Source organism: Pan troglodytes, chromosome 16 (genome assembly GCF_028858775.2).
Source record: "Pan troglodytes isolate AG18354 chromosome 16, NHGRI_mPanTro3-v2.0_pri, whole genome shotgun sequence".
In the NCBI taxonomy this organism is placed as follows: domain Eukaryota; kingdom Metazoa; phylum Chordata; class Mammalia; order Primates; family Hominidae; genus Pan; species Pan troglodytes.
Window position 1 is genome coordinate 52,350,928 of NC_072414.2, and position 1,153,433 is coordinate 53,504,360.

The following is a 1,153,433-nucleotide window of genomic DNA, read 5'->3' on the forward strand; positions in this document are numbered from 1 at the left end:
GGACCTGTTGGGTGAACATGTCCACGTGGAAGAGAAACTATACAGCCCAGGCTTCCTGACCTTCCTAGTATCTTCTAATATTGTGGGGCCAAAACTCCCCTGAATGTAGCTGGCTCAATGTTTCCTACAGTTTTTGTTACCGTTGTTTAATCACAGTCATAGTTACATGGCTCCAGGAAGTGAACTTTTATCCTCTCCCTCAAGGAACTGCCCTGTGTTAGGTAACCAAATTAATTGATTTTCAGGAACAAGAGGCACTGGACATCATGAATATTATTTCTCACCCATCATCAGACTACATACAGTCATCAACTTCATAAGGTCCAAAATTGATGGAAACAAAAAAACCTGCCTCACTGCCAAGAAAATAAATGATGTTGCTGTATAGGCAACTCATTAACACCTCCCCTCACATCACCTAAGGTCGAAACACTCTGTACTCTTCCCAGAGGGCTTGCAGAGTCAGGTCTTGTGGTTCACTGACAGAGAGAAAGGCGGCAGGAGGCACATCCGAGGCTATTAGACAAGAGAACCAAGGAGGTTGAATCCCCAAATGGAAACAGGCCCGAGAAGGAGATAAGCCACAAGGCATCCCTGGAATGATTGTCCAGTGTCCTGCTGGATTCTGCCAAGGCCAAGCAGCACATAGCAGGAAGAGTCTTTCCTAGGTCCACGGGGCCCAGTCTCTAATCGTACACTACGATATGACATATATTATAGATGTGGTAATATATTACATGTATTTATTTGTTTTAGTAAATGCTTCCTTTATACTAAGAACTATACCAGTGACATTACATGTATTGCCTCATTTAATCCTCACAACAACCCTACAGGGTAGATACTATTATTCCCAGGGGAGCAAAGCCATAAGGAACACTAAGTGGGGAGACCCTAGGGAAAAGATTCAGCTTAAGAGAACTCCCAGGCTTCCACTGGGGTTCAAGGGTAACAGCCTTTGTTGCAGGTGAATCCAACCCAGAGACAATCATCCTGACTGTCCTATGGCCTCTCACTGGGGACTTATAGCCCCACAGGTGGTCCCAGACCCTGTGGGGACCCTGCTGGTCTTCGACCCAGCAGGCTAACCACTGAGCACCTTTAACCCTATAGACTTTATTTGGTGGAGATAGGAATTGATTGATTTATGTATCCCTCAGAGATTTATGTATCTCTGAGGGAGAGTCCCTCAAAACTTCTAGTATCGAACCCAGAATTACATTATAAAATACATCCAAAGTACATTAATGACCCACCTTATCTGGCTCTTCCAGTTAAATGCTTACTTACATTCAGCCTCCGGTTATGCTACACACTTTCTCATACCCTGTTCAATAGTCCCCGCCCCACGTTCCCTTCTTTAAGAGCCATATTCTCTGTTGAAGAAATGATAAATGAATATAAAATCAAGTATGCTAAAGGATTGATGGATCACCCCTTCCAATTATTTTTTTTTTCCTGAAGACAAATCTTAATGCCAAGACCAATGTCAAGGGGGGAGTTTCCGGCAGATATGGATGGATGGGGGAAGAGAGGACAAGGTTGTTATCTGGTCTTTGGACTTGCGTAGCACATTCTTTGTGCCAAACAAACAACTTGTGTCATCATCTCTGAATTCATCAGTGGCAGGCAGGTTATTTATAATAAGGTGAGGCAGGCAAGGGGTTGCAGCAAATGTTCTAAGTAGGAGCAAAGAGTCACCAGCAATGATGGAAAGACAGCAGAGGTCCTTGGATAAAGTGATGGGATAGTCCAAGCACCGGGGCAGGGCCCACCCTTTAAGAAATTGCTGTCCCTATTGTGCAAACACTCCTCCAAGAGGGAACTGAGCAGAGCAGGACAGGGAATGACAGGAGGGGTTCTGGGGCATGGGGAGAAGGGTGATGCAAGAACAGGGCTTCCAAGTAGCTGGGAGATGAGGTCAGCTCCTGGGGCATAGCAGTCTCAGCCCCAACATGACCGGGGTTATGAGAGGGGGAAAAAGCATGAGCCCCAGGCACAGCTCACCCCTTCCCCGAGGGGTAAGGAGGCCAACAGAGTCTCGGGAGCAGCAGGAGGCACAGCTGAGTCAACATTCCATGCCCAGGCCGGGATGAAATGAGGGAGGGCCAGGACTGAATTTCTATGTGGAGTTCTGGAGGCCTTGGCCAAAGGAAGAAATAAACAATACACAGGCTAGGAAGAAGGCTAACATACCTTACCTTACTCTGTGTCTGTCACTATGAGAAGCCAGGTGTCAATTACATGGAAACCTCATATTACAACAGAAATGGCTGCCCCCCCCCCACTCACGCTAGTGCACACCTGTAGTCCCAGCGACTCAGGAGGCTGAGTGGGGAGGATCATTTGGGACCAGGAGTTTGAGGCTGCAGTGCACTGTGATCATGCCTGTGAGTAGCCACTGCACTCCCTCCTGGGCAATACAGCAAGACTGTGTCTCTAAGGAAGAAGAAAAACAGAACTGGCAATTATGTCACTAAAGAGCTGAAAAGTTTTGATTCTACTACCTCTTTCTTTGCTTCATCTATGCTCTGAAATCATTTTCTGTGATTTCTTTGTTTTCACAGCAGTTCAAAATACAATATCTGGGTGCAAACTTCATTTTCCTTTCCTCGTTTTATGACTCTGATGGGAACCTGTGTTCCCTACTGATATATAAAATTGCATTAACTTAGGCTCTTCAAAGCACAAAGTTAGCTCTAAATTATGGGGCCCTGAGGTGTCTGAAATACTTACTATGATTTGTCTGGGAAACATATTGTAGGTATAAAAAGTCAAAAAGAAAACAAAGTAAGGGGGTACCCATAAAAAGATTCCCTTCCAGCTTCCCATCGTGGGATGTGGGCTGTTCTGGTAATGCGAGAAGAAATGGTGTCAAATCAGACTGAGACTGGAAAATAGGCTTTGACATTGAGCAGGACCTCATTCCCCATTCTCAGGCCCAGTCAAGAAGACTTTTCCAGGGGTACCCAATACTGCTGTGGTCAGTTTTTGATCTCCTGCAAACACTCGACTTCCCAATCAGCGGTCAGACACTCCGGGTGATATGTAGGGGCTGGGCACCATTTCCCATCACCTGGGAACTTCCTCTTTCCATCTCTGGAAACCCAGCTCTCCCAGGGAAAGGCTGTTTGCTTCTCTCTTTCACCCCAGAGCCCACTCCTTTGAGATAATCCAGGTATATATCCTGGATTGAACTAGACATTGAAAAACCAAAAGCCACCTTAACTCTCCCATGGGGCGAGGAAGGCCTGACTGTGGCTGCCTAAACACCAACTCCTCTTTGAGAAGGGGGAGGAAAAACTGCCTCTTGTTCTTTCTGATGAGCTTTCTGTCAAGGAAACAAGAGCTGATTCCCAAATGGGTCATCTTGCCAATTATATTAATAGCAATCCGTTCCAACTGGGGTTTCAGGTGATTTCCGTTTTCTTCTTCACACTTTTCTGTGTTTTCCAACTTTCTGCAATGATTATATAATCCTCTTTTAAGAAAACCATACCAAAAAAACAACAACAAAAAAATCCAGCTTTATGGATTGCCTTCTCATGCCTGTAATCCCAGCACTTTGGGAGGCCAAGGTGGGTGGATCACTTGAACTCTGGAGTTCGACACCAGTCTGGGCAACATGGCAAAACTCCATCTCCACGAAGAAATACAAAAATTATCTAGGTGTGGTGGTATGCACCTGTAGTCCCAGCAACTCAGGGGACTGAGGCAGGGACAGCTTGAGCCTAGGAGGTCAAGGCTGCAGTGAGCCATGTCCACACCACTGCACTCCAGCCTGGGTGACAAAGCAAGGATTTGTCAAAAAAAAAAAAAGAACAAAACAAAAAAGGATTGCCGCCCCTAGAAACTTTCCAGGTGCTTCTCTTGGATGCAATCAGCTACTCTCAACCCCCAAGTGCCTGTGCTTTTCCCAATCACAGCCCTTGTCATTCTGCTTGGCTGGCTTTGCCTTGTTCTTACTCTCTCTTATCTCCATATCCCTAGTGCTTTGTTCAGGGACCAGCACATAGGAGGTGTGTCTACTGAATAAATGAAGACAATGAATGAATACATGGATTACTGAGGACCAATATTACCTGCAGAACTATAGACTTTAACAAATCTTCATAGTCATATATCCACTCATGTCTATTCAGACAAAGGCAATTCATTGAGACCAAGATGGTTCTCCAAAACCCAAGACTCCATGGTAAAATTTGAAATCTGGCGATCTCGGAGTAACAAAGACTTGTTTCAAACATTTCTCTGTTCCTAATCCAAACTCCTTGTTATTTCTTGGATTAATTAATCTTTAGACATTTACTTGAAAGCATAATTGCCTTGGGCTATATATTAGTTCATTCTCACACTGCTATAAAGATACTACCCGAGACTGGGTAATTTATAAAGAAAAGAGATTTAATTGACTCACTGTTCTACATGGCTGGGTAGGCCTCAGGAAGCTACAATCACGGCAGAAGGTGAAGGGGAAGCATGGACCCTCTTCACATGGCAGTAGGAGAGAGACGTGCAAGCAGGGGAAATGCCAGACAGTTGTAAAACCATCAGATCTCATGAGAACTCAGTCACAGGAACAGCATGGGGGAAACCCACCCCTGTGATCCAATCACCTCCCTCCCCCAACACGTGGCGATTACAATTGGAGATGAGATCTGGCTGAGGACACAGAGCCAAGCTGTATCAGGCTGTAATGGATTACAGCTGAGAAAGTTCCAATTTGACCTCACCTACTGTTTAAAAACATCAGCCACCCTCACAGCCAGGTTCCAGTGGCATTACATGTTCTTTCTGGTTTGTTTCTTATTAGTAGAGACCTGATGGTTCAACTACAGGTCAGCAAGGGGGTCAGGGGTGCGTTGGAGGAGGGCCACGATCATCCCTAAATATTTAGCTCATTTCCTTCACTGATTTTAGGGGCACAAGAAAGTCCTCTTGTACCCCAACCATTCATTTCCTAACTCTTCTCATGCCTGTACTAGGAGGACAAAACTTCCATTCCAAGATGGAAGATAGGGTGGGTCCTGCAGACTCATCCCAGGGAAAAGGACATGGGCTAACAGCCATACCAAGGAGTAGCTGGGAGATGCCCTTCCCAGAGCAGTAAGGAGGCCACCAGAGTCCTGGGAGCAGCAGGAGGCACAGCTGTCCTACAGACCCCGTAAGGAGACCAGGAAGACTTAAGTCTACCTTTGACTCCCTCCCAATTTTGCCCAGAGCTTGCCTAGCTTTTGCACCGAATGCAGGCTATTTAAAGCTGGAATTGTTGGGTTTGGATTTCTATCAGAGATTTCTATCTGGTTCCCTCTCCTCTAACACTCTACTGCGAGGAACAAGACCGAGAGGCCTGATTAGCGACACAGAGCTGGGAACAGCACAAATGCAAAAGAGGACTGGCAAAGTGTTTTTGTTTCAGGAAACCTGCTGACATAGGGAATGCTCCTGTTTTTCTGCAGAAATGCTGCCTTCAGTGGACAAAATTCAGCCGCAATCAAGCTAATTGAGTGCACAAATGTAATATTTTTCCAGGGCACCTCCAATTTAATGCTTGATGAAATTGTGTCTTTCGCATATATTTACAAAAGCTTTTCTTCATCCAGAAATGTCTGTTAAAATTGCTTATAGATGCTGAGATAGCAAATCACTCTTCTAATGTAATGAGATAAGTCATCTCTATAAACTTTGCTTGCTCAAATGTACTCGCATAAAAGAAATCAGGCTACAAGCTTTTTTCAGTAAATAGAATGAACAACTAAAACTTGATGGCTGTAGCATGTTCTGCCTCATTGCTAAGGGATGTTTAAAATTGCTCGCACTCTCTCTCCTCGCTCTCGCAGCAGAGTTTTCATTTTGGTAGTTGATGGAAAAAGGAGGTCAAATAAACCGATGTGGATAAGAAGCCAAAGCCGTTTGTCAAAACACAGGGAGAGGACTGGAGGCGGGAGTCATTTAAAAACTAAAAATTGATTTAAAAGATTTCTGTCCTCAAATCATTTGTCTTGCTAAATGTAGCCATTTTGTGAGCCTGGTTTTCCCCGCTGTAGCTATATTTACTAATAGTTTATACCATGGGAACTTCACATACTGGGGAAGATTCATATATACAGCCATTTGTGCATAGCCCAGTAAAACTGGTCTGAAGATCAAGTCCATGGAGAAGTCAAGACCTTTCGAGGTTCACCCATTTGTTTCTCAATAAGATTTGCCTTCTAACTTTTTTAACTGGAAAGGCAACTCTGTAGCAAAAGGCGGAATAGACCATCTCACACACACCTAGGTCACAATACAGGGCTGTCATGTATGGCTGCACAGGTTGTGCACTGCACAACACCAAGGGAGATATCATTCACATAGACTACAACAGGATGAGTGTTCTCTGGGGTTGTGCAACATGATGGCTCTGCCCAGCCCCACCAAGGCAGGGAGAAAAAAATCATGTTCTTGATCACAGTGTTATAGTACAATAAGTTTTCATAGCTACATTGCATCAATTACCTTTTATTCCTCAAAGAATAAAATCAAAGTTCTTGTTACCAACTCACAGCCTGCCAGGTACCCTTTTCCTTCTCTTTGCAAAGTAAAATTTCTGGGGAGAATAAGTCAAACCTCCAGATGGTTCTCTTTATTCATGAAACAGTTTGGACAGCTTGACTGAAGAGGACAGGCTGAAATCCAGAAGAAAATGGGACCAAAATTCAAGTGCCCTGGCTGTGAGTTTTGGAAAACACTGGACTGCCATTGCTTTGTATAGAGGAAAGACAGTAGACAGTGTTTGAAACAGTTCTCCAAGCGCCTGTCCTACGTTGGCCTGCCCTTTCGACTTTCCCACATACCTGTTGGCCACACCAGTGGCCAGACTGTCCTGGGCACAGTGGGAGCATAAGTTTCCCCACATTCACCCCATGGCCTTGTCTGCTCCACACCACTGCTCCCTTTGCAGCCTGAAACACACGTATGATTGAGAGGTAACAATGCCTAAATGTTCACTGATCTGAAACATTGCTCCTGACAGCCTCTGCCCAGCCCTATCAATTCTGAGTTCAATATAATTTGGGGTTAATGAGAAAGGTCCTGCTTCTTAGGCAGTTCCTTGAACTCTGCCCCAAGCACACAGAACAGTATATTCTGTGATTTGGGGCATCCATTTTAATATGTATAGGCAGGACACATTTGATAAAATACCTGATTTTTGCATAACCTGCTTTTTAAGGACTATCTCAGGGGCCTTTCACGTACGTTATGGGCCACTAGTGACCCAAGAGCCATGCTCCATCCAAATTTCCATCTAAAGTTTGCCAAAGGGCCAAAATAGCAGCCAATCAGCTCACGGATGTATTTGGTTTGGTCAATGCCATGTTGTTACGACTGTTGTTTGAATTGAATTTGAATGCCTCAAGCAAAGCAGGCATTCCCCATTTTCCCCAGATTCCCCACTTCTGTCCAACCTGCCCATTTCATACATTCATTTCCATTACCTACCTAGTCCCTGCAGATGACTGAGTGGGCCCTGCATCAGCCAGGTGCCAAAAATGAGTAGTTGACACACCCTCCACTAAGGAGAAGGGTTAGGAGGAGGAGTCAACTTCCCCTCACTCCCAGCCCTCTACCCTGCTTAGGGGGAGCACTTGTATAAAAAGGAATCTGCAGAACCCAGTACCAGCAGCCTGGGGACAGCACCTTCACATTTATGAACACAGATAGATACATATATATACATGCGTATGCAGTCTATCCATGAAAATGTACTGGAAACCAGGCGACTCCAGGGAAGGCCACTGGCTAGTAAGGGAGAGACATAACTTTCACTGTACAGAAAGAAGTCTCTGAACTTTTTGACATGTGTACCATTGTATCAGCGACCTGTCATTCATTCCCAGACCCCTAAGAACCTGCATGGAGTGCTTTCTCCCAGCTGTAAAACCTCACCTTAGATTTTAGTGTGCAGCTCAAATGGTTCCTTTTCTCTATCATCTTTCTCAATCCTCCCAGTCAAAAGAAATCCCTTCTCCGTGCTCCCCATCGGCTTGTGTTGGATCTCCTTTGCCAGAATGCTGTAGCCTGCCCCACCCTGCCCCACTGCTCTCTCCAGTTTGTGGCTGCCCCTGATGCTTATTTTCACCTAATTAACCTGTAGAAAGATAAGCAGATGAGGGGTCCCTCTGGGATCCGTTTTCTCCCCCATAGGTCCTCTCATGCCCTGGGCATGTACTGCTGCCCAACAGAACTTTCTATCGAAATGTTCCCTACCTGCGCTGTCCAGATATACTAGCTGCTGACCACATGTGAAAGCTGAGCATTTGAAATGTGGATTGTGTGACTCAGGAACTGATTTTATTTTATTTTATTTCATTTAAATTTAACTTAAATAGCGACGCTTGGATAGGGGCAACCATACTGTACAGCTCAGTCCCAGAGCTTTCTTCCTACAGGGACAGCCTCACCAGCTGAACCCCAAGCACGTTTAATTTTCAAACAATTCAGTTGAAAGCAGGGCCACAAAGTACGTGTTTCTAAAGTACAAATTCAGTTTATTCATCTGTTTATGACACAGTACACAGGAGGCAAAGTGTTTCACATCATAGACTTCACTTCCAACTCCTTGGAATGTTCATTTCTTTGGCTTACAGGAGAGACTAGACAGGAAGGCCAGGCAATGCTTAGGCAACTAAAATGAGGTTGGGGGTAATGCTAACGTCACCCTCACAGGGATGGCCACAGGGACTGTTATTCGCAAGCTGGTTTTGTAGACCTGTTAGCTGGAAGCATGGTGAGCACCATTTCTGGACGCTCAGGCCGTGTCGGGCTTCAGTCGTCTCCACCACACAGGTACAGCAGCGCTTTCTGGTAGTCGCCCTTAGTGTCTTGCTACAATGGCCCAGGAAAGAAAAGAAACGCGGTATCAGAAAAAAGCCCAGACTCCTCAATAACACAGAAGTAGCCTCAACGCACAATGAAGCTTCTCCCATGACAAAGAGAAGACTCTGCAGGAGACCCGCCCTGACACAAAGGCCTGGAAGGCCACACCCAAACCATTGCCAGGGAAGCCTCTAGGAGTGTGGTCGGAGGAGGTGCTGGGGAAGACACTCAAGGCTCCTTAGGACTGTGGGGTGGAGGGAGTGCTGAGGATTGACATAGGTTAGTGACCAGGGCTGTTCTTACTGCAGCAAGGTCCTACAAACACCCCAACTTTCCTCTCTCGTCCTCGTCTTTCCACAGAAAACAGGGTACTTTCCTAGCTCACTCTCCTATTTCCTGCATTATTAAGGTCAAGTGGAAATAAGCTGGTGAGGTGAGGAACAATTACTAAGAGTCTAACTGGTCCTTTGACTTTAAACATGTGCCCTAATAAACCTGGCTACAAAAAATCCAGCTCTAACTTCATCCTTGCTAACCATGGGCATGCCTTTGGACATCTGAGGAACTTCTAGAAATGGGAGTTGCAAGGGCTGTCTGAAATCTACATAGTGGTACCACAGTGAATGCGATCACTTCCTTACTGCAAATGCGACATCACATCAAAACAGACAGATGCTAAACTGATTGGAGAGATGGGAGTTCTGAGTAACTGAAAGTTGTTAGGCCTATCCCAGAGGATTTTTCAAGGAATCAATGCATAATAAAAGTAAAATGTGGCCGGGCGCGGTGGCTCACACCTGTAATCCCAGCACTTTGGGAGGCCGAGGTGGGCGGATCACGAGGTCAGGAGATCGAGACCATCCTGGCTAACACGGTGAAACCCCGTCTCTACTAAAAATACAAAAAAATTAGCCGGGTGTGGTGGCGGGCGCCTGTAGTCCTAGCTACTTGGGAGGCTGAGGCAGGAGAATGGTGTGAACCCAGAAGTTGGAGGTTGCAGTGAGCCGAGATTGTGGCCACTGCACTCCAGCCTGGGCGAGAGAGCAAGACTCCGTCTCAAAAAAAAAAAAAAAAAGTAAAATGTAACTGATCTTCCAAGCCTCTTCAGGATGTCAGCAAGCCTTGCAGGATCATCGTCATGAACACCGATGATCATTGTAGAGTAACAGATGTGAAAAATATAAAACATCTGCCTGATTCTACAAAGTCCAGGACAAATCACAAATGGTGCTTTCAAAATAAATCCCTGATAGTTGATGACTAGCATCTCTTCCCCAGAGAGTCAGAAAACAGAAAATCGCCATTCTGTCATCATTCTGCCAGGCCACCTGCCGGGGCCCGGGGTGCTCTGGACGGCAGGGCAGGCTGACACTGCACCTCGGGCTTACCTGGATATAATAGTACAGGGACTTGCCGTACTTTCTCTTGAATTCAGACCTAATTTTCAACATGTCCACTTCACTGCGGGAGACCATGATTCTGATCAGGACCTTATCTCGCGTCCCCTTGCCCTGAAAATCAAGTTGATATTTGTTACATTCGCTGAGAATGTTATCGTTAAAGAAAGCGTCTACAGGTTGAGCATCCCTGATCTGAAAATCTGAAATCTAAAATGCTCCAAAATCCAAAACTTTTTCAGTGCCGACATGATGCCACAATGAAAAATTCCACATACAGCACTTAACACAAACTGTTTCATGCACAAAATTATCAAAAGCGTTGTATAAAATTACCTTTAGGCTATGTGTGTAAGGTCTATATAAAACATAAATGAATCTCAAGTTTAGACTTGGGTCCCATCCCTAAAATATTTCATTATATATATGCAAATATTCCAAAATCAAAAATAAATCTGAAATATAAAACATTCCTGGTCCCAAGCATTTTGGATAAGGGATATTAGGGCACAGTGTACACTGCCTGGGTGATAAGTACACCAAAATCTCAAAAATCACCACAAAAGAAATTATTCATGTAACCGAACACTACTTGTTTCCCAAAAACCTATAAGAAAGGAAAGACATAGAGAGAGAGGGAAAGACAGAGAGAGAGAGAGAAAGAAAGAGAGAAAGAAAGAAAAAGGGAAGGAAGGAAGGAGAGAGAAAGAGAGAAGAAAGGGAAAGGGAAAGGAAGGAAAGGGAGGGAGGGGAAGGAAAGGGAGGTAGGGGAAGGCAGGGAGGTAGGAGAAGGCAGGGAGGCAGGGGAAGGCAGGGAGGGAGGGGAAGGCAGGGAGGGAGGGGAAGGCAGGGAGGGAGGGGAAGGCAGGGAGGCAGGAGAAGGCAGGGAGGCAGGGGAAGGCAGGGAGGGAGGGGAAGGCAGGGAGGCAGGAGAAGGCAGGGAGGCAGGGGAAGGCAGGGAGGGAGGGGAAGGCAGGGAGGGAGGGGAAGGCAGGGAGGCAGGAGAAGGCAGGGAGGCAGGGGAAGGCAGGGAGGGGAAGGCAGAGAGGGAGGGGAAGGCAGGGAGGCAGGGGAAGGCAGGGAGGGAGGGGAAGGCAGGGAGGCAGGGGAAGGCAGGGAGGCAGGAGAAGGCAGGGAGGCAGGAGAAGGCAGGGAGGCAGGAGAAGGCAGGGAGGCAGGAGAAGGCAGGGAGGGAGGGGAAGGCAGGGAGGGAGGGGAAGGCAGGGAGGCAGGAGAAGGCAGGGAGGGAGGGGAAGGCAGGGAGGTAGGGGAAGGCAGGGAGGGAGGGGAAGGCAGGGAGGGAGGGGAAGGCAGGGAGGTAGGGGAAGGCAGGGAGGGAGGGGAAGGCAGGGAGGGAGGGGAAGGCAGGGAGGGAGGGGAAGGCAGGGAGGGAGGGGAAGGCAGGGAGGCAGGGGGAGGCAGGGAGGGAGGGGGAGGCAGGGAGGGAGGGGAAGGCAAAGAGGGAGGGGAAGGCAGGGAGGAAGGGAGGAAAAAAGAAAGAAAAAAAAAGACAAGACAAGAAAAGAAAAGAAAGAAGAGCATCTGGGAATTCCAAACACAGCAGGCTGTAGTCAGCACAGACTCCCACTCTATGCCACCATTCAATAAATATATACTGAGCACCTACTACTGCAAGGCTCAGTTCAAGCAGTCTGAGTTTCCATATGTAACAAGAGGTTCCTGACTCTTGCAGGCTTAGAGGGGAAATGCCAACACATTTCTATCATCGCTCTGTGCCATTTCTAATGATATGTGCAATAAAGACCACTGAGTTTACTTCCAGAGCATCAGACCGAAGGCACCAAGGGGTGCTATTTGATATGGAACTCAAAGACAGATGGCAGAGGCAGTGCAGACAAGGGAGATGTTCCAGAAGGAAAATGCAAAAGCCTAGAAGCCAGAAAACACATGGCACATTTGAGGTGTAGAAAATGGGATGGGTCTACGGGAAGAGGTGGTTCGTTTAGGGAAGGGTTGTGGGGCTGTCTTTGGGGTCTGATAGACCCAGGCTCAAATCTGTCTGTGTAACTTCAAGCAGGCTGAGGTATTCTGAGCTCCATCTCTGCATTTATAAAGAAGATAATCATATAAGCCTCAGAGGTTGTTTTGCAATGATTTAAGGTAAAATAGTAGCACATGTCCACTGTATAGTGGGTGCTTAATAATCGCTCCCTTCCTCGCTTGTCTTGACTCTGGCAGTAACAGGAAGAAATCACTGAGAAACCTGAGCAGGGATCAGACACGACTACCATGTCGCATTTTCTCTCTCCCATGGCACTTTACTTTCTGTCTGTACGCAAATACGTGTTCAAGCAGCTGAGAGAGAGAAGACAGATTTGTGGTTCTCTCAGCTGTCAAATACAACCACAGCTGACTAGTGTGTTCCTGCAACCACACAGTGGGGTCCCCTTCCTCCGTCCATGAATCAAGGAGACTCAATTTGGGACCCAAAAGAAGAAAAGCTGAGTGTGGAAACACAGCTCTCTCAGCCAGCTGCCCTTACCTTCATGGAGTCGTACAGCCGATCAGCAAAATACAGGGGCTTGTTCTGAATGCACTGAACTGTGGAGAGAAGAAAGGGAGTCAGGGCTGTAGCTACTCTGGTCTCTCCTCTACCAATGAGAGACGATGCCCTGGCCCTGGGCCACAAACCAGAAGTGACCTAATGCAATGGAAAAGGGCTGCAAAATAGGACAGGCTAAGGGAAATGTAGAAATCCTCTGCAATACTAAGTTCCACCACGGTTTTAAACCAGGGGTCTCTGAGGCCTGCAGAACCCAAGTGCATACGTGAGTTTCCACAACACACCCCTCTCTCCTCCTGTTCTCTTACTCCTCCCTGGCAGCAATCTGTTACCAAGTTAGGCCTTTCTTCAGTTTTATATTCTTAAATCTATACAATTAAGACTGTAAAACTATCCAAAGCATGCATAGAAGCCACACCTCCCAAACACATTTGGATTAAGAGGATGGCCATCTGTCACTTCTGCTCTGGTAGCTGATGTCTACCAGGAATGGGGGCCACATTCACTTACCCAGGTTCAGGAAAGCATTTTCCAGGTCTCCTTTAACCTCTTTCCTGATGCTTTCCAACATGTCATAAGGGCTGTAACTCTTGTACCTATCAAATACTGAGGAAAAACAACAAAGAGTTATCAGATCAGAGCCACTAGTCAAAGCTGTCAATGATCACCCACCTAATTTTATGCACCATAATTTTTTTAAAAATTGAGGATGATCATAGCATCCTAGGAGCTTAGAGGTTGCCATGGTGACGAGAGCCAACATTGGCCAAGTTTGTCGTGGAACAGCCATACCACCTGTCCTGAATGGCACTGCCCAGGCCACATATTTGGACCATCTCTATCTCCCCTCAGTGGAACCCATTCCATCCGAAAACCACAGGAAACAGTACAGAGCATGCACCAAAGTCCACTACTTCAACAAATAATAGCAAGACAAAATGATCATCAAACAAGAAGGAGCTGCAGAATAAAGCACCAAATGCAGAAACTATTTGCAAGAGAAAAGAATCCAGAATGGGAGAGAAAGGTGAGGGAAAATGGGTGAGCCTATGAGAGTGCCAAGCGGAGACAGAACCTCATTCTGGCAGACTCCATCCCAACATGGACATCCACCCAGCCGCCCCAGCCAGGGCCCCAAGGCACTGAGACTCCCTCAGCACAGTGCCCACCTTTCTGGAGGTGGGGCACGCTCCGCTCGGTCATGATGCTGATCCACTTGGGAACATCAGTTCCTTTCCTCTTCACTCCAGCGTCATAGAGATCCTACGAGTACAACCAACCAGGAAAAGTTAACTACACATCCAATGTAACGTCAAAAAAAATGTCATGCTTAAAAAACAAAAAAAGCTACACATTCAAAATGCCAAACGAGGAAAGATGATTATACTGCAGACATGGGCAGAGACCTACTATGTAGGTCAAAAGTCTTAATCACAAGCAGTCTTCCTTAGGCACAGATGGATACCACATGAGACTGCAGATAGTTCGTGAGGTCTGCTGTACAATCTCCTTCCTTGAATAAGAAAGGAGGGACCAAGAGCTTGTATTCATATAAAGAAGGACAAGTAAATGTTCATTAACACATCTGGCCCTCCTCCCTTTGGGCACATTTAGGGGCAGATAAGCTAGCAGATGTTTACTGGACAGCTACAGACCAGGCTCTCATTCCCAAGCTTCTCAGAGACTCAGGGAGTGATGGAGCTGGAAAAGGAGCCCATCTCATCTCATTTTCAGTTTCTGGAAAATTTAGGGGCTACAAGTAGCCCTAACAATGGCAGGGAGGGCAAGAGGAAGAAAGGCTTATGCAAGGGTAGATATTCATTCCGTGATCTTCCACCATCTAGGAATTGCAAAACCCAACTTCTATTACTTTATTTAAACCCTTCTCTACTACCTGCTAGAAGTGCCGTGTGGAATATACTGAATTTTAAAACTAACATTAATTTAAATTAATTTTTTTCTGCAGCTTTTATGACTTACTTTGAGATAATCGTTGTCCCTCTGAGTAAAGAATATAGTTCGTTGCAGTCTGAATAAGCTTAACAAATAGTTCTCAGAGATAATGGAACTAGAACTGGCAAAAGTCTTATTCAGCCAGAAAAGGACAGGTCTCTGCTGGCCTCCCTTTCTCCCCCACCACAACAGAGCAGTATGCCATCCTGTCCCTGGCTGTGTCTTCTCCACCTTCTTCTGCTTCCCACCTGCCTGCCTGATTGTTATGCACAGCCACATTACACTCTGCAGAAACTGAAGCTTCCATACAAGCAAAGCCTGAGTGAGCATATGTGAGTCACGTATTGATTCTGTAAGTAACACCAGCATTATAAGAGAATGTCTTCTAATAAACATTGCTGTCAGACTACGGTGGGTTTAAAATATGGCCAGAAATTCTTTGAGGTTCCTCCCTTCCAAAGGAAGAGCCTAATCCCCTCCCACTGAGTGTGGGCTAGACTCAGTGACTCACTTTTAATGAAAAGAGTATGACAGCAGTGCAAGGTGGGACTCCTGAGGTTAGGTCATAAAAGACACTGTGGCTTCCTCTTTGCAGATTGCTTGCTCTGGGGAAAGCCGGCTGCCATGTCGTGAGGATGCTCAAACAACCCCATGGAGAGGCATATGTGGAGCAATTCTAAGGTCTCCTACCAACAGTCATGTGAAGTGCACCATCTTGGAAGCAGATTCCCTTGACTCAGTCAAGCCCTCAGGTGACTGCAGCCTTGCAACATTTTGTCTGCAACCTCAGAAAAGACCCTGAGCCAGAACCATTGGGCTAATCTACTCCTCAATTCCTGACACACAGAAACTGAGAAATAATACATGTTTGTTGTTTTAAGCCACAGAGTTTGAGAGTCATTTGTCACACAGAGTTAAATTACTATATAGACTATCCAGAGACTTACCAGAAAACAAAAACTCAAACCAAAAAGCTCAGCACTTACCCGGGCATCTTGGTCAATCAGTTCATAATCAATGACAGAGCCATCCTCTGCTCTTCTACCCTATGGGGGAAAGAAAAAGAACTTCAAATCCATTTCTTTGTGTATTTTAAAACTGAAAATGTTTTCTCCCCAGTCCATGTACGCCATTATTTAATTTCCTAAATACGTATCCACGTAAGATTTTTCTTACTTTGAAACCTAGATGGGGCCGGGCGCGGTGGCTCATGCCTGTAATCCTAGCACTTTGGGAAGCCAAGGCGGGCAGATCACGAGGTCAGGAGATGGAGACCATCCTGGCTAACAAGGTGAAACCCTGTCTCTACTAAATTAGCCAGGCATGGTGGCACATGCCTGTAGTCCCAGCTACTCGGGAGGCTGAGGCGGGAGAATCGCTTGAACCAGGTTGCTGTGATCTGAGATCATGCCACTGCACTCCAGCCCTGGTGACAGAGTGAGACTCTGTCTCAAAAAAAAAAAAAAAAAGAAAGAAAGAAAAGAAAAAGAAAAAGAAACCTAGACCAGTCAAGGAGTGGTAAAATCATTGAGCAAGGAAGTGGGGGCTGTGCCTTGCCATCAACAATCCCCCGCTTGGTACCCAGTCCTGGCCTACACACCTTATAGAATCCCTCTCCCCATCCCCCACAAAAAGCTGATGAGATTTAGCTCTTTCTCACAGAGAGCTTGCGATGCAGATGGAGGAATATGTGGAAACAAATGTAAAGCAGCCCGGGAACCCACGGCACTAGAAAGACACAAAATGCGGGAAGAGGAAGAACTCTCAGAGGGCAGAGTCAGCAAAGAGTGTGAACGATGGGCCCGGGCTTAAGCTGAAACTTCAAGGGTCAGTCAGATGCAGCTAGCCAAGCAGAGCGGGAGAGCCAGCTGGCACACGAGGGATGGCACAGCACACTCTCGGGTAAGTAAGGAGCTGCCCTGTCAGAGCAGAGCCGAGCAGGAAAGATGAGCAAAGAAGATGCAGGGAGGGTTTTGAGGACCTTTCACAGCAGTTAGGAGTTTAAATTTGATGCAGCAGAAATGGGGTTTGAACAGGGGAGTAAAATGGTGAAAGTGTATTTCACAGAGATCCGTGGATGGTGGTACATGGGGCAGGTGGTAGCGAAGAGAGGAGAGCCAGGGAGAATGGCACAGGAGTTGTTGCAGTAATGGAGATGTGAGTGGGCCGGACGCACTATCTGTCATTTGTCATCAGGGTTCCCAGGGTCTCTCATCCCTCCCCTGGCACATAAGTGTTAAGCTGCACGCTGGCCAGAACTAGGGATTCACAGGGGAAATGCCCCTTCCTCCATGTTAATGTGTTAATATTAGCAATCAGCTCCACAAAGACAACTCCACCCCAGACAAAGGACTATATGGGCAAATTCTTCCATGAGAAGTAAACGCAGTGAAAAAGAAACCAGAAGGTCACTTCCCACCGGGTCCTGCATGACCACAGATAGAGGCAAAGTGACCTTCCCTAAGTCACACGGCCAAGGCTCTCGCACATAAATCCAGGCCAGGACTTGAGAGCCGCCCATCCCTTCTCTGGCTCCCAAAGTCCCCTTGTCCATGAGGTTTTGCAGGATAAGAAATCCTATTATACAAAATTGACAACTCTGCAGCGACAGTGCAAACCCACTTTCAAAAATGCAGCTGAATTTCTGATGCAGGCACAGGGGATTTAGTTAATTCACTCCAAGTATAAAATGAGGTATGTGACTTGCCTTCGGAGGAAGCAAGGGCAAAGAAAGAAACTGGGAAACCAACCTTTGCCAGGGCAACCATCAGCTTGCGGAAGTCACCAGATGTGTCCGAAATAATGTCTTTCTCCAGATCAGTCTTGTACACTTGGAGGAAAATACATCTGGTTTTATGCTTTCTGCCTGTGTAGCCAACCATCCACCCCAATCTCCCCATTTCCCACTAAGACTCTGAGAAGCAGAACAGCTACGTCAGCTGGACATAGCTATTCTCCTTAACCCCAAACAGAGGAAGGATTCACTAGAATGATTTTCGCCCTCATGAAATCAGAGCCAGAGTTATTATCCATGACAGGGGGCAGCAGGGCTAGATCAAATCAGGGATCCTCAGGCTCACCTTTGATTGGTGACCTCTCGTGTAGTTTAAATACTGGCTCCCAGCCCTCCTGACTGTGAATACTTGTTCTGAACATCAAAAAAATTGGAGGTCTACACACGCACACACACACACACAATTGTGCTTTACTGTCCACTGAGAAAATGCACAATGGCAAAAACCACTAAGAATTAAACAATGCTTTTGAATGAAATTATATTTCAATATTCAAAATAGCATCTATATTGAAATACAGTAGCTAGAGAAGAACCGTAATGTTCCTAATACAAAAAAAGATAAACGTGTGAGGTGATGGATATCTCAATTACCCTGACTTGATAATTACATATTATATATAATACATGTACCAAAATATCACATGTACCCCCAAAATATGTAAAACTATGATAATATCAACTTTAAAAAGTAAAACAAAAAAGAAATGCAGTAGTGATGTAAGTTGCATTGTTTATTCCCCTCATAGCCTTCTATGCTGCTAAGTGTGCACCAGTCCACAGGGGTCTCTTGCTGTAATTCTTCAATTATCCACAGTCCAGCGTTGGCAACCTCTTGAGCAGAGACTGAACAGCGCCCAATAAGTGGAATCCATATATAATACTTGCTACTTCTCCTCATCCGATCTTTTTTAAAAACAAGTTTTGTTTTCTCTCCTTTCCCTCCTGTCTTCTACCCTTCTTCTAACACAGAAGTTCTAGTGGAATGTAATAATCAAAATGCAGGCAATGAGGAGGTGAAGGAGAGAAACTTGGACCACAGCCAACCTTGCCTGCATAGTCAAGGTGGCAGGCACTTCTGCACATCACTAATGCAGGCATCTTAGCCCGAACTCTAACCCTAGTGGCCATGATAGAGTCACATAAATTGGGCTGAGAGGATGAATCACAGGAATCAAGCTACTCACTTTCCTTGTAGACTCTGTTAATTTCCTGCAGCTCCTGGTTGGTTCTGGAGCAGATGATCTCAATGAGAGAGTCCTCGTCGGTTCCCAGTCCCTGTGAACCAGGAAGCATGAACATCAGCAGGGAAATGCTTCCCCACCATTAGCCTACTTCTCTGATCTCCATCAAGTAAATTGCAAACATGGATTGGGTCTGTTAGCATCCTGCTTTCTACATTCCTTCTGAAGACTATACTCTATCCCTTAGCACAAAGTAATGGTATTTTCTATTCCTTTAAAAAATGCTTCACCAGAGCACAAGATGTTGGAACTGGCATGTTTGAGTTCAACTGTTAATATGTTTTTTTTTTTAAGTAGTGAATAGGGGCTGGGCACAGTGGCTCATGCCTGTAATCCCAGCACTTTGGGAGGCCAAGGCAGGCAGATCACGAGGTCAGCAGATCAAGACCATTCTGGCTAACACAGTGAAACCCCATCTCTACTAAAAATACAAAAAATTAGCTGGGCACGGTAGCGGGCGCCTGTAGTCTCAGCTACACTGGGAGGCTGAGGCAGGAGAATGGCGTGAACCCGGGAGGTGGAGCTTGCAGTGAGCCGAGATGGCGCCACTGCACTCCAGCCTGGACGACAGAGTAAGACCCCATCTCAAAAAAAAAAAAAAAAAAAAAAGTAGTGAATAGGAAGAGGCAGCAATAGAATATGCCAAAATGTTAAAACTGGCAATTGCCTTTTGCTGTGGGTATATAAAGTAACTTTTTCTTATTATTATTTTTCACTTTCTACAATAACCACTCACTATTTTAACAGATGAGAAATTTCTTTGTTAAACAATTCTCGCTAAAATAAAGGAATACAGAAATTTTATGTTGTCACTTGCAGCCAGCATTGTTAGAGTAAGTCTTTTTACCAGGTAAAGGTATAGTTAAGAAAAAATTTTTAGCTTCACCTCTTTGAAATGTAAAATTGGGTTAATGTTAAAAATTTCATTCTTGTCCTTCCATTTTTGCTTGATAATTATGCACTCTTCAGGCACTTTAGGGAAGCAAAAAGAAATAATGAAGTGCCAAATAAACCTAGACACCAACACTTTATTAAGGAATAAGAATTTGATGGGTGATGTATTCAAATTTAATATATACACTTTTGAGCATGTCAGATAGCTTGAAAGGACTCAATGAAACATGTATTTCAAAGCTGGCTTCATGATCAAAGTCAAGATTTAATAGTCAGGATTCTTTAATACTTGTCTTTCCGAATATGGAACTATCACTTTGAACTAAGTAGAATTACAACTGTTTAAAATGTAAATCAATTATAAGGTGTTAATACACTAAGAAACTTACTTACCCACATGGAAAGTGTGTCAGCTATTAATTAAACTTATTAGAGGTTATATGCCCCTGAAAAAGTAGTTTGTATAATATAAGCTAAGCCTCAGGTTAATGGTTAATTTTGAATTTTATTCTTCATCTAACCTTTGAGCCAATGGCTCTTCTTTCTGAGTTTTTAATCATGATTTGTAGAGGTTCCAACAAAGCCAAAAATTCTCCTCTTGTTAGCAAAAGGTCCATACAGCATTCTACACAAATGTTATTAAATGACTACCGAGTATCTTTGAATATTTTGAGAGGCAGTTGTTCAATCTCAAGGATGATAGAAATATAGTCTAAAAATAACACACATTGGGAGAAATGTTATATCCTGATATTGTAGAATTGCAAGACAGGCAGAATAATGTAAGATGTGTTTCCTTCCATCACTGATATACCAGTGGTAATATCTGAGAATTCCAATAGTGTTTTTATGTCTACATTCAAAGGTGACCTTGGCAATGTCCAAAGCCCGGCCCAAACTCTCCACAGACTGTCCACAATTCCTATCACAAGGGCAAATTCTACTGTAACATATGGCAGATACTGCCACCAGTACTGCCAGAAGTCAAAACAGATTTTTTTTTTAAGCATAGTTCAGTTAATGTCACTTCAAGCTTTATGGATTTTGGACGGGTATTCAACTGTGATAGCTAATGGAATAGCTGGCACAGGGTCAAAGCTTCAGCATTTGAAGCACCTTCAATTGGGCCCAATTACATAGATTACAACAGTGACTGAAAGCTCAAAAAGGTCTGTTTCAAGTCACTAATACCTAGTAATAGATACCAGTAAAGCCACACGAATCACAACTAAATAGATTCTTGATGAAAATAAGATAAACTGATCTGAAGTGTTGATGGTCAGAAGAAACCTAGGAGAGGCTGACTCATTCCTGCCTCCAAAGGTCCACAGACTCGGTTTTCAGGAGCGCTATTTTTATCAACCAGGATCATGAAATGTTGTCGACATTTTATCATTCTTAATGACGTCTTTTCTGCAGTACAGCCTACTTAGGAAACTCAGACAAGTCCGCTAAAATAAATTGAGCATAGCTTGGGCTAAGCTGAAGAACTAAAGGAAGAAAGACACTTAACAACAAATCTTACAGCAGCCCTGAGCTATCAAATTCCAGGCTTTGGAGATGCCCAGTGTCCGAAGCAGCCTCACTCTTGTGTTCTCTGGGAAAAGGATGACAACTGAACTGTGACATTAGCTCTGGTGACAGGCTTACAGCTCAGACTGTTCATAATTCAGGAACAGTGGCATCAGAGAAAACACACTCAGACTCAGAACAAAAAATCAAGACCAATGGTTTCCCTCATCTACAGCACAGACTTTACCCATGTATATCAGCAGAGGGCAGTGTCGGACTGTTCAAATGCTGCAGACCCACACTAAGAAAAGGGTCCAAATGTGTTGCAGTACAACATACATTAATGTGTGTGCATCTATTGCATTTATATAAAACTTGATGTTGGCCAGGCGCGGTGGCTCACGCCTGTAATCCTAGCACTTTGGGAGGCCAAGGTGGGCAGATCACCTGAGGTCGGGAGTTTGAGACCAGCCTGACCAACATGGAGAAATCCCGTCTCTACTAAAAATACAAAATTAGCTGGGCGTAGTGGCGCATGCCTGTAATCCCAGCTACTCGGGATGCTGAGGCAGGAGAATCTCTTGAACCCGGGAGGCAGAGGTTGCAGTGAACTGAGATCGCGCCATTGCACTCCAGCCTGGGCAACAAGAGCAAAATCCATCTCAAAAAACAAAACAAAACAAAACACAACAAAAAACTTGATATTTTAAGGATGCACAAAGTTCAGGAGGTTTCCAATCTACAGTTTTTACTTAATTTAACCTAAAATTCCAGGTTCAAAAGAACTTTACAAAAGAAAAACATAAAAGATAACGTGCATTGAGACTTCACAGTTACTTTCTCACAGGTACGATTCAGGTACGATTCATCATCCAGAATTACCCCTTATATGCATTATGATGTTCTGATTCTGCCCGAATTTGAAACAAATGGTACTGACAGAGAGAGTATGGGAGGAAGAAACACCCACAAAAGGATGGGCAGAATTTGCAAGCTTCACTTAACAAAAGCTATGAGTTTTTTTTTCTTGCCTTAATATCACAACATATCTTTTTAAAGGAGGAAGTGTAATCAAGGAAGTAGTTTTCCCAAATGGTATTCCAATTGCCCAGGTGCTGAGTAGTAGCAGCTGGTAACCGACTTCTCAGCATCATGAAATTTCTTTACAGTCTTAAAACAAGTAATTGAAATATTTTTGGTACAAATCCTGAGACATATAACTTCAGTTCATTTTTAAAAAATGGTTCCAAATGAGAATTCAACAAAACTGAAAATCACCAAATTACACTCAGAAAGCTGTAATTCACAAAATTAATAGCAGATTTGACAGAGATGACATCTCACACGCATTTACCTTCATGGAAGCTTTTAGCTCAGAAGCGTCATACTGAGCAGGTGTCTTCAATAGGCCCAAAATCACCGTCTCCAGGTGGCCAGATAAGGCTGACTTCAGTGCTGATGCAAGTTCCTTCAAGATAACAGGCAATCATAAGGAAAATATTTATTTTACTTTAAAACTAGTGAGTAAAACAAAAGTAAGAGGGATCTTTTTGTGAAGCAGGTTGTGAGTCTTTGACCACTCTGGAGTCTTGGGTCAAACGCCCTCAACTGCATTCCCTTCAACAGACCCACATCTCAGAAACATAAACATCAGGCTTTGCTTCAACGAAATTCCTTAAAATCCAAGTTAATTTTGCCGTCTTCCCCGGTCAATAAAAGGAAACTGGAGTCGTATGTGACTCCTAAGAAAGCTGTGAGAGTGCAGGCACTTTGCAATATGCTTGAAAGCAGTAACACTCCGTGGAAGGCAGGACGCTTTCCGAGATCAAGGCCCCTGCTAAGAAGGAGATGTTTGAGCAGACAGCCTCCTGGCAAGCAGATCTTGGGGCCTCCCGATATACTGTAAAAGACGTGGGGGCAGCCATTCCAGCGGCAGCTCCTCAAAGTCACCAGAAGGAACCAGAGGCCCCAACACAGCTGGAAGTGAGGTCATGAAACTTTCCTATGCAAAACACTTCATCTAATACTGAGAAAATATCTCCTTGTCCACACCAAACTCCGACGGTGTTTAATGGAAGTGATAGGAAACTAACACCCCCGAATCGGCCCCCTTGAATTCCCTGCTGCATGTAATTTCTTAAGGGTTGGATCCACTGTCACCATGAACACAAAAATTTGTCAGACGTCTGGTCAGCACCCATGTATGTAGACAGACACCCCAACTCAATGTGGCTTTTAGCGATGCTTCCTCGAGCTAATCTTCCTACAAATCATGGCTGATGACGGAAGCCTCCTACAGAAATAATGTTCTTCTTTTTGCTTCTTTCTTTTTCTTCTCTCTCTTCTTTCTTTCCTTGCTTTCTAAGAGCACCTGTGGCATCTACAAAGCTTAGCCCCTACAGGTACTTGCAGGCTACGAGAGGTGATTTGCAGCCTGCTTCAGAGACAACCATCCTGAATCATTCGTAGATGTCAAAAGTGTTAGAACTGACATGGATCTTAGAAGCCACCTGGCTTTCACCACCCATTTTCTCCTGCTTCCCAATGTCCCGGGAACACACGGCACTTAGGAGGGGACTGTAAAAGCAATAGCTCCCAATTATAACACCAGTCTCCCAGTTTGGAACTTTGAGGTTAGGTAACTCCAAACTTAGCCTACCCTTGACACTCCCCTCTACCCATTCTCTATTCAAACCTCAAATAGCATTTGGGCACCTACTGACTTCTTCCATTTCTATTCTAAACTCCTTATGGGCGTTCAACTTCCTGTTTCTCACAATGTCCAGCACAGAGCTTTGCATTTAACAAAAACTAAACAAAAACTCCAGAAATGTATGATAAATAAAACATAACCCTTCCCTGTAAGGAGAAGCCTCGCATCTGGCGTCTGCTAGAACATGAAAGAATCGTAAAAGCAGCTGTCTCTCCCAGCTCCTCTCCACTCTGCCAGCCGGGCCTAGGTTCTTCAAGCTCATCACCTGGGCAGCCGCAGCCCGTATCCCTAAAGAACTCTGCAGCACAAATCTTCCTTATTTCACAAATTTTCTTCTTTATTTCACAAACAGCCGATTGTTTCACTTGAAACTATCTCAAGTAGTTTACATATCTTTTATAAAAGATACATAATTCTCCTTGGCCTAAGGCTGAGAGTCAAGAATTAGTAGGATGGTGAGCTGTCCCCAGCACACAGCAAAGCCTGTGAGATCTTGGGACCTCATCATAATTCTGGTAATATCTTCCCTCCTAGAGGGTACGTGGGAGCTTTGTTCTCCATATATCTAATCTAAAACCAAGATCTAGGTTTTGGGTGTGGTGGCTTATGACTGTAATCCCAGCAGTTTGGGAGGCTGAGATGAATCATTTGAGTCCACATGGCAGAAGTTGCAGTAAGCCGAATCACACCACTGCAATCAAGCCTGGGTGACAGAGCAAGACCCTGTCTCAAAAAAAAAAAAAAGTTTCAGGCTTCTATGTGTGTGTGTACACACCCAAATGTATTCCAAGACCATACTCTGTGACAGCTGAAAGATCAAATTTTTTGCATGCTGTCCAGAGATGAGCCTTCTGCTCCACTGGGAACTTGGCTCTACCAGCTCACAGACCCCTTTGGGAAGCTGGAGAAATAAAACACTCCCCTCTATGCCTCACTACACAAGATTAATACACGTCTAGTGAAAGAAGAATTTTAATGCACTTGAGATGAAAGAAGCCAAATGCTTTCCTATTTATGTCCTTTCCAACCGTTTAGAGTGCGGGGGATGGAAGTGTAGCAAGGCTTGACCTGCAACTCCCAGGACCCTGCTGGTCATGTCAATCCCAAGGGCAAAAATGTCTCTTCTAGAATCCTTCCAGCTCACCTCCACTGTGGCTACGAGTGAAAGCCATAAGTCAAACGGGAGCTGCAGGAAGCCACACTTACTGCACTGTCCAAGAATAAATCAAAAGCTTTTAATAGCAAGAAGTTAAAAATAAAGCAGCACGTCCTTAAAAATAAAATTTCCTACAACTGACAAAATAAAGGACGAACACGCACTGGTTGTTTCTTAACCACTAGTGGACAAGCAAAGGGAAAAAGCACACAAAGACCCTTTAAATAGTAGGAGCATGGCATGTTGAAGATAGCTTTGCAGACCAAATGAACTAACAACTAAGCCCACTCGTTGCAAAACGCTTAAGAATTCAAGCGTATATTTTTAAAATGAGAGGAGCTTGTTAGGATCAACACTCAGTAGAGGCTAGTATCCTAAAGTTAAATTAGAAACATCTTATCAAGAACCAGCAGAAGTCATAAAGATGAAATGAGTTGCTACATGTACAAAACTGAGCACAGTGCCCGGCCCAAAGTAAGCACTCAATAAATGGTGCCTGTTGTTGTTATTGTTGCTGTTCCCTATTCCTAACTTTCTATTCCCAGAAGCTCTCCCTCCAGGTAGCCTGGGTTGGGGGAGGGTACTGTCCTTACACAGGAGCTCCCAAGCACTCTAAAGCAAGCGTGACCATCTGCGCTCTGCCTCCTCTCAGATCAACGGTGGCATTGGATTCTCACAGAAGCGCGAACCCTACCGTGAACTGCACACGCGAGGGATCTATGTTGTACACTCCTTATGAGAACCTAATGCCTGATGACCTGAGGTGCACGCGTGCGTGCACACATGCACACACACATGTGCAGTGACTCTTACAAGGATTTAAGAAGAAAATCTTAGATATCCAAGAGTCCCAGAAGTCTTTTGCGCATGAGAGCCACAATTCATGAAAAGAAAAAGCAATGTCTGAGGAAACAAAAATTCAACAAGAAATGCCCTCCATCCCTGGAATTGCCTGTACCTTTTTGGTCCTTCTCTGGTAGGCGAAGGCAATATCCTGTCTCTGCGCATTGCTGCGGTTGGTCAAAATGTTGACAATGGTGACCTCATCCACACCTATGGAAATACAAGTTGTTAATCGTTACTCAGTATACTCTAGTATTTTGGGCTTACATAGAAGGTGTCAAGCAGAGTTTTTCAAACTGAAGTTTATATACTGTTCTCCAAACTGAAATACCCAGACACCAAGATTTGTTCTATCTCTTTCGTCAGCAGCCTCTACCCAATGTGTACACTCTCTTTCCTTTTTTCTTGAGAGCCTCAAACCTCAAGCTTAAATGGACCTTTTAAATATTTGTGGTTTAAAAACTATTTTATTCATAAATGGGTTTCTGGAATCAACAGTAGGAGGTGCATATGTGGGGCTTTGGCAGTCAGATGGAACAACAGAGATTTAGTAGGATTTTAAATGAAGGTCCCCAAATTGCCATTTAACTCGGGATTTAATAGAGAGTAACTGCAAACTGAATTAATAGAGATAATTATTTATACTTATTGCAGGATTATGGCTATATAAGCAGCTAGGTATAATTTCTATAATTATAAAAACTGTCATGACAAATGAGTCAGATTTAATATGGCAGTTGTATTTTAATAGCATAATTGATTAATACAATCATACTTATTGAAGACAAAATTGTTTTGTAAGGAAAATAAACGTTCCACTGCCTTTAATCTTCAATAGGCAATTTTAATAATCAATTTTATAACTTTATTAAAAAGAGTAAGTGTTTTAATCTAAATTAAATCTAAATTGGGAGTTTTGAGGTGCCACCAAAATATTTTAGTACCTATTTTAATTGGAACATGTGTATTTACAAAGATAAGCAATGCCTTCTGGTGTCTGCAAGTTTCCAATTTCATATCAGAAATACTCCTAACATGCCATTTAACTTAAGAAAGCACAGTTTGTAAATTCAGAATGTGAAAAGTCTCTCTCCTGACTGATTATTAACTTTGTTTAATAAAAGAAACAGTCTTTGCCATAACTGGATAGGTAACTCTTGGGTGAGAGAGTAGAGTTGCTAAACCTACAAAGTCACTTGCAAACTACAAATGGCTTGGCCTGAAGAAAATCAGAGCAGTCCTGAAGAAACAGAAAGGTCAAAACTGTAACGCTTGAGACAAAGACAAACAGCAGATTGACAGAGGAAATATTTTGAATTCTCAAGTGTGTTAGATCAAAAAGTATAAAGTTAGAATTTCTGGGTATAAAAATAAATAACTTTTTAAAATGTATATGCTCATTTCAAAGCAAGTCCATGCCAATATGCTTGCTGTCTTAACTGTAGCATCTATAACTTTAGCTCTCATTTTTAGAGTAGCCAAGGTAAACATAGAAATCCAATTGCTGGATATGAGATTCAGCTTCAAAGATGCTTATTTCAGCATTGTATACAATATTGAAAAGTAAAGTAGGAAAAACACCTGTGTCCAATAAGAGGCTGATTAAATGTTCTTTTTTCCATATAATGGGATACTATGCAGTCATTTAAAATGATGGCATAGAAGTATTAATTAATGTTGGAAAATATCCACAATATAGGTACTGTTAAGTTAAAAAAAAGGTTGCAAAGCAGTATGCTCTGTATACTCTCATTTTTGTAAAATGTGTATGCACGTATAAGAAAATACCTAGAAGTCTCTATATCAAAATTTTAATAGTGATCATGTGAGTGATGGGATTATGTATAATCTTTCTTTTAATTATCTGTACTTTCAAAGTTCACCATAATGACCAGAAATGGGTTTTTTTAAATACCCAGTGAGTGGCAGGCAGTCATTGCTCCAGAATCGACTAGTGACTTCACTTCAAGAGAGTCCCTGTATAACTCTAAATACTTCAGTTAGAAAACACAGTATGCATGGTAATTAGGAATTACATCTATATAATTCTCTTCAGTTTCCAAACATCGTAAGACAAGCTATGTTATTTAATCCTCATAACAACCAAGAGGGGATAGCTATTTCTCTTTCTATTTCATAAGTGGAGGCTCTAAAGCTCAGAGGGACTGCAGCCCATCCCTGTATGTGTTATGTGTGTAAACATTTGCCCTACTGGGGTCTCAGCTTCTATATCTGCACAAGAAGGGGGCTTGAACAATGACCCCCCACTTCTGCTTCCACAAAACACTAATGGATATAATTAAGCTTTAACTTATATTTTGTTTCATTTAGGAACGGGCAGAAGAGATTGATTCAAAGACTCTAAAATACCCACAAAGTGGACGTGTGCCTGGGCTGCTGTGTATGCATGCCTACCCACACATGCGTGTTCGCTTGCTCCTTTGCTCCCTTGCTCTGTCTCTCAAAATTCTATGGCTCTAGCTTTCTATTAGGACAACCACTTGTTTATTAACGTGTTTTGCCTTGTACTTAATTTTATTACCCACAACTGAAAATACTGAAGAACCATCACAAAATACAATTCTATCCTCTAACCTCAATTCTAATACTTCCAGAAGTCAACCTAGGGGCCGCTGGCCTGAAGGCATACCAAGAACAGTGACCCATAAAAAAGTATTCTCTCTTAAAAACAAATGCAAAGTCTGTGTTTGCATTTAAAATCACATGAAGCACTTATTAAAAACACAGTCCCTTAGGCTGCACCTGAGAACTACTAAGGAAGGCTCTCTAGAACTTGGGACCGAGGAAGCAGCACTTCAACAAACTCCCTAGTAATTCCTTATTTGAGAATCACCAACAGAAATGGATAACCATGGTGGGAAATGGAAATGTCTCTAGAAATCTACCTATCTAAAAGACTTCTATGTCACTTCTACCAACTGCTTTTGTGAGGTACAGGATCGACTACAATTTTAGGAAAAGAAGTGCTTACTTTTGTCCAAACAACCCAGGTAAGAAGTAACATCTAAAGAGTTCACTCTACAAGCCGCAATGCAGTCCCACATCTTAGCCAACGACACAGCTTTTTGCCCTTCTTTCCATAGCAGCTAAGTGTCCAGCCAGCACAGATAGAATTTAATCCAATTATCGGAAATCCCCACAAAGAGCCTGGGTGGTTAACCTGAATCTTACCTAGGAGGCAGCAACAACCATAGTCTAAAGGAATCAAAATGTATTTTACCTAAATTATTTACCAAGCAAACAGCCAGCTGAGATGCAGTATCTAACATGCTGGGACTTCACAAGTGAACAGCCGTAATGCATTGCACAAGTGCTAATGCCACCAACTACAAAGAAATGAAATGGAGGCTGTTTCTGCAAGCAGAAGATTCCCCTCCTACCGCCCTGCCCAAGAACCTCACCTGCATCAGCTATTTCTCCCTTACCACTGTCTGCATGTTTCAAATTGAACTGGAAAGAGGAAAAAATCATGGAGCCAGGATCAACTGCCTAGTCAAAGCCACTTAAGTCATGTCCTATATTGTAATACCAAATACATGCATCTGCAAATGGGATTGAACCATCTTATCTTTAGAACACTGCTGCTTCCTCTTGCCCTGCTATTGTAATTGGTGAGGCCATTTATTCCTGTGAAAAATTGTTCAGTACAGGTTGAGGCTGCAAGGGTCATCCGGTTACTCACCATTTCTACCCAGGATGCAACTGAAGGACTCGGACAGAACCTCGAATACCTATGTCAGCACAATCACCATCAACAATGCACAACCAGTGCCAGGACACCAGAAAAGCTCTAAATTGAATACAGTGCCAGAGGCCCAGGAGATGGGGCTCTGCCTCCCTTGATTTATACTCTCTGACCTCTCGTGTTCCAGTGCTTAAGGAAGTGTTTGCTGGGCGGACGGGCACAGGGTCTAAAGAAACTGTGTGGGTGGGGCGAGGGCATAAAGAAGAAACAGAAAACCTGAATATCACTTTCTTTTCCATCCTCTTCCTCGTGTGTCTGATATGAGTGATCACAAAGTCATCTAAGCAAAGGCTCTCCCCAAAGAAGAGTGATGTGGATAGGGTGATCCCACAGAATATGGGTGAGAACATGAATTCTGTGATCCAGGCAGATTTTTTACAATTTTTTTTCAAAACTAACAGAAGTTACAGTTTTCCAACATTGGTGAGGAACCAAGACACAAATGTATTTGGCTCCTGATAAGAAACAGCACAAGGAAATCTTTAAGCATTTACTCGTTGAACGAAAATAGCCAACTAATCTAATTAGCTAACTACAACAATATTTTCAACACCTGGATCGTGGGCACCCCCCCCCCAGAGGTCAGTCACTGTTCCAAATGCCAGTCAATCCGAAGCAACAGCTTTGCCAAGGGAATGCCACGGGGAGGTGTTGCTGACAGCAAGGTGCCAGTAGAAACCTGGGGGTCCTGGGTCCCATAAATCATTCACCGTATTTTTCAAGCACAGAGAATATTTGCAGTTTAAAATGATGGCTGGATCCAAAACCACAAAATCAGCCTCCTGGAGTTTCCTCCTCCTCTCTGCGGGTGGAAACCCCAAGTCAGCTCAAGCGCCTGGCATTCCATGGAAAATGTGTGTCTTTATTGTCCATGGCAAGGCACCAACAGCCGTTCTGAACAGGATGCTGACTCACATCTGCCGAGACACACTGACTGCACAAAGAAAATGGATTTCATTTGTGTTTGATGAAGGTCTCGGGAGAGTGGGGGTTGACTTGGAAAACAAAGGAAAACTGTCCAGATCCTCTCCTTACCTAGATTATGGGGAAGACCACGACTTGACTAAGATTACTGAGCATACCAGTATCAAAGCTGAGAAGAAATCATCTTCTCAGATGGTCAGAGGCATGCCACAAAGAGAGGACAATGCCACAGAGCTATGGGTGTGTACACGTGGACTTAGTTCATTTATTATAATAATAGTAACCTTTTGCCGGGTGCGGTAGCTCACGCCTGTAATCCCAGCACTTTGGGAGGCCAAGGTGGGCGGACCACGAGGTCAGGAGTTTGAGATCAGCCTCACTAACATGGAGAAACCCCGTCTCTACTAAAAATACAAAATTAGCCAGGCTTGGTGGCACATGCCTGTAATCCCAGCTACTCGGGAGGCTGAGGCTGGAGAATCACTTGAACCTGGGAGACAGAGGTTGAGGTGAGCCAAGACTGAGCCATTGCACTCCAGCCTGGGCAACAAGAGCGAAACTCTATCTCAAAATAATAATAATAATAATAATAATAGTAACCTTTTACTGAGTACCTACTATGTGCCAGGCATTTTTATCAGATGCCCATATTCTATCACGTACTTCTCACCACACCCATCTGAGGTGGGTGCCGTTGTCATCCCGGTTGTACTAATGAGGAAACCAATGCTCATAGAAGGCAGAGACTCACTCAAGGTCACACAAGCAAGACACTTGCAGGGCTGAGATTCAAACCAGGACTAAAGACCCTGGCTCACTGCACTGGGCAACTCTGCCTCCTGTGATAGAAAATTATGCAAAACTTGAAAATAAAGCAAGAGGAAGACAGCATATCCTCCAGGTATGTGCTGGAGCACTATCTCACAGGCCCAAAGACTCCTGCTCAAGGGACCTGCTCTTACCTGACGTGCTACTTACTACTGATTTGGGCCTACACTCTGTGGGGTTACATGTTAACTTGTAGATTTTGGTCCAGTAGAAAAGATAACCCCAAAGGTTGTGGCTTCACTGCCCTATAGGACATTAATGGTCTTGTATTCAGCTCAACAATCTTTCCTTTTTTTTTTTTTTTTTTTTTTTTTAAACAGGGTCTCACTCTGTTGACCAGGCTGGAGTACAGTGGTACAACCATGGCTCACTGTAGCCTCGACCTCCTGGGCCCAAATGATCCTCCTGCCTCAACCTCCTGAGTAGCTGGAAGCACAGGCACTCACCACCAACACCCAGCTAATTATTAAAAATGTTTTTTAGAGATGAGGTCTCCCTCTGTTGCCCAGGCCCTCCCAAAGTGCTGGGATTACAGACAAGAGCCACCACACCTAGCCTGGCCCAACAATCTCATTCCAACATTCTTTTCTCAACACTTACCAACATCCAGTATCTCAAATTCCCTCTGAACCAGCCTTACCTCAATGCATTAAATGTTTAATATATGTTTATCCTATGAGTCAAGTTTGTACCTTTTTAAAATTATACTTTGATACTTTTTCATACCACACTCCACCATCTAGCTCCTACAAAGGATATGGGACAATAATGTGTCAACACGTGTAGAGAACTGGGCTGAAATTTTTACATACAAATGCACTTACATTTGGTAATCTGTAGATAATGATTTGCCACCTGGTAATAATGTATGGCCACTAAAGGGATAACTCAGTTGAGGTTTTTTCCAGCAGAAAGAGCTAGAAGACTCTCTTCTGAGGAGAGACATGAATAACTCAGCAAAGGGAGGAAGTCCTTCCCAACAAGCCTGTTAGGCCAGCCAGTCATCCATCTACTGAGAGAGATTTTTAGGGAGAGAAAAGCTCCCCTCTAGCCATAGGACTACCCAAAAGCACCTTCAGCCATGGTGCTGGCTGGCCCGGAACCCCTGCTGTCAAAGTTGCCCCTCTGGGTCATCCAGCACAAGCGAGCACTGTGTCTCCAGAGCGTCTCTCATCAAGACAGGACACCCAGCAGGCTGACAGATGCCAGGGGAGGCCTCTGGATAAGTAGCAGCCACAATATAGTGCTTTGGAAACTCCATGGGACTCAGACCTGTGAGATCCTGGGGCACATTAGTTCCCTTCCTAGGCCTAGGTATCTCACCCCTATAGAACAGAGATAATGATAATACTTATTTTACCAGGATGCAGAAAACACTGGCTGAGTTAACGACTAGAAACACATCTACTGCCTTCATTCAGCTTCTCTGTCACAAGCCTGGCCCCTGCCTGCATTTGAATTTCTGCCTGTGAAATATGGGGCAAAGAAAGATAGAGAACATTTTTGCCATTGGCACACATGGATGAGTAGTCCAGTTACATGACAAACTCTGGCAGCTGCCAAGAGATGGGAGAGAAAGTAGGCATTGCACAGGGTGAAATGAGGCAGGGGAGTTTGGTGCCTCTCCCAAGTCTGGCACAGCTGGGGCACACAGTCTCAACTCGGGGAAAGTGTAGTTTAGCTAAGTGCCTAAGAAGTGGTTTTGGTCCAAAAATCAGATTTCTTCTATTTCCATTCTGCTTTGATCTCACTTCAGCTGAGTTCCTTAGAAAGGATTTAAGGTATAATCGACTTGGTAATCTCACCGGCTGCTTTAATAATCTAGAACCTTGTCTGCCTTCCATGCAGAATTATATTTCTGAAACAAGCTACAAGACCAGCAGGAAAACACAAAGTACACCACTGCTCAAGATTCAAATCAAATCGTCAGTGAAGGAACATGCATAAAATGCAAGCCCTGTATTGTGCTCTGCTACTCTGTCAGCCTCATGGGACAGAAAATTTAAAAATGTGAACAGATGCGAGAGAAACCAACGCAGCCACCCTTAACTCACTTGATAGTGGAGAACTTTCTTGGCGTTGCTGACACCAGATTAGAATCTGGTTACTGCCATTGTCCCTGGGTGAAACTGGTATTTGGATTTCCTCAGGGAAAAGAGCTAACCGTTTTTTAAAAAAAGAAAGAGCTGAAGAGAGGCAGGTGATGAAAGCTGATGCTTACAATTAGAAAGGCACCAGGGACTCCTTTTCAAGTGTTTGATAGCTACGTGGCTCAGGTCTGGCACCTACATAGCTACATAGACAAATATCACTACAAAGAAAATCTGTGCTGGCAGAGTCACAGGGTGGCTGTGACTCAGCACTGGCCTCTTTGTTCCCAGCACTGCTGTAAGATGAGAAGTCAGTCTAAAGTAAACTTGAACACAGAGAGAAAGGCCTCAGCAACTGGGAAGGGTCCGTTCCCTCCCGTTCCCTTCCAGGAGGGTGAGAAGGCCCTAGGCTACATGAGTCACAGAAGAGCTCACACTCAGACCTGCTCTTGTTGGTTTAGCTCCTCACTTGCAGCCCTCTGTTAGAGGAGAGAGGCTACTTTTCCCAGCCAGTCTGCCTCCTGGCACCCTCAAGAGAATATATTTCTAATTGTTCTGCTCAGCCAAATGAATATACCTGGTGTGCAGGTGAAACCAAAAATATCCATCCTGGCTTGTTCTGCAGTGGCATGGGATGTTAGTCTTTTGGCCACAGAAATCTTAAGCAGTTCTATTTTTAAAGTATAAGAAAAAAATAAGTGCAAAACTTCGTGCAGTTATGCTTCTATACTTGCGCTTCTGAGAAAGGGGGAAAAAAATCACCCACTTTTGCATCCCTTCCGGAGAACACAAATACTGCTAAAATCAAAACTGGCAATAATAATAGGGTAATTCATTACCCTCCCCTTCCAGAGAGAGACCAAAGCTGTACCAGTTTATTGGCACTTACACTAACTCTGGGGTTGTGCTGCTGCTAATTACAATCTATTTTCTGGAGTCTAGATTCATCCTTTTCTAATTTAGCTGACTTTCCTTTCTAGTTATTTGGACCCATATGGTAAACCATTCACAGCTGTGTTGTACACGCCACAGTATATATTTAACCCAAGGCCAATCTAAACCAAGAGACTCCTACAGATTAAGTCTCAGCAACCTCTTGTTAATTAAGCAGTATTACTACTTTTGCATGACTTTACTCAGTTTCTAACCAGACATAAATTAAGGTAAGTCATTGCATAGTCTACCTCAGGACGGAGCATACATAAAACAATCCTGCATTTGGTTTAGGCAGCACAGGCAAAAAATACTGAGATCCCTTCAAACTAGAAACAAAGCAGACTTATTTTGATTTTGGCAGTATTGTGCTTCTCCCCGCTTCTCATAAGCACAATAAACGAGTATGTAGAGTATGATGAGAACACAGACCAAGAAATAGCTGGTTCTGCCTTCTCAGAGAAAGCTTGTTGATGCTGTGCACTGGCCCAGGCTGAGAGGTGAATGGGAACTGCGCGGATGTTTGAGGTGGGGAGGAAGGAGGCTACACGTTCCTCAAAGAACAAAGGCAGAGGCATGCTCTGTAGAGGGCCGTGAACAGAGCCAGAGATGAGGCTAGAAAGATACTCTGTAAAGGCTGAAGCAGGGAGGTCCCTTAGAAGACAGATGCCATAGGCCAGGCGCAGTGGCTCACACCCGTAATCCCAGCACTTTGGGAGGCTGAGGCAGGCGGATCACCTGAAGTCAGGAGCTCAAGACCAGCCTGACCAACATGGAGAAACCCCATCTCTACTAAAAATGCAAAAAAAAAAATTAGCCGGGCATGGTGGCACATGCCTGTAATCCCAGCTACTCGGGAGGCTGAGGTAGGAGAATCTCTTGAACCCGGGAGGTGGAGGTTGCAGTGAGCCGACATTGTGCATTGCACTCCAGCCTGGGCAACAAGAGCAAAACTCTGTCTCAAAAAAAAAAAAAAGAAGAAGACGACAGATGCCATAACAGCTCACAGGAGAGGGGTGACAAGAGTTAGGGGAAGGGGTGAATAAGAGCTGCCTCCCAAGCACTGGAAAGTGAGCCAGACAGGTATTTTTGGTTTTGTCTGCACACCTGGAGGTATATTCATTCAGTTGAGCATAGCAATTAGAAATATATTCTCTCGAGGGGGCCAGGAGGCAGACTGGCCGGGAAAAGTAGCCTCTCTCCTCTAACAGAGGGCTGCAAGTGAGGAGCTAAACCAAGAAGAGCAGGTGTGACTGACAGTTCATCTGTGAGAACAGCCTTCGTGACTCCTGCAGCCATGCCCTGGCCATGGCAGGCAGTGCCCCCAAACAGGTCTCTGACCAGCTCTACCCTCCTCGCCATCATCCCACTCCAGGCCTGCTCCTGTGCACCATCCATGTACTCGACAGCAGCTGATTAAGCCTCCTCCAAGGTGGCCTGCTCCCAGCTCTTCTTCCTGAGAGCACACAGACCACAGGGAAATCAATGGAACATTACATGGAGTGGGTAACGTCCCGGCACACTCACACACACGTGTGTACACACGGCTACCCCCGTCTAGGAGAGAAAGAGGGCCAGTCATCGTCACATGGTCCTTTGGCTTTTGTTTCTATCAATACTTGAGGTTTATACCGTGTCCTTTGATGTCAAGGAAACACCAACTACTTAGTATTGTCTCTTCCCGATGAAGGGTTAGAGGTGGGAGTGGGGCCAAGGTGTGGTGTAAGCTTCTTAATTACACTTAAGGTAAAAGGCATTCTAAAAAAAGAAGGTAAGATCTTAATTAGCTCATTTTTAAGTGGTTTTAGTTATCCGGTATCTAATAATATCAAGGAGAAGGAGGAAGGAACAAAAGGGTTGTTATCCTTTCCAACTAATGACTTCATTTTTGTTTTTAATTAAGTTTACTGCCGTCCACTATGAAAGTAATACAAGTCATCATAGAAAATTTGCAAAATACAGAAATACAGAATATACTGAAAGCCCAAGAAAGGAAAAGGAGCAATTGCCCACAATTCCATATACAGGCATACCTCAGAGATACTACTGGTTCGGTTCCAGACCATCACAATAAAGCAAATATAGCAATAATGCAAGTCACACAATTTGGTTTCCCAATGCATATGAAAGTGTGATTATACTATATTAAGTGTGTAATAGCATTATGTCTAAAAAACACATATCTAAATTTAAAAAATACTTTTATTTCTAAAAAATGCTGGCACAGAGACAAAGTGAATAGCATTGCCACAAATCTTCAATTTGCAAAAACCACAATATCTACAAAGTGCAGTAAAGGAAGGACCATGAAGTGACGTACGACTGTTTCCATTGCTAATGCCTTTTATTTTTTCTTTTTTGATTAAAAGAAATCATAGGCCAAGCCTATGCTTTCACACCTGTAATCCCAGCACTTTGGGAGGCCAAGACAGGTGGATCACATGAGGTCAGGAGTTCGAGACGAGCCTGGCCAACATGGTGAAACCCTGTCTCTACTAAAAATACAAAAATTAGCCAGGTGTGGTGGTGCATGCCTGTGGTCCCAGCTACTCAAGAGGCTGAAACAGGAGAATTGCTTGAACCCAGGAGGGTTCTGCCAGGAGGCAGAGGTTGCAGTGAGTCAAGATCATGCCACTGCACTCCAGCCTGGGCAACAGAGTGAGACTCCGCCTCAAAAAGAAAAAAAAATGGTTGTGGTTGTGATCACATAGCATATACCATCCCATTTCTATTTCTTGATGCAACTGACACATTTAAGGTGAATGGATGTTAAAATGAGTGTTAGGGAAGTTACTGTGGTGATGACTGCACAACTCTGCAAATACACTACTAAACACACTGAACTGTACACTTTATATAGGCAAATCGTATGGCAGATTAACTGTATCTCAATAAAGATGTTGAAAATTATTGACAAACTTTATTTTTCCTATCTACATTCTGCAGACATTCTATGTAATACAGAGAGTTACACATTATCTATGTAATATAGTTTTACTTATTTACTTAATGATTATAAGGAAGTATACCTCAAGACATACTTCCCAACTAAAAGATTTATCTGGTCTTTCACTACCATAACCAATGCTAATATTAGCACTGAGCTCTTATGAATATCATATTCTTTCTTCGCAATAGTTCCTAAAAGGATTTAGGGTTTTAATAATGCCAACAATCTAGAAATTATTTTAAAGGACCAATGCACTTGCAAAACCTACTTACTCTCTAAAATCACTAAGCATCAAAAATAAATAAGTAGGCTGGGTGCGGTGTCTCATACCTGTAATCCCAGCACTTTGGGAGGCTGAGGTCAGCGGATCACTTGAGGCCAGGAGTTCGAGATCAGCCTGGCCAAGATGGCAAAACCCCGTCTCTACTAAAAATACAAAAATTAGCCAGGCATGGTGGCACATGCCTATAGTCCCAGCTACTTGGGAGGCTGAGGCATGAGAATAGCTTGAACCCAGGAAGCAGAGGTTGCAGTGAGCCGAGATTGTGCCACTGCACTCCAGCCTGGTGACACAGCAAGACTCTGTCTTAAAATATATATATAAATAAGTAAATAAATAAATAGGCCAGGCGCGGTGGCTCACGCCTATAATCCCAGCACTTTGGGAGGCCAAAGCGGGTGGATCACGAGGTCAGGAGTTCAAGACCAGCCTGCCCAAGATGGTGAAACCCCGTCTCTACTAAAAATACAAAAATTAGCCAGGTGTGGTGGCGCACACCTGTAATCCCAGCTACTCGGGAGGCTGAGGCAGAGAACTGCTTGAACCCAGGAGGCAGAGGTTGCAGTGAGCCAAGATCACGCCACTGCACTCCAGCCTGGGTGACACAGTGAAACTCCATCTCAAAAAAATAAACGAATAAAAATAAAATAAATAAAAAGTGAACCTAAGTGAAACTCACTGAACATTAAGTCTGAGGGAAAAAAAAGGAGATGGAGAATCTAAAGCTAGACCACAAATATGAGACTTAACAGAAGTCAGTAAGACCACAGATGAACAATGTTTTTCATACCTGAAAATAATTCAAGGCAATGAAAAAATCCATTCCTCACAGGTGGGTGCTACAACATTATGGTGCCTAAGAACACAGGCCTAGGGGTGGACAGAGGTGTGTTCAAATCCCAGTTTGATCCAAGGCCAAAAGACCTCAGGCATACTAATCCTGACTTGTATCACCCAAGACCTGGGGATGACAGAACACTACATCAGAGGTTACTTTGAAGTTCATCTAAGACGAATGTTCCTGAAGTGCCTGGTGCAATATCTGCCCACAATGAGCGTTTTATAAATAGTTGCAATGATTATAATGTCAGCTGCTTTTGATCAAACTGGAATGTCGGAATCTAAATCTTAGCCCTCCAGACATTTCTGTCTAAAAACTACAGTATTTTTCTACTAACTCCAAAAGGCCTGAAGGTATTTTTATTACCATGAGAGTTTCAGCTGTGACCAGAGTTCATTTGCGCAATCTTTACATTCCAGTGCACTAAGTGCTTTCTCACGCAGGGACAAAAGAAGTCTTTGTCCCATGCTTGTGAAAAGCACCATCTTTGCTAGATGAGTTAACTGCTAAACTTAGGGCTGCTGCAATGACATGCTCGGAAACCACATGAATCTAGGCACATCCAAATAGTGAAATAGGATGGGTTTTAGGAAAGCAAACCACATGGATGTGTATGTGCATGTGTGTGTGCATGTGCTTGTACGTGTGTGTATTTTAAGGTAACATATTTTGAGTACCATCTATATGCCAGGCATCGTGCTAAATGCTTCATACTTTACAAGAATCCCGTGAGGTGGGAACTTTCATTAGCACCCCTTTATAGGCAAGGAAACTCAATCTTAGCAAAGTTCCGTGTTTTCCCCGAGTCGGGTGGCTAATGAGTGAGTTGTGGAGCCAGCATTTGAACCTGGGCTCACACACGCTCTCATCCACTATGCTCCACTGACTGGAACTGGCTGTAGTGAAATAAGCCCTGCAGATTTTAGTTTAATTTTCTGATTAGTAACTTTTGGCAAGAATGGTCATTTAAATGCACCAAAAAAAAAAGAAAGAAAGAAAAAAGATTGGGCTGGGTGAGATGGCTCATACCTGTACTCCCAGCACTTTGGGAGGCCAAGGCGGGCGGATCACCAGAGGTGAGGGAGTTCGAGACCAGGCTGACCAACATGGAGAAACCCTGTCTCTACTAAAAGCAGAAAATTAGCTGGGCATGGTGGTGTGTGCCTGTAATTCCAGCTATTAGGGAGGCTGAGGCAGGAGAATCGCTTGAACCTGGGAGGTGGAGGTTGTAGCGAGCCGAGATGATGCCCTTGCACTCCAGCCTGGGCAACAAGAGTGAAACTCCATCTCAAAAAAAAAAAAAAAAAAAAAGATTTTTTTTTTTAAAGGTCTAATTTGGATGCTTCATTATTCTGCCCTCAGCTGTGCAGACAATCATCTGGGGGGTGGTCCACAGCAACTGCAGAACATAAGGCTTCCCCAAGGCAGATGATGCAAATAAATCCTCACATCTTGTTAGAACCATAGAACGTTAAGTGGATTTTTCTACTCTACTTCCTGTCTCTGGAAACAAGGTCACCAGATTCTACAAGGTTTTAGGAAAGGTGACCATGTAATGTATCCTCCAAAATAAGACAGTTCTGAGAGTGAAAGGTGCACTATTAGTAAATACGCAGGCATAAACCAGGACGTCATCCTAGTTATAGGTTCCCAGGTCACCCTGGTTGAGGTTTCTCAGTCTTTCAACGAACCGTATGTGAACTATATAAGTGTGTCAGTAAGTTAAAACGCTGTACATAGAAGAGAAAAATGTGACATGGCTCTTCACCAGGGGCACGAACCAGCAGCAGCTCTAATTGTGCTGGGTCACGTCTGCATCCCAATCTGGCCTCATGGTGAAAGGAAGTGCTTTATCCAAGGGGGGAAAAGTGGAGAATCACAAAAGTCACCACAAGAGCTGCAATATTTTTCAGGGATTCAGGGGATGGGACAACCCCAAGGATTGCTTAATTAATATAAGCCCAGAAAGTCTGAACATCCTATTTTGTAGACCCAGAAAACAATATAATGACCATAAGAAGCTCTTGCTCAACCCTAACCAATTAGCACTTTATTTGCTTTATTTCAAGAGGAAGGCTTTTACGCCTCCTGGTCTCCTCTTACTCATCCTAGAACTTGAGGAAATACACTCATTCTGACAGCTCTTCTAATTCCAGCTCCAGGCCTAAGGAGCAGCAGAACTTACAGGGATTTAAAAACAAAACAAAACAAAAAAAGTCTGAATTTTTCACTCTCTAGATCAATCTAAGAGCTATGCAGTAAGATTTTCCCAGCATTTTTCCAGCAAATGTAATTAAATTAAAGGGGACTTGGAACAAAAAATGCCCTTAGGGACCACTATGACCAACTTCTTCCTTGCAGAAGAGGGACTGAAGCCTCAAAGTGAAGAGCTGCACCCAAAAGCATACCCATAGGACCAGATCTGGCTCCCAGACTGATTCCTTTTAACCATTACTTGGTTAAAATACTATCTCATGTTGTACATCTCTCCAAAGAGAAGAAACGGGGGGTGGGGGAGGAAAGAATGGAAGGGAGGGAGGAAAGGAAAGAAGGGAGGGAAGGGAGGGAGGGAGGGAGGAAGGAAGGAAGAGCAGGAAGAAGGGAGAAAGAGAAAGAGGGAGAGAAGGAAGAAAGGGAGAAGGGAGGGAAGGAGAAAAGGAAAAAGAAAGGAGGGAGGGAAGGAAGGAAAGGAGGCATGGGTTGAGCTAGGTCTGGATCCACTCCATTAAAGCTCGATGACAATTTCAAATCGCCAATGTATGGCGATTTGAGGGAGAATAAAGAGACAACCAAAAATGTCTCAGTAAGACCCTGACAAGAAGAGAACAAATGTATCACCTACCTTTGGTCTTGATGGCTGTTTCAATGTTCAAAGCATCCCGCTCAGCATCAAAGTTAGTATAGGCTTTGACAGACCCATATGCGCTTGGGGGTGTAGAGTGCTGAGGTTAAAAGATAAACATATTCAAATGACACACATTTAAAATCCTCTTGTTGAAATAACAATTCCTAATATGTTTTCCTATTGTTTCTTTTAACAATTCAGATCATTCTCATACCAGGTAACTACGTAGGTATTAACACACCATCACACTTCACGCAAGCAATTTCATTTTTTCTAATAAGAATTCTTCAAAGGCTCAGCTAGTTTAGAATATGCTGTCTCAATTTCAACTTTTCATCCTACTTTTAGTGAGAGATCAAAAGTAGACAATGCAAAGCTGGAGACCTGAAGCCAGCATTTACTCAGGACGGCTCTGAAGACCATTAAACTGGGCTGGCAACAATTCGAAATAAGCTGAAAATGTGGAAATGCCTCAATGACAAGGGTGTTTAGCCAAGTTTCTGCTACAGGTACATGAATTTCTACTGGGCCAGTGTTGCTGAGCTTACAATTCAGATAAATGAGGGAAGCAGCTTCTCCCACCTCTTTACTTTGGTCACCACTGTGGCACCAAGGTGGTCTGGCCAGACGGCCCACATCCTCCTTGTGTTTCCCCCCCTCTCCTCTGTATCCTTCCCTCTGCCTTTAACACCATCCCTTGTGCCTACCACGCTCCACTCTTCCTAAGATTTCTTATTGCCTTTTAAACCATACCCTCTTCCTTTCCCAATGCTTTTCTTTTCTTTTCTTTCTTTTCTTAGGTAGGGTCTCACTCTGTTGCCCATGCTGGAATGCAATGGTGTGATCATGGCTCAGTGCAGCCTCAACCTCCTGGGCTCAGATGATCCTCCCACATCAGCCTCCTGAGTATCTGGGATTACAGGCACCTGCCACCACACCGGGCTAATTTTTTCTTATTTTTTGTAGAGACAGGATTTCGCCGTGTTGCCCAGGCTGCTCTTGAACTCCTGGGCTCTAGTGATCCTCCCATCTTGGCCTCCCAAAGTGCTGGGATTACAGGCGTGAGCCACCACGCCCGGCCTTTCAGTGCTTTTCAAAGCTCATTATCCTTCCTGATCTGACAGATGGGAATCTCCCATTCCAGACTGAGGTAAGGACAATGGCGTGCTTCTACGTCAGTTCTCCTTTCAAGGTATTAACTTCCCTCCTTCTTTGAAATGCTCTTATAGTTTTCCCTCTCCCTGCTACCCAGTCCCAAAGCTAAGGGCAGACAAAGAGGATGTACATTGTGGTTGTGGTTGGCTGATGGCTGGTGGAGGCAGCATCACTGCCCATCCTCAACATCAAGGCTCCCATCCTGCAACCCACCCCAACCCCCCCAGCACATAATGCCCATATAATGTGATGACTTGGCCTTGGCGCAGTTTCTGTGAAGAGTGAAAAGGCCAAGATCCATGAGTTACTTCTCCACCCACAGGCATCACATTATAAACCACCCAGCACCCACGCCATTCCATTTTATTAGCACAGAGACTGTATAGGTGAGCATCTAAGATGCCTTCCTGTATCTGGACGACTCCCAGGAGAGGCCAGAAATCTAAGTTCAGCATTTGACAAATGTTTCCAAATGCACTTGTGAGGACTATCTTGGCCAAATATTAAATCCAGTTCATATTTATAACCTGACATGCAATGCATTATCAAAGTATGTTCCATCTAATTTTACCACTTAAACTTTCCAGTAAGATGAACTTGATGACACGGAGCACACATTCAGGAAAAAGGCAAAGTGCTATTTTGAAATACTCAGTGTGTTTGCTATGGTAGCTATAAAATGTGGATGAAATCTAAGGAAAAACATTTTCCCATTTATTAAGAGTGCCATCAGTTATTTACAAGGCAGGCAGTCCAGGCATTGAGCCATATCATGTATGACTGCATTTACCAGGAGATATGTCGTCTTGTTCCAAAAACAACAGTGAGGGGGAAAAGTTTTGTGTCATTTTATAGTGTCTCTGGAAATGAAATTAAATCGAGAATTGAACCTATTACCTATAAAATCCACTTGTCTGAAATGAAATTAGTGAGACAAAGTTATCTTTTCTTTCCTTAAAATAATGGGGAACATGTGACATTTTCTATTTCTGCCCCACCTCTCCACACATAACAAATATACTAGAGTAACTTCAGAGGCTACACAAAAAGCCCTCTTATAAAACCTGATAGCAAATACAATCTAAGTCCATTAGAGAAACAAATTATTTAGCACCTGAATTTGTCTGACCTCAACATGCAGTTTGTATTGTTCCCAAAAACAGCATGCACACGTTTCAAGAAGAAAAAAGATTTTTAAAAAACTCTATAGGCTTTATACTCCATACAACCTGCGCTTTCACAGGCTCCATTAATTTGAACATTTTGATGGCAAGTACCATGAACAATACAAAGGGTCTTGCACCATGTGACCCAAGTCACTGTCAACCCTCTGTTGAGTGATTCATTGCATTTTAATTTCAATCAAAAAATATTTTGAAAGATCTGTCGGATATGGCTACAAACCAGTATCAGTGCTGAGTTTGCGTAAAAGCCATTTCTGCCAAGATGACCTGGAAGATGTATAGTATCATTAGCTATTTTACATATTCATAATTTATATTCCACTTGATTCTAAAAGTATTTGAAATAATTTTAACTTCACATATAGCTTAAATTTTTTAATTGTAAAAAAAAGAAACAAATGCAACAGAATTTCTAGGTTCACATATTTCCTATGAAAGAAAATTCAGTTTAGTTCTAAATTCCCTAATAGCCACAGAAAAAAAGGAAACAGATGAATTATAATAATTTCATTATATTCTTGGTTTTTTAAAAGAAATATCCTAGCTTTTTTAGAGAAAATATTTTCCAGGTGTGAAATTTTTTAAAGTATAGGTCCTCGAGCCAGGCATGGTGGCTCCCACCTGTAATCCCAGCACTTTGGGAGGCCAAGGCAGGCAGATCACGAAGTCAAGAGATCAAAACCATCCTGGCCAACATGGTGAAACCCGGTCTCAAATAAAAATACAAAAATTAGCTGGGTGTAGTGGTGCATGCCTGTAGTCCCAGCTACTCGGGAGGCTGAGGCAGGAGAATCGCTTGAACCCAGGAGGCGGAGGTTGCAGTGAGCCGAGATCACGCCACTGCACTCCAGCCTGGCAACAGAGTGAGACTCCATCTCAAAAAATAAATAAATGAATAAATAAAATAAAAGTATAAGTCTTCATCTGGAATAACTTCCTGGACACTGTAAGAAACCCAAAAGATGCAGAATTATTTTTGATATGGCTGTGGCTTATGCCAACCAGTAATAAAATCCCAGGACATGACATTAAAAGTCATGTACCATCATAACAATTATTACCAATGACATGCTAAGTATGGCAGAATAAAATCCCAGCCATTCCAGTGTCACTAATTCTGTCCAATTTTAATGTGAGGACAAGAAAAGTTTCCAGTGCCATGATATTTCCTTCAAATTGAACTACTAGGAACAGCTGAAGTATTGAGAAAGAGGAGAACCAAATGATGACTGTCTGAATTGTCCCCATCTTCCTTAGATGTACAAGGATAGAGAGTAACATGGTTATCCAGAGAGATGTCCAAGTTGCAAAAATTATATAAAGTGAAAGTGATATACTTACATCACCCTCCAAGCTGAGCTTGCACAGGATTTCGTGAACAGTAGACATTTTGAAGGAAGCTGGAAAAAAAAGTACAACAAAAAGTCTTTATGAAGAGGCTTTCCTTTACTCTGAAGCACAGCGATTCATTATGCTAATTTCTACTCCTCGGACCATTTCCTCTGACGGTATTAGAGTAGTTTCTGCAAACAGATGCAATTCCCATCTTACGACTGTAAAAACTAAACCTCAGAGATGGTCTGCCTTGGGTTGGGATGGACTACTAAACTAGCCAGTCTTTCTCTTCCTCTGTGTAAACAGAACCTGGGGAGACTGATTTGTGAATGCAAAAACAAAATGTTCCCCATGGCTAATGCAACCTGTTCAGACCGGATAAAACTGAGTCTTCTACTTCTCATAAAAGGTGATGGGCTTGCCAAACCAGCCACTACTTCTGTATTTCTCACGAGTAATTAAACATATTGAGAAGGACCTGAAAGCTACGATGTGAATCGAAATTAGTAGCATTTTCATGTTGCCCTAATTCTTAATTGGAACCTTTATTATTACCCATAATTACTTTCTTAGTCCAATGATACTTGGAAGATATTAAAGTATTTATGAGAAAGACGATGGACAGATTTTCTGACCTTAACTCATTCCATAAAGGACTGAATCTGTTGTATTTAAGATTTGAAATGGTTGAAATGAAGTCATCTTCCAGTTAATATACTTAATGGGGCGGCAAAACAATAGCCTGATGAATTGGCTTTCCAGCTTTGCAATCATACAGTTCTCGGAATTGATACACCCAATCCCTGCCAATAAGGAGTGCTCAATTGGTGGTAAATTTATCTCAACAGAGACAAGACAGGTCATCAACATAATCACCCCAAGAATAAAGAAAATAGAGTAGAGCTGCGTCCTGAAATAGACAGGAACGACATTTAAGTTGCAGCGACTCCTGCTTTGGTCTCTTTTTGCTTAATATTCTTTGATCAAGGAAACTGCACACATGCAAATTCAGCTTTCTATTCTCTTCACTTTGTTTAGTCTAAATATTTTCATAAAACTGGTTTGGCGAGAGTATGCAACATAGATATTTGCTAACTTATAGGAACATTTTGGACTAAGCAGATCCCAGGCCTGGTGTGGGAAGAAAGTGGGGAAATGTAAGAGGAAAGGATTCGCCTTTAGTTGTGGTGAAGGATGTATTTTTGCAAGATTCTCATCCTGGGCTCTCCCCCAGACCACTACTCTCTTCTTGATGTTCACAGAAGCTTTTTATGCACAGCGAAAAGTCAGTCAAAGACCTTCCACTTCCCCCACACTCACAACTCTCAAACAGCCTCCCCACCCCAATTTGTCCCACCGTTGGGGTATAATTCTGGTTTGTAAAAAGTATTGCTCTAGAAATAAACTGTGGTACATTCAGACATGGAATATTATCAGCACTGAAAAGAAATGAGCCATCAAGCCATGAAAAGACACAGAGGAACCTAAATTGCACATTGCTGAGTAAAAGAAGCCAACTGAAAAGGTAACATAGTGTATAGTTCCAACTTCATACCATTCTGGAAAAGGCAAAATTATGGGGACAGCAAAAAGATCAGGGATTCAGGGGAGGGGATTATTAAGGCAGTGAAATGATTCTATATGATATTGTAAGGGTGGATGCATCCATGTACAACACTAACAGTGAATGCTAATGTAAACGATGGACTTTGAGTGATAACGATGTGTCAATGTAGGTTCATCAGTTCTAACAAATGTACCACGCTGATACAGGATGTTGACAGTGGAAGCTATGCGTATGTGGGAACAGGGGAACATGGGCATTCTTCGTATTTTCCGTTCAACTTTGCCATGAACCTAAAACTTTCCTAAAAATGAAGACAATCGGCCAGGTGCAGTGGCTCACACCTGTAATCCCAGCACTTTGGGAGGCCGAGGCAGGCGGATCACGAGGTCAGGAGATAGAGACTAGCCTGGCCAACATGGTGAAACCCCATCTCTACTAAAAATACAAAAATTAGCCGGGCGTGGGGGCGGGCGCCTGTAATCCCAACTACTCAGGGGGCTGAGACACGAGAATAGCTTGAAACCAGAAGGCAGAGGTAGCAGTGAGCTGAGATCACACCACTGCACTCCAGCCTGGGCAACAAGAGCAAAACTCCGTCTCAAAAAAAAAAAAAAGACAATTTAAAATAGTCTTGCTCTGTAGCAGAACCATCCAATACAGTAGCCACCAGCCTCATGTGGCTGCAAAGCATCTGAAATGTGGTCAATTCAAACTGAGATGTGCTACAAGTGTAAAGGACATATTGAATTTTGAAGACATAGTATGAAAAAAATACATAAAATCTCTCATTTATAATTTCTTTCTTGGTAAAGGCAGGGTCTTGCTATGTTGCCCAGGCTGGTCTCGAACTCCTAGGCTCAAGTGATCCAAGCACTGAGATTATGGGCATAAACCACTGTGTCCAGCCCAATAATTTATATATTGATCATATATTACAGTTACAACTATGATATGTTGAATATATCTTATTTCCATTTAATTTCCTTTTTCCTTTTTCCATTTTTTTTCCTTTTTTTTTTTTTAATGTTTCAGTAGAGACAAGGTCCCACTGTGTTGCCCAGGCTGGTCTTGAATTCCTGGGCTCAAGCAATCCCTCCGCCTTAGCCTACCAAAGCACTGAGATTACAGGGGTGAGCCACCACACCTAGCCCTTTTTTTTTTTTTTTTTTTTTTTGTCTGAGACAGGGTTTCTCTCTCTGTTACCCAGGCTGGAGTCCAGTGGTGCAATCATAGCTCACTGCAGCCTTGATCTCCAGGACTCAAGAGATCCTCCTGCCTCAGCCTCCCAAGTAGCTGGGACTACAGGCGTGTGCCACTACACCTGGCTTTTTTTTTTCAGTAGAGATAATGTCGCGTTACGTTGCCCAGGCTGACAGTCTTCTTGACAGAGCAAGAAATCTCCAACTTCAACATGGACCAAGAAACATTCTAGAGGGTCTCATCAGTATCCCTCAGCCCGAGAATTACCGAAGCAGAGATGAAACTCCTAGGATGGACATCAAACCACCCAAGCCCTGGCCTCAACTATCACCCCTGGACTCAGTCAGAACTGGACCAGGTCTGCAGCAGGGGATAAACTGTTGTCATCTGCTGTGCAGAATTCTAGTCTCTACCATAAACAGGCAAGAAATAAAAAATGCCAAACATAAAACAAAAGCAATACCAGGGAACTAGCAAGTCAGAGTTGCAAACAGAGTTGTTTCCACTTAGAGAGTATAGATTAAATTCCACTTGTTTATGAAATCAGGTACCTCACATCGGTTCCGATGTTTAGAAAATCTCAACTAGAGGCACGGTAACTTTTCATTGTGTTGTTCTTTCAAGTTGTCTTTCCAGCTCTGAGCTTTGTAGACTGCTGCCTACCCGTGTCCCACATGGGACTCCCCAGTACTGTGCAGATCAAAGACAATCTGATAGGCTTCTTTACACTCTCCATTCATGTTAATTCTTCTCCCACAGCCACAACACCTTGAGGAGACTGTTAAAAGCCCCACAAATCTTCCTTTCGGTTTCACCATTCATAACTGTGCTGCTCTTTCATCAAATCAGTCCTGCATGCCACCACCAACTAAATCTCCCCATTTAATCTTGTCAAAATCATTTGACATCATTCAAAATCAGTCCTCCAGCAGAGCCCAGCCTTCAAAGATGAGCATCAGAATCCTGTAAACAGTAAACGGTTCCCTCTGTTTACTCCCCAGCTAAAGTAGACTAGGGCCAAAATGTGACTTGCCTCTCCGCACTCACCACTACTTCAGTATCTGCTCCAACAGGGTCACCACGACCCCTACTCTACAGAACTCTATCTTGCCTTTCACTGCCAGGGCACTTTTTGATACTTCATTCATCCATTCGGCAGAATGTTTTAAGTGCCCTACAAGTGCCAAGTATTCAAATGGTGAATGCATAGGTACAATTCAAAGCAGTAGAGAGTATATGGTTGACCTCATCTTCCCTACATAGTCCCAGTCCCCCTACAGATTTCAGATTATCTTTACATAATGCAGGTGCTAAATCAACTTGAAAACAATGAGTTGCTATTTTGCATAACATTTATATTATTTATAACCATTTTGCAGAAAAAAAAAACAAAACACAAACATCACAATAACCACAAAGTCACACTTACCACAAAGCAGTATCTATGAAATTTGACATTATCCCATGCAGGTGCCTTTTGTATCCATATAAATATTTCCTACTTCATGCGAGTTTAATGGCAAACATTTTCACCCTAGAAATAAAATATGGCCTCTTTCCTCCCATGCCGATAGCATTCCGGAAAACATGGTGAACATTCCTAAAACCCACTGGGCTTTCTGTAAGAAGTGTGGCAAGCACCAACCCCACAAAACAGCACAATACCAGGACTCCCTGTATGCCCAGGGAAAGCAGCGTTATGACAAGAAGCAGAGTGACTATGGTGGGTAGACTAAGGCAATTTTCTGGAAAACGGGTAAAATTACAAAGGAGGTTGTGCTGAGGCTTGAGTGTGCTGACCCCATCTGCAGATCTAAGAAAATGCTGGCTGTTAAGACATGCAAACATTTTCAACTGGGAGGAGATAACAAAAGAAAGGGCCAAGTGATCCAGTTCTAAGCATCATCTTTTGATTTATTATGAGGACAAAAAAATCTTGAGGTTATGTCCAAAAAACAAAACAAAATAAAAAGAAATAAAATACAGTGCTTGCTTCTTCACTCCATCAAATCCCCTAGCAACGCAAAGTCATTTTGCATATGATCTATTATTCGCTGCAAGGAACAATTGGCTTTGCGATTCACTGTTTGTTAAAACATTAGTTTAATATAGCATATTTGACTAATGAGAATGTGTCAGTGTGCTGCTATCCTTGAAAGCAGGAAAAGGAAGTCTTGGCAGTGCTACTGTAGGTTACAAACACTGGTAATACGCAAGGAATTAATCAACGAACCCATACCAAGCATACGCTGAGCCTGCACTATATTAAAGGACATAAAAGACACTTATAAAACTGTGAAATGCAGACTTCCACCCTGCAGGACCTTTGAGCTCTCTTCCCTTCGTGCCTCTGTGACACACTGAGAGTCTAGTCCAGGGTCACCCAGTGAATTAAGTAGCTGAGGCAGGGCCAAAACCCAGATCCCCAGACTCCTGGGCCAATGCCCTTTCAACCTCACCACAATGGTTCTTTATTCCAAGTGATTAAGACACAGAGAAAGATCAGTCATCAGAGCGGGATTAGTTAAGGGCTTAACAGGGAGGTGCTGTCTGCCTAGGCTGAGAAGGGTGAATCACCACGGGAGGTTCCAGCCAAGAAGCAAGGGGGAAGGCCTGGGGAGAGGCGAAGAGGAATAATGCCCCAGGGTGGCAGAAGAACAAGACTACAGGCTGGAAAATGAGCCACGTCCAGTGGGGTGCCCTGTGGGGAACCTAAAATATAAGTCTCTGAATGGTGCAAAGTTAAGCTTGCCTATGGAAATACTGGGGAACCTATGAGCCAAAATGATTGGGACTCAGTACTCATATTTATCTATTCACCAAAACATTTACTCTGGAGGCAGAATTTTCTTACTGAAAACAACTACTCTGACTTCAGTGTACTTACTGTTTTGAATGAAAATAAAAAATAAAGCCTACATGCTGTATGAGACAATTTCACCTCTACTCACTCCTCATCACCGTATAAAACTCATAAACCCATTAAAAACAGAACCACTACTCCTTTTCTGGCAGACTTCTCTAAAGAACATGAAAATGGCAGTTTGCACCACTCTTTCCAACACTTCAACCTCACCCAGCTTGCCGACTGGTTTCAACTCGCCAACAAGAAAAAAAAAAAAAATCAGCAAATTCAATCTGTTGATGAGCACATCTACATACACATCAGTGCCGTGCCTTCCATTCCCAGGGAGGGCAGGGTCACTAGACAACATCATTAAAATGACCCTTTATCAGAGAACGTTTTTCTGTTTAAGGAAATAAACTAGAGGTACAGGGAGACTCACTGATAAGAGCCATACCCACCTCAAACTGGTTTAAAATCATTCACCACTTGGGTAGGAAAACAGGTCACTTGGCCCCACCCTAATGAAAAGAACAGTTTCTTCTGCCTTGAAAAGGCTGATAAATGAGACTGTGAATGCCTGGCTAAAAAAGCTCACAGTGCAAGGCTGATCATTAATGAAATCAGTGCAGTTATTGAGAAACAAGTCATTTACATTTAACATAAGGACTATATTATTTAGGTTGGTGCAAAAATAACTGCCATTACTTTTAATGGCAAAAACCACAATTAACTTTTGTACCAACCTAATAATTTAAGGGTTTGTCCTTATTAAAAAAAAAAAAAAAACTCTATAGATTTTATTGTATTCTATTGCTTCACTACGAAAGTGCAGTTACAAACAAAAAAAGGACAAGTGAAGCAGTTTTAACTTCACTCCCAAAAAGAAGAGCAAAAGTTTACAAAAAGGTTAAAACAAACAAACAAAAGAAAACTTAAAAGTCAACACTTCAAATAGTAAAAACACATTCTACTGAACTGAATTAAGAACCAGTTCCAAAAAGCCCAAATGTTAATCTGAACAAACAAAAACATACTGCAACAGGGCTGGTCTGCACAGGCAAATCTGAGTCTAATCCAGAAGTTTTGTGGACACACCCACTTCACAGTTTAAACGTGGAGTGTTGATGTGTTACCACAAAACAGATTCTTAGCAACCATGGTGAATCAATCAGGGACTGATGATTCAAATGAAGATTTTAAAGCAAAAATGGGTAGAGGCGGGAGTGTGGAGAGTTGGGTTTCTCCATCAAAACTCTTACTGTACACAGTCCTGGACACACAGTCTACAGGCCACACTGGAATTTTAAACTAAAAAAAAAAAAAAAAAAAAAGCATGTACTGGGTGAGGAGAGGGGTTCCCACTGTACTCCATCCTCCACCCACCTACTGCATCTTTATTTAACAGAACCTTTTTGAAAGCAGATATTCTTCTCCTTGGTTTTATGGTCTTGATTAATGACTGAGTCACAGGGCCAACTCATTCCCCAGAATTCCTGGAATTCGGCCCAGTGACCTTGATCAAACTGAGCAGGAGGGACACACAGCACTTGCTCCAGCTTGTCTCTTCTGTGGCCTGATCTGAATCAATATTTGTTTGCTCCCTACTGACTTAATGCAGCTTCATGCTCTCACACAGCCTCTCTCTGCTGGTATCCTGATCTGGGGTTGGAGTGGGTGGAAAGAGACCGGCAGGAAGAATGATGTCACTTGGCGTGAAGCACTTTCAGGGTTGGGAAATCCAGGCCTTCAAGTCTACAACTCAATTTCAGTGTTTTATGGCCCACATATTGTATTTTCAACAGGGCCTGGCCGCCTACAGAAAAAAGTCTAATGTCAGCATTCAAGACCTTCCACACTGTGGACTTACCTACCTTTCCTTAAATATCTTCTATACACACATACATGCATACACGCATCCTGCACAGAAGAGTTAACTGGACTGTTAACTCTTCTCCAAACACGCTCAGCACTTTCTAAGTTCCCTCCACCAGGAACCTCAATCTTAATTAGCTGACATCTGAATGAGTCTTTAGGATACAGGAAATCATAAATGCCGCCTTTCTCACACACCCCTCCTTGCCCTGTGCTTCTGCAGCTTTTTGTGTGTCTGTGCAACATTAGGGTTACATGTGTAAAGTCTGTCTTCTGAATTATCCGCCCACAGGGTTTCCAACTTAACTCCCTCCTGTTTCCTCATAGGTCTGAGCACAGTGCCTGGCACACGATAGGCATTCAATTTCATCTTGGGATGGTTTACACACACTGGGTCTTTCTATATTAGAAAGTCTTTTTTTCTTCTTTTCCAACACACTCTCCTTCCTCAATTTTCTCTCTCCCTCAGACTGGACATTTCAAATGCAGTTCCAGTTCCATGCATTCAGAGCTGGAGGCTTAAATCACCAACTTCTGCAAATCTTAGCAAAGCCCAGCAGGTCGCTTCAGGGCAGCCTCTTATCAACATATAGCCATGCCCCCCACCTCTGTACTGTCAGGGATACTTGGGTCCTAGCTCTGTCCATAGGACCACATGGGAACGTAACCTACAACTCCTAGCAAGAAGGCAGCAAAGAGGCAGGATGTATGAGTGGCCTTAGGACTCTGATTTCCTCTGAGCTGTGAGTGTATAGCCTGGGTGTGGCAGGGAGACAAAGGACATGGACAAAGGGCTCCATAACACAGTCACTTCCTAGAATAAGAAATTTCTACACCACACCTGGGGTAAAACTCAGGCCACTTTGGTGCTACCGACTTGTCCTCTAACAAGGTTGAGCTCAGCTGGATTAAAAGCTTCAGGGTGGGCCAGGCATAGTGGCTCACGCCTGTAATCCCAGCAGTTTGGGAAGCCGAGACAGGCGGATCACTTGAGCTCAACAGTTCCAGACCAGCCTGGCCAACATGATGAAACCCTGTCTCTACTAAAAATACAAAGATTAGCCCGGCATGGTGGTAGGCACCTGTAATCCCAGCTACTCGGGAGGGTGAGGCTGGAGAATCACTTGAACCTGGGAGGCGGAGGCTACAGTGAGGAGAGATCGTGCGACTACACTCCAGGCTGGGTGACAGAGCCAGGCTCCATCTCAAAAGAAAAAAAAAGAAAAAAAAAAACAGCTTCAGGGTGTACCCTAGAAGGGAGATTTGGAAGTCATCTGGTAGAACCACCCAGAAGGACAAATATGGGCATCTCCTGACCCCTACTGCTGACCTGTCCCTCGAGAAAGTAGATGAGGACTGCCTCTGGCAACAGCAGAAGAAAAAAGATACCAGGCAGTGAATGGGTGGAAAGAATTTTTTTGAAGGACTGGAATTTCCTCTGGTGTGGCCTACAACTAGAATAGGGTGTGGCACCAGGGAAAGTGAAGAGGATTCTCATGTGAAAAAAAGAGGAACATTCCATTTCTATTTAATTCTCACAACTGAATCTGGAAGGCAGCTTAAGACACCATAATTTTAAGCAAAACTTCCCCGAGGTAGGTAAAATATGAAGTTTAGGTCTGTGGAACAGCTGGATTAAAGGGGAAATGAACTCCCACCAAGTTTAGAAACTAGTATTAATTTGGGAAAATATAAAGTTTAAAATCCAACAATTCACTTATTTTGTCTCTTTTCTTTCTCTCTCCGCCAGATTTAAGGTCTAAAGAGCAGGGATTTTCTTTTTGGCGGGGGTCTGTTTTGTTCAGTGCTGTATCCCTAGTGCCCATAACTATGAGTGGAACACAGTAGGTAATTAATATTTTGTGGAATAAATGGTTGTTTAAAGCAGCCCACTAGAGCCTGAGACTCCTTTTGTGACAATCCTGCTCTCCTTTAAGGAAAAATGTCTCCGCAGGCTCCAGGCTCTGCACAAGCAAAGGGTGAGAACAAAGCCTCCAGACAATGCATTAGTGCCAGATTCTAGGCCCAATGGTGTAGGAAGAGCCTACAGCCCTCAAAATCAATAGCAATTATAGAAGCACATCTACTTTGCCAGGAAAACTACTTAAATCAGAAATTAGCCAGGAAACTAACGGCCATGACTGCGAGCCTAATGTCAATCAATACCATAGTTTAATAGCTCAAAGACACAAGATGCTAAATATTGAGACTCCAGTGCAAGACTGAGCTCCTAATCAAAGTCAGTGAGTCAGCAATATTTCCTGGGCATTTACCACAGGCAGTCTAGTTGGCACTGCGGGAAATTACAAAATCTAAACGGTCTCCAAATCACAAACCTCCAATTGTAAAAATGCACATAGATGTCACATCCTCCCACTGCAGATGCAAGGGACACTTTTGGAGAAACCCTTGACCTTTAGATAATCGACAGACTTGGAAGAACGGAAGAAATTACTAAGCAGGACTCTGTTAACACTCCTGGCCCTTGCCCATCAAGGGCACCTCTGCTGCCCCAGTCTTACCAAAAATCTTCCTTAATATTGCCTGAATATTACTGCTTTACGTTCTATAAATTATAGATCTGTTTAGGTGAACGAGGGTTCTTTATTATTATTATTTTATGTATTTATTTTTTGAGACTGGGTCTTGCTATGTTCCTCACATTGGCCTTGGACTCAAGAGATCCACTAGCTAGAGCAGCTGGGACTACAGGCCCACGACCACGCCCAGTATCGTTGTTTTTTAAATAACAAGACTCCTCTCGGTTGCTGAGGCTCTTAGGACCATCAACCATTCCTAACTTAATGAATATCGATTCAATCTGCTAGTCTCTAGCTGGATGCACGTCCGCCGAAATGGGAAGGAGGAAGGAATGCAGCGTAACTGGACCGGCCTGGATGGCTGTTGTAATGCGTCACGGAAGAGCCAGAAGAGCGTCTCTAAGGAGGTGGAAGGTGGAAAAAAGAAAGTGGAACAGGGGCAAAGGCATAATTTTCCAATTGAAATAATTTACTCAGCGTCAACCTTAAAGCTAAAAAAAGTTCCAGAAAAATATTTCAGTGATTTAGTCTTCCTACACACACATTGCCCCTCACTACCCTCCACCTCCCCACCACCAATCCCATAATTAGGCAGTGCATGTTAAAAAGGTCTTTCAGGGCTAGCCTGGGAACGTCAGCACCTTCTGCAACACTGTTTCAGTGGGAAAGTGCATTCTGCATTCCAAGTCACCAAGTTCCAGACAGGCACAGTAGCACACACGTGTGAACAGAATCCATCAGTATAGTCTGGGGCCCAGGCCTTTGCACACCAACAACTTAAGGTTCTTGGTAATGGCCCAGTGTGCACCCATGAGGCCACTGCTCTTTTACACACGCACTCAGAACACCCACAGCTTTAAAACGGCAATGTTACTACAAAAATAACACTTTGCATTTGCACAGCACTTTGTTTTTTGTGTACTTTACACATTTATTACCTAACGACTGTGTTTTTTGAAATCTCCAATAACTCTGGGTGGTGGTAAGAATAGGCATCCTTAAGCCACCTTCCCAGATAAGGAAACTTATCTGTGTTCCCCTCCTTCTTCTCAACAGCCGGCTGATGGAACCCAACCAAGCCCTCCACACCAGCACTGGGGCCAGCTGCACAGAGCGGCCAGAAGGGAGAGGCCCCGGGGCCACGCCCTTCTCTCTCAGTTCCTGACTCATTGTCACATCATGGCGAGTAACAGGACAACCCTCCCCACAGAATCATGGGGGACACTACCTTCCTGAGGCCAATGTGTTCAACCAAGCGGGAAACTCTCCGGGCAGAGTGAAATCCGAAGTTGCTATGCTACAAGATAACCTAGACCAAGGGGAATAACTGACGTTTTAATGTCTTCTTTTATGCGGGGCTGAGGGGTGCCTACTCACACTCCCCCCTCTCATCTTCCCCCGCTACTTCCCTCCTGCTGGTCGGTTCAACTCCACAAGCGCGCGTTTGTTTCGAGTACAGTAACTTAGAGCAGATGGGGGGCACTTTCTAGAGGGCGGTGGAAAGCCCACTTGCTACTGCTGCGCCGGGGACCTGCGGCTCCCTGGGCGGCCACGCCCTGCCTCGGCGGCGCCTGGCGCGTCTGGAATGCGGGGCCTCCCTCCGCCCCCCTCCCCACGCCGCCTCGCCCCGCTCCCGCTAGGGCTTCTTGGGGAAGCCCGACCCCCCACCACCTCTGCCCTGCACCCTCCCGGCCCGAGCGCCGGTGGCCCCTCACCCCTGCCCCAAACACCTTGTCCCTGAGCCCCCTCCCCAAAGACTCTCCAGTGCCGGCCGTCCCTTCAGCCCCCTGCCCCCGACGGCCTCCGGGGCCAGTTGCCGGGGCCTCCCTGCCAGGCCGTGCCCTTCTTCCCAGCGTCTCCGCACCCCGCTAGCTGGCGGCCCATCGCGGGCGGGCAGGGCGCGCCCCGCTTACCTGGGCCGTGCGCCGAGAGCTGAGAGCGTCCCCAAATGCTGAGCAGAGCCGGCTGGCCTGGGTGGGGCTTTTATACCCGCCACATCCTCCCTAGGCGAGGCGAGGCCCGCCCCGCCCCGCCCCGCCTCCCCCTTACACGGCCCGCTCCCACCCCAAGTCAGGGGTGACTCACCCCGGCCCGCCGGCCCGCAGGGACCGCGCCCTGGAACGCTCCCGAGCCGCGCCACGCGGGAGCGGCCCCAGCGCCCCTGGCCCTGCCCTCCGAGAAAGCCCGGCCGAGGCTGCCCCGAGGCCCACAGGGACCCCGTTTCTTCCTCCTTTCCTCATTTTACTTCTTAAGTGCCACGTCGAGCTCTCAGCCTCGGCTTGGGTTAATAAATTAACAAGACTTTAGTAGTAGACTCTGGGCTTGATTAAGTGGCTTTTTTTTTTTTTTGGCGTTAATGCAATGGAGGAAAGAATTGTTCCAAGAAACATAAATCTGGACTCCCCTGAGCTGGGGCTGTTGGCATCCAGCGCCCCATTACCGTCTGCAAACATGTCAGCTTAACCTCTGGCCGCCAGTTCCCGGGGGACGCCCGGGGAGGGAGGGAGATTCGCCCTGTGCTGCAAAGCCTGGCCCGCCCCGGCCTCCGAGCGCCAGGAAGCCCCGAGCCTGGGCTGGGAGGCCAAAGCCGGGAGCCAGGATCCCACCTCAGTCCCGCCCAGGGTGGCGCCCCTGTCCCTAGCACGGCTGTGCTCCGCTTCTCTCCGCGCCTGGGGCATCTCTGCGCGGCCTCGTGGCAGGCAGTCCTGAGCGGGGTGGGGCCCATAGCTTTGAACCCGGAGTGTGTGTGTGTGTGTGTGTGTGTGTGTGTGTGTGTTTCTTGCAGCATAGCTTTGAACCCGGAGTTTCAACAAAGAACTTTCCTCTCGTCCTTCTTTCATGACTGCTGGGGTGTGTGTGTGTATGTGGTGTGTGTGTGTGTGTGTGTGTGTGTGTGTGTGTTTCTGGCAGCCGTTTAGCCAACTCCCTTGCTCGGTGTTGCTGTTACTCGCTCTTCTTCCGAGAGAGAGAGAGAGAGAGAGAGAGAGAGAGAGAGAGAGAGAGAGAGAGAGTTTCTTGCCGCCAGTTAGCCAACTCCCTTGCTCGGTTTTGCTGTTTCTCACTTTTCTTCCAAGTGTGTGTGTGTGTGTGTGTGTGTGTGTGTGTGTGTGTGTGTGTGTTTCTTGCAGCCGTTTAGCCAACTCCCTTGCTCGGTTTTGCTGCTTCTCGCTTTTCTTCCAAGAGTCACGTTGGCAACGTGCAGGCAGACACCTATTTGTTGTATGTGAGACGACGCAAATACTGTATTCGAACCTCAAACTAACAGGAAAGCGACTTTGAGAATCCCGAGGATTTCTGGCTGCGTTTTTTAAACCCCTCCTTGCACACTACTTCCTGCAGCTCTTTTTCCTGGTTTTGATGATTCTGTGTTTCAATCTCCCATTTATCTTAACATCCATTTTTACTTTCCAGTTGAGCGTCAATTCACTCCTGGGAATCAGAGAATGATAGCAAGGCCAACAGACATTCAGTGCTCTGCCCACTCACATAGAGTGACACAGGCAAAGTCGGCCACAGCTGGGGTCTTTTAACCCGCCCAAAGCTTTCTGTTACCCAGCGCTTTCACGAGGAATTATACGCGATGGGCCCTACCACAGGGCCAAATAGAAAATCAAGCAACACTTTGGGTACAATTGCTGATTTACATTTATAGCTCTTCAATTTAGCCTGAAAGCTTCAAAGTCAGAAACAATGTTTATCTGCTTACTTTGTGTGAACATTTTGGAAGGTTAGGGGAACACAGGCAGACAGTAATAATGGGCACGATTCAGCCTCCCTTCTGTGTATCTCAAGATAGGTTCCACAGTCTCTTACTCCTAATCCTGCTGTGATAGGCCCTTTACAGAAGATAAAATTTAATTCAAATCATGTGGAATATATAAAAGCCATCAAATGTCCAAAAGAGTTTTGTGCTCATCTTGGGCATGCCACAAATTCTAACTTCTACAGATTTGTACAATCACCAGGCTTTGCATCATGCTAAAGAAATGTGCACTGATGTTATCATAAAAATGAAGCTATTAGACGTCATAGTTTGCTATTTCTGAGGAATGTGAGGCCAGTTCTTCCAGTATAAAAGATCTTTTATTAGTCAGAAGACTCTATTTTCCCCCCTGGTTGAGGAGAATGTTTACATCAGCCCTCAGATTGTCTGCTGTTGTCCATATTGTTCTCTAAGTGCTTGACTTTGTTTTGTTCACACTTCATCTGCTGCACTCAACACCTCCTAGCGCCTAGCTAGCAATGATAGGCACTCACTAAATGTGATAGAATGATAGAATACAATTATTCACTGAATAATAGAATGTTAAAGCAGGGAGGGGTCCTAGAGATTAAATTGCCCTATCCTTGATTTTTACTATTATTATTCTTATATCTTTTAGTTGAGATCTCACACTGTCACCCAGGCTGGAACGCGTGGCATGATTAGGGCTCACTGCAGCCTTGACTGCGGAGGCTCAAGAAATCCTCTCCTCTCAGCCTCTTGAGTAGCTGGGACCACAGTCCCATGCCACCAAGCCTGGCTAATTTTTCTATTATTTGTAGAGACGACAGGGTCTTGCTATGCTGCTCAGGCTGGTCCCGAACTTCTGGGCTCAAGTGATCTGCCTACCTTAGCCTCCCAAAGTTCTGGGATTACAGGCGTCAACTACTATACCCGGCTCTTGATTTTTATATATGAAGAAATTGGAGTCCAAATAAAATCTCCTGCCCAGTCCAGGGATTAAATAATGCACCCAAGGCCCTCGTATCAGTTACTTTTGCAGTATAATAAATTATCCCCATAAACTTAGTGGTTAAACATAACCATTTACTTGCTTGTAACTCTGCAATTTAAGCAGGACACCCAGTGGGGATAGCTTGGTGCTCCTCCAGAGCATGTTGGGTTGGGTAGCTTAGTTGGGGTTGGAAGATTGAAAGCAGCTTCATTCATTTGTCTGGCGCCTGAGCTGGGATTGCTAGAATGACAAAGAGTAGGCTGGGCCTTTCTCTTCCTTGGTCTTACATCCTCCAGGTTCTCCTCTTTTGCTACACCACGGTAGTCATGGCAGCCAGCCTTCTAGAAGCAAAAGCTGAAGCTGCCAGGCCTCTTGGCTCACAGGCTGTGCAAAAACAAGCAATAGGCTGGATTTGCCCTATGGGCTGTAGTTTGCTGATCCTTGTTTTAATCCATTGCCCTACTCAAGTTTTTGGTTTTGCCCTCTGATATCTAGGCTCCTCCCTTTAAGATGTATTTCCTTTTCTTAAGAATGGCCCAGGCCAGGCATGGTGGCTCACACCTGTAATCCCAGCACTTTGGGAGGCTGAGGAGGGCGGGTCATGAGGTCAGGAGATCAAGACCAGCCTGACCAACATGGTGAAACCTCATTTCTACTAAAAATACAAAAAATTAAGCTGGGCGTGGTGGCGGGCGCCTGTAGTCCCAGCTACTTGGGAGGCTGAGGCAGGAGAATGGCTTGAACCCAGGAGGTGGAGGTTGCAGTGAGCTGAGATCACACCACTGCACTCCAGCCTGGGTGACAGAGCGAGACTCCGTCTCAAGAAAAAAAAAAAAAAAAGAATGGCCCATATTTGTAGCTGAGCAGCTCTCTCAGTCTGTTTCATTCATGCCAGGAGAAACTGAAAGGTCTAGAAACCTCTTTTCATTTTGCACTTTTTCTGGTTTAAGCTGGCAGTTGTTTCATTAATACAAGTATCTTAAAAACCATGTAGATTTTCTATATCTTATTAAGGTTCACACCATGCTCCAAGATTTATATATAATTTTCTCAAAAACTTTATTTATATAAATCTTGCTGAGATTTAATTCCATGTTCCAAGATTCACATTCCTTTTTTTTTTTTTTTAAATAGATCTCTCTCTACTTTACATGTCAGGCTGCAGTGGGACAATGCACTTAAGATTCTTAGAAGCCCTGAGATGGTCTTTGAAGTACCACGTTAAATCTTTCTTGGAGTCTTTAAAAAGAAGTTTTTGCTGGGCGTGGTGGCTCACACCTGTAATCCCAGCACTTCGGGAGGCCAAGGCGGGTGGATCACAAGGTCAAGAGATTGAGACCATCCTGGCCAACATGGTGAAACCCTGTCTCTACTGAAAATACAAAAATTAGCTGGGCTTGGTAGCGCGTGCCTGTAATCTCAGCTACTCAGAAGGCTGAGGGAGGAGAATCGCTTGAACCTGGGAGGCGGAGGTTGCAGTGAGCCAGGATTATGCCACTGCATTCCAGCCTGGCAACAGAGTGAGACTCCATCTCAAAAAAAAAAAAAGATTAAAAAATGTATAAAGAATGTCTGGTATACTGTAGGTGCTGAAAAAAGCCATAGTTATTTCATTGGCTTTTTTAGTCTTTGCAGCAGCTGGCCTTGCTGAACTCATAGTAAGACCTCAATAAATCCTTGTTGAATTCACGGGTCATGACCCAAACCACACAGAGTACTCTTGGTATGGACAAACCACAATGTCTATTTTGTTTGGAGGCATTTCCAGGGAAAAATCTGCAGTGACTTCAATGTCTCTTTCTCAGCTGTAACAGACATTTTTGACCTCAGTTCATTCTCTGTGAGACAGCCAGAATTCTCTTTCTGAGACAGAATTCTGATTATATGACCCCTCTCCAGAAACTCTTCCCAGCAGGGCTCTGACCTACCTGGGCAGCCTCATTCCCCCACATCTTCACTCTTCACCGCTCCATGTGCCACTGCTGGACAGGCCAGGCTCATTCATGCTCTGTACCTTCCTCCATCCTGTTTTCCTGCTGGAATGCCCTTTCCTGCTTTCCTCAGTGGTGAACTTTGCCTCATCCATCAAGCCTCAGAGTAAATATTATTTTCTACTGCAGAGCAAAGGCTTTCCCAAGCCCTTCAGGCAGATTTGACTACTTCTCTTGGCATTTTAAAAATATACCTCTCCTCTTGCAATTGTCACCTCGCATTGTTATTTTTTAATTTGTTGGTCTCAGCAACTAGGCAGGAGCTTCTTGGGGACAGGTATTTGGATGTTTCCTCTTTGCATTGACATTATCTTACCCAGTACCTGTTACTATCAGATTTTTCTCCATAAACGCATTACCTTGCCTTTGTTCATACTTAAACTCACCTGGCAAAAATTAAAATGTATAGTATTCAGTGTGGTGAAAATGGGCAAAATGGGAATTCTCAGACATTATCAGTGGGAGGGCAATTTGTCAGTATCTATCAATACTTAAAATACTCATGCCCTTTGATGCAGTGATGTTGCTTCAAGAAAGCTATCTTGAAGAGAGAGCTCTACATGACCATAACAATATATGTATAAGGACATTTAGAGCAGCATTTTAAGATTGAAACACCCTAAGTGGCCATCAATGAGGCTAAATTAAATTAATTTTAGAGTATGTGTTCAGTGGAATGAAATTGCTGAAAGGAATGGAGTAGATCAATATGTTCTGACATGGACAGATTTCCAAAATATAGTGCTAAATGAAAGAACAAGCAGAATGTAAGTGCAAAACTGTGTCTTGCTGGATTGCTAAGTTACAATATGATGTATAAAACATTATGAAAACTGATTTGGCTACAGATGCCCACTCTGTCAAGATCATTCCTATATTAACCCACTGGAATATTGGGATGCTTCCTGAGGTGTAAGCATCTTATTCTTAACTCAGCACATTTTACTGCATTTATACATTGGCATGTCAGAGAATGAATATTTCAAACCCTATCAGCCTCTATTGTTTCTTCCAACAGCATTTTTCCATCTAATTTTGTAGAAAATACAAATATTTAGCTGCTAAGTGTCTGTTATCAATAGAAAAAAAACCCTAATTCTGCAATACAATACGTATTTCTTAGCCATAGAGTCTATTCAAAATAGGACAGTATTTTTCATGAAATAAAATATTTTGAGTGAACATGAAAACACACAAAAACATAGCTGCATTTTGAATGTTTTTATCTTCATTAAGTGTCTATTGAAAGTATTTTGGGTGTTTTGAATTTTTTTTAACTTTGAATTAGTCTTCAAAGTTAAAAAATTGAATTAGTCTTCAAAGTTAAAAAATTCAAAACACCCAAAATACATTCAATAGACCCTTAATAAAGATAAAAGCATTCAAAATGCAGCTATGTTTTTGTGTGTTTTCATATTCACTCAAAATATTTTATTCCATGAAAAATACTGTCCTAACTGCTTGGGAGACTGAGGCAGGAGAATCGCTTGAACCCGGGAGGCGGAGGTTGCGGTGAGCCGAGATTGCGCCACTGCACTCCAGCCTGGGCAACAAGAGCGAAAAACTCCGTCTCAAAAAAAAAAAAAAAAGTCTCCTTTTTTTCCAGCCCCGGCCCCAGACGCTACAGCCGCCGAAATGTTGATGCCTAAGAAGAACCGGATTGCCATTTATGAACTCCTTTTTAAGGAGGGAGCCATGGTGGCCAAGAAGGATGTCCACACGCCTAAGCAGCCGGAGTTGGCAGACAAGAATGTGCCCAACCTTCATGTCATGAAGGCCATGCAGTCTCTGAAGTCCCGAGGCTACATGAAGGAACAGTTTGCCTGGAGACATTTCTACTGGTACCTTACCAATGAGGGTATCCACCATCTCCGTGATTACCTTCATCTGCCCCCGGAGATTGTGCCTGCCACCCTATGCCACAGCCGTCCAGAGACTGGCAGGCCTGGGCCTAAAGGTCTGGAGGGTGAGTGACCTGCAAGACTCACAAGAGGGGAAGCCAACAGAGATACCTACAGATGGAATGCTGTGCTTCCTGGTGCTGACAAGAAAGCCGATGCTGGGAGTGGGTCAGCAACCGAATTCCAGTTTAGAGGCAGATTTGGTCGTGGACATGGTCAGCCATCTCAGTAAAATTGGAGAGGATTATTTTGCATTGAATAAACTTACAGCCAAAAAAAAAAAAAGTCAAACAGAATAATATGACTAAATTGATTCTATTTATGTTAATATTTATGTGTATTCACACACTTATGTGTATATTCACATATGTCTGCATAAGTAGGTTCATGTAAGCACATATGTAAATGTATGGAAGTATGTACACCAAAGTGATATTGGTCAGCTTTGGGAAAAGTATTTGTTCAGGAGAGTGTTCACCTTTACTACATATGCTTGTTTGCATTGTTTGATTTTTGTTAACAGTTAACAGAGACACCTTCTATAGTTTTAAAAAGAGTTGAAAAAAAAAGACATATAGCCAGCGAAAAGAAGGGCTGTCTTCTTACACTTAAGATTATGACAGGTCATGCCAGGCTTTGGGGAAAACTTGAATCTTTTTTATGGTATTTTTCATGTATGTTTAAGAAAACAATAATTTAAAAATCTATAAATAGAGGAAAAGATGGACATCATAGCACTCTCTGCTGACAAAGAAAACACTCAATATTGTAACATCTCATGTGATTTTGTTTCTTCTAGTTATAATCTATGAGAATACAACTTAGGCAGAGCCAATGCTTATATATTTCATACAATGCATGAAGAAAAAAAGCTTGCTAAGCAAATTAATATAATAAATAAGATAACTTGTGGCATGAAGTTTATGGGAATGGTAGAGCACATTTCTTTGTTCATATAAGCTTTGTATTGTTTGTATTACATCTTTTATCTCTTGGTACTATGACTGTTTATGTTTCAGGTTGCACCATCAAACTAGGAGCTCCTTGTTCATCTTTGTAACCCCAGTGTGGGGCTCATAACATGCTCTCCATGTTGAGAGACCTGACGATGTTGGAGTGGACTCTATTACTGGACACTCTGATATTCATCATAGAACTCAGGAGGCTTGGGCTCCGGTCCTAGCTCCTATATAAATTGGGTGTACTTGTACATGTCACTTAAGCTCTCTGGTCCTGTTCCTCACCTGGAAAATAAGGGTCTTTGACTAAAAAATTATCAAATTCTGTTTTAGCTCAAAAACTTGATCCTTAATATGCAAATGTAATAATTTAAGCACATTAATCATATACATGCACATCTATATTGCCAAACAGAGACAAGATTTATCTGTTCACTGAAAAGGCCCAATAGGATTTCTAAATGGAAGTACTTTGAATAATAAAATTATACCTTTTTACAAGTAGATCAATAGATCATTTTTACCAAATATGATTGGCCTTCTTTCTCTGAATTCCTTTTTTGTTCAAATTAGGAGGGCTATCCCTGTGTAATTGAATACATGCATATAAAGTTGTTGCTTTCATTCAGACTCTTTGGATTGTGGGGCCCCAGCATATATTTAGCTCCTAGATTATTTAAACATATAGCTGCAATTGAGAAATATCACTTTAAAGTAAAATAAAGCTGTGTCGAATATCATTAAGATAATTATAACAGGCAACTGTTAAATGTCCATATGTTGCAAAGGAACTTAGGTTTCTAATAAAGTGAACCTGTGATAACATACTTAGGTGACTAAATATGGGTATATACACTAAGGACACACTTAAAGCTATCACTAGCAATAGAGTGCAAATATTCCTCCCCACTCTTCAGGGAGTGTTGGCAAGCAGCAAGCAGAATGGAACCCAGTTTTGTAACCCAAGAGGCCAGAGCTGGTACATGGTTGCTTTGGGAGAACATGAGAAGTTGGAGTACAGCTAAGCTAGATACCAAGGGAGAAGCCAAGGGCACTATGATCTGTTAAAAAGTCTGAAATACAAGAGCAGAATTCAAACAGAGGGGGAAGCCAAGTTCTATGGCTGGAAGAACACAAATGCAAGTAGGAGGGAAGCAAGGAGGGAGGGGACAGGCTGCAGCTGGGGCTGGGGTGGCATCCATTGCCTCTGTGACCATGATGCTGGGAGATTGGGTGAGGTTGGAATGAATCGCTGGCATGCATACTAAATCATCTCTGCCATTTCTTCAAACAATGCAAAAAAGAGAAGAATAGGAAGGAGAAGGAGGAGGAAAGGAAGAAGACAGTGGAAGAGAACATTGTGAGGGAGGATACCGTGACATTGTGATACAGAGAGCAGTGAAGGGAGAGGTTTACACTCCTGACTACAGCATAATGACATTTTTTCACATCTAAATTTTAGTTTTTACTTTCTGAGCCAGTTAATATAAAAATACATACATAAATAAATTTTAGTTTCTTAGCATCTGGAGAACAGAATATTTTGGCCCAGATCATCTATAAGTTCCTTGCTAGCTCTTACATTTGTAAGACCCTGCTAAAACAGTCTCAAATTCTGTAAGACTCAGTTAAAACAATCACTGAGAGATTCATAAACCAACTTTATTACTCTGGTAGTAGAATTTTAGTTCAACTACTTAACATTTTGGCATCTGGTTTTCCTGGGGTTTTTGGTAAGAAGGCCTGATTGCTTTCTAATAGGGTGGGGTCTCAGAATTGTGTTAGAAGCAAAAGGCAAACAGATGGGTAAGCTGCTCTAATCAGCTCAAGCTGGAAAAACAAACAAACAAAAAAAACAAAAAAACCTCTTTTCTCTTAAAATGAGAGGTTGGTCTTCCCCAAATTCCAATGCTCCACTCCCTGATTTGGAGATGAATCAGATGACTTCACTGGTCTTCCCCTTCTCTGATTTCTATGATTCATCAGCTAAAGCAACTAGGGAGGGGGAAAAAGAACCCTTCCAGTATTCAGGTTATATTGCAGCTTAAAAGGAAGGAATCTAAGGAAAAACTGTTAGAATTGTAAAATAATGAAGAAAGCAAACTTATAATACTCCTAACTCAGACATATTTTTAAAGAGGACTCCCTATTCTGGTAATTATCAATTACATGGACTTTGCTGTTTATCAATTGTTTTATAAATATTTTTCTATGAAATCAGTAAAAAAGAAAAAAGAACGCGTCGTACAGATAAAAACCTCGTTTCAGGCTGGACGTGGTGGCTCACGCCTGTAATCCCAACACTTTGGAAGGCCAAGGTGGGAGAATTGCTTGAGGCCAGGAGTTTGAGCCCAGCCTGGGCAAAAAGGCAAGATCCCATTGTTACCCAAAAAAAAAAAAAATTTGTTGGGTATGGCGGTGCACATCTGTAGTCCCAGCTACTCAGGAGGCTGAAGCAGGAGGATAGCTTGAGCCTATGAGTTTGAGGCTGCGGTGAACTATGATTCCCACCACTGCACTCCCCCATGGATGACAGAGTAAGATCCTGTCTCTAAGAAGAAAAAAAAAAAAAGATAAAAAGAAATCTAATTGGTTTTGACCATCTGAAAAAGCTGCCAGTATCTACCTGATTATAATAATCAAGGAACCCCCAAGAGTCATTCAATTTAACAAACATTGAGTATCCACTAAATGCCAAGCCAGGCAGGGCTACACAGCACATATAATAGGAAGAAACATCAAACTCCACCTTAAGGACTAGTGGAAGTTAATATGTAATGATAATTTGACAAATGCATCAGATATGAAATCTAAGTGCCAGGAGAATACAATAAGAGAATGACTAATTCTGTCAAGGAACAGTTCACCATTAGAGAAAGGAAGTAAGCCATTCCATCTTGGCCAATGCATTAAAGTTGTTCATAGTTAGTTGAAGCCATTGCACAACCATGAAAGAGGAAATGTAACATAAACCAATGTATTCTCTATCAGCAGGAAGTGGCAATGTAGAGAGGTGTGACTGTTTATTTTTAAACAAACCATCCAGTATAAAAACAGGTGAAGAGAATTAGTCATTAGAGAAGGTAGGTATTTGATTAATGCCATCATTGTGAAGATAGTTTTGGAAACCCTCTGCTTAAGTATTTCCCTCAAAGCTGAAGGCAAATTCTGGTCACTTGAGAGGAGTTTTGAGGAAGAGCTAGCAGTCATTCTGGACCAGGGCTGGTGATTAAGAGGGGAAAAGATAGTAGCAGAAGAGGATACTGATTTGATCAGGCCCTCATTTGATAACATTGTTCAGTGAACTCAGCAAGATTTATTTTCTGGTTGTAAAAAATATTTAATCATTCTGATATGAGGGCTGAAGTGGATATCTATCAGTCCAATCAAGATTTTGGACTTCCTGAAATACTCAATATTCAAAATCATGTAATATTATTTTTAATAATTTGGTGAGGGTAAAAATGTTCAAAAATGTAGTGAACTGAAATGGAATATTCAATGATAACATGAATAATGTACTTACACAGCAAAAAAGAGTTTAAAAATCCAGTATTCCCACAAGCAAGGGAATAGCTAAGTGTGATGTGGTTTCCAATGAATGACATCAGCCCTATGTAAGTCTCCACAGAAATAGGCTAACATCTGCCATCCCATTCCTCTTCCAAAACCTGTGGTATTCTTGTGGGCATTCTGGATACCTGGAACAAGCTGAAACATGAACCCAGACAACAAAAGAGTTAAGAAGGTACAGACAGGCCGGGCGCGGTGGCTCACGCCTGTAATCCCAGCACTTTGGGAGGCCGAGGCGGGCGGATCACAAGTCAAGAGATCGAGACCATCCTGGCCAACATGGTGAAACCCCATCTCTATTAAAAGTATAAAAATTAGCTGGGAGTGGTGACAGGCGCTGTAGTCCCAGCTACTAGGGGGGCTGAGGCAGGAGAATAGCTTGAACCTGGGAGGCGGAGGTTGCAGTGAGCTGAGATCACGCCATTGCACTCCAGCCTGGGCAACAGAGCAAGACGCCGTCTCAAAAAAAAAAAAAAAAAAAGGAAGGTACAGAGTTAGTGGATGCAGGGTTGGACCTGAGACATCTGCCACTCACCCAAGCCAGTCCTCAAAGATGTTGACCCCTCTCCTAGGGCTGCAGCTACTCTTCCTTCATAAACAGAAATCATATCTTGGAATAGTCAACATTGCTTCTGTTAGTCTACTAATAAATTATGTATATTATAAAATTATCTGCCCTGTTTTGTTAAAAAAAACATGAAGCCCTTATACCCTTAATATCTAATTGAAAAGGAATGGCAGAGAGGTAGGGGAGAATGGCCTGGGACCCACATGGGCTGACAGTATAGGTCTCCATATTACCATTTTGTTTTAACTGTTTTTTTTTTTTTTTTGGTGTTTTTCGTGTTTTTTGAGATGGAGTCTCACTCCGTTGCCCAGGTTGGAGTGCAGTGGCGTGATCTCAGCTCACTGTAACCTCTGCCTCCCGGGTTCAAACAATTCTCCTGCCTCAGCCTTCCAAGTTGCTGGGATTAGAAGTGCCCGCCACCATGGCTGGCTAATTTTTGTATTTTGAGTAGAGATGAGGTTTCACCATGTTGGCTATGGCTGGTCTCAAACTCCTAACCTTAAGTGATCCACCCGCCTTGGCCTCCCAAGGTGTTGGGATAACAGGCGTGAGCCACTGCGCTGGGTTTGTTTTAACGTTTAAGCCCAATTTTCTCTTTCAAGGCTGCAGCATCTTTTTTTTTTTTTTTTTTTTTTTTTTAAGACAGAGTTTCGCTCTTGTTGCCCAGGCTGGAGTACAGTGGCATGATCTCAGCTCACCACAACCTCTGCTTCCTGGATTCATTCAAGCGATTCTCCTGCCTCAGCCTCCTAAGTAGCCCACCACCACGCCCAGCTAATTTTGTATTTTTAGTAGAGATGGGGTTTCTCCATGTTGGTCAAGCTGGTCTCGAACTCCCAACCTCAGGTGATCTGCCCACCTCAGCCTCCCAAAGTGCTGGGATTACAGGTGTGAGCCACCGAGCCTGGCCTTTTTTTTTTTTTTTTTTTTTTGAGACAGAGTCGCACTCTGTTGCCCAGGCTGGAGTGCAGTGGCGCCATCTCAGCTCACTGCAACCTCTGTCTCCCGGGTTCAAGCAATTCACCTGCTTCAGCCTCCTGAGTAGCTGGGATTACAGGCACGTGCCACCATGCCCAGCTAACTTTTTGTATTTTTTGTAGAGATGGGGTTTCACCATCTCTACAGGCTGGTCTCGAGCTCCTGGCCTTAAGTGATCTGCCCACCTTGGCCTCCCAAAGTGCTGGGATTACAGGCGTGAGCCACCAACCCCGGCCCAACATCTTTTTTTATTTTATTTTAATTTTTATTAGAGATGGGGGGGGGGGTCTCACTATGTTGCCTAAACTGGTCTCGAACTTCTGGGCTCAAATGATCCTTCAGGAATAATTAAAAATTTGTTTTTGTAAAGCCAGGGTCTCCCTGTTGCTCAGGCTGGTCTTGAACTTTTGCTCAAGTGATCCTCCTGCCTCAGTCTCCCAACATGTTGGGGTTATAGGCGTGAGCTACTCCTGGCCAGAGCCACTGTACCTGGTTCGACTTTAAAAAGGTTAGGAGAAAAACCAGCTAGATAAAAAGTAGCATTTAAAGAGTTATCCGGCCAGGCGTGGTGGTTCATGCCTGTAATCCCAGCACTTTGGAAGGGCTAGGCGGGCGGATCACAAGGTCAGGAGATCGAGACCATCCTGGCTAACACGGTGAAACCCTGTCTCTACCAAAAAAATACAAAGAAATTAGCTGGTCATGGTGGCGGGTGCCTGTAGTCCCAGCTACTAGGGAGGCTGAGGCAGGAGAATGGCGTGAACCTGGGAGGTGGTGCTTGCAGTGAGCCGAGATCACGCCACTGCGCTCCAGCCTGGGTGACAGAGCGAGATTCCATCTCAAAAACAAATTTAAAAAGGGTTAACCATTATTTCTTTAAGTGACTTTCTTGGAAGGTTACCACACTTTTTTCCACATTCAAAGTTCACTTCCAAATGATATAATTCAAATGTAATTCTCCAAAGAAAAATTTTGAAAGGAACCCCTATCCCATTTAGCTTTGGAGCCTAGAAGAAGGAGAGGCACCTGCCCCACTGTGTGTGAGGGTCTGTAGTTCTTACCCCCTTATTACTTATTTGTTCCACTCCAGTAGATTTAAAATCTGCACCTTCCATCTCCTTGGCTTGGTTGCATTCTCACCATATGTCAGGCATATTTAGTACACAGAAACAAGAGTGAACAGCTTGCCAAGTAGGACTGATCACTGTAAACTTAGGGGTGTTTTTGTTTTTGTTTTTTGGAGACAGGGTCTCACGCTGTTACCCAGACTGGAGTGCAGTGGTGCAGTCATGGCTCACCTCAGACTCGACATCCTGGGCTCAAGTGATCCTCCCACATCAGCCTCCTGAGTAGCCAGGATGACAGGCACATGCCACCATACCCGGATAACTTTTTAAAATTTTTTGCAGAGGCGAGGTATTTTCATGTTGTCTAGGATGTTCTCGAATTCCTAGGGTCAAGCAATTCTCCTGTCTCGGCGTCCCAAAGTGCTGGGATTACAGGTGCGAGCCATTGCACCTGGACAGCCTTAGGTTTAGATTGAAAAATAAGGTCTCCTGAGCTCCATGTCCTCAGACTTCCGTAGTTTCCAACCTGCCCCCTCAATTTATCCTAACTATTGTAGTCATACTTTCCATTCTAGAAGTTTAACCATCTTGCCTATCCCAACTCCCACCCACCCCCCCATTAAAAAGCTTTTGATTATTTCCCATCTCAAGATAACTTCCACAGTCTTTTTTTTTTTTTTTTTTTTTGAGATGGATTCTCTGTCCCCCAGGCTGGAGGGCAGTGGTGCGATCTCGGCTCACTGCAACCTCTGCCACCCAGGTTGAACTGATTCTCCTGCCTCAGCCTCCTGAGTAGTTGAGATTACAGGCGTGTGCCACTACAATACTTCACATTTATACAGTGGGTTGCATTTTTAAAAGAACTTTCATGTTCATTATTTATTAGATGGGTACTACAGCCAGTAGGATATGCTAGAAAGGCATTAATATCCAGGTTTTGTTTTGTTTTCTTTTTTGAGACGGAGTCTTGTTCTGTCACCCAAGCTGGAGTGCAGTGGCACGATCTCTGCTCACTGCAAGCTCCGCCTCCCGGGTTCGCGCCATTCTACTGCCTCAGCCTCCCCAGCAGATGGGACTACAGGCGCACGCCGCCTCGCCCGGCTAATTTTTTTGTATTTTTAGTAGAGACGGGGTTTCAGCGTGTTAGCCAGGATGGTCTCAATCTTCTGACCTGGTGATCCGCCCGCCTCGGCCTCCCACAGTGCTGGAATTACAGGCGTGAGCCACCGCGCCCGGCCAATATCCAGGTTTGACCGATGAAAATACCAGGACTTGAAGAGGGAAGAGATAGGGCCTTCGCAAATGGCAGAGTTGAGACTATGTTTCAGTGCTCTTTCCCCTTTCCTCCCCTAACTGCTTCTTCCAACAAAATCCAACCCTGAGCTGGCTACTTCTAAGACTCAACCTCTCATACTTTTCTTCCTCTGAAAGTTGCAGCTGACAGTCTTAACATTCCGAAGACTTCCTCACTGCTGGATGTGAATTAACTCTAGCACTGGGCTCCTGGGAGGCAGAAGGCTTGGCTGACAGCCTTGTATGCAAAATGACATTTAGGCCTTAGGCACTTAGTCAGTTACAGAGTCCTGCTCCTTAAAAGTTTTCAGATGCTAGAGTGTAATATCAAAAAAGCCAAACCGAATTAGGAACGGACCTATCACTTTATTAGCCTCCCAACATGCACACATAGACAGAGCTATGCAAGCCTGCTGCACTGTGACTTCACACGCTCCCCCACCCCACTTTCCGAACTCAGAAGAAACTCATTGCGCAATTCTACGAGACTGCAGATTGGTGCTGGACAGAAACTATTTCCAGTTCCCATTGTGGCACTTGGGAGTTATAATTTGCATCACTTTTGATGGGGCAGAGGGGAGACATTATACCTGCAAAAAGTGTTCAATTATTTATTTTTCACAATAGTAAAACTCTTGTTTGGGTATTGTTGGGACCCATGACTAGATATTAGTTAAAAATAAGACACCAATTCCCTAAAATACAGACCAGACATAAAATACATTCTATTTCTTAGTTGTATAGAAATGTTAACTCTTTCATTCAATTAAACAGGTGGATCTTAATCCCTTGATCATTTATTCTGGATCCCTTTCTGACTTTCAGTTGAAAACTTCAGGGACAAATGTAAATATTGTCTCATGAAGGATTATGTAGTCAGTGAGACTGTTCCCAGACATGATACTCTCATTATTTATTTGGAGTTCCATCTGAGAGGTTAAACCAAAAAAGCTTTTTTTTTTTTTCAGTTTCAGCGGCTTAAGTTGGACAGATGTCTGCTGAAAAACCAGTTTGCAAAACTGTGTATGACTCATGTTTACTTGGCGTTGGAGAACATTATCTATGGATGGTGAGGCGTAGGAAAGAGTGGGCATATTTTCAGCACACCAGTGATTGGGTACAGGTCTCTCCCTGTGAGAAGAGGTAAGTTTTTGTTGTTGTTGTTGCCCCAGGAAGAAGAACAGACTACATACTTAGGTGGAGACAAGTTTTGGCTGAAGGGTAGAATGGTTTTGTTTGTTTTTTGAGACAGGGCCTTGCTCTATTGCCCAGGTTAAGAGTACCGTAGCGCGATCACAGCTCACTGCAGCCTTGATCTCCGTGGCTCAAGCAATCCTCTCACCTCAGCCTCCCCAGTAGCTGAGACTACAGGTGTGTGCCACCACGTCCAGCTAATTTTTTAATTTTTATTTTTGTAGAGACAGGGTCTCACTGTGTTGCCCTGACTGTCCTCAAACTCCTGGGCTCAAGCGAGTCTCCTGCCTCAGCCTCCTGCGTAGCTGAGATTACAGGCACATGCCACCATGCCTGGCTAATTTTTGTATTTTCAGTAGAGACGGGGTTTCACCATGTTGATCGGGCTGGTTTTTTTTTTTTTTTTTTTTAAGACAGGGTCTCACCCTGTTGTCCAGGCTAGAGTGTAGTGGTATGATTATAGCTCACTGCAGACTTAACCTCTTGGGCTCAAGGAATCCTCCCACCTCAGCCTCCCAAGTAGCTGGGACCATAGTCATATGCCATCACGCCCAGTGAACACTTTCTTTCTGGTGCAACGTGATGTTCCAGATTCATCTTCCATTGTCCCTGACTCAGACTTACAATCAGTAATTTCTTCAAAGAGCCCTGGTTTCTTTTAGTGAAGAACGGGATATAGAAACCAAGATCTGGATGTTACATGTGCCATTGCTACTAAATTGTCACTGCATCTAGACCCTCTCAGCAGAATAAGGAAATATGGGACGGGCACAGTAGCTCATGCCTGTAATCACAGCACTTTGGGAGGCCAAGGCGGGTGGATCACTTGAGGTCGGGAGTTTGAGACCAGCCTAGCCAACATGGTGAAACCCCATCTCTACTAAAATACAAAAATTAGCCAGGCGTGGTGGTGGGCGCCTGTAATCCTAGCTACTCGGGAGGCTGAGGCAGGGGAATTGCTTGAACCCAGGAGGTGGAGGTTGTGGTAAACTGAGATCGTGCCACTGCATTCCAGCCTGGCTGGAATTCCGCCTCCCGGGTTCACACCATTCTCCTGCCTCAGCCTCCCGAGTAGCTGGGACTACAGGAGCCCACCACCACACCCGGCTAAGTTTCTGTATTTTCAGTAGAGATGGGGTTTCACCGTGTTAGCCAGGATGGTCTCGATCTCCTGATGTCATGATCCACCCACCTCGGCCTCCCAAAGTGCTGGGATTACAGGCGTGAGCCACCGCACCCGGCCTCCAGTGCTGTATATTTCTAAATAAGCAAAATCTAGGATAGGGAGAATAGAAAATATTCCTTCTCCCCACACCCACAAGAAACAGATTTTGAAGAAAAGGGAAGAAAGTCAACCCACTAATCACAGAATCTTTATAAGGGTTCTTCACTTTCAAAACAGCAATAAATTTATACTCAGGCTTTCCTCCTACTTTCTTAAAGAATCAACCAGGCTATAGCTCATATATTGAAAGCAAACACATCTGCCAAGGCAAACTCTTGACTGTTTAAATCTGTTTGATGAAGTAATCTAGAGATCCACCATCTTAGAAACACAGGTCTGGTTCTTGACTCTTTCAGTAATTTTTGCCTGGCAGGGCAGATCCAAATCCCAGATAGATGCCTTGTAAATGTGTCTGCCATTATATACCTTGATAAGTAGTCTGGACATGAGTGAAGGGGGCATGGCAACAGTAGATGGATAAATGAAATGGATCCCCTTTATTTCTACATCTCAACAAGAAACTCAATAAATCTTAATATCAAATACGTTAAGGTTTGATTAAATACTACATACCAAACAACAAAACAGAACAAAACAAAATACTACTATATACCTATAATGCATAGAAAACATCTTAACATCTTTACAACATGCCCATTAGGAACTACAGATGCAGTATGCTAATGAAAAGTTAAAGTTTTCTTTCCTCTCCCTCCCCTAAACCTGTTCATAGCATATGTGATTTAAAAATACGTTCACAAATTCTTTCCAAACTTCTCCCTTCAAGGGTGGAGCTTAAGTGTGGGCTTAGCGACTTACTAATCCTTCAGATGACTGCAGCCCTAGCCAAGAGCCTGACTGCAACTTCATGAGAGACCTGGACTTTTGACTTACAGAAACTGTGAGATAATGTTTGTTGTTTTAAGTAGCTAAGTTTTGGGATAATTTATTATTCAGCAAATTGGTTATAACCAATATAGCACACAAACCTAGAATCCAAAAGTAGAAATGACTAAAAAAAAAATAAACATTTTAAATTAACTTTCTTCCCACTCTAACCACACTATTTTCTCAATGGGCTAACACCATCATTTACTCAGTATCTCAAATGAGAAACCCAGAAGCCATACTTTACTCTCCTTACCAACAACAAAACTGAGTTGTCATTTTTTTTTTTTTTTCCCTATACATCACTTGAGCCCACTCCTATTCTTGCTGCTTTAATTCTGGGCCATTGCCATTTTTCAGTTACTACAACACAGGCTCCCAACATTTCTTCTTTCGCTTCCCAGCTCCATCGCATTCTCTAGACTAATGCCAACAAGAGCCCTTTTCAAATACATATCTGATCATGTCAATTAATTAACCTTCACTACTGGTTCCCACATTGCACAGGACAAAGTTCAAATGTCTTAGCACAGTGTTTCTGTCCCTATCCTGCAGTTTTCTCTCTCATCTCCCATGTTCATAGCCTACAATCTCTCCAACTTTCACCTTTTCATAGGCTGCTTAGTTTCACTTAGTTTCTTTGTGGAAGACCTTTAATTTTCCCTTATAAATCCTACTATTTTTAAAAGACTCAGCTCAAGTTCTATCTCAGGAAACCTTAACTACCAAGATCTGGTTAGATGACTTGCTTACTTTATCAAAGCACTTATCACATAAAGCAGTATAGTGTCTTCCACTAGAATGTGATCTCCTGAAAAAAAAAAATCTTTGATACCTACACATTCATGCATCTAACTAATATCTGCTAAGCAACTACATGACAGGCACTGTATTAGGTGTTTATTACTTAATGGTGAACAAAACAAATATGCCCCTGTCCTTGCAGAGCTTGTAATCTATAAGAAAAGAAAATCAAAGAAACAAATAAATATGGTGAGATCTGAAAAAACAAGGCTATGAGAGAGTAACTGTGGGGACCTACTTTGGAGTGCATGGCACATAGTTGCACTCACTTACTGAATTAAACTGTTTTCAAAGAGGTGTGTATAAATTACACCTTCACTGCTGAGGTATAAATGGGCCAGGGTGATCACATCCTTGCTAGCCCTAAGTCTGATTTTCAAAAAAAAAACTTGCTCATTTTTTGAGATAGGGTCTTGATCTCTCACCCAGGATGGAGTGCAGTGGCACCATCATAGCTCACTGCAGCCTCGAACTCCTAGACTCAAGCGATCCTCCCACCTCAGCTTCCCAAGTAGCTGGGATTACATCCTGCTAAACATATTGTCAGTTACTTCTTGGCTTATAAATTCTCAGTACTAAAAATCAAGAAAAAGAACATAAAGCATATCAAATGTATGTTAAAAAAGGAGGCTTCACTAAGCACAAGCAAAAAACTACCTTTATATATGATCAGTGTTATTCAAATACATGGATAAGATAACACATTTTATGATGTAAAAAGTAATATTTAAAAATTAAAAGGCAAGTCTTTCTGGTATTCAGAAGTCTGAAGCAACCACTGTCCAGCTCTTTAAAAAGAGCACATTCCATTCTGGTGCACACAAATGTGCATTAAAAATAAAATAAAGTGTAAGAGTACATTTCAAGGGAATCCCTGCCTCTCCCTTGGCTCGCTGGCAAATGATTCACAACCAAAACATTTCTGGGATATGTGACTTAAGGAATAAAAAAACTCAGTGTTTTATAAAAGGGAATGGCAGGATGAGGAAATGATTTATCAAGATACAATTTTACTAATAATTACTTCTCAAATAACTTAAAAATGTTTTATAACAAAAAATCAAAATGAAACAAAACTTGGTAGTTGAATATAAGTATTTTCAACTGTTACAACACTTGAGGAGATTTTTCGGTCTAATTTCTCAGAAATTAGGCCAAAAGAATAGCTATTCTTTAACACAGAATAGCTAAAAAATTTCAATGTGAAGCAATTATCTAGGATTACAAAACTTATATTTTACAAATGACATACATAATTTCTGAAAATTTTAGTGTAAGGGTTCTAAAGATTAAACAAGCCTGTCCTGTTTTTTTTTGTTTGTTTGAGACAGGGTCACACTCTGATACTCAAGCTGAGTTCTGTGGTGCGATCACGACTCACTGTAGCCTTGACTTCTTGGGCTCAAGCAATTCTTCTGCCTCAGCCTTTTGAGTAGCTGGGACTACAGGCACACCCCACCATACCCGGCTAACTTTTTTATTTGTAGAGATGAGGTCTATGTTGCCCAGACTGGTCTCCAACCCCTGGACTCAAGTGATTCTCCCGCCTCGGCCTTGCGAAGTGCTGGAATTACAGGTGTGAGCCACCACGCCCAGCCCTGTCTGTAGTTTCTTAAGTCCAAATTTGCTACAGCAACATCAGTTGATTATGCCCTTTTCCAATCATCTGCAGGCCCGGAAAATTTAAATCAATCAGTATAGATGAGGATAAAAATAGCTTATGCTGGCCAGGCACGGTGGCTTACCCCTGTAATCCCAGCACTTTGGGAGGCCAAGACAGGCGGATCACAAGGTCAGGAGTTTGAGACCAGCCCGGCCAATATGGTAACACCCTGTCTCTACTAAAAATACAAAAAAAAATTAGCCAAGCCTGGTGGTAGGTGCCTGTAGTCCCAGCTACTCGGGAGGATGAGGCAGGAGAATCGCTTTAATCCAGGAGGTGGATGTTGTGGTGAGCTGAGATCATGCCACTGCACTCCAGCCTGGGCAACAGAGCGAGACTCCATCTCAAAAAAAAAAAAAAAAAAAAAAAAGCTTATGCTTTACCACATTAACCTTGTCATTTGGAGCAATGACACTGACTTTTTTTCTGGAAAACATACCTATCTCTTTGCTTTCAGCAGTGTATTTCAACACTCAGCTTGAATCTAGAGATAGAGGCACCTGTCATCAAACATGTTATACCACCAAATTTTTTCTTTTATTAAACAAACTGATGGTTGCCAAACAAGAAGTCAGTAATCTGACTTTTCAGAGGCAGGGAGTTTTTATTTTTGGCTTCTGTAATGGAATTTCACCAAGTTTTTAAAGGTATTAACTTTATTAACCTGTAACATTCATCATTTTAAAGGAGTATATAAAAACTGTCAAAAGGGGTCAGAAATAAGGTTTGCGATGCTCATAATCATCTTCAGCAGTGGCAACATTTAACTTTTTGAGTCAGTCGCAACAGACTGGCAATATAACTAACACAATACATAATGATAAATGTTGTTCTTGATAAAAAAACCGAATTATTTTTCTATTTACAATTTTTAGAAAAGGTTTAATGTAAAAATATTTTTCTTCTTTATATATTTCCCTGCCATGATAATGTTAAAACATATCAAGATCCTCCTCAAACTTTAAGGGTGAAAAGCATACCATTCCATTTTAGTTGAAATATTCCTTCACATAGCCAACACATTTTTTAAAGGCACTCTAGCTACTATAGGAAAAATGTTCCTCTTGCCTACTGATTATTTTCCCTCAAACTTATCTAAATTAAACACTGTTATAACTGTTTTTTTAAATTTAGTTTTCCATGGTACAGTCCTCAAGTTATTTTTCTTTTATGTGGAGCCCCTCCTTCAGTTTCAACTTGCTGAGCAGGCAAGCAACTGCTTTTGGTTTCCATGGAAACTGGATTCCTGTGGCTGCGTGTAGGCATTCTCGTTCCACCAATCTAAGAGATGAAGCAGAAAACAGAATAGCTTAATGTATCTACAACATACCTATATACAGTCAACTCTGTAGTATTTATACATGTATTAACCACCTTGCAAATAAGCTCTTATATATTTTTCATCTCCAGCTAGCTGGCTGTTTCTAAACAAGTTTTAATCTGACACATTTTTAAGTACTAAACTTTCAAATAACCATCAGAGAAGTTGATAGATCTGAGTAGATGGGGAGAGAAGTGAATGGGGAAACTATTCTCTGTGTTAAATTTATTAGAGGTTGAAAAGATAAATTAGAAATCAAGGGAATGACAGGCCTTATGTGTGATGTGTTTGAAATTATTAAACTGAAGGACAAGAAAAAGGAAGGAGTAATAGGGAGGAAGCGAAAGGAAATACAAGAAGGTCAGAGGTGGTAAACAGGGAGAAGAAATTACATGGACAAACAAGAAAGATAATAAGAAGGGTAGGGAAGATAAGGAAAGAAAATGAGGAAAGAGATGAAGATTAAGAAAAAGGGAAGTAAAAAAAAAAAAGACAGTAAAAGTGTAAGGAAGTTTCAAGACAAGAACCCAAGTAGCAGGGAAATCCTGAAGGGCTGAAAGAGGAGAGCAAGAAAGAAAGAAAAGGGGAAGAAAAAACTGGAAGGGGGAATACAGAGGATGGGCAAAGGGGAAGAGGGGGATTAGAGTGGGGGAAGGAACTTTGCTGTGGTTCTACCTTCAAGTCTACCCTTCCTTACCCTCACTTTCTAGCTCACACAGTCAAAGAGAGGTGGTCTATTTTTTTTCTTTTGAGACAGAGTCTCGCTCTGTCACCCAGGCTGGAGGACAGTTGGTGCGATCTCTGCTCACTGCAACCTCCACCTCCTGGGTTCAAGCGATTCTCCTGACTCAGACTCCTGAGCAGCTGGGATTACAGGTGTGTGTCACCACGCCTGGCTAACTTTTGTATTATTAGTAGAGATGGGGTTTCACCACGTTTAGGCTGGTCTGGAATTCCTGACCTCAAGTGATCTGCCCGCCTCAGCCTCCCACAGTGCTGGGATTATGGGCATGAGCCACCGCGCCCAGCCAAGGTGGTCTATTCTTAAGACAGAATCCCTTGCTATGTAGTCATGTTAAAGATGTGATCTATAAAAACAGCAATGGAGAAGGCCAATCTCACAGAGAAGGACCAAAGCTGTATAGCCTGAAACTATTTCCACAGAACCTGCCCATATCTGCCTTTATTTTCCCTGGCCACCTTGTTCTCCTCTATTTCTTCATATCCCGTCCAGTCAATTTCAGGCCTGGGACTGAAGGGTGATAGTGTAACTCCAAGCACTCTCTCTCATAATGCTAGCCCAACAGAAATACTATTGGCATTTGCTCCAAGGGGTTACAGACTCACTGAAAAAGCTCGGACTCTGGCTTCCTTTATTTAATATCTACTGTCCCTTTACAAAGCATTTTTTTAATTTACATTTACCTGACCAGAAAGGACAAATTGAGTACAGATTTGTCTGTGTGAATCTGATGAACTTTTGTAATATACTGATTAGAAAAGTGCTGCGACTTTTGGATGATCTATACCACTCCTCACTCAGCTGGTATTTCCTATAAAGGTATATTGACCACACTAAATCTATCTGTTAAAATTTTTGAGAAAAGCAAGCATTTTGAAAACCTCCACTGCAAGACTGTGTGTGTCTGAATGTGTAAAATAAATGTTTATTACAGAAGATGTAGAAAGAAAAAAGGGATAAGTGTGAAGCTGCTGCAAGAAGACTGGAAGCAGAACTCAAAAGTAGCCCAGGAAGCAAATGGGACCCTTAAATACAATCTCTACTTGATGCAGTAGGGAGGCAGATGCAGGCTCTACTGGCATATCTCTCAGGGTTAGTACCAAAGGCACTATACAAGGATGAGATCAGAGTTCAAGTGGACTTGTGACTATGGGATCACATTAGAGGCAGAAACGTTTGAACAAATTTTTACACCATGAAAATATGCAGATGATTTCTATTTCATATAGGTCTTACTTCCCTGGTTTCCTGAAAGCTGTCATCTTACCATTGCTGCTAAAACTAGAATCCATATTTGCACTTAGATTGGTTGGGACTAGAAGGCCCATTCCCATGGCCTAGCTAGGAGGTAGGGAAGAAGATGGGGTAATTCCTATCAAACACAGGGCTAGATTGTGGGGAGGTGAGTAGATCACCAAAAACTTTCCACTGGCTTTCAAAAATATATCAAACCAACTATTAGTTATCTAATTGCCCACTGTACCTAATGCTGGGCTCTACAACAACCTGGGCCTGGATAATCTCGTTAAGTATTTGTTCCTGGACTGAATGCATGAAGCACACTCCGTGATACACATGTAATTGAACTGTTGTAATTATGTGGCCAAATTGTGAACATATGGAATTTCTCCTTTTCCAAATACAGTCACATTTTGGTCAAAATGAACTACATATACAACAGTGGTCCCAAAAGATTATAATGGAGCTGAAAAATTTCTATCATCTAGTGATGTCGCAGCTGTTACAACATAACAGTGCAATGTATTACCTTGTCTACGTTTAGATATCCAAATACCAGTGTATTACAACGGCATACAGTATTCAGTACAGCAACATGCTGTACAGGTCTGTAGACTACCTAACAGCAATAGGCTATACCATACGGCCTAAGTGTGTAGTAGACTACACCCTCTAGGTTTGTGTAAGTAAGCTTATGGTATTTAAACAAAGACAAAATTGCCTAGTGCTGCATTTCTCAGAATGTATCCCTGTCGTTAAGTGATACATGACTACAAATTGTGTTATTGTACTAAAGCACATTCTAGACATTATTTAAAAAAAACAAATCATTAAAGTATTTCCAAAGCATAAAGCATTCAACACTATTTTAGTGTCAGTCTATATCAATAAGGAAAGTATATTACTCATTTTTTTAGAAACACCTTGCACACACATAATACATTTTTCCTTTCACTTAAAGTTGTTCAATTCCAAGGTATTAAACTGTTCATTTTCACTAAAAAGGAATAAACCACTCCCACACAGAATTACATGTTATAGGTGAGAGACTATAATCAGTGTTTCTAAATTAAAAGGAAATCATTCTCCTAGAAAAACACAGATCCTTCAAAAATAGTTCTTCAATTATTTTTGAGTTACTTAAGAAAATTTTTCCTTAGGTTATAAAAGTTACTACTTCTAGTAAACTGGAAACAGACAACCAAAACTGAAGATAAAATAGCTTAAAATGCTAACAAGTAACTTTCTCCATTCTTTCACTTGTCCCAACTTAACATTTATATTTTCTTGGCCAAAGCTAAGTAGGAATGTACAAGGAGTTCTCATTTCTAAAAGGATACTCCCAAATAGTAACTTAGGGTGGAGAACTGAAAGACATAAACAAACAACACTGTTTACTTTAAATTATTTAAAAATCCTCAGTATTTGCATTCCAGCTGTTTCTCATAAGGATTTGAGGACATTTACAGATTAATTCAGTATAGTACAGACAGTGAAAAGGAAGAATACACAAGTGATAGATGCTCTGGGGCAACCACAATGAGAAGATAATGACTCAGACAATAATTCTGACTCAAAGACTTTTGGCAGTAAGTAAGGAAAATATACTGGATCGCGTCCTGAACACATTCAGAGTCATTTGTAGAGAGCAAAACTTTTTTCTTTCCTTTTCTTTTTTTGAGACAGAGTCTCGTTCTGTAGCCCAGGCTGGAGTGCAGTAGAGTGATCTTGGGTCACTGAAACCTCTGCCTCCCAGGTTCAAGCGATTCTCCTGCCTCAGCCTCTCCAGTAGCTGGAAATGATTACAGGTGTGCACCATGATGCCCAGCTAATTTTTGGTAGAGATGGGGTTTCACCATGTTGGTCAGGCTGGTCTCAAACTGCTGACATCAAATGATCCACCCGCCTTGGCCTCCCAAAGTCCTGGGATTATAGGTGTGAGCCACTGCGCCCAGCCCAGTGCAAAACTTTTCTAACAACTAAACTCGAATTGGAATTTCCTACACAATATACAGAATGAGTGACATAGCAGAGAATAACTCTAGCTATGGGTTTATAAGCTTCAGATAATGTCATTCAACTGTTACTTTTGGCAAGGATTCTATAAAGAGAGTAATGTTAATTGTAATTCAGTAAATACTGAGTTACATAATACCTAGAAAGACACAATTTAGTCCTTGATACTTTAGGTATATTTTTAATTAGGCACTCTGTTCACAAACTACTATTACTTCTTTTTCCTCATCCTAATTAACAATGTTTAATTATATCATAATTTTATTACATGTACTCTTCCGCAAATTGCCTAAAATACTTAATGAAATGAAACCCAGTATATATAAATAAAAATTACAAAAAACCCCACAACTTTGCTTTTCATAGGAATATAAGGATTTAACTACATGGATGCCTTACCCATACACCCACTGAGCAAGCTAAGAGAGTTTTCTTTAGTTGACTTATAAATCTTGCAAAAATAAAAAAGTTCCACTACCACGAAGACTGGACTCACCATGGCATACAACTTTATCCTTCCTATGGATATAGCTTTTAGAATGGTGCTGTGATTAATATGACAATGAGAACATCAGGGTGAAATATGGTAAAGTCAGTGAAATAGACAAATAATAAACAACCTAATGAACCTTTAATTTCAAAAAAGATCTTACCTTTTGTTGTGTTGTGGTATCCAGTGATTTAGGTGGAAAAGTACAAGGTATTCTTCCATGATGGATATGATATGGTAATAACAGGCTGGGATCTAACGGGACCCAGGGAACTGAGAGACTGGAAGGTACACCAGGAAGGCCGCAATGTGTTTTATACAAATTGTATGCTGTCCTAGTAACTTTTCCATCAGAGGCCTTATAAATCAGGAGTGAAGAATCTTCTGCTGCATGAGATAACAAGTAGGAACCCTCCTGCAAGCTAAATTCACACAATGAAACTCAACCCACTGGCTCACTGTGTCAATTTCAACATCACTTTCTTAATCATAATCTATTAGTAAAATTGAAAATTATGAGAAGATCACACCACCTCTAAAAATACTTTTATGACAAAATAAGATTTAAGAAATCTTTAAAACTATTTTTATGCTTTTTAGGCAACTAATTTTAATTCTTATTCCAAAGTTCAGAATAGTTGATCATTTTCTTTTTACTTTTATAGCAATTCGTAAGTTTTCATTTAATGGGAAACAAACAGTGTGCCTAATTCTCTAATCCATAGATTAGATATTTATAGGTATCTATACTGAAAAGCATTCCTACAGCATTTTCATTCATTTAACACTGCAACTATTTTGTACCTAATAATAGATAGATGACTAGATACAAAAGTGAAGGTGATATGTTTGCTACACTGAGTAGTTTAAAATAAAGTGGAAGAAACAGTCAATGGAACAATCACAGTACAACATGAGGTGCTATGAGGATAACAGAAACAATAGCAGCTAGCAGGTATTAAATGTTTATTATGAGCTAACTACTGTATTATGGCTTCAAATTTATTTTCTATTAGATCTTCCACAATAAACCTTCAAGGCATATTAATTTAGGGTGATAAATAAACAAATTAGAGATGCTAAGCAATTTGCCCAAAGTTGTGAGTGTAGGCTTAGATATAAACCCAGGCATTTGAACTCCATAGGCCATACCCTTAATCACGATCCTCTACTGTAGCAATAACAAACTATGTTGAACATCACATCCACATTTTTCCTTTCTCCTTATAAAGTTTTAAATAATTCAATGTATCATCTTAAAGAACTAAAGGGATATGAATAAATATATTGTGCTTTCTTAGGATTACACAGTCCTCTGGATCAAAGATGTTAAGGAGAACATCCGTTCTTTACAATATATTATGAAAAAATAAAGATTTATCATACTTTAGCTATACAGATTTGCCTATAAACCAAATCGGTTACATTTTCATCAATTTTTAAACTGAAAATAGGTGTTGACAATTGCTCTTATCCTCTGGAAATTTTTTTTCCCAATCATTTTCATATTTCCATATAAAGAAATGAATAATTATTTGATAGTAGGAATAAATAACATTTCAAAGATTGAGTTTTAATCAATGAAAATCATATATCTTAACCACTTCCACTAAAAATGGAGAAAGCTTTCATTTACAGAAGAATATATTAATATTTAATTCATGGAGAATGAGAGATACTCTAAGGAGGAGTACCTTACAAGTGCTGTACATGTCTAATGTACATAGATGAATATAAGCTATGGTAGACAGAATAATGGCCTCCTAGAAATGTTTATGTTCCAAACCTGGAACCTATGAATATGTTACATGGCCAAAGGGAATTAAGGTAGCAGATGGAATTAAGGTTGCTAATCAACTGATTTTAAAATGATCATATTTTACTAATCACAAGAGCCCTTAAATACAGAAGAAGAAGGCAGAAGAGACTCAGAGGGAGATGCGACTGTACAAGTCCAGAGAGATGCGACTTAACTTGGCTTTGTAACTTTGAAGATGGAGGAAGGGAGCTACAAGCCAAGGGATGCAGGTGGCCTCTAGAAGCTACAAAAGGCAAGGACTAGATCCTTCCCAGAGCCTACAGAAAGGAATGTAGCTTTGCCAATGCCCTGATTTTAACTCAGTGAACCCTGTTAGACCTCTGACTTGAGAACTGTAAAATAATAAATTTGTGTTGTCTTATAATCTTAATTTGTGGTAATTTGTTACAGCCACAATATAAAGCTAACACACAAACTAAATAAAATATTGATAATAAAATTTCAAAAAATAGCTGGCAAATTTCATGCATAAGCTTTGTATATAGCATGAAGAACAGAATATATAAAATAAAAATCCTGTCACATAATCACAGAATATCAGAACTGAAAAGTACCTAGGAAGTTATTGCACTTGACACCATCATTTTACAAATAAGGAAAATGACATCAAGTTAGATAATAGAATTCTTCAGAACTAGAGCTTTGAGATTTTGACTGTAAGTTCGTTTTCAAGTTTAACATTTGGTAAGGGCATAAGAGAAGGAATGCAAACATTCATATAACAAAACAGTTTGGCGAATCATCAGGGGTAAAATCCATATCCTAAGACTTGCCATGGATCTAAATGACTGTTCATTTAGCTCTATGTTTTTTTTTTTTCTAGAGGAAGTCTCACTCTGTCGCCCAGGCTGGAGTGCAGTGGCACATCTCAGCTTTGCAATCTCTGCCTCCCGGGTTCAAGCGATTCTGCTGCCTCAGCCTCCTGAGTAGGTGGGATTACAGGTGCACACCACAAAACCCAGCTAATTTTTTTGTATTTTTAGTAGAGATGGGGTTTCACCATGTTGGCCAGGATGGTCTCCATCTCCTGACCTCATGATCTGCCTACCTCGGCCTCCCAAAGTGCTGGGATTACAGGCGTGAGCCACTGCGCCCGGCCTCTATGTTCTTTTTTTTTTTTTTTTTAATCTTGAAAGTGAAAATAATATAGCTATGGTGGGCTGAATAATGGTCCCCCACCATGATGTCCTTATGCTAATCACCAGAACCTGTGACTGTATTATATTTAATCGTTTTGCAGGTGTGATTAAATTAAGGATTTTGAGATGAGGGGATTATCCCAAATTATGTGAGAAGGCCCAAAGTAATCACCAGGAACCTTATAAAAGGGAGGCAGAGGAAGATATTACCACAAAAGGAGAGAAGGCAATGTGATGCGACACATAGATCCAAGTGACATGCCCTGAGAATGGAGGAAAGAGCCACAAGTCAAGGAATACAGGTGGTCACTAGAAACTGACAAAGGTAAAGAAATGATTCTTTCCTTAGTCTCCAGAAAGGACCACTCCTGCTGACACCTTGACTTTTACCCAGTGAAACTGATTTTGGATTTCTGAACTCCAGAACTAAAAAGAGAATCAATCTGTTTTGTTTTAAGCCACCAAGTTAGTGGCAATGTGTTACAGCTGCAATAGAAAAATAACATAATAATAGACTTACAGGAAAATGTACTTGCAAGCTCATTAAAGCCAGATACTAAATTACTTTATATTTTTACAATATAAATGTTTACATTTGACATAATAATTTTTGCATTTCTAGGTTATTTTGTCTCTAATCCTAACAGTACATTTTCAAAGTTTCTAAGAATTTTCATCTAAGAAAATCAGAAGTATCAAAGCAAAATGCCTAAAAAATACTTACCTACTTAATTTCTTTAGAATGTGTTGGAGGATGTTAAATAAATTGGAAATCCTGATAAACAAAAGAAATTCATGTAAAATTAAACTGCAAAAAACTTACTTTTAGCAATTATAGCTCCTCAGGCAGAGAAATGCCCTCAAGTAACAAAAACAGCGGATGAGATAATGTAATACAAAAAATACTGAAACTTATTTCTATTTGGATTAAATTATGATATTTACTTAATTTTTTTAAAAAAAATTTCTTTTTTTTTTTTTTTGAGATGGAGTTCTGCTCTGTTGCCCAGGCTGGAGTGAGTGCAGTGGCGCAATCTCTGCTCGCTGCAACCTCCACCTCCCGGATTCAAGTGATTCTCTTGCCTCAGCCTCTCAAATAGCTGGGACTACAGGCATGCGCCACCACACCAGGCTGATTTTTTTGTATTTTTAGTAGAGACGGGGTTTCACCATGTTGGCCAGGCTGGTCTTGAATTCCTGACCTCAGGTGATCCACCCGCCTCGGCCTCCCAAAGTGCTGGGATTACAGGCATGAGCCATGGGGTCGGGCCAATTTTTGCCATTTCATGATTTCCTTTCATTATCATAATGTATTTGGCTTTTTGTGAGTCAGAGCAGTTGTAAAGAGATCACTATTTTATGTTCAAATTATATACTTAAAAAAAAACGCTGGCCGGGTGCAGTGGCTCACACCTGTAATCCCAGCACTCTGGGAGGCCAAGACGGGCAGATCACAAGGTCAGGAGATGGAGACCATCCTGGCTAACACGGTGAAACCTCATCTCTACTAAAAATACAAAAAATTAGCCAGGCGTGGTGGCGGGCGTCTGTAGTCCCAGCTACTGGGGAGGCTGAGGCAGGAGAATGGCACGAGCCCGGGAGGCGGAGCTTGCAGTGAGCCGAGATGGCGTTACTGCACTCCGGCCTGGGCAACAGACCAAGAATCCGCCTCAAAAAACCAAAACCAAAACCAAAACCAAAACCAAAACCAAAACCAAACAAACAAAATGCTAAGAGGTCTTTAGTAAAGCTAATATGCCGAAGAGTTTGTCTTTCAGAGATGGTGGTGAATTAGCTTCCAAAAAAATTGATAGGTACGTTAAACCTGTGATGACAGAGAAGCCACTCACTCGGGACAGGATAGCTAAAGGGAAATAAAACACAGGTTTTTTTTTTTTTTTTCTCGCTCTGTCGCCCAGGCTGGAGTGCCAGGCTGGAGCGATCTTGGCTCACTGCAAGCTCTGCCTCCCGGGTTCACGCCATTCTCCTGCCTCAGCCTCCAGAGTAGCTGTGACTACAGGTGCCCGCCACCACGCCCGACTAAGTTTTTGTAATTTTAGTAGAGATGGGGTTTCACCGTGTTAGCCAGGATGGTCTCATCTCCTGACCTCATGATCCACCCGCCTCAGCTTCCCAAAGTGCTGGGATTACAGGCATGAGCCACCGCACCCAGCCAAATACAGGTATTTTAAAAATTTCTTTAGTAGTTCTTCTAGACCTAAAGTCCGTCTGTTCATCCTTCCTTTCTTCCTTTTCTTCTCTCTCTCTCTCTCTCCCTCCCTCTCTTTATTTTTATTTTTTTGAGACGAGTCTTGCTCTTTTTGCCCAGGTTGAAGTGCAGTGGCACGATCTCGGCTCACTGCAACCTCCGCTCCTGGGTTCAAGCGATTCTCCTGCCTCAGCCACCCGAGTAACTGGAATTGCAGGTGCCCACCACCACACTTGACTAATTTTTGTATTTTTAGTAGAGATGGGGTTTCACCATGTTGGCCAGGCTGGTCTCGAACTCCTGACCTCAAGTGATCCACCTGCCACAGCCTCCCAAAGTGTGGGGATTACAGGCATGAGCCACTGCGCCTGACCTCCTTTTTTTTTTTAAAAAAAAATGTTTTTCATTGAGAAAAGCGAGGCAGGTGGAGAGTAGGGTATGGAAAAGCTTTTCTATTCACATATGTAAAAAAAAAGTTACTGTTCAAGAGAAGCAGTCCTTGTAACAGAAGCAGACATACTGAAGTACAAGCAGAGAGTTCAAATTTAGATCTGGGACCCTTAAAAAACAATGTCAAGCCTGTGAAAGCTGGAACTATGCGGCTAGTAGAAGTCAGAACCATTTCTTATCCTAAGTAGGAATCAAACATATTAACTACCAAGACTGCAACTAGCTTAGCTGTGTGCTCTAGGGCATACCACTCTAATATTTCCTCATATAAAAAATGGAGATAATACTACTACCAGCCTTTCCTAGAAGTTGTGAGATGAAAATGGGATAATAATATTCATAAATTATTTTGCTTTGCATTTAGACATTTAGAGTTCTGAGTACGATAAATTCATTTCAGTCACGTGTATAATGATGCTTGGTAGAAGGGCAAACTTTGAGAAGTTAGACTCTCAGAGTTTTTGACTGTACTATCCTTTCCCTTTCCTGTAATGGAGTAAAACGTTTGCTTCCCATGCACGGTGGCCACTTTGGCTCTAGCCTCCCTTAAGTAAAAAGGCTGGTGCCACTGGCATTATATTTAATTTGCAGATGGAGATAATATAAACGGATCACAAATTGGGTCTGTGCTCCATCAATGGATGAATGAATAAAATGTGATTACACACACACACACACACACACACACACACACACACACACACACACAATGGAATATATTCAGCCATAAAAGAAATGAAATTCTGTTATTTGCATCGTGGATAGAACTGGAAGTCATTATGTTAAATAAATCAGGCACAGAAAGACAAATATTGCATGCTTTCAATCATATGTAGAAGCTAAAAAAGTGGATCTCATGGAGCATGGAGATACAGAATAGCGGTTACAAGAGGCTGGGAAGGAAATGGATGGGAGAAATGAGAAGCTGGTTAAGGGATTAGACAGGAGGAATAACTTCTAGTATTCAATACCATAGTAGAGACATTACAGTTCATCATAATTTACTGTATATGTCCAAATAGCTAGAAGGGAAGAATTATAATGTTCCTAACACAAAGATAAATGTTTGAGGTGAAGGATATTTCATTTATCTTGATTTGGTCATTACACATTGTATATGGGTATTAAAATATCACATGTAGGAGCCGGGTGCGGTGGCTCACGCCTGTAATCTCAGCACTTGGGAGGCCGAGGCGGGTGGATCACGAGGTCAGGAGATGAGACCATCCTGGCTAACATGGTGAAACCCCATCTCTACTAAAAATACAAAAACTTAGCCGGGTGTGGTGGCGGGCACCTGTAGTCCCAGCTACTCTGGAGGCTGAGGCAGGAGAATGGCATGAACCCGGGAGGCAGAACTTGCAGTGAGCCGAGATCACGCCACTGCACTCCAGCCTGGGCAAAAGAGCGAGACTCCGTCTCAAAAAAACAAAACAAAACAAAACAAAAATCACATGTAGGGCCAGGCGCAGTGGCTCACACCTGTAATCCCAGCACTTTGGGAGGCCGAGGCAGGAGGATCACCCGAGGTCGGGAGTTTGAGACCAGCCTAACCAATATGGAGAAACCCTGTCTCTATTAAAAATACAAAATTAGCCAGGCGTGGTGGTGCATGCCTGTAATCCCAGCTACTCAGGAGGCTGAGGCAGGAGAATCGCTTGAACCCAGGAGGTGGAGGCTGCAGTGAGCTGAGATCACACCACTGTACTCTAGCCTGGGCAAAAAGAGCAAAACTCTGTCTCAAAAAAAAAAAAAAAATCACATGTACCCCAAAATACGTATAACCGTCATCTACCACTAAACAAAGAAAAACAAAACAAACAGTACATACTGCTGGCCAGGCATGGTGGTTCATGCCTGTAATCCCAGCATTTTGGGAGGCTGAGGCAGGCACATTGCTTGAGTCCAGGGGTTTGAGACCAGCCCAGGCAACATAGTGAAACCCCGTCTCCACAAAAAATACAAAAATGAGCTGGGCATGCTGGTGCACACCTGTAGTCCCTACTTGGGAGGCTGAGGTGGGAGGATCCCTTGAACCGGGGAGGCAGAGGTTGCGGTGAGCCGAGATCACACCACTGCATTCCAGCCTGGGTGACAGAACGAGACTCTGTCTCAAACACACAAAGAACAAAAAAAAAGACAAAACAAAACTGAGTCCAATGAGACCTCTATACATAAAAAGACTAAAAGTCTTGAAAATAATTTAAGCTTAAACAATATTTAAAGAAAAATTAATGATCACATTAACAAATTTTTCAATTCTCACCACAAAGTAAACTTTCTTACTTGAGTGCTGAAAGCTTTTCTTTTAATTCTTCTGAGGTAATTTCTTCCAGTAGAAAAAGTTTTGAAGTAAATGCATCGATATGCCCTAAAATAAAATATCAAACTTAGAAAGAACAAGCAATTGCAGTATATAGAAAAAAAAACAAACCAAGTTATCCTGTCTCCTTAAAGATTACAAATTTTAATAACTGTGAAGAAATTTTACATTTTAAAAGGAGAAATACACATTTTATTAAGTCTTAAGTAAAGCTATATTTTAAAATGACATAATTCGGATTATAAAACATTTATATTCATTCTAAAATATTTGCTAAATATATGTTTACACATGTCCACACATACGAAATCATTTCAAAGCCTACAATTTATGAACAACAACTATTAAAATACTGGTGTTTCTAATTCCTATTAAAGTTACATTTAATTAGCCAGGCGCAGTGGCGGGCGCCTGTAGTCCCAGCTACTCGGAAGGCTGAGGCAGGAGAATGGCGTTAACCCGGGAGGCAGAGCTTGCAGCAGTGAGCTGGGACTGCACCACTGTACTCCAGCCTGGGTGACAGAGCCAGACTCTGTCTCAAAAAAAAAAAAAAAAAAAAGAAAGTTACATTTGCATGGCGTTTATGAGGAGAATTACGTTTGTATTATCAAAATAAGCAGATAAAATCAAATGTACGGGGCTAAGACACACTTGGTTCTTAAGGTAAAAATTAGATTATGAAAATCTGGCTTAATATTTTTTAATTAGACTGGGTGTGGTGGCTCACGCCTGAAATCCCAGCACTTTGGGAGGCCGAGGCGGGCAGATCACCTGAGGTCAGGAGTTCAAGACCAGCCTGGCCAACATGGTGAAACCTCGTCTCTACTAAAAACATAAAAAAATTAGCCAGGCATGGTGGTGGGCACCTGTAATCCCAGCTACTTGGGAGGCTGAGGCAGGACAATTGTTTGAACCCAGGAGATGGAGGTTGCAGTGAGCCGATACAGTGCTACAGCACTCCAGCCTGGGTGACAGAGTAAGACTCTGTCTCAAAATATATATATATATATATTTATTAAAGCACACCATAAGATTTCCCAAAGTTAAAAAAAAAATCAAAGCAGTCAGTTCCAAGTTTTACTTTTTTTTTGAGACAAAGTTTCGCTCTTGTTGCCCAGGCTGGAGTGCAGTAGCATGATCTTGGCTCACTGCAACTTCTGCCTCCTCAGTTCAAGTGATCCTGCCTCAGCCTGCCGAGTAGATGGGATTACAGGTGCCCACCACCAGGCCTGGCTAATTTTTTGTATTTTTAGTAGAGACTGGGTTTCATCATGTTGGCGAGGCTGGTCTCGAACTCCTGACGTCAGGTGATCCACCTGCCTCAGCCTCCCAAAGTGCTGAGATTACAGGCGTGAGACACTGAGCCCGGCTGAAGTCTTATTTTTATTTATTTATTTTTATTTTTTTTTAAGACAGAGTCTTGCTCTGTCTCCTGGGCTGGAGTGCAGCAGCGAGATCCTGGCTCACTGTAACCTCCACCTCCGGGGTTCAAGCTATTCTTGTGCCTTAGCCTCCTGAGTAGCTAAGACTATAGTTGTGTGCCACCACTCCCAGCTATCTTTTTTTTTTTTGGTATTTTTGGTAGAGATGGAGTTTCATCATGTTGGCCAGGCTGGTCTCGAACTACTGGCCTCAAGCAATCCACCTGCCTTGGACTCCCAAAGTGCTAAGATTACAGGTGTGAGCAACGGCACCCGGCTCCGATTCTTACTTTTTTTACAAACACAATATGAAACTAGAATTCCAAAAAACAAAACAGCAAATTCTCAATATGATGCTTTTGTTATAACAAGTAATGCGTATGTTCTAAAACAAAACAGGTTGAGAGCTAACACCAAGGTCCTGAAATATACCAAGGAAGAGTGACATAAAAGAGTCCTGGGTTAAATGTTATATAAGCAAGTCAACACAAAAATCGTATGTATTGTACCATAGTTAAAAACATCAACTAGCATGATGAGAATATAACACGTATCAATGTTGAAGACAAATTGTTTTTATTTTTTTAACTCCTAATATTTAGGTATCAAAACAAATTACCTGGAAAGCTGATGTCAATCACTGGGACAATTAAAAATGCACATAATTTAATGTTTCGTTTTCTTACCAAGCCCCCTTTCATTTGCTTTATATGCTCATACAAATAATTAGAAACATTTTTACCAAATGGCTTCCTTCTAAGACACCAAATTCATTTGTTCCCATACCTACTTATTATATGTAACACTCATTACACAGTGGCATTTCTAATAACAAAGACACATTGTAATGATTTAAAAACCATAGAAAGGAAATACTAAGCATAATAACTTTTAGATGTTTACTAATTATGTCTTTGAGAAGACTAATAGTTCGTACCTTTTGAAAGAAATTCATTTAAAAAAGTTTTATAGTACATGTCAAATATGGTCTGTCAAAAGTAACTATACAGAGAATACCATACTAAGTGCTCTAAGGATCTACCTCCTCAAGGAGTTCACAACTCTCTCAACATTGGAGCTTTCTAACCTGTGGGCCTCAAATAAGATATATATGTGCTTAAGATACTCATCACTTCAGCCCTTCACGCAGCTCAGCAATGCTTGGGATGGCAAAAGCTTCCTGGCTATTGCCCTTCAGCCACAAACAATCTCTCTTATATATCACAGTGTGCTGTACAAATATTTATGTGCATCAAGGTTGGAAAGCACTGATTTATAGAGGACAAATAAAATCTATACATAATAAAAATAAAGCTTTTATATACAAGCGTTCATTCATATATATATGCACATAAACATATACATGCATACATGCATTCATATGTGTATAGGTAGGTACTCCTTGCTTTGCATGCAGTGTGACCATAAAAATGCCCATACAGGCTGAAACCCTACAATTGTAACAATCAATAGGGAAAATTACAACTGTTTGGTTACCTTTAAAATTTTTATCAAAACACTATAAATTCTCTATCAATCATAAATGTATAGGAAAACGAAAAGAACAGTAAAATATTTTAGTATACTGTAATTCAAAAAATTAAAGTGTTTTCTTCATGAAATGTTAATGAAGAGCAGTTTGAACAGTGCTTGTTACCTTCTTGCACAACTTGTCATAGGAAGGATGCATCTTTTCTTTTTCTTTTTTTTCTTTTTTTTTGAGACAAGGTCTCTCTCTGTCGGCCAGGCTGGAGTGCAGTGCTGCGATCTTGGCTCACTGCAACCTCCGCCTCCCAGGCTCTTGCGATTCTCCTGCCTCAGTCTCCTGAGTAGCTGGGACTACAGGCGCATGCGACTACTGCCCAGCTAATTTTTTACATTTTAAGTAGAGACAGGGTTTCACCATGTTGGCCAGGCTGGTCCTGAACTCCTGACCTCAAATGATCCACCCACCTCGGCCTCCCAAAGTGCTGGGATTAGAAGCTTGAGGCACCGTACCTGGCCGGATACATCTTTTCTATGCCATGGTGAACCGTTATATTCCTAAGGATCAGCTTCTGACACTGTATCCTTGGTGCCTTCAATGTCATGAAATTATCTTCAGGATTTGTTTACTGTAAAATCTTATGCCAGTGTCACTTGTTCATCCTTTATGTCACAATGCTTTCACTAAGTTTGTCTGGCAGCAAATCTAGAGTCACTGGAACAATAGCAGTGCCAACATTCCCACTCTTTGCTATTTCCTCTGTAATTCCATTTATGTTCCATTCAAATTTCACTTCTGGCAGTATCGCCTTTTGTTTCTTTGCTTTGCTTTAATATTGTTTGGTCAATTCTTTTGATTATCTACTTTGGTAAAATATCACATGGGTTTATCACTGGGAGACAAAGAGTCAACACAACTGCACATTCTGCTTTCTGTGCATGAACTCAATGGGTACACAATAAACAATTATAAACAGACTTTGAAAGAAGTGACATGACTGGTCACTGATCATGATTTGCCTGTTACTTATGTAGTGATCTGTGGACTGAAGAGCCAGCAGTGAAGCTTATACTTTATACAATTACTCACTGTTAATACACGGTCATAACTAAAACTTGTGCTTATTGAAACTGTGTGCTAAGTGAGGACTGCCTATATACCAACTATATAGAATTGATAAATATTATAGGGTTGGAGGGTGAATACAGAAGTTGCAGTGAGACTATGTGGGAAACTGTCTTGAAGGAGTAAATCTTCAAGTTTTTATGGGGAAAAGATAAAAAGAGTACTGCAACTAGGGAAAGCGGGGAACATGTTTATAGCAAAGCAGAGCAAACAAACAAATCACAAGTGTGTTGATTCTACTGCAAAAAGAGACTATAAGCTATAGAATTGATTCTCAAAGTGTGGTCCCTAAACTAGCAGCATCAGTACCACCTGAGAAAGTCTTAGGTCCCAATACAGACCTAGTGAATCAGACACTCCAGGGTGGGGCCAGCAATCTCCACTTTTAAAAGCACTTCAAGTGATTTTCTTGAACATCTTCCTTAAATTAAAAGAGTATTATAACATTTTTAAAAACTCAAAAACTCAGATGTTATCCCCCCATACCTACACCCCACCAAAAAACCCCGAATAAACCAAAATCCCACAACCATACAATATATGCTTTTCACCAAACACTTGTCACAGAAGCCAAAAATACTATCCCAGTACATTGAAATGAAAGGCTCACAAGAGGATAGGATTCACAGAGAATAATCAGCAGTTAGGATTACTTAGGATTTTACAAAATAATTAAAATGAAGTAATCCATACAGTTGATGTTAAACTGTACATTTAAAAACTGAAAACTTAATTTTTTTTTGTCATGAATCTCCATTCTCTGTCAGTACTTTAAACAAAATTTCACTCGTAAGTTTTTAACTAGGCCTTTTCTAAAATGGATGTGGCTGGCAAATTGCATTCAAGTAGCTAATGTTGAGATTGTTGGTGTGAGGTCTTTGGAGGAACATTGAAATTTTGGTTACAGAATGAAAATTACTACAAAAACTTCGAGTATGTGTATGAAGGAGGAGGAGGCAGGCAGTACATCACCAATTAGTGCATTTAGCTACTTCCTTTTTTGAGTTAAGCAGAAAGAATCAATTATCTACTTAATACTCTCATAAAACATGAAAACAAAATGCTGATTAACCAAAACAGGAAAAAACATTTTAAGTGAATAACCTTTCTTTAAGAAACACACCCTCATAGGATTTATTACATACAAGCGATCAAGCTATGCAGTATAACACAAAATTTTATTAGACTCAACACAGAATTTTATCAGACTCTGACCTTAAGCTGTTTATTGTCTAACAGGAAGAAGGGATAGGTGTTAAGAGAGAATAAAGTACAAAGTAACAAGTCAGAGAAGTAAAAGACTGCACTAAGAGATCAAAGAAAGCGAAAGACTACACAGAGGAGCAGTCTGAGATGATTAGAAGGGATTGAGATTTATGGGATGCATTGAGATGTTCGATATTGGACATTCCAGTGGGAGGAAATACTACCAATAATGACTAGCAAGTAATCTATTATATGAGGATGTTAACTGTACATGAAATGAGCCAATGCAAATTGAACTTCAGCCTAATCCCCATACCCCAGCAGAACAACAAAAACAAAGGAAAAAGTCATTTCATCAAAATATTTGAGGTTTTAAAAGTAGTGTCATTGTAAGAAAATTTCAAAATAAATATATAGGTCAATAAATAGTTAACCAATTAAACAGTACTCTAAGAAGCTAGAAAACAAATGTGTATTTTTGATTATACTATTAAATAAGTGTTTCTAAAATAGGTCAGCATGGTAGGTCATCCCTGTAATACCAGAGCTTTTGGAGGCTAAGGTAGGAGGATTGCTTGAGGCTAAAAGTTCAAGACCAGTCTGGCAATATAATGAGACCCCATCTCAAGAAAAAACAAAAAAATTAGCTGGGCATGGTAGCACATGCCTGCAGCCCCAGCTACTTGGAAGGCTGCAGTGGGAGGATCACTTGAGGCCAGGAGTTTGAGGTTACAGTGAGCTATGATCACATGACTATACTCCAGCCTGGGCAACAGAATGAGACCCTAAAACTAATAAATACATAAATAAAAACGAAAGTAAAAAAGGGCAGAATAGAAGTATTCACAATTGAATTTACAAGTATGTAATTACAAGAAAATTAAAAAGGAGAATAAAGACTTTTGTATAACTTACCAACATAAAATGAGCTGTTGGAATGCAATAAACTTTCAGTCCATAAGCGACAAAGTTCACTTTCAGTCAGAGCTTCAACTCCATAACAAGCTTGATACTCTACTTTTGGTAGTACATAAACTGGAAATTGCTGCAATGCAAAATTATACTTTTTCAAAGCTCTATTAATTTACTATTAATAGCAAATACATTTGCCTATACAGCTTTGCCACTTTCAAAATGCTTTCAGGTAATCTTATTTCATCCTTTCAATTACAGCAGGAGTCACACTGTAAGGTGGATACATTCAGGCCTGATGAACAGAAGAATGTTTGGTGCCAAAAGGTGGATGGATGAAAGAGATCTCTCCTCACCATTCCCATTTGTGACCAAAATCAACATACCTCCCCACATAGGCAAGGTTTGATTTTGGTCAGGGAATGTGACTGACAGCAGACTCCTTGCAACAAAGCCTGTCATACATAGTTGCCCAAAGGCTCAAAGCCAGATGCTGGGAAGCACTGACTTTTTTATATACTAGTCATTTTCAAGAGGATAAAAAAGGTAGAATTTTTTTCTCCTTTAAAGCATGAGTCACATCGTCTTAGGCTCAAATACTCTGAGCAGCTCGTTTCATTCTACAAATGAAAGAGCACTAATGCCTACATTAACACCTGTTTGTCATTATCTTCAATTTAACGGCTTTATTTCAGACACGAAGTATCTGACAAATTATCCATCCAAATTCAATGGTCAGGACACTACATAAGTAAAATGACTGTACCTATTACTGGCCTAAGGGAGCGTAAGCAAAGAAATACATGTTGTTCACTGTGCTTATGCTATCTCATTATCTTCAAAGAAAACTCTACTCTTAACAGGAGTCTATTTCCAGTTGCAGAAAGAGAAACACATGATTTAAGGTACTTAACTTGAACTTATAAGGCTAATTAGTACTTCTGACATTATACTGTGTCACCATTTACAGATTTGAAAATATTTCATCAGTATTTCTTAATTCTTGATTTTTACAAAGTGGCAGAGTGGCCTTGGTACAATGGTGGTGTAAGAACAATTCAAATCCACTAATATTTTTGTTATCAACAGTAAGTGCTGTTTCATGTGATTTGCCCTTGAACTACGTGCATGTGAGAAATCTGGTGATCTTGTTAAAATGTAGAATCTGGGGTGGAGCCCAAGATTTTACATTAATAACAAGCTATTGTTCCAGGGACCATACTTTCAGTAGGTAAGGCCTCCAGTGTGTCTTCTCAATTAAAAACAAAATTAAATGTGATTAAGATTTTACCAATAAAGCATTTTACTATGTAATTTTGCAAATGGTTATCTGCATATGATTTAGTCTCTCGTAACTTCAGAGCAAATAGGAGGTCGAGATAAATTTGCTCAGGCTGGGTGCAGTGGCTCATGCCTATAATCCCAGCATTTTGGGAGGCTGAGGTGGGAAGATTACTTAAGGCCAGGAGTTCAGGATTAGCCTGGATGAAACAGCAAGACACTGCCTCTACAAAAAATTAAAAAAAAAAAATTAGCTGGGCATGTGGCACATGCTTACAGTTCTAGTTACTCAGGAGGCTGAGGTGGGAGGATCACTTGAGCCCAGAAGTTCAAGGAAGCAGTAAGCTATGATCGTGCTACTGCACTCCTGCCTGGGCAACACAGCAAGACTCTTGTCTCTTTTAAAAAAAGAATGAATGAAATTTGCTCAAGGACACATAGCTAGTTTACAGCAGAACTGAAAAAAGTTGACTGAGAAAAAGGATCACATTTCTGGATTAGAAATGGGTAAGAGTTAATTCCATATATTTTAAAAAAATTTTAAATATGTATTATTTCTAAAAAGCAAATACTTTGGGAGATTTTCTTTGATAAAACTACTCTATCTATAAAACCAAGTCCTAAAACCAGTTTAATTTCTGTATGTATTCTACTGCCATCTCCAGGAAGCCAGGGGAAAAAAACAGGCCTGAACATTTCATCTTTCCTTAGTATCCCAAAATTGAAGTAAAAATTTAAGGATAATCAAAATTTTCATACTGTAAAGTTTACTATTTTTTTCCCTTGATAAATGGCTCCCCAAGTAAAAGCTTTTCTTGGTTCTGTTCCAATTTTTCACATAAAGCACTTAGGATACTTGGTTCATTGAGACAGACAGTAATAGATATTATGAAATCATCCAAAGTTCCTGGGTATGGATTTCATAATCATGTATTGAACTCAGTAAATTCTGTTTTATATCTTGTGGTCCAAATTAGCCTCTTTATTATTATTGTTTTTTTGAGATGGAGTTTCACTCTTGTTGTCTAGGCTGGAGTACAATGACGCAATCTCAGCTCACTGCAACTTCCACCTCCTGGGTTCAAGCCATTCTCCTGCCTCAGCCTCCCGAGCAGCCAGGTTTATATGTGCACCACCAGGCCTAGCTAAGTTTTGTATTTTTTTAGTAGAGATGGGGTTTCACCACGTGGGCCAGGCTGGTCTCGAACTCCTGAGCTCAGGTGATCTACCTGCCTTGGCCTCCAAAAGAGTTGGGATTACAGGCGTGAGCCACCGTGCCTGGCCTAGCCTCTTTATTTTATCCCATCACTTGAGACTGGCTGATGTTTTAGGTTCTCCTTTAAAGTGCAACTCTTATTAAGCAGAGTTTTGGTAAGGAAACATAAATGATACTGGAAACTAAAATGACAACTAAAATAATTGAAGAACTGAGGAAAAATAAAGAAGAGATGAGGTTCTTGGACAGCAGAGGTTGAAGACACTTCTAAGTATTTCAAAGCTCTAAGCAAGTTGGTTTTTAGGTAGGAAATACTAATGGGGGATGTAATTTTGCTGAATTAGTTTAAATAGTACCACTTACAACATTTTCAAACTGGTGCCTCAACCTCCCTAAAGTTCCCTTAGTCAACAATATCACCCCCTCACCATTTTCCTCATTTACTCGGTGCCTATTTACTGAATTTCCATAGGATAAAATATTTTGGAGAAACAGAGATGAATAGGACATAATTCCAAGGGCCATACATTTTACTAAGAGATTTAAACCATAAACTACTACATATAATAACGGGGGCAATGTAAGCATTCATTGAAAATTTTAAAATTTTATTCTGAGTTTGACACAATCAAAAATATAAGGCTTCTATTTAGACAGTCTTTAGGGTGTGACTATTTTGATATATTTTGATGAAGAATGAATTTTCTTCTATAAGGTTATGTCTTGAAATTTACAAATTTCACCTTAGTCAAGTGAATTACAATGTCCTTACCAAGCTGTCTTGTTCAAGAATTAAACTGGTATCCAAAATTTCCCTAGGCTATTCTTACTTAAGAGATACCGGCCATCAACAATTTCTAAGTGCTGTAAGCTGAAAAAGAAATACAAAGTGGTATGGGTTCACAGAGTAGGAAGTTAAAGAAATGAGGTTAGCCTCAAAATAAATCAGAGAGATAGCAAGAATCAAAAAAATAAAACCTTGAAAATACAATCTATAGGACTGATACTATATGTATTCAAGATGTTCAAGCTTATGGTTATTAAGTTTATTAGTTAACACAGATGAGGCAGGAAAAATTAGCAAATAAAGTCAAATCTTTTAATTCACGGGATGTTATAGCATTTATCTAGGAGGAGACTATCAAACCTACAGAATTTTGTCATTCCTTGAGTTTCTCTTGTAAAGAGCACTAAAACCAAACAGTTTTCAATTAAAGCCATTTGGTTTCTAAAATTTCAAGTTTGAATCAATGATAAAAACTAAATTATGTGAATTAGAAGTTTAATAATTTAGGACTTTATAATCTTCCTTCTATTTAACAAAAGATAAAAACATTATCAAGCACAAGTTCCACCAAGTCCACTGGATTTGGGTGGACAAAGTGTACATCCTGGATCTGGATGGGTTGGCCTTAGTTTATCATAGTAGTCAAACCCTCATGCCGCTGTTATTAGCAATGTGGAAAAGTTGGCACTTCTTAAAAATTTTTTTTGAGATAGAGTCTCACTCTGTTGCCCAGGCTGGAGTGCAGTGGTGCGATCTCGGCTCACTGCAAGCTCCGCCTCCCAGGTTCACGCCATTCTCCAGCCTCAGCCTCCCATGTAGCTGGGACTACAGGCGCCTGCCACCATACCCGGCTATTTTTTTGTATTCTTAGTAGAGAGGGGGTTTCACTATGTTAGCCAGGATGGTCTCAATCTCCTGACCTCGTGATCTGCCCACCTCAGCCTCCCAAAGTGCTGGGATTACAGGCGTGAGGCATCACACCTGGCCCAGTTATTCTTTAATATGATACAGTAGTCAGGAAGTACTCCACAATGATCAATAGTAGAACATCACTAGTCTGGATTCACCTGATCCCTACCTCAAAACACAGACATTCAAAGTGGTCAGTGATGATTCTTATTGGGCAGTGGGTTAGATAACAAGAGACAGAGACACCAAAACTTGTTTTTTTAAATGTGTACTGTGACAAATACATACAACAGAAAAAGTCCTCAAGAAAAATTAAAGGAAACACACTTTAATATTACATACTCAATTATAATATAGAAGATTCCCTTTATTTACCAGAACTCAGTAGTCATACACACAAAAAAATGCAAACTAATCTGAAAGAGAATTTCAAATATGAAAAATTTTTAAAAGAAGTAATTATTCAAATTGCAGCAATACATTTTTTTTCCTGAGGAAAATATTTATAAACCCAAAAGAAACAACAGGGGAAAAAAGAAAGGAAGAGATTTGGTCTTCTAACAGTCCTGAAAAGACCTTACATATGTGTGAAAGGCCATCTTTCAAAAGTTCTACTTGGACTTCTAAAGTAAGTCAACAAGAGCCCCAAAGTGAAAAGAACTCGAGTTCACATGTAATAATGGAAATCCAAATTCCCAGAGAAAACAGGCATATATGTGCCAATCTAGATGTAATCTATGATGATGCCATTTTTAAAAAAGTTTATAAAGGTGGAGTACCCCTTATCTGAAATGCTTGGGACCAGAAGTGTTTCAGATTTTGGATTTTTTTCTGGATTTTCGAATATTTACATATACATAATGAGGTATCTTGGGGACAGGACTCAAGTCTAAACACAAAACCCTTTTATGTTTCATATCCACCATATACATAGAGCCTGACAGTAATTTTATACAATATTTTATATACTTTTACACATGAAACAAAGTTTTGACTGGAGTTTGGACTGTGACCCATCATACGAGGTCATGTGTGGAATTTTCCACTTGTGATACCATGCCGGAGCTTAAAAGTTTTCAAACTTTGGAGCATTTTGAATTTTGGATTAGGGCTGCTCAATCTGTATATTCCAAGCATGAATGTTACCGGCATTTATGGCTACTATATACAAACACTTTCCCTTATTAAAATCGATCTCAGCATTTTAGTAAAAACAAAACACAAAAAACAAAACTCAACCTGAAGATACTACTATGAGTGCTCAACAATTTAAACTTCACAGTAATGGCATGTTAAGTATCTATTGATTATTTATGTGATCATATTCTAACTCCGCAAATAACAACTTACTCTTCTGATTTTCTTCCGTTTTTTAGAACGTGGTCTTGTCTCTATCCTCTGGACACTGCAGCGTACGAGTAACAACAGGTCTTGCAGGCTAAATAACTTATAAACAAAATTTCCTTCCTGAGGAGCTAGGTATTCCGATGTATCTTCAACATAGTCCTGAAGTTCATATGGCAATCCTTTAAAAATAGTATTTCTCATTTTTAAAATACATTAGCTCTTACCCATCATAAGCAAGGATACAACAATTCAATTAACTATTTTTAAACTTCTATCATCTTTAATTTTCTACTTCTCTGCCTAAGGGACCCTCACACTATTACCATTTCTGTTTACTTTTACTGGAACTGCAGTAAGAGCTGAAATCCTAGCTTTAAGGTTCTTCTCCTTTTAACCTTCACTAACTCTAGGCAAAGTATAAATTCGTGAGACAGCATACCATGTGAGAAAAATAAAGTTTAAAAAGTAATGTTATTCGTAATCTAGGCAGAGCTGAGGAGCAGATTTATTTCACAAAACCAAAAAGTATAAAACTGCAGTCCAACACCAAGTATAAATAAATTTTAAATCAATCAATGTTTATGATTATTCTGGATGCACTTACCCTTCACCAATTTGACAAATCACATTACCTATAGCTTAGCAGTCACTGTACATGTTAGATAAACACAAGTTGCAAGACCCATACGCCTTTGTATACATATCTAGAGAGGATTATTTTGGAAGCTGAAATACTGATCAATAGATTGAAAAAATGAAATATCAGTGACTATATGACAATTACAAAACAGGTTATGACAAAGTAAAGGAACGAGGGAGAAAAACCTAAGGAAAAAGAACAAGTAAAACACTGTAAGCTCTTTGTAAATATTTACTTACGTCCTTTTGGCTTCTGAAATGCAGAAGGCCATCCAGATTTCGGCCAACTAGAGGAGTCTGAAGGACCAGACAATTGCTCAGAAACAGAAGGCTGTTTAGAATTTTCTAAATTCATTAAGGGCAATTCGGGTACTTTTCTGGAAATTGGCTTTAAGAGCTCATCCTGCATTTTTAAAATCTCTCCAACTGGATCAAATTTTTTATATACTCGTTTGATAGGTTTTTTTAAAACACATGACTCTTCAGGACTACAAGCAGTATTAGCCTGGTTTCCTACAGAAGCCTGTCCTGAGGAAGAATTTGGACTAGCTGGTCTAGAACTTAAGTTAGAACCCACAACAGCTGTCTTTCCATCACTATTATTTTTACACTCTGTATCAATGATTAAACACTCCTCATCTGTATCACTGCTGCAGAGAACTGTATCTTCGGTTTTTGCTGCTTCTGATCCAACAGTCTTTTCCTTTGAGTTGTCTAGGTTTTCCAGAACATTAGGTCTTTCACCATCAGCATGTACCATATCTATAGTCATATCATTTTTATTAGAAGTTTCAATTTCCTGAGAATTTTCTAACTGTAAGGCATCAGATATTTTCAAGTCACTATCTTGTATCAAAGGCTTGTCAGAATTTGATACCTTTTCACATGATTCAAATCCCTGATCATCTTTATTTTTGCATTCCTCAGGGCCACCATCCATACCAGTGACCAGCTGTTTCTCCTTTTGCAATTGTTCCATCAGAATCTGAGATAAACTTCTAGAATTAGCAGAAATGTCTGGTGCACTTGGTGCCACAGTTGTAGTTCCTGCTTTGGGGGCTGTAGGAGCATCTGTCATGTTAGGTACTGTGGAAGTACTTGCTGGACTTGGTGATTTTGATGCTTTGGTGGTGGTTACTCCAAAAGTTTCAAGTTCTGTGACATCATCATCAAAATCCAGATACAAGTTTTCAAGACTCTCAATTTTTCGGCACTCGTTGACTTCACAGGACATCTTATGTAAATAAATTGGTAAAGTATTAGTAAAAATTTCAAGCCACCCTACCTATCTCTTAATGTCCCTATCCCTGTCATACATACTTCCTGCTCTTTTAAAGTAGAAAGAAAAGTCTAATGGTTGTAAAAGGTTCTTGTTTAAGATGACAACAAACTACTACCAGCTATTATTAACCTTATCTTCCCACTGAAATGTTCATGATAACAGGCAAATTTGCCAAGTTATAATAGCACAAGAAATGGAATATTTACAAACTACCACATCTCAAGAGGAATTTCAACAAATCAAAAAATAGACAAGACCACAAAGAAGAAATGTAGGGCCAAATGGGAGGCAGATTTTCATTTATGTCTACTCTATAGGCTCCTGCAGAGACACTTGGTCTTAGCTGACCAGGAGGAAAGTCCCTCTGCCACTGTGAGGACGCTGCTTTCTAATGCGTCCAGAGAAGTGTCGCCAGCTTCTGGTGCACCCTTAATATCAACCAGTGACTTTCTTTCCACAACTACTCAGGGAAAACAACTCTCAGCAATAAAAGATGGGGCAAAAATTGACAGAAGGTGGTTTATTGTATTCTGAGACATGAAGTCATAAATGTTGTTTTTCATGTACTGTTTTGGTAATGGAAAAACTACACACAGCTTTAACTTATTCAGGACTACACTGTCCCCTCTACAAGGAGACAAGCACCAGAAGACCTCTCTTCAATCTGACAGAGCACTTTAAATACCATAGAAATTTCGTAACTGGTTATGTACATCCACTAGCCTTACAGTTGAGGATTTAAGAGAAAGGTTCTAACAGTCAACAGTAGTGAGTAAGAAAGATCAACTCATGTAAGTTACTTAACCTCTCTGAACCTCAACGGCCTCATCTCTAAAACAGGTACAGCAGGGGCATCTTCTTGGATTTGTTCTAAAGATTAAGTGAGAAATTATATATAGAAAATCTCTTGGCATAGTGCCTGTCACATAATAAGTAGCCTCTCAGTAAATGGTAGCTAGTGAATGGTAATTCCTACTAAAAGACTACCAAATTTAGTAAAAAAGTATAATTAAACTATATGCTGCTTATGTGAGGCATTCCTACACAAAAAGGTTAAAAACAAAACAACTACAGATGCCATCAAGAGATAAAAAGAGGAAGAATAGCAATGAAAGTGTTAGACAAAGCAGAATTCAAAGCAAGAAGCGTTATATAGAAAAGGGAGAAATGCTAGTTTGAAAAAAGAAAATCCATGATAAACAGATAGTGGTCATAAATTTTTATTGTACAAACTGAAAAATAAAAGAAAAATTTGACAGAGACACAATTATACTAAGTCAATGAGATACTGTCTCTAAGTAAAAAATAAAAAGGAATACAGAAAGTATGAATAATATTAAATGATGAGAATATATATGAAAGATTGAAAATACATATATAAACAGACTACAAAGATATACTTTTTCCCTTTCCAAGAATCCAAAGGGCATTTCAAAAAATGAACTATAAATTAATATACAAAGAAAATCTCAATATAGACCAAAGCAGAATCTGATACTCTTATTCTATGTTCAGAAGGAAATAAAATTAGGTATCATTAAGAAAAATGTAAACAAACAATAAACTCAAGCACTTGAAAATTTAAAAACATTCCAAATTGTTGGACTACAGAAATCAAAATAATTCCAGAACACTTAGCAACATAAATTAGACTAATAGACATTAAGAAGTATAATAATTTGAGGCAAAAAAGGCATTATCATCCTCTCATTTTTACTTACTTTTGCTAGTAAGCAAAAAAAGCATTATCATCCTCTCATTTTTACTTACTTTTACCTGCACAATCCAGAAAAAGCATTTTACTCCAAGTTCAGGGCCTGAAAACTCAGGCTGTAATTTCAGAGAAAGCTCATTTACTTCTGGTTCACCCTGACTCCTGAGGTGCAGCCCCTTTGGGGTCCAGGCCCTTGGTGGAAAACTGAAGTTTTCCTTTTATCCCCCTAGTCCTATGATGCTGCCAAAAGCACAGTTCATTTTCTTAGTTGCCTCTTCAGAACTGGCACATATAATCCAAGGAAAAAATGACCCTAAGTAATAGGCTTACCTTCTGGGAATCCTGTTTTCTTCAGTATCTCAGCCCTACAATTCCTCACTATCTTGTTAGCTTTTTGATACTTCTAAGAAAGACATTTTAATATTTGTCCAGCTTTTTTAGATGTCATCAATAAAAGGAGGGTCCAAATTACCTGGTCTACCATTACTGAAAGAAGCCACTGTCAATTTTCATCCCTCTTAACCTACCTCATGTTTCTTCTTGTTACTGCCTGACATTCACCTCAATATAAGTTTTAGGCAGATTTTTAAAAGTAAAATGTGTAAGAAGAAAACATAAGTTAAAAATGCTTTATGACATATGTATCATAAAAATATTAAAAGGCAAATGGCAAAGAGACAAACATAAACAAATATAAAAACCAAAAGGCCAATATCCTTAAAATTGTATGAGCTCTTAAGTACAAGAAAAACATTTTTATATTTTAAAATTTTGTTTGCTTCCTCATTTTACTCAAGTTTCTGTTCACATTTCCTATCCTCAGAAAAACCTTCTTAATCGTGAATATAAAATGACCCCTTCCCCACCCATCTCTCTATTTCCCCTTAACGTACTCTATTTTTCTCCATAGCATTTACCACTACCCGCTTTTTTACTGTATCTGGGCCCTCTGCCACTTATTTAAGGTCTGAGGGAAAACAGGTTTTGTTTTTATTCACTGCTGCTTCCTCCCTGCATAGAATAGTATCTGCTTAATAAAAACTTATGGAATGAATGAATCAAGTTCTCTATAAACAATGTATTTAAAAATAATGGGAAAAATATTTTAAAATACAGAATAATAAAAGCTAATATTTACAGAGTGCCAAGTGTTACTCTAAATGCTTTATATGTACAAATTCATTTAAACCTAAACAATCCTATGAGTTAGGTAATATCATGATGCCCATTTTACAGATAAGCAAACTAGACACAGAGATATTATGTAATCTGCCCGAGGTCACATAGCTACTAAGTATACTGAAGATTAACAATCTGGCAAAATACTTTCTGTAACAATCAAATTAAGCTCACCTGTTCCTTTTCACACTTAAAAACTCTTAGATATGGGTCAGGTGCAGTGGCTGACGCCTGTAATCCCAGCACTTAGGGTGGCTGAGATGGGTGGATCACCTGAAGTCAGGAGTTTGAGACCAGCCAGGCCAACATGGCGAAATCTCATCTCTACTAAAACTACAAAAAATTAGCTGGGTATGGTGGTGCACACCTGTAATCTCAGCTACTCGGGAGTCTGAGGCAGGAGCATCGCTTGAACCCGGGAGGCGGAGGTTGCAGTGAGCAGAGATCGCACCACTGCACTCCAGCCTGGGTGGCAGGGTGAGGTTCCATCTCAAAAAAATAAAACTCTTGAATATGAATGAGACCAATTAAACAAAACCTCATATTAACCACCACCATCAAGGAGTTTTCACTACATACATAACTAAAAACCGTGCTCAGCCTTTAACATAAAATATCAAACTTAACCCTCATAATAACCTCGTCAAGTAGGTACTACTTCCTTTCATGTATGAAAGGAGAAAACTTAGGCTGAGGGAGGTTAAGTTAGTTGCCTAAAGTCTAGCTAGACTCAAAATTCAATTTCAGTTTGAATCTAAAGCCTGTATTTTTAACTACTAGGTTTAGGGATTTGCAATAAAACTTTATGCTTCAAAAGGATAAACAAGTACATTCCCCTTAGGGGAAAAAAAAAGCATTACATACGTCCATTTCAGATATAAACTCTTCAGGTTTGTCCATAAAGACTGCAGAGACTGGAACAGATGTGTTTTTGGACATCATAAATTTTAACGGAACTTCATGAAAGATTTGATTTCTCTCTCTCATAGTCATTTTCTTTTGGGGAAGTGGTGAATTAATATATATTACTTTAACTGGTTTTGAACCTTAAAACAGAAACCAAAGAAAAGAGGTGATTAGTAGCTAATTGTGATATATTTTTTAAAAACAGGATGTATGACATGAGGATCACCAAACAAAGAGACACAGGAGAATGGCAGCACATGTCCCATATATTTGCTACCCTTAGACTAGCAGATATTAAAGTCCTTTAGAAATATAAGGGCAAGAAAATCCAACTGGCAGGAGAAAAATGTCTTTCTAGCAATGTTTAAAAAGGATTTTCTGGTTTTTACTATTATATTCTTACTGTCATTATTACTCAGTTTCTTATAGGAACTTGCAAAAAGTGATGAAATATTTACCACATAGAATATATTACATTTAACTCTAATTTGTAGTTTTGTTTCAATAGACATAGTCTTTCATTTATTGTATTTATGCTGTGACATATATTAACTCTGAAAGATATTTAAAAAATTAAATATCAAAACAGTATGGACATAATTTCTTATATACAGGAATATGCAAATATTAATTTTATTGTCAAAAGAAAGACTACCCTATTGCTTATATGTATAGCCTTACTGTTATTCCAAATTCCGATAATGAACAAGTAAATAAGTCATAAAAACTCACCCATTTGAGGTTGTCTACTAAAGTACTACGTTCCTTTCATTTCAGTGAAAGACAGAACAACCTGACCATTTCATGTATTTCTTGGCCACCCTATGCCATCATTTTGTCTCTAACTCTCACCCTTAAACATGACTACAGGTGCTATAGACCTAATTAATTCATTTAGTAGTGCTGAGCCTAAAGTAGCTTTACACATAAAAAAGTTTTACTGAATGTGTCAAACTTACATCCTCCTTAAATCAGTACTTTGATATCTGACAACTGACCATCTATATTTAGACAGCTGAAATGAAATGGTTCCAACCTCTTTTTTCTTTTTTTAAAATTTTACTTTAAGTTCGGGGATACATGTGGAGAATGGGCAGGTTTGTTACATAGCTATACATGTGCCATGGTGGTTTGCTGCACCTATCAACCTGTCATCTAGGTTTTAAGCCCTGCACGAATTAGGTATTTGTCCTAATGCTCTCTCTCACCTTGCCCCCCATCCCCTGACAGGCCCCGGTGTGTGTTGTTTCACTCTGTGGGTCCATGTGTTCTCATTGTTCAACTCCTATTTATGAGTGAGAACATGCAGTCCAACTTCTCTTTTTTGAGAGCATTATTTGACATAGCAAATTACAAACCTGCAACAGGTATTACTTGAATACACACTGGAATTTCCCACTGTTCCTTGTACGTTGGTCCATGATTATTTAATAAGGTAAATAATGACTGACTAGTTAGAGCTATCTGAGGGTGATATCTGGAAACAAGCTTCTCTGCATTTGGATCTTTACTAATATCCTGAAAAACAACAAGTAATTTGTTACTTGGTTATACTTATTGAAAATTTCTTCAATAAAGAACAAAAAAAGTCAGAAAGGGGACTTTGGGACAATCGGGTTAGATATATTTTGTGAGATATAAAAGATTATTTAGGAAGATCCAACGTTGCCTTGGTACTTACATAATGCATAGCTTCAGCTGTTTGTTCTGACGTTTCGATGGTAGTTATATCGTCCTTTGAGAGCTGCAACTTTATAGGCATTGAGGGAAATACTGTTTTCACATATTTTACACTGCCCTAAATATGAAAAAAAAATCATTTTATTGCAAAAATCGCAATGCATTTTTTTCTAAGAAAAGTATCTTTCATCATATGAAACTCTTAACTTGAACTTTATAATTCTACTAAATGTAAACATCAGATTTAGAAACTTTATGCCAAGATATTCATGTTTTTGCTTAACAACCACTACCTGTGGGTTTTTTTTTTTTTTTTTTTTTTTGAGACTAAGTCTCACTCTGTTGCCCAGGCTGAAGTGCAGTTGTATGATCTCAGATCACTGCAACCTCTGCCTCCTGGGTTCAAGCAATTCTCTCACTTCAGCCTCACGAATAGCTGGGATAACAGGTGTGTGCCAGCACGCCCAGCTAATTTTTGTATTTTTAGTAGGAACGCGGTTTCGTCATATTGGCCAGGCTGGTCTCAAACTCCTGACCTCAAGTGATCCGCCTGCCTCGGCCTCCCAAAGTGCTGGGATTATAGGTGTGAGCCATCATACCAGGCCAGTTTCATAGAATTTTTCCTGCCACTTTAAAGTCTATCCTCTCCTTTCAGGAGATACAAATCATAACAGGGGATGGTAGAAACTCCAAAATATCCTCTCCACACACTTATTTCCAATATGTTTGTCAATAAAATCCCATTAAAAAAAGGGGCTTTCTGCTTGTATTCAGGGGCATTCAGATGGGTGGTAAGAAAAGAAAATCAAGGAACAAAGTAGTGACATTCTTAAAAACATCAAGTATTTCTATCCACAGAATAAAAAGAAAGGGAAACAGATTGGTATTACATATTTTAAAAGTTATCTAATTATTGCTTAAAATTTAAATACAATGTCTATATAAAATATACATGAGCCAGGTGCAGTGGCTCACTCCTGTAATCCCAGCACTTTGGGAGGCTGAGGCAGGTGGATCACCTGAGGTCAGGAGTTCGAGACCAGCCTGGCCAACATGGTGAAATCCCCACTTCTACTAAATATACAAAAATTAGCCGGGCTTGGTGGCAGGCGCCTGTAATTCCAGCTACTCGGGAGGCTAAGGCAGGAGAATCACCTGAACCTGGAAGGTGAAGGCTGCAGTGAGCCGAGATCATGCCATTACACGCCAGGCGACGAAAGAGAGACTCTGTCTCCAAAAAAAAAAAAAAAAAAAAATATATATATATACACACACACACACACACAATATTTCAGACAAAAAAAAAGCTTATATCCTCTGATAATAAACCTTACCAATGCAAGAAGAGTTTTTTCTAACTTTAATCCCATCTCTACTCTGAATGGGAAGAATCCCATTAAGCTGGTGACCTCGTGGAGAGTATAGAATTCTGAATACTTTTTCACTTGTTCAATGCAAGCTCTTAAAATTTTCTGAGAAATAGAAATTAAGAAAAATTCATTTGTATTGTATTTCTCTAATAATGCAAAAAGAAAATTTTTAGTTACATGTGACTATGTAATTATTCATTGCAAAAATTAGCCCGATTTCATTAATCAAGCTACTAATACACACATTGTATATTCTTTATTTTCATATTTTTAACCCAGTTACTTACAATATTGATGTTTAATACTAAAATTAGCAGTCTCATTAAAATTTAAAATTAGAGAAGACACATATTTTCCATGTTATTTAAGAAACTGTTAAAGGCACATAAAAATTTCAACACACTTTTCTGCAATCAAAGCAGTTATATGAATAATTAGAAATTAAGTAGTATACTCTAAAAACATTCCCAAGCACAATCAATTAATGAAGTAGTTATCTTACAGGTCACTCTAACCTATAATCTAAAAAAAATCAATGAGAAATGTTATAACTAATCCAAATGATGGAGTACTTAGTATTTTCTTTCCTCCAAACTGTTTTCAAAATATTAATGACTTATCAGGAAACGTAATCAGTAAGTTAATAAAATTCACAGCTTTCTGTGAGAATAATATGTGCCACTTCTGATAATATAGAAACAATTCAGAGATGCACAGCTGTTGGGGGTGGGGAAGAGTTGTTTGATTAAAACACACACACACATTATCTTCTAAGATACATATTTTTTCTTCTTCTGTCAATGAACCTTATCTGAAATGTCTTAGAAAACATTTTAGGTCACAAAAGCTCTTGACATCTTCTTTATGTATTATCTTTATCCTATATATCTACATCCCCTCTCCCTTCACATATTTGTAAAATATGTCACGTTACAAATCAGTAACTTTACTCCAGTATATCTTTTCATCTATAGTTTCAGAACCCCTTCCGCCCTTTTCTAATCTCTACTGCCTGCTATCTTTCACATTTTCTCTTCATCTATGCTTTTCATGGAAGATCTATTTAATTCATGGTATCATTTGTAACTAACACAGATGTGGACTAATATGGAAAAGTTTTAAAAAATCTGAGTCAACTGCAAACTCGTATCTGCAAAATATCTTTGCTCCTTATTTGTACTATTAGTTAACTTTCACTTGCAACATTCCCTTCCTATGGTAGTTATTACAAGAATTTGAATATGCAAAGGAAGGTGATAAATAAGAACTACGTGAAATAGAGACCATTCTTGTTAGATATTCATTGGCACATCATTCCTGGTAAAACTGTGGTGGATGTTAGTGTCTTTAACTGAATTTACTTAATTCAGTAACTACAGCAAGAGAGTCAAAGGAAAATCTAAGACAGTTTTACACCTATACTCTGATACATTATACAATTATCAACGTATTTTACAACTGGTATGTATTCGATTAACTAAACGATCATTATTTAGCTTATGTAGCAAAAAAAGTTTTATATTAATAATTTATCTTTCTTTGAAAAATAACTAACTGAACACAGGAAGTTAAAAGATTCAGGCTGTTCCCCATCACTCACCCACTGAGTGCTATTAGTATTTAATACTCAAAATATCTTTGAGAATTAAATACACCAAAAGCAAATGCATTTATACAATACAGATCTATCATTATAAAAAAATGCCCCCTAAATTTTATTTTGGGCTGGAAAGGAAAAATATTTCTGGGCTTGGTGAAAAGTGAGGAAAATATGCAAAAACCATAAATCAACACATAGAGGAGAAACTAGAGCAGTGAGCAGTAAGAAAACCTACGAAAGGTGAGGTGGCTTGAGGGCTAATTCTTCAACCAGTTCTAAGATCAGGTGGGAAGCGAAACATAAGACTTCTACATTTAAGCAGGGATTTGAACAGATATATGTACATTTATGTTCATAACAGCATTATTCATAACAGCCAAAAGGTGGAAGCAACTCCAGTGTTTATCAATGGATGAACAGATAAACTAAATGTAATACACACGCACACACACAAACACACACACACACAATGGGATATTAATCAGCCTTAAAAAGGAAAGAAATTCTGACACATGCTACTACTTGGACAAATCTTGAGGACATTATGCTAAGTGAAATAAGCCAGTCACAAAAAGACAGATACTGTATGTTTCCTCTTATATGGGGAACCTAGAATAATGAAACTCAAACAGACAGAAACAGAATGTGGTTGCCAGGAACTGAGGGGAAGAGGAAACAGGGAGCTACTGTTTAATGGGTACTCAGTTTCAGTTCGGGAAGACGAAAAGTTCTGGAGATGGATGGTGGTGATACTTGCATAACAATGTAAATGTATTTAACGTTATTGAACTGTACACTTAAATGGTGAAAACGGTAAATTTTGTTATGTATACTTTACCAAAATGAAGGAGAAGCAATCACTGAAAATGGTTGAGAATTCTCCAGAACTAATGGAGGCTATAAATCCATAGACACAATAAACACAATCAGCCAGCAGGATTTTATTAAAAAGCATATTTTTATGAAACTCTAAAACACCAAAATTAAAGTACAGTAAGAAAAGACAGAAGCCCTAAAAGAAATGACAATTAGACAACACATTTTTCAACAATAACATGAAGAAGTAGGATTATCTTTAAATATTGTGGAAAAAAGGTAACTGCCAACTTTGAATTGCGTATGAAATACAATGATCTTACTAAAATGAGAACAAGAGAGATAAAAGATTTCCAAATAAACAAAAATGGAGATTGTTCACCATTAAGAGACCCTCATCAAAGGCACATCTAGAATACACAGGTTTTCAAGAGGAATGAAAGAATCTCAGAATGTAGGTTTGAGAAGAAACGGTGGGCCAAAATCTAGCAAACCTGTAGATAAATTAAAACAAATATAGTCCATATAAAACAATAATGTGGGTAAGTTTAAAAAAGAAACAGCATTACAACAAAAATAGCATACAAGTCAAGAGGGATGTAATGAGAGTCAATATGCTCTATGATTTCTATATTGTTTGGGAGGCTAGTTGATATTGAATAATGGAAGTATTGACTATAAAAATTCAAGAGTAACCACTAAGAGAACACAAAGTAGACATGTAAATTCCAAACCAACAGAGAGGGGGAAACTAGGAAAAATGTCAATCCCCTCAAAAGGAGTTAAAAAAAAAAACACACAGAAAAAGTAAAAGAAGCAAAAACAAATCAATATATACCGTCATCATAATGGATGTAAATCACTAAACTTTCTAATTAAAAGAGATTATCAGATTTTATTTTTAAAACAAAGGAAAGCAATCTAGCTGAACAGTTTTAATCCCACCTAGATTTTTGTAGAAATGGACAAGCTGATTCCAAAATTTACATAAGAATGTAAAGAACCCATGATCTCAGGACTACAAAACTACAGTTATCAAGACCATATGGTTTTGGCATCAAGACAGACATACAGATTAATGGAACAAAATAGAGTCAAAAAATTGATCCAGGCTGGGTGCGGTGGCTCACACCTGTAATCCCAACACTTTGAGAGGCCAAGGAGGCAGGTGGATCACCTGAGGTCAGGAGTTCGAGGCCAGCCTGGCCAACATGGTGAAATCCATCTCCACTAAAAATACAAAAAAATTAGCTGGGTGTGGTAGCAGGCGCCTGTAATCTCAGCTACTCGGGAGGCCGAGGCAGGAGAGTCGCTGGAACCTGCGAGGGAGAGGATGCAGTGAGCAGAGATCACGCCACTGTACTGCAGCCTGTGCGAGAGAGGGAGACTCCGTCTCCAAAAAAAAATTGATCCACATGATGGTGACGAGGTAACTCAGTAAGGGAAAAAATACCCTTCTCAACCAAACTCTGTGCTAAAGCAGAGTTTCTCAACATTGGCATTACTGACATTTTGGACCACATAATTCTTTGTAGTGTTAGGCTGTCCAGTACACTGTAGGATATTTAGTAGCACCTCTGGCTCTACCCACTAGACGCCATCAGCACCCCTACCAAGCTCTAGACATTGCCAAATGTCCATTAGGAGGCAAAGTCACTCTCAGTTGAAAATGACTATGCTAGAACAACTAGATATTCATACGGGAAAAAATGAACTTTGATCCTTACCTTGTATCTTACACAAAAATTAACTTGAAATCAACATAGACTTATTTTCATGTATAAGTTAAAACTGTAAGCCCTTTAGATTAGGGTTTCTCAATGCAAGCACCCCTGACACTTCCAGCTGGATAACTCCTTGTTGCGGGGGACATCACTCACATGCATTTAGTATGTTTAGCAGCATCCTTGGCCTCTACGCAGTAGATACTAGTAGCATTCCACCAGTTGTAACAACCAAAAATGTCTCACCGTCAAAGTCCTAGGGATGGGTGGGGTGGGGGGGCGGGTCAGGAAGGATTAAAACTGACTCCAGTCTGAGAATCACTTGGGATAGGCAAATATTTCTATGCTAGAACACATGAAATCACTAACCACAAAAATTTTTGATAAATTAGACCATTAAAATTCTGTTCTTTGAAACACTGTTTAAAAAATTTAAAAATACATCACAAACTGGAAGAAAACTATATATAATGGAGTTGTATTCAGACTATATAAAGAAACTTTATGGCTTAATAAAAATAAAAGCAAATAAAAAAATCAGCAAAATACTTCAACAGACATTTCACAAAAGAAATGCACTTAAAATGAGTAATTTTTATACGTAAATTATACCTTAATAAAATTGTTTTAAAAATTAAATGTGGATTTAAAAGGGAGGCTTTAGTATTTAATGGCTATATGATGCTCTAACAATAAAAACACAGTGCAATCTTTTAAAAAATGTGGGGGAGAATGAGAAGAGCATAAGAAAAATAATTTCAACTGTTTTCAGTAATCGTATTGATCACTAGTATTAATATTGTTATTTTGAGGCTGTTGTGAGTGTAATGTGGGATAAAGCAAATGAGACATATGAGGTATTTTTCCTTTAAATCTATTTCCTAGTTCTATCCACTGAATTATTCTCAAAACAATGATCAACCCAGGAGCATCCGTAGTGCCCAGATTGTAGTCTTGAAATATCATTTCACACTAAAAGAAACAAGGGCTCTTGAAAATGGCTGATTCCAGGGCCAGGGCAGGAAGTGTACAAAATGAGCCTCAAAGACTACCAGACTGACTGAAAAGCCAGTAGGAAGAGCCTCTCAGTGAGTTAATACTATTTGAGGCTTACAAAGGATAATAATCGTAGTGGACAGAAACACATATATATTTAACTCCATGATTTAATAATAACATTTAAAAAAAAGAAAAGACACCAACATTGGAGAATAAGAAGGAACTATTTTTTTTAAAAGTGGTATTTAAAAGGAAAGAATCTAGTATTTATTCTGCTACATGGTAAGCTACATGAACTGGGAAACCAAATAGTAAGTAAGGGAAAGCATATCTTTTAAAAAGTATTCCAATGAATAAATGATGCAATCAGAATATTACAACTGTGCAAACCACAGTGAATGAATCCATCTAGGCAGTGAGCATTAACAGCTGGGGTGGTGGGGAAAATGTTAGTTAACATAAAATTTCAGTCAGGAGGAAAAATTCAAGAGATCAATTATAAAACATGGTGATGATAGTTAATTACAATGTATTGTGTTCTTGAAAACTGCTAAGAGAGTAGATTTTAAGTGTTCTCACAACAAAAAAACAGGTTTGTGAGGTAATGCATATGTTAATTAGTCCGGTTTGGCCTTTCCACAATGTATACATATTTAAAAAACATACAGTACAAAATAAATATATACAATTTTAACTTGTCAATAGAAAAAGATAAAATTCAAAACAGAAAAAGAAGAAAAACTGCAACATACATAGCCCATAAAGTTTTTGTATTTGGAATATACAAAGAAATCTTACATATCAATTAGAAAAAATGAACAGTCATTCTGCAAGAAAAAGTGAGCAGGAACATATGAAAACATGCGCTCTCTCTGGCTCTCGCTCTCTCTCTCTCTCTCTCTCTATATATATACATATATATATATGTCTGAGATGTGGAGCAACAGAACTCTTAAATACTGCTGGTTAGAATGTAAATTGATATAACCTGGTATAGCCACTTTGGAAAACCATTTGCAAATCTACTCAAGTTGAAGATACGCATACTCTATGACCCAATAATTCCACTTATAGGTATACAAACAGTTCCCAACTTATGAAGGTTCCACTAAATGATTTTTCAAATTTATGATGGTGCCAAACCATTGCAATTTTGTCACAACGTACAGCATTCAATAAAAGACACTCAATAATTTATTATAAAATAGGCTTTGTGTTAGATGATTATGCCTAATTGTAAGTAAATATAAGTATTGTGAGCATATGTAGAGTAGGATAAAATACACTATGATATTTGGTAGATGAGGTGTATGCATCTTTAATTCATTACAGGTTTACTGAGATGTAACTCTATCGTGAGTCAAGAAGCAACTGTATATCCAACAGAAACGTGTGCATATGTGTACCAAAAGAAATGTATGAGAATCTTCTTAAGAGTACTGCTTAGAATAAGCTCCCAACTGGAAACAACCCAAGTTCTGATCAACAGGATAAATTGTAGTTTATTAATATAATGGAAAAATGGACAGAAATGAAAATGAATGAACTACAACTCACACAACCTAAGAATCAAAAAGCACAAAACTGAATGAAAGATGGAAGGCCCAAAAGGATTCTGTTCCCATAAAATTCAAAATCAGGCAAAAAGGGCCAAGCACGGTGGCTCACACCTATAAACCAGCACTTTGGGAGGCCGAGGCAGGTAAATCGCCTGAGGTCAGGAGTTCGAGACCAGCCTGGCCAATACGGTGAAATCCCATTTCTACTAAAAATACAAAAATTAGCTGGGCATGGTGGCAGGAGCCTGTAATCCCAGCTACTTGGAAGGCGGAAGCAGAACAGCTTGAACCCTGGAGGCAGAGGTTGCAGTGGGCTGAGATCGTGCCATTGCACTCTAGCCTGGGCGACAAGAGCGAAGCTCCGTCTCTTAAAAAAAGAAAAAAAAATCCCAACAAAATCAGGCAAAAGAGAAGTATAACTACCACCCTCCATACACACACAAAAAGCACAGAACTTATCACCACCAAAGCTGGAACACTGATTATTCATTCAAGTAAGGAGAATGTTATTTATTATACAAGAGGACTACACAGGGGGCTTCTGAATTACTGGCATTATTTTATTTCTTGACCTGGATAAGAGTTACGTAGATGTTTACTATATAATTATCTGTTAAGCTGCATCTATTTTTTCTTTCGTTCTATATACTTTTCCATATGTACGTGACATTGTACAACATAAAATTTTAAAACTAAAAGATCTCAGAAAAATATCAGTGAATCTTTGGGATGGGGATGTAAAATACAACTTAGAGAAAATGTGCTGCCACATCAATATGGAAAAAAACATGATGATGTTTATCATTTATCATTAGCTACCAAGTAATGTACTTTGTTAATAAAGTACAGTTTTATATTCACCTAAGAAATATCTACATTGAGCACCTGAGCACTTAAGCGTGCCAGACACTATTCTAGTCATTGCAAGACCACGAGTGAATAAAACAGCACTTACAAAAAGGCACTGTTTTACAAAAACAGTGAGGGGAAGGACAATAAGCAAAAATAAAATGTGGTAAAGGGAAAAGTGAGGGTCATACTACATTCCATAGGGTAATCAGGGACACCCTCATTGATAGGTGACATCTGAACAGACAGAGACCTAAAAGAATCAAGACACTACTACACGCAGAAATCCGGGGAATAGATTGAGAAAAATAGAAACCCCAAATGCCAAAGGACTTAAGGCAGGACTATGCTTGCAGTATTGAAGAAATGTAAAGGCCAGTCCGCAGGTGGGGGAAGAATAACTGATAGGGCAATTTGTAGAAAGTGAGGATGGGGGATGGGAGGGAGGGGAGAGATCACGCAGGCCGCTGTAGAACTTTGTAAAGACTCTTCCTAAGAAAGATGGGCTGTAATCCCAGCACTCTGAGAGGCTGACGCAGGAGGATTGTTTGAGGTCAGGAGTTTGAGACCAGCCTGGTGAACACAGGAGGCCCTGTATCTAAAAAAAGTTAGCTGCAGTGGCATATGCCCATGTCCTTGTTATTCAGGAGGCTGAGCTGGGGAGGATCACTTGAACCCAGGAATTCAAGGCTGCAGTGAGCTAGGATTGTGCCACTGCACTCCAGCCTGGACTATGACTTATGTATTAAAAACATCATTCTGGTCTTTTAAAAGGCACTATCAAAACAAGAATAGCTGCCAGCTCCTTTTCCACATAGAAAATTATGACATTCCCTTTGGATATATTTAGGTTCACAGAAAATAAAAATCAAATTCGTTTATTTAGAAGAACCATTCTTCTGGTTCGTATTAACAACAAAATTCTTCCTTACAGTGTTTTTTTTTTCCTTCCTTTTTCTGAGACAGGGTCACGTTCTGTCATCCAAGCTGGAGTGCAGCAGCACAATCAAGGCTCACTGCAGCCTCCACCTCCTGGGCTTAAGTGATCTTCCCACCTAAGCCTCCCAAGTAGCTGTGACTAGGACTACAGGCACATGCCACCATGCCAGCTAATTCTTTTTGTATAGATGGGATTTTATTATGTTGCCCAGGTTAGTTTCAAATTACTGGGCTCAATCCTTCTGCCTCGGCCTCCCAAAGGGCTGAAAAAATCGGTGTGAGTCACCGTGTCCGGACTTTTTAAAAAAACAGTGAAAGTGTAACACTCCTGCTGTCCTTCAACTTAGACTGGCTAGTTTTGTTTTTTTAAACTATGGTAAAATTTACCATCTTATCCCTTTTTAAGTGTAGAGTTCAGTAGTGTTAAATATATTAACACTATTGTTCACAGTGACCAGCTTTAAAGGCTTAAACAAATTTAGAATGATATTTGTAAACTCTACTACAAATATATGTGTGTGTGTATATATATATATAGTTATTATTTAAGTAGTATACTTTATTCTTTTTTTTTTTTTTTTGAGACAGGGTATCGCTCTGTCACCTAGGCTGGACTGCAATGGCACAATCTTAGCTCACTGCAAACCTCCACCTCCCGGGTTCAAGAGATTCTCCTGCCTCAGTCTCCTGAGTAGCTGGGATTACAAGCGCCCACCACCACGACTGGCTAATTTTGCTATTTTTAGTAGCGATGGGGTTTCGCTATGCTGACCAAGCTGGTCTCGAACTCCTGACCTCAGGTGATCCACCCACCTCGGACTCCCAAAGCGCTGGGATTAGAGGTGTGAGCCACCACGCCTGGCCTGTTTAAGTAGTATGCTTTAATTTTCTGGTAGGCTCAATGAATGATGGTAGGGTACAAGCTGGGATGATATACAGGTCTTACTAATAAATTTGCATGAATGAGTGAAGTATCCAAAAATGAACTCAGAGTTGAAATTTATCATTTTATGGCTGGTTACCACAAACATAATGAGCACAAGTTCACTTGACCGAGTTTTAAAAGGCCATTCAGACTTTTAGGGACCAGGATAACGCTTTAAACGCTATTCTCTCACAAGGGAAGTCAGTGGGTCAGTTCAAACTATTATGTGAATAAAATGTAATGATACAATACAGTAGTTGGATTGTTAAAGAATATAAATATACATAAAAATATACTATAGTACACAATTTTGAGATGTTAGTTTTTCTACTATTTTAATGCATGATGAAGAAAAGACCTGTGGTTTTTAAATTGGTAACACTGACAGTTCCGAATGCTTTTGGTGGAATCATCACACATTTCAGAATGCTGCTATTGCCTATCACTTCGCAATTTACACAAATGTGAGTTGTTTTTTTACCTCTGTGAAGAGACGGGCATCATCAGAAAGCATATTATAATCCTGCGCACATTTCTTTGCAGAATTCTGCAAAAACTTTAGGAACTCAGTAACTTCTTCGTTCACATGTTTTTTCATATCCTGATTTTTAAAAAAGTAGACATGTCTTGGGATAAAAAGTTTCATTAAAAAGAATCACATTCTTAATCATTGCTATAATAATTTGGACTTAAAGAATAATTAAAGTATCAAATCCAAAGCAGAAATCAAAGAAGTCAGTAAAAATTATTATGTAGTAATGATAAACTGTTATTAAAAACTCCACAAAATAGAAAAGCAAATGACTAAGACTATACAATACATGCTCAGGAATTGAGAAGTTGATTTTATAAAATGCTGTCAAAAAAAATTTTTTTTTTAATTTATTTTTTTGAGACAGAATCTCGCTTTGTTGCCCAGGCTGGAGTGCAGTGGCACGATTTCGGCTCACTGCAACCTCCGCCTCCTGAGTAGCTGGGGCTGGCTATATAGGCGCCTGCCACCTCACCTGGCTAATTTTTTGTATTTTTAGTAGAGATGGGGTTTCGCCATGTTGGCCAAGCTGGTCTTGAACTCCTGATCTCAGGTGATCCACCTGCCTCAGCCTCCCAAAGTGTTGGGATTACAGGCATGAGCCACTGGGCCTGGCCTCAATTTTTTTTAAAAAGACATACATCCGAATAGAAAAACGAGCAAATAATATAAATAGGCAAGTTACCAAAGAAAAAATAAAAATGGCTTATACACATATGGAAAATGCTTACTGTCATTAGTAATCATAAATTAAATTAATGTAAAGCAAGAGATCATTTTTCCCATTTTAAATTAAAGGCAAAAAAGGTAATGTCCAATATTAGTGAAGACAGTTTTTTCTTTTTTTAAATTTCATTTCGATTTTCTTTTACCTTACCCCTGTAGGATTAGAGAAGATAGTTTTTTCAAAACCTGTCATACAACAGAGGTACAAGCAAACTGGTTTACTTTTTGCAGAACAATTTATGCATGTGTAACTGCAGATCAAAGCTTTGAAAACATGCATAGGTTTTGATCTGGCAGTTTTAAGAATTTATCTTATGGAAACTATCATTGATATGAACAAAGATTTTGCTACAAAGATGTTCAGCACAGCATCATTTATATAATTGAGAATTTGGAAATGTCTTAATTGAAATAATTAAGCAATAATTTAAAATTGGTATAATCTATGTAAAATTCTACTGCTAGTACTTAAGATGAACTGGAGCGAGTCATGCTCAGAAGTAGAGCAAAATGCTTGAACTACAATGGAACCAACAAAAGAATTAAAGCACCATTGCTCTCTCAATCTCCTTACGTTTTCCATTTTAAAAAAGATGACGGGACCTAAAAACATAAATGTAAATTTAAGATAAAAATATTTCCTAATTTTTATTATTTTTTCCTGAAACTGAAGAACACAATACATACCAAGTACTGCAAGTAGTCATTTTTATTTATTCCAACAGCTTTGGAATTTGCAGGAATCTTTGCGTATTTAACCAACAAGTCCACATAACTCCTCTGCTCTCTCTGTGAGAAACGAGAGAAACGAGGATAAGGAACTCTTGGTTTTGGAAGAAGAACCATTCCAATTGTGGTTTTAACTTTTTCCTTTGCTTGAGTTGCTGAACTAACTGCCGGCTCATTTTCTACAGAACTTGCTGAGGCATTCAAATTTTCTCCTATACGTCTGGAAAACAAAATATAATTTACAAATATGTGCTTTTCACATGAAGATTACTATCATGGAACTTCATGATTCTCAATCACCAGGGAGAATATAGCGTGATTAACAGAGTAAACTCTGGATTATTATCTAACTCTGCCACCTGCATTTTGATGTTTAGCCATTTAAAGTAGATTAAGTATTCTGTGGCATATGATCACAATGCAAACTTACCTTCAATTACCTGATGGAGAGGAAGAGGTATACTTATTCAATTTAGAAGTTTTTTTCCCATTAATAAAGAGGGGAAAATCGTTCTTGCCAATTACACATGCAGGTACTTTATGTTTACATTTTATTAAATTTGAGTTTTTAATACTTAAATTCATCACTAAGATTTATCAGTTAATATGGTGAATAAAAGCTACTAAGAACAGAATGTAAAGGAATCACAAATTTGAGATTAACAAAATTCATTGAGATTCTAAATGTTCTGATTTCCTCTGCTTATCTCAAAAATTAAGAAAATTCTAACATTATGCACGATATTTTTTGAAAGCAGTATTGGTTTTGGAAAAGTTGTACAATCCTCTATCACTCTGGTACATGGCTGAGTTCATGGAAATCACTTTATGCTTTTCATGGATGCCAAAGAAAAATCCTGGCGTATCGTTAATGAAATGTACCAGAAGAGAAAGTAGTGAGTAGCTTCAGAACCTGTTACCATATGTGTTTATGGAATGTGTGAAGGTTGTTAGAATCACAATGGAGTCACCAATGTTTAAAAATCCCTTAATATCATGGAATACTATGCAGCCATAAAAAGGAATGAGATCATGTCCTTTGCAGGAGCACGAATGGAGCTGGAGGCCATTATCCTCAGCAAACTAACGCATGAACAGAAAACCAAACACCACATGTTCTCACTTATAAGTGGGAGCTGAAAAATGAGAACACAGGGACACAGGGAAGGGAATACACATGGGCGTGTTGCGGGGTGGGGTTGGGGTAGGAGAACATTAGGAAAAATAGCTAATGCATGCTGGGCTTAATACCTAGGTGATGGGTTGGTAAGTACAACAAACAACCATGGCACACGTTTACCTACGTAACAAACCAGCGCATCCTGCCCATGCACCCTGGAACTTAAAAAAAACCAAAAAACAAAAAACACAAAACCCCTGATAATAAGAGCTAGTGAAGGCCATGAAGACAGAGTTCTCATGTTTGAATTCCTCATAAAATATTTCTGCAAGGGTATTTGTTCAGGAACTGCCGGTCCTTGGATTGGTGTCACCTTTGTTATTCATCTTTCAAAGATCAAGTATAACTATTTCAAAACAATCAGATAATCCTAATTTTTTACTTTAAAAATCTTTGTCCTCCTTTACCTCCCTGAATACGCACATAGTTTACCATGGCATACATACTCCCATTGCAATGCTTTACTCCCAAATAAATTTCTTTTATTTTAGAGAGTTTCTCTGTTACTTAGATTCACAAATGCTACCCCTGCTTTTAAGAAGTCACCTTATCCAAATTAAAGTATATGAACACAACTTCCTTATCTTATTCATAATCCATCTCTATTTTTGCTATTCAGTTATTGTAATCTACATTTTAAATAAGAGACTTTAGAAGTGCATCAAAAACTATACTTCTTGGCCTGTACACTATAACTTCCACCACAGTAACTGCTCCTATAACCTGGTTCCAAATTACACAACAATCCACAGAGGAAGGGAAACTAAAGAGAAAGATGGACATCTGCTGACTCATTCTTCATTCCTCCATTTGTTAATATTTATTAACTACCATGTGCCAGCCTATGCCAGGTACTGGAAATACAACACTAAGTACAGTACCATCTCCAATCTCCAGGACATTATAATCAAGTGCATTAGACAAGTCAATGAAGAAGAAAGAAAAGTAGATATGTACATCAACACAATGGGACTATGGAGAACTTAGGTTTCCAAAGTGAACATACCAAATACATGACTGAAGAGAATCCTAAGAACATAATGATCAGGGATTAAGGGAAAGAAAGAGAAGAAAGAGAAAATATCCATAGCAGTGGTTCTCAATCATGACAGTTTTAATGTCCCCAGGGCATTCTGGAAGCCTGTAGGTGTATTTGGATTGTCACAAAAGGGGGGAATTAAAGGCATTCAGAAGGGGGGAATACTAAATGCCTGCAATATGCAGTACTATCCTGCATATTTTAACAGTCCCCTTCAGGCTTTCTCTTACCAGGTACAAATAAGTCTAGTCCGCTATTATCTCTTACCAGGTACAAATAAGTCTAGTCTGTTATTATTTATCCTAACAGTACATTTTATTTTTCCTATGATGATTTTATGGTATGCTTCAATGTCTCTTAAATACTTTAAATGAACTTAAAATAAATGAACTATATTCATTTTAACTGATGCATCTCACTACCTCATTATATCTCATAATGCAGTAGCCTATGAGTTTAAATACTAAAAAATAAATTATTTCACACTTATAGGTATAGGATATATTTATTGTTTTTTAAAATTATATCTATTAATTTCATTTTAAGCTAGTAAAGGAGGTATCTTATTTCTTATAAATACACGTCATAAAAAGTGGGAGGGTATCAGTCTGATACGGCTGAGAACTACTAATTTAGATCTGCATCTGGACAAAGGGTGAGTTACATTCCATCCAAAACTACTACTGATTAGTTTTAAATTAACTTTATAATACTAGAATAAATATGGCAAAAATTCCAAAAGATGACAACACTATTTTAGAAATATGTAGGTCCCCAAATAAAGCAAAAATATTTAAGACCACTCTCTCAGAGCTAAACAATGGATAAAAAACTACTCAAAGAGCTGATAAGGGGATGAGAGAAGAATTTTGGAAATTAAAATTAGGATGCTTAGGTTGGCTCTGAAAATAACACAGGTAAAAAAAAGACACAGCTACTAAAGTTTCTCAAATAATTGTATAAAAATAAGCATATTTTAAGTAAACAAAATGAACATTAACTGCTGATCTTGGGAGAAATGTATTACAGCAAATTGACTTCTCACTAGAAAACGTCTTGAGAGCTCTTCAAACCTAACAGTATAGTGTCTTCACTCTTAACAGTACTGCTTCACAGCTGTCGCTCTGAATATGAGAACATGTCCGTCCTTGTGCCACAAACTGGCAAATTTAATTAAGCTGCTGCAGCAACAAGATGCTGACTCAGATACGCCAGACTAGGAATGTCAAGAAATTCTAGCAGTTTAAATTGGCTACATTCAGCAAAGAATGAAATGGTAGCACATCAAGATCATTTCCTTTTGCAGTGCTGTCAAGAACTTCATCAGGGTGTAAACCAAAAGCATCTGACAGGGTTTCTCTATTCACGTATACAGCATTATATTTTATTTTGGTTGATGGTTTGAAGTTTTGCCCCTGCATTGTGTCAACTACCCATTCTCCTTTCTCAAAGTTTTTATGGAAAAAAAAAAAAAAAACAGGGTAGAATCCAAAACTTTGAGTTTCCTATACTTTAAGTACTGGTTTGGTAGCTTGTTTAAAAGTAGCATTTGGAAATGGTGCTTCTAGTCTCCATTTCAAGTCTACTAGTATCTTCTGAGTTTGATTTATTTTCCTAAGTTAAACGTGTTAAAGCTTTATATATATATATATTTCCATTTAAAGCTATTTCCCCGCTTGTTTGCTTAAAACTCAGTTACGAGTATCTGCAAACAGAAACTTTAATTAAAAAAAAAAAGGTAATTGTTTACAGTGGCTATTTCTACATGAACGGCTCACGGGTCATTTTAATATCCTCTTTTATTTTCTTGGGGGACTTTCCAAATATTCTATAATTTTTTTTCATGCTTCAAAGAAAAGTAACACAATATTAACTTTTTATATTATTCATTTGTAAAAACACTATTCGAGTTGTTCTTTCATTTTACAAACACTTATGGAGCACAGAGAGTAAAAGGAAATTTTTTTTTATCTTGAAATTAACAGAATAAAAGGCCTTGTTTTTCAACAAGAAAACAGTTGTAAACAATAAAGCCTGAAATAATTGTAATAATTATTACAGCAATTAAGAATTATTACAGTAATTACTGTAACAATGACTGTAATAATTCTTAATAAAACAAAGTTAGGAAAAAAGACTAGAAACATCATATCAATAACTTGTGTATTTTTTCTATAGTACAAAGTAAATTATACTAATAGATTATTTTGTGCTCTATAGAAATCTAAAGAAAACAAGGATATTCTAAGAAAAAAATATTTTAGGAGTTAGGTATGCCCAACTTCCAGCAAAATGCCTTTTTCCTTGTACAAAGCCAGGCTATAACCCACACCTGGGATATGCTGAACAGAAGTGGACTTGAAAAGAACCGTAAAAATAAACTTGGCACACTGGCGTGCACCTATAATCCCATCTATTCAGGTGGCTGAGGTAGGAGGATCACCTGAGCCCAGGAATTTGAGTCTAGTCTGGGCAACATGGCAAGACACCAACTCTAAAATTAAAAATAAAATGAGAAGCAGTGGCAAGATGAAGATTAATACCTGAAATTTTTAGTATGAAAAGAGAAAGGCTGAGAGAAAAGTTCAAATAAGTTGTTTTTTTGTTTTTTTTAAATTTGAGATAAGGTCTCAAATTTTGAGATGGGGTCTTGCTCTGTTGTCCAGAAGTGCAGTGGTGTGATCATGGCTCACTGTAGCCTTGACCTCCCAGGGTCAAGTGATCCTCCTACCTCAGTTTCCCAAGCAGCTGGGACCACATGTGCATGCCACCACACCAGCTAATTTTTAAATTATGTGTAGAGACAAGGTTTCGATATGTTGCCCGGGCTGGTCTTGAACTCCTGGCCTCAAGTGATCCTCTTGCCCCTAGCCTCCCAAAGTGTTGTTATTATAGGCATGAGCTACTGTGCCCAGCCAAGATTATTTGTGTGTGTGTGTGTGTGTGTGTGTGTGTGTGTGTGTGTGTGAGTCAGTGAGAGAGAGAGACACACAGAGACAGAGACAGAGAGGGTCCCACTCTGTTGCCCAGGCTGGAGTGCAGTGGCGTCATCCTCGCTCACTGCAGCCTCAACCTCCCTGGACTCAGGTGATCCTCACACCTCAGCCTCCCCAGTAGCTGAGACTGCAGGCACACAACCACCACACCTGGCTATTTTTTGTATTTTTGTAGAGACAGGGTCTCACCATGTTGCTCAGGCTTGTCTTGAACTCCTGGACTCAAGTGATCCAGCTGCTCTGGCCTCCTAAAGGGCTGGTATTACAGGTGTGAGCCACCTACGCCTGACCTGAGATGATTCTTTTTTTTAAAGATAGACATATGTTCTCTAAATCCCAGGACAACAGAATTTATAGGCATTTTTTGATCCAAATAAACAATGGCAATTCTTTAATTGGTAGTAAGTTTTAAGAAATTAGTTATCCTCAAAAAACTTTACAAGTTGAATAACAAATAGTTTTTAAAAATATCCATAAATGTACATACATAGGGAGTCTATTGCTTTAACTTTGTATATCTGACATTAGCACAGACATTATAATTATGCACTTTGGCAAGAGGAAAGTTGCTTCTGAAACTGCCTCTTTAAAACGTTTATTTTTAAAAAATTGTCTCTTTTTTTTGTAGACAGGATCTCACTCTGATGCCCAGGCAGGAATACAGTGGCACAATCACAACTCACTGCAGTCTCAAACTCCTGGGCTCAAGTGATCCTCGTGCCTCGGCCTCCTAAGTAAGACTATAGGTATGTGCCACTACACACAGCAAATTATTTTTGGAGAGACGGGGTCTCAATTTGTTGCCCAAGCTGGTCTCAGACTCAGGCCTCAAGTCATCTTCCTGCCTTACCCTTGCAAAATGCTGGGATTACAGGTGTGAGCCACTGAGCCTGGACTAAAATTGTCTCTTTAATATAACTTCTGCTTGTTTTTATGTAAACTTACGCATTCATTTGATGGAATCAAAAAAGCACTTTTTTCTTTAATGCTTTTTAATGGCAATCTGGCAATATCTATCAAAATAAATATATATACGTACCCTCCACTGACAGGAGTTTATCCTACTTATACAAACACATGTAAAAAGGCTGCTCACTGTTTCTAACAGTAAAGGAATGGAAACAAGCTAAATATCAACAGAGGTCAATTTAAAAATTATATACACCCAACTATAGAATACAATACACCTGTAGGCCGTGCATGGTGGCTCATGCCTGTAATCCCAGCAAGTGTAGTAGGATGTGCGGTAAATGGAAAGTTGTTAGTCCTGTTTTTAAATCCATTCTGCCAATCCATCCTTTGATTGGGGAGTTTAATTAATTTACATTTAAGTTATTGATAGGGAAGGACTTACTACTACTGTTTTCTGTATGTCTTACAGCTTTTTTGTTCCTTATTTCTTCCCAGTGAGTATATGTAAGTCTTTAAAGAAGTCTAAATATAAATGAGAGAAAAGGTAAGAAAGTAATTAGGAGAATATGTGGAGTCCAGGGATTATTTAAAACAGGAAAACTTGAGCATGTTCAAATACTGATTAAGTTGGCCAGGCAGAGTGGCTCCTGGCTGTAACCCCAGCACTTTGGGAGGCCAAGTTGGAGAATCACTTGAAGCCAGGAGTTCAAGATCAGCCGGGGCAACACAGCAAGACCATGTCTCTTCAAAAACAAAACAAAAACGACAAAGTAATCAAGATGACTGAAAATGGGAGAGAACAAAGATAGAGGAGTAAGAGGGGACAACGGACAGAAAAGATAAGTGAGAAAGCAGGAAAAGATGGGGAGATATGCTTCCTCCACTGTAAAAGGAGAAACGAAGAAAGTAAATGTTGAGCTTCCCTGGGGGAGTTTCCTAATTCCTCATTTGGTGTATTTATACATTTTTCTAGTAAACTCAATTAATTGGTTTCCGGATTCATCAACAACAGAGTAGAAATAGTCGATCAAAAAGCAAAGAAGAGCTACTACAGGCAAGTTGGCAGTAAGAAGTAAAAATTATCAGTTAATAGTCATTAAATATCAGAGAGGAAAAAAACCTTTAGCAATTTGGCAATATCTATTAAAATATAAACTGTACATATTGTCTGACCAAACAATTCAATTTCCGTGAGTATATCTTACAGAAATAACTATAAAAATTCACCAATATATTGTTTTTAATTACCAAAAAAAAAAAAAAGGGGAACACAATGTTTTGCAACACAAGACTAGTTAAATGAATTAAAAGTACATCTATAAGCTATATAGTGAGGTAATACGCAACCACTAAGATTGAACTAAATGCTGGGACATGAAAAGATATTCAAAAAATCACTTAAAATGACAGATAACTGCAAAACAGTTTTATAGTATATTTTTAGTATGATCCCATTTTGTATTATATACCTGTATATGTATGTGTGTGTGTACACGTTATAAACAGTATACTGCTTAGTACTATACTAAACAATTATTAGTATAATATTGGTACTATACTAAAACATTTATTGGTATAAATGTTTCCATAGTATTATACTATATTGGTATAGTATTATAAAAATATTGGGATAGTTTAGCATAGTATTATAAAATACTATAAAACTGTTTTGCAGTTTATGTGTGGAGAAAGGAATGAAGGTCTGAAAAGATAAATACCAGTGTTAAAAGTTGTTTTACTTTAAACATTTCTATAATTTGAATGTTTAATACTAGAGATACACATAAAACTTCAACTATCAGAAAAACGACAATCAAATATGGAAATAAATAACCAAATAAACATATTACCTGTTGGATAAAACACGTAGTTCTTTTAAACTTGGAGCCATGGAATGATCTTTATAATTTTCTCGAGAGAAAAATGTCTTAAGGCCATTTTTGGGGGAAATATCCCTGTGAAACAAAGTAATTTACTTACATTTGACAATTCAAAATCTCATGCTAGACTACGACACATAATGGCACAATTGTAACTTACAATTTCATACCTTCTTACCCCCCCCCATCCCCAGACAATCTCTTCTTACTATGTTTAATTTCATATACCAGATCTGTGGGCTGAGAAGTGTTACTTCTTGGATAGCTTTAAACCCAGGCCCATTATGGAATTCTCCAGCTCCAATAATCAGCTCTACATTTTCTGTAGTACACAATTAAATAAATGTCACAGAGACTGGAAAGTTAAAGATAGAAAAGTCTGAAGTATAATCAAGGGTCTGTCAAAGGCTGGCCTCACTTCTGGCTCTAGGACATAACTTTAAGATATTTGGTTGCTGAAAACACTTCTCAACTTATTTTTGTTTCATGCGCTACTGTGCTGAGCCAAAAGACACTACAAAGACTAAATAGCCTAGCTATTTTGTTTACTTTGGCAAATGGGGTAACTGGTTTGCTAAAACCACCTCAAAGGTGATATGATTTTTCATAACACCATAATTAATTTAGAGACTAACATATTATATTCAATGCTTTCCATATAGTTAGGCATCCAAAAATGCTGTTTGAATGAAGGAATTAAAAATTTGAAAACACTGAATCCATTAACGTTACTAGGGAGGACAAAGGTCAGTAAAATTCCGTGGAAAAGGGTAATTCCAAGGGCTACAATATTGTGCAAAGGTTCTAAACCACAACTAGTTCCACAATGCCGGTGGTATACAAGAGCATCTGTGCTACATCTGAATGCATACTTTATACACTGGCAAGGAATGCAAATGTGCATACCTCTTACCTAATCAAATGGTAACTTCTGGGTGTCCTAGTGCCCAGATAGCAAATTCTAGCATATTTGCTCCATACTGTTCTCCTTTTTAAACTGTTCTTAAAGGCATTTATCCAAAAAACTATATTAAGGTATTAATGGTAAAATTAGAAAGTCTTATTTGCTATGTATCAGTATAGTTTCTTATTACCTTGTCGTGGTATTGTATCTGTGACATCTCAATAAATTCTGAAGTTTCTGCACATCATATAAAAACAAAGTAAAGGGTCTCAGGGATTGTGAGCTCCCTGGGGATGGGAGTGTTGTTAGCAATAAACAAATACTCACTGAACATACTGACTTAATAGTCTGAGTCAGGTACTATTTTAATACTCTTTGTAACCATTTATAACATTTGATCCTCCTTGGCTGGCTTAGTAAATGTGTGTTAAAATGAACTAAAGCAGCACATGTATTAGCTAGATGGCTACAAAACCACTATATTATTTAACCAGGCTCTCTATTTGCAAAGTTCTCATACACTTTTAAAATACAGTCTATGCATTTATATCATTTGATATAGATTTCAACATAACAAAAAGCATGTCTATTCTTAAAGAGGGTCTTTTTTATTACTTGTATGGAAATGGGCCAAGGTTCTTGGACTCAAGAAAATTCCAGTATCTCTCCTTCACAGGAGACCAACAATAAATACCTGAGGGAATTATACCTAAAAATAATTTGAGTGCTGAACTGTGTTGTTCCACTATAGGAGTGGAAGTACAGTCAGCCATAACTCTAGCATTCCGTATGTGAAGATGAGGATAGGGTAAATTCTGAGACCCTAAACTTGTATTTTGTTTCCTCCAAATCTCTCTATGCCAGAAATCTATTTTCTTATGTCAACCATCAGCCCCACTACACTCCTCTTCAGTGGATTACAAAGTGGCTACAACTCACCAATTCAGTCCTGGTTCACTTATGACCATCTTGGAGCTCATCTTCCTAGATTTCTGCTTCACTCTAGCTCACAGTTCACAGCTGCCTGGCTGCGAAGGCTCCAAGAGGCAGGATCCCTCCAGAACTTACTCAGCTGAGTAAAAACAAAAGGCCAAGATCAAAAACAAGTGATTGGCTAGGCCAGGTGCTATTAGGTGAGGAAGAATCTCTCCCTAAACATCTACCCTCAACAGACTGTGGCACCTTAAACAGAATACAGCAGACCCAAGGTTCTTTGTAGCAGAGCAGCAATGACGATACAGGACGAGCCCTTTTCCATTTAATCTACGCCGGGAGTGTTACTCTTAGGACACTCACTATGGAAATAAGAGCTGAAACAGAACGGTGTTCTCATTGCTTACATACTAGGCCACTTGATGGCATGGAACGGGAAGTCAACTCAGTTTTCCATTCCCTTACTGCCAAAATAAATCTTTTGTTTTCCCGACCATGCTTTGTTATGGGGCAGATTCTGGCAGGCACTGCATGACAAAAGCTACCTCGATATCAGGAATCTTAGGCCTTTCACAAAGAACCTCACATTTGAGGAGACTTGAGGTCAACTTAAGTGACATTTCACAAGATCACTTACAGACATCATCAGGACTACATATCAGGCTTCATCTCTCATGTTCAGTACTTCTCCTGTGACCCCAGGCAGACTGATAAAGTGACGTGCGAGAACCTAATCAAATTTAGGAGTCGGTCTCTCGGCACCGAACGGGCCCGACCGGCTCCCACTTAATCTACCTCTCACACTTCGACCCAGTGTGGAGCTGGGGGGGAATAGTCGAGGAAGGCAAAAGAAACGGCTGAGGGAAAGGGGACGGAAAGAGAGGGGAAACAAGGTTCCAGAAAAGCAGGTAAAAGGACAAGCAAAGCAGGGGTAGGAGCCGCGCAGAGCCAGGAGCAAAGGGTCCTGGCCCAGCCGCCATGTTCCCTCCTCCCGCCCCTGCATGAGCACGCCCGCTGGCCCGGCAGCGCCCTCCCGTCCGCGTCTGGGCTGCAACACAGCCTTTCCGCCCACCTCATGGTCCGCGGCGGCTCTTGCCCAGGCCGCAGCCACACACCACACACGCTCCACCCCACTCCTCACATTGTCGCGCGCGCCCAAGAAAGACCATATTTAAAGGATGTGGCCGCGCCGACTCGGCCCTGCGTGATGACGTCATCAACGACATAGTGGGCGGGGCCTTGCGTCTTGACGGCTGCTCCCCTCCTTTCCTCCCGCCACAAGCGCTCGCTGTGGTTCTGGCAGCGAAGGGCGAGACTGGGCTCGCCAGGCGGAAGTGGTTGGAGACTGCGTGTTTTCCTAGAAAGTCCTCGACCTTCGTCGGGGAGAGGAGGGGAGTGATAAATTGGAAGGCGGACAAGCGACAAGTGCAGTACTGGAAAGACCCAAACATACTTGGTTGTGACCTCAGGCAAGTTTCCTGACTTCCCTAACCCAAACTCCTCATATGTAAAATGGAGATGAAATTGTTACTGCTGCATCATACGGTTTTTTGGAAAGGATTAAATGAAACAAAGGAAGAAGCTGTGCTCTGCACAGTACCTGGCACATAGTAGGGCCTCATTAAGTGCTCCTTTACCTCCGCTCCACTCCCCATCCAGTTTTAGCTGTGAGTTCAAACACTAGTTTTGTTCTCATCCATTACGGAAAGATTTATTGACCATAAACAGAGTACTTTGTGCTTGGTGCTGGGTACACATGGACTAAGACTGAATACTGATTTTTCCAGTGCTTTGGATCTCTGGCAATCTAAGACATTTACATTAAATACAATAGAAAGTAATAAACTACATAAGAAAGGTGTATAGATTGAGGTTAGAGGGAGAGGAATAGCTAGTGTGAGGGGCAAAACGCAGCTTTGAATAGTATTGAGTACTTACATGTCAGTTACTGCACTGAGCACCTGCCATGTGAGCTCATTTGAAGAATGTGGGTATGTGGAATGAAGAGAAAGGGCGTTCTAGACAGACCAGCACAAGTGTCAAAAGACAAAAATTTGACACATCTAAAGATCTCAGTTGGCCTTATTGCGATTCTGGAATCAGGCAACACTTCATTCCATAAAATGGAATGAGTGTCCCAATGAGTGGAACAGAGGAGGTTGGCATTACGGACAGAAAAAAGGGCTGTAGAAAGTAGAAACAAAGAACAAAAAGCAGATTGATCATTTCAAAGTTACTTTCCTGGTAAGGTGGAGACAGACAGTACAATAGAAAGATAACTGATTGGTTAACATCAGGTTACTTCAAGTTACTCTTTGCTGTAGGGACTAAAACAGAGGAAATTCATTATCTTGCTGATTGAAAATTGAAACTGGCCTGTTACCTCTGTCTCCTGATTTCTTGGAGGGCCAGATAACTCAGTTTCGGTGTGGTGAGCATGAGTGATTCCATTTTTATTTTAGTCTGGTCTCTTGGGGTCTAGTGCAGAAGTTCAAAACAATGGCCTCCTATAATTTTTTTTAATACAAGGAACTGCATAAACTTATTGCATAAACAGAATCTAGTGTGTGCTATTAGGGAAGCATGTTCTACATTTTATTTTAAGACAGAGTCTCCCAGACTAGAGTGCAGTGGTGCGATCTCAGCTCACTGCAACTTCTGCCACCTGGGTTCAAGCGATTCTCCTGCGTCAGTCTCCCTAGTAGCTGGGACTACAAGTGCATTCCACCACACTTGGCTAATTTTTGTATTTTTTTTTAGTAGAGATGGGGTTTGCCAGGGTGATCTTTAACTCCTGACCTCAAGTGATCTGCCCACCTTGGCCTCCCTAAGTGCTGGGATTACAGGTGTGAGTCACTACACCTGGCTGACATTTTAGACTGATTTAGAATATTGTTAGAAATTATGTTAATGTAAAAAATATGCTACAGGATACCATAGGTAGTTTATTTTGCCTGGAATGCAAGGTCTCTGAAGAGTAGTAGAGGAAAAGGGGTTGGAAAAACTGGTTGAAGCTAGAACACGTAAGATTTTATAAGCCAGACTAAGGAAGTTTGACTTTATTGTATAAGAAATAAAATGCTAGGAAACAAACAAACAAAAAAGCTTACATAATGACACAATCAGAACTGGCTGGCTGTGCTTCAGGAAAGTTCACCTGGCAACCTACGGAATTCATTGAAGGGAGGAGGCCAGTTAGGAGACAGTGTTTGTGAATGCTTAAAAAAATCAACCACTACAATGCCTGGCACTGTGCAGATAGCATTTCTTTTTTTCTTTTTCTTTTTTCTTTCCTTTTTTTTTTTTTTTTTTTGAGATGGAGTCTCCGTCTGTCGCCCAGGCTGGAGTATAGTGGGGCGATCTTGGCTCACTGCAACCTCTGCCTCTCGGGTTCAAGCGATTCTCCTGCCTCAGCCTCCTGAGTAGCTGGGATAACAGGTGCATACCACCATGCCCGGCTAATTTTTGTATTTTTAGTAGAGACAGGGTTTCACCATGTTGGTTAGGCTGGTCTTGAACTCCTGATCTCGTGATCCGCCCACCTCGGCCTCCCAAAATGCTGGGATTACAGGCGTGAGCCACCATGCCTGGCCGCAGATAGTATTTCTTATTAGGTAAGTGATGTGGATGGCTTGCGTAGGACAAAGGCAGTGTAAAAGTTCATGTGTTGGGTACTGTCTCACAAAGCATGCAGTCAGGAAGAGTTGGGGACACCTGACCTGGCCTGAAGGAACTGCTCTAATTGTTTAAGAGCTCATGCTGCTGGGAGGTACCTGCCCATGGTAGTGTGATATGGTAGCATTACCATACAGCTCTGTGTTGAGATTTCAGATCATCACCAAACAGTATGCTCTGAACTGGTATATCTGAGTTTCAATGGTTGCAAGATAGCACACAGAATCAGAATTTTTAGAATCAGAACACGATTTGGAGATTATGTAGTCCAACCCTCTTGTTTTCCTTACAAGGAAATGGGCTCGTTTCAAGATTGTCAAGTGACTTTTCCAACATCACATGATCAGTGATAAAACTGATACTAAAACTCAGGTCTCATAATTCTTGCCAACGTGTGCATTGTGCATCTTCCCAAAATGCATATCTTATATGAATATGTAATTCATATGTCATATTATAGGAGCCTAATGGCCTCCTATAATTTTTGTTTACTACAAGGAATCCTAATGGTATTTGGAGGTGGTATCTTTAGGAGGTAAGTAGGTTTAGATTAAGACACAAGGGTGCAGCCCCAATGATGGAGTTCATGCCCTTGTCAGAAGAAGAGAAACCACAGCTCATTCTCTCCCCCAAGTGAAGACACAGCAAAAAGGTAGCCATCTGCAAGCTAGAAACAGAGTTCTCACCAGGAACCAAATTGGCTGGCAGCTGGATCTGGACTTCCAAGCCTCCAGAACTGTAAGAAAATAAATGTCTCTTGTTTAAGCCTCCCAGGCTATGGAATTGTCATAGCAGCCCCAGGGGAGTAACATACAATACAATAAATATATGCATCCTTTCTTTTCTGTTTTGTGAACCACAAGAAGCTTAGTGGCAAGAACATGGACTTCTGGATTCCAGTAATCTATCTCAGGTTGGCATCTCAGTTTTTCTGTCTACTGGCACTGTGATCCTAGGCATGTCGTGTGTCCTCTTGAGTCTCAGTTTCTTCATCTGGATAATGGAGGCAGTGATACCTCACCTACAGAATTGTTGTGAGGACTAGAAGTAATATATATAAAAAGTGCATTGCAAAGAGTAAATGTTCAACAAATACTAGCTCTTAGTATATAATTTTTCTGAAAGAAAAATCAAAGATGAACAAAACACAGTGGAGATGGCACTGTACAAAGACCTATAATGCAAAGAAGAAATGGTGGGCCGGCCGCGGTGCCTCACGCCTGTAATCCCAGCACTTTGGGAGGCTGAGGTGGGTGGATCACCTGAGGTTGGGAGTTCGAGACCAGCCTGACCAACATGGAGAAACCCCGTCTCTACTAAAAATACAAAATTAGTCTGACGTGGTGGTGCATGCCTGTAATCCCAGCTACTTGGGAGGCTGAGGCAGGAGAATCGCTTGAACCCGGGAGGCACTGGTTGCACTGAGCCGAGATTGCGCCATTGCACTCCAGCCTGGGCAACAAGAGTGAAATCAGTCTCAAAAAAAAAAAAAAAAAAAAAAAAGGAAATGGTATACATATATATATAGAAGATTCCATGGGACCACAAATGAGTAAGAAATTCATTCTGATGGAGATAATTTAGAGATTACTTCAGAGGAGTTTAATTTATTTTGGGTCTTGAAGGATGCGTAGGAGTTCACTGGGTAGAAAAGGGGTTGTGGGTTTTAACTGTGGAAAAAAAAATCACAGAAGTGTGAACAGCTCCACATATTCTGGGGAAGAGGAAAAGCTATTGCATCACTGTGTTGGGGAAATGAAGGTTGTTGGACTGGAAATGGTGAAGCGGACTAGAGATGGTCTTCATTGCCATGCTAGAGATTTTGGACTTTATTCTCTGCATTATGGGGAATCTGTGTGTGTATATGTTTGTGTATCTGTGTTTTAAATAGCTTGAGTTATAAGCTACATACCATAAAATTCATTCATTTTAATTGTACCATTAGGTGACTTTTAGTAAATGTGTGAAGTTTCACAACCCTCAACATGATAAAGTTTTGGAACATTTCCATTAACCCCCAAATCCTGTGTGCCCATTTGTAATCAGTCCCTCTTTCCAGCCCCAGGCAACCATTAATCTACTTTCTGTCTCTATAGGTTTGCCTTTTCTGGACATTTCATTTAATGAAATCATACAATATGTTGTCTTTTGTGTCTGGATTCTTAGCATAATGTTTTAAGGATCATCCATGTTGTAGCATGTATTAGTATTTTTTCCTTTCTGTTGCTCAATAGTAACTCATTTATGGATATGCCCATTTTGTTTATCCCTTCAACATTTGATGAACATTTAGATGGTATCTACTTTTTGGCTTTTCTGAATAATGTTGCTGAGGGCATCATTTATGTGTACAACATTTATGTGAACATTTTATATGTACAAGTCTTTGTGTGAACTTTGCATTTTTATTTCCTTGAGTAGATAACTAGGAGTGGAATTGTTGTATGGTAAATTTGTGTTTAACTTTTTTTTCTATGTTGCTGACACTGGTTTCAAACTCCTGGCCTCAGGTGATCCTCCCCTTGGCCTCCCAAAGTGCTGGGATTACAGGTGTAAGCCATCATGCCCAGCCTATGTTTAACTTTTTAGAAAACTGTCAGATTGTTTCCCACAGCAATTGCACCATTTTATTCTGGGATTTTTAAGCAGAAGAAAGATGTGGTTTTCCATTTCTGGTAAACTGGGGAACAAACAAACCCAGAAGTTGAATGAGAAGCCAATTTAATTTTGAAAGAGTTTATAACAGTGTGTACTTCTTTGAGTTTACAAAATGTTTAATTGGACCAGAATTTAAAAAAAGAACTCTAAAAACTGCAAACATTAACTAAGCAATTACTAGGTGTTCATTTCTTCTTGGGGACCAAATCAAGACAGAGAAATGTGCAAGATCATCTTTTTTTTTTTTTAATCAGTAATAAGTCATTTTCCTACCCCTCAGCTAATGAGCTGCCTTTGCTTGATTTGGGGTGAACTTGGCCTTGGAATAGTTTACAGCTTGGTAACTGCTTCACTCAGGGAATTGCCTCATGAATTTACAATCCTCCATAAGGTATTTTCAAAATGAGAATCCAGAAATAGTCCTCTAGCAACAAGGTTTCAATCTAGTAATTGATTCAGAAACTTTTGGGGAAAATATTGTCGCTAATTGCAGTTTGTTCAAATCAGGCCTTTCAGCAATAAATGGTGTTTCAAGTGGAGAGGGAATCATCAATGCCAAAAACCAGCAAAATACTCTGGCCTAGGATATGCTATGTAAGAATAAGAATGGCTAAAGTTTTCGATTTTTTTCTACTCAGAAGATAATATTTTCTAAAATATATTTAGATATGTTCTGTATTATGTGGCCCCTGGGCTGAAAAAAACCCCAGAAATCATTGTTCACTTGAAAGATGGTCTTTTATAGCGCGTAAGTGTTCTACAGAGAGAAGTTGATAACAGAGATAATTCCAAGCAGAATAATTTAAAAATTGTATTTGTCTTTAGAATGCAGTGTGTGTTTTATCAGAGGAGTAGAGAGAGAATGGTAGAAGGGGTGGGTATGGGGCTTGTTAGGAAGTCATTATAATAGATTTTGGGCGAGGCTAATATTAAAGTTAATTTTTGTCCTTCAAGCAAAGAACAATTGATAGATGATATAGCTTCTTCCCCACAAAAGGGAAGTTATCCTGGAATTAAAAATATTGTTTGAGAAGTCTATCAAGTGGTTAAATAACAAATGGATTACTGAGATGACTGTATTATACTGGAGTAGACAGTTCCCCTCCCAAGGAGAAAAAAATCTAGAATCAAATTAAATACAGGAAGACTGGTTTCTCTCTTTCCAACATGAGAGATAAATGACATTAGAAAAAAACCAAGAGTTTTCTTTAGCTCACCACCGGTGGCAAAGTGAAAGGAGAGAGCTCCTGTTAATCTCCTAGAGTGACGCTTCTGCCACCACTGGGAGTCCAGGCTTGCTTCAAAAGCTGGGGGCGAGGAGTAGAAGCAGTAGGGGAGCCATCAGTGTGAATCTGCTGGAATCTAGGGGGGTTCTCTTGACCAGACATTCCCTTCTCATCCTCAAGTTCCCGAAATCCCTTAAGCACGGAAGTATCTTTTTTTCTTCCTGTCTCTGATGACTTACATTACATTAATAATCTCTTTTGGACCATGGTTTTGAACACCACTGGGCCCTATCTTCAATTTCTTATTCAAAAGGGGAAGCCAAGGTGCTTAACTGCATCTCAGCACAGCAGCAGCTATCTTTCCTACCACCATGCATGTGGCTCGGTGTTTTCACAGACCTGTTAGAAGCTGAGGCCTCTGCACCTGCCCATTTGGTACAAATGCACGTTAGATGTGAAGTCTGCTTTTGAGGGGCTAGACTTGCCCCTTGCTTCCTCTTGCCTCATGAAGAAAAGTTTAGTAGTAACAGTAGCAACTAAGACATTCTTGAGGTCATGTCTTACTGACCAGTCTATGGTTATTACTTTTGCTTTCTTTCCTAGACTTTATTAATAACCTGACATTTGTTATCCCTTCTGCTTTTCCTGTGAGATCATCAGGAACAGAATTTTAAGAAGTCTCTTCTATATTCCCGTTTACCCTTTTTGAAACTGAACAAGCTAATCCAGGATAAAGAGGTGGCTGAAAATCATTATTTTTGGCAAAAGGAGTTTAGGCATGAGTTTGGGCAGAGATCTAGAGGTGACAGATTTCATATTTTAAACTCTGTTTTCATTAACTCTCAATTTCTGCAGACACCGGAAAGTGTAGTGTTTATAATTATGTAGAACTTGATGGTCTACAAAGATTTCACATGCATAATATTTCATTCTTTTTTTCTGAGGTAGTTGAAAATAAAAGCAGGATTAGGGATTGTTTACTACTTGCAGCAACTTTGGGGAATAATTCAGATATTTATTGAATGCTGCTGAGTGCAGGGGATGCTTAGGCATTATGGTATGTGGAGGAAAATGCCAGCTCAGTTGCCTTTATTCTGACTTCAGAGTATTTTATAATTTGAATGTCCTTGATATTACATTGAAAATAATTGATGATGAGGTTTTTGCACCATTAAAATGGTGTAATACTAAGCTGATGCTAAATTTATGGTTCACCCCTAAGTAATTTACTCAAAAGAAAGGGTGGGAGTGGGGCCATGACACTGCAGGTAGTCAGAGACTCTATTAAAAGTCTTTGGCAACATTTCTACAATTCAATTTTAATGACTTCTAAAGCAAAAATGACAATCTATGCATTCAGGATTTCTCTCCTTCTGCACTCAGGGAAGATAGGACTAATCAGTCATGGCATCCTTTTCCTATGAGACAGGAAGCAACTTCAGAATTCTCAGTTCTGCATTTCCAAGAGTGACTGTCAATCAGTGGGTGTTATCTCACAAGTTAATACCTTTTTCTTTGCCTTCTCTGATCAAAAGGGTTGCTTGATCCTTTTAAACATTATTTTCCCTGCAAAATGGCAGCAAATAATTTTTTTTTTTTTTTTTGAGGCAGAGTCTTGCTCTGTTGCCAGGCTGGAGTGCAGTGGTGCGATCTTGGCTCACCGCAACCTCTGCCTCCCAGGTCCAAGCGATTCTCCTGTCTCAGCCTCCTGAGTAGCTGGGACTACAGGCACGTGCCACCAGCCTGGCTAAATTTTGTATTGTTAGTAGAGACAGGGTTTCACCATGTTGGTCAGGCTGGTCTCGAACTCCCGACCTCGTGATTTGCCCATCTTGGCCTCCCAAAGTGCTGGGATTACAGGTGTGAGCTACTGCGCCCAGCCAGTAATTTTTTAAAAAGTGCCTGGCCAATAATTTTTTAAAAAGTGCTACACCGGCCAGGCGCAGTGGCTCATGCCTGTAGTCCCAGCACTTTTGGAAAGACGAGGTGGGCGGATCATGAAGTTAGGAGTTTGAGACCAGCCTGACCAACATGGTGAAACCCCGTCTCTACTAAAAGTACAAAACTTAGCCGGGTGTGGTGGTGTGTGTCTGTATTCCCAGCTACTTGGGAGGCTGAGGCAGGAGAATCTCTTGGACCTGGGAGGCAGGGGTTGCAGTGAGCCAAGATCGCACCACTGCACTCCAGCCTGGCGACAGGGCGAGACTCCATCTCCAAAAAAAAAAAAAAAAAAAGCCAGGCACGGTGGCTCACACCTGTAATCCCAGCACTTTGGGAGGCCGAGGCTGGCAGATCACCTGAGGTCAGGAGTTCAAGACCAGCCTCAACATGGAGAAACCCCGTCTCTACTAAAAATACAAAATGAGCCGGGCGTGGTGGTGCATGTCTGTAATCCCAGCTACTCAGGAGGCTGAGGCAGGAGAATTGCTTGAACCTGGGAGGGGGAGGTTGCGGTGAGCCGAGATCTCCCGCCATTGCGCTCCAGCCTGGGCAACAAGAGCGAAACTCTGTCTCAAAAAAAAAAAAAAAAAAAGGTGCTGTGGTATACACCGGTGCTTCTCACACTTTAATGTGCATACGGATCACCTGGGATCCTATAAAAAGGCAGATTGATTTAGTAGGTCTGGGTGGTGCTGGGATTCTCCAGTTCCAACAAAGTCGCAGGAGATGCCGTGCTGCTAGTCTGGACCACACTTACCTACTCTCTCCTAGACCCTTCACTAGAGACAGGATGTAAGCTAGGAAACTATGTACAGTCCAATTCAATAACCAAGAAAAAAGAAGAAAAACAAGGCAAGTATTCCATTAGAAGCTGAAGTTTTATTATAGGATAACAGTACATAAAGCACATCTAAAATTGATGTGTTCAATGCACTTTTAATAAAGGTAATGTAATATTAAAGGTACAGTTTCTAAGTACAATATAACAACATTCATATTAGAATGAAAATTGGAGTATTTAAAAGACAACATTAAATCTCTCTTTTTTGTACAGCTTGTATTTACAAAATGAATCAAAATATTTTTTTTTTTAAATTCAGGACTCAATAAAATAAACAGCTGGAAATAAGCAGACTACTGTAAGAGTGAATTGGAAAGAAAACCCAAGGTAAGTGAAAAGTTGGACGATCCTCTAATAAAGATCATTAGCAAAGTTTTAGTTCAATACTAGTTTTAGGATTCCCATAAATGGCTTGCATTTTTAGTGTGGCAGAAAAGGAGTTTTTACATACTGTACACAAAACAGACAGCATATATTTATAGGTACAGTATTACTGTTTCCAAACTTGCATGTATATTTACAGAAGGCTGAGTTTGTTTACTCAAACAGAGGTTTGTGAAATTTGTGTGCTTAATCCTCAAGACCTACACACAATTAGAATCAGCATTTCATGTGGTCTTTTTAAATGTGGCTTTAATACTTGGTTGTAGAGGAGAATGTTAACCGTAAGGCTTGGCTTACTTTGTAAATTTAACAAAACAACCCAGGAAAAACGTTTTAACTGGGGCACACTTGTTATCATTTAACAATTGTCAAATGCTGACATGTGCTAGCCATTGTGCAGACGCAAAAAGATACATACAATCTCTACCCTCAGGAAGCTTAGGATGCTAAATGGTGCTTTAAAAAAAAGGTTTCAATCTCTTTCCAAGAGAGGCAGTTAAGGAATGATGTGATTTATATTAAAAGAGATTTCTCCCTCAACTGTAGCCAATCCACTTTAAAAGGTTAACTACTAGCATTAGCTCTCATTAACCACACAATTGCATTTATAATTAAGGTAACAGCAACTCTTCCACAAAAATGGAAAATGTCTAGAATTGTGGGTAAATATTGCAGTGCATGGAAGCCAATAATCATGGCTTGAGAATTTATCACCTTCAATTACAAAAAGTGCAGTAAACAGAAACATTTGCTCTACATTTATAAATTGCTCAAAAATCTTTGCTAAAGATCTTACAAATTCAGTAATATTACAGAACAATTCTAATCAATATTTAATAAGGTTAACTACATCCTTAGTTAGATATTTGATAAACTTTGCTTTTCAATAATGCCAATAGATCTTGGGAGAATGGGTAGAAAGGCTTAATTAAGCTACTTATTAAATAACTTTAAAAATGAAGGTCCTTCACTCAGTTCATGGAACTGGTTGAGGTCATACTGAAACAGAACATCCCGTGTCGAATTTGCTTTATGGCCCATGTTATGGCAGAGGACGTCTCCATCCTTCTCATGACTCAGGTAGGAGGGGAAAGGTTTATTCTGCCATCAAGCCATCTAGGATATTTTATGTAAATGCCTATTATCTATAATAGGAGCTAAGAATACAACTGTGTTAGGTGCCAATAAGACAATTCCTTAATAAGAAAAAAAAGTATGTTACTCCATTAAACAAGTTTCTTTAGGATCTTGAAGGCCTGGCAAATTATTTTTCAGCGTAGGAGATATGCTGTAAAGCCAAGTAGCAAACATAAAGTAAATGCTAATAAGTTTCCATATAGCCATATTTATAAACAAATTCACCCTATAGATGTCAAATATCCATACTAAGGAAGTAATTTTATCCTAATTAAATACACTCTAGAATAATTTATATAATGATATTATGTATTTAAAGAGAAAAGCATGTCCCAAATCCAGCACTCTGATACAGCTGCCAGTTGGGCATAGGTAGATATATATATATATGTATATATATACAAATATATAGTTATACTCAGTGAAATTAACAAGACCCAAAGGTGGTATTGTCTAGGAATAAAAGGGATAATTTTTGTTGTTCACAAAAGTAACTTGTCTAGCACCACACATCAGAAAAACACAAAAATAGCACACTCTAGTTCTAAACAGCTATGTCTAAAATAGATTATATAGTAAAACCAGTATTATACAGCATATTGTGGATTTGATAAACAGATAAATATTTGCACTGAGTAGGCTGTTTATAATATAACATTTTCTTATCTATACAGAATGAAAGCCAAAAAGTTAACTGTATAGAGATGTGCAGAACAACATTAAATATTATGACTCAAAAGCAGGGACAGGTAAATTTGAAAGAAGAGTAAGAGAGAAAATGTTTACAGGCCATTACAAGTTCTTAAGTTAATAGTAAATAAGGAATCGATTGCTCAAGTTGAAGAAAGCAGTAAACAAGAGATTGCATTTACATGCAGATGTCTAAAATTTGTATTTTTTAAGTCTATGCACAAAAGTCATTTGTTTTATTGCTTGACATTCAGTTATGGCTAGATTATTTAACCTATTTTTTTTGTACTTTGGAAACAAGAATATTGTTAAAGGTGCCATAAAAATGGACAACATTGAAAACGGTTTGCAAATAAACCACCTAACACTGCAGTTCTTTATACATATTAAAAGCCTTGTCTGGGGTTTGTCATATGTTAAATATTATTTAAAGTGGGAAAATATGTTGTAGCTTGAAGCCTCCCATTGGCCCAAACATCCAATACAAAAACACATCTCCACAAAAGGAGCAGGCAGACAATACAGGTACATTTATAGAAGCAGCCAGCTAATGTCCTGATGTTTAAAAATTTACCACTGTTTAATATGAGATTTCAAACTGTGTGGATAACAGGAGAATTTTGGATTCAGGAAGATGTATACAGTACATATGGATTTTTTTTGTGAAATCATTTTCACTATATTGCTCAAGAATTATCTGCATTTACATATGCAATCTGTTCAGTGATAATCAAGTTCCTAGAAATAGTATTCATCCACATTAAAGTAATAATGATGAAAAAGGAATCACACATGAACACTGGAGAGAATTTAGTTGTTCTTAGAGAACAACATAATGGCATGTGCAACATGTCAAAGCTAATAGCAAGCTATCTTTCATTAGTTCTTAGAAGGATGAAAGTAAAAGAAGTGTGGTACTGCTAATGTGGCAAAGTACATTAAATGTAAACAGCAAACACAGATTTCCTAGGCATCTATTTAAAATATTCATATTCACTTTCTCAATATAAGACTCCATGTTATGTTGCATCACTGACAAAAGGTTGTTTCTATTTGGATTGAATATTCTGTCATTCATTTATAAATAAATGACTGAATGTATTTATTGCTCTAAGTTCTGAGGGTTTGGTTGAACATGGAGATCCCCCCCTGCCCATCTAGGATGGCTACTTGGTATGAAGTCAGGCTTCTGGATTCTTCTAAAAATTATTCTGAGAGCCTGACAACACTGATCTCACCTACACAGACAGACAGACAGACCCAGAAGTGAAACCAATTGCACTGTGGAGACATTGCTAGTCAGTCTTCTCATCTCTTAAAAATAAATAGCAATAGGAAGGTCTCTATAATACAATCTGATGGAACCTCTTTACTAACATTATGTTTAGGGATAGAATGAAGACCTGTATCATAGACTATTACCAATAGATCAAGATTTACTGTTGCAATTGCGTTTCTGGGCACATTATTTGATCTATAATATAAAGTTGTTTTCATGGGGTTCTATATCATAACTTTATAAGAAGTGGCAATCACATGTTATGTAAAAATGTCAATAACGTGTGTGTGTATACACACATGTACAAATATACATAGAGAGGAGAGATTTCTACCATTTTCCATATTCTTTATTATCAAAAACAACATGGTAAAGGTATCCTTTTCATCTTATAGACATGGGAAGTTTTCCCAGATTATGTTCCTCTGTCATAGTAAGAAAATATATAAATCTTCTTGTGAATGTGTATCCCAAGGTGGAAGAATCAGAGCCAACAATTACATTGAACTTCTCTGACTTTATGGAAAGTAATATGTGGAATATGATAACAAAACTGTATTTCAAAAATATAACATGTAACACTAAATGTTGGCTCGAGTTGCTGCTGTCATACAGGCAGGTTTTGTTTTGTCTTTAAACATTAGCTCTTGTAATGCCTCAGATATAAACTACACATGTAGAAGTAAGAATTGTTTTCCATGAAGGAATTTTTGGTTTGCTCCTAGAGGAGAACACATGAAAACAATAGTTAATTGCTGGTATTTTAAAAACATATTTCATCTTTTACCTATATCACTGTACTGATAGGCAGGTCTCTCCTCTTATTACTGGATTTTAAAATTTTCATCCTTAATATGTAGAATTTGAAATAGTTTTTAACATATGATGCTATATATATATTTATCATGAATATTTTAATTATTAGAGAAATGGTAACTGGAATATGCAAGGACTATACTTTGAATGATGCTCTTTGCTGGTACATTATTAATTTATCTTTTGAACACACTGGCATAACTTTGCTTTGGAAGTTATTCAGTGTTTTGAAACACAAGACTGACGAGCACATCAAGTTCTAAACTCAACAAAATGAGACGAGAGTAGAGTTTACACACACGCAGTTCTATATAGTTCACTTGTGCCTTGGAGGGATAGTATTATTATCATTATTATTGATAATAAAAAACACAATTTGTCCCAGTAGTACTGGCCACCCTGTTTTAAGAGTTTTAGGAGATCCCTGAGCACATTGTTTCTGACTCTTAACCCCAACTCCAAAATGATAGGGCTTCTATCGTTGATACCAAGATGGATTGTCATTCACAGTAAGTCAATTATAAGGTGCTTATTTACCCTTGTTTTTCACCAATCAGCACAAAGAACTGCCAGAAAATAACTTTTTATTATTATCTTAAAATAATAGCATTGGAAGGAGATATGATTTAAACAATCAATGTTTGAAACAGTGGCTTTAGGATTATTATCTGGCTGCCCCTCAACAATAACAAGTGATTCGATCGACATTCCTTAGCCAAAAACAAAAGGCAAAACAAAAAAAACCAAAAAACAAAAAAACCCCAAAAAACTGTACAAATATGTATTTTTCCCTGAGGGATCAAGGTACACCCGCAAGTGCTCTATGTACATATTGCACTAGAGAGGAATGAAGAACATGTGCAAAAAAGCAACAATGAGAGAAGCTTACATACTACTTAAACCTTTTCATGAAAGATACTACTAGGTTGTTTTGCATTTTGGAATGTCGGAACACAACAACTAGCTATTCCTTAGTCTAAAACTAAAAACACACATTTCTACTATGGCACATTCAATGAAATAAAAAGTTTTCCAAAGACAGATAGACAAATTCCATCAAGAAAATAATACAAAAAGTTTGTTTGTATTTTTTTTTTTAGAAAATTACATTACTTTCTTTCTTTGTTTCACATTACAAAATCTTTTTTTCTTTACACAAATCACATTTTATTGCAGGAATATTTCAAGTGCCATCAAATATTTATAGAAGGGTTAAAAAAATAGAAGTCTCTCTAAAGTGGTCCAGACAAGGCTTTGTATAGAATAAATCTTTTTTTCCCCATCTTCTAGTTTTGATTTAAGTATTTTGAATACATTTTCTTTTCCATTGACACTTAGTAGCCTAGAAGCGGTCCGACGCACACACATCATACACATGCAAATCACACACACACACACACACACACACACACACACTCCTTCCTCACCTGACCCTCAGCCCACCCCCATACGCTCACAGATAACTGGGTATCCACACTATAAAGAACAACCAAACTTAGAAGCAGTGTCTTAAGTCATGTTTTTCTTAAGTTAGAAAGGGTGAATTAGGATGCTGAAGACTTTTTAAAAAATCCATAGCTTTAATACACGTTAAGATGCTGAACACTTTAAAAAAAATCCGTAGCTTTAACACAATTTGCAAATGTCCAAAAAGCACTTTCATCTGTACTTTTGTTTGCATTGTGACCAAGGCCAGGTTTTTCACAATATAATAACCATTTGGACACCATTGGAACAGAAGGTATTCAGGCTTTGTACAAAAGCCTTATTTGCCTTATGTAAAAAAATTGTATAAAGGCATTGTAGCAGCGGGGCTGACAGTGATGTGGTTCCAATCCTTAAAAGACTATTTGGAGATTGAAGTTTAGGAAACTTTAATTATAAAAACTATTAAGGATAATTGTTCTGATATCACCCAAGTATTTTATGTCATCACATAGGTGTTTTTATAATAATGAAGAAAGGAAAATGCAGTTTTTCACATCCTTTTCTGAGCTCCATATTTTTTTTAAACTGAATTTATTGTTTAACATCAGATCCCAACTTAGATCCAAATAGTAGTCAGTTGTTTCCTTGTTTCATGGAGCATGTCTCTGTCTACAATTCCATCCTATTATGTCAATCAGTGGACTTGGCTCTTAAGCTCCACCGCTGCTTTTCTTTCAGAAACACCTGGGAAGAAGCATCATATTACCTATCTTGGTTTACCGTAAAAGCAATGTCACCATGGCATGACTATTACTGTGGTTAGAGCATGATTGTTTTTAGGTACATGCAGAATCCCTTCTGGGAAAAGGAATTTCTTTTTAAGTTCATCATTATGTTCTCTCTCACCCTTAGAGAAATTCAATTAGCTTTTATTATTTCACAAATCGACACTGGAATTAGGTTTAGTTGCTCTTTAATGCGCTAGCACCTGAGGCTGGTCATATTCAGAAAGCTTTGGTTAAAAAGAAGTTAATATACTTTAATAAAACCATCCCCAAATTTAGTGAATCTGAATGACAAAAAAACAAACCAAAACCAAAAAACTAAAACACAAAACTCAAACAAAAACAAAACACCATTTCCCCCCAGAGGAGAAACAATAGAAAAAAAATGGATGAATAAATAACTGAACTAAGCTTGGTACTCTTTTCAGAGTATAAATACTATTGATCTTTAAAGGAACTATGCTTACTTAAATTAAAGATTTGATTTAACCCTTCTTGCCCCAATATAAATACTATATGCTGACAGTTAGCATCTCTCTATAAACACATAAAATTTTACATGCCTGTAAGAAATTTAAAGGAATATTACTCTTCTATTTATGGTTAAACTCTTACTATGTTTTTGGAAAAAAAGTTGGATGTTATTTAGGCTTCATACACACATCTGTGTGAATAATACCTTCCCCTTTTCCAAGTCCCTCAAGAAACAAGTCAGAAAAGTCAGTGGAGTTAGAAACAGAGTGAAGTGCTCTGGGAAGCCCATGCTGGTAACCTAGCATGACGTGAAGAGCTGCAATTCCTGTAGAAGATTCCGCAGGGACCCCAATGGCAGAGGAGACTATTTCTCAGACATAAAGGGCTGCATGGAAACTCCTACCTTAACACCCATCGGAGATGTTCCCTTTTCTGTACAAAATGGTCTTTGACCAGTAGTTTGAATCCCACCCCTAGTGCGACTAAAATCATCGTCTAAATGCCTACATTCCCAAAAGGTCACTTGTTTTTAAAATATGCACATCTGTTTATCAGACTATTCCTTTCCCCTTCCCCCACTAGGGATTATTAAAAAAAAAACCATGAAATTAAACAAAAACAACTCAGTATTTCTCACCTGAACACACAAGCCAAATAATCTTCTAAATATTTAATAAAATAAATTACAGTCCACAGTTTCCTAGTGAAGATAAATACAAGAGTAAATGTTTGCAGCTAGCATCAACTTCACTTTAAAGGCTTAAAGTATTTAATATTTAAATAAGAGAAACTGGTTCAACATTGTATGCTTCCCTCACCCTCCTATCCATCGTTTTTCAAATATGGAGAGCAACATTCTTGAATTATAGCATCTATTGACAACAAATCTAGAATTAGTTCACTCTGAGATAAACTCATAGGGTTCCTAGATTATACCAAGAACATAAACATTCACAAAGTAAATGCTTCATGTCCTCACATGGGGAGTGTGCATTTGCTCAGGATATAATCTTTGGGTCCTTCTTATAATAAAAGCTAGATTCCAATAAATATTCTGGTTATTGATTTGTTCTCAAAGCATAAGAATTCCAAGTTGAGACCGAGTCCATATTTAACTACTGAATTGTGTAAAATGAGATTCTCCTCCCCCTCGCCTCCATGAGGTGGCATTTTAAAAAGCTTTAAAAAAAAAAAATGAGCATGATGGTATATGTCCACCATGCCAATCAATCATTCAACTTTGTATGAAGCATAAACACATCTATCATTAAACTTACCAAAAAGCAAAGTATAATTTAGGGAGAGTTCCATTTCTAATTCCAAATTCACATGTTAAAAAAAAAAAATCCAACGTGGTGATTTCTAGATATGACCAGCCAGTCTCTTAAAAGTAATTTTGTAAACAGCAGCATAAATACCTCCCAACGTACCTTCCAAGCCTTCTCAGTTAAACTTGTGTTTCTGGTGCACATGCGACACGACAGTGAACACGCTAGCATTTAATTTAAAGAAAAAGGTGCAAAATGAAAGTGCCTTATCAATTCAACAGGAAAAGCTACACCAGTAACTACATTTTATATTACTTAAAACAATATATAAACAATATCTCTTTTAGCTATATATAGTCTTCATGCCCATTTACCCTGTAATATATTATAATGCTATTGTTGCTACTGCTATGGACCCTTTTCATGCCATCCTGCGGACTGGCAATAATCGGTGAAAAAATAAAAACTTCCTTCATGAAACAAAGAGCTAGTTGTGCAAAGTAATGCCGCAACCTCCGCTATGCACACCAGTCACCGATTATTGCTGGACTCTCTGTTGTTACTGACAGATTGGTGACTCTGTAGAAAGTCTGTGGGCAGTGAGCTACAAGAAAAGGAAATCCTCCGACTTTAGTACCCTCCTTCTGTTGTAAACAGAGGTCAATGATCAAGAAGTCAAGACAGAAAAAGGGTCCATATCTGTAGGCATAATGGAAATCATATGCATGAGAAAAACAAGTTCAACTTTTATTTGTTTTCATTGTTTCCCCTCCTTTGCCTGACCCCGATCACCAAAAGATGTGCAGTGTGTGGCGCTCCAGGTCTGTGCAGGGCCATATAAAGTGTCTCGGTTAATTTTTTTGTTTGTTTTTCATGTTTGTACTTCAGACATTCTAGAAGTGCTTAGGTGATAACATTTACCCATCAATTTGCATTGCTGGCTCAAATTCTGAAGTGAACAACTCCTTGTATAATGGAGGAAAATGAAGTCGCACAATGTCTGGGTATATTGCTTTAAATGCCATTAGCTTTTCTGTATGTCGTCCACATAAGGCTCTTAATGTAGACACCTTGCATATTAACTGTAAGTGAAAGAAAGGACACACCGTCAGGCAAGAACAGGCATAAGCATCAAAGATCAGGGAACCTGAATGATCTTTATGACATTGTTTATAATGGTGAAACACACTTAAAGCAACTTAAACATCCAGTAGCAGAGGATTGGTAAAAATAAATGATGGCTGGGCACGGTGGCTCATGCCTGTAATTCTAGCACTTTGGGAGGCCGAGGCGGTTGGATTGCCTGAGCTCAGGAGTTCCAGACCAGCCTGGGAAACACGGTGAAACCCTGTCTCTACCTAAAAAAAAAAATTAGCTAGGCATGGCAGCGTGCGCCTGTAATCCCAGCTACTCGGGAGGCTGAGGCAGGAGAATTGCTAGAACCTGGGAGGTGGAAGTTTCAGTGAGCCGTGATCACGCCACTGCACTCCAGCTTGGGTGACAGAGCAAGACTCTGTCTCTTAAAATAAATAAATAAATAAATAAATAAATGATGATATAGTCATGTCATAGAATGCCAAGTATACATTAAATATGATTTTCAAGGTGAATAATTCAATAACTAGAAAAGATGTTCATAAGCAAAAGTTGGCACAGCTTGTCAGCAGCAGACTCATACAGAACCCAAGGCTCTTGACTTCTAGTCCAAGATGCCTTCTGCTCTACTTCCTGGAATCCTGCCTTCTACCACTGTGCAAAAAGATGTCTAGTGATAGAGAAGCGGGTGAGGGTCAGTGGTGGGTGGGTAGTGAAGGCACTGCAACTGGAGGTGATGGCATCCTCTACACATTTTATCCAGAACTGGCACTAGTCAACTCCGATAACTACACGTTTCTTTTCGATAAGGAGTTTTGCCTGTAATAAAGCACTGCTGGGTCTGAGCAAAATAATAGAGTCAGAAGGCCTGGATGGAGGTCCTAGCATTGACCATTTACCAGCTGAGGGTAATGACACAATTTGCAAAATTACTTTTAGATTCCAAAGCACCTCACAAAGGCAAACTGCTTATTATTTTAACCCAGAATAACCTTCTCTAGGAAATGTTTTCACCAGATCTTGTCCACATGTTAAGTGCTGTTTATAATCAGAGATCCTAATGGTACTCTTGCATTTGGGCAAAGAGATGGAGAGTGAAGCTCCTGACAGGGCTCCTCCCTTCTACTTCCCATTCCTGCCCCGTTTGCTCATTTAACAGGTGCAAAACCAAAAAGCAAAACAGCAATTAACCCCCAGTTACCCCTTTCTGACCTAACAGGTGCGAAATCAAAAGCAAAACCAGCAGTTAACCCCCAGTTACCCCTTTCTGGTCTAACATAGCTATAAAGGAGAAAAAAAAAACAAGCAAACAAATAAACAAGAAAACAAAACCAAAAACTTCTCACATCATCTCACACAATAAAATACATAAAATAAGAAAGAACAGGGCTGATTGTTCTAAGACCAAATACATACTACTAGCAATGGTACTGAAGGATATTAGCACATTTAAAAAATTGACATTATAATCATTTTTATTGTGAAAGATAATGATTGGTAAAAATGAAACCTTATGCTTTGAATACAGAGTAGTGATGGGAAATTGACAAAAATGCAAAAGTCATTTACTGTTGATGACTAATAAATTTAATGGAAGTAGAACTAATATTAGTATATATGGTCATCCTGATTAAGTCTTTTAGTCCTTTATAACTTCTTCCTAAATTCAAAGATTATAGGCTGGGCACAGTGGCTCACTCCTATAATCTCAGCTCTATGGGAGGTGGAGGAGGGAGGATTGCTTGAAGCCAGGAGTTCGAGACCAGCCTGGGCAACATAGCAAGATACCCATCTCTACAAAAAATAATAAATAAATTAGCCAAGTGTGGTAGCACATATACCTGTAGTCTCAGCTACTCAGGAGGCTGAGACGGGAGGATCTTTTGAGCCCAGAAGTTCAGGGTTGCATAGAGCTATGATTGTGCCACTTCACTCCAGCCTGAGAAACGGAGTGAGACCCTGTCTCTAAAAAATAAATAAATTCAAAGATTATTTTTCCAGTTTATGTCAGTGCAGAATATTAACTCTGCTTTATGCCTAACTTTGATGGAAGAGAATTTCTAGAATGTAATTTTTTTTCCTACATTGCCTTATTGTTGCAGGACACTTTGTAATCAACGATAATAAGTATAATTTAGACTGAATAATGAGCTGTGGCTCAACAGAATTTTTTTGAAATGGAAATTTATTTCTTTTTAGTAGCCTGCTGCCTTCTGATACTTTTGGGAATTGGTCATATGACTTACATGACCATATTGGCAGCATGATTTGTGCCAGGGGATAGTCAGGCCACGCCAACTAGAAGCCTTTGGCACTCACCTTTGTTAGTATTCCATCTTCTCGGTGATTCTTCTGTAGGACGTGTTGAAGAGCTAGCTGAATTTTCTGTTGCAGTTTTTCAATTTTTACCTTTTCTTGCAGCCATGAGCGATCTAAACATAAAAAAATGATATTCTTTAGCATTCCTCTGACATGGTGTCAGGATCCTTCTTCTCCGAATTCTTTTGATACGGATAATTATATCACAATGAATATTTAGAGACTCAGAGGCCAGTTTCACTCCTCTTTCAAAATTTCTCCTAATGGAATGAAAAGTGATCTAAGGAAGTTATAAAACAGGGTGTTAAACCTTTCCATTTTTACCAATACTTAAAGGAAGGATCCTCCCTTTCCAAAGGATAAACAATTAAATATGAGGCCATACTCATATGAGTGCAAATGAAACCATCATAGCCCCTCGAGACGTTCTAATAATTATACTTTGGAATGAAATATTCATTATCGATCCTGCTAGCTTTTTTGAAAAATAGGAAAGTTTTCTTGTAATCCTTGTCAACTAAAATTGTCAATACAATTCCAACTGACTTAAGGGTTGTTAATTTAGGATAAAGTCTTTATGTCTAAGTCTTCCAAATAGAAGGTAGTAACTTAGCAAAAGTGATTATCCCCAAACATGCACTACTGGTTGAAAACACAGATTAAATTCAGATAATCTAGTGGATGACATCTAAATGGATTTTAACAAAAAATAGGATGTCTTAAAAATCACGTTATCCTGGAGACTGGTGTTAAGACAGGCAACCCTATTCTACCACAGCATTTCTCTTGGTATCAGGAGGTTAATTCTGGACTGGATTTTGTTCAATTCTCATTTCTTTACATTTTGTCTGAAAGGCATGAGGTTTTCTCAAAAGAATATATGTTTGTGTTGGATGGGTGGAAAAGAGAGGGTGTTATTTGAAGACTTAAAATCCAATTTAATAAGGCTGGAGACCTCTCTTAGTAGCTCCCAAATATTTTATAGCTATTAAACGCATGGGCCTTGTAAAAATTCTTTATCTTAGACAATTCTAAAACCATTTTTATTTTTATTTGGTTGTCTTACCTGCTGACATCAGTACAAATGCAGAAAATAATGCAATTTCATCTTCAGTCAGGTGCATAGAACATAAACTCTTTCCAAATTCAAACACAAAGCTAATAAAGTCTTCACAACCTGCCAAAATGAAAACAAAGACAGTTTAGAATTTTGATTATTGTCTTAGGAGAAAAACCTAGGTCTTAGGTTTTCCTAAGGTTCTCCTAAGTCCAATAGAAGGTCTTAGGAGAAAAACATGGGGAAGGTGAAGAGAGATCAAGTGGTTGAAGATCAGAAGGAATAGTAGTAACATTTCTACAGTATAATAGTTTAAAATCTTAAAAGAAAAATCTGTTTAGCCATCACCACCACTTCCATCACATCACCGTTGCCACTGTCATCCTCATTGAAAATAATGAGACTGAACTTTTGTTGTGTGATTACTGTGGCAAGTACTGCTCTAAGATATTTCTTTGGGTTTCTTCTTATTTTAAAACAGCTCTATGAAGGAGGGATTATTATTATCCCAATTTTAGAGGTAAGGAAACTGAGACTTGGAGAGGAAAGTAATGCACCTGTGGTCACACAAGTAGAAAGTACAGCCTAAGAAGAAGCAAAGCTAGGCTGACTGATTTCAGAGCCTACACTTTTAACCTATAGAGTCTAATAGCCATATTCTAACTGATATGTTAAATTAACTCATTTTTGTTTTCAACTCTATTTCATCTGAAACATCCTTAAAAATGTTAACAAATGACACATTCTGGTGGTAAAACTATTATAACTATTTACCAGCCTGAAAACACAGAATGTGAAAGTCCCCTAGAATAATAATCCGTTTTCCAAAAGACTGGTTAAGTTTGGTGTCTATTCCTTCAGATTTGCATATTTTACATATAAATGTATATATTTAAATGACAATGTGCTACATGACAGTTCATTATATATATCATCTGTCATATAACTTTAAAAAAAATCACTCATTTTAGATACTTATCCATTCTTCTTAATAACTATGTTCATTTTATTTAAATTATAGAAATCCAAAATTTATTATTAATTATTCTGAGACAGAGTCTCAATCTGTCACCCAGGCTGGGGTGCAGTGGCATGATCTCAGCTCACTTAAACCTCCACCTCCCGGTTTCAAGTGATTCTCCTGCCTCAGCTTCCTGAGTAGCTGAGACTACAGGCATGTGCCACCATGCCCAGCTAATTTTTGTATTTTTAGTAGAGATGGGGCTTTGCCATGTTGGCCAGACTGGTCTCAAAACTCCTGACCTCAGGTGATCCGCCTGCCTTGGCCTCCCAAAGTGCTGGGATTACAGGCATGAGTCACCGCGCCTGGCCCAAAATTATTTATTATACAAAATTATTTATTATAAATTATATATCATGGTTTCACTTAACTGTAACTTTTTTATTTCTTTGATATCTGCATTTCAGTCTCATTAATGGTTACTGTTTGAGGGGGATGGAAGGGCAAAGCTTTTGCCCTTTGCTTAATTTTATGTATCAACTCACATCCTAAAGGTCATCTGAATAATATATCACCAGCAAATCTGGTTTCTTAAAATCTGGAAGGGAACTGGAAGGACACGTCATATAAATCCCTTTGATTACCAACTAGATAAAATGCAACTCTACATCTTTACATGTAATGTAGACAAAAAACTTTTGAGCTATATGACTTTTCTACAGTGACTAACTAGAAAGTAAAATAGGTATAAAACCCCTTAATTTTTGTTTCTAAATAAACAGTTTTCATTTTGTCCAAGCAGAGCTTTCACTCAACCCGCATCTTTTCCTATAGCCCCGATTTGAAGAAAAGGCACCTTGATATCCTCTTACCTAAGGATTTGAAGACGTCGGGGCTGGCATACTTCCCATCAAAGTACACGGTGTTGTTCTGAGAGTCAAAGGCACGGCACATTCTGATAAACACCACCTCTAGAGAACCTAAGCAGAGGCAGAAATGGTTGGGGTCATTTGGGTCATCTGATGTTAGTGAGTTTGTTTCTAAGGTGCTCATGTAGAGACTCCTTCTGAAACAGCATGGTGGGTGTCGTGTGCAGTTTAGCTAGCGGGTTCTCAGTCACATCAGCTGTCTATCCAAAAGGGCAGAGTTTTCTATGTAATTAAAAGACTGTTGTGCTGAAGCTAAGCCCTGTTTAACTGAAGTGAGGGTTGATTTATAAATTACTTCCTTAGCACTCTTCTGCCTCGCAATGCAGAGTCTCAGAGTTGCTAGGAAAGCATTTATTCATATGTACTAAAACCAAGAATCAAAAACAAGTATATCTTTCTGAGTTCTACTTCCTTCTTCCTAACATCATAAACTCGGAGGACTTGGAGGGTAGAAACAAAACACACGTGATGGGAAAATTTGGGAATGTAGGTGACCTTCAAATTAATCTTTTCACCCAGAAGAGAAGTGGGGGGAATGTTTCCTGAATATATCTTAAAACCTTTGAAAAGAACTCCATTTCTGCTAAGAAAAACCTGAGCTATTATCATTGGAGAAAAACTGTTCCCGACACCTTCCTTACCAAGCATTTCTTTAATAAGCGGGTGAAAGCAGGTTAGGAAGAGATCTCAAAATTCACTTGCAAAGCACATACCTGCTTTTAGAAGCACAATTTGATCATTTTGACACAATTCCATAAATCCATCAATGCGTTTGGCAAACTCCACCACATACTGTATAGCTTCTGTAATTTTGATGGCACACAATTGCCACATCACCTCCCGCTGCTGTTAAAGAGGGAAACACATTAACATCCTCCAGGAAGATGTTAGGTTTTGTAGCAGAAGCTGCAGAGTTATGAAAGCAAAGCATGCCACTGCTTTAGCCCTGGGCCACGAAGAGTGGCAAAGTGGGATCTTATTTTATTTTATTTTATTTTTGAGATGGAGTCTCGCTCTGTCACCCAGGCTGGAGTGCAGTGGAACGATCTCAGCTCACTGCAACCTCTGCCTCCTGGGTTCAAGTGATTGTCCTGCCTCAGCCTCCTGAGTAGCTGGGATTAGAGGCACCTGCCACCACACCCAGCTAATTTCTGTATTTTTAATAGAGACAGAGTTTCACCATGTTGGCCAGGCTGGTCTTGAACTCTGGACCTCAAGTGTTGTCTGCCTGGGCCTCCCAAAGTGCTGGGATTACAGGGATGAGCCACCATGCCCGGTCTGGATCTTCTTTTAAGTAATTATTTTGCCTTGGGAAATTTAACACCACTTTACTTTGGGGGAAGGGAGAAAAGGAGGAATCAGCTGAATTTATTGTGTACCTACTGTGAGCTAGGTGCTTTATGACATCCTTGTTTTAATTCACTTTCATAAGAATATTTTTTTCTGGCTGGGCATGGTGGTTCACGCCTGTAAACCCAGCACTTTGGGAGGCCGAGGCAGGGAGATCACTTGAGGTCAGGAGTTCAAGACCAGCCTGGCTAACATGGTGAAACCCTGTTCCTACCAAAAATACAAAAATTAGCCAGGCGTGGTGGTACACACCGGTAGTCCCAGCTACTCGGGAAGCTGAGGCAGAAGAATTACTTGAACCCGGGAGGCGGAGGTTGCAGTGAGCCGAGATTGCGCCAGTGCAACTGTCAGCTTGGCGACAGAGTGAGACTGTCTCAAAACAAAACAAAACAAAAAACTGGTGGATATGGGAGCCAGGATTCAAATCCAAGCATCTCTGACTCTAAAATCCTATTTCATATACTTTGTTGCTTCTTACTGTTTTCTTGCTTCTCCTTTGTAGCTTTGGCTGCTGGCATTACCTGCTACCTCAAAGGCAAACAAAGCAATGTGTTGCTATTCCCCAACATGTCCTGTTAAATTCCTTTTATATTCGCACTCTCCATTTCAGTTACAGAATGATCTGGATCTTTTTCGTTGCTAACTTGTTTCCCCAATCTTAGTTTCAGACTGTTCCCACCGATATGATGGGGTGGAAGAAACACTGAATTAGGAGCCAGGAGTCAAGGTCTGGTCTTGATGTTTCACTCTCCAGACATGCCAACGGATGTTAGTTTTCCTCAAATGTAAGATGGATTCACCTAGATAATCTTGTTGATCTGGGTGTTTTATAGAAAAAGGCAAGTAGGGTACTATTTGTCAGCCTCATATTGCTAGGTTCAGACTGGAGTTATGATCACAGCTTCTAAATTTTTTTTGTATATACTCCCTAATACAACTTCCAGAAACATGAGGCTTCCTTGTCAACTTCCAGAAACATTAGGCTGAGATTATTTTACATGAACTTCCAGACCTTAAAATCTTGATTGTGATATTGAGACAATTCTCAATTCATTTAGACTTTTGGAAGCTGCTTAATCTATTCTCCTGTTGACAAATGGAAGGAGGTATGTGTATACCTAGAAAGCACAATAGAAATTATTTGCTATTGCTGAAATTTTGCATCTCAGTTAAATGGCAAAGCTTCAAGTACATTAGTAGCTTCAGAAAAAAGATATTTAAACAGAAACCTGATGACATTCATTCTTTAGTCTGTGTGAACTCTTGACCAACTTTCCTATACCAACACCCTTCCCAATATTGCCCCAATCCTAGGAGGAAAAATTCCTCAGATCATACCTTGTTTTGATAGTTCTCAATTTCTTCCTGTAAAAAGGTCTGCCACGTTATCTGCTGGAGCTCTTCTCTCAAGTATTGGCAGGTTTCCAGATGCGATTTAGATATATTCTGTGCAAGGTGTTCTAAGGAGAAAACGGGAGATCACAAACATGAAAAGCGAAGTTCTTTGAATAATTGGTGATTTAATATTTGCTTTAAGAAATAACAAGTAGAAAACAATGTGCTGTGCGAGTTTTGACTGTCTTTACACATTTAAACAAGTAATTTGGAACTGTTTTGTATTTGGGAACGTGAAGGAGGACAGGGACTTTGCAAAGCCAGCATTTGAAGATAAGACCTGGTGACTTCAAAGACCCTCGTGACTTTGCCCTTGTTCTGTGCCTTTATACCAATGTCTAGGAATGAAAAAATATTGACCTAGATAGACATAGGAAATGATTGACGTGGTGCTTCTTCTTGGCATTTTTATGAAGACACATCTGCCATATAACATTGACCTGGGAAGGATTATTCTTATTCTTGAAAAACTAGAAAATGATATTCTTTTATGGTGACAACTAGGTATTTCTTTTGTTTTTCCTGCAAATTGCAGAACAAGCATTACTGAGGGCCTACCATGTGGCTATGCATAGTGTAGTTGTGAAGCCACATACTCTGGAGCTAGACCATTTGAGTCTGTATCTCAGCTCTGCTGCTTACTAGCTGTGTGATCTCGGGTATGTTATTTAACCTCTTTGTGCTTGGTTTCCTCATTTGTAAAATGAGGGAAATGGTACCTATTTCACAGGGCTGCCATGAGAATTAAAAGAGTTGAGCCCTTAGAATGGGGAGGATTACTTAGAATGTGCTACAGAATATTAGTTATTATTATACTTGAGCATAAGGAGTTTGAAGATATGAAAGACCTAGAGGCCAAAGTTGTTTTCTCTAGGAGCTTGTAATCTGGTGAACACGTATGAACACACTGGAAGGACAATTCAAGTCTAGATAATAAGGTATAAAGTTGAATTACAGAAGAAGAGAATGAAAAAAGTAATTGAAGCTGTCAGAAAAGGAAGAGATTGGCTGGGCGTGGTGGCTCACGCCTGTAATCCCAGCACTTTGGGAGGCTGAGCTGGGCAGACCACTTGAGGTCAGGAGTTCAAGACCAGCCTGGCCAACATGGTGAAACCCTGTCTCTATTAAAAATACAAAAAAAACTGGCGTGGTGTTGGCTGTCTGTGATCCCAGCTACTTGAGAGGCTGAGGCAGGTGGATCACCTGAGGTCAAGAGTTCAAGACCAGCCTGGCCAACATCATGAAACCCTGTCTCTACTGAAAATACAAAAATTCGCTGGGCGTGGTGGCGGGTGCTTGTAATCCCAGCTACTTGGGAGGCTGAAGCAGGAGAATCGCTTGAACCTGAAAGCTGGAGGTTGCAGTGAGCCGAGATCACACCACTGCACTCCAGCCTGGGCAACAGAGCGAGACTCCCTCTTAAAAAAAAAAAGAAAATTATATCTGGGGAAGTGGAACAAGCAGTTTTGTGCTTGGTGGATTGGAGCACAGAGAAGCTCAGGCAGGAGGACCACATAGAAGGCTGCTAGAATCTAGATGCCAGGAACTAACAATTTGGAGCAGCTTGATAATAATTGTTCTGGAAGGGAAGGATGATTAAAGAAGTATTTTTTAAAAGAATTGACAAAATCCCATGAATATAAAACCATATCAAAAAATGATCCCTCTCCCTAGGGTTTTGAGTATAGAATAGGCAAGTCATTTTAAAAGAACGGTGCTGAATGCAAACTTGGCAACACTAGGGAGAATATCTACTTGTTTGGAAATTTGTTACTGCTTTTGTCAAACAGAAGCAGACTTGTTTGTGTGAAAACAGAGCAGGTTCACCTAAATGGAACTGGAAACCAGAATCTCCTTAGAGACACTGAAACATAATAAACCTGAATGGCCCTACTTGGCAACACATAGACACTAAAACAGCATGAATAAATAACATAAAAAATAAAACACAAATAAAAGAACAAATGTAAAGGAAAGAATGAGAAACTGAGAGTGAGAGGGAGAAGCCAGTAAATTACATGTCTTAGAATCAGTGACGCTGGAGAATAGGTGAGTAAAGACAAAAATAATGGGGAGTAAGAAACAAGAAAATACATAAATAAGGTAGTGAACTACCTCTTTTGGAAAGAACTCTCACTATATAAGATCATTTCTAGAATGTAAACCAATTTTTGCCGATAAAAAAATGATGAAGAGTCTTCGCAGGGAAGTAGGGGGGGATGCTGTGGAGTGAAGGATGAGAAGAGGCTCATATCATTTCCTTCCAGGTTATGTTTCATTTCTAGTTAATAAGATACTTAGCATCTTGTGGTTTCACTTTGTCTTAAGAAACTGTGGCCACTTATCCCTACCTATTTAAAACAGCCAATAAAAAGTGAGACAACAAATCATGCAGTGCACATGACATACCAGTAGAGGGCAGTGGTTGCATTCACACCATCTGCTCACCAACAGCCTTTCATTCCAATTCATAGTCGCTTTGGCAAGTGTAAGGTTTTAGACACTTTGCTATTTTTAAATCTCCATTTCAGCAAAGGCGAGTATGGTCAGGCTGAATAAAATTCGAGAATTTAAGCGTGGTCTCTCAGATAAAGTCTGGAATAGTGAAATACCTTGGGCTAGGAGTTAGGAGACCTGGCTTCTGTCTGAGCTCAGCAGATAATCTATAGTCTACCTCACTTTGTGACTGGGGCAAGTCATGTGCCCCAACCATGACTGCTTCAGCAATACAGCCAGCGCCTCGATACTTCAGATGGGAAGTCCTCGCTTCTGAGTTAGTCACAGATTTTCGTAGTGGGAAGGAACTTTAGACAGCATCTGGTCCAAACTGTCCTTGTTTAACAAATAATAATGACATTAATAATTATGATAGCAGTTAACACATATAGCATTCACTATATGCCAGTCCCACATAATTTGTGTCTATCCTGAATATGTATGTTTTCTCACTTAATCCTTATAACAACCCCAAGAGAAAGGTACTAGTATTATCTCCATTTTACAGAGGAGGAAACTGAACCACAGTGAAGTGACTTCTTCAAGGTGTCACAGCTGGCAAGTAGCAGAGCTATGATTCAGACACAGACCTTTATATTTTAGGAGTAGAGAAACTACAGCTCGCAGATGTTATGTGATGTATACTGGGTTGTATAACTTATATTAATGCCAGGACCACAACCCATATAAGCGGATTTCTTGTCTCATGCTTTGCCCAATATATCAGTTGTTTCTCCTGCGCAAAGCTTTAGATATCAATTATAGTAACAAACATAATTTGCACTTAAAACCTAGGTCGTTTATCTGGAATGTATAATTCAGGTACTAATTGTACACCAAGGGCAAAATTTCCTAGCCAAGGATGAAGACATATTTTTCACTAAAAGTAATAGGTTGTGCATACTACACTTGAAAGAGAGAATTGGACTTAGGATGTGTTGGTTTATAATTTATTTTCCTATTATACAATTGGTTTCACTTGTTTAAAATCTGATGACAAAGTTTAGCCTAAAATGAAGTCAAGAGTCTTAGTTAAAGAGATAGCAGGCTTTAAGCCCCAAAAGAAATACCAGGGAAATTTAAGTAGCTTTGGAGAAGCAGCAACAAGACTTGGGCCACTTTCATGATACTCTTAGCTCCCTGAAACACTTTGCATGTATAAATGGGATAAGAGAATTAGAGCCCAATTATATACTTTCCAGATAAATGCTAGTTTAGTTTTGGGTTTGGGAATTCTCCTAGTGATGATCTCATTTAATTTATCCTGGTAAATGCCACAACACCTGTGAAAAATCCCTAATTTAAAAGCACATAGAGCAAGCACGAGGGGCAGGGCTCCCAGACTGCACTGGAAAGTGAGACCATGGAAGAGGAAGCTGACTTGTCCGGGAGCCTCAGGGAATCGGCTCAGCCATTTCTGGCCCCACTTCAGTATGAGTGCATTTTTTAGCCAAAGTGCCATGTTCAAGGTCACGCTTTGCCTAAGGCCTATGGATTTATTTCAGGATTGAATATTTGACAAGCAAACAGGACAGAGTCACTAGTATTTATGGTAAGGTGGAGGCAAACCTAAAGTGAGTCAGGTCATTTTTCATGGTATCATGTCAGCTTTCAATCAAATCCTTATTCATATCTGAAAATTGTACTTTCATTACAGTTCTGCTTAAGGCTCAGCCAACCAAGATTTCATGACAAAAATGGAAGGTTTTTGTTCTAGTTCAAGAAAAAAAAAAAATCAAACCTACCTCTGCTCAGCTTGGCTTCTAGTTCAGAGGTTTCTCTGTTAATCAAAAGAGCTGCAATACACCTTTTAATGCTGTTCAGTGGTTAAAGACCAGGCTTAAAATGTCCCTGCTCTTGAGGATTTAAATTTAGACCCATAAAGAGATGCTTGTGTAAAAACCGTAAAGAACATTCAATTTGTTCTATTTGGAGAAAGATTTTACTGGAAATATAAATTTTCACTTAAAAGATGTTTTATGGGGTGCAGAGGCAGAGAAACCGTCTAAAGAACACAGCCATTATTTCTGTGAACTGAGGATTTCTGTGCTCAAGTCTGAACCTGCTGTTTCTTTTCCGTCTGAAGTCTTCATTCTCTCCTCGTATTAACTTAGTCATCTCCACAGCAACTAATTGAAATATCCCAAAGGATTATAACCTTGTGTGAGGAACCACCAGGAGGAGCAGATCAAATTTAAAAACTACAAAGGTTCTTATCAAAGTTTTTCTAATAATAGTGCTGTACTTAAAAATCGATTAAATATAGCAGCGGATGTTAACACAACTTCCTCGAAATGGAAAGTTGCCCATTGTCTGTGTTATCAACATTTCTAGGTCACATCTCCCAAGAAGCAGTAATGTTCCAGCAATAAGAAAAGGACAGTTTTTTGTCTTTTGCATGGTGAGCCTTATATGAATTACATCAATTTTGTCACCAATATCCATCATCAGAACATTTTGGTAAGTAAAGAAGCTGATTTCTGTTGAACATTTATACTATATATCAGAGTTGCAAAAATGAGATGCCTACAGGGGCTGTGCATATGATATAAATGGCGGGAGTCAGGTGGGCCCATTGAAAGGTGTAATCCCCTGGCTGTTGCCAGTTGGCTGTTGACATTCACAAATGTTGGCCCAGTGTAAATAGATCATTTTTTCCCCTCCCACAAGAAGCTAAAAAAGCTGAACTTTTGGGTATAATTATCCAAATTTAAATAGTAGCAACTGATTCAAAAATTTTAAAACTCTGCCCTGGGCAAAAAAATATGTCTGTGGGCCAAGTTCAGTTTGTGGACTGCCATTTTTTTTTTTTTTTTTGTCACCTTAGGTATAAAGCAATCCTTGGAATATAACTAAAGTAAACCACTAATGAAGTTAATGTAGCCATTTCCTGAACTTACAGTTTTCTGCAGAATTCAAAGACTGCTTCCGTTGGTTTTGCCCCATTTCTAATGCTGAGAGGTCAATGCATGTATTGGATAAACCATGGGAAACAGCAGAGGGTCAAAAGCAAGGGGGCAGGGCAGAAAATTAAGTGGCCCAAATGGTAAAGGTGAATTGCATCATTTAGCAGAACTCATTAGAGGAAAGTCAGACATACCCCTTTTACTTCAAAGGGCATGAATAGAGCATCCCAGGAGAAGCATGCATGCCATTACCTAATTCTGCCATGGACACAGTTGGGGAAGTCTCGCCGTTGGTGAACGAACAGTAGGGAAAGAAGCCTGATGCTGGTGTGTAGTCACATATTGGTTCTGGTTTGATTCCATTGATATCAAGACCTGACTGGTCTGGGGAAGGCTGTATGTCCAGGTAGAAGCTGCTGACGGCGGAGTCTGCCTTACTCCCCTCAGGGGTGTGCCCGTCAATGTAGTTACTGAGGTCGTCGTGAAGTTCCGTCAGCCCGTTGGCCGAGATGTTGTAGGTGGGCGTCAGCGGCTCAGCCTCTCCAGGCTGCTGCTGGTGGTCGCGCTGCTGCTGCTGCATCCGGTGTTTCTGTACTTCTGCATACAAGCTGTCTCTCTGCTTTTTTGACATTCGGCCAAATTTTACAGCTGGAAGAAAAAAGCCAAACCATACTACATACAATGTGCTTTTCTTCAATATTCTCTCCTGCGAGCTTTGGGGTTTCCTTTGAAGTCTCACACAATCTCAATCCAAAACTGCATGACCACAAAATAAGGACATATTCAGAAGTGAAAACAGTTCCAACCCACACAGACTCGCTCCAGCTCCCCAACAGCAAACACACATCCCAGAGAAACTCATGTTTCAGAAAGAGGCCTGGTGCAGGTAGGAGGGGCCCAGAGAGATGCCACTTCTGTTTCCCTGCTGTCACATCCCCCCTGTTTCCACTGCGCCCCACTGATAACTTAATGGGCTTGTTCACTCTCCCCCCGTGCAGCTGGCTTAGGCTACCTCTTTCTCTCCCACGTTCAGACCAAGGCACAGGGAAGCAAAGACTCACAGGGTTCATCAAGGAATAAGCAGTCAAACCTCAGCGTTCATTCAGTTCACCGTCTTGTACGCTCCGACAGTTCTCCCTGATCAAATGGCCACTTCTGCAGCTTCATTGTGAGGTCTGAATGAACTGGATGAGGCCTCTGTAATTCTTTGAATTACATCAGAGTACCTGACCTAAGAAGCCCCCTCCTCCAGTCATGGGTCATGGGTCATGGCAGCCCCTGTGGAACCCTGAGACCCATCTTTATTTATTTAGTTAGTTATTTTGAGACAGAGTCTTGCTCTCTGTCACCCAGGCTGAAGTGCAGAGATGTGAACATGGCTCACTGCAGCCTCAACCTCCTAAGGTTCAAGCGATCCTCCCGCCTTGGCCTCCTACGTAGCTGGGACCACGTGTGTACACCACCACACCCAGCTAATTTTTTCACTTTATGTAGAGATGGAGTTTCGCTATGTTGCCCTGGCTTGAGGTCTGGAACTCCAGGGCTCAAGCAATCCTCCAGCCTCATCCTCCCAAAGTGCTGGGATTACAAGTGTGAGCTACCACTCCCAGTAGGACCCATCTTTAAACACTTTCTGCTGTTCCCATTTAGCCTCAAGTAATCACAGCATCAGGATTTGGAAAGGACAAATATGGTATTATAATATAAGATCCTTATAATGTATGATCCTTGTTGGGCAGATTTCTGTTTGTAATGCTTCTCTTTGGGATGTGTCCCCATATTTAAAGTGGAGCAGTCACTATAATGAATAACTTTCCAATTCATTCAGAATATCAAATGAATTCTTGTGAAACACCAAGATAACTGAAAACAAAAACACACTAACAAAAAACCCTATGATTTCCTGGTCTGAATTCTTGCATGAACTCATTTATTTTTCAGCTAGACTCAGTCTTTGCTGGAGGGACTTAGTTCTCCTAATTGATTGTGGTTAAATTTATAGCTGATGGGGTGGATGCATTCATCCATTTGACTATGATCGTAGTTATAAGAGTCTAGGGCAGGAGGCAGGATAGATGGACACGAAGTTGGGAACCAAGGCCCTCACAGTGGCCAGGTGGTGAATTCTTTTCTTGCCAAAGAGGACGCGCTGTCCTTGTTCACAGAGGAAACAGGTGAGCTGGAATACTGGTCACTTTCCAGTTTCCACAACTCAGATAAGAAACTTGGGTGGGGCTGCTCAGGCAGCAACCAGGCTGATGTGGGCTCTGAATTTCAGAACCATAATTTCTTAACCTCCAGAATTCTTTCTATGCCTACAACAACTTGTGCTATTTCTTATATGCAAAATTTTCAGAAGGCATACTGAAGGTGCTTAATTTTTTTGAAAAAAATTTTCTAGGACACTCAAGGGGCCTAATACCCACAGGTGAAACTTTCTGCTGTGACTCCGCAATTATGATTTAACTTTTGTATTAATATTAACGACAGTAATTATATCCTGTAAGTGAAATAAAGGGACCAGCTCTTGAGAAAATGCACACACAACTTGTGATTTAAACTTACAAATTGATGAGATATACCTAACTTTGTCAGTTTAGTACCATCGGAAGATGAAATCTGCAGAGTTGCATGTCACAGGAATTTCTGAGAATATGGTGGAAGTTCTGTGATTTGTATCTTCCAATGTCAAAAGCTTCACTTTTGTAGTGGTGCACAGAGTGCCTCTTAGAATACGCAGGAACAAAAGTGAACTCGTGCCTATGTAGATCTACAGGCGCTAAGAACATCAGATTATGGGGAAGGCAGACTGTTGGAAAGCCTGCTCCGCATTCTGAAGTATTTTTCCACAGGCTGAAATTCCACTGGAGGAGACATTTTCCTTCAAAGGGATCTCTTAAGAGAGCCAGCTGGTATATTTGGAAAAATCCTTAAAATGGACCCGCTGTGCTTTCTGCCCAGTTTCCACGTATAAGCATAACTGTCTTGAAATCTGGTGTTGATTATTCAGTGCACTTAAGATAGTTTTCCAGGAAGATCTTGAAATGTTTTGTACTTGAATGGTAGACGGTCTCTATTCCTTAAAGTAGCTTCATTTAATGAAAAGAACACTTGTCATTGAGCTATGCTTTGCACTATTTTCACACATTCTGTATGTACAAATATTTGGCTTTGGCATGTGATTCAAAATATCCAGTTAGCATAAAAGCGGCTTCATCCCAACCTCCAATAGACTTACTAGTGTAAAGCAAGTAACAGTTGTGGTTCACATTTCCTGCAGGGGAAAATGCCTAGAGGAGACATCTTTATTAAGGCCTTCAGATGACACTTACCGTCAGTCAATCGACCCACCTATAATGGCTGAAATATCAAAAATCTGAAGGTGTTCTGAGCACAAGACACTTCTCCTCCACACCACCCCCACCCATCAGCCAGCCGGCTGACTCTGAGGATGAGGAGGAGGAGGAAGCAGCTGCTGTGAGTTCCATGTAGCTGCCAGAGGAGCATGGGGGGCGGGGCGTAAGGTGGAATAATGAGGAGGGGGCAGGCGGGGCAGATATTGGCAGATCTGAGTCCAGGTTTCAGAAGGCACTTTCACAACCCCGTGCAACTGTACAACTCAAGCTGTGAGAGCTCACCATCTCGAGACATCCCTACGGCAAGGCATTTCTGTAATCGACAGTGTTGGCAGCGGTTTCTACTGGTTCGATCAATCAAACAGTTCTTCTGACGAGGACAGGAGTAGGTGGCATTGCTTTGCTGACTTCTCCTGAAAAAGCCCTGTGATATGGTTGTAAAATATAAAACAGGTTAGTGTCAGAATGAGTGGTATGATACTAAAGGCAGGATGCTAAGCACTGAGTGGCATTAATATTTAATGGAGAATTAAACTTGTAGCAGAATCATCCAGGAGACCATTAATGAAATTAAAGTCACTTCTTTTTCCTTGAGTAAAATTGATCCCCAGAGCCTAATCCTCCATCCCTTATACCTGCAAAACTTTCTTTAACTTCAACAGACAGTTGCCCATGTAAAAGGCACAGGACCAGGTCCTTGTTCTTGGCTTCTGATGATCAAAAGCAATGTGCCTGATGGAATGATACAAAAGGACTTACCTTTAGCCTTTATGGCTAAGAGATTTTTTGTAAAATAAATACAAAACACTTCCCTGGAATATCCAAGTTAAGGAAAATGCAGCCACACCACAACCTAGGGCACTGTGAACCTGGTGAACCATGGTAATCTTCACTAGCCCACTTCAACACACGGCCCTTTAGGCGTTTCTCACTCCCCAAGTCTGAATCTGCTATTGCAAGCATTAGATAACACTTGGATGGATTATTTTGGCAGATCAGATTGGGAATATTCCCTCATCCCTGGCAGTTTAGAAATACCACATGTTCAGAACCATGGCCTTTAAAGATGGAACAAATCCAGTCCAATGCTCATCAAGTTCCTCTCATGTCAAGTGCTGTTTGGGAAATGAGAGGGGATACAAAGATGTATAAGGAGCTACTGACCTCAATAACTTTATTTTTGTTTGTTTTTGCTAACTTCCTGAGCTGTATTCTTAGCTGATTTTCACTGTTTATTCTTAGAGTGTCAAGTTTTCCTTTTAGTGATGTTTTAACAGCAACCCAAAAGCTTTACTACGTAGTATTTTCATTCTCATTTAGTGAAAAACATGTTCTAACTTTCAATAGATTTCTTCTTTAATCCAGATATGATTTAGAAGCATATTTCTTAATTTCCAAACATATGGGGGCTTTTTTTCGGGGGAGGGGGCAGGGTCTTGCTCTGTCACCCAGGCCAGACTCCTCGGCTCAAGCCATCCTCTTGCCTCAGCCTCCTGAGTAGCTGGGACTGTAGGTGCACACCACCATGCCTGGCTAATTATACATACATACATACATATATATATATATTTATATATATTTATATATTTATATATACATTTATGTATACATTTATATATATTTATATATTTATATATTTTTTATATATTTATATATATTTATATTTATATATATATTTTTGGTCGAGATGGGGGTCTCGCTGTGTTGTCCAGGCCTGTCTTGAACTCCTGGCCTTAAGTGATTCTCCCACCTTGGAGTCCCAAAGTGTTGGGATTACAGGCATGATCCACCTTTTTATCTTTTTATTGCTGATTTATCTTTCAGTGATTTTGCAAGCTAGGGATGTATGCAGAAAAAAAATAAGGTAAGTAGAGTCATTTCCATGAAGCAAAGCCATGAAGGGTACAAAAGAGAATTATTACCTTCAAAGCTTTAGTTGTGAAGATAGATGACCCCAATGAGGGCGACACTAGTGGGGAGAGGTAAAATCCTAAAGAATTAACAGAGTGGTAGGCAAACTGATAAGGGTGCTCTCCCACCGAACGATTTTTCTGGAGGTCAATTTGGCAGTTGTATCAAAAATTTTTAAAAAGCCTACCCACTGAGCTAGGCTTTTAAGGAATACACCTTAAAGAAATATTTAGAATGGTAGAAAGATTTTCCTACAAGGGTGTTCTTCACAGTACTATCTATAATATAGAGAATGTAGAAAGATCCTAACTGTCCAACATTACTGAATTAAAAGAGTCATATTGTATACTCATACAATGGGATTCAACCACTACAAATGGTATTTCAGAAATATAAGTATTGATATAAAAGGTGATAAAAATATACCATTGAATGTTTAAAAAAGGAACTAAAGAGCTAAACATAGTATAATCCAAGTTTTGGGGAAAAAAAGGACACCCATATATTTACTATAAAAGAAGATTTGGAAAATTATGCCCCAAATTGTTGGCAATAGTTGGTGGGGCCAATCAGATTTTAATTTTCTTTTGTTCATCTGTGCTTTTTTTTTTTTTTTTTTTCCTACAATAGGCAGATGGGAAGGTATGTGGGCAGCTTGAGAAGAAGTGCACCTGCCTTCCTTTGTAATGGCTGGGGGCCTTTGTCGACCAAGTTGATGTATATGACCTCAGTTTCCAGTTCTTTGGAAAATCCATCCTGGGATGGGACAGGGCAGGACCCTGACTTCTCACTCCTCTTGCTTTCAGCCAAGCTGCTTGCTAACCTTGACATGGGCAAGGCTGGGGGCCTCATGTCTCAGACTGTCTCTCTGTTGTACTTTAACTCTACCCTTGATCAAGTCCCGCCTCTTCTGTAAAGCAATCTCTCTCTTCTGAAAAATATCTAAAGCTATGTTTTTTATTTTATTTTATCGTTTGTGTGTGTCTGTTTCCCCTGTGAAAAGGAAGTAGGAAGAAGTAAGGCTTTCTTTGGGGGCTTACTAGAGAGAATTCAAGAAAATATAAATGGTCACAGAGGCATATAATCCTTAGAAAGAGATACCAAGAGGTCAGCTGTCTAGGTATTCATTTTCCCCTGAGACACATAATCTCTGTCCAAGCTGAAAGGTGTTTATCTCTTTCTTGAGACTCTCTCACCGTTCATAACCTTGTGTAAAGGCATCACTGTGGATGCTTAAAATCAGGAATGTATTTGTTTTTCCTTTAGCTGAAGTTGGGTTTTGTTTGCTTCACATTAAGCCTGTTACAGTTTCTTGTATGATCACCGAATATGAGGAATGTCTGAATGATCTCTTCTTTTTTTCTTTAAGTGGAGCTAGTACTTGAGGGCTGCCATGGTATTTCCTAGATATCTCTTATGAAGACCAAATCCCAGCATCTGTCACCTTTCTTTCTAGGCTCTTTTCCACCTTGCATATTTCTTCTCAGAATCCTTTCCAATTTCTTCACTACTTCTTTTTTTCTTTTTTAAAACTGAGGCAGGGTTTCGCTATGTTGCCCAGGCTGGTCTCGAACTCCTGGGCTCAAGCGGTCCTCCCACCTCGGTCCCCCAAGTAGCTGGGATTCCAAGTGCGAGCCCATGTATCTGGCATTATTTCTTCATTTCTTTCAAAAGTCTGAAATCCCTAACTAGACATAGCTCTTGAATAATGGTTGGGTCATTAATGAAAAGGATGCCACTTTTTAGTTTGCACACACACATTAAGTTAACTTCCACCCACCATTAATAAAGTCCAAGACTGCTAACATAGAAGCCATATATTAATCATCAGTTAGCTCTGCTTTAAGGGCATGAGGATGATGATGACAGATTATCAGTCTTACTGAGTACTTGTAGTAACCATATCTTTTTATTCTGTATTTTGGATGCAGACATCTTCGGGCTTTGCAGACACTGGAGGGACTGCCCTTGCAGGGCTGGATAACTCCTACATACAGCAGACAACCTGCTGTCAGCCACCTCTCACACAAAACCAAGTGGGCTAGAGCCCACACCCAGGACACCTTCTTCATCAGGCCCTTACGCTTCTCGCCATGATTCCCCTGCCCTGGTCATCCTACGGCTAGGTACCAGACAATTAGGGACAGCCCCTACCTCCTAGCGCCGTCTGTAATGATTCAGACTAGCCACTTATCCTAATCCTGCTCATCCTGCTGCGCCTTCCTTCCTGTGGAAAACACCATGGAGGCTCTTGGCAGTGTTTCCCCACATCCCTCTCCCCTTCACTGACCCTGGCGCTTCCCCATGTGTCCCCTGTATGGCGTGGCATGGGCCCTGTCTCTAGGGATTTGTGAGTCCAGCACTCCCTCCTTAATCGTCGTTTTGCTTTCCTCGTTTCAGTTACTTGCGTCAACTGCAGTACAAGAATATTAAGATATTTTGAGAGCGAGAAGGGAAGCAAAGAGAGAGAGACCACATTCACATAACTTTTAATACAGTATATTTTAATAATTGTTCTACATTATCATTATTGTTGTTAATCTCTCATTGTGCCTAATTTATAAGTTCAACTTTATCACAGGTCTGGATGTATGGGAGAAAACAGTATCTAAAAGGTTCGCAGTTTCAGGCATCCCCATGAGGCTAAGGGGGGACTACTGTGTAACAAACTTCTTCCTTCATGACAGTCATTTCCAGATCTGTGTGTCTTATGGTACCTGATTAAAACAAATCCCAAATACCATTAAAACAGCACTGACTTCATACTCTATGCTTTATGCGGATTGTGACATTTACTTGTGACAAGGGCAATATTGGGCAAATCTTATCATTTCCCTGGTTTTAAGGCTGAAAAAACGGAGGCTTAGAGAGGTGTAGTGACTTGCTCACAGTCCTCGCTGTAGCATGGGGTAAAGCCAGGATATGACTTCACATAGTTTAACTCCAGAACTTACACTGTCATCTTGTTTTGTTTTTCTGCTTCTCTTGTGTGTCAAAAGAATTCCTCCTTAGTTGTTCTCATATGGGGCAACCATTAAATTAGGCAGTGTAAAAAACAAGTTATGCAGAATAAAGTAGCAAGAGCAATCTACTCTGAAATTAGTGTTTTCCCTCACTTTAGCACCTTTAGCTGACCCAGCTTCCTACCGCCCAGACATTTTACAAAATCTCTCTCTGCAGTTGCCTCCTGATCTGGATTAGGAGTCACATAAGAAAATCAGTCTCATGAGTCCATCATTTTTCCTCATTTCTGACCAGAAGTATTCTGCCCCATTTGCTTCACCTTACTTATTTCTAAATCACTCTAGCTCATTTAAACAAACAAACAAACAATGAAACTTACTGCAAGGGCACAGAATAACTATCATTAAAGATGTCTGTGTAATTAGGCCATAAGTTGCAAGGCAAACTCATGAAGCATTCCGTATGTTCTTTGAACAGTGGCACTGTGGCTCGAACCAATGTCCAGCTTCCACACTATCTGCTTGGAAGAGGATTACCCTTATTTGGAAGTCTCAGTTTTGAGGATTTGGGGAAAGCAGGCACGCAAGCAGACACACCTTATTCTCTACAGCATCATTTATACCTCAACTAAGTCAGCTGAGCAAATGCCTGCTGAAAAGTTCTGGGAGTGGCATAGCTAAGAACCAGAAAGGCGATCTTTCTTTTGGATTAAGTCAACAGAGTCATACCCACAAGGAGAACTATCAAATATCAGATGCGAGAGGTGAAGTGGGGTTATAAGGTGAGAGCTGAGAAGGGAGAAACAGGGTGAGTAAACCTCCATCACTCAGACGAATACTGAACTTTGCATTTCAGGAAGAATGAGGGTTTGGGTTGCTTCTTTTTCTTTTTAAAAACCTCTTCTTTTCAGTATTCCTTGGGGGGCGGGGTTCTCAGAGGATTAAGGGTTTGGAAAATTAAACAGATAAGATACTAAGAGTTAAATAACACATAAGAGGAAGGATTAGAAAGAGGAAGAAGAAGAAAAGTAGAAAGTGTGGTAGGTACCTTCCTACCTCAAGGTAGAAGTAGTGTGTTTCTAAGTACAGAGATAGATTTTGTCTGACTGGGGAGAAATCCTGCAAAAGGATTAGGAAGTGAGTGAGCTGAGAGACGAATTCCAGGGATTGGAAGTCATACAGAGAGCAGGGGAAGCACAAAACTAGGGCATGGAGTTTTGGGTGGAACTGAGGAGGCATAAAAAAAAAAGTGCTGAAGTTGTGAGCTGGGAAAGGTATCAAGTACATAATTTGGCAATTTTGTTATTTCTAAAAGATGAGCTAACAAATTACTTGGCTGTCATAAAAGTTCACTTTTTATGGATGTTAAAAATACATGGAGATGTTCATTTACAAACATGGTGGGCTTGAGCCAGAGAGCCACCATGATACATTTCAGGTAGTATATGTTTAGTGTGACTGTGGCGCACTACCACCACCTAGTGGCAGCAGATTACCATGCAGCTATTGCAAATAGAAAATTAGAATAAAACAAACAGGCCTTTGGTGCTGAAAGACTTTGAGAGATTATCAGGTACAGCAGTTGACATATAGGTGATGCATCAGAAACACCCACAGAGCTTTTAAAAGATACACCTTAGATATATCAAACCAGAACTATATATCAAACCAGAACTTTTGGCGATGTCGTCCAGGCATACATAATAGTTTGAAAAATGAGAAATTGCCATTTTTGTAAGTCAAAAAGGAAAAAAATTGTCATTTTTTTTTTGAGACGGAGTCTTGGTCCGTCACCAGGCTGGAGTGCAGTGGCATTACCTCGGGTCACTGCAACCTCTGCCTCCCGGGTTCAAGTCATTCTCCTGCCTCAGCCTCCCGAGTAGCTGGGACTACAGGCGCGCACCACCACGCCGAGCTAATTTTTGTATTTTTAGTAGAGACAGGGTTTCACCATGTTGGCTAGCATAGTCTAGATCTCTTGACCGCGTGATTCGCCGGCCTCGGCCTCCCAAAGTGCTCGGATTTACAGGCATGAGCCACCGCACCTGGCCACAATTGTTATTTTTATAGTAAATATTTTTTAAAAGCTCCCCGAAGACTTTGATTTCCTCTTGTTAAGAACCAGAGATTGATTCTAGTTTTCTGATTTGCCAAAAACAAAAATGAAGTTTAGAATGTTAAATGACTTGTCCAAGGTCCCATGGCTGGGACTCAATCTCTTGTCCTGATTGTAAGTCCAGTGCCCTCTCACTTATGTGTATCTTCTTCATTGTGGGACAAACAAAACAATGTCACACATTCTCGATTTCCTGACACAGAGTCCCTACATATCCACCTTTTGTTTCAATTCCTACTGTCTCAAAGACATCTCTCCAGTGTTCCTCCCTTATTTCACCTAGCTTTTCAAAACGCCTTGTGCTTTTATTTCTGATACGTGTCTTACCTTCTCTGGAAATTCTATTCCCTAATACTTTTTCTTTAAAAAAAAAATGACTGCACACTATGAATTTTTCACTGACCCCATTAGATGGGCGCTTGGCAAACTGGGACAGAGGCCATGGTGTTTAGGAGAAGGCTCATACCAGGTTGCAAGAGCTGAGTGCTAAAATGTCAGGAATTTTGTTATTAAGGCTAGTTATTAAATCTGTTATTACACATTAACTGACGCATTCCTGACATAAAAAATTAACTACTTTTTAATGATTATTTTACTATTATCATTGTTCTTCAGGTTGTCTACATCAATTATCCTTATATCTGAAGGTGGAAATACTATACCATGCTGTGCTGCTGTGCATCCCTTCCCTACTCTGCATTCTGTGAAAGAGCGGGTCGGGTGGCTTGAAAATGGCCATTGGTGGGATTATTTACACCACAGAAATTGGCAAATGTTACAGATCAGGGTTTGATTTATTATTTTGCTTTATTGTCTAGATTTAAAAAGTGATGGCCCAATGCAGTGGCTCATGCCTGTAATCCCAATACTTTGAGAGGCTGAGGCAGGAGGATCACTTGAGGCCAGGTGTTCAAGACCAGCCTGGGCAACACAGACCCTGTCTCTACAGGAAATAAAACAATTAGCCAGGTGTAGTGGCATGTGCTTGTAGTCCCAGCTACTTGGGAAGGTGAGGTGGGAAGATTGTTGGAGCCAGGAGTTTGAGGGTGCAGTGAGCTATGATTGTACCACTGCATTCCAGCCTGGACAACAGAGTGAGACCCTGTGTCTTAAAAAAAAAAAAAAAAAAAGACCGGGTGTGGTGGCTCACACCTGTAATCCCAGTGCTTTGGGAGGCCAAGGTGGGCAGATCACGAGGTCAGGAGTTCGAGACCAGCCTGACCAACATGGTGAAACCCTGTCTCTACTAAAAACACAAAAATTAGCCAAGCTTGGTGACAGGTGCCTGTAATCCTAGCTACTCAGGAGGCTGAGGCAGGAGAATTGCTTGAACCCAGGAGGCGGAGGTTGCAGTGAGCCGAGCTCGCACCACTGCACTCCAGCCTGGGCAACAGGGCGAGACTCTGCCTCAAAAAAAAAAAAAAAAACTGATGAAAATTATAATAATGCAGATTAAACTTAACAGTACATCATATCCAGTGCTCCCATTGTGAATAACATAAAAAGTGGAAGAAATGTTCCTCTAGTATTTGAAAACTATTAACTGAGTCAGCAAGGAAGTGGTTCATGTCATTGTTGGCGAATGAATGAAGTTCCAAAATGTCTTCGTTGTTTCACTCTCTTCTTATTCATTAATGTAAACAAAATATCACCCAACATTCATGTTGGAACTAGTCTTTCCTCAGTTGTAACCATGCAGATAGATGTAGGAGTTCAGCAAAAATCATGAGAGCATTCAGTGAGAATCATTTGTCTATATGAAATTTAAAATAAAGAATATTGTATATTTTATTATTGTTTGAAAATTATGTGAAATTATATCAGTGAGATAGATACCAAAGTTATCTACATACAGATAGACACTTTTTGCTTTCCAGAGAGCCAGTTGTTCACAGCTTACCAGCATGTGGCTGGCCTGAGCCTCATCCTTGCTGTGTCACCAGCTCTCCATCACGTTGTTTCAATGCGTCCCCCTGACTTTGGATAGGCATTCACCCAAAGTTGTGGTTTGGCCTTCTAGAGCCCCCATTGACTTTCTGGAACAGAATATATATATTTAGAGATAGGGTCTCTGTCACTCAGGCTGGAGTGCAATGGCGTGACCACGGCTCACTGCAGCCTCAACTTCCTGGACTCAAGTGATCCTCCCACTTCAGCCTTCTCAGCAGCTGGGACCACAGGTGTATGCCATCATGCCTGGCTAATTTTTAAATTTTTTGTAGAGGAGACAGGGTCTCGCTTTGTTGCCCAGACTTGTCTTGAACTCTTGGCTTTCAGTGATCCTTCTGCCTAGGCCTCCCACAATGCCGGGATTACGGGCATGAGCCATTGCACCCGACCTAGAAGAGAATGACCCACAGCCTGTTTCCCAGCTGTCCTCTCCAGTGTTTGCTTGCTCAGTGACAGGCATCATCTTTCCCTCAGTTACTCAAGGCAGAAAGATGGGCTTCACTTAATCTCTGCCTCCTCCCCACCCATAGTCAAGCATCACCAAGTTAGGCTGCTTCTTGGCACCTTCCTATTTCTCAGATCCATCTACTTGTCTCCATCTTTACTGCAGTTTTCTTAAGTTTCCATGTCTTTCACTTCTTGAGTTGGTTATTATACAACCTTCCAATTGGGACTCCTGCTTCCATTCTCATTCCCTCCAATCCATTTCACACAGTTACTAAAGATATCTTTCTAAAACATCAAACTGATCAAGTCACTTCTCTGCTTATGAGCCCTTAATGGCTCCCTGCTGATGACCAGGCAGTGACCACATGTCCGGGCAGCTCTTCTCAAAGTCATAGAATGACCAAGCCTAAACTTCTATGTTCACAGTTCCCCAAAGAAACTCTCTCCTTCCCTTCAGGATTCACTGAGAAGACATTCGGTTGCTCTGGGAACCTCTCTGACCTGGGCCCTCTCAAAGCTGGTTGAGGGGCCCCTCCCATGTGTACCTTTAAGAGTCCTCTATTTATCCCCCTCCTAGCCCTTACCTTGTTGTATTATTAATGTCTACCTTTTCCAGGGCCTGACTGCCTTGTTTCTTTGTTTCCAGTAGCTAACCCAATACTTAGAGAAGTCAACAAATACTTGTTGAATGAACAACCAGAGGAAAAAATGGTGGCAGTGATAAAAACAGTGGTGATGATATGCTGCGCACCTGCTCCCTACTAGGCACCATGTCGGACACTTTGCCATCATTATTTGCAATCCACAACAACCTACAATTGGCAAAGTAGGGATATGTATATCTGCTTTACAAATGAGAAAGTTAAACTTAAGAGAGGTTAAGCCGTGTGCCCAAAGTCACAGAGCAGGTAAGGGGAGGGCCCAGGATTTGAATTCCTGAATCCTAGGTGTATCTTATTCCAAAGGCCATAGACTTCTTAATACACCACCTAAAAAGCACCAAGACAAACATGTAGGGCCGACTAAATAACAACAACAACAAAAGATGAACAAACAACAAAACAAACACGCAAAAAAACACTTTTCAATTTCTGTAGTCCGAGTTCCCTCCAATGGTTCAGATGAGGGAGACGGCATTTTATAGGGTATCAAATACCAGGTTTCCATACAGGTAGGAAAGCACTCATTTGTCAGATAAATTTTAAAAGCCTGGAAATATGCCTGGCACTTCCTACTGGAGTTTTAATAGTTTTGTCTAAGTTCATGGGCTGGCTGGACGCTGCACTGTGGGTGTGGCTGGGAAGGTGAACGGGGGTCTGATTCTGAGTTGTCCCCTCCTGTGTGGGGCTCCTTCTCAGTGAAACAGAGGCTGAAATGCTGATCTGATGTTTGGTCTTTTGACAATTTTCACTTAATGAATTGATTCCTACAGTTCATTAACATACCCACTTCCACTTCTGTATACACATATGTCTTAATTAGCTGCTCATTGGCTGTTTAATTACAAGAAAACAGCTGACAGCTGCCTTGCTGAATTCTAATGGCAGACGCTTTGGAACGGCTACACACTTGCTTTTGACAACCAAGATTTATTCATAACTCTGTGATTTATTGTGAATGCTCATATGCCTGCCCAAATTATTGTATTTTCCAGTACAACTAAAAATTTGGAATTTGGGGTGTATGTCTACCTTTCATTTTACGTCTGAGACTAAGAAAAGCAGAGATGAGAAAAGCAGAGAATCTTCTATGTAGAAGCATGTACTGTGTTGCAATTTTATTTATCTTGGCAACTTTCTGTTGAGAATGTTCAGAAGCATGGGGGTGAGAAGGAAGAAATATCTCTGGATCAGTGTGGGCCAAAAGTTAATTATCTGGCTAGAGGGGGAAAAAGAGGATAACTTCATTTTATTGAGGGGTAAACATAAAGGGCGTGCATGGATTAAAATCAAGCAGATGAAATTATAAAATTAAAGTTGGGTGGGGGTCAGAAATAAGAGTCCTCAAAGAAGCATATGAGGAAAAAAAGTTGTTCTTTAGAAAGAGCAGGCAGCCTCATTCACGAAAGTTAGCTGGTCCAGCCCTATACTCATACATCTGGCAGCAATAAATCACAGAAATTCAGATTTCCTGAGCTACGTTTTTGTTCAATAGTGACTGGCCTCCCTGTAGAATTGTATGCGCAAGTGGTCTCTGATTAAAGCTGCCCACGTGTCATATTTGGTAAGTGTCGATATCTGCTTTTGACTGTGCTTTGCCACACTCAGATCCAATCCAAGTGAAGACATTCAGCAATGGTTATTCCCAAGCACACACGAGGGACCTGCCCCAAACCAGGTGCTGTGTCAGGGCCCTATCTACAACATGGCTTCGAGCCTGGCGTTTTCTGTGAGCTGAGGAAGGGCAGCAGTTACTGAGACATGATTAAGATCTAAACAAACAAATAAAAAAAAAATCTGAATCATCTTGATGCAAATTGGGTTTTAACACAGCCCTACCACTTGCGCATTTCATCACAGGACTGGAAGATTTAGCTAAACAAAAATTTTCGCTTACTGCCTGTGTATAACAGAACCGAAACTCAGGCATCGTAAGGATGCAATAACAGCTTGTCCTCCCCCAAGTGGAATTTTCATTTTAAATGCCCAGCTCTAATACTGGGGCCACGTATTAAAAAGCATTAAAATAAAAATGTTGAGCATGAATGTATCAATGGTGAAAAGTGGACAGAATTAGTTCACGACTAGCGACATTTCACAACTGAGATAATAATATTAGAATCCTCTAAAAGACAATTTGAGCCTAAAAGGAACATTCATATAAAGCTTCTTTTTAACCTAAACATAAAAAGCTCCAGAAATGGCTTTAACTACTTCAGTGGGGGAAGGTGTCACTTATACACACCAGATATTTTTGAAAAGCCTTTTTTATTGTTTAAGAAAATATATTTGTTAACGCAGAGACATTGTCTCAAATTATCTTTAGTGGGTAGAAGAGGAAGCTTTGAATAAGACATCATCTTAAATGTATTGATTGGTAAGTGTATATTGGACAAATGAATGCCAGTTTGTTCTTAGTGTTATCAAGAGGAAAAGGTTTTAAATGTAATCAGAAACCAATTCACTAACCCCAATACTGGATCGTGCATTATCATTAAAAAACTTGCAGTTAAAATTGTATAGCCAAAATATCTAAAAGGATATGGATTAAAAAATGTATGTGTGTCTATGTATGTGTGTCTTGAGATCAAATGTTCATCCTCATCATCTGAGCAGCCACTGTATCTCATGATGAAATTAGGAACAGAAGTTGAATGGCAAACAAGATGATTTCTCAAAAGCAAACCTTAACCAATGATTATTTTCCTCCTAACACTTCATATTTTTATTCACTTTGAAGATTGAACTTTAACATCTATAGCCTCTAGTGTTACCATGGCCTTTTCCTGTGCTGGCATGGGGCACGACCTGCCCCTCCTCCCTGGCAGGCCTGCCCCAGCTCACGTTATGCCCCCTCATCATGCTCACCCAAGGCTGAAACTAAATTCTTTTCCAAGAGCTCAGAAATGTCTGTATGAACAGAACTAAAAACCTTGCAGGCCTGGATTCTAACATATGTTCTTCCGAAATGCAATATTCAGGCTGAAGCAGTGCCAATACATTGTTCCCTGATTCTTTCCAGAGAACAAGTAAAATACGTTTATAATAAAAACCTTGGCATAATGGAGTCCTTAAAAATTTGAGGATGGTGTGCCTGTCTACCCTCATCTTCCACTAGCCACAGAAAGTGACCCTTTGCTTCAATCAAACTGAGTTATGTGCTGTCCTCTAAATACAACCAAGACTGCCCTTTTTCTGGGCTTTTGCCTCTGCCATTCCTTGTTCTCCTTCTTCCTCAGCACAGAATGCCCTCCCAGCCACCTTGACTGGGAAAATCCTTCCTCAGCTCCAGCCCGCGGTTGGTTCCTCCTCAATGAAACCTTGCTGGGCCAACTCTCCTTTAGACCACCTAGCTATGCTGTCTAGTGGATATGTGCTTCTTTTTTCTTTTTTTTTTTGAGACAGGGGTCTTGCTCTGTTGCCAGGCTGGAATGCAGTGGCGCCATCATAGCTCACCAGGAGCCTTGAACTCCTGGGCTCAAGCAATCCTCCTGCTTCAGCCTTCCGAGTAGTTGGGACTTCAGGCAAACACCACCATGCCTAGCCAGTTTTTTTTATTTTTAATTTTTTTGTAGAGACAGAGTCTTGCTGTGTTGCTCAGGCTGGTCTTGAACTCTTGTGCTCACATCTTCCTCTCAACTCAGCCTCCCAAACTGCTGGGACTACAGGTGTGAGCCACTGTGCCCAGCCTATATGTGCTTCTTATGTATATCATAGATTGTGGCCTTACTCTATATTAGTTCTTGCATTGCTATTTAGCTTTCCCTACACAGGCCTCATCTCTACAACTAGACCATAAACTGCTTGAGGGAAAGATGTGGTCTATGTCTTTGGATCCCTTACAGTGCTTACATAGTGCTTGGTCCCAAGGGAGTGCTCATAGTATTCTTTTTTATTGGCAGATTCTACATAACACATTGCAAATGGTCACAACAATCAAGACTATATCCATAGATGTCCCAGAAATAATACCTGACTATACAGAGCAGCATTACCAAGCCACCAAGAAGTCTGCCTAGTAATGACAATGATAACAACAGCTAACACTTAGTAAGTGCTTGTGATGCATCTGGCATTCTTCCAGGTACTTTCCTTAAATGCATGTGACAACCCTATGAAGTTATTACAATTACAGTCCTCATTTTACAGATGGGGGAACTGAGGCACAGAGCAGTGGTATAGGTGCTCAAGCTGGTAAATAGCAGAGCTGGGATTTCAACTCGGGCAGTCTGGTTCCAGAGTCAGAGCAGAAGCATGACACCTGCTGTCTCTCTACAGACAGCAAAGGGGTTGGGGAGAGGATGAACTAGGAACAGCCAGAAATGACAGAAAGAGCTACTAAAGCTTCTACCATTTTTGCTGTTCATGTGCAATGCTTAGCAACTATGTGCCAAAATCATTATTTCAGCAATTAAACAGGTCCTCTAGTTTCTTATGGTGTCAGCTTGTTAATTTAAAAATGCAATTTAAAATACGTTCACAAAATGATTAGCTCAGAAGATGACTGATCACCTTCTTCTCTCATTAGATATCTATTTGATATGTCTAATGTGAAATTTTTCTTATGTTTAATTACACTATCTCAGCAAAGTTATTTACAATTGATCATGATAGAACCACCTTTACCTGGTTAGAACATGATAAATAATTAACATAAAATGGCAAAAATAGAAGTCTTTTGACTTCTATTTTTATAACTAGGAATAAAAGTGTTAGTTATAGCAGAGAGAAATTATAATGGAGAACAAAGAGTATATGTATCAAATATAAACAGGTAACATTGTTCAAGTCCCTGGCTAGGCATAGGCCCAATCTGTTAATAAAATTATGTTTTATTTATTTTGTGGTTTTCATTGGATAAAGTCAACAGAGCAGAGGAACAGAGCCACAGATAACTGAAAACCACTTTGGCACTGAGGAGGTATGCAGACAAGATCTGGAAGGGAATCTAGAAAAATGGCAACTTTGGAATCATAGATACCTTTTGTTTTCTTATCGCTTTAATTTTTGTCATGATAAATATTAAGAATAAAAAGAAAATTCACGTTGTTTGTGCCATGGTACTCAGTCAACTTAGGTTTTACTCAATAGCATGTTGTTAATTAATCTTCCAAATTGTTGGGGTATTTCATATGAAGTAGCCCCTACCCCCACCTTGTCCTTTCCCCAGACTCCATTCCTAGATAATCACTTCTGTCAACTCCTAGATAATCACTTGCCTTACTGACAGATTCAGAGGAAGCCATCAGTTTTTTGGGCAGAATGAAGGGACAAATGGTGAACTGGTATCCGGGATGCTGCCTAGAACCCTGTCCATTTAAGAAGACACCCAGGTGATACGCAATGCACAAAAAGCACTGGAACTCCCAGCAGGCAAGCACTGCAGTCTATAAACCCTCTATTGAGAAAGGCCATGACATGTCTACCAGGGACACAGATTTGGGAGGCAGAACACAAGACAGGGTGAGGGTGAAAAGCAATGGCTACCTGGCCACGTCAGCCAAACCAGCTCCAAAAATCAATGCGATGACAGTGGTCACAGGCAGATCACTCTAACCTGGGATGGCACAGACCAGACAGATTATTTCATTTTGTTTTGTTTTTCATTATTTTTATTTACTTTTTTGGAGAGAGGGTCTCACTCCATTGCCCAGGCTGGAGTCCAGTGGTGTGATCATAGCTCACTGTAACCTTGAACTCCTGGACTCAAGTGATAAACCTGCAGCTGTCTTCCCTGAGTAGCTGGGACTACAGGTACACACCACTATACCGGGCCTCTCATTTTGCTTAATTTATTTAATTAGTCAACTAATTTTGAGGGAGGGCAGATTTTGGAAGTAAAGGGCATAGATGGTTCTGTAGTATGCGGAAATCTGAAGCTTTGCTAAGATGGGATCAACATGAAGCATCTGTACATGTACAAATTAGCAAATGTTACCATGACTAACAGTAAAATGAAGAATTAAGGAAATTATAAGGTTAATTTCCTTGAAGTCTCTCAGTAGTCATTTGTGTCTATAGGTGATTTTGTATTTTACAACATTGTATTTTCTAATTTCATGAAAGGAAAGCTAACCAAATTCGTGGATTTTATTTTTTGCCTCAGCCTCAAAAAGCCTTAGGGCTGATTCAGGCCTGGTTGTAGCAATCGGCTGTCTCAAAGGCCTCCTGCATGTTTAAATAGCTTCTCTCCTGTTTATTTTGCACTGTTTTATCCTGTAAGCTGTCTCGAGGCCCTTCCAATATAAGCATGAGGATTTAAATCTTAATAAATTGAGATTTGAATAACAGAGGTAATCTGGGCTTGGGGGGTCTTGAATTATTGGGATAAACATCTCTGTTTCTCATCTGCACATTATGCATGTGCTGTACACATTGCCCCATGACCAAGGTCAGAAATAATAAAATAGTCATAGCAGAAATAATACTGATAATATTTAGACTTAAATAGCACTTTTCTGTTTGTAAGGACTTTTTTATGTACAGATTCTCCTTCTATTCTTGGAATAGTCCTAAACAGTAGAAAGATCAGGTGTTATACCCACTTTAAAAATGAAGCAACTGAGTGACAAAGAGATTAAGACACATTCAAAACAATATGGACAAGTGGAGGCAGTAGGACTGGAACTCAGGTCTTCCTGATAGCTTTCCCACAATTTTGCCAGATGTGTTAACATTATGTGTGCTAACAATAAGACTCAACTCAATGACATTCCAATTAAACTTACTGGAGATGTCTTTTTATAAGCTTATGACAGGGACATTGTAGAAGTCTGGAGTTAGCTCTTTTTTAAAAAAGATTGCCACAGAGATTGCTCATGAGTTCAACTCTGGGGTTGAAAGTAATAAACAAGCAATGCTCAAATACCTTTTTGTAATCTATTATTTTGAAGGAAGGAGTAAAAATATATATAACTTCTTTAATTGTAATTTAACACCAAAATATTTCTTCTATCCTGTAATTTCTTATCATTCAAAATTCTAAGGAGTTGAATTTTAAGACATAAGTAGAGACATACAAATCACAAAGATATATTCTAACAAACATTAATAGAAACAACAACAATTAAAAAGGCTTACCTTGCAGCCTTCACATGTAATGACACCATAATGGATTCCTGATGATTTGTCTCCACAGATCTTGCATGGAATAATTTCAATTTGAGCTGCAACAGAAGCACGCAACCAGTTAATTACATTTTCTTTTAAACACCTTATAAAAGCGTTCCCTGATCAGCATTTGTATAGTGAAAACTAATAACCTGCTAAACATTATACTGCATTAACTATTCATTGCTGAACTGTGAGGGTCCCCCTAGAGCCCTGGACTAAATTATGGCTGCTCCTTATATAATAGCTTTCGGGTTATTAAAATGGGTCATTTGAGAAGGTGTTTAAGAACCCACAAGAAGACTGGAATCAGCATTTCAAAGCCTTCAAGAACTGGAGAGTTCGCAGTTTAGGCCTCAGAGCAAAGCAGATACTGAAATGTTTCCTCCAATCTCATTTTCTATCATTAGTTTTAAAAGATCATAAATCTGTCTTGGCTGAGCATTATAGCTTGACTGCTAGAGAAAAATACACTCTAAAAAGTCAGGTCTAGTTAGGAAAATGATTCAATTCAAAATATTAATCAGTTACATATGATGGTAAGAATTCCTTATCTTTTAAAAAATTAACGCAGTTGCCATGTGTTAAAAATTAGTCCATTTGTGTACAATCAGAACCTTTCAACCATAGAGTTAATATCTTGTTTGAATTTAATAATGATGAATCCTGACAAATAGGATGTGTTGCTTCTGAGTTCTTTACACTGGAAATTTAGTTCCTGGTACAGAGGGCATGTGTTTCTACCCAACTGATTACTTAAAGATGCCTCATGCTGGAAGACCCGCAAATAACATGTATCACACCAAAGTTCTCAAATAAGGCAAAGCACATTTCTAAGCAAACACATTATACCTCAGAGTTAAAAAGAGCATAATTAAGGATAAAAAATAAGGAATAATTAGGCAAAAGAAAATTCTTAGATCAACTATTAAATAGAATTTATATGTGAAATAAAGACCAATGCTGAGCTGTATAGACAGGATGGGAACAGTCACCAGTTTACCTGGAATGTGTCATTACGCTAAATTCATTTTCCATGGTTTTCACTACTGGGTATCATGTTAGATTACCTACTGAGTTACACACACAAACACAACTGCAAGTGCCCAAGTCTATTTCATTTCTGTACAGCCCTTACCTAGCCCCAGACCTTACACAGAGTAATTTCTTTGTCCAAAGAATATGTCACATAGTGTAAGTACCACACAGAGACACACAGCCCACTCTTTCTTCTAATGTAATCCCATATCCTGGGATGATTTCACAACCACTTACTTTGGATTTAAGGTGATGTTGCATTCGATACTTAGAGCGCACATGAAACTATTGGATTTAACCTCATTATAAACCATGTGTACTGCTAACTCCCTTTCTCAGGGCCTAATACAAGTACTGTGGTGACTTTTAGGGAGTGCAAGCTATTCTAAAAGCTATCCATCATTTTTTTAGTGCTTGCATACTGAGTTTCTTTGCTGTCCAAATTTAGAGATTGTTCCAGATCTCACATCCAGTGTATTTTCTATACTCTGGAGGCTTTCTAATACCCCAATAATGGTGACTTTGGACACTAATAGGTATAGTTTGAGTTAAGCAACTTAAGCAAGTTAATGTTTAAGGTTGCATTCAACAAAAGTTGTCATTTGCAAGTCTGCCTCATGTTAACACTTGGCTTGATTTCTTCAAGAAAAATTCTTTATGAAATATGATATCTAATAATGTCTCATACTGCACAGTCCTTCCAATATGTTTAATATAGTCAAGGCAAAGGTTTGTGCCACAGATCTGCAACTCTAGAGAAAGCAAGTTACGCCTAACATTTTTCAGAGACGTGGAAAAGCCAAGTGGAAGTAGAGAAATCCTGAAAGGTGCTATCAGCTGAGAGTTATTGCCTGCTTTTCCCTACATGAATTGAGTAGGCTAGAACGAGAACCAGCCTCCTTACCCTGATTCCTAGGAATGTAATAATTAGGCAACATGAAGTCCTTGAACCACCTGTTAAACAGAATTTATACATGAAATGAAGAAGACCTACTTGGAGCTGCTTCTGTCCATGTCTCACCTCAAGGTGTAATGACAGAAATTAGGGATGAACAAAAACCTCTTTAGGTCCTAGCATTTAAGTCAGCATCAAAACTACCTGACGCTAAACTTGGGCCTTTCAAGAGTTATCTTCATTCCATCTTAACAATGAGGGAGATCAAGCATGTCTATTTAGTCCTTTACAAGAATATGAAGGCCCTGGGCAGGGCATATTGAGAACAATGAGTAGAACTGCATCTGGACAAACTGAAAATGATATGCAGTATTCCTGTACAGTCGGCCTGGACTCACAGTGGATTACTAATTAGAAGTGAAGCAACGATGTTTAAGGCTGTGACCAAGATGCCTGCCTGGCATGGAGGTCTGCTCATGATGGGGGTGGCCTTGGGAGTACTATACTGGCCCCAGCACTTCCACCCTTGGAATGGCTCATGTCCTGGCAGGGGTGAGGGTAGGAGTGCGGGTGGGGAGCAGTTGTAGTACAGACCCCAGAGTTTGGTGCCACTGTGACACAGGACTGATGGCCTGAGTCAGGCTTCAGCTTGCAAGGGTTTTCAGATCTGGAGGATATTTGAGCGGAGACAGTCACGAGATCTGTGGAGGCCAAGACGCTTAGGATAAATGGACTCACTGTAGATTGACTTGTATTTCCAAACAGGGGGGCCATTCACTTAGATCTTTGTCCCCATGTGTCTGTGCTTAGTTCCAGTGGGCTAAAGAATCAGATTTAATTGAAACAGGCTTCACCGGGAATCTCTCGGTAAGGTGGTAGAAGGGTTTCTGGATAGCAAGTTGAGGTATTCTGATTGGTTAAACTATTCTCCTAGGCTTCCTCCTGCTTGGTTCTCTTATCTCAGATGACAATTTCAGTTGCAAATGCACTTTAGGAAATGACTAAAATCCTCCTACTCCAAAAGCAAACCCTCTGAATGTGATCTGATCACACGTGTTGATATTCCCAGAAAGCGAGCATTTGCAGATTGGAGCAGGGCACTTGCTCAGCCCTTCATTTAACCCAACAATGCACAAAAGCCCTCCCCATCCCCCATTTTAGTCAATTTCCAGAATTCAAATGAATCCATGAGAAAAAAATGCAGTCAATGCCTTGCAAATTTTTCAAAAGGAGGCAGTTTAGTTTTGTGAATTTGAGTTTTCAGTCCAACAAGAAGGAGGAAGACAAAAATCCCTCTGCCCTTTGCCTTTCATCGTGTAGGCTTTTCAGTTTCCCACCAGGTAGTGTGGTGTCTTCTCAAAACAATCTTTTAACACAAATTATGAATCTTGGCCCATATATATACTGCACACATTAACTCAGCCAGCATTTCAAAGGATGAGTTCTGTCAGACAGCACTACTGTCAACGTTCACAAGTATATTGATTAAATTAGCCCACATACATATTCATCCCAGCAAAGAGGTTTATTGTGTAGTGGAATATCTGGAGCAAGATGCGCACATATAATCATGAATTGGCTTCACAATGAACAATCTTGCTATGAAAAATTCTAATTTGCCCACATTTTCAGCTCTATTGCCTAAATAATTTGCTCTCTCATGCACCCTGTGTAATTCAAGCAGGCTCTCCACACCTGCAGAGGCAAATGCAGTTTCAAGGAGCTGACAACAAGTGGCAGCGGGCATCAGGAAATCCTGGAATGCAAGGGTGCTAATTAACCAAGTGGTCCTTGGGGCTAGGCTGTCATTTAGCACTGCACTTCTAGAAGAAGTTTGCTTTGAATTTTTAATTATAAAAGGAACAAGAACTTGGGCACTAGCATTCTTAAGATGACATTTATTCCTCAGGACCTACCTTAGGAGATAACATGGTCCAGAGAACAATGCCCATTTTCCCAAAGAATTAAAAAAATAAAAATTGTTATTCAGAGAAGGACTGTGTGGTAGATAGAGCTCCCTCTCCCCTCCCCCCTCCCCCCTCTCCCCTCTCCCCTCTCCCCTCTTTCCACGGTCTCCCTCTGATGCCGAGCCGAAGCTGGACGGTACTGCTGCCATCTCAGCTCACTGCAACCTCCCTGCCCGATTCTCCTGCCTCAGCCTGCCGAGTGCCTGCGATTGCAGGCGTGCGCCGCCACGCCTGACTGGTTTTCATATTTTTTTGGTGGAGACGGGGTTTCGATGTGTCGGCTGGGCTGGTCTCCAGCTCCTAACCGCGAGTGATCCGCCAGCCTCGGCCTCCCGAGGTGCCGGGATTGCAGACGGAGTCTCGTTAACTCAGTGCTCAATGGCGCCCAGGCTGGAGTGCAGTGGCGTGATCTCGGCTCGCTACAACCACCTCCCAGCCGCCTGCCTTGGCCTCCCTAAGTGCCGAGATTGCAGCCTCTGCCTGGCAGCCACCCCGTCTGGGAAGTGAGGAGCGTCTCCGCCTGACTGCCCATCGTCTGGGATGTGAGGAGCCCCTCTGCCTGGCTGCCCAGTCTGGAAAGTGAGGAGCGTCTCTGCCCGGCCGCCATCCCATCTAGGAAGTGAGGAGCGCCTCTTCCCGGCAGCCATCACATCTGGGAAGGGAGGAGCGTCTCTGCCCGGCCGCCCATCGTCTGAGATGTGGGGAGCACCTCTGCCCTGCCGCCCCGTCCGGGATGTGAGGAGTGTCTCTGCCCGGCCGCCCTGTCTGAGAAGTGAGGAGACCCTCTGCCTGGCAACCGCCCCGTCTGAGAAGTGAGGAGCCCCTCCGCCCGGCAGCCACCCCGTCTGAGAAGTGAGGAGCGTCCTCCCTCCTCGTCTGGGAGGGAGGTGGGGGGGTCAGCCCCCCACCCGGCCAGCCGCCCCGTCCGGGAGGTGAGGGGCACCTCTGCCCGGCCGCCCCTACCGGGAAGTGAGGAGCCCCTCTGCCCGGCCAGCCGCCTCGTCCGGGAGGGAGGTGGGGGGGTCAGCCCCCCGCCTGGCCAGCTGCCCCGTCCGGGAGGCGAGGGGCGCCTCTGCCCGGCCGCCCCTACTGGGAAGTGAGGAGCCCCTCTGCCCGGCCAGCCGCCCCGTCCGGGAGGGAGGTGGGGGGGTCAGCCCCCGCCCGGCCAGCCGCCCCGTCCGGGAGGGAGGTGGGCGGATCAGCCCCCCGCCTGGCCAGCCGCCCCATCCGGGAGGGAGGTGGGGGGGTCAGCCCCCCGCCCGGCCAGCCGCCCCATCCGGGAGGTGAGGGGCGCCTCTGCCCGGCCACCCCTTCTGGGAAGTGAGGAGCCCCTCTGCCCGGCCAGCCGCCCCGTCCGGGAGGGAGGTGGGGGGGTCAGCCCCCTGCCAGGCCAGCTGTCCCGTCCGGGAGGGAGGTGGGGGGTCAGCCCCCCGCCCGGCCAGCCGCCCCGCCCGGGAGGGAGGTGGGGGGGGTCAGCCCCCCGCCCGGCCAGCCGCCCCGTCGGGGAGGTGAGGGGCGCCTCTGCCCGGCCGCCCCTACTGGGAAGTGAGGAGCCCCTCTGCCCGGCCACCACCCCATCTGGGAGGTGTACTCAACAGCTCATTGAGAACGGGCCATGAAGACAATGGCGGTTTTGTGGAATAGAAAGGGGGGAAAGGTGGGGAAAAGATTGAGAAATCGGATGGTTGCTGTGTCTGTGTAGAAAGAGGTAGACATGGGAGACTTTTCATTTTGTTCTGTACTACGAAAAATTCTTCTGCCTTGGGATCCTGTTGATCTGTGACCTTACCCCCAACCCTGTGCTCTCTGAAACATGTGCTGTATCCACTCAGGGTTGAATGGATTAAGGGCGGTGCAAGATGTGCTTTGTTAAACAGATGCTTGAAGGCAGCATGTTCGTTAAGAGTCATCACCACTCCTTAATCTCAAGTACCCAGGGACACAAACACTGCGGAAGGCCGCAGGGTCCTCTGCCTAGGAAAACCAGAGAACTTTGTTCACTTGTTTATCTGCTGACCTTCCCTCCACTATTGTCCTGTGACCCTGCCAAATCCCCCTCTGCGAGAAACACCCAAGAATGATCAATAAAAAAGAAAAAATAAAATAAAATAAAATAAAATAAAAATAAAAATTGTATGACAGGCACCCAGTACTTCATTCTGTGGGTGAGTAGTGATCTCTCAATAATAATCTAATTTATAATAATAATATCTACATGTATTTGTGCTAATAATGTGTCACGCATTATATCTCACTCACTCCTCCAATACCCTATGCGGTAGGCATCACTTACTTAATTGTTACTGTCATCATTGTCATCATCATCATTGCACTCTTATTAAGCAATCACTAACCAGGGCTCAAAAGACATCCCCTAAGTAGTTTGTTTAAACTTAACACACTACTCAGGAATTGATGTCAACATCTCTTGCTGGGAGTTATCCCCTTAGTTAAAATAACCATCAACCTTCTAGGCCACTGATCTCAGTTCCACAAAATTCTGGTTAGAATTTTAACCCTAAAATGACCAATGTCAACGTTTGACAGTTCTTAAGGCCGGGCAGATTACTTAACCTCTCTGAGCCTCAGTTTCATACTTGAAGATTCAAGGATGTGATACATAAATGACATTACCATATATATGATATCTGTATGAGCATTTTATATATGTATTCTCTATATATGCCCATCACATAGTTCTTAGAAATAGTTGGCACTCAATAAATAGTAGTTATTATTATTGTTGTTGTTGATAAGAAATCCTGCCTTATAGTGAAATGAAATTCTTTCCTCCAGACTTTAAGCTCTTTCCGAGGTGGGGATACAGAAAAGCTGCTTATCCTCCAAATAACATGACAGGCAGTTCCTACCAGCTACCACAGCAATCCTTCACAACATTGCTGCTTAACTGTTTGCCACAACACAGTGGTATGTTGCAATAAGTTGCAGGAGTGTCCCAGGGAATTGGTTACTAATAAAAGTTTTACAAAATTAAAGTTTTTTATTGGTTCACATAAAAACTAAACTAATATAGACCCAAGGTTACCCCAATAATATCGTTCACTCTAGCTCAATTGCACAACCAAATATTTTCTTGATTTGGACTGAATGGGGTGGGGTTACTGCTGGCTTGCCAGGAAACGGCCAATGGCCGAACCTTGGGTACACCTATGAGAACATGTCTGTCATACTTATGAATGTCAACCAATTTTGTGTGTCTTGCAAAAACGGTCAAAAACTAGTGCTTTAAAAAGCCTATCTTTTACACAGATCTGTTGATGGTGTTTTTTTCTGGAGTGCAGAGAATATGGAGGACTTTTCACTTGCTATGTTACATATTTCTCTAATGTTTGAATTTTTTACAACCAGCATGTATTACTTTTCTAAGCAGAAAAACCAATAAAGATTAAAAAGAAAAACCCTAAGGCATTTGATTTTATTTTCAGTAAAATGGCTTGAGTCCTTTATGGATTAGTCACTTTATTTTATCCCCTGTTTAAAACTGCCAGGGTATTAAAGGCTTCTGCAGCTGCCTGAATGGCGGTCTGGCTTGCGTGTCAAGGTTAGCCGGGGGAGAGCTGCAGAGTCTTCACCTTATTCCCTGGAGGGACTTCAGGAGCACCAGGCTTCTAGAATTTTGTGGCCCCCTTGTTTCAGGGCTTCTAAAGATGGTCATGCAGGTTGTGCTCTGCCCAGTGTGGCCTAGCTGAGGGGTCAAAAGTAGAGGTTGAAATGCACCTGGCTGTGAGCCTTGCTGCAGAGTGACTGCAACAGCCTGGATAGAGGAAACCTTTCTTCAATCTGTCTACCCAGACAAGCTCCCTTTTTTCAAACCCTCCTTCCAGGGGTAGTGCCCCTTCTCTATAGTGCTAGGAGTGGACAGTTCAGGGAGCAACATGCTTTCTCTCCACTCTGCCATGGGAGGCCCCAGGACACCATAAGGGTTTGCAGAGAGCTCTCATTACATCTCCATGTGGAAGGGGAACAGACCATCGACCTGGACCTGTGGCTTGGAATAGAGTATGGGTATGTTCCATAGCACAGGCATGTTCAATGGCCATCAGGGATGAGTAGAGCCGAGTTATAGCTGCATCCTATGCAAACTAACGATGAACTTGTTTGGCCACTTGGTCTACTAAGTTCATTTTAAATATAACACTAATATGTTTCCCTAGTACATTATTTTCTTTTCTTGATTTTGGATTCTTTCATGACAGTATTTCATCCTTGCTGAACATCACCAAAACAATTAGATCTCCAAATAGAAAGCCCTACTCCTTCAGTAAGCAGTCTCGCAGTCATTTTTGGCAAAAATAGTAATGCCTGAGTTTTTGCAGAATTCTATATAGTTTTCAAAGTTTTTATCCTTGTTAGCTTGCTTTGATTTTGGTGCTTTCAACATCCCTAAAGGAGGCAGATAGGCATTATCATCCCCATTTTACAGATACGGAAAATGAGCCTCAGGAGGGTTAAATGGCTTCTTCTCTATGTCCAGATTTCCCAGGGTTTTGATGTAGACATAGCCACAAGAAAGACAGACTTGGTGTCTCTTTCCTATTCAGGATTATTTGATGTGTTTAGATTTATGCCATCACTGATCTGGGGCTCTCAAGAGGACATGACACCAAAAAGAAAGCACTGGGAGTCAATTCAGCTAAGAGGTGGAGTTGGCCCTTCCAGGTCTCCTTCTGAGACTGAACTCCCTGGGTGGCCTCAAGCAATTCACTTACACCTCCACTTCCTCCATCCATAAAATGGGAATAATTCTTACCTCCCAGGCAGGTGGTGGTAAATGAGTGCTCACAAAGCTCTTTGAAGATGAAAAACCTATATAAATGGGAAGCTTCAGGAAGCTTGCCACATCATTCATGGCAAAGATTGCGATGCTGTGTCCTATTACCCATATCCAGCTATGCCACAAAGAGAATAAAAATTACACAGTACCATAATTCTCATCTGCTAGCTAGACTTACTTAAATGTTTTTTAATCATTGGTTTCCAAGATGCTTTCCCAAGGGACTGATGGGTCCAGATGTTACTATCTTATTCACAACTTAGAAGAAAAAGAGCACTTAGATGGAGAGGTCGCCTCTCTATGCAAAGTCCTTGACCTAGCTTTATCTAGGGCTTGTACAGTCTTGTCGGGGCATCATGGAAATGGCACGATTCCCACTTGTTAACATAATAAACATATATGTCACCCTCTGACATCCCAAGCCTTATTATTAAGTTGACATCTGACTCAAATGAGTCTATCAAATTATAGCCATTTAAAAAAATGTTCTGCATCTTACTAAACAAGCCACTTCTCAAAAACTTCAGTTGGATTGCAATTTCTCCGGAAAACTTAATGGCTTAAAAAAAACCATTTTTCAATAAAAAGTGTTGAGTATACCTGCCAAATGCACACACACACACACACTCCTCAAACCATCAAGAGATCAAACATTTGTGAACTAAATTTAAAATAAGACAAAATTGAAGTTTTGGAACTTTGACGATTTTTCTTCAGTCTTTTAAAGACTTAGGTGTGTAAGAGTTAAAATACTGCGCCAGAATGCCCCATCTGAATTAAGAGAAAGCTGAGCTGTGTGTGCAGGAAATCTCTGAAGAATAAGGAAGCCAGGCACATCTTCTCATGTGGCTTTCTGTGAATATGCAGGTGGTTCTGACAATGGGAACTGAATATTAATCCTTTGTAATATATTTCCATCCCTACTAGATTAAGCTTTCTAGAGAAACTGACTCACATTCCCTGATGCATATGTATCTCTGCTAAAAGCCAAATCCAAATGAGCACTTTTATCCCTAGACAGGGAAATTCTGTCAAATCAGAGAGGAAACAGATTTTTCATATAGAAGAACAGTGGGTGGCTTTTTTAGATCCAGTTCTCTCTAGAATTCTCCTATCACATAGTAGTGCACAAACTGTTTAACTTTAAGGCAATTGACTCTATACCTTTTTTGGTATCTACCTGGTAACCAATTTAAACCTTGAGTGAAAGACCTGAACAGCAAAATAAGCTTCCTAATACTTCATCCTACTCATCCAGTGGGTCAGATACTAAATAAGTAAGTTCTCACCCAATAAATGATGCCACCATGATCAGCAATACAATCCTTTTTTTTCTTTTTGTTTTTCCTCTCTTTTGCCTTTGTAAACAACAGAACGTATTTGTTGTTAAGGATTTGTGGGGTTATGTGATATCAAGGGCTAAGATAAAGGTAATTGGCTATTTAATCAATGGTTCTCAGTTGGCATAAGGTCCCTCTAAGATTCTAGAATTAACTACATTTTAAAATATAAAGTCCTTGAAGATTTTCTAGGACCCTGGGATCAGTAACATTTAACAAAAGTCCTCTTTCTCTAGAATCTCTCGGGGTGGGTTAAATGTCATTTCATATCAGCAGGAAAGAGAACCCATTTATTTTGCTAAGTGATTAGACTATGCTCAAGGGAAATTCCTAATAACGTTGTTTCCAACAATGGTGTCCCTTACATAATTCTGGATAATCCTAGACAAAAAAAGTCATCTGACTCACAGAACTGCATACGTATTTTCTTGCGATCAACCTCACTCTAGATACCAATTCCTTTTTTTCTCCTTAACAGGAACAATTACGCTACATTTAGGTGAAATCTTCCTTACAGCTGAGAGCACTGGGGTCAACTCTTTGCTTTCATTGCTCAAGGTCTGTTTTTCACAACAGAAAAGAACATCTTTAAAACCATACCAAATCTGGTGATCTAGTTTCTGCTCAACCAAAAACATCAGAATTACACTTACTGCATTTTATGAAACAATCTTACTTTAACCAATTACCCCCAACATTCTCACACCCAAGCCTACGAGAAAACCACTCCACTTTGCAGCTGTCTTAACTTCACACCAAATTTCACATAACCCCACAAATTCTTAACAACCATTGATTACTAATTCCACCTGCACAATTTCCATGACCCCCCCCCCCCCTCCTATAACTGTGCGGTCACAAAACCCAGCTGCATGAAGTAAGATGTGCAGAAATGGGTCAAAATAACAAGAATCCAGATTAAGTCATAAAAGCTTACCAGGTAAAGGAACCCATCATTTCTTTCCATGAGCTCTGATGGCATTCTGAAGATCTGCTACTGCTCACTGAATAGATGTCACTCAAGAAATATTCCCCAACTAAATAAACTGGACTCATGGTAAAAGATTGGAAATAACTTAGAACATTAAACCTTGAAAATGCATTTACATCCCTCTATAGCAAGCCCAGAACACTAAAAAGACAACACGTTTATAGTCACAGGAACATGGTGTCATGACACCAAAACTTTCTTGGTCCACAGATCATTTTAGTGGGTGAGGACTGTTAAGAGAATTAGCCCACAGCCTGTATTTCTGCTCTACCTCTGTGCTGTTTTCCATTTCAATAAAGTGTCCTTAGAATTAATAAGAGGATGAAGCTTTGGGTGAGAGATGAGGGAAGGGTCCGGTTTTTATTAAAAATCACAGGCAAATTATTTAGGCTTGCCAGAAGCGGAAGTGTAAATGTTTTCATATTAACCACTTTAAGATTGTAAGATCTTGAAGAATTAGTGACCAACTCCTAGAAATTCAACTAGTTCCTTCACCTCCAGTTTCCAGGACATGGTCATTAACATCTAAACAAAAAATATGGCAAGTTCTAAGCCTTTCAAATACATCACAGATATATTTCTGAACTGTGGCTCAATGGTATTTCAAAAAATTCTCTTTTGTAAGGCTTTTCTAAGACAACCAGTTCAGCCAGGCATACTAATGACCAAACAACCTGAGGACTTGTTTCTGACTTTCCCTAAATGCATGGTCTTTAAACTTGCTGATTAAAGAAACATTTCCATTCTTAATTACAACATATAAGCTCAGCCTGAGAATGGATAGCAATATTTGTGGATAGCTGAAGCACAGTTATTTCTGTGCCTATTCCCAAGGGGAAGTGGCAGGAGCTGGTGGCTATTTCTTAGTAGGAAAGGGAAATACAGAAAGAGGCAGCAGAGCTTTGGGGATTTAAGTAGTTGCGAGACATAAGGAGAAGAAATGCTCTGGACCAAGCTAAGAGATTGTCAGATTTATTTTAAGAAGGTCTGACATCTGAGCATCAATGCACACACTATAACACCTCATAAATGTCATTTTTTCCCCCAAGAAAACGAAATGTATAGCCTGTGTATTTATCTTGAAGCCACTTATTTTTATGTAAGTCATGCACTAGACGCAAAGTAAGAACACAACAGCCATGTAAAGATATCAAAACGAGGCCCGCACCACTGTCCTTCCTATTCCATTTTCAGTTTCTGCTCCTCTAGTCCAAGGTGCTTCTTTTGCCTGCAGAGACAAACATTTCAGATGACATTCTATGACTGTCCTGAAAACACTGCTATCAGCTATCCACTGTTTGGCAATGTGTGTCTCTGTCACTTAAGATAGCTTGAGTGAGTGAGTGTGACATTATCACTGCAATAAGTGAATCTTTCTAATTTGCAGTAAAAGTATACCATTCACACACTTTGGTACTTCACTACGGCAAGGTTTTGAAATCCATTTCACAAGTGGTGGCAGCACATTTCACATCGGATGGAAACACACTCTGATTGCTAACAGCTGCTGTGGGCACAGCTTACTGTCAAAGCCAGAGCTCAGAATAGCAGGTCCTTTTTAATGCCAATAGCTGCTACCATCTTAAATGGTAACACAGGCACACACACACCACACACACACACACACACACACACCACACATGCACACCGTATGCTCACATGTACCACACATACGTACACTACACACACATACCATGCTCACACACACCACAGATGCACACCTCACAGCACAGCACACATGCACACCTCACACACACGGCACACAGGCACACCTCACACACACATGGCACACAGGCACACCTCACACACATGACACACATGCACACCTCACACGGCACACAGGCACACCTCACACACGGCACACATGCACACCAACACATACACACGGCACACATGCACACCTCACACGGCACACAGGCACACCTCACAGACGGCACACATGCACACCTCACACACGGCACACATGCACACCTCACACACATGACACACATGCACACCTCACACGGCACACAGGCACACCTCACACACGGCACACATGCACACCAACACACACACGGCACACATGCACACCTCACACACACGGCACACATGCACACCTCACACACAGCACACAGGCACACCTCACACACGGCACACAGGCACACCTCACACACAGACGGCACACATGCACACCTCACACACGGCACACACGCACACCTCACGGCACACACGCACACCTCACACATGGCACACACGCACACCTCACACATGGCACACAGGCACACCTCACACATGGCACACAGGCACACCTCACAGACGGCACACAGGCGCACCTCACACACGGCACACATGCACACCTCACACACACGGCACACGGGCACACCTCACACACACGGCACACGGGCACACCTCACACACACGGCACACATGCACACCTCACACACGGCACACATGCACACCTCACACACACGGCACACGCACACCTCACACACGGCACACATGCACACCTCACACACGGCACACATGCACACCTCAGACACACGGCACACGGGCACACCTCAGACACACGGCACACGGGCACACCTCACACACATGGCACACGGGCACACCTCACACACACGGCACACATGCACACCTCACACACACGGCACACGGGCACACCTCACACACACGGCACACGGGCACACCTCCCACACACGGCACACGGGCACACCTCAAACGACACACAGGCACACCTCACACACAAGTCTATTCAGCTGCAAGTCCTGCCTCCACTTGCTGAGAACCTGCATGACTGGGCACCAAGGATACGGCACACACACACACCCACCCCACATACATACAGTCCACACACACACAACACATATACACCACACGCACCACAGATGCACACCACACATGCCACACACACATACACTGCACACGCACCCTACACACACACCCCACATGCTTACACATACACCTCACCCCCCACCCCCAACATATGGGCCTACACACGAGTCCATCCAGCTGCATGTCCTGCCACCACTTGCTGAGAACCTGCGTGACTGGGCACCAAGGACACAAAAAGGATGCACAGAACCCACCAGTGCAGCTCATCTTGTTACATTAGCTTCACTGCATAGGAATTAAGGATGAAAGTGAACTTTTTTTTTTTTTTTAAGGAAAAAGAAGAGTTGATTATGACCTTGAAGACAAAGTGTAGAGATTTGATTTGCAAAATCTAGAGTCTGGGGTTGAATCTCTACCCTGACATTTGTTAGCTATGAGAACTTGGACACTTTCTTAATCTCTCTGTGCCTCAGTTTCCTCACCTTTAAAACGAGCCCTATCTCATTATTACAGGGTACACAAGTAAAGTGCCTGTAGCATCAGTGCCCACCACATAGTAAGTGCTCCATAAATGTTAGCTATAATCATCATCACTGTCTTTTTTTTTCTTTAGACAGGGTCTCACTCTGTCACCCAGGCTGGAGTGCAGTGGTGCGATCACAGCTCACTGCAACCTCCACTTCCTGGCCTGAAGCAATCCTACCACCTCAGCCTCCTGAGTAGCTGGGACTACAGGCACACACCACCACACCTGGCTTTTTTAATATTTTTTTCAGTAGAGATGGGGTTTCACCATGTTGCCCAGGCTGGTCTTGAACTCCCGGACTCAAGTGATCTAGCTGCCTTGGCCTCCCACAGTGCTGGGATCACTGTCTATCTTTTAAGGATGATAGTATTTGGCAGGGGCTGCAGCTGGAGTTGAGGGAACTATCAGAAGAATGAAGGATAGGTCACTGTATTCCTTTTGTTGTATAACGACATGGAGTTTAGCAGCTTTATTTCTAACACAGAGGCCTAATGTGAGAAACAACATTAACCAGGGCACGATAGAAAGAAACCAGTGTTTCTTTCTAGGGAAAGCCCACAGTGAGGCTGGCATCTTGGAGAGGTGGTAAGTGGAGGAAGTGGGAGAGAGGCCTCACACACTGGTAAAGTGGGGAAAAGACTGAACTACAGGGTTCGGAGGCTCTCACAACTGCCTGTGCAGTGAGCAAAATTCACCAAATGCCTGTAACGCTTTGTGACCCTCTTTCTCCAGAGCTCAGCCTCCTCTTCTGTTCTTAGGCATAGTGCTGCACTACATAATCTTCCAGAGCCAGTCCTGCTGTATTACACTGTGATGTGAAGAGTGAGCTGAACTCTCATTTCCCCAACAGGGACCTCTTTTTATGGCAAAACCCAGCAGGTTTCATCTCGTCAGGGAAAAGGGATAGAAAGTGGAAAAGAATTCTACCTAGTAACTAATTTTTCATTTTCATTGGTTTAGGAAAGGAAATACAATGAACTGTTCTCTTCGAGATCCAGAAGAAAAGTTCTGGCAGCTAGAACACCGTTTTTATACACCGAACCCCTCGTGCTCTCCCTGCTTTGTTGTTGTTGTTGTTGTTGTTGTGCTTAATGTTAGAAAATAACATTACTACTATGAAACGAAGAGAATTTTTTTTCAAAACCATGTCTTGCCATTACAGATGAGACAAGGCAACACCATGCTAATACGCTGTTGATGTAAAAATAAAAGTTTTTTTTCCCTTCAAAGTAAACAAGTTAATTGAACGTGCTAGGACAGAGTTAGGTTATTTTTTTTTTCCCCTCTCTTTGAAGGCCACTAATTGTGCCCTTTTGCTTTAAATCAATAGAGGCAAAGCCCACAGCAGATAGTGTCAGTAATGCAAATCCATTTCCTATTGTAATTCACTTTTCAGAACAAAACCTTTTCCATCAGCAAAGCATTTTAGAACCTCAAGCTACACTGTTCCCACCTGCAACTGTCTAAGGTATTGGAGGTCAAGGACAGTCCAAGGCCAAGTCAAGGACCATCAGGACACAGAGGAGTAACTTCTGAGGCAGCCCCCGGTGGTAACATAAAAGCGTAATATGCATCAGACAAGTGCCTTCGCTGTGAGATGTTGGGGAACCAAGCCCAGTGGGGTGGCTGGCGTCAGCTCAGTGTTCCAGAAAAGCCAAACTGTTCACCACGACTTGCCCTGATTTTGCCTTCACTGCTATTCAAAGAGGCCTGAAGCAGTTACTGAAAGCAATTCCAAGAAATTGAGTTAAAAAAAGAAAATTAAAGTTTAGAAAAAAATCATTTGAATAAGTGCGTAGACTTACAAATAAATTCTGAATGGAACAGAATATTTGGGGGGTTCATAACCTTTGGTATATTTGTTTTAAAAACCAGCCGCACCTCAAACACACCCACCAACAATGAGACGAATGGCTAGCACTTATGAGGAATTATTATTCATTTAAAATACCCTTTAAACTATGTCACAAAGATAAATTTGTTTAGTCCTTACCTGTCCCCACGCTTCAAAATAAACCATAATATTTCTATTGAAGCCAGTTTCTTGTTCTTGGAATCAGCTTTTTGAGTTGTCAGTTAGGCTAGATGAGCTGATTAGTATGGAACTTAACACTGTCAGTAGCAAAACAGGTGCTCTATCAGAGAAATATCAATCCATTTTAGGAATGTTTTTGAGAGTGAACTGTGGTATCTATGAGAGAAAAATCAAGCCTTTTCCCTCTTCTGGTCTGCTACGGTAAATGGTGTGACACAAGGATGTTTCACTGCCCAATTAGCGTGGTCCATTTTAAAGTGAATCTGTTATTTTCCTTTCCTTCCTCATTCTTGACTTTTAGACACTGCAAGTTAACCTCAAAGAATGTCTTCTTTGGGCATAATTTTACAAATATTCTTTAAGATCCTTTATCACATTTCAAAGCACTTTGCGAAAACAAAATGTCCTCAGTGGGGCAGGTGAGATCTCAGGAATAGTGATAGAATTCATTTTAAATAAGTCTGTGTGATTTTTCTACTGTATCATTTCAGGGACTTTGCTTAAAGAGGCTTTAAGGAAGAACTTAAAATGGAGAAAGCCAACTTTTGAACGTGGTGATCAGGTTGCCTTCAGTCTCTTCTACGTCAGGGAGTCAAGGGGCTGTGGAACCATCCGTTCCACCTGCTACATGCTTTCTCACCCTTCTCCTAAACTGACAAATACTATGTGGCATCTCCATCATGGTTGACATTGCTAGGCCCTACCTTATTCAACTCTAACTGAAAAATGGGGAGCAAGACGGGATTATGTAAGAAAAAATGAAAAACTTTGAGGGCCAACTAACAGATTTCCTAAACTAATGATGTATTTTAATATTCCAGGGATTTGATTTAGGACAAATTGTTATTTGGATGGATGCTTGTCTATTGAGAGAGTAATTGTTAAACTAAAGGAAACTGGTCACAAATACTTTAGCAATGGCTATAAATGACCAGTGGGCCAAGGATTTTGAGATCGTGAGAGACTTCTCCAGGAATGTTGTCATTCATTTCACTCCAGTGTGGCTCTTTTCCTCCATCTGCGGTAAGCCAAAAACAGTTCCCAGGAGAAACAGATAGAGACAGGAAAATAGGTAGCAGTTCTGTATAGTCTTCACTAACAGCTCATAAACCTTAAAAAAATGGGATTTTAATAAAGCCCATTTTTATATTTTTAAACATAAAATGGAATAAAATGCTGATAGTTCCAAAGGACTTCCTGTGGGGAAAGCTTCAATGTCACAACTAAAATTTACATCAAATTCCCCAGCACACCCTTGTCTTCAACCGGAGTTTGCGTAACGGAGGTTTGCTGAGCCTGGAAACAGGGAATTCTGTGTGACTGCAGTAAAAGCACCAAGCGGCCTCATGACCAAACTCTCCTGCCTCTTAGTGATTTCTGAACTGGTGGCTGAAGTCAGAATTGTCCGTGATTACTATCAGATTATGACAATGAAAGTCACCATTCTGTGTTCTTTTGAGCAGGATTTTCCCTTGTGTTGTCCCTCCCTTCAGCTTCCCACACTCACTGCTTGCGTAGAATTTTGTTAGGGGAGTAGCAGTTCTGACACAACCAAAGATGTGTACGATCAACAGTGGGGTAATGTGGATAACTGACACGTACTGTGGGCGTGGAGATGCTCCTATGTTGTGGTGGATGATAGCCTTCGAAAGTTCTTTGTTGTCTTCATTGTCATCCACTCTATTAATGTTCTAGAAGAAAGCTAGTGGCCAATATTTTCTTCCAACAAATTCACTGGCTCCAACCTTGACACCAAAATGAGGATGGGCGTCAAAGTTCTTATGTTGTCATTGCCCCAAACTACTTGGAGCTACTTCTTATGCAGCTGCTCTCAGTGCCAATGAGATAAGACACAGCTGTACTTTATAGTCCCTCTCCTCCTTTTTTTTTTTTTTTTTTAAAGATAGGGTCTCGCTCTGTCACCCAGGCTGGAGTGCAGTGGCGTGATCTCGGCTCACTGCAACCTCCACCTCCCCCAGGGTTCAAAGGATTCTCCTGCCTCAGCCTCCCGAGTAGCTGGGATTATAGGCGCCCACCACCACGTCTGGGTAATTTTTGTATTTTTAGTGGAGACGGGTTTCTCCATGTTGGCCAGGCTGGTCTTGATCTCCTGACCTCAGGTGATCCACCCACTTTGGCCTCCCAAAGTGCTGGGATTACAGGTGTAAGCCACCATGACTGGCCTTTTTTTTTTTTTTTTTTTTTTTTTTTTTTTTTTAAGGAAAATGGCCTGGTTTGGTTTCTTCACTTACCTTTTTCAGCATATTAACTATTGGTTGTTTTCAAATATCAAGCTCACTTTTCTAGGAGAACTATGGCCACTATGGAGAATATGAAAACATTGCTGAAGGAGGTGAAAGCCATTTCAGAAGAAGAGTTATATATTAGCTTTTGGCAGTGACAGCGTTATGGGCACGGACATTCAGCCTTTCCAGTTGACTGCTTTGAAGGGGCAATGTTCACGTGGAAGTATACCTCCTAGTACGTTTGCTAAAATAAAATCAGCTTCATTACCTAATAACATAAATGACTTTGGGAGAAAACTCTGAGTCTCATGTTTTATTTTTCCTGATAATGCTGTTCAATTAGGGCAGACTTTGTGGAAATTCTGATTTCATTACCCATCACTGCTGCATGAAAATACGCTTTCTGAAGTCACGCTCTGAAAGAAACTAAGTTGTTTGCTACAACTACCCCTACACAGAAATTAGAAAATTATATGACAAGAAGTTTACTTCAGCCTGCAGTTGGGACATAGGTTATTACTGAAAGTAGTCGTCGGCATGGTTTCTGGTTTCACAGTAAAAGAAGACGACTTGAAAGGACCCAGTGGTTTTGATGCTCTTCTGAAATGAAAACACTCAGTGAGCACATAGCATTGGGTTGTCATTAATGTCAGCCAAGCGAAAACACTGTCTCCATGAACACTGCAGTCATTTCCCCGCCGAGACCATGACTTTCCACTCCCTGGCATTTCGGGCACTGTGCTAGTACTTTTCCAAAAGAGACTCTTAAGGCAATTCATTCTAGATAATCAAACACACACAACAGTCTTAAATGAATAGGTGGCCTGAATTTGCTAAAGTCAGCCAACAATTTCCAGGGGAGAATGTGTTATTTTCTGAGAAATACTGTAAGGCAATGATGAAACCCTCAAGCGCTGGGAGGCACGAAGTATAACTACTACACTTCATGGTAAATAGCATTAGTTTATTTATTTATTTATTTATTTATTTATTTATTTATTTATTTATTTGAGACAGAGTCTCGCTCTGTTCCCCAGGCTGGAGTGCAGTGGCACGATCTCGGCTCACTGCAACCTCCACCTCCCAGGTTCACACCATTCTCCTGCCTCAGCCTCCCGAGTAGCTGGGACTACAGGTGCCCACCACCATGCCTGGCTAATTTTTTGTATTTTTAGTAGAGACAGGGTTTCACCGTGGTCTCGATCTCCTGACCTCATGATCCGCCCGCCTCGGCCTCCCAAAGTGCTGGGATTACAGGCATGAGCCACCGCGCCTGGCCAATAGCATTAGTTTTAAATCATGTTGTGGATAAAAATGTAATCAAGTAGCTTTACATTGCTCCTATTAAACTTGATACACACAGTTTAACATGGTCTTGTGGAAGAAAACAGGAAAAATCTCTGGCATTCTCAATATGTTCTATGATATGTAGCAGCTCTTATGTTCTGTGTCTGTCGCCTATTTTGTAAACAGGCAACAAAACACCATACTTCATGCCAAAGTTACGAGAAACAAGGAATTAAGCATGTTGTGTTGGATGGAGTTAATGATATAACGTTAAAAAATAACCCCACAGTTTCCATCTACTCTCTTGCTCTCTGCAATCAAGCTGGGCATGAGAGAAGAAAATAAAGTGATTTTCTTAGGTAGCGAGCAAGTGTTGGAAAGTGGCATTTACTGTATCACCAGGGCATATTTGTTGTTGTTATTTTTCCTCCCCCACTCATTGCCCATGAATTAATTTCAGAAACAAGGCATCAGGGAATAGGCTAAATATAAAACAGTATTTGCTATGTTTTTTAGTGTCAAACACTATAAGACCAAGGTACTAAACTTCGAATGAGAAAATATTCTGCAGTTTCTCAGGATCTCACATGTTTGTCATACTTCTTACAGTGGTAGTATACTATTTTTAATATCACTTTTACATTGCCGTGATTTTTAAACACCAAGGTAAATTCTCACAGAAAGATTGCCTGGGGATAGGTATGTGTGTGTGGGAGGGAGGATCTGGCGATACTCATATGGTAATCTTTTTATTTCATCCATTTTCTCTGCTTTCAAATTATAAATTCAAACTATAATGTCACTCTCCACCCCCTCCCATCTCCTTCCCAATCAACAAAACAAACAATAAAATTCATATTTTACTATGTGTATTGTGAAACAGCCTACAATAGGACACCAGTGCTTTTTAAAGTCCTACTTTTTATAAAGGGTCTGATTTTCTTCTGGCCATCAACTGGATTGTAAGGACAACATAGCTCATTTTATGAAACGAAAGTGATATTCGAAAACTAAGTGGCTGAAGATGTAATTGTCTATATGTGAGCTGCTTCTGACCTTGAAAAAAGTGTAGAAGAGGGGCCGGGCGCGGTGGCTCACGCCTGTAATCCCAGCACTTTGAAAGACCGTGGTAGGTGGATCATGAGATCAGGAGTTCAAGACCAGCCTGGCCAAGATGGTGAAACCCCATTTCTACTAAAAATACAAAAATTAGCCGGGTGTGATGGCACACGCCTATAATCCCAGCTACTCGGGAGGCTGAGGCAGAGAATTTCTTGAACCTGGGGGATGGAGGTTGCAGTGAACCAAGATCGTGCCATTGCACTCCAGCCTGGGCAGCAGAGTGAGACTCTGTCTCAAAACAAAACAAAACAAAACAAAACAAAACAAAACAAAACCAAGAGGCACATTTAAGACTTGAAATTTAGATGGAAATTTTAAAGTTTTAAGTTGTTCATATTCTACCCCAAACACATTCATCTCAAAAAATAATATTTAAAGCCATAGAATTTATAATTTATGCATCAATAGTTTCTCCTTTAAGTGGTCACCAAAAAGATATCAAACTTTTTTTGCTATAAGAGCATATTTAAAAAATATCAATGAAAGTGTTACCAGTTTTCAATCCTCCTCACTTGGACATTAAAGGGATTAAAGTTATTGTCAGCACACACATGGATCAGCTTTCAATGGAAAAAAATTAATGTTTTTTGATGTTGTTTCTTTTCCTTAAGGCTCAAGGACACTAGGAGAAAGACATAAATAGAAGTATATATTATCATCTAGATGGTGACTCTCCAAGGGGTTGATGAGGGAACAGAAGTAATGCTACCCTAATTCTGAAATAATAAAAGCTCAAGCAATGAATGGCTGAATTCACACCTCAAAATTTCATGGAAGACAGGCATACAAAAATAAGCTTTCAAAATTGAATGAACTCATTACCACAATTAAAGAAAACAAAAAGAAACATTTTGCATAACTGCTGGTTTTGCTGCTCCTTCTGCTAATTTAGTTTGTCTGGAAGAGCCACTGTGTGGACCACCCATGCTTCAATGCACTTAACCAACACCTTTAGAAGAAAACAGGATAGCTACAAAGTCAGTGGTATCTTTTTATGTTTCAGATTTCCATAAGGCGATTTCACAGTATTGCAGAGTGAAATCAATTAAGAAATAACTATAGCTATATAGGGAATATGCAACACATTAATATATTTATGGAGACTATATCTAGGCACATTTATTTTCAGCATTTGAAAATTACTGGTGAGAGTGAGTAACGTCCCTTCCCTGTTGTTTTGATAATCTCATGTCTTTTAAGCAAAAGGAAATGTATACTGCAAAATAGCTTTACCACTCTGACCTCAATATGGAGTAAAATGACAGATAACAAGCAGAAGCCAGTCAGTTTCACAAGTAAGTGATTCTGATGCTTTGGCTCATCCTGGTCCCTGCTCGGTTCCCACATCCTGATCTGGCTGACTTAGTTAAAACCTGCCATTTCTAAAGTTTAAGAAATTAAACATAGTTTGGGAGTACAAAGAGCCATCTTTGCTCTGATCTCATTAACAACCTCATAAGAGTTCATTTCCCTCACTAACTGTCCTCAGGAATGAAAGTTAAAAGACCTTGAATAATTTTTCCTACCGCCCCACAATGATACTGTACTACTGTCCTCTTTCCTGGTCTGAAACTCCTCTGGAAAGAGATGCACAGCCTCTAGTAAATCATAGTTTTTGTTTTGTTTAGTGTACTCTAAAGAGCTACATGGAACCTTTTAAATCATTCAATGCCAGGTCCATAAAGACCTCTGTGATTAACAAATCAAACCCCTTTCTTTTCAGTCAAGGCACCTGAGACTGAGAGGTAAAGTGACTGTCCTAAGGTTACCAAGCTGGGGCAAGACCAAGGTGATACTGCCACCATCTGTTCATTCTCCTGCCACCTTTACAACTGGGGTTTATCCCAACCTCCTCATTTCACAGAGAAAAACAGAACCAGTGTGAACAGAAACAATTCACTTGGGAAGAGTGAGCCGAGGCTCTTTTATCAGTGTAGGTGGTTGAACTTCGGTAGCCACAGGGGACCTGACTTTGAGGACACAAAACACAGGATCCTTCGTGGTTCACAGTGGTGGTGTTAGGGAGAGGCAGTGAGCCTTGCATCATAGGTAGAACACGATGCAGCTGCAGGTGCAGACAGTTATCAGGGAGAGAAGGGCCCAGAAGACTGGGAAAATGATAGTGGTGTCAAACAGGAAAATTACACTGAAATTACACCATGTCTTTTTACATTTTCCTCAGTCTCCGTCCGAGCCACAAGTGCACTGCAGTCATTTCAGAGATACAGAAGCTTATCTTGCTTTTTGAAAAGTTTTTCTTAAAATTTGTCCTAGGGTCCACAGGAAATGAAAAACCCAAGGCATCCCTCGCCCTCTCCCCGCAAGTCACCTGCTATGAATACCTGCATTCATTCTTCAAAGCCTTTATCACTCCCTGGAATGCCACGTATTTATTAGCTGTCTCCACACATTAAGAATAAGATGTATAGAGCAGGAACCTGTCATTCTTCTCCATCCTATCTTCCCAGTGCCTGCCTCAGTGCCTGACACATAGCAGGTGCTCCAAAGGAATAAATAAATTAGGAAATCCTACCACCTGCTTCTAGCATGTAATATCTACTACCCTGGAGTGGAATGAAAGGGTTATTAAAATACCCAATGACAGCCTCAGGTCTTTCCTTCTAGTGTGGAAACTCTACAGCAAGAACCAACACAAATTAAAGTGTCTAAAAAAATCAATTGGGGCAGGCATCTTCTTCTGAACTACATTTACTAGAGCCTGCCACCCACAGATGTCGAAGGAATTCACAGGATTAAAAGAAAAGGCTGGAGGTGAGAAAGTTAATAACTACTCTTGCGACATCTAGGGCTGGGCTACAAGTGGTCAGCACATGGACCTCTCCATATATGTTGTTAGATGTCAAGGAGTGGCTTTACAGATAGACAGCCTTGGACCCCAATGCTAAATCTTCCACTTATTAGCACTGTGATCATGGGCAAGTTATTTAACCTCTCCAAACCTCTATTTCCTAATCTCTACCACAGAGATAACAGTACCTACTTCACAGGGCTGTTATGAGGCTCAAATGCAAGAATATATGTAAGCAACTAGCTCAATGCCTGGCATACAATGGTAACTGCTATTACTATTGTTATATGAGCTATTGATATTTTTATCTGATCCCAGATAATACTCAATAATCAAAGTTAATCTCCATCTGCTTTTCTGAACCAGGAATTACTGCTTTATCCTGGGATTACTATAAGGTCAAGATGGCAAGTGAGTTTCAGCTCATATTCCGAGTCACATGGATTTCAAGTGAATGCTTGGGGGCTGGTTGAGATGCACTGTGCTGTGATTGATTGTGACATGTGCCAAGGGTGTGGAGCCAGGCTTGTTGGTTGGTTCTAATATTAGAATTGGTAAGCCTCTTGTCGTAGTATCACAGAGACTAACAGCTATTTTAATATTATATAATAAAGCATAGAGAAATCAAAAGAATGGGCTAAGAGTCAGATGGTCTAAGTTCTAATTTTAGCTCTGCAACTAACTGATGAGAAGATCAGAATATGCCACCCCAAATTATGACACTTTGGCATGAAGATTATTTTGAGCTGAAAGCAACTGAGAAACAGCAGAAAAAGCTCTCTACCCTACCCCTATCTGCCTATAGGCAGGGCATACATTTCCCCTTGTAAAGGTGCCCTCTGCCCCAACCCCATACCAGGAAGAGGAGACAACCCTTATCACTACAGATGGGCACTGACTTAAATCTGCTAAAACAAACCTTATTGAAGTAACCCTTGTCTTCCATTAGTTCCCACATATATTTACCTTCCCACAATATATGGCCCCTAGAAGCCTCAAACCATTTTCCTTTATCTTGTCACTTCTCCATAAGTTTATTGCCCTTTGTTAAAATGGTATATAAGCCTCCAGATCTGATGACCTTCTTGGGGGTATTCACTTAACTTCTGTGAGGCTCCCTCACATGCATATAAAATAATCCTTTTTCTCCCGTTAACCTGTCTTTTGTAAGTTTATTTTGTGGGGCCCCAGACACTGAATATAAGCGGGTAGAGGAAGAAGTTGGGTTTTTTCCTCTCTAACACTGAGTAAGTGATTTTAATCCAGTCACTTCTCTTTCTCTGTAAAGTTATTTCCCATTGAAGTACTGTGATTTGCTGACAATTGATTTTTTTAAATGTAAGTAAAGTGAAACACATATAGCTATGACAGGGCCTGGGGTACAGGATGGGTATTTGTTATGATTATTTGAAAGAAAAATAAAAGCACAAGGCTATTATATGGAAGTGTAACAGTTAAATATTTTCTGTCCTCATTCAAAAAGATTGACTCTTCCTATCAATGAGGAATATATTCACAATGAGATAAAATTGCAATATTTTTGGCACTAAAAAAAAATCAGCAAATGCTTAGTAATTCTCCAAGAAAGACAAGACTGTTGTGAATATGGGGGCTCTTTAATAACCAAGGCACCATTTAAAAATAGCTAGAATTAATTACAGGGCTAATGACCCATTGAAAGGCTTATTGAAATACCAAAGCCAGCACTGAACAATCATGGAAAATATGACTTAAAAGGGCTTTAGAGAGCAGAAACCAGGAACCGCAGTTCAAACAAAAAACACATTATCCTAGAACTCTAGCTACTTTGGTGAGAAACATTCAGGATGCGAAAAATCTCAGGGGAGTTCTCAGGCTGGGTAAGAGAAGCCACTAGGATCAACAGAAAGACAAGAAGATGACACATACGGTCACCTGTTTGGAAAAGAAGGACTGCCATTTAGCATTCACCCAAAGAGAAGAGAGAAGAGCCCTTCAAAAACCATTCTCCCCCAATCATCAAGGCTTTCTTTCCCCCACGCTCACCCCCTGGTTTTCTGATGTACCCATCCATTTTTAATGTACCATAGGATAAAATTAAAATTTCCACAGAGAGGAAAACATATATTTTAATAAGTCTCTGTGGCCACTTTAGAGCTGCATTATCTCCAAGAGCTTTCTGTGTCTTGGTCCTCTGTGCCCTGCATCCCTGCCATCATAAGCCAAAGAAGAGGTGATAATCTTCAGCGTGCCCTACTTGCCAGGCAAAAATGATGCCACTGCAGTTCTTAGCTTCTCTCTGTACCAAAATGGCCTTTCTGTACGTCAGTATCCTGGGAGCACACCAGGTGGCCAGAGCTGAAACAGTTTCATTACTTCATTCATGCCCATTGATTAAATGCATTACTCTTACCCTTATTTACTGTGGCCTAGACATGCCTTGTAGTTGCCTTGCTAAGTTAAAAGTGTCATAAAATCAAAAGGTTCCAAAGCCCTTGAGAGCTCAAGGTGGGGAGGTAGGAGAGGGAGTGAGGCACTCTCGACATATATTGGTTTCAAGGAGCAAATATAAATTTTAGTATAAATTGCTGTTCACAATAACGCTTTTAAACCAGCAATTATTTACACTGTACTACTCGAGAAACCCTATAATTATTCTGAAAGCACTTGCCAACGTCTACCCTGTTTCATAATTGCCAACACAGCCTTGTTCAAAAGAATTAGTGGCAATGTTAAAATTCTGTTTGGTACTAGGTTACTGTTTGAAACAATTAGTGATTGCACGATGTTGGGATATGCAAGCAGAATGGGGCCAATAAAGTACCCTAAGAATGAAATGGTCTTGTGTTCATATTCACAGGTGGGAAGAAAAGGAAGGTGGTGGCTGAAAGGGAAGAAAAATTGCTTGAATTTTTTTTTCCTTTTTTTTTTTTACTACTTTCCCAAGAAATACTGTCATCTGTTGAGCAAAATGACTTTAAGAAAATGTTTTTTCAAATGCTGGAAATGGTAGTGATTTGAAGGAAAGAAGATAACCCACTTCTCCCTCTTCCCCACTCCTTCTTGCCTGGAAAATATGTTTCTATTTCCGGCCTTTACTCCTGATATTTGTAAGTGAATCTGGGTAGTGATTGTGGAACCTCGGCTTACACATCTCAAAACACCCATCTGTGCAGGTCACTTGACTTTGCTGACCTATTTTCTGCTGTTTCTTTCTGTTACACAAATCTCCCCCACTTGAAAGAGCAATAGTCCCTCTACTTTCCAATGAAGCACAGACAGTAGAGAGATTTCTCACTCTCTGTAAATGCAAAAGCTTTTGGAATGTCTGGCATTTCAGGTGAGTGTTTAGGAAAAAACGGATCTCATCCTGGGTGTCTCTCTCATCTTTATTTCATGCTTTCTCTTCTTATAAACCCACAGCTGTGGACAAGGGGATCTGTGTTCCCCATCGCCAAGTGAAAATACATTCTAAATCGACCCTCAAAATTGAGGGTGCTGTGCAAAGTTTCATAAATAGAAACAGGGAGGAGAAAAATCTGGCATGACAGCTTCTGAATTTAAGCCATTTATTCTCACCTCCACCCCACTTCTATCCCGCCTTTTCTCTTTTATGAACAGGTGATATAAAAGCAGAGAACTAAGGCAGTTACCTAAATAAATTTTGTATTACTTGTCTAAATATTTTAGGGCAGTGTTTTTTCTATTCTGAGTGTCCAGGCTATTTTCTTAGTTCTCGTGTTCACTCTGCAGGTGAAGATATTGTCACTGACTGGGGAATGTGCCTGTGGACCATAACCCAAAGGTGGCATCTTTTGTGATAAAACAGGTATAACCCTGTTTCATGAGTCTATTGGCCACGAAAGAGATCCTCTATGCCTGGAAGTTCACGGCTTCCCCTTTCTCTTCATCATTTTCTGGTTCTGCGGGAGGCTCCATCTTTGATTCAAACCTCACTTCTTCCTAAAAGCCTTCGTAAATGAAGAAACCTTGCAAATTACAGTGGATGTTTCCCCTCACCATTCATGTATCCAGTTTGTACTTCCTTATCTTCCTTTTGTGAATATGGTGGCTTGCCATTTTGCCTCCAGGAACACTTGTTTGTCCACCCCAATCCAATGATAAAGGACAAAGAAAAGATTTATCAGAGCTTGTATTTATGCATAGCACATCCCCAAATGCTTGAACAGCAATAAGTACCCAAAAAAGTACTGTTTAGGTAGCCAACTCCCACTGTCTAATTTAATCCCACTGAAACTGGATGTGTCTTTTTCTCCTTTTGTTCTAAAGAAACTTGTTCTACTACTATTTGCTGGCAGGAATAATTTTCTGCCACCTGTAGTACTCTCTGCTTCTGTGAAGGCTGAACTTCAAGTTGCTGTGAAAGAATTTGCATTATCCCTCTATAGTCATACCTAAAATTAACCCACTGTCTTAAGTTAAATAAGATATAGAATGCTCACAACTGTTATGGTTATCGGAGAACTAGAGAGTGAGGCTTTCTGGCACTACGAGAGGATGTAGAAGATGACACATGTGGTTTGGCCTTTATTTGGAAGCAGCAAAAATCACAGAGGTGGTGGTTACAAGACAAAAAAGGCCAGGTGAGTGAACACAAAGTTTTGGCTGAGTTACTTTGTACTATTATGTAATGAGATACAAGCTCAGCCTTGCTTGAGTTTAAATAACCATAATGAACTGTTATAAACTCTGGGATGGAGGCATTATAAACATAGGAAATTCTGTACTTGGTCCTCCAGTTGGTCAAGTCTACTTGTATTCATAAGGAACACATTCCCTTGGGCTACAAGAGAAACATTCTGCAAACTGGAAATAGCAGTTACTTTCTGGATAGTTCTCTCAAAGAATATAATGAAGTAAACCCGAACTTCAGAAATCTCTGTGATCATGTATTTTAGAACATCACCAGAGCAAATAGCAATGAATCTCAGCTGATTAGAGCTTTAGTAAGTAATTGGGATAGCTGAATATCCAAATAACTGGAGTGTTATCCAAGTAAACACATGAAAACAAAGAGGGCAGTTATCATAAATATTTTTAAAGAAATATTTCTAAATTATGACCTATTTCTTTTCTTTGTAGAGAATTTTGAATCGAATTTACTTTCTTGATGATAAACAGTCATCAGAAATTTTATTTTAAAATTTATTAGAAATTTGGAGAGCAGGATGTTTGGCCTCTGAATGGGAACCTTAGTAGTGCCAATGACGAAAGAGAGAATTAAATATGGGTGATGTTGAGAAAACCAAGATTTTTGTCTAGAAGTATGCCCAGTGCCACACCGGGGGAAAGGGAGGCAAACACAAGACTGGGCCACATCTCCATGGTCTCTGGACGGAGGACAGGTCAGGCCTTTGGATTCACTTACACAGACGCCAGTAAGAACAAAAGCATCACCTGAAGACAGGATACACTGATGGAGTATTTGGAGAATCCCAAAAAGTTCATCCCTGGAACGAAAATGATAGCCTATCTCAAAAAAGCTACTAATGGGCATTAATTAGTTGGCCACTGCCTTGTTTATTACAAAACAGGAACATCTCATGACTTTTTTGTGTGTACCATAATTTAATAGATCTCATACACCAGAATTCAGATCATTAATGTCTGACCGAAGATTTTTGTTGGGCAGTCCTGTTAACTAAGACTGGATTGTGGTTAAATGTGTATGTTTGATGTTTCTTTGAATTTTAATAGTAATTTCGATTCAGTAAATGCTATCACTGTTTCCCCCTTCTAAAGATATGGTTGGACTTCATTAGTAATGTTCAACTCTTCATAAAGATGGTGAATACCACCTTAAAACCTATTGGAGATTGGTTTTATGTTTAGATTTATATAACTGGTTATGTGAATATATTTAAATACTTGGGAATTTCCTTCACTGTCTCAGAACCAAGCAAGAGTCACCTGTATTTTGTGTTCTGTTGCCTCTTAAAGGCAAGGTCTGAAGATCAGGTAGCAATGTCTACTTTATATTTTTGGCTTTGACTATGCCAATCTAATCAGAATTCCCTGTATCTAAAACGGTTCCCTTTACTTACAGAAAGGCATTTTAGTGTAGGCTTTAGAAAAGTGTGCAATATTTAGAGTGATATTATACACTAAAGTGTAGTAGTTGAGGAGAGTTAAATATTTTTTATTTGATATTACACTTTGGTGTGTAGTGTAATATCAAATATACTTTATAAATAATAAAATCTTATAAATAACAAAATCTAATAAAAATCAAATAAAGAATATTTAATATTACACACCAAAGTGTAATACCAAATAAAGAGTATTTTACTCTTCTCAAAAAAATTTATTAGACACTTATGAAAAAAGTATAAAATTATTGTATATGCTGTAATGCTCTGAAGGCCTTCTAAGATTTATATGACATTTTGCCCCAACACTAAATGGCCCTGGTTTTTATCCTTTTTATGTTTTTTCTTCCTCCTTCATCCGTAGTTTTCCTTCCTTCTGTAGTCATATGCTAGATCTTATGAGGCCCTCCCTCTACTTGTAATTAATATTTTGTCTTAGAATTAGCTATGTCTTGGAACCCAACCAGATAACTAAGCTTGTGTAAAAACCAATTATAAATAGGATGTACTGGGTCTAAAGAGATTTCCTCTGAAATCAAGTGCATTCACTGTAGTGCTTGAACTTTGGGACTCCGTTTTGGCAACCTAAAGGCCTATTTGCTTACTTCCTAACTTCTCAGATGGTTTGTGACAGAGAAGGTTGCCAGAGGACAGATTCATCACAGGTGAGGTATTGCTGTAGTAGGAAGGCGAAAAAGGTAATTGAAAGACCCTGTTCTTCCAATTACCAAGAGAAAGATGTCGTGCAAGGAATAGGACAATGACCTTTCTGTTATTTGCATTACGGCTTGATAATTATCACAAGTACATTCAGTTTGAGAGTTTCTCGATCTCTTCTCAATGCCTTCAAATAGATATGTTATAAGACATGGCAAATTGATTCTTTACCTAAGTGAGGCCAGTTTCACATTCCAAAAATATTTCAAAGCCAAATACACATAACTTTATAAATTTAGCCACTGTTTTTTTTCCCCTTGACTGTTTTATTCTTGACTGCAATAGCCAAGAGTTAATATAGTTGCGTTTTCTTAAGGAAGCAACATAAGTTCTAACAATAAATCTGTGAAAATGAATTTGTGATTTTTAGTTCATTTTTGGATGATTTCAACCAATCATTGTAGCCCATACCTGGCAAAGCAAAAAGTTTATCACAGCAACTCCTTATTTTGCTCCGTATGAGACTGTATTAAATTTAGATCTCTCCAGAACATTTGACTCCCTTCTTAAGGAGATTTATGTTGAAAATTATCATATAGCCACAAAACGCAGTCCATTTTATATTAAAATGTGAGTGTATTTCTAAAATTTTTTCTTTTGTTTTGTTTGTGTTCTCAAGAATGCTTTCTAAAACAAACTCATGTGACATAAACAGGGCCAGCTTGCCCTAGTTACACCCTTACTATTTCATTAACATAGGAACTGGGCTGCCATTCTGTTTTTGTTACGCTTATGCTGAATAACTGTACTCAGCCAGCTGCCATGACTTGTCTGTAATCCCAGCACTTTGGGAAGCGAAGGTGAGAGGATCACTTGAGCTCAGGAGTTCAAGACCAGCCTGGACAATATAGTGAGACCCTGCCTCAAAAAAAAAAAAAAATTAGCCGAGTGTGGTGGTGCCAGTCTGTGCCTGCCTGTAGTCTCGGCTACTGGTGGGGGAGAGGGGCCTGAGGTGGGAGGGATCACTTGAGCCTGGGTCACGGCTGCAGTAAGCTGTGGCAACAGAGCAAAACCCTGGGTGACACAGCGAGATGTGTCTCAATAAAAATAAGTATATAACTGTATTCAAATGACTTTCTTCTTCTAATGTGGCTGCCTGGGCAATTTGTCCATTTTTTCCCGGCAGCAGCTGCTAATGTTTAAGTGTAATTTTACGCTAAATTTTTTTTAATTAAAAAAATTAAAAGTTACACCAGCTTATTGAAGCAAATATAGAAAATACAGAAAAGTATACGGAATAAAAAATAAAACATATCGTCTTCACTGCAGAGACCACCAAGTCTTTAAAAATGTACATGTCTGTATATACACATCTGTACTCACACATGAGCACACACACATGTTGGCAGTGATGTTTTAAAATGTAAGTGTTTTTATACATGGGAAGTTTTAACTTGTGTTTTTTTAAATATGGAGAATGCAAAATAATGAGGCATAATTGTAATTGTGATGACAAGAAAGTAATAAAAAAATGTTAAACTCTTTAACTCTGAAACTAACGTTAAGAATTTTATCCCATGTTGTAGATCCAGGAACACGAGGAAGATGCTTTAACAACATGGCTCTCAAGGTTTTTGGACCCCCTTCCATAATGTAATAGATTCTGAATTGCAAAATACCAATACATTTTGTTAAAGGGTCAAGAACTATAGAAGGAAAGTACATCTCAATCCAAAACTATATCCATTGAGAAAAGAAAAATAGCTCAGAACCGTATGAGCTATATGAGTGATGCAAAATTTATCACGCCCTGAGAGACATAATATAGGACTTCAGTCACACTCCCCCCATGCAGGGGTGGTGGTGGGGTACTATTTAAAGCCATTTTGTTCCTGACTAGATGCCGCCTCCATTATCTTCATGTTACTGGAATCTGTGATACACAGAACAATAGCTTATGGGTTTAACAAAAAAAAAATTTTTTTTCTTTTTTTTGAGATGGAGTTTTGCTCTTGATGCCCAGGCTGGAGTACAGTGGCGTGATCTCGGATCACCGCAACCTCTGCCTCCCAGGTTCAAGCGATTCTCCTGCCTCAGCCTCCTGAGTAGCTGGGATTACAGGCCTGCACCACCACATCCGGCTAATTTTGTATTTTTAGTTTCACCATGTTGGTCAGGCTGGTCTCGAACTCCCGACCTCAGGTGATCTGCCCGCCTTGACCTCCCAAAGTGCTGGGATTATAGGCATGAGCCACTGCGCCCTGCCAGTTTACAAAAATTTTGTTGAGACAGAGTCTGACTCTGTCACCCAGGCTGGAGTGCGATGGCACGATCATAGCTAACTGCAGCGTTGACCTCCTGGGCTCACACAATCCTGTTGCCTCAGCTTCCTGAGTAACTGGGATGACAGGCATGTGCCAATATGCCCAGCTAGTTTTTACATTTTTTTTTGAGGTGGGGTTCGGGGGGGGGTTGTTTTTGTTTTGAGACAGAGTCTTGCTCTGTCGCCCAGGCTGGAGTGCAGTGGCTCTATCTCGGCCCACTGCAACCTCTGCCTCCCGGGTTCAGGCGGTTCTCCTGCCTCAGCGTCCCAAGTAGCTGGGACTACAGGCCCATGCTATTATGCCCAGCTAACTTTCTGTATTTTTTTTTTTTTTAGTAGAGATGGGGTTTCACCATGTTAGCCAGGATGGTCTCGATCTCCTGACCTCGTGATCCACCCGCCTTGACCTCCCAATGTGCTGGGATTACATGCATGAGCCACTGTGCCTGGCTTTGAATTTTTTGTAGAGATAGGGGTCTTGCTATGTTGCCCAGGCTGCTCTCAAACTCTTGGGCTTAAGTAATTGTCCTGCCTCAGACTCCCAAAGTGCTGAGATTACAGGCATGAGCCACCATGCCTGGCCAATAGCTTATGTTATTTAAATATAAATTCTTGGTAAACAATTTAGAAACTGCCTCTTATTTCTTCCTTTAAAAATTCACTTGTAACTGCTGTTAATCCGAGTGTACAAGGCAACTTGAATCTATACTCCCAGGTGGCTATCCTCAAGTTTGGGCTCAAATAAATGCTATACTTAATCATATTTTCTGAATCTTGTTACTTAAGGCTGACACGTATAAGTTGAAATTCTCCCAAAGTGAACATGGAGTCAGTCTACCAAAGTAAAACCAAACTAAGGTGAATATTTAAATATTCAGACAAACATCCCTGCTATTGAAAAAATCACAAATATTTGCTTAGCATCCACTAAGTGCAAGATGCTGATGGTGCAAATACCAGGTGTGCCAGACAACTGCTCAGCCTTTTATACCTCTTGGCCTAACTAGACACACCTGCAGTTTTCCACATGGAATTCCTCTTCTTGCACTTTGGCTTAAGCATGCATTTTTTCTAATGGTGGAAAATATTAAACAGACTTTTGCGTTAGAAGGTATCTCACTTCACTTCAAAGCAAAGTCTACCTTGTGAATTTAATTAGGGAACCTTCATGAGATTTTAGCCCTTATGTATATTTCCAACTATTTTAGTCATCAAGAACACTTACTGTTCCAATTCTGCCACTGATGTGGTCAATCTTAGGGAAATTTCTTTGAGCCTCAGTTTCTTCATTTGTAGCATGGGGATCTTACCCACCTAAAACCAAACTGAGATAGCACAGTGCTTGGGGGACAGGAGACTCTCAGTAAACAGCAGCTCTTATTGTTGTGCCCCGGAGAGTCTCTTAGGAAACGGGCTCCCCAGAGCTTCAAACCATGGCTTTTCCTGTGTGGCTACATCACAGACATTGTTTATCAGAGGACACATCTTCTAGTTCACTGTGGTTCTTTCTTGGTGGTCATTGGAAGTTTGCTCCATTACAGCAAGTACACACACAGGTAGCGATGGCCTACATATTTATTTTCAAGCAATGTTTTCCAGCAGACATGGCATTCAGTGTTGTATGAAACATCCCCATACTATTCCACAGACCTGCATGGGGCTTTCACTTTGCCCTCTATTGTACAGCCTTTCATGGGCTGCTTGACTTGAGCACACTTCTCACTACATACTTCATTTTATTAGGATATGAATTTTATATCCAGATAATGAATCCAAAGTCTGAGAAAGATGCATGCTTACAATTGGTATACAGCACGGCTGTGGAGACATGTTGAGAAGCTCTGGGATGAGACACCTAAATTCAAATCCCAGCTCACACTTCTGTGTGAACTTATGCAAAAATTTTAACCTTTTTGATTCTCAGTTCCCCTCATCTGTAGAATGGTTATCCCCATTATGGGTTATCCCCAGAGTTGTTGAAAGTTAAAAGTGATCATGCTTGTTCAGTGTTTAGCCCAGTGTTTGGCATAGAGAAAAAAATGCAATAAATGGCATCTTATAATGCAATTGTTACTGATTTTATCTTAACATAATGCTCTTTACATTTGGCCTACCAAATAAGATCATCTTTTGGAACCATTTTTTACTGCCAGTGAGAGCCATTTGGTGAGAATGATCCACACTCTCATCTAGTTGCTTTTACCTTCACTTATGAGAGAGCTGACTAGGGATAGGGGTAAACTGAGGGTGACAAAAGACTATTTTCCTGTGTTCTAAGTCTGCTGGGCTATATTAAATCTGATCTTTTGGTCTCATCAGGACAATCCTTTAACCAGGAAAGGGGGGGGGCCTGGGAAGACTACAGCTTGCTAGAGCAAGTCATCCTTGACATGTTGAACTTTCAACAAGTTTATCACTCAAATATATTTGGGGGATAGGGAATCTGAGAAAATCCTTGATTTAAAGTATTTTATCAGCGCAAAACAGTGATTATTCTAAGACAATTATATGACAGCATAAAAGTATTGATATTTAAATATCTCAATACCCCAATGACACCCGAACGCAAACCCTGCAACCAGTACAATAATAGCATTATTATACATTTTTGCTTCACTTTGTGGGACTTTAAATTTAATGCCAGAACCAACAGCTTACAAACTGCTGTGGACAAGCAGTGACCCCCTTGTGAGCTCGGTAAATGTTATCTATTGTATTCTACCAATATCTCAGCAAAAAGACAGAGTGTTCCTGAAACAGTCTCTAAAGTCGTCCATCAGAGCTTTGAAGAAGAACACTGTCTTCTTTTCATGTGGGCTGATTTTAAGGGACAATAGAGGTTTAACAGAGGACAACACAATTGGATTGAGATAAAACTGCTATATTCCCAAGAATTCTCCCATAAAGGTAAATTCCACAGATAAGACATTTACTTTTTTCTTTTTACATTTTTTGGTTTTAATTTTTTAAAGTTGCTTTTTCTTGCAACTAGAAGCTCAAGTACTATTGCTATTCAGTGTTGGTTTCAGATAGTGCTAGAGGTGGCAAAAATAATTCTGCAAATGCGACTCACAGTGTGCACATTATATGTAATCTATTTTCATGTATTCATTAGCAGAGACATTTGGAATACCTTGTTGCTGAATAATGAAATAAATTGCATTTGTCCAATATCGTCCCATCTATATCACATTTATTCCAGACTTGAGCCTACACCAATGTTATTCAACAGCCAACTCTGTCTCATTCATAATGGATTTTTCTCCAAATGGATCTGTTTCATGTTAAAATTAGTGATAAAGTTAGTTTTTAATGGAATAGGCAGCAGGCAACAGCAGCTTCCGAAAGTATAACCTAATGGGGATAACTTAATTATTAGCCATATCACCCTCAGAGAACCAGGATTATAATAAAACTCAATTTGGTACAAACATATATAGATACCACCCCTGTTTTTTTTTTTAAATTAGCTAATTATGATGTGGCCTGAATTGATAAAGTCAACACATCCTCTCAAAGAACCACTTAAACACTTAAGGAAAATGAATAGTCCTTGGATGCAAGGCCAGGTATTTGACGGATTTATGAATGTCACTCACCTCCTGGCTTGAACAGAAGTGAATTCTGATACAAGTTTCTTGCCCACCTACACTCTTGATGCTGGTAAACTGTTAATTAAGCATTTCGGTAATATAATGCAAAGTTAATAACAGAGACCTATAATTAACATACACTCATATGTGCACTCTAAAAATAGGGTATCAAGGAAAGTCTTCCTATTAGGTGATGTGATCAAGGATTAATTGGTTAATGTCTATATAGCCCACCTATACATAAATAAGCTTATGATTATTATAATTATGGAGAGCAGAGTTCAAAATCCACTTCAAGTTCAAAGAATAGTAATTTATACATCTAAGTATAGACGCAAATATTTAACTGTAAAAATACTTATTTTAATGCTATTCCAAATGTTTAATAAGTATTACTCGTCACTCAAGTTTTACTTTTTCTTAGTAAAAAAATCATAGATGTTTCAAAAAATAATTCCCTTTTGCCGTTAATAACATTTTAATGTTATTTTAATTTTTTTTGAAAACTTGGTCATAGGCAGGGAAGAGGGAAAGTTTGGTGTTAATGCAGAAACTGCCTTGTTAATCACAGTGCATACTGGTGGATGGATAAGCAGAAGGTGATTTAAATTTATTGAAAGCTAGGTTTATATGAAAAATAGAGCAATAAAGTTGGCTTCCCAATAAAGTTGGGTTCCTAGCCTCCAAGTCTTACATATTACTTGAGGTTGGGGAGATGACTAGATGAATACATGGTAGCAACTTATAAAGATCATAATAACAGAATATACCAAACCAGATTTTTTTTTAGGGAATTCGGGAAGATTATTTGTCATTTGATTTGGGCCACAGAGAATGAATATCACACTTCCCTAGGCAGTGAAAGTTGCGATGGGAGTGAAGAAAAGCCAAGGAGAGGTCCCAGCATGAACATGCGTGATGTGTTCAAAGAGAGGCTCACTGTGTCTCAAGGGCAGGGTAGAGTGGAGCAAATGGCTCAATATAAGGATGGAAAGTGGGTAGCCAGGTTGGCGGGACCTAATCCTAAAGGGCCTTGAATACTCTGTTAAGGAGTTTGGACTTATTTTCTAGGTGACTTAAGCCTTCAGAACAGAAAGGAGTCTGTTTAGATTACGTGTGAGAGCTCATCTGTCCAATGTTCAACCACACAATCTCAATAATGATAAAGATACTAACAAAGATGAACTAGCCAAAACCATTAATCTGCTTCCATAACGAGCTAGCCTATGAGTTTTTAAAATATGTTTCTAGCCATAAATAACCAGGGGATTTCACATTAAAGTTCAGATTTATAGATTCTCTTAAAAAAAAAAAAAAAAAAAAGACCTGGTGATGACAGACCAGTTATTCCAAACGGCGACAGAGCCAAGGGAGGTGCTCCCTTTCCAAAGCATATGTGCCATCCAGCGGTCCAAGTGCCTCCTCTACCTGCCACACTCACACCACCTGCCTAGGGGCACTAAATGTTTGGGTTTGCACCTTTTCTTTTAGAGAGATGCCCTCTTTTTTTTTTATTATTATTATTATTATTATTATTTTTTTTTTTTTCTGAGACTGAGTCTTGGTCTGTTACCCAGGCTGGCGTGCAGTGGTGTGATCTCAGCTCACTGCAACCTCCATCTCCCAGGTTCAAGTGATTCTCCTGCCTCAGCCTCCCGAATAGCTGGGACTACAGGCATGCACCACCACACCCAACTCATTTTTGTATTTTTAGTGGAGACAGGGTTTTACCATGTTGGCCAGGCTGGTCTCGAACTCTTGGCCTTAAGTGATCCGCCTGCCTTGGCCTCTCAAAGTGCAGGGATTACAGGTGTGAGCCACCAGGCCCAGCCGATACCCTCTTTTATTAGCAAGAATAATTCTACCATTGCATGAGTTCATACATACTGATTATCTCCAGCTTCTTTTGGTAATGCATTACTTTCCCTTTTTTTCTTTCTCATGCCAATAAAGTTTTCCATTTATTCCTTTACTTAAAATTGAAGTTATACGGTGTTAAATAAAATGTGTTTGGGTTGAAAATGAAAATGAAGATGTCATATGTAAGGGGCCTAGAAAGCATGCTCTGTGGCAGGGTTTCTCAGCCTTGGCACTACTGACATTTTGTGTGAGATAATTCTTTGTTGTGGGGGCTGTCATGGGCACTGTAGAATGTTTAGCAGCATCCCTGGCCTCTACCCACTAGATGCTAATAGCACTCTCGAATTGTATTAATCAAAAAATCTCTCTAGACACTGATAAACGTTCCCTGGCGGTCAAAATTGCCCGCAGTTGAGAACCACTGTTTTATGGAGAGAATGGTTTCCAGGAAAATAAGCTCTGGATAGGACAGTGGTGCTCTGCTGGAAAATGGATAGGACAATGCTTATGTCTCCTGCTGTTACCTCTGCCCCTGTGCACCTTTCTGTTCTGCCAGAGACAAGGGTTGCCCCACCCACAGAAAGGTGGAACAGCCAGGCATCCTGAGGGTAGTGATGCCAAAAGAAGCCCAAAGTCCTCTCCTACCTGGGAGAAACTTCAGCACCTCCATGAGGCAGCATGGCAGTGAAGGCTTTCTCTGCTCTCTACTGCTGATGTAGTTAAGGGAAACAAGAAAGAAATTTGCATGATCTACTCTCAAGACCCAAACCTCCCTGTTTGCATACCCCGGCTCAGTGTGGTGTCAGAATGCTTCTAAGGAAGGAAGAAGCCTCTTTTCTCTGACAAGGCACTGGGGAAGTCTAGTCTAGATCTCACTGGGGAAAGCAGGACTTGCTGCTGCTATGGGAGGCAGGAAGCAGGCCAGGCACAGATCCTGGAACACATCAGACCAAAGTTCAGGACCTCCTCTCCTTTGGCTCGAAGGGCCTTGACCCAGAGCTCACTCACCTGAGAGCTTCTTTCACTTTTCTTGTAATATACATTTATCTTGAATCTAAGCACTGTTGTTGTATTATCAAACTGTCAGGATGGTTTTATATGTTTTCCTAGTACAAGTAAAAAAGATTAGTTGCTTTGCAAGGACGGAACAGGGAGTTGTTGATGACAAAGTGAAGTAGGTAAAAGTTGACTGAATAGTTTTGATATTTTTCATATGGATTTCAGTTTAGATGGTTTTGCGCTAAAAAAAAAAAAAAATCTCAAGATTATGGCATTTCCTGGAGTTTAAAATAGGCTGACAATACAATTTACAAAAGGCCTTTTTGTGGTTAGTGTCTTTTCACACCTCTATCTTCTGGCATTTAGAATCTAATCATTTCTTTGTGGTAAGAGGTATTATATATAGAAAATTGGTTGAATTAAATTAATCAACGAAAGTGGCTTGTTCATTTTGCACTCCTTCTCAAAAGAAACCACTGAGGTGGGAGGACTGCTTGAACCTAAGAGTTCGAGACTAGCCTAGGCCACATGGAGAGACTCCATCTCTTTAAAAAATTAACAACAAAAAAAAGCCATGTGTGGTGTCACATGCCTGTAGCCCCAGCTACTGGCGAGGCTGAGGCAGAAGGATCACTTGAGCCTAGGAGTTCCAGGTTACAGTGAGCTATGATGGCAACACTGCACTCCAGCCTGTGAGACCCTGTCTCTTTAAAAAGAAAAAGAACAGAAAAAACCCAAAGGATTCATTTTTACAAAATTCAAGTCTTCTGAATGATGCTTAGTAAATATGTAGTAGATGCTCAATACAGGCTAGCTAATGACAACAGTGATTTTGGTCCTCACCGTAATGGGGCGGAAGGGTGGTGGTTAAAAGGGGAAACAGGGCAACAGCAAAGAAAAATGACAATTAGTCTCCTCATTCAGTAAATAATGAGTAAATGAAATCGCAGTCACTCCCTTACAGTAACGACAGCTCAAAAGGGTGAATGGCTTGAACAGGGAAGGATGAACAATACAAGGGTAAAAGAGGGATGCAGACAAGGAAGGTTTTGAGTAAGTTAAACCTACTGGCGACAAAGAACGTACAGAGAGCAGGGCCAGGCAGCTGAAGCATTCTTTTATTCACAAATCAATGGAAGCTATTCAAGCCAATATGGTTTGATTTAGCAGATATTAACTGCAGCTAAAGTGATGCAAATACGTCAGCAAAAGGAGAGCAAGATAAACATGAGAAACCCACACTCGTTAAAAAGGGAGATGAGAACAGAGACTGACATTTAAAGATCAGATTAAAAGGATAGGAAAAACGAGAGAAAAGTAAGACAATGTGAGTATGAGATCCTTCGACAGAAGGGAGGTGAAGGGGACAGATCCAACAATCCCCCTGCTTATTTGACTCCGAGACAAGAGAGAAGATAGCCGATCACGGGCCGTCAGTAACACAAACACAGCCCGGGCACTTCATAAATATTTGTTGAGTAACTAAATGTGCATGAAAAATGCCTTCCTTTCTGGATGTGAAGATAAACTGAGATTTTATATGGTACCATATTAACAAGTTTTTGTCTTCAGGAGAATGCTTAAAACCATGGACAGTATTATTTTTGTTTTGTGTGGGTGTATGTGTTTGTTTTTCAGACGAGGTCTTGCTCTGTCACCCAGGCTGGAGGGTAGTGGTATGATCACAGCTCACTGCAGACTTGACTTCCCCAGGCTTGGGTTATCCTCCTACCTCAGTCTCCTGAGTAGCTGGGACTATAATGCGTGCCACCATACCCAGTTTATTATTATTATTATTATCATTATTTTGCGTTTTTTGTAGAGACAGTGTTTCACCATGTTGCCCATGATGGTCTTGAACTCCTGGGCTTAGGAAATCTGCCCACCTTGGCCTCCCAAAGTGCTGCGATTACAGGTGTGAGCTACTGCGCCTGGCCCATGGACAGTTTTAATGATGATTTTAAAACAGCTATTCATTTGGATAAATTTCCATGAGCCTCATCTTGTACCCCTGACACAGGTGCCATCATAGATTCAATTAGAGGGTCACGGTACAGTAGTTGGAGCACTAGACTGAGACTCAAGAGACTAAGGTTCCAAAATTGGCTTTGCTGCTAAGTGTGTGATGCTGGGCCAGCCACTTAACCTTTCCGAGTTTCTGTTTTCTCTGGGGTAACAGGAGTGGCTTGGACCAGGTAACTCTCAGGCCTCTCTCATGATCCTACATGTGCAATGAAGTACATTACCATATTAATCAGCTATTTCGCCCTGTCTGTATCCTGCCTTGTATGCCCAGTGTTGAATGGCAGATAAAAGTTCTTTTTTTTTCTCTCCTCATTTTGCCTGCTAGTGGCTTGTCAACAGTAGTTTCTATAATCAATTCTGGAAATGTTTACCCATCTGTATTATCTGAAGGCTGTTATTTACTGTTCTTGGTATTTTTTTTTTTCCCCGGGGGGTGTAGTAATTTCGATGTGCCTCCCACAGGAGACCACAGCAAACAACAAGGATACATTTTCACAATACTCAGCATGAAGGGACACTGTTTTGCTGATGTCCCTGACACAGTTTGAATTCATCGTAATGGTATATTTGAAGTGGTTTCCTGTGTTTTTGTGTGTGTGTGTGCCTGTAAAGACTAAATTAAAGCTCCAGTGCATATGAGTCCTACTGTGTGCTGTTACTCTTAACTAGAATTAGTTTTTTCTCTTTTCTGTGAAAACACAAATAATTGTGCAGGCCAATTAAACCTTTTGATAGAAATGAATAGCCTAGTTTTTAAAAGAGTTAAAGAGGCCTAAGACATCACTTACAGCACTTTTTGGTATCATAATATTACATTTGAGCTCTCTGTGGCACTCTTAGATGAAGCATGAACTATGGAAAGATCATGAAGAGGCATGAGGGGTCCCTGATTTTAGTCCCTGCCACTAACTTATCCTGGCATGGTGTTTAATCTCCCAACTACCCGATTATAAAGTTAGCAGATTGGACTAGATGACTGCTAAGGTCTCTTGCAGGTCTAATAGTCTATAAAATGCCCAGCTAGCTATGAGACTGTTGTATTTAGCTATGTCACCTTCTACGATGAAAATTTTCTTCCCTGCTGGGAAGTTATCAAAATTCGCTTTTTAGAATGTTATGCCAACACATAAATTGACCTCACTGCATTTGTTACCTCATTAAAAAAGTAATAATCCATGAAAAAGTACAAGGTGTGAGGGTGATTTATGTAAACAGAATAATACCTTACCTTAAACACACCAGAACGTACTGCAGAGCACATAGGAGTAGCTCATGAATCCCAGCACTCCCAGATGAGGACAGGGAGGCCTGATATCTAAATTCCATGCATGAGATTCCATAAGTCTATGGAAAAAATACTAGGTATACCCTCATCCATTGCTCACTAGCCATGCTTTGAATTTGGGAGCCTTACAATTACATAGCAAAGTTGAGTAGCTTTAAATGTAGAAAGCAGGTCAGTGAGTGGCTTTAATGTGGATTCATCTGTTGGAGAAGATGTGGTCCTGCATTTCACATGGCCAGCAAAGGGCAAAGAGGGGACAATCACTCAGAAATGTGTATGTTGGGGGAAAGAACCCCATAAGAAACCTACCAGAAAATGGGCATCATCCCTCATATTTGCAAAGCCTTTCACAACTTTACTAAACACTTGAATGCTCTGGGCATAGTGAACCATAAGAAACAGAGGGTTTATAACCCACAGGGTTTAATAAATGCATGGCTATTATAGACAACTGGATCATCCGGCTTTTACCATTGGTAGCAAGAAAAAAAAAAAGAGGGGCTTTTTAGTCATACTCCCTCCTACCATTTAAAAACAAATCTATACATAATATAGATAACAAAACTATATTTATGAAGAAGCGCTTATTGATGGGCCAACCACCTGAAATGTATTACCTCATTTAACAACCTCAAAATAATCCAATGTGGTTGATGCTGTTTTCATCCTGGGTAGGAGATGAGAGCTGAGTGAGTTAAGCCACTGGCCCTGTGGCAAGGAAGTCAGATCACCACTATTCTGGATCAATTTGTCAAGTTTCAAGTGTTTACCTTGAATACAAAAACAACCTGAGAGGCAGCTGGCAACGAATACTTCTTCACAGTTTGGGCATGAGTCCTGACTAACGTGTACTAAATTACCAAGCATATCTTTAAATAAATGTGTACCACAGCAACTCTAATTCAAACAACAATCTTTAATGTAATAATTACACTGGCTGTGACACGAGCTCAGCCGAGAGTGTATTTTTATTTTAACAAGGCTGAGTAAGTACATGAGTGTGGGCTGAGCTTTTTGCTCGATAGTCAATACTTGAAAGCTGGCTCCAACCTTTAATTTAAGCATTCGCTTGTAGCACCAACAGGGCTACAGGGTTTCTAGTATCAAAGACACAATCCTCCGTCCTTTCATGGCCCTACTTCTGTAAGCAGCATGATTGAACCGCGGCACCACAGAAACTTGTTTTCCCTCCTTCTGGCAGCGTTAAGCCAAAACACTACTGCCCCATTCATCTTAGCGACATCATAATGAAGTCCCTGAATCAATTTATATCAAGCAAAGTGCAGAAATCCATTGAAGACTCGTGGCGGATGCCTTTCATACATCTCTCAACACCATACAAGAGGCAGAGCGGCCGCACAGAAACCCAAATCATACCACAGAAGAGACCTTTGCCGCATCCAAAAAGCTTTTTTATCTCTTGAAATAATTAAGGGAAAGGAAGACACTGAGAATATCTGATTGTTTCTCGTGTTTCTTCACGTGCCTTAAAAATATCTGGCAGCCTCCCTCCGTGGCCTCCCGGCACCTTCAGTAGAAAGAACAACTCCCGTAGAATGAGGGTGAGAGCCTGTCATAGTTCAGACCCCACCGGTCTCCTCTACATGCCTTGTCTCCTGCAGTCCCCGACTTGCCTTGCTCGCTGTCTAGCTTTCAAGGATTTTCACAAACTACCATTTGTTGGCAATAACCTTCCTTTGCTTCAAAGCTCAGCTAAGCCTTCACTTCTTCCAAAAAGCTGTTCCTAACCCCTCAGTCTGATTTGTGCTCCTCCTCTGTGCTCCTATCATCTCCTGCATTCCTCTGCTCTAGCATTTACACTATGTCATGATTTTATTTCCACCTTGGGCCCTCCCTGGCCTGTGAGCTCCTTGAAGGCAGGGACCACTTCTTTTCATCTTTCTGGTTCCAGCACTTTTTATAGTGCCTGGCACACATCAGATGCTCAATCCATTTCTATGTGTATTTTGTCTACTTCCATTCTACTGCAGTGTTCAGAAAAAGCCCCTAACCTCAATTTGCATGATGACCTAATCTCGGAATCTGGAACAATGCGAGTTTCTGAGACTCCGGTGGTGCTGGGGCTGTTGGGTCAGAACAGAGCAGGGTTAGCCCAGCCCTGCGAGTCTGGCAGACTCAGCCCCCAATTGGAGCTATGTGCTAGCCCTGTGATCCTAGACAGGTTGCTCTGCGTCTCTGAGTCTCCGCTTCCTCCTCTGTAAAAAGGAGGATGAAAGGCTAATGTAAGTATTAAATGTGGTAATCCATTTCATGGTGCTTGGCACACAGGAAGCGCTTTATAAATGATAGGCTTAGAACATATATTACTGGTTACAAATAGCAGGGCTTGGAAAATGCAGAATTAGAAGCCTCTTATGTTATATGATGAGAAATTTCATGCAAGTTCTTCTTCCATCAGCCCCCATCTGACCAGACCACATAACTCATATGCTTGGGCACTGGCAAAGGCCCCTGTTAAAATGCAATGTGTACCGGCTAAGACTGGATGAACTCATTACCCTAACTTCAAACTTGAATGCGTGATGTGTACCATTTACCACGTGTACAAGAGGATGAGAGGATGGGGATGTTAATAACAACACTTCTTCAGTGCCTGCCATATGCTAAGTGCTTGTCACATGTGAGACACTGCATTAAGTACCTTCCATGTGTTACTTCCTTCTTCCCAAAAATCCCTATGAGGTAGATGTTATTATCATCTTTATTTGATAGATGATAAAACTGAGGTTTAGTGAGGTTACATGACTTGCCCAAGATCCATCAGCTAATCCGTGGCATTTCTGGGACTTAAGCCTTATATTTGGAAAAATTTCCAGATCCATGCTTGCTCTTATGCCTATGCCAACTTTCTGAGAGTCTTTCTTATTTCTGTATCTTGTGTCACCCGGAAGAGCCAGGAGAGAACGGGACAGAAGATCAAACTACTGAGTCAGGGGCAGGAGAAGAGGAGGAGGTCTGGAGATTGTACTACTCGATTTTTTACGTGGTGATTAGGCAACTCTGCCCTCAGCTAAACCAGAAGGCCACCGAGAGCCCTAAGAGAGGAGATGATAAAGTTTGAAAACATAACTCCGTTTGTCTAATGCCAGCCTTAACCTAGGGCCAGAACCTTCAGCAAAGAGCTAGAATGTACACAGACAGCATTAAGTCTTAGAATACCTTCCTATTCCTATAGCAACGTCACCACATCTTCTGATTCACTTTTTCCTTCCCATTTGACTAGCAGGTCATTCAAAAGCCAATGGTTATAAAGCAAGAGAACAATCCTGTAAAGGTTGATACTTGGCCTTCATGATACGGAGTTACAGCTTTGTACATGTACCTGAAGTATAAATGCCTTCAGTTTCCCTACTGTAAGGTCGTAGGTCCAGTTTACCTCTGTGAAGTGGTGGTACAAAGGAACTGAGAATAAACAAAATGTTTAGTAAATGACAGAGTGAAAAATTCCAAAGTCGAGTCTAGAGAATATTTTCAGTACTGAGAGTATATTATTTACAAAAAAAAAATTACTGGAATCCTCCTGCCCTTTGGTAAGCTTTTTATTGAAGTGCAACATGCAAACAGAAACAGACACAAATGATAAATGTAAGCTTTATGAATTTTCACAGGCAATACTCCCAGATCAAGAAAAAAAAATGTCCCTTTGGTTTTTTAAAATAGTTTTCCATGCCTGGGTCAAAATCACCGAATAATGCAAAACTTAGCTTACAAAATTTATGTTTAAAGTTCAGTTAGCCAGGAAATGCTAAAAGTTTAATAAAATACAATGCCTAAACATGAGCCATTTTATTTTACTTCAAAGAGAGTAATTATCTTACACTTGTATTTCCCAAATTGGAAAGTTAGAAGTTTTGTTTTCTTTTTAACCACGAATGGGCATGTAGTTATTTCTCTCACCCTTTAAACGGCCAGGGTTTCCTCAGCTGCACCTTCCCAACACCCTCTCCAAGAATAGAGCATGGCTTGCCTTGCTTTCCTTCCTCTTCACTCCCATCCTTCCCCCACATCACCACTGTGAGTTGTTCTGAAACGGGGCCATCTCATTCTCCTCAGCCCTCCTAATTTTGGGTAGATCCACAGAAGACAGGAGGTGCTTTTTCTCATGGGCAGCGTGGCTGTGGGCCATTGCACAACCTCTGTTTATACAGTGAGTATGCTTCAGCCTATCCCTTTAACTGGCTAATAAAACTATGCTGGGAGCAACGTATCCCAATATTCTGAGACTGATTTGGCTCTGGGGGCACCAACTTCTCTCTTAGTTATAACAGTCAGAAGCAAGACCCTGGAAATGCAGAATGTGCCAAAACACATTTGCTCCCACTCAATGGACAGCCTTTTGATAGGAAACCAAATGGAATGCAAGACCTGAATGCCCCCTATTTGATAATAACAAAGAGGCAGATGGCCCAGCCACAAAGGGCAATGTGAATGTCTATATGTTAGATGCCAACAAAGTGATTATAAAATTAAGGACAAGTATTTGGGCATTGCTTTCTAACTGCATGTTACTTTTCACAAGAAATTTCAGGGAAGGTTGGGCTTTCACATATTTAATTAGTATAATGGAACTGATTCTGCCAAGTGTATCTGTTAGTCGAGGGCTTAGACTCCTTGTCACACTCAGGTGCTGACAGCTATCTGGGCAGAACTCTTCCCCCTTGGAGAAGGTCTGAGGGGGAGTGAATGGTGTATGTGTTAAGGTGCCCATCACTTGCATGGTCGCAGGCCTGCAAGGGCTTTCCATCTCTACACACAGTGATAAAATTCTCCAAGGTGCCTACATTCATGACAAAAGTTTCACATCTTTCAGGAGCTGGGATAGCTCTGGAAGTGGTACTAATTGTATAAAAGCTTTTTCCTCCACACCAGCCCAAACTAAAAAGAAAAACAGCCATCATTTACTAGTACTATTTTTGCTAATATAGGTTGCAGATGATTAAAGATAAACTGTAAAGCCTCTGTAAACCACAAATTTTATGCCCAGATCTTTGCTATATTAATAAAAAAAAAAAAAAAAAAAACCAAAATCTCTGAAAATAGAATATCACCAAAGATTCTGGTCTTCCACTGTTATGAAAGATGAAGACATTATAAAGAAAATGAGGATTACAAAATTTGCTCTTGAATTCATGTTTGAAAGTGCTTTCTTTAATATAATTTATAGCTCATCTGATAAATCTGTCTGAATTTAAAGCCCCTTCTATTGCTACCTTGTGGTTTGTCATACAATTTTCAGACTATGTCTCCTACAGTAAATTGTAGAGCAAGAGCTCTCAAACTTTTTGGTCTCTGTATACTTTTATGCTTCTAAAAACTGCAAAGAGGCCTGGTGTGGTGGCTCACGCCTGTAATCCCAGTACTTTGGGAGTCTGAGACAGGCGGATCACCTGAGGTCAGGAGTTCGAGACCAGCCTGGCCAACATGGTGAAACCCTGTCTCTACTAAAAATACAAAAATTAGCTGGGTGTGGTGGTGCGTGTCTGTAATGTCAGCTACTCGGGAGGCTGAGGCAGGAGAATCACTTGAACCTGGGAGGTGGAGGTTGCAGCAAGCCGAGATCGCGCCACTGTTCTCCAGCCTGGGTGACAGAGTGAGACTCTGTTTCCAAAAAAAAAAAAAAAAAAAGCTGCAAACAGCTTTTGTTTTTGTAGGTTATACATCAGTCATTGCCATATTAGAAGTTAAAACTGGGAACATTTACACAATTTACTTATAATTCAACTTAAAATAATAGTAATAAACACATTGCATATTAACATATAAAAATAAGTATATTTTATAAGACAAAAAGTTAGCATGAAGAATACCATTATTTTACATTTTTGCGAATCTTTTTATATCTGGCTATTAAAAGAAGACAAGTAGATTCTCATAGCTGCTTCTGCATTCAATCTGTTGTGTTATGCTCTTATGGTTGATGTATGTGAAGAAAATCTGGCCTCACAAAGATATGTAGCTAGAAAAAGGAGAGGTATTATAATAGCCTTTTCAGATAATTTTGGATATTCTTCTGTGGTACTACACTAAAACTCAACAAGTGGTAGTTTCTTAAAGATTAGTTAGAATATGGAACCTGAAGCCATATCACTGACTTTTTGTACTTTGTTAAATTAAAATACACCGGTATATTTTGCACTTTGAGTGGATCATTTACCTACATATATTTTTATAATATCATCCGTGGGTCACTTGGAAACTACTGGTTCACTGGGTTTTGTATATCTTCCAGATTTTGGCACATTTCATTATTAGATGTGGTTATATCAAGGAATTATGTTGATTAATATCACTACCCATACCATCAGAAAAGTTTTTAAGTATTGGGAAGCTGTCAGATTCCTGGGGTTGGATACAAGTTTTCCAAAATTCAGATTTTTGCCTGAATGTATGGGCAGTAAATACTGTGAACTGTTTTTCAGGAGATAACAGACTCAAAGTTCATTTTTGAGAAAATATATGAAACATATCCACATCTGAATAATTATAGTCCGTTATTCTATTAAGTGGCACTCCATTCAAAAAACAGCTAGTTCAGCTCTTAACTCAAACAATGACACAAGTACTTTTCCCTGGAGACAAACATCGTACTTAGTAGTATAAAGCAGAAGTGCTTTATGCAAACTTCCAATTTTGTCATAAATAACATTAAAAAGGTATGGACTCGAGGGTCAAAATTTAATAAAGTTAATAAATTTTTCTGCTTCATCAAGCACATTCTTAAATGAAACTTTTTTTTTTTTTTTTTTGAGACAGAGTCTAGCTCTGTTGCCCAGGCTGGAGTTAAGTGGCACAATCTCGGCTCACTGCAAGCTCCACCTCCCAGGTTCAAGCCATTCTCCTGCCTCAGCCTCCTGAGTAGCTGGGACTACAGGCGCCCACCACCACGCCCAGCTAATTTTTTGTATTTTCAGTAGGGATGGGGTTTCACCATGTTAGCCAAGATGGTCTCGATCTCCTGACCTTGTGATCGATCCGCCTGCCTCGGCCTCCCAAAGTGCTGGGATTACAGGTGTGTGCCACCGCGCCCGTTTTTTTTTTTTGTTTGTTTGTTTTTTAACAGCAACTGCACAGTAATGAAGAATACCATGACTGCTGGTACAGCTTGGCATTACTGTCCTGCTTCCTGCTAAGGTGCCAGCAGTTTTACCCACCAATGCTTTGCACCATTAATACAAATGGTCACCGTAGTAAAAAGGGGAAACAATGCCTCAGTATTGTTATGGAACTGGTTTTTATCTCTTGGAGCTTCTGAGAGGGCCTTGGGGCCCCGCAGGGGGTCCCTGGATCACACATTGAAGACCACTACTGTAGAGGATATTATCTATAAATCCAAACGCTCTCTAATCTGCTAAATGCTTATGTCCTTGTGGGGTTCACGTAAAGAAGATTTAAAAGGTTTATTTCTGTCTCCACTCTCCTGCCCTTCCTGCTTAAAAAAAAAATTCCATTGTGGTAGTTCATCATAAACTGTGTGTATAGAACAAAGAAATTACAGTACTGTTGATTTCATCAGCATTTTCTCCTAACAAAGAAAACTAGCTATTCTAACATGCTATTGAGAAAACTATTGAACTACCATGAGTTATAGGAAATATGACATGCTCAGTCCCCCCTCCATCTCACCTAAGTCCCAACTCTCTCCCAAACCTTTCACTTTGGGGGTATTTTGGATGAGCTCTTAGTAGTGTCCTCAGAAATAATTGGTTGTCCTAATTCAGCCCCATGCAAATTAATGCTCCCCTAAAGAGGCCTTATTATAATTTTCAACCCTTGATGTCTACATAATCCCCTATAGTTCTTTAACTTCTTGCTTTCTAACTTCTGTTTACCGATGCACTACTTTTGTCAGCTCAGTATAGCATCAATTAGTAACACAGTTGTGTTTATTAGGTCTCCCTAGAGCCTTGAGAAAGCTGCTTTGTATTTATTAATGACTACACAGAGCACTACTATTTTTCAATAGCACTTAAAAATGAGTAAATTACTGAAGATGAACTATAAAAGAACTTTAAATTTCAAAGGCAAGCAAAAAAAAAAGCACATTATTTAAAACCACTCATAATACTTGCATGGTTAATTTTATTTTCAATGTAATATCAAGAGAGAGGGAAGAAAGTCAAACCCAGACTCTTCTTCCTGTTCTACTTTTGGCATTTTGGAGTACACATGATTCGAGTTAGAGAACTGAAGCACAGATCTGGTGATTAATTAAGAGCTGGTTTAACAGGTCTAAATTTCATTATCTCACACACCTGTTAAGTAATGCACACCTGATTCAGCAGACATCCACCCACAAGGTTAATCTCAAAAAATTAAGCAATCAACAGGAAAGAAAAAAGAGGCATACTGCACTAACTTAGGTCCAGTTTTATGTTCTCAAGCATAATTCCAATCCACCAATTTGAAATGTATCCACTTTGTTTTCTCTTATTTTGTGAATAATTCCCTGTACTACATTAGGTGAAGTTAAGAGTTGCCCACACTGGTATAGAATTCACTACTCAAGGAAACCAGAGAGACCAATCGCTCCTGTGATGAATCTTTCCGAACCAAACTTAAAGTGATGCGAGCAATTATGGCGTTCATTTGCCCTGCTTTTATATTCCTGGTCATTTATGAAATGAAGACGCTGATCTGCAAAAATCACTATGCATTCATGAAAGGAGCTCTGGGAGCTCCCCCTGAGGATCTGGCTATGAGGCAGAAACATACCTCAGTGCACTTCCTTTGTCTTGTGCTCCCTCTTTGATGTGCAAGTCACTGGTGGAGTAAGCTGTGATCGCTTTGATGTTGAACTTCTAGACTTTATTGTTACTAGCATGCCTACAAAGAGAGCTGTCAGTCATTTCTTACATCTGAACAACCATGTTTCTTTACAGCACCTCTTTTACAAGCATCAATCCTTAAATACATGTTTTCACATTCCTGCTGATTACCACACTATCTTTGTTGGGGGAGGGCTGTGCTCAAATATAACTACAGCACCCACATTTTCTGTAAACACCCTGAGGCATCATCAGATGGCTGGTAACCAACCTTCTTCAACAAGAGAAGCCCCAGTGCAAAACATATTTCTAGCAAACGAAAACATTCTGAAAACGCTCGATCCATCTTAACAGTCGAAATGAGTAGTTTAGCCAATATTTCCCCTAAGCAGCCACTGAAATTGCATAGAAACTTCCAAGCCACTTCAAAAGGGATTCTGAACGCAACAGCAGCAGGGGGCTTAGAAAGACTGCCAAAACTCTGAGACATCTTAACTCATCTTAAACAACTTTGTTTCTCTGCAATAGTGGAAACAAAATGCTTCTGTTTTACAGGATTTTGCTTGTGGTAGAAACATGGCTTTTGAAATGGATTTCTATCAAACCAATTGTTTTGTTACACAATATCATTTTCAAAAGTTGCTTGATGTTACGGATGCAACTTAAGAGGAGGATGATTTTTCATAATCTTGTGTCTAGGGCAAACGTGGCTGTGAATGCAATGTAGGTACAATTTCTTAGATATATACAAAATAGGCGGTATGCAAATCTTTAAAGATCTCTGTTGAAAAAGATATGGCTCTAATTTCATTTACCAGCTCCCATCAGATTTTCTTTTCAAACTCCTTTATCGCTTCTGAAACTGCTGAATATTATCAAACCCCACTGGGAAATTCCACACAAGGAAATAAACTTAAGGTGCTTACATCACACCATGCTGGTTTATAATGAACTGCTGTCTTTTCGAATAAATGTTTCAATGAAATCCAAGTTTTTAAAGATGCCAGGTCTCAAATTAGGAAGTTAAATGATATTTTTTCATGCTGGAGCTTAGTTCTGTTTTTCTTTTTTATAAAATAAGATGGCATCACAAGAGATACATTGTTTCTGCTTGCTAATAAACTGCAGACGATACATTGGGAGAGACTCAATTTCTTTGGGTCCCTGGCCTGGAATATTTGGTAAAGAATAAAATTACTGTGGTATGCAATGGTTAAGGCTACTCCATGGTTTCCATTTTTAAACAACTGCCCCCGCCCCTTGGTTTTAAATCAACCATCAAAAACGGAAAAAGCTTTAGGCTACAATTTGATAAATAAGGTATGACTGTAATTTACTAGAACTAAATCTGGGCATATTTATTATTAATATTAATGAAAACTTGCTTGTTCTTAAATTTATTTAAATAGCATAAAGTAATTACCTCTTTCTATCTTAAATTTTCACTTCCAAAAGGAACTGATTAGCTGATCGAAGGACCTATAGCAATTAAGGGTAGAGACAGGGAATAAGGAAAGTAGGAGGCATTTGTTTGCCTCTCCCAAGTCTCAAACAAGAAACTAGACCATGTTTCTGTTTTAATAGAAACACTTTCATAGAACGGTAGAGATGGAAAAGATCTTGGTGACTACCAAGTCCAACCCTTTAACTTTAAAAACAGGGAAAGTGAACAATTGAGGTTTAACCTGACAATTATTGCACCGCAGATCTGGGACAATAACCCATATCTTCATCTTCCCCCACCCTATGTAGGGGGGTTTCCACTACTCAACATTGTTTTGCTACACTGCGGACAGGGTGACTCATGTACAAAGTGAGGGTGTTGGGCTTCAGAGGTTTCTCAACCAGAATTATCTGAGTTCTTTAAAAATGTAGCAATACTTGAGCTCTACACCTTGGGACCAATAAAATCAGAAATCTGTAAGAGCACAGCCTGGGCTTATATATCTTTTAAAAACTCTCTAGATAGATTAATATGCAGACCAGGTTGGGAGCAGATGACCTGTGAGGTCTATTGCAAAATGTTCACCATCAGTTGGGAAAATTTTTTGATTCAGTTCCCTGATGTTGACCCATGAGGCCATAAGCATTTCTAAACCATTATACTGTTTTTACATTGGCCTAGCTGTTGTTATTATCTGCATTTATCTAGTTCATTGATATGTTTACTTAAGTATTACCTACCTCTCCCACCAGAATGTACACTCACAGAGACCAGAGACTGACATGATCACGGCTGTCCCCTCGGCCGCCAGCATCACATTTGCCACAATAATGAGATACTACACCAGCATTTTCAAAAGAAAAAGGGGGCTGGTGTCGCAGTGTGGAAGCAGGCAGGTAGTCCTTCTCCACACCAGCCAGAGGAAGTCTACTTTCATCTATCCCACCAGACTAGAATCTAAGCTGCACGAAGGCAGCATTTGGTCTCCCCTGTTTGGATGTCACCTTCAGAGCCTGGACACTGGCAGATACACACCAGATGCTCAGTGCCTGAGAAAGGCCACGTGCTAAACAGGAAGCACTGATCAGCTTCCAGGGCACTGAAACCTTTACTTTGTGGCTGAATAAAGCAACCTTGAAAAGACATCACTGTTTCCACTGAGTTGGCCTTGACTTCTGCAGTAAGACTCCTAGCCTGCTCCTGCTAAGTGGTCACAGTATTGGCAAGACCCAACCCAGGCACACACTGAAGGCTAAAATACATTGTGTCTATGTCACATGCAGAGGCTGGGGCTTCTGGACAAGGCTTTATGCCGAAAAGGAGTACAGTATTTGAAAAGTCTCACAGCAGCCTCCAGCACCAAAACAGCCTCAGGGTTCTCTCCTGTTTGGGCCACTTGGGGTAAGAGATTTGAGGGAACAGTCTGCCCACTTGCTTCTGCATGCTGGTTGATAGCAAGGCCAAAGTTAACAGAAAAATATTTCAAGTGTGTTAATAACAATGCCAGAAATTGCTCACATCTGGCACCTCTTCCATGCTGAAGGGAGTGAACTAAAGAGAAGTGAATGGTTACCTTAATATAATTTACCTTTCTGAGATTCCCTTTCCTCGTGAGTAAGAGGAAAGGGTTAGCCCCGAGCAGTGGTTCGCAAACCTGTCTTATCCTCACAAGAGGATCTTTTACAAAAGAAGATTCCTTGGCCTCCCCCCCTAGGCTTTTGGAAGCAGGATCTGTGCAGGTGTTGCTGGAGAACGGCATTTATTTTTTAAATGCTTCTCAGATGACTGTGAAGATCAATGACATTTGGGAACCACTAGAGGACTGGAGGACTCTGCGGTCCACCTGGCCCTGACAGGCTAGAACAGAGAGCTTCACAAAGTGAGGCCTAAGGACCAGCTGCATCAGAAACATCTGAGATGCTGTGTAAATACACGCCTTCGTGGGCCTCACCCCAGACTGACAGAATCAAACTCTGTGTGAGACCCAGGGATCCGCCTTCTTAAGACTCTCTGGAGTATGGGTTGTACTCTACAGTTTCAGAACCACTGTTTCAGGCAGGATTTTAGAGCTAACTTATGGCTTATGTGGAAGCAAATCATGTTCATCCATAAGTATAGGGTTTGACTTTATCCGGTTACATTAACATTTCATTGCATTGTTTGGCATGTCACAGAAATCTCCTTTGTTTTAAATGGCATGTAGCTTATAGCAAATGCAAATGTGTAAGTCCAGCAGCCATAAAGCAGCCTTCTCTGACTAAGTGTGGCTGCCAACTTCTCAGTGCATTTTTTAAATGCTGATTCATGGCTTAAGACACTTGATTGGGAGGAAGGTGTCTCAGCTCCTATTATAAAAGCACAAAGGTGGTACCTGAATTACCTAGCACACAACAGGCACTTAAGTATTTGCTGAAACAAATTTATTTACTTATTTTCACCCACTGTTCTACAGAAGATTTGAAGTGAGATGAACAAATAAAAAGAAGGAGAAAAAAAACCTTTCCAACAACCGAAAAATGAAAATAACATTCTGTGAAAAAGAGAATACTTCTCGTGTGGTGAAAAAAAATCACACTTCTGGGTGGCGCAGTTTGTAAAACGGTTGGCTTCAATAACTGATCTGAAACTTAACCACAAGTCTTCACTTCTGAACCACTGCCTTATTTCTATGATAGAAAGGTTTAAAACAGCAGGTTTTCCTTGCTTTTTATTTTTTTTCTTCTTTTTCATGAAACGCTGCAATTTCATCTTTCTAATAGGAACACGTAAGCACTATTATCCTTTACAAGCCTGGTGATTATTTGTCATTATTATTACCCTGGTTATTCTAGCTCAGATCAGCTTTGACTTCTTCAGCAATGCAAAATTCATATAAACGTGCATTCTTATACCTCTATGTAGCACCAGGAACAAATAACATTTAAGCAAATAGGAAGATCTATATTCATTCCTCAGATTCCGACACAGAAATCAGATTGTTTTACCATTGTTTCACACTTGTTATAACACCAAAATCCAAATCCACGATCCACTTGTATTATCTATTTATCCTAAAAAATATGCAAATGAATGCTTGTCGCTACCTCATGCAGAGTTTCTGACATATCCTCTATCTTATTTTTTAGGCAAACTGTATATACTTAAGTGAACCAAATGATCTAACCATAAATCTTCAGAAACCAAGGGGTTAATAGTTTTTTTCATCCATGTTTAAAATTGTTTTATTACCCCCCAAAAGCTACTGTAGTTTACTTTTTTCCTAAATGTTTATCATTTTTGAAAAAGAAAAGCTCTAGATTTAAAAAGGGGAAACGCTGAATTTAGCTCATCAAATGACCTCTTTTTAAAAGATATTCAAGGGTTGGGAAATAGAATGGAGTTTGAAACTTAAAAAAATGCGAGGATTACTAAAAATGTCATAACAATTGTTGACTCACAAACCAAATTTCACTTAAATTTAATATTGAGCCAAACAGCAAATAAATCAGCTTTAAGTTAAAAATTTTTTTTCCTTTACTTCCTGCCAAGCAAACTTTTAAAATTCAGTATCTCTTCCACAGTTACATTTCTGATAACCATGAAAAACAACGAGTTAAACTTTTGAATCTGGAATAGAATGTCTCATTCCAATTAAGAAAATAACTACAACCTTTGACCTTCCCACTAGCCTGATGGGAAATTCACTGGCACCATTATGGGTTTAGCCGTCCATGTGCAAGTAACCACTAGAGGGCAGCCTTATCTCATATCTGACATGCGGCAGAAAAATACCTGAAATGCTTCTAGTGTTCCTTTAATTATTTTTGTAGTATCTTTGATTTTCCTGGATACTTAATAATCAACTTCAAATGGAACTAAAAGTATTCCTAAACAGTTCAAAAGTCCACTTTCACAAACAATGATATCACAAAGACTGGTGGTGAGAGGTGCTAGAGATACAGCTAGCTGATGTTATCTTTAAAATTTTAAAACAAAAGTTTTTCATCTTTAAGTCATGGCTGCCTCTTTACTATGTGCTGGGTTAAGTGCCAAGTCAATTATATCACAACTGGCACTTGGGGTCCATCTTTGGCATCAAAATTTCAAGTGGTTCTAGGCAAACTGAAGTGTGTTTGAGGAAGAAACTGACCAAGATTGTGGGAAGGCAGAACCACACTTACAGCAAAAAGGACTGGAGAGGGACAGCAGATATTACGTATTAGAGGGGTGTGTGTGTGTGTGTGTGTGTGCGCGCGCGTGGGTGTGCGTGTTACAGTACTAGTCTTCAAATGACTTACAGTCTTTCATTTGAAAGATGGATTAAATGTGTTCTGCACAGCCCCAAAGGAAAGGATCAGAATTAAGGGATTAAAAGTACAAAGGAGAGAGTTATGCTTGATATAAGAAGACTTTTCTAATTCAAGATGGAGTAACCTACCTTTAAAGATAGTGAGTTACCCATCGTTGGAGGTGTTCCAGCATAACCAGATAACTACTTGGCAGAAATATTGTGGGCAGGGTCCAAATCCCAGTGAGACATTCATCTGAGTGACTTTAAAGGTTTCGTCTGAGACTGAAATAATCCTTATCTGCTTTCAGACAAACACACCTTAATCCAGCAGTCATTAAGGCCATTCCCCACTAAGTGAGAAATGAGCTTTTTCAGATCTACTTGAAAACTTTTAGACTTCACGTGATTTTCTAAAAGACAAACGATTTCTCAAGAATAGATCTACAATCATGCCCCTAAGCTGTCATGAAAACAAACAGGACAGCACTCACAAGCATGAGAATTTGTAAGCTTTATACTACACAAAGTCATATTAAAATTAGAAGATGCATTTGTGAATGTTCCCTTTGCCTAAGGATAAGTGGAACATATAGATATATCTCTCAATTCTATCATAATGGCGATTGGTTATACAGGTTAGCTGTACTTCATGGTATTCTGTATTCTTGGGGAAAATAATGCTTATATTTCACTCATATCCTCTTAAAACAAGCAGACTTAATGAAAATCATGGATGAAGAGAGCTAATGATAAGCAAATAAGAATAACCCCATTTGTACCAAACTGATTTTATTAAATAGTAATTTAAAGATATTAGGCTCAGCAAAGCATTACATAATTGGATCTATTTTTTTCCCATATAAATGCCAGAGTTATAATTTCCACTAACTAGAGACAAAGTTATATCCAGGACGTTTTTCACAGCTTCCTCCAGGGGAGGCATGAAGATAGAAATTAGGGTTGTAGTTCTTGTTTCACGTTATCAGATGGAAAAGCTAGGCTATAACGCAACCTCTGTGAGCCTCAGTTTCTTCATCAGTCACTGATGGGACTATCAGTGACTCTCTATGGAGGATTAAATGATGTAAGAGTGTTTGTAAACCATAAAGCACAAAATAAATATAGATTAGCATCATCTCCCTATTTGTTTATGAAATGCCTAGTAAACTTCAGAAGCAGTAACATTTTAAAAAATGAAATAACTGGAAAACCTAGGGAATAATCTTGACATTATTTTTTATACCCACAGGAGCAAAGATTTTTAAAGTTATCGTATTATTTCCTGAAAATATGAGATGAGGGCTAACAAATTTCATTCCAAAAAGAAAATCCAGAAACAAAAGATTTCAGCTGCTTCCTTGCATTTTGCCCATTGGATAGTATAGGCTATTATCCATCTATTTAGACCTCCTATCTCTTGACATAGCACTCTTGACAATTAACAGAAAAATCATGTTCTATCATGTCACACAAAATACTGACGGATAGAAAAAGCTCTGACTACGACTCTCTCAGTTCATGAATCAAAAGGTTGGGATGGAAGGGAGTTACCTTCAGTAGAATAGCTAGATGGGGGAGACAGAACTTGTAAATCATTCCTCAGAGGGTCTGTATGTGGTCTTTGAGATACTATCAAATGTCAATTCACACCTGACTTGTCACTGGTGGATGGCTCCAAAAAAACTGTTTTTTAAGTAGAGAAACATAAAAGTGGTGTAGCTGCTGACTCTGAGTGTCTAATTATGGCTTTAAAATTATTAAATATGAAATATATAAAGGCAGCCTTGATTTCTTACTAATAAATGCTATAAATAGTAAAAATGAATGCAGAAAACATTTCCATGACAGAGTATTCTTAGGAAATTTGTTCCACATAAGGGGTTTTGTTGATCCCTATAATAATTTAAGAGATTTTTAAGAAAACTGAACCCTACGTCTACCTCTGCAAATCTATTCATCCATCCATCCATCCATCCATCCATCCATCTATCCATCCAGTAACTTCTTTTCTCCAGTAAATGGTCATTTATAAATATTATTTTCCTAGGTACCCCAGAGCAAATAACAAAGTGGCTGGGTGCTATTGTAGGTGCTTTGCAATTATCACCTTGCTGATCTCATCCACTTTTATTGGGTTTCACTTGAGTGGGAGGGAAAGATAGGAGAAAAAGGAGACTAATGAGAATTATTAATATATTTACAAGTGTATCTACTACATATTAAAGAGCTAAGGTTTAGATGACATACTGTATATTTTTAAATGACTATTTCTGTTTAGAAATTACATTATTTCATGACTGGGCAGCATTAAATAAATTATATGGTTCTCAATTCAAATCGTGGGCAAAAGGGTTTACTTGTGCATGCTACTGCTTTGTATCTCAAGTAACGTGATTGAAATATATAAAATCAAGAGGCTGCCCATGAAAATGGTGCTTTTAAAATACTCTCTACTTCATGGAGGGTCCAGGCTTCTCCCTCCTCCCATGGATAAATGGATTCAGAAATCCTCTTTGTCTTTAAAAGAACTGATCCCTTCTTGCCAGATAAGCATTCTGCTCAGTAGTGGCAACCATTTGGGTTTTCTCTTTTCAAGATCCAGCCATCACCTTCTCCCAATCCTTCCCATCACAGGTAACAAAAATGGTACAAAAATCCCAGTGAAGGGATACCAGGCAATGGGTCCTTACAGTGAGATCAGAGATCGAATTCTAGTTTCATTTCGTAGAAAGAAAGGCCAAGTTCTTCAAAACTACAGAATCGTATTTATTAAGAGTTGGACATACTACCAACACATACAGTATTTTCAAAGTGGTGAGGAGTCTTGCATTTGCACATGAATCAGGCCGGACGAAGAATCTATGGGCCAGAAATTCCCTTTAAGCCTCCCTGTGCTCTTATAACTCCATTTACACGAACACAGGCTGAGCACTCATATGAAGCAAAGGGGTATATCATCTACTGAAACTGATCAACGTCTTACATTTCCTTTCAGTACTCCGCTGCCGCGTGACATCTGGCCAATGCACTTTTATGACGAGCAGAACAAGTGCTCCCCCGATTATAAATGTTATAGCTGGCTCTCTCCCTTTGCCCAAGAAGCAATCCAAATGGTATTGGAATTTTGTTGTTAATTAAACAAAAGCAAAATTGAAGGATGAGACTAGAGTTACTCAAATGAAGATTTATTACATTTGAGCATGAAACTAAGCCTAAACTTATTTGACAACTAATGCAGAGGAAGGATTTTCTTCTTTGGTGAGTTCAAAGGGCCTGATTTACTGATGTTTAAAAAACATCAGTAAATCAGCCAACAAAGAGAATCTTTCTTTTATGGTGGCTTGTTCTCTCCTCCCTTGTCCACATGCATCCACATACCAAAAAGCTATATTGTAAACAGTATTTCTGTTTTGCACGAAAAATCTAGTTATACAAACTGTCTTACACATGGAACCAATTTAACTATTAAAACTGAGAAGCAATAGGGAAGTATTTAATAAGATTCTAAGCCAGTTTTTTCCTCTAAATCTGATATGGAAACATTTACAACATTCCTCACTTCCCCACAAACTATTTTCTCTTTCAGCTTAAGTTTGCACCAAAGCAAGATAATCCCATTAAAATTCAGGATATTATGATATTGGGAGTGAAATATTCTAATTGTTCAGATGCATTCTCTCTCCCTCTTCCTCTACCTATCTCTCTCTCTCTCTCTTTCAGGCAGCTGAGTTTATAGAAAAATTGCATTGCCAGTACTTCTAAGGCACTTTTTTCAAAGCACAATACTATGAAACTATTATTTTATGGCAGACAGAGGTCACTCCAAGTGTGGGGGTAGCGTGTGTGATTCTCATTATTCTATTAGCAAGGGATAGTACGGAACTTCACTTTGTAGAATTACAAAAGCAAAAGCCTATGTACTAGGAAACATCAACTTTAAATCAAAATATTAAAACGTACTTTCCTTTTTTTTGGTGGGTCGTTACTGTTCATTAGGGGAGAAAGCAGCTTAAAATGTCTCAGCCTCTCGCCTTTCCTCCGATCAACACAAATTATATTAGACGAAGTGGATAAAGACTGGCATTGACATCTTCCAAATAGCAAAATCTATTTTATAATTTAAAGACAAAAAATGCTTTAACTGCAGAGGGCATTTAAGACGTTTCACACTTACAGGGCTAATGAAATGCAGGACTAGCATAAAAGTTTTTTTGGGGGGTGGGGGAGAATAGATTTTTTAACATAAGAAGTCGATAAGAAATCTTAATAATTTTTCCTCCCAAATAATTTTAAGTGCTTAAGAGCGTGGATCACGGGAGGTTTCCTCTCTTTTACTTATATGAATTACATATTCTAAAAATGATTAAATCCCATTCCTCTCAAGCCACAGGGGAAAAGAGAAAATTTGCTGTGGGCACATTATATAGAAAGATTTCATCTCAAGCAGCTCATCTTAACGTCCAGTACGTTTCGGCCTGTTAATAATTAATAAAAGAGATGCCACCCAATCTCTAGTGAAGAAAGGCAAAGCTCGGTGATCCGAAAGTAAACCCAGCGCAGATACCGAACTGGTGTCCTTCATTCCAGATTGCAACAAAACCCCAAACTAGCAAACGTTTAACAAGCGCTTGGCACCCGCACGGGTGGCTAGGACCCGCAAGACAGTCTGGGTCTGCACAATTGCTGCGCATTAGGGAAGCCGCGTCCGCCGCAAACAGATGGGGCTCTAAATCCCCAAGCCTGGCGGCCGGGCCTGCGAAGCAGCTCGGGCAGATTATCCACGGCGAGGAACCTGCGGGCGCACAAGCGGGCGGCGGGCGGCGGGCGGCGTGCTGCGGGCTGAGTTTTTCCGGAGCTGTTTGCAACCGTCCCAAGAGCGAGTCTCGGTTTCTCCGGCAGCACGGGCGACTTCCTGCACACCTCCAAACTTTAGCTTTCCCATCAGAAAGTTCCCTGACTTGCCACGGTTTCTCTCCTTCCCACCTGAGAGGACCTAGAGCCAGTCCTCCCTCCAACCAGATCCCCCTCCCCTCCCGCCCCCGGCCGGGCTACGGAGTCCTGATGAGGGCGGAAGGCCGGGCCGCCCGGCAGGATTGGCCGCGACTAACCCGCGCCCGTCGGCCCTCACCACGGTCTAACCTCCCCCCCTGCCCGCGGATCCCGTGGGCTGCCGAGTTCCTCCCCACCTCCATCCACCAGCCAAAGTGTCAAGCGGGGTGCGCCGCGGCTCCCTGGGCCGCCGAGAGCGTCTTGGCACGCTCGAGGCGCCCGTCTCGCTCCGGCCCGCGCGCTTTCGGAAGTGGCCGCGGCGGGACACAGCGCGGGACACAGCGCGGACCTGCGGCACTTGCCCGGCCGGCGGCCGCTGAGGCGCTCGGGGACGCAGGGGGAGGGCGCAAGGCCTGGGGCGCTGACCAGTCCCCGGGGATGACATCGCGACAACGCGCACGCACGGCCCTGCCCGGCCGCGGCGCCTCCCCGACCTAGGCCGGAGCTGTCCCGGGTGCGGGCCCTGGGGACCGGCCGCGGGCGTCCCCGGCTTCCTCTGAACTCCGCAGACCCTCCCCTTCCTTTCCGAAGCGCGGCGACTCCCGGCAAACTTTCTTTTGGGAGACCCGCCGGGTGCCAAGCGGACCCAAGAGACTGACAGGAGCCGGAGGGGGCAGCAGAGGGGGATCCACCCCGTGCGCCTTTGCCCCCCAATCGGAGGCAGGCCGATCCCGTGGCCGGGCTCAGGTGGCGCCGCGGCGGTGGCCCAGAAGGCCCTGGCGGGGCCCCCGCGCCGAGCCCCGGGCAGTACGTGCGTTCGGGCAGGCGCGCCCACCCCTCCCCCTGCGCGCCCTCCTCCCCGCCCCCCGGAGCCGCCAGCCCACCCGGCCCCGGCGGGGCGCCCGGGCTCACCTTTCATCGCTGCGATCACAAAATACATCATTTAAACCACGGTGCGGAGAGCGCAGGGAGAGCGGATGGTCCGACCCCGGAGCCCCCTCTGCCGCCGCCGCGCCGCCGCCGCCCGAGCCACAGCAGCAGCTGCCGCAGCTGCCCGCCCGCCGAGAGCCATCCCGAGCCATAAGAGGCTCCATGTGACCGGCTGACATCACGGCCGCCGCTCTGTTTACACCGCGCCCCTCCGCTTCCTCCCGGGGCGGGAGGCGGGAGGCGGGAGGCGGGAGGCAGGCGCGCCCCAGCGCCGCGCCCCGCCCCGCCCCCGCGGGCAGGTGAGTAGCAGCGGCGGCTCTGCTGGCCCACCCCGGCCGGGCCTGCCCTCCCGCGCCCCGGGCCCTCGCCCGGGCGCCCGCCTTCCCCTCGCCTTCGGGATCACCTGTGGCCGCCGGTCGCTTTTCTGCACGCAGCGCCCCGCGGAACGCGCCTCTGACCACTTTCTCCCCCGACTCGGTGGGGCAAGAGGCTCGCAACCCGACGCCACTCTCCCGCTGGCTCGCCGGAGCACTCGGGGGCGATAAATGCGCCAGCTCGTTGGTGGAAAAGACAGGTTTGGTCTGGGGAGCTACGGTCACCCGCATTTCCTAGAGCGCCCCAGCTCTAATCGGAAGGTACGGCCCCCTTCTGGGCCGTGGAGAACGAAGCCACTGGGACCGTCCGGGGAGTGGAGTAAGCTCCTCCGAAGTCTTTCTGGAGAGACTCGGCCTGGGCGGGGGAACTCCGCCCACCCAACCCTTGGCAACCCTTGGATATTGGCAGTTATACCAATAACCAAGGTCCTGGTCTACACCTGTCCCCCCCAACCCCCTTCCCCGCGTCCAAGACCACTGATACCTGCAAGGAAAGCCGGAAATTGTATGTGAATCACCTAAATGAACTCCAGTTGCCAGCTGATTTGAGCCGCTAAATTCCCAGGCTCTTCCATATCTCTCCAGAGAACCCATCTACAAGTAGGAAAAGCTATCGTTTTCATACCCTAAAAATGAAACACTGTGGTAATTCTGACAGAAAATAAAGACCTCTGAAGGTGAACTTTGTACATTTTAACATGCGACTAAGACTTAATTCCCTCTAAACTTTGAAGCTTAATTCTTTTTACTGTCCTTATGGAACTGTAAATCATGACGTTATTATTTTACAGGTCAATCTCTTTACAATGAATTTCAGATGCTACATACCCAGAGTCTGCATTGTTTAAAACTTTGGTCAGGGTGTCTATAGTACCGAGCATAACAGAAAAAAATTCTGAAAAGCCAAGTTTGCGTACCTATTGCGGTTCCTTCACGAAATTTCATTCTGCTTGCTTTTCTGTTGGTCTGTTGCCACGCACAACTTAAAATATCAGATGGCTATTAGCTGTTGCATTCATGATGATTAAGCAAGGATAATTCTAGCATATTTTTTTCTCCATGTAAGTGAGTTGCTCTTGCCCCTGAGTTGGGCCACAATTTAAAACACAAGCAAATAATCAGCACTGTAGAAAACAAGGATTCATACACTCCCTCCCCAGCCCCCTTTCAAGGCAAAATTGAGTCTTCCAAACATTTATACAGCGCTCTGATTTAGAAGGTCAATAAAGTTCGTTGTCCTTCAGTCAAGCCATGGCTTTATAAAAGTTTGATTTCAGATAAATTCATTCTAATACAGCTTTTTTTCTTAAAGATTTTTCCCCCCAAAAAAACTACAAAGAAAAGAAATTATAAAAATGTGAACCCAAGACCTACCCATGTTAACTCAGCTGTCCAGCCATAGCAAAGTGGACAAGAGTTTCAAATGAATCAGCCATACCCACTGTAATGTTTACAATTATGAAATTAAATCACACCACGTTCCTATGATGCAACTATATCTCCCAATGAGGCAACGCCCCTCAGTTACACTGACACCATCATTCACATTTGGTTATTGATTTCCCTTGTGCTAACGACTAATGCCAAGCTATCCTATAAGCAGGTCCCAGGTACAATTTTCTTTCTTTTGTATCGTTACAGGGTGGAAAACCATCGGAGACTGCATCCTCCTAAGTATGTTCTTCCCTACTCAATGCAAGTGAACCCAGATATACAACTCGGATGATTCACAATGCTACTTTAAAACAGTATCCTGCTTTAGAAAACAATGTTTTCAAAAGAACCAAATCTATTAGCTCTAGCGTGCCTGTGAGACATCTGACTCCAAGGTGAATAATCTGACATCACTAGTAATCAGTATTTATTTCCAGATCATTTCAAATGAAATCAGTCATTGGGAACAACATGTAACATGACATCTGCTCCTGCAGTTATAAGTAGAATCATTCATTCTATAGATATGTCCCCAATAGAAATATAATCTCAAGTACTTATCTGAAATATTTACACATTTATTCAACAAAGACATTTCCAGAATAATGTAAAACTGACCTTGCCCTTTAGAGATGTACTTCATTCACTTCCTACAACTAATGAGCAACAGAATTTCAGATATGAAGCCCTAACCTTCCAATGTAGCTAGATGCTATTTGTAATACATGCCTCTATTAAATGTCTTCAGCTTTTAACCCAGGTTATATTACTGTTCTTTATATTAACACAAAGCTCTTTGAGAGTAAAAACTATGGGCTGTTTTTTTTTTTAACCACTCAAAATGCACATTTTCTATGACATTATCAGGCCCCAACCAAACAAATCAGTCAGGAGTAAAAGGGAACATCTCCCATATTGAAGGGACATCTCCCTTCAATAATACCAAATTGGAGCCATAAATGATACATTTTAGCACAAACTTTTACCCACCGTATATTAAAATACAATCATGTAAAAGCCGGGCATGGTGGCTCATGCCTGTAATCCCAGCACTTTGAGAGGTCAAGGCGGGTGGATCACTTGAGGTCAGGAGTTCAAGACCAACCTGGGCAACATGGTGAAATCCCATCTCTATAAAAATAAAAAAATTAGCCAGGCGTGGTGGTGCATGCCTGTAATCCCAGCTACTACTCGCGAGGCTGAGGCATAAGAATTACTTGAACCCAGGAAGTTGAGGTTGCAGTGAGCCGAGATCACACCACTGCACTCCAGCCTGGGCGACAGAGCAATAATCTGACTCAAGGAGAAAAAAAAAATACAATCATGTAGAAATACAATAAAATATTAAAATGCAATAAATATGTAGGAATAATCGTTTGGATTTTATTAAATAAATGCTTATGAGTGCCGACTGTGAGAGAGAACACAGTGCTAAGGAACATATTCTTTCTTTTTCTTTTTACCAAGTGTTCTGAAAAAAAAAAAAAAAGTAAAGTAATATTGCTTACATGAAGATAATTAAACAGAATGGGACTTCTTTACCAGGAATGGGAGTTTGTTATATATTAATTTGCAGCTCAAAGGTTTCTGTTGACTAATCTCAGAAAAAGAAGGCACACGACATACTTATAAACACATGTAACTCATCTCAGAGTCTCCCAGGATGGTCACAGCCCCACGTGGTGTTCCTGTGTGCTGGGTTCCACACTGAGTCTGCCACTTAGTGAGAAAGTAGAGAGACACTTCTAATGCCAAGTTGTTCCCAAAACCACCTAGGGGAAAAGATGGGTGCATTTTTGCAGGAGTCTAGACGGTAGTATCACTAGTAAATTGGTGCCAGTCTTCCTATGTTACAGTTTAAATAAATGATACTTGACTTTATGAGAGTATATTTTGTTTTTCACCACACAAGTTCTGATCTCATAATTTGCCACCCCAAATCACAGATATAATGCTATTGGGGAGAATGACAAACCAGTGGACTGGCAAACTTATCCCGAATCTGCACGTGGCTCCTAGGACAAAGGTGATTTCAAAGTTTGCTGATGCATGTGAGGCACAGCATTTTGATTTTGTCTCACCCAGGCCCTGCGTCTCTCTCTCCAGTGTGCGTCTGCTTGCTAATTCAATTAATTTTGTTATAGCTGAACAAGAAAGGGATCAGTGAAAGGTTAATGTGGTCCTAGGCAGCTTGATTCAATGGAATCCTTAGCCACCACTGCACTGTGACCTTTAGGAGTTGAGCCATCCTGGTTGAAATAGAGCCAGGGGACCAAGTTTCCTATAAACACAATAGGGTCAGACCCAGAGAGCTCTAAAGCAAGGATACTTGGGAAGCTATGGACACGTCACAAACTAACCTAGAAGAGATCACAGCCTTGCTTAAATATGAGTCCAGAAGGAGCCAGTTTCTCATAAAGGAACACTTACAAATGGAGTAATACTGGTGAGACCCAGAAGCCAACAGTAAGACAAGGAGCTCTGCTGTTTATGAGTATAAAGGGGGACGGGACAAGTGGATTAATGTGGTTTATCTGCCTTATTCAAGATTTTAAAATGAATATAGATGTACATTGAAATATGCATGTATGTATACATATGCATAGTTCATGAAATATGGTGAAATAGACTACATTTGGGTGGCAAGAGACACCTACAATTTTACACACTCACACCCACCCACACACACATACACATATTTCTCATAGTCAGCCACACTTACTGAGTAGGTATTATACTGACCACACTGTGATGGATAATCAAACAAGAATAAGACAGTAGCCCTGACTTTGAGAAGGTCACAAATCAGCTGACCTGTGCTCTGAAAACTGTAGAGTTCCATGAGTCGGTCCAAACATTCCTAAAGGTGTAACATGTTTGGTTGCCCATTGAAAAGATGTTTGCGCAGCACTCTGCCACTCACTAACAGTCGATAGATGACTGCAAATCATTAGTGTGGCTATTAGTGTAATGGGATGTTGGAGGTGAAAGATTTGACTAAATGGAGACAATGGTGCAGGGCTTCTGGGATTTCTGGAACCATATATTTCATACACCTATTAGGAAATTCAGAGGACTGGCTTATGTTTTGTAATCATCACAATAAGGAAAAGGGTAAAGTTCACAGGCATACAGAGCTGAGCAACCTCCACAGAATAGGTGGGTGGCAGGTGCCTCACTACACACACACCAGTCAAGGCAGGAAGGGGAGAAATGCAAACCAAGGCCAAGAGGGACCTCCATTCCTTTATGTCCTCATGCTGTGTCCTCACCCCATTCCTATACCTGGCAGTGGTACAGGAGATACACACACACACACACACACACACACACACACACAACACATATATATACGTAAGCGAACACAAGAAATACAAGTGAACTCAGAATCTGGAATCCTGGGTCCAGGATAGTTTCACACTTGTCATTAGCTTTCTACATCACATCGGGCAAGCCATTTTACGTTTCAGGACACCAGGCCCCTCAACTGTAGCCTGATGGAGTAGGAACTGACTGCAACGGGCCACTACCACTGGAACATCCTGTGACTGCTTTCAGAATCATTCCCCATCCACTTTTCAGGAACACTTTCTTCCCTTTCTCTATGCTGTGCCATATCTGCTTACTTCTCCAAGAAGCCTTCTTTGTTTGCTTGAACTCCATGGTATGGTGGAATGGGCTTTGGCATTAGATGAAGTTGGGCTCAAAACCAACCTACATCCCACTCACTAGCTGTATGAGCTTGAGCAAACCTTTGTTTCACCATACGTCAAATAAGGAGAGTAGAGCCTTGTAGGGCCACTAGGAGGATTAAACAGTATACAGAAAGGAAAAAGTGATATCTCTCAGTAGAGCTTACAAGTGGAACTGCCATCACCGCCCCATCAGCCCTTACATTGTTACACACACAGCACCTGTGCCTGACATAAAATGTTAACCCTTAATCAAAATTTGTTGAAATGTTTCTCCGCATGCACTTTTGCTGAGCGTTCTACAATTTTGAAACTCGTGTGTGTGTGTCGTGTATATAAAACAAGTATAGTTGACCCTTGAACAACACAGATTTGACGTGTGTAGGTTCACTTATATGAGAATTTTCTTCCGCTTCTGCCACCCCTGAGACAGTAAGACTAACCCTTTTTTCCTCCTCAGCCTACTCACTGTGAAGACAATAAGGATGAAGACCTTTATGACAATCCACTTCCACTTAATGAATAGTAAGCATAATTTCTCTTCCTTATGATTTTCTTCATAACATTTTATTTTTTCTACGTTACTTTATTGTAAGAATACAATATATAATACATATAACATACAAAATATATGTTAATTGATTGCCTATTTTATTGGCAAGGCTTCTAGTCAACAGTAGGCTATTAGTAGTTAAGTTATGGGGGATTCAAAAGTTATATGCAGATTTTTTACTACAAGGGGGTCAGCACTTTTAAACCCTACATTGTTCAGGGATCAACTGTATTTATTAAGCACCTGCTAAGTATTGAGGACACAAAGATGGATAAGAATTAAATTGTCCATTGGCCTAAGAGGCCCCGTGGTCTAGCAGGCTTTTTATGTCTTATTTCCTATAGGAGAGAAAGTTCCCATCCAATGAGCAATGACTAAACACCTTCTGTGTGCATTACACTGTGCTAGTACGTCGAGAGGAAAGGACAAAAATCAAGGTATCAGTCTATCCTCCAAGGAGCTTGCAATCTAGTAGGAAAATAAACGCAATGCTTATAATGTAAGGCAGAATGTGTGGCACATACTCGAAGTGTTCCAGAAATAAAGTACCATGTAAGTCAAGAATAAGAGTGGTTACTGTGTGCGGGGTTCATCTGAAACTTTAAGAGAAGGAGGACTTCATGAAGGAGATTTGAGCTAGACCTTGAAGGCCAAATCACATCTTGGTGGACAGAAGTAAAAATGAAGAGCCTCTTAGAAGGACGATAGAACACAGTTGTAAAAGTACAGGCTCGGTGCTGTGGCTCACGCCTGTAATCCCAGCACTTTGGGAGGCCAAGGTGGGCAGATCACCTGAGGTCAGGAGATTGAGACCAGCCTGGCCAACATGGCGAAACCCCATCTCTACTAAAAATACAAAAATTAGCCAGCTGTGGTGGCAGGTGCCTGTAATCTCAGCTACTCGGGAGGCTGAGGCAGGAGAATCACTTGAATCCGGGAGGCGGAGGCTGCAGTGAGCTGAGATCGTGCCACTGCACTCCAGCCTGGGCGACAGAGCAAGACTCTGTCTTAGTAAAGAAAATAAAAGAACACAGTTGTAAAAGTACAGAGACAGAAAATGCATTTCTCACTCGAGGAAACTAATAATGAGCATTTACCAGAGATAAAATACACACAGATAAGAAGGGGAGAAAGCCCAAAATGTAGGTGGTAGCTATTTCTTCTGCCTTCCCTCACAGTGCCCAGGACAGAGCTCTGCAAACTATACACTTTCAGAGAATGATTTTTGAAAAAATAATTGGAGGTAGAAGAAGGGAATCGTGCTTCAGAAAATAAATCTCTTTGCAGCTTGCCTATTTCATAGTCTTATTGCAAGGATTAATCGTTGGTTTGATAGTCATAAAGTTAAATTACACTTAATAAAACACATAGAGCAAAAGAGTTCCACATCACAGCACACCAAGGAAGAATAAAACTGGAAATGGATGTTATTTCATCAGAGTGAAAAGCTAAGCAGAGCATTTTAGGATGAACAAGATAAATGGAATGTTATTTGATTTTGTATCTCATCCATTTCAGTTCTGAAAATTATCTGAGACAGTTCTATTAATATAGATGCTTCATATATAGGCCATATTTTATTTTTTAAAGAACGATCTTAAAAATATATTTTCAAATAATGGAGAAAAGATAAGCGGTTACAGATGGTTTTCCCTATTTTTGTCATGCATGATCAAGGACTGCAGAGTAACGTGGGCTTCATTGGGAAATCCAAATCTTGCAGCTAGGAGCGTTCCAGGAGCAAATGCTGGCATTATTTTGCTTTCACAGGGAAAATATGTTCCTGTTCAGTCAAGCAAAGTAATCAATTATTCTGCATTATGAAATACTCATTTTATAACTATTGACATTTCAGACAGTTGTGCCACATGTCAATAGTGGTTTTGATGCTCACATTTAAGCTCCAGCTTATAGGATGGGATTCATCTGGGCTGACAGTGTCTGACCAGAAGTCTATTCTCTGCTCTCAGAAGTCCATCTATTATTTATGTCCAGTCCTACACTGTGGAAGTCTGTTGTGAGCGCTAAAACAAGAATAGATTTGGGTATTTTTTGTTTTAATAAAAAGGTTAAAATTTTCTCAATATGTTAGGTCCACATTTTAAAAAATCACTCTTCTCTTAAAATCTCTTCCTACATTTTGTAAGATGGAGGTAGATTAAATTAGGCATTCCAGTCAGAAGTTCCAAAATTCCTGTTAGATTTTTAGTATCTAGTGAAGCCTTGTGTCCTCAAAAATAATTTTGTGAAATCAAAATGGCTTTCCAATCATTATATAATACTGTTACTGTTGCTGCTACTACCTCTCCTACTGGTTAACTATTCCTTGGAACTTCCTGTGTGGCAAGCATTGATTTTATGCTCTTTTTAAAAATCATTTCATTTATGGAAAAACATTCTGTACTTTTATTACATTCATTTTACAGATGAGGAAACTGGGGCACAGAGAAATTAAGTGACTTGTCCAGGAGGACAGGGCCAATAACCGGTGGAACCATAAGAAAAAAATCCAGGTACACTGATTTTAGCATGTGCACTCCTAAACATTATGCTGCAACTCTCAAAAATTGAATTAATTTTTCCTTCGATTCAGCATTACTTAGTATTTCAAAAATAGCAAGCTGACTTCTCCAGAAATCAAGAAGTACTACCCTCATAACATCTAGGCATGTGTGCGAGAAATTCTTTTATCACTGGCTTCTATAATTGAGCAAGGTTTAGCATGTGTCATTATGAATTATTGCACAATTTAGTAAATTATTTAATTACTACTAATGAGGAAACATACTGTACATGGTTGTAATTATCCTGTTGGAAAACAATGTTGCCATTTGTACATTTAAGAAACACTTGCTACATACCAAATTAACTCTTGAGGGAAGTTTATTTTGTATTTTGGAATAATCAAACAACTCTAAATGTTGTTAATGGGTGTTAGATAGGATTACAAGGAAACTAAAAAATACACAAATCAAAGCTGACATTCCTAAAAGACTCCAAACCAAAAACATCTGTTAAAAAGGTAAAAAAATAATGATTTCATAGTTCATGATATTCTACAGAAAAAGCACAAGATATATTTACTGTTTTTACTTTTCCAAATTGTTTCACTGCTGCTCTTTTCATAGTTTTTGCAACATATATAATATAGCAATTTGTTCACCTACTTTAATCACCCAACAAATGGCTTTGATAGCTTAATAATCTTAAGCAGAGCCATTTATTTTCAATGTACTTTGAGTAAACTGTTATCTACGTTTATTAAGTGACTGTAGTTATGCATAGTCTTGTTATTTATAAAAGAACACAGTACATACATAGCCTTGGGATGTTTTGACAACACATCTTAAGTAAAATATTGGTAAAATAATTTTCAAAATATAATAAAAGTGAGAAAGAGTGACTTGTTTGTGTTAGCTACAGTATACATTATTGAGAAACTACTGATATGCATTATTGAATTTGTTGTAGAGCCTTAAGTACGTAATAGTCTCGGAAAGCCCAACTCGCCCATTATTTCAAAGGTTAGGTACATGTTATATGGTGAAACTGACTTTCATAGACCAGAATGTAACGGTGATTTGATTTACAACATCTTTGCTCCTTGAAATATAACAGAGGTAATGTAGCAAAGCCATTATAAACAAGGAAGAATAAAAAAGGGAAATACCAGAGTTCAAGACACTCAAAGAGGGCATATGGTAAGTCTCTCTGCTTCCAAGGACACGAACAGTTAACTGTCTGTTTCTGACAGTTGCCTATCATTAAATAATCATATTCAAGCAAGATAAGTGATATTATCATATTTGCTCTGTTGTCTTGTTTGTTATATTATCCCAAGGTCAGCTGCCATTAAACTGGGTAATCCAAATCAAACAAAAGTTTTGTCCTCTTATGAATAATGCATATACTGGAATCATATTATGATTTGCAGATTTCAGCACTTGTCAAAAAACTAGTAAGAAACTGTTTCCTGTCACCATGTTAGATTTAGGCATAACAAAACAAGAGAAAAGAAAACATGTTTTATATGTTCAGAGAGGTCGCTGCTCAATTTGCAGTATAACATAAACTACTACATAGTGGTTATTTTACACTAACAGTATTTTATCAACTAGAACTACTGTAAAACATATAGAGTGCTCTCTATTTTAATGGTATTTTCTGATGTCACCGTGTCAAACTAGAAGAATTGCACTTTGATTCGTCTTTCAGATCTCAGTTTTTTAATCTTATTAAAATATAATTTACATGTTGGAAAACTCACCCTTTTTAGGATACAGTTCTCTGAGTTGTGACTAAGGCATTTAATTGTTTAACCACAATTAAATTAAAAGACAAAGAACAGTTCTATTCCCCTCTCCCCCAATATTCCTCTGTGCCCCTTTATAGCCAACCCTCCACCCCAAATCCTGGCAACCAGAGATGTTTTGTGTCCCTACAGCTTTGCCTTTAAAGAATATTATTTCAGTGGAATAGTATATTATGCAGCCTGTTGACTGGTTTCTTCTACTTAGCATAAAGCATTTGAGATTCATCCCGTGTTGTTGAGTACAATAATTTGCTCTGTTTTATTGTTGAGTAATATTCCATTCCACAGTTTGTTTATTCATTCCTCAATTGAAGGACAGTTGGGTTGTTTCCATTTTATGGCAATCAAAAATAAAGCTGGTATAAATATTCATGGTACAGGCTGTGGTGTGAACCTAAATTTACATTTATATTGGTAAATACCTAGGAATGGGACTGTTAGATCATATGGGATGGATATATACATTTAATTATAAGAAACGCTTGATGGTTTCCAGAGTAGCTGTGCCATTTTGCATTCCTATCAGCAATGTATGAGAGTTCCAGTTGCTCCATATCCTCTCCAGCACATGGTGTTGTTGAATATTTATCCATTCATTGCTGATTTTAGTTCTTCAAAGTAGTTAAGTTCTATAAAGTTCCCAGGAACACTGAATTTTAAAAGACAAAATTATTCCTCCTAGAGGAAATAGAGGGTTAAGTTTCTGTGAGTCTGTGCTCATAACTTTTTTGTCAACTGATCAATACCTAACTTTGTTTTATGTGTGTTTCTATTTAAAGACATCTTATTTAGTATGTATTGTTGATTCAATAACACTGCACTGGCAGCCAACAGCAGTATAACTCATGGCTAGAGACAGCTTATGTAACACATTGTATTTTCTCCATTAAGACATATCACAATCTTCTCGCGCTTGAACACTAGACAGCACTTCAGCAAGCCCTGTGCTTGGGGATCATTTTAAACAGTGAGACTTATCAACAAAAAGCACAAACAGGGCGGGGCATGGTGGCTCACGCCTGTAATCCCAGCACTTTGGGAGGCTGAGGTGGGTGGATCACCTGAGGTCGGGAGTTTGAGACCAGCCTGGCCAACATGGTGAAACCCCGTCTCTACTGAAAATACAAAAGAAATTAGCCGGGCATGGTGGTGCGTGCCTGTAATCTACGCAGGAGGCTGAGGCAGGAGAATCGCTTGACCCTGGGAGGCGTAGGTTGCAGAGAGCCGAGATCGCACCACTGCACTCCAGCATGGGTGACAGAGCGAGACTCTGTCTCAAAAAAAAAAAAAAAAAGCACGAACATTAGAAAAAGATGGCATTGAATAGACTTTAAAAAGGACACCTGTTTATAATATGACAGCTGAAACAAGAGGGCAGAACATCACCTCAATGGACCTCAGTGGGGAACTTGTTCTAGGGCGCTGTGTGCACATACTTGTCTGCCAATGACCGCATACCCAGTGTTGATTTTGGGGTTATAAATAAATTTTAGTGAGTATGCAAATTTGTAAACACAAAATCCTCCAGTAATGCGAATGGACTGACCTTGTTTATCTGCTTTTTTTTGCCATTCTATGGTCTAAGTTTAAATGTCACTGCCCTATAGACATCTTGTTCTTCTCTTTTTTGTAAACCTGATTCGTCACCCTCTTTTCAAATCATTTATTATCTTTTCTGCCTTCTTCTTTAGACTCTCCACACTAGAGTCAGGAAACATACCTGTCTTATTCGCCATTGTATTCCTTATATCATTAAGGCTTACCATAGTGCCTGGCATACATAGATGTTGAGTAAGTATTTGTTGAATCAGTGAATACTTCTTTGAAAGTAGCATGTATGGAAGAAAAAGCACTGGAATTGGAGTTGGAAAATCTGGTTTTCCATTCTAGTTCCAACAGTGGCTTTGTGATTGGTGACAAGTTACTTATATTCTTTGAGCTTCAATTTCCTCTCCTGTACAACTGAAAAACTAACACCTATCTTCAGAGATGTTTTTAAGATCTTAAAAGTCAGGCAATAAACATGAAAACCGTTAGTATCTGGCACACTGTTGATACCCAATAATCACTGGATTGGAGTGGTTTATGACCTACCACTAGACATTTATAACTGTATGAGCAATATAAAATATACTAACAAACAGTGTGAACAGTAAGTTTATTTGGAGATACAGATAGTGCTAACTCTCCATGTATTTGGCATTATATACTCAGAGCTCCCAAATAATTAAGAGAATTTTTCACGTTAGAAGTGGATCTTTTGTTATTCTGTCAACCTAGCTATGTTCTTCAGAGTCAAAGGTTCTACACACGATATACTATGTACATGTCACCATGAAAACTGATAATTTGTCTACTCCATTTCAAAAAAAAAATTCCTGAATGTTTAAAAGCAATTCTTCAATAATGTAGTTAGAGTTTGTACTCTCTGGAAACAAGATTTTTTTTTTCTTTCAAACACTCCTAGACAAACAAGGACATTTAGTTAAGAAGCTTAGTATGATTCTGTCTGAAATGCTTTCTTACAAAAACCTATTGTATCCCTTAGGATTTCAAGGCAATAAAAACCAATAATTTTAATAAAATTATGTCAATCTTCCCGCATATAACTAAGGCTAACAACATAATCTAAACGTTAAACTATAGTGGAAAAGAAACTACGTAAACAATGCATAAGGTTACTTCACTCAAAATTTATACAGATGGTTTTCTTACAAAATTACGATGATCAGATATGATTAATGATACGATTTAAGATTATTGGTCTTTAATAGAGGCAAAACATGATGACTCACTGACAAAGCAAGCTAATAGCAGGGAGGGAGAGAAGGTAAGTTTGTATATTTGATTACAAAGCAAAACAGATAAGTAGAACCACAGAGTCAATAATGATGATATTATATGAAACTTTCATTGTTTCCTAACTTACATTTCTATGAACTTTTCTGGAGATGACGTTTTTTAAACATATAAATCGTCATTAGGAACCTGACAACAGTTCTAAATCAAACCTAGGGTTTAAAACATCATTTGCCGACAGGCATCCTCCAAGTGTTTTCCGCAGAGGCACATCACTTCTGATTATTCCCAGGCTATTTTAAATGATCTTGGACAGGGCTACTGAATGACTTGTCAGCGAACAGGAAAACATTATGACACCACTTCTCCAGATTTCTTCCCAGAACACGAAATATTTGGGATCGTTCTAATTGAATCAAGGCTAGCTTGAAAAAACAAGTTAAGCTTCACTCTAAAGCTTTCAGTTTTAACTGGAGGAATGCTTCTAACATATGGCAGCTGGGCTCTGACTCACAGCAACCTTCAAATTCTGGCCAAAATGTCTGTTTCCTGAGATTGTGTCTGATATGCCTGTGCATCCCTGGTGGGGCCCAGCAAGCATTCAGTAAATGCTATTGTTGGAACGAATGAATGAATTAAAGGGCTCCTAATTAGGAGCTACAAATTCTTCCAGCAACAAAATAATCCCATAGGAAAGCTGCAATGTACTTGGAATTGGTATCTACGAAGAGTTCTATTTTCAGCTCCTTTACAAATTATTTTTATCATTTATGCTCAACTTGGTCTTTCTTGTTGTTTTTTTTTTTTTAAACCAAGATGTGAAAAGCACAGAAGCATTTTCTAGAACATGAAAGACCAGTATACTTTGTAGAAAGTTTCATTTGTATGTAGCTTGTGTGTGATAATTATTTTTAAATCTCAGTTAATCATCATATATTTTCTCGGAGCAGACTTTGGGTGAGGCACTACGTGAAATGTTTGAAAAAGATAGTTAAAAGGAAAAAGTCCTATACTTGACTATGCACCAAAAATTGTAACTAACACTAGTAGAAGGTATGCAGTTTCCAGTAAGGCAAGTGGTTATCTAAAGAAATACTAAATTAGAACTGCTATCTCAGAAGTATAAACAATTGCTATAATACTTTTCAATCAGACATCTCTCACATGAAAGCCTTGTGAAATGGAAGACAGAAGCCGAAAAAACAGAAAAGAAAAAAGAAAAGAAAGAAACAAAGATCAGCAGAGATACCACTAAAACTCCAAGAACCAAAAGTTTGTATATGTGCTTTAAAAAGCATCCCTTTGATATTTACTCCGAGGCTTTTTTCTCTTATGTAAGATATAATTCTGACAACCTTGATGTCTGAACTTCCAGTATACCGGAGATATTTTGGAAGCACAACAGAGACTTGTGCTCATAGGCGCAAAGAGAAACAATAAATATTGAAGGAAGAGATTTAAAAAATGACAAAAAGTTAGACATAGGAACTCAAAAAGTATGGCAGCATGGAGCCATTTAGCATAGGGGCAAAGAGCCAACCACACCTGCCGAGTTTCTGAGTGCATCCTGTATTACAGCATACTGTACACACCATAATAATTAATGGTTATAATGACTTTGAATCACTAAGGATGTATTAACCCATGAACTCTAAGAAGACAGGGACTTACATAATATATTTTGAAAGCTCCCCTTCCTCCTATAAAGTGATTTAGTTTAGGCACTTATAGAAATACACTGCAGAAAATTAATTTTTTATGATGTACCTCATTTTCTGATAATGCCTTGAATGTGACATGGTATACATACCTAAAATAATAACCCTAACTATTTAAGACCTTACACTCAAGGACTTAAATAGTTCCTGTTTCAGTAAGCTGTGTTCTGAAGCATACTGGAAAAATAAAGCGTGTTCTATAGGAAGCTACCTGCATTATACACAGGTATTTTATTTAATTCTAATATTAGCCAAATATCAATAAAGTAAAAACTCTTCAAACACAACCCTTTCCCCCTATTTAAAGCTAGAACGTTTTTGTAAATATTTACTGGAGTGATGAGTGTTCAGGGCTCAAGTTTATTTATACATCATTCTGTGAAGGTATTTGTTGCAATTGCTATTTATATAATAATGTTTAACCTGCCAGAATTCTGGAGAAAGAAAGGTTAGCAGTTAAAGCAAGTTCAATGGGAAAAAAAGAAGAAAGCCATAGACACAACTTGGCGTTGTTTCCATTCAGTGCAGGTGAAGTGACAGGTTTCTAAAAGTATGCTTTATCCACGCACACACATGATACCGATACCTTCTTCTTGGCTGCAACGATTCTTTTTCAAAACTGCTAGCCTGTTTCCAAGGCAGCTGCAAAACGTCCGTGAAAACTAGTTAATTTGTAAGAGGCATGGAAACTGCTGCCTCTCCACCTGCCAGGCTAGATCCACATCGTACAGACTCTACAATGGCAGGAGCTGAGGGTCCTGAGATAAATTTTCTCGGCTCCTGTATAGACGGAGGAAAGGGAAGTGATTGCTGAGAATGTCCTAGACATGGACGCGGAGCTCAGATGCTTTTGGGTGTTCTGTCTCTTTGACTCCACATATTGTCCTGGATGCAGAATAATACTTTTTGGATTAAAGTCACCGTGGCCACCTCCAAATTGCTTTCACATTTTATTGTTATTATCATTATGTTGTTGTTAATGAGAATACAGCTGAAAGGCTACGTTTGACACTTAAAAACAACCAAAAATCCAGCAGGCAGGAATCATCCCCACTCACAGATAGGGTAAGTGAAGCTCAAAGAGGCCTCTGGTTCAGCAGATCACACCGCTGATGGTAGAGCTGGGACTCTACCATCTGACTCCCACTCTAGTGCTCACTACATGTTGCAAGATGCTAAGTATTGAAAACTGATTTCCTGTTCCTGAAGAGTTTATATTTTGAGAAACACAGGTTGGCAAGTGTAAGGAAAGTTTTCCATGGTAGGACTTTGAAAAGGAAACAGGAGGCTGTTTTTTATTTCTTCTTCAGAAGATTTTTTGTCACCACTTCTATCTTTCTTTCTGTTCATACATTTTTATATTATCTAATCACTCCTGCCACGAGAGATAATTTACATGGCTCTTCAACAACATGTCACCAATAAATCACCAAACACATTTTAATAAATCAGGCCTCATAACAATCTACAGTAAACCGGATCATATGATGTTGAGCATATACCAAGCCTGGCCATCTCATGGGGGTTTTACAGTCTCTGGTCCTTTCTGTGTGACCGAGAAACACACACAGTTTACAAAGGGCCCCCGTGTCTATCATGACATTGGCCTTAGAAGTTAAGAATATACTTGCAGTTGTGTCTCTTCATTTTTATGGCCCTGTATTTCATTAATTTCATTAAGTCTTCCTTGTACATTTTAATGTTTCATCCATTCACATGGTCAGGAGGTCTAGGCAGGCTGATTCATATTTGCTTACCAATAGCAGAAAGGAAGGGTTCCTATGATTAAGTCAAAAACTGACCTCCTTTCCACATTTAAGGGATTATCATTTGGCATCTCTGCTCCACAGACCTTTGCTCTTAACACCATTTGCTTGGTATGAAATACTGAATTAATTTAGAAAAGAACCATGATTAGGTACTAGGGCTTTTGAATTAAAACGTGAAATACTTAATTAGGCAAAATAACATGGAACATTAATGGGAGGGATTTTAGAGGAAACAAAAATGTGGCAGCCTTAGGGTTAAATGACTTTTAAAAGTCTCAGGTATAGGGAGTGACAGACCCAGAAATAAAATCCTCAACATCTCATACCTGCTCAATGTTCTGATCATTTGTCACACTCTAGGAAGAGACAATAAATATATATCTGTGGAAAGTCCATAAGATGGAAATGAGGTGGCCTACCTTTCATCATTTGCAATGATCACAGACAAAGCCATTTATAAAAATACCTGCCATAACAGAAGCCGCCGCATCTCAACCCAAAATGGGAAGACACAGAAGAGGATGATAAAAATGAAATCATGATACACGAATCCTCATCCTATCACCAAAGTGGTTGCCCAAAGAGGGGTCTCCACGGTTGCCTGATGAAAAGCACAAATCATGGACTACCCACTGGGAAAGTGGGGACAGAGAAGTGAGGGAATGGCCTCTTCTTCAGAAGGCTGAATGGCTGGACTCTGTCGAATGAATAGATAACACCATTGCAGAACAGACAGTGGAGATGAAAGTAGGAGCCAATGAAAACAGAAGCAGGGAGGAAAACCATCAAAGGCGTGAAAAAATAACAAAAGTCCAGGGACTGATGTGATCAGCACCCACATGCTAAAATTGCAGCTCGAGAGAGCCGTTTGAAGCTGCTAAAGAGATTTAATACAATCTGGAATGAACAGAAATTGCCATCAAATAGAACAGAAGGGCCACCAAGAGACCTTAAGGAAGGGCAACCTAATGGAATGTGAGCCCTGCAAAGAGCTCACGTGGCAATGTCCTTTTGAACATCTCAATCATTCTAAAGTGTCGTGTAAGTCACACACACACACACACACACACACATACACACACACAATCCAGGGTCTGTGGGGAATTTTGATGGGAGGTGCTCATCAAAAGTCTTAAATAATGCAAGGCAATGGCAATCCATCCGATCTTCCACTCTGAGGACCAGGAGCAAAGAACAGACGCAGGTTTCATCAAAGCAGCCTCTCATCTTTCTAGCACATCTGCAATGTCCATCTCACCAGGGGTGACCTTCTGAGTGAACTTTGGGAGAGACGTGCTCTTTGGTTTTGTCTGGGTTGCAGTTTAATTCAGCAGGAAGCGGGCTGTGGCTGGGAACCACAGCACAAAGAAAATCACGGTAAGGAGGTGAAAAATGCGGGACTGATCGACAATAAGTGAGATGAAATAAATGACTGGTAGTTTTTTATGAGACCAGCAGAAGAAAAATATATATGTATATATGATAGGTGATCACTTTTAAGGCTTGTTCCCCATTGCTGTTACTAAGTAGGCAGTGATAGAAACAGCACAATTGAGCAATAACACTGAGATCAGAGAGAGAGAGAGAGAAGGAAAAAAAACCCCAAAAACCAAAAGGATCAGAGAGGCTCTTTAGGACTGTGTCCAATCCAGGGCGACCATCCAAATACAAACTTTGAATTTCATTCAAGTGCCATGTGGATAAATTGCATTGTGGAGATAAAATATAGAGACTTTAGAAAATGATTCTGTTTTCATGCAGATCATTGTCGATAACTCCTCAGGACTGAGAGTGTTTTGGTTTGTGCAAGGTAGAAAAATCAGAAGATAATAAAAAGTTCGTAGTAGATAAAGCTAAGAAGTCATGTCACCTAAAGTGTATGGGCCAGTGGTCTTTCCTAATTTCAAACAAAGGGAAAAAGAACGTATTCTAAGTAGTGACAAGTTAAAGGGAATCTGCATTTGGTGGTAAATAAAATTTCTATTGCCGCTCAATTATCTTCACTCTGCCAGGCTGGGTATTATTATATAGACAGTGGGGAATGGAAAATTCTTTCCTCTTGAATGGGTTCAATCTCTCAGACCTCAGAAGATCTCCAAGGGAATCTCCATAGCAGGAGTGGCTAGACCCTTGTTTCAATATCTTCTGTCTCTAACCCTTGGTTGTTCATTTCATATCCTACCATGTTTCCAGCACTGAATCAGCCCCAGAATAGGACATGAGTAGAATGAAAAAGGGATTCGATTTGCCATAGCTTTAACCTTCCTTAAAGTCTTCTGTGTTTATGTACTACGAGTTTTCTAGCGATATGAAAATGCATCTTTTTAATAATTCTGTTCTGCATTTTCTTTGTCTTGGTAGAAAGCAAAATCAACATGTATCTTTACCTCAAACAATCTTGAGTTTTGCAAAAAAAAAAAAAAAAAAGTGGAGTCTTCTTTGCACGAGGAGTCTAGAGAACTCTTAGCACCTAGTAGGTGCTCAATAAATACCAGCCAATAGGCAGGGCTCCTTTCCTCTGACAGCTGGCCATAGACACAAGCTGCTTTGGGAAACCTGATGGAGAGACCCGCCTTTCTGGCAGAGCCATCCTCACTCTTTCATCACTGCACTCAAAGATATTACTGATGTTGGTCCTCTGGTTTTGCTGCTTTTTTCCTCTGACTGGACTAACTGAGTCTACTCTGCTCACTAGCTGCCACTTCAGAATCCTGTCACGCAGCGGAAGGCCAAAGGACATTTTCCCCTAAGTCCTTTTAACTTCCTGGCATTCCGTTTTTCAACCCCACATTAAAGGTGCTGATGTTTCATCCTAGTCCTACCAGCCAATGGGTGGCCTCAAGTTAGACTAGGCAGGGCTTCTATCGGCTCTTTCCCTGTTGGGCACAGGGAGAAGGAACCCAGAGAAATGTTTCCTCAAGCTCATTTTCTAATTTTTCCTTGGATGCTATCACTGAAGTTCTGAGATCATGTATTAAGAAACAGACACATTTGAAACTAACATACAACAGATGTCAACCTAGGGCCAGGATTGGCCAGCAAGACTGATTTTTTGCAAGTTCTCAAAAATAATTTTTTTCTTTTTGCTTGCCTTTTTTCCCCTGTGCCCTTGTCCAATGCCCAGTCATCTTATAATCCATTAAAGCTGGTATACCAATTCTGTTTCCTTTCCAAGACAGGACCTGCCAACTTGAAAAACAAAAATGAACCTCCCCTCTTTTTGGCATGTTCCTCCAAGCCTCAACTAACCCCGGGCAGAAACTAGTGGATGTATGCCCAGTTGAAGCCTGAGGTTAGAGTCATAATTTTTACCTCCTTTAGCGAACAATTCCCTGGTATGTTCCTGAATTGTCATTCTTAGTATATTGCTAGACCAGGCATTAGCAAACCCAGCAGACTGGCATTCTCTGCAGTTTGGTAGAACAAGCCTGCTGTCATACGGAAGCTGAAATCTGAGACACCTCTGTACCTAGAAGAATCTCTCTCTCTCTCTCTGTTTTTTTTTTTTTTTTTTTTTCTCTCTCTCTCTGTTTTACTCTGTCCCCAGGGGTAAAGTATTTTCTGCAAACATGAAATTAGTTTATATTTTAAGGGCTTTGGATTTACTAATTTTGACTAAGTTAAAAAGGGCAGAGCAGTCTCCTAGTACTCTCCTGAGTGACTCAATCTGTGATCCTTGGGAAGGGTTTAATGGACATATTTTATTTTCGTTCAGGGTGACCTCACTGATCATTGTGCAGAATGCCTTTTCTTTTTTTTCCTCCTTAAAACAAAATAACTGCAATTTTCTAGGCATTTCCTAGAGAAGAAAACTGTATTTTTTTTTTTAACTTATCTTTAAGGCCACTGTTCAGGAATTTTTTTTTTTATTCTATTTAAAGTGTAGGTGAAGGTGATTATATCTTTCCAAAGTCAGTAAAACAAATGTGTTGCATAAGTCATTTCAATTCAATTAAGAGAAACAGGTCAGATGCTAAAATATTAGTAAAATCAATTATGAGTAATAGGTCTCCTGTTAACATGTATCACTACAACCGCCTCTCTCATAATATTTGAATAAATTACATTTGTTTCGTATCTCTGTGTGCCTGTAACATACAGGGGTGTCACTTGACCATAAAACCTTCTCTATTTCCTTCTCTTTGTTACATTTTCTCTGGTGTGCCTTGGAAATGACATATAGACTAACCCTTTAGAGTGAAGGTTTTTCTAAGGAGAGAAAGCCCGGTAACAAATTAAAAAGAGCTTTAGAGTCAGATCCAGCTTTGAATCTTGTCCTGTCACTTGTCAGTTAGGCAGGGAACTTCATCCTTGGGAGCCTTGGTTTCCTCACCTGTGAGGGTAATAGTACCTTTCCACGGGGTTGTTCTACGATTTAAATACAACAACTTGCTGTAACATGCCCACCAGATTGTCAGGCACGTCTGGCATTCATTTAATGAATGTCTCTTTGTGAACTTTTTTGAAAATCCTAAAAATTGCTAATATATAAGAGAAAATAATAATCACAAAATCTCAATTTGATATCTGTTTGTGTGTGTGTGTGTGTGTGTGTGTGTGTGTGTGTGTTAGGATTACAGCCACAAAGTCACCTGAAAAAAAAAAAAAGGTGTCAAAGAGAAAGACTTTCTTCTTATTATTTGGTAAAAGGGCACCCTCAAAATCTCAGGTAGACAGTTCATGGGAAGGCCTTATGGGACAATAAATTTCTGCTGCAACCTCAGTAGCCTTTCTTTCAGACAAACAACTGATATCTGATATGGGGAAATTACGTGAAAAAAAAAAAAGAATACAACATTGAGTCTATGCCATAATTGGAAAAACATGAAAATGACATACATATATGATAAAAAATGAAAAAGGAAAACTGGAAATTTTTTGGTAGGTTAGTAAAAAAAATGGTCATTTTTTTCCTTTGTAAAATCCTTTATTCTTACAGGACTTTTGAACATTTAAGTGAAAAATAGAGAATTGTGTGATTAGAAATTCATCCTTTTAGGCTGACAGGCTACAATGCCTGTCGGTTGAGAAAGATAATATCTCAGGAAGTTAAGTACAGTTTGGCTTAATGGAGTACTTTCCTCCTAATCGCACAGAGGAAATGCAAGCATTGGCATTGACTGCTGAGGAGGAGGAAGGAAGGACAATTTTGGAGCATGGGCCATCCGCTGAGGGGAGCAGACCTGGAGATAGTAGACCCTAAATCGAAATAAAAAAATGGGAGCAGCAAGGCAAATCAGTACAAATGCAACCTCTGGAAGGTTCTAGTTGTGTAGGAAAGAGCATTAAGGTTGATTCTTTTGGAGCGTTTCTGTGTATTTTTGAGGAAAAGAGGCATTCATAGGGCGCATTGATGAGAAAGTCCCAAGAAAAGCATTCAAGGGTTTGGAATGCAGTTCACGGACAATCTGGCTTATAAAGACATGGCTTCTGTGTCGGTTCTATGACCCTTTGTGGGGAGGGGGCAGCATGGCACAGGAGAAAGAACAAGGTCTTCAGGGCTTGACAGAATAAGGTTCAAGCCCATCTCTGCCACCCACTAGCCATGTGTGCTGGGCAAATGGCTTAACATCTAAAACTCAGTTTTCTCAAGAAATAGGATACTTAATATTTATAGTAATCATAAGGTTTAAATGAGATTATACACACGCACATGCAGACAGACACTGACATGCTTACATACATATAGCTGCCTGGAGCATAGTAAGCTCTCAAATAACGCACCTTTTCTCAATGCAGGGAGCAGAAAAGAGAAGAACTCCCTTAAATTAATAAAGTTCTTGGCTGTGGCTCCATCCCAGTTTATGTGCTCAAGTTGAGACCAGAACAGCCTGCTCAGGGAGCTACAGGTTGAAGAGCTGTCAGGGAAAACAGAACAGCGTCAACCCACACACAGCCCCCTTTCTGCTTCCTAGAACCTGGTGGTGGATCAGCTGCCACTATCCACAGCCACCCAAGTCCTAATGCTCTCTCATGTTTCCTCATCTTAGTGCTAGTGCACTTGGCAGAGCTGATGGCTCTGATTCCTGTATTTTGAATCCTGTAATAGCCCATGCTGACCACACTTGGGGTCAGGGGATATAGATAAAGGGGCACCGGGTGGCTTCTCTTCTCCACGGAGCCCTGAGATCGAGTGCTTCTAAGTCCTGAAGGTTTGCCTATCTTATCTGGGAAACCAGTAATAGGAAAGAATAACACCCCAGCCGGTATCTCTAACCCTCACCTTGCAACAAGTGTAAAATGAGAAGGGGAGGGAAGATTCGCCCCAAAGTCTCACGAGATGGGGCCTCCAAGGACTTATCAGGAGCTTGCTAAGCAGGTAACTCTGTACCGGGGGCTCCAGCAGCAGCCGAGGAGGAGAAGGCTGATAATGGGATTTGCGTTTACCCAGCAAAACCAACAGGGAGCAATCTTCAGTGGGTGGAGGAAGAATGTGAGCTCACGATAGCCCAGGTCCGGGGAAGCTGCTCCCTGCCAGCCTAGCTCATAAGGAAGTTGTTTATGTTTTCTGTTTGCCAAAAAACCTTCGTGCGCTGCTGAAACCTGTTTATCCTGAACTCCTAACAATCAACGCATGGCAACCAGTTCTTCAGATGACAAGTCCTTTTGTTAATGAGCAAGGAATGACTGACGTGGCCCTGCTGCCTGAAACCCCTTAGCTGCATGGAGTTCTGTGGATGGAGGTTGAGAGGGCTGCTTCGAAAATAACTCTGTTTTCTCACTCTCCATTCACCCATGTGCCCCAGCTCTTGACATGTGAGCAACCTATAAGCATGATTGTTATGAGCATGTCTCATTTGGGGGGTGCTGAATTTAGTTCCTCTAAAAAGTGCCATTGCTCCAGGAGAAGCAAATGCACCCCTATTGGACTCTTATAAAACTCAATGTGAAGAGCATTATAAAATACCTCAAATTTTGTCCACATATATACACTCACACGCATAAAACACTTTATGTCCTGTTTAATGTATGCATGCACAAACTTAGGCACACATATGTATTTGTGGTCTGGGGATCAACCGAGAGCAAGGTAAATTAGGGAACATGTGAATTGGCAGTGCTAAACAATTTGATAAAAGTGTTGATCAAATCCCATAAGGGTGTGTGTGCTCAGGGTGGTGCTATGACGCGTCTTCAGTGTGTGTGAGACTAATGCCAGCGCATGCGTCTGCCCTCTCATCTCTCACCTTGTTGTCTGTTAAAATCTCGTCTCCCACACCTGCCAGGCAACCTCCCAGTTGCACGAGGGCTGTCACTGGTTGGTGAGGATTGAGAAATTTTGATTTGTTTGTTGTTTTACTGGTATCTGTTGTGAACCAAAAGTTAGAAAATATTCCTTGAGTCCTTGTGAAGGCTCAGAAAGAAACAAGAGCCGGGAAGAGCAGCAGAGGGGTGTTTGGGGGAAGTTGTGAAGAATTCCAGGGGTCATGGGGTTTAAGAAATTCTGATCTTGGAACTGAAACAGACCCCAAACATGTCAGAACTGCATTTCAGGAAAAGAGCTTAGGAAAGAAAGTTTCTCAGGTACAAATGAACTGATTTTCCCTGAGTAATCTTGTGCGTTGCACAAATAAGAATGACCATACCTGCGTTCTGTGGTTGAGGTACATCCAGGTTCAGCTCGACTAGCTGCAAGGTTTGCTGAGTCAGGGGAAAGGCTGTAGGAAACCCCCTGGTCCTCAAAACCCCCCTTGTTCTCAGACCAGCCTCACGTCTACCTCTATAAGTAACAGGTTGAGTTCTCAGAGAAAATACATTGAAGAAGACTTGACGTACATGCTTTTACTGTGATGGGCAAGATTCATATAAAAGACAATGCATTTGGGGGAAGACCTGCACAATATAGAATTGCTTCTGAAATCAATCAAACAAAAAAGCCCACAACAACACAATAGCCCCAAGCTTTCTCTCCTTTCTGTCCTAGCACAACTTATCAGAGGCAGGGGTGATATGATGATATGTATTCTTTACTAGTGAGTACAGTAGGACAGGGAGTGTATCTGTCTGGCTCAGTGTTATAGTCACAGAACCCATCACAGTGCCTGGTATACAGTAGGTGCCATTTTATTGCTCATATTTGTTGAATCAATCAATCACTCATACAAGGGAGAGAACCCAGCCCCAGTCTTCATTAAGTGCTTGTCCACTAATTGAGGCAAAGAAATCGTACCTGGTCCATTGAAATTTGGGGGCCCTATTTTTACCACAGAAACACAGGAGCAAAGGGTGAACTCTGTACTGAGTTTTGAAGGCAGCAAGGTCTGAGGAAGCAACTGCGCAAAAGGCAGAACGTGACAGTGAGAATTCCTCTTGGAGAACATCCTATCCATAGAGTCCCCCGGAGGGACCTGCCTGCAGAACTGTCATTGGCCAATTTCAATGCGTGTTACAGATTCATAGCACAGTGGATGATGAGCTATATTAATCAGGAAGGAAGGAAGAAAGAGTAAAGAAAAAATACACACACACACACACACGCACACACACATACAGACAGAGAGAGAGAGAGAGAGAGAGAAACCTAAAACTGTGAGCTTCTTCACAGCCTGGTCTTCATTAAGAACTTCAAACCTGGCGATGGGCAGATTTGCCCTGTGGTGGGAAGGAGGCCTCAGTTCATCCAGTTCTTGATAACAGTTGCTAAGCCCAAGTTTGGGCAGGACTGTTCCAGAGGCTGGGCCTGGCTATGTCAGGGTGTTGCTGTGGGTATGGGGGAAAGATAGAGAGGCAGCTAGGGATAAGAGGTGCTCAAGAAGTCTGCTGTACTCTTGGCAAGCCAAACTCTGGTTCTTAAAACTAAGAAGTCATAGAGAAGTGAATGGGGCTTGTAACCGAGGGCAATTTTTAATTATCAGTTAGGAATAGACTACTACGGGCCACAGATAAGGTGTTAAACAGATGTTCTTTTAATAGTTATCCATATCTTTCTTTTCTTGGCCAGTAACACTTAGCTTGGCTGGTTTTCTTCTCCTGTGTTCCTGGAGGTGGGGCAGAGGTGACTGGGGACTCTAAGAATCTGACAGTAACACCATCCTCAGAAACAGTGACGGAGTAATGCTTGGGTACCAGCATTCAAGACTCAATCAACTTTGGCCAAGGCCAAGGGCAACCTCTGCTACATTGCCCTCTGCTCTGACCCCTGCCTACCCACACAGCCCCTACAGATACATGTAGCAGGTGGTGACACAGATCCCATACACGCACATCTTGAAGCCCGTCCTTTGTGTTCAGTATTGCACCCCAGGCACCTGGCACACAGCAGTGCCCCAAAAATGTGTCAAATGTTGGATGACTGGATTAAAATATTAGGAGGCAGGATACCTACTTTATGTTATAGTTGCCCCTACCAAATTTCAACTCACTAGAAAATATGTGAACACAACTTAAAAAAAAAGTATTTATTCTCCAGGAGCTTTATAAGAGGCAGGATACATAGGTAACATGTTCTTTATACTTTGATGACAAAAAGAAAAATGAACGTATTTTCTCATTTCAGGATAGGAGAAAGTCATCCTTCTTTTGAGTTTTACCTCTTAAAGATAATCCCCTTCTCACTCTCCAAATGTCACTTTCCAACATTTCTATGTTATGGGAATAGGTGATTTCTTTGTAACTTTTCCTGCCTTGCCATTTCTCCAAATCTTGCTAATCTGCTGGGTTTGAAGCTCATGCATTTGTTTTTCCCATCTGCCTTAACACCTCCTTGCTGACACATGCCCAAAGGTGCTCAGCATAAAAAGGGAGTGGTCTTCAAAAACATAAACTAGGTGTTCCCTGTTCAAATGCAAACTTGACAGGTATTCTCACAGGGAATACTGGCACCTTTCCCTCAACAGCTGTACAAAAGGTTAAAACTTGTTCCTGGCAAACACAGTTACACTAATGCATCCTACATGGATTGTCCCTTCTTGTGCTTCACTAAGCTCTAATTGCAATCATGTTGGACATCAACTGCTTACTGTAATGTTTCATAATGTAAAGTGCACTCCAGGATTCAGTGGTGCTTTCTTCGAGTTAAAGCATGATCGTGGTAACGAAATGACTACAAAAATTGACACACATTCTTCAACAGATCATCTTTCTTTGGAGACAAAGACAAGTTGTGACTCCTCCTATTATTGAGGATTGAATTTAGTTTTATGCACTGTCAGCAGCCACCTCAGCTGCATTTGAACAATTTGGGGACAAACTATCTTGGGGCTACAAATATGGCAACCCATATTCACAGATGATGTATCGTGATGATGCCTTTTACGTCAGTTCATAATCATCAGGGCTGAGGAAATTTTGTTTTGCTTTGTTTCCTAAAATCTTTTAAAATTTTATTGCATAAGAATATCATAACATATAAGTCAACTGAGAAATTTAGTAGTAATCCTGTAACACTAAACACATTAGCTGCTTCCCTCCTTCCCCTCATCTCATAGCATTGAAATCTGTCTGCATACAAGCGGGAGTTCTGCCTACAAGTTGGTCCCCACATTTTCTGTATCGCCACTTTATCATAATGAGTCATAATGTATTACCACACAAGGATCATCCATCTTGACCACTTCACTGTGGCTCAGGAGCTGTCAGGTCCACCAAACCACTCACGATTTCAGGGCTTTATGCTTTTAAGATCCAGAACCACGGGCATTGTTTGAGGCACTTTCTGCAGAAGGTGTACCGCATCTTTGCCTGCTTTTGCAGGCCTCAAAGGACAGACAGCCGTAGTCCACTAGGCTGATTCTGTTCATTTATTCAGGTTTCCAAGAGCTCCATCCACCTTCTCTGACATCTTCCCCAATCATTCCTGCCCCTAAGATTCTTCCTGTCCCTTCAACTCCTGAAGGTCCCACGGTCAGCATCTCTCACTATCTCCTTTTGTAGCTAAAGTATAGATGCTTCATTACCCTAACCAAACTCTGTTGTTTTTGGAGTGAGGAATCTACTTTAGACTTCTTTGGAGTCCCAGGATATCTGGTGCACAGTAAGTATTAATGCATATTTGCAGATGGATCTGAATAATATTTTTGAGATAAGCATCAAATGGAAAGTAAGTGAAAATAACATAGAAAATGTGAAAGGGAAAAAGACATCATGGTATTAGCTCAAATAAGGACAGGGACCACATCTCATCCCTTAAGTGACTTAATCTCTCTGTGCTTCAGTTTCCACATCCAAAAAATTGAAATCATAATAGAACCTACTTCATAGGCCGTCATGAGGATCAAATGAGTTCTTATGTGTAAAGTGGTTAGAACAGTGTCTGGCATGCAGCAAATGGTACGTATTTTTAAATGAAAATAAAAATTAAGTAACATGGTAATGTCCAAATCTAGGGTAGTACCTGCCACAGAGTAGCTGCTCAATAAAGGCTGAACTCAATTACTGTCTGTTTTGTGACACTTGCACCAGCATGGCCCTGGGAGGGAGCAGCAGCTGGGACCAAGGGGCTGGCTGGTGACAGTATCTTCCAGGAGAAGTGTTTGGGAAAGCAGTAAGCTCCACACTCCAGTTCAAAGGCTCTGGAAGTTACCAGGTTCTGCCACAAACTCGTTTGGCTGGAGTGCTCCCAGGTCTGGGATGTGTGGCTTTTCGGGTTAGTCCAAGGCACAGTTGCCGGGCACCCTGGCGCTGATGGCTGCTGGGGAGAGGGGGACAGCCCGGAGCTCCGCCTCCCACTAGCAGCTCAGAGCCGGCACGGAAAGTTACTGCATGTGAACGTGGCAGGAATGATGGAAAGCCCAGGGCTGCCAAGTGCTGCAATCCCGGGCTGCGTTTCTTATGCTCACAGGCACCGGCTCTTCAGGGAGTCTAGTCTATACACGCTTCCTGCGCATAACTGTATTCTTTCAGCAGTTACTATGCTTTGGCGTAGAGGGAGGAGACAAAAGTTTGAGGGAGTGGCAGTGAGGCATGAGCCAAGATCCCATACACAATGTCTTCCTTGCCCTAAGATGTTCCTAAGAAGAACTTATAATTTCACCCACTGTATTGTGTATCTCTGAACTTTCATCGAATATATATATATATATTTTTAAGAAAATACCTCTTTATCAGGTTCAACCCACCAGAGGCTTCCATTTGTCTATTTGCCCATCCATTTTTTAACAAACATCTCCTAAGCATCAATTATCTGTCAGCTACCCAACTAGGCCCTGGAAACCCAGAGAAGCTCATAGTCCACTGCGGAGCCAGAGAGTAAATTGTTGCTATATGACATGAAGGGCTATAACCGGGGCACACACAGAGAGCTGCCTGGCAGAGAATTATTTCTGCCAGGTGGGGACAGCAGCCTGCACAGGCTTGCAGGGGTGCCTTGTTAGAGCTGGGCTTTGAAGAATGACTCCAGTGGGGAGGTCACCAGGTGAACAAGTGGCCTAATTAGGCTGTGATGTACATTTATCATCTTTGTCCCACACCTGCTTTTTAAGCGAGGCTTTAAAAATACAAAAACAGATTGTGGGTTGGAGAACAGTATTGTATCAATGTTACATTCCCTGATTATGATCACTGTACTGTGGTCATGGAAGAGAAAGACTATGTTCCTAGGAAATCTACACTGAAAAAGAGTAAAGGGTGGGGGCCGGGCGCAGTAACTCACACCTGTAATCCCAGCACTTTGGGAGGCCGAGGCAAGCGGATCACCTGAGGTCAGGAGTTCGAGACCAGCCTGGCCAATATGGTGAAACCTCATCTCTACTAAAAATACAAAAATTAGCCGGGCGTGGTGGCAGGCACCTGTAATCCCAGCTACTCGGGAGGCTGAGGCAGGAGAATTGCTTGAATCCGGGAGGCGGAGGTCATGGTGAGCCAAGGTTGCACCGCTGCACTCCAGCCTGGGCAACAGGAGTGAAACCGTGACTCAAAAAAAAGGAAAGTGGAATGTTCCCTCCATGTAGTACCCATAGTATGTGTATACTCCCTCTATAATAGTATATATAACAGTATTTATACATGGGGGTGAGAATGATAAAGCAAGTAGAGCACAATGTTAATAATTAGTGAATCTGGATAAAGGGTGGGTGGGAGTTAGTTATGCTACACTTGCAACTTTTCTATAAGTTTGAAATTATACTAACACAAAATGTTAACAAAAATGTATAAAATACAAAAGATACTAAATCAGCTTCTAAAATACCAAGATGCAGGCTAGGCGTGATGGCTAACACCTGTAATCCCAGCACTTTAGGAGGCTGAGGTGGGCGGATCGCTTGAGCTCGGGAATTTGAGACCAGCCTGGGGAACATGTGAAACCCTGTCTTTACTAAAAATACAAAAATTAGCTGGGCATGGTGATGTGTGCCTGTGGTCCCAGCTACTCAGGAGGCTGAGATAGGAGAACCACCTGAGCCTGGGAGGTGGAGGTTGCAGTGAGGCAGAGGTTTCAGGGAGACAAGACTGCATCACTGCACTCCAGCCTGGGTGATGAGCCAGACCCTGTCTCAAACAAACAGAAAGAAATACAATACCAAGATACCAATGCCTTTTATTACCATCATTCTGAAAAGGATCAGCAATACTCAGGACATAATTTTAAAACAATTGTTTTTTGAGATGCAGTCTCGCTCTGTCACCCAGGCTGGGGTGCAGTGGCAAAATCTCGGCTCACTGCAACCTCCACCTCCTGGGCTCAGGCGATTCTCCCATCTCAGCCTCCTGAGTAGCTGGGACTACAGGCATGCGCCACCACACCTGGCTAATTTTTGTATTTTTAGTAGAGATGGGGTTTCACCATATTGGCCAGGCTGGTCTCAAACTCCTGACCTCAGGTGATCCACCCGCCTCAGTCTCCCAAAGTGCTGGGATTACAGGCATGAGCCACTATGCCCGGCCAGGACATAATCTTTGCAAGGTTGCAGCTACCCAGTGAGACCCTGGAAACCCTGAGGAATGCCGTGTCTTCCCTGTGTCTTGCCTCACTTATTCACTCCCTTCTTTTTTTCCCTGAAACCTTGAAATTTACAGTATAAAAGAGCCAGGATAGCAGTGAAGCCCACCACAGGTGTGCTCTGCAAAGTCCCTGAAAGAGGAGGGCCCAAAAGATGTTGCTTGCCTCTCTGCAGTGTAGGGACCCCCAGGAATCTAGAGAGGGGTCAGTCTAAAATATTTAAAATTCTTTAGTAATGCCCAGGAGGGGGCAGTCAGCTTAGCAAGGATTTGGGATCTATCAGCAACTACAATTCTATTGCACTTGCTTGTGATACATTTTTAAAAGCAGAAAGCAAAAATTAAAAATAATAACAGCAGCAGCTAATATTTACCAAGGGCTGATATACCCTAGGCACTTGTCTAACTACTTAACATGGACATCTCATTGATTCCCCCATGAAAGCACCATGAGGTAGGTACTGCTAATGTTCCCATTTAACAGACAAGGGAACTAAGGCCCAGCTAGTCAATGGTGGAATTGGATATAAGCACAAGTGGCCTGGCTCCAGAGCCAGGCTGTTGCCCATAACATTATGTTGCTGTAGGCTCTGGTTACCGCTTTATGCAAATAGGGACAAAGGATACAGAGGGGGATGAAAGCAGTATGATTAGTTGGGGTGGCAGGACCGCAGTAAGTTTACTTTTATTTTGATGTTCAGTGTTATTTATGTATTAAATAATTTTTTAAAATCAAAACTATTGGTTGATCATTTTTGACCCAGGAGATGCAGTTTGAGATATGTGTGCCTAACATAGAATTTTTTTCACTAAATAAGTTATAGCTTCTCTGTGACTTGTTTTCTGTATCTGAAATATGAGATGATAGTTGCCAATATTTTCCCACTAAAATTCTTGCTTGAAGGTTGAAATTCTGTGTATGGTATGTGTAGGATACGGAGCAGGTGGAGAGTAGGGGGTGGGAAAGGGTGGGGAGGCCTATGGTGGGGTGACTACAGAAATACTCTATAGGACAATTACTCACTGGTGGAATCAAACATTATGCATGAGGCCAGGCTGTGCTTTCTATTTATAAGGTATTGTTCAACATTGGAAAGAAACATCAGATCTGAATTAGGGTTTTTATTTTTTCCACCTTTCCTTCCTTCTTTTTTTCTCTACATCCCTCTCTTCTTCCCTTCCTTTCTTCCTTCTTTCTTTTCCTGGGCCACTGGAAGCAATGTTTGGTCATAGTTATATATTTTATCTGATAGAAGAGACTAGCAGAGACTTAGACCATAGAGAGTCAAGATGCCTAAAGACCTTAGCATATCTTCCTTTGAATCCAGGGACACGACCCGCTGATATAATTCAACCTCATTACCACATGAATGGAAGAGGTCCTCTTCCATTTGCTGCATATATATATATATATATATATTTGCTGTATGTGTGTGTATATATATATAGTATATATATATTTGCTGTATATATATATTTGCTGTATATATATATATATTTGCTGCACATATATATTATATATACACACACACACACAAACACACACAATTATTCATTGGAAATGTATCTACAAAAGGTAAATTGTTTGAGGTAAATAAAGGGACATGCTACTATGGCTAGAAACTATGTTGGTTAGTTGGTATTTTCTTCCTGGTCACCTTTCAGGCAATCTGGATAGAAAGCACAGCTTTCATTTCTGTGTAACATCCATCTGTGTTCAAAGATGCTTTTGAGAGGGCCAAGGGAACAATGATTTAATGCTGTCAAGTGCTTTGAGATCTCAGACAAAGAAGCTCTGTAAATACTGAGCATTAGCAACCCCAGTATCATTCCCCTCAGTATTATCAAGGCTTTGGAAAAATTAACCAAGAAATGGGCCCTGGCATATTGAGAGCAGCAATCGCTTCTGGAAAGCTTTAAAGACCCTCTACATTGGGAAATGTAGGGCTTAGTGAAAACACTTGCCCAAGAACTACTTTTCTTCGTTTGCAAATTAAAACCACCAAAGACTAAAACCTGCTACAATGTGGGAAAGAAATAATTAGATTAAAGCTTTTCAACCAAGCTCCAATGGAGAGAGGGCAAGGGATTGTGGGTGTGCATGTGCTTAAGAGACACAGACATACAGAAAGACACAGACCGGGCTTCAGAAAAAAAACAACAACAACAGAAAAAAGGCTTTTGTCCATGTTTAGATTTACCACAAAAACAAATCTTTTGTTTTGTTAAGTAAAAAACTTATTCATTATGTTTGGTGAGGTTGTAGGGCAACAGGCACTCACATACATTATTGGTGGCCACATAAACTGGCAAAGTCTCCATGAAGGACCACTTTGGAACGTCCATTAATATTATAAATGCATTTACCATTGTCCTACCATTCCGCATCTAGGAATTTATCCTGTACCTCTATTTGCATATGTACAAAATGATTCATGTTTGAGGATATTCACTGTAGCTTTGTTTGTATTTGCAAAGCCTGAAAACAAATTAAAAATTTATTAGGGGATTAAATAACGTCTGGTGTATCATTAAAATGGAATATCATACAGTTGTTAAAAAGAACAAGGAAATTCTGTACGAAATTGCTATGGAATTATCTCTAAAGATGTGGTGTGAATTGAAAAAATCAAGATGCAGACAGTGTGTACAAACAGATATATTTGAATATGTATGTTTGAATTCATCATGCTAACATATTTATAGAATGGATTTTCGGAAGGCTGCATAAGAAATTGGTAACTGTGGCTAAGGCATAAGGCTTACACCTCTAACTTTACATCCTTTCGTACCTTTTGAATATTGTATCATGTACCTATGTGTCCTATTCAGAAAACAAATTAATGCTAATGATGTATGAAACCACTGATTAAACAACAAAGAGAAAATATGAGCTTTGAAACATTTTCTAGGGATGGGGGTCGACAAGTTGTGTCTTCAGAGCTCCCATGTTCTTCCTTCCTCAGCAGGGACAGGCTTCTCAGCACGCTGCTGCCTCAGGGAGCCCAAAGGGACACCAGGAATGCTCAGCCTGTGTTAGCTCACGACTATTTCCCTGCCTCTAACTTCTCTACTTCCCCACAGTTCAACCCAGGGTGGGTAGCCTGGTGTCTGTTTGAGCTCAACCTCCCCAAACCAGGAAGCCCACAAGCTGTACCAGTCACTGTCAAACATCTAGCTGAGCATACAGGGAATTCCCCTCTCGGGACTGACAGGGAAAATGATCCCTAGAGATTAGGGCCTTCACTGGGCTGTGTCAAACATACTTCATAGTTCCTGCAACTCTGACCAGGGATCGTTTTGAAATTCGGGTTTTGTTGTTGTTGTTGTTGTCGTTGTTGTTGTTGCAAGGAACAAAGACTCACCAAACTAAAGGGTGATTCTTGCAAGAATGCACATGGAGTAATATGAGTAGCCGCGTTCTCATGGAATTTAACAAGAATTATAAAACAACAACCTCAAAAATGTCATTGATGAACTACTTAGCTGCCCAGCATGGTGCTCAGTGCTTTGCGTGGATTGTCTCCTTTCAACCCCATCATAAACCCATGAGGCTGTCGCTGTTATTACCCCCATTTGATAGGACATTTGGGCTTGTAGAGGTCACTGTCACCAGAGTGGGTGGGCCGCACAGAAACAGGATCGGGAAAATCTGCTGCTCTCTTGCTGTCCCTCTCGTGGGCAGAACAGTTTCTCTGCCTTAAGGTTACTGCCTTTCCCTGGATGTTTGCCTCTCAGTTCTGATAGTAACTGACTCACTCACTCACCACCATTGGGCTCATTCATAGACTTTGCTTCCTTATAACAGCAGCTTCTACAGAGGGATTCACGACCTTCTCCACCTCAAATCTCTGTGCTTCAGCTGCTGCCTACCTGCCTCCTCCTGTTCAGATTTCCCCAAGAGAGGACTTGAGAGATCACCCTTCTGTTGGAGGCCAGCCACTTCACTGGTCACCTCCTGACCTTTGGCTTGGGCATCCCACCTCGGGTTCCCATTTTGATTCATTCCTCTGTGGCTGAAGGATAACAGTCCTCATGGGCTTCATCTTTTCCTTCACTCGTCAGATATTCTTGGAGAACTGACTTTAAGCCAGACATTGGGTTGTGGGTGGTGGGGGGAGGGTACACAGTGATCAGCAGAGCAAAGAACTTGCTCTCAGTGGCTCTTACCTTCTGGCTCCTTCACCTGCAGGTGTGGGTGTGGCAGACATTCTGGCCTGTCCAGTTCAAAGACAATGACCCATGATTGACCACAGCACTCTTGCCTCAGTCTCTAAGTCACTGTCTCCTGGGGCCCCCTCATTCATGCCTTTTCCTGGTTACCCATCTGCCTCCAGAAACTGGGGCTGTGCTTTGCCCCAGTCTACTATGGAGTCCAAGGTGATCAAACAGATGGCTCCAACAGGTGGGTGGAGAATGATGGGGAGGAGTCTGGGGGATAATGCTCAGAGGCCCTGTGAATCTGCTGCCATGGGCAGTGGAATCCCAGCCACAAAGAATGAGGTACTTACAATTCTGCCATAATTGTTGACTAAATTCCAAAGCTGGGCTCCTCTCTTTTCTTTTCTTTCTTCCCTTTTTTCAATACCAAATAGTTTGAAAAAATTCCATGCTTTGTCAAATGCCCTTTCCTAGGCTCAAATTCACCTTTTCCAAGCGTCTTTCACATTCTTCAAACTCTTATTAATCCCTCAAAACCCAGCTCCAGGCATTGCCCTCCTCAGTGATTTCTTCTCTAAATTTGAGATAATCATGCCTTCATATGGACTACTTTTGTACTTGGCATACATTTTTATTGTCACCCTTATCATACTGAGTTGCAAATATTTGTTTAGATGTGTGTCTCCTCTCTTGGAGTATAAGCTTATAGAGAGCAGGGAACATGTCTTAATTATTTATTTATTTTTTAATTTAAATAAACTATTTTAGGATAGTTTTAGAGCTACAGAAATTTGTAAAAATAGTACAGACAATGCCTGTGTACTTTATTATCTGGTTAACATATTGCTTTACTATGGTATGTTTGTTACAACTAAGGAATCAACATTGGTATGTTACTGATTATTTCGCTAGTTTTTACCTGGTGTCCTCTTCCTGTTGCGGGATCCCATCCGATCTCACATTATGTTTAGCTGTCATGTCTCTTTCGCCTCCTCTCGTCTGTGACAGTTTCTCGAACTGTCCTTGTTTTTGATGATCTTGCCAGTTTTGAGGAGTACTGGTCAGCAGTGTTGTAGAATATCCCTTAATGGGTTTGTGTGATGTTTTTCTCATGGTTAGACTGGGGTTTGTTTATTTTATTTATTTATTCTTTTGGAGATAGGGTCTTGCTTTGTCACCCAGGCTGCAGCGCTGTGGCACTGTCATAAATCGCTGCTGCCTCAAACTCCTGGGCTCAAGGGATCCTCCTGCCTCAGCCTCTGAAGTAGCTAGGACCATAGGTATGTTTACTGCACCCAGCTAATTTTTACATTTTTAAAATACAGACAGGGTCTTGCCATCTTGCCAGGCTTGGTTATTTTTAAACACCAGCACTGAATTAAATACCCAGCATGTACCACCTAGCACAGACCAGGCATTTAATTAATGTTTATTGAACTGAATAGAATTCAAGTATTTCTTCAGCATCTTCTACATAAATAGAAGCCTGACTGATGCCCTTGGAGAGGTGAAGAAAGGAACTCAAGTCCTGTAAAGCTCTTCCACACAGCTGAATAATAAAAGACACTATGCACCCAAATGTCAAGTAAGGAGAACCCAGAGAATGACCAATTGCAGCTCAAGAGATGAATTAATCAGAATGAGCAGGTGAAGTCAGCATCTGTGTGAAAGAGGTGTCTGGAAAGGGGGTGGGTTTAGAGAGGCCCTTTTTAGTTCTCAAGCACAAGGAGCTTTTCCCTGAGGTAGGGTCTGCTCACATGCTGAGCCTGAAGTCCAGAGGTATTTCTACCCCTCTTCTCTCATGGCTGGCAGGCTTCTCATTCTTGAGGCCTTGGCTTAAATGTGACCTCTGCAGACCTACACTATCTAAGATAGGCTCCACCTGCCACTCTGTCTCACAGCACCCCGATTGTTTTCTTCATAGCTTTTCGATGTTTTTAAGGATTGACTGTTTATTCTTTTTTTTTTTTTTTTTTTTGAAACAGAGTCTTGCTCTGTTGCCAGGCTGGAGTGCAGTGGTGTGATCTCGGCTCACTGCAACCTCCGCCTCCTGGGTTCAAGCGATTCTCCTGCCTCAGTCTCCCAAGTAGCTGGGATTATAGGCATGCACCACCACGCCCAGCTAATTTTTGTATTTTTAGTAGATACGAGGTTTTGCCATGTTGGCCAGGATGACTGTTTATTCTTTATTGTCTGTCTTTCTCATTAGAGTCTAAGCTCCTTGAGGGCAAGTACTGCATTTTGTTATTCACTCTGGCAGAGCACATAGTGGTTCTCAAATTGTCTTGCTATATCAATGAATGGGCTGATGTTAGCTGAGACTGAGAAGGCATGAGACAGTGACAAGAAGATATGTGAGGAGTTGCTGTAAGAGGCCCTGAAATGGAGCAAGAGTGAACTGGATAGGCAGATGGGATGCTGCCAGGTCATCAGACTGATCACAATGGTGTCAGGTCATACCAAATGGGGTGGCATAATTTGGGCAAAGGCCAGCAATGTACTAGGTGTGGGCTGCACAGATGTACGGGTCATCCAGTGATTTTCCATCTTGGAAAGGCCAGCCAGCATTCACAGGACAAAGATGGGGGGATTAGGAATAACTGAGGTCAAGGGAGGGGCAAGGGCTATAGGAGCGTCTACATAAATCAACACTGAGAATGTATTCCATGAATGAAAGTAACACAAAAGCTGTTGGCAGGCAAGGGTGGAACCCAGCCTAACTTCCATGGTGTTGTCACAAGCCCAAGAAGAAAAAGGGAACTCTGGTGAATACTTCTGAATGACAAAGATAAAATGGAAGACCTATGATTTGGCTATTGGGCTATAAAAATGGACAGCCATCACATGAGGAAACCTAGAAAAATGAGATAATGAGCTTCAGGGCTCAGAATGGAAAGAACCCCATAGAAATCTTTGATCTTTTCCACCATGAGTTCTACACTGATGCAAAGGACAGAATCAGAACATACATTCTCTGATTTGGAAAGTATATATTTTCCCATCCAAGTTCATTGTGAACTGCTGACCAAAAGGGCAGTGTTTTATACAGATTCTGTCTAGAACTAGCCCAGTGGGAAAAGCCTCGGAAAGCATACGGCAAAGAAACTCAGACTCCAGAGTATGATTTAGTAACAGAAAGAGTGGTGTGTCTTGTCTTTGTATGCCCGTATAAATAATCACGATGGCTGAACTCTGCTATTTTTCATCCAACCTAAGTAACAGCTTTGAAAAAGAAAGATAACAATGACCTGTGTGTACAGCGTCCAAGGGAACCATTAGCAGTGGAGCTCCCCAGGCTCCTGGGACGACCAAGCACATGGTCCAACCAACCATCTTCTGACAAGGTAGGGGTGGGCAGTGGAAGGCAAAAAGAATGGCTGCACTTGTGTTTCTGAAGGTCAGACCAAGAAACCAAGGAGCGTGTCTTTGTTATTTCAAATCTATAGCCTTTGAAGTCCCAGCAGGTAAGTGGGTGAGTCTCATATACAGCTCAGGAACTCCTTTCTCCTCTGTACCTCCTTAGAGATATAGGGCTAAGACAGCCCAGGTGTTAGCCTGTCCAAGCCCTTCATTGGCAAAGGAGGAAACTGATGGGCAGAGGACAACACAAACCGCCCAAAGTCACACTGGTAGATGGCATTTGGGCCAGGATGAGACTTTCTTTTTTTTTTTTTTTTTTGAGACGGAGTCTCGCTCTGTCACCAAGCTGGAGTACAGTGGCACAATCTCGGCTTGCTCACTGCAACCTCCTCCACCTCCTGGGTTCAAGCGATTCTCCTGCCTCAGCCTCCCGAGTAGCTGGGATTACAGGCACCCACCACCACACCCAGCTAATTTTTGTATTTTTAGTAGAGACGGGGTTTTACCATGTTGGCCAGGATGGTCTCTATCTCCTGACCTCAGGTGATCCACCCGCCTCGGCCTCCCAAAGTTTGGGATTACAGGCGTGAGCCATTGCACCCGGCCAGCAGCATGAGACTTTCTAACCCAGCTTTCTTTTCCCAATCCTAAGCAGCCCATCTGGGGCTATGTGACTGACCACTAAAACTGCCTCTGATTCCACATTTTGATTTTTGCTCCCATAAGCACTGTTCACAGTTTTCCCCCTCATATTACTTCTGTAACAACCTTGAGGTGGTCAAGGAAAAGAAAAAACACCATCCACATTCCTAGAAATGCACACCAGGTATCTGACCCAGACTCCTACTTCCCTGCCAATCTCCAGCTCATATCAATTCATTTCCCTAAAAGAAAATAGGTGTCAACTTTGTAGATGGAAAGTAATTTCCCTGCAAATATTACCAGAGAGGTTACTGGCACTACTTGACAGTTTTATTATTACTTTTGTTTTGCAGTAAGCTGGGGGAACTCTACCTTTGCCAGGTAGAATACTGAAAAAAAAAAAAAAGTAGAGCTTTTAACTTTGTATTAGTTTTAACATCGGAGGGGAAAACAAGAAACAAAGAATATGTGTGCTGTCCGCATGCCCAGTACGGCTAAGGGCAACCTCACAGGATCCTGGCTTTCCTCACTTCTCACCCACAAACTTTCAGATCCTGGAGCTTCAGTGTGGGTTAGAGGGAATTACTCTGCAGCAGCTGAAAAGCCAGCTCACAGGTAGGCCGCTGGGGCGATTTGGCAGGGCCTGCTTGTAAACACTGGCTATCAACTCCTTCACAAGGTAAGCCAACCAGGGGCAAGTTAACTCGCTTTACTCTTCTCCGGGTTTAATAGAAGGTGGGTATACTTTTATAAGAACCCAATAATCTAAATATTTCACACGTAGACAAGAGAACTAGAAAGCCCCAAGAGAACCGAAAGAGTATTTTATTAATAACTATTTATGTGTAGTAGCTACTTAAATTCATGTTTCACTACCTATTTTTTTTTTTTAGATGGAGTCTCACTCTGTTGTCCAGGCTGGAGTGCAGTGGCGCATCTTGGCTCACTGCAAGCTCCACCTCCCGGGTTCACGCCATTCTCCTGCCTCAGCCTCCCAAGTAGCTGCGACTACAGGAAGCTGCCACTACACCCAGGTAATTTTTTCTATTTTTAGTAGAGACGGGGTTTCACCGTGTTAGCCAGGATGGTCTCGATCTCCTGACCTCGTGATCTGCCCGCCTCGGCCTCCCAAAGTGCTGGGATTACAGGCATGAGCCACTGCACCCGGCCTCACTACCTATGTATTTTCTAAAGGGTCAGATAGACTTAGGTGTAGGTTGGCCCGAGAAAATGCAGGGTTCCCAGTTAAATTTGAATTTCAAATACACAATGAATAATTTTTTAGTATATTCCAAATAATGATAGGGCATACTTTTATTCATTGTTCATCGACACTGAGTCCATTAACCAGCTGGTTTATTTATTATTATTATTTTTCCCCTTGCTTCATTCTTTTCTGACCTTCTGTGGCTTAATTTTAGGACTCCTATTAGAGGGTGGAGGGAGAAATACAACTCACACGCATCGGGTGTCCTACTTATCATTAGCTGAGGCACAAGTTTTGGGAGGGGAGGGATTTGCTACTTTGAGCTAAAAATGGTGATTATCTGCATTCTCTCTATTACCATATGGACAGAATTAGCCATAGACTGATATTTTCCAGAGACTGGATTTTGCAGGCCAGTAAAATCCAAAAAGAAAAGAAAAGGAAATTGGGAAATTGTGAGAAGATCAATATACTGTTGCCAAGTTTAAATTTGATCAAAAAAGGGTGTTTAAAAGAACCCCACAGCTACCATCTTCAATTACCATTAATTCATAAAAGAAAGCAACATTTCAATACCCCAAAAGTAGGAAGGACACACTCTTCTTTATTTCTTAAATAAAGTTGGCAGCTTTACAATGGATTGCCCTCATTTTTGTGGAAACTTCATCACAATCTGGTGCTGGCTCTGAGATCTGAGAATATGCAGACCAGGTCATGCCACAGCAGCACCTATAAAGGGACAGCAGCAATGCTGCACTTTTCACAGGTTTGTGTTGGTAGCAGATAACCACAGAGCACCTTGCAGTAAAGGAAGGAGAAGGTGAACATGTGCCAGTTCGAATTCTGATGATCTTAAATTAATATTTAATTTAAGCATTTTATTTCTGAGATGTATGTTATTTGTGTGGAAGCATAGTGTGATTTTTCTCAAACCACAAAGCATTTCTTTAACTTATAATATATAGAAAACGTTTTTCCAAACTTCCTTTGGAGCACAGCTCAATCTCTGAACTTTTCCTCCCTATCTCTATAAAATGAATGCTTCAGGAACTGGATAATGTGACGCTGAACTTAAATAGCCCCCTTCCTAAGAGAGTTCAGAGGTCTTTGAAAATACAGGTAATTAAGCCTCCTGGTTCCTGAGAGCTGGCAGAATGTGTGACCTCAGCTGAGAAGAGTTGGGTATTTGCCAAAAGGCAGGTGTAGTTGGTAGCAGTGCTCAGAGACCAAGTCCCCAAGTTCAGATTTTCTATCCCTCTTCCCACTGTATACAAGGGAAAACTATGGTGTGAAAGTGGATGATTGCCTGAAATTGCTGAGTAGTTAAAAGGAACCATGATTAAAATAAACTGCCCAGCCCAAATCTCATATGTAGTTTCTTTTATCTTCCTCCAACCTGAGAAATGTATATAAAGGTATTTTTACCAGGGAACTCCTTCTTTAAATAGGGTTGAAACTCAATTTCATATGCTGCAGAGAGATGCAAGGTATTATGTACCAATGATCCCTAAATATTCTTTTCTTCTTCACATGGCTGTGAAGTTGCAAACCGAGTATCCTTTTCAACGGCTTGTTGAAGCAAAGAATTAAATATACATATACAGACTAAAATATATGTTAGTATATTCTTTAGAAATATGAAGAATACCCCCAGCTTTTCACAGTGATAATCTCTGGGTGGGGTCTTTTTAATATTATGTTTTTCTGTAATGATGGAGTTTTAAAATAATTGTAATTGTCTATTACTTTTAGAATACGTAAAAAAGACACACAGCATGCACGTTCTCATTAAAAATCACTTCAACCTGGACTTTTGGGATGTCCTTTAAAGTCACCTAGTACTTGCACTTTCCCACAGTCCTCTGTCCAGCCTCTCTCAGTGACCTGAGACATTCAGTGCCACTTGTGTATTCCAGACATTTGTCTTTCTGAGAGAAGCAGTGCTACCAGTTTTTTTTTTCTTTTTTTTGAGCCAGAGTCTCGCTCTGTTGCCAGGCTGGAGCACAGAGGCACAATCTCGGCTCACTGCAACCTCCCCCTCCCGGGTTCAAGCGATTCTCCTGCCTCAGCCTCGGGAGTAGCTGGGACTACAGGCGCCCGCCACCACGCCCGGCTAATTTTTGTGTTTTTAGTAGAGACAGGGTTTCACCATGTTGGCCAGGCTGGTCTCAATCTCTTGAGCTCGTGATCCACCTGCCTTGGCGTTCCAAAGTGCTGGGATTACAAGCTTGAGCCACCGCACCTGGCCCACTTTTTTACCTTCTCAAAACCCCAACTCTTCTGTAATTACTGAAGCCCAGGTAATTTTCCCCCTAGCCCCATTGAATACTGGCTTGTTTTCATTTCTCTCTCTTTGTCTTTTGCCTTACTAATTCTGATGTGATTGTTTTTTCAGCCTCAACTGAATAGCAGGGAGATTTTGGCTTTCATTCCAGAATGATGTTTCACAGAAAGTCAACTCTTGTTCCAGGTATGTGATAAACATCTCACTAGTGAACTTCTTGCTGTTTCTAAGCGATTAACGGTTTGGTTAGCAAGCCCAGAGCCCTGCAGATACCTTTTGCCTCCTACACAAGAAGTAAGCTAATGAAACCCACGGAGCATGGCCTGCCCCTCTGCTTCCCTTTAATGGTTTCTGTCACCCAGGCCAGGCTGCCGCCACCATGACTCTGCACATCGATGTGCCGCCTCAGGGCAAGCAGAATGCAAATGACGGTGGCCCTCAAATTGCAATTTAAGGATAGCTGTTATATCTTCCCATATATTTCTCTTCCTAACCCCCAAATTTGAGGATAATGTGCTGTTTTAACTTATTCTTAGTAGGAAGAATGTTAAACCTTAGGGTGATGGTAGTGTATTGCTGAATTCTGTGTTTTGGAATAAATTAGATTTTTTTGATGTGGAGAAGGGAGAAAGGGGGAGAACTAAATGCAAAGATAATTTGATTTTTAAAAGCTAGGGTTTCCTGGTTCCTGGGTTCTAGATATTTAAAAAATAGCCACAATTAATTATGTAATAAATTGTAGGAGGTTGTCAAGTTGTCATCTTTATTAAGGTGTTTCTTGCCAGACATATTCAAAATCTGTGTACTCAGATGTTAACTGCATTTGACTCTATTGATTAAAATATACTTTCTGCCATCAAAATGGAACTCCAAGATGTAAAGGGAAAGAACACTTTAAAAGGCGTTTCCAAAGTCGTCTTGGATAGAGGAGCTTTCATCCAAGGGTGCTATGTGGCATTCCGGAAATGAATCAGAGACTTGGGCCCTCCATTTCCTTAGAAACAGAGACACGCTGAAGATCGTTAGGGTAAATGAGTGGGACAAAGTACACTCCGCATTTTCTTTTTAATTTCAACTAAAAAAAATGCTGCACTCTCGTCTTGGCTGGAGAAATATCCTCAGCCTGTTCATCTCCTATCCTCTGCCCAAATCAACTCCAAAATTGACTGACTGAATTTTCAGTTCCTGTATTTTCAGATCAGTTCCTGTATTTTCAGATCTGGCTCTCTCTGTCGTTGTGGTGGTAGCAGTGGTAGTGGTTATGGAGTCTGTAAGACTTACCATTTTAAAATGCCAAAAGCTCTCTTCAGGTTAAATAGTCTGTCTGATTCTCAAATGAACTCCGTGAGGAAGAATGTTCTGTGTGTATCTAGAAACCTTAGTTCTACAAGAATGAGAGCTAAAGAAGCTCACCCATGTCCCACAGAAACCACTTCTTCCCTTTCCTGAACAAGAAACCCATGTTCTTCATCTACTGTCTGTCCACCCAGGCTTGGAAGACAGGTGAAAACAATCCCATCTTTCTATTCCTAGAAAGAGGTAGGGATGTGATGCTTACATTCCCCTGGCTTTTACTTGCATCAAATGTGGGAGGAAGGAATGAAAGAGAAGAGGAAACTAAAGCCTGAGAAAGGGGAAGAAGAGAAAGTATTAGGTTGATGCAAAAGTAATTGTGGTTTTTGCAATTACTTTTAATAGCGAACCCCCGCCCCCCAAAATCATCTAGCAATCTGCCCTCTGGAGTGAACTTGAATAAAAGTAGGTAATAGTACCACTCTTGGCTTAGAAGTATCTGATTATTCCCTACTAACCAGTACAAGACATAGATTTCTGAAGGAAAAGGATGCCTACCATTGGCTCTTTTTTGTTTTTGTAGTTTGATTTTTCTTATTTTTTAAAAGGTTCTAAAAATAATACATATATACCTGGTAGAAAATTTGAAACTTAGAAAGAAGTTAAAAGAAGCATACAAAATATCACCACATCATATTATCTTATTAGCCAAATGCAACCACCACTACCATCCAGGGAGGGTTCTTACCAGTATTTTTTCTATTTTTTCCTATGCTTTTAAAAAATCTTCACAGCTAAAATCATTCTGTGCACAGAATTTCACATACTACTTTTTATTCAATCAAAAATATTTTCTCATGTGTTTATTCTTTAAATATTATTTTAATGGCAGTATAATTTGCCATCATATGACTATATTATAATTTATTAATAATTTTCCTAATAAAGGACATTCAGAGTGTTTAGAATTTTAGCCATTATAAATAGTATTAAATAAACATGGTTTTTGTGTGCATTAATCTTTACTTTTTAAATTATTTCCTTAGAATAATCTACTGGAAGTAGGATTACCAAATCAAAGAGTATCATCATTTTCAAGACTTTAGTACCTATCACCAAGAAAGCTGTATCAATTTATATTCACAGTATATTAATGTCTTTCTGAAACTGACTGAATTGATTAATGTCATTTAAAAATCATGCTATCTTGTTAGGCCTCTGATACTTTGTATTTACTGGTAAGGCTGAAAATTGTTTACAGACTAATTAAACACATTATTTATTAAGGTTATTTATTTTGTGCCTTAATATTTGAAAAAATACATCTTATCAGTTTGCTTTTTGTCCTTTTTGCTGATTGTTTATGATCATTTTTGACATATAAAAATTTTATTTTTCTCTATATTTCAATGTATTGACCTTTGTATTCTGTAATTTCTTCTATTACTGTAAAGTACAGAAAATCTGCCTATATCTAGATAAATATGCAGAAATACATTCTCATTATTTAATTAATTTTTCAAAAATATTTCTTTAATTTATCTAGGATTTAATTTGTTATACGGCGTGAAAAAAATTTATTTTTCTCTGATAAGCTAAAAATCATCACGCACAATTTATTACTTTTTCCCCACAGCTTATATATGTATTCTATTGACACATATACAAGATTCTTTTTACATATGCGAGATTATGTTTTGGGGTTTTCTTTCAGCACTTTACTGATCTCTTTGCCTATTCATTTATCAGTAGTTTCTCCATCCCTAGTCCTTTTCTTTCTTTTTTTCTTTCTTTTTTTTCTAAAGTTCTTTTAACTATTCTTATTTCTTTCAACTTAAAAGGTGGCCAAGATGACATACCAGAAGGCTGTCTAAAATTATTGGAGAAAGAGAATCTTTGCCTTTAAAGTTTTAGGTCTTAGGTGAAAACGATGCAGTGTTAGCTCTTGTGTCTATAAAGGGTGGGGTTCATGCTATGACACAGAAAATCAGAAAGGACTTTCTTGACATTTGTAGAAACAGTAATATAAAGAAGAATTAGGTACCTTTGGGTTCATCTTAAGAAAAGAAAATTTCCAGTGAGGAGATTGAGACATTTAATGTTAAAAAGATCCTCTCTCTTCTAGGGCACGAGTAAAGATATCAACCCATCTATCTGTAGAAAATTGCCAGAAACTGTCACAAAATAAAAAATGAGAGAAGGCCTGAATTACGACAGTCCTGGTGGGGTTCTACAAGGTGTGTGCCAAATAATTTTGTTTTCTTTTTAAGGCTTGTTAACAGTGGATAGCTTAAGGTGATGGGGTTATAGGTGATTTTTTTCTTGTCCTTATTTAACTGTATTTTCTTTTTTTTTTTTTTGTCAAATTGTATAAAAGCTTTTTTTCTTAATAATGGCCTGTTAATTAACATCTAGAACCCAGTACTGGAAGCATTAGTCCCAAGAAGTGCAAAGTTACAAAAAGTGGATTTTCTATTTCTTCACCTCTTACCTTAATAGACACAGAAACACTAGAACTCATCTCATTAGAAGAGGTTTTGTGAAAATGAGACAGGACATATCTAAACCAAGTGCTTTTCCTCCGAATAAGATTTAACCCAAAATCAGGTTGGGGACTGGATGAAGTTATGAAAAAACTACTCCTTAAAACTGCTATTTCTAAAGCTAATAGGAATTCTTTTGTAGTGGGCTTTTTTCCCTTGACTACCAACGATTGATACATCTTGCATGTTAAAACGCAGAGGGCTATAAGTAAGTTTTCAATGGAAATACTTTTTTTTCCCTGCACCTTCCCTTTTTGTGATACAGTTGGCACTATTTTACTGTCTTAAAGATTCCCATTTTACTTTAATGGTCTCTACTTTCCCCTTTTCTTAGCTCTTCTTAATTTTTATGCTTTTCATTAGTAGATAATTCTCTCTGGCTGACCAACGGGGATGAGGGTCAGAGTCACGGGCAATATACTATATCTGCGTTAGTCTGGCTTGAGAACAGCGAAACCGTGCCTCCTTCTCGAATTAGTCACTTTAAGTATAAGTGATGGGCAGTCTCTGTGACAATGATTTTGTCATAGTAAGCACTTGAAATACCTGCTGCAATTTTTTCACCACCCCCCTCCTCCCCGTTTCAATCAGGCAAGTTTATCTTTGTTCTTTAAACCATAAGCAGGTTTTTATATATATATTTTTTTGCATGCCACATTGAAAAGAAATAAAAACCAAGCACCATACATGTCAATTAAAGGCATAAACAATTAAGGGATAGTCCATTTCCCCCTTGAATCTTTCATGCTTATTTTCCCTTCTTAGAATAACACTTAAAAGCCATCGAAGCTTCAACGGGACCAGTGTCTCCCCGTTTCGTGGGGTGTAGAGCAAGGTGTGGGAGGAGCGTTTGGCATGTCAAGTCTCTGCTGTACAGTGGATCTCCACGTCCCGGCTTCCAGTGGACAGCCCTGTGAGATGGAGAAAATTTCCTTCCGCTCAGATACTGTCAAGGCCAATGTGCCTTTCAGGAGATTGTCTGAGAGATTTCGAACATTGAAACTGTAAAAACAATTGAGCTGGACAGATCCTTGCCACCACTTTTTCTGCTAAATATAGAAAAGTTGTCATCGGGTTGCACAAGCAATTTCCAGCTACAGCACCTCAGGAGGGGAGGCGGGCTCCTGTCTCTCATAGTTAAAGTGCATAGAGCTGAGCCGACCCTGACTCATGGGTTGTGAGGAACATGGGAAGGTGGTAGAAGAGTAATGAGAGAAAGGCGTCCTTGTTTTGGTTAAATATAATGACATGGGAAGATGTGCAGTTGATGATGGTATTTGCTTACAATGTCATAAAGCATCAATACTTTGCAAGAAAGGGGTAGAAGGAGCCCTACCCCAGGAGTCTGTGCTCAGAGTTTCTCCTCTATCATTGCTTTGGAAAACACTGTTGTATAGTGGAGGGAGACTGTGAGATATGGAGCCAAACGGGCATGGGTTGGCATCCCAGCTTTATCACTTACCCTTTGTTTGATTTGGAGTTAATTACTTAACTTCTCTGAGCCTGAGAGTCCTCATATAGAAGATGTGGGTAAAATAATATTCCTCTCGCAGCATCACTAGGATTCATGTGAGGAGTAAAGTACATGGCACTACTAAGTGCTCAGCATTTGTTGGCGCCCTTCCCCTTCTCCCCTTTTAGGCAAATCATTTAAGCCCCCTGGACATCAGTTGCATCTCTCTTAGCAAGTCCTATTGGTTCTACCTCCGGAATATATTTAGAATTTATCCACTTCTCTCTATGGTCATTGCTGCCATGTCAGTCCAACGTGTAGGCCGTTGCGATGCCTTCCTAACTGGTTTTCCTCCTTCTGTTTTTAAACCCAGTGCAATCCATCTCCACATAGCAGGCAGAGAGGGCATTTTAAAAATGTAAATCACATCATGCCCCTACCCTGCCTAAAACCCTCCCGTGGCTGAACTTAGAGTAAAATCCAAGCTCCTCACCACAGCCTTCAAAGGCCCATGTGATCAAGCCCCTGCCTACCGCTTTCCTTTTAGACTCCACTTGCTACTGCTTTTTTCTTCTATAAATTTTTTTTTTTCCGGTTGTACTGGCCCTTTTCAGTTTCCAGAACACTCCAACTTTATTTCTACCGCAGGGCCTTTTAATTTGCTGTTTCCATGGCTTGGAAGATGCTTCTTCTAGATTCTCCTGTGGTTGAAACCTTCTCCTAGGTCAAATGTTCCCTCCTAAAATTTGTCATCCTTGACCTAGTCACACTCTATCACAGCCCTAATTTATTTTCTTCATAGTACTTGTCACTATGTGAAAGTATCTTAAATACTGTTTATCTGTTTATTTTCTGTTTTCCCCCATGAGAATGTGAGCTCCAGGAAAAAAGGGGACTATGCTTTTCTCTTCTTTTAATTTTTTTTGAGACAGAATCTCGCTCTATTGCCCAGGTGGTAGTTCAGTGGCGTGATCTCAGCTCACTGTAGCCTTGACCTCCTGGGCTCAAGCCATCCTCCCACCTTAACCTCCTGAGTAGCTGGACTACAGGTGTGTACAACCATGCCCAGTTAATTTTTTGTATTTTTGTAGAGATGGGGTCTCGCCACATTGCCCAGGATGGTCTCGAACTCTTGGCCTCAAGTGACTCGTCTGCCTCAGCCTCCCAAAGTGCTGGGATTACAGGCAAGAGCCACCACACCTCGTGTGGGACTATGCTTTTCATTGCTGAATAAACCTAGAACAATGCCTGTACCTAGGAGGCCCTTGGGAAGCATGTGAAGAATGGATTCTGAATAAATACGTATAATGGGATAAAAATATCGTCCTGAAAGTTGGTGACTGGATTTGAAAAATCTATGTCCTTTCCATTTCTTTTTTTCTGAGATGGAGTCTTGCTCTGTTGCCTAGACTGGAGTGCAATGGCACAATCTCAGCTCCCTGCAACCTCCGCATCCTGGGTTCAAGTGATTCTCCTGCCTCAGCCTCTCGAGTAGCTGGGATTACAGGCATGTGCCAACCATGCCTGGCTAATTTTTTGTATTTTTAGTAGAGATGGGGTTTCACCATGTTGGCCAGGCTGGTCTCGAACTCCTGACCTCAGGTGATCCGCCCGCCTCAGCCTCCCAAAGTGCTGGGATTACAGGCATGAACCACCACGCCCAGCTTCCTTTCCATTTCTAAAGATTCTATGATTCCTTGGACAGAAAGACTAAATCCTGGGATAATTTTAAAGAAACACAATTAGAAAATTTTCAAACACTCAACATATAGTAACTCATATTAAGTTTACCAAGTAGAGGCACTTCGGGTATCTGCTTTAATAAAAAAAAAATAAGGACTTACATTTTGCATGTCAAGTATTTGTATGTCAAAGGATCCTTCTAACCCATTTAAAAATTTTGTACCTTTAAGTAGCATTGCGATTCTCTGAGCAAACCTATTTAGAGTTTGCTTAGCATGCCCTTTCTTCACAGATCTTGAAAAGGAAAGTGACCCCACAATATAACACATCTGCTGAAAGAAGTGGCTCAGGTGAGCTCAGGCTGTGTGAATAGTATGTCCTTTAGCTCAGGGAGTCATTCTTTCCACTGTGCTCTGTGCACGTGAGACCACTGCTGGGGCCGTGCTTTAAGAGGGACACGGTAAAGTGGATCACATCCCAGGGAAGTAAGTAGAAACCAAGTGAGGAGAAAAAAAAAAGAAGAAAATGGGAATGCCTAACTTAAAAAGGAGGGGATGGTAGAGACCTGATAGTTGTCAATTATTGGGACCAAATCTGAAAAGACAGATTTGGTGCCATTCCATGGGACAAATTTGGAACCGGTGAGTAGAAGCTACTGAAAGGCAGAGTTGGTCCAGTCAGTGTAGGACATTTCCAACAGTCTGGCCTCATACCTAAGTAAAGCCCTGCTTAGAAATATAATGAGCAGATGCCTTTTCTGGATGTTAAAATTTCAGGCAAGTAAACTGCTAGTCAGCTATGTCCTTCCTACAAGGATTCCTCTTATTGTAGATGGGTAACATGCACACTTCCGGGAAGCTCTCAGTGAAATCTCTTCACACTGCTCGGCATAGTGGTCCACACCTGTAGTCCCAGTGCTTTGGGAGGCTGAGGTAGGAGAATCACTTGAGCCCGGAAGTTCAAGACCAGCCTAGGCAACAAAAAATTTACAAAAAAAATTTAAAAATTAGCCAAGTGTGGTAGTGGCATGCCAGTAGTCCTTGCTACTGTAGGTGCTGAGGTGAGAGGATTGCTTAAGCCTAGGCGTTCAGTGAGCTATGATCACGCCATTGCACTCCAGCCTGGGCAACAGAGTGAGACACTGTCTTTAAAAAATAAATACAGGCTGGGCCTGGTGGCAGCCATTTGGGAGGTTGAGGTCAGTGGATTGCTTGAGCCCAGGAGTTTGAGACCAGCCTGGGCAACATGGCGAAACCCCACCTCTATTAAAAACGCAAAAATTAGTTGGGCCTGGTGAAGTGTACCTGTAATCCCAGCTACTCGGGAGTCTGAGGCATAAGAATTGCTTGAATCCGGGAGGCGAAGATTGCAGTGAGCCAAGATTGCGCCACTGCACTCCATCAGCCTGGGCGACAGAGCGAAACTTGGTCTCAAAACAAATAAATACATATATACATGCACACATTAAGTTAAATTAAAAAGAAATCTTTTTACATATTCTATGTTGCTTAATATTCTTTGGTTTGCATCAATAGTGTTATTTCTACTCTGTCATGTGTGGAATATGATAAGTCTGCTATTGCTAATGACCTAGGCCCAGAGAACTTTGAATTTCAAAAGTTAACCTAGAATCTCAGAGATCCATGGTTTTATATTCTGACTTGGAAGCAAGTCACTGGCTATTTCCTATTCAAGAGATTTCTAATCTGGAAGGCTGAAGGAGGCTACCACTCTTCTTGGTGAACAATAGTTTGTGTTCCAAGAATAACCCTGGGTTTGAGGATAGAAGATAAGAAGATAAGGCTGGAGAGTTTAAGAGTTGTATTAGATCTCCTTTTAATCTGCAGCCTAGGCACTATGTTATTTTCTACCTATGCCTTCCAGCAGGGGTGGCTTATAACTCCAGGCAGAAGCTGAACCTCCTTGGCGACACCCCCTAGCCTGACCCCTCTTTTCTCCTTCTTTCCTTCCTTTGCCTTTCATTAGAATTCCTATGAGCCTTTGAATGCTTAGCATGAAAATGAGCCCATTTTATTTTTGGAACCCACAGAGGCAGCCCTGAGGGGAGTTATTGTGTTGCTTTTAGCAGCTAAACAAAAAGGTGTGAAATCATTTGCTGGCTGTTCTAGAATGGGAAAAAATAAATAAAAAACTGAGAAGGAAGGTTCAGGACAGTGTGTGGCAGCTTGGACAGAACCTCGTGATGAGGGCTTCTCTGAGACTTATTAGTAACCAAAGTGACTTTGGGAATGTCTGTGCATTTCTCTCACCTTCCCAGGAAGTTACTAGAATAGCACAGGACGCCACTGGGATTAAAAAAAAAAGATTGATTTTGCAATACTATTTCCATGTTGCCTTGAAAAAGACTTGAGGAGGGGACTAATTTGAGAAAATTCCTTAAAGCTCTTTGTAACATTTCTTATACAGGCAGCATGAGGGAGAGGAGAGAGGACTATTTTACCAAGATTTTAAGACTTTCAAACAACCAGGGAAGGCTTCTGTGGACAGGTATGTGAGTCTTTGACACAGGCCCCTAATTATTTAAACACATTAACAGTGGTAAGAGACAAAGGCCTCAAAGAACTCAAGCAACAAGAACTTCTTGTGAAACTTGAGGTTTTTGCCCCATGCTAATAACATTCATTGAAAGTCGTCTCCTGTTTTGGGGGGCTGACGGCCCCAGATACGTCTCTTCTTGGAAGAAGATTATATTTTGAAATGTCTCTTCATTAGAAGGGCAACTTCATTTTCAATTGGAATCTTTGACCTGGGATTTCTTTTTTTAAAAATTATGGTAAATATTTTTAAAACGGCAAAGTATTAACATGTAAACATGCAGAGACATGGTAAACTCATGTCCTTATTCCCAAATTTTCACATCTGTTTTACATTTAGACCAATCTATTTGAGCTCATTTTAAAAGAAATGAAAGGTTATGGTTGTATCCTTCACATTTCCATGCCTCCTTCTCTCTCTTCCCAAAGAGACAAACCGTGTTCTGTGGCTGGTGTGTGTCCTCCTTCCTGGACTTTTAGGCAGTCCTGACCAAGTAGCCACTTGGCCTAATGAACATGACCTTTGGAGTATTTAGGGAGCCTGATTTCAGTGGCTGGAGGATCTCTCCTTGCGGGGGCCAATCACTGGGTCCGTCTTATGAAGGTGGCTAAGCCTTCTTTTTTTCAGTATTCAAGGCCAGAATTACAGTATAGTAAAACAACAGGAAAAGGCAATCCTCCTCAAAGTACTGTTTCGTTAACCGAGTCATCTATAGAATAAATAGTATTGATTTTCCCTTTACTGCCAGGAAGTATGCCATGTGCTGAGATATAATGAGTCACAGATAAACCAGTAGAAATTAAAAACACTGTAATTCCAAAATCTCTCTTAGGGAAGGAACTGTCCCGGTTTACAAAAATTCCATGATAAGCTATGACCTTGAGGATATGAGTGGCAGGAATCAAGAGACTGTTGGGCGAAGAGGATCGTGGCATGAGGGAGGGGGAAGGAGAGAAGGAAGGAGGAGAGGAGGAGAGGAGGAAGTAGGAATCTCAGGGTGGGAGAGACAGAAGATGGATGAGAGTGGCAAAAAGGACAAAGGAGGGAGATGAAAGGGCATGTGGCAAAATGGCTATGATGAAAAAAAAAAATCTACAGGGGCTCAGCTGCTAGAAGATTCTAACAACAAGGTCCTGACAGATAAAATTTTTTTTTTTTTTTTTTGAGTCAAGAGTCTCACTCTGTTGGCTCACTGCAACCTCTGCCTCCTGGGTTCAAGCAATTCTCCTGCTTCTGCCTCCTGAATAGCTGGGACTACAGGCATGTGCCATCATGCCTGGCTAATTTTTGTATTTTTTGGTAAAGATGGGGTTTCACCGTGTTGCCCAGGCTGGTCTCGAACTCCTGGCCTCAAGTGATCCACCCGCCTCAGCCTCCCAAAGTGCTGGGATTATAGGCATCAGCCAAGGTGACCAATTTCCTTACAGATCAATTAGAAGTCATTTGTGTTAATGTGAAGGAAGCCCATTATTTACTACCCATCCTCTTCTTCCCACTGCAGTAAAATGTTCAGTGAAATAGGGTTTTTTTTTTTAAATTAAGGGCTGATTTCGTTATATGTTATCATACATATATACAGCATATACCTATACGTGCCATGTACACACAGACGCATATACACACTTCTCTATGTAAAAGATATCTGGATAAACTGAAACAAATCAGTAAAAAGCAGAAATTCCGCACCATATGTGAGCATGAAAACACAACTTCGGGGCCTCCCCCGTATGCTCTCAAAGCTAGGAATTCTCAGACACCCTGGCAAAGTCTTGACCTTCATTTGGCATTGGAAAAGTACATTGAGGGACATCTCAAAGGACAGGGAGAGTTTATTTGTCACCAGAGTTGAGGGCCAAGCTTATTGTTTCATAGTTTTACACTGTAAGTTATAGGGAACATGATTTGAATATGGGGGTAGACTCTGAAGTCATAATTTATCAAACCTCTACCATAGCTGCCCAAATGCTCTTTTTCCTTGCTTCCAACTCGCAAACTCTTAATTCATCTTTTCAGATTCTATTTAAATGTCACCTTATCTATGGAACCTTCCCTGATTCCCCAGGGAGGGTAATTTCCTCTCCTGAACTTCTATATTTCTCCAGATATCTCTCTATTACAGCCTGTATCACATAGGATCACATGACTTTGAACCTTAATACAAGGTGGACCTCATGGTATCACTTTTGAATTCCCATTGCCTAGTGAGACGTGTCACTTTTGCTGAATAAAACCCGGGTATGTGAGCAATAAAGAGAAACTTAAAAGTGAATGCACTGCTTCAGAAAGACCAGACTTCCAAGCCCCCGAATGGTGGCACCACTGTCCCCCAATAATTTTGTTACTACTTGCCATTTGTTTTGCCCCTTGTTCCTATTTTGAATAAGAACCCATTGCTCTCCAGAAGTAAAAGCAATGTGATCATTTGTTTGTTTATTTACTCCCTGCACCAAGACCCAGGGTGACGAGGCTGGATTGCACATGGGGCGTGGGCATCAGAAACTGGAAAGTCTCACCCTGCCCGGCCTGTCTGGCTCGTATGCTTGGGCAAGTCACATAGCTCCTGTGGGACTCCGTTTCCTCACCCAGTGATAATGACCGGCTTCACAGGGTGGCTGCGGAGCTTAATTAAGGATTGAGAAGGAGGCAGAAAATACAAAGTGCAGCATACACGCAAATTTCCCATATTTATTTTTGGGCTCAGTAACCTGTTGGTAGGAGGTGTTTATGACCTGGAAGAGGAGTCTAGCAAGAGATGTAACTAGCTATTCTCATTCCAAAATGGTTCACTTGGTATTGACTGGGAAATGGGCCATGTCATTCTTGCTTTTGTTCGAGTACATTCTGTGGCCCTTCCTGCTAACTTTCTGGGTATAGCTTGCCAACTCTAGGCCTCAGTTTTCTTGTACAAGGACTTTATCTATCTTTCCTTTATGCTCAGATATGCTGTGATGGCTTAAGCTTTTTCCTTAGTGCTTATACCCTTAAGCCGCACTCAGATAGAAGACAGAGGGAAGGCATACACGTTTGTGAGTGACCCCATGGGGTAGTTCCCCGAGCCAGAAAAGACAGAGACTTATGAAGCCCTGCATAGGTGACACCCGAAATCTGCCTGGCTTTGCGGATCCCGGCCTTTCTTCTAAGTGCTTGGAAGACCTCGGCAGATTCAGCCAGCGTTTTGATCACTACCAGAGCCTGCAGCTTTGTTGCTAATTGTTTGCTGAATGAATTGAGCAAAAGCACAACTGGTCCCAAGGCAGGAGTGAGGAGGTGAGGGAAAGACAGAAAAACAAACCAGAAGAGAGGACTGGGTGACTGCCTTGGAAAATCTTATTATTACTAGTACATTTTTTTGTCTTTTAATTACAAAGGCTGTCTCTGCACTAGGACTAAAGAACCAGAACTGTTCAGAAAGAGAGAAGAGCCCAGCGCCTTATACTCAGGAGATACTGAAAAACATCATATAAAGTGTTTACTGTTGAGAGAAAAGTACACATCAGAGGATGCCCATTATTGATATAGAGCCTTCTCTGTATCTGGATGAACGTGACCAGGAAGTCACCCTCAGCCTGCTGCAGCTGTTTTCAGAATCTGTGGGATCACACCCCAGAGGCAGTTGGGTCAGCCGCAGGCATCAGGTGAGGAGGAGGAAGAGTGAGACAGCTATTACAGGCTGCCGGACCAGGTGGCTGTGAAGAGGTGTGGGGCCACCAAGGCTTATATAAGGAGGATGGAGAACGCAGGCCAAAGGGGAGGCTGTAACGCTGACTTCGATTGGCTAACTTAATATAAGGCAGACTGAGGGAGGAGGAGGAGGGCAGGAGAGAACACGCTTTAGAAAGCATGACGGTGTCTCATTCTGTTTGCAAGTGAGCAGGTAGGTGCCTTCCAAATATGATCCTGAAGAAGGTGCAGATAAATGAAAAATTGGATATACAATAAACCACATACCTCTTTATGTTTATATATGAACATATTAAAGAAGGTTGGCTTTAGTAGAGTATGATGCATATTCTAATTATATCAATATTGGATGCATTGTTAGTACCATTTCTCAACTTCATTTAAAAATCACTTTCAGAAAATACAAAAAATAATTCTGAAGATTTTAACCTTAGGTGCCCGTAGATCATTTTCTTAGGAAACTGCAGCTTTTAGAAATGCTGGACATACTTTATCCAAAGCATTATAACTGGTCTTCCACAAGCCTAGGATAAAGTTTTCCACAGAAACACTACTACAGAAAAATGCCACATGCCATGGATTAAACACTGAAACCAGCTAATCACAACACATGAGAACAAATGTAGCATGTTCAGAGAAGTACAAATATGTTGAAACATGTCTGTCATGAAATCTGATCTTAACAATCCTCTGAAGACTAGCCTTTTTGCAAAGAGAACTTATGACTAATATACCTCACGGAGGGGGTCTCAGTTTCTAATAGAGTTAATTTTATCTGCTTTGATGATGGAAACGAAAGACACCCTGGAAACATCCTCTTAATTCTAAGCACCATCCACTCTTTTTGAGGGGGGAGAGGGAAGCTTTCAGTAATTCCCAGTGTGTCTTATACTGAATATATAGAAGATGGTAAAGCAGGGCCAGGTAATTCCAACACTTAAACTGCTACTTAACCATCCACATATTAAAGGAGTTTACATGGATTGTCAGCTACGAAAGAGGTTTCTCAATCTATATCCCACTCCACAGTCAACTCTCCTCACAGGTGCACTTGGCTGTGGGGCACTCATAATCTCAGAAGCCGATAAGGCTGCCAAGTTCAAGTTGCCGTGACTCTGAACATAGTATAATATTCCCATTCCAAGCCAGGGCCCGTCACTTTTGTGGCTATTCAGATGAGGGCCCTTCTTGGTACCACTCTGACTCACATACACTGGCTGCAGTCATGTAGCAGGTGAAGGACTTAAGTGTCACTAAGTTGGTTTCCAGTTGCTTCCAGGAAAAAAAAAAATCCCCAGCATATAAGATTCTTGCTCCTGACACCTGGCACTTTCTCCTTGTGTTCATGGCTGCAGAGAGAAGATCCGGCCATTACTGTTTTGGCTTCAAGTGCTGCCTCCCACACACATATTGAGGGGCTCTGCAACAAACAGAAACCTAGGGACACTGACATTTTGGAGGCAGGGTGTAGAAAAAAACACTGTATGTGTATCTGAAAACTCTGCCATGCACGTCAGCCCTGACACGCCACTTCCTAGCTCTTCTAACGTCAGAACATTCTGTGTTAGGAGTTGCTAATCAGTCCAATATCATATGTAGTTTAACGGTGTTGAAACACATTTGCCAGAAAGGAGGCCAAAAGGAAGGGCCCCTCTATTGCTATCTTCTGCAAAAGATCTGATCACTTGTGACTGCAGCCCCTCACTTTGCCCCCAGGTGTTTTCTCCCTGTGTTGTTCTTGGGCGTGTTTAATTTGGATTGAGCATCCATGGAGCTGTGTAAACACTGAGGTCCCATGAATATTACAATATTAAACAGCAGTGGTAATTACCAATAGACCCCTCAAAAAGCAATCGAATAGCAAACTCACCTTAACTTGGCCTTTGTATCTCTGGCAACGGAAAGCTCAAAATGCAGTTCTGTCATTTTTGCACAGTCATTTACCTTGACACCCTCCCTCTGCCGTGGAATCAAATCTCCATGTATAAAAATAAACCTAGAAACTTTCTGTTCACACGTTTTGAGGTATGTGCACCAAATGACACACTTTGGGAGGTAAGCACGAGTCATGGTAACTGACCACATCCTTTATCTTTTCATCCTAAGACTTAGCAGAACTTTATCTTTACAATAAAATGGCCTTTAGAAGTGGGTATCACCAACTTCAGAATGTGAACATCGTTACTGAGAAAAAGCATTTTCCTTTTAAACAGAAACCAACAACAGCCATGCATTAAAAGGCCTGAGAAAAAAAAAAAAAGTTGAGCTACCACAAAACAAACAAATATTCAGCTTGGTTTCAGGAAGCTTAGAGAGGATCAAACAAGGCTTTCTCTATTGAAGTTGTTCGAGAACATTTATGGTTATTTCAGCTTCAGTTTCTATTTACGCTGCTGGCTTTTATGCCTCGACCTCAGGAGGGCATTCCAACTTCAGGTTAACTCACAAGTAGCTTCAGAAAAGTTGGCCTGAAAATCCCACCCCCAGAGTGGGGGAGGGGAAAGCACGATGGTTCACATTGGTTTCCAAACACCTTTCAAACCACTGCTTTGGCCTTGAGTCGAGGATATCTCAAAAACTGGGGAGAGAAATTCCACGGAGAGAGGGTGAGAAAGGTTTCTCATGGTGTGAACATTCATATAGGGAGACTCTCTCTTCCTGCGGGATGAAACCAGGAGAAGAGAGCACCAATTTGCGGAGCCCTCGTGAAGGTTTCCACTCAGGAGTTTGCAATTTTCTGTTGGTCCCTAGGGAGGAAGATTTAGTACATGGTTGAATTTCCAAGCAAATTAACTTCCAGAATAAAGGAGGAACTATGCCTACTCTTTGCAAACAATATTTTTGTTTTATAAATCTATTTAGTTTTCAATTCTTCGTGCCATTTATCCTCATAACCACGTTTTGGTTGGTATTTTTAATCCCCTTTTGATGGATTAGGAAATTGAGGTTTAGAGATTAAGAAACAAGCCCAAAGTTATACAATAAATACATAGAAAAGCTAAGATTCAAACCCGGGTCCTTTTGCCTCTAATGTCCGAGTCCCTTCCAATATGCCACACAGCCCCTGACCACTCCCTTCCGTTAACAATGCATATTGTCAGTGGTGGAAAGAGGAAGAAACTTTTGGAGTAGAATACTGAATGGTTTTGATTAGGGAGCGGATATGAGGCAGAGGAAATATTATCACTTTGGTGGTTGTTACTATGTCCCCATCCTTTCATGGAAACATATGGAAGTTTTCTCTTAAACGTACATGTCCGAACTTGCCGGTGAAATTTAAGTCACACCCTGCATATGGTGCAAGTTCATCTCCGAGAAGCAAGAGATGAAAAAGCCGCTGTTTCCAGATGTATCAAATCTCATATAAATACCACACGTTGCTTGCCTCTGGAGAAGGTCTCAGTAAGGTTTGTCCAGATTTCAACATAGAGTATTCCTATTTACATATGTCCCGCTGCATACATACTTAGCTATGTCAATATCCACTTGGCATACTCTGGAGCTTAGAAAAAGTTTCCTGCCGAAGCTGAACAGCTTCCCTTGATTGCTCCTTTGCAAACCTTCATGGTTTTTTCATTATAACAGATTTTTGATTACACAAAACATGCCACTATTCTATGGTACAAAATCAAGCTACATCCCTTTACCCAACCGCCCTTCCCCCATAACATCAATACCAAAAAGGCTTCCACTCCAGGGGGCTTCTGGGAGCATTCCCACAAACCACACAGCTTTCTGCACCCTCCTTCAGCCCCAGTCTTTTTAAAAGTTAGTACAACATGTCCATAAAGGCCACTCTCCCTTGCAGAGTTTTGAACAGCCACTTTAGCCACCTAAATCTGAGAGAGATAAATTTACAATCCACTTTAGGTTTATGTGGGGAACCATAAATATCAGGCTTGAGCCCTGAGGGCTAGAATTTCATGGGCCGTTAAGCATGTCACCAGGTGGAAAGCTGTCAATAGCTGGATGTGAGTTACACTGAGATAACCACAGGGGCCTGGCTTAAGAAAGTGTAGCCCTGATCAAAGAGGGGTGTCCTTTTACCTTGTTCCATCACTCCACTCACCAATTCTCCCTTCCCGCCTCTGATCTCAACCTCTCCTTCACTTCCTGTTAGGTGTCTTATGTGCTAGGTAGCAGACTGCCTTTTTTTATTTTTTTTCCTCTAGAGTGAAAGGTTGGGTGACATATGGAAAGAACAAGAGATGTGCAGTTCTGGCAGACCTTGATTTAAATCCTCGCCCTGCTATTTAGTAGCTATGTAATAATGCACAAGTTACTTAACCCAACTTAGCTCATTTTTCCAACTGTGAAATTATTAAAGATAATTAAAAGCATAAGAAAGGCATAAGTAGGGCCAATGGGTAGAGACTGTAAAAAGACAGATTGCCTACTTAGTAGACAGAAGAACTTTCTAAAAGCCAGATTGGCTCGAAAATAGAATGGGCTGCCTTGAAAAGAAATGAAGAAGTGAATATTCTCTGTGACAGGTTTTGCGCATAAGCCGGATGCAGGGTGGTAGATCCCGAGAATAGATAGGAGTTTAGACTGGCCACTGCAAAGGATTTCTAATCTTGAAATTCCATGGTTCTATGATTTGCATATGTGTCCTTCCAGAAAAGCTAAGATAAATCTTCTCAAATCCCCTATGCGGAAGAAAAGTAAATTGGCATCATATTTTTTCATTTTCATTTTCCTTCTAGAAAACTAATCCCTTCCATGTTTTCCCCCTTCCCTCAATTAGTTGGTAGAGAATCCCATTTCCATCAAGTGCACAGAACACATTTAACCATTTTGAAACACTTAACATTTAACACAAACCACATGGCCGTAAGTTGTAATTAGTTCCCGCTATACAAATAGGTCCATTTTTAGAAAAATCAAAATGCTCAATGCTGGTGCTTGCTCTCTTCCTCTCCATTGTTTCTCTGTTTGACTAGCTCAGTGGCACTTTCCCATCCTGCCCTCTTGCTGTCTGAGCCCATGGCACCTGCCAATAAAAGTGATGACAGGCTTTGATGCTCACACAGGTTTGCAACAACAGAGTTCACTTCATAATCACCAGACTTCAGCCCGTAAGCGTGATCTGAGTGACACTGGATTTTTTACCTGAGATGTTACGCTGTGGGCTTTCGTTTCTACAGGTTATGAACCACTTTGAAAGTGATTTTTTTAGCTTGCTAGGGGGAATGACCTATGAGCCTGCAGACAAATCTCAACTGATTGGGCAAAGCCCAAACCCTTATTAGAGTGCTTGAGTTTGCTGGGAAAACTGGCTGCCACATATGAGCCACAGATACAAGGTCGTCCTTTGGCATAATGTGTACAGGTGCATGCGTGTGTGTGTGTGTGTGTGTGTGTGTGTGTGTGTGTGTGTGTGCGTATTTGAACAAGTTCAGGTCATGAAGCAAATCAGAAGTACAAACCAGTGTCTTCTGTTTGGCCAAAGTGAATATCAAGGGAAACCACAGAAGATAAAGTGCACTCGTACAACAAGGAGTGATGGGAGGGCTAAGCCTAGGGCTCCCGTCCTCACCCTCATCACAAAGTGACTGCTATGAATGACTGCATGTTGATTGGCCAGGCATGGAGGAAGCACATACTTATACCAACATGTTATTTATTCGGCCAGATATTATTGTCTTACTTTTACGGATAAGACTCAAAAAGATTAAATAACCTGCCCACAGCCACATTACTTGTAGGTGGTTGTGATGGAAGTTGAGCCCATGGTAATGGACTTTTCATGGCACTGTCCACTTTCAGAGGCTTTCTCAGCTCAGAGTCCGACTGTATCTGCCTCTCAAGCCCTGTTTCAGCCACCTTGTCTCATTTTTTTTTTTACTCTGATATCATATTTCCTACAAATAGTGGCCAAATTCTTCCTTCTCCATGTTGGCTGTCTTATTTGCCTAATGTTATGATTTGTGTTTCAGATACCCTAGGGTATCATGTTTTTCATCTTTTGAGTGTCCAAAACTACAAACAGCTTTAGGGACAATTAAAATCTCAACAGGAGCAAGGATTCTATCAGGAGACCCTGACCTTTACAGCCAACACTTTACATGAAGAAGCAGCTTCTCTTCTTCTCCCGTGAAGGCCGCCTCTTTAGATAGCTGGGATTTAGCATGCCTGTCATTTTAGTCAAAGGAGCTGCTGAATAAAGACTTGTTGACCAAAGCTTCTCACCGGCTAAGGACAGAGAAGTCTTATTTCTTCTCTTTGCAAATGAAGATTCCAATCTTCTCATCCTGAGACAGGGGTAATGCAACTGTTTTGATTTGTACCCTAAAATGTTCCATGGTACACTGAACTGTTTTCAAGGTAGAGTTTTAGAAGAGGCCGATTTATTTTTGACCTTGACACAATTTGAATTTAACAAACATTTTTTTCCATATTTCACTTTACACATTTGTTTGCACTGAAACTGCATGACTAGAATAAAGCATTCAAAACAAAGCAGGCAAGCAAGCAAGCAAACAGAAACCCATCCCACTTCTCCCTTGCTATGCAACTAGGCAAGTAGACCCGAGGCTCTCTGAGATTTGAAATGCTGTGTTCCTTAACGCAGTAAACTGAGTAATGTGTCCCCACCCCCACTCCCCAATGTCCACATCTTAATTCCCAGAACCTACAAATATGTTATTTTAGGCAAAAGGGGCTTTGCAGCTGTGATTAAATTAAGGATCTGGAGATGGGGAGATTATTCTGGCTTATCTGGGTGGGCTCAATGTAAATACAGGGTCCTTATAAGAAGTAGACAAGAGGGTAAAACACAGAAGGTGATGTGACCATGGAAGCAGAGGGACAGAAGGAGACTGGATGATGCTACGTCGCTGGCTTTGGAGACAGAGGAAGGAGCCATGAGACAAGGAATCCAGGTAGCCTCTAAAACTGGAAGTCGGGAAGCAGATATTCCCCTAGAGCCTCCTGAAAGAACTGGCTGAGTGTTAGCTCAATAAAACTGGGTTTGTACTTCTGATCTCTGGAACTTTAAGAGAATAGTTTTGCATTGTTTTAAGTCCCAAGTTTGTGGTATTTTGTTATAAAAGCCATAGGAAACGAATACACTTGTTTACCACTTACTGCATCTCTTATGTCTAGTATTGGGCTTGGTATATGAGATGGACTCGTAAAGTAATATTTGTTGGATGCACTGAAAATATAAGGGAAAGATGTCATGAGAATGGAATGTACCAAATTCATGGCAACTTTTTAAATTTTTATTTATTTATTTATTTATTTATTTTTGAGACAGAGTCTCACTCTGTCGCCCTCATGGAAACTTTTCTGATTTAAAAAATTCTCTCTTTCTTAGGATGAAAGAAACATTCCTTTAAGGCTCAGAAGGGTGTACAGTTACCCAGATATCCATGGCAAGGCGCCAGCGGTTACAGAGTTGTGTTTTAGCCCTTCAGGCCTAGCAAGCTCTTTCCTGGGAGCAAGTAAAGGAGACATAGGCCATGATAAACAGCACTTAGTGGCCAATTGCTTTAAGAATACCTGTTTAGTGTTTCCAGGGACTCAAAGCTCCAGGGGGACAAGCAGGAAGGAGAGGCAGTGTCAATTACTGTACAATACAATTAGCAAATTCCAGCACCTTGAGGAATGTTTGGTATATGGTAGGCAGTCAGGAAGCAAATGCTAGAATGAATGACATTCAGAGCATGTGACCCCTTTCTCCTAAAGCTTCCTACAGTAGAAGTCAGTCTCCTACTACTTCTACCTTCTCTGTCTCTTTGGATGTTCATTTTCGTCGGATTTTACTCATATCTGCTGAAGAAGAGCAAAGGGGAGTACCTTTCAACCTCAGACACAGACACATGTATTTGTCAACAGGCCACACATATTCTGGGCACAGGGACTGCAGACCATAGCAACGTCCCTCACCTTTTCTGAGACCCTCACCCTTGTTCAGTATTTGTAAGCCTTTTAATTTAAAGAAAAATAAATTAAGCCATGCTAGCTGATTAAAGAATAATTCCAAGGAATTTAACACTTAGTGATTATATTAGTGATGTACAATAACTTCTCACTTTGGATTCTTTTTGATGTATTATGGAGGTAAAAATCAATATTTTCTACCAAACTGGAGAAATTTAGATGATCTATTTTTGAGATATAGGTTCAGAGAAAAATTAATGATAAAGACTGGAATAACTCTAGTTCCCCCAAGTCAACATCTGGTTGGCCCTTAGAATCAGAATTTAGGAAGAGAGAGGTTTGGGAGACCATGCAGTCCTGCTTCCTCACTTCGCAGATACGGAAACCAGGCCTAGCTGGAATTTCCCCAGATCACACAGCCAGGAAACAGCAGGCTCAAAACTAGGGCCTTCTGAGTCCCCAATGCAGCATGCATATGTGTTTGCCTTGTTTCATTATGTAATGGTACAGCGAGTTTGGAGGCATACAAAAACAGACAGACACCAATCTTGCCTTCAAGGCGTTTACAATTTGGCAGGGGAGATAACACATATATATAAAAAACTTACTAGACAAAGTAAACAGCAGTATGCTCTATAAGACAGGTATGGATTAAAAAGGAATCTTTAAGTCATTGAACCTGAGATTCTTTTTTTCATTTTTTAAAACAATAGTAATCAAACTTGTGAAATAGTGAACTTCCTCCATTTTGCAAGATTCCTCGAAACCAAGTACTTGGAATATAACTTAGTTAAGGATTGCACAACACACACCATTTGAGTATCTGATTTGGAAAACTAAGCCACAGAGCCAGACCACACAATGCACACTGGTTGGAATCTGCTGGGCAGGTATCTCCCCGTCTGTCCAGGCAAGCCAAATCAAATAAGGCCCTGAGTTAAAAAGGAAGGAAAAGTAACGGATAAATCTGTTGACCACCACTCTAGGAGGCCAAGGCCTCTTTCCTCCCCATAAGAGGTGGCTTGCTCTAAAATAAAAATACCACACTTAAGCTGTGATAGAGGAAAGCCCGTGGTTTGGGACCCAACTACAAAGTAACAGCAAAAGAGAGATTATTACTCCCTAGTGACTCTCTTTTTGGTATAATTAGAAGAATAGAAAGACCACTGAAGAGTGGGATTTGTGAGAAATATGGGTCATGTGTCTGCAGCACTAGTTGCTTGCAGAATTGGCTATGTGGGTTGGCACACAGCACCGTGAATATTAGAAACCACAAATCTCCAGGGTTTCTTGAACAAAGTAAAAGGCCTTGTCTTCAGATTGCCAGGTTGGAGGCTGGCTTCTGAAAGAAGCCCCTGGGTGAGCTCCAAAGCTACCTATGCGTTTCTGCCTTCTCCGTCTCTTTCTTCTCCTCTTCCTCTCCCTCTCCCCATCCCTCTCCTCTTATTTTCGATATTGCATCTTGGTGGGTCTAACTGTAGCTTTGCTTATGCCAATACCCCCCTGCCCCACCCCCTGGGGAAGCAGGCCCTCTCCATGACAACTGCCGACGCAGAATCCACAGAGCTCTGGACAATGGGACAAACCATATTTCTATGAACAAAACCAAGGTAAGTGGATTCCTTTGCCCTTGGAGGACTAAAGGAGTTACTCCCCAGTCAGATTATGCTGTAATTGAGGGCCCAGAAAAGGAATGAACTTCCCTGTGTAGACAACAGAGCCAGTTCTTGAAAAGCTATGCCAGTGTGCAGACCCTTTAGAATCTCCTCCTTGGGAGCCTGAAATGGAAACAAAGTACTTCCCTGTGTTCACCTGTCCAGTCGTTGACTCCTCTGCAGAATTATTCTCTTGGGTTGTAAGTAAGCTAAGTCTTCTATAAGGCATACTTCAAGAAAAAAAGGAAAACATAAAATGAGTTTATAAAATCCTAAGGATTAACTATGCCTTGGACACAGATAAATTGCCACGTTTATCACTGCACTTCCCTTTATCTCCTCCTGAGATGCTTTCTCGGTTCCTCCTTCACTGCTCTTCAGGTTCTGGAATATTTCTTAGCCAACACTTCATCCACGGTGACTTCCAGGACCCCCAGTGAGGGGTGGGGTTTCCTATTTTGTCTCTTTTCTTGGCCTCTCCATCCAAAATATTTAGATGGTGCATTCGTGGCCTTTCTCTCTCTCTACCACTGCCTCCACCAAAAAAAAGGAAAAGCGGGGAGTGGCGGGTGGAAGGAGATTACATTTTTGTTTCTTTTTTTCTTTTTTTTTTTGGAGATGGAGTCTTGCTCTGTTGTCCAGGCTGGAGTGCAGTGGCGTGATCTCGGATCACTGCAGCCTCTGCCTCCTGGGTTCCAGTGATTCTCCTGCCTCAGCCTCCTGAGTAGGTGGGATTACAGGTGTGCACCATCACGCCCAGCTAGTTTCATCATGTTGGCCAGGCTGGTCTCAAACTCCTGACCTCAAGTGATCCGCCCACCTCAGCCTCTGAAAGTGCTGGGATTACAGGCATGAGCCACTGTGCCTGGCCCATTTTTTTCTCTTATCCTTGGTGCTTTCCATATAGTAGGAGGTCAGGGAGATCAAGGGGATTCCTGGATGCATAAATAAAATCTGCATTTCTTAGGAATCTGATGGACAAGAGAATCCAGAATCTCTGCAATGGGCAGAAGAGAGGACCAGACTTTATGGTTGATCTCCCCACAGACCATAACAACAGGGCAAAGCCCTTCTGTATGTATTTCTGTTTTCACATGTATCTGCACAACCACGTGTTTAGAAATCAGAGGGTTGCTATTTGTAAAACTCTTGAAAACCCCTCTTTTAAATTGTGAAAATTATTTAATAAATGCCAACCCAATCTACTTTATCTCAGTGAGCTGCTATTAAGTGCAAAGAAGATAACATGTTACAGGTAAGTCTGTGCTTAAAGAGCTTTGGCCACAAAGACTAAACAGGGTCCATTCTCCCATGTGAAGAAAAATGTTTCTATTTCAATTGTGATGTTTGGAATTTCACCTTAAAGTCCAAAAAAGGCACTGTTTCTATAGTGCCTTTTGGAAAGGCACTGTAGAAGTGGCTGATGGTCCTTGTGGAATCAGCTGGCCAAGTGTTTCCTCCTTTCTACCTAGACTGTCACTGGAGTATATTGACCCATCCCTGACAGAAAGTCTGTGTAAGCCCGAGGAGGAGGGACATGCCGCAAACCTGCTGCAGAGCATTAACAAGAACAGAATTAAAAAGGATCACTTCTGGGACTCATCACACAACTTGGAAATCATGTTCAATAAAAGAAAAGATAATTTGGGGCCACACTACCTGAAATGAACATCTGACACTCAGTCACTGGTCTGGATTTAGAAAACTGCTTTGATCCCCGGAGGGAAGATTGTTAATGAGTATTTTAAAGGACAAGATTGACGAAGCATGATAGAGTTGAAAAGGGTACTGGTTTTGAAGGGTCCCAGTCTTGCTTCCACTTCTGTAAGCAAGTAGAACTGACTTTGAACAAGACACATTACACTGCCCTGAGAAAACGTCCTCATCTCTAACGTGGGAGGTGAAGTTAACCCTCTAGTCCATCCAACAATCAAATCTAGGCCTTAATGACTATGAAAACATGGAAAAAAATTTAAAACAAGAGCAGGTAATGCTTGCACCTTTTCGCTACCTGAAAGGAAGGTCAGACAACCTTATTATAAAAGGTAACTTTTCTTACTTGCATGCTAACAATCAATGCATAATTTACATAGCAATGCATACACTTTATATAGTTCAAGAGATCATCGTTGACTGCCTGAACTTGATATGCTTCATCCTTGTCATGTCCTCCTCACTAAATACTAACTACCCAAAGTGATCAAACCCCAAATGTAAAAATAATCATCAGATAAATCACAGACAACAAGGAGGTGAAAAAAAGAACTCAGTCAAACATTTTTGAGTTCATAAAAAAATTGAATAGCATAATCTACCACTATGTTCCCATCCCCCTGCTAAAACAATATTTTATCACTCTGGCTTTATTTATTCCCAGTCCTCCCCAACATACTTATTTTCTGGAGCATTTTAAAGTAAATCTTGGATATCTTGTCATTTCATCCACAACTACTTCAGTCTTCATCTCAACTAATAAGGATTTTTTAAAAACTACTACCACGACAGTATTATGCCTGACAATATTAAAAAATTATTTACTATCATCTAAAGAACCAATCAATATTCAAATTTCATCAATCATCTAAACATTTTTTTTTCTTTCAGTTTTTGGCTTGAATCAGCATCTAAACAAGCTAAGAGGTGAAACTGATTTCACCCAATTCACAATCCTTTTGTCTTTTAAATATTTCTTTTAGATGCTGACATTACTTAGACACAATGTATCTGGAACACAGATAATGTGAAGGTCAGCTTCATCGCAATATTATTTGAAATGTCTTATTCTATGAATCAGATATAAATGTAGTTAAAGGCTCAGAACTGGAAAAATATCAAGTAATTCTCAGTTTTCCCAAATGCATAAATGATTCAGGCAACCTTAATGGAATGCTTTAAAGATATTTTGCTAAATCTTACACCATTCCTAGGAAGAATGCCTCTGACAGACTTTAGCAGCTTTTATTTTGCCCATATAAAAGCTGGATTTCTTAGACCGTGGAGCAGCCTAACATCACAGATAGTATTTTCAGTTGTAGTTTCACCTGCACCTTAAAAAGAAATCTACCTGCATATGCTGGCAACGAGGACATCTTTGAAAACAGAGCTAAGAGCCTCAAACTGTCAACTCCGACTTTTGGGAAGAAGGGAGGTGAACAGTTTCTCCATTCAGCTTCCATGAGGCCTCTCTGGTAACACACAGGCACTGCTGTGACTCATAACCAGAAATACTGTTTTATAACACCAGTCTGTGTTTTGTAACACACACTGAAAGAAAAAAAAAACTATTTAGAAACCAAAACCAAGCCCTACATCTGGGCATTGGTATCAAGATCTCAAGATGTCAGAGTGGCTATTTAATTCAGATAAAGTAGGCAAGTCCTTATCCCTTTCCTTGGCAAGAAAGTGGAGGCTTCCTGCCTGCTGCACATGCCCACAGGAGGAGCAACCATGAATTTAATTTTCTTAAAACAGAAGCATTTTCAGACTTGTGTTTTCCTGGACAGCTGCCTAGTGGCTGTAATCCATAATAAGGGCGTGTAATTGACAGTAATGTGAATCACTCACTGAAATTCTGGCAAAAAAAAAAAAAAAATAGAGGAGTTATTTTTTTTTTTCAGGAAAAAATTAAAGAGCAGATTCATCCTGTCCATTGAAAATAGCAATTACTTTACATTTCAGCTCATTAGCTACCTTTATATAAAAAAATCACTGTAATTTGTACTAACTATCAGCAAGTGTTGTAAAGAAGTGGTGCAGTTGCACGAGGCATGCAATCGGATGTGCTGGGCCAGGCACAATCTGTAAAATGGCAAATGTAGATGAGTTACTTGATATAGCATACATGCGATTCCTGGCCCAAGAGTGAGTTACAGGACACTGTCCTAACAGTGATTTTGCCACTTAAAAAGCTGCTATCTGCCTGGGACCTTGTAATTATTATGGTAATACCCAGGGCAGACTGATCAAGCTGCCACTGATGTCTATGGGCAGTTTCAGAATTCCTTTCACTCAGACACAGGGATCTCCAAAAGAATGGTTGGGGATTTTCCCAGGTAGAAGCTGTTGGAACCATGGAAACTTTGAGACCAGGTAAAGGGTTTCTCCCATCTATTAATTCTCTTTGAATAAGGGGAAGAATAATCTCAATTAACTTCACTATCAACCTGAAAGGGCCCCCTCTTTTCCAAGGCAGAGGCACGGGAACTAAACACTGGAAAGCTACGGAAGATTTAATTCCATTTAGATAAACCCTGACTCCATCAGAACCCGAGAGGTTCAGATATTTTTCTGAAACTTCAGCACCTGTGAAACTAGCAGCCCTTGTCCAGAACTACCTGGTATCTCGAGCTTCTGGTCCCAGAGGGAACAGGGGTATTTTGACTTGTGAAAATCCCACGAATGCATGAAGAAAAACTTGGGACTTTAGAATGCTGAGGTCTGTGTTAGGAAGATGTATATTGAACCAAAGAGTGGAAACACTTAACCTCTTTTTCTCAGTCAACCACACTCTATGAAGAAGGCTTGGATTTATTTTCTCCTATTGGGATCTCCCATTCTTAGAAGAAAAATGGAAGTCAGATTTCATTAAAATAGAGGTAATGTTGGGATTTTGATGAATGAAACTAAAATTCATTTTGTGCTTTATCATTAATTATTTCTGAGAAGCTTTTTCTCATATGACAACAGTTGGGGGATGGTATTATTAGCTTATGATGGTTCCCATCTTTGACAGCCACCACTAATCTCCTACTTAATTCTGGCTTAATTTGCAAGTAGTTGCTAACAGGCAAAATGAGGGTGGAGTCTCATAAACCACTAAAAAGAGAGACTTGCTATGCATATAAATAGGCCCTGCAAAAATATTTCAGATACTGTATCTCAATTATTAGACAGTAGCAAACTGTCAAAATCTAAAAAGTAACATGGAATATGTATAACTAGTTCTTTGCAGGCATTCTTTTTGTTCCTATATGAATACATTTTATGTGAGCCCAAATGGTTGGAAATGTGTTATTCATATTTATAATTGAGAAAAATGTGTTAACGCTCTGGAATGTCCATGTGTGGAAAAATAAAACGTTATATGGAATTGCACACACATATGATTTATAATGCATGCTTCCAGGACCAGAAATCCTAACGAAGAACCTTATTCAACAGAAAAAAAATTTTTTTTTCTTCAGTATGTGCAATTCTGGTATACTGTAATGCTGAGGCCAAGCATATATTTTATTAAAATCCTAGCTAAGCAATAAAATATGTGTCATTTTAAATAAAAGAAAACATGTTTTTCACTAAAGCTAAATTTCTTGTCCATTTTTGTCCCCCTGTAGTGGATGCTGTGGTGTGCTGCACAGGTCCCTCCCTTTAGGATGGAGGCCCTCATTCCCCTGGGGCCCTGAGTGTTGACTGCCAGTGGCTCATAGCTGAATTGCTTCCTGAGATTTGTCCTTAGGTAAAGTGGAGCTGCCTTGCCCAAGGTTATGCCCTTAGGTGCAGCTGGCACCCAATGGCTGCCTGATGCAGAGTAAAAGATGCAGCCCCCTTGCTTCAATTTGGTACATCACTGAAGGGCCACCCCCACTCTGATCTCCCTGTGGCATCTGCTGAAGCCTATATTGCAACTGTTCAAGTTTTCCTTCTGCCCAGTCCAGCTTCCCTCACTCCCTATAGGCATTGTCCCTATAAGCACACTCCCATAAACTTTCTGTATGCCAGTTTCAGAATCTGAGCACCTATTCTTTGGGGAATTCAATCTAAGATACCTTCGTTTATTTAAGGATACTTTAGTGGAGTGATTAGCTGGGCATAATGATGAATTTTAGATCAGAATATGGTAGAACTTCACTTTCTTCAATGTGAGATAGACCCAACTTAGCCTTTATGCCAAGAGGGTTAGTTCCAGAAGTTTTAAAAAAAACTCTAGCATTGCAAGGTGAGCTAAATTAATGGTAATGGTACAAAATGAGACTTTTTTTGTTGTTGCTGTTGCGGAGTTTCACTCTTGTTGCCCAGGCTGGAGTGCAATGATGCGATGTTGGCTCACTGCAACCTCTGCCTCCCAGGTTCGAGTGATTATCTTGCCTCAGCCCCCCAAGTAGTTGGGATCACAGGCATACGCCACCATACCCGGCTAATTTTGTGTTTTTAGTAGAGATGGGGTTTCACCATGTTGGTCAGGCTGATCTTGACCTCCTGACCTCAGGTGATTCACCCACCTCAGCCTCCCAAATTGCTGGGATTACAGACATGAGCCACCACACCTGGCCACAATATGAGAAATTTTATAATGAGGCTTTGCTATTGAAAATAATAGAAGAATCATGTACGATATGTAGATGATTGGTCACACACAGAATGTGAGAAGTTGGCTCTTCTACATTTCAGTGGCATAATTAACCCAACTCTCCAGAATTCTTGTAAGTAAGACTCTGGGATAGAATGAGGAAGAACTCACTGACCACTAAAGAGTAGGTAAAGCACTAGGAAAATCTGTGAGAATGAGACCCATATTGGTCATTTTGTTCATTAGAAATCTAACCTAAGAGAAACGTATCAACAGAATCTCAGGTGAAGCAATTTAGGGCAATAAAAACATATTCTCCTAAATGATACTGTCCCTGAGTGGCTCCCCTAGTGAAAATGAGAACATCTTCCTGTCTCTCAAATCACCCCAATTATACACAGGATTAGGTAACTTCCACAAATCAGGCCATGGAAAGTTCTTTGATTTAGAGATACCAGGCAGGACTCTTTTTTGAGGGGTGTGGGAGCAGGAGGACAGGAGGATGGTGGTGAGGATGTGTGTGTGATAGTAACAGTTTTTCCTTTTCCAACATCAAAAACCATAGGCCTTCTAGGACAGCTTCTACTTTGATTGCACTTGGCTGTGTGAAAGAGCAGCACAAAATGAAGATAGCTCCTCTCACTGTGCTATTAAAGACTCCCATCTGAGAAAGAAAATGGGTGAAGGAGGCTATAAGAGATGGCCTTTCTATCAAAAAATCAACTTCAGAAGCCTAAAAGATCTTCTTCCTTCATCCTGTTCTCATTTAGCTTGCTAATAGACGCCTCATGAGAAAAGAATTATTGTGAAGCTGAGAAAGTAAGATTTAAATTTCCTAAGAAGAGACGGACTTTACGTTACAGGCAAGGGACATTTTTTTCTCTTTTTACAATAATTCCAAAGTGCTTTTTGACCTTGGAAGAAGAAAATCAGTGTTAAGATAGAATTGGTTAGGTCATCGCCTAAGGAGGCATAAAAGGCCACCAGGAAATAAATTAAAATTAAAATAGATTCTTTTATTGGGTCACATCTCATCCTCTCATTTATGAGCAAGGCTTCCACTCAAGCAATTGATACTGCAGGGGATAATTTTGCTCCTCTTGTTTTGACTCAAGAAAAAGTTACAAACAAAAGTAGGGAGGGAGCTGCATATGAAGCCTAAAGGACATTTTTAAAAGAATTCCAAGGAAAAGAGCACAGAAACTGTGGTTGTGTGCAGCCACTGATGAGGTGGACAATACTTTTGAAATTATTGGTTCCTGCTAAACTAAGGAAACATACTTACATTCTAGACCAGACAAACATAGCAAGTCACGTGTTCTGACCTTGAACAAATAAATGTCATTTCTTTCCAGAATTTACCTTAAAATTCAATAAGTAATCTGGGATTATCAGGACATCTACTTCAGAAACTGTTAAACATTTTAGGATTACTTTTTCTTCTCTAGACTGGACAAATACAGGATATTTCCCTTGATAGGATACACCCTTCATTCTTGGAAAGGTCAGCCAATTCTCTTTTCTAGTAGGTAGTTTCCTACTTTGCATAAAGGTAGATGCCAATGGTAACTGAAAATGGTCCCTTTACCTTTTACTCTATAGATTCGATCATCTGATTTACATGGATAATGCAAACAAATGGTGTTCAAGAGGTCACTCAGAAAATTAACACATTCTTCATATCTAGAAAGATAGGCAAGTATTTTTAAACCTCTCGATAAGATTCTGACTTAAATCTTACAAACTGCAGAAAGAAACTTTAAAGCTATCAGCCCTAAAATTTAGCCCTAATACTGAGACTCAAAATGCATATGGTAAATTGCCAGATGTCAAGCAGCCCTTTGAATTATAGTATCAGTTTCCAAACTATTATAATGCAAATCTCACAATATAATTTCAAGTAATAAATACCTATTCTTTCTTTCTTTTCTTTTTTTTGAGACTGAGTCTCGCTGTGCAGTGGTGTGATCTCAGCTCACTGCAACCTCCATCTCCTGGGTTCAAGCAGTTCTCGTGCCTCAGCCTCCCTAGTAGCTGAGATTACAGGCGCCTGTCACCATGCCCGGCTAATTTTTGTATTTTTAGTAAAGACGGGGTTTCCCCATGTTGGCCGGGCTGGTCTCGAACTCCTGACCTCCGGTGATCTGTCTGCCTTGGCCTCACCAAGTGCTAGGATTACAGGTGTGAGCCACTGTACCCAGCCTATTCTTTCTTATAGCTGTTAACAATGAAAAGATCATTATTTTTGGCCAAACTGAAATGAGCGACAAGAGTGGTCATAAAATTGTGTATGTATACACACACATACAGACACACTTATTTAAAATCTACAGGTATTAATTGAGCACATAGTAGATACTGATCACTCTGTTAAGCCCAAGGGATACAAAGATAATTTTTTTTTTTTTTTGAAACAGGGTCTTGCTCTGTAGTCTAGTCTAGAGTGCAGTGGTGCACTCTCTACTAACTGTAGTCTTGACTTCCTGGGCTCAAGCAATCCTCCCAGCTCAGTCTCCCAAGTAGCTGGAACTATAGGTGTGTGCCAGCATGCATGGCTACTTAATTTCTTTTTTTTTTTTTTTGTAGATACCTGGTCTCCCTATGTTTTCCAGGCTGTTCTTGAACTCCTGGACTCAGCAATCCCCCCTCCTCAGCCTCCCAAAGTGCTGGGACTACAGGCATGAGCCACCACACCCGGCCAAAAAAATTAAAGAATATCTAGTAGGACAAAGCTACATAAACAGCAACTATTCTGCAATACATTTTATACTGTCACCTTAAGAATGTACTGTGGGGGCTGCAGCAATTAACAAGGTGGAATTGGAGAAGGCTTTGCACGGCAGATGCTACTTGTGTTGGCCTTTGATGGAGCAATAAGACTTTATAGGTGCAGAAGATGATGAAGGACATTCCAGGACAAACAAGATACTACAGATACAAAGGCACCGAGGTATGCCCATGCATGGAATCTCCTGGGAACAGATCATTGAGGATGGCAAACACTGCCTGCATGGGAGAAGTCATGAAAAGAGCAGTGGAAAGATTAAGACCAGATTGTAAAAGGCCTTGAATGCCATACTTAGAATTTAGACTCCTCAGGTGACAGAAAACCTTACAGGAGGTTGAATGAGAAGATTCCACCTTGTTTCTAAGGAGGTAGAATCAGAAGATTCTAGAGAAGGCCACAGTCAAGTTCTAGAGAAAGCCACAGTTTTTCTTTTTCCTTACTTTTCTTTTTTATTGTGCAGGAGCAAGAATTACCGAATGTAAGGCTGGTGTTTTCTAATATACCTCATCTCAGAGAATAGAATTTAGCCAAGACAGATTTTTATCACACTCTTAGCACACAGTGAGTCTTGGTACCACTAGACAAGACTGGGCTCTCTTCCCTAAAAGATTCACAATCGTCCCTCTTACTGTTGGTGTTCTGTTGTATTCACACTGCAAAGCAAAACAAGTGCCAAGCCACACCTTGAGTTCTCTGCTCTGCAGGTTTACTGCCTGACAAGCCTTAAAGTTAGAAAAATATTTCAAGCTGAATCTGTCACTAACAACTTTATATGGTTTGTTGTTTCCTGTGTTGCTTGTTGAGAATGCCTGGCCACTGAGAAACGAAATCGGAGGCAGATATTTCTGACAGCGAGCCTCCCTGCCGGGTGCTTTATCATTCTTTATGTTAAATACATCACCACACTTAAGCCCTTGCAAGCCAAGAAGTTAAGGTTATGGTGTGGACAATAAAAAACCGATTTTTCTCCTAATTGCCTACATGTATTAGAAGTTTTTGAATTTATACAGGCCATGGGTAGCAGAGAGTATAGTTCGTTTTTTGTTTCTTTTTGTTTTTGTTTTTGAGACAGGGTCTCACTCTGTCACCCAGGCTGGAGTGCAGTGGTGTGATCATAGCTCGCGGCAGCTTTAAACTCCTGGGCTCAAGCAATCTTTCCACCTCAGCATCCTGAGTAGCTGGGACTATAGGCATGCACCCCCATACCCAGCTAATTTTCTTTTTATTTTTTGGTGGAGATGGGGTTTTGCCACGTGCCCAGGCTGGTTTTGAACTCTGTGGCTCAAGTGCTCTACCTGCCTCAGCCTCCCAAAGTGCTGGGTTTACAGGCATGAGCCACTGCACCCAGCCCAAAGAGTATGATTCTATTTTTTTTTTTTTTTAATTTAATTCCTCTTCATGACAGTCTCTTGTGGCAGGAAAGTGGTTAGTTTATAGATAGAAGAAATCTAGGACCAAAGAGATGAAATAATTGGAAATCATTGTTTTGATAGAGTCAGGGGCAGAGTTTGTGACAGCATGACAGCAGCATTCCTTGGCTGCTGCTCTCAGGGGGAAGCCCGACAGCCTTGTTTCCGCTGCAGACTTAACTGTCCTCACTCCACGTAGATCAGTTCGATTCCTGAGCCCGAATGACAAGTTGAACTACCAATAATGCCTTGCACAATGTTTGAAGCGACATAATCAGCCGGAGAGGGACTTGTGTCAGTTAGACTTTGTCTCCTTAAAAATCAAGAGCAAGAGTGGTAAGAGAGAAGTTTTTAACAAGGAGGAAAACCCTAGACAGTTGTCTCTAAGGTTCTTCACCACAGCTTCAAGGACAACCAGGAAAAGAGCTGCTATTTGAGGCAACTTCATTATAAAATCATTTTTAATAAGCAATCTTAACAAAGAGAGGGAATACTCTTGTGGAGAAACCCTCCAGGGACCCAGAGGCTGCCCAGTTAAGTTATTAGGAAGTTTCACACAAGGGACCAAACAGCTATTTCATTGGCCTCGGGGGACAGAGTTTAGTTTTCACCTGTTCTCTAGAGGCACTGGTGTTATCCTGTCTACTAACAGCAGAGACTGGTAACAATCAATTATCCCGACGCCCCAACCTGGTGAGGGAAAGTGAATTTTCAGTTTTGTCGACACAAAAAGACATGGTGTAAGAGAAAGAGAGATAAATTAACTCAATATGATTCATTATACTGGAGACTAAGAACGCGCAGCCAATGAAAATGCCTCATCAGGACCTTGGTATTCTTTAAGTAAAACGACAGAAACATATTCTAAGGAAATTAAGAAATATCCATAATGAGAAAAGGATGCTTAGTTGTCCTCTTACCATAATTGTCCAGCTACATGAGGGAAATAATTCTTTGTGCTGATGAAAAAGTAATAGTCACTGCAGTTGACTTTGCCTACCTAAGGAGTGAGCAAGGTTTGGAATTTGGGGTTTAAATTTTTATAAAGCTATTTGTAGCTGAGTTTAAAAGGGTTGGAAAGACAGAGGCTCCCAGGGTAGCAGAGTAGCCTGCAGCCAATTAGCAGCTCGAATGAAAGAAAGCAAGGAGAACCATTAGCTACAAAATTCAAAGTGCTTATGTATTTTTCAAGTTTCACTGCACATTCCATGCCTCTGATTTTAATGAAATGGCAAGAACGGGTCTTACAATTAGACCTTAACACCGTGGAGTTAGAGAAAAAGTGAACATCCTTTTTCTTTAATAATCAGAAGAGCCTTCTCTTTTCGGACCAGATCTCTCCTTCTCAATAAGCATTTTTTTGTTTGTTTGTTGTTGTTGTTGTTGTTTAATGTAGTTGGTCACAGGAGCACACACAGAAGTAGTTCTAACCAAGGATAAAGATGTCACCTGGGTTCAGAGAAGGGACTGGAGCAGGGAACATCTGATTCACATAACCCTAACTAAATGACTGTGGCAGAAAAACACTGTTTATAGGTCACTGCGTTTTTTCACACACCTTCTGTGGCTCCACATTGGTTATGAGAGAAAGCCAAAACCTGCTCTCTGTTCTTACTGGTCTCCCTTTTCCTTGTTAATACTCTACTCCAGTCAGACCGATCTACACAATCATCCCTGATCACACCTAATTCTTGCTACCCTTCCAGAGCAAGCTCAGCTCACCACACATGTTCCCAACTCATACAGCATTTAAACACATATTCTATCAGGTCGGTGCAAAAGTAATTGTGGTTTTTGCCATTGAAATGGCAAAATTTCATAGCCCTGCATTTTCCTGCAATTCTTTCATACTGAAAGTTCCTCAAATGTGTGTGTCCTTTCTCCTAGATACAGACTAAACTATTAGACAGGGAGGAATATAAGTTAGATTACCTATACTGCAATATGCCTTACACAATGTTAGGCACAGAGCAGGGGTTAAGAAATATCAAGCTAAGAAAATCTGCCTGGCTCCCTGCCCTATCTTTCCGTAGGCATGAACTGCAGTCTACTTTCCAGCCTCTGTTCCTCAGACCCCGATATTGCAGGTGTCTGGATTGCCCACCATATAATTTCCTTCCCCTTTCCTCTAAGAAAAAAATGTAAAATAAAAGATTTATAGATTAAGGCCTTTCCACTGAATCCAAACCTTAATCTAGCATATCCTACCTCTTTTTTTTTTTTTTTTTTTTTTTTTTTTGAGATGGAGTCCTACTACATGGCCCAGGCTGGAGTGCAGTGCTGTGATCTCAGCTTACTGCCGCTTCAGCATCCCAGGTTCAAGCGATTATCCTGCCTCAGCCTCCCTAGTAGCTGGGATTACAGGTGCACACTACCACACTCAGCTACTTTTTGTATTTTTAGTTAAGATGGGGTTTCACCATGTTGGCCAGGCTAGTCTCAAACTCTTGACCTTCAGTGATCCGCCCGTCTCGGCCTCCCAAAATGCTGGGATTACAAGCGTGAGCCACCATGCCCGGCCACTCCTCAATATGCCTTCTAATCAGTATCCTTGGCTATTAACTATTTAAGACATTAAGAGCTGGAGTTGATGCCTAGGAGACATACAAAATCAAGAAGGGAAAGAGCTATCACTCCTACATAGAAAAACATGTTTTCCCAGAAGTGGAAGTGGATTGGGTGGAGAACATTCCATTGCAAGGGATTTTGGCAGTCAAAGGAAAACAATAATTGAATAGCTTAAAAATCTTCATCATTATAATGTATAGATGTGGATGTCAGTTATAATCCAAAGGGCCATGTGACTACAAATGCACTAACTTCCTGGCCACAGAATTGATAAAGAAATCAGTGTAAAAAATGTAGTGTCACCAATGAAAGTTAATGTAGAGTGATCACTCTCTTCTTGTTTTAAACACATTGGCATCTCTGTTTCTTCTACGTTTTTATTCCTTTGCATACAGATTGCAATAAAAAGAGAAGCTGATATAAGTGTAAATCCAGTCCTAAGTTCAGATATGCTTAAACATCCTCAAAATCTAGATGTTAATTTTCTTATATATCCCATTGAGATATATATATATCTGTTTCCTGAGCATTCTGTTAGCTTCCAGGGTTTTTTTGGGTTTGGATAGGTTTCAAAGAAACCACTGTGTCCTGAATCATAGTACTGCTTTGTGGCAATGAAAGTTATAAATGAATTACTAAGTTGGTCTAACAAAAAATTATAAATTTATTATAAATGTCATTAATGTCCGTTAAAGGCTTTGTTTCAGAGGAAGATGGGTTTGTGCTGTACGAAATATATATTATTACTAGTGTGGGGTACATAGCTGTCCTAGAAGCAGAAGTAACCACTTTGAACAATTGTTTTATTATGGAATCAGTTGTGTTGTATGACATTAAGTAGACATCAGTTCTTTGATGAACTAAGTTAAATTGTTAAAAAGATAAGTAATGGTCATTTAAAGTAAGAAGGTTGGCTAGGCACAGTGGCTCATGCCTGTAATCCCAGCACTTTGGGAGGCTGAGGCAGGAGGATCTCTTGAGCTAAAGAGTTCAGAGACCAGCCTGGTCAACATAGCAAGACTCTGTCTCTCTCTTTTTTTTCTTTTTGAGACAGACTCTCACTCCATCGCCCAGGCTGGAGTGCAGTGGCGTGATCTCAGCTCACTGCAACCTCTGCCTCCCGGGTTCAAGTGATTCTCATGCCTCAGCCTCCCAAGTAGCTGAGATTACAGGCGTGTGCCACCACACCTGACTAATTTTTGTATTTTTAGTAGCGATGGAGTTTCACCATGTTGGTCAGGCTGGTCTCAAACTCCTGACCTCAGGTGATCTGCCTGCCTCGGCCTCCCAAAGTGCTGGGATTACAGGGGTGAGCCACCAAGCCCAGCCAGCAAGACCCTGTCGCTACAAAAAACTAAAAATAAAAAACAAATTAGCTGAGCATGTCCCAGCTACTTGGGAAGCTGAGGCAGGAGGATCTCCTGAGACCAAGAGGTTGAGGCTGCAGTGAGCCACGCGCATGCCACTACACTCCAGCTTGGCCAACAGAGCGAGTCCCCTTCTAAAAAAAATAATAAAGTAAGAACGCTGTACAGTTTCCAGTAGACTACTTCGTTTAAATACTTTTTTTTCACATAGTGGGAATAACATTCCCCTTTCTTATAATCAGTTTGTTCTTCAAGCTTAGGAGCCTATGGAGGTAGCATAGTTGTAAGGTAAAAGGAAACCTTGGTCAATTGTAAGAATGACTATGTTGCACTTGGCTTTCTTCCTATACTTTAGAGTGGAAGAACCACTCTGAAAAATGAAGCTCTTCATTTTAAAAGCATTTAAACTGGGGATTGCCTTCACATCCTGGCTCCACCACATACTAGCTAGTTGTAGGACCCTGGACCTCGGTTTTCATCTGTAAAGTGGGGATAGTAGCAACACCTACCTCACAAAGTTGCAGTAAAGATAAATAAATGAACACTTAGAAAGTGCTTAGAGAAGTGCCTAGCACTCAGTGCCCCACAAGTATTAGTTAATGTTGATACTGGAGATAACAGTGTGGCTCTTATGTGTGCACAAGGGGGCAATCTACTCTGTTTTGACTCCAGGCTTTGCCCAGCTGGCTGAGTTAACAAGGTTTTTCACTTCTCTAAGCTACTTGTCTCTCATGTACATTTTCTTATTTAAAATGCGGGTGCAAGCAGTACAAAGCTCATAAAGCTGATGAGCAGATTAAATGAGATAATGTACGTAAAGCATTAAACACAATGCTTCGAATATTCAAATTGCTTGGTAGGTGGTGTTCCTGCTATTGCTGCTGCTGCTACTACAAGTAATGGTACTACTGCTATTACTTCTGCCATTATTACTGTCAATATTAAACTAAGCATACTGCAAACTTCTGTCATAGACATCTAGCGCTTTTTAAAAAATCAATCTAATCATGTCTAACTAAGCATTTATCAAGTATGTAATAAGTCTATCAAGTCCACACCAATCCCTCGTGGGCTAGGCATGTTTGTTTTCTCCCTGGTAGTGATTATGGATTTTAAAGAGCCAATCACCATCTCAACACACCCTTTGGAACCTATGTTATGAAGTGGGAATACAAATACTTTTTGTCCAAATGCAATTCATGAACCTCAAGTCTACTAACTGGGCAAACTTGAATCAACTGGATGTTGGGATGGAAATGCTCAGGTAACTATTCAGTTTTTCTATGGAGTTCACAGGTCCTCGCCATGAACTGTGGGCTTTAAGACTATGCAAATCTTCTACTTTGGAAGAACTGACTGGCAGGGCCAAGTGCAGTCCATTTATTTTTAATATGATGAGACAGAGAAATCCTGTTAAGCTTAGGAGGGCTTGGCTCTAGCTGAGCAGGCTGACTCTAAACAAGGCAAACGCTTCCAGACAGTACAGAGGGATTTTTACTTTCTCAGACTGGCTGATTTGAAGAAACTAAATAGATGTTACTCTGTAAGAATGGGTGGAGATGAGCAGCGGGGATAGGTTTTAGCACCCAGGGTTAAATTTTTGCCTTTTGCTTTATTGCTATTTTATGCTTGGATCACAATATGAGAATCCTCGATGTTTTCTCTAGTTTTCTTTTCCTCTCCCATACTTCCAGCTTAGTTTGTTTTCCAGTTATGAGCTGACTTATGGAACTGGTACACTTGGCATTTGTGTTTTCAGATTGTTTTATGTGATTATGCACTTCTATCCCACCCTATCCCCTATCTTGTCTCCCTCTAGTCTTTACTTACAACTAGTCTGTAAACGCCTGGAAGGTAAAAAGCCTATCAGTGCAGAGTAGGTCCTCAATGAATAGTTGTCCCTTAATTAGCCCTTTAAGAGGCCAGCACCTGTATTTTAGTCAAGACCCACTGCCAACAAGCTTACTGTCTGAGATAGCTGGTAGCCTTGGTAAGCTAAGCAATGAATCTTCCAGTTACTTTGTGAGTACTAGGTTATCCCTTTTCCTGACTGTTTGTCAATGGGCAGACAGGATCTGGATGAAGGCCTACTAAAAGAACTTCAGCGTGGCTTCTTCTCACATCTGTCCTAATGGAACACCCTGCCAGCAACAGAAACTATAACTGCCGTGAGTCACTGTGAGTCACATGGGTTGCCACGGAAACCTACTAACTATATCACCAAAGCACCTTCCATTAGCTTTGCCAAGAATGGTTCCTGAGTTTTCCTGGACTGTGAAAACAATGTGGGTGAGCCCCAAGTTTGGGGTTGCTAAGAGTCTACAATAAAAAAGTATGGCCTCAAGGAAAGGAAAAAAAATGAGAAAATAAGGTTATTCTAGTTTTTGGATCTCCTGAGTAAATGGCAACAATTGTGACAACTTGTTGGGTTCATTTTGTGATATCAACAAATGCCTATGGAGAGGAGGTTGAGGCCTCAAAACTAATTTTCTCTAAGTCAAATTCAAAGCCAAGTCTCTGGTGTGAAAAGTGAATACATTAACCTATTCCATTTTCAATGATTGCAATAAACACTTTTTAAAATGGATGCAAAAGATTAGTTCTCAGAGAAATATTTTGATTTGTGCTAAAATATTTTACTATTGAGAACTAAATCTTTTTATAAATAACACAGTGCTTTAATTTTATATTGTAGGTATTAGCCTGCTACAATCAAACATTTGAAAATGTACTAGATTACCTTTTAATGGCTATTCATGTTAAATGAAAATATTTCAGAAGGTTCAGAGGCATATCTTGTTTGGGTTTTTATTGGGGAAAATTAACAACTCAAGTTGGGAGTAAACTGACACATTTTCCTGACTGCTTCCACTGAGTAACCTGCACCTTTCAGAAGCTTGTATCTGTCCCTCAGTGTGGGAGAAAGCAGGCAGGGCAGGCTAGGACAAGAGGTACAAGGACTGTAAACAAGGATGAGAACAGAAGGAAGCAGCAATGGTCTGATGCCTCTGGAAACGGTTCAGGGGCCTACCAGATATCTTTTGGGTCTGTGTTGTGGTGGCTGTCTGATATATGTCCTCTGAGGTTAGGACTCCATGATGCTGAACTTTCCAGTAGCTGGAAAGAGCTAGGATGACGATTTGTTGCATCTTTTCACCTCCATATTTATCCTCTTGTAACGTTGTAGCAAATGCAGAACTATCCAAGAAGAATTAGACTAAGAATTCAGGAGTGAATGACTCGTTGTCCTTGGCAAATAATAAAAACCAACACAGCAGCTGATTCCGAAAATGATACTTATCTGCATGGTGGCTATTTCAGCAGGAAAGAGACCAGAACAAACTTGTGAAACACCAAAGCAAAGCAATCTTGAAGGGGTCCAACCAAATACATGTGCTATATAATCCCCAGGAAAATTAAATTGCAATTCCACACCACAGTGTAAAATTGATCTAATATTAAAAACTCTCTTTTATGTTTGCACACCAAAAACCAACAGCAACATTTCCTATCAACAATTGAAGAACATCACAAATATAAGAATTCCTTGAACAATTTGGGCACGAGAAACACTAGAAATTCCAAAGCTTGTCTTCTCCCACTGGCCAACTAAACAGAAAACAAACACTTAAGGTACCCTTCTCAGGAGCTTAGGAGAAACTGAGTTCTCCAAAGACTATGTCCATGGGCTCCTCTGAAGCTTAACAATCAAATTTCCTTTCATGGGAATTTCTGGCTCAAGTCACCCAAAACATTTATTTTTTTTTTAAAGAAACAATACCTGTGCTTTCCAGATAACAAGGTGGACTAAAATACTATCTGGTGTCACAACTATTCAGGCTCATTTTGCAGTATGTGCACCTCTGTCTTGTGTACCTGTGAGCTGACACTCTGGTCTGATAATATATTCTGCAGCTGTACATATTAATTTGTAAGTTGAACAATCTCTCCGTGAGGGCAGTTAGGAAACCAAGATTGAAATTGCTAATGTCGGGTGACTTCAGCTGTCGATGATTATGTAGTCAAGTCTTGACTAAGGTTTCCAGAACCCTGGCTAAAAATGGAAGTTTTGAGATGGTACAAAAATGAATTCATACACTTCACTGATAGTGAAACTTTTTGAAGAACAGATGTCAAGATGATTTAAGAGGAGCTGGAATTTAACATCTTAAAAAAAAAAAACGTATAGGCAAGTTAGGACAGTTCAGTTTTCAAGAAAAATTCAACAAATGCTAAAGAAGAAGTAATTTGGGTGACTGTTATTAGAGAAAAAACTGGCTGATTGTCTTTCTCCTCACAAGCTGTGGGCCCTGTGGAGATGCTAAGATCAGAAATACGATGGGCTGTCTGCTGAGCTGGGTGACAAAAACAATCTCCATGTTCAAGTGGCATGGAGGACTTCCACTAACATGTAACTTGGACAATTCAATTTCTCCTTGGCATATGTAAAGTTTTGTGTCAACTGTGTTTTCAGGTGCTATTCTTTCCAATTTTGTCATTTGGCCATTTTTATTCTGGGCCCTCTCCCCCAAATCATGAAAGTAAACATCAACCAAAACAATATCATTTCTGATCCAAATCTTTCTGTCCATTATATAAAAGGAGCTTTAAGTCTTTCTACATTGACTTCAAGCTTAATGCCTAAGAATTTTCTTGCTGATTTTCATAGTTAGAAAGGCACTCAAAGTCCACCCTGTGTGGCTATATCTTGATTTTGCATTAAAGCCAGTATAGCTGATGAAATTCTTTAAGCCTTTGTGGAAAGACCCACCTGGTTCAAGTGTCTGTTATTAGAACACCAATTTTTCCTCTCTAGCCACCACTCTCATGCTGTCATCTAAGTCCCTCCATGAATTTAAACTCAACCACAGGTTATTGTTTCTGCAATAGCCCAAGAAAATTATTCTCAGGGATGACAGTTCCTCAAATGTCTCTTTATATGGACTGTCTGTATACTAGGTAACATCTAGATTTCTGTCTATGTTATCTTATTAGTTGAGATGTACTCTTCATGTCCAGTGGAGCTGAAGTAGTGGTTTTGTCCACTTATCTAAGAGCCAAGTCATAATGCAAACAGTCAGTAGCTTTCTGTACATTGCCAGGTGGCCAGGAGTCCATACCCCAAACCACCATAAACAGTAGGCACAATCATCAGCCCCTGTTGGGGAGAGGCCCAGGACTGAGCTAGCAGAAAGACTGAATTACTTACCACCTCTAGAGTGGGTCCCTCCGGGCCAGGGACGAGCTCATGGGCAAGGCTGTGCAAGGAAGCGCTCTGTACCATGCCTGCCCTGCGGATATACAGAGGACTTCAGTCTCCTGCACTGTCAATCTCTCAGTCATCATGAGCTCAATTATGCACCGACAACAGCAAGAACAAGAACAACAACAACGACAAAACAACCCCCAAAAAGCTAAGGGTCACAGACTACCCTGATGGAGGGACAGCCAACTGGAACTGTGCATTGAGAGATGGAGGTGCCATCCGGATCATGTGTCTAGTACGGGCCTGACCTTTTCATTGTTCCTCAAGCAAACATTCCATTGAAGGCCATGAGAGAGCCACGTGGAGAGACTGCAGGACAGGGCCCTCAGAGTCAGGCAACTTCTCATCCAATTTGACGTTTTTTGGTTTTTTCTTTTTTTTTTTTTTTTCATTTTTGTTTTCTACAAATACAGATAGACAGACAGACAAACCCAAGAGCAGATTTCAAGAATCAACTGAGGCACAAGATAAACTACTTTGATGTAATACAGATGTTTTCCCCCAAACATTTCACATGAAATAAAAAAATTTAAAGTGTAATTAGGAAAAATTGGGGGATACATCCTTGTTGTCCCTGTATTGTGCCATAAATATCTCCACTGCTTGCCTTAGAAGAATGCCCAAACATATCTCATAGGTAGCACGTATCCGTGGTCTAAAATAGTCATCAAATTCTAATGACACCATTAATTCAAAGCCTAAATAATATGCTGGTCAATTACAGTGAAAGTTGACTGCCTGCATCAATGATGTCTTGTTTCATCCTGAGGTTCAAGGCACAGTCAAACATCATTGCTCAGATTGCAAATCACAACACCTTACATTGACGTGAGTTTGTAACTTATGGTGTAGTTCAAATGAAGGCAATTGATGAAAGCAGTTGAACCTGAGAAGTGGGATGAATACAGAGCATAAATCCAGCACACGTTTCCACATCAAACTACCGATGCCATTTATCAGGGCCCTCGCAGGCCATGCCCGTGGTCGAGCGACAGCGCCTCTATTCCCAGTCAGCATCTCTGCTCCACAGACATGAGTACGAAACGGCCTAATTTGTGAACTAGTGGTGAGGAAAAGGAGACCAAAGTTTAAAAGAAATCAAGGTGATGTTTCCTAGAAACATACCAGCTCTTCTAAGAAGGATCTAGGATAAGGGTGATCAGTAAGTAATTGATCCTCCTGGCTAGATTTCATGATTTTTCTAAAGCTTCATGGCTGGAAACACTGGAATTCATCAGAATATGTCTCTAGCCTCTCTCTTCAACACACACTCAGTACAAACAGGTGGAGATGTGCCACTTCCGACCACTACAGATTGAAAAAAAATGACCTCTGTTGACCATGGATCACAGCTGAAACATTAGTATATACTTGAAGGGTCACAGCAGCCAGACATATGCGAATTCCAACTCTTCAGAAAACTTTGGACAGAAAAAAAATGCATTACTTACATGTATGTGTCTTCTTCGTTACTGAGATACCTGGAAGAGAAGAAACAATAACATAGGTTAGAAAGTGCCCTGTGTGTGCTGCTTTGAATGTCCGTCATTCCCAGTGTGCTCAGGAAGGCGTTTAGTTCAGATGGGGAAGTGGAAGCAAGACCAGTTTTAACATTGCACAGGAGTGTCACTAGACCTACCCCAAAGGCATGCAACCGTGACTGATGAGGCAGCGACCATCACCTCCTGGTTTAAGAGGTTCTGTGGTAAAAGTGGGGAGCACGGACAATAACTAAAGAGGGTTAAACAGGACGCGAGGAGACTCTTATTTTTTATTTTAAGTAGGGGAGACAATCATGTTTATAGGCAGAGTGGGAAAGATTTAAGGCACAAGAGAGCAATGCCAGCCTACTCAGACGAGGGTAAGATGAGCAACACGGCAATTAATTTGCTATGGCCATTGGTTCTGTGTTTACTCTTTAATGAAAACGACCCTTCCTCCTCCCATGAAGCACAACTTTTAATGGTGAGGGGGAAATACATCCACCAAATGTACCTATGTGTCTGTACTCATTAAGGTCAGAAAGGGAATCACTGCTACTTCTCTAAAAATGGTCCCCAAATGTTTCATACAGTTGAAACACAACTGAATGAAATGCATGAACACAAACTACGAAAACACGAGCGATTCATGAGTCAGCACCCTTGATATTTCAGGATGATTTATAGGTAACAGGTGACAAATAGAACTAAGCAACATTTGGCACAGAAGTCCTGATAAAGATAGCATAAATGTATGCTTTGATGCAAACAACACTATCTCCATTTCAGAATTACTACATTTTGAATCCTTTATGCTGCATTGTTCTTGGGAGACGTTCTTGAGACTAAGTAGGCTCAAAGTCATAAAACTGTTGAAAACATTTAGCCTGTGACTAAGAACTGTGGTAAACCTTGAAATTTTTTTTTCTTTCAAGTTATTAAGGGAACTATTTAACCCTCCTTTGGAAAGTAAAAGTTGTTGAAAAATTTGGCAGCCACATCAGACCTGTTACTTAGCTAGGGAACATGTCGTACGGGGAAGAAATCTGTTGTGAAAATCCACGGCAGATATTTTTTAAAAAGTTCGTTCCGAAGTTGTGAGCCAAGACCAAAATCACACACTTGCTCCCCGCAACACTTTCCAAAGGACTTATTTAGGGAAGCTGAAATTACATAGCCCAACTCAAATTCTTCTCCCCGACCCCCGCAACTTTTATTGAGGAAAACTATTGTTTTGTTTGTTTGTTTGTTTGTTTTAAATCATGTTTGAGTTGGCTTCACAAAGTGAAGTTAGAACCTTCTAAAAAAATCCTTGAAGACTGTCTCACGTGAAAACTACAAAAGTGTTCCAGAATTTTTTGAAATAACCTTTATCGTGGGAAGGGAACTTCCCCCAGCAGCAGCAGGGAGTAAAGTTTAAAATCTGAATACAATTTGCAACTCCAGCTCATGACACCAGCACCAATAAATTGATACATTAGTGCACTTTCAGCATTATGAGAGATATATGTGTATTTTCCTTAGGAAATAGTGCTTTCTGTAAAATCACTTTGAAGAGAAAGTGCTTAGGCTGTCTCTCCTGATTATTCAAAACCTCCACACAATTGGATTTAATACAGCCCAAAACGACCTATCTATATTCGCTGAGTGTGGAACTATTTTCTCTTGACATCCAAAGGCCTGATGAAAATACCACTGCTTAGACTTTTCTACTTAAATTTATTATACAGTGTGATGCAGTGTTCTCATCAAATATTTTCATGACGATTACATTGATAATAGATTTTTGAAAATCTTCCCAAGAAAGCTGCTTGATCTCGGAGGTCGCAGTAGCTGGCATGGAGCTAAAACTTTTCATTATCTGTCTCCAGGAAGAAGCATGACTTTGGCAACAACACAATCTCTCGGTCCCTCAGTTTTGTTTAACTGTCAATTAATAATCAATATAAATAACTGGGAGCTACGTTTATATTGGAGTTGCCAGATTTAGTAGATAAAATACAGGCTACCCAGTGAAATTTGAATTTCTGATACTAATTTGTAGTTTATCTTACATTCAAATTTAACTGTGCATTCTGTATTTTATATGGCAGCCTTAACCTATACAAGAAGAATGTAAATTATATTTATTATAGCCAATGAAGATATAACAATCAATTAATAAACACATTTTTATGAAGAAAAGCTTAGAAGACACACTCCTGACACAAGAGCAATATTTGTTAAAATTGCATTACAACTGCTTAATTATGGAGATATGACTGTGCATGATATTTAATTTTTTTTAACCTAGCCATTCTGAAGACAGAAGTCTATTTCCCTAGAGAAAGTGAACAAACAAAAACAATACAAACACACAAAAGGCAAATTTAATGAAAAAAATCAGAAAATGTATTGGAATTCTCTTTGATCCTCTGAAACCTAATTTCTCCATAGAAGCTCTAGTACTTCATAGTAAATGATTCCATAGAAGTACCAAAAAAAGCAGAAAACATCCTTTTCATTTCACAGATGGGGAAACTGAGGCTCAGGAAAGTTTAATTGGCATAATAAGACATTTCTCTGTGGAAAGTTATATTAAACTGGAAGTACACTCATGGCAAATCTTTAAAAACGCTAGTGTAGATGTACCCTCAAAAGAGTAAATACTCAAAAAAGTTTTACTCCTTGGAGCATACCACTCAGCAGTCAGCTCTGTAAATAATTTAAACCTATGGGAGTGCCCTCAGCCATATTTAAACCAGGAAGACTCATCCTGAGTTTGGGTGAAAGATGTACTCAGATGCTGATGCAAACACACAGAAACCACAGTCCCTACTACTAGAAGAGCATATTGAATTGAATCTAGAATGTTCCGGAATATTCTAGAACATAGTATTCTGCCAGGAATCCAGCTGACCGAATTACCCACACTTGCCCACCTTAGGCCTTCATTCGCAGCAGGCATGTGTGCCTGGGTTTGTTACCAGCAGCCATTTTCTCACCCTTAAATGACGGATGGGTCTCCCCTTTTCTTTTTCTCATTTTCCTAGAGGTTACAAGATTCCTGTTTTTCTCACCAGGAAGAGAGGTCAGCCTCAGTGAGCTCATAGCAGTCATACATTGCCAGTGTTTTTCCTCAAGTGGAAGGAGAAAGGCCTTCAGAAAAAAAATCGTATGCAAACCTAGTGCTACCACCAGCAGCAGCTCTGAATCGAGATTTTTGGGACAATTCGGCTTACTGAAGATAAACTACAATAAGTCTCAAGGAGGCAAATAATTCTGATTCCAATGAGGAATCCAAGAATAAAGGCAGCTCTTAAGGTAACTAGATCTGGAGTCAAGCTGACCTGAGCTTGCGTGTATAGCCCATTTTCCTGCTTCTAGGTTGAGAGACCTTGAACAAGTTACTTAACTTTTCTAGTCCTGAATTTCTTGGCTTTTAAAATTGTATACAATCATGATGACACTTAAAAGACTGTTGTGAAAATTAAAGGAAATAAGGATGTATGAAGAGCTTTACAAATTGGGAAGTGTGACACAAATGACTTTGGTAAGGGGTGAGCAACTCACATAGTATTAGTTTAACCAAACTGAATTACCATGTGATACTGAAAGCTATGCCATTGCTACTCATGATGTCCCTCAGTTTCATACTGACCCATGGCCTAGGACTCTGGTTTTCAGACCAAGTACTCTGACTAGAAAATATCCTCATATTTGATGTAAGAGAGCATGAGACGGAGAACCAAGTTCCTTAAAGTAAGTGTACTCTATTCTAGATCCCAAGCTCCATTGGCTTTACTCTCTAAAGTCTAGAGAAAGAGCCTGGTATGGTGGTGGGTACCCGTAGTCCCAGCTACTCGGGTGACTGAGGCAGGAGGATAGCTTGAGCCCAAGAGTTCAAGTCCAGCCTGGGCAACACAGTGACACCCAGTCTTAAATTTAAAAAAATAAACAAAAGGAAGCTGCCTACTCACTAGCAAGTGGCTGCATTATCCAAGTGGGCTGCTGATCAACACAGGCAAGGACTTTGGTCCCCACTACCGAAGGGCATCGAACCAAGTCCAGCTGTTGTGCAGGTTTTGATTCACTTCCAAATGACTGGGAAGAACACCAAGATCCTTCCCCAGAGATTCACAAACAGACCACGAGCAGGGTAATGCTCTCTACAGAGATAGGGACTTGATAGAGTTGTGGTGAATGACGGGGTGGAACCAAGTTTCTAAACCTAAAATACACATACACCCTGAGCCCAAAGTGAACACAGTGGATGACTTGGGCAAATAATTTAGCTTCTCTGGGTCTTAGTTTTCTTATATGCAGAATGAGGTAGTCAGTGACTTTTTTTTTTCTTCCAGACAGGTTCTCAGTGTGTTGCCTGAACTGGAGTGCAGTGGCACCATCATAGCTCGCTGCAGCCTTGACCTCCCAGGCTCAAGCCATCCTCTCACCTCAGCCTCCCTAGTAGCTGGAACTACAGGCATGTGGCACCATGCCCAGAGAATTTTTACTTTTTTTGTAGAGATGGGGGTCTTGCCATGTTGTTCAGGCTGATCTTGAATGCCTGGCCTCAAGCAATCCTCCTGCATCAGCCTCTCAAAGTGCTGGATTAAAGGCGTAAGCCACCTTGCCCAGCCAACATGATTTCTTAATTTCCCTTCCAGTTCATCAACCAATGGCTCCTTGCCCTGCTTCTAAGCTATCAAGCCAAACCACATCTTTCCAAGCAACAGGCTGTCAGATCTATTTCTCACTGTAAGAAATCCAATGTGGCTCATAATCAAAGGTAACCCCCTGAAACTTTTTTCTTCTTGCCTTTAACAACCAAAGAAGAAAAAAGACAGTGCCCACAAAAGGTTATATAAGTAAAAGATGCACTTTTCTTGGGAGATCTTTAAAAATTATCTGGGCTAGAGAAAAATGGCACCTTTTGATAAAGCTGTAAGACTCCTATTTTACCCAGATACACACACACACACACACACACACACACACACGGCAGGTGTATTTCCAGATTTCCAGGTAATGCTTGAGCACAATTTCTAACTTAACAATATGACAGAAGTTTTAAATTGCCAATTAAACCCCTAAAACTAAGAGGGCTAAAAGGCCCCAAAATATTCGGTCCAAAGCAAAGTTGAGCTTCTAATACAGCAAAAATGCTTGACTCTCTTTAACTGGCCATGCTTCAAAGTAAAGCAAAGGAAATGTCATGAAAATATCACACATTTAGCCCTGCCATGGTTATCAGTAGGGAAGTTTCATTGTGGTCATCCCAGAACAGAGCACTTCAGGAATGTAAGCTGGTATTTCCCATCAGTGCCAAATCTTGGACCAGTTAACTTTCTTGACGGACTTCTAATTGTCTCTTGGTTTGTAGGAAATTGTCTGGGTATCCAGTTAATTTTACTTTTTTTTCTTTTTTTTTAGTAAGAGGTGGCATTTTTCCTCTTCCCAAATTTTGCAATTACCAAACCAGCATTTCCAGAGGCCTTGTATCCTGGACAAGGCCCTAGACTTGATGCCACTCTGCCACTTTGCCAGTATTCAGCCTGTGTGTCTTCTTTTGTCCTCTTTTGCAACGAGAAAACAACTTTTGAGATAGAGATATTATAAACATGAAAAAATTCTGTGTTAGCATTAAAAAACGAACAGGCTGGTCACGGTGGCTCACGCCTGTAATCCCAGAACTTTGGGAGGCCGAGATGGGTGGATCATGACGTCAGGCATTTGAGACCAGCCTGGCCAACATAGTGAAACCCACAGTCTCTATTAAAAATACAAAAAATTAGCCAAGTGTGGTGGTGGGTGCCTGTAATCCCAGCTACTCGGGAGACTGAGGCAGGAGAATCACTTGAACCTGGAAGGTGGAGGTTGCAGTGAGTTGAGATCACGCCACTGCACTCCAGCCTGGGCGACAGTGCGAGACTCCATCTCAAACAAACAAACAAACCACTCAAAACCATGCCATGTAGGTTTCCTTTTATTTTAAAAATATGTCAATATTTTTACATTGCAGGTGAATGTGGCAGGGAGGAAGAGATGTGTTGAGTGATAATGAACAAAGTCTTGAATTGGCCCAACTCATGTCTCTACACCAGGCTTGCACGTTGACTCCTCCTTTAATTCCTAGAAAAGGAGGGCTCCAAATCTGAAGGCTTTCACAAGATTTATTCTCCCTCCCTGCAAGATGTCTGAGTTAAAGAAGACACCTATTATTTAAGCTATGAGAGCTTGGGCAAATAGCTTAACTTCTCTGAGCCTTTCTTTTCTTATTCCATAAAATGGGAATAAAATTCTTAGGACTAGGTTTATAGTAAATGTAAGATAATTCACATGGGGCACAGGATATAGTACCTCTTTCCTACTAAAGTATGTTTCTTATTGCATACCCCTTGTCAGTCCACTTTATATTAGACAAACAGAGAGACAACCCTTGACTGGACATAGGCAAAACCCATTAATCCTGTTATTAAACGGGATAATCTGGGAAGGCAGCATTGGAGAGCTAAGGAAATAATTTTCCAAATAAAACCCAAACACTTAACCCACTCCCTGCCACATTCTCAACAAGCATGCTGCAAAGGCTGTGGTCTCCTGGATCCGCTGTGCTCTCCTTACTTCTTTTTGACTTCCTCATTGTGAGGCGCTAGCAGTTAAAACAGCAAATTTACACGCAGTGCATGAACACTAGCTAAGAAACGAGGCCTAGAATTTAGGCTTCTTTTTTGAATAGCTAATAATTGTTTTCTAAAGAAAAAATATCACTTTGTGCTGGCCTAATGTCCCCCTCCTCCTCAATCCTGAGTTGTCCCAGAAGACTGCTCCATTCTACACATAGTCAAAAAGAAAATCTATGCACGAGGCGGATCCGGAACACAGCCCGAGTAGGGCCTCGCCAAACAAAATGATGTTACAAAACAATGTCCTTGTCTAGGACAAAAGAACTATTAATGATAATCAGTACATATTACTGAAAGTGCTCCAAGTAATCTTTGGACTTTGTTTCAAAAATTCTTAATGGACACTAATGCTTAGAGTTCACTCAAAAGAGAAATAAATTATGTGCCAGGGTTGCAGGGACCAAGGACAACACGTGGAAGGCATCAAAGCATTAGCAATGTTACGACAATCAAACATTTTGTAATTGCATAAAAAGCCTTTAAAAATCATTTAGATATACTAATTATGAACATTAATAATACTGTAATGGGAGGTTTCTTTTATGTTCGATTTGAGCCTAGGTTGAGCTGTTTCGGCAATAATATTTCAGCTCCTTTACCAACCAAGGTGCTTTTGACGCCATGAAGAATATTCCATTTTAGTTTGAAAAATGGTTATGGGAATGGATAAGAGGAATTTTTCCTGTTTTTTGAATTCGAAAAAAAAATCTGTGATTGCTCTCCATCTCTAGGTCATATTTCCTGACATTAGTGCCCAGAAATATCTTTTAATTTTGGACAGGCAGACCAGAAGTATGCCCTCTTTCAAGTCCTGCCTTTATCTTTAACAAAACAGTTCCAAGGACAAAGCCTCATTCCGGGTTCCCCAGCAAAGGCAACATAAAGAGACCATCAGTCTATCTGAGAAAGAAATCTTCAGACAAAACTTATTTGGGAAACATCCCTCTTCTCAGAGATTACTATTCAATGCACTACGAAAAGTCCATATGTAAGGAGGGTAATTTCTCTTGTTATTTACTCGTCCCAAAGTATGATTAGTACTTATGTATATTAAGAATCATAAGAAGCCTTATTTTTTCAAATTGATTTCCTTTTATTGAGTGTCTGTATGGAAGATGATGCTATCCATTAGATATTACCTGGTTGATTTAAATTTGATCTTGGAGCTCTGAGGGCAGAGGTGTGAACTGATATCAACACTTTCAGCTTAGCCTTCTAGAATTGAGCAGTTTTATCTTCTAAGTGAATAATTCAGCTCAGGTAAACAGCAGCAGCTTTCACCATGCTTTTCCAGAAATGCTTTACTTTATGTGCCTCTGCAATCTGTTAAATCTGTTTATCTTTGTCACTCATATGGGCAGGTACGGACGTGAACTGTCTGTGGGTGACTTGCCTGGATGCCGGCTATAGCTGCAGCCCCCAAAGTCGAAGCTACCAGAACAGATTGGATGAGGATGGCCCAAAGATTATGGAGTTGCTGGCCCCAAAGCAAGTCAGACACTATGGGAAGTTTGCATGAATCATGCCCTTGGATAGACAACCTAAATCATACCTCATCGAGCATGGATCCTGGTCAGCATACCAAGTCAAGGCAAGTAAAGACTGAAGAAATATCACCTGGTCTGCAGCTCCCCCCAAAACGAAGTCTGCTACTGATGGCAGAAGCATAGATAGACCAAGGGTATCACTATGTAATGATGGAAGAAGGAAAAACCCCATGCATTCACTCATGTCTTGAATCACCTAGAGAAGAGAGGGAATCTGCCAAAGTGGACACAATAGAAATTCAGTTCTAAATTTGGAGGAAATGAGACCCACTCTCAGATAAGATGAAAAGTAAAAGCCCTAGGATCCAATGGGGTATTAAACAAATATTTAAAAGTAGAGAGGTGGTGACCAGTTATTTCCTGATATATAGAATACCATGGGTCCATAACGAATTTTTTAGAGTATCAAATATTATTAACACTTTGAAGAAGACACATGAAAAACTGATTAAATTATAAATTAGGAAATCATAGATCATTACTATTTGTAGCCTCTCTACTCCCCTCTGATTACAGAACTTTAGGCAGTTTGTCTGGATTGGTGATTGCTGGATAAAAGCTCAAGAAAAGAAAGTAGCCATCAAGATACTTCTCTTGGGAGGCCGAGGCGGGCAGATCACTTGAGGTCAGGAGTTTGAGACCAGCCTGGCCAACATGGTGAAACCCCATCTCTGCCAAAAAATACCAAAAACATTAGCCAGGCATGGTGGCGCATGCCTGAAGTCCCAGCTGCTCAGGAGGCTGAGGCACAAGAATCACTTGAACCCAGGAAGTAGAGGTTGCAGTGAGCAGAGATTGTGCCACTGAACTCCAGCCTGTGTGACAGAATGAGACTCCGTCTCCAAAACAACAACAACAAAATACTTACCTTGCATTCATAGATTTTATGAAGAAAAGTTTGGTATTGTTAGATTAGATGTACAAGCTATGTTCCCATATGGGATTTTAGACTCAGGAAATCTGGATTCTTTTCCCAGCTCTGCCACTTACCAGCTATATAATTTGGGGCAAGATACTCTCTCCGATCCTCAGTTTCCTCATCACTAAAAGGAGAGGAAAAAGATTTCTTCTTTCATTCTAAAATTCCACCACTAGAAATTTTAGGAATTAATCATGAATATACACAAGAGTTATCATAATATTATTTATATCAGCAAAACATTCAAGGGAACACCCAAATATTAGCAGTAGAGGATGGCAAATAAAGCATGATATGTTTACCAAATGGAAGACGCTACCATCATTAAAATAAAGAAAAATAAATCAGAGACAATGATGTTCCAGCTGCATTATGAGAAACAAAAAAATTCAAAGTCCCAAAGCATAGTATATCATTTTGTCAAAAAAGGAAAAAAAAATGTATAGCAAAAAGACAAAAAATACATACACCAAATTAATGAGAGTGATTATCTTTGGGTGGAGGAATTATGACTGATTTTTCTTTGTCTATGTTTTCTAAAATTTCTATAAAACACCTGTACAAATAAAATTATAATAATAAGAAAGAAAAGTTAATATTAAATAACTATTCCACAAGGTTACTGTGAAGATAAAATGAAATAAAGCAAGGCAATGTTGACCTAATATTAGTTTTTAATATTGCAAACATCTCTCTGTGACTGTTAGGAGACCCAGTTTCCTATGGCAAGTACTAATTGCATTATCCTTTCTAGAGAACCCTATGTGAAGTCTGAAGTGAAAGTGTGATAGCATAGCTGGCTACTTTCAGGAGTGCCCTATGGTGATGGATAATCTGATAATACTTGCCAAAATGGTAATCATAACCAATATGCTGATAAAGTTCTGAAAAATAAGGCTTGCTTAGTGCTTAGTACCATGTATTTTACGCAGTGCTCGAGAATGCAGCGAGAGACCTAGGGGCTGACGTGGGACAACTTTTGACTCCTAGGAAAACCACCACCCTTTAGCTACCACACAGGTGTTTGCCTAAGCCAATGACTATAGGGCATATGACTACAGTGTCAACACATACCAGCAACCAAAGGCCTGTGGAGACCTCTGCAGTACAGGTGCTACCTCAGAGACTGATCACAAAATCCTCAAGGCAGGAGTGAGCCCTTTCATCAGGACCTCCTGATAAATCTCCAGGAGTTAGTGCCCTGTAATACAAAGAGGATGACCTCTGGAGTCAGAAAGACCCAGGTTGCAAGCCCAGTTTCACTTACCAACTAGTCGTTTCACTTGAGGCAAGCTACTTAGCTTGAGCCTCAGTTTCAATATCTGTAGGATGGAAGTAAGGACACCTTTTTCATGAGGCTGTTGTGATTATCAAAAGGTATAGGCAGTGCAAAGCTGAAAGCAGTCAGCTGTCAGTGAATTCTATTATCTAAGCAATGTTATCTGATGGCAATGCATCTTACAGGAATGCATTGGAATGTTCCATAGAGAAGGGAAGGAAAAAAGGCCCATATGTCCTTGGGATGTGACACTAAGGTGGCCCTGAGCTTCAGAATAAACTATGGGTTCTTTCTGAGATTGACATACCTTGTTATATTTTGATTGATTTCAACTAGCACAGTTCTTCTCTTTTAAATTATTCTTTTTCCATTTGTCTTTTTTTAAATTTTAGTTTTAAAAAGGTTGTAACGGGTTGAGTTGCATCCCCCAAAAAGACACATTCAAGTCCTAACTCCTGATACCTGCGAATGTGACCTTATTTGGAAAGCATATCTTTATAGATATAATTAAGATGAAGCAATACTGGTCCAGGGGCCAGTCATCTGAATACTTAGACTAAGTATTTAGATTTAGTCTAAATTTAATTACTACTATCTGTGTAAGAGGAAGGAGAGGGAGATGTGCATTTAGGGACACAGACAACACATAGAGAAAAAGGCCACATGCAGATGGAGGAGGGATTGGAGTGACATAGCTATAAGCTCAAGAATGCCAAGGATTTCTAGCAACTACCAGAAGCTAGGAGAGAGGCTTCAGGAACTTCTTCCCTAAAGCCTTCAGAGGGAGCAAGGCTCTGCTGCCACCTTGATTTTGGGACTTCTAGCATCCAGAACTGTGAGAGAACGCCACCATCCTTTAGCTACCACACAGGTGTTTGCCTATGCCAATGACAATTGGCGTAAAACAATTTCTGTTGTTTTAAGCCACCCAGGTTGTGGCACTTTGTTACCACAGTTCCATGAAATTAATACAAAGGTCCAGGAAATGTTATGAGTGTAAGGTGTCTGGCAATAATACTCTGGGGTCCTCCAAAAACAGAGTGTAGCTGTTTTCTTGCTGCCCCACCAAATCCATTCTCCCATTCCTCCAGGGCAGTCAAGTTTTAGATGGACACATAGCCATCCAGTTAGAGGCTGTAATTCCCAGAGTCCCTTGCAGCTGGGTATGGCCGAAAGACTAGATTCTTACCAAGACATGTGACCAGGAGGGGCGTGTGTAACTTCCATGTCACTTAAAAGGAAGCTGTTCACTCTGGATATCCTTTCTCTCTCTCTTTCCATGGACTGGAACTTGCATAAGGCCATGACCCAGCTCCAGCCATGTGGGCAAGGCCACCTTTGGAGACAGGAGAGAGCACCCAGACAGGACCTGTGAGCAGAGCTTCCTTGGCAGCCTCCACTGGCTTCAATACCACAGGAGAGAGAAGCCAGCTTCTACCTCATGTAAGTCACTGTGTTCTTGAGTCTCTTTGCTACAATAGTTTTCAACCTTTACCCTAACAAATACACAGGGTTAGGAAATAACTAGTTTATAGATTAAAATCCCCAAATGTTAGATCTGGAATAAAGAAATTGTACCTCTCCCTGAAAAAGGACAGCAAACTGGGACTCAGAGGGATTAGGCAACTGTTTTCAAGTCAGCCAGCCGATTAGGAGCACAGCAAAAAGTAGCACCCTACACAGGAGTGGCTCTGTGGGCTCTGAGGCCTGGACGCGTTGAAGTCTTCCTGTTACCATACAGGACACCTCAACTGGACCCAGGAACAATTTCACTAGCCTTACTTAGAAGCTCCATGGAAGCCAGAGTGACTTTTTGAACTATAAATCCGATCACATCAGTCCCCTGCTCAAACTCCTTCCACAGTTAAGAGGGTCCTACATGATCTGGCTGCCTGGTTCTCCAACCTAGTGTCTCCCTCTCTCTCTGTCTCACCCATCTCAGTCTTCCACACTAGCCATCTTAAATTTTCTCTAAAGCTCTAAGCTTGCTCCAGACTCACATCCTTTCTGTTTGTAGTTCCCTCTGCCTGTCTCACTTTCCCTCCACTTCTCCGCAGGTCTCCTTCACATCCATTCAGATCTTTGCTCAGCTCTCATCTCCTGCTAGAATGCTTCCCAGCCAGCTTATCCACATTCGCTCTCCCTGCCCCCCTCTCCATTTTGCTTTACTTTGTATCTTCACAATGGTTCCCTCCTCCTGACATTCTATGATATAGTTGCATGTCTTCCCAACAATTTCAATTCTTGAAGCAGGGACTTCCCATCCTTGGTATACCACTGTATTTGTGATGCCTAGAATGGTGCCTGGCACATAGATACTCACAAAAAATTGTTAACTGAGGATCAGAAAAACTTGTTAAGTGAATGAAGTTGACTCCCCAAAGCCACACATCTAGTTTACCAATAGTGACTCCAAAGCTCCTGGAAGTGTGTAGAGAAGACAAGAGGAGCATAGAGGGTGAGACAAGTGCTAACTGAGAAGGTCGGGGACATCTAAAGAGAGGTTTGCACAGCTGAAGAGAAACTGGAAGGCTACATACAAAGAGTGAGAGGGGAGAGAACACACGCTAACCCCAGGACCCAAAGCAAAGGTCAGGCAATCAATAGAAAAGTTAAAATGGCACTTTTAAACACTTGTGATAAAATTGATTTGGTCATTACCAGGGCTGAACACAGGGCATGCATGCTTCATCTGTTAGAAAGATCTTTATGATCTTGTTAGCAGATCCCCAACCCAGAAGCTGTAAAGGTTATAACCCAACTTGTAAAACTAATCTCATATTGGCTCTGGGATAATAAAGAATCTGCAGAAAACTTTTTAGTTAACCATATGCTACATACAGCAAGAAGCCAGGCTTGTGTGGCTGGCTTCTCCTACATGGCAATTCAGGATAACTCTCTCATTTCTGAGATTGAGAAAACTATTTTGGAAACAGTGATTTCAATATGCATAGTTCTTAGATACAACAGCTTAGAGGTTAACTTGAGTTTAGCAATTTCTCTCCTATTCAAAGTGATTTTATAATAAAAAGTCAGCATGCCATTCCCATTGAATTAAGCTGGGATCAGTTGGAATAGTAGTTTGGCAAAACTGTTTTTGCCAGATTTTAAAAAAAATACACTTTATTTTTAAAGATAGCTCTGTTTTATATTTGCATAATCCCAATTGTAAATATTTAGTTTATTATTATTATTACTTAATCTGTGAATTTTGGGTCATTCTTCCTAAATAAAACAATGCAGCATCATTTCTTGACTAATACTCTTTTGGACCACATGGCAGGTCTATGGGGTAGTACAGAAAGGAAAAATGAGTTCACGCTACATAGCAGGTCCAGAAAACAGAACACAATAACAATCACAAAACATTTCTAAGCAGCCCTGTAAAGGAAACAAGGGAGAATGTGAGAGCACTGGGCATTTACTTTTGAGCAGGATGCATGCTAAAATATGTAAAGATGAATTGATATGATGTCTGGGGTTTGCTTTAAAATGCTTTAGCAAAGGGAAACAGGGATAGATAAAGCAAGTGTGACAAAATGTTGGTAAGGCTGAATCTGGGTGTTGGGTATAGGGCAGTTCATTCCACTGTTGCCCCTCTTTGCATTCATGTTTGAAATTTTCATAATAAAAAATTCAAGCCAGTAAGGGCTGGCTGGAAAACTTTAAAAAGAGGTTCAATCTCTCTAAAACCGTGTGAGTGATCCCAACCAAAAGAAAGCCCAGGACCAGACGGATTTACAGCTGAATTCTACCAGAGCTACAAAGAGGAGCTGGTACTATTTCTTCTGAAACTATTTTAAACAATTGAAAAAGAGGGACTCCTCCCTAACACATTCTATGAGGCCAGCATCATCCTGATACCGAAACCTGGCAAAAATACAACAAAAAAAGAAAACTTCAGGCCAATATCCCTGATGAACATTGATGCAAAAATCCTCAATAAAATACCAGCAAACTGAATCCAGCAGCACATCAAAAAACAAATCCACCATGATCAAATTGGCTTCATCCCCGGGATGCAAGGCTGGTTCAACATGTGCAAATCAATAAATGTAATTCATCACATAAACAGAACTAAAGACAAAACCACATGATTATCTCAGCAGATGCAGAAAAGGCCTTCAATAAAAGTCAACATCCCTTCAGGTTAAAAACTCTCAATTAACTAGGTATTGATGGGACATACCTCAAAATAATAAGAGCCATTTATGACAAACCCACAGCCAATATCATGCTGAATGGGCAAAAGCTGGAAGCATTCCCCTTGAAAACTGGCACAAGACAAGGATGCCCTCTCTCACCACTCCTATTCAACATAGTATTGGAAATTCTGGCCAAGGCAATCAGGCAAGAGAAAGAAAGAAATATTCTTTCAAACAGGAAGAGAGGAAGTCAAACTGTTTGCAGATGATATGATCCTATATCTAGAAAACCCCACTGTGTTAGCCCAAAAGCTTCTTAAGCTGATAAGCAACCTCAGCAGTCTCAGGATACAAAATCAATATGCAAAAATCACAAACATTCCTATTCACCAACAGTAGACAAGCAGAGAGCCAAATCGTGAATGAACTCCCATGCAGAAGTGCTACAAAGAGAATAAAATACCTAGGAATACATCTAAGAAGGGGAGTGAAGGGCCTCTTCAAGGAGAACTACAAACCACTGCCCAAGGAAATAAGAGAGGACACAAACAAATGGAGAAACATTCCATCCTCATGGATAGGAAGAATCAATATCATGAAAATGGCCATACTACCCAAAGTAATTTATAGATTCAATGCTATTCCCATTAAACTACCATTGATTTTTTTTTCACAGAATTAGAAAAAACTACTTTAAAATTCATATGGAACCTAAAAAGAGCCCGTATAGCCAAGACAATCCTAAGCAAAAAGAACAAAGCAGGAGGCATCATGCTGCCTGACTTCAAATTATACTACAAGGCTGCAGTAACCAAAACAGTTGGCAGCATGTTTTCAATCTACTTTCTGATTTCCTCATCTCCCTCTGTGAAGTAAGTAGTGAAGATACTGTTGGATCCATTTTGCAGTGAGGAAATTGAGTGTCAGAAAGGTGGAGGGGCATGTTTAAGGTCAAATGGTCCCTGTAAGGCAGAGCTGGGCCAGAGCTCAGTCAAAGGTTTTTGTTTCAGTGGCCATTAAACTTATTTCCTCCTCCTCCTGACACTGGCCCAGTGATTTAAATGCTCCTCCCATGCCCACATCAAAAGTCAAAGGTACCCGGCAAAAAGCACAGAAGACGAGCATCTGAACTCTGGCTCAAGAGCTCCCTGTGGTCTCCGTGCCTTGCAGCGTTAACTCTTTCACCAATAGGCTCTCCTAGCTTTACATTCTGGTTGTCCCTTCTCATTTCGTACAGTTTGGATTTGACAAATGAGAGTTTCGATGGTGTATTGTTGTGCACATAACTGCCCCTCCGTTCTACCCACCTTGTATTTGTGAGCAAGAGATATATCCAGGACTGGAGGGGCCTCGCCCAAACCTCGAGGACACTCCTCACTGCCAGGGTGAGAGACTGGACCCTTATGATATTGTATTATCCAAATGCACGTGGATCAATCCTGCCACACACAGCCAAGTGTTCCCTTGTCTTTGCTTTTCCCCACATAATGTAAAACCAGCACTCTCAAGGCCTTTACAAATTGGTAAATCAACCCATATGCAGTGAGGTCACTTTAGTTACCTCTAATTTCAGAGCTGTCACTAATTGGTCCCAGAATCTCTTTAAATTCAGGTCTACAGGGCCAGAAAGAAGCTTGAAATTATTTGAATACCTCATTAATGGACAATGTATGAACAATTTGATCTTTCAGCGCAAAGTGGGATTTATTTGTCTATGAAATCTCAGGCTTGCCATCTACCCCCGGTTGACTGCATAATTGTTCTTGCCCTGCCCCATGTTAGTCAGGTACTATGTTAGGTGATGGGGAACAATGGCAGACAAGATAGTAATGATCCCTGCGCTCATGGTGCTTAGGAGGAAAGGCCTATGTATGTATTCTAGTACCAGCCAAAGCCTCTGCTAGTGACCCAAATTCCACCCTGCCCATACATGTTGCATCAGCCCCACCCACGTTCCTAGAAGCCATCTCTTCTCCCTAGGGAAGCCCCAACACTGCTCTTCATATCCACAACTTTAAGGAGCAAAAAGTATTTTAGGGACACTGAAAAAATTCAGGCTATACTAACTTAGCCCAACCCTTAGCATGTTCTCTTTTCATCTTTGTCACTTGAGACCCTGTTGACTTTTTTGTGAGGGTGCCAATATCCATCCGAGTATGTACATGACAGGGACCTCTTCTTGGCTTATACATTTCCTCCTACAAACATCTTGATTTTTTTTTTCACTTGCATTTCACCAGATCCTGTTACAGGATCTAAATATTCCAAATAATTCTTACAATTGCTATATGATGAAGAGAACGGATCCTGTTACTCTTTATTTACGTACATAAAACCCGTGCCTCAGTTTCCAAGGTAACAGAACAAAGAAAACAAGTCATCACCCTGATGCCAATACGGACGAAGGTCAGACAGCTTTGATCTCAGACACCAGGCACTTTTCAGCCAGCGCAACATTCTCATTTTTCATGATTCCTGCCCCGCGCCCCCATGTCTCCACAGCTATGCTTCCTGTGGCTTACTGAAGGGTGCTTTAAATATGGCTCGAGAAAGTACACGGAGGAAGCAAGTAAACTTTCAGGATTTTAATTCCAGCAAATGAAGGCAAAAGTGACTAATCAGAGTGAAGAGGACTCAGTCAGGAGCATCAGTCGCAGAATGAATCAGCCTCAGCCAGCAAGTATGGCACAAAGCACTGTTCCTGCGACCACCAAGCCACAGATAAACCACCGGCGCTGCAAAGAACTCCTACATCACTTATAAGCTGACAGAAGTCTTATTATTATTATATATTATGCTGAAACTCTGAGCCTTACTGTAAGTCATCATTTTATATAGTTTTCACAATGACAGTAAAATCCTGCCACAAGTGGCACTGTCAACTTTTCTATGAGCACTTTCTTTTCCTCACGGTGACATTCAAAGTTCAGAGTCTCCTTCATCTAAAGGAGCTGTCCTATCAGCTCGCAAATGGGAACAATTCATTTAACCTGCACTCCAAGTACAGCCACGGAGCCGAGTAAAATATGTATAGGATCCAGGGGGAATCGGTCCTCCCAGCTGGCCCCTCCTGCCATTTGATTCATTGACGAGAGTCCCACTTTCTTTCCACTTAGGCTGATTTACAGAAAAAAAAAAAGACATTCCAGAAAAATTAAGTTAACTATTAGCCAAATCCCCTCTAGCTGCTGGCTTGGATTATATAACAACTCCCTAATTCCAGAAGCTAAGGAACAGAAGGCCAGCATTTTCTCTGATTTCCTATAGTTTTAAAGCCTTTCCACTCTACCCTCCTTTTCTCCCAGCCCACTGCACCACCACATCACCACATACGCCTTTGACAGCCTACATGGCTCATATTCCTCATTTATTTTAATTATATTGGGTGCTTCTGCTTACACACTGCAATGTATCCTGGCTTCATAAAATACTCACTTTATATGACCCTTGCTTGCTGCCTTTGACCCACTCACCGTGAAACACTTGCGGAGCCAAAATTCTAGGAAAAGCACCTGCAGTTATTAATGCATTAAACCAGTGTTCTGAAACGACTAAATGCATTATTTCTGCTGTAGAAGAAAATGCTGAGGTGAAGCCAGAGCAAAGGTAAAAGACCTGGTTTTCCTAAAATGGATATAGCCTTAGAGGCATTTATATTCTCGGAGGACACAGTCCTGATTCTTCTGATCATTTTTCAAATCGACTTAATGAGTGGGAGATGGCCTGCTCATTAAACTGATATAATAGGTAAATATCACCTGCATTTAGGGTGGGCAACAGAAAGAGGGCAACTGTTTTCTGGGATTGTAAAGGATTTGCAAAGGGAGCAAAAATGCGGGCCTGGTTTCTGAACGAGATTTGTGTTCTGCTCTCACTTTTGACTGGCTGCCACAATACACAGGGCGAGAGATTTTTAAGCTTTCATGAACTAAAAGCAACGCCAATTGCTATGGATTGCTTTTTATAGAATTTCGAGTAACTTCACATTACAAATGTTACCTCTGCTTATGACTTCCTTAAAAGATAACCAAATGCCAAGCCCATTGGAATAAACATCTAGAGCAAAGAGCTACATGTACCCCAACAAACTGTTTTTTCAAAAGCCACAAGCCTAGGTTAGATGCTTTGTCTACCACACTGCCGCTCAAGTGAAGCCTCCCTTCTTCCATCTTCCAAGTACAGCCAAAACCCTAAATACAACCTTTTTAAGGATCCTTTACAAAGTGGATGTTAAAAGTGAACAAAACCTCATTGAACCATCTATTCTTCTTGCTTTAACCTGCAGAGTCATCTACATTTGCTATTTCCTTCAAGTCTACTTTTTTTTTTTTTTTTCCAAACACTGGAAACTTCAGAGCCACTCACACATTGCAGTAATTCTGCCTGCTTGCTCTACATAAAATAAGGCCTGCTCTTGGGTTCACACAATCAGGCCGGTTACTCAGTAGAATCCGTGGTCTAGGGTAACTCTGAAGAGACGTAAATTTCTAATTTTTATACTTTCCTCAAATTTCGTATGTTATTTTTGTTATTTCAAAATCCAGTGCTTTATAATAAATTTATAGGGTGCCTAAGGGGGTCTCCATTCATATTATATGGTATCTCATTCACGGCTCCTCTGGGAGAGAAACACAGAGTTATACCTCTCAGTCAGCCAACAACACTTCCGCTTGTGAAGTTCCTATATAATAATGAGAAACAAGGCTCCTGTGGGTATCCCACACATGTGTGTAAAATAAACGCCTACAAAGTGAAAATGATGCCATGCTACACTTAAAGCAGGATCATGTGGGTAAGCTGGAAAAAACACTTCCGTGTCTGTAGTCGTGAAGTGATTCTGTATTTTATTGTAGACATTGTATCAAGTCTCAGTTTCAAGTGATTTTTATATATACTCCATGCTTCAGCTGAGATGTCTTCTGTTCCTCCTTCTTTCCAGGAGCGTCAGCAGCTATAGTCAAGTTTCGAGAATGGGGAATGCTGTGGGAGTGTGCAGACAATGGCCTAAAAACAATAAAAAAGCCCCACTAAAAGCTGGCTTGCTTTTGATTATTACTCTGTGCTGACAATTCTTAGTAATGTCAGTGATAAAATAAATTACTGGGCCGACCACTCCCTAGCCTGCCCCTCGTTGACATGGCACTGTGAAAGCACGCCAATATCTTTCTTAAGAAGGATACATTATGATTTAAATACTGAAAATACTATATATTCACTGTAGGACATGTAGAAAAAAATTTTAAATGTTTTAAAGGAGAATTAAAATTTACATTAACTCTACCACTTATTGATAATCATAGCCCTTTATGTCATAATTACTTTTTTGGTTATTAAAAGTAATTCTACTATAAATATCCTTGTTACATAGATTTCTTTTGGCATTTGTGTTTTTTTGTTTTTGGAAGTACATTCTTGAAAGTTTAACTTTTAAAAAGCATTGAATAGATATCATCGTGTCCTGTAAAAAGTGTTTACCAATTTATAATTCCTAGATTAGTGTACACCTGTCCCAATGCAGAACTTTATCATGAAAAATAAATCCTGATAATTTAACTGGCTAAAAAGGTGTCCCTTTAAAATTGACATTTCTTTGTTTAATTATGATGTTGTTTTGTCTGCATTTTTAAAAAATTTTGTTTTTGTTGTCTAAGTTTCTTGACTTTTGTATTTCCTCTTTTGTTAATCGCCTGTTCATAATCTTTGCTCACTTTTGTATTGTGGTATTAGTCCTTTACTACTTACTAATTTATAAGACTTCTGTATAGTTAATCATATGTTGCTTGTCTCCCCAGTTTTTCTTTTAACTTTTGTTTAGTTTGTTTCTTGTATATGTAAACTAGCTCTACCACTTATTGATAATGATAGCCCTTTATGTAATTTCTACCTTTTTGGTTATTAAAAATAATTCTACTATAAATATCCTCTTTAAAATATCCAACCTAGTAATCTTTTATTTATGGTTTCTGCCTTTCCTTGCATGCCTATAAGGACTTTATTTATTGCAAAAATATATTCACCTATACTTAAAATATTTTTATGATTTTACTTTTTATATTTAATTTAAAAATTCAAATAAAATTATCTAAATATACTTTTTTCTTGCTCTAGTTTAGCTTGCACAGAAATTGTTTCACTCCACTTCTCAAGATTTGAATCTAAACAACACACCAACTATCTTATGTCTTTCTTTGTTCTCCCGAGAGGTATGTCACTGTGTCTGTTGTGTCAGAAAAAAAATCAGGATATCAAAAAGGCTTAGAGCCAAATTCTAGCCCCAAAAATTTACATGTAGAATCTGAGTTAGCTCACCTCTTCTTTAGAAAATAAGGCCAACCATTGAGATTTGGGGCATCTATTTCTTAAATTTGTTTTTACTGAGTAAACCTCGGCAAGTTTCCTGACTTCTTTGTAAAATGGGGATTCTAATAAGAGAAGCACAGTACTGTAGCATCTATATTTAACACTTTCTGTAACAGATTACTGGTATAACAGGAAGTTTCACTTTTATCTTTATTGTATTTAGTTTTTGCCTGCCACAACAACTACTTAGGATATTTTAATATTTACCAAGAGTTTTCCAAATAGGGCTAATTCTATTTAAAAAAAAAAAGAGCCCTTGTGCTATTTATACAAGCTTGTTTAGATTAGGATTATATTCCTGAAGCTAAGAGGGCTTCATTTGCTGATTTCAGACGAAGTACACATAAAGAACATGAAATGACACTGCTGAGACTGTTCCACTAGTTTTCTGTTTTTTGTCCGGAAGGAAAGCCAGGGAGGTCAGAGAGACAGTAAGTTCTTTGCAGAGAGGTCCACCCTGCCCAGATATGGGAACTGTGCTCATTAGGAGAAGTAGTGGGGGAGAGGATGCACATATTTTCTGAAAAAACTGGAGCATGGGAAGAATAATGTGCACACTGGCCATCAAATGAGATTTGAATAACAATTTACCACTCTATTCAAAAGTGTCTAAAATATAACAACCCCTCTTTATTACTCCCTTTTGCCAGGACATTTGCCATCCCAGAGGTACTAAGGGACAAAATTTTCAGCAGCAATGCATTCCTTAAAGAGAAGGACAGCAGGGTAGTTCACCTTTGATCCTGTCTGACCATACCCCAAATCCTTGACATCCTTAGCTTTGCAGAAACTGGAGGAAGCAGAGCCAATGTGATGATGCTTAAGGGAAATCTTTCATGCCACTGATAGGAAACAGGAATCCAAAGGACATTTTAAACTCATTCCTCAAAGATATGGGGATGAGTATAATTTACATTCATCCTCTACTTCATGATGGGGAAAGAACAGCCCAGTAGTCACAGCAAGAAAAAAGTCAGGAATCTTTTCACTGGTGTATTTCATCAGCAATAAATGTTTCCCCAACAAAATGCTGTATTCAAGGCATCAAGGAAGTTACTTAATGAAGAAAGGCACCTGGCTTCTCAGCCTTTATAGCTCTCCAAATGTTCCATGTTTTTAAAGACCTCCAAGCTTTTTTCTGTTCCTTCTTCTAGGGATGCTCTTTCCTTTTTCTTGACTGGGCTAATTCCCATTTATCCTTCAAATCCAAAGCAGGGCTTCACTTTGTCATCACACCCAGAGTATATTGGTTGTCTCTCCCTAGCACATCCTTAATCCACCCTGCTGTGGTCTGTTGTGCAGGTTGGTCACAGTCCAAGGTCATGGGTGAAGGGATGGGTGGGGACATGTTTCATTCGCCGATTGCCAAGCCATGTGCCCTGGTTTGGGTTTGCCTCCACCCCGAGGAAGGAGGCACCTTTTAAAAATCACCCAAAGGTGGCCTACTCTTCTCTGCACTTACCATTCTCTTGTTTACTTGTCTGTCTGTTCACTACTCCCACCACGTACATTCATCCCTCACTATCTTCCCTCTCAAAGAATATAGAACATCACTCCTTCCAATTAAGTACACGGACAATATCTTTTATCTCTTGATCCTAAGCCCCTGCCATTGTGTCTGGCACATAATAGCTTCTTGGAAAATATCTCTTGAATATTTGCTGAATGAATCAAATGTGCCTTCAGGAAAGGTACAGCTTTATGCAAACGCCTTAGCTTCCTAGAAGTACTGTAAAAAAAGCTTCACATGGGCAAGAACCACCATGGATCAAAGGGGACTGAAGAAGTTAGGAGAAGTTTATGGAGGAAGTGAGTCAGTATCTCACAGGATCTCACAGAGAAACTTCTAACTGGGGATTCAGTTTCTCTCAATTTAGTGTCTGGTGAACAAAGGATTTGGAACTCACCGACGTACTGCCTCTGCTCTCCCCTGTAACTGTGAGAATGCATTCACTAGCTCAATCACTCACCGCAATATTTATCCATCACCTACCACATGCAGAACTCTGACAATGCCCAGGCCCTCCACCCGCAGCACAGGCTCTGGGGAGTGCCCTGTCCCTGACTCGGTCTGCTGTGATTTTTCCTGCTCTTGTCCTTGCGGGCCCATGCTGTTTCTATAGGAGAGAGAGGAACGGTGCTCCTCTCCTTCCGTGTCGCAAACATGCTCACCAGTGACCTCAGAAGTCTGGAGGGAAGAGTGATGAGGCAGTGTTTTAAAAGGGCTGTGAGGTTATCAGGGACTGTTACATCAGTCTTTGACTCTTCAAAGGCCTGGAATACTGTAAGACAAAGCAACTTCTCATAAAGGTCACATTTCTGTAATTCCCTCTGAGACCCTCCCGAGGAACGCTTAATTGATCAACTAACATGCAGGAAATGCTCTAAAAGGCAGTTTTCACAAACTGGTGGAGGATAAAGACAAGATCTTTCTGAGAGAGGTAGTTTAGGATTATAGCTGAGAGCACAGGCAGATGATGGAGTTTGAGGCTGGGATCAGTGCTTACCAGCGGTGGAACATTGGGCAAGTCACTTACCCTCTCAAAGCCTTGGCTTTCTCTTCTGTGAAACTGAAATAATGATGGTACTCTTCTCATAGGGTTGTAATTCGGCTTCAATGATCTTTTTTTTTTTTTTTTGAGACAGAGTCTCGCTCTGTCACCCAGGCTGGAGTGCAGTGGTGCGATCTAGGCTCTCTGCAACCTCAACCTCTGCCTCCTGGGTTGATGCGATTCTCCTGCCTCAGCCTCCCGAGTAGCTGGGATTACAGGCACGAGCCACCATGCCTGGCTAATTTTTGTATTTTCAGTAGAGATGGGGTTTTGCCATGTTGGCCAGGCTGGTCTTGAACTCCTGACCTCAAGTGATCCGCCCGCCTCGGCCTCCCAAAGTGCTGGGATTACAGGCGTGAGCCACCGCACCTGGCCAGTTTCAAGGATCTTATGTCTGCAAACCATCAAGCAATGACCAGTGTGGAATGAACTCCTTCAAGGGTATGTGAATAACCTTAGGAAGTCACATCACTTATAAGCCAGTATTAATATTAATGTTACCTAGCTTGGAAAATTTTACAAGGATTAACTGAAACAATGCATGTGCAAGTGGTTGTCACATGGTAGGTCCTAAAAACGGTAGTTCCTTAAGATTATTGGCATGAGATTTTTCTATGATGCTATGTTTAAAACTTCATTCTTGAAGGCTGACTTTAACTCGGTTTGTTTGGGAGGAAGCCCTCTCCTTCCATGGTCACCTTGTGTGGAATGGTGGAATGGGCCTTTTCCCTCTTGCCATTTTCATTCAAAATATCTGTGGCAGTGCTGCGGAATATTCCAATACGTCCTCTTGACCTCTATCCATAAACAGCCTTTCTCACAATGAGATGTTCCGAGTTTAGGAGCCTTGCTATTTTCAACAAAGAATTAATTGCAAAGTAATTAAGTTTAGAGCAAGGGAATAGATGAACCCTGTCTATCATAAAGGAACAGTGTGGATGGTGACATAATGGAGCAAGGAGACGATGCTTCAGATTAACACACACACACACACACACACACACACACAATCTCTTTTCTAAAGCACACAAAGAAACCTCCCATCACATATATTGACAAGATAAATCTAAGCTGCTTAAAGAAGCACTTAATTTTGTTCTCATTAAGTCGCAGGGTTAAGGGCTTTACCCTCAACGCCCATGGAAGCAATGTTAGGTTTTCACCTTGGAAAGTTCTCTGAGGCCCTAAGTCCATTGACAAATATAGCACTAAGATGTGTTACAGAAAATTGCATCTGAAAGCCAGTTGCTTTGCTGGCCTCATTCCCACTTGGCTCTGTGTTCTTCAATGAACATAGAACGCACAGAGAGCACCAGAGGGGCACACGTGTTCATCCCTCTGCCTTAACGCACACAAATTCACGACTGATCAGCAGTGGATCTAAGGTGGGAGGGTGTGCAGCTTAGATGGGGACAGTCACAAGCCGGTTTTACTACTAGAGCTAGGAGGCTTAATCTTCTTAATAGCGATTAGGTTGATGCCACCCTAACATTTTCTCTGGTTATTTCAGGGACTGAGAAGGTGCCAGCTCACATCACACATCCTTTCTGATGATATGAATGGAGAAGTCTATGTCATAATTTAAGGTGCATTCTTACACATCCTGTGTTCTGATTAGAGCAATATATTGCCAGATACCTCAACTTTGCACCTGAAAACACAGTACCTGGGATTTAAGAAATATTTGAGCACTTGAAAGGAAGAAAGAAAAAAAAAAAAAGGAAAGAAGGGAAGGAAGAAGGTCTAGAAGGACACATACCAAAATTTTAACTGTGATCGTATCTAGTAATTTTCTTCCTTTCTACTTTTATGTCTTTTCCATAATTGTTATAGTGAGTATTGTTTTACTTTTATGACGGGTACAATAAAATGAACTTGATTTTGATCATTTACTAAAACTGCTTTCAAAAAACATCAATTCTAATACAACGTGCTTTAAAAGTCTTCATTACCCTCAAGGAATTTTACCTCTGACTCTAGGCAACACAGCCGTGACAAAAATGCGCCACTCCAAGCTGCAATAGACAAAGTCTAAAGTTAAGGTTTTTCCCGAGGTGTTTACATCTCGGCTCTTCTCTGGTGCTTTTTCATGGTTTGGTTTGGAGGTGAGTTGTAGGAGGGGCCACACCGGCATGCGGTTGCAAGGAGAGAAGGGTGTTGCTGCCCTCCCGGCATCACACCCATCCTAAGAGCAAACACAACCCACAAACTTGGGTGTCATGCTGCCTGGGTGGCTCCCCAAAGGTGCCGGAGGCACACTCCTAGAGGGTGGGGCCGAGGAAGCTGAGAGGCAAAAAAATAAAAACAATGGCCAGGGCTCTGTTGGGCAAGGTTTTCTGTTGTCTTCTTTCTTCTTGCCCCTACTGTCCACAGTATTTGGCTAGGTTTTGCTTAAATCTTTCAGAGAGGAGTGTTAACCTCCCAAAATGAAATAAAATATAAAAGGAAATAAAATAAAAGCTTGAAACAGATGACCAGGAATGCCATAGAAAGAACGTAGAGATAGAACTAAAGTTTAGGGTACTTCAAATGTGTAATCTAGGTCGGACGGGCACTGATTCACAGAATACTGTATTAGAGACCCTCACAGCAAGCCTTGTTGGTTATTGATTCAGTTCCAGACCATGGTTACCTTTCGGTATTGTACAATATTGGCTTGAAGTGCTCCACGTTTGCACCCCTGACTCATATTGCTCTGGATGGTGAATGAGCTTGCACACGACATCACATTGCTCCCCACTCTGACCTACATTATGTTTTGCTGTGAATGACTTTAATGGATTAAGATCTGATTGGCATGAGCTTCCACGTCTGACTGCCGAGGGTTGGTAATGCTTTTCGTGAGCCCACAGAGGCACTGCAGACGTTTGCTCTGAGTTTTCTTCTCGAAAATTTTGCTTTGTGTTTTGTTTTGCTTTCCTCCTAGTAAGAGTATCGTTCTCATTATGACATTTTTGTGCCAGAAAAAAAAAAAAGAAAGAAAAAGTGAGCAGTTCCCTACCTACACAGTGAAAAAACCTAGGTGGTTTTTATTGTTATCCAAAACACAGGGCATGCTGAACTGGTTTCATTTGAAGGCAGGGCTTGTATTAAATGCCAAATAAGGAATTTTTACACAATGTGGAAAATGAGGCAAATATAAAATGAATATTGGGTTGAGCTTTCCCTGAAATTTCTGTGGACTGGAGTTTGGATTTAAAATTTTCCACTCATAACTTACATTATCAATTTGTGGACTATCACCACAAGTATGTGCATAATGATGACCCTGTGATTTCTGAACAGTTACTTAACTACAATGGGATTTAATCAAAGGATTCAACAATTGTAGGGGCAAAAGGCCGTAAAATGAACAAACTTAGAACTGTAGAGCTGTCTTTACTATGCAATTATGATAACGGTCGAGACAAGGCCATTTTCTAAAAGCAGAGAGGTGATTGTAGTGTCTATTTTCTTTGGTAACTAAGACCTTAAAAACAAGCTTCTGAAGTTATGGTTAGAATTAGAAATCCATCCCATCCCCTTCACCAACCAACCAACTGACATTTTTTTATTATTAAAATTTTTTAAAATATATATTCTGTTCTATAGACTGTAAGAATTAGGAAAACTGGGAGATAATTTCTCTAAAGGGAAGTATAATCTATTTGCTTAATGATCCTACAAGGAGCTAATAAGTATCATCTCTCTTAGAAATAATAATACTTTGCTTTTATATAGAATCTTTCTCCAAGGACTGCAAAGTATATTACAGATAATATCTAATTAATCCTCTTAGGGTCCCCAGGTGAAAGGGAAGTGGCAGGTATTATGAAGGTTCATTGGCACCATCAACATGTCTCAGGTGAGGAAATGGAGCTATAGAAAGCACGGTAAAAAGGGCACACGCATAGTTATTTAGGCTAGATCTGCGTGACCTCAAAGCACCGAATCCACCCATTGACAAGAAGAATCAATTGAGTTTGAGCAAAAAAACAGGATCGTTTGACTGAATGCTTTGCCTTTTCCACCAGCTGGGTTCATGTAGCATGAGTTTTAGTAGATTTGCCAGTGAAAGAACCCACATTACCTGACTTCCAGCCTGGTGGCTTCTTCAGAAGGACAGCATGGGTAGTACGGATTGCTTCAATTTCCCATTTGCTGCTTGACACAGCACCCTCAAGCAGCACATCAGCCATGTGGCTGTGGTTTGGTTTCTCATTGTCCTTTTAAGTTTAGTTGCCTGGAGTCTGTCCATTGTTCTCTGCAAAGTGGGTTTGTGTGGGGTATTTTGGGGGTGGGGCATGAAGGAAAGTAGTATGGTAAGAAAGGGGCAGGGGATTGAATAATCTGTTTTGGTAGCTTCTATCTGTTGAAGCAATAGGAGATACACTACAAGTCTACATCTTTTGTATCAAGATAAATCACAACCTGAGTCTTGAGAGAGGGAAGTATTTGCCCTGCTGCAAGTGCTGCTCCATTTCACTTTTAAACATTCCATGGGCCGAATTCAGCTTCCCATTGTCACAAATCCTCTCTGGAGACAGAAGCCCATACCAGTGTCTTGATCAATACCTGATGAACGGGAAGAGAGTGCTTCTGCAAAGAGGGAGCAAACCTTAAAATAAAAGCCGAAGTAGCACTTCCTAAGCTTGAAACTCTTTCACTGACAAGCTCTCTGCGGAGTTGGGGCTCAGCTAAAATCACCTCCCAAAAAGGAAAAAGCCTCCAAGAGAAAATTCAGTCAAATTAACAAACTAGTTGCCTCTGATGTGAACTACATTTTTGACAGGTTGAGATAATAAATAGTTTCTGATTCTTACTTACCTAGCTCAGGAGAAGTTGATAGTGGTTTTACAAGAGAAAGACACTAATAATGTCACTTGTTTTGCAAATGGAGGCATACAACATGCTCTAAGGGAAGATACCACTTTTTTCAATGTTGGAACTCAACAAGTCCATCCGATGGCCCTCAATTGGCCACTGGAATCTGTAACCGTTGGTTTGCCACTAGACAGGTGAGCATCTACTGAAGCTTCTCAGAATGGAAAAGCTTCCATTCCGGCTGTTGCGAAGAGAAGAAATCTCACCCAGTCCCCTGAATTCACTCTAGCCTGCTCTCTGACTCTAGCTTGCCCCTCATACAAGTACGAATATTTCCCTTTAAGCATCCATGGTCATCTATTTCTTTATTTTATTTATTTATTTGAGATGGAGTCTTGCTCTGTCACCCAGGCTGGAGTGCAGTGGCGTGATCTCGGCTCACTGCAAGCTCCGCCTCCTGGGTTCACGCCATTCTCCTGCCTCAGCCTCCCGAGTAGCTGGGTCTACAGGTGCCCGCCACCACGCCCGGCTAATTTTTTGTATTTTTAGTAGAGATGGGGTTTCACCGGGTTAGCCAGGATGGTCTCGATCTCCTGACCTCGTGATGTGCCCGCCTCGGCCTCCCAAAGTGCTGGGATTACAGGCGTGAGCCACTGCACCTGGCCCACGGTCATCTATTTCTTGAAGCCACTCAACTGGTCCTTAAGTCCACCCACTGACATAAATCCTCTTTTAATAACCTCGTTGACCTCTTCTTCTCCCACAGCTCTTCTCTGTTTCCATGAAGTTCCCATTTGTGTCCAGTTGTTGGCTGGTACACTGGCCATCCTCCAGCCTGGAATATCACCCTACTCTCTAAGTTTAGCCTCTCCCCTTATTTAATACTGGGGCACCATAGTAAGTTCTTCCAGATCTGCTTCTCATCCTGTTCCTCTCAGCCACCCTGTAGGATTTGTATAGAACACATTGTATACATACTTGAGTTCATGTTTACCACCCATTTGCAGGCCTTTTTTGTGGATGTATGCTCAGCCTCTCCTTCCAAACTAACTGTCACCTCCTTGGACTGAGACTTAGAGTTTAGGGTTTTCAGGATAGAGAGCTTATCTGTTAGGTCCTTTGAACCACTCCCTAGCATTCTGGCAATAGAGGAGCCCTCTGTATTATTCGTGTTGATAGCCCAACTAGGACTTTCCTAGGTACCTATCTTCTTTTTTAAAACAAAATGTAGCCTGACCAACATGGTGAAACCCTGTCTCTACTAAAAATACAAAAATTAGCTGGGCTTGGTGGTGTGTGCCTGTCGTCCCACCTACTTGGGAGGCTGAGACAGAAGAATCGCTTGAATCCAGGAGGCGGAGGTTGCAATGAGCCGAGATGGCATCACCGCACTTCAGCCTGGGCAACAGAGACTCCGTCTCAAAAAAAAAAAAAAAAAAGGAAAAAAAAATGTCACCAACATCACATCCAAGTGGCATTCAACTCTGCCTTGCATTAGAAGTTGAGTTCTTTGTCATTTTATGCCTGTGTGTGTGTCCCAGGGTGGGTGGGAGAAACACTTACAAATAGCTTCTATTGAATAAAGGGCTATGAAGGAATTTTCCGTAACACTTGCACAAAAATTATTGCATTTAACTCCCCAGGCTCTTCATAGAAATCCTAACATCTTCCCCTCCCTCCCAAGCCTTTTCAGTTCCCTACACTTTCCCCTCAACCCTGTTTCCAGGGTATAGCGGCAATAGAGCAGCTAAGTCTGTTTGGTATTCAGTTAGAATTATTTATATATCAGAGCTCAGGCTTGTTTATGCAGTAGAATGCTGAAAAGGAAGTGAATCAGATCTATTCCCTAACAGAGCATCCAGGGGTCAGGGTGAAAACAAATACTGATGATAAGGTAAAATCCATGTTCTACAGTCAGCTTTATTATGAACCTCAAATACCACAGCCACGCAGGACCAAGGCCTTGATGTAGTGCCTGCATAGCTAGCAAAGAATACGTGAGCAGCTAGTCATTCCTATCCTAGGGAAGCTCCTGAGCCCATGAGCATGGGGAAAATCCCAGATGCCTTCAGGAAACCATTGATTTTCCATCCCTTCCTCCAGGCCTACACATCCCAAAACTTATATCAGAAAGATCCGTGGTGGGATTCTACAATATAACACACCCTAGCTTGATTAACTTTATGTAAACATATCTTTGAAGTGACTACATTTAAGTTTTTCAGCAGCAGTAATTAACAGCTACTACCATTCACTGAGTTTCTACTATGTGCCTGGTATTATTATACAGCTCTCATGTAATTCTACAACAACTCTGAGAAACCATTAGCATTACTCTCATTTTATTGATTAAGAAACTCAAAGATGCAAAATCTGATATCTATGAAGTAACAGACTGAGGATTAACACTCGGGCTCCTTTGATTCTAAAGCCCATTGTTTTCCTTTAGATCGGGGTCCTTAACCCCTGGTACTGGTCCCGTTAGGAACTGGACCGCACAGCAGGAGGTGAGCCGAGGGTGAACCAGCATTACCACCTGAGCTCCAGATTCTGGCAGATCAGCATCAGCATGAGATTCTCACAGAAGCATGAACCCTGTTGTGAAGTGCACACGTGAGGGATCTAGGTTGTGCGCTCGTTATGAGAATCTAATGCTTGATGATCTGTCACTGTCTCCCATCACCCCCATATGGGACCATCTAGTTGCAGGAAAACAAGCTTAGGGCTCCCACTGAGTCTACAATGTGGTGAATTGTATAATTATTTCATTATACATTACAATGTAATAATAATAGCAATAAAGTACACAATAAATGTAATGTGCTTGAATTGTCCTGAAACCATCCCCCAACACTCCTGCCCCACTCTGTGGAAAAATTGTCTTCCATGAAACCGGTCTCTGGTGCCAAAAAGGTTGGGGACCGTTGCTTTAGACCACCCTGCCTCTGTATGCCACATGTGAGGCAGTGGCTGCATTTAGAAGGTGGGGGCTGAAAGTTCTGCTGAGGAGGGAAGAAGTAACTTGAATATCATGTGTCTGGTCTGTCAGGAGTTTTTACCTTGGTTTCACTGTCTCAGAAACACTCAGGGCTGGAGGCCCGATAGGAGAGAGACTGGATTCTTATCCAGTTTATGCCACTCTGGACAAAGCCCTATCTTGCCTTGCACTTAGACTTGGGAAGACAGGTTTCTCCTTATGTTAAAAATTAGTTGGCCAGGTGCAGTGGCTCACGCTTGTAATTCCAGCACTTTGGGAGGCCGAGGTGGGTGGATCACCTGAGGTCAGGAGTTCGAGACCAGCCTGACCAACATGGAGAAACCCCATCTCTACTAAAAATACAAAATTAGTTGGGCCTGGTGGTGCATGACTGTAATCTCAGCTACTTGGGCAGCTGAGGCAGGAGAATTGCTTGAACCCGAGAGGCGGAGGTTGCAGTGAGCCGAGATGGCGCCATTGCACTCCAGCCTGGGCAACAAGAGCGAAACTCCATCTCAAAAAAATAAAAAACAGAATTAGTTATATTAAAAAATAGAACAGACAATGCTGCCACTGTAAGTCTTCAATAAGAGTGCAGATAAGTAACCCGTCTAAGATGTGGTGCAGGATATGTTCAAGTCTCAACCCAGGCAAGAGCTCTGTGATGAGAAGTTGACTATTAATGGCTGGGTGGCCTTCACCTGGCATGCATTTACTCACATTCTCACGGCTGCAACCCAATTTCCTTCCTGAGCAGTGGGATGATGTTGGTGGGCTTTCTGGACAGCTCCTGTGGTGCCTCTGAAAAGCAGGGCTCTGCTTACTACACTGGTCCCAGGGCACAGAAGAGGGAGGGAGGGCCCCGCATGAAGAATCCCAGGCAAACCTCCAATCCTCTATGCTCCAGAGCACACAAACAATCAGGACCTGTAGGCCTTTCAGCAGAAGGGGCCTCAGAGATGATCCCTCCAACTCCAGCACTTAGAGGTGGGCAGACAAGGCAATGAGAAAGGAAGCTCCATGCTTAACACTGCTGGGAAGTGGTGTGCTGAGACTAGAATTCTGGGCTTTTTAAACTCCACATCATCAGAGCTTCTCCAGCCTTGCTCTGCCCCTGCAGCCCAATTTGGGCACATTTATCCCAAAAGAGGTTTTGCCTCTGTACGGCCTCATAAGGACGGGTCACTCCTGTCCCTGCTTTGAGTAACTCCCAACACAGTCTCCGTGCCCTCAAGGCTATGTGTATTTCTCACTTTCCCTGGAACTAGTCACTCATGGACACTCTGCACTCCTACTTCTAAACTGCATACTTCTGCAGGCCCAGGCCTACATATCTTTCTTTCTTAGCTGCCAACTTCTTTTTGTCCAAGTAGCTGCCAGCATAGAACAGGTAATCAATACATATTTATTAAATAAATGAATGTATAATGAATAAATATCAAAAAGCTGCCTATAGTACTCAAGAAGATGGACAGTTTCAGGCAGCAGTTAATTAGAAGACAACTTCAATAAGGGGTAATATAAGGTGGCTCTTCTTCCCCATTTTTGCATCCTTCCTTCCTCGCACTCACACTGTGAACCAGAAGGGTTTACCTTTAGAGTGCTATTCTATGGTTGAAGAGGAGGCTAGGCTGAGGGTCTCCTTCCTCTGTCTTGTCAGAAGCACCCCTAATGGTGGCTAATAAATTCGATTGCATCTATCCTTCAGTTTTCTAACCTTCTGTCTCTTTTGGTCCTACCTTCAGCTCAAGGGCTTAGGAAAGAAGATATTTCTTTTGGGGAAGATGATTTAACCTTTGATTGGACCTCCAGGTTTCTCAAACCCTGTCAGCAACCCACCTTTGCATCCAAGACTTACTAGGAAGATCCAACATTTAAAATACCACTACTGAAACAAATTATATGATAATAAAACAGCAAATTCCTTAGCCTTCCCACAGTCACCCTCAAGATGTTATAAATTATAATAGAAGTGGTTTCAATTCTTTTTTTCTGCAACAGTACAATAAAACTATTTTGTGATACGTAGTCTAATAATACACAGATTTTTTTAAACAAATGAAATCTGAAATGTCAGTGACAGTCTATTTTTCTTCTATGAATATTAGAAATCTTAGCAAGTGTGGCTGATACTTTCAAATGGGACTCATATCCTACATAGGACATGTTGATAATATCATTGCATTAATTTGGGGATGATTAAGACTTATTCCAGAGGTGGTATACCAGTTGTTCCCTAAATATTCTATTTGGATTACAAGTGATTGTCTAACATTTTTAAAAAAATTGAAGTATATTCCAACATTTAAACATCTAGATGTTTTCTTTAAAAAGGTGTGTTTTGTTGAATATAGAAAATAGGCAATACAAGGTCTTTGTTCCTGCATTATACAATTAAATTTGGTCTAAATGAGTGACTGCCATCTTTAGCCAGGACACAAACTCTCTGGTCAACATAACCCACAGCACTCTCTATTGTCTAGTGGAACTGAGGTCATGTGTCAGTTGCCATTTATCACTGGGTTTGCATGATGGTTTGGATTTATTTTGGCTTATCCTTTTGATATGTACCCAGACAGCTTAAGGTATCCACCTAACTTCGGCAGTCATCTGCGATAGGACCCAGTGTATTGCAAGGCATTACATGACGGACTGGACCCAATTCAAGCTCTGGTACTTGTTCCCGAGGCCAGAAGGCAAGCCTTTCTTGCAAACTGCACAAGACTCAACACAGTCCTACTGCTTCCAGGAAGGCTTTTGTGACTGCTGGTGCTCAGCTTTTCTTTATTTCCCTGACGCGGGGTTCCCCAGCAGCCAGAACCAATGACACCACTTGGTGAGAATTCACATTGTCGTTCAGTTGCTTGACTTAGAACAGATTTGTCTTTCTACGGGAGAAAAACCCCGAAGATGAAAATACTATCTCTTGGACAAGAAAGCCTGACCTCTCTCTGCTCACAGCTATTGGACACATGTCCTATTCAATAGAGCGAATACTTTGAACCTGGGTTAAGCAGGGGAAAAAAAACAACAATTTAGGTTACCTTAATCAGCAAGGCAAACAGACTTTTCATTTCCTTTACTTTTTTTCAGACTGTGGCCAGGGCTTCCCTGGCAATAAAAGATCATACCAAATTGTTCTAAATTATGTAGATGATAGTTATTAATATAATCATCTTCCATAAGAAAACAAATGTCATAAAGCCAGCAATCCATGCCAGAGAAGCCCAGGAATGTTCCCCCTTAGTAGGGTGTCCGGCTAACCCGGGCGCTGGCAAGTCATTCCTCCCCTCACAGTCTGAGGCTGAAGAGGTCACTTGGTTTGAGGAAATGGCTCCTCAGCTCCTCCTACCCCCACTTTACCCACTAAGAAAACCAATGGCGCCTTTTATCAGTTTGGCAAAAAGACAAAGGGAATGTTTAATTCTGTACTTAAAATTCTTGGTTCCTACTGTCAGCATTCCCAGTTCTCAGAGAACACTGAATGGATATTTGAAGAGTTTTGTGAAACTGAGACTGAACAGTGGCAACGAGGAGGAAAAGATCCAAAATTAAAAGAACATTTAAAAATACACGCCCCCGTACATTCCACTCTCCTCACTTTTCTCTCCTCCTCAACCAAGTCATATTCAGCCCTTAGGAATATTCCCACAGGAGGGAGGTGATGTAATATCCTCAGACTGTCTGTGTTCCAGTCCCAATTCACCCTACCTAGCCATGAGGACTTGGGTAAGGAAGTGAACATCTCCATGCCACAGTCCCCATGACAGTAAAGTGAAGTTAACAACAGTGCCAAGTTCTGGAACCTGTCATCTATGAAGGGCTCAATACATATAAACTACTATTATCATTTTAATTTTCTAAGGAAAGCACCTGATTACAACAGGATTTGCAATACAGAGTAACAGCTGCCAACTGGCAGACTGCTGACCCTAGCCTTTCAAGCTAAGACTTTGCAGGGTAATAAAGTGAAGCTCTCTAGTCATTTCAAATGAGTGAACTGTTCTCACTTGGCAAAACCGGGGCCTCTAGAAATCCAGAAGAAATTGAATTAGCACCTTCTTCATTATCTCTCTCTCTCTCTCTTTATTTTTTCGAGACAGAGTCTCACTCCGTCGCCCAGGATGGAGTGCAATGGCGTGGTCTCAGCTCACTGCAACCTCCGCCTCCCGGATTCAAGCAATTCTCCTGCCTCAGCCTCCCAAGTAGCTGAGATTACAGGTGCATGCCACCATGCCCAGCAAATTTCTTTTTTGTATTTTTAGTAGAGATGGGGTTTCGCCACATTGACCAGCCTGGTCTCCAACTCCTGACCCCAGGTGATCCACTGGCCTCGGCCTCCCAAACTGCTGGGATTATAGGCATGAGCCACCGCATCTGGCCAATTCTTTTTATTTATTTATTTTTTGAGATGGAGTCTTGCTCTGTCCCCCAGGCTAGAGTCAATGGTGCAATCTTGGCTCACTGCAACCTCAACCTCCTGGGCTCAAGCGATTCTCCTGCCTCAGCCTCCCTAGTAGCTGGGATTACAGGCACCTGCCAACACACGTAGCTAATTTTTGTATTTTTAGTAGAGATGGGGTTTCACCATATTGGCCAGGCTGGTCTCGAACTCCTGACCTCAGGTGATCCACCCGCCTCAGCCACCCAAAGTGCTGGGATTACAGTTGTGAGCCACCGTGCCTGGCCAATTATCTCTTTTAAAGAAGGATTTTTCTTCTTACATAGAAGATTTGTGTTTAAGGGGGATCTTGGGATGTCAAAATGGGCTCTGCCTTTTCAATCTGAAAATATACTGATGTGATGTGTGACCATCTAAGAACATTGCTGCACTTGAAATGTGGTCTATAAATTATTTTATAGACTGAATAATGTAATCATGCTCAGATTAGAAGGCCAGAAGAGGCTGTATGAGGCCCTCTTTTCACAGAAGAGTCATCCAATCCCTGAGAGTTGAGAGACTATGACCAAAATCAAGTGAGGGGTAAAGATGGGGCTGGAATTCAAGTCTTTTGGCTTCCCATCAAATGAATTTTTCATCTCACCAAGCTAACTCTGATAGCTAGGTTGGATGACTATGCTGTTGGAAAGTGCTGGGCCTTGTAAGACTTTCTGATTCTAGCTCTTTTTGTGAGAGAGGATGAGTTTTAATAACTACACAAACACCCTATTTATTCTCAAGCAGCCTGTGATGCAGGGCCTTGGCCATACCTCCCAATGTGTCATCATTTCCATGGGAAGACCTACAAGGAGCACGAATCCAACATACAAGGACATAGTGAGAAGCAAAGAGGCATGAAAGTGGATAAGAATCTTAGTGGTGGAAGTTCGAAACCACTGAATAATGAGAAACTTTTTTGAACACAATGATGTGGCACAGTCAGCTGTAAAACATCTTCTTCCTTTGTTAGCTTTCTTCCAAAGTGTCCCAGCGACAGGCTGGTGGTCAACTTTCATGGTGTTTCTCCAAAGACCTTCACGTGGTGCCTCATGGCAGACGTTCCTTGGAGATTGTCTAAGGAGAAGAGAAGAAGCCTGGGCAAACACAGCTATGAAAACCACAACTTCATTCATTCCTGAAGGTTTGCATTCACAAAAATTGCACAAATTGTTCTGCACATTGAAAAATAACACCAAAATCTTATTTTTAGAAAGGGAATATAATGACACAATTGGGGTTCCTTTAGCTTTCCAAACAGTGCCCAACAGTGTTTCCAAGAAAGTCATGAGCTAGCTTTTTTCTAATTGTGTACACAGTTGTGTTTGTGTAAATGTACACAACTGTATGCATGTACACAAACACACTCAACATTTAATAGCCAAAAAGCCCTCTAAAATGTTAGGGGAAGGAAAGATTCATTTTCTAGTTCAAGTCATCAGTCTTAAAATTCACAGTTGGGAGAAATTCTGCTACAATGAATTATGTAAAAAAATTATGATTCTTCCTCTCAACCTAATGTAGGAGAATTGCCTTCACCCACAAATGATCTTACGCTACACTAGAACTACTCAGTCAGCATCTTTAATTATCATTTCCCACCAGCCTCTAGGCCAGTGCTTTTCAAAGTTTAATGTGCATACGAATTGCCTGGAGATCTTATTAAATATGCTAATTCTGATTCAGTAGGTCTGGGGTGGGCCCTGAGATTCTACACTTCTTATAGTTGCCGAGTGATGCCACAACTTCCAGCCCATGGACTAAACTTTGAGTAGCAAGATTCTAGACCAAGCCCACTTAACACTGTTGTCTCACTAGGGCAAGAAGCGGGCTACAGCCAATTTTATGGCTAGGATGGTAGACTTCTGTGAGGTGCCATATTCCCTGTGAATCTTCCCCTTCTTCAGAGATACCACCTTCTGTATCATCTTTCTTCCTTCTCTTCTGAATGCACTTGCAGTTGCAAACCTAAAGGAGACAGCCTGTTGCACTGGTCCAGGGAGAAAAGCATGCAAACTTGGGTTTGAATTTCATCAATACCACTTACAGGCCAGGTAATTCTCTCTGAGCCACATCTGTAATATGGAGCTAAGATACTGTGGTGTGATCGTATATATTGGTTTTCATCCACAGTCCCTGGCTCATAACTCCCATATCCTTTGTTACAGTCTTTTGTTATAATGTTGATTGTGTGAGGCCTCAGGGACAGGTCTCTGATCTTCTCCTGCCCTACGGTCACCTGCCCCAAAGCAGGACTCTACTCTTTCCCCACCTTTCTGATTGTAGGTTTTAAGACCCTCCTCAGAGAGAGTCCCACCCTATACTCTGAAGAGAGATAATGCTGAAATCATGACGCTTCCATAAAAACCCAGGAGGGCTGGGTTCAGAGCTGAATATGTGGAGGTTCCTGGAGAATGGTGCCCCAGGGAGGGCATGGAAGCTCCGTTCCCCTTCCCCCATACTTAACCCTAAACATCTCCTCATCTGTATCTTTTGCAATATCCTCTATAATAAACTGGTAAACATGTTTTCCTGAGTTCTTTAGACTACTTCAGCAAATTAATTGAATCCAAAGAGAGGGTGGTGGGACCCTCAACTTAAAGCTGGTTGGCCAGACGTTCTGGAGGCCTGGACTTGCAACTGGTGTCTGAAAGCATGGGGGGCAGTTGTGGGAACTGAGCCTTCAACCTGTGGGATCTGAAAATATCTCCAGGTAAACAGTGTTAGAATTGAATGGAAGGGTACCCAGATGGTGTCTGCTACTTGGTGTGTGGGAAAAACTCCCACGCATGTGGTCACAGAAGTCTTCTGTGTTGATTATTGTTGTGGTGGTATGTATGCAGAGGGAAAACTCAGTTTGTGAGAATTTTTCCCAAAGTGGAAATCCACCCGAGCTTGTTATGGTAGATAAATGAGAGAATGTACAGCACCCAGAACAGTGCCTTGTATGCAACCATTCAACAAACAGCAGCACCCTTTTCTCTTTCTTTTCAAGTATCATGCCCCAAGTCAGTTCTTCATCCATGGTCCCAGCAGGAAAGACTTGAGGGCATAGCTTGTAATACCTATAGCATGTAATAAAAGTCCTATGGCACTGGCAGTTAGAAGGCAAGGTACAATCTTCCTTTCTTGGCAGTAAGTTATAAAACCTTTATCATGTTTTTTTTGTCTTCTGTCATCACTCCTAAATTGGTATATTTGGCATTGTCATTAATTAACTAACACATTTTACTGAGCCCCTATTATGTGCCAGACAATAAATCAAAAATACAGATGAAATCTCCAAATGCAACCAGCTCCCAGATTAGCTAGAGTTTAGGTAGAAAAACTCTGGATAATTGATTAAAAGGTCGCATCTTCTTCTTTCTTTTTTCTTTTTCTTTTCTTTTTTTTTTTTTTGAGACATTGTCTTGTTCTGTCACCAGGCTGGAATGCAAAGATGTGAACTCTGCTCACTGCAACCTCCACCCTCAGGGTTCAAGCGATTGTCCTGCCTCAGCCTCCTGAGTAGCTGGAATTACAGGCATGCAGCACCATGCCAGCTAATTTTTGTATTTTTAGTAAAGACAGGGTTTCACCATGTTGGCCAGGCTAGTCTCGAACTCCCGACCTCAAGTGATCCACCCACCTTGGCCTCGCACTGGGATTACAGGCACATTGCATTTTCATTCTAAGATTTGGTGTTCTACAGATAGGACCTTCGTAACAGCAAAGTTATGTCACTATGGTACAGTTGGCATAATAAAATTAGTTCAACATATAGGCAAAAGAAATGATGGTCTGGACATCACTGGGCAGAGTTTTTATTCTTCTAAGTTCATCAGTTACTGGTAGAAGGATCGTGCTAGAATGCTCAAGTTTCCCATCTCATCCCTGATGCTGCATTCAGAAGCAAACACCACACCTGCCAACATTCTAAAGGTGGTTTTCTTGTTGGGGAATTCAAAGTGAAGGTGACAGCAGAGAATAAAAGACATTCACTTAGAAAATGGTCACTCCTCACTTTTAAAAACGAGTCCGGTAAATGAAAAAATGTTAGATTTACAAATTGAATAGAAAAAACACTCTATAAGAAGGTTTTCTGGCTAAATGAATGAAAGGTATCCGTCTGTGGTTTAATCACGTTCGATTGAATAACGGTTGTTAGCTAAATTTGACTTTCCTGTCAAAATTGTCACCATGTTGCAAACTGACTTTAAAAGACTAACTAGAGCCAGAGTGGAGTAGTGAGAAATTAATACACAAAGCTCGGGTAACAAGGAATTCATCTAACCATCCATGTCTTGACCTCTTTCTAACCCAAAGTACAAAACTTGGCAGGAAGCAGATGAGGAAGTCATTAATATGTGGAAAAGGATCTCTCAAAGGCACACCAAGACCCTGTGCCTTTCACTGATGAAAATCAAAAGGAATTGTACAAATATTTACCACAAGAAAATAATTCTAAAAGGTGAAGGATTTCCACAATTGACACAGAGCTCTGTATTACTACCTAGGCAAAGTTTCTGGTTAGTACAGGCTCCCGTGCCGCTCTGAAAGTGAGGTGTAGAGGTCAGAGTTCAAGGACTGGCCTTGAGCTCTTTAAAAAGATAATCAATCAGCTTTGTGTGTGTGTGTGTGGGTGTGTGTGTGTGTGGCATTTCTAGTTAAAGATGCAAAAGGCCTGATGAAAACTGTTTGGTTATGATTCAATGTTTTTCCTCCTTATTTGGGTCTTTACTTGATCAAATCAACTGTAAATTTGAATATGGACTCAATATTGTATAACATTAAAGAATTATTAATTTTCTTTTTGTTTGATCATGGCATTATAGTTATATAAACATATTTAAAAATATATACATTGAAGTATTTAGTGTTGAGATGACATGATGTCTGAGATTTTCATTAAAATACTTCGGCAAAATAAAAAAATGTGTGTGTGTGTGTTAGCAGGAGGGGTAGGTGAAACAACGATGGTAAAATGTTGATGGTCATTGAAGCTGAATGATGGGTTCACTGGAGCACTGCACTTTCTCTCAACTTGAGTATTTTTGGAAATTTTCACAATAAAAGATTAAAAATCCAAAACCACAAAATATAGGGTTTCTTAAAAAGCACTACAAATAGTTTACACAACAATACTGACTCTTGCCGTGAAATGCAGAGAATAGGTGCAAAAACCCAAGAGCAGTAATTAATGGCCAATCTTATGTGCATTCCTTTAAGCACAAGCAGCTGTCATAAACATCTTAATTTAAAGAGTTGGGGTTTAGGGAATCATGGCACTGCAAAAAGCTACGTCCTGCTGCTGCTCCACAGAACTGGTACATATCAGACCCTTAAATTTTTAAACACAGCTTTCATGTTTTTGAGAGCTGAAAAACCTTTGAAAAGTCAGCTTGTTAGGAAATTCACCTTGCAGACTCCTACTTCAAGGGTTGGTGGAGGTGCTTGGGTACCGGAAAAATTGATTTTGGGGTGGGGGGGGGAGGTTCACAGGTAAAATAAACATGTTGTGTGCTTCAGAAGAAGCTAGCTTGCTCTAAATATACGGGGCGTAGCTACATTGCAGTGTTGCCTTTCAGCAATGCAAAATATACCACCTGGCTAGAGAGGTATTTCAAGTCTACAAAGCCCCACCTCCCAGCCTTTATTGTTCCTTTTCCAGTCTTTGTCATAAAATAGAAAGAGGCGGCATTTTGAAGACGGAAGAAGCACTAAACAGGAAGCAGGAGCCTAAAATCGAGTTTCTCATACTGCTGTGTGTTACTGTAAACACTAGGCCATGACCTGCCCTAGGTGCTTCTTCTGTGACATAGGATCAGCATCTCACACCCATAAAGGTCTCTTGAATCCCTTAGGGCCTAACACACCTGAATACATGGGCTGTGATATGGGAGCTAGTCTGATGCCTCCATCACCCCACAAGATGTAGTCCTCTCCCTGACGGCAAGACGGCATGCGAGAGTCGTATTTGGGTTGTAAAGTTGAATGCGAGCAGAAAGAGGCAGACGATAGCTAATATAATCTAAGTCAACCATTGAAAAACCCAAACTGTCCAATAAAAATACTGGAATGGACCCAGTCACCTTTTATCAAGGGTACATTTAACCATCCTCATTGGTGGCTACTTCCATTCATGGTCACGCCCTTCCCTCTTCCCTCAGGAACTCAGGATTTGTGTGTAAATAAGGACGTGTTGTGGTATTCTGGGTGCTGATGGTTCCCCAGGAACTTAGGGACACCTGTGTGCAGGGCTGCACTTGACAAGAAACAAAGTTGCCGGCAGCACAGGACAAGGCCTCCTATTAATTTCTCGAATCGATCCTGGCAGTGATTATCTGGTCCAGGAAAGAACAGGTCTTTGTTCATAGCACCAGATTTGAATTTTTTAAAACAACACTCTCTATTGCCCGTAAGAATGACTAATAACGGGCGGCTGTAATTTCCCAGAGTTTGTGGGTATGACTTCTTCAGCTTTCCTTGCATTTGAATTTGCCATATTTCGACTGGGGGCTTCCTAGGGCTTTCAAGCACAATGTAACCAAAACCCCCAGCCAGCTCTCGGTTCAGCCTGGAGAACTTTGTGGTACTCTCGAACTTACTACTTCCTGCCCCCACACCTGAGAGTCTCCCCGCACACTGTTTTCCCTGCATCATCCACCATCAATCAAACAAACAGAGAAACACAGAAACCTCAGTTCTCAACTGCAATCAATACAACCTCCTTTCCTGGGGTAACGCTGCCTTCGTTTTAAAGGTCATGGAATGAGTCAGGGGCACAAGAGAGAAACAGAGGCCGTGGGTTCTTTGACTCCACATCTCGCAGAGAGATCGGTGGATCCAGAAAAATGACCTCATTAAGCTGCACCAATTGCCAGGCGGGGAGAGCAGTCCAAATTAACAAAAAATCAGAGTGATCAGAAAACAGTTTTGTTATTTTACACATGGTCTCAAGAGCTAGACAAATAAATTTGCCTAGTGTATGTTCTAAGTCACAAATAGATAAGAGGAAATTGAAACCACAATAGCCAAGCACCTCCCTGAGGAGACCAAGGCTGGGCTTCCATTACAATAATATTCTTATTTATGTTTTCTCATGCACATTATTTAAGTATATATTTATTTACTCATACAGACCAGATTTGTTGAGTACTGCTATGTGGAATTCACAGTATGAAGTGCCGTGGGGCAGGCAGACCTGGGTATCCTCAAAGAACTTGGTAAATAGCTATTTCTTAACTGCTAGTAAACAAGTTTCTCTTCTAGTAAGAAAAAATAATGGCTGGAAAACTTATTGACACCTTCAATACACAAGGCTATTTTGCACAAACCAGATATAGGAAACATTTATATATGGAGCTTTTCTAAAACAGATAAAATCAGGGCTCAGTCTTCTTTATGAAAACAAAAAGTAAAACACTTTGCAATTTGAGCAAAGATTATTTCTGCAGAGGGTCATCTCTAGTAAGAGGTGCCTGCTCCTCAGACCAAGTCTGTCTCTTTCAGGGCCATTCCTTACTGGATGGTGACTCATTTTACTCAAGGACTCGCCCTAGACAGCGTGCAACCAACCCTTTAGAAACACATCAATTGTTTAAACAAACTATGCCTGTATGCATTTGCTTAGCAAATCATTTTGTCACCGATTTAGCCCAGCCAGAGTTTAAATGATCACAATTACTGAAACGATACCAATACCTTTTCTACTGAAAACCTATCAAAGAAATAACATCGGTTCACATTATCATTATTGATGCTTGCCCTTTTCTCCCTTAACTCCATTCTCTTCCCTTTCAGTTTGTTATTTATTTTCTTACGTTCTGAATTTCAAGAAGACTTCCATGTGTTATCAACATATGGTACATCATTCACATAAGTACATAAAATTCTCTATATGTCATTAAAGAACTGAGCTTGTGTTCCAGTGAGTGAAACTGAAGAGGAAATAAAAACACAAAGATAACCCCACAAACTAAGGTGCAGCGAAAATAGCAGTACCCTTCCCCCATCACTCACTGCACTATTTCTTAGAACTTTTATCTTTACATATGTACAAATAAACAGAGTGTTTCTGTTCTGCCTTATTTGTGTAGAGGCCTTACGTGCAGCTCTCTGACCTTCCTCTGGCTCTGATTGGCCCCTGAGGGACGTGGATCACCCACATGCAACAGGCTGCTGACACCAGCAGAAAGCTGTCTTTCAGAAGAATCAAGAGTCCCACCTAAGGACATCATGTCCACCTGCTCTTCCCTGGTTCAGCTGACTTCCCTGGACTTGCTTTCTTGTTGCCCTGACCTGTGCTCCGTGCCAGATCTCACAAACAAGGCTGGACTCTGCTTATTCCTGGCCAGTCTTGTCCTGTAGTCATCCAAGAAAAATACTGGAAAGGAGGACCACAACCTTGGCCAATGGAGACCCTGTCATTCTGATGAACATTTCTAACACAAGATGTGAAGACCCTCCTTCCCATTTCTCATCCTTCCCTCTCCATGTCTCACAAACACCAAGTCTATTCCCCAGAGAAGTGGTCAGGGTGCAGTGAGTCAGGCAGCCAAAGTAATCCTGCAGGTGAGCATGTTGCCACTGACCCTTGAGTTTAACTTCTTACCAGATCTCTGCAAAGATAGAAAAAAACTAGCTTGCAAGAAACCCCAGCTCTCTGGATGATCTGTCCTTAGGCTGCTGAGATTTTCAAGGGTGTGCAGACAGTTGAACTTCACTTATTTTCAATAATTATAAAAATACATAAGAATTTTATGTATTATTTAAATGATACATAGGGACTCCTTATCCAAGAAAGATATTGTCAAAACTAGATTTTATAAAAAGGCTAACCATTATACATAAATAAATGGCTTAACATATAAAGTTTTATTTTAGCAATAGCAGCTACCCTTAGTTTCGATGCGCATATAGGTTGAAAAAGGTTTGCTGAAAGAGAAACATAGACTGTTTATTATCTCAAAACTGGTTGAGATTGACAAATGTGATCCTATCAAAACCATTCCCCCCCCCTACTCACATAAAATGGCCATGTTCCTTCTTTGAAAATCTGTGGAAAATTGCTTTTTTTTTGAAAATTATTCCCCTCAGGGCACATAAGGCGCAGGGAAAAAGCAAAGGAGAAACTAAGTTAAACTAGTTGAGTACTTTCTCAGTGAAATGATTTGAAACATCAAATCCCCCTAAATAAAATAAACAATAGATTATCTGCAAATAATCCTTCCTGGAGGTTTTCACACCAAAACAAATATGGAATAAACTCATGAGACTTTATCAGAGTCAGAGTTATGACTCTAGCCAGGAGTACACACAACTCCATCCATCCATCCTGCCATCCACTCATCCATTTATTCATCTATTCAAATAACAAATCAAGAAGTATTTATTGAGTGCTTACTACATGCAAGATCTTGCTCTTGGGGCTTGGAGGCTACAAGAAGGACCAAGGCAAGCTCTCAATCCACAAGGAGGGTGAGAGAAAGGAAAAAGTTTGGAGTATGTGCAGTTGTGTAGAGGTTTCTTCAGTGCACCAGAGACCAGATGGATCTGTGTGGCATGGTCAACACTGTAGCCCTTGACCTTATCTTAGAGAAACTAAGTGCTTGAGGTAAAGATGTTAATTCCCTTAAGGCTTAGCAAATGTACCAAATCTGATAGTGTGCCATCTGTATACTGACTTTACCTCTGGCTTCATGTTATGATTCCTACCTTTGTTTTCTTTCCACCCGGATTTATTCATGAATTTTTATCTTGGATACTCTATGTGGTATTATAAGCCACCTCAAATCCTCTTGGGAAATAAAGGGGTCTAAATTCTTAAAGGAGAAATACAATTACCCTGCTAGATCACTAACAATGAAAGCAAGGATGGTAATTCTTATTATCACAGGTAACTTTCATTGAGGGCTCCTATGTGTTGAGTACTGTTCCAAGCACTTTACATGTATTTTCTTGTTTATTCTTTACAATAATCTTTTGAGATTGTTACAATTATTATCCCTATCATAGTAAAGGAAAACGAAGCACAGAGAGCTTATGTAATATGCTAGCATGTGGTAGAACCAAGATTTGAACCCATACACTTTGAGTGTGGAGCGGCTCCTTGTGTTTTATCCAGGTGTTTGGGCTCTCCAGGTCTCCTGATGGGACAGAAGCCCATTGCTTCCTGCTCGGACTCAGTAGCTTTCCCTATTGTTTGACTTTAGGACTCCGATGCTGTGTCCTACCTAGTCTTAGGGAACTTCTTGAATATTGGCCCCATCTTCTCTGATGCTGTGGCCGGTTTAACAGGAGCTCCCATATCTGAGTACTGTGTCTCTGGAGGGCGAGCTCCTTAAGAAAAGAGTGGGTCTTGCTCACTTTCTAATTTTGAGTACCTGGAGGCATACATGAGCCATAGCAGGTGTTTAAGAAAGGCTGCTGTGGGTTGACTGAATGAATGAGGGTCCCACCACTTTCCGGTGAATACTGTGCCTGAGATCTTCTGGCCACCCTCCCAGAGAGGCGCTCCCAGGTCCTGGCTCCCTCCTCCCCGCTCCTCACACTGGGCCCTTCATGATAGCTCTGTAGCTTCATCTGCCTATGTTTGGTGACTTCTACCTGTCTAAGTGATGCTTCTAAAATTAAACAACTATTAATCTGTGAATGGTAAAGCATATGCATTCAGATTTTATCAAAGCAGAAAGCACATTTTACAAGGAAAAAGGTCTTTCTGATTAGCGATTATAAAATTGACTTAATTTCAATCTAGTTTACCATATTCAGAAGTGCCACATTCAGAATTGGAATGGGCACTTTTAATTATCTCACGAGTTCAGGCATTTCAATGTCTTCCTTTCCCCCGATTCAGCTTAGCAAAATGCCAGCACCCCTCTCTTTCCCACTCTCACATGGGTCTTTCTCCGTATTTTCTGCGCTCTTATTACCTGGACTATTTGCTTGCTGATTAATCATGTGTAACTTAGTGATACGCATCATGGTGCTCAATTGTTATTTAATTCCTGCTTTGTTAGTTCATGGCACGCATGTTTCTATCGCCCATGGAAATTTTTTTTAATTTTTAATTTTTATGAGTACATAGTAGGTGTTTATATTTAGGGGGTAGATGAGATGCTTTGATACAGGCATGCAATAAGTAATAATCACATCATGGAAAATGGGGTCTCCACCCCCCCAAGCATGTATCAATTTGTGTTACAAACAATCCAATTATAATCTTAGTTCTTTTAAAATATACAATTAAATTATTTTGACCTGAGTCACTCTGCTGTGCTGTGAAATACTGTTTTATTCTTTTTGTTCTTTTTTGTACCCCCTCCCATGGAAATTTCTTGACAAGAGATCATTGTGACTTGTGCCTTTCGGGATCTAGTCACTTGAGAACTGGTTCCATGGTGCTTCAGTAAAGGCCATGAAATTTCATCAAAGACTATGTCCCTCAAATAAATCTAATTAAATGTCCTCCACTGGGTCATTCATACGAGTGAAGTGGAAGGGAGGCCATATAGAGCAGTCTTCAGGCAGAACTCTGGTCAGAATTGTAGAAATTCTGGTCACAAGGCAAAGGCAAGAAAGGCAAGGGGTGAATGGTAGTGGTGGTGGTTTGGGGGGCACACTTTTTGAATCACCACATCAACTAGGTACCAGGCTAAATGATTTACACACCTGATTTCACTTAATCATCTGCATAACCCTCAGATGTTGACATAATGCTGCCTCCCCTTCTGCCCATAATTAAGGCCATGTAGCTATTAGGTGATGAGGTTGGGGTGTGACTCCGGGTTTACCTGACTCCAAAATGATACTGTTTCCCCTATATTGCTTTCAGAGTCACCTTCACTTTTCACTGCATGCACTGTCCAGAATCCCCCTTTAAGCTCAGAATGAAGGAAATGAAGGTTAATGAGAGGTCATGCTGGCAAGTCTAAGAAATGAATGGGGTCAGGACCAATGGAGAAGGAAAGTGGAAATGTCTGCGTTCTTTGTTGTCTCGGGATTGCAAAAACAAAGGAGGCAAATGGTTCTAAGCAGGTCAGTAAAGGCCAGTATTGAGCACCTACTGTGTGCAAGGCAGTTTGCCACAGCACAGGGCACAAACAGAACTGGGACAAGGTCGTATTACCCAGGCTCCAGCTTATGTGAAAGCCGGCTGGGCCAGCAGGACTCATTTCCCTTTCGTTGCTGCTGGAAAATCAGCATCCAATCATCTCTTGAAAGACCAAACCAAGGTAGTTCCTCAGCCTTGCTTTGCGTAGGCCCCGCCTACAGCCTCGTCTGCATGTGTCTCCCGTGGGGCTGCAGACGCGCCACTGCGTCTAGGGGCCGGTGGGTATGCGGGGAGACTAAACCAGACTTCAGGCAAGCAGGGGGTTAATAGCTCATAAAATAAAACCCTCTAACAGAAAAATGTTATTTTAATTGTATTACACTGAGGAGCCCTGAGGGTCGTGGGGTAGATAATCAAAAAGGACAAGGAGGAAATTAAAAAAGGGAAGAAGGCAATCAAAAAGGCCATTTAGGAGAGGCCCTTAATCCTCAATAGAAAGAACACTAATTATACTACAGAATCTCCTTATAATTAACCCTGATATAAAGTGTTTTTTGAGCAGTAATAACTTTCACATTCACAATCATTTTGATCGCAAACTCCTGTGAACACCTCACAAACAGCAGCTCACACAGGTTTGCTGGTTTTTGTCCCCAGCAAGCCCAGGGATTACACTGCTGTTCATAACCAAAAAGACAAATATTTCTGCCCTCAGCTAAGTCCACTGCTTCATTGAACTCACCCATTGCTTTCATTTTTTTTGTTGTTGTTGTTTTGTTTTGTTTTTTGGCAAGAATAGCTCAAAAGTCAACCATTCTTGTACCTCCTTCCCCTTCTTTGCAATTGCTTCCCTGTGCTCGTTTTTAACTTTTAATATGACTTGGAATATCCCACGGTTGCAAAACTCACTGAATTCCCAACATACCTTCCTTAGTGAACAGACCCCTGCTTAGATTTACCTACACTCCTAGGGCACACATTGCTGTAATAGTTCTTAACGTTTCCAGACAAAAGCAAGGATTCAGACGGACTCTGCTCAAATCCCATCCAAAATAAGAGCCTCACATTCCTCTCGCTGACAGCTGATCCCTTATGAACCAAAGCTCTAAACTGTCAACTAGAAAATTTTAAGCACAGAACAGAACAAGGAAAGAACGCAGACAGTTATAGATTTCAGGGGTCTCAGGGTATCTGGAGGCAAAGCAACTGGGACCAGTGCATGAAGAGAGAAGGTCCTGGAACAGGTTGTTTGGGACTTTAAAAAAAAATGGCGTGAAAGTGAAAAGAATCTGTCCCTGTCCTTACATGAACCGGCCATCGCTCTTATCCCACCTAGTAAGAGAAGGAGCAGGATCTCAGATCCCATGAGATCTCTGGGGAGATAGTTTCAATGGGGCACCTGCCTGCCAAGTGAAACTCTAGGAGAGGTTCACGGGCACTCACTCCTGACATTCACAGCGCTCTGAAGGTATTCGTCTCCTCTGAATGCACTCCTGGACCTGGCTTCACCTCCTCCTGGCAAATACACAGCGGACGTATCTGAAAGGTCTACCTGCTCACAATGGGCTACATCCCCACTTTAACTCGGAGACTGGGACACCAAGGTTTGTGAAACACTGAGCCTAGTATTTTTCCTCTGTATCAAAAGAACGAATGCCAAAGGATTTTTTCCATTTTTCCTTGAATGTTATTGGAACTAAAAACCTTACTTCTACTTCCCATCCGGGTGACTATTCTTCATGTAGAATTTAACAAGATAAGAAGATGCTTCCTTTTTGCTTTTTTATTTATTTACCTTTTTAGAATCAGGTCTCATTATGTCACCCAGGCTAAAATACTTTTTTGCTTTGTAAACAGAATCCATAACCAAGAGACAAATATTCTCTTACCATTCAACAATATTAAGTATCTGCAATATACCCATCCTCCCAACTCACCCTTGGACCTAGACAATACAGGATAGGAATTATATTGACCCTGCTTGTGTAGGGACAAGGTTGCTCCTCTTCAGTTACCTATTCAGTTGAATAGCAAGTTACAGCTCATTAACACAGAAAAACATAGGACATTAGTTCATTTCCACTTAAAAATATCCCTACTAAGTAAATCATCATTCGTTTCATCCAAAATACCTACAGAGACACACAATTCACTTATAAAGTTGAATGAGTGGATTAAAAATGAAGAAAAGATTATAAGTCTCCCATTTAAAAAATATTATAAGTAAAATGCATTTACCAGTAAAACACACTAAAAGGATCTGCAGAAACATCCCTGCTCCATTCATTAATGCAACAAGTATATGCCAAGTGCTATTCATTTCTCAACACCTAAAGGTGAGCCAGGCACAGATCCTGCCCTAAAAAAACTTCAAGTGTAGTAGGGGAGGTAACTCACATTTACATATAATTCAACTGTAAGTCAGAGTGCGAAAAGTCATATAAGAAAGGTGCAGATTTTTAAAAACTTTATACAATAATAAAATTATAATATAAATGTAAGATATTATTAATTGCATCTGGTAGAGGTCTCCCCTTGAGTTATCCCATCTGAACACAGAGCTAATACATTGTTATATCCATAGGTGGGATATTTACAACTCCCTTTGTTGGGGTTTTATTCTAGGTGTAATTACCACTAGCAGGACAGGAGCTGGAAGCCAATAGGAAAGGCCGAAGCTGATGCTGATCTTTACCTCCCCGTTTTTGGTGTCCCTTGCTTTGAGAAGGCAGGCCCCAACACTGGGTTCCCTCTCACATCCCCCCACCCCACCCCATATTCTGAGTTCCTCCCACCTCTGTTCTGCTCCATCAAAACTTCATTGACAAAGAGCCTCATGGATGCCACTAAAGAGGACAACACATTAACTGGAAATGCTCAGTCTCTCGATCACTTTCCTTACTCCAACCTCCAGTGATACATATTTTAAAAGAGTGTCCTGGAGATGAGTCTTTAGCCAAAAGAAACTCCACCTTAGGAGAAGTGGGGACAACAGAGTCAGGAGTCCTGGATTCTAGTCCCAGATTAGTCACTCAATGTAGTACCCTAGGACAAATCCATTTATGTACCTGAGCCTCCATTTTCTCCATTGTTAGAATTCACCAACAGCAGACTCCCAATGTCCTGAGTACGTAATATGCAATATAAAGCTCTCATGAATTATGCAAATAAATTTAAATACAATCATGAGAGGGAATTTTAGTGAGGTGCAAGGGATCTTTTTGACAGGAACCCTGTCTGTATTACCTTGGGTAGGGTAGGTTTGTCCTGAGGCAAGACCTGTGCCAACAAATGGCATTGAATCCAACCCAACTGGATTGTAATCATTTATACAGTTGTTAGTTGATTTCTTCTTCTGTGTATTAAATCTAAAATATGAAGTCTAATCCAACTTATACTTTGTGTAGTCAGGGTTAGGGATGGTATTTTCTATGTAATATCTTACCTCTCTGCTTTAAGGCTAGTTGTGGACAATAGATTTAGTTTTTTAAAAAATTGCTAGATTCCTTCTTTTCTGGTTCCATTTCTGGAAATAGCAACATTAGCAGCACTGAATCAAAGTGGTTCTTCTCACGACTTGTCCCTTGTCCCTTTTTACATTTATCTCCTGTTACGCCAGCACAAATAAAACCATGAACAAGAGTAAACAGCGAATGTTGGGGAAGGAGTTTTCAAAAGCAGACCTTGGTATCACTTTTAAATAGTCCACAGTTCTAAATGAGGCTGCAAGCATCTTGTCTTCCTTCAGTTGACTGCAGGAGAAGATCTGTACTAGATGATGCTGGAAGGTCTTCCTCTATACAGGAAGACGGCTTTCCTCCCACACGGTTTCAGGTGTGCACACATGACACTCGGATGTGACTGTTAGCAGCTGGAAACTTTGAGGTTACCAAGGACCGTAGGAAATGCCATTCTTCTCATTCTGAAGAACTGAATTTGGCCAAATGGTCTTAACCTTTCATAGCCTGATTTCTTTTGTGGTTGTCATATCGTTCAATTAATTTAAACTAACCATTCCTTCTTTAAAATATAGAAATAATACATGCTGGCTGGAAAAATCTTAAAAAATGCAGTAGTATGTAGAACACAAATCAAAGGAGCTTTTCACTTCCCCTGCATTCCTTAATCCTTCTCTTCTGAGGTCAAACTTTTAAATATAACATTTTCTAGGCTACTTTCTGTGCTTTAAATATATGCTTAAATACAGATGTATGTATGTGTGTGCTCACTTGTATTTCTCTTTGCATGTTTTCCTGTGATCATTTCATTTTACTTAATACTATATCATGCATTCATTTCCAAGTCAATATATCTATATTTGGTTACTTTCTAACACTGTTTAGTATTTACAAGGAATAAATAGAAAGGTATGTTACAATATGAAAACTTTATGTCTCAACAAAATCTCAGTGAGCTATTCATATAGGAAAAGAATTTTTTTTTTTGACAGACAGGACAGTATTTTCATTGCTTCTTTTTAAACATACTTTTCTTTTAAGTCCAGGGGTACACCTGGTTTGTTACATACGTAAACATGTGTCGGGGGATTGTTGTACGGAATATTTCATCACTCAGGTATTAAGCCTGATACCCATTAGTTATTCTTCCTAATCTTCTCCTTCCTCCCACCTTCACTGCCTCTTAATAATAATCTGTCATATATTGAGGCTAACCCAGTAAGCAGGAAAGCAGCCCAGCATCTTTAACTCAAGAAACCTGTGAACTTTGGTGAGCCATATGGAGTAAACAACTGTCAGTGATGGTGGATAAGGTCATTTAAGCAGTTGTGTCTAGAAAAGAATGATGCCCCAAAACCCCAAACAATACACTTGAATTTCACCAATAAAAATTCATTCCTTTGGTCTAAACATGGCCAATACTAAGCCTTCTCTTTAAACATGCGTATGTGTTTGGGATAAGCAACCATTTAGTTTGTGGGATGCTTTCCTTTCCAGAAACCATGCTTCAATCTGAAAACACTGAGTGTTTCTGGTGAAAGAAGATTCTGACACTGGGGAGAGGCAGACACAAAATAGAGAAGATGTACTGAAGGAAGAACACAGGAAAAAGTCAAAACAGCAAGGATTCCAAATTAGCCGAAGAATCAGTCCCCTGTCTAGAGATGGCCCCAACTGCTAAGAGGAAAAGTTAACTTCAGGTGAATAACATTAGATTTTTTAGAAAGGTAAGTGGTTTCTTTGGTGAACTAGAACAGAAGAGGCAAGTAGAGCAAGCACACCAACACTCCCACTCCTTGTTTACAGCAGACATCACTAATCTATTGTGGCATTCTTGGTACTCCAGGCAGCCACTACCAATTGACTGCTGTTAGTGCCCAAAATGAAATACAGTTTGTCATTCAGTCATGGGAGTCATCATCTCCATTATTAGCAGCCATGAGTTTGAATTTCACAAGTAGACATGAATTGCATAAGCTTAAAGTTGCTGTCAGGGTTCTTTTTCAGCCAAGTATCTGCAGAGAAGGACACGTCCCAGGGAAAATAGGAGGTCTCTATTAGCTAATGAATTAGGATCCTGCCATACCAGGCTAGAAGCTCCGAATAGGCAAAGGGAGAGCATTGAGTAACCAGCCTCTCAGAGGCTGAGTTGAATGGTCATCTAAATCAACTGTGCTATGGAATAGGATGCATCTCTAGCAGATGCTGGGTACACAGAGTTTTCAAGAATTTAAAAAAGACGTTGCCTTAAAATGTCTTGTTTGGATAGGGCCATTTCTGCATATACACCCCCAAATTAGATTATTTTTAAAAGGTTCTATTATCTAAAAATACTATGTAACATTTTAAAATATAGTAACCATCAAGGAAAACAGAGACTGAATCTAACAGGAAGAGGATGTGAGTGTCAAATTGTTGGATTATATAAGATGGAAAGGTAGGTGCGGGTGAGCCAGCACCTTTCAGATTCCTGAGAGGCAGCAAAGTCAGGGTGCCTGTGCAGAAGTCAAGCCAAAGCTTTTCTCTCTGTGGGAAATCTTCAGCAAACAGCCAGTTCCCTGAGCTCAGGACACACCACATCTACCACCACATTTCAGGAGGCTTACTTGGAGTTTCAGTGTAGAAGTTGTCCTCAAAAAAATTAAGCAAATTAATCTAGAAAGCCTTAACCTGATTTGGCCAGCTTAGTTCAACTGTGTCAGAGGGAGGTTGAGCAAGCCCTTCCAGCTTGTCTGAGATGTGATAATCATTCTCATTCTCTCTCTCTCTTAATCACTCGTACATATCCACCCCTGGACACACACACGTGTACACACACCCCCCTTTACATAACCAACACATGAACACTTACACAACCCTACATACCCTGACATGTGAACAGTTAAACATACTTACAATCACACACACACCCACATACACTCACATACTTACAGCTACGCACACACATGTGCACTTACACGCTTCCATAAAGACTATCCTGTTATCACCCTTCAGAGATGCAGATTCAAATATTGCCCCATCCCCCATCATAGTATTTTCTTTCAAAACAAAAACTACTTTCTTTTGACAGAAATCTCCGTCTTCGAAAGGGACACTCTCATAAACATTAGGCCTTGGGGACTGTGTGGAAAATAAGCACACACCTGCTCTGCGGCCAGCCCCTTTATTGCCAAGATGGCATTGGCTTGCTCCTCTGGAGGAATTCTGGCTCAGAACTTTTATAAGTTGGAGACTCAATTATGCTTCTTATGAGTTCCCTAAATCTGGAAATGGAGGTAAATAAGGAAATGCATTAGTCAATGTCCTTCTCAACCTCCTCCCCTACTCATATTTCAATCTTTTCCCCCTGCTTTCTTGGGGTGATTTCTTTGAATTAGTAAAAACTACCGACTGTAGAGGCCAAAAATGAGGCACAATATTGAGATGGGACTAAGGACAGTGGAGGACACAAATGCCAATCTTACATATGAGTATGACCAGTCTGTGTGGGTAAATCCCCAGGGCATGCAGTTTTTGCGTGGGCTGAGCCAACTCATGTCATGCCAGACACCACTGAAGAGTGAGCAGTGTTACTGTGAGATACCAAGGAAATAACACACTTTGACATGAGATCTTTAGATTTTAATTAAAATGCAAATATTAATGTTGTCAATATTGGGGGATTAGAGAGGATATTCCCCATGAATAAGTACTGAGGAAGAAAAAAGACCATGATCTGAAAGTTAAACTGTATGATCTCCCATAAAAGGGGATGGCAGAGATATGCAAAGTCACTTTACGGAGCTTCTGGAAGGCAAAATTTGACTGGAAGCTGCCTGAATTTACAAATCCATCAGAAGGAGGTATGATAATCAAGCATGGCCATGGAAGCAGAGAGAAAAGAGAGTTATGGAAACAAACATGGGCAATGGCCTGCTAGGATTTTTCAGGCCTAAGGACCCAATCAGTTGTTCCCAGTGGATGGGAAGTTGAGTTGCCCAACTTATGTGTATCCAACTATCTGCACACAGGTGAGCAGTTAGAATAGGGGCAGAGAGAGAGAGAGAGAGAGAGAGAGAGAGAGAGAGAGAGAGAGAAAGAGAAAGGAATGAGATGGGAATGAGGAAAGGAATAAGAAATGAAAAGAGGGCAACAGAGTGGGAGGAGAGAGACAGAGTGAGATGGAGATGAGAGAGGTGACTCTTAATCCTTCATCAGCCTCTTGAGCTTCTCAGAAGATGAACATCTCTCTGTGCTCAGCAGGATTTTTAGTGTTAATTACAGCTGCTGTTCATTCAACGTGACCCCTAAATCAGTGTTCTCCAACTGAGGTCTTTGAACCAACAGCATCAGCATCACCTGGAAATTTATTAAAATACAAACTTGAGTCTCTCCCCAGTCCTACTGAATCAGAAACTCTGGAGGTGGGGCCTCTCAGTGATTCTGATGCACGATGAAGTTTGGGGACCACTACCCTAAACACAAGCCAACTACCACATCTGGAGCTCCACTGAAAAAACAGCTGGAGAAATCTCTCTTCTTAAACACTGTAATATTCTGATTTTAACACAGGAATGATTATTTTATATATCAGTTTTGAGAGCTTGAGAGATTTGAGTCTGCTCTCTCATCTCTGAACACTGCAAAGACAAGACAAGTTTTTGAGTCAGTGGAGCTGAAAGTTTGTCTTTGTAAATAGGAGACAGGCACCAACATAATGGCCCACCGTTAGATTTCTTGGGACCCCTGACCTCTCCATGTCCTGTGTGGGTACTTCTCCGTTTTCACACACTTAACAGAAAAGTAGGTTTCCCTGATTTGAGAGGGATCCACACCTTGATAACATGCTGCAGAAAGATACAGTATACTCTTCCAAAAGACTATTCAGCATGGTGTAAATGTAATGGCAATCATGTAGAGACTTTGAAGTGACAGATGGGGCTAGAAATCTCTGTGATACTTTTGGCAATGGCTAACTAAACTGTTTTCCTGCATTTCTAATACATCAATCTGGTATTTGTTTCTAGCCTGCTTTTATTGTTTCATTTTATCTGCTATTTGCACTCAGACTTGACTTGCAGACAACCATGGGCAGCACAGTTGGGTATAAAAGAGAGTTATTTAATGGTGTTATTTAAGGTGTGCACCTTAGCCACGCAGTTTACAAAAGCAAATCTCTGTGAAGTACAAAGCATCAGAGAGCAAAACAACAGTCACTGACATCTCTTCAGAGGAGAGAAAGAAGCTGAGTCACTGAGCCTGCAATTCAAGAGAAGGCAAATATATCACAGAACAAAGAATAAACCTCCACCCTGGGTCACAGGACATCTGCCTCAGAGATGTTCACCAACACAGAAAGATTTGTTGCTTATGATAAAAGACATCTGTGACAAGACATACTGAACAAAGGATTATTTGACCCCTAACTAAACATAGCTGCTGTATAAAAGGTTGTTTTTTTATATAATATTGCCAAACACTATTTCTGTAGCTCTTTTAAGAAGAGGGAGAACAGCAAGTGTTATTAAATCTGTGGTAGACATCATTCTAAGCTGTACCTGGGAAAGCATATGACACCTCCATCGTAACTGCCTAATTTGCTACTTAGGGATAGAAACTAATGCTACTTAATTGAAATAAAACCAGATGCGCTGCTGAGAGCCTACCACCTTTAGAATTATGCTAAGCATCACAGGGAAAAAAGGAAAAAAAACAAAAACAAAAAAAACCAAGTTGCACTTCGGCCTCCAGAAGAGACAAGGTAAACAGAAGGTGAGTTCAAAGATGTTTGTATTTAGAGAACTCCATGTGAATTGGAATGTGGCAGGAGAAGCTTTCATAGAAGAGATGAACTTTGCTCAGTGGGTACAATTTCACAAGGCAGTTTGGCAGGAAACACAAGCAAAGTAGCACAATGGATTCAAGGCTCAGTGGTTTTGAAGATAAAATTCAATCCCTCACTTCCACTTGGGATGAAATATTGGGAAGCAGCAAAAGTGTCACCAGCAGGAAGGTCAACTCACCATTGGAGACAGACTTATTGACTTGACTGGCCAAGCCCAATTTAATCCTCCATCCCCAATTCTAAACACACAGTAGATTACATGTACCCATGCCCTTCACAACACACATTTCAGCTGTTACCTCTCCCAATTATCTTGCTTACCTGTCAATTTTAAGGCATCATCTAGGGATCAAGCAGATGCCTTCAGAAGCCAGGACTGAGTCTAGGGGAGGGGCTGAACAGGTTACAGGGCTGGGGGATTCTCACTAGGGATGTCAGTTCACTGCTGGCTAAGAGTGGGGCCCAGATTCAGTCTTCTCCTTTTTTTTCCCCGGGTCCCAAAGTATCCTGGAACAGTGTTTTCTGGTTGGGCTATGAGTTTTCATGGTGGCAATCTCAGTTGGTACAGGAACCTAAGGTAGACGGCAGAGGTGCTAGCAGCATGGCGGGAAGTCGGAGTTATTAAGGAAAATATCCGAAATACAACCCATTCTGTCTCCCTCTTCCAACTAGCAATAATCAGGAAGGCCCTTCAGCTTCAGTAATATTTGAGAAAGGACTCCTGCACCCAAAGGAAAACCTTTGCATAGGCCAGCATTCGGTTTAAGACTTTTGGCCTTGTTCTCTCAGTTCATGAACTCTGATTTGATATTCTGTTACCTGAACAAACTCTGATCTGATATATATTTTTTTCTTCCTGAAAAAGAAGTGCATTGGAGGTATGGTGATTTCCAGAGCATCTCTGAGGAAGTGTAAGTCTGTTTGTGTGGCCCCTGTCTACCATGTATTATAATGATTTATGGGTCTGCCTCGCTGTCCCCTACTAGATTATCAGCCTCAACATTCTCTACCTTGCTCAGTCTAAAAACTTATACTGGGGAAACATTCAATAAACAGTTACAGGCATCTACGGCCATACCTCCCTGAAGGTGCTCGATCTTGTCTGATCTTGGAAGCTAGGCAGAGCCGGGCCTGGTTAGTACTTCGATAGGAGAATAAATAGATACACCTTGGCTAAAGGAACATAGCAGTGAGAATTCAAGTTCTTGCCACCTTCCCAATGCCTCGAAGACAGAAAACTGAGGTCTTGCTAGACCTTTATTTACCACCGCTCCTTACCACTATGTCCTTTCCTAGAGCCCACCTGTGCAGCTCTTCCTAAATGCCTCAGCATCCAAGTGTACTTTCAGACCTGAACCCTTGCAGCGCCTTTATCCTGGACCATCCTGCTACAACCATTTCATAGCTGTGCATCACTAGAGGGGATGCCAGTGGGTGGGTAGGGAAGGTATCAAATTGCATGGAACAGGAGAGGGTACAATCAGGTGGATCATGTTGTCACTGCTGCTGGACGGTCTCGTGGTCCAACTGCACACAGCCCTTCTGGAAAAGTGATGGTGTCTACTTCTACCTATTTCCAGGAAAGGAAGTTCTATAACTTCAGGCAGACAATTCCTATGTCTAAAATTCATTACGTCCCCTAGTAATTGCAGGATGGTGCTCTTGGAAGAGCACCACCTATTGGCAAAAAGACCAATGGAAGGTTAACCTCTAGACTAGTGCTTCTCAGGGTGTGGCCTCTGGACCAGCGGCAATGGGCAGTACCTGGGAACTAGGTTAGAAATGCCAGTTCTTGGGTCCCATCCCAGACTGACTGAATCAGAAACTCTGGGCATGGGCTCAGCAATCTGTTTTTAACAAGTCCTCCAAGTTATTCTGATGCTCACTCGTTTCAGAACCCCTGGTCTATAGAATGGGGGCTATAAGCGTCATGTGTATATATCAGTTGTCAATTTAGAATTACCTGTTTGTTTGGCTCAGGTTTCTTCTGTTTATTGCTGCTTGTTAGGAAGAGATATCCCCTGCATTCCATAGATTGTGTGAACTGTCAACTGGAGAGGATGGGATACAATTTTCACAGGCCACTGGGCTCCTGGAAGCTCAGGCTATTTGACTTCGAAGAACTACACACAAGACCCTGATTAATAAATTTGTCAAGAGCTGCTCCTTTTTGTGACAATTCTAGCAGAGACTTCGGTGACAGCCGTCCACTTTTATGGATTTTAACTGAGTAATTAATAGGATAACAGTTACAAGTGCAAGTTAAGTGCGTATTATTTCTCCTGGATTGGGTCATAAATAAGTAATATAGCTTTTGAAAGTGAATGGGAAGAGACGCTTGAAAAGAAAGACCTATTGGGAGCTGAATGAGGGAGCCCAGACTTAATTTGAAGCTCTACCTTCTCATTTTAGTGAAGCAAGCAGTTCCACAAGGGATAAGCCGAGACCGTAGCAGCTTCTGTTTCACTTTGTGCTTCAGCTATAGCCAAACATCGACAATGTACCAAATGGAGACATTTTTGAAACTGTCCTCCTCTTACAGATATTAAAAGCAAAAACAACTCTTCAATATGCCAGAGGCAAGAAGAAAGGAGGAGCATCAGCAAAGACTGAGGAATATTTTACAACACAGCTACACAGACTATTACACTTTTATCTTTTCCCAGATCCCCGGCTGACTCCTGCCCCAACCACAAATTCCTGGGCTGCTCTAGGATGTAGGGGCCACTCACCTGTTCCAAATCAATTCAGGGCCTCAGGGCCACATCACATCTTTTGTGGGCCCTGGGTGCTTTTGGCTTCACAAGACCCTTTCTCCATAATCAAAAAATAAGTAAAAACTACATTTTATGATTTCATTGGTATTAAGACAAATATAATCCAGGCTGGATTTCATCATTATGTATTCATTATTCTTACATTCATTTTGTCCTTCTGATTTGAAAAGAAATGAAAATTAAAATAGTTTTGTTGGTCCCTAAAAGTCCTGTGGGCCTGTGGTCGTTTCCTACGACTGCTGGAACAAAGTTCCACTCACTGGTGGCTTACACAGAGGAAGCGCACTGTCTCACAGATCTGGAGGCTGGAAGGCCAAGATCAGGTTGCTGGCAGGGCCATGCTTCCTTTGAAGGTGCTGGGGGAAAATCCATTCCAGTCCTCTGTCCTAGCTTCTCAAAATCCTCTGTCTTGTGGCAACATAACTCTGATCTTCACAAAGCATTCTCCCTGTGTGCATCTGTCTTCAAATTTCCCCCTTTTATAAGGACACCAGTCATGTCCGATTAGGGGCCCACCCTACTCCATGATGACCTCATTTTAACTTAACTAATTGCTCGGAACAGCCTTATTTTTCAAATAAGGTCACATTCCAAGGTACTGGGGATTATGATTTCAAAATATAAGTTTTGAGGAGGGGGACACAGTCCAACCCATAACACAGGGCTGTGGCCTTGTATCTAATGAAAAAGTCACTTCTTTCAAGGACGTTCTCTGAGATTCTGAAGGCAACATAGAAACCCGGGGTCTTCAGTAGCATCAGAAATGTGATAAACACCCAGGGGTGGGGAGAGATACATTTTTGGTTTGGGGCTGGGCGCAGTGGCTCACATCTGTAATCCCAGCACTTTGGGAGGCCCAGGTGGGTGGATCACTTGAATTCAGGCTTGAGACCAGCCTAGGCAACATGGCAAAATCCCATCTCTACAAGAAAACACAAAAATTAGCCAGGCGTGGTGGTGTACACCTGTGGTCCTGCTACTCGAGGGGCTGAGTAGGGAAGATCACTTGATCCCAGGAGGCAGAGGCTACGATGAGCCCTGATCGCACCACTGCACTCCAGGCTGAGTAACACAGCAAGACCTTGTCTCAAAAAAAAAATGTGTTTTTTTTTTAAAGGAAATACTTCACCACACTTCCAGGAAGATTTTGTGTGGACCAACTCAGTCTGGGGGAAGGTGAACTTCTCTTAATGCCCCACTTCATACAAGTGCCCTGCCTCGGGGACCTCCCAGTCTCTGATTTAGGAGCAAACCTTCCTCCACCTTGAGCTTTTCATCCTGCACATTTACCGCTTGTCTCTGGGAGCTGAGCACCACTAGGTATTGAGGAAGGAAACGATTTCTTTTTTTAAAGAGATCTGATTTTCATGGAGGCCATGTACTTCTCGTGCTCTTTTTCCCATGTTAACTTTAGCTTTTTTCCTCTCCTGAAAGAAACATTCAGCTTGCCCCTGGGTCTTAACTGACAATCCAAAACAGAGGAGGAAGAAAGAGAGGTTCCATCCAAAGAAAGAGATTTGTCCATCTCCCCTGGACACCAAACTCTCTTCTCCTCACCTGACTCCTCTCTTCTATTAGAAAGGAGAGAAAGGGAGCGGGGGAAACTGGAAAGGGGACTTGAGATTATCACTCCCTTTTTTTTGGCTTCAGTTTTTTTAAAGTTACTATCAGTCCATGGCAACAAAGGCCTCTGAATTCTTTCTGTCTGTGGCTCAATGGTTTAATTATCAAAGGATTCTATAAACCCCAACAATGTGTGGGCTACCCAGCTCGTTACCCCCCGCACTTCAGAAGAAAAATCACCTCACACAAAAACAGCCAAATAAAGTTGCACAGTCCGAGAAGGCCCATCAAGCGAGAACCGAAACAGTACATGAACTCTGCCTGTCCATTTAAATTGCAAAAGCTCCAGCTCAGACACACAATTCGGTCTGGCAAAACCATTCACAGTCCTGGATGTGAACTGGAGCCTACGACATTAAAGGCACCAAGGACAATGCCAGTGAGGCTGTGTCCAAAGCTGGACTATCTCCATGAAATGGTTCTCTCTGAGCAGGCAGAGGTAAATAACAGTAATTCCCTTGAGAGTGTGCATGCCAGAAATGAAGAGCTTGAAGTTTATGTGCGGGAGCTGTTGAAACCACCCCAGGAAGACTTTTTCTGTCAGCACAAATTATAATAAAAAAATCTCAGTGGCACTCTGAGCTGTAAATCTCTTAGGTTAACTTTTTAAAAAATCTGACATTGTTAGGTACATACGCAGGACCAAATGAGGTATTTCTTTTAACTGTTCTGCTCTTCATAGAGCCTCTCTCTCTCTCTCTCTCACAGCTTTGGTGGTTTTATGACCATACTGAAGGAGCTAGCAGAATCCTGTTGCTACCAATAGAGGGTGGGTTGGTTAACCTAACAGACTGACCCGAAAGGTTGGGCAAACCCCAGTGAGAAAGCAGCTGTGGCACTTTTTGAGGCTGTGCAATTGGTTCACCTGTATTTCCTGCGTGGTGTTGAAACAATTGCAAAATATAAGCCTAGGCATTCTTCTTGGGCAGTGGCAATGGTGTGGTTTAGAGTGAATGGACATCCCATGCTCCAGGTCAGTGATAAACCGCTTGAGTTATCCCCAAATCCTCTCCAAATGCTTCAAGCAGCTAATCTTACAACACTGACCATTAACAAATAATGTGGGACAGGAAGAGAAAGTTCAGTGAACCAATGACTCAAATTCAATTCCCAGCCAGAAACTTCATGGTGCACAGAGGACAGTGTCCTAAGGAACAGTGGCTCTTGCTTAATATGACCTTCAGGCTTTCTTTACCTTGCAGGGGCTGCGTGCACTCCCAGGTTTCTCCTTCCCTCAAAGGAGAAAGACTGTTTACTCTGTTCATATGATCTCTGATGATAAGAGACTCAACAGGCCATGGGCTTCAGGGGTTCTTTCTTGATGCTATGAAAACCAAGATCAGGGGAAAGTGAGATGGGTCTATGCCTCCTTGGGTAAGAGCTTCTAGAGAATGGAATAAAGCAGAGGATAGGGTCAGACAGACTGAAAATTCTCAGAGGGTTGTGTTCCAGGGCAGAGACTGCTGTTGGTTCCTCCCTGTCTGGCCCTGGAAATGTAGAGGTTTACAACTGGGCCATTAGTAAATGCCCCATAATTCCTGATAGCAGATCTAGTTCCCCAACCTTACTGCAGAGGCATGGGAGCCGCGCCTCATTGGCCTAATGGACTCCAGGGAGTTGGTCAAGGAGGTGCAGCCCTCTCCCTGGAAATTTAGAGTCTCAGGGACCTTCTCACTGTCTTCATCTCTTCATTATTCAAGTGGGAGGCCTCAACAACCTTGTCTTCTTTCCACACTTCCTGCATGGCCGCATGGCCACAGCTGATCCCCTCACTCGCCTCAGACCAACTGTGCAAATCTCCTTGGGAAGCAACATGCCACTCCCTGCCAAGCCTCCTCTGGACAGCGCCTGCGAGTTCCTTCCCTCTCCACTGGACAAAAGTTTCTCTCACAGCATTTCTGTGACTTCTGAAACCCAACCTCCTCCAAGAAGCCATTCTAGATTGATTAGAGAGAAATGCAAATAATTCCTGTGACTACAACTGGAGATATATCTATATCTATCTATATGTATAGATAGATAGATAGATATGTGTATGTATTGGGAGTTATTATCTTCAACAGCCACCAAGTTTCTTGGTGTCTCCTCACTGTCATCCACATTGAATGCTGTTATTCTTTTAAAAAGTGAAAATAACTTCAATGTTTGAGTGACTATAAAAACGTTATATGCTCACTTAAACAGGTAGATATGTAAGTGCAGAAATCTATTCAGAAGAATGTGAAAATCACACAAACCCCACTACACACAGAGTAAACTTTTCTTTTTATCTGACAGGTAAAAATGGTATGTGTCTATGGTGTACAACATATTTTGATATATGTATACACAGTCGAATGGCAAAATCAAAGCAAGCTGTTTAATATGCATTACCTCACAGACATCATTTTTGTGATGAGAATTCTTAAAATTTCTGATGGCAATTTGTAAGTATTTATTATTATTAATTGTAGTCACTACGATGTTCAATAGATCTCTTGAACTTAATCCTCCCGTCTAATTGAAATTCTGTGTCCTTTGATCAATGTCTCCTTGATCCCCCCAATCCTCAGTCTTTGCTAACACTATTCTCCTCTTTGCTTCTATGAGTTTGACTTTTTAAGATTCCACAGATAAGTGAGATCATGTAGTATTTGTCTTTCTGTGCCTGGCTCATTATTTCACTAATGTAATGTCCTCTAGGTCCATCCATGTTGTTGCAAATGACCAGGACTTCCTTCTTTTTAAAGTGGAATAAAAAGCATTCCATTGTGTATTGTGTATATATACCACCTTATCTTTCTCCAGTCATTATTTGATGGACACTTAGGTTGATTTCATATCTTGACTATTGTGAATAATTCTGCAATGAAAATGGGGAGGCAGATACACAGAAACAAGTTATATGATATCCCTGTTTATGTAAATGCATTTATTCTATTTTTTTTTTTTTTTTTAGTCTCACTTTGTCACCCAGGCTGGAGTACAGTGGCGCAATCTCAGCTCACTGCAACCTCCGCCCCCTGGGTTCAAGTGATTCTTGTGCCTCAGCCTCCTGAGTAGCTGGGACTACAGATATGTACCACCATGCCCGGCTAATTTTTGTATTTTTAGTAGAGACAGCGTTTTGCCATGTTGACCAGGCTGGTCTTGAACTCCTGACCTCAAGTGATCCGACGGCCTCGGCCTCCTAAAGTGCTGGGATTACAGGCGTGAGCCACCGCACCCGGCTGTGAATGCATTGACTCATGACTGATACTGGTTCTATGATGCTGGCAAAAATTAAACTTAGGCTAATTTCCATAGCAAAGGTTAAGTAGCTACTTATTAATTGGTCTTGTTTACACGCCTACCATGAAAGAATTATTTTTAGGCTTAAGTGGAAACCTTAAGCTTGACTAAGACCATCATAAGAAAACAGTGACTAGCATATCTACTTGAAGTGGAAGATGAGTGAGCTTCAATCCCATTGTCACTCTGCTATAGACACTGATAAGTCTTATAAAGGCAGGAAACACTAGTTTGAGTGAAAGAATGACTGAGGTTGACAAAAGAAGTATCCACAAGGCATGGTGAGTGGATCTGCCAATCTCTCTGCCCATCTCCAGACAGTATGACTCTGATTCTAAGCCCAAATTTAGTGGGAGGCTCTGCTGCCACATCTTATGTGCTGCTGGACTTGGTGAAGGTTAGCAGTCACTGTCTCTGTTACATGCATATGTGACAAGGAAAAAGTGATTTACAGCTTCTCTTTCCCTCTTGTCCTCTAGGGAGAAGAGAACCTCCGTCCAATTTTATCCTGGGCCTTATTTTTCCAATCAGAGTCATGGAATGGGGATGAAGGAGAAGAATAAAAAGAAGCCAAGACCATTTGGTTGGTTTCCATTGGAGAAACCAGACTCACAGGAGGGGAAATGCTAGATCTGTAAGATAAGCGGTGGGTGAGAAAAACATAAGAATCAGAAAGCACTAGGGTTGAAAAAAAAAAGTTCTGGGAAACTTACTTTTTTTTTTTTGAGAAGGAGGAGTGGTTAAGGCAGCTGTCATATTGTGATAGGTGGAATTTTGAGGAGATAGATAGATAAAGAGATTTTTCAGAAAATCTGCCGTAAGCTGTGGATGGAACTCTTCCTTTAGCATTTTCTGAAAGACTGTAATAAAGATATACGTTGCTTTTAAATTATTTTTGAAAACCAATGTGTGCTTCTTTGGGAATGACACTGTGCTGACACGGGGGACACGAGGCAGCTCCATTTCATGCAAATTAGGTAGAAACAGCTGTGTCGTTTGCTTAGGGCTCTCAGTTTCTAGAGGACAGACTCCCATACCCATGTAGCTGATTCGGTTATATCCAGGGAGGCATCTTGCCATAGTTACAAAAGCTCTGAAGTAGGAATCTGAAGACCTGCATTTGAGTCCTGGTTCTCCCTCTTACCAGCTGTGTGGCCCAGGACATGTCACTTACGCTCCCTAAGTTCAGTGTCCTCACCAGTAAACTAGGGGGCAAGAATGGTGCTATGTGCCTGCACCCTGGACTTCCATGAGAATCAAGTAAGATAAGGGTATGCCAGCTTGCTCTGAGGACTGTGAAGAGCCACCCAAATCATTACTGAGGAAGGCCCCTTGGACAGCACGATATTCAGCAACTTACTGTCCTGGTGATAACAATGGTGGCTGCGCTGGTTCTGAGACTGATTCTGCCCAGGGCCATTAACAATTCTTCTCTACTCCTTCCTGGTATCTTCTCTGAGTCGGGAGCCAGGGAGGAATAAACTCAGTCCTAGGAAACCTACTGGGAACTGGACAATTTCCCCACCTCATTTCACCCGGGGCCTCCACCACTGATTAAATGGAAATGCTGGAGGGCATGATGGGCCCAGGCCAGGATTCTCTTGAATCCAGCCTATGCCTGGCCACCGCGCCCTGTGCTGATGGTGACTTCACCCGCTGGCTCCCATCTCAATGGACGGCTCTTTCTGAAAGGCCATTTTGTGACTCGTCTTGGGAGTGCTTCATTCATGCTGGCTGAAGTTCTTTGCTCAAAATTAACTCTACTCAGCCCAAAGCAGCCAAAAAGAAACCGAATGAGACAGCAGGGAGTGAAGACCTCGCACACTCTAAATTTGCTTCCAGGGGAGTTTTCTCTGCTTTCCAGGATTCCAGCAGAATCTCATCCAACCTCAGAGGCAACTGCTAGGCTGAAGCCAAGAGCCCACCTTCTGTGAAGTCCTCTCCCCATACGTTCCCGTCACTCCCAGGATCTGCATCTTCCTGTGCAAAAGTCATCAGACACATGTCCAGGTAGCTACCTGCTGCCTCAGAAGCAGATCTTTTCTTTTTGTTTTTAGTTGCTGAGACCAAAAACTTGGCCAATTCTGTCTCTGGTCTGAGGCAAGAGTCCTTGCATCTGATTTTCCTAAGAGGCAGCCCAGAGGCTGGTCAATAAGGAGCTGGCCTGCTTTCCTTGGCCTCGGCATGGCCAGAGAGGCCAGGGCCCAAAGCAGCACCAGGATCTTGAACTAAGACACAGGCAACTCATTTCACTTTCCTGGCCGCCTCAACACATCTGTCTTGTTGGCCTGTGTCTAAACCTCTTGAGCGATTCCAGCTGCTGAGCCATGCCTGTAGACATGGCGACATTTGGTTTCTGTTAAAACAGAACAGGTCAGTGTGTTCACCTGCTTCATTTTTTCCCTCCTGCACAAGGACAGGGACAGAGGCAGCCAAAAACTGATGCTGCTGATTTGGAGATCTCCCATTCTGTTTCAGTGACTTCATGCCTTGGACTGGCTGCTGCTAGGTCTTTTAAAGCCGCTTTATTTCCTGTGTATTTCCAGCACTCAGCCAAAAAGAATGTACACTATGAAAAAAATGTCTACTACCCTCAATTGCAGACCCTCTGGAAAAAAATATCTGGAAGGCTTTTAAATAAAAGAAATAATTACAACCTGCTGAGTGCCTTACAGAATCCATGAAACTCGACCTTTTCCAAAATATCATAGTATTTCCTGTGGCTTCTGTAGGCTAAGCCTTCGTGGATTTATAAGTATGTGTCCAACACAGTCTCTGGGCTCCATTTTTTAAAATCCAAAAGTCAGAGTTGAAAAGCACAAATCCATACTCTTGGAAGACAGCATCCCAAAAGGTGTTAAGTTAAAACCCAGCTGTAAAAATATAGGCTGCCAGCTGTCAGGGGTGGTGGGCCATGTGCATTTTTTTTTTTTTTTAATTTAATGAATGGAGGTTTGATCTTCTAGCTTGCTGCCCAGTTGCAGCTTTTCAGATGCTGAACATGTCAGGTATGCCCTGCAGGTGTGTATAGTTACCGCTTACAACTACATGGTGGGTGGAGAGTGGTTTATGAGCCTTGAGATTCATAAATTCTAGTCTTTAGAACTCGCAATATAAGGATGGTTAAAAATTGGAAAGGGAGAGAAAAAAAAAACATTCTGACCTTAAACTACCTGTGATCAATGATGCAGACTCCTGGTAGCCGGTCCCAAGAGAAAACTGAAACCTTTGAAAGACAAACCCAAGGAGACAGAAGTTTCTATTAACTTTCCAGAAGAGGTAAAGATTCTAAGCCTGGGTTCACTGTACATGTCTGTGTCTTGCTATGACTGTGTGTGGACAGACAAGATGAACTAGAGGGTGCACAATTACATGGATACTTCGTCTTGCATAGACCACCTCAAATATGTGGTCATAAAAAATATCTTTCCCTAGGTGTTTTTGAAAAATAATTCAGATTATTATTTCAACTTCATGCTGTAGGTTGCCTGCCTTAGTTAAACCCGAGGAACTAGGGACTTCATTTCCAGTGGGGAAGAGTCGAATTCCATATCAAATTACTCTGAATAAAATAGCGAGTAGAAACTCACCGATCGACTCTAGTTAGTGTCAGCCTCAGGCTGAATTGGGAACTGATTACCATTTGTGTTCACAGTCTTCTGCCCTCCCCTTTTGTTCCTCTTAACCCTCAATGTTAGAGACCCTCTATTAAAGCTTGGCAGCACCCCAGGCTGGGGAATATCCCCCTGCTCAATCTCTTCTCTAAGAAACCAATAAAGTGATTTTGGTTAAGGTGAGAACAGCTAAGTATGGCCCACCTCCCAGATAACAGCAATGTTTTAATCCTTAAGGGAGAGTTCAAAAAAAGTCAAAATCCTTAGAAACAAGGCAAGCTGGTGAGGAAGATCTTTTTAACTGGGAGATGGGCATGTTCAATGCTTCTTATCCACCAGCTTCAAGGGAGTATGAGAACACTGCCTGAGAGATGGGAGTGTACAGATGAACTTGATTTACTCTATAAATCAAGGGTAGGGTTCGAGTGACTGGAAGTAGAGCAAAGATATCGAAACAGATTTTTAAAAATTGGCATCACTTTACTTAGCCTCGATCTATTAAATAGAAGAATACATACAAATATTTTTATACAGAAACAAAAATTCTAACATGCTCCAATCACCTGCCAGAGACACTTTATAAACTTCCTACCATTTGGACTTGCTTCCACCATTTCAGAATTTCAGAATAGGTGAGGCTTTCCCATGTGGACCACAAGAATGACTACTGTGCACAAGGAGAGGCGGTTTTGAGATGCACAGTATGTGATTGCTGGAAGACACAAGCAAGGCAAGGAGTAGAATATGCAAACAGGCCATGGTAAGCTCTCAGATGAATTGCCTTGGGCTCCCAGTTAAGCTACAAATCTAGTAGGTAGAACCTTTCTTATTTCTACGCCTCTTCTTTAGGGATCTAATTCTTAGTAAAGCAACTCAGAAAGAAAAAAAATAATAATGCTTCTTTGTTTCTAGGACTTGGCCTTTTGTTTTATAATTAATATAGATTCCCACCCAATGCATAAATGTTTAAAGCATCATTTATATTGCATTGCCCACTTGTTAAAGTTTAAAATGTTGCAAATGGCCAAGAGTCTGTGCTTCAGTTACAAGCAAACTTGCTCACCCCATGGTCTTAATCTCCAGCAAACAGTGGCAAAAATGAACCTCTGGGTCAACTTTGTGTTTGCTGCACATCCTTTGCCATTATAAAATAAGATGAAAAGATTTGCTTTTAAGTCAAAGCCTAATTTAAAATATTTTAAGTATGGACATAAATGCGCTGGCCTAAAATGTGTGTGTTTGCACATGTGTGCACATCTATATCACATAGTTTATATAGAAATGGATGAAAAAAGTAGTCCTAAGCCAATACTGATATAATTAGCGAAAAAAAAAAAAAAACCACACATAAGGAGACATAAATTAGTGCCTTCAGACATAGGGATTATTTTGTTAACAAGGGAATGGGTCCAGAGATTGAACCATCTGTATTCAAATAAAGTAAGAGGTTCCTCCTCACGTGGTTCTTACATATGTTAATGTTTCACACTTCTTTGACTTATATGTCAACTCACAGGTGGATTGTGCAGTGGCTTCAAATTAAGGCGGCCTCTTAGTCAACTTGTCCTGAGCTGGGTTCTTAACTAGGTTCCTGACCTTATGACCTTATGACCAACATAGCTCCTGGTTCAGTAACTGAGTCCTTGTTCAGTTCTATCCTGGTTCTCCTTCTAGGCCTCCCAGGTCTCAGCCTGGTTTCTTTGAATCCCACTCTTACCACCCTAATTTTTAGGCAGTATGGATTTCCATTACAGGGTTATAATGCAGGAAGCACGGCATTGATAACGGGAAGTTGGGGTATGTTTCAGCAACACCTCCCTATTTAAGGGGGAGATCAGTCTGCACTAGTGGGAGTGTTTGTATTCTAGAATATTTTTAAAAGAGGAAGCTCGAGTGTTTTCCAGTACACGGAGGAACTCTAGATAGCTGTGAAGGAGTTTCCCGGTTACCTTAATCAATGTATAAGTGATTGTCAATATTTTGTATAATAGATAATCATAAATTTTAGTAAATATAAGAATCACCCCGGGAGCTTGTTAAAATGCACATTCCTAGAGTCCATCCCCAGGGATCCTGATTCAGAAGTCGTGGGGTGTAGTTTATGAGCTGTGGTCTTTCCCCCTATTCTCTCTTGGATGGAATTCTGAGAAACATGGCTCTATGCCTTCATTGAACAACATCCACCTACAAATTACAAATTTTAATTTCATACAGACTATTATTGTTATACAAATATTTACTGTCTTTAAAACTTTAGTACATCCCTTACAATCTCACTTGCACCATTAACTCTTCCAGTAAATTATTTCTCTAAAACAGAGATGTAAAACTTAACGTAGCCTGATCCAGATTGAATTACCGCAAATTGCTCTAAGCGGGGATGAAATATAAATTAATGAGATTTCTGTAAATGCTTATTTTTTTCTAACTAATATTCTATGGTGGTGAGTTATGATATGTAGTCAAATATTGAACTGTCTTAGCTATTTTAGGAGATTAATTTAAAGGCTATTTTTACACTAGCTAAGAGAGGGAGAATAAGTTGATGATCAATTTAAGTAACCCTTACATTAATGGACTAAACTTTGTGGGAAAAAGTAAATGCAAACCAGAATTGCCCAGGTAAATGTTGCAGGCTGTCTGTTAGCACACTTAGACACTGTCTCCTTTTACCAGGGGATATGATGGAGAGAAAATCTGTTCCCTGATTTTAGGCACCTAAAGATCTAAATCTAAATAACAAAAACAATAATGATAATAGCTAATATTAGGGCTGGGTGCGGTGGCTCATACCTGTAATCCCAACATTTTGGAAGGCCGAGGCAGGAGGATTGCTTGAGCCCAGGAGTTCAAGATCAGCCTGGGCAACATAGTGAGACCCCGTCTCTACTAAAAATTACAAAAAATTAGTCTGACGTGGTAGTGTGCGCCTGTAGTCCCAGCTACTCAGGAGGCTGAGGTGGAAGAATTGCTTGAGTCTGGAATGTCGAGGCTGCAGTGAGCCATGAGTACACCAGTGCACGCCAGCCTGGGAAACAGAGCAAGACTCTGTCTTAAAAACAATATAGCTAATATTAATCAAAACCTTTCTATGTGCCAAGTATTTTTCATTTATTATTTCATATTATCTTCACTACATCCCTACAGATGGATACTATTATCAGCTCCAATTTACAGTTGAGGAAATAGAGGTGCAAAAAGGTTAAGTAATTTGCCCAAAGCCATACAGCCAGAAAGTGGCATAGCCAAGTCTGACTCCAAAGCCTAGGAGACCCAGATCATGTCTACAGCTGAGAAAGGACTCACTCTCCACAATGCCACTGGTCTCCTCAATCAGTATTTCCTTTGTTTTAGGCATAAACTAGCTAGCTAAAACCTGCAGTTTGAAGTTCATGTCAAATGAAGTGACATACAGAGAACAATTGTGCAGATAATTTTCTTTAGAAAACAGAAGCAGAGAAAGAATCCCTTTTAAAATTTCAGTTTCAATATATTTTTGCAAGCATATTTTTGTCCCAGATGCTACCGTGTTCAACCTTGTCTGAGTCTGGTGACCAAACCTCAGTGAGCGTTCTGTCCAGGTATAGCAGCTTTTTTGAGCAGCCTAATAATTAGGCTCTCTATGTATATAATATTTCAAGGAGAGAGGACATCAAACTGAGATTAGATTAGAGGAAAAAGAGTGAAAGAGGACCATGGATAGTAATCTATACCCTTTTGTGATCAGCATGTAGAGAACAGTTTCAGAAATGTATTTTCATTTTTCACTTAAAAAATATTTGTATTTTACCTTCAGGGAAGGTATTCAGTATTCTAGCAGTTGCTTCAGAAAGAGGGAATTGGCTGGCACTGCGCCATGCATGCTTCATAGACAAAGCCACCTAGGTCCATAAACACAGTCATCTGAGGGGCGAAGGGCAGGGAAGGATTCAAGCACCTTAGTTCCAACTCCAGGTTGGATGTCCCTCTCGTTACCCCACGGTAAAGGGATTATTTCACTCCACTGTGAGGACTTGGCTGGAAGAAGGCATTTTCAGGCAGGCAGTGAGGAGAGAAGGGAAGAAAGGCAGGTGGGAAGCAGAATCCAAGGCAGTGCAGAGGGCCTGGGAGACCAGGAGAACAGGGACAGCCCACAATCAGAGGCCCTAAGGAGTATGTCTCCTAAGAGCCTTCAGCTGAATGTCCTTTCCCTCCCCATGGCGGGGCATCTCTCTCTACAACCTGTCCATGGTTCACTTTGTTCTGCCTCCTTCAACAGTGATTCCAACCCTGTTGTCATGTATTGATTACTTATGGCAAATAACATCAGGAGGAATTGGCAGTTGCGTGAAGATCAGTGGTGGGAATAAGAAGTGGGACTAGCAGGAAACAGATCACCATCATTAGTATCATTATTATTTAATTAAGCTTTGCTATTACAACAATAAATAATAACTGAGAATAATAATAATGACGATAAGCTAGCATTTAGTAGATCAGGCGCTATGCCAATCATTGAAAATATGCATGCTTATTTAACCCTCAGGCTATTTTGATCAGTATTTTCTTTATCCCACTTTACAAATGATGTTGAGGTGTAAAGAGATAAGTACCTCGACCAAGGTCCTGGGCAGGTGAGTGGTAGTGCTGGGGCCCAGATCCCAAATTCTGACTGCAGACTCTGACTCCAGCACCTGCTTTCTTGACCACTGCGGGCCTGGCTTTCACAGGTGTTACCTTCCTGCATCCTCACGGCACCAGGTTGAGCTTGGTGTCGCTATCCCTTCTTATAGATGAAGAAACTGAGGCTCAGAAACAGTAAACAATCTGCCCAGGGAGGAGGAACAGAGCTGAGGAACAAAAACAGGCCTCTAAGCTCCTCTACCAAAACTGCATAGACCACTCTGTAAAACACTCCAAGTAAGGATGGGACTTTATTTCTCACCCCTATGACTCCATGTCTAGGTAGAAGCAGAAGAGTTTGGGAAGAGATCCGACAACATGTGTGACGAGATAGGGAAGCTGTATGCATTTAACCTATCTCCAGGGTCCCCATCACTTGAGAGAAGGGCCATCAATAAGGAGGTGGAGAAGGATCATCCGAGCTAGGCTGAGTCTTCTTTGACTTGCTAAAAAAAAATGGGGAGGGAGAAGGCAATGGGCTAGTATGGGAAAGAATACAGAAGAGAGAGGGCAGACATCAGGAAAGAACATCAGGCAGAGAGAAGCGTCTTAGAGCAGTAATCACAACCAAAATTTTGGGCACCAACAAAAGCCCATTGACGCTCAGATACCTCTGACTTTCCCCATTTCCTTCCCGATGGCACAAATGGAAGCTCTGATTTCCTCTTTCCTTTTCCTTCTGGCTGATGCATCCTGACAAATACAGTATGTAAAGCGCAGGGACGTGTGAAAGGAAAGTGTGGCGACGGTTGTTTTCCATCTCCCAATAATAGCGTTTCAATTTGGTACCTAAATAAACAATCTATTTTAGTGGCTCCCCTTTGATATCTCCAATGTTCCCTTCTGTTATTTCTGGCAGTTCCCAATCCTGTGATGTGATTAGAGAGGATGATTACACTTACATAACAGCATCAAATTAATTTGCCGCCGAGAACAACAGCGGTAGGAAATCATTGGAGTTCTCAAATTGCTCCCCCCACCCCCACCCGCCTCGAGTTTATTTAAGTGACATCAAGGGATTAGAGCGAAGTCGGTCAGTAGAGCACTGCTGGGAAAACAACCAAAACATCGACTCTGACCTTGTAAACGAAAGAGGAACAGAGCAAATAATGAATAGCGCTGGTCCCAGGCCTGGTGCAGGGGCCATTGGATGAATCAGCCTCCCAAACACACATTTCCGTCTGTCTGCGGGAGAAAGAAACAAACTGTACCTTTCAGTGCAGATTAGATCCATTTTCCTGGGGCTATGTCCAGCCAACCAGGGACTGTCAAAACCAAAGATATTTGAGATTTTGCTTATGTTTCTTTGCTTTGCTTTTTGGCCCCTTTTCAAAACAACAAGAAGAATGTAAAAGTTGACTTGAATTTTTTTACTCTGTGAGCCCTGAACAAAAATCCAGAAAAATAAAGCAGAGGCAAATATTATTGCTTCTGGTTTTCTAAAAGATATGACAATAACAGCTCAGAAAACTGTAGCCCATGATTCCACCAAAGGTTAGAGGTTCAGAACAGGGAGCAGCACGTGGATGGCGTAGAAAAGGGACCCCTTTAAGTCCTACTCGCAGTTTAGTTCTGACACGAACCTTCAACAGTTACTTCAACTCTCTGAGCCTTGGTTTTCTTACCCAAGATAGCAGATATTACCGTCTTTCATCTCTGTTACAGGGTTGGTGTTCACCCATCCGTTCATTCTGTTAATCCATCCATTCAACAAGTATTTATCGAACACCAATTCTGTCTCAGGAACTCTGCTGGTAACTGGGAATACCAATGGACGTGGTCAGCCCTAGGAGCTTATGTCCTAGCGGAACAGGGAAATAAAAACAGCCAGTGTGCTCTGAGGGCCTGCATGGGCAGGCACTGACCTCTCCACCCTTCATCCCTTATCACATGTGAATTTCACAACCACCATGCATGCGTAGGTATCTCTATGTCTATTTTACAGATGAGGAAATTGAGCCCAGATGTGGTAAATAACACTACGCCAAATCACACTAGGAAGCAATGAGATTGAAATCCAAACCTAGGTTTTCAGAATTTAAAGCCATGCTATATCCCTTTATATTTTTTGGAACCTGACAAGCTCTGAAGCACTCTGCAAATACAAGGAACTACTTTAAGTGTGTTTGCACAAGCTGTTCATATACTAGACAGACATCACAAATGCATGAATTTCTATTGCTTTAGTCCAGTGATTACAGCACTTGATTCTTTTTAAAGCAAATCCACTTCTATTATCCCATTTGATCCTTGTAACAGCATCATGATACATGTGGAGCAAGTATTATTACTCCCACTGGACAGATGAAGAGACCAACATTAAGCAACTGGCCAAGGCCCTTGACCCAGACCTGGAACACTGGCCCGTGGCTACTCACTTGCTCTTCTTCCTCAACCTCCTCTCAATGAGTCTGAATAAGGATGATGTTTTCAGTTTTGGCCTCAATAGAATTATGGTTACTTCCTATATTGTGTTAGTCTTTTGAGTCCTAACGGCATCCCTTTTTGGGTAGAAATCCATATTTACAATATAGCATGAGGTATTTTTATATTTGTCTGCTTTGAAAATCATCAGCTGCTTTTCCACCTTAGGAGAACGTGTCACATTTTCCCATCATCTTTTGTTTACATCATTGTTTCACTACCATGGAGGTTTCGTTGTGCATTCCTCTCACTTAGCTCTTTTAGAAGACTGCTCTTAACACCAATATATGGGGTTTCCAAAGTTGGGATTACTCCAGTTAGGTGAATTTGACCCTTTGTTCCAAACAAACTCTTGCTAATTCCAGCTGTACTGTAGAATCCATATCATCTGAGTCTGCTTGTTCATACTTCTCTTACTTCATAAAATGGACATCAAAAAATTATTAGGGCTGTTTTAGTCTCATGGCTTAGTTCCTTGCTAGTTCTTCTACCTGAAATGCTTGACCCCCAACTTTGACGCCCTTCCCTCATTCTTCAGGGACAACTCAACTTCCACATCCTTGAGGATACATGTCCACAATACCTCTGCCAACATTGACATCCACCTCCTCTGAATTTCCAAATCCCATAGACTGTCAGAGGTTTGCTGCACAGGCACATTGGAGGAGCTCTGGTCCTAGTCCTTTCTTATACAGATGAGGAAACTAGGACCCAGAGAGGGCAAATGACTTTCCAGTTGGTGGCAAAGCTGGAAATAGGGCTCCATTCTCTTGCTTCTTGAAGCTAGCACTTCCCTTAGACTCCTTTTTCTTTCCTTCTAATGTCTGTGGAATGTGGGTTGTGTATGCTCAGTCTGGAATGGATATCTCTCTTATTATCCCCATAAACTCAGTGCACTTCTTGAAGATGAGAGCTGAGTCTTTTTTTTTTTTTATACTTTAAGTTTTAGGGCACATGTGCACAGCGTGCAGGTTTGTTACATATGTATACATGTGCCATGTTGGTGTGCTGCACCCATTAACTCATCATTTAGCATTAGGTATATCTCCTAATGCTATCCCTCCCCCCTCCCCCCACCCCACAACAGGCCCCGGTGTGTGATGTTCCCCTTCCTGTGTCCTTGTGTTCTCATTGTTCAATTCCCACCTATGAATAAGAACATGTGGTGTTTGGTTTTTTGTCCTTGCTATAGTTTGCTGAGAATGATGGTTTCCAGCTTCATCCATGTCCCTACAAAGGACATGAACTCATCCTTTTTTATGGCTGCATAGTATTCTATGGAGTATATGTGCCACATTTTCTTAATCCAGTCTATCATTGTTGGACATTTGGGTTGGTTCCAAGTCCTTGCTATTGTGAATAGTGCCGCAATAAACATACATGTGCATGTGTCTTTATAGCAGCATGATTTATAATCCTTTGGGTATATACCCAGTAATGGGATGGCTGGGTCAAATGGTATTTCTAGTTCTAGATCCCTGAGGAATCGCCACGCCGACTTCCACAATGGTTGAACTAGTTTACAGTCCCACCAACAGTGTAAAAGTGTTCCTATTTCTCCACATCCTCTCCAGCAGAGAGCTGAGTCTTTTTCATCTCTGAATCCCATAGCATTTTTCACAAACCCAACACATAGAAGCCGTTCAAGAAATGGTTGTGGGATAAATGATTGTTCTTCATGGAAATGATCTGCCTTTTCACCTACAAGGTTGTTTGCTAACTCATCTCCTGTTTGTTCCCTCTCTTGTTCTTGCAGCAGTTTCTCTCCTCCATGCAAATCATGTCCACTCCATTCCATACCTCTGCAGAAAACCCTGACTTCGGCTTAACCTGCATTCATTCATTCACTCATTCATTTATTCACTGAATATCTGCAAAGTGTCTGTGCTGTGCCAGGCACCGTCCTGGTACAGGGGATGTAGCAGTGAACAAAACGAAATCCTTGCCTTTGTGGGGCTTATCATCCCTCAATATCTCCACTTTCTCCTAAGTGACAGCTCCCAAACTGAGGGAAACCCAGGGTTTCACAAAAAACTTTCTGCAATGTTCATATCATTAAAGGTGATAATAGCAGATATTTTAATTTCTACTTAAATAACTGGATGAATGTAGTGAATAATTACATATGGTTTTCATTTAAAAGAGCAGAGTTTGGCATCACCTACCTGTGCTCATGACTTCGTCACCCTCCACCATTGGGTGAGGAGCTGAATGTTACCAGTTATTGTGGCAACTGAACCACGAGGCAATTGAAAGTGTTTATTTTTGGTTAATTGTTTAATTGATTAAGTTGTCTGATTCTCACCCACAGCGGGTTTTTGGTAATGACAAATAGTAGAAGAATTCTGAAGTAAAATTTGAAAAGTTTATAAAGACTGTGCATCTGATGATAACTTTATAAATATATGTCAAGGTATTCTTCACCGGATTTCAGAATTGCATTTACCTGTCACATAACCCATTAAGATCTCTCCGTTAAGTTCAAAAATCAATGTTAATAATGGAAAGTTTGGTGTTGCTTATATCCAGTTTGGCTTTTAATATTTTGTATAGATGTGTTTACTAATAGCAGCCAGAAATCCTCTTTTATTTCACTAGAAATAAAGAATAAAAATAAATCACGTTTTTACCCAAAATGTAAGCTTTTCTAGCATTAGTTGCAAAGGCAGATTTTGTCTGTTTTTGACTACTTTTGATACTGTGAGACACAGTTAAATTTCAACACACAGTTCAATGTTTATTTAGTTGCCAAACTAAGCACACTAATAGATGTCATTTTAATGTATGTTTCATAAATGGTCATTTCTTACATAATTAAAGCAAATTAAACCATGGGCATCACTTTTTAGATGGAACTCATTCAGAATTTATTATTATAATCCAGGAATATTAGTAAATACTATATTCAATTAATTTTGTAATAAAATCTTTAATATACACTTATCTAAAATGACGCATACATTCTAAAACATTAACTCACTTCATTTTGCATTACATGCAAAAAGATTAGATGTTTAAAAAAATGTTCAAATTATATATATTACTATGAAATGAGTGCAGAAGTTTAGAAATGGTTGGGGAACGCTGTTCTAGACTCTTTATATCTGCCCTTGCCCTTACCATCTTTGCACCTTCTCTAAGACAACCGTCCTTCTCAGCACTGTTGATCATCTTTTCTCTCCCTTGCATCATCAGTCTTTCCTTTTCTACTTTCTTCTTTCCCTCAAATCCATAAACATTATCAGGTCTCTCTATTCTACACAGCCAGCCAACCAGCTATACACAGGTTCAGGAAACCTCCTTCCCAGTCCTGTCTTCCCCTCAAGCTGCCACCTTACACAGTCAAACTTCTGGAAAGAGTATTTTTCTGCCATTTTCTCTGCCTCAGGGCCTTTGCACTAGCTGTTCTTCTGCCTAGAATGTTCTTCTCACAATTCTTTGCATCACTGGCTAAGTCCTGCCATACAGGTTTCAGCTCCTGTAAGAGCTGACCAACCATGCTACAGTGCCCAAACAATCCGTCTTCTGATTCTGAGTATTTATTACTATCTGACACTTTCCTTGTCCCAAAAACAGAGCACATCCCTGGATGTGACTCCAGGGTGTAAAATAGTGCCTGGCACATAGAAAGTGCCCATGCTTACTTGTTGAATAAAGGAACAGACAAGTAAATGATGAACCCTTTCAGCCTCCCTTGCTGGTTTCTTCCCTCTCTCCCGACCCCCAAATGCTTGCTTTGTGCAGGAGTCTGCCTTTTAACCTCTTCCCTTCTTCCTTTTCACACTCTCACTGGGTTATCACAGCCAGCCGTCACCCTCAGAATTCCAACATTCACCCACATGGAGATGGCAAACACAGAGCATGGTACAGCCCAGCAATGCAGACATTGCTAGCAGATCTCCGCTCTCTTTTCAGGATAGTCTAGTGTGCATGGTGATCCAAGACAGGATCTTCCAATCAATGGGACCGGCACCTCTAGGTGAAGGCTATTTGCTTTCTTTGACCTATATGTCAATGACTTCCCAAATCTATGTTTGCAGCACTGGAGTTTTCAGACCCCTTTGTCAAACAGCCTTCTGGACACTTTCATTTGTTCACCTCTACCATCCAGCACAATGCCTGGCACAGGGTGAATGCTCAGTAATTCTCCATGCTACAATAAGCATGTATTCAGTGACACTACCCACTCAGATAGTCTCTACCAGCTTGCTAGGTATAAAAGGGAGGCTCACCTATTTGTGCTTCTCTTCTTTCAGAGTTGTGGTGGCAATTTGCCAGGTCTCGAGCACAGTACCCATTTGTAACAAGTTATACGTTTTGGCCAATAGTTCCACAATTTCACCCTTGAGTTCCTTCAAAACTCTTGGGTGGCTGCCATCAGTTCCGGTGATTTATTTACACCTAGGATGTCATTCTAGGACATCCTGTCCATTTGCCACAACTTGTTCCAAGGCTGGAGACCTCTCTGTTTTCAAATACAGTTGGGGAGTGGGAATTTTCCTCTTCACCTCCATGGTAACAGCTAATGCCAAGGATTTGCCACGACTCTCTCAACTAGTTTTTGCTCATTTTTAAAGTGGTGATGATCAAGTGAGTCCAACTGATATAATGGTCTCTCTCATTTTTTCACTGCCATCGGTACATAAGAAAAGAATACTTTCTGATTGGCATAGAAATTCCCTGCAAAGTCATCCTCAAATTATCTCCTGAAGCACTGTGCCAACTAACTCTATAAAGTTCCAGCTGATAACTCAGATGGATTCAAAAGCTTTCACACCCACCAGATCATTTAATCTGAATTAAGAATTCTGAAAGATTGATAAGAGAGGCCAGATGGTTACCACTTTACAGACGAAGAAACTGAAGTCCAGAGTGATCCAGAGATCTGAATGCCACATAGCAAGTTAGCACCTGAGCTGAGGCTCAAACCATTCTTCAGATTTACAATCCAGTGGGTTTTCTCCTTGCTACACCTTGATTCAGTTGAACTGCATCAACCTATTCTAATCCAATCAAATGCTGAATGAATAGTCATTAGGACAACTGGAAAGAACTAACTGACGTCAAAATGGTTGATTCAGTAGCCACATGCATCTACGGCCTCATGTAACAAAAATGCACTCTGCTAAGAAATATTCCCCAAGGAGAGCCTGAGAGAACACACTGAAGAGTCCTGCCTTACAGAGGCCAGCCTGGACTATGTTTGAGGGTGGACAACACAACACACATAAATACATACATAGCTTTGTGCATTTCAAGGCTTAAAAGTTCTTGTTGCTGGATTTTATCTTGAGATTAATTGAATTCTCACTATAGGATCCTCAACTGGAATCCAGGTTGAGGGGGACATGGGGGCCAACTCTAGCAATGAATACATCATCAAACGGGGGGCAACTTTGAGTCAGTAGCAACCACAATTCCCACAAGAGAATAATGAGGAAGCTGAGTAGTTGGAAGAATTAAATACTGGCATTTCATTTTTAGGATCACATTTTGCGTGCAACCACAGCTCCAGACCTGAGAGACTGGCCGTCTCAGATTTGCCCATACACATAGAGAAATCTGCCTCTAATGTAATCTGACATCGTCCCTACTCTCTGATTAACCACTTTTGGGTAGGCCTCAAAGAAGTGCGTGCCAAATGATGCCCTGTGGATCTCAGGAGCTGCCAGTTTCATTTTCCCTTCTACCTACTCTTTTCCCAAGTATTATCTTGCCAGTTGGGAAGATATGATGGAATGGAAAGAAATATTTAACCATCTTTGATACAAAGATAGGAGGGGGAAATATGATTTGCTATCCTATTTTCCCCCATTGAGGAGATAAAAAGTACTTTGTTAGATTTAATTTCTTTGGTACAAAGATTAGTCTGAGAGTATTTTGAACTTGTCAGTCATTCAACTCAGTATTTTAAATTTTTTAAAAGCATAACCTTGAAGTATATGTGGGCTTTTTAAAATAGTTTTAAATTTGAAGCCCCTGAATATTTTATAAAAAGTTCAATTTGTATGTGTGTTTTTTTAAAAGGTTTTAATTTACTTCATTAGAAGCTCTCTGAGCTTTAAAATATTTTTTTTTTCTAATGTTTCTGAGCCTTCCTTTGGAAGAATAAAATGCTCTTCTAAGAAATGTCAATTGATCGTTGGGGTCGAGGAACTGTGCAGAGGATGAATGTGGGCTAAACATTCTCTGGCACCTAGTTGATCTCTCTTCCACATGAAGCGTATTTGCTAATGAAGGGAGCATTGGTATGGGACCGAAGAAAGGATTCCCTTAGTCTGTTAATTTACTTGGAATAATTCATTAGCTGACACTTTTAGCTATGAATTTAGCTGGTAAATCCCAGATCACCCCAATATTATGTGTAAAGAGGATAGTTCAGTCTTTTTGTGAGAACTTTGGGAGGATGGATTAAAGCCCTTTCTCCCATAGTTACCCTGACATAAGGGAGCTTGTTAATAAAGAGCTCTTTGGATCCTTTCCTTTGTACAGGCACTGTATGAATATTTATGGAATATTTCATCTGTAAACAGCATTAAAATATAAACAGAGCATACCAAGAAATAGGAAGGCCATTTTCACCTAATGCATAGCAGTGCTGTGAAAATGCTAGGGTTCCATTCCTGGTTATCAGCTAAGGAACAGCAAAGAAGGAAAAAGTTATTTGTTTAACAAATCAGGGGGCAGCAAGTCGTGTGATCCAGTGGAGCTTTGGTATTCTTGTTAATCAAGTCTTCTGGGTAATTGAATGACGATGCATGTCTATACATGCAGACAGACACACACACACACAGACACACATACAGGTGCCTGATATTTGTAACCACTGTGACTGGTCATATGAGATTGTTGCTTTTGTAGATAAAAAGTGGTCAAATATCAGAGTTTTTGTATGACGCTGCCTAATTAGTGCCACCCTAAGTTTCCGGCCTTTCTCCTTTTGGGCACAGGGAGGGGTGGGAATATGAAATTGCTGTTCACACGTGGGCTCCTACTAGCAAGATGAGCAGGAAAGGGAGGAGAGGGAGGAGTTGAATGAAACCTTCACAGAGACCAACTTCTGCAGATTCCATGGGCGACATTGCCTCTTCGAAGCAGCAGGATGGAGGATGTGGGGGTGCCACCCAGCCTGTACACCAAAGACACTTCCCACTCACCAGTTGTGGCTGTGTGCTCTTGATTGCAAACCTCTGGTACCCATCACAGATGTATTATCAATTTTCAAAGGGATTCGTATACAATAAAATACACTCAACAAGAAAACCACCCAGAACGCAATGAATCATTCTTTGATGATTCAGAAGGCACTTTAGGATCCTGTAGTGCCTTAGGGGCAGCATTACAAACATCAATTATCTTATGGTAAATGTGTAGAACAGCTAGTTCACAAGTTAAGAAAGAGCTGGGCAACTCTCTTTTATGATATGTTTTTTTAAAAAATTATGTTTTATCCCAGGCCTTTTCTACTTTCAAGCTCTTGCCCAGAATGTTGCTTCTATTTTTGCAAAAATGGCTCACTTACCAGCTTGGAGAAGTACCTCTCCTATGGTGTGCCTGAGTAAGTAAAACTGAAATTGTCTCATTTTCCTATGAGCCATTTCTGGGGGGAGACTTCTGTCCTTCTCCCCTAACCATTTAGGTATGCCTCTAATTAAATTCAAAACACTATATGAGAATTTTGGTCTGACAAAGATGACAAATATTTGTTTAGAAAGCTCAGTCAGGTGGCACACTTATGCATGGTTCAGTTTCAAATGTTCCTTAAAACCAGGAGGGTGTGTGATTCTATTGAATTCAGGCCAATTGCAAGCTAAGTTTCTCCCTCTTTGCAAACTACAGTAGTTGGTAATGAAAAAAAAGAAAAGTCTAGTCCTTGGAAATAAAGCTCTTGAGCACTTTTGAAAACAGACTAATCCAAAACATCTGCAAGAATTTTATCTTTAAAAACCCAGGTGTCTAAAACATAAGGGGAAAAATATACAAATGAGACTCTGTCAACCAAGTTTTTGAAAAACAGGTTTCTAGCAGAAAAAGAAGCATCTAGAATAAAATGCAGCTGGCTTTATGAATCTTTATTTTCCATGGTGATTCTTCCTTTTTGGTCTTCAACAAAGAATGGAATTTCTAGGTGTCTTGTCAGATTTTCCAAAAGTACTATTAAACTAAAACGAGGGGATTCCAGGCAAGATAACATCTCTGGGAGGCTCAACTCTGGCTTGAATTTATTAAAAACTTCTGGTTCTTAATTTAAATTTTAATGGTGGTAGACCCAAAGCAGCCAGACACGAAGGTTATGGTATCAGATGTGAATAAGTGAAGACAGATGTGCTGTATTTCTATCAAACCAGAGGCCTGGGCCTTGCCCCATCTATGGTGAAAGGTCACCAGAATTCAGAGAAAGGAGGACATATTACAGCCAACTGTGTGCCTTTAAAGAAGTGCATGAAACACACACAGTACACACACACACACACACACACACACGCACACACACACCACACACACAGGGAATAAAGGAGCATCTCCAGGTTGCTTATACACATATTTCCTCCTACTATTACAAGGTGAGCCTACACATGATCTAAAGAAATGTCATTTTGCTTGAAGCTACTGTGGCTTTGTAGCTACATTTTGTTACAAGTTCAATATCATCTAACCGCTACCCTAAAATTATGTCTGCAAGGGGGACTATTGGTATTTCGTAAACTGCTGCTGCTTCTCCTCTTTCTCTGTTAGACATGGTCTAATGGGTTTAGAAAATGACATTCAAGATGCTGCTTTGCCAATTAGAACTTCCGCTACCTGATTCTTGAAGGACATAGCATGCCTAATTGTGTGCTCAGACATTGTATTAAGTTGTTTTGAGTGCTGAAAGTCTTTTAACCTTCATATAGACCCATATTCATAAACAAAAATGTTTGCAGGGAAAAAATAACAGGGAAAAAGGCATTTAATTACAAATAAAAGTACTGTTTCCAATATGCACAGATTTTTTTTTTTTTTTTTTTTTTTTTTTTTTTTTAACCAACCTACCAAAGCAAAGGCAGGCTGCAGATGGTGAAAACTGAGTTGGGAAAACTGCACAGATATTTTCCCAAAACGTTCTCAGCGATGCTGCAAATGCCTTTCTGGGTAGCTGAGAGGAAAAGACAGCAAGCATCATCTTGCCAGGGGCAGAACCTATTCTCAAGCCACTTTGAGAGCAGGAGTTGAACAAATATGATTTAGATGTTTCCCCCGCCCTGGAAACATGGTCTTGGGTTAAGCGGTCCTTGGACAAATTTAAGAACAGTGTCTCCTACCAGGGAAATTATCTCATGCAAGAAAAGAAGTTCCCTTAAGCATCAAATTATTTTTCCTTAACTTTCTTTTAGAAAGTTTCCTTTTCAAAGTTTAGGAGGTTACACAGCATGTTAAACTCTTGACGAGATCTAAGGCAGAGGAGCGAGGAGGTTCGCTGCGGCCAGCCTTCCAAGGGAACCCAGTCATTAAGGAGCCCCAACTGTCACCAATCATACGGATCCCCATGTGGGACACACTTTAGCATGAACACAACCTTGCCTCGGAAAGCATACGTGGGAAAATATGCCAGGGGGGTAGCTCCCCAATTCTCCTGCCCAAAGATGTTTGCCATAGACTACGCTGACTGGCCCATTCAGGAGCCCCTCGGGTTTCCGCTGGACCTACCCTTCTGATTTGAGATCATCCACGTGTTTTCCCACCTCTGGAGGCTTTTATTTTCTGCTTCCTCCCTTCTTAGTACAGTGCCAATCACTGCTCTCCCCCGCCGCCCCCCTCCCCAAAGGCTCTCTGAGGCTGCTCCCTTTGTGATTGGCATCTCATTAATGAAGAAGGGCTGGTGTCTCTCATTACAGTTAGAGTGAGTGAGAGGACCTCAGAACTAATTTACTTGCTCTCACTAGGGAAGACACTTGCCTCCATCAAGAACTTCACTTTCCTGCTGCCTGTGGCAATAAAAGAACCCGTTTTGTTTTAACATTAATAAGGTGAGAGAATAGAGAATTTCCAAAAGAAATTAAGAAAGGCAAGAGGGTAGGTGTTGGCCCATGGAAGTTTCCCTAAAGCAGGTCTGATGGTGGAGTTCAGTGAGAGGCCTTTGATGCGGCAACATCTGGACCACATAAAAAAAAGCCTAGCAGGCAAATAAGAGACTGGCCAAGCAGAGAGGCTGGGGTGGGAAGCGGGAGGCATGGGTTCTAATCCTAGGTCCTAAGTCCCTGAGTGACCTTGGGCGAGTCTTTGATTTTTCTCTGGTCCTCAGTTTTATTATCAGTAAAATAAACGAATGGAATAAAATGGTCTTTTAGGGTTCTCTCAGCTCGAAAATTTTAATATTCTGTAAATGGGGCTCTGGACTATTTAAAACTTTTTTCATGTTTGGAGTGAGTGTTTTTATCTCTGGCAACAAATTAGAAATTCCTCCAGAATTAAAGAGCATGGAATGGAAATCATTTGGCTTCTCCAGCTGAAAAGGTCAACTAGATTCAGAAATGTACTCCAAGGCTGCACTGTCTGCATGGAAACCTAATTAGAGATGATACTTCATTGGCTAAAAGGGATCAAACTTATCTGAGCTTTCACCTGGATATGTATTTTTAAAAAATTACTCTGAGTTACTAATTCATTTATCTTTCTACTTACAGGAAATTCCACTCATTGATAAAGCTCGGCTTCGACACCCCTGCTCACAACGAAATACCTTCCTTGCCAACCACATTGCTTTATGATCGTGCCCCTTTACCACATTGTACTTGAAACGCCTTGTCATTTAAGAAACCATAAAAACGACGTCTTTAAAAATGGGTTCATCATTTAGCTGGAGATGGCTTCTGTGCCTGGAACCAGAAGCCTGTCCTCTCGGTGGTATGCCTCCACAAAAGGAAGCGAGCTACCACAAAGGACAGCATCATGTGTTGCCTTCATTGCTATTGAATCGGGAAGTTGGTGCCCAGTTTCAATATGGATGACAAAGTAGTGGGAATCTGAAATGCCTACAGTAGAAGTAAGGGTGTCTTTATATTGGGAATATCCTTGATCCCAGGGCCCATTTCTAATTCCCCCTTCTCTCTTTCCCTGATACAGGCTATTTTTGAACGAGAAGGACTTTGGCTCAAATCAACAGTTTGGTTTCTTACCGTTTACATCTATGAGTCAAAGTAGCTTGCTCCCAGGATCCCCCACCAAACCGAATGAAAATAAATTCAATGTGTGCCCACTGAGCCTGGCCTGGGAGTTCTTGAGATCAACTCAGAATCATGGTCTTTCTGTCACTCCCAAAACAATCCTACCTAATTCTACTTGTTCCTAAGTATTGCCTTAGGATACTGACAGTCTTTTCTCCTACTTACAGCTTTTGAATGAAATTAAAGCTAATCCTCTCTGGCTTGGTCGGGTCTTGTGTAAGATTCCCACACCCCACAATCAAGGCCTTGCAATGTGGTGTTAGAAGAGATAGCCAAGTTACCACACCTGCATCACGATTCGGATAAGGATAGTATTTTTTGCCTTCCATGAGACAGCTTTGAAAACCTGAGTCACAGAAGCTGCTTCATGCAAATCCTTCCACTCTCCTCCTCACTGCCAGTACATTGGCACCTCCTTCTTAAAATGAGAAGAGAAGCATAAACAAGACCTCTGTGGACCTCAGAATAAAATGTAAGATCTTCAGATTTCCATCGCATGATTTCACCAGGCCAAGGCAGCCCAGCTTCATTTTTACGTGCACTGTGGTTCTAAGTATGTACAGTGGTGTAACCCGCTCCCCCACCTAACCCCCCAATATCGGTACTTTACTCACTCAGCTTCTGGTAAGAAGAACAAACAAAAAGAATCAAAGAGAAGAAGGCAAGAAACCGGGGACCAATTTTCAGGTCATCCTTTCCTTCTTAAAAGAAGGAATTCGCCTGCAGTGTCTGTAATTTAGAAGGTTTTAATGAATGGCTTCTAAATTATTTATTACACATAGAAAGCTGTAAACATCCCTCTCTAAACCATTATGATATTATCTGGGCAGGAGTCAAAAGGTTCAAACATCTGGCACTTTTCACTGGACTGTTGTTGAAAATAGTTCTGCTCTGTGAATGTAACTTCTCTCCTTCCTTGTTATATGGAATTGTGTGTGAGCCTGTGAGCCTGCGAGCCTGTGTCTGTACCATTCACTTGAGATCGTCAAAAGGCATCCTGGCTTTGTAATTTGCTCTTTTGCAGACTTTCGACTAAATAAGAGATTCCAAAATTAGCAAAAAAAAATATAATAAAGTAAAATAAAGCCAATTTAAAAAGCCATCGACAGAATATACAAACTGGATATTCAAGCAGAAGTGTTTGAAATGCCTCAGCCTCATTTCAAAGAGCTTCCTGCTGTCAAGCCCAAACACCCAGACAGGTAGACTGCTGTGAAATATGTAGGCGATGCCTGCTGCCTGATTTTCAGATGGCGAGGAGGCATTTGAAAGCATCAAAGTTCCCTGTATAGATGTGTGTACATTAATCCCTGCCTCTGTGATCTCTGCACTCGCCTATTGTAACTTGCTGTTTAATAGATTGCCAAACTTTGCCCTTCACAGACTGCACATTTTTTTTTTTTCCCAAGGATCTGCTCCTCTCCCAGGAGCTTCTTGCTGGGGCCGAGTTTTAAAAGTTTTCATTCCTGGGCTTGTGCTATGGCATTGGGTCACTCTTTGAATTCTGCACTTTTGAACACCTCACTTGTTGGCTTGCTTTTCCTCGCCCCTGGTGTCGATGTCTGTATGTGGCTAAAGTCAGTGCCCTCCAACCACGAAGCATCTGCCATAAGCCAGCCCTGATACGAATCATTAACAACCACAGCACTAGCCTTGTAAGAGCCTGTAATGTAGTGGGAGAGAAGATAGAGATCAAAGGCTGTCAACTGGCAGCCCACAGGTTGTGTATGGCCCAAAGACATGTACTGTTTTGCCTACACTGTGTTTTAAATTCAGATTAGTAACTAACACAGAAAAGATGGGAAATTTCACTTAGAAATCTGTGCTTCAAGCTTCTCTTGGAAAATTGGAAGGTGTGATTAAACAGGGCTTCCTGCCTGCATGGGTCCTGTTTTAGTTGGGATATATATTTTTTTCTAGACTGAGGTGGTGGAACAGTTACCATTAAGGACCTCAGCCTTGGCTTTCTTGATATCTTGATGTTACCTGCTGGGACATTGGCCTTTTGAACCTGTGGTCCATGATAAGGACACACACAAAGGCAAATACTAACTGGAAAATTTGGGGGATACCAGCAGGTACTCTAAATATGTCATCTCATTTGATCTTCTAAACACACTACAAATCTGCCATTATAATATCCACTTCACACATGAAAAGTTGAGGCTGTTTTTAAGTACCTTGCCCTATTTCACACAGCTGACGATAGAGGAGTTGGGTGTTGGAACTAGAGCTATTAGCTTTGAAGCATCCTTCTTTTCAATTAGAAAGGCAAGAAAGTCCCCAGGAAGGGTGCAATATGGGCTGCCAGATCTCACATTGTCTTCTCCCACTGAAACTCAACTCTGCTCTAGTCTAACCACACCACACTTCTCACTGTACCCGAGGTATTCTTGGCCATTTGACCACTTCTTGTGTTTGTGTATTCTATTCCCTGTCCTCACCTTCTCTTTCGTACCTGCAAACTCCCTTCTTGCTTTGCAAAACCAAGAATAATTGTTAGTTCCTTTATGAAGATTTTCATGACCCCTGGGTCAGTTTGTCTAACACTGGGGCTCCTAGAGCCTCCATTTCTACTCAAGTGTCTCGTGGTAAAAGGTCCGTATACTGGTGGCTTTTCATTGGACTGTCAGTTCCTTAAGGGCAGGGCCACATCTCGTTCATCACTCTACATCACCATGCCCAGCACAGATGCCTGATATGCAGGAAGTACTACTCCATGCAGGGTGGCCTATGGGTGGGGTTTTCCGGGCTGAATCACACACTTATCAAGGTCTCCTTGGGGGAAGTGAAATTGAATTGGAAGGGTCAACAGTAAATTCCATCCGTGTTTTCATTTGTTTTCTCATCCCCCATCATGACACCCTCGCTTATCCTCCAAACTTTCTGCTTAACAAGACTTTGCCGCTGCCTCCTCTTTTGCCAGATGGCAATGCACTCACTACTTCCAATACCCAGATACATCCATCAAGCAACTTCAAATTTGAAACACATCAGAAACTTGCTGGGCATGGAACAGGTAATGAGGAAATGGCATATGTGCACTGTGGGATCGTGAAGGGGCTGTAAAGTTAATCAAGGAAGAAACAATTCCACCAAGAGCTTCTGAATGTACCTGAAAGGATGGGCAGGTTTGTCCAGGTGTGAGCCGTAGGCTGGCTGAATGTCTCTTTCTCATGTGGGTTATGGGAAACCAATATGCCTCCAAATCACTGGCTGGACCTCAACTGAACTTTCAGTTTTTATTTTCCACTCCCATACTATTTTTGAAAGCGTTAAATAATTGCCTCTACAGCTAACCACTAAAGGCCTCATTTAACAAAAATCAATATGGAGCAGTACAAGCATGGAATAAACCAAACCAGAGGCCAAAGCTTAAAATCCATCTCACAACTGAATCATAAGTGGTAAAATTAAGAGCAGGTGCACTGACAGACAGAGGTGAAGGCTGGCCTGATAAAATGGATTTTTGTTATTTCTAATGAACTCATCACATGCAGACAATGAGAAAGGACTGACCAGGTGGGAGGGAGGAGCTGACTTTGGCAACGATGTGTCTTCTCCACAAAATGATTATTTCAAGAAAGGATGCAGAGTAGAGGCTGTAGTACATTTAGGGGAGTTTCAATCGGCATTATTTCGTTTCTCCTCCCTAACAAATCTTCACTGAATGTGTACTGCATGTGTGGTTATTTTTAAAACGTGCACAGTGAACACAGCTTGTGAAACTTCGGTCATCATCCTAATCAGGCAACTAATGCCCTATTCAAGATTGGTGTATGCTAGCGACCACATTTTAGAACGATTTTACCTGGTGTGAACAGAGAGTAAAGAAGGGCCACCCCTTTCCCTTAATAACAGGTTCTTAACTGTTAGTCCCAGGAAGTAAAGCAAAGGCAAATGAACTTCCATGATAAATATTTAAGAAAAATAATCTTTAATTGAGTTAGAATGAAAGTAAATGTGCAAACTGCTATTTGAGATAACTGTCTCGATAAGCCTCTTGCAAATATAATATGAAGCAGAAAACCTGTTAACTCTTTTTGTCTCGTCTTTATTCACCAGGGTTAGGTGCTCTTACATGGCAGGGGGAATCTGGACTGGTAATATCTTGATGAAGTTGCAAAAAGAACAAAAAAAAAAACCCATTTGGTTGAGCACTGTGAGCTGACATATGCACCTGTAAGCCAAGATAATTACAGAGCTGCTCTGCAAATTTGGTTAGGGTTTAGGGGATAATCTTAGACTAATAAAATAAACCATCCTTGAATGTTCTAGTCACCAGGTAGCAGAAGCCTGCTTAGGTCTCAGTGGATTCCTTCTTTCTGGTCTCATCGGCAGTTAGATATTGATGTTATAAACTCTTATGCCACGAGCGTGCCTCTCTGATGTCTGATATCCATTTGGAATCACCTCGGAAAACTCACTATTACCAGCAGTTTCTTCAAGCAGACCACCCTCTATGCTCCTGAATGTTCTCTGACCAGGCTGGGCCTTTCTTTTCCTCTAATAATTAGCCACCCATTGTCCCCCTCCAATTTCTTCCAACCCTGTTTCCTACCCCTTGCATTTTTCTTGCTTCTTTCATTTTCCCTGTGTATGCTGACTGCCTAGTTCCTCTTCTACTAAATTATGCTCTATTATTTCCACTGCCTGAAGAACTCACAGCTGAAGCATTATTTCTAACCTTATTTTGTATTCCTAGCATGTGCTATAACCTGTTTTGAGTTTTATTTGCAGCCAAGATGCTGACACAGCTCCAATTTTGTTTTCATATTTTGATTGGGTAGGAGTGTTCATTACTGTGGGTACTAGGGTAGGGAAGAAAAGTCATTTTAAAAAGGCACAATTTACACCTTCGTTAAAGGGCTTTTTGTTTCTGAATGCTGCCCATTTAAATTCTAAAAACTACAAATGTTCAAAAAACATATTCCTTTTTTTTCTTGGAGAAAAGAGATTTTAATGAAAATTATAGAAGTCCAATGTAATTTTCCTATTATGTTTTTAATGTTGTGCCTATTATGTCTGATCTCCTTTTGTGTTTCTTAACTGACCAGCACATACAGGCAGGTGTGGAAAGCCTAGAAGTCAGGGGTTTGTAAGAAATTATGTTTTCAAAGCCCAATTCAGCTCTACACTAACCAGCCTTCCCAGGGACAACTGCCTCATTTGTGACATTATTGAATTCATGGTTCATATTAAGCTTATATCTCATAACCAGGTAATTCATGAGTTTCAGCTACAGGGAACCCCTTAGATGGGGCATAAAATTTCCAGTGAGCTTTCCCATAAAGGAAAGTGTAGGATGCATGAGGTTTCATGCTCCTTTATGTTTGTTTGTTTTTTAGAGACCCAGTCTCATTTTGTTGCCCAGGCTGGAGCTCAGTGGCTACTCACAGGCCCAATCATAGTGCACTGCAGCCTCAAACTCCTGGGCACAAGAGATCCTCCTGCCTCAGCCTCCTGAGTAGCTGAGACTACAGGAGTGCTTCACCACGCCTGGCTAGTTTTCACGGCTCTTGATGTATGATTCTCAGGCTCCTTTTTGGAAGAGATTTAATTTCATGGGACTCCTCTACTCCAAAATCTTCAAGAACTCCACAGTTAAGGTTGTCAGGTAAAATGCTAGATACCCAGGTACATTTCAATTTCAGATAAGCACCAAATAATATTTTTGTATGTCACATGCAATATTTGGAACATAATTATATCAAAAATTATTCTTTGTTTATCTGAAATTCAAACCTCTCTGGGCATGTTGTATTTTTATTTGCTAAATCTGGCAACCCTATCCACAGCGCATAAGGGAACAAGCTTTAACTCTTAAGGTAGGACTTCTGAGTCCCCCATAGACTGACTCTCTTTTCTTTCTGCCTTATTTTCTGCTATATCCAACTCCCCCTATCCTCCCACCCTCTATTCCACTGAGTTTGAGTTACTTTCCCATCTGGAATGCCTCCTTTCCTTCTCTCGCCCTGGATTATTCAAGACTGCCTCCTCAGGGAAGCCTTCCCTGAACACTCAGCCAAAAGTAATCTCTTGGTCTTTTTAGACCAGTGAGCTCGTTCTGTGTGGCCCATTCATTGGTACATCTCACACACTTGCCTGGGAGCTTAGCTATCATTTCATCTCTATACTGTATTCTTTCCAAGAGGACACGAGCTCTTGGGTAGCAGTGACCTTGCCTTATGTTTCCTTGTGCACTTTGCAGTGTCCAGGACTAGGCCTTTCATATAGTTGGTGCTCAAGGGATACCTAGTGATAGAAAAGGCCACTATTGATTGTCACCGAGCTGCTCTCTTTTGCAGCTTCATGTTTCTCACACTTCTTTCCCTGCATTGAGGGAAGGCTCAACCTGTTATCCAGAATGTTAGCACGAACCCCATACGTGAACTTCATCATATACCTCATTAAAAACTTGACAGCCAGGTTCATTTCCCATGGACAAGTGAATAATAAGTAATGCAAAACACAGTCTTATGTGGGCAAGCCACTTGTTCTCTCTGTAGATCAGTTGTCTCATCTGGGAGAAGGGCCTGGTTCCTCCCCTACCTCTCAGGATCATGAGGATACATGAGATCTTGGAAAAACATAGGTAGCACGGTGCTGCAGTGCATTTAGTGATGAGGCCAAGAACATGGAATAAACTTCTCTAAGTATATTCTGTTTAAACCGGATCCTTCAGTTGCTCATGAGAATTTCAGGGTACATGCCAGCAACAAATTTTCAAATCACGGCTGACAAGGTGGGATTTTTATTTTATTTTATTATGTATTTTTATTTTTATTTATTTATATTATACTTTAAGTTCTAGGATACAAGTGCACAACGTGCAGGTTTGACACATAGGTATACGTGTGCCATGTTGGTTTGCTGCACCCATCAACTCGTCATTTACATGAGATATTTCTCCTAACGCTATCCCTCCCCCAGGCCCCCACCCCCCTGACAGGCCGCGGTGTGTGATGTTCCCCGCTTTGTGTCCAAGTGTTCTCATTGTTCAATTCAAGGTGGGATTTTTAAAATGACACAATTGGAGACAAAAGTAGCTGGCAAGCAGGTGGCAGGATTCTCTTGCTAACCTAGGGTACTAAGTCTTGGTCACTGGAAATTTATATTTACAAACTACCTCACATGATTGCCTGGATTTTAGAAATATGCAAAAAATAAATTTCTAGGGAAAAATACCACAGAGTAATAATGTCAGCTTTAACTTTCTTTAAAAACTGTTTTAAATGTTTCTCTTTTAAAAAACTATTTTGCTTTTCCTCGTATGGGTCCCCACACCTACCTTGTGTGAGTCATCATCTCATGCACCAGGGCTTTCGAAACGTGATAAGTAAAGCAAGACGTCTACTGTATATCTTGTTAGGAACTTGCTTTGCCTTTTTGCTCCTGTTGCTCTACAGAAAAGATGGAGCGTTCATGAATGGCAAGGTGAGCCACACGTAGGGGCCGTCCTAGCCCAGACGGCCCAACACTCCTGCAAAACCTCATTTCACTGCTGGATCTACAGGCAACCCCTGCACTGCGATTCCTCCTCCTCACACCCACATTCCAGGCTCAATTAGTGGAATCCTAGTCTTATATCCACACCATGGCAGCACATTAAAATGTCTCCGATTAAGCCCTGGATTAGCATGTGCCCAGACTTTATCTTAATTGCCGATTAAGATTAATCCCGCCAGGGAGTTTTCCAGGGCTGCTTTATTACCATGGGGTGAATCATTACATATTTTGAGTTGCAAGTTCCATTTAGCTTTCTTTGACTAAAATGGGAGACCCAGACTCTCTTGGCCTCTAAGGAAGGGGCTCTTTATTGCTTTCTGAAAAGCTCCCTTGACAGCTCATTTGCACCTGAAGGTTGTGGGGATGAAGCCTTGATCCGTCTTGACAAGTCTATGAAAACTGGAACACAGGGAGTCACAGGCTTTCCGGCGGGCTCTTGGCTTTAAAAATCTACAGTGAACTTTGACTTGAAGAATGATCTTTATATACTCGGTGCTGGCTTTATCATTCATAGTGATTTACTGAAAACCTTTTTTTTCTCTCTTTCTCTTGCTCTACATGGATGTACATAGTTGTTTTCTGAACCGTTTGAGGATATAGTATATACATGGTCCTTTAGCTCTACATACTTCAGTGTGTGTTTCCCGAGAATGGGAATAATTTCTTACACAATCACAACTGAGTTATGAACTTCAAAAATTTACATTGGTACTTTTTACCAATCCTGATTTTACCAATACTTTTACTAATATTGATTTACTCCAAAATCTACTTCACTAAGTGATACCCCGATAACTATTAAGTCTGGCTACAAAAGAGAGAATTGAAAGCAAGAGAACTCTCCATGTTAGAGGTAAAGTGATGAGACCTAGAAAAGAGAAGTAACTTAGTGAAGGTCACACAGTGGCCGAAGAGTCCAGACAAACTCAAGAACTCAGGGGCAACTTCTAGCCACTGAATTGATACGCACATAAAGACTCAAGAAAGGTCAGGTCAGTATCGACTCTGGAAACATCCAGAGCTACCGGGCCAAGCAGACTTGACACTACCCTACCCAGATATGGAAATTTCCCAAGGGCAGAGGCCAAGAACTCTGTTTTTGAAAAGGTGTGCTTCACATTTATGTAATACATAAGAAAGACTTGAGGATAGCTATACCTGTTTCACCGAAATACTTCTTTTCTCCCAGCTTTAAGAGGCTAATTGTTCATGCAATTCTGTTTGGCTGTCTGGGGAGGCATAAGTCAGGAGCATTCAGCAGCAGTGTAGAGATCACTAACGTGGCACAGCTGTGAGACCCTTTGATAACAGTACGTGCCTTTGGCCTGACTCAGACTGCAGGACCTGGCGGACACCCACAGCCATGGCTTCTGGGGATTCCTAATAGGGCAGTTCCCTGCTTTCTACCTCAGGGAAGCTGATCATGTTATCGCTCTGAATGGGTTGGTTTTTGTCAGAGCATCTGGGTCAGGTGAGTCTGCGTAGTACTTTTCAATGTCAAGGCTAGTCATGATATTCATCGTCAAATCTCTGGCGCCATTCTGTGATGTCTCCATCTCAGAATCTGTCCTAATCCAAGAGCCAACAACGGAAATGGCTTCATCCTGAGAGGCCATCAACAGAGACTTCAGAAGGATCACAGAGGCCCAATCTCCTTCACAGATCCTCCACCAGACATCCCTTCCTAAGGACTCTTCCTCACATGGCTGTGGGTATTCCCGCTTCTGCCAGTAGAGTGTATGCCAAGAAAAGAGAAAGCCCGTCTCTGGTTTCCCTACCCTGCTTACTGCCCTGGGCGGCTACCAGTCTTAGTGGTATTTGGGAGTCCTAACGGATGCACCCATATCTAGGTAACACAAATACCCACAGTCTTTATCTTCCTTTACACTAAACTCATGAGATACACCACATTGGCCACTAGTATTTCTGAATGGACAGAAGTCATTTGCTGGTCTCTTTCTAAAGGCTGTAGTCTGCCACTTCCATGGTAATTTCATCCTAAAGCAGAGCCTAAGAATTGAGGACGAAAGCTTTCTCTTTTGTTGAACCCACAGCATAACCATGTTCCTTAGATTCTATTACAAAACAACCATTGGCTTTAACTGGAAACTTGAAAATTTAGGGTAATTATAGTATCAATTCATGATTACTCAACACATTTCCTCAACTTCCTTTGTGACTGATATTTTGAGTATGTTACTGTAACATTCGTTGAAGAAAGTGTGTTGTCCTGAAACAAGTGAGGCCTGAGACACCCCACACGTCTAAGATTTCTTACCTATGATTCATGTGGCTGCCAGAATATCTTTTACCTTCTTTCTTCTTTCAACCCTTCTCTCTTAAGTTCCGTAAACTTGTGTCGGGCTTCCTGAATTTGCCTTCAGCACTAGTAGTAACATGACTATAAATCGATGGGTTTTCCATGTTATTCTGGTCCAAGCTGCAAAAGATTAGATTCCCCACCGAGCCCTGATGGTGGTATTACTAGGCTTTAACTTGATGGGACTGACTTCGTTAATAGAATTCTCTCTTCAGTTGTTTGACTATGTTAATGTTGCTAGAAGGAAAAAAACCCCTGATTTTCCTATATGTAAGCTGTTTTCAAATTTGCGTGGGGGTTCTCTTGAACAGATCTGCAGTTTTCTTCCTATGGAGACACTACAATTACATGTTCCTTTTTCTCTTTATAAAAACTAATATCTTGCTAGGCACTCCGCCAGGAGTACTGAAATTTAGTTCTGATAAAAATCCTTCTTGGATATTTCGGGTCTAAGCTTTAAGATCTCTTTTCCTTCTTTCCCTCTTTGCTCTTTTCCCCTCCCTGATTACCCCCTACTCAAGGCACGAGCACACACACGCACAATTCATTTATGCCTACCTTGGAACAGATCTGAGCCAACATATTCCCTGGGGGGAAACAACGGTCTCTTTTCCTATTAATGAACAGTATGTTGTTGCAGATTCATGGAGGGCTTAATTTAATAAACATGGAAAGATGAATATGCTTATGGGACATCAAACCTCTTTAGGTTTAAAATTACTGACATAGAAGAATTGTCTCGTGAAGCACCCAGTCCTTTCATGGCTGGGTCATTATGGAATACAATGCCGCAGGGGAAAAACATCCCCTACCTGGGGCTTCGACTCCTTCTACCCTTTGACTCCATCTCCTCCATCCCTAAGTGCCAGAGGAGGCGTCAGATGTGCAGAAGTCAGCAATAACTGTGTGTGAACTAGTTCAACCTCCAATTCTGTGGCTTAGTCCTTATCGGTAATTCGATGGGAACCTGAAACTTTGTTGAAGGGAAGGTATTTTGCTGGCTCGGCTAGAATTGAGTTTAGACAGCACCCACGATATTGTGATAATCAACCAGCTTGAGATGAAGGCACTCATGACCAGCTTGCAGGAGCAGGCCTCGTCCCAACTCCTACTCCCTTTCTCTCCCCGCCACTCTTATTAGACACACTTCAGACTGAATCTTCTGTGGTCCCCACCTCACTCTTCCCACTCTTGAGCCCCTTCCCCTTCATCTTGGATTAGTCTGTCAGATGGCTAGGTAATCTGGCAAGGTCTTCAGGAGAGGAGGGAAATAAAACAGGGGGAACTCTGTCCAGGCATTTAAAGATGCAAAAGGCTGCCTGGTGGGGAGCAAAGGGCTGGGAAGCTAGTGAGCACCTACAGAGAGCTGGGTGCTGGGGAGAAAGAAAGGAAGGAGCATCAAAGACTTCACAACCAGGCTTTCTTTAAGTACATGTGCTCTTCTGCTCCTTTTAAATTATGCAAACCAAACTGAGATAGGCACAGCAGAGTGTAGATCCTGCACTAAAAGGGTAAGAAGCTTGCAATTGAGCCATGGCTGTAAAAGGTAAAGACAAGGTATGGGGTCCCCAGGGTTTGGGGTCCAGCTCTGGTTAGGGGAGTGGAGTTCTTGTAAAGAGTCCTTAAATCTTTCTCTAAACCAAGGACTGTCTAGACACGGCATCAGTAACAGTGCAATTACCGTCTTTGGATTTATGCAGTCCTATCCTTACCATTCTGTTTAAACCTGCAACCTGCCTGCCTTTTTCCTTGCCCTATTTTTCCTTCTTCCCTTAGCACTTATCACCTTGTACCACTATACAATTTATTTATTTCTTGTATTTACTGCTAATTGTCTGTCTTCTCTCTGCAGAAATATATGCTCCTCCAAGACATGAGTATTTGTCTGTTTATCTTCATTGATATATCTCTAGCACCTGGAGTAGTGCCTAGTTAATAATAGGTGCTGAATAAATATTTACTAAATAAATGAATGAATGTTATTACTCCTTACAAGCTGTCCCATACTCTAAAACACCAGGAGCCCTTTAAGACGGGCAAAAACAGAGCCAAAATAACTATGCAGAAACAAAGCATAAGAATGTTCACAATTTAGTCTTCTCTAACAAAGTATATTCCAACTAGTTAAGTGAAAAGCTGAATACAAAACAAAATAAGACCCGGAACATTAGCTCAGGAAGAAACACGGATACGGAGAAATCACAACGAGCAGCCTCATGGTATCATGGAAAATTGATAGCCTAGACATCACGAGACCCTGGTTACAGTCCCAGCTTTGCATAAATCTGTGTGACCTTAGGCAAATCACCTTGCCTCTCTGGGCCTCAGTTTTTCCAGTTAAGTTTGATTCAACTCAAATATTTAATGTGTGCTCATTTCATCACTTCTATCTCTAAAACGGCATAATCTTACCTAGTCCCACCTGATATTAAGATGCTAAAATAGCCTACTACCTAAATGTGATCATTTCTGCGAGAGAAATTAAGATTGCATGCCCGGCCCCCTATCACTGTGGGCTGCAGTCCCCAGATGGATTACACCTTCATTTTAACGTCCTTATTCAGCACGGTAGGCATTTACTCTAAGAGGTGAAGTCGAAAGAGTCCCCTCATGCAGCAGAGTCCAGGTGCTCACCTCTAGTAACCACTTTGGAGAACCGAGAATCAAACCGCAATCTCGGCAGCACAGGGAATGAGTAAAATACCCATAGTCGAGGAGCGTATTGAACTGCTGAGCAAGGGGTGTGCAAATACTATTTCAAATGGCTTATAAAGCATCACAGCAATGTAAGTGGGTTACGGTTGCCTCACAAAAGCACATCTGGAGGATCTCTTTGCTCTCTTGCATCCTTGAATATTGAACCCAGAGAAATAAATTGACTTGCTGTTTAATCCAATAGTCAATATGAGCTTCTAGTGTATAGACTCAATTGACTTAAAACTCAAGCTATAGCCTCCGGCAAGAAAAATGTAACACAACTGCGCAGGCTTGGCATTGATACATATCACAGGTAGCTGTTTCTTCAGCAAGAAACAATTATCGAATGCTCAGTGCTGAGGGATCAATGTGCTTCATAATTTCTGATGTGGCTTACTGAACAGCTGGGCACAGGTTTTGGTTTTTGTTTGTTTGTTTGTTTGTTTGTTTTTTAATCTTTACGGGTCTGATGGCTCTCTAAAGGGATTAGGTTATTGTGATTTTTTTTTTCCCATGCAAAAGGACCTGCCTTTCTTTCCCTGTTCTAACGAAAGGGCACCCCCCACTGAGTTCCAAAGAGCCGTTGCCCCTTAAAGTGCCCTCTGCCATGCATTACCTTAGGTTATGTGGCAAACCTAACCCCATACTACAGCCCAGTTACCTCGGTGCAGACAACTGGCTGTATTGGATTGTTTTGCTGTTGACAACAGGATGGATTAGCAGGGCTAGAAATTAAATTATATTGAGTATTCTTTAATGCCTTATGTACAAATTTTTCTGGCTGTCAGATTCTCTGTTTGGCTTTCTCAGGGCCTTGAAGGTAGGGGGTCAGGAACTAAGTGTTTTGAGAACTGACAGCTCCCTTTAGCGAAAAACAGAATTCTCCCACCCTTACCCCTTCCCAGTTCAAAGAACTGCTTCCTGCTTCTTTGCATGGAAGACAGTTACTATTTTTTTCTTTCCCTTTTGAGTCAGGATCCCTGGAGAGCCTTATAAGAGCACAGTGTCTACTGGTTAAAGGGTAACCATTTTCAGGGAATTTGCATTAATCTTATTACATTTTATCTTCCTTCAGGGTGAGGGAGTGGGACGGACTATGAGGTTTCCTTTGAGTTTCAGGTTTAGACACACCCCAGAACCCAAAGTAAAAATGATATAGGCTTAATAATAACTTCCCAAGAAGCCTTTTCAAGTTCAAAGTGGATTGTAAACATTAATTAATCAATTCCTCCTCCCAACACTGTGTGAGGTATGAATTACTCCCATTTTATAGATGAGAATGTTTAGGTAGCGAGCATAAATAACTCGTTTCAAGCCTAGATTGGACTTCTAGTCAGTAAGGGACAAGCAATTTGGATTGCTGTGCAAAGTGAAGGCTCATCAGACTTTTCTCATTCACAAAAATTAATGAAAACCCGTCCTAGGAACCCAAGCCTCGTTGTCTCCCTGGATTGATCCAAGTGGCCTCTCCCAGGTTGGCCCAACTCTTATCTTTTTGCATCCTCAGTTTTCTGGCCAGAAAGAATTGCCTTCCTCCAACACAATCACAAGGAGTTCAGATCAAAGGCTCACCAATGGTCCATTTAAATGCCCAAGGCTGTCTAATGCATCTCTCCATAAGACTCCCTGAATGGAGGCTTGGGTTTTACCAGGCCAGCCCTGCCATCGAAGTCATTTGCAATCCAGGCTGCTCACTGCACCTGCTGCTGTGGAAGATGTAATAGGAGCAGGAAGCACCATAGAAGGGGAAATGCTGTTTGGCACAAGTAAGTAAACACATAGGTTAACAGGCCAACACATCTTGCAACCTTTCACTATATGAACCTGTTGGCTAATGTTAGTAATCCACACTTCTTTTACAAAAGTCAAGCTGGTGGTCACTTTGCAGGAAACTCTACAAGGTTTTTCTCAAGACAGTCCTAGCAATGAAGCTTCCAACAAACTTAACATGGTTCTACATTTCCCCAGGAATTGCTGTAAACTGATAAGCACTGATATTCTTTCCACTGACTAAAACATCATGATCAGTCAACAGGCCTGGGAGGAATGATCTTTGTGGCTCATATGCACCAAGGAGGTTTGCCTCAACTCGAAGGGTGGAGACACTCAGATTTCAGCCTTCCCTCATCAGAAACACATTTCCTCATTTGGATATGTGTTTTCCAAAGCACTTGGGGGTTTTCAGCAAATCTTTATACAACTCATGGAAGTAAGAAGAAAAAATACTCATACTTCACAGAATACATGTGACATGTGTCTGTTAGGTGGGGAGAGGGTGCGGGAGGAGGAGTTTTAGCTGAGCTGTAATGAATATGAGAAATTAAAGATAAATAGAGGGAGAGAATTTTCTTTCTTTTTTGCCACGCTGGGAGTGGAAAAGTTTGGCCTAGTGGATCTCTACCCTGGCTGCTTATCAAAACCATCTGGAGAACTTTTGGAAACTCTTATGTCCAATTCAGTTCTACTGCATTTGCTTCTCTGGAACTAGGGCCTATGCGGGAGTATTTTTTTAAAAAGTTCCACATGGACTGGTGATGTGCAGACAGGCCTGGGAACCACTGGGCTGGTCTAGAGAGCCCAGTGTAGACAGTGAACATCCGCATGTAAGATACATGACCTGTCAAAGAACATTCAAGAGGGAAGTTCCTTTAAAAAGAATCAGGCGAGCTTCTCCTCGCCTAATAGCTTCCAACTAGCATCAGTGTTCAATTAATAATGTAGTTTTATTTGATGTTTCATGTGAGAAACTATTTAAAAACAAGAACTCTTTCATTCTTTTTTTCATTTAAATGGACTCAAAAGAAACAATTTGCTTGATAGATGAGCACAATGAGGGATTCTATGACCGTAAAATAACTGAAAATGAAAAATGATTAAAACAACAAAACAAAAACCACACTTCTCCATCTGCAATCCACATCCGTGTAGCCATGTAGTTGGAAAATTTATTGAGGGTCTATTGTGTTTCAGGAACTATGCATGAATCTAGCAGTGCCAGGGTGAGGCAGACACGGTCCCTACATGCTAGTGTCACCCATTCTAGCAAGGGAAGGGACAACCAAAGAGAAAAAGCACTCTGATAAAAGCTGATTTTTACTTGCCTCTTACCAGAGGTCATGCAATCTTCCAAGTGCTTTTTGTTCCATATCTCATTTTGTCTTCACAGTAACCTTAGTAGGTGGATTCTATTATTATCCCCATTTCACAGATGGGGAACTAAGACTTAGAGGACTTCAGTAACTTCTTGAAGGTAACAAAACCTGTAAAAAGGAGAGCTGCATCTTTTGGACTCAGTAGATCAAACATGTACATCCGCCTCCTTCTGCTTCTTAAGTGCATAGAAGGTATGCTGAGGCTGGCTGGTCGTGCTAGGGTGGAGTGGGGGCGACTGAGCATATCCTTGTCTCTTGTTAAGTCACTGCTGCTCCAGGTGAGAACAAACTCATCTCTGGTGCCTGCAGCTTTCAGGGTTGGTGTTGAGGAATCCCCTTCCCCTTGAACTTGCATGCTTTATGGTTAGCAGTGCCTTTGAGGCCACACACATAAGCGAGGAAGGAAAACATAACCAGCCCAGAGTCCTCGTGCTGGGGCTTAATTTGGTACCTGAGAGTCATTCATTCCAGTTCCCGGGGCAGGACTCTGCCTGGCCTGCTTACCAGTGTTTCAGCAGCACGGAGGGGACCCAGCCAGCCCACAGAGTTAAGCGCAGCTGATCTGTAACTCCAAGTCATCTCTTTATCCCCTAACCGTGCTGCTCCACGGGCAAGTGCAGGGACGGAGAATGCACGCTTTGCCACAGTTCAGTGAGCCGAGTGCAAGCTCCCTTAACTTGGCTGTGGTGTCAAGTCACAGTTATATAACCCCTGGGCTGAGTGCCTCCCTGGGGTGGGGGGGGTAGGGGGCGGGCAACGGGGGAGCAGGAAAGGCACTATTAGTATAATGTTAAGAAAACAGACTCTGACATCCTCCAGAGTTTGAGAGTCTGGAACTGTTTGTTTCCCATTTAGTTTGTTTCCCACTTTGTTCTACAATCTTCAAATCCCAGATTTTGGAGTCTGGGCAGCTGTCGGTGGGGAGCCCAGCAGCGTGAACTGGACTCAGCCCCTTTCAGGCAGTGGGCTTATTTAGCTTTAAGAAATGTCCCAGGCCGGGTACGGTGGTTCACGCCTGTAATCTCAGCACTCTGGGAGACCGACGAGGGCGGATCACGAGGTCAAGAGATAGAGACCATCCTGGCCAAAATGGTGAAACCCCGTCTCTACTAAAAATACAAAAATTAGTCAGGCATGGTGGCAGGCACCTGTAGTCCCAGCTACTTGGGAGGCTGAGGCAGAAGAATTGCTTGAACCTGGGAGGCGGAGGTTGCAGTGAGCTGAGATCGCGCCACTGCACTCCAGACTGGCGACAGGGTGAGACTCCAACTCAGCAAAAAAAAAAAAAAAAAAAAAAAAGAAAAAAAAGAAATGCCCGTTGCACGACTGTTTTCAGAAGACCAATGATTAAGAGCACGTGAAAATTAATGCACAAATACAGCTAAGGAAGTGTACCATATAGCTTTTGCAACCACTCTTTTGCTTTGAAAGTGTTAAAGTACACAACTGGAAAGATGGAAAGACCTGAGATTGACGGCATTGTAGATACTTCTGGAAACTTTTCAATAAGGACGGCAGAATAAACAAATGTGTTCTCCTTTCACGATCTTTATTTTGGTAAGTCCGTTTCTCTTGGCCACAAGAATTACAACCATCTTTTCATTTTTTTAACTGCAAAGGCGGTCATATGATATGAAGTCACTCCATATCACAGAAATCAATTGAAGTTTTATTCATGGAGACTCTTCCACAGCTGCCATCTGCCCCTCCCGCTATGAGAAGCAAAGTTTCCCGAAGACAACCCCTCTCTCAAATGTGGCCCTAAAACATTTTTAATGAGTAGTAAGAGACAAGTGAACATGTGGGAAAATGTTCATCCCTGCTAGTAATAAAAAATGCAAATTAAAGCAACTTTGAAAAGGTAACATTTCAGTTTTCGGAAATAATACCCTAATGCTGGCCAAGCTGCATGGAAACTGATAGACTCAAATGCTATAGGCATTGAGTTAAACCAGCATAATTCTTCTTGGAAGAAATATGGCAATTGGTAACCAAAATTATAAAGATGTGCATATCCCGACCCAGCAGCCTTCTCTGGGACTATAGGCTAAGGAAATAATCTGACAGAAGCAAAATGCTACACAAATTGTACTACTGCCTTTAATGATCAAATCTAATCACAGACATACACACAAAATTCCAGAAGGAGCCTAATGTTCAATAATGGGGGATGGCTTAGCAAATTCTGGTATATTGATAATGGAATAGTAAAAAAAAGAAATCAAGCTGCAAATACAAAGGGGGTACATGTAAGATCTAATGTCACTGGAATCAGAGGATTTACTTGAATGTTTTTATCTTTTTTTTTAATATACCAAAGAAATAAAGGCTTTTGTACAGACTGTACTAGGAGGCCCTTAAAACAGCTGTTTTCTTGTCCACCTCATCTCTGCAAAGGGGTGTTTATTTCTTTTCTATTTAAAAATTAATTAAATTTTATTGACAAAAATTATATATATTTATTGTGTGCTACACAATGTTTTGCAATATGTAAACATTATGAAATGGCTAAATTGAGCTAATTCACATATGCATTACCTCCCAAACAGTATTTTTTGTGGTGAGAACACTTAAAACACAAAGGGGCTTTTATTAAGGATTTTGAAAATGAAAATAATGAAATACAGAGGGTCACCAAGATCACGCTGGATACAGGAAGAAGGCTTAAAACATCGCATCCTTGAGTCTCTGGTCTAAGTCAGGTCCTTGGCCTTTGAGTCTCACCTTTGCAGAGGGCCTCTTCCATTTTCCCACATGGGATGACTTTGAAAGGTGCTAAAATGCGGCCCCACTCTCCTCATACCAGCCATATGAGCTCACATCCATTCAGGTCCCGGAAGTACCTCCAGTAAGGGCCTGAGAAAACTTTAAATGCCAGGGTTTCAGAACCTTTCAGATCAACAACCTGTCTGTTAGCCACCCTGAAATGAAGGAAACCCAGATCCATGAGTCTAATCATCTTTTCAAGACTAGCAAAGAAGGGAATTTCTACGCATGATAATAAACCATTCCCACAATTAGTTTAACACAGTGATTTCTGGTCAAACCTAGGGGAGCCATCCCTCCTTTATATCAACAGCTTCCACATGCTGGTCAGTAAACAGTATGAGCAGGCCCATGCTTTGGTTCTCACTGGTCTGTATCTAATTGGGGAAAATAAGGATAACATCATAAGTTTTCATGAAGCTAAATATATTCAAAGGAGAGAATTATTCCTTACTCTAAGATAATGTCCTTTCTATTTTTTCAGTCCCCAAAGTCCACTTTTTAGGGGAAAGATGACAAAAAATAGATGGAGTGATTTTGTTGTTGTTGTTCATGTTATTCCTTTGCAGTAAAATATAGGGACCCTGTATTGGCCTCCCCAAACGTTACTGAAATCATACTGCTTCATTAAGCACATTAACCTTGGATCTTCCATTCAATGGGGAAGATGGAGATTCTGGACATTCCAATTGGGTCACTCCAAACTGTTTGGCAAAAAGTTCTGGTCCTGCTGGCATTTCAAACTGTGCTGCACAACCATTACAGAGCTTTGATTCCATCACTGTGTCTGTCTGTCTACCCTACCTGGCTGTGAGCGTCTTTGCCCAGGAACCAGTGCCTGATTCACCCTTCTGTTTCTGGTGACTAGCCCAGCACTGAGTGTACTGTTGTTAGACTGAATCCATAGTTGGATGTACAATATGGGTGAAATGCAAAGAACAGCTGTAAAATTGAAGAGAAAGCTTTCAGTGTTGGTTCAGAAGACCTAATTAGCATCCTGGTTCTGCTATTTAACAGCTGTATGACTTGAGCAGTGACTCTCTCTCATACTAATTTCTTTTCTTTAAAGTAGAAATCCAACCTAACCTCTATAAAGTAGAAATGTCGCCTATGCCCTTCACCAGTATCCTAGCTGTGTCCTTGTGTGAAGGGTCATGTGAAAGTGCCTATACATATATGTTAATTTCATTCATTTCTCTCCATTTTATTCCCTGACCAGATGCTTCTCATATTTAGATGTCACCCCTGTCCCAGCCCTGGCGAGAGGAAATTACAAAGCAAAAAGCCAGATCCCCCAACCCAAGGATGTGGAAGTCCAGAGGCAGCTGTCAGCATGCTTCAATTAAAGACAAAATCAAATACAAGCAGCATCCGTTTGCATTTACTCACGATTATTGTGTTTGACAAGATAACCTGTACCCACTTGTACATTCATTACAGAGCTTCTGAAATGATTTTTCTTTGTCTGTGAACATAGGAATTTTTAATGAACAGTTTCAGTGTCTGGTTTCATGCACTCGAAAAGTAAACATCAGTGAGCATCTTTCTAACAGGCTTGATCCATGCCCTCAGATGGTCTACCAGGAGGCAAACTTGTGTGGGTTTGAAACTTTCTTCCTGAGGTCACTGATGGAAACAAAGAAGGAGAAACTTTCAGCCTCCCCTTTCCAGTGATAAACATTTTAAATAAATGAATAGGTAAACAGAGAAGGGATCTCAATTTTAATTGCTAGTAAGTGAGGCATAAAAAGGAAAAGAGAGAGTTGTAACTGCCAGGACAATCTCACGCATTCTTTTGAACAGATTCATCTACAAATGAATGTGGCACAAGGAAATGTCAGGTGTTCTGCATGCAGTAGCTCAGGAAGCTCAAGTCAGGTCTCTCGTCTGTCCCTCCAGCTAGCTATATCTCACATCATGCTTCCTCACGTTTCAGGGCTGCAGCCTCGGTAGCCTTCACCCAGTTCCTCAAATATATCATCCTTCCTCTATCCACAGGACCTTTGCATATCACACTCCCTTTGTCTGGTTCAGTCCTATTCATGTTTCCGATCATCTCTTCCTCGGGGAAGCATTCCTCCCCTCCATATTGAGGCTAAAGTATTTCCAGGGGACAAATCCTTCATTGCGTTTGTCACTGTTGTTGTTTTACATTGATTTGGTGGCAATCTGACAAGCTCTGTCTCCTGCAGAAGACTGTATGCTCCACACAACAGGGCCTGTGTCTCTGTTCTCCATCTCATCTCTGGCACCTCACATGGTTGGTACTCAGTAACTATTTGTTAGGCACTAAATGAATGGAATGAATGGATCCCTGACAAATAACTTCACCAAAATCTTTTATTAAAGACTTGCCTTTGCAAGGAACCCTGTGGAATACGCCAAAAGACATGGTTCCATGCCTCTGGGGGCTTCATCAGCTGTAGATGTCACGTTTATACATACACAACATCACTACAGTTGAGAGTTGGGCTGTATCAGTGTACAGGAGTGCTCTGGATAGGATGTTCTACCTCGGACAAGCCACTAAATACATCTGTCCCTCCATTTCCCCATTGATCAAATGGTGACAATATCAGTGTGCTCCTTGTTAAAAGGTCAGGGGATAAAACAAGATAACAGAAACAAAAATGCCTCAAAAAGATAAATATTACTAATACCTTTTACCTAAAAGTATCCACCTCCTTAACCAACTCTACAAAGAGTCTTGAGCCTCGCTAGAGAAACACGATGGAAGCTACTCTCTTTGTGAGACGCACCTTGCACAGCAGGAGTGGGCTGGGCCAAGTTGGGGGCACAGTCCAGGCAGATGGGAAGACAGAGATGGGGCTACTCTAGAGAGCTAAAGGACACCAACCTTCTGCCACCAGGGCCAGCCAGGGTTGACAGTGGATCACGTGGCCTCCCTGAAATAGGGCTACTGAGCAGCTTCGTGATGCACAGAGACCCAGGGGAAAGGAGCAAAGGGCCAGATCCTGCTGCAAAACACACTGCCCATCTGCCCTGAGGTCTGTCATTCCTCCAGTGGTCCTTGGGCCCTGTCTTGCCTGGGACTGGCAAACAAACAGGAGGCCTCCTCCCTCCCTGATGCTCACCCGACTGGATCCACACCTCACTCAGCAACAGCTGTGCGAGTGCAGGTAAAGTCTTTCTGGAGTCTCAGCTCGTGATAAGCATTTAGCAACCTTCCCAGCGGAGGTGTGGAGCAGACAAATCATCACAGAGTGAGAACCATGGCTTTTCTCAGGGTCAGTGTCTCAGGAACCATGGGGTGGTGTGCGAGTGGAATCTTGTCAGTGTTTTGTGAAGATACCTAAGACTTTCAGTCTATAGCTCTGAGAATGTCATCCCATTTTACAAATGAGAAACAGAGAGGTTAATAAGCAAATCTACAGCAAGTCATTTAATGCTGCAAAGGTGTAGTCCATGGAAAGAGATCTAACAGGAAAACTCAAGAGAAATGCTGGGGAGCGCCATGGGGCCAACAGAACAGAAGGCCCTGTTACTGCTCAAGCAGCTGCCACCAAGCCTGCGAGCTCAAGGATGCTGGGCTGGCTGAGGGACAGATGTGGCAGGCATGCATGCGATTCAACAATGCAACAGTCCCTTTCTTGTTTGTTTGGAAAGGTTATACCCGCCTCGAATGCTAACAGCAATCACGAAGGAGCCACTAACTGTGGCATTTCTTCACAACATTTCCCCTGCAACTGCGGTCAAGGCGGAGGGACGGCCACAACCAGTCATCTTTTCTGAGTGTTCCTCTGCAAGGGGTGGAGTGGGGACAGCATACGTTAGTGGGCTAAGAATTTGCTTATCTAACAGAAATACAGCTTAACTAACCAAGGGATACATACAATTGTTCTTACAAATTCTGCAACCCATACTGAGCACTTATAAAGGCCAGGCCCTGTGAGAAATACTGAAAATGCAAAGCTGAATAAGGCACCTTGACTGCTTTCAAGGAGCTCTTTCCTAATTGGCTAGGAGAGGATATAACCCAAAATTTACAGCTGCCTTTTGGCAAGCCTATCACTGCAATCTACAAGGTGCTATGGGAACTTCAGGGAAGGAGAAACTCTGTGGGAAGAGCCTAGGAAACCTTCCCCAAACAAGGCATTGATGAAAGAGTGGAAGTTCATCAGGCATCAGAAAAACCATTCATTCATGTATTAACATTCAACAAATACTTAAGAAGTATTGATTGTGCTGGGCACCCTTGTGGCTGCTGGGGATACTGCAGTGGGTGAAGTAGCCCAGTTCCTACCCTCATGGAGCTAAGTCTGGCGGCAGTGATAGGCATACAAATAGTGAATCACAAACTAGGAGAGGTCTATGAAGGAGAAGTACAAGGTGTCTCAAGAGTATCTATCTGGGGAGCTGATCATGTCTGAGAGGCAGAAGAAGCTTCGGTGGGGATGTGACATTTGAGCTGAGACAGGAAGGATGCTGAAAGCAGGGGTAGGCTGAAATTTCCGGGCTGAGCAAGCATCATGTGCATTCATCCACTCCACTGACATTTATGAAGAACATGTTGTTGCACCAGGGTCCCTGATGATGCACAAGACACATCTCTGACCTCAAGGAGCACACAGTCGAGTGGGGAGACAGATGATTGCAATAGAATGTGCTAAGTTCATGGCTGGTGGGGTGGGGAATGCTTTCCCATTAGAGGGAACAGTGTGTGCAAAGGCCAGGAAGGCACAGCTCAAGACATTTTAGTGGGAAGTTAAGGGTTCCAAACTCCCCTCAATTGACTGCTATGTGAGGTGTGCTTGACCTATCATCTTTCTTTTTCTTGCTTAAGAACGAAACTCCTTTCTCTACTAATCACGGTATTGCTGCACCAAGAAGAAGCCGCCTCAGCAAATGCTGACGCACGCATTTTGCAGTGAGCTGGAAGTGCCTGGCCTAGCTTGGCCTGTGCCTCCCTCCTTTCCTCCCCAGGCAGGATCCACACAGTCATCAGCACCACAGGGCTGATTGCCTAAAGAAGGCACCCTCCCTGCCTCATTGCTCCAAGCTGGCCTCAGCCCAGGTACCTCGGCCACACCCAAGGCCCATCCAAACCTGCTGTCTGAGGGTCAGAGCCCCCTTCCATGAGAAAGCCCCTGTCCCGCTTAATAACATTTTCTCTCTGCCTGTCTAATTAACTCCGTCACTGTATCTGCAGTCAGATAAAATGCTCATTTCACACCACATTAATTTTTATCAGCTGAACATTAAGCAACACAAAGCTATCTATGCTTGGTTTAATTTACATACTGACAGACCTACAAAGCGTTACCCACAGTGGCTGCGAAGCAAATAAGCAGAACTGGCATCAAGCAAGGCTCTTCAAAATGAAATATTGATTTGCAAAGCTGACAGTAAAGAAGGGTTGGAGGGCTATGGGAGAAGAAGCAAGGAATAGAAGAGTGATTTTTCCTTGAAGAACAATTATTGATGTTGTCACCAGTAGGCCTCCCAAAGGCCAAACAGAGGAGCCAGCTGAGGCCAGGATCCCAAGGATCAGGTGTTCCCAAGGAACACAGCCCCACAGTCCATACTGCTCCCTGGAGAAGGACTCTCTTCATCCTGGCATCAGAGGCCATCCCAGCCTGAAAGAAAATGCCCTCAAACAGCAAAGTTTTTTAATCACATACACAAACACATAATATATCTTGCTTCTGTAACTTTGCTCAAGCTGTTTCTCTAGAAGAGTCTTCCTTCTATTCCATGGCCAAACTCAAGCACTACCTCTTCCAGGAAGACTTCCCTGGACACCCTGCTTCCTTACAAATGTGTTGCCAGAATTCCCAGCACTGGGTCTGCATTGCACCGGCTATCCATACCGTTTCTTGATAATCTATATGTATGTTTCTTTATCCCACTGGTTGTGAGCTCTTTCAGGGACAGATCTAGGTTTGGGGCAGCTGAAGTTTAAGCAAGTTAGGGGATTTTCTTTAAGAAGAAAGAATTTTAAAATATCTAACTTTTGCAAATATTACAGAAACTTATAACCATGAAAATAAATTACTAGGGGCATTCTCAGGGCTTTAGGAGAGGCCGGTGCAAATGAAGGGTCCTGAAGTTTAAGTTTTATCAGCTTTGAAGTGGGTCTACTTCTGGTCTCTTGAGTGCAATTCCTTGCTTGTAACAAGCATTCAATAAATATAGGCAGCATGAATTAAATGAATAAAGGAAAAGGAACTACTTTGGGGTGCCCAGTCTGTGATAGGCACAGCCAAATAACTTTGGGAAGGATATTCTCCTCTAAGCAGCACAGCAGCCTATAGATGATACAACCGATAAGTGTTGAAGCCAGAATTGATTTCCGAGAATCACCTTCCTCCATCTGAGAACCTATGACCTAAGAGAAAAAGAAGCAATACCCCAAGTGAAAAGACAAGTGGCTCACACAGGTTAAGTCTTTAGACTTTAGAGGTCTTAGCACTCATAATTTCACCCAGACCGGTGGTTCTTCCACTTTTGTGAGCATCTAAATCACCTGACTCACTTACTCCACGGCAGATTCTCTGACCTGCAAACCAGAGAGTCGAATTTCTCATGTCTGTATAATTGGAGTGGAGCCTGAGAATTTGTATTTTAAATGTGTCCACTCACAATCTTGGTGCAGGTTTTCGAAGACTACACTTTGAGAAACCTTGACTCAACTACAAATGTTGATGTTGAAGGGAAGTGCACCAGGAGAATTAATTGGGTGAGTGCTGATGGAGAGGCTAGTGGAAAGCTGTATTTCCTTCAAGAAGCTGGGATGTGACTTTAACATGATGTGGCACCATGGCCTCAGGAAGACTGGGGACTGACAGAGAATGGAAACCGCAAGTCTAGAACCTGATGAGTAAGAAGGCTGTAGACATATTTTAAAGTGCCTAGGCAAGCCACCAGTTTGAGAACATCCCTCGTCTTTGTGTGACTTTCAACCTGCAGATGTTTTCAACTGAGTCCCCCATGAAGGAGAGGAGCTGAAGACCTTCTCCTACCACAGGGGCCAATGCTGGCTGAGTATTCTGCTTTGCTATATTAAGAATTTCAAGAGGTAGCTCCTGGATATGTAATGCACAGCGCTCTTGTCCTGGTTATATATGGCTTCTCATGAAGGAAACTTCTGGCCTAGCTTCAATTTCACAATTATGCATGCTGGGGCTTGTAGGTACCAGATGGTTCCAGGGTTACCACAGGTATTTTCCTTTCAACACCATCATGGTAACGTTTTTCTCTTCAGAAATGTCTATGACCTTCAGAGGCCCTAGAAACCCCCCACCCCCGCCCCACTGTCCCCCAAAAAAGCTTCAGAATCCAGGACTGTCTATTGTTTCATTGTCTTTTGCTTGTTTGGTGGTGTTTATTGGGAAGAAAATGCAATAGATGCTTTGGTATCGAAAAGTGTGGCTCTTTTAGAATCAAACGTACATAAAACTGATTGTAGAACGAGCCCAGGCTGATGTCATGGGCTCTGAGTTCAGGCCTGATTCAGTTACTACTTGGGCAAGTCACTTAACTTCCCTAGGTGATCTCATCTGTGATATAGACTTGATAATATTAGTTCTGCCTCCCAGAGCTGTGATATGGAGACAAAGTGCTTTGAAATATCTAAATATAAATGTAAGGGCTATTGGCTTTTGGTCATAATCTACTAACCCCTTACAGATAACAACTAAGTTATCTACACACAATAATTTTTAAAAACCATTTTCAAGGCAATGGAATGCAGTCAAAAGTCCAACAGGAACTGGAAGGGAGTCTGTCCCCTGAAACATGAACCTTCACCAAGTAAAATTTATGAATTTGTGGGGTTTTGTCTGGGAGCACTCCCAAGTTAGCTTTCAGCTCTGGAGAGCTTGAACTGTCAGAGAAATAAGTCAGGAAAGGAAAAAGAACATAAGGGGAGAAATTCTGGAAAGGTGGGAACTGCAGAGGCAGCGAGCTGCAAAATCTATGTACAAAATCTGCCCAATCCTTGGCTGGCTGCAAAAATAGATGTGCATGAGGGAGACTCCAAGGGACCCAATACAAAGAAGCAGCTGGAAGCTAAAAGAACAGAAAAGTGACTTTATCTGCTGTCGACCGCAGGAACAACAGAGCTGGAATTTGAGTCCAGGCAAGTCGAGTGGTTGCTAAAGCAAAAATTATTTTCAGAGAAACAAACAGAATCTAGGGTCTCTGCAACAATCATTTGTTTTGTCTATTACCCAATCCAAAGTCACCATACATGCAAATAAAGAGTAAAATGTAACACATAAGAAAAAAGCAAAGCAGTAATAAAAACCAACCCCAAGAATACTCAGATAATGCCCTTAGCTGATAAGTACTTTAAAGAAGCCATTATAAATATGTTCAACAAATTGAAGGAAATATATACATAATAAATGAACAGATATGGGACTTCAGTGAGAAACAGAAACTATAAAAATGAACCAGATAGAAATCCTGGAGTTGAAAAGTAGAATGAATATAATGAAAAAAAATACTACTGTATGGGCTTAACAGCAGACTGGAGATGGCAGGAAAGAGTCAATGGACTTGAAGATGAACTAATAGAAAGTATTCAATCTTAAGAACAAAGAGAAAATAATGAAGAAGAGTGAACAGAGCCTCAGTGACTTGAGCATTATAAACCATCAAACAGTATACATATATGAAATAGCAAGTCCCAGAAGAACAGTAGAGAGAGAATGAAGCAGAAAAAGTATATTTGAAGGAACGGCTGAAAATTTAACAAGTATGGTTAAAGACATCAACTTATAGATTCAAGAAACTCCGCACATCCTAAGCAAGACAAATACAAAGAAAACAATATCTAGACAAACCACAGTCAATTTTCTGAAGTCGAAAGATAAAGAGAACATCAAAAAAGCAGCCAGAGACCTACAGCAGAAACAACAATATGAATGATAGCTATTTCTCTCACAAATAGCAAAGGCCAGAAGACAATGGAATAATATCTTTAAGGTACAGACTGAAAAACATTGTCAACCCAGAATTTTATCTTCAGGAATAAAGAGAAAATAAAGTCCTTTTTGGATAAACTGAGAGATTCATTGCCAAGAGATCTGTACTAAAAGAACTGGAAAAGAAAGTTCTGCAGTCTTAAGGGAAATGACACCAAATGGTAACTCAGATCTACAGGGAGGAGTGAGGATCACTGGAAATGTTTTCTCAAAGATGTAAGAAGTTATTAATTTTTCCAGTGGGTAGCAAATTTATACCATATAATCATACTTTGCCCTATAGTAAATGACACATTGCCTCTTTGTCACAAAACCCCTAAATTCTACAAATACTGTTTTTCCTGCTCCCTTCCTCCCCATCCCCACCACTCCCTCAAAAGAGAGAGAGAGAGAGAAAAAAAAAAAAAAGAGAAAGAAAACTTGATTTTATTTTCTAGCTGTGTGACCTTGGGTGAAAAGTTAACTTCTTGGTGTTTTAGTTTCTTCATTTATAACAAGAAAAAGTGGAGTAAATGATCTCAAAAGTTCCTTTTGGCCTGAACATACTGTGATTCAGACCAAACTGGTGCAGTATGTTAGGAGTAGTCTTCATTTAATTTTTACTATTATTATGGTTACAGTAACTAAGTCTTAGTCTTCATGATCAGACAAACTCATAAAATTCATTCAAGAACTAATAAGGCTTAGAAGTGTCTTACACACCAACATCCTGTGGAGTCTCACCACTTAAAAACAACAAAAAAATATGCTGCCATGGCTGAAGTAATCAAATGAGGTAAGCCACAATACATGTGCTCTGCAAACTGCAATGCCCAATGCAGACAGAGGTAAGGTGGTTTGATTATCCCAACTGTCAGATTCCCTTTCACATTTTCAATATATTGATGCTGGATGCCAGTTTCTTAAGTCATCTCAAACACCAAGGAACTACATTAAACCATATCGGAATGTGCTTAGTCAAGTGCGAAAGTTCACTGCACAAGTCTTGCCTGTGTGAGAAGCAGAGAGTAAGGAAGCCTTGAGCCCCCAAGGACTGGGAACAGTTAATTAAATATTCAGTGTGTCCATGTTTCACTTGGGGGAGAATTTATGAAACTTCAAAGAGCTTTCTGGTGATTTGCCACAGAGATGGACTTAAGCCAGGCTAGACTCCAAGGCTTACTGGCCACCAAATCCTGGGAGGCTGCCCTGGGGTAGCCTTCCTCAGTCCTGATGCTCTGTGACATTTGAGCCGTGCAGGCTTTCTCTCCCGCCTCAGTGCCTCTGTGATTCTGCCGGATTAAGCAAGCAGTGGGAAGTTCCTGACTCAGACAGTGCACTCTAGAACGGGTTCTTTGAGGACCTGGGTCCCAGCTGGCTCTCCAAGGTGACAGGGAAAAGGTAGAAAAATACAGTCCCTTCTTTGGCAGCCTTTTTACAATTCTGCTGAGTGCCGTGTGTTCAACTGTTTCTTTTCTTCCCCAGAAAACAGTCACTGCAAATAACATGCTGTTTGGAAACAGGTCTACTTAAAATGCCACATTCATATAATTATTTACAAATACTGGCATAAATGAAATAAAGGTCTGACTAAAACAGAAAATCTCAAAGCCCAACACTATTGCTTTAATGAAGAGAGTAGAGAAAGGCTGAATAATCTGCTGTTTCACCGCATTCTTGAGAAACCTTTTCTCCCTCCTGCACACATATTCCATGTTTAATCTTCCTTTTTTAATTTGCTCCCATTACCCAACTTATAGCACATAATGAAGTATACATATCACCTGTGTTTTCAAATGGCTTTTCGATAGATTTGAACATGGTCACCAGAGAACCATTACACCTGTGTGTATGCTGCCCTTTGGAAGAAAAACGACTATAAAGTCCTAGGGAAAAATACTGGGTGCATACCACTGAGCCACAGCTTGCTTTTAGATATCCAAAGCTTGCTTTTAGATATCCAAACCTCCACTGACGTCACCAGCTAACTGAGTCTCCAATATCCCTATGAGCTGCCTGCAGGTTTCCGACAGCAAAATCCAATACATGTTCAAAATGGCAATCATTAATTTCTAAACGATTGGCCACTGTTTGTTGAATAACAGTACTTCCATTCTGACAGGGTGGAGTTATCATTCAACCAGAGGCAGAGAAAAAGCACCTGGCTTCCTTACTTGCTTTCCGTTTAGAAGGGTGCTGTGCCTCATGCGCCCATATCCTAGGGCTCACTGCTCACAAGCACCGTAGGCCTGGAGTTCTGCCTGTCCACTTTCTGTCCTTCAACCACACAAATGTGGAAAATGGGTGGTGCTGAGATTCTGCTCTCAGAGGGGTTCATTTCAAAACAAATCCTGGACCTTAGCTGCTAAAATGTGACACCCCTTCCCACTGCTTCTCAACTACATAAAAACCTCAAGAAACCTACCATAAGCACTGGCATTTATAATCTATCACCATTTTGCTATGCATATAGGGTGATATCAGGTATCCAAAATCCCCACACACTAGATGTATGCCACCTCAGGAACCGGGAAAAAAGAGTCCTTACCTCTGAAGAACCAACCTGAATTTTGTGGTTGGTGGTGGAGACAGCCATAGAGAGAATTCAAAATGGTAACCCGAAGTCAATGTTTCAAATGGGCTATTCACCTTCTGTAGGCTGGCAGGAACTCTTCACCTTTACTCCTGTGCTCACCACGAAACAAGAGCAGCAGCAGCAAATAAAACCCCAACTCAAAATGGGCTGCTTGAGATATAGAATTTGCTTTTATATTCTTCTTCTCTGAACTGTGTTGGAAGGGCAGCCAAACCCCGGGAGGGTATTTTTGAGCTAAGAATTTGACAACTGTTTAGACTGGAAGCTCCCTGAGGGAAGGCTCAGTCTTTAAACTGTATTTCGCTGAGGCACAGTTTGATACCATGGTGGTATATGGTAGCTAATATGATGCAATGATGAAGGAGGGATCTGGAACAGCCACTGATCTCCTAATATCACAACTTCAAACAGCTTCCTGCCCTCCCTCCCTCCATGGTGAGTAAGGCAGAAACAATAGGTTGATTTGTCAACCGCAGACAATCAGAGGAGGCCTTCCTTATGGCGCCTCCCTATATATGGCAACTCCCCTCACCTAGCCCACCATTCTCCCCTCACCTCCATCCCTACCAGATGTGACATGCCTTGTAGACTGTAAGGCACTGCACTACCATAAAACATTACATAAGACGAAGTAATGTAATGGAGATAACTCTGGGAAATTACCCAAAAGGCCTCATGCCTCGGTTTCTTCCGCTTTCAAATGGGGATCATACTACCTGATGTCTTGCCTACATTACAGGATCATTGTGGGTATCAAAATGTGTAAAGCCTATGCAAATATAACCATCAACATTATAACATTTTCTTAACCTTTGCATCCTCAAAAAAGGGAAGTGCAAAGTGAATGTGTGGTTCTTGACAGAACTGAAAGAAGCCTGAAGTAGGAGTGAGACAGGCCTTAGCTGTGGTTCTGCTACGTCTCCTCCTGGGTGCGGGAACCAGGCTCTCTGCTCTCAGTGCCTCTCTGTATCACAGTGAGGGTGGTATTCTAGCTCTGCTGGGAGACACAGAATGTACGCTGGAACAGGCTTGAGCTCAAGAGCTTCCCCATGCACACGACTCTCCAGGCACTCACCCTTTTGACTTCCCCACATGGAGAAGCCTGATTCTAAACTTGGAGAGGTAATGAGACCTAGCAGGTCAGGCTGGGCCAGCCCATGGCAGTGACCAGGTCAGTATAAGCTTTTCACCTCTGAAAATCTTTAAACTATTTGGGAAAACAAATTACTCTGAAAGAAAGTCAGACAGATACCACTTTATACCCACTAGGATGGCTATCCACCCCCCACCAAAAAAAAAAAAGAAATAAAATAACAAGTGTTGATAAGGAAACTGGAAACCTTATGTGTACATGCTGGTTGGAATATAATGTTGTCACTATGTAAAGCAATTTGGTAGCCCCTCAATAAATCAAACATAGAATTATCATATAATCCAGCAATTTCACTCCTAGGTATATACCCAAAAGAACTCAAAGAAAGTGTTCAAAGAAAAACTTGTATGCAAATCTTCATAACAGCACTGTTCACAATTGGAAAAAGGTAGAAACAACCTCAATTTCTCATCAACTGATGAGTCGATAGACAAAATGTGGTACATTCATACAAAAGAATATTATTCAGCCACAAAAAAAAGAATAAAGGACCCATACAGGCTACATCCTGGATGACCCTTGAAAATATTATGCTCAGTGAAAGAAGCCAGTCACAAAAGGCCACATAATATATTATTCCATTTATACAAATACCATGAGTAGGTTTATTATTATTTATGTCTAAATATATTTTATTTATATATTTATATAATATATAATTAGATTGTCTATATATTTATTAATTATATTTATTATTATTATTATTATTTCTGCACAGAGGCAGAAAGCAGATTAGTGGTTGCCAGTGGCAGAAGGGAATGGGAAATGGGATTTCCTTTTGGGATAATTAAAATGTCCTGGAACTAGATAGTGTCATGGTTGCATAACTTTGTGATTGTCCTAAATGCTACTGAATTGCACACTTAAAAATGATTAAAATGGTAAGTTGTACATTATGTGTATTATACCATTAAAAAAAAGATAGCCATACATAGGTGGGAATGAGGTGGCTGGGAGAAGGGACAATTCTGGAGCTCCTGTCGACGACAGCCTTCCAAAGCCATCTTTGCTGCACTGTGTGTGCCTTTCCAAGGGCCTGGGTTGTACATTAATTGAGAAATGATTCCTAATAAGTCCCAAGAAGCCACAGGTCTTTTCCTTACAAACAGGAAACAATCACATCTCATGGCAGCTCATTACACATTCTTTGGGTACCATGAGTTGTTTTAAAACCGTGAAATTAGTTCTGGCAGAGTTTACAGAAAAACACCCATGAGATGAGACTGAATGAGTTATGTAAGACTTCTCGCACTCTGCTTATGAGATATTAACTCCTTACGGGCCCAGCCAAGGACACCGGTGTCATTTATAAAGTAGTGAGCACACCCTGGTTCCCACCAAGACCAGCACGCGGTTGACAAGAAGCAGCAGTGGAGCCCTAGATCTGGATGGGCTCATCGAGCAATTGCCAGCTTCAGCAGCTAGGTACTTCCTTCTCCACAAGAGGCCGGTGAGGCTGCTAGCCAGGTGAAGGGACTTGCTCACACAAACTGGCTCAACTAAAAGTTCCAGTCTTTTCCCAGGAGTTAGGTTGACCTTTTGGTGTGGTGTACGGAAAGCTTTAAAATCAACCAGATGTGTAGAAGATTAATACGATCATCGCTGGCCTACAGCTATGCCACAAGACCAGCCCCACCCCACCAGGAAGATAAGTAATCTGATCCATTGAGCTTGAACTCTGGCATTAAGGAGACACATATTTCAAAAGTTTCCGTCTGGCAATAGTCAATAAATTAATTATTATACATGAGAAAAAAAAACTTATTTAATGTGTGAGCCCCAAACAATGAAATGAGCTCAGGAGCTTTCCTCCACCCCTTCCCCTTCATTTCCCCAACAGACACACACACACACACACACCACCTGTAGTGTACTTACAAAATATGTATGGAATATTTTACCTATGAAATATACTTCATAATTTATTTAGAAAGTAGCAAAGCATTCAAAAATGAGTTTAAAAAGCTTGTTCAAGATTTGTCTCAGGAATCAAGTACTGAACTTGGAGAAACCTTAGGACTCTACTTAGAATCCATGGACTCTTATTTTAGAAATAACATGCTTAGTTGTCTGGTTCCTGAGCACTAGCTCATTGGAAGAGGAGACAGGGAGCACTGCAGCAAGGTACCCTAAGCAAGAAGTGAGTATTCACCACCAGAGTGGGAAGAACAGAGAGGACTAAAGGCAAGCAGAAGTCACCAAAAAAATGGCACCATCCCAAGCCTGGAGCCATGGGAAGTGCCAGCAAACCCTCTCACCCTAACAGGCAGCATGGTAGCGGAGAGGGGACACAGGCTTAAGAATCAGACAGATCCAGGTCTGAAAGCCAGACCTTGCTACTTATTAGCTGTGCAATATTGGGTAAGTTACTTCCCCTCTCTGACCCCTAATTTCCTTCTAAAAAGGAATGATATATCCCCACTCTAAAGTGGAGGCAAGCATGTGTACCTTACAGGGCCTTTGTGAAAATGGGATAAGTTATATAATGAGCTAACAAAGGCATCTAGTTATTGCTCAATAAAGGACTTTTTTAAAAAAAAAAAAAACTCAAGGACAGTGTATTATGGCGTGGGCTGATTATTCATGCTCACAATGAGAACCTTGAGTCATGCCGAGAGGGCTGACATATAGCTGTGTCCTCAGTGAGAGGGCAGGGACCTTCCCTTTAACCTACCCCAGGACCCCAATACCTCAGGCCTCCGTGCCCTCGTGCTGGTCTCTGGAACTATACTCAGACTCTCTATCTCTCTTTGAAAGCTACTTGCAGCTAACTATTCTTCTGTAAGTTATCCAATAAACTAATTTATCTTAAGGTGTCAGTGTTCAATAATAGCAAAGTTTTCATGGGAATCAGTTAGCAAGGGGGAACCGCTATAAACCAACAGTGATGTTTCAGCGAAGGTGACAGACTGATGAGGAATTCACTTGGGGTCTGGGGGCCTTCTTGGCGTCCTCTCAATTAGACTTTGTAAGCAGTTTCCTTTTTATGTCTAGCCTGAAACATTACAATATGGAGTCGAGACACTTCATGGGGCCCAAGCACTGGCTGCTGCTGTCTGGCACGTCTTTATAAGAGTTAGATGTTGATACACATCCACTCAAAACACAATAGCTCCTCTTCTGATCGATTCATATTTATTTATTTAATTAATTTATAAACTGCATTGGTCCAAAAACATTGCGGGGGAGAGGAGTCACTAAGGTAAACAAGTTCAGATGCCGAAAAATCCCACCACCAAGATACTAAGTATATCACATGCTTCATGCCAAGATGCACTGAAAAATCAAAATCATTTATTTTTCTTTGTCTTACTTTCCCCTGCAATCTGATGTTCTTCTAAACACCCATGTCCCAGAGACTGCAATAGCAGAGAGGTAGATAACGAGGGAGGGGCACAGGAAGAGACAAATGGCTGAAGCATTTCAGAATTTATCAAGATATGTAGATAGGAATGGATCAGTCTTTGTCTTGCTCTCTGTTTCTGTCTCTCAGTGCCTCTATCTCTTCAAAATAATAACAGAAATATTGCTAAGATCAAATTAAAAAATTGTCTCTGGCTCTATTTCCTATAGAGGGCTGCAGCCAGGGCTGTGTTATTCACTTGTCTATCTCCTGGGCCTGCAGCCATGTGCTACACCAAGTCTGCCTCTCCTCCCAACCTCGTATTCAGCCACCCTCACGTTGGTTGCCCAAAATTGGCTACGGTGAGAGTATTTACACCACAGAAATTGGCAAACATTAGACATCAGGGCTTTTTTTTTTTCTTCCTTGCTCAGTAGAACAACTTCTGTAGAGTTAAACATTTCCCAGCACACTACTGATACAAATACTTGTTAAATGAACAAAAGAAGAATGACACGCTGTTCCACTTAATTCAATCATTTCCAACACCTCTCTGGCCCTAATCATGACAAACCCCTCTGTAAGTTCTTCTCCACAACAGGATGACATGCCCTGGGATTCAGTTATGAAGCAGAGAAGGAAATGCCAGGAAGACTAATTTAAAACAAAATTTCGTTTTGGTAACAGCGTCTCTGACTCAGCTCTGGTGGAAAGTATCAACCTTATAAACCCACAAGGAAGAGGTGAAGATTTCACATCGTTTCTTCCTTTGATGTTAAAAAGAGAACCTTCTTGAAGGCTGGGACAGCACTGTGAGAGGAGGGCCGCCAGGCGTGCAGAGAGCAGTCCCTTATAGCAGCCTCCTCTTGGTGAACTCAGGGGGCGAGAGACTTTCCCTGAGCCCGAGTGTCCTGGCTATAGACCAGTAACTATTATAGTTATAGCACCTCCTCTGTCTACCCCACACAGCATCTACCTCCCAGCCCCCCAAACTCCTATTTATCCGCCAGGACCCAGTTCATATGCCGCCCCCACCTCTTTGGGAAGAGGCCTGGTCCCTCAGCATGCAGGTCTTTCCCCAGGTCCTTCCTGTCTCAACTCCAGCATTTACTATGTTGGGCTGCAGTTAGTTCTTATCGATTTGGTCACTCCTCTGTCCCTCTGTGACGCTCTCAAGGGCAGGGGCGACGTTGAGCCCGCATTCCCAGTACTTTCTGCAGTGCTTGGCACACAGCAGTTGATTGCTGCATGCCTATTAAAGTGAACCACTGAAAAACTAGACGTGGAGGGACTTTTAAACTGGAAATGTAATCTATAAAGTATAAAGAGTTATTACCAAAGGCAGACCACAAAATAGAGTGGCACACTACTGCCAACCCTTAGGAACAGCCCTTACTTGGCGCGGACCCTATTGAAGCATTTAATCACCTCACCACTAGGTAAAATTTGTGAAAACACCTGGTGAACTTGGGTGGAAAGGCTCAATTAGGAATTACAGAGAACATTCTCTAAGTAGTGGCCTCCCCCTCCCCTTCCTTCGACAGCTTTATCCCAGGTTTCCACACCCTCCCTGCCCACAGGGCTCAGAGGTAACAATATTACATAAGGAACGAATGCTGCCTTCATTTGTTTTAATAAAGAAACAGCCCATTTAAAGAAACACAGACTTTAGTGGCTTAGATATTTCTGAATGTGAATATGACCCAGAGGCTCAGGAATACAGAACGGCTGTCTTGAGAATGAGCATTTTTTTCCTATTTAAAACATTCTGGAAAATTGCTCTGTATCCCCGTGCCAAGATGAAAAAATAAAAAACATAAGGGCTATTTGGAATGTCTCTGCATTTTACAGATGACTTTAATGCATAATGTTATAAAGACATGAAGCTCTCTGGCCTCAAATGCCCCCAGCGCAGCCGCCTGAAAGCCCAGGAGAGGCACGCCACGGTGTGGAATCTGTGAGCAGACCCCACAAAGAAAACTCACGGTTTCAGATGAGCTTTGTGGTTGTTCGTGGGCTTTTTAGCTTACAGAAGTCTCCTAAGAGGATGCAAGCAGGCTTGTGTGGAATAATCCCTTAACTGTATGGTATAAAATTTGTTAATATAAAATGATAATGATGATGATGGTGGTGTATCTCAGTGTAAGAAGCTGTTTTCACATATATTTCATCTTGTTTTATTTGATATTGCAACCACGTTAGCTAGGTAGGAAATGAATTACTGATGTTATAGATGTGGAAAATGATGGCTGAGAGAGGGTTGTGGCTGGCTCCAGATCTAATTGCTAGGCAATGAATGGTCTGGCACCAGAGCCCAGAGCTACTGTACAATGCTTGGTGGGAGTGGGAAGCTGAGTAAAAACAGGCACCACTGTTAAGTAGGGAAGATTTGAGAGCACACAAGTGCTGGATCCTTACAGACCCAATTCTGCACCTGGGCCCTGACAAGGACAGGCTACATGATCATGGGTCAACTGTTACAACCTTCTGGTCAATTTCCTCATCTGCATATGTGAATAGCAATTCCCAACTCATGGGTTAATACGCAGACCAAGTGTTTGGGCTCCATTACAGCACAGGTAGGAACCAAAGAAGTGGTAGCCATTAGTATTTTGTCATTATTTCTAGCTTTACAGAGGGCTATTGGTCCTGTAAAGGGGCTCATTTCATTTGTTCATTGCGACTCTGTCTGGGTGGGAATTCTCCTAAATACTTCATGAGGCCCATCTCTCTCTTCCCCTGTAGAAGCTTTGCCAAGGACAAATAGCTCAAGTATCTGGCTTCCATGTTCCGAAGGAAGAACCTTGCCTTTTAAGGCATAATGTGTGTGTGTGTGTGTTTATGTGCGTGTATGTGGCATGTGTGTGTATGTGTATACGTGGGGTGTATGTGTGTATGTGCATGTCACGAGCCTGGTGGCTTATGTCTTTTACTCCTCTTTACTTTCGAAATAATATTCACCTGTTGTTGTCTTTTTCAAATATTTCTATGTCTACAGAGATGAAAATCTTAGCCCAGATTCAATAAGGCAAGAAATCAATTAAGGTTTTCATTTACTGCTTAGCCTCAAAAGATAAGACACTGAGAGAGGACCTAAGAAAGTATGTACAGTTTCCTGGAGGTTTCATTCTGGGTTCTGTGTTCTAGAAAAAATAAAACAGGAAGGAAAACCCTTACATGTCCTATTTAAAACCTAAATGTTTTGTTTCTTTTTTTAAAAAAAAAATTTAAAGCCACACCACTTTATTTTGATTAATATGGACAACTCCAACAAAAGAAAGATGCCTCAATTTTTTGAAGACAGTCCTAAACCTAACAGCTTGGTTTTTAAATGGTTACATTTAAATATTTCTTTCTCTATTCATTTCCAAACCTGGGCCATAAATCACCCTTATGAACACAATGGCCTGTGCCTATAGCAATTTATCATTTGGATAATGTCACTTGTTCAGGTGTGCACTAATTTATGCCTCAAATTAGAACTCCTGTTGGCTGAAACCTTGCCTTTCACGTGCACATCCTGAGCTTCGGCCCCTTCGGACCAGCTGGGAATGGTCCAGGCAAGGAAGAACCTACGCAATTCTTCACTCAGGGGAGGGGGATGGAGGTGATGAAAACAGAGCTGGGGCTTAACAGTTCTCTTGAGTTCACTTGTTTAGACTCTTAATGTTTGTGGCCCAAGGATGCAACCTATTAGGAAATACTCAACAAGTCCAGACTAAAGAGGAGGTCCCTGCATGCAACGTGCATGTCAGCTTTTGCTGCTCCAAGAAAAGGCAAGGAATTGAACAGCAGTGGGTTCAGAGCCCACAAGGCAGCATTGCAGAGCGGGAGGGATGCCAGAGTGGCTGTCCCAAGTTGGAGGCCTAGCGTTGCTGCTAATTCCCTGTCAAATCATCTTTCTGGGCCTCAGTTTCCCCAGCAGTAAAAGAATTCTAAGATCTTCCTTCTCTGCCATTCTGTGACTCTCTCTCAGGAGGAAGTAGTTGTTTCTTACTATAGCCAGCTGTTATTACTACCTACAACCCCCAGGATATCCCTATTTTCTCCAGTTACCCAAAAAGAGACGGCACAGAAACAACTCTTAAGTTTCTGACCCACAATATGGAGAATCGGTACTTACACATTCGGCAGGGAAATCTCTATTTGGAATTCTCCCCTTCTATCTCCACTCTATATTTTCTCTCTTTCACTGTCTCTCTCTTCCAAATATGTCAGGAAGAGACAAAGCACTTTCTAGCACCAGCATTAAAATGAACTACCAGGGCCAGGTGCAGTGGCTCATGCCTGTAATCCCAACACTTTGAGAGGCCAAGGTGGCAGATCACCTGAGGTCGGGAGTTCGAGACCAGCCTGACCAATATGGAGAAACCTTGTCTCTACTAAAAATACAAAATTAGCCAGGCGTGGTGGTGGGTGCCTCTAATCCCAGCTACTTGGGAGGCGGAGGCAGGAGAATTGCTTGAACCCGGGAGGCGGAGGTTGCAGTTAGCCGAGATCACACCATTGGACTCCAGCCTGGGCAACAAGAGCAAACTCCATCTCAAAAAAAAAAAAAAAAAAAAAAAGAACTACTAGTTAACACATGTTTGCTCTGTGTTAGCTGTTATGTCATAGTTCTTTAATAAAATAAATTCATTTAGTGCTCCCAACAACTTCTGGAGGCCCACACGAATCCTCTTCATTTGACAAATTAGGAAACTGAGGCTCAGGGAGGTAACTTGTCCAAGATTGCACAGGGAATGACAGCATCTGAATCTGAAGCCAGGGCCGTCTGAATCCCAAATGAGTACTATTTCCACAGTGCTGAAATGAGCAAGTTCGTGAATCAGGGCCATTTAAAATGTGGCTAAGTGAGTTTGATTGCTTAAGCTCCATTGGTAATTAAGATCAACGGTAGCCAAGAAGGACTACAAATATTTTTGAATTTCCACAAACGAGGGGTGTGACTATAGAATTACATATGTATGAGATTAAAGAACCGATTTCAAGAGCCACACACAAAAATTAGTCTCATTGCATTTTAGCCAGGGTTTATATATTTGAATTGTAAATTCAGAGATCCTTTCTCAGTTAATATCTCTTTACAACTCTGTGATAATAGCTCTTAAATTATAATAGGCTCTCTCTTTCAATAGAAGAAACCAGAAACCTAAAATTCACATTTGTTCATTGTTCTTTTGTAATGCAGTCATTGACTTTCTTATATGTGTAGCTTTAAACACAATTTCCTCATCGCCCAAGTAAATCAAGGGAAAATGGCTTCCCAGACACAGTTTTTAAATGCACCAGTTTTGTTTAAGGCGTGAAAATTGTGAGAATCCCATGGATCCAGGGTGATGAATCACTGCTTCCGCCAGTCACTTCCCCAACCTGCAGCTGGAGTTGTCCCAAGCTCCTCTCTCCCACACCCCATAGGCAGCCATCCCCTCTCACCATGACGCCACTCTCCTCTGACACGCAAGGGAACACCTGCCAGAGGGTGACTTCACCATACCCAGTCACTCTGACAACAGCCCAAATAAAACCATGTCAGTCATTTAAACCAGAAACAACAGTCCAACAGGGCTGGGGAATTCAAAGTCATAGGAAAGACAGAGAGAAAGAGGGAAGAGAACTGTTGCCACAAACAATTAAAACCCAGGCACAAATACCTTAATGTAGGAAATGCAGGGAGAAGGAGGCAGCAAGAAGGGAGGAGTCAGGAGTCAGAAGGGACTGGGTTTGAGCCCAGCACTTACCGGATGTGCAACCTTGGGAAACTTACCTACCTTCTCTGATCTTGTTGTCCTATATGTAGGATAGAATAACAGGACCCAACACATAGAGTAGTTGGGATTCTGAGTATTTATGTAAAACGCTTAACACCTAGTTAGCACTCAATCCATGTTAGCTGATAATATATTGTATCATTGATACAGGATTACATGGTAGGTCTATGAACACTCTAGAGCCCAGTAGGCTCCTCTCTCTGGCAAACTGAGCAGAAAGAGCCTTGGATTCCAGTCCTGGTTTTGCCACTGGCCAGATGAGGCAAATCACATTACTTGGTGTCAGTTTCCAATTCTGCCAACTAAGAGGGTCATTTCAATGCCTTCCAAAGACCCTTTTATAGCTCTATAATATGGTATCTTTTCCTTTACACAATGTTCAATACCAAATTGGCAACACAAGTCACAGAAGTTTAAATCTCAGGTGTTCAGGAGCCTCTTCGGAGGACCAATTCTTCTCTCTGTCCCAGGAATCTGTAGGGGGTAGATTGGGCAGGCTTTGGGGCCTAGCAATGGTTTGTAAAGCCTCCCTCTTGATTGCTTGGCCAATCTGACTGCATCTCTCATAAGCATTTTAGGCAGTGACATGCTGCCTTGAAATTCTTCCTTTCAGTAGAAAAGTCAGATCTGTCAGGAGGAGAATAACTCCCTGCTTTTGATTTCTTGTTAAGAACCCAAGGCGGGAAAAAAATGCAAGGAGATTAAAAAAACAAAAACAAAAACTTTGGGGCAAAGGAAAATACATACTCTAGCAGCTGGCTGGCCCAGGTGCCCGAGTGAAAAGCACCCACAATTCTGCACACTCTGACTATAAGTTTATCTCTGTATTAAGGTGTCTATAGCTCCACCCATGAACAGCAGCCACATGCAGACTAAATCAGGCCAGACCAGAATGGAATAGTTAAAACATCTCTTGCCATGCCTTCCGGAATGCCACTCTTTTAATATCGCAGAACTCTCATCAGTATTACTAACGGAAACTTCTAGATTGCCTGTACTGATTTCTCTCCCAGGGAGTTGCAGTGGTAATGAGAAAAATGGCAATGCCTGGGATCTATAAGACTTGGTAGTTTCATAAAGGACCTTATCTATATACTCTCTTTTGATTACCTGCAACAATGCTACAAAGTAGGCACTGTGGGTATTATTATTCCCATTTTACAGATGGAGAAACAACCAACATGCTGAGTGAGTTAAGGACCAGTAGGTTAGGAGTAGAGTTAGAACTGGAGTCATGGCTTTCTTGCTTCCCATCACATACCCTCTCCCTTTTTGGAACACCTTTTATGGACAAAAAGGAGAAAAAGGCAGGCTTGAAGGTGTCAAAGGAAGAAAATTGGGCCAGTTTTCTTTGTAGTGAGGCTCCTGTCTATTTAGAAAAAGTCATTCAATGTACCTTAAGGTAAGAAAAACCATCTATGACAAACCAACAGCCAACATTATACTGAATGGGGAAAAGTTTAAAGCATTCCCCCTGAGAACTGAAACAAGACAAGGATGCCCACTTTCACCACTTCTATTCAACATAGTACTGGAAGTCCTAGTCAGAGCAATCAGAAAAGAGAAAGAAAGAAAGGGCATCCAAATCGGTAAAGAGGAAGTCAAACTGTTGCTGTTTGCTGATGATATGATCCTGTACCTAGAAAAACCTAAAGGTTCATCCAAAAAGCTTCTAGGTCTGATACATGAATTCACCAAAGTTTCAGGGTACAAAATTAATGTACACATATCAGTAGCTCTGCTATACACCAACAACGACCAAGCTGAGAATCAAATCAAGAACTCAACTCCTTTCACAATAGCTGCAAACAAAACAAAACAAAACAAAAACTTAGGAATATACCTAACCAAGAAGGTGAAAGACCTCTACAAGAAAACTACAAAACACTGCTGAAAGAAATCATAGATGACACAAACAAATGAAAACATATCCCATGCTCATGGATGGGTAGAATCAACATTGTGAAAATGACCATACTGCCAAAAGCAAGCTACAAATTCAATGCAATTCTCATCAAAATATCACCATCATTCTTCACAGAACTAGAAAAAACAATCTTAAAATTCATATGGAGCCAAAAAAGAGCCCACATAGCCAAAGCAAGCCTAAGCAAAAAGAAAAATCTGGAGGCATCACATTATCTGACTTCAAACTATACTATAAGGCCATAGTCACCAAAACAGCACGATCTTGGTATAAAAATAGGCACATAGACCAATGGAACAGAATAGAGAACCCAGAAATAAAGCCAAATACTTACAGCCAACTGATCTTCAACAAAGCAAACAAAAGCAGAAAGTGGAGAAAGTACACCCTGTTCAACAAATGGTGCTGGGATAATTGGCAAGCCACATGTAGGAGAATGAAACTGGATCCTCATCTCTCACCTTATACAAATATCCACTCAAGATGGATCAAAGACTTAAATCTAAGACCTGAAACCTAAAGATTCTAGAAGATAACATCAGAAAAACCCTTCTAGACATTGGCTTAGGCAAAGACTTCATGACCAAGAACCCAAAAGCAAATGCAACAAAAACAAAGATAAATAGACGGGACTTAATAAAATTAAAAAGCTTCTGCACAGCAAAATAAATAATCAGCAGAATTTACAGACAATCTACAGAGTGAGAGAAAATCTTCACAGTGTATACTTCTGACAAAGGACTAATATCCAGAATCTCAAACAAATGAGCAAGAAAAAAACAATCCCATCAAAAAGTGGGCTAAGGACATGAATAGACAATTCTCAAAAGAAGATACACAAATGGCCAACAAGCATATGGAAAAATGCTCATCATCACTAATTATCAGGAAAATGCAAATCAAAACCACAGTGCAATACCACTTCACTCCTGCAAGAATGGACATAATAAAAACAATTTAAAAAATAGATGTTAGTGTTGATGTGGTGAAAAGGGAACACTTTTACAGTGCTGGTGGGAATGTAAACTAGTACAACCACTATGGAAAACTGGGTGGAGTTTTCTTAAAGAACTAAAGGTAGATCTAGCATTTGATCCAGCAATCCTACTACTAGGTATCTACGCAGAGGAAAATAAGTCATTAGATGAAAAAGATACTTGCACACACACGTTTATAGCGGCACATTTTACAATTGCAAAAATATGGAACCAGCCCAAATGCCCATCAATATATAAACATATATATGTTATATATATGTTTATAATATATAAAACATAATTTATATATATGTTTATAATATACATTATAAACATATATACAAATTTATGTGTATATACACACACACACCATGGAATACTACTCAGCCATAAAAGGAATGAAATAATGGTGTTTGCAGCAACGTGGAAGGAACTGGTATTTGCAGCAACCTGGAAGGAATTGGAGATTATCATTCTAAGTGAAGTAACTCAGGAATGGAAAACCAAACATCGTATGTTCTCATTCATATGTGGCAGCTAAGCTATGAGGACACAAAGGCATAAGAATGACACACTGGACTTTGGAGACTCAGAGGAAATGTTGGGGGGTGGCAACGGATAAAAGACTACACACTGGGTACAGGGTACACTGCTCGGGTGATGGGTGCACCAAAATCTCAGAAATCACCACTAAAGAACTTACTCACTTAACCAAACGCCACTTGTTCCCCCAAAACCCATTGAAAAAATAAATTAAAAAATGTAAAAAGTCCTTCAGCTCTAAATTCTGTAAATAAATATTCCAAACATCCTAAAAATGGCCAGGTGGATATCAAACTTGAATTGGTAAATTGTGTGGTACCAGTGGCCTGAACTACAACAATTGATAGCAATGTGCACAGTTAATCCCAATTCTGTGTTTTTCAAAATTCATTTATTTAAAGTTGTACCTGCATGTTAAAGAGACAAATAATTCTACAAAGCTTTATAGAAAAACCAACAGTCCCTGCCCATATTTCTTATCGCCAAGGGCAACCACTTTCAACTTCTTTAGCTGATTCTTTTGATATTTACCTCCATATCTCGAAATAACAGGTTTATGTAACTACTTTTTGATGTTTCTGTTTTAGGCTTTATCTATTGACCTTCCACGACGGAAGATGAGGTTTTTGCTTTCTTTCAAGAACTCCCACCCCCACCACACACATGCACATTTCCTGTTCCCCATCCTGCCAATTGCAATTTATCACAGTTTTGGTTGGATCAATATTCTGTGCTTCTGGTTTTATGACAATGTAAATGCTATTCACCAATGGGGCATGTTATATACAATGAATATTCTTTCTTTTCTGTATAATATTATGTTTTTTTTTCTGGCATTAATAATTAACTTTTTTGCTTGCTTAATTTTCTCTCTACTTATTTCTTACTCAACTCCAAACTCTCCAAATGTAAGTTTCAATGCATTCAGACAAATCAGGTGTTCTTGAAGCTATTTCCCCAGGATCCTGCTGACCTGCTCCAGTCTAGATTGTTTTGTTTCTGGGCTGTTGTAAGGCTGTTGTGTTGTGATTTCTCTTTCTCATGATCCTGAGGACTCTCTTCACTCTCTATTTTGTTGGCTTCCTTGTTTTTTAGAGCCTCCTGTCTTTCTTGGTTTATGCCCTCAAGTTTGATGGTGCATCTTTCAGTAGTCTCCTGAAAGAGTGTGTGTAAGCTAACATTTTGGAGACCACACATATCTAAAAATGTTTTTGTTCTAACCTCACATTAATTAATAGTTTGGTTAGATAGAGAATTCTACACTGGAAACAATTTTCCTTTGGGACTTTGAAAACCTTGCTTCATCACCCTCTGGTTTCCATGTTGCTGTTGAGACATCTAACATGGGTCTAATTCTTGATCTTTTATACAAAAGCTGCTATTTTTCTTTGGAAACCAAGGGCCTTCTTGTGTTTGGTGTTCTGAAATCTCATGATCCTGTCTTAGTGTAGATCTAACCTCACCCCTTACACTGGGCATTTGAGAGATTCAAGGAGAAACTTCAGTGTTGGGAAATTTTCCTGAATCACCTTTTGAATTATTTTACCCTTCCCATCCCCTGCTTATTTTTCTCTCGTTTTTTGCTTCTACTCTTCAATTTTTAATTTATTACAGCTCATTATTATTTTTGAGTATTCCTTTTTTTAGAACATTGTTCTTTGCTCATGAATGCAATATCTCTACTTATCTTTCTGTGTTTTTTAAAGTCAAGGGTATTCCACCCTTTCCCCTCCAGTTTTTTTTTTTTCCTCCCTTTGTAGTTTCTGTTTCCTCTAACTTGCTGCTTTCTCTGTATCTCACATTATATGCTTTCCTTAAATGACTGGTAATTCTGATTTATCTGCTCTAATTTAAGAGTGGGGCATTAAAAAGCTGAGTGTGATTTCTGGGTACACGAAAGGGGTTCATCCACTGTTAGAATAATGGATTAGGCCATTTCCTTGGGGAGCCACAATGCCAGCTTCTTTGGTCTTTTATTCCTCTTAGACTAGTCAGATACCACAGAGAAAATTCCAGTTGCTGCTTAGAGATAAACATCTGGCTGCTATTGTGTGGGAGACAAGTCCGAAAGAGAAAGCAGGGAGTCTTCAATTAAATACATGAACCTATGTCTTCACCCCACTGTTTGCACACTGTCCTGAGTCCAGAGACACTCAGTTTCACACTACCCAAAGGATAATTGTCTAGCTCAGGGGAGGGATGGTACCATTTCCTAGAGTGAATCTAGGATAAAATTGCTATTTCAACAGACTTTTCATCCAACTTATTTTTAGCCCATCGATTTCATTTTCAGAGATACCTGGTGCCATCAGTTCTTAAACCTGCGTGGCACTGGGTTCTGTGATAATCTGGGTTTTCCCCCTTGCTGGCTTGGGATTCGGCTTTCCTGTATCTGATAAGTCAGTTACCTCTATTCCATCTGCTTTCCAGCTCCCAAAATATTGTTGCCAATCTATTCTCCACTGTTCTTTTTGGTCTGTGGGTTATTCTTGAAAAAGACTCTTTACAAATCATTTTAGTGGATTTTGAGGAGAGAAAAGAATTACACATGTGTATTTAATCTGCTATCTCTAACCATTCTGTCTAAGCTCCTTCATTCTGTGTTTAACACAGTAAAACAGTCAAATATACTTTGGACCAATGATATAATACAGAAACATTGTTTGAAAAGAAATCTTAATCCACTGGAAAACTGACAGTTTCTTTATGGCATTTATTATTACCCACATCTCAATTCTCATTTCTGACTAGTCCATCTCTGCAGAACCGGTCCTGCCCAATGGATTTATAATCTGCACCTTTCAAATACCTATTTGATCATTAATCCACAGTAAGCAATGTGGGTGCAAGGCCAGCCAAGGACCAAGGTGTGTTAATTTCATTTACTGTCTCTTGGGTGGCTAACAACTTTCCATCTCAGGTTATTTATGCAAGTTGAATCATTTTCATATTCATTATTTTAATGGTGAAATGGCAAAGTTTTCTAATTATTAAAAATCCCAAAGTTGAATCAAGCAGTAGCATTCTTTAGTTTTTAAGAACTGTGCACATTGTGGGGAAGCATCACGTGTTTATAAGCATGGCATCTCTGATCACACTACCTAGATTTGAATCTCTGCTTCCCTTTGTTTGACCCCAGAAAATCTGCTTAACCACTCTGTGCCTTAATTTCTCCATCTATAAAATGGAAACAACAATAGTACTTAACCTGTAAGTTTATTGTGAAAATTAAATGAAAGCAAGGTGCGGTGCCTCACACCTGTAATCCCATTACTTTGGGAGGATGAGGCGGGAGGAATGCTTGAGCCCAGGAGTTTGAGACCAGCCTGAGCAACATACTGAGACCCCATCTCTACAAATATATATATTTTTAAAATTAGACAGGCACAGTGGCATGTATCTGTAGTCCTAGCTACTCAGGAGGCTGAGGTGGAAGAATTGCTACAGCCTAGGAGTTCAAGGCTGCAGTCAGCCATGATCATGCCACTGCACTCCAGCCTGGGCAACAGAGTGAGGCCCTGTGTCTAAAAATAAATAAATCGATAAATAAAGAAGAGTAAATGAAATAATATGTGGAGAAAGCAAATTCCCCAGTGACTGGCACAAAGAAAGAGCTCAGTAGATGTTGTCATCTCGTATTTTTAAGGACTTAGGAATAACATCAATAAATATGTATTAAGTGGCTTAAGGAGACCAGAGACACTCCCTCCTTGTCCACTGTGATAGAAGAGAAGTAGCAGTGTCGTCTGAGAGTTCAACTGTAAATTCAGCACCTAGCAGGTTTGAGCAGAAATACAGAAAGTCAGGTTGAAGGAGGTATCAGGTCAGAGAGCTCTAATGCAGTGTAAGTGATGGAATCTGGACATTGGATAGGTGAACATCATCCAGAAGGGGCATGTCCTATCATTGTAATAAAAAAGGACACTGCCAGTTGCTGAACTATAGTGACACCACCAAGGCAACGGGACTGTGCTGGTCAGAAGAGGCTGTGCCCTATGATAACAAATCTCTACCTCTCAGTAGCTTACAGAAAAAGCTTTATTTCTTGATTCCATCAGGTCTGATGCAGATCGGTGGTCTTTCTCTATCTTGTTTCTCTGCCACCTGCAACATCCTGCCTCCAAAGGCACCATAGGAGAGAAAGAGAGACAGAAGAACTAGAACTTGTATCCTGTCCATTTACATTCCATTTGCCAGGACTCAGCCTCACGGCCCCAACCCAAGAATGAGGGGACTGGGAAATACCATATCTTCTCTGCCCAGGAAGAGCAGACAGGTTGGTGAGGGCAGAGACCATTGCAGGCCACTCGCTTTGTGGAGTTCTATCTGGACGCCCAGCTGCTTTCTCCAGGGAACACCTTTCTGTATCTTCATTGAGTGCTCACGGTTGTGCATGACGGGCTGTGTTTGCTCACGTCCCACGAAGTGTATGGGTGGCAAAGCCTTGAAATCTGTGTGCTTAGCTCTCTTAGGCTTCAAAATAGTGAGAATCTAGGCAGGTAATGTGTTAGGAGCTCCACCCCAGTGCTGAACGGGGTCTGGAATCTGTTGACTAAAATCTAGTCTTCAAAATGAGCCCCACTTAATTGTAACCTTTGCCCATCTTCCCATCAGCCTGCCATTGAAATCTTAGCATACATTGTGTGGCTGAACTTAGACAGTCTAACTGGCCACAGTTGAGGGAGTAAAAACTACTACAGAATATTATATCTTTATTATAATTACCTATCAGATCAAATGTAATAAGAGCAATATTATAGTATAGTTTACAAAGTACTTTTACCTGTGTTGCCTTATTTTATCTTTGAAATAATCCTGAGAAATAGCATAATTATCATAATTTTATATAATAGAAAATCAAGGCTCAGAGAACTGAAGCATCACATTTAAGATCAAAACTTGTGTTAATTTCACCTTTTTCTTTGTCTTTTAGGTAAATGTCGGATACTCAGTCCTGCTTAGTTCCATGTTATGGGGGAGAACAAGGTCTTAGAACTTGAATAGCATATAATCTATTTGGATAAAAAGGCACACTACATATCATAAAACAATCTATGAAGATTATGAAAGAATATATTATTAGGGACTAATTTAGCTCTTCTAGTCCAAAGGAACAATGTCACATAATGAAGACTTAACTTTTTATATGGTTTCCAAGCCTCCTACAGTGTCATGTCTCCATGCCCTTACTCAGGCTGTTCCTTTTGCCCAGAAGGACTTTCTCTTAGTTCTCAGACCAACCTTGGCTCCTCCCCAAAACTTTCTCCAACTCCCCAGGTAGAATTAGCCAGCGTTCTTCAAGGCATCCTGCATGTGACTCTCCTGTACTGAAGCATGGATCGTATGCTAAGGATGCTGATTTTGGGTGGAAGCGGACGAGGCTAAGGGGATCTATGGTATCTTTTTCTCTTTCCAGATGGAGCTTCCTGAGGGTAGGAATTAAGCCTTATTCTACTGTATCTCCAGTGTCTAGTGCAGTTCCTAATATGAGTTAAATATTCATGGAATAAAATAATAAATGAAGAGAGAGCACAGCTTCCTAAGATGCCCAACATAGTCCCAGAGATGTCTTTTCCAAGCTTGAATCCAAGCCGAAGAAAATGGATGGAAGAGAGGAAAGGGGCTGCACAAGTGGATGCTGAGGAATTGCTGGGCTTCAAACTCCTGCCATCAGAAGAGGAAGCTCCTGAAAATAGTGGCCTCTCTGTCCTTCCATTTCCCTCCCCACCTTACCTGGCTTTGTTTGCCATTTTCAACCGGTGCTGTGATTTTCCTCCAAAGCACTGTCCTTGGCATCATTACGAATCAGCTTCTCTCTGTGCATAAAGGCCCATGAGAGTATGGAGAAATAAAGGGCACATGTATTAGGATTGCTTCTGGGTGCTTCTCCTCTCCAGCCCATCCTCAACCCTGGGGTGAGGAAGGTAGGACCAGGGTCTCTAGGGTTTGTCAACCCTGTAGGTTTATTCTTTGCCTAGGCACTAGGTGAATCTGAATCCATGTTCACAAGTAGGACACATGAGGCGAAAGGGTTGATCAAACATAAAAATCCCCAGGTTTTTTTTCCCACGGTTTGACCTTAAGGAAGTCAACTAATCCAACTGTGTTTCAGTTTGACTCCTCTATAAAAACGAGTCTAATGATGCTTCACCCAGCTTGTGGAGGAGTGGCCAGGCTTAATTAACCAATGCTCATTTCTCTCAGCACTTTGGATGTCCTCCATGGGCACAAAATTATGTTATTACTTGGAATAATAATAATAGTTTCCCCTAATAATTCTGTGTTATTATTGCATTTAAGGAACTGTATTAGAGGCCTTCTGGAACTAGTTTAATACCTATAAATGTCTCTCCCTGGCAAAACAAGGGAGCATTGCCTGGTGATTATGGTTTGTCTTACATTTCAAAACTAGTCCGTTTAAACCCTCAGCAGAGTCCTTAAAACAGCGCCTGGCCAAGGGGGACCTCTTTCAATCTCAATTTGCTGGACCACTGACAGCACTGAACTTGAACAAAGTGGCTTGTTTTCACAGCCGAGGACTTGGCAACTCTAAGGGCCCAACTTACAAACGTGGAAAGATAGGCACAGAGAAAAGATAAGCAGACCCAGCTTCCCCCACTGCAGCCAGAGCCAGGTGCCGAAATCACAGATCTGACCACCATTGCCCACCCTCCCTGCCCCGCCACCACTTACTTCCACCGGCTCCCCTTGGCTCTTCATTAGAGTCCAGTCAACACCCCCCGAGGTGTGCAGAGCCCTCCAGCTCATCTTTAGATGCCCCCTCCCTTGCACTCTGTTCCTCCATTCTGATCTTTTAAAAAAAATTTTATATTTCATTGACAATAATAGTATATATTTATACTATTTATATACGATAAACTATATAAACTATATTTATACTATTTATATACTATAAATAGTATATATACTATAAATAGTGTATTTATATACTATAAATAGTGTGTATATATACTATAAATAGTATATATTTACTATAAATAGTATATATATTTACTATAAATAGTATATATATACACACTATAAATAGTATATATTTTATATGTTAAATGACGAGTTAATGGGTGCAGCACACCAACATGGCACATGTATACATATGTAACAAACCTGCACGTTGTGCACATGTACCCTAAAACTTAAAGTATAATAAAAAAATAAAATAAAATAAAATAAAGTGTAGTGTTGAAGTCTCCAACTATCTTCCTGCATTTGGAAGCTCTGTTATTAGGTGCTATATGTTTATAATTGTTATGTTTTTCTAATGGGTTAACATTTTTATTGTTTTAAAATGTCTCCTTTTATATGTAGTCACATTTTCTGTTTTAAATGATACTTTTTTCTGTTAGTAGTGTACGCATTCTAGCTTTGTTATGATTGCCATTTGCAAAATATATTATTTTCCACCCTTAAAAAAGTTTTCTATTTCATTGACAAATAATAATAGTATATATTTACGGTGTACAATGTGGTGGTTATGATACACGTATGCATTGTGAAATGAACATATCATCACCTCACAGACTTATCATTTCTTTGCAGTGAGAACATTTAAAATCTAATTTTTTAGCAATTTGGAAGTACAGGCAACTGTCGGAGAGATTGTGGGTTCGGTCTCTAGACCACGGCCATAAAGCAAATATCGCCATCAAGTCACACAATTTTTTTGGTTTCTCAGCGCATCAAAAAGTTATGTTTAGACTATACTGCATTCTATTAAGTGTGCAATAGCATTATGTCTAAAATACTTTATTGCTAAAAAGCTGACACAGAAACATGAAGTGAGCACATGCTTTGGGAAAAATGGTGCTGACAGACTTCATCGAGGCAGGCTTGCCACAAACCTTCAATGTGTAAAAATATGCAGTATCTGTAAAGCGGTGCAATAAGATGATGTATGTCTGTATATAATACATTATTATTAACTATAGTCCCCAGGCTGTGCACCTGTGCAATACAACACCAGAACTTATTCCTCCTGTCTCCATCCTGGTCTTTTGTTTCTTCAGTAACACCAGGTCCAATCTCTCCTTGGTGCCCTGACACACCTTGCTCCTAGCCTGGCCAGCCCTTTCTCCCGTATCTTTACCTCTAGTTCCCAAGTACACGTTACTGCCTTCCCATGTGTGGGCTGAGGCCCCTCTAGGGTGCACCCACAACACCCTGTGTTTGTCCCCTGTGCCAAATCACTTGACAGAGAGAATCGTACCTACCTGTTTACTTCCAGGTTTGCTCATATACTCTGTGCGGGCATGAAATATGTCAGTCTTGGGCCCTGGATCTGCACACAGTAGGTGCTTCATCAATATTCATTGAATGAATAAAAGGATACAGTTTTCTTTTCTCTCTTATATACTATTTTCTTTTACTCAATGCCCTGATTTTAATGCTAATCCTTCCCTACCCTCTTTTATGCCAGTCACAGGTGAGTAATACGGATGAAAAAATGAAAAAGAAAAGGAAGTAGATTCTTTGAAAGGAGAGAGAGAAATACTGTGAGTGAGAGGGATTAGGAACAAGGCAAAGTGAGAGAGAAAGAGGGATATTTGGATGGGGAGAGACTAAAATGAAATCAAGGAACAAGTACAGGATTCTATTTGGGTTGGTGCAAAAGTTATTGCAGTTTTTGCTATTACCTTTAATGGCAAAAACTGCAATTACTTTTGCGCCAACCTAATAATAATATGTTAAAATGCAAAAAATAAAATCATCCTTAAATTTTATTTTTCAGGAATTTTCCACATAAGAGAAGTGAAGAGGGAAGGAGAAACCCGTTAGAATTATTTGCATATATGATTTCCTTTTATTCCTCATACCTTATTAGACAGGAATTCAAGGTACATTTAACAGAGGAACACAAACAAGCTCAGAGAGGTGGAGTACCTTGCACAAAGTCACACAGCAAAGTGGCAAAGCCCAATGCAGAACCAGCAAGTGTTTGAATCCCACCTTGCCCATTTATAAGCAGGATGAAGTGTTCTTCCTTTGGGACTCTAGAGCCTTCAAAGGTCCCTTCTCTTTGGGATGCAGAAGAGAAAGGCAGTAATTAATAACTAAGAGGAAAAAGAAACTTAGCACACAGCTAAATGCTGCACTTTGAAGAGTGGATTCTTGCTTTTGCATGAAAGATTAAAAAACAAGGATTTCTATCTTTCATCAGTAGGACAATGAATTGAACTGGTTTTCTTTGGCTCTTGGTTTGTCTTTCCTATGATTAGGTACATGTTTCTGAGCCCTGTGTACATAAGCCCAGCACGAAACTTGCTATTTCCTTGTCACAGCAATATTTGCCACGATGGTTTGGGGCAGGCAGAGAGAATAGTGCTGCTGGACTTTTGCAAAATCAGCCAAAGGAAGGCCAAGAGGCATGTTGAAGAACAAACTCTAGGCCACTGTTTGCCTATCTTAAAGCCTCCCTGACGATAATGAATAGATTCCAGCAGCCCAGACCATTACTGACAGCTAAATAACTTGGTCTCACTCTCTGGTTTTCTACATCTAAATATCCCCTCCCTCTGGGGCATGAGATTAAAAACAAAAATCTTGAGCAGAGCAAGCAACAGTCTTGTCTTTGATTTATGCTATTACTGGAACTGTAGTCCTTGAAAGAAATTCCTTCACCACCATAATGAGGATGAAGATTCCGTTAACTAATAAATCCTTCAGGAGTATGCTCTGATGCTGTTGAACTTTTCATGAAACCATGATGTACAAGAAAAGAAGAAAGATTTTTAAATAACACTATACAGACACACATCCGCTATGGAATTAGTCAAGGCTTCGAAACACCATGTGTAAGAGAACCAGGTTGACAATCAGTGATAATACATCTCTCCTGAAAATACTAGGTAACTTAGCCTTTTCTTCATTCCTGGGCCTGCCTTTGTAAAGGGAAGGGAGAGAACTAAAAACCTATCAGTGATTCAATCAGAAAATGCAAATGAGGTCAAGTTTCTTACAGGCTTCTGTGAGATTTCTCTAGAGAAATTTCCACAGCATCTCTGCTGCTGGCGCCCTTCGGAGGCTGGGGCTCGTCTGTGGGGTGGGAGGAATGCAGTACGAGCTTCCTCCTTTTTCCTCGGACCTGAGTGGATGGTTGAATTCCAGTAAGGGGCTCCCTAGTGCTTTGGGAATATCACTCCTGGACTGAAGTCAAACCCAGACACACACACACACACACACACACACACACACACACACACACGGGTTGCTTTTTCATGGGTGGAACTCATGGCCAGCCCCTCTGCCCTGTCTCAGAGTGAGGACCCTGCATCCCAATCAGGCAAGAGGGAGGCTCCTTAAGTGAATCCCTGTATTCTGAACCGATCCTGCCTGCTTCCCTGCCTGCTTCCAGGGCCAGCATCTCCACCCCTGCAGATGCCCCAGGGCAGTCTGGAAGGAGCTGTCTCTCACACAACCACGCCTCTCCCTAACATCCCAAACTAAAAGTGTTCGTGCGTGTGCACGCGGTCCTCCCCTGGGCCACAGAAGTTTGAAAAGCCTTCCCTGCTATCTTTGATTGGGAAACTAGTCGATTGGGACAGGCTGACGAGTGAGGCTGCAAGTCAGGACGCTGCACTCCACCTCCCATCACGTGAGGGTGGTTCAGGGAATTTACAGGGTTTCTCTTTGTTCAGCACAGGTTCTAGCACGTGTTTTGAAAGTTGCCTATTTTTTTTAACCCAAAGGTAGGTAAACACCACCAATCAAAGCTCTAAGCCAGTTCCCTTAAGTTTTAAGATTGGACAGTATCAGGTGTTGTCTTTCAAGGGGTTGAAAGGAAGGAAGAGACAGGAAAATCCCCCTCACCCTAGCTTTAAGGGTGTTGGAGGTCTTGAAGAAATGGACAGACCCTTGATTAAACCTTCTATATTTTTATGTAAAACATATGAAAAGGGCTGGTGAAAATGAGGCCTGCATTGTGTGAAGAAGGTTTAAGATTTGAGGGGAAAAAAGGCGCATTCTCTTTTCTGTAAAATTTTTAAACATTTTAAAGCTAAATGCTACCCTCTTGGCCTATAGCTTTCACACTGGGAGTAAAGGCAGAGGGGTGGGGGTGGAGGTGGCTGGTGAATGGGTCCTTCAGGAAACTTTGAGGAAAACAACACAGGTTTCCCCTAAACTGTAAAAACAGCACATCTGGAGGTCCCAACTTCTAATTTTCAATCCGTCAGCTTAGTCTTGGTTTTTCATTACTGAAGTTCCCTTGACTATATAGTATCTCACGATGTCTCTCAAAGTGCAGTCACAGACTACAGATGAGAGAACCATGAGTGAAGCTGCTTAAAATGCAGATTCCAAAGTCCTTCCCTGAAGGATTCTGGTTGTGGTACAGGGATCTGTATATGGGGTGGTTGATCTCTAACCCCCACCCCCCACCCCAGCTCTGCGATTCTATGCTTCTAGACTCTCTGGAAGGGAACACCACCAGGAACTGTGGCTGTCCCACTGCCAGAGTATACCTCACCTATGCCAGGTGTCACCAATTGCCTATTTCCAGCTGTAGGGCCTAGGACCTTGGCCAACATTGGCTCCTTCCACCAGCTAACAGGGCCAGTTGGCTGTACAAGGGATCCATCTTCCACTGGAGATGCCTCCAGTGCCTCCAGGTTCACTGATCATTGGCTGCAGTGTGTGCTCTACTTAGCCAACTCCCCCTTGCCATAGCCTCTTTCCGTCTCCCTGCTGTCTGCTGTTCCCTTTCAGTGCTGACTCTTGTCCCCTTGGCTGTTTGGATCCGGGGCTCCTAGCCCCTACGCTCTGCACTGGGTCCGCTCCATCTGCTGCCCGTGTCCTGGCGCCTGTGGTCCCCTTAAGTCCTCCAGAAGGTAGGGCTCGAATTAAGAGCCTGCTCCTTCTTCCTTTCACCACCCAAAGTGGCTCAAAGGCTTCCACGTGACTAGTAACTCACCACTTTTATCCCCTATCTCTCCTCTGTATTCCTCAAAGGCTGGGAACACACTTTTGTCATTTCACATCATATTCTAGTGATTTGTATCTCTTTCTCCTCCCTGCCTAGGTTGTAAGCTCTATGATGCCAAGGACTGTGTCTTACTCATCTTTGCATCCCTAGCAACTAGTGTGGGGCCTGATGGTACTGATAAAAACATTTACTGAGTGCTTACTATGTGGCAGGCATTGCACTAGGTGCAAGATACTCCTTTGTGCAATACTTGCTATGCCACTCTATCCTCACAATCACTCTACAAGAGCCCCAGTTTTATTAATCCCATGTGAATAAGTGAGAGCAATGAGGCCAAAGGGTTTAGGTAATTCGATCAAAGTCACACAGCTAGCATGTGGTCAGCTGAGGACTGGAATCCAGGCAGTCTGACTCCTGAGCCTCATACTAAAAACTCAAAGTTTGCTGAATAAATAAAGGAAATCTGAATAAAGCAATGAGTAGCAGTATTCACAGAAGCACTGAATTTTAGAACTAAAAAAAATATACACACTATGTAGTCCAAACCCTGATTGTATTGCTAGAGAAACTGAGGGTGAGAGCAATGAAACAAGGTGTGGTGGTAAATGGTAAGACTCTTATTTTATCAAAGGGAAAATTGGGGTTCAATTTCACTCTTACTTCCACAACTAAAATTGCCAGAATTTGATCATTTAAAAGAAGCATAGTTATCTCCTAGTTCAAGAGCCTCATTTTGCAAAGGAAGAAGTTGTAGCCCAAGGAGTGCTATGACTTGCCAAGGTCTCTACTTCACCAGAGCAGAACTGGAAATGAACCTGGCTCTCCTAACTCCAGCTACACTAACACAGACCCGTGAGCCAGCCCATTCCCCACCACTCTCCCATCCCAGCTTCCCAGGTCAGGTACAGACAGTCCAACCGTCCATGATTTAACCTCAGTGGAAACGCTCCACACTGGAGCTCAAATGCAAGGCAAGCAGGTCCATCCAGATCCAGTTCTTTCATATGACAGGTGGGTAGAGTTACAGGCTCACATTGCAACTGGGGATTTGTGAGATCCACCTCAGAAGAAGGCAATGCTCCCCACAACGAGGCTGACTGTTGAGTGTGTGAATCAGCATCTGGGTGGTGAAGCACCCCAGGATGTATACACTAGCCAGTGCTCAGCAATCAGCACCACGCTTTCTGGCACCACCTAGCATGCGCATTAGCTGCCTTTAAAAATGCTGATGCCCAGGGTCAGGCCCGGACAAATGCTAACAGAATCTCTGGGAGTGGGGTCAGGCATCAGTATTTCGTTTAAAGGCACCACCCCCTGGCTCCAGGTGATTCTAATATATGCTAAGCTAATTCATAAGGCAAGTGAAATGTCTTCCATCCAAATTAGCAGTGTCACCTGGAAACGTGTTAGAATCCAAATTCTACATTAGGTACCCTTCATTATTTTCTTTCTTTCTTTCCCATCTTTCCTTCCTTTCTTCTTTCCTTCCATCCTTTCTTCCCTCCCCTTTCCTTCCTTCCTTCCCTCTCTTTCTCTCTCCCTCCCCTCCCCTCCCTCCCTCCTTTCCTTCCTTCCTTCTTTCCTTCCTTCTTTCTTCTCTTTCTTTCTTTCTCTTTCTCTCTCTCTTTTTTTTTCTCCCTTCCTTTCTTTCATTTTCTCCCTTCCTTTCCTCCTCTTCCTTCCTTCCTCCCTTCCTTTCTGAGACAGGGTTTCAAACTGTCACCAAGGCTGGAGTGCAATGGTGCAGTCATAGTTCACTGCAATCTCAAACTCCTGGGCTCAAGCAATCCTCCTACCTCAAGCCACCTGAAGTGCTGGGAGTACAGGTGTAAGCCACCACAGGCCTTCCCTGTTATTTTCTCTCATAGCACTCTATTGTTAGTTTTCATAACACTTAGCAGGATGTGAAATTATACACTTGTTTATTTTATATCCTTTGCCTCCTCCCAACCTCAGATGGTAGGCTTCATGGATAAAGGCCACACATGTTGTGTTACTCAGCACACCTCATGCCTGGCACACAGTGGGCACTCAATACACATAATCAACAAATGGATGGATAGACATTAGGTGCATATAGGCAAGACAGATGTCTGAATTTTTCATTTTTTGGAATTCATTGCTGTAGCCTTATAGAGACAGAACACAAGCATATGTAATAGGCACTTTATCTTCCCCAGAAATAAGGAAGTTTAGCTTACTGGAGTAGGTAACTAGGAATTTTTTTTAGACAAGTTACCAGAAAAAAGAAAACACCAAAAATAAATAAATAAAAACAGCAGGTGCTGATAAGAAATTAAAAAAAAAATCAATGTAACAACTTTGGCCATAAGTGTGGCTTCGCCTAAAATCCTACTGCTTCTTTAGGTCAAGTCCCTAAATATTTATTAAATACATCTTGGGGGTGGCCAGCATATTAATACATTTTTTTGGAGAAATAATAAAGTTTAAAACATGGTTTATGGCCTTCAAGTTTGTTGGGAAAGTGGAGCTTATTGAAGTAGAATTATAAGAAGGATAACCTAAGTTAATAAGTAGTGAAGTGTTATTCCCAACACACAGGCCGGTGGAATGCATACATATATGTGAGCTGGCAGATCCCCTTTCCTAATTTAGGTTCAGGGGAGCTCCAAGGAAGAGATCTGCATGAGGAGAGCACACTATGGGCTGCCATCATCAGGAGGATCTTTGTGAATGAGGAAGAGGTTTGGGACTTGCAAACATTCTTGATTCAACCAGGCTCTTGGAAGTTAATGTAGTCAGCATTTTCCCCTAGTCCTTGTGTGGAGAAGAGGTCTAATCTATGAAGTCAAAACAAACTTTGTTCTTGGATATGATTTGGGGGTTCAAATGAGGAGACACAATTGTCTCTTTGAGCTTTAAATATCGTTTTGCTGACAGAAGACAACTGGCTCTTTTCATAGACATCTTCCCTTATTAAAAAAAAAAAAAACTCCTAAAGTGCCAGGAACTGGGGTGTTACATTCAGTAATAAAATCCATGTTTCAAAACTTGGTGTGCTCATGGCCATATGCTGTAGTGATTAAATCAGACTAGCTGGATTCAAATCTCATCTTCTGCCATTTAACAGCTGTGCGACTATGGACAAATTATATAACCTTCCTTTGTCTCAGTTTCCCCATCTATAAAATGGGGCTAATAATAATTCCTCACTCGTACGATTGTTGCTGTGAAGATTAAGTGAGGTGATTTTTGTAAAGTTTCATAAGAAATGCTATAGAAGAGTTAGCTCTCATTGGAAACCAAACCTAATCTCAACTCACACCCATGCAATCTCCCATTAAGATCTATTTACTTATCCAAAAGACCACCTAAAATGAACTGCAAATCTGCTAGAGGACAGAATAACAGCTGGCCAAGGACAAAATAACCTAATGGTTGTGGAAAAGGTCACAGCAGTGACTTCATAATGGAATATAAAATATCATAAAGACAGTCCAAATGGGCTAACATAGGACTGTATGGCTAGGAACTTCCAGAGCTGCCTGCTGCTGATACCTGGGACTTACCTCAAGTGATGAGAGCATTGTTTGTAGGAGAAAAGTATAGGGTTCATCCTAATTTGAATCAGTTGCTATCTTTCCTGTGCCATGGCATCAGAGGTGTCTGTTGTCAACCAGGGCACCTTCTAAATTCTTGTGCCACTGTTACTGAGCAGAACCAGAAGAAAGTGTAGTGGAGATGGCTTGCCACAATCCATCACTGCTTCTAGAACCACACCTCAGAGCACTTGCTAAGTACTTCTATGTTCACACCACCCAAGCACAGAGAAGGCATTAATGCAATTATCATACAGGAAAGTCAGGTTTGATAGGCAGAGCAGTAAAAATGATGTAGTGATTCTGTGGAAGTCACTGTGACATTAATAACTATATTCACTATTCATCAGAGACCAGAATTTGAACTATGGCAAAGCTATCTTAGAGTCTCATTCAGGAGGTTGGTTTGAATCACTGAAGTTCCATAGAGGGTTTGATTCAAGATGGCCTCATTTATAAGTCCCAAGGTCAAGAACCAGAGGCATTATAGTGAAATCCTAGCACATACACAGTCAGCACCAAGTAGGCCTGCTTCTCCACCTTCCATCTCCATCCTTCACGTGCTGTGATGCCGCTTTCCCCTTCACACAAAGCATGGCCCCGAAGAACAGCGAACTGGTACCCCAGCAGCCTGACTCTCCCAGAACCTCCTCTTCTGTGACATACAGGAATTGGGTTAGCTAATTTCTAACATCTTTCCACTTCTAACATTTGAATCTAAGATTGTCTTTAGTAGGTAAAATTTAGATGTACCTTGTCTGATTATTGGGCAGAACAAGCAGCGGCCATCCAGAATAACATGAAGAGTATCCTTACTGAAAAACTCTCTCCCCTTCTTCCTATCACAGTTCCTGAAATTCTAGCATTATAAATATATTCCTTTGGGCCTCAAAGCCCTTTTAAATTCTTAAAAGGCTTTAAGTTCTATGAAAAGGCAGGTAACTCTGAAAACAATTTAAGCCTTCACTAGTTCTCACCTTAGGCAGGGCCAATTGGTCAGACCGCTTTCCAAATATGAGGAAGCCACAGGCCCTATGGGAAAGGAACACTGGATGGGGATGGAGTGGATCCCAGTCTACCCAACAGTAGGAACTATGTCTCATTCATGGCCATAAATCATGTCCTAGTACTGGCACATGCTTGGCACTTTTTACATTTTCTTTTCTTTTAGAAGGAAGGAAAGAAAAAAGGAAAAAAGAAGAAAGGCAAGATTAATGAATGAACAAACCAGAAATTACTACTGAGAGTATTTTCCACACCTGACCTGGTCAGCATATCCCCAAGGGCACCTTTTCAACTTGGGTCCCGGGTGCTAAAAACAACCCCTGTTCTCAAGGGGCAATTTCCAGCCTGGCTGCTGACTTCCCTTAGCTCAGAGAGGGCCCTTGCTATCACTGAGGACTATTCAGGGACTGAGGCAGCCCAGGCCATTGCAATGCTGAGTCCTGCACCAGTTCTAGGCGCTACACTTTTTTTAAGCACTTGATTTAAATGAAGAAAGAAATTGGCTTATATTTTTAGCAGCTCCTGCTACTAAAACTCATTTGACAAAAGTGCCAAAGGGACAGTTAAGTCTGAGTATGATTTTTTTTTTTCCCATGGAGGAGGAGGAGGAGGGTATAATTTATCTGAAAATGACTGGTACTTTCCTGGCCTGGGGACATTATTCTACCTGCTCTCTCTCTCTCTCCCTCTCTCTCTCTCTCTCTCTCTCTTTTTTAAAGACACACCTGTTCTTTTCCTTCCCATCAAATTCCAAGCTTAAGATATTTACTGTCTTCAGGTTTAGTTCCTAAACCCTAAGACAACCTCAGAAAGGGAAAGGTATATAATTGGAGTCTGGAAACTCCATAACTTTCAGTAACATTTTAGAATTAGCAGCATCTAAGTGGGTATACCAAAGCCCTCCGTAATGTGAGTATAATATCAAGTTCTTGTAGGAGTATAACATTAAGCCCAGTTGAAAAACAATATTAACGCCATTTCTACATGTACTGGGTATCAGATTCAAAGTGTATGACTTCAGAGTGCCCCAAGCCCCTCTTCCCAATGTTTCTATTACTGACTTGCTTAGTATCTACCTGAGGTCCCCTCCATTACAGCTATGGGGAGAAATTCTTTTTTCTTTTTCAGGGCTGAGGCACTGTTCTGTCAGAAGGCTCTGCTAAAATACACATATATTACTTTTGAAAGTCACATATTAACCCAATGCTTTCTAAACGTAAATGACTTCAAACAATGCGTTAGCTCGTGGAAACTGAGTCTTGAAAGAACAGGAGTTTTAGGGCTGCTAAGAAAATGTCTGGCACGTAAAAAAATCCAAAATGAACTCATTTGTTTATTTGTTATTTGGAAACTTTTCCCCAGAAACACAAAGTTATGAAGAATGGTTATGTTCCCAGAGGACAGTCTGAAAAAATATGTTTTATAACCATAATGTAATTGAAGTGTACTCCTAAAGGGTATCCCTGAACCACGCTGCATGGCCAGGCTTCCAAGGGAAACTGTGTTCAGACAACCAGCTTGGAAGGCCAGGACCCCAGATTCCTGCTGCTGGGACATGGGGGGTGTTGGAGCTGCCTCCTGGGAGAGAGGGGGCTCCTGAGGAATCTGGGTTGGGTGAGCAGCTGCCTGTGCGGGTCCCTGGGAAGAGGCCAGCTGCATGTATGGATGTTTGCTCCCCGTGAGCCTGGGGCTGCTGATTATTGCTGCTTCCAGTTCCAATCCTATAAAGGATTCTTGAAGACTCCTTTATAGCAGTCAGGACCATTACAGCTGTCAAAAAACGATGACAACTACTGTTTGAGATGTTTTATAGACAGCCAGATATAACCGCTCATTCATGTTAGTAACCCCTGGTATAGTGGTTGGCATGTATTTGGTGCTCAATTAGTACTGGATGAAGTAAGACAGATTCGTGTACATATCAGAGAAAAACTAGTACCAACTATGTTGGACATTTCATTGAAGAGGGTCACTAGGGTGAAGAACAGGCAATGCCAGGAGTGGTGGGCACTGCACCTGGAAAAGGTATAAGGCAGGAGGCGGGCAGGGAGCTGACACTTGAGGAGACAGCTATGAGGGAGTGGCGGTAGCTGTGAGGAGCAGGAGGGAGTGCTGCTGGTGGGAAAGTCAGGGTCAGGAGAGGCAGCACCCTTCCCTATCCTTTCAGCCTTGACTCAGTGTCTCAGCCTGGCGCAGGCAAGTAAAGAGACATGGTAGGTGAAGAAGGTGGCCCTGCCAATCTAGTAATCAGTTCCAGGTAGAGAAAGTCTTGGGTTGGGCCCAAAGTACTTCAAAGGGCTCCAGAAGTAAAGAGAATCTATGAGGAGGACAAGGGAAGGGAAGGGGAAGTGAAGACACTCTAGTGCATGTAAAGTCTGGATTTAGCTACAGTGTGAGGGTCTGTTCATTTCCAGCATCTCTGGGCGGCTAGTGACTGAGGCCGCTGAGTGTGGAGAGGACACACCCTCTGAAAGCCCCCACGTAGGGGAGAGTGCACCACTCTGCCTGGTCCAGGCGCATGGGGGCTCTGTGACCCTCAAAGAGAAAGCTCTTGGGAGGCACTGGGGCAGAAACCATACGGGATATTTCTTTATAACCTTAGGAAGAAAGTAATAAAAGTCAAGTCTTCGTTAATAGCTTCTCTAAGGACCACCTCTTTACATTTTCCTTCTCTCTCTTCTTCCTGATTCCCATTGATTTTGATTCTCTCTCATGATCAGACAACGGCTCTCCACCAGTAGTTCTCTAGTCTCTCTCAAACCTGTGTAAAGGTGCAGAATTCATTTGCATTCATTATGGTCTCAGGGCAACTCATTTACTTTCATCTTGCAATATCCAAAGAGTTGCTCATTTACTTAGATCATTTAAGGGTTTCCAGAAATCCTGCAAAGAAGACATTAGGTGTCCCTCTCCCCCTAAAACTTTCAGAAGAAGTTTTGCACACCCCATGGGTCGGGGGGACTGATGCCTTGGAGCCAGTGAGAGAACCAGTCAGACAGAGCATTCAGTAAGAACCTATCAGGGAGGAGATGCCTTTCTTCTGGCCCACTCTGGTTCAAGCCTCACCTTCGCTTACCTGGATTGCTGCCAGCCTGGAGACAGGAGATGCCTCCAGGAGTTTTGCAGCAGGAAGTCTTCATCCCCCCTGGCATTTATTTATACCTTAGGGCTAATGGAATTCAGCAGGTCACTGCTGCCCGGAGCACTGGCCTGTTCAACTCTACGTGTCACCGGGATGGACGATGCCCTCCTCAGTCCCTGTATCAGTGAGCAGGGGGCAGTGAGGGTGACAGAGGGCCTTTTCAGGACCTTTAAGGTCACGTCTTGGAGGTTTTAACTTCCACCTCCACATGGGCCCGATTCTGCCAACAAATAGTTGTCTGGCCACATCTCTAGCTTGAGTTCTAGTCCCACAGGATCCCCACATTGACTAGGAAGAAACTTCACACATCTGGAGGCCTCCACCAGTGACTCCTTCCAGAGTCATCTGTTCCTTACATGGTATAAGCTCGCCAGGACAGCACATGGAAAGAGTTTGTCAGTTCTTCCATGAGCCATTGTCATTTTATGAAGCAATCCGCTGAAAGGGTAGGGCCCAGACACTTGAGATTCCTACCAGGAGATGGAAGAAATCTCACAGAGCACCAGAAAACTCCGGAATAAAAGGCCAGTGCTGGTGATGAACTCTTGCTTCCGTTCATTGGTAAATTCACACATTTATTAATGTCTTCAGTGAACACATACTTTATTCACAACACCAGAAGACAATTAACATATACTGTCTTAGCAGTAGTTAATGTCTCCCTACTGTACTGTAGTCTTCTCATGGTGACCTAGGCTTTACTTAGTTTAGCACTGTGCTTGGCATACAGTGGGAGCACAACAAATAGCTCTGAGTAATGAATGAATAAACAAATAAATGAACAAACAACTTTAAAGATATCCCACTGAGCACATGACTTTGTGTTAGAACTCACTCAAAGGTGAGGAGTCATACCATTTGTCTTGGATTTTTGTAGAAAATATCTACTTCCATCCATACCTTCACCCATTTTTTAAATAGTAGTTTTGTGCTTATTCTTTTTAAAAATAAAAAACTTTATTTATAAAGGTAATATGTATTGGCATTCAAATAGAAGAAAGAATTATTTATTTAGAAAATGTGGGAAAATACAGATCAGCTTAAGGAATAAACCAAAACTTGTCCACAATCTCACAAACTCTGTTAACATTTTGGATAATTTTCTGGCACTGTTTTTTTCTGTATATAACAATTTACAAAATTGGGATCATGCTGCAGATGCAGTTTTAGATATTGATTTTTCCACTTAACATTATATCGTGAGCATTTTACCACATCATTAAAGATTCTTTGAAAATGTTACACTTAATGGCTGCATAATATTATATTATAGCTCTTCGATTCTTAACTAAGGCAGATTTGTTGTCCTTAATAAATCCCTAAATCACTACACAATTGAAATTGTTCCCTGGCTTCTGTAACTGTCTTAGTGGCTGATGCAGATTGAAAACTTTTACAACATGACAAGTACTTCCAGGCAAGAAAAGCTGTTTCAAGTATGGCTGGATCTCATCTCCAGCTTTTTCCTCCTCAAAGCTACTAATTCATACAAGCATACTAATGGCTTTGGAATGTTTATTCTCTTAAAATTGGAGGCTCTAGGGTACACAAGAAAACAGGCACAGAACGTGATGAGAAACACATGGCAAGTGTCTAGTTGATTCACAAAACACTCAAGATTTTCTTGGGCATGAGGGACCACACCTCAATTTAATGGAACAGAAATATTTTAGTTCTCTACAGTAAAGTGTTGTTGCTAAAAATATATGTGTGTGCATGCACGTGTGTGTGTGTATGTGTGTGGATCCATCAAAAAGAGAAACCCCAATTCAACATAGACACACAGCTATGCACTTGTATAGTCAGCGAGGAGACTGAGAATACCTGGAGAGGCGATAGTAAAAGAGAAGCAGATGAAGGGCCTTTACAGTTTGGGGAACAGTAAATAAGCTGTGTCTTCGGCTCTCTTCTAATGAACAACTAGTTTCCAAATGTTACTGTATTCTCTTTCACTCTCTGGGTCTCATCCTTTTCCAATCCAGTCTTCTTTGCCTTGAAGCTGGATCATTTGACAGGGTCTATTGAAACTTCTAATGAGGGGAGGTTACATAGAGAGCTCACTCCAGCACAGCCAGGACAAAGATGGGATGGTATGCCTGGCAGGGGTCACCCTCACGACTCAGTGGTCACACCTGTGTCCTCTGGCTCATTCTCTCCTGACATCCCAGCTTGAGAGTGGATACTACCTCCTAATAGCAAAGGACACACAACAGACATCTCTCCTAGAAAGCTATTTCTGGGCTGCTCATTGGCCACTTCAATGGAAAATCTTCCCTGGAGGTCAGGTCTGAGGCAGGTCCTTACATTTGCTATAGGTGAGTCTCCCAGAAGCTCACAGTTATATATCTCTGATAATATTTTAATACAAAACACCATATCCATGCATTTGTCCCCACCTCATTTGGGTATTTTGAGTTGAGGGAGAGAGACACCACACTCTCCAGATGAATCTTTCTCAAGTGCTTTTTCATCACGTCATTTCATGACTCTTGAACTCAAAACCATTCCGGTGACCTACTGGAATGCACCCTAGTGTCTGTGTCTGGCCATAATGGTATGTTGCAATCATTTCTGAGGATGTCAGAAGAAACACTTGTGGCTGATTAATACTTTTAAAAACAAGCGAGTAAGGTTCAAGGTTGCCCCTATACAACATCACTCTCAGATATGCCTCCTACATTGGGAAAAAGGTGAAGTGGCAGCTAATATGGTAGGAGGTACACAAAGCCTACAACCTGACCTTCTGGGACAGTGTCTGCTGAGCTGCATTTACGGATACAGCATCATCAGCCACACGAATGCCTGCTAACTATTCTCTCGACCAACAAAAAAATTTGTATGTTATCGCAAAGACAGCTAGCTGTGGCTCAATATCTATTATCCCCTTCTTCCATAGCCAGAATAAAGACCATATTTTCCATCCTTTCTTGCAGCTTAGTGCAACTTGGTGACAAAGTTCTAGAAAATGAGATGTAACTACAAATGAAGCACACAACTTTCAGGTGGGGCCCTAGAATGAGGCTGACAATCTGCACTCCCAAGCCTATCCCACACCACCCCTCCAGTTTGCCAGGAATTTTCCTGGTTTTAGCATTAAGAGTCCTGTGTCCTGGGAAATCCTGTAGTCTGGACAAAACTGGGATATTAGTCACCTACCTCCCCATTTCGCTCTTTCCTCAGCCTATTTCCTGGAGTATGGACTTGGTGGTGAGCCACCTTGAACATGCAAATAAAGGCAGACCCCAAGAAAGACAGGAGAAGCCTGGGACCCTGCCAGCTTCATGGAGCACAACTGTTACTCCAGCTCAGACTTCGATGTAAAGGACAAATCAATTTCCATGTTGTTTAAACTACTAATTTTTGAGGTTTGTAGCATACTCTTAGACATCTATACCCAAACTAATGTATCTAATTTCATAGTTTACCTTGCTGATGAAAAAAAAAATGGAGGTGGGGTGGAAAGTCGATTCACCAAAATTTAAATATGCCAGAGGAAAAGTGTCATTCCCAAAAACATCATCTGTCACATTTTGTTAAGGAAAAAATGTTGGGCAATTTTATAGGACTGAAGTCCGAGGCTTTACCTGGCATTTCTCTCCTGCTGTTACCATGCCTACACTGTGTCTCCCGCCATCCAGCCTTCTCCTCGTCCCATCTAGCCTTCTGTTCCATCCCAACTGAGTGTTCTTTTTTTTTTTTGAGACGGAGTCTCACTCTGTCGCCCAGGCTGGAGTGCAGTGGTGTGATCTTGGCTCACTGCACGCTCCGCCTCCCAGGTTCATGCCATTCTCCTGCCTCAGCCTCCTGAATAGCTGGGACTACAGGCGCCCGCCACCATGCCCGGCTAATTTTTTGTGTTTTAAGTAGAGACGGGGTTTCACCGTGTTAGCCAGGATGGTCTCGATCTCCTGACATCATGATCCGCCCGCCTCGGCCTCTCAAAGTGCTGGGATTACAGGCGTGAGCCACTGTGCCCGGCCGAGTCTTCTTTTTTTATTTGTATTTTTTATTAAGACGGAGTCTCACTCTGCTGCCCAGGCTGGAGTGCAGTGGTGCTGTCTTCACTTACTGCAACCTCCACCTCCCAGCTTTAAGTGATTCTCCTGCCTCAGCCTCCTCAGTAGCTGGGATTACAGGCATGCACCACCATGCCTGGCTAATTTTTGTATTTTTAGTAGAGATGGGGTTTCACCATGTTGACCAGGCTGATAACTCAAACTCCTGACCCCAAGTGATCCACCTGCCTCAGCCTCCCAAAGTGCTGGGATTACAGATGTGAGACATCCCACCCGACTCCAAATGAGTCTTCTTCCTGGGTCCTTCCTTTCTATGTCCCTTTCTCATTTGCTACTCTCCAGTTAAAAAACTCTTCTCTTTTCCCTTAAGTTCACCAAACCCACCAAGCCCAATCTCCTTTACCATTTTTCGTTACCATGATTTCATCCTTTTCTGGAATCTGGCAACACCTCTATGAATTTGGCATATACTTACTAATATCTTTGTACTGTCTTTTTCATGTATTTAAGTCTTGTATCTCTGGAAAGGTTCTAAGATCCAGGGAGGAAGAGTGGTTGAGAGAACATAGCTTAGGAGTTAGAAGATCTGGACTGACGTCTGGTTTCCAAGACTTGCCTCTTGGGTGGCCTTGGATGTCAGTTTCCTCATTTATAATGTGACGGTGATTATAACTCCTCTGCCTTTGCACCATGAGGTTGTGAGAATTGGACACCATAGGAATACATCATCAACCAGTAAGCACCTTAGCCATGCTAATTGTTCTTCAGAAGCTATCCTTTCTCTAATGTCCCACTGGACAGCCCTAGCATGCTTACCACAGTGCTGGGAATGTAGTGAATGACAGCCCCATAAATCTTTGTACAATGGATGAGGAAAAAAGGTAAAAATAACAGTTCCTCAAATATTATAAAACTGCATAGAAAAGTCTCTGCCTGGACATCTCCTTCAAATGCAAAGAAGGCACAAAATAGCGGTACATGTCAAACTGAGGTCTCAAACCCCAGTTCAGGGGCAACCTTGAACCTTACTCTCATGTTTTCATTTCTGAGTGGTTTTAAAAGCTAAATGACTCCTTAATTCATGGTAATAAAGTCTAAGTCAATAATGCTACAGATCCAAGGTTAGTTCCTGTGAACAGCGGCACCACCCTTCTCAGCCTCAAGTCCGTGTGCTCCATACCTTGACATGAACACGAGTAAAAATCAAAATGGCCCCAGATATGTCCTAGGATGCCAAGAAAGAAGTGGCTTCTGCTCAGCAAGCTGCAAAGAGAGTTGCTATTTTCAGGTGCTCTCTAGTTTGGCAGATTACCAAGGTGATGATATTAAGCTTAAGACTGCCTGTTAATGGAATGATAAATGTGAGAAATTCAGTGAGGCCACTTAAGCAAACACCAACTGAAGGATAAAAAGCATCATAAAGCCCATGGGGGAAGAATTCAGATGCAGATTTGCCCAGCAGCCCAATGGACCTACTTCCATCCCCCGATGAGGGGCTGCGCATTTGTTGAGGGGAAGTCATTTTGTTCGCATCTGAGAGTGACACAGCGACCCCTCGACAATGCTGAGACCTAGGCCCAATGCCTCGAGTTTTCCTTGCTTGTTCCCCTTTTCCCCTCTCACACTGCAATAGTATATTTTCCTTCAGGACCCTCATCTTCGCAGGATTTTTTTTTTCCCTCCAAAAAAAAACTATCTTTGTTTTCAGAATAGGAGTCGACAAGCTCGGCATCACTGAACTATAAATGATTAGTAGTTATGTTTCCTAGATATATTTAGAGCTTTAAAGGGACTGGAGGTTCTTAAACACAGAACGTGGACTTGTAATTGTGAAGCTCAAGTGTCTACTAGACCGGGTAGGAGTGGTATTGTAAGGGAAAGTGGTTTTGAAGGGAGAGACACCCCAGTCACTTCAGAATAACATCATTTGGCTGCTGTCTTGGCTGCATCTGCACAAAGTGGGACCAGAACACTGCACACAAATTGCTCTGATCAAATCAAGGGGCCCTAAAGGAGATCAGGCTTGGCTTAAAAGCTCTTGGGCTATGAGTTAATAAGAATTTTAATAAAAATGGAAAGTATAGCCTGGGGCCATGGTACAATATCTCTCTAGGTTGCTGGTGTTCTATCAGTCAATCATATAATCTTTCTGACGTTACTAAAATGAAGAGGGTAAGCAAAAACTGTGTGGACCAAAGATTTCAAAAACAGAACCTACAGAAACAACATCAGCTCTCTGATTGGCCTTCCAGAGCCAGGAGATATACCTAAAAGTGAAGTCTTCCCCCGAATGTGAGACACCAGTGAAAACAACCTGTGCCCAACTCACTTCACATCACAAAGCAGTTTCCATACACATATAACTCTCATGGCAATCGTGATTTCAGGTTACGACCATCTCTATTTTACAGGTGAGGAGTCTGAGGATGGGGTGTGGGAGCCTTGATCCAGGTCTTTGACTCTTACTTCCCTCTCCAAACTCCTCAGTAGCTTATTTGTACATTTGAACTCAAGCTATTGAATCGTTACGATCCTCTGCTTTGGTTTACTATTCTGACATGCAACCAAGTAGATGACTGGCCTCTGTCATTTGATTCAACTCTAAAGCCAGAAAATATTATTAATTCACCTTACCTCCAGGAATTGGCATTGATATGAAAACTTATTACTGATTTAGAAACAAATAGCTTCCCTGGTATTTGTTTTTGTCTGCAAAACTCAAGTTCTGTGATACTCAAGGCATACATGAATACCTAGAGTGTTGCCTGATCACTTACTTACTTCATTACACTGACCTCTTTTAGGGTGTCCAGCAGTGACAGGCATATTTCTGATGGTTAAGCATTGGTCACAACAGTTTACATGCAAACTTGGTTTGTTTTTGAAATAGATGGCATTTAGCCGAAAGTCTAGTCTATGTGGTGTACCGTTAGTCAGCATGTGCTGGCATAAATGCCATTCCGTGGGAAAAGAGCACCCCCAGGCAGGACTATGATGTGGCTTGAAACATCCCTCAAAGATCTGGGCTGGCCACATTGCTTTATGTGCAGATGGAGAGAGGAGACAAAAAAAAGGAACTTCCTTCTTGCTCTGGATTTTTTAAAACATGTACAATGACATAAGCAGAAGAGATGTAAATTCAAGGACACTGGTTGTCCTTGAATTTCTCGGACCATTCTTTATCCTTGCCACAGGCTCCTCCCTCTCTGCCTGTCCAGAAGTGAAGGTCCCACAGGCTTCCTTGAGCAGTAGGCTGGTCATCCCATGCTCCACACTTTCCCTGGACACTAAGAAAATCCGCAGCATCAATCTCTAAGCAGAGCTCTCCCTGGGTCTAAGCTCCCTCTCCTATGGCTCCCTGAACACTTCCACCCACACGTTCAGCGGGGACTCCAGACATAGCATTGTCAGAATCAAACTCAGCCTTCTTGCCTAACCTACTGTTTCCCAGGTTTTCCGTCTTAGCTGGAGACGCCTCCATTTAACCCCTGCAGGAAAGCTGAGAATCTCTACCATCAGTCCTCTTCATCATAGCTCATGTCCATTAGTCACTGAATCCTCCATGAGCTGTCTCCTAAAATATCCTCCAATCAGCTCCCTCCTCTGCCCTCCCACCTTTACTCTCCTAGGTCAGGCTGTCCATGTCTCTTGCTTTACTCTTAGGCACCAGCCCACATTCTTGTGTACACTGCAGCCAGCAATGCTTCTACATAGCAAATCTGACCAGGGCCTTTCCCTGTTGAAAAATCCTTCAGTGGCTCCCTAAACTCATGCTCACGTACAAAATTCATATTCATACCTTGACCTTTTTTTTTTTTATTTTTTTGTAGATATGGGGTCTTGCTAAGTTGCCCAGGCTGATCTCAAACTCCTGGGCTCAAGAGATCCTCCCACCTCAGCCTCCCAAAGTGCTGGGATTATAGGCATGAGCCATCATGCCGCACCCCCTCGTTGACTTTTAAGGCCCTCTTGAACTTTGTCTTTGGCCCTTCCTTCCTGTCACTGAAACTCTTTCTTTCTTATTCATTTTCTTTCCCACATTTCCTATGTTTGTGTCAATATATCAAATTAGAAAAAGCAACTGACTAGGAAAAAAATGAAGCCTATTTGATTGAGGTGATTCCAGATGTGAAATGAAGCTTGGCGAACACCAGCTCCTCTACAGGTGGGGCTTTAATAATTACGAAGCAAGAAGGATGCACATATATCAATCAATGCGCACGCAGCACACTGCCAACCTCACCCCTCCTTGCACACGTCAATACAGGCTCAGGCTTGGTAGCAGGTACTACAAGTTCCACATGTGAAAAACACAAAGCAAGAAAATCGCCACCTCCTGCCCTGCCTTCCACGGGGAGCCTGTTTGGAGCGTAGGGGCGCACCCACTCTAAGTCATGTCTCAGGCTGGCCTGTAGCCTTGCCCTTGGTTTCCCTGTCGAACACAGCCTTGTGCACCATTTCCCCCTCTAAAGAGCTCACCGGGGACACAGTCCTTATTGTCTTCATCCGCTGTGAAATCATAAACGGCTCCATTAAACAAGTTAGCATCTGATTGTTTCTTCTCAGGTTGCCAGAAAAAAAAACAAAAACCTGGATATTTGGACACCTCTGGGAGCAACTGAGTTGTCTGCTTTGCATGCAGGCATTTGGCATGTGAAGGTACAGCCTGAAGGACAAGAGCTGCCTCCTTCATGTCTGTGTCCTTGTTGCCTAGCATGGGAGCTGGCAGAGAAAACATCTGAAAATACTTGAGAAGGGGCTTTTAGAAATGAACAACCCAGCTCTACCCCATGAAGAGGAGCGTAGTGGACCATCCAGATCCTTCAAGGCTTGGCTTCCAAGTCCTTCTCTGAATACAGACTCTGTTCTTACTGCCTCTGAGATCCACTCGAGCCATCCCAAGTGGTGGGATGAGCTGTGTTCCCTACCCTCTTAGACCTCTATCCTATTGTTTCTGCCACCCCTACTCTCCAGCATGCTGTTCCATACCAGACCTTAGAGTCCGCTTTATCTACCAACAACCCTAGAAAACAGGTGTAATTTGTTGACCCAGACATGGCCTGGGCTGGGGATTTTACTCTATGACCACATAGCACCAAACATCTGGAACAGAAAGGGAAAAAGCTCTCCAGCTGTTTCCAGACATCCAGATGTCTGGCATGGGAAAGAGGAACATCCCGCCACCTGCCCCATTGAGGGTGTGCTGTCCAAGCAGACAGGCAGCAGGTCACCGGGCCATGGGGCCAGCCTCTGTGGTGCAGGGCTGCCACTCTGTCTCTGTGCAAGATGAGACTTGACCTCAAACCTCCAGACTGAAAGACCCCTCTTTCTGAAGTTTTCTTTAGAAAAAAAAGTGGCAGAAGCCACAGTAGGTTCATGGGGAACCCCACTCACACCAGATGTAATGGCGTCTTTTATTTGTAGGTATCAAAAAGTGTGGCCAGTTCAAGATTTCCCTCCCTGCTTTCAGTTTCCAGGGCACATGGTTTAACCAAAATCATGTTAAAAACTTCAGTGTCTTCTGGCTTTAACTCAGTTCCCCCAGACAATTTTCTTCTTTTCCTTTCAAGGGAGCATTTGGCTTTCCACCTGGTCATCCTTCAAAACATTCATTCAACACACACACACACACACACACACACACACACACACACACACACATATATACTTTTTTTTTTTTCAGAGGGTGTCTCACTCTGTCACTCAGGCTGGAGTGCAGTGGCGCAATCTCTCCTCACTGCAAGCTCCGCCTCCAGGGTTCACGCCATTCTCCTGCCTCAGCCTCCTGAATAGCTGGGACTACAGGCGCCTGCCACCACACCCACCCGGCTAAATTTTTTTTTTGTATTTTTTAGTAGAGACAGGGTTTCACCGTGTTAGCCAGGATAGTCTTGATCTCCTGGCCTCGTGATCCACCTGCCTCGGCCTCCCAAAGTGCTGGGATTACAGGCGTGAGCCACCGCGCCTGGCCTCAACATATATTTTTTAAGTGCTTACATGTCAGGCATTGTAAGAATAGTATTAATATATTGTACCCTTAATGAATATAATGACAATTTTGACTAAACAATAATCACATTAAAGATGATGATAATAATTGAAATTACATATTGACCATTTATGTACCTACTGAATAATCTCATTTGTATTTCTTTACTTAATTTATCAAACCACCCTAAAAATAAATGCATTACTTTTAATGGCAAAAAACGAAATTACTTTTACACCAACCTAATATCTCCTAGGAAGCTCAGAGAGATTAAATACCTCACAGAAAGCCACACAGCATATTGATAGTCTAGCTCGAACTTGAATGCAAGTCTGCCTGGAGTTCAGCAATCACACCCTTACTCACTGCATTATATCAATGCACATCTGCATAGTGCACGTGGCAGAGAGGAACCAGGGTAGGTATAATGAGTTTGTAACTCCAGAGAGCACCATTGTATTCCATGAGACTGGCACTGGCTAGAGCACAGTGTACAGCCTACACGGTGAATGACTCCCCATGGAGTTGTGAGACACAGTGGCCCTGTCCTGTGTTCACTTACAGGCACCAGAAGCATGGGAGGAAATAAAATCCCGTGCCTATGTATATGTGCATATATCATATATGTCTATGTGCAGGTATGGAGTGTCTAGTATGAAGGCTGGCATCTAGTAGGTGCTCTTAGATCTTTGCTGTTTGCCTATTTAAATAAAAACATTTTAAAATGTAAATAGAGAAGGCAGATGCCGAGACTGGAGGAGGAAGTAAGAGTTACGCCCTGTTGTGGGTAGCAGGCAGGGGCTGGAGGGAGAGTCTGGGAACAGCCAAGGGATAAGAGCTGTGATGATGGGTGGGGTCTGAGTGTGTAGAATTGGGCCTAAGATGGCTCTCAGAGGGAGGAAGAGACCTGGGTCTGCAGCAGCAGAAACAGGGTCTGTTTCTGGGGTTCACCTCACTTGCTGCCTTAGTATGAGAACTAGGTTTCCTTTGACAGCCTGTTTCTTGGGTGGTCCACTTTTGACTCGGAAGGCTCATCAGAGGGAAAGGAAGGATGCCTATTCCTCTGGTGCCTGGTCCTCTCAGCCAGTGTCCTCTGCACCTGCCCCAGAGGGCTCTGACACAGGCCTGGTGGAGATTGAGAGCTCAACATGGGGCCAGGTGAAGGCAAAATTCCCCAGGTTCTTAGGCAAGATTTGATTCAGATCTGTGGCTGTGAAGCCAGGCCTTTTGCCCTTAACCAGAAGTCTCCAGACAATGGATTTGCAGCCATGACTCATAGAACCCTGTCCCCACTCTCACCAGCAGAGGCTTGGCTCTGGGAAAGATGGTTCAGGACTCTGGACCTCAGGAGTCCCATTTAGAAAAGGATCAAGAGAGTGAGATGTTTGCTCAGCTGCCTTTTCCCTCCAGAGAGGGACACTGCATGTGCCCCGCCACTGCTAGGCTAGAGGAGGAGAAGAGCGAATGAGCTCTGTGTTCACAGCACATCTTCTTACCCAGCCTCTCTGGACATCCCAGGAATGGGGGGCTTAGCTTCTGGTTTGTGACAAGGGGAGGATGCCTTCATTATCCCCTAATCCTGTCTCTGTGGCCTGGCAGCCTGACTGACAAAGGAACCTGCCTGGCACTGTGGCAACTGCCATCGAAGCCTGACCAGCTGGAGCCCAGGCGATAGTTTTTCGAAAGCTGTTACCCAAAAAAAGCAACACTGAGTTGGGTGTAGAGATAACTATCTCTGCTGTCACACCACACGGGGAGGGAGGGTAGCGACAATACCACCTCCTTCCTCGACAACGATACCTTACGGAAGCCAGAGAAATTTAGGCATTGAAAGTAAAAACATTCAGCGTACTTACCAAATGTTGACTGACTCCCCGTGAGCATTTTTTCAGCAGAGAGCTGAGGGAAACAACTTTTTCTTGTTTTCTCTCCACGCCATCCCACAGCTGACACAGCTTGGAGAAAGACCACACACCCATAGACTGCAAACACTTCTCAGGTGGCTGTGAACCCTCTCGGGGCCTCAGGCACTACAAGGTGCCCTCCCTGACCTCCTGGGTATGAAACACAGAGGAATCTAGGGCTGAGTGATTGTGTGCTACCAAAGAGAAAGAGAGAGGAAGCAAAGCCACAATTTGGATCGTCCTGTGGCTGCCGCGGCCGCAGCCATCCAACCAGCAGCTCGCCTGGCAGTGCCTACTGGCAGTGGGCTCTCTCTGTCTCTCTCTCCCTTTCTGTGGCTCTTTCTTGTTTTCTCTCTCCCTCTCTCTCTCTCCTTTCTTGGGGGTTGTATTGGTTCTGGAGAAGGAGGCCCCTGCCATTGCTTCTGACATTGCACAGGAAAGGAAGAGTAAAAATGCTATTGAGAAAGACCTGGTTTTTCTGTTTTTCCTGGAGGGATTCCTCCCTCGCAAAGGGAGTGGATTAGAAATGATGGAATAATTCGAAGGCCACAAGTGGACAGGTGGAGCCAACACCCCTCCACACACCTGGTCAGTCCATTTTCTGCCCTCGTTCTCTCCTCCCCATCATGATGTTGTGCTCCGCCCTTTATCTCCTTTTTTTTGGTTGTCACAGTTTCAGCTCATTGTCACTTGTGAGGAAAGGAGAAACCAACCACTGTATCTGGTGTAAAACAGCCTCAAACCTTTTTGAGAAAAGCAGGATACAAATGAATCAATGTGCCAAGCAGTGCCCTTGGGGGTGTGGGACCTGGGTCCAGTGATCCCAGATGGTGGCCTTCCCCCAGGAGAGAGAACAGCGCTGTCTCTCCTCCCCTCGCACTGCAGTTTGGGTCACTGCCATCACGGATGCCTTCTCAAAACATATCTTTGACCCCTTCTTCCTTCTCTGTGGTTGCCAAGCTGACCCATCCCTTGCTCCTCAGCCATCTTCCTTTCTAAAGTTCACGAATTTGTGTTTTCCACCCCCTTCCCTTCTCTACCACCCCAGGGCCGTCATCCACTTTGCTTGGATACTGACAGAGCCTCCTTGCCAACATTCCTCCTTTCTCCCCAAACTGATGACAGGTGAAGATTTCCCCAAACAGCAATTGATTTAATATCATCCCTGCAGGAATATCTTCCTTGGCTGCCCATGGGCTGCAGGATAAAGTCCAAATACCTAGTCTCGGCAAACAGAAACTTCTACATCTTGACCCTAACTTACTTTTCAAAGCATTAATCATAATAGATATTTTTAAAGCTACCATTTATGATTTATGGGCCACTTCGTACACATCAGATACAGTGTTAAGCATTGCTTCCTGAGTTAGTTCTCACAAGAGTCCTACATGAAGTTTCATTACTTGCACTTTCCATTTTCAGGCCTGTAGAGATGAAGCAGCTTCAGAAGGCTGACAGTGAGTCAGTGGTCAGTGGTGAGCATTGGACTGCAGATCTTATGATGTCAAAACCCATGCTCTTGACCCCTTCACTGCCCCTTCTACCCGAACGGATGCCCTGTGCTGCTGTCACACCCCTCCCCCGACCCTCCACACAGGTCCTGGGCTGTCATGGTCACCCCCTCCCAAACCCAAACTGGTGCCTGGGGCAGAGGAGCTCTAAGAAGTCCTCAATCCATATGAGCTGAAAGTTCTCAGCCTTCAAAGTAGAAGATCGGGTGGATAAAGAAGACATGCAGCCCAGGAAGCTTCAAGTAGATGGGCAGTGAGTGCCGGCCCGCCACATCTGCTGAGTGAGAGTGGGTGGTGGAAGAGCTGGGGCTGGCTGTACTCATTTGAAACGTGGGCTCTTTCTCTGCATCCTGCAGCAGCCTCTTTCTCTGTCCACCCTTCTTGTTCACCACCACACCCCTCACGAAACTCCATTCCTAAGGTAATTCTCCAAATGTCCAAACCCAAGATCTACTCAGCCAAGAAGCTGGGTTCTGCCTCTCTCCCTCCCCCTGCTGTTCTGCTGCAAGGAAATGGAAGAAGGAACAACCTCGCTGGGCCACTTGGTGATTTGTTTTTTCCTTGCTCAAAGCACAAACATGCACAAATCTCAGAGTCCCCATGTTAAGCAGAGACGCTCCCTGGTCAGTCTCCTGCACTCTAACTTCTGAAAAATTAAAGAGTCAAGGCAGAATCAGACAGGGTAGAAGGGAGAAAAGGCCTCTTAGTAGCCATAAAGTCCAGGTATCTCATTTTACAGATGAGGACATTGGAGCCTGGAGAGAAATAACTTGTCCAAGGTCATTCAGTATCAGAGTGCTAGAGCCCACACGGTTCCCAAGGCCTTTTCTCCCAGGCGGAGAGCTCTTTCCCTCTCCCTGTGATGTGGCTGCTGCAGCCACACAAACCAACTGTTCTTGTAACACGTGTCATGGTCAAATGTCCACTAGCTGCCCAAGGGCCAGATGAGTTACAAGAGCAATTCTTCCCATGACTTTACAGTTGTCAGGAAGGGTCAAGGACGCTTTCAAGATTCACACTCTGACCGTGGCAAGCCAGGTTCTCGGAGGGTTAAATGACTGATGAAAAGAAAGCCAAAGGCCGAGTCAGAACCAGGGACAGAACGGCTGGCACAGCCCTGTCTTGCTGGGGAAGGCAAAGTTCTCCATTTTGGCAAGGTCCATGAATGTCTCTTTTTGCTTTTCCTGGGTCTCTGGTGCACTTGTTGGATTGAATCTTAAAGCATACCCTGAATGCTAAACATCTCAGGATAACGCACTAAGTCCTTCCTCAGCTGGGCTGGCCCATCTTTCTACAGCCTCACCCTAATATACCTACTCTGCTCAGGGCACAGGAAACATAGCCCACACTTTCACATCTTCATTTACTTTTTTTTTTGTTATTCTCTCCACCAGGAATATCTTCCCTTCTTTAACTGGCAAACCTGCACTTGACTTTGAGGATGGAGTTTAGATGCCTGCTCCTTTTCATAGCCTCCTCTGGCTCTTCTCTCCTAGTCCCCTCACTTGTCTTCCCAGAGAACTCTGTTCCTGGCACCTCTCTGCCCTTCCTGAGTTGAATTCTAGCTATTTGTTAACATGTTTTCTCCTATGGCTGTCCTGAGGCTCTCTCAAGGACAGTGACTCAGTCATATTCACCTTTGTACCCTGGGTTGTCAGCTCAGTTACTGGGACACAGAGGGAACAAAAGAATTACTACTTTAAACTACACAGAAATGCATCTACTTAAGGAAAACTTTGCTCCAAGTTCCCAAATGGAAAAGCCAATGAAGGAGTTGTTGTTGTTGTTGTTGTTTGCCCCTAAGAGTATAGCAAAGGCCCCCAACCAGCCAGTTTTCATTCTGAATGGTAAAGTGTCATTTTACAAGCTGCTGCCACGAGCAAGCCTCCACGCATGTCGAATGCACACTTGTGTGCATGCACGCACACATAGGAGCTAGAAGGAGCTGGTTGCTCTATGGCAAGAAGCAGCAAAGAAGATAAGATCACCATACTGCAAAGGAAGGTAAGCCACGTGATGATGTGGGTAACCCCAGGCACAGATGATACCCTCAGCGAGGCCCAGCTTAAATCTAACCACATCATCTTTTCATGAAACAGACATGAAAAAGTAAGACTAAGACAATTACAAAAAAGGTGGTTTAATGCCTTCTTGCCTCGATGGTATCAAAGCTATTGGCTCCAAGGCTACACTTGGGGAAACAATTCTCTGAGATAAGGAGATGAACTATCTGCTCAAAAGAATGTGCAGGAAGCCAAGGTAACTGGGCAACACATAATGAAACGGTTTGTGGCCAATGAGCCATCTAAACAAAAGTATCCCTGGTAGGCATCAGTTGTATAAGCGAAGGAAACCAAACCCACCCTTGTTTCAAAGTGAAGACTTTGTGGGTGCCAGCGTGTGTGTGTGTGTGTGTGTGTGTGTGTGTGTGTGTGTGTCCTCACTAAATATTATAGTTAAAGTGAAATTCACAGCTCCTCCAGCTGTGGCTGACACTGGTATAAAATGAAAAGGTTGAGAAGGTGAGACTAGTTGTCATACAGCAACCTTGAAGTGCCTTTCCGGGTGGCACTGCCTGCTATGTGAAGGCTCATTTGCTGAATGACCATCACTACGTCAACACAAATTGAGATCTCAGCATTGATTTATCGGTGTGTGTCCCAGAAAGAGACACTGCATTTCAGCATCACGGTATTCTGATGTAGTTAGGCTCTGAATTCTCTGAGCCACAGACGATGGTATGTTTCTCCTCTCTGACGCTCTGCTAATGCCTCGTCCCTATTTCCCTGAAATATGGTTTCCCCCATCAGTTTTCAACCTTTTCATTTCCCCAAGCAATCTTCTGATGATTCTTTAAGGTCCCCAGATCCACAGAATGTGACAGCTGGGATGAGCTTCCGGGGGTGCCGATTGGAAGCTTTACAGGCTCTAAAACTTGCTACTGAATCTCAGCTCTGGCATTAGTCGGTGTTCTTTGATTTCAGGTAAGTCACACAACCTAAATCTCAGCTTTCTCATTTATAAATTGGGACTAACAGAACCCATCTTCTAGTTGAGTTTGCTTTAGAAATATATAAGTTAATTCGCATAAAGTACTTAGCACAATTATACACCTCAGTATGTGAAGCTATTTTTTGTTTGTTTGTTTGAGATGGAGTCTCGCTCTGTCGCCCAGGCTGCAGTGCAGTGGTGCGATCTCGGCTCACTGCAACCTCCGCCTCCCGGGTTCACACCATTCTCCTACCTCAGCTTCCTGAGTAGCTGGGACTACAGGTGCCCGCCACCACACCCGGCTAATTTTTGTATTTTTAGTAGAGACGGGGTTTCACCGTGTTAGCCAGGATGGTCTCAATCTCCTGACCTCGTGATCTGCTCCCCTCGGGCTCCCAAAGTGCTGGGATTACAGGCGTGAGCCACCGCGCCCGGCTGTGAAGCTATTTTTATTACCACCACCAGCGTGATCCCTTCAGACCCTCTTAATCTTGAGGTCCAGAGAGATAAAGTAACTTGTCCTAGGGAAATGAATCTTGGTTGAGACAATAGCTATTGTCTCTGCTATACAATGATTAAACCAAAGATAGCAGCAATCGTAAGTGGCTGGCAGGGTTCAGGTCTACTCGCTCCCAGGTCAGAACCACATTGGTGCCCGTACTGTGATTTATCATTGCATACTTATTTTTTTCAGAGTGTAGCACTTGATAGGTACTGTATAAATATTTATTAATCAGCTGATTGCAAAGATCACTGCTGATTTTCAAAGCAACAGGTTTCTCCATCGTAACTGCTTCTCCTCCACACTATCACGTCCTTATAATTTCAGAACACTCATCTAGGAAGGACTCATACTAATGTGTTATCAGAGGGAAACACTCCACCCCTTTTTGGAATGCAGATATAGATTGCTCCAGATTTCAGGAACACTAATTAGAGCCACTGGTAATTTGACTGAAGCGCTAAAGCCCCAAAGCACTCACAGAAGGCACCTTTGTACTCACACATTAGAGCTTTTGTCACTACATATCAAAAATGGTCAAGCTGCCTTTTGATGGTACCCACAGGCTGGATGACAGGGTCAAGATGCCAGCCCACCAAATCCATCATCAGAAAGAAACTCGGGGCCAGCCCATCTCCTAAAAGCTGAGTATGTTGCACAGATTGCTGGTTCTAAATAGGATATTCTAATAAACATTGCTATTGTTTTTATTGTCTTGTGCAGTATTGAATATGCTTCTCACACACTAGACTTTATGCAAAACCACCATGACCTAAATGTTTAATTCAGATCTTTATTTTCTGTTTCATAACCCCTTTCAATAGCACTGTAAAAATCTAAATGGATATACATGATGCTCTTTTGGTACCAAGCTTTTTGGGCTATACTTTTATGGTTAATATCAGGGTCACAGCAAGAGCTCAAGAGAGCATGGGTATAGCTTAAAAGTGCCTGGAATATACTTCTTGTCCTAGCAATTGATACCCTCTCATTGCTTCATTGAATTTTTCCTGTTCTTAACCTCTGCCCTTGTTTTCAGTAATATTAGTATAATGAGTTGAATAAATGGCCCTATCTATAAAGAAATGGGAAAAAAATCGGGCTTTGGCTGAAACTCCCTTGAGGATTAAAGGTATAAGGGTGAACGCAGAGGTGAACTTAGATATCTATGAAATAAACAGAGACAGGGTGTTTCTCGGAGGTTGCAGCCAGGCAAGAGTCTAATCAGAGTCTGTGGCTGAACCTCATCAGCTTCACCAGAGGACACATCCTTTCTAGAATCTCCTGTTCCATCCCCTACTTGCTGTGGCCTACTCAGAACCTCTGGAATTGGGGATGGCTGATGGGAGTGACAGGTGGCCCATATGTTCTGTGACATTGCACTGTTCATTGCTTTTCTGAACACCTTTGAATAGACTTTGCACAGGATTCTGAGAACAGTGCCTAGACATGTACTATCCAAAAGTAGCCACCAACCATATGTAGCTGTCGAGCACTTGAAATATGGCCAGTCCAAATTGAGGTATGCTTCAAGCATAAAACCCACACTAGATATTGAAGATGTGGTACAAGAATGAATACAAAATATCGTATTAATAAGTTTTCCATATTGATACCACGTTGAAATAATAATACTTTGGATATATTGGGTAAAGATAAAATGTTTTATTAAGGTTAATTTCAGCTGTTTCCTTTTACTTCTTAACATGTGGCTACTAGAACATCTAAACTGACAAATGTGATTACACTGTATTTCTACCAGACAGCATTGCTCTAAACAACTGCCAGAGAAACTGTCTTCATCCATGTACAAGTTAGCCCAGTGAGAACACAACTTTCCAGCCCTCTGCCCACGTTCCACTGCACTCAGAATGAAATCTGCGCTCCTTCTCTGGCTCCTGCAATGCGGAGGGACCTGGGCCCTGCCTCCCCCTCCAGCCTCCCCTTGCTGCTCACTTCAGTCATGCTGGCATTTTCCTCAGAATCTGCAGGCTTGTGCCAGGTCCAGGATCTTTGCAGCCTGTCCTCCTCATCTGTTTTTGTCGTGTGGGTCTCCTCTCAAGTGGCAGCTCCTGGGAGAAGCCTTCCCTCACCTCCTGTGGTAGGAAGAATGATGGCCCCCAAAGATGTCACCTCCTAATCCCTGGAACCTGTGAATATGCTACCTTACATGGCAAAAGAGACTCAAATGAGGAAGAATTTTGAGATGGGGAGATGATCCTGGGTTATCCATGTGGGCCCCATATGATCACAAGAGTCCTCATAAGGGAAAAAGAGGGAGGAAGGGGAGTCAGAGTCAGAGGGGGAGGTGTGATGACAGAAGCAGAAATCGGAGAGATGGAGAGCCATGAGCCAAGGAATGCAGGTGGCTTCCAGGAGCTGGAAAAGCCCAAGATACGATTCTTCCCTGAAGCCTTCAGAAGGAATGCAGGCCTCCAACCTGTGTTAGTCCATTCTCACATTGCTACAAAGAACTACCTGAGACTGGGTAATTTATAAAGAAAGGGGGTTTAATTGGCTCATGGTTCCACAGGCTGTACATGAAGCATGGCTGGGGAGGCCTCAGGAAACTTACGATCATGGCAAAAGGTGAAGGGGAAGCAGGTACGTCTTACGTGGTGGAGCAGGAGAGAGAAAGAGCGAAGGGGGAGATGCCACACACTTTTAAACAACCAGATCTCATGAGAACTCACTCACTATCATAAGAATAGCAAGAGGGAAATCCACTCATAATCTGTTCACCTCCCACTAGGCCCCTCCTCCAACACTGGGGGTTATCATTCAGCATGAGATTTGGACCGGGACATAAATCCAAACCATATCACAACCAATTTTAGACTTGTGACCTCTAGGACAATGACAGAATACATTCATATTGTTCTAAGCCAAAACATTTGTGGTTATTTGTTATAGCAGCAATAGGAAATCAATATACCTCCCAACCTGAGACTGTGCCCCACCCATGCCCCAGCTCCTCTATTCCATCCTTCTGGGTTCTTCTTTTTGTATCCTTTGCTGCTATCAGACTGTTTCTAATTTCTTTGTGGATTTGTTTACTTGTGTATTTTCTGTCTCTCCTGACTAGAATGTGAGCTCCCCTAGGGCAGAGACCTCCTATGTTATGATTACCTCTGAGTACTCTTGCCTTTGAACTAATGCCTGACACACAGCAAATGCTCACTGGTATAAATAAATGGTTGAATGAAGAAAGGAATGACAGACAAGTAGTTATTTGAAACATTCACTTATAGCCAATTGGATATCATCTGAAAACTTTTAGGGAAAAAGTACACCCCAAATATTAATAGATGAAATGGACAACATTGACAGATACAGATATCGGACAATACTTGCTATTTACGAGGTACCATGATGATGCTGTGGAGATACAAATAATTTGATGATCCTCCTACAGTCTCCACTGAGAGACAAGCATGGGCACATCATAAAACATGGCCAAAGTATGGTTTTAATTGTTGGGGCCAAACGAGTGGTGGCGCTTTAGGTATGAACAGTGATGTGCTGATAAACCAGCCTGCAAAACAACAGCAAAGATAAGGGTCTGATTTGCAATGTTTGCCAATTTCTGTGGTGTAAATATTCCTACAGTGATTGATTTCAAGCTACCATTGTGATGTCTCTGAATGTGGAGCTGGGAAGAAACATGTACACAAGGATGGTTTTGTTGAGGAGGTGGGATTTCAGTTGGACCTATCAGGGTTGGTGGGATGTGGATGGCCTGGGAATAGAGGAGGAGGCATCTTGCACACAAAGGGAAGAATCTCTTCAGGGCTAGTGAGGTGCGTCTCAAAGGCCCCTGTGGCTCCAGCGGGTTTCCTGTCATTGAGAGAAACAGAAATGAGCAACTAATGAGACGTCATCATGAAGAGGACTCCCTGGAAAGATGCAGGAGCAGGGAAGACATAGATAATTTTCCAGCCCTGTGGTCATTTTAACAAGCATGGCGGTATAGCTAACGCACAGGCTGCCAAATCCCAGGGAGGAGAATCAACAGTCCGTGTTCATGGAGCTGGTCCCAGGAAATCCAGACCTGAATCCAGGCTGATGCCCTCACTCATTCTGCCTCTCACACGTTTAGGGTCGATATAACATGCAGCTCCTCCAGCCCAAAGATGAGCCAGCAAGGGAACTTAGAACAACCCTCTTTGGAACAGTTCTCAAAGTATACCTCCCTGAAATTCCCCTCCGCATCCATGACTCATCCCCTCTAATTTGCAGGCATGGGAGGTTTGATTCTGAGGATATTAAGACAGTGTTTAAGATGCTGGTGTGATGTTTAAGCGGGGGGTCAGATGGTACCCGATTCAAATCCTGACTCCACATGACTCCTGGGGAGGTTACTTGACCTCTCTAGACTTTGGGATCCTCATCTCTAAAATGGGGATAATAATGATATCCTCCTGAGAGGGTTTGGAGCAGATTATATGATGCCTAAGAGACACCCTCTCCTGTGCCTGGTGCATGGTAAGTGCCCAATTCATGTGCACATTGATGGTGATGATCATGTTTTCCCCCTCTTAAGGCCTTGCCAGACAGAGCAGAGCTGGTTTCCAGCAAGCCCCTTTCCCATCCATAGTCACCTGCCCATCAACTTGCTCTGAGCAGGGAGCCCTGTAAACAACTGGTCCAGCATCCTCCCAGCCCATGTCTTCCCTGCTGATCACTTTAAGAGCATGCATTCTTCTGTGTTCAGGGTGAGATGTTTTCCTTGCTTTGGGAATGTGTCAATGAAAGACAAGGATAAGGCCATTATGTGAACACAGGGACAACAACGAAAACAAGACTGCATTCTGAAAAGCACCAAAAAGCCTTATTTTGCCTGAATGGCCATTATTTTCATTCTTTTTCCCCCACACAAAGCACCGGAGCACATTTCATTCAGTCTGTTGCTGAGTGAGTGGGTGTGAAGATGCAGTACAAACAAAAGTGGTAACATATTGCTGTTGTCAGGACTCTTGTTAAGCGCTTTGCGAGGTGGACCAAGCTTCCCTGCTAGCACCACCGCTTGAGTCATCAGGAGCAACAATGTACATATACACACATAAATAGAAAAACCCTCCATAATCCTTGACATGGCTACACGGCAATTTACGAGCAGGAGCTGGATTTCAAAAGTCTGCAGAACATAAAAGCACAATTTTCTTCTAAGATGACAGCACCTTGTCGGCCCCTTCCACAGTCTTATGTGTGGATCCTGCCACCTTGGAGATGCAGTTCCTTCTGTGCAAGAAGGCAAAACTGCTCCATTCCTCTGACACATTAGGGCCCCTGGGTGTGAGCGTGAAAGGCCTCAACGGGGTTGCATGTGTTGGCAGCCAGGTGCCTGGAGAGTGGGGAGGACATGTGAGGTCCCAGGGTGCTAGGGTGTTCTAGGTCCCAGGCTATCCAAATCATACCACTCGAAGTAGGAGAAAACCTGCTACCTCCTACTCTGAGTTTGCTGAAAATAAAAAGCAATTTTGAACAGGGGAAGGAGGTAAATCTTGGCACTTGCTTCCTTTTGCCATGTAAATCTTGGCATTTACCACAAATTGTCCTTTCTTAAAGACAATTCTGTGGCTTTGGTTTATGGCAATATTATATGTGTGTGTGTGTGTGAGTGTGTGTGTGTGTGTGTGTGTGTGTGTACGAGTGAGTGGGTGGGTGAGAGAGAGAGAGAGATTTTTTTTTTTCCCCACAGTAGTTTTCTTCCTCCAGCTTTTGTCAAAAAGCTTACTCTACCAATGATGTAAGTTCTGAGAACTTTTCTTCCGGATCACTGGATGGTTCTGAGGAAGTAGGAAGTGTGTGCTGATAATGTCTCAGCTCCCTGAAGGGCAGGATTCCCCGGCCATGTTCCCCATCAAGTCTCCAAGGTACCCATGTGTGCCCACATTGTAAAGTATTTACTGAGTGAGCTGGGGAACAAGCAACACTATTGTGACTTTTTCCAATTTCACAATCCCTGACAGGCCCTGTCAGAGGGATCCCTGCCCCGATGGCACACCAGCGCTTGAACCTCAGTGCAGGGCCTGTCCCTATGTGATTCAGCCAGAAAAGCATCATGTTTAAGGACACCATCATGGGTGTTCTTACTGAATACCAACGATGTGTCTGGCGTGGTGGGGTGGGTGACACAAGGGTAAGGTAGTCCATGTTTGGAGGCTTATAGGAGCTAACATCATACATGCTTTGAGCCTCTTCCCACCTTTCCCCAACCCATGTCCAGGGGCTGGCAACCTGCCTTGGTATGGGCCAGCTGCACAGCTGTGCGTGATGCTTGGCAAGTTTGTGATGTTCACAGTGCCTATAAGCTCCAGTCCCGTGTCTATAAAGTGAGGATAACAACTCCTAAGTTGCAGGTTTGTTGTAAGGATTAAATGAAACTATATACATAAAATACCTACCATAGGTCCTGGCACACAGTAGGTGCTTATGAAATTTTCATAGTCAGCTTCGCTTTGATAAGTAGTGAAAAAAAGCTATCTGAGGAAACAAGATGAACATACAGAAAGCGACTTGGGAATATTTTATAGTTAGCAAATAATAAAGAACTAAGTAGAATAAATAATGAGACCTTTAGAATAGGCTCAAGCTGTCTGCAGCCTGGAAGGGAAATGAAGGATGCGGGGTGAGTCTGCAGCAAACAGTATCATCAAGGACAAGGACTGGAGATGGAGCTTGAAGAGATGGCCTAAATGGCTGTGGTTCCTCTTGGATGACAAGATTTCTGGTGTAATAAATAACGTCATTTGAAAAAAAAAAATTCAAGTGCCTGATTCATCTCATGGGATCATGGGAGTGAAATGAATATGAGAAGGAAACATGGGCTGGTCCAGGTGGGACAAAGGCCCTCTTCTGCTGACAGCATCTCCCCCTGAAAGATTGCCGGTAATATCCTTTGTGTCTGTCGCTGTGGCAATTAGTAATGACCCCCAGCTTGGCATTGAGAGCATTCCTTTATAACGAGAGCCAGCCAGACACAATCTCTCTGCTCAGAGTTCAGAGCGGAGGGGGAGAACCAGGCAGATCCACACGGTACACGCTTCCAATTAAAAATACAAACAGAAGCAAAGCAAAATGAATGTCACAGAAAAGAAAGTGCTGCCACCCACTCTTGGCCTAAAGGTCACTGTGCCACAGCCTTGGCCATTATCTGCAGCCGCAAAGGTCAGGGGGGCTGTCTGCATTGCTGGGGAGTATGTAGGCTTTCATAAGGTCTCAAAATGACTGTTGCTCTGACACCAAAATTGGTGATAAGCTCTCAGCAGAAGACGATAATAGAGAAATGGAGTGACTGTAACCTTTTCCGCCATCTCTCTTGTCGGTTCCATGAAGCAGAGTCACAAGGCATAAAACGAGAAGTTTCCACATTCTACAAAAGACTACAAGATTGCTGACTTAATTGGGTGCGTAACAAATGGCTATACCACTGCCAACAAGAAGACATCAAAAAGGAAGGAGAAAATAGCGATTAAAACATCTCATGACAACCCTTTGAATTTGGAAACTGGCTCCAGATATACCTGGACAGGCCTTGATACAAGTGCAGGGAGCTAGCCATGTGGTTCCATTAATATTCCAATCATTGTGGCCCAGCAGGGTCAACCATGCCACTAACTAATTTGTTGAATTTCAGGAGAATTTAAATATAGGAAGAACTGGAAGAACACTGGACTTGGAGTCAGATAGACCTGCATTCAAATCTCAATTGTTGTCCCTATTTGATGGACAATATTATAAAATCTTTTACCATCCTTGTACTGTAATTCCACAATGTTTTCATCTGGAAATTTAATGACTTTAATACCTACTGCACAAGGTCCCAGTAAAGATTAAATGTGAGGAAAAACACCAGAAAAGTTCTTAGTAAATGATCAGGTACAGTGGGGCGTGGTGGCTTACTCCTGTAATCCCAGAACTTTGGGAGGCCAAGGCAGGTGGATCACGAGGTCAAGAGATCGAGACCATCCTGACCAACATGGTGAAACTCCATCTCCACTAAAAATACAAAAATTAGCTGGGCATGGTGGTGCGCATCTGTAGGCCCAGCTACTTGGGAGGCTGAGGCAGGAGAATCACTTGAACCCAGGAGGCAGAGATTGCAGTGAGCCAAGATTGCACCACTGCACTCCAGCCTGGCGACAGCGAGACTCCATCTCAAATAAATAAATAAATAAATAAATAAAAATAAATGATCAGGTACAATACAAATACAAACATAGTTCGAATTCAAATACAAAAATAACTTGAATCATTATTATTATTAGCTAGTAATATCATCCATTATCCCTGAGAAAATCTCTACTCCTATCCGCTCTGAGGTAACGTTGTTTTTCTGTATTTAGGCCATCCAGGGAGAAAAATTTTTGCTGTTGATGATAAACAGAATCTGCAAAATGCTACATGCAAAACTATTTCGTTGGGTTGATATATAAAACACTAAAGGAAATAAACCAAGGCACACGGCACACACATGAACATATGGCTGAATATGGCCTTTAGTAGGTATCAGAAACAAAATTAGCAACTTGTAGCACTTCAGCTAAGCTTCCTAGCAACAGAAATACATAAATAACAAATACTTATGATGATTATCCCTAAAAGTCACTGGAATATTAGCATGTGATATTGGTCCCTCCAAGTGTTCTCTAGCTCAAGGCAATTGGCATTTTTCAATTACTTAGGTAATAAAGTATTTGATGTTTAAACCTGCCAAACATCGAGGACGAGGCATGAATGATACTTTGGCAGTTTAAAGTATTGGCCTCCTTCCTTTCCAGAAGGAAATCAATCATTGAATCACCACTACTTCAAACTCAGAATCGCCCAACATAGCAACGTGGGTTTTCCTTCTAAAGTTCTGTGCCTGTCCCTGTTAAACAGGTCTGGAGAAGATGCTGGTAGTCATTTTGAGCATCGCACAGTAACTGAAAGGAGCTGACAGGCTCAGGCTGGGCAGAGCTTACGATTGTGCTTGTCTGTGTGGCTGACCACATGGGGGATGCTCTCGGCATATAACTTCTTGGGAGACACAGCCAATTTGGTAAGATGTGGGAGAAATCTGTACTTTAAAGTTTCCTGGAACACTGGGTATCAAAGGAATGAGATGTCTCCTGGCCTTTCATGTTGCAAACTAGAGGGAGAGACACAGCTTAGCAGAACAGCTAAAGCTTAGGATCAACTTTTACAGTAACATGGACACCACACGACAGATTGTATAGGCGCCTGCATAACTTCTGACTCATTCCCCAGGTGCTTCTGTTCTTTATAGCTACACGGAGCCATGTTGAGGAGACAAGACCAGAGCAGTATTATTCCACTTGATGAAACTGGTCATATTTGGTCATACACTTATGAGGGAGGACAACAGCAGAATTAGAGGCAGTGTCTGAGTTTACTCTGCCTTTGTGCAGGTAAAATGTGACTCAGATACCAGAGGGTGAATGTGTGGATCCTTACACTTTATTATTTATTCTCTTGCAGTGTTTGCTTTTATTTATTTATTTATTTAATGAAACTAAGTCTCGCTCTGTCGCCCAGGCTGGATTTTGTGGTGGTGCAATCTCAGCTCACTGCAGCCTCCGCCTCCCGGATTTAAGCGATTCTCCTGCCTCAGCCTCCTGAGTAGCTGCGATCACAGGCGCCCGCCACCACTCCCGGCTAATTTTTGTATTTTCAGTAGAGACGGGGTTTCACCACGTTAGCCAGGCTGGTCTCGAACTCCTGACAACGTGATCCATCCACCTCGGCCTCCCAAAGTGCTGGGATTACAGGTGTGAGCCATCGCACCCAGCCCTGTTTGCTTATTTTTTTAAAAAGCATTTATGCATTAAATTGAACTAATATTAACTACAGTGTAGATTTCTGGGCTAACCTCACATATACTGAATCAGGAATTGTGATGAAAGGCCTGGGAATCTAAACTTTCAGCAATCTCAAGGGATCCTTAAACCCACTCAAGTTAAATATGGTGGCCCTGCTGATCCATCCTCAACAACCACATCCCTGAACAGATCTGAAGATCATCCCTACCAACTGGGGAAACTGATGAAGTGGAGAAGGAAAAGTTAAAAGACAATGAAAAGAGCTCAGGTAAAACTATCTTCTTGGCATATTTGAGGCCACTATTAAGTGGCATAGAACGTTTTGCTTCTGAAGGAGGAAACCATTCAGATGCCTTCCACAACTCAATATTTTCTTTTCCTCTCAACCCTCTCCCCAGTAATAACACTGAATAGAGTTCACCTTTCCAGGTCTCTTCCTGTCCAACCACTCACCTGTTAAGATTTAAAGCATGGTAGCGGATCTCCTGAATAGAATCTCTTGGGGTGAAGAGGTGAGATCCATCACTGATTTTAAAGAATCACTGACCTTTTTTTTTTTTTCTTAGAACTGGAAGAGTCCTTAGATATTATCAAAATATTTACAAGACAAAGATAAGTCATCGATGCAAATGAATTAATACTTTTACAACTTGAAAAAAAAATGTATAACATTTTACATCATGCTTGTATCAAGGGGGAAGAAACAGTATGCTGTAGAGTGTGAATTCAGGTGACTCCTGGCAACTGCATGTTTAATTCAAATAGAGCAAGAGAGAAAGTGCTGCCTCTTTTCTGGACAGGGAACACTGCCTGAATGAGAAGAGTTTTAGCTGACATTTCAGAGGTGGAACCTGCACTGTCAGAAGCATGTGTTGGTAAGGACAGAGAGGGAGAAGGGGTGCTATTCTGGGGACAAATTAGTTTAGGAGAAGGCTCAGAAGAGAGATTCACCAATTGGGTAAACCTTGAGTCTATCAAGAGAGGAAGGATGAGGAATAATGGGAGAATGTCAGAAAGACAAAGGAAACTCTTGTTCCTAATCTGTGCGTAGAACACTGGAAGGATGAGCACAGAGAAAGCCATCGTTGCTTCATTCATTCCTCCACTCTTCATTCAATAAACGTCTAGTGGGAGAGCATCCAGGGATGAATGATACATAGTTGGCGCCTATAAGGACCTTGCAGGCTTGTGGGCCAGCCAGAAAAATAATGAGAGACATTTTCATTATGGTGGGACAAGGGCTATGATGAATAGTTGAGGGGCACATGGGTGAAGTATAAATGCAGACAGAACATGTTAGGGAAAGCTTTCCAGATAACATGGCACTTCCCAGGGCTTGAAGAGAAACAATGAACAGAGATCTGAACCCAGGGGGAGCTACCCGGCAAGTCAAGTTCCCATGAAGAAGCCCGAGACTGAAATGATCTTTGCTCATGCACCCCAAATGGAAGTAAATGTATCAGATGTGAGTCTTTGCCCTCTCCACCTTGAACACCCCATCCACACAACACAACATGCCAGGCTTTGGAATGAAACCAGCAGTGTACACTCAGCCAAAGTGACTGATGTTGCTTTCCGGGTATTTGTAGCTGAAGGTATGCCTACTCCTTTCCCATACAAACAGAGGAACTCAGCTGGCATCAAGACTCAGCCTCAAAGCATCCAGCCAAGCAGAAGGCCTACCTGGCTGCCGCACACGCCCTGCAAAATGGCACACAGGTGCTATCATCCAGCTAGCAGCTTCAGCCGTGTAACCAACTCCAGAGTGTTGACAGCTGCAGTAAAACTCACTTGGAGTTCAACATAATTAAGCAAAATGATTAGTACTGAAGAGAAGCTGGCAACAAAGAACTTTGGTTTCTGAGGCAAAATTATAGGATCCCAGGATATTAGAGCTGGAAGGAGGTCTTACAGATCACAGCCAGCCACCTCCATTTCACAGATGAGAAAGTCAGGCCAAGAGAGGTGAATTGAAGGGCTGAGGATGACAGAAGAAGCTACACAGTATCAGGGTAAGAGTGAGGACTCTGAGATCGGTCACACTGGGGTTTGCAACCCAAGTTTGGAACTCACTGACTTCAGGACAGCACCTTGGTTTCTCTAAGCCTCAGTTTCCTTTCTGAAGTTTGTGTTGCTATGAGGATTAATTGAAGGTTATTGCAGGGCCTGTTGCCCATGGCCAGTATATAACGTTACTATGGAGAGTCAGAACACTGGGTCCATGGCTTTGCTTCACCATGTATGAGCTATGCTTCCCTGGGTCTCAGTTCTTGTACTTACGAAATGGAAATAAAGATGCTAGTACCTGCCCTAATTATTTGCCAGGATAGGTGGAAGGCTTGTGGGTGAGAGCTGTGTACACTTCTAAGCAAGTTTTTGTTATTACTATTCCCATTATAGCAAAAACATGTTCTGGGTCTTTCTACTGGTAAGTGGCAGGGCCAAGACAGGACACATGCAGTGAAAAAAAAAGACCAGGGACATTTTCTCCCGGGCAACTGATGGACCGCAATGTTTGGACTCACCCAGTATGGTTCAGAAGGTCTGATGGGTCAGTGATGAGCTCAGGCGGGAGAAGAAATCTGCAGTGTATTCAATGCCAAAGGGTCTCATTTCTGGGTGGGAAGGACAGTGGGGATGGGGTGAAGCAGGGGTGGGCAGCAGGAAGGAGAGGAAAGAACCTGGGGAAATCAAACCACCTGCCTGGGTTTCACTCTGAGTTTTCAGATTCATTAAAAAGAAAGAAAATACACACACACACACACACACACACACACACACACACACACACACAAAAGCACAAAGCAAAACCTCAGTTTGGTCAATCCACAAAAAATGAAAGACAGGGCTGCAAAAAGTGCTGAGAATGGGATTGCTCGACTTTTCACAGCTTCAGCTGGCTTACAATACCCTCAGCTTGGTGCTTCTCCCGAATCCACATCTCAAACGCTCTAATTAGATTGTGCAGCCGAAAGAAGGCCCGGTGCCCTTGGAAATAAGTGATTGCTTACTTGCCACAGGAATGTTCTGTGCTTTCATAGGCTTCATCTTTTTTTTTTTTTCCTGGGGGCTTGGGAATGAATTGGGCAATTTCTTAGGTGTCTGCTCCACAGAAAGATGTTGAGCTTACATTTGGTTTCTCTTTTTACCTAGGTTCTTGCCTCTGCCTGAAATACTCTTGGTCTGGCTTCCTTACTTGCTCACCTGCTCACCTCTAAGACCCAGTTCAGGGCTCCCACAGGATCCATCCACCTAAATCCTTACCAGGGGTGCCTGTGGAATGGTTACTGTTTACCTGTCTTCCCACCAAGAGATGATCCCCTAAGGACAATGGCTTTGTCGTCTTCATCTGTTCAACTTTGTGTTCCCTATATTTGGCATGGCGCTTCACACCTGGGGCCTTGCAACTCAAAGTGTGGCTTATGGCTTAGCAGCATCAGCCCCACCTGGGACCTTGGGACCTTGTGAGAAGTGCAGAGATCTCGAGCTCCACCCCAGACTTACTGAATCTGAATTTTCTTTGCCTTTTTTTTTTTTTTTTTTTTGAGACAGGGTCTTGCTCTGTCATCCAGGCTGGAGTGCAGTGGCGCAATCATAGCTCATTGCAGTCTCTTCATGGGACTGCCCAAGAGATTGTCCCATCTCAGCCTGGTGAGACTATAGCAACACCACACCCAGGTTTTTTTTTCTTTCTTCCTTTTTTTTTTTTTTTTTAGAGATGGGGGGTCTCACTTTCTTGTCTAGACTGTAAATTTTCAGTTTAACAAGTTTCTTATGTGATTTGTGGCCACATTGAAGACTCACCAGAACAGGGTGGGGTGGGGAATACTTAATCAATATTTGTGGAATTTACCCGATGAAATCCAGTTATTCCTGCTGAATTTCTCTCTCCTCCAGGAGGACATAGCAAACGACCTGAGGAAGGTGAATGCTGCAACCCTCTCTCCTCAGCCCTGCAGCCGATCCCTGACATAAACTCCTTGAAGTTCAGTGGCCTCTTTCCATGCACCTACCACCTACACCTGCTACTTTCAAAGAAACCACAACCTGGACCGGGAACACAACTGGACGTGCCAAAATGCCTGAGGACACTTCATCGAATGTGGCTGGCTTGATGGGAAGCTGGCATGACTAGAAATGTCAGGAGTCTTCCCTCTCGAGGTTTCAAGCTTTGTGTTTCTGATTCAATGGTCCGGATTGAGATCAGATGAGTCAAGTTCAGATGACCATGCAAACCTTTAGATGGGGCCTAAAACCAAATCTGTGTTCTCAAACCATTCCAAATGTGTTCATCACCAGTTTTAGTTTACCATACCACCCAATCCAAGAGAGTGCAGTCATTTCTCTAATAGCAGATGCATAATTTTCTCATCAATGGAAAATCTAAGTGTACATCGCAAGGTCAAAAGTTGCGAGAAACTTGACACCTTTGAGATTGTGCCAAACCTCAAGCTTGCAGTAATAAGGGCTCTCAGTCAAACCTTCTGAGAATGAAGTGTATTTGACCCAACGTTTAGCATAAGCAAGCACGTACTATGCTGTCCCTTTACAATGGCTGAATTCTTGGCTAGACTATGAAGGAACACAACAGCCTAAGCAAAGCCTATATAAAACATCAACCCACGGTCATGGCCCAATGAGATATAGAGATATTGTTGAAATCCAAGAAAGTGAAACAAAAGTCCTGAGCCTTATTGGCTAAATTCCCTTAATTGTGACACACTAAACAAGTAACAGTCATTAGTTCTAGTATCATGTAAGTACAACATTCTAAAATGTCTACTACAGATATCAAAAGCATTAATTCAATGTACACTTACTGGGCACCCACTGTGTGCTAGGGGAAGTGTGCTAGGGTAATGGAGATTCACCATGGAACTACCTTTTATTTTCCCTCACTGCCTTTCTCTTTTCAAATATTTAATGACCATCCACTGCGTCCCAGAAGTTGCCAGGCCTGGGGCAGGAGATTCTCTCTCCTTAAGGCCCCTGTGTCCCAGCTGGGAGTGACAGATACATCAACCAATAAATAACATGGTGGGAAAAGTTCATTAATAATGATGTGCACACAGTCCTTAGGGGTATCCTTGACCATCATGCTCCAGCTTAGATCTCTGAAAACGACCTTTTGGCTGTTACTGAGGATGTCAGCAATAAAACTGGATCCTAAAGAAACCATTCATGATGAAATATCCTTATTGGAATTGAAAATGCATGAGGAAATCACACATGTAGGTCCCAACTGATAAAGCATTAACCATCCATTAAGTTAGACAGGAGAGGTGGCTTAATGTCAATAACATATCTCAGAAAAAAAAGTGCTTATCTCTTGATTTTTGTAGATCAAATCCCACTAGAGGAATTGGGTATGTTTGTAGACCCAACCACTTACATTGATAAGGCAGTTTTCAAAGTGCTTTTATAAGTATTTGCTCATTGGGTCCTCAGAGTAACCCTGGAGGTAGCTGGTGGCTCACCAGTGTGGCATGGTTGTGATGAGGACTACTGTACCATGCTCTTCGTCAAGCAAAAGGCAGACAGTCACTCTCCACCTTTTTATAGATAGATTGACTGATTGATTGAGATGAGTCTCACTATGTTGCCCAGGCTGGTCTTCAACTCCTGGGCTCAAGTGATCTCCCTGCCTTAGCCTCACGAGTAGCTGAGACTACAGGTGCGAGCCACCATGCCTGGCTCATTCTTCATTTTAAAAGCATAATAAATACTCTTTAAAAATTCCAAGGAACAAGATGTCCCTCTAAACTGCCTTCTTCCTCTTCACGTAATTTGACATTAAGTGTCCTGGTGTGTTAAGCTTGCCTCTATTTAAATAGCCCTGCAGAAGGCCATACCACTCAGGCTTAAGGGGACAGAAGGTACTCTGTCCTTGAAGCATCATGACACTAAAAGTTCATTAAGATCTCTATCCCAGCTATTACACTCCTAAGGTCACTGGGCTCTCCTCAATAGGTATCTTAAGCAGCAGCCTCAAGAACGGTCCTCAGTTTTAGGATGCAAGGAAAATAATTCATGAAGGTGATCAACTTTAAGTTCAAATTATATTCACTCCAGATTTTACCATGGCTCCTGCCCATGAATATACCATCTTCCATTCACATCTAAGGCAACTAGTTCAGGGTGAGAGGAAATGGGCACTTTATGAACAACTGCTATATACAAATCTTTACCCACCTTTTTCCTCCTTTAGAATTTTTCTAACTCAGTGGACTCTCCATGATTCAAAGGAAGTCCTTGATTTTCACTCCTTCTCACAAGGTTACCTCTTACAGGTAACAGTACCCTCTTGCCTGCAAAGGTCAGGACAAGAGGATAGAGGAAAAAGCTAAGGGAATCTCAGAACTGTTTATGTGCTAAAATTCTTAGCTTAGATGTATAGATGGACAAGGAAAAGTGGGCAAGAGAAAGTAAAACTAAAATTTAGGCAAGGAAGCCAATTACCCAATAAGGAGGGAGCCTAGCATGAGAGTATCAGACCAGACTATCTCAGACCCTTCATCTTGTGGATCAAGGCACTGATGGAGGGCATTGTAGAAAAGTGTTGAAAGCAATATGGCAGACACTACTGGATTGGCAAATTGCATCCACTCCTACCAAAGGATCACACTCCCAGAAGCTAAAGGAAAGAAATGGAGAGTGGGAGGTGTATTTTGGGTAAAAAAGAAAAAGAAGCGCTTGTATGAATTTTCATGTTATTTCAGTGAAGTCATAATAGAACAGCTTCCCTTCCCAGAGCTTGCCCAGAACAGCTATTTAAAGGGGGAGTGAGAACTGTACAAGCTTTGACTAGATTCTGAGGTCGGAGCCTTAATTAGAGTCACAATTGTATTGTACATCTATTTGTGTAACTGTTCAATTAGGAGTGTAATAGCTGGGACAGAGATCTTAATGAGCTTTTAGTGTCATGATGCTTCAAGACTGCCCTTTTTTGGTTGTTGTTATTATTAAGCTTTCATATAGGGGCTTTTCCTCTCTGCTGTCCAACTGTGTGGTTGTCCCTTCAGGCAGGTTGAAATGCAAGACTGAGTCTTGGTATATCTAAACTTGGGCATTAAAAATGGGCTGTCTTCCCCTTATCATCTTCATGATTAGCTTGTGAACAGTTTCTTGGATCTATCCTGTTATCAACATAAACTCTAGGAATATTGGAATATTAGGGCCAATCTTTTACAATTGAGATAACTGAGATTCAGAAAGATGAAGTGAACTACTGGACACAGCACAGATAGTGACAGAGCCTGGGCTTGCACATTAGTGTTCTGACCTTTCAGGAACAAAACAATCACAATGCCTGTACATGTCATAATAAGGTCATTCTAACACTACAATGTACACCAGTACCCAAACTGGATCATTCATTTAAAAAAAATTCATTCCCGAAGACATAGTTTTTGTGGTCTTAATAGGTATTTTACTTAATTTTCCTCTGCCTTTCACTACTTAGACTTGGGTACAATTAAAGATGATATTTATATTTTGTGTTATATAGAATGAACAGCACTCAAACACATTCTTATTTAAGCAAATCTGGCCTACAAAAAGCTGTATTCATGAACCCTCACCAAATAAATGGTGAGGATGGTTTTTTGTTTTGGCTTTAGAAAATGATTCTCTGCCTTAATTCCCTCACATGTAAAATAGGCATAATACTGCCATCTACCTTACAGGATTGTTGGGAAGATTAAATGAAGTAATGCAGTTAAACTGTTTAGTAGACTGTTTGGCAGAGCTTCTAACTCAATCAATGCTAGCTGCTTTTGTTCTTATTCTTTTCATTATCACAAAAGGGTGGCCAGAAGATTATGCACGCCAACTGTCAGAATCTTTTTTTTTTTTTTTTGAGACAGAGTCTCGCTCTGTCGCCCAGGCTGGAGTGCAGTGGCACCATCTCAGCTCACTGCAACCTCCGCCTCCCAGGTTCAAGCAATTCTTCTTCCTCAGCCTCCCAAGGAGCTAAGACTACAGGTGCGTGCCACCGTGCCCAGCTAGTTTTTGTATTTTTAGTAGAGACGGAATTTCACCATATTGGCCAGGCTGGTCTTGAACTCCTGACCTCGTGATCCGCTGCCACAGTCTCCCAAAGTGCTGGGATTATAGGCATAAGCCACCGTGCCCAGCCCTCAGAATCATTTTTTATATTTTGTAGGAGGAGGCGGACAACTGGGGTGGCATGGTGGGGGTGGTTTAAGTGTTAATATTTTGAGATGATTAAAAAGGAAGAGAAAATGAATGTCAGAGCTTGTGAAAATGACTGTTGAGACAAAACAATTACTCTGTTATAAATTAATAATGCAATTAACTTATGATATGTTATTGAGTGCTTGAAGAATGGATAGCCCTCAAATATTCTCTTTAAAACCCATTTATTGCCCAAGATAAACTTAAGGGTAGTGTCACATTTTGAAAAATGTTATTTTATTGGCCATAATTTTTCACAGTTCCCATGGGGACTTAGTGACAGCCCAACACAGCAAATGTCCTTCATGTTACCATCCTTGTTTTGTTTTTTTTTTCTTCTAAAGCTAAATTGTCCTGGGACACTCCAAATGTGATTTATTTGTCCCAAGGCCAGTAGAAGGTTCCATGTAGGTGAAAATGGATGTTTGGCTAGTTGAAGAGAAATGGAAATGAGTTCTGCAAGCTGACTTACTCAGTGGAAATGGGTAAGTAACTCAGGAACATTATATCACTGTACATTCTGACTATAAGGAATTCTGGATAATTCATGTCCCTTATAGATACATATGAACTTACACATGATCTATCAGGAAGGAAGAAGACAGGAGCCCCATGAAGAGGGTGGGCATCTCAGTGCCAGGCCTTTGTGCTATGTGCTTTATTTACTCACTTAGTAATTGCAACGGCCTAGTGAAGCTTTAGGTTCCAAAGTCACAGAGCACCAAGTGACACTACCACTGGGATTTGTTCCACATTTGGTATTGCTAGTATTGTGGAGACTTTGTTTTACCTTGCCTCTTCCTTTGGGGAACAGTAGTAGGCATCCACTTTTACAAGAAAGTTGATGCTGTGAAGAGGAAATAAGAGGCCAGATAAATTCAAGGTAAAATTAATGAAGATATGTTTAGATCCTGGTTCTCCCATTGCCTGGTCCAACGTTCTTTCCACCACATTCCAGTCCTTAGGGATGAGGTAGAAAGAGAAAGATGTTTGATAGACCTGATAAACCCTGAACAGGGCTCCCTGTCAGAGAACTTGGGTTCCAGTCTAGTCTGTGAATTTCACTGCCTGAAACCTGGCTCTTTACTTCCTCACACCTGTTTCCTCATCTATCAAATGGAGAAGTTGGTCTAGAAGATCTCCAAGGTCCATTTCAGATCTAACACTCTATTATTCTATTATCTTTGTGCTCTGGTAAGTAGAAGCATATAGCCCTGGGCTTATTAATATTAACTGGGGCAAACAAGTGAAATTAGTTTATGAAAATAGAGCTGTGGTTTTTGCTTGGAGCCAAATCTGCCTTATGAGACTCACTTTAAGCATTGGTAATGGGATTGCTGATGGCTCCTTGGCCAGAACCTGAATGCCCTGCTGTTACACTTTCCAGGTGGTGCCAAGGGTGAGCGTCCTCTGTAGACACATGAAACTGAGGCACCACACAGTTTAAGTGAAAGGAATAAATCAAATCAGTCACAGTCAGCCTGACTCATCTTTTGTCTATCTTTCCTCAATGCTCGTTCAGTCCAGCTCAGTACGAAGGCCAACCCTTCCTGGAAACAGCCCCTTCCAGTCCCAGCCTGCATTGAATGGGTTGCTTCACCCAACCACAGAGAGTTCCTACTCTCTACACTCATATCATTTATATTTTGGGACTCAGGCCTGTCTGTATGTCTCAATATCTGAGAGCTATAATGAAGATCGTTGTGTCAGGGGTAATGCTTTATGCCTTTGTTCAGGGGAGAGATGGGATATTAAAATTTTTTGGCCTAGACAACTTATCTTCATTTATTTATATATTTTTACAAGTGATATTTTGATACAAACATACAATATATAGTGATCAAAGGGCAAAATGCATCACCCCAAGCATTTACCATTTTTCTGTGTTAGGAACATTCCATTTCTCCTCTTTTAGTTATTTTGAAATAGACAATAAATTATTATTAACTATAGTCACCCCTATTGTGCCAATGAACATTAGATCCTATTCCTTCTATCTAACTGTATTTTTGTACCCACTAACCATCTCCTCTTTATATCCACCTCCCTACTATTCTTCCCAGCCTCTGGTAGCCATTATTCTACTTTCCATCTGCATGAGTTCAAGATTTGTTTTAGCTCCCACATATTAAATATTTGTCTTTCTGCGCCTGGCTTAGTTCACTCAACATAATGTCCTCCAGTTCCAAGTGATTTTGTGATTTATAACAAGAAATATATATTTGGTCTTCATCCATTTCTGATACTGAGTTCCTAAAATTCCAAGTCCCTTGGAATTTCCAAAGGGCTAAGAGAATGAAGGCAAAATAATCATCTTTTATTGTTCATAACATACCCTTTTCAATCACACCTGCATTTATATTAATGACTGCCCTTTAGGAAGCTCCTAAGGATGGGGGGCTGGTTGCCAGAGGAACAAACTGTGTGATTGGGACTGTCAGCCCCACTCTCCAGACCTCTAGGGAGGAGAGAGGGGCTGGAGTTTAAATTAGTCACCAGTGGCCAATCATGCCTACATGACAAAGCTGCCATACAACCCAAAAGGACAGGGTTCAGGGAGATTCCAGGTTGCTGAAGACATAGAGGTGCTGGGAGGGTGGCATGCCCATCCCCTATATCTTGTCTTATGCATCTTTTCCATCTGGGTGTTCCTGAGTTGTATCTTATCTCATCTATCTATCTATCTATCTATCTATCTATCTATCTATCTATCATCTATCTATCTATCTATCTATCTATCTACCTACCTACCTACCTACCTACCTACCTATCTAGTTTCGAGTCAGAATCTTGCTGTCATCCACGCTGGAGTGCAGTGGTGCGATCTTGGCTCACTGTAACCACTGCCTCCAGGGCTCAAGCGATTCTCATGCCTCAGCCTCCCGAGTAGCTGGGACTACAGCTGTGAGCCACCATGCCCGGCTAATTTTTGTATTTTTAGTAGAGATGGGGTTTCGCCATGTTTCCCAGGATGGTCTTGAACTCCTGGGCTCAAGTGATCTGCCTGCCTAGACCTCCCAAAGTGCTACCACACTCAGCCCTTTTGTATAAAATTTTTTGTATCTATCTTTTAATATAAACCAGTAATTTAGTAAGAAAACTGTTGTCCTGAGCTCTTTGATCTGTTCTAGCAAGTGATTGAGCCTGAGGAGGGGTACTGGCAACTTCGAAATTATAGCTGATGGGTCAGAAATCACAGGTGACAACATGTAGATTGACATCTTAAGTGGGGGCAGTATTGTGCGACTGAGCCCTTAACTGTGGGATCTGATGCTATTTCCAGGTAGATAGTGTCAGAATTGAGTTTAATTGTAGAACACCCAGTTCGTGTGTGCCACAGAACTGAATTGTTATAGGAAAAGAAACGCACACATCAGGTGTCATATGTGAAGTACTGAGAGCAGTAGTAGAGAATCTTTCCTCTTAGGGTATATAGATGGGAGGTCATAGGCTATATATTTGACCTACATTGCCCTTTTTGCCAAGTTTATTTTAATGTTCTGCTCTTGGGTTCTAACAAAAGATTCATTAGAGCCTAAGTGTATCAACGTGCTAAATAATTAATATGTACTCTATAGAAATTTTGTTGAGGCTACAGCTACCAAGATCTCTTGATATTCTCTATATGAGATCCTATGAGAGAGTTTTCTCACAATTTAATTTCAAGAAAATGGCTACCCCGTTTTAATGATCATTTGATTAATAAGAACTGTGAATTGACAATGTCTCCCATTTTATTTTGGTTGCCAGGAAGTCCAGGTGAAATACGAAATAAATTGATGCACTCTTTCTTGTTCTATATAATATGTATAGTATATTTTTAATTTGGTCATGATAGTTTTCAATTTTACTTACACGTTCCCTGATCCTGCTTCTCTAATCTTATTTATATTTTGCCATTGTTATATATCAGAAGTTTCCTTTTATTTTCCCCATATAGCTCTTAAAATAAGGTGAAATACATATAAATATACAAATAACACCCATAATTTGTTTAAATCTAAAATGCCTAGCATGGTGCCAGAATTTTAGCAGTTAATAACTACTGCTTGATTTATAGGGAGGCACATTACACCTTATAGAGAAGCAGTTTCTGAGAGTCAGAGCTGGCTGGAGAAGAACTGCATGGTCCCTGTCACTGGAGGTATCTGTGAATAAACTAGATAAGCACTTTGGCTCACTTAGTTAAGCCTTGGTTTCTTTAACTGGAAAATGGTAGTAATAGTATCTCCCTTGGAGGTCACTGTGAATAGTATAAGTTGGTACATGTCAAGCTCTCAAGCTCTTAGCACAGGGATGCACATTTGAAAAAAGTAGCCTTTATTATTAATGAGGACTTGTGCATTGAAAGCTGTTTTATTAGCTTAAGTACACTTCCAAACCTGATGGTTCTGTTGGGTTAGCAAGCCCTCAGTCATCAGAAGAATCATAGACTTAGAGTCTTGGACCAACCCTGCCTGTGTGGCTACTGTGAGAGGGATATAAAAGCAAATGAAGGACTGGATGGAGTGGCCTTTAGGCTTCCTTCCACCCCAAAGTGCGTGGTACTTCAGTTTCAAACCCATTCAATCAGAGATGGCATAAGGGTGTCTGGGAGAAAAAAAGGATTCTAATGTCATTTTATTAGAAGTTCTCCCTTCTTTCATGTGTAAATTTCACTTGGGACCTTATCAATTGGATATTAAAGCATTTTCCAGGGGGAAAAAAACACTCAGAAAGAGGAAAATTGAGAAAATGTCTGAGAGCACTTCATGCCTTCCTGTCTATCTGTACATAAAGAGCTGCTTTCTTCACAGCTTTCCAAACACAGGTTGGCAACCTGATTATTTCCACTAGGCACAGACACCACACTTCAAACAAGGAAGCTGACCAGAACCCATGCCAAACATGATGGATGTTCCAGTTTTATTACCATCAACCTCGGACCAAATCACTCCATTGTGCACCCCCCATTATTTTACAGTATTTTGATGGTGGTATCCTTCAGAAAATGGGCCACATCTAGAAAAAAAAGAACACATCAGTTCCTTATATTTTGGCTGAAATGACCATAAAATTGCAGGTCCTCAATGCAGCCAAGGTAACCATTTTTTCCCACTGACCTTTGTGTAAGGAGTTGTCAGGCATCGGAATGTGGCTGAATTAATAGGTAGGACCTTTCCCAGAGATATAGAGGGCACAGGCTGATTTCGTGATTTTATAAACAGATTTTTCTTTTCCATGAAAATCCCAGGAGAGGCATCTATTACAGAGGTTGGGACTATAGGTGTCACCCAGGATAGGCCACAATATAGATTATCCAGGTGCACCTAACAGGAGAAGGAAAGGTGGTCTCAATAATGCAGGGCATGTTTCAGCTTAATACTCCTGAGTTCAGCCAATACTTTGGTTAGAAACATGATTGGAAATCTCTTGTTGATAGAGTCTCTCCAAATAGACTCTATCAACAGGAGATTGCCAGTGGGCAGGTCTGACGGCACGCAATGTCTGGCATGTGGCTGGTCACATAACAGGTATTATAAATATTTGTTAAAAGTTTCAATTTGCCCCAGCTGCTCTCAAGTAATGGCTTTTACAAGTCCCAGACTTCTAGGAGCGAAAAATGCATAAGCAAGTGAGCACTCCTCCCTCTCCCCTTGGAAAACCATAAAATGGACAAGAAAGTACATAAGCGATGCTAGCCCTAAGGGGAACCCTGGCCCTGACACGTTGTGCCAACCTCCTCTTGTTCCCTCTGGCTTGGTAGTGCACCACTGTTCTTGCTTCCTCCACACTTATGTCCCAGAGGAGGCAACTTGACTAGGATACATTGCACCACTCAGAATTCATAATAAGATCAAGAAGAAGTGACTTGAGGACTCTTTGTGTTCCTTGGTTGCCTGCTTATCTTTTCTCATTGTGGTTGACTGGGCCAAGGAAACTATCTCCATGAAGTAGTCTTTGCAACAATGGTATAAGAATTCAATCAGACATGTGACTAGGCCTTCCTATTATTCATGATTTCAGTCATAAGGTAATGAGCAAAGCAAAGGTTATTCTGTTACCAGCTGCAACTGGCTACAGAAACCAGGTGCTATTTATTCAGAGAGTTATTGAACTGCTGGTATGTACCAAGTAGCATGCTAAGCACTGTGGGGCTAAATAAAGGTAAATTAAACAAACATCCTATGCACAAATTAATTATCCTATGAGGGGGAATTAGACACCTACTTACATGACCAGAGAGTGAAAAGTGCACCTAAGAGCTATAGACAGCGATTTTTGTGGATTTTAGAGGAGAAATGATGTCTTCTGTTTACAGGTATCTACCAGGTTGTACGGAAGAAACAGTTCATATGCTGGTCCTTAATGGATAAAAGGCATCTGGACCTGAGGAGGTGGTGGAAGTGTAGTGAGAGTGGCAACAACCATAGAGCAGAGGGGCGTCTTTAGCTAGCAAATCTCTGTGGGAGGATACATTAGACTAAGAAGGCACTTGGCCATTAGATTACGTAGTCAGTTTATAACTGTATATGTGTGGTGACGCTCAAACACTTTTGCACAGAAACCTACTTGGCGTCACAAAAGCATAAGACCTCCTGGACAATGGCCTGCATTTTCCCCTCCCCACTAGGCATTCTGGTTGTCAGTGGTCACAGGCATTTTATGCTAGGCCAATATGGGTCACTTGTAGAGTTGTTTAACTGTCCCTGTGACATAAGCATAGGCTTGCCTTTGGCAATTGTACAAGACAAGTCCTAATCCTATTGTTCTTTTCCAAGACAATCAATGTGATCTCTTGCCAAGAAGTATTTTTTAAACAACTTCTTAACTCTCTCAGTTACTCTACTAGTCCTGTTAGGAAGATACATCTGGTTTGCTAGACAATCAATGCAAGTTGGAGAGGTTTGATACTCATGCAAACACAGCCAGATCCTCTTTTCTCTAAAGTGAGAACTTTTAGAAATGCCTTCTTGAGCACATCGGAACAAGCATAGGAAACAGTAATTAGAATGGACTTCAATGCATAATAGATCAAGTCTACAAAAGGAGATGGGTTGGAGATATCCAGGCAACAGTAGTTTTGCACGTTTCCCCAAATTACATTCCTGTTGCAGATCAAAGATGTGTTTTTTTTTTTCAAACCACACCAAAGCACACATTTGGAAGCCAAACTCCTCAAGGGCACTTAAGATTTATTTGGTAACCTTCCTGTTAAATTTGGAGTTCAGCTTACAAGCTTAAGGTACACCAAATAATGGCCTTCACTGAATCGCTGCCCTAGCAAACAAAGCATTGTTTATGGGATTGGAGAATGACATCTACATGAGGTTTGAAGTATTTTATGTGCATAATGTGTTTCAAGGGCCATGGCCAGCCAGACTACCTGTAATGCCATTCATCAAATAAATACTAATATCACCAACTCAGATTTTGACTCTCTTCTTCCTTGTGGGAGCCATTCGACCTAGGAGAGTTGATGAGGGAAATATTGCCCCTATATTCCAAAGCTGAATGGTTTTTCCACTTAAGAAAGGAAGACTTTTCCCTTTTACAGAACTGGCTCTCTCTTGTCCAGTCTAGCCAGTTCAAAGCCTCTTATGTGAAGCAGTCAGCTTCCATACACCACAACCATGCATAATTAAAAACTTTAAGGATGTTAAATGCAATGCAGTATCCTGGATTGGATCCTGGAAACAGAAAAAGGACATTAGTGGAAAAAACTGGTAAAATCCAAATAAAGTCTGGACTTTAGTTAATAGTAATGTGCCAATGTTAACTTCTGAGTTTTGGCAAATGAATCACAGTTATGTAAGATGTTAACATTGGGAGACACTGGGTAAAAGGTATGCAGAAACTCTCTGCGTTATCTTTACAACTCCATGCAAATCTAAAAGTATTCCAAAGTAAACAGTTTATTGAAAGCTTTGCGGATGAACTTATGCTTTGGAGAGTAACTCACTGGCAGCACTATGAGGGAATCTCTATCATAAAGCAAGTGTGCCATAGCAGAGTAAGCACTAGTCTAAGAGATAGGAGCCCCATGTCGGAGGCCCAGGTCTGTACATACTTTAAGCTGTGATCTTGCATTGGCCATTTAACCTCCTATAGAATGAATACCTACATCTGTGAGATGCTCTGCATCTCTCACAGGGGTATTAGGAAGATCATATGCAAAGATGCTCTGGAGAATGCGATGAAAACCTAAAAGGATAACAAATTCAAAATGCGGTCTGAGCAAGACGTTGGGTATCTTGAGAAGGTACTGAGCCATGATCCTCAGGCAAACACAAAGGCAGCTATTGTTTGGTCTTAACTCTGGAAGTGGGACAGCAAGAGAAACTTTTCGAATGGTACCTGAAAGACCACAGCAGGGTCTCTCACGGTGCACAGAATTTAGCAACCAAGTATAAAGTAGGGCAGTGAGAACAGCAAAGGTTTTGCTTGGCATCTCCCGGAATCTCTGAAACTGCAGAGTGGAATCACTTCTCTATTTAGTGACTGAAGAGGTGGTTCATACACAAGTAGGGGAATCTTGTGGTCCCAAATGCTAGCACCACCACTTGTTGATTTGTCATTCCAATTAATTAGTTCTTTCCTATGGCAGTACATCTGGTCTTTCTTGCACAATTCCCCAGCACCAACAATATCAAAGTCAACTCCTTAGCATGGTGCACAAGCTCCTTCACATCTGCCCCCCTGGCTCATCTCCTGCCTTCTCCTCCTTACCTCCAGCCATGCGCCCCTATGTGCTGTTCCCCAAGTGCACATATTGTTTAGTGCTATGTGCTCTTCACCTGCTCTTCCTCCTCTCTGGGGTGCCCTTCCATATCTTCCTCACCAGCGCAATCCCTACTCAACTTTTCTTTTCATAATTCCTTTATTTATGGGCTCCCTCTTTCCTCTTTTCCTTCTTCTTAGTTTTCGTTTTTCACATCAAGTGCCGAGTCTTTAAAGATTCTTCCTTGATCTTTTGTCTCTCCCAGTCTCAGCTGGTGCCCAGAGCCTCTTGTGCCCAGAATTTCCCCTCACTCATGATTAAAGTGTTCATCTCAGATTCTGACTCTCTCCCTAACACATCCTCCACACCAGATTGTGGTCTTCTATGGGTAAAGGTCGTGTGTGTGTGTGTGTGTGTGTGTGTATGTGTGTGCAAGTTATCTTAATCATTTAGCCAAATATTCAGTACAAAGTAGGTTTTTGGAATAAATGAATGAATGAAGAAATGGTCATGCCCCTTAGATCTATTCCAGAAGTATGCAGGTACTTCTAAAAGGCCAGGAAAACTTGGTATTACATGTTAAAAGTTACTTCTATTAGAATAATTTCCAAATACATTCATATAACTTGAGGTGAGCTCACACAGTTCGGTATTATTAACAATATGTACAGAGGATTTTGCAGAATGACATAATGAGAATGACAACATTTTATGACTAAGTACCAGATAATGAAAGAAAATTAATTAATTTGCTGCTAAGATAAATGACTATACAAACTTAGGGGGGAAAGCTGCCACAGCTATTATGTTTCTAAGTTTGTTCTGGAATATAAAGTACCTTCCACTGAACAACTCCCACCTCCAATTAGCTGTATTAGCTCTATTAAGTTGAAATGCAGCTAGAGATATCCAGTTGCTGGTTTAAACATTCCCAAATAATACATTCTGGAGCAAAAAGCAAATTTTGTAGGTAATAGGTGTAAAATATCAGGGAATTTATCTTTCACATAGGAATTCACAAAAGAAAGGGCAAATACAGAATGCAAAGCAGTCTGTCTATCCTTCCATAAATATTCGCCAATTAGCTTATAGGGAAGTCACTTAAAACAAATAACCTATTTATTTCAATGTTAATATTAATTTTACCAAGCCAAGGCATGAAGTCCTGAAAAGGGAAAAAGAAAAACCTACAACAGCTGTTTATCTTAAATCTGGCATCCCTTCTTTGGCTCAAGAAAATTGATAAAAATCTCATTTTATAAGTTCACTGCTACATAAAATTTATACATTTGAACATTAAATTGTATGGGTTTTGTTTTTTTAGGGGAGTAGATTATTCTAAAATTCTGCTTATTTGCAGACAAAGCTGTGTCCTTGAGGGTACAGTTGAAGTTAGAAACAAAATGTTTTATCTTATTTTTTTCAAAAATATGCATTAAGCATCAACTGTGTACCAGGCACTGTTCTAGGTGCTGGGAATACAGCAGTAAACAGAATAAACTTTCCAACTTTGTAGGGTTACATTCCAGCTTAGGGGTCAGTAAACTTCCATAAAGCATCAGCAGAGTAAATACTTTTAGTTTTGTGCCAAGACTGTCTTTTGTAAGACTCAACTCCGCCATTGTGGTACAAAAGCAGCCACAGACAATACATGAAGGAATGAGTGTAGCTGTGTTCCAATTCAACTTTATTAATATAGACAGGCATGGGGCCTGATTTAGCATGTAGGCCATTGTTTGCTAACTCCTATTCCAGCGTAGAAAATTTCTTCTTAATCACCAAAACTAAGTAGGGGTATTACAGAATTTATGGAATGATTTACAGAATTATGGAAATTTAGAATTGAAAAAGGACATCCACTTATTTTAACCTTATTTTGCCCTGAGGAAGTAGGATCATGGTTAAAAGTGTGGCCTCTGGGGTCAGCCTGCTAGTGTACAAATTCTGCTTTTTCACTAACTATAGGTGATTTGGGGCAAGTTATTTAATCTTTCACTTTTTCTCATTGATAAAGGGAAGTGAATAATACTATCTACACCTCAGGAGACTCTTAAGATAATCCAGGTAAACATTTATCAGGGCATATGGCTCACAGGAAACTCACAACAAAATTCTAGCTATTCATCAGAACAACAACATCATCAATAACAACAACAATAATGGTAACAACAAAAACACTGAGACTCAGAGAGGTGACAGGACTTGCAGAAGGTCCCCTAGCTAGACCCCTAGCTTACTGACCCCTAAGTTTACTGACCCCTAAGCTGGAATGTAATCCTACAAAGTTGGAAAGTTTATTCTGTTTACTGCTGTATTCCCAGCACCTAGAACAGTGCCTGGTACATAGTTGATGCTTAATGCATATTTTTGGAAAAAAAAAAAAAAAAGATAAAACATTTTGTTTGTAACTTCAACTATGCCCTCAAGGACACAGCTTTGTCTGCAAATAAGCAGAATTTTAGCATAATCTACCCCCCTTAAAAAACAAAACCTATACAATTTAATGTTCAAATGTATAAATTTTATGTAGCAGTGAACTTATAAAATGTCCAGTGTCCAAGTCAGGATAGGAACTCAGGCTCTGTGCCTCCAAACTCAGGATCTCGTCTGATCACTTGCTGTCCTTCCTGGATCTCGGTAAATCATGTGATCCATGAGTAATAAATGTTGGGTATGTCTACAAATGGTAGCAGGACTCACTCAGTTCAATAACCCAGGGAATTCTAGAGCTGGGCTGTGCTGTATGGAGAGGCACTTCAGGGAAACAGACCTTTGAGAGTTAACCGAATCTTTCTGTTAGAAATGTGTCTGCTGTTGTCTCACCAGTATGTCCAACGGTGAGGATACCAGTGGAAATCACCCAGGAGAAGAATATGGTCATTCTGGGAATAAATTCTGCAGCCACGGTGGATGAGAGAACCCAATCCCTCTAGATATGAATGAAGCCAGGCCTTCAGTAGTAGATTCACTGTGAACCAGAACGCCTGCAGGAGGTTAAACATTTTGGCTTTTTTCACCTGATGGCAGGCTCCAGTGGACCACCCAAGGAGCCCTTTGAAATACTACTTTTCATGGTAATTATTTTCAAACTTTTGCTTGTTTCACTTAAGGATCAGGTTCTCTAAAACCTTCTTTGAAGACCACAGTTGTTCAGCGTATTTAATGTCAGTTATCCTCAGGGAAAGAGAAAAACCAGCTGTGAAAGCCAAGGGTTTTATATACCACCACACCCTCCTGAAGTCCCACAGATTTCTACTATTTCAAGCAAATCAAGCCACAATAGCATAAATGTTCTTTCAAGGAACTTTAAGCTAATTAATTGTGAATGTGACAGCTAGAGTACAGAGAATTAATTTCCTGAGGTTGGTCTCCCCCCACCAAAAAATGTGTTTTTTCTGAAGTTGGCTTTCTGGGATCTGTCATTTGTGGGCTCTTACAGGAAGTGGTGGGGGCTAGGAGACCACCACACTTGTTGGAGGCACTCGGAATTCTTTTGACATATGGTTTTGCTGACTTGAGACATCTGGGCCATATTGGGCTTAAATTTGATTTTAAAATCTTTCTTCTTAGGCCAAAGATAATGTTCTCTTTGGAAATCCTGGACATTACTGCACTGATGCCCATACACATCAACCTTTACACATTTTTTTAAAACCTTCGTTATCACATCAAGGCGATGTGATAAGAGTCACACAACTTCAGTCTGCTTGTGACACCATGGAGCACACTTGTTGGGATTTTTGCTGAATTTTTTTTTCTGAAATAATTTTTACATAGTACTGTTTCCAGGTAATTTTCAAAGAGAAACTTCATCTAGTGTTTGTGCTTCAATCATTCATATGTTTAATACATATGTATGGGACATCTTCTATGCCTGAGAGATACCAGGTATCTGATATCATGAAAACATGGCTCTTTCCTCAAGGATTAGTGAGACAGACACCTAGTCACAATTCAAGATGCTAAGTGCTATTAAATTTTGTGGATATTGGACATATTTTCACTTGCGAGTGGGAGCTAAATGATGAGAACACATGGACACATAGATGGGAACAACACACACTGGGGCCTTTCAGATGGTGGAGGGTGGGAAGAGGGAGAGGATCAGGAAAAATAACTAATGGGTACTGGGCTTAATACTTGGGTGATGAAATAATCTGTACATCAAACCCTATGACTTAATGTAACAAACCTGTACTTGTACACCTGAACTTAAAATAAAAGTTAAAAAAATACTTTGCAGATATTGGGGAAGACTTTTTAGAAGAAAGGACATCTCAACACAAGGCTGAGAAGTAGTTCACCAAGGCAAGTAAATGAGAAGCACACACCAGGCTAAGCATGTATGAAATCCAAATGCAGATACAAGGACCTCTTAAGACCTAATGTAGTATTACTGAACAATGAGAGCCTGGGTTTCTTTCACCTGCTTGGTGTGGTACACTCTTAACCTTCTCATCTACCTCTCTCTCCCCAGGACTTAGCATAGTGCCCGCTATTTTATAAGAATACAGTAATAATGTCAAATGAATGAATGAGTGTTCTTATGACTTTTTTTGGACACAAATGTTCTTCCCCTGAGATAGTAAGTTCTCTTAAGATAGGGTGTGAGGCTGTTTTGATGTAATCCAAAGATAACTTAACTGATTTAGTCTGTGAGTAAAAATGGCTGTTGTTATTTTTAAAATCCAGGTAGATGTTATCACTCTCATTGTTATTATAACACTGTTATCATATCCAAGCATTTTGAATGAAAACACCAAAGTTTATCTTATAAATAACAAATCCATTACAAATCTAAGACTCTGTTAACAATCAAGATCCATATTAATGGAGTTCCTGACACTTTACTACTTCAGAAACACTAGTAAAATAAATTAATAAAATAAAGCAGTCAAAGCAATAAAAGAAAGATTTCACTTTCATGCTACGGAATTATGTCTGAATATACCCATAATTTCTTCCCTTTGCGGATAATGGTAAAATTGCCTAAATCATAGATCAGTGGTGCTCTAATGAGACCCGATTTGGATTCACTTCTATTCAAGGCAAACTAACTGTATATAAATGCCTTGCTTTAAACATTCACAATATTATACAAACTATCCCACTGAAGTGAGTTTGGGCTGGGAAGAATAAGGTGTGGAGCCTAAATTAAGAATTTTCCAGCGTTGGCCAGGTGCGGTGGCTCACACCTGTAATCACTTTGGGAGGCCGAGGTGGGCAGATCACGAGGTCAGGAGATCGATGCCATCCTGGCTAACAAGGTGAAACCCTGCTTCTACTAAAAATACAAAAAAAAAAAAAAAAAAAAAAAATTAGCCAGGCGTAGTGGCGGGTGCCTGTAGTCCCAGCTACTCAGGAGGCTGAGGCAAGAGAATGGTGTGAACCTGGGAGGCGGAGCTTGCAGTGGGCCGAGATCCCGCCATTGCACTCCAGCCTGGGCGAAAGAGCAAGACTCTGTACCAAAAAAAAAAAAAAAAAAAAAAAAAAGAATTTTCCAGTGTTGAAGACGACAGAGTGACTTTCTCCTCACCAGCCTCACCCTCTGGGGACACAGAGAGAGCTGCAAATTTGGCATTACCCAGTTGGTGGCTGGTGTGACTCAGAAGGAGGGAAAATCATGGCTCAGAAACTGAAGATGTGTTGAAACCACCTTGATCTTCTGAGGCTCTGCCTGCTCGCCCTGCAGTGGCTGAGTCCTGACCATCCTCGGAGGTCACTCCTGCTCCCTGAAAGCTTTGCTCCTCTGCTAGTACTTTTTAGCCTTCTTAGCTAAATCTTAACTTATTATTATTATTGCTCAGACCTCTGTCTGAAAACCTGGGCCCTGCAGAAACAGCAGCTATTGGAAGCAATACTCCTGTAATGACCTACTGTGCTTATTTTTCTAGATGAAGTAAATTATGTCTGAGGTAATGTCTTGCAGGGCGTTAGTTAAGGAAAAATTCCCATTAGGTAGGCCTCCCTATAGGTATCCAGAATTGGTGTCTTATCCTAGAATGTTTATTTTAATTTTCTTAATTTAAGCTCCTTGGATTCCAGACCTCCAGACCAATGGTGGATCTGCTCATCAAGCCCCAACTCAGCCACTCATCTGTCAGCTTGTGCAGGTTTTGGGACAGGATCTGAAGACCTCCATGACCTTTCTAGTTCTTGGAGTCATGATTTCTAAAATCTGGCTGGCCTTGGTCTTCTTGGCTCCCAAGGTCCTCTACTGCCCAAGTTCCTGTGTCACAAAATCAACTGTTTCCATGTGTTAGAAGCATACACTTCATCTCCACTAGCAGCAGCAAAGAATGATCACCTATCTTTGTAGGGGAGCAGGGGTTTACTGCAATAGAGAACCAGGGTAGTGGGGCCCACAGTGCTGAGTTTCAATCTGTTGCTAGTTGCTAACCAGGTGGCCTTGGAGAAGTTTTTTTTTTCTTTTTTTAACCTTTCCAAACCTCAGTTTGTTCATCAGTAACATGAGAATAATTATGGTACCCATACATCATAGGACTGTTGGGTAGAGTATATGAGATAATATATTTAAAGCCTTTTACAGAGTCAGGCACACAATCAATGCTAGAAATATTAGCTGTTCGTGTTAGTGTTACTTAGAGAAGGGAAAGCAAATAACTATCAAAAGTCAATAAAATGATACTCTAAACATCTAATTAAATGCAACTTGATAATCATATAACTGTACATTTATATGATTTGAAGCATTTTTTCCTAAAAAGAACAGTTAGTTTCTATGATTAATTATTTAGATTACAGAAACAAATTTGAGGACTCACTTTGAGAGGACATGAAGTGGCACCAAAGGAGATCAGACATCAGAGGATATCAATGAAATTTATGTCTAACAGGCTAATAGCACTGAGGGTTAGGGTCAGGGTTCTGGAAATTCGTCTATATTAAAAGGAAATGCTTTTAAATGTTACTTAGCGGAAACAAATCATTTCCTTTTTCACCACTTGTAAAATAAGTCACAAACATAAACCTTCCACATCTATGTGCCATTTTAGAATGCTGTTTCCTTTAAAAGCAGACATACAAGCCATCCCCATGAATGTGGGATTGTCACTGGGTCACCAGATAAAGGAGATTTATAAAATCTGTGACTGCATTTCCTGTAAGCATGCTTTGAAGAAGTAATCTACTCCTTCACCCATGGGTCCTAGAATATGGCCTGCACACAGACAAATGTGTAAGTTGTAAGGAGCAGTTCTGCCTCCCTCAGAGGCTGAAATTCTTTCTTCTGACCAATCACATCTCACCTTACTCTTTGGTTTCCAGGAACATTTAAGGATTAACTACTGGAAATCCTGTAGGTCTATAAGCCCATGTATTTCTATTCCCTCACCCACTCCTCACCCTGGCATTGGTTTGGCATCCACCTCTTCACTCTATCTTACTTTTGGTCCTAATTTCTAAACAATGATTTCTATTAGGTCAACCCTACTGTCATTTATGTAGGTCAAAAACCTTTGAATTTCACCAGGCACAGTGGCTCATGCCTATAATCCCAGCACTTTGGGAGGCCGAGGCGGGCAGATCACGAGGTCAGGAGATCGAGACCGTCCGGGCCAACATGGTGAAACCCCATCTCTACTAAAAATACAAAAATTAGCTGGGCGTGGTGGTGGGCACCTGTAATCCTAGCTACTCGGGAGGCTGAGGCAGGAGAATGGCTTGAACCCAGGAGGCGGAGGTTGCAGTGAGCCAAGATCATGCCACTGCACTCCAGCCTGGTGACAGAGCAAGACTGTCAAAAAAAAAAACCAATGAATTTCAACAACTTCATTTGATTCAACCTATTTTTCCCATTGTTAGTTTATGGATTTGTTGTAGGCCAGCTCAAAGCCTCCGGAAAAGGAGAAAATATATGCATATAGCAATAATCAGCAACAGACTGGTTTTTATAGATATTCAACATAACACAAAGAAATTAAATTTAATACGTGTCTGACCTGAGAAAGCCAGAAATAAAAAAATCCGCCGATGCATTTAACTTTTTTTCTTAGGGTATGCCTTGCTTTAAAGGTGAGGCAGGTACTAATCTACAAAACAAATCTTGCCACCTGACACCTCAGCCTCTATCTCTCACCCCTATTTTAACCTCAAGGCCTCTTCTGTAGACCCCATTATGGACTCCTCAATGGTTAGACAAATGCTGATCTAAACAAGGATTAATTAGAAGTGAGATGAAAACAATGCTCTGTACTCTGCCTTTTCCACACTGAGTCTTATGACTCCAAACTTCATCATGATCTTTGGACCCTTGCTGCACTTTTCCTATTGTCAGCCTCTGCTTTTGGACTGCACTTGTCTTTCTTCCCACTGCCACACCACACCCCTATGGCCTCCTAAGCTGCATGGCTCCTGCCATTCCCACATCTGGACACACTCAGCATGACTGTCTCTGCTGTTTCCAGCCCCACTAGAGAGACACCCTCATCAGGCCAGGAGGCCCCAGACAGGCACCTCTGACGAGCCCTGCTGGGACCCAGTGCTGGGCCACCATTTCTCCCAAAGGGAGATTCAATATATTCAACTGTCCCGAAGTCTCTACTCTACATTGGATGAAACACGATTTTACCATGACTTAGAAAATCAGGATACGGCTTAAACTACGAGGTTGGCCATTAGACCTGAGGCTCAAAGCACATTTCAAAACCCAAAATGGCCACTCTGTCACTGTCATTTCATTTTTAGTAAACCTCTAGCCTTTCTTTTACCACCAAAAAACAAGAAGAGAGAGAGAGAGACAGAGACAGAGAGAAAAGAGAGTGGGAGTACAAGGGAAAGAGTTAGAAAACAGGGTGACTTCTTCTGAACAATGGTTGCATTAAAAAGTGTCCTTGAAGCAGAGAGACCACTCAAGAAGGAAATAACACCTCAAACCAGGGGGCCATTCACCAAAAAAGAGTTCACATTTGAAGCTGTTTGCAAAATGTTTTCCTGTGTCTGCTTTCCCTTGTTCACTACAAAACTGATGAAAAATACAGATGATAAATATGTTTATACAAAAAGAACCCATTCAATAATTCATCACCTTGTTGGCTTACAATATAACTACTCCAAAAGAAATGTGTTTTCCTACCCACTGACCATGAATGGATACCTGAGACTTAAATACGGCTCAGAGCATTGTCTTCCTGTGCACGTGTTGCGGAACTGTCCCCAGTATGCTGCCTGTGCTAGTTAACCCAGGTGGGGCTTCAGCCTTGATTTGCCCCACTGTTCTGTATCTTCCATCTCTTATGTCTCCCACTACAAAGCATGCTGGCGAACACCCAAAGTTTTGTTTCGTTGCAACCACTAAAATTCACTAGACACGGAATTATAGTATTTTTCAGCCTAGAACAGCATTCTCAATTAGGGGCAATTTTGTCCCCTAGGGTATATTTGGCAATGTTTGAAGACATTTTTGATTACGACAACTAGGAGGGGAGTATGCACAGACCTCTAATGGGCAGAGGTCAGGGATACTGCTAAAAACATCCTACAACGCACCAGACAACCCTTCATGATAAAGAATTTTCTGGACCAAAATGTCAGTAGTGCTGAGATTGAGAAACTCTGGCCTAAGTGGAACACAGTAGCAAGCATCTGCTAGGCCAAAGCCTAGGGAGGGAAGGGATGACAGGATTTGCCTAGAACTACCCAGTTTGGAGGTGGTAGAGCTACATGTGGCACTCAGGTTAGGTAGTGCTATATATTTCCTCTATAGCATGTTTATTCTAAAAGGACTTACCCTTTAGATGGAGCTTAACTACACACACACACACACACACACACAAACACACACACACGGTCTAGAAGGATACACACCTAGACGTAATTGGTGATTACTGCTGGACATAGGATTGTACTGATTTTCCCTCCTTGTTCTGATACGTTCAGCCAAGATTTGTTTGGTTTGTTACTTTTGTTTTGCTTTACAATAAGTACTTACTGATTTTATAAGCAGAAAGAATAAGAAACTATTTTTATTTTGAAAAACTATATAGGGAGGCCGAAGTGGGAGAATCACCTGAGGGTATGGGTTAGGAGTTCGAGACCAGCCTGGCCAACATGGTGAAAGCCCATCTCTACTAAAAATACAAAAATTAGCTGGTCTTGGTGGCAGGCGCCTGTAATCCCAGTTTCTCGGGAGGCTGAGGCAGGGGAATCACTTGAACCTGGGAGGTGGAAGCTGCAGTGAGCCGAGATCAAGCCATTGCATTCCCGCCTGGGCGTCAGAGAGAGACATCGTCTCAAAAAAAAAAAAAAAAAAAGAAAGAAAGAAAGAAAGAAAGAAAACCTATATAAAATGCAGTTGAATTTAGCTTGATTAATATTTATTGCCGGTGTGAGCACAGCAAGAACAGCATTACGAGTCATAGGAAAAGGATGGATACGTGGTACAAATAGGGACTCTTTTGGAAAACTGACAACATGGATTCAGAGTATTAAATATCTAAAATATGGCTTAATAAATTATAGTTTGAACAAAATATATAAATTATATTAAAAAGTGTTGGTTTAACCCCAAATATATGCAAATGATGGAATGGTATGCAGCTGTCAAAGATCATGTTTTCCATTATTTCAGTGTTGATCTCCCCATTAAACTGAAGTCCATGAGGCCAGGGATCTTGCCTTTTCAATTCCTTCTGCATCCCTTCTGCATCCCTGGTATCCAAAGAAGTTCACACAGTAGGTATGTAATAATTATTGTTGAATGATTAAAATGAATAAATGAATATAGTTATCAGTGACAGTATTACAGATAATTAGAATCTTTTTATTTTTCTGTTAATATGTTTCTAAGATTCTCCAATAAGCATGTGCTACTTTTATAAATAGAAGATAGATTGTGTTGTTTGTGCAAAAAGTAAAGGAACAGAGAACTTAAGTAAAAAAGAAAAATGGAGTACAAAAGAGTATACGAAAGGGTGTTGAGTACTTGGAAAGCCCATTCCACGATGCAACTGAGGGATACCACGATGTGGCTACCATGGATTCCAAGTGTGGGTGTTATATTTAGCCAATTGACGGCCAGCACTCCTTTGTCAAACTGGTTTTCTCTTCCAGCATTCTTCTCTGATTTGAGCTTTTCTCCCACTGGTAACACCAAGAGCTAAAACAATGGAGAAGCTACAAATCAGATTCGTTGGTTATAGCCTCCAGTGGCCCCCACAGTATTGGAGGCATTGTGGCAGCCGTAGAGGCTGGAGGTGCTTTTCAACTGGATTGCGTCCGTGGCTGACAAATGGAATAAAAGAGCTATGCTGTGGTGCTCAAAATAGAACAGAAAAAAAAAAAAAAAAAGGATCCCAAAGAGAGAAAGAGAGAAAGAGAGAGAGAGAGAGAGAGAGAGACAAGAAGAAGAAGAAAATGGCACAGACATGAGAGGCTAGCTTCTGGAACAACCTAAAAAGACCAATGTTAACCCAGACCCATGAATATGATTCTCACATCCTTTGTAGAATTTTTTTTTTTTTCAAAAGTGCCTCTTTGGGACTGCAACCCTGAAAAATGTCATCTGCCCCTTTGCTGGAATGACTGGATACTTATGTCACCCAGTAGAAAAAAATGCCTGGTGATTTTATGTATATTTGACTACTTGTGGTTATCTGGGTGAGGTGATTGAAGAAACAAACAAATCTAAAAATATAAATCCACATTTGTGTATGCAGAGAGAGCAAAAGAATCTGAGTGAAAAAAATGAAAGAGGGATACAGGGAGAGAGACAGGGAGATGTGGACAGCCTGTAAAACAGGGTGGGCCCCACAGTAACTGTCATGGGGTAGAGTTAGCAGTTACTGAAGTGGTCTGGAGTTTATTGACTCTATTAAGGGCCTATGTCAAAACCCATTCTCTCTTGCCTTCTTCATCCTCCCAAAATTTTGAGACAGTATGTCTTTACGAAGAGAAAAATCCTTTCCTCCTTCAATTAGAGCTATAGCTCAAGATGAAAACAGCCCCCAAAAGAGCACGGGAGTCATGAGTGTCTCATTGTTTTTGAGCACAGGTTTTAGGGACATAGAGCAAGGATGATTGGGAATCCAGGGGTGAGAGGAAGGTGGGAGTCACTGAAGAAATAACAGGCCCCCAAAACAAATGTTGTTTTCCTTATAGTTTGGACCATAGCAAGCCCTGTCTTTAAAAGCAGCCTTTTCATTTCATTCTATGAAAACAGCGTATATGACTGTAGTAGATTAAAGATGGCTATATATTTTTAACGCTCCCTTCAGTGAGAAGTGGGTTTGATTTCCACTGGCCTTGAATCTGGACTGGTCTATAATACTTTGACAAATAGAGTACAGTGGAAGTGATGCCATGCCCATTTGGGGCTCAGCCTATAAGAGAACTTCATAGCTTCCATCATGTTCTCTTGTAGCCCTGATCTTCCACATGAGAAGTCCAAGTACTCTGTAGTAGAACCATGTAGAGATAACCTCAGAAAACATGGAGTGTGCAGTTGAACCCCAGACTTCCAGCTATCCCCGCCAGGTTACCAGATATACAAGTATTGCCATCTTGGACCCTTCAGTGCAGCCTGGCTGCCGTTGAATACCAACAAGTGACTAACTGATGCTAGGCAGAACAGAAGAATTGCCCGGCCTAGCCCTGTCTGAATTTCTGACCCAAGAAACACTGTGAGATATAACAAAATGGTTGTGGCTTTGGCTACAGAATTCTGGAGTAGTGTGTTTTACAGTGATAGACAGTCTGGTCCAGGCAAGGGGATGACAATGTCTGTCTACTTTCAATGTTGGCTTTGAATCAAAAATATATATATTTCAGATAGATTGATCGACAGAACACAATTTGTAGTCTTTATGGAAGGCAGTACAATGCAAATGCTATCTGTTTGTCTCAGCTCAAATCTTAGCCTTGCCATTTGCTCTGCAGTATATAACTTTGGCAAACTACTAACTTCTTTGAGCCTCAACTTCCTCATGTGTAAAACAAGGATAACAACATCGCCTTGATGGAACGGTTGGAATTGTTATATGAGAAAGCGAATGTGAAGCACGGAGCTCAGGAAGAGGTGTGCACAGCCTGTGCTCCCTGAGCCATCCTGTCTGTGTTAACGTCCAATTTTCAAATCTCAGGCAGCTTCTCTGCTGCCTCATTTCCTGGTCACTCTGACTTTTCCTAGGGAATCACTTCCCCACTGTTTGTCTTGTTGACATTTCCACCTGACTGACTGTTAGACCTTCAGCAAATAGAGGGAATCTTTAAAAGAACCATATCTGGTATCCAAAAAGTCCTTCAGTAGCCGAGAAATTGTTATATGTGGAGATTACATTTCCCCCCAAAAAATCAAAGAACATGGTTTGTTGTAAGGCGGATGATCTAAACACCCATAATATGAACATTAAAAAAAGATCAAAAAGGAGTTCTAAGAATTGAGATGGTAAAAATAAGAAGAAGGTTCTAACTTGGGATTTCATTGAAGTGACTGGACAAAGGTGAGCAGGTGGGGGCCCCTGGATATGTTTCCCATCTCCTGGTCCTACAGCTCACGAGGGCTGAGGCAGTAACTAGGTCTCAAAGGCTATACACTGCAACGTCTTTTGCCTACAACCAAGTGCAGAAATATCCCACATGAAAGGCCCGAATTCCATGCCCGGGTGGTTCCTGTGGAACCTTTCCTCGCACTTGCTTATGTTAAACTCCTTATAGAGTCAGCCTGCCAAGGGCCACCCAGTGACAACCATGGATTTCAATTCCTCCTGCAAAATATGTCAACCCATTTGTTTACTCAATATAGACAGCTTTGATCTCCATCTGAGGTGGGTCTAACAGTAATGAAAAAAGCAACTTTTCTTGCATAAACAATTGTAAGGATGATGAAAGAATCAAAACTCTGAAAGAACAACTTAAGACATCACTAAAAGGACTGTGTCCTCATCCAGGTTTTGCAATGGGGATATTTTATAGTTACAACTTCTTCCTAGACAACTGAGTCTCTTTCTGAAATGGTTTGGCACACCTGCTAAGAGTTTGTGGCATAGACTTGGAAGACGACTGAGAACTTTGAAATCCCTACCCTTTGCAAGGACCAGAGGACACTCACAGTTGCCACATTTAAACCCAACAGCCCACTAGAACAACATCATCTGTGACTATCTCTCTTGTGCTCCTCGGCTACAAGATCGTCTTCCTTGACAGTTTTTATTGCTTCTGGAAGTAATTTGCTCTTCATCAGGTTATCACAAATGAAAACCAAGACAGGTCAGAAGAAAGCTGGCTTCTTTGTCAGCAAGATACTTCCCTTTGCCAGAGCTGAGAGAGAGAGAGAGAAAGAGAGTTGGAATTAGAAAAAAAAAAGGTTTCAAGTCCCTTTCTGACATCTGTGATCTTTTAACAGAGATGTAAAGCATATGAGATTTGCAACCTTTCGTGGCCTGAAGGGATCCAGTTATTTGGCCAGTTGTGAAGACATACTCTTGTTCCTACTCGCACTGTCATGCTGTCATGGGGGGTGCATGCCTGTTTCATGATAAAAGGAAGCTAAACGGGGTTTTTACAGGAATTTCAGAAGTCTCAGAATTATTGAAGACTCATACCAGGATGAAACCCAAGTTCTTCAAACCAAAGTGAAGCAAATGTGACATATTATAGACAAGAGCAGAGGAGCAGGAAAAAAGAGAAAGAAATGACAAAGAAGCAGGAGGACAAAATGAATAGAAAAAAATGGCATCTTTTCATGCATGTTGGATGTAACTCCTGGGACATCAATTTCTTTCTATGCGGTTATACGTTTGTGGTTATCAGGCATTTGGACGGGCAGAATGGAGGGAAGGGGTTTTTAAAAATAACACACTCTCTTTGGCACAGGACAGTACTAGCATGAAAGGCTGGTTGTTTCAAAGGACTAATCCAGGCTGTGGGGCTGTCCTGCAAACACTGAATCATGACCTTGCCGGCACCTTGCTGCGGGCATCAGCAGGAGAAGATGTGGAGGTTCCAGCAATGGTATTTTGTTCCACGTAAGACCGACCACATTCCCTCACATCTTACTTCACATAGTCTAGCACTCCGTGTAGTCCAATATGGGCATCTAAGAAGCAGCAGGCTAATAAGAACCCAAAATGAAGAAAATCTAAAAATTAGCCCGACTTAGCCAATAAAAAGTAGCTCCAGCTAACCCAGCCAGACCTTTAGGAAAGAGCCCAGGAATGTCTTTCTCCATCCTTGCCCTGCTCCTCAACCTCCCCTTTGTTCACCAGGCTCCCAACTTCTCTTCTTGCCTCATACATACCCGGCCACAGATGCTGTCTCATCGGCTGGATGCACAACACTTCAATGGAGCAAGGGCTTTCTGTTGTTGTTGTACCTGCCCTCTTGCTCCATCAACTCCAGGTGAGTATTTCAGGGTCCCAGCTGGGCGGTCCCAAACCTGTCAGGTCTGACCACCCCACCTCAGGGGACACTGGCCTGACCTGAAGCAAGGGCAGCAGGCCGGTGGGCCTGGTCACCAGTCCCTGGAGAAGGTGTTTCTACCACGTTCTTTCAGTGTGGTGAAAAGGACATGTGTGACTGCTAAGGAAGAGTTACACGGGGCGAAAAGGGAGAGGAAGATGACGTGTGCACATGCACACACACACATGCACATATACATATGCAAACACACACATGCACACACACTCACACTGGCAGTCTTCTCAGGGAAAGCAGCTGATGATTATGTTTCCGCAACTGAATAAAATCAAACCCAAACCACAAGGTAACAGCAGCCGTCTGGCCCGCCCTACACATGGCATTTCTGGGCACAGTGTGGCCGATTATATCCTTCACCCCACGGCTCTTTCAGCCCTGCTGTTTCTGGCTCTCCTCAAGATTCTCTTTCCCTTTAAGACATCAGGCGGGTGCTTGTCAATTAGGGTGAGCCACAGAGAAAAGCTGTCTGTGCCCTGGGAGAGGTGAACCTGCTTCTTGATGAGCCCTTCCTGAGCCAGCAGCAGGCCTCCTGCCCAGAGAGGATGGGGCAGAGAGATCTGACCAGGGGATGGGCAGAGGGAGCCTCACACATTCCTGCTCCGAGGAGTGGGAGGGTGGGTGGGGGCAGAGAAGGAGCCTTCACCACAGAAAAACAATGCATCTTCAATTGTACAGAAAGCCACTGGGATCAGAAGCTGCTCACGCTGTTTAAGAGATGCTTAAGGAAAATGGGGCCACCTCAGAGGCACCTCTCCTGACCCTTCTCTGCCACCCCTAGCCCCGTGCTCAGGGTCAGAGTTGCCTCCCGTGTCGCACACTTATCCTGTGTTTACCCCACCATTATCCTGGCTGCAGCTGACTACTTCCCACTTGATGAACTCCTCGAGGCAGGAACTAGATTCTCCAGTGCTGTGCTTCCAGCACCACGCCCAGCACAGACAGGGGGTTCACTCAATGCTTGTGCAGGGACTGACATCTAGGCAAGCTTCCTTTTGCAGAAGAGGAAACTGGTGCTTAGAGAGAAAGACAGGGAAGGGAGTGGGGCGGGGGGGAAAGAAATCCCCCCTTCTGGAATACCAGGGAGCATGTTAGGCATCTGGCACTCATTTGTTCATTTTCCTCTCAGAACCCTGGTGAATTAGGCTTCACTGCCTTGCAGACTTCCTAGTGAGTGCTGGGACATCCATTTATTTGGGAGAGAACAAAATGCACAGTTGTACGAAGGCAAAGGCTGAACAGTTGGGGAGAACGGCAGTTGGAGAGAAGAGCATCAGAGGCCTCGTGGTAAACCGAAATGAGAGCTGCGCTGTGCGGGAGGATGCCTGGGAGGCACCAACGCCCCTGGAACTTAGATCTGGACTGCCTTGCAGGCAAAGATACACAATCCCCCAAGTTAAAATGTTGAAGGGCAACAGACCAAAACCAGAACAACACAGTTTCCACCTCCTCCCCTTCACCTTTGCCCATTAGCAGAGTTAAATTTATACCAGAGTTAAATTTCTATGTATGAACTCACACGCAGAAACCAATATACACTACTACTGGAAACGTCAATCATGACAACTCTTTTGGATGGCAACGGACGTAAAAATAACTTAAAAATATAAAATTACTTGTGACACATTTCCCATCTTTCAGCCATAATTTCAGAAATAATTAAGAGATTATTAAACAGCATCAAGTAATTTACCAACTTTGAAAATAGAGGAAAATGTATCATACCTGTATTCATGTACCCTGGAAGGTTCCCTACTGAAGACAGGCCCTATTGGGATTCTCGGAGTCTATCTTTCCACAGTAAGCCCTTGAGAGGTCAGTCTTATTTTCCAATTGTCTGTGCTATGCACATACGCATCCCTGCATTATATCAGTACTTGTTTAAAGTCACCTGATGTTAGAGCTGAAGGCACTTTCACGTTCATTTATTCTAACCCCCTTATTTTACATTTGGGAAAATTGAGAGCTCAATGAGTTTTCTCAAAGTTAATAGTGGAGGTGGGCCTGGAACACTGTATATTTCTAAAATACCCCATTTAATGCCACTCTTTAACTACAGACCACACCAACTCCCCTCAGAAGAATGCAGGGTACACAAATTTTAAATAAGGAAGAAATTACATGCTGGCCATCAAGAGGTGTACCGCTTGTCCACACCATCTCTGCTTTTCTCTTGCCCTGGAGGCCCCAGCAGCAGAATCGTGAGCACATAAGCCATGGAGGATGACGCTGCAGAGGAGAACATGTGTTCCTGTGGTCAGGGCATCAGCCACCATCGCCCTGCTCGGGGCCCCTTCACAGGGACCAGAGAGAGTAGTGGTGATAAGGTGTGGCCGAGGGCTGTTCTTTTTGAGCCATTTTAGTGATGCTGGGATGTTATGCAAGGAAATCTTTGGCATTGCAGTAATCCTGGATTATAAATAATTTAGCATATTTCTTTGTAAACTACAGGCCAGAATCCTTGCAAATAAGAAAGGATTAACTTTTTTAGAAGTACTTGCTCTTGAGACTTTAAGTTCAAGGCAGAACAATGCTTGCCGTGGTAATTCCATCTATTTTAAGATCACAAAACCATACCAAGTTGAAACCAGAGCAGAAGATATTAATGCAGTGCTCTCTCTGAAGTGCCCAATAGTGGGACGAGAAAGCTTTCAAAGGGAATTAAGTAGACAGAGAAAGCTCCCTGTTCATGTCCAAATCACAAGGAGGCGGCTGAATAGGATTCACAGTTCTCCGTGGGAAGGACCCACACCACAGCTAATGTTCAAAACAGGGGGGAGATGTCTCGGGAAGATCAAGGACCCAGAATTCTGCTGTTAGAATCAGCTGCCTGCCCATTAGAGCCTCAAAAGGACCCTCTACCATGTGTGAGCCAATATGATCCTGCAAATGAGCCCATTTTTCTTTTTGTAACTGGCCCAAACTTTATCTGAAGGAAGCTATCATTATGTAATATCTCCAAAGCACCCTTGATGTAAACTTCAGATCTGATATGTGGGTGTATGTATGTGCACGTGTGTGTGCACATTGTGTGTGTGCATGTGTGCAGTGGGAGAGGGTGAAAGGACAGTGAAGAGTCAGATGCACATACAAAGTAGAAAAACTGATGGGCAGCTGCTCTGAATATGCAGGAACAGAGAAGCATCCAGGGAGACCCTCAGGTCAAGGCTCAGCACCTGGTACATCACACAGACAACAGACATGAGAGGAACAAGATTAGCTCCAGAGAAAGTCAGAGCCAGGAACAGTAGAAAAGTCAAATGGGCAGCAAGAGGCGGAGACTCAGAAACCATCAGCCAGTAAGTAGGTGGCAAGGCAGGAGCATGAAGGACTAGGACAGTCAGTGAACTGCACCTCCAAAGCCTGTCCTCCAGTGCCCACTCTGCTCTGGCCTCTGCCTGTCTTTCCAGCCTCATTTCCTGCTATTCTGCAAGTGACTCCTTTACTCCACCAAATTATAAATGCGGCCTACTCTGCATGCTGTTTTCTAGCTTCTTGCCTTTGGTTTTTCTATTCTTTGTGCTAAGAAAATCCTTTCTCCCTTCTCCTAAAAATGTATCTCATTTTCCAAGATTTAGCTTTACGGTCACCACCTCCTGGATGCCTTCGTGGCTTCCCAAACCTTCAGGGTGGGTTTAGTACCACTCCTACAAGCTCTGATGACATCCTGCCAATTTCCAAGCTTCCTCCAGAGGAAGATGACAAAGAAGTCTCATCTTTGAAAAAAGCTCTAAAAGAATTATGGCTGTTTGGGGCAGGCGCTGTGTTGAGAATGATTCCGAGGCCTCATCCAGAATCCATTGGAAAGACTGCTGCAGTCAGTTACGGATGCCTGCCATTTAAGGGTGTGGGTTGAAGTTTAGCCATTCCTGATGAGGCCAACATCTTCATTAGGCAGATGAGGAACCTGAGGCTGAAAGATGGGAAATGTCTTGCCCAGTGTTACAAGGCTGGGTAACAGCACACTCAGATGGGAATTCCAGGTCTTGGGATTCCTAAGCAAGTACTCCTTTTAAATAAGATTCCCAAAGATTCTAAATCAGGAATATTGAAACTCTTAACATATTTTTAACTTTTTTCCAGGGGAGGAGGGTAATTATATAGTGAAGGAGCCAGTGAAGAAAAGCTTGAAGCTTTTGCAATTTTGCTTGGACACCCACTCACCTGAACCCGTGTCTTATGATGTTTTCTCCTGCCCAATCCTCCAAAAGTCCCTGCCTTTATGCTTTTTTTAAGTGAGCACTGTTGGTACCACCAGTGTCTATTACCCAGGTTAAAATGAAGACTTCCAGCTGACTCTCCTGGTATCACGAATATACAATCAAAATGGATGCCTACACCTCTGTGTCAGGGAGGAAAAGTAGAGGAAGTTGAAGCCACATTTTCCAACTTCATCCTTCACTCCTCTCACTCTAGAAGCTGAAACTTTCCTGACAAAGAAATATACTTAGAACGGTTTCATTAGATAAACTCTTTCCCTATCTTACTGTGAAAGAAATTTTCCAGTGAGTTCCAGTTTCAGGAGGTTACAAGGTAAAAGGGAAGGAAAGTTGGCATGCTCCCAGCCTGACAAGAAGTTGTCGCATTACCATCAACGTCACATAAATTTAGCTGGAACATTGTATCGGATTCTATAATGCACTTACCTGAGCCATTAAATGGTGAGAAACACATAACATTTGCCTGCCCACCCCCTCTCCCATTGCCCTCTGCTTCTGTGAGAGTTTGGGATTCCAGATGAATTCTCCCAGCATAGCCTCAGCTTGCAAAGGGTCATCTAACCTTTAAACTTCAGTCCAGCAAAGCAGGCTGAAGAGAATCACCAGGGTGTCTCCTGTTATGTGCTTCAACATCAAATGACCTGCTTCACCAGGTTACCCAAGGACACAGCTTTAACCAAAGACGTGAGAATTCCCAGAACTGGAAGCAAATGCGAGCTGATGATAGGACATTCCCTAAACCCCCTATCCCAGGATGCTCGACAGCAATTAGCAGCCATGTCCTTTGTCTCACCTCTGCTGTGTTTTTAGCAGCTCAGTTTCTTCAGAGGACAAGGCAAGAGGGAATGGGATTAGGCTGGGAGCCCTGATTTTCTGAGGGAAGAGGGTATTAAACATTTTCACTTGGAGTTTCTCTGAAGGGTTTCTGGACAACCAAACCCCCACTCCGCGCCCCTGCGAAACTCCTCCTGGCACCGCCCCTGACTCTCTATTTTCTTTAGGTGCCCACCTTACCCCTCCACAAGAAATCAAAGCAGCCGATATGCAGTTGAATTTCCAAGTGGATTCCCTTGTATCCGTTTGTCTGGGTGTGTGTGTGTGTGTTTAAAAATTTTTAAATTTTGGATAAGCCCTCTAAGAAAGAGGCTCCTAAGGGAAGCGGGGGCTGAAGGAAGGAAGAAGTGGGTGACAAAGCCTCTAGGGGATCAATAAATTCAGCTGCTCCTGTGTACAAGGGAAAGGACAGTGCAGGAAGTCAGATGGGAGAAGAAATCCCAGAATCATAACGTTTAAAGCTGAAAGGATCTTTAGAGGTCACCTGGCATAACCTCCTCTATTTTATAAATGAGGAAACTAAAAGTCAGACATGCTAATGGACCTGCCCAAGGTTATGTAACTTGGCGATGAGAAAAGGAGGACCCAAACCCAGACTTCTCAAGTCCCCCGTCTGGGTCCCTTCATCTTCTTCACAGCCCACAGCAGCTGCCACCTCGGCCGAGCAGCCATTTTGATCGCTAAAGTGCCTGCGGGAAGACCCCATGGCCACCCCCAGACACTTCCCATGATGCTCCTCTCCTCAGAAGCCATGTCATGGCTGCCCACTCTCTCCAAAGACTCCCTCCACCAGCCACGCGGCCCGCAGCCAGAGTTCTTCCTGTGAAGAGCCCTCACCGCTTCACTTTTTATGTGAAGCTGGCAAAGCCGCTTCAGCGATCATTTTTTAACACGGCAGCTCCCTGACAAGAGGATTAAAGCAGGCGGCTTTCAAAAAAGTATCAAGAATAATTTAAAACGCAATATGTTAATGCTTGTCTAGAGTTTTGTACACTTTCGTGAAAAGTCATCAATCTCTCCCGCCACACCCTAACGACAATCCTGTAACTGGCACGGTTTTCCGACATTAAGAAAAAAAATTAGTGAACACAGTCATAAATTAGGACCAGAAATCTAACTGCAGATGAGGCTTCCGAAGTCACAAAGCAAAATTGGGCGTGGAGTCACAAACTGAGGATTTTTGAGGGAGTAGGTGGTGGTTATTTTGGAGGATGGTTCCTTTGCAGTCTTCCTGGAGGATGAGCCAGGGGATCAGAAAACTGCCGCTCAAACGCTAGTGTGCATCAGAATCACCTGGAGAGCTTGTGAAAACAGATTGCTGGGCTCCCTCCCTAGACTTTCGGATTCTGCAGGTCTGGGGCAAGGCCTGAGAATATGCATTTCTAGCACGTTCCCAGGAGCTGCTGCTGCTGGCCTGGGGAACCATGCTTTGGGAAGCTCTGGGCTGAAAAGACACTTTCAGGCCTCCCCTGGTGTTAGGACTTCATTAAAATATAGACGCAAGAATGTGAGGTGCAACTTAAACATCCCTGCATGGGGACAGCAGGCAAGGCGGGAAATAAAATCGCACAGACACCAGGGCTCGTCGTCACAGCATCAAGCAGTGCCTTAAACAGGGAGGTAAGCAGTGTCCTCCAGCTGCTACAGTCACCTCTAAAAAGATAATGCCTTGTCTGAGCAAAAGCAAACACCAGAAGGCTTAAAAACCTGGGGTCCCCATGCTCATTCCTCAAGCAGTTGAAAATGTCTTTATGTAGAGAAAGTACAGTGTAAATAGAAAGTAGGGCTCGACTTCCACAAGCTCAAGTCAAAGAATCTGCTGAGAAGGCCACATGACACACGAAATGAAATCCAGGTCCTTGATACCCGGAGGCAAGAAAGCGAACGGAAGATCCAAGACAATCCAAAGGTTCCTGAATTTTTACAGTAAACAGTTCTGATCGGATTCACTTGCTATTTTGGAACATACATGAAGTTCATTAACTGGCATATATTAAAAAAGAAAAAAATTAGAAAAAGAAGGAGCTGGAGGACAAATCAGTAATTGCTCCTTTAGAGCAAACCAAAGTTACTGAGAAAATCTCCTATAAAGGCTCTGTCAAAACAAGTCACTTAAGGATTAGTGAGAGCTAAATCCTCCGTCAGAGAGATTTTTCTCAACAGTCGTAAATGGGTTTTAGTATCGGAAAATCTTAGAAAATATACTTCTCCTGCCTCCACCCCCCTCTCAGAATGGCTCTTTCAATAGCTCGGCATCTTGTGGGAGCACAGTATTTCCTTAGGCTGAGGCTTTTTATTTAAAAAATAAAATAAAATAAACTCTGTCATTCATGGCAAAGTCAGTGGCTGGAAATAACTCTTTACAGGCATGGAGTGCATGTTTCAGAGGCTTGCCCATACAACACACATGGTCAAGTACAGCCTCAGCAATTTCCCTCCTAACAATTAGTATAAGCTAGGGCTCTTACTTCGACTTTTTACCTTGTTCCATTTTTGGTCTCATTTTCTTAAGGCTTCACTGCTCACTTTGCTCATTTTGTGAGGCAAGAGCTTAAAGTTCATCCTTAAAAATGCGTAGGTGATTCAGTTTTTTAATTAGAAAAAAGCAAACACTGCTAATCCCAAACCTTTTCAATGGCAGCCTTCTAGGGGCACACATTTTAATTCCATCAGTAAAGGGTCATCTTATTCATTCTCTTATAATCATCGTGGGGGCCCATGCTGTATTTCTGGGCACTCTCTGGAGTCTATGACACTGGATTACAGAGGTCTGTCTCTGTTCATTAAGTGAGTGTTCAGAGAAGACCCCCTCATCCTGTAAGCACTTAGAGACACTCTGGAGTTTGATCCTCATGAGAGGGTGACCTGGCAAGGCCATTTTCCTGTCTGCTTCCCAGATGGTCACACTCTTCTTTGTCTGCCCAAGCCTTTTTTATCTTATCAGTACTCAAAGCTAACACATCTTAGACATCATTGGTACCAATCAATGGAAAGCTAACACACTTGCACAACAGTCCATATGTGAATAAGCATTGATTTTACCCCCCTTGGTTATAGACTGCATTTCTAAACTTTCCATTTCCTCCATTAGACCCTTTAAAAACATCCATTTGTCAGACATAAATATTTCTCCTGATACCCACACAGCAAGTCTTAGTTACAGGCCTGGTTTTAGGCATTACTATACTAGGCCATTCCTTAGCATGTGTGACATGAGTGAGTAATCAGAAATCCCAACCCCAAAATATTTCCCTTCCCAATCTACCTTACGCCCAAAATTTCACCACTGCAAAATCCTTAAGACACTTTCAAGTCCAGAAATACCCTTTTAATATTAAATTACTCTGAGAGGCAACCCATTAAGTCTGTTTAATTAGCAAGACTCTGGAGAATTTAGCTTTTTTTTTTGGCTGCATAGCCAAGGGAATTTAGGGTTGGAATGACACAGGCCTGAGTGGAAATTCAAGAGCTGTCATTTCCTAGCACCATGAAGTTGGGCAAGTCACTTAACCTCTAAGAGGCTCAGCTCTATCACTTTATCTAAGTGGGGCCTGACACTTGGGTAGTACTCAATAAGAAAATTTCCTTTCTCATGAGCTGGCTGCTCAGGGAGAGGAGGTCAGGACAGAATATCTACCCAAGGTTGAGAAGACAGAGGAGAAACCAGGGCACATCCTGGAGAAGGCAGCTTCAGGAGTGGGTCCTGGGGTCTGGGGTGGGGTGGGAGATGTTTTCGATGTTGTTTAATGGGCGGTAGTGGGACCAAGGAGAGTTCCAGTCACTTGGAAAACAGGACTGCAGAGTGGAGGCAAGAGCCATAGAAAAGAGAGAAAGCCCTAGAAGGGGCTAGGAGGGCCATCTTCTGCCACTTCACTCATCTGTGGATCACCAGGTCTACCCACAGTTTTACAAATTTCACTCCAGTTCTGCCCTAACTTATTACATATCAGGGCCTTTCACTCATTATCTCAAAAATGACATATAGAGATCTTTGCCTGTGGGGTTAATGAGTAATCAGGAGGTATCACATTAATCTCCATTTCACTCCAGAATAAGTTAAACAGTTGCCTCAAATCCTTCTCCTGTAGAGGAAGAGGGGTATAAATACTAGGTAAATATGTAAAGAAAAGCATGAACCAATGACCTCAGTAATGGTTCCAGAGACCAGGAGTCCCTATTCTGGGGGTGAGGATAAACGTTTCCATGTCTGATTTACCCTTGCTCAGGGATGAACCCATGTTTCTGTATTCCACATCCACTGGATAGACGCCCTGCAGCTAAAGACATCTTTTTGAGCCCCCAAATTGAAGCCTTTGGATTTCCCTATGACTTGTGAATTGTATTTATGTAGGTATTCTGATGAAATTGCACTTCCCTCAAAAAGATGAAACTTAAATGAAAGAGGATGAACCTGGAACATGTGCAGTGTGAAAATTTACACAGCAAAGGAGCTAAGTCTCAGCCATGATCAGTCTATTTTGAGCTTCCTGTTAAGCACCAAAGTGATGGAATAGGACAAAGAAAAATTGTCCCCACAATAAATAGAGGATGACCCCTGTGAAAAGTAAAGATAGAGCCCATATTGGATTAGAAAAAGACTTGATATTTCCCTCCACCTTTACCTCCTTCTATGTCTATCCAGGAGTAACAAAAATGGTGAACATGGGATCTTAAGTAGTCAAAAACCTGTAAGATTAGGAAAGGAAGCTGTAATTGTTTAGAATCTACTATGTGCTAGGGATTTTATGTGTACTGACTCATGTAATAGATGAGATGAGAGCACAATGAAGCAGAATACTTTTCTCCACTTTACAGGCCAAAGAAGCAGAGGCTCAGCTTGGCTCAACTGCATATCAGCAAATGACAGGAATAAGATTCAAACTGAGTTCTGATGACTCCAAAGAATGTGTGGGGCAGGGTCAGGATGGTCTTTAGGCTTTGGAGGCCTTCTCTTTACTGGAGGCACAGGCTTTGTTCTAGGTTGTAGGAAGAGAAGTAAATAAACTGGTCAATCTTTGTGTATAATTTTCTCAGGGTTGAAATGGTGGCAGGGGAGCTGGCCCTGGTGGCTCACAAATGCAATCCCAGAAACTCAGAAGGCTAAGGCAGGAAGATCGCTTTGAGAATAGCCTAGGCAACACAGTGAGACACTGTCTCTAAAAAAAAAAAAAAAAAAAAAAAAAAAAAATTTAAATTAGTCAGGACTGGTGGTACACACCTATGGTCCCAGCTACCCTGGAGGCTGAGGCGGGAAGATCACTTGAGCCCAGGAGTTTGAGGCTGCAGTGAGCTATGATCATGCCACTGTACTCAGCCTGGGTGACAGAGTGATACTCTAACTCTTAAAAAAAAAAAGAGAGAAATGGAGGCAGGAAAGGCAGAACTCTTTAGAAAACAAGACAATGCATTCTGGCTTTTTTGGTTTTTGAGAAACATCACATAGGCTGGATGGTGAAGTGCTCTAAGAATATCTATTCAAAATGACTATGAAAAGGTTCTATCTAGCATACAGTTTTCAGGAAGCGGATATGAGGGCACAGCGGATGGGTTTGGGGTCAATGAATACATGTTCTCAGGCTTACTAATAGATGAGACCATGGTAGATATTCCCTTGAGCTTCCAGAAAGCACCCAGCAAGTTAATGCATTCATGCCACTGTAAACTAGCATTTGAGTACGGGGTGGTCCAAACACCCTACTTATGGAGGCAAAGAGCAGCAGCTCATCTGTGGACCACTAGGGGTTGTTCGCAATGCAACAGAAACCACGTCTTAACCTTGACAGGGCAGCCAGTATGTAATCATGTTTTACACATGTCATTTTCCAACTTCATCTTCTTTCATCCTTCTGTAGTATCTCCCAGGGAAGATCTCAGAGAAGTAACTGCATATACCAGTTTCAAACACCCTCAATATGAAGAGCATGGAACTCTGCATTCAGCTACCTAGGCATGTCAAAAGCACATCATGCAATAAGCCAATGTTTAGTATATGGTCCAACATGGACATGGTACCTTCACAGCTCTTATCTGATTGAAATGCATAGATGTGGATAGGAAATGACATGATTACTAATTTTCTGAGAGGAAAAAGGGGAAATCCAGTATAGTGACTGAGTGAAAAGTTAGTAATAAAAGGTAAGTGACCCAGACAGGGAGTTTCCTGAGCAAGCATAACCCAGCAGTTTTTAGCCACACTTCTTTCATGGCTTTCTCTTCAAGTTAGGTTGACAGATATCTGATCCAATGCTTGGCCATCTACTGAAACCACCTCTTATCATTCCACCAGGTAAGGACGTCAGCAAAAAGCCTTTTCACCACAAGTAGCAACCTACTTTCCAAAACAACTCCCCGCACTTCAAACTAAACCAACGACTAAGTAAACCCAGATTAAATAGAGCTTTATCAGGATGGAGTTTGAGTAATCTCTAAATCAACAAATTCTAGGGAATGTGTGTACAGAATATCCATTATACAAATGTCAGACCACAAAGTCAAACTCTTTGTTGAGATGCTGTTAAGGCCTTCCCTAATACAGCCAATATAGCAGAGTGGGAGAAGTAGGGTCATGCTAGCTTCTATTCCAGAGCCTGTTTTTCCTTATGCAAAGGCCAGTAAAGCAAATTTTCTGCAGAATTATTTTAGTTGTTCCTAAAAAGAACAAGATAGCCTTTCCTCATTAGTCTGAATAGACAGCTCCTTTACTGAGTTGCTTTAATTGCTGTGGGTTAAGCTTCACTATCACACATCCTCACAACCATAATACAACTGGCATCATTTGGCGCTTTTTGACTTGGTTAACTACAAACTACAAAGTCCAAGATGGGAAAGGTCATTTATTGTCTGCCAGATGGGATGTTTCAAAATGAAATGATTTAGTCACATCATTAGGAGAAAAGGGAAGAATTAAAATGTATGCTCACATACAGATTTCAGTACGCACACAAAATGATCAGCACAGGAAAACATAAACAGCAGCCCAACAGCACACAAGTTACAGCACACAAGTTACACAGACTTCCTTAAATGGTATCTTCTACATTGATGTTGAAAAATGTGGATTGCTATTTTAATACTGCTGTCATAACACTCTAGTACAACTGGTGGCATGAGGCTGAATATGCCTCAGAGTCAGATAGAGCTGGGTCCAATACGGGACTCTTCACCTACTACTCATGTGTGTTTGGGGCATATATCTTATTTCCAAAACTGCCTTATAATCTATAAAATGAGGACCATATGGGCCGGGTGTAGTGGCTCACCCCTGTAATTCCAGCACTCTGGGAGGCCGAGGCGGGTGGATCATGAGGTCAAGAGATCGAGACCATCCTCGCCAACATGGTGAAACCCCGTCTCTACTAAAAATACAAAAATTAGCTGGGAGTGGTGGTGTGCGCCTGTAGTCCCAGCTACTCGGGAGGCTGAGACAGGAGAATTGCTTGAACCAGGGAGGCAGAGGCTGCAGTTAGCTGAGATCGTGCCACTGCACTCCAGCTTGGGTGACAGAGGAAGACTCCATCTCAAAAAAAAAAAAAAAAAAAATAGGACCATATGGCCTTCCTCCTAGGTTTTTGCATAGATATAATAAGGTTACATGTAAAGTATCTGCCCCTGACACATACTACTTCCTGAATATTATTCCTTTCCACCTCTCCTTATGTGTGTGTGCATGTGTGTGCATATGTGTTTAGAATTGAAATTATGCCTATATGTAGAAGGCACACAATAAATACTTCTTGTCATTTACTCAATAATGGACATTGATCATTTACCTTTTACGCTAAGTGAGAAAGTCTTAAATGATCTTGATTCATGATTTTTTTTTTTTTTTTTTTGAAATGGAATCTCATTCTTGTCGCCCAGGATGTAGTGCAGTGGTGCGATCTCAGCTCATTGCAACCACTGCCTCCCAGGTTCAAGCAATTCTCCTGCCTCAACCTCCTGAGTAGCTGGGATTAAAAACGCCAGCCACCACATCCAGCTAATTTTTGTACTTTTAGTAGAGATGGGGTTTCGCCATGTTGGCCAGGCCAGTCTCGAACTCCTGACCTCAGGTGATCTGCCCACCTCAGCCGCCCAAAGTGTTGGGATTACAGGTGTGAGCCACCACGCCCGGCGATTCACGATGTTCCTAATGGTTCTGTCCATTTTTACAGCCCATCTCAGCTGAAAGAAATACCTAACAGTTCTGTTTATTTGTAAATTACACCCAAATAACTTAACAAGTATTTATGTCCTAACAACTTGATTTCTGAAAAAAAGAATACACATAAACTAAAAGAAAAATGAGTCCCATTCGCTGTTAAATAATCCTAAGTGCTTAATAGTGAGATGCATGCGCCTGTTGGGCACTACGCAACTTCTCAAACTCTGGCATCAGGTTGGATGCCCTCACCCTTGTTTCCTGCTCCACATTGATTTTCACATGGTCCTGTTTTATATTACAGCAACTGACAAGAACTTAGCTTCTCAAAGGTATGACATCACTGAAAGAAAGTTATGCATTCCAGTAGTGAAACTGTGAACTACCTTGAGCTAGTAGTTCACACGGTGCCTGACAGATGTCAAGAATTGCTGTATTTTCCTCAACTATTTAAAATATTTCCTGGCACCCCTTTGAGGCCACTGCAATGTCCAGGGTGCCTCAGCTCACACCTTGGGAACCCGGAGGCTAATTAACCATAGTGAATCAGATTCATTTTCTATGCTACTACTGAAATATGAATTAGACAATATTATAGATAAAGCTGAATAATAACATGACTTGTTTTAATACAGTTCTAACTCGATTTTCTACTTCGATTCCATTCTTCAGCCATTGATATTTGGCTTTTTAAAAGCTGTCCTTGTAGTGTCATATGGTCACCAGATAAACTCTGCAGTGAAGGCTCTTTAGATTCAAATCTATGTTGAACTATTTCAATTTTATGATTTTTTTTAAAAAAAAAAAAAAAACACAGAGTAACCCAAAGCTTACCAGGTGATCCTTCTTAGTAAAAGGGATTTGTGGGCTGTGGATCAGCTTCCCACTGATTCATCTGAGATGAAGACAGGACCCTCCATCCTGCAAAAATGGGTTTGAAAAAAGAAAGGAACTCTCCTTTTACACGTGAGAATGGCTCAGCCCTAAGAATGCTGCTTGCAGGTTCACTGTTCTGCATTTAGAATCCAGGCCTAGAGAAGCAGCACGGCTTGCCTCTGCTGTGAATCAGACTCTATCTTGTGTTTTTTAGAGTCATGTCTACATAGCTGAAAGATGATTTGGATCTTTTTCAAGAAGAGAGTGGTAAGGTGAGGTACAGTGAGGCAGAAGACAATGCTGGTCAATGCTTTAAAATGACTCTCTGAGAGGAAAACCCTTGGTTTCTACTCTCTGCTGATTTCTGTGTTAAAAATACTCCCACCGTGGTTGAACGAGGTCACTGAATTCAGAGTTAGGGAAAGAGGCACACAATCAGCTCTCACGAGCTGACTCTAGCCCTTCACTGGGCAGAACGCTTTTCTCCTCTTCTACAGCTGCCCGCGGAATGCTCTGAATCTAGGGGCGTACTCCGCTGAAAGGAAGATTTATAAATGCTCACGTTTATTAGCTCCTAATTGAGGATATCTGCCAGACACAATAAATAAAGTTGAAAAAAAGAGTGCTTTGGAGAGAAAGTAGGCTAATCCGAAGCTTTTTATTCAGGGGATGAATTCTGGTCTTCCTCTCTGTATATGGGACACTATCTTGACCTTTCTGGCTGAGTCTATTAGCTCAGAGGTGGCACTCCAGTGGTCAAGTCAACTGGCATTCATCAAGCACCAACCACAGGCTTGAAATTTATATTAGTTGTTTTGGAAGGTTCCAGGAGAAGACAATGTAGACTCCTGAGGAGGGGAAGACGTAGGTGAGGAGAGAGGCTAACGGCACATGAATCCTGCAAAACTGGGCTCTAGACTCTTCTCATTGCAGCTTCAGAGTAAATCAAGTAACACTGTCTGTCTTCCCAGAGGTACCCTTGGCAGAGACCAGCAGGATCTGTTGTTTCTACTGTTGGACGCGTTTATGGGCCCTACTGGCCGATTTGGCAAGCAGCTTTATATAAAATGTCTTCCGGAACCATCCTTTCCCCTGTGAGTCAGTCATCCTCAGAGTCCTAATTCTGTCCAGTTTGCATCAGGCCTCCTCAGTCTCTGTAGCCCAAAGCACACGATACGGTACCAATGTTCAAGGCTCTGCTTTATTTTGAAATTCAACTGGTGAAGCTATTATATTCTACCTACTATTTCTCCAAGTAGTATGCAATGCAAAGCGGCAATTTTACACCGTGCTAGCCCAACATAAATTCACAGATGAGTGCACACCTTATTTGGAATAAAGAGAAACACAATAGTTATTAAAGGGGTGATTACCTTCCCAGGGACCATGAATTTAAAATTATGCAAAATCAGAGGTCGGTCTCTACAAGTTCACATAGTGATTTAAATGGGGGTAACAATGAATATAATATCTTCTAACATGTTAAAACTTCCACAGCAAACCTCTTATATAATGCTTTGTTGCTTCATTGATTTGATAAGCTTGTGGGGGTACATTTTGCATTCATATACGACGTATAAAGTACCTTGTTTGCTTTACAAAAATGAAACGTCAATAATAACAATCCTCAGGTTGCTATGATTTCTCTGTCATACATACTGAGTGCTCAGTGTCGGGAACAGCATTTGTTTTGCCCTTGAGGAATTTGCAGAGCAGTTAGTAGGTATCGGTGTCCTTTGTAGTGGTTCAAATAACATATAACTATCGTAATATATTTGAAACAAGCCAATTATTATGCCATTTGAACATTTTTCCTCCTTAAGATATATCCTCCTTAAGATATATCCTTTTACTGAAGGACTTCTCTCTTAATAACGTTTTTCTTTATGATATGAGCGTCCTGGCTGGAAGAGAGCTGAGCTTCAGATACATGGTGTTGGAGTAAGGAGAGAGTCTTTTCCCTCAATGGTTATTTGCATGGGGGCTAAGGAGCCTCCTAGTTGGGGAGGTGAACTTGAACTGTAGCAACAATCAAGATTCAAACATGTATAGACAAGTATGATGGCTTGAAGAGGAGACTGCAGGCAGAAGTCAGGAGGCAGGGATGGAAAAGAAGGGTCACTGTGAGAGAATCCGGCAGGGCCAACAGACTCAGCCACAAGTCAGCAAGTAAATGGGGAGATGCTGAAATGGGTGAAATGTTCTCCTTCAGTATGGTGGCTGGTGTTTGAACTCATTTTACCCTCTCTTCCAGGGGCTGTGCACACCTTAGGTAGAAAGAGCTATACATGTGAACTGAAACAACTCCCTCACCAAATTCTAAGACACTTTGGGGCTCAAACTACTCTATTCAAACTACCCATCTAAATGAGCACAGAGACAGAAAACTTTTTCCTCACTTCAACACGGGCTGCTATCCTGTCACGGTAATGAACAACGGAAGAAGGCTGGTGGCTGGGGCCTTCTCATAACCATGAGAAGAAACAATAAAGAAAAATAGGGGTGGTGTGGTTTGGGGTGGTCAAGGCCAATGTTGAAGACATTGATACAGCTCAGAATAGCAGGCAGCATCCAATGGTGAGTGGAAGCCCAGGTTAATTCCAAAACACACATAAAACATGTCTACCTCTTTGGGAACTCAAAAAATGTGAGGTTGGGATGAGCTGCATGAAGGACTGCATTACCTGAACAAACGGGTGAGGGCTTGAGGCTCTGGGGGCGCTTGTCTTTAATGTTAATGAGACTCATTCATACCATGGGCTGGGGAGGCTTGGAAATATTTTAGTTACATAAACTGACATCAACCCCTCTTCTTCTTTTAATTGATATGCAGTCTTAGCCCTGTTATCATCTCTGATCTTGACCATTTCCCTTAGCCACTGGGCAACAAATGTCTCCTTCTGAACAGTTGGGAGAAATGTAAATTCACTGTTTTTTCTCCAGAGCAGCCAGAGGTTCCTTAATTTGCATCGTTATATGAGTGCAAAGCATGATGATAAAATATGCAATTCTTAAGAAATGTCAAAGACAGCTCATTAGATCAACTTTTTTTTTCTGTGTATTTTTTTTTAAACAGGGACCACTGTGCTTCCTTTCAAGTGACAAGAGTTGTGACAGCTGCTCTATAAGGTATTCAATGGTTAATTAAGACACGAGTGTCATTGCTGAGCTCTTTTGTGTTTCATAGAAAGCAGTTGCTAAACAGATGAAAGTAGGTCTGAGGCAAGGGGTAGCATAACTATTATTTCAATTAATAAATAGCTCTAAAAGTGAAGGAAGTGATAAAGGCCTCAAGAGCGTCTGTATCTGCCCCGGTTCCGTCAGGAAAATTAAACAGAGCACTTGTGATTGCCATTGCTTCTGTTTAAGAGATCCAAGCAAGTAGGGTCACCTGTGCTGAGCAGGTTAGAGCCTGCCTGGTTCTTGGGGCACCCCCTAGTGACATGTTCCTATACCCTAGCATATCCCTTTCCTTGCTACTGAAAGAAACGGTGCTGAATTCACCTTGTTCTTCCACCCTTATCATCCTTTATTCTCCCCCTCTCTTCTACCAAAGAAGCCCTAAAATGTATTTTCAGATAAATATCAGGAAAGCATTTATAAATATTTCAGAGGTGTTTCATAAATAAATCAGCAAATCTACAAAAAGACTTCTCTCTTTTAATGAGATCTTGTCTGTGGTATATCCCTTTTATTTGAGCATCATTAAAACCAGTTGGGAAGATTTTTATACTGGACTCTCTTTTGGGGGGCTTCATAATATATGAACAAGCCTGCTATGCGTCTGTAAAACATGTAGCCTCTTCTTCTGACAGATTAGGCAGCCCTGGCGCGAGGGAATAGCTTTTACTCTTTTTAAAGTAAATACTAATCAATAGCAACTGTACCGACAAAAACCTTCTTGCTGCCTAATTGCACCACAGCTACTCATAGACCCCAACAGAATTTTCCCCTAGATGTAACAAAATTAACTACCAGGGGCTGAGCCAGTGAATTATCACCATCTCTCTATTCAAATGTAATTAACACAACCCCCCAACTACCACATGTACCATTAAAGTACCATTTGTATGTGTAATTTTCAAACAGGGTCTAAAGGTCGTGCCCACATCAATCTTTTCAACACACACATCTGCACAGGAAATCAAACTGGCAGGGAGGTGGTCGCAGCCATTCTAGGAAATCTCTCCCTCTCTCAAATATTGTTTGTAGTTTCTCTTCTGCAGCTTAATGCCCTCTGTGATCTCTTTGGCCGTGTCAGAAATAGCCAGACTGTATCAGAGGCAAACAAGTGATTTAAGGAATTTTAGCAAGCCAATCTAGTACCCAGCCCTGGCCAATCCAGGGGCTAGCTATGCAGGAATCTTACTGATAGTTTGGGATGGATACTACGGCCATGGTGGTTAATAATAACTAAGATTTTTATTGTACATTCAGATTATAAAAAAACTTGTACCTGCATTTTTCAAACTCATTATTATTATTGGCAATTGTAGTAATACCAGGGGCTATATATTGAGCATTTGAGCTAAGAGCTTTACATCTATAGTTTGTCAATTAATCCTCATAACAACTTTATGAGTTAGGAAATATTTCCTCTATTTTAAAACCAAGGAAACTGAGGCTCAGAGTGAGTGTGTGACTCAAAATGCTCCAAGCAGCTAGAAGGAGGGAGCACCAGGGTTTGAACCCAATTTTCTGACTCTGAGGCTCATTCTGACACATAATCACTTTGGGAGGGAGGTATCATCATCCTCCTCAGCCCCCCACCAACATTATCATCATCACCACCATCATCATCAACATCATCTGCCTTTCATACATGAGGTAAACAAGGTACAGAGAGGTGAAGCAACTTGTTCAGGGCTACACGGCACAGAAGAGTATAGAAGAAGAGGCTTGGAGGCAAGATAAAGGGAAGGGGCAGTCATTGGGGATTCATGGAATAGATGTCTCTCTAAATGTCTCTCACGTCCTGGTGGCCATTCCATCTGTCACTTTCAACAGTCAGTGGAAAGAGCAATGGAAGAAGAGTCAGGAGACAGGGGCCATCCACTCAGACCAGACACCAGCTGGGTGACCTTGACCTTGACATTCCCTCTCTGGGCTCAGTGCTCTTGATTACATAACAAGCTAGATTAGAAGATCTCTCAAGTCACTTCCAGATGTAACATTTTAGGCTCTTCATTTGTGAATTATTCGTGCTAGAAGAGGCCATATGTGGAAATTTAACACAGCAATAGTTTCTCAAAACTTCACCTGTAATGTGCCTGTTAGGACTCAGACACCCATGTTGTCACAAAGCCATCTCTTGATAAAAGGAGGAGCCCTGGGCTGAGGATGCCCACATTTAGTGTTTTTTTTCCTCAGAAATACTCTGCCACTCCCAGAGCCAACACGTACAAATAGCATTTGCTGCACACCCTCCACTTCCCATGTGTCATTTGGCAAGGCTGCCCCGCTTGTCAAGAGGGCTATGCAAAGTCACCAAGGTCTGTAACTCCAGTTAGAACTCAAACACTGTAATTTTTCAGCAGCAGAGTCTGTTGTGAGAAACCTTGCTCCCAGGTGCACAGTGAACACAGAGGGTCCTTCTCTAATGGGACTCCCTTGACTTCTTCCACTCAAAGACGCCTGGTTCCAGCCTGTGAGGCTGTGCATGGGGTCAGCTCCAAGGCTCGGAACGTCCCGCCTCCACCCAGATACACACTGGCCACATGTGTCTGGGGCTCCTGAGTTTTTCTCCGGCCCATAGCTCACCCAGGGCATGAGTGCCTTCTGCAGTTTAGTTTATAGTTGATCCATGCTGGTGAGGCCTGCCTCTGAGTCAGGGCCACCATTAGCCTGGCCTTGAGGGGACACGCACCTTCATGCCTGAGCTGACCGTGGGGTGTGTGTGGAGGGGGCGCTTTTGGTGTCCAGAGGCACTTGGCATCACATTATATCCATTTAAATATGTTTTCCCTTGATTCTGAATGAACTGAGAGAAACAAAAAATACTAATCAAAATGGAATGCAAATATCCAAGGCTCCTTTCTCTCAGAAAATGCCCTATTTTCCCCCCTCCATGGTACTAATGTTTTAGAAATAGAAGGCACCTCTGGAGAGACAGGATAATACCAAATTTTCAAATCTGTAGAAAATGAGTACAGGGGTAGGCGGCACTATTAGCGCTACTAAAAATAAGCTTTGGGAAGCTACAATAAATGGAAAAACCAGAAGAGTCATTCCTTTTTTAAACTGTACTGAAAATCCTGTATGTTCAGGAGCCATTTTCTCCAGAGATTCCAACAATAATACTTTGAATTCAATATCCATTTCTACAGTGGTCTCTCTTCCATTTTATCCCCCTCCCTTCACCACTGCCCCAGTAATGCAGGCTAAATATTAAGCTTATTACCCCCACAGAAAGCGTGGTTCTGCCAACTGAACATTGTGCCAGATACCAAGAATTGAGGCGATTATGCCCTGCATGCTGCTTGGTATACTGAAGATGGGCGTTCTTTTACTTTATTTTTATTTCATTTCATTTTTTTTTTTTTTTTAATTAAAGAGAGTTCTAAGGTTACTGTAGACAAACAACCCAGGGATTGTTTGAAGAAAAGGGATATCCCCTCAGACTTGGGGATTCATTTCTCCCTCAGTGGCTAAACCTCTTTGTCATTATTACCTCCAGAGAGAGACACCCAGGGATCTGCTCACACCACCCATCTCCAGGCAAGTTGAAGCATGTCCTGGAAAGCCACCTGAACCCTGGACAGCTCCGCCTGACTAGAGAAATGGTGGCAAAGGAATTCTTGCTGTGGTCCCAGCGGTGAGCATAACAGAGTTACCTCTCTCCACCCCAAATATTCAGACTGCAAGGACACTGGCTCCCAAGCTTCGATCTGCTTGGAGTTCCATTCCAGGTACTCTGCTGATGTCTCGGCCAGCCTCAGCCACAGACGCCCAGCTGAGCTGAGCTGTTCTGAGGAGTCAGGAAATTTGGGGGATTTTAACAGAGAAACAAAGCCTGGCTCCCCACGTGTCAAAGCTCTGGAGACTAGCTCCTTAGAACCTAGGTGGGCTAACGGGAAAAGTCAATGTTAGCAGTAAACTCAAGATCAAAACGTATTCCATGCCTTTCCATCTTCTCTCAAACATAGCCTTTATCGAACGATTGAACCCTCACGCACATAAATAAATGGAGAAAGATATACTCTGAAAAAAAACTATAGAAAATAGAGTCACAAGTTATTTATAAAGGGGGGATTTGTTAAAGTAGCCAATCTACTTCCCTCATTTTATAGGCAGAGAGACAGAGGAACAGCAGGTTGAAGGTTCTGAACAGGATCCCCACTAAGCGTGTGTCACATTAGGGGACAGAACACTAGCATGGGCTTTTGCCTCCTAATTCAGCGTTCTCACCACCCTTGTTGTTCCATAGAGCCTCTGGAAAGAGAGTGGCCTCAAGTGGGACTGCAGTGAAAGGCCAAGATTGAGAACGCCTCCCTAGTTTTTACAAGGTGGTCTGGAATGTATTATTATGTTTTTTCCTTCTTTAATTCAGTCTGGGCATTTTTGCCTCTTAAAAGCAGCTAACCCTTTACCACGGAGGTGATGCAGAAATCTACTCATCAAGTAAGCCTGAAAGCCCTTTGCTTCCTGCAGAAAAATCTATATGTGCCCTTCAGCCTCATAATTGAGTTGCAAAGGGGAAAAATAAAATTGTTTCCTAGCTGTGTGGAGCCATTCTACCCAACATGCCAATAAAAAGCAAGTGGTGTTTTTGTCCATAGGATGTCCAGGTTCAGAGTCAGATCCATGAGGCTAAACAAGGGCTAGGTTATTACCAACAAATGATTACACTCCAGGTTGTATTGAACAGAGTGAGATATGTGAACTCTTGAGACTAATTGGAAGGGGAAATGTCAATGTTGACATCCTCTGACTGGATTCCCTAAACCACAGTGGAAACTAACCCAGAATCTTAAAAATGCTGGCTTCCAGAAAGCCCTATTCTTATCAGGAAATGTGAATATTAATCCTAGGCAAGTCACTTAGCCACTACTGTGTTTCTTTGCCATCAGATAGTAATAGCCATCTGCGGTATCTTTTTTCAGAAAATTATTTGGAAGATCAAGTAAATAGGGTAGAGCATTTTAACTAGTGAAATACTCCTCTTATTCAATCACAGTTATTCTCTGCAGTATGTGGAAGCAGGTTAACACCATCTACCTCAAAACAACTTTGTGAAGTTGGGGGTCCCGTTTTAGACATGGGAGGACTGAGACTCAGAGAGTTTAGGTGGCTCATCTAAATTCACAAAGAACTTAGAGAGCAACAGACAAGGTACAAACCCAGATTGGCTAGTTCCATCTCATTTTCTCCATGGAATCACATGGCTTCTCTCTTGATACATGCAAAATGCTTTTAAAGGTTAAAAGAGTGATACTGTAACAACTAATTGAATTCATCCCCACACTGTCAGTCATGTCAATATTTAGGAGTTCACACTTCTCTCCATGGACATAAATCATCTTTATGAAGCTCTGGCTGTTGTTTTTTTGTTTTTTGTTTTTTTTTTTGAGATGGAGTTTTGCTATTGTTGCCCAAGCTAGAGTGCAATGGCGCGATCCTGGCTCACTGCAACCTCCGCCTTCCAGGTTCAACGATTCTCCTGCTTTAGCTTCCTGAGTAGCTGGGATTACAGGCGCCCACCACCATGCCCAGCTAATTTATTTATTTATTTATTTATTTATTTATTTTGTATTTTTAGTAGAAACAGGGTTTCACCATGTTGGCCAGGCTGGTCTCGAATTCCTGACCTCAGGTGATTCACCTGCCTCAGCCTCCCAAAGTGCTGGGATTACAGGCATGAGCCACTGTGCCCGGCTGACTCTGGCTGTTTTTGTAACTACAGTAAGCTCCTCTGTGACGGAAGCTCCTAGTTGTATCTGATTCACTGGTGGGCTGATGGAATGCCTGGACTAGTCTTCAACACACCTTCTGCTCTCAAGGCCATTTCCACGGCCATGTTTGAGAACATCAGATCAACCCAATTTTCTGTCATACTCAGTCAGTTGACTTTACTGGCGGACAAAATAGATAGTTGCCTTCCTGTTGTGATTTCTAGGATCTTAGGGGAAAGCCCTTCTTCTTCACTACCCTTCTATCCCTTCCCTTAAGGTTTTAAATCCTTGAATGAGGATTTTAAAAATCATTCTAGAATGAAAGACAGGTTTAAAGTGCAAATATATTAAAAAGCCAAGGACGCATTCTTTAATGAGTGAGTAAAATACTAAGCAATTCTTTTTGGGAGAAAGAAGGGCTAAAAGAGAAAAGTGTCAGGTAACGGATTTTTGATTTTTTTTTTTGAAACAGTCTCGCACTGTCCCCCAGGCTGGAGTGCAATGGTGCAATTTCGGTTCGCTGCAATTGCCAACTTCTGTGTCCAAGTGATTCTCGTGCCTCAGCCTCCCAAATAGCTGGGATTACAGACGTGCACCTGGCTAAGTTTTTTTTTTTTTTTTTTTGTATTTTTACAAAATACAAAAAAGACAGGGTTTTGCCATGTTGGCCAGGCTGATCTCGAACTCCTGACCTCAAGTGATCTGCCCCCATTGGCCTCCCAAAGTGCTGGGATTACGGACATTAGCCACCACAACCTGCCCAGTAACTGATTTGAGGGAAGGTCACAGAGGTGGAGAAAGGGCACAACAGGCATATTAGAAACTCCTCAGTTTGTCCAATATTTTGCTTAAGGCAATGCCTGTTAAACTCTCTGAACCAGGCCAGGTGCAGTGGCTCACGCCTATAATCCCAGTACTTTGGGAGACCCACGTGGGAGGATTGCTTGAGGCCAGGAGTTTCAGACCAGTCTGGGCAACATGGCAAAACCCTGCCTCTACAAAAAAAGAAAGAAAGAGAAAAAAATAGCCAGATGTGGGGGGGCTGCATCTGTCGTTCTAGCTACTTGGGAGGCTGAGATGACAGGATCGCTTGAGCCCACGAGTTCAAGGCTACAGTGAGCTATGATTGCACCACTCTATTCCATCCAGCCTGGGCAATAGAGGGAGACCATGCCTCAAAAAACAAAACAAAACAAAACAAAAAAACAAAAAAATCACCACCTCGCCGGGCATGGTGGCTCACACCTGCAATCCCAGCACTTTGGGAGGCCGAGGCATGTGGATAACGAGGTCAGGAGATCGACACCATCTTGGCTAACATGGCGAAACCCCATTTCTACTAAAAATACAAAAAATTAGCCAGGCATGGTGGCAGGCGCCTGTAGTCCCAGCTCCTCAGGAGGCTGAGGCAGGAGAATGGCATGAACCCGGGCGGCGGAGCTTGCAGTGAGCCAAGATCGTGCCACTGCACTCCAGCCTGGGTGACAGAGCAAGACTCCATCTCAAAACAAACAAACAAACAAAACAAAACAAAACACAACACAACAAAAAAAATCACCACCTCTAGGTGCTAGAGAAACAGTGTTTGGGGAATCCATTAACAGGTGTGATTTAAAAATTTTTTACAACTGCTTTACTGAGGCATAGTTTATATACCACAAAATCCACACATTATAAGCATCCAATTTAATGATATTTAATGATTTTTAGTAAATGTATAGAGTAGTACAACCATTACCATAATTTAGTTTTAGAAACAAGCTCAATTTGAAAAAAATAGTGCTTTGAAAAGGTATCACTGCTTGCCCATTATAGCACTATAGGGTTTATTCTTACTGATAATCTGCCTAAAGTAGGCTCCACAAAACACTGGGTAAGGGCAGCCACGCTTTGGAGGACTTCCTCTTTCCCTGGCTTCTGAGTGATTATGTGCTGGGATTCAGGAGTTAGCTCAGAGCTCACCACCTCGTGCTCAGGCTCAGGGAGGGGCCCTTGGTGTGGACATGGAAATCCCTGCCATGTCCATAGCCTCTATGCTCGCCACCTGGAAAGTTACAGAGAGCTCCCAGTTACACCTCTGGTTTCTAGAGCCAGTAGAGCAAGCCTGTGATCAGCCCCTCCACCCCAGCCTCCTACAGCCACCTCTCCTAGGAAAGCCTAGAGGAAATTGGCCAACGTCTTGGTATTCCATTCTGGTTGCCAAGTCCCCTTATTGTTTTTGCATTTCTAAGAGACTGTCAGTACAACTTCCCCCGTGACTGCCACGTGACAGGCTGTGCTGTCCTTTATCTCAGGGCACCAAATGACTTACTTCATTCCAGGTCTTTCTGTTTCACTGTGAGTCAGGTGGAAAACAGAAAGGTGGCCCTATTTTAAGGGAAATGTTAAAACAAAGACAATGCTGTGCTTTGCTGGCATTTGTTAGCAGCAGACACGGTTAAAGAATGGCTATGGGCAAATATTTGGATGACTATAGAATCTGCTTAAGTGCTATGGATTTACTGTATAGGGTGTCAAAGTAACAACTGTAGAGTTGGAGTCTATTAAAGGGGGTCTCAACAAAAAATATTTATGCCTTTATATGCATGCTGCTTTGTCTTTTGAAAATTATCTTTCCTCTTTTTTCCATCTCATAGTTCCCTCCAAACAATTGACCACTCCTTTTGCCATGTCACTGCTTCCTATGGAACTCAGTCCGGTGGATTAAGTGTTTCTGTTAATGTCTGTCTCCCTTTCACACTGAGTTTTGCAGGAAAAGGACCATGCCTCTTCACCTCTGTAACTCTAGTGTATACCACGGTGTCTGGCAATAGATGATCTGCACTCCATTGACTGGGAAGAGGCTGTGAAAACAAAGACGGGTGCACATTCAGAGCAAATATTTCCTGCTTTGGCTGTGCTAATTTGCTGTACTTTACACAGTCAGGGAATGATGTGTGATCATTTGTTGAATTAAGAAATTGTTTTGGACTCAAGAAGCACCAAATGTAAACTGCAATGTCAGACTGCGAGAGAAAGGGCGGGAGGCTTTGGGGAAAGGGCTTTCCCAAAGTGCTTGCCAATGGGGAGGTGAGGGGGAATGCAGGCTCCTAGCCACAGAGAATGAATTCACTAAGTCCACCACCATGCTTTGTGAGAACCAGGCAGCCACTCCTCCTTACATACAACCCCAGTCAGATCTATAGCCATGACAAGAAATACAAAGGTGTGCTTTCTATTTGTGGTTTATGGAATTGCCTTCGGGATTTGAATTTTATCTACCATGTCCACTGTTCTGCCTCCAAGACCTATCACGGTACCTGGGCACACAGAACGCAGTAAATATTTGTGATGCAAATGAATATTTCATAGTCCAGCTGGCTTCTTTCCCATGTTTTTTTTCTTTAACTGTGCACTAAAACCACAGTGTCCTGGAATAAATTTTCTATTGAACATCTCACTTGACTGGGAAGTAATCTGTGAATGTGATAAAGAAATGGATAGCAAATCCTTGGAAACCAAGGCTTGGGAGTTCCATCATTTAGGAAACAAAAGCAGTCAAGACTAAAAATCTCAGACATCGTAAAGTGATTACTCACCTTCTGAGAGACCCCAGAAATATCAGAGGACACCGGGGGTCAGTGGGCCATCCAGGAAGAAGCTTTGGTGAAGGGGAGGGCACTAATGTTTCTTTGGCACTTATTGGGTATTGGGCCAAATGCTTCCATCTTTCATTTCGGTACTCACAAGAAATCCTACCAGATGGTCATGGTGATCATGCCTTTCCGAATGAGGAGGGGAGATCAGAGAGACTATCTATCATACCCAAGATTGCCCAGCTAGAAAGTAGCCACACCAGAACTTGAACACTAGCCTATCTAATTCTAAAAACGCAGCTTTTCCCAGCCCAATATGTTCCTCTGGATTTTAAGTCCCAGGAGGGCAGAAACAAGGCTCTGGGCAGTTATCTCTGTAGCCTGCTCTCCCCAGCATGGGCCAGAAGAAGCATCAAGACATGCTTTCTGAGCTGCATTTCAGATCATGAGCATTGGGACTTCTTTCCCCAGTAAGTGGTCTGACTGAATCCTGGCCACTGCCTCCACAGGCACTCACCTACAGAGTGCTGGCCCTGGAGGAAGTTCTCAGGCAGCACTGATTCCACTGGGGGGGCACAGGCCCCAGTGCAGAGGAGGGGCTCATTCTTAGGCACATCACTTCTCCTCTCTGGACCTCAGTTCCTCATCTAAATTGAGATGATTTGCCAGATTGTTTCTCGGCATTGTCAAAGTTTCCATGGTGGCGCGAATACTCTATTTCTGCACAGTACAGTACATTCACCACTAGCCACATATGCCTACTGAGTACTTGAAATGCGGTATGACTTAAGAACTGAATTTTTAATTTTATATCATTTTAATTAATTTAGATTTACATTTAAATAGCCACATGTGGCTATTGGCTCCATTATTGGGCAGTGAAATGAGGAAGCTTCGGCTTGAAGAAGTGGAAGAGGAAGCAGCATAAGATCAGAATTCTAGCTCGCTCGAATGTGGGTTCAAATCCCAACAGGCTGTGGGGCCAAGAACAACATATTTACACTCTTCAAGTCTCAGTTTCTTCTTCTATAAAATGGAGATAATAATGGCTTCCGCATGAATTTGCTGGGAAAATTAAATGAGATAAAGCACTTAGCACATTGCGCTTCACATAATAAGGGCTCCTACAGGAAGGCTATTAGAAAAAGTTCATAAAACAGCAGAGACATGGGGGTGTTTCTTTCCCTGATTAACCCATTATTTCACTCACCAACATGTCACATCTCAAATTGAATGGAAGGAAAGAAAGGTTTAAAATCCACTGGGTGGTGCACTGGAGGGGGAGGTGAGGAGTGATGGAGACAAGGCAGTTCTGCCGACTTTACACTTTTCCCAGGGCTGTTCCTGTATGTGTCATTTGACTGATTGGGTCAAATTACACAAGATCTAGCTAGATATTCAGATTCCCTCCAATGCGTCTGTGTTGTGTAATCCTCCCCGCCTTGTAAAGGAACAGATCTGATTGGCCAGGGATTGTACAGGTGGCAACTTCACTGAGATTCACAATGCATTGGAAACAAGGGAAGAGACCCTGGTATGCTATGACAAACGTGCAGACAGTCTAAAACATCAGGACAACATTTTCTATGTGATTTAGGTGGTATTTCTGAGCTGGAATAATTAAACAGAGATCTATCCACTTGACTAAAAGAGGAAGCAGTCGATGAGGAAGTCAGTCCCTAGCTCCCTTTGCCCCGAAATATGCCAATTCTGAATATTTCGCATCAGCTTCCTCTTAATAAATAGCTTACCACTCATCCATCCCTCGAAAATATCATTAGAATTGCCTGGATATATATATTTTTAAATACCAATGCCCAGGCCACATCACATTCAATTAAATCAGAAAAGGTGATAGGTGAGTATGACACTCAGGCATCAGGCATCAGTATTTTTTAAAGCCCCCCCTGACCCCCAGGTGATTCTGACGTGCAGCTAAGTTTAAGGCCAAGTGTTAGAGATCAGGGTAGAAACTCAGGAGTTAACTGCACGGTGAGCCCTGATCTGTATCACACACTCAGGGCCTAATCAGAACATGCTGATGTTTCGCTTAGCATACATTGCTTATTGCAACTAGAATATTTCTCAACCAACATCCTTCTTAATAAAGTCTAATTTGGGCCAGTTCTACACTGTTAGTGTTGACAGGGAAATTCCCCATCGCACTGGTGATGGGAGGGGGTGGTGCTTTCAAATCAAGCCTTGAAGAAGTATCCGGCTTCCAGAGCCCAAAACCCTCAACAGAGGAGCTGCTTCAACAACTTCTGCATACTGCCACCTGGTGGGGCCTGGACCCAACTTCATCACAGCTCTTCAGCCTTGGGCACCTACCCGCCTCCCCAAACAGATGTAATTTAGGAAAATGTCATGCATTTTCAATCCAATTTACTGGTGCCTTCCACATTGATCAGACTTCCTTCTCCTTTTTCCTCCCATCTGGTTAATATAATTATTGCTTTTACGTGGCAAAGCCATTTTATGTAATAGCTTTGTTTGTTACTATGGTTACAAGTTTAGTAGCCCTTTGGAATATAAATCTATCATCCCTGAAAGTAGCTTTCTATGTGTCAAGGTGCAGCCCTTATGTAAGGAGAGTAACGGTGTTAGTTTTCTGTCGTAAGGAAAGTGGCCTTTCTTGGTCTTATTTTTGAAAGTTCTACGAGCCTAGCCTAGACACTCCCGGGAAATTGCTGGGTGCTGTCCCACTTTTTCCCTCTGGAATTTTCCTAACTGACGAGGCACCCACGAGTAGCTCCATCTGGGAGAAAGGAGGGAAACGTCGGCCGAGGGGCAGCTGTGTCTGCTGGGCCAGAGCCCTGGCATTGCATAACTGGTGTTTTTCCTGGTCAGTTTACTCTTGGCTGATTTATTTACCAGTTAAAGGCAAGGGCTGAGAATATAATCTCTCAGGAGTTAAGTTTCTTTGCGTGTAATCCCTTTCCCTCACGCATCTGAAGCATCGGCCCTTATTTCCTGATGGAAGTGGAGTTATAATCTCCCTTTGGAAAGTGGTAAGAGTTCAGTGCTGGGTTCAATCTGCCACCCTCAAGTGACAAAGCGTGACAGCGTCTCTGCTATAGTGTTTCACACCCAACTGAATCAGACGCAGCCCTCTGAGCACAAAAGTGGGATGGCCTGTGAAGCTGGGCTTTCTTCCCATTCTCAGCCAGTAACAGCAAACCTTGGAGAGTTTATACCATGCGTCCCTGTACGTAACCTCATCTAATCCTTACGACAACTCCAGGAGGTATGCGTTGCCATCGAGTTGGCATCACTCCCATTTTACAGAGAAGGAATTTGAGGCTCAGAAGGATTAAGCACCGTCCCCAAGTCATATAACTAGTGTGTGGGACTTAATGTCTTTGGAAAGTCCTGGTTGCTAACTTAACAGAGCCTCACTTTCCAGATTCAAGGAACCATGAGAAAAGAAAGAGCAGGCAGTATCAATGCCTTCACTAAAGCCTTGATTAAGCCAAACTGAACAAACATCAACAATCTTCTTCCCTCTTCAGGAGAAAGTTACTGGTTTGGTAGGCCATTAGTGAATTTCCAGTGGCTACTAATTAACTAACCATGTCATTCATGTTTATTATCACAGAGCAGGTACGTATTTATTTACACCACTCACACGGCAGGATAATTTGCAGTTATATAATTTCATGGTAATTACGATTGGAATTGCCATGTAGAAACTGGGCACTTTGGAGATGCATGATTACCAACAACTAGCTACCTTGGAATTACCCATTAATGACATGATTAGTTGTGGCTTTGTAAGAAAATGTTGTTATGAAAGGGACTTTATCTTTTCATTCCCAATTGACAGAAAAGCAGGAACCTTGGAGATATCAGAAATATTTTTTTTCTTCTTCTGGCAGGTGAAGAATGTAGTTGTGCAGGTTTGTCCTGTTTCTGGGCATGTCTGGGGTGCCTTGGTGACAGGGAGGGAGCAGAAAGAGATGTGTGAGCTTGAGCAAAGGGTGCAGGCCCTAAGCAGTACCAGGCTAGTCTTCAGGTCTGTTGAGCCAGGGTACAGCCAGGAATTACCAACTTGTTAGGCAGGGAGTAAGGAAGCTCAGAAAGCCCGTGCTTGGGCTAAGGGGTACGAAACCCAGGAGACTGAATGACTGCCTGTCCTCTGCTCTGTGGGGACCAAGAGAATATAAGGAAGGCAGAAGCAGAGGAGATGGTAGGTTCCATCTACTTATGATGCTATGAAAAGACATGCGGCTTATATAATATGCACTAGGCATGAACCACCCTGCCCCCAAATACAAAACTGGTCTCCAGACTGTATTTCTTGGCAACAGTGGCCTCCTTGGCTTTTCCTCCACATCCCCTTGAGTTGACTGTCCTCTGAGGTTGCTCTTGCTATTGATTCTCACTGGATATCACTGGGCATGGGGAGGAGAAACCCACACAACGGGGTGCCTGGCATATGAAGAATAAGAGAAACTTTAGCTCTTAGAACTGCAGGAGACCCCTCGTTTAATAGAGGAGAAGCCCAGGGCCCAGCAGGGGTGAAGGAAGGTATGGTCCAATGTCACAAAGCAGATAAATGGCAGAGCCAGGCCTGGAGCCCACACAGGCCACCTCCGAGTGATTTTCCATAATGCAATTCCTTCATGAGGGAGGAGTTGTTGATGCTTCAAAATTGAGACTAGGCTAATATAGATAATACCTATATAGGGAGTGCCTCTGCATCCATTATAGAGGCTACTCTGGGATATTTAAATACATGTTTTTTACCTGATTACGGCACCTATACAAAGACTCCTGTATCACATTCCTTTCACTGATCAAGAGCAGGCAGACATTTGCACCTCCTGACCTGCAATGCCCACCTACTAATAGATAATGAGAAATTTGAAGTCCACACTGATTCCCTTTTCCTCTAGCTGCTAGGAAGCTGAAAAATCCATCTTTTCCTTAGGTAGGAATTTTCATATGGTTTTCTTTTCCTCTCTTTTGCCTGATATCTGCCTTTGTTTTATATATTGTTTTGATCTTTTTGTACCTGTGTTTTTAGTATAAAATTTCTGGATGCAGGTAGGGCTGTCAACTAATCAATAACAAATAAACAAATAATAATCTTCATGCTTGGTGTTCAACCATGCAGGAAATAAAATCTTATAGAATGTACAGAAGAGCCAGGAAGGATCACACACTCCACTGTGCTAACTACACACGAAGGAGAAGGGGAAGAAGGCTCAGTTTTAGTGGAAAGGAATAGGAAAGAGAAGACGCCTCTTCCTTTATCAGCTCCATCACAGCTTCAGCAGCACTATCTCACCCCACTAACCAAACATCCAAAGGACTTGGAGGCAGAAAAGAAAGCTTCTGGAGACCTTGGAATTATGTATGCATCTATCTATGTATCTATCTATATATCTAAGTATCTATGTTTCTATCTACGAATCAGTCATTTTATCTTCCACCTCTATCATCTAAGTTAACCTTTCTCTAATATTTCTCTAAGGCTAATCTCATCATCTTTGTCTTAAAGAAGCAGACTCAGAATTAAGTAATGTTTTCAACGTCAAAGAATAAGTAGATCTGGGATTTGAACCTATGCCCATTTGTATCTGAAGCCCACATTTTTTCCTGTCATATCACCCACATCCTCAGACCATGGCTGTCACCTGGAACTGTCAGTAGGCCACCCATTTTAGGTCTCTCTTAGGCCTAAAGTCACCAAGCTTTACCAGTACCCAAACTGGGTGCTAGGAACAACAGGTTGGGCACTAAGATATGACAGATGTGGATTACCACATACCCCAGGGAGAAGCCTACATACCATGGGTTCATAGTTAACAGCGAGCTATTACAATAGATATTGTTCATCCTCAAAGATGAAACTGTGATGAGACCATTGCTATAATATTGACAAATCTTCAGGTACACCAAATGTGAATATGAATTTTATTGAAATCTTCATAACATTTTTCCGTTTGCTGATAGTTTAAACAATTACGTTCATGCTTCTCTCTGTGAGATGACTTTTGGTGTCCTGAAATGACATGCTATTGTGTAAAACTACAGATGCAGGACACCTCAATGGAGTTCTTTTCTTGCATTAAACTTACTTCAAGGAAGATTTATGAAGCCTTGAAGGTCTGGATTGGGCCTTGGGGCTCATCATCAACCCAGGACCAGAATATCAAGGCCTAAATTGCAGTCTTGGTTCTACCTCATAGCCTTCTAACTGTGCTATTCTCCAGTCTTATAGAACTAATCACATAAAGTGGTTAATTTCTTAACCTATTTGTAGAGACAAATGGGTGATAGAAAGAAAACTGGAGCTCCTGGTTCACATATGCCTACCCCATGCCCCTGCAATTCCACTGCCAGGATATATCCAACAGAAATCCATACTTATATCCACCTGAGGACATGTATAAGAATATTCACAGAGCCACTATTCATAAAAACCCCAAAATGGAAATACCACTAATTCCATCCCTAACAGAATGGATCAATCATGGCACATTTCTACCGTGGAATACTACACAGCAATGAAAAGGAAAGACCCATTACAGGCATCAACATGGACAAATTCTATGCACAGAATGTTAGGCAGAAGAAGCCATCCATAAAAGAGTACATAGCACATGATTCAATTTAAATGAGGTTCAAAATATATGCAAAAGTCATCTAAGGTGCTAGAAGTCAAGACAGTGGTTACCTCTGAGGAAGGGTAGTGACTGGCAAGGTCATGAGGTGGTTTCGGAGATGCTGATCCTATTCCATTTCTTTATGTGGGTATAGGTGATGTGTTCACCTACAAATTCATTGAGCTGCACAAATATGATCTGTGCACATTTCTTTGTATGTGTTATGCTCCAATACAATTAAAGAAAAAACAGGGTTCAATTCCCATCTCTGCCACTCACCATGTGGCTTTTGGAATTCACTTTACCTTTACGCTCCATCTTCCTCATCTGCGAAACCAGCATAATACAATTCACTAACAGGGCTGCTGTGAAGATCTAATAAGAAGCTGTGTATAAAACACCTGGCACTGAACCTCACACATGGTAGGTGCTCAATACATGGTCATTCATTATTAAAATTTTAAAAATGTGATGGACAATACTGAATATATACAAAACTAAAGAGAATACTATAACAGACCCCCATGGACCCCGTCACTGAGCTTCAATAATTATCAGCCTATGGCCAATTTTGTTTTATCTGCATCTGTCTCCCCAACCGTTAAAAAATATATGCACAGTCTACAGATATATGCTTGTTTTTGCATATATACATCAGTTTGCATCTCTGAGAAATAACTCTTTTAGAAAACATAATTTAAAAAGATCAGTGGTTGTTGGGGCTTGGGGGAGGGAGGGATGAATAGGTGGAGCACAGAGGATTTTGAGGGCAGTGAAACTGTTCTGTATAATACTATCATGGTAGATACATGTGTTTATAAATTTGTCCAGACCTGTAGAAGGCACAACACCAAGAGTGAACCCTAACACAAACTATGCAATTTGGGTGATAATGATGTTGGTTCATTGATTGTAACAAATGTGCCACTCTGGTGGGGGATATTCATAGTGGGAGAGTGGGGGGAAGGGGTATGTGGAAGCTCTTTGTAATTTCTGTTCAATCTTTCTGTGAAACTCAAACTGCTCTAAAAATAAAGTCTCTTTAAGAAAATACTCACATCCATGATCATTAAAGACTACTGCTACTATCCTATTTCTTGTCCAGTTTTCCTAACTCATAAATATATTTTCACAACTGTTTTGCTCAAATCAAGATCCAAACAAGGTATACTTAGTATGCATTTCTTCATTCTTAATTAATTCAATGTCTTAACAAATCACAAAGGCAATAGATAGGAAAGCTGTTTATGACTTTGGCCACCAATCACATAATACTTTGTGAGGAGAGAAAAAAGGGTATTGTCATGAAGCCTCCTAAAAACATCCAGAGTTTCTGTCTGTAACACTCTTCTGAATTCTTTAGAACCATGGATGGTTGCTGTCACTGTCAAAACTACATCTAATACTATAAAGGAAAGACCCTTTAACACAAGGCTGTGAATACAAATGGCAGAGCAGATACTATTGTCACACATATATGCAGAAGAAATTCTGTAAGGGGTATTTCCGGGAAGACAGACAAGGTGTGATATCTGGTGTCAATGTGTGTATGAAAGAAGCGTTTTAAGATCCTCAAATAAACATACCGCCCAAATTAAGGTGAAAGTAAAGCAGACAGGACCCACTTTTTGCACTTTGTATCTTTTCTCTCTGCTCTTTCAGCATTGCCCAAAGAAGCTGTCGTTTTCATCTTGCACACTGGATGCCGTCCTCTGAAGTCTGAATAAAGGCCGGATCACATGCCTAAGCAGTATTTTACCTTGTGCTGATTCCTTAAAAAAACAGATTGTCTCCTGGATTGCATGCATCTAGAAGTTCTTACCACGTTTTATTAAATAACCAGCTAATGCTTCTGCTTCCTCTAAGGAGATCATGAGTCCCCCACTCCCGAACAAAGGGCCTTCATTTTATTCATCTGTGTATTCCACATCCCAGCACAGCACCTGGCACATAGTGGGCCCTCAAACAAATGTATGTGGGATAAATGAACAGAAGAGAGTGAAAAGAGGCTGTGAGGAAAGCACTGGACGGGAAGCTGGAGACCTGAGGTCATCTCAGCCCCTGACACTCAGAGTCACTTGAGTCAAGGCACCAACTTCCGTGGGCTTCCGATGATTTCTAGGGTCTCTCCCAAGTCTTTTTAAAAAAGGCACATAATCCTAAAATGTGCTTACTTACTGCTTTGCTGTGTTGATCCACCTAGTGACTTATATCTAAAGACTAATTGCTAAACAAATTACTGAGGCCTTTCCGAACGCTCCACAGCAACAAAACTTTGTTTTTCCAGTTGCCCCATACCTTCTGTGTCATTTATGTTCCCACTACAGATCACAGTGGCAACAACCCCACCCAGAAGAGCCAGGAAAAAACCCTCCCCTCTAACTCACCATAGGGCTTGCCATGTGCTAGCTGTGGTTCTGCTAAGTTGTGCTGGAAGCTGGAGTGGGCAAGGGCTCAGAAGCCTTCTCTTTCCCCCTTAGTCCATGCCTGGCCCTGCTGTGGGCAGAGCTATGATGACTGACCATGATCATGTGTGAGCACGGGGCAGTGTGATTTAAGGGGTGAGCACTGGCAGAGGTGGGTCCAGAAAGGGCCAGCCCACTGAAAACTTCCCAAGTGGGTGAAACTCACCTTGGCACTCGCTCTCCTCTCTCCTGCCCTCTATCCCATACCCCATGTGTAGCATTCCATTCCAGAAAAGAACTCTGACTTTCAGCTTGTTGACAACTTATCTCCTGAAGGTGTTAGCTGACAACTTTTCTGAGGCAGAAGATGTGACCAATATAGGTGCTGGGAGAACGGAAGAAAGGGGTTGAGTTACATTTATTCTGTACTTTTTCACTCATTTAAAACTAAGCACACAACTGAGAGAAGTACTCTTCTACTTTTAAGAAATGTTCTTATTGTATCACTGCCGCTAATATACACTTATAGTCTAAAAATATAAAAACAGATTTGAACAAAGAAGAAAACTAAAGTTACACATACTATAGTCCTTTAAAATTGTAGAGCCTTCTAGATCTTTTCATATATTTATAAGTGAATATATTTCTTACGTGCCCGTAATCATACTTCTGCTCATCCGATTTAATGGAATTCTATTGTATCTGTAATGGAATAGAAATTCTTGTCCTTGGATAAGTCACTGGCCCTTTCTATCCTCAGATTCCTCATTAATCAGTAAAGCACGAATACACGGGAAAATTAAGTCGTGAAGCACTAAACCACAGGGCGGTGCGTGGAGGCAGCCAGGCCATGTGGTGGAAATACTGTGAACTATAACAACCATAGAGATATGAGGAGTGATCATTGATAGGACACATTACCATTTTCAAGGATTTAAAGGTAATCAGGCCAGGCACAGTGGCTCATGCCTGTAATCCCAGCACTTTGGGAGGCCGAGGTGGCAAGATCACTTGAGGTCAGGAGTTCGAGACCAGCCTGGCCAACGTGGTGAAACCCCATCTCTACTAAAAATACAAAAATTAGCTGGGCGTGGTGGCACATGTCTGTAGTTCCAGCTACTTGGGAGGCTGAAGCAAGAGAATCCCTTGAACCCGGGAGGCAGAGGTTGCAGTGAGCTGAGATTGGGTCACTGCATTCCAGCCTGGGTGACAGAGCAAGCTTCTGTCTCAAAAATAAATAAATTAATAAAATAAAATAAAATAAAATAAAATAAAATAAAAGTACTCCAACAATTGAGGAAGTGCCTCCTTATCACATCCTGACAGGCGGACCCTTGCTGCAGCCACAGGTGTAGACTGCTCTCTCAATGGCATTTTTTGAAAGTTGTCAGTTTCTTGGTGCTGGAACCTCTCCCAGCTCAGAAGTTGTCACCTTCAGACTATCTATCTTCTCTAAATGGGACTGGCTTCGAAGAGAATATTTGAAATGTCCCCATATTCAAACTGAAAGGAGACAGGCTGGACCAGTAAGACCAGCCAAGAGATGTTGAGTTACACATAGTTTGGGGCCACAGAGCCCTACTCTGTTTCTCCTCCACCTGTCTGATCCCACAGTACTAACAATACATTGTCTGTAGGCCCAGTTGTAAAGACTCTCGCCCCTGTGGACTGGCTGTCCTCAGAGGGGAGTCAGGGAATCCCCAGCGGGGCTGTCATGGAGCTTTGGCCCAGCAGCCCCACAGCTCACTCAGAAATGCACTGCATGCCTGATAGAGTGAATGATCATCAGACCGGCCATTGGCGGCTGAGCACTTTGCCTTTCTGGGCTTCCGTTTCTTCACTGGAAGCATGAGGGTGTGGAATCCAAGGACTATCAGAATTCCTTCCTGCCCAGATGCCACGAACCTGTACGTTTCTGTTCATTTTTGTGTTCTGCTGATACTCAGGACAGTGCCTGTAATAATGCAGGTACTTTGAAGTATCTGTTGAAGGAATGGGTGATGAATAAACGGGTGGAAATTCTGTGCTTACGATGAGTGGAAACACAACGGTTGGTGGGAATTAAACTCTTAACACATCACATGGTGACCAAAAATGCTGAGGCCATATGTGGCCTGCATGGTCTGACATGATTGGAGGCACCCCTGACGGTGGGAGGATAGAGTAGATTGAATGAGAACTGCTCTTGAACACCTAGGATACAAGGCTGCTATATGAGGGGCCAGAAAAGATTGCATGAGGGCCTGGAGATGGTAACATTCATGACAGGTATACATCTATGGTTTTGGAGGCATCTCCATATCTGCATTTCTTATAAGCTTGTGCATATAGTGACACACAGCTATTCGAAAGCCAAAAGTCCCTCAATCCAGTGACATTTGGAACAGAACCTGGAGCATAACCTGGAAGGCACCTGCAGCAGAACCTGGAAGGCACCCTATCTGACCTGGCATCAGCTGACACCTGGCTGTCTACAGCTTTCCATAAGCCCTTGCCAAAGTCGCACACTCCCCAACAGGCCCATGGACTCAGCAGTACTTGGAGACCGAGTCACTGGGTAGATTATAGAGTTATCCCAGCCCCCATCTTGCTCAACCCCAACCTGGGGTGCATTGACTTCCCAGTGAAACAGAACATCGAATGACATTTTAAGCACAGTGTACATCTTCTCAGAGAGGGTATTTGGCTATAATATGCTGCAAACTTTAAAATGTGCATATACTTTGCCTCTGCAGCTTCATGTCTAGGAGATCATTTGAGAAATGCACAAATATATATGCACATGGATGCTCCTTAGTCTCGTTTATAAGAGAAAAGCTGGGAACAAACTAAATGTCTATTACCACATATCAGCTGAATACATTATGATTTACTGATGAATGAAATATCCCGCATCATAAACATGACGCATAAAAATATCACAAAAGATGTCCACAAGCTACTATATCATTGACTAAATAAAACTGTCTATATGATGTAATCAATCCATGTATGTAAGTACATCCAGATAGACTGTACAGAGAGAGATGACTGGAAGGATCCTCATGGAAGTTTTAATTTACTACCTGGCTCTTGAGATTTGGGGTAAATTTTCCTCTGTGCTTCCTGTTTTTCTTTACAGTTGGAACACTTCATGATAAGTGTGTTGTTGATATCAGGAAAAAATTATTATCATTTTGAAATAAAAAATAATTTTATTGGAAGCCTTGGAAGGGAAAAAGAGTGGAGATCTCTCCAAACAGTTGAAATGAATTTCTAAGCAGGTGCGCGCTAGTCACACACATCCTTCCCACCTCTCTGACCAGATAGGAAGTGCTCAACACATGTGGACCAGTTCCCTACTAGCTGCCAGGTAACCAATACGTGAAGCAAAATGGGGATTCTACAAAGTGAGAGTCCTAAGGAAGCTCTATCCTATGCGATATGGAATGGAGGCAAAGGATGTGTCCTACTGTCATCTGTAATGTTCACTTCCCAGGACCCAGCCATATACTTGGCAGTAAGTAGCTGATGAACATTCCAACCATTATTAAATAACACTTCTTTCAATTTCGAATATAGTCCTTGCAGCTTCCTCTTCCTTCCTACTTCTAACTACAGGGGAACATAAAAACCTGAAAACCGTCTGAGTGTGGCGGCTCATGCCTGTAGTCCCAGCACTTTGGGAGGTAGAGGTGGGTGGATCACTTGAGGTCAGGAGTTCAAGTCCAGCCTAGCCAACATGGTGAAACCCCATCTCTACTAAAAATACAAAAAGTTAGCTGGGTGTGGTGGTGCACATCTGTAATCCCAGCTACTGGGAAGGCTGAGGCATGAGAATCGCTTGAACCTGAGAGGTGGAGGTTGCAATGAGCCAAGATCACACCACTGCACTCCAGCCTGGGTGACAGAGGAAGACTCTGTCTCAAAACAAACAAACAAACAAACAAAAAACACTGAAAAACCTAATCCCTGCAGAATGCAAGCGTCAGATTTTGAGACCATTCAGTCCGATGTTCTCATTTTATAGAGCAGGATACTCATTCTGGAGAAAATAATTCAAGTTGGCTATTGACAGTGTCTGGATTAGAACCACAGTCTTCCAGCCCTGTTTTCTCCTCACCTTCCTCACAGCCATGCCCTTGTTTGGGGCCCATGCTTTCTCTTGTTTGGACTACTGCAACAGTCATCAAGCAAGATTTTCCTCCCATCCTCCCATCTTCTCCAGGTCACATTCCCTGGCACTAGAGAATCTCTCTAGAACACTGAACTGCCCTGCCCATATCTTTTCCCTGAATAAATCCCTTTAAATGTTCCTCATAGACTCCAGGACAAAATTCAGACTCCCCTGCATCTCACATGAGCCTTTTGCAACATATTCATGGACCACAGTGGCACCCTGAAGAAATAATCTTTCACACACAACAGCTGGAAATACTTCATGTTCCTTTATTGTCAAGTAAATGAGGGTTTCTTCCAAGGGACTATCCTGTAACTACTTAATTTAAGGATTAACTAAAACAGGAAGTGCTAATCAGCTCCTGAAAACACAACCAACATTCTAGGCAGGAAGCTCGTGGAAGCCAACAACAAAAGCATTCGCGCTCAGTATGCCTGCCTTCCCCTTGGAACCTAATATATGGTAGGACCTCAGTAAACACTACTTGCCAAATGAATAGACTAAGTAATAATCAGAAGTGGAGAGGTTAAACTAATACAATGGGCAGTGAAAAGAAAAGCTGTTTTTCGTTTTCTTAGACCCCTTAGAACTGAAAAAGACTCTGAGTTTGTCCAATTCGACTCCCTCATTTCACAAGGAAGGCATCTGAAGCTCAGAGAGACCAAGTGACTGCCCTAAAGTCCCACAGCATGTTCATGGGAGAGTTAGGACTGTGCTGGGAGCTTCTGATGGTTTCCACTGTGCCATGCTGACTCTCCAGGCAAGTCTAAAGTAATGCTGGCAATAATGCACAGAGCTCTAGGCACAGGCTCCTCTGGAAGGTGCCAGACAGCATACAGGCTGGGGCACCAGGTGTACAGCTAATCATCCCCAGAGAGGTTTACCTGAGCTTCCAAAGGGTTTTTTTCTTTTCTTTCTTTCTTCTTCTTCTTTTTTTAATCTTGAATTGTTTGGTGAAGAGTGTCTGAAGCCAAGGAGCAGACACACTTGTGTGCCCCGCTCCCCCTCTTCCCTCCTTTGTTCTTTTCTTTGAGCTGGGTCCATTGGAGGAGCATTGTATGGTGCCCCTGCTGGGTCTACAAGGCCCTTTTTTGGTTCAATTAATGAGCCATAAATAACCCAATGAAGGTGTCAACAAAGAGGGTAATTTATCATACCTTGTCAAGACGGCAAGCTTTGTGAGGCAAGCGCTCATTCACAGTCTGGTGCAACATGTTAAGATTTATTCCTGGCCAGGTCCCTCCTCCTCCAGCCCTCCCTCCCCCCATCAAAATTTATCTTCCACAGGAATCCTCACAGGTGTGCTGCTTTGACAAATAAGCTATGAAGTCTGGTATTCATCACTGGCTGGTCTTTGTTGAGAGGAAGGCAGCGGGAAATAAATTTATGTTAGAGGGAAGGTACTTGTGATTCAAACACACTCAAGGGGAGCAACGAGGTTATTTCCATCCTCCTGGTTCTGCAAAAGGAGAGAAGGAGATAATGCTAGGACAGCCACTTTCTTCAGTTTTTACTACTTGATGGAAGAACAGCCAGGACTTTACTGAGATGCGCGCTTAGCTGTCAGTCTGGAGGCTCCAGTCGCATTCTCTTGAAAATGTTGGGTTGGGAAATCTTACAGTGGAGTAGAAAGTGCTACAAGACATCTGATATGCCCAGAATCGCCATACCAGGAGGTTTTCCCGCTTCGCTCTTCAACTTCTGGCTTCCCTTGGAGTGCTCATCCTGAAGTGTGAGTTTGCATAATAGCCATCTGGGAGTGCTTGCTAAAATACTGATTCCCAGGCCTCCCCTCCAGCCCCCAGAGATGCGGACCTGGGAAGTCTAGGGAGGAGCCCAGGAATGTGTATTTTGACAAGCTCGCCTCTGTTCTTGCCTTCAGACGCATATGGTTTATGGAGCACATTTTGGATCAACACGTGCTGCTTAGAGTCTCTGGTGCATGCATCTGAACTTTCTGCAATGATGGAAATGCTCTCTATTTGTGTTACTTAATACTGCAGCCACTAGTCTCTTGTGGCTGTTGGGCCCTTGAAATGTGGCTAGTGTGAGAGAGGAATGGAATTTCTTAATAGTATTTAATTTTAATTTATTGAAATTTATATAGCCATGTGGCTAGTGGCTACCATTTTAGATGGTAGAGCTCTAGCCCATCATTCTGCATAGTAGATACAGACGAAAAAGCTCAACATAAGACCTGATATGCCAGTCTCCTCCTACTCTACCCTATTTTCCAGCTAAGAAATACTCCAAGTCCCTGGGGTGTGCCCTATTTAGTCATTTCTAAACAGGAAGAGGGAGGAGCATATCCTCCCACCTCCATTCTCAAGGTCTATATAAGCCGAGAGACAGAAAGATCCAATTTCTTAAGTGCCTTCCATGTGGGACGGTGGGAGGCATCTTTGAGAATTACATATGGTCTCCCAGTACAGGGAGGGAAGACAAATATACAAGTGACCCAACACCAGGTGGCCCACTATGAAGCTGTAGAAAACACCTATAGATGCAAAGTGCCAGTAGTCCTCAGCCTCCCCTAGCAGATGTGAACACTTCCGGACACCAGCCATTCCCTCCCCATTTTGGAATTAATGCAACAGCCTTGTAGCTCATTATGCCCAATTCACTGAAGGAAGTTAGACTTCTGAATTCCTTCCTTGAAGTGTCCAAGGTAGGTTTCCCACTGTCTGCCCTGTTGAGATGGGACCCACCTCTGTGGTTACACTTTGTATGTGGTGACTGTCATCACTTGCTCATCTGCTCACCTGTAGACTTTGAGGTCCGTGAGCAGAGATTCCCAATCATTTATCTCTGAGCCAAGAGACCGACCCTGGTGGGGCAAAACCAGTATGTTCTAAAATGAAATGGCCTCACATCTGCCTATATGAGGCCTCTTACGTCTTGCTTAAGGATAAAAGTGGCCCTTGAAAAACAGAAAGTGGTCTGTTCTCTGAGGGTAAAAGGGTGTAGGTGTTCCCTTTCTACAGTGTTATGAGAGGGACTTAACCCTTAAATGTGTATTTTAAATGGCAGGGGGAAGAGGGGGAAGACCACATGGAAGAGTGACTGGTCCAGGGTCTGGGGAAGAACTCCCTGTCTGTGAGAAAATTCCACCTGGGAAAGAGAAGGTGAGTCTGCCTAGAGCAGCAGATAGGCTCCAGGTCCATAAGTGGGGCCAGGCAGGCTTACAGGAGTAGGAGGCACGGAGGCACATTGGGAGGTAGGCTGTTCACTGCCCAGAGGCACAAAGCCCCTGTCCCAGAAGTGAAGGGCAGCCTACAGGCCTCCACTGGATGCCCTGCCACCCACGGACAGCCCCTCCCTGCCCGAGCACTCTTCCTTACTCACTCCTCTGGCTCCATGGGGAAGCAGAATCCCAACTCATAGCTGCAGGAGGAATAGCTGAAGAGAGAAGAGGCCTGGCTTCAGCTTCCAGAGCTAAGCCCTGCCAATCTCCCAGACTCCTGCAGTCTTTCAAGTCTCCGACATTTGATTCCTCCTTTCTTCTCATGAAGTGTCCTTATTTTGCCTCTAGAAAACAGGCACTGGTATCAAGAGTTGCATGGCTGATGCCAAGACTTAATGCTCCAGAGTGTCTTGCACAGGGCCAAAGCTGCCTCTTCTGGCGCACACAGAGTTCTACAGAAGGGCCCCCTTATAGGCCACCAGCCACTGTGAGGACCTCATAAGCAAATGTAAGGGCAGGAAGAGATAGGACATGGTCTGGCAAAAACCTCAGCCTTCTCCCTAAGCTCTTCTGCCTTATGATGCTAATAGCTCAGACTCAAAACAGTTGGCTGAGTTCTCCAGCTAAATATTCGTTTCTCCAGCTAAATATTCATTCCTTCAATATTAACACCATGTCAGGGAGCCATGTTAAGCCATTGCCTCAACTTGGCACTGCAGCTAAACATAATGAAATGCCAGAAATTAGGGTCTAGAATTGATTATGGTACCAATTCTAAGCCTGAATTCTCAAAGCAATATCTAGAAAAATATTGAATCAAGAGATTTTTTTTTTTTTAAATGAAGATCCTATACTGGAGGGAGATGGGCAACTTCTATTTGGAATAACAAGCAGTATCAATGTCTTTGAATTCACCTTGAAAACCAATCCTTTGGAGTAGAAAGAATTCACGGTATTTGAAATGTCCAAGATTACTAATGAGGGGAAAATCTGAGGGACCTGAGAAGGTGGGGTTGCTTGAGAAGCAGTAAAGCTTCTCAATGAAGAAATGGAGATGCCATGAGCAGCTGCCTTGGACCAGATTCCAAGGCAGTGTCTTGTAAACTCGGCCACGATTAGGGCTGGGTCATTCTGGACCGTCCTAAAGAGAAACCATTAAAAACCATTAATTCCTTCAGATATCACAGCTGCTTACTCATAGTAGCTCATTCATAGGTAAGGAAACTGAGATCTCCCTAAGATCAAATAACTAACAGGTATGTTAAAAAGTTTCATTTGTTTACGTGTTACTACCAAGGGCCAAGTTTCTCCATGTAGTGCAAGGAAATAATTTCCGTGCAACAGCTCGAGATATGCAGCTTGAGTTTGCCTGAAGCCCTGGCACTGTGAATTGCGGCTCCTTCAGATCTTGCAAGCTACCAGCGATTTGGCGGGGTGGGTAACTGGTTGGGAAACCTCCCAGGAAACCACAGCTCCTGCAAATGACTCAGTAGGTGGTTCCGACTTCTCTGAGTCAGAACCAAGCCCATGGCCCAGCCCCATGCCAAGACTCCCTGGCATTGTTGAGATGCTCTGAGCTTGGCTGGCATGTGACACTGAGGACCTCTGGTGTTTGTCTGCAAAGGGATGAATGCTCTTTCTGATAAGGAACCAAGGAGTGTGGAACAGAAAAGCAGCTGAATTCTCTCAGTGGCCTGGCTCTCTCTTGCCCCCTCAATCCCTGAAGAGTGTTGATGGCTTCCTACATCAGACAACCTTTCACTTAAAAACGTACTCCTCTTCCTTACCCAGGAGTTTCCAGGTTGCCTCCCACAGTCATGAACTTGCAGACACAGAATGCTTAGTTCTAGTATTGATTCTGCCGCTTCCCAGGGCTGTGACCCTGAGCAAGTCTCCTACTGTGGGCCTCAAGTATTACCCATCCTAATTTCATCATCAGCCCAATTGTCCTCTAGTGCCATGATGATCATACTAATCTTCCAACCCAAATTCTCCACTGGCTCCCACTGCCTATGGAATCATGTCCAGACTTCTTAGCCTGGTATTCAAATCCCAATCTCTCTTTTAAGCCTCAGCTTCCTCTATTATTCTCCCCATAGCCTACGTTCTCAGCAAATTGGACCACTCACTCTCCCTAAATGTACTGTGCATTTCCCATTCCCTGTGCCCTTGCAGTGCCCTTTTCTTGAGATGCCCTCTCCTTGCCTCTGGAAATTTTGCCTACGCTTCCAGGCTCAGATCAAATGTGACCTCTTCCTCCAAGCAGCTTCCGCAGCTCATCTCTTGTGAAGCCCCCTTGATCTCTCACATCACAGTTTGTCGGCACCTTCCTATTGACATAGAACACATTATTCTGAATTGCAGGCATTTGTGTGGATGACTTCTCTCTCCTCCTGGATGGCATAATCCTAAAGGAAGAGGGGTGGGGGAGGATGTCTCATTCCCCTTTCAATTTCCCATCATGCCAGGGTACACAAATCTGTACTAATGAACAAATGAATGAATTTAGAAAATCTAGATGGATGTTCTAAAATTATCTACAGCTGTGGTATTTCATACCAGAGGTGGCTGCACATCAGTAATAAAAACCAGCCCAGACACAAGCTTTTCATATGGGAAAAAGCAGAGGCACTGGTGCGATCCATTCTGTTGGCCATGAAATGTCTTTGGGTGTGTGCACACAGACTCCCACAAACCAGATGCAACATCTGCTTTTGAAGGGCCCAGAGAGGCTGGGCTCCCTCATTTCTCAAAGTGATGAGAAGCGCATTGGAGTCTTGCAGCTGACAGTCGTTCGGTAAAGAAACACCTACTTAGCATAGCCCCAGCTCCAGCTCCACACCATATGCATCAATAGGGGTGGGTCACAGTGCCCTCTTGGCAGTAAGCCAGGAGGAGATTTGAGGTTTGGTTTTGCTGTGCTCAACAGGCAGTCCTGATCTACATTAACAAGTCTCCTGCTTCCGTGTGACTAGCTAACAAGGAGACTGCTGCCTGCCTCATGCAGGGAGACCTTTCCCAAAGCTTGGCACCTGCCCTATGCTGGCTCAGTGGAGGCCAAATGGGGGAGCAGAAAGGAAGACATTGCTAAAGTTCTCTTTTCCACTTTCCTTCAAGAGACTAGACCAGTATTCTCAAACTTTAGCAAGGGTCAGAGTCCTCTGGAGGGCTTGTAAAAAGAAAAAAAAACAAAAACACAGATTGCTGGGCCATAACTCCAGAGTATTTGACTTAGTAGCTCTGGGATAAGGCCCAAGAGTTTGTTGTTGTTGTTGTTGTTGTTGTTGTTGTTGTTTGTTTGTTTTTTTCTGATATGAGGTCTCACTATGTGACCCAGGCTGGTCTGGTCTTGAACTACTGGCCTCAAGCAGTCCTCTTGCTTCAGCCTCCTGAGTTGCTGGGATTACAGGTATGAGTCAAAGAGTCATCACACTGGCTCAAGAATTTGCATTTCTAACAAATTTCCAGGTGATGCTGATGTTGCCTGTCTGGGAGCCACACTTTGAGAACCACTGTATTGGCTACTCCAAAGAAAGGCAAATGAAAGCCCTCAAGCCATCACTGGCTGGACAAGAGGTGTGACTGTCTCCCTGTCTCCAGGCTCTGCTCCATTACAATCTGTCCTCTACTTTGCCACAGAAAGCACCTTTCTAAAGCACACATCCACCTATGCCATTGGCTGCACTGCCTGTTCCTTGCCTATAAAATACAAACTCCACAGCCAAGCTTATGTTGTCTAAGCCGTTAACTGTGTGCCAAGCACTGTTCTAAAACCTCTACACATTATTAGCTCATTTAATCCACATAATTCTATGCAGTAGGTACTATTATTATCCCCATTTTAGAAGTAATGAATCCCACAGGGGGCCCTCAGGAAATATTTTCTGAATGAATGAATAAAAAGATGCTCACAAGCATTTACACTGTGTACTACAGAGGACTATTTCCATGCCAAAGGAAACCATCAGAAAGTGAAGAATTGGCTTGCCAACCAGTCATTTGTTCCTGCACTACACCAAATAACCCGTTTGCCTGTAATTGGCTGGATATTCTGGCTTTGTGTAGACATCTCCTCGCTGGGAGAAAAGCCAGAGTTAATCCTTCACAAAGGGTTGTTTAATAATAACCAGAAACTGGAGGAGAACAGAAAAGAACACAATGATCCCACACAAGCTGAGGAAAATGGACTGTTCAAACTCACAGTGTCCATGCTGCCAGTAAGGGCCCTTGGTGTGGCCTGAGGTTTCTTAATTTTTATTATAAAAATAGAACATGAATATGTCTCTCCTGATTATCACCACCAAATGCACCAGTGAAAACATCTATGGCTACACATTACTCTAATGCAACACTAATGCTTACGTTGGAACAGAAAATCAGGTCATCGTCGAGAGTCTATAAATGGACAGCCCTCTCCATCCATTACTTATTTATGTTTCCCGCCCTTTGCTTAACCAGCCTTGAGGCCCAAACAGAGAAACACACCATACATAAAGTTACCAGTCCAGATAAATAAAACATCAGACTCAAATTGGCAGCTTCATCCTTCATTGCTTTGGAGGAGGTGGACTTCAACAGCCAGATGCTGCACAAATGATCAGCAAAATGTGACCCTTTGAGACCGCAGCAGACTAGTCATTCCTAAGACGTGTATCTTCCCAAAAGTTAGCTTTGCCCTTTTTAGAGAACATTCTTGTTTACTGCAGACAGAAGACAATGATCCCAAAATAAGTTTGAGCCCAAATCTCTTTGAGTTGGGCAAACTGAGACTGACATTGTTGAATTCATCACCAGTTGAAGTCAAGGGTTTCCCCATGTGGCCGGCCCTACAGTTACTCAGCCTGAAGGCTCATCATGGTAATATTACCCATGGGAAGGTCTGCATATTAACGAAACCATCAGAGTCCCTGTGCAAAGTTCCAGCAGAAAAACAATGATGCTAGGACCCAATCCTATCTGATGGCCCAGAGGTATCTATGGCCCTGGGGGAAGCCCTTCTTAGTAAAAGGAAGACCCATCTCCGGGAACAAAATGACTTGCCTTGCTCCTTACAGTCTTTTGTCTGTCTACTCACAGCAGCCGTCTCTTAGATTGAACAAAGTAGGATGCTTTTACCTAGTTTTCAGCTTAGCCTTGTGCTAGGCAACCTGTGAAGTGGCTCTGATGGAGAGAGCTGGTGTAATTAGCAGCACAGGGCACGTTTCCAGAAACAGCCTGGATGGAGAAACAGAGGGCACCCTTGCACACCTGTCACACCTTCAGCCTCTGCTCAAAAGTGTCCACCTTCTTTGTCCACAGTAGCTACAGAAGTGAAAATGTTTGCCTCGGCATCCTCTCCATCACCGTCACCATCACCTAGCCCCCAAACGGGGATCACAGTGCTCTATCCACCCCTGAGAGCAACTGTGTGCAGTCACCAGCAAGGATGGTTCTGCCAGAGTGACGGGCACTGCCTGTGACCATACAGTGGCAGCGGTCAAAAAAAAAAACCCTTCTGCTCAATACTTCATCTTTTCCTGTGTGCTGAGAATTAAGTACCTCTTAGCTAGTTAGAAAAACTAGCAGTTACTATTGATGAAATGTGTAAGACAGACATTTTGTTAGGGGCAGAGGAGAAAATAGTAGAAATCTCCAGTCGTTGAGGACTGTCTCTAAAACCATTCAAATCAAACCACTTCAACAAGGATAAAGCACTGTGCTGATGTAAGGGATGGTCATTAGATAAGAGGAGTATTACATCTTATGCTCTGTGAAGGAAAGGGTATAGGTCTTATATATTTTTTAATCCAATGATAACAACTGCAAACATTTACTTCATGTGTGCTAGGCACCATATGGAGTGCTCTATGTTGGATTATCTCATTTCATCCTCACAATTTTATGAGGAATATATCATTATTATCAACCCATTCAATGGATGAGGAAACCGAGGCATACAGCTGGCAAGTGGCAAAGCCAAAGTTAGAACCCAAAAGTCTGACACCAAAACTCAAACTGCCCCCTCTGACACAGAAACTTTCATGGAGCTCAGTGAGAACTCTAGGACCAGTGTAGGCACTCTCTGAATTCTTCTAGATAGCACTGAGCTTGAGTATGGTTGTTGTTTAAGAGTATTTACTGTCTGGGTGATTATTCTGGCTCATTTCATAAGGCTTTTATCTTGGTGAGAAAGCACTCACCATCTTCTAGTTGGAAAGCCAAGGTCTTCCAACCTTGGGAAAATCCTGCCTCATTATGCCAAGAGTTACCAAACAGCACAGGAAAATATTATCACAGATTTCCTGAAACTGGGTGAGATCATTCAGTTCAAAGCCTGCACAATTCTGTTTCATATGCACTGGGGGCAGAAAAATGTATGATTGGTCCTTAGAGCTCATTCTCATGGGTGATTCCACCAGTTTCCCAGACTCCAACTTGGGTCTTCCCAGTAGTGTCTGCTACCACCAAAGACAGTAAGGTGCAGTGGAGGGAGTTCTGAACCAGAACACCTGGTTCACGTTTCAGCTCCAACTACTGTTACAGTTTGTGTGACCTTGAGCAAATCACCCAGCCACTCTGGCCATCTGAAATATTATCAGTCAAATGGGGATGCTGATATTTGTGATAATGTTACATAAACTTGCCTACCTCAGAGGCTCACAGTTAGGACCAATGAAGATTCTATATGTGAAAACACAGGTTAATATAGAGCACAATAACAGTGATAATAGCTAATATTTCTTTTCTTTTTTTGCTTATGATGTGCCAGGAACCTCATGAGGTGGATCATATTATCTGCAATTGCTGGTGAGGGAGAGGAAGGAGAGACTCAGAGAACGAAAATTAGCAGAAGTAGAATTTGAACCTAGGTTTTTAGGTTCAAGATAGGTTTTTCTAGCTTGTGTACACGAGCTAATGTTGCCCTAAAGGGAGTGAAAATTGATTTTTGAGGGCCAAAAAGTTGCTGTTTTTATATATAAAGTACAGATATACACATCGTACATAAACAAACACATAGTGTATCTGTATCTGTGGTATTACAATCTCGTGGGGAGAGTGATTAGAAAAAACAATGTCTAAAACAGGTCCGTAGGAGGCAATAATGAAGAAAAATTTGAGAAATACTGGTCTATCTTCACTCTATCATTCCATTTCCCATAATTAATAAAGATGATCATTGTTACCATGACAATTAAGTTTCTGCAGTGGAAGGTTGCATGCTGTATTCAAATATAGTATCTGTGAAGGTGGTGGCCAGTTTAGTTGCCACTGTAGATGATCTAGCTTAGAGGCCGTGTGCAAAGAATTCAAATATTTTCACATTTAAATTCTAAAGTGTAAAACTTCTGCCAATCAAAATTAAAAGGTAATGTGTCATTAATGCTACTCACTCTACACCCTGGATACAGGTACATGGTTAGATCAGTTCATACAAACTAGAGGAGGGAAACACTCACTTAAACATTTTAAATAAGAGGGAGGCAAGGAGGATTTCTTGAGGCCAGGAGTTTGACACCAGCCTAGGCAACACAGTGAGACCTCATCTCAAAAAAAAATTTTTTTTAATACTGGGAAAAATAAAAATGATAATTGGTGCATTTAGAACATTAATACAAATCTGCCTAGATCTGCCACTGGGGATACAGATTGCTTCTTTTCTTTCAGCTACTGCAAAAACTGGAGATTTGTGTGTAAATTCCAAGTAATATCTGTGGATTAAATAAAAAGGCACTGGCCCATGCCCGCTTTCTTAAACAAATCAGGCTTATTCATGCAACATGCTTCCAGAAATGTGTTCAAGTCCTGCCACCAGTGATGGCTCGATCAAAGTTATTTGCTCAGGCCATTGCTCGTTGGTCCATTTCAACTTGCTACGTCCTGTAGCCATCTTCCTCTCTCGGACCTCTTCCCTCGGCATCGCAGCTCCTGACCTCCACTTTGGCCTTAGCGCTCCCTTGGAGACTTCTTGTCATTCCAATCATGGATTCACTCACTCATTCACTCACTCATTCATTCATTCCATTCATTGTATTATATTCAACAAGCTGTGACCTTGTTCCCACCATGAACCAGGCATTCTTTCAGCATGGTAGCCCTGCCTCTCAGGTCTGAGAGGTCCAACTGTCTGGGCCAGCCTTGTCCAGATTCTCTACTGGACAAAGGGGGCTGGAGAGGAGGGGCACGCAGTCATCAGAGGCTTCATTTTGTACAAATTGCCTTTGAGGTGTTCTTCTGACTGCAGCACAGCAGGGACGCACGTGCTCACTTGCAACTCTGGGCCAGGCTGGTCCTGAGGTACCTGTGATAATCAATCCAGTTGCCATAGCGGCCTTAAGTGTTCATTTACCACTATGCGACCTGGAGCAATAATATATTATGCCTTTCGCCAGAGGGAGCCGTGCCAGCCTCAGCACAGGGCGGCCGTGTCGGCCATCAGTCACCAATCCCCTTCACAACCTTTTGTTCCCCGCTCATTATGGTGAATTATAACAGGGGGACAGCACATTTTTCAGGAGAGTTTCTCCTGTTAAGTCTGAGAGCTAACTCTTCCCGGGTTGTTCCAAGTCGGCTGTGCTAGCCCTGTACCCCTGCAATGTTTAAGCACGGGACAGTGCCGTTCACTGGACTTCCCTCTTTTCCCTCCTCTTGCACTTAGAATGGCTGAAAAGCAGTGTGTGTGCACGTTTGTACAAGGCAAGATAAAAAACCACTCCAGCGTATTTACTATAAATATTGGATACTGCATTTTGTTGCACTCTGTCATGTGCCCGAAGGCCTATCCTGGTGGTAAATTACATTACAGAACACTAAATAGGCCATCATGTCAGCTTTGAGCCTTGGCATTGCTACTTCAAGATGAGTAGAAGATCACTTCCAAAGTCACACATGGGAGGATCAGGGGCCAACACCTCCAACCCTATCAGCATTTTTTGAAAATGTTTCACTCTAATAGTGATGGTGAACATTCTAAGATCCTAAAAATTAGAAGCTGGGTCACAAGATTAGATCACTGAAAGAAATTAAAGATAAAATTGTTGGCTAAGATGATTTCTAATAGCCCCAAACCAGAAACAACCCCAAAGGCCATCAATTGGTAAGGAATAAACAAACTGTACGTCCATACGATGGAATACTATTCCAGTAATAAAAAGAAATTATAATACAACAACATGGATGAATCTCAAAAACATCCGCTAGGTGAAAGATGTTGAACAAAAAAGAATGTGTATTATATTATTGTATTTAGATAAAACTCTAGAAAAGGCAAAACACAGAGACAGAAAGCTGATCTGTGGAAGCCAGAGGCCAGGTTGCAGGGGGACGGGATTGAGAGCCAAGAGGCCCGAGGGAACATTTTAGGTGAGGGAACTGTTCTATGTATTGTTTCTGATGGTGGTTATGGTTGTAAACAATAACCAAAATTCATCTAACTGTATGCTTATAACTGGATTACATTGTATGTAAATAATATTGTAGTCAGCCTGTAATCCCAGCAGTTTGGGAGTCCGAGGCAGGTGGATCACGAGGTCAGAAGATTGAGACCATCCTGGCCAACATGGTGAAACCCTGTCTCTACTAAAATACAAAAAAATTAGCCGGCATGGTGGCGCGTGCCTGTAGTCCCAGCTACTTGGGAGGCTGAGGCAAGGGAATTGCTTGAACTCGGGAGGCAAAGCTTGCAGTGAGCCAAGATCGCGCCACTGCACTCCAGCCTGGCAGCAGAGTGAGACTCTGTCTCTAAATAAATAAATAAATAATCATAATATTTTAGTCAGTGGAAGAAAAGGAAAACAAATGTTGACCAAGGCAAATGGCCATGATTTTTCTCCTATGTGATAGCAGACCTGCAAGAAAGAAGTGGTATTGTATAGAAAAACAAGTTATACTCATTAGACAAAATCAAATGAGCCAACTTTGTGAACCTAAGCTTGGAGACACCAAACACTTCATAATTTTTATGGCATAGTGATAAGCTATTACATATACCACCCCTGGGATGGAAAAGCCTTGTCAGTTGCAGTTCAACCTCTGGTTAATTCAAGCTGGGTCTAAAAGGCACTAAATTGAGTGTGGTTTCACTTCCTTGGACTTCAGGTTCCTTGTCCTTGAAGTGGAAGGGTTGGATGAAATGGTTGTTAAAGCTTCAAAATGATACAACTGTGCCAGTCTTTGCTCAACTCCAAGCTCTTTAATGTGTTGGCATCTTGCGATTCCATTTAGCTATTAGGATCCCAGGGCCAAATCTGGCTTGTCCCAATGTCATTGTTCTACAGAACAGGGTGAAGGGGCCTAAGATACTTGGAGAAAAGTCTACCAGTGCCATGGTCAACAGTGGGCCCTCCCAATGAGACAGCCTCGGGCTGAGTTCCCTGTCTGGAGACAGCAGCCAGTTTCTATGATGCTTTCACCCAGAGGTGTTCTTGGAAGATCTCCAGTGTACTTTATTTTTAGTTCCTTGGTGAGTGCTCACTTTGTATTCTAAGAAAACTTTTAGATCTCAAGACAAGGAATTTTTGATCTCACTTTTTTACGCAATTATGAGTCATTCCACATGTTAGCATTAGCAACCCAAGACCTCCCTCTCCTCACTGATCTATCTTTTTCATCTCTTCAAAGATCCTGGAGGTAAGGAAGGGTTTGAAATGTTTGCCCTTGAAAAGAAAAGACGTACAAACCGGAAACTGGTGACTAGCACTGCTGTTGTTACCAAGAAATAGTTTTTAAAAGCAGACCTTTTAGGAAGATAATTGTTGATCTTTGCATTACCCACCAGTCCAGTGAGCAGGCAAATCTCCTATGCATAAAATCTGCTAAGTCTTCAAGCAAACTCACCTTTCCTAAAGGATTGAATTAAAACTTAATCCATAATATCTTGGGAAGACTCCCCCTAATTTTTTAAAAACATGGAATTTTTTTTTCATGTGATAGATCTGGTTGAAAACTAAAATATCAGCAAAAGCCATAGCTAATCATAAACGTAACTATTTATGGAGCCCTTACATAATGGTCAGCTACTGTGCACACAGTAGATCTTTCAGACCTTACAACTAGATGTGGAAACTGAGTCTTAGTGAGTTTATGTCTCAAGGCCAAGGCTGCCTCGCCTGTAAACAGCAGAGCTGGGATATACACCCTTATCAGACCAAATCCCAAATCAGTGCTCTTCCCCCTAGTGCTTATTGTCAAATTCTGGTTTTTCAAATTGTCAAACCAGAACCAGGTTTCCGTTTTACGTTTCTATTCATAAGGTGAATTATGTGTGTTAAGCAAGATGTTCGGCAATTATTTGTCCATGGATGAAAAGGTGTATGTTTAGGTTTCTTGTATCTTATACTTTGCTTCACATTAGGGATGTAGCCTCAGGCACACATTCATGTGAGCAGTGACCTGTAATCAGTTTATAAGATTATCACTTAAAAGAATTTTCCTGTTACTGATGATACTTAGAGATTGGCTGTTAGAATGCTGTGTGAATGTTATATGCATATACATACAAACATGTTTTCTCTTTATCCTTGATCTTCCTATCCTCCTTCAAAACAAACACCGTCTTTAATCTTTAGGTTTATGTGCAAAAGTGATAATGCAGACATACCCTGGGATGGAGGTGGGGAGGACACAGGCAACTGGGCATAAGGAGAGATAACAAGACACAATTCCAAGACTGGCCTTTGCTGGCCTTACACATTCTGGAACAAATAAAGCTAACAATATTATCAAGCCCACGAAGCCCTGTTAGAGTTGAAATTGCAGCTCACTGAAGGTCAAATTTATTAGATTTTCTTTTCTGCCTTCACAGAATGGTTGAATAACAACTTCCTATTTTTAGCATGAACTCTCCTTTGTAATTGCTTCACCCAAACCAAGAAAGCTGGAGTCAGGGTACCTGTATCCATCTTTGCTGGCATCATGTTCTAAATCAAGTCCAAGTAGCTATGCATAGCAGCATCTTCTTATTTTGAGACTTGGCCCTTCAACTAGTGGTTTAGAAAGAAAGGTGACTTTGCTAGGATGCTGGGGCAAAAACCAGGGTGCTGAGGAAGACTGCCAGGTTCTGCAGGACATTTTAAAAGTACACTGTCAGGTTTGGGGTTTAACCTCTCACATGTCTTTCTTAATTTTTTTTTTTTTTTCACTTTTAAAGTTAGCTTAGGAACGTCAATTCTGATTCTATTCAATCTTGTTCTGGCTCTTGTAGTCTCTCTTCTGAGGCACTCTTGTTCTTTGCTGTAATCAAGGTCATACTTAAAAAGAGATGTTATTTCTTGATCGGGGTTTTGAGAGGATTACATTTTCAATGTGAAGGTTCAGCCACTGTTTTAGAGGACTGTACTAATGAGCATAAGACAGAAGGTCTGGGCCCAGTGTGGACCCGCATTCAGTTCTATTCTCCAAGGATGACATCTTTAACCTCAGCCAGCTATTTCGCCAAAGTGAGTAATGGGTCGGCTGGGCATGATGGCTCATGCCTGTAATCCCAGCACTTTGGGAGGCCGAGGTGGGGGGATTGCCTGAGCTCCGGAGTTCAAGACCAGCCTGGGCAACACGGTGAAACCCCATCACTACTAAAATACAACAAATTAGCCGGGCGTGGTAGCGTGTGCCTGTAGTCCCAGCTACTCGGGAGGTGGAGGCAGGAGAATTGCTTGAACCTGGGAGGCAGAGGTTGCAGTGACCCGAGATCATGCCACTGCACTCCAGCATGGGTGACAGAGCCAGACTCCATCTCCAAAAAAAAAAAAAAAAAAAAAAAAAAAAAAAAAAAAAAAAAGTGAGTAATGGGTCAAAGGGGACCAGATGAGAGCATAAATGAGCATAAATATATCACTTCTATTAACTAAACAAACCATAAAATGGAGGCCTTTTGCCATAGTCAGTCAGTCGTCCATTATCATGACAGGAAAAATCACACATATGCTCTCATATGAGTTGTCCATCTGTCAAAGAATTTGTATAAACCGAAGAACAGTAACATGCACTGAACATGACAAGCACCTGGAGAGCTTTAAAAATTCCTGAGGCCCAGGCCACCCTGGTCCCACCCGGGAAGTCTGACGTAACTGGTCTGAGATGGAGCATGGGCATCAGTATAATTTAAAAGCCCCAGGAAGATCCTCCCATGCAACTAGAGCTAAAACCACTGGTCTAGACCCAGTTGGCCACAGTGAAGACTGTACTAAGGGCCAGGGACTCTGCACAAACTGCCTTAATGGGTGGAATTACAGGTGGTAAAAAACAGAAAACCGTATACAATAAGCAGCACGGAGCGAGGTGCGGTGGCTCAAGCCTGTAATCCCAGCACTTTGGGAGGCTAAGGCAAGTGGATCACCTGAGCTCAGGAGTTCAAGACCAGCTTGGGCAACATGGTGAAACCCCATCTCTACCACAAATACAAAAAAGAAAAAATGGCCAGGTGTGGTGGCAAGCATCTGTGATCTCAGCTACTTGGGAGGCTGAGGTGAGAGGACTGCTTGAGCCCGAGGGGCAGAGGTTGCAGTGAGCTGAGATCATACCACTGTACTCCAAAAAAAAAAAAAAAAAAAAAAAAAAAAAAGCAGCATGGCCCAGAATTCCTGTCTGATGCTTCCCATATTCCCAGAGGGCAATACACCATTTCCAATAATCGTCCCTGCAGAAGGATAGAAAAATGTCAGCAACAAGAGTGACACTTAAAACTGCACGCCAGACCCCTGTGGTTGAGATGCTGCATGCCCAACATGGTCTGACTTCCCACTGACTGACCTAGGCATAGCACCAGGTGGAGCATGCAGACATATCAAGGTTTCCATAGGGTCCACAGCTCAGAGATATAACAGATGCCCGATAGGAGCAAAATGAAAGATTGAAACAAAAACAAACAGCCCACTTTGGTTTTAGAGCAGAGAAAGCTAGGAGCTGATTGGCTTAAGAGCAGAGAGGAGGAAGCCTATAGTTTAATATACCCAGCAAATCCAGCAATATGGGGCTGGACCACCCCATATAGATAACCTATAAAATATAATTTCCCTCCCCACCCTCTCTCTGAAAATCCAAACTCACGATCAAATAAACTGCACAAATCATGGGAAAGAACAGGAACTCTCATCTCTCTTTTTAAAGGAAAATATGTATTCCAAGGTTCCTGTTGGCACGAGCTGGACATTACAGGGCTGATATCTCTGGGGACAAGGCACAGTGCTGGCTTCTTGCATGGAGGCAAGTGGTGCCAACTGGCCAGCATACCAGGTTGGCTCTCTTCCAGGACACAGTGGCTTGCCTGAGCTCCCGTCAGGGGAAACATTGTTATATCATGGCTGCTGCAGACAAGAAGATGATGGAAAGGATAAGGCTCTCCAGGCTACAACTACCGAGAACAGTGCTTGTTAGAAAAAATACTTTTCACCATTAGGGGAGGAAAACGGCTCTTTCTCCAAATTCCTCCCATTTGCTCCCCATCCCTGCCATGCATAACAATATGTTCCATTCAGAAGTAGTGTTAGAAATAAAGGATTGCAGACGAAACTGTACTTTGGAAAAGGGAAAATAATTGGTTCAGTCAAGGGGCACTTTTTTGGCAAACCCAAGGCAACTCACCTTGGTACATATGCTTGTCTATCCCAGTGCACATGATGAGAACTGAAATCGAGAGGTCACTTCTGTTTGTGGGAAAGCCAGGATCACTTAATTGGCCAGAAGAGCCAGAAGCAAGCTAACCTATCAACCTAGTTTTTAATCTATGAGGCAGAATCTATTCCCTGACTTTTTCACACAGGTGATGATGCTCATAAGTTCCCCCAGCAGCTGGGCAGACTGACGAGTCAGGAATGTACCAGGTTCCCCACCCTGAGTTCAGGCTGGGCTCACTCTAGCACTCAGGTGGGTTATATGCAGGAGAAACCAAGGAACCTCCAGGAAGAAGATGCATTCCAAGGGGAGAGTGAAGCCAAGTGCACCTTTCTGAATCAAAGATAATGAGCCAGGATCAGCGGGTGTGCTGAGGGTGATTCCGCACAGCGTCCCCCACTCCGACTGTCCTATGTCCCATGGGAGAGCAGCTGCAATTGCATGGATGAATAAAACCAAAACGAAACAAAAAAGGGCCGTTTTCCAGAAGTCATGGGTAGCACCTGGCTAGTGCAAAGTGCAGTCTTGGGTGCTGTGCTGCCTGCAGCCTCCGCAGTGGGAGATGGTACCTAAACAAGGTATTGGGAACAGTTGCAGCAGTAATGGCATCATTAACAGGCAGGACATGGGGCCTTGGGGCCTCAGGGGCAGCTATTTGTGGGCATCAGAAGTGTCATTAGTGCTATCCACAGACAGCAACACCACCCCTATGGCCACCTGTGGGCATCTACAGTGGTGGATGATGCCTTGATGATTTCCTTGGATGTCATGGCTAAGCCATTGTTTTCTGGCAGCTGCAGCTTCTGAAGATGTTACTGAGAGCCACAGAGAAAGTGAAGACGGCTAAGACAACCAGGTCATGTGAGACATGCCCAAGATGCCCAGATTGCTTAAAAGACATTTGGGAAAGGGAGCATTTAAAGTTCTTTCCAGAGGATGGATGGGGACAAAACTACCTGGAGAGCCTATTTTTTATTCCCAGGCAAATATGACTGAAAAAAAAAAATCACAGGTGTTAAAGAAGAAAAATAAAATTGGATGAAAAAATGTCTCTGATTTTTCTGGTGATGCAAATACAAGGCATCATCCATTTAGAAGAAATAAATCCATTTTTTCTTTCCACTCCAAAATGCCAACATTTACAAATGAGTTATAGAAGTCACTTCTGGAAGGCAAAATACTCTCCATGGTTCATTTCCTCAGTCACTCAACAAATAGTAACTAAAAATAGATGAAGTTCCCAGCTAGTGCAAATGTCTGTCAGGGATAAGTAACAACAGAAACAACAATATATAATTTATGCCAGACTTTTTTACATGAGCAACCTCATCTAACACTTATGACCCTACTGTGACAAGTATCATTTTCTCCTATTTTAAAGATGAAAAAACTGAGGCTTAGACAAGTTATGTGACTTGGTGAAGATAATAGAAATATTAAGGGAAAGAACAAGGTCACACATTTGCATCTTCCAATTCTAGCCCTAGATTCTTCCCATCCCCCACAACAAATATAAGATACGGTCCTATTCTCTGCTTTCAAGAAACAGACACAAACCCATTAAAGAACTAGAAACTAGAACCTGTTTCTATTCTCTCCTGGTTCTAAAGGATGGATGCAGAAGAGACTGATAATTCAGGCAGAGAGGAATCAATGGAAGCTGGAATTGTCAAGGAGTTGTTCCAGAGCAGGAGAGATATAAGGATCTGAACAGGCAAACAGGAAACAGGCAGAGTTGAGTAGAAGTATATTCTGAGCGGTGGACAAGATGAAGAAATATGAGCTTTCTTCCTAAGGTGTGCTAGAGTGATGAGATACAGCACAGTAGTGGTGTCCAGTCCTGCATTCTTTCCTTCCCCAACATCTCTGAAGCACGTAGCATGCACCAGGCACCTTGTTACACCCAGGAGCACAAACCCCCTGAGACACAGTCCCTTCCCCGTGAAGCTCACAGCCTAACGTGTTGAGACAGCTGAACCCCACGTGATTCCCAGGCCAGCCAAACTGCCTCCTACTATCCATGATGAAAACATCAGAAGTTGCCAGCCCAAATCTTGCTTGGCTTCTCAAATCAGGCTGTTTATCAGCACTGCTTCACACAGATAAAACCTCTCAATATGGAGCTAAAGTGGAAAAAAACTCAGCACGTAAAAATAAACTGCCCCAAATCGTGTTCCCTCCCCACTCCATTCAGCGCCCAGTATCACTACACACGTGAAAATGCCACGCAGCCCTGGACCTGAGCAGCAGAGCAGCTGCTGTGTGTGGACACAAAGTACAACTCAGAGCCCTCTCCACTTCTGCTCCAATTGTCGTAGCCTCGTCTGAACTCTGAGCTGGACGCTCCACTGCAGGATACAGAGCTTGAATTGAGAGAAAGCTTCCTAACCTTCATATTGTCAACTGGTGTCTTGCTGCATTTGCCACAGATCCCACAGTGTGGTGTTAGAAATGGTGTTGACACACTCCCACATATCTTTAGCATTACATTTCCCATGTTGCTCCTCCTTATATCTTTATCTGCACTTGGTTTATGAGTGAAATCAACTGATAAGGCTTCCATTTCATACCATCTGTTATGTGTCACCAACGCTGGTTTTGTAAAAGAGATGAGAAGGATCTAAGACTATTGAAACTTTCACAACCATTTCCAGCTCGGTAGGCTAGAAACGGAATCTTAAAGAGTCACTGGACACACTCAAAGAAGAACTTCCCACTCCAAGACACATAATTGTCAGATTCACCAAAGTTGAAATGAAGGAAAAAATGTTAAGGGCAGCCAGAGAGAAAGGTCGGGTTACCCTCAAAGGGAAGCCCATCAGACTAACAGCGGATCTCTCGGCAGAAACCCTACAAGCCAGAAGACAGTGGAGGCCAATATTCAACATTCTTAAAGAAAATAATTTTCAACCCAGAATTTCATATCCAGCCAAACTAAGCTTCATAAGTGAAGGAGAAATAAAATACTTTACAGACAAGCAAATGCTGAGAGATTTTTGTCACCACCAGGCCTGTCCTAAAAGAGCTCCTGAAGGAAGCGCTAAACATGGAAAGGAACAACCGGTACCAGCCGCTGCAAAATCATGCCAAAATGTAAAGACCATCGAGACTAGGAAGAAACTGCACCAACTAACGAGCAAAATCACCAGCTAACATCATAATGACAGGATCAAATTCACACATAACAATATTAACTTTAAATGTAAATGGACTAAATGCTCCAATTAAAAGACACAGACTGGCAAATTGGATAAAGAGTCAAGACCCATCAGTGTGCTGTATTCAGGAAACCCATCTCACGTGCAGAGACACACATAGGCTCAAAATAAAAGGATGGAGGAAGATCTACCAAGCAAATGGAAAACAAAAAAAGGCAGGGGTTGCAATCCTAGTCTCTGATAAAACAGACTTTAAACCAACAAAGATCAAAAGGGACAAAGAAGGCCATTACATAATGGTAAAGGGATCAATTCAACAAGAAGAGCTAACTATCCTAAATATATATGCACCCAATACAGGAGTACCCACATTCATAAAGCAAGTCCTGAGTGACCTACAAAGAGACTTAGACTCGCACACATTAATAATGGGAGACTTTAACACCCCACTGTCAACATTAGACAGATCAGCGAGACGGAAAGTCAACAAGGATACCCAGGAATTGAACTCAGCTCTGCACCAAGCGGACCTAATAGACATCTACAGAACTCTCCACCCCAAATCAACAGAATATACATTTTTTTCAGCACCACACCACATCTATTCCAAAACTGACCACATACTTGGAAGTAAAGCTCTCCTCAGCAAATGTAAAAGAACAGAGATTATAACAAACTATCTCTCAGATCACAGTGCAATCAAACTAGAACTCGGGATTAAGAATCTCACTCAAAACCGCTCAACTACATGGAAACTGAACAACCTGCTCCTGAATGACTACCGGATACATAACGAAATGAAGGCAGAAATAAACATGTTCTTTGAAACCAATGAGAACACAGACACAACATACCAGAATCTCTGGGACGCATTCAAAGCAGTGTGTAGAGGGAAATTTATAGCACTAAATGCCCACAAGAGAAAGCAGGAAAGATCCAAAATTGACACCCTAACATCACAATTAAAAGAACTAGAAAAGCAAGAGCAAACACATTCAAAAGCTAGCAGAAGGCAAGAAATAACTAAAATCAGAGCAGAACTGAAGGAAATAGAGACACAAAAAACCCTTCAAAAAATTAATGAATCCAGGAGCTGGTTTTTTGAAAGGATCAACAAAATTGATAGACCGCTAGCAAGACTAATAAAGAAAAAAAGAGAGAAGAATCAAATAGACACAATAAAAAAATGATAAAGGGGATATCACCACCGATCCCACAGAAATACAAACTACCATCAGAGAATACTACAAACACCTCTACGCAAATAAACTAGAAAATCTAGAAGAAATGGATAAATTCCTCGACACATACACTCTCCCAAGACTAAACCAGGAAGAAGTTGAATCTCTGAAGAGACCAATAACAGGAGCTGAAATTGTGGCAATAATCAATAGTTTACCAACCAAAAAGAGTCCAGGACCAGATGGATTCACAGCCGAATTCTATCAGAGGTACAAGGAGGAACTGGTACCATTCCTTCTGAAACTATTCCAATCAATAGAAAAAGAGGGAATCCTCCCTAACTCATTTTATGAGGCCAGCATCATTCTGGTACCAAAGCCGGGCAGAGACACAACCAAAAAAGAGAATTTTAGACCAATATCCTTGATGAACATTGATGCAAAAATCCTCAATAAAATACTGGCAAAACGAATCCAGCAGCACATCAAAAAGCTTATCCACCATGATCAAGTGGGCTTCATCCCTGGGATGCAAGGCTGGTTCAATATACGCAAATCAATAAATGTAATCCAGCATATAAACAGAACCAAAGACAAAAACCACATGATTATCTCAATAGATGCAGAAAAAGCCTTTGACAAAATTCAACAATCCTTCATGCTAAAAACTCTCAATAAATTAGGTATTGATGGGACGCATTTCAAAACAATAAGAGCTATCTATGACAAACCCACAGCCAATATCATACTGAATGGGCAAAAACTGGAAGCATTCCCTTTGAAAACCGGCACAAGACAGGGATGCCCTCTCTCACCACTCCTATTCAACATAGTGTTGGAAGTTCTGGCCAGGGCAATCAGGCAGGAGAAGGGAATAAAGGGTATTCAATTAGGAAAAGAGGAAGTCAAATTGTCCCTGTTTGCAGACGACATGATTGTATATCTAGAAAACCCCATTGTCTCAGCCCAAAATCTGCTTAAGCTGATAAGCAACTTCAGCAAAGTCTCAGGATACAAAATCAATGTACAAAAATCAGAAGCATTCCTATACACCAATAACAGACAAACAGAGAGCCAAATCATGAGTGAACTCCCATTCACAATTGCTTCAAAGAGAATAAAATACCTAGGAATCCAACTTACAAGGAATGTGAAGGACCTCTTCAAGGAGAACTACAAACCACTGCTCAAGGAAATAAAAGAGGACACAAACAAATGGAAGAACATTCCATGCTCATGGGTAGGAAGAATCAATATCGTGAAAATGGCCATACTGCCCAAGGTAATTTACAGATTCAATGCCATCCCCATCAAGCTCCCAATGACTTTCTTCACAGAATTGGAAAAAACTACTTTAAAGTTCATATGGAACCAAAAAAGAGCCCGCATCGCCAAGTCAGTCCTAAGCCAAAAGAACAAAGCTGGAGGCATCACACTACCTGACTTCAAACTATACTACAAGGCTACAGTAACCAAAACAGCATGGTACTGGTACCAAAACAGAGATATAGATCAATGGAACAGAACAGAGCCCTCAGAAATAACGCTGCATATCTACAGCTATCTGATCTTTGACAAACCTGACAAAAACAAGCAATGGGGAAAGGATTCCCTATTTAATAAATGGTGCTGGGAAAACTGGCTAGCCATATGTAGAAAGCTGAAACTGGATCCCTTCCTTACACCTTATACAAAAATCAATTCAAGATGGATTAAAGACTTAAACGTTAGACCTAAAACCATAAAAACCCTAGAAGAAAACCTAGGCATTACCATTCAGGACATAGGCATGGGCAAGGACTTCATGTCCAAAACACCAAAAGCAATGGCAACAAAAGACAAAATTGACAAATGGGATCTAATTAAACTAAAGAGCTTCTGCACAGCAAAAGAAACTACCATCAGAGTGAACAGGCAACCCAGAAAATGGGAGAAAATTTTTGCAACCTACTCATCTGACAAAGGGCTAATATCCAGAATCTACAATGAACTCAAACAAATTTACAAGAAAAAAGCAAACAACCCCATCAAAAAGTGGGTGAAGGACATGAACAGACACTTCTCAAAAGAAGACATTTATGCAGCCAAAAAACACATGAAAAAATGCTCATCATCACTGGCCATCAGAGAAATGCAAATCAAAACCACAATGAGATACCATCTCACACCAGTTAGAATGGCGATCATTAAAAAGTCAGGAAACAACAGGTGCTGGAGAGGATGTGGAGAAACAGGAACACTTTTACACTGTTGGTGGGACTGTAAACTAGTTCAACCATTGTGGAAGTCAGTGTGGCGATTCCTCAGGGATCTAGAACTAGAAATACCATTTGACCCAGCCATCCCATTACTGGGTATATACCCAAAGGACTATAAATCATGCTGCTATAAAGACACATGCACACGTATGTTTATTGCGGCATTATTCACAATAGCAAAGACTTGGACCCAACCCAAATGTCCAACAATGATAGACTGGATTAAGAAAATGTGGCACATATACACCATGGAATACTATGCAGCCATAAAAAATGATGAGTTCATGTCCTTTGTAGGGACATGGATGAAATTGGAAATCATCATTCTCAGTAAACTATCGCAAGAACAAAAAACCAAACACCGCATATTCTCACTCATAGGTGGGAACTGAACAATGAGATCACATGGACACAGGAAGGGGAATATCACACTCTGGGGACTGTGGTGGGGTTGGGGGAGGGGGGAGGGATAGCACTGGGAGATATACCTAATGCTAGATGACGAGTTAGTGGGTGCAGCGCACCAGCATGGCACATGTATACATATGTAACTAACCTGCACAATGTGCACATGTACCCTAAAACTTAAAGTATAATAAAAAATAAAAATAAAAAAATAATAATTGTAATGTGTATGTGTTATTCAAGATTGCTGGCATTCTCTCGTTTTAAAGTACTCATGAACATTAGGAAATATGATAATACATATAAAACATATAGTATATTTCATTATATAGTAAGTACTCAATAAATATCAGACAGACCTCCATAAGACCTCCACTTGTTGTCATACATAAGGTTACCCTGGCATTGACTTCATGTCTTTAAAAATTCCTGGTCCTAAATGCAACACAAATATTTTTCAAAAGATGCTAAATATTCTTGGGAATTCAACACAATAAGAACTCACATTTATACACTGCAAAAGATTTTGTGAGTCGATTTTTACAAAGTTACAACTGCTGTCTTTTGCTGGAGAAGAAATGGAGACTTGGCCCCCATATATGCTCTATTCAAGGTCACAGAGCCAGGGTGGAGCAAGAGGAGTCAGGCCCAAACAAGAATGCTGACTTCCAATCCTGACAGTCCCAATGCCTCTCTAGTTCTTCCTTGCTGCTTTCCAACATTTTTTTAGTTTATCCATTTTGTGTATTCCACTGAGAAAAGGACACTTTATAGACGTATATTCTGCAAAGAGGTCAGATGACATCTGAAATTGCAAAGCGGTAGACAAAGCTTTTGAGCAGGATGGTATATTATTGAAAACAGTTAGAAAATAATGAACAACATTGTAATCGCTGGCACAATTTTAAAAAAGATTGCTTTACCTGGTTTTGTTTCCTTTCTGGTTAGATAATTTCACCAGCAGGTTTGTAACAAAAAGAAGCAGGGCAAGCAGATTCTCTTGCTGGAAATTTAATAGCATGAAGTTCAGTGATGAATAGAATTATTTCTCTTATTTTGATCATGCTTTGCCCACAGTATGAACTCAATAAACACTTGTTCAATCAAATTATTATTACAATGACTTGTTGTTTTTTTTTTCCCACTGGGCAGTAATAACTTTAATTTGTATAATGCTTTATAGTTTATAAAACATATTCTTCATGTATTACCATTTAATTCTCACAGCAATTCCAAAAGGTAGATACTAATTTCTTCATTTTACAAATCAGGAAGCAGAGGCCCAGGTAAGACAGGTAGTTTGTCCAAGGTCAAAACTGCTCACAGAGCAAGACCTGCTAGAAAACAATGACAATTTAAAAGAAAACTGGCCTTTTAGGGGAGGAAGTATAGCAGAATGGGAAAGTATAGGAGCTTTGAACCAAACCACCCAGGTTCAAACCATGTCTGTACGATGCACTAGCTCTGTGATGAGGCACAGGTTTCATAAATATTCTGTGTCTTGGTTTCTTCATGTATAAAATGCAAGTAACGGTAATAGCTGCTTAGCAGTATATTAGTTTGTTAGGATGACTTATATGAAGTGTTTGGCATTTATTGAGTACTCATCTTAAGGACTCAATAAATAGCTATTACTGTTACAATGATTACTCTTTCTGTCCTCAGAAAAGTATCTTAGTAGGCCCCCTCATCCTTTCAATTATCAGTACATACCAGTCTATTATAAATTGTAGAGGAAGCTGTGAGTTAGGGACATAGCTCAAGCACTGGAGGTCCTCCGTGTGAGTCTTGGTCCCACCTTTATCAGCTGTGAGATCAGGAGCAAGTTTTCGAATCTTTCTGATGGCCAGATTCTGCATCTATGAAATGGTATCACTCTTGTCCTATCAGCCTCACAGTGCTGCTGTATAAGTCAGGTGAGATCTGAAGGGAAGGCACTCGGTAGTCCATTCATTCACTCATTCATTCATAGCCTGTTGGCAGTGTGCCTCCTAAGTGCCAGGCACTGTGCTAAACAGTGGTGATTCAAAAATGAGTCAAGACGATGGAGGAGACAGACGGGTAGAATGATAAGTAACTGTATTAGAATATGCGTTCAAGTAAGGTATTATTACAATGCACTTATACTGAAATAGACACTTTGCAGGCTATAAGAGTGCTTTAAAAATGTGAATTCAGCCCACATTCTCACTGCAGAGAAAAGACTAAAATCCTCTCAGCAACCACATTCAGGAACTTTGCCAAGAAAGGCAGGTGAGGACTCCATTGTGCCTGTCATCCTTCAGCATGGAAGAACTAGTAACTGCAAGGGCTATGATTGTAGCTGTCGTTCCAACAGTTCTGTGACAACACGTACCTCCTCAAACACAATGCAATAGTGAGGCCTAATGTCCCAGGATTTATTTTCATTAAGTCGATGCTTATGGAAGACCTAATATGTGACAATCACTGTGCCTGGTAAATAATGTTGGAAAGAACACTTTGCTCAGTCCCTGAGGGGGCTATAGTTCAGTGAGGCAGAGATGCACATATACTAGTTATTTTGAAATAGCCTGACTGGAGGTCAGGAAGGCTTCCTGGAGGAGGTTACACCTAATCTTAAAGGGTAAGAGCTAGTTAGCTAGAGAAAGGGGGGGACAGTATGACAGAAAAGAGAAGAACATAAAGAAGATAGAGACTGTTCTAAAAGAGTTAATTATCCTAGTGAACTGCTACATTTTCCTCTCAAATATAAATACTTGGTCCCCAAATATAATCATATTATGTCCCATACTTTTCATGATTTATCCAGAAGGAGCTTTGTAAACATAACTAATACTCAAAATGACCTATGAGGCGTGTTTGATTTCAGAGTCTTTTTTTTTTCCCCTAATCCAGGATACCTTGAAATGAGAATAATTAGCCATCTGCTTTGATTCAATGTCTCCTTTGAAATTGTTCGTCTACTTTATTTCTTCAATTGGATAAATAAATTATTCAGAAACCTGACTATGGGAGCACACAAATCTAAAATCTGAGCTAGAATTTTGGTGGGCAAAAGTTCATATCTCATTACAGAAGATGTTTGATATAAATATTAATTTTCCTAAAGTGGTGATGGCAGAGATTTTATACAAAGGATGTTCATATGGATTAAACACCAGATTCAAATTACCTGAGCCTTTGCGTGCATGGAGCATCAAATTCCATTTCATCTTGATAAGAAGCTGCCCTGGAGAGTCATTAGGGATTTAGCAGGCTAATGTGGTCCACTGCCCCCTTACCAAAACATATGACTGTCTAAAATATTATTTATGCCTTAATTGCCTTGGCTAGAGGTGGAGAGGAAAGTGGGATTTTATAATATCCCATATAATATAAATCTTGCCCCTGAAAGTGAACAACTGTATATTAATTGCCTAGCGTAGATGCTCATTCGATTATACCCAATCTTTCCAACCACTCTGGGAGGCTGGAATTTTATCCCTGTTTTAAAGATGAGGAAACTGGAGCACAGAGAAATTAAGTATCTTATTCAAGGTCAAATAATTGAGACTTAGCAACCATTGTTGTGAATAATAAAGGAAATAAAACGCATGGAAAATGCCTAATCTGGTGACTGACAGCTAAGAAATAACGGCAGCCGTGGCTGTCATTAAGAAAATCTACCATCCACAAAAATGTATGGAAAGTACATTTGGAATGTGTCCTGTGGGAAGATGATTCTTGATTGTGGGTCAGGATATGGCACAATCTGAGACGTCCACTCAGTAGGTTTGCACAGCAACTTGGCTCAGGCACATTCTTAAGTGGCTGGCAAGGACGACCTCACAGAGGCAATGGCCCATACTCTCTGCACCAGAAGAGCAAGAGTCCCAGCAACCAACTCTCTGCCAACAAGCCAGACATCGAAACTCTTCAAACACCATCCAAGTCTGAAAACTGCACACGTATTAAAGTTGTACCTGCAAAGAGATCCTTATGGACATATTCCAAGGCTGTAGAATTCTGGAAATTTCAAAAGCTAGAACTACCAGCTTGCTTGGTACAGCCATTGCCATTAGGTACTTTCGTGTAAGAGGAATAGAAATTGTTTCTTTTCCTTGCTTTTATGTCTACTGGACAGAGGACTATGGCTGCTTGACTCAGTGTAATAGAGTGACAAGTAGGAAACTGACCCAAAGAGATCTAACAAAATATACATTAAAAAATCATTTTCCTGAAACATTCAAATAATTTCAAGTATGTGGCATTTTAGCCTGACTAATCTAAATTCTAGCACTCTGAAGGAAGGGCTTTCTGGAGTCCTAGTTCAACCACGTACCTGATAGTGACTTTGTTCCAATGTCTTTATCTTTAAACTAAGGTATTAGGCAAAATCAGTGTGTCCTGAAACACGCAAATGTTGAAAGATGTTTCCAGGAGCCTTAAAATAAAAGGGTTCTTTACAAAAATAAACAACAACAACAACAAATCCTTTAGATATGGCTCATGTTTGTATCCTTTCTTGGAGAGTCACCGTGCTAATGGGAGCATATTAAAGAGCCTGAAACTCCAGATGCAGACATATTAGTGTCCTTTAAGTCATCATTTCCACATTTAGTGGACCATGAAGTGTGACACCTTTAAACACCCTGGGAAACTGGTAGAACACATTTGAAAAAACACCGGATTAAATGGTCCTGAAGGTTCTTCTACTGCTGCATCCCATGATGCTCCAGAGAAGGCTTTTTTTTGTTTTTTTTTTTTTTTTGCCATAAAGGTTTATGGTAGAGACATATCTGTGAAAAATCTCTCAATTCCTCTCCCATCTAGCACTTGTGGCCTCCTTCTCATCTCTCTTTCCTGGCCTTGGGGTAAGGGTGTGGGCTTGCCATGCAAGAGGAGGTATCCTCTATACTTCCCTATAGCCAGTATAGATTGTAAAACTTTCCTTTGAAAACCCCTAAATAAATGAAAACAGGATTTTTTTTTTTTTTGTGGAATGAGGAAAAAATTGACTGAAACTAGGATATGAGGTTCTGGACACTTCCTGGTTTACACAGACACCTGGCTTTACCTCCCTCTCATTGCTACAAAGACTAGATTGATTTTGTGGTCCCTTCCCACTCCAAAATTACATGATGCCATAGAGACATGTTAAAGAAGAATCTTTATCATAAAATCATTAGCTTACGGCTGGCACATTTAACAAGCATGGTGCTCTCATGCAATTCCTGTAGCAAAGACAACCTCTACAAGCAAATGAGCCAGCCATTTTTACTTGTCCTCCTGAAACCAGCCTCAAAGCTGGGGGACTCTCTTAGGAAGTAGCAGCTGAGATGGCACTTGAGATAGACACAGATTTAGGCAATACAATTGTCCATCTGATTAAAAAGAAAATACCTGCTCAAAAAATAGTCGTGTTGATGATTTGGCCTACTGGAATGGCTAATTAGGAGTCTGCGCAGCTGATCTACTGAATGGGGCAGCGACTAGAGAGTTACACGATCAGGAGAGATGAATTGCAGACACACCAGTTTCTCCTTAAAATCCATTTTCATCATGTTACACTTTGGCACACAAATCTTTTTTTTTTTTTTTTTCTAAAAACAGTTTTCCCTGTTTCCTACTGCACGAAGTCCAAATTCCTCCAAATGACTTCTACGGGCCTCCAAAGGCTGGCTTCACTTGATCGCCTCTGGATTTTAACACGTTCGCTTCACTCTAGACTGTTTCGCTTTTTGGTCTCCCTGCATCACCACCATCATTCCTCCTTTTTAGCTGTTTGCTTTACAGGTATTATTTCAAATAACCTCAAAGCAACCCAAGAGACAGACACCATTGTTATCATTCCCATGTCATAACTGGGAAACTGAGGTTAAGTAACTTGCCCAAGGTCACACAGATAGCAAGCAGCAGAACTGCGATTTAAGCCAAAGCCATCTGTCTCCAGAGTCTTCACTCTTAACTCTCAGTTTATATAGGCTTTATTCATCTTCTTTCCCAAGTCTGACCACTCCATCAAGGTCAAGGGCAAATCTCACCTCCTTCAGGACATTCTTAGATCTCTCTGGCCTCTCACCTGGCCATTCCATTTGCTACACTTCCCCACATAACATTTCTTTTCTCATGTTGTGTCATGCTGATCTCTGTGTGCATGGATTCTGATTGGACTGTTAGTCACCTGAAGCTGGGGACCAAATAAAGCATAACTCCTATATCTGCTACGATGCCCTGCATGATGTAAAAGGTACATCATGCACAACAGAAATCTGTTCACAGAAGAGTTCTCTGATGGTCCTATAAAGGCATTGCTCCAGCCTCAATCTTCCCACCTGAGATACAGGTACACCTGGTCCTTGAAGCCAAGATTCACAAAGATAAAAAAAGGTAACAAGAAGAAAATGTTTATCACCCATTGATATACGTGACAGAGACTTAAAAGTCAAGTGCCGATAATATGAAGTAACCACACTTGTGTTGCCATAAAGCGTCTCAGCTGCTACTTTAAATTTGGCCTAAGATATGAATGGGCAGGAGCCTCTTTCCTTTGAAAGACTTTCCTGGCTCTGAATGGGCCAAAGGAAAGGAGGAGGGAGGAAGAGGGGAAAGAAGCCATTATGGCTTTAATAGTTTAATCCACCGATATATGTTGTCGACCTGGCCGGCCTCCAGGAGCACTGAGAACCGCCAGCTCAAGCCAACACAAGCACATGCTAACTTGATGGGCAGTGTAATGAGACACAGATTGTATAGCTGAATGTAGGCACAAAGCCCTCATCAGGTTTATGGTTCCTGGGGTCCCAGCCTGAAAACAGTAACTGACACAGGCACCACATGTGCTGGGTTTAGACATATAAACACGGAAGGCCTGCGAATATATATGTGAAAGGTGCTGGGGTTTGTATTTGTTTGGCCCAGTGCATGAGCTGCAGATGGGCAGATTCTGCTGGAACATTGAAAGGTGCCCCGGTCCTGACCGAGTGCTGTTTTCTTCTTACTGTGACCACGAGGCAAGAGAGTGAGAGTGAGCTGCTTTGAATTCTGAGTATCTTTGCTTTTCTGGAAGTTTTAAAGTTGAGCTTTCTTCTTCAATGCCTTCAATTATCACAGTGCAAATGATTATATTCCCAGCACCTCCACCCAATAGCTACAGAAATTTGGCATTTCCTGTCCTGACTAGAAAATGACCTGGCACAGACCGAGCGTAAGCCTGGCTCTTCAGCTTTTTTTCCTGATGCAGACTTTAATTCATTTCCCCTCCCCACTTTCTAACTGCTAGAGAAACAAGAGATTAGTGCAGATGGATGGAAATATTTTTTCCGCTTCAGCACTTGCTGTCAGAACCAAGTACTAAGAAGGTTCTCAGACAGTGTCTCAGGCAACCTGGAAATTCCCAAACTCATCTTAAACAATAATTACCTGGTCCCAAAAGGAATGCACAGACCAAAGAAGCTGTTTTCTTCTGAGAGCAGCCCCTCGACATGCCACTTAGAGTTCTAGTCGAGGCTGGACTGCTTCCCCCTCTCCTCCACTTTACCCTAGCTGTTTCAGAGCTGTCCTTGAAACATTAGCACACCATTTTAGAGACCATAAAATGAACACTTGGCAGCCTGAACACGTCCACCTGCCCAAACATGAATGTTGCTCTTCACTGATAATCATGGTCCCCAGGAGCCAAGGGTTGTAACACTCTGTTGAGAGTGGTGGCATGGTCTTTGTCTGAAAGGGCTGACAATCAAACTAGGAAAACACAAGCCTTGCTCAGAAGAATTGGTAGCAAGAGATAAAGGCCAAGGAAGTCATAGAAAATAGGTGCACCTTATGTTCAAAGTAAGTGGTTGCAGGAGATTGGGAAGACAACATGGAGGTGGTACCATTTGTGGTCATGAAAAATAGGTAGGGTTTTAAAAGGTAGGAAGAGAGTATTCCTTTCAAGGGAAATAGCTTAAGTAAATGTATCTAATCACCTCTATGTTCCTACTACCATGATGCCTAAAAGCAGCAATCATACTATGTACCAGACACTCAGATGCTCTACATGCATATGCATGGTACATAGCGTAATTCTCAAGCTTATGAGGCAGATATGACTATCCCCATTTACACTTCGAAGAAATTGAACTTTTCAGAGGGTAAATGACTTGCCCCCAAGCTGAATAGCCAATGGGTAAGATCAGCTCTGATTCTAAAGTGTGTGCTCTTAACTGCTCAAAGGCATAGAAGTTAGAATGTGCGGATGGTGCAGGGGAGCCCCTGTTGCAGAGCACAGGCCTGAGGCATGGGTCATAAGGCACTGTTGACTAAGCAGAGGTCTTAGGCCTGAATAGCAGAGATGAGGAATGATGGAGGTGGATGATGGGAGCAATGGTTGAAAAGGGCCAAGTCTGCAGGGAACCTACAGAGGTTTATGTTAATTTCTCTTGGGCCTAGAGCAATTATCTGGGTGGTGGTGGAAAGGATGCTGGCATTATCTAGGTTGTGGCCCCTTGGCCTCCTGGAGGGGGTAAGCCAATAAAGAAATTGCACTTATTTGTGAGGTTTCCCTTGCATTCCTCTGCTCCTGTGCACCTGACTGCTGAAGGTATCCCCCTCAGCTTCATCTGAAGCCCTTTTTGAGCACTATATGTTGATGAAAGTGTTCTACTAAATGCTATAGAACTCAGCGGGAATGGCCCAGTTAGCTCTGCTAGCACATTCCAGGAGACTCTGGCAGACAGGTGTGGATTTCAGCCCTGGCTAACATGAACAAGCTCAGGTTCCTCTGCAGTATCCTAGCCACAGTAGGAACCCTTCACAAGCTTTCTGGCTGGGATATTCGAGGGGAGGTTCATCAGTAGGTGGTTTAAAGCCAAAGATTTATATCAAATTATTCCTTATGTCTAACTTAAGGGAATGGAGAGACATGAGAAGCAAGGTGGATTTAGCATCTCTTATTTGCAGGTGGCAGTGTACCTTCATTTCACATTTTCTCTCACATAAAACCCCTGTTGTCCTGTAAGATAGGAATCATCTCATTTAATAGACTGGGAAACCATAGCCTAGAAAGTCTTAATAATTTGACCATGGTCACATAGCTGGTAAGTGGTATAGTCTGGTTTCAAGTAGAAGTTCATCTGATTCCTACCCCTGAATGGTTTTCCCTTTCTGTTGAAGCCATGTTGGGGCTCTATGGAATATTTTTAGTGCCTGAGGCATTAATATGCCTATCTGTATAAGATGAGGTGTGGTGTCCAGATGAAGAGGATACCCCTGGGTAGCCCATTTCTTTATGAAGCAGGGATCCCAGTTTGAGCCTTACTGCTACTCACCCTAGGATTCAGGTATGGCTGGTGGAAGGTTGGGGAGGCTCTAGGGAGCTTCCTGGGAAAGCCCTCCTCTGAAAAGAATGAGTCTTGAGAGGAATAGTGGGAGGGTGGGGATGGAGCAGAGGGGAGAGGGTCATGCTAAGATTTCATTCTGCTCCTTTCCTTGTAGCCATATAGCTGAGTCCTGGGGAGAGATAGAATAAGATGGCTAGTAAAGACTCCAGGGCCCTGGGGAGTGTAGGGAGGGCAGTGCTGCCTTGTGGCAAATGCAGGTGAGTACAGCCAGCAAGGCTTGGGGTGAGATGTCCTGCTGGCACAGCACACCATGGCCTGAGCAGTTGCCAAGGGAGCTTATGAATGCACTGGGAGGAACTAGTTGAGAACACTGCTGTCTGTCTTCAATCACTGCAGCCCTTTGGCAAAGAGCGCCACAGTTGCTGATGTGGGAGGAAAGGGAAATGGTGGCTGGAGTGGCCACTGAGAGGATGGCTTCAGAAGCATATGCAAGTGACCCTTCTGGGAGAAGCAGTGGTACAGGGGCAGTGGGTAAGGAGAGCTCTTGTTTGAGACTCTTGGGAACCATAAGTTGCACTGAATTACGCCATACTAATTATGCTATGGGGATGTTCCCTGGGCCAAAGAGAAGCTTCTCTTCCTCTCTCCCTCCCTGTAGCAAACATTTATTGAGTGCCAACGATGAACCAGGCATAGATTAGGTTCTAGAGATTCTGAGATAACTATAGGATGAAGTTATCCCTCAATGAAGATACCTTCTTAGTCCAACAGGACTAGGGTATTATGGGCCTTGGGTACTGCGGTGATCTTTAAGCCCATCAGCACCTGTGGAAGCCCCATGTCCCGCCACCAGTTTTTGACATCTTGGAGCTCATGATCCACCCTTGCTTCCCAGCATCATTTTTCAATACCCTGTCATAGAGCATCCCAGCAATAGAACACAAATGGCAAAATATCACCCTCTTCTCAGTCCTATTGCTTCTCTCACCACCTAGTTAGTGTCCTGGTGTTGTCCCAAGGCGCAGTAGTCAGGGCCTAAATCCAAATGTAGAATTAGCAATGGTCTCTGTACACTGGGCTTAAAACTAAATTCCAGCATTAAGGAAATGCCTAACTGTATAATTACATGAGACACAGAGAGTCTCACATTGGAAGAACTTAATATATCTGAGCAGAAGAAGAAACTAGCCCAACGCAAAGCCATTTTACATCTTTGTAAAACAAGACAATTCAATAAACATGACATCAAGGGGAATGAGTCCTCTGGAGAGGGCAGAAGCCTCTTTCACATTGATGAAGCTATTAAGATGCAAAGAAGGTTGCAACTTGATTTCTCTGTTTGCAAGCGCTATTTTTCTCCCCAAGCACTGGTTTCTTTGCTTTTCTTTTTTCCCTGAAACACTAATTATGCCAACCTCTTTCTCTACTCAAAACCTGACCAAACCTTCACCCTGTCTCACACTTACGACCCTACTACGAACCCTCCCCAATCAGGCCAGTCCATTCCCTGTCCATGTGTTAGAATTTTAATATATATGTATTAGTTTGCTAAGGCTACCATAATAGAGTATGGCAGCCATAACCAAGTAACCATAACAAAGTAACCACCCAGTCTGAGTGGTTAACATGACAGAGATTTACTGCCTCACAAGGCTACAAGTCTGATATCAAGAAGTCCACAGAGCTGGTTCCTTCTGAGGATGGTGAGGGAAGGGTCTGTTCCAAGCCTTTCTCCTTGGCCACTCAATGGTCATCTTCTCCCTCTTTCTTCATATCACCTTCTCTCTGTTTCCACATTTCCTCTTCTTATCAGTCCTGCTGGATTAGCACCTACCCTAGTCACTTCTTTTCACTGAATTACCTCTTTAAAGACCCTATCTATAATATGGTCACATGCTGAGTATGGGGATTAGGACTTCAACATATGAATTTTGTGGTGAGGGGACACAATTCAACTCATAATAATACTCTCTAGACATGGCTTTCTGATTGGTTTCTGGAAGATGAGTCTTATTTCCCAGCTGGCTCGCACATTCCACCAATGTGATTCATTTCTGTTTTCACAAAACTTAATGGCTAGTTGACTTAATATTTAAAATTTGTAAGCTCCAAGAAAGAAGGGACTGTACCTTTCTTGGGAGCCAGTGCTAATCCTAGAACAATATCTGGCACATGGTAGGAATGTATTAGATGAATGAATAAGTAACCAGAATGTTACACATTGGGATTACATCCCTCTGACCTTCCAGAGACTGGCCTTGTTTCTAGAGAACAACCTGATCTTGGCTTTCACTATAAGAGAGAATGCTTCTACATTTCTGATAAACCTGGTATGTTGTAAATATGTTGCATCAGCCACAGAAGTAAACACATGCTAGCAACAACAGGCAGTCAAAATACTCTTTAAGTGTGATTGAATAGAATTCTGATTATACAGTTTAGCCAAGGAAGTCGGTCCAGCTCAGCACCAATTTTCACAGTCAAAGCCAATTTGAGCAACTTGGGACTGAGGTTTAAACTCTCAACTGCCATGATGTTTCTGCAGGGCCATGAATTGGTGTCATAGCTTTAGGATATTCCACTCTTCTGCCACCTCAGCAGAATGATCCTGGAAATACCCTAAAGCAGTGCATTACCCAAAATGATTATCCATGAGTCCAACTGGGACCAACTCCCTATCTTCTACAGGGCATGGAGATAGATTCTAATTAGTAGCAGAACCTGAAGTTAAGAGTTGCTCAAGACACATCATGACTTTAAGTCCTTGCTATTTGTGTATGTATATAGATACTTAAATATTTTTTGTAGATTTTTTAAAGCATATGACATATAATTTTTGTTATACATTGGCATATATATTTATGCATCGACAGATGTACCATATTTATATGCATGTTTACAAATATATGTTTTCACGTATCATGTGTTCTTTTTAGCCTCTATTTCATTACCCCTACCCCCAAATATTACCAATTAACAGAGAATTTGAATTGGGAATCAGCATCAACAAAATGTGACAACATCGAATGGAGCTAGGAGGGACAGAAGCAGTTAAAGCAAAGAAGTGCCTATGTCCCTGGTTATGTCTATCATTATGACATGCTCCTCTCCATCCAAAATGACTGACGGGCCTGTAATTTGTTGTTGCTGTTGTTTTGGCACATATTTGCAGAAACAAACTTGTTCATGGTCCCCCTGCTGATAGCTCAACCATGCAAGTGCCACAGGAAACAGACGTTGGCATTTGAGCTGCTCACAGTCTGGGTCGTTCATAAAAGTTTAATTTTCTAAAAATATTCAGTGAGGTGCTTTTCCTGAATGAGATGACTTCTGGTTCATCAACGTATTTATGTGAGTAAATAGAAGGCAGATCAGTAAGTCAGGAATCTAATCAGCTATCATCCAGTCCATCTGGTTTAATTAGAAAGCCCAGCCGCTCACAGGCACCTTTTAGTAAAAGGCTTCAGTACTGGTTCCAGAAAGGCGGGGGTGCTTCTGAATGTGGTTACAAAGGCTTGCCATCTCCCCTGCCTCCACAGAGCCCCTTATCAAACTCCCATCACAGAACACACTTGAAACATATCAGTGCATGCCTCTTAAGGGCATGCAAATGAAGCTAAAATGTGGCACAGGGGAAACACCACTGAACATCACGGCCAGTCCCTTAATTCATTCGATAAGCATCAACTTAAGCACCAACAATAAATATGTACTGGTGCTTACGCTATTCCAGAGACTGTGTGAATGAGCCTTGGACTAACCCTGGTTGGGGAGATCAGGACGTAAACAGATAATTCCCAAACTCTGAGATGCACTCTAAGGTATTGAGGGAGCCCCAGGACTGGAAACCTGCTGAGCTGACTCTGGAAGGGCACTTGGGAGCAAGTATGGACAGAAGGGGAGCAAGGAAGGTTATAGCCAATAGTTCTTAAACATACGCATGCACCAAAACCTTGGTACATTACAAATCGTGGGTCCCACCCTCAGAGTTTCTGATTCAGGAAATCTGGGGTGGGGCCAGAACATTTTCGTTTCTAACAAGTTTCCTGCTGATTCTAATTCTGCTGGTTTGGGGACCATACTTTGAAAATGGGCTAATAGGGCCAACCCAGGCTCACACTGGAATCAACTGGGAGCTCCAACAGCTACTCAAGCCTGGGTCTCCTCTCTGGAGTTTGTGATTTAATTGGTTTTGTATACAAACTGGATATCAGGGATTTTGTCTGTGTGTTTGTATTTTAAAAATCTCAAACTTACAGAAAGGTTGCAAGCACAACATAAATCTTTTTTTTTTTATTATTAACTGAGCCATTTGAGAGTAATTTGTTGTCTTGATGTCCCATCTTTCTTTGTAGTGTATTTTCTTACAAATAAGAACATTCTCCTACATAACTAAAATATAAACATCAAAATCAGTAAATTCGCATCAGTACATTACAACCACTCAAGTTTTGGCAAATGTACCCATCATGTTTTTGATAGCAAAATGATCTAGTTCAGGATCACAAGCTGCCTTTAGTTGTCATGTCTCTTCTTCCTCAATCTGAAACAGTTTATCAGGCCTCCCTTGACATTCATAACCTTAACACTTTTGAAGATTACAAGACTGTTATTTTAAAATATGTCCCTCAATTTGGATTTGTCTAATGTTTCCTCATGATTAGATGCAGCTGTACATCTTTGGCAGGACTATCTCAGTAGCAACTTCTTACTGTACCCTATGAAGTGGCCCATGGTTTCTGTGTGTCCCATTACTAATGATGTTTACTTGGTTCACTTGATCAAGGTGGAGACTGTCAAGCTTCTCCACTGTAAATGTACTCATTTTCCTTTTGTAATTAATAAGTCCTTTTTGCAGAGTTCTTTGAAATTATGTAAATACTTTGTCATCAAACTATCAATTCATTAGGTAATAATCTGTATCACAGGAAATCATGGTTTCCTATTTTGTATATTAGGTTATAATCTGTTACTATCATTATTTCTTTGAGACCAGTGTGGGCCCTTCAATCTGGCTCTGACTTCTGGGTTTTTAAAAGCTTTTTGGGTGATTCTAATGTGCAGCCATGCTTAAGAACCACTTCTCTAGGTAGATCAAAGCACCTATATTCAAAGGATATTCAAAGGATTGCAGGCAACATGCAGCAGCCTCAGGGAACTGCAAGGTTTTCAGTGTGGCTGGTGGACAGGATGGAGAAGGAGATGAAGACAGGGAGAGATTCAGTCTTTAGATTCATCTGAGCCCAGACAGCCTCATCATCATTATCTCCGATGACAGCATCCTATCCCTCTCTACACACCAAGCTATCACTCCATACACCATGGTGGTACTGCCTCACAGTTAGGTACATGGTTTTCAGCATAAGGGAGGGGGTTTGAGTTCCTGCTCCAACACTTCTTAACTCTGCAACCTTGCACTAGTTTCCTGTTATGGGCTGAATGTTTGTGTTCCCTTCCAAATTTATATTTGGAAGCCCCATTGTGGCTGTATTTAGTCATGGGGCCTTGAAGGAAGTAATTAAGGTTAAACGTGGTCCTGTGGGTGACGCCTGAATCTGATAGGATTAGTGTTTTCGTAAGAGATACCAGAGAGCTCATGTATGTGCACTCTTGCACACGCACTCTCTTTCTTTCCCTCTCTCTCCAAAAAGAAGCGGGGAAAGAAGAGCTCCTGTGAGCACACAGCCAGACGGCAGCCGCCTACCAGCCAAAAGAGGCCTCAGAATGAAACCTACCTTGCTAGCACCTTGATCTTGCACTTCTCAGCCTCCAGAACTGTAAGAAATAAATGGCTGTTGTTTAAGCCACTCAGTCTATGGTATTTCCCATCTGTAAAATGGATACTAATGGTCCTATCTCATGGAGGTCTTGTGAGGTTTAAATGAGAAGGAAACAAAGTACTCAGCATGCTCTCTGGTTCTCAGTAAAGGCTTAACAAGTGTCAGCTATTGCTTCACTTGTCCTCAAACACACCCTGTACATTCCCACTTCTCCGCCTTTGTTCATCATCAGTTCAATTCCGCAAACATTATTTGAGCAAGTCCCCACTGCGTGCCAGGCATTGTATGAGGTCCTGGGGATATAGAATGCAACAAGGCCTCGCTTCAAGTCCAAAGCCTAGAGTGAAGATGCTCCCCACTGCTGGCCTTGGTGAAGCTGTTTCAGATTCCATTTGGAATAAAGGGACTGATTCACAAGAGGAAATAGGAACTTGGTTTGAAACCTGTTTCACAGCATTGGGCTGCTGAGAAAATGAGTAAATCATAGGATTAGATCCAACAATTTCTCATAGTATCCCTTGGTTTTACGATATTCATATGGTAATAAAGTCCTCTCCCCAGCTTATCAGTAATTATCTGAGGCCCTCCAAACTAATAAGGGTGTGTATTTTTTCCTTGACGATCACAGAGATTTTTTTTCCCTTTGTGTTGGTCTCAGGTATAAGAAAATCACACTCTAAAATGAAAAGAACTGTGAAGCAATTAAGCAAAAATGGAAGGGCCTTCCTATGCTCCAGGGTAATTCAGATAGGAGAGAGACAGAAACATTCCTGAGCCACGTGCAATCATCACTTACAGCAGGGGTTCAACTGACTCATGTTGGAAGAAAGCATAGTCATAATTTTATACTTCCTTTGGGGGCATAAACAGAAAAGTACTTTCTTGGTTTTTGGATGAGAACTAAGTTAGGATGAGGGAGTCAAAATGAGTTTGAGAAGATAAAATATGAAGAGTCCAAAATGTCACCCAAAGTCCATATTGAAGCATGGAAAGGGACATCATGCCATGTGTTAGAGGAAACTCAGCTTTGGCTTGGACACTTTTACAGAAGCCGCCCTCCTCTGGACTCCCCTAACACTCCATTTGTATCTCCACTACTGCCTTTCCCGATTTCCTCTTTGCTTTAGAGTGTTTGAGTATGTTCCCTCCTAGACAGTGAGTTCCTTAAGGGAGAAATTCCTCTCTCATGGGTCCTTGCTGGTGTCTCCCATGGCCTAGCACAAAGCAGGTGCACACTCCCCACTCCCAGGCCCGCATGTCCCTAACTGCAGTGGGTGGCTGGGCACACGGAGGACGCGGATGTCCAACATTTGGCCTCGGATCCAGACATACCGTGCTTTTCCCTGCTGCTGGAAATTCCCACTCTGTATGGTTTTTCTTAATATCTTTGTGATTCTTCTCCTCACTCCATTGCAATCCTTAAATTTTTTTCCTCTTCCCCTGTATCATTCTCGACCTCAGAACTAACCTTTCTGTTTATAGCCACCAAGCTCCCTTTTCTTCCTTTCTTAAAGCATTTCTGCAAACCTCTTAAAAGCTCTTTTACAGACATGAATGGTGGATGAAAGACCCTGCGGAGGTGTTCACTAAAGAGTCACATTCTCCTTCCTTTTGGCCAGTAAGAATGTTTAGGAGAGATGTGGATGTTCCTTCAGTTCACAGGCAGAACTTGCTCACATTGGGCCAGAGAGAGGGTGTGGAGCTCCTGACACTGGCCCTCCCACCATCGGGCTGTCTGGGCCAGGGCAGTGGTTCCCAAGCTGCATTCCCTGAAACCTGAAGCTTCCTTGGCCCTCCAGGCCTAAGGAGAGAACAAGAATGGGAGAGGAGAGTGGATGGGGTCATGCCTCCCGAATTCATGCTTCAAACACAGCCACTCTGCCTTCATCTGTCGTACAGATTAGGCTTCTCTAAGAGATCCGGGAAGAAAATAAAAATGGTGCCACTGCTCAAATATTTTGTAAGCCACTGGAGTAGTGGGAAAAAACAGCCAGTCAGATCAATTGAATGTTGGCAAATCCTTCCTTTAAGGGTAGATTGGATTTGCATATTGGAAACCATCAAGAGCCACTTGGAGTCAAGCCTGGTGAAAAAATAATGTGAGCACAAGGAATAATAATACCACTGGAAGGCAAAACAACAAGGACAACAACTGCATAAAGAGCAGGCTGCAGCTATGATATAAAAATACGCATGTGTATGTGTGTAGCTCATGAAGCACTCCCAGGAGAAACTCCCCAACCAAGCATCTGTGATACTGTTGGAACAAGCACATAAACTGACCTTACAAGGTGATGACACTGAAGCTTGGAACTCACTGGTATGCATAAATTCTCCTGTTCGTTATGAGTATGGCTGAGTGTTCGTTATGAGTATGGCTGAGTGTGTGTATGCATGTCTCACTGCACGTTTCACTGTTTTAAAATAAAGTCCAAAATTTCTCTAGTCTTTGGAGAAAAAAAATGCCTCGTGGTGTTTAGTCTGGATTTAAATGCTGCTCCAATGCTTACTGGCTGTGTGATCCCAGGAAAATCATTTCAACTTTTCTAAGCTCAGTTTCATCATCTATCAAATGGAAATAATAATATTACTTACTACATAGGGATTTTGAGAAGTTTAAATGTGGTAAAGCATGTTAATTCCTCAGCATAAGGACTGGCAAAGAATAAGTTCTCTTAATAGTTGTGGCTCTTAGTATTATAATTGCTATTATCATTATCCTCTGACCTGAGTATACCTGACTCCAGCACACCTGGCCAGAATGCATTCAAGATCCCCTTCTCTCTTCAGTTAACAGATGAGGTCTTTAATTGACTGAGAAGCATTTGGGAGGAAAAAAAAAAAAAACAGTGAGGGGCAACTTTGCTAAGTCATCCGATGACTCATGGGAAATCCGGAATTAGAACAAAAAGTAGAGGCAGTTTGGTCAGCAGGGCATGGGGAGGACACGCATTAAAGCCCCATGTATTTTGGTGTGTGGAGACATTGAAAAAAGAGGTAGGGAGGGTCCTGGAAAGGAACATGAAAGATGCTGAAACCTGAGGGCATCTTAAAATCACAGGTTCACTCAGTGTCAGAGTGAGATCTGTGAGAACCCTCATTCTAGTCCACACACAGTGAGGCCCAGAGAGGTGAAGTTTCCTGCCCAAGGTGGCCCAGCTCCTGGGTGGATGAGCAGTATTTAAGCACTTGCTTATCTCCTGATTCAAGAGCCACTGACTTTTTCCTGCCACCTACCCAATTTCTCTGCCACCCAGAGGGCTCTGTCTGAGCTAAAAGGGTTTATGAGGGTCGGGCGGGGTGGCTGAGCAGCCTTCGCCCAGTGCTCTGAAAATGCTCTGGTTTTTCAAGTCTGCAGCCTCAAAGCGTAGCCTGCAGTAGTTCTCCTGTCTCACCTTCTACTAAAAATGTTCACTCTGAAACTTGTAACAGTGGTGACCTCTGACAAACGGCACGTCCCAGCTGTTAACATTATTCGGCTTACAACAGAAGTTGCCCTCACGACCCTTGTAGCCAGGCCCAGGGAGGAGGTGACACCGTCAGGGCCAGGCCTCAAGAAGAACAAAGAGAAAAGTCACCTTGGCACTCAAGGTCTGGGAACGGCTGGTGGCTCGATCAGGCTCCCTGCAATCACTCCCTTCTGTAACCGTGGGTCGGAGACATGAATGCTGCCTCTGGACTCGCCAATTAGGCCCAGCCATGGGGCTGCGGAGCCCCACACAAGGAATCCCTATTAGCAATTAGCTGATGGAGGATCACTTTATACCAGGGCTTATTTTTAGCACACTGTCACCTTTTCACTGGGGCCAAACCTTTTGTATCCAATCCATACCTGAGTTGCAAGACATTGCATTTCAAACCTCTGTTAATTGACTTCATTAGTTAATGTGCTGCTCCTTGAGTCCCGGGGGTAAATGAGCAGATGAAGAAGACTAATTTAAAGAAAGTCTGCAGACAACAGAGGAGGAGGGATGCCCCTGCCCCCACCCTGGCCCCCGTGGAGCCCACGTCAAGGAGCATCAAATTCTCCCCAGGCTTAACTCCATTAGTCATCCCTGAGTCCTCTAATGAGCTTAGGTTATTTCCTGTTTTTCCAGGTTTTGATGAAGGGAGCTGTCATAGGAAATATGAAGACTGTGTCTGTATCTGAACCCCAAAGCAGCTCTCTTCACCAGCACCCCCTTGCCAGCTCATTTCAGTTCAGTTGTTTCACCTCTCAGGCTCCTTGTCTATACATTGGGAAAAATTGCTGCCTCACCCATTTCTCCCCTTTACACAGCCAGCCAGGTAGTTCTGAGGAGCAAAGCCCTGCTAAGGAGAGTGTGATTAGCTCCCTGGGGTGATAATGGAAGTCATTCACTCTGCTTTTTCTTTGTGGCTCCTGAGTTATCAGGACCCTTAAGAGCCAAAATATATGAAAAATTTGTTCTGGAGTTTTAGCCCTCTAAAGGCCTCATTCATTCCACGTGCACTGAGTCTGTGCCAGGTTCCTTGTAAGCGGACAGGTATAGAGAAATCCCAAACAAGGCCCCCCAAAGCCACAGATGAGTGGCAGCATCATACAACTTAAATGCCAGGGCCTGGCCTCATCCTAGAACAGCCTCCACCCCAGCGTGGGGCAAGGGGACCACCGTTATCAGGTACCTTTTCCTGAAGGAGGGGCCCTCACAGCTTACAGAACCTTTGCAAACAAAGATTCAGCCAGTGAAGAAAGGGAGGTGGCTTTCCTAGGCGTTGAAAAGAGGATGGGGAAAGGCTGGCACATCTGGGGAAGGGCAAGCAACACTGTTCGGCTGGACATGGTGAACAAGTGTGGACCTGAAGAGGTGGGATCTGGGCAGGTGGGCCAAGGCCAGACTGCAGAGAGCCCGGAATCTTTCCCGAATGGGAGGGGAGCTGAGAGGCTACTGGGATTTCAACAAGGGAAGAAGCGTGACGAGGCACACGTCTTAAAAAGATAACTGTGGAGAGAGGCAAGGGCGGAAGGGGCCTGGGCAGGGTGAGCACAGATGCCCTTGGAAGCTGCTGCATCTAGCAGGGCTTGGGGAGCAAGTCGCCTGGGCAGGGAGTAATGGGGGCCTAAACAATTTCAATCCGTCATAACATACATTGTGAAGATATGCAAAGCTTTAGAAGTGAGATCCGAAAAGAGAAAGCAAGCAAATCGAGTACTGGGTGCCTGATTCCAGGAAGGTGTCCCAGTCTGCCAAGTTCCTTCCCAGGCTGAGTCCTGTCACTGTCAAGGCATCTTCCTGGATTTGTCAAGTAAGGCTTGAGCTCTGACAGACCTTCTGGAAGAAGTCCATTTTCAGTTTGCCAGACTTAAAAAAACAGTAAGAAAATTGGATCCTAGAACTCACTCTGGAGAGCACTGAAATGAACATGTGGGGTCCTATTCAGAATATGTTTGCCTTGAGTGTATGGAATCTGGGTCACCTTCACTGAAAGCCCCTCTCCCTCGCAGGCTAAGCTGGATTCTGGGGCCCTCCACTTCTCTCCAGGAAGTGAAGGTAATCATGCGTATGTGTGAGGAGTCAGAGGATGAAGAGTGAATGAATGGAAAATAACTGATACAGTATTAGGCTGGGCACAGGAAACGGGAGACCCCTAACAGAGTTCCCTGATTCTTACATGCTTGACATGTGTCCTCTCTTACTTCACAGCCACCAACACTAAACACATGCACACGTGCATACATACATGTGCATACACCCACATCTCAGTTCCAACTCTCAGCTAAGAGTTGGCATTTGCATTTTGTGAGGTTTTCTTGGGAGGGGACCTTTCCAGAGAGCCACAGATCCCCCTACACTCATCTCTTCTCCTCACCTACCAGCAGGGACTGGCTTGGGCCATATAAGCTGGAGGACTCATGTAACTTCTCTTGCTTTAAGGTACTTGCTGGAGGTGGAGCAATTAATCCACAACTCAGCCCAGGGAAGCAGACAGCAGATCATCATTTCACTAATGAGATTGCTGAGCCGTGGCTCGGAGTGCGTGGGCCTGGCCAGGTGGAGACTTGATGCTGGCAGGAGGGGCGTTAGAATCCTCAGCTACCTAAGCCTGTGGTGGAGCAAACAGCCCTGTGGGACTCAATGCGTTTAACCCTTGGATTTTCACCCAACACTTCTGCAAGTCTCTTTCCTCAAATAAACCATCCCCCATCTGCATAATATGGAAGCTAAGTAGATCGCCCACAAAGAAAAGAGAACAATCCTGTATAAAATGAGGAAGCCAGACTAAATAATTCCAAAGTGTCTTTAGGCAAATGCAGACCAGAATACAGCATACTGAAGATGGATCCTTTTAGACTCACTCCTTCTGCTTGTCTGGAAAGCCCAGGCCTGCCAGCATCAGTGGCGACATTTCAATTCTGCCAGTTTGATCAGACCACGTGGATTTTCTCTCTCCAATACACCAGTTGATAATGAAGAGACAAATGTTAGCTAAGGCAGCCCTGGTCAATCCCAAAGTCCTTAGATGCAAAAGACAGGGAAGGTGCTAATCATCTCAGGAGGAGACCCCAGACGGGCTCATTAAAACCACTAGAAGAAATCCCTATCTCCCCCACCACACCTCCACAGAAACCCTGACCCTGGTGAGTGAGCAGGGATTACAGGGGCTTCCCTTGCACCAGTTCTTTTGGCTTAGGAGGGAGGACATGGCCCAGCTCACCCACCACCTGCAGCAGCAACAGCAGCAGCAATTACCTTTGAAATAATCCTCGCTGGCACACCAAGTATTTGTTATGAGTCTGTGCCTGGAAGTAAATATCACTTTTGTTTAGGTGACCATGTATCCTGGGTTTCCCAGGACAGTCTGGTTTATGCCTGTTGTGCTGACACACATATGATTAGTACCTACTGCCACGCTGAAAAGCGTCTTGTTTGGGCAATAATGTATGTGGTTACCTAAGCTCTACCAAGTTGTTTCAAAATTGATTGGAGGGAAAAAAAAAAAAAAAAAAAAAAAACCTATAGCGCCACCAACAATTAAATTATAAGATTATTTTTCCAAGATCACAGTGACTCAAAGTTTTCCCTCATAGGTGTTATATATTTAGTTTGAGGTACTGGTGGGGAGGGGGTCGTAAATGCAATTTAGTGTTATAAGATTAGACAAGCAAGAATGGTATTCTGTAGCCTTACGAAATCACGAACACATATCAGTTGTCAGTTTAACAAAGCATCCTCTGTTTAAAAATAAAATATTATGCTAAAAACAAATTATATTTAAATAAGTATATAATTATACTTATTTTTAAATGCTTTCCTATGAAAAGAAAGGTTTTCCTGTTTTTTTAATGAGATAACATTTGATAATATAAAATTAACCATTTTAAGGTATACAATTCAATCGTTTTTAGTGTATTCACAGTTGTGTATGACCATCAAGACTATCTAATTCCAGAACATGACCCCAAAAAGAAACCCCATAGCTGTTACCAGACAAGCCAATTCCCTCTCCTTCATCCCCTGGCAACCACTAATATATTTTCTATCTTGATGGAGAACATTTCCTATGAATGGAAGCACACTGTATGTGTCATTTCATGTCTAGCTTCTTTCTCTTAGCATAATGCTTTGAAGGTTAATCCATGAGGTAGCATGTATCAGTATTCCCCTCCTTTTTATAGCTGAATAATATTCCTCTGCATGGAGATACCAGATTTTGCATGCCCATTGATCAGCTAATGGACATGTGGTTTGTTTCCACTTTTTTGCTATTACAAATAATACTGCTATAAATATTCAATGTACAAGTTTTCATGTGAACATATGTTTTCAATTCTTGGATATATACCTAGGAATGGAACTGCTGGGTCAAACGGTAACTCTATGTTTAATTTTTTGAGGTACTGCCAAACTGTTTTCCACAGAGGCTGGATCATTATACATTCCCACAAACAATGATTACGAGTTCTAATTACTTTACATCTTCTTCAATCTTTCTTATTTTCTTCATCATCATCATCATCACGATCACCAACATCGCCAGCCTAGTGGGTATAAAGTAGTACCTTACTGTGGTTTTGATTTGCATTTTCCTAATGAATAATTTTCATGTGTTCTTTCATGAACATCTTTTTGCAGTGGCTTTTTGTATATCTTCTTTGAAGAAATGTCTATTCACACCCTTTGCCTATTTTATTTTAATTTAATGATTCAGTTGTCTTTTTGTAGTTGAGCTTCAAGAGTTCTTACATATTTTGGATACTAATCTCTCACAAAATATCCTATATACAAATATGTTATCCTATTCTGTGGGTTGCTTTTCACTTTCTTGGTAGTGTCCATTGATTCACAAAAGTTTTTAGTTTTGTTGAAATCCAATTTACCAATTTTTTTCTTTTATTGTTTATGTTTTTGGTGTGACACTTAAGAAACTATTGCCTAATCCAAAGTCCTGAAGATTTATACCTATGTTTCCTTCTAAGAGATTTATAACTTTAGATTTTACATTTAAATCTTTCCTCTATTTTGAATTCCTTTTTTGTACATAGTATGAGGTAAGGGTCCAACATTATTCTTTTGCAGGTGGCTATCCAATTGTCCTGGCAACATTTATTGAGAAATTATTTCTTTCCCATTTGACACCCTTGTTGAAAATCAATTGACCATACATGTATGTATTTCTGTGTGGACTCTCAATTCTATTCCATCGGTCCATATGTCTATCCTTATATCAGCACTACACTGTATTGATAACTGTGGCTTTGTAATAAGTTTTGAAATCAGGAAGTGTGAGTCCTCCAACTTTGCTCTTTTTTTTTTTTTTTGAGATGGAGTCTTGCTCAGTAGCCCAGGCTGGGGTGCAGTGGCGCGATCTCGGCTTACTGCAAGCTCTGCCTCCCAGGTTCACACCATTCTCCTGCCTCAGCCTCCTGAGTAGCTGGGACTACAGGCACCCACCACCACGCCTGGCTAATTTTTTTTTGTATTTTTAGTAGAGACGGGGTTTCACCATGCTAGCCAGGATGGTCTTGATCTCCCGACCTCGTGATGCACCCGCCTCAGCCTCCCAAAGTGCTGGGATTAAAGGCGTGAGCCACCGCACCTGGCCCTTGCCTTTTTTTTTTTTTTTTTCAAGAATATTTTGGCTATCCAATGTCCCTTTCATTTTCATTTGAATTTTAGGGTCAGCTTGAATTTTAGGATCAGCTTGAATTTTAGGGTCAACTGCAAAAAAGCAGCTGGAATTTGACAGGGATTGCATTGAATCTGTATATCAATCAGGGGAGTATTGCTATTTTAATAATATTAAGTCTTCCAATCCATAAACACAGAAGATGATTTCTTTCAAAACTCTTTTGTAGTTTTCAATGTATAGGACTTTCACTTCCTTGGTTAAATTTATTCATAACTATTTTATAATTTTTGATGCCATTTCAAGTGGCATCACTTTCTTAATTTCATGTTTGGATTTTTCATTGTAAGTGTATAGAAAGACAACTGATTTTTGGATATTGATCTTATATCCTACAACTTTGTTGAACTCATTAACTCTAATAATGTGTGTATATGTATGTATATGTGTGTGCATGTGTGCGTTTCTTTAGGATTTTTTAGAAAATCATGTCATCCACTAATAGAGGTAGTTTTAACTTCCTTCTTCTAATCTGGATTCTCTCTTTCTCTCTTCCACTTCTCTCATTTTTCACTCTCTTTCTCACCTAATTGCCCTGGCTAAAATTTCTAGTAAAATGTTGAATAGAAGTGGTGAGAGAAAACATCCATATCATGTTTCTGATATTACAGGGAAAGCTTCCAGTCTTTCACAGCTAAGTATGATGTTAGCTGTGGGTTTTTCATAGATGCCTTTTATTAGGTTAAGGAAGTTCCCTTCTATTTCTAGTTTGTTGAATGTTTTTTATCACGAAAGGATGTGAGATTTGGTTAAACCCTTTTTCTATATCTATTGAGATGATCACATGGGTTTTCCCCTCTTCATTGTATTAATATGGTATATTGCATTGACTGACTTTCATATGTTGAACAAACTTTGCATTCCTGGGATAAATTCCCATTAGCTATAATGTCCAGCCCTTCTAATATGCTATTGGATTCTGTTTGCTAGTATTTTGTTGATAATTTTTGCATTTATATTCATAAGAGATATTAGCCTGTAGCTTTCCTTTCTTGGGATACCTTTTTCTGGTTTAAGTATCAGGGTAATACTGACCTCACAGCATGAGTTAGAAAGTGTTCCCTCTGCTATTTTTTTGGAAAGATTTTGAGAAGGATTGGTGCTAACTTTTCTTTAAATGTTTGGTAGAATCCATTGATGGAGTCATCTGGTCCTGAGCTTTTCTTTGTTAGAAGTTTTTTCTTGTTAACTCAATATTTACTTTTATAAGTCTATTCATGTATTCTATTTTATCTTGAGTGTCAGTTTTGGTAGTTTTTATATTTCTAGGACTTTGTCCATTTTATGTAGGTTATCCAGTTTGCTGGTATATAGTTGCTCATTATATTCTCTTAAAATCCTTTTGTATTTCTGTAAAATTGGTGGTAATGCCCTTCTCTCACTTTTTAATAACTTTACTACTTTCTTTTATTTCTCTTCATCAGACTAGCTAAAGGTTTGTCAATTTTGTTAATCTTTCCAAATAACCAACTTTTGGTTTTGATGATTTTTTTTCTATTATCTATTCCATTGATCACAACTCTAATCTTTATTATTCTTTTCTTCTGTTTGCTTTAGGCTTAGTTTGCTTCTCTTTTTCTAGTAACTTAAGGTAGAGTTTAGGTTATTGAGTTCAGATTTTTTTTATGTAGGTCAGGTGTCATAGTGACAAACTATCTCAATTTTTATTTATTTGGAAGTTTCTTAATTTCTCATTCACTTTTGAAGGATAATTTTGCAAGATACAAAATTCTTGGTTTACAGTATTTTTTTTTTTTTTTCAGCACTTTGAATGTCATCACACTGCCTTTGGCCTCCATGGTTTGTGATGAGAAATCAGTTGATAATTTTACTGAGGATTTCTTCTATATAATAAGTTGCTTCTCTCTTACTGCTTTTGAGATTCTCTATTTGTCTTTGATTTTCAACAGTTTGATTATGATGTATCTCAGTGCAGATCTATTCTAGTTTATCTTACTTGGAGTTCATTGAGCTTTTTGTATGTATAGATTGATATTTTTAATCAAATTTGCAAAGTTTCACCATTATTTCTTCAAACCATGGTTCTACCCCTTTCTCTCTCTTCTCTGAGACGCTCTTTATGGGTGTATTGATGGGCTTAATGTCCTCCGGTCTCCTAGGCTCTGTTAATTTTTCTTCATCTTTTTTTTTTCTTGTTCCTCTGACTGGATACTCTCAATTTACCTGTTTCAAGTCTTCTCATTCTTTCTTTGGTCTGTTCAAATCTTCTGTTAAGCCCCTCTAGTAATTTTTTCTTTTAGTTATTCTACTTTTCAATTCCAAAATTTCTATTTGGTCCCATTTTATAATTTATATCTCTTTACTGATATTCACTATTTGGTGAGGTATTGCTCTCATAACTTACCTTAACTCTTTAGACATAGTTTCAGCTTTTTGAATATATTTACAATAGCTGATTTAAAGTCTTTGTCTAGTAATGAACTCATTTTCACTTTCTCACTTTCTCAAAGACAGTTACTGTTGATTGCTTTTTTTTTTTTTTCTCCTGGTATGTGCCACTGATGTTTCTTTGCATGCTTTGTAATTTTCTAATTGAAAATTGAAGATTTTGAATATCATAACCCGGGAATCAGATTCTCCCTCCTCTCCATGGTTTGCTATTATTGCTGTTATTTTATTTGTTGTTTATTGACTTTTCTGAATTACTTCCATAAAATCTGTATTCTATGTCATGTGTAGCCACTGAATGCTTAGTTAGCTTAGTGGCCAATTAATATTTGAATAGAAATATCCTTCAACACTTGGAACTAATAAATCATCCACTCCTAGCCAAGGGGCTCTGTGTCCATTGTGTGGGGGTGGGAGGATACCTTCAACACTCAGCCAGGCAGTTTACTACTCAGCCTTTGCCTTCACTTCCTGATTATGCGTAGCCTAATGGCCAGCCAGAGTTAAGAGACTGGGGCCTGCCTGCATTTTTCCTGAGTGTGTGCACAGCCCTGGACATGTGAATGTTCTTCTAAAATCTTAAGAACATGTAGGACCTTTTCAAAGACCTTATTCCCTACAGCATGTCATTCCCTAGACTTTGCTTCCAAGTTTTTTGGCTAGTCTATTGTTTCCCCCAATTGTTATCCATTGCCTTAGACAGTAGAGAAGAATGTTTAGACCATGCTCCCTTGGGAGCAGCTTAGTATAAAGCAAGTTCCCAGTCAGGAGAGAGAAAAACATGTGTCTAGTAGCATGTCTTCAAGGCAGCCACCAGATAGATCAAATTAGAATTTTCTGTAAATAAGGTCCATTCTGCTCCCTCATATGCCTGCACTGGGAATGTGGGTTGTTATTTCAAGGCTGCTGCTGAGCTGGGGATTGGAGTACGGGATTAAGATAAGTTAAGACACCACAGTTTTGCTTTTTTCATTAAGAATTGACTAAGGTTTTTTGTTTTTGTTTTTAAATAAATGCTTCCCAGAGTACTTCAAGTATTTGGTTACATTCCAGAGTTCTGAAAAAGCACATTCTGATGGTTATTGCCACTTTTTTCCTAGCTTTTATAGAAGGGTGAACTTTTGGGATTCCTTATTCCACCATTTTCTCTGACATTACTTGTTGTTTTGTTTTGTATTTTCATAAAGGCGAGGCACCTCCTGCTTCTCCTGGATGTCATGGGAAGCCAGCAACCTTTATAGTCCTTGAAGAAGACTGGAGGGTGGGGAGTGGGGGTTGGGGGTTTCTAGGTGTAAACCAAAAATTAAATTCTTAGTGCCACCCCCTACTACAACCAACTGAATGGCCCCTCCTCTCAGCCAAAGGGATTTCAAAGAAACCTGCAAAACTAGTTCAGGCCATGATAGGAAGGAACCAGGAAAGAGTGGTTGGACATGTTTCATTATACTCTGTTCCCTTTGGCATCCAGGCACAACTGACCAGCATTAACAATAAAACAGAGATCTTAAGACTAACAAAATAGACTCTTTGTAGCAATAAGATACCAAATTCCAGCCTGATTCTAGTATAGCATCACATGACATAGCAGGTGCTGAAAGTATCAAAGTGTTTTACCCCAAAATATATTTCTTTGTCACATTTTGAAATAGCCCTGCAAAGCTGTCTCTGGTGGGGAAAATTTACATTCTATAGAGAATCCTCTTCCCTTTCTAGTTTTTTCCTGATCTGGGAGAGATTTTAACTAAGAGTCTGGCACCTTTTAAGGTCTGATGAGAGACATACACCCTCTATTCTGTCTGAAGCCTGCTACCCAGAGGCTTCATCTACATAATAAGAACCTTGGTCTCCATAAACCTTTATCTTAACCCAGACACTCCTTTCTATTGATTCCAGGTCTTTAGATAAGAACTCTTTCAACCAATTGCCAGTCAGAAAATCTTTGAATCCACCCATGACCCATAAGCTCCCACTTTGAGTTGTCCCGCCTTTCCAGACTAAACGAATGAATACATACCTCAAATGCACTGATTGATGTCTTATGTCTCCCTAAAATGTCTAAAACCAAGCTGCAACCCAACCACCTTGAGCACATGTTCTCAGGACCTCTTGAGACTGTACCTTGGGCCACGGTCATTCATATTTGATTCAGAATAAATCTCTTCAAATATTTTACAGAATTTGGCACTTTTTGTAAACGTAGAGAAGAGGCAGAATTTATAATTTTTGATTTGTATATTTCATAGCAAAATTGTAACTCTGCTGTGTTTTTAACTCCTAAATACTCCTGGATTGGTAATATACTGGGGATAATACCAAAAACTGTTTCTGAGAATATGTTAGTAGGATAAGAACCAAGATGTGAAGAACAATTACAGAGTTTCTCATATACAATTATTTTCTGATTCACTTTATAAGAACATATAGCACCCCAATTGAGTAATGATAATTAACAAGATGCTTTTGTTCCTTTAGGTTTTAAAAATTACACTTTCCCTATGAAACTAGATTTAAGCAATGGAATATCTTCAGGATAATACTAACAAAGAGAGGTTGGAGAAGGGTGCATTCTACGTATATTTTTGTTGTTTTTAAAAAAGAATCGTGACAATAGTAATAGCAATTAATTGCTTTTACCAATAATGCTACTAATTATTTTAATTATTTAATATTAGTATAATAATAATAGTTATTATTATAATTACTACTGACAGTTACCTACTTACAAGTCTTATTGGAGAGAGTGGGGGAATGTGGACACATAAATACACACTATCTAATGTCTACAAACAATTTACACAATATAGGAGGTAACATACACAAATACTAAGGCACTGTCTGTAATAACCAGTGCTACTCAAAGTTCATTTGGAGCAGAGCTGATTTGCAAGCTTGTTGTTATTGGTTTGAGACAAGATAAATACAGAAATTGAGAGTAGTGTTTAGAAACTTACAGCACTTTGACAATGGGGCACATCCCCTCCAAAGTGAAATGTGTTGTCTGTGACGTTTAATAATAATAAGCCTGGGCTTGGACTACATATGTCTTTTTTTTTTTTTTCCTGTTTCATTCTTCTGGTAACTCATTTTGATTATTCCCTTCTTTAACAAAAGTATTGGTCTGCAATAAATTGGGAGGGAGAGGGGAGGAACTAGTTCTTCACTATAGATAAATGTCAGTTTAGAAGATCTATGCTGTTTGGTTTGGGAAATGAAAGGTTTGGGCTACATTTATTGTTTGAATTTGGAGGGACAGAGAGATTACTAGGGACTAGAGTGGTTTGAGCAGGATTTATGGAACAAGTGTGACTTCACATTGTTACAAATTATAGGTGAAGAATGAAGGAACATTCCAGGATCAAGTTTCCTAAAATTTGGAAATAAACTGTGGAAATTCTCCTAAGGTTTGTATCTTTCTTGTCTGAATATAAGAATCTTTTTCTATTATGATGAGTGAGATCAGGAAATGAATTAAAATATTTTAATTTCCTCCTTGGTTTTGAAGTTCTTTAAAGAAGGGATTTAGAATTTAAATAGTATGGTTATTAGTATCTTTGAGTGAAGGAGAAAGCGTAAATTAAATGTCTTCTCATTTTTTAAATTAGGTAGAAAAGCTTACTCCCACTTAAGAAAAAGAAGAACTAAATTAAAATTCGTTTCGCCCTGAGAGCAATCAGTATATCTAATCCAAATTGAGAAAAATGAAATCCTTTTTAAATTTTAGTACCTGTATGTTCAAAAGCCATAATTCTGTTTGGAAATCTATGAAGGTACATTTTTCTCATATACGAAAAATTAATCTTGTGCTAGGTAAGAAACTCATCCTCTTTTTTTTTTTTTTTTTTTTTTTTTTTGAGATGGGGTCTCACTCTGTCGCGAGGCTGGAGTGCAGTGGCACGATCTTGGCTCACTGCAAGCTCTGGCTTCCGGGTTCAAGCAATTCTCCTGCCTCAGCCTCCTGAGTAGCTGAGACTACAGGTGCGCGCCACCATGCCCAGCTAATTTTTGTAATTTTAGTAGAAACGGGGTTTCACCATGTTGGCCAGGCTGATCTCAATCTCTTGACCTCATCCGCCCACTTCGGCCTCCCAAAATGCTGGGATTACAGGTGTGAGCCAACGCGCCCAGCCGACATGCTTTATTTAAATCAAGGAGTTCTCAAAAATTAAGAGTTCATCTGAAGATTTAAATTAAAACTTCCACAGTATTTGAAGGCAGTGGGAACCACGACTGATCCGAATCAAGTTACTTAAACTTAGCAGTGAAAAGTCCCTGGGCCCTAAGAAGCTAAGACTTCCTGGTGGTCCCACAGCAAGACATAAGTAGGTGGGACTAGAATATTGGACCCTGGATTGAGAGTAAAGGTAGTACAGTCAACTGATTTCTTCTTTTTTTTTTTCCTGGAGACGGAGTCTTGCTCTGTCACCCAGGCTGGAGTGCAGTGGTGAGATCTCGGCTCACTGCAACCTCCGCCTTCCAGGTTCAAGCGATTCTCCTGCCTCAGCCTCCCGAGTAGCTGGGACTACAGGTGCACACCACCACACCCAGCTAATTTTTGTATGTTTAGTAGAGATGGAGTTTTACCATGTTGGCCAGGCTGGTCTTGATCTCCTGATGATCAGCTAACTTCTAATCCAACATCCTTACTTTTATAGTTTCCTATCACTACAATTAGCCCCTTCAGACATGTGCTTTTCAAGTTCCTGAACAATTTGAGGCCACCTCTTCATTAATTGGCCAAAGTTGTCAGTGATCATACCAAGTTAGACAGAGGTGACCGGCTAGGTGAGAAGCTGGTAACTCTTTGGCCATGGGAGCTTTAGACATGGGCTCATCTGAGACAACACAAGGTTATCAGGGACAGGGTGAAGGCTTTCTTTCAAGTTCACAGTGCCCAGACACACAGACCCTGAGTTTTTGAAAGGCTCTGAAAGTGCTTAGATCATAAAGCACACATCACATGCTGTAGTTGTTGTCATTGACCTGTGTTTGTCTCTAACTGCATGAAAACTCTCAAAGCTGTCACATGGGGGTCAGGCTGAGCCAGCAGGATTGTAGAAGTACGGACCAACTTCCACGTGTTCCTGAAGTATCTGCTCTGTCTCAGTTTAGGGGGAGACAGAAAGACCTAGAATCACTGACACCTTGATTCAACACAATCCGCAGACTGGGTGATTAAATAAAGCACTTTGGTTTTTTCATATGTTTGTTTGTTCATTTTCTTTGCCTGTCCTCCACTCAAAGCACTTTGGATTCAGCTACTTTGGATGTCCAGTAATGCCAAACATTCCTGGAATAAGACTAAACTTGCCTCTCCATGGAAAGACTGGTAATCACATAACAAGGGATATGATGATATTGGTTGCATGCTGAGGTCAGCTGGGTAGACTGATGCTCAGAACAGATTTCAGGACTAAAGACATGGGGTTATAATGTCTCATTATTTCTTCCCATGCCACATGGATGGTGTCTCCTTATTGTTGGGCACGTCATTCTCACCTCCGTGCCTTGGTCCCAGCTGTTCCTTCTTTCCTGGAGGATGGTCTGTCTAATCATAATTATCCAAGACAGACTCCAGATTATCCAAGTCTGCTTATTCTTCAAAGCTCAACTCAAATCCTACCAAAACAGTACTGCATGATGGGAAAACCATGGACTTCGAGGTTGACCAGATCTGAGATGGGCAAACAACCTCTCTGAATCACAGATTCTTTATCATAAAATTCTGGGTCATAGTGAGGATTAGGGGTGCTCAAAAACGGTAAGTATTACAACTTTCATTATTCCAGCCAATTACTGATGCCCTTCTCTCATTAATACCAAAAACCTGAGACTTATAACCACATCCTTCAGGATGTGTATGATTTGTACAACATTTTGGGGATTTCATCGTCTCCCCAGACATTCTTGAGGGCAGTGAAGGCACCTCACTTCTCTGAAACAGAGATTCAGTTACACTGAGTATCCACTTAGGGAGCCCTTGCTTTGTGATAAGTACTGGGCTGCCTTCATTTAACTCTCCAAAGAGTCCTGAGGAAGCAATTTTTATCTCAGTTACAGACAGGAAAACTGAGGCTCAGATTTATTGGTTGCATGTCCAAAGCTGCACAGCTAGCAACTGGCACTCTGATCTTGAAGGCAAGCCCTCTTTACCTACAAGTGCTCTCCACACAGAAGGGGCTCAAGTGCAAATACTGATTGATGGGCTGGATCCCACTCATATCGCTGGTCTAATTGCATCCTTTTCTTCGTGGCAGCTTGGCCTGCTGTCCCCTGGCTGCCAAGATGTTCTTACTCACACTGCTCTGCCTTCACTCTTGCCATTGTGTTGAGAATCCATCAATACAAAGCTGTACAATTCTAAGTACCCAGGAAGTGAGCAGACCATATTGCACAGGGCAACTAAGTGGTAAGAGTGAAAACAGCGTAGCAGACGGAAGCCCTAAGCAGGTCCTCCGGGCCAGAAGGAGGGTTGGGAGAGGGAAGACACTGGGGGCAAGTGACAGGTTACCTAATTCTAGAAACAGGTAGAAATATTAATTCCCTTTGGGGTAGAAAGTCAGAAGCAAATGTAGCTACAATCAGTCATAGCATGCTAATAGCCAGGGAGTCACATTTGATGCTTCTGGAAATAGACTGCTCACCTCGTAGGTCAGAAGGCAATTACCTCCATTCAGCTCAGGAAATGCCTATTTTTCAACCAGTGAGCATAACGTCTGGGGATTTTTGTTCATCTGTTGTTCCGCCTCCATTGGAAAGAATATATAAAAGTCATAGCCAAAGGCAAAACACTTGCCCCGCTGACAAACAGCCCATTGACCATAGCAAATCCTCTGCTGCTAAACTATTAGAATTATGACTCGCTGCTTCCTTGGCAAAGACCTGCCCTAGATGAAGTGCTCCTAACGCTGTAGCTGTCTCTGTCTATTCCCACACCTCCAAAGACTCTATGATGTTTAAAGGCCACCTGAAACATTCTCAATAAGGTACACAATGCAGTTTAACAGACACTAACATCTTAAAGGGCTGACCTAGATTTATCTACTCCAGGTGCACAGATATTGGTATGTGCACCCCACTCCCCATTTCCACTTACTTTTCAGTTGAAACTACTATGATCTCACTGTCTTTTCTTTTACACCGAAGGAAAGAAGGAATCATCCAGAAAGGGTGCGGGTTGTGGGGCGGGCACAGTGATAAAGGCAGAATAAAGAAAGAAAAGGGTATTTTTTGAATGTCCACCATGTATACATCATCCTGATTTAAACCTAATCACCTTCAGGGAAAAGTATTCTTATTTTATTTCTATTCAGGTGAAAGGTCCATCAGATGCAGTTAGCCATTTTAAAGTGCACAATTCAGTGGTATTTGGTGCACTCACGATAATCTGCAACCACTACCTCTTTCTAGTTTCAAAACAGTCTCATCGCCCCTGAAAAACAACCCATATTTATTAAGTAATTGCTCCCCATCCCCTTCTCCTCTCATCTCCTCTTAATGACTAATCTGCTTTTTGTCTCTATGGATTTGCCTATTATGGATATACCATATAAAAGAAATCATGTAATATCTGAACTTTTGTGTATGGTCTTTCTTTTAGCTTAATATTCTCAAACTTCATCTAAGTTGTAGCATATATCAGTACTTCATTCCTTTTTATGGCTGAATAATATTCCATTGTATGTAAAAACCACTATGTATGTATCCATTAATCAGTTGATGGATATTTGGATGGTTTCTGCTTTTTGTCTATTATGAATAATGCTGCTCTAAATATTCAAATTTCTGTGTGAACATATGTTTTTCTTGGGTATATACTCAAGAGTGGAATTGCTGCTTTACGTCTGCTTTAAGATGGGGAAACTGAGGCAGGGTTGGTAGAGTCAGGATTGGAATCTAGTCCAGACCACTCCAAAACCACTTTTTTAATTTTTGTTTTTATAAGAAAAGTAGTCCATTCACAGGTCCATCGACTATACTTAGAACTTCTCTGGCTAAAAATTCAGTGAATAATTATTTTTGTCAGAAATTACTAACTTTTACTCTCCACTCAAACACCCTGAGGTCGAGTCAGGATTGGAATCTAGTCCAGACCACTCCAAAACCACTTCTTTTACTTTTGTTTTTATAAGAAAAGTAGTCCATTCACAGGTCCACCCACTATACTTAGAACTTCTTTGGCTAAAAATTCTGTGATTAATTATTTTTGTCAGAGATTACTAACTTTCCACTCAAACACCCTGAGGTCATATGATTAATACCACTAATTTGAACTCATGGATCCAATAGTTTCATTTGGTTCATGCTGAGATCTGAGCTTTTTGTTTCCCAGGAAAATCAATAGCAGCAGACTTTATCTTGTTAGATCAAATATAACTTTTATTTTTAAAAGCTCCAATTATGCCCTAATGCACTGTTTATGTACTCAGAGGGCTTAATGAGATAATAAATGAAATTTTAATTTGACAATTAATAGTGTAAAAGTGTTAGGATATTTTGGAATTAGGAAGGCTTTTGTGTGATTTTCTTTTCTTATTAGCCCTTGTTTTAGGATATAATTATACTTGTGTCACATTATGACTGGGCAGCAACTCAATTATTAAGAAGTAGAAAAATGAGTAAATTTCCTACTCCTGTGCCTTTTGTAGCAAGTTATGAAAACAAAATAAAAAGTAAAATGTAATCAGAAATGCTAAGAAATGGTGTAATTCTTTCATTTCCAATCATTCCCGGGTAAGAAATGGCTGATCAAACAGCCAATACCTTTATCATGAATATTCTTCAGGAATGTAAACTGATAAGACAGCAGATCCTGGAAGAACTTGGGTTCTCGGAATGAGACAACGGAAAATTTAAAATGTGTGAAATGTGTTACATATACAATTACAAAGTCATTTCCTCACACACCTGTGTATGCACACACACACACATCCAAGCCCAAACACCTACACCTACAGCATGAGTTTTCCAGGGTTCCAAAAAAGCAAAAATACTTGGACCATTATTTAATACACATTTACTCAATACTTGAGGGTGCCAAGCATGAAACATTATAAAGGAGTTAAAGTAAATGGAATCTCAAAATACAAGGCAAGCAAAAATCAAATTATAAACCTTAGGTTTAGCTAAAGTGAGTTACTGACAACTAAGTAAAATGTTCTTCATGTCATCAAATCCCAAGTAATCTTTATCTATATGTCATGTCTATTAAAAAAGCAAACAACTGTTTTTCAAACTAGCAAGAGCCAAATCTCTTTCATTTTTCATTTATTCAATAATTACTGGATGCTCACTATAAAAGTAAAATTTTAAAAAATGAATGGAAAACCCAGTCCCTGTTGAGAAGACATGGACTATACCCAGGAAATAATAAAACTTCACTCTTCTTCTCAGAACCAGGTGGCAAGAGAACAGAACTTCCTGTATCAAGCTGACTTCTAGCCAAAGACCAAAGAACAAATATCAGTAAAGCAAGTAGAAACTGTTTGTTGAGTGAGTGAATGAATGAATGAATGAATTAAATACCACAGACAGAATAAAGACCGTCAGATTTACTTGGAAACTACAGACTGGGTAAGGGGAGACTCAAATGTGGGTTTTCAAGGAGGTAATAGGCTTCAGTTAGAGAGGTCAGTAGAGGATATTTCTGGACCACTTTAGACATGCAAAAATTAACTTGACAGGCAATACATATCAAAAGTCCTAAAAGCTTTAAGAGTGTTTGTGTCTTAATAACAATAATTCTAAGAGTTTTTGTTAAAAAATGGCTCAAAAGATGAAAAAAGTTTAAAAGTAGTAAAGTTTTAAAAAATATAAAATGGTATTTAAAAGTTAAGACGGTGTGGCAGCTCACACCTGTAATCCCAGCACTTTCGGAGGCTGAGGCGAGAGGATTGCTTGAGCCCAGCAGTTCAAGGCTAGCTTGGGCAACATAGCAAAACCCCATCTCAGCCAAAAAACAAAAAACAGAAAACAAAAAACAAACAAACATTATCTGGGCTTGACGCTGCAAGCACCTGTGCTACTCAGGAGGTTGATGAGGAGGGAAGATTGCTTGATCCCAGGAGGTCAAGGCTATAGCAAGCCATGATGGCATCACTGTACTCCAGCCTGGGTGACAGACCTGGGTGACGGTCTTCGTGGCTCAAAAATAAAATAAAATAAAATAAAATAAAATGGTAAAAAGTTAGAAACAACCTCAATGTCTAACAATAAGAAATAAGAACATTATGGTAAATGAATAAATAAAATCAAGTCTTTGGATTTAAGGAGAAGCAGATGTGAAATAGTGTTAAGTAAAAAAGATCCATATGAAAATGTTGTTAGTACTATAATGTATGCTTTTACACATTATTGTATTAATAAACACCAGAGTTTCAAACAAGGAAGAAAAATGGATTCCTGCTGGAGGAAATGGCACAAAGAAGGCCCATGGGTTTGGAATGACGGAGAGAAGAGGAAAAAATGGAAGACCTGATTAAAACAATTTCAACTAGTTTCCAGGATTTAGGCCACATTCATTTCTGGTTAAGCACCGAGCTATGATGAAGTTAACCTAAGATTTTAAGAAACACTGGCACTTACGGAGGGAAATCTAGGTACTTGTATTTCCTATGCTTGTCATAGGATAAAGGGCCTACACAACCCATACATTACAAATTTGCCATTACAACCCACGTAGGGTAGGTCCTACAGACACAACATATATAAGAATGGGAACAAAGAATAGTCAAGACTAGATCTTCCTATCCCCCACGAGTGGGTATCCAGGCCTAGATATAGATGGCAAGCTACCGTGGGATCACTTCCTTCTCCTCATTGCCACTACAGTTCTGAGAGGGAAGCTTTACCTCCACGATCATCTACTCATCTGTCGTCATCCCTTGTCCCACAGTCAGAGCCTCTGACACCGTGGATGTTTTCAGAGAGCCATTCACAGAGGTTACAAAGATACAAGAGAAGGATGTATATCTGGAAATCAGAATGCACCTGTAGACATTCAGTAAGTCAAAAGTCAATCTGTGCTTTAAAAATAAAGTCTACTTCGGTCTGGTTTGAGTACTTAACTGATACTTAAAACACTGATACTTAAAAGAGAAAGCCATATAGAAAAATGGCTTTCCTGGATCCGCATACCAAAAAACTTCAAGTGCTTCAGCATGAAACTACTGATCCATAAATTGCAGAGGTCCCACCACCCACCCCCTCTCCCAAAGTGCTGGACTATTTTGAAATGGAAAGCATGAGCTTCTGATCAAGCTCTTCTGCCATACTTACTTGTCCTTGGCATTGGTTACTTAACAGTGTAGGTAATAGCTGTCTATTTACAATATTCTTATTATGTTAAGCTCAGCTCTTTCTTGGATAGTGGTAACATTTCCAAGTTGAAAAAGTACCCTGCAGGTCTCTGAGAAATGGCTAAATCTGTGCATTCTTCTAGCATGTAAAATGTCCCAAGTATTCTTCCTCAGGCACTTCATATATGGGATCTCACTGACCTTCATAACATTATTGTGGGGAAGGTATTACTGTTCCCCTTTTATAGACTGGTTAAGAAACTTACAAAGCAAGTTAACAACCTGGGATCGGCTGGGCACAGCGGCTCACTCCTGTAATCCCAGCACTTTGAGAGGCCAAGGTCGGTGGATTACCTGAGGTCAGGAGTTCAAGACCAGCCTGGCCAACATGGTGAAACCCCATCTCTACTGAGAATACAAAAATTAGCCAGGCATGCATGGTGGCAGATGCCTGTAATCCTGGCTACTCTGGAGGCTGAGGCAGGAGAATTGCTTGAACCCAGGGGGCGGAGGTTGCAGTGAGCTAAGATCGCGCCACTGCACTCCAACCTCGGTGACAGAGCAAGACTCTCCATCTCAAAAAAAAAAAAAAAAAAAGACCTGGGATCTACCTTAAATGTTGTAGATATGTTGTTACGATCAGTACCGCATTTAATTCTCATTCAACCAGTCCAACTCCTTTTTCTAAGGAACCTAACTGCAATCTTTTAAACCATCAGAAAAAGCATTTGGTATTCTTAGACACCCACAAACAGTGCTACTAGTAGCTTGGATAAAGACAATTTAGGGGGTGGATCCCTGTACACCAAAGGTAAATTGATAAAACATTTTCCCTATAATATTTACCTAGATACATAATTTTCAAAGGAAAATAAAATATAATCTCTATCTAAAAATTCTAAGACCTATAAAAGGGGCAAAAAACCTGTGTTACCCTCATCTGGTATAAATGCACTAAGTAACTTGGTAAAACTTTGGGTTCATCATGAAATGAGTCTGGGCATATTAAAAATTCAATGTTTTGTCCAAGTTTGAACTGGACAAACAGGTTTATCTCTGAAAGCTACCTCAGATAAACAGAGGTCACTAAGAGTGGTTATCTAAGCCGTGTGGCATTTATTTATTTTTGCATTACAGATTTCAAAACAGAGAACAGAAGTGAGTGGCACTAATCCTGATGGGAAAAGCCCTCATAATTTCTTCTTTATATCCCAAGAACTTCAGTGATTACAACACTTAGAGGCTTCCATGGCGAATCTCCTCAAATGTAGTAGCTGTAATTGTAAATATTCTGCTACCGATTTTCTTTAAAAGAAACTGAATGGAATGTAACCAATTGTTTGTGTAAATAACCAGACCTACATCTCCATTCTCAAGCCTATTCAAAACCCCTCCCTTCTCCTTTGACTACCATTTCATGAGCCCCAGGAAAAAGGGGTCTAGGCCCATTAGCCTGGCTTCCTGTTGCCATCTCTGCCTTTCCCTGCTTCTTTGGGTACCAGATCTTTCTGTCCTTGTAGGAGGATTTGAGAAGGAGAAATCCTATCCTCCTGCCCTGAAGCCTACATGATTATAGCCCAGGAATAGCGGAATGCAAAAACTGTGACCAGAAATCAAGTGGTCCAAGAGCGGGGAACAGGATGCTGAGAGAGCGCTGTAGGTGAGATTGAAACCAGAATGAAGGCATCTCAACACACGTCTTCTTTCAGGTCCTTCCATGCCCTAGCCCATTGTAACCACAGGCCTGAATGAACTCACAGGCCTCCTTGAGAAAGCCAACTTTATCAACCTTTCGAAGACCCTTCGTTTTAACAAGTGTGGATATTCTATTGGGGCATTGGGGTGTCAAGGGCCAGAAACTTTAAAAGGGAAAGAAAGAGAAGAAAATCAGGAAGTGGTGTAACAAAGGCCTAATTACAAGGGAGGAGTGTCTCTCTACAGACAGGTCACTGGAAGGATGCCAATGGCTCTCGCTGCATAAAGGAAAAGATTGTTATAAAAAGATTTTTAAAAAAAGAAGAAGAAGAAGAAAGAGGCATGGCAGTGGAGACTGGGAGGGTGGGGCAGAGAATAGGGAAATGAATAAGAATAATGACTTAAAAGCTTTCTTTTTTTTCTGGTTCTCTTCTTTCCTTTCCGCAGATGCTCAGCTGAGCCAGTGCAGCTGGCTCCCTGACAAATGTGGAAAAATCAGCCAATTTGAGCTGGTTGTTAGCAGTCCGGGTACAGAGGCTCAGAAAAATGAGGGCCTGCCTCAGGTGTGGCAGCTGAGCTTCCCGAGTGTTCTCAAATGATTCTCGGCCAGCGCGAGGCCTCCTGGCCTTCAGGGCCTCATGGGTGCTCCCTTCTATTTCCTGGCTCCACATACTGATAGGCGTGACCTTGGAAGAAGCATCTTCCTCCATTTGTTCCTCCTCCCCTCCCCTTCCTCCCCCTGACCAGGTCTCCTTCCTTCAAACTGGTGGGGCTTCCTCCCGCTCACTTAGTAAAAAGCCTATAGCACAAGGTCTCTTGTCCCCAGATGTTTGAGCACAGATCCGATAGCCCAACTCAAGACCCCCTCAAAAATGCCTGATGTGTATTCCTTTTCAAATCACTGCATTGGTCCACAGAGTCTGTTGATATGCTGGCAGAATACCCTGGGGTTTCCCTACAAGACAGTGAAGGCTTCTTGGTAAATGTTCACTAACACCAAATAGTACGCCCCACATATTTATGTCCTCATTGTTATGTCCACACACAGAGTATGAATATGAAAAAAGAATGCACATCTGACCATTCTGTTCAAGAAAAGCAGTCAATATTTTGAGTCAAGTTCAAGGGGAAAATCATTTTCTTGCAAGTAGCTGTGAAAGTTCCTTGCTTATCAGATTGTCCCCTTTCCAATGATTCTTGTTTATGCATTGATAAATAAAAATAACAAAAATGAGGAACTAAGATATTTAAGAGCTTATGTAAGGGAAGCTTCTAGAGGGATGGAAATGATCTAGATCTTGTTTTTTGTTTTTTGTTTTTTTTTGAGATGGAGTCTCACTCTGTTGCCCAGGCTGCAGTATAGTGGTGAGATCTCAGCTCACTGCAACCTCCGCCTCCCGGGTTCAAGTGATTCTCCAGCCTCAGCCTCCCAAGCAGCTGGGATTATAGGCATGTGCCACCATGCCCAGCTAATTTTTGTATTTTTAGTAGGGACGGGGTTTGCACCATGTTAGCCAGGCTGGAATCGAACTCCTGACCTCAAGTGTTCTGCCTGCCTCGGCCTCCCAAAGTGCTAGGATTACAGGCATGAGCCACCACGCCCAGCCCTACATCTTGTTTTAATTGGTGGTTACATGGTTATACACGATTGTCAAAACTCACTGAACTGAACACAAGATCTGTATACTTTGTTGTATCTCCATTATATCTGATTCAACATTAAAGAATTTCAGGTCTTTTGTTTCAGTAACACATTGAGGTCTACACCAGCACAATGAAGTGGCAGCTACAGTAAAAAAGCACAGGGAATACATACATTGTGTCATATCATCAGTTACCCTTTAAATACAATATAATATCTTCAGGCCGGGCACGATGGCTCACACCTGTAATCCCAGCACTTTAGGAGGCTGAGGTGGGTGGGTCACGAGGTCAGGAGATCGAGACCATCCTGGCTAACATGGTGAAACCCCATCTCTACTAAAGATACAAACAATTAGCCGGGAGTGGTGGCGGGCGCCTGTAGTCCCAGCTACTCGGGAGGCTGAGGCAGGAGAATGGTGTTAACCCAGGAGGCGGAGCTTGCAGTGAGTGGAGATCACGCCACTGCACTCCAGCCTGGGAGACAGGGAGACTACGTCTTAAAAAAAAAAAAAAAAGAATATCTTCAAAAGAATCTAACGTAATTTTTATACCATGCTCAAATACATTTTAGGAGCCTATAAAGTCCACAGTGGGTCAAAAAGTTTTTTATGGAAGAAGAGATGATATTGGAGTGTGTGTGTGTGTGTGTGTGTGTGTGTGTGTGTGTGTGTGTGTGTTTGATTACTGCTATTCTTATAAACTGAAAACAAAATATGATAGGTGATTGAATTGGTTGTTCTCAGACGTTTTGATGTGGGAAGTACTAGCTGGGAGCTTGGAGGGGAGGGTCAACATAATTGGTTTGTTTGAATTATACTGATTTACAGATTAAGTAAGAATGTTTGTGTGATTTAGGAAGAGAATGATAGCACTTCAGAGGTGAAAAGGTATCGGATTTATAGGGTCTATTCTCTCATTAAATCAATATAAAAATAGAGGCTCAGAGAAGGAAAACAATTTGTCTACGAACATACAGCTGTCTCGTGCCAAACATGAATCTTCCGAGAGTCAAGTCTGTTCTCCTTCCAGTTTTTCATTAGTTTTATTTTACATGACATTCTCTACAATATTTTGAAGAAAAGATATATTTATATGTCATCAACTTTCTAGAAAGTAATATTTTTATTAATATTAAAAACATCTTCAAAAATTGTTTTTCCCCTGAGAATGGCTGCTTCTCAAATAGTGTGTTTTAAAAAATTAAGATAGTCTACTGATATACTCAAATACTCACATTTATCTTCTTAGAAAGCACCCATGTATATCTTCCACGTGATAGTTATGGCTTAAAAAAAATTCAAATTTATGTTGCTGCTGTCCCATCCACCCATCTCTACAATAGAAGATTCTAAAAAGTGATTTTGTCACCAGAAACCCACATTTTCTCCCATCTGGACCTTGAAGTTTCCTTTAACTTTGCTTTAGTGATTGGGCAAGTCATCTTTCTTTCTGTGGCTTTAAGAATTGCCCATGATAAAGTAAAAGAGCCATAATCTCAAGGAAACCATTTATTAGGCTTAATCAAAACATAATACTCTTGTTTATGTCTTCAACACATTGTTTATGGAGAGAGTGAGCCACAATGCACAGACACTATCACGATGCTCCGGTGAAGATGGGTAATTTAATGCCCAAGAGCACAACTGAATCCACTCTAGAGACCAATAGGTGTGGCTCAACCATAGCTTCAAAATTTCAGAGGAAGTTCAGAAACCCCATATGGGTTTGCTTTGCTTTTTCTATTCCTTTTAACCAAAGCTGCCTTCATCATGTATAATTCTTTCTTTTTTTCTGAGACAGGTTCTTGCTATGCCTCCCAGGCTGGAGTACAGTGGCCCGATCACAGCTCACTGTAGCCTCAAACTCCTGGACTCAGGTGATCCTCCCACCTTAGCCCCCTGAGTAGCTGCGACTACAGGCATGTAATACCACACCTGGCTGACTTTTTTAAAAAAACATTATAGAGATGGGGTCTCACCATGTTGCCTAGGCTTCACCATGTGTATTTCTTTCTTTTTTTTTTTTTGAGACGGCGTCTGGCTCCTTTGCCCAGGCTGGAGTGCAGTGGTGTGATCTCAGCTCACTGCAACTTCTGCATCCCAGGTTCAAGCAATTCTCCTGCCTCAGCCTCCCAAGTAGCTGGGATTACAGTCACATGCCACCACGCCCAGATAATTTTTTTGTATTTTAGTAGAGACAGGGTTTCACCATGTTAGCTAGGCCGGTCTCGAACTCCTGACCTCAGGTGATCTGCCAGCCTCAGTCTCCCAAAGTGCTGGGATTACAGGCGTGAGCCACCGCACCCACCCCACCATGTATATTTCTGACAGCCTCTTCACAAGGCTGATAACTTTGTGATATTCTTGACAGGTCCCCAATGTCTCTCTCAGCTTGGCCAGGGCCCACCCACCTACCCCTTTGTAGAATCTCGAAACAACACCTCAGCATCCTGGGAGACTGGCATGATAATATTCGTTTTTCAGAGCAAGAACCAAACTGACAAGGAACAGCCATAGGAGGCTCAGATCAGGGCTATCTCCGCTCAGTGACAGGGAGGTCTGTCTCTTTGGGAGAGGTTGAAGACAGCTAAACTGGAGTGGCTGCCAGGGGGAGAGGGGGATCCAGAACACAATAAACAACCACACTGGATTCTGCTACAGTCGGGGGAGAGGGGGATCCAGAACACAATAAACAACCACACTGGATTCTGCTACAGTCACAGCATCCCAGAGCTAGAAGAGAGCCTGAAAATCATCAAGCATGGTGGTTATCAAGCAGTTGTTGCTGATGTGTTCAAGCAGTGGAATTCTTTTTGAAATTAAATCTTCTGTGGACTCCTGGCATAGAAAACAATTAAAATTGAGGAAGAGGTTGCTGAGCAGTGAAAACATCCTCACCGTTTGATAGAAAGATTCCTCTCACGGCATACGGAGCCCTGAAACACTGCTGTGGGAAGTTTCCCAGGCTCCATTTGAACGTGGGGTTCTCAAAAGAACAGTGACAGGGAGCTCACTCCCACTAAGGCTCACTCCACCATAGGTAGCCCAGACTAGCAGAGGGTATCTTCCTGGCACAGACCTGGAATCTGACTCCTGCTAGCTTATATTCATGGATGTTAGCTTACCTTTGAGGCCAAATAAATTAGCTTGTATCCCCATTTCACATGGGAAAATCTTCATATATTCAAAACTAGCAGGTTGTCTTTTAGACATGCCCTTCATTACATGGCAGGCTGTGTCCACGCCCCATCTCTCCCACACATGTGCCCAAGCTCACCCCACCTCTGCCCCTGCCGCGGCCTTATCAAGACTTCCTGTACATCTGTCTGTGTGTGCTGGGGGCTCAGCCTTCACCAGGACCCAGAGGCTCCTTAGGGAAATCCACAGGCCCTTGTGCATGTGAACAATAAGGAAAGCAAAAGATTTTGCTTTTGGGTTCTTCATCCCCCCCCCACCAGCTTCAAAGTTGACCCCACCCGTTCTGAATTGAGGGCCATGAAAACTGGCTTGTGGCCATTTAGAAGAGGATCAGATTCTGGGGGCAAATTCTAAACAGACTTTGCATGTGAAAAGAAAATAAAAACAGCTGAATTACAGACAAGAAATTAATCTGCCCCTTTCCCCCTCAAAAAAAGGCATCCTAACAGAACTACTTCAAGATTGCCAGGGAGACTTCCTGCACGTAACATTAAATGTTTCCAGCAGATCAACAGCTGGAAAAGCAAAGTTTTCTTTTTTTAAGTGTTAACATTTCACAGTTCCAATCGTTTAACAGATGTAAAATTATAGGATAAACTTAGCGTTTAGCTTTTAAAAAATTAGTAGCTAAATATCTTTTTGGAAAATACAGTTGATGGTGAGTTCTTCTTGATGATGATGGCAAGAATATTTTAAATGTTCATTATACTAAAGAAAAATGTTCATTATACTAAACCATACTTTAATCAGCTTAACATGTAGCTTACACAGGTTTACCTAAGATTAACTGGACATTTTAAGGCCTGGGAACAGATTGTTCTACTGACCAGCCAACTAATGTAAAAGATGAGAAGAACCAAGACTGGGAATGATATCAGATGCAAAGTGAACATCCCATAATCGAAACGGATGATGACTCCCGCTGGTGAGTGAAGGGACATCAGGATCACAGGTTCAAAGGCAAGGAGACCCTTGTCCAGGGAGCATGCCTGGGAGAGCAGGGAGAGGTGGTGTCCAGCCACTGCCCTTCAAGCAGGGGGAAAGTGAGTGCAGAGGATTGAACCAGAGAACAGAAGCTGCTAACCTGACGGAAAATAGACCTGGTGAGGGAAGGTTAGTGGAATTGGGGTGGTTTTGACCTCAGAAGTAAGAAAAAGGGCAATTTGATTACTATTGTCCAGTACATGACTGACCCTTATAAGAGGCTTTACGGAAATTAAATGAAAGCAGGAGAAATTCAGGTGGCCATTTCCAGAGGGAGGCCAGGCAAGCCAAGCGGGAAGTGATCAGCCAGGGAATTAGAGGACCTGGGTGGACCCAGTTTGTCACTTTCATGTAGGGACACCTGAGATAAGCATCTTACCCTCTTGGGCCTCAGTTTCTTCATCTTTAAGATAAGAAGACTGTAGCAAATGACTATGAAGATTCCTCCAGCTCATGACGATCTTTTAATTAAAAATAAATGGAAAAAAAAGACCTCTCTTAACTGAGGTTAGTAAAAGTATCAAGCAGGTTTCTGAGGACACTCCATTTTAAATTACCTTATTATTGGGCAAATGTCTAACCCGCTGGTTTCTTGTAAGTCCTTCCAACATTCTGGCCCTGGCCTGCTTTGTCCCATCCCAAGTTGCAGTCCCATCACTCTGTCCCTCACCACTGCGATAAACACAATAGTTACCAATCCACGGTCTGCTGGAGGAAACGACGCTTTTGAAAAATGAACTATAAATCCCTGTGAGAGCCCAAGAGTGTGCTATAAAAAGGTCATTAATAACTCAACTTAGTGCTCAGATTTCCATTGGAACTATCAACCACAAAACAATCTGCTTCCTGGCTGAGTAAGGTAAGGGCTCCAAGAGGAGCACAAAGCCTTTGAAGCTGAAATGTTAGAGTCAGAGGAAGAAAACTAACGTGATGTGCTGGGCTAGTTTCCTTGAAATAGATTTAAGCTTTACAGTGCCCCTGGGAGATGGGCATTTATTATATCTACCACTATAAGCAAGCAATCAAAATTCAGAGAAGTCAAGACGGCTGCCCAAGGCCACATGGGTAGATTGTGGAGTCACTCTTTCAACAAGTGTCTCCTGAGTGCCGGCTCTGTCCTAGACACTAGGGATACAGTAGGGGAAGCCAACATGGTAACTGTGCTGGCAGAGTTCACTTTCTAGTGGGAGGAGTGAACAGTTGTAAAAGCACCAGTTAACAGGAAAGAAATATTTGCTAGTGTGAAATATGACAAAAATTAAATCAAGGAATAGGACAGAGAGTGACTGAGGGGTTACTTCTATGTGGCCAAGGAAAAAAGAACTCTCTGAGGAAGGGGCATTTAAACCAAGAACAGAATGACAAGAAAGGCACAGTCATACAAAGATCCAGGCAAGAGTCGGCTGAGGTGGGCAGGAGGAAAGAAGACAGTCCTAGAGTGGAGACGGCCAACTTCAAACAGAGCGTGGCCCACAGGGGCAGCCATGAACAGGCAGGGCAGCTGGGGAGCTGGTGGCCACCAAATGAGCTCCTTTCTCTGCCAGGCTGTTGAGGCGGGCTGACTGGTTTCATGTCTGTCTTTCCATAGAATGAATGGGAGGGAAATAGAAACCATGTCCACATGACATTAGTACCTGCATCTAGGAAGGAGGAGTTAGTCCCAGGAAGGCTGGCCCTCCCATCTGGCCACCCTGAGACGTTTCAGTTCCCTTCTGATTCATGTGCCAAGCTTACCTGTCAGCTTTCACCTCCCAAGGGATGCAGCGTCAGTGTGTTGAAGCTGCAGCATATGAACCAATAAAGCTACCTCTGAGTAACATGGAAGCAAGGTAGGAAGGCAAAAACCACATCCCACGGTGATATCAGCCATATTTCTTCCACATGGCAAGTTTTATTTTGTTTAATTTAACAATAAACTCATTATATTAACTCGATTCAATAGAAGCAGCAGGGGGATTTCTCCTAATTTAATCTTGGGCTTTGGGGCGTCTTGCTCAGTGTTAAAACAATACCATATAAAAAGATTAAAGGGATTGTATTATATTGAAAAAAATATGTTAGCGTCTCCGAATGCAGCCTACCTTTAATTTAGAAACTAGTCAGCCTACTTCTTACTTTATCCGAAGTGTCATCTAGTCAAGAGGGCCAATCTCTGCAAGCAAATCATGCCGCTTTAGGGTTTAAACTCCGCAAAGTGAGCATTTCATCCATGGAGGTGATGCTCCAATTTGAAGAGTTATTAGATACACCCAGCCAGGGAATATAAATAACTTGAGCTTACCAGTGTCACAGAACTGGTTTTCTGTAAGTCACTTGAAAATACAAGGACATAGGGCCGGGCATGGTGGCTCACGCCTGTAATCCCAGCACTTTGGGAAGAAGAGGCGGGCAGATTACGAGGTCAGGAGTTCGAGACCATCTTGCCTAACACAGTGAAACCCCGTCTCTACTAAAAATACAAAAAAAAAAAAAATTAGCCAGGTGTGGTGGCGGGCACCTGTAGTCCCAGCTACTCGGGAGGCTGAGGCAGGAGAATGGTGTGAACCTGGGAGGCGGAAGTTGCAGTGAGCCGAGATGGTGCCACTGCACTCCAGACAGAATGAGACTCAGTCTCAAAAAAAAAAAAAAAAGGAAAAAAAAGAAAAGAAAATACAAAGACATAACCAACAATCTGTATCAATCTATGTATCCATTATATAGGCTATATAGTATGCAGTTTAAAACGAAAAGTAGTGCCTAACAATTAACCGTTATAAGAAATAATCTCCAAGCCTTTTAGAAGTCTTGAAGGATTGAAGAGACTATATAATCTGCTGATTTAGTGATTTGAAATCTGGGGATTCCAAATTCACACACACATATACACACACACAATGGCTAGAGACCAAACAATGTTTTTTGTTCTCAGCTGGCAAAATGAATTAACAAATTCATTAATTGGGATGCTGTTTATGCTTGTACTGAATATATATGAATGCAGGCCCACTCAAGGATTCCAGCTGGGAGATGCCAACTTTTGAAATTCAAAGACAAACTAGATTTATCTTTGGTGCCTTCATAAGCTTATTGTAGTCACACTGACCATGTGGGTTTGTGTGTCTAAGTGAGGCCTGTGAATATTTATTTAACCAAGCAAGTTTTAAAGTCTATTTCATGTCCTTTCAACTACAAAATGCAAAACAAAGCTAGCCATGGGTGGTGGGAAGACAGAAGAAATTATCTTTATACAGGACTGCTTTTAGAAGAAGAAAGAAGTGGCTGAAATCTGGGGAAAGGTACAGATAATAGCTGTGATTCACTCCAGCCGTAGCTAACAAGGCCATGTGCTTTTCCTGGTGGGAAGCAGATGGGAAGGATCTGGAACAGGGAGAACAAGTAGGGAAAGGAATAAGCCTTGGATACACCGCTGTTTCCCTGTCTCTCTCTCACATGGTCTTTCTCTCCCTCTCTATGAGAAATCTTTTTTCATGGCCCCAAAAAAAAAAAAAAAGTTTGAGGAACAAAACAAGATCCCATTGTGGAGGGACTAAAGACACGCCACAGGGAGCTTCTGTCACACGGTTCAGATCCCAGAGTGAAGGGGAGTCAGACAGGAGGTTTCAACTCTTGAAATCTTTGTCATGCATTTGCTTTCTTTATTGACAGTACTTCCTTCTTGTCATGGAAAAGTGTAATTTGCCAAAAAGGGGGCAGTGGGGAGTGGGGAGGAGTAGAAAGAAATGGGGAGAGAGAGGAGAGAGAAGAGAGAGGGAGAGAGAAAGAGAGAGAGAGAGAGACTAATACGTACAATACATATAATACAGCAAGAGGAAGCATCCTATTATAGAATTCTTTATGCTTAAAATGGAGTCTGAATGTTTTTTTTTTTTTTTCATCTAAAAATAAGCCTGCGACCTTTTGCATTTTTCAGGCCATAAGTATTTCTGCAAGGTCCAGAGTCCCAAGGCACATGGGGGCAGAGTGAGGGCTGTCTGGTCCAGGTCCCCGGAGCTAAGAAGTATACCTGTCAGAGAAGCAGCAGCCAGGTTGAAAGAGAAGGAATCCACAGAGGCCTGGGAGGGTACTCTGAACCCCCACTTCCTCTGTCAGTTATTGATTAAACCTCTTACACATACACACCCGTTCTAGGGAAGCTGAACTTTAATTTTATGCCTCCTGCAGAAAACAGAGATGGATACAGACATGGGTCTGGGAGGAAATAACACTCAGCAACATAAGAAGAACACACACCTGCAAACGTTGCCACGGTTAGATTTTTTAAAGTGTAAAGAAACGAAAAAAAAAGTCGAACCTCACTTAGAATCAAAGCTATGCAAACTAAAATGTGTTACACTTTTTAAAACTTATCCAATTAGCAAAGATGAAAAAGAAAGATAATACCAATGTTGATGAAGGTTTATGCAGACAGGCGCTCTTATGTCTATTCAAAGTTGGAATAGAAATGAGTAGTCTTTCTGGAGTTAAATTAGGCAACATGTTGCAGATGCCTTAAATGTGCAGATTCTAGTGCAGCAATTCCACTTTTAGCAGCATATTGTATCAGACATATGCAGTAGGATGTTCATCATAGCATTGTTTAGCAAATTGATGGAGACAATCTGAGGGTTCAACAATAGGATGATTGGTTAAGTCAATTGTGTTACATTCATACGACAGATGTGATTAAAAGTTATGCTTGGCCAGGCGTGGTGGCTCATGTCTGTAATCTCAGCACTTTGGGAGGCTGAGGCAGGCTGATCATTTGAGGTCAGGAGTTCGAGATCAGCCTGGCCAACATGGTGAAACACCGCCTTTACTAAAAATACAAAAAATAGCCAGTCGTGGTGGCAGGCGCCTGTAATCCCAGCTACTCAGGAGGCTGAGGCAGGAGAATTGCTTGAACCTGGAAGGTGGAGGCTGCAGTGAGCTGAGACCGTGCCACTGTACTCCAGCCTGGGCAACAGAGCGAGACTCTGTCTCAAAAAATAAAAACAAAAGTTATGCTTACAACAAATACATAACTAATGAAATGCTGAGGAAATGTTGCTAACCTAAAAATGAAATCTGAAAGCTTTCTCTCTCTCTCTTTCTCTATAATATGTATATATACATACACACACATATATGTATTATCCATATCCATACAATGCTTATGTTCTAAGCGTATAGCTAAATGTACTTGCATTACTTAACACTCACAACAACACAATAAAGTATACACTATTATTGTGGCCTTTTCACAAATGAAGAAACTGGAAAATGAGAGAATGAAAACCTAAACTCAGGTGTAGTCCAGTCTAAACTATATAAACTTCCTCTCTTGGCCATGAGTAGGAGTGTGCGTATGTCTGTGTATGTGTGTACATGTGCCTTCCTCATGAATACAGATACTCTGAAATGTTCATAGTCACCTCTTAGTGGTAGGCTTAGAGCCATATATATATGTTTTTTGTTTGTTTTGTTTTGTTTTGTTTTTTTGAGAAGGAGTCTCGCTCTGTCACCAGGCTGGAGTGCAGTGGCGCGATCTTGGCTCACTGCAACCTCCACCTCCTGGGTTCAAGCGGTTCTCCTGCCTCAGCTTCCCGAGTAGCTGGGATTACAGGCAGGCGCCACCATGCCCAGTTAATTTTTGTATTTTTAGTAGAGATGGGATTTCACCGTGTTGGCCAGGATGGTCTCAATCTCTTGACTTCATGATCTGCCCACCTCAGCCTCCCAAAGTGCTGGGATTACAGGCATGAGCCACCGTGCCCGGCCGTAATATTTTTTTTTTATTGCTTTGTGCTGTGTGTTTCATGATTTCTACAGTGACCATGTATTTCCTTTGCAACTAAGAAAAAACTGCAATTAGCTTCTCTTTTGAGATGTTCTTCTGATTATGATTATCTTCTGACTCGTTGGAACTCAGAAGGTGTCAAGAAGAGGGAGAAAGTAACTAACAGATAATTTTCCCCTGGGTGTACTCTGAAGCCCAGGAACAGCCACTGGGAAAAGTCTGCCCGTGTGCCCTGGGAAAGGTCACTTGACTCCATGAGGTGACAAATAAAAGTGATAATGCATGTGTTAATAAAAACACCTGCTGCACACAATCCATGCTGTTGCTCCTTCCTCTGCCAGCCTCTGAAAGACACCAATTCCAGCAGTGGTATTCTCCAGACTCCCCATCAGACACAGTTGGAATTTTCTCAGGAAAGACCATGAACTTACAATCAAAGGGAAATACATTCTGCCTGAAGAATGCATTATCAGTGCTCACTAGATGCAACTGACTGTCCCTACTCTCGTAAGTTCTAACTCCCTTTGAATTATTGTCCTTGGTTTTGGAGCTTATTTTATCTCTATTACAGGGGTTTTCAAACTAGAAAATGTATCCTCTTGAAATGTCACAAAAATCCTTCCTAGAATTATATGGACATAGATAATTCTAAGGAAATTAAATTCCAGAATCTCAATTTCCCGGAGTCTTTCCTAAATGTGTCTGATAATGCATTTGTGGTTAAGAGGTCATGCCAGTTTACTCACCTCTCCATTTACAAGCTTGCTTCTCTTACCTTCAAGCAGAAAGACATAATTTTCACCTATGGCAAATCTATTATAACTCCCTGTCCAGGGCTATGAACACCATTGGAGTTCTTGCCCCAGAAAGGACCAATTTGATATAGGGGTTAAAAGTAAGCCTTCTATAATCAAGACATTATAAATCCAAGGTAGGTGGTTGGTTGTTTTGGGTGTATAATTCAGAGGTTCAAAATGGAAATGACCTTGCTCTAATGAAACTCTGTTCCCATCACATAATTGATAGGCAATGTTTCTCACCATTTATATGATACGGACTAAAACAAGGAATGGAATTGATATTGAACCCTTGGCAAAAATAACATTCATCCATAGGTAAAAAAACTAATTGGAAATAAAGAACCATCCATCTCATTAAGAAATATATTTCTAATAGACATTAACTTCTATATTTAATAATTGTTTATTGAAATGTTCAATACATTTGTGTTGTTTTGATCAAATTTGTTCTAAAAATCACTGTAATGATAAATCAATCTAGAAGATTTAAAAAATTACCTATACCTTTACGGTCATAGGATTTAAAAAATTTATTTACACATATTTTTATTACAAAGGATTATGACAGCATGATCAATGAAAGATTTTTAAGCATAAAAATATGTAACATTAGGCTAATGTTATATAGGCTAATGTTATATATTTTATATAACATTAGCCTAATGTTATATATTATATATAACATTAGGCTATTATATATTTAACATTAGGCTGTTACATATATAAAAAGTATTACATATTTATATATATAACATTAGCCTAATGTTATATAAAATATATAACATTAGGATAAAATTAGGATAATAGAAATTATCCTAATAGAAAATTAGGATAAAAGAAAAAAGATGTAGAAGTTTTGGGTATCAAAAAAGAGCTTGTTCGTGTATTTCTTTAAAAAATGAATGACAGCAAACATTTACACCAAAATAGTATTTAGATTTCACTAGATACATTTCAAAAGTGACAAGTTTTATTTTTAAATGTAAATATTGATAAAATGCCAGAAATTCAATCCTCTGCTATTGAAGTATTTAAACTTATGATAAAAAAAATTTAAATGTCAAATTTTGGATAAACGTGGAGGTATAAAGAATTTCAAAATTCTGTGTGTGTGTGTGTGTGTGTGTGTGTGTGTGTGTGTAGTAAATGAACGACAAAAAATGAAACCCACTGTCTAATGCATCTCATGACTATTCTTTTTCCTCCATGGGACCCAAGAATTTACTTTATTGGGTTTAAGGGGGCTAATGAAAATATTTGATTTAGTTCTCTAAAGAGATCTGGCCATATTCCAGCTGCACTCAGAAGCCAGGTATATCAGCTGGGTCTCTCCAGCAGGTGATCAAGAACGCATGAACAGGAATGAGCACAGGTCAGCCCTGAGGAAGAGGGTCATGTCTGATACTGGGCTGTTCCCTGATGGGTGGAATCAATTTGACTCACAGAAGGAAAGGAAAACTAAACTTTCCACCTGTGACTTATAACTACCATCAGGTCATTTATGCTATCATTTCCAAGAATGGAAGAAATCCTATGGAAAAAATGCGCATGTAGATGGAATTCTTTTCCTTTGTACACATTTGACTTACCCCTTTTTAATGCCTTTTACTTGATTCCATTAGAAAAAAAAAATCCACAACTGAGTACACTATGCTTTAGAAAAGCTGCGTACATATACCCACTCTCAAACGATGAAAATGACTTGGAAATTAATGATGTTGATGTAGAAAAATTGCAGGAACAGGCATACTGCTTTTCTTCCTCTCTGCTGACTCTGACCAAGGGCAACTCCAAGGATAGAAAGTTATCCATTTGATGAAATTAGAAAGACACGGGGCATAGAAAGGGTCAGGTCCAGCCACTTACCACCTCTGATAGGATAAACATCCTATCAGAGTCTCGGTTTCCTTATCTTTAAGGTGGACTTTAAAACAGACACCTTGCCTACTGCTTCACAAGACTGCTGTGAGTAGCAAATACAAATGTGAATCTGAAAGAATGTCATATGCCATTAGTGATTCATCACTTTGAGTATTAACAGCTCTTCAATGCCATCGCTGTTAGAAGAAGAAACTTGGTGTTCTCCATCCCCTTCTCGGTCCTGATGCTGCCTTTCTTTCCCTATAAAAGTAGCCCATTCCGGGGGAGGGATGGGTAGGAAAGTTGCCATTGATTTTATTAAGATAGAGTAAAAATTTATTATAGGAAGGATGCACATTCCAACAAAAGCTTAGGGCCTGCAGCCCTGGTTTCACTCTTAATGAAAGAAACTGCCACAACTCTGGGCATAGTCCTATGCTTAAACAACTGTGTTTAGCTTGGTGGAAATACACCAAGATGAAAGATGTCCACCTTGATTCATCCGTATGATACAGGAAAGAAAATCTGGCAAATTAGAAAGACATGGGGCATAGACTGTCTATTTATACCTATAAGGTCAAGACTAATCTTTAATTTTAATTCAGATAGATCGTCTTAATGAAGCTGTTAACAACAGTGAGAAATGGAAACATCTGATTTGTCTTGACTACGCTTAGACCTCACAAATCTTGAACTACAATCCACAGAATCAAGATCACTCAACGCTTACTTAAACTGATTTCTGTAAGTAATGTCAAAGCTCTATCCTGAGGTAAAATATTATTAGTCCTGACATGATTAACCTGGGCAATTGACACATAAAAAGGATCTTAATCCATTAATTTGCTAATTGGTGTTCATTACTTTGGACATGGGCTTCGACATGTCAGCCTAGTGTTCATCTGTAGGAAATAAAGACCCAAACAGGGTATGCAACTGTGCAGATCTGACTGCAGCTTGGAAAAAAAATTGGAGTCTTCAAATTCTCTGAACATGAAAATGAAAAACACAACTAATAAACAGTTGTGTTGCCTTTTCGTCTTTGCCCCCAACTGTACTGCTTCATTTTTAACATATGTTTAACCGCTATTTTTTATTAAACTCATATTTAGGCAGGGAGGAACAAGCTTACCACATATGCTTTGGGTTATATGCTAACTATTCCTTGTCAGATGGTGAGTTAAAAAGAAAGACACTGGAAGAGTAGAATTAAATGTAAATCTGCCTTATGAAAATCCCTAGCCTTTGAGAGGAAACACTTCTATTTGAGAGAATTTGGGACAGGTAATTTTTCAGGGCCCCCTGGGACTTGAATCTAATACTATCATACAGAGCTTCTGTTTCAGGTAGAGTCATCTTGAGTCCCATCTGAGATGTCCCTGAAGTGCTAAAATCATCCCTTTAAGAATCCATATCTAAGACGGTCCATATCCTGGACCCTATTCTTGGCTTATAAAGTTGTAGTGAAAATTAGTGACCTTGGTCATATTAGGACTTAGTTGCAAGTACTCTCTATCAAAGAAACAAAGGGCTGAGAGATCGATCACCTGGTCTGGCCAATTGCATGAATGCACAGGCATACAATCCAAACATCCCAGGGGTGTGGAGCTTCCATTCACCAGAACTGACCAGGAAGGGGAGTGTTCACTAGCAGATTATAGAAAACATGATTTTAATGTGCCCTCTCTTCAATATTTACTGTGAGCCCTTGTGCCTCAGTTTTCCTACCTCTGAAATGGAAATAAAAACATCAATGAAGTCATATTAGGACTTAGTTGCAAGGGGGTGCTGTGTAATGCCCAGTGGACAATAAGAACATTGCATGACTTTAGAACCTGGAGATGAGGACTGTTGGCTGGGAGTACTCAAATAAATTTACTCCCTCAGGTTCTTCCCTCCTATTTCTACTTACATCAATGAGCCTGGTTCCTTGGTTCTGTTCTGCTGTTATTCCAAAACTCTCAGATTCCATGCATATATATTGATTAAGCCAAGCACATTTCAACTACATCATGTCACCTAAACATTGTGTAAGGCTTATATGATTACTACTTGATGATATAAAAAGATTCTGATGAAGTCAAATGCGAAGGCAAAGGTCATTTAAGCAAAGGCAGAGGTAGGAACTGAACCCATATCTTCTGATTCCAAATCCAGCTTTCCTCCCACCCCCCTCATTCAACTGCACACACTTCTGGCTTCTTGTCATTTCCTTCCTCTCTCCATTTTGTATTTCTTTCCTTTTCCTCCACCATCTGCATCTTCTGCATTCTCTTCCTTGATCCATTCTCTCATGAGATCCATTATCTCATCACTCAATCTGTTTCTCTTCTATAGAACTGCTATTAAAGTTCCTGAATTCTAAGATAATTTTCTTAGAAGGATAGAAATGTGGGAAGGAACTCTAATAATGATATCCTAAAACTAATGATGTTAGGACTAATAAAATGACAAAAGTTTTGCTTTTGTTGTTTGATTTTAAATGTATAAATCTCACTTTAAGTATCTGTGAGCATAGTTGGCTTGAAAAAAAAAAAAAACAACAACAACCTGTAATCCAAAGAGGAAACACAGTGCCGTTTCCTTTGATTTTCTCAAGGGAGATATTGGGAAAATACTCTCACGGAAAGCGTATCTGCAAAAGCTTTCCTACGCATTAAAAAAAAAGGAACATAAAAAGTATTAGCTATTTGACACTCATAAAGCAGACTGAATTACTCTAGGCATTGCTGGGTACCTGGCATTTACTACAGTCACTTGAGCTATTTTGATTTATGAGGGTTTAGCCCTCAAGCAGGTTAGGTTTAACTAAACTTGCTACCAAGTGCCCACTTAAGGATTCTTTCAGCAAACAAGAAGAAATATTCTTCACTTAGAGTTCATGCCACCAAGCCTCAAGCTTCACTAGTAATGAGGCATTCATTTCCAGAGAGCTTGCCCTCTGTTTTCTCCACAGCTTCCCTCAATTTACATCTCTATCAAAGAAACAAAGAGCTGAGAGATCACCTGGTCTGGCCAATTGCATGAAATGCACCGGCATGCAATCCAAACATCTCAGGGGTGTGGAGCTTCCATTCACCAGAACTGACCAGGAAGGGGAGTGTTCACTAGCAGATTATAGAAAACATGATTTTGATGTGCCCTCTCTCCAATATTTACTGTGAGGCTTTGTGCCTCAGTTTTCCTACCTCTGAAATGGAAATAAAAACATCACCTATCTCATAAGATTGTTTGGAGGATTAAATGAATTATTTCAAGCATAGCATGTAAAACAGGTGCTAGAAGATGATATTAAGTATGCAGTAAATTTAGCTAATACTATCAATGCTTTCCCAATTTGTTCCTATAGGGCACCCAAATTGGTACAGTAATCTTTGCTGACAACCTTCCTCCCCATCACAAGTCTCACAAACACTAACTTGTTCCTCTTGCCTTATTCTCTCTCAATCCTACCCTTTGCTAGTCAAAATTAAGTTCTAACAAGACAACTGGACAGATGAATTTGTAAGCCACCTAAGGTATTTTCTCTCCCAGGGAAAGGAAAACTATAATTCAAACAAAATTCATGTCTCAGAAAGATTCTTAAGCAATCACTTTAATAATAGACTTGTAGGTTAGCAGATAAATGTTTTTTTGATCAAATATCCTTTCTCAAGTGCCTGGCAAACACTGTTTCACTAAACCAAGTTATCACTTTTTTTTTTTTTTTTTTTGAGACAAGGTCTCATTCTGTCACCGAGGCTAGAGTACAGTGGTGTGATCTCAGCTTACTGCAGCCCAGACCTCCAGGGCTCAAGTAATCCTTCCACCTCAGCCTCCTGAGTATCTGGGATTACAGGCACACACCACCACACCTGTCTAATTTTTGTAATTTTTGTAGAGATGGGGTTTCACCATGTTGCCCAGGCTGGTCTTGAACTCCTCAGCTCAAGTGATCCGCCTGCCTTGGCCTCCCAAAGTGCTGGGATTATAGGTGTGAGCCACCGCGCTCCCAGCCTCATCTAACTTCTTGATTCATCTGCTCCCAATTTTAATTACAATCACAGGCAAATGGTATCTTGGGATGACAAACTTCCCTGAAATCTTTCTGGGTACATGTCTTCAATTTAGTTCATGGAGCACCAAACTATAACCACAGAAAGTGAATTCTCGTTCCAGACACATTGTTTATTCATTCAGTTGCATAGGATAAGTCACTTTACTTTTCTGAGCCTCAATTTTCTCATCTGAATAATGGAAACAATAATATGTATTCACATAACCACAGCTTGAGAACCAAATCCAGCTCGTCACATCTTTTTGTAAATAGAGTTTTATTGGATCACAGTCATGCCCATTTGTTTATGAACTGCCTCTGGCTGTTTTTGTTGCGGAGTTGTGACAGAGACCGCATGGCCCATAAAGCCAAACATATTTAACTATCTAGCCCTTTACAGAAAAGTTTGCTGACTTCTGCTCCGGATGACTGCTGTGAGAAACCAGTAAGATAACTGACAGGGAAGTGCTTTGTTACCTGCAAATACTGATGTAAAATGTGAATCTTTATTATTGCCTTTTAGATGTCTACAGGATTAGTGTGTCGCTCACCCTGTAGCTGCATTCTTCCTAGCTAAGCAATCCCAAACACCTTGAGCCTGTTACCTATTAGGCCAATTTAAAAAATTTCTCTTGTTGCCTTTGTTGTTGGGTGGGGTATTTTTGGACTTGCTCCAGTTTCTCCTATTCATTTTTCTTTTAAATTTTAATTAATGTATAGTATACTGGAAAAGTTATTATCTGGTTCTCAAGTAAAATCTCAGTTACTATAGCCAAGAACTGGGTTGGCTTTTTTTTTTTTTTTTTTTTTTTTTTTTTTGGAGGGTGTCTCGCTCGGTCGCCCAGGCTGGAGTGCAGTGGCGCGATTTCGGCTCACTGCAAGCTCTGCCTCCCGGGTTCACGCCATTCTCCTGCCTCAGCCTCCCAAGTAGCTGCGTCTACAGGCGCCCGCCACCACGCCCGGCTAATTTTTTGTGTTTTTAGTAGAGACAGGGCGTCATCATATTAGCCAGGATGGTCTCGATCTCCTGACATCGTGATCTGCCCGCCTCGGCCTCCCAAAGTGCTGGGATCACAGGCGTGAGCCACCGCACCCGGCCGGGTTGGCTTTTTAAATAACAGCTCTGTAATGAAGTACTCTTGGTCAAGTAGATACAGCAGGATCCAAAACCAGTTAAATCACCAACTGTGAACATTTGAGCAAATTATTTACCCTCTCTCGGCCTCAGCTTCCACATCTATAAAATGAGAGCACAAATTATACACAGCTTTGAGAGTTACTGTTGAGATTATTACGGTGTATTTGTAAGCAAGCTGACTTATGCAAAATGCCTGGCACATAGTAGGTCCTTAGACAAGGCTGCGGATGTGGCTTCCTCATGTCCTTGACAGAGAGACACTTTTCCATCACAATCATGCCCAGATGATTTTAAAATTGTGAGTCCATCTATTGGGCATAAGTATCCTACCTTACATTTGTCCCTATTGAACTTCAACTTGCTTTTGATTTATTGAGGTCACTTTGACTTCTATTCCTGTCTTCTAAGGAGTTAGAATTTATGCTCTTCTGAATTTGTATTCTGTGAACCTCATTTCCAAAGGATGAAAGAATAAGAGAAAATACAGGTTAACTAGGGTCATAAGGCTAGCTGTCTAAGGCAAAATTAAGTGTAGATTTGACACAATTATTCAAAACCCAATACGACAAAATGTTTTGGCTGTAACTATCTAAGCCTTAAGAAAAAAAATACATTTTCCTATCAATTTTTCACTTCACACTGCTAACACAGACGAAGCCAAAGGGGTAGAAAGATAAATGGGTGGTCAAAATTAACAGCATGCTTAGGGAACAAGGAATAGGGAACCTGCGACTTTCCTCCCCGGCAAGCTCTCCCTGATTTTTAAATGATTCTGCCTTACCAAGGTTTGTTTTGAGAGTGTTTTTAATCTGAGATATTTTATCTGCTAAAACCTTATTTTTTCTGCTCCATTTTCTGCATTTTCCTCCAGCATCTTTGATTCTCAGCATTTACAGCAAGCACCGGATCTCTCCTATAGCCCGAAGCTCGTTAAACTACCGCAAAATAAGATATAAGCACCTCATTAATTACCATCATCAAGAGAATTAGCGTGCCTATCAATAAATATTAAAGTTGCACATTCTATCTCTAAAGAATGAACTTGCCATGCACAGGTACTGGATGCCTTCCCACCTGAGACAGATCTCAATCACAGAAGACAAGGAAAGCCCTGGCGGCAGATTCTATTTTAATCCAAGGATTTGGGGAGGGACTTTCCTGCCAACTAAGGATTAGTTCTTTTCCTTAGAGCCTTGTGACTTTGAAAACCAGCTAAAAATGCATATCAAAATGTAAAATGCCTAAATCAGCATTGTGGGAATCATTTAAAATGTACTGACAAAGCTGCTCTGATAAGTTGAGATATTAATTCAAAATTTTTAAGTAAAAAAATTAATTACATTGAAATACACTCAAAAAAATGTTTGGAAGAAAGGCTTTTTGCTCACCTGCAATTTCTAATTTTCCAATAACACAATAATTATACTAGTTCATATTTATTGAAGTTATTATGTAGAAGACGCTGTATTGAGAAGCGTAGGTGCTCATCTGTTCACCACCACAATGCCATGAAGTCTGTGCTATTATTATTTTACTCACCAAAAATGTGGGGCTTAAAGATTAAGCAACTTGCTATAGATCACAGATCTGTTTTTAAAAATCAGCTGCATACATGGGGGAAAGAATACCAAACAATTCTAAGAATATGCTCCAAATGATACAAAATTATATACCTGTAAAAGAGCTTATTGCAGTCTTAGGTTGCATTAATTGAAGAAGATGGTCCAGGAAAAAGGAGGTAATGACCTTGCCCAAATCCTTGGACCTCAGAATTCCTCCAGGGGTCTGTTTTCAGTATGATGAACACAGTTTACGTGGAATATGGATAAACCAGGGGGAACGTGGCCAAGACGACCGGAGGGCTTGAGTCATGATATCGGAGAGATGACTGCAGGAACTAGCAGTGGCAGCCTGGAAACAGAAGACTATCAGGCTTTGTGAGAGACTGTAGACGGTGTGAAAACAAGAACATTAGCTGGGCTCCAGTTTCCCCTTTTTCTCTCATTAGTACCACAATGTAGAGTGAGTTATTTAACCTCTCTACCTCTCAGTCTTCTCATCTCTAAGACGGTGCTAATAATGGCACTCTGCTTCATACAGTTCTTGAGGGAATTTAGATGAGATAATACAAATAAAGCACTGACCATTGCACCTGGCATTCGAGAAGCTCCTAGCAAATGCTAGCCACTAATATTATGGTTGCTGTCATCATTGCTTCTGTGGTTCTTAAAATAGAATGGTGATTTCCAAAATCACTGCAGAAAATGGTCTCCCAGGATAAACAGGTGGCATGCCAACAAAGACTTCACGGTTCCAAAGGTTTGGGAAATACCAACTTAGAGAAAGTTAAGCAAGATTTGTACTCTGTGCATGTGGCTCTCCAAGAAGAGGTAAAGTATATAACAATTCCCAGCTGTGTTTGGTTAGGATCATTTTTAAAGAACACTCCTTGGAAGGAGTGTGTTCTACGAGCTTTGGGTCCCATGACCACAGAAGAGTCTACATCGTCATAAGCTACGCCCATCATCTGACGTTGATGAAGCACACCCCAGAGAATCTGCCGGGAGGTTTTGGGACCCATAAGGAGTAAAGAATAGCTGAATGTGGTGAAATGGGGAGACAGGTCACTGGGCAATTAGAAGTGTGAAAATGTGCCTCGTTGGACACAGGGTATGAGGCAAGCAGAGAAAACTGGTGGAGTAGTGCCCCTGGTAAAAGCTTACTTTTAAAGTAAAATGGCCCAGATAAACCTGATTTCATTAAGTGAGACCTGGAAATAAGGTTGCCCCATATATACTCAGCCGAAGACGTATGAATGAATAAAGAAATGAATGAATATTTTTATTCCAAAGTTACCCTCTTTCCTATAAAACATATCATAAAAGTCACACCATTATTATTATCATTGATTACCATTATAGTTAAAATTATAAACAACATCCAAACAAGTATCACCTGAGCCTTTCTTTTCCAAGTTGAGTATATCACATAAAGCAGGCTCTTTTGATTCCTACGTTTTTATTAATTGGCTTAACCTTCAGGGCTCCATTGGAATAAGTAACACTACACGTAAACAAGTTCCAAATGTGAGAGATTCAACAGAATCCAGGACAGGCTTTGTGTAGACATGGATTTTCACATGCTTATTCAAAATATTTGCTGTCAACGGTACTTGGTGAAAGTGACTGTTACATACAGCATGGCTAACTTTTTTATGTAAATGAAATGCAAATGTATGCAATGTTATCTTTAATGCAGATGTAGCAGAAAGTATTAAGATATGCTGAGAGCCTAATTAGGTCCTACATCAAAAACTATATATAAACTTGACTCCAATATCTCAAGAACACAAATTGAGTCTAGAAATCCCAGTCTGCAAGCTTAAAAAAAAGATGTACATATATATTTTAAATCACAGTTCTTTTTCTTTTCCCTTCTCTAAGTCTGAACACTTGAAAGGATGATCTTGGACAGATATTTCAGCATGGGGGAGGGGGTGTGGAGTGGGTGGGAAATGAACAAGTTTCTTTCTAACAAAAACCAGGAAGCAAGAAAAGAAAATCAGCCACGAGCCCCCCAAAAAGGCAAAACAAAGCTGTCTTGTGCTTTCCATTTTCATATGAAAAATGATGACGTGCCACAAAGCATATTTTTGCTTTTATTTCCATTTCTAACCTTCCTGGAGACAAACACATGTGCATTCCTTCCTAATCGCTGTTACAGTAAAACCTTATGAACTCCAGTTCCACTAATTCTCCATGTTGATCCTTCTGACGGGGTGAGCAGAAGTTTACCTTTATTTAAGGAGTGAAAGGGTTGACAAAACAAATAAATATCATAAAAAGCATTGCAGCATGCCTGCTCAACCTGCATGATATAAGCTCTTCTTAAGCACTTAGAAGCATTGTTCATATACGAAACTATTCAACTGTCTTTTCTATTTACTACAATAGATCCTCCGAAAGAATGCTCCTATGTGATACTTTGTTAGCCCCTTATAATTTACTATGCATAGTAGAAAAGTGATAAAATGGAACATCTTCGTAATTGTCCATAATCCAGGCTCCTTACTAATTCTGAGGAGTCTTGCCTTCTGATTCCTCAGCAAAGTGTAGTAGGCTTAGAGTGGCAAGTACCGGGGGCCTCTCCTGGGCTCTAGCTGTGACTTGCTCTGTGTCCTTGGACAGCTCAGTGGCTTCTTTCCTGCTAGTTTTATGGGGCTTTTCTTTCCCCATTCACATTCTAAAATTGCTTTGGGAATCAAAATAGAAAAAAAAGGATGCAGAAACAATCAGAAAAGTATGGAAAGTACTTTATAAATGTAAGGTGTCACTGGTCTCTAAATTGTGAGGGCGTGTGGGAGCGTATGTGTATGTGTAGTGTATAGCGTAGTGAAAAACTGCACATGCACACGCATATATATATTTGGATTCATAAATATTTACAGGTGTATATACATCTGCATGCATGTATATACGGAGCATGCATGTATATACTGCATGCATGTATATTGTACTGTGCTCATATATAACATGTGCATAGGTACTCATGGATAAGTACAGATGTATATATGACTATACTGACCTCAGAGCAATCATACATATAACACATATGAGTACATATGTATATGATGATATACTCAAATATACACACATATATTGACACATAACAGACACACATCCTCATAAATGGTAAGGATGTATATGTCTATCTCTGCCAAGGCACACATTAAATGTGCATATATCTGAGCTAATTAACCTGTGCACCTTGCCACAGAGAGTACCTGAAATGGCCCAAGACAAAATCTAGACCTATGTATCCAGGCTGAAGGGCTTAAAGCAAACAGAGCTTATCCAGCTCTATTCCCCTCTGAGTTTTCTTCCATCTTATCTAATACACCCTCTGAAAAGAAGGATCTTTTTTAGTTCTGCTAAGATCCCCAAATGCTCTTAACATCTCCAAAGCTCTCTAATACAAAAGGACCCAGTTGCTGCAAGGCACAAGAATTGCACTGGCTTCACAGCACCACAGAACATGCCCAGCGGAATACGTTACACACCGCTCCACGCAGCTCCTCTGAAATTGATATTGCTGGCATCACTCGCCCCAAATTTCTAACATTGTCATGATAACCCCATTTGTTCTCAGGAACTGCTTCCCACATTTTAAAGGAACAGAATTTTCCTCACGTCTGTCCTTCATCAGGCCCTTTCCTTAAAGAAAAAAGAAAGTCTTCCCCTGGGTTCTTCCTCCATTTTGTGTAGTAATTCCTAGTGTTGTCAGTCGATGATTATCAAGTATATACCAAACATTATTTCCTGCTAATATACAATCTGTGCAATTTTAACCAGGCTTGCACCCCAAGCTGAGGACAATGGAAGGTTTTGTCTTCGTGCTAAATAGTTTGGTTCAGAGGATAATCGTTAGAGATGCTCAAAAGAGGTGGGGTTGTTCCGGGCTGGAAAAGTTAGTGAACGGGGGGAAACCTGTCCTGCCCCACTCTCACCTTTTCCAGCACTCCCCTCAAAAGAGGAAACCATTCAGCTACTTCAAGTCTCTCACATCTGTACTTATCCATGGGTACCGTACCTTCATGCACCTTGCTTCTCCTCTGTGCCACTCTCCTAATGACCATCTTCCCTCCTGATGGGGTTCCTGATGTCGGCCTGACCACCTCTCCAATGGCTGGTCACTGACGGGGCCTGCCTGCCCCCAGAATTCACCTCCAAAGTACAGCATGCTCCTGGTTCCTTTGCCACTTCTCAAAAAGCTTCTTCTGATTTCTGCTCCGACACCAACTTCCCGTCCTCTGACCTCCACTCTTCTCTCTCTGTATCCTTCACCACCACCCTTCAGCATTAACCACTGAAGGAATCGCTAACCTCTCTCAGAGGCTCCAGATTCACATTTACAAGTGTCTGCTGGACATCACCACAGAACGTCCCTTGTAGAGTATCAATGAAACCAGCTCTGAATGCTGCATCTTCCTTCCCAATCCTAATGTGGCTGCCACTGTCTGAATTTTGCAAGTTTGAAATGCTTCATATATGTCTTTCTGTTCCCTTCTCTTTAGGACTCCACATTAAGTCAGCATCTCAGTATCACCTCCACTTAGCTTCCCACCTCTGTCACTTACATTCCATCCTCTCTCCTACTACTCAAGTTCAGACCATCCCACCTGCAGCCCAGGATGAAAGCACTCTCTTTGCCCCAGAAGTAGCTAGCATCTTACCATGGAAAGCATGCACACACTGGGGAAGGAAGAGCCAGGATTCTAGTTCGGAATTGCTGCTTCTTCACAAATAGACTTTGGGCAGTGACTCAATACTTTTCAGGCCCAATATTCACATCTCTAAAATGTGAATGAGGCTCTTTTCTTATTGTTTATTGAAGATAATGATGTCTGGCTATTGTTACAACAACCAAGGCTTCCCTTCTCCAATCCAGATGCTTCCAAAACCTTCACCCTCAGAGAGACTGATCAAGGAATATCAACAAAAGGCCCTTCACATCTTTATTTTGAAAAGTTTCCCAGGCAATCTTGGTGCACTATTAGATTTTGTAGTCTCTGCTCTAATCCATCATTGAACTTGAAGCTGGAATTCCCTTCCTAAAGCATAACTCAAATCACATTATTCCCAAACTGAGAAAACTTCAAGGGCCCCGTATAATTTCCTGAGGACATTTTAGGCCCCTCATCTATCTTTTCTCCTTCCCAAATGGTAACAGACCTTTGTGCTAAATTAGGCTATTTCTTGCTGCCTCTCAGTTATGATGAGTTCAATTGTATCAGAAACTCAACTGACAGTGGCCTAAACAACTAAGCATTATTTTTTTCCACATAACGTGAATTCTGGGGGCAGATGGCTTTGTGCTTTGCTTCACTGGTTGTACAAGGTCAGGGATCCGGGCCACAGTTGGTAATTCTCTTGGTCCTCCCCTCAAGGTGGGGAGATGACAGTAGCAGCTGCGGCAAGCACCAAGTCCACACCTGTGTTCCAACGCTGGGGACCGGAGAGGCCTGCAAAAGAGAGGTCCTCCTCAACGCCCCCTCTCTAGTCTATTGGCCATAAATGGGTCACATGGCTACAGGGGAGGCTGGAAAAGTGACTGCGATGTTTCAGCCTCTGTAGTGGGAGACTAGAAAGGCAGAGGCTCCGTGAATGACTATGAGTAACCAATTATTAGAAACCCCTAAATACACCGTCAGTATCACTGCCTAAACTTAGAATTGTCCTTTTCCAAACCTGTGTCTGTTTAAATGATTATAGCTAACATTCAGTAAGTGCTTGCTATAGGCCAGGCAGTGCTTCAAATGCTTTATGAGTATTAGTTCTTAATATTTACAATAACTCTGAGGCAAGAAGATTATTCTAGCAATCGTACAAGTGAGGACATTGAGGCTGATCAAGGTTCAAACACAGGGAACCTGACCCTGGATCCCACACTCCTGGCCACAGAACAACACTGCCTCTCAAGGAACAGCTTAAGCATAAATCTTCTCCATGAAGAGGATCTTGCCTGCAATCCCCGGACCAGATGCACAATTCTCTTCCTTAAAATCCTCTGATGTACTTCTCCTATGGTGAGGGCAATGATATAATCCAAAGTAGGGCATGTCTGAGATGCACGGAAGCACTATCAATAATTACAACAGGAAAACACACTGTCCTATGCAAACAGGGATGTATGAACATCCTACCTGCGGTTCTAGCCTCCAGGAGAGTGCTTGTGTACACATCCAATTTCTTCTTACTGGTGCACTGGGATTTTGAGGGCGGGCACTATACATGAATGGTATATCACCTGGATGGGCTTCATATGGTGCTCTGCTCAGAATAAGTGCCCTTGGTCAATTAGCTATGTGCTGACCCGAGGGAGCCTTGAAAGGCTGACAGGATGTACTTACACAAGGGACTACAGGGTGGCATCTGTAAAGAGTGGGAAAGGTGAAGGCTCTAAATCAGATTTTGCCTGAATTCAAATGCAAGGTCAACCATTTGCAGGCTCTATGATTTGGGACATTTTACTTCACTACTATGTTGACTGAGTTCTCCTGTCTATAAAATCACGATAACAAAATAAATTTCCCTACAGGGTGTTTGGGACCACTGAGTGAGCTAATTGCATGTAAAATGCTTGACACAGAAAGACTCCAAATTTAGGCAGCTATTAATTAATACAAACATGCTCATTAATTTGTGGGAAAAAATGTAGATGAGTAGAACGGGGCACGGCAATTGTGTTACATGCTAAGGTACCGCAGGAAGATAAGTTTGGATTGTGTGTGTCGCTGCTGGGCTTGACCTGACAGGCACCATCTTTTTCCCAATGCTTTTAAGAACAGAGCTCAAAGTTCAGACTGCCATCTTTGTTTTCATGCCAGTATTTTCAATGGTGCACACACAGACACACATTCTGTTGATGCAAAATCTGCTATGGACTGGGATGGGGTCATATTCAGAGCCCCGCCATGATAAATAAGACTCCTTTCTGTACTTTTGTGCTTTCTTATTTCAAAAGTGGGTAAAAATGTGACCCCCTAGATACATTGTGGCAAAGAGTGTACAGATTTAAGTAAAATGGTTAACTGAGAGTTAACTGGTTAATTCTATTCTAAAACATGTTTGTGGTTTTGCTGTCTGGAGGTAGAAGAAAATGGTAGGTTGAACATAAATGCAGGTTTGCATCTTGTCTTTGGCTCCTCAGGTAAGAGATGCAGGGAGGCAGCAGTATCCCTAGTGGTAATCAATGTTTAAGAACTGACAGGCCGGGCACGGTGGCCCACACCTGCAATCCCAGCAATTTGAGAGGCCAAGGCGGGCAGATCACTTGAGGTCAAGAGTTCATGACCAGCCTGGCCAACAAGGTGAAACCCCGTCTCTACGAAAAATACAAAAAAAATTAGCCGGGCGTGGTGGCGGGCACCTGTAATCCCAGCTACTTGGAAGGCTGAGGCAGGAGAATCGCTTGAACCCGGGAGGCAGAGGTTGCAGTGAGCTAAGATCGTGCCACTGCACTCCAGCCTGGGCAACAGAGTGAGACTCTGCCTCAAAAAAAAAAAAAAAAAAAAAACTGACAAAACTTGTATTAGTCCATTTTCACACTCCTGATAAAGACATACCTGAGACTTGGGGACAAAAGAGGTTTAATTGGACTTACAGTTCCACATGGCTGGGAGGCCTCAGAATCATGGCAGGAGGCAAAAGGCACTTCTTACACAGTGAGAGTAAGAGAAAAATGAGGAAGATGCCAAAGCAGAAAGTCCTGATAAACCCATCAGATCTCATGAGACTTATTCACTACCATGGCAATGGTATGGGGGAAACCACCCCCATGATTCAAATTATTTCCTACTGGGTCCCTCCCACAACACGTGAGAATTATGGGAGTACAGTTCCAGATGAGATTTGGGTGGGGACACAGAGCCAAACTATACCACTCAGCTTTTGCAGGGATATGGAAAGGTGGGACAATCTCAGGATCAGTTAGAAACCTTTAAGACAGCAAACCTGTTGCTGGTGTTGCTGCAGTGTTCCAGGTAAGAGCTTTGGATATTTTTGTCTAAGCATATTTGGGTTTCCTCTCATGTGAGTGGACACTGAAACAAATGAACTAGCTATGAAAGATGCACCTTTATTCATTGTAATCTCAACCCCAACTTCTTCCTTTTCATTATTTCACATGGGATGAGAGACCTTATCACACTGTCTTCATCAGTAGATAACTCCCACTAACTCAAGAATAAGCAGAAGTATCCAGTTTGTATACACGGATATATAAAACCATGGTATTCTCCTACTTACTTTGATCAACCCCAATTTGGCATGTCCAGTTACTGCCCTGGGGACCCATTAAGAGTCTATGGAAACAAAAAAATGCATGAACGAGTGTTGGGACTTGATTACAAGTCCAACCCTCTATAAAGGCCACGGCATACTTCTGTTTATTTAGTATGCACAACTCTAAGAGAGAGAGGTAGTAATTCAGTCTGTTGGGTTTCTCCACAAAACCTACCCTAAGGACACCAGCATAACAGGGGAACAAGTCAAACTGGGGTGGAAATCAGTTGGTATTTAAAAAAATTATACAAGTAGCATTCATCCTAGGAAAAAGCAGAACTTTCTTGGATCTCTTTTTTTTTTTTTTTTTTTTTTTTTTTTGAGACAGAATCTTGCTCTGGTGCCAAGTGCCCATGCTGGAGTGCAGTGGTTCAATCATAGTTCGGTGAGGCTTTCACCTCCTACACTCAGGTGATCCTCTCACCTCAGTCTCCCAAGTAGCTGGGACTGCAGGTGCAAGCTACCATGCCCGGTAATGTTTTTTGTTTTTTTTTTTTGAGATGGAGTCTCCCTCTGTCACCCAGGCTGGAGGGGGCAGTGGCACGATCTTGGTTCACTGTAACCTCCACCTCCTGAGTTCAAGTGATTCTCCTGCCTCAGCCTCCCGAGTAGCTGGGACCACAGGCATGCACCACCACGCCCAGCTAATTATTGTATTTTTTGTGGAGACAGGGTTTCACCGTGTTGGTCAGGCTGGTCTTGAACTCCTGACATCACATGACCTGCCCACCTCAGCCTCCAAAGTGCTGGGATTACAGGCATGAGCCACTGCACCTGGTCCTGGCTACATTTTGTATTTTTTGTAGAGATGGGAGTCTCCCAATGTTGCCCAGGCTGGTCTTGAGCTCTTGAGCTCAAGCAATCTGCCTGCCTCAGCCTCCCAAAGTGCTGGGATTAAAGGTGTGAGCCACCGCACCCAGCTGGAAATTTGTTAGACCCCTTTCCGCACTTGATGTTAGCCAACAGACCAATAAGCAGTTTTATATCTTCTGGCTTACTTTTTGTTTGTTTTGCTTTGGTTTTTGTATTTCATGTTTGGGAGCAAGGCAAAAGTGCCCTAAGGTTTTCGGTGTTTAAGATCTCCGAAGTTTTAGGCCCAGATCACATATCTAATGAATCAAACAGCCAGGATGCAAACCCATGCCTCCGTGACCCAAAGCCCCTTCATGTATAAAATGATGAGCCCGGGTCAAGCTCCAGGATGCCCCGGAAAGTTCTAGCCATTCTTATGGCATAGCACTGTACACTGGGACATGACTTAATTTCTCCACAGGCTTCTCAAATCCTAAAACACGTCTCTGTCCACACCTGAGGCTCGGTATCACAAAGCCTTGTGAAAACACCTCTCCTGAGAGAACTTTCAGCCCCCAGACAGCCGCTCATTCCCTTCAAGGGCTGTGGTCCCAGGTCCCGGGCCCTAGCTGTGCTTCAGTGACATGATTCAGGAGCACCTCCTCCAAAGCAGCAGGGCAAACCCTGTTATTTTCTGGGAGCTGTTGTCCTTGAGTCATTACCTCACACTCTTAGAACTTCTTCCAGTTTCTAGAGATGAAAATGCGACTCAGACAGTCTTTGTGACTAAGGATAGAAGAGAATATAAGGGTGAACACAGGACACCTTGTGGACTGAGGACATAAGTTTGTAAAAGCTCCCTGGCCTGATGATTTTAATACAAAAGAGCCACCAGACACGGTTCTGAGTTTAAAAGTAGAAGAAATCTAGTCCAGTGTAAATCAAGCTTATTAAGGTAAAGAATCAGTGCAGAAAAATTAAATGAGTGGATGAAGAAAAAAGTTTGGAAGGAAAAAATAATCCTCCTCACTACCTTTTACCAAATGAGTGTTGGCAACATGGGTTGGAGTTGCCTTTATGCACATAATTTGCCATGCCTACATTCTTTCAGGGCCTACAATAATGTTCCTAGCCGTGTATTTGAATTAACCAGGCCCAGAGGATAAAACTTTCAAATTAAACACATTCCTAAAGGATTTCAGGCTCATTGTGTATGCACCAAGGAAACATAACATCCTAAAAATAATACGTACACAGAGAGAAGCACATTTTCCATGAACATTAAAGTGGAATATGAATTATGACCCAGCTCATGGGAATAGACATCTGATTACATGCAAAATGGAGCTTTTGTAAATAACATCAGTCTTTGTGAGCTACCACAATTATTATCAACCATTTAATTTTATTCCCTAGCAACTCATCCATCGTTGTTAAAACTGTCCACTTTTGTTTTTTACCTTCTGAAGCATGAGGCTCCGAATTTTATAAAGTTCACCGTTAAAGCTATGTAGATTACCAGCCCAACAGCGAATGAGTTCACGAAATTATTAGATTCACCAAAGCATATGCTGCATTGCATATCTGCTATTTTGGGATGTATTTTGCTGGTGAATTGCTAGAAGCAGCAAAATTACAACGGTAGCCATTCTGTTCACTTTTTATACAAAGGAATCATGAAAATATGTTTAAACTTTTGGTATTTGGGTATTTAAGTGCAAAGTGACTCTCAAGAAAATCAAGTATACTTCTTTCTGTCTCCCTGGCCTGCAATCTTTGACACTATTCTATGAAATACCATCCATAATTCCAGTTGGTCTATGTCATATATAATACGCCTGCCTCATAAGTAGTAAAATAAGCCACTTTGTGCCTTCACCAATTCTATTTCACAACAAAGTCAAGAGACATGTTTATTAATAGAACTAAACTTTTATTGATAGAAGTTTAAACAGGAATAGATGAAGGATGCTGCCAAATGCATCCTTTGCCTGTTCCTATTTTAAATTCAAAAACCAGACACAAGAAGTACCTATGGCTAATCTTTTGTTCTGGGAGAAGTTGCTAGGTGGCACCTCTGAACAATGCCTTTAACACCTTATGGGAGACCTGACCTCATAAAATACGTTGTATTTTCTTTCCCTTGAAATTCCATTTCAGTCAGAGGTGAGGATTTTCATTGGCTTCCAGAAACCTTTGAGTTTTAACTGCATCAGGAGTAAGCTTAGAAAGCCTCCTGGCCTGCAAAAAAAAAAAAGCTGTTGAATTTCCCCATGCAGCTTCAACAGCATTTATCATTGTAACTGAGCTGTATTTGGTTGAATTATAAAAGCCTGTTTGTTTATGTCTCTTCTAATGGAATATGAGCCCAGTGTGGGCGAGGGTCCATTACTACCATATTCATTTGCATGCGCCAATAGTATTAGTTGAATTGATATTCACTGAAATGAAGAGAGGACTATTTAAGGTGGGAATGCAAGTCTATATTTCTAGTAAACATTTTAACATTTTAGTCCCAATTTCTTTTTAGTCTTGGCCTGAAAACGTATTAACTGGGAGGGCTAGCCATACCTTTGTATTGGAGCCATTCATTTGCCCATTAACACAGAAGAAGTAGAAGAAATGAAAGGGCAGAGGTAGCTTACTCTGTTTTTAGCATCTACTTTGTGTCAGACTTTGGCTCGGCGTTTTGTTTATTTTGTGTCATTTGATCCATAACTATACTACTGAGATTGACTGAATTATCCCCATCTTTAAAATTAGGAAACTGGGACTCAGGGAAAGTAAATAACATGCTCAACTAATAAATGGTGGAATCCAGATCTATCCAGCTCCCAAGCTTGGGCCACGTCCTCTGCTCTGTTACAACAAGTACGCTTTTACTCAGGCATCATCTCTAACTTTCTTCTTTAATTCTCTACTTTAAATCTTGCAATTAATAGGAGATCCTAGATCTGCCAAAATGGATAGATAGTACCTAAAACTATGGTGGTTAACATGTGATTTGAAGTTAGAAAAACTATGGGATAAGGGCCAAATTACATTTTCTCTCAAAGTCTCAGTTTACCAACCTGCAAAATGGTAACAGGCAATGTCTATCTCCCAAGGTGGCTAGGAGAAATAAATGACCTTACAAACCTAAAGCCCATCGCACTGTGAGTACCTAACCCACAGTAAGTGTTCCACGAAGGGTAGCTACTGCCATTATAGCTAACCACTTGTTCAAGCAAAAATATTTCTACCATAAATTATTTCCTATACTTTAACAACAAAGAGAAAGTTTGCTTAAAAATATTTTTTTTCCCCAAATACTGACAAAAGCTTGCCCTGGGAATCCCATTCCTCTTCACATCTGACAGTAACCTGGATTTTGACAGCTCTGCTTCTGGCTCACAATGTATTCACATCAGGACCTGCTCTGCTTTTGCCCATCATGGTTACTTCTACATTTTTGCAACTTAATTCCAATAAATATATAAAATAAATGCTGAATTCTATTAATAAATACACAAACGGGTAAAGGCATGCTGGGGGCATGAGGAGGAGTTGAGTGGTTTATGGAGGGCCCTTCCTATCTCCAGCACAATAGAGGCTATGCCAAGGAAATTCATACAAATGGTCTAGATAAGTAGACTGCCATAAACAATCTGGTTTTAATGAACTAAATTAGGATTCATTCATTCAACAAGTATCTAATGAGCTCCTACTATGTGCGGGGCCCTTTGTTAGGTGTTAGAATATCATGGTGAGTCAAAGCAGATACAGTACCTGCCCCCTCTAGTTTACAGTCTGTTAGAAAAGACCAGCATTAAATTAGGCCAAGAATCAAGCAAACAAAAGTAGAATTGCAACCATGACAAATGCTAGCAAGGTGACAGACACAGTGCAGTAACCCTATCTAGCAGGATCTGGCCTAGTCATGCAGGTCAGGAAAGTTCACTGAGGAAGTGATGCTGAATTCAATATTTAAAGGCTGGCCCAAATGTCTATCAACTGATGTGTGGGCAAATAAAATATAGTCTGTCCATACAATGAAATATATTCCACCATAAAAAGAAATGAAGTACTGATTCAAGCTAAAATGCAGAGGAACCTCAAAAACATTATGTTAAGGGAAAGATGCCACAGTATTGTATGATTCTACTTACATAAATTGTCCAGAACAGGAGGGATGGTGGTGGTGAGGGTGGTGGTGGCTGAAGAGTGACTGCTAGTGGGTATGATGGGGAGTGAGTGCTAGAGGATACAGGTTTCTTTTTGGGGTGATGAATATATTCTGAAATAAGATAGTAGTGATGGTCTGAAGTAAGATAGTGGTGATGGTTGCACACCTCTGTGAATATATTAAAAACACCGAATTATACACTCTAGATGGGTGAATAGTGAGGTCTGTGAATTAAAAAAAAACATCTAAACACCAACCCGAACCAGATGGTCTGTGAATTATATCCCAATAAATCTATGTGAAAATACTGCAAGCCTAGGGAAATGACAAGCTGAGGAGCAAAGCTCCTGTGTGTGGTTGGAGGACACATGATGAGCACCATTGGAAAGACAGAAAAAAAAGGCCAGGGAGGATCAGGCCTGAGATGAGACTGAGGAGGGAAGCAGGAGCAAATCCACACAGGGCCCTGCCAGCCATGTTGATGTTCTGTTTATCCTAAACGCAATGGGTGGCACTGGAGGGCTTTAAGCAGGAAAGAGGTGGAGGGAAGAGGAAAGGACACAATGGAATTTACATTGTGAAAAGATCATTCTGGCTAAAGTAAGGAGTACAGACGGCAGGGAGTTGGAAAGCTTATGTGTAGGCCAGTTGAGAGGCTGCAAAAGTCCAAGGCAAAGGTGGTGGTAGCATGGATGGGCCGAAGTGAAGAGATTAGAAAGATGTGTAAGATGTTAAATCAACAGGACAGGGTGACAGACTGGACCTGAGGGTAAAGAAGGGAAAGAATTCTTGTTTTCATGTTTTATAACAAGATGGATAGTGGTGGCACCCATGGGAGACAGGACACTGTAAGAGGCCCAAGATGTCAGAGGGAGAGAATGAGTCTGGTTTTAAACATGGAGATCAAAGCCTTTGGTATCCAAAAGGAGCCACGAGGAAGACAGTGGGTGCAATGATTCCAGAGCTCACTGGAGAGGCCTGGGCTTGAGATGGGGATCTGTGGCTCACCTAAAGAGAGACAAGTGGAGGCACAAGTACGCATGATCCTGCCCCAGTGAGATGACAGGAAGGCTTGAGACTGAGCTCTGAGGAGCCCTGACACTTCATAGCCTGAAACTGCATAATTGGAATCTCATCATAAGACAAACCCAAAGTGATGGTCATTCCATGAAGTAACTGACCTAGAGTCATCATCTGTGTCAAAGTTACGGAAGTCAAGGAAACGCTAAGGAAGTGTTCACATTAAAGGAAACTAAAGAGACCTGACAACTAGATGTAATAGGTGATTCTGAACTAGTACCTTTGGCTATAAAGGACGTGATTGAGACAATGGGTGAAATTTGAACGGGGTCAAAGGATTTGAAGGTTATAATGTGTCAGTGCTAATTTGCTGATTTTGATGGTTGTATTATGTATATGCAGGAGAATATCCTTGTATACAGGGATTACACACTAAAGTATTCCAGGTATTGGGGCATGAGGTTGGCAACTTATTCTCAGATGATTGAGAAGAAAATTAAGTTTATCTGTACTAGTCTTGTTACTTTTCTGTAAGCCAGTGGGCATGACCCATGTGAGAGGTAGAGTGGGTTGTAGAAGAGAAGGAATAATCCATGGTGCACAGGTCCTGAGAAGGAAGAGTTGAAGCAAGAAGTTTGAGAAGAAATTTAAAACAGTTGTCATGTTGTGTGAGAAAATGAGTCAATCAGAGAATTAGAAGATTGCCAAGCATATTTGGGGCCCATAACAGGATGGTGATTATGAACAAAACAATGCCGTGACTTTTAAGCACATTCGAGAACTGAAAAAAATGTAGCATCTAAAACAGATTTTTAAGGTTGCGTGTATATCCAACTTACTAAGCAAGTTTATTTCTAATAAAAGATAAGCTATACTTTATAGTATCTCTTCCCCATTAATTTTGAGAAAAACGCAAATGATTGTGAAGGATATTAGAAAAATATAGTTTAAAACTCACAAAACTATGAAAGTCAGTTTATGTATATGTATATGTGTGTATAAAAAATATGCATATGCACACATACACATGTATATTTCATTTTAATTTAAAAACCCAGGTTATTTAAAATATCATTATTCAAGTACTTCAAGACCAAAACAGTTGACATCAGTAACTGTTTAACTGAACTAAACTGAATTTATTTACAAATTGTCACTCTCTTGACAAGATTTGAGCAGTGGAAAGGGGTAAGAGAAACAACGGCATAAAAATATCAAATCCAAAAGTATTATTAGCTAGCTGAAACTCAATTATGATATAAAGAAAAATTCCTTTTGAATACCAAATTTTGTGAAACAATGGGATACTTAAGAAAGTGTAATTTATATTTATTTTCTTTTCAGATCTCTAGGTGAAGGATGCCTTTATTTCACACATCTTCATCTGGGATCTATAATGCTCAAAAGAGATTATGCCTCCAGTTTATTTATTTGCATTATTTCTTTTCTATTATATACCAAGTGGTAACACTCTTGGTCTGGTTTTCCTGAGATGCATATTTGAACCAGGACTTGACTTAGCTCAGCAAGCAACTAACTTCCTGGGATATTGTTGCTGAAGTTTTGTACTATGTGGTTGTGTGTATGTTCTAGACATACATGTATGAAGTAGTTAAAGTTCTTCTTGGCAAATTGGTGGTTGGGGGAGGATAAGGGTTACAACTATATCTACTGACTTTTAGAGGTATGCCAGATGTACTGTTCAGTGGAAAAAAATATGCATGGTATGATGCTATTTCCACACCAAAAAGAGAGGAACTCCCTATAAATGTGTATCCATGCATATGTACATCTGTATTAGCAAAGAGAAAGACGTGGAAGGATAAATCTGTTATTACTTGTTCCACGACGATGGGCAAATGGAGAGGATGACAGAAGAACCACAGGAATGGTTAGAGACTCTTCTTATGCAAAAGACTATATATAGAAGTTCATGTGTACTATGTAAAACTGTTCCTAATTTTGTTTTCATTATCACTTACTTCTCTTCTGAAGAGTTGGAAGATATTTGTTCCTCCTACCTAATCTGCCAAGGATGGTCATTTTATCGCTGATTACCTGATAGGGTTTGTCTCAAAACAGTGTCTTTTTGTGTCACAAGGGAAGTACACTGTGAAAGGGACTTATTGCACGTAAGCATGTATGTCAAATTCAGCACATGCTCTACCCATGAAGAACACTACAGTTAATTGACTGGCTAGCAAAATTACATGCAGAGTACTTGAAATTACGTAGGATTCCAAAGAAAACCCTTCCAAGTAGCTTACATCACATTTTACCAGTTGTGGTTACCATTTGTACAGATCCCTTAAAAAGCTATAAAATGTGACCCAAATGTAATTTAAAGCCAGAAGTGTTGAACTGAAGAAGAATGGTATATCTCCCCCAATACACAAATCAAGTAGAATCCTGCAAATAGTGCCCTTCTGGGCATGAGACTGAGTCATATGAAATTTGGCTAAACTCACAACCTTGAAAGTGAATTACAGAAGAGAAAAAATTAAAAGTTGGTTTTCAAACTATAAGCCACTAAAAGGTAAAAACCAAGAACTTCTATATTTGATCAACGGAGTAGACCAAAATTGCCCTCTTCACCTTTTCACATGACAATCATATGGAGTGTAATCACACACCCAGGTTGGACCAAGGGTAGATATTAGAAACATTTTACATTCACAACTAAAGTCATTTTGAAAACAATGAAAAGAGGCCAAAGTTAAGTCTAACAAATGCTTAAGAGTTTTCTAACACAGCCCAGACATCTACCTATTCCTGCCCTGGCTTCAGCAAGAATTATCTTCATACAAGATCATAAACTAGGAAACTAGTTTTCATTTATGGGTCAAAGAGCAGTACAGGGGATCCTTCTGCATAAGGCCACAGCAGCAATTTGGAACAATAATAAAATAAGGAATCCTTTCTTATTACCTATGTCTATATAAATATTACATGCGTAAACATTTATATTATGATAATAGCTATAATTTATTGACTGCCTACTATGTGTCAGGCACTTTGCCAGGTGCTTTAAATACTTTATGACACTTACTCCTCAAACAACTCTGCGAGGTAGGCATTGCCTTTCCTGTTTTACAGAGCGGGGAACAGATTCAGATCTGTAATTTGCTCCAAGTCACCCAGCTGTTCAAACCGAAGGCTATCAGATTATAAAAGTCCACGCTCTCTTGGCTATACCCCAAGGAGTTTGTGCATGTTGATCACTGAGCTTGGAACAAATTTAGGCTCCAGTCTATGGCTACAAAACAAACAGGAGAGGCAAAGCGGGTCTTCCATGAGGCAAGAGCTGCCTCAGGCAATCGGGGGAGAGTGCTGCTGAGTTTTCCTTTAGTCCAAATGTTCCTTCTGTTCTCAGATTGTTCAGAGAGGACTAATTCTCCCCAACAATGCTTCCAGTTCAGTCCTCACTTGCAAGCAAAACTCAAGAGCCCCAAATTTATAGCTTTATTCTGAAAAAAACAAACAAACAAACAAAAAAAACCCAGTTTTGCTCTCAGTGGGACCCTTCAAATTTGTTAAGACCTCCTGCCATTTTCTTTCTCCAAATCCATCACCAACCAAGTGAGAGACAGAGGGTGATTCATTCTTTATCTCCAAATTGACCTAGATAGTAGCTCCATATAAATAAGACACTCAAGCCTACAGATTTTATTAACTTAATAGTGGGTCTTATTCAAGTATTATTTACTTGCTATGGTGTCCAATTTGGTCGCCACCAACCCACATGGCTTTTGCACATATGAAATGTGGCCAGTCTGAATTGAGATGTGCTGTAAGAGGATACATACATCAGATTTTCCAGAATTATTATGAAAAAAGGGATGTAAAATATCTTATCAATAAGCCAGGCATGGTGGTGCATGCCTATAGTCCTGACTACTTGGGAGATTGAGGCGGGAAGATTCCTTGAGCCCAGAACTTTGAGACCAGCCTGGGCAACATAGTGAGACCATGTCTCAAAAAAAAAAAAAATCTTATTAACTATTATTTTATATTGGTTACATGTTGAAACTAAAATATTTTGGATATGTTACATTAAATAAGCTGCATTATCAAACTTAATTTCACCTATTTATTTTTATTCTTTTTAAGGTAGTTACTAGGAAATTTAAAATTACATATGCCACTTCCGTTATAGTTCAATTGGACAGTCCTGGTCTAGAATGAAGGCTTGCCAAAGCTATTTAAAGACTGTTAAAGTTCTGTATCATACACAGGCTCTTTTTGTTTCAGTTTAATCCTAGAAGGAAGAAATGTGTTGAAATTGCAGCTATATAAAATCCTTGATGGACTGAAACTAAGGGGGAAAAAGAGGAAGCAGGTGGGTTTGAAAGAAGGAAAAAAGGAGTATCTAGCATTTTCTTTTAAAAATGTCATTCTTGATTTATTTGGTGGCACAAAGTGATTTTCTTACGTTTCTCAGACTGCTTGAGTCAAACAGTCTATATGGAGGCTATTCCCGGATCTTAGTTGAAAGCTGTTGCCTTTCTAATTGTTTAACTGATCACTTCTGAACAACAATTATAGCTCATTGTTATTCCCTCTTAAAAAACCATTGACATCCATCCAAAAGTTATAGCTTACAGGTCAGGGAATATTTATGTGATATTTATAGTCTGTGAAGAAAACCCTGGGGAACTGCCAGTAGGGAGGATTATTTACCAATTTCTTTTTCTTCAAGTTTGAATTTATTTGAGATTTATATCCAAAAGACATTTTGTAATCCTGTGTAACTCTGATGTGTGACTATAATTGTGCATGTTGGTCAAGTTCAAGGAAAAAAAAAAAATCTCTTTTCTTTTTAATAGTGGGGGCCGGGAACCCTGGTTGATTCCACTAAAAACATCACAGACCAGAAAAAAAAAAAAAAAAAAAATCCACTCAAGGAAGTAGTGTTACATACTTGAAGAATTTTCTGAAGTTAGCCAAGAAAAATAAGCTACGATCAAGGAGGAAAAGCTGGAGTTTCAGTTTTCTGGAGATTGTACTTCCTGGTAACATAAAAACAAAAGTTAAATTCAGAAAAATTCAACTATGAAGTTAGCATCACATAAAAAACAATGGAAAATATTTAACTATGCGCATATGTTTGTACACAAACAGAAATAGATATAAACAGACCTTAATTAGCATTGTAGACTTTAATTATCTTTGTACAGTAATTGGGAATGGTTTTGTTCTGATTTATTCCATAACGCTTACTGTGTTCTGTTAACAACTCATTTTTTTCCCCTTCCAGCCCATAATAGAAGGCTTTTACTGCATACTTTATTACATCTGCTTCTCATTTAATGACCATTGTTCTGGTCTGTCAGAGCGAGTGGCTATACAACTTCCCAAATCTGCAAGATTAAGCAAATATTTTGACAATGTCTAGTTTCTTTTTTCCTTTTTTTAAAAACATACCAGATAAAAATAAAAAGATTTTTACTTACCCACACAACGTTAGGAGAGTTTTTAATCTAACGACAATAAAGAACTAAGCGGCAGCGAAATGTACTTCATGTGGCAAAATACATCAAGCAATTTTCTGTCCCATTTCACTTAAAAAGTCCTAAGAATCTGGCCTGAATCACACAGCTGGGGTTAATGGGAGCACTCCTGGACTGCAGGGAGGTTGTGGGCCCCTGGGCAAACCACGTGGAGACCTCCAAGCTTCTAGAATGAGACAGAGGCCTTCTGCTCATTTTGGAGGGCCCCGGCAGGTAAGCTGAATGATAGGTGTCTGAATCACTCACTATGAAATGTCATTTTTAAAAATGGTCATGCTACATACAAAATTGCAATACCACTGATGGCATAAGGACCAGGGTCATAACTCTCCCCAAAGAAGGTGGATACAAATACACAAACAGAAGCATTTCTAAGCAACTGGGCAGAGAGATACAGAGAAAACAGGATACAGCAAAAAATCTATTAACCCATAGGCATTCATTAATTCTACAAATGATCTAATGGTGGGAAGCAGAAAATACACAAATAAACCAACAAAAGCATGACATGGACATAAATGCTAAGAGGGAATGGTATGTGGAAGATGCTGCAGTCAGTGGAATGAGGGAAAGGGGTTAAGAACAGATGAGCTTTCAAGAGACAGTCTATGCCTTTCAGAGTAGTTTAGGAAAAAAGTTACCAAAAGATAACTAGGAACAGAAAACAAGGTGACAGAAAGGACCGCATTAACCCCAGAAGCATAAGCCTCTTAAAACTTTCTGGTGGGGAGCCTCTCCTTGGAGGCAGCAACCAGGGAAAATTCCTGCAAGTAGGTCCTACGGGAGCAGCCAGAATTCTACTAGAAAGACAGGAAAGACATGACAGGGATGGGTCTGTAGGAGAGCATCGGCAAAGACAGCAAGAGGATGCAACCCTCTTTAGAGGAAGCAGAGGTTTGCCTTGTTGCTATTAGATTGCCTCACATCTCCATTGGTTTGCGTTTACTATAGGGAGGAAAGTACAAAGCAGGATATGTATGTGCTTCAGGAAGCTTAAGTGCAAGGCAATGGGGTTCATTTGTGAGCTACTGGCAAACCATTTGTATTTGGGGTGGGCGTCCCGTGCAGCACGCCTCTGGAACAGTCCCTTCACTGTTAACACCACTGACTGGGCCCTTAATTGGAGCAGGTCTGAGCGTTTTAATAAACATCTTTGATGAGTTCTCTGGACTGTTCCATTAAACACTCATTCTACCAAAAATGCCTGGTAATTCTCTCTAAAAATGTTTTCATGTTACCGCTTCCAGTTCTTTCTAAAGTTAGGCAGTACAAAGAAACAAAAATCCAAAAGACTTGACTTTAATTTAGAAGTCTCAAAGAGAGTGTTCACCCTAGAGCAGAGATTTCTAAAGTTGTAGTATTGGACTCGCTTGCCTCCACCCCCACCCCTGCCCTTCTCTCAAAACAAGAAAACAAAGCAGCATCAAAGCTTGAGGTACAGAACAGAATAAAACATGTTGGTGCAGATTTGCTGGCCTCGGTGAAAACAACCTGAATCAGTAGGTCTTGGGGTATCTTCACTTTTAACAAACACTACAGGGGATTTTGATGCAGTCAGTTCAGGAATTAAATTTTGAAACACACTTTTGTCAGGAGGCAACAGGGTAGATAGCTTAAGAATGGGGTAGGAAGCTAGACTATAGGAATTCAAATCCTAGCTCCTCCACTTCCTAGCTGTGTGACCTTAGGAAATAAACACTCTGTGCTTCAGTCTCCTTATCTTCAAAATGGGATAATGGGAGCAATGTGTAAGAATTGAAAAATATGTAAAGTACTTAGTACTGTGCCAGACATGTCGTAAGTGCATGAAAAATGTTAGCCACTATTAACAGTGGATTCATCCCAAAGTGATTTCAGCTAATGAGCCAAATTTGGGTAGAGGAAGTACGCTGAAGCAGATTCCAACCAAACCAATGAATGAATACAGCTAAGCATAAAATAGAATCCTTATTAGGTATCCTCCCACCATCATTTCAGTATGGTCAACACCAGTCTATAAGCTGTACGGACATCCTATACAATATCAATCTCCTGTAGCACAATATATCCTAACAATTCTCTTGGGCACAGACGCAGCCACAGGGCAGGAGACAAAGCAACAGAACCAGCAAGCATACACTCTGCTGCCTCACTTCATGGGAATCCCATTCAACACCAGTCTAGGAAGAGATGACCTTGGAATGCAGATCCAGTTAATTCAATTCAATGAGCATTTATTGAACCCTTGTGATGTATCAGAGATTCACCTAGATGCTGAGGATAATACAAAGAGCAACAAGAAAATCACCCTGTCCTCAAGGAGGTCATAATCTAGTGGGAAAAAGAGATACAAGTAATTGTAAGGCAAGGTGGCCTGAGATGAATGCTATAATAGAAGATGGAAGAAGGCCATGCGAACACAGAGTAAGTAGTAATTAACTCTGATGGGGGCAGTCAGGAAAGGCTTTGCTGAAGAGCAGACATAGCATGCCATTGTGAGAGATCAATAAGGCAAGCCTATGAAATTGTTTAATGACTTTATCATTCATGGAAACAACCCAGAAAAAGCCTGAGGGACCATCTCTGTCTCTGCATTAACATGGGTGTGCTTAAGATTTGATTAAATGTTTGTTGTTTCTGTAACATCGCATTTAAAAAAAAACCAAGTATGAACATTCGTCTATTATTCTGATCTTCTTCAAAGAGAAAAAGAGTCCTAGAATACTTTTCTTTTTTCCAAAGCAAACCCTCTGCATTAATAGCAAAAGAAGAATGGCAAGTTATCGAACGTATTATGAACTAGTTAGCCAAAGCGCAAGTCTGGGAAGGCCCACATTTGTTTTATGTAGCAATAAGACAAAATATGAGAGTTTTTTTCTTCTTATATATGGTTGCCTCTTTCTACTTGACTATAATCATTAATAATTTCTTTGGACCAGCAGAGGAAACAGGTATTGATCACAATAAAACATTGCATCCACAAACACTTGCTATAGCAGGTAATGGTCTCCATGGAAACCCTCCAACAGAACCAATCTGAATTCAATTTCAGAAGTAATGAGAACAGATAATTTTACACTCAATCAATCACTGTCAGCTGCCGTTATCAGCCAATCAGTCATTATGTCAGTCAGTCACACTCTCAACAAACTTCTTCTGTGGCATGGTCAGATGAGAATGTTTTGACATCCAGAAGCAACACGAGAAAATTGGCTCATCTTTCCTGGCAAGATGCCAAAGACACAGCACTGCATTGTGTTTGCTAAGGCAATAAACAATCCAATCAAAATACACTGTGGTAGCGGAAGATTCTAGGCAGCAATTTCAATAATTGTTATGATACTGATGGCAGAGACGTACTTTCGACCCAAAAGTCATATAGTTTAATCCTCTCATTTAAACATGAAGAAACAGAGCACCAGAGAAGTTCAAGTATCTGCCCAAAGCTGCACAGCTAACTGGTGGAAAGCCCACGACTAAAACATGAGCATTCTCCCCTTCCAGTGCTCATCCAGGATGCCTTGCTGCTGCTATTCACTGCCTTCCTTTTTGAGGCAAGAGGGTAAAGGGATATTTGAAGATTAGGTTCTAATTCTAAACAGAGAGCCCCAAGCCTGTGGGAGACTCACGGGATATTTGTGAGGCTTGTGCTTTGGAGCCAACTCAAACCTCTTGCTGTTTGGGGTTAGCTCGTCCTTGGCCAAGTACAACTTCTGGTTTCTAAGGAGGAACAAAAGATTTTGAAACACTACAGGGCAACCAAATCACTGTTACAAAATGACATTTTCGATAAGTTTAGTGCAGGACTATCAAGAACACATGGACTGAATTCCCTAAAAATGCTTGGGAGAGGGAGGTAAAATTTGAGGGGAAAAATCTGCTTCTGGCAAAATACAGTTGGGCTCTTGTCAACCTCAAACGTTAGAAATGCTGGCATTTGGGAATTGTGAAGAATCTGAAAGGTGTCTGGTTTCTTTCTTTTTTCTTTTTACTGCATTATTGCTTTGTCCATTTCTCAGAGACAGTTCTCTGAGGCTGAGGTTCACATTCTTCCTTGGTAAAACAGATGGTTGGGAGGCCAAGGCAGGCAGATCACGAGGTCAGGAGTTCGAGGCAGACAGATCACGAGGTCAGGAGTTCGAGACCAGCCTGACCAACATGGTGAAACCTGTCTCTACTAAGAAAATACAAAAATTAGCTGGGTGTGGTGGTGCACACCTGTAATCGCAGCTACTCAGGAAGCTGAGGCAGGCGAATCACTTGAACCTGGGAGGTGGACGTTACAGTGAGCCAAGATTGCACCACTGTACTCCAGCCTGGGCGACAGAGTGAGACTCTGTCTCAAAAAAAAAAAAAAAAAAATAGATGGACCAGCTTGATAGTTTGCAAACTTCAATGTGCATGGGAACTTACAAAATCTGTTAAAAATGCAAATCCCCAGATGCCACCTCCAGAAATTTTCATTCAGCAGATGAGGCTGGGCCCAGGAATCTGCCTTTTTAACAAGGGACCCAGGTAATTCTGATGCACTTTCTTTGCCAATCAGTGTTAGAAAACATTGGTTAACTAATGCTATTTGGTAAAGAATTTGGGCCATTTTGTTGATGGTAGTTTTCCAATTACATTCCTCCCCAAACATTCCAACTTCGTAAGTTGTGTGTATCACCCATATTACAAGAACATAATTCTAATGGTTATGATCACAAGCTTTTATATATATATATATATAAAATATATGAAATATACATTTCAAATATATGAAATATACATTATAGTGCCACTTTCTATTAGCTGTAAGTAGGCTTTATCTTAAATAGGTAGGTGGTATATGGGACACTAATACATCCCATCAGAATTTGTCTAAGGCAAATGAGGTGAAAAAGCAAAGCAAGAATATGGGTTCCGGCTTGAGCTAAAACTAGTAATTGCAAAAAGAACAGTTTGGAAGCTTTCACATGAAATGCTTGCTTCATTTCTCTAGTCTGCTTGCCTGACCTCAGCTCACGATACCTATTTTATCTTCTCACAAAACACTGATATAAAGCTTTTTGCCTGTTTCTACATGTAATACTGATCTTTTCCCTCCATTTCCTTCCGGGCTTTATTTTTTTTTCTTTTTCTGATGCATTTCAGGACATTTGATGAGTCTTGGAGTGTGTTTAAACGATGACAAGCATGTGATGTGTACACTAGGTAGACCGTACACCCTATGAGGACAAATACAGTTCTTTTTTTGCCATTTCATCCCCTGAACATGTCACAGTACCTGGCACAAAGCACTTAAAAATATTCATCGAATAAATAAAATGAATGAAAGGATGGATGGATGGATGACAGACAAGTAAAAACTCATCCATCTGGAGGCTGAATGAATGCAGATACTTCAAAAGATCTATACTTTATAGTCATAATCAACAATCACTCATTTTTTCAAAGGTTGTTTTTATTGATAAAACTCTTGGTTAGGTGTTGTTGACCCCACAGAAACCAAAAGCAACTATAGTATTTTGTAATTATGCCTTCCTTTGTAAAACCAGCTATCATATAGATTTTTCTTTGCAGTATTCAGGCTTATTTCATTTTTGTTTTGACTGAAATGGAAATATTACTGGAAGCTAAAATAACTCATAGACATTGGGTGAACCATAGGGGAGACAGTCAGGAATGGGGAGATGGAAAAAAAACCCAAAACTCACCAGTGCAATCAGCAACAGATCCTCTAGAAGCCTGTAAAAATTAAGACAACTTTTAAAACTCTCTTTGCCTGTCATCACTACACACATCCCAGGCTCACAGTCTTTCTGCATCATGCAGATGACAGAGGTAACCCTTAGGAAGCTTAACTTATCTCACTGGTAGGTTTCACAGCCTCATGCCAGTGACGTCACAGAAAATAACTTTAAATCTTCCATGAAACAAGCAAACTGGAGGAGAGATGAATTCAATGAGCTATCAGAGGTGCTTTCCATCCTATTAGAAAAAAGGAGGAAAGCAGGAAGGAAGGCAGTAAGAAAAGGAGGAGAAATTATCATTTGTCGAGCATCCATTGACAACCAGGCGCCACACTAAACTCTTCATATTTTATCTCATTTGAAGCTTATTATATTTCCAGGGGGTGGAAATTCATTGGTTCATTTTATTTTATTCATTTATTTACTTTATTTATTTTAGAGACAGCTCTCACTTTGTCATCCAGGCTGGAGTGCACTGGCACAATCATAGCTCACTGCAGCCTCGAACTCCTGGGCTTAAGGGATCTTCCTGCCTCACATTCCCAAAGTGCTGGAATTACAGGCGCGAGGCACCATGCCCAGCTAGTATGTTCATTTTATAGATGAGGGAAATAGGGCTCAGAGAGGTTCATCCCCATGCCCCAACAGCTAATGAACAATAAAGCTGGGACTAAAGTAATAGCAAATATTTACTAAGGACTTAACGTCAGTCAGTTTCATGTGTGTTAACTATTAATTCATTGAATCCTCCTTTTAATCTTATGGGGTAGGTACCTCTATGCCCTTTTCAGAGGTCACAGAACAAACACAGAGAGGTTAAATAACTTGCCCAAGGAGTCACAGCTGATACATAGCAGAGCTGGGGCTGGAACCTGCGTGATCAGCATCAGACCCTCGTCTCTTAACTACCACACTCAGCCATTCTGTACAATAGGGTCTAGGTTGGCCTTTTTCCAAAGGCTAAATCCTTTCAGGAATACAACTTTGATTTTATGTTTCTAGAGAAAACAAAAAAGGCATACCTCAACAATAGCCTATTAGACTTTTCCAAGCATGACAAATCATGTGTATTTGTTATATATACAGATAGGCTATGTGGTCTTAATTAAGGTGACCATATAATTTATTGTCCAAACCATGAAAGAAGGTGCTATCAATAATTATCCAGGGACAACAGTGGTAACCTGGAACAGTTCCAAGATGGCAAGGGTGCCTGGTCACCCTAGTCCTAATGAATAAATACACACACACACACACACACACAAACACACAAACACACAATTAGATATCGTTACTTTCAGACACATTCTGATACTACCCGCTGGAGTACGGATGTGGAGTTAAATGCTTTCTAACACTGTGTGAGCCCACCCTCCTCCCACCTCAAGAGCTGCTAGCCCTTTCTTTACCTAATGCATTTCTTTTAACTTGTTTTCTCACAAAAGACTGTACGTAATTGGTCAGCCACGAGAGATTAATTTGTGCTTAGCTGGCTGAGCGGACACAAGATAACTCAATAGCGGATGATGCCAGTGCATGAACCAGCAGCTCCTCTCGATAAGCCTTCCTACCTACTCGGGACCTCGTCCCTCCCTAGCCTGCTTCTTTGGGAATTGCCAGCCAAGTCCTTTACTTTATTTACCTCATTTTTGCCTGCCTGGAGAAATTCAAACTTGCAGTTTTTAAGTTTCTTCATGGGCTATTTTTCTTACGGAAATAGAAACAGTAGCAAAGACACCCAGACTCTCCCCTTCTAAAGCAATGCATCAAAGAGTGCTCTGGGGTATGTGGATAGCAGAGAAACTGAGCAAGGGCAAGTTTATGCATATCCTTCATCCTGCTCACATTGTTTATAACTGCAGTCAGACACAGACAGCAGGCTGAGAGTGATGGACATGGCGATGACAATGGCGATGATGGTGATGGGAAGACTTCTAAGAACTTACAAAGCGTTTTACACAGATGATCTCATCTAATGCTATCTCAGCCCTAGGTGGTGGGTGCAATTATCATTCCCATTTTAGAGATGGAAAAACAGATATTTACAGAGGGCAAACATTCTGCCCCACGTCCAATCTAGGTAACTTAACCTCAGAGCTAACACTCTAACCCACAGGGCCTGGACATTCAAATGCACAAGTCAACCACAGATGACAGAGTACAGGACAAATTGGACTGGAGAGATCCATGCCTCCCAACTCCTCATCTCACAGATGAGAACTCCAGTTCAGTCCTTTTGCCTCCTCCAAAAAATACTTACCTGTCAAGAACTTTGTAAAAATGAAATGAGAGAAGGTTAAAAACATAACCAAGAAGTGCTACATAAATGTTTTCTGCTGTCACTAGACCAGCCCTTAAACGCTATTTCAGAATGTATTACTCTAATAGAGTAATTTTTAAATACCTGGACATCAGAGCTAATTGGACATCAGACATTGGAGCTAATTCCACCTAACCATAGAAATGCACTGTGGCCTGGGTTTATGCCTGTCATACAGTTCCCTCCCACGGCAGGTACATTTGCCACATCCCAATACACTGCCAGTAAAGATAAAGTACCTTCTAATATACTTATAAAAGCACAGAGTGCAGGGGCTAGGGACTATAGAAGAAGGCAGGAGGCAAGGAAGCAAAGGGTTTTATTTTTTTTTAATGTCCCCAACTCCTCTAACCTGGTCCCTTTGCTTTGTTTGGCTGGTACGACAGGTGGTGACTCTTAAGCACTGTGTAGCCTGCTCTTGTGTCCAGATTATCCCAAGCAGCCTGAAACTTCAAGAGAATTTGCAGTAATGCACAAGTCAGGATTTGGTTCCCAGAGCAAAGCTGTGCTCAAAGGATTGGACATCAGAAACAAACCTAAAAAGAGCCACAAACACAGACCCCAGGCTCCTCCCACCCCCTCCCTAACTCACCTGTAGGGTTTAAAGAGATTCCATTTTAATGAAGCAGGATGGGCATAACACTTGGGAAGGAAAGGAAATCTGGCCTACCCCAAAGCAATTAGCTTCCTCTGCTAGGAAGAGACTGTGCTTGTGTCCTGAGGTTTTTATTTCATTTTTCCTCAAGGGGATGGGAAGTTCGCTGGTCTAAGATTCATGCCTTTGAGGCTGCTCCTCAAGTGAGGAGACCACGCGGCCCTGTAACCCAAATGCCAGGCCCTTGGTATCACCTTCCGCTCCTCTCAGAGACACCTTGATGTCACCTTCCGCTCCTCTCAGAGTCACTCTGCCGAGTCGCCCTGTGATGAGGACATTATCTGGACCTGTGCTAATACAGGTGGCTACCAGCCACCTGTGGCCACCGAGCACTTGAACCTGGCCAGTCCCAACTGAAATGTGCTGTCAGTGCAAAATCCACACCTGAGTTGGAAGTGAATAAAAATATCTCAGTTTTTTTTACATGAATTACACATTAAAATTGTACTATTTTGGATATATTGAGTTAAAATATGTACCTCCAAAATTAATTCCACCTTTTTCTTTTCAATTCTTAAAAAACATGGTCACACAAATATTTAACACTGCGTCTGTGGTTATCATATACATGCTATATTTCCACTGGACAGCACTGTTCTAGACACTCATCAGGTATGATGTGCTCCATTTCCCAGCAGCATGTGTATCAACCAGGAGCCTGCTAGAAATACAGAATCTCAGGCCCCATCCCAGACCTACTGAATCATAATCTGCATTTTCAGAGATCCCCAGGTAATTTGCATGCACATTAAAGTCTGTGAAGCACTGCCCTGGGGCCTAAAACATTACTTGGCACACAAGAGGCACTTGAGAAATATTTGTTGAATGAATAAATGAGTTATGTCTAGGAAGCTGCTGTACTTGGGGGCACTTGGGAAAATGTGAAGGGCTGTCCCTGGCTTTCTCCTTAGCTCAATTAACATTGATATACTCATCAGATTAATCACCTTTCATTTTAGTAGCTGATAGGGCTTGGCTGTGTCTCCACCCACATCTCATCTTGAATTGTAGCTCCCATAATTCCCACATGTCCAGGGAGGCACCAGGTGGGAGGTAATTGAATCATGGGGGTGGGTCTTTCCCATGCTGTTCTCATGATAGTGAATAAGTCTCACCAGATCTGATGGTTTTCTAAAGGGGAGTTCCCCTGCATATGCTTGTCTGCCGCCATGTAAGATGTGACTTTGCTCCTCATTCACCTTCCGCCATGGTTGTGAGTCCTCCCCAGCCATGTGGAACTGTGAGTCAATTAAACCTCTTTCCTTTATAAAGCACTCAGTCTCAGGAATACCTGGGTTATAAACAGACCTCCAGCTGAATGTTAAGCACTCTAATGACTGAGAAGCTGGGGAGTATGGGGCAACATCTTTCAATTGCTGCGCTGAAGTAAAAAGGCTGAGACAAGGACAGAAGGTGGGGAAGGTGAGTACTCTGAGGCACCCAAGCTGCATAGCACTGCTTGTGCTGGGATCACAAGGTGCCCAGATCATCCAAGGGGAGTACCAGGTATAGAGGGGAGAAGAAGACCCTAGAACAGGTCAGACAGTGCAGAGAATGAGGGCAGGCCCTGGCCAGGAGTCAGGGAGAGGCTGGGCCTCAAGGCATACTGCAGTGTCCAGCAAATCAAAAATCTGACAAGGGACTGGCCTACATCCCTACTCCCCATTCCATTCCTTTCTAGACCTAAAATCTCAACACAAACGGAATGTCTGATCACTTTAGCTATAAAAACATATAAAGCCGTATTTTTCCCCCTTAAATCAGAAGCAAATGCTAAGGGAAAAGGACTTCGTGGCATGCAGAGAACAACAGGCACAACTATTGTCTCTGTCTCCTGGCAGTCTCCCCCAGACATCTGCAACCCCCACCGGAACAACCTCAGACCAGAACAAGAGAGGGCTGGAAGGTTGGTGGGGAGCAGAGAGAAAAGAAAGCAAGGACTGAGAAATCCGGGGACAGGGTAGATCAACGGAGAAAAGGGGAGGAAGTGAGAGGAAGCAGTTAGGTCTCAGAAGTTCCACCAGAAGCTACATGTGTGCATGGGAGAGGGAAAGGAGGGCAGGGGAGGTAGTGGAGAGAAATATGAAGGTATGTCTTACATAAATTTCCCTTTTAATTAGCATGAGGAAAAAGAGGAATCTACGTCTGGCTGGAGGCACTGTACAAACAGGACGGCCCTTGTGCAAACTCAACTTCCTTCACCCCATTCTGGCAAAACATGGCCAGCTCTTTCTCAGCTTTGATAATTGTCCTAGGGAATAGTCTCCGCCAGGAGAGGTGGTGGGGAGACAGCCAGCAGGTTTCTATTAGCCAATAAGCCTCTCACAAAGGGGAAGGTGGTCGTGGGCACATGGAACTGAGTGTCGCAATCATCCTGCTGCCACCATGCTGGAGCAGCTTAGAGATCCACCTGAGTGAGCCAGAGGCGAGCCGCAGGAAGGGTACTGCAGAGATGTTCATGCAAATGCAGGGTGATCCCCAGGTCCCTATACCAAGCAGCAAGGTGCCTCTGACAAATGTTGCTTAATATTTTTTAAGCAAATCAACAAACCCCAGCTGGACTGGGTGGAATATTACACAGCAGGATCCAGGACTGAACTGAGGAAAGGGAGCTAGAATTGATAACAGATGCCAACAGGCCTTCAACAGAGAGGGAAAAAACAGCCTTCAACAGAGAGGGAAGAAACAGCCTCCTCTGGTGTCAACCTGAAGTAAGGTTCTTTTGACTTCGAGGCTGCTCTGATGAAAAACGAGGACATTTGGAGGTATTCAGAGCCAGCCTCCTGCCAAACAGCATACTTTGTCAAAGTGGAATTGATATTTGCAAGCTCAAGGCCCTTCTTGGAGAGCATCTTTTGCTCGAAATGGCTGCCTCGGAGTTCTCAACCGCTGAGGCAGCTCTACCTAGTCCTTCATTTCTTACCTTGACTGGGGCAACCAGCCGTTCCATAGCCACCTCTGGTGTGAAACCTATAAGGATTCTCTCTTTTTATTCTAGAAGGGGTCTGGGTCTCTGGCATGCTGAGCGGCCTTCAAAACCACAGAGGGCCTTCTTTGATGCCGTGGATGAGTGGGTTCTGACCATCCTTATGCCCAGCATCCAGGGATTTGCACTAGCTCTCTTCAGGTCACCTGGCACATGGCCTGGGCCCCCTGCAGAAGCCCTTGCCACACAGGATTAGGAAATAAGACAGACTGACCAGGGGACTGATTTGTGTTCCCTTACTCTCAAAGGATTTCAAAAGGAAGACCAGTTTTCTCATTCTATACTCACATTTTTCCTGAAGAGGAAAGCAACAGGACTTGGGTTTTTGCAAGTGGGAGGGCATAAAATGCATTAACACCATAGAAGTGCCTCTAGAGGGCTTGGTAATTGCAGCCTCAATGTGTTCTCTACCTTCTTACAAGGGCAAATGGAACTTCTCCTTGGAGTGTCTCTTCCCTTGTTCTTGAGACATAAATCAGGATAAAGGTGTCGAGAATGGTAAAACAAAAACAAAAACAAAATTCAATGAAAAATCTGAAGCATCACTCATTTTGCGGTATTGTTCCATTTTTAAAATGACTGTTTAACATTTTTCCCCTTTTTTGGCATCTGATAGTACACATAAAATTCCAATCCTTTATTGCCCCCAAATTATTTATATTTGCAATAGACCCAGAAAGAGAAGTGGAGGAAGTGAAGCGTGGTCCTCCAGCCATGACTTTTTGCCTTGGTTTTCCCAGCTATTAAAAGGGAGATATCATCATTCATTCAACAAGCATTTCTTGCGGACCCATTTTCCACGACGGAACCATCCAAACCAAGACACTTCTTCCTATTGTGGCAAAAATGAGCAACGTTAAAACTCCCCAGAATGCAGAGGTGACTCACGTGTTTATGTAAGTAAGCATTTAGATATGGCTTTGGAAAAGAAAACACACACCTAAAAGAGGCTACCAGCATTTGAATAAAGTGTGTAACCTGGGTGTTCAAAACTGTACAACAGTTTCTGTGTACTTTAAGTCACTATCCTTCATACTTCTTCCCTTTAAATTCTATTTGAAACTAAATAATATCAACAATACTTTAAGTAAGATTATGCTGGTATTACCGATGAAATTATACGCAGGTCTGCTTGGCCTGTTCTCATGCGTAAGCCTTTGATAACTTGTTCCTAGGTTATCCAGTTCTGCTTACCTGAGTACCCACTTTATCCCAGGAAACGAGACCTGAACACTGTGTCCTGGTTTCATCTTTCCAGTGAGCCAGGCCTTCTGAGGCATTAGCGGCTCAGCAAGACCATGGAGGTGAGAGAGGCACAGGCACACTCCAGATGCAGGGTCTCTGCCCTCTGTCAAGAGTCACACAGCAGAGAGGACAAGACTCCTGTCCCGGGGGGAACTGTTTTTCCTTTTGCCCCACACCCCAGATATCTTCGTGACAGCCCCTGCCCTGAAAGCCCGGTGAGCGTCATGGCGGAGGAGCCAGCCTGTTTCCGATTATTCTGCCTGACAGGGACTATCTGCTGCTGTGTGCAGTTGTAGAAATGTCATAAGCTCAGGACTCAGGACACTTTGACGTCGAGTCCAACAGGACCCATAGAGTCCCCTTGAACAATTCTCATCTGTGTGGGAAGCCTAAGGGGTGGTTTTAAGTAGGGGCTGGCAGGAGAGTGAGGTCTGGGCTGCTTCTTTACGGCTCTTCAAGCACCGGCCATTTCCTGGAGTTTCATGGGAGTCAAGACCTACTTTTGGCCTCAGACACAGTCAAGGATCATCCTGATGCAAAAAACAAAATCACCTTTGAACCTCTTCCTCCACACCATCTTCCACTTTGGTTTTCCGCTATGCCTTTGTACTGGGGACAAAGACTATCCACGAATCCTTACTTTAAAAAAAAAATGCCACTGAGTTAGTGGCTCTGAATCATTCCCCCTTGGACACCCCCACACATCTGAACACCCTCGTGTCCCAACACCACATCTGCTGAAGTTGACTGGACCTGAAATGCTGGCGGCTCAGTGTTTTCGGAAACTGCGGAGAGTTCTCCTGCCACAATTCTCTTGTTGTCGTCAAAAGCAATTACATGTTTCAGATGATGAAAAGCACTGTCATGAAAAGCTGGCACAGCAGCCAAGGAGACAGATGTATTAAACCACACGGCTTCTCAGAACTCCCACTTATGTTGGAGCTCAGCACAGAGATGAGCATGGTGATATCCCCTCCTCTAACATCCCCCCATTTGGATTTAATGCATGAGGCTCGTTTCTGATGAGGTGCCAAATTCTTTCAGTGGACAAACACAAAGTTGCAGAATTCAGTGATCATACAAGTCCATGTCCTCAAACGAAAATAATAATACTATATATGCAAAGATGCTACCATAAAAAATACAGTAGGTGGACTTTTGTGAGTCAACATAAAAAAATCCAGCATTTCTAACTGGTAGCATGAGGAGTACCAGTCTGCAGGATGTTAACGCACTGATAGGCTATGGACAATATATTCCACACTTACGGAAGTGGGGAAACTATAGGTCAGACAAAGCTACAGGTACTTCTTTCTTTCTTTTTTCTTTTTTTCTTTCTGAGATGGAGTCTCCCTCTGTCGCCTAGGCTGGAGTGCAATGGCATGATCTCAGCTCACTGCAACCTCCGCCTCCCGGGTTCAAGTGATTCTCCTGCCTCAGCCTCCTGAGTCGCTGGGATTATAGGCGCACACCACCACACCCGGCTAATTTTTCATATTTTTAGTAGAAACGAGGTTTCACTGTGTTAGCCAGAATGGTCTCGAACTCCTGACCTAGTGATCTGCCTGCCTCAGCCTCCCAAAGTGCTGGGATTACAGGTGTGAGCCACGGCACTCGGCCCAAGTACTTCTTAACTGCAGGACTTCTCAGAGGCTTTTAATATGGTAATGAGTGCTGTGCAGTGGGATGACTCAAATCAATATATAGCCAACACATCTGATATGACCACAGAACCCATTTCCCTGAACACTTTTGATCACCTCCTAGAGCAGGGGTCAGAAAACTACTGCCCATGTGGTCTGATCTGGCCACTGGTTGTTTTCGTAAATTTTCACTGCCCACAGCCAAGCTCATTTGTGTACATGCCGTCCACGGCTGCTTTCACACTGCAGCCGCAGCGATGAGTCATGAGACACGCACCCGTGGCTCACAAAGTCTAAAATATTTACCCTTTGGCCCTTTACGGAAAACGTGTACAAACTTTGTCCTCTGAAATATAGTTTGGGAACCTACTTCACTCATGATATCAATAATTCTAACAAATTTCAAACAATTTTTAAAGTCAACATTGAGAAGCTTTCCATGGTTAGAATTTAATAATTACAGTCAATAACTCTCTTAAAGCATCGTGTCAATAAAGTAGAAGGACACTGTGTAATTCTATATGGTCTCTGTCTTCAGGGAGCTCCCAAGCTAGTTTGTGAAAAAGAGAACTCAAGGCACAAACAACTGGGGGGCAAGAGATGTTCTAAACACTAAGAGGAGGCAATATGGCATAGTAGAAAGAATGCAAGCATGTGTAAGAGTAAAACATACACAGGGCGCAGAGTCACAAGAGTCAGGGGTTGGTCTTGGCTGTGATACCTTCTCCTGCGATAAGAGTAAGACCTGCTTTATTGAGCACTTACTATGTGTCAGGCACCATCCCAGTTGCTTTCCATGAAGGATTGCTCTTTAATTCTTACCATAATGAATAGGTACTATTATTATCCCAGTTTATGGGTGAGGAAACCAAGTCTTAGGTTGACTAACTTATTAAAATAAAGCACATACCTAGTAGGTGGTGAACAAGAGCCAAAACAAGTCTCTTGGTCAGGTAACCACCACGTTATAGTGGCTGCTGCTTAGGGGCAGCATGTATCCTCTGCATTTCCCCAGAGGTGACAGAAGTAGTGGAGAGGGTAGTGCTCTCTAGGCTCTGACACACAGCCCATGTTTGCTGACTCAACAACCACACAACGTAATGCTACGGCACCTCAGGTGGCAGGGAGGGTATCGTGGGCTGGACTGATCTTCAGAAGGCTGCATCTGAGCAGGGTGTGGAAGGATGGCAGAAGGAAGAGGGGAGTGAGGCACTCAGGGTAGACAGAAGGTGATACTACCACATCCTCCACTCAGAAGGAATCTGGAAGGTTTTGACAAATATGTACATTTTGGAGTGGGAACAGCAGAAAGTAGGGGCTGGCTACCCACTTTCCACTACCCCTATCCCCACTCCCCCTAGGGGGTGAGGCAGAGATAAGCACGCTTTGTGGGGCACACTGATCCACAAACTTGAAAGCCTGAGCTCCACTCAGCAGCAGCCTGGGCAGGATGAATGGTGGTGTGCAGGTGTTTGCGGCATGCATAGCTTCTCTTTCTCCTAGAGTCAATCCAGTGATCCCCTGCGAAAAGAATCCTCCACTTGACCTGAATGCTCTGTATTGGCACCTTCTGGACAGGAATCCTATCGGGTATTTCATCAAAGCATCCCACAGCAGTTTTAAGTGTGGCTCCATGAGAGTAAGACACCAGGACAGCTGTGCCACCTAGTGATGCTTGCCTGTACTGTCTGCATCCCAGAGAGTGGGAGAGGCTTCGGAAAGGACTGGTATTTGCTATTTTTGGCCAACACTTCTACATGCAAAGGAATCTGAAGTCTCCGCCTGGGCTTCAAAACATTTCTTGTGGCCTCACTGACCATTCCCGTGAGCCTCAGGGGACATGAGTGTCTTCAAGCTAAGAGGGAGCAGTCCAACTCTGCAGCACGAATTACCAAGGAACAGACAACAGACACTTCCCCTCCTCCATTTCTGCCTTTCAGCAGAAAGGGAGGGTGCACCTCCTCTTACATCCTATTGTGGCTGCCATAACCTGCTTGCTTTCTTGTGCAGCCTGGAAGTCTTATGCACACAGCACCTGCTGCTTTCTAAACTAAATAGAAATGCTATCGTCTGCAGTCAGAAACAGAAAAGACAGAGGATGCCTGGTGAGGATCTGTCCTACATCCCAGAGTGCAAGAGTTAAAGGTGCTAACCATTAGTGTTATGTGGGTGCAGCTTATGCACACAGAGAATGATCAGTGTTTTCATTTAATAGGAACTCTCCTTCACTCCCAAACACAGCAGTGGAGGGAAAGGCCTTTTAAGCCTTATTAAGGTTGAGGAAAAACTCTGGTGAAATTATACTACATATTTTTGTTTCTGTCTCTACTTCAGATTCCTTGCAAGAGGTCCACTGGAAAGCTAGAATTCTAGAAGTCAGGATGGGAAAGCCTCATACGTAATGCTTTTGCTCCTTTGAATTACAGTTAACTCCAGTGGTGCCACTGACACTGCTTTCGTGTAGTCGTTCTAGTATCGTACGATGCTAATACAAGTAAGCTATGGCTATGTGTTTTCCGTAAGAAAGGAAAACATCAGTCCAGGAGAGAAATGGAGGATGAATGATATTTATCAGATTGTAGCTTCTGAAAATGGATTTGCTTTACCAGATCAAAGACAGCCTGTTTCTACACATCACCAATTCTGTGGGAAACATTCCAGATATTCTGAGAGCGCATTTTGAGACTGAGTAGTCGGTTCCCTCACTGACTGTTTCTACTGTAAGTAATAGTATATTTCCATGCACTCTTGATTGGTATTATACAGTTCATCAATAAGACAAAAGCAGAAAAGAGGTACAAAGAGACCAACAGGGAAGAAAGACGTGAAGATGAAAACTTCAGCAGCATGCCACGTACAGTTGGCTTGGATGTGCCCTGCACAAAAGTGTCCAGCCTGTACCTCGCTGACCTAGCTGTTCACCGGTACAAGATTAAGGAAGTGACAGCTTTTCCTAATTCACTGAAAGTGCTTTGGGACTAAATTGTAGCACAGTATAAGTAAAGTATCCTAAGGGGAAAAGAAAACTCCATATTCATGATCCTTAATCTATTTTATTGATTAAAGATTTAGCCAAATACATCACTCCTGCTTTTGTCCCTGTAACAACCAATGCTGTGTTATCAGGAACAGATAAAACCAGACCTGATCGGAGCTACTCAATCACTTGGTCCTGAATCACTCGCTTTTCACCCAAAGTCAACAGTCTTGATTCCTCATATTTTAAGATGCTCATTGTATTGTACTGTTACTGTTTGCATACAGCTGTCAGCTGCAAAAACTTTTTTTTTTTTAAACACAAAAATCTGGCTTTTGCCCCCCAACACCCACCCCCTTCCCGGGAGACTCCATGGTAGCCTACTGACTCACACTGACAAAAAGGACAAAGGCCCTGGGTTGTCTCTGCCGCCTGCCTGTCCAGATGTAATTAGGCCTCACACAGGTAACCCCTTGGGCAGCAGAGAAAGCTCAGCGAGAAGGCACGGGGTTGTGAATACAGTTTCACGATGATTTCCATGGCTGCCATGAAGGCTCTGATCAGTTACAAATGGGCAGATGCCAGGATGACCCTCCTGATTCCCTGGTCCCTGCTGGACCTGGATCTGGATCTGGATCTGGTGTCCAGGGAAGAGCAAAGACCAGGAGAAAGAGGCAGAATCCCAGCAACAAAGCCTGGGTATGCGGTCTTTGAGAATGCCTCAAGAAAACAAATTCTTGCTTCTCCCTTTTCAAGGGGCTACAGGGAGACGACACAGCTGATGGTTATTTTTGTAGCCAGATAACAAGTAGTGTTAACATTGGGCATAGGTTCAAACAAATGTGCTCCGTTAAGAATCTACACAGCGTGAAGAGTGTTTAGACTTCATGTATTCCTTTAGCACTCCCAAAGCATTAGATATATATGTATTATACATATATGTGTATTATATGTTCATACATATATATAAACATTCTTCAGGGAGGGTTTCCTTCAGAAAATTCAATACTCAAGGAAAAGGAGTTAAGGAGAGTTTATTTTGGTTATTTTCTTTGTTTGTTTTCTCCAAAGCTATTTCTTGAAAAAGGAATCCTTTCAAAGTACATAAAGGAATCCTTTCAAAGTAAAATAGACTACATTACATTTTTATCCCAAAGCTGCCGGGTGGTAGGTGTGACTTCGAAAACTGTAGTTTGTTTCAAGCAAATCCACTTGGATTGAGCATGAAGGAAAATAAAATTAAAGGATGATGACGAATAAATGGAAATGTTTAAGGATCACTTTAGCCAGCATCTTCATACTTAATTGTTGCTTTTACATGCATGTAGTTTTTCCTGAACACAAGAGGAAACATATGGTAATGTGAGGAACAGAAAGAATAAGATGGGAAACTAAACATTTGAAGAGAACTTTCATTTTCTGAAAAAAAAAAAAAAAAAAGTTCTCCCATAGACGCAACAGAATTAATCTTCATTAGTTAGCACAGCTATACTCTTCTTCTTAAATGTCTCAAATGATACTGTGACTTCCCTTAGAGAGGAGGAAATCAGGGGACAGCAGGAATAATTAAGACAGTAGGGCTAGGGGCATAGCAACAGGATTGGAACCCAAAGCCCCTGGATTTCTCATCCTCACTGAGGCACAAGAAACATCAGGCCTTTTGATTTAGGCTCCAAGCAATAATTAGCATCTAATAAGGTCCCTTCAATGAGGATTTTTACATATATTTCCTATCACTAGTATATTATTTTAGATACTCTAATTACTTTTGAGGTGCTGGTGGTATATGAATAATATAGGTAAATGACACTACGAGACAAGGCACTGTTTGTAAATGGCCAAATTCTCTGGGCTGTACTAATCAAACAATGGTTGACTCTCCCGTTAACTTTCATCATGCATTTAAAACAGTTTTTTTGTTTTTGTTTTTGTTTTTGTTTTTTTTTTGGTGGGGGAGCAGTGAGACAGCGTCTCGCTCTGTTGCCCAGGCTGGAGTGCAGGGGTGAGATCACGGCTCCGTGTAGCTTCCACCTCCTGAGCTCAATCAATCCTCCCACCTCAGCTTCCTGAATAGCTGGGACTACAGGTGCACACCACCACATCTGGCTAATTTTTGTATTTTTAGTAGAGACAGGGTTTCACTATGTTGCCCAGGCTGGTCTCGAACTCCTGGGCTCAAAGGATCCACCTGCCTTGGCTTCCCAAAGTGCTGGGATTATAGGTGTGAGCCACCGTGCCCGGCCTAAAACACAGTCTTGAACTTATCTGGATAAGTGCAAGGTTCTAAAGGTGCCACCTTGACCATCCTAAGCCTCCTCTTCTTTTCCCCATTTCTCGCTTTTTAAAAATTTGAATTTATTTTTTGGTGTAAAGCTTAATAGCATGGGTTTTAACGTGTTTTGAGGGCTGCTTTTCATTCAGACTTTTCACCACTCTTCATCGCAGCAGTTCCTGGAGTAAGCATGGCTTCACTAAGGGACCGAGGCCACAGTGAGAATTAATATTTATTTTTTGGCTAATGTTTGCAGAGTGCCTTAAGCTGTTCAGCAAAAATCACTTATTTTCCCAAAGAAAACACACTCGTCTCACTTCTCTACCATCTCTCCCGCCGCTACAATGCCTTGCAGGTGTGTCAGGTTCTTCAGGTGTTTTCAATGTTCAGGTCCTGGGCCAGGCCATTATTAGGCCCACCCTACAAAATGACTTTAGAAAAACGGAGGCTGCTTCAAAAATTCCAACTGGTTTTTGAAAGTAATACTAAGCAAAAGTACACAGGCAGAAAAATGTGATCATCCTGAACTTCTATCACACATCAAAATTTCCCTCCTATATTTTTAGAACCATTTCAGTGAAAAGTGTAGAATGGCATCGCTAAAGTTTATAGGCAAAGAACAGAATCATTAGGATTTGAGACATGTTTTCAGAAAAGTGCCTTTAAATAATTAACGTCATGACACTCTTCCTCAATTCTTCATCCAGCAGAGTAAATGTCTCTTGACAGGTAATAGTCCTTTATGTGAAGCAGTAACTCCAGTTTGGTCAAGGTAACTAGTGTTATTGAAAAGCATGCTTTAATTAAATGCAATGTCTTAGAAAACCATGCTGTTTACAAGTAATAAATAACTCTTAAATATTCAATTAATCAGCTATCAACCCAAATTCATAAAAGACCCACATACTACTTCTATGCTTTAAAAAGGAAAAGGGACATATTAAGAGTGAAAGCAGGTTAAAGAAAAGAACTAATCAAAAAATAAGAAACCAGGAAATGACATTGTCAATAGTGAGCACCCGTTTTGGAGTGTGCGCTATGAATTTGCTGGCTCCGACAGTAAGTATTCTTACATGGGCTTTCTCATTTAGCACTACCCTAAATCCTGTGAGGTGGTTATTAGCATCCTTCCATTAGATGAAGAAGCTGAGGTTCAGAGACGTTAAGCATCTTGTCCAAAGGCAGTCGCTCTTAAATGGAAAAACTAAAATTCCTATCTGGAACTCTCTGAATCCCATGCTCCTTCCACTATTCACAGTGCCTCTCAAACAGAAGAAAGTAAAAAGGGGAGAAACTGAAGAAGTCAAAACCCAGGATTATTCAGAAGTACGGAATTAACCATATTTTGGGTAAATATGTGTTTTCCAGCCATTGGATCAACCATGATGTGATTCAAACTGGCTTTTATGAAAGCCAAAGATACCAGATGGACCATCCTTCAATCTGGTGTTTTTGTCATCTAAACATGGTTCTAGAAATCAAAACAAATAGAAACATGAAAAGCATTTTTTTAAAATATGGGCAATCTCTATTCTAGAATAAAGGCAAAGAATGAAAAAATAATTATCAAAACCATTCCTAGAATAGATAGGGCCTATTTTAACATTTAAAAAGGCAGACACCCGTCCAGTTTCCTTCTGCAAATAGTCACCAATCACTACTTCTGCTGAGTACAGATAAAAATACCTGATGTGGTTTTCCAAAGGGCTTCTCACAGTATTTGGCCTATTCAACCTTTGCATCTGCCTTCCCTCTTGGCTCCTGACTTTTTTCAGGTGTACCATGAAAAGGCAATGCCTTTAATGATCTACATTTGACAAGACTGGAAATTAACCTTTTAGTGAATCTTTCACATTCAATGTGAAACAACAGAACCGATGGTGATGTGACATTTTTGGTAGGTGCGTACCTCAAAGGCGCCTGCCTTCAAGATCTCCCTGAACACCCAAGGGTATCTCAGGCTACCAGGTCTCCTTAGACTCGACAGGCGAAGGGAGAGAGAGGAAGGGAGAGAGAGGAAGCCTGGGCAAGCTCTTGGAACATCTACATAAAATGAAGGTATTCAAAGCTGCTTCTATTTAGGTCCTATGCACTTCATTACGCCTGGCTTTTTAATATTCTAGTATAAAAGAGAAATACAGGAAAGAGTCAGAATATTGTTTCTTATTGTCAAGCCCCCCAGTGCAGAAATACACAAACATTTGACTTCTATGCCCCACACTCACACGTGATCTTTCTGCCAGCATTTCTGGGAATGATCATGTTTAGAATTTCTGCTGGGAAGGCAAGCGCCTTCAGCATTTCTTTAGATGTCATGAAGCATTTTTAAACTGAAAGCACATGAAATTTGGAGTCAGCTCATAACACTGACATGTCATAGTGAAAGTAACAACAAATACTTACTCGTCTCTAAGGTACCATCTTTCTTGCACCCCCACACTCAGTGTGTAATGACCACCTCTGAGACACAGACATCTATAGAAACTTCTTGTTTCTTTGTCTCTTTCGTTTCTCCTCAACACAGGGAAGCAAGGGGAGGAGAAACCATGGAAAAGTACTAGCCTTTGTACAGGGCCACCATCAAGATCCAGCACTTAACCCTGAGCACCCCACCCATACTTACTGGAGAGCAATGATAAATCTAAGTAGATGGCTTGAAACTCTAGGACTTCTAAAATCTCTCTCTTCATTCAGGAATCCATCCTCCTGGAAAAAAGACCACTATGGATGGGGAAGCTTGAAGGACAGGCATTTAGATCTGAAAGGCATTTAAGAGGAGATTCAGCAAAAGACCCTGTGGGACTAAGGATTTTGCGAGTCATTCTTACATGAGTGTGGCTTGCTGCTGACTGAGTAGGATGTTTTCTGCTGCTCAGTCCTCGCCCCTTACAGGCTGGAGTAGTTGGGGAGGCCTCCTGAAAGAGGAAGGACTTTAATCAGACTGTGATGAGGGCAGGGGGTCCCCTGGTAGGGAGGGGAGCAAGAGCAAAGGAGGAGATAAGAACCCGCAAGGTGTTGTGAGATTGTGAGGAAAAAGCACTAGTAGAAAGGTGACTTTTAGATGAGGGAAATATAGATCAGAAAGGCAGGGTGTCGCCAGGCAGAAGAAAGCTAGAGTTTTGGAGTTCTTCCATGGGGAGCTTCTGAGCCACTCTTGGCACCCTTAACCATTGGATGAGTGAATGTGCAGGCGGTGCCAGTTCAGGAGGAAGAAGGAAATGTTTTAGGGAACATTAATCTTACTACAGGGTCCTGGATAACTTTGAAGGAAGTCAGCTCAGGGGTGAAGAAATCAGCTTAGAAAGCAAGGAACTTAGCCCAAGTAGGAGGTATTAAGGCCCTGGGTTCAGGTCTGTGATAGAAGTAAGCAAAAGGGGTAATGTGAAGAATGTCAGGAAAGTTACAGACTAATTGAATATCAAAGGGTGAGTTGGGGAAGACAGAACAAAATTGCTGATAACTAAGCCTTTGTGCTGGAATGAGAAGAAGAATGATGCCAGTGTTCACAGAGCCAGGGGATTCAGGAGACCCTCTGTCTAGGGCCTAGCACTTTGTATCTTAACCAGATAGAACACACTGTATCATCACACTGTATCATAATGTGGCAGTGCTGCTCATTCCACTGTAAACTAGGCAAGGACAATGTCCCTATGTTATCGGCCTTTCTATGTTTAAGCATCCGAAGCCCAACGCCTAACACAAAAGGGGTGGTCAGTAAATACCTGTTGTACAAGGCAGGTTTCATTTTGGAGGAAGATGAGGTAGTCATCTGGAAAATATAGTGAATTTACGGTGAGAAAGCATTTCCACAGGCATGATAAATGTTGAAATTTTGGAGAGTGAGGTCATCTTTGATTTCTTCCTTAATTACTAACTACCTCTGCCGTTCCTCTAATAGTGTACAAATACTCCTGCATCTTCCTCCTAATGTCTATCAGTCATGGCCTTTCCTTTCCAATGGGCAGAGGGATGTTACAGCTCTGCAGACAGATTATAGTCTCCTACAGAGAGTGCAGAGGGAAGATAAGAAAGCCAGTGACTGAGCCTCAGGGGATGCCCCTATGTAGGCAGAGGAGGAAAAAGAGGAATGTCATTCCCAGTTGCTGTAATAGAGTCAAAACAACCAAGATCCTTGCCTACTGAGAGAAACATAAGATGTAGGCCAATGGGGCCATGTGCAGATGATCTCAGGTATCAGATGTTCACTGCACATCTTAGAGTGATGTTTATTCAACTGTAGATAATAATATTTAATTGTCACTCTTTGAAAGATAGTTCACTTTAAGTTCCCTGAGTAGCATAGAGTTATTCAAATGTACCTATTTATTACAAGATCATTGTATAAGGAATTATGAATGTTTCTGGAAGAATAGGGATTTGTAGAAATCTTCCTTGCTCCATACAAAATCTGCTTTGAGATACGCTATTGCCATTTGTATCAACAGAATCTTTCCTCCCACTAGGAAATTAGAGCCCAGGATTTCCTGCTATTTATGAGATATAATAAAAGATTCTTCTTCTCAATTTTTTTTAAAATGTGTCCTGTCCCTAAATAGGGCTCAGCCTGAAAGCTGGGAAAAGGACAGATGGTATCAAGGAGAAAAATGACAGTGAATTCAAAGTTCCCATTTTGGCAGCCAATCACTCTAATCAAGAAAAAGGGATTTGGTTACTTTCAATAATAAAATAATTCTTAAAATGTAAAGGATGAAAAAAATGTAAAGGATGAATTAAAACAGTTCCACATTGAAGAAGAAGAAGAAGAAGAAGAAGAAGAGGAGGAGGAAGGAAAAAGCCTTTCTGACAAGCACCACCCAACTACTAGTTCCATGGAGGTGGAGGGGTTTCCGTATTATTTGATTTATCTTCATTGCCTAGAGCACAATGTGGTTCCAGATCTCAGTCAAACCCAGGAAATGAATAGATTGTAAACTAACTCCTTTCAGGGAGAGACAGAGTTCACACTTCTCAGGATCTCCACCATGCCTAGTATCCTGCTGGGCCAAAGTGCGTGCCTGGCAAACATGTCCCTGGTACTTGGACATCTCTTTCCCGCGTTCCTCTTGGCTCTCCTTCCTTCCACTACTCATTCTGCTCCTGGGAGAGTTAATGCATTGCAGGAACCCTTCTTCCAGGCCTGGTTTCAGGTGGCTGTCATGACAGCACCCCCTGAGAGCAGGCACTTGCCATGGGTGCCTTTCAGGTACACCTCAGGGTAGGGGTCGGGGGCAAGGGTGACCGTGAGGTTCACAGCAGGGGATGAAGTGAGGAGACCCCATCCAGGTAAATAACACCTCTCCTGACTCCCAACCAATGTGAGCTGCTCAGGGAAACTGTGGACCCCCTCACTGGGGTGACGTTCTAGCTTTCTCATGCCAAGGACTCTTGGGGAAGGCAGTTTGGGATGCGCTTCAGTGATCCAGCCACCTCACTCTTTCTAGTGAAAGGAGAAAAATGGCTGGAATCTTACATCAAGACAATGGAAAACAGGGGTGTCCAATCTTTCAGCTTCCCTGTACCCCACTGGAAGAAGAATTGTCTTGGGCCACACATAAAATACACTAACTATAGCTGATGAGCCAAAAAAAAAATTACAAAAATACCTGATAATGTTTTAAGAAAGTTTACGAATTTGCACTGGGCCACGTTCAAAGCCATCCTGGGCAGCGTGCGGCCGATGGGCCATGGGTTGGACAAGCTTGATATAAAATGTCAAGCCTGAATCTAAAAGCAGGTATCCTCAAAGTCCTCACGGCTGAAGAAGGAGCTGCTGTTCTTCCTCCCTGGAATTTGGCATTAAAGGGCATTGCAAGGGCTGGGCGCGGTGGCTCGTGCCTGTAATCCCAGCGCTTTGGGAGGCCGAGGCGGGCGGATCACAAGATCAGGAGATCGAGACCATCCTGGCTAACATGGTGAAACCCCGTCTCTACTAAAAACACAAAACATTAGCCAGGCATGGTGGCAGGCGCCTGTGATCCCAGCTACTCGGGAGGCTGAGGCAGGAGAATGGCATGAGCTCGGGAGGCAGAGCTTGCAGTGAGCCGAGGTTGTGCCACTGCAGGCGTGCAGGGAGACAGAGCGAGGCTCTATCTTAAAAAATAAATAAATAAATAAATAAATAAATAAATAAATAAATAAAAGGGCATCGCAGGAAGTCCTGATGTCAAGGTAATGCGGCCAGGCATATCTGTTGTTGCTGACCTGAGAGCTATGGATGCTGTGAGCAGGGGCTTGGTAGGCCAGGATAGACAAACTTCTGACCTCGCCCCTCATTCTAAAGTGTAATTCCCAGATTTTCAGTAACTTACGTACCAACCTCTAAGCCCCTTTATGGTTTATTCATTCCTAGGTATATTAAAAATAATTCAGGTTTACATAATCTTTCTCTAATTTCAAGAGTTAAGAGGAAATTTAAACTACTGCTTTAGTTGTTGGGCATATGGGTCTCTAGAGACAGGGTGTTAAGCATCACTGCATCACCACTTTGCATATAGGAAGCACTCAATAAATGTTAGTAAGGCCGGGCACGGTGGTTCATGCCTGTAACCCCAGAACTTTGGGAGGCCAAGGCAGGTGGATCACTTGAGGTCAGGAGTTCGAGACCAGCCTGGCCAACATGGTGAAACCCTACCTCAACTAAAAGTACAAAAATTAGCCAGGTGTGGTGGTGGGTGCCTGTAATGCCAGCTACTCGGGAGGGTGAGGCAGGAGAATCCCTTGAACCTAGGAGACGGAGGTTGCAGTGAGCTGGGATTGTGCCACTGCACTCCAGCCTGGGCCAGAGAACAAGACTCCGTCTCAAAAAAAAGTTAATTGGAGGAATAGAAATACTATAGGTAAAGACAGTACCCCCACCCTACGGAGCACTGCCACCTCTTCACCAAGTCTTCTTGGCTCTGAAGTCCTGACAGTGCTTTCAATGTGGACACAGGCCTTGTCCCCACACAGGGTTTTTGCTGTTCTGTTTGATCAAGCCACAGAACTGGGGAGACGGCTTTGGGCCCAGCTTCCCAAGTCTGTCTTTTTCTTAGTCCTTTCCCTGAGATGCAGCTCCTGTCTTGCTCCCCTAGCCCCTAGCCTCAGCCACCCTCTACTCTCTGCAGTGCTGCATGGTTGATTCTTTATTTCCTCTGCAGCCTGCCTCTCTGTGCCACTCTCCTTGGAGAATGAGCAGAGCAGAGCCAGACGCCAGGCCTGGATGGAGTCAGGGAAGAGGTCTCAGAGGAGGGAACCTTTAGGGGAGTGTTGAGAGACAGGAGGAGCGAGCCAAGTAGAGAAGAGCAGGGCGAGTGATTCAGGCAGAGGAAACAGCTTGGGTAAAAGCATAGCATGTCTGTGACCCCTGCTTCTCAGATGGGCGGCCTTCAGGAATCTCTGGGAGCATTTGCATATCATGTGTATATTAATTTATGTATTCAATGTATGCTCAGCATTCCTATCTGGAGTGATGAGAGTGATTACGCTCCCTCCTCTCCCAACTGCACAGGGATGCAACAGGAATGCCTTATCCAATTGAAAAAGCAGTCTCCATCCCCGAGTGAGGGTATTTCCATGCTCACTACCAAGGTTCAGGGACATGCTCCCCAGAAATAGTCTGTGATGAAGCACGTGGTAGAATAAGGCATCCCACTTCACATGAACTCTGTTTTCTATACTTGTTTTTTTTTTCTAAGTTATGATAATCTGAAAATGACAGAATTTACACAGTTGGAGTATATTTCCTGAGATCCCACCACATAAAGAAAAGATCATAATATAAGGCATGAAAAGTGGGAACTCACAGACCCGGCGTATTCACCAGTGTGCTCCCTGACCTGGAGAACACAACTGCAGTTTCCAGGCTGGCCCTGTGAAGCCCACAAATCAGGACACGCCACTTAATGGCACCACCAGCAACATAGCCTTCCCTTGGAGACTCAATAATATCTGATCCCTTCACAGCGTGGAGCTGCTGATGTTCCTAACTACAAATTCAGGCTCCACAGAAAACATGGCTTCTCTTTATTTTAGATTATCTTATTTTATAAAAAGCAAGAATATATAAAAGATATAGAGAAAAAAGGCAGACAGAAGCCACTGCCCAGTGAGAACCTGCTAGAATATAAAAATGTAACTTGATAAAAGAAACAGTTACCTAGAACCTGGTATACAGTAAATGTATAAAACATTTTATCTTTCATTATCTAAATGTGAAAAGGAATTAAGTTAAGATCACTTGACCTTGCAACTGTACAAAATGAATTTTTGTACATTAGCATGATCAGCCAACAGTGCAATAAAATGTAAAATAATATCTTAGAATCAGATTAGCCTGGGTGAAATCCTTGTCCTCCTAAATTGTATATCCTTGGAAACACCCTTGAAAGTTTCTAAAGGCTGAGTCTCTTCATCTTTGAAATGGAGATATCTGCCTGCTGAGGAGATTAGATGGTTCATGGGTATAAAGTATTTAGAGTGCTGCCTGGCACATGTGTGTGGTCAATATTAACTATTGTTTTTAGAAAAGAAAAAGAACACTAAATGACAGTTTTTCCATTTAAAATTCCCAAATCAGGTTTCCTGTGAAAATGGTAAAACATGAGCCAGCATTGCAGAATAGAGAGCACGTTTGGCCTAGCTACTGAAACTGGGAAAATGCTGGGAAAGCCAAGTTCTTGTCCTGGTGCTGAACTGCCTTCCGTCTGGTGTGGGCAGGTCAGATCACCTTGCCGGGGCTCTTTCTCGCTTCAGAATAAAGTGTGAATGGAGTTAGTGCTGGATAATGTATCAAGCCCATTCCAGCCACAACATTCCAGAGTCAACCTCGAGGGCAGCTGTGATGGCAAAAGTCAACACAGTACATTTTATAAACCATAATTAGAGGACAGAGTGATCAGGCCTATTGCCCACATTATGTAATTAGCCCTCTGCCTCCAGGGAGGGAGTGCCTGTGTGCAATTATGCAATCACATTTTGAAGGGAAAGACACCAACTCACATCACATCATCAAGAACAATTATGATTCACTTGAGTCACAGTTTCCATCCGCGAAGGTTGTCCAGGTAATTTTAGTCTGTACCTTTGTAGTGCCAAATATTTAAATAGTTCCTTATTTTTGCAATGCCTTGCAATACAAAGGCACATTTACATGACCCACTCTTACTGGCTTTATATTAGACCGGCAAGTTACATCCCATTATACCTGGACCATAACCTACTACTCCCACACATGCAAACTGCAGGGATCTCAAACTTTAGAACCAAGAGAGTCATCAGGGAGCTTGTTAAAAATGCTGACACTCCTCGCTCTATATTGATTCTGCAGGTCTATTGTGGAGCCCAGGGATGTGCTCTTTTTAACAGCCTCTCCAAATTCCTCTGGTGTCAGTGGTCCACAACATGAAAAAAAACTAAGATTTACCACGGATAGCTTTGGTGGAGACAATGCAGATGGTTGCAGGACCAGCATTACATGAATTGAGGCTTCTGTGCCTCCCCCAGTCATCGGGAAGCATGAAAAGCTACTGCCCAATCCCCCCATCCCCTTTCCTGGCACAGAAGCAGAATTCTAGAATTTCTAGGCTATAAGCCAACTTGGGAGCAATAAACATTCCCCAAGTTCCCCACTCCACCCTGTCCCTTCACACGTAATGAAGCTGCTTCATTACCTGCCCTGAGCTACTTAACTCACTCTTCACCATCTCCCCGCAACAGAGACTAACATCAATCACTAAGTGTTCCCAGTACATCAAGCAAGGAGAATCTTGAGTCCAAAGCAACTGAGAAAGCAATGTATCTAAGGCTCCAGAATGTATCACAAATCAACAATAGTGTTATCATTTGAAACTCAGCTCAAATGTCACTTCTTCCAGGAAGACTTCCTTAAAGGTAACCGCTCCCCACAGAATCTGTTTAAGATTTTCCTCCTAGGTAATAACATGACATGCCCACAAAAATCTTCACCACAGGTAGCAAATATCAAATGTACTATAACTGTTTATAACTGTTTTATTTAGACTACGTGCTCCTTGAAGGTGGGGGCCATATCTGTATCATCTTTACATCTGCAGCTCCCCTCTGTTTCACCTAGTTAACTCTTACTACTCTAAGTTAAACTGCCATTTTCCCATGAGAGCCTTCCCTAACGTAAGTCAATCCTTACTATAAATGCTCATTCCACCCTTTTCTTCTCTTTTCCAACACTTCATGATGCTTCTATTTTCCACATTGACTGGTTAAACCATGTCTCTGCAATCCCACTGGCTCCATGAGGACATCAAAGGGGAATAAAACAAAAAAAAAGGTATTCAAATAATATCTCTTTAATAAATAAATAGATTCAGATGACAATAATACTAGCCTGGGAGAGGCTGGTCAGAGAATATGGGGCAGAGTGGGATACCTGGATGTTCTACCTTTAAGGTGCTGTTTGATCTTGGTTGCTTCCTACTCTTGCATTCAAAGAATCCAGTATAAAGCTCATGCTGGTAAAAGTTTGACTGCAACACTGGGAGAGAAAGGACCGTTTAGAGCACAAAAATTATCTGCCAAGACCTTGTTTCCATTGCATAACTCCTAACTTTCATGCAAGACTCTGATCTTACTCCTTTAATCTGACTACATTTCACATTCTCCAATAACTTCTCCATTCTACCCCAAAAGCAGGCAATTTCTCTTTCTACCATGGCCAGTGTTCCCTTCAAGGTTGGTTGCAACTTGGGTGAAATATCTCAGTGGAAAGCCAACAACTGAATCCCATGCTCAATTTTCCTCTTCTGGGCTAGGGTTTGGGCCTTTTACTTATGTCTATTTGTCCGAGAAATTTACTAATGCGTCTAGTGGTTTTTATGATTGTAAAGACCCAGTTTGCAACGGTATATTGGCACTCGTCTACATTCCACATGCATCAGGAGCTTCCCATTTTCACCTATCACTCATCAACTTTTAACAAACACAGCCTAATGATTCCATGGTGGTAGACAGGCATTGTGGAACCAGAAAGGAACATGACTCTGCTATGTGTTCATTAGCCGTAATAACACTTCAGAAAAGAAACTTAAGAATGTTACATGTGTACTATAAAATTTCTTTCATCTGGGAAACTTTTTTAGGACCAAAGTGACAAAGATGTGAGTAGTCTACAACTTCTACAATTGTGGGAAGACAGGGCATATTCCTTTTTTTTTTTTTTTTTTTTTTGAGATGGAGTTTCACTCTTGTTGCCCAGGCTGGAGTGCAATGGCGCGATCTCAGCTCACTGCAACCTCCACCTCCCAGGTTCAAGCAATTCTCCTGCCTCAGCCTCCCGAGTAGCTGGGATTACAGGCATGCGCCACCATGCCTGGCTAATTTTTTTGTATTTTTGTGGAGACAGGGTTTCTGCATGTTGGACAGGCTGGTCTCGAACTCCTGACCTCAGGTGATCCACCCACCTTGGCCTCCCAAAGTGCTGGGATTACAAGCGCGAGCCACTATGCCCCGCTGGCATATTCCTTAAGAACACAGAACACCCTTTCAAGAAGTTCCAGCTCTTTTTGGAACCAAGTAGGTAAAAATGTCATTTCTCAAGTCCAAAGAGTCCAAATCTTCCTTCTTCTAGATCCACATGCTATGAAAGGAAAGGGTTCATAAGACAAAAAAAAAAAAAAAAAACCCAAAAAGGTGGATAGCTTAGGCCTTGGTCCACCGAGCACTGTCATTTTTGGCAGCTGCATTAAAGGTACGATTGTGGAAAAGAATGGCTGCAACCCTGATTTCAATGTCAGAGGTTAAAGATTTAGCCCAAGTGCTCTAGCTCTCCCAAGTTAACCATTATTGACATATTATCTATGTATCTATGCATTAGTCTAAACTTTTTTTTCTTTTTTTTTTTTTTTGAGACAGAGTCTCACTCTGTCACCCTGACTGGAGTGCAGTGGCGTGATCTCGGTTCACTGCAACCTCTGCCTCCCGGGTTCAAGCGATTCTCCTGCCTCAGCCTCCTGAGTAGCTATGATTACAGGCCCATGTCACCATGCCTGGCTAATTTTTGTATTTTTAGTAGAGACGGGGTTCTACTATGTCAGTCAGGCTTGACTCCTGACCTTGTGATCCGCCCGCCTCGGCCTCCCAAAGTGCTGGGATTACAGGTGTGAACTACTGTACCTGGCCTAAACTTTTAAACTCTCATTAATTTTCAACTTGTGCAATTTGACTTAAAACTGCCTCTAATGATGTTGTTGACAACGAGGGTAATGGTAGCCATTTGTTAAATACTTTTATAAATTTCAAAATTTATGGCAGGTGGACATGCATCTCTCATTTAATGATTTTAAAAACAATTTTAAGATTGTTATTTCTTTCCTCTTCAGATAAGAAAATCAAGAATCAGAATGATTAGGTGAAATGCGCAAGACCAGACAAATAAATGGTGGAACAAGGATTTAAACACTGGTGTTCTCATCCGGTACACCATGCTGTCACCCTCAAAATATATACATATGTACTGCTGCCAGGTTCAAGGAACAAGTCCAAGTTTATGCAGTCCTGCTCTATAATGTTCATCCCATCCATTCTCAGCTTCGTACATAAAAGATACTAAATGCATTTGCCCTTCCAAGGTAATATCTGAAATCCCTTGGCTACTTTAGCCCTGTCAGACCCTTCCTTGGTTTTGTTAGGTTGTTCTTGAGGAGTATTGGTCTAGCTGTAGATGATATTGTGAACGGCCAGAGGGTCAGAGATATGCTTTTGGTCTTTGATTCCAGCATCCTCCATGATTATACCCAGCACTAGGTCTCTGAATCAAAGCCATATTTTGGTCAAAATATTTGGAGAAATGTCTGAAATGATTTATAAGCCCATTTTCTAGGTTATCACCTATAATTCTGGCTGCTCACCTCCAGTTGTAATCTGACGTGTTTCTTTTTCCATAGGTTTGGTTCATATGGATGCTCTTCAGTCTCTTTTTAACACACTTGGCCCATGATAGCTTTGTATTTCTCTGTTAGAAAGATTCAGAAGTTTCACTACACAAAACGTATAGAGAAGTGTTAAACTGGATTAGCTCTAACCAATGCTTAACGGTGTGTACTGTTTATAGTTCTCCATTCAGAGAAATAACATTGTATATCTAACCACTGTTTCCTCTCTTGAAGATAGCCTCCACCCATGAGAGTGTTTCCTCTGATATTACGGTCATTAACAATTTTAATGGAAGGAAATAGCTGGAAAAATTCACTATGTCAGTTGCATTTATTTGTCAGAGTCTCATGATAATGGTTCAACTGTTCCATGTTCCTTGACATCCTGGACTCAACTTCAGAATACTTCATTGCTCTGGGCATCTAAATGTATACAAGCAAAGCAGAGTAGGTGGGTGCACAATTGTTCTATAAAGCTGAGCCATCCATTTAGTCAATATAAACCATTCTGGGAAGAACAGGATTTCTTTGCTCACATCAGGAGTCTCAGGTACTGGAAATGACCACGTTCACCCATGTATAAGCTTTAGCTTAGCTCATTTAGCTCAAGACCTGCAACAAGTCACCCAATAAAATAGCAAAAATTTTCTTGGGCACACAAGCGGTTAAAACCATTTCTCCACTCAGTGAGATGCAGAAACAAGTACTCTTGAAAAAACAAAGAGAAATTAGTCTGATAATGGAAAACCACTGAAAGCAATTTATGAACCATTCCCCCTGACAATATAGAAACTCTTAATATACTGTACATAATTCAGGGTCGGTCTTCTTTTGATTCCTTCCTTCTAATCATCCACCTTTCTAGCAGTAATACTGACATCTGAATCTCTTTTTCTCACTGTTTCAAAGGGATATACGATAGCAAAAATGGCTATGCAGTGGATGAAGCTAAAAGCTTGTATTGTTTATTCAATGGTACACCTCTGATAATTTAAAAAGAAGATTAATCAACCAGCTGTGAAACCAAGTATTTGCAGAATCTAAGCACTTATGTAAAAATCTACATTTGTAGCTGTGTGCCCTTAAATAAATAAACTAGTTGATCACTGCAAATTAAAAGAACTTAAATGGTAAAAACTGCCATTTCTTTAAAAACGATGACAGTGAAGAAAACACTTTTGCAAATAAAATTGGGTGGAGAATCTAATAAACAGGGAGCTATGGCATCCCAAAGGAGAAAAAAGCAAAAAGAAATTTCAGAAAAGATAACAAATTAGTTTAGCAAAGTCACAAAAAGAGAGGGCAGACAAAAATAAAGGCATAGGATGCAGCGTCCAGGGAAAGAGGAAGGGGCGAGTGGAAACAGCTGGAATTGTTCAGCTGTGTCAACATTCGGCTGTTTCACAGATTGACTAGCAAAGTGTCATCTGAAACCAATTACATTCCCAAAACCCCACGGACCCAGTTCATAACATTGATTAATCCACATTGTGAAAATGTCCCCAAGCAAAACTAGAACAGCTGTCAGCCCTTGGAGCTCAAAAAACAGCAATTGCTTGAGGAAAAAAAAAAAAAAAGAAAGAAAGAAAAAAGAAAAGAAAAGAAAATCTCCTCTTGAAATTTTAGGGATTTTCAGGAGGTATGTCTACTGAAACCGAAGATAGATTTAAAACAAACTCCTCCACCTCCTGTCTGTTTGAGCACAACTGGCTATAATTAGAAAAGCAGGGGTCATGTTAGAATAAACCCAAAGTCCATTCCCAAAGTCAGAACAGAACTGCCTCACAGTCTCTAATACCTTGTATCTTTTTGCTCCTTTCTGGAGAAAACACCATCGTTTGATGTTTTTAAAAGTATGTTTATTTTTTCTTCTCATTATTTTAAATGCATTAATCTACTCCCTTTGGGCCCATAAAAATGTAGTTATATGTTATACGTTTTCTATTAAAAGCTGTTTTTATACCGTTTGTTCTATTTCACAGAGGTAGAAGAATACATAAAGTCCTCGATTTGCAAGCATCCAACTTGTGCATGACTCAAATACAAAAATGGCGACCACACCTCTCTGATGTGCAAAACTACTGGTATAGGAGCCTGTAAAGGTTTTCACACACACCCGTATGCCCCCATGGGATCCTAGATACCTCGTACCTTCTAGCAAAGCCACTCATCCGAAGATGACTCACTCATGGCAAATGCCTTGGCCTTGACTCTGAAGCTACTGCAGCTAGAAATCCACCACCAGGTACGGTAGAAGAGACCCCAACACCATATAAGCAGCCACGAACATCTCCTTAAGAAGTCTCAATTTCTGTAGACCCTGGCCTAAACTCACCACTGTGAGGATGCAGAAGTTGTAGGCATCTGATCCTTTGGACAGATTTTTTCCACGGAAATAAAATACATGCTTATTCATTTGCTCATTCATTCAGCAAACATTTATTGAATGTCTATTCTATCTCAAACACTGGGTTGTACCCCAAAAAGCAATGTTAGCTTACAAAATGTTTGCACATGCTGAATTTTGTAGATGGGTAAACTGAAGCTCCAAAAGGTTTAGTGACCTGCCCAGGGCCATCTAACTAGTAGGTGTTGGAGTTTGTACTCAAACTGAAGGCTATCTGATAACATTTCATACTCTTTTCAAAAACCATATTTACTACATTATGCTTGACACAGGCTTTCATAAGCTAGCAGGGGAGCCCAAAAGCATGCAAAATATAGTTTCTACCTGGAAATGCATTCCAAGTTACAAAAAACTGGGTGTAAATTGGACTTTAAGAACATAAGCAGTTTACATATTCAGATTACATTCTACTTTTGCTCTCTCCTCTGTAAATACCCCATTAGTAATCTAATGGACTCCTCTGCTGAAAAGCCATAGTGTAATTGCAAGTTTTATGAATTGAAGTATGTCTTTGATACTCTTATCCTTTTTCTTCTGCATGCTTATGCATATGTAGCACTAACCAATATTACCAATATGAGGTTGTTTCTAAGTCAAAGCATTCAGAGAAACACAAACCTTGACTTCACTGGTACATCCTTGGATTTGAAAAAGGGGAGGGGAAGGGAAGGGAGGGGAGGGGAGGGGAAGGGAGGGGAGGGGAAGGGAAGGGAGGGGAGGGGAAGGGAGGGGAGGGGAGGGGAGGAGAGGGGAGGAGAGGGGAGGGGAAGGGAGGGGAGGGAGGGGAGGGGAGGGAAGGGGAGGGGAGGAGAGGGGAGGGGAAGGGAGGGGAGGGGAAGGGAGGGGAGGGGAGGGAAACGGAGGGGAGGGGAGGGAAACGGAGGGGAGGGGAGGGGAGGGAAACGGAGGGGAGGGGAGGGAAGGGGACGGGAGGGGAGGGGAGGGAAGGGGAGGGGAGGGGAGGAAAGGGGAGGGGATGGGAGGGGAGGGGAGGGGAGGAGAGGGGATAAGAAGGGAGAGGGGAGGAGAGAGGGGAGGGAAGGGGTGGGGATAAGAAGGGAGAGGGGAGGAGAGAGGGGAAGGGAGGGGACAGGGAAGGGGTGGGGATGGAAGGGGAGGGGAAAGGGGAGGGGTAGGGAGGGGAGAGGGGAGGGGTGGGGATGGAAGGGGAGGGGAGGGGGAGGGGTGGGGAGGGGAGGGGAGAGGGGAGGGGTGGGGAGGGGTGGGGAGGGAAGAGGGGGGAGAGGGGAGGGGTGGGGAGGGGTGGGGAGGGGAGAGGGGGGAGAGGGGAGGGGTGGGGAGGGGTGGGGAGGGGAGAGGGGGGAGAGGGGAGGGGAAGGGAGGACCCACAATTCACTGAGCCATACAAAGGAACAGGCTTATTCTTTGGATTTCAGAACTGAGATGAAGGTTACCAAAAGCAACAAATTATTTTAGATGTAAAGACAAAGTGTTACTAAATACAGTTCTCCAAATAGTAATAACATTCCTGGAGATTTGCAATAGGTACCCTCCCTGCTGAGTTTTGAAGGATGTGTTGGGTGGGACAGGGTATAGTGAATGAGTAGAGATGGGGTAGAGGGAGGATACTCAAAGACAGGACAATAAGAAACAACCACTAAAGTCTCTAGACAGATCCTCTGATTCTTTTTACTATTTTTCACCCTGGAGGATATTTATAATTATTGTTTTTTAAATGCTCATGATGTCACAGATAAAGAACACCAATTGCTCCCAATAGAACTCTAACTACAGTATGTGTTTACAAGAGCAAATTACTGTTTATACACGGACAGGATTGCGAATGAGGCAAAGAACATTACAAATTATATGTTACTAAAGAAAAGCCAAAACATTTCCTTTCTTTTTTTTTCTTTTTATGAGAAGACATCATTACCTGTATATGCCTCCCCTTCTCAGTTCCCTCAATGGACATTGGCATTGATGAGCCCATAAGTACATGATAAGCCTACAAGGACAACAGTGAGTTTATATTTTTATGTAATGATTTTAGAACATGGGATAATATCCAGAGTGATGGAGGTAAAACTATTCACATTTCCATATTCCAAACTACTTCAAGAATCACTAGAGTGCAGAAGTTATAACTCTAAATGCTGAATGGAGAGATCATCTGTCCCAAGAACTACACCCATATGACTTTCAAATAAATCTATCTCAAAAGGCCTACTATTTAACAACAACAGCAACAACAAAACTTTAAAAGAACCCAAATGAAGTTTTGTGTAAGTTGGTGTCTTTTTTTCTATACATTTTGAATGACAAAAAGCTGCTGTGAGCTACACTGTTTTTATTTTATTATAAACCATTCTTATTTTATAAAACACAGCCCTACTCCCAGAAAAAATATTTTTGTGAGCTAATGGGGGTCAAGACATATATCTGAGGCTACCATATGACCCTAAGAAGAACCCAAGGAATGCAGTATTAGGACTGCCTCATTGTTTGAAATATTGTTTTAAGGATTAAATGAGTAAAGCCCATGTACAGTGCTCAGAACAGGGCATGGCCCATAATAAAAGTGTTGGAAGCATGTTAGGTGTTCAAAATCAGTGTTTGCATTCCATTGGAGTTCCAGGAAAAGTGAATTCCAGGAATTTATGTTTGGGTAGACCTAAGGTAGTTTTGCACCAAAAGAAGACTTTGAAAATGGAGGGTTTCCTGTCCACTTTTCGCCACCATCAATTGCATCTTTTCTTAACTCTCTGTAGAAAAGAAGCTGAGAAAGAGCAGACAGTGCATGTCTGCACTGAAGTACAACTGGCCAAGGGCCGGACATGGTCTCTCTTCTCTTGCTTCTGTGCTGTAAACGGCTCCTCTGAGCAGTTCCTTGAGATTCGTAAGCCAAAGGCTTTTGTTAGATTGTGAGGCAAGGTAGAGGGCAGGGCGCAGGTATACCATTTGTCACAACAAGCTTCCTTACCACTCCTGTTTTATTTAAAACTCCGCTCCTGTTTTATTTAAAACCAAAACACTCAATCCACCATGTGGGATCCTTAGTAGCACACATCTCAAAAGCTTGCACTCATTCAGGGTTGGAATGGGCAGTGAAGCTTATCTAGGCACATTTCTTCACAGCCCTGTCATCGGGGTTCAAATTCTCAAATGGCATGAACTGCCTAGCAATAGTGCCACTGTTTTTACTGTAGGGCTGTGACTTGCCTCCACCTAAGGGAGTTTCAATGATATGGGCTTAGGGAATACAGGGAAATAGACTTGTGCAGAGTTGAGAAAACCTCAGAATTCAAATTCGCATCTCAATGAATCACGTACCCGACTTAAAGTAAGGTAACCATTAAATAGGAATGCATATCTTGCCTTCCCAAGCTACTTCCTACATCAATGTAATTATGCTTCATCCATCTTTAGATGAGAGGCAGGCAATCCATGTTAGATCTACTTTAAAAGAAAAAAAGATGTTGGGGTTTTCTGGAGTTACTCAATTTCTCCACAATGTTTTGGCACCCTAAATGCCAAGCATCGCTGAATCAATTGCTAAATTTCAAAAGGCATGCCCTGGCTTTAGATACATTAATTTTCTGGAATAACAAGCAGTCCATTTTAATGAACATAAGACACTATTTCCTTCATCTTACCACTCACAACTGAGCTTAATGATAAAACGTGGGGTGGCTCAGAACCATTGCTGGGCTTCAGTGGTTTTCTACTCAAGAACAATGTCAACTACAGAATGGGGGCTAGATACAAATCCACAGGGTGTGCTTGCATTATCATGAAGAGCAAAAAAGCTCCTCCAGGCCCCCCACCATCATGCCAACACACTTTGATCTCACTTCCCCTTGTGAACGCTTGAGAGGATAAGCCTGTCCCTGTATATGAAGCCTTAGCTGCAGTGCTGGATATATTTATGTTACCCTTTGCAAGCCTAAAAGAACAAGATCAAAGGAAAATAAGACTGGTGCCCATTAGAGAAGCCATTTGAGAACCCATAAGTCATCCATAAAGGAGTTATATAATTTAAAAACATACAAGCACCTACTCTGTCCCAGACCCTGCCCCGCAGTAGCCAACAATCCACTCAGTGATACAGACACAGACATAGATACTGGATATGGCAATTATTCTGTTACTTCAGAAAGAAACCATTTCTTCTTAACTAAGCCACAGGCAGTATATCTACAAATGGGTTTAGAGTTGGCTTGAAATTGATTCCGACTTTGAAATGCTGGTAAGGGAATAAGTCATATCTGTCAATGCTTATCCTTCCTTCTTATAGGAATAATTTTTAAAAAATCATTATTCTACTGGACTATTCCAAGGGAAAGTTCATGAGGGTGGTAGACTCCTGGGAATATTTCTCAATGTTCTAGCTCCCATCTTTTGCTTCAGGTGAGGTACAGGCCAAACTGTGGACTGCAACTAACTCACAGGAAAGCCATGGGATGTTTTAAAGTTTCCTTGGAGAAGTCGGGTGTGGTGGCTAGCGCCTGTAATCCCAGCAATTTGGGAGGCTGAGGCAGGTGTATCACTTGGGGTCACGAGTTTGAGTCCAGCCTGGCCAACATGATGAAATCCCGTCTCTACTAAAAATACAAAAATTAGCCAGGTGTGGTGGTGCACACCTGTAATACCAGCTACTTGGGAGGCTGAGGCATGAGAATCACTTGAACCCGGGAGGCGGAGCTTGCAGTGAGCAGGGATCGTGGCACTGCACTCCAGCCTGGGTGACAGAGTGAGACTCTATCTCAAAAAAAAAAAAAAAGTTTCCAGAGAGTAACAGCGGCACATTCAGATTCAGCATGGACTACTACTATTATTTGAAACTACTAACAAATGGAGCTAGCAGGTATTTCTCTTGTTACAGGGGCACTGTGAAAAAGTTCCCAGACACAAAAGCACCATGAATTGAGAAAGTCCGGGAGCTTTAGGAATCTGGAGGGAGGAGGCTCTCTCCATCAGACTTCAATGTCCTCAAGCAACAGGCAAAAGGGCATCCCTGCTCTCCAAGGTCACCTTGAAGGGAGTTGCCATGACTCAGCCTTGTGTTCGACCATGCCTTCCTAGGGAAGGCCTGCAGTGGGTGTGCATCTGTGCAGATGCATCAGCTTAATTAATCAGTAAAGAACTTTGCTCCCCCCATTAGTCTGTGCTTCTCATTGGTAGGGCACCTTCAGTCAGGAATCTGTTTGAGTGGAGAAGTAAGGGTTTGGGTTGAGCAAAGTCCCATCCCAACCCCTATCTCAACTGAGCAGAACATCCTATGAAAGAGACAGGGCAGGTATAATTATCCCAGTTTTTGAGATGAGAAAACTCAGGTCCATCTGAGTCTAATGAGGTTAATGGATTTTCCCAGAGTCTCAAAGCTACTAGAGCAGAGCTGTGCCTTGACCTAAGTCTTCCATGTCTAAACCTCCTCGCGTTATACCACAGCTGCTTAGATTTTGAGCAAGAATTAGTGCCCTTCCCTGCTTCAACACACACACGCAGTGGAGAAGCAGGGAGTCATTCCCCTCAAGGCAAGAATTGTCCTATATCACACCCTCCCCATACGGGCTTGTGGAATTACTTGGCTCCTGGAGCTGCCAGGCAGCCCTAAAGCATGCAAAGGAGAGAAGCTGCCACATTGTTACCCTGCTGAGGCAGCTGGGAGGCTGTCTCAAAGCCAGCCTTCACTTCCTGAAAGCTTAGTCCCCGCCCTCTAGCCCTGCTTCTACCCTAGGTCATCTCTCTCCTCTTTGCAGGAAAAATGTCTGTGGAGGGGCTCAAGGACCTGCAGGGATGCAGACCCGTGATTCTCTGACAGGAGCATGCGTCAGATGTGCCAGGGAAGGTGTGTTAAAGCAGAGGTCGCAGGGCCTGATCCCCAGAGTTGCCGAGGGTAGGGCCAAAGAATATGCATGTCTAACACATTCCCAGGTGATGCTGACGCTGCTGGTTCAGGGACCACACTCGGCGATCCACCAACATAAAGTGACTTGTCTCTTCCCAGGATCTCACTTATTGCTCCACGCAGAGCAGAGATACTTATTGAGCAAACATTAAGGAGGGCATCTCTTGATCATCTCAAAAAAAAAAAAAACGTTTCAACAACTTCTATCATCAGCTCTGTTTTGGACCCAGTGGTAAAAGTTAAAGTCCCTGCCTTCCAGGAACATGCAAGCTAAAGATAGACTTAATTCATGTAGACATGCATAGAAAGATAAGACTACCATATTCAGATTATAAGAAATCCCACTGAATAAAACAAAAGGCTTACAATAGAAACTGCAAAGTTCCTTGGGAAGTCTCCAAAGTTTGCACTTTTTAATTTTCAGTGATACCATCATCATGCCGTGGATCACTGTGCAGATGTTACAACTGTATTTAATCACAATTCTAAAGCCAGATTGGGCTGCTCCAACCTAATGGCATGTGAGTCCTTGAACTGCCATCAACTGGATCTGACAGCAGGCATGGCTGCAGCAGGCAGTTACAGAAATGGGTTTAAATGTGGGTGACTCTTGGTATCAAAGAACTGTGAACTGTTCAGCTAAGCAGAGGAATCATCAGAATAATGATCATTTTTCACTCTACCCCCTCTCCCTTGCTTGTTCAAAGTAAAAAAAAAAAAGCCCTTAATTGCTTCTTGAACTACACACAAGTGGGCCGTTGACTGTGACTGTAATTCAGCATGGAGAAGCAAGGGAAACACTAAAACAGATTTTGTTGCGGTAATGCCTTAAACGGAGAAAACACTGCAGTGGGATCAGCAGGCACAGGACACTGTTAAGTAGAATGATACCTCCTTAAAGCACGGCTTGAGATATTGTCAGCTGTTAAAGTAATATTTAATTGTAGATGATACCAGGTGTGATCAAGGGGGAATATATTAATACAGGGGGTGTGGTGGGGGCAAGGAAAGGGTAGTGAGGGGAGAAAAATAAGGAGGGAGAACAAACAAATGATTTTAGAAGGACAGCACATTACGGGTGCCCTACCGGATTCAGGCTCCTAATGAAGAAGACATGTTTAGGGGAACTGAAGAATTGTGGATTCAGTCATTTGCCGTTTATCTTGAAAGACACGTCCAGATAAATGATTACATCTTCAGAAACTTGAACCATTTCCTTCATTCTAGACTATGGGTACCTAGATAGGGTTATGAACGTGAAAGGCAGAAACTGTTTTGCCCATACTGCCCTTCCATCCAAAGCCATGACCCTCTGTCTAGGTGGCACTGGCTACAGGGAACAGAAAACAGATGCCTGCAACTGAGAAGCCTACTGCCAACTACAAGCCGTTTGTAAACACTTCTCTCCATGTTTACCTAAGAAAGATGCAGGCTTTCCAAGGAAAGCCCCCTTTTGAAAAATGTGCCTTTTTATTTCTCTGTGCTGTTAGGTCCCTAAAATAAAAACTAATGCCCACAATTCTTTATAAGTCTCCCATCTCACTCCATCCAGAAGCATCTCTTCTTCCCTTAGATGTTTTTTCAACTATCTTACAAAGGTAGTGCTTCCATTTCTGTACCCTCACATGCAGGCCTGCCCTCTTGCCTGAATATTCTACTTCTGTAACAGCAGAGAATAGGGTGAAGGCCCACCACTTTTGTTTTCTGTTCTCCACATAGTGGCTATGTTACATCCTCAATGACACTGAACTGTAATCTTGCTTGCAAAACAAACCTCGGTGAAGAGAGCAAGCACTCTTGTACTGGAAAAAGCCTGACACCTACTTCTTAGTGAAGTAACCACTGGATAATAAGAAAAAAGTAGCTGGTAGTAATTAACATCTATTAATACTTACTATGTGCCAAGTCCACACTAAAGGCTTTATTTTTAAATTAAAAACAATTTTTATTTTAAGACGGAGTCTCGCTCTCCCCAGGCTGCAGTGCAGTGGTGCAATGTCGGTTCACTGCAACCTCTGCCTCTCAGGTTCAAGTGATTCTCCTGCCTCAGCCTCCTGAGTAGCTGAGATTACAGGCACGTGCCACCACACCTGGCTCTGTGTGTGTGTGTGTGTGTGTGTGTGTGTCTGTGTGTAGTTTTAGTAGAGATGGGGTTTCACCATGTTGGCCAGGCTGGTCTCGAACTTCTGACGTCAAGTGATCCGCCTGCCTTGGCCTCCCAAAGTGTTGGGATTACAGGCATGAGCTACTGCACCTGGCCCAAACTAAAGGCTTTAAACAGATTCTGTCATTCAGTACCAACAGTAACTATTCTAGGCAGATACTATTATGATCCTTTCACAGAGAGGAAAACCAATGCTCAGAGAGGATAAGGAGATTGCAAAAGTCATAGTGACAGTGGTAAAGTCATGCTTTGAATCCACATTTCTCTGACTTTGGTGTAAAAGCTCTTATACTCTATTAATGGCCAGAAACTGTACCACAACCAGGGCACAGCCTACACAGGGACAATTTGAAGGAGGGTATGGCTATCTATCTATCTATCTATCTATCTATCCATCCATCCACCCACCCACCCACCTACCTACCTACCTGCCTACCTATCTCATGGAATCAGGAGCTTAAATGTCTACCACATATTGGACAATGATCTGATTGTTCTAATATACTATTTCTAAACTTTATAACAGCTCTACAAGGTCAACTCTTTAATCCTCATTTAAGAAATAAGAAAACCCAGAGTCCATACGAATGAATAACTTATCTACCTTTCCACAAGTGGTAGGTACAAGTGATTAAATGACTAAGTCCACATGCTTCCCACTCTGCCTTCTTAGCTTCACGTGCCCAAAACTCCCTTACTAACCAATTACAGACTTATTACCATCCTCCTCCTAATTTCCCAAAAGAAAAAAAAAAGTACTAGCTCTAATCTAGGACTATTACAAGACCATCCTCTTGCATATCTTATCTTTGTGAGCATCAGAAATGATGCCACCAATTCATTTAGACGGTGCCTTCAAATTCTCATATAAAAGGTACTTACTATTTAAAAAATGGAAATGTATAACGGTGATACTATTAATAGATCAATTAAGGAGATTTAAATCACTTATTTCATTGCCAGATCGTAGATGCAGTACTATACTGTTCATCGAGTTTATAAAGCTTTCTCCATGACATAAGCCTGACTTTATTCCCCTGATGGCATGATATGCTCTCTCACTCTTAACCAGTCACAGTCCCACTCCCATCACCAAGTATCGTGCAAGGATTTCAAGGGTCTCTTAATAGTAGCTACGTCGACTAGTTCATCTCCTACTGATTTACCTACTCAGTTTCAGAGGAATTAGGTAAAAAATGCATAACTCCATTGGCATTGTTGAATTTCTTTCTAAACTCTTGTGATAGGGATGGAAAAAAAGGACAGAGATAGAGCATCAGTTAGCAAATATTTACTGAGAAGGTATAATGTGCTCTGCTCTGAGGCACTGGATACCCAGCAGAATAACCCTTGCCCTTATCCACAAAGAGCTGGCTAGGGAGTTTTACACGAGCTTTACATTTGCTCGCCTGGGCGCTCTTGGATGGTGGTGGTGAAGAGCTCGTGTTTTGAATTAGACCTGGTTTGAAACCTGGTTTTGTGGCTTTATTTCCTGTGCGACCATGAGCAAGTTACTTAAGCTCTTAAGGGCTCAGTTTCTGTCTTTGTAATGGAGATCATAATACTCATAATAGGATGGGAAGAAGTAGCAAATCCTGTATATAAAGAGGCCAGCATGTGCCCAGCACACAGTAAGGATTATGGGAATCAAGGACCTAGCACACAGTTGAACAGAAGAGAGCTGGTTCATGGGAGCTGCTTCTCAGGCAGCTCAGGAAGCTGTGAGTTATTCAGAGCTTCCCTCTCTTATTTATTCAGGGCTTCGCGCTCTTTTCCTTGGTTGCAACTCCCCACTTCCCTACCTCCAAACCCCATGCAAATTTCACCTGGTTAACCTTTATTCATCCTTTAGTCTAATCTAAACCTCCATTCCCTTTTCGTCCTGAAATTCCCACCTGATCACAAAAGCACCTAAGCTTACCCATATCTTTGCACCTGTCACTCGCCTTTGAGAGTCCCTATTTTCTTGCCTATACCCCCTGCCAGAGTGAGAAACTAGAGGGCAGGACCATGTGTCAGCACTATGTCCCCAGCTCCTGGTACAATAATGGACAGTAGCAGGTGTTCAATAATCATTTGTTTAGAAGGCGAATGGATGAATGCAAATAGATACCATGTCCAAACCTGCATAGATCTGGCCTTAATAAAAAGGGCATGGCTCAAATGCGGCATCAAATTCTGCTGCCCCGTCTTGTGCCTGGTATCATTAAATCTCCAGATAAGAAGCAGGAATGGCTGCAGTGTCACTTTGAGGCCTTTCTACCGTGACGTCAGCTGCTCGTCCTGCACACAGTGGGTATAGAGTACATTACATGGCTTAGCTGGCTCTTTCTTAATAAGATCATTGTTGCTAGATATGGGTGTGAATGTGGATGCAGTTCAGATGTTTATACCAACGACTGGCATAAATAAACGAGGAAAGAATTCAGGTCGGTCCAATCATTAGTAACAATATCTTCTTGCTCTCCTGGGAGCTGTTTCAGATTTTGGCTTCATCCTCACCCCTACATAAAGAGACAAGGATGGGATTGCAGCTTCTAGAATTACAACCATTTTGTCAACTTGTCATTTGACTCACTGTCTGGCCGGTGCCTCTCCCTCTGGGTCCAGAGACATTTTGCACAGGAAGAAAGCAATAAAGTGAAGTCACAGGGCCGACGAATTCTCCAATCTTCAAAGCACCTCGTTCTGCCCCACAGAACATACATATTTCTGGTAAGCACCATGGAGAGCCTCACATCTGTTACCTCCTGCACCGCTGGGAATCAAAGCATTTATCCCCATGAGATGTTTTCTAAAGGCCTGAGGGCACTGGGCCATTTTATCCTCACTCCCTTGGAGAGAGCTTCTCTGACTACATGAAAATACCTGAAAAGGCTAACTTTGTCTGTTCCTTATTGCCTTAAAAATAAGAGTACTCTTAACCTTTAGGGATTTATATTTGGAAGAGGGAAATGAACTAGATACAGCTTATAAAAAGGCAGGAAAGTGAGTCATTTTTTAAATTGTTTACAAGCTTGGGACCAAAAAATATACATATTTACAGATCTCTGAATATACACTGGTCTTATTTCCCCGTGTATATTATACCTTTTCTCTATTATCTTTATGCTTTTCAAAGAAAACTAAGTGGGGCCAGGCATGGTGGCTCACACCTGTAATCCCAGCACTTTGGGAGGCCGACGTGGGTGGATCACGGGGTCAGGAGATCGAGACCATCCTGGCTAACATGGTGAAACCCCATCTCTACTAAAAATTCAAAAAAATTAGCCGGGTGTGGTGGCGGGCGCCTGTAGTCCCAGCTACTGGGGAGAGTGAGGCAGAAGGATGGCGTGAACCTGGGAGGCGGAGCTTGCAGTGAGCCGAGATCACGCCACCGCACTCCAGCCTAGGCAACAGAGCAAGACTCTGTCTCAAAAAAAAAAAAAGAAAGAAAGAAAGCTAAGTGGAACCTATACAGCAAGTGCTAGACACCTAGTTGATTATTCGAATAACTAGGATTTACAACCATTAATTAGTAAAAATTAGCCCTGGGAATAATAACTAGAATTCTAGAAAGCTGGGAAACAGCCCATATTTAGGGTTTCGGCTTTACTACTTACTAATCATTTCCAAAACATGGGGATACTACACAGTCACCTCACAGGTTTACTGTGACAATCATATGTAAAAATAATTTTGTAAAGTGCTGTACTTCTTAGTAGTGACAGGTCTTTCTACAGTTGCCCCTTAAATGACATAGGTTTGACTGCCGAGGTCCACTTACACACGGCAGCCAACCAAACGCAGATCAAAAATACGGTATTTGGCCGGGCGCAGTGGCTCACACCTGTAATCCCAGCACTTTGGGAGGCCGCGGCGGGCGGATCACCTGAGGTCAGCAGTTGGAGATCAGCCTGGCCAACATGGTGAAACTCCGTCTCTACTAACAGTACAAGAATTAGCTGGGCATGGTGGTGGGCGCATGTAATCCCAGTGACTCAGGAGGCTGAGGCAGGAGAATTGCTTGAACCTGGGAGTTGGAGATTGCAGTGAGCTGAGATCACACCATTGCACTCTAGCCTGGGTGACAAGAGCAAAACTCCATCTCAAACAAACAAACAAACAAAAAAAACACATACACAATAATACAGCATTTGCAGGATGCAAAACCTGCCCCTACAGAGGAGTGACATTTTGTAAACGTGGGTTCTGCAGCACCAACTTCATCACTTGAGTATGTGTGGACAGGCAGTCGAAGCAATCCCCATGAACACCGAAAGATGGCTGCAGTTCTTCATTGGGACTGAAGGAGAAAGGCCAATGGGGTTGCTCTTTCACAGAAAGACTTATATCAACATGTTTTTTTAGATGCTAGATCATGTTTATAATTAAATTGGTTATTTCTTTAGATTTCTTTTCTCTAGGACATTCTAGGATTCTAAGAGAAGAGATAAAATACGAATAATTTATTTGATCTGTTTAATACTGAGAAAGAATTGGAGAGTGTTGTCCTCAGTAGAAGCTTAGAAAGCATCTAAAGAAGGAGAGGCTGGATGAATTCCCCAAGATGACATACTGAAAAATAGAACCAGGCTGGGATGGAAGGGCTCCTGACTCCTCCTTCAGTGCTCTATGCTAAACAAAACCTTCCTTTTTGCCTTTCCACATGAAGCCCACATCTGAGACCACAAAAGCGTCCCTCTCAAAAAGGTGTGGAATTGTTGTGAAAGCTGTGCCTGGAGGACGAGGGCTGCGCCTGACTGTTCGCTGCAGGATTCTTTCTCTTGTGCCTCCACAGTAGGCAAGCAGGACTGATGTTCCGTCGTCCCGAGGCTGACACGGCTTCCCTCTCCCAGCCTGAAAGCGTCCAAATGGGTCACACTGGCTTCACTAATAGTGACCATGTTATTAAAATTCCAGGCAGAATCCAAAGTGCAAGATTAAGATTACAAAACGCCTAGTTCCGGTAGGGATCAGAGAAAAGAGGAGACCCATTCCTTTAGATGATCTGGGCCAAGAGGTAGCAGTTCCTTCATACAAAGCCATCTATACCTATGGACTTTTTGGAATGGGGTAATTAATTCCTTAGTCCCTCTGAATCTGAGGCTGAAATCTCTCCATGTTCAGAAGCCTAACATATTTCACAAAATCCTCTGGTGCAGGAAAAGCCCAATTTAAACAGACCCAAATAACCCCAGAATACACTGTTGCCGACTCCACATCTGTTGCTGTGTTTGTTCATCTGGAAAGGATTCTGTAGTTCTCAGGCGCTAAAGGGGAAAATTAGGAAAGGGAAAAAAAAAGCCCCCTCAGCTCACACTTCCACCCACTTCTCCAAGCACCTTCTCCCTTACGGAAAATTGCTCTTCCCAGAAAAAATCAAATAGAGTCAGCCTCCTCAAGCAAAACAAACAGAAGATGGAATACGTAGGCTTCTCTTGTTTATCAAGTCTAAAAGCATGAGGAAAACAGAGGGAGAATATAAAAGGAGGGGATAAAAGGAGTCCTTTCTGGTTGGCTTCAGAATAATATGAAGAAAGCACAAACAAACCCTGAGCCATTCATGCACAGAAAGCTCTGTCTCCACCCCTTTAGGGTTGAACCAACATTTAAGGCCCAAGAGTTAGCTGGGTAAGAGGTTGGTAAGGGACTTCCTACCATGGAGATTATTCCCTTACAGGTAACGTGAAGTGAGAGACATAAGAATATTGAAGGGAGCTCTCTCACCTCAGACTGGCTCCAAGAGGGGCTATCGATGCCACTCCCCTAACTCGAATTTTCTGTCAAGCTTCTCAGAGAAGGTGAACAAATCATTTCCTCTCTCTGTTTGAGAGTGCTCTCGTCTGTTTGGTTCTTTGGGAAAGCACAAGATTCTTCTAGATCCCATTAACCATGCTTGATGAGAAGTCCACCCGCCTGGACATTCACCCACCATGTCAGGAAAATAAAAACCTAGGTAGCAACTGTACAGATTCTAAGTCAAAAAAGAGAGAGAACATTGCATACCCTCTCTAGGAAAAGCAAACCACTGACTTTCTGAGGTCTTTTGTTTAAGCCCAAAGATAATTACAAGAGATGGATGATTTATTTGACCTTTTTCAGAGGTACCTAAATATAGGAAATAGTTAACACTTTCCTGTGGGACTTGCTATATCTTCTTAGAAGCGAAGGAATATCTGTGTATGTCTCTGTCTCATTTCCTAAATTTCAACTATTCTATTGCCAGTTTGAGTTCTCTTGGCAGAATCTTCAAGCGTTCTCAGTAACAGATGCCTGGAGGAGAGGGATGCTATGAGTTCTGAAACAGAGCAATGCACAGAACCGGGGAAGCAGCTGCTCCGCTCTAGTCACTGTGTATACAACTTCACCAAAAGTGTTTAGGAAACAGATCATTCTGGAACCTATACCACCTATTCAAAATTCAGGCCCTTTCAGTTCTACCCATCCTTTTTTTTTTTTTTTTTTTTTTTTCCTATGCTGTTTGTTTTCTGCCATGAGCTTTAGCAATCTGTTTATGTTGTGAGTGTGTGTGTATTTGTGTGTGTTTCCCTCTCCAGCCTGGCTGAATTATCCCCAAGTGACTCTTAATCCTCAACCATAATTCCCAGTGATTGCACTGACATGATAACGGGGGAGCCCATTTTCCTCCCACCCCTCCTCACTCCCTCCCCCCTTGTTGCTAAGCTCAGCCAAGGATGCTCTAGGGAGCTGTTCATTTAAAAGAGGAAGTTCACAGCAGGGTCACCAGGCTTTTAAACAGAGAGAGAGGTTGCCCAGGGTAAGAAGAGAGCTCAAAGTCACAAACCCTTTCCTTTGTCCTGTGACCCCAGCATGTGGGGACATCAGTCCCAAGTCGTCGCTCTTTCCGAGGCCCCTGACATCCCCACAGCGTACCTGGCTGGGCACTGTGACTAGCAGAGGTCTGGACTGGGAATCAGAAGGCCAGCACCTACCCTGAGCTAGCTGTTTCATGGTGGGAAAGTGACCTGCCCACTCTTGCCCTCAATTTCCACAATCACAAAAATGGGCTGGACAGATCTGGCTGGATGATGAATCAAGCGGTACTTCTCACATTTCACTATGCACAGTCATCATCCGAAGACCTTGTTATAACAGACTCGTGGGCCCGCCTGAAAAGGTTTTAATTCAGTAGGTTGGGGCCAGGGCCTGAGGATCTGCATTTCTAACATGCTCCCTGGTGATGCTGATGCTGCAGGTCTGAGGACCACACTTTGAGAACCACTGATCCATGGCCCCTTTCACTCCTTACATCCCACTGCTCTATTCCCAGGATGGCACAAGAGCAGTCAGAACTATTTGGCCCTGGTCATGTGAAAAATTCCCCAAAGGACTACAAAAGTCACAGGCCTCTCCCACACTTAAATAGTTTTGTTTTTCCATGCCCCCAGCATCCACTCACTTATATGCAAAGACAAGCAGCAAAGATATGGAGTGAGGAGAACTACTGGCTTAACTTTAAGTTGCCAACAGTTGCTACCCCTGGGAGGCCATTTGCAGTTATAAAACAGAAACAAGTTGAAATAGCAAAATAGGAATAAGAATGAATTATATAGGCTCCTCTTGCCTAGGTTGCTATGCTGGGTCATAGTTTGTCAACTGCACAAGTCACCTGGAACAGTGCAATGTAAATTTGGTAGTCTCACACATTGTGTAAAGAGGTATAAAAAATAACTCCAAAGCAATAGGAAAAGAAGTACTATCATGCAGACCTTCAGATATTTACCTTGTTCTTCGCTCTATAATCCTTTTCAAACTGCAAAACCAGAAACCTTTCTGCCATTTGGCAATCTGACTGTCATCCATCAAATATTTACAAATTCCTGCAGACGTCCATGATCACAGAGTTATCTGGCCTTGTGCGAAAGAGCAAAAGCACTGGGCTGGGGATGCTGGGATTATGTCTGAGAAGGAATTCTGGTTCTAAGCTCCTGCTTTCAGATGCCGAAGTATTTTGACCGATCTGAAATTCTAATTATTTAACTGCAATAGTTTATGCTAAGGCATAGTTGTAAATGAGAACTTAATGAACTCAGAGTAATGTCACTAGGCCAGAGTTCTCAGCCCTTCTACCTGTTTGAAAATCTTTGCTATATTGAGTTACTGCTACTAAGAATATTATATGCATCAGAGGAACTAAAATCAAATAAATATTAAGAACCACTGCACTGGGACAAATAAAATTTTGAGTCAACATTTTATTCTTTAACTTAAAATTTGATTTGGCCGCTTTAGAGACTGCCAAATGGAATGGGAGCCAGATAAGGGATCCTTTCCCAAAAGTTCTAAAAAAGTCTTTTTTTTTCTCTAAATTTCCCAATAGCTTTTAAAAAATCTGTATTTGTTTGAATTGGAGGCTAGCAAACTATGGCCCACTGCCTATTTTTTTTAAATAAAGTTTTATTGGAAAACAGCCAAACTCATTTGTTTACGTGTTATCTATGGCACTTCTATTGTACAACAGCAGAGCTGAGGAGTTGCTACAAAAAGCATATGGGCAGGGTGCGGTGGTTCACGCCTGGAATCTCAATGCTTTTATAGGCCAAGGCGGAAGGATGGCTTGAGTCCAGGAGTTTGAGACCAGCTTGGGCAACACAGCAAGTCCCATCTCTACAAAAAATTTAAAAATTGGCCAGCCATGGTGGTGTGGCCTGTAGTCCTAGCTACTCAAGAGGCTGAGGTAGCAGGCTTGCTTGAGCCCAGGATTTTGAGGTCACAGTGAGCTATGATTGCACCTGGGTGATAGAATAAGACCCTGTCTCCAAAACAAAAACAAAACAAAACAAAAAGCGAGCATATGACTTGCTTAAAATATTTACTATCTAGCCCTACACAGAAAAAATACTGGTTTAAATAACAGAAAGGAAATAATGACAACACTTACACTTAAAGATGTGATGTATAACATGTATACTCCAACCAATTACCAGATAAATTAATTACAAACCTGTTGGATCAATCCTATCAAGCCAATGTCAGAACCCACTCCTTTTTCCTGGCTCTCAGCAGTGTCTTCAAATGCAAAGTCATAATGCTTTGAAATTCACTCAGCTGTTTTAACAAACTTTTGAGAGCCTATTCTATTCAAAGTGCTAAAATCAATTTAAGTACTGAAAATTTATACATACCCATATCCACCAAAAACTAAAAGCAGAGCCATACTAATCACAAATTTCTGCATGTGATTTCAGTCATATAAAAACAACATATGAGGAAGGGGACAAATGAGGTCTTTAGAAGCCATAAGTCTGCAGTTGGCAGATAAAATGCCATCTCAGATAATCACATTCAATTGTCACTAATGTTAATATATGTTGGTAACAGTCGAGCTTGCACACCAGAGGTTAGCTTTACTGCCCATGTGCAGATGTTTGCAATACTGAATCTCTGCCATAACCCTGTGGGAATGGCATTTTTTATGTGTTCTGCAGTGAATTTATGGCCAGGGAGCCATAAATGTTATAGTTCTTTAAACCTTTTGCTTTTGGAGATTGTCACAGTGCTTGAAAAGCAGAGAGACACAGATGTCTTCTGTTAGCAAGCCATTTCTCGATGTGCTCAGGGATACGGCCTACGCCAGCTCCTAAAGTTCCAGTCATCTGTGTTATCAATGCTACGCAGTTTGAAACCCCACTCTCGAATTGGTTCATTTTGGATCTACAGAGGGTTATCAAGGCCTGAATGTGCCAGGTGCTGGGCTAGGCTCTGAGACAAGGCCCTTGACCTCAAGGCACTCACATGTTGGCCAGAGTGACAGGTCATCTATGAAATATGACATGGTTAGTGTCAAAACAGAGCTCGAGAACAGACCCATCAGAGAGGGCGAAATGACAACCTGTGGAAGTCTGCTCGCAGGAGAGGCCATATGCCTGTATGAAGTCTTGAAGGGCCAGTGCAAGATATGTAAGCAAAGAAAAGTGTGTGCATGTGTGTGTCTCTGTGTTTGTGTTTGCCTCTAAGTGTGTGTGCATGTGTTGTTCATGCAAGAAAAACTGCACAAAGCCACAGCTGCAAGAAACGGGATGATTTGTTCCAGAATGCACATGTAGTTTGGTACTAAAGAAGCAAAAAGCGGTGGGGGATGGGGCGACAGGAGACATACAGCTGTAGAGACTGGAAAGACTGTGGGCTTAGCAGAGAGGTAGGTAGATCTTGATTCAAATTCTGGCTCTATCACCTACAGGTAGTGTAACCTCAAGTAACTTGCCAAATCCCATAAACCTCATGTCCTCATTAGTAAACAGAACCTCAGAGGATTAATACGAAGGTGAAGGGAGGCATGGCTGGGTCTGAGAGCAAAATGGGCTAGTAAACTAGTAAACTAACAACGAAGCCACCAGGGAAGAAAAACACTCATTCTGTACAGCAAGAAAAGGTCTTCCATTTTCTTTAAAGAATTCTATCTAAAGTCTCCTCCATCATCACTGAATAATGATGGAAGAAGCCATTTAAAAGAGGAACTGAAAAGCACAGCCAAACCTCTAAAATCTCCCAATCACCCATGTCATCATCATGCAGGTGAGAAACACTGCTAGGGAGACTGTGAATCACAAATACGATTGACACTGTTCAAAACGGTAGCCTCCTAAACATCTTCCCCAGTGTCTACGCCCAACTCCAGCTCTGTTTGCTACATGTGCCCCCAGAACCATTGGGAGTGTGAAACAGACCCCCTGAAGTAACACAAAACCCACTTCTGACATACCAGGAGCCATACAACACATGCAAAGTTTCTTTCAAGATAAATGAATCAGCACCTCAAGCATAACGAAAGGAATGAATTTTCTGTTAACTGGGCTTTTCCAGTTTCTCTTAGAGATAATAAAAAGCTCCCAGTGAATATGAGTAAATCCCCCTACTGTAGAAAAAAGTCCAAGATAAGTGGCCACCCTTCCTCAAAGCCTGCCTTAGTTTTATGTGAGAGGGAATTCCACAGAAGAACAGAGACCTTGCTAACTTGGGAAAACATCCTGTTTCTCACAGATGTAGCTTTGTTCATTGCTTTTTCTTGCATGAACAATACACATATACACATGTGCACATACATGCACACAAACATGCATATATATACACAGAAAATGGCTGAGACCTGCATGGCTGAGACCTGCATCTTTCAGGAACTTGGTGCAAGGTGAAAAGGATGCCTTTCACTTGCTTGAATACACAGGCCATCCTTGGAGATCACTTCTAAAAGGTCTCTAGACAGAAGATCCTGAACCCAGAAAGGCAGTCCTGGTGTAGCCCCAAATGAAAAAGATCACCTTGATCAAGAAATTCTCCTTTAAAGGTTTCAGAGCCACATTTTTGTGTGCGTGGTGGAGAACAGACCTATCCAGCTGCAGCAAAAACCATCACCGTAGGCTCTGAAGTCCTGGGATTGGTTTCCTGAGTTCCTCTGTAGCCCACCGAGCAGTGACAAGCAGCAGGCTCCAAGGATGCCCTGACCTCATCAAGCTGTTGGCAAATACAGCTTTCCAAAGATGGAGGGTAGAACATTCCCAATTACCAGGCCAATGACCATTCTGAGGGTAGATAAAACTAAGCAAATGAATCATCCAAGGGCAACCTTTAACTATAAGACCTGGGGGCTGGAATTCACTCTATCTCTAGCCCCCACTTCAACTTTCAAAGCACCAAATGGGGCAAGCCCAGGGTTTTTGCCCAGAAGACTTTTCCTTCAGAGAAGTTTCTCCATTCATAATATTCAGTAAGCAGAGAAGGATGCAAGAGTTTTTCTCTAGCGTGGGGTAAAGTGAGGATAGTGCCCGTCTAGGAACCCTGGTCTGGGTTCTGAGGATCAACCGTTTCACCAATTCCTGGGTCAGGCTGAGTGAATCACTTTCAAGACCTTGTATTTTTTATTCTGTTTACTAAGAGATCTGAATCAACTAGATGATCCCAAAGCTTCCTTCCAGTTCTCAGTTTTATGATTCTAAGTGAAAATAACCCAAATCAAGGTGTCCCTCTGTGAATATGAATGAGGCAGTTGCCAACACACTGTCATTTGGGGGCTCTAAAAAAAGAAATATCCCAGCCTCTATTGGAGATCCCTGAGAATCTTGCCACCTAGTGATTCTTGGATCAAGCATTAAGGCTGCTAAAATGTACTCATTGTGTAATTTGGGAATGCTTGCCCATTAACTCATTATCAGCCATTTAGTCACCCATGTAAAGAAAGCTATACAATAAAGTCAGCCAAAGGTTATGTAATTTTTGCTGAGGCAGAACAGGTCTTAAATCTCTAGCCCAGGAAGATGACAGCAGCCAAAATCCATCTATACTGAAATGATTATGGAGCTCTAGACAAGATGAGACAAGAGACAAGCTGTTTAGTTAATGAGAATCCCAAATCTCTCCCGGTGAAACAGGAATCAGTGGTCTCCAGCTATCATGTCACACAGCCACACTCATTGTGATCTGCCACTGTTATTCACCCCTGCCTGGTAGCTTTTGTCACCCCCAAAACGCCCCCCAAAATTCACCACCTCGACACACGCAGTCATTTATGAGTCTCAGAAGAGCTGAAAACAGTGTCTGAAAACCTCATGATCTCACTCTGTCCCTGCTAATACCTAAAACAGTCCACTGTTCCATTTACACAGGCTTTTCTTCAGCAGATTTACAAGGTAACATCTGCTTCAGAAACAGATGTTTATGCCAGAATTCTCTTCTGCTCATTAATGCTTTTCCGGTTAACATCTAACTATCTCACTCATTAGTTCTTAATAATACTTTTCGTATCCGAGCCATGCCAAATACGCACTCTTTAGAGCTCTGCATTATTGTTGCTTCTGTTGCTGTTGAATTACGCTGCTGAATAAAGGAAAAGTAAAAATAAGCCCCTCTAAGAAGGCTGCTATGTGTCAGAGCTCTATCTTTGTGAACTGAACAAGCTGAAATCAATTAAAAGTGTGTGTTTGGAGAATGCATCTCAGCTGTCTAATTGCACCACCTCTGCTTTAGGGCCAAAGTTTGACTCCCTGCCAAATTGCCATCAAAATGGGCGTCCGTAAGCGCTGCTGTACTCCCTCCGCCACTGCCTGGGCCTGATGCAAGCGCTTGTGTAACGAAGGAAGCCCAGTGCACCCCAGGGCTTGGCACATACACTCCCACTTCCCAGGGGCAATCCTCAGCTGTGGGGCTCCGGCAGAAGATGCCATGAAACCTCTGGGATGAAGGTCCTGGGACTAGATAAATTATTCCACCCGACTTCCTCAGTCAGCCAGCCTTAATAGATTGACTACAGGAAGCATTCGCACGATGCTCTTTATTTATCCACAAGCAACTTCACATAACAAGAATTAATTCAGGAAAGGTAGACTCGACATACCTTTGCTGAGTGCCTAGTAGTGTGTTGGGCTGCTAAGTATTTTATACCCATCCATTGTTAGAAATGTAAGTACTGCTTGTGTGTATTCATAGGCAAGGGAAAAGATAAAGTAAGGTTCATTTTTTCCTGATTTGTTCCTACAAGGGTATATGTTAAAGTGGTCTTTTAAACTTGTTTCTACAATGGCATATGTTAAAATGGTCTTTAAACACTTTGAAACACTTGATGGTGGCCCCCAAGACTAGCTTTTATGTTTCCAGAAGCCAACACCGTAGTCAAACAACTGAACAAACCAAGATATAAATAAAGCTAAAGTTGGTCTATGCAATAATGGAAAAGCCAGTCCTCTAGGGAACTTGGGCCAACACAATGTATTGTTTGGGATCAGGAGAAAGGATGCTTAATAAATCATCAACAATAGTTTCCATGGTTACAATAAAATGTATAGTCACCTATATTGTTTCGTTTTATAACCATTCTTACAGGGAAGAAATAACGAAGGGTGCTGGTGATAAGCAAATATGAAACTCACTTAAAGGCTGGCAGTATGTTCAAAAAAATATGAAATAAAACTGAAACTAAGTCTAATCAAGTAAACTTTTAGTTTTTAGGTCTCTCGGTAACCAACATTTCTTGGTCCCAATGAACGACATTGCAGCTCCATAATCTGCTCTGTTCTTTTTATAGTAGGTTCTTCCCTTTCTGCCTAAGTGGCTGCTTTTCAGCAAAATTACTTGGCAAACACTGCTTTATCAAGTATAAATCAGATATGCTACTCTGGAATCTAAACCCACAAAGAATATGCCCCATAACACTACATGAAAATGAAAAGGAGAAACACTGCATTCTTGCTGCCAAAAGAAATGTAAAAATATGAATGAAAATGATTGCTGGGTGTGCCTTCCATGAGATTCCATTTAAACAACATTCCCCATTTACTTACATCTCTACAATCTGATGGGCTTACATATTGCAAAATGAAATAAAAGCACATTTTGTGAGGAAATTAAAATGTTATGAACTGCCCTGGGTGGTGTTGGCATTATACACAGAATGGTGAGTCCTAACCACAGTCAAAACCTTGTTCCCCTCCAGTCAACAGATATCATCTGAGGCTTTGAAGCAAGTGCTAAGGGAATTCAAGCTGGAGATTTAGGGGCTCTCCACAGTGCCTCTCTCCAGATAAACTCCAGGGGATTCCAGGGTGACAGAGTAGGTGAATGCTGAAGTAGGTATAAATAAAGTATGACATTGCACCTCCCAGCCCTCTTGTTTAAACACTCCCCACTTCCAGACCTACTCTGCTGCTTCTTCCTGTATCTGCTGTCAATACTGCTGCCTCGTTCTCCTGGACTTCTGAAGTGTTTCCTTAGATCCTCTAGTTAGACTGATGGCTAATACCTATCTCATGTGACTGCAGTCACAGTATTTACTCATTTATTCCACAAAGAGATAAGCAAACAAAAAAAAAAGGTAATATTCTTCCATCTTTTAAGAGTTTTCTTAAATCCCAACTAGAAAGATAAACTTCCTTTCCTATTACTGTGTTCCTACCAATATGAACGCATTAGGTGCCACAAGAAACCATGCTAGACCCAAAGTTTCCCTAAGACAGAGCTCAAGGGCTTGCACTAAGCAGCTGTCAGGTGTGGGTCTGCCAAGGGCACCAGCCAAACAAATGATATAGGCATGAGGCCACATGGTGGACTATCTGGGGATTATCCCAGATCCTATACCTGGAGATACAGACCAACAATGCTGCGGCTACAGAGCTGGTGACTTTCTCATCCCTGTACTCAGAAGTTACTTCGGTCACAGGGGACATGCAGAAAACCATGCAGGAGAGTAATCTATACCCCGATATGGTAGTAACTAAAGATGATGGGTCAACAATAAGTAGGCACGCTCATCTGGACTTTTATAGAATTGCTCTTTGCTTGAGGAAAGCACCTTTCACATCAACCCTTTGGAAGTGGTGGTGTGGCAAAGCTGTTCTCATGACCCATAACTCGATGGCCACCTCTGAAGCTAATCAACTGAGAAGGTCAAAAAGGAGCAGGCCCATTTTCTCTTGTTCCACAAGGTCTACAAGTAGTTGTTACCCACTGACAGAGTTTCCAGAACTCCATGAAACGGGGTTTGGGCAGGCACATACTGCACGAAAAGGAAACAATGTCTGCCATGTCAATGACCTGAAGAAGACAGAGATGACCTCAGGTGAGGATTACAAACTTCTCTGCTTCCATCGCCAAGTCCTTCAAGGCACGTGATGGCCAGAGATATTTTCCAAGGTTCAACATGGCCTAGGGCTTTGTCTCAGTTGTAGGACTTAGGCACAGGAGAGAGCCTCATGCTGGTGAACCTGGCAGGTCAAGATGTTGATATTCATTAGAAAGACTTAGCCTTTTCTCCTAAGCATAGAGCATCAGGAGGTATCCATTCCTGGGGTAACTACTCCTTTATGTGAGTGAACAAAAATAATGAGATTTCCATAGATTCCAAGGAGATATCAGAATAGCGAGAAGTCTTGCCCCCAGAAAGACCTATAGATTTAGGAGGCAGAGATTCACCTTCCAGTTTTAGGAAGGAAGATCTAGACCATTAAATTGACCTTGGAATGGTATTTTTCCTTACCCATTCTAAGTAATCAAATATGACCGCATGATCTAATCAAGCAGATCCAGGTAGTAGGTATCTCAGCTGTTGCTGTCTGGTGTGTTTTAAGAGACACCAGTACAGAGCTCAGCCCTGCTCCAGCCGTAGGTGATGCCCATCCAATGAATATAGAACACACCATGGGAAAGAGTTGCATCAGCATTGGTCCCACTTCTCTCAAACAAGATGTGGTAAGGTCCAAAAAATGCACCCAGCATGTCTTATGCTCATTGTTCTGTGGGGAAGACAAAATTAAGAAGGAATTAGTTATTTCCAGCACAGATAGGAAAGATCAGGAAGGAAACAGAAAACATTATTTGAGCCACTACTGGGTATCCAGGGCTGAGCCAGATGCTGGAGATACAACGACAAAGAAGACCCAGTTACTGCCCTTCAGGGGTTTGGTGCACCCAGCAGACAACTACTTGCCCCAAACCTTAGGTAGAAGAACAACAGATACATGTGCATATGCCTCAGGAATGAGAAAGAGGCGTTCCTCTGCCTAAGGAAGAATTCAGAAAAGATGCTACTGGAGCTGGTTTCACCAGGCAGAGAAAAGGGGAAGAGGATTCCAGGAAAAAAGCACTGCATCTTCTTGAGAGCCCATAGTCTTTCTGCATCAACCTGGTTTCTTCAGTGTTCAGGACAGTGCCTGGAATATCATGGGGACTCAATAAAGGTTACTGGATGAATCAGAGAATTCAGGGCATGGATGAACAGAATGTCCTTTGGGTGTAAAGGTGTAAAGCTGTAATCAGGGAAGGCCCTGGTCAGTCCTTGGTTTTGAAAGATTTTTTTGGTGTTCTGGAGGCTGAGCTGACTTGCCCAGGGATAAGCAAGAATGCTCAGGTAGGCGGCTGCTGCAATGGTCTGAAGGGTATATGCCGAGATGATCATAGGGGGTAGTTTTCAGCAGTATTTTAGATACTTACAGTAGGAATTTATTTACCAAAAATATATTTTTTAAAATACCTATCTTTAAAAAAGACAATGCCTTTTAAAAGGCTTATTTCCTGGAAAGAAAGAGCTTTTAATAATATGTACTAATAATTGAAAAGGAAGTTACATATAAAACCAGTAATGAAAAGACTGCATTCAACTAAACAAGGTTAATGCCTACCCATCTGAGGAATCTTGGCTACTTTGTAAATATCAACTCAGTCTGCGGGCTGGGCCCTGGTGACAAATGCCTTCTCCAATCTTATGGAGAATGAGGTTGTGCAAGGACACAAAATCTAAAAGTACGCAAACTAGAGGTTTTGAGCACTTTTTAAAAAGCAGCAGAACCCTTCGCTTAAGCAAAATCTTATGCAGGATCCTATAGGCAAATCAGATTACAAATAAGGATGGATGCTTGTTCGAGGTGGAGTGCTGGGGACTGGAGGACCCCAAGGTCCATGATTTTCCATCACCTCCTGGCCTTTTGAGGCAGCCCATACAGGCCCTGAACAAACACCCAGGGGCCCCTTGGGACACAAACTACTTTCTAAAAGTCAGGACAACTTCCAAACTGGCCCATCTTTTATACTAAAGGCCTGGTCCTCAGAATGATGAGATGGCCCCTGAAGGATCTGGACTGCTACTTCCTGCTGCTTATTTGATCATTGATAGGGGGTTTGGAATTACGAATCACAAGCCAAAGGGCAGACTCCAAAAGCTTGTCTGCAAGTGGAAGAAGTGAGAGGAGCAGGAGATTGGCTCTTCTTGGTGAATCCCAGAGCTGAGGCTTTGCAGATGAGGAAGGCAAGACCCCATGCGGACAGCACCTCACCAGGACCACACCCACATTGGAGGAGTGTGAGGCAGAGCCAGGTGTGAAGGCTCCTGAAGTTTCTAGGTGGCTTTGGGGAACGGCTGTGTATACTACTGTCCCTTATAGAGCTGCAGCCTTCTCGGACTCGGGTACATGCTTTATCCAGCGTGCTCTGGTATAAGTTCACAAGCAGTGCAGCATGGGGCAAATCCAATGACAGTTCGTTCCTTCGCAGAGACTGATAAGCTCATTTAGTAGCGACAATTCACAGTCCAAAAGAAAATGCTGAATCTCACTTACAGACATAGTAAAATTCAGGCAAAGACAGCCAGATAGCACTGGAAGCTATTTTAGACATGCATACATATTTTAATACCATAAATCTTTATTTTTCTTAACAAAATAGTCCGCAAGATTATCTGTTACAACCAAGTCCCCGTGAGAGAGGTTATAATCCCCATTTCAGAGATGGGGAAACTGACTTGTCCAAGCTTCCAGGGATGAGACAAGAGCTGGATCCTCCTTGCACACAGCTGCCCGTGGAGCTCACACAAAGAGCTTCCACAGTCAGCAAAATGTAGGCTCCTAGTGCCTAGGGAAGGCAGCTCAGAGTCATTAAAAACCGGTCCTGTCCCATCCCAAAAGGACATCTGGATAAATACACACTGGGGAACCATTTTGTGAGTGTTCGTGATACATTTCCCATCGTGCCCCTCAGATCAGCTTCTCTCTGGTGCAGCGCTTTGGGAAACACTTCTCTGCTAGCCTGATATACAGATTTGAGTTATTTCAAGTCGATAAATATTTACTGGGCATCGCCCACGTAGAAGGCACATGTGCACGGCAATGGATACAAAAAATAAAAAATAGTGAGTAACACAAGGTCTTGGCATCCCAGAGGCTCTTCCTCTACTAAGGGTGAAGAACATGAAGAATTTTAAAACAAGGCAGAATGTGAGAAGTACTATAAAGAGGAAAAAGCAAACAAGAGGGGGAGTGTTTCCGATGGGGCAGACTGTGGAAGAGCTTGTGGAGGAAGCGGGATTTGAGCAGGGTCCAGAAAGTCGGGAAAGACTGACTCGCAAATAAACAGGAGTGAAAGGAGGGAGGAGCCTGTCTTGACTGGTCTGCTTTCCAGCACATAGGGCTGGTTAAATATCTAAATTGTAATAGGCTTTCTGCATGCAAAATAAATAAAAGAAATTGCTACATACCTGGAATTTGCTACAAACTTTCCCCAGGATTTACCAAGGTCCCACATTTTCTGGCCTTGCCTCTTTCTCTGACCTCAGTTCTGTCATCCCTCTCCTCCCTCCCTTCACAGTAGCCACCCTGTTCTCCAAGGGGGCTCCAGGACTTTCTGCTTGTCATCTTCCCTCTGCCTGGAAGGTAAACTCCATCAGAGCAGGGACTTTTGTGTTACTTATAATTTTATCCTCAGTACCTGGCACAGAGTAGGAGTTCAATTAGTATCTTTGGAATAAATAAGTGGATAAAATAAAGTTCTCAAGTACAGTACAAAGGAGGTGACAAATGTAGAATTTCTTCTTGGATAATTTCTCTGGCTGTTTTTAATTTTTAAAATACATCTATCTGGGCGGTAAATCGTGATTTCACCTGCCCTAAACCACAAGGACTAACTAGTGTTAATTAAGTCTGATACACCATTACTCTTCATTCCCAATGTACCATTGCAGCTTTTGAATACACGATCATTTCAGTCTGCACACGAATGCTTCGCCTTTTAATTCCAACTTCGCAGTTGAGAAAACTGATACTCAAGGCCAAGAATCTTCTCAGTAGTCAGAGTCAATAACTGCAGGAACTAAGACTGGAACCCAAGTTTTCTGCCTGGTATGTTGGGCCTAGAAGGGAACTGCTATTCCTATCTTTCCATCTTTCCTTCCACCTTTCCTTCCTTCCTTCCTGCCTTAATCCTTCCTTCCTTCCCTCCTTCTCCCCCTCCTTCCTCCCTCCCTCCCTCCTTCCTTCTCTCCCTCCCTCCCTTCCTTCCCTTCCTCCTTCCCTGCCTCCCTCCCTGTCTCCTTCCTTCCTTCCTTCTTCCCTCCCTCCTTCCTTCCCTCTCTCCCTTCTTTTCTCCCTCCCTTCTTTTCTCCCTCGCTCCCTCCTTTCCTGCCTCCCTCACTGCCTCCCTCCGTCTCCTTCCTTCCTTCCTTCTTCCCTCCCTCCTTCCTTCCCTCTCTGCCTTCTTTTCTCCCTCCCCCCTTTTTTCTCCCTCCCTCCCTCCTTCCCTTCCTCCTTCCCTGCCTCCCTCACTGTCTCCCTCCCTCTCTGTCTCCCTCCTTCCTTTCTTCATTCCTTCTTTTCTACTTTTTTAAGAAACAAGGTCTGGCTTTGTCACCCAGGCTGGAGTGCAGTGGCATGATCACAGCTCACTACAGCCTCAAAATCCTGAGCTCAAGTGACCTCCCACTCCTGCCTCCTGAGTAGCTAAGCCTACAGGCACATGCCATCATGCCCAGCTAATATTTTGTATTTTTTGTAGAGACAGGAGTCTCACTATGTTGCCCAGGCTGGTCTCGAGCTCCTGGGTTCAAGCAGTCCTTCCAACTTGGCCTCCTCAAATGCTAGGGTTACAGGTGTGCACACCCAGCCTGCTACTCCTATTCTTAACATCAAGCTGTAAAGGGCTTCCATGTATCAACAAGGGAATGTGGTGTGATCTGAGGAAAATCTCACCCTACAAACAGGAAATATTAAGCAAGTTTTGACAGTTACTCCTCCTTTGCTTTGCTTTAAAGTGAACTTAACCCCTCTTGATTACTGTTATTGGAATGTCTAAACTTAAAAATAATAAGTACTGCTCAGGAGCAATCGTTATTTTAACTGTGAATTAAGAGCATAAGTCTTTTGTTTAAAATTCTCTTGCGTGTTCTACTGAATACTTCCAAAGGTTCCGGGCTGTAATTCCCTTGCAGGCAACGTACGCTTCACTGAAATTTTTCATTTGCAAATTAGGTTCGTTTATGGCAGAAAATGAAAAGTCATCATCAGACAGACCAAGAAATGGGGCCAATCTTTACCTAGAAGGAGTAATTAGCTGAAATATCTGTGGGGAAATTTTTATCTTTCACGTATTGTCAATTTTACAAAGGTACGAAAGAATCACTCTAAAAACCTCAAGAACATATCTAATTACGGTTTACCCCAGTGACTGTTCATATCTGACTGTTTACTCAGATTGGAATGGGAATTGCAGACATTCCTTGGATGAGACCACACTCCACAATATGGAATTCAGTAATGAAGTTCCGGTTCACAACCTCCCAGTGCAAAGTTTGGGCAAGATTCAGATGGTTCTGTAGATGTCAGTTCTAATTATCTCCTAAAGGACAGTCTATATTGTCCCCCACTAAATCCCCAGTGAGGGAAGGGAAACCTTTCCTTGGAACATTACCTCCCTATTTATTTAATTTTCTAGATAAATCAGGAAAGATACAAGGAGAATGGAAAGGTAAGCTCACACATCACAGGCATCCTTGACAGTAGTGGGACATTAGACTGCTGATCAGACACAGGTTGGTGGTTATCTATAAAACGTTACTTATTACTTCAAAACCAACACACGCAGCACATACCTCCTACCAAAAAAACAAGCTCTTTTCATCACGATTGTGTACCATGTTCAGCTCTGGCCATTTTTATTTCCAGCAAATTGGATTCATTCCATTTTTAATGGCAACTCCTTGAGGAAACGCTCTTTTTAAACCTGTGTTTTGAGAAATGAAGTTAATGGGCCAGAACTGGTTTATCATGAAATACTCATCAAGTCAGGAAATAAAGTTCAAATCCTTCTACCCTTAGGTGAATGAAATTCGTTTGTAGGACACTCCTGGAGTAACTATCTAAAGGTCATCTTTCTAGTTAGTGAAGACAGTTCTAAAATAGTAAACTTGGGTTCACTGCTATTACCTTTTGTCAAACTTAATTTAAAAAGAAGGAAACAAGTCTGATACTAAATCTAATAAAGTAGTCAATCATCTTAAATTATAGGAATAGAATTCAAAAGAGCCAGAAATTGTCTCCTTTCCTCTCCCCACCAACATCTGGGAATGAATGGTCAATTTTCTTTTTTTTTTTTTTTTTTTTTTTTCTTTTGAGATGGAGTCTCACTCTGTCACCCAGGCTGGAGTGCAGTGACACGATCTCGGCTCACTGCAGCCTCCGCCTCCGGGTTCCAGCGATTCTCCTGCCTCAGCCTCCTGGGTAGCTGGGATTACAGGCACGTGTCACCATGTCCAGCTAATTTTTTGTATTTTTAGTAGAGATGGGGTTTTGCCATGTTGGCCAGGCTGGTCTTGAACTCCTGACCTCAGATGATCTACCCTCTTTGGCCTCCCAAAGTACGAGGATTACAGGCATGACCAGCGGTGCCCGGCCTGAGCGGTCAATTTTTAAAGTGTTCTCCTAATTTATCAGAGCATTTTGCAAAGCTGGAAGAACAGGCTGTACATGGAAGAAGCAGAACAGTGTGCCCTTCTCCACTTCAGGGCTCCAGGGCTATCTGTGGCTAGAGAGGTCTCACTATGTTGTCCAGGGGTGTCTGTGGCTAGAAATCTTCAGGGCCACCTGTGGCTAGAGAGCTGGGACCATTCATTTGGCATGGGGCTGCACTCCCCCTAATGGAAAGGGGCCATGACACATTCCCGTGGCTCTGGTTTTCAATATTCCTTATCAGCCATCACATTATCTATCACCAGCACATGCCCTCAGTTACAATTAACTAGAGCACGGCTTATCTTACACTCCTTACAGTTTAGGCTAATGTCTTTCTGAGATTTGGGAATGGTTAATCACATCCCCGGTATGTTGATTCTTACCAGCTTTAATTTCAGAAAATTATACTACCTGGAACACCAGCATGAGAAACTATGTACTCAGACCACCCTGTATATAACTCTGTTATAACACTTATTCTACTGTGTGGATTGATAGTTTATGACTGTCTCTTTCACCAGAATCTCCTTGAAGATAGACAATGTGCCTTAGCTTGCACATATTAACTGCTCATCAAATGTTTGTAGAGAGAACAAATTAAGTTAACAGTGACTAGCTGCTTAAATTCTTCTCCATGAAAGTACAGAGTCACAGCAACCTGCTACAAATCACTCATTCATTCACTGTTCTAGTCAACCAATATTTAAAATACACGGAAGACATCCAGATGAACAAAACAGACATGGCCCCTCCTCTTAGGGTAGGGATGGTTAATAGAGAAGACAGACAATGAACAAGTAATCACATAAATGAATATCCATTTGGAAATTGTAACAAAGTAAATGGAAGCAAAGTAGGGTCATGAGAGACTGAAAAAAAGGCTTGTTTATTTTGAGACTGGAAGGATCAGTAGGGGTCAGCTGTGGAGAGAATAAGATAAAAATTTCGAGGCACTGGGAACAAGATGTGCAAGGGCCCCGAGGTAGGGAAGAGCATGATACATTCACGAAACTGATAGATCAGTATGGCTAGAATTCAGCAACAGGAAGGGTAAACCAGAATGATCCTAGAAATTGAATCTCTCTAAAATCGAATCTCCCCTTCTTTTCTCTGAGTATCCTTCCTTTAAAATAAGAAAATAACGTCACACAAGGCCTTGTAAACCTGGTAAAGGGCTTTTAATTTTGTCCTCAGGGGAAAAGAAAGCCTTTCAAGCAGGAGAGTGACAGAACCAGATGTGCATTTCCGAAAGGACATTCTCCCTGCTGTGTGTGGTGGAGGAAAAGGAGGTGGACAGCAGAGGGCAAAAGTGGGAGATGGTACAGAGGGCCACTGGGAGTCAGGGTCAGGACCTGGACCGGGTGGGGACAGCAGACAGGTTTGCTATGAATGCTGGAAGTAATTCTCAGGGTCTTGGTGATAGAATCCATATGAGACAGAGGTGCAATGTGTGCCTGGGTTTGTGTGTGCTCGGAGCTAACCTGGAATACCTAGCCTGCCCAGCTCCCAAACCATCTCCCAAGGCACACAGGGAAGGCGGGGCTTTGGTTAAGAACGCACCCTAACAAACCCCAGCTCATCCCCCGGATCCTAGTTCTGGCACAAGCTACACATACATTTCTCCCAGCCCTCAGCACAAGGTTCTGCACCCCGGCCCGTGTCATTGCCCCACTGAGGAAAGTGGATGCTTGAGAGAATCTGTGCTTTCCTCCTTGTCAGCAGTTGTCAGTAGGGTGCAGACACCCACTCTTGGGGTCTCCATATGAGAAGCCCCTCCTCAACCCGACTGACTTGACAAGCTCAGGGGTGCCAATGAGTGGACTACAAAACGTCACACAGGCAGTGAAATCTAATGTCTCTGTCTCTTCCTTGAGTGGCCTATAAACATCCCTCCCTTAAAAGAACAAAAGAAAAGCCCTGCTTCCCGTTGTGAGTTCTGGCCTTGGCTGCCCCAACTGTCAGAGCCACAGCTGAGGACCTCTGGCCTCCCAAGCCTTTCGTTTTTGCTCTGTATTCCCTCTGCTCCAGGCCCCTGACATCCAAAGCTCTTCTTAAAACACCCTTTGATATCCAATTTCCTTTTGATATGGCCCCTACTGTCAGAAGCACATTTTTGTTTTCTTGCCGGAGAACTGATCCAAATTCCTCTTCTGTGTACCCACAACTTCCTGGTTCTGCTCATGGATCCCCGGGCTGGTGCGCTTAATCCTCACAATCACTCAACCTGCTCTTTTCCAGGGATGCCTCCTACACTGAAGCATGCACCTACTTTTTCTTTCTTTAACATCCAACATTCTAATCTAGCTTTTCTTGCTTGACCCTTCTTTTCCCTACATGACAGCGTGTTACACATTCAGATTCCTCCCAGTTAATAGACTGGATGCTTTTTTAAAGAGGACCAACAGAGGCTTTTCAAAGCCCCAGCAAGAAACTCCAGTACTTTGTTTAAGAATCATTCTATATTTTGAATATGAATGTCTCTTAATTTTGAATGCCCAGTGAGGTTAAAGACAGACAAAAATTATTGAGTGCCTACTATATGCTTGGCAGAGAGATATCTGTTTAATAAATGTCTTTATTCAGACACCTTCCTATCTCCCTTATTCCCTAACTCCTTTCACTTATTCTAGGTGGGTAACTCAAGCGCAGTGTGCTCTGGAGTATGAGAGAAAGCGATGTTGTAAGCAACCATGGAGAAGGCATGGTGAGATGTGGGCTGCCCTCCTCTCCTGGGCGGGGCTGAGGAACTTGGCAGTGGAGGATGGGCTGTGAGCATCAGCAGGCTGCTTTGGGGCAGGCAGGAGGGAGCCTTCACCATGACTGCATGGGTAACCAGTCCCCAGACAATTAAGAGTTAACTGGATAAATTTGGGGTTCTCCAGGACCTCATTGCTCCTACTACTCCTTTGATTCCGGTAAACTCAGTGTAATGACTTCCACTTTCCAGAAATAATCCATGGGGTTAAGAACTTTCTCCAAGAACTCACACGGAGGGTGGGGTGCCCCCTGCAGCAGAACCCTCCCCACATGGAGCTGACTTTGCAGCCCACCACCAACACACACACCATGACCTTGTCCCTGGCGCCCACAGAGTGTCTGGCTCCATGACCACTAAGGAGGCTCTGCCTGCCACTGCTAGGAGACCTCAATGACTCAAAGTCAGAGTGTGCATAGGTTTGGGGCTCCATTCTAATTCTCAGGGCATTCACACTGTCCCGGCAACTCACCCCCAGAACAGATCCAGATATGGCAGCCAGCAGATAAAGACCTTTATGTGTGGGCAACACCAGGATCATTTGCATGTAGGAAAGAGGCCATCCCCCACCCCGTCCATTTACACAGGCAGAATGTGCCCTGCCGCTTGGACCTAAAAAGACCTCTGCAAGCACCACAAGGTTTATGAAACCAAAGAGAACCAGCAACAAACTCACTGAATCAGAGGGAAGTAGCAGGGGCTTCTTCCCCTCCCCTGATGTTCACACTTGGCCAATTTGTTTAATTTCCTTGGCAACTATGGACACGCTAAACTCACAAAAGTTAATTCTCTGAGAGAAGAAAGATGAATCTTAGATAAACAAGGCTGCATTTGGGGAGGTGGGAAAAGCCACATGATGCATGTTCTAATCTCCCCTTCCACCCAACTCACCTGTCATCTTCCTGTGCTTCCTCACTGCAAAATCAGCATTCCTCTCACGGTCAGCTATGCACAAAATATCCTTCTGTTCTCCTGGTCACATCAAAGCACCTTCACGCTATGCAGACAGGTCATTGAGGGAACGGAGAAAATTAACAAACGCACCTAGGTTATTTCTATTAAAATTAGCCCCTCAGCCGGTAGGCTCTGTCAGTTTCCATTGAACACAAACTCTGACAAGTCTGGTGAAAACTTTTAACCTTTCCAGGTTGTGTCAACAGCTTGCAAACACAACAGGAGGATGGTGCCTCTGAGTTCTGCCTTTCCTTTTGGAATAGAGGAGGTATCAGGATTTGTTACCAGCAGCTTTCATGTTTATCTTCACTGCTCTGCTCACTCCCCGCTGCCACTTAAGGAGCATACAAACACCTTACTGGATAAAGACAAACATCTGTCAATTGTCTATAAGGTCCTGATGAGATTTAGCTTTTTGCCTATTTCTCCCCTCATGTCTTAGCCCACTCTCCCCCGCTCTCTACTCAGCTCCACTGAAGGCCACCTTATGGAATTCTTCAAAAAAGCAGGTAGAATTCCTCCTGCCACAGGGTCTTTGCATATCCTGTTCCTTAGCATGGAGCCCTCTTCTTACCTAGTGATATGGTTTGGCTGTGTCCCACCCAAATCTCATCTTGAATTATAGCTCCCATAATTCCCACATACTGTGGGAGGGACCCATTGGGAGGTAATTGAATCATGGAGGCAGTTTCCCCCATACTGAACCATCTGATGGTTTTATAAGGGGAAATCCCTTTCACTTGGTCCTCACTCTCTCTTGTCTGCTGCCATGTAAGATGTGCCTTTCGTTTTCTGCCATGATTATGAGGCCCCCCACCCCCGCCCAGCCACGTGGAACTGTGAGTCCACTAAACCTCTTTTTCTTTATAAATTACCCAGTCTTGGGTATGTCTTTGTCAGCAGCATGAAAATGGACTAATACAGCTAGTTAACCCTTACTCATCTCTTGGGATCTCAACTCAAAAGTAACTTTCTCAGGAGAGGGATGGTCTAAAATTTATACTCTCACAGACCTTTTACATTTATAATGAAGCATGTTCCATACTTGGGCATTATATATAGTATTTATGAAATTATTTATCTAAGGTCTGTTTGCCCACTAGAATAAAAGTTTCATGAGAGCAGGAAGAATGTGTGATTTGTTCCAACACGGAACATGATATATACTCACTAAGTGTGTTTAATTATTAGATTAATTAATAATTTTATCATGTCATACCTCTAGTTAAACATTTTCCAGTGGTTCCCATGATATTTCATAAAGTCTGAAGTCTTCCAAAACCATCTGTAATGGAATCTCACCCAATCATAGGAATTCAAGATTATTTATTATTAATCCCCTCAAAGGTACTCTCCTCTTCTGCCAAGGTCATTGGTTGACTGTGCCTCAACCATTGCCCCTCATCTAAAATAGCTTCTTTTATCTCCCCTCTGATTATTCAAATCTAGTAATGCATGAAAATGCAGGGGCATGTGGACACCATAACACAATGTAAGGAATGCAGCTCTAGCTCAGAGTCCTAGGTTCAAATTCATCTATCATGACATATTATGTGACCTTGACCAAGCCACTTACATGCTCTGAGCTTCTCTCTTTTAAAAGAACAAAAGTGATATCTACAAGGCTACTGCGGAAGTTAAAGCACATGGTAGATACTAGGTAATTATTAGCTCCACTTCCATTCTTCAGGTGAGACCATCAAAAACCTATATGGTGAAAAGTTGACATAATGGAGAAGCAGCATGGACCAAGTTCATCTACAAAATTAGTTGCCAGGAAAACACAGGTTTATCTTCATAAGCTGGCAAGGAGATTCTCAAAAGTGGTATATGGGTTCATTCCCACCGGTGTCAGGCAGACCCTGGAGGTAGGTCTGCTCTTCCTGGTAGCAAAGCAATCTATGGTCACAATGATTTGTTTCTTAAAGGGCCCTACAAAAACACTAGTTCTTATCAAAGCTTAGCATCCTGTGTCTTTGACCATCTTGTTCAATGAGAAAGAGTTTAGGCAGCATCTGCTACATGTTCAACATTCTAGTTATTACTGGAGAGGATGAAAAATATTACACATGGGCCTTTCCCACAAGGTATTAATAGTATAGCCAGACAGGAAAGAATTGCCTTGATGAGGTGAGACCATACAGAATTGAGTTTTAATTGTGTGCTATAGACTAAGTTCAGAGGAGAAAAAACAATCAAAATAATTACTCATTCATTTAATAACCATCTGTTAAGTATTTACCAAACACAGGACAATGAACTAAAAAACTAAAACACAACCAGCTTTTTAGGAGCTTGTAACTCTCTCCACCTGTGATCCCCTTTGTTCCAGCCATCCAAATCCTACTCACCCATGAAGGCCTTGGTCAAATCACACAACCCCCACGAAGCCTTCCTTAACCATTCTGGACCAGCTCCCCCTCCTCCCATCCATACTTCTCAAACATTGTCTATTTTTCACACTGATTTTACCACTCACCTCACATTTGCATGGCCTGTGCTGTCAAATACAGTCATCTCTACTTGCATAACTCTCATTTCACTTTTTTTCTCAGTATATACATCTTTCCATCTATTTATAAACCCTGGGAGGCCAAGGGCCCTTGAATCTTCTGCCGCAGGTTTAAAACAAATGCATTTTTATTTGAATTAAAGTAGGTCTTCCTACGAGCAGTTCAAAGTAGAAAGAAGGGATAAGGATGGAAAGTGCCCTTTATGGAACACGTGCTATGTGCTGGGTCCTTCCCTCAGGCCTATTTAAATCCTTATAATCCTAGAAGAAGGTACTGAGTCTTCTTGGAATCCTTCCTCTCCTCCTACACACATCATCCTGAACATGGTCACTGAGCAGCCAGCATCTGCCCACCTTGGCCCTGGCTACATTCATTGCTGGAGTGGGAGTATATTTAACTGTTTCCAAAAGCAGGGAGGTAATTACTTGCTGTATCCAATGAGCTGGAATCACCCGTGCTCTGCTTGTTTCTAATGCGCCCATCAACCAAAGCTAAACACACAGGAGACCACCATTAGAAAACGCAGGCTCTTTTTGCATGACTGCCTATTTGAACAAACTCACAAAGGTCTTAAATCCAAGTAAGACCATCTAAGAATGCAAAAGTTTAAAAATGATAGGTGGCAGTTTTGCCAGGATGTACGAAACTGCAGTACTTTTTTTATTTTTAAAGGAAGTCCACTATTCTCCACTTCCCAAAAAGTTCTTTGTTCTTTTGCTCTAACAGAGTAAATTATTCCTCACCTTGGGCAAGTTGGTAGGAACGTGAGAAAATTACATTAAATCAGACATCCTTGAGATCAAAATAGATTGGAACAGGGGTTCTCTTTGTTTAAAATAGATCTTCAAAGAGAAAGTAAAAGAGCTTAAGGGAAGAAAAAGTTGTCAAACACCCTCAAGCACTTTGGAAGCACCTAAGATCTACAAACTATTGATATGTTAATTAAAATTTACTTTTATCTAGTATAGGTGTTTGCTGGTCATGGTCTCATTACCCTGTGGCTCTTTTGGCCCTTGAATAAAATTTCATTTCTTGAAAGACATTAGAAAATGCTTCTTTTTCTCTCTTTCAGATGGTTTCCTCTCCCTTATTGCAATTTAACAAGACTTCACTCTGGCTTAAAGCTGGACACCGAATCCCAGAGAGAATACACTATCCATTCACTCCATCCACCAGTAGCCTTCTGACCAGATCAAAAACAAGCCATATTGGACAAGATACAGAAAAAGTAGAAAATTTTAATCAGTGAGTAATTAATAACTCTGTATTGACCAGTTGCCAGAGTAGGACTTCTCCGGAATTTAAAATGTCAAGAGAAAGAAAATCCTGTTCAGCGATAACCCTTCTATTTCAATTCTGCAAAGCCTTCACTGCTGAAAATTCCTTCAGGGCCCAATACAAATGTCCATGGGATAGTTTATCTCCCCTGGTTCTATTCCAGAGAAGATGTCCCTCCCAGGTTCTTGAAATTTCTTCCTTAAGTGATCCCTAGTACCGATCCTGATCTTGAACCAGTCAGAAAATAAGGTCATGCAAAATAGTAAACTTAAACCATCAGGAGTCAAATTCAGATTCTTAAGTGTCTAAGGAGTCTTGTGACTTTGCAGTGAGCCAATGATTTTTTTTTTAATATTAGTTCATGTTTTCTTTTAAAAAGCTGATCCCCTTCACAATGTTACTGCTAACAGAATTTTTACTTTCTTCTGGAACAGAGGTTGGCAAACTGACCTGTGGGCTGAATGCCTGTTTATATAAATAAAACTTTATTGGAAACACAGCTATACCGATTTGTTGACATATTATCTATGGCTGCTTTCTCCTTACAGCAGCAGGCAGAGTTGAGTAGTTGTAAGAAAGACCACATTGCCTGCAAATCCTAAAACATTTACTGTATGGCCATTTACGGAAAAGTCTGTAGACCTTTGTTACTACTAAACCATTACCACTAAAATGCACAGTATCAAAATTACTCCTCTAAGGTTTGAGGAAAACATGCTGGCTATCTTAAAACCTAAAGCCAATTTTTATTGTATGATTAATTCAACAGTGGTCATTCTGGAGACCTTCAAAGAACGATAATCACCTTTTATGATCCAATTTGCCATCACCATCTACAAACCCTGTTTTGCTATCTCATTTGACACACCCTACCAAAAAATTAGGAATGTGCCAATACTGTCTGTAAAAAGCACTAACCAGCAGCACCATATGATAATAACAGGCCAGGCACAGTGGCTCACACCTGTAATCCCAGCGCTTTGGGAGGCCGAGGCAGGCAGATCATGAGGTCAGGAGATTGAGACTTCCTGGCCAACATGGTAAAACTCTGTCTCTACTAAAAGTGCAAAAATTAACTGGGTGTGGTGGTGCACGCCTGTAATCCCATCTACTTGGGAGGCTGAGGCACGAGAATCGCTTGAACCCAGGAGGCGGAGGTTGCAGTGAGCCTAGATCGCGCCACTACACTCCAGCCTGGTGACAGAGCAAGACTTCGTCTCAAAAAAATAAATAATATTAACCAGTACCATAAGCACTGTGCTAAGCATGTTACGTGTATTGTTATGTAACCAAGATGTAAGATACACAAGGGTAGGGTTTTGTAGTCCTTGGAACTTAGAACAGTGGCTAGCACATTGTAGCCACTCAACAAAAATTTGATAAATGAATGAAAGTTAGTTCTCCCATAAAGGCCACGGGATTTATCCTGGTATTGGCAAAGTGACACGCAGAGATTTGAAACCAGGTGGTTTCAGTCAACACCTCACTGCCTCTGTTATCACATGGTTCAGCCAGCACACCCTCATCCAGCCCATCTTGTTTTCAATTAAATAAACACCCTTTGGCAATGGAATAACTAAATCTAACCTGATTAAATAGTAAGCATTTATTGGGAGTTGATTTACTTAGCACTGTATTAGAAACTACAAACCTAAAAAGAAATCTAAGATGCTTTTGCCTGTGGCACATGCAGAATAGTACGCTTGTTAAAAGCATGAGCTCTGAAAGACTGCCTAATGTTCACATCCTAACTCCATTATTTCCTTGCTATGTTACCTTGGCAAGTTATTTACCTTCCCAGTGCCTCAGTTTCCCCATCTGTAAATGGGTGTGATTATAGTATCTGAGAGCTTGATCCACAGTAACAGTGCCTATGGCATTCTAAGTACTAATATGTACCTGTGAGTGATTTCTTATTACAGTCACGTGTCCCATAAAGACATTTTGGTCAATAAAGGACCAAATATGACAGTGGTCCCACAGGATTATAATGAAACTAACAAATTCCTATTGCCTAGTGATGTAGCCATCAAAATGTCTTATGGCAATGAGTTAATCACATTTGTGGTGATGCTGGTGTAAACAAACCTACTGCACTGCCAGTTGTATAAGAGTACACACAGACTGGCAAGGCATGGCGGCTCACGCCTGTAATCCCACCACTTTGGGAGGCCAAGGCGGGCGGATCACGAGGTCAAGAGATCATGACCATCCTGGCCAACATGGTGAAACCCACCTCTACTAAAAATACAAAAATTAGCTGGGCGTGGTGGTGCGCACCTGTAGTCCCAGCTACTCGGGAGGCTGAGGTGGAGAATCACTTGAACCCAGGAGACAGAGGTTGCAGTGAGCTGAGATCACACCTCTATACTCCAGCCTGGCAACAGAGCGAGACTCAGTCTCAAAAAAAAAAAAGTACACATAGAATTATGTACAGCATATAATACAGGATAATGATAATAAATGACCATGTTACTGGTTTGTGTATTTATTATAATATGCTTTATATTGTTATTTTAGAGTGTACTCTGATTTTTTTTAAATGATAACTGTAAAACAGCCTCAGGCAGGTCCTTCCAGAGATATTCCAGAAGGAGGCATTGCTGTTACAGGCGAGGACAGCTCAATGCCTGTTATTGCCCTTGAAGACCTGCCAGTGGGACAAGATGTGGATGTGGAAGAGAGTGATACCGATGATCCTGATGGTCATAGAGTCATCCATAAGGCCTAGAACTCTCTTCCACTACTTCCTCTGGTAAATTTCTACTCATCCTTCTTGTTGGACCTTAAATGTCACTTCCCTGCACTAACCTTCCCTGAGCTCCTTGTCGTCCAACTGGATCAGTATTCACAACGCAATCCTCATACACCGCACGCCCTGCACTTCTCTCCCCATGGATATGGCGCTCCTGGACTTGTGCAATAACTGTCAGCTACATGTGTGGAGTTGTTTGTTTCCTTGTGTCTTGTTTCCTTCTGTATTCCTGCTCCACACATAGGAGACTTCCATAAATGTTCCTGGCCTGAATGACTGTGCAGTGTAGACCTCCCCCAAAAAAGGAGAGATTGTTGTCAGTTTGAAAGTCTGCAGAAAAGTGAGACCAGAGATAGTGAGACAATAAAATGAAGGAGGCTGAATGGTTTGCAGGTCTCGATTTTATTTTATTTTCTCTTTTTAAGGTGAAGGAACAATAGCAGTATGTGATTTCCAGAGAAGAATGTGTATAGCTTATCCTCAAATCTCAAAACCTCCGTTAAGTAGTTCTAGAGGAGGTAGGGCTGGGTTTTGTCTTCTGTTGAGACAGATGCAGTGATTATTGGAAGGCATGCTTACTGGTGCACTGGTTCCTTTACCACAAGTCTGGGAATTACCACTGTATTCCCCAAGGAGGAAGAAAACCTGGGTAGGGAGATTTTCTTTTCAAATAACATTGATTTGGTGATTGATGGCAACACTACAAAATAAACTTTTACTTTTGTTAATTCAGTACGGTTCTTGAGTGGTAACTGTTCAAGTTTATATACATATAAGTATATAATATCTTTCTTCTGCTCTCTAATTTGCAATTATTCAATTCAGAAATCCTGATTCTTACTAAAGCATAAGGTATGGGTTCTCTTAAGATTCTCACCTATCTTATTTCTGAAGATATTACCAAGTATGCCCTTATTTTTGTGAAATTATAAACCTTATCTCCATTTAGCTATCACAGACGGAAAATAAAAAATGTTTTAAAAACTAAGGAAAAAGAATTGGTCTTAATATGCAATGCAAATGAGTGAATTTTATAAAAGGCAAAGATAAAAAAATTATAATCCCTTTGGCATGCTATTCATTAAGAAAATTCTTCCTAAGGACTATGAGTTTTAAATATGCTCAGCAAGTCAATCATCTATTCATTCATTCAATATTTATTGTGCATTCATTTATTCACTCATTCATTCAATTCAACTAATTTATCGAGCAACCCTGTGTATAAGCCTCCTGCCAGGTGTGGGAGGTTGGGTTCACTGAATTAGACATGTACCTGAGTAACTGTGCCAGTGCAGATGGGAATAACGTAAACTCCACAATATTCAAAGTGTGCTCCATGAACTGCTGCTGGTCCTCAAATTGGTCATTGTTGGTCTGGGGCAAGAGAAGTACAGAAACTGAGAGCAAGCCTTTTAAATCTTGCCCATATATGTGATTGTGTAATTTTGTGTCTGTTAACTCTAATAATAAAAAATGGAGCTTGCATTTTTAACTGCCTTTTTCTTTTACATTGTACTTTATACAAGTATTGATCCATCATGGACTGGGGGGCATGGGGCCAGTTCTTGACCACAGAAAGTCTGAGAAGCCTTGCTCCAGGAAAGGAAAGTAGCACAGTGCCAGGAAAGAGGGAGAGTAGGAGAGTGTGCGCGTTTCCAGCCTGGGAAAGGGAAGCGGGAAGCAATCTGAAAAGCCTCCCCCAGGGGGAGTGGCATTTGAGCAAAGCCTACCAGGATGGGGACGGTTTGGAGGCAAAGACAGGAGAAAGGACGTTTTGAGGCAAAGAGAAAGGTTGAGGCCAGGAAGTAAAGGGTTTATGCAGGGTGCCACGCGTATTTAACGCTCTGTAAAGCACAGAGCAGGCGAGTAATGACGATAATAATAGCAGCTAACATTTATTGAACACTTACCGCAAGCCAGGCTCTGTGCTAAGAACATGGTGGGAATTATCTCATTTGTTCCTTCCAACTACCTGCAGGGACACTGATTTGTGAAAATCGTTCCCAGACAGACGAAGGATATTAAATAGGAGGTGAGAGTGCCCCTCGGGGCAATGGGCTTCAAGAGCACAGGCAGACGGGAGTCAGATGCCGTTCAGGGACAGCTGGGCACCAACTCTATTGTCTGTCTCCTCCTAGACGAGGATGTTGCCTTACTGGGCCTGAGTCAGGCTTGTCAATGTCCTCTTTAAGTGGTGGGCATAATATTGTCCTGCAAGTTCTTTTGGAATGGTGATGTGAGCCCAAGGACAAGAATGAATGGGCAGGTAAACAGAAAGCATTGGCTTGCCAGGTCTAGCACAGCCCAGGCTTGCTGCAGACCTTCTTCACAACCCTGGGGACAGCTCTGCTGGGCTGTGCTGCATCTGGCTCCTGCTATGGGTTGCCCCCTGGAATAGGTAAGATTTTGTGCCTTTGGCTCATTAAATGCAGACCTTAATCTAACCTTACAAGGTAAGTGTTCTGCTCTTTCTAGTTAGTACAGAAATGCTGCATTTGCTTTTAAGTAAGTGTGAAGTGATTTGTAAAGATGTTTCGAACTCAGGCCTAACTGCCTCCAGAGATGCAGGAAGTAAGACCAGAACAGTAGGTGGGGGCCAAGACATAGATGGAGGCCCTGATTCCCAGGTTTAGGACCTGAACTTTGATTCTGAGGACAGCAGGGAACATAAAAATCATATGGGAGCTTCTTTACCTCCACAAAGAACATTCTTTGGCTCAGCAGGACAATATGGTGGGAAATGACAAAGTAACTCCTGTGGCCCTAGGTCAGGTTCTCTTGAGGAAAACAAAAAGGCTGGAATGATATAGCTCTTCGTAAACCAGGTGCCTCCAGTGCCTGCGGTTATTCCCAAGTCCACATTTTGCAGACGGGGCCCTAAAATGTCTAGCTAGGAAGTTCCTGAGCCTGTTTTTTTAAAATTCTACACACACACACGCAGACACACGCGCACGTGTGCACGCATGCGGATATATACATCCTCACCTTTTCTTGAGATTACTGCTCAGAAGAAGGCACATTTGGTTTGGTCTGCTTACCAGTTTGTGAAGCACTTCAGCACCTTTTAAGATGTCAAGTGCCATAAAATCAACGTCCTTGTTATCGTGGTAAATTGACCTTCGTTGCCAAGGCAAAGTCAGAGACAGAGTTAACCATGACAGCCACGAATAGCTGTTCTTTGAGGGCCAAAATCATGATTTTCAATGTTTTTCCATCTGAAATAGGGGAACATTACTCACTACAGCCTATAACTGTTTCCTGTCCCATGAAGCTAAATTCCTACACCAGCAATATGGTCTCAACAGAAGCCCTGAAAACAGAAATGTCACTCCGCAAAGTTCTTATTTCAGCCAACAAAGCTTTAAGTTTAGACTTAACTGTGAAACTGAAAATTTGGCTCACCACAGAGGGAACTGGAGAGACTTTTTTTTTAAACACCAGGAGACTGATGTCACTGCTTTGCCTATCCAATGTCATCTCATCCCTCTCCCCCAAACCCAAGCAAACTCTGCAGTGAGTGACAAACGGCTGAAATTTCAGCTTTACCCCTCAGCTAGCAGGCACTTCCAAACTCATTTAATGCTCAGGTAAGTTTTAGCTTTAAAAAACTTGGTGGGGAAAAAGACCAGGTAATTTATCCCCTATTCCATGAAAAACAGGGGAGTGGGGACCTATGTTAATATGATCTTTAGCAGAAAAATGCAGTGTTGTTAGGCCTGGTTTCTCATACAGATTTGTTTACTGTATCCATATTTACTAAAATGTTTGTTGCTGTGACTACAAGAAATCAGGGATTAATATTTACCTCTGTTACATGAAAGAACTTACTGTCCCTTTTCTGCAAGTATTTGGAGTCAGAGATTCCTTAAGTAAAAACGCTATAGGCGAATGCTACACCTGAAAAGTGGCTTAGCAAGATGCTGAGTTCTAACCCACTCTGATGAAATTGGTTATATAACTGGCCTTGCATCACGGATGGTTATCCCTATACTTTGTTCTTGTCATTTCAATCAGCCCAAGCAAGTGCACCCCTTCTGATTTAGAGACCCAACCAATATTTGCCCACACAGACATGGTCAGGACAACCCCCAGGGCCTTCGTATGTTGGCTCTTGGCCCAGACGGTATAAGAGTCCATTTATGACATCAAAATATTACGTAAACTCCCACATCATTAGAGTTATGCTTTTAACCTATTCATTTAAAACGCTGACTAGTTATTTAGCAGTGCTTTAGAAAATATTTCTAAATCCCAGAAGCATCTACATTTATGTGAAAGATAGAGCAGAACATGTTGCGTGTACAGTAGGCACTATTTGGTGGCAGGAGTCTGTGGCTTCCTCTACCCCCAGTGAAGCCTAGAGGACTGCAGGGATCCAGCACCCACGGGTTTAGAGTCCTGGGTCTGGTCCAATGAAGACACTGCTCTCTTTCATATCTCCAGAGTCCATCAAGGAGCTGGCTTTCGCATCCTTTAATTTGGCTGCCTTTACTGGGAGGTGCTTCACCATGAAGGCTTGGTAATGGATATTCCAAAAAAAAAAAAAAAATGTAAATAGGAGCCACATTCAAGAGCACCATTTAAAATGAAAACCCACATGAGGTCTCCCAGCAAACCACTAACTTTAAAGGGAGCCTGGCTGACTAAGAAGACAGGACACTGGATCCTGGACATGCTGCACCACACAGCCTGCCGGCCACAGCCCTGCTTCTTCTGACCATGGAATTTCCAAAACAGACTCCCTCAAGGAAAGCCAAGAGCACATTTTTGTGGCATTAGAGTGAAGTAAGGTTTCTCTTTATTAGAGAGAGAGATGGCATTGTAAATAGGCTCATTTTCCCTCATAAGGTACCAGTCTCCAAAAGACTGCCTTCCCGGAGAAGTACCCTGGGAAGGAAAACGCCTCAGTTACGGTACCACATGGTTTGGGGGACTCAAGCTGTCTCCAAAAAGCCCTGAGAAGGAAGGATCCATTTCAGCATCACAATTTTTCTGAACCAAGCGGGGATCAACAATGTGGGCACCAGAACTAAATGATCCAGTAATTATTCTACAAGGAGGTCCCAAAGGGCCCAAAAGCCATGATGTAATGAACAAGAGGAGGCTCAGCTCCAGAGGGCTTCCTTTAGGAGGTGAGTCATGAGCTGTGTTTCGCACTGGCAGAGAGGAAAGCTACGTGGGTAGGGCAGAAAAAAGTGAGCTGTGTCTAGGGGACAAGATGAATTGGATAGGTGACTCAGTGTCAAAGATCCACCATTAGTGAAACACTGTAGACCAGGCAATGTAAAGGTGTCCCATAGGAACCCACTGTTGATCCTTCAGCACTTAAAAAAAAAACAAAAAACAAAAACCACTGTTCTTGATGCAGGATGAACCATTTTAGCAGTGAGGGGCAAGATGAATTGGGACAGCAGGGAAACTAGCTATGAAAATGGAGTAATCATTCAGGTGTGGTATAGATGGCATTGGAATGAAGACGGTGAATATAGGAATACAAATTAATAAATTAGGCTCAACCAAGAGATGACTCCTGAGCAAATTATCAGACCTACTGCCCAACCGTCAGCCCAGTTTTAGGATTTTAGGGTTTTAGACAAAACAGTATAGGGCTTGGCTATGTATACCACTGGCCTACAGTACAACCTATTGCTACCCTACAAATAAGAGAACAGCAGTTAAAGACCTTCACATTTCCTCTTCCCCTAAGCACCTCACAACATATTCACCTATCACCGGATACCCCATTCCTGGACCAAGCGGCCATTCCTTTGAGGTCACTGATTCAACAAGGTAGTGAAATAAAGAACTTACCCAGATGATTACAAATGCCATTGAAATGTGACACTTTCAAATTGGAGAGGGCATGAAGCTCAAATGATATGCTCATTTTACGGAGGAAGAAGCAAAGACTGAAAGCATTGACGAGGTTTCCTCAGGCTCTGAGAGAGGTGAACTGGGTGCTGGGTGAGTTCTGTTCCTGGCTCTACCCCTGAAATACTGGAAGAAGCTGAGAGAATTTTTTTTTCTTTTTTCTGAGCCTCAGATTCCACATTTGTAAATAGAAAAAATATAACTAAATGGCTCCTAGGTCCCTGCTAGCGCTAACTTCTCTTGTGATCAGTGCTTCTAAAATTGCAATGTGTCCAGGTGGGGAAGTTCATTTACCCCCTATCTGGTTTACGCTCACTTAAGGGAGTGATTTCTTTCCTCTGAGGCTCTCATCTTGCCCATTATTCAGAGTGAGCTGCCTCCTGGTGTGCTGTCAAAATACATCAGCTTCAAAGACAAACACACACCTTTCAATCCCAGTCCAAGAGAGTTTACTGTATAATTTATGATAATGTTAAGTCTGTTTCTCATAAATGTTAATGGTGCTACATTTTTTTTCATAGATGGGTAATTCTCAGAAAAGCAGCTGGATGTTAAAAGTTACTTTTTTATTTATTTATTTTTAACATAAACTGCCTCAGCCAACAAATCTGATTAAAACAAAACTCTCCAGGATGGCAAGGCACAAAGATTCTGTTAACGGTAGTAAGTAAATCCAAACAAAAATCATTCAGAGATTCTGTTCTTATAATTGTTTATCTACCATGATTTGATTAAGTTCACATTCACAGACTTTTCTCCATTTTAATGTGTAGATATTAAGAACTTTTTACCTTAATCCAATTCTTTCCACTCCTATAAATTGCTGAACTTGTACATTAGTATTAATATAACATGCCTAAGTACCTCCCAAAGTAAATTCTTTCCTGCTAAAAATATTTTGCTAGCAAATATTCGGCCTTTTCTCATTTATAGAAACTGTAACCTTTACTTCGAAGTGCCATGCTTCATCTTTTATACTCTATAGAATTGTTTTGACTGCTAAATGTGTTTGAGGAATTCTCTCCCAGACATTAGAAAGTTGGATTTTGAAGTCATTTGAATCTTTCAAAGTTATTCCCTGACGAAAGAAAATGCATCAATAATTTCAGATTAGTTACTGTACTGGAGCTTCTGAAATTCCAAATTTTCTATTTTGAAGCATCAATTTATAGGAGAATGTAAGTATTCTTAATTTTTGATGCTGTAAAATGCAATAACAATAGACATATTTTAACACAGAAAGATAAAGACTTCAAAAGTACATAAACAGCCAGAAAAACATACAAAAGAATTAGTTTAAACACCTTCAAATTGCTTGGGCTCAAGATACCTGGGTTCTAATCCCTCCTCCACTTGATAACTCTGCAACCTCATTCATTGATTCATACATTTATTCAACAAAGGCGTATTCGGTTTGACACCAAGGTACTGTGCTGGGCATTAGTGACAGAGAAATGCTAGATATGGTCTCTATTCTCAAAGAGCCCATAGTGTAGGGGAAGAAACAGCCATGCAAACAGATATTCCTACAGTGTGGTGGGAACATTAATACAGATATACAGAGAGTATTGGAAAGGAAAGAGGGTAGGGGTGGGGGAATGTCAGGGTTTCAAGTTTTCTTAAGGAAGGTGATTCCTCAACTGAGCCTTCAGGCCTGCCCTGTCTCTCGGCTTCACAGGGCGCTTGCGAGGCTCTCGTAAGATAAAGCCCGGTAAAGGCCCTGTGAACTAAAGCACAAAAGAGCTGTACTGGGATTATTTTCCATGGTGAGAAATAGAAAAGCTACAGCATAATGAGTGAGTTCTTTTGCATCTCTGGCTATTAAGGAAAACAACCGAACATGATTTGGAAGAGGGTTTTTAAAAATCCAGTTTCGGCAGATTTTCTCACTCTTATTTGTATGTATAGAGGACTTAAAATGAAAGGACTATATATCTCCATTTCACAGATCAGGTCATTTAGGCACGGGGCCCCGAGAGTTAAGAAAGATGGCTAGGAGAAGGAGAAAAAAAGGTCTCAGCCAGAGGTCAGAGAGAGCAGCTCAGGAACCTGGAGCCGGACGGCAATGGTGGGGGATCGCGTTTTCCTTCTGTGACACTCTCCTCAAGGGTGACGCTACCCCTGCCAAAATAGGGAGGAGGAATGATTTTTTTTTCCTTCATAAAAACAAGTCAGAAAGGAAATAAAATCCACATTTAAAACTCCCAAATGTTTTTTGAAATAAGTATTTTCTTCATTTCTTTTCCAAGGCAGACAGAGCAGGCGTTAAGGCTGAGTTCCTCTTGTCATGTGAAACAAAGATGGCCCTGACTACCATGTACTGGGAGACCCATAATACTCACATCAAGCGCAAAAAGGAAACAAAAAATAAAAAAGGAATTCGTGAGGGTCGGAGTTTTTGGAAGATGAACATGGGATGACAGCATGAGCTGGGTGTTGAAGTCGGGAAGATGCAGTCAACAGAGGAGGAGGAGGAGGGGTGGGCGCCATGGAGCAGTCGTGTGAGCCAAGGTGCAGGAACAAGCACTCAGCTTACCCAGAGGGAGGACCGCTTCCCAGAGATATTCTCAGGGGCAACTTTCGTTTTTTGGTTTGTTTTGTTTCTTGAGGCAGGGTCTCGCTTTGTCACCCAGGCTGGAGTACAGTGGTGCCATCTTGGCTCACCGCAACCTCCACTTCTGGGCTCAAGCAATTCTCCCACATCAGCCTCCTGAGTAGCTGGGACCACAGGCATGTACCACCATGCCTGCCTAATGTTTTAATTTTTTTTTTGTATATATATATACATATATATATACAAAATATATATATATACACACACACAAAATATATACATATACAATATATATATATACACAAAATATATATATTCCCCCCCCCCCCCCCCCCGGAGACAGGGTTTTGTCATGTTGCCTAGGCTGGTCTGGAACACCTGTACTCAAGCCATCTGCCTGCCATGGCCCCCCAAAATGCTGGGATTGCAGGCCACCACACCCAGTCATCGGGGCAACTATCCTTCAGGGCTTCCTCCAGTAGGGCTCCCCAGGTTGGCCTTGAGGGCCACAATAAAAAATCTGACTTAGCTCTACTCCTTCCCTGTCCCCAATCACAGTTATTCTTGTGGATGAGGCAAATGGCAGCAGGACAGCTGGAGTATACCAGAGTTGACTCATTTATTTTATGCATGCTTAGTGTGGCAGTCCTGGGGACATGAAGTTCCAGTGAAATCCAGTCTTTGTGCTGGAGAAGCTCATAGATCTGTGGAGGAGGCAGATGCCGACCCACTCACTGTACAGTACAAGGGGTTGAGGGCAACAAAAGAGAGGTGTGCAAATGCTAGCAGCAACAGGTGAGGCAGGGAGGAGTTTTGTGAAACAGAGATGATGGTAAAGGAGAACATGAGTGCACAGGGATAAAAACACACAGTACGTTTTGAAGACAAAGGAAAAGCCAGTGTCAGATCTAATGTGGATGACCGTCTGCTTGGGCTGTGGTTCTCAGCCCTGGCTGCCCATTAGAATCATCTGGAGAGTAAATACAGATGCCACATGTCCTATATTTTGATATGGGTGGTGGCTAGACAGATGTATTTCTATGTAAAAATTTATTAGGCCATATACTTAAGATTTGCATCCTTTACTGGCTTAAATCACACCTCAATGAAATTAAAATACTAATCCTTACGCTTCAACCCAGACCAATCAAATCAGAATCTGATATGCAAGCAGAGCTGAAGACCATTGTTCCAAAGGAGGAATTTTAAAAAAACATACCTGGCCGGGCACGGTGGCTCATGCCTGTAATCCCAGCACTTTGGGAGGCCGAGGTGGGTGGATCACAACGTCAGGAGATCGAGACCACCCTGGCTAACACGATGAAACCCCGTCTCTACTAAAAATGCAAAAAAATTAGCCAGGTTTGGTGGCAGGTGCCTGTAGTCCCAGCTACTCGGGAGGCTGAGGCAGGAGAACGGCGTTAACCCGGGAGGCGGAGCTTGCAGTGAGCCCAGATTGCACCACTGCACTCCAACCTGAGTGATAGAGCAAGACTCTGTCTCAAAAAAAAAGAAAAAAAAGAAAAAAGAAAAAAAAAACCATACCCTACTTCAAAGGCCACATATTTTTAAACATGAATCAAAGCCTTAGATTCCACTATCTACTATGGAGAAATTAACAAAAACAACTAAAATTTATTGAGGTTAAAAATCAAGCCTTATTTCTTTTTTTATTTTTATTTTTTGAGATGGAGTCTCGCTTTGTCTCCCAGGATGGAGTGCAGTGGTGTGATCTTGGCTCACTGCAACCTCCGCCTCCCAGGTTCAAGCGATTCTCCTGTCTCAGCTTCCCCAGTAGCTGGGATTACAGGCGCCTGCCACCACACCCGGCTAATTTTTTTGTATTTTTGGTAGAGACGGGGTTTCACCATGTTGGCCAGGCTGGTCTCAAACTCCTGACCTCAGGTGATCCACCCGCCTCAGCCTCCCAAAGTGCTGGGGTTACAGACGTGGGCCACCATGCCCAGCCAATTAAGCCTTACTTCTGATCCTTGCCACCACTCCATAACGCAGACTAAGTTATAGCCATACTATTTTACAGATGAGGACATTAAGGCTCAGAGAGGTCACTGTCTTGCTCAAGGGCACAGAGCTAGCAGGAAGTGGAACTGGGTGGCTGTCTGCAGTGGAGGGATGCATATGTCTCCGAAGAGATCCAAGTATCTTTCCTTAAGGGAATTACTAAATATCATCAAATGACTTTTGTAGCCCACCACCATATCTAACTCAAGCTCTAACAACTTCTTTAAAAAGAAGCTTTTGCTGCTACAGAAAGAATTTCTGCAAAGCAGGAAGCCTGAAGTCAGCAATGATTAAACTGCCCCTTGAAACCCTTAGCTACTTGCACATCTCTTTGTCTTTGTGGTCTCATCTCAGCAATTCGTTTCAGCTTCAGTCTGCACCAGGATCTCAAATCTGTCATGCTGAGGGCAAGAAGAAATGCCCTCCTAACAAGACTCTGGGCATCGCTGGAGCTGCCTGCAATCCAGACTTCCAAAGACTCATATTCTTCATGAGCAGGTAACGAAGCTCATAGGAACAGGAGAAACTGCACAAAAGCAGAAAATGACAATTCAGAACACACACCCATCCAGTGATGGCATTAAGGAAATCCTCAAAGCCCTTAGCAATGTAACTGCCAAAAGAAAAAAAAAAAACGACTTCTTATATAAAAAAAAAAGGGCCCAAGTAGAAGTTATAATAAGGATCCGTATACATACTGCAGGTTATGAAAATTACTGCAGCATTAAAAGTGATAGTAGAATAATGTCATCTAGTGTATATGAAATCCTGGACAACATAAGATGGGTTGCTTAGCATAAAGGCTAATACTGCTTAGAAACACCAGGGAAATAAGAACTGTATGTAAGAGGAAAAATATTCACTTGGTATTTCTGGATCACCTCTCTGCTCTTTGCAGGAGAGTAAACAGCATTTCCGGATGGCATCTCAGCAGTTCTTTACATTGAGAGAACTTCTTTCTTTCTTAAGCCAGGCTCTGCTGTTTGAGCCGAAAAGTTCGGGAAGACATTTTTCCACATTATTTCTTCACTCCCCGTTCTATTTCTAAAATCTCACAATGGATAACAGAGAGGGCTCTCTTCTATTGTGGAGAAGACTGAGAACCAAGGGAAGCATTTGAAAAGGGGCAGTTTTGGAAAACTGCACACCAACGGTCTTTTCTAAGAATCCAGACACAAGACCTATGGAGCTGGAATATATTTTAAAGTGTCTCCTCCAAATTCTCAATTTTAAAAATGAGGAAAAGAAGACTCAGGGCAGTGAAGTGACTTGCCTGAGGTTACACTGACTTCATGGCAGAACTGGGTCTAGTAAAGCCGTAATTTACATTTTATATATGGCTGCATAACGTTTAAAGCCCTTTCTCAGATATGATCTCATAAATACCCTATGGAGGATATCACTTTTTTTCAGATGAAAAAATTGAGGCTAAGAGAATCAGTAATTTTTTTTCCCCTAAGCTTACACAGCTAGTAAGGGGTGGATCTTTTTAAGACAGGTGTCTGGAATCCCTCTCTGGTATCCAGAAATTGCCTGTGCCAAGTGTGTGGCTAGCATGCAAACATCCACATCTGTACCAGGCTCCATTTGTCCTGATTTGCTCTAAATGTAAGCTACGCCATCCTCTCTGCCCACACCCCAGATAAGGCTTCTTGCCTGTGCATTACTGAGTAAAATATGTTCGGGCAGCTTCAGGCACACGCTGTACTGAGAAAATTGAGACAAAAGGCTAAGGATGTTTGGGCACAGGCAAGAAGCTAGATTACAAAGGTACATCACTTTCATATTCATTTGTACATTTTTCCTCATAAGAAAATTAGGCTTTAATGTAACCTCAATTTCAACCTTGTTGCTTTATCGCCCAGAGCCCATTAGAGAGCTATTTCCCAGGGCCAGGAACTTATGATTGGAGGTCAGGAGGCTGGGGTTTTAATCGACTCATGATGAAGCTGCTTTCCCGGGGTGTCACTCACTCTTCTGTCTCAGCTCTGCCCTGTTCTCAGGGTGGTGGGTAGGGGGTGCACCCTACATGAGCAGTGAGGATTTTTCTTAATACACCAGAGGCTGAGTTAACTGCCAATGAGGCGAGGGGGGAGCAGGGAAGGGGATGGGAAACGGCTTCGTTCATTCACTCACAGACCAACATATATCAAAACTGAGCAGCTAAAGCTTGCAAATACACTGCCCAAAATAATGTAAGGGCAGGACGTGTTCCCTGCCCTGGGCTAAACCAGGTGTCTAATCCATATTAGGGGGCACATGAAGAGCCCCTGAGGAGTTTCACGTGTCCCATAACAAACAATCCTCAAAAAATTCTTCATATAAAACTATCTGCAAATTGGGAATGTTCTCACCCACTGGTTCTAGATCCACACTGGAAACACCGAGGTAGGCTTAAAAAATGTTGATGCTTGGGCTCCACAACCCTTTGGAGATTCTAATATAATTGGTCTGGGGTGTGGCATGGCCACTGGGATTTTTTAACTGTCCCTTCCCTGTCTTCCAGGAGATTCTAACATGCAGGCAAGTTTGAGAAGCACAGCTCCAGCAGAGGCCTAAGCCAGATTTCCCAGCCTGCCTCTGACCTGAAATGTCTCCCTAACCTCCATGTCCATACCTGGGAAATAAGAGGGAAGGGCATGACCCTACTGTCTACTTCCTACATGCTGGGGCCAACCATTCCAGGTACTTGACACCTCTGGGTAGGATGCTGGTGAGAACACCGGAGCAATTCACTTCAGCCTGCTGCAAAATCCTCGAAGTCTCGCTTATCCTACTAAATAAAATGTTTATCAGGCCTCAGACTTCAAAACATACATGCGAACAGCCACTGGAGGCCTGTGAGAAGGTTCCTTACCCGCCAGCACCTAGCACCATGCCAGCTCTGCTGATTCCCTTCAAAGCAGATTTCCCTCGCTGCTTCCTGAGGTCAGCCTCCTACCTCTTAGCCCATTATGCAGCCTGGCACCCCTGCCATTTAGGTGTTGGCTGCTTTTCCTTTAAGCAATTCCCTTATCGGGGCTCAGGGATAATGCAAACACCAGGAAAATACTATTTTTATATTCTAGTGGGTACAGCTTATAATAATTCATGCTGGTAGGTTTTGTTTCCTATATATTTGGATCCTGACTGCGGTCTACCTCCAGGCAGGAACAAAATGGATGCAGTTGGAGGCAGCGGGGGAGGCTCCCGAAGCGTTTGATGCCGATTCAGCACCCTCTCTGCCCCCCCGGAGAGCAGAGTGTGGAGTCTCACAAGTGTTGCTTCTCATCAGGAAGCTCAGGAGACCAACAGCAAGAGGGACACACTGGAACATGGCTTTCTAGCCAGAGAATCCCAAGAGAAGAATAACCCTTTAGTTTCCGATGTAGGTCATTCTTTAAAAGCAATGCCTTGTCTATATTTATTTAACTATTTTTTAACCTTGTTTTATTTTTTTCCCAGCATAACTTTTCCTCAATTCCTTTGCTTTTCAAATCCTGCCTGGGAGCAATAAAACCTCTATCAATAAGACTTTAAAACCCAGGCTCTGTTACTAAGGAGGCTTGTAACTCTGAGTACTCAAAGACTGAACCCCTCTCTGAGCCTCAGTTTCTCCATCTGATAAGAAGATCACACTTCACTAGCTGATTGCTAACCTTCCACTCTGACCTCACATGACTCTATCACTGTAATCCCCTTTTTATTCCATTATAATCTTTGGGTCTTACTTCCAGCATCTAATCCATGGCAGGCATTCACATGATCTTTCCTTATACAACCCATTCTTATTCCACCCCTGCAAAAATGCAAAAGAAAAAGTGTGTGTTTGGAAAGGGAGGGGATCAATTGGATTTTTTCAAATTTAAAAATTTTTATCATCAACCCTTTCTGTTATTGCAATGTTGGTGGTGATGAAAATAAATTGCCTATAAAATATAAAACTATACCTTTTTGGTCCACTAAATGTCATATTTTACATCTATTAACACTAGTATTCATACCAAAAGCCAACTATCGTATTATTGTAAAAAGTGCATCTTGTGAGGGCAAAAGGGATAAGGATACTAAAAAACGTGACACTGAATGCCCTACACATGTTTATGGAATCTTACGGTGTTTGGGTATTATCCTTGTTATCTCAGGTAGAAAGGTGTTATCAAATTATAAACTTGGGGGCTGTTGCTATCAAGAGCAGTTAATTTCTTTATTGATACTATTAGATTACAAAATATGTCTATTCCACTAACCCGACAAAAAGAGCACAGTGGTGTTAAACAAGTGGGCACAAAGGGCCAACAAATTTCGTGGAATTCATGCTTATTTCAATTATACAGTATATCAGATTGTTAGTTAGATCACAATGAATATGTTATTATTTGATCCCAAATATTCCTTTTTGCAAAAATTGGATTACAAAAGTAACTTTATTATACCATTTCAATTATTTCCCTATGAACTAATTCTTTTTAAAAATTGACAATGCTTCTGATTCCTCTATTTAGCAAGAATTTTCCTGTTCTGTCCTTTCTCTTTTCTCCTCCCAGTTCCAAATCAGAAGGGTCAACAGGAATACACTTAAAAGTCCTATTTTCCACCAAAGTCCTAATATCAAATGCTTTTGATTTGAATAAAATCAGTTCCATTAGCACATTTTAAAAAATCAATTGGCTAAAAGGTAGAGAAAAACCATCACATTTCCTGTGAGCAGGATTGTATTGCCACAGGAATGGTGGCATAGGATCCAGAAAAGCAAAATTTCATGTTGGGAAGCTGTGCTATGATACCAATTGACATAAGTATTAATGTTGTGATCTTTTTGAAACCTTGTATTACATTAAATTATAGTTTTGCAGCTGTGTAAGGAGTAATGGGAAGAATTCTGGTCACTTCTCTTTAAAAAGCTCCTCCTCTGGGGCTACAAGGAACCAGGCTTGGCTAACATAAGCAGCCCTCCAGTTGACAGCCAGACATAGAGTCTCCACACCCTAAAATCATCAAAGGCTCTCAGATGTCTTTTCCCCTCCAGCTTTATTACAGTCTAACTGACACACAAAAATTGTATGTGTTTACGATATATGCACAATGTGTATACAACCTGATATTTTGATATATGTACACATGGTGAGATGATTAAATCCAGCTAATCAACATATCCATCAACTTACACACCTTTTTTTGTACTGAGAACATTTAAAATCTACTGTCTCAGCAATTTTCAAGTTTATAATAAATTATTTACTATAGTCACTTCATTGTATGACATCCAGAACTTATTCATCCTAATTAAAATTCTATACCCTTTGACCAACATCACTTCATTCCCCGTCCTTGCTTTTTAAAAAATGACTACTGTATAGGGACAGTGAAGAGTATGAAATAAGGAAACTATCTATTTTCAAAGAGTTGTAATTAACAAGTTACTAGTTTTTTCACCTCCTATTGTAGATGCCAGATAGAATATTCACGTCTTATCTTGTTTGAACATCAAAACACTCTCCCACATACACCTGATAAATATCACTATCTCCATTTTACAGAAGAGAAAATGGAAATTTAAAGTGTTTAAGTAACTTACACAGGACCTCCCTATTGGAACTCCATGAGCCTGCGATCAGCCCACGCTCTCTCCACCATTCCATGCCACTGGAGTGCACCACAAAGCAAGATAAAACACCAAAGAGGAAAGCAACTTAGGTTGTTAAGTCAATAAACTAAGGCAAACAACACTGCATGCATTTTATTCTTCCAATATATTTTTGGCGGAGAACAAATTGCCCTGGGAGAGGTATTGCATAATTTCATTTGGAGCCTCATCCTTCTGGTAGCAGCAAACTGAAACACACACACACTAAAATCAGATTGCAATTAAAATCCAATTATAAATATATTACTATATTAGACACCTACCCAGGAAAGATCCAGCAGGGGACCTTCTCTGAAAGGCAGTGTGTCACAGTCTTCAAACTGCTTCCATGTGTACTTCTGACTGTGCCCCCTGACCTTGAGTGTGTGTTAAACAATGCTTGGCAGTTTTTCTCTGAGTGGAAAGGACTCAATTTATGTCTCATCATGGAGTAAGTTTAATAATACTATTACCAATTTGCTTTGGAGAATGACATGCAAGGAATATTAAATCTTCCTCATGCAGACTATTAAACAAATTAAACACAGCATTTAAACTGGTGGGATTCAAGAGATGGAATCTGTGTGAGGTTAGGAAACGGAGTCACAAAAAAAGGTCCACATGTGACGTTCACACCTTTTCGGCTCTTTGTTCAAACTGTATGTTATATCTCTGACTTGAAATGTCTGGCAAACAGATCTCCAAAGCAATGGGCAGTCACATCCCCTCTACCCAAAGCTTTGTTTTCTTACAACACGATGCACAAACGAAATGAATGGCAATCAACACCAAGTATGCATCATGTCTGACGATTCTGGAGTTTCCTTTCAGTGGTCTTCTAGAAGATTTGTGCTGCTGGCATTTAAGTTGATTTTCTTTAATTTGACAGAACATTTCAACAGCAGAACTCAGGCTTCCAATATTTTTCAATAGTTGTCCTTGAGCTCATTTGTCATCATTAACACGGGCCATCCAGACAGATCACCCAGCACAACTCCATTCACCCGTCCAGTTCTCCGGTGAGGGTGCAGTACCTGGGCTGGCTCTCAATATTTTTAATTTATGAAAATGTCTAAAGGCCAGCCACCGGACCCCTACAGTTTCTTTTTAAGTGGTCTGGCATAGACTATGAGGCCACACTGTATGCATCAGCTTCTTACAGCCATAGGACAGGTGCTAATTAATCTACCTAATTATGCAGTCCAGTAGAAGAGGCTTACCCATAGGATTTTAAATCTGGAGGAAAAAAACAAGGGAAGGAGAAAGGGAGGGAAAATGCTTTTGGTTTCACACTGAAACATAATTTCAAGAGTCAGCTTATTTATCATTTCTACTTAAGTTGGCATGATTTGTATATTTTCCCTATATCATAATTGCTGTGTGTGTGTATGCACACGTGTGTGTGTGTGTGTGTGTCTGTGTGTGAGTGTGTTTCTGCAAGGGTATACTTTTAAAGCACTAGAAAAAAACAGCAAATTGACCTGAGAATTATTAGCTTACCTTTATTTTTTAAACTGCAAATACAGAGAGAAAAAAAAAAAATCTAAACAGTATATAAACTTAAAATCAGTCACATGAAACATGCAGGATCTCAAATGATGCTGTAATTCCAGCAGGCTCCTGTTTGCAGTTAACCACTTACAGGGCCAGTCACTGGAATTCCCTGGGCATCCATACAAATGAATATAATTACAGATACCATGAGCACAGACCTATGACGCTGTTGATTATGTTAGATAACTCAGGGATACGGGGAGAGAGAAATCCTGGGGTGTGCAATCGATGTTGTCACATATATTCCCATGGTTTTTCCAGCTTTACGGAAGGGTTGAAATGTTCTTTCTCTGGTTCCAACTGCCAGGGACACATATGAATGCTGTGATATCTGTCAGGGAAGGGGAAATAACTCCTGAATTTCCTCCAGGGGAGTAAAAGCAGATCACAAAGGATCTAGTGTCTCAGAACACAACCAAATATCGGCAATGCATCCTGAGAGAAGAGTCAAGTGCTAAGCAAAGTCAATCAGCACACGATGGCCCCAGGAATGAGAGCAACCAACCTGGTCCTGCACGCTCATTTACATGGGACCCAAGAAGAGACACTGGCCGTGGCACCACGCGCCTGCCTTGGGCCAACTCCCTTCTACGAGTGCCCTTAACCCTTTACAAAATAATAACTAGTGTCGTGAATTAAAATAGCTGAAAATAATTTTTAAAAATGAATAATTTAAGAATTCACATGTCTCGTTAACACTAAATGACTTTCCAGCTGGGCAGAAAATCAAACTCTGCATTTGGCAGTTTTACAAGTCATTATGGAAATATGTCTACTCTTCATTTGATCTCCTATTTCTAGATATCTTCCCCACTTCTAGATATTTTCCTTCTCTATATGTTACAGAAGGTATTTCAAAAGGCTAAAAAATTGGGTGCCATTTGTGATTCGAGAGGGAAAAAAAAAAAAGAAATAGTAAAATACCTGGCGATTTAAAATGGCAAAGTTTTCTTGAAAACATTGTGTTAAGTGAAAGAAGCCAGACATAACAGGCCACATATTGTAATGATTCCATTTATATGGAATATCTAGAAAAGGCAAATATACAGAGACAGAAAGTAGATTAGTGGTTTCCAGGGACTAAGGAGAGGAGGTTATGGTGGATGATCGCTTAATGGGTACAGGGTTTCTGCTCGGGGGGATGAAAAGGTTCTGGAACTAGATAGTGGTGATGGTTGCACACTGTGAATGTACTTAAAGCCAATGCCTGGTACCTTTTTAAATGGTAAATGTTATGTTATGTATAATTTGCGATTAAAAATGTGATACTGTTTTAAATGGTAGAGTTTAAAGCTTGGGTTCTAATGAATGACAGTTCAGTCAAAGGATCAGAAATTCCGGGCACTCTGCTAACCCTACCAGGGCTTCACAAGGAATTTCAAAAGAGAAGGACAATGCTTCCATCTCCCTGGTTTCCTGTCTTAATCTTCTGATCTTGAGATCTGCCTGCAACTGAAAGAGAGGCAGAACTGGGAAAAGAGGAACAAGGAGGCAGATCCCCACTTTCCCCCACCTTTCTTAATCAAAAAGACCAACACACATTCAATAAACAGGGTTTCCAATGTATTCCATTTCCTCAGAGTGTTTACAAACAACAAGAAATGAAAGGTGTATAAGATTACTGCTTATAAACTCCAAACTGCTCTGCATGGCTGCACCCTGATAGTGTCTCCTTTCTTTATCAAAAAGGAAGAAGAAAAACAGGAAGAAAGCAGAAAGGGAATGGAGAGAAGGAGAGATGACAGTATCATTAGACACCTCTTGGGTCATGAGTGCCTAATGAATATCTTTCCATTGCTCTGAAAAGAAATAATATATTAGTTATAATATTAGCATAATAATTTACTGGTTATTTCATCTATAAAATGGACACAACTCATATTTGTTTTGGAAGGGATGAGATAAATGTACACATCTGATTTCTGATGCTGGGAGTTGGCTCTACATGATCTCAGAGCCAAAGACTTCAAAATCTTCCACAACCCTCTCATTTCACACGTGGAAAAAAACAAAGGCTCAGGAAAGAAAATATCTGAAAAGATGATATTTTATGGTGGGCTTTATAGGTTTTGATTCTATGAAAATGGAAGAACCAAGTGAATGCTTTGTGGACACATTGCCTTTCGCAGTGTGAGATGTTTTGGCAGGAAGGTCTGCTTAGAATTCAGAATTTATAGATATGAGTTCAAACTGTGTTTCGCCATTTGATAGCTAAAGTATTGAGTAAGTAATTAATATATTTGGGGCTTAATTTCCTCATCCATAAAATGGAGATAAGTATATCTAGATATAAGGTCACTTAAAGGATTAAATGAGAAAAATACAGGTAAATGATTTGGCACAGTACTTGGAGCAGAAGTACCTGGTACATGGTAGTTGTTGGTAGCATTACTACTATTAAAATCCACTCTAGAATGGGTGTTCCCTAAACAGTTCTTTCAACTTTTCTGCACATTTCAAAATGTTCATAATAAAATGGGAATCACATTTGAAAAACACAGGGCTTCAAGAAGAAATAAAGAAGAGAAGGTGAGCATCTATCTTCACAATTACTCCTGGTATCACTGAGACCCAGCCAAGTTTTAAAAACAATTCATCAATAGTGGTGAAGCCCAGGTCTCCTGACTCCAAATATAAGTCTAACCAATATTATATGCATATAAATAACTTCAGTACACGTGTACAGTTCAGACGATGCACCTACTACTCAGCCCTCTGTAATATCCAGTGAGGCAAAACCCAAGTCACTCAAGAGTGGGAAGGATTAGCGTGCTATGGTCGGCCAACCAGGTCACACCACTTTTGAACACTGGGTGTAAACTTGATGGTCACTAACATTCCTGACCACGTGCTTTTACCAGGATCTATGTCACTAACTCTCTAGGTGGCCTCATCCCACTTGAGATTCAGCAAAATGCTTTCACTCTTTGTGTATTTATCTGTTAATAAATAAATCCATGTTTTAAAAGTTTTGAATTATCTGTAGAAAATAAATCTAGACTCTTTCATCAGAGACTTCTAGCAGATTTCAGCAGCATTTGCTGGAGCAAGGTGACTCCAGCATTTCTCTAGAGGACACAGCTGCAGGCTCTTTGGAGCTACTCCTGGGTTGGGTTGAGTGGGGACTGAGGACTTCCTGGGGAAAGACTGAGGGAAATTATAGGGGACTTTGGCCATCCACTGGAAAACTGGAGGAACTGGGATCTAGTTACTCATGCTATAGAAGTAATAATGTTATTAATAGAACATGTGCTACACTACTGACTATCCGTTAGACAGTGCTTTAAGCACTTTTAATGTATTCACTCATTTAATATGAAATGAAAGGCAATGTGCCAACATCGGAGCTCAATTTGGTACAGTGGAAAAACATACTGAGCAGAAATTCCAACGTGGGCAGGGCTGGGGAAGGAGTAGGGCAGGAGTGAGAAAAATGAAACTGGACTCCAGTTCTGCCACCAAACGGATGTGTAACTCTAAGCAAGTCATTTCTCCTTTTTTTGGTAAAATTTCATACTTGGCAAATAGGAAAAACTTCACTTGGAAAAAATAGCACTGAATTGGAACTGGGGGTAGATGCTGTAACCCTGATTACTAGTGGAGATGGAACTTATGGGTAGAATTCATGCCCCTTGGGGCATTCTCCATTGCCTCCCTCACTTTCTCCTTCCCTCCCTCCCTCTCTCTTTTTAAAATAGAAATCAGATTTGCATTCAAGTCTTTTAAAAAAGGAGGAATTTGCTCACTAATCTATCTATTCCTGGTATAAAATGGAAGTAGAAATTCATTGAAATGCATGTAATCTAGGGGTTTACAGAAACAGTATCATTCCAGAAAAATGAATTCAATTTGTTTTAATTTCCTCAAAGTTTAACCACATTAAATGCTAGCATATATACGTGTCAACAGGAAAATTATTAGTTTTTTTTTTTTTATCTTAACGGATGTTTGAATGATTGATAAACCATGACCTCCATCAAGACAAAACAAAGACAATTCAACAAAGTGTCTTACAGCTAGATTGTTCTTGCTGTTTACAAAGTTTTTTCACGGTAAAGTATAATTACCCTCGACCCGATTTTATAGGCATTACATATCCCAGTTCCGGATAAAAGGATAAAAGACTTTTATCCTTCTTTTCAATATTATTTTTATAGTAATCACAAGATACTTTAATAAGTAAGGTCATAAGATAAATAATGAAAATGTAGATTTCAATATGCTATAATTCCAGTTGTAAAAAAAATGAAGTGCAATAACTTAGGGTTTGTTCTTTAGCAATTATAAACATAAATAGAATTTCCTTCAGCTTTTACACAGATTCTAAGTCTGCTGTAACAGTCCTGCTGTCAGAAATGCAAACAGCTGAAAGAACAAACACCAACTTTACCTACTGTTCTATAAATAAGGTTAAACTATACTGCTGGCAGGGGAAACGCAGCCCATAAATTTGGTACCACCATTTGCTTGGTACATTTATATGATTGACCTGTATAAATGTATGCTGTTTTCACTGTTGACACTTTTATAAATATAAAGAACTGCTGAATAAATCCGGCTATATATCTCTTTGTATCAAAATGGAACACTCGACTGTTGTGAAATCTGGCGGTTAATAAAAATAGCCTGCTTTTTTATTAGCTTCATCCAACTATGAGAACAGAATAGTTTAACAGTAACTAAGTATGCTTCAAAAGGTAAACTCTCTAAAAGTAAAATTGTAAATACTAGAAAATGTATCATACTAGAAAAGGTATAAAGGGAAACATTTTGTTCATTATCCCCCCACCAAAAAAAAAAACTTGCCCTGTTTTTTAAGGAAATACTTTTAAAATTATGCATATAAAGTAATATCGATCAGGTAATATATATAATGTTCTGCATGGTAACTGCTAATGCCCTCTGGGGGTGTAAAGACAAAGCCATTCTTCTTTGCATCTTCCTGAGCCTTGTAACCATGGAATAGTCACAATGTGCATGGCAGAACTCTCAGAAGACTTAAGGTAATGATTGGAGTAACAGTAAAATAAATTACATTTACCCTTTCCGCAAGGTTACATAACCACCTTATGAAAACAAAACAAACGAAACCAAAAATGACCCAAAGTAAAAAGAATCTGGAGAAGCATCTATGAGGATAAAGAAACCCGGAGAGTTGAGGGCTGATGGCTGATCAGAGAATGAGGTCCGCTGACTCTAATGTCAGGCAAGCCCAGGGGAAAGGGTGAGTCACAAGTCGGGATGGCCAAGGAGGGCCCAGACAGACAAAAGTTTTGTTGGCTCGAATGGAGGTACTCTGGGGCCACGACTACATTCACCCCATGAACTTACCTTCTCTGTTCTCCTCCAACCTGAGATAAACCAGTCCTTTCTTGAAATTGACTGGGTGCTGTGGCATTATACTTAAGGTTTCTTTTTAGTTCCAGGAATCTGGGAACATTTGCTATGATACCACCCCCTTACCTTTTCTAACGCCTACCCTTCTTCCTACTGCATCATCAGGCTCAATGAAAATAAATCTTTAACTGTAGCAAAATACACTTAAATTCTTCCACAGGAAGGCAAAGGCTCATGAACATCTTGCCAAAACACAACTGAAAGGAGAGGCCAAGTTTGTTTGTTGAAATCACTGTCTGGTTTCTTTTACTATATGTCTGATTTCTTGCAGACTCAAGCAGGTAGGTCACTGATTTCTGGAACCACAATTTACTATGTGAACAGCCCTGGGTTTCCTTCCTTTGCCCTCAGAACTGTTATTTGGGACTCAGGATGAGCACCCTGATTTAGCCATTTATGGCTCAATGAAACTTTATGTCCCTCCCTCAGAGTCTAAGAATTGGCTTGGCCAAGCCAGCCTGAAAGTGCAGAATGGTCTGCCGGCTTATTGATGATCTAGAGTGTTCATACACTAAGGAAAGTTTCCTCATCAGTTTGATTTTAAAAAGATTCCCTTTCCCACTTAAGAACATCTAGTCCAGTAACAACAAAGAGCATGGGCTCTGCAGACTGCTGCTGGGCTGTGAATACCAGCTCCCTATGTAAGGTTCTGTGCCTCGGTGCCTCATTTACAAGGCCAGAGGTTCTAACAGTATCTCATAAACTCTGCAAGGCAGCAGCAAAGAATCCCTGGAAAACATTGAGGAGGGTGCCAGGAACAGAGGAGGCACTCAATAAGTATTAGCCTTTACTATTAACCCATTAAAAATGCACCAAGAATTCCTATTCTCAACCCCTTGGGTAGGAATAATAATACAAAACTATGCAATGGCCCAATGTTGATTTATTCAAACACAAATGTGCTTACAAAATCACATTCTAGATGATGAAATGCACACCACAATGTTCAAACCTTAGACCTTGTTCTGGTTGTCCTTGGCGCAGTATACATGACACAAGCAAGCATCTGACAGGTGTGACCACACTTTGAGACTCTTCAGAGTTCTATGGGCCTTTGGAAGGGTGGGCAGTTTCCTTCTTCAGTGGATCACTCACTCACTCCCCAATCTTCTACTTACTACCGCCTATAGAATCATAGACCCTGTCCAATATACCACTAACCTGAGAGATTTCAAGCAAAAAAATACCCTTCCAGGCCACTTCCATGCCACTATCCTCAGAGATTTCAAGCAAACCCCTGTCCAACATACCACTGTCCTGAGAGATTTCAAGCAAAAAAATAGCAGCGGCTCATGCCTGTAATCCCAGCATTCTGGGAGGCTAAGGCAGGCAGATCGCTTGGGGCCAGGAGTTCAAAACCAGCCTAGCCAACATGGCGAAACCCCATCTCCTACTAAAAAAAAAAAAGCCATAAAACTTAGCCAAGCGTGCTGGTACGTGCCTGTAGTCCCAACTATCTGGGAGGCTGAGGCATGAGAAACACTTGAACACAGGAGGTAGAGGCTGCAGTGAGCCATGATTATGCCACCACACTCCAGCCTGCGCTACAGAGAGAGACTCTGTCTCAAAATAATAATAATAAATAAATTTAAAAATAAATGTTTGCTTTAACAAAACTTTTGTATTATGTGTTCCTATCATAACTTTGGAAGACTAATAGTATCTATTCTACTTACAGCAAGTGCAGACACAAACTACCAATAAAGCCTATTTTGTTTCCCAAAGTGTTAGAATAATATCTAAGTGTGATAGTTTTCCTCACACTTTGATGCTATTCTCACATTTGTAATGTTAGAAACTTGTATTTCCACATTAAAAAAAAAAAAAAACACACAACTATCGCCAAATCCTAAAACCATGTGGCTACAAAATTCCAGTACATCCTTATCCCCCTGCAGAGCTGCTTTTGCCGGGTACCAGGGAAGCAGAGAGCAGGACTGCTAGAAGCAGGGGTGGTGAACTAAGAGGTAGGTAGATATGATAAGCTAGCCCATTGGAAAATCTAACAGACACCGAGCATCACTGACAGCCAAACCACACATGGTCTCAGATTAAACAAGAGAGAGCCAAATAAGTGCCTAACATCTTGACCCAACTAGCCAACTTGCTGCCACCTTTGAAACACTAGTAAAACTAACCCATAGCTGTATATAGGCTAAGATGAAGAAAATGAAAATGGAAAGCTGTGAGGGAAAATAAAAGCTTCCAGCTCATCAAACGTTCAAGATAATAGGTTACCAAGATGTCCAGGTGGTATTTGTTTGAACATATTTGTTTATCACTTGTCTTCCTTTTTAGGTATCGACCCTGGTTTAAATTTAGTGTGCCACTTCCAGATTTATTTTCCACTCTTCTTGAAAGGGGGTGGAAGAGTTCCTGGCCATAGAAGCACAGAAGCTGGCCTTCCCTCCCCCACCCAAATATTACCACCCACCCTCCCATCTGAAAGATTTGTCCACAAGACCATATGAGAATTTCTTCTTATACTATCTAAATTATCCTCCTATATACCATTTCCCCCCATTTTGTTTCTTAAACAGTTATGTAATGCTGACAGGCACTGTTATCCAGTTGTTACGTGTGATGCTAGCGTTGGGTCCATTTTAGTGGTGCTGAAGTTCATAGTTAAACAAATTTGTAGCCAGTATCAAATGTTTGGGGTCTCATCTACAGTTATTATCAACAATTCAAGCAAAATCATTTAAGTCCTTTTTTTCTTTTAAAGGGTAGTTACTATTTTTTTCATTAAAGAAAGAAATGCAATAGACTACAATGAGACAAAACACATGAGCACATGTTACCACAAGACAGAACTGGGGAAGAAAAGGGATTTTATTTCTTGTAAAGAAACAAGAAGTGGACACGCAGTCGAAAGAGCTGTCCTTCAGAACGAAGGGTTTCAATCAGTATAATTCAGAGTTACAGGGACTCATGAACCAACTCAAGGCTTGAAGTGAGGATGCTAATCATAATGATGGCAATTATAACACATTCCACGGCAAAGCATTTGAAACTTTGTTCACAGTGCCTTCCTCTACAGGACACCATCTCTTCCTAACATTTATGGTCTTAAAATAAGGCTCATGAATATCACCTTTATTTTGAGTCCAAAGTCAAGATGGCCTCGGCTTTACATAAGATATTTCCTGGAATTTGCTCTTTTGGCATCCACTCATTCCAAGAAGAGAAGGTCCAGCATCCAATGACTGGAGACCAAAGCTGGTAAGAGTCCCCTCTAAAAAATAAATAAAAAAGAAAGAAAGAAAGAAAGAAAGAAAAAAGCAAGGGTGTCCAGGGTGGCAGAGTTCTCTCTCCAGACCAAAATAAACATGACCAACATGTAAATGAAAAATAAGATCCTAACCAAATCTAGCTCTGTTTATTCTAAAGTTATCCTTTGAAGACTACAAACTCCAACATGTTTTATTTCTCTCCAGGCTCTTCATCATTCACTCCCTCTGTAGCTCATACAATACAGACAATATCAGCAACAGCAGTTATAGCTCTAACTTTCATTTTCTCTCTGGCGCCCAAAGTGGCCCAAACCTGGAGACTGTGGCTCAATTGCCTTTTGTGTTTTTGAACATTAACTTTCTTAAAGGAACAGACCTTAAGTTCTTCCTACAAAATTAGTATAATGCACACACTTATCCCCATTTGTAAAATGCCCTCTTTCCTGGCAGCACGTGCCCATGGCCTCACTGAACCTGCAGTTAAAAGTGGCATCAGCTTGCAGCAGCAAGTCACAGAGCTGTGCCACTGTGCTGGGCCGTTCCTAACACAGATGTTCTCCAGAGCCACAAACACACCTCCTCGGGCTCAGAACACAGCTAAAGTGCATTTAGCATTTTGAAATTTAAAACATGTGCTTAGATGAGTGCCACTCTTGCTGAACAATCAATTTGCATTACATTAAATTAACAGTAATGGACGGCTATAAAATTACACATTTTATGCATTAAATTTAATGATGAAATAATAGGTAATAACAGGTTACCAATTCTGACATAACTATCACACAATCAGTAAATTCACTCAACAATAATGAATAACTTCAAACATCCCATTTCCTGGGTAACAATCTTGAAAGAGAAACATATAAATTGGAAAGTTATTGTCCACCAGGAAAACATAATTACCCTGGAAAGAGACATACAGGGGGCCATTAACCTATAGCATATGGTTACCAGAGACTTTTCCATGCTTTCTTTATATTGAGTCATTTGGGAAGAATAAATACAAAATCACCTCTATTTTGACATGCTGTTTCCATATCATTCATTTTTATGGTAAAAAACACTAACTCACATGCTTGGAATAGGATGAGAACAAAGGTGGTAGCTCTTGGTAATCCAAGAAAGTGAGAAACATATGTATTTGGTTCTTAAGATTCATTTGGGTTTTTAAATTAAACAACATGATTTATTTTTACTTGTTTTTTTCTCTAATTATCTATGAGCATGAGACACTTTTCAAAAAAGAAGTACTTAAAAAAAGTGACTCACATAGACGTGGGATGGAGCTAGATGGTTTCGTGTATGCTGAATGATGTATGAACAAAAATATTCGGAGAGCAGACTTCATACAATATAAAAACCTAAGTGCTTCAGGTTGGCCGTCATTACTCTCCCAGGGTTACGAAGACCACTCTGAAAATGCTCCAGTTGCAATGTTTGCCTGTTTTGAGCACCGATCTTTGGATGCCCTTTGACAAAAATGTGTGAGTCTTTATACGGCAAGAAATCCAAGTCCCTCCATGTCTCCAGATCAAACTGCTACCCCCCAGCAAAAAGCTTGTAACCCCATAGATAGAGAAGCTCCTAGAGATACAGGGAGGGCCTTTTCCTGCACAGTCTAGGCTGCATTCTGTGGAACGTCTGTGCCCCTCGGGACATCAAGAGGTGCTCTGAGGGGGAAAAAAGCCATTCTAAGCAAAAACAAATGTTCTGCAAATGCTGTCCTAAACAGAGATAAATGCCATGACAGGGACACTGCATAAAATAAAAAAAAATTTTAATTTAATTTAAAAAAAAACCAGGCCAGGCACAGTGGCTCAAGCCTGTAATCCCAGCACTTTGGGAGGCCGAGGCGGGTGGACCACGAGGTCAGGAGATCGAGACCATCCTGGCTAACAGGGTGAAACCCCGTCTCTACTAGAAATACAAAAATTAGCCAGGCGTGGTGGCAGGCACTTGTAGTCCCAGCTACTCGGGAGGCTGAGGCAGGAGAATGGCACGAACCCTGGAGGCAGAGCTTGCAGTGAGCCAAGATCGCGCCACTGCACTCCAGCCTGGGTGACAGAGCGAGACTCCGTCTAAAAAAAAAAAAAAAGTTAAAAACTTTTCTTTTTAAACTGCAAAACTCTCTATCTTTAATGCTAATATGCACTGAGAAGCAACAAGGGGGGGACAGGGCAGGCAGTGCTCCCCAAACTAAACTGACCACAGAAATATTTTCCACAGAACAACTACAGCTACCTCACCAGTCACCATCGTTCCACGGAGCACAGTCTGGGAAACACTTGTCTAAATAGATTAGAAGAATCAGGACATTTTGCCCCAAAAGACCCAAAGTCTTGCTTACTTTCTTAGAAAACAAAAACAAACCAACAAAGTAATGAAAGAATAAAAAGTAATTCACAAAAAGACTGGGACATAAAAAAGGAGGGCGAGTCTTAATACATCAACTTTTGGATTGGCAGGTGAGAAAATGTGACCAAGTTAAACCAGAGGCCACCTAAACTGGCAGTCCAACAGTACTTCTGTGGCTTTAAGGGACTTCGTTCTCACTGTGGGGAGCAGAGCACTTCAGAGAAGCTGATGTGCTCGATTCTGCAGGGAGAGCTTCAGTGGAACCCCTTGCTCACCAACCTCTTAATGAAATCGAGAGAGTCGACTACTCCTGCCTCCGTGGCTGGCACCAGGGCAGGAGAGACAGAGTGAGTTTAAGATCTGATAGGAGAAAAGAACCTAAAAATAAATCACAAGAAAAAATAAAAAGATGTCCACCCCTAAAAGCTTGTAGCTTCGTTTTCTGAAAATTCTAGCCCCTTGCCCTAGGTTTTCTTTAAAAATATAGTTAAATGAATTGGATTGAAAGGAACTGTTACCTGATTGGAAGTTCCTCTCACACCAGAAAAGTTCTGTGAGATGCTGGAGGACACCATTTGGCACTTCCCAGACTTCATTTGCACATTCTCAGTTGTACTGCTATAAATGTCACCACTGGTGTGCATATACATTCACAGTACACTGAATGTACAATGTTGAACTTATTTTTCGAGAGAGAAAAATTTCTCTTCAACATGTCAATGGTCTCATTTTACCAGTGTCTGCTCACTTCCAAAAATGCAAAGACAGAGGAAGAAAAGTTCGTTCTGTCTTCACTCGCCTTATGTATACGCAGAAGGCCCAACACGGTACCTAAAATTTTCAGCAATACCATGATTCCATTAAGAGCTCTGGATACAGGTGCTTTTAAAGTAGGTTAAGGAATTATGTTGCCTGGTAGGGATACTTAACATACCAGCACCTGTAGGTGTGCTTGATTAGTAACCCCCGCCAAAATTCTACTCATCCTTAAAGACTCAGTTTAAATGCCATCTCCTTCAACATATATTCTATGATGTTGCCACCCGGATGTGACTTCTTCCTCACTTTTTAATTGTTATCTGCTTGAACTCCAAAACAATGCCCCGATCCAGAGCAATGGAACCAGGGAAGATACGTTCCAATGGCAGACAGAAGTGATGAGGAATGATCTGATCCCTATGGGAGCCACTGGTGAACTAGAGATCTACAAGGGGACCCCAAAACTTTAGCAAGGAATAGCAATGTGGAGTTATGGATGGGAGAAAAAAAACCTCATAGCAGAGGCGCAGAGCTGACCTTACAGCAGTTTTATCAGGGGTCAGCCCTTTGCCTAGGGTTTAACGCTGGTACTCTGGGCAGTGGCGAGGGGTCAGGGGGAAAAGAAGAAACTATTGTACATTCATATTTGGAGAATATTTTTAGTCTTGTGTTGACGTGTGAGCTGCCAGCACAAAATACACCAAACACCTTCCTAACTCCCTCAAACCAAATAAATAAATGAAAAGAGAGGCTGTTGAAAACCTTGACAAGCAGCTTGTCAAGAAAAGCTGTTTTTTCACACAAGAAACCTCCTTTCAGAACCCTAAATCCTACCAACTTCCATTCTATTTGCAGTACCCTTATCTGTTAGTATCACAACGGAAAAGTGTAAATTGGACCCAAAAAAATCCTCTTTATTTTTAAAGCCAAAAACTGATCAAGGAGTTCTGTCTACATTTCAAAACACTGTATTCATATTTCAGAGATATATTTATAGACTATACAAAGAGGTGCAATATTGACTTCTGGGGTTAATGCAATATCCCATAGATTTATCTTATACATTAGGTTCTTCAACCTATGTTACTGAGAATAAATTTTTCATGATCAGTTAAGCTTGTAATCGATGTAGAATTTGGAATGAAGTATTTATCAGAACAATTTGTGACTGGAATGATTTAAAACCAATACACATGTTATGTAATCTTCTGCCCTGTTATAAAATCCAACACAATTGCTTAGGACTAGCGAGAGATACCCAGAGAGCAAAAGAAAATCTAGAAAAGTGGCAAAATGATCCATTTTAATCCCACTGACCAGCATGAGAAAGGAAAAAAGAAACCAGAATAATGCATTTAAAAAAAACTTTTAGAAATCTATTGGAGAAGAAACCTCAGAAAGACTTTAGAAAAGGCGTCAACAGCTTCAGAGATACAAGACTGCTGAGGCTCAAATAGTACTACGGCTTGATTTCATAAGGACAAGATTGACCCTACCCAGAACAGCCAGAATGAGAAATAGGGAGTGTGGCTTTATCAGGCACACAGCAAGGTCCTGCAAGCCTGCCTGGCAGGCCCCGATCTACTGCTTTGGGTTTAAATATCCTCAAATCGCCCTGCAAAATACAAACAGGTCGACTGCAGGAGGCACAGAGACAAACCTTCACGTGAGCTTGGATTGGACTAACACCTCATTAGCAAAGAGCTGCCTCACTCAGGGTAGGTTCAGGAGGGGGAAAGACAGCCTGATGCCTGAGCAGGTGAGTGCTTCCAGGTGGCCCCTGGGCTAAGTGGAAAAGGGGAGGGACAGGAGGGTAAATATGGGGAAAGCCTCTGAACAAAGTACAAAGAAGGGAACAGAAGGAACTAAGACAGCAGTTACCCCTTTCACATTTTGTCAGAGGATCACTCTGTGAATATAACAGTAACAATCTTAATTTCAAACTACATGCAATATAGACCATTTATAAAGTTTTTTTTTGTTATTGTTGTTACCCTGAATATCTCCAGGATTTTTCTGTGGATTCCCAGCATGTTTCAGCTGAATTCTCTAGCTCCCCACCTCCTCTGAGCACTTGCTGGCATATTTCCAAGCTCCTCTGGCATCTCTCAATTCCTCAGGAAGATACCTATTAGCCCCTTCATCTTCCTTTTCCATTTTGAATAAGACAGTCCAATCTTGACAATTATTAACTATAACTCATCAAATATGTTCCTCTAAAAAGACATATTTAGGGAAGCACTGACAAAGACACTAACAGACAAGCTGCTTCATGCTGGTTCCCATTAAAATATTTAAATATGTTTTCAGGAAAGAAAACTTTTAAGTTATTTTTCCAAAACAGCTATAACACTGATTTCAAACCTGACAAAAATAACCCAAAAAGAAAAGTCAGATCACTCTAATTTATAAATAATAATGTAAAAATATGAACTCAAACATGAGCAGACAGAATCCACCAGTGCAATAATAGAATAAGATACCACCACCAAATAGAGCTTATTAAAGGGATACCAGGATCATTCAAGAACAGAACTTTTACCTCTGTCATTCATAATATCAATACATTATAGCAGAAAGATCCTATAATCATCTTCACGGGTGCTAAAAAAGCATTCGACAAAATCAAAATCCATTCTGATTTAATAGGCCCTTAATAAAATAGAAATCCATGAATATTTTTTGATATGGGAAAGAGAGATATAGATACAAATGCATCAGCTCAAAAGCCTAAATCATACTAAATGATACCCTAAGAGGCATTCCTATTAAGACAAGAATGGTCATTGCCAATACCCTATAATTTTACACTTTCTAATTAGTACTAGCGCAATGAGGAGAAAGTCATGAATAATAAAAATTAGAAACAGACAAAATTATTATTTTTGCAGATGATACATGTATGTACCTAGAACGCCAAAGAGGATCAACTGAAAATGGATGGATACATTAAGAGAAAAGGTAGATGCTTATAAAGCTAGTACACATAAATAGCTTATATAAACAAAAGCCAATTAAATATACAGAAGAAAGGTATCATTTTTAAGAGCAAAATGGGCATACATTTAAAAAAAATAAATTTAGAAAAGTATAGAATTCACAAGAAAAAAATTTTAAATCCTACAGAGAGATGTAAAAGCTGGCAAAATAATGGAAAGACAGACTTTGTACTTAGATGGAAAGACTCATTGTAAAGATGTATTCTCCCCTAAATTTAATGTGAATCCAATAAAAATGTCAATAAGAGTATTTTGAAACTTGGAATGTTAATTCTAAATTGCACCTGAAAAATTAACCTGTGAGCATTGCCAGTAAAATTCTGAAATATAAGGTTATTAACTCTATTGGCTATTAAGACATACAGTAAAGCTAAGGAATTAGAACAGTTTGTTATTAGCAAACCAACAATCTTCTGAGGGAAAAAATAGTTCAGAAATAAACACAATGCACATAGAAACATTTGTTATATAATAAAGTTGACATTTCAGATGTGGGAAAATGGTGGATTGTCTAATAAATATGTTGGTACAATTGGCCAGTTAGTAGGGAGAAAATAATGCTGGTTCCACTCTCACTTCTTACATAAAAATAAATCTCAGGTGGCTCAAATACTTAAATGTAAAAAATAAAGATCTTAGCAGAAACAAAGGAACATTAGAAAAACAATAATCTTAGCATAAGGGAGGCTCTATTAGGCAAGGGACAAAAACCAAATGCTATCAATCAAAAGAGAAAGAAAAAAATGATAAATTTACATTGCATTCGAAACTTCTGAAAGGCAAAGAAAACCAACAACAAGGTGAAAAGCAAATGACAAAGAGGCAAAAGTATCTGCAACTAATATGTTAGATAAAAGGCTAATTTCTCCTAAACAGAATCCCTTCAAGTCTCTAAGGAAAGAACAAGAACCCTGTGTAAAAATGGGTATGGTTATTGTCCTCTACTGGGCTCCCTGGGAAGCAGATTTAGGAGGTGGAGAGTCATGTGCAGGTTTACTGGGGAGTATTCTCAGGATCAACACCCACAGAGGAAGGAAAGGAGCCAGGACTGTTCAGAGACGTTAGGCAGTGATGAAATCACAACAGAGACCTCAGCTGATTCCACAGGCAGCTCGAGCTGCGATGGCCATTCAGAGTTGTCCCAAACTGGTAAAAAAGGAGCTGAGCCTTTTAGTTTTTGGATGTAGGGTATTCCGAGGAAAGGGGCGTGACTTGGCCAGGGGAGTGTGTTCAGCGAAGGCTGAGTTCCTTCTGCTACCCATATGCACAGCAGCTAAGGACTGAGAACTTGGGTCCTACAGAGGGATCTGGGCAGCTCAGCACAGCTGCCATGACTGTTAGTAGGAGGCAGTTCATAGAAACAGAAAAGCAAATAATGGCTAGTCCATATACAAAAAGATGCTCACTCCGTTCATAACAAAATGTAAATCAAAACGAGTATCATCTCTCTTATCAGATAAGCAAAGATAACATGGTTGGCAACAGAGTTGTTAATACTGATATTCTTAATACTGTTGAGTGGAATGTGAAACTCTAGGATCTCTTGGAGGAAAATTTGGCAGATCTTTCTAAATTTGAAATACACCCTTTGACCCAGCACCACATTTCTAGGAATTGTTCCTATAGACAGAGTCACATGTATATCCAAAGTATGCACTAAAGTTATTAACATTGGCTACTTTGGGGGAGTATGTCTGGAAGCGAAAGAAGGATAGGAAACTATAAGTTTCGCTGTATATCCTCTTACAGTATATTGAATTTTTTATTCTGTATGTGTTATTTTTAAAAATATTAATGGTCAAAAAGGAAATCTGAACATGAATTTGAGATACCTATCTATAAAGATATCTTGATGGTATACGCCTCTATCTAAAAGAAGCCTTTTTTTGTTTCCATACTACTACATCTAAAATATCTTCTAGATTCTCTTACACTCAATGTCATAAACTTACTTCTCTATACAGGATATCTGTACAAAGATTTTAGAAATCTAGATGTATTTATCTTATGCATAGCAAACTACACCAATTCAACTCAAATCCTGGCAGTTGTTAACACTTTTGGAAAGGGAACTGAGCTACTGATATACTACTGTGTGCCTACTATACTAATAGGCACTTTAATACATTATCTAATGTAATCCCAACAATCCTGCAAGTTACGTCTTATCATTCCCAATTTACAGATATGGACACAGAATGCACACAGGTTAAGTATCCAGTGCTCTGTCATACAACTGAATGTGGGGGAGTCCAGGCTACATCTAGATGTGTACTTCCTTCGATAACATGCTCCTACCTCCCAGGGTATTTTCCTTTTGGCTTCCAAAACATTTTGTAAGCAACCACTGGTAACCTCAAATAAGTGGTATGATTTCCATTATAAAGAAGAAAAGACTGAGAAAGAGTAACAGAGAAATGTCTTTCTCTAGCTCAGAAAGCTACAATTTCACATAGTCCTAAAATGCCTGTCTTCATCTTTCTGTTATCTCCTTTTGAATACACTTTAATCCACTCATAACCCTTTTCCTAAAAGAGAATTCAAAAGACTGAGGTGGAATCTCTGCCTCAGTCTTCCTCTTTGAATTGCCATCAGAAAAAGGATCAGGGGAAATATGTTCAGCCAAGAGAAGGGGGCAGTATCCCAGCACCATCATTTTCCTTTTAAACACTAAACTCCAGGCTATATACTGGAAACCTATCTTAGGGCCCATTATATGAATCCCACAGAAAGAGACCCACAAAATTTGGAGACAAAAAAGCAATAGGGAGACAAAGTGAAGGATGCTTCTCTCAAACATCAGGACAATTTACTTAACTAATGGGTTATGAGATAGCAGGTAGCTTGAGTTTCCCAATATCCAACGGAATTGTTTCCCAAATGAAAACAACCAATGCCACCAAAAATTAGACTTGAGCCAATGGCAGAAATCCTTTTTACAATATTTTAATCGTAAGTAATCAGAATGCATGATGGGTTGGTTTAAAAATATGTCGAGGATTTTTCCCCTAGATAGTGTTGCTGTTATCCAAAGGAAAGATGCTATTGCTTCTGCTCCACTGACACTGTTTATCACTTCGCCCAGACCCTTCAATAGAAATTGCTGTTTCTCACTGCCGACCATCTGTTGTCATCTACATGAAAGATCTACATAAATCCCTACTAGTTGCTGTATTTCAGAAATGCCCCCCACCAAAGAAAATCACAGATTAATTGTTGCTGCTTTAAAACTCTAAGAAAGGGAAATGAATCTAAATATACCTTCCTCCCCCCAACACACATACACATACACACACACACACACACACACGCACACACAGCAACTTTCATCTATAATTTAGAAAATGGATGCAGTTCAGCAACAGTTAAAGACTAATTTCTTATGCTTTTTGTGCATTTACATAATTGATTCGCTAGATAATGCACTCTGCTTCCTTATTTAATAAACATGTTAATGATTTCAGACAATTACTCAAAGCTGCCTACAAGTGTCTGCCTAAGAAAAGCAACAAAAAATAATTAAAATGAAAATACACACCAAAAGGCACATCCTTCATATCACATTACACAAGATATTAAGTCAATATGTCACCCTGTCACCAGTCACTTGCTACCTGCTGTTATACATTTATTCAAATTCTAATGTATTAGCTGAGGCTGATACATTGGTTAGACACCCAAGCGGGCAGACACACAGAGCTAGAAAATAAACCTGGTGCTTTGTCAGGGTAGAGGCAGTAAAATAGCAGCAGCAAAGGAGGGGAGACAATAAAACACGGGACAGAAACAGAAGGTTGAAGCAGACGCTTTCACAAGAAAACCCTCTTCAGGCTATTCATGGTGGGGGGCAGTCACGGGGGAACTAAATGGATTCCATTTCCTCTGCCACCTCTGAGTGCTTGGAGAGCACCAAGCGGGCCAGACATCACAATAGGTTAGATTTTGGCAGATGCCTCATGCATTCTGGCCATTTTCGGGCTTATTTTATTCCCCAGAACCTTTGCATGCGTCAACCACTAGTCATGCCTTGAACCACACAGCACCGTGGTCATTTCCACCACCCAAGAGAACCGTAAAGGTGGAAAGGGGCATTAAAGGAGCTCAGATGCCAGACAGCCACGACTTTGGCCCTCTGTGGTGCCTGGCCAGTCCCACTAGGCTTGGCTCTTCCAGTTCCTGCTGGAAGCCATGTTGCTTGGGCACCATGAGGCTCACCCTCCCTCCCCAGCCCTCCAGGAAGAGAGAGGTGGGTAACCCGACAGGTGCAATAGGACTCTGAAGAAGGAATATGAGAGCTTCCGGCCCTTGCTAGAAGCTAGCTGATTCTGGCTGGGGAAGTCCTGGTTCCAAACCTCATAGAAGATAGGTTGGAAGCAGGAAAAAAAGATGAAATTATTTGAGGAGAAAGTTAGCTGTCCATCAGTAACTTCTTCCGCTAGAAAAGGAGTGTAGGAAGAAGAGTAAGTAAACAAGAGGCTTGCTTGACCAGGTGACACTCTTCACATTTCTAAGCCCAAGTGTCCTAGCTGGAGTTAACCCATGACTTCAGTCCTAAAAGAAAGGTTGATGGTCAGTAGGCACGTGCACACACGCGCGTGTGTGTGTGTGTGTGTGTGTGTGTGTGTGAAATCTTTAGGTTTTTTTACCTGCCTCCTTCACTGTATAAGCCCAACCTGTTCACTGTGTATCATGCAGAGGAAACAGGCAGAAACTTGGCAGGGCAGGAACAAGGATAGTTCATCCAGAATTACCTTAAGAAATAGGCATTTTATCAGGAAGGTTACGGAGAGCCACTAGGGGACTTGAAACAAAGGGTGACAGAAACTGTTTTGCTTCCAGAAGGATCATTCTGGCAGTAAGGTGGAAAATGGCATGAAGGGAACAAAGAGACCAATGAGGAGGCTGTCACATCAATCCATCGATGCCGAAGGCGTGAGCCAAGGGACTGGCAGTGGAATCTGAGTGACATCAGCGGCAACATGGGGCTAAAAGAGGAGCCACTGAGGTTTTGAGGATCAGGCCACAGCAGTGATGTGGAAGGAGATGCTGGTCTCAGAGTGGAAGGGAAACAGGAAGTGGGCAGGAGGTAGGTGGGTATCAGGGTGGAAGAGGAGGTATGGTCCTTAACACAGCTTTGTGTCAGTTGGATGCTGGCATTCAGGTGCCTAAAGTACATCCAAATGAAGTATTCAGAAGATGGTGCCAGAATTCTGCCTGTAGTTTCACTCTCCCACATATTAAATGGTCCACTAGACTACAAAGGCAGCGAAAGGGATCTTTTACCCGGGTTATGGCATCACCCCGCTCACCATCAGAAAGACTCTCTCTAGTCTCTGGAAACAACAAGGCATGAAACAGTAGATCCACTCCTATCAGGTAGCAATAAAATACCTAATCAATAAATTAATTTAAACCACCCCTCCCTTGAAAAATAAAGAACAACATAAATAGAATGGGAAGGAATTGCTTAATGACATTAATTGCACTCCTGCAATTTCATGGCCAATTCATTCATGTTAGAAAGTGGAGCAGATAATTCTCTAACCAAATGTCCAATATTATTATGAAATTCTTATAAATCTACTCAGCAGTTAATTTAAAATTAGATTAGAATGGGATCATGAAGCCTGACTAGGCCGAGGGGAAAGGTAACCTAGGTGACCTTTTACAGAGGAAAAATCTACCCAGGTATGAAAGTTGATTAACCAAAGGGAGTGCACACACCCTGCCTAAAAAGCGTGTGGACTGCAGAAGGGAGGGGCAGCTGCATCTACGGATAGACCCATGATGGGGGCTCCCTCTGCAGCTCTGTTGGGGCTTCACATCAGACAATGTGCTCGGTCTTCTTGATGATGCCTTCTACAAATGAACAAAAGCTACATTCCAGGATTCCAAATGCTGAGGTGTGGCTTACGTAATCAAATGTGAGCCAGGTGTTAGAGACTTCATCCATTCAGCTGACTCTGTTCCTGTGCTATCTCCTACAGAAAAGGCAGCCTCCTCGCCAGCTTCCACCAGAAATCCAACAATCCCAGACCTATTGTGATTGTTCGTGTTACTGAAGGTCTGCAGAGCCATGGCGGGGGAGTTCCCATCAGAGAGTCTCTTTCCATGTCTCTATGCCTAGCAGCTCCATCTCTGGTCTTTCTCGTCTCTCTTCATCTACAGAGAAACCTCATCTTGAAATCTGGATACCCAAGGACTTCACTCTATCCTACAATGAACTCATCAGACAAGTTTCTCATCAAAAGAACCCCACCACCACTACTAGAAAAGAAGTTACTTCAGCGGCTAAGAAGACATTATTCTCTCTAAATCATTTCCTTCTTATTTATTTATTTATTGCCTTTCCTATCTCCCTCCAGAAAGGATCTGAAGAAACTTACAGCAAAGGAGTGATGTGCCATAATTCAGCTATGAGGAAGGGAGGGAGAAAATACCCTGACCCCATGATGATTAGAACTGTTGAGATTCCATATGAACTCCAGCCAGGAGCTCCAGGTAGCCACAACAGAACGGAAAGCACTATTCTGGAATAGCTATTTATTTCATATTGTCATAATGATAAAACATCCTGATACCCCAGAGGAGAAAACTTCAGGGCAGCTTTCAAAGCATCAACTTGGAAGGCCAAATTATTGGATAAGAAGTCCCATTTTGTCTCGTTCATAGCCATGTGACTTCAGACAGTTTTCCATTTTCTTTATTATTGACTTAAGGAAAGAACAGATATCGGACTGGGAGTCAAGAATTACTGGTGTGATGATGAACTCTGAGTCCAATGGCAAACAGCTTCACCTTTCCAGTGAAACAGGAGGCAAGAACCAAACACAGAGCTTTCCATCTCCAATGTCATATGGTTTTTAAGATAAGTATCATTGGTTTTCAAAGAGTACTACACATGGTTAAACTCCTTCTAAGTGGAGAGACAGGACTAACACCCTCTTATAAATTAACTCCCAAGCTTATATAGTATCTTCAACAGCCTGTGGTTCTGTGTAACAATAAGCCACACATGACAAGGGGTGTTCCACCATATTTCTTAGAAGTAGAAGAAATACGCAATCAGAAAACCACACGTGAAGCATTTATTGGCCTCCTTCAGTTAATCCTCTTTGGGCTTATAAAGCTCTACATCAATTGCCATTCTTTAAAATACAGTGTACAGTTTAAAAATAAGCACTGTAGAGCCATCATTTGCACACACATGAACATTCACAAATAATATGTACATACAAACAGACAATCTCATACATTTGGTCTATATTTAATGACCTTGTTCAGCCCTCCCTATGCTAACACTAGTATGTATAACAATCTTAATTTAAACCCATACTCAAAAGATAACATTCCTAATGAAACAAAATTTCAAACTGGAGTTAAATCTGTCTCCTAGACCAAAATATACAAAAAGGCTCTTGCTTATATTTTTAAACTTCATGTGACTTATTTAAAGATTCAAGGTTTTCGCTGAAATGAGGCATAGATGACTAAACTCATTTCGGCTAAGTAGTAACTCAGGCAGAATTCTACCTGTGGATTTGGATTAATACTCCTCATCAAAACATATGGAAAGCAGTTTGACCAGGGGAAACTATACTTTTCTCTTGTTCTGTTTAAGGCAATGGTCTGAAAAAAAAATGTGCTGGGAGGAAAATTGCCATTTCTCTACTTATAAGTGGGCATTTGTAATCATTACATTGTGTCAGCTGCCCTTTGGTGCTTTCATTTTTTAAATTAATTTAAATAGAACTATGCATATCTGCAGAGCTTTTAAATTATTAGAAGGCAAAGACTTACCTTACCAAGCAAGAGAATACAGGTATTGGAACTTCATGGATTACCTGACGCAAGATAGCAAGTAAGTTGCACACATGCTGTAATTCCTACCCATCATCCATAGCAGACATCACCAATAGATCATGAATAGCACTCTTTTACTCTATGCCCAATGTAGCCTTAGATTTCTTTTCATTGATACCAATTGATAGTACATGAGATGAAAGCTTTTTGTATTCTGTGATGTCATCCAAGCCTGATGTTATGAGAAAGACACCAAACAAACTCCAAGTTGGGTAAGATACACAGTAGTTAGGCAATAGAGCCAGGCCTACACCCTGAACTCTAAGCTCTAAATACAGTGCTCTTCCACTAGACATTAAGCACAATGTTGTACACTTAATATGTAATCCTAAATAGGCTGAGTGAATAGATGAAACTTTCCCCTTTGTTCTTCAGTACCTTCTCCTTTTCTTTTGGAAAGATATGTCTAGAACAAAGCCCCTAATCATTATTAAGTCATAATTTTTGGGTACCAAATGAAGCTTACTAGGCAAATAAGAAATATTGCAACTCATCCATCTGTTCAAAATACTGGAGTGTCCCATTATAAATCATCTCATGATATCAATCTAAATATCCTGCATGTTAAATCCCACAGGATAAGAACTGCACACCTCTGATTTTGCTACTATTGATCTGTGACACCTTGAACTGAATATTCCCTTCTCTGGCCACCATTGTCTTTACCTGTAAAACGAAAAGTTTCAAAGATCTGACCTCTAATATACTTTTTGAATACGAAGCTTATCAAGCATGTACTTTAAATTCAGCAGCTATTTATTAAATGTCTCCTGGAAGCAGAGCACTATGACAAATGCAAGGCAAAGCCAATGGAAAAAAAACCTAAATTCTGGATTCTGCCCTCCCTCTAGTTCCTGCATTCACTATTAGCACATGGTTTGTCTTGCCACTCGCCAGGCCCATATCACAAAGAGGGCCCACTGTGCTCTAGAGTTGTGGAAAATCGTTGTTGCCCTTTCTCCATGAAGCTGTCAGTCAGAGTAGTTTGGGAAAAATTCCAGTGCGATTTCATTCTCCGCAGCTCAACAGCTTCTCTATATGCAAACTAAAAACAAAAAACAAACAAATACAAATTCCACCAAATATCCTGGTGGAGAATGATAAACCCGGAAAGGCAGTGGCAGGAAAGCAAATGTTATAAACACATATTTTAAATGAACGTTTTTCTGAAGTCAACACCTAAAACTCACATTCTCTTAAAGCTTCCCCAACTCCTAAACTGGAGAAATAGTTGAGTTCCTGCCCAGCTATCAATAAAAAGAAGCTACTAGAAGGAAGTGGAATAAGCAAGCAGTCCCGAGGAATATGAAAAAACATGTCCATTCACTGTGAGGAAAAGAGTCATTACAGATCTAATAGATGTTTCCTTCCAAATCAAACATGTTTATGAGCAAAAGTAATATTTATAGTTAAATATCATATATTTACATTTAAATGTTATATAATCATATATAAAATATTATATGTAAATATTATATTGTTAAATATAGTTCAAATCTAGAAAAAATATTCTATTGTGTTTCACTTATTCATTCAACAAATATGTACTGAATCCTTTTGTGCGCTAAGTACCATTCTAGGTGCCGGGGCATTTAGTGAACAAGAGATCTTTCTGCCCTTATAGAGCTCACATTTATATAAAAATGAAGCCTGGAAAGCAACTTTTTAGGACATCTCTCTAAGCATCCATCCATCCACAGACTCAAAGATATTTATTAGGTAACTACATCATGCCAGGCTTTAGGTTAAGCTGGGAGAAAATCAAGAACCTAAGATGCAAACACTTGTAGATAAATAAGCAACTCCCTACAGAATAATGGAGCTCTGGACAAAGCACTGTGGACAGGCTGCTACTCCTTTAAATGTAGCTCACTGAAGAGCTACTTTCATGGAGGTACGGACAAAGCATTGTGGACAGAGGGGTGATCAATGTTCTTCACATTTTAGAGGAAGACAAGTCACAATTGAACTGGCCTTTGAAGGGTGGGTAGGTGTGTACCAGGTCAACTAAGGGGGAAAAGGTGTCCTGATTGATAATCCTATCAGAAAAGAAGTCATGAGAGTACACAGAGGGTTGGACATCCACAAGAAGCCCTGGAGCCTGCAGCACTAGGTAGGGATTGGAAGCAGAGGATTCCGGAAAGGCAGGTTGGAGCCCCAAGGAGCTGGTCTCAATGTCATGTCCAGGAGTTCGCCCTTAACCTGCAGGAATGGCAAGATGAACCCATTTTTAGTAAATATCTGGTTCAATTAAGGCTACACCATGTATACCTAAGTGGGGTGGGATGGTTTATCCCTCAATGTTTTGATTCTCCTCCAACTCCAAAACCAGTGAGGGAAATTTTACTAATTATTACTAAGAAAGGACATGGGGGTGTGAATGGCACAGGCTGGACAGAGCCCAACACATTCAGAGAGAGAGAATTTTCTTCCTTTCAACAGCTGCATCCAGTGAGCAGCTGCTAACCCACTCATAGTGCCAGAGAGACTCAGTGGGTCTGATGGCTGTTAACGGGCTTTATTACCTTGTTGAGTACCTCAAACTCCAGTTACTAATTACAGGGCATCGACTTGAATGTTTGGCTATATAATTTTTGTTAATTGATTTGCATGAGGGGATTTGGGCACGATCAGCTGTAAATGTTCTTCCGGCTCTAAAACTCCATGACTCTTCTCTATTGCTACGTGCATCAATAATGACCTTGTGTATTTTGGATTGTGGGTTTCATGCATGGGCTCCCCCTTCAATTGCTAAGAACCCTCAGGAGGAAAGTTGTTATGCAAGGGCACACAATGACATGGAGGCCCAGGCCGGAACAGGACGCAGCCATTATCATTCATGCTAGCTAGCATTTATTGATCTCCTATCGAGAAACAGATTTTGTAAGGCCAAGCCACTTCTAGCCATTTAGACACCTTGCCTGCAGTGGGCTCACACAGCTTATAGACACGAAGCAGGTGGTTCTGCTTGATTAGTGAATCTCAAACCCTTATATCCCGCACTTCCTAGCCAAATCCTTTCTATATTTCCCCTTCACTTTCCAATACCAGGTCTTTAACTCACCCCTTTTCTCATGCCCAGTTCACCCTTTCACCTCCCCAAATCCACAGCTCATTTTGAAGGCATTCCTCCCCATCAACAACATTACTCTTTGGGGTCTTTGACTGACATTCTTTTTCTTGGCATTTCCTATTTGTGGGACGAAAAGGGGTACAAAAGTAAAGCCCAAGATAGAAAGGACCCACAGGTAGGCTGATTCAATATTTACATACCAGACTTCCCTGAGACCATCAGCGAACTGCTGATAGACCAAGCAGTTCACACTAACTCTCAGAGCCATAAGCCTTTCTAATGCCCTGGCTTTCAAGGTGAAAAATACAATTACTAAGAACTGTGAGCCACAGCACTCCATTACCAACTGAGCTTCCGGGCAAGAGATCCTCGGAAAAATCTCTGTGGTGGAAACAAGTGATTCTCAGTCACAGACAGGTCACAGATCTACGTGACCTGTCATCCAGACGGGTCATGAGCCATTTGTCGCTAAGAGTAGTACAAATTTTAAAGTTTCAAAATAATTAAACTTTACTTCATAAATTACAGGAGATTCAAGGTTATCATACAGTAAAGTCCTTCTCCCAGCCCTGCATTCTGGTATGTTTCATCAAGTGGGAAGGAAAATGGTGGTCTTAGAGCTAGGGTACCCATTGTGTCTTTGCCTCAGTGTTTGAGTGTGTGTTCCACATGGAAATGTTATTATGGCAGTTGTGGCAAAAAATACACATTGACACCTTCGGCTGGCTCAAGAATAGAGAGTGGGCTGAGAAATGGGAAAAACAATGGTTCTGCCTCTCGCATTGTGAAAGGGAGGTCACCCGGGCAAGGAGTATTTCTTTGGGCACAGATGCAGAGATTATCAGGTTCCCGGATCCAGATGTTCGAAGAAAGTTACAGTTAGACAGGACAAATGCATTGTGGAGTTCTATATACAGTATGGTGACTGTAGTGAATAACAATGCGACTGGCACTTGGTATATTTCAAGACAGCAAGAAGATTTTAAATGTTGTCACCGCAAAGAAATGACAAATGTTTAAGGTGATGGACATGGTAATTATCCCAGCTTGATCATTATACAATGTATACATGCATTAAAACATCACACTGTGTCCCATAAATATGTACATTATGTGTCACCTATTAAAAATTAATTTAAAAAGATGAATATCAGCATGTTACTTCAAAAATAATTAAAAATAAAATTCCATTAACCTTCAAATAAATACTAAATAAATAAAATTAAGGTGATTTTCTATAGCTAAAGAAAAGATAGAAGAAATATATCTTCGGGCATATAAATCTTAAATCTTGAAACTAGCCAAATCCAACTCAAGAGAAGGCACCAAAGGGGCTTATATTTTGAGAAGGAAAAAACAGTGTGAGGAAAAGAGAAGGTTAATGAACAAAGCTAGAAGAGTTGCCCTGTTTTCCCTTTTTAAATACACCCTAGCTGTTTGGGAAGTTGTGGCCACAGGCATGGGAAGATCTTTGGAAGATTCCTTGGGCTATTAGGCAACAGAGACCGATCAATGGGAAAGATTAAGCAAAATAATATACTTGTCTATGATGCCTGACAAATTCTGTCTCATCTTCAGCTGTGAGGGGAAAAAAAATAATAGTTTCCTCCAATAACATTAATTACCCAACCACAGAAGAAACTTGACAAAGGCTGATGATGTGTTTACAAACAGCAAAGGTGGTGAATCACCAGGCCCCGATCCAAGGATTCAGACACCTCAGAACCACAGCTTTCTCCTTGCCACACTCCAGGTGGAAGGAGACCCCGCGTTTCAACCCAGCCAAGGCAGGAATGCACACACGGGCACTCTGGACTTTGTGTTCTGGAAAACGGGATTATACAGAGAAGACACGGTTGACGTCTCAGAACCCAACAGGCTGGGTGTTAATCCAGCTGTAACCATTCACTCTCCTTGCACGTGACTTTTCTGGAAGATATTCCCCGAAATTTTGCAGAAGAAAAAAAAATCTCATGATCTGCTCAAAAGCCAAAGGACTGTTCCTACTCTTTACTGGGTGAGAAGCCAGTTCCTTGTCACTTCTCTTTCTTTTTTTAAAGAGCATAAAGCAGAGGAAAAGAGGGGAAAACAAGGGGGGAAAGTTTGAAGATATGTATTAAGATATGTTTAAATCTGTTCCTGTTGCCATTTTAGTATGATTCTAGATTTTTTGTTTGTGTTATAATTTTTGCAAATGGTCCAATAAGTGTGGAAAAGGAGGCTGCCTGAGATAGTCGGTTCCTTGAGTTGTTTCTTTTAATCAGAAAAGAAGAAACAAGCAGTTTCCTTTCTGCCCCCACAGGCCGGCACCCCTACAGTACATGAGTCATAAAATAGCTCCTGGAAGAGCCAGTTCCATCAAGTCTTCTCAGCAACTCTCCATTACCTTCCCCAGAGACCTGGAGAGATGGCGCCAGAGAACAGCCCAGCAGGAATCTGTGGGAATGAAAAGCAAACAGGAAGCCTGAGACCCTAGGAGGTAGAAGCACTCTGAGAAGGAGGAAAGTTCTGGAAGCTACAGCATTATAAGGGCCATCGTTTAGGGTATAAAGATGAAATACAGCAAAGGCTTGGAAACAGAAAGACCCTTAAAACTTGACGTCTTCTCCAGACTCCCCCATGTTATAAGAGATGTTAAATCTGAGGTGAAAAGAGGTTAATAAATTTGTCAAAGTCACACTTTTATAACTCAGTACTGGCCCATATCAAGGATTTGCTTTTTCAAAGGATTTTCCAGGTTGCAAAATATGGCCAGTGCAGATTCAGCCCAATACCATCTATCTTTTGTAATGAATGGTGAGAAGGATGTTCATCTTGAAGAACCTGGGTACTGCCAGAGCCTCCAGTTCCTTCTAAATCAGCCAAACAATAGTTTGATCAACATATTTTCAAGGTAGAGTATAATTTATCCTTTTCCAAGCTTCAGAAAACCAAACAACCCTGCATGGTACATGTAGTAAATCTGAAACAGAATATTTAATTAAGGTAGCACATGGCACATGGTAGGTACTTAGTAAATGTTCGCAGGATGAAAAAAGAATGACCAAAACCAAGTATTTTGACCAAGTGAGAATAGATTATATCCTCTGAACCATTAAGTTTTGACACCTCTTAGGGAAATAAAAATAGCCCTTTTGGCATAAATGTAGGCAACATCATGAACACTGAAAGGAACTTTCAATCCAGAGACCTCTGTGTTGGGCATGACACCCAACTAGCTGTGTGATGGTAGGGAGGTAGGTTAACTCTTCTGTGTTTCAGCTAAAAATAAAATGTTAAAAAATACCTTTTAAGGTTAATGGGTTATTTGTGTAAACTAAGTGATATAGTGAATATGAAACTACATTTATAAAGTTTAAAATACTGGACTCAGCTAGGTATTTGCACTACACAGACACAATATATTTGATCCTCACAGCCGTTTGTACCCAGCTTACTTACCCCATTGTTCTTCAGGAGCCAAGATTTAAGGGACAGCCCTCCTCACCATGTGCTGGCACAATGAAAGGCACTGGGCACACACAGATAAGACAAAGAAAAAAATCTTTGCGATTGATTTTAAGCAGCTCTCTCCCATTAGTGTATACGTTTTAAAGGAATCTGATTCTCTTTACATCTAGCTGAGTGACTGGCCCTAGTTTCGTGACTGCCACACAGTAGGCTGTTATTAAATGACTGTTAAATAAATCGATAAATAAATGTGTTCATGGTGGAAGGAATGAAAACAAACCCAGCATTGGGATAATCGCCCCATCCCTCAGACCCAGATTAGTAAAATTCCATAATATGCAAAGCTGAAGAGAGCAACAGAGTCGGGCCTCTGAGGTATGTGTATGTTCCTCAGCTGGAGCCAAATCCCAGACCCTGGAGAGCATGGAAAGCCACAGTTCAATTCATGAGAGGACGTGCCAAAGCCCAACCCCAGCTGCACACTGACTTGTCGGAAAACTTACCAAATTCCCTTTCAGAAGGGTTTGCTGTGACCACTATCCCAAATGGAGTGTTGGTCACATGTCAGACTTGGACGCCAAGTCCTTGTCCACAGAGTGTGGGATGAGCAATTCCATCCTGACAGATGTGATCCCTGGAGTGCTCGAAGTGACAGTGTGGAGTTTTCCACTCCTCCAGACAGCGGGCAAATATGTGCTGATCTGACTTGGCTTAAACGAAGACCTGACAGCCTTCTCCTCTCTGGAAGTGTCATCTCAACTGGAGATCAGCCAGGATGTCTTTGCAAGTTGTGGGTTCTCAACTTTCTAGAACTGGCGGGGGCTGGGAAATCTGCAGCATTAATTGGATATTAACTTTTCATTCCTCCTCCAAGCTGGCTAATGTTGGTCAAAGGCATATGATTTTTAACCTATTTTATGTCTAAATGGCTACATAGCTCATTACTTCCTAGGTGGCTGCCAATCTTTGCCTTTATTGAATAAACAATTTTTGAGCACTTGCTATATGCCAACCACTCTTCTAGATTCTTTGCAAGTGTCCACTTATTTACTGCTCACCCACTCCTCCGAGGTAAGTACTATTATTTCCCTCAGTTCGCAGATGTGGTAATAGAGACCCAAAGAGGCTCAGAAACTGTTCTTGGTCTGGATTGTTGCGGGAGCTGTCGTGTCAGCTGAAACAATGTTTGATGAAAGACTGTGCACTTTGGAGAATAAAATGGCTCTGTTCCTCTTCAGGAGTGAGTCATTCTGAAGCACGTTCTATGGCATTTAAAGGATGAAGGCAAGGATGGAGTGGGGAGGTCCGCAAGGAAAAGTACATTGGGAATATTGCATTCACATCTGCACCTTTAACCAAGGACAGAGGATATCAAGGGAAGTACACATTCATGATGTGGTAGGATCTTTTCTCAGATTCAATCTTAGTCATTTTACGACTAGACCTCAATAAATCGCAAGCATGGTGTAACATATATAAATATACAGCTAGACATAGGTAGATATAAATAGATAGATATAACTAGACAAATCAGACTCTGATTTAAGAACAACTTCCTACCCTTTGTTAATTGGAAAATAATCAGCTCTCATAGATCCTCCTACACAGAATGAAAGGGGGTTACTTAGCCTATATCAAGAGTCCCATTTATCAGCCTTTTTGAAGGAAATGCCACACCCCTTCGAGACACATCTCTCCCTATAAAGAAGCAGCTTTGCCTTTCCTATTTACCCATCTACCCTTGCTGAACATCATTAAAACATTAAGCCATCATTTAACCTGAGAGATAAAATTTAACCCTGAAAATGTACTTCCAGTTTTTTTTACTTACCAGCTTGTCACCTACAGCTAATCCCTTTCTTCCATCAGAAACCCTTGTCAAAAACTGATGGTTATTGCATGCTAATTTCACCACAAATACCTGATCTGAATTCTAAGTAATTAGCAAATCAGGTAACCTGTGAGATGCTGATCTTTTTTTATAACTACAAAAAAGCTTGTCACGGAGGATATTTTAGTTCAAGAACATTTCCAATCAGGAAACCTAACATCGTGTTCCAAAATACCACACTGTATTGCATTCATACATTTAGGTGACATATTGACTGTGGATAATAATGTACCTTTGCGGCAATCACACTGCATTTTGAATGTGCAATGGCAACGAGGTGTGCATTATGTATGTTTTACCAGTTTGGGCAGCTGCCCATAAATAGGGATTAGCTATTACCAAATTCATTTTGTGAGGTTCAGTTTCCTATTGTGAATGAAAAGCATTTGTTTGCTCAACTAGAAATATGTATGTGTACTGATAATTTTCATTTTGTGAGGATCTGAAGATGGGTACACTCAGATGATAAAAGATAAAATTCCCACATAATTCTGAAAATCAAATGATTGGGTAGTGGACCCTGGGATAGAAGATGACTCATTCCAGTTCCTTCTCTGCGATCACCAGGTGCGTGACCTCAGTTTCCTTACCTATAAAACAGGAAGGCAAATAAACACCTACATCAAAAGGTTGTTGAGAAGAATAAAAGAAATGATGTGACAATGTTATACAAACTTAAATCAACACTCCACATAAGCTCTCATGTTCCTGGCATGGAGCACTCATCCAAGAACTGACAGGACCTACTTCAAACAAACAAAAAATAACAGCAAAGTTGCATAAACCTGCTTCCATTACTGATGCTCATAAAGCGGTTCCCTGTTTATAGATACTAGCTTATTAGGTCTATAGCCTACAGTAGTATACGTAAAGTAACTACGAGGTGAGAAAGATAACTTTTTTATAATTTACAAGTTCATATTACATTACACATTTTCACAGCATTGCTGTTTTAATGTTGAACCACATTTCACACTATAGCTATCTTATTGAGCTTTAATATTCAGTAAATATGTTTATTCTTATTAGAATTTCAAACAAATATAAAAATCTCTCGAAAAACAGAATTCTGCAAATGTTAAGCATGAAACAGCGGCGAAGAAGGGGACTTTGCTGAGAATGCCATGAGAATCTGATGCTTGCCCGTAGCTGGTGCTCAGTGCCTGCTTGATGAAGAAATGGATGAGTGAATAAACTATAGAGGTGATAAGAAACATAGTGGCAAGTGGAGAATTTCAGAACTGCATGCTATTTTAGAGCTATCATAATTGATCACAGAAAAGATGGAGAATTCTCTGGGAAATATTAGGGGGTTATGAAGAGAGCTGTCTTCACAAACGAAGACATAAAAGTCACAATGCAGAGTGAACACAAAGAAAATTATTTTTATTTCTTCACTGAGACCCAACCAATCATTTGCCCAATGAATGAAGGTTTCCCATGGAAATCTGGGAAGGATGTTTCTGGGGCAAGTACCAATCTATCAAACCCACTTTGCACTGGGGCAAGCACGGATGTTTGGAGACGAGCTCCCATTGAAAGCCAATTGTATTTCACTGAAGCAAAAGGACAGGGGATTGGGTGCATTTGGGAGGCGGGGGGGGTCTGACAAAATAGGGGTCATCTTTTTACTCAGAAGCCCAATATGTAAAACAGGAAAAGGCTGAGTTGCTCTGACTGAAGCAATGGGAGGAGAGATGATGCCGGAGCCAGAAGGATTGTGGATCCCATATGAAGTCTCAACTCCATGGTCCCCCAAGCAGTGGGAACACTGCTCTTGTGGACTATCTTTCTGAATTTTTTTGAGAGCTTTACAGTAATATAGGGCAGAAAAGCAGCAGCAGTCACTTTGATCCAGGGTTTGATTTTATTTAGGCAGTATGATATAAAATCGGAAGAATTTGCGTTTTGGATTTGAGAGACCTGGGTTCAAATGCTGGCTCTGCCATTTTTCAGCTACCTGGGCAAGTGCTGAACCTCTCTGAGCTCAGTTTTGTCTTCTGCAGAACAAGAATAAGTAACATCTATCTCACAGACTGGCTGGGAGAACGTAATGAAATAATGTATGCGCATTCACATAGCATGTGCTCCATAAATGTCAGTTTTCTCCTCTTCCCATCTTTTCTTAATGTTTTATTGTTTTGACTGTTCTTATCTCTACTACCGGGCTTGGGTGCACATAACTACAAAAATAGAATCTCAAAAAAAAAAGTCCTTATCTAGTATTTGAATCTTTAAACAGTAAGCAACTTAGATTGTAGATAATTTGAAGATGCTAATTACAGGCAATTTCTTCTCATAGCCAATATGAAGTGCAAATCTATTAGTCTGAAGACATATTTATCTTCCCCCCGTGAAGGCCACTTAAAAACAGAAACTCATGGGGTCCAAATAAAAATACAATGATATATTGTGGCAATAGTTCAATAAATTATGGTATAATCACTATGAACTGCATATGCAGCCACTGAAAATCACGTTTTTGAGCCATTTTTAATCACGTGGCAAATGCATAAGATATTTGATGCAAAAGGCAGAATGCAAATATCCAAAAATAGAAATGTAGATATATACACATATATGTTAAAAGTAGTCCTAAAAGTGAATATTTTATTGTTATTGTTTTCTATTCCAAAATAAGCATCTACTTTTGCCTATAGTCAGAAAAAAATGAAAAATGGCCTTAAAAATATTACACAGTAAAGAAATGACATAGCTGTTATGAACTGTAACGAATGCTCTTTGCAGTGTAATGTGTAACTTTCCCCTGCTGTAGGCATCCATATAAAAGTGTCTTGGATCATCACTATTCCCACAGAAAGATGATCTGGTCCTCGGTCCTGGGTCATTACAGTGGTCATGGTTTCAAATGAACTAAAACGTTTTCAAAAGCAAAAGAAGAAATATCTTAGTCCATATTTTAATAGACTTTAGCCTTGACAAAAGGCCACACACGAAAGCACCCACAAGGGCTCCTGTTCATGCAGGAGATGCTGCCAGTAGGGGCATTTCTGGTGCTAACAGTGGTCTTGGTGAGGGACTCTACCAACTGTGAGTAACATAAGGGGGAAAGGTGACAGCCGTCCATGGCCCTCTCTTTTAGCCCTGACATTTAAAAATAATTTTTATAAATTAATAGAATTCTAGATCTGGCTCAACCCAAACCAGCTGCCTCTTATTATGGCTAAAGAAACCAAGGTAGGAAAAGGTTAAGAGTTTTATTAAATATCTATGCACCCACAGTTAGCAAAAGAGCCGAGACCATAAACGAAGTTTCCCAACACACAATCCAATCCTCCTTCACTTACCTAATAACTACTTTGGCCAGCTCAATAAATGGGCTGTCTGTGACCAGTTTCCAGCTTCTTACAAGTCTTCAACATAAAACTGGAAACAAGGCCACTATTACTGGGGAATTTGGCAGAACACAGAATTGTTGTATGCTACATTTAATAGGGTCAGAGCAGGTCTTGCCACCTATGCGTCACTCACCGCACTCAGCAGAACGATTCATAAGGTGCAAGGACCTGATTTATGTTGGGTGATAAGTCAATGAATGAATCAATCAATGCCAATGGCTCCAAGTGGCAAGAGAAACACACTTAACTTAGTAACACATCATGATTTCCTTCCATCTATTTTAGTGGGGTTTTTAAACATTCTACTTGCTGTTTTCCAGTTAACTATCTATTTCTCTGTTTATCTGTGTGTGGATATGTTTGCATCCACCAGTTACTTTAGTATCAATATGCCAAATCATGGAAGGCCACATAGAAATTAAATGGACAAGGGGTCTGGGTCCCAGAGCAGAGCCTAAGAGGATCCGTGTTCCAGGAGACACCAGTTGGTCAGGGCAAATAGAACACTAGCGATCAGCGTCATGATGAGACGGGGCACCTAGCAATATCTATTCAGAGGCAAGTCAGTTTTCCAGAAGACATAAATTCTGCCAGGTAAAGGCCTCCTCTAGAGGGCAGGACATGTATAAGGTTCTGGAATCTGACAAATTAGACAAAGCAAGAAACCACCACCAGCAGCCAACACATAGACCTGAGTCTAATTGTCAGATAAAAACAATTCAAGATTTGTACTTCCTACTAAAGAAGGGGAGCCGATGAGGGAAGAGATGAAATTGAGACCAGATATGTGTCAAGCGGGGCACACAGGTGACATCGAAGCAGTGGTAGCTGGTCAGAGAGGAGTCACAGCTGCTGATCTGCTCAGGGGCAATGACAAATTCCACAGAGTTTGTCACAGGAAATCTGGTGTCATCTTCTCATCTCAAAACCATCACACAGCTCACACACAATCACACACCATTCACTGAGAGCCTTTTACACACAAAGGACCACACTGAGCTCTTAACATGTCATTTATTTCTCCAAAGAGATTGTTGCCCGCATGATTCACATAGAGAAACTTAAGCTTGGCTTAGATGAAACCACTTACCCAAGGTAACACAGCAAGTGATATAGAGGGATTTAATCCAAATTAGTCAGATCACTGAGTCTGGGCTCAATAAACTGTTAGATAGTTTAAACACCTATGCAACCAAAAAACCCCAAAGCATACACAAGATCTTACAACTGGAGGTTTCATCTCTCAAGAGAGTGTAGGTGTCTGTGCATCAATGGTACAGCCAATAGGTGAGCCCAGGTGGCTCAGTGGCCTGTATCAAAACAAAAACATGTGGAGCCTGTAGTCTTAACTACGTATTAATGGGTACTTTTTCTGACTTTGAGTATAAGGTTTCATCAGCACTTTAGAGATATTTTCCACATTTGCTGTCTCTCTGTAGTGTCCAAACCCATAAATTACCAGCAGCGGCTGGCAGGCTGAAAATTTTCATATGTGGTAAGACCACTCTACTCCAGGCTGATTAGAAAGATTGGGAGTGAAGGATCTGTGGAATCTTTAAAAAGTAAAAAGCTTGTTTTTCCTGAACAATCAGGTGTCATTGCTTTTTTATCAAGAATAGTAACACAAACCTAAGCAATGCAACCATTGCCGTATACAGGTCCTGCTTGTATGAAAAGGCTAGAACGGTTTGCAATTAGGACAGCAGCTGTATGCTCTTAAATACCTACAAGCCCTTTGTTCCTGTTGGGTAGATCATATGAGCTCTGGATGAACTTGCTCCAGCAAAGCCCTTTCCTCCTGAGCAATGCTAGTTACATCTTTTTTTTTCTCAACCTCTGACACAGTTATCACAAATTCTGCATCAGTAAGGTCTAAATTAACACTATGTTCTGTACCAGATCTGCAGATTATATAGAAGGCTACTGTTAAGGGCTAAAGAGATCTGGAAGCTGAAAGACTGATTTTTGAAAAATTAAGAGAGGTATGGAGGGATAACAGAAAAAATATAAATGTTCCAGGTAATTAGAGAGCACTTTCCAAGAAGCACCACAAAATTGCAAGTGCCCATCAATACTAAAGAATACCATGCTGTTGACAGTACAGCAGAGAACCTTTTCAAAGACAGATCGGCAGCTTTACCCAAAGCACCCTTCACCCTGCACCACCTACCCCTCTCCTGTGGCTCCATCACACCCTCCAAAGCTCCTACTGAGAAGAAGGCATCCTGCTTCTCTCTGTAGGTTCCCCAGCAAACCCCAAAGAATAAACTGCGTAATTGTGAAATACAGAATCTGTGTGTGAAAAAACACTTGTTTCATTCTTTTCACCTTCCTGCTGCCTCAACATAGGGACTATCTTCCCCACGTCAACACCACACCAGGCATCTGGGGGCATAAGCCAGTTTTCCACAAGATTTGGGCTAGAAATATTTATTGTGGCTGCAACTCCAACTGTCATCCATTCGGATTATTTCTTGCAGGAATCATAGCCCCATCTTCTCAACAGTTCAAAAGTGGCTGTGTGTATCCAGCTCCCCTCTTTATTTCCAGGGCATTTCTGTGATTTTAGAGCTGCTAAGCCTCACCAAAGTCAAGTCCTTTATCTAATTCCTTCTTTTGATCCAGTGTCTTTATCCTAGACCACGGCCAGTGGTTGGTGGGTTTCAAAACTCTTTGTCTTTTTCCTGCAGAACTTTTACCCTAAAGAAATTCCATTCTAAATGCCAATATGTAAAATAGATCAAAGGCTTGATTAGAAGAGAGTTGGAGACCTGGGGTCCCACCAATCCCCAAGGCTGGGGAACCTGAGGGTTCTGTGGATCACTTGAGAGTGGAAACACAGAAACATGACTAGGGAGAGGAGGGGTTCACAGAAATGAAAGAGGGGCAAACAACACCCCACTTTAAACATGAAAGCTGAAAATCTTCAACCCATTCTTAGTTGCACAGGGCATGTGGAAATCTCGAACTCAGAGGCCTGCCTCACAAACATTAATAATATCTACCCCTTACTCCAGACACTTGCAGAGACCTCATTTAATCCCCACAACTACTATCTGTGGTTTATAGATTTTCAGCTTACAGATACAAAATGTGAAGCCCAGGATGATGAAGTAACTTGTCCAAGGCCACATAGACCTAAGTGGCAGAAGTCTGACCTGAGCTCGATGTGGGACTCTGAAACCTTTACTCTTAATGCATGCAGGGCTGCCATCAGGTGCAAGTTTTTCAAACTCTTCTGAGTGGGGCGCATCAGCCCAATGAAAGGATATTCCAGTATGTGGAAGAGAAATGTAGCAAACGTAAAGACTGATGCCATCTTTCTTTCACTTTTTTTTTAAAAGACTGAAACATTTCAAGAACTCTTTCCTTAAGAGGTTACTGAGGACCTTGATGAAGATGCAAGAAAGACACTGACAGTATTCACGATCTATTAAACTGACCAGTTTCTACTAAATACCTACAACATGCCCAAGCACCAGAAAGACACAGATGAACATGTCTCTTGGAATACCAGAATAATTTCCCCATGTCAGCCTTGTGAATCTGTTTAGAGAGGAGGGCCCAGGGACAGCAATAGGAATAAAAACATGAACAGACACAGAACAGAAGCAGGCAGAAGAACAGAAGAAAAGGGATGAGGCAGGAGAGGAGTAGTTAATCTTACACAACATTTGGACTTTTCAAACGTAATTGCACATCCATTGACAACTGTTAGATCACCTTATATTTACCCAGTGCTTTTTGTTTGAATCTCACAGCAGCATGATATTATAGGAAGGGGAAATATAAAACCAAGTTTTACAGCTAAAGAATATGTGGCCTCAGAGAGGTCATCTTGCCAAAAGTCACAGACGGAGACTCCCTCTGTTAGAGGGAGAGCCAGAGCTAGGATCTGGACCTCAAGACTCCTAGCACAGTGCTCATCCGACCACACAGAGCGCTACTTGTGAAGCAGAACATACCCTTTACATGTCATCCACAGCTACAATGCTTGCCAGTGGCCAGCATGGTAATAAAGACTCCATTCTCATGTACATCTGCATAATTAGATTACTTTTCCCCATCCTCATCCCCACAACCTCCTCACCAACAATTCTCTGAGCCCAGCTATGCTCACCCCTTCTTAAGACCTGCCCTCTCTGGAATTACAATAGACAATGACAAAGAAGTTGTAGTTGCCAGATGTCTGAAACTGCAGTGACACACATACACAAAATCACAGAATCGGCTGCACCCCCAATGCTTCTCTGTTCAAAATCCAGTTCTTCTTGTAATGACATCTAATCAGGCCCTGGAATCAGCTGAAACGAGAGCTTCTGTAAAAATCACTCTTCACTCGGTACTCAGCAGTTAAGTCTCTTAAATGTCAACCTGCTAGGAATTACTTTAAAAGACTTTTTTTTCCTTCATTACAAATCTCAAAGCTATTGAGTCTTTTCAACTTCCAGATGGATCCTGATATTCATATTGTCCAGAAAATGACAATGTTCTTTGTCTGCTAGGTTTGAACAATTTTGAGTTACTTAAAGAATGTGTCCACATTATTACAGACACTGAGGTTAATAATAAACATTGAGATCCTTATCCAGATATTTATAAGCCTTTAGAACTCTTTAAAGGATGCAAATAATTTGACCAGGATTTTTTTTTTATGAAGAAATTTCTCTACAACCAGGACTCTGGCTAAATCCATTAGCCCTACAATTTGGCTATGTGACCACCAGGTGGTGACAGTGTGCCACAATTCAGGACCAGCAAGGTTGGCATCAGGGAGGTTTCCCCACACTTATGTTGAAAACCAGCCTTTCAAATTTAGATCTCACTTAATCCCCTGCCACATTTAAGGTGTTACTTTTAATACAGCATCTCAACCACCACCTCTGGGTTAGGTCCTTCATAATCTGTGGAACTGAAATCTTTTAATGTGGCATTCAGGACCCTCCAAGGTGGTCCCACCCCACCCACCACTCTCCTACACAGTCCCTGTATTACAGCCACACTTCAATGCATGTTTCCTGCACATTCACACAGATGCAAAGATGGTTCTAACATTTCTTGCTTCTGTATATTTGCTCTTGTGGATATCCCCTGATGTTCACCCACCTTTTCAGGCACCTATAAAACATATGGAAACTTGCTCAGACAAAACTCCACCAAACAGTTGTAAAAGCCCAGAGTTCTACTAGTATTTAGGAATATGCTGAGTGTTGTTTCCTGTAGAAAACTTGTAATGTATATATATAATATATATTAAAAACATACATATATACACATATATACACGCGCACGCGCGCGTGTGTGTGTGTATATGTATTTTGAGACGGAGTCTTGCTCTGTTGTCCAGGCTGGAGTGCCGTGGCGTGATCTTGGCTCACTGCAACCTCCACCTCCTGGGTTCAAGCGATTCTCTTGCCTCACCCTCCCTACTAGGTGAGACTACAGGTATGCACCACCATGCCCAACTAATTTTTGTATTTTTACAAAATCACAAAATAGTAATTTTGTAATTAGTAGAGACAGGGTTTCGCCATGTTAGCCAGGCTGGTCCCGAACTCCTGAGCTCAAGTTATCTGCCCACCTCGGCCTCCCAAAGTGCTGGGATTACAGGTGTGAGCCACTGTGCCTGGCCCTTGTATTATATATTAATCTTGATATTTTTAGGATAAATAAAAACGTGTGTCTTAATGAGAGCTAGATCACATAACCTGCCTTATCTACTTAGCTATTTCTCTTGAACATCTTTCCGTGTCATTAAATGATACATGAAGCGTTTTATGGTTCCCCTCACCAGGAGTCTGCTCAGTCTGGTGGACAGTATGCTGGGCTTGAAATCAAAACACCGAGATTCAGTCCTAGTTCTAGCAGGTGCTAGCTGTGTTTGGGCGAGTTATTTAACCTCTCTGAGGCCAAGCTGCACGGGTGTAATGCTTACCTCCCAAAGTCTCTGACAGCCTAAATGAGATCACTCATCTGATCATTTCTAGCTTGGAACCTGCCTTGGAGTGACCTCTCAATTATTACCCATTTCTATCCACTCAGTTGATGTGATTTCTTTCTCCCTCCAAGCCACACCACTCTTTGTACCTTCCTGTGCCTCCATCCTGCTGGATCTCACCTTAAAGGAGCTTGGGAACTTGCTGTATTCCCCCTGCCAGAGCATAAGAACACTCCTGAAGGCAGGGCTGGCCTGACTCCTCTGACTGGCCCCAGGGATCCCCTAGCATATGCCAAGTCCCCTGCAGACGCCAGGCATCTGTGGAACTGAATGGGGAATCCAGCCTCCCTTCGCCTTAACCCTTGCCATTCTGGGCCTTGCACTCTTGCAGCCCTGTACACAGCTTGAAAAAAAAAAAAAAAAAAAAAAAATCTGGCGTCTTTTAAGGCCCTGGCTTGACGTTGATGCTAAAAAATACTTTCAATCTGGAGCTTGGCTCTTTGGGGTCCCGATGATACCTCTCTGCCTGGTATCCTCTGCCTACAGCTTCTCTCTTGGTGGCCAGCTCTGCCTCCTCTTCTGCAGGTTCCTCTTCTGTGGCAGCAGAGGATAACCTTGTTAAGTGAGAGGAAGAGTGGTATCCCCTCTCTGCCTCTTCCTCACACGGGACGTAAACACCACGGCTTCAGCAGGGAGCTAGTCCATGCTGAGGCCTTCTCCAGCCTTTCTAGCCTTGACGTTTCTTTATTGTTGTCTGTGGCTTGGTTTCGTTTTTCCATTTTCATGAAAAAAAAAAAAGCTTTCTTTTCTTGGCTCTTCTTCCAGCAGTTGATTGATTTGCATTGGATGCTGAAGCCACTTCCTGTTTTTCCTTCAAACCCCCCAGCAATTGTCTTCCTTACAAACGGCCTCAGAAAAAAAGAAACAGCTCACATTCATGGTACAGGGCACCTGGGAAGAAAAATTCATTGGATTTCATCAGGAAGTATGATGTTCCTTGGGCAGCATCCCAGGGTGGACCTTTCTGTTGACCCTATCAGGATGGTAAAATTGAAAAGAACCCCCAGAAGGCAGTCCTCACTCTGCAGGACACCTACTCCCAGAGGCACCGTGTCCATCATAATAGTTCTAAGCGTGTGTACTAGAATTGGATGTGGGTGTGTTTACTTCTGCACTGCCTCCTAGCTGTGTGACCCAAGGTGAGCTGCTGTGCCTTGCTGATCCCCAGTTTCCTCATTTGTCAAGTCGGTTGAGTCATAAGACTTCCTGTATTGGTTTCCTGTGGCTGCAGTGATCAATTACAATAAATGCAGTGGCTTAAATCAACACAAATCTACTAACTGTTCTGAAAGTCAGAAGTCTTCAAATCAAGGAGTTGGCAGGCTTGTATTTCTTCTGAAAGCTGTAGGGAGAAATCTGTTTTCTTGCGTTTTCTACTTTCTGCAGGCCACCTGCATTCTCTTTGCCCTTTCTTCCACTTTCAAAGCCAGCAGTGTAGCGTCTTCAAATCTTTCTCTTCCTGTTTGTGTGTCCTGTGCTTTTGTCATTAAATCTCCTTCTTTCACTCTGACTCTCCTGCCCGCCTCTTATAAGGACCTGTAATTACACTGAGCTCGCCTAGTTAATCCAGGATCATCTCCCATCTCAAGGTCCTAACTGAATCGCATGTGCAAGGTCGCTTTCCATGCAAGGTAACAGATTGCCAGGCTCTAGGGATTGGGGTATGGACTTCGCTATTTTGCCTGCCATACTTCTCTCATAAAACCATTATGAAAATATAAAAAGAGCATATGTGTATTTTTCAGCACAATCCTGGCACATTGTAAGTGCTCCAAATATATAGCCATGATTATATCAATATACCAATACCAGCACTAGCAGTCAAAAGAGAAGTGGTTGTTAATGCTTAGTTAGATAAAGCAGAGCCATTTGGATCAACCTTGAATGAAAGCAAATGGAAGCGTAATTGGGGCTGGATAGTGCACAGACACATCCTTTTACAGTTTCATATCCTCACTCTTCGTTTTAAAAACAAATGTTTACTGGGCACCCTCTAGATACCATACTTTCCATTCCCCACAATAGTCATTTCTGGTAGATGTTACCGCCTTACTTTACAGGTGACGACAGTAAGACTTAGGTTACACAATTTGGTCAGATTGTTCAGCTGGTCACTAGCAAAGGCAGGATTTGAATTTGCTTTTGTCTGATTTAAGCCCGCCCTCTTTCCAGGCTCCAGGACTCGGCGACATGCTGGCTCATACTCCCTCTGATCATCAAAACTACACCAGACCTGCCCCACAGGCAGCTGGCACACTTGGCTTTCAGGGCAGAAATCAAGTTCTTGCTTCTCCGGTGTCCTCCACAGCCGTACACCCATCCAGGGGCACACGGTGGGTGGGCTATGCCATCCTTGTGATCTTCCTAGGAACAGGAGAGCCCAATGAGAGGCCTAAGTGCTTCTGGGGCAATGGTTCTCAGCCCTGGCATGTGTCACGATGACCTGCAGAGCCTGCTAAGCCAGACTGTTGGCCCCACCCCCAGAGTTCAGTAGGTCTGTATTTGCATTTCAAATAAGAACCCAGGTGACGCTGATTCTGCTAATCCAGGCCCACACCCTAAGAACCACCCCTCTGCAGGGATCTGGAAGTAAATTTATTAAAGGAGAATACACTGCTCAGATGTGGGGTATTAACACTCACTGGTCCCCACCCACTCCACTTCTGGACTTCTGCAGAGCTGCTAGCCCTACTTGACTAATACTTCCCAGCAGAGGGGCAGTCTCCCCATAACCTATGACACATCGCTCACTTTCCTCCACTGCTCCTGGAGGTGGCCCCCATTGGGAATCTTAGCTTTACTGGCCACATCTTTAGCAGAGAGGCCTGGGTCATCTGTCCTCCCTGTATCTTCAGCTCAGCCAAACAATAAAATACAAGACACAAAACGTTGCCTTTGAAAATGAGGCAGCTGGGGAGAGGAACGATGCCTTTAAAAGGGCAAAGGTTCTTTGGGACACCGATCCTCAACATCTCACCCTGCAGCTCAAAGTCAAGGCTTGCCAGGGTTCAAGTTCTCAAGTGTGCTTCAGTGGTGTTATTTAGATGTGACCCTATAGGCTGAAGGGCATGCACATTAGCATATTTTGTAACAGCTGTTGATGAAGATTTTAAGTCTTGCTCAGGGGACCAGTTGCAGTGAGAAGCATTTTATGAGAACAATACATATTGTAGACATCTGAATATATTTCCATGAGAAAATAAGGATGAAGAAACAAAAAAAAAAATGGTATAGTGTTCTTACACAGCAGATGAATATTTAATACACTGGAGCTTATCTTTAAGAGAAAAAAATATCCTTTGCAATTTTACACGCTTCCTACAATAGCAATCCATATACGAAATGACAAACACTATAGCCACCCATATAAATACCACGTATTTCATTATTCCTTTCTTACGGTGGCACAAAGACCAGCTGCTACATGAAGTATCATGAAAACATAAATTAGTGGTTATAAATAGCATATTTAAAGGATGAGGCCATCTAAAATCGGTTGGTTTAACAGAGGCCAAGAACAAGTCTGAGGAATTGATAAGACAGGAGGGAAACTCAGGTAGTATATGCAGATCCCAGGACAGCAGCCCACAGATGCTCCACGAGGGGCTCTCAAAACAGAGTTCAAGGGGGATAAGTCTCAGGGCCCCGGAGGAATGATCCTACTTTCAAGTTGACCCTTGCCACCTCAGGAGGGACCAATTCAGAGACTGCTTATCACCACTATTTTTAACTTCTTGGCAATATAACCAGTACAATGGGAAAATCGCCCAAAGTAAACACATACTCTCCTTTGACTCTTCTCCTGGAAAGCAGTTTTCTACTATTTTCCGTTAGAATCATTTCCAGGATAAATCACACTTCAGAGGCAGAGCTTAAGTCTAAGGGTCCTCTAAGGAGCATGTATCCTGGGCTGGGAGGAGCTAAAAGAAGGCATGTCTTTGCTCTCTGCTGTAGATGCTGTGTCCAAGCAAGTCCTTTGAGAAGCCTCTGCAAGTTTTTCACCTTCAAGCCTCCTGCGTTATTACTATTTCCTGAGTTTTGCTACCAAACAAAATTACCTGTAGTCATATATAATTATTTTTCCATGAGACAGCTTAATATTGATAACATTTTTGTGGTTTTTAAATTTTATTTTTCCTTTTCCATCTCTCTTTCCTGGTATTAATAACATTTTTGAACATTTTCTTTATACTAGGCACTGTACAAGGATCCTCTCACGTAATCCTCATCTCAATCCTATGAGCTGGGTACCACTATTACCCCCACTTTATATATAGGAAAACCGGATCACAGCAGTGCAGTAACTTGCTCAAGATCTTGCAGCTTGAAAGTGGTGGTACGAATCTAAAATCCAGATCTGGCTTCAAAGTCCATGCTTTTAACCACTGCACTGTGCAGCCTGAATTCATCCATTCACCATATTATGTTAATACAGTTCCATATTAAAGAGAAAACTGTTTAAACTATTTTAAAACTTAGGAAGGATAAATGCATAACTTGTGTTGGAATTTTTTAAGCACATAAAATAGTTTCAGGCATCCCATTCAGGTCTTCATGGACCCCTAGCTGTCCTGGACCTCACATTAGAAATCACTGACCTAGACCCACCTGAACATCATTTGCCATGTGAATCTTCTAGGTCTGCACAAAACACCTAGTTAAAAATATTGTCTGATGCTCTGGAATAACAAGTCAAATAAAATCAAAATACGGAATGACATTCAAGCCTCTTTTTTTGAGTGTGTGAGATGGGGTCCTGCTCTGCCACCCAGGCTGGAGTGCAGTGGCGTGACCACGGCTCACTGCGACCTCAACCTCCCAGATTCAAGAGATCCTCACACCTCAGCCTCCCGAGTAGCTGGGACTATAGGCATGTGGGGCCTGTGCCACCGCGCCTGGATGATTTTTTGTAGAAAGGTCTACGTTGCCCAGGCTGGTCTCCATCAAGGCTCTTATTAAAATGGTCCTTCCTATCTTTTCAGATCCATCTTCCAGATCTGTGGTATGCACACTGGGTCTGAATCAACAGGTGAGGGGCCTGGGAATCTGTGCTTTTAGCAAACTCCCCAGGAGACCTTTATTGGCAGAAATTTTGGAAAACATTTCCATCCTGTTCATGGCCATTCACAAACATGGTAACTCTGACCTCCTGGGGCAACTCACCATTTACAAGGCACATTACCTACTCTCTCCGCTTTCTGCCAGGGCTCATGCCCATTCTCCGGCCTGAAATGTATGTCTCATGCTTTCCTCCCAGGTCTGGCTCAAAGGTCTCCTCTGGAAAGCCTTCTCTGCTGGCTTCTGTTAGAATCTGTCACGTCCCCCCTGCCCCCACACCACCCAGCTTACATTCTGCCTTCTTCCATAGGGAGCCATTTCCTAGTTTCACCCAGTAAGCTCTTTAAGAGTTAGGCTGGTTCTTACTAACCTTGGCTTCCCCAGCTCTTAGCCAACCACTGGCCATAGAAAATTCTTAATAAGGATCAGCAGATTTAATTTGTCACTGGCAACCGCAAGTAGCCACTGTTCTGGAAACAGACTTCTCCCTTCTCACGCAGCTTATGCCACTGGCAAAAGAGGGGCGGGAAATGTGATCCAGGATTAATAATGCACAGATGTTTCTCAGGAAGTAGTATATCACTGTGTCAAAACTTCCTGTCATAAATTCTGACAAAATATTTTAGTATTTGCATTTGTCATCCTTATCAACCACTCTCATACATGAAATGGAGCAAATGACTCCTGAGCCTGACTACACCTTCCCAGGCTCCAGTGTAAACCTCAGCCATACAACCCTACATTTTAATCCTGCATCTGTTCCGTAGGGAAAGAGAATTTTACTGATTGCCAGCTAATGTTTATTGCATACTTACTATGTTCCAGAGACTAAAGCCTCCATTCTTATGCATATCTGACCCGCATAATGGCTCTCTAAGGTGGTATTACCATCATTTTCTACATGAGAGCACTGAGCCCAGAGAGGTTAAATAACTTGCCCACAGTTGCACAGCTAGTGAATTTGGGGTTTGAACCCAAATCTGCTTGACTGCAAAGCCCATGTTCTTAACTATTCTGCTAGTTTTTAAATAACAAGAGCCTCATGATTTCACAGGGTATAAACAATGACATCAAAATATAAGTGGAAGAAGGAAAGTCTCTGGGTCTATACTATGGCTAGCTGGAAAACACTATTTCAGCAGTAATGGGTTTGCATCACATAAGCTCACTCTGTCTAGAGCACAGGGATCATCAGGCAAAAGTCCTGGTGGGCAAGGACAGCACTTCAGGATGCCACGAGGGCTGTGTCCGTGGTCCTGAAAATTTAGGAAAATTTAGGATTCAAATTTAGGAAATAGTACAAGGCTGCCCAGCCCAGTCCTCAATGAGCACAAATGCCAAGCTGCCTCAAGGGCAGAGAGTCTCATGAGATTTTACAAAACACAAGGGCCAAGGAGACTAGGGAGTTCTCTCACCTCATTTTCTCATTTTAAAGATAGGGGCCAGGCACGGTGGCTCATACCTATAATCCCAGCACTCTGGGTGGCTGAGGTAGAAGAATTGCTTGAGTCTATGAGTTCAAGACCAGCCTGAGCAACATAGTGAGATCTCGTTTCTACAAAAAAGAAAAAAAAAAATTGCCAAGCATGGTGGCATGTGCCTGTGGTCCCAGCTACTTGGAAGGGCTGACGTGGGGGGATTGCTTGAGTCCGGGAGGGTGAGGCTGCAATGAGCCATAATTGTGTCACTGCACTCCAACCTGGGACACAGAGCAAAACCCAGTCTCGAATAAAATCGAAAGGAAGATGTTGAAACTGAGGCTCACCAAAGTTATGTGTTTGCTCAGGCCACAGAGCTAATGAGCCACAAAGCTAAGTCTCAGACCCATATTTCTTGCTCTGAGTTGGGCTTGTCTTCTTTCCTTAAGTTTTATTTTTTAATCTCATAAGAAAATGTCACAAGTTATTGTAGCGGTGAAACAATAAGGGCATACACAATGAAAAAAACCTCTCCTATCTCACGCCAACCACAGGCTTCTGCCCTGCAAAGATCACCAATGTCAATGGTTTGGTAATACACCATCACACAGGTTCCTAAATTCATCTATATATCTACAAACACACACACACATTCTTTCTTTAACAATTTGGAGTACACAGACATTTATTTACTTTGAATCTTTTAGCACTTAACATGTGTCGAATACATTCCCAGATCAAGCAGATTTAGCTCTTTCTTATTATATGCTGCCCCACACACCACAGTCAAGAGGTTGCACATGTGTTCAAACACTCTCTTCTTGGTAGATAGTCAGACTATTTGGTGTTCCTTCTGCGGACCGCCCTACTGTCAGTTAAGTAATAAACTCTGTTGATACAGGAGTGGCCTCTAACTCATTTAGTTTCCTGTGGATCAAAATAAAATCCTGGTCTCCTAAATGGGTGCGGCTGGGAGATCACTTGCTTTTCAGAGAGTAGTTTCCATTTCCTGTACATCAGATGGTCAGCCCTTTAAGCAAGCCAATCTGCAAAAAGAAAATATTTCTTTTTACTTTCATGTTTCAGAGATGGGATCTTGCTATGCTGCCCAGATTGATCATGAACTCCTGGGCTCAAGTAATCCTCCTACCTCAGTCTCCCAAAATGCTTGGGGATTACAGGCATTGGCCACCATGACTGGCTAAAAATGAATTATTCTTATCAACTGCTTAAAAACATGCTTACTAAGCCATATGAACATGGGCAAGCTGCAGTTTCTTCATCTATAAAATGGGAAAATAATAACCCTTACAGAGTTGTGTAATTCATAGTTAAATGAGATGACACAGATAATGTGTCTAATATGATGTCAGGAACACAGTAGGCATTTAGTAAAAATGACTACTATTATTATTGTTGTTAAAATTACGGCATTTATACACTAACAAAAGAGGTATGCAGGTTTTAACATAGATGTTCATGCTTTATATGTCCTGACTTCAAATTAACATGTAACTGGCCTCTGGAACATTCACAGCCCTACCCACATTTATTGAATGCCTGCTCTCATAGGTCGGGGGAAGGGGATGGCGAAGAGGAAGCAAACAGGATTGGTTGGCCTTAAATGGATATCGATGATTGAAGATTTAAAAGACATTGAAGACAAAATCCCTACACAGCCATTCAGCGTTTATAACGCACCTTCTGTGAAGTGATGGAAGGAGTTCAGATGTTTAATTCTAGAACTTTTCAACATCCACAAATAATGCTACTTCCAGCAGAGAAGAGGAAGATTTGCTGCTCTGAGTTAAAGCTAGAGAATCCAAGTGAGCACAAAGGCACTTCAAGGAAAATGCAATTAGAAAAACAGGTGAGTGGGGACTTGGGTTTCCAGAAATGCGTGCTTAGAAATACTGACAGGCTTGGGCTTTTCACCCGAGACGTTTTACATCTTTAAATATGTTTGTAATTTGAGTGGTCTGCACACTCCAGATTTTGTTTTGAAAGGGAAACTTTATAAATCACTGTATTATTGTTACAAATAATTGAACTAAAAACTAAGATGTGGTTGCACACGTTTACAACGATGTGAAAAATACGGCTGTCAGCACCAGGGCCCAGCTTCCATCACATAACTGTGCGTTTTAATGGACATTTGAGTGTTACAAATCTGGCCAGGGTGGGAGTCAAAGGGAGGCATAAAATTATATAATAAGAATAAAAATAAAAATAAAAAACAAGAAAGGAATTGGAGCCCGGTGCAGTTGCTCACGCCTATAATCCCGTATAACCCGAGCCCTTTGGGAGGCTGAGGCAGGCAGATCTCTTGAGGTCAGAAGTTCGAGACCAGCCTGATCAAGATGGTGAGATCTCGTCTCTACTAAAAATACAAAAAATTAGCCAAGTGTGGTGGCATGTGCCTGTAATCTCAGCTGCTCAGGAGGCTGAGCCAGGAGAATCCCTTGAACTCAGGAAGCGGAGGCTGCTGTGAGCCGAGATTGCACCACTGCACTCCACCCTGGGCAACAGAGCAAGACTCCATCTCAACAAAAAAAAAAAAAAGAAAAAGAAAAAAGAAAATGAAGGAAAGAAGGCCAAAGGGGAAGAAATGAGGAAGGGAGGCAGACAAAAACCTTCCTTCCATCATTTTCTTATTCTTAGCATTAAAAAAGACTCCAGGTGTTACACTGGAAAGTGTGTTTAAAATACTCGGATTCTAAAAAAGAGCAAAGAACCTAATGTGTGTTTTTCAAAATGCTTTGATTCTAAATCCATTCAACTATAAATCTGAGTTATTACTTTGAAAGCTAGCTACATCCTGACTTTCCTAAAGTGATACAAAATATTCAATCCCAGGCCAAGAAAAATCCCAAACCAACCAACAGAAGGCAAGGAAAATTGAATACAGAAGCTTGCAATTTGAATTATTCGGATCCAAGGAAATTAAAACTCTTTCATCCTTTTTCCCCAGTTAATTTTTAAAACATTTCAAATACATTGCCCTAAATATTTGAAAATATAATCTGAAAGTGCTCAAATTCTATTTTATGAGCAGAAAAATATGGATTAAATATATCAATTTTATCTAGAATGCTCACAGCCATTTCTTTCAAGGATATTGGAAAATACTGGTAGTGCTGTGTCTACTAAAACACTTCTAAGGCATCAGAGGAAAAGCTTTTTGATATTTTGATTGATTTAACTCTAAAATAAACCATCACCCCAAGATTCTTTTTAAAAATAAAAGATACTCTATGTGAAGAAACAAAAAATCACGCAATTCTTTCAATATCTACACAAATACTAAAAAGGAATAAACAGGTTGTGAGTTAGTTAACAAAAAAGAAAATAAGCTTACATATAAATGACAAACAACCTAGCAGGAGACAACTGTTAAATGGAAACATGACACCCATGGCAAGTCCTTGAATAGCTAACCATATAGACTATACCCGCTTTTGAAAATATCTTTTGATGGGGTAAAATGTATTGCTATATCTAACCCATTATTTAATGTTTTAACATGACCCATCTACATACTTTTTCCTTTGGTACAAAGAAAATCTAAACACATGCATTCTTTTCTCTTTTGTGGATTCAAACCAAAATAACCATGGTCACATGAAGGATGCGTGATCTCCTCTGCCAGGATGTAATACGGACCCGAGGGCCTCAGCCCACAGCTCTGCCTCCTCAGGTTCTTTTCAAGGCACCTCCAGGATTCAGTATTTCCACTCTATAGAGGGAAGCAGCATGATTTAGCACAGCAGTTCCCACAAGTGTGGTCCGTGGTCCCTTGCAGGGGTCGACTCTTCCAAGGAAACCCATGAGGTCAAAACAATTTTCATAGTACTTTGACAAATAGTAGAGTTTTCCAGGGGTGACATGATGTGTGATACCACCACACACTGAATGCAGAAGCAGAGCTGGGAATCCAGCTGTTTTCTATTAAGCCAGACATAAAAGAGATATGCAAAAATAAAAAAGAATGCCACTCTTCTAACTGGTTTTTGTTTTGGAAGATTTTTGTTTAATTACAATATGTTATTTATGTTAGGATGCAATGGGTTTATAATATTTTAAAACACATGTATTTTAAATTATTTTCTCTATTTTCAGTTCTTGGATGGTAAGTATCAATAAATGTAATTCACATAAACAAAAAGCTCTTTAAGATCCTCAATAATTTTTAAGAGTATAAAGGGGTCACGAGATCAAAAAGTTTGCCAACCAGTGATTTAGCATAATGCCTGACATATAGTAAATGGGTAGCAAATGGACAAACTGATGGATTAAAGGGTTTTAATAATTGCTTTCAAATGTTCAGAGTTCAATAAATGAACATGGCCAGTAAAGATCTTTGGATAACCATCTTCAGGTCCTCCACACCTGCTTACACATGATTTAAAAGCAAATGATGGTAAGAAGACAAAACCGTAGGCTGGGCGTGGAGGCTCACGCCTGTAATCCCAGCACTTTGGGAGGCCGAGGTGGGCAGATCACCTGAGGTCAGGAGTTCGAGACCAGCCTAGTCAACCCAGTGAAACCCATTTCTACTAAAAAAAAACAAAAAACAAAAACAAAATAGCTGGGTGTGCTGGTGCATGCCTGTAGTCCCAACTACCGAGGAGGCTGTGGCACGAGAATCACTTGAACCCTGGAGGCAGAGGCTGCAGTGAGCCAAGATCGCGCCACTGCACTCGAGCCTGGGCAACAGAGCAAGACTCCATCTCAAAAAAAAAAAAAAAAAAAAAAGACAAAACTGTAGAGCAACAATTACTACACTAAAGATACCAGGTAAGTATGGCTTAAAGCCAAGTAAAGGGAGGATCCAGGTAGGTAGCAGTACAAATACGTTTTCTTCATCAATGACTTCATTTATCCATCCCATCACTACTTATTTCTCATTTCAGAGAAATAATATCTTCTACGAATTTGGAGAGGATGTTGTTCTAAAGGGTTGTATGAGATTTAATACAACTAAACTATGCAACACCTTACATGGGTCAGTGCTTATAACCCTACAAGGTTATAGGGTCATTTGTGTGGACCAATTAGTTACCTTGCTGTGTTCTGTGTCCACAGTGTTCACAACTTTCTACCAGTTTTCTTCCTGGCAATATCTTACTCATCTTGCAAAATCCAGTTTGGACAACACCTCTTCCAAAAAGCTTTCCCTGAATTCTTCTTTTAAAGAGACAGTTAAAAATTCCTTCCTCTCTTACCTCTGTATGTTGTGCCTATGTCTATGGTAACACATTCTATTGAAATTCTGTCTTTTTTGCTGTCTTCCTTACTAGACCATGAGCACCTTGAAGGTAGGGCCTGTGGGTTGCCCACTTTTGAGTTCCAGCACCTAGCACACTGCCAAATATGGCAGACACTTTAAAAATCCACATAAAGAAAGGCCAGGCGTGGTGGCTCACACCTGTAATCCCAGAACTTTGGGAGCCCGAAGCAGGTCTCCTGGATCACCTGAGGTCAGGAGTTTGAGACCAGTCTGGCCAATGTGGCGAAACCTCTTCTCTACTAAAAATATAAAAATTATCTGGGTGTGGTGGTGTGCACCTATAATCCCAGCTACTCAGGAGGCTGAGGTAGGAGAATCATTTGAACCTGGGAGGCGGAGCTTGCAGTGAGCCGAGATCATGCCACTGCATTCCAGCCAGGGAGACAGAGCGAGATTCCATCTCAAAAAAAAAAAAAAAATCTAGTCAGTCACCTTACAGGCCAATAGGACTAGTATTAGAATTAAGTAAAATGCTAAGGAATACTAAGACAATAGTAACATTCCATATGTTTCCGGCCCAGTCAGAAATCCAGCATGTGTGTCTTAGTGAGTTGGTCTTAACATGTTTGAGAATGAAGGGTAGCCATTCTACCATTAAAGAGCCATTAAAGAGAGCCCTTTCCTAAAAACATTATCTCCTGGAAGAACACTGAGCCCTTTTCATCCTTCTGAAACGATGCAAATTGCAAATGGTAAGGCAAGAATTTCAACTGATAAATTAAACCAAGGTAAAAACTCACAAAGCAAAAAGCAGTACTAAAGTGAAAAAGGGTCAATTAGCAGAAAATGACCAGAAAGGGGGAAAATGTGACAATCTGGAATGCTTATGGGACGTCAAAGAGGGTTTGAAATTCATGCTCTGAAATTAATCAGACTTTGTTGCCACCTTTTCAGTGACATGCCCATCAGCAAAGAACAAGCATTTTCATTAGCAGAACAAAGAAAAAAAAGTGTATGCCTAGGATTAGCTTTGGCAAAAAAAAAAAAAAAAAAAAGTATAAAGTAGGTCATTTCCATGTTCAGCTTTAAGAATACGGCCATATGGTAAGAATTAAGATGTTGCCCAGAATCTAATATGGGAGAGATGTCTGCATACTCCAAAAGAAGAGAGAAATACCAAATACCAGTAGCACTAGAGTGGAAATCTGAGATTGGGTAACTAAAGGCAATCTAATCTTGTGAAAAGCTACAGAGAGGAAAGGTCTTGAACATAAAGAGCTTGTCCTTTCTTACAGCCATCCACTATAATTGGATGTATACCCTTTTGTGAGACTTTGAAAATAGCAATTTATTTCTCATTCATTAATCTGATTTCAAAATACCCTTAATGGATGTCTCAATTACAGAGACTCCAAGGTCATATAACACCCAGACACCCTTCATATCTGTTTTCTTTACTGTATTGTAACTCAGTTTTCCTTATTAGAGGTAGAGTTTTAGCCAAGAAGGAAATCTCACCATGGAACTACAGAATGTTACCAGTGAAAGTCTCTCTAGGAATTGACTAATCTAACCTCAGCCACTTTAGGAAAACTGAAGCCCAGAGAACTCAAGTTCCTCGCCTGAGGTCACACAGCTCAGTATCATCAGGAACAGACCAGTCCTCAGGGTTTCCTTCCTCCACTTCAGTGTTGTTTCCATGATAGCAAAACAAAGTAGTGCAGATACTCTTTTGGAAATGTGCGTTTGGAAAAATTGCTAGCCCTGAGCACCATTTCCTCTCTACATAAATAAAAGCAATGCTTTACACCTGCTACCATCACCCTGGGAACATCCATGGTGTGTGAGTTTATTCCCTGGAGCCAACTGCAGGAAGATGGAAGACAGAGCATCGCATGAAGCCACAGTGCTGTTTCCGGCAGGAGAAAGGTTAGAATGAACCATGAGAAAGGCTTGAAAAGGAGCTTGTGGTAAGTTTAAGGAGAAGTAGAATATTTCCTAGCCCCAAAGTATTTGTTGGTTACAAAGGGAAACATAGTGACTTTATAGTGGAGATGGCTGGCAGACACCACCTTAACTAGGGAATCAGATCGAGGTTCACATCACCAGAAATGGGACAGCTCGATGTCATGACACAATATACTGATGATATGATATGTTATGGAGAGCCCTTCACCTCTGTGTGGTGCTCTTCCCCTAAATCCACAGGCTCCCTTTAACCAGGAGAAAATGCCAGAGAACCCAAATTGGGGGGCCTTCTATAACGTTCCTAACCAATGCTCTTCACAGGGATCAAGATCAAGATCATAAACAACAAGGAAAACCAAGGAATCATCACAGGTTGGGGGAGACTAAGTAGACAACACAACTCAATGTAATGTGGAATCCTAGAACAGAGAAAGGACGCTGGCAGAAGAATGAGTCAATCCAATAAGGTCTGTAGGTGGTGGCATTGTGCCAATACTAAGTTTTTAGTTGATAACTTGTACCATGGTTACAGAGGTTAACTTTGGGGCAAGCTGGGTGAGGAGTATGCAGGAGTTGCCTGTACTATCTTTACAACTGTTCTGCAAGTCTAAAAGTTATTTCAATTTTTTTAAAAAATGTGGCCGGACATGGTGGCTCACGCTTGTAATCCAGCACTTTGGGAGGGCAAAGTGGGCAGATCACCTGAGGTCAGGCGTTCCAGGCCAGCCTGGCCAACATGGTGAAACCCCATCTCTACTAAAAATACAAAAATTAACTGGGTGTGGTGGCAGACACCTGTAATCCCACCTACTTGGGAGGCTGAGGCAGGAGAATCGCTTGAACCCGGGAGGGAGATCCAATGCAGTGAGCCTGGATCACACCATTGCACTCCAGCCTGGGCAACAAGAGTGAGACTGTTTCAAAAAAAAAAAAAAAAAAAAAAAGGAAAAAAACTGGCTCATGGATGGACAGAGAACAGAGCTGAAGCTTTTCCCTCCTCTCAAACCCTTGTTAGAATCATTCATATATCACTCTTTCAAAAGCAGTTTGCACTAGTTCTTCTTATCCTCATTTATTCTGATTTTTTGTGTACCCATCTCTTAAAAATGGTAATGTTTTAATGACAAAGACCAGGGAAGAATCTTTATCACTGCTAAGAGCACCTTGTCCTGTGTTTTTCCACAAAGCAAATGCTCAATAAACAACTCTGCTACATGAATGAATGGGTTACAATCAATAGTCTCATGTCCTCCTTTCATACCTCTCTTCCCAGCAATTTTGTCAGACAGACACGCCTTGTCTAACCTTTCCCATCCTTGGAATGGGAAGGCAAAGTTTCCTGGCTGCTCCCACACACCTCTGCCCTAACCCAATGATCCTCTCCTCATCTGTTAATTCAGAGGGCTGAACTGACACAGAGCCATCTCCTATCAAAGCCCAGTTCCCATGTCCACAGAACTCAAAAACACATCTCTGAACAGCTGATGTGAGAATGTACTTGCTTCCCACAGATGAGTTCCACGCATTGCGCTGCATTTCACAATTTTGCCCCATCTTCCCATTCCATAAGTTAAAACATAAAATTTGCATTTGCAACCATGTGTCTATCCCTTCACAACACACTCCCCTTACACACTGAACGCTGAGAAGCAATAGCTATTCACATTTCCCTGTGCTCTTTGCCTAGACTGCTCTTCACCTCCTTTTCAGTCCAGAAAAATGGCCAGTTATCTTCCCAAACTTCACACATTACATCATCTCCTCCAGGAAGCCCTCCCCAGACACCCCTCAATTTCCCCCCTAAGATAAGTCTCTTTCTCCTTAGAATTAAGGAGAGTCTCTCTTTCCTTAGAATTAATCACTTCCTGCTCTGTGGTACCTATGTACCTGGTATGAAATTCTGTTTCGGTAGTTGTAACACTTAATCTTAATTATCTATACACATCCATCTCCTCAACTATCACAGGAGCTCCTTGAGAGAAGTAACTTTGCTTTATTTATTGTATATACTTCGCCCCCTAGGGGAGTACTTGGCATACAGTCAGCCATACAGTAAAGGTTTGCTGAATCGAAGGACTGTTAGGAGACTGTTAGGCTGGGAGTGATGGCTCAAACCTGTAATCCCAGTGCTTTGAAAAAAGCCAAGGTGGGAGAATTACTTGAGGCCAGATTGTTCAAGACCAGCCTGGGCAACATAGTGAGACCCCTACAAAAAATAAAAATAAAAATTGGCTGGGCATGGTGGCATGTGTCTGTAGTTGTTGCTACTTGGAAGGCTGAGGTAGGAAGATACCTCGAGCTCAGCAGTTCAAGGCTGCACTGAGCTATGATTGTCCCACTGCACTCCAGCCTGGGCAAAGGAGCGAGACCCTGTCTCTCAAAAAAAAAAAAAAAAGAAGAAGAAGAAGAAGGACTGTTACTTCTATTCTTTGGCTCCTACCACCCAGGAACTTATCAAGGTGGCAGACACATGGAACATGCAGGCGTTACCTGGAACAAATGAACCCAGACTGCAAAGCTGTTTCGCAGGTCCTTCTGCTTGTTGCAGAGAGCTCATGGTTTGGATGTGTCCCTCTGTAAATGAGGTTTCAGCACACTGATGAAGCATGAAGTGATTACTGCTGACACTCTGATTTCTCTGAGCCTCTGCAGCAAACTAAATGATATTTAGCCTCCAGACCTGTTGATCCCATCTTTTTTTTTTCCTATGAGCATTAATGTTCAATAAGAGGACAAGAAATGAATTTAGGCAACCAGACTGGCAGGATCTCTAGTGACACCACGGCTACTCAGGTATAAAGAAAAAGTGAAATCTTCCCAGAATGTTCTCATCAGAAACTTCATCTCTGCCAACTCTGTAATCAGAGTGGTTTTCCTTGATTGCCCCGACGTTGGCAAAACCTTAGGATAGCTCCTAAACTTCTGGCCAGCTACACTGCTATCTCACTGGTCCTCCAAACTAGAAATCTTAGATTTGTCAGTCACTGAATTTTCTCTCTTTTGGCTCCCACATTCAAGTGAAAATCTCATGCTATTGATCATGCAACAACTGAAATAACCTAAACTACCACTCTGCTCCATTCTGCGGCAGGACTCAAGTTCCAGCCTTTGATGCCTTAATTCTAGAACATCCCTATCTGCACCTCAGGCCCAGCCTAATCTCATCTCTTCCCCATGGCTCTGAGGGTCTCCTCAGGAGAAGGTGGTCTGCAGTCACACACCCTTCTCTCTGATCTCTTATCACACAGGCACCATGAAATGCCCAGACCGAGACCTGCATTGCTGCCATTCTTTTTCCCTGGAATGCCCCACCCTGTTTCTCTACTGGATAAACTCCTATACATCCTTCACCACCCAGCTCTAAAGCCACAGTGGTTAACCTTCACTCTAAGAAAACACATCTGATTATTCAGTACTCAATACTAAAGTTCTCTCTGTGGCTGGCTCCTCCTAAAACGTGAAAAATTAACCATCTATGATTTGTCTGCAAAATACAATCTGTTTGTTGAATTTACCTATTTAACTGCTATCATTTAAGCCTTCATATGCATCTGTCATGTCTTTGATTAGACTACAATTTCTTCCTTGCTCAGCACACTGCAACCTAGGGTCATCTAAAAAGACATGCTGGTTAAGTGACTAAAAAGCAAACATCATCCTGTATCAGCCCCAGGATTATCCCTGTAATTCTCAGACCCTGATGTGCATCAGAACCACCTGAAAAGCTTGTTAAGAATCCAGATGCCCTGGCCAGGCACGGTGGCTCATGCCTGTAATCCCAGCACTTCGGGAGGCCAAGGTGGGCAGATCACTTGAAGTCAGGAGTTCGAGACCAGCCTGGCTAACATGGTGGAACCCTGTCTCTACTAAAAATACAAAAATTAGCCTGGCATGGTGGTCCATGCTTGTAATCCCAGCTACTCAGGAGGCTGAGGCAGGAGAATTGCCTGAACCCGGGAGGTGGAGGTTTGCAGTGAGCCAAGATCATGCCACTGCACTCCAGCCTGGACAATGATGTGAGACCCTGACTCAAAAAAAAAAAAAGGGTGGGGGGAAAGAAAAAGAATCCAGATGCCATGGCACTGTCCCCTGGGAGGGTCTACCAAAATCTGCATTTTCCAAGAAGCCCCCACTCCTCCCAGTTAACTGTGCTGCTCCTCAAACATGAAAACTACTCCTTCCTACTGTGGGTTTGGTGAGCTCCAGTGCCCTGCTTGCCCTTCGGGCTCACTCTGTCTGGAGTCAGAGGTCAGAGGTAAAATCAGGAGGAGTCACTAAAGAAGAAAAAGTTCAGAGCCCTCTGTGCTGGCTTCTCTTGGGAAATGGCTCCCAATCTTGGAGGCAGCTGAGAGGTGATTGTATCTGGAGAGCACACAGACTACTTATCTGCTCTCTCTGAAATGCCAGTGAGTTTGAAAGGCACTTTGTCCAATTAGAAGTGTGGAGAAATATTCATCCTGTCCATGACAAAGATGAAGTGCTTCTTTCAAAAGAGGCGGTGGCAGGCTGCCAGGTTTAAGAAGTCCAACTATTCCACATCGAGCCAGCAGTTATTAATTAGTTTTATTAGTGGCAGGTCCTTAATGCAAAATGACAGAGGGAGACAGAGAATATCCCCGTTACTACTAAAATACAAATTGTCCAGATTTAGGTTGTGTTGTTCCCCAACATGTACAGGCGGCCCGCCAGGCCCAAGTGGGGAACGGAGAAGGCAGCCAGATGCCTTTCTGCAGAGTTCCGGACTATTAATGGCATGACAAAGAGACTCGGATCCTTACCTCAGGTAGCTCTCGAGAGGAAAATCCACCAATTTTAATTATCAAGGAGGAAGAGCCTCCAGGGGGAGGATAGGGAGATCTGAGGGAAAAACCAAGAGGAGGAGGAGGGGTGGCGGTAGGGATGGGAAGTGGGCCCGTGTTATTCACGCTGTTCAACACGGCCTCTGCATAACAGCCTCTTCCACAGGGAACAGCGCAGGGCTACTTTGCTGAGAATTAGTCTTACACTGTCAACCAGGTTTTTATGACCATTAATCACATTTGTATTTATACGCGTTAAGACAGGAAAATCAAATCTCATGCTTCAAAGCATATGTTTATCACCACAGGCATAAAAGGGAAAGAAAAAGTTTACAAGCCCGCACTGTTGGCAAGAGCTGCTGCGTGTCTGGTGACTTCCCCAGAAGCACCCTGGGGGCTCTGAAGAACGTTTTGTAAGGGAGAAGACAGAACTGCCCAGTGCCTCACTTTGGTAATGTTTCTCCTTCTTTCTGCACCAGAAATTCCTAAGGCAGAAATTTAAAGAAGTTCCCCAACATCCTCTCCCTCAACCCTCCCCTAACACACCCCTGAACTCCCTGCCTCAGGCCTGCCAGGCCTTCTTCCTCTGCCCCACAAGACAGAAGATCCCGACAGGCTTTGAGTGATGTTGTTCTCACCACAGCTTTTCTTTTAGCAGCTGGCATATTCCCTGTCGTTCCCCCCAAATACCCAATGACCCAAGCCCAAGCTGTCTGGGCTTCAAAGAGGTTTCCCCACCCCACACACCTCAGGGCCACCTTCCTCCAGATGGGAGCGGGGATGGGGAAACTCTGCAAAAGGTCAGAAAGTGAATCGTCTTTGCGGGCCAAAAGGTCTCTGTGGCAACTACTCAACTCTGCCATTGTGGCCCCAAAGCAGACCCAGGCAATGTGTCAACAAGTAGGTGTGGCTGTGTTCGAATAAAACTTTATTTACAAAACCAGGCTGTGGGTGGGCCGGGTTTGACCCACCAACGGGGCCTAGTTTGCTGACCCTTATTCTGGAGCAGCAGTGCCCAATCTAAGAACCCAGGTACCAGTGAGTTCTGCAAAACTGGAGGGAATATTTTAAAAATTCTAATGGAAAACATGCAACTGTCTTCATCACAACAGCACAGGCTAACCCAGATCTCTTGGCTGGAACCATATGGGCAACCTGTTTTAAGAGCACCTACCTCACATTGTCTGAGTAACAACTAGGAAATAATCATTAATGATTTAAAAATAATAATTTAAATAAATAATTAAAAAATCAACATACAGCTGGATGATCAAAGTCTTTCAAAACATGGGTCCACAATGGAAAGAGGGCAGGTGATAAAAGTGGCCCCACTGGTCCTCTTCTTCCTTTGATAGCAAAGAGGGGTCTCAAAAACGTCTAACGTCACGTTTCCTAAGAGATTTCCTCAAGGAGCTCAACACACTTTTAATGAAGTAGAACATCATCTCCTAACCTACGAGTGACCAAGGTCAAGGTGAAAAAGCCTTACTCCCACTTTCAATATTAAGAACTAATATTGCAAGTACTCACTGAGGAAGAAAAAATTGTGTAAGCTCATCAGAACCAAAGGCATTACCAACCCACTCTCAGATTTTCTAGAACAGTATGAAAAAATACACAGCACTGGGGAAAGAAAATAAGAGCAAGGGGGATGCAAGAGCAAGGAGCCCCTGCTTCTCTTGCTGAGTTGCCAGGTAAGAAACAGCAACCCACGAGCCTAAAAGCCATGTCGTCTTCATCTTTGACTCCTTAGTGTTTAACACAGTCCTTAAATGTCCCTTGAATAAACGCATTTTTACATTCATGATAGATATTATAAAAGATTTAAAAATGAACATGAGATGATCTTTGCCTTCTTAAGGTTAATGGTAAAATAATGGAGTACGTCAAAGGAGAAAGACATAAATAACATCCAGTGCCTGTATCCAGGCACTCTATTTGCCGGCTCCCACTCGGCAGCTATGGGCTCTTGTTTTTGAGAGGATCTTCTCCAGCCTGTCTATCTGGTTTCCCACCTCCTAGCTGCTCTGCAGTAGATGATTCAAAGGATGGCTGGAGAAGGAGCCCTGTGGGGCCAGCACAATGTCAATATCCCAGCAAGAAGGAGGGCTGCAGCTTCCACAGGGCCCCAGGTGCTGAAGATAGAACAGATATCTGGCCAGGTGTGGTGGCTCATGCCTGTAATCCCAAAATTTTGGGAGGCCGAGGTAGGCAGATCACGAGGTCAGGAGATCAAGACCATCCTGGCTAACACGGTGAAACCCTATCTCTACTAAAAATACAAAAAATTAGCCAGGAATGGTGGCGGGCACCTGTTGTCCCAGCTGCTCAGGAGGCTGAGGCAGGAGAATGGCATGAACCCAGGAGGCGGAGCTTGCAGTGAGCCGAGATTGCACCACCACACTCCAGCCTGGGTGACAGAGCGAGACTCTGTCAAAAAAAAAAAAAAAAAAAAAACCACAGATATCCATCATTATTCCAGCATTATTTATCATGGAAAAAAAACAATACCAAACTGCAAACAACCTACATGTTTGTCAATAGGGATGAATAAATTAATACATGTCTACACCAGGTGAAATTTTGCAATTCTTAATAAAAAGAATAAATGAGATTTATATCTATTGGCCTGAAGTGAAGCTCATTATATCTTTTAAAGTTTATCTGTTCCTCAAACTCCAAAAGCCTGGTGAGGCTAATTCCCATGCTTATCAATAAAAATTACTTTTCTCCGTCAATTAGTATTTGGTCCAGAAAAAAAAAATCAGTGTGTCTTGCTTTAAGAACATCAGTGTGCTCAGAGCTAAAATTAGGAAACACACACAAAAATAAAACCTGACTTTACAAGGGGCATTTTCCTATTAACAAAAGGGACACCAATAAGTTCTATAAAATTGATTGTTTTACACGGTGCATGGAAAGCATGATGTTGCATAGAAACTAAAGTGATATATGTCCTGCATAAAGTGAGGCCTACCTTTAAATATCAGAAGATGCTTTCCTAAAAAATAAAATCATGAGATAGATTACATAAAGAGTTCAAAGGACGCTGGGCATGGTGGGTGGCTCAGGCCAATAACTCCAGCACTTTGGGAGGGCAAGGTGGGCAAATCGCTTGAGCCCAGGAGCTTGAGACCAGCCTGGGCAACATTGCGAAACCCCATCTCTACCAAAAATACAATGGGAGGCTAAGGCAGGCTATGGGAGGCTAAGGGAGGCTCAGGTAAGGAGGATCTCTTGAGCCTGGGAGGCAGAAGTTGCAGTGAGCCAAAATGGCACCACTGCACTCCAGCCTGGGTAACAGAGTAAGACTCTGTCTCAAAAAAAGAAAAGAAAAGAAAAAAAGAATTCAAAGGAGAACTGACATATCACCCAATGGGTATATTACAGAATGCTTGCATGTATGTGTGTGTGTGTATGGTTTTATATATATTTATATAAAGAATAAATGCTTTTGCTTATATATATGAATCTCATTTTCCCACTGGCTTTCCTTAAAAACTAAACAAAACACAAACACCTTACTGATCTTTAGTAGCTCGTAAGCTGATTTTTAGTCTTTCAGCTGAGAGGAAATGGTCCAAAAAAAAAAAAAATACTAAATACATCAGGGAGATTTTTCATACATTCACATTTCCATGTGGGAAGCAGCATTATATAGTGGAAACAACATAGTCTTTAAAATAGAAGAGATTTGTATTGAAAGGCTGGCTCCACCGTTACGGATTTGGGCAAAGCTCTGAACCTCTGTTTGCTCATCTAAAGATAGGAATAGCTGCACTTCCCTTGCACCATCATCATGCGGAATGGAAACACTACACATGAAGCCTCTGGTACAACTCTTGGCAGAGTACACACTCAGGAATTGTCATCTGTATTATTATTTCACAAGCTGACATTTTTTAAAGGAAAGCACATCTAGGCTGCCATCTCCTTGTAGCAAAAAAAAAAAAAAAAAAAAGAAAGAAATCAGTTCTGATCAAGGGCACATCTAATAGTTGAGAGTGAAATGTGAAATGGGAAGATGACACCACCACACAACCAGCCCCTTCCTCATTCATTTAGATGTGTCCCAGGACACCACAAGGCTGGCTATTGTACTTCTTAGGCTGTGTCAAAACCATTTTAGTCAAGCCCAGTGCTTTGCAGATAAACACATTGCCAACCTTTAAAATATTCATCTTCCCCTCTATCGTTCCTTCCAATGGAATTGAGACACTGACTGCTTATCGGTTCTCCCTTTCCAAACAATAAGAACAGTAAAGTGGTACTCATGCAGACGCAGCGCACATAGTAATCCAAGGACAACTCTGTCCATCAAGGAAGCTTCAGCAAGACCCAAGGTACCAATAGGCTCATTTATGATTCTGTGTCCTCACATTCTGTAGTCTTGCATCTGTTCTGAAAATCTGATGGTTTATAAAATAACAGGAATATTTAAAAATTAGGTCTGTAGAGTGGGATAGGTCTGAATGTCAAATACTATTGCCACTCAAGTTTCACCTCTCTAAGAAAAGCCTGCCTAGAATGAAGATACAACTGCTGTCCAGGCTTAATCTAAACCTTGCTTAATGGTGCACAAGGTACTTGGGTTGATAGAGCTACGTGCAGATTTTAGGCGGTAGCTCTCCATAGAGCATGTTGCATGCAAACAGAGGTCGTGTCAGCACATGTCACCCTTAACCAACACGGTGCTATTTAAGTAAGTGCCAACCTGCAGTTTCAGCAATTGTGATTTATTGAGAAGGGTGGTGTGAATAATGCGGAGGACTTGACCATTGGCCTTTAATTCCTCTCATTTAGACAGGCTGCTCTTCGCTATAAAATAGTCATTCTGTAAATTAATGTGTTTTATTTTAAAAGTGACATGTTGTACTGGCTTATGCTTAAAGGCAAATTACTCTGGATTGCCAGTTTCCTAACCAGGCTACAAGGGATCCAGCATACTCTACCCAGAGTAGAGGAAAAATCTATACAATCAGTAAAAGATGACAATATCTACCATCCCCACCCAAGACCCAGGTACCCCATTCACCAACAAGGACATACCTGCTACAAAATAAGGGGTACAGTGCTCAGTAACTGAGGACCTCTCTGCAGCTCAGCACTGGGCTCTGCCTCATCTACCTGGAAGCACCCCAAAGACAGTGCCTGCCACAATTCACTGTGGTCTACACTGCCCTGAGACCCAAAGCCAGTCAGGCAGTGAGTGAGTCTATTGCTTTCCCTTGGTTAGCAACGAATAATGATTTATGGAAGAGATTATAATGCACACTGCTACCAGTACACATCCCAACCTACCATGCTCCTCACTGAGTATGTGATTTGTTTCCTAGAGACTTGAGTTCACCTCCCAGCTCTGAGACTCTGGTTGTCAGAGAGTTCCAATGAGTCCCTTAACATCTCAGTCTACATTTTCTAATCTGTGAAACGGAGCTAACACTTGCCTTACACGGCTGTTGTGAGGTCAGACAAGGTACCTATGGCAGTGATTGGTCAACAGAACAGTGTTTGCACATACTAGTTGTTGCTATTCCTATTATCTTATAACTCCTCGGCACGAAACCTTCAACGACTCTCTATTATCAAGTGAATAACAATGAAACTCTAGCCCAACAATCAAGGCCCTCGCCAGCCCCTATTCTCTCTCCTATCTTATATCTTTCAAACTCCCAATAGGAACCATCTATTCCAAATATACGTCATTTTACTTATCCCCGAACACATGATGCCAATTCCTACCCCTTACACTTTGTTTCTACCATCCTGAAATACTTGTACTTCTGTCTTCAGCAAAGCTTAGCCTATCTAAATTCTATACTTTCATAAAACGATAATATATTTTTAGAATCTATATGTGTTCCACAAGAATAGGCACAAGACCCAGTCCTACCACTGGGTATACTACCTCCCAGCCCCGCACAAAGTTATACTGCTGCAGGGTGGAGAAGGAGGTGTCACATGAACCAGCCTAAGCTAGTGAGTATTTTTTTAAGGATTCATTATAGAAAAAGTTAGACTTTTTCCCTTAGGTCTCTTGCTGTAGAGGAACTGCCTGTGAATAGAGAAAAGCCAACACAGGAACACTTTGACTCCCTGGATCCAGCCCTCCCTGAAGTTTGATCTCCTCCTTAAACTTTCTAGTTATATGAGCCCATTAATTCTCATCTTTACTTAAGATAGTTTGAGTCTGTTTTTCTCATTTGAACTCAAAAGAGCTATGACCAATACCAATAATAATAATAGCAGCTCCATTTGCTTATGAAGAAACATTATGTTAATTGCTTTACATATGCAATATCCTATAATTCTGTAATTTTACAGTTGTGGAAATTGAGACCCAGAGAGGCTCAATCATTTTCTCAAGGTCACACAAATAGTGACAGTGTCAAGTGTCACCAGTCCCAGCTTAATGCTTCATTTCCACCATATGCCACCTTGAGACACTAACCTTAGCAGATGGCTCCAGGGGCACGTAGGAAGGGTTGTTGCTCTTAACGCGGCCCCTTTTTCAAGAATTGCTGTAGTTGGAAGCAGCTCCACAGTAATTTCCTATAGCCCTGGGGAGTATGCTTTTACCAATGGCACCTCTAGCTGCCCTTCACTCTCTCTTGCAGCAGGGCCAAGACTGATAATGAATGGCCCGTGGGAAGCGCACAAAGTCCAACGTGAATCAACGATAGCACTAATGAAATTGCTTCAAGTTCTAGAGCAGAAGGTAAACTGAATGCCTTTCAGAGACATTTGAACTTGTGCCCTTCCAAGTTCCCAGAGAAGAAAGAAAATGCACACGGGGTGCAAGCCAAGAGTAGGAACAAGCCATCACATATTTCTTATTTTTACTTAAAATCTGTAACACAGGCCGGGCGCGGTGGCTCATGCCTGTAATCCCAGCACTTTGGGAGGCAGAGGCAGGAGGATCATGAGGTCAGGAGTTTGAGACCAGCCTGGCCAACTTGTTGAAACCCTGTCTCTACTAAAAATACAAAAAATTAGCCGGGCGTAGTGGTGGGCGCCTGTAATCCCAGCTACTCGGGAGGCTGAGGCAGGAGAATCACTTGAACCCAGGAGGTGGAGGCTGCAGTGAGCTAAGACTGTGCCACTGCACTCCAGCCTAGGAGGAAAAAAAAAAAAAAAAAAAAGCTGTAACACTTCCTTACTTCGACCATATTGGTGGAGAAGGCAGTATTCCACATACATCATTCCACAGACAATGGCCATTTGTCTATTTTTTCATGGTTCATATTTTTGAATGCAACATTGTACATTTCAGCGTGGCAGTAAAAGGGCTTCCTGAACCTTATTTCACCATGGCCTAAGGCTTGGAGGTTATTAGGTGGTATAGAGGATTTCTAAAACACAGGTAGAGCCACACGGCCTGGGTTTGTATTCCAGTCATATACTTTTCCAACCACGTGACCTTGGGCAAGTTAATTAACCTTTCTAAGCTGGCGTTTTCACCTTGTAATATAGAGATAATTGCGGTACCATTCTCATTGAAGTGCTGTGAGAATTAAGTCAATGCAAGTAAAATGATTAATATAGCACCAGAACAAAAAAAAAGCCCTTTAGTTGCTGTTGTTGTTAATAATAATAATATTGTTAATGTTGTTATTTCAACATCACCAATTATGATTTTTTTGTGACACAGTGATGTCTTTAGGATCTAAAGAGGTATACAGGTGGATTTACCTTATCCCAAAATAGCCCCGGTCTCTTTTTTAAAAAATGCATTCTGTAGTTCTTTTGACTCTGTAAGATTTTAGGTTGTCAGCTATTACTGCTGTCAGGCTGGATGTTACTTACATTCAGCTTCCAATGTATAATACAGTGCAGCCAAGCTCGTGAAAGTTAGGCATTAAACAAGATTCATACCATTAAGGGTTGCAGTAACTCTCTCAGCCACTAGAGGTCTACTCCACATTCATGGGTTCGCTCTTCCCAGAGGTCTGCAGGTCTAGCCAGAGCTCCATGCTTCAACAAACCAAACCACACTAGATACGGCAAGGACTTCCTTAACCTGGCATTCACAGTTCTCCACAGAGGGGTTCCGATCTACAGTTCTAATCAATCCCACTATGTATTACACACAAACCATGACTCCCAGAACAAATGCATATTCTCATTGTTTTCCATATGGACCTCAGCCTCTTCATCTCTGTGCTTTGGCCCTACTATTGACCCCATTGATAAGCAGTTGCCGGCCTTCTCCACACACAACCCCCAACAGTCTTTCCACCTGTCCAAATTTTCATCCTTCCAAAACTGGTCAGATCCACATTTATAAGAAGCTTACCTAGTGATCTATCTTCTCCTTTGAATTCATTGAATTTTGGGTCTATACCACTCACTAGTCAATGAGTCACAGCCTATTTGTGACATTTCTCGTATTACCCTGTGCCTTTATTTAACTCAGGGCCTACTGACACTGTGCCTCTTCATCTAGATGGTAATCTCCTGAGGCCACATCCCACATGAGTGTCAAAAGGGACGAAATGTCTGACCACTTACTGAGCACCTAATATGTATGTGCCAAGCACAATGTTGGTCATTTCATAATCTTGATCAGTAAGCCTACTTGACAGATATGTCTATTCCTTTTGCAGAAACTGAGCCTTAAAGAGACAAAATGACTTGGCCCCTAAGGCCTCACTGCTATTTTAGTGGCAAAACCCACAATTGCTTTTGCACCAACCTAGTAGTAAACCAAGGGTCGCAATTCAAATCCAGATCTGACCCCAAAAGTTATGTAATTTTGCCCCATTATATCACATCTATATCACATCTATCCAATATTGCAGGCAGTAACTACTCAATAAATATTTCGGGGTAACTTGAAGAGCTGGGTAGCAGCTTATGCTGAATAGCTGCAATATCAGACTATCATCAACCAGTAGCTTGCATCACCAATCCTCAGACCCCCTGAGTCCGTGTGACAACTTAGCAGCTCAGCAGTTTACCTGATAAGCCAGGACTATTTAGGGATGGAAAAGCCTCCTTCTCCAGCATTCCAGCAGTTCTGAAGGTCCTGTGCCTGGCCTCACGAGCCCATTACAGGTTGCAAAGATCTAAAGATCTTCTCAGAAGGAAACTGAGGAGACAGGAGGCACTGAGAAGCTGCACAAGCAGCACTTGCGTGATTCTCAGAGAGTACATGAGGCTAACGCACACGCTTTCCCTGCTAGCAGCTTTGTAATTCCAGTAGCACGACGACTCAGTTAGCCACAATATTATGAAATATGTCGCAAACAACTGGATTTCATTTCAAACAGCATAAATTAACAAATTGCACATGTGCACAGAGCATCTGCTAACCTAATAATCAAGATATTTAAAAAGTCACCTAATGGCACCAAAGTCAGAATAATGGAATAATTGTTACAGTGTTTTAAAAAAATTTAAAGACACATAATCCAGTCACCCGTGCAGCGCACCAAACGGAGGGCTGCTTTCTCCTGATCTCTTTGAGCACCGTGTTTGGATTAGCATGATGTGAAAAGCAGCAACTGCTGTTATGTAACTAAACCCTGCATATACAGTTGTCAGTCTGGGTAAATTTAACTCTGCAGGTTTAAGGCAGAGCTTGCTTGCCAGAGCAGAACTTAGGAAACAACAAAAATTTAAAGACATATTGCCCCATGGACCACAGGGGAAAGCCGATGAGGGAGCTGTTCAGGCAGCAAGGTGCAGAAAGCCAGCGTTACTTCCCGATGCCACACCCGGGCCTTAGCCCCCTGTAATAGCTGGTTTGAAAACAATGACTACTGACAAGAGCATGGTTGTTCAATTACAAAGCTGTCTGCATTTTCCCTCTCCCTACATGGCAATAAAGGCACTTAGGGGGCCTAATGTAGTTAGGAAAGAAAGGCACTGAAACCCAGAATCAGGGGGAGACTTTAATAACAGGTTGCCTTACAGGGAGAACAAAGTGGATCCCGTCTCCAGGCAAGGGCTCCCCCGTTCCCATGGTGTGGAGAAGCCTGCCAAGAGCCGAACCGCGGCCTGAGTTCTCAGCAGCGCCGGTCATGTGGCTCACGAGGAGCCCATCCACCTTCCTGCACCTCAGGTTTGCCAGATGGAAAATAAGGGTTGAGGGTTAACTCTCTGGTGGTCCCTTCCAAATCTCTCATTTCTCCCTCTGGTTTCATTGGCAGATCTATATTCACTATAGACAAGGAATAACTCTGTAGGTAACCTCTCATTCTAAACCGGGCTCTGTCAGGTGAGGCTGAGAGAAGGACATTCACTGGGAACCGTCAAGATGTTAAAAGATATCAATCCCATGGGCCATGTTTCCAATCCTCCTCGCTACCCAGACGAACTCATTACGAAACAGGTTTGTCCTGGATCCCATCCAAAAAGACCTGGTGAAGTCAAGCACAACGAGGAGGTTCCCACTTCTCAGGTGTCTCTCCATGCACATCTCAATGCCTTAGGGAGAGGGTATAACCAGGGAAGAGCCCACCACCACACGCTGAAGGGAAGATCCCTCCCAGGGGGTTCAAGGGAGGCTGGAGAGTGGTACTGCTTTGGCTGCTGCTTGTTTTGTGTGGTATCAGGGACATATTCCACAAGGATGTGAGTAGACTCGAAGAGATGCTCAAATGACTCAGAGCATTTGAAAGATTTTCCACTCTGTTTTATAAACGCAACAGGGCCAGACTAGAGGAAGCAAGTGAGACGCTCATCTCAGGCGCAGGATTTAAGGGGATCCCAAACAACTCAGCCATCTAGATAAATAACATTTTAGTGCAAATTTAAAAAAATTGATATGGATGCAAACAATCCATGATGAGCAAAATACCAAAATGTTAAATAAAGAGAGCAGCAGTCTAGGAATAAGCAGACAGCCAGGTTCTTTTAAAAGAGTGGGTCTGGCTCGTGTAAAATAAACCATTGTAACATCTTCCAATCCCACTTTAAATTTAGATCTAGGAAGATAACCTAGATCTAGGAGACTTGAGTGCTGATGATTTACCCACATTCTCATCTTTGTCATATCCACATCTGCATTTGCTAAACATTCTCATCATGGATGTTCGGGAATGAGCAATACCAGCCGCAGAATCGTACTAGGAGGATATGCCAACAAAAGGTACGCAGCTTCCATCCTTTGAAACTAGACTGAACAGAAATTTTCAAGGACGACTGTAGGAAAATTCATGTCCTGGAAAGAAGTATTATCCAAAAATGTTCAATTCTAAAATGATATTTCTTTGAAATAATTATTATTTGAGTAGAGATAAAGCTTTGGCCTGCATTATATTCTCTCAAAAAAAAAAAAAAAAAAAGACAACTACTATATGTACTGATACCCTATTTATTTTCTGGAAGTGTAGTTCAGCTGATGCCACCCCCAACTCAAAAACCTCAGAGGGCTCCCGACTGCCTGTAAACTTAAATTCAAATTCCAGAGCCCAGTAATCAAGAGGCTTACTCTCCATACTAATTCCTATGATTTCCCTTAACTCCTCCTTCTTTCACTCACCCGCCAGCAGCCCTGTCCATTCTCCTGACCCAGGCTTTCCAGCCTTCCTGCCTTTGCTGAGGCTCTTCCCTCCTAGGAGCAGGAAGGCCCTTCTCTCACCACCTGCTAGCCCATCTCTCCTCTTCTAAATCTTATTCATTCTTCCCATCTCAATTCTAAAACTGCCTTCTCTGCGAAGCCTTAGAACTCTGTTAGGTGCTGAATTATCAGACAAAGAAAAGTTAGCAAGTGATGGCCCCAAGTAGCTTTTGCATTTTAATTTAACCCTAAATTAACCCAAATGCTTAATTTACCAAAAATGCCTCATTTTCAAAGCATACTGATTATTCCTTCTCTGCCCTCGGGAGCAGTGCCAATAGGGGCAGGAAAGAAAGCGAAAAAAAAATGAGAAAAAAATAAAGCTTCTTTTCCTCATGGACTCCTGGAACAAAGCAGATATTCAATAAATGAATAAACAAACAAATCCAATTTTTTATGGACAAGAGGTTAGTCCAATGGCCCCAGGAATCAGTTACAGATATACAAGATAAATATTCTCTGTATCCCAAAAAACCCACACAAAGAAACACACACTACTCTCGGCCCAAGCAGGGAAAGAAAGAAAAATCCCGTTTTGACTCCTGAGGCTTAACTGGGATTCCCAGCTCTCCCAGACCTGTGCTGCCTGCCCTGGGTGATTTGTTTCCGAAACTAAGGGCCTGGTGCTCAAAGCCTGATTTTCTCCATGCAAAGCAATTCAAAACCATCTTAGTCACACAGATAGAAGGTGAAAATATATTGCAAGCAAACTACTGGACTGAGGTCTAGTTTATCAAACCAATTACACCGAGATGTTATGGGAAGGGGGGGAAATGTAATCACATATGACAAGGATTATCAAAACTGCTTACACAGTAAATCAGGAAACTGATAACAGGCTGACAACGGCATATACCTGACTGAGGAATTTCAGGATTCCCCAGGCTTGTAAAACAGAAATAACAACGCAGAACGAGCTGTGCCGTGCTGTCGGGCACTGGGATACACCTGGGTGAAGGGTGGAGGGTGAGAAAGGCCTGGGACAGGTGAAGCAAGAGTCTGTCTCAAGGACCCTTCTCCAAGACCTTGTTTTGCAGGGTGCCCTTTCTTGTTACACTCTTCAGAAACATCTTAATGGGTCCTGACCTTGGTCAACACAGAATTAGAGCAGTAAGTCAGGGGTGACATGAGGAAACTCCTTGGGGAACAGAAAGAGACACAGAGAAATCAAAGTTGTGGTAAGGACTGGGGTCTATCAGAGCTCCACCTTGACAGGAGAGTCGGGAAAAGAGTCATTCTGCTTTGTTTCTGGCATCAACTGACTTTCTGAGGAATGGCCTAGAAAGCTATATGGGGCTTCACGAGTAGGGACGTGCAGGCACACTGAGAAGCTCTCGCTCCTTTTTGGACCCTGCCTTTCAGGGTGTTGAGAGGCCATCCAGGGTAGGCAAAGGCATGCAGAGTGGTGTCATGTTGTACCCCAAATAAAAGGGCAATAAATTAACTTTCTGGAACGTAGAGTCACCGCAGGATCCATCGGGGCCCAGAGCAAAAGCAAACTGCAGGAGATACCAAATGAATCACTGACAGACAAGACACCAAAATAGAGGCCCTAAATAAAGCAACTGACCTGGAAAAGGAAATAAATACCTACATTTTAAAGGAGGGCCCTCCTAGTCTTCCCTGTGCCTCACTAGGTTTGGGGTTTTGTTCACAATTGTGGCACCCTGAAACACTCTAAGAAGTTTGGCTGACTCAGGAGGGCACAGGCTTAAACTTTATCAACATCGGAGACGGCCGTGATTTGCATCAAGTTCAATGCTGTCCTTTTGGCAGTTGTTGCACTTAATTGAGTGAAAAAAGCTGTCAGTCTAAAGCCCCAATCCCAAGGTAGATTCACTCTGAACTAACCATCTGCCAGGGCTTCTCCCAGGGTAGTCAACACTTATCATCCAGAGGACTGGATTCACTTTCTCATAATTAGATCATTCCTGAATTAAATTGACGGTCCCAGGGAAAAAAAAATGCAAAGTGTGTTTTGAGACCAGAAAGCGGAAGCCGACTTGTTTTAACAAATGCAGAAGACTACATATTTTTCCACAGCAACAGAGTGGCAAATAAATGACTTTTCCTAAATTAGGCTGCACAACAATTATTATTTTTCATGCCATTCTTTGAATTATATTCAGGTTTTTATTTGGAAAGTTAAGGCATTTCTTGGAAGCTCCACACACAAACCCAAAGAATGGGTAGCTAGCTGTTCAAAGTCCCAGGTACCCAAGCAAAGTCAGGCCAGGTTGACCAATCTTATCAAATGCTGTGAATGTCAAAGTCTCTGTGCATTTGTTGGCACACCCATGAACCTGCTCCTCACTCAAAATAAAGGGAAAGAATTACACGCAGTTTCTTGTATCCCAAGGTAGCCATTTGTTGGAAAGGCCTGGGTTAGGGGAGTCAGGTCAAACAAACCACTAAGAGATAAACCTGGAACCAGGTCCCAAAAGCAACATAATCATGCTCTAAGCAAAAACAGGTGAAGATATGAAACAGGAGGAGAGTCTGAAGGTTTCTCTGTAAACATGATTTCATTCCCTGACAGTAATTGGGGGATTTGCCTCGAGTCAGATTCAGTATCGTGGGCACTTAACTGCGCAAGGTTTTTCAAACGTTGCACATTAACTCAAATTTTTCCAGGAAATATTTCTGAATTAACTAAAGTGCTTAGTAATTTTTTTCTATTGTTCTTCAGAAGTTTTCACACCACTTGGTTATCACTATTTTTCTGATGAAACACAGAGACAGAAACCAGTGAAACACTGTCTCATAGGGCCTTCTCCAACCATAGGTTAGGAAAGATTAATTTAACTCAAAATAGAATGAGACCAACACATTTTTTCCTGAATATTCAGATTAGACATTTCCATGCTTACTTTTGCAAGGGTATGATATTAGAGGTAAGATAATGGAAAACACAAAGAACAAATTAGTTCCTCATAACATTACAAGCGAAATCGAACTATTAGATTCGATGTAATATCTATATATGTAATATAATATTTCTATTTCTCAAACTTTTAATATTTATCAACCCTGCTTGATCTTTTTTTTTTTTTTTTTTTTTTTTTGAGATGGAGTCTCACTCTGTTGCCCAGGCTGGAGTGCAGTGGTGCAATCTCAGCTTATTGCAACCTCCGCCTCCCAGGTTCAAGCGATTCTCCTGCCTTAGCCTCCCAAGTTGCTGGGATTACAGGTGCGCACCACCATGCCCAGCTAATTTGTTTTGTATTCTTAGTAGAGACGGGGTTTCACCATGTTCATCAGGCTGGTCTCAAACTCCTGGCCTCGTGATCCGCCTGCCTCAGCCTCCCACAGTGCTGGGATTACAGGCATGAGCCACTGCTCCCGGCCCAACCCTACTTGATAGTTACCTGCAGCATTTATTAAAAACATAAGGTTTTGGGGTCCTTCTTCTAGAGGTTTAAATTCAGTAGGTCTGGGCCGCAATAACCTTTTACACAAACTTACCAGATGCAAAAACTTAAGAGTGGAACACAGAGGCTAGAATCAAAGCAAAAAGAATAAGAAGAAACGTACAGATGATGCAATGCTGGCCTGGGTCAGGGGCACTCACCTTCATTTACACATACCCTAGGCGGGTAGGGCCTGGGGTGCTAACAACCTCATAGGAGCAGGAGATGAGATCTCGCAGCCTCGCTTGGCCAGAAGCTAGAATTCAGATGCCTATTTTAAGAGTATCCTTGAAAAACAAACCCCTTCATGAAAGAAAGACTAGAAAAACTCTACCCCTTGCCCAAGGAAGTAAAAAAGGAACTTGCCATCTACCTGGAATTCCAGGTAGAAAAAACAAAAACAAACAAACAAACAAACAAAAGTAGGCCCATATGAGAAGCTGAAATCCTAAACCTATGGAATATGCAAACGTATTTAGGCTCTGAATTTCCACTACCCTGTGTTGCAGGATAGAGACACTTGTATGACCCAAGAAACACAGTACTCAGTGAGAAAAATAATTTCTGATGAAGATGATTTTACAGTCAAAAATTACAATCATATAAGGAACAAGTTCACTATACGTAAGATACAAATAACAGAAATTAGTATACCTTAAGTACTTGACATAATTGACTAGTATTAATATAAAACAAGCAAGTCTGAATATTTTTAAGAAGTTTTAAAGAAGAAGATATAGAAAACATAATGAAGGAACAGAATACTATGACCAAAAAATAGGCAAGTTTTAAAAAATTCTAGAAAGGACAGACAAACATAGTCACTTAAAATTACACAAAAGACATGACACAAAAGAACGCATTTGGCATGTTTCCATTTATGTGAAATTCAATAAGAGGCAAAACTAATCTATGATGATGGAAGTCAGAAAAGCATCTAGCTTTGGGAGGATATTGCCTCAGAGGGGCTTTTAGGGGAGCTAGAAATGTTCTCTGTCTTGATCTGAGTGATGGTTTCATGAGTGTTTTCCCATGTAAAACCATCATCACTTCATGTATATTAAACTACCATTTAGGAATTTCAATAGGCAGTTTAAACAGCAGAGTAGATAGAATGAGTGAACCATTCATTCTGAAAGAACCAAGGAAACTGCCTGAAACATGAGACAGACAGAAAAGGAGATAAAAGATATAAAAGAAGTGAAATGGGATAAAATGAGTAGATCACTCATATATCCAACAGAAGCTTCAGAAAAAAAGATTAAGAAAAGACAAAAGTGTCCACGAACATTCTAGAATTAAAGGAAAGCATGAGTCTTCACAATGAACAAGCACAAGTCTTGAGCAGAATAAATAAATAGATCCATGCTTAAACATATCATAGTGACCCTGCAGAACACCAAAGAAAGAGAAAACCTTAAAAGCAACCAGGAAGACAAATTACCTGCAAAGGAACAACAATATGACTGACAGCAAACTTATCATCCGCAACATTAGATGCCTCCTACTGGTCAAAGGCCACTGCCAAGCCGTTGACAATGCGGAGAATGAGTTTTGTTCAAAATGTTTGCAGAGAGTACCTATTTTTTCACTGAGGCTGTTTAGTGTTAAATGCATCCTTCCTTCATTCCTTCAACAGACTGAGTACCCACTATGTGCCAGCCTGGGCAAGGAACGTTTCTGCTTTCAAGGAGCTCAACACTGTGAATTCAGGTGAGTTGTGAGTGCTGTAATGCAGAAAATACAGGTGCTCTAGAGGGCAAAGGAATGATGTCAAATCCAGAGGAGAGAAGTCAAGGATAGCTTCTTGGAAGTGGGAGATCCAAGCTGAGACTCACAAGATGGGTGGGAATTAGCAAGTGACGACTGTGAACTCCATGAGAGCAGGACCCCTGTCCGTCTTCACACGAATGTATCCCCAAGATTCAGAACAATAACTGGCACTTAGGAGGTGCTGCATAAATGCTTATTAAATGAATGAATGAGTGGATAAATCGATTGTAATGGCAATCAATGAGTGGATAAATCAGAGCAGATAAATCAACACAGGTATAAGGGAAAGCACATGGAGGTGAGAATGCAGAGCATGTTGGAGGACCAAAGTTCAGTATGGCTACAAAGGCGAGCATGTATGTGAGTAGGGGAAGGACAGATGAAAGATGAGTCTGGAAGGCTGGACAGGGGACACTTGAGGCCAGGTTAGAAGGTTTGAATTATATTCTATGAGCAACCGGAATCCAATGTAGGGTTTTAAGCAAGAACATGAGATATGAGATTTGCATTTCCAAAAATCCACTTTGGTCCCAGTGTCCATCTCAGAAAAGTGAGCACTGTTCCATAAGGGAAAAGAGCACTTCCTCACTGGTATTATGACATGCAGCTTTCAGACTTCCACCCAAAAAGTATGCGCAAGAGAGAGCGAGCAAGAGAAATTGAGACTGTGCGTGAACAGGTCTAAGAAATAAACATAAAATCCTGGCTATCCAAATCCTGCAGTGGGTGTATTTTCCAATCAGCCCTGAGGCTTATGGAAGAGATAAAATAGGAAAGGAATATGTCCCCAGCTCCAGCCGAACATTCTGTTCAGGCTTTTCAATCTAAAAACTTCAATGTGCTGGTCGGCACCATTGCTGTTCTCGTGTTTGGCCTACGCTGGGCCAAATCCTGCCCCAAAATATCAACGTGTCATATGTGGGCCCAGACAAGGCTTTCTAACTCTTCTGAAGTTTGAGTTTTTTCCCCTTCTTATAAAAGCAGTGAGCCAGAGAAGAGTCCATGGTAATAATTATGGCTTTTCTTGTGTGGACAGCATCCAGAAAGGGGCAGCAAGCCCACAGAGCCTGGCTGAATAAAGCCATTCCTCAGCCAATGCCAACTTCAGCAACTTCTCTGTTAGCAGCTCTTGTTAGAGCTGCAAAGCACCGGTAGAGCTGGCGAGGGTGGGGGGCAATTCTGAGGATATGTCTACCTTGCGTTCAAGGGTCCTGCCATGTCATAAACTCTGCATCTTTCGTATTCATAGTACACAGCACACGCCTCTGCCAAGCCACAGTCGCAGGTTGTTCTCAACAATTGGTTAAAGTTACTTGTCAGAATTGCACGCAGGAATTCCTCCAGCAAGATCAGAGTTTCGCTTTGTCTAGTCAGCCGGAAGTCAGCTAAGACAGTGAGGAAGAGAGTAAAATCTCAAGGAGTTCTCTAGCACATCCGTCTCGGGCCTAGGAAGGGCAACAGGATACCTAAGGAATGAAAGGAAAACCTGCAACCGGAAGAGTGAAGGAGCTGGCACAGGAAAAGCCAGAGGGCAAGAGAAAGTAGAAAAACAATCTCTAGGGGCGGCTGTGGTCAGCTGACTTGGCTGAACACTGCACAACTCCAAGGAGCTCCATTTGCTTAGGCTGCTTGCTACCTCCCACCTCCACACATGGAGAAGGGCACACACACAGATGAAAAGGGAAGCCAGGGTGCTGGGGCTGTTACGGAGACACATTTAATGCAGTTAGGGGAAGGGGTTGGGGACCTGGGGTTGGTGGTATGGTAGGAGGCACGAGCCATGGTCGAGAGCAACCTTCTGGACTCAGACTAAGCAACTCTTCTAGGCCTCGGTCCTCTCATCTGCAACATGGGGATCATAATTCTTGCTTCCTAAAGACGCAGTGAGAATTTTAAGGACTGAGCCCAGTGTGTTCAGTACCTAGAGCAGATTAAGCTATCGATAAGAGCTCCTAACTATTGTGAACCACTATCAAATCACATACCAAACTCTAGGATAACATTCTTATTAACTCACTGAGGATGCAGATGATGCTTTATTTAATCTTTGTAACCTCAGCCCCTAGTGCAGTGCCTGGTGAATATAAGAACTGATTATTGCAGAAGGAAGGGAGGGAGGGAGGAAGGAAGAAATTCTTATGTCTATATCATGGCCACCCAGCAAGCGTCAGGCATTATTTTGAACACTAGCATATTCACAAATACTGTTTGTTGAATGGAAAGTATTCATTCATCAGCTACTTACAAAACAATAGCTGAGGACTTGCTGTATGCAAAGCACTGTGTTAAAAACCCTGGGAAACACGTGGATAACCCCACGACATCCCTGTTCTCAAGGATCTCATAACTTAGCCAGAGACTCCTACATAAATCATCCTAGCAATAATCAACTATGATAATACTATAATATAGGCCCAAATAAAAGAGGATGCTGACCATCCCGCCCTTCACCCCCAACACCAAACAAAAGATATGGCATTTTTTTCCTAGTTCCTTCCTGATGGAGAGAAGAAAACTTTCACCACTTTAAAGCTGTGGGAGAAAAGGAGAAGAATGTGATCACACCTGGATGCAGTTTGCTCATCCTCCAGCCTGGCAGCACACAGCTCTCAGCAGCCCTCTCTGCCCAGTTGCCAGATCTCAGGCTCAGCACACAGGAGGGTCTGATGTTTACTAAACAATGGCCTGGCTTATCTTTCTCCACAAGAATCCTACCATATGGATTCAACAAAGGCAAAGCTTTCGCAGGACCCAAGAGGCAGGGTGTGATGCTCTAAAGGATCACTTCCACCAGTGGGAACAGTCTAACGCCTAAATTCCAAAAGATATTACTGATACTGTTTATAATTAGCATGCTAAATAAAAATGAGGCAAGCTGCTGGCTTTCGTAGGCCTCATCCCATTATGCAGTTAGAAGAATATGTGTCTGTGTATACGTTTGTGTGTATATATATGTATGCATATACACACATGTATACCTATATACACACACACATGCATACATACACACATGCACACACACACATACTACTTGTTGGGCCCAACCTTTCTGAAATTTATAATAGAGAAAGCCTACAAAACATATTTACCACACATATGAAGATGAGAAAGGCAAATGGAATAGACTTTCTCCTTCATCCTACAGGACGTGCTAGCCAAGGATGGATTCCAGGAAGTTAAATGGACCTAAGAACAGCTGAGACTCAAAACATACTACAGATTAACCACATTTCCAGAGCTAGGTTTTAAATGAGAGAATCATTTGAGGAGCATCCAGAATACTGACTTGCTACCCTCCATTAGCTAGAAGCTCAGCAAATGGAAATGCACATCGTGGCTTCACTCACAACATGAAAAGAACGACACACATTAATACATTAGAGTTGTCTTCTCTATGGTTTCTTTTTAAAGAAATCAACAGCCCGAAGACTTAGCTCAGTCCTCTTCTCATCACATCTACCTTTTCATCACAATTATATTTGGCAGTCTTTGTGATTCCGAGCTGAAAAGCAAAGTATGAGGCTGTTTCCCTCTGTGGGTTTGTTATTGTTCATGATAATTCTGATGACTTCCACAGAAAAATCCTGAAAGTGACATTACTAAGTTAGATTAACAGCCAGTGTCCTTAACTCTTGCTTCCAAATACTTCATCCAATGTGTAAAACAAATGCAAAACAACAAACAGGCTGTCATTGGCAAAGCTTGAGTCAAGTTCCCTAATGCAGAAACCTTACATTCATATTAATCACATAGCAAGGAAAAGTACCTACAGCTAGTGCTTTCACATTACTGATAGTTACTACATAGCTGCTTAATCACATTTTCAGTGACCCAGCCAGCTCAATCTACTGACTTGGAAGGGTTTAAAACACAAAGCTCTGGCCTCTTCTGCAAGGGAAGGCCTGAAATAAAGACCTCGCATTTCTCTAAGAGAGACCTGTTTTTTCCCAGTATGGGGGTAGGCAACAGGAGGGGAAGCGCTCCAAGGGTAGGAAAGGAAGAGAAAGGAGACTATCAGTTGATGAATGAATAAACAAAATGTGATACATCCACATAATGGAAGATTATTCAGCAATATAAAGGACCAAGGTACTGATCCATTTTATGACATAGATAAACCCCCAAAACACAATGCTAAGTGAAAGGAGGCAGACACAGAAGAACACATAGTATATGATTCCACTTAAATGAAATGTCCAGAAAAGGAAAATCTATATATAGAGAAAACAGATTAATGGCTGTCTTAGACTAGGGCTAGGAAGGAGGAGTAACAGCAAACGGGCATGTGGATCTTCTGGGGCTGATGGAAATGTTCAAGTAGACTGTGGTGGTGGTTGTACAACTCTATAAATTTACTAAAAATTATTGAATTGTATACTTAAGATGGGTGAATTTAATGGTAAGTAAATTATGCTTCAATAATAATTTTTTTAAAGTTGGAATGAATAAAGAAGTATATTTTTTGGTGGTTCCTTTAAAAATCACAGGATTATAGAATATCAGAGCTGGCAGGAAGCTGTAGTTCAGTGCCTCTCTGTACTAAGGAGAAGGTGAGGTCTCAGGGTGGAAGCCATTTGCCCAGAGCCACTTACATAATTAATGGTGGGCTGGGATCAGAACCGAGGCCTCCTGGTTACTTGTCCAGTGTATTCTTCACAATTTGTCTTCATTATTTTGCTTCACATAAACACTCAGGGCATTAACCATAAAGATAATAAAATATCCTCACAAACAGATGTGCCTGATTCAATGACCAGAATGTGTTTGTGGTATATATCACACTGGATAACCCATGATTTGGTTATTCTCCACTTGCGTTAGTACTTATATTTTTCGTTTTCTTGTCTTCTCAGTATTTGTTTTTAGGTAAAATCCACGGCTGTTTATAAGCTTTAAACTGAAGGTTCTTTCCTTACCCTAAAGATTCACAGATGAGTTTTTCAGAAGCTGAATCGGCTCTAAAAGCCTCACTGCTTCAGTACTTCTAACGGCAAACATCCTAATTCAGAGCTCGCCACAGGGGCTTGTCTTTCTAATAGAAATGTAAAATAGATCTTTATTTGCCACAAAATTAAAATGTGATCCAATTATGCACAATATGAAGGAACTTGTTGTTGAATTACAAAAAAAAAAAAAAAAATTCACACACTCTAATTTAAAACAATGATACCCCAGCCTTAATTACCTTGGGTTTCACTACTGTGATTTCAAACAGTACAGGAATAGGAAGAGAGGCGACCATGCCTAGGATAAAATACACATAGGAAAATACGACTCTGTTGAAACAAACAAATGACAAAGCTAAAAAATTTTAACTTTTTAGAGACAAATCAACCACCCTGTAAATTATCAGTATGCTTTAGGCATCAACCCATGTTATGAAATGAATGTTTGTGTCCCCATAAAATTTACATGTTAAAGCACTAATCCTCAGTGTGATGGTATTAGAAGGTGGGGCCTCTAGAAATGTGAGAAAATAAATGTCTGTTGTTTAAGCCACCCAGTTACGGTGTTTTGTTATAGCAGCCTGAGCTAACTAAGACAGCCAAATACTTTACTTTTGTACAGTTGTGCAGACCTCTGTATAACTCATTACAGTGATCAAGGTCAAATGGTTACACAACATCCCTTTCTCAGGAACTCGATCAGGGGTTATTCATGTGCATTAAAGTATGTGAGAAAATATTTAGCCTCCCTAAATCTGCATTTTGCAAGGGGCTATTCTTGCACTGACTTACTTATACATTTATAGTCTATCTCCCAATGCTTTTGCCTTGGCATAAAGTGAAAATTAAAATAGAACTGCATATTTAGCTCAACTTCCCCGCCACAGAACCAGTCCCTAACTTTCTAAAATGTACTTCAGCCTTAAAGTGATGCCTGTCTCGAAACTGCTTCACTTTTCAGGTCTCTGTGCGTACAGGGGCCAGCTGGACAGATGCTCCCGGGATGCTGAGGGTTCCCCCAAGAGGCAGGTGTCTCCTCTAGAAACATAGATGTTAAAATGTATAGTTAACAAGGAAGGGCAGAGCTTCACTAACCAGCAAGTGCAGAAGCTCAGAATTGAAGTATACTGATGATCTTACACTTAAGAAGACTCCAAACTGCCCACAGGGATCAGAACTTTTCTAGCCAGTCTTTCTCTGACAATGCCCAGTACTGTTTCCTATTCCATCTAAATGACCCAGCTGATACCTAAAATGGAAAGAAAAATTCCAAAACTGAAGGCTGTACTTATAGGCAATAAGGCGAGGCTAAGACCTAAACTAGATAATTTGAGGACAGGGAACAAAGATTCCATTTCGATTCCTGAAGGTTACCCCCATACCTATTATAACAGAATAAAATAAAATAATTCGAAGCTGCACAACCTCTAACTTATCAAATCCTATATATATGCCTCATTTTCTCAAATGACTCCTAATTTGTGTAAAGAAAAAGGCAAAAAGAGAAAGGACAGAAGTATGTCAAGGTGGGCTAAAGCTATGAATACCCTTTTATGTAAAATAAGAAAAAAATAGATATACACGCATTTTTTAAAAGGGAACTTTTTGAAACCTTGAGCCGCAAAGAGGAAAAATTCTTGGCTAAATTGCACCACTCAAAGACAACTAGACTTACGGTCATAAATTTCTTCTCCAACCCATTTCTTTCAGGATTCTTACAGATCCACGGCATTTTGCAAACTGACATAGGACCCTTTCAAACAATGCAACCTAACCTTCACCAACAGCTGATTCTCTTCCTACTCTTCTGCACAGAGAGGCCCTGACCCTCAGCTGTCGCTGGAGCTCGAGATGGTGGCCAAAGCGAAAGCAGTCAAGCCGGAGAACTCCCGAAGGTGGTTCTCAGGTAACCAGCTGGTTAGATTTCATCTTGTGTGAGTTTAGCTTTGCCTAGCTAGGCCAAGGAGGCACTTGGCCTGGGTTTAGAATGCTTTCTGTTTTTCTTCAGGGCTCAATTATAAACAGCCCAAAGAAAGGCTCTGCTGTCCTGAAGGGCACCTTTCAAGAGAAACAAAAATGGGACGCTCGCTTAACAAAAGGGGACTGTTTGGCCACCAACGTCCTGAACAGGGTCTGAGTGTATAACTGGAAGGGCTTTCTGCAAAGTTAAAAAGACAGAGAAGAAAACAACAGCAAAAAAAATAAGGATCATCACAGAATCTCCCACTCCAAACCTTCCTTCCGCTCAGAAGTGCCAACAGATAAAATATAAACCCCTTTGAAGAAAACTCCAGCCGGAGCTCAGCTTTCAGGTTTTAGAAGACACTGGCATCCCAAGGCCTTCCCACTGTCAGATCAAACACACACAAAATATTTCCCTGATATTTTCCTGGTTTCGCCCACACCATAAAAAACAGGCTTTCCTTTTAATCTACTTACCACACTGTGGGTGAAGGCCTCTAATTTCACAGCACAGAGATAACACAAATAATTCATATGACACATTAGTGAAATATTGACAGGGAAAACATTTAGTCAGAGCTCACCGAAAACAACAGGGAGCTCAGTGATGGCCACAGAGGGCAGAGGGATGCCTTTCCAACAGGGCAGAGCCCCCTCCCGCCACACTACTTGAGTTGAAGATAAAGTCAGCCTATTTGGATCCGAATTGTTTTAAGGCAACAGGTCTTCATAATTACACAACATTTTTCTGGTCCCTCGATGGGCTGCAACATTATCAACCTCCTTCCAAGACTTCCAGGGGCTGCCGCATATGTGAAAGTCCCTAGAAAACTGTTAAGTGCCATCAACTTGCAGCAATGGCAATCCCACCCAATCATAACCAAGGTCAGCATCCGCCTGGCCAAACACTTGTGCATTTCTTTTTCTCTTCCTGATCAACTTAAAAAAAAATTCTTTCACTTAGTTTCCCATGGCTAGACCCAGCCTTTGAAGATCTCACCCCCTTTCTCAACACCCTCTTTCAACTTCCTCTCCTACGAAGTCTTCCTCCCAGGGCAATAAGACCTATCCACAGCTACTATTCATTCCATTTCTCCCACCCTTAAGGTTCTGCCAAGTGTGGGGCAGATTGCCTTTAGAGACAGGGCAACTCAATGCTGTCTGTGTAGAAAGGTTTGTTTGTTTGTTTGTTTAAAAAAAAAAAAAAGGCTGCAACACTTCAATCATCAGTTGGGCATGTTGGGAGAGCACCATCAAAGCAGAGAAAAGTGAAATGCAACCCGAAACAGCAAAGGGTCTAAAACCTGACTCTGGGCTTACAAACGTTCTGACTTTATTTTTACTTATTTATTTTTTGGGACGGAGTCTCACTCTGTCGCCCAGGCTGGAGTGCAATGGCGCAATCTCAGCTCCCTGCAACCTCTGCCTCCCAGGTTCGGGTGATTCTCCTGCCTCAGCCTCCCAAGTAGCTGGGATTACAAGTGCACACCTGGCTAATTTTTGTATTTTTAGTAGAGAAAGGGTTTCACCATATTGGCCAGGGTGGTCTTGAACTCCTGACCTCAGGTGATCCACCCACCTCAGCCTCCCAAAGTGCTGGGATTACAGGCGTAAGCCACCATGCCAGGCCCATTCTTACTTTTTTACACCTTATGTAGATGTAGGGTCTCCAAGTCCCAATCCACTTTTGTGAGAGACTTTTCTTTGTCATCATACCAATCCAAGCCCTTCAGTTTCCCAACCACACCCACTTAGACCTTAGATTTATTTTCTGCTGATATCATTTCAAAATCCAAGAACATCACCTCATAGATGTAAAAATTCACCTTCTAATCCTCTATCAAGAGTGCTGCTCAGAGTTAGGACTCCAGCTCTCTAGCCTGGCCCTCCTAAGTGCCAGATACTTGCTATTGCTATTTTTTTGTTTTCTTGCCTAATGCCACATGTAACATATTGTCACCTGCTCCCTGCTAGACCCCCATTCCCCGCTGCCCATCAGATATGTCCCTGGAACTTCCAACTCAGCCCATCCCAAATTGAACCCATGCCTTCTCTCCTCTTCACACTCTACCCCACTACACTGTCCCAGCCAATAATCCCGGCCCACACTCTGCGCTTGACTCCTGCCATTCCCTCCATCGTGGTCTCCCAATTCCACTTCCTGGGGAATCCTGCCGCAGAGTCAACTCTTCTTCGCCTTCCACTCCCAACCCTCACCCCAGTCTTGGCCTTCAATATCAGTCACTAGAATTATTACAGAATCTCCTAACTTGGTTCCTTGTCTCCCTCCCTAACTCCACATAAGTATATTTAAGTACCTTACCAAAAAGAAATCAGGTATTTTTCATTTGTTCAAAATTTTGCTATAAGACAAGGTCCGAAATGCTTAGGCTCGCCCCTGCCTACTTTCTCCAACCTCATCTCCTACTCCTCACCAACAACCTCAGGCCAAGCTACATCTCACTTATGTTACCTGAATGTGGCATGAACTCTCCCCTTGGGTGCCTCAGCCTGGAATGCCCTGTCACTTTTTGCCAAAAGAATCTCCTCATTTTTCTAAAACCCAGGCAGGCATAATCACCTCAGTGAGCTTTCCCTAACTCCTCTTGGGGCATTTTCTCCTTCTTCTCTATGTTACAGGTTTCCTAAGTATCTCTACTATAGCATGCTACATCTTTTTAAAGTAATGTCTTTCTTGCCCATCAATTCACTTAATTCAGCTTTGTCGCTCCATTGACTAACATGGGACCTGACACATAGTAAGTGCACAAGAATACTTGATGGATCAGTGCAAGGAGGCGATATATTCTATTATACTGCCCTTAAACATTTGAAACTTTTGAGGAATAGATTTTCTTGCTTCATCCCAGTCCTCCCTCAGCTGGCTCATCTTTCACATATTGATTCTAAACTGCACGTCACTAGCATCCTGAGGGCATTCACCGAATGCTCATGTAAAAGGCAGAGAGATATGGGACAGAACACTGAAGACAATCTATAACCTTGCTCCCAAGGAACTGAGACCAATGAGAAGATAAACACAGCTGAAGTCGCAAAATGTGAATCCAATGAGGACTATAACTAATGAGAGCTAAAACCAGAGTGTGTTTGCTACTAAGAAAATAATAATGGAAAAGACCAATTAATAAAGAGATGTTGTCAAACGCCATGACAATTTTCATTAAAACATTTTATTAGGCTGAATATGATATTGATGCTTTTTCATTAAGGTTTGTATTAAAACTTCTCCACTAAATATATTCTTAATTCAGATGCCAGGCATTGATACTGTCTACTATCTCCTTAAATCCTTGTGGGGTTTAAAACTTACATTGTTGATTTCAAAGACAGGGAGTGAACAGTGGCTTACGAAGCAAATTGGCTTTCAATATATTGATCATCAGAGCAAGCATTATATATACGAAAGTTAAAGGTATTCTAAACTACATACAATCTCATCTCTATGGACAAGTCTTTCTGAGGTTCTAGATTACCAGATGGTGGTGTTGGCAATGCCACAGAAGCAAAATCCAAAAGCGGGGGCAGGTGAGAGATGGGAGGCCATCAGTATAACCCCTTCTAGATGCTGTGGTGGCAGAATGCAGAGAGGGGGCCTTGGAGGCAGCAATCCAGACTGGAGATGGACCAGGTAAGTTTTCAGGACCTCCCTGGCCATACCACCCTAACGGTTGAAAACTCCTGGACAATTACTGCCAAACTATCCCCTGAAGCCAGTCCTCTTGTGGGCGAAGGGATAATGTCACTGGAATGTCATCAAAGTTTAACACCTTCTTGGACTTTTTTTTTTTTTTTTTTTGAGACAGAGTCTTGCTGTGTCCCCAGGCTGGAGTGCAGTGGCACGATCTCGGCTCACTGTAAGCTCCACCTCCTGGGTTCATGCCATTCTCCTGCCTCAGCCTCCCGAGTAGCTGGGACTACAGGTGCCCGCCACCACGCCCAGCTAATTTTTTTTTTTTTTTTTTTTGTATTTTAGGTAGATATGGGGTTTCACCGTGTTAGCCAGGATGGTCTCGAACTCATGACCTCGTGATCCGCCCGCCTCAGCCTCCCAAACTGCTGGGATTACAGGTGTGAGCCACCGCGCCTGGCCCTTCTTGGACTTTTTAATCTACCTGTCCCACTGGCAGCAGCCATGTTGGACACCGCCGTCTCAGGTCCTATTTCTGCTCTTAGGGTTCATGTGTGACTTAAGGCATAGAAATGTGCCTCTATCTTTCTGCTGTGGAAAGAAAATTGTTTGACAAATGTCCTTCCTTAGGAGATAAATGACAAAATAAAATGATCATTCCCGGGCCCTTAATACTTCTTTCCAAAACTTGAGAAATACCAGTTAATAGGGGTTCTCAGGCATGGTAATAAGGATGAAGAGGTTGAAACAAATGTAGAAAGCCTTGTTTTCAAAGCCTGGCATTGATGCCATCATTGACTTGACTTGTCATAATTAATATGTGTCCCCATTCATAATCAACTTGTTAAAAGGCAACATAAGCCAAGCATTTTTTTATGCCAAAGTCATATATCTTCTTGATCTGCCTGACACAATATATATGTGTGCATGTGTGTGTATATTTATATATGTGGCTGTGTATATATATGTATAAATAAATTCACTTTGCACAGAACCAATTATTTTTGTTCACTGACTGTTCAATATTACAGGACTGGGGTTTCTCTTCTCAGCTAGAGTCTATTTCTTAAAGACCAGCTCCTCTACGTCTGCATGTGTGTGTATCACTCACACTATCACAATACAAATTAGACAAAATAGATGCTTAATGGTGTAATTCACTTTACAATGGCACTATTATTACAGCATTACTCTATTTTCATTACTACCGCATATTAGAATCGGCTTCCAACATGTTTGAGTGAAGAAATAAAACAACCTAATCACAATGCCAATTAATTCTGTAAAAGTCATGCAGTATATCAAAACTAAAACATTTCACAGCCATCTCAGAAAGACAGGATTCCATACTTGCTTCACTATTTTTAGCCAGCTATGCCCCTACTCCTTGAATACTTTGACCTATCCTAGTCCAGTTATAAGCCAAAATCGATAAAAGACCCTAAGCAAGTTTAATTGATTCTCTAAGAAAGGATATTATAATCCATCAGCACACCCTCACCTTGTGCTAACATTATTTTCCTGGGTTTACCTAATACCATTGTGGTACCAAAAACTACTCTTTCTCACGCTGTTCTCTCATCAGCTCAAATACTGTAACAGCAGAGCAATTTCAAACAGGTTGCGAGTCTTTTAGAGTATTGCTTGCAAAGTGCATGTAAATTATTAGATTACATTACAAGTGAAAGACTCAGCAGTGGGTCACCATAGTGGAGCATTAATGTACAGCAAGTTGAATGGAACCCTTGCAGACAAGCTTCTCCAATGTGATTTTTTTTTGGCAGAAAGGAGAAAGTGAGTAAAGGGAAGGGAGGGCAAGGAATGATGGGTTGGTGAAAAGTGAAGTCTCTGAGAGCACCAGGGCAAGGTGGGAATAAGGTAGCAACCCCAGCCTCAGTGCCTGGATGGGGCAGCCAGAGGGCAGTACAAGAATAGTGGGAGCAGGGAGACAGGGAAAAGGGAAGGAAGAAGCCAGACAGGTATGGGAGGTAACGTCAGGAAAGCTCAACAAGTGGCTGATGGGGCTGAATTTCAGTGATTTGTCCTCTTTTAATTGGATCCAGCCCATGGTGGCTGAACTGAGGGATTAATGAATTTACCTAAGGTCACACGGCTAGCACAGCACACACCTGGGTCTTGGCCCAGGTCTGTCTCACTCCTCCCAGCAGGCTTGTAAAAACCACATACACATATTGTCTCCCAACACGTCCAGCTTTGGTCTGAGTTGCTCAAGACTAGAGTAGGCCTGATCGTGCAATTGAGGGGATCAGTGGATTCAAGAGAGGCAGAAGTCACACAAACAAGTGCAGCCGAGTCCAAACCGAAGGCCCCATTGGAAATATAAGACAGCAGGAGATGTGCCTGCAGAGTTGGGAAGTGCCTAGCTGGTGTACTGAGAAGGCAAACACCTCTGCAGGACAATGTGGAAGAGAGTATCTGCATGGTTAATGGGCACCTATTTTATGCAAGGTATCGTGCAGGGAGTAAAAACATAAACTGTGGTCTTGATCTCCTTAAGGCTAGGCTCATACCCGGAAAATAACTATCAGACAGCATAAAAGAGGCCTGGCAGAGGAAGAGGTTACATGTTCACTAAATGAGCAAAGCCCATATGACTGACTGCTGTAACAAACAGGAGTCTGGGAGCTTCAAGAGGGAGAAGGTGGATCTTATCTGGAGTGAAAATGATGGTAGGATTTCAATGAGCAGAGAGAGAGATGGGGACTAGGTGAGACAGAGGACGAGGGGAAAGGTGAAGGCACATACAAGGTAGAGAGATGAAAAGGCCAAGTTCAAAACATATTTAGAAGACAACCACCATAAATGCCTGGTCTGAGGTGACCCAGGTATTTCAGTGAGCTTCTTAGAGAAATGCCACCACTCAAATATAAGATCCAGAAAGGCAGGGAGCTCGCCTCTCTTGTTTGCTGCTTTATCCCCAGGCCCTAGCACATAGAAAGCACTCAGTAAATATATGTTGAATGAAAGAACGCCACCCTTGGGCTCTTACACACTGATGTCAGCTCCAAGCCAAAGAGGGATCCCAGAATTTATATTCTAAGCCAGTCTAGGCAGATGTGCCTCTAAATCTACTAGCATATTAATGAGCATGTGCTAAAAGTGGCATAAAGATACTGTATGATTATAAATAATAAGTATTTACATTATTTTCCCTCCCCCTCCTCCTCCCTGAAGTCATAATGAGTAACACCTGGAGCTTAACATCAGTTACTGTGGAAACACTTCCTTCCTCCCCCACTGCTGGGCCATGGTCCCCCAGAAAGGCTGCTTCTACTTCATGCCCAGGACAAGGTTTTTAAATAGTGAGGAGTGGCTCATAAATAGATCATGAAACCAATGTGGTGGCTCGTAACCTGTATTTTAAATAATAGAGCAAACACAATCACACATCACAAGTGAAGGGTAAATATTTTACATGAAAAGTTTGTGTGTGTGTGTGTGTGTGTGTGTGTGTGTACTAGTTCACAATGTAATATGTTTTTCTCATTGTGGATCACGGTATTAATGTCTCAAAGATATCGCCCTGAGAGGCAAGCGGTTCCAGTGTTAGGACCTGTAATATTCAAGCTGAATGACCCTTGTTTTACCGGCTAAATGTGCCTGTCAAATGGTATTTCTCTTTGGCCCGGTAAACTTGACCCATCCTGAAACACTGAGATGTTCTGTGTAACATACTAAGTTCAGAATCAGTTCCTTCAAAGGATCCCGAGTTTCACAACACACAGTCTTTTGTGGAAGAAAAAATGATTTATTTTTTCTAATTACAAAAGTAACATATACATAATGCAAGAACTTCAAAAAATACAGAAAAGCACAAAGAAAAAGAAACTCACAGGTAATCCCAGCATCCACAGATGACCACTTTATCATTTCATCATTTTGGTATTCGTGGGTCCAAGTTAATTTACTAATATAACACACACACACACACACACACACACACACACACACACACTATAATTTCCTTCTACAAAAAAGATGGCATTCCGTGCACACTGCTATGAAAGCTGTTACTTTTCACTTAGCAACGGCTGATAAACATTTTTTCTTGATAAGAAATACTTTTCTAGTGCAACATGATTTTTAATGGCTACATAATATTCCATTCACAGACTTGATCCTGAGCATCTCTAGACAAGGCACAGCCTTAAATCCTCTACTCTGAGAAAACAAGCTTGCTGCGGAGACACACATCTTTGCTGTGGGCCCCCTGGCTGTGTCTAGCTCTGGTGAGCACTAAGCATGAGATGCTCAACTCTATACCTATTAATAGAAAGTAAAAATAGTTTTGCTTTCCACTAAATCCGAGCATGAGACTTGGACACTATTTTCACTATGTTTTAGAATGGCTTTACTGACATAGCCACAAGCTCACTGGTGGATTTTTAATTAATAATAAAAATGCCCAGTGGGGTTAAAAAATAACAATTACTGACAATGTTCCACTAATAATGCATGGCCAAAATAACCCATGCTTAATTTTGTACATAATCTACTGCCTAATGCTAGATCAACTTGCACACATCTTAATAGCCTCGTTAGGCTGGGCGCGGTGGCTCATGCCTGTAATCCCAGCACTTTCGGAGGCCGAGGCGGGAGGATCACGAGGTCAGGAGATCGAGACCAACCTGGCGAACACGGTGAAACCCTGTCTCTACTAAAAATACAAAAAAATTATCTGGGCGCGGTGGCTGGCGCCTATTGTTCCAGCTATTTGGGAGGCTGAGGCAGGAGAATGGCGTGAACCCAGGAGGCGGAGCTTGCAGTGAGCAGACATCACGCCACTGCACTCCAGCCTGGGCGACAGAGCAAGACTCCGTCTCAAAATTAAAAATAAAAATCCTCATTATTCGAACTTTGGAGGATCCTGGCACAGCACACAAGTGACAGGAACATGAGGTAAGAAAGTACAAGACTTGGGTTCTAGTCACAGTCTTGCTGCTTACTAGGAATGTGATCTCGAACACGTTACCTTTGTCAGCATCAGTTCAAATAGGGTGGGCTAGGCTCGCTGATTCATAAAGCCCTTTCTGGCTTTAACACACTTTAGTCTAATAAAATACGACCAAGTGGTAGCATCATGAGTAAGTATCACATATTTAACATACAACCCCAAGTTCAAGACTAAAAAGTCAGCTTTAGAGGGTTCAAGAGTCCTTTCAGTGTAGCTTCAGTTCTTCTTCTGATTCCCTGTGAGTCCTCAAGAATGCTAGGGAACCTCACCAATCCTTGACTGTCATCCTTCACACTGTGAAATTTTACAGCTTGCAGGTTAACAGCCTGGTCTATAGAAATTGCCCGGGTTCCCACTTTCTGCACACATGTGCTCATCCAAAGCGCGTGATGAGTGCCAGAAATGGTAAAATACAACTCTGGCAATTTCACACTTGTCATCATCAGTCAACTAATAAGAGCACTAAAAGAGGAATCATTTTTTGATGATCAGGTTATTTCATTTGCCTTTGCTTTCCCAATGCTTCATTACCTGGACAATGGAGAGTTATGAGCAGTTCACCCTCCCAGTTGCCCTGTCCTTTCAGATATAATATCCCTGTCACACAAACATTCCTGAGAGTACATGCTGTATTGTCACATGGCCTTTTCATCATCCACTGGTTTTATAACTGGAAAGTGAAAATGAAAAGCAATGCAGTTTATTTAAGAGGTTTTAGACTTGCTAAATATACATGTGTGTCCTCTGTGACTGGATGTTGAAAATCCATTAATTTCCACACAGCCACTCCTCCCCATGACTGGCATTGATCATATGGGATGAGATAAGCCTCTTTGCTTCTGGAAGGGCAGAATCACATCTGGTTGCCTTTTCTCTGTCTTTGTCCATTTCTTCAGGTTTCTTTAAAATTAATTGGAAGAGTCAATAAACACGCCTGCCAATTCCCTTTACACCCTAGGAAAGCAGCTCACCGTGCCCTTCAGACCTATTCTTGCTGTTTTTCCAAGTACTCCCTTACCTGCCTTTGTCAATTGGCATTCTCGACAAGTTCGTCATAACTTCTCAAAGTGTCAACTTTTCCTCTTTTCATTGCCCTTGTTAAAGATAATTTAAAATTAGAAAGTCACATTCCCAGACATTTCAGAGTCAATGCTAATGTCATTTTCCTTTGCACAGAAGTCTCTTTTCCCTCTAGAGGCTCCCTGCCTTCATCCACAGCCCCCACTCCCCAGCCCCAAACAGGCATTGTTAATCTCTGCAGGCACTAGTCCATTCCCCTATTTCATCCTTCTTATCTTTCCCCCAAAATACTTCACCCAGTGAAACACACTTTAGCTTGTGGTTCTCCTTCCTTCACTCCACTTCAGAGAGAAATGTCTGGGTCTAGAGATTGTAAAGTCACCTTCAGGAAAGAAGCATACAGTTGGCTGTCAATTAATCAGGATAAGACAGAAAAAATTACACCATGTGCAGCTCGGCTTCTCAGTACATGCATTTATGTTTTGGGATCAAGAGGATTTCTTCCGTACAACCTAAAATTCATATTTATGGCTTTTGTTTGGCTATAACTAATTCCCTACCTAACTGCACAGTAGTTAATAGTCTGGAATTCTTAAAACAGTGATTACCATACTTCATAGTAGATTCAAACGATGGTCCCTCATTTCCCCCTCATTCTATTTCACCTCTATTCTTGCCTGTTTATTCTTGGTAGCATTCTTTGCTTATACAAAAAAGTCAGACGATTTTATATTCTATAATTTTTATTCTCGTGGCTAGTTTGACATAGATTTTAAGCCCGTTTACTTTCCCCCATTAAGCACAGACCTAAACATCACCATTCTTATCACGTGTACAATCCCATCAAGTTTCAGAGTGTCATTTATATACAATTTTATTTCTTCTTACTTCTTTCACACACGCCTACCACTTACGTACAGCAACTTCACTACATTCATATTTCATAAACTTCATCAGTATTCAGCCAAACCCTCCCCCGAAGTAAGCTAGGTATTTTTAACACTGCACTGCCTCTTTCAGTGGCTTGAGGATCCTATACTAAGTGGCACCCTTCGTTGCATCCCAGAAGAGTTTATCTATTATGGTCTGTGCATGGATGAAGAAACTTCCTAATTGTTTCAGGAAACTTTAAGATGTTCATAATCAAGCCAGGTGCAGTAGTACATGTCTGTAGTCTCAGTTGCCAAGAAGCCTGAGGCGGGAGGATCCCTTGAGCCCATCTCTTTAAGGAAAAAAAAAAAAAAAAAAAAAACTAAAAAAATAGTTCATAATCAAAATTTAAACACCCAATAACATTGTTAAGATGATTCTAGGCTAGGAGATTATAAATCCTCTATACCATAATATTTCCCACTCATTTCCATCCTCTGACACAGAGTTTCAGAGAAAACATCTATGGTATAGAACTCTACCTGGGGCAGCCTGGAGTCCTCCACCACCTACAAGGGTGTGTGAAACCTGTACTCTCAGCTGTCAGTGGGTGCTGTACAGGGCTCCCTAGCTCACCACCAGGGCCCCAGTTCTGTGGACAAAACCATCACCAGGAAACCACAGCGCCATGCCATTGTTAATGTGCCATACTATGTAACGTGATAAGACAGTCTGTAATAATGACGTGTCAGTTAAGGCCATAAAAATATGTTAGGAAAAAAAAATTGTTCTTGCACCAACACAGGGGAATTGTTACCTATAATTCCTTTTAGCATTAGCATGTAAGAGCTGGTGCAAAAAGCCGGCCTGACTAAACTGTGAGCTATGGTACATTTATTCCTCATCATGCCCTATTCCTCTCTTCTAAGGATTTCTTTAGACAATCTCCTTGATGTCTTTGCTCCAAAATCAAGAGAGAAATAATAATAACTGGGCTGTCACAAAAGAACATCAAGACTCCCAAGCTGAATTTCCAACATTACAATATCAAAGATAATCACAAGACAACTGCAGACTATATCATTAAGTCAAGTGGGACATCCCTGAGAAAGTCAGCTTCTGATGGTGTGGTTCCGGGGATGCTTTCCATATTCGTCCAGTGAAAACAACCTGTGCTTGGAAAGAGGGTTTCCTTTGGGGCAATCGAAATGTTCTTTGTTGACATTCTTGGAATTATTCCTTCTAACCCTAGAGTTTCCTAACTTTCAGGATTTAAGAGCCTCATGCCAAAGATACCCCTTCAATATATCTATGGAAGAGTTAGGACTACCTGGAGTTTCTGTCTACCATTAGATGGGAGAAAACTTATATTATGTTATCATAATACAGTAAATAACTTATTTGAAAATATAATATCCTTCCTGAATATTCAAGAATGACTTTACCGCCAGGCATGGTGATTCACACCTGTAATCCTAGCACTTTGGGAGGCCGAGGCGGGTGGATTGCCTAAGCTCAGGAGTTTGAAACCAGCCTGGGCAACACGGTGAAACCCCGTCTCTACTAAAACACAAAAAATTAGCTGGGCATGGCGGTGCGCACCTGTAGTCCCAGCTCCCCGGGAGGTTGAGGCACAAGAATTGCTTGAACCCGGGAGGCAGAGGTTGTAGTGAGCTGAGATCGTGCCACTGCACTCCAGCCTGGGAGACACAGCGAAGACTCTGTCTCAAAAAAAGAAAAAGACTTTACATCCTCTTTAACTCCAAAGAAAGAATTAAGAAGAGCCTAAGCTCTGGATGAAATTTTCCTATAAAGTAAAAATCTCAATTAACTAAAATCAACTAATTGAATTTCTATTTTGCTACTTGCAACTTAGACAACAAGGGAGGAAATAACAAAACATACTGATATTGAGGATTTAACAAAAAAAGAAAGAAAGAAAACAATTTCCAAGTGGGGATCAAGATAGATTTAGTCCAATCTCTGACACTGTGTCCATTTACAGTTCTATAATGTACAATTGGAATTCATACTCAGAACAGTGACCTTGTGGCACCATAAGATTCTCAAACCTCAAAGAAAGATTCAATTACATTCTCAGTGTTCTTTCTAGAGTAGGAAACGGGACTAGTACGTTTAGAAAACATATTCAACAAGTAAAGGACAAAAAATACTTTGGGTTAATCTACTGTTAGTCAGAAAAACCAATTCATCAGTAATGTCCTGGCACCCTTAGAGAAAAATCATGGTTTACTGTGTATTAATCAACAGTTAAACACTGATTATCAGTTTTTTTAAAGCATTAATTTAAAAAATACAATTTTATTTTAACATACAGCCTAAAAAGATGGGTGAAAAATTTAACAGCTCATTTCTAAACCAACACTTCCTGCGTGAATTAGATATCAAAAAAAAAAAAACCGCTAAAAAATGATAGAAGAGAAAATGAGAGACAGAGAGTACTATTCCTAAATTTTGAGTAAGGAAGATAATCTTCATATTCAGAAAAGTATTCCAAATTCTGGATGAGTATTCACTCCAACACTTGAAGGCCTTTCAAAAATACTCTCCTTGTTTCTGCACACTTTATCACTAATCTGGGATGAATGGGACAGGAATCTGTGAGCGAGCAGATGAGGTCTACCTCAAAGTCCCTGTATATTGGCTCATGGGAGACAATGAATGTGAACAGCCAGATATGTCATAATAGGAGAGGTGCGTTTCCTATAAATTTTTTTATTTTTGTTTGTTTTTGCACACATGGCAATCACATTACAGCTCTTTCCCCAGATACCTGGGAAATGTAGTTATGCATCTGGCTTCCACAGAAGTGTAAGCTAAGAAGCTCAATTCATCAAGTAGCCTGGGAAGATGAAGGGGGAAAGGAAGAGTAAACTCAGAACACATGGCACATGCTTAAGATACCATACCATATGAACCTCTAATAACCTCCAACTCCATCTGTCCTGTCAACATGGTACCGCAAGCTCCTAAACACAAAAATGGGAGAAGCTGGATCTTAATTCAGAAGTGACATGTCCAAGGAAAAGAACCCATGGGCTTGTCTCACTCGAATTCCAAAGGTTAGCTCTGGACAGAGGGCAGTTTGCTTCCAAAAGTGATTCAGCTGTCACTAAAAATCCTCAGAACATTTTTATCCGGAGGCACATCTATTACAATTAACATTCTCACACCTCCCTGTGTCCCACTTCAGGAGTCTAGTCAGAAGTGTGTGCTACAGCCCCCACCTCTGCTACCTTGAAAACAAGCTGAAGGGTCTCATCATTAGGGGCTTCAATGCAGGCTCCATACTTCAGTTTCAGACGTAGAGGCATTTTCTAAAGCCAAGGGCTCCTCACCATGCCAGTAGGTATTGGAAAATTCCAGCAGGTGACTAACATTAGAAGAGTCTCCTATAGATGTTTTGAACCACTCAGGACTTGAATTCTAGATTAATAATTCAATTTTTTTTAAGAAATAAGGGGGAAGCAACAGAAAAGGTTATCATAACTATCATCAAATGCCTTTTCTATAATTATTATATTACATTTTTAAAGGGTATTATTATAAATGTTTTTATGAGCAATTTACCGGAAAATTAAAGTCCTTTAGTTTAAAAAATAATTATTTTATCCCTCTGGCAAAGGCTTTTCTCCCAGCCAGCAGCTCTTTCAAACTATGGGGCATCATTTGTTCACTGTGGCGAGCCGGGTCCATGTGAGGAAAGCTGATCTGAGAATCAATCTCTAGAAAGGGCGCTAAATTGCTAGGTAAGAGCACCTACTAGAAAGTGAATCAGCCAAAACTGAAGGGGGCAAGAGAGACCACGCACTTTCAAAGTCAAATATGTGGTTCTAGAAGTCCTCAGGGCTACACATAAACTACAGGCCCTGTTAACTGATTTTAAGTCAATCTAAGCTGAGCTTCCAGGGGGTTCGATCTCAACCCAACTGAGCTTTTCACTGTTAATCCCATCTTTTGGTTTCGATTTTTCCCTTAGGTCTGCCGGCCCTAAAAGCCTTCAACCTTCAGCACTGGTGTTCCAAACCAACTGTGTGGTGGTACACAGCCCTGTGTGGATAACTTCACTGAACTAAAATATGTAAGCTTCTGGCAAGCACATATAATAACGAGATTCTGAAAAAGCGTTTTTAACAACAGTTATGTCACGAGGCTCATGGCTCCCTGAAGTCCCTGAAAGCCTTGTTAAATTAAAGATTCGCTGTGGTTTTTTTTCCGCTTCATTCCTACTTCCCATGTTGCTTCCTGCCTTTCTTTTTTCTCTTTCATTGTGTTGTAAAGATGGAACTGAGTGACACCAGCTATCATTAATATCACCTAGAAAATGGAAGAGTTTCATTAAAACTGCTAACATTCCCAGCAGTTTTATGGACAGGGGAAGGTCATCTTTCAGATTATAAAGCCACACACCTGATTTTGTAAGCTCAGGCAATAAAGGTACACAGTGCATCCACACTTGGATTCCCAAGAGGGAGGAATTCAACAGTAGCCTCAAGTCTACCTAGGTAATGTCTCATGAGGTCACTGCAATGTCATGAGAATCCAGACCACAATTTCTGTGGACTTCAAACACTGACTGGGTAGAAGCTAAACCTGCTACCCTTTGGAAAGTATCTCCCAAATCAGAAAGCTTCCCATTTCACCCAACGCCAAGAACTCCACTCCACCCTCCTGGAGGTTGAAAATGCTAATCATAAGGTGATGACGTTTGCTTTTCCTTTCTAGTTGTGTGCCTTTATGTTTTAAGTATTTAAAAGGCGTAATCACCTAGTGTGTAGGTTAATTTCTTTCCGATATTGTAATTTATGCAACATTAATACTGGATGCCAGCTCCAATTTTCTTACTGCTTACACTCTGGGAGCCGGCTTGCATATTCTGCCAACTCCATTACATCATCTGAAAACCCAAACATTTCCCATTTTCAAATCACTCTCAACTACCAGGCATACTTACACATTCTCTCTTTTTCTCCCTAGCTCACACACACAAAGATTGGTACCCCTGAGGAGCAGATGCTACATCTGAGGTTAAAGTCTGCAAATGCACATAATTTCTGGAAGCTATTACTACTGCTGTGTTAGCTAAAGGATGCCTCCATCTCTGACCTTCCTTTTTCCATTCAGACTGTTATATAACCTAGTGCCTGCGTGCAGGATGTGAGTTGAGTGTTTGGGCCTTACCACCCCCCTCCCATTAAATCTTCCAGGAGGGACAGACAGGGGCTGGTTCAAAGAATGAGTTGGGGTGGGGGCAGAGGGTGGGGGGAAGGGGATATGGGTCAGCAGGTCAGCTGTGCAAGATGTATCCCACTCCTACTATGCCCCTCTCCCCTTTTTGCTGAGCCTAAGGGGGCTGGTGGCACTGAATGCTCCAGCGTTACATAATTTGCAAGAACAGCAAGTTACGGATTTGCTAGTCGGTTCTGCAGCCTGCCACCCTGATCGCTTGCAAGAACACCTTCTGGCAAGAATGACACCTGAAGATGTTAATAACACAGGGTGTGGGGGGGTCAAGAAGGAGAAGGGTGGCAGCACAAACCAAAAATCAGTGCAGCTTCCTAAATACTATGTCCCCCCCATTCCAAAAAAAAAAAAAAAGCCCCAGAAACACATGAAGGGGATTTTCTCCAGTGTTTCTGATTAACCCTGTTACATAACCCGCTCGCATTCCAAATCCACCGTCTCAGGGTCTAAATATACTCTTTGCAGCCAAAAGCTCCCCGCACACAAACTCACCGAGCTAGCGGCAGGTCCGGGCCCCCAGCCCTCATCCCCTTCCCTTTTGTCCCAGCCCTCGCCGCCCCCCTCCCGCTGAAACCGCGGTTCGCCGCGGTCACCCTTTGGAAATCGCCTTTAATTAAATGTTTTTCGCGTGTGTCATCCTGATGGCTTTTACTGTACTCGAATTCCGTGAATGGGAAAGCGCCTGGACAGGGGGTGTGGCTAAGGTGGGGGGGGGGATACTGTAAAACAGCCAGCACATGATCAGCCATATTCCTACCTCCAACTACAACATCGAGAGGAAGGGAGCAGTTCCTGGGGCCCCCATTCGCCTCTACCGAGCCCTCCCCAACCGCCGCCAGAAGCCGAGTGCAAGAGGAGGGGGCGCGCTGGGCCGGTACCCAAGCCGGGGCTGGAGAAATCCTCTCCGTCCCCAGCTCCAGGCGGCTCGCGCGAGCACGCTTCCTCCGGAGTGACAGGCGTGATTTATACATTATTTACAACAGTAATTAAAGCTGTAGCTTCCTCCTGTTCTTTGCAAACTCCAGGCGCATTCAAATAAATAATCCCCCACTCTCGAGAAAAACACACATCAGTTTCCAATACCTTTAAGAAAGAGTGAGCTTTCCTCAACAGCTTACTTTAGGAAAGGAGGGAGCAACTGAGTCCCCCCGCCATCCCCCCCAACACACGCAGACACAGACCAAACACCAAAATGAAGAGTAAAAATCGCCAGGGGAGGAGAAAACATTGCTTGCACTATCCAACCAGCATACAACTTGCACTGACCATCCCCAGGTTCCTGCAGAAACGCTTGGAACCTCCGAGAGGGAAGGATTCCCAGAGCTGAAATAAGTTTGGGTGCTTGCTTTTGTAGACGCTCCCTCCGAATGCGCGTAGAGCGCCCCACAGGACCGCCGCCCTCTGCGCGTTGGCGCGCACACGCCCCCCGCCAGCCTGGGCGCCGGGCTCCGAACCCCCGGTCTGCAAACTTGCGCATCTCCCCTCGCCGCGCCCGCCAGACAACTTGGCGAACAGCTCGCTCGCCCGCACCCCGCTTCCTTCGGCCCTTCCTTCAAATCCCAAACGCACCGCCGTGCTCCAGAGAAGGTGTCCACGTCGCCCCCAGACCCCGGAGCGCCCCCTCTCCACCCCCGGGGCTTCCCACGTCGAGCACTCCTCCCGCCCCCCGCCCAGATCTGAGAGGGACCGAAAACACACCCCCGACTCGGGCAGCCAGGGCCGAAACTGTCAAGAGGAGAAAAGGTAAAGCGGAAGGAGGGTGGCCATAAACAGATTTTTTTGCCCCTTCTTAAAAGGACACTGCCGCTTTAAAAGTTTCTTTCCCGGGCCCCCACTCCCCGCATCTCCGTATTTTGGGGGAGCGTATTTAATTGAGGCAACGCAGCTTTCCTCCTGTGTTTGCAGAAAAATCAAAGCCAGGGGGGTGAGCCCGCCGGCTGTCAACCTTCCCGCCGCCTCCCCCGCCCCACTCTGCTCCCGCAAGCCGAGAACGGGCTGCAAAAGTTTGCAACATTTCTGGGGGGCGGAGGGGGGAGGGGAGGGGGGTCCTCCGGGCTCGGGGCGCCGCCGCAGGCTCGCGCGCGGCCGCCGGACCCCGCGCCCCGGGCGCCCGCTCCCGGCCGCCCCCCGCTCCGCGCCCGGGCTCCCGCCGCCCCCTCCCCAGCCCCTCTCCAGCCTCCTACCTCTGCTGGTGCTGGAATAGCTCTGTCTGCGCACCGGGGCAGGCGGCTCGCTCTTGCGGGCGGATTCCTGGTTCAGCGGGGTCTCCCTGGAGCCGGCGGCCGCGTCCGCGCCGCTGCTGCCTGGCTCGCTGGCGGCGGGGTCGGGGGCTGCCGGAGCTGACTCCATGTTTTTTCCCAATGTAGAGATCGCTGGAGATGGCGAGCTCCGAGACTCCCTCTATCTTCTGTTTTCAGAGCAACTCTATGGTACCAAAAAAAAAAAAAAAAAAAAAAAAAAAGGAGAAGGCGACCGGCGAGAGCAGGAGGGAGAGAGCAGGCGGCGGCGGGCGGGCGGGCGGGCGGGCGAGCGAGAGCGCGAGGGAGCGCGCGGAGTGTCTGGGTGGACGTGTGTGTGCGCCCGAGAGGGGACAAGAGGCGGGTCTGGCCACAGGCAGCGCTAGCGAGAGCTTCTCCAGCCGGCCCCCACACCCACATTCCCCACCCTCCAGACCCCAGACCGAGAGCCACAGACTGGCTGCCAATTTTGGGAGGTGGGGAAAAGAGGGGAGGAGGAGAGCAGAGCCTCCCGCGCCCCAATCCTCCCCTCTCCCCAGCCCAGGGACAGAAATTAAAATCGGTGAGATGATTCCGTGCCTACTTCTGAGACTCTCTCGGGAACAGAACTCGTCCCCATCCGCTGCCAGCTTGGGAAGAGACAAATCCGATTGCCCACGTCCACGTTGGGAAATCGCAGGTAGCCCCCTGCCAGCCCTGCCGAGGGCTGAGGAGAAACTAAAAAGGAATTAGAACGGGGCTGACATCCCAAGGAAGGCGGAGGATGGGAGGACGTGGCACTTTTTACTTTGGGATGGGACGGCCAGTGGGTTTCCAATCTTGGTTAAAGACATCTGTGTCTAAAACAGATTTTGTGAATCTAGAAGCGCCATGGACAGTTTCTGGCATGGTTGAAAGAGGTCGCTTTCAGCTCCTTTGCTGTTTGTCCGCGAAGGATCCAGAAACCATTTGGCAGGGCATTTTCTACTGAAGAAAACTTTGGCCTGTTTGGTCGATGACTATCTAAGCTGGATAAAACATGCCACGCTGCATCTAGCTCAAGCGTGGCTGCTAATTGTCAATTCCCACTGGTACTTTTCCTATTAAATGTACAGTCTCATCCATAAAAGGTAGATATACTGGAGAGGCATTACTAATGCCCGGATAACATTCAGATAATTAACAGCTCCTAATAATTCGTATTATTATAGGCATCATTCTACACCCTTCTCCCATTGAAATACATTCATCCCCTAGTAGGTACCTAAAACTCCAGGAAAGCAGATAATTGCATCATCGTTACCTTGACCGCAAACTCCAGGATGAAGGAACAATACAAATTGAAAGAATGGAAAATATTCCAATGGTAGTAGCCTGATTTCTCTGCCTTCATACTCAATCTACCACTTTCTTTTGCCTGCGAAGACACTGTGGAAATACGCCCCACCTTCCTTTCAAAAGGATCCAAAATTTTGACAATAAATAATATTATTAGAGGCCAGAAGGTGGCATAAATATGTGTGCTTCAGAACGTGGGGTAGGCGGAGGGAATTGGGGGACATTTTTCTTTTGCTAACTTCCTGGTTTGGAAAAATGCTTTAAAAAATAATAAGTGCGGGAAACCCAGTTAGCTAATCCTTCAGAGGAACCGCCATATGCCAAATTTCACACATAGTTTCTGTTACTGTTACTGATCTTGATCTTATTTCAAATACACAATGCCCTTTGCCATGGTCTGTGTACTAATCAGCAAAACCTGTGGTCCACTCTTCGGGGTGATGTAAATGAGATGTGAACAGTCCTGATACCTTAATCCTGTCTCTGCAAGGATCCCTGGCTTTAGCCTGTCTGTTGGCGCCTACAAACAATGCACAATTGTCTCCTCCATCCCAAATCAGATGTGTGGGTTTCCCCATACATCAAAGCACAGATTTCCAGAGCAGCCTTCACACCATTTACCATTGGTTAGCCTGTTAGTAATGTTCTTGATGCAATTGACCTAGCTTGTTACACTTGACTTTTCTAAGGAAACAAATATATCAAAGTGTACAGTTTAAGAAACAACTTCCTCTGGGACAGTGAGCATCTCAGAATACATTGGCTGCCTCATGTTTATTTTAGAATACTTTAAAAAATACTCGTCACATTAAATTTCACCAATAATTCTATTTGGGACGCAAGTGACTTAAAAAGTATCCCTGGTTTCCTTTTAGGTACCAGTAGCAACTTGTTAACATTTTTTATTAAGTCTGTTCCCCTTGGACCTTTAATGAGTTTCTTACTGTTCTCCTTTAACTAAGGTGATATTTAGTCACCCTGAAAAGACCATCTAGAAAATAGTCATAATGACCTGAATCAATTAAAATAGACTCTATATTCCCTTCAGAAAAAGATCGCAGCTCCAAAAAGCCATTTCTCCTAACTCTCTAAGACAATTACTGCTTCTGCAATTTAAAACAATTGGGAACTCAAGTGCTTTCCCCAAGGGAAAAAATAAAAGTGAGTGAGATACATTCCTTGACTGTCAATCACTTTGACTAAAGTGTAAATTACCTGGATTGGGGAAGCATTTGAAACCTGAAAAGCACAGTGATTAGGTTTATATTTCTTTCCTTCCGTCATGCTCCCTTTCGGATTACTAATTAAGGCTTTCCAATTTTCCAAATATTTGAAGAGATGGGAGCCTTCCTTAGATTCTGCTCATTGACAAAGGGCAACAGTGTTTGCTTAAAAATGGTTATTTTACTTTGCACCGAGTTCCCTGAAAATGGCTTAGAAAAGCTATGCTTGTGGAAGAGATCAGCCTAATTTCAGTTTTTTTGTAACTCCTCTTTGCAACACCACAGCCATCGCCCCCTACCTCCTTGCCAATCCCAGGCTCCTCTCCTGATGGTAACATTACTTTTCTCCTGCTCTAAGGTAATTCCTGGGAACCTCAAAGTTAACTTTGACTCCTCTCTTTTGCTCCTGCCCCTGGTTCTCCACATCCTAACATGCTTGCCAAGTGCTACAAATTCTACCTACATGACATATGCCCCTCCTTTCTGCAGCCATCCATGCAGTTCCAGACATTATTGCTCACCTAAACCATCTCAGTAACCTCTTAAATAACTGGCCTTCAGTCTTATAACCATTCTAATCCATTCCAGATAGTACTGCCAAGTTAATTACCCTGAACTACAGCTCTCATTTCCCACCATGTCACTCCCCTACTTACAAGACTTTAATGGCTCCCCATTGCCCATGCAATTAACAGCTAACTAGTCAACGCGGTATTGAAGGCTCTATCTCCCTATCTCTGCACTCCTATACCAAGGATGGCAAGTCAATCTCGTCATGTGGAAAGGTGTGGGCTGTGATTGATTTATGTTATCTCCCATGGGTGGAGGATAGGGAGTGTGACACTCCTGGCAGGAGTTTGTCAAACTGTCTTACATCCTTATGTAATCTCCACAATCCATGTGCAGTACTCAGGCCAGGCCACATGCTGCTGCCTGCTCCCCCTCCTACTTCTAGTCCATGATACATAGATAGTTGCCTCTGCCTCTTCTCCCTAAAGGCCCTCCCTGCCTTCTCTGTTTACTGAAATCTACCTTCCTTTCAAAGTTAATTCTAAATGACAGCTCCTCTGTGGAGCCTTCCCTGATTTACCCCAAACCAAATATTTTAACTATCTTAGTGCTGTGCACCCCTCCTAAGGCATTTGGTCTGCTCAATCTACCTTGTATTGTGGTTGTTTGAACATTTGCTTTATCCTCCCTGGTGGAAGACATGCTCCTTAAAAGCAGGGACTGTGCCTTTGCACACAGTAGGCATTCATTAGAGTTACTGGATTTGGGGAATGCAGTTGATGAAGTCATCAAAAAGTAGCATGTCCACACGGTAATTCCATTACCCAACAAGAATGAAAACCTAAGCATTTCAACTTTCAATCACTTGAAATAAGCCTTTCCTTCTTGGATAAAAGATTCATCAGCATGTATATGCTGTTAAAATTTATATATGCAAAAAAAGTTGACAGTTATTTTCTTGCATTTCTTGAGAGGGAGAGAAGGGAAATGATGGAAATATATAGTAGAATTTCCTTGGGAGTATGGCGCTTTCTACAACATGCACAAGAACAAAGAAGACAGAAAATTAAAACTGAGTGCCCAGACAACAAGTTTTCCTTCTTTCAAGAAAGCATCCAGAAGCTGAAGCTGGGCTATGTGCTGAAAATAGAAGACACACCAATGAAAATGCAGCACTGCTCTTGGGCATGGGAGGGGCTCCATCTCACTGCTTGTCATTAAGTTGTCCCCCAGCTGGTAAAGTCCAGGGTAAGAAGGAGCCAGAGAATCAATGATGTAAACCTGATATCCTCCTGGGTGGTAACAGGAGAGCCAGACTTGCCAGACATGAGGAAATAAAGACGAAGATTGAAACATGCAGTGTCCACCCTGGATGATCCACTCCACCCATGCCCATTTTATAGGTGAGGAAATGAAAATATAGAGAAGAAAAGTGACTCGCCCAAGGCCACACAACTAATTGGTGGCATGATGTGACTGACGGCTTCAGACTGCCTGAAGTCAACGCCCAGCTCTGCCACGTGCTGGCAATGTGGCCAAGGGAAAGTCACTAACCATTTCTATGCCTATATTTCCTCATCCATAGATGAACATTGTTGGGGTTAGATGAGATGATCCTTCTGAAATCTTGGCACTCAAAATTCTGCTCTTATCATTATGCATCTTACAAGTTGTTATAAAATTCTGTATAAAACAGCACTGTCCAATACTAGCCATTAGCCAAATGTGTCTATTGATTTCTTAAAATATGGTGAGTTCAAATTGAGATGTGTGATAACTGTTAAAATCCACATTGAATTTCAAAGACTTAGTACAAAAATGTAACGTGTCTCATTAATACTTTTTTATTGATTGCATGTCAAAATGATCAGAGTTTGGATATATTGGGTTAAGTGAAATATTTAAATTAATTTCATCTCTTTTAACTTTTTAAAATCTGACTACTAGAAAATTTAAAATTACTGTGTGGTTGATAGCATTGTCTATTGGAAAGTGCTGGTATGGACCATCTCCAGCTCATAGTAGGTATTATAACAATTTAATAAGAGTAATTTCTAGGGCTCAGCTGGGGCTCAAAAGGTAGCATCCAGCCGGGCACTGTGCCTCACACCTATAATCCCAGCACTTTGGGAGGCCAAGGCAAGCAGATCGCTTGAACCCAGGAGTTTGAGACCAGCCTGGGCAACATGGTAAAACCCCTTCTCTACCAAAAAATACAAAAATTTAGCCAGGTGTGGTGGCACACACCTGTAGTCCCAGCTACTAGGAAGGCTAAGGTGGGAGGATCACTAGAGCCTGAGAAGTCAAGGTTGCAGTGAGCCATGATGATTGTGCCACTATATTTCAGCCTGCGCAACAAAGTGAGACCTGTCTCAAAAAAAAAAAAAAGTTAGCATCTGTCTTGTCACTTCACAAAATTTTAATTGTGCTGCTGCTATTTGCAGGGCATTACGCTGGATGCTAAGGAAAACAGAGACAAAGGTATTGGGTCTTGTAGGAAAGGTAAAGATGTGCACATCAAAACTAAGTGTAATTGTATGCCTCTGTTAAAATCCTTTAGGGATGAGGCTTACGCTGCCCTAGAGACCTCCATAAAGCAACTAATAATCTTTCCAGGGCATGAAGCAAGAAAGACCCGGTCTTGGGCAGCAAATGTTCCTTTTGATAACTTCTAGAACTAGGGCTGAGGAATTGGAGAAGAGAAAAGCATTTAACAAGCGGCAAATGCCAGGGGACATGAGGAACAGTTCTTCTGTAGCCCAGTGTTTTCCAGCAGCTTCACCTGAACTTCACCTGGGTGAGATGAAGGGATGTTGCATTGGCCTTAGTATCCTTCATAGACCCATTATGACCCCACCGAGATTGAGTTCACTAGTATCTCTGGCTGGCTTTGGGACACACGAGGGAAAAGAAGGCTGGATTGTAAGCTCCTTGAGGGCAGGGACCTTGTCTCACTTGTTCATCTGTGCATCCCCAGTGCCAAACACTGTATCTAATACGTGATAAATGCAATATTTGTTGACAGATTGATTGAATAATGAGGTAGGGTCAAAATAAAAAAGAAAACTTAATAAATCAACAAATAATGGAGTACGATTGATTGCATACCCACTAAGTTCTAGAAACTTTCACATGTCTGATACGTATTTTATAGATTATATTCTTCCACTTGGCCATAAAGCAATTTATTTTCTCTAAGATTGCATTTTTTCCAGCTATAAAATGGACATGATGACTTTTTAAACCACTTATATCACAGTGGTGTTGGTGAGGGGCAGGTAAGATAACATAGATGAAAGTGATTTGGAAATTCTAGAGTAGTCCACCCAATAGAACCATGTATGTGTTCAATGTGATTATCACGCCAACGTGGCTATTGAGTACTTGAGACACAACTAGTATGAGGGAGGAACTGGAATTTTTCCCCTTTAAATAGACTATTTTTAGAGCAGAAAAAGTGAGCAGAAAGTAGAGAAATATCCCATATATTGCCTATCCCAACACAGGCACAGGCCCTGTCACTGTCAATATCTGGCATCAAAGGGTACATTTATTACAATGGATGAACCTACATTGACACGTCATAATCACTTAAAGTCCATAGTTTACATTGGGGTTCACTCTTGGTGTTGTTCATTCTCTGGATTTTGACAAATGTAAAATGACATGCATCCACCATGATAGTATCATAGAAGGTAGTTTCACTGCCCTGAACGTCCTCTGTACTCTGCCTATTCATCTCTCCCTTCCCCCAACCCTGGGCAACCATTGATCTTTTTACTGTCTCCAAAGTTTTGCCTTTTCCAAAATGGCATGTAGTTGGACTCATACAGTATATAGTCTTTTCAGATTGGCTTCTTCACTTAGTAATGTGCGTTTAAGGTTTCTCCGTGTCTTTTCGTGGCTTGGTAGCTCATTTCCTTTTAGCACTAAATAATATTCCATTATTTGGATGTACCGTGGTTTATACATTCAGCTGCTGAAGGACATCTTGGTTGCTTCCAAGTCTTGGCAATAATAAATGAGGCTGCTATAAACATGCATGTGCAGGTTTTTGTTTGAACATAAGTTTTCAACTCCTTTGGGTCATTAACAAGGGGCACAATTGCTGGACTATGTGTAAGAGTATGTTTAGTTTTGCAGGAAACAGCCAAACTGTCCTACAAGGTGGCTGTACCATTCTGCAGTCCCACTAGCAGTGAATGAGATTTACTGCTGCTCCATATCCTCACCAGCATTTAGTGTTGTCAATGTTCTGGACTTTCGCCATTCTAATATTCATGTGACTGGTAGCTCATTTTTGTTTTAATTTGCTTTTCCCTAATGACATAAGATGTGCAGCATCTTTTCATATGCTTATTTGCCATCTGTATATCTTCTTTGGTGAGGTGTTTGTTCAAATCTTTGGCCTTTTATTCATGGGGGTTTTTTTTTTATTGTTGAGTTTTAAGAGGTCTTTGGCTATTTTGGAGAGCAGTCTTTATCAGATGTATCTTTCCAAATATTTTCTCCCAGTCAGTGCTTGGCTTCTCACTCTCTTGACACTCTTTCACAGAAGAGAAGTTTTTTAATTTTAATGAAGACCAGCTTATCAACTATTCCTTTCATCAGTTGTGCCTTTGGTGTATGTATGTGAAGGCATCTAGATTTTCTCCTATGCTGTCTTTTTTTTTTTTTTTTTTTTTTTTGAGACAGAGTTTTGTTCTTGTTGCCCAGTCTGGAGTGCAGTGGCTTGATCTCAGCTCACCTCAACTTCTGCCTCCTGGGTTCAAGCAATTCTCCTGCCTCAGCCTCCAGAGTAGCTGGGATTACAGGTGCCTGCCACCACACCCAGCTAATTTTGTATTTTTACTAGAGATGGGGTTTCTCCATGTTGGTCAGGCTGGTCTCAAACTCCCAACCTCAGGTGATCTGCCTGCCTCGACCTCCCAAAGTGCTGTGATTATAGGCGTGAGCCACCGCACTCGGCCTCCTATGCTGTCTTTTAAGAGTTTTATAGTTTTACATTTTAAAGTATACAATCCATTTTGGGTTAATTTTTGTGAAAGGTATAAGGGCTGTGTCTAGATGCACTACTTTGCATTGGGATGTCCAGTTGTTCCAGCACCATTTGTTGAAATGACTATATTTTCACCAATGTATTGCCTTTGTTCTTTTGTCAAAGATCTGTTGACTACATTTATGGGTATCCATTTTGGAGCTGTCTATTCTGTTCCATCGATCTATTTGTCTGTTCTTTGAGAAATACCATACTGTCTTGATTAGTATAGCTTGGAACTGGATTTTTAATTTCATTTAACTTCAATTAACTTAGCATCAAATAGCCACACGTGGCCACTGGTCACTGCATTTGACAATGCAGACTGTTAATGTTAAGTTTTACTCTTTTGACTTTCTAATCCCATCCTCACATGGTTACTCATTCATAGATTTTAGGATCTATAAATATTTATTTTGTATCTGCCTTGTGAAAGACCTGTAGGAAATTCTAAGATGAATCAGATAGATTGTACATCCTTTATGAAAAGCTAAGACAAGTTCATAAGCACCTGTACTTTGCCATAGAATGGGTTCAGGGTCTCAGAAGAAGAAGCCAATATTTCTTGTTGGAGAAATCAGAGAAGGCTTCCTTGCAAAGGAGGCATTTCATGAGTTGTTTTTGCTGGATTCAGGACTACTGATACAAATTTGGGAAGTGGGTATGGGAGTAGATGAACTTTTTGCAAAGAAAGTTGAGGTTGCTGACTCCATTTGTATTCTCCAGGTGGACCTATTCTTAGTGTTGCACACAAACATGTTTTCATTAAGGAAATGCATAAGAATCTTCTCTGTCAAGGCAATGTGCCACATGGAATCTATCTCACACATACATAATTTTTCACCTTATATTGGTGGTTTTCAAAGTGTGGTCTGCAGACCAGCAGCATCAGCGTCCCCTGATGGACTTAATAGAGATACAGATTCTCAGGCCTCAGCCAGACTTAGCTGAGTTACAAACTCTGGGGGTGGGGTCCAGCAATCTGTGCTGTCACGAGTCACCCTGATGATTCTGATGCACACTCAAGTTTAAGAATAACTGTCCTATATTCAAGACCACCTGATTAATAAATGCACTTATGGGAATGCCATAAATCCTAAAAGAGGGCTTTTCTGGGAGATGAGACCTATACTTCTGTGGGCCTATCATTTGACTTATTATTTCAGCACAATCACAAAATTCCCAGCACCATGTAAGAAACCCTATCATAACTAAGGATATGTATGTCTGATCATTTTGGTAGTAGTTATATAGAGAGGGCTTTTTCTCTGTTTTTCCACAAAAACTTGGAGAGAGCTTAAAGTTGAAATTTTAAAAAAGAAAAAAAAAAGGAAAGGAAAAGGAAAAAAAAAAGCTGTCAAACTAGCCTGGGGCACTGATGATTCAGAATGCCAGCTCTGCCCTGGTGAGGATAGATATTTAGATGGCAGCCCTGTGTGAAACTGAGTAAGAAATCAGCAGGAAATATTTTCTGCTTAACAGATCAGAAGGGTGACAAAGACAATAGCACTGTTCCAAAAAGCTACATCATGGCAGGCATGATGGGTCAAACCTTCCTTTAGAAAAAGTTATAAGTTGTCTTTTTCTCTCACGAAAGAAGAAATGTTCAATTATCCAAAATGTTGGCCATCTCACTAAATAATCTTTTTCTTATTTTAGGTATGTCAGTTACCTCTTACACAAAAATGCTGCCTAGCAAACCACCCCCAAACTCAGTGGCTTACAGCAATAACACTTCCTTCCCATTCTTATGTCTATGGGCAGGCTAGGGTTCAGCTACATTTGGCTCCAGGCTGGTGATTGGGTTTGGTTCTGCTGTATGTGTCTCTTCCTAGGACAGTGGTTGACTGAAGCATGCTCTTCTCCTGGCAAAAAAACAGGTGCACATAAGAGCAAGCCCATTTGCCAAGCAGCTGTCAAATCTTAGCACACATCACATTTATGAATTCTCCATTGGCCAAAACAAACCACATGGCCAAATCCACAGTCAAAAGGTGGGGAAATATCTTCTGCCCACCAAGAGGTTATAGCAAGGGTGTTACTGCATAACCCTACTACAGGGGAGTGAACGACTGAGGACAATCATTCAGTCACCCAGGATGGCTTATCGCTAAATCAGAAGTTCTCAAGCTTGGCTGCACATTGTAATCACTGGGGGAGCTTTACAAAGTCATGATGCCTGGGTCCCACCCCCAGAGATTGTGGCTTAATTGGTTTGGGGTGCAGCCCAGGCTGAGAGTAGTAAAAGCTCCCCAGGTAATTCGAATGAGCAGCCAAGTCTAAGAACCATTGGTGTTAAACCAAATGCTGTTGATTAAACAAATGTAATTTTGACTACTGCTTTGGGGAGGACCCTTTCCCATTCATTTTGGGAACTCCCCATCTTTTAAAACCTTTTGCAATTAAAGCACATTACTGTGTCAGATGCAATTTCAGTTCCCTCCAGTAAGCAGCCTCGGGTCAGGTTCATAAAAAGGTATCATCAGAGATTTTCTTAGTGTTGAATTCTAATGAATTGTTGGTGATTCTGTGTGTTACTTATCTATCGTTAAAGTGAAAATGCTGGTGTGGGTGCTAATTGCTGTCTACATTTCCAAAGAATCCTTGTATGGGAGTGGAGCATCTTGCTGTATCATTAGAAGTTAGGATCTATCTTCCCAAGGCATAGGACAGTAGCTCAGATAATGTACATTTTATTTTGCTTTTTGTTTATTTTTGTATTTTCTATATGTAAATACATTGAGAAAGATTTCCTTTTTCGGGTGACTTCTGGCACTCAAAATTCTATAAATACACAGAAGTTGTAAAGGAGCTTATAAAGGTTTTGAGGACCTTATAAAGATATCTTCTAAGGTTTTGTTTATTTTATTTTATTTTTGCCATACATTTTGGAAAGCGATGCATGGAGCTGATTCCAACTGGCACCCTCATCGTTTATAAGAAATGTTTCTTCCCATAGGAGATTTTGCCACTTAAGGGTCTCTGTATATTTTTAGTCTTAAAATGTTTCATGTTATTTATTCCATCACTAATTTTATTTCACAGTTTTCAGTTTGGGATATTTTTAAACTTGTTTATGACACTGTAAAAATAAAAATATTGCATCATACCCCCTTTTCTGACTTTTTTTTCTGTGTGTAAGGAAAACAATATTTTAAGGACCAATCTATGTTTTAGAAAATCCTTCATATCTTTCATGGATCTTCTAGACATAGTGATCAAGCAAAAAAACATCCTCCCACAATGTCCCAATATGATGTCTGGCTCATAGAGAGCTCATTTGTTGGAAAAAGAAGAAGATAAATAATCAGTCTGCATATTATTTCACCCCTCAATTGATTGCTGGCTGTCAGGATGCTTGAGATTTTGAATAACCAATCAAATTATTAATTTTTGGATGAAATTCCATAACGCTTTGGCTAATTATTGATGCATATGCAGATTAGGGGGAGCTCTGTGTAGAGCAACAAAAATGTCAGTGTCTAAGAAGAAGAAAGAAAGATACATCTGCCCTGCGCATGAGTCACTGGGAACATATTGGATACATTTATCAGAGTAGGAAGCACTATAGAGTCAATAACATTTCACTTTGACACTTCACATCCAAAAGTTAGATCCACAAATATTTTCTTCCGGGGGACATGTTGTCATAATAAAGAAAATAAAGCTTTGGGACTACACAGCTGTTACCCTTCATATTTATTCCTTGATGACATGCCCCACCAAAAAATGCATAATCAGGCACCAACTACCTTTTTATTGCAGGGGGCTGAAGGCAGGTGTCCTAGAACTGCTGCCAAAAAGCTGTGTGACTTTGGAGAAGTTGCTGAACATCTCTGAGTTTCAGTTTTTTTTTTCATCTGATAGATTAAATGGTTTCCAAACCACCCCCTGCAATTCATTTTAATTGCCTAGAGAATACTTGGCACTACAGAAGACACAGCGTTGGAGGGAGCTGTGTTTCAAGAGATGGATAAAAGCAGATGTTCAACATGAAAGATGTTATGGGTGGAATGTTCTGGTGCTGAAGACATTCATTAAACCGATACATAACACTAGACACTTGGAAAATAGACAGGGTCCTTAAGTGACAGGAGGAAACCAGTGAGGTCAGTGAGGAATTGGCCAAAGTCACTCACAGAGTTGGTAACTGAATGGAAGAAGGACCTGGAACTCAAAACTCCCCATTAGTGCCCTTTCCTCTGCCCCAGGCTGCTTCTTTGGCCCAAGTTCAGCAGCCTTGAGATTTACTGGCAGCTCTCACTGTTTGGCTGCTGAAAGGGCACTTTAACTTACCCTTTGTTTTAGTGTGAGCAAAGGGATCTTTGAGGGCAGACACAGCCTACCAGATTGGAGACAAAATCATCCCATTGAATGTGGACCGAAGTATGGCCAGTCTTTCAAGTTCACTGTCAGCTGCACTGTAACCAAATGATCGTACAAGGTCAGCAATCAGTCCTGGTCTTAACCAAGTGTTCAGGCTGGATTTGAGTTTATTTGACTGTACTTCCTTGATCCATTTGGGCAAATGGTGCCACTTTTCAATCTCAGGGGTGCCCCAACACTGCCTCCAGAGAAGATGTGGTTAAGACTCGGAACCCCTGCCTTCACTCTTGGGCTTGGGCCTCAGGGGGAAATATCAGCATGCCTTGAAACATACTAGGGTTGTTACTTGCATTATCACGTGGAATCCTCAGTGCTAGGAACTGAGTGGTGGAATCCTTGCTTGGCAAAGAAACAGCCCAGATGTATTAAGGGGTTTGACCAAAGCTCTGTGGTTAATATTCAATAAACATAGCCTGTCAACCTAGGTCTGTCTAGTTCCAGTGCCCATGTTCTTCCCACAACACATTTTCTCTCTAATGCAAAAATAATAAAATGAAAATAAAAGATTAGGCTGAAATCTCAGGCTACGGAAAAGAAAAGGGAAAAAAAAAGATGAGTTAGTGAAAATAAGTAAGAATTTTAAAACCAGGGTCCAAATTCCAGGTCCTTCTTCTTGATCATCATCCCATCCTCTTCAGCACACACTAGATATTGCTATACAACTAATGACTACTGACCACTCACCCTTCAAGTGCTTTATACTTATTTCCTGTACGTTACAAATATTTCCCACATGGCAATGCAATGAGGCAGCTACTGTTATCACTCGTTGTGTGGTCGAGGAAACTGGAACACAGGGAGAAGATAAATAGCATGACCAAAATTATGCAACTCATGGTGTCAGAGATGACGTGTGCCATCGCCCCCTCCCCATTTCAGACTGACACCAGGTTTGCCCTTGACCACTCAATGTACCTGCCAAATTGTTTAAAGTTCCCAGATAAATCACTTTCCTACTGGGGGAACCTGCCCCCAATAGTCACATAGTTTCTTTTCTATTTTCCCTAAGTGTCAGCCGGTCTGAGAAGTAAAGGGACAGAGTACAAAAGGAGAAATTTTAAAGCTGTGTGTCTGGGAAAGGCTTCACGTATCGGCAGATTCCATGATACCCCCCAAGCTGCAAAACCAGCAAGTTTTTATTAGTGATTTTCAAAAGGGGGGAGTGTATGAATAGGGTGTGGGTCACAGAGATCACATGCTTCACAAGGTAATAGAATATCACAAAGGAAATGGAGGCAGGGTGAGACCACAGGACCAGGGTGAAATTAAAATTGCTAATGAAGTTTTGGGCATGCATTGTCATTGATAACATCTTATCAGGAGACAGGGTTTGAGAGCAGACAACCAGTCTGACCAAAATTTATTAGGCGGGAATTTCTTCGTCCTAATAAGCCTGGGGGCACTACAGGAAACTGGGGCTTATTTCATCCCTACAGCTGCAACCGTAAAAGACAGCCACCCCCAAAGCGGCCATTTCAGAGGCCTACCCTCAGGGATGCATTCTCTTTCTCAGGGATGTTCATTGCTAAGCAAAAGAATTCAGCGATATTTCTCCCATTTGCTTTTGAAAGAAGAGAAATATGGCTCTGTTCTGTCTGGCTCACCAGCAGTCAGAGTTTAAGGTTATCTCTCTTGTTCCCTGAACATTGCTGTTATCCTGTTCTTTTTTCAAGGTGCCCAGATTTCATATTGTTCAAACACACATGCTCTACAAACAATTTGTGCAGTTAACGCAATCATCGCAGGGTCCTGAGGCGACATACATCCTCCTCAGCTTACGAAGATGATGGGATTAAGAGATTAAAGTAAAGACAGGCATAGGAAATCACAAGGGTATTGATTAGGGAAGTGATAAGTGTCCATGTCCATGAAATCTTCACAATTTATGTTCAGAGATTGCAGTAAAGACAGGCGTAAGAAATTATAAAAGTATTAATTTGGGGAACTAATAAATGTCCACGAAATCTTCACAATTTATGTTCTTCTGCCATGGCTTCAGCCAGTCCCTCCGTTTGGGGTCCCTGACTTCCTGCAACACTTTCCCTCCCGGACATCAGCTTCCTTGTCAATCAAACAAGGAGGCTAGACTAGATTCATAAGGTCCTTTGCAAACCTATCATTTGTTAAATTTGTGTAGGACAAAAAGACTAAGAAAGATATATGATTAAGAAGAAACTAGAGTAAGAAGAGAAGGAGGAGGAAAAGCAGTGGACCAGGGCAGTGGGGGTGTGCCTCTTTCCCCACATTGCCTATTTTATTGCAACCCTAAAGGAATCCTTCCACATTCTGGTCAGCAGAATTTTTTTAAGGCAAAGGGCCCTGGCTTTTCAGGTTTTGAGAGATCTTAAAGAGCCAGAAATTCAAGTCCTGTGTTCTAGGGACAGAAAAACCTGGATTCAAGTTTAGGTTTTTCTCTGATCAGCTCTGTGACATCAGGTGAGTCATTGCTTCTCCTGGGCCTTAGATCCCTCATTACTAAGATGATGGCCTCAGTAACCACAAAGTCCTTTTCTGTTTTTATAGATAGTGATTCTGTGGAAAGTATGAGTACTTCCCCCACAGAACTCTGAAGTGTTTACAGCATGGGCTTCTCTGGGTTAAGGCACAGAAGACTATAACTAAACTGTGACTTTTATGCAAAAGGAAGTACATTAAATCTATATGTACCATTAACCCCTCACTAGTCATTTGTTTTGCTTATTCATATGATTATATCATCATTCCCTCCACTGACAAATTAGTTACCATTTATTGTGGGGCACATAAGTGTGAGGCATTTTACCAGGTAATGACGATGAAGCTATGACAGCCTAGAGTCTCAGCTCAAGATGCTAGTTGAGGGGGCAGAGGTGGGCATGATGTGGGAATGTGATAAGAGGTATGCATGAGAATTCGTGTATTTGTTTGACCCCATTCATCAGAGATCAGAGTCATCATCATCCATTAGCAAGTTTTGCTATGCAAAGAGCAGGGGTTTAGAATCTCAGGACATGTGTTGAGATGGCAAGCTCTTTTACCCTGATAAGTCTTTCTCCATGCTAGACTGTATCAAATTATGTTCCATTTCAAGGAACAAAAAACTCAACTCAAAATGTCATAAGCAAAAGGAAAATATGTCATAATGTAAGAGTTACTCTGTTAAGATGGACCTGGGCTGGGCTAATTTTGTAGCTCAGTGATATCAACAAGGGTTTTTCCATCTCTGTTCTCTGCATCCTCTGAATGTCACCTGAATCCCTCATGCTGACAAAATAGCTGCCACTGCTCTAGGTATTACATCCAGCAGAAGAGGGCTATCTTGTCCTTGTGCCTTTTTTTTTTTTTTTTGAGACAGAGTTTTGCTCTTCCCTCTTGTTGCCCAGGCTGGAGTGCAATGGCATGATCTCAGATCACCACAACCTCTGCCTCCTGGGTTCAACTGATTCTTCTGCCTCAGCCTCCCGAGTAGCTGGGATTATAGGCCTGTGCAACCACACTGAACTAATTTTGTATTTTTAGTAGAAACAGGGTTTCTTCTCCATGTTGGTCAGCCTGGTCTTAAACTTCCAACCTCATTTTTCTTTAAGAGAGAAGACAATTCCAAGTAGCCCCTCAACAGACTTTCAGTCTTGTCTGTTGGCAAGAACTTATTCACAAGCCTACTTGTAAACCAGCCACTTAAAAAGGAACTGGGAGTACCAGAATTGGCTTAGGCTAATTGAGATTTATTCCTGAATAGTTGGAAGGTCACCTTTGCTGGAGGAGTGGGTGCCTGAACACAAGTGCAGTCCTATTAGTAAGCCAGGACCTTCAGCTCCTCAGTTGAAAGGGAAATAACTATTCTACTTTTGCAAGACCGTTGTGAGTATTAAAATCATGTAGCAACATTTTGAACATTTTAAAGCACTCACAGATATAAGGCACTATTATCCCTCTACTATAAAGCAGAGATTCTCAAATTGAGTGAGGATCAGAGTCCCTTAGATGGCTTGTTAAAACAGATTTCTGGGCCCCAGAGTTTCTCATTCAGTATGTCTGGGTGAAGTCAGAGAATTCCTTTGTCCAAAAAGGTCCCAGGTGCTGCTGCTGATGGTGGCTCAGGATCATGCTTTGAGAATCCGTGTTCCAGACTATGAGTTTCTTGTGCGTAGGGACCATGTCTTATTTCTGTTTACATCTCTAGCACTTCAGTGCCTGGTGTGCACAGTAGATAGTGAGTAATAATAGCTAATATTTATTCTATACTGAGCACATTATTAATTCTTTTACATGGATTTAATGTGGGGAAAGAGGCACACCCCCACTGCCCTGGTCCACTGCTTTTCCTTTTCTTCCTCCTCCTTCTCTTCTTACTCTAGTTTCTTCCTAATCATGTATCTTTCCTTGTCTTTTTGTCCTACACAAATTTAACAAAGTAAGGACTTTTAATCCTTACTGTAACATCACGAAGGAGGTACCATTATTACCCCTATTTTACAGATGGATAAAGTGAGGCATAGATGCAGAAGACTAGTAAATGTGAAGCCAAGATTCGAACTCAGATTTATGTCATTCAAGAACCTGTGCAATTAACTAAAACTTTATTCTGAATGTAAGTGGTTGCTGATTGTTTGTTGAATGAATGCATATAAGATTCTAAAGGAAGGACAAATAACACAGTTGTATGCCAATGAGTTAAAAAAGACAAGGCAGAGCTAAAGCATGGGCCAACTCCTTGGGAATGTAGTCCAGGAAAAGCCCTTGACACTGGGGATCCTGGGCAGAAAAGTAGCAGGCAGCACAGCAGGCCCCCTAGGGAGGGAAGATCCTCAGGGAGGTGACTCTAACCAAGGGGAAACAGCTTACACTCAGGAGCTCCAGTTCACCTCCCTTACTCATTGGCCTTGGCTTATCTTTCACTGACACAGCAGCCCTGCATGAGATGTGATGAAAACATAAGAGCACCAAGGGGCCTCATTCTCCCCATTTTCCACCCTCGGCTGTCCATGCATTGCAGGGAGAATTCTGAGCATGCATCCCTTGATGTGAAGGAAGCCTCTTTACAGATGTGCATTCACTCTCTAAGTCACCAGGGTACCATTTGGTAAATTGCTGCTGCAAAGCAGTGAATGGTACCATGGTGGCCTCACAGACTGATTGTATCCCTAAAAGTGTTTAATTTATCTCTGGGGGGAATTTACACCCTGGGAAAATCTGCTTAAATGTACAAATGAATCTTCTAACCAGCCAAGATTGAAGATATCATAAAATAATAAAGCCAGAAGGCTCCCTGAAAGCAACAGGTTCATCCCTCTCCTGGTACACACTCACTACACAGTCTCAGGCAGGTGGATGTCCCTGGTGATTTCAGAAGAGCAGAGGAAGGAGGTTCCAGGATGTCATTCCACCTCTCTGATCCTCAGAATATTTTTGCTCACCTCACTTAAATCCCTTCAGCAGTAGCTTCGGCTCATTTCAGTCTTCTCAGCCCCCAGTGAAGATGGAGGACAGATGATCAGCAGCACCCTCTGAGTAAGAATGTTCTTAAGCATGATGACAGCCAGTAAACTTCTAGTAGGTCTAAACCTTTTAGGGTTAAGCCCGAGTTTAATGACTTTTCTTTCCATTCCTTGATGTAAAATTAAAATGCCAAGAATCACTCTCTCATTGGACAATTTCAATAGCATCTCAATCAGGATAGACTTCGTCACAAGGTTGTAGTCACCAACCACCAACTCTTAATAGCTTATAGCAACCAAAGTTTGGGTCTTACTCACACCAGTGTTCGCTGCAGGTCAGCAGTGTGGGCTCTGCTCTTCACAGTCATATTTCAAACATTATTGGTCACTGGACCAGTGGGAAATCATGCATGGACTCTTGCAGCTTTCACCTGGAGGTGACAGTTGTCACTTCTATTCACATTGCATTAGCCAAAGCAAGTCACATGGGCTCACCTAACTCAAGAAGGCAGGAAAGGGAAATCCTAACATGTTCCCAGAAGGGAGCATGGGAAATACTTGGTAAATCAGCACTAATGACAACCACAAGGAACATTCCTGTGTGGGAACTTCTTTGAAAAGGTATTTTACATCACATACCTGGAAATACCTGGAAAAAAGTTCAATGAAGTTGTGAGCATGTATATGCAACAGGAAGATGAATCTCCAGTTCTGTATTTTTACTAGCACATGCACTTTTGGGGGGAGCTATGTCTATTACAAAAAATTAATATTTCCATCTCATGTAATAGGAACACATTCAAGGGGCAGTAGAGGAGGAGAGAGATGTAAATTCAAATGAGCTAGTGTCTGATTCTATACTACACATTGAGAGTAAAAAATGAATTAAGAAACTGTCCCTAGTCTTAAAGAACATAGAGTCCATCAAGGAGATAGTCAAATTAATACTTAAATTCACTATAATGCATTATACCATAATGGGTAAATATACAAGTTTTGGGATCAAAAAGACCTGAATAGGCATCCCAGTTTCTATCTACTCAAGTGTCTTCCTCACAGATTGTCCATAATCAGAGTGGCCTTCTTCAGAGGGCTTCTGAGAATTAAAGTAGGCAATCTATGTAAAACATTTATAGCACATACTATAGAAATGCTCAAAAGAACATTTTATTGGAATGAAGTTTCAGTCCATTACAGGAGCACAAAGGGGCCTTAGTCTAGCACACTAGGGATGGTTTCCTGAAGAAAAGTGGCTCCTGCATTGTGTTTCGAAAGGTGAATAGGGTTTAGTTAAGGAAAAAAGGAAGTTAGAGGCCTTCATAGCAGTAAAGATAATGCAGCCATGGTCCGGGACCTAAATCAGAACCAAGACATAGCTGGGTTCAAACCCTTGTTTTGCTATTTGTTAGCTATGTGACCATGGGTAAGTAATGTCAACCCTCCAAGGCTCCGTTTTCTGATATATTCCTCATGGGGTTGTTATGAGTATTACAGTTCCAGCTAGCATTTGATTAACTGAATATGCAATAAATAAAGGCTTGAACTTGTGCAAGAATGGAAACATGAGATGCCAGTGCTTTTGCCTACACTACATTTTTACCAGTGCCTGGGATTTATAACAAAGAGCATGAGCTCACTGCCATTATTCCATGCACAGAAAATGTACGAGAAAGGCAGTTTCATTGGCCAGGGTTGAGGGCAAGAGCGAGGAATAGAGCTTTGTGTTTGTTTTTTGTTACAAGTGGTAGGGTTCTTGTTAGCAAAGGAAGATAATTGACTTATAGTTTCCACCAAACTTAAGCCGCTTCAGTTTGTGCCAGATGAAAATTAAATAATTAGCAACGAATGCTCAACTCCAACATCCTCAGCCAACAGCCTGTTTCTCTATAAAGATGGGCCCCCAGGGAATGGAGATGGATGTAACTGCAATTAAATAGGTGCATAAACCTTGCAGAGAGCTGTCACCGCAGTGCCAGAGCTTGGCTGGGATCTATTCTAGAGCATTCATCACCCCCATTCATGGTTTGCTCCAAGGGAAAGTGCATCAAAATGGTGGTGAGCATTCCCAGATCTGCCCATTCTTAAAAAAATAAAAGTCCAACAAAAATGTCATTCTAAAATGTTGTCCATGAAAGATGATTGTTTCAGAAACTATAGTAGAGAGGGTCTGATGTTTCTTTTAAGGTTTCAAAGTCATAGGCCCCAACCAAAGATGTGAAAAGATATATATTTTATCACCTTACCTGAAATTCTCACAGTCACTACTATCTTGCCTGTAAATAGAAATGTATGCCTCCTATGCACACTTATTGAGTATTTACTGTGTTCTATACCCAGTGTCAAGTTCCGTGCATGTAATACTGAGTAAAATATAAGCCCTCCCTGTGGCTTCACATAATTCAAGACTAGGTTCAGCTCTATATAAAAGAAATCTATTCAAAACAATGTTTTAAACTACCTAGAAGTTAATTCTGTTTCTTGGATAAAAGAAGAGGAGCATGAAGTTGAGGACTGATATCCCAGCTCCATGAAGTCAGGGGCCCTGACTACTCCTGTCTTGTTGCTCTGGCCTGTTTTACATGATACCATACAGTACAATATGGCTGCTTTAGCTCCAGCCATCACATTCACATCTCAGTAATCAAAAAAGAAGTAAAGGCAAGGATATTAATGCTTCTTCCCTTTAAAGACATTTCACAAAACCCAGATACTTCCGAGTTTCAAGGAAAGCTAGTAATTATATAGTTTTTATTCTGGGTTGTCATGTACTCAGCTAATAATTGGGAGTTCTGTTACTAAGGAAGAAGGCAAAAACTGATATTGAAGGACAATTAACAGCTTTGCCACAGGATTAAAAATCTTGCTTGCTTTCTTTTCTGCATTGTCTTATTTATAACCAAACCACTGAAGTAGCACCATTCTTTCAGATTAATAACAGCCGAAAGTTTTGTATGAAAACCAGAATGGGAAAATATAAAAATATCAGAGATATTTTAAGGATGTCCCTTCAGGAGATCATTGTTTAACCTCTTGGGGAAAAATAAGTGTAGATGTTTACTTCATGCTGCAAATAAAAACAAAATCCCTGAAGATAAAAAATTCAAATACGAAAAACATGAAGTATTCCACAATTAAATTTAGGGTGTTATATATTTAATCTTGTGGTGAGTAGGGTCATAAACAGATCACACACACATATATCACACACACACACATATACACACAAATATATACATGCAACACCATGCACAGAGATGACGTACTAGGTAACGTATTTGAAATGGTAATATAATAATAGCCTTAATGTAAGAAAATGATGAAAACTCCAAGTGTAAAAACGACAAAGGCAATTCACAAAATAATTACATTTAATTTACATGAGTTTAAACATAATTTTGCTAAAAACAAATAAAAAGGAGATAAAAATCCCAAGGAAAATAATTGGAGTTATTCTACCCACTATTCCACTCAATAAGCCTAAACTCTAGATTGCACTTGTAATAAGAGATGAGGACCTATCTCTTGTCTCTGTACTTCATGGACAACGTAAGGGATCTTTGAGAGTCATTTGAACTGTATCTGATCTTTTGCTTTAAGGGCTGTTTTTAAAATCTAAACGTCATGTGGAATGCAACATCTCTTTACCCAGAACTGGTGAGGAATGGGGGAGATGGACTTTCTCACTCACAGCTGGTGGGAAATAGAAGCTGATAGAAGCTTTCTTGATGATAATTTGGCAATGCAATGCGTGAAGTTCAACAGCCTGGGAGGTGTTTGAGAACTGTAGCTTGTTCAACAGGCATGGGGACAGACTGTTGGCAGAGCTGAATAACAACTTAGTGAAGCATTTCAAGAAATTAGGCTTGCTAGTTGGCCACATTTAACCATTTTTTTTATTATGCATCTCAATAGAGATATAGGTCTATAAACCAGCGTTTCTTCAGGGAGTCCTGAGAATCTGGGTGGACTTTGATAGTCTTTAAAGGGTTCTCCAGGTCTTTTCATGGTTTCAGAGGAAAAAAGGCTTAAAGAAATTCTGTTTATATATGTTTGAAATGTGAACTTCATTATGATCTTCTAGAAATCTAGTTATAGTGCTAATAACCATTACATTCTTAAATGTTGGTTATGCACTAGTAAAATTGCATTTGTTACTCTGTCTTGACTAATTTCAGAGAATCAGTGTACTTAACATTGGTTAAAACCTTTTTCTGTCCTTTTGGGTTATTATTTCATTTCTTAAATTTGAATTTATTGTTGTTACTATATTGTTGTATCATATTCTCAATGAACTGAAAGGATCAATAATTCAGAAGTCACTGACTGAAGTATGTGAGTAGTGATAACACAATTCAAAATAATGTGTAAAACATGAATTGTGGGCTGCTCCAGGGGACTGCTCCAGTGCAAATTGTGGGCTGCTCTGTGAATTCACATTCAAAAAGATGTGAATCTCTGTGTGCTGGGACACCTGTATTTGCAAGTGTGATGGCTTTTCATACACAGTCAAGAAAGAAAAAAGGGAGTAGGAAGAACTACGATGAGTCTGAAAATTAGATTTTATTGAGCCAGCCAGCTATTCATTCTCAATTCTAAGTGTTTTGTCTGATATGGAACTGCCAAATCGTGGCATGAAACCACCACATTAAAAAAAAAATTCTCTCTAAACACAGCCACTTCTCTAGTAAATAAATTTATATTTTCCATAATAAGCACAAAATAATGTTTTCTAGCATGAAATTGATGAACATTGTTGCTAAAGGCAAACAAGGGACCAAAACTACAGAAGCATCCTTCAAAGTCACACTCCTTATAGCATAAAAAGGAAAGAGTGTTACTCCTGAGAAGCTTAGGAAATGATAACCAATATAACATATATTACACTTAGAGAAAGAAGACAAGCTATTGGTGAAATTCCTTTATCAAATGAGACAGATGGACATAGCATAACAACAGTGGCTTACAATGTGGGAGAGCAATTACTCTCCCATATACAGGCTCACGATTGGAAGAAACCAATGATACAGAGTGCATAAATCAGGTCCTGGAATATTATGGTGCTTGTATAAGGCAGAAATGATGATTAGCTTTTGTTTTGTTGATCACAGAAAAAAATTCATGTACAGGAATTTAGGTAATGGCATTTTGTGAACTAAGATAAAACTGAAAAAGGCATATTTTGCTACATATTGATGAAACACCAGGCAGGTATTCAACAAGAAAAGGAATTTCCACGTACACACTAAGAAGTCTTATCTGAACACCAATCTACAGACTGATTTATTCAAAAAGGGCAATTGGGAGTGAACACTGTTCTTTCTGGTCATGACTTAGTGCTGAAGAAAATATTGACCTCTGTGAATATAAGCAAATTACACCATGTATGTATTTTTTCACTTTGGTATGCTAACAAGGCAGTAAGGTACAAGAATGCTTTAATACACTGGTATATGCTTCCTGTGAAAAAGAAATTATGCACCGAAGTTTTCGAAGTCCAGGGGTATAACTTAAAATATTCAAAGCTATGTTAAAAAAGAAGAGAGCAGCCAGAAGACTTATTCTACCTTACTTTGAAGCTTACAATAAAGCTTCAGTAATCAAGACAGTGTGGTGCTGGTATAAGAAAGAAATACATCAGTGGGACAGACTAGAAAGCTCAGAAATAGATCCAAACTTATGCCATCAATTAATTGTTTAACTTAATTGTATTGTAATAAAAAGTCTCATTACATAAAGTCACCATTGTAAAGTGTGCAATTTTACAAAGCATATGGTTTTTGTAGTATACTGGCAATGTTGTGCCATCATCACCATTACCTAATTCCAGAACATTGTGAACACTCCAAAACGAAACCCATAACTGTTAGCAGTCACTCCTCTACTCCTTACACCCCATCCCCTGGCAACCACTAATCTAGTTCTTAATCTCTATGGATTTGCCTATTCTGCATACTTCACATCAACCAAATCATATAATATGTAGACTTTTGTGTCTGGCTTCTTTTATTAGTGTAATGTTTACAACGTTCATTCATGTTGTACATGTATCAGTGTTTCTTCTTTCCCTTTTCATGGCTGAATACTATTCCATTGAATGGGTATATTACACTATATTTTGTTAATCCATTCATCTAGTGATGAACATTTGGGTGGTTTCCATTGTTTCAGTATTATGAATAATGACGCTATGAACATTTGTGTACAAGTTCTATGTCAACATATGTTTTCAATTATCTTGGGTATATAACTAGGAGAGGAATTTCTAGGTCATACGGTAACACAGTGTTTAACTTTTGAGGAACTGACAAACTGTTTTCCACAGCAGCTGCACCATTCTACATTCCCAGTGACAATGTATGAGCGTTCCAATTTCTCCATATCCTTGCCCATAATTATTATTGGTAATTCCTCAAAGATCTAGAGTCAGAAATACCACTTGACCCAGCGATTCTATTACTGGGTATATACCCAAATAAATATAAACAATTCTATTATAAAGATACCTGCACACATATGTTCATTGCAGCATTATTCACAACAGCATAGACATGGAATCAACCCAAATGCCCACCAATGATAGACTGGATAAAGAAAATGTGGTACAGGTACACCATGTAATACTATGCAACCATAAAAATGAATGAGATCATGTTCTTTGCAGGGACATGGATGGAGCTGGAAGCTGTTATCCTCAGCAAACTAATTCAGGAATAGATAAGCAAACACCTTGTGTTCTCACTTGTGAGTGAGAGCTGAACGATGAGAACACATGGATACATGGGGGTGAACAACACACTGGGGCCTGTTGGGGGCTGGGGTGGGGGTAGGGGTGGAGAGAGGGAGAGCATTAAGAATAGCTAAGGAATGCTGTGCTTATACCTAGGTGTTGGATTGATCTGTGCAGCAAACCACCAAGGCACATGTTTACCTATGTAACAAACCTGCACATCTGCACATGTACCCCAGAACTTAAAAGAAAATTTGAAGGAAAAAAAATCTCAAGGAAAAAAATATTATTGCTATAGCAATCGTAGTGGGTGTGAAGTAGTAGCATGGTTTTAATATGCATGTCCCTAATGGCTAACGATGTTGAGCATCTTTTCATCTGCCTATTGGCAATGTTTGTTGATCTATTCAAAGAACCAACTTTTGGTTTTATTGATTTTCTCTATTGTTTTTCTATTCTCTATTTTTTTTACCTTTAATCTTTCATTTCTTTCTCTTGCTTTGGGTGTAGTTTGCTCTTCTTTTTCTATTTCCTTAAGGCAGAAGATTGGATTATTGATTTGAGATTTTTCTAATTTTAATGTAGGTTTTTATAGCTACAAATTTCCCTCTAAGCACTGTTTTCACTGTGTCCTGTATGTTTTGGTATGCTGTGATTTTGTTTTCATTTATCCCAAAGTGTTCTCTAACTTTTCTTGTGGTTTCTCTTCTGATCCATTACTTATTTAGAACAATGTTGTTTAATTTCTGCATTTGTGAATTCTCTAATTTTTCTAACTTTATTCCATTATAATTGGAGAGCATACTTCGTATGATTTCAATGATTTAAATCTATTAAGACTAGTTTTGTGGCCTAACATATGTTCTACTCTGGAAAATGATTCTCGTGCACTAGAGAAAACTGTGGGTTCTGCTCTTGTTGGATAAAGTGTTTTATAGATGTTCAATTGATTTTTGATCCAATAGAGAGAGCAAAGTCTTTTCAACAAATGGTTGTGGAACCACTATATATATCCATATGAGAAAAAAATGAACTTTTACTTCTCCCTTATACAATGCACAAAAATTAATTCTAGGTGGATCATAGCCTTAATATAAAAACTAAGACATCCAGCTATGTAGTAGATAATATTTTTGCAAATTGGAGGTAGAAAAATTTTTCTAAGGTAAGACAGTACACAATAAACACAAAAGAAAATGATATATTAGAATTCATTGCAATCAGGAACTTTTGCACATCAATAGACACTGATAAGAAAATGAACAGACAAGACATGGACTAGGAGGAAATATTTATAAAATATATATCTAACAGAAAATGCATATTCAAGACACATAAACAATTCCTATGACCCAATACTAAAAGGACAAATAACTCAATATAAATCAAGTAAAATATTTGACAAATATTCTTCATAAGACATATACAAATAGCTATTGAACGCATGCAAATATGCTCAACATCAACAGGTAAATGCAAACTAGAGCCATAATGACATTTTCATAGAACACTACATACCCACTACAATGGCTAAAATTTTTTTTGTCTTTTTTAAAAATTTTATTATTATTAAAGTTTTAGGGTACATGTGCACAATGTGCAGGTTAGTTACATATGTATACATGTGCCATGTTGGTGTGCTGCACCCATTAACTCGTCATTTAGCATTAGGTATATCTCCTAATGCCATCTGTCCCCCCTCCTCCCACCCCACAACAGTCCCCGGAGTGTGATGTTCCCCTTTCTGTGTCCATGTGTTCTCATTGTTCAATTCCCAACAGTGAGTGAGAATATGCGGTGTTTGGTTTTTTTGTCCTTGCGATAGTTTGCTGAGAATGATGGTTTCCACTTTCATCCATGTCCCTACAAAGGACATGACCTCATCATTTTTTATGGCTTCATAGTATTCCATGGTGTATATGTGCCACATTTTCTTAATCCAGTCTATCGTTGTTGGACATTTGGGTTGGTTCCAAGTCTTTGCTATTGTGAATAGTGCTGCAATAAACATACGTGTGCATGTGTCTTTATAGCAGCATGATTTATAATCCTTTGGGTATATACCCAGTAATGGGATGGCTGGGTCAAATGGCATTTCTAGTTCTAGATCCCTGAGGAATCGCCACACTGACTTCCACAATGGTTGAACTAGTTTACAGTCTCACCAACAGTGTAAAAGTGTTCCTATTTCTCCACATCCTCTCCAGCACCTGTTGTTTCCTGACTTTTTAATGATCGCCATTCTAACTGGTGTGAGATGGTATCTCATTGTGGTTTTGATTTGCATTTCTCTGATGGCCAGTGATGCTGAGCATTTTTTCCATGTGTTTTTTGGCTGCATAAATGTCTTCTTTGGAGAAGTGTATGTTCATATCCTTCACCCAGTTTTTGATGGGGTTGTTTGTTTTTTTCTTGTAAATTTGTTTAAATAGACAACACCAAATGTTAGCAAACATGTGAAGCCATTGAAACTCTCATATTGCTGATGACCTTTAAAGTGCTTCAATCATTTAGGGGAAAAGGTCTAGCAGTTTCTTATAAAAGTAAACATATGCTGACCTTATGACTCAGAAATTCCAATCATAGGTATTCAACCAGGAAAAAAAACATATCCACAAAAATACTTACACAAGAATGTTCATAACAGGATTATTTATAATAGCTACAAACTGGAAATGGCTCAGATATCCACCAACAGGAGAGTAATTAAGTAAACTATGGTATATCTATACAAAGTAATACAGAACAGAAATGTAAAAGAATGGACTACTGACACAGCCAATGGGTTGGGCAAATCTTTAAAATGTTATGCTGTGTGAAAAAGGCCTTACAGAAAATAATGCATACTGCATACTCTATGATTTCATTTATATGAAGTTCTAGAACAGGCAAAATTAATCTTTGGTTAAAAAAAAAGTCAGAACCTGATTGTCTCTGGGAGACAGATGTTGTGCGGATTGTCTGGGAAAAAGTATGAGAGATATTCCTGGAATGATGGTACTTCTCTCTATATTAGTAGGAGTTTGGGTAACATAAGTGTTTGTTTAGATCTGTCAAAACTCATAGAACAGTACATTTGAGATTTATGCATTCATTGTGTGTACATTCTATTTTTCACAAGGAACTATAAAAAATTTTGAACTCTAGTTAATGCATGCTTCAATTTACTTTAAAATGTATCAAAATAAAATGAATTGGTGGATGGATAGGAGTATGGAAAGAGTGATAAATGTATAAGGCAAATGTAGTAAATATTAACTGTAGAATCTAGGTAGTTATGAGTGTTCACAGTACAATTCTTTCAACTTTTCTGTGTGTTAGAAAATTTCATAAAAGCATGTTAAAAAACAAGGGTCTGATAAAAATAATAGAATCATGGCTCTCATAATTCTTGTGAAGACCATTTCCATGATTTTAGGAGTCTAACCATCTGTTGTTTCTTAGTGTAAGTGTTTTAAATAATATAAGACTATTATTTCAGTTTAAAAAATTTTTTTTAGTGCTGAGGATAAAGTGTTAGGATCCCTTACAAAGACCAAAGTGTGGTGCAAATAACATAACTACGAAGAATATTATGTTTTCCATCACTTGATTTTATACACTCGTCAGAAAATGAGAACTATAAGGACATGCAGAAATACTTTCCAAAATCAAATGCGATAATGTAATAAGAGCAAAATTGAGAATCCATTTGCTGCTATCTCTCAAGTTGAAATATTCAACCTTCCGGCTTTCGAATACGATATGCTCATTGATTTAGCATCTGACTGAATGATGAAAGTAGTCTTCACCGGAAAATCCCTTCATAATTTCTATGTCCATATTCAATCTAGAAACATTTGTCAGAGTCACCAAAAACTTGCTGCCATTCCTGACAAGCCGTGACTGTAAATTTGTATTTTCTAATATAGTGACTATAAAGAGCAAAGAGAGAAATCGACTGGATACAGAACACGGCCTGTGGCTCAACTTATCTGTCAGATAGTAAAACAGTCTTAGCCCAGGTTCCCTAGAAGACAGAGCCTAAGGCAAAGATTACCTGTTAACACTTTATTGGTAGGTGCAATCTCAGGAAAGGAAGAGTTAGGGAAAAGGAGAATTGATTAAGGGAAGGGGGGAGATCAAATGCAAGATAGTGCATTATTGAGGTGGTCAAATTCCATACCAAATACAGCTCAGTCACTTATTCTTACAGAGATGTCATCATTGAGACCATACGTTACGTGTTCCAGAATAACCCTTGGGAAGGGGTGAGTTGGGGAGAGGGATGGAAGTGGGACACAGGTTGACACATTTATCTTCTGGTTCCCTTTGCCTCTCCTCTTCCAGTGTTTGAAGTCCACCTGAGGCCCTGCTCTCTGTTCATCACCCGGCCCTTCTGGACACCCATGGAGACTCCAGAATACCGAAGGGTCCACTCCAGCCAGTGCACAGGTGTGGAGTCCTCTCCTTGTCAGCTGACACCACAGACAGCTGCTGCTTAATGCAGACTTGGTGGCAGTAGCTAACTTTTAGAATCTTGGGAATAGAGTGAGCTGTAGTTAGAGCATCTTTGGCCAGGAGGTAAGACATATGGCCATGATGAGAGGGACTGAGTAGAGCTGGGGAAAGTTCACAGTGGGCCTGGTATGGATAAGTTGATGAAAGATTACAAACAATAAAAACTTAACATAAAGTTGACGCATGAAATTATCATTAATGCTTTAGTTTAAATTTTAAATATTCTTTTCTTCTAGATTTTCTAGTTTATTTGCGTAGAGGTGTTAGTAGTATTCTCTGATGGTAGTTTGTATTTCTGTGGGATCGGTGGTGATATGCCCTTTATCATTTTTTATCGCGTCTATTTGATTCTTCTCTCTTTTCTTCTTTATTAGTCTTGTTAGCGGTCTATCAATTTTGTTGATCCTTTAAACCAGCTCCTGGATTCCTTAATTTTTTGAAGGGTTTTTCGTGTCTCTATTTCCTTCAGTTCTGCTCTGATTTCAGTTATTTCTTGCCTTCTGCTAGCTTTTGAATGTGTTTGCTCTTGCTTTTCTAGTTCTTTTAATTGTGATGTTCGGGTGTCAATTTTGGATCTTTCCTGCTTTCTCTTGTGGGCATTTAGTGCTATAAATTTCCCTCTACACACTGCTTTGAATGTGTCCGAGAGATTCTGGTATGTTGTGTCTTTGTTCTCGTTGGTTTCAAAGAACATCTTTATTTCTGCCTTCATTTCATTATGTACCCAGTAGTCATTCAGGAGCAGGCTGTTCAGTTTCCATGCAGTTGAGCAGTTTTGAGTGAGTTTCTTAATCCTGAGTTCTAGTTTGATTGCACTGTGGTCTGAGAGACAGTTTGTTATAATTTCTGATCTTTTACACTTGCTGAGGAGAGCTTTACTTCCAAGTATGTGGTCAATTTTGGAATAGGTGTGGTGTGGTGCTGAAAAAAATGTATATTCTGTTAATTTGGGGTGGAGAGTTCTGTAGATGTCTATTAGGTCCGCCTGGTGCAGAGCTGAGTTCAATTCCTGGGTATCCTTGTTGACTTTCTGTCTCATTGATCTGTCTAATGTTGACAGTGGGGTGTTAAAGTCTCCCATTATTAATGTGTGCGAGTCTAAGTCTCTTTGTAGGTCACTCAGGACTTGCTTTATGAATCTGGGTGCTCCTGTATTGGGTGCATACATATTTAGGATAGTTAGCTCTTCTTGTTGAATTGATCCCTTTACCATTATGTAATGGCCTTCTTTGTCTCTTTTGATCTTTGTTGGTTTAAAGTCTGTTTTATCGGAGACTAGGATTGCAACCCTTGCCTTTTTTTGTTTTCCATTTGCTTGGTAGATCTTCCTCCATCCTTTTATTTTGAGCCCATGTGTGTCTCTGCACGTGAGATGGGTTTCCTGAACACAGCACACTGATGGGTCTTGACTCTTTATCCAATTTGCCAGTCTGTGTCTTTTAATTGGAGCGTTTAGTCCATTTACATTTAAAGTTAATATTTTATTTATTTATTTATTTATTTATTTATTTATTATTATACTTTAAGTTTTAGGGTACATGTGGACAATGTGCAGGTTAGTTACATATGTATACATGTGCCATGCTGGTGCGCTGCACCCACTAACTCGTCCTCTAGCATTAGGTATATCTCCCAATGCTATCCCTCCCCTCTCCCCCAGCCCCACAACAGTCCCCAGAGTGTGATGTTCCCCTTCCTGTGTCCATGTGTTCTCATTCTTCAATTCCCACCTATGAGTGAGAATATGTAGTGTTTGGGTTTTTGTTCTTGCGATAGTTTACTGAGAATGATGATTTCCAATTTCATCCATGTCCCTACAAAGGACATGAACTCATCATTTTTTATGGCTGCATAGTATTCCATGGTGTATATGTGCCACATTTTCTTAATCCAGTCTATCACTGTTGGACATTTGGGTTGGTTCCAAGTCTTTGCTATTGTGAATAATGCCGCAATAAACATACGTGTGCATGTGTCTTTATGGCAGTATGATTTATAGTCCTTTGGGTATATACCCAGCAATGGGATGGCTGGGTCAAATGGTATTTCTAGTTCTAGATCCCTGAGGAATCGCCACACTGACTTCCACAATGGTTGAACTAGTTTACAGTCCCACCAAAAGTGTAAAAGTGTTCCTATTTCTCCACATCCTCTCCAGCACCTGTTGTTTCCTGACTTTTTAATGATTGCCATTCTAACTGGTGTGAAATGGTATCACGCTGTGGTTTTGATTTTGCATTTCTCTGATGGCCAGTGATGGTGAGCATTTTTTCATGTGTTTTTCGGCTGCATAAATGTCTTCTTTTGATAAGTGTCTGTTCATGTCCTTTGCCCAGTTTTTAATGGGGTTGTTTGTTTTTTATTGTTATGTGTGAATTTGATCCTGTCATTATGGTGTTAGCTGGTTATTTTGCTCGTTAGTTGATGCAGTTTCTTCCTAATGTCCAACAATGATAGACTAGATTAAGAAAATGTGGCACATATACACCATGGAATACTATGAAGCCATAAAAAACGATGAGTTCATGTCCTTTGCAGGGACATGGATGAAATTGGAAATCATCATTCTCAGTAAACTATCGCAAGAACAAAAAACCAAACACCGCATATTCTCACTCATAGGTGGGAATTGAACAATGAGAACACAGGAAGGGGAACATCACACTCTGGGGACTGTTGTGGGGTGGGGGGAGGGGGGAGGGATAGCTTTAGGAGATATACCTAATGCTAAATGACGAGTTAATGGGTGCAGCACACCAGCATGGCACATGTATACATATGTAACTAACCTGCACATTGTGCACATGTACCCTAAAACTTAAAGTATAATAAAAAAATTTTTAATATTCTATTATAAATTGTTTATAAATCTTTAAAAATTTAACCTACAATTGTTGTCTTTATGTATGAAGAATATCATATAAGTGGTACTTGGTGGCCAAAAATTAGAGAAATGTAGGTATATATTGAAGTCCTTGTAGGTTCAGGTGAAAAAATTCATTAATTCATATAATTTATTATATTGTGAGCAAGACAAGGCATTGTTCCATTATTTAGCCATATGTATTTTAGAATTGTATCAAGAAGGACAAAGCCAATAATAGTGACCAAAGTATTAAAACAAAGCATGTAATCTCGTCAATGTACCGTAATAGGAAACTTCGTATCCATCAGTTTCACTCTGATACGTCCAGGGGTTAATTTTTACTTATCCTGAGTGCAATTCAGTGGTTGTTTTTGGTTTCTTTGTTTGTTTGTTTCTCTTTGGTAAATGAAGTCTTTCTTTAGTTGCGTTAACATCTCAGCTAACATCTTTTCAACACTGCCTTTCTGCCATTCCAAATCTTATTTCTTGAACTTTACACCTATATTTCCCAGTCTGTTACCTGTGACTTCTAAATTCCTCCTTCCTATTTTCCTTCTTTTAATCTCTCATTCTGCAATTTAGATTCATTTTTTAGTATTATCTTTCTAGCCATTAATTCTCTTTTCAACTGTGTCAGTCTGGTGTTTATTCTGCCTTGTGGGTTCTTCCATTCTTGAAAAGAATATATCTGTCATTTTCAGGATTTCTAGCTGGTGGCTTTACTAGTCCTCTAGAACTTCTTTACTATTTTTATAGTTGTTCTTGCTTCCTTTAACTATTTAAAGATGATTAATATATTTAGTTTGAAATGTTTTTCAGAATCCTCTATCATATCTATTTCCTCAAAGTTAAATTCTTTTGGACAGGAAGGCATCTTTCATATCTCAGTTTTCCTCATGAACTTTGACATTTTCCATGCAAGTTCATTCTGTGTGGGAGTTTTGTTATGTTTTTCTCTTTGCACTCAATCTTCTCTATCTAGATGTCATTTGGTTGATTTCATCAGGGCCCCCATGTTTAGGTCCCTAGTTCAGAAATGGGTCTTGTATTTGGAGTTCCTGAGCTCTTGTTCCATGGGACTATATCTTTAATCACCCAACCATTCAGCTTGATGCCATCCACAGACTCGGGCAGTAATTGAAACTTTTTTCAGCCTCTGTTCACTGAAAAACCTTATCCCAGAATGTTTCCCACAGTGTGAATCATGAGTCGGTATGTCTGATCCCTTTTTCTTGGGAATGAACCCTTTGCTTCTATTCTGGAAGTCCAGTAGGACCAAAGTTTTAGGTCTCATTTGTCCTTGGATGTTTCTGGTCTACAGAAATATTTGCCATATCTTCAGTGATAAATGTTTTAAAATTATTTTAATGGAAATATGTTATTAATCTTTTTTTGCATTTAAAATATGAGTGTGTATATTTGCACAGAGTTCTGTGACCAAACATCTCAACATATTGAGTGAAGTTCAAAAATATAATAAATGACATTATTCTGATATATGAATATGCTAGATTAATAGAAATGTAATTTTTAAAACTCTTTTCTTTTATTTTTAGATGGAGTCTCACTCTGTTGCCTAGGCTGGAGTGCAGTGGCGCGATCTCAGCTCACTGCAATCTCTGCCTCCTGGGTTGAAGCAATTCTCCTGCCTCAGCCTCCTGAGTAGCTGGGGTTACAGGCGCCCACCACCACACCTAGCTAATTTTTGTATTTTTAGTAAAGACAGGGTTTCACCATGTTGGCCAGGCTGGTCTTGAACTCCTGATCTCAAGTGATCTGCCTGCCTTGGCCTCCCAAAGTGCTGTAATTATAGGCATGAGCCACCGCTCCAGGCCATTAACTCTTTTAAAATATGCATATTTTAAAAATAAGACATTAACTTTTAAAATTAAACCCAAAGGCAGTTATTAAGGCATGTGAAAAAAAATTGGCCTTTGGGAAATGCATCACAGCGTTACTTAAAAACAAACAAACAAAAAAGAAACAACTAAATGATCAAAAATAGAGGATTAATTAAATAGATTGCGCTACATGCACACAAGGAATCTTCATAGTCATTAAATATAATTATATGGACGTATTTTTGACAAGAAAATATTTTTACCATCTATTAAGTGAAAAAACAGTTTATAAAACAATTTATTCAGCATAATCTCATGTGTATTTACTGAAAGGGGATGGAGTAAAATATTGACAGTAGTAACCACAAGATGGTGGATATGTAGGTGATTTAAAATTTTTCTTTTCTTTATTTGCCTGTATCGCTTTCTTGTTATTTTCTGTTTAGCTAACTTTGAAGTTTCCCTTGTTAGATATTTTAATCTCTAAATTTTGATTTTCTTATCTCATAAATGGGAATAACCACAGTAAGTTCCCCATATGATTATTGTGGGAATTAAATGAGATAATTTATACACATCAAGCCTTCTAGCACATCATCCAACCAAAAGATAAATGAGAAAGCTTTGTAAAAGGACTGATGATAAATATTTCATACGTTTAACTATAGATATAAGACAAGAATAGAGTACATAAGGGGTTAAAAATATTACATATTCTGATACAGTAAAAAGAATGCAACTAAAAAGTGACAGAAGAGAAGAAAAAGGGAGACTGTAGAATAAGATCACTGACTGTTCTATAGGTAATAGAGGGGAATGAAATGGTTCCTTTAAACTGAGGGAGAGATTAAGCAAGTAAAGAAGGAATTAAGGATGCTATAAAAATATTAATATAAATGTAACCACTAGAACAAAAAAAGTACCTTCTAAAATACTAAATTTTTTGAAAAGCAAAGAGGACACCCCAAACTGAGAAACAAAATCAGTAAATACAACATAACACACAGTACTTTCAGTATAAGCTAGGTCAAGTGGATAAAATATAGATAATGACATAAAATATCTAAACTACATGATCAATAGCATAGATCTTTTGGAGATATATGTAATATTGTACCCTGATGAGGATATGCTTTCTTCTCAAGTGTGGATGGAAATTTCAATACAGGTAATTGTATATACTAGGGCACAAAGTAGATTCCATAAAATAGAAATATTGCAAACAACACTTACTAATCATAATGCAATTAAGTAAGATATTAAAAAAAATTCCTTTGGCTACAAACATAAATTACAGAAATACTAAAAAAAAATTGAAAACACTACATATCATAATATCGTATACATTTAAAGCAGTGATCAGAGGAAAATTCACAGCCCTAAACATGTATATCAATGAAAATGTGAAAAAATAAAAATACGTATTAAATTCCCAATTCTAAAAACCAGAAACAACAACAAAAGCAAACACAAGAAAGGAGATCATAATGATAAAAGCAGAGCAGAACATCAGAACAGAAAATCAGTAAGTCAAATTAAGAAATCAAAATCCTGATTCTTTGAAAAAAATCAACAAAATAGCAAAACGAATAGACAATCAGCTCAAGGGAAAAGGGAGAAAATGAAAATATATTAAGAAATGACAAGATGACTTAACTACTGATATAGAGGCCATTTAAAAAAATCACAAAAATGCTCTGCACACCTTTATGCAAGTAAATGTGAAAAACTAGAGGAAATATATACTAGGCAAGTATAATTTAGCAAACTGACCTCAGTGATCATAGAAAGCTTAAAAAGACCAATTTCCACAGAAGCAAGCAAGAAAAAGTTATCAAGGAACTATCCCCCAAAGAAGCACAAGCCCAGATATTTTTTGTAGGTAATTCTCCCAAACTTTTAGAAACTGGATAGCCTCAAAGCCCCATAGATTGTTTCAGATTGTAGAAAATGAAGAACACTTTCAAATGGTTTTTGTGAAGCAAGTACAATATTGATAGCTAAATGTGATAAAGATAGCACAAATAAATTACAGACAGTATCACTTGTAAATATTGATTAAAAACTTTTGAACAAAATATGCAAAAGACTCCTACACTCCATTAAGAAAATAATATATCATAACTTATTGTGGTTTATACCAGGAATGCAAGGATGGTTCAATACTAGAAAAGTTGTTAATATAATTCACCATATTAATAGCTCTAAAAAGAAAAACAATATAATTATCTCCATAGTTTTTTTTTTTTTTTATTTTAGAGACAGGGTCTCACTGTGTTGCCCCAGCTGGAGTGCAGTGGCTATTCACAGACATGATCATTGTACATTACAACCTTAAACTCTTGGCCTTAAGTGATACTACTGCCCCAGCCTTCTGAGTAGCTGAGATTCCAGGCATGTACTACTGCACCTTCCATAGATTTCAAAAAACATTTGATATAATTAAACACTTATTTCTAATAAAAAAAATCTTGAGAAAATAAGAATGAGTAGTTCCTCAACATGTGTGTGTGTGTGTGTGTGTGTGTGTGTGTGTTGTACTTAAGACTATTTGCACATTTCACTACTGAAATATCACTGGGGTTGATTATAAGGTATTGCTTCAGACACTGCTGAGAGTTTTGCCTGATAAATAGCATATTTATCATATGACCTTTCTAAGATCAAAATTCCAAGATATAATTGGTCCAAGAGTTCTGGATAATGGATAGTGGATTTCTTCTGCTGCTGCTATCAACATTACTACTAGTTCTACCATGTAACCCCCCAAATAGGGCCAGGCAGAGAAAGGGAGAATAATACATTGCAACATACTTGATAATAAAGAATTGGAGACAACAAAAATTTGCAATACAAAATAGATGGAATAAATGAAATATTTGTCATCATTTGTGATGACTCTGTAGCAACATGAAAAAAATTACTTCCACCATACTGTTAAACAGAGGAAAAAAATAGAATATAAAAATTTTAATTAGGTTAGAATTTAAAACATAGTACTATTTTTAGTAATACGAATGATATGGACTGAGGTGGCATATAGAAAAGTAAAAATGAGTGACTTGCAGAAATGGTAAAATTTTAGGTAATTATTTTCCTAATTCAATTTTCTGCATGTTATAAAACTGTTTAGGAATTAGTTAGAATGATACTGAATTCAAGTTTGTCTAAGTATCGCCAAGGACATTGTCCTTGATTTGTTCTTTACACATGATATGAATGTATCCAATTATTACATGTACCCCCAAAATATGTACATCTATTATGTATCAATAAAAATAATACATATTTTTTAGTTATATATAATTTAGCAATCTGAGAACCTTGTCCATTTGATACATAGAAGACTGATTCTATGTAAAATCATAAAAGAAGAGATTACCATGTCAAAACCTCCCTGTCTTCCTGGTCAGTCTTATACTTGCCCTCTCAGAAAAACGGGTTCGAGCACCAGGATTAGGCCCACTCCCACCTTTGTTGGACCTGGGGCAAGAATGTAAATAGAAGTCCGTATATAACACATCTAAATATTTAAAGAGATTAATTATTTCACAAACAGTTAAATATGTTTTGACAGATAATGACAGAACTTAGAAACATGGAAATTCATGGTTTTTATACGACTGATAACAAGAAAATTATTGAAGACACCTAAATTTAATTATTGCACATGTCTGGGTGATCTGTTGATGGGCTTTCAGTGCTTGGAAGAGTAACAAAATACTGACACATGTATATGTTTTACAAATTTTTATATATCAATTCCACAAAATTTATTTTTCTGGCTTGTATTTACCCCAAATCATTAATTATGGATTATAATCAAGATTTTGATTTAAATTGTGTTCTATGACAGTGATGATCTAAATGATTAAGAAATAAACTTATGTTCAATCATACAAAATGTGAAAACCTTTTATCAAAACAAAAATGAAATTGATGTAAAAATGGAAAAAACTAGCATCCAAACAAATCCTTCCCTAAAGTAGACCTCAGAATGGCAGTGCCTGTGTTGGTGGGCATCCTGATCTGCAGTGACTGGATAACATGTGCTTGCTCCTCTCAGTCTGTCAGAGGCACTGGGAGCCCAGTAATGTGGGCTGTAGACTTCCCTACTTAGTTTACATCAGCTGTCTTTGAAGTGTTTCTTACCAGCCCAAGAAAAGCATGAAATCAGTTTAGCAGAGAGAAATAAACAGATGGACAGAGTCATTTATTTTGAGGGGAACTCTGTGCTGTTTGAATTAAAGTAATGAGCACTTTAAGATGCAGTGAAGCTGTTTTTACATTTCATTTGAGTAATTCAAGATGTAAACAGAGCCTCATGGCGGATGAGCAATACCACACTTCTTCAGCTTCTGAATATTCTAATAAAGGATTGGGAAAGGAAACATCCTTCCTCTGAGAGGAGGTAATAATAATGATGGTGATGCTGTCACCAACAGCATCTTCTTTTTGAGCACTGTCACGTGCAGGCCCTATGCAAGGCACTTTTATCTACATCATCTTTAATCCTCACCACTATTCTACAAATGCCTGCTCAAAGATGAGGAAACTGAGTCTGACAAGTTAAGAAACTTATCAAGGGTACAGAGCTTGTAAGTGATGGAACTCGGATCTGAACCCACTCCCCTATGATTCTAAAACTCTTTGTCACTCTTTCTGCTACTCCACGGACTGAGGAAGGTCTGCTCTCTTCCATTCATCCACCGAAGCATGGTTGCTTTGCTTGTATTTGAATTTAATTGCTTTCTTACTGATGCTCTGTAGCTAAAGTAAGAAGCATAGCAGTGGTCTGCATTCTGGCCCAGACTCCAACAGCTATTAGTTTGGGATATTCAGCAGGTTACTTGATGTCTCTGAGTTTCACTTTCTCCATACTTAAAAGGGGGATAATGATACATTACCTACCAAGGGTAGTGAATGAAAAGGCATTTTTGGGGGGTAGGCTGGTTGCGAGGACAAAAGTATAGCAACGATGTAACAAGCTATTCACATAGTAGTAATTATAGCATAGCATAGTTTAGAATAGTACAATATAGTATACCATAGAATAGAATACAGTAGTACAGTTTTTCATTGAATAGACTAACATAGTATAGTATAGTACAGTATAGTATAGTATAGTATAAATAATAACAAGGTGACCTGTGTGCAATGCTTTTTGATTGTTAACATTAAATTGCTGGGAAGGAAGTTGTTTTAAAATGTATATTTTAAAAAACAGATTCATATATCAAATAACAATTGTCATTCAATCTCTAAGAATTTGTATACATAATAGGCATCAGACTCTATAGTAAGAACAGGATCAGAAAGCAAGAGGAGAGGAGATATGAGAAAGTATCATATTCTCTAAAAACCAGTTCTAAAGATCTCCTTGCTGTAAGTAACTGTATCCTTGGACTACCATCACAGCATTTTGGGTGCTAGCTATCACCCCTGCTACATAGGCCTAAAAGTTCAACCTTCAGAACCTTGACTGGTGCCATGATACAACTCCATGAGGTTATATCACTGGGCTGCTGATTGCCTTATTCACCTCTGTGTCCCTGGTACCTGAGGGCAAAGCAGTCACTCAATAAATGTTTGCTAAATGAATTGAATGCATAATAAAATGCTCTGCATCCATCAAACAGGCTACCAAAGTGCATTTCTTGACATGAGAATATATTTATTATTTATAATTGAACAATTATTAAACAAAATGTAATACTACCTTTTTTTGGTAAGAGAATTATGCTTAAGTACAGGGAAACACACATACCCATATATTATCTATAGTAAAATACCTAAGAAGAGAGACAAAATATTGCCAGTGATTATCTCTGGATGGTGAGATTTTAGATGTCTTTACATTTTATTTCATTATCCTCATTTTCTTATTTTAGACAATAAACATGTCTGACTTCTAATAAAATGTATGGTATTAGAAGGAAAAAACCTCTTCTTTCCCTTATCAATGTCATACATTTCAATAGCCTCGGATGCCTGGCAATGGGAGAGTCTGCACTATTACAAACTGGTGAAGTGTTGCTGCTGCTGTCCCCAGTATTCAGTAATGAGGGGAAAGAGGGCAACTCTGTTCAGTAGCAAGAAAATGGTACTCAACCTTTGAGTCTGTTAGTTGGATTTTCAAATCTGCATAGGAGTGTGTATAGGGGATTCATAGTTTTAGATTCTTGCTCAGGGTGAGGCTCCAATAAAGAATAACTGGGTTTCAAGACTCAAATTTGCTTGGCTCCCCAGTTACCATTGCCTTAATAAGAGAATCCAGTTAGCAGACTAGTATGGAGAACAGAATGCAGATTAGGTTTAAGGCTAACTGGTTATGTGAATTTGAGCATGGTTTTTAACTTCTCTGAGCCTGTTTCTTCACTGGCATAATGAGGGGATTGGAGTATGTGATCAAATATTTTCTGGGAATATATATTTTGGGATTCTCTTTCCACCATGATATCCCGTTGGGGCCTGACTGCTTAAAACAAGAAAGTCAAAAGTGATTGTTTTTGAGGACATGTGACTGTTTTCACCCAAAGTCATTAGCTTTCTAGGATCAGAAAGTTGCTCCTGCCTTGGGAACAGGCTTCTATACCTCTAGCCTGGGCTCAGCCAGAGGCCCAGCACCTTCACATGAAAATTCATGATATGAAAAGATGCTCAATATAAACTGTCATAAAGGAAAAGAAAAATACAAAGGAAATGGTAACAGAGATCCACTCTGGGAGGTGGGATGATAAAGATACCCACAGCAAGGGGCTGTTGAAAGTTGATTTCTTAAGACTCAAAGACCTCTACTCTGTTAATAGCTGCTAATGTAGACCTCAGGGACAGTGGGGCAAAATGGGCATTATGCAACTTCTCCAAATACTTTGTGTGTATGTGTGAGTACTAAATAAGCTAACACATATAAAGCGCTTAGCATGGGGGCAGGTAGCTAAAAGGTACCAGCTAATGGTGGCTATGATTATTGTAACTTGTAAATGTGGTCTGCACTCTTCTTTCTTCCCTCATCACTTTGACCATTTCATTTCTGCTTCCTGTGTTGCTGTGCAGACTTTCAAGTTTTCCCCTATTATTTTCCTATATCAAATACCTTACCTTCATCTTTGTATGTAGTTTTTGTTCCAGAGGTAGCATTATACTTGCAGGCCAGTGGGATCTAACTGGTTAACCTGGAGCAGAAAGTATACAGTGTCAATATTTAGAGTGGCACTATTTGACTGACGGTGGTTTTCCCTTCTCAGAGTAATTACTCTTTGTTTGGATTCTCGGTTTTCATAAAAGAAACTTGGCTTGCTAGCTATTACATATACCAAATGAAGCCTAAGCTTGTGTAAATGTTGAATAATGAATTAAAATAAAATTGCTGCTAGTGACAGGCTTTCCATGACTCAGTGTGGTTTTGGAGGCAAAAAGTCCCCTATGTCAGCTTCCATGAAGGAGAACATTAGAGTGGCCACATAGTACAACCTCATCGCAGTTCCATTTGGCTGAATGATACAGACAGCTTTAGAGATAAGCAGGGGCTTTTGAGTCCTCCCTTCCTGAAAACACAAGCGGTCCAAATGTTGACTTGGGTACCAGTAACTTTCATGAAGACAGAGGCCTTGGAGTTATACTCCACCCTGTGAAGCTTAACTGCTGAATGTTGAAAGCACATTTGGAAATGATTACATCTTTCAGGACACAATCAAAGACTCTTTAGTATTTAGCAAAGAAGCAATCAAACATACATTTGTGGAGGGATTGGTGAAAGCCACTTTGGCCAATATCCATCAGGAGACATTTTAAGACCCAATATCCTTAAATTTAGTTCTATTCTGTAAGACCCACCGAATCTCCATTGCGGATCACTGAGGAAGAAAAAGTAAGTGCCACATGATGTTAATCTAAGTGAATGTGATTTTAGTCCTCAGGCAAGTAAAGAGAAAGGTAGGAGATGAACCTTTAGAAGAAAAGTCATATGGAGAGGTGGGGCAATTTATTTTGGGCATGGTAGAGTATGTACTTATTCTAGTTGAAATTAAGAGAGAGTTTGATGCTAATATGTAGACAAATATTCCTTGATTGGATTAATTAGTTTTTTTTAAAGAACAAAGATCTTTGCTGAAAAGATTAACATGTTTCTTTTTGACCCCAGACCTACCCCTGTTTCCAAAGCCTCAAGGTCCTTCAACCTCTGCCAAAGCCGTTTTCTACCATCAACCAAAGCAGCCGAATCAGGATCTGAGCTAATTCAGCTCAGTTCAACTTGGCAAATATTTACTGTGCATATTTTACTCTGCTAGAAACAGGGGAGACACAGGTGAAGATGTAGTCCTTACTCCCAAGTAGCTCACAGTCCAACAGGAAAAAGACCTGTCATCAACAATGAGCTTATCTCTGTGAAGTTACTGAAAAGTTAGAAGTAGCCCCAGGTTACCACAGTTACATAAACAAGGACCTGTGAGGCAGTGCCTGCCCTGGAATTTCTGGTTAAAAGAGGTTCAGGGACAGCAATCTAATTGTATGTGCTGGGAATGGGGCAGGATGGGTGGGTAGCAGGTAGGGTTGCCAGACTTAGCAAATAAAACTACAGAACACCAAGGTAAATTTGCAGTTCAGATAAACAACAGATAGATTTTTAGCATAAGTATATCCCATGCAATAGTCTAAGTTGTTTTGTTTTTTTTTTTTTCTGAAACTCAAATTTAACTGGGAATCTTGTATTTTATATGGTGGGCCTAGGAGTTGCCTTGCAGTTTTAGCTTAGCATTTTTACTGAAGACTGAGACAGTGTCGAGGTTAGGAAAGTCTTCCTGGAGGGAAGAACCCAGGGGCTGGGTTTTGAAGACTGAAAATGAGAACCTAGGCCCTTTGAATCAAAGTGTGATCTACAGACAAGCAACACCAGCATCACCTGAGAGCTTGCTGGAAACGCAGACTCTCAGGCACCACCCCAGACCTACAGACCCAGAATCCGCATTTTAACAAGATGTCCAGATGATTCATATGCACATTAGTGTTTGAGACGCCCTGGTCTAGGTGAACAAGAACAAGGAGCAAATAAAAGAAATGGCATGCCCATATGTACACCTACCCAAAACAGCACAGTCGTCTCGTGAAAAATCAATCACTTATCCTCTATCACACACAGCACAGCCAGCAATATCTTGCACTTTGTTATTATTATTTCTTGCATAGCTATTCTTCTTCTTTCCATTATAGGAAGCAAGAAGGCCAATATTACTCTTATTTAGCAAGAGTTATATCCTGGTGAATGGTCAGAAATTTAAAGACATAAAACTTAGTTACAACCTACTAGGTTATTTTCATTCATGTTCAATTAAGGGTTTAGTGTACAGTGGGCTACACTTTCCGTGTATGTAATTCTGACATGCATTAGTGATTCCTCCACATTTTTATGGTTCCTCATGTGCATAATTCTACCATGCATTAATGCTTCCTCTACATTCTACAAATGGGGAAATGAATGCCTTGAGGGTTGAGTGACTTGTAAGTTTCAAACGCAGAATTCTAACCCACAAATGTCTGACCCAAACTCTACATTTTTTGCCCATTGCTTTTAAGAGGTGACCGTGAACAAAGTGAGAAATGTTTAACATTCTAAAAATCTTTTAGAAAATTCAGGTTAAACAAACATTGCTACAGACTTCTAGACATTTTAGGCAGCATTTTTTTTGTTTTGTTTTGGTTTTATGGGGGGGGCAGCATTAACTTGCTAATTGCCTCAATTGTACATTCTTGCATGTATATAAAATCGTGGGCCTTGTTATTGGCCTACCATTTTCTCTTCTCTTCATTTATCTAATCTCAAGGCTCACCTGATATTGTTTCTCTTTGTTGTTCCTTAAAATGGTTTCCCACAGTGCCTTAACTCACAGGGATCCCATTCCTGGCCCTTCTTCCAATTCTTTGTTCTTATTGATTCTGCTTGTGGTTCTCAATTTTCCCCCGAGAAGTGGGCTCTTAAACAAACAAACAAAAAACTGAAATAATGAATAAGCCAAATTTGAAAAGAGAAGTAGAGCTCTGGAATGCCCTATCTACCCCAGACTCACCTCTTCCCTCCTCCAGTGTTCCCCATGTACCTCCCAAAGATCCCTTAGGCACGTGGAGAACATTGGGAGGAGATTGATGTGTGCCACTTGTATTGCCGTCTCAATTTGTTCTTGTACCTGTGTCTATTTTCCTAAATAAATGAAAGCACCTTGAGGGTGGAGAATATTGATTATCATGGCTGCCACCTCATCCAAATCCCAAAATGGGGCTCTGGTACTTCTGCGCATAAGAGGGCAGAATATTTGAAGGCTAACCCTGAAAAACCTAGAAATATGGTCATTTTCTACTTTCGTGTCTCTCCTCATGATTCCTAGCACAGTGCGTTCCACGTAAAATATGTTTAATCAATTCCGTACATGCTGATTAATTGACTGCTCTTGGAGTTAAGTGGATCATTTTAATTGTGTTGGCTGAAATATATTTATTTAAATTGTATAAATTGACTGCACTCTTTATGAGAGCGTGTTAGTGAATAGTGTTCTCAAAATTTAGAAATAGTGGAAATAAGAACAACGTACATCCGGACAGCAAATAGCTAAATAGCTACCATCTGATTTACAGGTTGTCATGCTTCTTCAGAAATAAAAATATGTAGTCAGATAAAATGTATTATAAAGAGCTAAACTCTAGGAGGAACTTTTTGTTTGGATATTCTCCTTCCTTAAGCATTCAAAAGTTTCTTCTACTACCTTGAGGATTAAATCCATAAAGCAGGTAATCATTTAAATTAAAACATTGCTGAAAATTCAGATGGGCATATGGAATGGTTTCCTAGTTGCAAATGGAATCTCTGTCACATAAAAAATTGTGGCTTCTTCAAAGTCTAAGTGAATGACTAGAACGCTCATTCCATCATTCGTCTATTCATTCATTCACCAAATATCTATTGAGCAACTTATACATGCCAGGCACTCTGTTAATACAAGTGGTTATACACTAAAACACTGTATGCACTCCTCCAAAACCTCATGTTCTGCAAAATCATGCACTTAAAAAATAACAGGACTTGGAAGAAAAATAAAGTTGGAACAGACCACTCAAAACCTAGGCTGTTTTGTAACCAGAGCACTAACATGAGTAACAAAAAACAATAACAGTTCTAAAAGTTTTAACATAGTTAAAAAGACATGTTAAATTTCTAAATAATAAATACTGTGGTAAATATTTACCAACTACTGTAAATATTTATTAAATAAAGAGTTGTTAAAAGGTGATTGGTTGCTTGGTAGAAGTGGGTGTGAGGTGTAAGGGAGGGTGGAGGCCAGAGGTCACTGAGATATGGAAGCGGGGCCATGGACGGGGAGGACCGTGTTCCAGCACTTCCAAGACAGCGTGGAGATGCAGTCAAGAGGAAGAGTGAGGTGTATCAGCTCAGATTTCCCTCAAATCAACCTTAAGAGCAGGATTTTGGTGCAAGTAGTTTATTGGGAGGTGATCTAGAGGAAGCACAGTAAGAGAGTGGAATAATGAGCAGGCCAGGGAGGAAAGTCTCTTCATTTTATGACATGACATCAGTGAACAGATTACTACTGTGGGCAACTGGGACTCAGCCCAAGTGGGACGTGTCTGGCTGCAGATCACCACTGGGTCATTAATTCCTTAGCAGTTCTTGCCCTATGTACAGCCCAGGCAATCTCTCTTGGCTGTCAAGGAAACATACTCAGAGAGATGCAGATAGTGACTTGCAGGTCCTAGAACCTTCTGCAAGTGACCTTGGAGAAGTATGTAGGCTGGGAGGATCCAGGAGGGAAACTTAGAAGGTCTGCTAGTGGGCAAATGAGGATGGATACAGTGAGGCAAATGGGCACTGGGTTCAGTATTGTATTCATTAGTGGCTTGCTGGGATCAGCTTTGTTTGATTGCATCAGTTACTGTTTGGTGGAACAAAACTGTGGAGTGTTAGCACATATTACCTAGGAATCAGGGAAACTTCCAAGTTATGCTTATATCATATCCCTATTTATGAATTGTGTATGGGAATATCATCTTTTTTTCTCTTTTTCGTTTTCTTTTAGAGACAGGGTTTCATTCTGTCACCCAGACTAAAGTGCAGTGGCACACTCACAGCTCACTGCAGTCTTGAAATCTTAGGCTCAAGCAATCCTCCTGCTTTAGCCTCCAGAGAAGCTGGAACTACAGGCATGCACCACCATGCCCATCCATTTTTAAAAAAATTATTTGTAGAGACAAGGTCTCACTCCATTGCCCAGGTGGGTCTTGAACTTCTGGCCTCAAGCGATCCTTCTTACTTGGCCTCCCAAAGTGCTAGGATTATAGATGCGAGCCACCATGCCCAGCAGGGATACTACTGTTGAATAAACTACTGAACTGCCCCTGATTGCCAAGAAACTTCCAGGCTAGTGGGAGAAACAGGAGTTTAGATTTCAGTGAGGCGCTATGGGAGAATATGTTACAAAATTCAACACATCCCCAAAGGTAGTTCCCCCCTCCAGTCCTGGGGCATCACGGAAGAGACACTGAAATTCTGAAGGATGAGCAACAGGTAGGTAGGTAGGCGAGAGGAGAAGCCTAGGGAAATAAACATGTAAGAATACAGGGTGAACTTCTGATGATGAAGTTATTGCCCACTCCCTACAAATCAGCAAAGACCCCTGGATTCCAAGAGTTTAGTGTAAGAAAAGGGGGAACAGGAGGACTCAAATTTGGGTCCTCGAAGAAAAAATTTAAACCCTAAGGTAGATGCTCAAATTGATCCCTGCCTCATGCAGAGCCTGGCTGGCTGCAAGGATTGGATAAATAATAAATACCAGCCCCTTCTGTCTCTAGGATCAGTGTCCTGCCTTGACCTTGCTTATCAGATCAGGTAGGAAACCGAGGGCCTCCTTACCACATGTGGTCATTACATTTCCCATGGCATTTTTCACAAGAGGCTCGGGCTGCTTCCCTGGCTGTTCTCCAGGTAGGTAATTATCTTGCCTCCTGTTCTAACTCCCTTGTGGTTTCAGTTGTAGGAGAGAGCCTTCTTCATTCCCACGTGATTGGCTGCTGGTACTGAAAGGCTTCATTCCGGAAATCTGTTACCTTCTGCCCTGGAGCTTGGCTGGCATTCAGGGGTGGGAGAGGATGTTTGAGGACAACTTGGCTGGGTCTATCCTTACTAAGAGAAGTAGAGAATTGGGACTAATTTCCTAATACATTGAGCACCAAATGTAATTATTTATCGTATGACCTCATTTTCAAAAAATATGAAAACCTGGAGTGTTCAGGGAAATGAAAAAGTTTCTTATTCAAGATTACCAACATAAAAAGCGTATTCTTTAGCTTCACCATAAGGTATGCTGTTTTGGCAAAGTGGTGGGTAATCACGATGGTCAAATTTGCTGAAGATGACACACCTGAGGACAGAATATCTGCACTAAGACTCTACCAGAAAATCTGTCTATCTGAATCTATCTATCTATCTATCTATCTATCTATCTATCTATCTATCTACCTACCTACCTACCTACCTACCTACCTGTCTATCATAATCATTTCCTTCCTTCTTCATGCATTATTAGTGAATAGCTGTCAGCACGCAAACCTTGGTGATGATGTTCCAGGCAGTTTCACCAGGCAACCAGTAGTTTCTGAGTTGGTTTTGCAGTTGCACGGCCCTGGCACAGGAGATATACACAATGACAGTCCCTCCCCTCCTCCCTCAGTTCACTTCCAAGCTGTAACGCAGCTTAAGAGGACCAGTCCTTAAAACAGGCCTGACTTTAAATTCTGGCACCACTACTGCTGCATTCCTAAGCAAGTTAAACTTGAGAACCCACAGATTCTTCATCTATAAAATGGGGGTAATAATATTGGTACCTAACTATTATTAATTTAATAGAATAATAGATTCCATGAGATATTGAAATCAAAGTGCACAGTGTCTGATGCCTAACAGGTTCAATATGGTTCAATACGTGTTTGTAATCATTAATAAAACACCAAAAACAGATACAAAACATGACTGCACTGCTAAGGGAAGAAACGCCCAGTCCTCCTGTTCTGTTCTCCCCAGCAGCTCAGAGAAGAGCTGGTGCTTGGTAGAAATATAAGATGGTTGTTAAGAATATTGGCTTTGTGGTCAGCCAAACCTGGTTAGAATCTCAAGTTTGTTACTTATCGGCTCTGTGATACCAGGTAAGTTAAATGACCTCTCCAAGCCTTGTTTCCTCATGGTAAAAATAGGATAGTTGTAGGATAAAATGCAGTCGCTATAGGATCACATAGAACTTGCCACATAGAAAGCACCAAACAAATAATAGTCATTACTATTAGAGACAATGAAGAGGAAGCATTTGATGATTTGACCATAGGAGCCACTCAAAATGCAGCTATTTTTTAATCTTTATCAATCACTTGAAAATGTCTGTTATTCAATATTTATCAAAGGCCCAGTTGAAAGATACTGTCCATGGAGGTCTCATGAAGGGTAATAGTCCCTCCCTCTCAGCCATGGAACAAGCCAGTTCATCTTAATGCAGAAGTAGGCTTTTACTGACTTTATCTTTGGCCCTCCGCTCCTGGTGAGCATTGGAGCTCACCCAAGTTATCACATGCATGAAAATCACTGTAGTTTTTTCTTTCTTTCTTTCCTTTTTTTTTTTTTTTTTTTGAGACGGAGTTTCACTCTTGTTGCCCAGGCTGCTGCTGGAGTGCAATGGCACAATCTCGGCTCACTGCAACCCCCACCTCTCAGGTTCAAAAGATTCTCCTGCCTCAGCCTACTGAGTAGCTGGGATTACAGGTGCATGCCACCACGCCCGGATAATTTTTTTATTTTTAGTAGAGATGGGGTTTCACCATGTTGGACCAGGCTGGTCTTAAACTCCTGACCTCAGGTGACCCACCTACCTCGGCCTCCCAAAATGTTGAGATTACAGGCCTGAGCCACCGCGCCCGGCTTACCATTGGGTTTAAGCAGGGAAATTGTTGAAATCAAGACCACTCCTTCAAACAGTATTACTGTTTGAGGACCTGCAGACAGAAAGTCCCTCAGACTTCAGTTCCTTGAAAACCCAGACCACTTCAAGTTCAACTTGTAATGTAAAAACTTTTAATTTTGAAATAATTATAGATTCACAGTAAGTTGCAAAGATTGAACAGAGAGGTCCCATGTACCTGTCACCCTTTCCCCCAGTGGTTATACCTTAGATAACTATAGCACAATATCAGAACCAGAAAATTTAAATTATCTTTAGGGGCTTTAATGAAATGTATAGCATACCTAACTGATATTAACCCTGAGTTTTTTTTTACTATCTTCTCTTCATTTTTCTCTTTATTTTGTTTTCTCTTTCCGTTTATTTTATTATATTTTTACATCAAATCCTTTTAGGAACAAGATTGGGAATAAATTAATAAATTTAATGAAATATCCTTGTATACTAACACTATGCTTTATAGAGTTTGGAATATTGTTCAAGTTAGGTGAATCCATAACCAGAAAGAAGTATAAATTCATAATGTCTTTTCTCTGTACTGTAGACTCTTACCAGAGCATTTCAGCATAAAGACATTGGGTAGCCCAAGGACAGTTACTTAATTGACTAAAACTTGGTTTTTTTAATGATCAAGTTAGAATACTACTATGACTGTACTATAATAATAATAGGTAACAGCTTTTGAACATCTATCACCTGCCAGACACTATGCAGAGCAATTCACATGCATATTTAATTCAATCTGTTACAATTCAATCCTATCATTAAATACTTTCCAGGAATATTTAAGTTACAGATGAGGAGACTGAGGCTCAGAGAGGCTATGTGCCCAGAACTTACACAGTTAATAGACGACAGGTTGGCCAGGAGACCTCTACTATGGCACTTGGAACCATATTCACATTTATATCGGTGATTTAGTTTAAATGACATCATCTGTCATAATTAACTTCAGCAAAATGACATTATCTGTGACATGCCGTGAACTTGATTTTGGTTATGAGGATTTATTTAATCTATAACTTTTATATGAAATAAAACTGCTAAGGATCTGTACTTTATTTTATGTTTGTATATTTTAGGTATCATTCTGAAAATAGTTGGAGTCAATATTAGGGAGAATTTTTTTTCCACTGGCAAGGTTGATACGTTTCTCAGATTTGGGAAATATTGATACAGGGAAGTTTCATCTTTTATCTGTTTTATCTGTTAAATCTTAAGTCTACAAGATTTATAAACACTGAGAGGAAAAAGAGATCCCATTGGGATGGGCTAGAAAAAGTGGGATTTGAACTAGCTTTGAAAGAAGTATGAAATTCAGAATGACATCCAGCTGCAACACCCACCACCCAGGTAATTTTTGGTAGGTTTGTCTGACGTGGATGGCTAGAAGGGTATTCTTCTTTCCTCAAGATTCCAAGTGGAGCCCTTCAAAAGCTGAGAACTTGGTTAAAAGAGGACAGCTTTCCAAATAAAGGGGGATCTGTCTTCAGTCAGAAAACAAGTTTCAGATAAGTGGAGATGAGAGAGAAACCCCTCTTGCTAGAAGAGTCCCAGGCATGCAAGGGGAAATGAGTAGAACACATCGAGGTCCTATATAAACCAGGCTGATGGAGCCAGGGACCACAGTGAAAGTTAATTAAGATGAATTAGAATCAGAACCAAAACCAGAACCACACAGTGGAAGGCTCTGAACATGGAATAAGGAGTAAAAAGCTAAACAGTGGGGAGCCATTGTATATCTTTGAGTAGGAGATTGGTATGAAATACAAATGCAGAAAATGACTAGAAGAAGGGAAAGCTTGCTGGACTAAAAAGAATATGGGTTGTATTCACCAGAGTGGGGCTTAAACAAGTGGAATAAGGCATGTGGGAACAACCCTCCTTCACTCCCAGGGAATGGGGACTCTGACATCAAGGAGTACTGAAGGGCACTAGTGAACTCAGACCGGTTATGGCTAGAGTCTCAACTTCCCTGACGGCTTCCTATATTTTGGTTAGATCTACACACATAATGGAGAAACCTTAATATTTTTCCCTTGTCCTGCTGGCAAAGCTTGTGACTACGCTATCCCACTGGGACCAAAAACCACATTGAGATTCCACAAGTACATTTTTTACAATACTGGGCAATAGCACATTCAGAAAGACTCTTCCCAGGGTAGCTACTGCAATCAACGTTCTCACTTTGGATTTCTATAGTAAAGAACTTGTCTGAAGGTTTCATGCAGAGAATTCAATTTATATCATCCAAATAGGTGAAACATGAAGTGTACCTCCCTAGCTCCTGGAGTTGGTAGCAGTCCCCATGTTTACCTTCACTATTTTCTGGTTTCTGGGAGCAAATGAATTGAAATTCATGTTACAATTAAAAACCATTAACAAACATCAGGAATAAGAAGCAATTAGTTAATGTATTATTTAAGGCTTTACTACACTTCAGCTATCAAGGGCAATCATTCATTTGCAGTAAAATTCATTTTACCCATTGTTAAATGCTTAAGTGTCTACTGATAACTGAAAATATGTTTGGATTTGCTTGAATCCTACTCTAGGGAACAATACCTTGACAATATTTCCTGATCAAATACCTAAAATTATGGCATGGGGTCTAAAGCTAAATATATTAACTTTCCAACCCCCCTAAATGCTAGTCTATATATTTTGCTATAGATTCTTTATGTTAATCCATCCATAATTTTTAAATATCTGTTCTGTTCAGGGCACTATGTTCAAAGCTACAGGGTAGTTGAAATGTAGTTATTATCCTCCATGAGCTTCACTTCTTCTCAATGGATGTAGTTAACTAGACATTAATAATGACAACAATATGGCTAGACATTTATTCCAGCACCATTTATTGAATAGGGAATCCTTTCCCCATTATTTGTTTTTGTGAGGGTTGTCAAAGATCAGAGTGTTGTAGGTGTGCAGCTTTATTTCTGGATTCTCTATTCTGTTCTATTGGCCTATGTGTCTCTTTTTGTACCAGTACCATGCTGTTTTGGTTACTGTAGCCCTGTAGTATAGTTTGAAGTCAAGTAGTGTGATTTCTCCAGCTTTGTTCTTTTTGCTTAGTATTACTTTGGCTATTTGGACTATTTCTTGGTTCCATATGAATTTTTAAAAAGTTTTATCTAGTTCTGTGAAGAATATCAGTGGTAGTTTAATAGGAATAGCATTGAATCTATAAATTGCTTTGGGCAATATAGCCATTTTAATGATATCGATTCCTCCTATCCATGAGCATGGAATGTTTTTCTAATTGTTTGTGTCATCTTTGATTTCTTTGAGCAGTGGTTTGTAGTTCTCCTTGTAGAAATCTTTCACCTCCCTAGTTAGCTGTATTCCTAGGTATTTTATTCTTTTTGTGGCAGTTGTGAATGGGAGTTCATTCCTGACCTGGCTCTCAGCTTGACTGTTGTCCTTTGCAGGGACATAGATTGAGTTGGAGGCCATTAACCTTAGCAAACTGACACAGGAACAGACAAGCAAAATCCCACTTATAAGTGGGATCTACATGATAAGAACACATGGACATATAGAGGGGAACAACACACACTGGGGCATTTTGAAGGGTGGATGGTGGGAGGACAGAGAGGATCAGGAAAAATAACTAATGGGTACTAGGCTTAATACCTGGGTGATTAAATAATCTGTACAACAAATTCTCATGACACAAGTTTACCTATATAACAAACCTGCACTTGTACCCCTAAACTTAAAATAAAAGTTAAAATACATGACAATAGTAACAATAACTGTCTATAGATAATTTTTTTAACAAAATTAAGAGCTGGCTGGGTGCGGTGGCTCATGATCCTAGCACGTGGGAGGCCAAGGAGGGCGGATCGCCTGAGCTCAGGAGTTAGAGACCAGACTGGACAACATGGTGAAACCCCATCTCTACCAAAATACAAAAGAAATTAGACGGGCATGGCAGCATGTGCCTGTAATCCCAGTTACTCAGGAGGCTGAGGCAGGAGAATTGCTTGAACCTGGGAAGCGGAGGCTGCAGTGAGCTGAGATCACACCACTGCACTCCAGCCTGGGTGACAGAGCGGGGCTCCATCTCTACAAAAAAAAAAAAAAAAAAAAAAAAAAAGAGCTTTCATTCATACAATTTTATCTTTTAATTTTCCATTTAATATTCAAGGGGATTCTTTGAGATAAGAGGTAGGGAGAGGCATGACTAGCTACATTAAATAAGAAAAAAGAGTTTAGCTAGAGACATTTAATAACTTACTCAAAGTCACAAAGTTGGTGATGGGAATAGAACTAATATTGAATTTCCAGACATGTGATGAAGTACTCCATTTACCTACCGACTGAATTTTTAGTTATATGACACTAACATGTCTCCCATATACTGTGGAAGAAGTACTCTGTAATGGTAAGGCAATTTGGATGTAGGGATCTTCAAAGTAGAAATAGCAAATTTCTGTTTTAGAAAATTTCTGGCTTTATACCAAATTCAGAGGGGTAAATTGAGCTAACCCTGGATACTACCTTTCCATTCCAAACAAGATAAATTATGGATAGACTGTTTAAAACTTTAAACAATATGTACCTAACCATGAAAGCAAGAAATGAAAATGCCCAGATGCCAGAAATGAAGAGGAAACTAAAAACTAAAGTCATGAAAAGTTGAAGATAGAGAGGCATGAGATAACAGGAACTGCTAGGTGCCCTGGGACGGGGAGAAAAACACCTGATGAGGAAGGAGTCTGGAACTCAGGCAGCTGGCACTGGGCAACTGGTTCCTGGCCTGAGAAACTCAGCTCTGTGGCCTGAGAACTGGCACGGTGGCACACAGTCATCCCAGACTGCGAATGAGAAGCATTTGCTCCAGAAAGAAACTGGAATCCCATGCTCAATTTTAAAAGAATCATGAGAAGAATAAAGAACATAATATTTTCCAACCAGTAGAGGGAAAAGTGGGAGAGAAAAAACCTTTCAAAACCTAAAAATAAAAATTAAAAAAAATCTTAAAAGGAGACAAAAGACCTTAAAAGTTAACTAGAAAACATAAAATAGTATAAATAAGTCTAAATATATGAGTTATAAGTGGCCTAAATACAGTGGTTAAACATACAGATTGTCAAATTAGTTAAAAAATAAAAATTGAGTACATCTAAAATCTAAGGGCATGAAAAGATTGAAAATAAAAGAATAAATGAACAAACATGAATACATAATTATATGTTACATATATCATGCATACATATATGTGTATATCTCAAGAAAATACTCAATAAAATTTAGATAGCTTTATTAAAAACTGACAGAAGAGATTTTAAGACCATAAGCAATATTAGTGATAAATATGTTATCCATATGATAAAAATATAATTTACTAGAGAGCTATAACAATTTTAATTTAAACACCAAAAATAACAAAGTAAAAATTAACATGAGTACATGAAGAAATTGAAATTTTCATAATTTAATAGATTTCAATATGTAACTTACTATAGTGATACCTCTAGAACTTAGAATTTAGTAAGAATATGGAATATTTGAATAATACTCAACATGCTGGATATAATGGATAGAAATAGAATGTTATACCCAACAATTGAAGAATATATATTCTTCTAATAAATTCCAGTAAATTCCTAATAAATTCCAATAAATTCCTAATAAATCCCAAAGAAATGATATTATACAGATCACATTTCTGAACAAAGTGAAAATAACTTAAAAATCATTAAGAAAAAGAAAAATTAATCCCAAATAATTTAGAAATGAAAAGTTCGTTTCTAAATAACTCATAGGTCAAGGAATAAATCATAGTAAGCAACTGAAAATATTTAGAACCCAATACTAACGGAACCATAATATATAAAAACCCATGGGATGCAGCTACAGGGGTGTAAGCACAAGATATCTTAAATATCTTAAATGCTTTTATTAAAAAAATTGAAAATCAGTAAGCCAAGACTCACCCTCAATGCAATTAGAATATAGAATGAAATAAAATAATGTGTAACATGATTTCCATTCTTGTCTATGATATAAAAGATTATATAACGTTACCCCTACCACTAAGAATAACTAAGCAATCTGGGTAAAACTTAAAAATGAAGCGTTTGAGGGCAGTAGAGATCAACCAAGGTTGACAGGACTTGAGAGTCTAAGATCCTAAAGAGAAGGGAAGCACATTGGGGGGAACCTCACATTTGTCCCCATTTGTTCCTCTGAGGGGATTTGCTGATTTGTGGAATAAGGAAAAGAAGTAGAAATCATCAGCATGAGGCTTATGACAGTCTCATTGAGGTGAAGAGACAGAAGTTAAGAGTTTGGATCGCCAACATGGGCAGAACTTGAGAAGCCCAGATCTCAAAGAGGTAGGAACTGCAGAGGAGTCAGCATGAAATTCTACATGCAATTTTCGCTATAGCTGTTTGTCAAGTCTTCAGTTGCATATGCACAGGGTAAGGTGTCAAGAAACTAAGCAGAAAGAAGCTACTGTAAAGCGAAAGAACTTGAATAGAGTCTTTGGTTGGAGAAAAAGAGGTTGGAGTCGGGCAGCTACCAAAGTGGAGAAGCCCCAGTAAACACCCCAGGCTTTCAGTTGAGACACCTGAAGGGTACACTCTAGGAATCAGAGCTTGCCCTAGAAGCAAAAGCAAGTTGAAATTAAAGACTCCTTTCTGCCAAAAATATCTGAAATCCAGCCTCACCTGGATCAAGGTGACCTCCCTATATGCTATTCACCTGCCAGAAAAAGAATTAAGTATTCTCTGTAGAAAGATAACGTCATCTAGATCCTTCACAATTTTTATTGTTACATACAGTGTCTAACATTCAATTAAAAATCACCATGCAAGTATAGAAATAAGACCACATGACAATGTTAAAAATAAACAGGCAATAGCAATAGTCCCACAGGTGGTTACAATATGATTTCATGCTCCAGAAAATAGAGGAAAAGACAAAGCATTTTATCAGAGAATGCATTGGAGTTTATAAAAAAAGGGATCAAATAGAAATTTTAGAAATAAAAGTATAATAACTGATATTAACAATTTAATATTGGCTTAATAGTGGGTTGGACACAGTAGAAGAAAGGATTAGTGAAGATCAGTAAAACAAATCTCATAGAAGTTCAATATACAAAAATCAACTGCATTCCTATATACCTGTAATACCTAGAGGATATAAAGTGTATCACTGATAATGGCAAAAAAGTATCTAGCAAGAAATCTAAAACAAATAAGTACGTGACCTTTATGGGGATATTTATAAAGACTTAAATAATTGGAGAGATTTTGCATAATTACAGATTACATCAGGGTTCCCCAAACTATAATATGCATATGAAACACATAACATCTTGTTCAAATGCAGATTTTAACTCAGTAGGTCTGGGGTGAAGCTCAAGATTTTACATTTCTAACAAACTTTCAGCTGATGTCCACGTTGCTAGTCTATAAACCAACTTTGAGTATCAAGAATTTAGGATGCTCAATATCATAAAGATGTAGGTTCTGCATAATTTACACAAATATTTCAATGAGATTTGAATGAAAATTGACAAATTCTTTCAAAGAATTTTACAAGCTGGTTTTAAAATTTGTATGATAGAGGCTCAGTGCAGTGGCTCATGCCTGTAATCCCTGCACTTTGGGAGACTGAGGGAGGCGGATCACTTGAGGCCAGGAGTTCGAGACCAGCCTGGCCAACATGGTGAAACACCGTCTCTACTAAAAATACAAAAACTAGCTTGGCATTGTAGCACATGCCTGTAATCCCAGCTACTCGGGAAGCTGAGGCATAATAACAATTGCCTGAACCTGGGAGGTGGAGGTGGCAGTGAACCAAGATGGCACCACTGCACTCCAGCCTGGGCAACAGAGCAAGACTCTGTCTCCCAAAAAAACCAAATAATAAATAAGTAAATAAGTAAATAATAATAAAATAAAATTTATATGGTAAAGTGTCACAAATAGCCAAGGCAATTTTGAAGCAGACATTTAATGGAGTTTATTTTTAATCAAATAATAAATCTATTCATAAAGCTAGAGTAAATAAAATTGTGTGGAATTGGTACAGAAAAGACAGATAAACCAATGTAACAGAATAAAAGGAAGGAGCAGGCCTATACATGAATACAAACTTGACATATGAAAGAGGTGGAACTGTAGAGCACTTAGAAAAAAAATTTAATGTTATTGGTATGATTAATTATTTATATGCAAAATAAAAATAAAATTGAAGCCCCATCTCATACCATACACAAAATAAATTCCAGGTAGGTGTAAGCACTAAATTTCAATAACAGGACTTTTAAATTAAAGAAGAATAAGGTGAGGAGGGGTTCAAGACGGCTTACTAGAGGCATCTGGTACTTGCCTTCTCTATAAGGAAGAACCAAAATAGTGAGTAGATAATCACACTTTGATTAGATTATTTAAAAAAGAATATTGGAATTAAACAGAGAAGTGACAAGAAACACCTAAATCAAGGAAGGAAAGAAAGCAAGGCTGCCTGCTCAGCTAGGATCAGCTGGAAGCCTGGAGAGGCTTCCCAGCATGGGGAAAGGATAAGTGAGAGACCCCCAGTGGTCCACATTTTCACTATGAACTCCTCACCTATAGACAGAAAATATAGGGATGGAAACAGACATTCCATGCAATGGTCTCCAAAGAAAGCAGAAGCAGCTCAGTCAAAAACAGTAAAGAGAGACAAAGAAGGTCATTATGTAATGATAAGGGGATCAATTCACCAAGAGGGTATAACAATTCTGAACATGTGTATGCATCCAACACTTGAGCACCCATATATATAAAGCAAATATTATTATATCGTAGGGGAGAGACAGACTCCAATACAATAGTGAATGGGGACTTCAACACTCTACTCTTAGCATTAGACAGATCATCTAGACAGAAAATTTACAGTGAACATTGGATTTAAACAGCACTTTAGTCCAAAAGGATTTAATAGACACTTCCAGAACATTTCATCCAACAGCTACAGAATATACATTCTTCTCATCACCACATGGAACATTTTCCAGGATAGATTATCTGTGAAGACACAAAAGTCTCAAATTTTATTTATTTATTTTTAATTTTTGTGGGCACATAGTAGGTGTATATATTTATGGGTTACATATGATATTTTGATACAGACATGCAGTGCATAATAATCACATCAGGGTAAATGGGGTATTCATCACCTCAAGCATTTATCCTTTGTGTTAGAAACAATTCAATTATACATTTTAATTATTTTAAAATGTATAATTACATTGTTTTTTAGTATGGGCACTCTGTTGTGTCAGCAAATACTAGGTCTTATTCTAACTATTTTTTGTACCCATTAACCATCTTCACTCTCACCTTTCCCACACTCCTTTTCCCAGCCTCTGGTAACCATCCTTCTACTCTCTGTCTCCAGTTCAATTATTTTAATATTTAGCTCCTACAGATAAGTGAGAACATGTCGACATGGTTTGGCTGTGTCCCCACCCAAATCTCATCTTGAATTGTAACTCTCACAATTCCCACATGTCATGGTAGGAACCCAGTGGGAGGTGATTGAATTATGGGGGCAGGTCTTTCCAGGGCTGTTCTCATGACAGTGAATGAGCCTCACAAGTATTGATGATTTTAAAAATGGGAGTTTTTCTGCACAAGCTCTCTTTGTCTGCCACCATCCATGTAAGATGTGACTTGCTCCTCCTTGCCTTCCTCTATGATTGTGAAGCCTCCCCAGCCATGTGGAACTGTAAGTCCAGTTAAACTTCTTTCCTTTGCAAATTGCCCAGTCTCAGATATGTCCTTATCAGCAGCGTGAAAACAGACTAATACACATGTGAAGTTTGTCTTTCTGTGCCTGGCTTATTTCTTTTAACATAATGACCTCCAGTTCCATCCATGTTGTTACGAATGACAGGATTTCATTCTTTTATATGGATGAATAGTACTCCATTGTGTATACGTGCCACATCTTTTAAATCTAATTATCTGATGATGGACACTTAGGTTCTTCCAAATACTAGGTATTGTGAATAGTGCTGCAATAAATGTGGGAATGCAGATGTCTCTTCAATATATTGATTTCCTTTCTTTTAGGTATATACCTCCTAGGAGTTGTATTTCTGGATCAGAACCTCCAAACTGTTCTCCATAGTGGCTGTACTAATTTACATTCCCATCCACAGTGTACAAGGTCTCCCTTTTCTCCACATCGTCACCAGCATTTTTATTGTCTGTTTTTTGGATAAAAGCCATTTTAGCTGGAGTGAGATAATGTTTCATTGTAGTTTTGATTTGCAATTCTCTGATGATCAATGATGTTGAACACCTTTTCGTATATCTGTTTGCCATTTGTATGTCTTCTTTTGAGAAATGTCTATTTAGATCTTTTGCCCATTTTAAAATTGGATTGTTAGATTTTTTTTTCCTATAGTATTGTTTCAGCTCCTTATGTATTCTGGTTATTAATTTCCTGTCAAACAGGCAGTTTGCAAATATTTTCTCCCATTCTGTGGTTTGTGTCTTTACTTTGTTGACAGTTTCCTTTGCTGTGCAGTAGCTTTTTCAACAAATTTTAAAAACTAAAATCATATCAAGTATATTCTCAGACTACAGTGGAATAAAACTAGAAATTAATAATGAAGAAGTTCAGAAACTATATAAATACATGGAAATTAAACAATATGCTCTAACATGACCATTGGGTCAAGGAAGACATCAATAAATATGATACATAACAAAGGACAAAATTATATAATCATCTCAATAGATGCAGAAAAATCATTTACTAAAATTCAACAACTCTTCATGATAAAAACTCTCAACAAAATAGGCATAGAAGGAAATATCTCAACACAATAAAGGTCATATATGATAAACCCACAGTTAACATCATACTGAATGGGGAAAAGCTGAAAGCCTTTTTTTCAAGAACTGGAACAAGACAAAGATATTCACTATCATCACTTCTATTCAACATAGTACTGAATGTCTTAGCCAGAGTAATCAGGTAAGAGAAAGAAATAAAAGACAGCTAAATTGGAAAAGAGGAAGTCAAATTGTCCCTCTTTTCAAACTATATAATATTATATCTAGAAAAATATACAGATGCTACCAAGAAACTCTGAGGTCTGAAAAATAAATTCAGTAAAGTTGCAGGATACCAAAGCAACATATAAAATTTCGTAGCATTTCTATAATGAAAGAGCTGAGAAAGAAATCAAGAAGGCATCTCATTTAAAATAGCTACAAAATACATAGGAATAAATTCAACAAAGGAGAAAGACCTCTATAAGGAAACAACCATACTACCCAGAGCAATCTACAGATTCAATATAATTCCTATCAAAACACCAAGTCATTTTTTACAGAAATAGAAAAAAAAATCCTAATTTTTTTGTGGAACCAAGAAAGAGCTTGGATAGCCAAAGTAATCCTGAGCAAAAAGAACAAAGTTGGAGGCATCACACTACCTGACTTCAAAATATACTACATGGCTATAGTAACCAAAACAGCATGGTATTGGTATTAAAAATAGACACATAAACCAATGAAATAGAATACAGAAACTCAAAATAAATTCATGCATTGACAACCAACTAAATTTTTACAAAGATGTCAAGAAAATACACTAGGGAAAGGACACCCTCTTCAATAAATTGTGCTGGGAAATTGGATATCTATATGCAGAAGAATGAAACTGAACCTCTGTCTCTCACCATATATGAAAATCAACTCAAGATGATTTAAGAGTTAAATGTGAGACCTGGTACTATAAAACTACTAAAAGAAAACAGGGGAAATGCTTCAGGACATTGACAAGGATTTTATGGCTAAGACCTTCAAAGCACAAGCAACAAAATTAAAAATAAATTAGACTATATTTAAAAGGCTTCTGCACAGCAAAGGAACCAGTCAACAGGGTGAAGAGAAAATCTGTTGAATGGAAGAGTATGTTTGCAAACTGGTCATCGGATAAAGAACTAATTTCCAGATTATACAAGGAGTTCAAACAACAGAAAAAAAATACAAATAATCCCATTAAAAGTGGACAAAGGACATTAATATACATTTCTCATTCAGATCACCAACAAGTATATGAAAAAATGCTCAATATCACTAATCATCAGAGAAATGCAAATCAAAATCACAACAAGATATCATCTTACCCCAGTTAGAATGGCTATTATCAAAAAGACAAAAAATAACAGATGCTGACAAGGTTGTAGAGAAAAGAGACTCATATATGGCTAGTGGGATTATTAATTAGTACAGCCACTATGGAAAAAGTGTGAAGTTTTCTCAAAAACCTAAAAATGGAACTACCACACGATCTAGGAATCTCATTACTATTCATTCAAAGGAAAAGAAATCTGTACATCAAAGAGATACCTGCAGTCCCATGTTTATTGCAGCACTATTCACAATAGCAAAGATATGGAATTGACCTAAGCGTCCATCAGCAGATGAATGGATAAAAAACATGTGGTACATATACATGATGGAATAATATTTGGCCATGAAAAATAATGAAATAGTGTCATTTGCAGCAACATGAATGGAACTAGGGGTCCTAATGTTAAGTGAAATAAGCCCGGCACAGAAAGACAAATTTTGCATGTTCTTACTAATATGTGGGAGCTACAGCATTTTATCTCATGGAGGTAGAGAGTTAAATGAGAGATACTGAATGGTGGGAAGAATGTGTGGGTGTTGGGGGAGGGATGAAGAGAGGTTGATTAATGGTACCAAACATACAGTTTGATAGAAGGAACATGTTCTAATGTTTGATGGCAGAGGAGGGTAACTATAGTTAACAACAATGCATTGTTTTTTAAAAATATTGTATGTTTTGGCTGGGCGCGGTGGCTCACGCCTGTAATCCCAGTACTTTGGGAGGCTGAGGCGGGTGGATCACGAGGTCAGGAGATGGAGACCATCCTGGCTAACATGGTGAAACCCCGTCTCTACTAAAAATACAAAAAAAAAAAAAAAAAAATTAGCCGGGCGTGGTGGCGGGCGCCTGTAGTCCCAGCTACTCGGGAGGCTGAGGAAGGAGAATGGCGTGAACCCGGGAGGCGGAGCTTGCAGTGAGTCGGAGATCGCGCCACTGTACTCCAGCCCGGGGACAGAGCAAGACTCCGTCTCAAAAAAAGAAAAAAAGTGTACGTTTTAAAATAGCCAGAAGAGTATAGATTTAGTACAGGTAATCATCTGTGAAAAACGTCAACATACATCTACCATGATTCTTATTGTATGTTGTTCAGCCTGAGTTGGCAACTGTAGCACTGCTGTCTTTTTCTTTCATTTTCACACTTTATGTCCTGCTTTTTACACTTATGAATATGTTATGTTTATCACTTCATTTTGCCAATGTAAGAGCTACCTCAAAATTTTGAGTGGCTGCAGAATACTGTGCTTATATTCAGAGTTTGGGTTGCTTAAGATTTTTCACAAATACAGACAACGCTGCCATAGGTATCATTTTATACCTTTATTCGCACGCTTATCTGGTTTTTTTTTTTAGAAGAAATTCCTAGACACAGTATTGCCAGGTCCAAAGTTGTGTGTGTGTGTGTGTGTGTGTGTGAGAGAGAGAGAGAGAGAGTGTGTGTGTGTGTGTGTGTAGTTTTTCTTTGCTTGCTTCTAATTTTGTGGGGTTTTCTTTAGTCCTTTTAGTTTCTTTCCTTGCTGGTAGGTATAAAATTCTGCGCTGTTTTAATTAACATTTCTTTAATTATAAAGGACATTAAATATTGTTTACTTCTCCATTGGCCATTGTATTTTTTTAACTGCCAAAAAAATGCTACTGGAAGTATTCCCAACACATAGAAATGATAAATACTCAAGGCGATGTATACCCCAAATACCCCGACTTGATCATTATGCATTCCATGCATGCAATAAAATATCACATGTGCTCCATTAAATATGTACAAATATAACATACCAATAAAAATTTTTAAAAATCTACAAAAAGGAAATATGACAGTGTTTTTATGACTCAATGTATGGAGGGATTTCTTAACAATGCGAATAAGCATAAATGTTAAATTAATAGATTGAGAGCTTTGACTAAATTAAGGTAAAAATTTCTGTAAACCGAAAGTCACCAATAAAAAAAGTGAACGATAAGTCTCAGACTGGGAGAAGACATTTTCAGTGCATACTACTGGAAATTAATTAGCATCCTGCTAATTGTAAAGCATCCTATAAATCAAGAAGAGAAGGAATTTAAAAAATAACAGGAATAACAAGCAGAAACTCAAATGGCAAAAGTAAAGGCATAAAAAGATGCTACATCTTGCTGGGGACTAGAGAAGTAAAACACAAATGAAAATCACAAGGAGATATAATGTCCAGCCCACCAGAATGGCAAATATGAACATGCTGATAATTCCTGGAATTGACAATGAGGAGCAAGGCGAAGTGATCTTATAACAGGTGGGAGGATATTTTTAACTTTGGAGAGCAGTTTGACAAAATCTGTTAAACTGACACTAGCAAGTTCCTGTTATTCAACAATTCCTTTCCTAGGTATTTGCACTAAAAGTTTTTATGCACATGTGTGCAAGTTGGTATGTACTGGAAAGTTGATAGCATTATTCTGGTAATTGCAAAAAGTTAGGAGAAACCAAAATATATATAAACAGTAGATTGAATAACCGTATGACAGAATATTATGCCATGGAATATAATATAGAATTAAAACTAGATAAACTAGAAATCTATGTAACAACATGACAAATTAAATTTTTGACTAAAAAATGAAAGTAGCAACAGGATACCATATAATACCATTTTATAAAGTTTAAAAATATATTAAGCAAAACTGAATATTATTTGGAGGAATATATGCACATGTAAGGGTCCAAAAACTACACAATTCAGCAGTGCTTATCTCTGGAGGTGAGGCGGAGAGGTGATAGCAATTGAAAAGAACTACATGGGGCTGCAAAAGTATTTGTAATATTTTATGTCTTAAGCTGGCTAATGGCTACACAGGTTTACGTTATACTATTTTTATACCTTTTCATATGTCTGAAATATTTTATTACAGAACAATTTTTAAAAATGGTCCAGAAAGATTAAATCTGCAGGACCTTGTCAGAAGCAAATGCTAAACTGCTAGATGAGATCATTTCCACAATCCAGGCACTACTGAGAAAGTGGAAGACAACTGTTGAAAATAAGCTAACAGTAAAAAAGATATGAAGTACATCAAAAAATCCGCCCCCGTAAGAGAGACCCAGCAGACACAACAAATGAAAGAATTCACAGTTGAGAAACTAAAGAAAATAGAGCAGTTTCTAAAGGACTTCAAAATAAGTATGTTTAAAAATGTTCAAAGAGATAAAAGAATCAACTGATCTCATAATGTTAGAAGACGTTATGGAAACAGAATAAGCAGACTTGAAAATAAACACATACTCTAGAATGGAAAATATTGCTATCATAATTGTAAGACTCCACAGAACATGTCAAAGCAGACCAAAGCAAAAATTAATAAGTTGGAAGATGAATCTAAGAATGCAACTTAAAGACTCTAAAGATTCATGATAAGAAGGAAGCAATGAGAGAAGTGAATAATAGACTACAAAACTCCAATACATGCATCCACAAGAGTTCCAGAAGGGGAGTGAAGTAATGGGGAATAGTAACACACAAATATGGTTATGTAGAGAATTTCCTAGTAAGACATGAGTTCTCAGATGGAAAAGTCACACACCAGGTTCCAAACTGAAGAAAACTGAGAGAGAGAAAGCTGGAGAGAGAGAGAGAGAGAGGGAGAGGGAGAGAGAGAGAGAGAGAAAGAGAGAAAGAGAGAGAGAGAAAGTCCGAGAGTCAGAAACTGCAGTACATCAAAAATAAAGAAGAAACCTTTAAAACTACCAGAAGAGATAAAACAGATAACCTATGAGGAACAACATCCAGGTTGACAGAAGATTTTTCATGAGCCACAAGGTAATCTGGAAGAAAATGGAATAGTGCCTTCAAAGTGTCTAAGCAATAATATAGCAGCCAATCTAGAAGCCTGCACTTACCTAAACTATAACTCAAGAATGAATGTGAAATAAGGATATTTTAACACATACTAAGAGAATTTATTAATCATTGAAATAAATTTTGAGGACAGAAATAGAATTTAGAAGAAAGGAATAGAACGGAAGTGGTAATGGTGATTAAAAACATTAGTAGGCATGCACATAAAAATAAAGGCTGGTCATAAAAAATAATGAATGTTAGAATTTAAAAATAAAACTTTATAAAACATGAAATATTTTTGGGGGGAAGTTCAGGTGGATTAGAATGTTCTCTTTTGCATCTTTATTCAAGATGTTGATTAACTTTAGACTTTGATAGAAAAATACAAAGACATACGCCTTAAAAAATTCAAGAGCAATCACATGGGAATAAAGCAGAAATTTACATCTTGCAAAGTAGTACATAGCAAAAAGGTAATTGAAAATCTCTCTGTTCAACAGAAGGCAGGAAATTAAGAAAGTAGGGGAGGATGAGAGGAAGGAGAAGAGAGTCAGGAGGAAGGGAAGGGGAAGGGGAGAAGGAGCAGCACTAAAATATGTGGTAAATAAAAATCCAAATAAGATAACAGGAATTAGTCCAAATACAGATGCTCCTCAACTTATGATGGACTTATGTCTCAATAAACCCATAATAAGTTGAAAATGCATTTAATATACCTAACCTACCAAATATCATAGCTTAGCCTAGCCTACCTTAAATATGCTTAGAACACTTACATTAGCCACAGCTGGGCAAAATCCTCTAACACAAAGCCTATTTTATAATAAAGTGTTGAAAATCTCATGTAATTTATTAAATGCTATGCTGAAAGTGAAAACCAGAATGATTGCATGAACACTTGAAGTATGGTTTCCACTGAATGCATATCCTTTGCATACCATCCTAAAATGGAAAGATCATGAGTAGAACCACTGTAAGTCAGGGACCAACTGTATATTAATGTAACAATATACTACTTGCGATAGTTGTACTTATTAAATTCACTAACCTAGAGTCCTTATTTATTCAAACACTAATCTAGATATTGTTGTAGAGGTATTTTGGAGATGCGATTAAAGTCCATACTCAGTTGACTTTAAGTCAGTTGACTTTAAGCCTGGAAGGCCTTGGTTCATCAATTGAAAGGCCTTAAGAGCAGAGTTAAGGCTTCCTCGAAGGAGAAGGTATTTAGTTTGTGCGCTGCAGCTTCAGCCTATTCCTGAGAGTCCAGCCAGCCCTTTCTGACAGCCTGCTCTACAATTTCAGACTTGCCTAACCAGCCCCACAACTGTATGATCCAATCCCTTGCAATAAATTTCCTACTGGTTTTGTTTCTCTAGTTGAACCCTGACTGATACACTCTGTATATTAATAAAACTCACATCTTTACATGCAAAGATTCTCAAATTGCACTAAAAATAAATAAAAATGTTCTTGAAGAGAAACACACCTAAAGCATAAAGAAGGTCGAAAATTAAGGATCAAGAGAATGTGTACAGTAGGCCAATTCATACTAAAGGAAAGCAGTGACAGGGTAAAGAGTGACATTACATGAGGATAAGAGTGCCTCTGATGAGCAGTGACATTAGGACCAACAAAAGAGTCTCCCAGAAGTCACCCGTACTTCCAGTGAAATCCCAGCCCTTGTGAGTTTCTGGGGTACTTGATCATTCCCTTCAACATCTCATACAAGCCCAGACCACTTCCTAAGTTAAACCTGTACATTTTAAAACTTTAAATTTTGAAATAATTATAGATTCACCTCAAGTTGCAGAGATTGTACACAGAGGTCTTGTGTCCCTGACACCCAGTTTCCCCCAATCCTTCTTCCCTCAACATCTTTAGCTCCTGGCAACCACGAATCTGTTCCTCATCTCTATAAATTTGGGAATGTTATATGAATGGAATCACAGCACGCTACCTTTTGAGAGTGGCTTTTTCACGCAGCATAATGCCTTTGACAGCCATTCACGTTGCTGCGTGTATCATTAGTTCATGCCTCTGTACTACTGAGTAGTATTCCGTAAACCTGTACCTGTTTTTAAATTCTAATGAAAGCTAGGAATTTTGTTAAATGCTGCAGTGAGCTGAGATCATACCACTGGACTCCAGCCTGGGTGAAAAGAAAAGAAAAAAACTAGGATTAAGAAGGAGCATCTAAATATTGTAGATATTAGACATGGGAAAACTGGTAACATCCGTGCAGGTAAGAACTAAGAGGGCAACTGTGAGAATGAAGATGATGGGGTTGTTGAGAGATGGTATGAAGATGGACAATTTAGGACACGGCACCTGGCGGAAATGACTGGGGGTTGTTGGTGAACAGGGAGGGAAGCATTCAAGGTGGCTTAGACGTTTCTTGTCTGCATACCTGGTTAGATAACAGTGGAATTGGAAAAGGAGGAATATGTTTCAAGGGGAAAAAGAAACTTCAGCTTCAGATACTTTGGATGAGGGATTCCAGGAGCACTTTTAGGTTGCAGGTGAAAATGTGGAAAGACTGAAACTCTGCAAAGAGTCTGGAGGGGCTGCAAAATTAGCCCTGAGAATGGATGAGCTTACTTCATACAAGATTTTCTAAATACTCAGTTTTTAAAGGATTTCTAACTAGTAAAGAGACCTCAGACTGAATAAACCAAGTTGGTCTTTAATCATGAAGTTCACATACCACTGAACCAAGATTTTGCTCAGTGTGTTACTTGCTTATTTATTTATTTTGAAGGGATTAACATTTAAGAGTTACACACAAAAAAAAAGAAAAAAGAAATGTTTAAATTCAAGGCTTAAAGGAATGGCTGTGGGAATTTATACCTGTTGTGGGGAAAAACCATAACTATAGTGCATTCTAAACTTGTCATGATTTCAATTTACAAACATGAGAATAAACTATTCTTGTTAGCAGTTGATGATCTTTTAAATTATAAGCTAATACTTCCTGGAGCAAAAAGTTTTGAAAATTTCAATATTTTGCATTCAGATTTCCTATCTGCCATTACTTAGGTAAAATCTTAGGTGTGGGGAGAAAGAGTGATTAAAATTGCAGAAATGGTAGTAATAATAAAAATAATAATAGTAATGGCAGCAACAAGTCCTAAAATCAATAACCCATGGGGTCTACTTGAAGTCTTTAAAAAAATTGTCTCTGTATCTTTAAAGTTTTGGCAGTTTTGGAAGAGGCTGCTTAGATTAATGTCTACCTTTTATTCTTCTGTTTCCATACTCAGTTCCTTTTTGAAGCATGAGTTAGTTGAGGTACTGTTTGTGGAGGAAAAAACCAAAATGACTCCATTATGTCTCGGCTATCCCCTAAACAGTCCGTAATATTTTGCCTGTTTGTTTAGAATGCACCTCTAAGTATATCCTAGGAGAGAGATTCTTAACCCCCAATCCATAAATTGGCTTGAAGCAGGCCCTTGAACTTGTATATATAATTGTGAGTGAGGTGCATGCATTTTTCTGGAAGCTGGTCTTAGCTTTCCAAGTTGTCTATGAAGACTCAAGAAGCTCAGACCTCATCTCCTGGGATCTTTTTACGATCTGGGACTGTGGTCCTACGGTATACTCACTCTTGCTTGATTCTGAGCAGTGTGTGTGCATTGGAAAATACTTCAGGCTAGTATTTAGGAGACATTTATTTTAGAGCTGTCTGTACTCTAAGCTTGCATTAACTTCCAACAAGTCACTTTTTCTCTTTTGGCCTCAGTTTGTTCATCATTCAAATGGGAACAGAACGTCTATCCTACTCAGATAGACTAGACCAGCTATTGTGAGATTAAAATAAGGGAGTAAATATACTCCGAATAATGCAAAGTATCCTAATGAAGCCAGATATTACCTGCGGCTTGGAGCCTTTGCTTTGTACTCATGCTTCCTTCATATTCTTTCTCTGCTTCTTTCTTTTCCTGAAGGCTGTTGGTCCCCTCAATTCTGCATTCTCTACATTTTTACCCATGTTTTTTAGGTGCTGCAGTAGAGACAGACAAAAGGAAAAGATGTTGATTGGGCAAGGGGTCACTTGAAGAACTTGCTACTGGCCAGGTGCGGTGGCTCACACCTGTAATCCCAGCACTTTGGAAGGCCAAGGGGGGCAGATCACCTGAGGTAAGGAGTTTGAGACTAGCCTGGCCAACATGGCGAAACCCCATCTCTACTAAAAATACAAAAATTAGCTGGGCATGGTGGTGCGTGCCTGTAATACCAGCTACTCGGTAGGATTAGGTAGGAGAATTGCTTGAACTCGGGAGGTGGAGATTGCAGTGAGCAGAGATCACACCACTGCACACTCCAACTTGGAGACAGAATGGACTCCATTTCAAAAAAAGAACTTGCTTCTAAGAGGAAAATATTAATACTTTGCTCTCATAGAGTGTGTCAGCTTTTCAAGGCATTTCATATTAGCTGCCATGCTTCTTCACCATAGCAGACCAGGAAGAAGTTTTCACCACACTCATTTAATTTGGAAACTGAGGCAGAGACCAGGAGTCCAAGGTCACTCAAGTTATCAAGGGTGGTGCTAGGGCTGGAAACTGAGTTCTGTGACTCTGGGTGCCAGGGTTTTGTCAGCATTTCCTCGAGACCGATCTTGGGTGGCAGACACAGAATCAATCATGAGAGTATTTTGTAGTCAAACAGCGAGCAGATATGCATCAGCAATCCCTGTCTTGATCCATCCCTTTTCTTTATACGATGATCCAGGAGGAACTGTCTGTCTTCCATCGTGTCTGTTTTCTGACGGATTTTGAACTTGCAGCTAAGTCTTTCTCTCACTGCTGACTCTGCTCACTCTCCTTCAACTTGATTCATTTGGGCCCAGTGGTTCCTGCTTGGGAAAGGCCCATCTGGGAGTGCTCAATACATTCCCCTGTCAAGCAGGGGAAAGAGCTGCACTTGCAAAATGAGGAAACTTCCAAGAGGGCTCTGGCCAGAAGTCAATTTGCAATTTTGAGAGCAGCACTTGATCTGGAAACTGACATAACATGCCTGTTGCTTATTACTTCAGAATGCTGCTACATAGCTTTTTACTCTTGCCAATAGTGATGAATGATCTAAACCAGTATACTGCTTAAGTTTTCAGCCAGTCTTTTAATGTGCAGGCATCTCACATACATTTTTTGGGCATCTACCAATGCCAAGTTCTCTGGGTAATAAGAAAATGAAAGTTGAAGGGGCCCACTCCAGTGCCTCCAGCATTCAGGAGATAGCAGTGGTGTATAGTGACTCACAGGTGCTTCTGGAGAAAGCTGTGCTCAGTGGCTCAGGGTTACAGAAAGAGAAGAGACTAAATTGTCAGGCTTAAAACATTAGCTTCAATAAAAAGATGTTCCACATTGTATGTCATCAGGCAAATGCAAATTAAAACAACAATGAGATAACACCACACATTCATTACAATGGCCAAAATCCAGAACACTGACACCAACAAATGCTGGTGAGGATACAGAGCAACAGGAACTCTTATTCCTTGCTGGTGGGAAAGCAAAATGCTAATGCCACTTTGGAGAACATTTGGCTATTTGTTACAAAACTACACATACTCTTACTATATGATCCAGTGACCACACTCCTTGGAGTTACCCGAAGGAGTTGAAAACTATATCCACAGAAAAACCTGCACACATCTTTCTATAGCAGTTTTATGCATAATTGCCAAAAACTCAGAGGCAACTAAGATGTCCTGATATCCTTCAGTAGGTAAATGCATAAATAAACTGTGGTACATCAGACAATGGAATATTATTCAGTGATAAAAAGAAATGAATTATCAAGCCAAAAGACATGGAGGAAACAAATGAATATTAGTAAGTGAAAGAAACTCATCTGAAAGGGCAACATATAGTATGATTCAAATTCTATGACATTCTGGAAAAGGCAACACTGTGGATACAGTGAAAAGATGAGTGGTTGCCCAGGCACGGTGGCTCACGCCTGCAATCCCAGCAGTTTGGGAGGCCAACATGGGCAGATCACCAGGTCAGTAAATCAAGACCATCCTGGCCAACATGGTGAAACCCTGTCTCTACTAAAAATACAAAAAATTAGCCGGGTGTGGTGGTGGGTGCCTGTAATCCCAGCTACTCGGGAGGCTAAGGCAGGAGAATCGCTTGAACCTGGGAGGTAGATGTTGCAGTGAACCGAGATCGTGCCACTGCACTCCAGCCTGGGTGACAAAGCGAGACGCCATCTAAAAAAAAAAAAAGAAGAAGAAGATCAGTGGTCACCAGGGGTTAGGGGACAGAGAGGGATGAATAGGTAGGGCAAAGAAAATTTTTAGGGCCATAAAACTACTCTGTATGATACTATCATGGTGGATACATGTCATTATATATTTGCCTAAACCCACAGAATGTGCAGCACCGAGAGTGAACCCTAATGTAAACTATGAACTTTGTGAGATTATGATGGTGTCAATGTAGGTTCATCAGTTGCAACAAATATACCTCCCCGGTGGGGGATGTTACTAATGGGGGAGGCTGTGCATGTATGGGAGAGGGTGGGATTCACACATAGTGAATCTCTGTACCTTCTGCTAAATTTTGCTGTGAACCCAAAACTGCACCAAAAAATAAAGTCTATTTTAAAAAGTTTGAAAGCTCCATAAGAGCAAGGATCTCGTCTATCTTGTTCACTGCTAGATTCCCAGCTCCTAGCCTAGTGTGATGCTCAATAAATATTTCTTGATTGAATGACTAAATAACCTCTGTCTGAATTAAGGAGAAGGTTTCCTGGAGAATGTGAGATTTGAGTAAGCTTGATGATGAGTTGTGCCTCCCTGGGCGTGGAAGTACAGGCACAGTGTGAAAATTACAGGCAAAGAGAATAATTCAGTAAAAGCACAAAAGCATGGAAATGAATGAACTGCTTGGGGAACTTCAAATGATCCACCATCGCTGGAGTTTCGGAAGAAAAGTGGAAGGAGATAAGGACAAAAACATTGACTGGTGTCAGGATATAAAGTCATCATTATGACCCTCATGTTACAGAGGAAGAACCTGAGGCTCAAAGACGATAGGTGACTTATCAAAGGTTATGCATTAATCATATCTCTATCCTTTCTATGTATGGGTATCATGCTAAGCACTTTTTGTGCACTGTCTCATTTAAATCCATATAGCAAGTTTATGAGATGGTTACTATTGTTTTTCTAATTTTATAGATAAAAATAATAAGACATAGGGAAGATAAATAACTTTTCCTGGGACATACTGTCCAAGATGGCAGATCGAGTACACAGGATGGCCTCTTCTTCCTGACCTAAATCCCTAGAAATGAATGAAAACAACTTTTTTTCAAAGAGAAAAAGAAATCACAGCAACAATGGAAAATAAGGAGAGAAATCCTGGTAGACTAGAAGAAATTTTAAGACAGTTCTGAAAATAAGCATCAGGATATAGACTGAAGAATAAGCCTCTTTTGGTAGAGTTCTTTGATGAAGGCTGGGAATAACACTAAGAGTGCTCCACTCTTGGGAGTGGTGGGTGCCCCAAGTAGGGGACCAGGGATGATGACAGGCTGATGAGTGGGAGCAGCTGGGCTGCTGAGCCCCTGCACAGGCTTCCTCTCTCCTGGCAGGCAGCCATGGCTGAGGATGAGGGGCAGGCGGGGTCTGCCTCCAGACTGGAGCATGGGCTTGGGGGGAATGCAATCAGAGACCCACAGGAAGGGACACGTCATGGCAGGGAGAAAACTCTTCACTCATCGATAGCTTCACAGGTTCCATGCCCAGAGGTGTGCTGTCTCACTCCACCATAATTTCACCAAAAAAATCTGGAATTTGAGCCTCAGCAGCACATCCTAGCCCTCCCCTTGCCCAAGAGTCACGAATTCTATTTGTGCACACAGATAGAGCCAACAGGTAATAAGGGATCTGAGCACAGAGATGGGCCCCCGATTAAGAATTACCAGCCAGGGTGAAAGTTACTTGCCCTCAGTCATCCCTAATTTGTTTGAAAACCCTAGTTGGTAGCAACGGCTTGGGTTCTCCATCTTAGGTCTCCACAGTGACATCTCTTTCCATTGTGCCCAACTATTTCCTAAATTGAACGTGTGTTATAGGAGGGGTCCCCAACCCCCAGGCCATGGACCCCTATCCATGGCCTGTTAGGAACTGGGGCATGCAGCAGGAGGTGAGTGGCAGTGGGCATTACTGCCTGAGCTCTGCCTCCTGTCAGATTAGCAGTGGCATTAGATTCTCATAGGAGCAAAGACCCTATTGTGAACTGTACATATGAGGGATCTAGGTTTTGTGCTCCTCATGAGAATCTAATTCCTGATGATCTGTCACTGTCTCCCATCATTCCCAAATGGAACCATCTAGTTGCAGGAAAACAAGCTCAGGGGTCCCACTGATTCTACATTATGGTGAGTTGTTAAATGTAAATGTAATGTTTTTTTTTTCTTTTTTTTTTTTTTTTTGAGATAGAGTCTCGCTCTGTCACCCAGGCTGAAGTGCAGTGGCGCGATCTCAGCTCACTGCAAACTCCGCCTACCGGGTTCATGCCATTCTCCTGCCTCGGTGTTCTGAGTAGCTGGGACTACAGGTGCCCGCCACCATGCCCAGCTAATTTTTTGTATTTTTAGTAGAGACAGGGTTTCACTGTATTAGCCAGGATGGTCTCGATTTCCTGACCTCGTGATCCGCCCACCTCGGCCTCCCAAAGTGTTGGGATTACAGGCGTGAGCCACCTCGCCCATCCAAATGTAATGCTCTTGAATCATTCCAAACATGCCCCCTACCCCTACCCCCAGCTCTGTCCATGGAAAAATTGTCTTCTATGAAACCAGTTCCTGGTGCCTAAAAGGTTGGGGACCGCTGTGTTATAGCATTGTTATAGCATTGTGTGGATCTGCATCCCAGCACTGGGGCAAGCCCTGGACGCTACATGAAAAGCTGTACAATTTTTGTTGGGATATTGACCCACCCGGCATGAAACACACACTCAACACAAATTCAGTGAGTGTCTCTTGTGGGTGCAGAGCCTTCCCCAGGGCTGGGGGAGCAGGTGCCGTAAGGAGGAAAGGCAGGAGCATGGACTTCGGAGGGAGTTCAAAGCTGACAGTCATGGGCCCAACAAATGGGTCTCCACAAATAATGGAGAAATGAAAGGACACCCAAAACTACTTAGTTTGAGCCTCATGAAAGTGGAGACCTTGAAGGAACTATGCTTCATGGAGGGTAAGGAAAACAGCAATGCCAAGAGTCTGAACCCGAGCCTGAATATGGGAATATTCAGAGAAGGCACTTACGTGACTCAAGGGAGCATCTTTGTCTGGGGCAGTAGCAAGACAGCCTGGGTTTTCCCACTTGTGAAAATAGGTAGTGTGGTATACTACCTTCCTAGGGCTGCTGTCACAAATGATCAGAAACTCAGGAACTTAAAACAACAGAGGTTTATTGTCTCACACTTCTGGAGGCCAAAAGTCCAAGATCAAGGTGTCAGCAGGGCCATGCTCCCTCTGCAGGCTCTAGGGAAGAATCCTTCCTTGCCCCTGCCAGAAACCCTTGGTGTTCCTTGGTGGGTAGCTGCATCTCTCCAATCTCTGCCTCCATCATCACATGGCCTTCTTCTAAGGACATCAGTCATTGGATTTAGGGCCTATCCTGATCCAGCATGACCTCATCTTAACTCATGACATCTGCAAGGATCCCTTCCAAATAAGGTCACATGCTAAGGTTCCAGGTGGCCATGAATTTTGAGGGGACATCATCCAACCCCGTACAGATGGTATCACCTAATCCTTCCTATAGGTGGTATGATTTATAAAGTGACTGCCAAGACTCTGCTTCTGGACACAGGTTCAGATTTTCTTGACTCAAAAATAGCTTGGCCACTCAAGGTGATGGAAACCCTTCCTGTAACTTCTGAAACTCTCCTAAATGATGGTTATCTACCATCCTTTCTCCCAAGTCATTCTGAGATGCCCAACAGTGCAGCTATTCCCTCGCCTTATTTGTTAATTTCATATTTGTGGATAAATGAGAATGTTATTCTCCCTCAAATAGTTTGCTTCTGCAGACAATGTACCGCTTTCCCGTTTCTATTTTAAAGCTGCGCACGCATCTGTAAGAAGACGGGAGTGTTATGTAATACCTACCATTTTTGTCAAAACCTCATCTCACCCCATTGCCTGATACAGGAGGAAGCTACTGGTGTGAAATTTGCTGCTTTTTTTTTTTTTTTTTTTTTAAGGTGAAGAGTATATTCAGATGGATTTCATACCTCACATTCATAAGCAGGTCCATTTTTAAGAGACTATAGGTACTGTGTTAATGAAAGATGAAATTCACATCCATTTCCTGTATAGCACACCAGCAATGATGGTACAAATATAGCTGAATACTCTGCCTTTGCCTTTATAGGTATTTTAAAGAGGTGCCCTAAAGGGAAGCATGCAGACTGATCAACAGAAAACGTCTTAAAGAGAGGAAGACGACCAAGAATATTTTCCCTTCTGAAAGGTTATGATGTTAAAGTCTTAGTCCATTTGGAGCTTGTCATCTGGACTATTGCAGTTTATAAACGAGAGCTACAGCAGCCCCAGGGGGCCTCAGAAAGGAAAAAGTTACTTCAGGAAAATGATATTTCTTTGTTAGAATCAGGGCTTTGTGAGAGGTGAGATGGGCCAGCTCAGGGAGAGTCAGGACTTGGAATCCAGTCGGAGCTGCAGGCTTGGGCCAGGTGTCAGCACATAGGAGCCAAGGCAGGGCTTGGGAAGCACAGACACGGGGTGGGTGTGAGTCTGAAGTTGCTCTGAATGTAGGGGCCAATCTGTGAGAGGGACATTAGCAGGATGCAAAGTTCTATTAGACCAAAGTCCAGAGTGAGGCCACTCTAGTTTAGAGTATTAGCCATTGTAGGGAGTGGGAAGATGACTGGGGTCCAGAAAAAGGGGGTCAATAACGTAAAGGTCTGGCATTGGTATTATGATCCTGGTCATGGGAAAACTGGACGTTCAAGGGGAAGACATCCAGTCCAGCTAAGTTCTCAGACATTCCAACCTGGGATTGGGAAGGGGGTAAAGAAGGCCTTGGCAGCCACTTTGTAAATTGTACTATCAATAGAATGGATTGAGTGATATCATCTCTTCTGGATTGAGTGGTATTTCTTCCAAATTCATGTCTTCTGGAACTTCAGAGTGTGACTTTATTTGGAAATAGTGTTATTGCCGATGTAATTAATTAAGATGAGGTCACACGAGGTTAGGGTAGGCCCTAAATCCAATGACTGACGTCCTTATAAGAAGAAGGCCATGTGATGATGGAGGCAGAGACTGGAAAGACACAGCTACAAGCCAAGGAGCACCAAGGATAGCTGGAGTCCAAAAGAAGCTAGAAAGAGGCAAGGGAAGGATTATTCTCTAGCGCCTTCAGTGGGAGTGGTGCTGCAAGGAACCCTGGAGCACTTCATGCAGCACCATTTGGTGCTATTCTCTGCTAGTTCTGGGTCTGTGTGTCCCATGCCCATTGGGTCTGTGAGCACCATGAGCTCACAGCTTGGGGAAACTTGGGGAGCTTGCTATTTTTTGAGGCCTGGGAGCTTTCTATCCCGCATTGGTCAGCTTTGGTATTGAAAACAGAACTAGACTTAAATTTAAGAGCCCTGGGCTGTGTTTTATTACTTATTTAGGTATGCATTTATCCACTTAGCGAATATTTATGGATCACCTAATGTAGATCAGGCACTGAGCTACGTCCTGGGGAGATATAGATACATAACAGAGTCTCTCACATCACGGAACCACTGACTGGTGACATGTCCAGTCAGTTACATTCCTGTGAAATAATGCATAAAGGTGATAACAGAGGATTATAAAAGCCCTGGGGGAGGCACAGCAAAGGTAGCTGAGGGGAGATGGGAGATGGTGGAAGGCAGGAAACGGTCCACGAAATGAAACCCAAACAGAATTTGTAAAGAGTAAACAGGAGTGAGCTAGGTGAAGAGGGCGGGGAAGGCATTTTAGAGAGAAGAGACAGCATGGGCAAGTGAGTGGAGGTGGCATATGTAGCATTTGCAGAGACCCCCAATCAGATTGTGTGGCTGGAATTAAAACCTCTGAAGCAGGGAGGAGTGAAAAGAAGAGTAGAGACATATATAAAGATGCAGATGATGAAGAGTCTTGAATACATGCTACAGAACTTGAACTTTATCTACTGGTAATGAGAAGCCACTGACGACTTTGAGCAGACGGTGGTAGGGTCAGATTTGTGAAGGATGGATTGGAACAAGGCTGGAGGTAGAGGCAGGAAGAGGAGGTTGTTGCAATAATTGAGGTGAGAGATGCTACTGAGCTGAACCAGGGAAGTGGGAGAAGAAGCGGGGAACAGTTTATCTTAAGAAACATTTAGGAGATCAATCAAGAATTACAGCCTTGTGAGCTTGTATAAATTAAGGCTCAGTTTCTGAGCCTTAATTTTCTCATCAGTAGAATGGGAAAGAATGATAGCCAGTCCATAGAGTTGTGGAAGGATTAAATTAGGTCACCAATGACCAAATGGCTTGCAACTTCTCTAATGCTTTGCAACTTCAACTCAGCCTCCAGGGTGTGGCAATTAGTAGATTTTCCATAATATTTGTGGAATGGCCTACCTTGTGCCTAAATGATGGCCAACCTGGAGAAATACGTAAATACTGAATAGTTTCATAAGCTAACTTAGAAATTTAAAATGTGATTTTTAAAGCCCAGGTTTATAAGTACATACTTACTTCTATGCGCTTTCTAAAATATATAATTATGTTCTCTGCTCACATAATTTTATCCATTATAAAAACTGAGCATATCACTGTCACTTTTATTGCAGGATACTGGCAGAATTTGCTTTACCTAGCAGATGTGTTTCTGAAAATTTTACTTGTAAATTGATTTTAAAATGAGTCAAATCATACTTTATTTACACTAGGGAGATGCATTTCAAAGAACCCTCTGGTTGTGTCTCCTTTGGTAAAATTAATAATTATCTTGAATTTTTGCAGGGATTAAATATGAGCCTCTACATACTTAAATTGGTGGTAGTGGTCTATATAAAATATATTTAATATACAGAAAATGTACAATATCTGTTCAAATAAATGAAGCAAAGTTTCTCAGCCTGTTGCTGTGTGGTTGGACTTTTTAATACCCATCCATTGTAATTTAAGACATTCTCCCACCAAACGTGTCAAATTAACATCTACATTAATCTTCTTCATACTTGACACAAACCCAGTCCCAACCCTGCCATTACTGACATGAGATCAATTCACTTTCACAATATGATCTTCTAAGAGACAATAAATTACACACTTTCTATTTAGTATCTAGTCAGCATCTAATTGCATTTTGATTTGTTTCTTGATGTGCGGCTGGAGTGCTGAGAATTGGACATAGAAAGTCGGATGAGTCATATGGCCTAATTATAACTTGTAATTGTTAAACATAACAATATTAATATGATAAGTGCTGCAAATCAATACTAAAAATGTTCAGACAGGAAAGATTTATGGCAACACGGATTTATAATAATGGTCATTTATGAAGCACCTACTATGCTCCAGGAACTGCACTTGTTACTTTATTTCTACCTCTCCCCTAGCCCTAGCAGATATTATTATTTCTCATTTTGCAAATGAGAAAATGGAAGCCTAGCTATATGCAGTCATTTACACTAAGTGACCCAGCTAGGACCTAGCAGAGCTGAAATGTAAATCCTCAACTAATATCCTGTCAGGTCCTCTCACTTGGAGACCTGCGTTCCAGCGCGGTGTGGGCTTCTAACTTACCTTTGTACCTGGGTTCCTCATCTGTCACAGAGGAGTTTGTTCATTTTTATCTCTGAGACCCATTCTGCTTCCTGACGTTTTCAATGAAGTTTCAAGAAGGCCTTGAGCTACTTTTAAACAGCCTGGCATTCCACCACACCTCCCCATAGTCAATGAATTCCAACTTGAAATCCAAGAATAGCTGAACCTCTACTTCAGTCCCAAGAGCCGTTTCACTTACTGAAATACCTACCACACTACCATCCAATTACTATGTAAAACACCTTGGGATACCATTAATACAAAAGGTTATATATTCTAAAACCCAAATGTCATTTTGTATTAGACATTTTCTTAAGGGCTACTTATCTCAGGATGAATTCCAAGAATGAGTGCTTAATAATTATTTTGCATTTAAACAACCTACTTATGAATTCCAGGGATACATTGTGCCACAGTACGGCTTCTGCAGGATACAGCAATTATTATAAATGCTGGTGGATTAACTACTACAGTATTGCAGCCTGACAAAATGACACATCTGTATTAGATCACTGGTAGGTCATCAGGCAAAATCCTTCCTTCTTCTCCACCCCCAGTCCTCATTCCAGAAAATAGGGCTGTAAGGAATATTTCTCAACCCAGTAAGAAATAGTATCAACCCTCAGCAGCTTATACAATATATGTAGAACTCCAAATACTGGACCTGGTCATAGACATTTTTATTATTCGGTGAATTGCAGTACAAACACATCCCTCTTAAAAGATGCTGGGAAGAAGATTTTTAAAAGCCAAGATATTTTTACATAGACTCCTGATGAATTTGACTTAAAAGCCAACTCAGCCACAGAAATCTGGGGCTTAGGTCTGTTTGGATTTATAAAATTTTTATTAAAAGAATAGGATATAATTTTGGAGAAAACAGGGCTTGGATCAAAACATGTGGATTCGTTCTTGTGTGCATATATGTGTGAGTGTGTGTGGTGGAGGGGGAGGGCTGGGATAGGGAAAAAAGTTCAGTTAACCTCTTATGAACTCAAACAGCCAAGCTCCATGCAGCTTTAATAAGTAATCACTTGGTGATGAACATTTAACAGTCTCATTAAATCATAATTTAAAAGATTGCTTTTTTTTTTTTTTTGCCCCAAACAAATAAAACTCTGTTAAATTCTAATAAGGATCTTTGGAACAGCTGTTTTGTGCTACAGAATGTGTAATGACCTTATAATTGTATTAGATGTGGCATGCAAATGTTTATGTTTCTGCTCTAGTATGAAATGTGCTAAATAACAGAAGCCAAAGAAAAGGGATCCGTTATGAATTCCAACGGCACAAGGGCTGCATTTCCAGAGATGGTGGGGCGGTGGGGGGTCCTCAGTCAATTTCTGACGTTGTTGCTGGGCTGGGCTGGATCAGACTGAGGCAGGCTAGCTGGTTGCCATACAGTTGGATTCCCTTCTCTACCTGCCACCGCATCCTTCACTTCACCTCAAATACCTACCACGACTCTTAGATCTTAGAAAAACCTACTCTCTGATCAGACTCTCAGGTTGCAAGGGCTCAGAATTTTCAGGGCCAGCTCCTGTTTTCTTTGGATTTTTTTTACATTAGAAAAATAAATCTGATTGTATATGTTTGAGGTTTACAACATGATGTTATATTGTGAATTTCCCCCAGCATGGGCGTTGCACGACTGCTGTTGGTGCCGTAGGTCTGCTGTCCAGCACTACCCTTCAGGCCTGGCAGGCTAACCCGTGTGAACTTGAACTCTATCTACTGGCTTCTTGGCCTTCTGCTCTCCTTGGGTGTGGCCAGTGGGGAGCCCAGCAGGAGGGGGCAGAGTGAAGTTCAGTAAATAGTTCCCTGGCTCATTCCCTGTGGGGTTACCATGGATTGTGTCTCTTTATATATATCTCCTTTTGTACTGTTTATTTTAGAATTGAGGGTACATGTGCAAGTTTATTACAAAGGCATATTACCTGATGTTGAAGTCTGGGGTATAACTGAACCCGGCACCTAGGTGGTAATCATAGTACCCAATAGGTAGTTTTCAGCCCTTGCTCCCTTTTGTCTCTCCTGGCTCTAGTAATCCCCAGTGTCTATTGTTTCCATCTTTGTGTGCATGTGGACCCAATGTTTAGTTCCCACTTATAAGTGCAAACATTCAGTATTTGGTTTTCTGTTTCTGCATTTGTTTGCTTGGGATGATGGCCTCCAGCTGCATATACATTGCTTGATGAATATAAAGCATTCTTGTAAAGACATGATTTCACTCTTTTTAATAGCTGCATGGTATTCTATGGTATATATGTACCATATTTTCTTTATCCAGTCCACTGCTGATAGGCTCCTGGGTTGACTCCATGTTTTTGCTATTGTGAATAGTGCCATGATAAACATACAGGTGCACATGTCCTTTTGGTGGAATGATTTATTTTCCTTTGGGGCTATCCATATGCAGAAGATTGAAACTGGATCTCTACCTATCACCATATAGAAAAATTAATTCAAGATGGATAAAAGACATAAGTGTCTGTTTCTCTACCAGGGCCTCAGCTCCTATCAGGAGGCCTTGCTCCAAAGGCTCTTTGCCTGGAGGTTCTGGTAACTTGCTGCCTCCTTTAGCTCCTTCAAGCCTCAGAGTGGAAACAGATCCTACCTGGTAATAGCCCTGGGGTGCTCCTTAAAGAGATGTCCTGGCAAACTAGTTCTCCAAAAGCAAAAATGAAAATCAAAAAAACAAAAACAAAAGCCAGATGTGTAGTGTTTGCTGATTTCCAGGATGTAAGCGTTCCCACCATGGCTGATTTCAGACTATCAACATGGCGTCACTCAAGGCAGAGATGGGAAGGATCTCCCACAATCGACTGTCCCAGCCTTGGTGAGCTGGCTGCAGCACCCAGCCGCTTCCCCACAGCCTGCTTACACCTTTCTAGTCTCTTCATTAGGCTCTGCACATATTACCCATTTTGACCTCACCGTCTGTTACCCGAGTGACACAACCTTCTTCTGAAATGGTGGGCCTTGTGTGCTCATACATATGTAGTGATGCAGAAGCATCTCTGAAGCGGCACGATTTCTCTTGGGCCAGTTCCTACTGTTAGAAGTTCTTCCACCAGCTACAGGGGGATTTGCTCCCCTGGGTCCCCTACTCGGAGTATCATGATGCTCCCAGTCTGTTTCCAAAGTGCAGGTACTGGAGCTCTTCTCTCTCCCATTAGGGGTCTACATACAAGTGAACGAGGGTGCTGTGGCTGGGTTCACACTGCTATTGAACCAGGGGTTGACAAATCCCATCCCATGACATGGAGGCAGCTGCCCTGAGAAACCTTGCTTGCCTGGGTCTGAGATGGCTCCTCTCAGGCAGCCACTGCTCGTTTTTGTGAGGGTCTCTCCAGCAACCTTGAATCCACCCTTTAGTTTCAGCATTTGCTGGGCCTCGTGCTGCTGATGGACTCCATGTCAGGGCAGGTGCTCCTGTCTGAGGCTTCCTACTCTGAGCTGTCCTTTCTTTTCCCTTCCGGATCAGCTCCCTCTTTTTTTCTAGCCCTTTCAAGTCAAATAAGTGCTTCCAGCTAATTTGCTCCCACAAGAGATCTCAGTGGTTCATCGGGCAGAGTGTAGTGCCCTGGGATATCTCAGACAATGGAAATTAAAAAAAAAAAAAGAGCTTATTTACTTCCCTTGGGGCTAATTCAACTGTTATTACCATTGCTAGTGCTGCTGTTGGTCATAATACTCTGTAACATTTATTAAGCACTTACTACGAGTCAGGTGCTGTCTAAGCACATTAACTTATTTAAAAACTTGTATCAATCAGAGTTCCTGCCAGAAACAGATGGCACACTCATATAATTGAAGAGGGTTTAATGAAGGAGTTATTTATCCCTGTAAATGTATAGTCAGGATTAAGAGAACCAAGTAGGAATAGTGTAGCACCATAGACTACCAACAATGGGAAACATTACTACTCATCATGACAGGGAAGGAACAAGGGGAGATAACAGTGTTCACAGAATTTAGAGGTGCAAGCTGTGAAGAGAAGCAGGTTCCCTACAGGAGCTGTGGTGACAGAAGTCAGCATCCACCTCCAAAATTAAGAGCTCAGTGAGTATGGAGTGGATGGACATATTGGGAGGTGATGAAGATCCTGACCCATTTCTTTCCACCTGATGTTGGCTAAGCCTCATGGAAGTGAGAGGGCCCAAGAGCCAGGTGATACAATCCATAAACCTTAGCCTCTTGGATATTGAGCACAGCAGAGAGGGCTGAAAATGAACCTCAGTGGGAACTGATATATACAGAACAAGCACTATCAACCCCAATAAATAAGTATGACCATCCATCAACCTTAATATGCAAAGCAGCTGGATTTGAACCTAGGGAATTCAGTGGCAGAGCTTTTATACTGCATTCCAAGGCTCATGATGGAGTTTGCAGAAAAGGAAAGTGCTTCCATTTGCTCCAAATTAGTGTTCTCTTCCCCATTCCATTTCCAATGCCCAGAGATGTCATAGCCATGAAAATATGAATGCAAATTGACTTTTCAGAAGGTCACCCAAGAGGTCCATCCTGGGCAGGATAACTGCTGTGTATGTTGTGATAAAATCAGTCTGTCACCACTCATTTGGTACAAATGGTAGTTTCCATTTGTTCATCTTAGTTCTGTTCCTTGGGGCTACAGAAACCAAGCCTGTTTCTCTTCTACCCGAATCCCTTTGCATGCGGACGTGCAGCCACTCTGCTTCCTTGCAAGCTCCTCTGCCTCATTGAGCCTTACTTCCCTCAGTTGTCTCTCTGCTGAAGTTTTGGTTGCCTTCACTGAACAGAGCCCTTTCCCTGGCACGTGGTTTGATATGCACCTCTCTTAAAGAAGACAATCCCTTGTAGAAGTCCTCCTTTATTTGCAGACAGGGAGGCAGAAGGAAGAATAGTTTTAGAGAAATTTTGGACCCATATTTTCAAAGGAAAAGGCTCTATATTTAAAACCCTTCCATGTTGCTGCGAGCAAATATAAACTCTTCCTCAAATAGATTTCATTTCTCTATTAAGGTAGCAGAAAGCTACACATACATTGACTGAATTATTTTAACATCAAAACACCTTCCTAAAATGAAAAGGAAGCTCTCAACTATTATTTATTTATTGAGACAGAGTCTCTCTCTGTCTTCCAGACTGGAGAGCAGTGGAGCCACAATGGCTCACTGCAGCCTCAACCTCCCAGACTCAAGTGATCCTCCCCCTTCAGCCTCTTAAGTAGCTAGGACCACAGGCATTCTCCACCACGCCTGGCTAATTTTTTAAATTTTTGTAGAGATGGGGTCTTCCTATGTTACCCAGGCTAGTTTTGAACTCTTGGGATCGAACGATCCTCCTGCCTCGGCCTCCCAAAGTGCTGGGATTACAGGTGTGGGCCACCACGTCTGGCTTCTCTCAACTTTTATAAGAAAGATCACTCAAAAACTTTCTGCAAAATTTTGTACAACCACCACCATAGGCAACCTCTATGGTGTGATCTTTCCTGATAATGTGTCATTTCTCCTTTGATAAGCTAGTGAGAGCTGTAAAGATATCCTCTCTTTTTGACTTGACTTACAGGAAGTTCCTTGTTAATTTGTTCATGCAACGGTTGTAGTAACTTACTTTACCTCAGGCCTTCTGGTACTAGTCTTGTTGCTGCATCCTGACTTTAATTGCTCTACAAAAATTGTGTCCTTCATTCTTTGATTAAGTAAGCTAGTGATAACAGTAATTAGTTCTATGTCTAGTAAGTTGACATAGTGATTTTTATATTCTTTTCTGATCCTTACATCAACCCTATGAGGCCTACTGAACTACTGCCATTTTGATGGTTTTAGATAGCATTCAGGGAGGTGAACTAATTTGGCCCAATTCACTCAGCTTGTGAGGAGTGGCCCCTGTAGAGAGAATAGCAGAGTGAGAAAAATGATTTTTGAGCTCTGCAGTCTGTGTGGTGCATGTATCGGTTCATGCCAAGTCCACTTGACCTTGAGCAAATCACTTACCTGAGCCTCCCCTATGTAAGCTTCACTGTTCTCATCTTTAAAGTGGGAATAATGCTTGTACCTACTTGACAGGACTCTTTGAAAAACAGAAATGAGGTAATCCATGAAAGCACTCAGCATACCTGATGCTTAGTAAGAACCCAGGAAATGCTAATTATGATGATGATGATGAATATTATTTAATCTAATTCCAGGCTGTCTTCATTTTGCCTAAGGCTAGCCTTCTTTATACCACCATGCTACCTTTCAGAGGTTATAAACAAATGGTAAGCATACTGCATTCAAAAGTTTCTTTTTTCTGAATGTATATATATATGTTCCTCCCCAGACCTGATGTCAACTTGCAATCCAGCAGACCCTTGAGTTACACAATATAATTGGAGAAAGCTGCTGGCCAGGAGCAAGTTTTAGTCATGGACTGATGCCACAGAGGAATGGGCTGCATCAGCACCCAGGGGAGGGATGGGGCTGATGGTACTGCTGGGATAGGTGCTCTTGCCTTACACTAGCACCTCCTCCAAGAACAGCTCCCTCTGTCATTTTGGCAGCTGCTGCTCTCACAGTGCCTTCTGCAGGGCCCATTACTTTACTGGAAGACACCCCAGTTCAGAATTTACAAATAAAGAAATAGGCTACTTGGATGGGCCACTTCCCTTTCTGGGCTCTGTTTCCTGATAAGTAAAGAGGATGGGTGGTGGTGAGAATGGACACCAGGATTTCCAAGTGCCACTGTCTGACCCCAAAACCAATGTGACCTCTCTGTAGGGAAACTGGCTAAAAGGCCCCCAGGACTGAAACATCTCCTCCACCTACTGGCCTGTCCCAGCTCTCTCTAGCACGTTCTATGTAAGGACATGGGGTCACCTGGGAGGCACAAGAGAATACGAAGATTCATTGATAAGATTAACACCCATTGTCAATTGCTGACTCTAGAGAGAGGGGAAATTTGAAGGATCAAGTCACGTATTTGTAGAGTTTGAAGGCTGAGCGTGGGGGAGTGGAATTAAAATAATAACATATGATGTTACATTTTACAAAGGATCGCCTCATGCATTATCTTTCATTCCCCTGACAAATTCAGGACATAGGTGTTGTTATGTGAGTTTCTTAAGACCACACAAGTAATAGTCTGAGAATTAAACCAGAATTTACAGCTCAAAAACCAAGAGATGCTCCATTACACCGCCCACATTTTTATAGCTCAGCCCAGAGTTCAGGTTTTTCTGAACTATATATGTGTTATATATTTAAAAATTTGACAGATCTACTTCCCCCATTTTCCAAGACAGTCTACAGACATGACAAAACACAAAGTTCAGGGCAGACAACCATGTTCAACAATAGATACTGCAGAGGTGGCCTGGAGGTGGGGTGATGTTGGAACCAGCTGGTTAAAGTTTCAATACTGTTGCCTTGACTTTCAAACTGGCTATCATCACATCTACTCACTCCTCACCCATGGGATCCCATCAGTCCTTCTGAGGTTTGGGCTTATATCTCATTTCACAGCTGTGTGACTGAATTTTGTGTCTCTGCAGGTTTTGCTTGTTCAGACACCTCAAGCTGTCAAGTGGCATGTCATCTCCCCGGCAATGAGTCACAGACCCATAAAACCTGAGTGCTGTGCGGGCTTTCTGAGAGGCACCGTAGTGTCGATCAATGGTCCTCAAAGTTTAGTGTGCATCAGAATCCTCCGGAAGGCCTATTAAAGCACAGATGCTGCCCCCCTCACCTCCCGGAGTTTCTGGCTCAGGTGGTCTGGAAGGGGACTGAGCGTTTGCGTCTCTAACAAGTTCCCAGGTGAGGCCGATGCCACTGGCCCAAGAACCATTAATACCAAGGTGGAGTAAGGTGGAGCTTTAGCATTACCAAGATTTTGGTGCAGTCTTGGCTCAGCTTCTTAGACAAATTGCCAGACCTCCTGGAGGTTCAGGCTCCTCATTTTGCAAGTGATGATAATAGCATCTACTCCACAAAATTACTGAAAATGTTAAATGAGATGGCCCATGTGTAACCCAGGGGGCAGATGTTCCCTGAATCATCAGGCTGTGACCATGCAAATGGCAGAACTCGGCACACCCAATAATAGAGGACACCCAATAATAATTCACTTGTAGAAAAGCATCCATAAGCACCTAGAGTCTGAAGACGATTTGAAGAGGAAGTTTACATCACACCCCACAACCAACAACTGGAAGTCCCTCCTTCAACATTCTTGTTCTCCCAACCTCCTTCCTTGGCCTGTTAGCCATGACCTTTTATCCCTGACCCAGACTGATGGAGGTCCCCAGTGACACTGGATGTCTTCTCTCCATTGTTCACAACCTTAATTTCTTTCACATTGAAGGAGACAGAGTAATTTACCTCTCTGCTAGCCTTTCCCCTCCCACTCTTGTCATGACATTTGTACAACAAGTCGCCTCCAGTTAGGAGCACGCACCTTCCTGCAGGAAGCTCTTGGCCATCTTTTGTGACTTGAGTGTGCCTTTTTCTTAGTAGAGCATCTACCCCTTCCTCATCTCCCCTACATTGGTCTCCACCCAATTAAAAGAATAAAGTATCTTCCCTGTCCCTGCAAGTTATTATACAGCTGTTTTCTCAAGGAAGAAATAGTTTAGGGGAGAGGCAAAACAAACAATACCTGGTGGCACTTGGGCCTCCTTAGACACACTCCCAGCCTCCCGCATCTCCTCCTAAGGGGTCTGAAAGGACTTGCTTCTGACATGCCATTAGAAGATTCTTCCCTGGATCTGATGGCTCATAGGGCAGGGGTTGTCCTCACCCTCTGTCTGCTGGCTGATGCTTCCAGCCCCTCCAAGCATTTATCTGTCAGCAGGATCTCTCAGAGTGCACTGGAACTGTGTGGCATTACAGCTCCCTAGGCTGATTAAACCCACAGCCTGAGGCTGCCCTCTTCCTCTGCCATGGAGCCAGGGCCCACCCTTCGGCCTCTCACTCTCACAGCCAGATGATACTGGCACTTCTCTCTGGTGTCTCAGCCACCATCAAGAAAATGAGTCTCCTGTCTCTCAAGCCATTCCCCTCCCTTTGAAAATCTCGCTCTGCATCCTCTCATGTATTTCCGATTGGAAGCTCTGGTTCCAATACACCTGCTCTTGTCCTCCATGGGCTTTAATTATCACCCCCCTCCCATTTCTCTCTAATTTAAAACTAGCTTCATGAAAAGCAAGACCTAGGAAATCCCAATCCCTGCCTCGCTGGGAAGCGAGCTATGTCTTCCAATCATGATTGCCCTAAATGGCTCTCACTCTGACTTACTCCAGCAAGCCTCATTTTTCAAACCGTATCCCAAATCTCCACATCTCTTAGTTTGTTGCCACTGTCTCATAAATCCAAAAATGAAAGCAACAGTGTTTTTATTTTTCCCTCTTGGGGCACATTGGCCACTAAGGTCTAGAGGGTCTCCACATATCAAGTACCCCTATGAGCACTCAGCCATAGTAATTGAGGAGCTGTTGACTTTGGGGCCATGTTTGTTGCCTGAGGTTGGATCCAGTGAGCTTTGCATTAATCTTCTTTGATTATACACCCAGGTGTCCCTTGACCGCTCCCAAAGAGGCGAATTTATTTAATTATCTTACTCTTGCGGTTGGAGGAGCTTAGGATCTGATTTCAGAAAAATATATGAGTTCACATGTGATAAGCTGCTAACCAGTTTGTTTTTGTTTTTGTTTTGAGACAGGATCTCCCTCTGTCGCTCAGGCTGGAGTGCAGCGGCATGATCTCGGCTCACTGCAACCTCCGCCTCCCGGGTTCAAGTGATTCTCATGCCTCAGCCTCCTGAGCGGCTGGGATTACAGGTGCCTGCTACGACACCCGGCTAATTTTTAAGTTTTTAGTAGAGATGGGGTTTCACCATGTTGGTCAGGCTGGTCTTGAACTCCTGACCTCAAGTGATCAGCCCATCTCGGCTTCCCAAAATCCTCATATTACAGGCATAAGCCACCGTGCCTGGCCGCTGCTAACCAGTTTGTTTGGAAAGACTGTTTCACCACTCAGCCTATGTCCTTGTCAAAAAGGGATCATAAAATAGGGCTCATGCTAACATCTACTTTAGAAAAAGATTGAGAGAATTAAGGTATATGTGAAGCCTTTTGCAAATATTTGGTACTTTTAACAGATGCTTCTTTTATTTCTAGGTGCACTCACCTATTCTTTCTTCCGAGGTTTCTTCTCCAGCCAATACATAACTGAGCATTTGGGCATATGAATAAAGTAGGATATTCTTTTGTCATTTTTACTCCAGGTGACTAGGCTGCCCTGCTCCCATGGAGGGAAACACGTCCAAGTTGTTGTCACGTTAATCACAAGCCAACTGGGAGCAGGCTATTTACACTGTGTCACTTCCTCCAAGATTCGATTACTGTAATTGCCTATTGACTATGTGGTCTGCCAGCTTCCACACCAGCTCCAGCTGTCAGGGTTGGGAGCAGGGGGCAGTTTGTATCATGGCGAAAGAGGACGCTTCCACACCTACACCAAACCAGCTTCTGAGCCTGCCTGTCCATCATTCCCAAGCCCTTGTTTAATGTGCTGGTCCTCAAATTGCTCCTTTTCCCTTTGTTGGTCTGGTATAATGCATCCCTGGCCACGGATATCTCTCTGCATTTTGCCTTGGATTCTGTGATCAAATCCTGCCTAATAGAATTATCCAAGGTTATACAGAATCTTGTTTAAAGATATGTCTTTTCATTTGGAATTGTCTGATGCCCTCACTGTATTCTTTTTTTAATTTAAGCTTTCTGCTTATCTCATGCTGCTTAAATTGATTTTTATGAATCATTTGGCTTCTCTACTGATTTTTCCATTTTATTTCATTAGTGTTTTTTTTGTGGGGAGGGTGCTAGTGACCGTTCATTGTTGCTTTTTCAGTCAACCAAGTTATGGGCTATCAGACTTCACCCTCAGCTGGGGAGCCAGGTGCAAACTTTCATTTTCTTCAATATATAAATTGGTTCGAAAGAGGATTCATGAATGAATTTAATTCCTGCCATTTCAGGCATGAGTGCACTGTTCAACCTCCCTGCTGATGCCTCAGCCTAACTTTACACAAGTTGTCCCATGTTCAGTTGTCATCCAGAACGGAATTTGGCTTAAATCACTGCCATCTACTGCGATTGCCGCAGACAAATCTTTCCAGTCATCTAGCTCCCAAATGAAAAGTGATTCCTCACTGCCCATTTGATGGAGGGTAATGAGGTGCTGTTTCTACAAGATTACTTACCCAATGAGACAGGAGGGCTTGTTTGGAAAGACCTAGACAGGACCCCAGATGGCTCTGGCTGAATACTTCTGGAGAATTGAGCTAGCATTTTGGCAGAGAGAAGTCAATGCATTTTCTCCTCCCTTTAAGCCCCAATAAATTAATGCAGCTGTTTGTCTTTATAAAATCCTCTTCAGCATTTTCATTCTCCCCAGTGCCTAGAGCAGTGATTCTCTAACTTGAACACCCATCAGAACCACTAGCGCATCTCACCAAAACACAGATCCCTGGGTCCCACCCCCTGAGTTATTAATTCAATAGGTCTGCCTTGGGACCTGATGGTTTGCATTTCTAACAATTTCCCACGTGCTGCTGCTGCTGCTGCTGCTGCTGCTGCTGCTGCTGCTGCTGCTGGTCTAGATACCGCACTTTAAGAACCATTGGCCTGGAGTATGTAAAGCCAGCAAGCCATTGTTGCAGCCCTCAATCATTTGGCTGCTTTCTCCTGTTCCAGTCTTGTCTTCCATTGCTACCACACACTGACCATTCACTGGATCTTTCATTCATTCACTCACTTAGCATATATGTATCTGTGGATAATAAATCCCTTATAGTTCTTGAAAGCAGCAAAGTACTACCCATTTCTTGCCTTTGCTGGTTGTTGTCAACTATCCTTCATCCCCACCTCACCTGTCTGGCTCATCCCAACTCATCCAAGTTTTATGTCAAACACTAACTTCTCTGTGAATCCGTTCCTTTCCCAGTGAGTCAGCACTTTCATTTTGTCACTACTGGACTTTGCATGATTCCCCATCATAGCACTTGTTACATTGTATTTTGGCTGTTTCTTTATACATTTTTGCCCTTGCTACACTGACTTTCTGACGGCAGAGTTTGTAATTTAATTATCTTAACTCCAGACCTCATACAATGCCTACCTCATGTTTGCTGCTCTGTATATGTTTGTGGGTGTATTAGTTGGTTTTCATGCTGCTGATAAACACATACCCAAGACTGGGAAGAAAAAGAGGTTTAATGGACTTACAGTTCCACATGGCTGGGGAGGCCTCACAACCATGGCGGAAGGCAAGGAGGAGCAAGTCATGTCTTACATGGATGGCAGCAAGCAAAGAGAGAGAGCTTGTGCAGGGGGATCTCCCCTTTTTAAAACCATCAGATCTTGTAAGACTTATTCACTATCATGAGAAGAGCATGGGAAAGATCTGCCCCCATGATTTAATTACCTCCCACCAGGTCCCTCCCACAACTCATGGGAATTCCAGATGAGATTTTGGTGGGGACCCAGCCAAACCATATCAGTGGGATTGATTATTTCATGTCAGGGACATCCACTTGATTTAATTAACTAGGAACTTGGGATTGAATGTGATTCCGTTTGATAGACGGGCACACTGTTTGTTTTGTCAGTTGGAGTCCCATGTAAGTGAAGCTCAAGGAAGAGTGCTTGTCCCCTCATAGGTCTGGTTGCTTCACCTTATTCCATGATCTCAATCTACATCTCTAATAATCAGTAAGGAGCTGAGCCAGAAAGCAGAGATGTTTGAGATTGTTGTATGTTTGAATAGTATTCTATAACATTAAAACATGTTCACATCCATTATCTTAGTAAATCCTGAAAAATGGTCCTATGATGTACTATGATGCTCAGGTAGACACAACTCATCATTTGGTTTGGAAAAATTACTCTATGCAAAGAGCCTTCAATACAGTGATCAGGAGGTGAATAGCAGTCCAGGTCAGGGATGGAGAGCACAGGAGGAGAGTGGGCACTGCTTTGGGCAAAGAAAGTGTCCAGGACTGGACTTAGGAGGCATGAGTTCCTTGGTCATGATCCACTTATGGATCTCTCAGCCTCAGTTTCTTCATCTGTAAAATGACCTAGCTGACTTCTCAGGTCTCTTCCAGCCTTAAAAATCCTGTGATAAGATCTTTAGACTAAAAAAGAGGTTCATTTACAAATTCCCAAATGAACCCTTCAAAGGCAATGCTGGCTTCAGATTGACATTCTCCAGAACTATCACAGCTTATTCTCCAGTGTGCATCAGGCCACTCCTCTGAGGGAAGGGGCTAAGAGAATACAGGTTAGTTCCTAGGTGGAATGCTCACTGAGGATGTTTTTAAAAATAGACTTTGGAATGGAACTGAGCTCAGATTCATCCCAGACTTTGTTCTGCGCATTGCCGGTATTGGTCTTGGTTTTCCAAAGGCCAAGAATTTTATAGCGTATTTTCCTCTTTGGGGACCTCCATACATGAACACAAAGCTCAAATGCTCACTGGAAGTTTCTCCTAACTCATGGCTTCAGTGAATAACTCAGTGCTTATGACTGTCCAAGCAAGATTTCCAGCCCTGATCCCTGCTGGAGCTGCTCAGCATTCATGCTGTGTGCTCTACCTGTTACTGCAGAAGCAACATCTCCAAGGTAAACCTATCTCACCTGCCTAATAAGCTCTACTTTCTAGGGTTCTCCAAATATTTCAATAGAATCCTGTTACCTATGTTTAAAATGATGGATTCCTCTTTGACTCCCACTTCTCCTCACTCTATATTCTAAAGGTCCCATCCATTTGTTTCTGGGTTATTTCTGCTCCCCTTTCCGGCCTTTATCTCACTCCACTGTCCTAGTACAGGTCTCTACATCTTGCCTGGAGTTGTGTAGCTGGCTTCCTTTAACATCTATTTCTCTGGCTACAACCTGTCTGTCCTTTGGAAGTCGACTCTGAGGATCCATGAACAGGTAATATATTACAGAAGGGCTTCTGAGAGAAACTGGTAAGGAAGTGCAAGAAGCAAGACAGGTAATGCAAAGAAACTACGCAGGATGGATTTCACGCAAAGTCTCAACCTCAGCCTGGTCCTGTGGGGGAGTTCTGGAGTGTAAATTACACTTCAGAGTTTGTGCCAACTGAAGGGAAGAAAGCCGGGCCTTCATATCTCCACACTGTCAGTCATTGGCTAAGGGCCGCCCCAAGGGATGTTAAGTCCCAACATATTCAGCACTCTGCTTGTTTTGTCAAAGTACCTCCTGTAACCCAAGGCAGGCATCCGAATAAAGTCAAAGGTGTGAGCTGTTAGAAGCAAAAATACAAATCTTGGGGTGGGCCTGTGGTGGGGTTGGGGGAGGGGTCAGAGAGAGCAAAAGCAGTCTGAGGGGACCTGGGCACTTGGCAGAGCATTGACAGTGTCCACTATACTGACCTTCACGATATGGCCAGCTTAACATTGCCATATTACTGCTCAGTCATTGCTTTACTTAGCAACCATTAATGCCTCCCTAAACTTTCTAAGCTCCTTAACTACATCGAAGCTTCAATAATTTAGCACCAACAAGTTATCCATGCTTGCCTTTTTTTCTTCACAAATCTTACATTTCTGACAGATTGGTTTAGTATTTTACATACAGATGAGAGCTTTGCAGCCTCTATACCTTAGCCCACTCAGTTCCCTCTGCCTGGAATGGTCTTTAATCCACATCTGCAAATCTTACTCATCCTTCAAAGACCAGGAAAACTTTTCTGATTATCTCCCAAGAGATGAGGTCTTTCCCTTTTTGGCTCTTCCCTAGCACTCTGTCTGTTCCTCGACACATGTATTATGCATGTAAGCGGTTGTCTCATCTCTCCTCTGCACCAGTGGCCAGACTCACCATCTCATTTCTCTTTGCAGCCTTCCAGCACCAATCACAGTGCTCAGGGCTTGGAAAACAAAGGATGTTATAAATGCTTGTTGAATAAATGGTTGAAACTCCTCATGTGCCTATGTCAGACAAGAGGGTGAATTGGGAAGTGACAGCCCCCTACCTCCAACTGAGTTCTTGAAATCCAGTTTTTTAGATGAGATGTTTAAGTCTTTGGAAAAAAATGGATCTCTTCTGCACCTTTTTCATGCCTACTTTGTCACCCCCTGCTGTGGAGGGGATGCAATGGTGAAGCTGGTGTTAAAAAAGAATTCCAATTCACCATGCCCTAAAACAACTCTTTCTTTCAAGGAAATTATAGTAAATAGCTTAATAAACCACTTAATATGTGTAGCATATGTAACACTCAGGAGTTTTTTGGTTTCTTTTTTGAGATAGAGTCTCGCTCTGTCGCCCAGGCTGCAGTGCAGTGGCGTGATCTTGGCTCACTGCAACCTCCACCTCCTGGGTTCAAGCAATTCTCCTGCCTCAGCCTCCTGAGTAACTGGGATTAAAAGCACTCACCACCATGTCTGGCTAATTTTTTTCATATTTTTAGTAGAGACACTGTCTCACCATTTTGCCCAGGCTGGTCTTAAACCCCTGACCTCAAGTGATCCACTTGCCTCGGCCTCCCAAAGTGCTGGGATTATAGGCGTGAGTCACTGTGCCCGGCCTCAAGAGTATTTTTATGACCATAAATGTGAAGTGGTTTCCTATTGGGAATACTGCTGGGACAGCATTTAAAGACCTGGGGTCTAGTACTGTCCCCACCATTTTGTACTGTGAGGCATTGATCAACTCAGTTAACCTTTTTTGGGTTCCTTTTTCTCATAAGTTAGTGGTGTGGTTGGGTGAGATGGTATCAAAGAGCCTCATTAGCACTGTGTTTTATGATTTCACCAGGAGACTTTACATGCTAGCCACTGCACTAAGTACTGCAGATATGAAGACCAATGTCATAGTTCCCTTGACCACAAAACTCTTGGAAATGTGGCTGTCTAGGATGCCCTTGAATATCATCAAGGTACCCCAGAAGAAAGCTTGTTCTGGTGTTTAAATTTTCCTTCCTGCATCTTTTTCCCTTTCGTTCCAATCAAACCTTTTATTGAAAAGCATTGAAGATAAGCCTTCTTCTTCCATTGGGCAAGTCTTTAATCACAGGCAACTCTCAGGAACTTTGAGACTTCAAATTTGTTCACACAGTTTATCCCATAAAACACATACATAGAGATAAGTAGAGGAGAAAAAAAGCCATGTCAAGTATGGATCCCAGCAGTCAGCTAGGTTCACTCAGTAGCCATTTGATGGGATTACACACAATTACTCACTATCACATGCAATTCAAATTAATGGCAGAGTCTAATGAAAATTCCCTACACCATGGACCACTGGGTTCCCTCTTACATACTTGAAACTGACCTATCAAATCATGAATACTACCGGTCTTCTCTCCTATAGACTAAACAAACATAATCATAGCCCCATTGACCCTCTTGATTCTTCCGCCTCTCACTCTTCTGATTGACTCTGTTAAGATTGTCTGAGATGTCAGTGTATGGTTTTGTTCACTTATTAAATACTTGTCTTTACCAAGTACTGCATAAGTCTTTACAGGTACTAAAATATTGACAAATGTCCAAGGACTGGAGGAGATTCCAGCCTAGTACTCTTCAGGTGCTCTAACCAGTTCAGAATTATTTCTCTTGGTTTGCCCCTTCTTCCTGCATGTGTAGTCTAAGACCATGTTTGTATTTTGCTTCACCTTGCATATAAAACTCTTTGGCCTGTAATAAAAAAGGCTAAAAGTGTCTTCATTTTTGTTGTTGGCTTGACTGTGTTTTCTTTCTGGACCAATTACCAGTGCATTATATGATATCACTGGATTCCCAAGCATGAGGCAGCAGGTGCCATGCATTTGTGCAGAATGATTTTGTTCTGACTTAAAAGCCTCTTGTCAGAATCTGGCATTTTGGAGGGGGAAGGAACATTGCTTAAAAGATACCCTTTTGGAAAGTTAAGAGCTTTGGTTTTGGACAGAAAATCTCCCCTCCTAGAGAGTTTCTTCTCTTCCCCATACCCCTTGCTATAAAGCATGGAAGCTGTAGACCAGTTTGGAAGGAAGATATTTTATGGTGAACTAGCTCTGGAAGTGCAATCCACCTGAGTTGGCTGGAGAGCAAGTTTACTCAGAGGCCTCACTGTTGGTGAGGTTGACAAGGCTCAAGATTTGTGATTCAACTGGAAATGCTACAGGGCAATGCTATGCACGTGCTGCAAAGCTCCATTGGGAGGTGAAGAATCTCTCCCTGGTTTACCGTAAAGCAAACCTCTGGCTTCTTTAGGGCACCAATAGGAGAAGTCTTCCCCTCCTTTGTTGTACCATTTCCTCTCCTTGCATGCTTCTAGGTGTTTTTTGTTTTCACTCAAGATCCTTAATCAATATGACATTTTCCATTAAAGGAAAGTAGTGGGGGTAGTAAACTTTGAAGAAAACTCAGATTATTTTGTTTGGGCATTTATTTTCAGGGGGGAGAAAGTTTTCTCTTAGATAATTTCTTTATCTTTTACCTGGAGATAACGGTGAAGAGATTGTAAAACAATGCTAAGAATAATTTTATGAGGGAATATAAGATTGCTTCTAAGCAATACCTGGCCCATATCTTCAGGTAAAGGATGACAAGGATTTTAGATAGGTTCATGTGAAAATGTGCATTCTCTAAGCAGCTGACAATGAATGGGTATCACTGATTAACACGTGTCTATTCCCTGTATGTTCCTCGGGGTCAAATCTAAGAGAAGCACCATCCTGGGGAATGGTTACGAGGGGCCGTGTTAAGGTGGGAGGGGCTTTTGCAAGAATGTCCAGAGTTGCTCAGCTAGAGAAAGATTCCTATGGTACTTATGAGGGGGAAACGTCAGTTCTGTTGAGTAAAAGAAAAGTCATAAGTAAGGGAAGAAGTAACATGGACAGAAACTGGGGCATTTAGTAGTTGGTTGGAAAAGCAAGGAACAAAGTCATTGCAGGTGCATACTCCAGAAGCAATGCCACAAAGAATGAGAGGTACCCAAATCCCATTTTTAAGGGTTGCCTTACTGTTTCCTACCTCGCCAAGTTTACACCATCTGTCTCTTCCCTCACATGGTTCTTCTAAAATGGTCTTGCCATGTCACTGTTCTCCTTGTCTATATTTTGCTGAACCTTCAAGGCCTAGTTGAAGTTCTACCTTCTCTGTGAGGCTTTCTTCTTATTCCCATTGCTCTCAGGTCTAGTCACTCTGTTAACTCTTTGAGAACCACATGACTTAAATGGCAGGGCAGATGCAATCCTTTTTCCTAATCATCTGCATCATTCTGTCTAGGAGTTTACCTCAGCATATGCTGCTGAAAAAGAACATGTTTTGTGCACTAATTATCTCAGATAGATGCTACTTGTCTCTTTCAATTAAATACCTTTCAGGGAAGCAGCAGTGTAGGATAACTTCTTTTATCCCCAAATGTGTGGCAGAGTGCTAAGTAATCATAGTAGCCAACATGTATTGTACACTGACCATGTGCTTGCCATTGTACTAAGTACTTTGCAAGTATTAACTTATTTAGTTATCACAACAACCCTATGAGGTAGCTACTAGTATTATCCTCATTTTACAGGTAAAGAAACTGAGACTTAGAGGAGTTTTGTAAATTGCCCAAGACCACACAGCTAGGAAGTGGGAGAGGTAAGGTTCAAATGCAGGCTGTCCACACCATTGGTCGTTTATTGTAATGGTTGCTGCTAGGTAATCTGTAAATGTTTAATACTTGTTAGTGGATCAATTTTGGCTAAAGAGGGAAAAAATCAACTCTAAAGCATCCTTTGTACAGAAAGGGGGCTCATGCTTCATAGTGAGTATTCCTAATTTCCTGTTACTTGAATTTGATTTGAAAATTGAATAGAAAAAAATCAGTCTTTTCAGGCTGCCCTTGGGCTTTTATTAAAAACTACAGGAAACACAGAGTCTGATCAGGGCTTTCAACTGGGTTCCTCCTCATCTAAAGGTGAAGTGGAAACTGGGCAAGTATCCAAACGCTTTACCAAACCAGCTCATGCTACTGGAAGCTCCCTAGAAACCATTTAGGGGCTCACAAAGCCCATAGTACACAGGGAAACCTGGGCTGCTCATGAAAAGAGGAAACAGGAAACAAGCATCAAAGAACAAGCTCTTTGGATGATACGTTCACGTTACATATATGAATCATCTCTCAATAGAAAGGACAAAGGCTGCTCTTTGCTTCCAGGCTTGTTACGTCCACGCTGCATCCAAAGTGGTAATGTGGTGTTTGTTAAGGCTGCCCTTTGAAAAGCTCTCCTGGTCTTCCAGAAATGCAAGCCAGCAGCAGAGTTGACAGGGAGTGGTATGAGCAGTCCCTTGTGGAGCATGAGGATTACCTCCCCTCCCCCTATCATCTATTTGGATGCTTATAAATGAGTAACGAGGTCAATTTGGGACAGGCAGGTTTTGTGCCACAATTTGGACAGATGTTCAGAGGCTCTGGAAAGCACAGCTGCCTGGTCCAAGTGGTGGTTCTTGCCAAAAGTACTAAGTGTTCAAAGGCGATGGGTCACCAGGGACGCTTGGAGGAGTCCACTGATTATCAGGGAGTCTGCTGGTATTGATGCTTTCCAACCAGATTTATACTTGTAGAGTCTGTAGCTTTCACAAAGTACAAACACATAAAATCAAAAGACATTTTTAGAATTCATAAATATTCTGTTAACATAGTTGTCAATCTTTGTTTGCTTATATCCAAAAAGATTACATTTGTATTCTCTTCAATTGGTTGAAATTCAGCTTTGAACCAGTCACTACTAAGGTGTCTGAGTGCCATTCTAATTGATGATATGATTTGGTCATTTTGGTAACAGGCACAGAACTATGAAATGGAATAGGAAGATATTTTTTAGGGTACATGTACTTTACATGATAGTGAATGTGAAATGGCTATAAAATGCCAGAGCTGCTGTGGAGATATCTAATGAAGCCAAACAGGATATGCCATGGGATTAGATGTTTCTGCCCAAAGGGCATTGTATCCATTGTTAGGTAAGATCATATATCTGTTTTTTTTTTTTTTTTTTGCTATTACAAACCATGCTAGCATGTACATTTTCTGCATGGCTCTTTGTGCACATTTGTTGTTTCCCTAGGGCTCATACTAAAAGTGGAAGACCTGGTCTGTAAAGCAGACACATTTTCAACCATTCTAGTTATGTTCAAATTGCCCTCTAAAAAGGCAGTACCAATTTGAACTATTACCAGCAGTTCTTGAGAGTCCTCACTTCTCTACATCTTTGCTAACATTTAATGTCAGGTCCTTTTATGTTTGCCCAGCTGGTTGGTATGATATATTTTTTGTGTTTTTTGTTTGTTTGTTTGTTTGTTTTCTTCTTTTGAGACAGACCTCTGTTGCCCAGGCTGGAGTGCAGTGGTGCAATCTCAGCTCAGTGCAACCTCTGCCTCCCGGGTTCAAGCGATTCTCCTGCCTCAGCCTCCTGAGTAGCTGGGATCACAGGCATGCAAGACCACACCCAGCTAATTTTTTGTATTTTTAGTAGAGACAGGGTTTCACCATGTTGGTCAGGCTGGTCTCCAACCCCTGACCTCATGATCGGCCCACGTGGGCCTCCCAAAGTGCTGGGATTACAGGCGTGAGCCACCGTGCCTGGCCAGTATGATATGTTTTTTAATCGTCTTGTTTTCATTGCTCTGATTTCTAGTAGGGCTAAACATTGTTACATTTTTTTTGGGCAAAGGATTACTCTTCTCTGGAAGGTCTGTTATTTCCATTGCCATTTTCCCTATTGGGTTGTTTCTCTTATTATTTCAAGAATTCTTTATAGACTCTGGATATCAGTTCTTTGTAAGTTACATGCATTGTAAACTGTCTCCCAGCCTGAAATTTGTTTTCTTCATTTTCTTTCTTGGGTCTATTTTTAAAAAGAATTGTAAAATGTTTGTGCAGTCACACTTAACAACGTTTTCCCCTTCAAAGATTATGCATTTGTGTCTTGTTTATATACTCTTTCCCTAACCCAGTTCACAATGATGTTCTTCTATGTTTTATTATAGAAGATAGTTTTGCTTTCCACATATAAGTTTTTAATCCACCTGGATTTTATTTATAAAATATGATGTAAGATAGGAATCCAATTTTGTCTTTTTCCATAGATGGCCAATTGTCCTCACATCCTATTCTTTAACAGTTTATTTGTTTTCCTGTGATTTATAATGCTATTTCTGTTGTGTATCAATTTTCCATTTTTGGTACCTCTATTTCTGGTGGCTATTTTTTGTTGCTCTATTGTCTCATTTGTCGATCTGCCTGTCTTTCTGTCAGTAGATGCATCATCTTCTTTAGGACAGCTCTATAAAGCATCTTAATATCTGATAGGGCTAGCAGAACTGTCAACCAATCTTGTTCTTTTTTCCAAAATTATATTAGCTACTTTGGGCCTTTTTCTCATCTAAATCAACTTTAGGATGAGTTTGTAAAGTTCTAAGAACTTTCTTTGTATGTGTATTGACAATCTTTGCAGCTACAGGTTAATTTGGTGATAACTGACATATAACAGTTTGTTTCCCAACCAATGAACATGGTATAACTTTCCATTAATTCAGACAATCTTTTATGTGCTTCAATAAACTTTTGTATTTTTTTCCAGAGAGATCATAGACATATTTGTTGATTTTAGGAGTAATTGTCTTAGAGATTTGTTACTATTGTGAATAAAATATTTCCATTTCATTTTAAAATGTTTTATTCTTGGCATATATAAAAATATTGGGTTTTGATTAGTAAAAAATATCTAGCTACCATGTTGAACTTTCTTATTAATTAGGAAAGGTTTTTGTAAATTTTGACGGACCTTCCACATAAATAATCACTATAAGTAAAAACGTTTCTCCTTCCTCTCCAATTCTTTTACTTATTTGTTTTTATTTTTTATTTTTTTGAGATGGAGTCTCACTCTGTCGCCTAGGCTGGAGGGCAGTGGCGCAATCTCGGCTGACTGCAAGCTCCGCCTCCCGGGTTCACGCCATTCTTCCGCCTCAGCCTCCAGAGTAGCTGGGACTACAGGTGCCCGCCACCATGCCCGGCTAAGTATTTTTTGTATTTTTAGTAGAGACGGGGTTTCACCGTGTTATCCGGGATGGTCTCAATCTCCTGACCTCGTGATCCGCCCGCCTCCGCCTCCCAAAGTGCTGGGATTACAGGCGTGATCCCCCGTGCCCGGCCCAATTCTTATACTTAAAAAAAAATCTTAATTCAATAGCTAGAAACCTAGAAGTGGTGATAGTGAGTATTCTTGCTATGCTTTTCAATTTAATGAAATTGCTTTTAAAGTGTCGCATTAAGTATAATGTATGATGTGAGTTTTGAATATATATCATCAGATTAAGGAAATTGTCTCCAAAATTTAGTTTGCTAAGGGTCTATTTCCTGAATAAATATTGAATTTTGTCAAATGATTTTCCTAAACCTATTAAAATGGTCACATTTTTCTACTTTAATTTGTTAATTTGCTGTGTTACATTATTAATGTTTATTCTTTAATTTCTAGGGCTAAACATATTTGGGTGCCATTTAAGAAAATACTGCTAAATCAGATATGCTAATATTTTATATAAAATTTCTGCATCTATATTCATAGTTGAGGTTGATCAATAAATTCATTTTCAAATATGTCAAGATTATAACAACCTTATGATATGAGCTGTAAAACTTTTCCTCATTTTTCTTTTTGTTAATTTTCTTTAGAGTTTTTGTTTTGAATCAAAGTTGTAAATGCACAAACTTTAAAGAGTAAAATAGTTTCTCTAAGGTTTTCTACAATAACAAAAAGCTTCCTTCAACACCTAACACTCCTGTCCCTCACTACAATTTTTCTTCCTCCAGGGACAAAAAACTTTTAGCTGATTATTTTGAAATTTACCTCAAGATTACTGGAAAATATGCTTGCATTGTTCTTGATTTTGCAATTTAATAAGTATTGATTTCCTACTATAAAGAAGGAGGATTTATCTTTCTTTCCTTCCCTTGTTCCTGCACACGCATATACTTTACCTGCCTCTCCACCCTCCCGATAGAGTCATCTTATAATGCTGGTTAGATATGACTACATCAGTGTTTAATTATAAAGACTATGTAACTGCTATTCAAAATGAAGACAGTTTTTGCTCCCTGCACCTTATTTGCCTTTTTGGCTTAAAGTAAATAATAATGGTGTTTTTATTTGTTTTGTTTCATTTTGCTTAGTTTCTATGTTTTATCACTAATTCAATCCCAAACTAAACTCCTCACCAATTGTCTAATAACCTCCTCTTGGACATTCAGATATCATAGGTATTCTAGTCAATTTTATCTTCTGCAAAAGTCTCTGACCTGCTCCAAAATAGACTGGCTGCTGTCTATACTGAGTGGAGAGCTGCCATTCTGAGATTTTCCTTCATTACCATCTTGGAGATTCCCTTGGCTCCTTTCCTGTATGGATGTTTCCTGAATTCCATGTTTTCCACTGTCTTTGGATGGGTACATGTTTTGAGATGTTACATGGCTGAAAGTGTTTATTATAACCCTCCTTGAATGCTAATTTGGCTGATTATAGAATTCTATATTGGAGACAGCATTCCTGTAGAATTTTGAAGGAAGGTATTGCTCAATAGCCCCATACTTTCCAGTGTTAATTCCGAGGAGTCCGAAGCCATTCTGATTCCTGATCCTTGCTATGTGACCTATTTTCACCCTCCTGGAAATTCGTATGTTTTCCTCTCTGAGCTGAGCGTTCTGGCATTTCAGAATTATATTCTTTGTGTAGTTCTATTTCTACCCACTTTTCTGGGCACTCAGTAAGCTTTCTCAATCTGGGAACTAAGATTCATTTCTGAGAAATTTTCTTGAATTATTTTTATTACGTTTTCTTTCAATGCATTTTTACTATTCTTCTAGAATTTTCAGAGGTTCGACCTCTTGGACAGGCTGTCTGATTTTCTTATTTTTTCTCTCTGTTTTTGTTTTTGTCTTTCTTTCTAGCAATTTTCCTTCACTTATCTTTGACAAATTCTATCAATTATTGTGTTCCTTCAATTTAATTCTAATTTTCAAGAGGAGATGATGGTCGTTGTTCTTTAGGTAATCCTTTTTATGGTAGAATGTTCTGGTTTTATGGTCAAAATATTTTCTAATCTTTCTCTGTTATGACCTTGACAATGATGTTTTGAAGTTTTCTCCTCTCTGCTCAGTCTCTGTTTCTTCTAAGTTGCTTATTCCTGTTGATTTTGGTCTTTAACTTTCATTTTATAGGCTTTCCCTCAATGTCTTGTGTCTAAGTTGTCACCTTGCTTTTCTGTTTAGATCTTTCCTCTTGGACAGTTTAGATCCCAAGAATAGACTTTTCCAATCATACGTGCCTGAGTGCCCTGCTACTGTTTTGGGAAAATAAAAAAGACTGGCATAGACCTGTGGGAACTGGAGATCTCAGCATTAAATATGCCCATGTTTTCTTAATAGCCTCTGTTTCAGTGTGGTGCCCCCACCCTCAGTTGTGCCAGCCTCCTCCAAATCACAGCCTCTGTTGACCCTTTTTGGTCTTTTGTTGGGGGTGAGGGAGGGGAGTTTCTGGGCTGTCAGGAGTAGGGAAGAGGATGTGAAGAGCTAAATGCTCTTTAGACTTTCGACCCAACATTTCTTCACCCCATTTCCTGAGGTAACTGGTGTGGACAATTCCTGAGTCTTTTGGGGATTCTGGGAAATCTAATGAGTTTTTGGCAATTTCCTTTGCAAGTTTAAAATTAGTTTTCTCAAGTCTGCTAAGTTCTTTATGCCTTACCCCAATGCTTTCCAGCTTCCAGAGTTCTATTGCTTTCTGATTATTCCTGTATTTGTCTCCAGTTTACTTCTGATCTCAATTCCACTTTATTCTGACCATTCTTTTTTTTTAGATATCTCAATATTCTTCAAGTATTAATATATTTCCTCAAAGTTATTTTCAAATTATTTTGTATGTGATAAGGTAGTTTTTTTCTTCCAATTTGACTATAAGCCCCCAAAGTGTTCTCATTTTTACTCCGATCATTTTCCCAGAGTATCTACTGGAGTGGTCCCCTCTTATCCATGGAGGTACATTCCAAGACCCCTAGTGGATAGTATGGAACTCTATACATACTATATTTTTCCTATACATGCATAACATGATAAGGTTTAATTTATAAATTCTGAACAATAATAGGGTTAACAACAACAATGATAAAATAGAGCAATTATAACAATATAGTATAATAAAAGTTACGTGAATGTGGTCTCTCTCCCTGTCTCAAAATATCTTAGTGTACTATACTCACTTATTTTTTTTGGCTGCATTTGGCCACAGTTAACTGCAGTTAACTGAAACCGCAAAACCATGGATAAGGGGGACTATTGAACACTCCGCATTTGTAGGACTTGATGCCTGTGGGTAACTACTGTCATATTCAAGCAACACATTCAATGTATCACCATAAGCCGCTCCATGTCTAGATACAATATTTGTGTAGAATTGCATCAATTTTTTCTGATCACCAATGTGTTGTAACCAGCAGCCAACTGGACATATATTAAATAATGGTTGTGATAATGTTGAGAAAGATGGAGATAGGACATTATGGATGTCTTTAACTTTTTAAAAGTAGTTCCGTGTAACTCCAGTACTATGGTATATATGAACAGGTGTTAATAAACAAAGGAGTGCTGGTCAAATTCATGTGGCAAATACTGGGTTAGGCAAACTTAAATAGGCTTCTTTATCATAGGATTTCTCAGAGCCTTTAATATGTTTTCATGCATGATACAGCATTTTCCACATTTTCTGTCCACAAAATACTTTTGTTTACAGGACACATTTTCACATATTTTTTGGTTTACTTTACATGTAATGAACTTAGAACAAAGTGTTCTAAGTTTTATTCAGGAATTTTTGGTTTTGTTTTCTGGTTTGCCTTGCTTTTAGGTTGTTGTTGTTGCCTATGTTTTAAAAATCTAGCCTCCAAGTTAGGGCAGCTGTGAAATATTAAATGTAATTTTTCCTTAATTTTTTTTCTGACCACACTTTAAAGAATAAGATTAAATAGAATATTTCTTCATCAGCAAGAAAAGAAGAAACAAGGCCACATCCTGTGTTATACCAACATGCTTTCTAACTAAAGGCGGAGGTCTGAATGAAATCACTGAGCACTAAGAAATCATAGTGCAGTTCTCACTGATAGAGCCAGGAAAATACCGTAAAAACAGCGTCCCAGGGAGAGTTTGGTGAGCCAGACTATTATAATGGGTGAGTCGAGAAGAAGGCCAAGTCCAAGAGGACAATGTTTGGGGAAGGGGCAGACAGTGGTCTGATCTTAGGCTTCTTCTCCAAGGGGCTCATCTCATCATTCATGAGAGCCAAGGTGGTAGGAGCCAAGAAGATCGGAGCTGTGAGCAGCTAGGAAGCAAGCCTAAACAGGATGAAATAAGGGGCTCAGGGGCTCATTACTATTGAGTTCTGGCTGGGGAACCTAGGATGGGTTGGTTGGTTTAAAGTAACAGGGCTGGCCAGCCACGGTGGCTCACACCTGTAATCCTAGCACTTTGGGAGGCAGAGATGAGTGGATTGCCTGAGCTCCGGAGTTCGAGACCAGCCTGGGCAACACGGTGAAACCCCATCTCTACTAAAATACAAAAAAAAGTACCTGGGCATGGTGGCATACGCCTGTAATCCCAAATACTTGGGAGGCTGAGGCAGGAGAATTGCTTGAACCCAGGAGGCGGTGGTTGCAGTGAGCTGAGATCGCACCATTGCACTCCAGCCTGGCCGACAGAGCGAGATTCTGTCTCTAAATAAATAAATAAATAAATAAATAAATAAATAAATAAAGTAACAGGGCTGCACCCAGAGTATAAACTTTGACTAAGATGGCCTTAACTTGATTAAACTTTAGACAGGCTTCTTCCTAAGTCTAGGCTCTTCCCATTCTCTTTTTTAGAGCATTTACTTTAGAAAATTTTCTATTGTAAATTATTTCTCTGCCCCTTTAAGATGTAAACCTTTTCACAGCCTCTAGCCAGTTATGCCACCCAGGAATGTCTTTTTCAAGAACTTCGGGACTATCCTTTTGGAATGTAGTCACGAAGAAAGATAGTGCCCCTGTTTCCCAGTCTCTGCAGGGGGGCAGAAGCCTAACTTTGATTTTTAAGTACCAATTATCAAATATAGATGCCCTAATTGCATTGATCAATATCCCCACCATTTGTTTCAGCAAAGTTGAGTTCAATCTCTCTCCCCTATTGCAATAGATTTGAATAAAATCTTCCTTACTGATTTTTAAAAAGTAAAGTAAAGTTTTTTAAAGTAATAGGGCTGAATCGGGTGATAAGTCACATAACTTAAAACAAGTTTCAAGTAATTCTGTTCCCATATGAAAGAGGAGGAACTCGGATCCTTTCAGGCTTGTATGACTTGCAGAAGGTACATGAGTGAGCTGCAGAACTGCTTAGAGAATAGTTCCTGGACTTTTAGTTCATCATCATTGCCAATCTACCATCTTGCTTTTCATACATGCTTCTTTAGCATCCTTGGGGCAATTGAACTCACTCAGATATGCTAACACCATCATCCTAAGAGCCTCTCTAGCTGCCAAAGCAAGGGGGTTACAGTCAAAGGCCAGAATCCTCTACCTGAAATCCATGATAATGCAAACATGTTTCCTGGGATTATGACACATGGGCTTCATCAACAGAAGGCCTGCCTACTTGGAAAATCTAAGGTCACTTTACATATACATATACATATACATATACATATACATATACATATACATATACACATACACATACATATACAGAGAAAGAGAGAGACTAAGTTTAGCATGCAGCACAGAAACAAATATATTTTCCTTGTGTTAACTGCTGTTCAGAGTAATGCAGCCAGACCACAGGAAGCCTTAGCACCCTGCTAGAAAGATGATGTTCAGAGATGATTCCAGTAATGAGGCTTGAGGCGATTAACCCTGGTGCCCAACACAGCTGGCTGAGTCTAGTTTAATAACTCCGATAGCTGGATAGGCATTAGCTCAAAAGGGCTGAATTCCCTACCCCAACTGCCCACCATCACTTAGTCATCTGGGCTCTGCAATCTTGGCTAACATGCAGATCTCTGGACTCCAAACACATCACCCTGGGAGGTTGTCTGCTTCATCCTGTTGGTGCTTCCTGCCTGAAAATGCCCAGAATGCTTATATATCTTAAATCCAAGCCCCCAATCCAGCCATGACCCTTCAAGTAGGCTGACTCACCCCCACCCCTGTCGCTATCCCAAGTCCATGCTTCTGGCTAGCCCTCTGTACCCTTTATATCATTAGTTTGACAAAGCAGACTTGAAAGTTAATGATTACTTTTGGTAAAGCACCTTGAAACATTTCTGTTGCTATTCAAGAGGAAGCTGTGGGGTGACTTTGCCTGTCTAACAATACCTGGCTAATTAGAAACAACTTCCTTCTCTCTCCATTGCTTGTTCTTTAGGCTAATGCTATTTTCACTTCCCATCTCCAACTTTTTTTTTTTTTAACGAAATGTAAAAACAATATAGCAACCAAAATTTTAATTTAAGAATTAAAGAAAAAATAAAACTGCAGAGCAAATACCCAGGTCTCACACCTCAGAACAATTCTTTTCTCTTTAAATTTATTCCTTGTCTCTCCTAAATATCTCATATTTCACCTGGTAATATCCATTGTGTAAGAATAATTCCATGTGTTTTTATTTAATACTCTATCTTAGAATTTTTCTGCACATATAATTTTTCTTAATGCTCATGACTACTTGATATTCCACAAAGTTGCTGTCACAATCCCATTATTTCTAGAAGACCCCATTTATTTTTATGAGCATCATTTCACTAACTATCCTTGTGCTAACTGCCCATTATTAAAGCAGACACTTTAGCATCTTATCTTGTGTTAAATTTTCAAAATGAGAAAACGAAAGGGAAAACAAGTTATATAAGAAAGCAAGCATCAGAGCCTAGGAATTACAGATCACAACTCTATCACCAAGAATTCTGGGCTGATTTCTGTGAAGTCAGAGGTAAAGATTAATCTAAGCAAAGAAGGTGAAGCCTGAGCATTATGAAGTCAGGAAGACATAGACCTTGAGGGTCAAAACAGAGAGGGGCTTGGAGTCCCCAGGTGATTCAGCCAAGGCAGTATTGTAAAAGAGGAGGTGTCCTTCCATAGAGCTTTGCTGTCTGCCCTCCCATTCATTCTTCTTGCTGTTTTGGTTGTTTCTCAGATTACCAGGGATGGGGGCATTTAACAGGTATTATTTGTGGCTGAAGTAACTTGATGCATATTTGCTTTGCCTCCAACTAAAGCAGCATTCAGAAAACTGGAATTCCAAGGGTGTGCCCTAGAATGGCAAGTTCATGCCCTGCCCATGATGTCTCCCAAGAGGATCTGCTCCACTCATGGTCCTTACTGAAGGGGGAAGACAAGGGAGCTGTCCTCGGTTGGATCGGGGTGGGCACCCAACTCAAAAGCAGCCTAATGCCTGATCTGTGAAAACAAACTGGGCCAATCTGGTTTTGTTTTAAGGAGTTTTGCTGTTTGGAGACTGAGGGATCGTTGCCAGTTAGTGACAGTATAAAAGAATACGCATGGAGTAGAGGAGCCTGTCAGTCACAATGCAGCACATGGGATGAAGTTAGGAGGAAATGGCAATCGAGTGAGGTGGAAATGAAAACAAAGCGAGCATCCTCGTGCAAGAATAATCAACAGAGAAGAAAAGCAGTTCCCCAAAGATATTCCAGTTCGTGCCTTTGCTAGTGCCTGTTTCTTCATTTCCTGGGTGTAGCATACACATGCATCTTTTCATTAAATCTTTTCTTTTTCCCTCCCAGAGGCATCTGAGTGAATCTCCGTTCCAACTAAAAGATCACTGTGTCAAGGACTCTAACAATGAAGTCTCAATAAAGAAGAAATTCCCCAGAAATCCCCAAATGAGGTTGCCTTAAAGTCACATTTCCAACATACAGGAGATTTGGCAAGAAAAACCAAAAGAGCTCATTGCCTACCTTTACAGGCAGACAATTAAACTAATTAAAAAGTGAGGTACTGTATGCCTTTTGCCTTCAAGGTCAGGGCTTGACTTACTAGAACCTTGGCAAAGTCTTGCAGTCTGAAGAGAGTAAGAAATCATCCCTGCCGATGACAGACTTCTGAGTAGATGGTTAGTAAATCAAGGTCCTGATGTGAAATGTTGATGCTATTTAGCCCAGGACGATGCAGGTGAAATATTACCAAGTTAATCACAGAGGGAGGACTCCAGGAAGTCACTGGTCACTGTCCTTAAGGAAAAGTGTGAGATGAGATCCTGGTTGCAAGGAGCAGGACTATAAAACCAATTTAGAGCCCCAAGCCCATTGGGATAGGAGGGAGTTATCATTAAGAAGATATCATTTGTATTTGAAAAAGTGAACAAGAGCCTCCTTATTTGGCAAACAGACTATGTATTCTGAATGGGTAAGAAAGAGGAGGGTAGCCTACTCCAGGATTGGTATAATAGGATTGGTAATATTAAACTCCCAATTGCAATGATGGGTTCCTCAATATAGTCAGAATAATCATAATAATAAGCACATAGTAGAAAAAGCACAGGGCTGAAACAGCTGTGTCCAAACACCAAATCTGTGGATTTTAGCTTTGGGCTGTGGGTCCATCAATTTCTCTTCTTTTATTAAAAGGGATTCATATTCCTATTCTTTAAGGTGGGCTATTCTTGCTTAGGTGGTTCTCCCTTGGGGTAGAATCAAGTAAGAAGTTCCTGGCTGACTTTTGCTTGGAAAGACAAAGGGCAGATGCCCAGAGTCCAGACTCCCACAGAAAATGCCTGTGGGAACCCCAGCACCCAGTGTATGAATATTCACTTTCTGGGTGCTGTAGCCTACAGATGCCCCGCAACACCCACTGTCCTTAGGTGAAAACTGCAGTCAGGCTCCAAAGGGACTTGTTTAGAGACTGTCATACTTTTCAATTTTCTTGTGGGGCTTTTTAACATGAATTATTACATACCATCCTCACAGCTATCTTGCAAGGGAAGTGTTATTATTTCTATTTAACAGATGATATTGATGCTCTGAGAAGTGAAGCAAATTGTCCAAGGTTGCACAACATGCAGGCAATAGAACTAGGATCTGAACCACTCATCACATCACAGTGTGTGTGCTCGTTCCATATCCTATGGAAACTCTGTTTAGTGGGTTGTCATCATGGCACTTCATCAGCTAATTGCAGGCTGCTACCACTGCCTTTCTCACAGTTTGTCCTAGTTCAGTGCTTCTCAACACAAATGTGCATGTAAATCACCTGGGCTCTTGTTAAACTGAGCCCAGTGTAATTTGAATTAATATGAATTCAATAGGTCTGGAGTGGGGCCTGAGATGCAAGTGCCCAGGTAGCACCGATATTATTGGTTTGCTGACCACACACTGAGTAACAAAATGCTAGCTAACACCCAACACTTGCAAACTATTTGCTGGGTTATGAATAGAACCCCCTTTTGAAGCTCAGTATCTTCTCTCTCACTAAATAGTTAGTGGCCAGATCTGTGAAGCAGTCTCAAATAGCTCTTAATGAAATTAAAACCAGACTGACATCCCTAATACTCTCCAGCTGTTATCCAGTATGTGTCATTAGGGTAATTGTGTGGGAGAGCTGAGAGTTGAAGCTAAAACAATAATCTAACCAAAATCTATTTAAAGCTGCAGGCAACACTTGATTGGTAAGGTAAGGAAATTTAAGATGGAAATCATGGATGGAAGGCAGTAGTAGTAGCTGTACCAGTATCATTAATTGAATGCCTTCTATATTTTAAATTAGGCATATATTTTATGGGTAATTCTTATAGCAGTTCAGCAATATAGACATTATTATTACTTTTTAGTTACTCATAGTCTACTTTCATTGATAAAGTAATCTAGCGCAACATCCAAGAATATTTAATATTTAAATTTGTTAATATTTAACATAGGACAAGAGAATACAAATTTAAATGTGGAAACAAGAAATAATCTGGGTACAAACAAAATAGTGCCAAGAAGGTGGCCCTCAGTGACTGCAGAGGGATTGAACACATTCTTGGCTCTCAGTGAGCCATACTTGGTTCTCAACTTTCCAGCAGCCAACAAGAAAAGAGGAATCTAGCCAGTTGAACATTCTATAGTGATCATGCAATTAAAAAAAAAACAACAAAAAAAACAAACCATTTTCAAAGACAGCAAACTGTTCTTCAGACCAGATCATAAAAGATATCTTCTCTCCTACCGGGGATATCGTGTGCTGTAATGAATGACTTTCTCAACAGCTACTTATAACAGTCTCAAGGATGGCTTTCATTAGGTTATGTTTACCGTGATCCTCAATGGAGGCTGATGCATTGAAACCAGGCACGATTCAGAAACGCAGTCCTTCTGGGACAAATGTAACACAGCCTAGCATCTCACATTTGGTGGCGCTGGTTTGATTCAGAACTACATCTTGGACAATCTGAAGAAATGGAAAGGTTGTGTGTCCTTCCAGGAATCTCCCTTTCCGTTGTCATCCCCCCAGTGCCATTTTCTTCAAGATGATAATGAAGGACCCACAAATAAATTAACTAAATAAGGTGCTAAATGCTAGAAGGAAAATAACAGAGTATATTCCTGATAGAGATTAAGAGTGGTGGGCTGGGATGGTGTACAAGGGGGTAGTCAGGGAAGGTGTCTCTAAGGAGGTGGTGCTCAAATGAGATCTGCGGAATGAGAAGCATCAGGGGAAAAGCATTCTGGATGCAAAACTCCTGATGCGGAAAGAGCATGCTAGTTAGAGGAACAAGCAGAAAGCAACTAAATGGTCACATCTTATTGGGTGTTTACCATGCAGCTATGACTGGAGATGTCAACCAAAATAATTTATTTTAGAATAGTTGATCAATTTCTCTTCCTCTTTGCAATAATTATTCAGCAAGGACAGTCAGACACTCATTGTTTAATGTAAGAAGCCCTATCATTTACGTGTAAGGATGTATGACTTTCTTTTCTCTATAGTGGGACACATACATTTTGCTTATTCAAAATAGGCATCAGATCTTTAGGAATCACATTAAATACAGGGGATATCTCTCATGTCCAGGCAATTATGAGGCCTCCTTGAAGCCTCATAGCACCAGAATTTAAAACACAAATTTGTCCAGAGCGTAGACCTTTGCTTCTACACAATCGAGGGTACTAAAGCTTGAAGAGACATAATCAACCTTAGGATAGTCCTCATTTAAGGACATTATCTGCCTTGGGGCTCTGAAGAAGGAACGCAGTAGCTCACAAGTTCGCCCTTGTAGCCCTACCCTGGAATATCAGCCTTAAGAAAAGCCAGCTAGGTGGGATGGCTCACACCTATAATCCCAGGACTTTGGGAGACTGAGGTGGATGGATTACTTGAGGCCAGGAGTTCGAGATCAGCCTGGCCAATGAGGAGAAACCCCATGTCTACTAAAAAGAACATACAAAAATTAGCTGGGTGTGGTGGCAAGTGCCTGTAATCCCGGCTACTCAGGAGGTTGAGACACGAGAATCGCTTGAACTCGGGAGGCGGAGGTTGCAGTGAGCTGTGATCATGCCACTGTACTCCAGCCTGGGCGACAGAGCAAGACTCTATCTGGAGAATTAAAAAAAAAAAAAAAAAAAAAATGCCCTGCAGGTTCTCTTCACAAGTATGTGACCCTATTCTCCTAAATTCCACCAGCAAAAGTAATACTATTGCACCAAAACATACTATTCAAATGCCCACTTTTCCTGGGGTTTGCTAAGCCCTGGGGTGGAGAGGTTTCCTGTCTATGGATACAACTGCTTTTTTACTTGGCTGGTCTTTTTCCTCTGGACGCAGTGTAGATTCCAGCATTCCATCACCATTGTTTTGCTTTTGCAGAAACCTCTGCTTCTTACTTTCTTCATCTTATTTATCAGACAAGACCCCAGTTCTGGGTGAGCTCTCCCTTTCTTCTCTGAGCTTATACCCAACCTGCTCACTGTGGATAGAAAAGATGAAAGATAGCTGTCTAATTCACTTTAAATTCATGATCTCCAGCGTCAAATGGGCACTCAAAACTGCCCAGCAGGTCTTTTATTTTTCTCTTGTTGGTTTACTTTCCTATTCCCTGAGAAGACTGTTTTCTATCTTCTCTTCTCTCCTGAAACCTCCTACATTCCTTTCTCTACACTCAGATGATGACTTCTCATTTCATGGAGAAAATTGAAAAATCATCTTCCCTTCACCAAACCTGCAATCTTCATCAGGGCCCATTTTCTCCTTCTTTGCTCTGGTTAAAATGGAAAATGTACCCTTTAGCCTATCAAAGTCTAATTTCTGCATGTACACCCTGGATTTTATCCACTCAAATACTGTCCTACTTTAGTTATTCCTTGTTTTTACATTATTAATCCCTCTCTCTCTTACTGAATCAGCCCCACCAATAAATAAACATGCTCTCTTATCTCCTGTATTTATTTGAAGCAAAACAAAACAAACAGTCTCTACTGACCCCACATCGCTCCATGTACCACCCCATTTCTTGAGTTTGTAACCCAAGTCTACATACTGCTGTCTACATACTGGCTTCACACTCAGTCCGCCTTTTGCCCCCTCCCTCCCTCCCATCCAATGACCTCAATATGCAGCGCAAAGTTTCCAAAGACCTTCAGGATGCCAGGTCAAATGGACAACTTTTAATCCCCACCTTATTCAACATCTCAGCAGCAGACAACTCCCCTTCCCTTAGGCTCACTTCTGACTCCCATGACACCTGTTTTTCTCTTTTATGTGACTTCCAAATTAGAATGTTCTCAGGACTCAGTGTGAGCTGCTTTTCTCTCTCCCTGAGCAACCTCATCCAGTCCACTGGCTTATGTGTTTTCAGAAAAATTGATTTTCATTTTTATCGGAGAAGCACGTGTACAGAGCTTAAAAGACAGACAATATTGGTAGAAAGTCTATTCATATTTTCCAAACATCAAACACACTAGATAATCTGACAGCATCATTTCTTTTCCTGGTTTCTTTACTCTGATAGGCTGCCACCCTCTTCCTCATTCAACCTGGCTCTCCTGCACAGCTGACATCCTGAGACGTCCCTTCACCACTCTTCTGTGTTAAGTAAAATATCTCCTGGATCTCTTTCTCTTTCTTGGTTTACAACTTTATTTTGCTGAAGAACATCCTTCAGTAGCTTCTTAAGAAAGAGTATATACATTTGAATTCTTGAAATTATTAAAATATTGTTATTTTCTTTTTTTGGTTAGTAATTTATCTAAAAATATAATTCTATGTTAAAAATAATGACGACTAAGAATTTTGAAGCACTGTTCTGTTTTCTTCTAATTTTCAGTGTTACTGTTGAGAAGTCCAGTGTCATCCTGATTCCTTTTACTTTATATGTGGTTATTTTCTTTCTGTCTAAAAGCTCTAGTAAGATCTATCTCTGGGTTCTAAAATTTCTCAATGGAATGTTTCACATTGTGTGTCTTCCTTCACTCATTGTGCTTGGCACTTAGTGGTCCCTTTTCAATGGGATAAATGTGTTTTTTAATTTGGAATATTTGTATTAAATCAAATTAGTTGGCTGTTGGGCTTCTTGTATCAATCTTCTAATTATCTTCTGTCTTTCTTGCTTATTATATATTCTTTTTAAGTTCTTGTTCTATGATTTATGAAACTGCTTCTATTTCATCTTTTGACCTTTCTATTGATTTTAAAAATTTAATTGTCAGATTATAATCTTCAAGAATTCTTATTCTCTGTTCCTTTTTCATAGTATCTTATTCTCGTTTGGTAGACATCATGTCATCCCTCACCCATTCTAACAATAATAATTTTTATTCACTTGCAACTTTTTTGTCTGCTCTCTTCTAAAAATTGTTTGCTGTGGTTTCTCTTTTATTTTGAAGATGTTCCTAAAATGTCTATTCTTCTTGTATGTTTATTTGTATTTAAAAGAGAATTAATAAAAGCTGCTTGCAAGCTCTGTGAGCTTAGTGGGGCTTGACAGCTGGTATATTATATTGTAGATTGTACCAGCCAAACTGGGGATTTTTAAATTCCTGAAACCTGGCTTTGGACATTATGATCTATCCAGAATCTACCTTTCATCTCTCTCTCTCTCTCTCTTGCCTGAAGCCTATTATCCTTTTAGACTTGTGCGTAAACATCACTACTCCAGTGGAGCTTTGTCTAGCCATTCTGTCTAAATAAAATAGCTCCCATTATTTTCTCTCTCTTTCCTTACTCTAGAATATTTACCACAATCTAATTTATGTAATTGATGGACTTATGTATTATGCAATTGAGTACTTTCCTGTGTACATTCCATCATCCAACAACAAACTTTGTGTGGACAAGAATCATTTCTATTTTGCTTAGTGCTCTAACTTCAGGACTTTGCACTGAAACACAGCATGCTCAACAAATATTTATTCAATAAATGAATGAATGGATGGATGAATGAATGTATGGATGAGTGAACGGATGAACAGTAATTCTAAATGTTTAATCAGTCTCAACTATAAGTATGTCTATAACATTAGGCAAGTCAATTAACCTTCCCAAACTCTGTTTTATTTAGTCTCTTCAGATATAGAGAAACACTGCTTATTCTACTGTAGAGGTATTTATGAGGCACAAATGAAATAATAGATGTAAAAGTGTTGGGTAAAGAGGTTTCATATAAATATGAGATTACAAAGACTCATATGAAAGAATATGGATCATTCCTTTTCCTTTTTTCTTCTAATTTTGAAACCACAAGTTAACACTTCAAAGATGATACCTTGGTAGCATTTCTTAAGTGGTGTTAAGAGTTCTTTTTAGAACAAAATTAACTAACTCTTCAAAGTGATTTAAATCAGATATACCTTGTTTGGACTCTTGAGCAAATAATGTCATAAGAAGGTTTTGGTTTCTGGTTCTACTCAATGAAGGGAATTGGCAATGTCAACTCTTGTTCTACTCTCGATTACAAAAATAAAAAAGAGTATAGAAATTCTGGTTCAGGCCTTTTCTGGATCTATTGAGATAATCATGTGGCTTTTGTCATTGGTCTTGTTTATGTGACGGATTATGTTTATTGATTTGCATATGTTGAACCAGCCTTGCATCCTAGGGATGAAGCTGACTTGATTATGATGGATAAGCTTTTTGATGTGCTGCTAGATTCGGTTTGCCAGTATTTTATTGAGTATTTTTGCATCAATGTTCATCAGGGATATTGGCCCAAAATTCAACAGCCCTTCATGCTAAAAGCTCTCAATAAACTAGGTATTGATGGAACGCATCTCAAAATAATAAGAACTATTTATGACAAACCCACAGCCAATATTATACTGAATGGGCAAAAACTGGAAGCCTTCCCTTTGAAAACCGGCACAAGACAAGGATACCCTCTCTCACCACTCCTATTAACATACTGTTGGAAGTTCTGGCTAGGGCAATCAGGCAAGAGAAAGAAATAAAGGGTATTCAATTAGAGAAAGAGGAAGTTAAATTGTCTTTGTTTGCAGATGACATAATTGTATATTTAGAAAACCCCATCGTCTCAGCCCAAAATCTCCTTAAGCTGACAAGCCATTCAGCAAAGTCTCAGGATACAAAATCAATGTGCAAAAATCACAAGCATTCCTATATACCAATAATAGACAAACAGAGAGCCAAATCATGAGTGAACGCCTGTTCAGAATTACTACAAAGAGAATAAAATACCTAGGAATCCAACTTCCAAGGGACGTGAAGGACCTCTTCAAGGAGAACTACAAATCACTGCTCAACTAAATAAAAGAGGACACAAATAAATGGAACAACATTCCATGCTCATGGATAGGAAGAATCACTATTGTGAAAATTTATAGATTCAATGCTATCACCACCAAGCTACCAGTGACTTTCTTCACAGAATTGGAAACAACTACTTTAATGTTCATATGGAACCAAAAAAGAGCCTGCATAGCTAAGACAATCCTAAGCAAAAAGAACAAAGCTGGAGGCATCACGCTACCTGACTTCAAACTATACTACAAGGCTACAGTAACCAAAACAGCATGGTACTGGTACCAAAACAGAGATATAGACCAATGGAACAGAACAGAGCCCTCAGAAATAACACCACACATCTACAACCATCTGATCTTCGACAAACCTGACAAAAACAAGCAATGGGGAAAGGATTCCCTATTTAATAAATTGTGCTGGGAAAACTGGCTAGCCATATGTAGAAAGCTGAAACTGGATCCATTCCTTACACCATATACAAAAATTAACTCAGAATGGATTAAAGACTTAAATGTAAGACCTAACACCATAAAAACCCTAGAAGAAAACCTAGGCAATACCCTTCAGAACATAGGCATGGGCAAAGACTTCATGACTAAAACACCAAAAGCAATGGCAACAAAAGCCAAAACAGACAAATGGGATCTAATTAAACTAAAGCGCTTCTGCACAGCAAAAGAAACTATCATCTGAGTGAACAGGCAACCTACAGAATGGGAAGAAATCTTTGCAATCCACCCATCTGGCAAAGGGCTAATATTCAGAATCTACAAAGAACTTAAAGAAATTTACAAGAAAAAAACCAACAACCCCATCAAAAAGTGGGCAAGGCTATGAACAGACACTTCTCAAAAGAAGATATTTATGCAGCCAATAGACATATGAAAAAATGCTCATCATTACTGGTCATCAGAGAAATGAAAATCAAAACCACAGTGAGATACCATCTCACACCAGTTAGAATGGCGATCATTAAAAAGTCAGGAAACAACAGATGCTGGAGAGGATGTGGAGAAATAGGAATGCTTTTACACTGTTGGTGGGAGTGTAAATTAGTTCAACCATTGTGGAAGACAGTGTGGTGATTCCTCAAGGATCTAGAACTAGAAATACCACTTGACCCAGCAATCTCATTACTGGGTATATACCCAAAGGATTATAAATCGTGCTACTATAAAGACACATGCACACGTATATTTATTGTGTCACTATTCACAATAGCAAAGACTTGGAACCAACCCAAATGTCCATCAGTGATAGACTGGATTAAGAAAATGTGGCACATATACACCATGGAATACTATGCAGCCATAAAAAAGGATGAGTTCATGTCCTTTGCAGGGACATGGATGAAGCTGGAAACCATCATTCTCAGCAAACTATCACAAGGACAGAAAACTAAACACCGCATGTTCTCACTCATAGGTGGGGGTTGAACAATGAGAACACATGGACACAGGGCAGGGAACATCACACATTGGGGCCTGTTGGCGGGCAGGGGGCTGGGGGAGGGATAGCATGAGGAGAAATACCTAATGTAAATGATGAGTTGGTGGTGCAGCAAACCAACATGGCACATGTATACCTATGTAACAAACCTGCACATTGTGCACATGTAACCTACAACTTAAAGTATAATAAGAAAAAAAAAGAAATTCTGGTTCAGCAATGAAAATTAAGCTATCCCTATATTTGTGGCATTATTGTCCTTTAATATTTGCCCCAAACTCACCAAAAATAGTGATTCCCAATTCTGGTAAGTGTGTGGTTGAACTAGCACATTTATTCATTGTTGATAGAAATGTAAATTGATAAAATTCTTCTAGAAAGCAATTTAGAAATATCTATAAGATGGTTTAAAGGTATTTATATCTTTTGGTACCATAACTATTTTGAGAAATTATCCTAAGGAAATAGTCCAAAATATAGAAAAAACTATATATTAAAAATGATTATTTCAGGTATTTAAACATTTTAACTATTATATTATTAATTCATACATTTCTAATAATATATTTTATAATATATATTTCTAATAATATATTAAAGCTTCAGTAAATTTAAGGAGTATATTTGGTGGAATATTATGCAGCCACAAAAGTCAGGATTATGAAAGCTACACAGCCACCTGGAGAAATGTTTATGAGATATATATACCCTATATATATATATCTCATTATATATTATATACCAAATAATATATAATGATATATATCATTTGATTTATAAATGTTTGATATGTATTTATATATCAAATGATTATCTATATAAATATATCAAATGATATATCATTATCAAATTGTATATACACTATTATTACTGATTTTAAAATGCTTAAATTTTTAAAAAGTTTAAATAATCATGACCAAACACATCCTGTTTAAATGGTAAAATAATGGAAAAATTACTTTTCCACAGGGGCCTGGGGATTGGCCAATTGGTTAACTGCATGGTGTGTTTAAACTTTAGGAAAAGGATATAAAGAAAAACCATGAAGGGGAAGGGAAAATCACCTTCCACCAGATGTTGAGCTTCTTCAAATTGAGACATTGCTCTCACTTTTAAAATACTCCCTGCATGGGTATACATGTGCCGTGGTGGTTTGCTTGTATATCTATGCAGGGAGTATTTTAAAAGTGAGAGCAACGTCTCAATTTAAAGAAGCTCAACATCTGGTTAAAGGTGATTTTCCCTTCCCCTTCATGGTTTATCTTTCTTACATGTATCGCAGAACTTAAAGTATAATAAAAGAAAGATATATGAAAAAAAAGAGGCTTCATGCCGTAGTGTTTGTCTCTTGCCCTTCCAGCTTCTGCCATGTCCACCATGTGAGGACACAGCTAGAAGATCCTCACCAGACACCAAATGCCAGTGCCTTAATTTTGGACTTCCCAGACCCTCCAGAACTGTGAAAAATAAATTTCTTTTCTTTATTTAAAAAAAATACTCCCTGCAGAGCTTAACTTGTATCTTGGCACATATTAAACAGAAGCATGATTATCAAATGCACAGACTATTGGTCTTTGGCTCTAGTTCCAGTTCTGAGTCTCTTTCTGATTCTTACTGCAAGATTGAACACTAATAAGGAAGCAGACAGGCCTCCTTTTAAGAGTATCTCATACTACAGGGGAGTTGGGCAGATATCTCTAGCTCAGGTGCTACCAAACTTTTCCTATAAAAGGCCAGATAGTAAATATTTTAAACTTTGCAGATCATGTGATTTCCATTGCAGCTACTCAGTGTTGACATAGTAGAGTGAACATAGCCATAGACAATTCATAAATGAGTAAGCATGGCTGTGTTCCAATAAAATTTTATTTACCAAAACCAAAGGATGGGCCATAGCTTGTGGATCCTTGAAAAAGCTAATGTTTTTGTCTTCATGTGATTTTTTTTTTTTTATGATTAGAATATTTTAATAAAATGTTGCCACATTGCACAAAGATGTGTTAACTTATTATTTGGGTTAAAATAAGGCTTTTCACTTTAGCTGCTAATCTTGAGACTTTTAAAGTAATCGAAATGCCTCAGGAGGTAAACTGCCTTCCTTTATTCTATTATCTTCTTTTTTTTTTTTTTTTTCTTTTTTTTTTTTATTATACTTTAAGTTTTAGGGTACATGTGCACATTGTGCAGGTTGATGCTCCCATTTGTCATAAACGCTCAGTTAGTTCCAGGATTTCCTTATCTCTTTAAACAGCTTCTATTTCCACCGGGCAGTAAACCCATTTAGTTTCATATCCTCAATATGTCCTCTGGAGCCTTGCTTTTGAAAGTACAGTCGACTGACTTGCAACATTGGCATCATCCAGAAGCTGGTTAGAAATAAGAATTTGGGGTCTACCCCAGATCTGCTAAATCAGAATCTGCATTTTAGCAAAGTTTGAGGTGATTCATATGCACAGCACAGTCTGAGAGGCACCACTCTAGAGGAAAAAAAATCACAGTTGTCCCTGTAGAGCTGCCTATAACACTATGATACTATGTGGTTCTTTAAAGAAATTAGGGGAGCAGCCGGCTGCGGTGGCTCACGCCTGTAATCCCAGCACTTTGGGAGGCTGAGGTGGGTGGATCACCTGAGGTAGGAAGTTCAAGACCAGCCTGACCAACACAGAGAAACTCCCATCTCTACTAAAAATACAAAATTAGCCAGGAGTGGTGGTGCATGCCTGTAATCCTAGCTACTCGGGAAGCTGAGGCAGAAGAATTCTGCCTTGAACCCAGGAGGCGGAGATTGCAGTGAGCCGAGATCACACCATTGCACTCCAGCCTGGGCAACAAGAGCAAAACTCTGTCTCAAAAAAAAAAAAAAAAAAAAATTTAGAGGAGCAAATCAGTGTGTTATCACCTGGTCTCCCTCCTGGATGACTCCTCAATGCCTCTTTGCCTCTGTTAAGGTTGGCCAAGGGACTACTGACAGATGACAGCGTTAGGGCTTTTCCTTTCTTCCCCAGTATAGGGTCCATCCTTCCATCTAGTCAGGGTTTAAACTCAGCTAAATAACAGTACTTTCACATTTCTCTTTACATGGCTCTCCTATAAGGCACTGGGTCCCCAAAGTAATCTAAGAACCTAGAGTATCCAATAATTCCATGAGGCAAAGGTACAAATCCACTAGCCACAATCCTGTTCGTGAGGCCATTAGGTAGTTTTTAGAGAGATGTACTACAGCTTACTATGCTTGCGCCCAAACTGTGAGTAGAGACATATTAGGTTGAACCACATAAAAACAGCATCTTGGTAGGTCAATAATTAGTTGGACATCATTCATTTCACGTGGTTCAACCTAATGATAATACAAATAACTCACATTATGGCTTAACTGCTGTCATTTGTTCTTACTTACTATTTGCCTTGTTGGGCAAATTTCACATACCATTATTCTAGCTAGCTCTCAAAATGACCATGTAAAATAAATGTTTGTGTTTCCTATGTTACAGATAGAGAAATAGAAGCTCATAGAAATTGCATACATGACCCAAGATTAAGCTGCAAACTGAGGTTTCAGTTTCAGAATCTAGGTTCATTCCATTGAATCACACTGCTTTTCTAAATATCACTTTTTAAAGTTCAAGTCCAAACTCTAGGCCTATAAAAACAATCATGGCTTACATTTGAGCCAGATATTGAGGAAGGCAAAAGCACCTTAGGTATTCTGTGTCCCTGGCTCCCCCTTTCCCCCTGACATCTGTCTAGGTTACCAGTGCCATCATGTTGCTTAGGGGCGTCCACTAAAGAGCCTTGTTGATCCCTGACCTTCCTTTGCTCCAGACCACTGGCTCTTGGTGGTTTACAACCCTTAGGATGCATCAGAATCATCTGGAGGACTTGTTAAACACAGATTGTTGACTTCAATCTCTAGAATTTCTAATTCAGTAGGTTTGGAGCTAGGCCCAATAATTTGCATTTCTACTACTTCTCAGGTGTACTGGTGCTTCTGGCCCAGGTGACCATAGTTTGAGAACCACTGTTCTAGACCTTGACCTTTCAATCTTCTAGCCCCTTGTTGGAGTTAGGCTCTCCTGGACCTCTGACCCTCCCATTCTTGTTCACTGCTAAACAAATGTGAGTAGCTATTCTGACTTGATAAATTCATGGGATGATAATGATAGGTAATAGTAGAGTGCTTGCTAGATGCCAAGAACATTTGGCACACATTTAGATACATACAAATGCTGTGTTGTTTCATATGCAACCCACTGCGAGAGTAGATTATACCCCACTCAGGGGTGCAATTCTTATGTCGGAGGTGCCCTGGTTATGTTTTTCACTTTTTGGTGGGAGGGTCTTAAGTTTTCCTTAATCTTTATCTTGAGTCCCCTTCCAGTGTTCAACATTCTTTCTCTTGCTGCCCTGGCTTTACTCATGGAAGTCCTCAGGATAGTGTTTGAGCAGGGGGCTGAATGAAAAGAAAACAATGGTCTGCATACACAATAAGTTAAATGTGTGTACAGTGACCGAAAGTCTTTCACTATGTGAGTAACTTGGAGTCCTCCAATGGGTAATGACTGCACTCATGCATCACCAGAGAGAGGCTAGGTATTTTCTGTTTCAGTCCCCTGGGGCCTTTGGAGTGGTTATCTGCCATATGCCTCTCTCCTAGATCCTTCTCCCTTGGAACTCTCTCTTGATTTCTTACAAGTGGGAGATCTTCAAGTTGGTGACACTTAACTTGGACAGCCCTCATCTCAGTACCTCTAGAAATTCCTGATCACACCCTTGGCTTTAGCCTGTCCACTCCTCCTTTTTGCTGCTTTGATGCCGTAAGCTTGTGTCTTATGTAGGCTTCTATGCCTCTGCACAATAGATACAAATCCTGCCAAAGCGTGATTTTTTTTCTCTAGTTTCTTGTTTCTCAGGTATATCTGTACATCACACCTTCAAACCACATTTTGTGTCCTAGGATGGCAAAAGTTTTCATTCACTCAACACACATGTGTTGAATGACTTTTAGATGCCAGACACTGTGTTAAGAATTGGGAGGGCAGATGTATTCAACATGCAATATTTGCCCTAAATAACATCTTGTATTTTATGAAAATCCTGAGTATACTGACACTGAATATCAGGCCATTGAAAACACTTGGATGTTTTTGGTATGTGATAAAAAGAGAAGCTAAATGACTACACTTATTACTGTCCGACTCAAGGTAGCCCCACCCATAAATGAAGTAGGAATGCCTTAGGTGGCATGTTTTTAGGGACTCCTTCCTCAAGGTTGCACAGATTCTTCCATTCTTTGCTGCTTTGGTTGTGGTAAGGGTAATATAAATATAAGAGGATTTGTCTCATATTAATTCAGATTCTGTTTTTCATTTTAGCTATCCAAAGGAATAGGATATAGGTCAAAATAGCTTTTATGTGGGAGAGAAGGTTGAGGAGTTGGTATCTTGAGACTTGGGTGCACGAATCATGGCTCAAGGGGCCAGGAATAACAGGGAGTTTCCTGAAGATTCCTAGCCAGCCAGGAATTATCTTGGGAGTGTTGGGTGTCTGGCAGCAGATGGGAATGAAGATATAGATGATCAAAACTCTAGAGTTAAACTTCAGTTACGCAAATGTTAACAAGATAGTTTTCTTTAAGGGCATGAAATTAGTCTTATTCACCAGGTCCAATTGCATATGTTGTCCCCTCCCCTTTGGCTGAGGACTCTCATTCAGTATTTCAAATCTAGTTTCAAATAAGCATTCCAAAATCTTAGTGTAGCTCCAGATGAGTAGCCTCTAAACCAGAAATTAAGAGTCTGAGAAATCTAGCTATGAGCTGAGAGGTTGGCAATTGGGTTTATAATTATCAACATTCTCAAATATCTTTTTAAACATAATGGCAAAAGGCTCAAATCATAAAAGTAATGATTGACAGGTCGCATTGTGTAAAACAGTTTTTTAAGGCATTCAAAATGCCATAAAGACAATTTTAAATGCAAACAAGCTGGGGATTTTTTTTTTTTTGCAAAATGTATGGTAAAAATTTTATATTACATATTTAATAATAAACACAGAGCTCTTTCAAATGAATAAAAAACTCAATACCCCAACACAAAAAAGGTATATTAATTAGGGTAATGCTCACAATTGAAAGAGTAAAATCTCAGTAATTTATTACAATAGACATTCTTTCTCACTCATAAAGTCTAACATAAATACTATGGTGTGAATGTTTGTGTCCCTCCAAAATTCATGTTAAAATTTAATCCCCAAATAGGTGGGGCCTTTGGGAGCTAACTAAGTCATGAGGGCAGAGCCCTTGTGAACAGGATTAGTGCCCTTATAAAGGTGACTCGAGGGAGCTTGTTAGCTCCTGCCCCTTTGCCATGTGAGAACACATAGCAGGCTCCATCTGTGAGAAGCAAGCCCTCATCAGACACCGAATCTGCTGGCACCTTGATCTTGGGCTTCTCAGCTTCCAGAACAGTGAGCAATAAATATCTGTTGTTTACCTAGTCTAAGGTATTTTGTTATAGCAGCACAAATAGACTAGGACAATAAGTAAGTGTTCATTGTTGGCAGGGGACTTTCGTCCCTGTAAAGATTTAGAGTCCCAACTTTTTCCAATTACGGCTCTACCATTTTCAACATGCGGCCTCCAAGATGGTTGGATTCCACTTTATGGGCTGATAGAAGAGAAAAAATCTGGGATTGTGCATGGGAGATTTTTACAGGCCAGTAGCTCATGTCATGTCCTATTGCATAGAACTGAGTCCCAGTCACGTGGAAGTGCATAAGTGCAAAGGAAGATGAGATATATTGTACAGCTCTGTGTCCAGGAAGAAGAAGAAATGGTTGGTTAATAACTTTCTATTCTCTGCTGCAGCAGGTTGCCAAATTTCATGCATTCTAGAAACCAAATATTTATATATCCACTTATAAACACCTGAAGCGCTATGAGTCTTTATCTAAACTGAGACCCTAAGATAATAGATGTGAGAGCATCACAGGGGAGACGAAAGGTGTTCACAAAACAGTCTTGTGACTGAACCGCTCATTGACTGAAAGAATATAAAAAGAATATGAAGTTACAGATGGGAAGAGGATTTATTTAGAGAGAGAGAGTTATTGGTGTTCTATGAGTTCCATACTTCTCTTTTTTAAGCCTTGGAAAGATATTTCAATGAGATCACTTGGAGAACTTAATATATGTGTTATGGCTGAGAAGTCTAAAGAGAGAGAAGCTGAGGTAAATAGCTGAAAGAAGGGAATTAGAGGTTGCGGTTTGGGAAGTAACTTCACTCTTGTCATGGATAGGAGGTTTGTGTTTTGTGCAGGCCAGACTTGAGAACCACATGCCAGGAGAGTTGGTGAGCAGTTGCTTCAAATCCTGACCAACAGGGGCCACTTGGAGAGATGTGGAAACCTCAGCAGAGCAAACTGGAGATGTACTGCCAGATGCTTAGAGGCTCAGAAAAGCAACCATCCAAAAGGAACACATCTACTTGTGTCAAGAGAATTACAAGTGAGAAATTCTCAGAAATGGGATGGGGGATCTCCAAAGAACCCCCTAAAATGCTCCAGGAGAGAAAACATGAGTTAAGTACTTGTTAGGTCCAGATAGTATTGAGGCCAACTCATGACAGCATCAGTCAAGTCAGAACTCTCTTGTGTCCCTTTCTTTTTCTCCCTCCCCATCTTCCAATTCCATAGCATCAGAAAGCAAGTGGGCAAGTCAGAGGAGAAGAAGAAGGGCTGGGTGAAGAAAGAAGGCGCCCTCCTTTCTCACTGCAGGAAGCTGCCACGCATGGGCCCATGGTGGAGGGCAGGGAAGGTGGCAGGGGCTGGGGAGCTTTACCTGTAAGTAAAGATTGGAGCTTAGATTACTACTCTGGACTGGACATTAACTACTGAACCAAATTGTTTTATGAACAAAAGTGACTGAAGAACTTGTATCTGAAGTGACCAGGTTTTCATCCAAGTGGAGGATGGAGGAGTTTTGATGTACAGTACAAGACTGCATATGTGATTTCCATATAACCATCTCACCCACACGTGTACACAGTTCAGAAAAGATAATGACAATCTGCTAACAAGCATACTGCCTGGATGGTGGGATTATAGCCAAGTTAGTTTTCTTTTTTTATGTATATATATCTATGTATTTCAAAGTTCCCACAGTACACCCTGTATTTACCATACAATCAGTATGATGTACATACTGTACAGTGTGCAATAAATTGTACATAATTGTAAAATATTCTGCCACATTCCATATTGCAAGATGACTATTTTCCTGATACCTAACATCAAAATCATCGAGTGTAAAAGCCCTAATTATTTGATTTATGAACATTACACTGGACATGAAATCCATTTTTAAGTGGCCATATTCATATCAGTTCATGTTTTAAAGTGTCATGTTTATAGCAATTGAGTGATCATTTCACAGTGCAGCATCTCTACCCTTTTGCCCTCCAAACATCTGTCTGCTATTTCTGTATTTCTTCTTTCTCGGAGTCCTCATTAAAGTTATCTGTCTTAAAAGAGAAAAACTTTGGCATCCATCTCAAATCCTACATCTTCAAAAAGGTTTCCATCATTCCTCTGTAAATCTCTTCCCCCTCCAGACTCCCACAGTGAAAGAATTTGGTCATATAGCTGAGCAATTGAGGAAGTACTGTCTTATGCAGATAGATTCCTGGATGTTAGGCTTATTTTCTTAACTAGACCGAAGTTTCTTGATGCTAAAGTATGCTTGTAGTCTTGCCAAATGCCTTGAGTCCCTAACAGCCTACTCCTACGCATCTATTAGGTGCAGAGACAAAATGTTTACTACATTAAATAAATTTAGGTAAGGGGACATGCCTTCTTCATTCATCTTGTCTGATAACCTCTGCGATCTTGAGGCACTCAGGAAGGTTTTTCTAGCCATGGTTATAAGACTATTATTGTTTATCTGGTTTGTATTCTCTTGCCTTTTGGTTTCTTGCCTATCAGCACCTTTATCTGATGGCCTGCATTTGAAGGGGTTTGTTGATCCACATGCCAGGTGAGCTCCAGAAAAGGAGGAGGAATGAGAATAAATATCAGCAAACACTTCATACCACATACACTTGTTGTTTGACCTGGCTGTGAGTTTGGAAATGATTGGTAGACTATCTGCTTGTGCTATTTCCCAAAAAATAAATTATTTGAGGCATTATCTAATTTTATTATTATCCTTAGATACTTTTCATTAAGCTCCTTCTCTTTATATTTTATAAGGCACTTTATAAATATTATCTCAATTAATTCTCACAACACTGATAAAATATAGAATTATTTACCCTCATTTGCAGATGAGGAACCGAGAGGTTAAATGACTTTTCTAGAGTCATTCATCGGCTAAATAGCAGTATTGAGATGTCAGTTCAGGTTTACTTGCATCTAATGCCAGCAAAGACTTAAATACAAATGTTAATAGCAGCTTGTTTGTAATATCCCAAACTTGCAAACCATCTGAATGTCCATTGTCAGATGAATAGATAAATAAAATGTGGCATATCCATGTAATGGAATACTACTCAGCCATAAAAAGATAGGAACTACTGATGCATACAACATGAATCGACCTTCAAAACATTATCGTGAGTGAAACAAGTCACTAACAAAAGACAGCTTATCTTATGATTTCATTTATATGAAACTTCAAGAGAAGACAGGTCTAGAGATGAAAATCTGGTCAACAATCGCTTAGGACTCGGGATGTCAGTGAGGATTTAGTACAAATGAAAAACAGGGAATTTATGGGAGATGGAATTCTTCATACTGCAGTATAATGGTTGTACAGCTGTTTAATTCAGTAAAAATTATCAAACAAAAGAAGAACTGTATGGTATTTTGAGTTTAATAAAGCTCTTAAAAATGAGTATACCCATTTTAAGTGTACAGATGAGTATGCATCACTCCATTCATGACACTGGACATTTCTACCACTTTCATAAGTTCCCGTGTACTCCTTTCTAGTCAATCCCCATTTGTCCTGTCCTCTGGTTTAGGCAGACACTGATAGATGAGTTTGACTTATTCTACATTTTATATAAATGAATCATATAGTATTTTCTTTATTGTGTTTGGCTCTTGTCACTCAGTATAATGTTTTTGAGAATTATATATATTGCTGCATATATCAGTAGTTCATTCCGTACTCCATTGTATGAATATAAATTTGTTTATTCATTCACCTGTTGATGGAAATTTGTGCTGTTTTTAGTTTTTGACGATTATCAATAAAGATACTATGAACATTCATTTACAAGTCTAAGTAATACCTTTTGACTTTATTGATTTTCTCTATTAGTTGTTTCCTATTTCACTTACTTCTGCTGCTAATTTATTTTCTTTCTTCTAATTTTGAGCATAATTTGCTTTTTATTTTCTAGCTTCTTAAGAAGGAAAATTAGATCATTGATTTTATACCTTTATTTAGTTCTAATATATCCATTTAAATTCTTAATTTTCCTCTAAGCATGCTACGGATTTTTATATATTATATTTTCATTATACTTTAGTTTGAAATTCTGCCTAATTTCCTTTATGTGATCTTCTTTAATCCATAGGGTATATAAAAGAGTGTTGCTTTGTTACCAAATATTGGGCGATTTGTAGATAGCTTATTGTTATTGACTTTTAATTTAATACTGTTATGATCAGAAAACATGTATTACAGTTTATATTCTTTGAAACACATTTAAATTTGTGTTATGGCCCAACATGAAAAAGAATATCTATTATACAGTTGTTGGATGTATTATTCTATAAATGTCATCTAGGTCAATTGGATGTTTCAGGTTGTCAAATCTTCCATAAACTTACTGATTATTTAACTATTCTATTAATTATTGAGAATGAAATATTAAAATCTCCAACTGTAATTGAGGGTTGATCTATTTCTCTGGTCATATGAATTTTTGCTGTATGTATTTTGAAACACAGTATTAGTCATCAACACATTTAGGACTATTATACCTTCTCAAGGAACTGATCCTTTCCTCATTACGCTATTTCCCTTTTTATTTATAATTAGTTCTCTTTATTTTGACTTCTGTTGGCCTTACAGTTATGTAACCACTATAGCTTTTTGATGCATAGAATCTCTTCATTTTATATCCAACCAGTCTATATGTTTGATTTTAAAGTGTATGTCATGTAAACAGCATCTATTTATATCTTTCCTTTTAATATAGTATGTAAATCTCTACCTTTTACTTGAAGCATGTGTTACATTTACATTTAATGTAATTATTGATAAGGTTAGGTAGAGACTGTCATTCTGGTATTTGTTTTCTACTTGTTCCTCCCATTTCTTTTTTACTCTATTATGCCTTTTCTGCCATCTTTCAGTGAATTTAATTCCATTCTATTGGATACAAGTATTCCATTTTATCTCCTTTATTGACATTTTAGATATATTCCTTTGTGTTATTTTTAAATTATTGCTCTAGAGATTAAATATATCTTTAATTTATTACAATGTACCTTCACATTATATGCCTTACCAAACAATGTAAGAATGTTAACTTAGTATAATTCATATTACCACCGTACTATCCTTTATGTTCTTATGTAGTTTACTTTTATCATGATATAAATTCTTATTTTTGTTTTAAAGTCAATAATCTTTTACAGATATTAAAATACACATATATAAATATAAATAGTAAAGATAATAAAAACATTTTATATTTACTCTTTCTGATGTTTTTCATTCTTTCCTGTAGATTTGAATTCCATATGGCATAATCTCCCATTCAGCATGGTAAACTTCTTCTAGTACTTCTTGTAGTGTAGGTATGTTGGAGTGAATTATTTCATCTTTTGTATATCTGGAAATGTCTTTATTTTGGCTTCAGTTTTGAAGAATGTGTTTGCAGAATATGAGCGTGTCAGCTGACAGGGCTTCTTTTTCTTTCAGAATTTTAAAGATGTCTTTATATTGTTTTATGCCCTATACTATTTCTGATGGGAAGTCAGCCATCACTGTACTCTGGTATGTAACATGCCTGTGTTTTTTTTCAACTTGGCTGCTATAATATAAAGATTTTCTTTTTAACTTTAGTGTATTTGAGTATGATGTATTTAGATTTGGTTTAATCTTTATCTTTTTTCTTGTGGCTTACAAACATTTTGAATATATGGCTTGAAATCTTCTATCAGTTTTGGAAATTTTTAGCTCTTCAGCCATTATCTCTTCAAATATTTTTTCTTTTTTTAAAATTTCTTCTTAAAAAAAATGGGATACACGTGCAGAACGTGCAGGTTTGTTACATAGGTATATGTGTGCCATGGTGGTTTGCTGGACCTATTGACCTGTCCTCTAAGTTCCCTCCCCTCTCCCCCCACCTCCCAACAGTCTCTGGTGTGTGTTGTTTCCCTCTCTGAGTCCATTTCTTCTCATTGTTCAACTCCTGCTTATGAGTGAGAACATGCAGCATTTGGTTTTCTGTTTCTGTGTTAGTTTGCTGAGGATGATGGCTTCCAGCTTCATCCATGTCCCTGCAAAAGACATGATCTCATTCCTTTTTGTGGCTGCATAGTATTCTGTGGTATATATGTACCACATTTTCTTTATTCAGTCTGCTATTGATGAGCATTTGGGCGTGTTCCATGTTTTTGCTATTGTGAATAGTGCTGTAACAAACATACGTGTGCATGTATCTTTATAGTAGAATGATTTATGTTCCTTTGGGTGTATAACCAGTAATGGGATTACTGGGTCAAATGGTATTTCTGGTTCTAGATCCTTGAGGAATCACCATACTGTCTTCCACTAATTTAGATTCCCACCAACAATGTAAAAGCATTCCTATTTCTCCACAGCCTTGCCAGCATCTATTGTTTCCTGGCTTTTTAATAATCACCATTCTGACCGGCGTGAGATGGTATCTCATTGTTGTTTTGATTTGCATTTCTCTGATGATCAGTGATGTTGAGCTTTTTTTCACGTGTTTGTTGGCTGCATACGTGTCTTCTTTTGAGAAATGTCTGTTCATATCCTTTGCCCACTTTTTGATGGGGTTGTTTTTTTCTTGTAAATTTGTTTGTAAATTCTGGATGTTAGACCTTTGTCAGATGGGTAGATAGCAAAAATTTTATCCTATTCTGTAGGTTGCCTGTTTGCTCTGATGATAGTTTCTTTTGCTGTGCAGAAGCTCTTTAATTTAATTAGATCCCATTTGTCAATTTTGACTTTTGTTGCAATTGCTTTTGGCATTTTTGTCATGAAGTCTTTGCCCACGCCTATGTCCTGAATGGTACTGCCTAGGTTTTCTTCTAAGGTTTTTATGGTTTTGGGTTTTACATTTAAGTCTTTAATCCATCTTGAGTTAATTTTTGTATAAGGTATAAAGAAGGGGTTCAGTTTCAGTTGTCTGCATATGGCTAGCCAGTCTTCCCAGCACCATTTACTGAATAGATCCTTTCCCTATTGCTTGTTTTTGTCAGGTTTTTCAAAGATCAGATGGTTGTAGATGTGTGGTGTTATTTCTGAGGTCTCTGTTTTGCTCCATTGGTCTATATGTCTCTTTTGGTACCAGTACTACGCTGTTTTGGTTACCGTAGCCTTGTAGTATAGTTTGAGTTCAGGTAGCGTGATGCCTCCAGCTTTGTTTGTTTTGCTTAGGATTGTCTTGGCTATACGGGGTCTTCTTTGATTCCATGTGAAATTTAAAATAGTTTTTTCTAATTCTGTGAAAACTTTCAATGGTAGTTTGATGGGAATAGCATTGAATCTACAAATGACTTTGGGCAGTATGGCCATTTTCATGATATTGATCCTTCCTATCCATGAGGATGGAACGTTTTTCCATTTGTTTGTGTCCTCTGTTGTTTCATTGAGCAATGGTTTGTAGTCTCCTTGAAGAAGCTAACATCCTCATTAGCTGTATTCCTAAGTATTTTATTCTCTTTGTAGTGATTGTGAATGTGAGTTCATTCATGATTTAGCTCTCTGCTTGTCTATTGTTGGTGTAAAGGAATGCTTGTGATTTTTGCACACTGATTCTGTATCCTAAGACTTTGCTGAAGTTGCTTATCAGTTTAGTTTTTCAGCTGAGATGATGTTTTCTAAATATAAAATCATGTCATCTGCAAACAGAGACAATTTAACTTCCTCTCTTCCTATTTGAATATCCTTTATTTCTTTCTCTTGCCTGATTGCCCTGGCCAGAACTTCCAATACCACGTTGAATAGGATGGTGAGAGAAGGCATCCTTGTCTTGTACTGGTTTTCAAAGGGAATGCTTCTAGCCTTTGCCCATTCAATATGATATTGGCTGTTGGTCTGTCATAAATAATTCTTATTATTTTGAGAGATGTTCCATCACTACCTAGTTTATTGAGAGTTTTTAGCAAGAAGCGATGTTGAATTTTATCAAAGGCCTTTTCTTCATCTATTGAGATTATCATGTGGTTTTTGTCTTTGGTTCTGTTTATGTGATGGAATACATTTATTGATTTGCATATATTGAACAAGCCTTGCATCCCAGGGATGAAGCTGACTTGATTGTGGTGGATAAGTTTTTTGATGTGCTGCTGGATTTTGTTTCCCAGTAGTTTATTGAGGATTTTCAGATAGATGTTCATCAGGGATATTGACCTGAAATTTTCTTTTTTTATTGTGTTTCTTCCCAGTTTTGATATCAGGATGATGCTGGCTTCGTAAAACGAGTGAGGGAGGCATCCCTCCTCTTCAATTGTTTATAATAGTTTCAGAAGGAATGGTACCAGCTCCTCTTTGTATTTCTGGTAGAATTCAGCTGTGAATCCGTCTGGTCCTGGGCTTTTTTTTGTTGGTAGGCTATTAATTACTGCCTCAATTTCAGAACTTATTATTGATCTATTCAGGGATTTGACTTCTTCCTGATTTAGGCTTGGGAGGGTGTATGTGTCCAGGAATGTATCAATTTTTTCTAGATTTTCTAGTTTATTTGCATAGAGGTGTTTATAGTATTCTGTGATGGTAATTTGTATTTCTGTGGGGTCAGTGGTGCTATCCTCTTTATCATTTTTTATTGTGTCTATTTGATTCTTCTCTTTTTTCTCTTTATTAGTCTAGCTAGCAGTCTATCTAGTTAATTAAAAAAGAAAACAGCTCCTGGATTCATTGATTTTTTTTGGAGTGTTTTTCATGTCTCTATCTCCTTCAATTCTTCTCTGATCTTAGTTATTTCTTGTCTTCTGCTAACTTTTGGATTAGTTTGCTCTTGCCCCTCTAGCTCTTTTAATTGTCATGTTAGGGTATTGATTTAAGACCTTTCCACCTTTCTGATGTGGGCATTTAGTGCTATAAATTTCCTTCTTAACACTGCTTTAGCTGTGTCCCAGGGATTCTGGTATGTTGTCTCTTCATTCTCATTGGTTTCAAAGAACTTCTTGATTTCTGCCTTAATTTCATTATTTACCCAGGAGTCACTCAGGAGCAGGTTGTTTAATTTCCATGTAATTGTGTGGTTTTGAGATGAGTTTCTTAATCCTGAGTTCTAATTTGGTTGCACTGTGGTCTGAGAGACTGTTTTTTATGATTTCAGTTCTTTTGCATTTGCTGAGGAGTCTTTTACTTCCAGTTATGTGGTCAATTTTAGAATAAGTGCCATGTGGCACTGAGAAGAAGCGATATTTTGTTGATTCGGGGTAGAGAGTTCTGTAGATATCTACTAGGTCCACTTGATCCAGAGCTGAGTTCAAGTCCTGAATATTCTTGTTAATTTTTTGTCTTATTGATCTGTGTAACACTGACAGTGGAGTGTTTAACTCTCCCACTATTATTTCGTGGGAGTCTAAGTCTCTTTGTAGGTCTCTAAGAACTTGTTTTATGAATCTGGGTGCTCCTATATTGGGTGCATATATATTTAAAATAGTTAGCTCTTCTTGTTGAATTGTTCCCTTTACCATTATGTAATGCCCTTGTCTTTTTTAATCTCTGTTGGTTTAAAGTCTGTTTTGTCAGAGACTGGATTGCAACCCCTGCTTTTCCTGCTTTCCATTTGCTTGGTAAATTCTCCTCCATCCCTTTATTTTGAGCCTATGTGTGTCTTTGCACGTTAGCTTGGTCTCCTGAATACAGCACACCAATGGGTCTTGACTCTCAAATTTGCCAGTCGTGTGTCTTTTAATTGGGGAATTTAGCCCATGTACATTTAAGGTTAGTATTGTTATATGTTAATTTGATCCTGTCATCATGATGCTTTTTAGTTATTTTGCAACTAATTGATGCAGTTTCTCCATAGTGTCATTGGTCTTTATATTTTGGTGTGTTTTTGTAGTGGCTAGTACCAGTTTTTCCTTTCCATGTTTAGGGCCTCTTTCAGGAGTTCTTGCAGGGCGGGCCTTGTAGTAATGAAATCCCTCTGCATTTGCTTGTCTGGAAAGGATTTTATTTCTCCTTTGCTTATGAAGCTTAATTTAGCTGGATATGAAATTCTGGGTTGAAATTTCTTTTCTTTAAGAATGTTGAATATAGGCCCCCAATCTCTTCTGGCTTGTAGTGTTTCTGCTGAAAGGTACCCTGTTAATCTGACAGGCTTCCCTCTGTAGGTGACCTGGCCTTTCTCTCTGGCTGCCCTTAACAGTTTTTCCTTCATTACGACCTTGGAGAATCTGATGATTATGTCTCTTGAGGTTAAACTTCACGTGGAGTATCTTAATGGTGTTCTCTTTATTTCCTGAATTTGCATGTTGGCCTGTCTTGCTAGGTTGGGGAAGTTCTGAATAATATCCTGGAGTATGTTTTCCAGCTTGTTTCCATTCTCCCTGTCTCTTCTGGTACTCCAGTCAATCGTAGGTTCGGTCTTTCTGCGAAGTCCCATATATCTTGGAGGTTTTGTCCATTCATTTTCATTTTTTCTCTAGTCTTGTCTGCATGCCTTATTTCAGCAAGGTGGTCTTCAAACTCTGATATCCTTTCTTCTGCTTGGTGGATTCAGCTATTGATACTCGTATATGCTTCATGAAGTTCTCATGCTCTGTTTTTCAGCTCCATCCGGTCGTTTATATTCCTCTCTAAACTGATTATTCTATTTGTCAATTCTTCCTACCTTTTATCAAGGTTCCTAGCTTATTTGCATTGGGTTAGAACATGCTCCATTAGCTCAGCGTAGTTTTTTATTACCCATCTTCTGAAGCCTACTTCTGTCAATTCGTCCATCTGATCCTCTGTCCAGTTCTGTGCCCTTGATGGAGAGACTTTGTGAGCACTTGAAGGAGAAGAGGCACTCTGGCCTTTTGGGTTTTCAGCATTTTTTCATTGATTGTTTCTCATTCCTGAGTTTGTCTAGTTTTGGTCTTTGAGGCTGCTGACCCTTGGATGGGGTTTCTATGGGGGCTTTTTTGTTGTTGTTGATGCTGTTGTTGTTGCTTTCTGCTTATTTGTTTTTCTTTCAATGGGCAGGTCCCTCTTCTGTAGGGCTGCTGCGTTTGCTGGGGGTTCACTTCAGGCCCTATTCATCTGATTATCTCCCATGCCTGGAGATGTCACTTCAGGAGGCTGGAGAGCAGCAAAGATGAGTGCCTGCTCCTTCTTCTGGGACCTCTGACCTCGAGGGGCACCAACCTGATGCCAGTAGGATTGCTCCTGTATAGGGTGTCTGACAACCCCTGTTGGAGGGTCTCACTTAGTTGGGTGGCACCGGGAATAGGGCCCGTTTAACAAAGTACTTTGTCCTTTGGTGGAGGGGGTGTGCCTCGCTGGGGCGAAACCCATTCTTCTGGGCTGCCTGGATTCCTCAGAACCACCAGGAGGAGAGGCTAAGTCTGCTGGTCCACAGATACTGCAGCCGCCCCTCCCCCTAGGGGCTCAGGCCCAGGGAGATCCGAATTCTGTCCGTGAGCCTCTGGCTGGAGTTATTGGAGATCCTGCAGGGAAGCCTCACCCCAGTGAGGAAGGATGGGTCAGGGTCAGGCCTGAAGAGGCACTCTGGCCACAGACTGCCACAGCCAGTGTGTTGGGCTGTGGGGGACAAGTCTTGGAACTAAGCCGTCTAGCCTCCCTGGCTCCAGCAGGGGAAAAGCACAGCCTGGAGCTATAGACATGGGTGCCGCCCTTCCCCCGCCCATGAAGCTTAGTGTGTTAGGCAGTGGCGAGTCCCAGTGCTGGCTACTGCCCCTCCCCCAAGGAGCTCAAAGGGCTTAGACGGCAGGCAGCGGCAGCGGCAGCTGCAGTGCTGGTCGCCCCTCCCCGCAGGAGTTCCGTAGGCTTAAGCAGATTCCAGCTAAGAGGCTGTTGAGAATCTGTGTGTTCCAGGGTTGTGATGCTAGACTCCCGTGGTGTGGGTTCGCGAGTGGGATCTTGCAGTCCGTGAGTTGTGCAGCTCCGTGGCAGAAGCACAGTTTCCCTGGCTGGGTAGTGCACTCACTCATTGCCTCCCTTGGTTGGGGGGAGGGGGCTCCCCTGCCCCGTGTGGCTCTCAGGTGGGCCGATGCACCACACTGTTCTTCTTTCTCTCCGTAGGTCATGCCAGCCTCCTAGTCAGTTCTGATGAGAGAACCTGGATACCTTGGTTGCCGGTGAAGGATTCACACGCTTATTATGGTTTTTTTCGATGGGAGCCTCCAAAGGCCCCACTGTTACTAGTTGGCCATCTTGGCCCCACCCCTCCAAATATTTTTTTTCTACCCCCATTCTCTCTCTCATCAGCTTTTGGAATCTCAATAACGAATGTATTAGATCATTTGATATTGTTCCTCAGTTTTAATTTGCTTTCTTTTTTTTTTTTTTCTTCTCTGTGTTTCAGTTTGGTTGACTTTCACTAAACTTTCTTAAATGTTGCTGACGATTTCCTGTGATTTTCCTGTGGCTGTAAAACCTTTTGAATAAATTAGTCTTTTGTGGTATCATGTTTTTTATTCCTAGCATTTCTACTTTGTTTCTTTGTATAGTTTTCATCTCTCTGCAAATATATCTCCTCTGTGAATACATGCTATCTTTTCCACTAGATTCTTGGACATATGTTTATAGTTATTTTAAAGTTCCTGTCTTAAAATTCCAATATTTCCTATCTTCACCCTGGCTCACATGGTTTTGCTTCTTTGGTAGTATTATTTTAAAAATTATATGCAGACGTTGTCTATTAAAAACTTGTAGAGACTGAACTAAATAATGCTGCTCTCAGAAAAAAAGTGCCTCTTTCCCTGTAAGGCCACTATTTGAGGAAGCTTATTCTATCACTGATGTAGTTTATGTGGGTTTATAATTTAATTAGTTTAATAGAGCAGTAGTTAGATTCTATTTACCACTAGCTTTAAATATTTTGAGAGCATCATAAAGAATTTCATTTCAGCAGGACCTGGAATATCTGGTGACTAAGTTGCTCAATTTTTAGCTTTCCAAACTGTGAGAATTATTTCTTTGCCTAACAGCCCATGGCATACAGCTTCTTCAGTTAATAATAAGTTCCTTTTTTGGGGGGTCTCACTCTATTACCCAGGCTGGAGTGCAGTGGTGCAATTATAGCTCACTGCGGCCTCGAACTCCTGGGCTCAAGTGATCCTCCCGCCTCAGCCTCCTGAGTTGCTAGGACTACAGGTGCACACCACCATGCTTAGTTCTCTGAGAATTTCTTCTGCTCTTCAATTCTACCAGGGTGAAGACTAGGATGAGGGAAGCAAGGCAGCTAGGGCACAAAACTCCCAGGGTTGTGTAAGTGTGGTGTTGGGGTGGCAGATTTAATGTGTTAGACTGAGGGGGTGAAGATAACTAACAGACTTCTTAGTTGGTTGATTGAAACCTAGGCCTAAATACGTCCAATACTAAATAAGTTTTGAATGCCAGACATGTCCTGATGCAGAGGAAGATATCCAAAGTCTTAGAGAGAACTGGAATGCTAGAGTGGGCTTATCATGTAATATCTGCTCATATGCTTTCTCTTTATGTCCTCTGCAGCATTATAAGCACACACTTTTTACTACACTGTGAAAAAAGATTTGCTAGGGGGGGTCCAGCTTCCTTAAAGAAATTTGTCATTGTCATTCTCTAAGGGCCATTAATAACAGTGGGAACTGCTGTCATTAAACTAGGCTCCCTGAATTCAGCAGGGATGATAAAACTTCAGTGTGGCAGATACTTCATGGTGGCACTGAATTGCCAAACACTGAGTGAGCATGGTTACTATAATGAGCAGTAGAGCCAAAGTTGTTATAAGAATAATATGACCTGCAGAGATCTTTGATGTTGGCTTGTTGTTATTACAATGTTCCTATAAATGAAATAGATGGGCAACCTACTAAGGTCTTACTTGAGTTGTTTAAACAGAGAAACTCTAAGCCTGGTGAATGGAAGTCTAATCACCACAGTAGGTATCATGACCCTTCCCAGACTTGAGCCGGTTCACAGACTGAGAATACTTTGAATGAGAGGGAGGTCAGGTTTCCTTGAAGAAAAACCATGCTATACAACCAACGATCTATACTATCAATCTTATTTGCCATTCATACAGCAACCAGTGGATGTTTTCCAAGGTGATTGTGAATTGGGGAAGGGGGGACTAATCGGGCTTGCTCTGAATTGATACCACAAATGCCATTGTACAACTATAGTCAGAGTAGAGGATCGGGAAGGCCATGTGATCAGCGGAGTTTTGGTCCATCTCACAGTGGGTCTAGTGGGTCCCTAAACTCAGTTTTTTTAGGTACCCAGTCCTAGAAGGAATAATTGGAATAGAAATCCTAGAAACTTGGAGAATATTCACTTTGGTTACTTAGTCCATGGAATAACAGCTATTGTGGAAGCAATGGCCAAGTGTAAGCCACTGAAATTGTCTATCTGCTGAAAAGGTAAGCCAAAAGCAAGACCACATTTCTGGATGGCAGAAATGAGGGATACCATCAAGGGACTTGAAATATGTAGGCATGATGATTTCTACCATATCTCCATTCAACAATGCAGAAGATACATACACCTTGGAGAATGACCATGGATTACTGTAAACTTAATCAAGTGGAGAAGATGGCTTTTCCTGTGGACATCAGTGAGTCTTTTTCATCAGCCACTGCCATTCTTGCCCAATGGACGCACAAAGTTGCCATGGTGACATGGAGGAAGGTTATGCATGGGCTTAGTAACATGGCCACTCTTGAAGTCCAACCTGGCTCCTGTCACTACAGAGTACCCAATCTGCCAACAACCTGCTAAGCCTGTGATATGACAATATAGCATCACTCCCCAAGGGCATCAGCTAGCCACCTGGTGGCAGGTTGTTGACATTGGAGTACATCCATCATGGAAGGAGCAGAGCTGTATTCTCACTGGAATGGATACTTACTGCGAATACAGATTTGCCTTCCCTACCTACAATATTTCTACCAAAACCATCACCTACTGACTTGTGAATGCCTTATTCACTATCTTAACATTCAATACAGCCTAGTGTCCAAGGATCTTGTTCTATAGCAAATGCAATATGGCCATGGGCACATGCTCATGGGCTGACCACATCTTTCAATCACCCATAAAGTGACTGGCCTGACAGAATAGTGGAATGGCTTTTGAAGTTCAGATATAGTGGCTGCTGGTAGCAAAACCTTGCAGGTCTGGGACAGTGTCCTCTAGGAGGTAGTATACGCTCTAAGCCAGCAAGCAATATATGGTTTCTTCCATAGACAGGATTCATGGGACCTTGATGAGGGGTGGCCATGGCAGGGACTCCTCTCATTATTATGCCTCGTGACCTGCTAGAAACATTTTTGCATCCCTCCCCACATCTGTGTGAACTGCTGCTCTAGAGGTTTTACTCTCCAGAGGAAGAATGCTTACACCATTGGGCACAGCAATGGTTCTCTGAAAATGGAAGCTGAAACGGACACCTGGCCATTTTGGAATCTTCAAGACAGTGAATCAACAGGAAGAGAAAGGGATTTTTCTACTGACTGGGGTGATTGAACCTAACTACCAGGGTAAAATGGGGTTGCTATGATACATGACGGGAAGGCAGAATATGTCCGGAATGTAAGAAATCCCCTCTGGAACCTCTTAATACTCCCCTGTCCTATGACTACATTAAATAGAAAATAACAACCCAATATAGGATTGCTTATGGTCAAGACTCTTCAGGAATGAAGGTTTGAGTTACCCCATCAGGCAAGGAATCACAACCAGCCAACACATCTGCTGAGCACAAATGCAATGTAGAATAGGTAGTGCAAGAAAATAGTTATAAATACCAGCAATGACCACCTGACCAGATGCAAACACAGACATGAGGACTATAGTAGTTTTGAGTAGTTCTTTCTTATTTTGATATAAAGTATTTGTGTATATATAAACCAATTTTTTTCTCTTGTCTTTTCCAAACCTCCTACCATCTGACATACATAAGATATGTTAATAGTACTTAAACTTCTATGTCAGTATTTAAATTATAGGATATTAAATAGGCAATGTGACTCAGATAGAAGAATGAAATCACTAAAGATGGGAGGGAGGATAATGGCATCCCAGTGATGTGCACATTCTAATACCTGGAACTTGTGAATATAGTAGGTTATGTGGTAAAGGAGAATTGAAGTGGAAGATGGAATCAAGATTGATAATCAGCTGACCTTAAAATAGAGAGATTGTCTTGGATTATCCAGGTGGCCCAATGTAATTGTAAGGAAGCTTAAAAGTTAAAAGGGGGTGGTACCAGAGAGGTCGCAGGATAAGAAGGACTTGCCATTCTATATTGCAGGCTTTGAAGTAGAGAAAGGAAGCTATAAGACAAAAATGTAGGCAGCATCTAGAAATTGGGAGAGGTAAGGAAATAAATTCTTCCTTAGGGCCTGCAGAAGAAACACAGCCCCGTTGACACCTTGATTTTAGCATTTTGGACCTCTGACCTCCAGAATTACAAGATAGTACATTTGCATTGTTTTAAGCCAAGAAGTTTACGATAATTTGTTAAAGCAGCAATAGGAACTAGTACAGAAGGTTAGCACGTTTTGAGTTGCAGGAGAGGCACCCGGTGCTGCTGCAGCTGGTGTACTTTATCACTTGGCTGTTCTCACCTGATTGTTGTGAGGCAGCAGCTTGGTCACAGTTTCTCCAGCTCCCATTGGACCCTCCTTCAGCTTCTCCAAGTGAAGAACACCCTCCTGGCTCAGATGGATGTTGAGCTCTGTGACAAAGGGTACCACCTTCTCCTACAAGACACCTGCACCATCACAATGGGAGGGTTGGATACACTGAGAGATAATGGTGGGCCCAGTCTATTCCATGGATTTCAGCTCATCATGGGTTCCAGTTTTTCCTTTTTCTCCCCTACTTCATACCCATTTTCCCTTCCTGACACCTGTCCTTCTGACTTCAGGCTCAGGCATCAGATACAAAGCTGTTAACAATGACCTAATGTGAAATTCATACAATAAATCCTGATTATATCTACCACTCCTAGTGTTTTTTTTTTCCTCTCCTTGAACTCTGATTGATGCAGTTATGCATTTAAGCTACTTTCATGACTGTTGTTAAGGATTTTCCAGCATTTTTATGTGTTTAGAGTAGGAATTAGATCCTTCTATGTCAGCTTATTCTGCCGTGTTGAATATAAGTCTTCTAAGTTTGCTTTATATTGTTAAATTTATAATTTCCCTACCTCCTCCCAACATGCCCTCTGTTATTTAGTGGAGAAGCTTATACTTGGGCACGGATTCATCTATCTTTGAATTTACCAGTCTCACTTTGTCTCCACGAATTCTGAATAAAAGCAGCATGAGAGTAAAACACAAGTAAAACTACTTGTGTCTCATGTTTTTTTTTTTTTTTTTCCAGATCCTGCCAGACATGGGAAAAATCTGTTTACAACCACAGAAATTTGGCTCCAGCTCCCACCTGTTATTGTTCTGGAGGCTCCATTCCTCTCAGTCCTGCTGTTTGCTCCTCAGTGACAGGTTCTCGGCCTCCTTAAATGGAACCAATTGAGCATCAGCTTTACTCTGCTGCAGCATTTATCAATGCCCCATAGGAAGATGGAAGGCATTTGTAGGCTTAGATCCAGGACACACTGAACTCCTTTGTCCCATAATTTTCTTATCACTTCATACCCTTTATTACTATTGCCTTTGGACTGACCTTGACCACTAGCCCTCCCATTCAAAACAGGAGTTTTCTCAGCCTTGAAGCTTAGCTCCCTTCAGTGCACATGTCTTCTTACTCTTCTCTACCCCAGATGAGCATAGATGGAAGGAATGAGCAATTTTTACCTCCCCTTCTCTGATCAAGAATCCTAATCATAATATCTTGGTGTCCAAGTCCCAAATTCACTGCATGAAAATAGGACTAAATTCCCTGAAGCAGGTAAACAAATTGGTCACCACCATGACTCTTTTTTTGCTTTTGTTTTTTTAGAGATGGAGTCTCACTGTGTCACCCAGGCTGGAGTGCCATGGCGCGATATCAGCTAACTGCAACCTGCACTTCCTGGGTTCAAGTGATTCTCCTGGTTCAGCCTCCTGAGAAGCTGGGATTATAGGCACAGGCCATCACCTTGGGCTAATTTTTTTGTATTTTTAGTACAGGCAGGGTTTCATCATGTTGGTCAGGCTGGTCTTGAACTCCTGACCTCAAGTGATCTGTCCTCCTCGGCCTCCCAAAGTACTGGGTTTACAGGCGTGAGCCACTGCACCCGGCCCATCATGACTCTTGATAGCTGCTTAAAGTATAATTTATTTGTAGTTGTCTTCATCTGTTTACATTGCTATAAAGGTAATTTATTTTTTAAAAAAGAGGTTTATTTGGCTCACAGTTCTGCAGGCTGTAGAAGAAGCATCTGCTTCTGGTGAGGGCTTCAGACCACTTCTATTTGTGGCTGCAGGTGGAGGGAAGCAGGCATTACATGCGAAGAGGAAGCAAGGGGAAGGAGGTGCCAGGCTCTTTTCAACAATCAGTTCTCGTGGGAACGAATAGAGCAAGAACTCACTTATCACCATGAAGATGGCACCAAGCCATTCATGAGGGATCTGGCCCCATGGCCCAAACACTTCCCATTAGGCCCCACCTCCAACACTGAGGAATCAAGTTTCAACAAGAGATTTGGAGGGGACAAATATCCAAACTATATCAGTAGTGTTAAGCAAACGCCAGATTGAGAGAGGTATAAATGCATTTCTACATATAAACTGGCCAACACATGGTAACCAAGGCAATTTCTGAATGCTGATCTAAAAGGACAAATGTTTCCTGATGGTCTGTGTGCTTGGTCCTGCAGGGTCTCTTGCCTCCCTCACAGGACAGGAGACTATGGACCAAGGGTCACCTGGGCCTCCAGACTGCATGAATCTCTACTACCTTTGCCTTTTTGATTATGCACCAAAAATTTGCTTGGGAGAGTTTAGACACATTAGACAAATACCGCATTAGGAGTAAAGTGGCATATTGTTCAAGAAAACATCTGGTATGGTTTTATCATTGCTACTAACACATTGTATTACATTGGGCAAGCCATTTTATCTTTCTTGGCCTCTGTTTCCTCACTTGTGAAGTAATTAGACTTCATACTTTAAAACACTTTCTAACACTAACAGTCTGCTATTATCTAAATAATGGGAAAAACATGTCAGGGTAGGGATAACAAGTTCTTAAACTATAGTTCCTTATGGGGAAGACTGGCTCTGGGCAATCCTAATTGTGATATACTGATATAGGAACTCACAAAGAACAAAACTTGAAGATAGAATCACAGCAGCTCTGGTCTACAGAAGGAAAGATAAATCTGGCTATATTCAGACACAAATCAATCAACTAAATAAAGTAGCAAAAGAGAAAGAGAGGAATTCAGCTTGCACTTACATATTTAACCAATATTTATAGTTTTAGCCACTGTGCTAGTCACAAGGGAACGAATCGTGAGCAAAACAGCCATGGCCCTTACTCCGGTGAGCTTACGTTCCAGCAGAGGAGAAAGACATTGATTGAATAATCACACCAGTGGATAATTACAAGCTGTGATAAATGCTATGAAGGAAAAGCACAGAGGCAAAGTAAGGGGTCAGGGCAAGCTTTCCCAAAAGTGTCATTTGAACTGGGATCTGAATAAGTTAACTGGAGACTTATGCATTGTATGATAAACATTGCTAGAGATCAGGATTTGTGGGGGTAGTTTTAGACAGGCTGGGGTTGAGATGTTTTTGAGATACCCGAGTGGAGATGGAGGCAGTTGGATACATGGGCCCGAGGTGCGGAGGAGAGAACGGGACTGGATGTATACATTGGGAGCTGCAGTGTCTACTCAGCAACTGAAGCCAAGGCTGAGGAATAAAATGCAGTGGGAGGAGAAAGAAGGCTAGGAGTATACCTTGAGGAACTATCATATTCAAAAGTAAAGAAAAAGGAGGTTAAGAATGGTGATCAGGGAGATAGGAAATTGGGAGAGGGAGGTTTGTGGAAGCCAAGGTTGATGGTGTTGAACACTGCTGAGGCCAGAGAAGAGAAGAGAACAGGGCCCATTGGGTTCAATGACAGGAAGGTCATTGGTGGTCCCAGTGAGATCTGTTCAAGTGGAGGGAGTCATGGAGTAAATGGGAGGCGAATAAATAGAGGCAGAGAGTTTATGTAATTCTTTTAAGTAATCTGATAACAAATATTTAAATGTTAGGTTTAAAGAGATGCAGGAAGGAAGCCTGAGATCGGGAGTGTGCCAATTCCTTCTGGTTATGCATTCATTGCCCACTTTCAGCAGTTCTGGGCATGTCCCTGACCTACTGACTTAGTCATTCATCCACCCATTTGCTTATTCATTCAGTAAGTAACACGAATAAAAAACCATCTCTGCCTTTGAGGAGCTTACCATCTATTGGAGTTCAGGGTTTGCTTAAAATACTTCATTTGAGTATCTGCTCTGTGGGAAGCACTTTGCAGAGATGGACACAGAGATGAATACGACATGCCTGCTTCCTGCCTTCAAGAGTAGAGTCTATTGGGACAATACAGGAATCAGCAGCAAATGCAAAATAGCATTTCAAGACTGTTTTGTCCGTGCCCAGCTGTCTATGACAGTAATGTTGATTACAAGTTAAGCTAAACGGAGCTATGAACTAAAGAAAGGCAAGCCTAATGTGATGTTCCTCCTTGTTCTTTCTGGAGAGAGAATTATAGAAGAGTGTTGCATACTCAGGGTGAATAGGACCTAGAGGTTGTGTTAGTTATCTGTTGCTGTACAACAAATTACCGCAAACTTAGTGTTTTAAAATATGAAACATGTATCGCAGTCAAGGATCCAGGCAGAGCTTACTTGGCTCCTCCACTTTGTGTCCTTCACACGTTGCAATGAAGGTGTCATCCAGGGCTGTGGTCTCTTCTGAATGCTCCACTGGAAAGGGTTGCTTCCGAGCTTATGTGCTTGTTGGCAGAATTCAGCTCCTTTGGGACTATTGGACTGACCACATCAGTTCCTTGTTGGCTGTTAGCCGGAGACTTCCCTCAGTTTCTTCCTACATGGGTCTCTTACAACATGGCAAATTGCTTCAGCAAGGCCTGCAAGCCTATCCACCACAGGTATCCAAAGCTACCATGAATTGCTAGGTAAGTTCTGACTCTTGATTTTCATTCAAGGTACCCAGATGATTTGTAATTTGTTTTCTAAGCCTTGTTGACTCTCTTAGACAGCTGGGCTCTGACACCTTCATTGCAATAAACTCCCAATTCCAGTAGGCAGCAGGGACTGGACCCTGTCTCGTCTTGATGAATTTCTCTGACTCATGACACTGGCACTGACCAGAAAACAGGAATAATTGCTGTCTTTGTGCCATTTCCATCTCTTTGGTTTATAGCCCTAAGCTAGATCACATCACCTTCAAGCTCTGGAATCTTGACTCTTCCTTGAGGATATGACACTTACTTTCTCCCGGTCAAGCCATATGAACGTGTGGAGACCTGCTAAGCCCACACTCTGGCTAGAAAACTCCTGTCATAAATCTCATATTTTTAAAACAGTTTTATTGAGATACAATTAACACATCATAAAATTTATCATTTAAAGTGTATGATTCAGTGGCTTTTAGTATATTCACAGAGTTGAGCAACCATCACCACAATCAATATTAGAATTGACCTCTTAACCCAAAAAGAAACCTTGTATTCATTAACAGTCACTCCCCATTTCCCCCAAACCCTGGACAATCATTAATCTACTTTCTGTCTCCGTAGATTTTCATATTCTGGACATTTCAAATAACTGGGATCAAATAATATGTGGCCTTTTCTATCTGGCTTTTTTCACTTAATGTTTTCAAGGTCCATCCATGCTGTACTTCCATCAGTACTTCATTCCTTTTTATTGGAAAATAATATTCGATACATATTATCAACCATACATATTACCAATGTTCATAAATAATATCGATGTACAAGGCATTGTATGGATATACCACATTTTATTTAACCATTCATTTGGATGGTTTCTACTTTTTGGCTATCATGAATAGTAATTCTATGAACATTTGTATATGAGTTTTTTTGGGTGGACATATGTTTTCATTTCTCTTGGGTACATACCTGGGAGTGGATGGTTGGGTCACATGGTAACTTCATGTTTAGCAATTTGAGGAACTGCCGAACTGTTTTCCAAAGCAACTGCACCATTTCGCATTTCCAGCAGCAATGTATTAGGGTTCCAAATATCTCCACATCTTTATCAACACTTGTTATTAATTATCTTTTTGATTATAGACATACCAGTGGGTGTAAGGTGGTGTCTCACTGTGGTTTTGACTTGCATTTCGCTGATGGCTAAATGATGCTGAGCATCTTTTTATGTACTTATTAACTATTGGTGTATCTGCTTTAGAGAAATATCTGCTCAAACTCATTGCTTGGCCTCATATGGTACCTGGCCCTTTCTGATTCTCCTCTGGCCCCTCTCCATGGGATAGGAATCCAGGATCCAACGAGACATGCCAACCTAGAGCCCATGGCCCCTCTGGGAGATGATGCTTTGCGTACTGGGGAAACTGGAATTCCCTGTCCAAATGGGATCCTTCAGGTCTCTTAAGTCTGTGGACCTGAGGGCAGACCATACTGCCAATCCACACACCCCAAGTCCTAAAGGGTGGCCACCCAGGGGGAAACTGTTTGTGGAGAGTATGGTGGAGCATGAACATGTGGGCAGGGGTGTGAGTGTGGCCCCTTATGGTGTAGGCAGAAGCAGGGTGGGAAGAAAAGGTGGAGGCTGGCCTGGGCCTAGAGATGAGCTCTCCCTGTGCTGACAAGTTCTAGAGCAGAACTCCTGGGAATGTGAGAACTCTAACTTCACGCCTAGTCTTCCAGGTCATTATGAAGACAATAATTTTCAAAATTGGAAGACAGAACTTATTTAACAGTTTGCAGGCATGATTTATAACTTTTAAAACATTGGACATACATTATGCGGACTTCCATGTGTTCTTTTGCTCTGACCTACAAATAGAATAGTAGGGTCAGGGATGAAATTGTCCCTATTGCATGCGCTTCCTTTGCTGGGAACTCCACAGTTGTGGGTTGGAGCTTGGTCAGGCCACCAAATACAAAGGGCAAATGGAAGTAAGTGATATGCATGAGCCCAGAGAGCTTAGCAGCTAAGGGCAGAGGCTCCAGAGCAAGGCTGTCTAGATTTTGAGTCCCGTCTCTACCACATACTGGCTCTCTGAACTGGACTAAGTTCTTAACAATTCTCTAGGTTTGTCTCTGCAAAATGAGAATAATTATACTATCTGCCTCAAAGGAGTTCTGTGAATTTTAAATGTGTTACTACTTTCAGAGTATTCAGAATACTGCCTGGCCTGGAGGTAGCATTCAGTGCTGTCATTATTGAGGGATGCTGTGGGCACCAGAGAAGGCAGAAGGCAGACTTTCTCAGATCTAGTTGTCTCTTCTTCAGTGGAAACCCACTAAGATCATCCCTAAATCCCAAAAGACTGCACGGAAAGGGACAAATTCCCAGGGGTAAATTTCTTTCTGTTTCCATGGCCTTTTAAGACAGCAACCCTCCCCAGCAAATGCCAAGAAGCCCTGGTTTCATACTCCAACATTCTCTAGCATTTGCATGAGGGCACTCTGAGAATAGCTTATGCTTGAGAAGGGGACTTGGGGCGGGGGGTGCTAAAAATGCTAAAATTTGACTAAGTCTCCAAATGAAAAATACAGCTTTAGGGAAAACCAGAGACATCTCCTTCTTTTTCTTTCTGTCTCATAACGCATTGTGATGAATAATGCCCCAGGGCTGGTGTATGCAAACTTCCACTGTGCTCGTGGAGATAATTGAATCCCCTATAATGATGGGCCAAAAAAAAAAAAAAAAAATTAGACAGAGAAGGCTGTGGATCGGCCCAGTTTGGCTTTTAGCTCACAGAACCTACAATTATTCTGCAGTGATTTTTATTTACCTATTTAGTGCTTCCACTAGGCCGGGAAGGAGAGAGAGAGCCGGAGAGGGAGAATCTAGTCATAATTCAGCCCTCATGGTTAGGCAGCAAGCTCGAAATTGAAAAAGTTATTCAAATGGATAATGAAATGGGGCTGAGTTTCTAATGTCCTCCTCCATGGGAAAATGGCATAAATTGTGGGGCTTTGCAAATGGCTTACATGCTGTTTGTGATGAGATTATTTAAGAGTCAGCTTGGCCAGGCGTGGTGGCTCATGCCTGTAATCCCAGGACTTTGGGAAGCTGAGGCTGGTGGATCACCTGAGGCCAGGAGTTCAAGACCAGCCTGGTCCAACATGGTGAAACCCTGTCTCTACTAAAAATACAAAAATTAGCCAGGCGTGGTGGTGGGCACCTGTAATCCCAGCTACTCGAGAGGCTGAGGCAGGAGAATTGCTTGAACCCAGGAGTTGGAGGTTGCAGTGAGCTGAGATCCCACCACTGCACTCCAGCCTGGGTGACAGAGCAAGACTCTGTCTCAAAAAACAAAACAAAACAAAACAAAAATGAGTCAGCTCAGTGATGCTGCTGTATGAGGGCATTATCCCAGGGTGACCTTTGCACCTGCATCCAAAGGAAGAGTGGAGTCTCTGAATTTGGTCTTCAGAGGGTCATTGTCAGCCAGTGAGTGGAACCAGGGACTCTTCTGGGCTGCTGAGATCCTCACTGGTGAAACTATGGGTAAGAATTGTCTTTCAAGGCTGTGGCCTCAGATGAAATGTTTGAAACATAGTCAGACAATCAGAGTATGTTCCTCAGTGCTGCTCAGTCCAGAGGAGAGGTTGATAATATAAAACACCTGTCAAAAACAGCATGCGGCCAATCCTAGAGGCTGGTGGAGCTGTGGCCACGACCACACCTCTCCCGCCATCTATTGTGAGGGTCAGCCCCAAATAGTTTCCTCCGTCTTAAGAATAGGCAACAAGCACATGGTGATCACTTCTGTTACATGGCCCATCTGCAATCCCCAATGAAATTCAACGTTAGTTTTGAATGTAATAACAAGCACTTTTATGTACAACAGCTCAGGGAAATAAGTAATCTACTTTATTGTCACTTTATAGATCTGGAGTAACTAAAGGGCAGGAAGTAAAGTGATTTGCTCAAGCTCATATGGTTAGTGAGGCCTTGGAGCCAAGGTATAAATCTGCGGCTCCATAACTTTTCACCATATTTAAGCCCATATCCCTTTCATAATTGGAATTTTGACACTCAGATTTTGAAATCTGACGTTTCATGATCCAGAGCAGCACTGTCCAACAGAACTTTCTGTAGAGATGGAAATGTTCTATAATCTGTGTTGTCCAATATGGTAGCCCCTAGCTACATGTAGCTTTTGAGCACTTGAGAAGTGGCTAATGTGATTGAAGAACTGAATTTCAAATTTTATTACAGTAAATTTAAATTTAAAAATCACATGTTGCTAGTAAGTTACCTGCCATATTAGGCAACAGAAAACTATTCACCTATCCAAAGGAAATTTGATCCTACTCTAGACAAACACAGTGGTTTAGAGCATGCACTTCAGGGTCAGATTATTTCATACAATATCCAGTCAAATGAGAAATTAATGAGAAAGGAGTGGGAAGCTTTGAAGAAATATAATGAAATGGCTTAGAAATCAGAAAATTGAGGTCTAAGTGTCTTATAATGTATATATCATTGTTACTGCATTAATATATGACTGAAAAAAGAAAAAATATAAAAAAGTAACTGGAAAGAAGAGGTAATCATTTGTTTAATTTTTCCCTAGCAGTATCTTCCTTATGTTGAACTATGGAGAAATTGTGAAGTTTGGCAGCAAGAGGCACAGTCCCACTTGCAGAGAAAGGTGATCTGGCAGGCAGGGGATGCTCACTAGGGAGGTCACAGCCACAGCTTTGAACGAAATCAGGCAACTTGGACTTGAGGCTGAATGTCACACTGGAGACACAGACATATGATAGGTATCCAGTAAGCCCCGGGATCTCAATTCCAAGTGGAACAGTGAAAGAAAAGAGTCAAAATTGTGTCTTTTTGAAGCAATTAAAGAGAATACAGGGTAAGAATCCAGGAGCCTGATATGTAAGACTTAGAAAGTTCTAGATTCTACCAGAAGTTTGCTGCCAGGATGTAGAGAAAGAAAGACAGGATCTAAGGATGGCCATTGTTGCAGCGAAGAGTTCTGAGATGCTACGGTGTAGTAGCAGTTGTTGCTGTTTAGAGACAGGCGTCTAGGCTGGAGGGCAGTGGCACAATCACGGCTCACTTCAGCCTTGAACACCTGGGCTTAAGGCTGTAATTACTGAGGTATAAACCTCACATGTGGGAGCAGCACAATCAAACACCAAACAAAGGTCAGGATGCATTCGAATGCAAGTCAAAGAATCCCCAGGTAGTGTGTTTTAAACAATAAGGACATTTATTATTTCACACAGTGAGAATTCCAGAGGTAGACAGAGTGATTTCAGAGTTTGATTACTTTTATTGCATTGTATTCTCATGACAATTTCATTAGCGAAGTTCGTTTTGTAGCCATGAAGAATTTAAAGCTTTGGGAGGTTAAATTACTTGTCCAAAGTCACACAGCTGATGGAGCCAAGTTGAACCCATAAAGCCATGGATACTCCAGGTACCTAAAGACTACATTGCAGTGAGGTTTACCTTATATAAAGGATTTTTTGTGTGTGTTTTACATCAGCATTAGGAAAAGGAAATAACCTTTATCCCATAAGATGTATCCAAGAAGATATAATTTCCATTTTTTGAAGGTCAGAATTCATGGCAGAGAGAGATCATGAACACAGTGTCCAAACCACACAGCAGGTCAAATTGGTAATGAACCCTATGGCTCAAAACAGAGCTTCCTATCAGAAATATCAGGTGTCATTTCACAGCTCCCGCCCCTGTGGAAGAACAGTAAACAAACAAACAAACAAAATCAAACAACACTTCATGCCTCACAGTGCTGGCAGAGTGCTCCATGATGCCAGTCTCATTTTTCCCCCCTCATTCCCAATGGCTGCTGTTTCCACAAAATGAAGAGACAGTGAGGTGGCATGACATGGATTCAAAGCAAAGTGAGAATGCTGAAGTCAGCATCTGCAGCCCTGGGGGTGGACCACCCCAGGAGAAACTGACCCCACACCAAGGACAAAAGGAAGTCCTGGCCTAATCTAGGGAGGTGGAGTCTAAATGATGAGCCACTTGACCATCTGTCTCTATTTAAAGCCTCAAACTGGATTTTGTGTCAAAAAGTAGCCCATGAGCAAATGAGCCCATAAGCACACCTGCATGAAAAGGGCTTTAAAAATGTGCAGCCTGTATATAATCTGAGAAAAAGGTATTACTTTTGGTTGTAGAGAACGTCCACAATTGGAAGGTCTCAAACATATTCAATAGATAGATCTAAGCTTGGCTTAGCCTATGTGGAGTGCTATTATTTTTCAAAAGGTAATTATCCATGTATTACCTTATCTGTTGCCAATGTCACGTAACACTGAGAAATTGATCAGCATACAGCCTTAAATGTCTAAGACTCCAGAATGGAAATAACTGCCAAATATGGATTAAATTGATAAAAATAATTCCAAACATGATTAGAGTCACTCTGTTGTATATCCCACACAGCAGGTGGGAAATCCTTGAGAAGAATTAGGGAAAGGTTTAGAGAAAGCAGATTAATGGAGAAAGATTAAATGTGTTTCAAAAGCAGTACAAAACATATTTTAAATGACAATCCTTGCATAGGCAACATTAAAAGGTACTTGGACATATGAAAAATTCAAGCACTTGATTTAAATGTACATCGTGCAGTAAAAAAATAGAAATCTGTCCATGTGGCATAAATTGTACCCATGGGAGATGCTGGAGAGTGACAAATATAAGTGGTGATAAAGTTATTTTTCTTTCTATCTTTGCATTTAATTACACAAGTGATATGGAAAACATGTTCTTATTGTAAAAAATTCAAACAGTACAAAGAACAATGTATAGATCCCCCTGGATGTTGCAACCTCCTTGCCAGCCCCTCCTTCCCCATATGCTTATTTCCCAGAGTCGCCTGGTGCTAACTGGGATGTGAGGCTTCTGAGCTCCTTCTATTCATCTACCCACGTACACTCACATATGTACATACATTTTTGTTTCTTACATAAATGTAGACAATAACGTAAATATTATTTCATTACTTGCTTTCTCTTCACATACTAATATATCCTGAAGCAATTTTTCTGTTAGTACATATATATCTACCTTATTTTTAAATGTCTGACACAGTATCTCATGGCATGGGTATTTCATAATCTATTTAGCTAATGTCTTGTTGACTATAGTCGGCGTGTTTGCAATGCTTTATTATAACAAAGATTCCAAAGAAGGCTTGTTTACTGATTTTCCAAGAGATGTATCAGAGAAGGCATTATTTCTAGTGGACTCACTTAAAACTCGCTCATGACTATTACTAGATAGGCAGCCTATGGTGAACCAATTAATGCCACTTCTGCTCCTATGGCCGAGACCAGGTAGCCATTTGCCATGACCCCTCCTCTTGATTTATTAGCATTCTAATCACTGAAATTTAGGGAGGGTGATCCACCACATCACTGCATCCCTGAGAAGCAATGCCATCTGCTCTCTACGGGGTGTCAGAACCCCTCTCCTTCTCTCTTGTTGGTCTGTAGAACCACACCTTCCACAGAATACATAAATAGCAGTTATTTCTGAATAGTGGGTCACTATGAGATTATTTATGCTTGTCTATATTTTATGTTTCTATGACGTACATGTATTACTGGTGTAATAAATAAATAACAAAATAGTTTTTTAAAGGTACACGGTATTTTAAGAAAATCAGAAAAGAAAGCAAGTGAGCAAGCATGAACCTGGAAGTCACATGGACTCAACCATAAAACTTTATCATTTATTAATAGTAAATACATAATAACGTATATTACATATAATTTAATAATATGTAACAATAGATATATGAAAAATATCTTTTTTTTTTTTTTGAGACGGAGTTTCGCTCTTATCACCCAGGCTGGAGTGCAGTGGCATGATCTCAGCTCACTGCAACCTCCACCTCCCGGGTTCAAGCAATTCTCCTGCCTCAGCCTCCTGAGTAGCTGGGATTACAGGCGTGCACCACTACACCTGGCTAATTTTTTTATTTTTAGTAGAGACGGGGTTTTGCCATGTTGGCCAGGCTGGTCTCAAACTCCTGACCTCAAGTGATCCACCCTCCATGGCCTCCCAAACTGCTGGGATTACCAGCTTGAGCCACCGCGCCCAACTGATAAATATAATCTTTACTTGTAATCTATATGTTATCTGTGTAAAACTAAGCAAATTGCTCAATTTCTCTAAAGCTTAGTTGTTGTTTGTTCTTAAATAAAAAATAAGGATGCTAATCCAACCTCATAGAGTGTGAAGGTCAAATGAAATGATGTTCATAAAATGTAACATAGTATATAAGAGGAACAAAATGGTATACAGTGTAACACAGTGATAAAGAACATACACACATGGGGTTGAATGCCTGCTTCATCACTTACCTAAAGAGTGACCTTGAGAAAATGTACTAACGCTCTGAATCTCAGTTTCCTTATCGATAAAATGAGGATAATGTCAACTCCATAATGTGATTGTGAGGACTAAATAAGAAATTATATCCTAGCATTTGACCTACCATGTGGAGAGTTCCCAATAATTCCCCTACTACCAAAGGTCAGTTCCCCTCCTGTTCTGTTTTCCTTTTTGTTGATTGCAAAACTTCAAATGAAACAAATACTATGACTTCACTAAGAAAATATGGTGACGTGGTTACCAAGGCTTACTTCTTTATAGTTTTGCAGGCAATTTAGCAAATGTTGTATTGTTTGATTCACATAAAATCCTCTGTGCTAGACAGAAAACATCATGGTTTTTGTCATGGTTTTTCATTGTTGTGAAACAATTTCCCATGGATGTCTTATGTTTCTGTACATCTTGTAAGCAAATGCACTGACAGCCTTTTTGGTGGACTGTCTCATTAAGGATGTTTTTATCAGGAGCATCAACCTCTGGAACAAAGAGCAGATTTGTTCACTGTTCAGTATAAGAAAGATTATATTGTCTTCCAGGGCAACGGGCAGATTTTCAAACAGCTCATTATAAAAGATTTGGGCTTCCTAAGCTTGGAGTTCCTCAGCTGTGACGCAAAGCCACTGTGTGTATGGCATGCACCTGAGCCACTCTGTGAATCCCCGTGGGACTTGGGGGCAAGGGAAACTGATGCAAACATGAAGCTCATACTGCCTGCTCTGGGATGAGTAATAAAGTTCTTCATCTCTGAATCACAGTCTCATGTCTTCTTCCAGCATCCATAAAACTGTGGCAGACTAACATATTAGCTTCCAAGTAAGGTAAAAGCTCAGACCCCTTATGTTCTTGACAGCTCCACAGTGCATGGGACTACCATTCATCTACCAGAAAGTATGGAGACCATTCTGAAAACCTTCATCTCCTTATCTTTTTATATATTTCAAAACCAAGTCCTGTCAGTTTACCAGGTAAATATGGCCTTGATTTGTCTAGTTCTCTCTCCAACATTACTACCACCCCAGTTAAACTCCCACCATCATATTCTGAGTGACTGTAGTAACCTCCAAATTTATCTACTTGCAGCCCCTTTGACTCTACTCTAACCCAAGATTTCTACAGTAGCCAGTACTCTTTGAAAAATGAAGATCTGATAGTGTGACTTCCTAAAACTTTTAGAATAAAGACAAGATTCCTTTACATGACCACCACCTTTCTTTCCTGACTTATGTGACATCATGCTTCCTTCACTCTTCCAGGTGGAGCCACATGGGCCTTCTTTCATTTCTTTCTTTTTTTTGAGACAGAGTCTGTTGTTCTGTTGCCCAGGCCTGAGTGCAGTGGCGTGATCTCGGCTCACTGCAAGCTCTGCCTCCCGGGTTCACGCCATTCTCCTGCCTCAGCCTCCCGAGTAGCTGGGACTACAGGCGCCTGCCACTACGCCCGGCTAATGTTTTGTATTTTATGTAGAGATGGGGTTTCACCATGTTAGCCAGGATGGTCTCGATCTCCTGACTTTGTGATCCACCCGCCTCGGCCTCCCAAAGTGCTGGGATTACAGGCATGAGCCACCACGCCCGGTCAGGCTTTCTTTCTTCCGTTTCTTAAATTGTCTTATACCGTTTTGCAGGTTTTGCAATGCACAACACTAAGGGGCATCAGTTAACATCACGCACATCCAAGAATTCAACAATCTTCTGGCAACTAGCAATAAAGTGTCTGGGGAAAAAAGGGGCGTATTTTTCTGATTTTTCAAGGGCATCACAAAGACCACTATATTTTTATGACCATGAGGCCTTTGAATATGCTGTTCCATTTGCTCAGAGTACTCTACTTCTTTTGGTTCAGTTTTCTTGTATTTGACCTTCAAACGCTAATTCAAGCTTCACTTCCTCAGGAAAAGTCAATCTTCCCTGATTCCATTACTCCATAAAATCTTTCTATTATATGCCCAACATCCCTTCTTCACAGTGCCTGCCACAGTTAATATTTTATCTTTATTTGTAAGTCAAATTTATTATTTTATGTTTATTTATATTATTCAATTAATGTCTGAATCCCCCCTGGACTGTAAGCTCTGTGCAGAGAAGGATCATTCCTATATTTTATTCACTGTAGTGTCCTCATTACTTGTTGTCAATAAACCTGGGTTGTATGCTGAATAAATAGACAGGGTGGGAAACATTATCCCAGTTTTACAGATAAGAAAATTGAGGCTTACAGATGATAAGTGAGTTTTCAAGGTCATAGAGCTACCAAGAGGCAGTGCCAGGTCTCACATTCAGGTTTCCCAAATGTACAAGTTTCTTTCCATGAAGGTTGTTCCTTTGAGTTCAGGACGGACTAGAAAGGTCTGCCTAAGGGGAACCGTATATAGTAGGAGAGTCTGGAGGATGGTTTATTCTCGGAAGGGTGTTATGTCTGTAAACTAAACAAAGGAACTAAAAGAAAAACAGACAAGAAGAAAAGACCATGGAACCAGATGGTAGATCCAAATGAGAGGTGGGGCAAGGGAGGGCTTACATGGGAGATGGGCAGCAGACTTGGTGGCCAGGAGGATTGGGTAGAATGAGGATTGAAGAGTAGGTGTAAAAGAGGTTAAGAGATTGAGAACCTGACCCTCAAAGACTGGTCTCTGGGCACTTGTTTTCAGAACAGAGGCATCTCCTTAGGAAAATAAAAGCTACTTATAATAATAAAAGTAATGATAATGGTCATTTATTAGATACCCTGTGTGTGTGTAGCCTTGTGTTAGATGCTCTACCAATGTAAATTTAGTTGGTCCTCTAAGCAGACTGGGGAAGACGCTAGAACCCTGGCTTGTCCTTCTCTTCTATTTGTTTTCACCATTCTAGTTATTAAGTATGTAAAGTGTTTCTCACTTCTTGTGTTTTTCTCACTTCTTGTGTTTCTCTCACTTCTTGTGTTTCTCTCACTTCTACTTTGTCTCCTAGTCCCTACCCTCCCTCCCATCCTTTTTACAGCCAGGGGTTGGGCCTCTGATACCCTCCATGAAATTCCACTAGGTCTGTCTGTCTTTCCCCACCCACTTTCTATTAAATTAATTGCCATTAAGGTTTAAATGACTAGCAGATTCTTACTCGATCCTTATCTCTCCCAAGGACAAATGTATAATAATATTCTTAGAGAAATATTTAAAGTATTCTTCTAACCAAGTAAATGGATCTTTAATGATACTACTTAAGGCAGAGAGGCAAGATATTTTTGAAGGGTGAAAAGATTTACTGGACATTTGAAATTACATCCATACTTAGGTCTCCACTAATTCCACCTTTGGAAGATTAATTCATTCTAGGTGTTCTAATCCTCCCCATCCCTTTTCCCACCTCTATGTTAAAATTCTATGACTTCACATGCCCCGTGGCCAGATAGAAACAACTTCTTTGTATATCAATAGCAATTCTCTTCACTGTCAACTACATCTCCCTGCACCCATGGGATCCCTGGGAAATGAGAAAGCTCAGCTGTCTCCAGGGTGTGGTGAATTAGGGCAGTTGTTCTGTTCCCTTTTCTACTGTAGAATGATTGGGATAATTGGGAGAAAGGTGGTTAGATAGGACTCACTTTTTGAATTTGTGTTATACACACAGCCAAGAGCTGTTAGAGATCTTCTGACAGTAATGACTAGTCAGTTTCTAGTTCTTTGAAGGTGCATTTGGGGTTGGCATGTGACATGGGGGGCTTTTTCTCCAGCCACAGTTGAGCCTTTAGGAGCTCCATGAAGAGTTTAAAGAAGTTCTCCAGGATCTGTTTCCTTCTCCCGTAGAAATCTTTTCATTCTCATATGGACTGGGGTTCCTGGTTTCTGACCTGTTACTTCAACCCTAGATTCTGCCTCCTGGCTCATATCCCACGTATAAACATTTCAGTTGAGCTGTCTACTTGGCTTCTGATTTTGATTTCACTAATGAAGGTCGCCTCTTGGGCCATCTTCTTTTCTATTCCCTATAGACCCAAAGATCAGTCTCCCTATACCCTCTGCCCATTACAAGCTTCTGGGATTCTACTGTTCTGTGCTCCCACTTACCTGAGAGGAGAATTTTGATATGACTATTAAATGCCTTGCTTTGCCCTCAGACCACAATTAAGAATTGTTTAGCCAAGTGATTTTAACAAAGGTTACAATGAGAATGCTGCTTAAGCCATTATCTTATGGGTACTTCTTGCTCAGCCTTTCTTCATAGACAAATGAGGATTCAGAACTTGTATCCCAGGGCTTCGGCTGAATATGGGGATGTGGTGCAATGAGCCCCCTGAACTTGGGATAAAGGTGAATACCATGAGACAGAGTGTGTCCACCAGCAATCAAAGTAAAAAAGCCAAGCTGTTTGGATGATCAAGACGAAAGTCTGCATGGCTTGGCCAAGGAGAAGAATCCAGGTACTAAATGATGGAACCAGAGGGTACCTTGTCAGAGAAGAAGAGACTGGAGACCAACCTTGAGTTTGCTGAAGGAATCTCCAACCACTTTTTACAGGGTGCCTGTAGCCTCAGTTATAGATGTACAGACAGCTGAGTTAAGGGGCCAAACTGGTATAAATAGATATGTAGTAAACAGATTTATACATTGTAGCTTTTCAACTCTGGTTCTTATTAGAAAAGTTCTTATTAGGTACCTATTATGAGTGTATCAGTCAGTGACTGCTGTGTAATAAACCAACTCAATGCTCAGTGGTTTAACACAATTTGTTTTATAAATTTATAGGTAACATTATTATAACCCATGTTTCTAGGGGTTTGTTGCAAATTGGCTAATGTAGGCTGGGCTCATCTGGGTGGCTCTGGTCATCCTTGTTGGGCATACTCATGTGTCTGTGGATTGGCTGGGACAGGAAAGTGGTAGAGCCTCTGCTCTAAGCTAGGGCAACTTTGTTAGGAAAGCTCCACTCTTCAACTTAGTTAAGAAAGCTCCTCCTGAGAATAGCAAGCTAGGCCAGCATGTTCTCACAGTGATGCCAGAGGAGCAAGAGCAGAGCAGAAACACATAAGGTCTCTTGAGGCCTCTTCTAGGAACTGGCATAATGTTACAATCTGCTGCATTCTCTTGTCCAAGGTATACTTTGTGATCAAACCCAAATCAAAAGTCAAGGAAGTACATTCTGCTCACAGTGAGAAAGCACTGTAAAGATAAATAGCAAAGAGGGTAGATGCAGGAAGGGGAAATAATTGAAGAAAATAACTCATTCCATAAAGTGTGCTAGGCACTCATTGAAGAATGGTATGCTCTTAGATGCTTTATCATCATATGTACAATGGGTAAGTATTTTGATCCTGATTCTATAGAGCTCAAAATGTTTACAACAGTCATTAAGGTAACACGTCAATTAAGTGGTAAACAAATTTCAACCCAGCTTTTTATGGTTCTAAATTTGAGATCTTTCCAATATGGGATAAGAATTCACCAACTTATCTGCCTCCATTCCAGTTAATTTTTATACAGAGCATACATACAAACACCTACATTATATGTGACACTTTAACAATTCAACAAATAAAATTAAAATAAAAATGAAAGTTAAAAACAATCCTTATTTTATTGTATGTTCTTCCTATTTGCCAGTATATTAGTCTGTTCTCACACTGCTGACATCTGAGACTGGGTAATTTACAAAGAAAAAGAGGTTTAATGGACTCATGGTTCCATGTGGCTGGGGAGGCCTCACAATCATGGTGGAAGGCAAAAGGCACATCTTCCATGGCAGCAGGCAAAAAGAGAATGAGAACCAAGTGAAAGGGGTTTCCCCTTATAAAACCATCAGATCTTGTGAGACTTATTCACTACCACGAGAAAAGTATGGGGGAAACCACCCCCATGATTCAATTATCTCCCACCAGCTCCCTCCCACAATACATGGGAATTATGAGAGCTACAATTCAAGATGAGATTTGGGTGGCGACACAGCCAAACTATATCAGCCAGCAATCTTACTGAGTCTGTTAAAATTTTTTGTCACTTATTCTTTGCCCTTATAATATTCTAGAAAGTTTAACATTCTGTATTAATAATTGTTCCTGCCATTTATACATATAGAGTTGGTATTTAATATATTATAACATCGAGCTCATTAGTAAGGCAATTCTTTCACGTCATGAACAAGCATTCCATTACTTAAAACAAAAAATTCTAACACCTTAGCACTAAGTATAGCAATTTGCTTTTGTGATGTCCCTTTAAAACATGTTCAGAGGGTTTATTTAAAGTTCTTGTGCCAGAGTCAGGCCTGTGAAATGTGTGATGACTATGGTGGACTCAGAGAAATGATGGCCTGAATCATCATGCTGAGGCCCCAAAGGGATTATTCCTATAGGCAAATGAGCTTTATTTTATACAAATTCAAAAAAAAATGTAGGTTCTCATGACTATGCCCCAATATCACTGCTGGAAAGGGATCTTGCTAGTTCTCAATTGCTTAACAGACATCTGCTGAGAAGCAACACAATGAGGAATCTTCACGGCCCCCATCTCACCATGTCAAGAAACTACGAAGAATCGCTGCTGACCAGGCCCCCGGCTAGTCTGTGAATTCTTCCCAGGTGAGAATTAGTACCACACCCATCAGTTACAGCAAGCCTGATCTCTGTCCTCTCCATCAGCCTGTTTTAAAGCCTAAGACCAGGACAAATCCATTCTCACTTTTGAAAAGGGGAGAATTATTTATACAATGACATTCTGTGGGTGGTTTGTGAAAAAGGCAATACAAAGAAGAGAATATGTCTCTTCTATGTCTTTGTCAGCAAACTGAACTAAGAGTCAAGAGACGTGGGATCTGGTTCTGGTTTAACTACTAACCAGCAGTGAAACCTTGGGTGCACTACAACCCCTTCTTTAGCCTTAGGTTTCTCACCTGCCAAGTTTGAGAATAAAAAGTCAACATTTTAGAACCAGATGGTCCTAGGTTCCAGCTCCACATCAACAGAGAGCTGGTAGTTCTTGGTCATACTACTTAAGCTCTTAGATCCTGAATTGTCTCATCTATTTAACAGAGATAATGATCGCTACTTTCCTTTCCCTGGAGGGCTGAGAAAAACTGTTGGTGCTCAATAACTGTAAATTTGCTCCTCCACTTTGATCACTCTCTAGCTGTACTGTTGTGGAATTCCAAAAACTAGACTATTGATGATTTGAACAATTCTTTTTTTCTGTAAGATATGTCCTCCTAATAACTTGCTGATAATAACACATCACTATACAGCTCTTTTCAAGACATTTTTCTGTCATACTCCATTCTATCAAATTGGCAAAAGACTTACATTCTTATTGTCTTATTTCCCATAGAAATAGTCTCAAACCAATGGGAGAATGATGGAAATTTTTTCAGTCCTGTGATCCCTCTACAGGTTCTTCCTATGCTTACATTCTCATGAAATTGCACAAGATCACACACAGCAGGTTTCACAGTCATGAAACTAAAAGCCACATTAAACCACAATGTGATGTCAGTCTTGTCTACCACTCACCATCTCACCTCAAAAACAAGTAGGAAAGGTCACATTTGGAGAAGAAAGCTTTATCTTCCTTTTTCCTCTAGTTATTAAGTTTAATGAAAGTTTTAGGGGAAAGGATTATTTTTTATTTTAATTCTGAAAAATGAAATACATTTAAGGGGTTTGGTTTGCCTGACTTCCCTTCTATCTCTCTGGATCCCAGTGGTTTGGGGAGCTATGGCAGAGAGGCACATGTGGGAGCACATACATCAGCCTGAATATACACTGAATATACATCAGTCTGATTGGCAGGTTCATTAACCAGTTATCTTTAACATTGTGCAGCTTCCTTAGAGTTAACCAATTCAGAAAGTTATTGATCAGTGGTCTGTAATACACGGCAGACCATACAGAGATTTTAAATATGTTGTCTTGCTTGATTCTTAGATCTGCAGAGCAATGATGGTGAGAGAGGAAATGAACAGATATTTGATTCTTATAACTTAATAATTTCCATATATGTATTATGGTTGTTTCATTGAGACCTTTACTGCATGTCAGGTCCCATGCTAAGATCTTTGCTTTCATTATCTCTTTTAATGCTTCCATGATGTAAGTTGCTATCACTCCCATTCAGAGACAAAGTCTTTCAAAGGTTATCCCACCAATAATTTGTCAAACCACTCTTGTCTGACACCAGAGATAAAGGGTCTATGAAAGAAAGCAATAGGTCCAGGGAACCCCCTCATATTATAGAAAGTAAATACTGGAGGTGAGAATTGGGCCCTTTAAAGTCAGCACCACTGCTCATTTAAATACACCAAGGCTTGGCTTATTTTACCCTGACAAAGTGCACTAAAATCCCCTTGCTGGGAGAAATAGCAATTAACGTGGACCGTAAGTATGTGGGCTGGTATTACGTAGTTGGAAAATACTGAGGTCAATTTCTCAGGGTGATCTTAAGTGCTCATGGGGGACATCACTTAGGAATAAATATATCATGATTTCTCCCATTCCATGAAAAGACATCGTTACAGTGACATTGAAAAGTAATCACACATATGGTTGAACCATATGAAATTGCCAAATTCAAACCAATTTATAACCTACAAAGTGACAACTTTATATGGCTCAAATGTTTAAAAAGCAAATATAGTTCTGGTGTTTTTAAACACCTACACTAATTCTACTCCTTCCTAAAATCCCACTAAAACTTGTGAAGTAGATAATTTTAAAAGACAGAAACCTACAAGGAAAGGAAAACAGGACAGGCAACAACAATTACAAAATTTCGGAGGCTGAAAAGCAGGCAGATGAGTGATAACTAATTTAGCAGTTGCAATAAAGCTGAATCATAAGATAAAGTAAGGAAATATAAGGACCAATCCAAGTTGCATTGAAGAATCTTCAAGAGGCTCAGCACCCATCAGCGCTGGAGCCTCTGGAACTGGGAGTGAAGAGATGGGAAGCTAAAGTCAAAAGGGTTGGTGAAAAACATGTTTTGAAGGAGTTCCCCCACCCCTTTTCTCATTCCTTGATAACTATCCCTCCTCCATCTCATCAAAAATCTGGAGGCCTCTTCTCTGGCGAGGAATGTTTTTAAAAAAGGTCTTTGGACATGGTGTTGACAGAAATGGTTGATAGCAGTGAGTGGCTAATCGCATATCCAATGCTGAAAATTTCTAACCCTCTCCTATGGTTCAGCTGCCACAGTACTGGTAGCCAGACTTTTGCCCTCCAGGCAGGATTTTGGAAGAGTACTCCCTAGAGAATATAACAAGCCCAAGGGGAAAGACATAAAAATAACCGCAGGAGAGGTTCCCTAAACAACACATTCAGAAAATGCTACAGTGGATCTCAAATTCAATCAACTATCCCTTTCCCGCAATCGCGAAAAAATAAGGATTGAGTAACAACTGAGGACAACCTGTAACACAGAAGAGAAAGGCCAAAAATCAAACTGAGAAATGCCACTTATACATGGAACCTAGAACAACACACAATCATTAGTATCCCCAGAAATAAGAGAAGACAGTGTATTCATGAAAGTAGAATGCTGTGAAAAATAGAACACACACATACACAGCCTACTTATGAAATTAAAATCATCACAGCAGAAGTGAAAAGCTCAATAAAAGCATTTTTAAAGAGATGTTTTAAAGTCAAAATTGAATGATTTGTTTAGAAATCCAAAAAATAGTTCCAGAGAGAATAGAATAAATCCAGGGAAGGAAATAATCAATAAAATGATTCAAAAAGATTTCCTGCAGTGGAAGGACATGAGTTTCCAGACTAAAAGGGCCCACTGAGAGAGCAGTGGGAGGAAATGGGCTCTCATCAATGTACACTTTGTAAAATTTCAGAGTACTTGGCTCAAAGACTACATAAGCTGTCAGTGAGAATCAACAGGTACACGAAAAGAAGAACAGTCAGAATACGTTTAGATTTCCAAACAGCATTACAGAAAATCTAGAGGGCAGAGAATCCAAGTCTTTAGAAAATTCAGTGGAAATTCCTAGCATGGCATTGTTCTGCTGGTGTAGATAGCACTTGACAGATAGAAAGGGAAGATAGAGGTATTCCAGATGGATACCCCCAAGAGAAAAATGGAAAAGATAAATTTCTTAGTGTGGTTGATGTGCGGAAAATTGTGCTAAAATTTTGGAAGGTATCAGGAAAATTAGCAATATATGCAGACAACTAATGATACGAAAAACAAAGAAGACAATCCACTTCAGAAAAGACAAAAGGCAAGAAAGAAAGCAAATGTAATTCTCTACAGTGCAAAGCTGGGAATAATATTTGCATAGAAGCACTACAGTAATAACTGAATATTGATTTAGCCAAATATAATGGGGACAGGGAAGCAGAGTGGAAGGAGCTGAAACCTCATCTATCATAATAGAAACTCAAGATAAAACTTAAAATTCATTTGTCCAAAGAAAGCAATATATGCATATTATTCAGAAATGTGTGTGCTTAAATGCCAGAAGAAAAAACTAAAAGAACAAAACTGTTCCTTGAAGAGGGAGATTGAAAAGAGTGTGGAGCAGTGACACAGGGAGTAACTTGGAAACTGTTATGAGCTTTTTATAATTATTTTTAAACCATGGGCATGTGTTACTTTGATAGAATAAATATTATTTTTTTAAATATAAGTTCAGTGAACATGAGGATACAGCCCCTCTGAAAACAAATTTTTTTCCCAGTTTTGACACAGGCCTTCTTACTATTACCAATACTTAGAGAGTGGGCAAAATTGGCAAAGCAGTATGTTAAGTACTGTTGAGAGAGTCACAGGAATACATGACTGAAATAAATTCATCTTAGGGAGTTCGAAGCTTTGACCTTACAAGACCAGTTGAGAAAGAAGAGTCAACGCTTCCTTGTGTATTAACCAGAGCTGTAAGCTCAAGAAGTACATAGGCTACAAAACATCGTATACAAGACAGCACATTTTGGTAAAATGAATATTAATTACTAGTAAATAAGTTTAAGAAATAAATGTTAAACTATTTCTTATTTCCCTCTGTTGAGCTTTAAATCTTCATTACTTTCTAAAGTGATCTTTCTGTCTGTGGGACTTTGTTGACAAATGGTTTCATGTCCTCTGGGCAAGTCTTGGAACATTCTCTTTGTGCTTCCAAGGAGAATAATAATCTTGGCAAGAAGCTGTAGTTGTACTAGCTTTATTTCTCTTAGCTGCGGGTGAATGTCCCTCCAAGGGCTCCTGCTCTGGGCCAATTTTGGATGGGTGAAGTGTGACATAATTCTTATTTTTGCATCTGACCATTTACAAAAGGTTGTCTTTGTCCTTTCAGTTTCAGTTCTGATAGGTCACTTTGTGGTGATCTATATTTAAGAATTGCTGTTGAGAAACATTGTCTTAGCATAAATACTAGACGTTGTGCTTTAACTCTTCCCTCACTTCTCACCCCTTGCTGGTGTAGGTTTTCTCTTGCCGAATTGCCATAACTCCTCATTCTTTTGCTTAGGTCTCTCATTCTCTTTTGCATCGTATCAAATGTTTATACAATTTTATGGGATTTTGGTTGGTGGTACATGAGCTCCTATGACTAACTCTTGAACCTGATGAAAAAGCCTCCTTTGACACCTTTGCTTCTGTTAGCACATTTGCAAGTTTGGTTTTGTCTTTTGCTACCCCTGCAAGCTCCCATTTGTAGTTACATTTTTTTTCTAATTTCTATCAAAGATCTATGATTACATGATTTCTGCTGCCTCTAGGGAGACTGTGTCTTTGTTGGTGTCTTCTCTATGTTGTTGTCGACTTTCTGTTCTTCTTTAGAGTTATGAGTGTGTTTGTTCAAATACTCCCTCCTACATTCTCCAAATTTACACATTGGTTTTGGGGCCTAAGTTCTGAATTCTGGCTGGTGCATTTCTTCATTTCAGGTGTGTCTTCATCTGGATTGTGGTGGATCTACTCTCTAAGACTTTGCCTATGTCTAGAATAAGGAGAGGAGACCTGGAAGAACTGCAACTTTAAACTCAAGAGATACTGAGAATAGAGAAAATACCTGCAGAGCTGGGAAGCCAATGGGAATACGGAAAAGCTTGCAGAATTGAAGAATCCTGAAAACCCCAAGCGCTTTCAATCCAGACCCAGGCTCCCAGGGGGACACTGTGATGGCACTCACTCCAACAGTTCCCTAGCAAAGGTCTCCAAGCTGGTCTCCTGGAGAATGTTCCCTTCTTGGAAAGCTGCAGCTAATGAAACTAAAATAAATGATAAAAGGATATTTGATTCTCAGAAATCCTGTTTTCAGTCAATGTGACTAGAATACATGCATTTAATAAAGTAAAGCCGTCTCTTTTTTCTTAGTTTATATATTCAAAATAAGATTTACTTATGTTGCTGATGGCATTTACTCATGTCGTGTATTCATTAAACATTTATTAAGTACCTACTAAGGTCCAGGTACTGTAAATTGGCTTATTCTTTTGGATTATAATTCAGCAGCACATATTTGGAGTCATTTTTATATGATTGGTATCGGTAATCTGACTCGTGGGAATTTGTCTCAAGGTAATAATTCAGATGACAAAAACATAAGTAATATGGAAAACATATTTATAGCAGCAATATTTATAATGGTAAAAAATCTAAGTGCCCAATGATAGGAGAATTAAGATAACAGTGGTATATTAATTCCATGAATGTTAGGTACTTACTGCAAACAATAAATATAAAGTTTAGTAAATGGAAAAGAGTACATGAGATGTTGGGAACAAAACTAAGACAAAAATTCCATTAAAGTACAATTGCAATTATATAAAAATATTTACATAGGTATGAAAAGTGACAGAAAACAATGAGAAATGAAATAGTTGATATGATTAAGTGGTCATATTATATCCTTATTTTTCTTTTTGAAAAATTATAAAGCTGTCTTAAGAGTAAGTAAAAATAATGACACGAATTAGAAAACATCTTAAAATCATCTACTTTTTATAGCACATGGCAATATGCAATGTATATGGAACTCCTAGGATCCTTAATATTAATAGTTTGGTTACATATGGAAATGTTTTGACCCTTGATGTCAAGGGAAACAGCATTCTCAGAAACCAGCAGTGATAACCAATATCATCCAATACTCAAGGGCACGTAGTTTCCTAGTCTTAGCTACTTCATTTCCCAAACCAAATTTCCCTGGTTTCTATAACTCTTCAGTTGGTTTCTCACTACTCTAAGGAGTGATCACACTTGTCCAGTGCTTTCAGAACCTTGAACTCCTTAAGAGATCTCGGGGGTAATAGAAAATTCAGCTCATACTGAGCTAAACACTTACACTCTGACTGAGCCTGGTTTCCTCACATGTAGAAAGGAGATGATAATAGCTCCTCTCCCACAAGGCTGTAATGACAAGGTATACAATGCACCCAACACAATGCCTGCTCCTTGATGGGGCAGGGCAGGGGGACCAATAAAGAGGTATTTCCTATTTCAAGGTTAAAAAGCCAAGTAAGGTTGTACGGGCCATGCAGTGTGAGAAGGTTGGTATGAACTTTTGTAAATAGTCACCTCTCACTCAGCTGGCACCAAGCTCTGCCATTGCAGAGTGTGACCTCAGGCAGCACGGTGGGCTGTGCCCTGAAAGCAAGTTTCTGGCAAGAACATTTGACTGCTTTTTTTATTATTGTAAAGGCAATATAATTTTATTTGTTTACTAAAAAAACACTTGTAAAGGAGTGAAAAGTGGAAAACAATTCCCAGAATCTTCCTTCCCTTTTAAAGAAAATGACTGTTAACATTTTAAAATGTACAGTCATGTGCTGCATAGCAATGATGGATGTCATATATATCAGTGGCCACATAGGATCATAATTGGGCTGTAAAATTCCTATTGCCTAGAGATGTCGTAGCGCAATGCATTACTCCTGTGTTTGTGCTGGCACTGGTGTAAACAAATGTACTGCACTGCCAGTCACATAAAAGTCTAGCACATACAATTATGTACAGTACATAATACTTGAAAATAAATGACTCTGTTACTGGTTTATGTATTTATTATATTTTCAATAATTATTTTAGAGTGTACTCCTACTTATAAAAAAACAGTTAACTGTAAAACGTCCTCAGGCAGGTCCTTCAGGAGGTATTTCAGAAGAAGGCACTGTTATCATAGGAGAGGACAGCTCCATGTATGTTGTTGTCCTTGAAGAGCTTTCAGTGGGACAAGTTGTGGAGGTGGAAGACAGTGATATTGATGATCCTGACCCCGAATAGGCCTAGGTTAATATATGTGTTTGTGTCCCAGTTTTGAAAGCAAAGTTTAAAAAGTAAAAAATAAAAAAATTTCAAAACAGGAAAAACTTATAAAATACAAATATGAACACTTTTCTACAACTGTACAATGTGTTTGTGTTTTAAGGTAAGCATTATCACAAAAGAACCAAAAAGTTTAACAAATTAAAATGTTTATAAAATAAAATTATAGTTAATTTTAAATAAAGCAAAAAAATTGTTAAGGACTCCTTTACTTTTAGTGAAGAAAAAGAGTTAAAACATTTTTAATGGTAAAGTTAAGGTTTATTGTTTAATAAAGAAAAATATTTTTTCTAAATTTAGACCTCATATTCACTCACCATTTATTCATTGACTCGCCCAGAGTAACTTCCAGTTCTACAAGCTCCATTCATGGTAAGCACCCTACAAAGGTGTACCATTTTTTATCTTTTATATTGTATTTTTTTGCTTTACTTTTTCTATGTTTAGATACACAAATACCATTGCATTACAGTCGCCTATAGTATTCAGTACAGCAAGGTGCTTTACTGATTAGTAGCCTAGCAGCAATAGGCTATAACATATAGCCCAGGTGTGCAGTAGGCTATACCGTCTAGGTTTATGTAAGTACACTGCATGATGTTCACATAATGACAAAATTGCCTAATGATGCATTTCTCAGAACATATCTTGGTTATTAAATGATGCATAACTGTATTTCTTTCCAGGCTTCTCCTCTGCATAGGTTTTGGCTGGTAATCATATGCAGCGTGATGACAACTGTAATGCTGCACATGAAATTTTGCATTTTGGATTTTTTATTTAAATGCAGTAAATAAGTTTCTGGCAAGATCGTTTGACCCATTTCATAGTTTTCAGGGCCATTTTTAATGGCTACATAACATTCCCATTTGGAAAACTTATAAGTAGCATGTGTGCTTTCCTTTCTTGCCCCAAGAAGCCACTTGCACTGCCTTTCATTTCTAGGAAGACATCTGAGTTTTCCAAAGGACTCTACATCACAGAGTCAAAGGTGTTTGGGAGCACAAAAATCTTCCTGGAAAGGGTGGAGTAAAGGGAAAGAGGAAAAGAAATAAACAGAGGAAGAGAAAGGCTGAAAGAGGAGAAAGGGAGAGAGAAAAAGTGAGGCAAGAAAGAGGAGGAAAAGAAGAAAAAAGGAGAAGAAATATGAAACAGACAAAATATGAAATAGAAGAAAAAGTAAAAGAAAAGGGAAGAGAAGAAGAGAAGAAAAAACAAGGAGAAGGAAAGTGGGAGGAGGGAGCAGGTAGGAGGAGGAGGAAGAGGAAGTTTGAGGAGGAAGAAGAAGTTGGAGAAGAAGAGGGAGTTTGAGGAGGAGAAGGAAGGCAGGGAGAGGAGGAGGAATCTGAGGAAGAGAAAGGTTGGTGGGGGAAGAGAAAGATGGGAGAAAAGAGGAAGAAGTGGGGAGGGAGAGGGGAAAGGTGGAGGGGAGGAAGAGAAAAGTGTGAGGAGGAAGAGAAAGTAGAAGGAGGAGAGGCAAGTATCTGGTGTTTTTAGATAAAACCTGGTCCCCTTTGATTCTTCCATGATAGGTGCTTTCTAAGGAAGATCATGATTCCCTTGGAGTCTTGGCTCATTGGCTTCCAACATATCACCAGCCTCTGTCATTTTGTTCTCAATCATTCATATTTAAGGCTTGGCCACTGGAACTTTTGGCATTTGATAAATCTTTATTTTGAATCACAAACACATTTAACTGACATTCTTCTTTCTGAAGACTCATCATTACTCCACTAAATGGATGAAGGCCTTTAATTGACTCCTTGGGTTTCAAAGGGCTGGGTCCTTGAATTCTGCCTCAAGGGATTCCATTTTGTTTCTTTTTGATTCAGTGTCTGGCTGGGACTAAAAATCGCTCTTCCCCAGGTTTTGCTCCTGCGGCATTCACCACGTGCTGACACTTTTACAGTCCCTGGTGGGGCTCTGGGCCCATGTGCTGCCTCCCGTTTTGGAAAAAGTAAGGTTTACGGAAGATTCTGGAAGCCCCTTATTCTGCTACCAGTTGATCAGAGCTGCTGAAATAAGGGCCCTGAGTCTGGCTGTCCTCCAGTCTGCTCAGTTAATTATGAGCCTGGGACCTGCCATTGCTCACAGGATGACTGTGGACATCAGAGGCACTGGCAGGTCCTCCAGTAAAGGCTGGAGCAGGACATGAACAGCTTGCCAGCATGTCTGCTCATCCCGTCACCCCAGATGCCAAATGCTGTGCCATAGTGCTTTGGCAGGAAGACCCTCCCAATCAGTGGGTTTGCAGGGCCCTCTTCATCATAGCAGTCCAAGCCCAGCAAGCAGACAGACCCCTCCAGCCCCAACAAACACACACACAACCAGAGAGGGCAGGGATCGGGCTGCTTCTCTGCTAGGGAGGAGCCATGGTCAGAGAACCTGGTGTTTAAACCTGTCTCTCCCACTTGGGTCCTTTGTGACTTAAGTCAGCAAAATGCCTTAGACTCAGTGTCCTCATCTGTAAGATGGGGACAAGAATCCCTGTCCTGGTTACCTTGCAGAGTTGTTGCAATTGTAAAGGATATAATGGAAGTTAAAGTGCACAGTAAATAAATGTGCTTCACAGGTCAAGGGAGAAGGAGAGTGCTGTAGTAGTAGAGAGAAGCTCTACCATTGGATTGGAGCTTTGGAATCAGGAGTCCTAGGTCCAGATAACAACTCTGCCATCCACAACATGCTTTCACTCAATTCCCTTGTTCAGTAAGTGGAGCCAGCAATGCCCTCTGCCCTTCCTCACAGATATTTTTTGAACATCAGGTGAGATAAGGGGAGTAAACCTGGGAAGTGCTTCAAGTAAGACACTATTAATATTATTAGCCTCCCTGTTGTTATGGGCACTATTGTCAGAGGCAATGCTCACCCTTGGTGTTATGAACCAAGCTTTTCCATTTCCATCCAAATTCAGCCCAAATCAATTGAAGCCTCACCCACAAGGTAATGGAATCTAGAGGTGGGGCCTTTGGAAGGTTATCAGGGTTAGACGAGATCTTGAGAGTACAGCCCTGTTGATGGGATTAGTACCCCTTTAAGAAGGGATACCAGAGAGCTTGCTTGCTCTTTCTTTGCTACAAGAGGATACAATGAGAAGGTCGCCCTCCATAAACCAGGAAGAGAGCACTTACCAGAACTCGGCCGGGCTGGTGCCCTGATCTCAGACTTCTAGACTCCACCACTGTGAGAAAATAAATTTCTGTTGTTAACCACTCCGTTTCTGGGAAGACTAAGAAACTTGGTGTTAGGCCCAGCCAAGAACACGTTTCGTGCCCTAGATGTGGACCTGTTATCATACTCCCCACCATAGCTGGCAATCACCCAGGGTTGGGACTAGGGTCAAGAAAATGAAGACTTGCCTCAAGGCAGAATTTAAGGTGGTGCCTGAAACTCAGCACCGAGATAAATATTTCAACACAATGTTAAACACAACAACAATTTAATGCAAAATATCCAGGATGAACAAAATACCAAGATTTTAAGTAAAGATGAGATCAGTAACAGTGCTATATCAAGTCACATTGGAGCCTGAGGCAAAAGGAAAAATTAGTAAGAGTGAATTTATTTTAACAATTTTGATATTTTGCTCACCATGGATTTTTTTTGCATAAATTTAGATTTTAAAAATATTGCCTTAAAATATGGATTTATCTTGATTGCTAAGTCTTGAGCCCACTGAAGTTTTGTACCTGAGGCAAGTGCCTCCCTCTCCTAACCTTAGTCCCGGACCTGTAGTCTCCAGTGTCGTGTCATTTCATGGGGCCTACTGGCCCATGACCCTGTCTCTACTTCTTCCTTGACAATCTAAATTTACTGTCTACTGTCTCATTTTTCTAGGCCATGTTCAGTAAATCTATGATGGATATTGAATTCAGATTTACTGAATAGTAACTATTGACAAAGGATTTATTCTCTCAGAAATTGGCCATTGAGCAAAAGTGTCCTTAAAACACAATGTGTGAAGCCAAAAGAATGAATCTCTCATGGTGGAATGTTAATTTTTCATTCAACAAACAATTATGAAATGTCCAGTGGTTTGTGTCTTATGCTGATACCGAGGATATTTAGACGAAAAGATCCTCTCTGTTCTGAAGGGCTTACAGCCTCACAAGGAAGCCAATGAATGACAGCACAATGAGAGCGGTGCTCCATGGCAGACGTGGGGAAAGGGAGGGCCGGGAACAGCTCTCAGTCCTGCCTCCAGAACCATTCTTCACAGAAGACTCACCGAAACTCACCAAAAATAGTAACTATTTTATTCTGATTCTATTTCAGATATGCTTATTGTAGAAAAAATTGGAAAAGACAAAATATAAACAAGAAAATAAAAATATTTACTCTCACATCCCAGGTATGACTATTGTTAACATTTAGCTTAGTTTCTTTTCATTTTGTATCCATGCCTATATTTATATCTGCTAATATAAATAAGGTATAAATAAGATATAAAAGAAGGTGTGCCCAAAATACGGAACTGTTAAAACTTACTGCCTTCACTTTGTTCTGGGGCCTGCATTCCAAGTGATGGAGTTAAAGAGAAAGAGAAAGAAAAGAAAAAGAGCATTTTTACTAAAGAAAAGCTGTCTTAAAATAGTGGGATCCATTTTTAATAAATGTTCATTCAATTCCAAGTTCAAACTGCCCATCAGTACTTGTCTTTCCTTTGAGACTCTCCTGCCTGCTTCTTCCATGGTTCTGGGGTACAGGAGTTAGTGTGCCTGTCCTCTGAGAGGTGGGGGTCTCCCTTGGCCTCTCATGAGAGGTCACGTGGGGATCATGTGCCTGAGTCTGTCTGGTGTGGGTGTGCTGCTGGCACCACTGCTGGGGAGCACGGATCTTGCCATTGCTCAGGTGGCCATGTGCCTGCCTCCATCCTGACCTCGAGCCTCTTCTGGCTCATAAGTTCTCTCAGCACTGCCATGTGCCCCATCCTGGTGTGAAGCAACTTCCCTGCTACCACCTAGTCTCACGGCAGGAGAAGAGTTTGGGGAGATGGACACAGGTCAAAAAGGAAGGAATTTGAGTTTTATTCTAAATGCATTGGAAAGCCATTAGAAGGTTTAGGCAGATAATTGATACGAAGCAGTTCTCATTATGAAAGGATCACATTCATTGCTCTGTGAGAATGGATTGGGAGAGACAGGAGTGGAGGTAGGGCGACTAGATAGGAAGCTATTGCACAATCCAGGCCAGAGGTGATAATGGCCTAAACCTAGGTAGTGGCCACGAAGATTAGAGATAAATGCAGGAACTTGATATGGCAGGACTTGCTGATGTGTTGGATGTTTAGGACAAAGGGCAGGTGGATGGTTACCCCACTATTGACATGGAGGAACCTAGGTTGGGACAGATTTTACATGAGGGTGAGATCAGGAGTTCTGCCTTGAACATGTTGAGTTTCAGATTTTCCTGAGATCTTCAAGGGGAGATGCTAAGCAGGGAGCTGGCTGTGTGAATTCAGGAAACAGGTGTGGACATCGTCAGCACATAGAGGACCTTTAAACCCATGGCAATGAATGCAATCACATGGTGATTCATGTAGGCCAAGAAGGTAGAGCCTCCACCTAAAGAGCTTGAGTAGAGGAAGGAACAGGGAGAGAGGGGGTCAGGGAAGAGAAGTGTGCCACAAGCCAAGAAGAGTAAGGGTTCAAGGAGAGGAGGACATGGTGAACTGTGGGAAGCTGCTGAGAGGGCAACCAAGGGAATCCCTTCTGAGAAGCACTCCACACCTCCCCTGGCAGTCAGGGAGCCTCTCCTATCCTCCCCCACCCCTCCCCAGCCCCAGATATACTCTTTATACACTCATCACATTTCATTGTAGGTTTTGTTAACATATCTGCCTCCCTGACTAGTTAGTCTGAGAGTGATCCTAATTTATCCTTGCATCTCCTCCAGAGGTAGCCCAATGTCTGATCAAGTCTCAGTTCCCAGTAAATGTTAAAGGAGTTAAAAAGATTAATCACTAGGGCGAATGAGGAGGCTGTGCAGAGCACTGGAAGAGATCCATGAAGATTAAGAAGGGGCTGTTACTCCTTCAGACAGAAGATGAGCAGGCACCATTCTAATAGAGGCATGGCTATTGCAGGTGCCCATGTCTGCAGGGCTGGCTCCTCTGGCCTCCCTTAGAGAAGCTCTTCTTCATGGCTGAGAGGAGGGGTCAGCTTGGGAATTAGCTCTACTGATTGTTGGCATTTGTGAGAGTTTTGGAAGGTGGAAGTGGGGCAGATTGGCTGCTTTCTGCCGGCAAACATGGCCCAGGGACATGCAACTCTTCCTCAGCATCGTACAACTTGGGGAGCTTCAGTGGTGGAGGCAGTGACTTCCTATCGCTGGATCTCAGTGACTGCAGAATGTTCTGCAGCTCTGGGGGCAATCTCCTTATTGGGGCAGAAAAGGCGGCTTCCCTGGTGGGTCAGGTCTGCAGTGCTCTGGGGGTCATCTAGCCCAGCTTAGGGCTCACTCCACCAGCCCCTCAGTGATCTGATAAGTCAGTTTCCTGGATTACATGTTGTTCTCTTTCAAATACACAGGGGGTTTCTGGTTCTGGTTCTCAGCGTTCACTGAGAACACCATTCCCTATAACTCTTCTAAGCAACAGCCTGCAAGGAGGAAGGAAACAGGCAATTAACATGGTGAAACAATTCCTCCTTCCTCCGTCTGTCCACCCAATTTCTGAGGGCACATGACCCAGGAGTGGCTTCACTGGAGTTGGTTCCCTGAAATGGAAAACCATGAAGGGTATGAGACTGCGTAATATATGCTGATGTCAGGGTCCAACAGAAAGTCGGAGATGCAGGTGAATAAGACAACAAATAATTCTGTGTGGGACATTCTGTGCAGGTCTCCAAATTAAATGGAAATGGTGGGGATTGATGAAAGGTTCAGAGCAGGAATTGTGAAATGGCTCCTGGCAGCAGCCTGAATCTACTCTGCACTCTGTCATGACGCCATTGCCTGGGACTTATGAATTTTGCTTGTACAAGATTTATTATCTTATTTTAAACTACAGAATTCCAAAACACAAGGCAAACCCAGGCCCAAAGGTCTTTGTAGAAGTGGTAGCAGCTGAGAAGGGGACATTCATAATGGCACATGGTAGGTGCTAAAACTTGCCTAATGAATGAAGGAATGGTTAATAAAGGGCTTCTTATGGCATGGCTGTGAGCATTCACCCTCACCTCTTTTTCTGTGGTTGAGCAAAGTGTTTTGAGCTGCGTTTGTGCTCGCTTGATACGTAATATTGTTAAGAGCTTGATATTGCTCTTTGTAAACCTCCTCACCATTGGGACTATCCTCCTTGCTGCCTGCCTCCTCCCCCTTGTCTTCTTCAGCCTGGAATGGCTTCATCTCTGCTTTCTCTCAACTCACATAGCCCAAACTTGGCAAACCCTGGATCAAGTCCTACCGTCTTCTTCAAACTGCTGAGTTTCTCTATGATAGACATCTCACCTCTCTGAGCTGGCAACACCTTGAGCTTGTACACACTTTAGAGAGTTTCATCCTGCTGAGTCATGAAGCTAGCTGAGTAACATTCATCTTGCTGCTAGAATTCCTGGAGGGGAAACCAGCTCACCTGCAGCCCATTGCATCTGCCCACTACTTCACAGGCCTTAACTCTTTAAGTCATCATTTCAATCCTTCAAAAGACACAAGGGATCTTAGAGTTTAAATAACTTTCCCGAGGGCAGCCGCCTTGGAATTGGCCAAGCTGGAAATGGGCCTTAGTTTGGAACTGAGTCTGTTTGGACCTTGTGTGTGTGCTTTTGTGTGTGTGTGTGTGTGTGTGTGTGTCTCCTTTATTTAGTTTACCACATGAAGTATTAATAATTTTGGTTTCCAGCTTCATCCAAAACCATCATTCTCAGCAAACTATCGCACGGACAAAAAACCAAACACCGCATGTTCTCACTCATAGGTGGGAATTGAACAATGAGAACACATGGATACAGGAAGGGGAACATCACACACCAGGGACTGTTGTGGGGTGGGGAGAGGGGGGAGGGATAGCATTAGGAGATATACCTAATGCTAAATGATGAGTTAATGGGTGCAGCACACCAACATGGCACATGCATACATATGTAACTAACCTGCACGTTGTGCACATGTACCCTAAAACTTAAAGTATAATAATAATAAAAATAATAATTTTGGTACATATAATAATAATACAGTGATTATGTTTTTTAAATGACCACATTTGTTATAGATGCCCACTGATGTATTTATGGTAAAATAGCATGATGTCTGATATCTGTGTTAAAAATTCCAGAAAAATCAGTGGATATGTGTGGAGAAAAAGTGGATGAAATAAGACTGGCAAAGTGATAATTATTGAAGATGGGTGTTAGGTACATGGGGGTACATTTTATCATTCTTTCTACTTTCTGTATTTGTATGAAATGTTCCATAATTTTTAAACCACTATAGATATTATTAATTTCCCGTGTAACTCACTCTAATCTCATTCTCCTCTCTTCCTTCCCAGATGGAATTGCCATGCTGAATTTGGTGTTTTTACTCCTTTCCATAATTTTAGTATTACTATACATTTAATTATAGTATTACTACACGTTTAATTACAGTATTACTACACATACATGTCTTAAACAATATATATAATTAGTTTGCACATTTTCACAAATTTATATAAATAGTATCATACTGCACATTTCTACAGAGTTTTTGCAATATATTCATGTGGACACATGGATAACTCTAGTTCTTTCTATTTTTAGGTAAGTAATACAAAGTATTCAACAGTATGGCTATATCTAAATTCAGCCCTATGTTGATGTATATTAAAGTTGTTTTCAGTTTTCAGTTACCACAAACAATGCTGCAATAGACCTTCTGAATATCTCCTGTATAAATGTGTGAAATTCCCTTTAGGATACTAAGTAGTGGAATTGCTAGTTTATAAGGTATATGCATCTTCCTCTTAACTGGATCTTGCTAAATATTTACTAATGAGGTGGTGCCAATTTATACTCTTCTGCCGTATATGAGATTTCCATTTATAGTCACATCTTCATCCTCATTTAGTATTTGAAGACTTCAAAATGTTTGCTAACCAAATTGATGTGAAGGAATATCCACTATTTTATTTTATTATTTTATTTTATTGTTATTATTTTTTTTTTTTTGAGGCAGAGTCTCCCTCTGACACCCAGGCTGGAGGGCAATGGCATGATCTCGGTTCACTGCAACCTCTGCCTCTGGGGTTCAAGCGATTCTTGTGCCTCAGCCTTCCCAGTAGCTGGGATTACAGGTGTGCACCACCACGCCCAGCTAATTTTTGTATTTTTAGTAGAGATGGGGTTTTGCCATGTTGGCTGTGCTGGTCTCAAACTCCTGGCCTCAAGTGATCCACCTGCCTCAGCCTCCCATAGTGCTGGGATTACAGGCGTGAGCCACCGTGCCTGACCCCCATTATTTTAATTTGCAAATATCTGATAGTGAGGTTGAGCATCTTTTTATCTGTTAATATTCTTTCATTTTCTCTTTTAATTCTTTAAACTGTGTCTAATCTAAAGCTTATCTCATCTCTTATGCTTATTTTAATATTGTTATTTCCAATATTTTTAAAATTTCGGCTTTGTCTTTTTAAAATTTCTGCTTTGGCATTCTAAACATTCTTACTTTAAACTCTTGGAAGATTATAAGATTAATTTCATTCAGCGTGAACTCATATTTTGATGACTGACTATTGATTTTGTAGACTCTTAGATTTTTATTGGTTTTTGAATTTAAGTGTGCAGGCTCAGTTTGAATTTGGGATTTTTTGTTCCTATGTTTGTTTGTTTTTTTTCTTCCTCTTTCTCCCTCTGTCCACATCCCTTTCTATCTAGCATTACCAGTGGCTCCTTCTTGGATTCTTAGATTCTCAGTTTAGACCAGGGTCTTATCATGGTATTTCAGGTCTCCCTTTTTAAGGTGATATTGAGAGCACTGGAGAATCATTCAAGGAGCAAGGGAGGGGCTGGTGTCAGATCCTGTTTGTGAAAAATACCTGTGCCTTACTGCCTTCAGAGTCTTGTAGCTTACTAAAGGCAAAAAGCTCCAGGTGGTGGTCAATAGCACTTTTTTTTCAGCTCTTATGCATAGGACACCCCTACACCAGCCTGGGCTTCAAGAAAGGAGCTTGGCTTTGGTCTCCTTCTTTGCATAGAGCAATTTTAGTCTTACTTACCCCACATACGCATCCCCTCTCTGGCCTGTCTCTGTTTATCACTTTCAATTTCTCATCTGCTTCTATTTTACAGAAATGGGTAACCAAATTTTCTAATCCAGCTCTGAATTTTTTTCAATTGTATTTGTAGTGGATAGGCACCTACACAGAAAGGGTGCGTTGGGTGAGATTTCCGATAGTCATTGTGATTAGAGATACAGGCTACTTTGCTCTGGGAGTTAGCTTTTTATATCCTGGGCAATTTCTCATAGGGTTGTTATGTGGGGTTGTTGAGACAAGATACGAAAAATACTGAAGTCACAATTTTGAAGACACCATTCTGTTGTGCTCAGGACTGAATGTTTCTGCGAAGTATGTTGTGAATCTGATTCCTGTTTTCTTGTGAGTGCACAAATACACACAAATGTATGCATGCATGCCTTCATATTTCTGTTTGCAAGTATAATATCTATTTGTCTAATTATCTACTTGTGTATATTATGTGTTTATATCTTTATTTGAAAGTATTTACCCTTTTCTTAGGATTTTTTTTAATGTTCTGAAATTGACAAAAATGAACTGATGTGTGAACCTTTTCCTTCTTTCTTATTGATGCTCAGTGAAGCCTTTCATTCAGAAAACTTGTATCTCACTAGTTATGGGAAAGATTTTCTTATTATTTTTATGTTATTCCTCCTCCATTTCTCTGTTCTTTCTTTTGACAGATGTTGCCCTTTCTGGATTGACTTTTGTGTCTCATATTTTCCTCCTTATCTTATTCTCATATCTTTTTTGTTGTTCTTGTTCCATGTTTAGAGAAGCTCCTTAAAGTTTTTCAGTAGTTCTTTAATAAACAAATTTGTTGGCAAGCATACATTTTTTTTTTCTTTCCATGAATTCTTTCTTGTCCTTTAGCTGATTCTTTTTCATGGTGGCCTGTTCTTGCTTTATAGGTGAAATATATTCTCTCTTTCTAAGGATACTCATAAGAAGTTTTAACAGTTATCTTCTCTTCCCCAGATTCATTCTTGCCTCTTAGGTAATTTGTTGTGAATGGTCACCTTCCTGCAGTTGGGTTAGCTCAGCTGTCCGGTGGTCCTTGGTCATCTTCCATGTTTATAAATGAAGGACTCTGCTGAGCATCTGACCCCAGAGAGCACTGTATGCAGACTGGTTAGCACCAGCTTCTCCCTGGATTCTGTCCTTGACAGGATGACTGACCAGGCACTTTCTGTCCCAGATGCACTCAGGGGCTGCATGCAAAGAAGAGACTCTGCTTTCCTTGCAACCTTTCTGCCTTGGGTCTCCCTTTTCCCTGGTTTATCAGTTAACATGACTCCATCTCCTTTATACTCCTCCAGAAAGTTATCGAAGTCTCTACCATAGATACACCTCCCCATTCCTATTCTCAACATTTGAAAAAATGTGTTTCATTCTACATTGTCTAAGCCTGATGGGACTTAGGAGGCAGAGAATAGCAGGTAGCTTAAGGGGTTCACCATCTTGAAGCAAAACATGAATGGGACGAACTGATAATTAAAAAAAAAAAAACATCGCTCTTGCTGCTCTGTGGAAAGGAGGTTGGATAGGGCCATAAGTTAGAGCTCAGAGGCCAGTGAGGTTCATCAATTTCTAATGCAAGGTGATGGGGCCATGTCTGAACTGAGGGAGTCAGAAAAAAAAAAAAAAAAGAAGTAGGAGGATAAGGGAATGTATTTTGAAGGTAGGGCTGACAGAGGTCTCTTTTCACTTCTTCTGAACATGTCCATACTTGTGTGAGATCCTGGGATTGAGATAAGAGGGTCTGGGCCTCAGATGACTAATCTAAGAGAGTAGCATGCAATAGTGGATAGAATACCAGGTTGGGACAAAGGCAGGTCTAAATTTGAATTACACAAGTGATATTTATAGACTACCTCATAGCCTCAGCATCCACATTTATAAAATGGGTACACTAATACCTACTGTTTTCAGTCAGGCAACAGAATTCCCTTAGACAACTCTACAGAGGAGAATTACTGCAAGGATACAGGCAGCTTAGCCTGGAAGTGGGAGGCTGTTCAGAATCAAGGCCACCGATCTCTCCACAACTCTCTATAACCCAAAAGATTTCTCTCTCACAGCATTTCCATTTCTGTGTGTCTGGTGAAGCTCTGTTTTCTGAATGTCAGTTTGCAGAAGGAGATAGTCTGATTTCATTAGGTCATTATTATCAACCCAGTTGGAAAAGCCGTTTCTAGCAGGTTGCTGACCATTGACTGAGAAGGCTTTCTTAGGTTAAGTCAGGGGGCACTTCTGTGCAAAGGGCGGCATAGCCCTGCTTTTCTGGCCAGAGTGAACTCCATGTGTTCAGATAAAAGGAGACCCAGGAGGCATAAGTACCTTGACTAACATATTCAGTACCTTATCTCTTAGGGTTGATGTGAATAGCAAATAAAACAAGACATGTAAAATACATAGTAGGTAGTAGATTTAGATGAATCCCACTTCATTAAAAAACAAACAAACAAGAAAACCCACTTGCATTCCTTAAAAAAGTGGATTTAATAATTGTTAGGCTACCCAGCTTTCCGTATTATGGGACATCCTAATTAGCAAAAATTAGTTTAGTCGTGGAAATGTAAGCAGGCTTTGAAATGCATCCAAAAATAAATACTGGAGAAATAAAAGATCCCAGGAATTTGGGGGAATTACTTTGTTTCCTTGGTTTTGTTTCTTTGTGAAAATCTCTATTGTAAATTCAGTGAGTTGAATTAATTATGCCTGATACATGCCTTCCCCTCTTTATTTTTCTTGAAACTCCAAGTCAAAATATGATTTATATGTTCAGCACCATAACTGCTCAATATCTATTTCTAAATCTGTATCGTTAAAAATATATATGAAAACAGAACCTGTTATACTGTCATTTAATTAATAAAGGCAGAATTCTCAGTTTTCCCACCATATGCATTCTTTTGTTCAGTTGCAATGTAGGTGCTATTTTCTGCATTCCTTTTTAACTTTTAATAAACTTCCTTTCTGTAAAGTGTGGATACTGTTGTAAAAGAGTAGCTAAAACATATTTTCAAAAGAAAAACAATCCTTAACTGAAAATTGATCCAAAGGAAGGGGGGAAAAAGAAAACTACCCTGACACATTCACATAAATTTAACATTCCTTATGTGTTACTGCTTATTAGATTGAAAGACAGGAAAGAGAACAGCCTCACTTTTTCTGATTTTGTATTTTGTCACTCAGTTCTTTCAGTTTTGTCTCATTAACACTTCTGCTTCTGTAGGAAATTGGAGGCGTGTGGAGAGAAAACAGACTCTGGGGTCTGAAGACCTGGAACTGTGTACCAGTCCTATAGTTAACAAGCTCAACCTATCAGCTGAGGAATAAGTAGGTTTGGACTAGGCCTGGGCTTCCCAAAGAAACAGCCTAACACTGCTGATCTGGGATTTGTGAACATTCCATAATATTGACTCACATAATGACATGTTAATCCTTTTCTTCAATTTATGTTCAGTACTTTCTTGCATTATATCATGGAGAAAGCTTCAATTTTATGCTGGTATGTCCTTAACACCTTTCTATCCTTGATCTTAGCCAAAAGGTTGAGAAGCAGTCTGCAACACCTTTCTAATCCCTCATTGATTTTCCTTTTTTAACAGAGCAAACCTCAGGCTCAGACCCTTTGGCAGGCAGCAGTATCTAGCTGGAATTTAAAAATCACTCCCCTCACCTCCCACGGCATTTGATGTTAAGGTCACTACTAATTATGGCAAGTGATCTTGCTATTCCATTTACAAAAATAATACAATGTTTTCTTTTAAAATAAATGAAATCTAAGTTTTAAAAGTATGTCTAATGAATACAGTCACATGTCACTTAACAATGGATACATTCTGAGAACTGCATTGTTAGGTGATTTTGTTGTTGTGTGAACATCATAGACTGTATTTACATAAACTTAGAAGGAATAGCCTACTACATACCTAGGCTATATGGAATGGCCTATTGCTCCTGGGCTACAAACTTGCACAGCATGTTACTGTACTGAATACTGTAGGCAATTGTAACAAAATAGTAAGTATTAGTGTATCTAAACATATCTGAAGATAGAAAAGGTAATGCATTGCACTAAACATTAGAATGGCTATGATGTCATGAGGCAGTAGACATTTTCAGCTCCATTATAATCTTATGGAACCACCATCATATATGTGCCTGTCGTTGACCAAAACATCATTATGCAATGCATGACTCTACTATTATTTGTACAAGAGGCAAATAGTTATGGCTAGGATGGTAAGTGATATGATTGAAGCAGAAAACACTGGTCTAGATGATCTCTAAGAGCCCTTGCAGCTCTTGAGCCTAAGCATTCCCACTTTCTGTGCCCATCAATTGCTATTTCTGTTAGTAATGCAAACACAGTTTCAGAGGATCAAACACACCTACTCCATCTCCCTTATATGACAATTCACTGGGTCCTGTGCCCCTCAGAGTATTTATATAACAAACACAGGAAGAACCTGTAGTTCATGACACTGGGTTGTAAAAGGAAAGTGAGAAAGCAGTACTTGAGGAGTTTTAGGAAGGCTGTAGACTTCTGGTTAAACGTGACAGATTGAACACATGTTTACTTTGGCTCTCTCTCAAAACCCAACTAAAAAGACAGTAAAGGAAAAAAACAAGTTTAATCTTATAAAAACAAGGAGAATGGAGAAACAGTGGACCAGAGACCCTAAAAAAGTACTTTGGAAGGTGGAAAACTGATGGATGAAGGATAATTGGAACATAAGTGCCTGAACAGAGAGGTACCAGGGAAAGCCAGATGATTCACGCTTTAGCACCTTGGAAAAGCTCAGGTATTAGAGATGCCAGATTCCTCTAAAGGCAGCAGAAGAGCTGCCATCAGAATGACTGCTGGAAATTCTGTCTAAAGCAGAGTTTCTCAGCCTTAACACTATTGACATTTGGGGCTGGATAACTGTTTGATTTAGTGGTGATCCCGCATCACAGGAGGTAGAGCAGCATCCCTGGCTTCTACCCACTAGATGCCAGTAGCACCACCTCCCCACTGTGACAACCATGAAAGTCTCCAGACATTGCCAAACATCCTTTCGGGGGACAAAATTTCCTCCATTTGAGAACTGCTCACCTTAATATCACTAAACCCTCCCTGAGCGGATGCAGCCAAGTCTCTATTGCTTATCTACCTTGACAAGGAACCAGAGGTTTATTCTGTGGATACACTGGACCAGAGAAGCTCCAGACCTGGAAACAGGAGGCACAGAGAAGGCAGGGGTAAGGCACTGTCCTGAAAGCCAGGCATTAGGTAAAGTCGACATACAGAATCCAAGCCTCTTCCCCTACTCAGCTGCTGGAACATGGCCAACCAGTGAACTACCTTCCAGGAATGGAGATGGAGAGGCTTCTCTGAAGAAAGTGGCCCTAGAGAAGACTTAATATTTGAGGGCTCCCCTGAGATACAGCCAGATCCTGCCCAGTCTTCCTGTAGGGGGCCACAGTCAGCAAGTACCCCCTCCACAGATACACATACACATACATACACATGGAGATACACACACACACACACACACACACAGATACACATATACATACATAGACACACATACACATGTAGAGGCACACAAAGACACACATGCATATACAGACACACAGACCCACACAACACACACATGTGCACACACACATGCAGAGCTTCTAACGAGTATTTTTGTGCATCATTCGCAAACTGACAGCCAAGGGGTATTTGTCAGATTGTGTGGTGACAATAAACAAACCCCGAATCTTAGTGGCATATGCTAACAGTTGTGTTTTGCTCACTGGTCTGCAAGTTGGCTGTGTCTTGGCTTTGGCCGGGCTATGGTTCAGTTGTGCTCAGCTCCAAGCTGGAGGGCCTCAACTTCCATATTGAAAGAGCTGACTAGGCTGGGCACAGTGCCTGTAATCCCAGCACTTTGGGAGGCCGAGGCGGGCGGATCGCATGACCTCAGGAGTTCGAGACTAGCCTGAGTAACATGGCAAAACCCCGTCTCTACCAAAAATACAAAAAACAAACAAACAAAAATAGCTGGTCTTGATGGTATGCACCTGTGCTCCCAGCTACTTGAGAGGCTGAGGTGGGAGGATCATTTGAGCCTGGAAGCGGGAGGTTGTAGTGAGTAGAGATTGCACCACTGCACTCCAGCATGAGTGATAGAGTGAGAGCCCATCTCAAAAAAGAAAAAAAAAAAAAAAAAAAAAAAAGAAGAGAGAGAAAGAAAGAGCTGACTGAGTGCTCAGTGCAATTAATTGTAAAGACCCACAAAGGAACACATCAACTAGATTTTTCAAAGTGCTATAATGAAGAAAAGAGCCCAGAAGGATTGAGGATGAAGGTTACATACAAATAAGAGTTATTAAAATGGCACATGACTGCTCACCAGCAATGTTGGATGGTGGAATCTAAGGGGGCAGTGCTTTCAAAATTCTGAAGGAAAAGGTTCGCTAATCTAGAAATTTTGTCCACCAAATTATCGATCTAAGCATAGACTAACTATTTTCAGGCATGGAAAGTCTCAGAACTTTCCCTTACATGGGGCTTTATTAGAAAATTACTTGTGGACCAAGGTGGGCATATCACCTGAGGTCAGAAGTTCGAGACCAGCCTGGCCAATGTGCTGAAACCCTGTCTCTACTAAAAAAACTAAAATTTGCAAAACATGGTGGTCGGTGCCTGTAATCTCAGCTACTCGGGAGGCTGAGGCAGGAGAATTGCTTAAACCCAGGAGGGGGAGGTTGCCATGAGTTGAGATCACACCATTGCACTCCAGCCTGGGCAACAAGAGTGAAATTCCATCTCAAAAAATAAAAAAGAAAATTACTTGTAGATGAGTCCACCAAAATAAGGGAGTAAAGTAAGAAATCGGAAGATGTAGAATCCAGGAGAGACAAGAAAGGGATTCATGGTGCCTGAAAGCTGTACCCAACTGGCAGCTGATATGTACAGGGAAGCCAATTCAAGTTGGAATGGAAGGGTGAGGGCTCTGGAGAGGATATATACTGTACTGAGAAAAAGTAAAGAAAACTTGAGCAGGCCAGCTTTATTTGTGCACAGAGGCAATTTGCCTGAGGCCCTGGGCAGATGAGCCCCTGCCCTGGGTCCTCCTCCTACCTGCTCCTCTGATTGGATGAAGCACCTTCAGAACTAAGGTGTATTAAGCCATTCTTGCATAGCTATAAAGAAATACCTGAGACTGGGTCATTTATAAAGAAAACAGGTTTAATTGGCTCACGGTTCTACAGGCTGTACAAGCATGGCACTGGCCTCTACTGGGCTTCTGGTGAGGCCTTGGGGAGTTTTTGCTCATGGCAAAAGGTGAAGTGGGAGCAAGAGAAAGAGAAAGAGGTGCCACACACTTTTAAACAACAAGATCTCTTGTGAACTCACTCATTGCTTAGGGAGTGGTGCTAAGCCATTTATGAAGGATATATTCCCATGATCCAAACACCTCCCATCTGGCCACAGCTCCAACACTGTGGATTACATTTCAGGATGAGATTTGGTGGGGACGCAGATCCAGACCACATTATTCCATCCCTGGCCCCCTAAACCTCATGTTCTCACATTGCAAAATACAATCATCCCCTGCTTAATTGTCCCCAAGAAGTCTCAACTTGTTTCTGCGTCACTCAAAAGTCCCAAGTCCAAAGTCCAGCATCTCTTGCAGAGATGAGTTCCTTACAACTATGAGCCTATACAATCAAAACAAATTATTTACTTCTAAGATACAATGGCGGTACAGGCATTGGGTAAAGATTTCTGTTGCAAAAGAGATAAATTGGCCAAAAGAAAGGGGCTAAGGCTCCACACAAGTCTGAAACCCAGCAGGCCAGTCATTAAGTCTTAAAGCTCCAAAATAATCTCTGTTGACTCCATGTCCTACATCCAGGGCACACTTACTGCAAGGAGCGGGCTCCCAAGGCCTTGGGCAGCTTTGCCTTTGTGACCTCTCCACACTTAGGCTGTAAGCTGCTGTTGTTTCCACCATTCTGGGGTCTGGAGGGTGGCAGCACCCTTCCTAGAAGTCCATTAGGCAGTGCCACAATGGGGACTCTGTGGGGCCTCAAAATCCACATTACCCCTCTGCACTACCCTAGTAGAGGTTCTCTGTCAGGGGTCCACCCCTGCAGCAGACTTCTGCCTGGACACTCAGGCTTTTCCATACATCCTCTGAAATCTAGGTGGAGGCTGCCAAGCCTCCTCTACTATTGCACTCTGCATACCTACAGACTTAACACCATATGGAATTCACCAAGGCTTATGGCATGCACTCTCTGAAGCAGTGGCCTGAGCTGTATCTAAGGCCCTTCCAGCTGAGGCTGGAGCTGGAGCAGCTGTGAGGTGGGAAGTAGCTTCCTGGGGTAGCACAGGGCACTGGAGCCCGGGCCCTGGCCTGTGACACTATTCAGTCCTCCTAGGCCTCTGGGGCTGTGATGGGAGGGGGTGCCTAGAAGATCTCTGAAATGCCTTCTTCCTATTGTCTTGGCCATTAGCACTTGGCTCCCTTTTAGTTATGCAAACTTCTTTAGCAAGTGGTTGCTTCTCAGTTTGCTTGGATTCTTCTCCAGAAAACAGGATTTTCCTTTCTATCACATGACCAGGTTGCAAATTTTTCAAACTTTTATGCTCTGCTTCCTCTTTAAATATAACTCCCAACTTTAAGTAATTTCTTAGCTCCTGAATCTGAGCATAACTCGTTAAAAGCAGACAGGCCACATCTTGAATACTTTGCAGCTTAGAAATTTCTTCTACCAGATACCTCAAGTCATCACAATTTTTTTTTTTTTTTTTTTTTTTTTTTTGAGATAGAGTTTCACTCTTGTTGCTTAGGCTGGAGTGCAATAGCGTGATCTAGGCTCACCACAACCTGTGCCTCCTGGGTTCAAGCAATTCTCATGCTTCAGCCTCCCAAGTAGCTGGGATTACAGGCATGCACCACCACACCTGGCGAATTTTGTATTTTTAGTAGAGATGGGATTTCTCCATGTTGGTCAGGCTGGTCTCGAACTCCTGACCTCAGGTGATCTGCCCACCTCGACCTCCCAAAGTGCTGGGATTACAGACTTGAGCCACCGCGCCCAGCCATCATCTCTCTTAAGTTTACACTTCCATAGAGCACTAGGGCATGAACTGCATGCAGCCAAGCTCTTTTCTAGGGCATAGCAAGGATGACTTTTGCTCCAGTTCCAACAAGTTCCTCATTTCCATCTGAAACCTTGTCAGCCTGGATAGCACTGTTCATATCACTATCAGCATTTTATTCACAGCCATTTCATTCATATATTTAACTTAGTGTTTATAATATATATAACATACATATATAGAGATTGAAAATTACTCTTTTAAATATTGAGAGATAAAATGCAAAGATGTTTGAGACAGTTGTGTGTGTCAGCTGGTGGGCAGTAGTGGGTGGTTGTCAAATCCTTATCTTCCATGGTAATATGTCAATAGGAAGGTTCTTTTTAATAACATTGAAAAATCAAGATATGGACCATATATATACTACATAAAAATATAAAAGTGAGTTCTAGAGAAAAAATTAAGTGTTTAAACTGGCTGTCTCCGAAGAGTAGAACTTGAATGTGGGGCAGAGTGCATAGTGATATTTTTCAGGATAAACCTTTCAGTACTATTTGCCTTTCTGAACCACGTATGTGTTTTACACTGATATAAATAATTTTTTTGTTAAATAAAGGCTTGGAATGTCAGTTAGGAGTCTTAATATGTAGAATATAGAGGAGAGAATATAGAATAGTGAGTATACAAGAATATGGATAAAAGCAATAGCATGACACATTTTCGATATCAATAGGGAATAAGAAAAAGATAGAACACAGTGGAGAAAAGGGAGCACATGTTAACACAGTGAAGACACGTGGAAAAGTCACAGACTTTAAAAAAATAAAGGAGAGAGACAGAGCAGACATTTGTTTATAGTCTACTAAGTGGCTGGCAGAGTGCTAGGAATTTTACGTATATCTTATTGAATTCTCATGACAATTCCATGTAGTGCATATCGTTAGTCTCATTTTACAGGTGAGAAAACATAAAAGTATAACTAGGAACAGGAAGGTACCATGGTGCATAGGTCTGGAGCAAGATGCTCAGGTTTAAATCAGGCTTCTGGCATTCATAAGCTACTGTGACCTTAGGCACTAGCTTTTTCTTCCTGTGCTTCTGTGTTCTTCTATGTAAAATGGGGATGAAGATGAGAATGAAGATTATTATTATATTATCCCATCTCATACTCATATAGCCCATCTCATAGGAATATTGTGAAGAATTTATGAGCACATGTATGTAAGGCATTTATAAAAGTGCCTAATACACCATAAGTGTTATTATTGTAAAAGGCATGCAACCAATCAAGATGGAATGAAAACAATTGGTAGATATTTTCTGAAACTCAGTATCCTCCTATTATTTGATCTCTCTGGGCATTTGGAATCACAGACCACTTGCCCAAGATCACATAACTATTCGTTACTGAAGGTAGACTTCAACTTAAGTCCTTCCTCAGAGCTCAGGCTCTTTTCTCTATAATCTGTTGCCATTCATTAGCTAATGGGAAAAGTGACCGAGGGGCCAGATACAAAAGCAGAAAACATCGACACTAGAAAACAAGAAGAGGAGAAGGAGAGAGGTGGCCAGTGAAGGAGTTAAACAAGATGATGTTGCATCAGATAGAGGGGGAAGTGTGATCCATTAGGATAAAAATAAGATGGCAGCACAGGTAGGAGAGCGTAGAAGATTGTGTTGCTGAGACAGAGATAATATCCAAGCAAGCACAAGTAAGTAGGACACTATGATTGGCAGAAATGAATTTAAGTAGGGATGGTCTCGGGAGAAACACTTTAGTGAGCCTTTAACTTCACTTACTTTAACTCCTGCAACGCCGACAGAAAGATCCCAGCTGGACTTTCAGAGTTTCCATGTAAGGAGCACTCATTTCCCCTCTGCTTCATGCACTCTGCTGTCCAACCAACTGCATTGTGATCAATTTTTTTATTTTGTGATGATTTGTTTAATACCTTTCTCCTTAACCCAACAGTAAGGTCTGTGAAGGCTGTCTGCTCCATCATGTTTAACCCAGAGTTGGCAGCACGTTGAAGGAAGAAGTAAAGGGAAGGAAGAAGGGTGTACCCAGATATTTAATAAATTATACTTTAAGGGTGGCCCTGAAGGCCTGTAGACCATGCCAGAAGTCATGAAAAAAGACTCTTTTATATAAATTAGCCAATATTTTGGTTTGGGAATCAGAATATGCAACCTGGAATGATGTTAGAGGTTATTCATTTATTCCCTCATTTAACTAATGTTGACTAAACGTTTAGAATGTGCTGGGTCAAGTACTAGTTACAAGGGACACAGAAAGGAGTTGGACATAATCCCTGCCCCAAAGGAACGTGCTTCCAGTCTAAAGGGGAGAAAGAGGAGACAGATCAATATAATAGGAGTTAATGGGGGATTGGAGATAGGAGAAAGGAGAAAAAAAAATGGAAAGCAATAATCCATTCTTGTGACTGTTCATTAGATATTTTATTTTTGTTAATGTTTCCAAAGCATGCAGGGAAATCTAAACTTGCCTAAAAAAATAGCCAGGTGGAGCCCCAAAAGTCCTTCCTTCCAGTGGGCTAGGGAAGGGGTCAGGGATCCGGTGATCAGGCAGCTGTCACTGAACGACTTGTGCCAGCCCCCATCTCTTTCCAGTGCGGTGGTTTTCAGATTGGGCTTTAAGAAGAGCACGTCTGCAGCCATAGAGAATTGCCAGCTTCAGTTCTGCCCTGAAATGGGCATAAAAATGAAACCACTCCCAAGCAACCTATCCATTACTCCTACCATCACTGTTGTTAGGTTTTGTTTTAAAAAAATTAACATATTTAACATAAAAAATGTAGGAAGGAAGTATTTTGGTAATTGGAGCATTTCTTTAAAGTGATTGTCTCCTCTGGCCGGGCGTGGTGGCTCATGCTTGTAAACCCAGCACTTTGGGAGGCCGAGGCAGGCGGATCACGAGGTCAGGAGATCGAGACCATCCTGGCTAACATGGCGAAACCCCGTCTCTATTAAAAATACAAAATATTAGCCGGGGCGTGGTGGCGGCCGCCTGTAGTCCCAGCTACTCGGGAGGCTGAGGCAGGAGAATGGCGTGAACCCAGGAGGCGGAGCTTGCAGTGAGCTGAGATCGAGCCACTGCACTGCAGTCTGGGCGAAAGAGCAAGACTCCATCTCAAAACAAAAAACAAAAAACAACAACAACAAAAAAAGTGATTGTCTCCTCTTTAGTGTATGCAGGATGATACTAGAAGCCAGGGAGCTAAAATGACTTAATCAAGGTCACAGAAAGTTGGTGGCAGAGCTAGGACCAGAACCCAGTGACTCCGAGGCCAGCGTTCCACCATATATAACAACAATGTCCAAACAGTGATGAGAAAAATATGAGCAAGCCTTTTCGGTTCAGGCTTCATCCTATGACAGTAGGTTTCCAGGAAAAGCCAATCTTGTCTTTGTATATTCCAGCCACTTATGCACAGGCTGAGAGTCGAGGAAAAGCAAATCCTCTCAAATGGAAAACCTGCATAAATAATCCAGCTGATAGAAGATAGCTTCTGAGATATGAGTGGTTGCCTCTCATTACCAATATTTAAGTGTTTTCTTGGCATCTCTTCATTCCGCACATGCAAGAAGGGTGCCTTTGAAACACTGGACACACAAAATACATCATAATGAAAAAAATTAACCTTTGCATGTCAATCCTTTCATTTATTATCTTACTCATTTTCTCCTTATAACAACCCTATGAAGTTGGTGCAGTTGTCATTTTCATTTTAGAAAAAGGAAAACTATGGCTCAGAGAAATTAAATAACTCGCCCCAGTTTACTGAGCTGGTAAGAGTGGAGCCAGGCAGGATTTGAACTCAGAAGTGTGACTGGAGCTCATGGTCTTTTCCATTATGTTCTAACACATCACTCTAGAGAGCATTGTCAGACACACATCACCACCCAGGGATATGATTGATTCCTGTCAATCTAGAAAGGAATTCAAAGTCTCTCACCTAATGACAGTAACAAAAATTTATCTGAAGCACTGAACAGTTTACAAAGAATTTTCCACATGAATTCTTTTCTCTAATATTTACTCTAATCTATGAAAGAGATAGAATTATTCCTGTGAGGAGCTGGAACTCAGAGAAGTCAAATAATGTGCCCAGGTCACCTAGCTACAATACATCCAAGCCAGGATCCAAACCTCATCTGCCTGCCCTTCCAGTCTGAACTCTTGGCACTGAATTTGCTTTCTAATGCATTTTTACCCCTGTGACTACAGAGGCAAACTCTGGTGGGATATTGTTTAAATGGCATCATATTTTACTAAAATTTTACAATGAAAGTATACAACATACTAAACTACACAGTAAGCACTGATTTATCTAGAAAACCTCAGAAAAGTCAGAGTTTTTCTTCCAATAATGCCTGATAATCATAATAATCTGTCTAGAAAAATGGCCCCGATTAAGTTTAAAATCTCAAAATGTCAACCGAGAATGATTCTGTTATATTCAGGATTATTTAAGATTCTCATTGAAATTAATAATACCTTGCTCAAATTTATACAGTCTTTGCAGTTTATAGAAGATCTTCCTGTTCGTTATCTTATCTGACTTCACAAGATGATGGGCGTATTCAATTATTATTATCCCCATTTAATAGAAAAGGATTTTGAAATTTGGTGAAGTTACAGCTTACTTACAGTGGCTTGCAAGAGATAGCACTGGAGCTTAATCCAAATCACCTGACTCTAGTTTAAAGCTCTTTCTACGACCCCACCTGTAACCTCCCCACCGTGTGCTTTTAAGCTAAAATCAAACTCTGAAGAAGATTCCAGATGCAGTATATATACGTACCCTTCCTAGCATTGCCTAAGTCTTCTGGAAAACTAAGTTTATGGAACCTCTGACAAGCATCCTTGGTGTTGGTGTCCTCCAGGGCAGGGATGTCTGTCCTCACTGTGGTTAGACTGCTGGTGTATTTGGTGGCAGATGTGGGAGCCTGAGGTTTCTGGGAAGGACCTGCTCTCTGCAAAAACACCCACAACAGAGAAGTGTTCGAGAGGTGGGAAGGTGTTTGGAAATGGCTGGAAGAGATATGACAAGCATGAACAGATACAGCTTGGGGAGTGAGTCATAGGCAGGTATTAATGAAAAGAAACTTAACACTTGAACAAAGAATAGAATCACTCAGAACTGTGGCAAACTTGATGAAAATAAACACTAATACCTATCCCAAAAGAAATGGCACTGGAGACAGCCCACAGCGCAGGACATCAAGACTACTCCTTAGAGCCCTGGCTGGTTTTTGCCTCATATCCTACAGAAGCCAGTGGGGCAGAAGTAAAGTAACCAGCTGTTGGTCTGGCTATGTACTATTGTCTGTTTCATGAATTGTTCTTATTCTGTGGTATCTTCTCTGCTTGCCTGCATAAGAACATTCTGCTCCTTTTCACAGAATGCAGTCCTGTTTTCCTTTAGGCCCAGATCAATATCACCTCCTTTGTTAGGCTTTCCCTGACCTCTCTCCCCGTGCAGAGTTTAATGTTCTTTCCTTTGGGTTCTAACTCATCATACTGTGATGTAATGTTTATGTACCTGGATGTCAGCCACTGAACTGGGAGCTCATGGAGGCCAAAGTCTTTCTCACCCTGCAATGTATAACAAACTACCCACCACAAACTGGGCACCTGAGAGATTTCAGCTGAACACATGCATGAAGCAAACAGCACTAATAAAGAATTAAAATTAACTTTGAATGAATTAGGATGCTCAGTGAATGGGAAGTGGCACTTTCTATTTAAATGAAGTTTTCCAAAAAGCTCTTGTGTCTTATCTAATTGTAAATAATCTATCTCAATTTTACCTGTCCTTGCTCCTGCTTAAACAGAAGCATCAGTGAATATCAAGAATCTGTCCTTGCTGTTGGAAAGCACAGGAAGGAGTAACTGACTCTAATCAATGAGATTGTAGCAGGTTTTGAAACCGACATCTCCCCTCTTCTAATACTGCTCTCATTTGAATGACTTGTTTGATATCTGTATCCTCTATTAGGCTTCGTCAGCTCTGCAGGGGAAGGGAACAGACTGCATTGCTGCCTGGGGTATCTCAAAGGCCTAGCATAGTGCCTGGCACTGAGTAGATTTCAGTAGCACTTTGTTTACTGAATGTGTACACGAATTAATAAATCAAGGGCTTCACAGGAAAGGGGGCTCACTGAGCCTCCCATCACTCATACCAACCTCAGGGCTACATTTACAGAGTGCCCACTGTGGATCAACTGCTCTTCTAAACACCTCAAAATTAACACAGGATAAGGACCATTGTCTATGTTTTACAGATGAGGAAACCGAGATTCCATGAGTTAAGTAACACGCTTAGACTCATATCACCAGTTTTTGGCAGGCACATCATTCAAACCAGTTCAAGCCTGATCCCAAAGTGAGTGTGTAGATAAAGGGGAAAAGCACTTTCTGGCTGAGAAAAAAGCATGGTAAAGGTGTGGACATGGAAGCGACTGATATGTTGAGAAACTGGCTGGGGAGTAGGGCTGTCCAGGGAGGAAGAGGCTGGCAAGGGAGCTCAGGTGGGGCTTACCACAGCATCCAGGACTATAGACTATACCAGATCTGCACTAACCCCAGAATTTCCCTTAGAAGGTAATTTTCTGCATAAATCCTAGGTAATAGCTTATTTGCTAGGTCTTTTGCTAAACACAGAAGTATAGAGAAGAAAATTTCTAATACATCGAGGCTCCAATTACTTGGGTTCCGATTAATTAAATTTTACTGTCCTAGCTAGTAAAAAGTCCTAGCTAGATTACTTACAATTAATTTTTTAAATGAAAAATAATGTTATTTTACAGAAAAATTACAAAAATAATACAGGGAGCCCCCATATACCTTTTATCTAGTTTTATAATGTTAACTATTTACATAAATAGTGTATAATGATTGCAACTAGGAAACTAACATTGGCACGACACTATTCACTTACTCCAGACTTTATTTGGATTTCACCAGTGTTTCTTCTAATATCCTTTTCTGTTTCAGAATCCAGTCCAGGATCCCACATTGCATTTAGTTGTCCTGCCTCCAGAGTATCCTTCAACCTTGCAATGGTTGCACAAACTGTGTCTTTAATCACCTTGGTACTTTTAAAGAGTACCGGTCTGCTGGTTTGTAGATTGTTCCTAAATTTGGGTTTGTTTCATGTATCATGATTAATGTCACATATTTTTCACAAAATGTGCCAAATGTTGCCATCAGGGCAAGTCTATCACCTTGCATCATACCAGGGGGTACAGGATGTCACCTCCACCTTGATCACTTGGTAAAGATGAAGTGGGCTGGGTTTCATCACTGTAAAGTTACAATTTTCCCCTTTGTAATAAATAAGTATCTTGGTAGAGATACTTTTAGACTATGCAAATATCCTATAGCTGCTCAAACTTCTGCTCACTAGTTTTAGCATCCATTGGTGGATCTTGTCTGCAACAATTATCACAGTGGTGTTCTCATATTCATTTTATGTTTTTCACATTTCTTGGGGAGTAATGAATTGGAACTATACCCTAAAGGAAAGTTGCCCCTTCTTACCCACGTATGTATTTATTCAATTATTTATTAATATCAGAGTAGGCTCATGAATATTTATTTCATTATGTGGGCAATAATCTAATACTATCTTTTTTTATTTTCTTGTTCAAATTGCTCTGGAGTTGGCCACTGACAACTCCTGTGTCCTTTTGAAATGCCCTAATCCTTTTATTAATACTTCTCACTTTGCAGCACCCTGGATGTGCCAGGTTCATCTGGTTTTTTCTGCCCAGCCTTGGAATCCACCAACTCTCCAAGGAACCTAGATTCTTTTTATAGAAAATGGCATTCAGAAACCAAGATCCGGGCACTAGATATGCATATTGCAACTAGGGTGCTATTTCTTCTAGGCCCTCTCACTAGACAAAGCTAGGAAATACATATATATATCTTCACCCATGCATACTCATACATACATCTCTATTTCCATATCTATCATTTCATGTATATGTTACAAAACCATGAGTTCATACTAATACCTCTGATTCCAACTTAATACTATAAGTTTCACAGCCTTTACAGTTTTCTTAATGAAGGCTTACTTTTGGAACAATTTTCTATCTCTCCCTATATTTAAACACTGCAGCGCATCACCAGATTTCAGAAATTCTGCTGTGCTGAACCAAGAAGAAATATCTTCTAAGGCAGATGAGAGCAAAGGTATCCCCTTATGTTTTCATTGGCCAGTTTTATGTCACACACACCTAACACAAAGAGACACTAGCTGGCCCCTGTGGAAATTTTAAAGACAAGGAAAAGTAAAATGCTAAATAACTACTTGAAACTTGAAAGACCCCTTCCTCAGGTTTCTGACAAACCATCCCCTACAGTACCTCAGATTGAGTAATACCGTTTAAGGGAAAGAGAGATTAGGGATCACGACTTGTAATCAGAGAAGGCCTCTTTGCTGAGGCCAGAAAAATTAGGCCCTTTTCAGACCCTTAGCTTAAAGTGGTCAAACTTAGCCTCTCTGTATTACAAATGGGCTTCCACAGAAGAACTACGGCACTTTTTTCAAAAGCACTTATGGGTGTGCTTCCAGAAGAAGCCTGCTTTAGAAACCATAAGAGACATAAAGGGAATATGAAGGAAAACTAAAATATTTTGGTATAATGCATGAGGAAAAAGAAGGCATCAGTAGAGTAAATGCCTCATTATGGCACAATTTCAGCAGGACCATGCATTAAATAAGAACCTACTATACCCCAGTCTTACTGGAGACAGAGAGAAACAGAATATTCCTTTTATTATAAGGTGGAATTCATGAATTTCAGTTGGTGTTGTTTCTGTATTTGAAATATGACCAAATGATTGACGTATTTAATTCAACTTCAATGAATCCCTAATGTGTGTCAGGTACCATGACAGATGCTAGATGGATAAAGGTGAATGGGCAATAAGCATTTAACGAGTTGGGTAATACATGATTTAATAATACTAACAATAATAAAAGTTGAAGACTGGAGCTCAACTGAGCATTTCAAGTTCTGGTTTTGCTTTTTTTTTTTTTCCTGATTTTGTGGGATAATGTATCCTCTTTCCTCTTTTGTTGAACACCATGCCCTTGCTGTATCTTGCATTCTACCCATAGAGATATTCCTCCTTTTTTTCCCCCATGTCCTCTTGATAGTCTAATTGTGCAAAAAAAAAAAAAAAACCAAAAAAACCCTTTTGCTCAGTCCCTAGCACACTTCCTGCCATGATCCCAATTACGCACCCCTGTCTACCCATCTACATTGCCGATGGGAATGCAAAATGGGGCCCTATTCTGCATTAAATACTGAAAAAAAAAATGACCTAAAAATCCTTTTTTTAAAAAAAAAAAAAACATTCACTATTTCCATGTCTTTAGAGGCTTGATAAATTTTTTTTGCAAGATATTGGAGGTGAACAAGAGAGGGGCTAGAAGAAAATAATGCTCTCATGAAAATTCAGAACTCCGGTGTAGACTTGCTCATGTAGAAGAAACAGCCCTGACACTCTGGTAAGCCCATTGTCAAACAAGACTCAAGATACCCAGCCCCTTACACATCTTTGTTTCCTTTTTTTTTTTTTTTTAAAGAAGTCCATATCCTTAAAAGCCCCACAATAGAGGAGACATTCATCAGTGACAGTGCTGTTTTCCAAGCATCTTTATGGAGGCTTAAAAAAGAAAGCAAAGTTTAATGTACATATCAATGAAAACTGTTTACAAGGCAGAAGATTGCACCCAGCGTGAGCCTTCTGACACATTTATCACTTCATTCCAAAGCTGGGTGGGAAGAAGCGACCTTCCGACAGCTGATGCCTGGTAAAAAGGATGAAGAAAGTGTCAGAAATTTTATGAATCTTCTGCAGGCAGTTATAATAGTGAAAATGATCATGATTCTTTTCTCCATCCCCATTCATAAATCTCCGTCAGCACTTGAAGATAACACTGACGATCTCTTGTAGTCTTTCAACATACGGTACTATTGTGGCAGCTTAACTTAGAGCCCAGGAGTGGTACCTGAAATTGGAAGCCTTCCTGGTAAGGTATGTACTGATAAGATGCTGAAGAGGGAGAGAGTGTAATGGGAAAAGAAGCAGGAAGTTGGGGTGGGAGGGAGGCAGGAAAGAAGGGTTCTAGCCCTAACTGTATGAAGGGAAGCAAACCACTTTGCATTTCTGTGATCTACTTTTCTCTGTCAAATAAAAATAACAATATTTGCTTTTCCTAACTCACAGGAGAAATGTGAAGAGAAAAACAAGATAATGGATGTAAAACCACTTTGAAAAGTTGAAAGCACTATGCTAATATAAGGTATTACTATTCATATTATTGTGCTTTTGTGGTGGAAAATGTTCAAAGGAGAAGGATCCAACTAATTAGCAGTAAATGTGTAGCTTGGAAAAGATATGTGGGCGACGTCAGGCGGGGAAGAGAATCTTACACTTGTATTGGCAAAGCTGAAATTCGACATGAGTTCAGTGTTCCATATTGCCAAGCTGAAAGTATGTGCTCAATAAATATTTATTGACTGAGTGATTACTTTTAGTGCATTCTGTAACAGTTGTTTCTGTAACGTCTTCCTCACTGTGGCAGTTGTTTAAGACAGGAATTACGCTTACTTAATTTATCACTCTTTCCCAGAGACAGTTACAAGGCTAGCATTCAATAAATATTTATTGAATAAATGAAAAAAATAAATGAATGGAAGAAGGAAATAATGGCAAATGTCTCCATAATTATGGTGAATCAGTTAAACTAATGATTACTTAAAAATTCAGCAGGCCGGGCATAGTGGCTTATGCCTCTAATCCCAGCACTTTGGGAGGCCAAGGCAGGCAGATCACTTGAGGTCAGGAGTTCAAGACCAGCCTGGCTAACATGGTAAAAGTCTGTCTCTACTAAAAATACAAAAATTATCCAAGTGTGGTGGCGCATGCCTGTAATCCCAGCTACTGGGGAGGCTGAGTCAGGAGAATCGCTTGAATCTGGGAGGCAGAGGCTGCAGTGAGCCAAGATTGCGCCACTGCACTCTGCCCTGGGCAACAGAGACTCCGTCTCAAAAAAAAAAAAAAAAAAAAAACCTGAGCAGTTTAGAACCACGTTAAAAGACTTATATAACATAATTTCAAGAGTCTATAACACTACAGTAATGAAGACTACTGAATACTGATAAATGGATAAACAAATAGATAAATGGAACAGAATATAGAGGCTAGAAACCCACATTTATACAGTCAAATTTTGACAAGGGACTGAAGCAATTCAAGGAGGAAAGAAAGTATTTTCAAAGATGGTACTAGGATCACCGGGTATCTATAGGAAATATAAACCTCAACTCCTAACTCACAACATCTGTAGAAGTTAATTCAAGATGGATCACAGATTTAAATCTAGAGTGAAAATGAGAAAACTTCTAGAAACAACCATAAGGGAATATCTTCATGATCTTGGAGGCAGGCATATTTCACTGAGAGGTCATAGAGAACACTAACAATAAAAGAAAAAAATAATAGGCCAGGAGCGGTGGCTCATGCCTGTAATCCCAGCACTTTGGGAGACCAAGGCGGGCAGATTACGAGGTCAGGAGATGGAGATCATCCTGGCTAACGTGGTGAAACCCCGTCTCTACTAAAAAACAGAAAAAATTAGCCGGGCGTGGTGGCGGGTGCCTGTAGTCCCAGCTACTCGGGAGGCTGAGGCAAGAGAATGGCGTGAATCTGGGAGGCAGAGCTTGCAGTGAGCCGAGATTGCGCCACTGCACTCCAACCTGGGCGACAGAGCAAGACTCCGTCTCAAAAAAAAAAAAAAATAAATAAAAATAATGATAATAATAATAATAAATTGGAGTCCCTAAGAATAAAATCTTCTGCTCATCAACAGACATGATTATGAAAATAAACGAAGAGCCGTAGGCTGAGAGAAAATATTTACAATGTATATATTTTGAGTATCTTCACTGACATTTGAGAGAAATGACTACTCCCGCTTGGTCTTGGTCCATGCCATATTTCCTTCCCTCCCTCATGGTTTTCCTCCTGCTTTGGACAACCTCTCTTGGGCTAATTTTAGGCTTTTCTTCTTGCCTCTTGTATTCAGAGTTCCTTGGGGCTGTATCTTGAATTTTCACTCCTACCTTTTGGAGATCTCATCTCAATTCATGATTAGAATTCTGCCTATATGTTGATAATTCCCAAATCAACATTTTTTTAATTTTTAGTTTTTTTATTTGTTTTTTACTGTTAAAAAAAAAGTCAATACGTTTTTGGGGAACAGGTGGTGTTTTGTTACATGAATAAGTTCTTTACTGGTGATTTCTGAGATTTTGGTGCACCCATCACCTAAGCAGCCTACGCTGTATTCAATCTGTAGTCTTTTCCCTCACACCCACCTATTTCCCCCAAGTCCCTCAAAATCCATGGTATCATTCTTACGCCTTTGTGTCCTCATAGCTTAGCTCCCATTTATGAGTGACATTTATACAATGTTTGGTTTTCCATTCCTGAGTTACTTCACTTAGAATAATAGTCTTGAATTCCATCCGGGTTGCTGCAAATGCCATTATGTCTTTCATTTTAACGGCTTAGTAGTATTCCATGGTATATATATATCACATTTTCTTTATCCACTCATTGATTGATGGGCATTTGGGCTACTTCCATATTTTTGCGATTGCGAATTGTGCTGCTATAAACATGCATGTGCAGGTATCTTTTTCATATCATGACTTTTTTTTTTCCTGTGAGTAGATACCCAGGAGTGGGATTACTGGATCAAATGATAAAATGATAGATCTACTTTCAGTTCTTTAAGGAATCTCCACACTGTTTTCCATAGTACTAGTCTACACTCCCACTGCCAGTATAAAAGTGTTCCCTTTTCACCACATCCACGCCAGCACCTATTATTTTTTGATTATGGTCATTCTCGCAGGAGTGAGGTGGTATTGTGTTGGGTTTTTTTCCGTCCTTTTTTCTTTTTTGAGATGGCGTCTCACTCTGTTGCCCAGGCTGGAGTGCAGTGGCATGATCCCAGCTCACTGCAACTGCCCCTTCCCAGGTTCAAGTGATTCTCCTGGCTTAGCCTCCCAAATAGCTGAGACTATAGGCACACACTACCATGCCAGGCCAATTTTTGTAGTTTTAGTAGAGATGGGGTTTCACCATGTTGGCCAGGCTGGTCTCGAACTCGTGACTTCAGGTGATTCACCCGCCTTGACCTGCCAAAGTACTGGGATTACAGGCATGAGCCACTACGCCCGACTTAAACTTTTCCCTGTTCAGTATAACGTTGGCTGTGGGTTTGTCATAGATGACTTTTGTTACCTTATCACATGTCCCTTTTATGACAATTTTGCTGAGAGTTTTAATCAGAAAGGGATGCTGGATTTTGTCAAATGCTTTTTCTGCATCTATTGAGATGATTATGTGATTTTTGTTTTTAATTCTGTTTTTGTGGTGTATCACATTTAGTGACTTGCGGATGCTAAACCATCCCGGCATCCTTGGTATGAAACCCACTTGATCATCGTGGGTTGTCTTTTTAATGTGCTGTTGGATTCTGTTAGCTAATATTTTGTTGAGGATTTTTGTATCTATGTTCATCAGGGATACTGCTCTGTAGTTTTCTTTTGTTGTTGTATGCTTTCCTGGTTTTGGTATCAGCGTGATACTGGCTTCATGGAACGATTTAGGGAGGATTCCTTCTTTCCCTATCTTGTGGAATAGTGTCAATAGGATTAGTACCAATTTTTCTTTGAATATCTGTTAGAATTCAGCTGTGAATCCATCTGCTCCTGGGCATTTTTTGTTGGTAACTTTTTAATTACTATTTCAATCTCTCTGCTTGTTATTTGTCTGTTCAGAGTTTCTATATCTTCTTAGTTTAATATAGGAGGGTTGTATATTTCCAGGAATTTATCCATCTCCTCTAGGTTTTCTAGTTTATGCATGTAATGGTGTTCATAGTAGCCTTGAATGATCTTTTGCACTTCTGTGGTGTCAGTTGTAATATCTCCTCTTTCATTTCTAATTGAGCTTATTTGGATCTCCTCTCTTTTTTTCTTGGTTAAGCTCATTAATGGTCAATTTTAATGATCTTTTCAAAGAACCAGGTTTCTGTTTCATTTATCTTTTGTATTTTTTTTCAATTTTAGTTCTGCTCTGACCTTGGTTATTTCTTTTTTCTGCTGGATTTGGGTTTGGTTATTCTTGTTTCTCTAGTACCTCGAAGTGTGATCTTAGATTGTCTGTTTGTGCTCTTTCAGACTTTTTATGTAGGCATTTAATGCTATGAACTTCCCTCTTAGCACTGCTTTTACTATATCCCAGAGGTTTTGATAGGTTGTGTCACTACTATTATTCAGTTAAAAGAATGTTTTAATTTCCATCTTGATTTTATTCTTGATCCAACGATTATTCAGGAGCAGCCTATCTAATTTTCATGTATTTGCATGGTTTTGAGGGTTTCTTTTGGAGTTGATTTCCAATTTTTTTTTCACTGTGATCTGAGAGAGTACTTGATATAATTTTGATTTTCTTAAATTTGTTGAGACTTGTTTTGTGGCCTATCATATGATCTATCTTGGAGAATGTTCCATGAGCTGAATAGAATGTATATTCTGCAGTTGTTGGGTAGAATGTTCCATAAATATCTGTTAAGTCCATTTGTTCTAGGGTATAGTTTAAGTCTACTGTTCTTTTTGTTGACTTTCTGTCTTGATGTCCTGTCTAGTGCTCTCAGTGGAGTACTGAAGTCCCCCACTATTATTGTGTTGCTGTCTACCTCATTTCTTAGGTCTAGTAGTAATTATTTTATAGATTTGGAAGCTCCAGTGTTAGGTGCATATATATTTAGAATTGTGATATTTTCCTGTTGGACTAGTCCTTTTATCATTACATAATATAATGTCCCTGTGTGTCTTTTTTAACTGCTGTTGCTTTAAAGTTTGTTTTGTCTGATATAAGAATAGCTACTCCTGCTCGCTTTTGGTGTCCATTTGCATGGGATATCTTTTTCCACCCCTTTACCTTAAGTTTATGTGAACCCTTACATGTCAGGTGAGTCTCTTGAAGACAGCAGATACTTGTTTGGTAAGTTATTATCCATTCTGCCATTCTGTATCTTTTCAATAGAGCATTAAGGCCATTTATGTTCAAAGTTAGTATTGAGATGTGAGATACTATTCTATTCATTGTGCTATTTGTTGCCTGAATACCTTGTTGTTGTTGTTTTCATTATGTTATTGTTTTATGGGTTCTGTGAGATTTATGCTTTAAAGAGATTCTATGTTGGTTTATTTTTAGGATTTGTTTCAAGATTTAGAGCTCCTTTTAGCAGTTCTTATAGCACTGGCTTGGTAGTAGCGAATCCTTTCAGCATTTGTTTATTTGAAAAAGACTGTATCTTTCCTTCATTTATGAAGGTTAGTTTCACTGGATACAAAATTCTTGGCTGATAATTGTTTTGTTTAAGGAAGCTAAAGATAGGACCCCAATCCCTTCTAGCTTGTAGGGTTTCTACTGAGAAATCTGCTATTAATCTCATAGGTTTTCTTTTATAGGTTACCTGTTGCCTCTGCCTCACAGCTGTTAAGATTCTTTCCTTTGGCTTCAATTTAGATAATCTGATGACTATGTGCCTAGGCGATGATCTTTTTGTGATGAATTTCCTGGGTGTTCTTTGAGCTTCTTGTATTTGAATGTCTAACAAAGGCTGGGGAAGTTTTCCTCAATTATTCCCTCAAATATGTTTTCCAAACTTTAGATTTCTCTTCTTCCTTGGGAACACCAATTATTCTTAGGTTTGGTAATTTAACATAATCCCAAACTTCTTGGAGGTTTCGTTCATTTTTTAAAAATTCTTTTTTGTCTTTGTTGTACTGGATTAATTCAAAAGACTTGTCTTCAAGCTCTGAAGTTCTTTCTGCTGCTTGTTCAGTTCTATTGCTGAGACTTTCCAGTGCATTTTGCATTTCTCTAAGTGTGTCCTTGATTTCCAGCAGTCGTGATTATTTATGCTATCTATTTCACTGGAGATTCTTCCATTCATATCCTGTATCGTTTTCTGATTTCTTTAAGTTGGACTTCACCTTTCTCTAGTGCCTCCTTGATTGGCTTAATAATTGACCTTCTGAATTCTTTTTCTGGCAATTTAGAGATTTTGTCTTGGTTTGGGTCCATTGCTGGTGAGCTAGTGTGATCTTTTGGGGGTAGTAAAGAAACTTGCTTTGTCATATTAGCAGAATTGTTTTTCTGGATCCTTCTAATTTGGGTAGACTATGTCAGAGGGAAACTCTGGGACACAAGGGCTGCTGTTCAGATTCTTTTTTCCCACAGGGTGCTCCCTTGGTATGGTGCTCTCTCACTTCCCCTAGGGATGACCAAAAGCTGGGGGCAGGGTTAGGCATGTATGAGCTCAGACTCCTTGGGTAGGGCTTGCTGTGCTTACTGTGGGGGTGTGGTTCTCTCAGGCCAATGGAGTTATGTTCCCAGGGGGATTATGGCTGCCTCTGCTGCGTCATACAGGTCATCAGGGAAGTGGGGGAAGCCAGCAGCCACAGGCCTCACCTAGCTTTCATGCAGCCTGCAGCCTGCAGCCCGAAAGGCCAGTCTCATTCCCACCGTGCCTGTCCAACAGTATTGAGTTTATTTCCAGGCAGCCAGTGAGCAGGGCTGAGAAGTTGCCCCAGGCTACAAGCCTCCCAGCTGAGAAAGCACCCCAACTCACAGCTCCTTGGCTGTCCCATGGAGCCTGCAGCGGCAGTCCACCTTCTTCAAAGCATATGTGGAATCTCTCAGCTTTCCTGGTATGTTTCTGTGGTAGTTCTTGGAGCAAAAGTTCACAATGTGAGTCTCCACATGCTGCTTTGTCCATCCAAGTGGGAACTGCAAATTAGTCCTGCCTCCTAGCCACCATTTTCCCATAATTCTTACCCAAATCAACATTTCTGAGTGACTTCTCATGAACTCCAGGCTTGTATACTCAACCAGATGTTTTCTGATGTTTCCAGATAGATCTCAAATTCAATGTGTTCATTACTAAATGTATCCTTCTTTTCTTCTTCACCACAAATCTGCCACTCCCACTGTTTCACTTTCAGTACAGGAGAGCACTATTACTAGACCACACAAGCCGAGACCCTGTCATTTAAATTCAATGATTCCCAAGTCCTGTAGGTTTTCTGTCCCAAGCATTTTCTCAGGTTGCTTCCTTCCTGTCCATTTCTATTGTTATTGCTTTTTGCCATAGATGTTTAGCTTCTTATGATATCTTCTTCCACTACTGCAAGAATTTCCTCACTCTTATCCTTGCTGGGAGTCTGCACCCTCCTCCCTTCCATGCTCGACATTACTTGCAGCCACAGTGATCTTTCCCCAACATAAATCTCATGTTGCTACTGTGTTCAAAATCCTCTGATGGTTTACTTTACCTTCAGGACAAAATTCAAACTCTTTAGTTTGATACCCAAAGCCTTTTTTAGTTAATTCCACTCACTGCACAACACATCTTAAGTTTTGGTTCTCCTGGCAGTGCCTGAGTAGCCTAGCCATCCATCTCTTTGTTTGTCAATTCATTTATTACTACTGAGTGTTCATCCTGTCCAAAGAGCTATGATGTTTCACCTTCCTGAATCTTACATGAAGGATGCTGACCTGCAATTATGACTAGAAAAGAGACACTGGGGGCTTCACACTGACAGAAGTTTTTGGTTACAGAAATTCAGCCCCTACTCTTCCTTATTAAAGAGTTAATTGTCCGTGGCCACCGTCTTTTTTTTTTTTTTTTTTTTTTTTGGAGATGGAGTCTCACTCTGTCCCCCAGGCTGTAGTGCAGTGGCACAGTCCCAGCTCACTGCAACCTCCATCTCCCGGGTTCAAGTGATTCTCCTGCCTCAGCCTCCTGAGTAGCTGGGACTACAGGCGCGAGCCACCATGCCTGGCTAATTTTTTGTATTGTTAGTAGACACAGGGTTTCACCATGTTAGCCAGGATGGTCTCGATCTCCTGACCTCGTGATCCACCCACCTTGGCCTCCCAAAGTACTGGGATTACAGGCATGAGCCACAGCGCCCGGCCCATAGCCACTGTCTTTAATGCGTTTTGCACTTTTTTGTATATAACTAACTTCCAAAAACCCCTAGAGACTCAATACAATGGTCTCTTCTCCTGAAAGACTTACTGACTCTCTATCTTATTTAGATATTCCTCAAACCCCCCTACAAGCATAATGGCCTTGGTTCTCATACAGGCCTTACCACACAGCATTGCATTCCTCTATCTCCTTGCTTATGTGTCTCCCCAGCTAAATAAAATCTCCATGAAGGCAGTATTTAACATTTTAATCCACTGGAACAGGGTGGCTTTACTGACTTGTTGAATGAAGTCAACCTCAGTTGCATTCCTATTCACCCACTTCCCTGCTCAATCATCTTGGAAAAATTATGTAACCTGGGAAATTTCTTTGAGTCTTCTCGGTTGTGATCATATTTCATAGGACCATATTTTGAGGAGATTGAATAATACAATGTACGTCAAACTTTAAGCACATGACCTGGCTTCTGGTGGATGGTTCACAAATGTTAGTTCTAGCAGTTTAACCATCATTTCCAATGGTGTAAGCCACCTCTGGCCTTCCAGAAGAAGATATCCTGAGGTATAAACTATTACAGAAAGAGACTGTATTCCTATCGTTGGCCCATTCTGTGTGAGAGAAAAGTCTGGAGACATTTGAAAGATAAAGGCTGTATGAATTGACTACATATAACACATTAGATGAAATACAAATAGAAAGTCAAATCGGACATGATATAATTTAACATGAACATGTGACTCTTGCAAGTCATCTCAGTATGAAGTTAGCTTTCTTCCAGAAACATTTATTCCTTCACTAAACAAGCTTCCACTATGTGTAGAGTCCTATGAAAGATGTGATAAATGACCCAGGAATAAAGCAGACCCAGCGCTGGTTTGGTAGGAAGAACATAGAAAGATTTATCAGAGACCTTTGATCCAACTCCTGGCTTTATCATTTACTAGCTATGTTATCCTAGACAAAACTCTTAGTCTTTCTGAAACTCAATTTCCTCAGTTGTAAAATAGAGATGATGTTAATAAATCCCTCCCTTAATTTGAATAATAAATGAAATAATGTAAGAATCACATGATAAACCTTGAAGTGCTATAGGAATACATCAATTTTTATTGATGTGCTGCTTTTTTTTCTTTGTTTTCCTCTTTTATTTTACTTTATTATACTTTAAGTTCTGGGATACATGTGCAGAACATGCAGGTTTGTTGCATAGGAACACATGTGCCATGGTGGTTTGCTGCACCCATCAATCCGTCACCTACATTAGGTATTTCTCCTAATGCTATCCCTCCCCTAGCTCCCCACCCCAAAACAGGCCCCGGTGTGTGATGTTCCCCTCCCTGTGTCCATGTGTTCTCATTGCTCATCTCCCACTTATGAGTGAGAACATGCAGTGTTTGGTTTTCTGTTCCTGTGTTAGTTTGCTGAGAATGATGGTTTCCAGCTTCAACAATGTCCCTGCAAAGGACATGAACTCAAAGTAATTTATAGATTCAATGCTATCCCCATCAAGCTACCACTGACTTTCTTCACAGAATTAGAAAAAACTACTTTAAATTTCATATGGGTGTCCTGCTTTTAAGAAATTTAGAGCCTAGCAGGGAAGATAAGACATATCACGAAATATGGAAAATAATGGCCACTAGTTGAGGGAGTCTGGAGGAGCTGAAGTGTGCAAGTGCTCTTTCTTAAATTCTACTTTGTTCACTTGAGTAAAGGCACTTTGGTTTTGGCATCTTGTTTTGTGTTTTGCTTCGGCCTATCTCCCTTCCCTCTCTCCTACTCACTTTCATGTTTTTGCTTTTGCTGTCCCGCTGAGCAAACAAACAAACCTCAAAGCCCTGTGCTTGTTCAACTCATTCCCACTTTCTAACCTTTTCCATCACAGATCTTTTTTTCTGACTCTGACTTATTCTAAAAGATGAAGATGCTGACCTACAATTACGACCAGAAAAGAGAGAGTGGGGGCTTTACACTATACGTTTTTGGTTACAGAAATCCAGCACCTACTCTTCCTTATTAAAGAGTTAATTGTCCACAGACAGCTGTTTAATCCACAATATTTTCATGTATCCAGAGGAAAGTGTGAACCAGAAGCTCTCAGAGAATGAACTATCAGAGAAGGCATGCTCAGTTCAGCTTTCTTTAAATGTGATGGGGTTTGTAGAGATAATAAATATAACTTTTTAAAGCCTGGAGTGCTTGATTAATGAAATGAGGCTTCTTTCTACTAGATCTCATTTACAATCTAATTTACAATGTTCCATTTTTTGCTTAATATTAAGGGACAATATTTTATTATAAGGGATTGTTTTTTTCAATTAATATGCACTTATAATAGATTTTCTACATTCTTTAAGGTAATTTTGGGTCCTGAGGCTACCATAGCTCTGATATTACAATGAAAATAAGTGAGAATATAGGGTTTGGCTTTACATCTAATGTTTCATGGGTATAGCTATTTCAGAAATCAAGGTAACCTTGCGCTTAAACTTAATAGAACCATAAAAATACATTAACCTTAAGGTTAAACCCCATTTGTATTTATAAATAGGGAGCAAATTTCTCAGTAGCAGAGATGCTATTGTGAATTTATCACCTTTCCTCATGTCAGTATGAGACATGGACCTAGTCTAAGGAGAGAAGTCAGAACAGGGCAAACTCTACAAATTTAGGATTTTTTTTTTTCATTTTAAAATCAGGGATTTGGTCAACATTAGGCTTTTCCTCAAAGTGTGTCCTATATAGTCCTATAGGTCCCACAGGTATCTTCGATACTGCCATGAAGAACAAGAAAAGCTTTAAACATGCAGAATTCTGGGCCTTCCCAGCTAGAGCCAGAGAAATTCTGCTTTTATTTTATTCTAACATATTGAGCTTCTGAAAATTATTTGAAATAAGAGTTACGTTGTTATAAAGAACACATTGACCTAGGTTAACCCTGAGATTCATGTCAGAAAATTATTAAAAACTAAATTTCTTGAAAAAGCCACCAGCTCCAAAACATCTAGAAACATAGGATAAAATGTAAAAATGTCTTTTTAAGTTTGGCTAAGTTTTCAGCAATGAAAGGCAAAACCTGAGGGGCCCAAAGCTAGGAGGAGTGGAATCAAGAATAATAGCCTCCTACTGAAGCTTTTGCTGCTTTCAGGGCCTTTGCCAGTCCCTGTGACTTGAGGGACTAGATGGCTGAATGTGAGAACCTGAGACTAACCTTGGGACTGTACACGGTATGATTTCAAAATTAAGACTCCTATACAGAGTCAAAGGCCTTCAAAGGAGCCTAACTTCAGTGAAAGGCTGGGCTAGAAAACTTTAGCTTGGTAACAAGAGGAGAAACTTGTTAATCTGGGTATAAACTCTTGTGAGGGAAAAAATGTCTCTCTTGAGAATTTGTGAACACAGATCGGTGCTCACATGAATCTCAAGCTTACCTCTGTGCTATCAAGGTGATCTAGGAAGTCACCTAGATATCGATTTATAATTACCATAGAACAAGCATATGGCAGGAACAAAAGCAAAGCTTTCCTATAAAGAATCACTCTTAAAATGGACTTTGCAGAACTCACATGAAATGAATAAGTTGGGAAACCAAAGTTGTAAAACTCTGAGAAATAAACCAAAATGAATTAAGATTGACAAAACCACAAACAAAAGATTTAAGACTCCTGTGGATTTTAATATGAATTGTCAGAAAAATACTACAAAATTGGTATGTTTAAAATGTGTAAAGAAATAAAAGAGGGAATTGAAAATATGATCAAGGAACATTATGAAAAAAATAGAAGGACATCTTGAAAAAAAGAGAAATTCTAGGAATAAAAAAGATCACAACTTTAAAAATTAACAACTCAATTGATGGATTGAAAAGCAGAGTAGAGTTAAAGAATTGGTGAACTGGAAAGTAGCTCTAAAGAAATTGTTTACTGTATACTGACTGTATACTAAAGTAATTAATGTTTAAAAAAGAAGATAAAAGTATAATAGAATAATTTAGAAAAACATTGACTATTGAAAGAGACAGTCTAGAAAATGTCTAATCAAAACTTCGGAAGGAAAGACTAGTGAAAGTAGGAGTGGGTAATATTTGAATGATAGCAAGAATTTTCAGAATTGATGGAAGTCACAAATTCTCAGATTCAGAAACCAAAACAAACCTCAATAACAAAAAAATTCTATATCTAGAAATAAAATTACAGAACAAAAAAGATAAATAAAAAACAGCAAAAGCAGCTTTAAAAAGATTACCTTCAAATAAATAACAATTGAACTCACATAAGACTCCTTACAGCAATATGGAAATCAAAACAAACTGAAATATCTCCAAAATTCAGATTAAAATATCTATACATATATACCCAGGAAATATATCTTTCCAAAATGAAGATGAAACAAAAACATTTTTAGACAAAATTGAAGTTTACCAACAGCAGATCTTCACTAAAGGAATATTTAAAGGAGTACTTTAAGAAAAGTAAACATGATTCTAGAAGGAAAATATGTATCTAAAAAGGAATGAGCAAAGAAATTGCTTCCAGAGATTAAGTGCTGTGATTCTGTGAAAGTTGTTCATCTCTAATCAGAAGAGGCTATTTTTGGGTGGGAGAGATGTGAGAGAGAGAGAGAAAACAAAATTTCTGCTCTTTTAGAGGAAGACAAAATAAAATTTCTGATCTTTTAGGATTAGCAACAATATTTTACTATTCAAGGTTTGCCACAAAGCGTCTCTATAGAATCAAATCTACAAAAAATGAAGGAAAACTGGGATTCACAGGTAACAACACTTCTCAGCTACAACTATTATACTCTAGTAGACGCCTCTATCTCATCATTCATTTACATATTAATTGTACATGATTTTAAATATTCCCTCATGCATTCCTATCCATTCTCATCCTTTCAAATTGGGGTACCTACCAAGGAAATACCATATTTCTATATAATTTCTGCTTGAGAGTGCTGCCTTCAGTGTCATCAGAAACCATAAGTTTGAAAGCAGCCTGCAGTAGTGCTAAAGGCTGGAAGAAATTATTGAAGAGTGCTGCAGACCCTGCACTGAGAAAATCACTGTTTACACTTCTTCAATTGCATTAACTGAGCCAATTAGTAGTAAAAGCAGCTTCTTTAAAAGATGAAAAGAAAATATAGTAAATATCAGCCCATCGTTACGTAAAGTGCCAATCCAAGTTTGTATACTGTTTGTTAAAAATTATACAAATACGGCAAAGGGTGAAGGTCCAGTCAATTGTTTTATTGTCCGGTCAGCCCTGCTGTGATAAGTTGTTTCTTATCCTAGATAGTGCCTGGGGAAATCCTAAAAATGGCAGACAGAATTTAAAAAATAAGCTCAAAGCAACCAGCCTGTGGATTCTGGAAGCAGCTTTATCACAATTACCTGGGTATCCTTGTATAGGAATGAACCTACCTACTTTTCTTTTCCTGACAGAGACGTATCACTGTTTCCTGCTACCACCTCACTCCCACTTTCCAAACCATCATTCCGGTATGGAAATATGGTACTAATATGTTTGGCATCCTGGAGCGTTCATTGTACTACATTTACAAAGGGGCATTGTCACTCTGTGCATGAACCAAGGCTCACTCTTTATTTTGCTGTTCTCTCTTCAACACAGCTAGTGACTAAGTAAATTAAGGTCTTGCTCTTCTTTTTTCACACATTCCTGAACATTATGGCCATTCTGTTCAGTTTTTAATAATGAGCCAGGGCAGAATCTGGTAAGATTCAAGATTTGGATTGAAGCTTTAGTGAATGATAAAGACTCCTTAGATTTTAAATCCAAGACATTTGCTCTTTGCTCTTAAGAGTGTTATGAGAGCTTTGCATTGGGATTCTTCAGTGCTCTTGCAAGCTAAAATCAAAGAAGTCTTGTTGTTTCACATTTGCTTACTGTTCCTATGCATTTCTCTCTTGAGAGATGGTAATAATTGCTAACATTAGGTGGGTGCTTAATTCTTGCTAGGCATCGTTCCTAGTGCCTAATGTAAATTAATGTTAGTATTACAATAATATCCCTATGCAGTACTACCAAAACAGTCTCCTTTTTACAGATGAGGAAAATAAGGTCTAGGGATTAAATAACTATATTCAAGGTCACAGAGAGAGTTAACAGTGAACGTAGGAATTAAACCCAGGCAGTCTTTTCATATTGAATATACTATACTCTGCTCTTGGAGCGAATGGGGTAGATGGCAGAACAAGATTCTGCCATTCCTGGGACCTGATTATAAATCCAGTAAATAGTGCCAATACCCCATCCCAGTACTATACAGGGAGGTAATCCAGGAAACCTGCACACCCACTGATCGGGTTTTTCCCAGAACACTGCTGTTCGCCCAATGTTCGTTCATCAAGGGCCTCTGCCTGGGCTTCGTCTATTCCCTGATGTCCTCTATTCCCTGATGTCTCCCACATAAAGCAGGCTGATCTACTTGCATCCCATCTGGAAGTTCATTAATTAAAAACACACTGGGAGCACCCCAACTCCTTTTTGAAATTTTCTTGGAAACATTCACTTTGTTGTCATCCCTTCTCCTACCTCCTGCTCTGCTCCTGTGGTTTGGATGTGTTTGCCTTGTCTGAATGCAATTCCAGGTCTGGATTCCCCCACAAGCTTTTGGATAGTGAACTTTGGTGTCTAGCTTGACTCTTTCTAGGATTGTAGCTTACACTTATCATCTGGCTCACCCTCTCCAGGCTGCTGTGGGTAAAAATCCAGAGCTGATTGAATTTGGAGCTCTTGGTTCTCACACCAACCTTGACTGGTTGGCTAATAAGTGTCTTGTTCACATAGAATGAGTGAACCAGATCTTCACAACAGACCTACAACCTATTAGGCTGGAACTGCACCAAATTCTGGCCAATGTGAACTTGGCACCATCTCCCCTATTCCCACTACTGCTGACACTCTCCCTCCCATGTATCAATCACGTAGAACCACAATTCTCCTCTCTCTCATGACTTACAGATTCATCCTCTAGGTATATTTCTGTCCCTTTGCCTCATTCCTATAGTGTACCACTTTTGAAATTGAGGCTGGTCCAAATCTATCCCCCTTAGATGGTCTGCTTATTGCTCTTCTCAGGGTCAACTCTGTAGTTACATAAGTTTACTTGGACCAGATGTTATCAAATTTCATCCCTTGTCCCACCTTTCTATGCTGCTGAGATCTGATAGGCCTTATTCCTGTGCCAGCTTGAGTTCAACCAATGGCTAAGGATGGCTCAATGACAAAGCTATCCTGAGCTTTACCAAGCCACAGTAGGGAGGATTCTCAGAATCCCAAGATTTAATATTGCATGTTTTGTATTTTCAATTCCTAGAGGACTGGGTTCTTGGCAGTTTTTCTCTTCATAGTACTTAGCACAGTGTCAAAAACATTTGAGAAGTAGACAAATGGGATTTTTGAAGGATGAGTCTGTGGGGCAGTACCCTCTTTGTGGTGGCTAGAAATAACTTAAACAACAAAGAAATCCAGGGGTAGGATTAGCCTTGGAGGCTCCTGGCAATTCAGACAGTGCTATCAGGGTTCTCTCATTCTCAGTTTGTACTGGGTTTGGGCCTTGTTTGTTGGTACCATCCACAGGCTTCCTCCATTTGGCAAGAGGAGGGGATCATGGCCAAAGTCATGCTTATACTATTCTAGAATAGGAAGCCCAGGAGAAAGTGGGAGCTTGTCTCACTTATTCTCTACATGAAATTCAGAGAAGAATCCTGACCAACTGGGCATGAGATCATTCCTAAGCCAATCATCATGGCCAAGGGTCATGTGTACTAAGATTAGCCAGGCAAGGGTCATATGTCTTTTCCTATAGCCAAAGGGATAGCTTGTGTAATTAGCATCCTCTTTAGGACCTAATGGACTTGGGCATGGGCATTTGTCCAAGGAAAGGAATGCAAGTCAGATGAAAATAACAGATGGTCACTATAGCAGGTTGCCCTGGGTTCAGGTGTGTGTGTGTGTGTGTGTGTGTGTGTGTGTGTGTGTGTGAATTTCTCAATCCATTGTTCAGAACTGCATGAATTTCTTCAGCTGAATGTCTTTCTCACTCAGCGGGGGCACCAGAGCTCACTCCTGTTTGCAGCCTTCATTCTGAACCAGTCGCTTTCATTATAGATCACATTTCCATCTACTCCCATATACCCTGAAAGATATTGCCTTCCAAGTTCATTATTCATTCTCCCCCCTTGGACCTTATCTTACTTTTCAGTCTTGATGCTCACCATTTTCTACTTTACCATGATCTTGTGTCCTCTTCAGCCACAATTCTGGCTGGCTCTGGTCAACACTTCCCCAGCTCTGACTCAGCCCTTGAATCTCCCATGGACCTACCTACATTAGTACCATCATCTATGGATGGTATCTCAGGGGGGGTTGCAGTGACTCACACTTTCATAGGGCCGTATGTTCTGGCATTCTTTGCCTAGATATTTATAATATTAAGGAATTTCCAGATCCTTATTTGCACTTGAAGAGACTTGAATGATGCCTAAACTGTCCTATTCTCTTTTTTTCTCATCCAATCCCCCAATTGCTTTAAGCCAAATGTCCAGACATAGCTTCCGCTCTTTTGTTGGTTTAACTGCTTTTTGTTGTCTTTAGCTTTGTGGTTCTACTAAGGAGGAATCTAGCCTTTTCTTTCTTCTCCACAATTGTCTCTTTGTCTCCTACTGTCAAACAAATATTTTTTTTTCTTAAAAAATGTCATTAGTTGCCAAACATGTAGTTGTTTCTTCTGATATTAACTTTTGTTACTATAGATGTGACATCCTTCTTCCCTTCTCTCCTTTTTTTCCCTCCATGAACACATTTCTTAGGAGTCATGTGAGTACTCTCATCAGGCTGTTGGTGAGGGTATGAGGATAAAGATGATACATGCAAACAACAGGAAGCCACAGCAACTTCAAAGGCTGAGATAACCATTGTCATCAGGTTGGACTCATTTGGCAAGTGTCACTATATCTGTCATAAAGGCCAGGTATTTTAATGGATACAAATGTGTGTATAGGGCAAAAGAACATTGAGTATAGCCTGTTACTGAGCTGGCTTAGCCTCAGTCTGGGCCAAACTGGCAAGTAAAGTCTATCTTCAGTGTCACAGAAGGTACAGTGCTTATGCTGAGGAGCCAGGTTTTTCATATTATAAAGGCATTTTTGTACAATGCTTAAAAACTTAAATTCTGTGGTGAGTAAAAATGGATTCATAACCCACTCCTGTTATTTACCAGCCATATAATCATGGGAAAATCATTTAAGAATTTCAAACCACAGTTTTCTCATTTGTAAAGCGGTCATTCATTTATTCAACAAACACTGAGCACTTAGTATGTGCTAGACACTGTTCTAAGTGCTGGAGAAGCAGCAATGACTTCAAATCCCTGCCTTCCAGGGTTCTGTCTCTAGTAGGAGGACAGAAAATACATGAAATAATCAATCACATAGCATCTTAGAAGGTGGTAAGTGCTGTGAAGAAAAAACAAGGATGATAGATAAGTTTATACTACATTACCTCACATGAAATATAGAAATCTTGTAACAGTATAGTTCCATTTATCCCCCATTCTTTGTGCTATTGCTGTAACATATAAAATAGCTACACAAACCTTAAATTCTATAACATTGGGTTGTGGTCCTTCTGCTCCTTAGCTCAGCTAGGTCTGAGTTCTTGTCTCACAATCAGGAAGAATTAGGTGCATGGACACTGGAGAGTGAGTGGAGTAAAATTTATTAAGTGAAAGAAAAACTCAGCAGAGAAGGGACACAGTGGGTGTTTCCCCTACTCGAAGGTGGGGAAGTTCCCTCTCGTGTGACTGGTCCAGGGCCTTTCATGGACTCAGAATGGGGAGTGCATGCTAGTTGTTTTGTGAGTATGCAAAATAGTTTAAAGGAAAGAAAGCACTCAAAGGTGGACAAGACACTGTAGAAAACCAATTAGGAAAAGGTACGTATAATAGCAGTTTTAGAGTCCTGTCTGCTAATTTCAACGTCTGAAAAATCTCTGGGTTATTTTCTGTTGACCACTCTTTTTTTTTTTTTTTTTTAACTGGGTCTCATTTTTTGTTTCTTCATCTGTCTAGTAATTTTTTTAAATTTAATTCTGGGCTTTGTGGTAATATATTGTCTTACAATGAAGAGTACTGACTCAAACTCCAAACTCTGTCTTTCCTGTAGTGAAAATAAGCTGAGATTCCATCTCAATTCTTTAAGCTTCCATATGCTGTTTTTGTTGGGGTCCTGGAATCTCCCTTGAACGTGCACAGTTCAATGACTAGTCAATAGTTAGAGGACTTTATCTTCATATTTTGAGGGGTTCAACCCTTCTGCAGCTCCCTCCTTTCAGGTATTTCTCCTTTAATTTTCAAGCCACTCTGACTCTGCCTGCACAAAACTCTGTCCTCTGATACCTCAATTCAGCAAGTCTGTGGCTTTCTGTAGCCCTGCCTCATGTAGAATGCAGGTGCCCTCAGGCAAAAAGTTACAAAGATGCACACATTATTACATATAATTCCTGTCATTCAAGGGTCAAAAATGCCTTACAGTTTCCTTCTACACTTGGTTGTTCTCCAGTATTTTCAAATTGTTTTAAAAACATTTTGTCCACATTTAAAACTGCTATCTGTAGGAGGGATAATTCAACCAAGTTTTCTACTAGTATCAAAAGCAATAATACAGTTTTGAATATGTTAGACTTGACATATTTACTAAACATTCTTGTTAAAACACAGAGTAGGCAGTCTCAATATACAAGTATGGAGTTCAGGGTAGAGATCTGAGCTGGAACTATACATTTGGTAGGGATCAATTTATAGATGCTATCTAAAGTTATAACACTGGGGAAGATCACCAAAAAAGTGAGTATAGATAAAGAAGAGAAGAAACGCGAGGACTGAGACTTGAGCGTCTTCGAAGTTTAGAAGGCTTCGAGAAGAGTTGACAAAGTAGACTGACATGGAGTGGCAAATGAGGTAAAAGAAAAACCATGCGATTGTGGCATCCTGGATTCCAAGTGGAAAAAGTTTTAATAGAAGAAGGAAGTGATCAATTTATCAAATTCTGCTGATAGGACAAGTAAGATGAGAACTAAAATTGATTATTGGATTTAGCAATGTAGAGGTCATTGATGACCTTGGTAAGAGCAGTTTTAGTAGAGTGCTGAGGGTAAAAGCCTGACTAGAGTGAATCATAAAAAGCAATTGCCAACTTCATGGAATTATTGTGAGGATTTATATGACAAATCACAAATTATGTTAATATATAAAGAGCTCATAAAATTAATGAGGAAATAGGTTATTGTTTAATGGATACAAAGTTTCAGTTTGGGATGATGGATAAGTTCTGGAGATGGATAATGCTGATAACTGCACAACAATGTGAATGTACTTAATGCTAGTGAATTGACCAGTTAAAAATGTTTAAAATGGTAAATTTTATATTATGTATATTATACCACAGTTAAAGAAAATGGCAATCCATAAAAACAAGCAAAATAAGAGTGTTCAAAAAATACAAATGGCTGTTAAACATATGAAAGGAGTTCTATCTAATAGTTAAATGAGCTAGCTAATTAAAGAAATATAGATTAAAATGGACAAGTAGTACATTCCACCTATCAGATTGACCACTTTGAAAAAGTTTGATGATATATTGTGCTGGTAAAGACATGGAGGAACAGTACTTTTTTTCATTATTAGTAGAATTCAAAATGGTATAATGTTTTCAAAGAGCAATTTACCGATATCTATCAAAATTAGAATGGCATATACCACTTGATCTAGTAATTCCATGTTGATGTACATATATATTCATACATATATAATTTAAATATATTTACACACACATGCAATTACTTATTTAAAGAGATATTTTTGCTATATTGCTTTGAGTAGCCATAGACTAGATAAATCGATCATGGTATAAACATGTAGTGGAATTCATGATTTTTGGGCAATAATTAAAGAGAAGAAATCTGATCAACCTAATCAGCTAAAAAAAAAAAAGCAAGGTACAGAACAATACATATAGTATACTAGAATACTGATGCAGAAAAAAGAAATATACATACATATATTCATAAATACAAACACACACTCAAATATGAATACACATAATCCTAAAACAGCTCTGGAAAGACTTGGGAGAAACTGTTATAGCTTTGCCTCTATGTAAGAGACAGAAGCCTGTGGGTCTGAGGTGTGAGGGAGACTTAGTGTTTGCTATGTCTTTCTATACGTTAAAAAAACTGGGGTTGTTATTCTTTATTTTTTTTTATTTGAGACAGAGTCTGGCTCTGTCACCCAGGCTGGAGTGCAGTGGCGCGATCTTGGCTCACTGCAACCTCAGCCTCCCAGGCTCAAGCAATTGTTGTTGTGCCTCATTTTCCCGAGTAGCTGGGATTACAGGCACATGCCACCATGCCCAACTAATTTTTTACAGGGTTTCACCATGTTGGCTGGGCTGGTCTCGAACTCCTGGCTTCAAATGATCCACCCACCCTGGCCCCTCAAAGTGCTGAGATTACAGGCATGAGTCACTGCGCCCGGTCAAAAAAGTGTTGTTTTTTTTTTTTAACCATGTGTCCACATTACTCTTTAAAAAACTTCATTAAGTATAATGTAGACAAGAAAAGTGCACGTAAGTATACAGTTTGATAAATTTTCACACACAGATGTAACTAACATAGAAACATTACCAGAGTGCCCCTGAAACCCTTCTCCCTCCCATTCCAATATTACTGCCCCAAAGGGATTATCTTTTCATTTTAATGGAATATTTAGATATAATTCTTTCAATGCCTAGACCTAATCATTATCTGTATTATTCCTCAAAACTGGACAAAGGGCAGAATGTTTTTAATTCTCTATCTCTTCTTCATCTCCCATAAAATATTATCTGAGAATTCAATTCTCTATTGCTACTACTTTTAAAACATTAAGAACAGCTTGTTTAGATTAAGCACTTTCCTGGCTCACCTGCTTCTTATATCTCCTGTCTTTTTGTAGGGGTCTGTAGTCATGTTTGATATTCTTTTCAGTTGTCCTCTTTCTCATTCCCCTTTCTATCGTTTGGAAATTTTCTACCTCATAATCTAAACCTTGCTTACCATGAGAGAATTTGGAAGTAACAGAGATTTGCTTTCCCCGGCTGCCTTGCAGCATGGACCAGGTCTGCCAGTCAGATACACTCTCCCTAAGGAAGCCAAAATCTGTCTTGATGATGGGAGGTGCCAGAGCTGGCAGCTGCTTCTGGTCTCCAGAGGCAACAGGGGTGGTTGTTCTAGTGGGAGTAGCCACGCAATATGTTTCTGAGATATTTCCATGGTTATGTGTTCAGAACTTGCATCCATAGTCCATTTTACTGCTTTAGAAAATTTCCATTGTATAAATACAGTGTAATTCATTTTTCCATTTTGCTACTTAGGAACATTTCAGTCATTTCTTTTTTTTTTTTTTTTTTGAGATGAAGTCTCACTCCATCACCCAGGCTGGAGTGCAGTGGCACAATCTCAGCTCACTGCAAACTCCACCTCCTGGGTTTAAGCAATTCTCTGCCTCAGCCTCCTGAGTAGCTGAGATTACAGGCGTGCGCCACCATGCCCAACTAATTTTTGTAGGTTTTGTTTTTTAATTACAAAAAGAATGCGACTTCCAACAAACTTCAAACACATTTCTTGGTGCACATGGGCAAGGGATTCTCTCTTGCACACTAAATATTCATACCCTATCCCATCCCAGAAAACTAAATCATAAGATATAGGAGTGCAGTCATAAAACTGATAGAAATTAGATTATCCATATAAGATACATATCTGACATCATCATCGTTAGAATTCTAGACTAATCCACTGAAATCTAGTTCCCCTGCCACCACTGACCTTGTAGTAGGGAGGGAATATGTATCCTGTATCAATTTCAGCAAAATGTCTATTCTCATCTCTTTTGGAGAATCTGAGAGATTTCTGGTATTATCCTCTTGACCAGTCTTCTCCAGTGACCTGCCCTGGAAAGAACCTAATGCCCTTTTGCACACTCAAGAATTAATACAGCACTGTGAGTTACCTTTGCTCAACATAAAAGGCATTTGAACAGGATGTAAATAATGCTTTAGCACAAATAGAGAAGTTTCTAGTAGTTGAATTTTATGACTCATTGTCTGAAATAGTTGAAGGGATGGTGGGTTTTCTTCCTTCCTTCCTTCCTTCCTTTCTTCCTTTCTTCCCTCCCCTCCCCTCCCCTCCCTTCCCTTCCCTTTTCTTCCTTCCTTTCCTTCCTTCCTTCCCTCCCTCCTTCATAAATGATACCATCTATGCAGCCACCTTCTACAGATCAGGCATGCATTCCCTGAGAGCATTCTGAAAAAATGGATGCTTTGGGCTCATTTGCATTTCTAATGGAAAAGAGGCAAGACATTCCAGGAGCTGAATCCTAGCACAAGTTGGGCTTGGGAAAGTGCTACAGGCAATAATATTTTTTTCAATTCTGTACTGGGAAGAACCTAAAATGTACTTAGCCAAACACCCTGAGCCCTGAGGCACTCGAAGCAAAATGTAATCCATATGTTTCTGATTCATTTCACTCACCTCAAAGGCTTTCAGAGTGGGGTTTCACTGCTAAGAAGTTTTCAAACTGTTCAACTTTTCCCTTTCACCACAATAAAAAGAATTCATCTATTGAACCCATTTCCCAAAAGATAGTAACATACAGGCTTAGTATTTAGGATTCTAATTTCTAGGATACCACATGCAACTGAATATATTCTGCATCCTTAAAAATCTGTCTTTTCTGTGTGGTTTAAAATAGAAGCACCATAACATTTTATTATTATTATTATTATTATTATTTTATTGAGACAGAGTCTCACTCTGTCACCCAGGCTGGAATGCAGTGGGATGATCTTGGCTCACTGCAACCTCTGCCTCCTGGGTTCAAGCCTCAGCCTCCTGGGTAGCTGGGATTACAGGCATGCACCACCAGGCCCAGCTAATTTTTGTATTTTTAGTAGAAATGGGGTTTCACCATGTTGTCCAGGCTGGTCTCAAACTCCTCACCTCAAAGGATCCTGCCCACCTCGGCCTCCCAACGTGCTGGGATTACAGGTGTGAGCCACCGCACCCGGCCCACCATAACATCTTAATAACAAGCTGCAGAAGGGGAGAGGAAATGTAATGCTAAGGAATGATTTTGTTTTAAAGATACAGAGGTTCTCAAGGTTAGAAGGGAGCTGAAATTCCATAATTTAATTTGGTCCAATTTCCAACTCATTTATATGATGTTGATTATACTTAATATTTTTCTCTTATAGGCAAAATATTTCTTTTTTCCTCCCTCCTTTCCTCCATCGCCCCCTCCTTCCTTTGACACAAAAAGTTTTGCAATTATACATTCTAGGCAGAAAATATTTTGGTTTCTTATTAGAGCATTTTACAGATAATCTGATCTCTTGTTTGTTCCTCTTAATTGGAAAAGGTAGTCTCTGTACACATAAGGAGTAAAGTCTAAGGGGGTGTACAGAGCAGAGCAGATCCCCAAAATATGTTAGCTGTTCAGGGAAGTGAACAGAAATAGCACAGAGGATAAGCAAGAAGGCCCAGGATGGGACTTGAATTTAAGGAGGAATCTGGTAAATATATTTAGAGGATCCAAACTCCGTGCATGAGATTGCTGAGTGCTAATCCCAGGGCAGAAACTGCTTGCTTTCTGGCCCATTTTATATAATCTGCTACTTATATTTTATAAAAACTCTTTATATTTGCCATTTCTTTTAATAAAGAATAGCCAGGAGAGAGAGTTCAACTGTCTACTCTTCCATCTGCATGCACAGTTAGAACATTTTGATTAAACTGCCTAGTCATTTCACACAGTGAGACATTTTTCATCAAATAACTAAACCAGTTAATTCTGTCAGCATGCTTGAGTTTTTTGTTTTTTTTTTTTTTTTTTTAATGACACAGAGTCTTGCTCCATTTCCCAGGCTGGAGTGCAGTGGTACAATCTTGGCTCACTGCAACATCTGCTTCCCGGGTTCAAGTGACTCTCCTGTCTCAGCCTCCCGAGTAGCTGGGACTACAGGTGCGTGCCACCATGCCCGGCTAATTTTTTGTATTGCTAGTACAGACAGGGTTTCACCGTGTTAGCCAGGATGGTCTCCATCTCCTGACCTCATGATAGGCCCGCCTCGGTCTCCCAAAGTGTTGGGATTACAGGCGTGAGCCACCACGCCCAGCCCTGAATTGAATTTCAACTGAATTCAAGCCTGACAAGTTAATCGAACTAGTTATAGCTTAAGTAAAATTATTCTAGTGAGCACTGTCCTTGAATTTTTTTGAATTGACAAAATTTATATTACTGACCTGAATTTTCAAGTTACTCAGGTCTAATACTTTTCCATTCTATCTAGAGCCATTATGACATATGGTAAATGAAATGCAATTTTCCCCAGTAGCTTATTAAAAAAAAAGACTAAAAATAGCTTTTACTTCACCTGCAAAACTTTGCTATCCAGATTTTCCATTATGAAGAGGAAACTAGTCAATAAAGAATGGGACAAAAAAGCTGTGGAGAGGAAAAAGTTAAAAAGAAATACCAGTGGTTGTCTTTTTTTTTTTTTTTTTTTTTTTTTGACACAGTCTTGCTCTGTCACCCAGGCTGGAGCGCAATGGTGTGATCTTGGCTCACTGCAAGCTCCACTTCCTGGATTCAAGCAGTTCTCCTGCCTCAGCGTCCTGAGTAGCTGGGATTATAGGTGCACACACCACCACAGCTGGCTAATTTTTGTATTTTCAGTAGAAACGGGGTTTCCGCATGTTGGCCAGGCTGGTCTCGAACTCCTGACCTCAGGCGATCTGCCCACTTTGGCCTCCCAAAGTGCTGGGATCATAGGCGTGAGCCACCGTGCCTGGCCACCAGTGATTGTCTTTTTTTTTTTTTTTTTTTTTTTTTTTTTTTTTTTAAATTATACTTTAAGTTTTAGGGTACATGTGCACATTGTGCAGGTTAGTTACATATGTATACATGTGCCATGCTGGTGTGCTGCACCCACTAACTCGTCATCTAGCATTAGGTATATCTCCCAATGCTATCCCTCCCCCCTCCCCCCTCCCCACAACAGTCCCCAGAGTGTGATATTCCCCTTCCTGTGTCCAAGTGATCTCATTGTTCATTTCCCACCTATGAGTGAGAATATGCGGTGTTTGGTTTTTTGTTCTTGCGATAGTTTACTGAGAATGATAGTTTCCAATTTCACCCATGTCCCTACAAAGGACATGAACTCATCATTTTTTATGGCTGCATAGTATTCCATGGTGTATATGTGCCACATTTTCTTAATCCAGTCTATCATTGTTGGACATTTGGGTTGGTTCCAAGTCTTTGCTATTGTGAATAATGCCGCAATAAACATACGTGTGCATGTGTCTTTATAGCAGCATGATTTATAGTCATTTGGGTATATACCCAGTAATGGGATGGCTGGGTCAAATGGAATTTCTAGTTCTAGATCCCTGAGGAATCGCCACACTGACTTCCACAATGGTTGAACTAGTTTACAGTCCCACCAACAGTGTAAAAGTGTTCCTATTTCTCCACATCCTCTCCAGCACCTGTTGTTTCCTGACTTTTTAATGATTGCCATTCTAACTGGTGTGAGATGATATCTCATAGTGGTTTTGATTTGCATTTCTCTGATGGCCAGTGATGATGAGCATTTTTTCATGTGTTTTTTGGTTGCATAAATGTCTTCTTTTGAGAAGTGTCTGTTCATGTCCTTCGCCCACTTTTTGATGGGGTTGTTTGTTTTTTTCTTGTAAATTTGTTTGTGTTCATTTGAGTTGAGTAGATTCTGGATATTAGCCCTTTGTCAGATGAGTAGGTTGCAAAAATTTTCTCCCATGTTGTAGGTTGCCTGTTCACTCTGATGGTAGTTTCTTTTGCTGTGCAGAAGTTCTTTCATTTAATTAGATCCCATTTGTCAATTTTGGCTTTTGTTGCCATTGCTTTTGGTGTTTTGGACATGAAGTCCTTGCCCACGCCTATGTCCTGAATGGTAATGCCTAGGTTTTCTTCTAGGGTTCTTATGGTTTTAGGTCTAACGTTTAAATCTTTAATCCATCTTGAATTGATTTTTGTATAAGGTGTAAGGAAGGGATCCAGTTTCAGCTTTCTACATATGGCTAGCCAGTTTTCCCAGCACCATTTCTTAAATAGGGAATCCTTTCCCCATTGCTTGTTTTTCTCAGGTTTGTCAAAGATCAGATAGTTGTAGGTAAGCGGCGTTATTTCTGAGGGCTCTGTTCTGTTCCATTGATCTATATCTGTGTTTTGGTACCAGTACCATGCTGTTTTGGTTACTGTAGCCTTGTAGTATAGTTTGAAGTCAGGTAGTGTGATGCCTCCAGCTTTGTTCTTTTGGCTTAGGATTGACTTGGCGATGCGGGCTCTTTTTTGGTTCCATATGAACTTTAAAGTAGTTTTTTCCAATTATGTGAAGAAAGTCATTGGTAGCTTGATGGGGATGGCATTGAATCTGTAAATTACCTTGGGCAGTATGGCCATTTTCACGATATTGATTCTTCCTACCCATGAGCATGGAATGTTCTTCCATTTGTTTGTATCCTCTTTTATTTCTTTGAGCAGTGGTTTGTAGTTCTCCTTGAAGAGGTCCTTCACATCGCTTGTAAGTTGGATTCCTAGGTATTTTATTCTCTTTGAAGCAATTGTGAATGGGAGTTCACTCATGATTTGGCTCTCTGTTTGTCCGTTGTTGGTGTATAGGAATGCTTGTGATTTTTGTACATTGATTTTGTATCCTGAGACTTTGCTGAAGTTGCTTATCAGCTTAAGGAGATTTTGGGCTGAGACGATGGGGTTTTCTAGATAAACAATCATGTCATCTGCAAACAGGGACAATTTGACTTCCTCTTTTCCTAATTGAATACCCTTTATTTCCTTCTCCTGCCTGATTGCCCTGGCCAGAACTTCCAACACTATGTTGAATAGGAGTGGTGAGAGAGGGCATCCCTGTCTTGTGCCAGTTTTCAAAGGGAATGCTTCCAGTTTTTGCCCATTCAGTATGATATTGGCTGTGGGTTTGTCATAGATAGCTCTTATTATTTTGAAATACGTCCCATCAATACCTAATTTATTGAGAGTTTTTAGCATGAAGGGTTGTTGAATTTTGTCAAAGGCTTTTTCTGCATCTATTGAGATAATCATGTGGTTTTTGTCTTTGGCTCTGTTTATATGCTGGATTACATTTATTGATTTGCGTATATTGAACCAGCCTTGCATCCCAGGGATGAAGCCCACTTGATCATGGTGGATAAGCTTTTTGATGTGCTGCTGGATTCGGTTTGCCAGTATTTTATTGAGGATTTTTGCATCAATGTTCATCAAGGATATTGGTCTAAAATTCTCTTCTTTGGTTGTGTCTCTGCCCGGCTTTGGTATCAGAATGATGCTGGCCTCATAAAATGAGTTAGGGAGGATTCCCTCTTTTTCTATTGATTAGAATAGTTTCAGAAGGAATGGTACCAGTTCCTCCTTGTACCTCTGGTAGAATTCGGCTGTGAATCCATCTGGTCCTGGACTCTTTTTGGTTGGTAAACTATTGATTATTGCCACAATTTCAGATCCTGTTATTGGTCTATTCAGAGATTCAACTTCTTCCTGGTTTAGTCTTGGGAGAGTGTATGTGTCGAGGAATGTATCCATTTCTTCTAGATTTTCTAGTTTATTTGCGTAGAGGTGTTTGTAGTATTCTCTGATGGTAGTTTGTATTTCTGTGGGATCGGTGGTGATATCCCCTTTATCATTTTTTATTGTGTCTATTTGATTCTTCTCTCTTTTTTTCTTTATTAGTCTTGCTAGCGGTCTATCAATTTTGTTGATCCTTTCAAAAAACCAGCTCCTGGATTCATTAATTTTTTGAAGGGTTTTTTGTGTCTCTATTTCCTTCAGTTCTGCTCTGATTTTAGTTATTTCTTGCCTTCTGCTAGCTTTTGAATGTGTTTGCTCTTGCTTTTCTAGTTCTTTTAATTGTGATGTTAGGGTGTCAATTTTGGATCTTTCCTGCTTTCTCTTGTGGGCATTTAGTGCTATAAATTTCCCTCTACACACTGCTTTGAATGCGTCCCAGAGATTCTGGTATGTTGTGTCTTTGTTCTCATTGGTTTCAAAGAACATCTTGATTTCTGCCTTCATTTCGTTATGTACCCAGTAGTCATTCAGGAGCAGGTTGTTCAGTTTCCATGTAGTTGAGCGGCTTTGAGTGAGATTCTTAATCCTGAGTTCTAGTTTGATTGCACTGTGGTCTGAGAGATAGTTTGTTATAATTTCTGTTCTTTTACATTTGCTGAGGAGAGCTTTACTTCCAAGTATGTGGTCAATTTTGGAATAGGTGTGGTGTGGTGCTGAAAAAAATGTATATTCTGTTGATTTGGGGTGGAGAGTTCTGTAGATGTCTATTAGGTCCGCTTGGTGCAGAGCTGAGTTCAATTCCTGGGTATCCTTGTTGACTTTCTGTCTCGTTGATCTGTCTAATGTTGACAGTGGGGTGTTAAAGTCTCCCATTATTAATGTGTGGGAGTCTAAGTCTCTTTGTAGGTCACTCAGGACTTGCTTTATGAATCTGGGTGCTCCTGTATTGGGTGCATATATATTTAGGATAGTTAGCTCTTCTTGTTGAATTGATCCCTTTACCATTATGTAATGGCCTTCTTTGTCTCTTTTGATCTTTGTTGGTTTAAAGTCTGTTTTATCAGAGACTAGGATTGCAACCCCTGCCTTTGTTTTCCATTTGCTTGGTAGATCTTCCTCCATCCTTTTATTTTGAGCCTATGTGTGTCTCTGCACGTGAGATGGGTTTCCTGAATACAGCACACTGATGGGTCTTGACTCTTTATCCAACTTGCCAGTCTGTGTCTTTTAATTGGAGAATTTAGTCCATTTACATTTAAAGTTAATATTGTTATGTGTGAATTTGATCCTGTCATTATGATGTTAGCTGGTGATTTTGCTCGTTAGTTGATGCAGTTTCTTCCTAGTCTCGATGGTCTTTACATTTTGGCATGATTTTGCAGCGGCTGGTACCGGTTGTTCCTTTCCATGTTTAGCACTTCCTTCAGGAGCTATTTTAGGGCAGGCCTGGTGTGACAAAATCTCTCAGCATTTGCTTGTCTGTAAAGTATTTTATTTCTCCTTCACTTATGAAGCTTAGTTTGGCTGGATATGAAATTCTGGGTTGAAAATTCTTTTCTTTAAGAATGTTGAATATTGGCCCCTACTCTCTTCTGGCTTGTAGGGTTTCTGCCGAGAGATCCGCTGTTAGTCTGATGGGCTTCCCTTTGAGGGTAACCCGACCTTTCTCTCTGGCGGCCCTTAACATTTTTTCCTTCATTTCAACTTTGGTGAATCTGACAATTATGTGTCTTGGAGTTGCTCTTCTCGAGGAGTATCTTTGTGGCGTTCTCTGTATTTCCTGAATCTGAATATTGGCCTGCCTTGCTAGATTGGGGAAGTTCTCCTGGATAATATCCTGCAGAGTGTTTTCCAACTTGGTTCCATTCTCCACATCACTTTCAGGTACAGCAATCAGACGTAGATTTGGTCTTTTCACATAGTCCCATATTTCTTGGAGGCTTTGCTCATTTCTTTTTATTCTTTTTTCTCTAAACTTCCCTTCTCGCTTCATTTCATTCATTTCATCTTCCATCGCTGATACCCTTTCTTCCAGTTGATCGCATCGGCTCCTGAGGCTTCTGCATTCTTCACGTAGTTCTCGAGCCTTGGTTTTCAGCTCCATCAGCTCCTTTAAGCACTTCTCTGTATTGGTTATTCTAGTTATACATTCTTCTAAATTTTTTTCAAAGTTTTCAACTTCTTTGCCTTTGGTTTGAATGTCCTCCCGTAGCTCAGAGTAATTTGATCGTCTGAAGCCTTCTTCTCTCAGCTCGACAAAATCATTCTCCATCCAGCTTTGTTCCATTGCTGGTGAGGAACTGCGTTCCTTTGGAGGAGGAGAGGCGCTCTGCGTTTTAGAGTTTCCAGTTTTTCTGTTCTGTTTTTTCCCCATCTTTGTGGTTTTATCTACTTTTGGTCTTTGATGATGGTGATGTACAGATGGGTTTTCGGTGTGGATGTCCTTTCTGTTTGTTAGTTTTCCTTCTAACAGACATGACCCTCGGCTGCAGGTCTGTTGGAATACCCTGCCGTGTGAGGTGTCAGTGTGCCCATGCTGGGGGGTGCCTCCCAGTTAGGCTGCTCGGGGGTCAGGGGTTACGGACCCACTTGAGGAGGCAGTCTGCCCGTTCTCAGATCTCCAGCTGTGTGCTGGGAGAACCACTGCTCTCTTCAAAGATGTCAGACAGGGACATTTAAGACTGCAGAGGTTACTGCTGTCTTTTTGTTTGTCTGTGCCCTGCCCCCAGAGGTGGAGCCTACAGAGGCAGGCAGGCCTCCTTGAGCTGTGGTGGGCTCCACCCAGTTCGAGCTTCCCGGCTGCTTTGTTTACCTAATCAAGCCTGGGCAATGGCGGGCGCCCCTCCCCCAGCCTGGCTGCCGCCTTGCAGTTTGATCTCCGACTGCTGTGCTAGCAATCAGCGAGGCTCCGTGGGCGTAGGACCCTCCGAGCCAGGTGTGGGATATAGTCTCGTGGTGCGCCGTTTTTTTAAGCCGGTCTGAAAAGCGCAATATTCGGGTGGGAGTGACCCGATTTTCCAGGTGCATCCGTCACCCCTTTCTTTGACTCGGAAAGGGAACTCCCTGACCCCTTGCGCTTCCCAGGTGAGGCAATGCCTCGCCCTGCTTCGGCTCGCGCACGGTGCGCGCACCCACTGGCCTGCGCCCACTGTCTGGCACTCCCTAGTGAGATGAACCCGGTACCTCAGATGGAAATGCAGAAATCACCAGTCTTCTGCGTCACTCACGCTGGGAGCTGTAGACCCGAGCTGTTCCTGTTCGGCCATCTTGGCTCCTCCGATTGTCTTTTATATGGAAGCCCAAACTCTGTCCTGGAGTGATCCATTTCCAGTGTCTGTAGTTTATGGGAAGGCAGCCTTGGGAGGAAAGTGTCCCCTTCCCAGGTTCCCTGCTCTAAATGCGAAGAATGTATGGCACTGATGTAGCGTTTCCAGTGTTTCATACTGGAATAGTGTTTATAGACATACATACTGTTTTCTGCATGACATTCTCTTATTATGCAAAATATATATATTTAGCTTAAAACTAGTTGACTAGGGTTATATAGAAATGCTTTGAAATATTCCTGAAAAATTACTCCATTTACAAAATCATATTCATGGGTTGCTAGATGTTAACTTAATGGGAAGCTGCTCTTTTTCTCATATGTAGCCAAATTTAGGGTCTGACTAAATTTTACACCACTTTTTTCAGTTAGTACCCAATTCCCTTTCTATTCTACACCCATCCCAATACATTTAGTTTCATAAAAATGTTTAGGTTCTCACTGAGGAATTCCAGGCCCTGGGGTACATTTCTAGAACTATCTGCCCCTACAAGACCTTGCCCAGCCACACTGGTGGATTCTCTGTTCTGGGCATGAGTGTATCAGCCTCTGCATTTCTCACCCCTCACCCATTGCTGAGGTTGTCTCCTCCATCTGGCCTCTCCTTCCTCTCCCCTTTACTCATATGACTTATCCACCTTTGAGACTTTCATGTTCTACTTCATCAAGATGGAAGCTTTTTCTTGTCTATTGGGTCCACAAATTTCTCCCTTTCCTGAAATAGATCAGCAACTTTCCTTTTGTGCCCCTCATCTGGTAATGACATGCTATCCATTATTACTAGACATGATTACATACATTTTGAATCTTTACCCTTTTCTTCCAACTAGATTGAAGTTCATTGAAGAAAGAATAAGTGCCGTATGTTTCGGATAAATACATGGTAACAAACTCAAGTTTTTTTTTAACATCATTATCACCAACATCACCATCATCATCATCACCATCATGTAATATTAATAATACCTTACATTTGTTTTAACTTTTATTTTGTTTTAGATTGGGGGGTAACATGTGAAGGTTATATAGGTAAATTGCATGTCAAGAGGGTGTGTTATACAGATTATCTCTTTACCCAGGTGCTAAGACTAGTACCCAATAGTTATTTTTTCTGCTCCCCTCCCTCCTCCCATTCTCCACCCTCAAGTAAGCCCCAGTGTCTGTAGTTCCCTTCTTTGTGTTCATGAGTTCTCATCATTTAACTCCCACTTATAAGTGAGAACATGCAGTATTTGGTTTTGTTTCTGTGTTAGTTTGCTAAGGATAATAGCCTCTAGCTCCATTCATGTTCCTTCAAAAGAATACGATCCCATTCTTTTTCATGGCTGTATCGTATTCCGTGGTGTATATTTACCACATTTAAAAAAAAAAATCCAATCTGTCACTGATTGGTATTTAGGTTGATACCATGTATTTACTCTTGTGAATAGTGCTGCAGTGAACATTTACATTCACGTGTCTTTATGGTAGAATGCTTTCTATTCCTTTGGGTATATATCCAATAACGGGATTGCTGAATGGTAGTTCTGTTTTTAGCTCTTTGAGAAATTGCCATACTGCTTTCCACAGCAGTTGAACTAATTTGCACTCTCACCAACAGTGTATATGTGTTCCCTTTTCTCTACAACCTCACCAGCATCAATTATTTTTTGACTATTTAATAGCCATTCTGACAGGTGTGAGATGGTATCTCATTGTGGTTTTGATTTGCATTTCTCTCAGATCAGCGATGTTGAACTTTTCTCATATGCTTGTTGGCTGTATGTATGTCTTCTTTAGAAAAGTGTCGGCTCATGTCTTTTGCTCACTTTTTAATGGGGTCATTTTTTTCTTGTACATTTGTTTAAGTTCCTTAAAGATGCTGGATATTAGACCTTTGACAGATGCATAGCTTGAAAATATTTTCTCCCATTCTGAAGGCTGTTTACTCTGTTGATACTTTCCTTTGTTGTGCAGAAGCTCTTTAGTTTAACTGGATCCCATTTGTCAATTTTTGCTTTTGTTGTGATTGTGTTGTGATTGCTTTTGGCATGTTTGTCATAAAATCTTTGCCTGTTCCTATGTCCAGGATGTTATTGCCTACGTTGTCTTCCAGGGTTTTCATACTTGTGGATTTTATATGTAAGTCTTTAATCCATCATGAGTTGATTTTTGTATATGGTATAAGAAAGGTGTCCAGTTTCAATCTTCTGCATGTGGCTAGCCAGTTATCCCAGTACCATTTATTGAATAGGGAATCCTTTCTCCCCATTGCTTGTTTTTGTCAGCTTTGTTAAGATCAGATGGTTGTAGGTGTGTGGCCTTATTTCTTGGCTCTCTATTCTGTTTCATTCATCTATGTGTCTGTTTTTGTACCAGTATCATGCTGTTTTGGTTATTGTAGCATCGTATTATAGTTTGAAGTCAGGTAGCGTGATGCCTCCAGCTTTGCTCTTTCTGCTTAAGTTGCCTTGGCTATTTGGGCTCTTTTTTGTTTCCATATGAATTTTAAAATAATTTTTTCTATTTCTGTGAAGAATGTCATTGGTAGTTTGCTAGAAATAGCATTGAATCTATAAATTACTTTGGGTAGTATGGGCATTTTAATGATATTGATTCTTCCTATCCGTGACCATGGGATGTTTTTCCTTTTGTTTGTGTCATCTCTATTTCTTTGAGCAGTATTTTGTAATTCTCATTGTAGAGATATTTTGCCACCCTGGTTAGCTGTATTCCTATTTTTTTGGTAGCAATTTTGAATGGGATTATATTCCTGATTTGGCTCTCAGCTTGGCTGTTGTTTGTATATAGGAATGCTAGTGAATTTGTACATTAAATTTTGGATCCTGAAACTTTGTTGAAGTTGTTTATCAGCTGAAGGAGCTTTTGGGCCAAGACGATGGGGTTTTCTAGAAATAGAATCATGTCATCTACAAACAGGAAGAGTTTGACCTCTTCTCTTCCTATTTGGATACTCTTTATTCTTTCTCTTGCCTGATTTCTCTGGGCAGGACTTATAATTCTATGTTGAACAGGAATGATGAGAGAGGGCATCCTTGTCATATAGTTTTCAATAGTACCTTATATCTGAATGGTGATATACATATCATTATATTAGAACCACGTAAAATGAGTGTGCTACTCATTCTCACAATACAGTTTTGAAACAGTTATGACAAAATTATGTCCGTTTCACAGAGGAGGAAACAAAAACCTTGTGACTTGTGCAATTTCATATTGTAAGTGTCAGAGACAGAATCAAAGACTAATTTTTGGGGGGGTGGGGGAAGGGATATTAAGATAAATCACAACTTATTTTGACTCCAAGATAAATTTGACAAAAGGAAGCTATTTTAAAATCACTAAATGAAGATGTACACACCTTCCTAGTTGAAAACTATTATGCACTAAGCATATGCTCTCCATTATCAAAGCATTTACCCATATGTACCATGTAATCCTCATAAACTTCCTAAGAAGTAAATATCACCCACTTTTACAGCCGAGGAAACTGAGGTTTATGAATTTTAACTCACCTGAAATCACACAACAGAAAGTGATAGTCTAGAGTAATCTTAGAGGGCCTGATTCCAAAACACACCCTCCTTCTATTACATTATGCTGCTTTGCTAGAACCCTAGAGCAAAAGGAAAAGGAAGAAAAAAACCTTATAACTGTGCAGACTATCTGCTCAGAGATAATACAGATATTCCTACATTGAAAAGTAGTTTCATAATCTATCTCAGTTACAGATTCATTGATGTATTTTTGTTTGTCATGTTTTTCTCACTAATTTTAATCGATTTTGATACCTATTTGCTTTATACTATCTATGCTTTGAAAAGAATAGATTTGAGACTTCTGCTTTCAGCTACAATGGCGTAAAGATAAAGACAGAGTTAAAAATTCATCTTGTAAATCCTAGAGCAAGTGCTAAAATAAAAGAAAAAAGAACAAAGAGTTACAACTAATTAGCCAATAGTGGAAACGAAATGGAATTATTAAACAACTCTATTAGTACAGAAGAATTAAGGAAAAGAAGAAAGGGACAAAGAACAAATGGGATAACTCAGAAACAAACAATGAAATATTAGATTAAATCTAAACACATTACTAATTTTATTAAATGTAAATGCTCAAAATACTCCAGCTGAAAGACAGAGATTGTCAGACTGCATAAAAAAGCAATTATATGTGGTCTAAAGAAATGTAATTAAATATAAAGATACAGTTTAAAAGTAAAAAATGAAAATGATATGAGGAAATTATTTATATTTATATTTTTTGTATTTTTTTTTTCTGGCTTTATTTCCCATTCTCGGGGCCTGCTCTGTTTTTCAGTCATGTAGTTTCATGGGAGTAGTAAAGGACCAAAAATATTATCCAGACCTTCCGTTTAGTTATTAACCAATCATCTGCCACTTAATGAAACTAAGAAGGAAAAAACCTGCTAGCTGTCCAGTGTTGAACAGGTATTGATTTTTCTTCTAGGGAAACAAGGAAATACATATTTATATAGGTATGTTTCATTTTTAAATTTAAACAAATTGTTTTTGAATCATTACAATGATGGGTGTTCACTGTAGAAAATCTGAATATCTTGATAAACACAAATAAGAAATTAAAGTTATCCAATATTATGCCACTTATATTTCACACATTTCCTTTTTACCAAAGTCAAGCATGTTTTACAAAAAGGAGACAAAATTTATTTCAACTTTAAAACACATTGTGTATATCTTTTCATGTCAATATATCTTCTAAAATTCTAGTGATTATTATTCTCTCATATGGTATATTGTAATTTATCACAATAATTATAGCTAATGTGTATTGAACACTTACTGCCCGGCAACATGCTGAGCTTTACATTATTTATTTGGTCCCTATCACTGTATATCTATGTGAGTAACATTAGTTGCCATGACAATGTTCTTTTATATTGTAATTAGGCCAAGTTCTCTTGTATTATAGGAAATGTTAAATTTTCCTTTGGAATTGGCTTGGCCCAATTGGCTACTCCTTCTACCTCTAAAATGTTGGATCTTTCTATTTCTAGTTCATGTGTCCACCCAATACAGCATTTCACCTATTGAATGTATCCATGACAGTGTGTCCCTCAGTTGCAAAACAAATTGAATTTTACACATTGATATAAACTTAGTGAATGCTGTGAGTGCTTCCGCATTACACTGTAGTACCTCCTAATCTCTTACATCATGTGACTAATTTGTGTCCACATTTTTTGCTATTTTTGGCAATGCTGTGATGAACATCCTTGTGGGTATATAAGTAAATTGTATTATACTCATGCCATGACTTTCCTGATGTCCAGATGTTCTCACTCCCTCTCAAGACCTGAACTATGCACTAAGATACTCTATTTGGTGCTGAGTATAAGTCTAATTCAGTGGTGTGTGAGATCGACTTCTGTTAACTTGTAAGAGTTGATGGTGTGCATCTTTTTTTACACTTAGCATTGAGCGAAATCACATTGAAATCAGCCATGGGGGTGTATTTACACTCCAGAAATCAGCAAACACTGTAAGTCAGGAAACTTTCTTTCTTTGGAGGGCAGATTGTGAAACATTTACTAGCACATCCCTGGCTTCATTGATGAGTTGATACAGGTATCTTGTATGCAGCACTACACAGTGACTCAGTTGGCATAATTCTTAATCAATATAGTGTTGTCCACCAGCCAAGAAGTCTGCAACACAGCAGTGATGAATATATAGTGTGGCGCAAGGTCACACAGCCAGTAAGTGGCAGAATCAGAATTCTAACACCAGATGTTCCCTGTCTACAAAGGCATATGTTCCTCTGCTCCATCTTTACTGTTTCAGGAAAGGGTAGGGCCCGGAGACAGACAGCCTGGCTTTGTCTCTTGACACTACGACTGTGGGTGGGTTATTAGCTTCTGTATCCCTAACTTTCCTCGTCTGCAGAAAGGGAACTAGAGTAGTACCTATGTAATTGTGATACTGTGAGGGCTAAAAGAAGTAATGAATCCAAGGAACTTAGCACAACACTGGGCACATAATAAATGCTCAATAAATATTAATTATTTTTAATATGTATATTTTAAAGCACACAGTGTAATAAAACTGATATCATCTGGAATTAATCTATCTTTTATCCCACAATGTTCGTTTTAAGGTTAGGAATGTTTGACAGTTTTGTTTTTAAAAAGATTTAAAATTGAATTGAGCACATAAATTCTTTTTTTGAAGTTAATACATATTTCACCTATAGTTCCATTATGAAACAATTATTTACCAGTTCGCTTAGTTGATCAAGTACCCTTAAAAGAAATATGTCGATTCATAGGAGTCTTTGGATATCTGGAGAAGTGATTTCCTTTAGAAAAGTTGCCATGCCATGACTTGAATACTTAATTTTGGTTAATCATTAGAAATCTGGTTGTTGCTATCTTGGACAAACATAATCCCCTTAGACATCTCTTTATGAGGAAGCTGTCCTTTGGACATAATGTTCCTGTCATTTGAAAGAACACCTCTTGATAAGTGGAAATATTAACTTTCAGCAGAGAATCTTCTTCTACCAAATTTATTCAAAATGAGTTTAATATTCTCTTTCAATTCCTCTGTCAATTGATGGTGAGGAAGAAGTTCTGGGGTCATGATTATCTATAAAACAAAGATAGGAACAGATTGAATAGAACAGTGCCTGGCCTATTGTAACCTCTGATACATATTGAATGAATAATGAATCAATCTGAAGTGGAGGTTGTGATGCGCGCGCGCGCGCACACACACACACACACACACCCCTATAAGCAACTTATATATAATACACACACACAAAGATAACAACTGAAAAAAACCATAAAATCTAATCTGAAATAAAAGCTGTCATGTAGATCATCCATGCATTTCTCATGTTTTATGGGAGCAGTGTTTTGACGGATGGCTTTTTGTAATGTGCCTGGTACTTCTCTTGAAGTTATCTGGCAGCCCTGACACTGAACACTGAGTAAAGAGAGCACTGACCCAAGAGGGCTTCGTGGAGAGGCAGAACTGGCAGTCAATGGTCAAACCTGACAGCAAAGAGCCAATCCTTTTAGCCATGTTTTCCTCAGCTGATACCCTAGACTGTGATGAGAAAGTCTGAAAACAGATCCAACATTTGAAGTGTCCTTATTATTTTTGCTCATTTTCTAGAATTTGGATTTCAATGGCATTTCCTCTGATGCTATGGTGAAACTTTAAGGCAGTTTTTAGTTTTCTGTGGAGTTTTGACAACTGAAGCCAATTTCTCCCAGTGCAAACATAACTTGCCTCTCAGCTCTGCCCCAGGTTGAAAATGTCAGCCACTGAGAGGCCTACCCAGGCTGCTGATGGCCAGGGGCCAATCAGAAAGACACTTTTTCTCTCCCAGAGTTCCTCTCAGAGAATGTTTGCCGCCCCATTTTCTACAGGGATCAAACAGTGACAAGTGAACAGTATGAAGTGGTAAGTCAAAGTCCCCTAAATTCTAACAAGCCCAGCCCGACAGAGACCTCCAATGGCTCAAAGACACATGCTCTTCTCACTACCCTGTTCTCTGTTTCTGTCAGGCCAAATGGACTAGTGAAGGAAGGAAGATAGCAGACCTCTCCAGCTAGTTCAGTCAAGGAAGAGAAGAAAGATATATTGTGTATCAAGAAACATCAATTCTCATCCTGCCTCTGCCATCACTCGTCAAAGGAAGTGACTGCCTGGTCCCTAGTCTCCTCAGCTATCCAAAAAAGATGTGAACCACGTGATCTTGAAGGCTTTCCAAACCTGCTCTTTTAATATTTTTAAGGATCCTACATCTATGGAGTGTTTACTGAGTGCTTTGGGTTGTCCTAACTTCTTCATATGCATCGCCTCACTTTGTTTTCACAACAGCCTGTTCCACTGATATTATTTTCCTTTTGCAGAGGAGAAAATTGGAGCTCAGAAAGGTTAGGCAACTTGGTCAAGCTCATGAATAGGTATTAGGGCAAGGATTCATCCCCAAGCCAGCCTGTTCCAAATCCCACACGCTTACTCCCTACCCTGAGCTCTGTCTGACACACCCTTGATATTTCTACAGCATTCAAAAGTATCTTAAAGTACAGTCAGATCAAAGTCTCAGGAGATCTTCTGGACACTCCTCTAAATGTCCCTTTTACAATTTTCCATCCTCCCATCCATGGGTATTAAGAGCCCAGTTCTATATTGTGTTTAATGGCAAACGTCCATGCAACACAAAGAAGCTGCAGGATCTTATCTGGTCACTTCATTTGTGCAAGCAAGGCTGTATGGAGTCCGGATGTCTGACTCATCCATCAGCCCTGGAATCTCTTTCAAAATGTACAGATCTCCTGACAGGAATGGGCAATGGCTTCACAGAAAATGGAAAGCTCTGAACTTTTGCCAAAATCTTAAACCCAAATGAAACCCAACTGCTTACACTGAGGATGGGTAATAACTCTGTTCTCCTGGCTCCTGCAAAGTCAAAGACGTCTCTCCTTCCATTGCTCCAGGCTTAATGAATGACAAATTAAAGTGAGCCAAACATGTACCTAGCAAGGAGGGCTGCCAGAGATGGATTTCTGATCTAATAGCCTTAGGATTTTCTCTGACATGGTTAAGCCTGAGACAGTTCATTTAGAGGAAAAGCAGTTAAAGGAAATCTGATAGAAATCTTCCATTACTGCTAAGGCAGAGGTTTTTACGAGTCAGAATGGGGAAACAGGGAGAATATGTGCCTTGGTCTCTGTGGGCCCCTGGTACGAATTCTAATTCTTCCACTTAACTGTGTGATCTTAGGCAAGTTAGATAGACTCTCTGAGCCCTAATTTCTTTATATAAAAAACTGAGATAATATTATTTGCCACATAGATTTGTCATGAGGATTAAGCGCATTAATTATGTAATGTATCTGGTGGCACATAGTAAAAACTTAATATGTTTGTTACCCCCAAATTTCACAAAATTATGAAACTTTAGAGTAAAAAGAGACTCATGACATTAAGTTCAGACACTTGATATTACAAATTAGAAAGGTGAATTCCCAGGGACTTAAAATCCAAAATCATATAATTAATGGTATTCTAGTCCATTCTATCTGTACCTATCTGACATTTTACAGCTTCTTCATTTAAACATGTACTTATCCATCAATCAACACAATTTATGGAGTGTCTTGTATGCACTCAGCACCATGTTAAGAAGTGTGAAGGATTAGAAAAAAGCATCTCAGGCCTCATCAACAATAGGTGTAGAGACCCTGCTGTGTACTGTGTTCTGAGCTTCAGGCCTGGGGATGATAAATTAAGTGTAAGACATGGTACATGGCTCTAAGGGAAGTCACCATTTAGTTAAGAAAACACTATCTCACACAGAACAAGTAGAGAGCCAAGTAAGGTGTCTTGTATAAATGCAAATGGTATGGTTTAGATGTGGAGCTAGGAGAAGAAAATAAGTAAGCACTGGAAGACTTGGGAAAGGCTTCCTGGCGTTGTCTAGCATTGAAGGATTATCTTCCTAAAGAGTCTACAGATCGTCCCTGACTTAGGTTGGTTCAACTTAAATGGAATGAAAACAATAGACATTCAGTACACTTCTTGATGTATGAAGGAACTATGTGCAGATAAACCCACTGCAAGTTGAAAATATTGTTGGAAGTGCATATAAATAAATAAGTTTATTGGGATATGACCCCATTGCAGTTGAGGAGCATCTGTTCTTTTAATGTCAAAGAGAGGCTCGAAGAGCTCCTTGTGCTCCTGGGAAGATGACCACTGAGCCTCTTTCTACCTACCTTTGCCTAACCCACCAACCACTGAACACTGAGCCCCTGCAACTGCCTGAGAGGACAGTCTCTGGACAAAGGCTATAATTAGAATAGATTCTTCACCTCCCCTTAAGAGACAATAAGGAAACCATTACACTTTATATCCTTGGGAACCTTCACTTCCACAGAAGTCTGTGCCTCCCAGCTTCAAATTCTTAGACTCCCTCTTCAAATGGACCCTTTGGACTCTTCTTGTACCCTACAACTGTATACATCTTCTGATCTGTGGAACCAGGGTCTGGCATAAATGAAATCTCCTCTTTGTACTCTGAATAATTTATCCACTTTCTTGCTGATGCCTGGTTCTCCCCTCTGGACCTTGCCTCCGTGCCAACCCCCACTACTAGGAGAAGTTCCTTTTTCTCTTACTTCCTATATACTACAGGCCCTGGGGTGAGGCGGGGTCCTCCTTGCTCATCATTGCTGCTTCCAGGCACCATCCCACCATTAAAAATGCTCTTTTAAATACATGTCATCAAATTACACCACTCACACCTTTTACTTCCTCTCTTGTAAGCTTGATTTATTTCGTTAAAACTATGAGCCCCAAGTTTATCATGTTTCTTTCTAACACAACTTCTGAAACCACTCTTAGATACTGGTGACCTCAGTATCTGTTGTATGTTTCTACATTTAACCTCACCAACCTGTTCTCATGGTCAAATCCTAAACCTTATAATTTGAATAATGGTACCAGCTTGGAAAACTCAATTTCAGACATCTCAGCCTCACACCACCCCCGTTAGTCTTTGTAGCTTAATTTCTTTGATATGCCCATTTCAGTCATTTTTCACTGCCCTGAACCTCTAATCTGCTGATCCAACCCCTTGCCCGTAACTATCCACATGCCCTCCCATCTCTTCTTACCTAACTTAGGTGCCATGACCCATCACTCCCTTGTACATTGCCTCATCATCTACCCTTTGCCCTTCTCTCCGTTTTCTTACTTACCTGGAAAATCCTCACCTCTGGTTAAATTTGATGTCCACACTCCATATCTGAATCTGAGAAACTGAACATGGCTGGAGGAAAAAACAGTTGATTGGTCACACTTTAAATGTATGACCACAAATTTTACATATTTCCTTAGTCAATTCACGCTTTGTCTCACGTAGATAACTATTTTATACCTTTTCTAGTTTCCTTACATCTTCCTCACCCTATCCCATCCTTAGGCTTAGCAGATGGCTTTCCCTCTTATATCAGTGAGAAAGATATTTAATTAAAGAAAACTTTCTCTATCTTCCCATGCTTTCAAGTCTAGACACTCTGCTCAGCCCCAGATCATATGCCTACTTGTCAGCTCGAAGATATTGCTTCTGCGATTGCCCATATTCTCTCCTAACTAAAATTTCTCCTATATCCTAGATTTTCCTCTTAGGCAAACCATTGTGGTTCCATATTTGCAATCTCAAACCAACCATAATCCCTTTGAGTCCAAATCCCCTTTATTTGCAGTTTTATTTGTAGCAAACCTCTGAAAGAGTGATCTACAGTGACCATCCATCTCCTCTCCAGCACCTCCCATTCTATCTTGAGTCTCCTCGCCTCAGGTCTTTGTTCCTACCACCCACTGAAGTCCTCTTGCCAAGGCCCTGATGTTGTCCAAATCTAATGATTAATTCTCAGTGCCCACACGATTTTCTTGAAGTGTTCTTAAGAATTTCCCTTGCTGAAATATTCTGGGATATCTACTCTTCTGCTTTTTCTCCTACTTTACTAGCTACTGATATCACTTATTTAGCTAAATTCTCCTTTTTTCTTTTTCCGGATATTTCCAAATATTCGAGTGTACTTGGGCTCACACTTCAGGTCACCTTTCTTTCTAGCTCCTGTCCCTAGGTATTCTTGTCAAGTCATCTTGTTTTTCAGTGCCATTATTTAAACATACCAGTGACTCCCAATTTTATAGATTCAGACCTCACCTCAACCCCAAGTTCCAGACTCGTATATACTACAGCCTACCAGCTGATTGTCTAATAGCCATTACAAACTTAACATGAAAATGAATCTCTTGATACCCTCTCCCAAACCCTAATTGCCTTCTCCCTTAGTCCTCTCCAATTCAGTCATAGGCACCACCGCTCACCCAGTTGCTCAGGACAAAAGCCTTGGAAACATCCTTAATACCTCTCTTTGCTTTATACTCTGCCTCCCTACACACAAATCCAGCTCATCTGACATGTTGCAGGTTCTATTTTCAAAAAATATTTCCCAAGTTCCAGATTTTGCTTCTCTTAATATAGTATCTAGATTTCCAGACCAAGCCTACCCTTAAAAACAATACAAATGCTAGTTTAAAAACGTTTTAAACTCTTTTTTGAGACTAAGGTCAAAATCTCGGTGAAGGTAAGAATTCAGACAGATAATCATTGCACTTCGGAACTTGTGCCATGGAGTATTTAATAAAACTGAAGAACTTGAGTTTCATATTTTATAGCCTACACCTCTATATGAAGAGATTGATAGCAGAGCTTTCTTCCACAAAGCTAAGACCATTAAGAGTTATGTCTTTCATGGAAGAGACAACCAAAAGTAAATCCACTTCACTTTCAAACCTCAACCAACTGCAAGAAAAGTTGCACTGATGCTGAGCAATGATGAAAAAAGCTCCTGAGAAACTGTCACCATGAGTCACTCCTAAAATTTATTTGTAGCCCAAATTTACATTATCTAGATGGTTCTAAATTGTTAAGCTGTGAATTTAGCTGAAAGGAGACCTAGGTGGTAGATATTCCAGGCCCCTGTAAGAAGCAGATGCAAATTCTCTACGGAAAAATTGATCTTTTGTCCTAAGCCTCAAAGGAGTCCTACACATAATTTTCTTGACAAATGGTAATATCACAGTAAAGAAAAAGAGACTTTGAATACTGGAATTGTCACACACTGAATTAATATAGCCATGTTTACTATGTTTAATATACATATTAATTTTCTTGAATAGGAAACTCTAAAGAATAGTCAAGCAGATTTTCAACAGAACAAAATTAAGCCTCCAGAAATAAAAAATATAATCATTGAAAATAAATATCAATTAAATGGTTAAACACCAAATTAGAAGCTGTTGAATAAATAATTAATAAACTGAATTATATGTTTGAAGAAATAATTTAGACTGTAACACAGAAAGACAAATAGAAAGTATGAAATAAGCTTAAGAAAAGCAAAAAATTGTGTGAAAATATTGAACATCCAACTAAATGAATTCCAGAAATAAAGGAGAGAGGACATTAGAAAGGGACATTATTAGATGAAGGAATAGTTGAGAAATTTTCAAAAGTGATAAACCCCACCAATCTACAGTTTCAAGAGACCTAATTAATCCCAAGTAGAATAAATAAAAAAATAAAATTCACATCTTGACACATAAACATGAAATGCAAAAGAAACAAATACAAAGAAAAGACTTTAGCAGCATCTAGGGGGAAAAGACAGGTTACCCTTAAACAGCAACAGTGACACTAACAACTGATTTTTCAACAACAGCAATGAAAGCTAGAAATTTTAGAGGATGTACTTCATGTACAAGGAAAATGATCCCAGATGCTAGTTCTGTGCTGCAGGAAGACATGAAAGGCAAAGTATACCGTGAATACATAGGTAAGTCTAATCTTAACTATGTAGCAGCCACTCCTGTGCATTTGTTCAAGCTCTGTTTACTTTTCGTTTTAGTTAGGCAGTGAGGCTACCTTTCTTAGGGTGCCTGGCAATTAGTTATAGGCATGTGACTGTCTTTTGGCCATTAGTGTCTGAGCAAAAGTAATGTAGGTTACTTCTGGAATAAAGAGGTAAATAAATGGTTGTGCCTTCTCCCATGGACTGTTCTCATTTGCTGGCTTAATGAAGAGTGTTCCAAGAACTAAATGAAGGTAGAGCCATAGGATGGAAGAAGCCTGGATCCCTGAATGGCCACAAAAAATGTTGTTCAACCAGAAATATCCCCCATTGGAGTGAAGCATGAGTAAGAAATAAACTTCTATAATACAACCACCGAGATTCCAGGATTTAACTGTTTGAATCCCTAGCATTACCTAACTAACACATTTACTGAAGGGTTAAAACAAGGTTCTGAATCAGAACACGCTGTAACAATTGCCTGTAAGTTGGGGAGTAGGTATGAGTAAATATGAAACTTAACTCTTCTGAGATTCTTGATTTGTCCTAAGGGAAGGTAGAGGTATAAACTTTGACCTTCAATACATTACATATACATTACATATACATATTGTAATCTCCCAGGTGACCACTAAAGAAGAGAAGCATAGAACATAAATTCCAAAAGTGAGAAAAACTTGAATAAGTAAAAATAATGAAAAAGAAGGTCATAAAGAAGGGTCAAATAAAAAGCATAAAATAAGATGGTAAACATAAATATAGAGGCAATTGCATTAAAGGTAAATAGACTAAATGTTTCCGATAAAAGATAAATCAGAATGGACTTTTAAAAGCAATTATATGGTAGTTACAAAATATACATCCACAGGAGAATAGTTCCAGGACCCCTAACCCATGGATACCAAAATCCACTGATACTCAAGTCTCATATAAAATCACCTAGTATTTACACATAACTATGCACATCCTTCCATATACTTGAAATAATTTCTAAATTACATATAACACCTAATACAATGTAAATGCTATATAAATAGTTGCTATGCTATTTTTTAAAATTTGTACTGTACTTTTGTTGTTGTATTGTTATTTTTTATTGCTTTTTCCTAAATATTTTCCATCCATGGATGGTTGAATCCACAGATGCAGAACCTGTAGATATGGAGGGCTGACTATATCAGACTATCAAGTGACACATTCTTCTCATGAGGATAGCAGAAGCAACACAAGAGTAAGTAGTAGCACAGGATATCTCTAAGGTTAAAGTTTGGATGAAAGTGGCAGTCATTTTCACTGATGCTCTTTTGGTCACTAGTCACATAGACAAGCCCATCTGTCAGTGAGGTAGAGAAATATATACCACCTCCAGCAAAAAGAATTGCAATGTCACATGGCAAAAGACATGGACATAGGGAAAAGTGAAAAGTTAGGAATAATAAGGCAATTTATCAGAAATAGAAGAAAATTTCTTTTAACTGATAAATGATATCTACATAAAGTAAGCAAAAATCTACAACAAATAACATACATAGCTATGACACTTGAACGGTTTCTCTTTGAGATAGGGAGAACATAAAGATGGCTCCATTACCATTTTTATTTGACATTTTTGTTGAATATCAGTGACAAATCAATGTACGGAAATCATACACTAGCAGTCTACATACTAGCAACAAACACATTTTCGAAAGATAGAGTTAATGCCTCAGCAATATAGAGTATACAGTTGACCCTTGAACAACATAGGGGTTGGGGCACTGATCCCTCTGTGCAGTTGAAAATTTGTATATAATTTTGGTTCCCTCAAAACTTAACTACTAAGAGCCTACAGTTGCCTGGAAGCCTTACCAATAACATAAACAGTTGATTAACAAATATTTTATATGTTAACTATGTCATATACCATATTTTTACAATAAAGTTAGAAGAAAAGAAAATATTAAGACAATCATAAGAGAAAATATATTTACTCTTCATTAAGTGGAAGTAGATCATCATAAAGCCCTTCATCTTCATCATCCTCACATTGAGTATCCTGAGGAATTAGAAGAGAAAGAAGGGGGTTGGTCTTGCTGTCTCAAGAGTGGCAGAAGTGGAAGAAAAATCCACATATAAGTGGACCCTACAATTCAAACCCGTGCTGTTGAAGACTCACCTGTGCTTAGAAATGTACATAATGCACGATGTTCAAGACCTTTCAGAGCAAATTATAAAACTTTATTGAAGAATAAAGAAGATCTAAATAGAGAAATATATGGCCTTTATGGATTGGGAACACTTAATACAGCAAAGATACCAATTTTTTCCCAAATTGATCTATACATTCAATGTATCCCAGTCAAAATCCAGACAGGATTTTGGATTGAACTTAGAAGTAGATACCAAAATGTAGATGGCTGGGAACCATCTGTTATAGCCGTATGAACAGGGGACCATGGGGAATCAGAGAAGTAATTGATTTTCCTAACTGAAACTCAGACAGAAGGGCGAGGTAAATGGTGCCTTTGAATAGCTCTATAAATCCATATGGAAAGGGGGAAATAGGCTCTTAATGGTTGAGACAAAAAAATGGGGCAGGAGGTTGAGAATAAATTTTCCAGAGACTTTTGACAGCAAACTGGAATAAAAGTCATGAGTCATCTCAGCTGGAGTCTGAACTAAGATTTAAGTTAAGAAAGAGGCAATTTATTCAAGTCTAAGGTTATATTCAGGGCTAGGATTTATGCAAGAGGTCCAGGTATTTGATTTTTTAAAAATAGCTTTTATGAAATATACTTCAATGAACACTGAACACAGAACAATGTAGATGTAGCATTATATATCTTCATATTTATATTTGGCTGTTTTAATTATGAGTTGTACTTTTGTAAGGAAAGACACAGATGCTTGTGTTGCCTTCTAAGTCATTGGTTCTCAACCTTGGCTTTCATTAGAAACAAGCAGGGAGCTTTAAAAATCCTGATGCCCAGGCCACATCACAACAATCAACTCAGAACCCCTGGGAGCGGGGCTGGAGCATCACCAGTTTGTAAAATTTCATTTGTGATTCTAAGGTAGAGTCAATGTTGACAACCTCTGCTTTAAGTAAAACCAAGCCTTCATGGTTGTTGGCTCATTAAAGATAACAATTTTGAGAGCCCTCTCTAGGCAAATTAACCCAAAATTTCTGTGGATACAGCTTAGGGACTGTCATCTTCCCAAAGCTCTCCAGGTAATTCTAACTTGCTGCCAGGGTTGGAAACCACTGGTTTTAGGCCTTCTACTTGATCTTAGCCACCACTCTCAGCATTGCAGTACCTAATGCTGATTTTCTATAACAGATGTCACTCTTACACATCTGGATAACTCTTTGAGTGGTGAAATGGCTAAGTCCAATTAAGAAACTTATCCAACATTTATTTACTGACTGTCAAATACACAAATAGCATTTGTCTTTGGATGAAAAAAAAACCCTAAACAAATACATATTCTAGTTTTTGGTAAATTGTAGGTGGTCCCAGTACCACCAAACTCTGAAAAGACCCTAACAACATTAAGGATAATTTATTAAGATACAAGGCATATATATCTTTTCTCCAATCCCTCAAATACAGTCCAGTCATATGAACCATATAGCACCTCTCCCATTCTCACAGCTTGGGAAAAGGGGAGCGGGCAAGGGGGTGATAATAGAAGGCAACATCACACCAAATATTATAATAGTCCTGTCAGCCCTGTCGTACCTGAGAAGTGTAGTTCACACTCACAAGAGCAGTGTAGCAAGTTATGCTCCTCTGGCACCTCCTTGGCAGGCATGTAACTACTAAATGACTTAGCAAAATCTGGAGCTTAGAGGCCAGGGCACTCATTTGCAGCTGAACATATTGGTAGGAATCATCCGTGGACCCCATGGACACCATGGCTTTGAATGGTCTTTCTCCATGTGCCCCTTCACTGGATGCCAGTTCATAGGGAAAGCATGATCCCCAAAAACCTAAGGAACAAACTCTGTATTCTAAAACGTTTCATTATGCTTCTATTTTATAAAGTTCTTTTGCAGATATTATCTCATGCAAGATAGGTTGTCATTCTGTTTCATTTTTATGTATTGCCTTCATGGGTTGGAACACTTAATATGGCAAAGATATATAAGATATTCTGGATATATAGAAATCCAGAAAAATGAGGAAGTGGCTCAGGGCCCCGTGATGAGTAGGGACAGACCTGGGATTTAAACTCAAGTCCTTCCCCCTAGAATCCATGCTTTCCTCTCTATTATAATAGGAATACTTGACATCAGTTTGATGCCTTGTGATACACAAAGCACATTTCCAATAATACTTTTTAACGAGAAGATATAAGTAAAATAACAATATGCCAAGCACATAATAGGCACTTGATATATAAACTTCCTTCTGCTTCTTTTTATTCATATATTATTTACTGTTCTCTTTTGCTCAAAGGAATTTGAGTAGACCATAACCTTTATTAACCACAGGGCCTAATAAAATAAGCAGGATTGGCCATCACATTCTGTCTCCTAATATATTCCTTTGAGTGAAATGGTTTCAAGGTCAGAACATGGAATTGAGCAGTGCATGACCTGGGGCTTCATAGGCCAAAGGGAGAATGACAAATAGCTCTACATACCAGAAAGAGCATGGCCTCTGATCCAAAAGGAAAGTTGGAGCCCGAAACTTCAATTCTAGATCAAGTTTCCACAATGGTGTTCACCTTTACTTTGGACAGATTTCCTCTTCATAATTGTTATGGACTGACGTAAGGGTTTGGCCACTAAGATACTGTTTTGACCAGAGTTCCAGGAATAGTTATATCCTTTCCAGATAATCCTTCTTCCTTATCCTCTCCATCCACTCTCTATCCTGAGACTGTTGTACACAGGAGACACAATAGCAGAAAGGGAACGAAAGTGCCAGGTCATTGACAGCTGTGTGAGAGTCCAACTCCCAAACTAAAATGCTGATAAAAACCCTTGTTACAGCAGGTGGGTTAGGCTTGAAGCCAAAGTGGACAAACCTCCAGCCCTCTCCTAATCCCCAGGCCCCCTTATACTATGGGACCAGTGTGTTTCACATGAGGCTGTGAAGACGGAGAGAGATGGTCAAGGTCAACTTATCCACCCAGCCATATGGAAACAAAAGAGAGAGGGATACGAGACCTCCGAGGGACTGTGTCTGTCTCACTCTACCAATTCCACTCCATTTCCACTGCAAAGAGGAAGTTGAGTGTAAGAGCAAGAGGGGAGCCCTGGGTTTTGCCTTTTAAGACACAGTAGCCATGTTTGCTGGTAAAATGTGGCCCCATGAATGTTTTGCACTATGATCAACCAGCTCATCAACTCCTCCTCCCCTGTAGGGAATGCAAGGTCTAGGAGTGGAGTGGATGGAAGTAGGCCTGGTTGGGAAGATGGGTAGAAATATCCTCATTTCACACATAGCAGATACAGGTTCAATTTTCTTCGTTCCTTTCTTTGCTTTTCTTTTATTCTTTTGCTCTAAAATATCATGCTTATAGATTTTATGATGGTAAAGTCTTGGCAAAAAATTTAACGCTAATACTACCTTTAAGGAAAACAGAACATACCATGTGTCCTGCAATCACAGGGCCCATATTCTGACAGATTATTGACCACAGAATAATACTCCTCTGCCCCGTCGTAATTCCCTTGTTGTATGTAGCAAGAATTATTCCCTGAGTTTCTGCGTTTCCACATGAAGAAGGCTATTCTCTTTTGTTAGGATGCTCAAGGTCCACTTTTAACAACTTGGAAGTTTTCTGCTTATAAGGATCTCCTACTGACTGCCTTCAGGCAGGTAGGAATCCTGAGGCCCTCTGTGTCCACTCTATTTTCAAGACTTGTTCCTGCGACCTTTTATCAGTCATGCACTCCTTATCTCCTAAATAGTTGTCAGATCAGTCCCCTCCTCTCTACCCCCATCACAATGGCAATAGCTTCCTCTTAAACTCATTTTCCTAGCCTAATCTTTTTTTTTTTTTTTTTTTTTTTTGAGACAGTTTCACTCTTGTTGCCCAGCCTGGAGTGCAGTGGTGTGATCTTGGCTCACCGCAACCTCTGTCTCCTGGGTTCAAGTGATTCTCCTGCCTCAGCCTCCTGAGTAGCTGGGATTACAGGCATGTGCCACCATGACTGCCTAATTTTGTATTTTTAGTAGAGATGGGGTTTCTCCATGTTCGTCAGTCTGGTCTCGAACTCCCAACCTAAGGTGATCCACCTGCCTTGGCCTCCCAAAGTGTTGGGACTACAGGCGTGAGCCACTGCTCCCAGCCTCCCTGGCCCAATCTTTTCTCTCTCCAGTCCACATGTCCCTCTCCAGATGTAAGATTTAATTCTGATCATGTTCTTCCCCTGGTAAATATCCTTTGGTGGCTGCCCATTGCCTATGGCTGAAGTTACCAGCTCCTTAACATGAAATTTAAGGTTTTCTATGACCTAGCTCCTTAGAATGCTCAAACGTCATTTCCTTCCTTCGAATTTTACATACCAGCAACATCATTCTTCAGGTAGTTTCCAGTATACCTGCACACGCTATGTTCTTTCATCCCCATTCCTCTGCTTGGAATGTCTCCTTACCTACTTATCATGCCTACCCCCTTCTTCATCTGGCCAATTCTCATTTTTCCTTTCCACGTTCAGCTCAGGTGCTACTTTCTCCAGGAAGCATTTTGGCTATCCCACCCCACTCCCTGCTGCTGTTGCCTAAGACATTATCTGTACTGTTGCCACAGCATGTACTATACAATGTGAAATTTTGTCCTTGCCACTAGACTGCAGAACTCAGGGACTATTCTCAGTATCCTCAGCCTCCAGAGCTTTGAAGTAGGAGATCCTGCATGCCACATTTCTTACAACCCAAAATAAGGCTTAGAAATAGCTTCAGCAATTCACATGGGAACCAAGCACTTGCTTAAATAGTATTATTTGCAGGTAAAATGGCAAAGTCCATCTCTCATACTAATTTCATGGGTTAGCAGCAGCTACCTGGTTATCTCTTGAGGATTATGAAGAACTTCTGGATGCTATGAAAAAAAGTATGACTGAGGATACCCACCATTAGGACAAGAGAAGTGCCCTATAGCTGCCATTCTGGATATAAAAGAAAAGAAACTCATATACATTATCATCTAGATCAGATAATATACACATGTGGCTCTATGGTTATTTTGCTTTGTTTTAATTTCAATACTAACCTGCATTCTTATGTGTTACTGATCCCATATTATTGATCACGTACTGGTTGTCAGACACATTATGTAACTTTCTGTAATCACTGTTATTAAGATAGTAGAATATTAACTTAAGGTGGTGGGCCTGGAATTCAAACCCTGCTCTCCCTAACTTAGAGGTCCTGGCTCCATCCAGTGCATCAGCTCTGTCTTCCTTTAAGTTCGAGCTATTGTTACCCAATGTCAAATCAACACTGATCACGAATGACGGAGGCGCAGCCCCTGACAAGATGGAGCTGGAAATAAGCCTGCTCAGGGCCCTTAGCCGCATCCAAGCACTTGTCCTGGACCGTGCCTCTCACTGTGCAGGGTCTGAACACTTGAACTCTCTCTGCAGCCCTGGCTCATGCCTCACTACTCACTTGCTGGCTGCCCACGACCCTGGCTGGGTGTGATGGAGCTGCTTCTACCCTGACCCTTGGCCTCGGGAGAGAGGACCCTACTTGCCCCTAAACGCTTTCCCTGGCTCCTCACTCTGCCACAGGGACCAACGGTAAGTCCAAGTGAGAATTGGCCAAAAGCTGAGGAAAGTGGAATGGATGTACAGGATACAGAGCAACATGCCAACTATTGAGACTTCTCCTGGGTCTGCTGCCTGCCTCCTCTCCTGGGGGCAGTTCACCCCATAATGTGGAAACTGCCCCAGGCCTTAGAATCTGGGCTGAGCCAACCCCTGTGCCAGGAAAAGGGAGTATTTGTTCCTTTTTCTTCAGAATATTCTAAGTCCTGCCTTCCAAGTTCTCATTTCCTGACCTAAGACTGTTCTTCCAGGATGAGACACAGTGAAAGAGCCCACACTCTTTGGGTGAAACTCCACCCTTGTCCCCAGTTCCAGAGTGCGGCCTCACTCTCATAACCTGGTGACTCGGTCCCAAGCCTGACATCAGTATGTTTCCCAAAGCCAGAGTTTTATGTCATCATGGTCATCTTTTTACACAAGTCTCACCATAGTAGTTCCCAAAGAGAACTCTATCTTAGTGGGCCATGGACTTCGAGTCTCCTCACTGAACTAACTTCCAATCCATTTAATGAATGTTGAAAGAGCAGTTGCTATATATCTATTATTCCAAGTTTATTATGGCAGTGATAGATAATTCTTCAGAGAGGGAGGTAAGGGGGAACAGAAGGAAGGGAGAAAGGAAGCCAGGAGAGAAAGAAGGAAGGAAGGGAAGGAGGAAGAAAAGGAGGAGACAAGGAAAAAAGAAAATGAGTAATAAAGGTGATTTCCATTACTGGGATTAGAAGGGTGAGACATGCCTATAGTCAAGACTCATTGGGAAGGCTTTGATGTGGAAACTGGGTCTCTCTGTGGGAACCAGCAAGGCAAAGAGTATACTTGAGAGGGCCCTAAAAACAGAGAACCGCTCCCACTGCCCCCAATTCAAGTGAGGATGCCCATTCCTGTTTCTAAGGCTACCGGATAGCACCAGCCATAGTCACTGCCCAGCTGCCTGCCCTAGGGGCTCTCCATGGTCCACCCATGCACAACATCAGGCAAGCTGAGGCCAAGCACCCACACTGACCCACTTCTCCATGTTTACTAAGGCCTGATTGCCTTAAGAAATAAAGGGACAGATTTTAGCAAGGTGGGGAGGAAGGCAGAGCAAGGTTGTGGCAGATCACATGGTCATCAAGGGGGGAGGAAGCCATTCATTAAAAAGCATATTCTTCCAATGATGGATGGATACCTCTTCTTTGATGTTCAGGTGGCATGTTTTAAGATTGGTCTCTAGACAAACCTTTGCAAGGTAATCAGTTCCAACTATTGCTTATCATATATTCCTCTCCATGCTTTTGTGTCTCATTTGTCTGTTTGTCTTTTCTGCTCTATTTTCAGACAAAGGGGACTTAAGCAAAAAAAAAAAAAATTTCCAAATGTATTCATGAATATTTTAGCATGTATTTTGTGTACACATTCAATATTCTCTCCAGGGCACTCAGAGCAAGGAAGCGATAAGAGGAAGCTAGACCACTGTTTGGTGCTGGCTGCCCAGCGGCTGATGGTTTCAGGAGGAAGGGGCCGATTCCCTAAGCTGACATAGCCTGAAGGGCTTCTGCAAAGCCAAAAGATGACATAGAGTTTTCCTGGTAAAAGGCAGAGGGCAGTAGGGGTGTGAGGGAGTGAGGTGAGGAGGAGAGGAAAGGAACAAGAGGACAAACTACCATGTCTCTAAAGAGGTATAATGACTGCCTGAATTCATTCACTCACTCCAAATAAGTTGAACACTTGCTGTGATCCTGGATCTACACTGCTTTTAGGGATACAAAGTTGAGACATAGTCACTGCAACAAGGAGCTCATAATGCTAGCACAGAAATCAGCAGCCATGACTCAGTGTCGTGGATGCTGTGAAAGAAGCATCAAGGGGGAAGGAGAAGCCACAGGAGTGGGAAATGGTATTCAGGAAAGACTTCCTGAGGGAGGCCATACTTGAGCTAAGCTCTAGAGGATGAGTTGCCTTTAGACAGAGGGCCTCCATCCAGGAAGCCACATGCATGAAGGTCCTAATGCATGAGAGGCTGAGGCCAAGCCCATGACCAGAGTGGCCCTGAGTGGCTGGAGTGAGAGAAGGGGAAGGCGCAAGAAGGAAGGCTGGAGGAGTAGAGCTCTGTTGCAGAGTGGCTGGTGTGCAGTGCTAAGGAATGTGAACTTTACTGACAGACAACGGATTTAGAGTCATTTAAGGATTTAGAACCTGCTCAGCTTTGGATTTTGGAAAGGTCACCCTGATAAAGGTTTTGAGGATCCATGAGCAGGGAGAGGTGAGATTATTGTAATGATGCAGGAGAGAGATGCTGAGGGCCTGGATGGAAGCAGTGGGTGGGAAGAGGGCAAGGGGATGAAGAGGAAGGGTGGGATGCAGATACATTAGAAGTCAAAGGGACAGATCACCAATGAGATGTGGTGCACGTGGGAGTCTAATCCTTCCTCCCACAAGTACCTGTGGGTGAGGGAGGGCAATAGTGGTTAAGAGCTAGGTGATCTGGGTTCAGAGGTCATCCAGTTGCTGCCATTTACCAACTCAGTGATTTTGGGCATCTGCTTCTGCTCCCATAAAAGAGAAAGGGGTAATGAAAGATTAGCTTAGGCAGGCACCTGTAGTTCCAGCTACTTGGGAGGCTGAGGCAGGAGAATCGCTTGAACCCGGAAGGCAAAGTGTGCAGTAAGCCAAGACTGCGCCACTGCACTCCAGCCTGGGTGATAGAGAAGACTCCATCTCAAAAAAAAAAAAAAAGAAAGAAAGAAAAGTAAAATTAGCTCAATACTGATAAAAGTCAACTCTTGTAAAAACCCTTAGAACAGTACCTGGCATAAAATAAGTACTCTATGCATGTGCTCAATAAAAGAAAATCTAACCCTTGAGCTGGGGGAGAGATACCAGAGGGAATGCGTTGGGATGGGGTAAGGCTAGTTTCCTAGTCAGGGTGAAAGGTGGTCTAGACCACAGTGCCACTCAGAGTGTGGTGCTAGGACCATTGTTGCTCCTAGAACTCTTTGTTAGAAGTTTGTGACAAGTTAAGGCACAAATAGAGAGTAGATATTTATCAGCCTTTATACCAATTTGACATTGCTGCTATAGCCAAGGAATGTGGTTCTTTTAAATTTTACAACCAGATGGATTGCAAATTAGCAAGCAGAATGGTCATGCACCCGAGATGGTTTGAGAAGCCTTGGTGGAGAGCAATGGTTCTCAAAATTTGTTTCATGTTAAAACCACTTGGGGAGCTTTTAGAAGATTTGACACCCAGGCTGACCTCATTACAATTACAAGATGATCTCTGGGAAAGGAACTTCAAACTCCAGTATTTTTTTAAAGTTCTGTAAATGATTCTCATGGGCAGACACATTTGAGAACTAGCGGTCTAGACAAAGGCTGAATTTTTATGTGCAAATAAATCATCGAGGAGCTTGTTAAACTGCAGATTCTGATTCATTAGGTCTGAGTGGAACTCAAAAGTCTGCATTCTTCACAAGCTTCCAGGTAAGGCTCTTGTTGTTGGTCCATGGACCACACTTTGAATAAGATCTATGGGAAAAAGTTGTGCCTATCTAGCCAACTGTGGTCATTCGTATAACAGTGTAGAATTTGACCTGCAAAAGAAACCAGAAGGCAGACAGTACAGAAGAGAAAATTAAAGCTCAGAGACATTACAAGCCAGTAAGTAGTAAAACAAGGACCGCAACCTAGGCCTCCCATACTCAAAATCATCATTTCCTTACTCATCACGTCTTTGTCAAGACTACTATTTCTGGCTTTGGCTTTATGCTTCCATCTGCAACATTTCCTCCCTCACCCACCACTCCCACCCTAGTCACTGGTTTTCTGTTATAATAAAGTAACTTTCAGAAAATCATACAGTTTTCTTGGCTGAATTAAAGAGAACAGGAAATTTGCCCATATGTAGGCCTAACTCTAAGCAAACCTTTATTCACACTTCTGTCTTCCAATAATATTTCATCAGAGTCCTTCTAGGAGTAAAGAACAACCAAAGAGAAACAAAAGAGGAAGAGTGGGATAAATCTTGTGGGGTGAATGTGCTTCCTTTTCAGGGAGTATTTGCTTCCTAAATGATGACAATTAAAAGAAAATCGTCAAATGCTGACATCTCAGATATAGGCCAGAGCACAGAGGGAGAGCTCCTGCAAGCCCCTTTTTTTTTGACACCCCTAATCATTCAACTCTATGTGTTTGCAAAGGCCGAGACTTGTATCTGACGCAAAGAAGAAGGCTGGGTGTGATCATCATAGACCCTTGGCTCAAACTGTTGATTCAGAATCCTTTGCGGTCTTCTGGTTTTCATCACGCCACTCCTGTCTGGCAGAATAGCCAATCCTTTGTCTCGGCTTCCAAGGCATTTTGTACATTCTCCTATACGGCATTAAGGTCAGGGGAATGTATGGGACTTCTCATCAGACCATAAGTCCTTTCAGCTCTACGAGCCACATCTACACCCTATGCAGCCTTGAATTCTTAGTTACTGGACACACAGCACATGCCCAGTTACGTTTTGTTGAGTACTTCAACAAACAAACTCCCGTTTTACATGCAACATGACTTAAAATGTGGAAGACTGAATAAACTGGAGAATACAATGTGATATGCAAGTTAGGTGTGACGTGGCAGCTTCCAAAGGGACATCAGGCTGTCGTCACAGAAAGGGTGAAAGCTGGAGAGTGGGGCTTGGAATGAGCTTTGAGGAAGATAAATGTGCAAGCAAGGAAAGACGGTGAGACTCTGAAGTCCACTGGATTCTGAAGTGGCCCTGCAGACTTCAGAGGTTGCTTAGCACGGAGTTGTGGAGTCCCAGTGACTGCAAAGCACATGATGAGTCCCAAAAGATAAATGAACGGAGAGGGTGAAGTAGTGTCCTCAACTTCTACCCAAAAGCGTCTGCCAGAAAATGGTGGGGAAGTTTCAGAGGCGATAGGCCTGCAATAGGAAAGACCTCCCACGACTCTAACCGCCATGAGCAAGTTGAAGGACATAACTGTGTCTGGGAATTTGGCTGCATGGGTTGGGGAATTGCCAGCTTCCCAATCTAGCTTCTGTCTTAATGGTGTTACATAGTGTTTTATGTTAATTAAATGTCTACTGTAGGCATGTGCCAAGAGCCTTGCAAAATCCGGTACATGGGGAAAAAGAGGACAGGCGTGCTGACCGCAGCAGCCATTCCCAGGTGTCTGTAGACCAAAGTGGGAGAGGCATAAAAACCTTCACTGGGCCCTTGATGGAGATAATTGGAAGAAAAAAAGAATCCTGTACAATGCAAACAATTGCTGCAGAAGGGTTGAGTTGTTAAGAGGTAAAAATTGGATGAGCCTTCTACCTCTTCATTCCGCCTTCTCATCCACCTCACCTCCTTGCTATCAGTAGAAATCTAAACTGTTGGTAAATTAAAATAAGAGCACATGGTGGGAACAGAAAACATTGCTGTCACACAACAAGAGTAAAAACATTAGAGGTTTTGATAATGAAGCCATGGTTTGGATTTACTTTTTTGCCTTGTGCTACACGAGTCAGGAGCATTTACTGTGGGCCTGGCCCTATGATGAGTATTTTACAAACATTGCCCCTACAAAGCCAAGCTTGGAGTTAGATTCAATTATTAAGAGGAAACAGAAATTAAAAGATGTCAGGTGACCTTCAGAGGTGCACATAGAGAGCAGCAGAATTGGAATTTGAGAGAGCTGTACATGTGGACAGCCCGGGTGCTTAACTACTACCTTGATGGCCTCCTGGCCTGGGGGTTGGTCTCACTTCCAGGCACCTCAGCATGAGAGTGGAGGGTAAGAGAAAGGCCCTCCTAGAGAGAGTGTGCTCTCACCTTTCCTCATTCTCCTGCTTCTCCTCCTCACCTCCTGCGCATCCTCAGGCTCAATGTCCGCTCATTGCAAAAGAGAGTGATGTCATGGCATCTTCTTCAAGCGTCTTTTTAGAGCTCTGCCTCAGCAGCCCAACGTTCAGGCCTTGTCCAAACTGTCAGAACCATCTGCCTGCAGTCCGTGCAGCAGAAAGACCATCTGTCAGCCTCTGACCCGTGCCTTCCTGTCTCACGGACCACTTGAGCTAGCTCTATGCTCCCTGAGAGCCTCTGAGGTCCCTGGCTCCACAGGCCATCTCCCAAACCTGACTGACAACTCCAGGCAGTTAGAAGACAGGGTGCAGAGGGTGAGGGTGAGCTTAGTTGAGAAACCGTGCTCTCGATGGCAAAACACACACACAGACACACACACACACACACACACAAACACTCTTTTCTCATTTGGATCATCTTCTTGCAAGAAAATAATTATTTTATGCAAGCTTTGATCGAATACAAATACCCACTAAATTATGTAAGGAATACATACCAGGAATAGGTATGTTCTTAATACCTCGTCCTCAGGTTAAGCCACATCAAGAAAATAGTAGGTCAGCATTATGAGATTATCTAAAATTATTGTGAATAGTTTCTTACCTTTAACCATGCAGCCCAGTAACTCTCAACCCAAGCTACACAGTAGAATCATGTGGGGAACTTAAAAAAAAAATCAATGCTTGGGGACCGTTCTGGACCAATTAAACTGGAATCAATGGAATAGAGACTGAATGCGGTATTTTAAAAAAGTTTCCCACATGATTCAAACATGAGTCGTGGAGTGAGAATCACTAAGCAACCATGATGTCAAGGAAAAAGGGAATGGCTAGGTGGCAGGGAGGTATGGGGCAGGGGGCACTACTGCTGATTTATTTTGGATGATCAGGAAAGCTTTCAATAAATATATGACCTTTGAGCTGAGATATAGGTAACAAGCAAAGCATTGCATACAGAGGAAATAGCAAGTGCAAGGGGCCTAGAGTACAGTAAGCAGTGTATTTCTCAAAAACAAGACAGCACTGTGGTCCAGTATAATGAGAGAGAGGATGAATACTAGGAGATAAGGTTCAAAGGTGGGACAGTGGCTGGATGTCTAGAACATTGAAGCCTATGGTCAAAAGTTTGGATTTTCTTCTAAATTTACTAGGAAGACATTGGAGTGTTTTAAGTGATGGAGAAATACCGTCTGATTTTGTTTTATAAACATCATCTTAGCTATTCCATGGAAAATGGACTTGGTGGTGGCAGCAGAATGGGAGCAGAGAGGTGGGCTGGATATCATTGCAGGATGTCAGGAAGGAGATGACTAGCATTGTTGCCCTGTGACGCCAGGACCTTGAGGCAGCCATTTGTGGACATGGCTAAAAAGTATGAGAACAAAAATCCAATATGCTATGGGGAATGGAGAAGAAAAAGTCCAGATTCCAGCAGCATGGTGAACAGCTGAACCAACATGGACAGACGCCTACCCCTGGACTGCTTATCTGAGAAAAACAAACCCCTATTTGTGAAAGCAAATGCAGTCCGGTTTTCTGTTACTGGTAGTTAATGCATTGCCAACTGATATTACCACTGTTTTTATGTCAGGCACTGGTTCTAGGGAGCTACACAAATGAAAAACATTGCATCCCTGATTTGCCCCCAAATTTCAACTGAAGAGTTGGAAAATTTGCTCCCAAAAGTTGAAGACTACCAAAATATTGCAGTGCTTTGAAGCATGGACTAGCTTCTCTCATTTGGATAGATCCAAGAAGCAAGAGCTTCACTGTGGATTTGATGAAATCTGATTCTTGCAAATCTGGCCATGAAGGGCTAACAAAAACAAGCTAGGAGAAATAAACTCACAGGGAGAGAATTCTAATTCAAAGAACTAGCAGAGAGCTCAAAAATCATCTGGTCCATGAGTACAAGAGTCTGTTCAAAGAGAAGCCTCCTTTGCTTGAGGGAGTACATTGAAATCTGAGACTGGACAAGGGGCAGAGGGAAGATTGCAACCAGGAGATGACGTTGCCCTTCTTCTGGTCTCCATTGCTATTTTCAGCGCAGGCTTTCCAACTTATTCATAATTAGTACTTGCAGTGAGATAAGAAAAGAAGAGGTAAGGGCACCGTGGCTGGGACTAGGAAGGGAGGATATTTTATCAGCAATGAGCCCAAGCTCCTAAGCAAACCCTGATCTTGTCCCCGTGCTGAGTAATCCCTCCCCACCAGCTGGAGGCTGAGAGGGGCCCAGGAAGTGACATCTCTACCAATCTGCTGAATAGGACGATGGATGCCTGACATCCCAAGGTGGAACTCTAAACATATTTTCCTTCAAAACATTATTTTAATCAGTGATTAGATCACATAGTACTGTATTCCTGGTGCACTTGGATTCAGTAGATCATTAGGAGCAAGCCTAGTCTCTTATTCTTTCTTTAATGTTATTTGAAAGTCACTGTAGTTTAAGTTTCAAAAACTGGCTTATAAAGAAAGTTTTTCAAAAGCATTTTTTCTAAGTTGAGGCTTGCCTGTACTATCTGAAATATCATGATATGTACATATATATTCAAATACAAAAATTTTGGGTCCCTAGGTGCTGGTGACATTTACTGATGCTTAGTTTTTTGGACATTTCATTTTGACTCACTGGACTGACAAAAATATTCTTTAAATTGGAGGCAATGTTGTTTTTAGGTTAAAAATTCTCATTTTACCATGAAAATATCTTTCTCCAAGAAAAGAATAACCTTCTTAAATGTAAAATAAATTAGTTTTTAAAAGTTTATTTAAGCTTTAAAAAGTTAGAGCACTATGTACATATATAGACAGCCAAATTTATTCATTTTTAATTCCCTGGTTTTATCAAATAGAAGAAATAACGTTTATAAGAGGTTTTCCAATTGGCACAGTAAGGAAAAACATTTTGGATATTTCGGAATATACTGTGAGAAAATATTAAGGCACATGTTTTCTGAAATATAAGTTTGACATTTTGGAGTAGTATTTCATACTGTTGACGTCAATAGCCTGATGACCAGTATTCAACTACAACTTAACTTTCTTTCATGTATGTTGCGAAAAAAAATTGTTTTCATTATAGTGAGTGGATTTTGATCAACTGCAATGCCATGACCATGATATTAAGAAGAAAAGTCTCTGAGATAAGAGGAAATGTTTATAAGATTTGTAACACCAATGTTACTAAGGAGAATCACATGTGCCAGTACAGGGAGAGTAAAGTAATAGAGAATCTTCCATATCTGTAATACCACAGCACACATGGTGCATTTATAAAAATTTACATGTTACTAGGCCAGAAGGCAAATCTCAACAAATTTCAGTACATTAATATTATTGGAGCATATTTTCCACCAAAGTGGAATAAAATTATAAATAATAAAATAATAGCTGTTTCTCTTCAAGAACTTTAAAAATAACCCTCAGATTACTGAATTACTCATGAATAAAAGAAGAAATCATAAAGAAACAATAAAACATCTAGAACTGAATGGCAGTGAAAACTCTCCAAATAAAAAAGTTTAGGATAACACTAGAATGTTACACCCTTCTCCAAAACATGCTTATTCTCAATGATTATATTAGAGAAAAAAAAGACTAGAAATGAATGAATGATTCAACCCAAAAGTTAAGAATTGGAACAAATAAGAAAAAGAATCTAAATGTAAGGAAAAGAAAGGGTAACTAATAAAAAGCAGAAATTAATGAAATAAAAAACAAAACAATGATAGAGACTGACACATTAAAAATAAATTTTGGCTCATTCATTCAAAAAACATTTATTGGTTGATACAGGCACTGGGAATTCAGTAATGATCCAAATGAACAAAAATCTCTGCTCTTTGGAAATTATTTTCTAGTTGAGGGACAGACAAGGGGGACAAATAAATAAAATGTATACTATGCTAGATGATGATATATATTAGAGAGAAACAAGAAAGCGGGAAAATTGGATACAGACATTGCCTGGAGACTGTCAGGTGAAATGTTACAGGTGATGGCTAGGGAAGATCTCAAAAGGTGGCATTGACTCTTTAAAAAATGAATACAGTTAGATACCTTTGGACAACCTGATCAAACATTAATAAAAGGACAGCAATAGTGCTTGCTGAAACAACATTAGCACTGAAATAGATCACAGAACTATTTATACAGTAATACAATATATATTACATAATAGTAGTATATATTGTATATGAATATATACATAGTAATAAGTATATAAATGTTATTAGAAATGAACTAGATCATATTTATACAAAATATTTGATTAGAAAATCTTTAAAAAATTCAAGGTACAACTTCACACTTAAATTTGAAGATGTAGACAAAATAACAGTTAAGAAAAAGTACCAGAAGAGAATTATAAAGAAATAATGAATAGTCCTAAAATCATTAAAGAAATTGAGTAGGTATTCAGAAATGTAACCCTAAAATCCCCTCCAGGAACAAATTCTACTATGCTTTCAAGAAACAGTTTGTAGAGTTTAACGGTGGCCCCTCAAAAAATATGACATCAAATCACCAGAACCTGTGAATATTACCTTATTTGGGTAAAGGACTTATGTGGATGTAACTGAGTTAAGAATTCTAAGATGAAGAGATCATCCTGGATTGTCCAGGTGGGCCCTAAATCCAATGGTGCGTCCTCATAAAAGATATACAGAGAAGAAACACATAGACTAGGAAGAGGCAATGTAGCAATGGATGCATCCGCTATCCACCAGAAGCTGGAGTAGGCTAGGAACGGAATCCCCCCTGGAGCCTCTGTAGGGAGCGTGACCCTGCTGATACCTGCATGTCACATACCTGGCCTCTAGAACTGTAAATGTCTGTTGTTGTAAACAATCAAGTGCATGGTTGTTTGTTACACCACTCACAGGAAATAAATTCACAAATGATTCCAATATTATAAAAACTATTCTACATTTTTTAAGCAGAATGCTTATAACTCATTTCATGACCCTACTGTAACCTTTGTACTAAACTGACTTATGAAAACAGATCTATAACTATCAAACAAAACATAAGCATCTTAAATACAACAATGCATATGAAAAGTAAAATACTATACCTAAGAAGTGATAGTCTTTGAAATGCAAGAGTGTTTTAACAGAAGAAAAATGATTAATCTCCATTAACAATTTTGAGGAAACAAAATAATTATCTTGGATACAGAAAATGCATTTTATAAAATTCAGAATAGTGACAAAATAAAATAAAATTCTTAGAAAACTAGGAACAAAAGAAAAATACCATGAACTATGATTAAAAAAGGAAAAGGATTCAAGACCTAGCACAAACATATTGAGTGATGAAATATTTGAAGGTCAAGAATAAGGCAAGGGGGATCTGGGATGGTGGCCACAGCCAATGACTGGCTGGTAGAAGTAGAACAGGTGGGCTCCACTGCTTCCAGGAGGGACAGCTGTGAGATGCCAGTCAGGTTCCAGCTCCCTGTGGGGTCGGGCTGTGGCCAGCTGTCAACTCAACCCACACCTCTGCCTACCTGCTTCCCCTGCCCTCTTTTGATTGCCCCACTCCCTTACAAGTTTTGACCGGGAGCAATCCCTCAATAAATCACTTGCACAAGGAACCACAATTCAGATTCTGCTTCTAGGAAGCCCAACCCAAGACACTGAACACATTTCAGTGTCAAATTTCCTGACTAGATTATTCCTAAGAGAAAACATTGCCTGTCACTGCTATATAATAGCACAACATAGTCATTTCTAGTTAGACTCTGTCACAAAAAACGCTTTAGGCCAACAGAATATAGACTGAAATGAGGGCTGCTGTTCTAAGACACTCAATAATATTGTCTAATAGTCCCAAATCATTCTCATTTTCTCTCTGCTTTAACCAGCTTTCACAGAGATACTATGTCACTGCATGTCATAGAATCTGACCTCTAAATTCTGTTCTAGTTCTTAAACACTGTGATTCAGTAATATTAGACTATATACTCTCTTTGAATTTCAGAAGTTGAAGAGGCCCCAGGGACCATTCAGTCCTTCAGATGAGGGAGAACAGAGTGAGGAAAAGGAGAATGACTAGCCAAACCCCTAATTTCCTGTGGTCTCTCAGCTCTAGATCCAGCAAAAGAAAATAAATAAAGGAAGCTTCCCTAAAATGGTAGGGGTGCATATCCTCTCCTCTGCACATATGGTAGGTAACAGGACCTCTGCCTCCACAACAAGTCACAGGGTGACAGAGCTAGGTTGAGAAGCTCACTCTGAGGAAGGAAGACCTACAGTCAGAAGAGGCATGCCAAGTTATCAAGCATCATTTGGAATGATAAAGATTTATGACACAAAACTAAGTTCTTTCTCCACTTAGAAAATGGAGAATCAGGTCAAATATTTAAATGATTGAGATGAAAAATTATGACATTAATAACTATCACACACTGAGTATTTACCATGTGTCAGGCACCTGAAGCCTCCCAACCCTGTGATTTTTAAAATATGATGTGGAGTTTTTAAAAAGTGATATGGAGTTTATCATTTATTATTATTCCTATGGATACACAATAGTTGTACAAGTTTATGGGATACATGTGATTTTTTTTTTGTTTTTTGGAGACAGAGTCTCACTCTGTGGCCCAGTGGTGTGATCTCAGCTCACGGCAACCTCTGCCTCCCAGGCTTAAGTGATTCTCCCACCTCAGCCTCCCAACTAGCTGAGACTACAGGCACATGCCACCACACCCAGCTAACTTTTTTGTATTTTTAGTAGAGACGAGGTTTTGCCACGTTGGACAGGCTGGTCTTGAACTCCTGACCTCAAGTGATCCACCCACCTCAGCCTCCCAAAGTGCTGGGATTATGGGTGTGAGCCACCATGCCTGGCCTAGATGATATTTTTATGCAAGCATTCAGGGTGGAGTGATCAAATCCGGGTAATTGGGATATCCATCACCTTAAGCATTTGTCATTTCCTTGTGTTGGAAGCATTCTAAATCTTCTCCTCCAGCGATTTTAGAATTTGTGATAAACTATTGTTAACCATAGTCATCCTACGATGCTGCTGAATCCTACATCTTATTCCTATTGAACTGTATTTTTGGATCCATTAGTCAACCACTCTTTATTCCCTCCTCCTCACTACCCTCCACTGCCTCTAGTAACCACCATTCTATTCTCTACCTGCATGGAATCAATTTGTTACCTTCCACATGAGAATGCTAACATTTGATATTTGTCTTTTTGTGCCTGGCTTATTTCACTGAACGTATGTCCTCCAGTTTCATCCATGTTGTTGCAAATGACAGGATTTCATTACTTTGAATGACTAAATAATATTCCATTGTGTATATTTACATTTTCTTTTTCCATTCATCTGCTGATGGACACTTAGGTTGCTTCAAAACCTTGGCTATTGTGAAGAGTGCTGCAATAAATATGGGAGTACAGATATCTCTTTGATATACTGATTATCTTTCTTTTGTTATATACCCAGCAGAGGGATTGCTGGATCATATGGTAGTTCTAATTTTAGTTTCCAAAGGACCCTCCACGCTGTTTTCCATAGTGGCTGTACTAATTTGCACTCTCACTATCAGTATAGGTTCATTCCCCTTTGTATCCTTGCCAGCATTTGTTATATTCTGTCATTTTGATAGCCATTTTAACTGGGTTAAAATGATACCTCACTGTGGTTTTGATTTGTATTTCCCTGATGATTAGTGATGTTTAGCATTTTTTCATATTCATGTTGGCCATTTGTATGTCTTTTGAGAAATGTCTATTCAGATCTTTTGCCCTTTTTAAAATCAAATTATTATTATTGCTGTTGAGTTGTTTGAGTTCCTTATATATTTTGGTTGTTAATTCCATGTCAGATGAATAGTTTGCAAATATTCTCTCCCATTCCGTAGGTTGCCTCTTCACTTTGTCAATTGTTTCCTTTGCTGTACAGCAGCATTTTTAGCTTGATATAATCATTTGTCAATTTTTGCTCTGGTTGTCTGTGTTTTTGAAGTTTTACTCAAGAAATTTTTGCCCAGATCCATGTCCTGAAGCATTTCCCCAATGTTTTCTTCTAGTAGTTTAATTACTGTCATTTTTACAGTGAGTCTACTAGACTCCAAAGCCCGTAATCAGTTAACTCTAGCCCTTTACAACTGAACTGCTGGTTCTAGAACTTGAGTTTGCACAAAAATCACCTGGAGTTCTTGTTTAAAATTCAAAGCACCACACTCCACTCTTAGAGATTTGAGCTCTGTAGGTCTAAGATGGGAGCCAGAAGTATTCAGTGAAAAAAATAGATAGGTGATTTGAATGCAGGTAGTTTTAGGGTAACACTGAGGAATACTAAATTTCACTTCTCTGCCTTAGTTATCTGAATGTCTGAATAGTTTCTTTATCATAGGAATAGGAAAAGAAGCAATAATGTAATCTATCATAAGACTTAAGAAGAAGTTACTGGACCATCTATCTTTTTTGCATAGCACTATGTTTTAGAATGCTTCTACCCATAAGACAGAAATAGCTTAGAATAATTTTGTAGGCTAATATTGAATTTCTCAATCAGGTTTCATTTTAGATGACTTTTGCTACACAATTAGTATGAACAGTTATTTGAGTGCACTATCAAATTTTAAAAGTTGTAATTATATACACAAATAAATATAATGTTTTAAGAGTTGTTTGGGGACTCCAACCTTATTATCATGCAAATAATAAATTACATACTGTGCCATACACAAAATTTTTGGTAGTGATTGAAACAAGAACCTATTTCTCTAACTCCTAACACTAGTTACATGTGGGTCTTTCTCTGTAAAATATTTTTAGTACATTGTCCTAAAAGTGTTTCTATTATATAAGATTTTTAGTTAAATTAAACCATTTAAAAAAACACGGTGAAACCCCGTCTCTACTAAAAACACAAAAAATTAGCTGAGTGTGATTGCAGGTGCCTGAAGTCCCAGCTACTCGGAAGGCTGAGGCAGGAGAATGGCCTGAACCTGGGAGGCAGAGCTTGCAGTGAGCCGAGATTGCGCCACTGCACTCCAGCCTGGGCGACAGAGTGAGACTCCATCTAAAAAAAAAAAAAAAAAAAAAACCAGCCTAGTGTTTGTTCTTATCCTTAATTTTGAAAGCTAAGTCCCTGGGAAAAAAGGACTTGAATTACGTATATATCTCATCAAGAAAACAGTGCATACATTTGAATGCACAAGCCACAATTTTCTTATTGACATATGGGTAACTTACAGAGGAAAGATTTCCATGCATAAATTCTACCTACGTTCACTTATTATTTAGTGTTTGTAACTTAGGTTGAAGTTGTGAGGTGATCTGTATCTTCCAAGGAACAGAAGACAAAGTAATCAAGCACACCCACCTGTAGCTCTGTGACACTCAGGTTCTCAGGGTCACCAGTTGATACCTTCAGGAGACAAAGAAGTCTTGGGCTCTCAAAAATCCCACAAAGCAAGATGGCCACCACAATGGAACCCAAGACAAGGGAAGACTGAAGTCCTAAAGCCAGCAATTGGTAATGACAAAAACAGAGGTAAAGTGCTCAAGTGAGGCTGACTGATGAGTCACATTTTAAAAACAATGACCAAAGTCAAATATCTCTGTTCTTAAAAGTTGTTTCAGGGCCAGGCGTGGTGGCACATGCCTGTAACCTTAGTGCTTTGGGAGGCCAAGGCAGGTGGATCGCCTGAGGTTAGGAATTTGAGACCAGCCTGGCCAACATGATGAAACCCCATCTCTACTAAAAATACAAAAAAATTAGTCGGAAGTGGTGGTGCGTGCCGATAGTCCCAGCTACTCAGGAGGCTGAGCCAGGAGAATAGATTGAACCCGGGAAGCAGAGGTTGCAGTGAGCTGAGATTGCTCCATTGCACTCTAGCCTGGGTGACAAGAGCGGAACTCCAACAACAACAACAAAAAAGCTGTTTCGGGAAACCTCTGAGTTGATCTATGTCTACAAGACTAAACCAAAACATTAATGGTGAAGAAAAATGTCCCGTCTAGAAGAGTTGACTGCTGTCCATTAAAACAAAAGTGGAGGTGGGATAGCAGAGGAGGGGTGAAGAGTAAATCATAGGATTTAAACAGATGATGACAAGGCCAGGTGCCCAGGGACAGACAGATTACTAAGAAATTTATGATATGCTAATTTCAATTCTGAGTCTTGTCACTCATTTAAGTTCCAGTGTACTCTGGACATCTCATAGTCAAAATATAACCATTTGGAACATTTAATATCCATGAAAAGATTGTAAAACAAGAATGGAAATGAAAAAAGCATTTTTAAAAAGCCAATGAAATTTGTCTTTTCTTTATACCAACTACTTAGCTTCCAAGATCGCCAAGGACTTTTCAGAAAACAGTGTTTATTGTCAGTGATTCAGCAGGGAAACTGATCTGCTGGTCTTTGGCTTGGCCACATCTGAGGCCAATTCCAAGAATTTCCTAACTTAGAGCTTAATCATTGGAATAAGACCGAAGGCCTAAACCCAGATAATTCCTATTTTAGATACAGACCTCATGGGCTGATTTACTGGTTTTATCTTTAAAATAGTTTCAAAAATAATTGGGCTGTAGGAGTGAAAAATCCCACTCTCTCTGTATTGATTGTCAAGACACATAGGGGAGACTTCAGAGAAAAGTTAACATCAGCCTTTCCCTCCCCACTCTACCTTCAATACCTGCCCATCTTACTTTGGAACTACATACTTCAAACATAGGGCCCCTTTTCTACCTCCTCCATATCTCTCCCCCAGCACTCATTGTCCTAACATCCATATCCACTTCCATTTTGACCCCATCATGATGCAACAGTTAAGCTCCTAGAGAATACATTTGATCATCTTATGCTTAAAGATGCCCACAAGATAGGACTTAAATTTGTAACATAACATTAAAAGACTCTTCACATTCTAGGCAATGGATTGGCAAACTACAGCCTACGTGCCAAATCTGACCCACCAACTCTTCTTGTAAAGTTTTATTAGAACATAGCCACGCCTATTCATTTGTGTATTGTCTATGACAGCTTTCATACAAGGGTAGAGTTGAGTAAGTCTCCCCAAAGCCAGAAACATTTACTGTTGTTTTTTTTTTTTTGGTTTTTTTTTTTAGACAGAGTCTTGCTCTGTCGCCCAGGCTGGAGTGCAGTGGCACAATCTCGGCTCACTGCAAGCTCTGCCTCCTGGGTTCACACCATTCTCCTGCCTCAGCCTCCTAAGGAGCTGGGACTGCAGGCGCCCACCACCACAGCCAGCTAATTTTTTTTTTTTTTTTTTTTTTTTTTTTAGTGGAGACAGGGTTTCACCATGTTAGCCAGGATGGTCTCGATCTCCTGACGTCGTGATCCACCCGCCTCGGCCTCCCAAACTGCTGGGATTACAGGCATGAGCCACCACACCCGGCCACATTTACTGTTTTTACATTACCAACCCTGATCTAGGCCTCAATTCACTTTTTCAGTCTCCTTTGCTGTCTGTCCCCAAAGTAAGTTCACTATACTCTAAAACCAGACTGACTATTCTCCAAACATACCACTGTCTTTTAAGAATACTCAGTTCTGAATACATTGTTCTCTGTTCCTTGAAAGTTCATATCATGCTGCTAAAACTGGTGAGCTCCCTCTCTTTCTTTACATCTCAACCCAAATATTATCTTCTCTGTGAAACCTTCCCTGACTCTCCCCAGACAGATTGGCCTCTCCCTCCTCTATTCTGTCTTAATACTTTATATGTGCTTCTGTTATAGCATGTATCACTTCATATCTCACTCATCAAGATATCTTATTAGGCTATGAGCTCTTGGAGAGCAGTTGTCTGAATTTTTGTATTCCATGTATCTTGCCGAGTGGCTGACTTATTTACGTGTTCGCTAAGTGTTTGATGAATGAATGAATGAGCGATTTGCAGACCATGCATATTAATTTGGAACACTGGCCATGTTTGTTAAGTTATATTTTACTAATTTAATTAGCTTAGTCATCTTACAGAAAAATGTGCTTTGCTCACGGGAATGGGTTAAGAGATAGTGTCCAAAACAATTTGCAATTTATCCCTACCACAGAAAAATAAAAAGAGTCAAAGCAAAATTGAGTATCCTATGTTTATACCTTAAGAACCATGCATTCTTATGAATGAGCTATCAAGAGGGTGTCTATAAAGTGGAGTCTTTCTATTTAACTACTTCTCTCTGTTCTCCATTCTCAAGTTATCCATTCTCCTCTCTGTTCTCCATTCTCAAGGAAGAAAGAACAATTGCACAGGTGAGTTTTAATTAAGGCAACACTTTCCTTCTCCTTAATAAAAATCCAATACACCAAGTACAGATTTATTGATGAAAATCTTAAATTCCACTTTTCAAACAACATAAAGAAATCCTTCCTCAGTCCTTTTGTAAGCCTCTGTATTGATAAATTGACACATTTAATATTGAGTCACTCTTAGACCTAAGAGTACTTGTGTATCCACATTTCTAGTTAGCAAAATGATGTTGGAAAAGGTAGAAGTAAACTTATGACACTAGCCTATTTTTTTCATGGTATAATGTTTCCTAACAGCTCCCAACATTGAATGAAGCACATTTCTGAAAGCTGAAAATAATTTTTTTTTATTGAATAGGCTGTAACGAGCACTAGAATAAAATGTTCAATTCATACAACTGAGATTGATTCATTTATTTTGTATCCACTGTTTATGGAAAGATTTTATCTTTGAAAGACAACTAGTCCTATAGTTTCTTGAAAAGCTAAGGTATGCATTAAGTAGAAAAATAATTAGACACAAAATATTAGAAGATTCCACAGATCCCTCCTGGAAAAGGCTGTGTTGAAGTTTGAACACTTACATGGTGGCCCCCCACTTTGTCCTTAGGGCGGGACACAGCTCGCTTCCCTGGCCAGAGTCTGAACATTTCTCAATCACTGTGGCTGCACTGGCTGGAGGGGTGTTTGCTGTGTCAAACATTATTCTCATCCCTGTCTTTGGCCCGTGCCAGGCCACAGCCCACTTCCTATGATGGCAGGACTTGTATGAAGCTACCATGATTGAAAATCAAATTCATATCCTAGGGTAACTGATTCAGAATCAGATCTGACTTTGAGCCAAACTTTTAAAATCATTTCTGAGCTTTCATGTTGTCTTCTGAAAAATGGAAAGGATAATAATAACACACCAATTGCAAAGATGAATTAATGAGCTAAAGGTGAAAAATCAATCTATAAAGCTAGGAGAAATACAGATGAATTTTTTGAAATGACCTTTGGTTAGAGAAGGCTTTTCTAAACATGAAAACAAATGAGAAACCAAAGAGAAAAAAGATAAGTGGATATTTCTCCAAGGGTTTAGAAAGAAAGTTCTCAATCAGAATTGGGTGAGCTATGTGGGAGTATGGCCTTAAAAGTTGCTATTTTTTCTTCTATGTTTGAGCAGGGATTTGATATGTTTCCTTGCTGTGGTGTGCATGTCCCCTCCAAAACTCACGTTGAAATTTAATCCCTAGTGTGGCAGTATCAAGAGAGGCCTTTAAGAGGTGACTGAATCACGAGAGCTCTGCCCTCAAGAATGCATTAATCCATTCGTGGATTAATGGACTAATGAGTTATCATAGGAGGGGAACCGGTGGCTTTATAGAAAGAGGAAGAAAGACCTGAGTAAGCAGGTTTGCCTGCTTAGTCCCCTTGCCATGGGATGTCCTGCACTACCTCAGGACTCTTCCAAATGTACCTCATCAACTTTGGACTTCCCAGACTCCAGAATTCTAAGAAATAAATTTCATTTCTTATAAATTACCCAGTTTCAGGCACTCTTTTATAAGCAACAGAAAATGGACCAAGATATTCCTTATCTTTAATATGGAATGGCCTTAGAAGTCCTAATGTCTAGCCGGGCTCAGAGGCTCACACCTGTAATCCCAGCACTTTGGGAGGCTGAGGCAGGAGGATCATGAGGTCAGGAGATCAAGACCATTCTGGCTAACACGGTGGATTCTACAGTGGCTGTCTCTACTAAAAATACAAAAACAAAAACAAAATGAAGAAGCCCTAATGTCTGCATATTGATTTTCCTGTTGTCCCAATTCCTTTTGAATGTCTCCACCACATACTGCATTTTCTCTATGTGTAGTGCTTATGGCTGTCCTACAGAAGTGCATATTCCCCTTGTCTTTCTTCCTGTATGAATGCCAGGCACTAGGCGAAAACATGGACATGTAAGAATTTTAAATATTACAGCGACCCAGAAAACCCAGAATAATT

General features: G+C 41.1%; 4 protein-coding genes, 8 long non-coding RNA genes and 2 pseudogenes across 39 annotated transcripts; 10 read left to right on the plus strand and 4 right to left on the minus strand.

The window, feature by feature from the left end:
• Positions 1-8,504: 8,504 nt before the first annotated feature.
• On the minus strand, positions 8,505-61,712 carry ANXA2 (annexin A2). Of its 6 annotated transcripts, none has more exons than XM_063795090.1 (14): positions 56,961-57,018; positions 49,217-49,321; positions 45,027-45,085; positions 41,344-41,443; positions 26,005-26,099; positions 22,532-22,645; positions 18,715-18,805; positions 17,484-17,563; positions 15,720-15,779; positions 13,950-14,043; positions 13,291-13,386; positions 12,760-12,818; positions 10,248-10,370; positions 8,505-8,868 (listed from the first exon to the last, which is right to left on the minus strand). In XM_063795090.1, the coding sequence occupies exons 3-14, from the start codon at positions 45,072-45,074 to the stop codon at positions 8,809-8,811; spliced, it is 1,020 nt and encodes a 339-aa protein (XP_063651160.1). In that variant the 5' UTR covers positions 45,075-45,085; positions 49,217-49,321; positions 56,961-57,018; the 3' UTR covers positions 8,505-8,808. The 6 variants fall into 6 exon arrangements, with proteins under 6 accessions (XP_063651160.1, XP_063651159.1, XP_054523596.1 ...); XM_063795089.1 differs by lacking the exon at positions 49,217-49,321 and adding an exon at positions 56,276-56,356 and having other exon boundaries at positions 56,961-57,005; XM_054667621.1 differs by lacking the exons at positions 49,217-49,321; positions 56,961-57,018 and adding an exon at positions 61,694-61,712.
• Positions 49,375-49,686, plus strand: LOC107968634 (large ribosomal subunit protein eL42-like; annotated as a pseudogene).
• A 1,664-nt stretch (positions 61,713-63,376) lies between the features above and the next one.
• LOC129137228 (small ribosomal subunit protein eS10-like) lies at positions 63,377-63,925 on the plus strand (annotated as a pseudogene).
• Positions 63,926-78,449: 14,524 nt separating this feature from the next.
• ICE2 (interactor of little elongation complex ELL subunit 2) lies at positions 78,450-134,545 on the minus strand. 17 transcript variants are annotated; one of them, XM_063795101.1, is made up of 18 exons: positions 134,392-134,513; positions 133,957-134,049; positions 133,326-133,458; positions 132,577-132,623; positions 131,453-131,557; positions 123,434-123,535; positions 121,970-122,089; positions 112,042-112,179; positions 110,709-110,825; positions 110,386-110,545; positions 108,986-109,167; positions 104,187-105,180; positions 103,311-103,486; positions 97,771-97,900; positions 91,581-91,665; positions 87,360-87,410; positions 83,841-84,099; positions 78,450-79,150 (listed from the first exon to the last, which is right to left on the minus strand). In XM_063795101.1, the coding sequence occupies exons 7-18, from the start codon at positions 122,084-122,086 to the stop codon at positions 79,022-79,024; spliced, it is 2,538 nt and encodes an 845-aa protein (XP_063651171.1). In that variant the 5' UTR covers positions 122,087-122,089; positions 123,434-123,535; positions 131,453-131,557; positions 132,577-132,623; positions 133,326-133,458; positions 133,957-134,049; positions 134,392-134,513; the 3' UTR covers positions 78,450-79,021. The 17 variants fall into 17 exon arrangements, 16 of the variants coding, with proteins under 16 accessions (XP_063651171.1, XP_063651163.1, XP_063651161.1 ...); XM_063795093.1 differs by having other exon boundaries at positions 123,434-123,695; XM_063795091.1 differs by lacking the exon at positions 132,577-132,623 and having other exon boundaries at positions 123,434-123,695; positions 134,461-134,534.
• LOC107968493 (uncharacterized) lies at positions 134,526-184,880 on the plus strand. The gene is made up of 5 exons (XR_002939489.3): positions 134,526-134,788; positions 143,920-143,987; positions 165,858-165,983; positions 183,734-183,881; positions 184,695-184,880. It is a non-coding gene; the product is annotated as an uncharacterized LOC107968493 (long non-coding RNA).
• On the minus strand, positions 148,534-883,849 carry RORA (RAR related orphan receptor A). 7 transcript variants are annotated; one of them, XR_010151721.1, is made up of 13 exons: positions 250,036-250,302; positions 186,912-186,997; positions 170,068-170,209; positions 166,682-167,077; positions 160,971-161,092; positions 158,996-159,128; positions 158,226-158,333; positions 156,402-156,512; positions 155,336-155,448; positions 152,843-153,003; positions 152,084-152,145; positions 151,291-151,353; positions 149,946-150,138 (listed from the first exon to the last, which is right to left on the minus strand). XR_010151721.1 is itself a non-coding variant. In XM_063795105.1 (12 exons), the coding sequence occupies exons 1-12, from the start codon at positions 250,064-250,066 to the stop codon at positions 150,129-150,131; spliced, it is 1,476 nt and encodes a 491-aa protein (XP_063651175.1). In that variant the 5' UTR covers positions 250,067-250,302; the 3' UTR covers positions 148,534-150,128. The 7 variants fall into 7 exon arrangements, 6 of the variants coding, with proteins under 6 accessions (XP_063651175.1, XP_016783152.2, XP_063651176.1 ...); XM_063795105.1 differs by lacking the exon at positions 152,084-152,145 and having other exon boundaries at positions 148,534-150,138; XM_063795106.1 differs by lacking the exon at positions 151,291-151,353 and having other exon boundaries at positions 149,532-150,138.
• LOC134808542 (uncharacterized) lies at positions 202,701-205,882 on the plus strand. Its single transcript, XR_010151724.1, has 2 exons — positions 202,701-204,362; positions 205,634-205,882. It is a non-coding gene; the product is annotated as an uncharacterized LOC134808542 (long non-coding RNA).
• LOC107968498 (uncharacterized) lies at positions 286,950-305,698 on the plus strand. The gene is made up of 6 exons (XR_001709670.4): positions 286,950-288,084; positions 289,636-289,776; positions 292,345-292,419; positions 295,652-295,763; positions 301,633-301,713; positions 305,146-305,698. It is a non-coding gene; the product is annotated as an uncharacterized LOC107968498 (long non-coding RNA).
• On the minus strand, positions 303,046-308,189 carry LOC134808541 (uncharacterized). Its single transcript, XR_010151723.1, has 2 exons — positions 307,313-308,189; positions 303,046-306,791 (listed from the first exon to the last, which is right to left on the minus strand). It is a non-coding gene; the product is annotated as an uncharacterized LOC134808541 (long non-coding RNA).
• LOC134808540 (uncharacterized) lies at positions 339,026-344,698 on the plus strand. Its single transcript, XR_010151722.1, has 2 exons — positions 339,026-339,452; positions 344,176-344,698. It is a non-coding gene; the product is annotated as an uncharacterized LOC134808540 (long non-coding RNA).
• Positions 345,545-361,510, plus strand: LOC107968495 (uncharacterized). The gene is made up of 4 exons (XR_001709667.4): positions 345,545-348,002; positions 356,813-356,907; positions 359,664-360,057; positions 361,127-361,510. It is a non-coding gene; the product is annotated as an uncharacterized LOC107968495 (long non-coding RNA).
• Positions 421,070-422,760, plus strand: LOC107968496 (uncharacterized). The gene is made up of 2 exons (XR_001709668.3): positions 421,070-421,527; positions 422,185-422,760. It is a non-coding gene; the product is annotated as an uncharacterized LOC107968496 (long non-coding RNA).
• LOC112205550 (uncharacterized) lies at positions 520,114-546,747 on the plus strand. Its single transcript, XR_002939490.3, has 8 exons — positions 520,114-520,217; positions 521,334-521,474; positions 525,050-525,133; positions 532,517-532,764; positions 533,934-533,998; positions 540,279-540,386; positions 544,912-545,044; positions 546,249-546,747. It is a non-coding gene; the product is annotated as an uncharacterized LOC112205550 (long non-coding RNA).
• Positions 882,711-917,415, plus strand: LOC129137229 (serine/arginine repetitive matrix protein 1-like). Its single transcript, XM_054667626.2, has 3 exons — positions 882,711-883,176; positions 912,618-912,722; positions 917,211-917,415. The coding sequence occupies exons 1-3, from the start codon at positions 882,801-882,803 to the stop codon at positions 917,318-917,320; spliced, it is 591 nt and encodes a 196-aa protein (XP_054523601.1). The 5' UTR covers positions 882,711-882,800; the 3' UTR covers positions 917,321-917,415.
• The last annotated feature ends 236,018 nt before the right edge of the window (positions 917,416-1,153,433 follow it).

What these genes read in the sequence shown, in the direction of transcription:
- ANXA2 (XM_054667621.1), bottom strand. Translation starts at nt 45,074, where the DNA reads ATGTCTACTGTTCACGAAATCCTGTGCAAGCTCAGCTTGGAGGGTGAT. An exon ending in CGTGCCCCACCTCCAGAAAG is followed by an intron (nt 13,387 to 13,949) that starts GTGGGCACTGTG and finishes GTTTTTCCTCAG; the next exon opens with TATTTGATAGGTACAAGAGT. An exon ending in CCCTGTACTATTATATCCAG is followed by an intron (nt 8,869 to 10,247) that starts GTAAGCCCGAGG and finishes GGGCCATTGTAG; the next exon opens with CAAGACACTAAGGGCGACTA.
- ICE2 (XM_001173342.6), bottom strand. Translation starts at nt 133,366, where the DNA reads ATGAGCTCCAAGATGGTCATAAGTGAACCAGGACTGAATTG. An exon ending in ATGCCCGTCTCTTCACAGAG is followed by an intron (nt 112,180 to 121,969) that starts GTAAAAAAACAA and finishes TCTATTTCTCAG; the next exon opens with AAAATTTTAAGAGCTTGCAT. An exon ending in GAAAAGCTTTCAGCACTCAA is followed by an intron (nt 87,411 to 91,580) that starts GTAAGAAAGTTT and finishes TTTGTTTATCAG; the next exon opens with GATTTCCAATTTATTTAACA.
- LOC129137229 (XM_054667626.2), top strand. Translation starts at nt 882,801, where the DNA reads ATGCGCGTAGAGCGCCCCACAGGACCGCCGCCCTCTGCGCGTTGGCGC. An exon ending in AACTGTCAAGAGGAGAAAAG is followed by an intron (nt 883,177 to 912,617) that starts GTAAAGCGGAAG and finishes CTCCTCTTCCAG; the next exon opens with TGTTTGAAGTCCACCTGAGG. An exon ending in CCACTCCAGCCAGTGCACAG is followed by an intron (nt 912,723 to 917,210) that starts GTGTGGAGTCCT and finishes TTTTATTTTTAG; the next exon opens with ATGGAGTCTCACTCTGTTGC.
- RORA (XM_063795103.1), bottom strand. Translation starts at nt 883,782, where the DNA reads ATGGAGTCAGCTCCGGCAGCCCCCGACCCCGCCGCCAGCGAGCCAGGC. An exon ending in AAGATGGAATACTAACAAAG is followed by an intron (nt 153,004 to 155,335) that starts GTGAGTGCCAAA and finishes TTTCACTTACAG; the next exon opens with TTAATATGCAAGGTGTCTAC. An exon ending in CCAGCAATGCAAATTGATGG is followed by an intron (nt 152,146 to 152,842) that starts GTAAATGTTATC and finishes ATTAAATGCTAG; the next exon opens with CGTGTTCACTGTCGTGTCGC.